The 1,153,433-nt window shown below is 47.6% G+C and overlaps 6 protein-coding genes and 1 long non-coding RNA gene across 11 annotated transcripts; 4 read left to right on the top strand and 3 right to left on the bottom strand.

Moving 5' to 3' along the window:
- Window positions 1-350,420: 350,420 nt before the first annotated feature.
- On the bottom strand, window positions 350,421-408,543 carry LOC144763108 (uncharacterized). Of its 4 annotated transcripts, XM_078648519.1 has the most exons (5): window positions 408,115-408,543; window positions 404,626-404,726; window positions 384,500-384,564; window positions 374,024-374,088; window positions 350,421-355,983 (listed from the first exon to the last, which is right to left on the bottom strand). In XM_078648519.1, exon 5 carries the CDS (start codon window positions 354,554-354,556, stop codon window positions 353,579-353,581), a length of 978 nt encoding a protein of 325 aa, XP_078504645.1. In that variant the 5' UTR covers window positions 354,557-355,983; window positions 374,024-374,088; window positions 384,500-384,564; window positions 404,626-404,726; window positions 408,115-408,543; the 3' UTR covers window positions 350,421-353,578. The 4 variants fall into 4 exon arrangements, with proteins under 4 accessions (XP_078504645.1, XP_078504573.1, XP_078504805.1 ...); XM_078648447.1 differs by lacking the exon at window positions 404,626-404,726; XM_078648679.1 differs by lacking the exons at window positions 384,500-384,564; window positions 404,626-404,726.
- LOC144759374 (uncharacterized) lies at window positions 404,051-406,188 on the bottom strand. The gene is made up of 2 exons (XM_078646482.1): window positions 405,436-406,188; window positions 404,051-404,395 (listed from the first exon to the last, which is right to left on the bottom strand). The coding sequence occupies exons 1-2, from the start codon at window positions 406,186-406,188 to the stop codon at window positions 404,051-404,053; spliced, it is 1,098 nt and encodes a 365-aa protein (XP_078502608.1).
- A 498-nt stretch (window positions 408,544-409,041) lies between the features above and the next one.
- On the top strand, window positions 409,042-1,008,604 carry LOC144762767 (uncharacterized). Its single transcript, XM_078648047.1, has 5 exons — window positions 409,042-409,384; window positions 441,653-441,744; window positions 975,407-975,541; window positions 980,524-980,591; window positions 1,004,781-1,008,604. The coding sequence occupies exon 5, from the start codon at window positions 1,005,334-1,005,336 to the stop codon at window positions 1,007,788-1,007,790; it is 2,457 nt and encodes an 818-aa protein (XP_078504173.1). The 5' UTR covers window positions 409,042-409,384; window positions 441,653-441,744; window positions 975,407-975,541; window positions 980,524-980,591; window positions 1,004,781-1,005,333; the 3' UTR covers window positions 1,007,791-1,008,604.
- On the top strand, window positions 668,278-828,072 carry LOC144762958 (uncharacterized). The gene is made up of 5 exons (XM_078648295.1): window positions 668,278-668,315; window positions 691,909-692,025; window positions 693,149-693,304; window positions 713,546-713,695; window positions 827,498-828,072. The coding sequence occupies exons 1-5, from the start codon at window positions 668,291-668,293 to the stop codon at window positions 827,521-827,523; spliced, it is 474 nt and encodes a 157-aa protein (XP_078504421.1). The 5' UTR covers window positions 668,278-668,290; the 3' UTR covers window positions 827,524-828,072.
- Window positions 911,559-939,864, bottom strand: LOC144763048 (uncharacterized). The gene is made up of 3 exons (XR_013596164.1): window positions 939,822-939,864; window positions 937,871-937,989; window positions 911,559-912,139 (listed from the first exon to the last, which is right to left on the bottom strand). It is a non-coding gene; the product is annotated as an uncharacterized LOC144763048 (long non-coding RNA).
- Window positions 1,008,605-1,008,734: 130 nt separating the features above from the next.
- On the top strand, window positions 1,008,735-1,010,405 carry LOC144762891 (uncharacterized). The gene has a single exon (XM_078648217.1). It carries the CDS (start codon window positions 1,008,856-1,008,858, stop codon window positions 1,009,432-1,009,434), a length of 579 nt encoding a protein of 192 aa, XP_078504343.1. The 5' UTR covers window positions 1,008,735-1,008,855; the 3' UTR covers window positions 1,009,435-1,010,405.
- An 18,860-nt stretch (window positions 1,010,406-1,029,265) lies between these two features.
- On the top strand, window positions 1,029,266-1,091,178 carry LOC144762817 (uncharacterized). 2 transcript variants are annotated; one of them, XM_078648122.1, is made up of 2 exons: window positions 1,029,266-1,029,463; window positions 1,088,314-1,091,178. In XM_078648122.1, exon 2 carries the CDS (start codon window positions 1,088,971-1,088,973, stop codon window positions 1,090,123-1,090,125), a length of 1,155 nt encoding a protein of 384 aa, XP_078504248.1. In that variant the 5' UTR covers window positions 1,029,266-1,029,463; window positions 1,088,314-1,088,970; the 3' UTR covers window positions 1,090,126-1,091,178. The 2 variants fall into 2 exon arrangements, 1 of the variants encoding a protein (XP_078504248.1); XR_013596157.1 differs by lacking the exon at window positions 1,088,314-1,091,178 and adding an exon at window positions 1,030,680-1,030,798 and having other exon boundaries at window positions 1,029,322-1,029,463.
- The last annotated feature ends 62,255 nt before the right edge of the window (window positions 1,091,179-1,153,433 follow it).

The following is a 1,153,433-nucleotide window of genomic DNA, read 5'->3' as shown; positions in this document are numbered from 1 at the left end:
TTCCTTTCATTCCTTCCTGGAGGTTGGCTCTGGCGGTGGCGGGGTCTTTGGTAAGGGACAGGGTCAGCTGGGTGTCGTCTGCGTAGGAGATGATGTTTAGGTTGTAATGGCGTGCGATGGCTGCGAGGGGGGTCATGTAGACGTTGAAGAGGGTAGGGCTGAGCGAGGATCCTTGCAGGATGCCGCTGCACATGTGTGAAGCTAAAGTGAAAAATAGTGAGAGGCAGGGCACGTAAGCTACTGTATGTTAGTGCTTAGGAAGTGTGTAAATACATTTCAGCATATGTGAAAGCGTTTTGGTGTCTTGTGTGTTTAACATACTGCTGAGACTGTGTCCTCACAAGCATGTAGCTGCCATTATGAACTCCAGGGCCCTCTGGATAAGCTCGGCGGGGACCCTGCCACCCTCCATGCCACCAGGGGCCGGCACCCTGGCGGTGCCCCCTCTGCTGGGACAGGCTCTGCCCAGGTGGTGCCCGTCACCGGCAGGGCCCAGGGCAGCCTCCTTCCTGTCCTACATGCTCCTCTGCCAGTCAGATGCCAAGGGAGGCGGCTGCGAAAGATCACATTTCAGCGTACTCGAGTGGCCACGGAGATGTGCTCTGTGAAATTTGGGGAAGGCAGAGGCGCATGCTGTAACTTTAGGAAAGCTGCATATTGAAAGATGCTGTTTGCGGCACTGTGTACCAGGTTTTTCCGGCTCCCAGTTCAAAGGGCATACTTTCAAACACAGCAAAAGGAAGAATTGGGGTGCCACTTACCAGCTGGAGAGGAAGACAAGCGTGCACCTGGCGCAGTGATGAAAACGGCGGGTCCGGGAGCCACGTCACGTGAGTGACCTTTTGAACGTCCTCGACGTAGGGACGCCGGCGTCGTAGCCTGATTGGACAATAATCTTGGCCTGCGGCCGGGTAAGGTTCGACCGTGACACCAAAATGCAAAATAATATTACTGTCTGTCAAACCTTACCCGGCCGCAGGCCAAGATTATTTTCGACATGGACCACGGTGTCACCCCATGTGATGGTGTCACCCGGTGCGGTCAGCACCCCCCGCACCCATCTAGTGACGCCACTGACCATAGTACCATAATTTTAGTACTCAATACTGTAGTCAACTCTCTAAGCACTAAGTTGATTTTTGTCACCGTCTTTTGTCCTACAGCAGCCTTCCTCATCTTTCAGTCCCACCTGCGCCCATTCAGTCAGCTCGCTCTGTGTGCCTGTCGTCTGTATGTCCCTTATAATCGCCCTAGCGTCAGTCCAGTGTTCTGCTTGTGTCCTGGTCACATACATGCGTGTCGTGGTTCTGTCTTGTGCTGTGATTCGGGCAGTAATGTCTGCTAGTGCATTTCCCTGCCCAATGAGATCGGTCACCTTCTTATGAGCCTGACACTTAATTACCGCTAGCTGCTTGGGGAGGAGGACTGCTTCTGTCAATGCGGAGACTAGGTCCCCGTGTAAGATGGGCGTGTCGTGTGACGTCAGGAACCCTCTTTCCCTCCAAAGGAGTCCGAAATGATGAACTACCACAAAGGCGTACTGGCTATCGGTGTATTTGTTGACTGTTGTGCCAGCCGCTAGAATGCATGCTCGTGTAAGGGCAATGAGCTCAGCTGCTTGGGCAGATCGTTGGGCAATGCGGCAGTTTCTAGGATAGTTTGAGCTGTGGTCATGGCATATGCTGCTGAGGTAGTGCCATCAGGGAGCTTGAGGCATGAGCCGTCTACCCATAGTTCCCCGTCTGGTTCTGGGAAGGCAGTGTCTCGGAGATCAACTCTACTTTTAGTCTGCTCATCAGTGAGGGTTACGCAGTCGTGTAGCAAAATTGTATTAGGGTCATTTTCTGGAAGAGGCTGCAATGTGGCTGGATTGAGGATGGAACATCGTTTCAGCGTAATGTGTGGTGCTAACAGAGTCAGTTCGTATCCAGTCAGTCGGGCACTCGTCAAATGTTGCGTCTTAGTCTGGTTTAGCAATGTGTCAACTGCATGTGGTACTAGCACTGTGATGGGGTTGGAGAGCACTATTCCCTCGCTCTATCGTATGGAGACTGCTGCAGCTGCTACAGCGCGCCAGCACGCGGGTAGCGCACTAGCTACTGGGTCGAGGGTGGCAGAAAAATACGCACAGGGGCGTGGCTTGTGGCCAATTGATTGTGTCAGGACAGATAATGCACATCCCTCCCTTTCGTGTGTGTAGAGGGAAAATGGTTTGGAGTAGTCTGGTGTCCCTAGAACAGGTGCTGAACAAAGGGCATCTCGTAATTCCTTGATTGCTGACTGGCTTTTGGGTGTCCAAGGGAGTGGAAAGGGTGTGTATTTGGCTAGGAGGGAGAGAAGGGGTTTGACAATGAGGCTGAAGTTTGCTAACCATTGTCGACAGAATGAAGTGAGGCCTATCAGTGAGTCAACTTGTTTCTGGTTTTTGGGGACAGGAGTGTCTAGAATGGTCTGGATCCTGATCCTGTCTGGTGTGAGCGTTCTCCCTTCCTTTGACAAAAGGTGTCCTAAATACGTCACTTGTGGTTGGCAGAATTGCAGTTTCTTGCGGGAGACCTTGTGACCATTTTCGGCAAGGAAATGTAGTAACTGAATGGTGGCAGCGACTGCTATTGGAGTGGTGTCTGCTGCTAGCAAAATGCCGTCTACGTATTGTATCAGTGCTACTCCATCTGGCAATTGTATGGCATCCAGCTGTCGTTTGAGTGCCTGATTATAGATGCTTGGACTTTCTGTGTACCCCTGAGGTGCTCTACAAAATCTAAATGAGCAGGATCTTAGTGTAAATCCAAAAAGATAGCGGCTGGGTGGTGGCGCTCTAGGGGTATTTTGCTGCTATCCTCCCTTGTCCTGTTCCCTTCCTAAATTTACACCCTGTAGCTGCGCTATCATGACTCTTTCTTTCAAATCTTTCTTTTTCTTTTCATTGGCTCATTCGTTTTCGTTTTTCTGGTGTTCATAGTATTGGGCCATCTGGAGGATGGCTGCTGGTTTAGAGGCCGCCCAACTGCTCTCACTGGTCTGTAGTTTCTGTGAGACTTCTGGCAACAGTCCCTTAACATAGTTCTGTACGAACAAGTGGTGTCCGGGCGCAGTGGACATGTCTTGTCCACTATAATCGGAGAACACTGTCTCAAACCGGGAGAAGAATTCCGAAACATCTTCTTGAGGTTTCTGGCGGCAAGCTGTTACGATAGACCAATCTATCTTTTTCTCGGGAATCAGGGTCTTTACCTTATGCACTATTTTGTCAGGGAGGTCTAGTATGGCTTTCAAGGGTTTCTGACCAGGGTTTCGCTGTTTATCCAGCCCATCGAGTTGTCCCCAGGTATGACCGAATAGGTCTGTGTGGTCTACTTTCCTGATCTGTTTCCACACATCGGCTGGCCGACATAGCCCAAAGAACAAATCGATGTCGGCTAGCGTCATAATTGTCGACCCTAGGGCTGTACCTAACTCCATGAAAAATGCGGTAGGATTCTTTCATAAGTCCGGCAGGGATTTTCAGAACGTCAGAATGTCCTGCCTATGCCAGGGCTGTTATAGATCACCCTTCCCTTAGCGTCTTTGTGATTTATGTCATCGTGAGTTCCTTGTCCTCTAGGGGGGACCCAATAGGGGGCAGCTTCCTTAATGGGCATCATGTTATCTATTCTCTCTATCGAGGGTTCCGTCATTGCAGATGTTGTATTTTTGTCTACCTGCCCTTGCTCCATGAGGTGGTGGAAGACTGCTAATGTATAGGAAAAAAGTTTCGCTACATCGGATTCACTCTCATCTCCTGTATCTACCTTTCTGTACAGAGTCACGAGTCGGTCGGGCCCTTTATTCCTATACTTTTCCTCATACGCTGTGAGTGTGTAATAACAAAAGCGCACGACAAAGTGTCGTTTGCGGTTGTCGGCGTAGGAGTTACATATATCTGTTATGTATTCCTCTGTTTCTTTCTTGTCTACTAGGGTTTTAACTATCCTATCGATGCCTGCTCGCTCATTTTTACTTAATCGTGGGATTCTCACCAGCCCTTTCACTTCGATTCTTTCTGATGTGTCCTCTGGCAAGGCATTAGGCGTGAGAGGCTTGGTTGGCGCAGAGGCCGTGGATACCGAGGCCCTGTCGCTACCTTCAGTTGTATTCTGAGAGCCTTGTTGTTGCACTAGAGGATGGGTAGGGGCATATGGAGGTGGCATGTAGATAATCGGTGGACCTAGGAGTAGATTGTTGTCTACCCTTTGTTTCGATGGGAGCTCAGGGTAAAGAGTTGAGGGAGCTCTAACCGGGTGTTGACCTGGGATCTCTGCCTCTCGCTCCTTCCTAGCTTTTTCTCAAATTCCTCTTCTAACTTTTTGCCAGCTAGGTGATCTGATTTTCGTAGTTCTTTTTCTATTCTCGCTTCATCTCTTTTCTTTCGCTGTGTTGTTTCTTTTCGCCATAAGCCGAAGCTGTCAAGCATAGTCGGCGTGGTTTTCTTTTCGCGTAAGGCTATTTCTAGCGTTTCTATTTTAGCAGGATCAAAAGATCCCGTCAGTGGCCACTGATTTTCTCGATCCTTCCTAGTGTGCTAGTGCCATAGTTTGCTATAAGCTACAGCGACTAATCCATACTTCAGATACATGTCCTTATTAGGGGTGCCCTCCGGTGGAGCCGGATGACTGACCTCTAATAAGCGGTCTGTGCTGAACCAATTACCAGTCAGTGGGGAGAAGATAGGCATGACGTATAATCGGACAAATAAAGATCTCAAACAATTGTGGTCAAAGGTCCGCACTACCTATCCTTCGCTGCCTGCAAAGAGAGAGACTATTCCTATTCTTCGTTGTTTGCAAACAGGGAATATCTCAAAAAGAGCCAACGTACCAAAATAGCTAACGCGCTAACAAACCAATAAAGTGCAATACTAGTATTGAATCCAAACAATTCCAATACAATCAATCATTCGACAGCAGTCGTTTTCACGACCTTACCCGGACCGCATGGACAGTTTTTTGTCTTCCACTTCCAGCGCCCGATCGTCCTCTTTTCTCCGTATTAGCCGCGTCACTCCTGTGGGATCCCAGTCAGGACCGTAGGTCACTCAAGAGAGGTCCGTTCGGAACCGGTGAAGTTCGGATAATTGGCTGCCAGACGAGGGTCTCTTTCAGGCAAGTGCACTTTCCCGATCATTGCAGTCGTTCACTCCGTCGTAAGGACCTCTCCACCGGACCCCGTGTTGCTGATGGGCTACGCGTTGGGATGCCAATTTGTGGAAAAAACAGCCAATCTCTTACGAATACCCAGGCTGCTTGGCGCAAGACACCTCTAATTCCCAATATCGATAGTTACCAACATAAAGAGGCAGGCGCTGGATATGGGAAGCATGAACAAGTTTATTGCTCTAGAGGAGAACACTTCAGGTCTGACACAAGGGATTTCTTCAGGAGGTGTTCTAACAACTTCTCTGCTGCTCTCCTTTTTATACAATTTACAGTAACATTATTGGTGGTCAAACATCCTAGGAATTCCCGCCTCCAGCAGGTTCTCACAGAGTCCCAACAATTTGTCGTCCCCCCACCTGGGTCCTAATTAGTGATTGATATCTCGCAGCTGGACATTCCGACAGGATCTGTAAATGTGTGTGATTAGTCACATCTAAGGATTATGTAAGTGATAAGATCAAGCATTTCTGTTCGTGCAGCAAGTCCTGCCTTGTGGGGGCAATAAACTACGTCCGCAGGGCTTGGTTTACAGCCTGGGACTGGATCGAGTGGCCAGGTGCAGTTGGGGGTTATCAGAAGGGCCTTCTCGAATGTGGAGGATGAAAAGACAAACGTGTTTAGGGCGGGAAGTGGCTCCAGGGTCTTGTCACGAGGACAAGGTTTTATGACCTTAGTGCATTTGGTCATGCTGAATCAGGGCACTGGGGATGGTTGCGAGGTCAGGGTGAATCGTGGGTGACTTACAAAGTGCGAGATGGCCGTGGCACCTAAAATGGATGCCGTTTACTTGCAGAAAATGGCTCTTGTTAGGCAAGATGGCGTCGGTGATGTTCATGTTTGTAAACTGCGATTTAACACAACCTTCCCCCTGGCTGGACCTTACACTCGAACACTACACTTCACGACCCCCCAAACACTACCCTGAACCCTAAAACACTACCCTACACTACACAAACACCACACCACTACTCTAAACCCTAAAACACTACCGCCCTGCACGACCCTCACCCTTCCCCCAGTTCACTCCCTACACTGCAGCACTACCCTGCACGACACCCCAACACTACCCTGAACCCTAAAACACTACCCTACACTACACACCACTACCCTAATCCCTAATATACTTCACGACCCTCACCCTTCCTAGACCTTACACTCGAACACTACACTTCACGAACCCCCACACCACTACCCTAAACCCTAAAACAATACTCCTTGCATGACCCTTACCTTTACCCCAGTCTGCTCCCTACACTACACTACCCTGTACGACACCCCAACACCACCCTAATCCCTAAAACACTACCCTACACAAACACCACATCACTATTCCCCAACACAACACTTCACGACCCCCGACAATACCCTAAACTCAAATACACTACTCTATACTACTCAAACACAACCCAATAACCTATAAAACCACCCCTGCATGACTCAAAAAAACTACACTTACCTCTCTCTCTCCTCCGTGGTTCCTCTCTTCTCCGGCTTCCAGCGACGTCAGATCTGCACTTCGTTGTTTGCAAACAGAAGCGCCTTCCAAACAACGATGTGGATAGCGCATACCATGACAACGCATGCATTGTAAAAACGCTTGCAATGTAACAACTTGCGTACTTATGGTACGTGTTGTAACATCACAAGTGTAGTAACGTTTGCGAAGTAATGATATGCGCACTAGGAGCTGGGTACAAAGGGCCAGATGTAGATAGGCAAATACCGGTCGGTAACGGCCGAAATTCGGTAATTTCGGCTGTTACCGACCGGTATTTGGAAAATGAGATGTAGGGCCACCTAAAATACAGATTCGGTAATTTTACAGATTCGGTAAAATTACCGATTCTGTAAAATTACCGAATCTGTATCATGAGATGTAGGTAGGCTTTAAGAATTCGTTATTTACCACGAACTAGAAGTTGGTGGTAAATAATGAAAAGCCTTGAAAAAGCATTTTTTTTGCTTTTCAAACGCTGCCATGTTGCAGACATACATGCCCTTAGGCATGTATGTCTGCAACATGTGCACCCATAAACGATTGAGGGGTGCAACAGGGTGTCAAAGTGACACCCTGCCACCCTTCAATGTTTCCCCCAATTACCGAATCGCTATTTACCGATTCGGTAATCGTCATTCATTCCTATGGGCCTCCAGGTCCATAGGAATGAAGGGCAATTACCGAATCGGTAAATACCGATTTGGTAATTACCGAATCTTACCGATTCGGTAATTTAAAAAGAGAAATTACCTACATCCCATTTACCTACTCTTAAATACCGAATCAGTATGATTCGGTATTTAAGAGTAGGTAAATCGAGATTACCTACATCTGGCCCTAAATGTTGTTTACCAGACAGAGCACTATATTTTATTTAATGGAGCGCTGAACATTCCAATGTTTAATCATAGCCTTATTGCTCTACTCCGCCCATTAAAGCCTACTCCAGTGTTAAAGGCCCAAGCCGAAGGTAAAGGCCTTTAAAAAGGGAGCAGGTCTTTAATGGCTGGTATAGCCCTGCTACAGCAGGTTGTAGGGCTATGTTGGACTTGGCCCTCTTGGCAGGGTCATCCCTGAACTTTTTGCCTTCTCCAATATTCTCTCTGACCTGTTTTTGTTGGTTTAGTGACTCTGGGCACTTTACCACTGCTGACCAGTGCTAAAGTGCATATGCTCTCCCTACTGTAAATTGCTACATGTGATTGGTTTCCATAATTGGCTAATTCGGTTAACTCTCAGTCCCCAGTAAAGTGCACCAGGAGTGCCAGGGCTTGTAAATACAAATGCTGCTGGTGGGCTTGCAGCACTGGTTGTGCCACCCACAGAAGCGGCCTAGTAAAATGTGCCTAAGGTCTGCCATTGCAAGACCTGCGTGCAGTCTGGTAATGTCATGCTAACTGCACAAGTACACCAACTTGCCAGTCCCTAAACCTTCCCTTAACTTCATATTAGTCACCCCTATGGTAGGCCCTAGGGCAGGGTGCATTGTAAGCATAAGGTAGGACATGCCCTGATGTGTGTGGCATGTCCTAATAGTGAATTAGAGCCAATTTTGTTTTTCACTATTGTAAGGCTACCTGTTCTCATACGCCAGAATGGGCTGATGGAATTATTACACTCTATAATCCCAGCAGGCTCAGGGGACATGGTAGAAGGTCAAGTTTAGAATGCCTGAACTCAGAATAATAAAATACTTACAGCCTGATTCATCATTCTCCCTTTTTGCGAGCCCCTAATAGCGATTCATAAGGAATCGCTATTAAGGACTTGCAAAACGGGATTCATGTAGGAATTGCAAAAAATATTGCGATTCCTACATGTTCCTTATTTGTGAGTAGCAAATTGCTAATCGCAAATAAGGAATCACTCCCCATGCATTCCTATGGGCCTACAGGCCTATGGGCCTACAGGAATTCCTATGGGCCTACAGGCCCATAGGAATGCATGGGGAGTGATTCCTTATTTGCGATTAGCAATTAGCTAATCGCAAATAAGGATGCGATTTCGAGGGTGCAGGGGTGTCCAAAGGACACCCTGTAGCACCCCTGAAATGTAATCTACATTGGTGTTGCGCACACACATGTCCCAAGGACATGTGTGTGTGTAACATGCAATTTAGAAAAATGCATTTAAATGCATTTTTCTAAGTTTTTGCTATTTACCGAGAGGTCTGACCTCTCGGTAAATAGCGGCCCAAAATTGCAATTTCGCAATTTTAAAATGCTTCATGAATTGCATTTAAGGAATCTCAAATAGAGATTCCTTAAATTCAATTCTTCGCAAATGTGAGAATTCTTAAATAGCGAATTTTGCATTTGGGATGATGAATCCCAAATGCAAAAATTGCACTCGCAAAAGGCAAGATTCTGAGAATCTTGCCCTTTGCGAGTGCAATTTAGCTTGATGAATCAGGCGGTTAGTTTAGTAAAGTTTATTTGCAAAAAGTTTGTTTGCAAATGCTACTTTTAGAAAGTTAGCATTTGCCTGCCTAACCATTTCAGCCCGCCTCTACTAAGATGTGTATCTGCTGTCTGGTTTCTGTGAGTGACCGGGCTAGGGATGACAGGTGGAGAATAGAGGGATTACACCAGGATGGGTGGGGGGAGTGCCCCTTGACTCTGAATAGGGCTGTGCTCTGCCACCACAATGCTGGCTCCGCCCCCTGGGGAGCGACTGATGACTCTGCCCTGCACCTGGCCCAGGAAGAGGGAAGACTGTCAACAGAGTGCTCCTGGCTGCACTTGTCATCACAATGCTGGCTCCACCTCCTGCGGAGCGGCTGATGTCCCTGCCCTGCTCACTGAAAGGAGAAACCAGAGCCTGCAAAACCAAGTGCTCAGAGACTGACTGGATTAGGCAATGGCCCCCTGACCTGCAAGAACAAAAGAAATGTCCTATAAAAGTAGGAGCCCTGCTCCTAAGAAATCAGATCCTGTTTGCGCTAAGAAGAAACTCTGCCCGAAGAGAAGGACCTGGGAAAGCTGCATGGAGGACTACTGTCTCTAATCCTGAGAGACTGGCCTGTGGTGGGTGCCTTGCTGCAAGAAGGAGAGGAGACAAAGACTGAGAAAGACTTTATTTTACTCAACTGGTGCATTCTTCTACAAAGATCTCCAAGGGCTTGCTTGTGAACTTGCCCCCTGAACTGCGCCCCAGGAACATTGGGCGCTACCCCCCTGAAGAAGGAACTGCTGTGTGTGCTGCTTGCCCCTGCAGCGCTGATCGAGGAGACTGAGAGCGTTGTGCACCCTCGCCGCGCTCTCCGTGATTCAGTGTACCCGTGTCCCCCGAGCACCGTGACTTTGGCCTGAACGTGCTGCAAAAACAAAGTAGAGACCAGCCCTCCGCTGGCCCGAGCACCGTGACTGCACCCGCACCGAGCCCTAGCTCACAAAGTGAAGGAGGACCCGTCCGGTCCAAGCATCGAGATTTACTGAGCCCCGCGCCGTAGATCACAAAGCAAAGACGGACCTCCGCCCTGCATCACCTCCCGCTGATCAACGTCCTGCCTGAAGCGTCTGCCGCTGTGAAGTGCACAGCTGCGACCTGCACTGCGGCTGGGTACGTCCCGCACTTGGGGACTGTACTGCTGCTTGTCCGGCACTCTGAGAGCCTGTGCCCCCACCTGGTCCAAGCAACTTGAACCCGTGGCCCCCGAGCTGCAGAAACACACAGTAAAGACTGGTGGCCCCCGGACTCGTCCTTCCAAGGAAGAGGCCCTGTTCACAGCGTATCGCCGCTCGGAGTATCTCCAGCCACTGCCCCCTCTTCAGGTCGCGGACTCTGCTTATGAGCCTGTGTCCCCCCGAGCACCGCCAACCAAAGGAAAAGTGATCCCTTGGCCCCCGCGCCGCAACATTCTTCTGGACGGCACCGCAACGTGGGACGTCAGCCTAGCATCGTCCGCATCGCACCCGCACATCAAGGAAAATGTATTGTGCGCTTTGTGTCCAAGATCGACTGTGCGCGGCGTACGGCTGCATTGCTAAGGCCTGTACGCCTCGCCTTTGGCATTGAGACTGTGCACCTCGCATTTGACACCAGCCCGATACGCAGCTCACCCTTGCTTTGAAGAGGGCCGTACCCGGAGTACAGTACGCTCGGTACCGCGAGATGCGTGAGCATCGGTAGGGCCTTTCAACTCGCATAGAACGAAGCGCACAGAAGCGCTAGTAAGCACCGTACCTTACAGGAACTTGCCTAAAAGAACTACATTTTGCCTATAAAGAACTGTGGCCTATTTTAAACGGTACTGAGACACATCCTAAAGCCTAATGACTGTATTTTTGAAGCCTGCTTTAAAGTTATATATAAAGGATATATATATTTTTACAAACCTACAGTCTTGTGTCCCTGTGTGATGGGTTGATGGTCATTGTGGGGGATGCCTCAAATGCTTAACCGTATGTACTCCAGAGATCAGCCTTGACTGCTTGCGCCACACTACCTAGAGGGTGAGCAGGGGTTATTTCCTGAGAGTAATCCTTTGCCCTGAGTTAGAGGAGAGGGTCCCTGCTTGTCGCAAGTGCATACCTGCGCCAACCAGAGACCCCCAATTCTAACAGGCTATTAGGAATCCCCTCGGGCTCCATGAGGCCTTGGTTCAGAGCTGTTGCTGTGAAAGACAAACCCTGTCACGTGGGAGCTCCGGGCTTCTAACAACCATTAGAAGCCCCAGCGCCTCTCATGGCCTTCAATGGAGGGCGCAACATTCCAATGTCTAATTAGCAATAAACAGCCCCCCCCTCCCCCCCCCCTTCCAGAGTTTGTTCTTGATTTCAGACAGGCGTGTCCTATCACTGATCTTTCTTCAGGGTTCGTAGAAACATTACAAACAGAAAAGCAGACCGTGAAATCTTAGGGCAGCAAACATGTACATACATGTGTGCAGGTGCGGTGCGTCCATAGGGGCGTGGGGGCGTAGCTCACCCGCCCGCATCCGCCCGTAGGAGACGCCGAGGGAGATCTGACAATGCATGCCAGTCAGCATGACGTCGGACCGCCCACCCCCTTCAGACACTTAAGGGGGTGGGTGGTCTGGCGTCATGTTGATTGACATGATTGTCACCGGACACCAGGGCAAAAGGGAGGCAGCAACACAAGTGCGCATGAGTGGGGACGGAGGGTGACTTTTTTACCCGTGCCCACGCATGCGCACTTGTGTTTCTGCTTTTTTGCGCATGCCCATTAGGAGCCCTTCGGTCTCCTAATGGGCGTGCTGCGGGCGCAGAGTAACCTGTGCCCCTGCAGTGCCAGGACTGGCTGCAAGGGGCTGCCAGTGGCATTCGAGGACCTGAAGGCGCCAAGGGGTTGAGGAGCAGAGGAGGTGCGGACCGGGACCGGCGGTGATGTAAGTTTTATTATATATTTAATCCCCCCCCCCCCCGCGCAACATCAACGCCCCCTCCCAGCGACTGATGTACAGGGCTTTTATACATCATGGGTTTTCAACTCCAAATGACTACCGCAAGCATGTTTGTTCACAGAGCGCCTCATGCTGCTATGTGTTGTTATGTGACCTTCAGCTAGGTATTTTTACATAAGGCCAGGTAACTGGTAATCATGTAAAGCGCTTCAATGCTTTCTTCGGGCCGAATTAGCGCTATATAAAACTGTAAAAAAAAAAAATAGCATGATTTCATTTAGTGTTACAAAATGTTTTTGATTTACTTCCACATTATTTTAATAAGCACCTATATGTCAATGCAGTGACTTCGAGTCTCTGAACAGTGTAATGGGAAAAACCTTTCTACGTGCTCGCCATAGGAACTCAAACTTTTACGCCCACCACTTTCAAATGTCACCAGCCGCCCCTGCATGTGTGCATGTGTCAGTCTGATTCCAGGTGCCACAATTGAACTCTGTATACTGACACTAAGTGAACACAAAGCCCTCAAAGCGCTGTAACCCTACAGTCTCTGCACGGACCGGCATGCACTGCTCGACTTCCAATCACGGCTCCCCCTTGAGCACCGTGTGATCCTCCGCACATCGCAGGCCTTCGTGCATCTTTTTCCTTAAACAAGCAGTTTGAGAGCGCCTCGAAGTCCTTGGGAACAACATGCTGGTGTATAAAATAACATGGTTTCACATTCCATCCTAATCTCGGCTCTTTAAAGGAGGAACATGAGGCTTCAGGTGCCTCGAGGCAGCGCCGCCAGGGATTGGTGGACGTTTTATGGTTTAACCTCTGACCTTCGAGAAATGTCGCTCCTTTCGGAGGTAGAATCGATCACTTCATTCAGACACTAACACGTGAAGGTGTTTATTTTTAAAGTCTTTGTTTTCCTGGCAGTTGTTGCCCGAGTTACATCTTCTGATCCCCCCCAGGGGAAGGGTTTATGACGTGCACTGCCCCCCCTGGGGCAGTGTCTATGACGTATGACGGGCAGTGTCTATGACGTGCACTGACCCGCGCAGGATCACACGCCGCGTCGGTGGCACCGGGCACAGCGCCCAGAGAGCCTGAGAGGAGCTCAGGGCGCAGCCGTGGACACGGAGGGCAGAAAGAACAGGCAGCGCCAGGGCGAGGACGGGCGGTGCCCTCTGTTCCTGGAAACAGCTCTCGGAGAAAGCAGAGAACCAGCTGTGCCACAGGGTACATGGGGAATGGGGACTTCCATCTCATGGCACAGCGCCCAGAGGCGAGGCCAGGAACAGGGGAGGAGGTACATCACACAGCGCCCAGAGGCGAGGCCTGGCACATGGGAGGAGGAGGGTACATCACACAGCGCCCAGAGGCGAGGCCTGGCACATGGGAGGAGGGTAAATCACACAGCGCCCAGAGGCGAGGCCTGGCACCTGGGAGGAGGAGGGTACATCACATAGCGCCCAGAGGCGAGGCCTGGCACAGAGGAGGAGGGGGGGTACATCACACAGCGCCCAGAGGCGAGGCCTGGCACAGGAGAGGAGGAGGGTACATCACACAGCGCCCAGAGGCAAGGCCTGGAACAGAGGAGGGGGTACATCACACAGCGCCTAGAGGCAAGGCCTGGCACAGGAGAGGAGGAGGGTACATCACACAGCGCTCAGAGGCGAGGCCTGGCACGTGGGAGGAGGAGGGTACATCACACAGCGCCCAGAGGCGAGGCCTGTCACAGCGCCCAGAGGCGAGGCCAGGAACAGGGGAGGGGGGTACATCACATAACACCCAGAGGCAAGGCCTGGCACAGGGGAGGGGGTACATCACACAGCGCCCAGAGGCGAGGCCTGGCACAGGAGAGGAGGAGGGTACATCACACAGCGCCCAGAGGCGAGGCCTGGCACAGAGGAGGGGGTACATCACACAGTGCCCAGAGGCGAGGCCTGGCACAGGGGAGGAGGGTACATCACCCAGCGCCAAGAGGCAGGGCCTGGCACAGGGGAGGAGGAGGGTACATCACACAGCGCCCAGAGGCGAGGCCTGGCACAGGGGAGGTAGGGTACATCACACAGCACCCAGAGGCGAGGCCTGGCACAGGAGAGGAGGAGGGTACATCACACAGCGCCCAGAGGCGAGGCCTGGCACAGAGGAGGGGGTACATCACACAGTGCCCAGAGGCGAGGCCTGGCACAGGGGAGGAGGGTACATCACCCAGCGCCAAGAGGCAGGGCCTGGCACAGGGGAGGAGGAGGGTACATCACACAGCGCCCAGAGGCGAGGCCTGGCACAGGGGAGGTAGGGTACATCACACAGCACCCAGAGGCGAAGTGAAGTAGTGTGGCTCACTGGTTAGAGGCGGCAGACCCGAGAGCAGAGGACGGCCCGGGACCAGGGTTCGATTCCCGGCGCGGCAGGTTTCTGGACCAGGGTCAGCGGACTCGATAATTCTCTCGCCTCGGTGCCCACTCTGATCAGCGTTCACACTCGGCAACTCTGGGCATTAGCTTGCCTCAACTTCACTAACGGCCCCACCAGACCGCCGGGGATGCCTGGTCTCACCCTGGAGATACCCATTAAGGGACCATCTCTCAGGGAAGCCAGGAAGGGTTTCGCAGCGGTCGAAGCGCCTTGGGACCCTACGGGTAAGTAGTGCGCTATATAAATGCCTATACATACAGAGGCGAGGCCTGGCACAGGGGAGGGGGTACATCACACAGCGCCTAGAGGCGGGGCATGGCACAGGGGAGGGGGTACATCACACAGCGCCCAGAGGCGAGGCCTGGCACATGGGAAGGGGGTACATCACACAGCGCCCAGAGGCGAGGCCTGGCATAGGGGAGGAGGCGGGTACATCACACAGCGCCCAGAGGCAAGGCCTGACACAGCGCCCAGAGGCAGGGCCTGGCACAGGCGAAGAGGGGGGTACATCACACAGCGCCCAGAGGCGAGGCCTGGCACAGCGCCCAGAGGCGAGGCCTGGCACAGGGGAGGGGGGTACATCACATAGCACCTAGAGGCGAGGCCTGGCACAGGGGGGAGGGGGGTACATCACACAGCACCCAGAGGCGAGGCCTGGCACAGGGGAGGGGGGTACATCTCACAGCGCCCAGAGCCGAGGCCTGGCACAGGAGAGGAGGAGGGTACATCACACAGCGCCCAGAGGCAGGGCCTGGAACAGGAGAGGAGGAGGGTACATCACGCAGCGCCCAGAGGCGAGTCCTGGCACACGAGAGGGGGGTATATCACACAGCGCACAGAGGCGAGGCCTGGCACAGAGGAGGGGGTACATCACACAGCGCCCAGAGGCGAGGCCTGGCACAGGGGAGGAGGGTACATCACACAGCGCCCAGAGGCGAGGCCTGGCACAGGGGAGGAGGGGGATCCATCACACAGTGCCCAGAGGCGAGGCCTGGCACAGGGGAGGGGGTACATCACACAGCGCCCAGAGGCGAGGCCTAGCACAGGGGCGGGGGTACATCACACAGCGCCCAGAGGCGAGGCCTGGCACAGGGGAGGGGGTACATCACACAGCGCCCAGAGGCGAGGCCTGGCATAGGAGAGGAGGGTACACCACACAAAGACCCAGAGGCGAGGCCTGGCATGAGGGGGAGGGGGGTACATCACACAGCGCCTAGAGGCGAGGCCTGGTATAGGGGAGGGGGGTGCATTGCACAGCGCCCAGAACCGAGGCCTGGCTCAGGGGAGGGGGGTGCATCACACAGCGCCCAGAGGCGAGGCCTGGCACAGGGGAGGAGGGGGGTACATCATACAGCACCCAGAGGCGAGGCCTGGCACAGGGGAGGAGGGTACATCACACAGTGCCCAGAGGCGAGGCCTGGCACAGTGGAGGAGGGTACATCACACAGCACCCAGAGGCTAGGCCTGGCACAGGGGAGGGGTTACATCACACAGCGCCCAGAGGCGAGGCCTGGCACAGGGGAGGAGGGTACATCACACAGCGCCCAGAGGCGAGGCCTGGCACAGGGGAGGGGGGTACATCACACAGCGCCCAGAGGCGAGGCTTGGCTCAGGGGAGGAGGAGGGTACATCACACAGCGCCCAGAGGCGAGGCCTCGCACGGGGGGGTACATCACACAGCGCACAGAGGCGAGGCCAGGCACAGGAGAGGGGGGGGCGGTATATCACACAGCGCCCAGAGGCGAGGCCTGGCACAGGGGAGGGGGGTACATCACATAGCGCCCAGAGGCGAGGCCTGGCACAGGGGGTACATCACACAGCGCCCAGAGGTGAGGCCTGGCACAGGGGAGGGGGTACATCACACAGCGCCCAGAGGCGAGGCCTGGCACAGGGGAGGAGGGTACACCACACAGCGCCCAGAGGCGAGGCCTGGCTCAGGGTAGGGTGGTACATCACACACCGCCCAGAGGCAAGGCCTGGCACAGGGGAGGAGGGTACATCACACAGCGCCAAGAGTCGAGGCCTGCCACAGGGGAGGAGGAGGGTACATCACACAGCACCCAGAGGCAAGGCCTGGCACAGGGGAGGAGGGTACATAACACAGCGCCCAGAGGGGAAGCCTGGCACAGGGGAGGGGGGTACATCATACAGCGCCCAGAGGCAAGGCCTGGCACAGGGGAGGAGGTACATCACACAGCGCCCAGAGGTGAGGCCTTGCACCGGGGAGGAGTAGGGTACATCACACAGCGCCCAGAGGTGAGGCCTGGCACAGGGGAGGGGGGTTCATCACACAGTGCCCAGAGGCGAGGCCTGGCACAGGGGAGGAGGAGGGTACATCACACAGCACCCAGAGGCAAGGCCTGGCACAGAAGAGGGGGGTACATCACACAGCGCCCAGAGGTGAGGCCGGGAACAGGGGAGGGGGTACATCTCACAGCGCCTAGAGGCGAGGCCTGGCACAGGGGAGGAGGTACATCACACAGCGCACAGAGGCGAGGCCGGGCACAGGGGAGGGGGTACATCACACAGCGCCCAGAGGCAAGGCCTGGCACAGGGGACAGCCCACGAACTGTAGAGTGGGGGACTCAAGACACAGCGCCTAGAGGCAAAGCCTGGCACGGGACACTGTCCGGGACTGTCAGGTGGGGGTATACATGACCGAGCCCTCAGACTTGCGTGTGTGGCAAGGGACACAGACATCGCTCAGACTGGAAAGAAGACCGAGCCCTCAGACTTGCGTGTGTGGCAAGGGTCACAGACAGCGCTCAGACTGGTTACATGAATGACCGAGCCCTCAGACTTGCGTGTGCGGCACGGGTCACAGACAGCGCTCAGACTGGTTACATGAATGACCGAGCCCTCAGACTTGCGTGTGCGGCAAGGGTCACAGCGTTCCGACTGGTAACATGACCGAGCCCTCAGACTTGCGTCAGCCCCAGAGACAGTGCAGCCAATGTGGGCACATGACTTTACTGAATCGTGTCTTCAGTGTTGGGTTTGAACTGCAGACATACAGAAACCAGCGCAGGTAGGGCCTTTTATTTCCCAAACAATACATTGCTTTTACTTTTGAATCGTGTGTGACACGTTTATTCTCCTTTTTTTCCATTCCTCTCCTTTGCCCCATCCTCCAAATACTCCCACCTTTATTCCCATTTCCGTTACTATTATGGGTCAGTCCGCTGCTCCATGTGTGCTGCAGCTGCCTGTTTCCCAATTGTTTCCGCCTTCCAGCTACGTAAATAAAATGAAAACCATAGAGCCTTTTTCTGTGAATGTGCTGTTACAATCAACTTTGCAAAGTTTTTCCGACTGACCTGCTGACTTCATATGCCAGTAGCCCTGCGCCACGGTTCTTTCAGAAGCAAAAACAGCAGATCAATGTCATACATTCACCCCAGTACAGAGATCTGGGCCTAAATCCATCCTTTTTTTGCCCTCCACACCACCCCAGTTCAGGCATGGCCATATGCAAATCAGCCTTGACACTGTGCCTCATGGGAACAGTCCAGCTCGAACTGCCAAGCCATGTCTTTCCTGGACCGGAATCAAGCATCCTAGGAAGGGTTTCTGGCTATCAGCCGTCATCAGCCAGGATAGCTTGACTCCAGTGGTGTGGAGAGCATGGGACTCACGTCTGAGCATACCCATCTGTGAGAAGTTGGCCTGGTATATGATGATCACTATTCTAGTGAACACCTTGCACCCGTCCAAACAACCCTTATGGTGATGGTTGTAAGTCAACCTTACAGACCAGCGATCCACGTGGTAGCGTAGACAGAACAGTCTTAGGCTAAAAGACTCTTGAGGGCGCGTAAAGCCAGCTGTTTTACCATATGTAACCCCTTGAATACCAAATGAAAGGACACCACACAGGATATATATAAAATATATATGTATTTATTCACTAACACACTCCTCTGAACTCTTTATGAGGTCAGAGGCAAAAGCACATAACAAGTTACTCTTAGAAATACTTTAAATAGCACAATTTACAGTTAGGCCCTAGGGGCGCATAAAACCATATACTAAGCAAGTGGTATAAGAACCATGACTTTGTGAAAGGAGAAGGCCTACGGCCTAGGGAATTGCTGGGGCTGCACTATTTGATATAGTATGAACAAAGGAGAGAGTGTAGGGATTTTATCCACCGTAGTGGACGGAGAGATACTCCTGGTCCCCTGGGTTAGGTATCTAAATTAACAAAAAGAAGGAGTACCACCTGAAAAAATGCTCAGCAGAGCGATTTCGGCGGGATGATTCGGTTTCAAAAAGAAGAAAGTCCTTCTTTGTTTTTTAGTAACCCCTCACTCACCGACCTGGTCGGTGACATGCTTCATCATCGGGGCCACCTAGATGGCCGAGTGCCATCAAGGTGTGCTACAACACCTGAAATACAGTGGAGCTGGTATGTGAGTGATGAATGTAGAGAAAAGAGTGGGTGTGTTAAAAATTGTCCTGGTATGACTTATTTTGGAAAAAACTTTATTCTTTAAGACTACTGGACAATATTAAAATCTATGTGTAGATACAGTAATAGGTTTAATTATGACCAAGTGTATCTGGATTATATGTGGTGGGTCTACATGTTTCAAACCGTAATGGGAGTTACCGGTTTTTCTTCAGGACCAAAGCAAAGAAATGGGTGGTCAGGGTACACTAACACCCTGCCGTGCCGTCATTCCTTTGTGCCTAGGTAACCAAATCGTGATACCAGGCAGAAAAAACAACAAAGGTATAACCCGGTGGTGGTTATCCTAACAATAAAAAGACCTGTGGAGAAAAGGGATATTGATCACAAGAAAACTCGTTACAAGCCTGCAACGTAGTGAAGTGAAGAAATCTCCTGTCTTTGTGCTTCATCATTCATCCCACACCGATTAAATGCGCACTATTGTTGTGCAGTAAATCTAGGGTGCATGGTGCAGCTCAAAATTATCGGAATCGATTATTGGCGCAGATGTTGTCGACTGGACTACCTGGCACACCTATCAATTGTAGAGTGCATGGTGAAAGATCTGCGATTAATTACTCATTCATACGCTTCCAAAATCTATAGGTGCGTGACTATGCTGCAATCACGTCATTCTAGGTGATAGGCATATCGTGGTGTGTCTAATGTCTCTTGATTCCATACAGGACAATACAAACAAACACAACATAAAACACATAGTAGAAGTGCTTACTCCTAGTGAAGAGTCATAGGGCAGCACGGGATTAGGAGCGAGGAGAGGCCTGTGGTTGAAAACATATTCTGTAATAAAAAACGAGTAAGGGTGGTGCTAAGTAGCTAACCGATAGGGTTAATCTACTCAGAGAAAGTAGAGCCGAAAATGCGTGGGACTTCGCGTTTTCGTGCGGTGCCGGGGGTCTCTACTTACAGTTCTCGCAGGTCTGGCATGGCATTATACCTATGGAGTCCCTCGTGTGCCCGTAATCTGGTCGGCCGTGTTGCCGGCATTAAGGCGGCCGCCATCGGTAATGAGGGGCGTGGCTGGCAAAGCGTCCTGACGTCACGCAACAGCCCTAGCTTTCGCTACGGAAGCCTCGGGTGTACACACAAAGTCAGTTACCATAGTAACCGCGTCGTCCTTAGGCAGTAAACACTGCGGGAATGGTTTGCATGTTCCGTATGTTAATCGGAACACCGAGGTCTCATCTTTCTCGATGACTGGGGAGAGTAGAGCCCCGTGTAATTAGTAAGGAAAGGAAAAGGGGGAGGGAATTTCTGCAGAGAGATACAAAAACTATAGTATGTCCTAAGGCTTACATGGACCTTCAGGAACAATGCGTTGGGATGTCTTTTAAGTTTGCATGAGCAATGCGTTCAGTATTAGTGTAGACTGTCATAATTAACAAGGATGGGTTGTTAAAAAACTACTAGAAGAGGGAATTAATACAACCCTAAGTATATAGGCACTATGTATACAGACGGATGGGGGAGGACATTTTATAGAACGTTCGCCCATTGAATGTTATCGTTGAGACCATTGATATGTGTGGACAGTCTATAAACCCATCTTTGTTCTTTTTCGTACAAACGTTTCTGTAGGTTTGGCCCGGCTGGTAGTTGCTCAATGATAGTCCATATCATATCGTTGGGTGTGTGGTTCTTCTCTAAAAAGTGGTCCGTCAGTTTGGTCGCACTTTTTCTGCAGCGGATAGTGCTGCGGTGTTCGCTGATTCGCTGCTTGATCTTACGGGTGGTCATCCCTATATACAGTTTTTTACAAATGCATTCAATCAAATAGACAACATTGTTGCTATTGCAGTTCGTATGTGCAATTTGTCTTCATACTTTTCCTTCTTCAAGATCCAGTGTCTTAGTGTTTCTTGTCAGATGGCAAACACAGCAGTTGCCACAGCGATAGTGTCCAGTCACATTAGGGAGCCCCCAGATTGCAGTGATGGATTGGTTAGTCGGAACAGCTTTTACTGTGGGCCTGGTTTTAACCAGGGTGTCCTTTAGACTATGCTGTTTTTTGAAGGAGAAAAGGGGTTTCTCCCAGTGTAGGTTTCCAGAATTTACAATCGCCCAGTGTTTATTTATGCTCCTCGTCACCTGATTAGATACTGCGTTGTATGTAGTTACGCAGGTTAGAGGTATGGAGTTGTTGGCATTCGTTCTTTTTTCAAGTAGTACTTCCCTCGGTTGATTTCTGGCCCTTTTCTGGCATTTATTTACAATCTTGTTTGGATAGCCACACATTTGCAACTTATTGGATAGATCGTTTGCTTGTTCCTTGTAGTCGGATAATTTACTGCAGTTCCTTCTAAGTCTGAGGAATTGTCCGTACGGTAAGTTTTCCCTGAGTGGGCGAGGGTGGAAACTCTCAAACCTGCACTATTTTACCCTTAGGGTAGGAGTAGGAGGCCCACAGGCGGCGCGTGCAGTGTCAGTACACTCACGCGAGAGTCAATAGAAAGTCAATATGAACTTAAAAGGTAAGTAAATGGAGTTTTAGGACACTTCCGGTCTAACTAGGAAGATACAACTAACAAAACCAGACACTAGGATAGTCAATCCCTACAGGAGCACTGAAGTACTCGCGTTACCTCACCCACGGGCTGCGGGTGCATAGGTGTCAAAGTGTGTCGGGTTTTTCTCGTTGATTCCTATGGAGCCTTGGAAGAAGATGCAGCAGGCAACCAGGAGGAAGATGTCCGGGTGGATCCAAGGGTGGATCGGAGTTGAAGAAGACCTGAAAGCAGAGGGGACAGAGTCTAGGTCACTACCCAGTGACCAGGTGGAACCAGGGAGGAACCAGATGACGTCGAGGAGCAATCAGGTGCTGTCGTGAAGCTTGTCTTTGCAGCCACGCGGACCAGGAGGCATAGAGGACGACCAGGTGCTGGAGAGGAGCTGTCCCACGAAGGTTCTCGCAGATGGAGGGGTCGACTTCAAGATCGGAGCCAACAAGCCTAAGCAAAGGCAGCCCACACAGGATAAACAAGGAGCTTCTGGTGCAGACCAGGAGGGTCCGAGGTACTTCACCTTTTCAGGGAAGTAAGCGCCAGTGTGGAGCAACCAGACCAGTGATGGATTTTCAAAAGGATGGTCCTCACAGGGCTACTAGCCAACTGGCCAGCAACCGGGACAACGCGTCGAGCAGAACACAAGCAGAAGGGCCCCACACAGATCTCGCGGAGCGTGGAGGGCTGGTCTTCGGTGCAGGTGGAGCTCGGTGTCAGGGTGTCTCAGTCCCCAGTGCACAGCTTCGAGGATGCCTCAGGAGCTGCGCTGTTAGCAAGTTGAAGACTTTTCAAGTTGCTTGGTTCCACGAATTACGAGGCCTTCCAAGGGGCTCAGCTGTGCAGGAGTCGTGCAGTGGGGTCAGAGAGGTCTGGGAGTCGAGGTCTTGTCAGGCTCTGTGCTCGGGTTCCGGCGGGAACGGGGACAAAGCAAGCCACCAAGTAGCTGGATGGTGCCTGGTTGCCCAGGGTGGCCACTCCTTGGCCACAAGGGAGATTCTTCAGTCTTCAGCTCAGGTGAATGTCAAAGGGTCCAGAGTTTCGTTTCAAGTCAATTCCAGGATTAATCTAAAGTCCTGGGGGTCAGCTCCTACCTTTATACAACTAAAGGGGGGTGGATTACTGACTAGGCCCCTCCTATGGGTGGACCTGGGAAGGGGGTGGTTACACCCCTTTTCCTTTGTCCAGTTTCGTGCCAGAGCTGGGGCTGGAGTGCCCCAGCACCGGTTTGAACTGGACTATGCATGGAGCACCTAGTGTGCCCCAGGCCGTGTCTCATTCTATTCAGCCCTCCCTGTCCCAGTACACAAAGTCTTGTCTGGGGTGGTGCTCGCACCTCTCCAGGCAGGAAACCTATTGTCCAAACCTCCGTGACTGGAAGGACTCCCAGCAGCAGGAGGTCAGACTTGTGTCTGTGGCAGCAGCGTCCATTTTGTGACGCTGGGGCTCTGGGTAACTTTAACCGGGATAGTCAGCACTAACATGCCTTTTCCCTCTAGAAGAGCGGAATGCTACCCCTGTTGCCAGAATTGGCGACGGGGTAGTATTCCAAAGCGTATGACACCTTACACAACATGTTTAGATAAAGCCAAACCAAAGTTAGCATTCAACCGCGAGGATTGTAATGCACTTAAGAGTATATTAGGACTTGGTTCCGCAAGCTGCAGACAGGCTCAGCTCATGCTAGAGCACCATCTCACACATAACCAAGCCATTCCATTCCAAAAATCTTTATTTCGATCACAGATCATAAAAGATACATAACATTTATACACAATTAAAAACGAATTAAACACAATGTGATCCAATATAAAACATTTTAAAACAAGGGGTGCTGCGAAAACAGTATGTAACTTTCAAGGAGTCTTTTTATACAAGTCTTTTGACCCATCGGCTTCGAGTGAACCACATGATGGTTAAAAATTTCGAGAGGGCAAAGACTACAGTGGGGGAGAGGTCTGTCTTTAAAACTCTGTAAGCAGGTTGAAAAGATCTAAAACCCAAGTTCCTAAGTAGTGGGACTAACCAGTATTTCCTACTCCTCTCATAGCCCTTGCAGAAGAAGACAACGTGAGCGTCATCCTCCTTCGGATGAGCACACACTGGGCATGTTTCGGTGGTGGAGCGGCATGACCAGGACGCTGTAAATGAAGCTAAAGGGAGGCTTCCGTATCTCCATTGTAAAAATAATTTCCTCGTTAATACAGGAGACATAGCGTCTAGAGTACTTTCGAGGCAGTAGGAGTCTTTCACTTTTAGGAACAAATGTGTCAGGGATCCCCCACGAGTGGCGTCGATAGCTTTTATGAGCATCAGTTCTTGGTATGCTCTCACAAGTGCCTTTTTTGGAGTCTTTAAACAGGTGTTTGAAGGATCCGTCCAAAGTTCCGGGTAGCCCATCTCCTCTAGCATTCTCTTGACATAAATCAACCACGGGATCCTCTTGGCATTCCGTAGCTCCAAAAATTCCTGCAGCTCCTCTCTATAGTTTATAAGATCTGGGCTACACCACAGACGCCTCCAAAATGTTAGGGGTTTAAGTCCTAGCTCCTCTGTTATTGGTCGAATTCCCAAGTCTAATCTAAGGGGAAGCAATGGAGTACTCTGAGGGAGGGCAACGACCTGTCGCAGAAATTTATTTTCAGTGGACTGTAGTTTAGGGAGTTGAGAGTGTCCCCACAGCTCACCCCCATATGTGACGCCTGCACGGGCTTGAGTTTTGTAAATATGAATGATTGGGGTTAGTGGGCGATAGGAGGATTTATTCGCCAGACGCATAGTGCCACCCGCCAACTGAGCCAGTTTGATGGTCACTTTAGTCTGGTGAGTCGTCCACGTTAGATGTTCATTTAAAGTAATCCCCAAGTATTCAATATTGTGCACACGTTCTAGTTGGACTGTGCCTAGCCTAGGGGGGGCTCGATTATGGGGGTTAGGATTCAAAATCATAAATTTAGTTTTCTGTGGGTTGATTTCCAATCCTCGTTCAGAGCAGAACTCTAAAAAACCGTCCAAGATGCGTTGGATCCCCATAGGGGATTTAGACAGCAGCAGGGTGTCATCTGCAAACATAATTGCTGGCACCCTGCTGCCTGTCAACTTTGGGGCATCAGTGTTGGCAATCCTGTTTAGGTGGACAACAACCCCGTTCACAAAGAGGCAAAACAGGGTCGGTGCGAGCACACAACCCTGTCTAACCCCTCTGCGAACGGGGAACCTTTCGGTTAACTTGCCACCTTTGCCACACCTTACGCGGGCGTAGTTGTTATAGTGTAGTCTCATCAGAATTGCCAGAATATCACCAGGGACGTTCAGCTCTTCCATGACTCTCCACAGTCTCGCTCTGGGTACCAAATCGAAGGCGGCACGTAAGTCTACAAAAATAGTATACAGAGTGCCGCCCTCGATTACCGCTGTTTTCCAATAAAGGAGATTCGCCTGAAAATTTGGTCTATAGTCGATACACCCTGCCTAAATCCTGCCTGATAGGGGGACAGGATGTCCATCTCTTCAATCCAGGCCTGGAGCCGATTCAGAATCAGTCTTCCGAAAAGTTTTTGGGATATGTCGATAAGACTGATGGGACGATAGTTGGCAGGAAGCAGAGGGGATCCCTTTTTGTAAATTGGGACCACCTCTGCTCCCAACCAAGTATCGGGTACCTCCATTCCCCCCAGAATGGCATTGAATATAAATGTAAAATAAGGTGCCCATATCCCTGGTTCTTGCTTGAACAAGTCCCCGGGGACCCCATCAAGTCCCGGGGCTTTTCCAGCAGCTAGGCCTTTAATGGCCTCCCTCACCTCTTTTTCAGTAAAAGGAACCCCTGTGGGGCTAGATGTCTTTGTGATACCAGCTCTATTTTGGCCCCCCCTCCCTCCGCATACAACGCCTCAAAGTGGCTTTGCCATACCGTAGGGGCTATGTTAGGCTCTATTGCGGAGGATAAGTCCTCCGTGCCATTAGCGACTACGCGCCAAAATTTGTGGGAATCTCTGTTTGTTAGTGCTCCAACTAGATTTTCCCAATAATCGTGGTCCCATTCCGCCCGCGCATTCTCCAGGAGGTTTTTATACAATCTTCTCCTGGCACGGATTTCTTCCTTGCTAAGGCGTCCCTTTATAGCAAGTAATAAATGGGCCTTGGCTTCCCTGCAAGCGGCGTTATACCAAGACGTCTTGGACGGGGGGCCTTTCCTTTTCCCTGAGGATGTGAACAGATCCTGCTCTAAAGTTTTGATGATGTCTGCGTGTATTTGTGCAAGCATTCCTCTGCTGGCATCATCTTGCACCTCATTTCCTAACTGAAAGGCGCTCTCCAGAAATGGGATGATCCTTTCATATAACTGCGGTATTCTATCTAGACTATTTGCCAGTTTCTCCCACTTGACTTTCCTCCGATTATTTTCAAGTAGGAGCCCCTCCTTGTCTTTGTCCGTTCCGTGAGATGTAACCTCACCCCCAGGCGGGAAATAAGTCAATTCTAAGGCATTATGGTCACTGTCCATTCTTTCAGTGACTTTGAAATCGACTAATGATGGCCACATGAACAGTTTAACCATAATGTAATCCAGTCTAGATTCACTACCTGTTTTGTTATAGGTATGGATACTGGGTATGTCTGAATTGCAACGGCCATTGCATGCCCTTAGACCTTGGTTGAGAGTGAGGGCAGTTATCTGCAAAGCCAAAGGAGTCCAGGCCCTTGGAGGTGGTGCCACCGTCTCAGGGACGAACCAACATGAATCTTCCTCATAGGAAGGGCTGTCGCGTAGTCCAGGCAGTGGTTCGTAATGAGAGTTAAAATCACCTCCCACCAGGCAGGCGAGTTCACATGGAATGCCATCCAAGAGCCGAGCTAATTCGTCTATGGTGCCAGATTCTTTGTGCATTGGTACCGGCCTTGAATAAATGTTAATTACTAACAACTTCATGGAGTCTGGCCACTCAAGTAGAACAGCCAATATGTCATCTGAGGCGGTCTCTATACAGGTAGCTTGACACCCTAGGTCCGTTGCTACCCAGGTCGTGAGTCCCCCTGACGGCCTACCCCTTCCCCCCCATTTTGCGGCTTTAGAAAAAGAGGCGAAGCCCGGAAATAATATTTCCTCGCGCGCCCAAGTCTCTTGAAAAAGGAGTATATTTTTGGAGCTGATGTAGGAACCCCACTCTATGCAGTCTATTTTATTGGCTAGGCCTGCCACATTCCAAGAGATCACTGTTATATGTGACCGTTGGGTAGTGGCTAGGCCTATAGAAACAGGGTTGTTGGGGATGAGCTCTATGGGCGCTGATTGGCTTGTGGGCGAGTAATTCATGTCCGAAGGCATATTAGTAGGGGATAAACTAGGGTCCGTCATACTTGGAACCTGACTAAGTTCAACAATATTGGATGGCTTAGTATATGTGTCCGGGGCTGGGAGTGTATTGATCTCGATCGTGGGAGATACATGTAGAACACTCCCCTCTTCAGCCGCCTGTCAGTCTACCATTTCTAAACTACTATATCTATTGTGGGTAGATAGATAGGCTGGGTAGTGTGTTCTGTGTGGCCCAGGAATTCCTCTCCTGTAACCAATCCCCCCCCCTCCTCCTTATAACTGTTTCCCAGCCAGCCTCATCCCCATACGAAGGGAACTGCTCTATTAGTCTTCCCCTGTGTTGTGGGTGGACATTATTCTCCCTAGGGCAATTTTCCCAGCCGTCCAGTAGCTCTTGGTGGTGCCCCCATCTGTGGTCCTCTAAGTTATAAAGGCTTGAGGGGTAAAAAAATGAAAGAGGAAGTGGTTGAATGTTACTACCAAAATCCTCATCAGTGGCCCAGGTGCAAATATATGCGGCTGTATTCGGGTCTCTAAAAGTGACCAGGATACAGTCTCCCTTAATGGATTTCCTAGTGTGACCCACCCACGTTGCCCTCCTAGCCATGGAGATATCACTGGTTGTTCCTCTCGGGAGTGGTCTATTTACAGAGAGCCAGTTAATGACTTTGTTCCTAAGTGAGGTAGTGGATTCAAATGTAGGAGATTTTAATTCCGGAACCCCCGCCAGAACTAAGGTGTAAGGTGCTGCTTCTGGGGGGAGGTTTATAGGCTTATGTCTGCGGTTAGTGTTTGGTTTCTCTCCAGTAAATGGTGGGTCACCCTTGGCATTAGTCGAGGGCAAAGCATTGTCTTTCGGTGGGGGGATTATTTTAGGAGTGGCAGTTACTATTTGTTGTGTTGGCATAGGGGCCTTGTTTGCATTTTGAATTACGAGGCCTTCCAAGGGGCTCAGCTGTGCAGGAGTCGTGCAGTGGGGTCAGAGAGGTCTGGGAGTCGAGGTCTTGTCAGGCTCTGTGCTCGGGTTCCGGCGGGAATGGGGACAAAGCAAGCCGCCAAGTAGCTGGATGGTGCCTGGTTGCCCAGGGTGGCCACTCCTTGGCCACAAGGGAGATTCTTCAGTCTTCAGCTCAGGTGAATGTCAAAGGGTCCAGAGTTTCGTTTCAAGTCAATTCCAGGATTAATCTAAAGTCCTGGGGGTCAGCTCCTACCTTTATACAACTAAAGGGGGGTGGATTACTGACTAGGTCCCTCCTATGGGTGGACCTGGGAAGGGGGTGGTTACACCCCTTTTCCTTTGTCCAGTTTCGTGCCAGAGCTGGGGCTGGAGTGCCCCAGCACCGGTTTGAACTGGACTATGCATGGAGCACCTAGTGTGCCCCAGGCAGTGTCTCATTCTATTCAGCCCTCCCTGTCCCAGTACACAAAGTCCTGTCTGGGGTGGTGCTCGCACCTCTCCAGGCAGGAAACCTATTGTCCAAACCTCCGTGACTGGAAGGACTCCCAGCAGCAGGAGGTCAGACTTGTGTCTGTGGCAGCAGCGTCCATTTTGTGACGCTGGGGCTCTGGGTAACTTTAACCGGGATAGTCAGCACTAACATGCCTTTTCCCTCTAGAAGAGCGGAATGCTACCCCTGTTGCCAGAATTGGCGACGGGGTAGTATTCCAAAGCGTATGACACCTTACACAACATGTTTAGATAAAGCCAAACCAAAGTTAGCATTCAACCGCGAGGATTGTAATGCACTTAAGAGTATATTAGGACTTGGTTCCGCAAGCTGCAGACAGGCTCAGCTCATGCTAGAGCACCATCTCACACATAACCAAGCACTCTGCCTCCAGGATTGTTAAGGCCTGCCATAGGAGTGACTTATAGGTTACTGTGTGTCTATATATAAGGGTAGATATAGGAATACTATACCTAAGCAAAGGGTGATTACACAACCTTGCCCGAGCTGAGTGATCAGCCAGTTGTGTCAGTTTGAGTGGCCAGCCAGGAGTGGCATAATATATGCTGCAGCCCCTGGTACGCCTTGGATGCAACTATGCCCTGGGAACCTATAGTACACTGTACAGGGGCTCATAAGGTGACCCATTTCTCAATTGGAGATGTACCTAAGGTACATGGAGTCCATTTTAGTATTAAATCTTTTTATTGCAGGAATAAAGGCTCTTACATTAAGCAGAAAAATATCACGGATGGAGTCCATTTTACAGAGAGAGCAGATAGCCTGGGGTCCTGATTAGCAGGATCCCAGGCCAACCAAGTCGAAAACCAGCTAAACCACAAGGCAAAAAATCTGGGGTAACCATAGTCAGGTATCCACCTTCCTACACCATCCCACTCGGGGTGACAAATGCAAAAACAACAGTTGATGGACAGAATGCAGAACAATGTCATACATTCACCCCAGTACAGAGATCTGGGCCTAAATCCATCGTTTTTTGTACACCACACCACCCCAGTTCAGACATGTCCATATGCAAATCAGCCTTGACCCTGTGCCTCATGGGAACAGTCCAGCCCGAACTGCCAAGCCATGTCTTTCCTGGACCGGAATCAAGCATCCTAGGACCGGTTTCTGGCTATCAGCCGTCTTCAGCCAGGATAGCTTGACTCCAGTGGAGTGGAGAGCATGGGACTCACGTCTGAGCATACCCGTCCCACTCGGGGTGACAAATGCAAAAACAACAGTTGGCTTGGTGAGCAAAATAACGATGGAATAAACCCAGATTTGTGACTGGGGGTGGATGGTTTGCCATTGTGCAACATTCCGTCCATCTTGCGTGTTTTACGGTTCTTTCAGAAGGCACAGGCCGGCTGACGAAGCTTGCAGTCAGTTTCAGCATGACTGCCTCCGTCACCCTGCTGAATTGAGTCTAACCTCCCATACACAGAAAAAGGCTCTATGGTTTCAATTTGAATTATGAGTTTTTTTTATGCGAACAAGCAGCACTGAAAGCTGCTGCTCGATGTTTGAAACAATTGGGAAACAGGCACCTGCAGAGATGGAGCAGTGGACTGAACCCATGTTAGTGACTCTGTACCTGCCACCATTGCAAGAGACACCTGCACAGTAAGTACAGGCAGCAAGACTCGAGCACAGGTGACAGCTGAGGTCAGTGTTTTTCATGTTAGGGCCTCACAGCCTTTGACTGGACTGAATGCTGGCGGCAAGCAGGATCCACGGGGCAGTGTGGGTGAAGCCTGGCTACCATTGCTCTAAATACATTACATGAAGGCTTCAATTGTTCTGAGCTGCGTATAGCTCTAAGAACTGTGCAGTCAAGCATTGAAATATGTAAAACGTGTGTGAGTACTCATGTAAACTATGCATTAATGTCTATCTACCTACTTGTCGGGCGCTGCCATGAGCGTCCATTTACAGATGTCACTTCATCCTCATTGAAAAGTTAGCACGCACATTTATAAACGTTCGATAATACCTGCTGTGAAAAAAAAACCACACACTTTGGAATGCGAATATGAAGACTTGCAGTCTGACTGCTCAGCTCAATTTTTAGCTGCCTGTCGTAGGCCCACTTTATTTCTGTGACATCTTAGCTTCTCTTTTTTTTGTAAAACAATTTTTATTGCAGAGTTATACACTTGACACATCAACATTTTGCACAGAGTATTTCCAATCTCGTTCCCCATCATAATTTGTACACAGCCATTTAGCCCTCAACCCGGAGGTCGGGCGGCGGTACTCGTAGTCCTGTCATACCCCTAGGTGTGCCGAATTGTGTAGGGGGAGCATGGTTCAACTGCCCTCTGCTTTATATCTTTTTATTCTCCTCTTCCCTCTCCACTCTTAGTATTGGTCGTTTAACTATGTCAGTACTCATACTGTTACTCTGCGCCCCCCCTGTGTGTCTACGCCTATGTCTGGTGCGAGTGCATGTAGTCATGGTATTGGTCGAAGGAGTTTTATGTGCTTCTCTGTGTGTGCGTGTCTGGTGCCTGTGCTGGGCGAACAGTGGGTGTCAATGGAGTTGACGGGCCCTCAGTCTCCTCCCCCTCCAGTTCCTCTAATGTGTTGTCTCTTAGAGTCTGGACTAACGCTTCCCACGCCCTCGCCGCATCCTGCGCTTTCTCGTCTGAGCTTCGGCGGGCTAGTTGGTATCTGATTGTGCTCTCGGCTGTTGCCCACTTCAAGAATTCGTTCAGCCATCTCTTGTGTGTTGGCCCTGACTTCGATTTCCACCCCTTGGTCAGTTCCCGTTTAGCTAGGAGCAGGCCCATGTCTATGAATTTGCTTGTAAGCTTGTTTTTGCGTGTGTGTGGGAACCAATGTAGAATTGTGACCTCATTGTCGTATTGCAGTTCCCTGTCTGTCACTGTGTTCAGTGTGTCTCCTATCTCACTCCAATACTCCTGTATGTGAGGGCAACCCCGGAGCATATGGAGTAGATCCGCCTCTATTAGGTTGCATCTGAGGCAAGCTGAGTCCGTCACTCCAAAATATGTTGCTATTTTGCTCGGGGTTAAGTTGAAGACTTTTCAAGTTGCTTGGTTCCACGAATTACGAGGCCTTCCAAGGGGCTCAGCTGTGCAGGAGTCGTGCAGTGGGGTCAGAGAGGTCTGGGAGTCGAGGTCTTGTCAGGCTCTGTGCTCGGGTTCCGGCGGGAACGGGGACAAAGCAAGCCACCAAGTAGCTGGATGGTGCCTGGTTGCCCAGGGTGGCCACTCCTTGGCCACAAGGGAGATTCTTCAGTCTTCAGCTCAGGTGAATGTCAAAGGGTCCAGAGTTTCGTTTCAAGTCAATTCCAGGATTAATCTAAAGTCCTGGGGGTCAGCTCCTACCTTTATACAACTAAAGGGGGGTGGATTACTGACTAGGTCCCTCCTATGGGTGGACCTGGGAAGGGGGTGGTTACACCCATTTTCCTTTGTCCAGTTTCGTGCCAGAGCTGGGGCTGGAGTGCCCCAGCACCGGTTTGAACTGGACTATGCATGGAGCACCTAGTGTGCCCCAGGCCGTGTCTCATTCTATTCAGCCCTCCCTGTCCCAGTACACAAAGTCCTGTCTGGGGTGGTGCTCGCACCTCTCCAGGCAGGAAACCTATTGTCCAAACCTCCGTGACTGGAAGGACTCCCAGCAGCAGGAGGTCAGACTTGTGTCTGTGGCAGCAGCGTCCATTTTGTGACGCTGGGGCTCTGGGTAACTTTAACCGGGATAGTCAGCACTAACATGCCTTTTCCCTCTAGAAGAGCGGAATGCTACCCCTGTTGCCAGAATTGGCGACGGGGTAGTATTCCAAAGCATATGACACCTTACACAACATGTTTAGATAAAGCCAATCCAAAGTTAGCATTCAACCGCGAGGATTGTAATGCACTTAAGAGTATATTAGGACTTGGTTCCGCAAGCTGCAGACAGGCTCAGCTCATGCTAGAGCACCATCTCACACATAACCAAGCCATTCCATTCCAAAAATCTTTATTTCGATCACAGATCATAAAAGATACATAACATTTATATACAATTAAAAACGAATTAAACACAATGTGATCCAATATAAAACATTTTAAAACAAGGGGTGCTGCGAAAACAGTATGTAACTTTCAAGGAGTCTTTTTATACAAGTCTTTTGACCCATCGGCTTCGAGTGAACCACATGAAGGTTAAAAATTTCGAGAGGGCAAAGACTACAGTGGGGGAGAGGTCTGTCTTTAAAACTCTGTAAGCAGGTTGAAAAGATCTAAAACCCAAGTTCCTAAGTAGTGGGACTAACCAGTATTTCCTACTCCTCTCATAGCCCTTGCAGAAGAAGACAACGTGAGCGTCATCCTCCTTCGGATGAGCACACACTGGGCATGTTTCTGTGGTGGAGCGGCATGACCAGGACGCTGTAAATAAAGCTAAAGGGAGGCTTCCGTATCTCCATTGTAAAAATAATTTCCTCGTTAATACAGGAGACATAGCGTCTAGAGTACTTTCGAGGCAGTAGGAGTCTTTCACTTTTAGGAACAAATGTGTCAGGGATCCCCCACGAGTGGCGTCGATAGCTTTTATGAGCATCAGTTCTTGGTATGCTCTCACAAGTGCCTTTTTTGGAGTCTTTAAACAGGTGTTTGAAGGATCCGTCCAAAGTTCCGGGTAGCCCATCTCCTCTAGCATTCTCTTGACATAAATCAACCACGGGATCCTCTTGGCATTCCGTAGCTCCAAAAATTCCTGCAGCTCCTCTCTATAGTTTATAAGATCTGGGCTACACCACAGACGCCTCCAAAATGTTAGGGGTTTAAGTCCTAGCTCCTCTGTTATTGGTCGAATTCCCAAGTCTAATCTAAGGGGAAGCAATGGAGTACTCTGAGGGAGGGCAACGACCTGTCGCAGAAATTTATTTTCAGTGGACTGTAGTTTAGGGAGTTGAGAGTGTCCCCACAGCTCACCCCCATATGTGACGCCTGCACGGGCTTGAGTTTTGTAAATATGAATGATTGGGGTTAGTGGGCGATAGGAGGATTTATTCGCCAGACGCATAGTGCCACCCGCCAACTGAGCCAGTTTGATGGTCACTTTAGTCTGGTGAGTCGTCCACGTTAGATGTTCATTTAAAGTAATCCCCAAGTATTCAATATTGTGCACACGTTCTAGTTGGACTGTGCCTAGCCTAGGGGGGGCTCGATTATGGGGGTTAGGATTCAAAATCATAAATTTAGTTTTCTGTGGGTTGATTTCCAATCCTCGTTCAGAGCAGAACTCTAAAAAACCGTCCAAGATGCGTTGGATCCCCATAGGGGATTTAGACAGCAGCAGGGTGTCATCTGCAAACATAATTGCTGGCACCCTGCTGCCTGTCAACTTTGGGGCATCAGTGTTGGCAATCCTGTTTAGGTGGACAACAACCCCGTTCACAAAGAGGCAAAACAGGGTCGGTGCGAGCACACAACCCTGTCTAACCCCTCTGCGAACGGGGAACCTTTCGGTTAACTTGCCACCTTTGCCACACCTTACGCGGGCGTAGTTGTTATAGTGTAGTCTCATCAGAATTGCCAGAATATCACCAGGGACGTTCAGCTCTTCCATGACTCTCCACAGTCTCGCTCTGGGTACCAAATCGAAGGCGGCACGTAAGTCTACAAAAATAGTATACAGAGTGCCGCCCTCGATTACCGCTGTTTTCCAATAAAGGAGATTCAGCCTGAAAATTTGGTCTATAGTCGATACACCCTGCCTAAATCCTGCCTGATAGAGGGACAGGATGTCCATCTCTTCAATCCAGGCCTGGAGCCGATTCAGAATCAGTCTTCCGAAAAGTTTTTGGGATATGTCGATAAGACTGATGGGACGATAGTTGGCAGGAAGCAGAGGGGATCCCTTTTTGTAAATTGGGACCACCTCTGCTCCCAACCAAGTATCGGGTACCTCCATTCCCCCCAGAATGGCATTGAATATCAATGTAAAATAAGGTGCCCATATCCCTGGTTCTTGCTTGAACAAGTCCCCGGGGACCCCATCAAGTCCCGGGGCTTTTCCAGCAGCTAGGCCTTTAATGGCCTCCCTCACCTCTTTTTCAGTAAAAGGAACCCCTGTGGGGCTAGATGTCTTTGTGATACCAGCTCTATTTTGGCCCCCCCCTCCCTCCGCATACAACGCCTCAAAGTGGCTTTGCCATACCGAAGGGGCTATGTTAGGCTCTATTGCGGAGGATAAGTCCTCCGTGCCATTAGCGACTACGCGCCAAAATTTGCGGGAATCTCTGTTTGTTAGTGCTCCAACTAGATTTTCCCAATAATCGTGGTCCCATTCCGCCCGCGCATTCTCCAGGAGGTTTTTATACAATCTTCTCCTGGCACGGATTTCTTCCTTGCTAAGGCGTCCCTTTATAGCAAGTAATAAATGGGCCTTGGCTTCCCTGCAAGCGGCGTTATACCAAGACGTCTTGGACGGGGGGCCTTTCCTTTTCCCTGAGGATGTGAACAGATCCTGCTCTAAAGTTTTGATGATGTCTGCGTGTATTTGTGCAAGCATTCCTCTGCTGGCATCATCTTGCACCTCATTTCCTAACTGAAAGGCGCTCTCCAGAAATGGGATGATCCTTTCATATAACTGCGGTATTCTATCTAGACTATTTGCCAGTTTCTCCCACTTGACTTTCCTCCGATTATTTTCAAGTAGGAGCCCCTCCTTGTCTTTGTCCGTTCCGTGAGATGTAACCTCACCCCCAGGCGGGAAATAAGTCAATTCTAAGGCATTATGGTCACTGTCCATTCTTTCAGTGACTTTGAAATCGACTAATGATGGCCACATGAACAGTTTAAGCATAATGTAATCCAGTCTAGATTCACTACCTGTTTTGTTATAGGTATGGATACTGGGTATGTCTGAATTGCAACGGCCATTGCATGCCCTTAGACCTTGGTTGAGAGTGAGGGCAGTTATCTGCAAAGCCAAAGGAGTCCAGGCCCTTGGAGGTGGTGCCACCGTCTCAGGGACGAACCAACATGAATCTTCCTCATAGGAAGGGCTGTCGCGTAGTCCAGGCAGTGGTTCGTAATGAGAGTTAAAATCACCTCCCACCAGGCAGGCGAGTTCACATGGAATGCCATCCAAGAGCCGAGCTAATTCGTCTATGGTGCCAGATTCTTTGTGCATTGGTACCGGCCTTGAATAAATGTTAATTACTAACAACTTCATGGAGTCTGGCCACTCAAGTAGAACAGCCAATATGTCATCTGAGGCGGTCTCTATACAGGTAGCTTGACACCCTAGGTCCGTTGCTACCCAGGTCGTGAGTCCCCCTGACGGCCTACCCCTTCCCCCCCATTTTGCGGCTTTAGAAAAAGAGGCGAAGCCCGGAAATAATATTTCCTCGCGCGCCCAAGTCTCTTGAAAAAGGAGTATATTTTTGGAGCTGATGTAGGAACCCCACTCTATGCAGTCTATTTTATTGGCTAGGCCTGCCACATTCCAAGAGATCACTGTTATATGTGACCGTTGGGTAGTGGCTAGGCCTATAGAAACAGGGTTGTTGGGGATGAGCTCTATGGGCGCTGATTGGCTTGTGGGCGAGTAATTCATGTCCGAAGGCATATTAGTAGGGGATAAACTAGGGTCCGTCATACTTGGAACCTGACTAAGTTCAACTATATTGGATGGCTTAGTATATGTGTCCGGGGCTGGGAGTGTATTGATCTCGATCGTGGGAGATACATGTAGAACACTCCCCTCTTCAGCCGCCTGTCAGTCTACCATTTCTAAACTACTATATCTATTGTGGGTAGATAGATAGGCTGGGTAGTGTGTTCTGTGTGGCCCAGGAATTCCTCTCCTGTAACCAATCCCCCCCCCCTCCTCCTTATAACTGTTTCCCAGCCAGCCTCATCCCCATACGAAGGGAACTGCTCTATTAGTCTTCCCCTGTGTTGTGGGTGGACATTATTCTCCCTAGGGCAATTTTCCCAGCCGTCCAGTAGCTCTTGGTGGTGCCCCCATCTGTGGTCCTCTAAGTTATAAAGGCTTGAGGGGTAAAAAAATGAAAGAGGAAGTGGTTGAATGTTACTACCAAAATCCTCATCAGTGGCCCAGGTGCAAATATATGCGGCTGTATTCGGGTCTCTAAAAGTGACCAGGATACAGTCTCCCTTAATGGATTTCCTAGTGTGACCCACCCACGTTGCCCTCCTAGCCATGGAGATATCACTGGTTGTTCCTCTCGGGAGTGGTCTATTTACAGAGAGCCAGTTAATGACTTTGTTCCTAAGTGAGGTAGTGGATTCAAATGTAGGAGATTTTAATTCCGGAACCCCCGCCAGAACTAAGGTGTAAGGTGCTGCTTCTGGGGGGAGGTTTATAGGCTTATGTCTGCGGTTAGTGTTTGGTTTCTCTCCAGTAAATGGTGGGTCACCCTTGGCATTAGTCGAGGGCAAAGCATTGTCTTTCGGTGGGGGGATTATTTTAGGAGTGGCAGTTACTATTTGTTGTGTTGGCATAGGGGCCTTGTTTGCTTTTTGAATTACGAGGCCTTCCAAGGGGCTCAGCTGTGCAGGAGTCGTGCAGTGGGGTCAGAGAGGTCTGGGAGTCGAGGTCTTGTCAGGCTCTGTGCTCGGGTTCCGGCGGGAATGGGGACAAAGCAAGCCGCCAAGTAGCTGGATGGTGCCTGGTTGCCCAGGGTGGCCACTCCTTGGCCACAAGGGAGATTCTTCAGTCTTCAGCTCAGGTGAATGTCAAAGGGGCCAGAGTTTCGTTTCAAGTCAATTCCAGGATTAATCTAAAGTCCTGGGGGTCAGCTCCTACCTTTATACAACTAAAGGGGGGTGGATTACTGACTAGGTCCCTCCTATGGGTGGACCTGGGAAGGGGGTGGTTACACCCCTTTTCCTTTGTCCAGTTTCGTGCCAGAGCTGGGGCTGGAGTGCCCCAGCACCGGTTTGAACTGGACTATGCATGGAGCACCTAGTGTGCCCCAGGCAGTGTCTCATTCTATTCAGCCCTCCCTGTCCCAGTACACAAAGTCCTGTCTGGGGTGGTGCTCGCACCTCTCCAGGCAGGAAACCTATTGTCCAAACCTCCGTGACTGGAAGGACTCCCAGCAGCAGGAGGTCAGACTTGTGTCTGTGGCAGCAGCGTCCATTTTGTGACGCTGGGGCTCTGGGTAACTTTAACCGGGATAGTCAGCACTAACATGCCTTTTCCCTCTAGAAGAGCGGAATGCTACCCCTGTTGCCAGAATTGGCGACGGGGTAGTATTCCAAAGCGTATGACACCTTACACAACATGTTTAGATAAAGCCAAACCAAAGTTAGCATTCAACCGCGAGGATTGTAATGCACTTAAGAGTATATTAGGACTTGGTTCCGCATGCTGCAGACAGGCTCAGCTCATGCTAGAGCACCATCTCACACATAACCAAGCACTCTGCCTCCAGGATTGTTAAGGCCTGCCATAGGAGTGACTTATAGGTTACTGTGTGTCTATATATAAGGGTAGATATAGGAATACTATACCTAAGCAAAGGGTGATTACACAACCTTGCCCGAGCTGAGTGATCAGCCAGTTGTGTCAGTTTGAGTGGCCAGCCAGGGGTGGCATAATATATGCTGCAGCCCCTGGTACGCCTTGGATGCAACTATGCCCTGGGAACCTATAGTACACTGTACAGGGGCTCATAAGGTGACCCATTTCTCAATTGGAGATGTACCTAAGGTACATGGAGTCCATTTTAGTATTAAATCTTTTTATTGCAGGAATAAAGGCTCTTACATTAAGCAGAAAAATATCACGGATGGAGTCCATTTTACAGAGAGAGCAGATAGCCTGGGGTCCTGATTAGCAGGATCCCAGGCCAACCAAGTCGAAAACCAGCTAAACCACAAGGCAAAAAATCTGGGGTAACCATAGTCAGGTATCCACCTTCCTACACCATCCCACTCGGGGTGACAAATGCAAAAACAACAGTTGATGGACAGAATGCAGAACAATGTCATACATTCACCCCAGTACAGAGATCTGGGCCTAAATCCATCGTTTTTTGTACACCACACCACCCCAGTTCAGACATGTCCATATGCAAATCAGCCTTGACCCTGTGCCTCATGGGAACAGTCCAGCCCGAACTGCCAAGCCATGTCTTTCCTGGACCGGAATCAAGCATCCTAGGACCGGTTTCTGGCTATCAGCCGTCTTCAGCCAGGATAGCTTGACTCCAGTGGAGTGGAGAGCATGGGACTCACGTCTGAGCATACCCGTCCCACTCGGGGTGACAAATGCAAAAACAACAGTTGGCTTGGTGAGCAAAATAACGATGGAATAAACCCAGATTTGTGACTGGGGGTGGATGGTTTGCCATTGTGCAACATTCCGTCCATCTTGCGTGTTTTACGGTTCTTTCAGAAGGCACAGGCCGGCTGACGAAGCTTGCAGTCAGTTTCAGCATGACTGCCTCCGTCACCCTGCTGAATTGAGTCTAACCTCCCATACACAGAAAAAGGCTCTATGGTTTCAATTTGAATTATGAGTTTTTTTTATGCGAACAAGCAGCACTGAAAGCTGCTGCTCGATGTTTGAAACAATTGGGAAACAGGCACCTGCAGAGATGGAGCAGTGGACTGAACCCATGTTAGTGACTCTGTACCTGCCACCATTGCAAGAGACGCCTGCACAGTAAGTACAGGCAGCAAGACTCGAGCACAGGTGACAGCTGAGGTCAGTGTTTTTCATGTTAGGGCCTCACAGCCTTTGACTGGACTGAATGCTGGCGGCAAGCAGGATCCACGGGGCAGTGTGGGTGAAGCCTGGCTACCATTGCTCTAAATACATTACATGAAGGCTTCAATTGTTCTGAGCTGCGTATAGCTCTAAGAACTGTGCAGTCAAGCATTGAAATATGTAAAACGTGTGTGAGTACTCATGTAAACTATGCATTAATGTCTATCTACCTACTTGTCGGGCGCTGCCATGAGCGTCCATTTACAGATGTCACTTCATCCTCATTGAAAAGTTAGCGCGCACATTTATAAACGTTCGATAATACCTGCTGTGAAAAAAAAACCACACACTTTGGAATGCGAATATGAAGACTTGCAGTCTGACTGCTCAGCTCAATTTTTAGCTGCCTGTCGTAGGCCCACTTTATTTCTGTGACATCTTAGCTTCTCTTTTTTTTGTAAAACAATTTTTATTGCAGAGTTATACACTTGACACATCAACATTTTGCACAGAGTATTTCCAATCTCGTTCCCCATCATAATTTGTACACAGCCATTTAGCCCTCAACCCGGAGGTCGGGCGGCGGTACTCGTGGTCCTGTCATACCCCTAGGTGTGCCGAATTGTGTAGGGGGAGCAGGGTTCAACTGCCCTCTGCTTTATATCTTTTTATTCTCCTCTTCCCTCTCCACTCTTAGTATTGGTCGTTTAACTATGTCAGTACTCATACTGTTACTCTGCGCCCCCCCTGTGTGTCTACGCCTATGTCTGGTGCGAGTGCATGTAGTCATGGTATTGGTCGAAGGAGTTTTATGTGCTTCTCTGTGTGTGCGTGTCTGGTGCCTGTGCTGGGCGAACAGTGGGTGTCAATGGAGTTGACGGGCCCTCAGTCTCCTCCCCCTCCAGTTCCTCTAATGTGTTGTCTCTTAGAGTCTGGACTAACGCTTCCCACGCCCTCGCTGCATCCTGCGTTCTCTCGTCTGAGCTTCGGCGGGCTAGTTGGTATCTGATTGTGCTCTCGGCTGTTGCCCACTTCAAGAATTCGTTCAGCCATCTCTTGTGTGTTGGCCCTGACTTCGATTTCCACCCCTTGGTCAGTTCCCGTTTAGCTAGGAGCAGGCCCATGTCTATGAATTTGCTTGTAAGCTTGTTTTTGCGTGTGTGTGGGAACCAATGTAGAATTGTGACCTCATTGTCGTATTGCAGTTCCCTGTCTGTCACTGTGTTCAGTGTGTCTCCTATCTCACTCCAATACTCCTGTATGTGAGGGCAACCCCGGAGCATATGGAGTAGATCCGCCTCTATTAGGTTGCATCTGGGGCAAGCTGCGTCCGTCACTCCAAAATATGTTGCTATTTTGCTCGGGGTTAAGTAGGCTCTGTGGAGGATGTACAGGTGGATGAGTTGGAAGCGCGCATTCCTGGTGCTCTTCCTAGCCCTTCGCACTAGTTGGGACCACGTTGCGTCAGGGATTTCTTTCTGTAGGTCTGCTTCCCACTTCGTTTTAAGTGGTGTGAGGGGTTGAATATTTTCGGATGACAGTCGGGAGTAGAGGCAGGTGACAGCTTTGAACGTCCCTGCCACCATCATCATGTATTGACACGTCAGGGTCGTCTTTGGCTCGATCAGCCCCTCTCCCCAGTGCGCTTGTATGGCTCTCACTACCGCCGCGTGTATTAAATAATCGCCCCTTGGAAGGTCGTAGCGCTCCTGAAGAGTCTGGTATGGTACTAGCGCTCCGTCGTCATAAAGGTCCCCTATCATTTGTAAGCCTGCTTCTTCCCAGTCCTGTAGTCCCGACCAGTCCCCCCCATGCGGCAGCGCCGTCACCATACCCAGTGGGATTTCGGGCACATACGGGTGCGCAGGCCCAGCCCGCTTTTGTGATCGGTTCCAGCACAAGCGGAGCGTCCGTTCTTCCAGAGATAGTCCTCTAAGTACTAATTTTTGTTGCAGAGTAATGTATGCCAGGACATGGCGAGGTATACCAATCTCCCTATCTTGTTCTGGACCTCGGTAGGCTCTCGCAACCTCCTGTGTAAAGTATTGTAGTTGGGCCGCCAGGTAGTATAATTCAAAGTCCGGGACCGCCAGGCCCCCCTCGTCTTTCGAGCGGGTTAGCGTCGCTAGTGCAATTCTACGCCTGCCCGTTCCCCACAAGAAGGATACTACTAATGACTTTAATCGTTTAAAGGTTGCTCCTGGTATCCATACCGGGAGGGTCCGGAAAAAATATAACAGCCTTGGTAGGGCTATCATCTTTAGTAGTGATACTCGGCCCGTCATGGACAGGGGCAGGGTTGCCCAAAAGGCCACACTGCTCTGCAGGGCTCGGATGCAGCGTCCGACGTTGCCATCTAGCAGGTCAGCGGGCTCATGGTATATGTGCACCCCTAGGTAAGTTAGGCAGTCGGGCTCCCATCTCAACACAGAGTGAGTTGGGGGACACGCCTCGCTTCTCCGCAGGGGGAAGAGGCAGGTTTTCGTCCAGTTCACCCGTAATCCAGAGATGTCGCCAAAGCGTGCTAGCAGTCTCTCGGCTCCTTCTACCGCCTCCTCGGCATCCTCTAAGAAGAGGAGCAGGTCGTCTGCGTACAAGGAGATAAAATGGCGGGTTCCCCCGGAGTCCAATCCGCTGTAGTGGTCGCCCCGTCTGGCAGTTGCCACCAGGGGTTCCACCGCAAGCGCAAATAGTAGGGGGAAAAGTGCACATCCCTGTCTGGTTCCCCGGCTCACATCGTATCTGTCTGATACCAAGGATCCGACCCTCACTCTGGCCGTCGCCGACGCGTACAGCACTTTCGTCCACTCGATGTATCCCTCCCCTAAGCCAAAGTCCCTCATTACTCTATAAAGATAATCCCACTCTAGGCTGTCGAATGCTTTCTCTATGTCGACCGCTAGCACCAGGGGGGTTCGTGCCTCGGGCGGAGGACTATCTATCAGTCTGAGTAGTCTGCGTATGTTGTGCGTCGTGTTTCTTGTGGGTATGAATCCTGACTGATCTTTATGGACCAATTCTTTCATATGGGTCAGCAATCTGGTGGCCAATATCGTACTCAGGATTTTATAATCCGTCGTCAACATAGACAGTGGCCGGTAGGACGCTGGGTCTGTGCTGTCTCTCCGTGGCTTTAAGAGGGGAATCATTATGGCTTCGCGCATTGAGCAAGGAAGTCTGCCCGTTTCTTTGGCCTCATTGTAAATTATACGAAGGCGTGGGGCCAGTTGATCAAGGTATTTGACATAGAATTCAATGGGCAGCCCGTCCAGTCCCGGCGTTTTGTTATGCGCCATATGTTTTATCGCTCCCTTTATTTCCGTCAGGTCTATCGGGCTGCCCAGGGATTCAGCGTCTTCTCGATCCAGTTGGGGCAAATGCAGGTCGGCCAGGAAGGCGTCCGTTGCTGCGCCCTGATCCACCAGCCTGCTCTGACATAGCCTTTCGTAATAGGAGCGGAAGCAGTCCAGTATTTCTGGCTGCGTTTGATGAGTGTCGCCCCCACTCCCCTTAAGGGACATAATGGGCTTAGTGTTACGGCTGGGGTTTGCTAGCCAGGCCAGGAGTGTGCCGGTCTTATCCCCCTCCGCGAGAGTTCTTGTCAGGTACGTTTTGTAGTCAAAGCAGCGGAGGCGCTCCACTTCTACCGCCACTGCCTCCCGCGCCTCACTGACTGTGCTCTGAAGTTCAGGGTGGTTGGGGCGCTCTCGCTCAGCGTGTCTCAGTTTCTGTTCAGCTTTATCCAAATCATCTATCAGCGTCCTGCGCGCCCCCGCAATTTTTCCTATACAGTGTCCCCTCACCACTATCTTAAACGCATCCCATTCAATGGCCCTAGATGAGGCTGTGTCTTCGTTCTCCACGAAGTACTGTGCAATCCTTTCTCCCAACGCCTCGCGAAATGGTGGGTCATCTAGCGTGTCCGGCCTTAGCCGCCACGTCGGGATACGTGTGGTTTCATTCATCCAGTCCAGCGCCAGGAGTAGGGGGTTGTGATCGGAGATCGTTCGCGCTAGATATTCTGTTCGGGCCACTGTCGGGAGCACTGTTGGCGAGCACAGGAAGGCGTCGAGGCGGACATGGAGGTCATGAATGCTGGAGTAAAAGGAGTAGTCTCGTTCCCCCGGGTGTTGTACCCGCCAGGCATCCGATAAATCCCATTTTCCCTGCCAGTCTGCTCTGTGCTTCGCTAGTCTATGCACTGGGGATGCCTGCAGTGGTGGGTGTGATCTGTCCAGAAGGGTGTCTACAATCGAGTTGAAATCCCCCCCTATCAGCAAGGGACTAGTGAGGTAGCTGGTCAGTGTTCTAGAGAGTTTTGTGAAGTACGTCGCCTGATCCACATTTGGAGCATATATACTAGCAAGTGCTATGTGTCGGCCTCTGAGCAGGCCCTCAACCGCTACATATCTCCCATCCGGGTCCACAGTGTGCCCAGTGACCTGGAAGGGGATTCCCGCTCTTATCCAGATCAGCACCCCTCTAGCGAAGGCAGAGTATGTAGTGTAATAAAGGTGGCCCCTCCATCTACGCTGCAGTGCCACTCCCTCCTTCCGCGTTAAGTGAGTTTCTTGTAGGAATGCTATGTGCACTCCCCTGCGGACTAAATAGGAGTGAATCTTGTGCCTCCTAGTCATCGTATTCAGCCCCCGCACATTCCAGGACACACATTTCAATGATCCCATATTAGCCATAGTCCCACTGCGTGCGATTCAGTTCAATTATCGTTGGCAACCAGACAGTAGGTTCGACATCACTTCCATCCCCCCCAACAATCCCCACATTCCCCCCCTTTGAACTGTGCCCCGAGTTCCCCCAACTACTCCAGGCTCCCTCCCTCCCCCAGAACAGGACCTAACTGCAACATAGTAGTTCCCATCCAAACAGGTGAGCAATCGTGCCCTGAACCTCTACGTATCCGTGATTAGTATCACGGAAGCCTTATGGGCTCTGGGGAGCGTGAGCTAGTTACTGGTAGGTTCAATGCCGTCTCCACAGTCCCCTCCCGCCATATACAGCGCAACTTACGATACTTCAGTCTAACAGCGTCCCGCTCAGGTGTTCTTAGAGGCCGTCCGGCAAGCCAACGCCAGAAGACAAGCAGTCATGTCCGAAAGGTTAGCTTCCAATTATCACTTCCGATGTCTGTGGCGTGATTCTCGGACCTCCAGTTTTCCCCATTTCCGATAATTCAGTGTCCGAGCCCGATCCCCGTTCCTCCGGGCCCGATTCTTTCTCCGATCGGAGCAGAGTTGATCCCGAAACTTCTTTCACTGCTTGGAGTGCTGCTTTTCGCTCGCCTTCCGTTTGAGATTGCGTTGGTTTCCTGGATCTCTGTCTCAGCCTCCGGAGTCTCCTCGATTTCCTCACTGGTTGATTTTGGCGCTCCTCCTCAGCTCTAAAACGTGCTCCATCTGTGCCAGCCTTGTAGGTGTCCCACCAGGCCCATGCCTCCTCCGCTGTTGTGAAGAACTGAGCTTTTCCATCCATCACTATTCGGAGCCTGGCTGGGAACAGCAGAGAGTATTGAATGCCTTCCGTGCGTAGTTCTTTTTTGATGGAGAGGAAGGAGGCGCGCATTTTTTGCGTTTCAAAGGTTTAATCCGGAAATAGGGTTACTTTGCTGTTGTCTACTTGGAAGGGTCCTGCTTCCCTGGCCCGTTGCAATAGCCAATCTCTGTCTTTGTAGTGCAACAGCCTGACGAGCACTGGGCGAGGAGGCAGCCCCGGTTTCGGGGGTCTGGATGGGACACGATGTGCTCTTTCCAGAGTGAAGAAGGGGGAGAGGCCCTCTGGGGCTACCACAGTTCTTAGCCAGTCATCTAGGTAGCCCACCATGTCCGTACCTTCTTTTTTCTCCGGAAGGCCCACTAGGCGCACGTTGTTTCTGCGGCTGCGGTTTTCAGCATCCTCTGCCCGCCTCTCTAGAGCCTGAATGCGGTCCAGTGCTTCAGTGAGTCGTCCCTCCATTGATTTGTGCGCCGGCGCCAATACTGTTATGGCGTCCTCCGTCTCCTTGACTCTGTCCGCTAGTTTTGCATGGTCTGCTCGGAGGAGTCCAAGACCCGTTGAGACTTGTGCAATATCGTGGTGAAGGGCAGCCTTCGTGGCTGCAATCGCCTGAAGAACCCTATCCTGCATTTGCTGCAGGTCTGTTGTTGGTGGGGGAGCATCTTCCGGAGTCTCCGTAGTGGGGCTGGTGTCTCCTCTAACTCCTTTTGTTTTCCCCATTGCGGTGTGACGATGGGAGACCAGGAGAGTGGCGAGTTAAAGGGGGGTCTGGCGGTCCTGGTGTGGTGGGTCAGTGGGGGTCCCCTGCGAGAGCTCTCAGAGGGTCGGGTCGTGTCTTCCGCCATCTCAGGGTCAGCCGGCTCGCAGGATTCATTGCAGGAGCCAGGCCTGCTCCGGTCTGCCCCACGGCTGTGCTGTTGTGCGCTGGGCAGGGCTACCCGCGGTTCTCTGCAGGGACTTCCCCCGCTTCGCTGTTGGGTGTCGGATGCCCGCGGAGGCCCCCGGTTCTATTCGGAGGTGTCTCCCATTTCGTTTGTGGCCACAGGGGTGTCGTAATCCTCAGCTCTGTTGGTGCATTTCAGGCCCGGTCTGGGGCCCTCCCGCTGGGTCCCACTAAGTTGGGGCTCGCATGGGCCGGCTGCCCCGTGGGTAGTACCCACTTCAGGAAGATCGAGGGTGCAGGGCCCTGCGCGGGCCTCCAGGTCCTCTGATGGTTATGCCACTCCGCTCCCCAGGGCATCTGATCTCCAGCCGTGGTTCTCACGCGTTCAGGGCGAGGGTCTGCTGGGTCGGTGCGTGCTCTCTCAAGGCCCGGGGGGCCGGTCGCGATGCAACCCTCAGTCGCTCCGTTTCTTCAGACCAGCGGAGGTGTTGTAGGCCTTCCTCACCGCCCGGGCCGCAGCTGGAGGCCGCAGCGGAGTCGGAGCTCGAATTTCTGTCCCCCGGTCAGCTCGGGGCCGCTTCTCAATGTCAGGGCTCGGCGCGCCTTTCCCGGCGGCGTCCCCACGGGTCACACCCGGATCGGGCGATCGCCTCCTGGGCACTCCCACTATCAAGCGCCCCCACTGCCTTCTTACGTAGGGCAGAACGCCTCAGGTCGGTCCCAGGGACGGAGGTAGAGCCGCTCTCGTTTCACGGGTAGCAAAGGTACCACCGGCTCGCCTCCCTTGTCGTTAGGGGTCTATCCCTCGGCTTCACCCCGCGGCCGTCGTCTGTGTGGTGCTGGGGGTCAAGGTTTGGGGTACTCACACTGTAGGCCGGGCTCTCCGGGGGTGCCAGGTGGGTCGGCGCAGTAGTCGTGGTCGTCTGGGCTCGAACGGGCGCTCCCGTCCACTCCGGGGGTAGTAGGCCCGTTGGCGCCGGGGCCTCGATTGTCGGCTCCCGGGCAGGGAGGAGTCGCACTGGGGTCGGCGGGGCGCTGGGCTCGGTCCTCCAACGGGTCCCCTCAACTGTCGCAGGATTCCGTCGACGGGCAGCCGCTCCTGAATGTACCCGGGCTGCACTCCGGGCGTCTCAGACGGGCTCCGGGGTTCGCGCTGTTGTCCCAGTGTCCCAGCAGTTATGGGGACGCCGCCATCTTGCGCCTCGGGTCTGTAGGGATGTTTTGGACCCGCACGCCTCTCTCGGTGCAGGAACCAGCACTCTCGTGGCACCGGAGCAGGTAGTGGTGTGTTGCTCAGGTTCACCCGGTTTTCACGGGGGGTTCCCGAGCCGTAGGAAGGATGTTTTGACGGATTACAGGCGGTGGGTTCGGGAGCCTCGTTAGGCTGCTACCATCTTCGTTGGCTGCTAGCCACGCCCCCTCTTGACATCTTAGCTTCTCAATGCTCAAATGGATGTACTTTTTGATATTTATATGTTTACTTTGGCTAAATGGCTTCATGTTCTGGTGTGAAAGAGTCACTCATAGCATTACATTCTCTTGTCTCCCAGCAGTGGTAGCAGGCCTTGTAAGCATGGCCCCAATGAAAATAGCATGAGCTGCTAAGTGCCAGAGTTGTATTGGAGTGTAATAAATTTGCAGCAGGGGTGGAGGTAGCAATGTGCTCATGGGGCATCACAAAATAGAGTAATCAGGTGTTGCAACATGAATGGAGCAGAGCACATCATACTTTCCTTACTTTGAATCATGCAGGCCGGTATTTAAAAAATATTTGTGATAAAATTCTAGCATCAACGTGTGCAGTGAATATATTATAAAATATGAAGGGATGAAGTAATAGCAGCGAAAAAGATGACGCGACGAATGCATGTGACACAAGTAATTTTTAATTTCACTAGAACGTGCTTTTGCAGTCTGACCTCTTCAAACTGAAGATATACTTGGCTATGATTTAATTTTAGTGGTTGTGCAATTATGTGAGTAAAGATCTCTCTCATGAAATGAAAATACAATGTGCTGCTTCCTCACGGGTATTTCCTATCAAGCAGCTTTGCAAACTAAAGGCTCTGGGTTGAAAGCTGTGGTTTCACACTTTTCCAAGTTGTGCCATGTATATGTTTTTACAACCTTCTACTGTATGCAACTTGAACACATGCGGAGGCAACTAGTTTAATTATTTTATGTAGGATGGATGGGAGGATGAATGCAGGTGTTTTCAATTCTGTGGCCATGTTTGTTGATAGGATTCAGACTACTTTTGTAGGAAAGGCCTGCACTTGTTTGGTAAATTCAGGTGGTATGTAAGGAGCAGACATGGTTTGGGTGAGGGAGGTGGGCTGAGTAATTACCAGGAGCAATGAAATATGCCCCAGACTGTCAGAGTCTTGTACCCAGTCATACCAGTTGAGGGACGAAAAAGGCACAGAATGCTCAGCCAGTTTTTGATATAGCACCTGATGTCACAAGCTGTTATCAATTAACAGCTCCAAGGAATCTGCTCGTACAAAACATAACCAGAGACCAGTGTGGCTACAGACACCTGGCTCCTATTACCTACTACCTATCAAATGAATATGGTCATAGGTGTGTGTGTGTTTTTTTCATGTGTTTGATGTTATGGTTTGATATCACAATCATACAACTTATTTTTTTGCTGACTAGACACCTAATGCATTCAAAGACACACTAGTATTTACAAACCAAGGCACAACTGCAGACCACGAAAGCAACCGGCCTCTGTTTACTCTTGAGAAGCTTGGTTTCCTACCCATCTTCAAAAATAGATACATGCAACATTTTAATGCACTTTGCTTAATCTATATTCCTGCTTCTTTTCTGTTTCCTGCACTCTCCTGTGCTCTGCTCGTCTTCTCTTTTTCACCTTTCTCCCACTCTCCTCCTTTCTTGCCCGTTTTCCCCACTTCTGCTACCCCCGCGATCCCTCCCCCCAGCACGACCAGCGCGACCAATCCCCTACTTTATGGCAGCCGCTGCGGGGACAGGCGAGCAAGATCACTGACTCTTGTCAAGGAAATTGCTCTCCCACCCTCGCAGCTCCACCATTGAGTGAGGCCTCCCCCAGCCCCTGCACTCTACAGTGTGAGTGTTCGAGGCCCTCCTCCACCTGCAGGTTCACCTGCGCTTCATCCCTGGTGGTCCAGTGGACCCCTGTCTCCCACTTTCCGCTCCGTTTTCCACTCGTTTTACTCGTTGGTCACTAGTTTTTCATTATCTTTGCCAAATCTATATTCCTGCTTCCTTTCTATATTCCTGCTTCCTTTCCTGTGCTTTGCCGGTCTTCTCTTTTTCACCTTTCTCCCTCTTTCCGCTCCATTTTTAGGTTTTGCCTGGCGAAAAGATGCGCTCTGCGCATCTTTTTCGCGCAGGCGAAAACCTGATGAGAACTGTAGTGGGGTTTGGGTCGGCCCTCGTCATTTATTGGCTGGCTCCATAAATGGAGCCTAGCCATTGGACGAGGGGCCTGTCCGTCAATGCCGGACCAGATTCGGGGGCGTTCCCGCGATTCTTTGGCTTTTGCCGACGTCACGCGACGTCAGCCGAAAGCCGGGAACGCCCCCGAATCTGGTCCGGCATTGAGCCGGCACCCGCCTGTCTGACCTTCTCAGTTTCTTCCCTCAGGCTCGGACGGGAATAATTATCCCTCCCCTCCACTCCTCTTCACACCCACTCACTCCCCTCCTCCGAATTCCCCTGCCGCCCCCTCCTCCACGCAGCCGATTCTACCCCTTACCGCCCCCTCCCGCCCCTGCCGATTCTACCCCTTCCCGCCCCGTGGGTGGCGCGGCTGGGGGTGGCTCTGTCGGGGGTGCCCGCCTTCCACTCCTCCTACGGCTCCTCCCCACTCCTTCCCCGCCCCCGGAGCCCGGACACAGACACAGCGCGGCGGCCGCACTCCACCCGGACCCGCCTCCGGCTCCGGCTCCTGGCCCCCTCACCCTACCGAAACGGCTCCAGCAGGTTTCCGGGGCCCAACACCCCCGTCCAGCAGGTAAGAACGGCACCCCGGGAGGGAGGCGGGGAAGCGGCAGAGTGGCCTACTCGAGGCCCCGGCTGCGGCCTGTTCCGGCCTTTGTGCCCCCCACCAGCACTATTCTTTTCAATGATTAGGAATGAGCGGGGGTCTTTGCACTGAGCCAGGAACAGGTCTCTCCGTTCATACAGAAGTGGGTTAATAACGTAATGAAGGAACTCGCCTGTACCTTAAACTATAACGTCATGCAACAATCAGCAAAGCGGGTCGTAAAATGTCTAGTTTACCTGACGCCATAGACTTCCTCGGCCTTGTAAGTTGCGTTTTGTTCAGAACGTCGCTTCCCGAAAATGCAGGCTGAAGTATTGAGGGGATGTTTTGGGTTTTGATTTAGTGTAGTGACGTATTCCAGATGGTCCACATTAAGTGCAAAGATCTTTTTGTTTTGTTCAGGCTACTTCAAACATTCCAGGAAAGATATTTGGAGAATTTCATTTTGTCCCGTGATCGTGCAGTTTTCGTACAATATGCTATGCCTATTTTTCTTTCAGCTGAGTTTGGGTGGCCTGGTGCTGCACTACTCGTACCCTGTGCTTACAGATGGGGCCCACCAGCACTATTCTTTTCAATGATTTTTGCAGAAAGCACGTCCCAGAGTTCAGCAATTTTAACAGAAAGAAATACCACCTAAATATTTTTTTTCTGATGTGATCCTAGTGAAACCCTGTAGTCTAGGGGGAGACCCCTACAGCTCTGCTGGGGCCTACCTGCTCTGCTGGCCGTGGGCTGCGTTGCTATCTTGCTCCTAGGCGGCCTTCTCAGACAAAGCGGGCACTGGCTATTTCCGACTGCCCTTCCTGGTGCCTGCTCTGCGCCTTGTTGCCTACCTACACAGTGGAGACTGTCCGGTCGCTGGATCCCTGGGAGCTGTGCTCAATGGCCCATGACCAGAAATGTACTGCCACTGGACTCTGGCCACGCTGAAAAGCCCCTCCCCACCATCCTTACTTGCCGCACCGCCTGGCCTTCTCCAGTCATTCCTGTGTGGGGGGGGGGCTCGCAGTGTGCGGGGGGGGGGCTCGCAGTGTGCGGGGGGGGGCTCGCAGTGTGCGGGGGGGGCTCGCAGTGTGCGGGGGGGGCTCGCAGTGTGTGGGGGGGGCTCGCAGTGTGTGGGGGGGGCTTGCAGTGTGTCTGGGGGGGCTCTGTGTGGCTGTGTGTGTGGGGGGCTCTGTGGGTGTGTGTGTGGAGGGCGCTGTGTGGGTGTTTGTGTGTGGCATTTGCGAGAGATTAAGCTATTGGCATTGTAAATGACAATGCCATTTATTTATGTTAAAAAAACATAAATAAAAATAATGTCAAGAGCAATGCCAATAGCTCTAACTTTAACAAAGGCAAAACCATTGCATTGTAAATGCTTGTTCCACTTGTTTTACTCTTTTTTTCACTTGCTGTTCACCATCTTTGCCTAATCTATATTCCTGCTTCGTTTCTGTTTTCTGCACTCTCCTGTGCTCTGCTTGTCTTCTCTTTTTCACCTTTCTCCCACTCTCCTCCTTTCTCGTCTGTTTTCCCCTGCTGCTGCTGCCACCGTGGACCCTCCCCCCAGCACGACCAGTGCGACCAATCCCCCTCCCCATTTCCATCTCCCAGCTGTCCAGCCCTCGCCGACCCCTACTTAATGGTGGCCGCTATGCGGCCGCGCCAAAGGCAAGCCCATCTGCACTCGTCCGCGACCCGACAGTGCCAGGGACCCTGGACCTCCGCCCGCCAATGATACGACCCAGCAGCACTCCACAAACTCAACCCATGCCGCAACAACAACTGCAAGCAAGCTTCACCATCAAACACCCATGGACCCTTCAGCTGTCACCTCTGCCGACAAACCTACAGCACCACCAGGAACGTGAACCCAACACAACCCGACCGTAAGAACACACCCAAACCGAAGACCATGCAATGCATCCTCCTCAATGTCCGATTCCTCCACAAACATGCCACTGAAATCTGGGACCTCCTCAACAGCACCACCCCGGACATAGCGTTCTTCACCGAAACCTGGACCAACACCACCTCGGAACTGGATATCAACATCGCCATTCCCCAAGGATACAAGATCTCCAGAAAGGACCGCCCCGCCCGCCCGGGAGGAGGAATCGTTATCATCCACAAATCCACCCTCTGCCTGAGCATACTCCCCGACGAGCCTACAGACTTGATGGAACATCTACAATTCAAAATACAGACCAGCCCTACCACCACCAACCAAGGAACCCTCATCTACTGACTTCCCGGACCCCATGGACCGTTCACCAACTCCATCACGGACATCATGTCATCGCATCCACCAACTACACCCTGCTGGGAGACCTCAACTTCCACAACGACAACCAACTGGAACCCAACACCACGTCCCTCCTGGACAACCTCCACAACATTGGACTCCGCCAAATCTTGACCACACCCATGCACTCAGCAGGACACACCATCGACCCCCTCTTCACAACAGAAAATTCCATCACCTTCAGCCACACCACCGAACTCACATGGGCTGACCACCTATGCGTCCACTTCACCTTCAGAACACCCACCATCCACAGACATCAGCACAGGCGACCAGCTCACCACCTCACTCAGCAACTCCACTTCAACCATCGCAGAAAACAACGACCCCAACACAGCAGCCCGAACCCTATACAGGTGGATCTCCTACAGCGCCAACACCGTAGCCCTCCTCAAGAAAAACAACAACACCCATGCCAAGAAAGCCAGATGGTTCACCACCGAACTTCGAGAGTCCAGGTGCACCTGCTGCCACCTCGAAAAGTCCTGGAGGAACACCAAATCCACAGATTCTCACAACAACTTCAGATCCACTAACAACGCCCACCACTAACTCATCAGAAAAACGAGGAAAAAGCGATTGAAGACAAAATCTCCACACACGCACACAACAACAAAGAACTCTTCAACATCATCAAGGAGTTCGCCTATCCTACCAGCAAGTCGACTGACATCCCTCCATCACAAGGCCTCTGCGACAAACTCAGCACCTTCTTTCACCACAAAGTCAAGAACATCTACAACAACGTCAACAAAGACAAACATCACACGCAACCCCCACCAACCACCCGACACCCTGAAGCCAACGATTGACAGCCCTCACCACTGAAGACACACTTAAGACGATGAACGCAATACACTCCGGGGCACCCACAGACTCCTGCCCTCACCACATCTTCAACAGAGTCGCTGACACCATCGCACCCATGCTCCGCCACACCATCAACTGCTCCCTGGTAACCGCCACGTTCCCCGACATCTGGAAACACGCTGAAGTAAACCCCCTCTTGAAGAAACCCTCGGCAGACATCACGACCTCTAAAACTACAGACCCATCTCCCTGCTCCCATTCCCTGTGAAAGTTATTGAGAAAGCCATCAACTGCCAACTCGCCACATTTATCGATGAGCACAACATCCTCAACTCCTCCAAATCTGGCTTCAGGAAAAACCACAGCACAGAAACTGCCATCCTTGCCACAACAGATTAAATCAGCATCCTACTGGACAAAGGATAAACAGTAGGCCTCATCTTCCTCAATCTCTCAGCGGCATTGGTCACAGTCTCCCACCGCACCCTAATACGCAGACTTCACGACGCAGGGATCCAAAACAAGGTCCTCAACTGGGTCAGCTCCTTCCTCTCCGATAGAACGCAGCAGGTCAGACTCCCCCCTTTCCTCTCGGACCCTACACCAACCACCTGCGGAGTCCCTCAGTAGTCCTCCCTCAGCCCTATACTCTTCAACGTCTACATGGCCCCGCCCGCCCCCATCGTCAGAACCTACGGACTCAACATAGTGTCATATGCAGATGATACCCAACTCATCCTCTCCCTATTCAACAAACCCAACACTGCCAGACGGATGTATGACGTTACAACGCAGGCTATTACAACGCCTGCCTTTACAACGTGGTTTTTACATCGCAGTCCATTACAACGCATAGCGCTTTGGGGTGCTGGATAGTGAATAGTTTAATTTACTATTCCAACTCCAGTCCCCGTGGACACTAGCGAAGGTTATTGGATAGTAAATTAACCTATTCCCTATCCTAGAGCGCCCCCCAGAGCAATGCGTTGTAATAGTTTGCATTGTAATGACCGCGTTGTAATGGTAGTGCATTGTAAAAGTTTCGTTGTAAAGGTTGTTCACCCTGCCAGACACCACTTTCGAGAAGGCATGGAAGCCGTCTCAAAATGGATGAAACACAGTTGCCTACAACTAAACACCGACAACACAGAAGTACTCTTCCTGGGCCCAAACCCCAAATGCTTGGAATGACACCTGGTTGCCCCCCACCCTCGGAAACCGGCCCACCCCCACGGACCACGCACGCAACCTGGGAATCATCCTGGATTCCGAGCTCAAAATGGACCGCCAGATCAACTCTGTCTCATCTTCCTGCTTCCATACCCTCCACCTCCTACATAAGACCTTCAAATGGATACCCTTCAAACACAGAAAGACCCTCACTCATGTCCTGATCACCTGCAGACTCGACTACGGCAACGCACTCAACGCTGGAACAAACAAAAACCTCACTCGCAAGTTACAGAACATCCAGAACGCAGACGCAGGCTGGTCCTCAACCTGCCAAGACACTGCCACATCGCCCGGCACCTGCGCACACTCCACTGTCTCCCCCATCGAGGCAAGAGTCACCTTCAAGATGCTCATGCACACAAGGCCGTCCATGACACTGGACCAGCATACCTAAACAGCCGACTCAAATTCCACGCACCCCAAAGGACCACAGATCAGCCCAGCTCTCCTACGCCGTGGTCCCACGCACCAGAAAAAACAGACCAGAAGGCAGCTCCCTCTCCTTCCGCGCGGCCAGAGCCTGGAACGCCCTTCCGCTCCACCTCAGACAGACAACATCACTCCCCATCTTCATAAGAAACCTCAAACTTGGCTCTTCGACGGTCCCCCTCCTTGTTGGCCTGGATCCTGCACCCTCCCACCCCCAGCACCTTGAGACCCTTGCGGGTGAGTAGTTGCGCTTTAACAAACCCCTGATTGATTGATTGATTGATTGAATTTATATTTAAAATTTGCATGAAGCAAATGGGCAGCCGGATTCTTGTGCTGCATATTTTCAAGGTACACTTTGCAGTATTATGTTTTTATTTAAGGAAAAATGTCAGACTGGAGCTGCACTTTCCCCAGGTTTCGAACATGTATTATTGTGGGAGTCCAGCCTTTTTTCAAAAATGAAACATGCTCACCGACTAAAAGTTGCAGACCTTGTTGGTTTGGAAGGAGCTATGTATTCACAAGGCTGTGTTGTGTGAGGAGAGTCTGGTGAAAAGGTAGGTGGTTTTATCACTCAGGTGAGTTTTTGTGATCTTGTGCCTCGCCCCATCAACCTCTTCCTACCCTTATGTTGAAGGTGATTTCCATTACAAATAGCACGGTATATAAATTGTGAGAGTATTTGAATATTCATAAGTGTTGCTTCATATGTACTGGTTTGTGACATGTTAGACTGGGTGTTGCTCTCTGTGGATATGCATGTGGACGTATATGATGTTGGTAATGTCTGAGATCTTGGTCTTTGTTCCCTTGGGTGTATACAGGTGTCTCTGGGTGTATCATAGTGTCTTCAGAGCCATTGGGGTGCTATTTAGCTGTTTAGGGTGTGCGGTGTAAATGTTTTTACCTAGCTGGTGGGGGTGATTGTAGGTGTTTGTGGGGATTTGTAATGGTATCTTGAATGTTGTGAGCTGGCGCAGATTGAATGTTTGGCAATGTTTTGTCGACGTTTGGTTGTGTTGGGTAAGTTTTCAGAGAGGTAAGCGCATTGACAAAGTGCAAGAAATGAAATCTACATAGTCTTTTTTTGGCATACCAGCCACAGACCATAACAAGGCCGTGGTTTTCTTTCAACATATGGTTTTCACTTGCCCTTGTATGACTGGATGCTAGTCCGCCCTGTTTTACGTCTGGAGGTCCTAGATTTTCTTTGGCGGGGAACTGCAATTGTAAAACGTTTTGTTTGAAGAGTTTGTTGGTCCTGTTTTCTTCTTGGGTATCGGACACTTTTCCTTTTCTTTTAATCACATTAGTGAGGTTCCAGAAAACAATTTGGAAACATATAAGAATGTTTCTGTGTTTGTGCTTTATTTTTTGAGTGATGCTTTGGAAGTAGTCTGATTTTTTGTGACTGTTCTGTTTGCAGTGTTTGTAGGCCTAAACATTGTGCATTAGTATTCAGCACTAAAACATTTTGCATTAATATTCGTCTGCTGGTTGGTTTTAAAATGTATACAAGAAAGTGTGACTGTGCACACCGGGTTAGTCCAATTCTGTTCCTCATGAAGTTTTATTCTTTCTTTAAACATTTAGCGTGCAGCCCGGCTCCGTGGTCCACCCAATTTCCACATGTATAGGAATGCAAAACGGGTTTGGAGCAAAGTGTCTCTCTCCAAAAGTCGAACGCACAGTTCAGTCCTTCAGAAATCAACCACAATTTATTCCATTTAAGCCAATTTTATTCCAACTTATTCCATATAATTTAAACAGTTCTTTTTCATCTTCTCACATGAGAGGCACTTCTGTACTTCAAAGTTTCTGATGCAGCAGATATGCCCATCCGGGCCTTTTTCTGTTGCATGAGACGTACATTCATAATCTTCAGTAATTAGTCTTTTACACCCAATGCATTTTGGGCTTTTATAAGCCCTTCGTCAGGGGTTTCACTACAAATTTAAAATCATCAATGTTAGACTTTATCTTCACACCTCCGTACATAGATACTATCAATTATTGCTTTAAACAGTGCGTGCGATATTCTTAAAAACACCTTTTAGTCAACGTTTTCTCTCTAAACTGCACTGATGTTTACATATGCATTTCAAAACAGTTGCCCGAATAAGCTTTCACTAAGTAGCACAACCCGCCCTCGTTCTGCCTCTTCACTTATTATTTAAAAAAGGCATGATGACTGTTACCCATCAGTTAATTCTCCACGCTGTTGACAGTTAATAGTAACCATTAAGCAGAACCCCATCGATTTATTCCATACCTTAATTATCCGATTGTGCAAGCACCTTCTTAACTTCGTCCCCCATTCCGCAAAGCAAAGCCTCACTTCTAACTGACTTCCCGCTTATCAGTTCGTGTGGCGTAGCCATGCCTCACCTGATGAATCAATTATGTGAACCTCCACTCCCTCGTTCCTACGAATTCCATAACACACCGCTTTTGCTGCCTCGGAAGCTCCGGTTGCATTTAGCGCCTATGTTTTACAATGACACTGACTTGCATGATATTACAAAAACCTATTCAAACAACTCATGTAAGTACCCCGCCCACCCGCAGATGTCTATGCACATTGATTAAGGAATATATCATTATATGGAATAAGGTGGAATAAAATTGGCTTAAATAGAATAAATTGTGGTTGATTTCTGAAGGACTGAGCTGTGCGTTCAACTTTTGGAGAGAGACACTTTGCTCCAAACCCGTTTTGGTTTTAAGATGTACCATCTTGTAACCCCTGGTTTGTTTCATGCCGGTTAATATTTTTGCTTTCAGAAAAATGATTAGTGAGTGGGTCAGATTTCAGCATAAATTCAATTTATTTATTTATGTGATTTGTTGAGCGCGAACAATTGCCCAAGGGCGTCTCGGCGCTGTGAATGAGGGCAGAATGAAAGGGAATATAAGTTACTGGTTAAAAAGCCATGTTTTTATTTTTTTCCTGAAAACAGTCAGAGTGGGAGCAGACCTAATGACTGGATCAAGGGAGTTCCAGAGTTTTGCTGTCGAAACGTAAAAGCTGCGATCACCCCAGGCCACTGTTCTGGTGCGGGGAACCGTCATGGTGAGATTTTTCATTGATCGGAGTGATCGATTAGGAGCATGGAATTTGAAATGGTCGATGAGAAAACGTGGGCCTAGTTTGTGAGTGTCTTTGTAGGCGATACAGAGCGCCTTAAACTTTATCCTATTTTTGACTGAGAGCCAATGGTATTTTTTTATGGTGTCAGCAATAGGTTTGAATTTAGGGGTGTTCGAAAGCAGTCTGGCCGCGGCGTTCTGTATATACTGCAGTTTTTTTATGACCTTTTCTTGGGCATTGACCAAGAGTCCGTTACAGTAGTCCACTGAGGACATGATGAATGAGGTGACCAGTGTTTTCTATGGATACTGTCCGTGCACTGCGTTGGTTTTTTGATGATTTTTAAGGCGTATACCGTGCTCATGAGGAATACTCCCCGCTAGGGAGTATATGACAATAACTCTAGACCGCACTGACACAAACTGTGTCAGTGTCTCCTATGGCACTGGTGGGTAATTGCTGGAAACACCAGCTGATTCTTGTAGAATAAAGTTTTCAAACAAAGGTTGTCAATACGCTTCTCGATTTTGCAAGTATTTTATTCATACTTAAGGCATCAGTTCAATGCAATTACTCAATTGTATTTTATAGTTATCCATCGAGTATCAAAACTATTCGACTGATTGAATTTTCATATATCCAACACAATTATGTCTTCCAATGCATTTCGGCCGACTGGCCTTCATCGGGGAAGTCTGTGAAACAAATGATGTAACCATCACTATTTTGTGCAACATTAAATGATTAACGTGTTACAATTGTCAACTCTATGCGGTATAACATCGGTGCGTTAAATGAACATCAACAAGTTAAATAAAAAAAAAGACAAAAGGACCAAGGGCAGCAGACCAGGTCAAGCACTACGGATCATTTAGTTCTTGAATCAGGGTGGTGCAATCTCTTTCAACATCCGCTGCCATGGGATGTAGAAATTATTGAAATACAAAAAACAGAATGGAAGGTGCACTCGAATGAAGTCAGTAGCAGTAGTTATTTTGAAATAAATTCTTCTTTATTCAGAAAAGTATTGGTGAAGCATAGGCACAGCCAACGCGTTTCGTTCCTCTTTTTGCCTCTTTTAGGAACTTCATCAGGGCTGTAAAGATTACAAACATATATATACATAAATATACATTCAACATAGCACATCAAGACATAGGTGTTAACAAAAAATAACTAGGAGTGAATAACCCAACAGACAACAACTAACACTAGACAAAATCTAAGATCAAACAGTAAAAGAGTGTAGTGACACATCCTGGAATACAACAATTACCGTACAGTACACTCAACAATTAAAAAGACTATCATGATACATACTGATATACATATTATTTACAAAAACGTTTGACCTAAGAGGACTAATCTCCATATTTACATATACCACATGAAGTATCATATGCAGCGAGAAGGAAGGGGTGACTGTAGGAGAGATTTTGTTACTCTAAGGAAGCCTTTAACAGATATTTTGCAATTCTCGAATGGGTTTCCCAAAGAAAAAGGGATATTTAGATAAATACTGCAATCCCAATGGGTACAGAATTTTTTACAAATATAAAAACCATGCACAAAAAGGAGTTAAAGAATAATTACAAAGAAAATTGGACAGAAAGAACAGTGAAACTGAATATGCTTACCGAGTACTTATAGCGTTAAGGAGCTGGACTCGATAATCAAATAAGATAACGTCCGGAGAGGTGGTCTGTTCAATAAATCAGAAGTAATATCCTGAGGTAAGACGAAAAAGTTATAAAAGTAAGGTGAGATGAAATAATGTGAAAAAAAAGGGGTGGGGGGGGAAAGAAACACACCGCACAATAGATCCAACATCAGGATCACAACCGATAAGGAAAAATTAAGTATGAAAAATTAATAATAGTGATCTAGAATAAAAGAAATACCCATCTATGGTGGGATTGTGGGAATTGGAATAAGGGAGTCAACATTGAGTAGTCCAAGGCAGATAATTGGGTTCGGGAATTGAAGTATTGTATTAACAGGAGACCGAAAGGGGGTTTGTTTAGTGGTTAGATCGGGTATTGTTGCAAAGAACGGGGAAAGAGAGAACTGCAACACCTATAGCATTCCACTGAGGTATAAATTGGATACCAATTATATAGATATACCTTAATATTAGGATGAAGTACGCCTTACTGGGCGTCGTCTCGAATAGTTCTTTGTTGGTGTAATACAATCCAAAACCAGAAGCTGTAATGGGATTAAGACCGAGTGGTCAGGGAGGAGAAAAATAGAAAAAAGTGGTCTGAAAAGAATTAATCATTGGCGCAGACACCGTCACTCCCGGATGGAATATGCATGGTGTGTGGTAACCCCTGGCACATTACACTACCAAGCAGCGATGTTAAAATACCACCTTATGTTATGTATCCATACAATAGAATTAATTTTAGTCCTCTTTAAATACACTTGAGCAATTGGATATAACTAATCCCCAATCAATGCATTGAGCAATGAGATTCAGCTCCATTACCATTAGTATTTTCCTACAATTAGTAAGGAATGATCTATGAGTCACATCCTTACCTAATAAAAGCCCCAGAGCCGGATTGACATTGAGTTTATCCTGGTCGTGTTAAGTTTATCCGGTTCAAAAAATCTTCAAAAACGGTTCTATAAAGTTAATTGAAATAGATTAAGGGCCAAGCCGAGGTCACAAGGAAAAGGCCACTTGAGACCTGAGCATAGATTTTTTAAAAGTTAAGTACAAAAAGAGCACAAATCACGTTCATGAAAAATTCACGAAAAACATATATCAAGGGTCATACGTATGATACAGATGCATATATGCGTATATGGAATATCTTAACTAACGGATTCTTTTTCAAAATAACATACGACAAAGAAATAGTTACATCATGAAATATTAAATCAATGGGTAATACCAAGCGTAGGTCCAGAGACACCTATATTGTTGCTCCCACATTCAGGACCTCAAAGGTAACGAAATCGGTAGTATCATCCGACCGCCACTGGTCCAGTAATAACCCGAGTTTAAAGCCACATACGCGGGAAACCGCACCTGAGGTGTAAAGAGAAACCTGATTCAAACTCCGGGATTTGCAAGCCGAAAGAAGGCCATTTACGTGCACATAGCCCCCCATCCCCATGTCCGCCAGTCATACCTGTGATAGGGTAGCGGATCCTGAAACCTCGGCATACGCGGTGTCTCGCAAACGAACCGCGGGCGCCATGCTGTTTTTATTCCAAAGTAAGAATTGTGTACACCTGTTAGCACCGAGTAAGCCCCACCCATTAGACACCCGTCATGTGATGAGTCCGAGCATGGCTTCGAACTCTAGTTGGGCGCCATCTTGTAGTGTGGTTTCAATGAAAAAGGCGAGATATTGCAAGCCGGATTCAAAAAGGTGTAAGGAGATTGAAAATAAAATCGAGATGGAGCATTGATAACCTACGATTACGTTCATAAGAAATATTACCCCGTCCGGCAGAAAATTATTATTAAATTTCGCCCCAAAACGAAAAACTGAGAAAAAGTAATTATGATCACATAAATCATAATAAACAAATGCTAGAACATGACAATAAAGTACCGTGCGTCATGAAGATATGTATAAAAAGCTTATTTCGATATAATTATTTATAAGGGAGATGGTAACCCTAGAATAACCAGTCACAGAGTCAAATAAGCACAATGCAAAACCCCTTCATATTTGATTGAATGATTGTACCATATCTGAATCCCACCTTAAACGAACTGACAAATTAGAATCACATGTATGAACAGGAGAAAACATTTTTGATACCACAAAAAGGGGAGTAAACATATATACACAAGTATTAAAAGCTAAGTGAAAATCAAATACATCTATCTTGGCCTACTGAAAAAACATCATTATAAAGGCATAGTTCAGGTATTGATTATCATAATAGGACCACATCCGGGCACATCTCAGGGATTAGTTGTTGGAAAGTCAAGTTGTCAGTTTAAGAAGTAATGAAGTTCCCTATCAGTGTTATGCCCCATTTGGGTGGCCTTCAAGCGGCAAATCCATTTTGCTTCCCTTTGTCGGAGTGCCAGTTCTCAGTCTCCCCCCCGACTATCCTGCGGAATATGATCAATTCCGTAGAACCAAAAGGTTAGCTCATTGGGATGATTGTCGTTGTAGTGTATACTAACTGGATACCGAATATCCTTGTTAATTATCGCCCTACGATGTTCTTTATTTCTGGACTTTAATGGGCGGACAGTGCTACCAACATATATGATATTGTAATTTCAGCCCAATATATATACCACATATGGCGAGTTGCAATTGATGAATTCATTGATCTTATATATTTTAGAGGAGTTATAAGCAAATTCATGAGTCTTGTTGCGACCAAAAGGGCATACATTGCATGTTCCACAATTGAAAAAACCACTAGGTTTTGGTGGGAACCATATCTTCCTAACATTAGTCACATAACTCTTACACAGAGTCTCTCGCAGCGATCTTCCTCTGCGGTAAGTTATTTGTGGTCGGTCAGTAGTTACATTTGATAATCCAGCAATACCTTTAAGAGTGGCCCAATTCTTTTTGAGGATGTTGTACACCTTATTACTGTTAGTATTGTACTGGGTTACAAATCTCACCCCGCAGTCATTTTTCCGAGATAATTTGGAATTTTTTTGTTTTGTACACAGGGTTTCATCCCTATTTAGTTTGGTCGCCCTTTCAACTGCTGTGTGTACAATATTCTTTTTGTATCCCCTCTTCAGAAATCCGTTATTTGCTTCATGGATGTTATTGGCAAAGGTATCCTCCTGGCTACAATTTCTCCGTATCATCTCCCCATAGGGGATATTATTGATCACAGACTGTGGATGAGCACTCTCGGCACGTAATACTGCATTGCAGGCTGTTTCCTTCCTAAAGAGTGTACTTTGGACAACATTGTCCTTGATGTAAAATTGGATGTCCAAAAAATCAATGCTCGCTCTTCCCTGTTTCATAGTCAATTTGACATTACAGTTGTTGTCATTGAGATAGGAATGGTAGGACTCTAATTGCTCCTTCGTTCCAGACCATAGGACTATGATGTCATCAATGTACCTCCCCAGAACACAATGTGTTCTGTCCAGGGGGAGGCACGATTGCACCATGCATGTTCCCGCTCGTACCAGCCCATGAAGAGGCAGGCATACGAAGGCGCAAATTTCGAACCCATGGCGGTCCCACAGATTTGATGGTACCAAGTGCCATCATGTAGGAAATAGTTGTTGTCAAGAATGATATTAATCATTTCCCAGAGCATTTCATTGAAATCATGCAATTCGGCTCTCTCTTTGTCTAGGAAGGATCGCACAGCAGTTATACCAAAATTACTCTGAATTCATGTATATAAACTCTCCACATCGAAAGTTACAAAGGAGAGTTCTTCAGACCATTGTAAACCATTGAATTTGAGTAGAATGTCTTTGCTGTCACGAATGTAAGACGGAAGGTTGGTAACATATTTCTGTAACTTAAGGTCAACAAATTCCGAAATTTTCTCCTTCATTGAACCAATTCCAGAAATTATGGGGCGTCCAGGTGGAAAGACGCCCCCCTTGTGAATTTTTGGTAGAGTGTATATACACGGGTATCTTGGTTTATCAACCCTCAAGTATCTGAATTCATCCTCACTTACGAGGCAGATCTCTCGCCACTCAGTGAGTTTTGCTGTTATCATACTGTTAATTTTGTTTACAGGGTTGGCAGGGATACATTGGTAGCAATTGATATTGTTCAGTTGTCTTTGAATTTCAGACATGTAGTCATGATGATTCATCACGACCACGTTTCCGCCCTTATCGGCTTCCTTGATGACAATGGTGTTATCTGTTCTCAAATTCTCCAGGGCAAGTCTCTCCCTAGCAGTGATATTATGTATAGTAGAGGTGTTGCGTCTCTCAAGTGTTTCTAATTTGTATAGGTCATTGGTTACTTGGTCATAGAAAGTATCAATACTGGGATGGTAGTTATAAGAGGGAATAAACTTAGATCTTGGTTACGGTTGCTATCAGTCCCAAGATCTTGTTGGATCCCCAATTCATCCAATATGGATGCCATATCGTATGTGTCTTCGTCATCGAGATTGAGTAGCAACTGTATATTTCTGACATCAGATACCGTATGTGACCCCACTACCTCTCCTTTGGTGATATCATTTGCCTTAGGTGTCTGGCGAGAGAAAAAATCCCTCAGTTTTAAATTTCTTATGAATTTGTACAGATCTACATGTACATCAACAAGGTCCCCACCCTGGGTGGGACAGAAATTTAAGCCTTTACTTAAAACAGAGATTTCATCATTGTTCAAGACTTTATTTGATAAGTTGATAATCTTCAGGTCAAAATTACAATCGGTATCGCAAGTGTTAATGTCAGAACAAATAACATTCATTGTTTCGGTCTTGTCCCAGTATTGGGTTTGCTTGTAGGGTTGTTCACCTGGTTCTTTCCTGTACCTGCCCTTAGCCCTCTTGCCACCCCTCCTTGTTTTGTTTGATCTCCCTGGGGGTGTGTTAGTTCCCTTTTTTGTTGTAGCCTGTTGCTGATACGTAACTTGGCCAACTCCTTTTGAAAAGGAGTGGCCCCTTCGGCTAAAGGGATCTCTCGTATTGTGTTAGAGGCTGTACTGCATGAGGATGCAGAAGTTATGCTACTCCCTGATCTCGCATCATCATTGTCATCCCTTTCTTCTCGTTGTCTCTTTTTATCCTCACTACCCCGGATGTTATCAAATTTCTTGGCGAATGTATATATTCGGCTATCCTGATAGTCTCTATCGTCCCTTCTTATTTTTCTCAGCTTCTTCTCCTTAAGATAGACCTGATGTTCATTGATTACCTTTTTGAGAATTTCAAAATTCTTATCAATTAGATCCTTCTGCTCCATCCCATTGATTTCCAATATGAGGGCCTCAATTTCCTCGCATAGCTTATCTCCTTTCTCTCGTGCGTGTTTAATCAATATTTGCATCATAATTTTAGATGCATGTTCAAGATTCCCCTCCCATTCAGTGAGCAGAGTATCACTTAGATCTTCGAATGTTGGAAAAATCAAGATTCTTAGTCCTCTCTGTACCTTCTTATTGTTTAGATACTGTTCTAGGGTGACCCCGTCCCACCATCGGGACAGCTCTAATTTCTTTAAACGTTCTAATTTCGAAAAAAGTGTTTTTAAGCTTGGTTTACTAGGATTCCCTTGCGGCGTTATGTCTTTGGTTTTGTTAGTGCCAAATAGGTTGAGGGCTAACTCCTCCCTCCCATCATCAAATCTAGCCATATTCCTGGTATAAGTTCAAGTAAAAGAAAGAACCGGTGCGAGACAGTCAAATTTGAACAAAAAGACAAAAGGACCAAGGGCAGCAGACCAGGTCAAGCACTACGGATCATTTAGTTCTTGAATTAGGGTGGTGCAATCTCTTCCAACATCCGCTGCCATGGGATGTAGAAATTATTGAAATACAAAAAACAGAATGGAAGGTGCACTCGAATGAAGTCAGTAGCAGTAGTTATTTTTAAATAAATTCTTCTTTATTCAGAAAAGTATTGGTGAAGCATAGGCACAGCCAACGCGTTTCGTTCCTCTTTTTGCCTCTTTTAGGAACTTCGTCTGGGCTGTACAGATTACAAACATATATATACATAAATATACATTCAACATAGCACATCAAGAAATAGGTGTTAACAAAAAAAACTAGGAGTGAATAACACAACAGACAACAACTAACACTAGACAAAATCTAAGATCAAACAGTAAAAGAGTGTAGTGACACATCCTGGAATATGCTCAATGCATTGATTGGGGATTAGTTATATCCAATTGCTCAAGTGTATTTAATGAGGACTAAAATTAATTCTATTGTATGGATACATAACATAAGGTGGTATTTTAACATCGCTGCTTGGTAGTGTAATGTGCCAGGGGTTACCACACACCATGCATATTCCATCCGGGAGTTACGGTGTCTGCGCCAATGATTAATTCTTTTCAGGCCACTTTTTTCTATTTTTCTCCTCACTGACCACTCGGTCTTAATGCCATTACAGCTTCTGGTTTTGGATTGTATTACACCAACAAAGAACTATTCGCCCAGTAAGGCGTACTTCATCCTAATATTAAGGTATATCTATATAATTGGTATCCAATTTATACCTCAGTGGAATGCTATAGGTGTTGCAGTTCTCTCTTTCCCCGTTCTTTGCAACAATACCCGATCTAACCACTAAACAAACCCCCTTTCGGTCTCCTGTTAATACAATACTTCAATTCCCGAACCCAATTATCTGCCTTGGACTACTCAATGTTGACTCCCTTATTCCAATTTCCACAATTCCAGCATAGATGGGTATTTCTTTTATTCTAGATCACTATTATTAATTTTTCATACTTAATTTTTCCTTATCGGTTGTGATCCTGATGTTGGATCTATTGTGCGGCGTGTTTCTTTCCCCCCCCCCCCGCTTTTTTCACTTTATTTCATCTCACCTTTTATTTATAACTTTTTTGTCTTACCTCAGGATATTACTTCTGATTTATTGAACAGACCACCTCTCCGGACGTTATCTTATTTGATTATCGAGTCCAGCTCCTTAATGCTATAAGTACTCGGTAAGCATATTCAGTTTCACTGTTCTTTCTGTCCAATTTTCTTTGTAATTATTCTTTAACTCCTTTTTGTGCATGGTTTTTATATTTGTAAAAAATTCTGTACCCATTGGGATTGCAGCATTTATCTAAATATCCCTTTTGCTTTGGGAAACCCATTCGAGAATTGCAAAATATCTGTTAAAGGCTTCCTTAGAGTAACAAAATCTCACCTACAGTCACCCCTTCCTTCTCGCTGCAGATCATACTTCATGTGGTATATGTAAATATGGAGATTAGTCCTCTTAGGTCAAAAGTTTTTGTAAATAATATGTATATCAGTATGTATCATGATAGTCTTTTTAATTGTTGAGTGTACTGTACGGTAATTGTTGTATTCCAGGATGTGTCACTACACTCTTTTACTGCTTGATCTTATATTTTGTCTAGTGTTAGTTGTTGTCTGTTGGGTTATTCACTTCGAGTTTTTTTTGTTAACACCTATGTCTTGATGTGCTATGTTGAATGTATATTTATGTATATATATGTTTGTAATCTTTACAGCCCTGACAAAGTTCCTAAAAGAGGCAAAAAGAGGAACGAAACGCGTTGGCTGTTCCTATGCTTCACCAATACTTTTCTGAATAAAGAAGAATTTATTTAAAAATAACTACTGCTACTGACTTCATTCGAGTGCACCTTCCATTCTGTTTTTTGTATTTCAAGTTAAATAAAAACAAGTTAAATAAAAAATCACTTGTGCAATCACCAACATTGTTTTTCCAACTCCTAATACTATCCTTCACTTTGTATGCCATAATGTGTCATATGTCCAACCTTATCTGGTATCTATAGCTATGGTATTAAAGATACAAGAATTATCTAAACCATACGAAAAGTTACGCGCTGGTTTCAAAAGGTTGCTGCGCTCCGCTTTGGCTGCTTACCGAATATTATTTTCGTAACGTCTTATGGCGCTGAGGTGTGTTTCTCCTTCGGTTCGAAAGAAGTTCGCGTCTGACGTATGGGGGGTGTGTTTTAAAACGTTAGCTACGCGCGTGATCTCTTAAAGGAGCCGGATGCTCAGAATGTGAATATTCACAATCGAGTTGTGAATAAAGCTTTATAAACATACGAGTGTGACCAACAATGAGTATACGGTGAATGATGGCAAGCAAAATACATGTCAATTGCAAAAACAACCGAATTAATAATGGATAAATCATAACTGAATACAGATACATTTAAAATGGTGCATATACAATGGTCTCACAGCACAATATCAGGTATTATATATGATGTAAAGTAGCATGTGGTCATACGTAGCAGCTGAATTCTGTCCGTTCATTAATCCCATTAGGACTTAATGTTTGTAAATAATATATCCAGTGGTTCTCACGTTTCAGGAGAGTTTTTTTATTGTCTTTCTTCACTTCTTTCCACAACTTCTAGGATGCATGCCTTGATTTGATTGATTTGATGATTTTGTTCAATAAAATGGGTTGCTACTGCTGATTTCAAAACTTTCATTCTAATGTTACTTTTATGCTCTGTGAGCCTTATCTTGAATTTCCATTCTGTCTGTCCGATGTATGCTTTCCCGCAAGGGCACTTCATCATATATATAATGTTTTTGGTGTCACAGGTTGCAGTAACGTGTAATTTGATTTTGTTTCCTCTCATCGGATGCGTTATGGTATTGCCTTCCATTATATTATGGCAGTTGCTGCAATTTTTACATGGAATAGTGCCTTTGTATTTGACATTCGGTTTGTACACTGTGGTATGTTTGATAATTTCTCCTAGATTTTTTGCTCTAGTGTATGCGAATAGTGGTTCATCAGCAAAAATGTTATTGAAGTCTGGTTCTGTCTGTAATATTCGCCAATGTTTTTTGATAGTTTTTTTTAATATTGGACTCGCTGTCGAGAATTTGCTGACACATGTTATTTTGGTTTCTTTTTTAGTTGTGGATGTTGAAAGTAAAGTCTCTCTGTCTTTCAGTTGAGCTCTCTCCAGGGCTGAGTTTAACACCGTATCTGGATATCCTCTTTTAAAAAAATGTTGTAGCATGATTTGTGATTGCGTCAATGCTTCCTCTGGGTCTGAGACGATTCGCTTTACACGCAAGAGTTGTGAGTATGGCAAGTGTTGTTTAAGTGGAGATGGATGGAAGCTCTGGTATGTTAACAAATTGTTCCGATCTGTTGATTTTGTATAGAGTGTAGTCTCTATTTTGTTACCTGTTCTTTTGATGACTGTTACATCCACATAGTTAATTCTGCTGTCATGAGTCTCATAGGTGAATTGTATTCGTTGGTCTACTTCATTTAGTTGTTGAATGTTGAAGATTAAGTTTTCCTTTGTACCGCCCCATAGTATAAAAATGTCGTCGATAAATCTCAGGTATAAGCATAGATTTTGTTTCCATTGGTCTTTCTGTAGAATGTGGGTGTTTTCATATTTATGCATGAAAATATTTGCATATGAAGGCGCTGCTGGATTCCCCATCGATGTACCTGATGTTTGGAGATACCATTGATTTTCCCATCTGAAATAACTGTGCATCAGTGTAAAGTTTAGTTGCTCCAATAAAAAGACTTTCATGGGTTCTTCATAGTCCATGTGAAGCAATGCTTCTTCTGTAGCTTCTATTCCCATGGTATGCGGTATTGAAGTATAGAGTGCTTGGACATCTATAGTGCACATGATAATTTCTTCATCTGTGTCAACGTTTGCTTTATTCAATTTAGTCAAGAAATCTGTGGTATCTTTAACAAAGGAATCCATTGTGACAACATAAGGTTGAAGATATTTATCGATGAGTTTTCCCACCGGTTCGTGAATACTCCCACAAGTGGAAACGCTCGGACGGCATGGAGGTTTGATTGGGTCTTTGTGAATTTTTGGGGTAAGGTAAAACACTGGTACCTTAGGATGGTCTGTTGTTAGATATTTCTTTATTTTGTCATCTATGCATCCTCTTGACATAGCATCTTGTATGATGGTTTGGAGTGTCATTTGAATTTCTTTAGTGGGATTAGAATTTAGTTCCATGTAGGTATTTTCATCCTCGAGGTGCAATAAGGCTTGTGAGTTGTAGTAATCTTTGTTCATAACAACAAGAGCTCCACCTTTATCAGCTTTTTGACAAATGATGCTTTGGTTATTAGCTATAGCTTGAAGAATGGCATATTCTTTTTGTGTGAGATTTTTGATTTTTGTTCTTCTCCGGTAGTTGATTTTGTTTAAATCCTGTTTTACCATTTGTTCGAATAGATCTAATGTTTTATGGCTGATGGGAGCAATGTATGTGCTAGTAGTAGTGAGACCTTTGAGAGAATCTTCTTTTCGATCTTGGTGTTCCGCTACAACATTAGTGAAAAAATGCGTAGTCTCAATTTCCTCATGAGTTTGAAAAGGCTAATGTTTAATTCCAAATTGTTAGTGTGTGCTGTGGGCACAAACGATGTCCCTTTTTGAAGGATTTTGGTTTGTAGTTTGGTGAGTTTGATGTTAGAGATATTGATGACCAAATTATCTAACGATTCTTCTTTCTGTCCTTCCTCGTGGCTGCATTCCGAGTTTGTGGGGGGTCCTTCTCCTTCTCTTGTGCATGGCTTCCTTCTTGACCTCCTGGGTCGTCCCCTGCATTTGGGCCTACCTCTAAAAAAGGTTGAGGTGCTTTATCTGAACTTGTGGACGGTTTTTGTGCCATAGGTGTCCTCCTAGATGTTTCTAATGTATCCGAGGATGATGTGTCCGTTTGTTGTGTGTATTGGCGATTTTGTTTTCTTCTCGCGTATACTTCTGCCCAATTATAAACTTCGCCAAGTTTATAATCGATGGTGTCTCGACGGTATTTGAGGACCAGTGTTTTACCAGAATTGGGAGGGAGGAAAGGAAGGATCTTTTTAATTGCTTTCAGTTTAAAAAATGATGAGGAAGCAATGGAATTAACGTGGGATGAAAAAGTGAGTTTGTTGTCTAAGAGAACTCCTAGATTTTTAACCTTGGTAGATGGGAGGGGGGGGGCCTAAGTTCGTGGGCCACCATGTATCAGACCAAGTGGGAGTGAGCTTGCCAAAGGTCATGACCTCAGTTTTATTGGAGTTTAATTTGAGGCAGTTTTCCAACATCCAATTACTGATGGCCATCATACCTTGCTGAAAGTTGGCCGCTATTTTCTCTCCGTTCTCCTTGATGGTAAGAACTAACTGGGTGTCATCAGCATAAGATGTTAGGGTCATCCCCCAATCTTTAATTACCCTTGCCAAATCAGTGACACAGATATTAAATAGGGTTGGACTGAGGGATGAGCCCTGAGGGACACCACAGGGTAGGGCCAGTTGTTCTGATAGGAAGTGTCTACCTGGACTGTCTGGACAATCAGATTTTGGTTCCCTTTGCCCTCTAGATTGTTATTGCCTCTTGTTTCCCAGTGCTTTGTTTTGTCATTTGACCATTTGGCATTTGTTCATTGGGACGGTGCTGTCCCCTGGTTTGTCTGTTAGCCATTTATAAACTGCAGGTATGATTTACAGTTTCATGGATAGGGTGCTCTGTCACAAACATGTATGTTCCTGCCCATCTCAGCCTTTTCAAACTGTTGGCAGCTTACATTCATAGGCAGCAGCACAGTGCCTGTGCACTGGTTGGGGATGGGGAAGTATAGGCTCTTTAGCTTTACACAGCCATTGGTTGCTGAAGTCCTCCTTACAGTGGTGTAAGCCCCAGAGACAGTGCTTCACGTGACCTCGGCAAATCATGGATTTTGCTCGGGTCACACGCACACCCTGCCTCCTGTACTACAAGGCAAATATTGTACTGTTCTTCCTTGCTACTTGGGTGAAAGTGTATAGCCTTTGCAGGCACCAACTAGTTACCGGTTCCATAGCATCAGACATTCAATGGAGGGCCGTTACGTCTGGCGCAGTGCCAGGCATCATTACCAAGGAACGCCCCACCCCACATCTTTTGATTCCTCCACACACTATCTTTTGATAGTGTCCCAAAGTAATGCACCATATGTCTTCTTTTATTTCAGTTAGTTCTTACAATCGAAGGTGCCTAATAAAGGTACAGCCCCACATACCTCAACAACCACATAAACTCCCACACACTTATCAGAAAGTTCCACCCAGCCACACTCCTACTCGCACACACACCTGCATATACATAAGCAGATCTGGCAGTCATGCCTTCTAACTCCCTTCTAAAGCGTGGAATGATCTGGCGCTGCACATCACAGCCACCTCTTCAGTTCTTGAATTCCATAAGAAACTGAAAACCTGACTCTTCACCGAGCCCCTACTCTGGCCAAAACATTTCCTGCTTCAGCACCGGGATACCTTCCGGAATAACATCACATAACATGGATTTCTGATATCCTGCATAGGCATCTGACTTTGTGCCTCTTGCTACATGACTTGTTTAGTGAACCTGACGCAAGCATTGGTCTCTTGGTATCTTGCTGTAAGGGAGATTGTCAGAGGGGTGTTTGTCCAGCAGGAAGGGTCCTGTTTTGTGACTATCTTTTGATCTCAGCTTGGATAAACAACGAGCTTAGCCTTGCATGACTTTGCGGACAGTGCAGAGTAAATGGAACTGCTCTACTCTGCTTAATAAATAGCAGTCTAACTTATCAGAAAAGGATACGGAGAAGCATACTGTGTTGACTGACAAGTGGGTGGATATTAACCAGTGGAAAGTCAGTCACGTTTGATGTGGGGGTGAGAGATGGTGACCAATGTCTTTTTGGAAGTGATTTTATTGCCCTTGGTTTAGCACTACATGGTTTCACTAACACCAACTGTGTTTTGCATGAGAGTTTCTGGAGGGATGCTCTGCCTCTGCAAATGCTACTTACAATCCAACTCTGCATAGTAAGGGGGCGAGTATCAAATAAATGGATGGGTGCGATTTGGGGATGTGTGACTAGTAGTATTTAATCATTAAAATATGTTTTTTGTACACAAGGTGTAAACCGTACTCATGAGAACACTTTTATGGTGTCTGTGATGAAGGTGAAAAAGATGAACAATCACGTCACGTTGGAAAGACTGTTGGCTGTTCCCTAAGAAACATCATGCAGGTAAGTCGGTGACTAGAAGGTATACCAAATCTGTGGACCTCCTGGGAAGCATCTTGGTATACGCTCTAGGAATCCGGATCTAGTTTTTACTCTTTCAACAAGAGGAGCATAGGGTCAGGTTATAGACATACTCTTTTTTCCCTCCAAGGTGGACCTGGAACTTCAACAATAGTCAACACTACACGTTTAGCTTAGGGACAGCTTGTAGGTTTATGGCAGCTTGCCTTGAGCTAATGCCCTAACTGAGGTGTTTTTGCTGACGACAGAGCCACAGCACCACTTTGTACAGTTGGTTCAAGGCAACCTGCCTCTCGTTTTGTATCTCCTTGCTCTGCTATGAATGTACAGTACAGGGACAGGTGGTAGGCACACTCTCTCTCTTTTTCCCCTTCTAGGTAGACCAGCACTTCGACAACAATCAACAACACATGTTTAGACTAGGGACAGCTTGTAGGTACATGCTTTGCAGCTTGCCTTGAGCTAATGCCCTCACTGAGGAGTTTTTGCTGCCGGCAGAGCCACCGCACCACTTTGTACAGTTGGTTCAAGGCAACCTGCCTCTCGTTTTGTGTGTCTCTTGGCTCTGCCAAGTATGTTTAGAACAGGGACAGGTTGCAGGCACACTCTCTTTTTCCCCTTCTAAGTGGACCAGTCACTTCTACACCCATCAACAACATATCATTAGACTAGGGAAAGTTTGTAGGTACATGCTTTGCAGCTTACCTTAAGCTAATGCCCTCACTGAGGTGGGTTTGCGGCCAGCAGAGCCACAGCACCACTTTGTACAGTTGGTTCAAGGTAACCTGCCTCTCGTTTTGTGTGTCTCTTGGCTCTGCCAAGTATGTTTAGAACAGGGACAGGTTGTAGGCACACTCTCTTTTTCCCCTTCTAGGTGGACCAGAATTTCAAATACTGTCAACTACACAGGTTATGCCTAGGGACAGCTTGTAGGTACATGCTTTGCAGCTTTCCTTGAGCTTATGCCCTCACAGAGGTGGGTTTGCAGCCAGCAGAGCCACAGCACCACTTTGTACAGTTGGTTCAAGGTAACCTCGCTCCTGGTTTGTGTCTCCTGGCTCTGTCATGAATGTTTAGAACAGGGACAGGTTGTAGGCACACTCTCTCTTTTTCCTCTTCTAGGTAGACCAGCACTTCTAATACTGTCAACTACACAGGTTTAGCCTAGGGACAGCTTGTAGGTACATACCTCGCAGCTTGCCTTGAGCTAATACCCTCACTGAGGTGCGTTTGCAGACAGCAGAGCCACAGAACCACGTTGTACAGTTGGTTCAAGGAAACCTCGCTATTGTCTTGTGTCTCCTGGCTCTGCCAAGAATTTTTTTTGTAACATTTATTTATTGCCATTTTACATAGGGTGCCATTTTAGATATGGTGTCTAAGGCAGCTGACAAATCGAGCAGGATTAGGATGGCGGACTTCCTGGCATCCAGAGAGAGCCTGATGTTGTCGGCAATCTCGCCTAGAGCCGTTTCCGAGCTGTGATGGGATCGGAAGCCTGACTGTGACGGGTCAAGGATTTTATTGTTTTCTAGATGATTTGATAATTGCTTATTGATCATTGACTCCATTACTTTCCAAAAAAGGGAGGGCAGTGAGATAGGCCTGTAGTTCGATAGTTGTTTGAGGTCGGCAGATGTTTTTTTCATGATTGGCCTCACCACGGCTTCCTTCAATTGAAAAGGAACTGTTGACTGTGCTAGTGATAAGTTGAGGATTTTGGTTAATTTGGGGATGAGAATTTGTTCAATTTTAGCTAACATTTGTTGGGATGCTGGATCCGCAGGCGAACCGGATTGCATCTTCCTAAGTGTTACAGCGGTGCTTTCCTCTGTTATTGCATTGAAATTTTTCAGGTAGTTGACAGGGCTGGGGAGGGTTACTGGGGATTTTTGCTGTGGTGGAGTATTGTTTGTTAGAGGGAATGCTTTTTGGATATAATTTATTTTGGTAATGAAAAAATCTGAGAGGGAGTCAACCCATTCCTGGGAGGCGGTCGGTTTGAGATAGTTGGCTGGAAGGCGGGGTTGGTGAATTCCTTCACAACCTTATATAGTTCCTTATGAGAGTTTGCAGCTTGGTTCATTCAATTGCCTAGATATGCTCTTTTGGTTATCGCAATGCTTTCCATGTAATGGTGGTGTAAAGTTTTATAGTGCTGCCTATCCATGATGTTTTTCGTATGTCTCCATTTTCATTCTGCCTTCCTTACGATAAGTTTTTCACTTTTTAGATCAGGGGGAACCATGGGGATAGTTTCTTCGGACATTTAGTTATTTTCTTGGGGGCAATAATGTCCAGTGATTGCTGAGTCAAAGCTTTTTGGAGCCTGGTTGACATTCGCTGTTTCGGAGAGAGCAGGCGGAATGTTATGTTATGTTATGTTATACTTTTATTTATATAGCGCACGGCTACTCTAAAAGAGTGTCCCGGCGCTTTATGTAGGCAGCTCAGCAATTAAAAAAACATAACAGCAATAAAACAGAGACAGGGGGAAAAAAAAGGAACACCCTAGAGGTTGAAGAGCCAGGTCTTAAGGCTCTTCCTAAACAGGAACAGACTGGGAATACTGCGTAGGGCGAGAGGCAAGGAGTTCCACAGCTGAGGGGCCCTGAGACTGAAGGAGCGACCCCCAGTGCGAGCCTTCCTCACTCGAGGGACCACGGCCATGAACAAAGATTCCGACCGAAGTGAGCGGGCCGGGCGATAAAAGGCAAGCCTACGCTGCAGATACCTTGCTCCCGAGCCAGAAAGTGCTTTATGCACCAGGGTCAAAGTTTTAAACATGATCCACTTTCGGATGGGCAGCCAGTAAAGCGACTGCACCAACCCGGATGTTATCGCTCGCCTATGAAGGCCAAAGATGACGCGAGCCGCGGAGTTCTGCACCACTTGCAGCTGCTGGACAAGATAGTCCGGGAGCCCTAAATATAGGGCATTGGCATAATCCAATCTAGAGCCTATTAAGGCTTGAACAGTGATCTTTCTATGCTCCTCTGCAAGTAGGAATGTGATTGGCAGCGAAGAAATCTAGGCTTATTTTATTCCAGGATCTGCTTAGTTTATATTCTTTCGTAGGATGAGGTTGTGTTAATAACCCATTCAAATGGAACTTTATTACATGGGGGTCGGACCATAGGATGGGGGTAGGTTGATCTATATTTACATTCAGGGAGTTGGTAAATAATAAGTCTAGGGTGTGGCCTGCGACATGTGTGGGGGCGGTCATCATCTGTTTTAGACCTAGGGTTTCAAGACTGTTGATAATGTCTTGGGTATGAGGGTCAGTATTAAGCTCAGCATGAAAACTGAAATCGCCTAGTAGCAGGAAGTTATCGGCAGCTAGAACATGTGGTGCTATCATCTCGGTAAGGTTACTGGGGAAATGGATTTTATTTTTAGGGTGACCTATAGAGAAGGGCACCTTTCCAGGTTCCACTTTTTGCATTCTCCATTGAGAAAATGCAGATTTCATCCCAAGTGGCCTGCACGGCCTCTACCATATGAATTTTGGTATTAGTTCTGAAGGCAATAGCTATGCCGCCACCTTTCTTGTTTTTTCTGTCCAGTCTAATTATTTGGTAGTCATGTGGGAGAGCCACTGAGAGGTCGGGTTGCGAGAGTTCATGGAGCCATGTCTCGGTAATAAAGAGGAGGTCAGGTTTTTCTGTGTCTAGAAGAGACCAGATCTCAAGTGCGTGTTTATCCAGAGAGCGTGCGTTACAGTATAGACCAATTAGTTATTTATGTTCTGGTTGTTCTGGACTGAGTAGCGGAGGTTTTGTTTTGTTTTTTATTTGTTTGGCTTGTCCTTTGGTAGGAGGATGTTTTTGAGTAGAGGGTGCCCTGGTGATATAAGAGGGAAAGGGACCCGCTACCAAAGGGTAGGCTTTGTTAAGTGAGAGAAGCTCCTTGCTGGTATATTGAATCTGAGTCATTGCTAATGGTACGTGGGGCTTAGGAGGGAGTTGTGGATGAAAAAGGGCAGGGTGTCTGGAGTTTGGCGTTGGTCTGGGGCGGACGGGTGCAGATGGGCTTGCCTTTGGCCCGCCGCTGGCGCGCTGCTGCGCGCTTCCGCTCGGCACACCTCCTTTCAGCTAGAGGAAGTGGGCGGGACTACACCAGCGCATGGATGGCTGACCTAGCTTCCGGGGAGGCAAGGGAGCAAAGAGGGTCATGTCGATCCCCTCCGCACAAATGGCACAAACCGCATCGGACCAGGGGAAGCATGTACAAGGCAGGTAAGCGGCGCAAGATACAATTTTTTAAAGTGAGGTTTAAAAGCGCTATTGCGTTGCAGACAATCCCTCTGTCTGACCTGGTGGATTTTTTGAAATGTTCAGCCGTGTGTCCCGTCGGCGCACCTCCTTTTAGCTAGAGGAAGTGGGCGGGACTACCCAGCAAAAAGCAAAAAAGCACACTAAGGGAGCTACTGCACAGTCTGATACTGAACCTGATGGCAAAACAGGGGCTCCTAATGGCATGGAGACACTGCTAAGCGCCATTCAACAGAGCTTGCAGGATATCAACGGAAAATTAGACACTATTACTCAAAGAGTCGACAACATGGTGGCGAAATTAGATAAGCATGGTGAAAGACTCGTTGAAGCAGAAACCCGGATATCTACGGTGGAAGAGGAGTCCCATACTACCACTAAGAGGTGCGCGGAAATGGAAAATCTCTTGGATGTGATTAAAAACAAAGCGGAGGATTTTGAGGCGAGGTCATGCCGGAATAACATCAGGATCGTGGGTGTTCCAGAATCAACAAACACGGGGAAGATGGAAACCTACGAGGAGGAACTAATCCGCAACACCTTTGGTACAGAGCATCTTTCCTCAGTGTTGCTGGTGGAGCGCGCCCACAAATCCCTGGCCCCGAGACCAAAACCAGGCGCACCTCCGCGACCGATCTTCGCCCGCCTTCTTAATTATAGAGACCGCGATGTGATCTTGAGGATGGCCCGCGAGAAGCAGCAAATAAGATTTCTGATAGATACATCTGCCGTGTGGATTCCTCACCTCGTGAATATCCCCTTGCGTCAGCAACATTCGGAAATTCTTTTTTCGTAGCTTCGCGCCAACGTGGACTCCTGACGTCATAGAGACACGACCTCGCTCGCGACTCCGCTGACGTCACCGACGCCTATAATAGGCCCACGCCGGCGTGATGACATCAGTTCCCTTTTTTCCGCGTCGTCGACGCTAACGGTTATCGGGAATCTCTGTAGCCAACGGATACTTTGTTGTCTATATTGTTGCCATTTTCTGCTTCTCTGTATCCTGTCTCTTCGACAATGTCTTCGAAAAAGACCGGCTTCAAGCCCTGCAGAGAATGCGGCAAAATGATGTCCATTACCGACCCACACAGCGACTGCATCTGGTGCTTGAGCTCGGACCATGATGTGGATGACTGTTCTTCGTGTAAGAAGATGAACCCGAAGGCCCTGAGGGAGAGAGAGGCGAAGCTCCTGGTGGCTAAGATGAAAGCTGGAAAGGAGAAATCGTCGAGGTCTCGTTCTCGAAGGGCGAGGTCGAGGTCAAGATCGAGGTCGAGGTCTGGATCTCGAGGGAGGTCATCCTCGAAGTCGGCTTCGGATCATGTTTCGAAGAAGAGGAAACATAAGAAGAGGAGACATGAGTCCCGACGTCGTACTGGTAAGGAGTCGGGATCGAGGTCGAGGTCACCGAAGAAGGTACGTTCGAAGGTGGTGACCCTTGATGTTTCGGATCCAGAACCTGAAGGTGAGGCCTCTCCATCTGAGTCGCGGGCGCCGTCTCCGGCTCCGACTCCGACTCCGGCTCCGAATCCGTCTCCGAATCCATCTCCGGCGCCGTCCCCGGCCCGAGATGAGGAAGAGCTTCGAGAGGATGGGGATTCCGCGCCTATAGATGAGCCGAATCCGAGCACTCCTCAAGACAGGCCTGAGGGTTTTCAACCGCCCTTTCCGGCCCCAGGCCAGGACCCATCTGCGTTTCTCAACGCAATGTATGGAGTCTTTTCAAGGGCGTGGTACCCCTCTGGTCTGGTCCCATGGGTCCTCTGGCTTTTAGTTTAGGAGTCCCTCACTCCTATCCTCCGGCTCCATTTATGCCTTACATGCCGGCTCTGACGCCGCCGTGGCATTTTCCACCTCCACCGAAGCCATCGACGCCGGTCCCGGCGTCGCCTGCTCCGAGTCGGCCTCGAGCACACCTCCGAGCCATCGAGTTCGATTCCGACGTCGATCCCGAATCCGTCGGAGCCGGTGGTGGATCCGGTGGCAAAGCGTGTCAAGGTGAGATCCAGAAGAGAGGCTCAACGCCTGTTGGAAGAAAGGAGGTACTTAGATTCACATTCTGACATTGAAGAAGGTGAATTGGATGAGGATTGTTTTGAGGAGTTGGCAGACGCAGGAAGCCTGGATTTCTCTCCAGAGTGGGAGTTGCCCTCAGGCTCTAGTACACCTTCTAAGGATGTTCAACCCTACCATTTGATTATGAGGAAGGCTGCTGATCTCCTTAAATTGACTTTGCCGACTGCAGAATTTAAATCTAATATTCTGACTGAAGTCTTGCATTCTCCAAGTTCAGTGGTGGAACCTCTTCTTCCTTTTAATGATGCTCTGACAGAGCCCATTTTAGAGGTATGGAAAAAACCTTTGTCGGCTCCTGCTGTTTCTAAAAGTGTAGCCAGGAGGTACAGGGTCGCCCCTGAGGACCCTGCCTTTTTAACCTCTCACCCTTCACCGGAGAGTTTAGTCATTCGGCTGCATGTTCCAAGAAGAACGTTAGTGCTTTTCCTCAGGTTCCTTGTGAAAAGGAGGCAAAGAAGCAGGATCAGGTGGCAAAGAAGACCTTCTCCTCTGCCAGTATGGCATTAAAGTCATCAAATGCCACTTGTTTGATGGGGAGGTATTTGCACGCACTTATGGACTCTTTGCGTGTTCTTGTTCCAAAAGTTCCTGATGACAGCAGGAAGGACTTTGAGGAAGTCATCTCTGACGCTCAGGCGGCGGCTCGCCAGGTCATTCAGAGTGGTCTGGATACTGTAGACTCTGTGGCGCGCATTATGGGCACTGCTGTCGCTACTAGGAGGTCCGCCCGGTTGAAATCCTCGGACTTTTCGGAGGATGTTCAGGCAACATTGTTAGATCTTCCTTTCGATGGTTCTGGCCTCTTTGGGAAGAAGGCTGATGCGGCCCTTGAGAGGTTTAAGGATAGTAGAGCGACTGCCAAGTCTTTAGGTCTTCAAATGAGAGGTTCTTCGACTGGCAGAAGATTCAGGGGTTTTGGTCGCTCTTCCTTTCGGAATTTCCGGCAAGGCCAGCAGCAGCAGCAACAACAACAGCAGCAGCAAAATTCCTTATATAGGACATATAGGGGAAAGCAGAGAGCACGTCCTCGTGGACGTCAGGCCTCTTCCTCCTCCACTTCCTCCAACCCCCCTGCCCCTGAGAAGCAGCCCTAGATCCGACATTCAGGATCATGTGGGTCTGGTTGGGGGCCGGCTTACCCATTTTCTACAGGATTGGGAATCGGTTACATCAGATATTTGGGTTCTCAATCTTGTAGAAAATGGGTATGCCCTTCCCTTTCGGGAATTCCCTCCCAATTTCCCTCCTTGCCAGGGGTATTGCTCCGAGGAACATCTGTCACTTCTGCAGGAGGAAGTGTTGACTCTGATAAGAAAAGGTGCGATAGAGGTGGTCCCAGAGCAGGAAAAGGGTCAGGGATGCTACTCCCGGTATTTCCTGATTCCGAAGAAGGATGGCAGACTTCGTCCAATCCTGGATCTCAGGATCTTGAATCTCTATCTGAGACAGGAGAAATTCAAGATGTTCACCCTTGCTCAGGTTCTTCAGGCGCTGCAAGAAGAAGACTGGATGGTGTCACTCGACTTGCAGGATGCTTACTTTCATATCCCAATCCTGAAGTCGCACAGGAGGTATCTCCGTTTTACGGTGGGATCGCAGCACTACCAGTTTGCGGTCCTTCCGTTTGGACTTACTACTGCGCCTCGAGTCTTCACCAAGGTGATGGCAGTGGTGGCGGCGCATCTCAGGAGATCAGGGATTCCAGTATTCCCTTATTTGGACGACTGGCTGATCAAGGCAGAGTCGTCAGAGAGAGTGCTCCATCATCTGCGAGAGACAACCCAGTTGTTGTACAGGTTGGGTTTTTCGATAAATGTGCCCAAGTCTCACCTGGTGCCCTCCCAGCGCAACCTGTTCATAGGTGCCGTACTGGACACAACTGTATGTCGTGCATTCCCTCCCCCTCAAAGGATTCGCGACATACGGGAAATGATTCCTTTATTTTACAATGGAGCGGTCGTTCCAGTCCTGAAGGTCCTTCGCCTGCTCGGTCTGTTGGCTTCATGCATTCTGTTGGTCAACCATGCAAGCTGGCACATGAGGGCGCTCCAGTGGTGCCTCCGCAGGCAGTGGTATCAGCACAACGGAGATCTCAGGGAGTCAGTGAGGATCTCCAGAGAAGCTGCGGCGGATCTGTCTTGGTGGGGCGTGGAATGCAACCTGTCTCAAGGAAAACCTTTTCAACTGCCTCCATCGGTGGCCACAGTGATAACGGATGCATCCACTCTCGGGTGGGGTGCTCATCTGGGGGATCTGGAGGTCAAAGGTCTTTGGTCTCCAGAGGAAAGGTTGCTTCATATCAACCTTCTAGAGTTACGGGCGATACGTTTGGCGCTCAAGGCCTTCCTCCCTTCCCTTCGCGGTCAGTCGGTTCAAGTCCTGACGGACAACACGACCGCGATGTGGTATATCAACAAGCAGGGAGGAGTCGGGTCACAGTGTCTCTGCAGAGAGGCTCTGCGTCTCTGGTCCTGGGTTCAGGACCATCAGATTTGTCTGATGGCAAATCATTTGGCCGGAGTGTTGAACGTTCGTGCAGACAGTCTCAGTCGACAGTTCTCTGCCGACCACGAGTGGAGGCTTCACCCGGAGGTGGTTCACGACATCTTTCAGATGTGGGGAACTCCTCGGGTGGACCTGTTCGCCACTTACGAGAATGCGCACTGCCTGTCATTCTGCAGTCTCCAGTATCCGATGCATGGAGCCTTGGGGGATGCGTTTCAGTTGAGTTGGGGAGGTCAACTCCTTTACGCGTTTCCTCCCATACCTTTGATTCCTCGGGTTCTGAGGAAGATTCGCCAAGACCGGGCCCAAGTCATATTGGTCGCCCCGGACTGGCCAAGAAGGGTGTGGTATACAGATCTTCTCCACCTCTCCTCTCACCCGCCGCTCCGTCTCCCTCTCAGGGCAGACCTCCTCTCTCAGATGGAGGGGCAGGTTCTACACCCCCACCTCCAGACATTACACTTTCATGCCTGGAGATTGAACGGGGCAACCTGAATTCCTTTTCCCTCCCGCCTGATGTTGTGGATGTCATCTTGTCAGCCAGGCGTGACTCCACTAAGTCCATCTATTCTTATAGATGGTCGAAATTTGTCACGTGGTGTGGGGAAAGGTCTGTTGATCCTTTGAAGGCCCATTTGTCTAATGTTCTCCAGTTTGCCCTTTCTCTGGCGCAGCAGGGGCTTGCGGTTGCCACGGTGAAGGGTTACCTTTTGGCGCTGTCGGCATTTCTCTGCTTGCCTGACCAGCCTTCTCTTTTTAAGTCTCCTGTGGTCTTAAGGTTTTTGAAGGGTCTTACTAATAAGTTCCCTCCTTCACCTTTTATTGTGCCTCAGTGGGATTTGAATCTTGTATTTTGATGGGTGCTCCCTTTGAGCCTCTCCATAAATGTCCCATGAGGCTTCTTACCCTTAAGACAGTCTTCCTGGTTGCAATAACCTCGGCAAGGAGGGTTAGTGAGCTTCAAGCTCTTAGTTCCAAGCCCCCATTCCTGACCATTCATGCTGATCGAATGGTTCTTAGGACCAGGGCTGCTTTCCTGCCTAAGGTGGTAACTCCCTTCCATCTAGGTCAGTCCATTACCCTTCCTACCTTCTATCCTCCCCCTCACCCTTCCAAGGAGGAAGAGAGACTGCACCGTCTGGACCCTAAGAGGGCGGTGTCCTTTTACTTGGACATATCCAAGGACTTTCGTTTGGAAGACCAGCTCTTCGTTGGATTTGCTGGCTGCAAGAAAGGAAGAGCGGTCCATAAGAGAACTTTATCGAGATGGATCGTCCTCTGCATAAAGATCTGCTACTCTTTGGCCGGAAAGGAACCACCAGAGGGTATAAGGGCTCATTCTACAAGAGCTAAGTCTTCATCCTCAGCATTGGCTAGAGGTGTACCTGTTGAGGATATTTGTAGGGCGGCAACTTGGTCTTCCCTCCACACTTTCGCGAAGCATTACTGCTTGGATTCCGAAGTGAGGAGGGACGGTCACTTTGCTCGCTCTGTCCTTCAGGATTTCCTGGTTTAGAAGAGTGGACACCCTCCTCCGGGAGTGGGGACTGCTGTGGGACTCTATTCACAAGGTGAGGAATCCACACGGCAGATGTATCTATCAGAAGAACAAGTTACTTACCTTCGGTAACGCTTTTTCTGGTAGATACAATATCTGCCTGTGGATTCCTCACTGACCCACCCGCCTCCCCGTTGTCCACTCTTCTATGCCAGAGTTACTGTAATGTAATGTATATATATTTTGTTGTCAAGGAAATGTTTCAATTGCTTTCCTGCTTTTGCTTAACACTGTGTGTTTTGCCTTGAGTATTGTGTACTATGTATACTTGTATATTTCTACTGTCATTGGTCCGTCCGTGTGCCTCGATGGCACGGAAAAAAGGGCGGAACTGATGTCATCACGCTGGCGTGGGCCTATTATAGTCGTCGGTGACGTCAGCGGAGTCGCGAGCGAGGTCGTGTCTCTATGACGTCAGGAGTCCACGTCGGCGCGAGGCTACGAAAAAGAATTTCCGAATGTTGCTGACGCAAGGAGATATTCACAAGGTGAGGAATCCACAGGCAGATATTGTATCTACCAGAAAAAGCGTTACCGAAGGTAAGTAACTTGTTCATCAGGGTAACGCACTGGAGTTTTACCCGGAACTTCACTATGTCAGTTCAACTAGCGTGTAAGGAGTTCAATCCGGCTTAAAGAAACTGCGAGAGCTGGGTGTGGAGTACGCTATGCTCTACCCAGCTCGGCTGAAGGTGACTCATGATGGCCACTCCACGATCCTTCTTACCCCGAAAGCCGCACAATACTTTCTAAAGAAATTGCATCAAGAGACCAGAAACGTGCTGAGCAGAACCAGGCTCGGACTGACAACTGCTCGTGAGGGTAAGACATTGTCTCCTTGTCGTCATGAACTGGTAAGCCACTAGGCACTTTTGGCATAGTGCTTCTAGAGGAAACATTACAGACATGATCTCCCCAACACCAATTAAACCAATGAAAACGCAAGTATTTATCAAGACAATGACAATAATGCTACTAGTAACAAATGATCCAAGGGACGTGCAATACACCCATGAGATACCTAAACAAGTATAATTAGAGGTCAAAGATCAAAAAGCATAACCTCTTCCAACACAGTAACTAAGGAGGATGTAGGTACTCATAATTACAATTACAATAATGCCTCACTTGTAACAAATGGTCTAACAGTAATGGATTAATGGGTTTACAACGTTTAGAACGCAACTTTTACAACGCACTACCATTACAACGAAACTTTTACAACGCAAATACCATTACAACGCATGTATTTACAACGCATGTTTTTTCAACGCAGGTACTTTTACAACGCATACCATTACAACGTAAGTATTGGTAAGTATATAATTATATTTAAAATGTTATAGGTTTGGGTTTTTGGGTAAAGGGGTATTTTTAGGGTTCAGGGTCAGTTTTGGGTTTTTGGGTAAAGGGGTATTTTTAGGGTTCAGGGTCAGTTTTGGATTTTTGGGTAAAAGGGTATTTTTAGGGTTCAGGGTCAGTTTTGGGTTTTTGGGTAAAGGGGTATTTTTAGGGTTCAGGGTCAGTTTTGGGTTTTTGGGTAAAGGGGTATTTTTAGGGTTCAGGGTCAGTTTTGGGTTTTTGGGTAAAAGGGTGTTTTTAGGGTTCAGGGTCAGTTTTGGGTTTTTTGGTAAAGGGGTATTTTTAGGGTTCAGGGTCAGTTTTGGGTTTTTGGGTAAAGGGGTATTTTTAGGGTTCAGGGTCAGTTTGGGGTTTTTGGGTAAAGGGGTATTTTTAGGGTTCAGGGTCAGTTTTGGGTTTTTGGGTAAAGGGGTATTTTTAGGGTTCAGGGTCAGTTTTGGTTTTTTGGGTAAAGGGGTATTTGTAGGGTTCAGGGTCAAGTTTGGGTTTTTGGGTAAAGGGGTATTTTTAGGGTTCAGGGTCAGTTTTGGGTTTTTGGGTAAAGGGGTATTTTTAGGGTTCAGGGTCAGTTTTGGGTTTTTGGGATACAGGGGTACAGGGTATAAATAAAGTAAAATTAATTTTAAATTAAATTAATTAAATTAATTAAATACAATTAAATTAATTTTAATTATAATAATTTCAATTAAATGACATTAAAAAAATTATTATATACTTACCAATACTTACGTTGTAATGGTATGCGTTGTAAAAGTACCTGCGTTGTAAAAACCTGCGTTGTAAATACATGCGTTGTAATGGTATTTGCGTTGTAAAAGTTTCGTTGTAAAGGTAGGCGTTGTAAAAGTATGCGTTGTAACGTCATACATCCGATTAATGACCATGAAACACTTAGATAAGTCTAAATAGAGGTCAAAGGTCAAACCACATGACCCCTCCCACCAATTTAATGAACAAAAATGTAAGTACAATTCAAACACTGCAACACTTGTAAACAATGGTCTCACTATAATGGAATAAACGCCTTATTTTTTTTTTATTTTTATTTAAACCTTTATTTGGTCAGCCATATCATATGCTTGTTACAAATACATAAGGGAAGGAAAAATTATACATAATACATGTTGTACAAGCAGAACCAGAAAATATGTACCCATTTTCGTTTTTTTTGTCCAACCCGACCTCCCCCCCCAACCCCCCTCCCTTTTCCCAGATCCATGGGAGGTTAAACTTGGAACATATTACAAAACAGAAAAGCACAGCAAAAAAAAGGCAAGCAGATATTTGCAGGGAAGACTGCCCTTCAACTGCAGCTACATTCCCAGATTAACACATCTAAGTCTTTTGTCAGACCACTAATTAATCTGTATCCCCCCCCGATTTCCGCCAGATCCGTATTGTTTCAGGCACATATGGTCATACTCTTTAATTGAGGTTTAAAATATAGGTTTGTTAATCCAAATACTGATTGGAGACCACATATCCCTCCCTCTTTTCCTTGCTCTCAAGCCTCTGCATTTTTATATCTCTTTCTCCCAACGATATGTAGCTAATAGTTTCTCCAGCCAACAGTGCACTGATGGAGGATCTTTGTCTAACCATCCATTTGCTATGGAAAGCCTAAATATAGCCATCATAATGAAGAGTAAAGTCTTCCTGGGCGCCGCCAGAGCCTGGTTACTCACCCCTAATAATATAACTTGTGGAGACAGCATTATATCATGGTCCAGAATTTGTTTGACGTAGAACGCCATTTTGCCAATCAGTTCAGTAAGACGAGGGCAAATGGCAAACAAGTGGACACTATCGGCAGCAAGCTCTCCGCATCGTGGGCAGTAAATACCTGTAGAGCCTCCCCACTTAAAAATCCGAGAGGGAGTAATATATAAGTTTAGCCATGTTTTGAAGCATTGAACTTGTATGTTGGCGGAAATGGCTGCTGTTGAACTTAGTAGCAGGGAGTCCTCACACACCCCTGTTTCCGCCTGAACTTTATCCTGCCATCGGTCCATATGTTTAGCGAGGTCATCCTCCATGGTATCACAGAGCAGTGTATAGCACTTAGAGATGGATATTCCTTGGGTTCCGAAAGCCGCCTCCATAAGGGGGGTGTTAAAGCCTTGAATCTTCTTTTTTTTTTTAAATCCCTAATTTGTAAAAATTTAAAGAAGTGATTGTTTCCCACTCCAAATTTCCCCTATATGACATCAAATGATAGAACTGTGTTATCCCGTATTAAGTCCCCAATATATCTAATTCCTTTCTCCCTCCCGAGTTCCATATAGCCATCGTTAAAAATTTCCAGTAAAAGTGGATTTTTGACAAGGGTGTATATCTATGAATCCTATTCAGCTTGAGTTTTTTCCTAATCGCGGTCCAGATTTTGAAAGCGCCCAGTAAGACCTTGAATTTTACTCTTTTAAAATAGGCACAAAAAAAAGAAATAAACACTTTAATACACCTACAATGAGGGCAAATAGAGGTCAAAGGTCAAATATTATGATCTCTACAATAATTTGAACAAGGAAAAAAATAGTACTTTGCATGTCGAGTCCAATAATGTCACACTTGTTGAAATTGATCCACGGGTAACAGAATAAACAGAAAAAAGGTTAAAAAAATTTGTATTTAGGGGTCAAAGGTTACATTTTTTTCACCTCTTATAAAATTTGACTAGTTGACCTGTGAGATCACATAATGACCTTTCCAAAGATACCTCACTTTGCAAAAACAATTTCAATGTTACAAAGACATATCCTTTGCACACTTAAAGGAGCTATCATTAATTAATTGTGGGTTTCTAGTTAATTGTGGGTTTCTAACGCGCTAGAATCGACTCCCAAAGGAGTATCTCTGCGCTATAGACCGCTGGGGAACCAGTGAGCCACACCACTCCATTTAGGGTCAAGGGTCAAGGACTGTGACCTTCAGGGTTTATACACATGAAATCATATGGCAACTATTAACAAAATATGCATCACTACTGTGCATAAAAGTCAGAAAATAAATTTTGAGGTGTTGAACATATGTAAATGTGGGATACTTGTAAAGTGCACTGTTACTCTACCCGAGTGTCCTGGCGCTGTAGACCGCTGGGGAACCCGTCCTGGTTTTCCCTATGAGATGGTCCCTTGCTGGGTATCTCCAGGGTGAAACCAGGCATCCCCGGCGTCTGTGGGGGTCCGTTGTAGAGATGAGGCAAGCTTAATGCCCAGAGTTACCGAGAGTGTTCCCTGGTTAGAGTAGGCGCTGAGGCGAGAATTATCGAGTCCGTTGAACCTGGTCCAAGACCCTGCCACGTCGGGAATTGAACCCTGGTCCGGGGCCATTCTCTGCTTACAGGTCTGCAGCCTCTAACCAGTGAGCCACACCCCTCCACTAATATGTCCAAAAATAAGACTGAGATCATTATATGACAAACATTAACAGCCGAAACAACATGTCGGCGATTTTATAGCATGTAAAGTGCTTTCAAAAGCAGGAATAATGTGTATTTTCATATATTTACTAACAGTAGTCTCTGAAACATCCATGAATGACCCAAAGGCGCAAATCATTTACCTGCTGCTGCACACGGCCGGGCTTGGCTCCGCTGAGCGTTGTCGGCCGGGCTTGGCTCCGCCATTCCTGTTCCCTTGCTGTGGGTGCTCCTGGCCGGGTTTGGCTCCGCCGGGAGACGCTTTGAACTTCAACCCCCAGCAGCCCCATCGCGGCAAGGACGCCGCCGCCCTCGCCACCCTCGCAACCAGGAAGCGCCGGAAGGCGCATAAAGGGAAACACGCCGCTGAGTCCTGCGGAGGGCGCAAATCATTTACCTGCTGCTGCACACGGCCGGGCTTGGGTCGGCTGAGCCTTGTCGGCCGGGCTTGGCTCCGCCATTCCTGTTCCCTTGCTGTGGGTGCTCCTGGCCGGGCTTGGCTCCGCCGGGAGACGCTTTGAACTTCAATCCCCAGCAGCCCCATCGCGGCAAGGACGCTGCCGCCCTCGCCGCCCTCGCAACCAGGAAGCGCCGGAAGGCGCATAAAGGGGAACATGCCGCTGAGTCCTGCGGGGGGCGCAAATCATTTACCTGCTGCTGCACACGGCCGGGCTTGGCTCCGCTGAGCGTTATCGGCCGGGCTTGGCTCCGCCATTCCTGTTCCCTTGCTGTGGGTGCTCCTGGCCGGGCTTGGCTCCGCCGGGAGATGCTTTGAACTTCAACCCCCAGCAGCCCCATCGCGGCAAGGACGCCGCCGCCCTCACCTCCCTCACAACCAGGAAGCGCCGGAAGGCGCATAAAGGGGAACACGCCGCTGAGTCCTGCGGGGGGCTCAAATCATTTACCTGCTGCTTCACACGGCCGGGCTTGGCTCCGCTGAGCGTTGTCGGCCGGGCTTGGCTCCGCCATTCCTGTTCCCTTGCTGTGGGTGCTCCTGGCCGGGCTTGGCTCCGCCGGGAGACGCTTTGAACTTCAACCCCCAGCAGCCCCATCGCGGCAAGGACGCCGCCGCCCTCGCCGCCCTCGCAACCAGGAAGCGCCGGAAGGCGCATAAAGGGAACACGCCGCTGAGTCCTGCGGGGGGCGCAAATCATTTACCTGCTGCTGCACACGTCCGGGCTTGGCTCCGCTGAGCGTTGTCGGCCGGGCTTGGCTCTGCCATTCCTGTTCCCTTGCTGTGGGTGCTCCTGGCCGGGCTTGGCTCCGCAGGGAGACGCTTTGAACTTCAACCCCCAGCAGCCCCATCGCGGCAAGGACGCCGCCGCCCTCGCCGCCCTCGCAACCAGGAAGCGCCGGAAGGCGCATAAAGGGGGACACGCCCCCTCGTCCCGCGGGATGCGCGCGGGCGCGCCCGGGAGAAGCCCGGGACAAGGGCGGGGCCGTCTGTGGCCGTCCGGGGACGACCAGGGACGGGACGGGCCATCCCCCTTGGCTGTAACTGTGAGTATCAGTTCATTCTTGTAGGGCTGATAAACTGTTCATCAAGCATCTGGCAAGTCTTGTGCGGGTCGTGCACTTTTGATCCCCTGAGTACTGTTTTGTAACTGCTTGCTGCTTTGACCCGTTAGCAACCATGTCAATCCAAACTACCCTAACGGACAACTATCTGCTGAAAGTTGTCAATAGAATTAACTGCGATAGAAGGAAATCGCTAGCGAAAGGCACCATTCCCGACCTTCCATCGGATCTACCAGGGGACTCTACTAATGAGGGCAGTAACAATACGATTTTGGTAGCTGAGACCGATAGCATCAGTACAAATGTTGATTCCATTTCTGTAGAGGCCCTAGATGATCTCACTGTAGCGGAAGACTTGTCTGAACAATCTGAGACTCTCAATGGCACCCCACAACAATCCACCAGGGCTACCCGTTTTATGAGAGCATGTAGGAAACCTTCTCTTAAACGGGGGAATTACTCGGTCAGGAAGAAAAAGGACACCGCCCCCAAGGAGATTGCTGGTGATCAAGGGACTTCTACTAATGACAATTGTGTTACCATTAATACTAACCAATTTGACTTGTTAGTGAGTTGTATTGATGACAAACTGAAGTTGGTTGTGGAGCCTTTATTAGTTAAAATCGATGCACTGTCGGCTGAAGTATCCAGACTAGGGGCTATGGTGGATCAACATGTAGCCAAATTGGATAATCCCATATTACCTACTAGAGTTGATGCATGTTCCCAACCTTCACCTAAACCAGATGAGGGAAGGCCTCACTATGTTAATACTGCCCCCTCTGGCCCAAATGCAGGAAGACCACTACCTCAGGCGAAACCTGTTTCAACTTGCCCGAAACCATTTCCAGCACACAATGCGGGTCGTTCTGTGCAGGCACCGGTGGTTATACCGGCGGCCTCAGGGCTTGCAGGTTTAAACTCCAGTGCACGTACATTACCAGCACCAAACAGAACCAGGCCCATGCAACCACCTGTTACACCAACTGCTGTAGCCAGGCCTGGAGGGGTGAATGTAGTTATGAATGGCCGCCCAGTAGATCTCCCACCAGAGTGTGTACCCTATGTTGTGGTTTTAACTAATGTTCCGCCTTTAATCCAGGCTTCGCATCTTCAGGAATCCGGGGATTCTTTAAAAAATAAAGCGGTCTCATGGTTAAACCGTCAATGTGGCTATCCAGTCAACTACTCTGACAATATTATATCTGTCAGAAGGGTTAACTGGATTGGTAATACTAGGAAGACCTGTGGGGGCGACTGTGTGATAATCAATTTTAAACACCCCCAACACGTTGCAACGGTCTTACTCAGAGCAGCTGCTTTAACACAGTCTGAGACTGATGTAGCCGCAAGACCTTTGGGCTACTTCTACAATCATCTTAACAGGTCGACTTTTGCTAATTGTAGAGACGGGGTTTCCAATTCTAACGTCATATCCAATGGCAATAGGCCTTTGATACCTACTTTCAACCCTGGTTTTCTTGATGGCAGCTCTGTCTTGCCCTCGCCCTTGCTGAATTCTGTCCCCAGTGGTAATAGATTTGTAACATATACTACCAATCATGCACTTAACTGTGATAATATTTTCTCGCCGGTTAATGGGATGGTTTATCAAGTCCCAGTCCTGAATAGGTACCAGTCCTTGAGTATTCTGGACCAAAATGATTGACATCAGATTGGGCCTGGGACTGGGAGGGACGTTACCCTGAGTACCAACATGAACAATGTAAGTGAGGCAAGAGAGGATCTATGTTCTGCCATTATGAGCAATCTTGAAAGTGGGACTGTAGTTCACTGTGCAAATGAGATTGTTGAGGATACAGTGATTGCTACAGGGACTGCTATAGGCAGTTGTACAGATGCACCGGGATCAGACCTAAGTAATAGAGGTATTTGTTTTAATAATACTGCCGATATCGCCAATGATCGTCATCCTGTGGGGGTTGCTATGGCAAGTTGGAACATTGCCGGGTGGGCATCTACGGCATCTAAAGTAGAATGGGAGGAAATTGTAAGATCTTACGATATTTTATGCCTGCAAGAGACGTGGTGTGCTAATAAACCCTGCCTTGAGGGGTATACATGCTACAGTTTGGATGCCTCTGAATCTAGTCATGGTAGGGCAAAGGGAGGCCTCCTTATTCTTATCTCAGTAGACGTTAAGCTGACTATCATTAAACAATTGCTAGTCGAACCACACTCACAAATCTTTTGGGTACGTCTACCGGATAGCACTAATGTGCTTTTAATTAATTTTTACAATAACATTTTTACTTATCGTCGGCACCAAGTGATAGATGAGCTGTCCTGTGCCCTAATGAAGCTGGTAAGCGAAGCAACATGCACTTTTACTTTTGTTTGGGTGGGGGATTTTAATTTACAAATGTGTAGTTTATCCTCCTCTAGGGTCTGCGGGATCCTAACTAATAGTGGGAAGAATATGGCCCACTTCCCACATAATGCCTATGGAGAAGCAATTAATAGCACTATGGTCTCGCATGATCTAGAGCTATTGAGTACTGTATAAGCATGGGCGGATTTTGCGGATCCACGATTCGCGGATTTAGCGGATCCACGGATCGTGGATCCGCAAAATCCGCGGATTTAGCGGATTTGCGGATTTGGGGGCGGGGCTTCATCGAGTGTGTGGGCGGGGCCAAACGGACGGGGCTTCCACGCGAGCGCACATGCCTCTTGTGTGTCTAAAAGGTCAGAGACCGATCAGAGCAGCATCACAGCGGATTTTCGATGATATATTTGGGAAGAAGGCACATCTGCCCAGCCTCCCAACGCTCACGATTTTTTTTGGGCTGATTAATGAGTCACTGCATTTGCGCTTCAACTAGTTCCAGCGACCAAGTGTGTGTTACTATGCAATCGCGCCGAAGTGCGCAGGGGTCCCTTGAGTGAAATGTCCATCATAGTGGGTAAATGGCGGGAAGACGGTGCACACCTCGAGTGTGTGGGCGGGGCCAAACGGACGGGGCGTCCATGCGAGCATGCCTCTTGTGTGTATAAAAGGGCAGAGACCGATCAGAGCAGCAGATTAATTTTTGGGCTGATGAATGAGTCACTGAATTTAAGCTTCAACTAGGGCACATGCTTTATTGATATCTGCAAGTGTTTCCTGTTGAGGTTTATTTTTTTGTGCCAGGACCGTCGTGCCCGAATGAACCCTGCCCTTCATATTTATTCAAGAAGACACCACCGTTGAAATAATTTACGATGGCGCCGGCAAGCTGCCAGCGCCATCCTGCAATGTTACTTAATTAGCTTCAATTTACAACAAGGGGTGGTGATGGACAGAGTCTCTGAATTAGGCAGAATACTCTCACCCAGTCAAGAGATCAGGGCTAGATCCAACACCGTTTTTTTTTTTTTTTTTTTTTTTTTTTTTTTTTTTTTTTTTTAGCTCATTGCACCATCCCAGTTTCAGAACCTGGCTGTATGCAAATTAGTCTGTCCCTGGCCCAGTGCATCATGGGAACAGGGCAGACCAGACTACAAAAGCCAATTCTTACACTGGGAAGGAAACAAGCTTCCGGGGACCGGTTTCTGGCATTTCAGCCGTCTTCGGCCCGGCTTGCTTGAATCCTGATGGTGCAATGAGCAAGGGACTCACATCTGAGTATACCCTTCCACGCTTAGGGTGGACAAAATAATTTACAACAAGGGGTGGTGATGGACAGAGTCTCTGAATTAGGCAGAATACTCTCACCCAGTCAAGAGATCAGGGCTAGATCCAACACCGTTTTTTTTTTTTTTTTTTTTTTTTTGTAAATATTTTTGTCCACCCTAAGCGTGGAAGGGCATACTCAGACATGAGTCCCTTGCTCATTGCACCATCAGGATTCAAGCAAGCCGGGCCGAAGACGGCTGTAATGCCAGAAACCGGTCCCCGGAAGCTTGTTTCCTTCCCAGTGTAGGAATTGGCTTTTGTAGTCTGGTCTGCCCTGTTCCCATGATGCACTGGGCCAGGGACAGACTAATTTGCATACAGCCAGGTTCTGAAACTGGGATGGTGCAATGAGCTAAAAAACGGTGTTGGATCTAGCCCTGATCTCTTGACTGGGTGAGAGTATTCTGCTTAATTCAGAGACTCTGTCCCTCACCACCCCTTGTTGTAAATATTTTTGTCCACCCTAAGCGTGGAAGGGCATACTCAGACATGAGTCCCTTGCTCATTGCACCATCAGGATTCAAGCAAGCCGGGCCGAAGACGGCTGTAATGCCAGAAACCGGTCCCCGGAAGCTTGTTTCCTTCCCAGTGTAGGAATTGGCTTTTGTAGTCTGGTCTGCCCTGTTCCCATGATGCACTGGGCCAGGGACAGACTAATTTGCATACAGCCAGGTTCTGAAACTGGGATGGTGCAATGAGCTAAAAAACGGTGTTGGATCTAGCCCTGATCTCTTGACTGGGTGAGAGTATTCTGCTTAATTCAGAGACTCTGTCCCTCACCACCCCTTGTTGTAAATATTTTTGTCCACCCTAAGCGTGGAAGGGCATACTCAGACATGAGTCCCTTGCTCATTGCACCATCAGGATTCAAGCAAGCCGGGCCGAAGACGGCTGTAATGCCAGAAACCGGTCCCCGGAAGCTTGTTTCCTTCCCAGTGTAGGAATTGGCTTTTGTAGTCTGGTCTGCCCTGTTCCCATGATGCACTGGGCCAGGGACAGACTAATTTGCATACAGCCAGGTTCTGAAACTGGGATGGTGCAATGAGCTAAAAAACGGTGTTGGATCTAGCCCTGATCTCTTGACTGGGTGAGAGTATTCTGCTTAATTCAGAGACTCTGTCCCTCACCACCCCTTGTTGTAAATATTTTTGTCCACCCTAAGCGTGGAAGGGCATACTCAGACATGAGTCCCTTGCTCATTGCACCATCAGGATTCAAGCAAGCCGGGCCGAAGACGGCTGTAATGCCAGAAACCGGTCCCCGGAAGCTTGTTTCCTTCCCAGTGTAGGAATTGGCTTTTGTAGTCTGGTCTGCCCTGTTCCCATGATGCACTGGGCCAGGGACAGACTAATTTGCATACAGCCAGGTTCTGAAACTGGGATGGTGCAATGAGCTAAAAAACGGTGTTGGATCTAGCCCTGATCTCTTGACTGGGTGAGAGTATTCTGCTTAATTCAGAGACTCTGTCCCTCACCACCCCTTGTTGTAAATACTTAATTAGCTTCAACAGGAAGCTCCAACTGTTAAAATAAAGCAGGCGCTCGAGCCCCTGCTGTATCTTATCTATTAGAGCTTCCTGTTGAAGCTAATTAAGTAACTATTGCAGGATGGCGCTGGCAGCTTGCCGGCGCCATCGTTAATTAGGCTCGCTTGAACTTTTGACCGCAAAATCCGCTCCGATCGCGGATTGCGGATTTTCGGTAAATCCGCGAGAGTTCGCGGATCGCGGATTCACCGAAAATCCGCAAAATCCGCGATCGGAGCGGATTTTGCGCTCATGCTTAGTACTGTACAGGAGGGAAGTGAGTGCTCAATCCCCACCTTTACTGGAAGGAACGTGAGCTCCATCATCGATCACATTATGGTCTCATCTAATTTGGTATCCCATTATATAATCAAAGTAAAGGATACATCCTCCCTGAGTGACCATAACTGTGTCAGCTTGCAAATAACTACATGGATGATTAGAAATGAACAATCAACTAGATTACTGGATAATATAGAGCCGCATAGACCCAATGGGGTTAGGCTGAGATGGAAAGGTGAAAATTCTGCTACAGTGGAACCTTTAATCATAAATAAATGCATGATGGACATTGACATTATCCTATCTTTAGGATGCCCGTCTGCTCAGGTTATGACTCGTTTTCTTAATATCAATATTGTCATTAATAACATCTTCACGGGGAAAAAAGTAGCCAGAGGAGGGAAAGGGATTGGATGGTTTGACCATGCCTGTACGTCCCTGCTCTCACAACTCAAACAAGCTTCGGCCAATACCCCAAGGGACAAGGATAGAGTCAAACTTTTAAGATTTGACTATAAACAGGCGCTATCCAGAAGAAAGAGGGAATTACAGCAGGAAGCCTGGGAGCATCTTACCCAGGCAGCAGAAACTGCCGATAGTCGCCTGTTTTGGTCCACTGTTAACTCCCCTTTCCTCCAAGATGACAAAATCCCGCATCTTTCATCTAATGTAGGCAGCGAGGACTGGGTTAACCATTTTTCCGCGATTTTTTAAGACAACACCACGACGCCCAACGAAAACATGACCTGGCCGGTAGTACCTTTAGATATTACGTTGGGAGAGGTGGAAAATGGCATTAAAAATAGCAAGGGGGGCAAGGCCCAGGGGCCAGATGGAGTCCCAATAGATGTCTACAGGTCTCAACTGCAGCTTTGGGGACCAATACTCACATTGGTACTGAACGCTGCAGTAACCACCATGATCCCACCAACATGGGGCGACTCCATTATAGTCCCAATTTATAAAAAGGGAGATAAAGCCCTGGCAAGTAATTACCGGCCCATCAGCCTGCTCGACTCGTCTGTAAAAATCATGAGCAGAGTTCTGCTTTTCAGACTAGAGGAATGGGCTGATGAGAATGGAATACTTGCAAATTCACAATATGGATTCAGGAAGGGAAGAGGGACCCTAGACCAGTGCCTGAATCTGGAGTTGCTGATAGGCAAGTATACCAGAGCTAAACCCGGCAATATCTATCTTTGCTTTGCTGACCTTAGCAGTGCTTTTGATTTAGTTAATCATTCACTCCTTTGGACAGTGTGAGAAGTTGGCCTGATGTGCAGTGTTCACTATTCTAGTGATCACTATATATCAGTCCAAACAACCCTTATTGATGATTGGTTGTAAGTCAACCTTATAGACCAGCTATCCTAGTAGCATGGATACGAGCAGTCTAAGGCTAAGACTCTAGAGGGCGTGTTAAGCCAGCTGTTTTACCATCACATTACCCCTTGAACACCCAGTGAAAGGACACCACACAAGTGTTATGAAAATAAACAATGTATTTATTAGAATCACAACAACCCTGTACTCTTTATGAGGACAGGGTGCTAGGCACACAACAAAACTCTTACGAAAATACTTAAGTTAGCACGGTATACACAAATGCCCGAGGGGCACGAAAAACCATATACTCTGAAAGTGGAATGCGAAATTACTAGCAGGTAAGTACAGTACTAATAGGCTTTGGAATCGCTAGGACTTGACTAGGGAATCGTTAGATTACTTCTAGGAGGCCTAGGGGACTCGGGTGCAGAGTGTGCACTCTCACGCGGGATGCGGGACAAAGTCTATGGTAGCTAGTAACGTTAAAGTTAGTGTTCACGGGCGAACCCGACCTGGTAGGGAGAAAACGACAGTGGATCCTGACCCTTGGATAGTGAGGCTATGCTGGGGCACCGAAATGCCGAAGTTACCTAGCCCAGGGGCTGCAGCTGCATATGTCTCAAAAGACGTCGGGAATCCTCGTTGCCGGACCAGGAGCCTGGAAGAAAGATGCTGGCAGGCGACCATTGAAGATAGTTCGAAGTGATCCAAGCCTGGATCTGGAAGATGGATGACACCTGAAAGCAGAGGGGACCAAGTTCGTGACTACTAGCCAGTAGTCAGTGGGCACCAGGAGGGCACCGGATGGTAGTCACCTCGACTAGGTGGGTGGGCAACGCTGTGCTCTGCAGATCTCACGGACCAGGAGGTGTTGTCGGCGACCAGGATGGAGAGGCGAGCTGTCCCACGATGGATGAAGCTGTCGGCGTCGAAGAACCCAGGATTGGGCAACAAAGCCTTGGCTAATTCAAGCCCACGCGGTGGACTCAAAATGGCGTCTTGAGTGGACCAGGAGGGTCCGGGGTGCTCCTCTTCTGGAAGGGAGCAAGAGCCAGTCTGGAGCAACCAGACCAGCAGCAGTGATGTCGTCGGGCGTCGTTCAGAAGGCCACAAGCCAGCGGGCTAGTAGCCAAACAACGCGGTGAGCAGCAAGAAGCAGAAGGGCCCCACGCCGATCGTGGAGATGCTGGGGGGCTGCTCTTCGGTGCTGGAGCTGCTCAGGGTCGGGGCTTCTCGGACCCCAAAGCGCTCGCCAGGAAATTACTCGGCGGGCTTGCTGTGCAGAAGTCGTGCAGTCTTGGCAATAGTCGGTCCCTTGAGGTCTCGTCGCACTCACGGTTCTCAGCTTGGCTGTAGAGGTGAGTAGAGGTCGGAGGTGCCAGGGTAGCCGTGTCTTGTCGAGCTGGGCAGTCGGATTCCGGAGGAAGGACTTACAGCAGACCGCAGTGTTCTTGCGATGGTGCCTGCGGATGCAGGGTGACTACTCCTTAGTCACAAGGGAGAATCTTGAAGAAGGAAATCTTGAAGTCCTTTCGCAGAAAGTCGTGTCTTGATTCCAAAGATGATCTAATTTGGAAGGGGGCCTGCTCCTACCTTTATCTGGGAAAAGGGGGCTGGCACGCAACTAGGTCCTGCCCTATGGGTGGGACCAGGAGGGGGGTGGTTACACCCACTTCCTTGGCGGGCTTTTCCCCAGCTCAGGGTCTGGAGTGTCCCTGGAACTGGTTCAAGCCGGCCTATGCATAGTGAGCACCGGGGTGCCACTTGCAGTCACCTTCCTCTGAAGCCCTGCCTACCTAGGATACACAAAATCCTGTCTGGGACGGTGCTGGTACCGCCCCTGGCAGGAAACCCTTTGTCCTTATCTCCTGCTCTGGGAGGACTCCCAGCAGCAGGAGGGCAGACTTGTGTCTCGGTGGCAGCATCCATTTTGTGGAGCTGAGGCTCTGTTGGACTTTAACCGGGGTTAGGGGTTACATACATGTCGTGTCCCTCTAGAAGGGTGGAATGCTAACCCCGTCGCCAGAATTGGCGAGGGGTTAGTATTCCAATTCGTATGACACCTTACTCGACATGTTTTGATAAAGCGATACCAGAGTTGGCATATAACCGCGAGGATTATAATGCACTTAAGAGTATATGGTATGCGATATCATGGAAACGGTTAAGGGATAGATCCCGAAAGCCGCAGACAGGCTCAGCTCATGCCAGAGCACCATCTCACACGATTCCAAGCACTCTGCCTTCAGGATTGTTAAGGCCTGCCATAGGAGTGACTGATAGGAGATCTGTGTGTCCATTTTAGTGTTAGATATAGGTATACTATATCTAAAGCAAAGGGTGAGTACACCACCTTGCCCCAGCTGTCGTGCAGCCAGTTGTGTCAGTTTAGTTAGTCAGTCCAGGGGTGGCACAATACATGCTTCAGCCCCTGGGAGACTTCTGGGTGCACCTCAGCCCTGGGTACAGGGACTTGGAGAGGGCCCAGTGCCAATTCAGTACCTGAGTACAATTTGGATAGAGAGAACAGCTAGGCTGTGGGTCTGATTAGCAGGCCCACAGCCAGGGAAAGTCGTAAACCAGTGCAGCAAAAAGCAAAAATCTGGGTGATCATAGGATTGCAGACCCTACTCTCCTACATGACCCCCCCCCAAACTTTGGGACAATAAACTAACCATGACCAGGTGAGTCTTCTTGCTCTAAGTGGAAATACCTGGAGAACCCATCAGCATTGCTGTGATCAGTACCAGGTCTATGCTCCACTGTAAAATCCATCCCCTGTAGGGAAATGGACCACCTAAGCAGTTTGGGGTTTTCACCCTTCATCTGATTTAGCCACAAGAGGGGCTTATGGTCGGTCTGAATGGTGAAGTGAGTGCCAAACAAGTAGGCCCTCAGCTTCTTCAGGGCCCAAACCACAGCAAAGGCCTCCCTCTCAATAGCTGACCAATTTTTCTCTCTGGGTGTCAACCTCCTACTAATGAAAGCAATAGGCTGATCATTACCATCAAAATTCAGTTGAGACAGAACAGCTCCCACACCCAACTCAGAAGCATCTGTTTGGACAATGAATGGCTTGGAGTAATCTGGACTCTTTAGGATAGGTGCTGTGCACATGGCCTGCTTTAGGTCATTGCATGCTTTCTGACAGCTTGCTGTCCACTGAACTTTCTTTGGCATCTTTTTGCTTGTCAGGTCATTAAGAGGGGTCACTATGGACCCATAATTTCTGACAAACTTCCTATAGTACCCAGGCAGGCCCAAGAAAGCTCGAACTTGAGTCTGGGTGATTGGAGGAGTCCAGTCCTTGATGGCCTGTATCTTACTCTCCAGTGGCTGAACCTGGCCTCCACCTACAAGGTGGCCCAGGTATACAACCTGTGTCTGCCCTATCTGGCACTTTGTGGCCTTGATAGTGAGGCCTGCCTTTTGCAGAGCCTCTAACACTTTCCTCCGGTGGACCAGGTGATCCTCCCAGGTGGAGCTAAAGACAGCAATATCGTCAAGATATGCTGCACAGAAGTCATCCAGCCCAGTGAGGACTTGATTCACCAACCTTTGGAAGGTGGCAGGTGCATTTTTCAAACCAAAGGGCATTACCACAAACTGATAATGCCCACCAGGGGTAGAAAATGCTGTCTTGGGTTTGGCCTCCTCAGCTAACCTGATTTGCCAATACCCAGCTGTCAAATCAAATGTACTTAAGAAGTTGGCAGAAGCCAATTTATCTATAAGTTCATCTGCTCTTGGTATTGGGTGGGCATCAGTCTTAGTGACTGCATTGAGGCCTCTGTTGTCTACGCAAAACCTCATCTCTTTCTTACCACCCTGGGTGTGAGGCTTTGGCACTAGAACTACTGGGCTAGCCCAAGGGCTATCTGAGGGCTCAATGACTCCCAGCTCCAACATTTTCTGCACTTCAGTTTTGATGCAGTTTCTAACATGATCAGGCTGTCTGTAGATTTTACTCTTGACAGGCAGACTGTCTCCAGTGTCAACATCATGGGTACACCAATCAGTTTGGCTGGGTGTCAGAGAGAACATATGTCTGAAGGATTGCAGAACTTGCCTGCAATCCTGTTGCTGATGTTCAGTGAGGCTGCCACAAAAGACAACACCATCAACTGATCCATCATCAGGATTCTGAGTGAGCAGGTCTGGGAGAGGGTCACTCTCTTCCTCCTGTCCCTCATCTGTGGCCATGAGCAAGCTCATGTCCTTCCTGTCAACATATGCCTTGAGCCTGTTAACATGGAGCACTCTGAGAGGGCTCCTGGGAGTTCCAAGGTCCACCAAGTAGGTAACCTCTCCCTTTTGCTCAATGATGGTGTGGGGCCCAGACCATTTGTCTTTCAGAGCTGCTGGGGCCACTGGCTCCAGCACCCACACCTTCTGTCCTGGCTGGTACACAGTCAGAACAGCCTTTTGGTCATGCCAAGCTTTTTGAAGTTCTTGGCTGGCCTCAAGGTTTTTAGATGCCTTTTCCATATACTCAGCCATCCTGGAGCGGAGACCAAGTACATAGTCCACTATGTTGGTTGCAGGCTTTTTGAGAGGTCTCTCCCATCCTTCCTTCACCAAACACAGGGGTCCTCTTACAGGATGCCCATACAGAAGCTCAAAAGGGCTGTAGCCAACCCCCTTCTGTGGGACCTCTCTGTAAGCAAACAAGAGGCAGGGGATCAGGACATCCCATCTTCTCCTAAGAGTTTCAGGTAGTCCATGAATCATCCCTTTCAGGGTCCTGTTGAATCTCTCAACAAGCCCATTGCATTGTGGATGATAGGGTGTGGTGAACTTGTAGTTCACACCACACTCCTTCCACATTGCAGTCAGATATCCTGACATGAAGTTTGTACCTCTGTCAGAAACGACCTCCTTAGGGAAACCCACTCTGGAGAACACTCCAACTAGGGCTCTTGCCACTACAGGTGCTGTAGTGGTCCTAAGTGGTATAGCTTCAGGATACCTGGTGGCATGATCCACCACCACCAGTATAAACTTGTGCCCTGATGCTGTCTGGGGTTCCATTGGACCAACAATGTCAATCCCCACTCTTTCAAAGGGAACCCCCACCACAGGTAGTGGTATGAGGGGGGCCTTTGTTGTGCCACCTGACTTACCACTGGCTTGGCAAGTGACACAGGAGCGACAAAACTCCTTGGTATTCTCATTCATGTGGGGCCAGTGAAAGTGTGAGACAAGCCTGTCCCAAGTCTTTGTCTGGCATAAGTGACCTGCAAGGGGAATCTCATGGGCCAAGGTGAGAAGGAAACCTCTCAGAGACAAGGGGATGACCAGCCTCCTGGTTGCACCAGGCTTGGGGTCTCTTGACTCAGAGTACAGGAGTCCATCTTCCCAGTATACCCTGTGGGCACCTGTGGCATTCCCTGCAGCCTCAGCAGCAGCCTGCTGTCTGAGGGGTTCAAGGGAAGGGCAGTCTAACTGTGCCTTCCCCAGGTCTGCTCTGGAGGGTCCCCCTGAGCCCAGAAACTCAACTTGATCAAGTTCAAGCTCTTTAGGCTCAGTTTCCCTCAGTTCTCTCAGATCAGCCTCCTCAGAGACCTGATCCTCAACCTGGGGCAAGGGGGAAGGCAAAGCCTTAACCCTACTGCTCTTCTTCTTGGAAGGTGTCTGGTCCATAATTTCAGGATCCAGCACCTGTTCAGTGGGGCATTTTCTGGCCTGTGACCTAGTCACAGCAAGCACATGTGCTGGCAAGCCTAACATTTCCATGTGAGTCCTCTGCTCCACTTCTGACCATTGTGATGACTCCAAATCATTGCCCAACAAACAATCAACTGGGAGGTCTGAACTTACTACAACTTTCTTTTGTCCCTTCACTCCACCCCAGGAGAAAGCCACAATCGCCAAACTATGACTAGTAGTGACATTACTGGCATTGGTCACCAGGAAATCTGTACCTGGCATGATCTGCCCAGGGTCCACAAAGTTAGGTGTCACCATGGTGACACTGGCACAAGTGTCCCTATAGGCCTGAGCCATTTTGCCATTAATCAAAGGTGTCTGCCTGTATTTGCCCAAAGTATTGGGACTTATCTCAGGGGACATATCTATATCCCCTGTACAGACAAGGACAGCCTGAGTGAGTGTGCCAACTAAGTTGTCAGACCCCTCAGTACCCAAGGTTAACCCAACTAATGCCTTGGGAGGTACACTACCACTACTGACTGTACTAGGGGGTGCAGTTGCCTTAGGGGCTGTAGTGGCAGGAGTTTGTCCTCCTCTTTTGGTGCACTCACTAAACCAGTGAGACTTACTTTTGCAGTACTGGCACCACCTTTTTAACTGGCCTTCTTGAGTCTTCTTCTTCTGGGAAGCCTGACCCCCACCCTCTTTGGTTTGTTGGGGACCTGGTGAAGACTTCTGGTCATTTTGTTCACTCTTTGCATTACCCTTCTGGTCTGCTTTCTTCTGACCACCCTGGTTCTGGTTCTGGGTCTGCTTGATCCTTGTCCTGACCCATTTGTCTGCCTTCTTTCCCAATTCTTGGGGAGAGGTCAGATCTGAATCAACAAGGTGCTGGTGCAACAACTGGTTCTGACAATTGTTTAAAATTTGTTCTCTCATCATAAGATTATACAATCCTGTGTAATCTGTAACCTTGCTACCCAGCAACCAGCCCTCCAAAGCCTTAGTGGCACAATCCACAAAGTCAGACCAGTCCTGAGACTGAGTTTTCTGGGTGTCTCTGAACAGCAACCTCTACTGCTCAGTGGTTAAACCAAACCCATCAACCAGTGCATTTTTCAGGACCTGGTAATCATTAGCATCCTCCACTTTTGTAGTGAGGAGCTTATCTCTACCTTTACCATCAAAGGAGAGCCACAGTATAGCTGCCCACTGACTTCGGGGAATGCACTGCACAGTGCAGGCCCTCTCCAAAGCAGCCAACCATTTCTGGATATCATCCCCTTGCTTAAAGGGGGGCACTATTTTAGTCAGGTGTTTAGTATCTAAACCCTTCTCTCTATCTCTTGGGAGATTGCTGCCACCAGTGGGAGCTAGCCCACTCATCTGCTGCTCTCTAGCAAAGGCAAGCTTTTCTTTGGCCAGGGCAAGTTCTTCCCTTTCAATCCTCAGAGCAGCCTGTCTCATTCTAGCTTCATGCTCTATTCTCTGAGGGGAAGTCACTCTCCTCTGTGGAGAGTTCCTCCTACTCTGGGAAGAGGCATTAGAGTGCAGAGATCTATTGGAGTCCCTAGAAAGAGATCTATCTCTCCTAACTCCAAGGTTAGGCCTTATTAGGGTCAGTACTGGGGGTCCCCCAGATCCTTCCCCAAGTAGGTCTAAGTTGGCCCTGGTTAGCCTTCTGACTACCTCAAGACCTTTGTCTACCTCATCCCCAGAGAGTTCCTCCTGATCCTCCTCCTCCTCAACTGCAGTAGCAGTGTTGGGGAGGTCTGGATCCCCAGAGGTTCCCTCTAAGGCTGGCATGTTCTCATGTAACTGAGAAATCTTTCTGGCATCATATGTCTCTAAGAGACCTATCAGAAAGGGAATGGTGGGGTTAGACCCCTGCTTCAGTTTCCTGGAGGTACAGGCTTGTCTCATCTCCTGGAAACTGAGAGCTGCATATCTGGAAGTGACCTGTGGAGGGTCAACACTTACCAGGGGAGTCTCAGTGGACTCTCCATGGTTAGACATGCTTTTCTAGTGAGGTGTAAGTGGTGCACTTACCTACACTATATGTTTGCCTACTGATCCCTTGCTAGAGTTGTAGTTTAGGGTGTGCTAGGCCCTAGGAGCTACAACAGCTGGTTCAGTAGAACTCAGAGTATTCTAAGCTAAGTTATATGTACCTTTAGTACTTATGTGATCTTTCACAAGATATTCTTAGGATATGTGTGGTAAAACAACAGCAAGCTCAAATCCCAACCGCTGCTCACCAATGTGAGAAGTTGGCCTGATGTGCAGTGTTCACTATTCTAGTGATCACTATATATCAGTCCAAACAACCCTTATTGATGATTGGTTGTAAGTCAACCTTATAGACCAGCTATCCTAGTAGCATGGATACGAGCAGTCTAAGGCTAAGACTCTAGAGGGCGTGTTAAGCCAAGCCAGCTGTTTTACCATCACATTACCCCTTGAACACCCAGTGAAAGGACACCACACAAGTGTTATGAAAATAAACAATGTATTTATTAGAATCACAACAACCCTGTACTCTTTATGAGGACAGGGTGCTAGGCACACAACAAAACTCTTACGAAAATACTTAAGTTAGCACGGTATACACAAATGCCCGAGGGGCACGAAAAACCATATACTCTGAAAGTGGAATGCGAAATTACTAGCAGGTAAGTACAGTACTAATAGGCTTTGGAATCGCTAGGACTTGACTAGGGAATCGTTAGATTACTTCTAGGAGGCCTAGGGGACTCGGGTGCAGAGTGTGCACTCTCACGCGGGATGCGGGACAAAGTCTATGGTAGCTAGTAACGTTAAAGTTAGTGTTCCCGGGCGAACCCGACCTGGTAGGGAGAAAACGACAGTGGATCCTGACCCTTGGATAGTGAGGCTATGCTGGGGCACCGAAATGCCGAAGTTACCTAGCCCAGGGGCTGCAGCTGCATATGTCTCAAAAGACGTCGGGAATCCTCGTTGCCGGACCAGGAGCCTGGAAGAAAGATGCTGGCAGGCGACCAGTGAAGATAGTTCGAAGTGATCCAAGCCTGGATCTGGAAGATGGATGACACCTGAAAGCAGAGGGGACCAAGTTCGTGACTACTAGCCAGTAGTCAGTGGGCACCAGGAGGGCACCGGATGGTAGTCACCTCGACTAGGTGGGTGGGCGACGCTGTGCTCTGCAGATCTCACGGACCAGGAGGCGTTGTCGGCGACCAGGATGGAGAGGCGAGCTGTCCCACGATGGATGAAGCTGTCGGCGTCGAAGAACCCAGGATTGGGCAACAAAGCCTTGGCTAATTCAAGCCCACGCGGTGGACTCAAAATGGCGTCTTGAGTGGACCAGGAGGGTCCGGGGTGCTCCTCTTCTGGAAGGGAGCAAGAGCCAGTCTGGAGCAACCAGACCAGCAGCAGTGATGTCGTCGGGCGTCGTTCAGAAGGCCACAAGCCAGCGGTCTAGTAGCCAAACAACGCGGTGAGCAGCAAGAAGCAGAAGGGCCCCACGCCGATCGTGGAGATGCTGGGGGGCTGCTCTTCGGTGCTGGAGCTGCTCAGGGTCGGGGCTTCTCGGACCCCAAAGCGCTCGCCAGGAAATTACTCGGCGGGCTTGCTGTGCAGAAGTCGTGCAGTCTTGGCAATAGTCGGTCCCTTGAGGTCTCGTCGCACTCACGGTTCTCAGCTTGGCTGTAGAGGTGAGTAGAGGTCGGAGGTGCCAGGGAAGCCGTGTCTTGTCGAGCTGGGCAGTCGGATTCCGGAGGAAGGACTTACAGCAGACCGCAGTGTTCTTGCGATGGTGCCTGCGGATGCAGGGTGACTACTCCTTAGTCACAAGGGAGAATCTTGAAGAAGGAAATCTTGAAGTCCTTTCGCAGAAAGTCGTGTCTTGATTCCAAAGATGATCTAATTTGGAAGGGGGCCTGCTCCTACCTTTATCTGGGAAAAGGGGGCTGGCACGCGACTAGGTCCTGCCCTATGGGTGGGACCAGGAGGGGGGTGGTTCCACCCACTTCCTTGGCGGGCTTTTCCCCAGCTCAGGGTCTGGAGTGTCCCTGGAACTGGTTCAAGCCGGCCTATGCATAGTGAGCATCGGGGTGCCACTTGCAGTCACCTTCCTCTGAAGCCCTGCCTACCTAGGATACACAAAATCCTGTCTGGGACGGTGCTGGCACCGCCCCTGGCAGGAAACCCTTTGTCCTTATCTCCTGCTCTGGGAGGACTCCCAGCAGCAGGAGGGCAGACTTGTGTCTCGGTGGCAGCATCCATTTTGTGGAGCTGAGGCTCTGTTGGACTTTAACCGGGGTTAGGGGTTACATACATGTCGTGTCCCTCTAGAAGGGTGGAATGCTAACCCCGTCGCCAGAATTGGCGAGGGGTTAGTATTCCAATTCGTATGACACCTTACTCGACATGTTTTGATAAAGCGATACCAGAGTTGGCATATAACCGCGAGGATTATAATGCACTTAAGAGTATATGGTATGCGATATCATGGAAACGGTTAAGGGATAGATCCCGAAAGCCGCAGACAGGCTCAGCTCATGCCAGAGCACCATCTCACACGATTCCAAGCACTCTGCCTTCAGGATTGTTAAGGCCTGCCATAGGAGTGACTGATAGGAGATCTGTGTGTCCATTTTAGGGTTAGATATAGGTATACTATATCTAAAGCAAAGGGTGAGTACACCACCTTGCCCCAGCTGTCGTGCAGCCAGTTGTGTCAGTTTAGTTAGTCAGTCCAGGGGTGGCACAATACATGCTTCAGCCCCTGGGAGACTTCTGGGTGCACCTCAGCCCTGGGTACAGGGACTTGGAGAGGGCCCAGTGCCAATTCAGTACCTGAGTACAATTTGGATAGAGAGAACAGCTAGGCTGTGGGTCTGATTAGCAGGCCCACAGCCAGGGAAAGTCGTAAACCAGTGCAGCAAAAAGCAAAAATCTGGGTGATCATAGGATTGCAGACCCTACTCTCCTACAGACAGTTTTGCTTGATATGGGTGCCCCGAAAGAAATTATCTTTTTTCTCGCCAGACTATACAGTAAGCTGAAAACATGCGTCCGGTATGGTGTCAGCGGGGAATGTACTAGTAATTTTAAAGTTCAACGGGGAATTAGGCAGGGTTGTGTCCTTGTGCCCCTTTTATTTACCCTCTTTGTTAATGGGGTTGAAGCCGCCTTGAAAACTATCAAGGCTGATGCGCCACAGGTTGCAGGGGATAGTGTCCCAGTTCTGCTATATGCAGACGATGCGGTGCTCTTATCCCGGACACCCCTTGGTCTGCAGCGCTTGATGGACAAGTTCACTGAATTTATTGGGAGCAGGAGACTGCTGATCAATAAGAACTCATACTATGATCTGTGGGACTAAAGTGGGCAGAAATTACCCCTTTTTTATAGAAGGGGTCAAAGTGCAGAATGTGAATAGTTTTTGCTACCTGGGGGTTACTTTTACCAGTGATGGTAGGTGGGGGCACGAAGTAACGAATGTTCGAACTAAAATGAGCAAAAGCTCTTATGGCATTTTTAAATTTGCGTCAAAACTGGGGGATAGGCGAATCAAGGATATGCTGGAAATCTACAAGGCACGCAGTGTATCCATTGCCCTTTACGGGGCGGGGCTTTGGGGCTACTGCAAAACTGATTGTCTACAGATAGAAGAAAACAACTTTCTCAAGAAATTACTGTGCCTCCTTAAATCTGCTCCAACAGAGTTGATTCATAGAGAGGCAGGGGTTTTTCACCTAACAGAGCTCGCCTCACTTAGGCCTTTATTGCTTTATCGAGCCATTTGGCTTAAGGAAAAGACCGAGTTCAATCAACTCATAATTAGGGATTGCCTTGGATTAGACAACTGTATGCAGATACCGTGGCTTAAATATGTTGTAGATTGTTATAAAAGCATCTTTGATATTAATTTGTTGTTAGAAAACTTTATGTCACATAAAGCTCTTAAACGTTCAGTAATAACTAATTCCCTCGCTACTGTTAAATCTTACAATAAATATATTGCTGTTGAGGGATTTCAACGTTATCTGAACGTAGTAACCTGGCCAATGCATAGGTTTGTATTGACCAGATTAAGGGTTGGCATTGCTCATGTACTAGTGGCTTTCCCACATCCTAAAAGGCCCCTAGTGGGTCCGTGTCCCTGTGACGGACATTCCAAGCAAAGCACAATGCACTTTATGCTCATTTCCCCCTATTTCAGAATGTAGGATCTCTTTTTTAAAACCATTATTTCTTAAGTATGGAGTCTTAAATGTGGAGGATGCTATGTGTTTGTTGTATAATTTGGACCACCCCGATATATGTTTTTATACTGCCAGTTTTATATGTAAATCTATGGCTTTTAGAAAAAGTATGAGTTTTTAATTATGTTTGTACTTTTAACTGTTGCCTGTTTGCATTGCTTTTAAGGTAATTTTTTGAACCGAATAAAGCTTCATGAACTGGACTGACCCAAGCCCTCAGACTTGCATGCGCGGCAAGGGTCACAGCGCCTCAGACTGGATAATACATGAATGACCCAAGCCCTCAGACTTGCGTGCACGGCAAGGGTCACAGCGCCTCAGACTGGATAATACATGAATGACCGAAGCCCTCAGACTTGCGTGTGCGGCAAGGGTCACAGCGCCTCAGACTGGATAATACATGAATGACCCAGCCCTCAGACTTGCGTGTGTGGCAAGGGTCACAGCGCCTCAGACTGGAGAATACATGAATGACCCAAGCCCTCAGACTTGCATGTGCGGCAAGGGTCCCAGCGCCTCAGACTGGAGAATACATGAATGACCCAGCCCTCAGACTTGCGTGTGCGGCAAGGGTCACAGTGCCTCAGACTTTAGAATACATGAATGACCCAAGCCCTCAGACTTGCGTGTGCGGCAAGGGTCACAGCGCCTCAGACTGGAGAATGCATGAATGACCCAGCCCTCAGGCTTGCGTGTGCGGCAAGGTTCACAGCGCCTCAGACGGGAGAATACATTAATGACCCAGCCCTCAGACTTGTGTGTGCGGCAAGGGTCACAGCGCCTCAGACGGGAGAATACATGAATGACCCAAGCCCTCAGACTTGCATGTGCGTCAAGGGTCACAGCACCTCAGACTGGAGAATACATGAATGACCCAAGCCCTGAGACTTGCATGTGTGGCAAAGGGTCACAGCGCCTCGGACTGGAGAATGCATGAATGACCCAAGCTCTCAGACTTGCATGTGTGGCAAGGGTCACAGCGCCTCGGACTGGAGAATACATGAATGACCCAAGCTCTCAGACCTGCGTGTGCAACAATGGTCACAGCGTCTCAGACTGGAGAATACATGAATGACCCAAGCCCTCAGACTTGCGTGAGCGGCAAGGGTCTCAGTGCCTCAGACTGGAGAACACATGAATGACCCAAGCCCTCAGACTTGCGTGTGCGGCAAGAGTCACAGCGCCTCAGACTGGAGAACACATGAATGACCCAAGCCCTCAGACTTGCGTGTGTGGCAAGGGCCCCAGCGCCTCTGACTGGAGAACCCTTGAATGACACAAGCACTCAGACTTGGGTGTGCGGCAAGGGCCCCAGCGCCTCAGACTGGAGAACACATGAATGACCCAGCCCTTAGACTTGCGTGTGCCGCAAGGGTCCCAGTGCCTCAGACTGGAGAATACATGAATGACCCAGCCCTCAGACTTGCGTGTGCGGCAAGGGTCCCAGCACCTCAGACTGGAGAATACATGAATGACCCAGCCCTCAGACTTGCGTGTGCGGCAAGGGTCCCAGCGCCTCAGACTGGAGAATACATGAATGACACAGCCCTCAGACTTGCGTGTGCGGCAAGGGTCCCAGCGCCTCAAACTGGAGAATACATGAATGACACAGCCATCAGACTTGCGTGTGCGGCAAGGGTCCCAGCGCCTCACACTGGAGAATACATGAATGACACAGCCCTCAGACTTGCGTGTGCGGCAAGGGTCACAGCGCCTCAGACTGGAGAATACATGAATGACCCAGCCCTCAGACTTGCGTGTGCGGCAAGGGTCACAGCGCCTCAGACGGGAGAATGCATGAGTGACCCAGCCCTCAGACTTGCGTGTGCGGCAAGGGTCACAGCGCCTCAGATGGGAGAATACATGAATGACCCAGCCCTCTGACTTGCGTGTGCGGCAAGGTTCACAACGCCTCAGACGAGAGAATACATGAATGACCCAGCCCTCAGACTTGTGTGTGTGTGGCAAGGGTCACAGCGCCTCAGACTGGAGAATACATGAGTGACCCAGCCCTCAGACTTGCGTGTGCGGCAAGGGTCACAGCGCCTCCGACTGGAAAATACATGAATGACCCAGCCCTCAGACTTGCGTGTGCGGCAAGGGTCACAGCGCCTCAGACTGGAGAATACATGAATGACCCAGCCCTCAGACTTGCGTGTGCGGCAATGGTCACAGCGCCTCAGACTGGAGAATACACTAATGACCCAAGCCCTCAGACTTGCGTGTGCGGCAAGGGTCACAGCGCCTCAGACTGGAGAACACATGAATGACCCAAGCCCTCAGATCTGCGTGTGTGGCAAGGGTCACAGCGCCTCAGACTGGAGAACACATGAATGACCTAAGCCCTCAGACTTGCGTGTGCGGCAAGGGCCCCAGCGCTTCAGACTGGAGAACAAATGAATGACCCAGCCCTCAGACTTGCGTGTGTGGCAAGGGTCCCAGCGCCTCAGACTGGAGAATCCATGAGTGACCCAGCCCTCAGACTTGCGTGTGCGGCAAGGGTCCCAGCGCCTCAGACTGGAGAATACATGAATGACCCAGCCCTCAGACTTGCGTGTGCGGCAAGGGTCCAAGCGCTTCAGACTGGAGAATACATGAATGACACAGCCCTCAGACTTGCGTGTGCGGCAAGGGTCCCAGCGCCTCAGACTGAAGAATACATTAATGACCCAGCCCTCAGACTTGTGTGTGCGGCAAGGGTCACAGCGCCTCAGACGGGAGAATACATGAATGACCCAAGCCCTCAGACTTGCATGTGCGTCAAGGGTCACAGCACCTCAGACTGGAGAATACATGAATGACCCAAGCCCTCAGACTTGCAAGTGTGGCAAGGGTCACAGCGCCTCGGACTGGAGAATGCATGAATGACCCAAGCTCTCAGACCTGCGTGTGCAACAATGGTCACAGCGTCTCAGACTGGAGAATACATGAATGACCGAAGCCCTCAGACTTGCGTGTGCGGCAAGGGTCACAGCGCCTCAGACTGGATAATACATGAATGACACAGCCCTCAGACTTGCGTGTGTGGCAAGGGTCACAGCGCCTCAGACTGGAGAATACATGAATGACCCAAGCCCTCAGACTTGCATGTGCGGCAAGGGTCCCAGCGCCTCAGACTGGAGAATACATGAATGACCCAAGCCCTCAGACTTGCATGTGCGGCAAGGGTCCCAGCGCCTCAGACTGGAGAATACATGAATGACCCAGCCCTCAGACTTGCATGTGCGGCAAGGGTCACAGTGCCTCAGACTTTAGAATACATGAATGACCCAAGCCCTCAGACTTGCGTGTGCGGCAAGGGTCACAGCGCCTCAGACTGGAGAATGCATGAATGACCCAGCCCTCAGGCTTGCATGTGCGGCAAGGTTCACAGCGCCTCAGACGGGAGAATACATTAATGACCCAGCCCTCAGACTTGTGTGTGCGGCAAGGGTCACAGCGCCTCAGACGGGAGAATACATGAATGACCCAAGCCCTCAGACTTGCATGTGAGTCAAGGGTCACAGCACCTCAGACTGGAGAATACATGAATGACCCAAGCCCTCACACTTGCATGTGTGGCAAGGGTCACAGCGCCTCGGACTGGAGAATGCATGAATGACCCAAGCCCTCAGACTTGCATGTGTGGCAAGGGTCACAGCGCCTCGGACTGGAGAATACATGAATGACCCAAGCTCTCAGACCTGCGTGTGCAACAATGGTCACAGCGTCTCAGACTTGAGAATACATGAATGACCCAAGCCCTCAGACTTGCGTGAGCGGCAAGGGTCTCAGTGCCTCAGACTGGAGAACACATGAATGACCCAAGCCCTCAGACCTGCGTGTGCGGCAAGGGCCCCAGCGCCTCAGACTGGAGAACACATGAATGACCCAGCCCTCAGACTTGCGTGTGCGACAAGGGTCCCAGTGCCTCAGACTGGAGAATACATGAATGACCCAGCCCTCAGACTTGCGTGTGCGGCAAGGGTCCCAGCGCCTCAGACTGGAGAATACATGAATGACCCAGCCCTCAGACTTGCGTGTGCGGCATGGGTCCCAGCGCCTCAGACTGGAGAATACATGAATGACACAGCCCTCAGACTTGCGTGTACGGCAAGGGTCCCAGCGCCTCAAACTGGAGAATACATGAATGACACAGCCCTCAGACTTGCGTGTGCGGCAAGGGTCCCAGCGCCTCAGACTGGAGAATACATGAATGACACAGCCCTCAGACTTGCGTGTGCGGCAAGGGTTACAGCGCCTCAGACTGGAGAATACATGAATGACCCAGCCCTCAGACTTGCGTGTGCGGCAAGGGTCACAGCGCCTCAGACGGGAGAATACATGAGTGACCCAGCCCTCAGACTTGCGTGTGCGGCAAGGGTCACAGCGCCTCAGACAGGAGAATACATGAATGACCCAGCCCTCGGACTTGCGTGTGCGGCAAGGTTCACAGCGCCTCAGACGAGAGAATACATGAATGACCCAGCCCTCAGACTTGTGTGTGTGGCAAGGGTCACAGCGCCTCAGACTGGAGAATACATGAGTGACCCAGCCCTCAGACTTGCGTGTGCGGCAAGGGTCACAGCGCCTCCGACTGGAGAATACATGAATGACCCAGCCCTCAGACTTGCGTGTGCGGCAAGGGTCACAGCGCCTCAGACTGGAGAATACATGAATGATCCAGCCCTCAGACTTGCGTGTGCGGCAATGGTCACAGCGCCTCAGACTGGAGAATACATGAATGACCCAAGCCCTCAGACTTGCGTGTGCGGCAAGGGTCACAGCGCCTCAGACTGGAGAACACATGAATGACCCAAGCCCTCAGATCTGCGTGTGTGGCAAGGGTCACAGCGCCTCAGACTGGAGAACACATGAATGACCTAAGCCCTCAGACTTGCGTGTGCGGCAAGGGCCCCAGCGCTTCAGACTGGAGAACACATGAATGACCCAGCCCTCAGACTTGCGTGTGTGGCAAGGGTCCCAGCGCCTCAGACTGGAGAATCCATGAGTGATCCAGCCCTCAGACTTGCGTGTGCGGCAAGGGTCCCAGCGCCTCAGACTGGAGAATACATGAATGACCCAGCCCTCAGACTTGCGTGTGCGGCAAGGGTCCAAGCGCCTCAGACTGGAGAATACATGAATGACACAGCCCTCAGACTTGCGTGTGCGGCAAGGGTCCCAGCGCCTCAAACTGGAGAATACATGAATGACACAGCCCTCAGACTTGCGTGTGCGGCAAGGGTCCCAGCGCCTCAGACTGAAGAATACATTAATGACCCAGCCCTCAGACTTGTGTGTGCGGCAAGGGTCACAGCGCCTCAGACGGGAGAATACATGAATGACCCAAGCCCTCAGACTTGCATGTGCGTCAAGGGTCACAGCACCTCAGACTGGAGAATACATGAATGACCCAAGCCCTCAGACTTGCATGTGTGGCAAGGGTCACAGCGCCTCGGACTGGAGAATGCATGAATGACCCAAGCCCTCAGACTTGCATGTGTGGCAAGGGTCACAGCGCCTCGGACTGGAGAATACATGAATGACCCAAGCTCTCAGACCTGCGTGTGCAACAATGGTCACAGCGTCTCAGACTGGAGAATACATGAATGACCCAAGCCCTCAGACTTGTGTGTGTGGCAAGGGTCACAGTGCCTCAGACTGGAGAACACATGAATGACCCAAGCCCTCAGACTTGCGTGTGCGGCAAGGGTCACAGCGCCTCCGACTGGAGAATACATGAATGACCCAGCCCTCAGACTTGCGTGTGCGGCAAGGGTCACAGCGCCTCAGACTGGAGAATACATGAATGACCCAGCCCTCAGACTTGCGTGTGCGGCAATGGTCACAGCGCCTCAGACTGGAGAATACATGAATGACCCAAGCCCTCAGACTTGCGTGTGCGGCAAGGGTCACAGCGCCTCAGACTGGAGAACACATGAATGACCCAAGCCCTCAGATCTGCGTGTGTGGCAAGGGTCACAGCGCCTCAGACTGGAGAACACATGAATGACCCAAGCCCTCAGACTTGCGTGTGCGGCAAGGGCCCCAGTGCTTCAGACTGGAGAACACATGAATGACCCAGCCCTCAGACTTGCGTGTGTGGCAAGGGTCCCAGCGCCTCAGACTGGAGAATCCATGAGTGACCCAGCCCTCTGACTTGCGTGTGCGGCAAGGGTCCCAGCGCCTCAGACTGGAGAATCCATGAGTGATCCAGCCCTCAGACTTGCGTGTGCGGCAAGGGTCCCAGCGCCTCAGACTGGAGAATACATGAATGACCCAGCCCTCAGACTTGCGTGTGCGGCAAGGGTCCAAGCGCCTCAGACTGGAGAATACATGAATGACACAGCCCTCAGACTTGCGTGTGCGGCAAGGGTCCCAGCGCCTCAAACTGGAGAATACATGAATGACACAGCCCTCAGACTTGCGTGTGCGGCAAGGGTCCCAGCGCCTCAGACTGAAGAATACATTAATGACCCAGCCCTCAGACTTGTGTGTGCGGCAAGGGTCACAGCGCCTCAGACGGGAGAATACATGAATGACCCAAGCCCTCAGACTTGCATGTGCGTCAAGGGTCACAGCACCTCAGACTGGAGAATACATGAATGACCCAGCCCTCAGACTTGCGTGTGTGGCAAGGGTCCCAGCGCCTCAGACTGGAGAATCCATGAGTGATCCAGCCCTCAGACTTGCGTGTGCGGCAAGGGTCCCAGCGCCTCAGACTGGAGAATACATGAATGACCCAGCCCTCAGACTTGCGTGTGCGGCAAGGGTCCAAGCGCCTCAGACTGGAGAATACATGAATGACACAGCCCTCAGACTTGCGTGTGCGGCAAGGGTCCCAGCGCCTCAAACTGGAGAATACATGAATGACACAGCCCTCAGACTTGCGTGTGCGGCAAGGGTCCCAGCGCCTCAGACTGAAGAATACATTAATGACCCAGCCCTCAGACTTGTGTGTGCGGCAAGGGTCACAGCGCCTCAGACGGGAGAATACATGAATGACCCAAGCCCTCAGACTTGCATGTGCGTCAAGGGTCACAGCACCTCAGACTGGAGAATACATGAATGACCCAAGCCCTCAGACTTGCATGTGTGGCAAGGGTCACAGCGCCTCGGACTGGAGAATGCATGAATGACCCAAGCCCTCCGACTTGCATGTGTGGCAAGGGTCACAGCGCCTCAGACTGGAGAACACATGAATGACCCAAGCTCTCAGACCTGCGTGTGCAACAATGGTCACAGCGTCTCAGACTGGAGAATACATGAATGACCCAAGCCCTCAGACTTGTGTGTGTGGCAAGGGTCACAGTGCCTCAGACTGGAGAACACATGAATGACCCAAGCCCTCAGACTTGCGTGTGCGGCAAGGGTCACAGCGCCTCCGACTGGAGAATACATGAATGACCCAGCCCTCAGACTTGCGTGTGCGGCAAGGGTCACAGCGCCTCAGACTGGAGAATACATGAATGACCCAGCCCTCAGACTTGCGTGTGCGGCAATGGTCACAGCGCCTCAGACTGGGGAATACATGAATGACCCAAGCCCTCAGACTTGCGTGTGCGGCAAGGGTCACAGCGCCTCAGACTGGAGAACACATGAATGACCCAAGCCCTCAGATCTGCGTGTGTGGCAAGGGTCACAGCGCCTCAGACTGGAGAACACATGAATGACCCAAGCCCTCAGACTTGCGTGTGCGGCAAGGGCCCCAGTGCTTCAGACTGGAGAACACATGAATGACCCAGCCCTCAGACTTGCGTGTGTGGCAAGGGTCCCAGCGCCTCAGACTGGAGAATCCATGAGTGACCCAGCCCTCAGACTTGCGTGTGCGGCAAGGGTCCCAGCGCCTCAGACTGGAGAATACATGAATGACCCAGCCCTCAGACTTGCGTGTGCGGCAAGGGTCCAAGCGCCTCAGACTGGAGAATACATGAATGACACAGCCCTCAGACTTGCGTGTGCGGCAAGGGTCCCAGCGCCTCAAACTGGAGAATACATGAATGACACAGCCCTCAGACTTGCGTGTGCGGCAAGGGTCCCAGCGCCTCAGACTGAAGAATACATGAATGACACAGCCCTCAGACTTTTTTTTTTTTTGAAAACCTTTATTGGTCATTAACACGTTGTACACTGCTCAATGCCTACAACCCACGTCTGTAGGCCGGCAGCTATAATACTCCTTACGAAGGTTTACACGTATTTCCGGTGGGGGTATATAGCTAACACAGCATGCCGCCTACAACCCAATCGGGCCGGCCGCGATGTATCTAGACGTGGGCCATAAAGGAGACTTTATAGTACCTACATGATCACAATGCAGTTCATGAGCAACAAAGCATTGAGGTTACTTTTAACATTTCAATCAACTTTACTACACATTATACACTCTTTCTTCCCCACTGTAAGCCATCTTGCTGAACAAGTGGCGTGATGGAGCTTGTAGTGTGGCGGGCATGTTTGGTGTCCTATACCAGTGTGTAGTGCCGGGCAGTTCCGGCAGTGCAGTCACCCAACCTTCAAACATAACTCAATTTCGGGGAAGGTATAACTTTTCGTGCCATGCGGAGGGGATGATGTTGTGCCATGCCATGGGTGTGTTGCAGTAAATGTTTCTCTTAGTAAGACAAGCCATACTGAAAGAAAACCTAAAGGGGGTGCTATCAGCCTCGCAGTTCGTTCCCTCCGTGCAGGTGGCGGACATACTTAGGGGTGTCCCGGTCGGTGTAATGTGTGTCCATTCTTGCAGGTCCTAGGGTATGCAGTTTCCAGAAGAGGGAGGATAGTTAGAGGGTGTGTGCGGGACTTATATCATTCCGTTGTGAAGTGGAGTGGGGCCCAGGTGTGGGGACGGTGGTGTGGTTACTGCCATTCATACCTCCGTTATCTTCCTCAGCGGATTCCTCATCAGTTTGTGACCGAAGCAGGTATGTGGTGAGGGGGCCCCATAGGTCCTTGGGGCGTGATTTAAGTGGTAAGAGGTCAGCATATTTGTGTAGGTGTTCCTGCCAAGTAGACATGTTACTAAGCCAGTCCTTGAATTTAGGCGCCCGCCCCCTGCCCCATCTGCACGCCACCAACCTTTTAGCCAACAGGAGGCTTAGTGCAAAAAATTTGCAGTGTGTCTTTATTGCCGGGTTAGTGAGTCCGAGTAAGGCTATTTTAGGACAAGGGTCCGTGGGCATACCGATCATTTCCGACACAGCCTCAAACACCTCTATCCAATACGAGGCAACTGCTCGGCATTTCCATGCCAGGTGTATGAAGTCTGCGCCCGAACTGCCACATCGGAGACATCGATCGTCGTTTCTGAGACCTAGACGGTGTAATTTAGCAGGTGTGAAGTAGAGCCGGTGCAGGAATTTATAGTGTATTAACCTAAGGTGAGCGTTGCCGGTTACGGCGTGTGTGTGAGAACAGCTCATCTCCCATTGCTCGTCCGTCATAGTATCATTTAGGTCAGTGTCCCAATCTTGCCTGGCTCTGAGGGGGGGTGGAGATGGAGCTATTTGAACATGTTTATACAACATGGAGACCACATGTCTCGGGGCGTCTGCTTGTAGCAGGGAATGAAGAGGTGCCATAAGTTCCGGCTCATCCGGGAAGTTGGGTGTGACGGATTTAATGCTTTGCCGAAGACGAACATAAAGGAAAGTATCCATCATCGTGGGGGAACTATCTCCAAAAAGTTGCGCTATCGTGCGGAAAGTACCCTGAAGGTAAAGATCTCCCCAGGTGTAAATAGCGAGTTTGGCAAGAAATTTACGTCCTATTTCTTCACGGGCGACGCTCACTCTGGGATCGTTTGCCAGCACCATCAGAGGTGAATAAAAAAAACGCACTTCCATATGCTCTGCAATACGTTTCCAGGCCCTGACAGTACAGTCTACTGTAGTCGGGTCCCTGTCCATCATATGGACTGGAGTGTAGAGATACCCCGAAGGTTTTTCTGGTCTCATGTATCCGTCTTCAACTGCCAGATGGGCCATGAATGGAGGGGGATGGAACCAGTACGAGGCGAAATGTCCTTGGGCACAATCATAGTATTTTCGGAAGTCTGGGACTTCAAACCCACCCTGGTGGTAAGGTAGCATTAGGGTCTTCAAACTGAGTCTGGCCTGTTTGCCTCCCCAGATAAGGCGCGACGTCTGAGAGTCGAGGGCGCGAAAGAAACATGAACCGGGGCTATAAGGTATATTAGTAAAAAGATATAACAGTTTGGGGAGGACCACCATTTTCACAAGAGAAATGCGGCCTGCCATAGACAATGGAAGGTGTATCCACCTGGTTACGTTGTCTGTCAATTTGTCTAGTGCCGTCCCATAGTTGGCTCTGATAAGGGCCTCCCGATTTCTGGTGATTATGATTCCTAAATATTTTAGTTCATCAGATACCCACTCTAGGGGGTAATCTAGAGGAAACTCCTTGGTCCTGTCAGTCAAGGGGAACATAGCCGATTTCGTCCAGTTTATCTGTATCCCCGCTATTGTCCCGAACTTGGTAATCTCGCGTAGCAAGGGATTTAGATTTTCTTGTGGTTTGTCCACGTAGAGGGTCATGTCATCTGCATATAATGCGATCAGTAGTTGCCGTTCTGGGTAAATGAGGGAGCGATGTTTGTGGTGTTGTCGGAGTTTGGCGGCTAGGGGTTCAATGGCGATCGCGAATAGTATCGGGGACAATGGGCAGCCCTGCCGGGTGCCCCTTTGAATCTCAAATGGAGCAGAGCGGGCACCGTTGAGCAGCACCGTGGCCTGGGGTTTGTAATATAATAACCGAATCCAGTCTAAAAAGTTAAAGGGGACTCCCATCCTTTCGAGCAGTGTAAGGAGGTAATCCCACTCCAGGGAGTCGAACGCCTTTGTGTCGTCCAGGAACACAGCAGCCGCGTCACAGTTGGGGTTAATATCTTGCAGCACGGCTTGTAAAGTACGCAAGTTGTGAGATGTGGCGCGGTTCGGGACGAACCCTGCCTGATCAGGAAGAACGAGCCGCTCCATAAGGAGGTTGAGACGCGTAGCGAGAACTTTGGCTAAGATCTTGCTGTCTGTATTTAACAAGGAGAGAGGCCGAAATGAGTCGCAATGTTCTGGTGGCTTACCCGGTTTCAGAAGTGATGTTATTAGTGCCTCTCGCATTGTGAGCGGGAGTGAGCCTTCCTCTAGCGCGGCGTAAAAGACCTGCTTCAGTATGGGTGCTAGCACATGTATAAAGGATTTATAAAAGTCGATCGGTAGGCCATCCGATCCCGGCGCATTTCCAGACTTCATGGACATGATTGCATCTTTGATCTCGTCAAGTTCGAGCTCATGGTGAAGGAATTTTTGCTGAGACGGTCCCAGCCAGGCAATAGCGGTGTCATCCAGGTATTCCTGCAAGTTAAGTGTGTCAGTTCTATGTGAGGTGTAAAGCGAGGTGTAGTGTTCAGTTAACACTTGGAGCTGTTTTGTGAGATCTCGTTGTGGTGTGCCGTGTCTGTCCAGTAAAGTAGGGACATAATTTTGGTATCTAGGGGCTCTGACTGCGGTGACAAGCGCTTTACCCAGTCTGTCTCCCTCCCCGTATATTCGAGCCGTGAAGGACTTACCCAGAAATTTGCATTCTTTATCCGCCAATTCAGAGTATTCGTTCAGTTTTTCCCTAATCTGAGCTTGAGCCGCGCGGTCCCTGCCTCCCCGAGCTATCTCTCGCTCTAGCTGGCGGAGCTCTAATTCTAGCTTGCGTATGTCTGCTCGCAATGCCTTGAAAACTCCCCCTCCCTTGGCTATACAACTTCCTCTCATCGTCACTTTGAAGGCCTCCCAAACCGTAGTGAGACTAGAAACTGAGTTAACATTCCTTTCAAAAAACTCTGTGATCTCTTGTTCTAGTTCAGCCGCAAAGGCAGTATCAGTAAGATGTGCGGGATTCAGGCGCCAGTTCAGGAAAGGGGCCATGTTAAGGGGAATCTGTAGGGAAAGGAGGACCGGTGAGTGATCAGAAAACGTCCGCGCCAGGTGACTTGCCTTGGATAACCATGGGGACAGTCCTGCTGACACAAATATATAGTCTAGGCGGGCTCAGGTTGAGTGAAATGCTGAGTGATGGGTGTCTTGCTTGGTAGTGGGGTGTAGGTGTCGCCACGTATCTACCAGGTGGTGTTCTTTCACTATTCCCAATAGTGCGCGTTGAGTATTCGTGTAGTGAGAAGCTTGCGGGCATGATCTGTCTTGCACTGGTATTAGAGCCGTGTTAAAGTCTCCCCCTAGTATCACGTGAGTTATTCCTAGGGCATGTATCTTTCCCCACATCGTGAGAAGGATATTCGGATCATCTGTGTTAGGGCCATAGTAACATGGAAACAGTATTGTGTGTGCGTGTAGCTTCCCCCAGAGCAAACAATAACGCCCCTCAGAATCTACTTCAGTTCCAGCCGGAGTGAAATGTGTCCCTCGTCTCACAAGACTTGCCACCCCTCTAGCGTAATTAGAGTAGGATGAGAACGCCTTGCACGTTGCCCATTTGGAAGCAAATGAGGGGGATCCACTTGGCATCAAATGTGTCTCCTGCAACATAGCAATGGATATCCTATGTCTGTCCAGATATCCCAAAATCTGTCTCTTCTTCCTAGGGTCATTTAACCCGCGTATATTCCAGGAGGCCACCTGGAACAGCGAGGCTGACTGCGGTTCATCTACGTCCCCCATATCTCTTTCAGAAAAACTGTGTAACAAAGGTTTGCAACATCCATGTGTCTATAGCTTTTGGCATCATATATGTAACGTGACCCCCATCTATCCTCTTGGCATGCCCAACATATGGAGTAAATGATAAACAGTTCTGTCATACAAGCATCAAGTTGTAACATTTCCCCTCCCACACCGGCTTCCTCAACTTGCCGGGCATTTGGAACCCACCCATTCCCAACTATTCCACCTCCTCCCCAACTTAAAAACAAAAGTAACGTCACAGATCCCTCCATTCTACGACAGAAGGGAGGCTATGGGGTTCGCCCATCGGGGGTCCGTTCTAGGGGCACCCAACCTGCCCTCCACCTCCCTATTTGCACCCACTTGGAGCCAGGCATGTACCTGGACACACTACGTGGGACGGAGGTGGGCGATCGAGCCTATCAAATATATATACCAGGTTAATCAACAGCGTTAAATTGTACCTCACCAGATTATTGGAGTCACGTTCGTCCCCACCCATCTTAAGTGTAGCAACCGTAGTGATTGCGTTCTATTCTTGCAGGTTCATAGGCGAAGGGGATCTGGAGCGACGGCTTTCAGCTTCTTCTCTGGCTTTGTCTTTTTTGTGTTGTTTGAGGAAGTCCTCCACCTGTTGAGGATTTTGAAAGAAGTGTTGCTTGCCTCTGTAGGAGACTTTCAATTTTGCCGGATACAGCATGGCGTACGTCATCTCTTGATCTTGAAGCTTCTTTTTCACTCCTGAGAATTTCCTCCTGGCTTCCTGTACCGCAGGGGTGAAGTCTGGGAAAAAGGAGAGTGTAGTATTGCAGTATCCCACGGTGCCAATCTCTCTTGCTCGACGCAGCACCGCGTCTCGATCTCTATAATTAAGGAACCTCGCAATGATGGGGCGAGGTTGGGCACCTGGCGGTGGGCGTGCGGCCAGGGATCTGTGGGCTCGTTCTACTATTAAGTGCGAGGAGAATGATTCTTTACCAAAGAGTTCGACGACCAAATTCTCGATAAACACCTCCATTTTCCCTGTGTTGGTGGACTCCGCCAGGCCCAGGACGCGAATGTTGTTGCGTCTGGACCTCGCTTCTAAATCCTCGTTTTTCTCCGCAATGATTTTTAGGAGCCTGTCCATTTGGGTCACCTGTCTGCTATTAGAAGTGGCGCCATCTTCCAATTCAGAAATCCTGTCCTCCGCGTCCTTAATTCTGGTGTCGTGTTGTTCCAGCTTAGTGACCACACTGTTCATGCGGGTGTTTATCGTGTCAATCTTGGAATCGATGTTTGTCAAGCTCTGTTGCATGCTTATCAGCAAGGCTTTCCAGTCTTCGTCAGGGGGTCCTCGGGCGGTAGGGCTACCTTCAGAATCCTGTACACCTCTGGGGTTTTTCTTAGCTTCAAACGGTATTTTAGTTTGTTTGTCGTCATTTCGGCCCATGTCGCGTCTTGGCGTACGCGAAGCTAATGTGACAGTAGCAGCCAGAGTGCGGTGAAGTGATGCCTTGTTCAGTCGTCCGGGAGAAGACGGGGCAAAGTGGGACTGCGGACAGCACACCTTCTGGAAGTGGCACTCAGGGCACAGTTCAGATCAGCAGCGTCTTCTGTGGCGTGAGTTATTCCGTTGACCCACGGTATATATATGAGCACAATGGGTCTGACTGTTTGTCCTCCCCAGCCTCAGGTTGAGCAGGAGATGATTGCGGGACAGATTACACCCTGTGGCTTCGCTGTTGACGAGGCGTTCCTGCTGAAGCCACCACAAGGCTCCCCCACACCCAGACAGCAACAGGTGAGTACCACAAGTGGATGGAGCCACCTCAACTGAGGGTGGTGTTATGCTGCAGGTTGCTGGAGCCGCCGGCAGCTGTCCGACCTGTAACTAGTATGTCCCTCGTGGTTCCAGGCGGCTCGAGTATGTAGTACTAGCAATTTCCGGGTGTCTCCCGGTATTTCGTGGTGATGCAGCAGCGTATTTATCTGATGAGGCACATCCCGCCAGGTAGTCCACCCCCTCAATGCAAATGGGTGAGTCTTTAGCCGTCCGTCTCGTCCCCCAGGCAGTGAGATCAGGCACAGGAGACAATATTAGGCCAGAGCCGTTCCGATCTACAGGCAGTCACCGGCAGGTAAGGGGCAGCGGGGAGGTCGCTGCAGGGTAGCGGGAGGTTCCTGCTATCTTATGTGGAAATGTTCTCCCGGCCTCACTAGCACCGCGTCCGGACCTCCAGGCCTCGGGGGCGGCAGACGGCAGCTTCCGGCAGTGTGCAGGCAGCGGGGAGGCCGCGGTTGATGAGCGGACATGTACAGCCGCTGTGCGCTGTTTTGCAAACTGACTCCCAGCGTCTGTCGAAAACTGTGCCCCGGGCTCCACACTCAACGACACAGCCGATAAATTAGTGTGTAGCGGAGTGACGGCCGTTATTCTATGCAGCTATCGGGCCAGTGAAGCTTGCCAGCAGTTCCTAACTTTCGCGCTCTTTTTTCCCCCGTATCGGTGTTCCTCATTTGTAATTAATTCCCGTCTCATTCAAGGAGGGCTCACCTGCAGTATAGGAAGTTTCTCCCTCAGCAAAACACTGGCGCAGGTTTATTGGTGGCTTCGATATTTTCCGTCAGTAGATGCTGCCACAGCTCCGGTGAGGCCGCGAAGCCCCGGTGTGTCCCAGCAGGCTGGCCCCGGATCGGCAGACCTCGGACCGACGCCTCAGTCCGCCTACCGGCAAATCGATGGTTAACTCCGCCCACTGCCGGACAATTTCGACGTTCTTGGCACCGCTGTGATCGGTGAAGCGTCGCAGAGACAATGGCGATGTGATCGGGTAGATTTTCCCGGTCAGGATGGACAAGAGGATGGTACAAAGGCTCGATCTGGCGAGAGCCTCACAACAGTGCGGCCATCTTGGTTTGGCGCCACCTAGCGCCCCCCCGACACAGCCCTCAGACTTGCGTGTGCGGCAAGGGTCACAGCGCCTCAGACTGGAGAATACATGAATGACGCAGCCCTCAGACTTGCGTGTGCGGCAAGGGTCCAGCGCCTCAGACTGGAGAATACATGAATGACCCAGCCCTCAGACTTGCGTGTGCAGCAAGGGTTCCAGCGCCTCAGACTGGAGAATACATGAATGACCCAGCCCTCAGACTGGTGTGTGCGGCAAGGGTCACAGCGCCTCAGACGGGAGAATACATGAATGACCCAGCCCTCAGACTTGCGTGTGCGGCAAGGGTCACAGTGCCTCAGACTGGAGAATACATGAATGACCCAGCCCTCAGACTTCGTGTGCGGCAAGGGTCACAGCGCCTCAGACTGGAGAATACGTGAATGACCCAAGCCCTCAGACTTGCGTGTGCGGCAAGGGTCTCAGCGCCTCAGACTGGAGATCACGTGAATGACCCAAGCCCTCAGACTTGCGTGTGTGGCAAGTGTCACAGCGCCTCAGACTGGAGAACACGTGAATGACCCAAGCCCTCAGACTTGCGTGTGCGGCAAGGGCCACAGCGCCTCAGACTGGAGAACACATGAATGACACAAGCCCTCAGACTTGCGTGTGCGGCAAGGGCCCCAGCGCCTCAGACTGGAGAACACATGAATGACCCAGCCCTAAGACTTGCGTGTGCGGCAAGGGCCCCAGCGCCTCAGACTGGAGAACAAATGAATGACCCAGCCCTCAGACTTGCGTGTGCGGCAAAGGTCCCAGCGCCTCAGACTGGAGAATACATGAATGACCCAGCCCTCAGACTTGCGTGTGTGGCAAGGGTCCCAGCGCCTCAGACTGGAGAATACATGAATGACCCAGCCCAAAGACTTGCGTGTGCGGCAAGGGTCCCAGCGCCTCAGACTGGAGAATACAAGAATGACCCAGCCCTCAGACTTGCATGTGCGGCAATGGTCCCAGCGCCTCAGACTGGAGAATACACGAATGACCCAGCCCTCAGACTTGCGTGTGCGGCAAGGGTCCCAGCACCTCAGACTGGAGAATACATGAATTACCCAGCCCAAAGACTTGCGTGTGCGGCAAGGGTCCCAGCGCCTCAGACTGGAGAATACAGGAATGACCCAGCCCTCAGACTTGCGTGTGCGGCAATGGTCCCAGCACCCCAGACTGGAGAATACACGAATGACCCAGCCCTCAGACTTGCGTGTGCGGCAAGGGTCCCAGCACCTCAGACTGGAGAATACATGAATGACCCAGCCCTCAGACTTGCGTGTGCGGCAAGAGTCCCAGTGCCTCGGACTGGAGAATACATTAATGACCCAGCCCTCAGACTTGCGTGTGCGGCAAGGTTTACAGTGCCTCAGACGGGAGAATACATGAATGACCCAGCCCTCGGACTTGCGGGTGCGGCAACGGTCCCAGCGCCTCAGACTGGAGAATACATGAATGACCCGAGCCCTCAGACCTGCGTGTGCGACAAGGGTCCCAGTGCCTCAGACTGGAGAATACATGAATGACCCAGCCCTCAGACTTGCGTGTGCGGCAAGGGTCCAGCGCCTCAGACTGGAGAATACATGAATGACCCAGCCCTCAGACTTGCGTGTGCGGCAAGGGTCCCAGCGCCTCAGACTGGAGAATACATGAATGACCCAGCCCTCAGACTTGCGTGTGCGGCAAGGGTCACAGCGCCTCAGACGGGAGAATACATGAATGACCCAGCCCTCAGACTTGCGTGTGCGGCAAGGGTCACAGCCCCTCAGACTGGAGAATACATGAATGACCCAAGCCCTCAGACTTGCGTGTGCGGCAAGGGTTACAGCGCCTCAGACTGGAGAATACATAAATGACCCAAGCCCTCTGACTTGCGTGTGCGGCAAGGGTCACAGCGCCTCAGACTGGATGAATACATGAATTACCCAAGCCCTCAGACTTGCGTGTGCGGCAAGGGTCACAGCGCCTCAGACTGGAGAACACATGAATGACCCAAGCCCTCAGATCTGCGTGTGCGGCAAGGGCCACAGCGCCTCAGACTGGAGAACACATGAATGACCCAAGCCCTCAGACTTGCGTGTGCGGCAAGGGCCCCAGCGCCTCAGACTGGAGAACACATGAATGACCCAGCCCTCAGACTTGCGTGTGCGGCAATGGCCCCAGCGCCTCAGACTGGAGAACACATGAATGACCCAAGCCCTCAGACTTGCGTGTGCGGCAAGGGTCCCAGCGCCTCAGACTGGAGAATACATGAATGACCCAGCCCTCAGACTTGCGTGTGTGGCAAGGGTCCCAGCGCCTCAGACTGGAGAATACATGAATGACCCAGCCCAAAGACTTGCGTGTGCGGCAAGGGTCCCAGCGCCTCAGACTGGAGAATGTAGGAATGACCCAGCCCTCAGACTTGCGGGTGCGGCAAGGGTCCCAGCGCCTCAGACTGGAGAATACATGAATGACCCGAGCCCTCAGACCTGCGTGTGCGGCAAGGGTCCCAGCGCCTCAGACTGGAGAATACATGAATGACCCAGCCCTCAGACTTGCGTGTGCGGCAAGGGTCCAGCGCCTCAGACTGGAGAATACATGAATGACCCAGCCCTCAGACTTGCGTGTGCGGCAAGGGTCCCAGCTCCTCAGACTGGAGAATACATGAATGACCCAGCCCTCAGACTTGCGTGTGCGGCAAGGGTCACAGCGCCTCAGACGGGAGAATACATGAATGACCCAGCCCTCAGACTTGCGTGTGCCGCAAGGGTCACAGCCCCTCAGACTGGAGAATACATGAATGACCCAAGCCCTCAGACTTGCGTGTGCGGCAAGGGTTACAGCGCCTCAGACTGGAGAATACATAAATGACCCAAGCCCTCTGACTTGCGTGTGCGGCAAGGGTCACAGCGCCTCAGACTGTAGAATACATGAATGACCCAAGCCCTCAGACTTGCGTGTGCGGCAATGGTCACAGCGCCTCAGACTGGAGAATACATAAATGACCCAAGCCCTCAGACTTGCGTGTGCGGCAAGGGTCACAGCGCCTCAGACTGGAGAACACATGAATGACCCAAGCCCTCAGACTTGCGTGTGCGGCAAGAGTCACAGCGGCTAAGACTGGAGAACACATGAATGACCCAGCCCTCAGACTTGCGTATGCGGAAATGGCCCCAGCGCCTCAGACTGGAGAATACATGAATGACCCAGCCCTCAGACTTGCGTGTGCGGCAAGGGTCCCAGCGCCTCAGACTGGAGAATACATGAATGACCCAGCCCTCAGACTTGCGTGTGCGGCAAGTGTCCCAGCGTCTCAGACTGGAGAATACATGAATGACCCAGCCCTCAGACTTGCGTTTGCGGCAAGGGTCCCAGTGCCTCAGACTGGAGAACACATGAATGATCCAGCCCTCAGACTTGCGTGTGCGGCAAGGGTCCCAGCACCTCAGACTGGAGAATACATGAATGACCCAGCCCTCAGACTTGCGTGTGCGGCAAGGGCCCCAGCGCCTCAGACTGGAGAATACATGAATGACCCAGCCCTCAGATTTGCCTGTGCGGCAAGGGTCCCAGCGCCTCAGACTGGAGAATACATGAACAACCCAGCCCTCAGACTTGCGTGTGCGGCAAGGGTCCCAGCGCCTCAGACTAGAGAATTCATGAATGACCAAGCCCTCAGACTTACATGTGCGGCAAGGGTCCCAGCGCCTCAGACTGGAGAATACATGCATGACCCAGCCCTCAGACTTGCGTGTGCCGCAATGGTCCCAGCGCCTCAGACTGGAGAATACATGAATGACACAGCCCTCAGACTTGCGTGTGCCGCAAGGGTCACAGCGCCTCAGACTGGAGAAGACATGAATGACCCAGCCCTCAGACTTGCGTGTGCGGCAAGGGTCCCAGCACCTCAGACTGGAGAATACATGAATGACCCAGCCCTCAGACTTGCGTGTGCGGCAAGAGTCCCAGTGCCTCGGACTGGAGAATACATTAATGACCCAGCCCTCAGACTTGCGTGTGCGGCAAGGTTTACAGTGCCTCAGACGGGAGAATACATGAATGACCCAGCCCTCGGACTTGCGGGTGCGGCAACGGTCCCAGCGCCTCAGACTGGAGAATACATGAATGACCCGAGCCCTCAGACCTGCGTGTGCGACAAGGGTCCCAGTGCCTCAGACTGGAGAATACATGAATGACCCAGCCCTCAGACTTGCGTGTGCGGCAAGGGTCCAGCGCCTCAGACTGGAGAATACATGAATGACCCAGCCCTCAGACTTGCGTGTGCGGCAAGGGTCCCAGCGCCTCAGACTGGAGAATACATGAATGACCCAGCCCTCAGACTTGCGTGTGCGGCAAGGGTCACAGCGCCTCAGACGGGAGAATACATGAATGACCCAGCCCTCAGACTTGCGTGTGCGGCAAGGGTCACAGCCCCTCAGACTGGAGAATACATGAATGACCCAAGCCCTCAGACTTGCGTGTGCGGCAAGGGTTACAGCGCCTCAGACTGGAGAATACATAAATGACCCAAGCCCTCTGACTTGCGTGTGCGGCAAGGGTCACAGCGCCTCAGACTGGATGAATACATGAATTACCCAAGCCCTCAGACTTGCGTGTGCGGCAAGGGTCACAGCGCCTCAGACTGGAGAACACATGAATGACCCAAGCCCTCAGATCTGCGTGTGCGGCAAGGGCCACAGCGCCTCAGACTGGAGAACACATGAATGACCCAAGCCCTCAGACTTGCGTGTGCGGCAAGGGCCCCAGCGCCTCAGACTGGAGAACACATGAATGACCCAGCCCTCAGACTTGCGTGTGCGGCAAGGGTCCCAGCGCCTCAGACTGGAGAATACATGAATGACCCGAGCCCTCAGACCTGCGTGTGCGGCAAGGGTCCCAGCGCCTCAGACTGGAGAATACATGAATGACCCGAGCCCTCAGACCTGCGTGTGCGGCAAGGGTCCCAGCGCCTCAGACTGGAGAATACATGAATGACCCAGCCCTCAGACTTGCGTGTGCGGCAAGGGTCCAGCGCCTCAGACTGGAGAATACATGAATGACCCAGCCCTCAGACTTGCGTGTGCGGCAAGGGTCCCAGCTCCTCAGACTGGAGAATACATGAATGACCCAGCCCTCAGACTTGCGTGTGCGGCAAGGGTCACAGCGCCTCAGACGGGAGAATACATGAATGACCCAGCCCTCAGACTTGCGTGTGCCGCAAGGGTCACAGCCCCTCAGACTGGAGAATACATGAATGACCCAAGCCCTCAGACTTGCGTGTGCGGCAAGGGTTACAGCGCCTCAGACTGGAGAATACATAAATGACCCAAGCCCTCTGACTTGCGTGTGCGGCAAGGGTCACAGCGCCTCAGACTGGAGAATACATGAATGACCCAAGCCCTCAGACTTGCGTGTGCGGCAATGGTCACAGCGCCTCAGACTGGAGAATACATAAATGACCCAAGCCCTCAGACTTGCGTGTGCGGCAAGGGTCACAGCGCCTCAGACTGGAGAACACATGAATGACCCAAGCCCTCAGACTTGCGTGTGCGGCAAGAGTCACAGCGGCTAAGACTGGAGAACACATGAATGACCCAGCCCTCAGACTTGCGTATGCGGAAATGGCCCCAGCGCCTCAGACTGGAGAATACATGAATGACCCAGCCCTCAGACTTGCGTGTGCGGCAAGGGTCCCAGCGCCTCAGACTGGAGAATACATGAATGACCCAGCCCTCAGACTTGCGTGTGCGGCAAGTGTCCCAGCGTCTCAGACTGGAGAATACATGAATGACCCAGCCCTCAGACTTGCGTTTGCGGCAAGGGTCCCAGTGCCTCAGACTGGAGAACACATGAATGATCCAGCCCTCAGACTTGCGTGTGCGGCAAGGGTCCCAGCACCTCAGACTGGAGAATACATGAATGACCCAGCCCTCAGACTTGCGTGTGCGGCAAGGGCCCCAGCGCCTCAGACTGGAGAATACATGAATGACCCAGCCCTCAGATTTGCCTGTGCGGCAAGGGTCCCAGCGCCTCAGACTGGAGAATACATGAACAACCCAGCCCTCAGACTTGCGTGTGCGGCAAGGGTCCCAGCGCCTCAGACTAGAGAATTCATGAATGACCAAGCCCTCAGACTTACATGTGCGGCAAGGGTCCCAGCGCCTCAGACTGGAGAATACATGAATGACACAGCCCTCAGACTTGCGTGTGCCGCAAGGGTCACAGCGCCTCAGACTGGAGAAGACATGAATGACCCAGCCCTCAGACTTGCATGTGCGGCAAGGGTCACAGTGCCTCAGACGGGAGAATACATGAATGACCCAGCCCTCAGACTTGCGTGTGCGGCAAGGGTCACAGCGCCTCTGAAGGGAGAATACATGAATGACCCAGCCCTCAGACTTGCGTGTGCGGCAAGGGTCACAGCGCCTCTGAAGGGAGAATACATGAATGACCCAGCCCTCAGACTTGCATGTGCGGCAAGGGTCACAGCGCCTCAGACGGGAGAATACATGAATGACCCAGCCCTCAGACTTGCATGTGCGGCAAGGGTCACAGCGCCTCAGACGGGAGAATACAGGAATGACCCATCCCTCAGACTTGCGTGTGCGGCAAGGGTCACAGCGCCTCAGACTGGAGAATACATGAATGACCCAGCCCTCAGACTTGCGTGTGCGGCAAGGGTCACAGCGCCTCAGACTGGAGAATACATGAATGACCCAAGCCCTCAGACTTGCGTGTGCAGCAAGGGCCCCAGCGCCTCAGACTGGAGAACGCATGAATGACCCAGCCCTCAGACTTGCGTGTGAGGCAAGGGTCCCAGCGCCTCAGACTGGAGAATACATGAATGTCCAAGACCTCAGACTTGCGTGTGCGGCAAGGGTCCCAGCGCCTCAGACTGGAGAATACATGAATGACCAAACCCTCAGACTTGCGTGTGCGGCAAGGGTCCCAGCGCCTCAGACTGGAGAATACATGAATGACCCAGCCCTCAGACTTGTGAGTGCGGCAAGGGTCCCGGGGCCATAGACTGGAGAATACATGAATGACCCAGCCCTCAGACTTGCGTGTGCGGCAAGGGTCCCAGCGCCTCAGACTGGAGAATACATGAATGACCCAGCCCTCAGACTTGAGTGTGCGGCAAGAGTCCCAGCGCCTCAGACTGGAGAATACATGAATGACCCAGCCCTCAGACTTGCGTGTGCGGCAAGGTTCACAGTGCCTCAGACGGGAGAATACATGAATGACCCAGCCCTCAGACTTGCGGGTGCGGCAAGGGTCCCAGCGCCTCAGACTGGAGAATACATGAATGACCTGAGCCCTCAGACCTGCGTGTGCGGCAAGGGTCCCAGCGCCTCAGACTGGAGAATACATGAATGACCCAGCCCTCAGACTTGCATGTGCGGCAAGGGTCCAGCGCCTCAGACTGGAGAATACATGAATGACCCAGCCCTCAGACTTGCGTGTGCGGCAAGGGTCCCAGCGCCTCAGACTGGAGAATACATGAATGACCCAGCCCTCAGACTTGCGTGTGCGGCAAGGGTCACAGCGCATCAGACGGGAGAATACATGAATGACCCAGCCCTCAGACTTGCGTGTGCGGCAAGGGTCACAGCCCCTCAGACTGGAGAATACATGAATGACCCAAGCCCTCAGACTTGCGTGTGCATCAAGGGTTACAGCGCCTCAGACTGGAGAATACATTAATTACCCAAGCCCTCTGACTTGCGTGTGCGGCAAGGGTCACAGCACCTCAGACTGGAGAATACATGAATGACCCAAGCGCTCAGACTTGCGTGTGCGGCAATGGTCACAGCGCCTCAGACTGGAGAATACATAAATGACCCAAGCCCTCAGACTTGCGTGTGCGGCAAGGGTCACAGCGCCTCAGACTGGAGAACACATGAATGACCCAAGCCCTCAGACTTGCGTGTGCGGCAAGAGTCACAGCGGCTCAGACTGGAGAACACATGAATGACCCAAGCCCTCAGACTTGCGTGTGCGGCAAGGGCCCCAGCGCCTCAGACTGGAGAACCCTTGAATGACACAAGCACTCAGAATTGGGTGTGCGGCAAGGGCCATAGCGCCTCAGCCTGGAGAACACATGAATGACCCAGCCCTCAGACTTGCGTATGCGGAAAGGGCCCCAGCGCCTCAGACTGGAGGATACATGAATGACCCAGCCCTCAGACTTGCGTGTGCGGCAAGGGTCCCAGCGCCTCAGACTGGAGAATACATGAATGACCCAGCCCTCAGACTTGCGTGTGCGGCAAGTGTCCCAGCGCCTCAGACTGGAGAATACATGAATGACCCAGCCCTCAGACTTGCGTTTGCGGCAAGGGTCCCAGCGCCTCAGACTGGAGAACACATGAATGACCCAGCCCTCAGACTTGCGTGTGCGGCAAGGGTCCCAGCACCTCAGACTGGAGAATACATGAATGACCCAGCCCTCAGACTTGCGTGTGCGGCAAGGGCCCCAGCGCCTCAGACTGGAGAATACATGAATGACCCAGCCCTCAGATTTGCCTGTGCGGCAAGGGTCCCAGCGCCTCAGACTGGAGAATACATGAACGACGCAGCCCTCAGACTTGCGTGTGCGGCAAGGGTCCCAGCGCCTCAGACTAGAGAATTCATGAATGACCCAGCCCTCAGACTTACATGTGCGGCAAGGGTCCCAGCGCCTCAGACTGGAGAATACATGAATGACCCAGCCCTCAGACTTGCGTGTGCGGCAAGGGTCCCAGCGCCTCAGACTGGAGAATACATGAATGACACAGCCCTCAGACTTGCATGTGCCGCAAGGGTCACAGCGCCTCAGACTGGAGAAGACATGAATGACCCAGCCCTCAGACTTGCATGTGCGGCAAGGGTCACAGTGCCTCAGATGGGAGAATACATGAATGACCCAGCCCTCATACTTGCGTGTGCGGCAAGGGTCACAGCGCCTCAGAAGGGAGAATACATGAATGACCCAGCCCTCAGACTTGCGTGTGCGGCAAGGTTCACAGCGCCTCAGACGGGAGAATACATGAATGACCCAGCCCTCAGACTTGCGTGTGCGGCAAGGGTCACAGCACCTCAGACAGGAGAATACATGAATGACCCATCCCTCAGACTTGCGTGTGCGGCAAGGGTCACAGCGCCTCAGACTGGAGAATACATGAATGACCCAGCCCTCAGACTTGCGTGTGCGGCAAGGGTCACAGCGCCTCAGACTGGAGAATACATGAATGACCCAAGCCCTCAGACTTGCGTGTGCAGCAAGGGCCCCAGCGCCTCAGACTGGAGAACACATGAATGACCCAGCCCTCAGACTTGCATGTGAGGCAAGGGTCCCAGCGCCTCAGACTGGAGAATACATGAATGACCAAGACCTCAGACTTGCGTGTGCGGCATGGGTCCCAGCGCCTCAGACTGGAGAATACATGAATGACCCAACCCCCAGACTTGCGTGTGCGGCAAGGGTCCCAGCGCCTCAGACTGGAGAATACATGAATGACCCAGCCCTCAGACTTGTGAGTGCGGCAAGGGTCCCGGCGCCATAGACTGGAGAATACATGAATGACCCAGCCCTCAGACTTGCGTGTGCGGCAAGGGTCCCAGCGCCTCAGACTGGAGAATACATGAATGACCCAGCCCTCAGACTTGCGTGTGCGGCAAGGGCCCCAGCGCCTCAGACTGGAGAATACATGAATGACACAGCCCTCAGACTTGTGAGTGCGGCAAGGGTCACAGAGCCTTAGACTAGAGAATACATTAATGACCCAGCCCTCAGACTTGCGTGTGCGGCAAGGGTCACAGCCCCTCAGACTCGAGAATACATGAATGACCCAAGCCCTCAGACTTGCGTGTGCGGCAAGGGACACAGCGCCTCAGACTGGAGAATACATGAATGACCTAAGCCCTCAGACTTGCGTGTGCGGCAAGGGTCACAGCGCCTCAGACTGGAGAATACATGAATGACCCAGCCCTCAGACTTGTGAGTGCGGCAAGGGTCCCGGCGCCATAGACTGGAGAATACATGAATGACCCAGCCCTCAGACTTGCGTGTGCGGCAAGGGTCCCAGCGCCTCAGACTGGAGAATACATGAATGACCTAGCCCTCAGACTTGCGTGTGCGGCAAGGGCCCCAGTGCCTCAGACTGGAGAATACATGAATGACACAGCCCTCAGACTTGTGAGTGCGGCAAGGGTCACAGAGCCTCAGACTGGAGAATACATTAATGACCCAGCCCTCAGACTCGTGTGTGCGGCAAGGGTCACAGCCCCTCAGACTCGAGAATACATGAATGACCCAAGCCCTCAGACTTGCGTGTGCGGCAAGGGACACAGCGCCTCAGACTGGAGAATACATGAATGACCTAAGCCCTCAGACTTGCGTGTGTGGCAAGGGTCACAGCGCCTCAGACTGGAGAACACATGAATGACCCAAGCCCTCAGACTTGCGTGTGCGGCAAGGGTCCCAAAGCCTCAGACTGGAGAATACATGAATGACCCAGCCCTCAAACTTGCGTGTGCGGCAAGGGTCACATCGCCTCAGACTGGAGAATACATGAATGACCCAGCCCTCAGACTTGCGTGTGCGGCAAGGGTCCCAGCGCCTCAGACTGGAGAATACATGAATGACCCAGCCCTCAGACTTGCGTGTGCGGCAAGGGTCACAGCGCCTCAGACTGGAGAACACATGAATGACCCAAGCCCTCAGACTTGCGTGTGCGGCAAGGGTCACATCGCCTCAGACTGGAGAATACATGAATGACCCAGCCCTCAGACTTGCGTGTGCGGCAAGGGTCCCAGCGCCTCAGACTGGAGAATACATGAATGACACAGCCCTCAGACTTGCGTGTGCGGCAAGGGTCACAGCGCCTCAGACTGGAGAATACATGAATGACCCAGCCCTCAGACTTGCGTGTGCGGCAAGGGGTCACAGCACCTCAGACGGGAGAATACATGACTGACCCAGCCCTCAGACTTGTGTGTGCGGCAAGCGTCACAGCGCCTCAGAAGGGAGAATACATAAATGACCCAAGCCCTCAGACTTGCGTGTGCGGCAAGGGTCACAGCGCCTCAGACTGGAGAATACATGAATGACCTAAGCCCTCAGACTTGCGTGTGCGGCAAGGGTCACAGCGCCTCAGACTGGAGAACACATGAATGACCCAAGCCCTCAGACTTGCGTGTGCGGCAAGGGTCACATCGCCTCAGACTGGAGAATACATGAATGACCCAGCCCTCAGACTTGCGTGTGCGGCAAGGGTCCCAGCGCCTCAGACTGGAGAATACATGAATGACACAGCCCTCAGACTTGCGTTGTAGTGTAGTTCCTATAGTCCCAATTGGCTCTGCGCATTGGAATAATATCTTCAGTAGTGTAGACGTAGGACTGAGGTTAACTAGGTCTCTACTGACTATATTAGACTTAAGTTTTTTGCCAGCTTGTTCACTAGAAACTTTCTCGAATAAGCGAGGAGGAGTTTAACCTCCCTGGATAAACAAGAAGGGATTTAGTTTCTGACAACCATAAAACATGACAACTTTGCTCTCCCTGAATAAGAGTGTATCTCTAGAGTCGTGTGAAAACAAAAGGCAGCTATTTCACTCAGTCAATAAGTGCGTACTTAGTTTCACCAGATTGCAGAGAAAAGAGAGACGGGCGTTTTCAATAAAAGGTGTTATTTATTGAGCAGTCTCCTTCCTCATACAAGAGAAATCAATTGCTACAATTGCAATACTTATAGTTAAGTAAAGTGCATATATTAAAAGCAGGATTACAAAATAATACGGTAAAAGCATTGATATGGTTTCTTAGCCATATGATACTTTAAAATGGATAAAAGATATACATACATATATACATTGACTAATCGTACTCATCTGGTGCTTCTAACTACGCCTACCCCCGTGTACCTGACCTAAGCCTAATACGTGGGAGGGAGTAAGTAAGTAGCAGTTTAAGTTAAGTTTGTTTTGCCAAGAATCTGACTCAAGAATTCTCTGTAAGGGTTTAGTCAGTTCAGTACCTGGGTATTAGAAGGCAGGAGGGCTGGTATCTCTCTCTAAGGACTCGGTATCCCAGTCCCCCGCAAGGGTGGGCTGGAAACGCCGGAGGCTGGATTTCTCGGCAGGAGAAAAGACAGAGTCTTTCTCAGCGCATCAAAAGGGAGGGGCAGCGACCGTGGGCTCTCGCATCAGCTGGGCTCTCGGCAAGTAGATAGCTGCTCCAGATTCACCACCACCGTGTCTTTGCTTAAGGCAACGTTGGTATATTTATACCTGAAAGGTGCCGGGTTTGACGTAAGGCTGGACATAAGACGTCAATAAAGATGTCACTAAGAACTGTTCGTTCTTACAGTGTTTTACATGAGTTCTTGGACAAAATCAAAACAAAGGCAGCGGGGATTTCCCAGGTTGCTGGAGGCTTGGATTTGTTTAAGAACTCGGTGTGCTTTCTAGGGAGCTGGAGGAATAGGCTTGCTTAATGTGACAGCATGCGCTATGACTGAATTATGAAAAGGGTTTCTATGCCGTTGTAGGGATATTATTGATTTATAACCGGACAAGGGCAAAGAATAGGAATATCGATTCAGGTACCTAGATAAACACACTACACCCACTCCACGAATTCATGTCCATAATTACTAAAACTAAGCAATAGTAAACATATCTAACGGTGCATGTGTATACCGATCCACCCCAAAATACATTTTTGCATTTGAAATGGCATATGCGAAATACACGAAAAATGAGTATAGGTACAGTATTTCAAGCAGAGTAATCATTCATTAAATAGGATGCGTATATCAGCGGAATGATTTTGCGAAATTACACATGAAATGGCTCTTAATACAGAAAAAAATGTGCGAGACCACTTCATCACATATAAATACAGTTATTTGTAAATATGCTAGAGGCTGAGGTAATATATAGTCTCTAGAGTTCCTAAAAATAGAAGCTCTGTTCTCTAAGAATAGTTCTACTTTAAGCAGAGGATGAGTGCCAAAAAAGTAAATATTTTGGAATCGGGGAAAAAAAGAATTTCGTTTTTCAGGGGAAGAAGAAAAAAAACAGTTCCAAATATTTCCAGTAGCTTTTGTTTTTCAAAGCTGAAGGCCAAATTCAGAGTTCAGGGAACGCTGTGTGCTCGTTTGCTTAAAAGTTATTCTTTTTGTTCGGGGGAGAACATCATTTCAGACAGACTTTCAAAAAAGCAGTTTACCGCTTCAGGTGAAAGTTCGACCAAGTTGGAAAATGTCGCTACCATGCAGTCGTGAGCATGATTGCTTTCAATGATGACAGGATCAGCACTGCTCACAGAAGGTCGTACCTGGTTGATGCTGCTCTCATCTCGTACTTCACTAGCCTTTAATCGCAGTGGTGTCGTTTCCACGAATGCCGTCATCAGGATAGGTAACCGCTGGGAACAACACGATGCATGAGCCTTCACGGGACTTAGCAAAGTATCTGTATCCAATGGTACTTCTGATTGTAGTGTGAGACAGATGTCCAGCACGCATTCTTCTCCGCACAGCATACATCTTAACACAGGTAAGATACAATTCTTCCAGATGGGTCTGAATGAAAGAAACCAGGTCATATTTAGATCTCTTAGCCAGGCTAATCCAAGGACTTTAGTTATGCGGTCCCGATAGCGTATAGCTAGGATCGTTTCTTCCATTGTTGCTGGAGTCTTGTCTGTGACATGGCTTGCCATAATGAAGCAGGAGTATCAAAAATAAAATGCCTGCTACGAGTCCCAACAGGAGTGGAAGGCCGCCAAAGATCGAATGGACAAAATTAGGAAAGATGCCCAGGACTGCTTTGAAGGGTGTCAACAGTCCCGAAAAAATCGTCTTAAATACATGTGGGATCCCATTCGTATCTGACATGTTAAAGATTTGGCTTAGCATTTCCGAGAAAATTAAAGGGCAATTTGTTGATAATAATGCATGTATCTCTGTCGTTGTCCTTGCAACTTGGAGATCATACGTTTCTTTCGATGACGTCAAGGGCACAGGCGTCTGTAGAAGAACAGACTTCATTCTGCTTAAAGTATCAATTTGAATAGAAGAGATTTTTAAACTGGGCCAAATTTTTCCCTCGCTGTCTGGAGTGTCGTTCGGATACAATACTTGCATACAACAAGTGACCATCTGCATATATAGAGGCTGCTTTGAAACGTTTTTGACGCTGTTTGCATGGTCCCATTATGAAATCACGCAAGTCAGCACCTTCTTTAAGTAAAGTCAAGTGTTGCTTAATTTCTGCCAGTGTGGATGTCTGTAGCCATTCGAGGCAGAGTTTTCCTATACTGTATGTTGTTACTATCCCTGGATGTTGTCTCTGGGAGTATCTAGGCTCTGGCCTGGTCAATTTGAACCCCTGTATTTTGTTCAGGAATCTATCTTGCCAGTTGTTTGTGTCTGTGGGCCAGATCAACCATTTTTTTCCAATCAGGATGTCTTCTGTTTTGGTTAAAAATATAGGATACGTCTATCTCGACATCTGTAGTGCTATTACTGTCAGGTATTGGCTTTGGAATAGACGGTTTGTTTAAGTCTTTGATTTTGGCTATGCCAAGACAGGTTGTCTGTTGAATTGTGTCATTCAAGAATATAATTTGTTCTGGGATCATGCAGGCTCTAAATAATGATTCTATACCTTGGACCTGCCAATCTCTTGTACCCCAGATGGTTTTCGTTTCAATATTATTTTTCCAAAAATCAAAACCAAATGTATTCATTTTTTCAAAAAATGTTTCTGAATAGATTAATTTTGTGTTTGTCAGCATGGTTTTCATTCCTGTCTTATTTAACAGTTTGAAATAAAACGTTTCTGCATCACTTGTGTTAAATCCTGAGAAGTATGGGAATTTATCATAGAATGTTTTTGAACTGCCTTTTGGTGGAGTTGCACAATGTTCCCATTGATTACAATTAAAAACATTTCTAGGTTGAGCAGATTTATGCAAATAATGGTTAGCATAGTGATTGTAGCAGTACATCTGTTCATAATTTGATGAACCTTGTAAATATTCATGTTCTGTAAATTTTGCTGACATAACTAAGTCTGACATCATATCATTAATACTTTCAAAGTCCCAACCATTAGAGAATGTGCTCAGTTTTACAAAGTCACTCAATAAAACCTTAAATTGATGTGGATACTTCAAGAGCTCGACCGGGCCATATATTTCATAATCAGTTTTGTCCCACCGGGTATCAGATTGGCTGTGAAATTTACTGAAGAAAGTTCTCTTTTCTCAATGTGTGAAGACTTGTGTGACTTTAGGACCAAGTTGATGTTCTGACTTGCTGTGTCCATTGTAATATATTTTCCCTCAATGAAGTGTCCCAAGCATAATACCATGATGAGCCAAAGCAGGAGGAAAAGTACACCTAGCACCATCCAAAATTCAATCCATGGAGAAATCAGATAGGTTTCTTGGAGTTGATAAAAGAGTTCTTTTGCTTTGTCTTTAAAAGTCTTTGTTGTTGTTGGATGTTCCTCAGGTTCGCTTGGATCCTCAGAAAAGTCATCGAAATTGATGAAGTAGCCTGATGCAGTTCTGTCAATTGTTGGAATCGCTTCCGGATTTTCATTTGCTTTTGGAATTTTCTTTGTTTCATTAGCATAGTCTTTGGCTACATCGTTGTAGACAGGTGTTTCTTGACGAATTGTTGCAATTTGGGTTTTAAGAGGCATAAGTTCCATGACTTTGTTGCATAGTCCTTGTTGATTCACTGTAGGTTTATCAAATGTGATTAGTCTCTCAGTTTGAACCTCTTGTATTGTAGTAAACTTTGGTGTTCTGCTATTTCTTGGGAGTCCACTTGGCCTACTACTTATTATTGGCCGCATGATTGTGGTTTAACCAGATCAATGGATACAACTCGGTTCTCCTTTTTACCAGCAAGGGGCGATAGTACAACTGATCTTGTTCCGTTGACAGCTAAGACAGGTACTGCTTTTCTGTAAGAAGGCCTAAATTCCTTCTTCACCGCGATTTTCTCTCTGACCAGATCCCCAATCTTTGGAATCCAGACAGGCCTTGCTGGGACAGGTGGTTTCTCTTCAGTGGCTGTTGGCTGTTGTTTCAACTTTATGTTGCTCAGGTCTTTTCTTGTTTCATTTAACCCCTTACATGCTCATGACGGAACGGTTCCGTCATCAGCGTCGGTGCTCCGGTGCTGATGACGGAACATTTCCGTCATGAGCCAATTGCGTTTTAAACTCTTCAGCACTGCAGCGAAATTTGCGCAGCACTGAAGAGGTTAAGTCCTGTAAAATAGCCAAACGATCTTTGATATCAAAGCATTTTCCTTCTACCACTGAAGTCTGACTATCGAGGTCCTGGATATGCATTCTAGTCCCGAACAATAGTTCATACGGACTGAAACCTTTAGAGAATTTCTTGGCAGATGGTTAAGACTACGTTGGACACTTATTAAATGTTTGACCCACCCAACACCCGAACCTTATACCTTTGCCGTTATAGATTGCTATATGTCTCGTTTTTTTCTTTCCACCATCCCGTTTCCCTCAGGAAGGAAGTGATAAGATTACCGCAATGCAATGCCCATGCTGGTCTTGGCCTCCTTATAAGCTCGAGAGCTAAAAGCAGGACCCTGGTCAGAATGTTGCGTCTATGCCGCTATAGACTCGCGAATCTTTAATAACAGTTCAGACGTCAGCCGAGATCTACATTTGAAGTGAAACTAGTCTCTATATGTTAATATGACGCATTATTCCTACTGGGTTTTTCGTATTGATATTCTTGTGATATCTAAAAGAAGGGCAATGGTAATACTCCGGGTAGTTCGCCACTGCGATCTCTGTTGCAGTTTTGACAGTAAAATGCAAATTTGTAGTTTTGCAGGCTCATTCCCGGCCACCAGTATATTGATTGTAATTCTTTCAGAGATTCCTTAATCTTAAGGTGTCTAAGACCCTCACCCATGTGTGCGTCTGCTATTAACAATACTCTCCTGTTCGTGTTTGGAATTACCTTATCCCCCACTCCAGGGATTTGAGCAAAAGGAACGGAGTTTGCATCGATTATGTATGTCTAATTGAGTGGATAGTTGACGGGTAGCGCTGCACAGTCGCCTTTTGATGACGTTTTTACCGCCAGCATGGTTTCCCCGTCTATGTATTTTCCTGACGCTTTTTCGTAGCTACGGAGGCCGGTTTAGTTGCTTCCGCTGTGGCTGTCTCAGCCAATGAATTCCCTGTAACGTGAACGCCATCACGTTCATGACTCAGTAAATGTATCACGTGAGTCTTTGGTAGTTCTTTCTGTAAAAGAACTACTTGTTCCCAAAGCGATTTTTGCTTGATTGTGGCACCTTTGTCATCTTTGTAACCATTTTGAACCCATTTCTGCAAGTCGTTATTGTATGATTTGACGCAGTAATGCGAATCGCACACTATTAGTGTCGGGAATTCATGATCGGCATTATCTAGTGCCATTTTCAAAGCTATTACTTCGGTTTGTTGATCTGAATTGTTTTCTACAGAGTGTGATATTGTTACCAGAGGTCTCAATTTACCTGCGCGCCACACGTTTTTAAAACAATCTCGCATGTGGCGTTATAGGCTTGTTTTCCCCAAACTGAGGGTTGTGCATAACCGTCTGTATATATTACACAGGCGTACTGTTGTATGGGCAGAATGTCGATTGGCAGAGGATATTCTCTTTCATATTCTAGATTTTTTAATCTTTTCATGTTCGGGCCAAAATAGTATTTCAATTTGTCTGTAGCAAGAGAATTTTCCCATTGTATCCATTTTGGATTTAATGCCACGGTAGTTAAATTACATGGGCTTGTTAATGCCTCAAAGGCTGATTCTGCTGTTATGACAGTAATCTGTCTGCCTTGGGCTTGGTCTCTTTCTTTTGCTACAGCTGTTTGAACCGCATGTACAATGTTTTCCTTAATACTGAATGTTTTTTCAGCTTCCGTGTACAAATGTGATTTGTATGCTATTGGTACCGTTTCTCCCTCATTAGAGGATAGGTATGTGAATCCGCATCTTCCTGGGATGACTCGAATCACAAGGTTGCGTGTGTTATCGCGTGTTTGCAATTTTGTTTTAGCTAACATGTCTGTTTGCAATGATCTCAAAATTTCTGTGTGTTTTTGAGTCCAATGATTGTTTTAAAATCTGGTTTTATTAGTTCATAGAGAGGTTTAACCCTCTCTGCATAATTTAGAATGTAAGTTCTTCCGAAATTAAGGAAACCTAGAATTGATTGTAAGTTTTTCAGCGTTCTTGGTGCTTGGATTACAGCACATTTCTCTAAGAAATTGTCTGCCAGGCTTTTGCCCTCACTTGATCATTCATATCCTAAAAACAGGACAGTTGGATGGGCAATTCGTGACTTTTTAAAGTTGAATTTGTAACCCTCTGCTGCGAACCCAAGTATTATGGTGTTCACTCTTTTCAAGTGAGTATCCAAGTCATCATCTGTTAGATAGATGTCATCGACATAAGATAATGCCTCATCATCATACATCTGTAGTAACTCTGTTACTCTTGCGGAGAATAATCCTGGGCTGTTCTTGAAACCCCTGTGGGAGTCGACAGAATTTTCCTGCGAGCCCATTATTGAGAAAGCGGTCAAATATCTGCTTTCAGGTGCTATGTTTTGACAAAAGAATCCATTAGAGATGTCTAATGTTGTTTTGTATTTTTTGCGCACAATGTTATTCATTAGTGCTGCACTGTGTGAGTTTTGTACTGCAAAAGTTTTGCAACATGAGTTTAGATGTCTGTAGTCCAAAACTAGACGATATGAATCGTCTGGCTTGGAGACAGGAAACAAAGGATTGTTCATTTGTGAGGTGCAAGTTTCAATCACCCCCTGGTATTCAAGTTGATCTAATATCACCCTGACCTGTTTTTTAGCTTCTTGCTTAGTTGGGTACTGCCTCTGTGCAGTTGGTTGACATTTTATCTGGATTTTGTGAGGAGGAGAGTCCTCATCCCATCCAACATGGTTTTTATATAATGCAGGAGCTTGGGCTACTGCCCACTTTCTTGCATATAAAGCTTTTTTATGAATTGAAATGTGATATGAGAAGGCAGGCATAATCATTTCTTCGCCATGAGGGCACTCCCTGACACACTCTGGTGGCCAGTATTTTTCAGCTAAAAGGATGTCATAGCCTTTGGAGAGGTTATCCCAAAATAGACCCTTTATTTTCCTAGTCTTATCTCCCTCTATACGTAATGTTATTTTGTATATTTTATGAGGTTTGCTAACTCTGGTATCTGCAGTTTCCACCTGAATGTATTCATTCGTGTCCACTGTCTCCAGATGATTCATCAGGATCTTGCGAGCTATGCTCACTTCTGCTGCGCTGTCTAGCATTGTCTGAGCCCACTCTCCATTTTTCAGCTGTGTCCTCAGGATCCTCGGCATGTTTGATTACTTTAATACTGGCTACCTTCTTTTTTTGAAATTGTAATTTTTTACTTTGATGAGCAGGTTCCTTGTCTTTGGACTTGACGTGCTCTTCCCTTTGTTCTGACCGTCCTCTTCTTTCCGATTTCTGCGAGGAAGTCTGAACAAATCGAGAGGGACGTGTATCAATATCTTGATATCTATCAGGTTTTTTCAAATTATCCCTATTTCTAAGGTTGTATCTTTTCTCAGAGGGCTCCCTCTGGGGAGACTTGTGTCCTTGGTCCGGAGATCTTTCTCTCCGCCGAGGAGACCTTCCTCTGGACTGGAATCTTTTTTCTTTGGGAGTGGATTGTTTATTTCCATCCCAGCTCTTTTTTGGAGTGTTTAGATTATTTGTAATACATATCTTTTCAGGATTTTCATTTAGTTGGGGTTTTACTGGTTTCCCACCCAAACTATCTCTTCCTAGTTCTTCATAGGATTTTTCTATGATTCTGGCAAGTTCAAATGGTTGTTCTGCTATATCTGTTTCTTTCAACTTCTGGCGGATCGCCACAGATGCTGCTTCTCCTTTTATGTTGGCTAATAATATAGCCGAGACCTGCTTGAAGTCTTTCAGTAATTTCATACCCAGAGTTAAAGCAGGTTCTGGACCGTATTCATTTTGAATCTGTTTTAGCACATCGGGTATTACCGCCATGGACGGAACACCATGTGTTTTTGTGTAAATAGAAGAAAAGACTGTGCCCCAAGTGTCACAGTCCTCCACATGTGGTGCGATCCCCATTGGAAGACAGATAGTCAGAATTCTGTGTTCCTCAGTAGGGGTAGTATCCGGAAATACTGCCTCTTTGAGTTATTTTTGTGCTAACCAGAATGGAATTTGTTCCCGTTTTATGGGTACTTTACCCAGACATGATTGTATGTTCTGTGGTGTAATTTTGTTTGTGTTCCCCTGATGAGGGGTCAGCAGTGGAATGTTAATAGCTGGTTGGACTGTTGAAGTCCGCATTACATATTGGACTAATTGTCTATGTATTTTAATTAGTACTTTTAGTTGGACTAGAAGTTCTGGTACCGAACTTTTTTCGATGTCTGGATGTGGTGTGTAGCTGGCTAGAACCGGCCATGTTGCTCCTGGTCTACCTAGTGGACCGAGCCTGGTGATGTGATTATTATGTTTTAGGGCGCCTTTAAACCAGAGCAGGTGCTCTTGGTAATTTAATGGGATTTCCACCTCCTCGAAAGGAGTGTACTCATCCGGAGGTTCCTCTATTTTGTAATAGTGGAACTCACGTGTGACAGCGTTTGCTGCTGGAAAGTTCATCCATGAATAGAATACCTCTGTCTGCCGATATTCATGTGCCTCAATTACGAATATGACTGTACAACCTCTCGATGTTAGTCCATTTTCTATAAGTTTAAGAGTTATAGTTTTTCTTATGTTGACCGGGATGAGTATTGCATCCGGGTCAGTCTGCAGGAGACTTGTGTCATCCGCTAGGAGTTGAGCTGCCATTCTAGCTGCCTCCCTTTCTTCTTCACTGTCTGACATTTTACTGACAGGAAGGTTTTTGTTGCAGATCAAGTTTCAAGTAAACAAAGATTAGGTGCACAATATTTTGGAACACTGTATCCTTCAACGTTGAATAAACCAAAAACTATACATAGGAATTTCTTCCTACTAAGTTCCGGCGGATTTTAACCTTTGACCCAATCCAGACATCTTTGGAGTATTTACGGGAGAAAGGATCTGTGCGAAAAAGCACGACTGAGTTACTCTAATGTCTTGCGTTAGATTTATCGCCTTACCAAACGTTTGGGCGCCATGTAGTGTAGTTCCTATAGTCCCAATAGGCTCTGCGCATTGGAATAATATCTTCAGTAGTGTAGACGTAGGACTGAGGTTCACTAGGTCTCTACTGACTATATTAGAGTTAAGTTTTTTGCCAGCTAGCTCAGAGTTCACTAGAAACTTTCTCGAATAAGCGAGGAGGAGTTTAACCTCCCTGGATAGACAAGAAGGGATTTAGTTTCTGGCAACCATAAAACATGACAACTTTGCTCTCCCTGAATAAGAGTGTATCTCTAGAGTCGTGTGAAAACAAAAGGCAGCTATTTCACTCAGTCAATAAGTCAATAAGTGCGTACTTAGTTTCACCAGATTGCAGAGAAAAGAGAGACGGGCGTTTTCAATAAAAGCTGTTATTTATTGAGCAGTCTCCTTCCTCATACAAGAGAAATGAATTGCTACAATTGCAATACTTATAGTTAAGTAAAGTGCATATAGTAAAAGCAGGATTATAAAATAATACTGTAAAAGCATTGATATGGTTTCTTAGTCATATGATACTTTAAAATGGATAAAAGATATGCATACATATATACATTGACTAATCATACTCAACTGGTGCTTCTAACTACGCCTACCCCGGTGTACCTGACCTAAGCCTAATACGTGGGAGGGAGAAAGTAAGTAGCAGTTTAAGTTAAGTTTGTTTTGCCAAGAATCTGACTCAAGAATTCTCTGTAAGGGTTTAGTCAGTTCAATACCTGGGTATTAGAAGGCAGGAGGGCTGGTATCTCTCTCTCAGGACTCGGTATCCCAGTCACCCGCAAGGGTGGGCTGGAAACGCTGGAGGCTGGATTTCTTGGCAGGAGAAAAGACAGCGTCTTTCTCAGCGCGTCAAAAGGGAGGGGCAGCGTCCGTGGGCTCTCGCATCAGCTGGGCTCTCGGCAAGTAGATAGCTGCTCCAGATTCACCACCACCGTGTCTTTGCTTAAGGCAACGTTGGTATATTTATACCTGAAAGGTGCCGAGTTTGACGTAAGGCTGGACATAGGACCTCAATAAAGATGTCACTAAGAACTGGTCGTTCTTACAGTGTTTTACATGAGTTCTTGGACGAAATCAAAACAAAGGCAGCGGGGATTTACCAGGCTGCTGGAGGCTTGGATTTGTTTAAGAACTCGGTGTGCTTTCTAGGGGGCTGGAGGAATAGGCTTGCTTAATGTGACAGCATGCGCTATGACTGAATTATGAAAAGGGTTTTTTATGCCGTTGTAGGGATATTATTGATTTATAACCGGACAAGGGCAAAGAATAGGAATATCGATTCAGGTACCTAGATAAAGACACAACAGCGTGTGCGGCAAGGGTCACAGCGCCTCAGACGGGAGAATACATGAATGACCCAGCCCTCAGACTTGCGTGTGCGGCAAGATTCACAGCGCCTCAGACGGGAGAATACATAAATGACCCAGCCCTCAGACTTGTGTGTGTGGCAAGGGTCACAGCGCATCAGACTGGAGAATACATGAATGACCCAGCACTCAGACTTGCGTGTGCAGCAAGGGTCACAGCGCCTCAGACTGTAGAATACATGAATGACCCAAGCCCTCAGACTTGCGTGTGCGGCAAGGGTCACAGCGCCTCAGACTGGAGAACACATGAATGACCCAGCCCTCAGACTTGTGTGTGCGTTAAGGGCCCCAGCGCCTCAGACTGGAGAACACATGAATGACCCAGCCCTCAGACTTGCGTGTGTGGCAAGGGTCCCAGCGCCTCAGACTGGAGAATACATGAATGACCCAGCCCTCAGACTTGCGTGTGCGGCAAGGGTCCCAGCGCCTCAGACTGGAGAATACATGAATGACCCAGCCCTCAGACTTGCGTGTGCGGCAAGGGTCACAGCGCCTCAGACTGGAGAATACATGAATGACCCGGCCCTCAGACTTGCATTTGCGGCAAGGGTCACAGCGCCTCAGATTGGAGAATACATGAATGACCCAGCCCTCAGACGTGCGTGTGCGGCAAGGGTCACAGCGCCTCAGACTGGAGAATACATGAATGACCCAGCCCTCAGGCTTGCGTGTGCGGCAAGGTTCACAGCGCCTCAGACGGGAGAATACATGAATGACCCAGCCCTCAGACTTGTGTGTGCGGCAAGGGTCTCAACGCCTCAGACGGGAGAATACATGAATGACCCAAGCCCTCAGACTTGCGTGTGCGGCAAGGGTCACAGCACCTCAGACTGGAGAATACATGAATGACCCAAGCCCTCAGACTTGCGTGTGTGGCAAAGGGTCACAGCGCCTCAGACTGGAGAATGCATGAATGACCCAAGCCCTCAGACTTGCGTGTGCGGCAAGGGTCACAGCGCCTCAGACTGGAGAATACATGAATGACCCAAGCCCTCAGACTTGCGTGTGCGGCAATGGTCACAGCGCCTCAGACTGGAGAATACATGAATGACCCAAGCCCTCAGACTTGTGTGAGCAGCAAGGGTCACAGCGCCTCAGACTGGAGAACACATGAATGACCCAAGCCCTCAGACTTGCGTGTGCGGCAAGAGTCACAGCGCCACAGACTGGAGAACACATGAATGACCCAAGCCCTCAGACTTGCGTGTGCGGCAAGATCCCCAGCGCCTCAGACTGGAGAACCCTTGAATGACACAAGCACTCAGACTTGGGTGTGCGGCAAGGGCCCCTGCGCCTCAGACTGGAGAACAAATGAATGACCCAGCCCTCAGACTTGCGTGTGCGGAAAGGGCCCCAGCGCCTCAGACAGGAGAATACATGAATGACCCAGCCCTCAGACTTGCGTGTGCGGCAAGGGTTCCAGCGCCTCAGACTGGAGAATACATGAATGACCCAGCCCTCAGACTTGCATGTGCGGCAAGGGTCCCAGCGCCTCAGACTGGAGAACACATGAATGACCCAGCCCTCAGACTTGTGTGTGCGGCAAGGGTCCCAGCGCCTCAGACTGGAGAATACATGAATGACCCAGCCCTCAGACTTGCGTGTGCGGCAAGATCCCCAGCACCTCAGACTGGAGAATACATGAATGACCCAGCCCTCAGTCTTGCGTGTGCGGCAAGGGTCCCAGCGCCTCAGACTGGAGAATACATGAATGACCCAGCCCTCAGACTTGCGTGTGCGTTAAGGGTCCCAGCGCCTCAGACTGGAGAATACATGAATGACACAGCCCTCAGACTTGCGTGTGCGGCAAGGGTCCCAGCGCCTCAGACTGGAGAATACATGAATGACACAGCCCTCAGACTTGCGTGTGCGGCAAGGGTCATAGCTCCTCTGAAATCGATCAGGTGATTTAATCATCGCGCGGTCGCGCAAATCATAAACTCTCTCTGTTGGCGCAGGAACTTGTGGCGCAGGATAAGAATCCGGAGTCTGCTGTTGTTGCTTTCCCTGTTTCTGTTTTTGAGGCCAATTTTGTTTTTTGGACTTGGGTTGTACATCTGCCGCAGCAGACTGCACTTGTGGTTGTTTTTTCTCCTTGACTGCAAAATATTTCAGACCCTTACTAGTGCGGCCAATCGTTTTATAAGCGGCCACCACTATTTTCGCTAACTGTCGGGGTTTATCGGCATCGGGCAGAGCAGCTAAAGCATTCAACACCTGAAAGTTCACAGCATCTCCTTTTATATTGGAGAGTATGAGATCGCTAACAATCTCAAAAGAACCACACAGGCGCATACCCAATTCAACCGCTGCTTCCGGTCCGTGATCATCCTGAACACGCTTAACGATTGTAGGCAGTACGGACATAGACGGGGTGCCCAAACACCTCGTATAAACGGCCGCAAAAGTCTTTCCCCAGCTTTCACAGTCAACAAGTTCAGGAGTTAAATCCTTAGGCAAAGTAATCGTCAACATTCTATGTTTATCAGCAGGAGTAGAATTCGGAAACACAGCTTCCAGTTGGTCAAATTTCTCGGCAAGCCAGAAAGGAAAATCATCTTTATCATCGGGGCGTTTACCAAAAACCGAATTGACCATAACCGGATTAAGCCTTAAACCGCCATGTTCCGTTTGAACAGCCGGACCCCCCGGGGGACCTCCCGGGAGTTGACGACCTATGTATTGCACTAATGCTCGAATCACAGCAATCGAGACAACGTGTAGTCTGCGAATATCCGCAAGGGGACAAGCGCCGTGATTCGGGTGCGGGGTGAATCCACCCAATGCAGGCCAATTTGTGCCTGGAATGGATAGAGGACCTAACCTCGCAGCGGACAAAGAGTGGGGTAGGGCGCCATCAAACTAAACGCGATGCTGCCAATGATCAATAGGTATTTCCAGTGCCCTGTATGGTGTATACTCAACCGGTACAGGAGAGGGTGTGTAGGTGTGGAACACACCAGAATTTGCGTCCACTTCCGGAAACGTTACCCACGAGTAAAACAGTTCGAAGGGGTACGCCGGATCTGCACACACCACCAAAATCACAGCCAAGCCTTCCAAAGGGACTTGGTAAGTCTGTAAATGGTTGCGCACCGCAATGCGACTATGCTGCGCAATGGCCACAGCCATGATATCCCCGGGAACTACTGAAAAACAAAGAAAACTTTGTAGCACAACTGGGTAGTAAGTCAAAGAAACCGTTTCAGATAGATTCAAGCTTGAAAAAGACCTATTTCAAAAAATAGGTAGGTTTCACCGACACCACCATTTTCCGGAAACGATAGTGAAGGGGTTAAGGTTTGAACGATATACTACTCGAGTGCCATGATATAAGACCACCAACGTATGGGCGCCATGTAGCAGGGTTTCTGTTCTCCCACAAAACTGTGCACAGAGGATTGGAACCTCGGCGAATTAGGGTGACCCAAAACTCACCTCAGTACCCAACAAACCCCTTACCGAGCTAGCTACAGTGTCTCATTGGTCATAACAAACACCCAATGTTTAGACAAACCAGAACATGAACTTACAGTACCTCAGGTTACGTGGAACACATGAGCACTCTTTCGTTATACAATCATTTCAAACCAGAACGTGGAGTAAACGAGGACACGTGCACATTTGAAATATTTATTTACTAATGCCGTTTTCTCAGTATCTTAGATAATACAAGGAAACATATTATCAGAAGCAAAGTTATCAGCATAGTCACTAGTCCATAGAAAGCAAATGGTGACAGCATGTTAACATGCTGTAAATGAATAAGGGTTAACAACCCTTATTTCTCACCCTCCCTAACTCACATATTTTATTAATAGCTAAGAAGGTCTCTTTGGGTTGAATTAGGGCGGGCCCATACCTCTGGATCCTAGAATAAAGAGATCACATCAGCATACACCAGCTCTCTCTACATGCGAACAGCATCAAGTATGTTTTTGTGCTCTGAACATTGCAATATAAAACCCGCCTACAGCCAGAATTTGGCAGGAGCTGCACTTATGTTATGTCTATGTAGGTGCGGAGATCAGTTCTCACAAAAATCTGTGTCTTGTTATCTTTGCAGCTTCAGCACTCACTGTACAGACATTATTTATTAAGCAACGTTGATTTGAAGGCAATAACATATTATTCTCAAGCAAACTACTAGGGTGAAAGCTAAATCAACAATTATGTAACGTGTGCAGAAGCAGCAAAAAGGAAAATGGCGTTTAAACATTAAATGAGCCTACGCTAACTTAACACAGTATTCAGAATATCAGTAGCAATATGACACCCTCAGACTTGCGTGTGCGGCAAGGGTCCCAGCGCCTCAGACTGGAGAACACATGAATGAACCAGCCCTCAGGCTTGCGTGTGCGGCAAGGGTCACAGCGCCTCAGACTGGAGAATACATGAATGACCCAGCCCTCAGACTTGCGTGTGCGGAAAGGGTCACAGCGCCTCAGACTGGAGAACACGTGAATGACCCAGCCCTCAGACATGCGTGTGCGGCAAGGGTCACAGCGCCTCAGACTGGAGAACACATGAATGACCCAGCCCTCAGACTTGCATGTGCGGCAAGGGTCACAGCGCCTCAGACTGGAGAACACATGAATGACCCAGCCCTCAGACTTGCGTGTGCGGCAAGGGTCACAGCGCCTCAGACTGGAGAACACATGAATGACCCAGCCCTCAGACTTGCGTGTGCGGCAAGGGTCACAGCGCCTCAGACTGGAGAATACATGAATGACCCAGCCCTCAGACTTGCGTGTTTGGCAAGGGTCACAGCGCCTCGGCCTGGAGAACACATGAATGACCCAGCCCTCAGACTTGCGTGTGCAGCAAGGGTCTCAGCGCCTCGGACTGGAGAACACATGAATGACCCAGCCCTCGGACTTGCGTGTGCGGCAAGGGTCTCAGCGCCTCGGACTGGAGAACACATGAATGACCCAGTCCTCAGACTTGCGTGTGCGGCAAGAGTCACATCGCATCGGACTGGAGAATACATGAATGACCCAAGCCCTCAGACTTGTGTGTGCGGCAAGGGTCACAGCGCCTCGGACTGGAGAATACATGAATGACCAAAGCACTCAGACTTGCGTGTGCGGCAAGGGTAACAGCACCTCGGACTGGAGAACACATGAATGACCCAGCCCTCAGACTTGCGTGTGCGGCAAGGGTCTCAGCGCCTCGGACTGGAGAACACATAAATGACCCAGCCCTCAGACTTGCGTGTGCGGCAAGGGTCACAGCGCCTCAGACTGGAGAACACATGAATGACCCAAGCCCTCAGACTTGCGTGTGTGGCAAGGGTCACAGCGCCTCGGACTGGAGAATACATGAATGACCCAAGCCCTCAGACTTGCGAGTGCGGCAAGGGTCAAAGCGCCTCAGACTGGAGAATATATGAATGACCCAGCCCTCAGACCTACGTGTGCGGCAAGGGTCACAGCGCCTCAGACTGGAGAATACATGAATGACCCAGCCCTCAGACTTGCCTGTGCGGCAAGGGTCACAGCACCTAGACAGGAGCATACGTGAATGACCCAGCCCTCAGACTTGCGTGTGCGGCAATGGTCACAGCGCCTCAGACGGGAGAATACATGAATGACCCAGCCCTCAGACTTGCGTGTGCGGCAAGGGTCACTGCGCCTCAGACTGGATAATACATGAATGACCTAGCCCTCAGACTTGCGTGTGCGGCAAGTGTCACAGCGCCTCAGACTGGAGAACACGTGAATGACCCAGCCCTCAGACTTGCGTATGCGGCAAGGGTCGCAGCGCCTCAGACTGGAGAACACATGAATGACCCAGCCCTCAGACTTGCGTGTGCGGAAAGGGTCACAGTGCCTCAGACTGGAGAATACATGAATTACCCAGCCCTCAGACTTGCGTGTGCGGCAAAGGTCAGAGCGCCTCAGACTGGAGAATACATGAATGACCCAGCCCTCAGATTTGCGTGTGCGGCAAGGGTCTCAGCGCCTCGGACTGGAGAACACATGAATGACCCAGCCCTCAGACTTGCATGTGCGGCAAGGGTCTCAGCGCCTCGGACTGGAGAATACATGAATGACCCAGCCCTCAGATTTGCGTGTGCGGCAAGGGTCACAGCAACTCAGACGGGAGAATACGCTAATGACCGAGCCCTCAGACTTGCTTGTGCGGCAAGGATCAAAGCGCCTCGGACTGGAGAACACATGAATGACCCAGCCCTCAGACTTGCATGTGCGGCAAGGGTCTCAGCGCCTCAGACTGGAGAATACATGAATGACCCAAGCCCTCAGACTTGCGAGTGCGGCAAGGGTCACAGCGCCTCAGACTGGAGAACACATGAATGACCCAGCCCTCAGACTTGCATGTGCGGCAAGGGTCTCAGCGCCTCGGACTGGAGAACACATGAATGACCCAGCCCTCAGACTTGCGTGTGCGGCAAGGGTCCCAGCGCCTCAGACTGGAGAATACATGAATGACCCAAGCCCTCAGACTTGCGAGTGCGGCAAGGGTCACAGCGCCTCAGACTGGAGAACACTTGAATGACCCAGCCCTCAGACTTGCGTGTGCGGCAAGGGTCACAGCGCCTCAGACTGGAGAATACATGAATGACCCAGCCCTCAGACTTGCGTGTGCGGCAAGGGTCCCAGCGCCTCAGACTGGAGAATACATGAATGACCCAGCCCTCAGACTTGCGTGTGCGGAAAGGGTCACAGCGCCTCAGACTGGAGAATACATGAATGACCCAGCCCTCAGACTTGCATGTGAGGCAAGGGTCACAGTGCCTCAGACTGGAGAATACATGAATGACCCAGCCCTCAGATTTGCGTGTGCGGCAAGGGTCACAGCACCTCAGACGGGAGAATACGCTAATGACCGAGCCCTCAGACTTGCGTGTGCGGCAAGGGTCACAGCGCCTCAGACTGGAGAACACATAAATGACCCAGCCCTCAGACTTCCATGTGTGGCAAGGGTCACAGCGCCTCAGACTGGAGAATACATGAATGACCCAGCCCTCAGACTTGCGTGTGCGGCAAGGGTCACAGCGCCTCAGACAGGAGAACACGTGAATGACCCAGCCCTCAGACTTGCGTGTGCGGAAAGGGTCACAGCGCCTCAGACTGGAGAACACGTGAATGACCCAGCCCTCAGACTTGCGTGTGCGGCAAGGGTCACAGCGCCTCAGACTGGAGAACACATGAATGACCCAGCCCTCAGACTTGCATGTGCGGCAAGGGTCACAGCGCCTCAGACTGGAGAACACATGAATGACCCAGCCCTCAGACTTGCGTGTGCGGCAAGGGTCACAGCGCCTCAGACTGGAGAACACATGAGTGACCCAGCCCTCAGACTTGCGTGTGCGGCAAGGGTCTCAGCGCCTCGGACTGGAGAACACATGAATGACCCAGCCCTCAGACTTGCGTGTGCGGCAAGAGTCACATCGCCTCGGACTGGAGAATACATGAATGACCCAAGCCCTCAGACTTGTGTGTGCGGCAAGGGTCACAGCGCCTCGGACTGGAGAATACATGAATGACCAAAGCACTCAGACTTGCGTGTGCGGCAAGGGTCACAGCGCCTCAGACGGGAGAATACATGAATGACCCAGCCCTCAGACTTGCGTGTGCGGCAAGGATCACAGCGCCTCGGACTGGAGAACACATGAATGACCCAGCCCTCAGACTTGCGTGTGCGGCAAGGGTCTCAGCGCCTCGGACTGGAGAAAACATGAATGACCAAGCCCTCAGACTTGCATGTGCGGCAAGGGTCTCAGCGCATGGACTGGAGAACACAGAAATGACCCATCCCTCAGACTTGCGTGTGCGGCAAGGGTCACAGCGCCTCAGACTGGAGAACACATGAATGACCCAAGCCCCCAGACTTGCGTGTGCGGCAAGAGTCACATCGCCTCGGACTGGAGAATACATGAATGACCCAAGCCCTCAGACTTGTGTGTGCGGCAAGGGTCACAGCGCCTCGGACTGGAGAATACATGAATGACCAAAGCACTCAGACTTGCGTGTGCGGCAAGGGTCACAGCGCCTCAGACGGGAGAATACATGAATGACCCAGCCCTCAGACTTGTGTGTGCGGCAAGGATCACAGCGCCTCGGACTGGAGAACACATGAATGACCCAGCCCTCAGACTTGCGTGTGCGGCAAGGGTCTCAGCGCCTCGGACTGGAGAAAACATGAATGACCAAGCCCTCAGACTTGCATGTGCGGCAAGGGTCTCAGCGCATGGACTGGAGAACACAGAAATGACCCATCCCTCAGACTTGCGTGTGCGGCAAGGGTCACAGCGCCTCAGACTGGAGAACACATGAATGACCCAAGCCCCCAGACTTGCGTGTGCGGCAAGGGTCACAGAGCCTTGGACTGGAGAATACATGAATGACCCAAGCCCTCAGACTTGCGTGTGTAGCAAGGGTCACAGCGCCTCGGACTGGAGAATACATGCATGACCCAAGCCCTCAGACTTGCGAGTGGGGCAAGGGTCACAGCGCCTCAGACTGGAGAATACATGAATGACCCAGCCCTCAGACTTGCGTGTGCGGCAAGGGTCACAGCGCCTCAGACTGGAGAATACATGAATGACCCAGCCCTCAGACTTGCCTGCGCGGCAAGGGTCACAGCGCCTAGACGGGAGAATACGTGAATGACCCAGCCCTCAGACTTGCGTGTGCGGCAATGGTCACAGCGCCTCAGACGGGAGAATACATGAATGACCCAGCCCTCAGACTTGCGTGTGCGGCAAGGGTCACTGCGCCTCAGACTGGAGAATACATGAATGACCCAGCCCTCAGACTTGCGTGTGCGGCAAGGGTCCCAGCGCCTCAGACTGGAGAACACGTGAATGACCGAGCCCTCAGACTTGCGTATGCGGCAAGGGTCACAGCGCCTCATACTGGAGAACACATGAATGACCCAGCCCTCAGACTTGCGGGTGCGGCAAGGGTCACAGCGCCTCAGACTGGAGAACACTTGAATGACCCAGCCCTCAGACTTGCGTGTGCGGCAAGGGTCACAGCGCCTCAGACTGGAGAATACATGAATGACCCAGCCCTCAGACTTGCGTGTGCGGCAAAGGTCAGAGCGCCACAGACTGGAGAATACATGAATGTGTCAGCCCTCAGACTTGCGTGTGCGGCAAGGGTCACAGCGCCTCAGACTGGAGAATACATGAATGACCCAGCCCTCAGACTTGCGTGTGCGGAAAGGGTCACAGCGCCTCAGACTGGAGAACACGTGAATGACCCAGCCTCAGACTTGCGTATGCGGCAAGGGTCACAGCGCCTCAGACTGGAGAACACATGAATGACCCAACCCTCAGACTTGCGTGTGCGGCAAGGGTCACATCGCCTCTGACTGGAGAATACATGAATGACCCAGCCCTCAGACTTGCATGTGTGGCAAGGATCACAGCGCCTCGGACTGGAGAACACATGAATGACCCAGCCCTCAGATTTGCGTGTGCGGCAAGGGTCTCAGCGCCTCGGACTGGAGGACACATGAATGACCCAGCCCTCAGACTTGCATGTGCGGCAAGGGTCTCAGCGCCTCGGACTGGAGAATACATGAATGACCCAAGCCCTCAGTCTTGCGTGTGCGCCAAGGGTCACAGTGCCTCGGACTGTAGAACACATGAATGACCCAGCCCTCAGACTTGCGTGTGCGGCAAGGGTCTCAGCGCCTCAGACTGGAGAATACATGAATGACCCAAGCCCTCAGACTTGCGAGTGCGGCAAGGGTCACAGCGCCTCAGACTGGAGAACACATGAATGACCCAGCCCTCAGACTTGCGTGTGCGGCAAGGGTCTCAGCGCCTCGGACTGGAGAACACATGAATGACCCAGCCCTCAGACTTGCGTGTGCGGCAAGGGTCCCAGCGCCTCAGACTGGAGAATACATGAATGACCCAAACCCTCAGACTTGCGAGTGCGGCAAGGGTCACAGCGCCTCAGACTGGAGAACACTTGAATGACCCAGCCCTCAGACTTGCGGGTGCGGCAAGGGTCACAGCGCCTCAGACTGGAGAACACTTGAATGACCCAGCCCTCAGACTTGCGTGTGCGGCAAGGGTCACAGCGCCTCAGACTGGAGAATACATGAATGACCCAGCCCTCAGACTTGCGTGTGCGGCAAAGGTCAGAGCGCCACAGACTGGAGAATACATGAATGTGTCAGCCCTCAGACTTGCGTGTGCGGCAAGGGTCACAGCGCCTCAGACTGGAGAATACATGAATGACCCAGCCCTCAGACTTGCGTGTGCGGCAAGGGTCACTGCGCCTCAGACTGGAGAATACATGAATGACCCAGCCCTCAGACTTGCGTGTGCGGCAAGGGTCCCAGCGCCTCAGACTGGAGAACACGTGAATGACCGAGCCCTCAGACTTGCGTATGCGGCAAGGGTCACAGCGCCTCATACTGGAGAACACATGAATGACCCAGCCCTCAGACTTGCGGGTGCGGCAAGGGTCACAGCGCCTCAGACTGGAGAACACTTGAATGACCCAGCCCTCAGACTTGCGTGTGCGGCAAGGGTCACAGCGCCTCAGACTGGAGAATACATGAATGACCCAGCCCTCAGACTTGCGTGTGCGGCAAAGGTCAGAGCGCCACAGACTGGAGAATACATGAATGTGTCAGCCCTCAGACTTGCGTGTGCGGCAAGGGTCACAGCGCCTCAGACTGGAGAATACATGAATGACCCAGCCCTCAGACTTGCGTGTGCGGAAAGGGTCACAGCGCCTCAGACTGGAGAACACGTGAATGACCCAGCCTCAGACTTGCGTATGCGGCAAGGGTCACAGCGCCTCAGACTGGAGAACACATGAATGACCCAACCCTCAGACTTGCGTGTGCGGCAAGGGTCACATCGCCTCTGACTGGAGAATACATGAATGACCCAGCCCTCAGACTTGCATGTGTGGCAAGGATCACAGCGCCTCGGACTGGAGAACACATGAATGACCCAGCCCTCAGATTTGCGTGTGCGGAAAGGGTCTCAGCGCCTCGGACTGGAGGACACATGAATGACCCAGCCCTCAGACTTGCATGTGCGGCAAGGGTCTCAGCGCCTCGGACTGGAGAATACATGAATGACCCAAGCCCTCAGTCTTGCGTGTGCGCCAAGGGTCACAGTGCCTCGGACTGTAGAACACATGAATGACCCAGCCCTCAGACTTGCGTGTGCGGCAAGGGTCTCAGCGCCTCAGACTGGAGAATACATGAATGACCCAAGCCCTCAGACTTGCGAGTGCGGCAAGGGTCACAGTGCCTCAGACTGGAGAACACATGAATGACCCAGCCCTCAGACTTGCGTGTGCGGCAAGGGTCTCAGCGCCTCGGACTGGAGAACACATGAATGACCCAGCCCTCAGACTTGCGTGTGCGGCAAGGGTCCCAGCGCCTCAGACTGGAGAATACATGAATGACCCAAACCCTCAGACTTGCGAGTGCGGCAAGGGTCACAGCGCCTCAGACTGGAGAACACTTGAATGACCCAGCCCTCAGACTTGCGTGTGGGGCAAGGGTCACAGCGCCTCAGACTGGAGAATACATGAATGACCCAGCCCTCAGACTTGCGTGTGCGGCAAGGGTCCCAGCGCCTCAGACTGGAGAATACATGAATGACCCAGCCCTCAGACTTGCGTGTGCGGAAAGGGTCACAGCGCCTCAGACTGGAGAATACATGAATGACCCAGCCCTCAGACTTGCATGTGAGGCAAGGGTCACAGTGCCTCAGACTGGAGAATACATGAATGACCCAGCCCTCAGATTTGCGTGTGCGGCAAGGGTCACAGCACCTCAGACGGGAGAATACGTTAATGACCGAGCCCTCAGACTTGCGTGTGCGGCAAGGGTCACATCGCCTCAGACTGGAGAACACATAAATGACCCAGCCCTCAGACTTCCATGTGCGGCAAGGGTCACAGCGCCTCAGACTGGAGAATACATGAATGACCCAGCCCTCAGACTTGCGTGTGCGGCAAGGGTCACAGCGCCTCAGACAGGAGAACACGTGAATGACCCAGCCCTCAGACTTGCGTGTGCGGAAAGGGTCACAGCGCCTCAGACTGGAGAACACGTGAATGACCCAGCCCTCAGACTTGCGTGTGCGGCAATGGTCACAGCGCCTCAGACTGGAGAACACATGAATGACCCAGCCCTCAGACTTGCGTGTGCGGCAAGGGTCACAGCGCCTCAGACTGGAGAACACATGAATGACCCAGCCCTCAGACTTGCGTGTGCGGCAAGGGTCACAGCGCCTCAGACTGGAGAACACATGAATGACCCAGACCTCAGACTTGCGTGTGCGGCAAGGGTCCCAGCGCCTCAGACTGGGAGAATACATGAATGACCCAAACCCTCAGACTTGCGAGTGCGGCAAGGGTCACAGCGCCTCAGACTGGAGAACACTTGAATGACCCAGCCCTCAGACTTGCGTGTGGGGCAAGGGTCACAGCGCCTCAGACTGGAGAATACATGAATGACCCAGCCCTCAGACTTGCGTGTGCGGCAAGGGTCCCAGCGCCTCAGACTGGAGAATACATGAATGACCCAGCCCTCAGACTTGCGTGTGCGGAAAGGGTCACAGCGCCTCAGACTGGAGAATACATGAATGACCCAGCCCTCAGACTTGCATGTGAGGCAAGGGTCACAGTGCCTCAGACTGGAGAATACATGAATGACCCAGCCCTCAGATTTGCGTGTGCGGCAAGGGTCACAGCACCTCAGACGGGAGAATACGTTAATGACCGAGCCCTCAGACTTGCGTGTGCGGCAAGGGTCACATCGCCTCAGACTGGAGAACACATAAATGACCCAGCCCTCAGACTTCCATGTGCGGCAAGGGTCACAGCGCCTCAGACTGGAGAATACATGAATGACCCAGCCCTCAGACTTGCGTGTGCGGCAAGGGTCACAGCGCCTCAGACAGGAGAACACGTGAATGACCCAGCCCTCAGACTTGCGTGTGCGGAAAGGGTCACAGCGCCTCAGACTGGAGAACACGTGAATGACCCAGCCCTCAGACTTGCGTGTGCGGCAATGGTCACAGCGCCTCAGACTGGAGAACACATGAATGACCCAGCCCTCAGACTTGCGTGTGCGGCAAGGGTCACAGCGCCTCAGACTGGAGAACACATGAATGACCCAGCCCTCAGACTTGCGTGTGCGGCAAGGGTCACAGCGCCTCAGACTGGAGAACACATGAATGACCCAGACCTCAGACTTGCGTGTGCGGCAAGGGTCACAGCGCCTCAGACTGGAGAATACATGAATGACCCAGCCCTCAGACTTGCGTGTGCGGCAAGGGTCACAGCGCCTCAGACTGGAGAACACATGAATGACCCAGACCTCAGACTTGCGTGTGCGGCAAGGGTCACAGCGCCTCAGACTGGAGAATACATGAATGACCCAGCCCTCAGACTTGCGTGTGCGGCAAGGGTCACAGCGCCTCGGACTGGAGAATACATGAATGATCCAGCCGTCAGACTTGCGTGTGCGGCAAGGATCACAGCGCCTCGGACTGGAGAACACATGAATGACCCAGCCCTCAGACTTGCGTGTGCGGCAAGGGTCTCAGCGCCTCGGACTGGAGAACACATGAATGACCCAGCCCTCAGACTTGCGTGTGCGGCAAGAGTCACATCGCCTCAGACTGGAGAATACATGAATGACCCAAGCCCTCAGACTTGTGTGTGCGGCAAGGGTCACAGCGCCTCGGACTGGAGAATACATGAATGACCAAAGCACTCAGACTTGCATGTGCGGCAAGGGTCACAGCGCCTCAGACGGGAGAATACATGAATGACCCAGCCCTCAGACTTGCGTGTGCGGCAAGGATCACAGCGCCTCGGACTGGAGAACACATGAATGACCCAGCCCTCAGACTTGCGTGTGCGGCAAGGGTCTCAGCGCCTCGGACTTGAGAACACATGAATGACCAAGCCCTCAGACTTGCGTGTGCGGCAAGGGTCTCAGCGCATGGACTGGGGAACACATAAATGACCCAGCCCTCAGACTTGCGTGTGCGGCAAGGGTCACAGCGCCTCAGACTGGAGAACACATGAATGACCCAAGGCCCCAGACTTGCGTGTGTGGCAAGGGTCACAGAGCCTTGGACTGGAGAATACATGAATGACCCAAGCTGTAGGAAGGTGGCTACCTGACTATGGTTACCCCAGATTTTTTGCCTGTGTTTAGCTGGTTTTTTTACTTAGTTGACCTGGTTCCCTGCTAATCAGGGCCCCAGGCCCTCTGCTCTCTCTGTAAAATGGATTCCATGTACCCTAGGTACATACCATAATTGGAAATGGACTCCTTGTCAGCCCCTGTATAAGGCACTATAGGTGCCCAGGGCATAGGGGCCACCAAGGCCTACCAGGGGCTGCCGCATATCTTTTGCCACCCCTGGCTGGTTCTTAAATTGATACAACTGGCTGATCACTCAGCTGGGGTAAGGTGGTGTAATCACCCCTTACTTAGATATAGTATACCTATATCTAAACCTATATCTGGACACATATTAACCTGTGAGCCACTCCTATGGAAGGCCTCATCAATCCTGGAGGCAGAGCGCGTGGTTTAATGTGAGATGGAGCTCTAGCATGAGCTGAGCCTGTCTGCAGCTGTCGAGAACAACTCCCTAAGCTGTTTCAGGATAATGCCATACCATATACTCTTAAGTGCCTTATAATCCTCGCGGTTATATAGCAACTCTGGTTTGGCTTTATCAAAACATGTCGTGTAAGGTGTCATACGATTTGGAATACTATCCCCTCGCCAGTTCTGGCGACGGGGATAGCATTCCACCCCTCTAGAGGGGTAAGACATGTTACTTTACTTAAATGCGGGTAATTTCTAAAAGGACCTTAGATCCACAAAATGGATGCCTCTGCCACAGACAAGAGTCTGGCCCCCTGCAGCTGACCGAAACTCAGCCAAATGGGGCCTGGACAAAGGGTTTCCTGTCGCAGGGGGGTGTTACCACCCTCCAGACAGGAGATAGTGGATTGTAGCAGGGAGGTTTGAAAGAAACCAGACACTGCTTGGGGCGCACAAGGCTGCCCCTTGCATAATCCGGCCAAACCGGTTCTGGGGCACTCCAGCCCTCGTGCCAGGGCGGCCTGGATCAAAGGAAGGGGGTGTATCCACCCACTTCCTGGGTCCCACCCATAGGAGGGGACCTAGCAGGAAATCCAGCCCCCAAAATTAGTATAAGACTGGGAGCAGTGCCAATGCACTTCAGATTTCCTGATGAAACATAAGAAACAAAACTCTGGACCCTTCGACATCCTACTCAACGTAGAAGACTGAAGAATCTCCCTCGTGGTCAAGGAGTGACCACCCTGTGCAAATAGGCACCATCCAGCCATCGACGTCTGCTTTGTCGCAGTTCCCGCCGGAACTCGAGCGACAGAGATCGACGAGATCAAACTTGCCTGCCTTCCAACAGCCCGATCCACAGTCCCTGCAGAGCTGAGACCTGTGGAGGCGACCGGAAGCGTGGGGCACGCCATATTGAATTGACCATGAGACACTGACCGTGCAGCCCACGAGTGACCCTCGAAGCTGTACACCGGGGTTTGAGAAGCCCCAACCCTGAGCCACTCTTGCACTGAAGTTCAGCCCTCCACACTCGACGAGTGCTGCGTGGGGCCCTTCTGCTCCATTTGGCTCAACGCGTTGGCCCGGTCACTTGCCAGCCGGCTAGTGGCCCCTGTGCCGACGAACTTTGAAATTCGACCTACAAATCTGGTTGCTCCAGATCTGCACCAGCTCCCCTGAAAAGGAGCCCCCACTCTGACCCTCCTGGTTCGAGTGAGAAGCAATCTCCCGGTTCCGCGTGGATTGCTCTTGCCAAGTGTTGTTTGCTCCAAACTTGAAGCCGACTGCACCGACGGTGAGAGCCCTCATGGGACAGATCGTGACCCGCTCCTGGACATCGCAGATGCCCCAGAGCCCACGTGACAGCGGAGAGAAGCTCCTCGACGACCACCTGATTGCGCCCAACATTGCCTGGTCCCGTCCTGGTTCCACCCTGGTTACTGCTGAGTGACCCAGACTCTGTCCCCTCTGCTTTCAGGTACTCTTCGACTTGAGTCCCCCCTTGGACTCCACCGGACACTTCTCTTTCACCCCGCCTGCAGCCCTTTCAGCTTCAAGCACCAAGAGCCTGCGTGACGAAACCCGACTCAACTTCGACCCTGTGCACCCGCTTCCTGTGGGTGAGGTAACTTTGCTCCGCCGGTGTTCCCACACTGGTACACATCTCTAGGGTCTGTGTCTTAAGTTTTGTTCCTCTAGGTTCAGCGGAAGTGTCCTTAAACTCTAACTTTACAACTTTTACGCACCATTGGTTAACATTGGTGCATGCGTGCGCTTTCCGCACTGCTCCCGAATCCCGTGGGCCTCTCCCGACTTCAGCATTGCTTGTCCCGACTGCTCCCAGCGATTCCCTAGGCCCTAGGCCTAACCACTGTTCGAGTGGCATCTCTTATACCACTTGTTTAGTATATGGTTTGAGTGGCCACCCGCCCTCATCCATAATTGTGCAACTTTGTATGTTTAAACTGTGCTTTTGATTTAACGCTTGTGCCCCTTTATTCATAAAGAATACTGGGGATTGTTTTTAGTAATAAACACATATATTTTTATAATATATACTTGTGTGGTGTCCTTTCATTTGATATTACAGGATTGTATGTGGTAAAACAGCTCGCTTAACACGACCTCTTAAGTTAAGCCTTTAGGCTGCTTAGTCCATGCTACCCCTAGGATAGCTTGTCTAATAAGGTTGACTTACAACCAGACACCATAAGGGATTGTTTGGTCTGATAACCGGTGGTTCCAGAATTGGAAACATCACCTATCAGGCCAACTTCTCACATTGGTGAGCAGCGGTGCGGATTTGAGCTTGCTGTTGTTTTACCATTGCAATCTTTTATCAAATTGAAAGATCACATCAAGTACCTCTAGGTACATATAAATCAAAAGCTTAGCATATTAAGTTCTACTGAACTTAGTAGTTGTAGATTAAAGGGATTAGCACACCCTGACTACAACTCACTAGCAAGGTACAGTAGGAAAACACTTAGTGTAGGTAAGTGCACCACTTACACCTCACTAGTAGTCATGTCTGACACAGGAAAAGCCTCAGGGTCTGCTCCTGTGACAGTTGACCTTACCAAGGCAACTTCCAGCTATGACAAGTTAACCCGAAAGGACTTAATTGCCTTGTGCATATCAAGAGGGTTAAAAAGGGGCAGAAGTCCCACCTGTCCTATCCTGATAGCCATTCTAGAACAGGATGACTTAGAGAAGGTGAATGAAGTTACCTTAGAGTCAGGAGATGGAGTAAACCCACCTGTAACTGATACCACTCCAGAGGAGGAAGAAGGAGAGGAGGGGGATGAGGACTCAGATGTTGAGGACCCAGAAGATCAGGATCAGAGGGGTAGCCAGGTCCTAGTTGCCAGGCTTAACCAGGCCAACTTAGACCTACTGGGGAATGGAGAGGGCCAGCACCTCCCCAGACCCTATAACATTCTCCCAGGCAACAGAAGAGTGAGATCTCCCTCAGGGGACTCTCATATTTCTAGTGCCTCAAGAGAATCTCAGAGAGGCATGACTGCTTCTCAAAAGCTAGAGCATAGGGCCAGAATGAGGGCTGTCAAACTCCAAATAGAGAGGGAGGAGGTAGCCTTGGCTCAAGCTAGACTTGCCTTGGCAAGAGAGCCGAAATTGAGTGGCTTAGATGCCACTGGTGGCAGCAATATTCCTAAAGAGAAACCCAGGTCCTATGATAGTAGAAACCTGACAAAGATTGTGCCCCCCTACAAGGAAGGGGATGACATCCACAAGTGGATAACTGCTCTTGAGAGAGCCTGCATGGTACAGCAGGTTCCTGAGGAACAGTGGGCAGCAATCTTATGGTACTCCTTTTCAGAGAAAGGGAGAGATAGGCTCCTCACTGTTAGACATGAGGATGTAAACAATTACAAAGTCCTGAAGAGTGTCCTAATAGATGGGTTTGGCTTAACCACTGAACAGTACAGGTTGAAGTTCAGAGACACCCAGAAGACACAGACTCAGGACTGGACTGATTTTGTTGATTGTGCAACTAAGGCTCTGGAGGGTTGGCTACATGGCAGCAAAGTACATGACTTTATAGGATTGTATAATTTGATTATGAGGGAGCAGATCCTAAGTAATTGTCAGAACCAGCTCTTACACCAGCACCTGGTGGACTCTGATCTGACCTCTCCCCAAGAATTGGGAAAGAAGGCAGACAAATGGGTCAGAACCAGGATTAGGCCTAAGAATCAGGACAGTAACCAGAAGAAGGAGTCTACCAAGCCTCAAGATAAGGGTGGGGATAAAAATAAAGAAAAGACTTCCCCAGGGCCCCAAAACTCCAAGAATGGGGGTGGGTCCCAAGACACTTCTTCAACAGAGAAAAAGCCTTATTGTTATGCCTGTAAACAGGTTGGGCATTACAAAACAGACAACTGTTGTCCCAAGAATAACAATAAAGAGAATATACCTCCAAAGCCAGCTCCAACACCTCCTGTTACTGTCAGCAGTAATCCCCCAGGAAGTCGGAGCACACCCAGGAATCTGGGTGGGTTTACTTTTGGAGCCCAGGAGAACCCTGGCCTATCCAGGTCCCCCTCCCCAAATAATCTTGTTTATGAGACTGGCATGGGGTTTGCCAACTTCTCTGATTGCCCAAATACTTTGAGCAAATATAGACAAGAACCCATCATCAATGGTTTGAAAGTTGAAGCTTTTAGAGACACAGGGGCTAGCATCACCATGGTGGCTGATGGCATAGTCCCCTCTAAGCAACTCTTACCTGGTGCCACATACCAGGTTACAAACATTGATGGAATCCAAACAAATCATCCCATGGCAGTAGTAAGTCTCAGCTGGGGAGGTGTCATTGGCCCAAAGAGAGTGGCAGTGTCATCAAACTTGCCTGTGGACTGTCTACTTGGTAATGATTTGGAAATCTCAGCCGCCTGGGCTGAGGTTGAACAGGAAACCCATTCTAGAATGGTAAATTCCAATGGAAAGGTTAGTGGGGCTGTAATGGCTACAGCTCCAATCCAAGATGTCCTTCCTGAAAAGGTTGGTAGGGCTGAGAAACTCTCTGCCCCATCTTTAGCAAAAGCTCTTCCTGAACAGAACAGCAAAGCTGTTATGATAACAGCAGAAACCCAAACTGAGTCTCCTCCTGAAAAGGTTGGTGGGGCTGTGATGGCCACAGCCCAAACTCAAACTGATATGTGTGTTGTGAAGCCTGAAATGATGGATAACTCCACACAAACTGAGAGCATGGAGGAGGAAGAGAAATCTCCCCCTCACCAAACTTTAGGACGGGATCAGCCTCCTCAGGGAACTGATCTTACCCCTAATGAAGGAACTGCCCCAGAGGTTGTTAGGCCTGGCCTGACAGAGCCTCTGATGGCGGTGGACCCTTCTCAGGTGGGACCCAGTCTGGAGCAGGTAACCTGCCCCTCTCTACCTTGCCTTAGCCAGCCCAGGGCTGCAGAGGACAAGAAGGACAGTGAGACCCAGAGGGCCCCCTGTTAAATAAAGCACCCCCATCAACAGATTAGGGGCACCAAAACTAGTAGCCCTAGTGAGGTGAAAACTTTAAAAACTCCAGAGGGAGCCCCCTTAAAAACAGTTAGGGACCTCCCACAGATGGATTCTGTTGGGCACAGCCAGACCTGGGACCCAAAGGGCCCAAACCTGAACTGTCCCTCCGGCAAGCCAAACAGAGGGACCCAGCCTCCAGCTTTAGGTAGCCAGAGGTTGACCCTGAGAGCACAGTGCAACTCAGTTAAAGAAAGAAAGGCACACATGGTGGAAGATAATTGGAGGAAGCTAAGCCCTAAATTAGTAGAGCCTCACTTCAATACTCCATATCCAAACCAGCCTTTAACTTTGCATAAACACACCCAAGGTAGTGATTCCCTATGGTGGAGACCCTCTAATACCCCAAGGGTGAGGGACTGCTTAGTGGACCATGAGACAGGGGGTACCCATGCTAGTGCAGGTACTTCCTTATATGGCCACTCAGGCAATATAGGCTTACCTGGCCAAGGATAGCCTTATCTCCTTTCGTTTGGGGGGGGGTTGTGTAGGAAGGTGGCTACCTGACTATGGTTACCCCAGATTTTTTGCCTGTGTTTAGCTGTTTTTTTGACTTAGTTGACCTGGTTCCCTGCTAATCAGGGCCCCAGGCCATCTGCTCTCTCTGTAAAATGGATTCCATGTACCCTAGGAACATACCATAATTGGAAATGGACTCCTTGTCAGCCCCTGTATAAGGCACTGTAGGTGCCCAGGGCATAGGGGCCACCATGGCCTACCAGGGGCTGCAGCATATCTTTTGCCACCCCTGGCTGGTTCTTAAATTGACACAACTGGCTGATCACTCAGCTGGGGTAAGGTGGTGTAATCACCCCTTACTTAGATATAGTATACCTATATCTAAACCTATATCTGGACACATATTAACCTGTGAGCCACTCCTATGGAAGGCCTCATCAATCCTGGAGGCAGAGTGCGTGGTTTAATGTGAGATGGAGCTCTAGCATGAGCTGAGCCTGTCTGCAGCTGTCGGGAACAACTCCCTAAGCTGTTTCAGGATAATGCCATACCATATACTCTTAAGTGCCTTATAATCCTCGCGGTTATATAGCAACTCTGGTTTGGCTTTATCAAAACATGTCGTGTAAGGTGTCATACGATTTGGAATACTATCCCCTCGCCAGTTTTGGCGACGGGGATAGCATTCCACCCCTCTAGAGGGGTAAGACATGTTACTTTACTTAAATGCGGTTAATTTCTAAAAGGACCTTAGATCCACAAAATGGATGCCTCTGCCACAGACAAGAGTCTGGCCCCCTGCAGCTGACCGAAACTCAGCCAAATGGGGCCTGGACAAAGGGTTTCCTGTCGCAGGGGGGTGTTACCACCCTCCAGACAGGAGATAGTGGATTGTAGCGGGGAGGTTTGAAAGAAACCAGACACTGCTTGGGGCGCACAAGGCTGCCCCTTGCATAATCCGGCCAAACCGGTTCTGGGGCACTCCAGCCCTCGTGCCAGGGCGGCCTGGATCAAAGGAAGGGGGTGTATCCACCCACTTCCTGGGTCCCACCCATAGGAGGGGACCTAGCAGGAAATCCAGCCGCCAAAATTAGTATAAGACTGGGAGCAGTGCCAATGCACTTCAGATTTCCTGATGAAACATAAGAAACGAAACTCTGGACCCTTCGACATCCTACTCAACGTAGAAGACTGAAGAATCTCCCTTGTGGTCAAGGAGTGACCACCCTGTACAAACAGGCACCATCCAGCCATCGACGTCTGCTTTGTCGCAGTTCCCGCCGGAACTCGAGCGACAGAGATCAAGCTTGCCTGCCTTCCAACAGCCCGATCCACAGTCCCTGCAGAGCTGAGACCCGAGGAGGCGACCGGAAGCGTGGGGCACGCCATCTTGAATTGACCACGAGACGCTGACCGTGCAGCCCACGAGTGACCCTCGAAGCTGTACACCGGGGTTTGAGAAGCCCCAACCCTGAGCCACTCTTGCACCGAAGTTCAGCCCTCCACACTCGACGAGTGCTGCGTGGGGCCCTTCTGCTCCATTTGGCTCAACGCGTTGGCCCGGTCACTTGCCAGCCGGCTAGTGGCCCCTGTGCCGACGAACTTTGAAATTCGACCTGCAAATCTGGTTGCTCCAGATCTGCACCAGCTCCCCTGAAAAGGAACCCCCACTCTGACCCTCCTGGTTTGAGTGAGAAGCAATCTCCCGGTTCCGCGTGGATTGCTCTTGCCAATTGTTGTTTGCTCCAAACTTGAAGCCGACTGCACCGACGGTGAGAGCCCTCGTGGGACAGATCGTGACCCGCTCCTGGACGTCGCATATGCCCCAGAGCCCACGTGACAGCGGAGAGAAGCTCCTCGACGACCACCTGATTGCGCCCGACATTGCCTGGTTCCGTCCTGGTTCCACCCTGGTTACTGCTGAGTGACCCAGACTCTGCCCCTCTGCTTTCAGGTACTCTTCGACTTGAGTCCCCCCTTGGACTCCACCGGACACTTCTCTTTCACCCCGCCTGCAGCCCTTTCAGCTTCAAGCACCAAGAGCCTGCGTGACGAAACCCGACTCAACTTCGACCCTGTGCACCCGCTTCCTGTGGGTGAGGTAACTTTGCTCCGCCGGTGTTCCCACACTGGTACACATCTCTAGGGTCTGTGTCTTGAGTTTTGTTCCTCTAGGTTCAGCGGAAGTGTCCTTAAACTCTAACTTTACAACTTTTACGCACCATTGGTTAACATTGGTGCATGCGTGCGCTTTCCGCACTGCTCCCGAATCCCGTGGGCCTCTCCCGACTTCAGCATTGCTTGTCCCGACTGCTCCCAGCGATTCCCTAGGCCCTAGGCCTAACCACTGTTCGAGTGGCATCTCTTATACCACTTGTTTAGTATATGGTTTGAGTGGCCACCCGCCCTCATCCATAATTGTGCAACTTTGTATGTTTAAACTGTGCTTTTGATTTAACGCTTGTGCCCCTTTATTCATAAAGAATACTGGGGATTGTTTTTAGTAATAAACACATATATTTTTATAATATATACTTGTGTGGTGTCCTTTCATTTGATATTACAGGATTGTATGTGGTAAAACAGCTTGCTTAACACGACCTCTTAAGTTAAGCCTTTAGGCTGCTTAGTCCATGCTACCCCTAGGATAGCTTGTCTAATAAGGTTGACTTACAACCAGACACCATAAGGGATTGTTTGGTCTGATAACCGGTGGTTCCAGAATTGGAAACATCACCTATCAGGCCAACTTCTCACACAAGCCCTCAGACTTGCGAGTGTAGCAAGGGTCACAGCGCCTCGGACTGGAGAATACATGAATGACCCAAGCCCTCAGACTTGCGAGTGGGGCAAGGGTCACAGCGTCTCAGACTGGAGAATACATGAATGACCCAGCCCTCAGACTTGCGTGTGCGGCAAGGGTCACAGCGCCTCAGACTGGAGAATACATGAATGACCCAGCCCTCAGACTTGCCTGCGCGGCAAGGGTCACAGCGCCTAGACGGGAGAATACGTGAATGACCCAGCCCTCAGACTTGCGTGTGCGGCAATGGTCACAGTGCCTCAGACGGGAGAATACATGAATGACCCAGCCCTCAGACTTGCGTGTGCGGCAAGGGTCACTGCGCCTCAGACTGGAGAATACATGAATGACCCAGCTCTCAGACTTGCGTGTGCGTCAAGGGTCACAGCGCCTCAGACTGGAGAACACGTGAATGACCGAGCCCTCAGACTTGCGTATGCGGCAAGGGTCACAGCGCCTCATACTGGAGAACACATGAATGACCCAGCCCTCAGACTTGCGTGTGCGGCAAGGGTCACAGCGCCTCAGACTGGAGAACACATGAATTACCCAGCCCTCAGACTTGCATGTGCGGCAAGGGTCAGAGCGCTACAGACTGGAGAATACATGAATGTGTCAGCCCTCAGACTTGCGTGTGTGGCAAGGGTCACAGTGCCTCAGACTGGAGAATACATGAATGACCCAGCCCTCAGACTTGCATGTGTGGCAAGGGTCACAGCGCCTCGGACTGGAGAATACATGAATGACCCAGCCCTCAGACTTGCGTGTGTGGCAAGGATCACAGCGCCTCGGACTGGAGAACACATGAATGACCCAGCCCTTAGACTTGCATGTGCGGCAAGGGTCTCAGTGCCTCGGACTGGAGAACAGATGAATGACCCAGCCCTCAGACGTGCGTGTGCAGCAAGAGTCATATCACCTCGGACTGGAGAATACATGAATGACCCAAACCCTCGGACTTGCATGTGCGGCAAGGGTCACAGCACCTCGGACTGGAGAACACATGAATGACCCAGCCCTCAGACTTGCGTGTGCGGCAAGGGTCACAGCGCCTCGGACTGGAGAATACATGAATGACCCAAGCCCTCAGACTTGCGTGTGCGGCAAGGGTCACAGCGCCTCGGACTGGAGAACACATGAATGACCCAGCCCTCAGACTTGCGTGTGCGGCAAGGGTCCCAGCGCCTCAGACTGGAGAATACATGAATGACCCAAGCCCTCAGACTTGCGAGTGTGGCAAGGGTCACAGCGCCTCAGACTGGAGAACACATGAATGACCCAGCCCTCAGACTTGCGTGTGCAGCAAGGGTCTCAGCGCCTCGGACTGGAGAATACATGAATGACCCAAGTCCTCAGACTTGCGTGTGTGGCAAGGGTCACAGCGCCTCGGACTGGAGAATACATGAATGACCCAAGCCCTCAGACTTGCGTGTGCGGCAAGGGTCCCAGCGCCTCAGACTGGAGAACACATGAATAAACCAGCCCTCAGACTTGCATGTGCGGCAAGGGTCCCAGCGCCTCAGACTGGAGAATACATGAATGACCCAAGCCCTCAGACTTGTGAGTGTGGCAAGGGTCACAGCGCCTCAGACTGCAGAACACATGAATGACCCAGCCCTCAGACTTGCGTGTGCGGCAAGGGTCCCGGCGCCTCGGACTGGAGAATACATGAATGACCCAAGTCGTCAGACTTGCGTGTGCGGCAAGGGTCCCAGCGCCTCAGACTGGAGAATACATGAATGACCGAGCCCTCAGACTTGCCTGTGCGGCAAGGGTCACGGCGCCTCAGACTGGAGAACACATGAATGACCCAGCCCTCAGACTTGCATGTGCGGCAAGGGTCACGGCGCCTCGGACTGGAGAACACATGAATGACCCAGCCCTCAGACTTGCGTGTGCGGCAAGGGTCTCAGCGCCTCGGACTATAGAACCCATGAACGACCCAGCCCTCAGACTTGCGTGTGCGGCAAGGGTCTCAGCACCTCGGACTGGAGAATACATGAATGACCCAAGCCCTCAGACTTGCGTGTGCGGCAAGGGTCACAGCACCTCGGACTGGAGAATACATTAATGACCCAAGCCCTCAGATATTTGGGGTTGAGGTTGGTAATAGTTCAATAGGCAGGAATCAGTTACATTAATCAGCCCTTATATTTATAGCTATGTCGCAGCTCCGCCTATGTATAACATCTCAGTGGCTTTCTTCAGAAGCTCCAACCTTCATGCAGTGGCGAGCAAGATTGTTAGCCTTTCATAGGCTTGAATTTTCTGCTTTCTCGTGTAAAGGGGAGAGAAGGCGACAACTGGCAACCAGGATTTGGGCGCCGGTGATTAAATGGGTCAGTTAATGGAATTCCAATATTTTTTCCGTACTACTGTCTTCTTTATCTCTTTTTGTTGTTTTGTTTATTTTCTTGTGTACCGCTTTCCTTAGTCTCAATTTCTAGGAATGCTTTGCTGTACCGAAGGCTTATATTCTAAAATAATGTTGTTCTTTAATCTGTATTAATAACCAACTCTGCTGTGTAAGAGTGAATCTGTAATGTCAAATGTTTTGTCTCAATAACATTTTTTTTTTTTTTAAAGAATGACTCAGCCCTCAGACTTGCGTGTGCAGCAAGGGTCAAAGCGCCTCGGACTGGAGAACACATGAATGGCCCAAGCCCTCAGACTTGCGTGTGCGGCAAGGGTCACAGCGCCTCGGACTGGAGAATACATGAATGACCCAAGCCCTCAGACTTGCGTGTGCGGCAAGGGTCACAGCGCCTCGGACTGGAGAATACATGAATGACCCAAGCCCTCAGACTTGCGCGTGGGGCAAGGTCACAGCACCTCGGACTGGAGAATACATGAATGACCCAAGCCCTCAGACTTGCGTGTGCAGCAAGGGTCACAGCGCCTCAGACTGGAGAATACATGAATGACCCAAGCCCTCAGACTTGCGTGTGCGGCAAGGGTCACAGCGCCTCAGACTGGAGAATACATGAATGACCCAAGCCCTCAGACTTGTGAGTGCGGCAAGAGTCACAGAGCCTCAGACTGGAGAATACTTTAATGATGCAAGCCCTCAGACTTGCGTGTGCGGCAAGGGTCACAGCGCCTCAGACTGGAGAATACATGAATGACCCATCCCTCAGACCTGCGTGTACGGCAAGGGTCCCAGCGCCTCAGACTGGAGAATACATGAATGACCCAGCCCTCAGACTTGCGTGTGCGGCAAGGGTCCCAGCGCCTCAGACTGGAGAATACATGAATGACCCAGCCCTCAGATTTGTGTGTGCGGCAAGGGTCTCAGCGCCTCAGACTGGAGAATACGTTAATGACCGAGCCCTCAGACTTGCGTGTGCGGAAAGGATCTCAGCGCCTCAGACTGGAGAACACATAAATGACCCAGCCCTCAGACTTGCGTGTGCGGCAAGGGTCACAGCGCGTCAGACTGGAGAATACAGGAATGACCCAGCCCTCAGACTTGCGTGTGCGGCAAGGGTCTCAGCACCTCGGACTGGAGAATACATGAATGACCCAAGCCCTCAGACTTGCGTGTGCGGCAAGGGTCACAGCACCTCGGACTGGAGAATACATTAATGACCCAAGCCCTCAGATATTTGGGGTTGAGGTTGGTAATAGTTCAATAGGCAGGAATCAGTTACATTAATCAGCCCTTATATTTATAGCTATGTCGCAGCTCCGCCTATGTATAACATCTCAGTGGCTTTCTTCAGAAGCTCCAACCTTCATGCAGTGGCGAGCAAGATTGTTAGCCTTTCATAGGCTTGAATTTTCTGCTTTCTCGTGTAAAGGGGAGAGAAGGCGACAACTGGCAACCAGGATTTGGGCGCCGGTGATTGAATGGGTCAGTTAATGGAATTCCAATATTTTTTCCGTACTACTGTCTTCTTTATCTCTTTTTGTTGTTTTGTTTATTTTCTTGTGTACCGCTTTCCTTAGTCTCAATTTCTAGGAATGCTTTGCTGTACCGAAGGCTTATATTCTAAAATAATGTTGTTCTTTAATCTGTATTAATAACCAACTCTGCTGTGTAAGAGTGAATCTGTAATGTCAAATGTTTTGTCTCAATAACATTTTTTTTTTTTTTAAAGAATGACTCAGCCCTCAGACTTGCGTGTGCAGCAAGGGTCAAAGCGCCTCGGACTGGAGAACACATGAATGGCCCAAGCCCTCAGACTTGCGTGTGCGGCAGGGGTCACAGCGCCTCGGACTGGAGAATACATGAATGACCCAAGCCCTCAGACTTGCGTGTGCGGCAAGGGTCACAGCGCCTCGGACTGGAGAATACATGAATGACCCAAGCCCTCAGACTTGCGCGTGGGGCAAGGTCACAGCACCTCGGACTGGAGAATACATGAATGACCCAAGCCCTCAGACTTGCGTGTGCAGCAAGGGTCACAGCGCCTCAGACTGGAGAATACATGAATGACCCAAGCCCTCAGACTTGCGTGTGCGGCAAGGGTCACAGCGCCTCATACTGGAGAATACATGAATGACCCAAGCCCTCAGACTTGTGAGTGCGGCAAGAGTCACAGAGCCTCAGACTGGAGAATACTTTAATGATGCAAGCCCTCAGACTTGCGTGTGCGGAAAGGGTCACAGCGCCTCAGACTGGAGAATACATGAATGACCCATCCCTCAGACCTGCGTGTACGGCAAGGGTCCCAGCGCCTCAGACTGGAGAATACATGAATGATCCAGCCCTCAGACTTGCGTGTGCGGCAAGGGTCCCAGCGCCTCAGACTGAAGAATACATGAATGACCCAGCCCTCAGATTTGTGTGTGCGGCAAGGGTCTCAGCGCTTCAGACTGGAGAATACGTTAATGACCGAGCCCTCAGACTTGCGTGTGCGGAAAGGGTCTCAGCGCCTCAGACTGGAGAACACATAAATGACCCAGCCCTCAGACTTGCGTGTGCGGAAAGGGTCACAGCGAGTCAGACTGGAGAATACATGAATGACCCAGCCCTCAGACTTGCGTGTGCGGCAAGGGTCATAGCGCCTCAGACGGGAGAACACATGAATGACCCAGCCCTCAAACTTGCGTGTGCGGAAAGGGTCACAGCGCCTCAGACTGGAGAACACGTGAATGACCCAGCCCTCAGACTTGCGTGTGCGGCAAGGGTCACAGCGCCTTAGACTGGAGAACACATGAATGACCCAGCCCTCAGACTTGCATGTGCGGCAAGGGTCACAGCGCCTCAGACTGGAGAACACATGAATGACCCAGCCCTCAGACTTGCCTGTGCAGCAAGGGTCACAGCGCCTCAGACTGGAGAACACATGAATGACCCAGCCCTCAGACTTGTGTGTGCGGCAAGGGTCACAGCGCCTCAGACTGGAGAATACATGAATGACCCAGCCCTAAGACTTGCGTGTTTGGCAAGGGTCACAGTGCCTCAGACTGGAGAATACATGAATGACCCAGCCCTCAGACTTGCGTGTGCGGCAAGGGTCTCAGCGCCTCGGACTGGAGAACGCATGAATGACCCAGCCCTCAGACTTGCGTGTGCGGCAAGAGTCACATCGCCTCGGACTGGAGAATACATGAATGACCCAAGCCCTCAGACTTGTGTATGCGGCAAGGGTCACAGCGCCTCGGACTGGAGAATACATGAATGACCAAAGCACTCAGACTTGCGTGTGCGGCAAGGGTCACAGCGCCTCAGACGGGAGAATACATGAATGACCCAGCCCTCAGACTTGCGTGTGCGGCAAGGATCACTGCGCCTCGGACTGGAGAACACATGAATGACCCAGCCCTCGGACTTGCGTGTGCGGCAAGGGTCTCAGCGCCTCGGACTGGAGAACACATAAATGACCCAGCCCTCAGACTTGCGTGTGCGGCAAGGGTCACAGCGCCTTAGACTGGAGAACACATGAATGACCCAAGCCCTCAGACTTGCGTGTGCGGCAAGGGTCACAGAGCCTTGGACTGGAGAATACATGAATGACCCAAGCCCTCAGACTTGCGTGTGTGGCAAGGGTCACAGCGCCTCGGACTGGAGAATACATGAATGACCCAAGCCCTCAGACTTGCGAGTGGGGCAAGGGTCACAGCGCCTCAGACTAGAGAATACATGAATGACCAAGCCCTCAGACTTGAGTGTGCGGCAAGGGTCACAGCGCCTCAGACTGGAGAATATATGAATGACCCAGCCCTCAGACTTGCCTGCGCGGCAAGGGTCACAGCGCCTAGACGGGAGAATACGTGAATGACCCAGCCATCAGACTTGTGTGTGCGGCAATGGTCACAGCGCCTCAGACGGGAGAATACATGAATGACCCAGCCCTCAGACTTGCGTGTGCGGCAAGGGTCACTGCGCCTCAGACTGGAGAATACATGAATGACCCAGCCCTCAGACTTGCGTGTGAGGCAAGGGTCACAGCGCCTCAGACTGGAGAAGACGTGAATGACCGAGCCCTCAGACTTGCGTATGCGGCAAGGGTCAAAGCGCCTCAGACTGGAGAACACATGAATGACCCAGCCCTCAGACTTGCGTGTGCGGCAAGGGTCACAGCGCCTCAGACTGGAGAACACATGAATTACCCAGCCCTCAGACTTGCGTGTGCGGCAAGGGTCAGAGCGCTACAGACTGGAGAATACATGAATGTGTCGGCCCTCAGACTTGCGTGTGCAGAAAGGGTCACAGCGCCTCGGACTGGAGAATACATGAATGACCCAGCCCTCAGACTTGCGTGTGTGGCAAGGATCACAGCGCCCCCGACTGGAGAACACATGAATGACCCAGCCCTCAGACTTGCATGTGCGGCAAGGGTCTCAGTGCCTTGGACTGGAGAACAGATGAATGACCCAGCCCTCAGACGTGCGTGTGCAGCAAGAGTCATATCGCCTCGGACTGGAGAATACATGAATGACCCAAACCCTCAGACTTGCGTGTGCGGCAAGGGTCACAGTGCCTCGGACTGGAGAACACATGAATGACCCAGCCCTCAGACTTGCGTGTGCGGCAATGGTCTTAGCGCCTCAGACTGGAGAATACATGAATTACCCAAGTCCTCAGACTTGCGTGTGCGGCAAGGGTCACAGCGCCTTGGACTGGAGAATACATGAATGACCCAAGCCCTCAGACTTGCGTGTGCGGCAAGGGTCACAGCGCCTCGGACTGGAGAACACATGATTGACCCAGCCCTCAGACTTGCGTGTGCGGCAAGGGTCCCAGCGCCTCAGACTGGAGTATACATGAATGACCCAAACCCTCAGACTTGCGAGTGTGGCAATGGTCACAGCGCCTCAGACTGGAGAACACATGAATGACCCAGCCCTTAGACTTGCGTGTGCGGCAAGGGTCTCAGCACCTCGGACTGGAGAATACATGAATGACCCAAGTCCTCAGACTTGCGTGTGCGGCAAGGGTCACAGCGCCTCGGACTGGAGAATACATGAATGACCCAAGCCCGCAGACTTGCGTGTGCGGCAAGGGTCCCAGCGCCTTAGACTGGAGAACACATGAATGACCCAGCCCTCAGACTTGCCTGTGCGGCAAGGGTCCCAGCGCCTCAGACTGGAGAATACATAAATGACCCAGCCCTCAGACTTGCGTGTGCGGCAAGGGTCACAGTGCCTCAGACTGGAGAATACATGAATGACCCAGCCCTCAGACTTGCATGTGCGGCAAGGGTCACAGCGCATCGGACTGGAGAATACATGAATGACCCAGCCCTCAGACTTGCGTGTGCGGCAAGGATCACAGCGCCTCGGACTGGAAAACACATGAATGACCCAGCCCACAGACTTGCGTGTGCGGCAAGGGTCTCAGCGCCTCGGACTATAGAACCCATGAATGACCCAGCCCTCAGACTTGCGTGTGCGGCAAGGGTCTCAGCGCCTCGGACTGGAGAATACATGAATGACCCAAGCCCTCAGACTTGCGTGTGCGGCAAGGGTCACAGCGCCTCAGACTGGAGAACACATGAATGACCCAAGCCCTCAGACTTGCGTGTGCGGCAAGGGTCACAGAGCCTTCGACTGGAGAATACATGAATGACCCAAGCCCTCAGACTTGCGTGTGTGGCAAGGGTCACAGCGCCTCGGACTGGAGAATACATGAATGACCCAAGCCCTCAGACTTGCGAGTGGGGCAAGGGTCACAGCGCCTCAGACTAGAGAATACATGAATGACCCAGCCCTCAGACTTGAGTGTGCGGCAAGGGTCCCAGCGCCTCAGACTGGAGAATACATGAATGACCAAACCCTCAGACTTGCGTGTGCGGCAAGGGTCCCAGCCCCTCAGACTGGAGAATACATGAATGACCCAGCCCTCAGACTTGTGAGTGCGGCAAGGGTCCCGGGGCCATAGACTGGAGAATACATGAATGACCCAGCCCTCAGACTTGCGTGTGCGGCAAGGGTCCCAGCGCCTCAGACTGGAGAATACATGAATGACCCAGCCCTCAGACTTGCGTGTGCGGCAAGAGTCCCAGCGCCTCAGACTGGAGAATACATGAATGACCCAGCCCTCAGACTTGCGTGTGCGGCAAGGGTCACAGCGCCTCAGACTGGAGAACACATGAATTACCCAGCCCTCAGACTTGCGTGTGCGGCAAGGGTCAGAGCGCTACAGACTGGAGAATACATGAATGTGTCGGCCCTCAGACTTGCGTGTGCAGAAAGGGTCACAGCGCCTCGGACTGTAGAATACATGAATGACCCAGCCCTCAGACTTGCGTGTGTGGCAAGGATCACAGCGCCCCGGACTGGAGAACACATGAATGACCCAGCCCTCAGACTTGCATGTGCGGCAAGGGTCTCAGTGCCTTGGACTGGAGAACAGATGAATGACCCAGCCCTCAGACGTGCGTGTGCAGCAAGAGTCATATCGCCTCGGACTGGAGAATACATGAATGACCCAAACCCTCAGACTTGCGTGTGCGGCAAGGGTCACAGCGCCTCGGACTGGAGAACACATGAATGACCCAGCCCTCAGACTTGCGTGTGCGGCAATGGTCTCAGCGCCTCGGACTGGAGAATACATGAATAACCCAAGTCCTCAGACTTGCGTGTGCGGCAAGGGTCACAGCGCCTTGGACTGGAGAATACATGAATGACCCAAGCCCTCAGACTTGCGTGTGCGGCAAGGGTCACAGCGCCTCGGACTGGAGAACACATGAATGACCCAGCCCTCAGACTTGCGTGTGCGGCAAGGGTCCCAGTGCCTCAGACTGGAGAATACATGAATGACCCAAGCCCTCAGACTTGCGAGTGTGGCAATGGTCACAGCGCCTCAGACTGGAGAACACATGAATGACCCAGCCCTCAGACTTGCGTGTGCGGCAAGGGTCTCAGCAACTCGGACTGGAGAATACATGAATGACCCAAGTCCTCAGACTTGTGTGTGCGGCAAGGGTCACAGCGCCTCGGACTGGAGAATACATGAATGACCCAAGCCCGCAGACTTGCGTGTGCGGCAAGGGTCCCAGCGCCTTAGACTGGAGAACACATGAATGACCCAGCCCTCAGACTTGCCTGTGCGGCAAGGGTCCCAGCGCCTCAGACTGGAGAATACATAAATGACCCAGCCCTCAGACTTGCGTGTGCGGCAAGGGTCACAGTGCCTCAGACTGGAGAATACATGAATGACCCAGCCCTCAGACTTGCATGTGCGGCAAGGGTCACAGCGCATCGGACTGGAGAATACATGAATGACCCAGCCCTCAGACTTGCGTGTGCGGCAAGGATCACAGCGCCTCGGACTGGAGAACACATGAATGACCCAGCCTGTGGTAAATAAATATTTAAATACCGGTACTATTTTTGAATACATTAACAATAACAGATAGCTCAATAAATAAGAGGCAGGATCCGAGGAATCTGAGTCGAACAGGCTTTATTCAGGCAAAGGGGAAGGGTCTGGAACGGGACAGCCTGAAATAAAATAGGATAGAAGGCAGCTGCAACGTTTCATCAACAGTACAAGGTATATATAGTAAAACATTAGAATTACATTGCATACAGTAGGCGTAACTAGTGACAAACGTAAGATAAGAACACATGGGCATGAAAAGAAGGCGTGCACAGGGCGTGCACGTAGACATGTGATGAAAACGTCACAGAAGTGTCATAAAGTGGGTGGATACATAGAGGGGGCCACCTGAGCAGCTGGAACCTTTAACCTAGTAGTGCGCGCAAACGGGCAATGACGTGTTACCGGGGAGAACTGGGGCTATGACTTCTGCACTAGAAGAGGAGACTAAAGTCTGCGGTGTCAGGACGACATGTACCTATAGCATATCTGGTATCTGGTGTTTGGAGTACATGTTGATAGAATCTAAAAGTTATCAGGGCAAAGGCTACTGGACACTAAGACTGGTGCATGCATATATTCTTCATGTATTGCGTGTACTATGAATCTTCTATGAATATTAATACAGTAATTCTCTTGCATGGAGACAGAAAAACTAGACTATAGCTAAAGCTGTTTATGCGGTTCGTTAGCTTAGGAATGTGAAGACGGAGAGCTGAACTGATAACTAGAGGCATAACATATTCTTGGCAGACAGGCAGGCAGAGCCAGGCCGGGCACCGCGCTGCGCGGCAGGAAGTAAGTGAAGGGTCAGGGATGCAGGTGGGGGCTGCATCGCTCCTCGGAGTGGGTTCAGGAGACTGGAGCTTGAATCTTGTGTCCGGGCCCTTTTGAGGCCTAGAAACGGGGACAATTCAATGCATTAACGTGCACACTGTAAAACGTGGGCAACATAGGCCTAATACTCGTTGCTTTCACGAGAGCTGGAGACTGGCATACTAACGTTGGACACAACTATAATTGCGTCTTTAATCGATCATAGGGGAACATATGCATATCGATCATGCACATATAACATAGGATGGGGAACACGTAGGCACATATGACAAGGCAAAATTCAATTTTCCTCATTCCCTCCTTGTGCCCTACGTTTCCATCAGGAAACATCAATATTCATGATACCATCTATCTGTTCATATAGCATCATTTGCTCGTCTCGAATTGTCTTGGAACGGGACTTAGGACTAGGAATACAAGAGGTAGCACACAAGCCGCAAATCGCAGGGCCACATTGTAAACAGAGGCAGCAACTGAATATGATCATTACTGCTATACCCAGGAATGACAATACTTTCCATCCCCAGGCAGATATTATACTCCAGAGCCAACCGGACCATGTCCAGGTGCCTGGATTCTGGTGTAACTGATGGGCAATTTTATGAAGTCTGGTTATAGCTGAATAAACAGACGGCGCGTTATTAGGAATGAAAATGCAGCAACTAGATCCGATGACTCTACAAGCTCCTCCCCTATCGGCCAGTATGACGTCAAGGACGAGACGATTTTGGAGCACGACAAATCTCATAGCAGATTGTTCTTCAGTTAAGTTACCTAGAGCGGAAGTAGTCTCATTCACTACTGCTTCAAGGGTTCTGGTTAGCCTACGTATTAATTTACTATTCTGGACAGGGCCTATGAAGAAAAAGAAACCTTTATTGAAGTCTTGATATGTTCTAAGGCAGTTTCAGTTTGATCGACAATTGGGGACTCGATCTCCCTTCTATGTCTAACGTGTACTAGATGTGTGTTTCTGTGATAATCGGATGGGGCTAGGAAAACTGGTGGCAGTAGGAAGTCAATATAACATGTTCCATCCCAATCTAGGGGCAGACGTACATATGCGGTCTGACCGCACACAAAATAAGAATGACGTGAGGCTTTGAAAATAGATTTCCCACTGTCACTATACTTGACCATAGTAGTACAATCACTATGTCCTACATGTGCAGAACCATTCTTTCTGACACATAATTCGCCTTTAACTGGTAGAACTGAAATAGCAGGCAAATCTGGAGTAGTTTCGGACTGAACATTCAGAACCATGAAATTCGAGGAATAATTACCTAAATCATATACTTCATTTTCTAGATCTAACCCTGTTCTATGGGAAAGACCTTGCTTGTCTGGGAAACATGTTCGATTCAGAAGGGACATATCATTTGAGGATGACGTTAACGTGGACCATGCTCCACATGATCCATTGTGTGAAAACGGATAGGGAAAGAGTGGCAGAACTCCCTTCGATGTCTGGAAAGGGGGGAGTCGACCACACACCCAACAATTAGTGGCATTGCTGGTCTGGTGTGAATAGTGCAGCATTCGGACAAAAGTATTATTACGCATAGCAAGACGATATGATAACTCGTGAGGAGGCAGGTCACTAAATGTGTGCTCTACTGTAACATTAGAAAACATATGTACATGTGAAATAGGAAAACATAAATGTACAGCATAACTTATGCAAGTAACCATAAGACTCAGAAATAATAGAAAAAACAGAGTAATGATACATCTCTTAGAGTTTTGACTAACTCTCTCACTGTGTGGGTCTATCTCATACATGTCAGGAACCTGTCTAACCGTTTCACCCGAGAGGGACTTAGACAATGAAACTGGCTGACTTACTAGACCTCAACTTTGTTTTATACTCCTGCTGCGGAGTTTTCTCTAACAAGGGAAGTTTAGATTCAGTGTCTGGGCAGTCCTTGAGAACGGGGCAGTCTTTGAGAAAAGTTTTTGTTTTAAGTCCATGGAATTTCTTGACGTGGCTCACGTGTAGCCACCCTTTTCTGTTTTTGACTTTCACTGCTGTCCGGGTGGTGAGAAGAACAAGGCGGGGCTCCTTCCAGCGGGGCTCCAGCGGACTTGAACGATCAAAATTTCTCACAAGGACGAAGTCACCTGGAACGACCTCGTGCGGTTTCACTTCGGTGTTGTCTGGAAAAGCAGCGGCAACCTGTGAACGACAAGATTGTAGTGCAGACATCAAGGCGGCCAAATAATCTGTCAGCATATTACTGTCAACATCGGTAATTGTACGTGGTCTAGGTGTACCCCACATATTTGGGGGACGACCAAACACTATCTCATATGGAGATAGACCTGAACGGGAATGAGCGACCATTCTCATATAAAAAAGGACGACTGGCAGGGCTACCATCCAATCTACGCCTTTTTCTGCGCATACTTTGGCGATGCGGATTTTCAGAGTCTGGTTATGTCTCTCTACGAGACCGGCTGCTTCAGGATGGCGTACACAATGGAACTTCCACTGGTACCCTAACAGAAGGGAAACTTGTTTCATGAGCTCGGATGAGAATGGCTGGCCGTTATCTGAATACACGACCCTAGGTAATCCATAGCGGGGGAAATACTCACGAACCAACTGCCTGGCAGTGGTCGCGGCTGTTTAATCTGGAACTGGATATGCTTCTGTCCACCTGGACAAAGCGCATACAACTACGAGAACATACTTGAAACCTCGACATCGCTCCATCTGAATATAATCCATCTGGAGGACTTCAAAAGGGTGGTCAGGAGGATGGAATCCACCTTGTTCCACCGGAATACCTTTACCTGGATTGAACTGACAACAGATCATGCAGGTACGCACTTTCTGTTTGGCTGCTGCTCGCAAATGCTTGTTGAACCAGAGGTTCTGAATACTGTCTAACATGGCTTTTTCTCCTAAATGTGCTGGACTATGTGCGGTGTTAATAATGACTTGAACCATAGAGTCGGGGAGAAACCATGTGGCTTTTCCCTTTGTCAACCATCCTTGATCTGTCTGGACCCCTCCTTGTTCAGACCATTTCTTGATTTCTTCTGGAGTGGCATGTAACTGTATATCTATTACGTCTTGTGTAGGGTCCTTAACGGTCATACAAGTAGTCTGATCTGGAATGTGTGTCGGTGTCGTGTTAACTGGAATGTCTGGAGTCTGGGCTGTGAGCTTGGCTGTTCGATCTGCCAGGTCGTTACCCTGGGAAATGATGTCAGTGACTTTCGTATGTGCCTTGCACTTCATGATAGCGATAGCTGTCGGTAAATGTATTGCATCTAACAGAGCTTGAATGAGGGGGCCATGCTGAATCTTGGTTCCATGAGAAGTCATAAAACCTCTTTCTTGCCAGAGTACTCCAAAGTCGTGTACGACTCCGAATGCATAACGTGAATCTGTGTATATGTTAACTTTCAGGTTCTTGGCTCGTATGCAGGCTTGGGTCAGAGCGACGAGCTCTGCTGCTTGAGCAGACAGGGTGTCTATACGATGTGTTTCTATAACTTCGGTTTCAGTAGTCACTGCATACGCGGCTACTAGTTCTCCTGTACTCGTTCTCATACATGAACCATCCACATAAAGTGTCAGGTCGGGTTCAGGTAATGCAATGTCTGTCAAGTCTTGTCTTGGCTTTGTCATGGTGTTAACAACTTCCACACAGTCATGTGTGGCAGAATTCGATGTACTCGAGGGTAACAGTGTAGCGGGATTTAAAATGTTGCAGCGTCTGATTTCTATGTGTGGCTGGAACAGCGTCAGTTCAAATCCTGTTAAACGTGCAATAGTCAAGTGCTGGGTCTGTGTTCGGTTTAAAAGAACTTCCACGGAGTGTGGAACTTGTACTGTCAGGGAGTGTCCTAACACTATGGAATCACTTTGTCTGATAGCTAGAGCTGTGGCTGCAACTGACTTGAGGCACGCAGGCAGAGCCTGGGCCACTGGATCTAATGTGCTAGAAAAATAAGCACAGGGCTTGTATTGTCCTGCTTGATCTTGTGTGAGAACAGATAATGCAGTACCATCACGTTCAGTGACAAAAAGTGTAAAAGGCTTACTGTAGTTTGGTGTTGCTAGAACAGGTGCATTACATAAAGCTTTCTTTAACTCATTGAAATCAAGTGTGTGTTCCAGGGTCCAAGGGAGGACAGTCGATACGGCTGCCTCCTGTGTCGTTAACTGTATCAGTGGTTTGGCTAGAAATGCATACTGAGGAATCCATTGTCTACAGTAAGAAGTGAGGCCGATAAAAGCTCGTACCTCCTTCTGTGTCTTGGGCTGTGGAAGACGTGCTATTAACTGGATACGGTCAGGTGTCAACTGCCTACCCCTCTTGGACAGTAAGTGTCCTAAGTAGACCACTTGCTGGACACAGAATTGCAATTTGGAAGGGGACACCTTGTGCCCCATCTCGGCCAGAAAATACAAGACCGTAAGTGACGCACGTTCGCAGTCACGTTCAGAACGGGCTGTGATCAATAGATCATCGACATACTGGAGAAGAGCAGTGTCAGTTGGCATGTGAATATTGTCTAGTTGTCTTTTAAGTGCTTGACTGTAAATACTAGGACTTTCTGTGAAACCTTGAGGAGCTCGTGTAAATTTATAGCTCCTTCCATTTAAACAGAATCCGAAAAGGAACTGACTGTCTGGATGAATGGGGACACTAAAGAATGCGTTCTTGAGATCAATAACGGTAAAGAATGTGGCTTCAGAATCAATGGCTGTCAATAGGGAAGAAATGTCTGGAACCACTGGGTACTGGGGTATGATACATTTATTAAGTTCTCGAAGGTCAATCACTAATCGATAAACTGGAGGTGCATTTGGATCAGTACGTTTCAGAATCGGAATGATAGGAGAATTACATACATTGGAGTCAGTTTCTACAACTACTCCTTGAGCAATAAGCTCGTCAATAATTTTGGATAAGGCTGCTACAGCCTCAGAGGGCAATTTGTACTGTCGGATTCGTGGTAATACATCACCTTTCTTCAGAGTAACACGATAGGGTGTGATATGCATACAACCTACATCAGTTGGACCTTGCGCCCATAAATGCTGAGGTACATTCAATAATCTTGGATCAAAATCACGTAATACATAATGACCTTTAAAATCTCGCAGAAACAGTCGCACCCCTTCTGGGGAGCAGCATATGACTGCTCCTAATTCTTTCAGAGTTCTAATGCCTAATACATTTTCTGGACATGATTTCGTGAGTAACAAGTCTGTAGTTCGGGACAATGGACCGACTTCTAGAGTAACTGGTTTCGATATTTCATTAACAATAGGCTTTCCTGAAAATCCAAGGGAAACATTTCTAGAGCCTGAGAGTGGAGCCCCTGGAACCTCGTCATGACTGATGGTAGTCCTACTTGCCCCTGTATCAATCAGAAACTTTCTGTCTTTCCCTAATACTTGACTATGTACATAGGGACCCTCTTGATCTACAGGAATCTCGATGAGAGGCAAGCCTACCTCCCTCTCTAGGCTGTTTCATAAATACGGCTGATAATCTGGATACTCTGACTGTGCATACTGGTACATCTGCTGTGTAACGTGCTGTGTGGCAGCTATAGGCTGCGGTACTGTAACTGTCTGTTGTGCATTCTGCGGTGGCTGGGAAGTCTGTGAAACTTGTTCTTGTCTATGCGGACGTGGTCTTTCTTTCGTCCTACCTGTAGCTATGTTGTGTTTCAGAACTGCACATTCGTTTATATAATGACCTGGCTGTTTACAGTAATTGCATGTCCCTTTAACGGGAGATGCAGGATGACTAGCTTGATTCGGACCCCTCTTCTGACTGTCTTGTGGAACAGATTGTGCAACTAATACTTTCATTTTCGTGTCTTTCATACGTCTCTTTTCGTGTTCCTGCTCTTCCCTGATTCTGTTCTGGTGGTACTGTAGCATCTGGAGCATTTGTGACGGAGTATTAGCTTGCCAGGTACTTTCGACTTTCAGTACTCGATTTTTAACTTGTGGACTTGAATTCTCGACTAGTTTGGTAACAAAAAGATGTGGATAAGATTCACTACTTGTTTTCAGACCACTATTAATAATGAAACATTTCTCAAATTTAGAATAAAAATCACTGGTGTCTTTGTCTTGTTTCTGTTTACAGGCTGAGATGGCATCCCAATCTTCCTTTTTCGTGGCTAGTAATCTTGGCAAGACTTGTATTAACAATTCGGGCAAAGCTTTAGCTTTATCCCCAAGACCGGTACCTGGAACTCGTGTGTTATCTTCAGTCTCTAATGCGGTCCAATCTATCTTTTTCTCTCCCACCTCCCATTCTTTTTCTTTAAGTTTTTCATATATGCCCGCAGGCAACAGGACCTTTAACATTTTAATGATATCAGGATACGTGTATTCTCCCATACGGAGCATGTCCTTTAATTCACGGTGAAACCCTGCTGGATCTTTATCGTGACAAGGTATTAACTTTTTCATTTCCAGAAGTTCTATTTTCGTGATAGGGGTGTAAACAAATACTCGTTCTAGACCACCCCCCTCTCCCTTAACTGGATGTACTTCTCGTAACGGATTCTGTCTGTCTATGTAGAATGATTTTCTTACTGGAGGTGGGACAGGAACAAAATGTGGATTCAAGAACGTTCTGTATTTGTGGCGCTGTTCTAGTATGACACTAATTAAATCGGTACCTAGACCTTTCCATCTGTTTAGGAGTAACTCGTTCAGTACATCATGTAAAGGACCTGGATCAGAATGCTGATCCTCATACAGTGTAATGAGGTGCTGGATCATATACGTACCCACCAGACGTTGCTCGGCTGGGGGCAGTTTCAGAAACATTTGGGCCACTATTTCATCTGGAAACGTGGTAGAATCACTAGTCCATCGGACTGCTGATCGGGCTAGTTCTTGTTCATGCATTGTACTAAGCTCACTATAACCTATTCGTGATTTCAGAATTTTATCGGTAGCCTGGAATACTTGTTCAAGAGAACACTGTTCTGGTACTGGAGGAGGAAAAACTTTCTTGTAATCTAGGCGTGAATGTCGGTCGGAAAGTCTAGTTCTACCTACATACGCTATTCTGGAGGGATTCTCGCTGTCTACCTCTTCACTGGAAGAGTCATTCTCTTTCTCGGTTGCTCGTTTTGCTTCCTCTTTCTGGTGTATACTTATAATTTCCTTACGAATTTTCTTGTACATACTTTCTACACTACCTTGTGTTCTGTGCTTTCCCTCGGCTATATTGTCACTCCACTTAGTCAGACCTTTCATCTCGTCTTTATCTTTATCAGGATAATCTTGCTCTCTTATTAAACAGTTAATCAAGAACTGTAAAATCATATGTTGAGTCTCGACTTTTCTGTGTGCCATAGCTTCGTGAATACTTCCTGGATTCTCTCCTGTACGGATAAAACGATATATTCTGTTTAGATGTTCCTTCATATCAGGCAGGGTGATCAAAAAGCTGGCCACCCGTCTTAAACGTACTGAATATAAGATCATGTGATCTTCGCCTGGAACTGGATCATATATACAGTCAGTAAGAAGTCGCTTGAGATCTGTGTATGTCGCCACTTTTGGCGTACGCTGTAACGCTACGTCATGCAGCGTCAGTCGTCTAACTTGAGGCAGGATGATAGGAGCACCTCCTTCAGCCCCTCCTGAGCTGGAATCGTCAGTTAATACTGTACGGGCTGGCAGAGTGACTGGTAAAACGGGTACATTTATATGTACACAATACTGTGGGCTGGTCCGGGGGTGCTGGCACATTAACTTGACCCCCGGGACCAGTGGCTGGAGGAACAGGAATTACATTATTTACAGGATGCGGAGGGTGAACAGGCGGAATACGATTTGCATATTCTGGGACTGTGTCGTCCAAATAGGACGAAAGAAAAATTTCAGCTGCGGTCGGTTTATGACGTAGCTTAATCGGGACCAAAGGTGGCGGTAAATTACAGGGTGCTTCTGGGGTTGCCTTCGGCAAGCCCTCGGCAAGAAGAGGATACATACCTTTAATAAGGGCATTCCTCTGTCTGTCTGACTGTTCTGCTCTAACTCGTTCACCTTCTCCAATTAATTCCCTTTCTTGGGCTTTTTCTGAGGATTCCCTACTTAATTCTGCTTTTCTGAATTCTTTTTCGGTTCTTTTATGAGATTCTTTGCGCCATAACTCGATGGCATCTTTCTGGGACTGTCTGGCTTTCTTTTTCCATAATGCTTCTTCTACTCGCATGATGCACTCGGCATCCCATGTACCTGATACAGGCCATCTATATTTCTCTTCAAGATCTTTCGTATAATCAACCCATAAGTCTAGATATAATATGGCATTTAAACCATGCTTGTGATACATAAAATGTCCAGGACTGTCCCTAGGAGGGACAGGAACTGATTCTTCGAGTAACCCCTTTCTGGTTCCGATCTGACGTAATTTCGAGAACAGAGGCATGGCTGAATTATACTTGCGAACACAATACACAATAATCACAGTAATGAAATGGCAAACAAATCACTCATACCACGACATAGAAATACATTAATAACAGTTCGAACAGAATTCTACCTGATACACTGAAAACATAATACTTGAATTTCTCGAGAACGGACTTACTAGAATTACTGGATGCACTGCTAAAACAGTACAGAACATACCGGTCTCATAAAGAGACACGTCATACCGTATCCACCTAGATGGACACGTCGGACTGGATCTGTGTACCCAAACCCATCTGACCAGGAACAAACTAATGAACCTGTCTAGATACTTCCCCCGCAACGGTACTCACCGGGAAGCAGAAACTGGAAGGCCTCGGACTGGACTGGACTGCTACGACGTCGGACTACGAACTTCGGATTTCGGACTTCAGAAACAGGTGGGCCTCCGGATACCTCGGACCTTGCTCTCTCGGCTTGGGCTCTGGTCGGGACGAACCGCATTCCACACCGCCTCGTCTGGATGCCGGACCGCAGTTTCCATCTCCTCCGTGGGCCTGAGGGAGACTTGAAGCAGAAATATCTGCACGTGCACGGTAGAGTTCCGTCACGGCTGTAGAAGGGTCAGGGGGCCTGCGTTACATCGCCGGCGCGTGGGGAAAGGGCACGTCCCTGTTCGGGCGCCATTATGTGGTAAATAAATATTAAATACCGGTACTATTTTTGAATACATTAACAATAACAGATAGCTCAATAAATAAGAGGCAGGATCCGAGGAATCTGAGTCGAACAGGCTTTATTCAGGCAAAGGGGAAGGGTCTGGAACGGGACAGCCTGAAATAAAATAGGATAGAAGGCAGCTGCAACGTTTCATCAACAGTACAAGGTATATATAGTAAAACATTAGAATTACATTGCATACAGTAGGCGTAACTAGTGACAAACGTAAGATAAGAACACATGGGCGTGAAAAGAAGGCGTGCACAGGGCGTGCACGTAGACATGTGATGAAAACGTCACAGAAGTGTCATAAAGTGGGTGGATACATAGAGGGGGCCACCTGAGCAGCTGGAACCTTTAACCTAGTAGTGCGCGCAAACAGGCAATGACGTGTTACCGGGGAGAACTGGGGCTATGACTTCTGCACTAGAAGAGGAGACTAAAGTCTGCGGTGTCAGGACGACATGTACCTATAGCATATCTGGTATCTGGTGTTTGGAGTACATGTTGATAGAATCTAAAAGTTATCAGGGCAAAGGCTACTGGACACTAAGACTGGTGCATGCATATATTCTTCATGTATTGCGTGTACTATGAATCTTCTATGAATATTAATACAGTAATTCTCTTGCATGGAGACAGAAAAACTAGACTATAGCTGAAGCTGTTTATGCGGTTCGTTAGCTTAGGAATGTGAAGACGGAGAGCTGAACTGATAACTAGAGGCATAACATATTCTTGGCAGACAGGCAGGCAGAGCCAGGCCGGGCACCGCGCTGCGCGGCAGGAAGTAAGTGAAGGGTCAGGGATGCAGGTGGGGGCTGCATCGCTCCTCGGAGTGGGTTCAGGAGACTGGAGCTTGAATCTTGTGCCGGGCCCTTTTGAGGCCTAGAAACGGGGACAATTCAATGCATTAACGTGCACACTGTAAAACGTGGGCAACATAGGCCTAATACTCGTTGCTTTCACAAGAGCTGGAGACTGGCATACTAACGTTGGACACAACTATAATTGCGTCTTTAATCGATCATAGGGGAACATATGCATATCGATCATGCACATATAACATAGGATGGGGAACACGTAGGCACATATGACAAGGCAAAATTCAATTTTCCTCAAGCCCTCAGACTTGCGTGTGCGGCAAGGGTCTCAGCGCCTCGGACTATAGAACCCATGAATGACCCAGCCCTCTGACTTGCGTGTGCGGCAAGGGTCTCAGCGCCTCGGACTGGAGAATACATGAATGACCCAAGCCCTCAGACTTGCGTGTGCGGCAAGGGTCACAGCACCTCGGACTGGAGAATACATGAATGACCCAAGCCCTCAGATATTTGGGGTTGGGGTTGGTAATAGTTCAATAGGCAGGAATCAGTTACATCAATCAGCCCATATATTTATAGCTATGTCGCAGCTCCGCCTATGTATAACATCTCAGTGGCTTTCTTCAGAAGCTCCAACCTTCATGCAGTGTCGAGCAAGATTGTTAGCCATTCATAGGCTTGAATTTTCTGCTTTCTCGTGTAAAGGGGGGAGAAGGCGACAACTGGCAACCAGGATTTGGGCGCCGGTGATTGAATGGGTCAGTTAATGGAATTCCAATATTTTTTCCGTACTACTGTCTTCTTTATCTCTTTTTGTTGTTTTGTTTATTTTCTTGTGTACCGCTTTCCTTAGTCTCAATTTCTAGGAATGCTTTGCTGTACCGAAGGCGTATATTCTAAAATATTGTTGTTCTTTAATCTGTATTAATAACCAACTCTGCTGTGTAAGAGTGAATCTGTAATGTCAAATGTTTTGTCTCAATAATTTTTTTTATTTTTTATTAAAAGAATGACTCAGCCCTCAGACTTGCGTGTGCGGCAAGGGTCACAGCGCCTCGGACTGGAGAACACATGAATGACCCAAGCCCTCAGACTTGCGTGTGCGGCAAGGGTCACAGCGCCTCGGACTGGAGAATACATGAATGACCCAAGCCCTCAGACTTGCGTGTGCGGCAAGGGTCACAGCGCCTCGGACTCGAGAATACATTAATGACCCAAGCCCTCAGACTTGCGTGTGGGGCAAGGGTCACAGCGCCTCGGACTGGAGAATACATGAATGACCCAAGCCCTCAGACTTGCGTGTGTGGCAAGGGTCACAGCGCCTCGGACTGGAGAATACATGAATGACCCAAGCCCTCAGACTTGCGTGTGCGGCAAGGGTCACAGCGCCTCAGACTGGAGAATACATGAATGACCCAAGCCCTCAGACTTGCGTGTGCAGCAAGGGTCACAGCGCCTCGGCCTGGAGAATACATGAATGACCCAAGCCCTCAGACCTGTGAGTGGGGCAAGAGTCACAGAGTCTCAGACTGGAGAATACATGAATGACGCAAGCTCTCAGACTTGCGTGTGCGGCAAGGGTCACAGCGCCTCAGACTGGAGAATACATGAATGACCCATCCCTCAGACTTGCGTGCACGGCAAGGGTCCCAGCGCCTCAGACTGGAGAACACATGAATGACCCAGCCCTCAGACTTGCGTGTGCGGCAAGGGTCCCAGCGCCTCAGACTGGAGAATACATGAATGACCAAGCCCTCAGACTTGCGTGTGCGGCAAGGGTCCCAGCGCCTCAGACTGGAGAATTCATGAATGACCCAGCCCTCAGACTTGCCTGTGTGGCAAGGGTCATAGCGCCTCAGACTGGAGAATACATGAAAGACCCAGCCCTCAGACTTGCCTGTGGGGCAAGGGTCACAGCGCCTCAGACTGGAGAATACATGAATGACCCAGCCCTCAGACTTGCATGTGCGGCAAGGGTCCCAGCGCCTCAGACGGGAGAATACATGAATGACCCAGCCCTCAGACTTGTGTGTGCGGCAAGGATCACAGCGCCTCAGACGGGAAAATACATGAATGACCCAGCCCTCAGACTTGCGTGTGCGGCAAGGGTCTCAGCGCCTCAGAAGGGAGAATACATGAATGACCCAGCCCTCAGAATTGTGTGTGCGGCAAGGGTCACAGCGCCTTAGACGGGAGAATGCATGAATGACCCAGCCCTCAGACTTGCGTGTGCGGCAAGGTTCACAGCGCCTCAGACGGGAGAATACATGAATTACCCAGCCCTCAGACTTGCGTGTGCGGCAAGGGTCACAGCACCTCAGACGGGAGAATACATGAATGAACCAGCCCTCAGACGTGCGTGTGCGGCAAGGGTCACAGCTCCTCAGACTGGAGAATACATCAATGACCCAGCCCTCAGACTTGCGTGTGCGGCAAGGTCACAGCGCCGCAGACTGGAGAATACATGAATGACCCAAGCCCTCAGACATGCGTGTGCGGCAAGGGTCACAGTGCCTCAGACAGGAGAACACATGAATGACCCAAGCCCTCAGACTTGCGTGTGCGGCAAGGGTCACAGCGCCTCAGACTGGAGAACACATGAATGACCCAAGCCCTCAGACTTGCGTGTGTGGCAAGGGTCACAGCGCCTCAGACTGGAGAACACATGAATGACCCAAGCCCTCAGACTTGCGTGTGCGGCAAGGGTCCCAGCGCCTCAGACTGGAGAATACATGAATGACGCAAGCCCTCAGACTTGCGTGTGCGGCAAGGGTCCCAGCGCCTCGGACTGGAGAATACATGAATGACCCAGCCCTCAGACTTGCGTGTGCGGCAAGGGTCACAGTGCCTCAGACAGGAGAACACATGAATGACGCAAGCCCTCAGACTTGCGTGTGCGGCAAGGGTCCCAGCGCCTCGGACTGGAGAATACATGAATGACCCAGCCCTCAGACTTGCGTGTGCGGCAAGGGTCCCAGCGCCTCAGACTAGAGAATACATGAATGACCAAGCCCTCAGACTTGCGTGTGCGGCAAGGGTCCCAGCGCCTCAGACTGGAGAATTCATGAATGACCCAGCCCTCAGACTTGCCTGTGTGGCAAGGGTCATAGCGCCTCAGACTGGAGAATACATGAAAGACCCAGCCCTCAGACTTGCCTGTGCGGCAAGGATCACAGCGCCTCAGACGGGAAAATACATGAATGACCCAGCCCTCAGACTTGCGTGTGCGGCAAGGGTCACAGCGCCTCAGAAGGGAGAATACATGAATGACCCAGCCCTCAGAATTGTGTGTGCGGCAAGGGTCACAGCGCCTCAGACGGGAGAATACATGAATGACCCAGCCCTCAGACTTGCGTGTACGGCAAGGTCACAGCGCCTCAGACAGGAAAATACATGAATGACCCAGCCCTCAGACTTGCGCGTGCGGCAAGGGTCACAGCGCCTCAGACGGGAGAATACATGAATGACCCAGCCCTAAGACTTGCGTGTGGGGCAAGGTTCACAGCGCGCCGACGGGAGAATACATGAATGACCCAGCCCTCAGACTTGCGTGTGGGGCAAGGTTCACAGCGCCTCAGACGGGAGAATACATGAATGACCCAGCCCTCAGACTTGCGTGTGCGGCAAGGGTCACAGCGCCTCCGACTGGAGAATACATGAATGACCCAGCCCTCAGACTTGCGTGTGCGGCAAGGGTCCCAGCGCCTCAGACTGGAGAATACATGAATGACCCAGCCCTCAGACTTGTGTGTGCGGCAAGGGTCCCAGCGCCTCAGACTGGAGAATTCATGAATGACCCAGCCCTCAGACTTGCCTGTGTGACAAGGGTCATAGCGCCTCAGACTGGAGAATACATGAAAGACCCAGCCCTCAGACTTGCCTGTGCGGCAAGTGTCACAGCGCCTCAGACTGGAGAATACATGAATGACCCAGCCCTCAGATTTGCATGTGCGGCAAGGGTCCCAGCGCCTCAGACGGGAGAAAACATGAATGACCCAGCCCTCAGACTTGCGTGTGCGGCAATGGTCACAGCGCCTCAGACGGGAGAATACATGAATGACCCAGCCCTCAGACTTGCGTGTGGGGCAAGGTTCACAGCGCCTCAGACGGGAGAATACATGAATGACCCAGCCCTCAGACTTGCGTGTGGGGCAAGGTTCACAGCGCCTCAGACGGGAGAATACATGAATGACCCAGCCCTCAGACTTGCGTGTGCGGCAAGGGTCACAGCACCTCAGACGGGAGAATACATGAATGACCCAAGCCCTCAGACTTGCGTGTGCGTCAAGGGTCACAGCGCCTCAGACTGGAGAATACATGAATAACGCAAGCCCTCAGACTTGCGTGTGCAGCAAGGGTCACAGCGCCTCAGACTGGAGAATACATGAATGATGCAAGCCCTCAGACTTGCGTGTGCGGCAAGGGTCCCAGCGCCTCAGACTGGAGAATTCATGAATGACCCAGCCCTCAGACTTCCCTGTGTGGCAATGGTCATAGCGACTCAGACTGGAAAATACATGAAAGACCCAGCCCTCAGACTTGCCTGTGCGGCAAGGGTCACAGCGCCTCAGACTGGAGAATACATGAATGACCCAGCCCTCAGACTTGCATGTGCGGCAAGGGTCCCAATGCCTCAGACGGGAGAATACATGAATGACACAGCACTCAGACTTGCGTGTGCGGCAAGGATCACAGCGCCTCAGACGGGAAAATACATGAATGACCCAGCCCTCAGACTTGCGTGTGCGGCAAGGGTCACAGCGCCTCAGAAGGGAGAATACATGAATGACCCAGCCCTCAGACTTGCGTGTGCGGCAAGGGTCACAGCGCCTCAGACTGGAGAACACATGAATGACCCAAGCCCTCACACTTGTGTGTGCGGCAAGGGTCACAGCGCCTCAGACTGGAGAATACATGAATTACCCAGCCCTCATACGTGCGTGTGCGGCAAGGGTCACAGCGCCTCAGACTGGAGAATACATGAATGACCCAGCCCTCAGACTTGCGTGTGCGGCAAGGTCACAGCGCCTCAGACTGGAGAATACATGAATGACCCAAGCCCTCAGACTTGCGTGTGCGGCAAGGGTCACAGCGCCTCGGACTGGAGAATACATGAATGACCCAAGCCCTCAGACTTGCGTGTGCGGCAAGGGTCACAGCGCCTCGGACTCGAGAATACATTAATGACCCAAGCCCTCAGACTTGCGTGTGGGGCAAGGGTCACAGCGCCTCGGACTGGAGAATACATGAATGACCCAAGCCCTCAGACTTGCGTGTGTGGCAAGGGTCACAGCGCCTCGGACTGGAGAATACATGAATGACCCAAGCCCTCAGACTTGCGTGTGCGGCAAGGGTCACAGCGCCTCAGACTGGAGAATACATGAATGACCCAAGCCCTCAGACTTGCGTGTGCAGCAAGGGTCACAGCGCCTCGGCCTGGAGAATACATGAATGACCCAAGCCCTCAGACCTGTGAGTGGGGCAAGAGTCACAGAGTCTCAGACTGGAGAATACATGAATGACGCAAGCTCTCAGACTTGCGTGTGCGGCAAGGGTCACAGCGCCTCAGACTGGAGAATACATGAATGACCCATCCCTCAGACTTGCGTGCACGGCAAGGGTCCCAGCGCCTCAGACTGGAGAACACATGAATGACCCAGCCCTCAGACTTGCGTGTGCGGCAAGGGTCCCAGCGCCTCAGACTGGAGAATACATGAATGACCAAGCCCTCAGACTTGCGTGTGCGGCAAGGGTCCCAGCGCCTCAGACTGGAGAATTCATGAATGACCCAGCCCTCAGACTTGCCTGTGTGGCAAGGGTCATAGCGCCTCAGACTGGAGAATACATGAAAGACCCAGCCCTCAGACTTGCCTGTGGGGCAAGGGTCACAGCGCCTCAGACTGGAGAATACATGAATGACCCAGCCCTCAGACTTGCATGTGCGGCAAGGGTCCCAGCGCCTCAGACGGGAGAATACATGAATGACCCAGCCCTCAGACTTGTGTGTGCGGCAAGGATCACAGCGCCTCAGACGGGAAAATACATGAATGACCCAGCCCTCAGACTTGCGTGTGCGGCAAGGGTCTCAGCGCCTCAGAAGGGAGAATACATGAATGACCCAGCCCTCAGAATTGTGTGTGCGGCAAGGGTCACAGCGCCTTAGACGGGAGAATGCATGAATGACCCAGCCCTCAGACTTGCGTGTGCGGCAAGGTTCACAGCGCCTCAGACGGGAGAATACATGAATTACCCAGCCCTCAGACTTGCGTGTGCGGCAAGGGTCACAGCACCTCAGACGGGAGAATACATGAATGAACCAGCCCTCAGACGTGCGTGTGCGGCAAGGGTCACAGCTCCTCAGACTGGAGAATACATCAATGACCCAGCCCTCAGACTTGCGTGTGCGGCAAGGTCACAGCGCCGCAGACTGGAGAATACATGAATGACCCAAGCCCTCAGACATGCGTGTGCGGCAAGGGTCACAGTGCCTCAGACAGGAGAACACATGAATGACCCAAGCCCTCAGACTTGCGTGTGCGGCAAGGGTCACAGCGCCTCAGACTGGAGAACACATGAATGACCCAAGCCCTCAGACTTGCGTGTGTGGCAAGGGTCACAGCGCCTCAGACTGGAGAACACATGAATGACCCAAGCCCTCAGACTTGCGTGTGCGGCAAGGGTCCCAGCGCCTCAGACTGGAGAATACATGAATGATGCAAGCCCTCAGACTTGCGTGTGCGGCAAGGGTCCCAGCGCCTCGGACTGGAGAATACATGAATGACCCAGCCCTCAGACTTGCGTGTGCGGCAAGGGTCACAGTGCCTCAGACAGGAGAACACATGAATGACGCAAGCCCTCAGACTTGCGTGTGCGGCAAGGGTCCCAGCGCCTCGGACTGGAGAATACATGAATGACCCAGCCCTCAGACTTGCGTGTGCGGCAAGGGTCCCAGCGCCTCAGACTAGAGAATACATGAATGACCAAGCCCTCAGACTTGCGTGTGCGGCAAGGGTCCCAGCGCCTCAGACTGGAGAATTCATGAATGACCCAGCCCTCAGACTTGCCTGTGTGGCAAGGGTCATAGCGCCTCAGACTGGAGAATACATGAAAGACCCAGCCCTCAGACTTGCCTGTGCGGCAAGGATCACAGCGCCTCAGACGGGAAAATACATGAATGACCCAGCCCTCAGACTTGCGTGTGCGGCAAGGGTCACAGCGCCTCAGAAGGGAGAATACATGAATGACCCAGCCCTCAGAATTGTGTGTGCGGCAAGGGTCACAGCGCCTCAGACGGGAGAATACATGAATGACCCAGCCCTCAGACTTGCGTGTACGGCAAGGTCACAGCGCCTCAGACAGGAAAATACATGAATGACCCAGCCCTCAGACTTGCGCGTGCGGCAAGGGTCACAGCGCCTCAGACGGGAGAATACATGAATGACCCAGCCCTAAGACTTGCGTGTGGGGCAAGGTTCACAGCGCGCCGACGGGAGAATACATGAATGACCCAGCCCTCAGACTTGCGTGTGGGGCAAGGTTCACAGCGCCTCAGACGGGAGAATACATGAATGACCCAGCCCTCAGACTTGCGTGTGCGGCAAGGGTCACAGCGCCTCCGACTGGAGAATACATGAATGACCCAGCCCTCAGACTTGCGTGTGCGGCAAGGGTCCCAGCGCCTCAGACTGGAGAATACATGAATGACCCAGCCCTCAGACTTGTGTGTGCGGCAAGGGTCCCAGCGCCTCAGACTGGAGAATTCATGAATGACCCAGCCCTCAGACTTGCCTGTGTGACAAGGGTCATAGCGCCTCAGACTGGAGAATACATGAAAGACCCAGCCCTCAGACTTGCCTGTGCGGCAAGTGTCACAGCGCCTCAGACTGGAGAATACATGAATGACCCAGCCCTCAGATTTGCATGTGCGGCAAGGGTCCCAGCGCCTCAGACGGGAGAAAACATGAATGACCCAGCCCTCAGACTTGCGTGTGCGGCAATGGTCACAGCGCCTCAGACGGGAGAATACATGAATGACCCAGCCCTCAGACTTGCGTGTGGGGCAAGGTTCACAGCGCCTCAGACGGGAGAATACATGAATGACCCAGCCCTCAGACTTGCGTGTGGGGCAAGGTTCACAGCGCCTCAGACGGGAGAATACATGAATGACCCAGCCCTCAGACTTGCGTGTGCGGCAAGGGTCACAGCACCTCAGACGGGAGAATACATGAATGACCCAAGCCCTCAGACTTGCGTGTGCGTCAAGGGTCACAGCGCCTCAGACTGGAGAATACATGAATAACGCAAGCCCTCAGACTTGCGTGTGCAGCAAGGGTCACAGCGCCTCAGACTGGAGAATACATGAATGATGCAAGCCCTCAGACTTGCGTGTGCGGCAAGGGTCCCAGCGCCTCAGACTGGAGAATTCATGAATGACCCAGCCCTCAGACTTCCCTGTGTGGCAATGGTCATAGCGACTCAGACTGGAAAATACATGAAAGACCCAGCCCTCAGACTTGCCTGTGCGGCAAGGGTCACAGCGCCTCAGACTGGAGAATACATGAATGACCCAGCCCTCAGACTTGCATGTGCGGCAAGGGTCCCAATGCCTCAGACGGGAGAATACATGAATGACACAGCACTCAGACTTGCGTGTGCGGCAAGGATCACAGCGCCTCAGACGGGAAAATACATGAATGACCCAGCCCTCAGACTTGCGTGTGCGGCAAGGGTCACAGCGCCTCAGAAGGGAGAATACATGAATGACCCAGCCCTCAGACTTGCGTGTGCGGCAAGGGTCACAGCGCCTCAGACTGGAGAACACATGAATGACCCAAGCCCTCACACTTGTGTGTGCGGCAAGGGTCACAGCGCCTCAGACTGGAGAATACATGAATTACCCAGCCCTCATACGTGCGTGTGCGGCAAGGGTCACAGCGCCTCAGACTGGAGAATACATGAATGACCCAGCCCTCAGACTTGCGTGTGCGGCAAGGTCACAGCGCCTCAGACTGGAGAATACATGAATGACCCAAGCCCTCAGACTTGCGTGTGCGGCAAGGGTCACAGCGCCTCAGACTGGAGAACACATGAATGACCCAAGCCCTCAGACTTGTGTGTGCGGCAAGGGTCACAGCGCCTCAGACTGGAGAACACATGCATGACCCAAGCCCTCAGACTTGCGGGTGTGGCAAGGGTCACAGCGCCTCAGACTGGAGAGCACATGAATAACCCAAGCCCTCAGACTTGCGTGTGCGGCAAAGGTCACAGCGCCTCAGACTGGAGAACACATGAATGACCCAAGCCCTCAGACTTGCGTGTGCGTCAAGGGTCACAGCGCCTCAGACTGGAGAACACATGAATGACCCAGGCCCTCAGACTTGCGTGTGCGTCAAGGGTCACAGCGCCTCAGACTGGAGAACACATGAATGACCCAAGCCCTCAGACTTGCATGTGCGGCAAGGGTCACAGCGCCTCAGACTGGAGAACACATGAATGACCCAAGCCCTCAGACTTGTGTGTGCGGCAAGGGTCACAGTGCCTCAGACTGGAGAACACATGAATGACCCAAGCCCTCAGACTTGCGTGTGCGGCAAGGGTCTCAGCGCCTCGGACTGGAGAATACATGAATGACACAAGTCCTCAGACTTGCGTGTGCGGCAAGGGTCACAGCGCCTCGGACTGGAGAATACATGAATGACCCAAGCCCTCAGACTTGCGTGTGCGGCAAGGGTCACAGCGCCTCGGACTGGAGAATACATGAATGACCCAAGCCCCCAGACTTATGAGTGCGGCAAGAGTCACAGAGCCTCAGACTGGAGAATACATGAATGACGCAAGCCCTCAGACTTGCGTGTGCGGCAAGGGTCACAGCGCCTCAGACTGGAGAATACATGAATGACCTATCCCTCAGACTTGGGTGTGCGGCAAGGGTCCCAGCGCCTCAGACTGGAGAATACATGAATGACCCAGCCCTCAGACTTGCGTGTGCGGCAAGGGTCGCAGCGCCTCAGACTGGAGAATACATGAATGACCAAGCCCTCAGACTTGCGTGTGCGGCAAGGGTCCCAGCGCCTCAGACTGGAGAATTCATGAATGACCCAGCCCTCAGACTTGCCTGTGTGGCAAGGGTCATAGCGCCTCAGACTGGAGAATACATGAAAGACCCATCCCTCAGACTTGCCTGTGCGGCAAGGGTCACAGCGCCTCAGACTGAAGAATACATGAATGACCCAGCCCTCAGACTTGCGTGTGCAGCAAGGATCACAGCGCCTCAGACCGGAGAATACATGAATGACCCAAGCCCTCAGACTTGCGTGTGCGGCAAGGGTCACAGCACCTCAGACTGGAGAACACATGAATGACCCAAGCCCTCAGACTTGCGTGTGCGGCAAGGGTCACAGCGCCTCAGACTGGAGAACACATGAATGACCCAAGCCCTCAGACTTGCGTGTGTGGCAAGGGTCACAGCACCTCAGACTGGAGAACACATGAATAACTCAAGCCCTCAGACTTGCGTGTGCGGCAAAGGTCACAGCGCCTCAGACTGGAGAACACATGAATGACCCAAGCCCTCAGACTTGCATGTGCGTCAAGGGTCACAGCGCCTCAGACTGGAGAATACATGAATGACACAATCCCTCAGACTTGCGTGTGCGGCAAGGGTCACAGCGCCTCAGACTGGAGAATACATGAATGACCAAGCCCTCAGACTTGCGTGTGCGGCAAGGGTCACCGCGCCTCGGACTGGAGAACACATGAATGACCCAAGCCCTCAGACTTGCGTGTGTGGCAAGGGTCACAGCGCCTCAGAATGGAGAGCACATGAATAACCCAAGCCCTCAGACGTGCGTGTGCGGCAAAGGTCACAGCGCCTCAGACTGGAGAACACATGAATGACCCAAGCCCTCAGACTTGCGTGTGCGTCAAGGGTCACAGCGCCTCAGACTGGAGAACACATGAATGACCCAGGCCCTCAGACTTGCGTGTGCGTCAAGGGTCACAGCGCCTCAGACGGGAGAACACATGAATGACCCAAGCCCTCAGAATTGCGTGTGAGGCAAGGGTCACAGCGCCTCAGACTGGAGAACACATGAATGACCCACGCCCTCAGACTTGCGTGTGCGGCAAGGGTCACAGCGCCTCAGACTGGAGAACACATGAATGACCCAAGCCCTCAGACTTGAGTGTGCGGCAAGGGTCACAGCGCCTCAGACTGGAGAACACATGAATGACCCAAGCCCTCAGACTTGCGTGTGCGGCAAGGGTCACAGCGCCTCAGACTGGAGAATACATGAATGACCCAAGCCCTCAGACTTGCGTGTGCGGCAAGGGTCACAGCGCCTCAGACTGGAGAATACATGAATGACCCAGCCCTCAGACTTGTGTGTGTGGCAAGGGTCACAGCGCCTCAGACTGGAGAACACATGAATGACCCAAGCCCTCAGACTTGCGTGTGCGGCAAGGGTCACAGCGCCTCAGACTGGAGAACACATGAATGACCCAAGCCCTCAGACTTGCATGTGCGGCAAGGGTCACAGCGCCTCAGACTGGAGAATACATGAATGACCCAAGCCCTCAGACTTTCGTGTGCGGCAAGAGTCACAGCGCCTCAGACTGGAGAATACATGAATGACCCAAGCCCTCAGACTTGCGTGTGCGGCAAGGGTCACAGCGCCTCCGACTGGAGAATACATGAATGACCCAAGCCCTCAGACTTGCGTGTGCGGCAAGGGTCACAGCGCCTCAGACTGGAGAATACATGTGTTAGAAATGGGATCCCTGGCTGGCCAGGGCTTGCGCCAAAGTCAGTCAGAGACCACCACTTCCACGCCAGGGCAAGGGATTTACATGCCAAGATAACCCCTGCTCACCCCCTTGGTAACGTAGCACGAGCAATAAGGCTAAACTCGGAGGCAATGTGAGTTAAGTGTTTGCGCACGCAACCCCAGCAACAACACCCAAGGCTCACCACAATGGAAACTCCACACAAGGTTATATATAAAAATAGCCTTTGTATTACACCAAAACACATTAGATGAAAACACACACTTTTCAATGTGCCAACAGGCACGGGCAGAATTTACAGGGGATATGTACAAGACAGGGCCACCTGGACCACTGTCAGGAATCAGCACTTTTAGAACTTAGCACTTAGAACATAGCATAGAAAATCACTGTACCACCTACGCAACCCTAAACACCTTAGGACAATGTCAAGCATGGAACTAGGACTTCACTAGCACCACCTGTACTAGCAAGAACAACCACCTAAGTATCACAATACCTGTAGGGGTATAAGCACATAACACATGATGCATAAACATACATTCAGCGGTGTAAGGAAGGAAAACACATGATGCCTAAAAACATTCAGAGGTGTAGGAAATAACAATTGCGCAGAAATCACCTTAGCAAGTAAATCACAAGTTGCGCCAAACTCACATTAGTCACCACCTGTGACTGTCCCTAGGCCAACTGGCCTCTCTAGGGCTAGGCCGCCCTGTGTCCCAAAGTCAGGGGCCTAAACGTAGCAGTTGCCCATAAAGTGCTGGGCAACTGGTGCAAACAATGGGGCCACTTGTTGGAGCCTCGTGGGCTCAAGAACCAAAAGAAATGCCCCCTAGAGCCTCTCTGGGCTCTACACACAAAGATGCAGCCTCACTGGGCGGTGGGGTCCCTCATGGGGGACCCGGGAACACTTGGGGCGCCTTGAGCCTCTCTGGGCTCTCACGACAGGTAGGCGCTTCTGAGCTTCTCGGGGCTCTTAAACAATTGGGGGCACTTTGGAGCCTCGGGCTCAACCAACAAAATATGCCCCCGGAGCCCTCTGTGGGCTCTACACAAATGCCGCCTGCGCTGGAGTCCCCCCTCTGGGGACTCAGAATGAACAAAGGCCCCCGGAGCCCTCTTAGGGCTTTAAACAATAAAGATGCCGCCTTGAGCCTCACGGGCTCACAACCACTCCGGCCCTCGCACTGGAGGGGAGGGGCGGGCACCAGCAATGTGCCCCGACTGCCCCCTCCCCTTTGCAGGCATTCACCGGGCTGGATGGCGGCTGGAGAAAGAGAGCTCCCGCTCCTCGGGACTCTCCTGAAGTCGCGGTCTCCTTGCTCTCCTATGCCGGTCACCACGGGGCTCTCCCTCACTCCTGGGAGCCCCGTGGCAGGCGCCGGCTGCAGACTTCTTCTTCTCTCTCTCCAGTCAGGTCCCGGGCCGGCAGCCAATCAGAGCGCGGCCCGGGGAATGATGTCGCGGGGTGTCCCGGCCTGCTTGACTTCCTGGTCGCGGCTGGGCGGCAACGGGGACAATTTCGAAGGGCAATGCTGGGTGGGCACCGGCGGTAAAGATAAATAAAGCGCTCCCAAAGCGCTAGTAAAAAAATAAAGCGCTCCCTGCGCTTTGAGGAACACCAAGCGCTTCCGGCGCTAGAGGGGCAATTACAGCGCTCCCAAGCACTATAAGCAATAAAGCGCTCTCAGCGCTAGAAATACCAATAGAGCGCCATCAAGCACGTAGGGGAGAAATAAAGCGCTTCCAGGCGCTTGGAGCAAAAGCAAAAGTCCAGGTCAAAGGTCAGCCCCAGGTCCTTCAGGAATGCAGTAAGGCAGGAGGGGGGGTCAAGGCTGGGTCAGGGGCCAGCTCACTGTGCCCTCCAGGCAGGAAGGCAGTCCCAAGTGGTGGTTCCTCCTGGCGCAAGCAGCAGCAGCCCCCCTCAGTAAGATCAGGAAAAGAACAAATTGTAAGGGGACACAGCCCCTTCTTATACTTGAAATCCCTTCGTCTGTAGGTGCAGGGTGGGGGGAACCAGTCGCAGCTGGTTTTGGAGCACCCTTGATGGCTCCACGACCCCTTTCATTCACTAGGGAGGCTAGGGTCGTTAGACGCACCACAGGGGGCGGAGCCAGCATTGTGTGGGGAAAGCCAAGCCCTATTCAGGACCCAGGTGCAGCCCCTCCCTCACATCAGCATGCTAATCCCCACACTCACCACCGGGGCAGACCCACACAGACATCCTGGAGCCAGGCTCCAGCCAATCACGTGTCAGCACACTCACTACACACGCACACCCATGTCTAGAAGTGGCACTTCCACACTAGACACATTCATGCTGCATACATCATTTCTCAGCATTCAATCACACAAGTCCGCACATACCAGACTCGAGCCTGTACAACGCATGCATCAGGAACTACCAGGGACACATACATTCTGTTGGACTGGGCGATCTCAGAGGGCCAGGTTATGCTCACCCGACCACCCCGGGACCCACCTCCCCCACAGATATTTCCGAGTCTTATCGTGAGGTCCCCACCGGGGGGGGGACTTCGAGTCTAGGATCGTACCCACTGAGCTCACACCACACTTACGAACGGACACCACACCGTTGGTTTTCAGTAATAAGTTCTTTATCAAACAGTAAGAAGAAATTAGCACTCTTATTTACAAGCGATCGAGGGATCGTAAAGTCTTTGGGGATTTGGGAAGAGGGAAGCGGGACAGTCTGTTTTTAGGCCAGCATGAAATGTACCCTGCGCACAGCTCTCAATCCTCGAGCCGGGGGGTACGGAAGATGATGGTCGCACTGGCTGCTTCACTCGCTTCGAGTCGACTCAGGTCGCCTTGGTAGCGTCGATGGTCCAGCCGGACCAGAGTACTCCTCGAGCCGCAACGAGGTCAGCAGGGCTCGATCCGGAGTTGTTCTTGAGGAGCCGCGACAGCGTCAGCAGGGCTCGATGGTCTTAGTTCGGTCCTTGCAAGGATGAGCCGCAACAGCGTCAGCAGGGCTCGGAGGTCTTAGTTCGGTCTTGGCAAGGGTGAGCTGCGACAGCGTCAGCAGGGCTCGGAGGTCTTAGTTAGATCTTTTCAAGGATGAGCCGCGCCAGCAGGGCTCCGATGTTCCCGTTCCGTGTTACGAGGAGGAGCCGCGACAGCGTCAGCAGGGCTCGAAGGGTTCAGAGGTTCAGTTCTCCCCAAGGGTCAGCCGCGATCAGATCAGCAGGGCTTTCTTGTCCAGGATACAACTGCCCGCTAGTTGTGGGGCGGGCCTTGATATAGTGCAGGGGCCCTTTGATGTCCGGACCCTCGCAGGCGGAGGTCTCAGGCCTTGGGGGCTGGTCGTTGGAGAGGTCCGGCGGTTGGCTCTTTGATCCTTTGATGATGCGTCCGGGAATTCCGAGACGCCCAGCAGGGTCTGGAGCCAGCACTCGGGAGGCCAGAAGGGCAATCGAAACTGGCCCACAGGGGAGGCCCAAAGGTGTGACAGAAACCAGTCTCTCAGGGGAGGCCGGAGGTGCCATCGAAACTCCCTCGCTTATCTCACTCGGGGAGCCCTTTACCCCCCACCCCCCAACCGGGACTGGCGCGCCTTGGAGCCTAAGTTTCGCTGGTGCCGGGGTCATGCTTGGCCCAGGGATTCAGGGGCCTCGGGAAAGGAAAATGGCTGCCGGGCTTTGTGGGGCATGCAGGTTCTGGGTGCTCGGAGCCGGGAGCGGGACAGGACATGCGGGGCTGGTCGTTGATTACGGGGTTTGGGCGTACAGGGAGCAGGGCGACCAGGGGACTCTGGGTGTAGGGCTACGCTAAGGGGATGCTGAGGAACGGGGGGACCACGCCACGAGGCCAGGTCCAACACGCGTCCCCCCAGCTGAAAGGCGGAGAGAACTACCCATCCTCTTGGGGGTTCTCTTCACTGAGGCGGAAGAATCGGGACAGGCCATCTGCGTTGGCTTGGTCAGCACCAGGCCGGTGCTCAACAGTGAAATCCATCCCCTGGAGGGAGATGGACCAGCACAACAGTTTGGGGTTCTCCCCTCTCATTTGCATTAGCCACCGGAGGGGTCGGTATTCGGTCTGGACCCGGAAGTGAGTACCGAACAGGTAGGGCCTCAGCTTCTTCAGGGCCCAAACCACCGCGAAGGCCTCACGCTCGATGGTGCTCCACCTTTGTTCTCGAGGGAGTAGCCTCTGGCTAATGAATGCCACTGGCTGGTCTAGGCCTTTGTCGTTCACCTGGGAAAGGACGGCTCCGATGCCATGTTCGGACGCGTCCGTTTGGACCACGAACTCTCGGGAGTAGTCGGGGGCCTGGAGTACTGGGGCAGTGCACATGGCTTCTTTCAATGTTTCGAACGCCTCTTGGCAGGCGGGGGTCCAGCTGACTTTCTTCGGCTGGTTTTTGGAGGTTAACTCCGTGAGGGGGACTGCGATGCTGCCGTACCCCTTTATGAACCTTCGGTAGTACCCCGTGAGCCCTAGGAATGCCCACACTTCCGTCTGGGTCGTGGGGGCCTCCCAGGCCACGATTGCATCAATCTTGGGCTGGAGGGGGGCTACGAGGCCGCTTCCGACCTGGTGCCCCAGGTAGACTACGGACCCTTGTCCGATCTGGCACTTGCTTGCCTTAATGGTGAGTCCGGCCCTCTGCAGGGCTGTCAGTACCTCCCAGAGGTGTTGGAGGTGCTCGGACCAGTGGGAGCTGAACACCGCGATATCGTCTAGATACGCGGCGCTGAATTCCTCTAACCCAGCCAGTACCTAATTAACCAGCCTCTGGAAGGTGGTGGGGGCGTTTTTCATCCCGAAGGGCATCACCCGGAATTGGTAGTGACCATCCGGGGTGGAGAAGGCATATCTCTCTCTGGCCCCTTCTGTGAGGGCGATCTGCCAGTATCCACTGGTCAGGTCGAACGTGCTGAGATAGCGAGCAGCCCCTAGGCGGTCAATAAGCTCGTCTGCTCGGGGAATGGGATGGGCGTCGGTTCTGGTTACTGCGTTGAGCCCGCGGTAGTCTTCGCAGAACCTCAGCTCGGGAACAGCACCGGGGGCGGCCGCCTTCGGAACCAGGACCACGGGGCTGGCCCATGGGCTGTCAGAGGCTTCGACCACTCCTAGAGCTAGCATCTTAGAGACTTCGTCCTTGATGCAGGCCCGGACTCTGTCAGGGACGCGGTAGGCTCTGTGCCGTACCGGAGGGCTGTCCCTGGTGTCCACGTCGTGGACGCACCAGCTGGTGACACCGGGGATGAGGGAGAAAAGGTCAGAGAACTGTCCCAGTAACTGGCGACAGCCCTCACGCTGCTCAGGGGTGAGGGAGGAGGAGAGACTCACTCCCTCTACGGAGCCATCTTTTTCCTGCGCACACAGGCGATCGGGGAGAGGCTCCGTTTCCTCTTCCTCTCCGTCATCAGTGGCGAGGAGAGAACTCAGCTCGGACCGCACAAAGTGGGGTTTGAGGCGGTTCACATGGAGGACCCTCAAGGGGTTCCTGGGGGACTGCACATCGATGAGATATGTCATCTGGCTCTTGCGTTCCACCACCTTGAAAGGCCCGGTCCATTTGTATTGTAGGGCACAGGGTTCCACTGGGGCCTTCACCCAGACCTGCTGCCCGGGTTGAAACTCGACCAGAGTGGCATTCTGGTCATACCAACGTTTCATCTCTTCCTGACTGGCCTCGAGGTTTGCCTCGGCCAGCTCTCGGAACTTCCGAGTCTGGTTTCGGAGGGTGTGAAAAGTTGGCCTGATATATGATGCTCACTAGTTCTAGTGATCACCTTGTATCAGTCCAAACAACCCTTATGGTGATTGGTTGTAAGTCAACCTTATAGACCAGCTATCCTAATGGTAGCATGGACAAAGCAGTCTTAGGCTAAACTCTTTTGGCATGTGAAGCCAGCTGTTTTACCACAATATAACCCCTCGAATACCAGATGAAAGGACACCACACAGGTTGTTATGAAAATAAACAGTATATTTATTAATAACACCACCTCTGAACTCTTTATGAGGTCAGAGGGCTAAGCACATGACAATCTCTTAAGAAAAATATGACAAGTTGCCCAAAATTACAATGGTGCCCTAGAGGCACGACAAACCATATACTAAGTAAGTGGAATGTGAAAGTTGATAGAAATAATGGAGCTGTCCAGAGGCTGTAGGATTGATGGGACCACAATACACTAACTCTAGGTAAGTAATAGGAGGCCCACGGAACGCGTGTGCAGAGAGTGAACTCACACGCGAGATGCGTAACAACGTCTATGGACAGTACAGTTCAAGTTAAAGGTGAGTACGGACAATCCTGACTAGGTAGGACTAAAACGACTGTGGAACTGAACACTAGGACAGTTAAACTACCCTTGAGCACCGAAATGCTCTCGTTACCTCACCCACGGACTGCGGGTGTATAGGTGCCAAAGTGTGTCGGGTTCTCGCGTTCAAGTCAATGGAGCCTGAAAGAAAAGATGCTGCAGGCGACCAGGAGGAAGATGTCCGGGGCGATCCAAGGGTGAATCGGTGAAGAAGAGGACCTGAAAGCAGAGGGGACAATGTTCACAGTCACTAGCCAGTGACTGGGGTGGAACCAGAAAGGAACCAGATGTCGTCGTCACGATCAGGTGAAGAGTGGACGCTTGACTCTGCAGCCACATGGACCAGGAGGTGTCTTCGATGACCAGGATGGAGGCACAAGCTGTCCCACACAGGCTCTCGCCTTTGGCGGTGTTGGATCCGGAATCGGCGTCAACAGGCCTTGGCAAATGCAACCCACGCGGTGAGTGGAGAAAGCGTCTGTTGCGGACTAGGAGAGTCCGGGGTGCCCCTCTTTTGGAAGGGAGCAAGGGCCAGTCTGGAGCAACCAGACCAGCAGCAAAGATTCAAAGGTTCGTCGTCTAGGAGGCCACTAGCCAGCCGGCAAGTGACCAGACAACGCGTCGAGCAGCAAACAAGCAGAAGGGCCCCACGCAGATCTCGTGGATGCTGGAGGGCTGATCTTTGGTGCAGGGGCTGCTCTGGGCTGGGGCTTCTCAGTCCCCAAAGCACTTGGTCGAGTTTACCTCGGGAGTTGTGCTGGAAGCGAAGTGCTGGTTCATTCCAGATGGCCGGTCCCACGTGTCTCGTCGCACCCACGGGTCTCAGCTGTGCTGCAGATGTAGGTAGAGGTCGGAGAGGTCTGGGAATCCGTGTCTCGTCGGGCTCTGAAGTCTAGATCCTCGAGGGAAGACGACAAAGTGAAGCCGCTGGACGCTTGATGGTGCCTGCAGTTGCAGGGTGGACACTCCTTGCCCACAAGGGAGATTTTCTTCAGTCTTCTGTGGAGCAGAACATCGAAGTCCAGAGTTTCTTCTTGTAGAGTAGTTCAGGATTAATCTAATTTGGAATGGGACCCGCTCCTACCTTTATCCTGCTAATGGGGGCTGCACTACTGACTAGGTCTCTCCCCTGGGTGGGACCAGGAAGGGGGGTGGCTACACCCCCTATCCTTTGTCCGGTTTCCCTCCAGGGCTGGGGCTGGAGTGCCCCAGCAACTGGTTTGAACCGGTGTATGCACAGGGCACCTTGTGTGCCCCAGGCATGTCTCATTCCTTTCAGGCCTCCCTACCTCAATACACAAAATCCTGTCTGGGGTGGTGCTAGCACCTCCCAAGGCAGGGAACCCTTTGTCCAAGCCGCCCTCGCTGGAAGGACTCCCAGCAGCAGGAGGTCAGACTTGTGTCTATGGTGGCAGCATCCATTTTGTGATGCCAAGGCTCGAGTTAACTTTAACCGGGGTTTACAGTTACATACATGTCGTGTCCCTCTAGAAGGGTGGAATGCTACCCCCGTCTCTAGAATTGGCGAGGGGGTAGTATTCCAATTCGTATGACACCTTACTCGACATGTTTTGATAATGTTATACCAGAGTTAGCATTTAACCGCGAGGTTGATAATGCACTTAAGAGTATATGGTATAGCGTTATCATGGAACAGCTATTAGGACTTGGTTCCGCAAGCTGCAGATGGGCTCAGCTCATGCCAGAGCACCATCTCACATAATTCCAAGCACTCTGCCTTCAGGATTGTTAAGGCCTGCCATAGGAGTGACTGATAGGAGAATATGTGTCCATTTTAGGGTTAGATATAGGTATACTATATCTACAGCAAAGGGTGATTACACCACCTTGCCCCAGCTGTCGTGCAGCCAGTTGTGTCAGTTTTAGATGGCCAGCCAGGGGTGGCATAATACATGCTTCAGCCCCTGGTAGGCCCTGGGTACACCTATGCCCTGGGTACATAAGGTATACTGTACAGGGACTGATAAGGTGGCCCAGTACCAATTGGTAAATGCACCTAAAGTACATGGTTGTCAATTTAGAGAGAGAACAGCTAGGCTGTGGGTCTGATTAGCAGGCCCACAGACAGGGAAAGTCGTAAACCAGTGAAGCAAAAAGCAAAAATCTGGGGTGACCATAGGATTGCAGACCCCACTCTCCTACATAACCCCACCCCAAACTTAGGGACATTAAACTAACCTTGACCAGGTGATTCTTCCTGTTCTAAGTGGAAATACCTGGAGAGACCATCTGCATTGCCATGGTCAGTCCCTGGTCTGTGCTCCACTGTAAAGTCCATCCCCTGTAGGGAAATGGACCACCTAAGAAGTTTGGGGTTTTCACTCTTCATCTGATTTAGCCATAAGAGGGGCTTATGGTCGGTCTGAATCTTGAAGTGAGTTCCAAACAAGTAGGGCCTCAACTTCTTCAGGGCCCAAACCACAGCAAAGGCCTCCCTCTCAATAGCTGACCAACGTTTCTCTCTAGGGGTCAGCCTCCTGCTTATAAAAGCAATGGGCTGGTCATGACCATAAATATTCAGTTGAGATAGAACAGCTCCCACACCCAACTCAGATGCATCTGTTTGGACAATGAAGGTTTTGGAGTAGTCAGGACTCTTGAGAATAGGTGCAGTACACATGGCCTGCTTTAGGTCATCAAATGCCTTCTGACAGCTAACTGTGCACTGAACTTTCTTTGGCATTTTCTTGCTTGTCAGGTCATTAAGTGGTGTCACAATGGATCCATAATTCTTGACAAACTTCCTATAGTAACCAGACAGGCCCAAGAAAGCTCTGACCTGTGTCTGGGTGGTTGGAGCAGCCCAGTCCTTTATGGCCTGTATCTTGCTCTCCAATGGTTGAACCTGGCCTCCACCCACAAGGTGGCCCAGGTACACAACCTGACTCTGCCCTATCTGGCACTTAGTAGCCTTGATAGTGAGGCCTGCCTTTTGCAGGGCCTCCAAAACTTTCCTCATGTGGGTCAGGTGATCCTCCCAGGTGGAGCTGAAGACAGCAATATTATCTAGATATGCTGCACAAATGTCATCCAACCCAGTGAGAACTTGGTTCACCAACCTTTTAAAAGTGGCAGGTGCATTTTTCAAACCAAAGGGCATCACCACAAATTGGTAATGACCTCCTGGGGTAGAAAATGCTGTTTTGGCCTTGGCATCCTCAGCTAACCTGATCTGCCAATAGCCAGCTGTTAGGTCAAATGTACTTAAGAAAGTTGCAGAAGCCAACTTGTCTATCAGTTCATGGTATACAACCTTTACCACGCAACTTTTACAACGACCTACCATTACCACGCATTTTTGACAACGCAGGATCCATTACAACGCATACCATTACCACGCATGTATTTACAACGCAGGTACCTTTACAACGCATACCATTACAACGTAAGTATTGGTAAGTATATCATTTTATTAAAAATATTATAAGTTTGCGTTTTTGGGTAAAGGGGTATTTTTAGGGTTCAGGGTCAGTTTTGGGTTTTTGGGTAAAGAGGTATTTTTAGGGTTCAGGGTCAGTTTTGGGTTTTTGGATAAAGGGGTATTTTTAGGGTTCAGGGTCAGTTTTGGGTTTTTGGGTAAAGGGGTATTTTTAGGGTTCAGGCTCAGTTTGGGGTTTTTGGGTAAAGGGGTATTTTTAGGGTTCAGGGTCAGTTTGGGGTTTTTGGGTAAAGGGGTATTTTTATGGTTAAGGGTCAGTTTTCAGTTTTTGGGTAAAGGGGTATTTTCAGGGTTCAGGGTCAGTTTTCAGTTTTTGGGTAAAGGGGTATTTTCAGGGTTTAGGGTCAGTTTTCAGTTTTTGGGTAAAGGGGTATTTTTAGGGTTCAGGGTCAGTTTTCAGTTTTTGGGTAAAGGGGTATTTTTAGGGTTCAGGGTCAGTTTTCAGTTTTTGGGTAAAGGGGTATTTTTAGGGTTCAGGGTCAGTTTTCAGTTTTTGGGTAAGGGGTATTTTTAGGGTTCAGTGTCAGTTTTCAATTTTTGGGTAAAGGGGTATTTTTAGGGTTCAGGGTCAGTTTTCAGTTTTTGGGTAAAGGGGTATTTTTAGGGTTCAGGGTCAGTTTTGGGTTTTTGGGTAAAGAGGTATTTTTAGGGTTCAGGGTCAATTTTGGGTTTTTGGGTAAAGGGGTATTTTTAGGGTTTAGGGTCAATTTTGAGTTTTTGGGTAAAGGGGTATTTTTAGGGTTCAGGGTCAGTTTTGGGTTTTTGGGTAAAGGGGTATTTTTAGGGTTCAGGGTCAGTTTTGGGTTTTTGGGTAAAAGGGTACAGGGTAAAAATTAAATATAATTAAATTTAAATTACATTAAATTAAATTGATTACATTAAATTAAATTAAATTAAATTAATTAAATTAAATTACATTATATTAATTTTAATTAAATTAAAATTTAAAAAATATTATAGACTTACCAATACTTACGTTGTAATTGTATGCGTTGTAAAGGTATATGCGTTGTAAATACATGCGTGGTAATGGTACTTCGTTGTAATGGATCCTGCGTTGTAAAAATTGCGTGGTAATGGTAGGCGTGGTAAAAGTATGCGTTGTAACGTCATACATCCTCAGTTCATCTGCCCTAGGTATTGGATGGGCATCTGTCTTAGTGACAGCATTGAGACCCCTGTAGTCTACACAAAACCTCATCTCTCTCTTACCATCCTGGGTGTGAGGCTTTGGTACTAGAGCTACAGGACTAGCCCAAGGGCTCTCTGAGGGTTCAATGACTCCCAATTCCAACATCTTTTGTACTTCTTGTTTTATGCAGTCCCTGACGTGGTCAGGTTGCCTGTAGATTTTACTCTTTATAGGCAGACTGTCACCAGTGTCCACCTCATGGGTGCACCAGTTTGTCTGACTGGGGGTCAGAGAAAACATTTGTCTGAAGGATTGAAGAACCTGTCTACAATCCCCTTGTTGATGCTCAGAGAGGCTGTCAGAAAAGACTACACCATCTACTGACCCATCATCAGGGTTCTGAGTGAGCAGGTCTGGGAGAGGGTCACTCTCTTCCTCCTGACCCTCACCTGTGGCCATAAGCAAGCTCATGTCCTCCCTGTCAACAAATGCTTTGAGCCTGTTCACATGAAGCACCCTGTGGGGGCTCCTGGGAGTTCCAAGGTCCACCAGGTAGGTGACTTCTCCCTTTTGCTCAATGATGGTATGGGGTCCAGCCCACTTGTCTTGGAGGGCTGCTGGGGCCACTGGCTCCAGCACCCACACCTTCTGTCCTGCATGGTAAACAGTTAGGACAGCCTTTTGGTCATGCCAAGCTTTTTGAAGTTCTTGGCTGGCCTCAAGGTTTTTGGATGCCTTCTCCATGTACTCTGCCATCCTGGAGCGGAGACCAAGTACATAGTCCACTATGTCAAGTTTAGGCTTTTTGAGAGGTAACTCCCATCCTTCCTTCACAAGACATAGGGGTCCTCTTACAGGATGCCCAAACAGAAGCTCAAAAGGGCTGTAACCAACCCCCTTCAGTGAGATCTCTCTGTAAGCAAACAGAAGGCAGGGTAAAAGGATGTCCCATCTTCGCCTAAGCTTGTCTGGTAACCCTTTTATCATCCCTTTGAGGGTCTTGTTGAATCTCGCCACAAGCCCATTGCACTGTGGGTGATAGGGTGTGGTAAACGTGTAGTTTACACCACATTCCTTCCACATTGCGGTCAAGTATCCTGACATGAAGTTTGTACCTCTGTCAGAGACAACCTCCTTAGGAAACCCAACTCTAGTAAAAACTGCAAGTAGGGCCCTGGCCACAACAGGAGCTGTAGTGGTCCTAAGGGGAATAGCTTCTGGGTACCTGGTGGCATGATCCACTATCACCAGTATAAATCTGTGCCCAGATGCTGTTGGGTGGTCCATTGGTCCAACAACCTCAATCCCCACTCTTTCAAAGGGAACCCCCACCACAGGTAGTGGTATAAGGGGGGCCTTTGTTGTGCCACCTGATTTGCCACTGGCTTGGCAGGTGACACATGAGCGACAATCATATGAGGCATATGAGGCCAGTGAAAGTGTGGGGCAAGCCTGTCCCAAGTCTTGTTCTGGCCTAAGTGACCTGCAAGGGGAATCTCATGGGCTAAGGTGAGAAGGAAACCTCTAAGAGACAAGGGGATGACCAGCCTCCTGGTAGTACCAGGCATGGGGTCTCTTGCCTCAGAGTATAGGAGTCCATCTTCCCAATATACCTTATGGGCACCTGTAGCATTCCCTGCAGCCTCAGCAGCAGCCTGCTGTCTGAGGGGTTCAAGAGAGGAACAGTCTAACTGTGCCTGCCTCAAGTCTGCCCTGGAAGGTCCCCCTGTTCCAAGAAACTCAACCTGTTCAGGCTCAAGCTCTTCTAGGACAGTTCCTTCTGGGGTCTTGGGGTCAGCCTCCTGAGAGGACTGATCCTCAACCTGAGGCAGGGGGGAAGGCTCAGCCTTACCCCTACTGCTCTTTCTCTTGGGTAGTGTCTGGTCCATTCTTCCAGGATCCAGCACTTGTTCAGCTGGGCATTTCTTGGCCTGTGACCTGGTCACAGCAAGGACATGTGAGGAGAGACCTAGCATTTCTACATGAGTCCTGTACTCCACATCTGACCACAGTGAGGATTCCAAATCATTGCCCAAAAGACAATCTACTGGGAGGTCTGAACTAACTACAACCCTTTTGAGGCCAGTTACCCCTCCCCAGGAGAAATTAACAACTGCCATACTGTGATTGGTAGTGACATTGCTAGCATTGGTCACTAGGTAGTCTGAACCTAGCATGATCTGGACAGGGTCCACAAATGTTGGTGTCACCATAGTGACACTGGCACATGTGTCCCTGTAGGCCTGAGCCATCTTTCCATTAATTAAAGGTGTTTGCCTGTATTTGCCCAGTGTACTAGGACTTATAGTAGGGGTCATATCCATGTCCCCAGTACAAACAAGAACTGCCTGAGTAGGAATTCTAACTAAGTCAGAACCCACCTCATTTCCCAGGGTTAACCCAACTATAGCCTTGGGAGGTACACTACCACTACTAACTGTACTAGGGGGTGCAGGTGTCTTAGGGACAGTAGTGGTAGGAGTTTGGCCTTTCTTGGTGCACTCACTAAACCAGTGAGTCTTACTTTTACAGTATTGGCACCATGGTTTCTTAGGACCATCATTCTTCTTCTTTTGGGAAGTTTGGGACCCACCCTATTATTATTATTATTATTATTTTGGAGTTTTCTATAGCGCTAGCCAGACCCGGAGGTATCGGAGCGCTTTACAACATTTATGTAAACAGATTCCATTGTTATAAACAGATTGTAACACCAGGAGTGCTCAGGTAAATAGTGAGTCCACGGTCTAAGGGATTCGGTAATCCGCTTTGATGTAGTTTCTAGTCTTTTGTTCTGTGGTCGGGAGTTAAAGAGGATCCGTTTTTACTTTGTGAGGGTTTGATTGAGGAAGAGCGTTTTGAGCTGGCTCTTGGAGGCTCTGTAGGAAGAGTTCGTCCTAATGTGTATGGGAATGGCACTCCAGATTTTGGGTGCATTTCCGGTGAAGGATCTAGATAGAGTCTTTTGTTTGCAGGTTTTCGGAGGGATGAGAAGCAGAGAGTTAGTGCTTCTGAGGTTTCTTGTCTGTCCCGCTTTCTTGAGTTTGGCAGCTAGATAGGTGGGTTTGCCAGTATGTAGAGCTTTGTGTGTGAGGCAGGCAGTTCTGAAATTAGCACGCATTTCTACTGGGAGCCACTTGAGTTCAGTTAGCGCGGGAGTGATGTGTTCATATTTCTTCACCCCGACACCATTCTGGCTGCTGCATTTAGTGTTGTTCTAAGTGGAGTCAGGTGTAGTTTAGCTGTGCCTGTGAGGGTGGCAATCCCGTAGTCTAATCAGGATAGGACAATGGACTGCGTGGCTTGTTTGAGGTCCGTTGATGGGATGAAGGATTTGATTTAACTTAGTAGCTTTAGGTTGAAGAAGGCACCTTTAGCGGTGCTCTTGATGTGTTTAATCATATCCAAGTTGGGGTCCAGAGTGATACCCAATGACTTCACTGAGGCTGCTGGGATGAGAGTGCAGTCTAGAGCATCAATAGCCTTTAACCATTCCGTGATCTGCGGGGTCTTTTCCTTGCTGGCTAGGAGAAGAATTTCCGTTTTGTTTTGATTTAGTTTCAGATGGTTGCGGGATAGCCACTCTTGTACTTCTCTTAGGGTGATGTTTAGTCTTTGCATGACTGCTAGGGAGGAGGTTTCTAGGTATATCTGGGTGTCGTCGGCATAGAGACGGAAGGGAATGTTGGCTTGTTTAAGGATGATGGTGAGTGGCTCCATGTAGATGTTGAATAGTGCGGGTGATAGCACCCTCCTTAGGTTGTTGGGGCCCTGTTGAAGACTTTTGGTCATTTTGCTTATTATCATTACCCTTTTGGTCTGCTTTCTTCTGGCCCCCACCCTGGTTCTGGTTCTGCTGCTTGACCCTTGTCCTGACCCATCTGTCTGCCTTCTTTCCCAATTCTTGGGGAGAGGTCAGATCTGAGTCAATCAAGTGCTGATGCAACAACTGGTTCTGACAATTATTTAAGATTTGCTCTCTCATAATTAGATTATACAATCCTGTGTAATCAGTAAGCATGGGCGGATTTTGCGGATCCACGATTCACGAATTTGCGGATTCACGGATCGTGGATCCGCAAAATCCGCGGATTTTGCGGATCGGCGGATTTGGGGGCGGGGCTACCTCGAGTGTGTGGGCGGGGCCAAACGGACGGGGCTTCCATGCGAGCGCACATGCCTCTTGTGTATACAAAAGGTCAGAGACCGATCAGAGCAGCAGATTAAGAGACAGAAGCCCCTGGTCACAGGAAAGGCACGGGGATTGCGCTCGTGAAAGTCAAAGATGCAAATGCCTCTGGCCAGCATCACGATTTTTTTGGGCCTGATGAATGAGTCACTGCATTTGCGCTTCAACTAGTTCCAGCGACCAAGTGTGTGTTGCTATGCAATCGCGCCGAAGTGCGCAGGGGTCCCTTGATTGAAATGTCCATCATAGTGGGTAAATGGCGGGAAGACGGTGCACACCTCGAGTGTGTGGGCGGGGCCAAACGGACGGGGCTTCCATGCGAGCGCACAAGGCACACCTGCCCAGCCTCCACAACGCTCACGATTATTTTTTGGCTGATGATTGAGTCACTGAATTTAAGCTGCAACTAGGGCACATGCGTCGTGCCAGAATGAACCCTGCCCTTCAGACACCATGTAAATAATTTACGATGGCGCCGGCAAGCTGACAGCGCCATCCTGCAAAAGTTACTTAATTAGCTTCAACAGGAAGCTCCAACTGATAAAATAAAGCAGGCGCTCGAGCCCCTGCTTTATCTTATCTGTTAGAGCTTCCTGTCGAAGCTAATTAAGTAACCATTTGAGGATGGCGCTGGCAGCTTGCCGGCGCCATCGTAAATTATGCAGGCTTGAACTTTTGACCGCAAAATCCGCTCTGATCGCGGATTGCGGATTCTCGGTAAATCCGCGAGAGTTCGCGGATCGCGGATTTACCGAAAATCCGCAAAATCCGCGATCGGAGCGGATTTTGCGCTCATGCTTAGTAATCAGTAACTTTACTTCCCAGTAAACAGCCTCCCAAAGCCTTAGTGGCACAATCAACAAAGTCAGTCCAATCTTGAGCCTGAGTTTTTTGGGTGTCTCTGAACATTAACCTGTACTGTTCAGTTGTTAACCCAAACCCATCAATCAGTGCATTTTTCAAGACTTGGTAATCATTAGCATCCTCATCTCTAACAGTGAGGAGCTTATCTCTTCCGTTACCTTCAAAGGAGAGCCACAATATAGCTGCCCACTGACTCTGGGGTACCTGCAGTACTTTGCAGGCTCTCTCCAAAGCAGTTATCCACTTGTGGATATCATCTCCTGTCTTATAGGAGGGCACTATTTTACTCAGGTTTCTAGTATCAAAACCCCTTTCTCTATCCCTAGGGATATTGCTGCCACCAGTGGGGACTACCCCACTCAACTGTTGCTCTCTAGCAAAGGCAAGCTTCTCCTTGGCAAGGGCAAGTTCTTCCCTTTGGATCCTCAGATTAGCCACCCTCATCTTTGCTTCATGCTCTCTCCTCTGAGGGGAAGTCATTCTCCTCTGAGCAGATGCATGAGAGTGTACAGATCTGTTGGAGTCCCTAGAATGAGATCTATCTGTTCTAACTCCAAAGTTAGGTCTGCTTAGGGTCAGCACTGGGGGTCCCCCAGTTCCTTCCCTATGCATGTCTAAGTTGGCCCTGGTTAGTCTGCTGACTACTACATGACCTTTGTCTGCCTCATCCCCAGAGGGTTCCTCATCCTCCTCCTCATCTACATTCTCTGTTTCAGGGAGGTCTGGATCACCATGAGTACCTTCTAAGGCTGGCATGCTCCTATCTGGATTAGAGGGTCTATATCAGCAGCCCTTCTGGCATCATATGTCTCTAAAAGACCTAACAGAAAAGGAGTGGTAGGGTTAGAACCCTGTTTCAATTTCCTGGAGGTACACAATTGTCTCATCTCCTGGAAACTGAGAGCTGCATATCTGGAATGGAAAGAACCGGTGGAGGGTCACTAACCACTAGGGGAGTCTCTGAAGTCTCTCAATGGGTAGACATGCTTTCTAGTGAGGTGTAAGTGATGCACCTACCTACACTATGGGTTTTCCTACTGATCCCTTGCTAACAGTTGTAGTCAGGGTGTGCTAGGCCCTTTCTACCACAACAGCTAGAACTCAGAGTATTTCTAAGCTTGTTATATGTACCTAGAGTACCTTATGTGATCTTTCAAATGATATTTCAAGATTATATGTGGTAAAAACAACAGCAAGCTCAAATCCCAACCGCTGCACACCAATGTGAGAAGTTGGCCTGATAAATGATGCTCACTAGTTCTAGTGATCACCTTGTATCAGTCCAAACAACCCTTATGGTGATTGGTTGTAAATCAACCTTATAGACCAGCTATCCTAATGGTAGCATGGACAAAGCAGTCTTAGGCTAAACTCTTTTGGCATGTGAAGCCAGTTGTTTTACCACAATATAACCCCTTGAATACCAGATGAAAGGACACCACACAGGTTGTTATGAAAATAAACAGTATATTTATTAATAACACCACCTCTGAACTCTTTATGAGGTCAGAGGGCTAAGCACATGACAATCTCTTAAGAAAAATACGACAAGTTGCACAAAATTACAATGGTGCCCTAGAGGCACGACAAACTATATACTAAGTAAGTGGAATGTGAAAGTCGATAGAAATAATGGAGCTGTCCAGAGGCTGTAGGATCGATGGGACCACGCTACACTAACTCTAGGTAAGTAATAGGAGGCCCACGGAACGCATGTGCAGAGTGTGAACTCACACGCGAGATGCATAACAACGTCTATGGACAGTACAGTTCAAGTTAAAGGTGAGTACGGACAATCCTGACTAGGTAGGACTAAAACGACTGTGGAACTGGACACTAGGACAGTTAAACTACCCTTGAGCACCGAAATGCTCTCGTTACCTCACCCACGAACTGCGGGTGCATAGGTGCCAAAGTGTGTCGGGTTCTCGCGTTGAAGTCAATGGAGCCTGAAAGAAAAGATGCTGCAGGCGACCAGGAGGAAGATGTCCGGGGCGATCAAAGGGTGAATCGGTGAAGAAGAGGACCTGAAAGCAGAGGAGACAATGTTCACAGTCACTAGCCAGTAACTGGAGTGGAACCAGGAAGGAACCAGATGTCGTCGTCGCGATCAGGTGAAGAGTGGACGCTTGACCCTGCAGCCACGTGGACCAGGAGGTGTCTTCGACGACCAGGATGGAGGCACGAGCTGTCCCACGCAGGCTCTCGCTGTCGGCGGTGTTGGATCCGGAATCGGCGTCAACAGGCCTTGGCAAATGCATCACGTGTTGAGTGGAGAAAGCGTCTGGTGCGGACTAGGAGAGTCCGGGGTGCCCCTCTTTTGGAAGGGAGCAAGGGCCAGTCTGGAGCAACCAGACCAGCAGCAAAGATTCAAAGGTTCGTCACCTAGGAGGCCACTAGCCAGCCGGCAAGGGACCAGACAACGCGTCGAGCAGCAAACAAGCAGAAGGGCCCCACGCAGATCTCGTGGATGCTGGAGGGCTGATCTTTGGTGCAGGGGCTGCTCGGGGCTGGGGCTTCTCAGTCCCTAAAGCACTTGGTCGAGTTTACCTCGGGAGTCGTGCTGGAAGCGAAGTGCAGGTTCGTTCAAGATGGCCGGTCCCACGTGTCTCGTCGCACCCACGGGTCTCAGCTGTGCTGCAGATGTAGGTAGAGGTCGGAGAGGTCTGGGAATCCGGGTCTCGTCGGGCTCTGAAGTCTGGATCCTCGAGGGAAGACGACAAAGTGAAGCCGCTGGACGCTTGATGGTGCCTGCAGTTGCAGGGTGGACACTCCTTGCCCACAAGGGAGATTTTCTTCAGTCTTCTGTGGAGCAGAACGTCGAAGTCCAGAGTTTCTTCTTGTAGAGTATGTAAGAAATGGGGTTACCCAAATCTCCAAGGGGGTAGCATGGAACCAAGCGGGCAGGCCAAACTTCGAAGGACATGTGAAGCACTCACACAGTACCCACAGTCAACACACCAGGCACACCACAAAAGAGGCAGGACACCAGTTTGAGTTGGAAAATTAAGAAGTTTAGTTTCTCCAACCTGTAAAGCAAAAATGCATAACAGTGGCAGCATCGTAACACGGCGCCAACTGGCACCAGAGCCAAGTGTATCAAGGGGGATTATTTACGGGCGTGTCGCGACCTCCTTCGCTCTCGGTAGGGGAATGCGCCAGGGCTGCCCTTTGTCCCCTCTCTTGTTTGCCCTTGCTTTGGAGCCGCTGGCGGCCTGGCTGAGATGGGAGCCATCTCTGAAGGGCATTAGATGGACTCCGGAGTTTGAAGATCGTATATCCCTATACGCAGACGATCTTGTACCTTACGTCGCCTCGGAAGTCCTTGATCGTCCTTTTCGACGTTTTGACTTCTTTCCGTAAAAACTCCGGTCTTGTCATCAACTGGTCGAAGTCTTGCGTCTATGTCTTCTCCGGCGAGGCTCCTCTCCTGCCTCGTGACTGTCCTATCTCGGTGGAGCTGGAGGGATTCAAGTACCTGGGAATCTTTATCACATTGGACCCTGTGCTTCGTTATGAACGCAATTTGCTGCCCCCGCTTCAGCGCCTCCGTGCTGATGTGACTGCGTGGGGTAGGCTCCCTCTCTCGCCTCTGGGAAGAGCGGCGCTAATTAAGATGATGTCGCTCCCACGGTTTCTTTATGCGCTTCAAAACACACTTGACATTGTACCAGCCATTGACATTGGATACTGGATGGGCACGTCCCTGATAGCACGATCTCGCTCATATATAAAAAGTTAATTAATACCAGACTTGACCTATTGGATAACCTTCGAGAGTTATGGACTAGTGATGGTCTGGAACTCGATGACAAAGACTGGCAGGCTGCGATCTCTTCCCCGAAGGAGGTGGCTATCCCGGCACGCCTCCGGTTTGTCCAGCTCAAAATTCTTCATAGGGTATACGTGACTGGTCCTCGTCTGGAACGCATGGGATTCTCAGCGGATGGATTGTGCAGGCGTGGCTGTGGTATGGTGGGCACGTTTCTCCATATTATTTGGGAATGTCCTGCTGTGCTACGCTATTGGACTCGCGTGCATGAAGTTATGAGTGAGGTCACGGGTGTGCAATCAATGCCTGAGGCGCGGAGGTGTCTGATGAATGTCTGGGAGCCGAATGATTATGACCAGGCGCAGCTTCGATGGGTGACATTGCCCAGTTATGGGGCGCCCAGAGGCCTCTGACAATTCTGGTGTGGCAACAAAACATGGACTGGTACATGTTTAGAGAAAAGACTGTTTATGTTTCCCGTGGCACGCCCCGCAAATGGGGGAAAACTTGGACTCAATGGAACACATATCGTGGTAATATATGTACTCCCCCCCTTCCGGACCTGAATACTGACCTGTCATCCTCCCAACCTGATGTTTCCTCGGCAGGTGTTTCGATATTTTGTTTGCTTCTGGTCTCCTCCCCTCCCCCAAATCTCATCGTATACTTCTGACATTTGATTTGTGTATGTACCCCCCCACCAGCAACGAAGTGACACATTTGTATTGTACTGCCTTGCTTTCGTTTTATTTCTATGTTTCTTGTTATTTGAATTCAATAAAAAGATTTTTTTTTTTTTAAAAGGGGGATTATTTACATGGGAAGTAGGGGCTGAGTCTGTAAGTCCATCTGAAATAAAGAAGAATCAATTAACATTGAACCTGGGGCCAATATGACGGGGCCAACTCAGGCTCTCATCCTTAGTGATAGACTGTAATGCAAAATACCATTAGTATGAGTACACATAACCTGCATTATCACTCCACCACGACCCCTGTAAGGGAAAGTTCAGGGCATCACAGTAAATCCCAACATACAGGAACACCTGCAATAAATCATCATGGGGATATCAAACATCAGGCGGGAAGCATTAATATGCATTGGCATCAGTAACCTCATATAACTGTAGGCCGTAAGTCAGCAGCTTCCTTTAGGCAGGCCTAAACACTTTAGTGAAAATCAGATAACCTCGTGCCATCCTAATTCTTTAGCATTCCTGTAACATCTCATCAGGAGAACAAACGCTGCATTAACATCAGGTAGGGGCCTGGTATTCAATCAAACCTTAGATATGCGCGCTAGGCATCAAAGGTAACCTGGGGAACATGACTCCTTAGCCCCCCAACCGGCAACACAAACATCAGGCAGTACATTGACATCAATACATATGCACCAGGCCTGTATCACATTTTCCATGAGCACCCCTGAATATCTCCTCGGGCGAGCAATACTTCCTTAGAGGGGGGCAGTCAGCCTCATCCGCATAGCGCCTGGGGATGCCCACCACTAACAGGGGCATTAACTTCCAGGCCTAAGAACCTCAACCTAGGGCAAACCCTCCTCGGGCATACACATATAACTGGGATGTCAGGCCTAAGTCCTTCCAGGAAAATCAGGCAGCAGGCAAAAATGTGCATGTCAATGAGCATCCCACTTGGCTATGCACATCAAACCGTTCCCCTGTGACTTCTAGGATGAGCAGGGGCTTCTGTAGGCAGTTCAGTAGGCCTTACTGGTATCCTGGTATTCTGAGGCAGCAGTCGCTAGCAGCTTTTACCCGGTTTCTGGGCACTTGGGCCCCACTCAGTCAACAGAGGGGGTGGGGCGGACACCGACCCTGTGTCCCGTGGCCCTCTCCACCCTCCACACCGTATAATGTCGCCCGCAATCACCGGGCTGTCCAGGGGCTCCTTGGCGGTAGGGGCAGGCACCAACAATGTGCCTCGAGGCCCCTTCTGCACCGCGCTTCACTCGCGCCCCTCCCAGCGGGTTCTTCCTGCTTCTCCCGGGCCCCTCTGCCTCACGGGGACCCGGGGCTTCAATGCGGTGGGGGGAGGCACCGGCAATGTGCCTCGAGGTCCCGCCCCGCCACGCAGCACTCTCCACACGGAGCTCTCCTCACAACCGAGGGCTCCCTCCAGATGGCCAGCCGCGCTTCTCTTGGGGCACAGACCGGCGGGGTCGGCTCCCACTCCGGTCGTTCTCTCGGCGGGGCTCCCCCTCGACCACGGGGGCCCCACACTGGTGCTTCACCCGGGTCCCCCCTTCCTCACGGGGACCCGGGGCTTAGGGTCAGCCTGTCCTTCGCTGGCTGCCCGGCCAGCAGCCAATCCCTGCGCTCCCTTTCCGGGGGCATGGCCGCGCGGGCCAATCAGTGCGCGGCGTTGGCGGGGGGGCGGGCCGATGACGCGGCCAGTCGCCCCCGTCACGTGACGCGGGCCCTGACGGCCTCAGGGCCTAGCGTGGCCCTCTCTTCACCTCGGTGGCCCCCTCCTGGCACCGGGGGCCGCCGCAACAAGGCTCACCACAGCGGGGGTCCTTCCCTTACAGCGCCGGTCCGCGGCGGTGATTTTCGGCGATATCCCACCGGCGCAAGGCAGCGTCAACACTCCTCGGGCTGCGGCGGTGAGGACGGCCACAATAAGGGGTAGGCTCCCTTTTATTAATTATTAATAATGCAGCAAGCGCGCCACAACGAGGGTAGGCTCCTCCAGCGCTCTTTCCCCTCACAGTTCCTTCAGGCCACCCAGCCCCAGCACTTAGTAGGCAGTCCAGGGGCAATTTTTCTGAGGCAGGTCAGCAAGACACAGTTCCTCGGGGGCACAATTCTCCCCGGGCAGCTCCTCCCAGTCCAGCGCTTCCACAGGGACCACAACTTACTAAGGGGGGTAGACAGTCCCACTCCTCACCTCCTGGGCGCTTCTTCCTCGCAGCGCTGGCGTAATTCCCGGTCCCCACAGTGTCAGGGACCTGGGTGGGCCCTCCTAATTCAGGGGCCCAAGGGACAGCATAGTAGGGGTGTTTTAGGGGTACAGGGCCCAGCTCACAGGCCCATGTGGCGGTAGCACCTTGCAGCAGGTCCCCTCTCTTTCTTGTCCCAGCTCTGACTGACTCTCTGGTGGCACATCCCCCTTACTTATACCCTCCTCCCAGACAGTGCCAGAACCTTCTAGAATGTTGGCAAAACTGGCCTAAACTGGCTCAAGGGGAGGGGGTGAGCACCCTGGGTGCCAGGCTTTCCCTCCAAAAGCTAGGGGTAGCTGGGTAATAATAACTAGACCGCTGACCTATGGCAGTACAGTGGCAAAACAACCCATGGCCATGGCATCCATCTTACATACAGTGCATTTAGTCAGGTGCATTTCTAAAATGGGGAAATTTACAAGTGCTCACACCATTACTTGACATTAAATTTTTAACAAGGGGACTCACACCACTCATGGCCTATACAGGTTTAATCCCATGGGGGAGACATTTCAAATTAGGGGGGGGAAAAGCGAAAAATTTTGGGGGAAAAGGCCAAGTCCAACACTTAGCTCTCTCAGTGGTTGCCCAGGGAGCATCCCCTGTCTGGATTTTAGAAATACGGGTCTTGGCTTGTTGATGGTATAGTTTGCGGGCTAGAAATGAGCAAACCTTGCTCTTCCCCTAATAATACTTCTGTTTTAAGGCCAGTGGAGAGCGTTCAGCCTTGTTGGTCCTATGCACTCTCAACTGTCCCCACAGGATTGCAAGTTGTCCTTTGATGTGTCTGGTGAGGGTGATTTGCTCAAGCATCTCAAGGGCCTTAACGTCTGCTGATATGTCCATTTCTACCAGTCCGGCCTCCCTCACTCTGGCTTTGGTAATAGAAGAAATAACCCTCCTAATGTGAGCCTTGTACGTGCTCCAAAGCATCTGATGCAGTGTGTCCAGGAGGGCATTGAGATCAAAAGACTTTATAATCCCTTTTTGGATCTTTTCTGTGTCTACCGGGTCAGTAAGTAGATGCGGGGGAAGCTCCATTATGACGGTCACCTATGGGAGCTCGAGCCACTAGTCCATACCAGCTCCACTTGACCATAATCTGAGATTTAGATGTATGAGATGGTTGGGGTATCGAGATCCCGGAGTAAGGAGTATGTATGAAAGACATAATCAATAGGGGAGTAGGGGGCATGTACATGAGAGTAAAATGAGTAATCTTGCAAGACAGGATATCTATAACGCCAAGCGTCTACTAACACCAGATCTGCTATGCCATGCTTCAGCTTAGCAGACTTTCTGGTGGTGCCATGATATGAAGCCATGCTACAGACAAAGCTACAGAGCAAGATAAGTCTCCATCCACTATACCATCACCCACCACATCTGCTTGTTGATCCCAAAGGATGCTCCAAATGTAAATGTCGAACATTTGATTGGGGGAGTAAATGTTAGGCAGGGTGAGAGGACGTGTGCCCCTTAAGATACTCAACTTTAAAAGGCGTCCTTCCTTATCCTTGACACCCTTGAAGGTTGTGGAGCTGGATCACCCCTTGCACAGTGTGTCCACTCACCACTCCCAGCGTTTCAGTAGGGGCATGTGCCCAGTAACAAAGGAGATATTTTGGGTGTGACATTTGGTGATTGCACTCCCTCAGGAGATGTGTCTCTTGGAGAAGGATGATGTCCAGATCATGTCTTAGGAGGTATCGCCAAACCTGCTTACATTTGTTAGGTGACTTTAAGGCGCAAATGTTTCGGGAGAGCAGTTTATTGTGTGGGACTGTCCCCATGGCAGGGGTTAGTGCCAACAGCCACTAGAACAGAAGGTGGGCCCCTGTTATGGCTTGGCAGGGGTAGGGCAAGGTGGCACAGGCAAGGGAATGCCATATCCCAGGGGTCAAATAACCAAGATGCTGCTGGTCTCGTGAGCATTGTGTCTGTGGGAGGAGGGAGCGGGAAAGGGAATCAAGGAGTGAATCAGGTGCCGAAGTGTGGTTGTGTATAATTCAGACCATTAGAGAACTGAACATAGCCTCAGCAGTGGTCACTTGACCAAAGAAAGCAGGAAACAAACACAGAAAACAAATAACAGAGGTCCAACAGGCCCCAACATCTCCAGCAAAGATCGGCGTGTAAGCGCACAGATCCCACTAGAGGTGTCAGGGATGTCTTATTATAAGGGCACACTCAGGTGATTTTCTACAACCTGCTCCTTCAAGGGTGTTTTCTGGCACTGAATTTGGCACCTCTGAGGCCAGGGGTCGCAAAGGCAGTGCCAGGGGTAGCAAAGGGCAAGCCATGGGTCGCAGCTTCGCCCCTTAAATGACGTCCATGATAATATACAGTTTAATGGTGCATTGTGGGTGATTTTGGTGTGAGGAACGTTCCCTCTTTTCTGGTACATTCAGTGACTGTTGCCCCTGGAGTGAAGGCCTGGAGGCCTGCAGGATACACGCGTCCTGCTGCTGGGGCATGTGTAGTGCCTGCTCCAGCTGTCAAGGTGCATTATTACGCTGGCAACACATTTCATGTGTCTCTGAGTTCAGGAAAAAAGAAAAAGAAAGTGGGCAAAAGTAGCTAGGAAATATCCTGTGCTCAAAAGGGGAGAAGCAGAAAGACACGGAAAGAAAGGTTCCGCTTTCATAAGATCAAAAAAAAATTAAAAGCCCCACACCTGTCCATAGATGTGGCAATCTCTGGGAGGAGCTTCTCGGCACTGCAAGTACCTTAAACGTAAAAAGAGGCCTGGGCAGTAAACCGTGGAGCTACACCCCCACCCACAACCCCAATTAAGGTCATAAATGGGAGAATAAATGTCCCTGGAACTATAGATATCCATTTGCAGTAAAGTGCCTGGTAATTTCGTGTCTACATCATCTTTCTCCATTCTGGAAACACAAGCTCATCATTGCATGCTGCAGGGGTGCCATAACCAGCTGGAATCAGTAATTTTACCAAGCAACTCGTACCCAGGCACATGGTCTATTGTGACGCTCATCTTGAGATCCATTAATGCCTATTCTAGCTTGGGGTCCATTAATGCCTGTTAGAGCTTGTGGACCTTTGATGCATAGTATAGAATGAAGGCAATTGTTACCTGTTACACCTTGAGACCCATTGATGCTGATTACAGCTGGAATCACATTAATGTCTGCTACTACTTGGGGCTGATTGATGCCCAGAGCTGCTTGAGGCCAATGAGGCCTTTGAGCGTGTCACGGGCTTGGGGCCTAATAACGGCAATTACAGCTTGGGACCTACTGTAACCTGTTACAGATCGCTGTCCATTTGATTCATATTAAAGCTTCGGACCCACGGAGGCCTGCCACAACTCACTGCCCATCGATAGATACATGTTACATCTTGGGACCCACTCAGGCCCGTTACAGATCGTGGCCCTCAGATACATATTAAATGTTGGGACCCACTTCGGCCTGCTACAGCTCGCTGCCCATTGATACATGTTACAGCGTGGGACCCCATGTGACCTGTTACAGCCTCCTTCTCATTGATTCATGTTACCAGAAAGCTGGGTCTGGTGGCTCAGTGGACTAATGCGTCCACTTCAGGGTCCTGTGTTCGACCTCATGATCACAGGTTCAAATCCTGGCGGGTCCACTCAGCCTTTCATCCATCTGAGGTCGATAAAATGAGTACCGTTGAGTTGGGTAACAATAAACATCTGTTATTCAGTGCCAAGATACCTCTGGGTGAACATGCGCTTTACAAATACTCATGTTATGTTATGTTACCTCTTGGAACCCACTGAGACCTGTTACAGCTCACTGCCCATTTATACATACTACAACTTGGGCCCACTGCAGCCTGTTACGCCACACTGCCCATTTACACATACTACAACTCTGGCCCACTGCAGCATGTTACAGCTCACTGCCCATTTATACATACAACAACTTGGGCCCACTGCAGCCTGTTACGACACGCTGCCCATTGATACATAATAAAGTTTGGGACACACTGAGAACAGTTACAGATCGCTGCCTATTGTGTTACAGCTTCGGACCCACAGTGAATCGCAGAAGCCAAAAGGTTAAGAACCACTGCTCTAAAATATCTGTTCAGAAATCTTGAATGTGTTCCTTCTACATATTAGAACAACTTAGAAGCTACATTTTCAATGAACTCAGTGTACTTTCTCCTACACCGTCCGTTCTTGATGGCTAATCCTCACTTCTTCTTTCCATTCATTTTCTTTTTTCAAATGTCGCATTTGGTCGTAAATCTCCACCTTGCCTATCTTTCAGGGGGGCTCATTACCCTTTTTCTACCCTAGTTTTCTTGTATTACTGTCAAATGTGTCCACAGTCATCCCCCTGAGCATATGGTCTCTCCTAATACCCTCCATACTCTTCTGCTGCATAAGTTCTCCTATATGATATAAATGAATATTATATTTCCTATGAGCCGCATTCATAGCCTCTTTGTAACAAAAGCGATTCATGAATTAAATTAAAATGTGATTATTATAATCAAGGGAACACATGTGTAATTAAATATGAATACACTGGTCTTTTCTCTGTATATACTTACATACTGGAGCTGAAAAGAGCTCATTAATATTAATGAGGTGGCTTTGTGTGTTCCATGTAGCGGTAACATACAGTCCCTATATCATTCCATCCCCCAGGCACCATCCAGTTCTCCCATCCCCTTCATGTGATCAGTTGAAGGGTCCGGACCTGTCCATCCTCTTCTTGGGTGGAGCAGTTGACTGGGAGAACCTTGTGAATGTGTGATGGTTCATTGACTGGCTAATGCTATAATGTGCATGGACAAGTGACAGCCGTGCTCTTGCACCTTGACGCTGATCCCATGATGATCTGTGCTGGCACCGCATCAGAAATTCCATAACTTCAATCAACGATACTGTAGGCTTTGAACATTCTATGATGCTGAATATTGCACTGCGAGGCATTTTTCTCTAAACACTGGCGAATTATAGCTGATGTCCACCTTTCTGCCCTGATTTTGTCAGGCTTTTCCCAAGTACAGAGCTGTTTTCCATGGACAAGTTCCACAAGGTTTTACCTGACCAAAGGTGTCCATGAGAAACCCAGTGAGTGAAGTACTGTTACTTTTTTTGCAACGTCCCTTAGATCAGAAACTCCAGTTCTTCTGCACAAAATCGAATGTACAAACTTGTAACAAAGGTGTTTGTAGTGTCACAATGAAGGCATGATGTAATTGTTGTAATCTCTCTCCTTTTTCCCCTGGCTCCTTCCTCGCTGTTGTTTCTTTCCTTCCTGCCCCTTTTGGTATCTTCCCCCTCTCCTCGCCTCCTCCTACTTTTTGGAACGTTCCCCTAGAGTTCTCTTTGGAATGTTGGACATGTGGTCAGTTACGGAGAGTGGATGACAGAATAAAGGTGCTTGAACTTACCTTGATTCAGTCTCATCTTTAATTTCAACACTGCCGACGAATTGGCGAACGGGGCCATTCCTGTCATCTCCCCTTTCTTTACTCTCTCCTTCCTGCTGGTTTAACTTGGTGATTCTTCAATGATTCTTCAGTTCTGATGTATTGCTTCCCGAGAAGCGTTCTCTAAAGCTATGAAGAATTTTCTCCCTTTCTGATGGAGCGGAGGTCTCACTGAAGGTATACCAGAGACTTGCTGATTCCTCAGTTCTATTTGCTTGAATTCAGAGAAGGTTCTCTCAAGCTGTGAAGAACTTCCTGTCGCGACACGCAGCGTAGCCTCATGGGGGGAGGGCTGCGTTGCATTGTGCGGAGTGTCTTTTACAACCAGTTAAACATTCTGAATTCTCATTCCATTATGTTTCCATTTAGTAATTTTAAATATCTTTACATCCAACAGAAAACAAGCCTTGAATGTGTGAAATGACCATCAATAATGAAGCAAAGGCTGTAACTCTGTATGTTCCTCACACAGCATGGTGGGCAGCGCCTAAACCCTGTCACCCCCAGTGGTATAGGTTCCTGACTAGGCCCTACCGCCTAAGTCTCCTGCATAGGGTCCCCCAGGTCAGTGATGCCCCAACTGACTGAAAACTTTCCCTCCTTTTCTTAAATATGCCCAAGTCAGGTGACTACTCTCTGAGGCGGCAAAAGCAGATCCCGCCCCTATTCTAGAAGGTTCCAGGAGCTTCCCTACTCTAACTATGGGCAGGCAAGGCAGGCTGGAATGGCAACAATGTTTGGGGCTTTCATCCAGCTCCTGGCAACTAGGGTGCTACACAAAAAGACCACGCTGCAGTATCAGGGGCCTATGGCAGCCATGTTTGAAGTAGAGAGCACCTGCACCTTAACATTGATTAGCAATGGGAAGTTGCGCGGAGACCTAAGGCCAACGAAAAAGAGGGTGAGAAAAATGAGGCAAGGGTGAAAAAAAATAGGGAAAGACCACCCTAGGGCTGACAGGTCCAACATGCGTCCCCCCCAGCCGAAAGTGGGGAGAGCTACCCAACCTCTAGGGAGTTCTCGTCACTAAGGTGGAAAAACCAGGAGAGAACGTCAGCATTGGCGTGTACAACTCCGGGCCGATGTTCCACCCGAAAGTCCATCCCCTGTAGGGAAATGGACCACCTTAGCAACTTGGGATTCTCGCCTCTCATCTGCATGAGCCAGCGAAGGGGTCGGTGGTCGGTTTGAATCAGGAAGTGAGAGCCAAAAAGGTATGGCCTCAACTTCTTCAAGGCCCAGACCACAGCAAAGGCTTCTCGCTCGATGGCACTCCATCGTTGTTCCCGAGGGAGGAGTCTTCTGGAGATAAAGGCCACTGGTTGGTCTTGGCCGTCATTGTTGAGTTGCGAGAGCACAGCGCCTACGCCGTGCTCAGAGGCGTCCGTCTGCACGATGACATTTTTCGTGAAGTCAGGTGTTGCAAGCATCGGAGCGGTGCACATCGCGTGCTTTAGTGTCTCGAACGCCTCTTGGCAAGCAGCCGTCCAGATCACTTTTCGTGGCTGCTTCTTGGACGTTAACTCCGTCAAGGGGGCTATGATGGTACCATACCGCTTGACAAACCGGCGGTAGTATCCAGTGAGGCCGAGGAAAGCTCGGACCTCAGTTTGGGTTTTGGGGGGCTCCAGGTTATGATGGTCGCAATTTTTCTCCTGGGGGGGTTGCACCTTACCCCACCCACCAGATGTCCCAGGTAGATGACAGATCCCTGTCCAATCTGGCACTTGCTAGCCTTGATGGTCAGTCCAGCACGTTGCAGAGCCTGCAGCACCTCCTGGAGATGCTGCAGGTGGTCCTCCCAGGTGCTACTGAAGACAGCTATGTCATCCAGGTACGCCGCTGAGAAGGACTCCAGGCCAGACAGCACCTGGTTCACCAACCGCTGGAAAGTGGCCGGAGCATTCTTGAGCCCGAAGGGCATCACCCTAAATTGAAAGTGGCCCTCGGGGGTGGAGAACGCTGTCTTCTCCTTCGCTCCATCGGCCATGGAAATCTGCCAGTACCCTGATGTTAAGTCGATGGTGCTGAGGTACCGGGCTGCTCCCAGCCGGTCGATCAGCTCATCTGCCCGTGGTATCAGGTGAGCATCTGTCTTGGTGACAGAGTTCAATCCCCGATAGTCCACCCAGAACCGAAGTTCTGGTGTGGTGCCCAGTGGGGCCGCTTTTGGCACCAACACGACCGGACTAGCCCAAGGGCTGCTGGAAGGTTTGATCACCCCCAGCTCCAGCATTTTGGCCACCTCACCCTGGATGCTGTTCTTAACTTTATCGGACAGCCGGTAAGACTTGGTTTTTACAGGCGGACTGTCCCCTGTGTCCTCATCATGGGTACACAAATGTGTAATTCCAGGCCTGAGGGAGAACAACGAGGCGTACTGCTCCAACACCTGGCGGCAGTCCCTCTGTTGCTCTGGGGTCAAGGATGAGGAGTGGACCACTCCCTCCACCGATCCATCCTTCTCCTGGGCCACCAGAAGGTCAGGAAGAGGCTCACTCTCCTCCTCCTCACTCCCATCCGTCACCATGAGGAGAGCAAGCTCAGATGGCTCATGGTGCGGCTTCAGGCGGTTGACGTGGAGCACCCGATGGGGTTGTCGGGGGGGTCTTCAAATCCACGACATAGGTGGTCTAGCCTCGACGCTCCACAATTTCGTACGGACCAGTCCACCAGTCCTGGAGGGCACTCAGCTCCCCAGGCTCCATGACCCACACCTTCTGTCCAGCGTCCAACTCCACTGTCTGAGCGTTGTGGTCATAACACTCCTTCATGACGGCTTGGCTAGCCTCCAGGTTGTCTGAGGCTTCCTTCCACAGCAGGGCCATCTGGCTGCGGAATGCCAACAGGTAGCTGACGACATCACGGGGAAGCTTCTTCGAAGTCTTCTCCCACCCCTCCTTGACAAGGCTGAGGGGCCCCCTAACGGGGTGGCCATAGAGCCAACTCAAAAGGGCTGAAACCGACTCCCTTCTGTGGTACCTCGCGGTATGAAAACAGCAGGCAAAGGAGGAGGACGTCCCACTTCCACCTCAAATCCTCTGGCAGGCTCCGGATCATCCCCTTCAGAGTCTTATTAAAGCGCTCTACGAGCCCGTTAGTCTGGGGGTGGTAAGGAGTGGAGAACCAGTAGGTCACCCGCACTCCTTCCACATGGCCTGCATGTAGGCCGACATGAAGCTGTGCCCATATCTGACACCACGATCTTGGGGAATCCCACTCGGGTAAAAATTCCCATCAGGGCCTGCGCCACCACAGGTGCAGTGATGGTCCTCAGAGGGATAGCCTCTGGGTACCGGGTGGCGTGGTCCACTAACACCAAAATGAACCGGTGTCCCGAAGAAGTCGGGTGGTCCAACGGCCCAACAATGTCAATTCCGACCCGCTCAAAAGGGGTCCCGACAACCGGGAGCAGTTCCAAAGGGACCTTCACCTTAGTCCCAGTCTAGCTACTCACCTGGCAAGTCTTGCAGGTCTTGCAATAGGTGTATGAGGCAACTCTCATCCTGGGCCAATAAAAATGCGGGACCAACCGCGCAAAGGTCTTGTCCTGGCCCACGTGTGCAGCTAAGGGTATTTCATGCGCCAATTCCAATAGGAAGGCCCGGTAGCATTGGGGGACCACTAAGGCCTTCGAGGACCCATGCACCGGAACCTTAGGCTCACTGTAGAGGAAGCCATCCTCCCAGCACACGAGATAACTGCCGGTCTCCTGGTTGGTCGCTTGGGCTTCGGCCTGCCGCCGCATACCGGGGGGCACTCTTTCTGCACCCGACAGAATTCCTCCCAGGTAGGCCCTCCTTCCACATGCCACTCGGCAAGGGTCGGCAAGTCCCCCACGGGAACAACATCCACCTCTGCGGACTCCGGGGTTACCTCCGCGGGCTCCCCATCCATCACACGGGGTGTGTCCTCCACAACTTTCTCTTCTTCACGACCAGCATTGGGTTGGGCCGTTGTCTCAGGCTCCAACCCGGGTTGAGTTCTTTGCCGGGCAGCCATGGACCTCGTGACCACGCAAGTCCATCCTGGTAACCCCAGCATCTCAGTGTGGGCCTTAAACTCCACTACCTTCCAGGCGGTATGTTCCAGGTCGTTTCCTAGCAGACAGTCCACAGGCAAGGCAGGGCTTATAGCAACTCTCAACGGGCCTTTAACTCCTCCCCACTCAATGGGAAACTGAGCCATGGGATAGTAACTCAGACTGCCGTCAGCCAACACGGCTGGATGGAATACGGCAGGGATCACTTGCTCAGGGGACACCAGCCACCTCACTACGGTGGTCATGCTGGCACCTGTGTCCCTCATAGCCTCCACCTCCTCCCCGTTAACCTTCACCCTCTACTGGTACTTAGCAGTGTTCGATGATAAGGGCGTCACTGGGACCATCTCTCTGTCCCCGAGTGAAACCAGGGTCAGGCCTGTCCACTCCCCTTCCCTATCTAGGGGCAGCTCCATCCCAAGCGCTACACTAGCCACCCAGGGACTCTTGCCTCCTGTGGGGACTGGGGGTCTCTTGTGACACTGGGGATCCCCCTTGTAGTGTCCAACCTCCACGCATTCGTAGCAACGGACAATTCTTGGCTGCTGACTCTTGTCAGGGTAAGTGGGTTTTGGGGAACTGGACTGAGGTGGGGTACCTACTCCTCTCCCAAACTGTCTGTTTTGTAGGCCTCGTGAGAACTCCTTCTTTTTATCTCCCTCCTCTTTTTCTGGGGAAAACCCTGTCCGCCTTTTGGGCCATCTCCCCCGGGGCCCTTGTGAGACATTCGGGTGCTAACCCAAGTATCCGCCTCCTCCGCAAGCTCACAGGGATCAGTCAGCTTGCGGTCCACCAGATGTTGGCGCAGCTCCAGAAAACATTTATCCAAACATTTATCCAAACATTTATCCAAGAGGTGCTCTCTCAGAAATAAGTTGTACAAGCCCTCATAATCATGCACCTCGCTGCCACGCACCCAACCATCCATAGCCTTACGGGCATAAAAAAGGTCTACCCAATTCTGTGTGGACAGCTTATGGCTGCCATGGAACTTCTGGCGTTACCTTTCGGGGTTGAGGCCAAACTTTTTAAGTAGCGCCTCCTTCATGGGGGGATACCTGAACTGGTCTGCCTTCTCTAGGTACAGGAGGGTGTCCCTGACATTGGGGGTATGTATCGGTACAGGCCACCTCCCCAGTAGCTCTCAGGCACCCCATGGGCTGTCAAGCCCACCTCATATGCCTCCAACCACTTGGCGATGTCATCCCCCTGAGTGTAACTCGCTATCACCTCTTTGGGTAACCAAAACTTAGGCTCGTGTTGAGCCCCTGGTATGCTGCCACCATTAGGACTTCCTGGCGCACTTAATTGCAAGGCTCGCAGCTCCAACTCCTTAAGCTGAAGCTCGTGCACCAGCTTCTTTGCTTCCATTGCGAACTTTTTATCTTCCCTTTCTCTCTCCCGCTCGTGTTCTAGCTTAGCAAGCTCCCATTTCAATTGCCTCTCCTCCCTCCTGTCCTCATATTCATGTGACGACGTACTCCTTCTAGACCCACTACTGCCTGCCCTGGAACGTCTTCCTGGCAACACATTTTCAGTAACATAAATATTGAGCAGGTCTAGTTCTCCTGGAGCACCCGCCTCCCCTTGTGTATCCTGCCCCTCCTGTACCCCATCCCCTCTCCCCTCTGGGTGGGCCCTTACCCATGCCCTCAAGGCTGTACGGAGCTCCTCCTTTGCGGCTCTCCGCCCAACAGGCACCCCCATCTCCAGACAAAATTCCCTTAGCTGGAATTACTCTTCCAGGTCAGCTAGCTGGAACTCCATTGTGACAGGTGGGGACCCAGATACTCAAAGGGAAAGACACTAGGACGTAGGTAACAGTATTGGGTCAAAACAGGACTGTACACACTCAGGTTAGACAGTGGGGGGTCAATTGATTAGGCTTGCTTACACAATCGGTGTCTTAGTCCAATTGCGGCGCACTCTGTCTCACTGGAGGGTGCTGTATAGCCACAGGTCCTGATCCCACCGCTCGCCACCAATGTAGGAACTGGGGTCACCAGTTCCCCGGGGGGTAGCTTGGCTCGAGCAGGTAGGCACCCGGAAGCTTAGGAGTAAAGTGACCATACAGCACACACATCCACTGAGGCTGGGAAACGCACACAATGACTGACGCCACACCAGTGAGTTTGAGTAAAAACCAAATAGCTTTTATCTAGAGCAGAGTCAGGGTAGTCAAAAATCACAGTGTCTCTATTTCATCAAAGCGTTTCCTCAAAGCATTTCATCAGAGCATTTCATCAAAGCATTTCATCAGAGATAAACATGTTATTAGGTCATTGGAGGCAATTAGTCAACATTTTCCTATGCAAGAATAACCAGCTCCTTCTGCAGGTCTAAACACTTAAGTGAAAAACAGGCAACATCTCATTATGCAAGTGACATTTCATTTAGAACTACTGAACCATGAGGCAAAGGGTCAGACTGATTTGCATATGGCCATGTCTGAACTGGGGTGGCAGAGTAGGCTAAAGAACGGTGATGGATTAAACCCAGATCTGTTGACTGGGTGTGAGTGTTTGATTGGTTCAGATGCTCTGTCCATCACCACCCCCTTTTGTACCGCTTTGTTCGCCATAAGTTGGCAGGGTATGCTCAGACGTTGAGTCCCTTGCTCAATTTGCAACTGGATTCAAGCAAGCCTGGATGAAGACGCTGGAATGCCAGAAACCGGTCCTAGGAATCTTGATTCCGGTCCAGGGAAGGCATGGTTTGGCAGTTCGGGCTGGACTGTTCCCATGAGGCACAGGGTCAGACTGATTTGCATATGGCCATGTCTGAACTGGGGTGGAAGAGTGGGCTAAAGAACGGTGATGGATTAAACACAGATCTGTTGACTGGGTGTGAGTGTTTGATTGGTTCAGATGCTCTGTCCATCCCCACCCCCTTTTGTACCGCTGAGGGGCACGGTAGGCAGTTCACGCAGTTTAAACAGGGCAGGCCACACGACAGTGGCAGAGCAGCAAAGAGGACCCAGGTGGAGTCAGGGGGCGCAGGGGATGACACAGCACCAATACCTGTTGATCCCCAGCAGTCCTGGGGGCAGTTAGAGGGTCCTCTTGGCGCTAGATGGTTCTTGCGCCCTTAGTAGGTAGTTGCTTGAAGAGGGGGGGTTGAGTTGAAGGCTGCTGACAGGATTCCTCAGCAGGTCACTGTAGGTGGTCCCTGGGTTCCCCTCCCGCCAGGCCAGATCAGGGGGCTAGTTCAGTGTTCCTCACACAGCTTGGTGGGCAGCGCCTAAACCCTGTCTCCCCCAGTGGCATAGGTTCCTGACTAGGCCCTACCGCCTAAGTCTCCTGCGTAGGGTCCCCCAGGTCAGTGATGCCCCAACTGACTAAAAACGTTCCCTCCTTTTCTTATATATGCCCAGGTCAGGTGACCACTCTCTAAGGCGGCAAAAGCAGACCCCGCCCCTATTCTAGAAGGTTCCAGGAGCTACCCTACTCTAACTATGGGCAGGCAAGGCAGGCTGGTATTGCAACAATGTTTTAGGGTTCTAGCCAGCTCCTGGCAACTAGGGTGCTACACAAAAAGACCACACTGCAGTAGCAGGGGCCTATGGCAGCCATGTTTGAAGTAGAGAGCACCTGCACCTTAGCATTGGTTAGCAATGGGAAGGTGCTCGGAGACCTAAGGCCAACAAAAAAGAAGGTGGGAAAAATGAGGCAAGGCCGAAAAAAATAGGCAAAGACCACCCTAGGGCTGACAGGTCTAACAGGACTTTACTCTAGACATTTCAGCTACCAACACTTCCAACTCATCTGTGAACTTTGGATTGTACAGCACCTACCACCCAGTGCACTATCCTCACACATGTTTGTAAATAAACTCACTATTACACTATACTTGCCTCTGTTGTGATTCCAACTTAGTGTGTGTCATAGAGATGATGAGCTGCTAAAGAACACAGTGCATGCTAACTACTACAGCAATGTGATCACTGTTATGTGAGTCATGGTGATGTGACACATAAGAGGGAGACACACCACTAGGGCCCCAAAACACATACTCACCATGGCCAAGTAACTCATCGCCTCCAATGATGTTGAAATACAGTAGAATGCACAGACACCACACCTATCCACAGTCAGTGGTAAGAAGCCCACAGGTGAGGTAAGCAAATGTCAGTCAGATGTGTAAAGACAGACAACGCACATAACAAAGTGAAGCACTGGTATATTACACATCAGCGACATGTTTATTCCACAACAGTTGCAAGGTAATTCCACGTGACAGTGGGCACACGTTCACCAAGTGTCGAAGAATTGAAGTCCAGGGGTGTGTGGTACATCACTTGATGGGAATCGACAACTTCCACCCTGGAAATGGATGCTGGGTGTTGGGGGTCAGAGTTGACCAAACAACAGGCATAGTACTCTGGGAAGGACAGACTTAAGACACAGTCAAAAGCACAGCAGACACACTCAAACAGCAACAGAGCAGCACCAATACATTTCAGGCTATCTCAATACATTGACATAACAACCCTATAAACTCACATTCAGGTGAAGAAGTTGTTGATGAGCTGTGTGCGGACGTCACCCTCATCATCCTCTTCACTGGCATCGTGGCCGAGGGCAGGATCCTGCACAGGTGGTGGATGTTGGTCAGCGTCATCCTGGAAGAGAGGCAATTCCTTCTGCACTGCCATGGTGTGTAGCAATAAGCATACAATGAAAACTTTGCACACCTGTGCAGGGTCATATGGGAGGACCCCTCTGGTCTTGTCCAGGCAGTGGAAGCTGCTTTTGAGGAGACCAAATATCTGCTTGCTCACACTCCTGGTCCGACCATGTGCCTCATTGTAGCGCATCTCAGCAGCTGTCACAGGGTTCCTGAGGGGTGTCAGCAACCACTACATGTTGGGGTATCCAGAGTCACCTACATACAAACAATTGCACATTAGGTGAATTTTGAAAGAGGGTGGAATAAAACGTTGCCAAACATACACAATGGTAAACAGTCAGTACACACCGACAAGCCAGGCACGCTGGTTTGGCATCTGTGACATAATCGTCGCACTACAACTACTCCTCATGATGTAGGCATTGTGCGCAGAACCGGGGAAATGTCCACACACAACTGTGATACACATGTCCGCTAGACATAACACTAGAGCATTGATGGAGTGGAAATATTTCCTGTTCCGTTACGTCTGCTGCTCATGTGCCCGTGGCGGTACCAGGGCCACATGTGTAATATCAATAGCTCCAATGACGTTTGGCATCCTCCCCAGTGTATAAAAAGGAGCCTTTATATCGGTGAGTTGACCTGGGCTAGGAAATGTGATGCACAGGTCAAGGAAATGCAACATTCCCTCCAAGACATTGCGAAGCACACTACTGAACATTGTTTGCAACATCCCTCCAGCAGGAGCCACAGTGTACAGGAAGGTACCAGTAGCAAAGAAGTACAGGGCTGCCATCACCTTCACCTTTGGGGTCAGTCCTGTAGGGTATGTCCGGCCAGGTAGCAGATGTGGCGCCAACTGCTCCACCAACTCCTTAATCAGTGGCCTGGCAATGCGGTACCGTCGGATGCAGTCGCGTTCCACCATGGGTTCAAGGTCTGGGAACGGTCTATGGACAGCTTGTGCCCTGCAGTACAGAGAGGGCAAAGGAGGTTTGTCAATTCAACCACCCATGTGGATACGACCAAGCAAAATATCACATGATACATCATGACAATACACAATGAACTGAGGTGTGTGCTGTTGGGTATGGCCACATATGTCACCTACATGCCCATCATCTCACGTCTCAACTCAACATGTGTACATAAGTTCCATGTAGTGCAATGGCAAATCATTAGGCTGTGTCACAGTACATATGTACTGCTGTCACGTTCTAAACACACACCTCAGTGACAAGTGAGGGCTGATATCTCACAGGCGTCACAGTTCTTTGACAGGCAGATACCCAGGGTCCCTGTATTGCCACATGGATACTGGCATGACATGGCGTATCATGTACACGCCACAAAACAACCATGAGTCCCACAGGTAGTGGCCCCTGTTGTCTTCGCAGGCCATACATGGACGTATCTGAGACACACATACAACATCAATGTTGATGCACAAACCACATGGATGTGGAAACTGTCTCCCATGGGGCACATGAAATCAGAGACATCTGAGACACAACATGCACACAGACTGTGGGTGTACATCAGAATTGTGGCTATGGGTCTCACTGTGACGTACATACCATCCCACCCAAGACTCAGGGTGTATGTGACATGTCATACACATATCCGACCTGCAACTGTGTCCATGACTCATAACTGAACAGTTGCACATCATAATGGTAATGTGCGCAACACACAAAGGATTCTGTCCCCATCAACCCGTGCACAGCCTGGGAAGGGCTGCACCAAAGTGCCACACAACAAACCAAATGCTGCCCCCTTACACACACAGGTAATGCAGCATTACATGCCTCGGGATACAATGAGGCAAAGGCTGTGGTGTTATAGGTGTGCACCGGAGTTCCCTGGCAAGTAATTGTGTGTGGAATCCATAAACAAGTTACAGCAATGTTAACCGACGCGGATGACTTCTACAGAGACACATCACACAGTTGTGGACCGAGCCGGGTGACTTTTATGCAGACGCATCGCACAGTTGTGGACCGAGTCGTGCACACGCTTTGGCCATTGACTGCAATGTTAACCAACACGGGTGACTTTTATGCAGACGCGTCGTACAGGCATGGACCGAGCCGTGCGCACACCTTGACCATTGACTGCAATGTTAGCCGACTCGGGTGACTTTTATGCAGAATCGTCGTGCAGGCATAGACCGAGCTGTGCGCACGCCTTAACCATTGACTGCAATGTTAAACGACGTGGGTGACTTTTATGCAGACGCGTCGTGCGGCATGGACCGAGCCGTGCGCACGCATAGCCCATTGAAACGTATGGAGATGGGTGCGTGTGGATTTTCAAACTACGCGTCGTACAGTTAGTTGACCGAGCCGTGCGCACTCCTTGGCTATGGACTGTCATGGAGATGGACGCAGATTCAAAACTTGTATGAGTTGTGCGCTGGAAATTCAGTTGGCTACCTACAACAATGTTTCAAATCCTAGGGTGTCATGAAGGTGAAATTTTGAACAATGCGGAAGACGTGTACGAGTCGTGCAATTCCATGGATTGGCCAGATTCATAGGATTCAACTGTGTTGGACCTATCACTTAGGACACATGGCACAGATTCTGCCTCTGCAGCACAGATATAAGGCTGGCTGACCCCAGAGAGCTCACTTGCCTGCACCACCTGCTACAGGACCACACCTCTGCTACCTCTGCTGCTGTCTCTGCATCCTCTGGCTACTGCAATGGCACGTACTCTGGAGAGAGCCCCAGCCTTTACAGAGGAGAACCAGGCCCTGCTGGATGGCCTCCTTCCACAGTACTGCAAGCTGTATGGGAAACCAGAGGAGCAGGTGATTGTGCAGTCCACTGCCTTCCTAATTGTGCATGTTGTCTGACTAGCAGTACTAGCAGTGAGTACACCAGCGGCAAGCATACTCACAGAGTAGTTTCAACCCCCGAAGTGTGTATGTACATGTGCTGAACAGGGTTTCTGCTGCAAAAGTGAATTTGTGCAAGCTTTTACTTCCCAGGCACTGTTACCATGTCAGACATGCAGGACAATTGTCCATTTACATGGGTGCACTACTTGTGTACCTCATTTACCTTTGTGATGACTACATGTATATCCAACTGTGTGCAGCACAAATATGTGGCATGTGTAGAAATTGCCTTTTCTCTTTGTCATCCTCAGAGGTTGATGCCCACCAGAAGCAGGAGATCTGGCTGACCATCGCCCGGGCAGTAAGATCAGTGGGGGTCTACAAGCGCCGGATCCGCAACTGCCAGAAGAGGTGTCAGGACCTTCAGGCCTGGACACGGAGGATCGCAAGTGTCCAGCTGAAGCTGTTGCCTCCTCACAGGAGGGGCGGACACCGGACCTTGACCCCCCCCATGCTCAGGATTCTGGCGGGGATCTTCCCGGACCTGGATGGGCAGCCGAAGGCCAGACAGCAGCAAGTTGGGGGTAAATCCATGACTAACCTGTGAACTATGTCTGAAATGCTATTTGCAGTCTTTTGGCCTGGTTACACTTCCACATTTCGTCTTGTAGTACAGGATTCATGTCCCTCAATTGTGTATTGCAACCTCCTTATCTGATCCACAGGTGTGGCCCTTACAGTCTGTGACTTGTCTCATTTGGGCACTGTGTCATTGCAGTCAGCTATCCTTAAGGTTCTGGACAGCATCTATTACCGGGACTCTGTTGTGTGCTTTTTGGGTGAGTCAATTGTTTACACAATGCCTGAAATCTGACATGTGATCTGTGTGCGCCTTTGATATGTGTTCCAATTGCTGATCTGACTCGCCACATGTGCCTGGGGTATTTAAAACACAGAAAAAGCAGCAGCAGGTGAGACCAATTTTGGGGCCTCAAGAGTATGTATATCAAGTGTGTCATACTTGCTTAGCCACCTGCCTACTGCCCAGGGCTATACACTGTTTCACGTTGACCTGGGCAGTCATGCCTACTCCAAGGCATTAAAACACTTTGTATTCCCACTCTAGTGTATAAACTTGCAGATTGTGCTTAGTGAAATGTGCGCTCCAGAGTCTGCCTCTGTGTCATTGTGGTGTGGCTTCCTTTTTAGGACAACTGGGGTGTTCATAAGATTGAGGGTCATCAGGCCATCTGAGATGTGACTATAGGAGACGAGACCTGTGTGACATATAGGTGTGTGATCACTTGACTGTGCACAATGGTGTATGCAACTGTGAAGTTCAGGCAGCTGTGTTTCATTCACAGCAGACTGGGAGGTGCTCATGTTCAGGGACTTGTGTTCGCAGTCACTCATATGTCTGATTTGTATGATGTGGGGTCATCAGAGTCCGGAATATGTTGTTTGCAGGGGATGGACATGTGCACTTGTCAGCTACAGAGTTTGTATTCCCCATGACCTATGATTGAGTGACAGTGCAGACTGCTGTTTTCTGGTTGCCCTACCCCTGTGACATGTGACAGTGAAGAATGACTTTCCAGGCATGCCTGTGCCATGGCATTGAACTTGCTAGGAGGGATCCTGCAGTGGAGTCAAATGTGCTCGATGCACCCCATTGTGGCACTGACTATCAGGACATGAGGACATCATGGTGTCTGGTGCTGGTATGCATCACAAGCATGTCAAATGAGACTCTGGCCATCCCTTCATCCTGACACCTGTAGTGAGTCAGTGGCAAGAGATGTGATGTGTGTATAGTAACAAACTTCTACATGTTCACTTGCATATCCGACAACTGTGTAGGTGGTGCATGTGTTCACATTGGGGTATTAGCATCCAACATGCAACAGACATATGGGTGCAAGGCCAGGAGGGGTATGAGTGCCCTGCCCCTGTGTCCCCTGCTGCCCTGAGTGTGGAGTCTGTGGACTTGCTTTGACAGATTTATATAGGGCAGACATCAATGCTAAGTGTCCTCCATGCACTCACCAGTTTGTTGACACTACTGGTGTTGTTCATGGAGGGCATGTCATCGGGCATGCCTGCCCTACTGAGGACCAATCAGTCCATGGCTTCCTCCCTGACGGCAGCAGTGTTCCTCCTCCCACAGTCCCTCACCCCTCCTACCTCTGCCCAATCCACAATTCCTAGCATCCTACCTGTCCCAAGCACACACACACACCAGCACAGTCACACAAACCCACAGACACGAGCAGCACACAAACACCCAAACCAATGTGCACGCAAGCAACCCCAGGGGACTGATACCACACTCACAGGGGATGATTTTCAAACACACACACAGGCATCCACAATCACTCCACAGTCCTCCGATCCTTCTCCCTCCAAGTGCTCTTCCCTTGCCTCACCTGCAACCCCATCGTCCAAGCAGCTCTTCCTCTGTGACCATGGCCTCTTCCCCACCGATCCAGCTGATCCAGCGTACAAGGATAAGAGGAAGTCCCCGCACACAGAAGGGAGTGCCCCTCACACCCGAATACCTTCCCCAGGCACAGGCAGACTGAGGCCCCAACCACAAGAGACCCAGAAGAGCAAGACCCCACCCCCGCCCCGCAGCTCCACAACACAGTCTTTGTCCTCCATCCCCCAGGCCACCACTCCTCAGGTTCCCCCGCCACACCCTGCCCCAGGTTCCCCCACCAACAGATACACCATCCCAAAAATGTTCAGGCCCCTACCACTTTCTCTTCCACCCCCGGTCAACCTGTTTGTGCCACTGGTGTAGGGACCGTGGCTCCCCCCTCTGTCCTGCCGACCTCACCTGAGCTCCCATGGTGTTAGGCACTGCGGTGGAGTCCACGACCACCCCTCTGACTTGGACACTGCAGTGGGGAACCAGTCCACTCTATCTGACCTGCCCACTGCAGTTGTGCCGGCACCCATCCCATCAGACTTGCGCCCCACAGTTGTGATGGCACCCACTATGTCAGACACCTCCACTGTAGTTGCCAGTGACTCTCCTGCACCCACCACCCCTTCACTGCCTCCGCCTGCTGAGCCCTGATCCTGTCCCTGCGGTGCCTGGCCTGCCCCCATGTATGCCCCTACGAGTGGATGTCCCCTGTCCTTAGCAGTGCAGGCAAGCAACCGGTGACAGTTGTCACTCACACCCTATTTGGACTATTGCTATGGACTGGCCATTGGCCTTTATTTTTTCTGGACTTTTTCCCATTTGCTGAATAAAGCATTTGTTGTTATCCTTGTGAATTTGATTTAGCTGTACATTATGTTGATGATGTTTACCATGACCTTACTGTTATAATGATGGATTTTGAATGTTGAAAACTGAGGTGTTGATGTGATGTACTCCATGTGGTCCATGAGATATGTATCCTATTCTGGTCGGTATCGTTGTCATCCTTAGCAGCAAACTGGGTGTGTCATGATTAACACATTTTGCACAGGGGTGTTAACATTTCATTTGCATGGTCACATCTGTGGCTTGCACCCATGCACATATGATGTGCTTCCCATTGTCCAATTCGTCTATTTCCCTGACTGTGGGCCCCGCTCCACTGGACATGCAGGTGTGGGCATCATTGGTGTAAGAGTCAACTGTGTCCTCTGTGCAACTTGCTAGACATATGTATTGAGTATGTGCAGATGACTTAAGGGACACTCCCGTACCAAGGCTGAAGTGACATTGCCTGGGCGCATGGTGTGTGTTGTGTGGGTATGTCTGTGTGTGTTCCCATCCCTTTTTCTACACAGACTGTGTCCCCTTAATATGTTTGTGTTGGTGATGCTTGCTGAGTTGTCCTGTGTTCACCCCACATCTTTGTCCTGGGCTTTCAGAAATGTGGGTGCATGACACACTACTGTTCTTTGGTGTGTCATCATTAGGATTTGTCAGTTCTGAGTGGTGATTATGTGATCAGACGCAGATGGGACACAGTCTGGGGTCCCCATGGCACTTGTTTGTTCCCAATATCATGTAGTTGTCCCTAGGTGGTACCTTTCAGTGCTTAAGACACGTGTATGTGTGTGTGACTGCTCCCACTCGTCAGGTTCAGAGGTGCAATGTTGGCAGGTGTCAGCATGTGTGCATTGTGGTTCTCCTTGGCTTCTGCATTGTCCTGGGACTGTGGCAGGTATCCCGAAGATTACGGGAGCTTTGACGTCATGGCCATGTACCGCATACTGTGCAGTATGTCTGTCATTCAGCGGGGTTGTAGACTGTCCTTGTGTGATGAGTCTGTGCACCTTAGATCCTCCCAACATCACTGTGTTTGTCATGGGTGCATGTGCGATGTCACCAGTCCATGTGGGCTTAACTGGTGCACATTGGTGCAGTTCAGGGTGTCTGGTTTTGAGGGTGGACAAATGTGAATGTTTGCATGGCTCGGCCCCTACCTCCCTTTTGTCCCTGGATGATGGGCCATGCTGAGTGATTTGTCTTTGTGGAGGTGTGATGTACGTTTGTGGCACATGACACATGTCTGAGTTTCACAGTTTGAACGACATATACCTTTGTCATCACAGTGGACGTATCATACAGGCTTGTGACACCCCAATCCATGGTCCCTGGGGGTAGTGATGTTGTGGGTCTGTCTCTTGCTGCTTTAGTTGCTGCTCATGTGTCTCTTGGGATCCCTCTCATCTTACAATGGCTGATTGCCCACCAAGGGGTGTCCTATTCAAGGGTTACTTTTGTATGGCACTGTGTCCACATCTGTGTCATTGTAGTTCATCCCCCCTCATGTGTTGTGTAGTTGCCTGGGGATACTGAGACACACACATACACATGTTGTATGAGATGTGCAGTATGAGGTTGCCTGTTTGAGTTTGTGCATCTGCACCGGTGCATTGGTATTGCTGTTGTGGGCCATTGGCTAGATGTTGTTTGTGTGTTTTTCCCTGCTTTCACTGTGAGTCATATCTCATCATTCTGCACATTCATGCTGGTTGTTATGTCCAATTGCTGCCATGGAATGGGGAGTTTGTGACCTGACACCTACAGTCTACACAGGATGTATAGATTTGTGTGTCTATATTTGAGATGTGTGTATGCATATGATGGTCACTTCTGCTTTTGTGTCATTGTACACTGAATGCAATGTCAGCCCCCATGGGTGGTGCTTGTCTGCACATGGCCGTGAGTATGTTTTATTTTCACTGCACTGTTAGCCTCACCACATCTCTGTGGGTATGTGACACAACCACTCCTTTGCCACTAAAGTGTTTCATGTGTTGGGACCAGGAATCACACATGCTGTTTGGCATTTGCAGCTTTTACCATGATGACACTTACCTTTTGGTCACTGTGATGATGGGGGTTTAGACCCCATTACCACGATGCTCAACATTTTCTGCAGTTTAGAACCCCACTTTTAACTTTTATCCCACACAGTGAAGGGGGGTAAGTGCAAATTTTCAGTGCTCATGTGATGCTTGACTTGGTAGTCTACACTCAGTGTTTGGTCACACCTGTGATGAGAGTTACATTGTATGTTCAAAGTCATATTCACTGTTGTGGGCATTTGTCACAGACTACACACTGTTGTCATGATGTTAGAGGGGATGTCTTTTGCTGACATACCTAACGTTGGTGTATGATGGATGTGTGGCGCATCACCCATCCTACGGGTGTGGGTGTTGATAGTGATAATCACACAGCACCCTATGAGTGTGGGTGGCAGTAGTGATAAGCAACAAGTCCCCTATGAGTGGGGGTGGCAGTAGTGATAGGCAACATACCCTCTATGTGTGGGGGTGGTAGTAGTGATAAGCAACAAGTCCCCTATGAGTGGGGGTGGCAGTAGTGATAGGCAACAAGTCCCCTGCGAGTGGGAGTGGTAGTAGTGATAAGCAACATACCCCCTATGAGTGGGGGTGGTAGTAGTGATAAGCAACAAGTCCCCTGAGAGTGGGGGTGGCAGTAGTGATAAGCAACAAGTCGCCCTATGAGTGGGGCTGGTAGTAGTGATGAGCAACAAGTCCCCTATGAGTGGGGTGGTAGTAGTGATAAGCAACATACCCCATATGAGTGGGGATGATAGTAGTGATAGGCAACAAACCCCCTATGAGTAGGGGTGGTAGTAGTGATAAGCAACAAGTCCCCTATGAGTGGGGGTGGCAGTAGTGATAGGCAACAAGTCCCCTGAGAGTGGGAGTGGTAGTAGTGATAAGCAACATACCCCCTATGAGTGGGGGTGGTAGTAGTGATAAGCAACAAGTCCCCTGAGAGTGGGAGTGGTAGTAGTGAAAAGCAACATACCCCCTATGAGTGGGGGTGGTAGTAGTTATAGGCAACAAGTCCCCTGAGAGTGGGAGTGGTAGTAGTGATAAGGAACATACCCCCTATGAGTGGGGGTGGCAGTAGTGATAAGCAACAAGTCCCCCTATGAGTGGGGTTGGTAGTAGTGATAAGCAACAAGTCTCCTATGAGTGGGGGTGGTAGTAGTGATAAGCAACATACCCCATATGAGTGGGGGTGATAGTTGTGATAGGCAACATACCCCCACGAGTGGGGGTGGTAGTAGTGATAAGCAACAAGTCCCCTATGAGTGGGGGTGGTAGTAGTGATAAGCAACATACCCCCTATGAGTGGGGGTGGTAGTAGTGATAAGCAACAAGTCCCCTGAGAGTGGGGGTGGCAGTAGTGATAAGCAACGGGGGTGGTAGTAGTGATAAGCAACATACCCTCTATGAGTGGGGGTGGTAGTAGTGATAAGCAATAAGTCCCCAGAGAGTGGGGGTGGCAGTAGTGATAAGCAACTAGTCCCCTATGAGTGGGGGTGGTAGTAGTGATAGGCAACAAACCCCATATGAGTGAAGGTGGTAGTAGTGCTAAGCAACAAGTCCCCTTTGAGTGGGGGTAGTAGTAGTGATGGGCAACAAGTCCCCTATGAGTGGGGGTGGTAGTAGTGATAGGTAACATACCCCCACGAGTGGGGGTGGTAGTAGTGATAAGCAACAAGTCCCCTATGAGTGGGGGTAGTAGTAGTGATGGGCAACAAGTCCCCTATGAGTGGGGGTGGCAGTAGGTATAGGCAACATACCCCCTATGAGTGGGGGTGGTAGTAGTGATAAGCAACAAGTCCCTTATGAGTGGGGGTGGTAGTCGTGATAAGCAACATACCCCCTATGAGTGGGGGTGGTAGTAGTGATAGGTAACATACCCCATGAGTGGATGTGGTAGTAGTGATAAGCAACAAGTCCCCTATAAGTGGGGGTAGTAGTAGTGATCGGCAACAAGTCCCTTATGAGTGGGGGTGGTAGTATTGATAGGCAACATACCCCATATGAGTGGGGTGGTAGTAGTGTTAAGCAACAAGTCCCCTATGAGTGGGGGTGGTAGTAGTGATGGGCAACAAGTCTCTTATGAGTGGGGGTGGTAGTAGTGATAAGCAACATACCCCATAGGAGTGGGGGTGATAGTAGTGATAAGAAACAAGTCCCCTATGAGTGGGGGTGGTAGTAGTGATAAGTAACATACCCCCTTTGAGTGGGGGTGGTAGTAGTGATAGGCAACATACCCCATATGAGTGGGGGTGGTAGAAGTTATAAGCAACAAGTCCCCTATGAGTGGGGGTATTGATGGTGATAGTCACACAGCACCCTATGAGTGGGGGTGGTAGTAGTGATAAGCAGCAAGTCCCCTATGAGTGGGGGTGGTAGTAGTGATAGACAACATACTCCATATGAATGGGGGTGGTGGTAGTGATAAGAAACAAGTCCCCTATGTATGGGTGTGGTCGTAGTGATAAGCAACATATCACCTATGAGTGGGGATGGCAGTAGTGATAGGCAACATACCCCATATGAGTGGGGGTGGTAGTAGTGATTAGCAACAAGTCCCCTGTCAGTGGGGCTGGTAGTAGTGATAGCCATGCAATTCCTACAGTGGCCTGTTGCTAGTGTACAGGATATGGACCCCCTGGATGTGTGTGACATTTGGCGGGTAAGTTTCGTTTGTTTGTGTGGTGGGTGTCTGACTTACCATCTGCGCCGTCCGCGTCTGTTCCTGATCCAGTCATAGATGTACAGTACTGGTATAACCTGCACAATGGGATTCATGATGTGTTTGTCTCGTACACGCTGCTTGTTGCTCCGTCTCGTACCCATTGCTAGCTGATCCGTCTCGTAGCTGTGGATTGTATTCTGGCGCAAATGGTACCTGATATGCAGCTTTCCCGGATGCTGACGTGCTGGACGTGGTGACCCGTTCGGCACGTAGGAAGTACGCATCGTACTTGTACGCACGGAAAATAGTGAAAATGGTTGCGTGCGACTTGATTGTTCGTTTATGGATCCGTCGTGTATGGAAATTGTAGATGGAGTCGGAGCGTACGCGTCAGTCGGGAATTTGCCACATTTCCGTATCGTACTTCTTCGCCCGAAGAGTCCGGCTCCTGGAACGATTCGGTCATAAGATAAGGCTACGGACAACTCTTGGTGAGCTTTCCGACCGAGATCGGAATCGACCCCTTAGTTGTAAATATTATGAAGTATATATATTATATTTTATATGTTTAATTTTTTTTACATTATATGTATTACTCATAATTGTAAACATATTTTTAACTATGTTTATTTTAAATATATCTATTATTTACTTATTTTACATTCTTTTTTAACTTTAAAAAAACCCAATATTTTTAACAACGATATTTTTTATAACAATATTTTAGGGGGGATATTTTTGTACTTACCATAATGTAGATAGGTCTTCGATATTCTTGACACCAATATTTCGGATCCGATATTTTTGACATTGATATTCTGTCAGTGATTCGAACTGAACACCATTGTCTGACAAGAGTGTTAACTGGAAACCCTCATGTTCAAATAACTCTTCTAGAAACTCAATCACTACACCAGACTCAAGGGAATCAACCACCTTGATATCAGGCCAACAGGAAAACATATCAATACACACAATCAAATAGTGATCCCGAGTCTTCAGCTTCACAGGTCCCAAAATATCTATAGAAATGTCCGTCCACGGACTAGTAGCCTGTTCCCTAATAACCATGGGTTGCATCCTGCACATCAATATCGTGTTACAACACGCACATTCAGCAAATTCACGCACTAACCTCTCTACATGTACATCTATGACAGGCCACCAAGATGCTTCCCTCATTATTTTCTTTGTCTTGACAATGCCCATGTACGAGGCGTGAGCACTCTTTACTAGCTTATCCCTTAGTGTAGTGGTTCCCAAACTTTTTTGACCCGTGGCTCCCTTGACCTAATTGGCAGTTGGCCGTGGCTCCCCACCATTTTTTAACCGGCGCACCGGGGTGCCGCGGTAAACACTTTGGGAACCACCTCAGTAGACCTTTGTACTCTCTACCATTCCTATGTGACTCTTAGAGCTTATCCATGTGTATCTCTTCCTTGAGTGACTTTACAACCTGTACATTTCTAATTTTTTATATTTGTCTCTTCCCTGTGTGACTTTACTACTTGTACATTTGCAATTTATTTCTGTTATATCTCTTCCCTGTGTGACTTTATAACTTGTACATTTGCCATTGTTTTCTGCTTGTATCTTTTACGTAACGCATGTAATCCTAAGTCCTTATGTATCGCAACTGGTTCTTATGTAAAGCGCTCTGACACCTTCCAGTAATGTTTGCGCTATATAAAATCGCATTAAATAAAAATAAAACCAAAGCATGTACGTTCTGATATGTATCTTAATGTAGTGATTTTTCTGCTTGGTTTTAATTGCAATTACGTTTCACTGTCTCATGAAGCACACTTAAACCCTAGGAACCATGTGATATATGCAAAGCGATACTCCTTTGCGTCTTGTCCCGTTTTGTAAAATTGCACACAAAAAAACACAATGGTCATGTCTTACGAATTCATGTAACTTTTCATTTCAGAGACAAACACGTGTTCCCAAGGAAAACCTATTTGTTCGCGCCGAGTCAGATGTGCAATCTTGGGAACGCACGCGTTCAATTAATCGTGCTTCTGAAGTCGAGGAGACAAAGTCTGCACATTTTATGGGATACAGCATTTTATCTATCTCTTCCTTTAGGCAGCTGCAGTTTTAGCCATTTCGACGCTGCTACAGTTTTTTTTATTTTATTTTATTTATTTGAAAAGTTATATATAGTGCTGGCTAGACCCGGAGGTATCAGAGCGCTTTACATGAGGACGAACATTGTTTCAGAGCATAGTTACAAGTTGCATGAGTTACTGGAGCTAAGTTACATGTGTTAAATGTTATTCCACCTCCAAATACCAACACGGGGCGACAGGGACAATGTCTGATGCTTTCTCACATGCATTGGTTTTTCAAGTTAAGATTAAAAATCGTTACTAGGCCAGAAATAAGAAAGATATTAAATGACTCCTAATTCCTGCAAAACTACGATATTAACGCACACAGAGAAGTGTAGTTTTGCTGCCTCAGTGATCCCAGGCAATGCAATATCCAAAACCATTTTATAGGTAACTGGCACACAAGAAGTCTCATACATAGGTGACACTGATTATTTTAAATGCGCATGCATGTTTAAGAGCATGAGCACAATGCGCCACAACTGTTATCAATACAAACTGCTTTTAGACTGCATTCTGTCAGATATTTTACAAAATGTAAGCAAAGTTACATTATCAAAACGCTAAATAAAGTTATTACGGAACTGTTAAAAAAAAGGATTACAACCACTTGCAACACGGGATAGATAAAGATTAACATTTATGCTCTCCTAACAAAAGAAATATACTCGGCAACGTGCACCCAATATCTAATTAAATTACTGTGTAAATGGAAAAGAGAGAGCTTTACCTGTCTCGCTTTGGCTTTCGTTTCTGTACGATCTTCCCTTTTGGCCCTCGCTCGCTTCCTGAGCAAGGCTTGCCACTGGGGCCCGTTACCCATATTTATTCAAGGCCTTTGGAAGATTTCTTGAAGGTAAATTCAACTGGTTCGCCTTCTTTTAGGCTTCTAAACCCTTCCATGTAAAGCTTGGTTTATTACTCGGGTGCACTGTCAAGATGTCCACAGCATTCTCCGTAACCTCACAGAGCTCTTAATTGAGCCATTTAAATGCAGAGGTCGAGGGCTGGGATCACGTTCAGCACAAAGGAGCCACATCATAGGCGGCGCCGCGGCGCCCCTGGCTTCTTATCACGCGCACCGGGGTGCTGCGGCGCACACTTTGGGAACCCCCGCCTTAGTGCAAGGGGTGCAACCAACTTACTACCACACATGAGGAGACCATCCTCCAGTGCCAGATCTTCCCTAACTTGCCAAAAGCCTTCGAGGACCTCTTCACAGTCCTTCTTCTCACACCAGTCACCTGTGACCATGGTGAGGAATTTCTGCAAGTCTAAATCGTTCATGTGAGGTTCCCTCCACTCACTCTCAGAAATCAACCCTTCACTAATCACACACACATTAATGCCTTCCTCCAGTTCTTCACCTCCAAACCACTCAACATCATCTGTCATTTCACACTCCTCACCCCCGAGCCTTGACAGACAGTCTGCCAGGATATTATTGGAACCAGGTAAGTATGAGATGTCAAAGTCAAATTCCTGTAGAGCCAAAACCATCTTCCGTATCCTACCGGAGACAAAGTCAATGCCTTTCTTGGGGAAGACCTCCCTAAGAGGTTTGTGGTCAGTAAGATTTCTGAACCTTTTCCCCCACAAAATCTTTCTCAGCTTGCGCTCCGCCCAGAAAACACCCAGAGCTTCTTTCTCCACAACAGAATAGTAGCATTCAACACCCTTCAAGGGCCTAGAGACTAAAAGAATGGCTTTATTCTCCCTATCAGCCTTCTGCAAAAGAACTGCTCCTAACCTCTATTCATGAGATAAGATACCTTTGTGGGGTCAAAAATTCCTAGACAAGGTGCTTCATTCAGATTCACTCAAACTCTTCCTTATAGCCCTTGTACCAAACAAATGTGCTTCCCTTCTGGAGGAGAGACCTCAAACAAGAGGTTTTCCTTGCAAAGTTCAGAATGAACTTGTGATAAAATTCAGCCAAGCCCAGAAACTTTACAAACTCATCTTTGTTCAAAGGGGTGCACAAATTACAAAGGGTGTTTACCAATGAGTGTTTAGGTTTGATGACTGCAGCGGACACAAAATGCCCTAGGTACTCTAATTCTTTGACATCAAATTTGCACTTGTCAGCAATAAGGGTGAGGTAAGCATCACGTAACTTCTTCAATACTGACCTCAGCCTCCCATTATGCTCCTTAAGATCCACACCAAAGATGAGCACATCATCTTGGTACACCTTGATACCCTGAAGGCTTCCAAGAATGCCCTCCATCGCCCTCCGTAAAACTGAGGCTGCAGAAATCAGTCCGAAAGGCATTCTTAGAAATCTAAAGGGTGTTACAAAGGAGGTAAGGTCCTGGGAAGAGGAGTGAATGTTCTGAAGAGGAGTGTAGCCTGGCCTGGTGATAGGCGGAGGTCCAGTCCAAGGATGAAAAATGCCTTGCCCCCTCAAGAGAACACAGCATTTTAGTTATGTTGTGTAAAGGGTAAGGATCAACAATAACTGCTTTGTTGAGCTCCCTCGAGCCGACACAAAGCCTGGCCTCCCCATTGGCTTTGCGGGCCATAAAAACAGGAGAGACCCACTCCATTGCTTCAACTTCTTGAATGATACACTTGGCTAAGAGATCGTCTAATTCAACTCTCATGCTCTCCCTTACTAACAGAGATGCATTCCTAACCTTAGCTGTCTTTGGAACAGCGCTAGATTTGGCCTTTATCCGATGTATATAGTTTTGAGACACACCCAGCTCACCAGCAAAGACCTCAGGGAATTCCTTGATCCAATCTCGATTAGCATTACTAACAACCCTAAATGGTGGTAAGTCCTTTACGCAGACAGAGGGATTCTCATTAGGATCAAGGCAGATATGTAGATCACATTGATGGGACCAACTTATGAGCGAGTCCCGCTTCATCAAGACATAGATTTTGATATGTAGATCACATTGATGGGACCAACTTATGAGCGAGTCCCGCTTCATCAAGACATAGATTTTACCAGGGATGACTCTCCCTTTGAAGTCAAGTGTGCCCCAGAAATAACCCAGCAAATCAATAGTCACTCCACCTTAACCTTTTGGTCTAATGTCTGGCTTCAACAGGGTGACTTTGCACAGCAGATAACGCTCATGAAATGTTTTGGGGACTAGAGGTATCTTAGCCCCAGAGTCGAAGAGCATGCTCACGGGAGTATCATTGATCAAAACTACCTCCTGAGGGCCCTGTGACTGGGAGAATATTGATTCCTTCCAATTCTTCTTCATAAACTTCAACTTCCCTGATTTTTTCATGCTTGTTGCCGGTTCTGCAGCTCTTTGAGACGTGACCTTTTCTCTCACAAGTTTTTCTCATGGCCTTCCAGCCTGGGCGGTCTTTAAAGTTGGCCATATGGCCAGGGTTTCCTCACCTGAAGCACTTCACCTGAACATTCTTTGTGTTAAAGGGCTTTGAAGTGGTGCTCGGTTTGGGTTTAATGAATCTATCCACCACCACCTTGACATCAATGTTCTCATTTTTATCACCTAAAGTGTCTTTGGGTATAATATCAACACACGCTTTTGAATGCTAGTGACTTTTGGCTATGGTCAGCACTTCTTGAAGCGATGGCTCTTGTTTTTGCCACAGGGAGTCTCTCGTTTTGTCGAGGGCGCATCCCAACATGAACTGATCTCTTAAGCGCTCCTCTAAAGCTGCACCAAAATTGCACGTGGAAGCCAATTTGCACAAGGTAGTTATGTACTGTTCGACCGACTCATCCTGCCTTTGCATCCTTCTCCCGAAGTGATATCATTCAAGGACAGTACTCACTTTGGGAAGGTGGTGCAAGTCCAACTTTTTGAAGCAGATCTCATATTCATTAAGAGTGGCAGAGTCACTATCAGAGAGTTCAGGAAGGTGTTTAAAGAATTCTTGTCCCTCAGAGCCCAAACAATGCATTAACAATGAGGCTTTCCTCTCTGCGCTTAAGGAAGTGCCACAGACACGAGCATAATGTGTGAAAACCTTCTTTCACTTCAGCCATGACGGAGGAGATTTCTGGAGATGTGAACAAGAAGGGAGGGTCATTGACATTTTGCGTTATGTACGTACTATGTTTTGACCTAGTTACAACTTGATTAGATTATAACTGATAACAATAACACCCACTCCAACAACATTTTCCTGGGCGACTTCAACTTGCACTGGGAAGACAAGAAAGATAAACAGATCATCGCGCTAAAAGACTTCCTGGATGAACTAAATCTTTCCCAAGTCTGCACACAGCCAACGCACGCGAAAGGAGCCACACTGGACTGGATATTATCTAGGAAAAAGAACATAAGTGTCCAATCAGTTACGCCATGCGATTGGTCGGATCACCATGCCATCATCTTCCTGATTCCAACACAGGAAAGGAAAAAGAAATCACAGCCCGTCAAACGCAAAAAGTGGACTCGGAACACGAAAGAACAGAACATGGAGCAGCTAGTAGAATATTGTGAGAAAGATTTGAAGCCACCAAACAACCTGAGGAATGTGAATGAACTAACGGAGGACTACACTACAACTGTAGCAAACATAGTTAACACCACCATGCCACTAAAACTGAAAAGAGTCTCGGAAAAAGACAAGAACCCATGGTTCAACGAATCACTGAACGATGATAGAAGGAAACTAAGAATGGCCGAAAGAAAATGGAGAGACCACCCATCAACGCATGAACTGAAATCACTCAGAAAAATCAGAAACGAATACAACAAAAAGATCCTTAGGTCCAAAAAAGAATATATTAGTTCGGAACTGGACAACGCCAAAAATAGACCAAGGAAACTATTTGAAATTCTTAGGCAGCAATCCAACAAATTAGCAAAATCGGCTCAAGAAACCACCATAACCCAGATAAGCTGTGAAGAATTCTCAAAGTTCTTCACAGAGAAGGCCACCAAGCTGGAAATAGAGCTCAAGGCGGCAGCAGACCAATTGCACAGACAACCACAAGATCTGACCATTGCCACAACCACACTCAAACACAATGAAGCGAAAAATAAAGCACATTGGGATACCTTCGAGACCTACGATCAGACCGTCATCGCCAAAACACTTGCGGATATCAAACCGAATAACCACTACAATGACCCTCTCCCCGCCAAATGTCTACAAAAAATAAACCACGTCATCATCCCAATTTGGACTAAAATAATAAACGCCTCCCTATCGCAAGGGATCCTTCCAGACTGCTTGAAAACGGGCCAAGTTGTCCCGATCATCAAGAAACCTACAATGGACCCAGCAGATCCTAACAACTTCCGCCCTGTTACCAATATTCCAATATTGGCCAAACTAATTGAGAAATGCGTACAGAACCAACTGAGCCAACACATCTCAAAGTTTAGGTTGCTGGACGACTGTCAATCAGGATTCAGAACAGGACACAGCACGGAAACAGTGATCCTGCACATTGTTGACGACGCAGTACAGGCCCTTGACTGCAATAAGACGTGTCTACTAGTCCTCCTTGACCTGTCAGCGGCTTTCGACACCGTAAATCATGAAAAACTGCTGGAAAGACTTCACAATAGGATGGGAATGACAGGAACGGTGTTGAAATGGTTTGAATCATTCCTGCATAACAGATCACAAAGATTCTGGGTCAACCAGATGCTATCCACATCATGCCCGAATTCAATCGGAGTCCCCCAAGGATCGACACTTTCTCCCTCACTTTTTAACTTGTACGTCGAACCCCTGACAGAAATCCTCCGAAACGCTAACATATCCTATCACATGTACGCGGACGACACACAAGTATACTTAAGGATAGAATCCCTGGAAGACATCAAGTTAATGAATGGAGCCTTGAAAATGACATTAAGCTGGCTGACAAGTAACCACCTGAAGCTCAATGCACAAAAAACGGAATTCCTTTTAATCGCATCCGCAAAGAAGTATCTAGAGACAAAAGAATGGACCAATCTGATCACAGCTCTAAACTGTACCCCTACGTTAGTGGATTCAGCGAAATCATTAGGAATCACATTAGACAAGAACCTAGACATGAAAGCTCACATCAACTCAATGGCAAAGAACGCTCGCTTTCACTTGAATTACCTAAGAAAAGTGAAACCATTCATCGCATCGGCAGACCTCAAACTAGCAATACAATCGTTAGTAATCTCAAGGATTGAATATGGCTGTACATCCTTAGCAGGCCTGCCAAAAATCTCCACAGCCCCGCTGAAAGCATGCCTCAATGTGGCAGCAAGACTCCTTACCGGATCGAGGAAATTTGACCACATCTCCCCGCATCTAAAAGCATTAAACTGGCTACCATACGAAGCCAGAATCCATTTCAAAATGGCATGTGTCACCCACAAAGCTCTTCACTACAAAACACCCAAATACCTGGCCCAGAAGATTGAGCTGTCTGGTGGAGACAGACCAGTAAGAAGCGCGAATCTGCTGATGCTGAAACCACCTATCTTCAGGAAAAAGAAAACTTATGACAGAGCGTTCACAGGGGCAGCCCCCAGATTATGGAACTCGCTTCCCCCAAGTATCAGAAAAATTACAGACACGACAAGGTTCACAAGGGAAACTAAGATCTTCCTAATGAGCAAGTTCCTGACATAAAAACAATGTGATCTAGTCGTCACCAAGAAACTGGAGGAGACTCAATCCTGGAGGAGACTCAGTCCCCTTAGCCGGGAAGAAGATCTCACTAATAAAGAGCGATGATGAGCACGTTGTACAGGAACACTGACTTTCCCATACAAATCCTTGGTCATATGCCAGGAGTTTCTATTGACTTATATCGATACTACCCCATCTCAACGAGAAATGTTTAATAGTTAGCTCGACACGTATTTACAGTATTTATATGGTAATCTCAGGTTATACGACACTTATATACCTCAATCAATATATTATTGAGAATGTTTATGTTATTCGAGTATAAGACACCCTAGACTTATCTACCTCACTCATTCTATTAGTTGTAATTGCTTTATGTGTGAAGTACAGCTCTACATAATGTATAACTTTATGTGAACCGCTCTGATACCCACGGGTCAAGTTCGTGCTATATAAAACTCTCTAAATAAAATAAATAACTTAAGGGTGAACTTCAGTGATCTGCTTACAATGCGCAATATTCACAAACCTTATAAGCTGTGCGCATCAGCGAAACTGTGTGAAACTTCAGCAATTAAAATTTAGGCCAATGAGCGCAATCCCAGAAACTGTATTTAATGTGAGCCTCAGCAGAACCATCAGCCCGATTACTGATGGCACATATTTATACAGGGAGGAGTCACTTTAGTCTGGTGCTCAATTACATGTGTAGATGTGAGTCTGGTGATGCCTGATAACTGAAAGGCACATATTTGTTTACATACAATTTCATATCTGTCTGATTCATTATTCCTATTACAGGGCCTTCTACCTTGAGAAGGCCCATCCTAGAAAAGTGTGCGGACACAACACATGCCAACAAATCAAGGACAAAGGGATTGGGACATGGTCTAGGAACACCTGCAACAAATCCTACATCAAACCTCACGTTTAACTGATGGAGCGCGAAGAGCGATCTACAACAATATACTGAGAAAAAGTAACCTGGAGAATTGCTGCAAATTAAAGTAAATTAAAAAAACTAATAAAGAACTACATAACAACAGCTGTGTGACTTAGAAGCTGATTATTTCTCAATGTAGCCCTTGTCTGTGATTACCTTACAGTGCTCACATTTATCATCCGCGTGAGAAGGGATGGTTGACTGGGGTTTCTGATTACAGAAGCTCATTTACATACAAAGGGGGGTGACAGCATGTTCAAAACGCACAGCACAACTTGTTTACGTAAAATGCTTCTACACAAACAGGGTAAAGTCTTGAGTGTCTTTTTTTTTCATTTTCTTTAATACATCCTGCACCTCGCTCTCTTCTTCTCTTCCTCTCATTTCAATTCATCGTAAAGTACTCAAATTCACTTTTGCTTTATCAGCACGGCACTTGTCGGGGGTTGACACAGTTTGATGGGCCCCCCCTATTATCTAGAAAAGGGACTCAGTTCCACCTAGCTCCTTAGCCTGCGACTGGGAAATGTTACTTTGCTTCTTGCATCTGCAAACACAGGCCTCAGAACAGGATTTGCATATTCTGGGACTGTGTCGTCCAAATAGGACGAGATAAAAATATCAGCTGCGGTCGGTTTGTGACGTAGCTTGGTCGGAACTAAGGGTGGCGGAAAATTACTGGATGCCTCCGGGGTAGCTTTTGGCAAGCCCTCGGCAAGAAGAGGATACATACCCTTAATGAGGGCGTTCCTCTGTCTGTCTGACTGTTCGGTTTTAACTCGTTCACCTATCTCGATTAATTCCCTTTCTTGGGCTCGTTCTAAGGATTCTCTACTTAGTTCTGACTTTCTGATTTCTTTTTCGGTTCTCTTATGAGATTCTTTGCGCCATAACTCGATGGCATCTTTCTGTGACTGTCTGGCTTTCTTTTTCCATAATGCCTCTTCTACTCTCATGATGCACTCGGCATCCCACGTACCTGATACGGGCCATCTATACTTTTCCTCTAACTCTTTGGTGTACTCTACCCATAAATCTAGATACAATATGGCGCTTATGCCATGCTTCTGATACATAAAATGACCTGGACTGTCCCTAGGCGGGACAGGAACTGCTGCTTCTAGCAGACCTTTTCTGGTTTTTAGCTGACGTAATTTAGAAAATAACGGCATGACTGAACTGTAACTTAGACACAATACGTAATTACAATACACAATGAACACGATAATTACTCCACATTCATACCACGACATTAAAATACATGAAGAACATTTAAAATAACAGTTCGAACAGAATACTACCTGGAATACTGAAAACAGAATACATGAATTTTCTCGAGAGCAGAACTGACTAGAACAGAAACTAGATGCACTGCTGGAACAGTACGAAACTCACCGGTCTCATCAAGAGACACGTCAGGACCCGCATCCACCGAAGTGGACACTTCGTTTCGGGATATGTGTACCACCAAACCCCACGGACCAGAGACAATTAGATTGTCCCTGTCTAGATACTACCCCAGCAACGGTACTCACCGGGCAGCAAGAACGGAAGGCCTCGGACTGGACTGGACTGCTTCGACGCCGGACAGACGAACTTCGGACTTCTGTTACGGGTGGGCCTCCGGATACCTCGGACCTTGGACTCTCGGCTTGGGCTCTGGTCGGGACTCGTCTGGATGCTGGACCGCCACCTCCGTCTCCTCCGTGGGCCTGAGGGATACTTGAAGCAGAAATATCTGCACGTGGCCGGTATGGTTCCGTCACGGCTGCAGAGGGTCAGGGGGCACGCGTGGCTTCACCGGCGCGTGGGGAAAGGGCAAGTCCCTGTTCGGGCGCCATTATGTGGTATATAAATAAATAATACCGGATCTAGGTTTTACTGGACATAGTAATAACAGATAGTTCAATAAATAAGAGTCAAGATTCGAGGTAGTAGGAGTTTGCAGGTTTAATACAGCATAAAGGACAGGAACAGGACAACCTGCACAGGAATAGGAGGACAGGGCCCGGCAGCTGCCGGGGCTGGATCTGGGATGAGCGCGCTGGCTTTTAATAACAATGTACAACATATATATACTAAAACAGTTGCATTACAGTGAATTACAGTAGGCGAAGCAGTGGGTGTGGTCAATAGCGGTCGCGATAGATAAGGGTGAAAGTAGGTGTAACAGGAGGCGTATACATAGACATGTGATGTAAACGTAACAGAATATGTCATAAATGGGGCGGAAACATGGAGGGGGCTACCTAAGGAGCCGGGACCTCTAACCTAATGGTGCGCGCAAACTGGCAGTGACGTGTTACTAGGAGAAGCTGGGGGCTATGAACTATGTGCTAGGAGCAGAGACTGAAGTCTGGAGAGTCAGGGCGACATGTACCTAAACAGTATCTAGTATCTGATGTTTAGAGAACATGCTGATAGAATCCAAAAGTTATCGGGGTAAAGGCTAACAGACTCTAAGACTGGAGCATGCATTATTCTACATGTAGTGCGTGATGAAGAATATTAAATGACCATTAAACACAGTATTTCTCTTGCATGGAGACGTAAAGGCTAGACAATGACGGAAACTATTGATGCGATTCAGTAGCTTAGGAATGCAGAGAAGGAGGACTGGACTGATAACTAGAATCATAACATACTCTTGGCAGACTCAGAGGCAGAGCCAGGCTGAACCGGGCACTGTGAGGCAGGAAGTAAGTGAAGGGTCAGGAATACAGGTGGGGGCTGTATCGCTCCTCAGCGAGGGCTCAGGAGACAGAAGCTGAATCTGGTGTCCAGGCCCTTTTGAGGCCTAGAAACGGGGACTTTACAATGAGATAACGTGCACACTGAGAAACGTGGCAACGTAGCTTTACATAGGCCTGATATTCGTAGTATTCACGAGGACTGGGAACTGGCATACTAGAGGTGGACACAACTATAATTGCGTCTTTAATCGGACATGGGGAATACATATGCATATTAAGCATGCACACATAACATAAGATGGAGGACACGTAGGGACACAGAACATGGCAAAATTTACTTTTCCACACGAGAGGAACAGAGAACTAGACAAAATTAGCCCTTCTATTGCTTAAAACACTGTAAATGTGAAACACTTTGGGGCTTAGGGGCTGGATAAAGAACGTCAGGAAACAAAAGCAAATTAAAGCACATTTTATTCATTTGCCGAACTGTTTAAAAATGTAATTCCCAAGTTCCACATATCTGTTTAAAAATATTTACACTTTCAGTCAATTCCGAGTTTAGTTACAAACCGATAGTGGGAAAAACACATGATGTATAAAAACTGAAACCAAAAACTTCTTTTTACATTATTTTATGTTTCTTGTTTTTTGTTTTTAAAACAGGCCGTCAACCTTTTCCGTGAAAATTATTATGAGGCCCGACATCACTTCTTGTGACATCACTACATGTGACGTCATTGCGATTTGCATATGATAATGGGTTCCATCACTATTTTCCTTACTTGTTCCCTGTTTATTTGCATGACATGGGTCTATAAGTATTAAAAATAAATATATAAATTCACAGGTATTCAGCTCGTTTCTCTGGTGATGTCACACATTGACATGTATTTGGCTGCTTCTTCTATTTTAAGGTGAATACAAATCACTTGCCATTCCCCCTCCTTCCATTTCTCTCTTTCTTTTTCTCCCCCTTTCTTTGTCTCTCTCGCTCTCTTTATATCTCCTCCTCTCCATCTCCCACAAACTCCTGTTAGCTTTAGCTTCATGAATGTCACTGCCACTTCTGGCATTCATACAACAAATCCTTCAGAACATTTGAGAACAAGGGACAATCAGTGTGGAAGACGAGTTGCTGTGAGTGCAACTGATTGTCCTGGCACATATATGCTTTTGATGTGGGTTTTCGCTATTTCAATCATCATTTCCAACGGCTGCGGGACGCCAACAGATATTTGAAACGTGGCTCCCGCAGGTTGATGTCACGGTCCGGTTTCTATCATAATCGTATCGAAGATACTCTTCCAGCGGCTGCGGGACGCCAACAGTCATCCTGAACGTGGCTCCCGTATGTTGATGCTATCGTTCATCCTTGATTTTAATTGTACTGGAGATACCTTTCCAACGGCTGCGGTACGCCAACAGTTATCCAGCCCGTGGCTCCCGTAGGCTGAGGTTAATGCCCGTCGCCTAGTATATTCGTACCGATTTTAGAGTTGATGAACGAGAGCAGATTTTCGGAGCGTGGCCCTCTCTTGTTTATGTTACCACTAACCATATTCGCCTGCCGTATTTCCAACCTTGAGTGCTGAAGAAATTGGTGTGGGACGCTAACAGATATCCTGAGTTCAGCTCCTCTCGGTTTATGCCACTGGTTAGCTTTAAGCATATTCGCACAGAAGACCGACAGTTGGCTTCTTCTTATACCTTGACGAAATTACTCGTCTTTTTAAAAAAAAACGAAATTATTGTGGCTCCTGAAGAAGGCGTTCCCGTGATAACACCGAAACGCGCGTCGATAACTAATATTGTTTGCCACTGTTTTAATATATGTTTTTGTGCAATTGTGTTATGAATACATTATTTGTATATGATTGATTGTTTAGATGAATTTCTGGTTTTTATGTTCTCGCATCAAATGTTTTTAATATGAATATGTACAACTAGCAATAAATGCAAGTTTGTTTTTTCCATTTGGGTTTGTGCTTCCTACATTGTTTCTCCCGTATGTATTATCAATTGTGTATATTTTTCTCACACGGTTTTCGCTATTTCACCACATTCTTCCGAGTATGCTGCTTACAGTGGTTCAATTCTGGTAAAAAGTAGAGTTTGGCAAGACACTGAATTAACAGAGAGAGCCAAGTCGGAGAGGAGCCACGGGTCACACTTAGCTATAAGGCCCAAGGCACAAGCTGATTCATCAACCGATATCAGTCTGTAAAAGATGCAGCAAACGTTACTTAAAAACAAGGTATATGCTCTTTTATATCTAAAAATAGGTTATTTCTTGAACACCGTTGCTTCGCTTTAGTTCATTACATGTACTGCAGTGGCATGTGTTAACAGTAATACATACATTTTTTCAATGAAGCTTCCCATCTCCAGAGCCCTGACAACATGTCCACTCTGGGTGTTTTGAGTTCATAGGTTTTATTACTAATCCGACAAGATAGCTGAAAATACCGTTGTTAGTCCTAGTATTGCTCAGTGTTGCTTTTACAGGTAGTGTGGTCAGGTGTGATTTAATGTTTTACTTTGTATCTCTTCTTCACCAAATAAAAATCAACAATGTTTCTTTTCTTTTGGTCCACATTGTGCTCAGCTTCCACTGTGTATCCTGGTGCATCATGTCGCTTTGCTATGTGTACAAAAGTGAACAATCACTGGAAACAAACACTTTTATAATTCTGCAAATACTGTTATCTGTTTTTCTTCTTTACTGCTAGTCGGGTCTTCTATCATCTGGTATTTCAATGTTCCACATAATTAGAATTTTATCTTTTTCTGTAATTCATTCCTCTCACAATAACTGCACTGTTCAGCTCTTGTCTATGTCCTCAGATGGGTCAATATTATTTTTGATGTTCTTAAGTTCTTTCCGGAATCTCTGCATCTCTAGCTTTATTTCCATGTGAGTTAAATTAAGGAGTGTATTCACTGAGGGCTGTGCGGGATCGAAAATTGACAAAAGCCCTTCTCACTTTCAGTGCCCTTATATGTTTTCCCCCTGTGTGTTTGCTGATGACTTTGTAGCTCTAATAGTAGACTAAAGCTCTTCCCACATTCATTGCACTTGAGTGGCTTTCCCCCTGTGTGTGTTTGTTGATGTTTTCGTAGGGTTGATAACCGACTAAAGCTCTTCAAACATTCACAGCAATCATATGGTTTTTCCCCTGTGTGTATTCGCTGATGTCTTTGTAGGTCTGATAATTGACTAAAGCTCTTCCCATATTCATTGCACTTGATTGGTTTTTCCCCTTTGTGTATTCGCTGATGTCTTTGTAGGTCTGATAATTGACTAAAGCTCTTCCCACATTCATTGCACTTGAATGGTTTTTCTCCTGTGTGAGTTTGCTGATGATACCTTAATGCTGAAGAGTAACTAAAACTACTCTCACATTCACTACAATGATAGGGTTTGTTACCCGTATGTGTTCGCTGATGACTTTTTAGCACTGATAATTGACTAAAGCGCTTCCCACATTCACTGCAGTTGAATGGCTTTTCCCCTGTGTGTGTTTGATTATGTCTCTGAAGGCTTGATAAGTGTCTAAAGTACATCGCACATTCACTGCACTTGAATGTTTTTTCCCCTGTGTGTATTCGCTGATGAATCCTTAATGGTGAAGAGTCAATAAATGCACTGTCACATTCACTGCAATGGTATGGCTTTTCCCCTGTATGTGTTCGCTGGTGTATTTGTAGTTCTGATAACTGACTAAAGCTCTTTACACATTCACTGCACTTGAAGGGTTTTTCTCCTGTGTGAGTTTGCTGATGTGTTTGGAGGTTTGATAATCGATTAAAGCACTTTGCACATTCACTGCACTTGAATGGTTTTTCCCCTGTGTGTATTCGCTGATGTGTTTGGAGGTTTGATAAGTGACTAAAGCTCTTTACACATTTATTGCACTTGAATGGTTTTTCTCCGGTGTGAGTTCCCTGATGATACCTTAATGCTGAAGAGCTGTGAAAACTACTGTCACATTCACTACAATGAAAGGGTTTTTCCCCCGTGTGTGTCCGCTGGTGACTTTTTAGGTCTGATAACTGACCACAGCTCTTCCCACATTCATTGCACTTGAATGGCTTTTCTCCTGTGTGAGTTCGCTGATGAGACCTTAATGCTGAAGAGTAACTAAAACTACTGTCACATTCACTACAATGATAGGGTTTTTCCCCCGTGTGTGTTCGCTGATGAATGTGTAGGCCTGATAATCGACTAAAGCTCTTCCCACATTCACTGCACTTGAATGGCTTTTCCCCTGTGTGCATTCGCTGATGTGTTTGGAGGGTTGATAAGTGTCTAAAGCACTTTGCACATTCACTGCACTTGAATGGCTTTTCCCCTGTATGTGTTCGCTGGTGTATTTGTAGTTCTGATAACGTACTAAAGCTCTTTACACATTCACTGCACTTGAATGGTTTTTGTCCTGTGTACGTCTGCTGATGAAGCTGGAGTTGTGATGACAAACTAAAGCTCTCGCTGCATGTGTATGATTCTTCTTTCTTGGTTACTGTCTGTGGGTCGGGTATATATTTGTCTACATCCCATGACTGCATTTCCTGATGGGCCAATATGGCTGATAAAGTACTTGTGTTTTTCTCACACACTTTAAATGTGTGCGGTATTTTGCACGTTTGATTTCTGTTTTAACAATAAAATGCAATAGCCACCAAATATTTGCCACACTCCTTATACGTAGAAGGTGTCTTTGTAGCCGATTGTGCCTTTAGATTGGATTATGGCTATGCACGCTTGCGGGTAAAGTTGTATCTTCCTTCCGGCCGGTGCAAATTGGAACAGCCTTTTGTTTTGTAGATATAAGAACTTATCTTTCCTTTACCCGTCAGCTGTCTGGCTTCACTCTGTTGTGCTTTTCTCCGGTTGCTGTGGTTTGGCCAGAAAGAGTTTACAATCCATCCAGAGCACTGAATTGTGGTTGTAATCACATCATACCGATACCATAATCAAAGTTGGTATTGGACATTTGTTTATACAGCAGGCGGTTTGTTATTGTTGTTGCCTTAATTTTCCTAAGGTTATTTGTTCGTCTTGTGTCATGGAGGTGCTCAGCTCAGTCTCTTACATCCACCGAACTGCCCTTCACTGCTTCATCCAGTTACTGTCAGTTTGTGTGCAGGTTTCTCTGTCGCCGACTGCGCTGATGTTTTCCTGAATACTGTAGCTCATTATTTCTGCTATTATTGAAGATTTACAGCATTAGCTTCTTCATACATTCAAGGCTTGCTTTCTGTTGGATGTAAAGATATTTAAAATTACTAAATTGAAACATAATGGAATGAGAATTCACAATGTTTAACTGGTTGTAAAAGACATTCTCCACGCAATGCAGCGCAACCCCCCCTCCCAACCCCCATGAGGCTGCGCTGCTTTGCACGACAGGGAGGGAGCAGGAAAGCACCATATTTTCAAAGATATGGCTCTCTCCTTCCTTTTCCCTTGCTCTGGCACCGATTACAGTGGCCCTGCGCCATGCACACACCTTAGCTCCAGAGCGCGATAGTGTGTGTGTGAGTCCAGCATAGGTTTTGTACAGGAAGGACAGCCTTCCTGTACAAAATACTATGCCAGACACGAGGAAAAGCTTTTCCCACTTTGTATGCGTGTTGAATAGTGCAGCACATATGCAAAGTCAGAAAAGGAAGGAGAAATGAAAGCATTTCTCCTTCCTTGCACCTAGTTTAAAAGTGTGCAGTTTACTCTCACTAAACCCTATCTACTGTATTTGGTAAATTGGGTTTAGCGTGAGATACCTTGGGTGGTTGCACGGGAACCCCCATGCACCCCCCTTGGCAGGCCCCCATGGCACAAAGTGTCACATTACTTTTACGTTATTTACAGCGCAAAACAAGTTTAGCGCTGGAAAGTAAACTAGGAAAAAAGATTTTGCGCCATTTTGTGCCACTTTTGTGACGCAAACACAGTGCAGAATTATTAGTAAATCTCCCCCCTCTTCTTTACCGCCTTTGAAACTTAGCAAGGAATATTTCTTCATATACAGATATTTAACTAAAAGATATGTTGATCAGGTGACATCTTATTAATGTCTGAAAAGGAGGGGATTTACCAGGGTTTACAGAGTAAGGGCGCTCCCGGGGCACCCAACTGCTAGAGGTATAGCTTAAGTTAGACGCATATGGTCAAGATTTTATTGAAACAACAATAGATTTTAGAAAAAGAGATGGATCAGGTTGGGCTGTAAAATTTCCAGTAACTCTTCACGAAGTATACAACAAAAGTAACTCCATTCATACACTTCTTCTCGTTCCTTTCCTATGCACTTAAGATCATCTCAAATGCCAACTCCTGTCTTTACCCGCTATTCATAAGCCACCTTTGACACTTTCAACAGCTCCCTTGGTACAAGCATTTCTAGTTTCTTCTAACCTGGAAGACTGGAACATTATTGTGAGTTGAGGGGGGTTTCCTATCGCCATAACATCTGTCTATCTCCCTGAAACTAGTGAAGCTTACAGCACCCAGCCGGTTCTGGCCCTGAAAGACAACTTTAAAAAGCAAGTCTTTAGTTCTTCCTAAAGTAGATAAAGTTCTGTAAGATACAGCTCCTTCCGGGGCTTTTGTGTCAAACAGAACGATGGGTCACTGTAAGGACTGTCCTATACATTATAAGCGCAGATAAGGCAAACAAACGTTGATTCATATAATTTAATATTCAACAATATTAGTCATTTAGTACTTATAGAGAATCCATCACAACCAATAATTTACCTGACATATCCCCGCATCAGCTGTGTGCATATTACTCTTTTCCCCCCTTTTCCACCAATACATGGCATCTGGCATGATCTTGTCCGTTTGGGGCCCAGGATGCCACTTTGTGACTGGATGGGCCTTTGGAAGATCGGAAGGAGTTGCCAGTTATCCACAGGTGATGCAGCATTTCTACCTTTCCATATTTGCCATGTTCTAGTTTATCTCATTTCCTGTCCTTCGGTCTCTCTACTGCCCTCTGGCTGCGCACTCACTCTGTGGGGTTCATCAGAAGTCTGATAATGGCCTGACAGTCACAAGGCCATGGATCTCACTTCTTCTACAACACTTATTGCAGACATAGGGCCTAGTTAGGAGTTTGTCCAACAGATTATTGCCTCAAAACTAGGGGTGGTGGAAGAATTCCGATCTGCCAGGGGAGCGTACGAAGTTTTGCCCACAGGTGCGGAGTTCCAAAAAACTCCACAAAGTGATGCAGAGTTTTTTTTCACAAGCGGTTCGCCAATGGTAAGGTGGCGAGCACTTGTGAGAATATATAATGCGCAAGACCTCCTCCTGGTGAGGTTTCTAATTTAGGGAGGTCGCGACCACTTGAGTGTAGAAATCTGCCGTTCTCGTTGATGAAGCTGCCACTCAATTAGAATGTCAATTCGAGCGGCAGAAAGCAGCAGCGCCCTCTGGCGTGACGCGTAGTGCCGCTCATGCTGATTTTACAATGCGGGACAAACTCCTGGCACTAAAGATCAGTGAGAGCAGCGCAATTTAACAAACTCTGCCACTTGCGGAATTCCTGTAGAGTGTGGAGTTTCGTGGAGTTCCGCAAGAGTAAAACTCTGCGAACTACACCAAGGCCGAATCAAAACGTGACAGATATCCTGTCTGCCTTATTTTAATTGCCACAGGATGTAATGCATTTTTAGTGGGGCGGGCAGGATACCCGTCACATTTGTGATGGAATAAACCATCCGCTAAAATCTAAATCAGGCCTTTGATGTACATTGTGTCCAGTGTGACTAGCTGGGCTTGAAGGGTCTTGTGGTTTGTGGATCTCTCACTACTTTGAGGTCACCACCAGGCAGACCTTCTCTCAGCTGTGCCCTGTGCAGATCTTCCTTCCAGGCAGGACTTCTGTCAGCTGCGCCTTGTGCAGATCTTCATTCCTGGCAGGACGTCAGTCAGCTGTGCCATGTGCAAATCTTTCTTCCAGACAGGGGCTTCTGTCAGCTGTGCGTTGTGCAGATCTTCCTTCCATGGTGGACTTCTGTCAGCTGTGCCTTGTGCAGATCTTCCTTCCAGGCAGGGCTTTGTTCCTCAATGATCAATTCAAAGGTCAGTAGAGGTAGAACTGGTTTGAGAAATTGTAAGTGTGGTCTCCACATAGAAATAATTCAGTTAGCCAGGATTAATATCCGTTTTTTCCAGCTCGTAGTATGGAGGACAGAGACATTTCTGTTTGCAGAAAAAGTTTCTTTATTTTGATTCACACAGCAAAGACAGCCGACACGTGTTTCGCCCCCTCTTGGCGATTTGCGCCGGGGCTTTCTCAAGGCTGTTGAAGAGGAATGAGAAAGAATGTTTTTAATATAATGTGGTTTAAGAGCAATTGACCCCAAAAAAGAACCTTAAGAACACCAGGTGTGCGGAAGTGCTTAGAAATGATTCTGTGATGCTTTATCACCTTAACAGTCTGGTATCCGTGCTTAGAGAAACTGATAGTGCCTAGTTAAAGTGCAGTGATTTGGGAGGAATCCAAAAAGCCACGAAAGATTAGGATTCAGAAAGAGCAGTGTAGATATATTGTAATCTAAAAGGAGTGCAGCAGGGTTAGGTAAGCGTAGGAGCAAATTGAGAGAAAAAAGAATGTCACCCTGTTAAGTTAAACAAAAGAAGGGGGAATCCCAGAGTATTGAAGAAATAAGGATGAGGAAATAGAGCAGGGAGTAGTCTAGTCAGTGAAATATAGTCATAATACCTCAATAGGATAAGTCTCATAAAAATTTCGATTCAAGGTAAGTACAGTGTCCGATATATAAAAATATAAATCTTCAGTAGTAAAATATTTCCTGTTAAGTAAAACAGAACAGTTCATAAATGCAATTGTACCGACATCCAAGCTTGTACACAGCATATTGAGTGAGGCATTATGTCAAACAGGCTTTCAATAAAGAAAGGACAATCTATTCAAAAAGGCAGGTTACCAACAAAAATGCCCGAATTCATGCTATCAATTCATGGTGTTATGCCCTCTATATTGCAAAAACTTTTTAACCTCATTTCATCAATATCTGCTTAGTTCTATTCAAAAAGGGACACAAGTCAGAGTTTGTATAGCTAGTCTATATAGGTCCATTTTGCATAATGTTGTCACACAGTTTTTGTTGTTGTTCATTTATGCCACATTATTTCATTGTAGTATCATAGTAAATAGCGGTGTATACTGATGGTGTGTGAGCAGCTAGCTTTATTGTGTATAGGAAATAACAAGTTGCAAACATTTCTATTCTGAAAAAAACGGGGATAGAAATCACCCGTGTTTGACAACAAGCTGCAAGGGCAGATAAGTATAATTTTAAAACAGAACCTGCTATTTAGGCTAGTGTCCTCGTTATTTGGCTTCAGTTGGATTTACGAGTGGGTAAAAATAGTAACTTGCGAGCATTTCTTTTTTATGCAAGCGGGGATGGAAGTTACCCTGTGTTGCAGGCGGATTTGCGCGTTGTTAGAGAAGAACAGCTTACGAGTGTGTCTTTTTTAATCAAGCGGGGATACGGCGTTTACCACTAGACCGCAGAGAGCAAATCAGCACAGTTTAAGGGACGAAACTTACTTTATGGGATGATGCCCTCGTTCCTATAGTCCTCCCGGCATGGTCGTTCCTAGGTCAATACCTCCCGTATCTAGCAGTCGCGGGAGCCGGTAGTTAAAGTGGATGACCCGGAAGTAGAGGTCTTCAAAAACGGGTCGGTCTTTTTGGTCGTTTTTAATTTTTAATTTTGAGTCTTTATTCATTTTTATTGTCATGATGAGGGTTCTCCGTATTTGTTTTAAGGACAGTGAAAACATATCGTCACAGCGGAAGTATTGTTTGACAGTGAAAACATATCGTCACAGCGGAAGTATTTTAAACTGAGGAAATCCTTTTTAAAGGTATCCTGATCAGTTTAGTGAGGCGGACGCCATTTGTAAGTGGTGCAAATACCCAGTAAGTCGTGTGGTTATACAGATTAGCCAGACTAAAATATTCACACGACTTATTTTGAACACAATTTATGTTATTTTTCATGATGAGAGTTCTCCGTGTTTATTTTAAGGACAGTTTGACAGTGAAAATATATCGTCACAGCGGAAGTATTTTAAACTGAGGAAATCCTTTTTAAAGGTATCCTGATCAGTTTAGTGGGGCGGACGCCATTTGTAAGTGGTGCGAATACCCAGTAAATCGTGTGGTTATACAGATTAGCCAGACTAAAATATTCACACGACTTATTTTGAACACAGTTTATGTTATTTTTCATGATGAGAGTTCTCCGTGTTTATTTTAAGGACAGTTTGACAGTGAGAAACATATCGTCACAGTGGAAGTATTTTAAACCGAGGAAATCCTATTTAAAAGTATCCTGATCGGTTTAGTTAGGCGGACGCCATTTATAAGTGGTGCAAGTACCCAGTAAATCGTGTGGTTATACAGATTAGCCAGAGTAGGATATTCACACGACTTATACACGTATACACTTATACACATACACGTAGATTATCTTCTGCCAAGAAAGATATGATCTATTTACATTTCTAGACCACCCTTGGCCATACGCGGAGATTATATTATGCCATTGTGTCTCCCCATTTTTCTAACGGGAATAGCAATAAAGAAAACGTAATCCAACATGGTGGCTTCTCTCTGGAAAGTCAACACAGGTCATGAACCCATATCTATTCAGGCATCTCATCTATTATGTGAGTGTGTTTGTCTGTCACACTAAACTGATCAGGATACCTTTAAAAAGGATTTCCTCAGTTTAAAATACTTCCGCTGTGACGATATATTTTCACTGTCAAACTGTCCTTAAAATAAACACGGAGAACTCTCATCATGAAAAATAACATAAATTGTGTTCAAATAAGTCGTGTGAATATTTTAGTCTGGCTAATCTGTATAACCACACGACTTACTGGGTATTTGCACCACTTACAAATGGCGTCCGCCTCACTAAACTGATCAGGATACCTTTAAAAAGGATTTCCTCAGTTTAAAATACTTCCGCTGTGACGATATGTTTTCACTGTCAAACAATACTTCCGCTGTGACGATATGTTTTCACTGTCCTTAAAACAAATACGGAGAACCCTCATCATGACAATAAAAATGAATAAAGACTCAAAATTAAAAATTAAAAACGACCAAAAAGACCGACCCGTTTTTGAAGACCTCTACTTCCGGGTCATCCACTTTAACTACCGGCTCCCGCGACTGCTAGATACGGGAGGTATTGACCTAGGAACGACCATGCCGGGAGGACTATAGGAACGAGGGCATCATCCCATAAAGTAAGTTTCGTCCCTTAAACTGTGCTGATTTGCTCTCTGCGGTCTAGTGGTAAACGCCGTATCCCCGCTTGATTAAAAAAGACACACTCGTAAGCTGTTCTTCTCTAACAACGCACAAATCCGCCTGCAACACAGGGTAACTTCCATCCCCGCTTGCATAAAAAAGAAATGCTCGCAAGTTACTATTTTTACCCACTCGTAAATCCAACTGAAGCCAAATAACGAGGACACTAGCCTAAATAGCAGGTTCTGTTTTAAAATTATACTTATCTGCCCTTGCAGCTTGTTGTCAAACACGGGTGATTTCTATCCCCGTTTTTTTCAGAATAGAAATGTTTGCAACTTGTTATTTCCTATACACAATAAAGCTAGCTGCTCACACACCATCAGTATACACCGCTATTTACTATGATACTACAATGAAATAATGTGGCATAAATGAACAACAACAAAAAAAAAACTGTGTGACAACATTATGCAAAATGGACCTATATAGACTAGCTATACAAACTCTGACTTGTGTCCCTTTTTGAATAGAACTAAGCAGATATTGATGAAATGAGGTTAAAAAGTTTTTGCAATATAGAGGGCATAACACCATGAATTGATAGCATGAATTCGGGCATTTTTGTTGGTAACCTGCCTTTTTGAATAGATTGTCCTTTCTTTATTGAAAGCCTGTTTGACATAATGCCTCACTCAATATGCTGTGTACAAGCTTGGATGTCGGTACAATTGCATTTATGAACTGTTCTGTTTTACTTAACAGGAAATATTTTACTACTGAAGATTTATATTTTTATATATCGGACACTGTACTTACCTTGAATCGAAATTTTTATGAGACTTATCCTATTGAGGTATTATGACTATATTTCACTGACTAGACTACTCCCTGCTCTATTTCCTCATCCTTATTTCTTCAATACTCTGGGATTCCCCCTTCTTTTGTTTAACTTAACAGGGTGACATTCTTTTTTCTCTCAATTTGCTCCTACGCTTACCTAACCCTGCTGCACTCCTTTTAGATTACAATATATCTACACTGCTCTTTCTGAATCCTAATCTTTCGTGGCTTTTTGGATTCCTCCCAAATCACTGCACTTTAACTAGGCACTATCAGTTTCTCTAAGCACGGATACCAGACTGTTAAGGTGATAAAGCATCACAGAATCATTTCTAAGCACTTCCGCACACCTGGTGTTCTTAAGGTTCTTTTTTGGGGTCAATTGCTCTTAAACCACATTATATTAAAAACATTCTTTCTCATTCCTCTTCAACAGCCTTGAGAAAGCCCCGGCGCAAATCGCCAAGAGGGGGCGAAACACGTGTCGGCTGTCTTTGCTGTGTGAATCAAAATAAAGAAACTTTTTCTGCAAACAGAAATGTCTCTGTCCTCCATACTACGAGCTGGAAAAAACGGATATTAATCCTGGCTAACTGAATTATTTCTATGTGGAGACCACACTTACAATTTCTCAAACCTGTCTTTCTAACTTGAAGCCCAAGAGGTCCAGAGCTTCGAGTGTGTCTCCATCCACCAACTAATCGTACTTATTTAAGTGTTGTCCAAAGCCTTGAAACCCTTGGACCTTCTGCTACCTTTCCACAGAGGTAGAACTGGTCCAGGTCATCTTCTTTATTGCAGTTCAACTGGTCAAGCCACAGACCTCGTGCTCTGAGAGGACAGAGAGTCTGGATTTTCTGAGCTCCGTAGAGCATTGAGACAGTTCTACCGCATCCAGCACACACTACAAGACTCCAAGAGTCAACGCTACAAGTGCTGCTCCAAGGTTTGATTCAACCACTGTATCTGAACATCCCCTGGCAAATTCCAACTAGAGAATAAACATCCTGCCTGCACCAGCAGAGTGCAGAAAGCTTTTCAAGCACCTAGAGGTAAATGGACTTTCTCTATCTGCCGTAACTGAAGATGTTAAACCTTGGTAACATCAATCCCCTTCGGACAAGGTCCTCCATTTTACTATCAGAATGTAACTCATCCTGCGCAGACACAAACCCTCTAGTCCGTATTGCATGAAGCTGGGTGGTTCTCACCCAAAAGAAGGCCCTCCACAAATTGCTGACATTTTCTTACACCCCCTGGACAGCCGTGGCAACACACAGACCAACTACACCCCCTCAGGGATCACCCGTCCATCTGCCAGGATCAAGACTCAGATCTTTCAATCTTCTCTGTTACCGTCTTTGGAACGGCCCGTCTCTGGGTTCGTGGAAGCTCCACACTCAGTGAGCTCAGAGTTGCCTGCCTTGTAAAACCATCTCATGAGAGTGGAAGAAAAGAACATTAAGTGACACGCACTGCATAGACGTGTAAATAAATCTACTATTAGCGTTCCATGTACCATTGTCCTACTGCTGATGTTTTGACAGGGATGTTTTGCCGTCTATCACAGCAGCTTCTTCCTTTAAAATCTTACTCATCAGTTTGTTTTGCATCATACCTATTTACCTATGCACTGTTTCTGACCCTACGACATCTCTGGCAGGCATGCTGTGCTGTCTGTTGCTTCATAAATGGGAAGTAAATTGCTACTGCTGTAGCGTAGTTCCTATATTCCCAATAGGCTCTACGCATTGGAATAATATATCCTATAGATTAGACGTAGGACTGAGGTCGACAAGGTCTCTATTGAATATACTAAACTTAATAGTGAGTGTCAGCTAGCTCAGTGGTCACTAGAAACTTTCTCGAATTCACAAGCAGGGATTAGTTTCTGACAACCGCATAAACATGAGAACTTTGTTTCCCAAGAATGAGAAACATATCTCTAGAGTGGAGGAAACAATAGATACGTATTTTACTCAGTCAATCGTGCATGCTTAGTTTCTACAGAGTTGCAGAGAAATAGTAATACAGGCATTTTCAATAAAAAGGTTTATTGAACAGTCTTCTTTCTCATACAAGAGAAGTGAACTGCTACAATCGTTAAGCAGACTGCAAAGTATAATGCGTACAGCGAGAATAGTATTATAAAATAATACTGTAAGAGCATTGTATAGGTTCTAGGCCATATAAAAATACATACATAAATACACAGGCTAAAATACTCAACTGGTGCTTCTAAAATACGCCTACCCCGATGTACCTAACCTAAATCTAGTTCAAGGGAAGAAGTAAGTATTGTGTAGAATAGGTTTAGATTTCTTTGCCAAGAATCTATCCAAGATTTCTCCAGGTTCTAATAAGCTCCATACCTTCGTTAGAAAGAAGGAGGTCTGGTATCTCTGTCTTGGGACTCGACTTCCCAACTCCCCGCAAGGGGAGCTTGGAAACACTGGAGCTGGATTCTCGGCAGGAGAAGAGACAGCTTCCTGATCAGTGCGTCAGCTGGAGGGTCGGCTTCCTTCAGCACTTGCTTTAGCGAGCTCCGTCGGGCAAGTGTATAGTCAAACTGCTCCGAACCACTGTGTCTTTCTAGAGCAAGTGGAGGTATATTTATACCTTGAAGGTGTCTAGGAATGCCACATTTTGACATAAAGTCGGGCATAATAACATCAGGAAAGAACCCCTTGGGAACAGTTGTTCTTTGCAAAGTACATGAGTTCTTGGACAAATCAATATTCGAGCAAGGGGAAGTTCCCTAACTGCTTAAGCTGATTTTCCAAGTAATCGTTATGACGTTTGGTACGGGTGGAAGTAGCCATGCCTATATTTGGTCTGCATGGGATATGTCTAAGTAAGGACTTGATTTCTATGCCTATATAAGGGCAATGTGAATCGTACCTATATAAGTACATGAATCGGGAAAATTCACTCGGAGCCTAAAATGCCACACAACACTGCAGGAAGAGGGCAGTGTCCTTGCAGTCAGATGCACTTGATTGGGATAAAAGGTACCATGTTTGTTAGAAAAGCTGCAACTATTAGAATAATACCATACCAAAAGCAGCACATATAATGCAATAACAGACCATGTACTAGAAAAACGTGACGCAAACAATGCAATAACACAGGCCAGGTGTTGTGACAACCTGACGCAAACAATGCAATAACACAGAGCAGGCACTAGAAGAATCTAATGAAAACAATGCAATAACACAGGCCGTGCACTAGATGCAAACAATGCAATAACACAGGCCGGGCACTAGATGCAAACAATGCAATAACACGGGCCAGGCAGTAGGATTGAAGCAAATAATGCAATAACACAGGCCAGGCACCAGAAGAATCTAATGTAAGCAATGCAATAACACGTGCCAGGCACGAGGAGAATCTGATGCAAACAATGCAATAACACGGGCCAGGCCCCAAGAGAATCTGATGCAAACAATGCAATAACACGGGCAAGGCACCAAGAGAATCTAATGCAAACATTACAATAACACGGGCCAGGCACTAGGGTTGAAGCAAATTATGCACTAACACGGGCCAAGCAGTAGAAGAATCTGACACAAACACTGCAATAACATGGGCCAGGCATGAGGAGAATCTGATGCAAACAATGCAATAACACAAGCCAGGCACGAGAAGAATCTGATGCAAACAATGCAATAACACAGGCCAGGCACGAGGAGAATCTGATGCAAACAATGCAATAACACAGGCCAGGCACTTGGAGAATCTGATGCAAACAATGCAATAACACGGGTCAGGCACTAGAAAAATCTGATGCAAACAATGCAATAACATAGGCCAAGCATCAGGAGAATCTGATGCAAACAATGCAATAACACGGGTCTGGCACTAGAAAAATCTGATGCAAACAATGCAATAACACAGGCCAGGCACGAGGAGAATCTGATGTCAACAATGCAATAACACAGACCAGGGGTTGGGAGAATCTGACGCAAACAATGCAATAACATGCGTCAGGCCCTAGAAAAATCTGATGCACACAATGCAATAACACAGGCCAGGCACGAGGAGAATCTGATATAAACAATGCAATAACACAGATCAGGTACTAGGGGAATCGGATGCAAACAATGCAATAACACGGACCAGGCTCTTGGATTGAAGCAAATAATGCAATAACATGGGCCAAGCAGTAGGAGAATCTGACACAAACAATGCAATAACACAGGCCAGGCACTTGGATTGAAGCAAATAATGCAATAACACGGGCCAGTCACTAGGATTGATGCAAATAATGCAATAACACGGGCCAAGCAGTAGGAGAATCTGACACAAACACTGCAATAACACTGACGAGGCACCAGAAGAATCTGATGCAAACAATGCTATAACACAGGCCAGGCAACAAGAGAATCTGATGCAAACAATGCAATAACACAGCCAGGCACTAGGAGAATCTAACGCAAACACTGCAATAACACAGGCCAGGCACTAGGAGAATCTGATGCAATAACACGGGCCAGACACTAGAAGAATCTGATGCAAACAATGCAATAACATGGGCCAAGCACTATGAGAATCTGATGCAAACAGTGCAATAACACAGATCAGGTACTAGGAAAATCTGATGCAAACAATGCTATCACACGGACTAGGCTCTTGGATTGAAGCAAATAATGCAATAACACTGGCCAAGCAGTAGGAGAATCTGACACAAACAATGCAATAACACAGGCCAGGCACTTGGATTGAAGCAAATAATGCAATAAAACGGGCCAGGCACTAGGATTGATGAAAATAATGCAATAACACGGGCCAAGCAGTAGAAGAATCGGATGCAAACAATGCAATAACACAGGTCAGGCACTAGTAATTAAAGCTCTTCTTTGTCTCGCAGTATCTGCCATTGAACCGGCATTGCAAAGATCACCCACTCGGAAAAGGTCGCGGGCGATTATAGTGCGGAACCGGGCATTCTCCCCTATACTACCAACAGGGAGGACCGCGGTGGAATTTGCTGGTCTAGTCCTGAGTTCCTGGACACGGGCGCGAGGTCTAGACCAGCTGTGAAGTGTGCCGGTTGATTTTAGAACCGAGGCACCAATGGATTTTCAGAGATTAGTTATGTTCTTTCTGTAGTCTAGTTAGATAGAAAGAGCACAATTTTGTGCCAGGCTTAGGCGCATGTTCGAGCGCTTCAGTGCGCCGGTTAGTTAGTTCGGTAATTTAGAACTGGAGAGAAATACCAATTTAAAGTGAATAGGAAAAAAGAAATATAAAGAGAAGAATTAACCCTTACCCATTGAATACTTCAGTTCCTGATTTCTTTGTTGCTTGGTTGATGACGGAGGCTCCAGAAGGTTTCTAAGGGAGAAGTAAGAAGAATTCAGAAGATAAGAAAGTAAGGCAGTGAGTGAATGAACGAATGAGTGAAAAAGAATAAATTAACTCACAGAGTCAAAGGGTGCGAAAATGTTGTTTATAATGCAGGTTACCAAAGAATAAAAGTTATATTGAAGAATAGATTAGGAGCAAAAGCCATGAGCTCTCTGGGTAAGGAAATATATATATATATATATATATATATATATATATATATATATATATATATATATATATATATATATATATATATATATATATTCAGGTCCACATCCTTCGCGGCGCCGGGACACCCAGACAGCGGTGCAGCTCAGGGGCAAAGGCAACCCTGTTACAAATATTCAGGTCCACAAGCGTAGCAGCGCTACGGTCCTGCACTCCCCTTGAGAAACTCCAAAAATGATTCAGTATCAAGTGCGCTCTTCTAAATTAATTTGTTTATTTCAAAGCAGCAACGTGATGAAACAATGAAAACAGCCCAACGCGTTTCGGCGAGACAACTCGCCTTGGTCACGGGTAGTTTCAAAACAGTGAACGAACATTAAATAAAGTTTCACGTGATTAAGTGTAATGAAAATCAAAAAGGGACTCAAAACATTGCAACACATAGCGTGGCCATCTTGGAACGGAGTGTGTTTCTCATAAATCAGATAGTCCACAGAAAAATAAATCTCTGCCTTATGCCTTCCAAATAATCATCTTAAAGCATCAGTTTGAAATTACTCAACTTAATGCAAGTAAGTGCGTTTCTAATACTCAATCATTTCATTGTTGCTAGAAACCAGTATTGTCAAATAATATAAACACAATATAGACATAATACCCCCAGTTATTCAACAAAGTCATTCTGACATTCGAAAGCAATTCATTACAAATTAAATCCAGGGTAAGTATTACATTTTAAACTTATACATTATTGAATTGTAAATTTTAAATTTTAAATTTTAAATTAAGCATTTCTAGGTTTTGCAATACAGCCCATGTGGGCTTATTTTACTTGCAAACATACTGGTCGCAGTTGTAAACAGTTGTCAATCGGAACAACTCATAGTAGTGATGATCATAATTCCACAAGCGAGTTTCACTTGCCCTCTCAAACCGCACTAGATAAATGTCTACATGATTTCAAAAAGTCTCAAGTGAGTGGTATATACAGTGCATAAACTCAGACCGCTCCAGGTATAAATATCTCAGTAGAATTTCTTCCTGTGCACCATTAACCTTTCAATACCTACAAGTGAGACATAAAAGACAGAAAAAGTGGACTAATCAAAATACTGATGAATTAAAGCATACCAAGCTGCCACCATCATTGTAATGAGTCACAAACTAAGTGAATTGAACAGTGAAACATACAATAAAAAATTATTGGTTAAAATCACAGACTGCGCTATGAAGACTAAGGGTCCTATTACATATCTCAGTGGGTAAGGCCACGATCAGCTACTGAGGAACTCAGCATATACAGGTTGCCTGTACCCTAATCCCCCAGGTGCCATTTCATCTCTTCTTCAGAGTTCAGGCCTCTGGGTATTAGGGTATCGAGCTCCAGAATGTACCTGTTCTCCATTTGTCTTAACTTGCGAATTTTATCGCCACCTCTTTTCATGTCAGGCAGTTTGTCGATTACAAAGAATTTCAACAGATTCCTGTTGCTTTTGTGAAATTCTTCGAAATGACGTGCAAGTAGAAACATTAATTGCCATGAGAGACTTAGAGTTTGGTACTCCAGATAACACTCCCAATGACGCAGCATCGCTGGGTTATAGAACGGATCTGAATTGTCCGAATCATTTCAAATCCAAATCTACATTCAATCCGACATTACCTGCTTGCAGCATTGATACCTTTGAGACATTGGTCATAAATGATTTTAAGGATCTTGCTAAAAGAAAGTGTTGGTCTAATGATAACTTAACTAAAGCAGAAAGATCAGCTATTAAGTCCCTGGAAAACGACCCCTCTATTGTTATTCGACAATCGGGCAAAGGGGGGAACGTGGTATTAATGGATGCTGGTAATTATATCAATGAGGGCATGAAGCAATTAAATGTAAAGGAATGTTATGAAGTTTCCTCCTTACAGGCGATTGAACAAAGTAATATTGCCTATTATGAAATGCTGAAAAATTGGCGTGAAAGTGGCATCATTGAATGGGATGAGTACTCCTTCTTACTAAATCGGAACCCAAGAGTAGCTGTCCTATACCTACTACCTAAGTTACACAAAGACCCAGTAACTCCTCCTGGGAGGCCAATAGTATCCTCGATTGGGTCTCTTTTGGAGAATACATCGAGATATATCGATTTCTTTTTGAGATCCTTTGTTGAGAATGTTCCCTCATATCTCAGGGACAGTAGAGACTTTATTAATAAAGTCTCCAATTTCGAGTGGAAGGAAGGTTACCTACTAATTACGTTAGACGTGTGCAGTCTGTACACGTCCATTAAGCATGAGGACGGCATAAAAGCTTGTCGGAAATTTTTGAGTTCCAGATCAATCTCTTATCTAAAGCATTCTGATATGATTGTTCAGATGATGAGATTTTGTTTGGAAAATAACTTCTTTGTCTTCGATGATGTTTATTACAAACAACGACAAGGGACGGCGATGGGAACTTGTTTTGCTCCCAGCTTTGCGAATTTGTTCATGGCAAGCTGGGAGCAGCAAGTGGAGAAGACTCACGAGATGTACCGTAGCCATGTGAAACTATGGCTACGATACATCGATGATCTGTTCATTATATGGGAGGGCACACAAAGCGAAGCAGAAAGTTTCGTTGTGGGCCTTAACAATAATGACCAGAACATCAAATTGGAAGGCCACATGGATACTCAGAGTATGGTGTTTTTGGATCTGCATGTGAAGGTGTCAGAAAAGAAGTTAGTCACCAGTCTATACCGCAAAGAAACTGCGGGGAACACCTTACTACACGCGGAAAGTGGACACCTGAGAGCCCTGATCAAAAGTATTCCCTTTGGTGAATTTCTCCGGGCTCGGAGAAATTGTAGCACTGAAGAGGACTTTGTGGTTGAGAGTGTATGCATGGGAAAACGCTTTATTGACAGAGGGTATCAACCTTCAATCATAGAAGCTGCACGGAAAAAGGCCAGTGAAATTAGTCACCAATCTCTGTTAGTTTCCAGTGAAGTCTTAAAACCTGGGAATACCAAAGAGGTAGTTAGATTCATCTCTACTTACCATTCCAAATCATGGCAAGTGTTAAACATTTTCAAATGTCATTGGAATGTGTTGAAAACTGAACCTACCTTGAATGAGGTGTTGCCTGAAAATCCTAAGGTAACTTACAGGAAAGCTCATTCTCTGAAGGACAGGCTAAGTAAGAATGAAGTAAGTCTGACTGTAACGAAAACGAGTGACATCAAAGGTTTTTACACCTGCATGAAATGCAAAGCCTGTAGGCATAGTCACAACATTAAGAGAGTCTTCTTCCCTGTCGAAGCAACTGAAAAGATCATTAATAAACATCTTACATGTCTTTCAGAGTACTGTGTGTACGTCTTGACGTGCCCATGTGCTAAAAAATATGTGGGGAGCACAATGTTCCCTGCAAAAAAACGTGTTTTAGAACACATGAGATCTGTTGAGAATAAAGACCAAACCTCACCAATTGCACGTCATTTCGAAGAATTTCACAAAAGCAACAGGAATCTGTTGAAATTCTTTGTAATCGACAAACTGCCTGACATGAAAAGAGGTGGCGATAAAATTCGCAAGTTAAGACAAATGGAGAACAGGTACATTCTGGAGCTCGATACCCTAATACCCAGAGGCCTGAACTCTGAAGAAGAGATGAAATGGCACCTGGGGGATTAGGGTACAGGCAACCTGTATATGCTGAGTTCCTCAGTAGCTGATCGTGGCCTTACCCACTGAGATATGTAATAGGACCCTTAGTCTTCATAGCGCAGTCTGTGATTTTAACCAATAATTTTTTATTGTATGTTTCACTGTTCAATTCACTTAGTTTGTGACTCATTACAATGATGGTGGCAGCTTGGTATGCTTTAATTCATCAGTATTTTGATTAGTCCACTTTTTCTGTCTTTTATGTCTCACTTGTAGGTATTGAAAGGTTAATGGTGCACAGGAAGAAATTCTACTGAGATATTTATACCTGGAGCGGTCTGAGTTTATGCACTGTATATACCACTCACTTGAGACTTTTTGAAATCATGTAGACATTTATCTAGTGCGGTTTGAGAGGGCAAGTGAAACTCGCTTGTGGAATTATGATCATCACTACTATGAGTTGTTCCGATTGACAACTGTTTACAACTGCGACCAGTATGTTTGCAAGTAAAATAAGCCCACATGGGCTGTATTGCAAAACCTAGAAATGCTTAATTTAAAATTTAAAATTAAAAATTTACAATTCAATGATGTATAAGTTTAAAATGTAATACTTACCCAGGATTTAATTTGTAATGAATTGCTTTCGAATGTCAGAATGACTTTGTTGAATAACTGGGGGTATTATGTCTATATTGTGTTTATATTATTTGACAATACTGGTTTCTAGCAACAATGAAATGATTGAGTATTAGAAACGCACTTACTTGCATTAAGTTGAGTAATTTCAAACTGATGCTTTCAGATGATTATTTGGAAGGCATAAGGCAGAGATTTATTTTTCTGTGGACTATCTGATTTATGAGAAACACACTCCGTTCCAAGATGGCCACGCTATGTGTTGCAATGTTTTGAGTCCCTTTTTGATTTTCATTACACTTAATCACGTGAAACTTTATTTAATGTTCGTTCACTGTTTTGAAACTACCCGTGACCAAGGCGAGTTGTCTCGCCGAAACGCGTTGGGCTGTTTTCATTGTTTCATCACGTTGCTGCTTTGAAATAAACAAATGAATTTGGAAGAGCGCACTTGATACTGAATCATTTTTGGAGTTTCTCAAGGGGAGTGCAGGACCGTAGCGCTGCTACGCTTGTGGACCTGAATTGATATATATATATATATATATTTGAACAAGATGCCTGTGGCATGAGAGGCACACTATTGAAGCATCATGCACCCAAGATTATCAACGTGTACTTTTCACCACGGACTACAAATCCCATAATTCCAACTACAAGGCTACATGGTTGCCTATGGATTTGCCTGATAGAAAATGTCCATAAATCACGTGAAGTACATTGAGATTTGACTGGAAGCAGCCCCTGATGACGGGGGTGGAGTCCCCCAGAAACGCGTCGGCACATTACTCTTTGCAACGTGCAGAAGCACGCTGAGACATTTCAACCCGGAGGGGAGAGCCCTGCAGTGTGCCTCTCATGCCACAGGCATCTTGTTCAAATATTTTCACGCGGCAGCCTGGCCGTGGAGAGGGCACCATCGCCTGCTGTTCTGAAAGGAGGAGCGGCGGGATGAAGCTTGAAGCATCCAAACTTCTTGGCTGTGAAGGAGCGCAGGACTCGTCATGCTAATAATCAGCGTGCTGAAACACAAAAAGCAAGCCTACTCAAGGTATCAAATTGAAGCATCATGCACCCAAGATTATCAACGTGTACTTTTCACCACGGACTACAAATCCCATAATTCCAACTACAAGGCTACATGGTTGCCTATGGATTTGCCTGATAGAAAATGTCCATAAATCACGTGAAGTACATTGAGATTTGACTGGAAGCAGCCCCTGATGACGGGGGTGGAGCCCCCCAGAAACGCGTCGGGCACATTACTCTTTGCAACGTGCAGAAGCACGCTGAGACATTTCAACCCGGAGGGGAGAGCCCTGCAGTGTGCCTCTCATGCCACAGGCATCTTGTTCAAATATTTTCACGCGGCAGCCTGGCCGTGGAGAGGGCACCATCGCCTGCTGTTCTGAAAGGAGGAGCGGCGGGATGAAGCTTGAAGCATCCAAACTTCTTGGCGGTGAAGGAGCGCAGGACTCGTCATGCTAATAATCAGCGTGCTGAAACACAAAAAGCAAGCCTACTCAAGGTATCAAATTGAAGCATCATGCACCCAAGATTATCAACGTGTACTTTTCACCACGGACTACAAATCCCATAATTCCAACTACAAGGCTACATGGTTGCCTATGGATTTGCCTGATAGAAAATGTCCATAAATCACGTGAAGTACATTGAGATTTGACTGGAAGCAGCCCCTGATGACCGGGGTGGAGTCCCCCAGAAACGCGTCGGGCACATTACTCTTTGCAACGTGCAGAAGCACGCTGAGACATTTCAACCCGGAGGGGAGAGCCCTGCAGTGTGCCTCTCATGCCACAGGCATCTTGTTCAAATATATATATATATATATATATATATATATATATATATATATATATATATATATATATATAGAGAGAGAGAGAGAGAGAGAGAGAGAGAGAGAGAGAGAGAGAGAGAGAGAGAAAGTGAGAGAGTAAGAAAGTGGAGGAGGAATTGAAGGAAATTAGTAATGGTGTGCTTTTCTGTTACATCGATTTCCACTCATGCTTGAAGAGAGAGAGGGAGTAAGAAAGGCAAAAAACGGAGTACGGCAGAAAGTAAGAAGTAGAGTGGAAGAGCCAGAAGGTCAGGCAGTCTCTTCTCTGTCCCATTCCCCTTTTTCCCGGCTGTGTTCACACGGCTACTAGTACACTCTTCAGTTGGTGGCTGTGGGAAAACCAGTGGTGGACTTTGGAAAATCTCATAGTTCTGCTCCGAATTTGGAAAATCTCATAGTTCTGCTCCTGGGAGTGTTGGCACTGTGAGTATCCACGACCCTTAACAGAGTGAAGTGCTCACGCCAATACTCACCTGAGCACAATGGCTAAAGGGTTCAATTAAAAAAAAATTGGAAATATTCTTAAGGAGATTCAACAAGAGTTGATAGGAGTCAGGGAGAAAAATATGGTAATCAAATTTTAAATGAAGGCCCACATTTCTTAACTCAGTGCTCATTGTACTTCATGTGTCGACCCACTGTCTTCCCAGATGCACAATCTTGTAGAGCTTCCATCTAGTCGTATCTCAATGGAGACGCAGCTTCATGGTCAATGCCCCTGGTCACCCAAGACTCCCCAATTTTATATAACTTCGAGGAATTCAAGAAAGTGTTTTTGTGAATTTTTGATAGTCGGATAATGAATTACTGGAGTAGAGGCAAGGGAATCGAGAGCGTGTCACTTACCTGGCCCAATTTAACCAACTTGTTGTAGAAACTGAATGGCCGGAGGCCAAAAGGGCAGCCTTGTTCTACTGGGGTATGAAAGATGACTTAAAGGATACGGTGTCACAGATCCCAAATCGCCCTACAGAAGTTTCAGCTTTGATTGATTTCATTTTTGAGATAGACTATCGACAAACGGAAAGAAGGGGTGAAAGACAATGCAAATTTCGGCCCAGTATACCACGCTTTGACCGGGTCAGCACAGAGGTTGTTAAATCTGGTGATAAAGAACATGCAGTCAAACCTATGCAAATTGGAACTATTAGAGGCCCCCTTTCCAAAGAAGAGAAAGCAAAGCGTTGACAGAATAATCTATGGCTTTATTGTGGTATCAGTGAACATTTTGTAAAGAAATGTCCCAAGAAGCCAAAAACCTTCAAGAGGGAAAACTCTTTGCACCACTAGTAGAAGGAGTTGGGCTGGAGGTTGCTAACAAGGATACAACTCCAATTTCTCATCAGGTGGCCAATATTCTACAATCTTCCGCTCCACACCTTATTCTGACGAGGACCCTAAGATTTCAAGACCGAGTTCTTTCAGGAGTGGCCGTGATGCTGGACTCCGGTGCTACGGGGAACTTTTGTGACCTCAAATATGCCTCGAAAATTGGTCTGAGGCATTACCTAAAGAGAGAAGTGAGGCAGTTAGGGCTGTTGAGGGTACAAATGTATCTTCCGGCCCAATAACCAGTCATTGGATTTTCTTATGGTTTCAATATGACTAAGTCATATGGCAAGGTCCTGACTTTGTCATATTGAAACCATAAGAAAATCCAATAATATTGTTATCATAGTGATTTATGTTTTCTAATGTGATTCTATGGTTTAATTGCATAAACTGTATATAAATTGTAAAAAATACAGCTTTTTGGTATTAGTGTGTTAGGAGGATGAATGTGTGTAGTATGTATGAAAAAGATCTTTAGGGATAGTGTCTATGAATGAGTCTGAAAGGGAGGAGCAATAATAATCAGTAAATGTTTGTGTTCTCGTTATGTTTTTTTAAATGCTTTGTTGAAATATTTAAATGTAAAAAACTAAATGAAAAATGAAGTTTTGAAATGAAAATGCTAATCTAAAAGATTTATTCTAAAGATCAAACACTTCTCACATAGTGTTCTATTCGTGTGTGAGTCAGACAAATAATCTACGAATTAGGATTAGCAGCGCTGGCAACATTTTTGTGATATATATAAGGCAGGGTTTGGCCTTGCTGCTTGGGATCCCATACCCTGTGGTGATTAGTAACAGTCAAGAGTGAAGCTGCAGGGGCACTAAGAGGTGAACAAAGCCTCATTAACAAACAAATGGTCGTTTAAAGACGTGTGAAGTACTGGCGTGCCCGGGAGGCTGTGTCAGCCAGGCTGACACACAGGGGAGAGGGGGTGGGAGGGGGGAGGACAGCAGGGCAGAGCAGAGAGTGAGAGCCCGGGTGAGGGAGGTGGAGGGCAGAGCAGGGAGTGAGAGTCCGGGTGAGGGAGGTGGAGGGCAGAGCAGGGAGTGAGAGCCCGGGTGAGGCAGGTGGAGGGCAGCAGGGAGTGAGAGCCCGGGTGAGGGAGGTGGAGGGCAGAACAGGGAGTGAGAGCCCTGTGAGGTGGGAGGACAGAGCAGGGAGTGAGAGCCCAGGTGAGGGAGGTGGAGGGCAGAGCAGGGAGTGAGAGTCCGGGTGAGGGAGGTGGAGGGCAGAGCAGGGAGTGAGAGCCCGGGTGAGGGAGGTGGAGGGCAGAGCAGGGAGTGAGAGACCGTGTGAGGGAGGTGGAGGGCAGCAGGGAGTGAGAGCCCAGGTGAGGGAGGTGGAGGGCAGAACAGGGAGTGAGAGCCCTGTGAGGTGGGAGGACAGAGCAGGGAGTGAGAGCCCGGGTGAGGGAGGTGGAGGGCAGAGCAGGGAGTGAGAGTCCGGGTGAGGGAGGTGGAGGGCAGAGCAGGGAGTGAGAGCCCGGGTGAGGGAGGTGGAGGGCAGAGCAGGGAGTGAGAGACCGGGTGAGGGAGGTGGAGGGCAGAGCAGGGAGTGAGAGCCGGGTGAGGTGGGAGGGCAGCAGGGAGTGAGAGCCGGGTGAGGTGAGACAGATAGAGATAGAGACAGATAAAGACATATAGAGACAGATAGAGGCAGAGACAGAGAGAGACTGGGACAGATAGAGACAGGGACAGACAGAGCTAGATAGGGTCAGATTCAGGGACAGACAGAGGCAGAGACAGATAGAGGTAGAGACAGACAGCGATTGAGACAGACAGCGATAGAGACAGAGAGAGAGACAGACAGAGAGAGACAGAGGGAGACAGAGAGACAGACAGAGGGAGACAGACACAGACAGATAGACAGATGGAGGGAGACAGACAGAGGGATGGAGACAGAAAGACAGAGTGAGACAGACAGAGGGAGGGAGAAAGAGAGAGGGATGGAGACAGACAGAGGGAGGGAGACAGAAAGACAGAGTGAGACAGACTGAGGGAGGGAGACAGAGAGAGGGATGGAGACAGACAGAGGGTAGACGGAGGGAGGGAGACAGAGGGAGATGGACAGTGGGACACAGATAGAGGGAGACAGATGAAGGGAGACGGAGAGAGGGAAGGAAACAGAGGGAGGCAGACAGAGAGAGAAAGAGAGGTAAGACAGAGAGAGAGGGAAGGAGGGAGCGAGAGATATAGAAAGAGGGAGACAGAGAGAGGGAGGGAGAGATAGGGAGAGAGAGAGAGAGAAAGAGAGCTGTGTGTGTATGCTGGTCTGTTGGCTCAGTGGATGAACGCGTCAGCTGCAGGGGCCTGTGTTCAACTTCATGGTCACAGTTCCACAGTTTTTTTCGTTCTAGCCCCTTCCCCCTCCCCCACTGACTCCGCCCCCACTGCTGCGGCCCTCGGCCACAAACCACAATGTAAATTTGGTCCCCGAGAGAAAGTTTGTGAGTACCCATGTTCTAGATCAACTAAAAGATGAAAAAATCTTCATGAAGTTAGATTTACATGGGGAGTGCCATTTAATTTGAGTGAGAAGTGGAGAGGAATGGAAAACAGCATTCAGAACAAAGTATGGATTATATGAGTACCAAGTGATGCCCTACAGTTTGAGCAACGCTCCTGCAGCCTTCCAGTACTTCATTAATGATGTCCTGAAGGAGTTCATTGATCAATGTACGATTGTTTACATCGACAACATTTTGATTTATTCCTCATCAGAGGAAGATCAGCAACAGGTCAAAAGAGTTTTGCATTGCCTGAAGGAAAGCAAGCTTTACATAAAACTTGAAAAATGCGCTTTTGGAGTGAAACCTGTGGATTTCTTGGGATTTGTAATTGCTCCAGAAGGTCTTACCATGGATGTTAAAAACATTGAGGCGGTCTTAAATTGGCCTTCTCCAACCTCTGTGAAAGAAATACAGAGCTTCATTGGGTTTGCAAATTTTGATCGCGGATTCATTCAAGAATTTTCCCTGAAGGTACCTCCAGTTACTAAATTGCTACGGAAAGGAGTACCTTTTTAATGGTCGGCCGAGGCAGAAGATGCTTTTCAGTTCCTGAAGAAGAGTTTTTCCACTGCGCCAATTCTGCTGCATGCGGATCCTACGCAACCGTTTTACCTGGAGACTGATGCTTCTGAACAGGTCGTCGGAGGGGTACTTTCACAGAGACACTAAGAGACCGAACAGTTGCATCCGGTGGCATATTACTCTAGAAAATTGCAACCAGTGGAAATAACTGATACTATTTTAGATAAAGAACTCCTTGCTTTCATAGATGCCTTCCAAGCATGGCGACATTACCTTCTCAGAGCAAAACATGTGGTGACGGTATTTACCGATCACCGGAATCTTCAGTTTCTGAAGTCTGCCACAACGCTCACACCATGCCAACTTAGGGGGTCCCTCCCTGTATGTCGCTAATTATGACTTTGTAATAATTATCGGCCGGGAAGAAATAATGGAAAGGTAGATGCCGTGTCTCGCATTGACACTGATGGAAGAAAGAGTTCCATTAGAGATTGTTGGACTTAGCCCTTTTTTCAGGGTCATTCCTGAACTTTTTGCCTTCCTTCTGTATTTTATCTGACCTCTTTTATTGGTTTAATGACTCTGGGCACTTTACCGCTGCTGATCAGTGCTAAAGTGCATATGCTCTCCCTATTATAAATTAATGTATTAATCAGTGGTTCCATGTTTGGCTATTTGGTGTACTTATCAGACCCTAGTCTAGTGTACTAAGTGTGCCCAGGGCGTGTAATTCCAAATGCTGCTGTTGGGCTTGAGGCACTGGTTGTGCTACTTACAGAAGCGGCCTTGAAGATGTGTCTAAGGTCTGCCATTGCAGAGCCTGTGTGCAGTCTGGTACTGTCATGCTGACTGGGCAAGTGCACCCACTTGCCAGACCCTAAACCTTCCCCTTTCTTCATATCAGACACCCCTATGGTAGGCAGGGTGCATTGTAAGTATAAGGTAGGACAAGCCCTGATGTGTGTGGCATGTCCTAATAGTGAATTACAGCCATTTTTGTTGTATCACTATTGCAAGGCTACCTGTTCTCCATAGGCCAGAATGGGCTATTAGAATTGTTACATTTTATAATCCTAACTGACTCAGAGAACATGGTAGAAATTCGAGTTTAGTATGCCTGACCTCAGAATAATAAAAATACAACTTTTAGTGAAGTTGGTTTTAATATTCTGTGTTTGCAAATACCACTTTTTAGAAAGTAGGTATTTGCTTGCCTAACCTTTCAAGCCTGTCTCTCCTAGGTTGTGTATTCCTTTGTCTAGTTTTGTGAGTGACAGGGCTGGGGGATTCCAAGAGACAGGATCAGTCACCGAGTGGTGAATAGAGAGATCTGCATTTAGATGGGAGGGAGGAACTGCACCTGAACTCTGAATAGGGCTGTGCCTGCCTTCCATAATGCTTGCTCCACCTCCTGGGGAGCGGCTGATGTCTCTGCCCTGCACTCTGAAAGAAGAGAAGGAGTCCTGTAAACAAAGTGCTCCAGGACTATACTTGCCTTCCACAATGTTGGCTTCCCTTCCTGTGGGGCGTCTGATGTGCATGCCCTGTACTGTGAAAGGAAAGGAGTTGTCTGGTAAACAGAGTGCCTCAGAACTGGTTTGGACTGGGCAGAGGCCCCTCTCCCCTCAGAGAACAAAGGATTTTGTGGTATAAATATTCGGACCCTGATCCCATGAAATTAGATCACTTTGGACTATAAGAAAAAACCTTTACTGAGGAGAGGAACCTGAAGACACTGAAGAGAAACTATTCCCAAGCTGAAGTGCTGCTTGGGGGATTGGTCTGCAGTGGTGGCCTTACTGCCAAAGAAAGGAGAAAGGAACTTTGTGTACCTTGCTTTCAACTTGTGAAGGATCTCCAAGGGCTTGAAAAAGAGCTAGCCTCCAGCTGAAGTCTCAGGGACAACAGACTTCACCCCAAGCTCCCCAGAGTTCTTGTGGACGTGCCTGCTGCTGTTTTGGGCCTTCTGAGGAACTGCATGTCGCAAGGAGCTGGAAGCGCGACTCAACAAGAAGAGGCTTGTCGCCGTCGCTTTGCCTGCCGTCGCAACTCCGAAGGAGGGTGTCGCCGCTGGAACTGTCGCACTGCACCGCATTGGAGAGAAGCATGTCGCAACAAAGAGGAAGCGTGTCGCCGTCGCTGCTGCTGCCGTCGCAACTCCGAAGGAGGGTGTCGCCGCTGTAGTTGTCGCTTTGCACCGCATCAGGAGAAGATTCTTGCAACAAGGTCGGAGCATGTCGCTGTCGCTGTGCCTGCCGTCGCAACTCCGAAGGAGGGTGTCGCCGCTGGAACTGTCGCATTGCACCGCAACGACCAAGAGCACCTCGCATCCCCCGAGAAGCGCGCCACGGTCGGAGCTGCTGCCTTCGCATCTTGGATGTTGCCGCTGCAGTTGTCGCATCGTGTGGAAGCTCCACGCATCGTGGGTGAAGAGCGTCACCGCTGGAGCAGCTGCCGTCGCTTCTTGGATGTTGCCGCTATAGTCCACGCATCGAACCGAGATCTTCTCGCATCCCCGAGAAGCATGCCACATCTGGAAGATCTTCACGTCTTTATTTGTTTGCAGCTGTACTTTGCCGCATTTCCCATTGCTGCGACATTGCTTGTCGTGGAAGCGCAACGCGACCTAAGGTACATTGACGCAGAGTATCGCATCTAAGAACTGCACTGAACTAAGCTAAAATCTACCATCTTAAAGTAATCATAGTGTGTATTTTTGTAGTTTATGGTCTACTTTTTTTATATAAACCCTGTGTGGTGTCCATTTGTAGTGTTGTCACTGGGTTACTGTATGTGGTCACAACTGCTTAACTTACAATGCCTCTGAAATAAGCCTTGACTGCTCATACCAAGCTACCTAGAGGATAAGCAGGGGTTATTTTAGGAGTGTAATCCCCTTGTCCTGACTAGAGGAGAGGGTCCCTGCTTGTCACAAGAACCTACCTGTGCCAACCAGAGACCCCCAGATCTAACGGAGATCAAAAGATAATTCCTGAAACTTAGATCGTTGGAGCCACTAGTGAGAAAACTCTTGTAGACAAGGTCAATGAAGCCTTAACTTCTGAAGAAATGCGGACCTGGGCAGAGAAGGAGTCAACTCAAGAAATTGTCAATGGATTACCGTTTCATTCCAAGGCCTTGTACTTACCAATCAAAGAACTTCAACAACAAGCGTTGATCGACTGTCATGACAGTCCATTGGCTGGTCACCCTTGAATCCATTGAACGGAGGAGTTGTTAAGGAGACAGTTTTGGTGGCCAGGGTTGTCCAAAGATGTTTGAGTTTATGTGGAAGGCTGTGAGATTTGTACAATGGGGAAGACAAATAAGCTGGCTCCTCTGGGTTTATTGAGACCTTTGCCTACCCCTCCATTTTCCTGGCACACTGTGACTATGGATTTGATTGTTAAATTGCCTTCTAGTCAGGGATTCAGTTCAGTATTACTCATGGAAGACTCCTTCTCAAAAATGGCGCATTTTGTTGCCCTGAAAGGGAAGTCATTTACAAAACATATTGCCACACAATTCAATTAACGTGTTGTAAGATACATGGTATTCCAAAGGTTTTGATCAAATCGAGGATCTCAATTTCTATCCCATTGTTGGAAGGTTGACACAAGGGGTTTGGGAATTGAGACACGTTACCCAACGAGTTTTCTTCCACAAACAGATGGTCAAACTGAAAGAGCCAATTAAGAGCTAGAAAAGTATCTCAGACTGTTTCTTTTGGATCAAGAGGGAGAGTGGCGTGATCTTCTTTGGACTGCAGAGTTTGAACATAATAATGCTAAGAATGCCTCTACTGGTTTTTCCCTTTTCTACTTGAATTATGCAAGACATCCAAATTCTGTGGATTCCTCTAAAGAAGTGTCGGTGCCTGCAGCACAAAACTTTGTACAGCATCTTAGCAAGGTACACAAGTCTGCCACCAAGAACTTAATGAAAGCTAAGGAATGCTACAAGCAAAGTGCTGATAAAAAAATAAGACCTGAACTAGATGTGAGTACAGCGGACAGGGTTTGGTTAAGCACAAGAAACCTAAAGCTTAAAGGAAATAGAAAATGTCAAACCCGATTTATAGGTCCATTTCTTGTGGAGCTAGTAGTGAATCCAATGACTTTCAACCTAAAACTACCACCACAGCTAAAAATACACCCAGTGTTTCATGTTTCTCATCTTAAAAAGGTTCCACCTCATCTGAAAGAATTGAGAAACTGAGAACCTATTTTAGTGGAAGGTTGAGAAGAATTTGAAGTTAAAACAATCCTAGTTTCAAAATCCATTCAAGGGAAAATCTTCTATCTTTGTAGACTCAAAGGGTTTTGGCCCAGAGGATAGGTCGTGGGTGGAACAATCAGATGTTCATGCTCCCCGATTAACTAAGATTTTTCACTCGTAAACTCCTCACAAACCTCAGCCTGGAGGCTTAACCATGCGAGGGGGTACAGTCAGGGTGCAGGAAAAAGGAATCAAAGCTCTTCTTTGTCCCGCAGTATCTGCCATTGAACCGGCATTGCAAAGATCACCCGCTGGCAAAAGGTCGCGGGTGATTATACTGCGGAACTGGGCATTCTCCCCAATACTACCAACAGGGAGGACCGCGGTGGAAGTTGCCGGTCTAGTCTTGCGCTCCTGGACACGGGTGTGAGGTCTAGACAAGCTGTGAAGTGCGCCGGTTGATTTTAGAACTAGTTAGATAGAAATAGTGCAGTTTTGTAGCTGTCTTAGGCGCAGGTTAGAGCGCTTCGGTGCGTCGGTTAGTTAGGTAATTTAGAACTAGAGAGAAATACCAATTTAAAGTAATTAGGAAAAAATATATATAAAGAGAAGAATTAATACTTACCCATTGAATACTTCAGTTCCTGATTTCTTTGTCGCTTGGTTGACTGCGGAAGCTCCAGAAGGTTTCTAAGGGAGAAGTAAGAAGAATTCAGAAGATAAGAAAGTAAGGCAGAGAGTGAATGAACGAAGGAGTGAAAAAGAATAAATGAACTCACAGAGTTAAAGGGTGCTAAAATGTTGTTTATAATGCAGGTTACCAAAGAATAAAATACTTATATTGTAGAATAGAAGAGGATCAAAAGCCATAGGCACTCTGGGTAGGGAAATAGAGAGAAAAAGAGTAAGAAAGTGGAGAAGGAATTAAGGAAATTAGTAATGGTGTTCTTTTCTTTTACAGCGATTTCCACTCATGCTTAAAGACAGAGAGGGAGTAAGAAAGGAATAAAACGGAGTAAGGCAGAAAGGAAGAAGTAGAGTGGAAGAGCCAGAAGGTCAGGCAGTCTCTTCTCTGTCCCATTACCCTTTCCCCCAGCTGGGTTCCCACGGCCACTAGTTAACTCTTCAATTGGTGGCTGTGGGAAAACCAGGGGTGGAATTTGAAAAATCTCATCGTTCTGCTCCTAGGAGTGTCTGCACTGTCAGTAAACACAACCCTTGACAACAGGCCTCACCTCCTCTGCACCCCCTGGACAGGCCTCACCTCCTCTGCAACCCCTGGACAGGCCTCACCTCCTCTGCACCCCTGGACAGCACTCACCGCCCATGCAGCCCTGGACAGGCCTCTCCTCCTCTGCACCCCTGGACAGGCCTCACCTCCTCTGCACCCCTTTGGACAGGGCTCATCTCCTCTGCACCCCCTTGGACCGGACTCACCTCCCCTGCAACACCTTGGACAGGCTCACCTCCTCTACACCCGTAGACAGGCCTCACCTGCTCTGCACCCCTGGACAAGCCTCTCCTGCTCTGCACCCCTGGAAAGGCCTCGCTTCCTCTGAACCCCTGGACAGGCCTCCCCTCCTCTAGCCCCTGGACAGGCCTCATCTCCTCTGCACCCCATGACAGGCCTCTCCTCCTCTGCACCCCTGGACAGGCCTTGCCTCCTCTGCCCCCTGGACAGGCCTCACCTCTTCTGCACCCCTGGACAGGCCTCACCTTCTCTGCACCCCTGGACAGGCCTCACCTCCACTGTACCCCTGGACAGGCCTCTCGGTGAAGGATTCTCAATAAGGACAGAGGAGCCCAGAGTTCATTCCACCCCATCCAGTGCCTCTGACTCCGCCCCGAGTACAGGCCTCGAAGAAAGACACTGCTCCCCTGGACAGGCCTCTCCTCCTCTGCACCCCTGGACAGGCCTCACCTCCTCTGCACCCCTGGACAGGCCTCACCTCCCATGCAGACCTGGACAGGCCTCTCCTCCTCAGCACGCCTGGACAGGCCTCAGCTCCTCTGGACAGGCCTCTCCTCATCTGACCACCCACTGGACAGGCCTCTCCTCCTCTGCACCCCTGGACATGCCTCTCCTCCTCTGAACCCCTGGACAGGCCTCTCATCCTCTGCGCCCTGGACAGGCCTCTCCTCCTCTGCACCCCTGGACAGGCCTCACCTCCTCTGCCCCCTGGACAGGCCTCACTTCCTCTGCACCCCTGGACAGGAATTCCTCCTCTGCCCCCTGGACAGGCCTCTCCTCCTCTGGACAGGCCTCTCATTCTCTGCACCCCTGGACAGGCCTCTCCTCCTCTGCACCCCTGGACAGGCCTCACCTCCTCTGCCCCCTGGACAGGCCTCTCCTCCTCTGCCCCCCTGGACAGGCCTCACCTCCTCTGACCCCTGGACAGGCCTCACCTCCTCTGTACACCTGGACAGGACTCACCTCCTCTGCACCCCTGGACAGGTCTCTCCTCCTCTACTCCCCTGGACAGGCCTCCTATCCTCTGCGCCCTGCACAGGCCTCTCCTCCTCTGCACCCCTGGACAGGCCTCACCTCCTCTGCACCCCTGGACAGGCCTAACCTCCCATGCAGACCTGGACAGGCCTCTCCTCCTCAGCACCCCTGGACAGGCCTCAGCTCCTCTGGACAGGCCTCTCCTCATCTGACCCACTGGACAGGACTCACTTCCTCTGCACCCCTGGACAGGTCTCTCCTCCTCTACTCCCCTGGACAGGCCTCCCATCCTCTGCGCCCTGGACAGGCCTCTCCTCCTCTGCACCCCTGGACAGGCCTCACCTCCTCTGCCCCCTGGACAGGCCTCACCTCCTCTGCACCCCTGGACAGGAATTCCTCCTCTGCCCCCTGGACAGGCCTCTCCTACTCTCCTTCTCTGGACAATCCTCTCCTCCTCTGCACCCCTGGACAGGCCTCTCCTCCTCTGCACCCCTGGACAGGCCTCACCTCCTCTGCCCCCTGGATAGGCCTCTCCTCCTCTGCCCCCCCTGGACAGGCCTCACCTCCTCTTATCCCTGGGCAGGTCTCTTCTCCTCTGCACCTCTGGACAGGCCTCACCTCCTCTGCACCCCTGGACAGGCCTCTCTTTCTCTCCCCCCTGGACAGGCCTCTCCTCCTATGCCCCCCTGGACAGACCTCTCCTCCTCTGCCCCCTGGACAGGCCTCTCCTCCTCTCCTCCTCTGGACAGGCCTCTCCTCCTCTGCACCCTGGACAGGCCTCACCTCCTGTGCACACGTGGATAGGCCTCCCTTCCTCTGCACCACTGAACAGGCCACACCTCCTCTGCACCCCTGGACAGGCCTCTCGGTGAAGGATTCGCATTCAGGACAGAGGAGCCCAGAGTTCATTCCACCCCATCAAGCACCTCTGACTCTGCCCTGGGCCTCCGGGCGCTATGCACCGGCCCCGAAGAGAGACACTGCTCCCCTGGACAGGCCTCTCTTCCCCTGAACCCCTGGACAGGCCTCGCCTCCTCGGCACTCCTGGACAGGCCTCTCCTCCTCTCCACCCCTGGACAGGCCTCTCCTCCTCTGCACCCCTGGACAGGCCTCACCTCCTCTGCACCCCTGGACAGGTCTCTCCTCCTCTACCCCTCCTCTGGACAGGCCTCTTTTCCTCTCCACCTCTGGACAGGCCTCTCCTCCTCTGCACCCCTCCTCTGGACAGGCCTCTCCTTCTCTGCCCCTCCTCTGGACAGGCCTCTTTTCCTCTCCACCTCTGGACAGGCCTCTCCTCCTCTGCACCCCTCCTCTGGACAGACCTCTCCTCCTCTGCCCCTCCTCTGGACAGGCCTCTTGTTGAAGGATTCTCATTAAGGACAGAGGAGCCCAGGCTTCATTCCACCCCATCCAGCGCCTCTGACTCCGCCCTGATCCTCAGGGTGCTATGCACAGGCCCCGAAGAGAGACACTGCTCCTCTGGGCAGGCCTCACCCCCTCTGCACCCCTAGACAGGCCTCTCCTCCTCTGTCCCTCCTCTGGACAGGCCTCTCCTCCTCTGACCCCTGGACAGGCCTCTCCTCCTCTGCCCCTCCTCTGGACTGCAAAACACACAAGATGATGGACGGAATGTTGCACAATGGCAAAACTTTCGCCCCCAGTCACAGATCTGGGTTTAATCCATCATTATTTTGCTCACCAAGACACACCTGTTCAGACATGGCCGTATGCAAATCAGTTTTGACCCTGTGCCTCATGGGAACAGTCCAGACCGAACTGCCAAGCCAGGTCCTCCCTGGACCGGAATTAGGTATCCTAGGACCGGTTTCTGGCTATCAGCCGTCTTCAGCCAGGATAGCTTGACTCCAGAGGCTTGGGGCCCGATTCACAGAATGAACTTAAGACTCAATCTTAAACTTACTACTATTTTGGTATTCACAGAATGCACTTACTACTTTTGGCATTCACAGAATTAATTTACTACTTTTGGTATTCACAGAAGTTAGGATTTTGTCTTAAGTTTGTCTTAAGACAAATTTAAGACAAAATCCTAACTTCTGTGAATACCAAAAGTAGTAAATGCATTCTGTGAATACCAAAATAGTAGTAAGTTTAGGATTGAGTCTTAAGTGAATTCTGTGAATCGGGCCCTTAGTGAGCAAGGGACCCTAGTCTTGGCATACCCTTCCCTCATAGGGTGAACAGCAAAACACACAAGATGATGGACGGAATGTTGCACAATGGCAAAACATTCACCCCCAGTCACAGATCTGGGTTTAATCCATCGTTATTTTGGTCACCAAGCCAACCCAGTTCAGACGTGGCCATATGCAAATCAGTCTTGACCCTGTGCCTCATGGGAACAGTCCAGCCCGAACTGCCAAGCCATGTCTTCCCTGGACCGGAATCAAGCATCCTAGGACTGGTTTCTGGCTATCAGCCGTCCTCAGCCAGGATAGCTTGACTCCAGTGGCCTCTCCTTCTCTGCCCCTCCTCTGGACAGGCCTCAGTTCCTCTGCTCCTTCTCTGGACAGGCCTCACCTCCTCTCCTCCTCTGGACAGGCCTCTCCTCCTCTGCCCCTCCTCTGGACAGGCCTCTTGGTGAAGGATTCTCATTAAGGACAGAGGAGCCCAGACTTCATTCCACACCATCCAGCGCCTCTGACTGCGCCCTGATCCTCAGGGCGCTATGCACAGGCCCCGAAGAGAGACACTGCTCCTCTGGACAGGCCTCACCCCCTCTGACCCCTGGACAGGCCTCTCCTCCTCTGCCCCTCCTCTGGACCGGTCTCTCCTCCTCTACCCCTCCTCTGTACTGGCCTCTCCTCCTCTGCCCCTCCTCTGGACCGGCCTCTCGGTGAAGGATTCTCATTAAGGACAGAGCCTCTGACTCCGCCCTGAGCCTCGGGGCGCTATGCACAGGCCCGGAAGAGGGACACTGCTCCCCTGGACCTGCCCAGAGGCGCCCCCCGGGGGCAGGACTGTGGCTTGGACCGAGGCGCTTTAATCCCACACCCCAGACTCGAGGCGCTACACACGATGCACGCTTTCATCCAACCTCAGAATGAGAGAAATTAGGGAAATGTCCTGATCCATTTTGCATCTTTCAGCCCCTTTAATGTATCGAATAGCGTCACTTGACAAGGTGAATCTATAATCATTTTGCATTTTTCACCCCACCCCTCCCCCACGCAGACAGGAGTAAGAGTTAATACATCACCTACTTCCCAAAGTTCTTTACATTATTTCATGTAAGGCAATAAACTGCTTCCATCTCAAATTTCGAATTACAATAGAATTTACTAAAAAAGACTAAAAAAATCCCGGAAAAGAAGATTTATCCTAATGTGATTTGTGCAGATTCAATAAAGTGCAAATTCTTACTCATCTTCAATCTCTACTTTGAGTTTGAATCCAGACACGGAGAGGGTCCCAGATTTTCATACCTTTATTACACGGATTCCTCCCTTTTCGCCTATATATGGCTGTTTCTAGACATTGCTAACTACTTACCAAGCCATTGTTGAAATGTCGGTGCATTAGCACACACCCAGGCAGTCGCGATACACATTCGTAAAACCGCCATAGAAATAAAAATCAGTTCATGCCCTGCCCTACGCCGATTAGTCTCAAAAGTCCTGAGCAGGATTACACACTCAGGGCCTGATTCTGATGCGGGTTGGAAATGCTTCCCGACCGAATCGGGTTGGAAATGGTTTCCGACCCACTCGTATCGGGAGAGTTCGACCGACCAAGTACGATGCATCCGGATGCTTCCAGATACGATTTGGTTGAGCACATGTTCCTAACCGCATCAGAATCAGGCCCTGGGTGGGAATGCTTTCCAACCCGCATCAGAATCAGGCCCTGGGTGGGAATGCTTTCCAACCCGCATCAGAATCAGGCCCTGGGTGGGAAAGCTTTCCTAACCGCATCAGAATCAGGCCCTGGGTGGGAATGCTTTCCAACCCGCATCAGAATCCGGCCCTGGGTGGGAATGCTTTCCAACCCGCATCAGAATCAGGCCCTGGGTGGGAAAGCTTTCCAACCCGCATCAGAATCAGGCCCTGGGTGGGAATGCTTTCCAAACCGCATCAGAATCAGGCCCTGGGTGGGAATGCTTTCCAACCCGCATCAGAATCAGGCCCGGGGTGGGAATGCTTTCCAACCCGCATCAGAATCAGCCCCTATGTGTTATTTCAGTTTTTAACACTTCTGATAAAAACGTTATGATATCTTTATTACATTTCTGCAAAACCTGACATGATGCAAAAATATGAACCCTCTCTGCATTACAGAGTGCACAGCGAGGACAACATGTTCCCTTCCCTTAACCCCTTTTCAAGATTTTGTCAGGTGTATAATACAAAAAGAAACACGTTTTATTAAACTGTGCCTGTGACCTAGCAGACATAAAAAATGTCTCGTCGGACAGCCCTACCTTCACCTTTCATTTTTTGGAGGTTTGTCCATAGCTGCTTACTCTACTTTGGGTTATCCTTTCAATAATTTAAACTTTCCCAAATTTAGCCTGTTCCCGTCCTTTCCGTTCAAGAAGATCTCTCATTTGAATTTTAAAAAATCCAGCAAATTCAAAGTAAAATCTTCTTTCAGTTCTTCGAAGGATCGAAGACCAGTGGGGGAAAAGAAACAGCCAATTCTAATTACACCCGCTCACTTGCATTTTCCCATACAAGTGTCTCTAAATACTTCTGGGAGTGTAAAATTAGTATTTACGGGTGTGTGGAATGATAATCTACCAATGCCACATGCTCTCAGCATGGCACTGCATTCTTTAAAAACACTCAAGATGGTCTTGAGCCGGACTTTCTTGCAGTAGCTGTCATGCAACTGATGCCACCGACAGCCACTGGTTTCTTTCCCTAATGTAAGTCCAAAGGGGGAGGGGATCTTATCCTTCTGCCCATTGTCCATCATCATTCTTTAGCTCACTCCGCCACCCCAGTGCAGACATGGCCATATGCAAATCAGTCTGACCCTGTGCCTCATGGGAACAGTCCAGCCCGAACTGCCAAGCCATGTCTTCCCTGGACTGGAAACAAGCATCCTGTGACCGGTTTCTGGCTAATCAGCCGTCATCAGCCAGGCTAGCTTGAATTCAGTGGCAAAGTGAGCACGGGAGCCACGTCTGGGCATACCATGCCAACTTACTGCCAAAAAAGCAATACCAAAAGGGATGATGGAAGGAGTGTTGAACATTGCAAGCACTCACCCCCAGTCAACTGATCTGGGTTTAATCCAACATCATTCTTTAGCTCACTCCGCCACCCCAGTTTAGACATGGCCATATGCCCTGAAGGCATGCCAAAGGCAAGCCAGTCTGCGCCCATCCATGCAAGGACGATGCCCAGTGACAGGAACCCTGGTCTTGTCCATTCCCACTACTACCTACTGCGACCCTCCGTGCCCTCAACCCCAGCCACCCTTCCACAAGCTGGTGCCTCACTGCCCCACACAACATCGAGGGAGCCTTATCTTGCGCTTCCTGCAAATTCTCATGCACCTACCCACACCCAACACTCACCGCATCCACACCAGCAGCACCCAAAACCCCACTCTCTCGTAAAGGCTGAGTCCGGCCTACACTTGGGAGAGAGTGAAACCCCTGGTAAGGGCTGAGTCCGGCCTCCACTTGGGTGATAGTGAAACCCCTGGTAAGGGCTGAGTCCGGCCCCCACTCGGGAGAGAGTGAAACCCTTGGTAAGGGCTGAGTCCGGCCTCCACTTGGGAGAGAGTGAAACCCCTGGTAAGGGCTGAGTCCGGCCTCCACTCGGGAGAGAGTGAAACCCCTGGTAAGGGCTGAGTCCGGCCTCCACTCGGGAGAGAGTGAAACCCCTGGTAAGGGCTGAGTCCGGCCTCCACTCGGGAGAGAGTAAAACCCCTGGTAAGGGCTGAGTTGGTTGAACTTTTTAGCGTTTCAAGTCTCATCATAATTTTGGTTCTAACTCGAAGGAATAGACTAAATGTAACCTGATTTCTTGCGCTACCAGTCAAGACAATTAGTAGTTGAAACAATTCCAGGGAAGGCAGCTCCACAGAGACAAACCCGTTTGGCTGAAGAATAAAGAACATGATTCATGAATATTATTGTTCAGTTCATATAACTTTCTATCACAGCCAGATGACTTAACCAGGGGTGTTGAACTATTGAAGGAGAGGGAGAGAAATGTTTAATGAAACTCTTTAGGGAATGTATCCTTGTAGCAGTGTCTAGGATAGCTCGCAGCCCGGTGGCAGAGGGCTCGCGCGCATCTGCTGGAGCGCTGATATTTTATTTTAAAACCCTGGTCTCTTAGGCTGAATACGAGCAATTTTACCCCTATTTCTTGCCTCATTCGTCCTGCTGACTACAAGCAGCGACAACGCTTTTAACCTTCCCTCAGTGGCCCTGCTGACGACTAGCCGCCACACTCACCTTCACAGTCCGCCTGAAGCCAGTAATCCGCCGTGGGCTGACCGCTTAACGGCGACCCCGGCGACTGCGGGCGCCATCTTGGGTTGGGTTGTCGGCCTGATCCATCCTAGCCACACCCCCCTAGTCACACTGCTACTTAGGACCCTCCTCCCCTCCTCACCAGCGATAGCTCGCAACCCGGTGGCAAAGGGCTCGCGCGCATCTGCTGGAGCGCTGATATTTTATTTTAAAACCCTGGTCTCTTAGGCTGAATACGAGCAATTTTACCCCTATTTCTTGCCTCATTCGTCCTGCTGACTACAAGCAGCGACAACGCTTTTAACCTTCCCTCAGTGGCCCTGCTGACGACTAGCCGCCACACTCACCTTCACAGTCCGCCTGAAGCCAGTAACCCGCCGTGGGCTGACCGCTTAACGGCGACCCCGGCGACTGCGGGCGCCATCTTGGGTTGGGTTGTCGGCCTGATCCATCCTAGCCACACCCCCCTAGTCACACTGCTACTTAGGACCCTCCTCCCCTCCTCACCAGCGATAGCTCGCAGCCCGGTGGCAGAGGGCTCGCGCGCATCTGCTGGAGCGCCGATATTTTATTTTAAAACCCTGGTCTCTTAGGCTGAATACGAGCAATTTTACCCCTATTTCTTGCCTCATTCGTCCTGCTGACTACAAGCAGCGACAACGCTTTTAACCTTCCCTCAGTGGCCCTGCTGACGACTAGCCGCCACACTCACCTTCACAGTTCGCCTGAAGCCAGTAACACGCCGTGGGCTGACCGCTTAACGGCGACCCCGGCGACTGCGGGCGCCATCTTGGGTTGGGTTGTCGGCCTGATCCATCCTAGCCACACCCCCCTAGTCACACTGCTACTTAGGACCCTCCTCCCCTCCTCACCAGCGATAGCTCGCAGCCCGGTGGCAGAGGGCTCGCGCGCATCTGCTGGAGCGCTGATATTTTATTTTAAAACCCTGGTCTCTTAGGCTGAATACGAGCAATTTTACCCCTATTTCTTGCCTCATTCGTCCTGCTGACTACAAGCAGCGACAACGCTTTTAACCTTCCCTCAGTGGCCCTGCTGACAACTAGCCGCCACACTCACCTTCAAAGTCCGCCTGAAGCCAGTAACCCGCCGTGGGCTGACCACTTAACGGCGACCCCGGCGACTGCGGGCGCCATCTTGGGTTGGGTTGTCGGCCTGATCCATCCTAGCCACACCCCCCTAGTCACACTGCTACTTAGGACCCTCCTCCCCTCCTCACCAGCGATAGCTCGCAGCCCGGTGGCAGAGGGCTCGCGCGCATCTGCTGGAGCGCTGATATTTTATTTTAAAACCCTGGTCTCTTAGGCTGAATACGAGCAAGTTTACCCCTATTTCTTGCCTCATTCGTCCTGCTGACTACAAGCAGCGACAACGCTTTTAACCTTCCCTCAGTGGCCCTGCTGACAACTAGCCGCCACACTCACCTTCACAGTCCGCCTGAAGCCAGTAACCCGCCGTGGGCTGACTGCTTAACGGCGACCCCGGCGACTGCGGGCGCCATCTTGGGTTGGGTTGTCGGCCTGATCCATCCTAGCCACACCCCCCTAGTCACACTGCTACTTAGGACCCTCCTCCCCTCCTCACCAGCGATAGCTCGCAGCCCGGTGGCAGAGGGCTCGCGCGCATCTGCTGGAGCGCTGATATTTTATTTTAAAACCCTGGTCTCTTAGGCTGAATACGAGCAATTTTACCCCTATTTCTTGCCTCATTCGTCCTGCTGACTACAAGCAGCGACAACGCTTTTAACCTTCCCTCAGTGGCCCTGCTGACAACTAGCCGCCACACTCACCTTCACAGTCCGCCTGAAGCCAGTAACCCGCCGTGGGCTGACCGCTTAACGGCGACCCCGGCGACTGCGGGCGCCATCTTGGGTTGGGTTGTCGGCCTGATCCATCCTAGCCACACCCCCCTAGTCACACTGCTACTTAGGACCCTCCTCCCCTCCTCACCAGCGATAGCTCGCAGCCCGGTGGCAGAGGGCTCGCGCGCATCTGCTGGAGCGCTGATATTTTATTTTAAAACCCTGGTCTCTTAGGCTGAATACGAGCAATTTTACCCCTATTTCTTGCCTCATTCGTCCTGCTGACTACAAGCAGCGACAACGCTTTTAACCTTCCCTCAGTGGCCCTGCTGACGACTAGCCGCCACACTCACCTTCACAGTCCGCCTGAAGCCAGTAACCCGCCGTGGGCTGACCGCTTAACGGCGACCCCGGCGACTGCGGGCGCCATCTTGGGTTGGGTTGTCGGCCTGATCCATCCTAGCCACACCCCCCTAGTCACACTGCTACTTAGGACCCTCCTCCCCTCCTCACCAGCGATAGCTCGCAGCCCGGTGGCAGAGGGTTCGCGCGCATCTGCTGGAGCGCTGATATTTTATTTTAAAACCCTGGTCTCTTAGGCTGAATACGAGCAAGTTTACCCCTATTTCTTGCCTCATTCGTCCTGCTGACTACAAGCAGCGACAACGCTTTTAACCTTCCCTCAGTGGCCCTGCTGACGACTAGCCGCCACACTCACCTTCACAGTCCGCCTGAAGCCAGTAACCCGCCGTGGGCTGACTGCTTAACGGCGACCCCGGCGACTGCGGGCGCCATCTTGGGTTGGGTTGTCGGCCTGATCCATCCTAGCCACACCCCCCTAGTCACACTGCTACTTAGGACCCTCCTCACCAGCGATAGCTCGCAGCCCGGTGGCAGAGGGCTCGCGCGCATCTGCTGGAGCGCTGATATTTTATTTTAAAACCCTGGTCTCTTAGGCTGAATACGAGCAATTTTACCCCTATTTCTTGCCTCATTCGTCCTGCTGACTACAAGCAGCGACAACGCTTTTAACCTTCCCTCAGTGGCCCTGCTGACAACTAGCCGCCACACTCACCTTCACAGTCCGCCTGAAGCCAGTAACCCGCCGTGGGCTGACCGCTTAACGGCGACCCCGGCGACTGCGGGCGCCATCTTGGGTTGGGTTGTCGGCCTGATCCATCCTAGCCACACCCCCCTAGTCACACTGCTACTTAAACGACCACTATGCGTCAGAGCAGCGGACGAGCGCAGCGGGCGCGTCGTAGGCGCGCCGGAGTCACGCCAGAGTTAAGCCCGTCTGCGCCCGTTTGCGGCTGGCCGGGGCCCGGGACCGGCCATTATGCCCATCCACCCATCATGTACTCTTCCACGACCATTCTCTCCCTCTGGCACCCACGCCCCCCCCCCTCTTACAGTGCGAGAGCGTATTGCCTCTCTTGACCTACGTAATTCCTCTGCCGTACTCTTACGGCCTAGCGAGCTATTGCAACAGCCGTCCGATGTTTCCTCATTCCCCACCCGTCTGCTACCTAAGCACGGTCCCGTGTCCCCTCGCACTCTGGGTACCCCCCTGCCTACCACCACAGCGATCCTCCTCAACACTAGGTCTGCCGCTGGGCACCATCTCGAGTTATTCCATCTGCTTGACTCCCGCCAGCCAGACCTACTATTCCTTACGGAAACATGGTTCAGGGACGACTCCCTTCCGAGCCTCTTGTCCATGCTGCCCTCCACTTACTCTGCCATCAGAATGGATCGCCCTGGGGGAAAAACTGGGGGAGGCGTTGCTCTGATCACCCGTACAGATTTCCACTTCCAGACACTACCTTCCCTTCCTATTCCCGCCGTGGACTGTCTAGTAGTCCGTTCCTCCTCTTTTGGGGTTCCTCTGACTTGTGTGCTCATCTACCGGCCGCCCCAACCCACCCCCGATTTTCTTTCCTCTATTGAGGACCTTTTGGCCACTCTAGTAGTGAACAACTCCGCAATTCTGGTGCTTGGGGACCTGAACTACTGGCCGAACGACCCAGCTGAAGATCTAAGATCCAAGGAGTTCACGGCCCTGCTCACCAGTCTCAACTTTCTTCCCCAACTCAGTATGCCTACCCATACCAAAGGCCATCAATTAGATCAAATCTGGACCCTTAATATCCCCATCAACTCCCCCACCATCTCGCCCTGTTCCTGGTCAGACCACTCTCTTATTTCTTTTGCAGTAGCCCTTGGACGGCCGCCTAAACCCCCCCCGCCTAGAAACATCTGGGCCAGAAAGTGGGATAAGGCTGACCTCCCCGCGATCTGCTCTTCCCTTGCAGCTTCCAGCCCCGAGCTCGGCGGCCTACCCCTCTCCACTCAGCTCACAGCCATTAACACCTGGCTGTCAAACGCGTGCAACACTACTCTCCCCCTTAAGAGAGTGGCCATCAAACGTGCCCATGCGGCCAACAGATGGTTTACCCCTTCCCTTAGAGCTAAAAAACTTGCGACACGCAGAGCCGAACGAGCGTGGCGGCGTTCCTACTGCCCCTCTCTTAAAATAAGCTACTGCTCGGTACTCAACGAATATAAAAGGGATATACTAAAAGCTAAAGCTGAGTACTTTTCCGGCAGAATCCTGGCAGCAGAAAACCAATCTAAAGAAATATTCGCCACAGTCCATGAGCTCGCTGCCCCTGACAGGGCGACTCCTAAAATTCCCCCATCCCAAACCCTCTGTAACTCCCTTAATTCCTTCTTTATTGAGAAGGTAGCCCTCATTAAGGCCAACATCCCTTCATCACTCCCGGTACCACTTGCTGCTCACTCCCCCTCCTCTGTCTTACCCCTTACCCAGTTCCCCCCTTTGACACGAGATACTCTCCTCCCCTTACTGGCCCAGGTAAAATCGGGCTCCCCCCAGGACATTGGTCCTGCTTTTGCCCTGAAAGAGTTTTTTTCCAACTGTTGCTCCCCTCCACTTACTTTAATTAATCACTCCCTTACAACTGGCACTGTCCCCCATGCTTACAAACCGGCAGTCATCATTCCGATCCTGAAAAAGGCAGGCACTGATCCCTCCCTGCCTGCTAACTACCGTCCCATCTCCCTCCTTCCCTATCTGGCCAAGGTCTCAGAGGCCCATGTCACCAGGACCCTGAGTTCCTTCGTGGAATCGACTGGCCGCCTCTCTCCCCGCCAGGCGGGCTTTCGCCCACTGCACTCTACCGAGAAGGTAGTTGTGTCGGTGATGGACAAACTGAGGGAAGGCATTGACACCGGCCGCCCCCAGGCCCTGGTCCTGTTAGATCTGTCCGCCGCATTCGACACGGTGGACCATGGCATTCTGTTGACCCGTGTCGAAGCGGCGGGCATCGAGGGCATGGCCCTGACCTGGCTCCGATCTTTTCTAACAGACAGAGAGCAGGCCGTCCATCTAGCCAACTTCGCTGCTCCACCCCGGAGAGTGACCTGTGGTGTTCCCCAGGGTTCCTCCTTGTCTCCTTTGTTGTTTAATTTATACATCTCACCCCTCATTTTTTCTTTACAGCAGATGGAGGTCTCGGTGTTCAACTACGCCGATGACCTCCAACTTATCTTTAACCTTTCCTGCTCCCCCACCTCTGCCCTGAACTTCCAAAGGGTCATGCTTTTCATTCAAGGATGGATGAACTGCAACCACCTTAAATTAAACCCCGACAAGACCGAATTGGTCTTGACGGGTGGTGGCTGCAGTCCCTGGTCCCCCGCTTTTTGGCCCCTTTCCCTTGGCCCCCCTCCCCTCCCAGTTCCCAAAGTTAAAACCCTGGGCATCTTCATCAATCCCCAGCTCACTCTTCACGCACAGATAAACTCAGTGGTGTCGGCTTGTTTTTTTTCCCTCCGCACCATCCGTAAGGTCGCCCGATTCTTTTCTGTCACCGCACTCAAGCTCATCCTCATGGCCATGGTGCAATCGCGCCTTGACTATGGGAATGTGATCTACAATGGCGCCCCGGCCTACCTGATCCGCCGGCTCCAATTGATACAAAATCAGGCGGCCCGCCTGATTTATGGTCTCTCTAAATCCAACCATGTGACCCCTCTGTTGCAGTCTTTGCATTGGCTACCGGTGAGGGAGAGGGCCCTATTTAAACTGGGCTGCATCACGTATCAGGCTAGGGCCGGGACCGCCCCCGCTTTCCTCTGTGAAGCCATCTTACCCTACCTCCCGACCAGAGAGCTCCGCTCCACTCACCACGCTCTCCTGTCAGTCCCCCGTTTTAGGAAGCAGAAGTCCGGAGGGGCCAGATTCGCGGTGCTGGCTCCATCGTTTTGGAACTCGCTTCCTCTTGCACTTAGGACCTCATCGTCCTATCTGGAATTCCGTAAACTACTCAAGACGTTTTTGTTTTCCAGATCTGTAGCACCTTAGTTCCTTGTCTTGCCTCCACCGATACACTGCTATCCAGCGCCATGAAACCGTCCCGGTAAAAGTGCGCTTAAGAAATATTTTAAAATTCAAATTCAAATTCAAATCAGGTGTAGCTAAGGTGTTAAAAGGTTAGCGTTGAACAAGTGGCTTCACCTGATCCCCTTTATCTTGCAGCCTAATTTTAAGAGAGCCAGTATAGAAACAGAAAACCTCAAAAAAGCAGAATAGAGAGAGAGTTCTAAGTTCACCAAACAGGGTAAAAATAACTAATCCTTCAAAAGCGGGGGAAGTTTTACGGGGAACTCAAAACTTAGGTTCCATCTGAATATTATGTATGCTTTCTTTTTGAAATCTCGCTCCTCGCAGTTCCTATCCCCTAAGCCCCTTTCCCTTGCCTGGCCACTCCAATACTCTGTGCTAATACAGCATTCAGAGTTGGTGGTGCCTGGGGGTGGATCTCTCAATCTTACTACAAACCCCGAGGAAGAACTGTTTGAGAGAAAGACACCACTGTCCTCCGACTGCTGAAGAAACCCCCTTAAACCCTTTAACGCTCGCCAAGCACAGGCCGATCTCCCTGCTACCATTCCCAGTTTACATCCTAGAGAAAATGGTCAACAGACACTTTGTTGAATACCTCAAGGACCAACAGCTCCTCAAAACTACTCAGTCTGGTTTGAGAACCAAACACAGCTTGGAAACTGTCCACATCCCCGCCATGGATGACATCCGCATGACTCTGGACAGAAGAGACATGGTGATCTCATTCTCCTGGTCCTCTCTGTAGAGTTTGAGACAGTCTCCCTCCCCATCCTTATCCAACGCCTCCAGGAGATCAGAATCCAACGAGACGCACTCCGATGGATCTGCTTCTTCCTGACTGGAAGAACCAAGTCAGTCAACCTGTCACCGTACACGTTGCATGCCGGTGACCTTGTCTGCTGAGTTCCACGCAGATCTTCCCAGAGCCCAACCCTCTTCAACGCATACATGATCCCTTTAGCTAGAATCCCCACTCTCATAACATCAACGTCCTCTCCTATACTGACACACAACTGTCTCTCATGGCCAAGACGCCCAGTACCCGGGTGAAGTTTCATTCCTGTTCGACTGGAATTGCCCACTGGATGAAGATCAACTGTCTAACGCACTTGTGGTTCTGAAAAATATGGATCCGTAACAGTACCGGACTCGAGAATAAAAACTTCGTCGAAATAGGACGAATTTGGTATCAAAAGACCGGAAATGACGAGTACATCAAGGACATGTATTTTCAGTATATTCGAGTGACAATTTCACCTCGAAATCGTCATTTACCTTCTGAACCCTTAGTTGCATGTTGCCCTTTTCATAGGCCTTAATCCAGTCGAATTTGATTCCACAAGGACACGTACTCCTTAATCGACTTCTTCCTGACCTCAGTACAAGTTAGAACCATTGCCCCAGGCCGAGCTCGTTAGGTCAGTTCCCTCCCAGTGGCCAAGCAAGATAGTATCTAGGCCCAAACGGCCATAAAGCCATTTCAGCACGCACACCTGCCATATCTCGCTCACATCTTTCTTCTTTCCTTTGCCTCACTTATTTTATGGTGGGGAGGTGACCATTTTTATTAGGGGTCCAGCGATATCTGATGAAATGTTGGGCCTTGCCGGATGATTTGTTATGGGCATCACAACGTGAAATATGTACATGTCATCATGACTCTGCTTTCTTTTTGTAATCAGTAACCATAAATGAAATACCGCGCACCCAAGGAATGTTTCGCCAAAGGGCAAATGTTATGTATAAGAAGAGAAGCCTAACTTTGTGAAAGGGTGCAGTCTCCTGAATATACTGGCATTGTACTTCTAGGACCCTGTCACCTTGGTTGCAGCCAATAAACTAATCTTTGACTTCACCTAGAAGACTCTGAAGTTTCTGTGGGTCTGACTCAGGAGAACCCGAGGTCTTTGGTGTGTTGATCCCCTGGCACCGCTGAGTTACCGGTTCGGTACCGGTCCCTAAAAACCCAGTACCTCATTTGGCGCCCAACGTGGGGCCATTCCAGTGGTACCAATCAGCCTGAAGATCGTGAGGAGCTTCGTGTGAAAATTCCGGAGGAGGGCCCACCACCTCATCGACCCCTGCATGTCGACGTGGTCCGAAGGTCTTTACTGCGAGGTTCCCCGCTTCCCGACGGCTACAAGGACTGCTGCCCTGGCTATCGCACTGATGTTGGACCCTTGACATTTTCGGTAGAGCGAAACGCTGAGACGAGTCTTCTGGTGAAGCCATCGATAATTTTCAGTTAAGTATAAGTGGAGCGTCTCCTAGTCCTTAGTTGGACTTACTTTGTATATCTTAGAGATACATAAAGGTTTTTTATTGGTTCTTGCAAGTACCATAACCGAAGGACTCGTGTTTTCACGAGCAATATCGTAATCGATAACTCCTTTGAAGTTTTGGAACTAGACTAGAGAGAAAGGATGCCTAGTCTTAGACTCGGGAATTTGTTTTGTCTTGGTAATAATAATAGGGACTCCCGATTGGAGGACTCATGTCCGGTTCCTCCAGTTGGAACTCCGACTTACGAGCTATACGCTAAACATGGGGTAGGCCCCATCGTTTACAACGAGGTATGGATTAAATACACTAGGAAAGATGGTGTTTTAAAATGGCCCCAATATGGTAGCTTTGATTCTGAAATCTTAGACAACCTTGAAGTTAAACTCTTCAAAAAGAAAGCCCGGCCGGCGATGTTTGACTCTTTCCGCATATGGCGCAAAGAAGCCAAACAAAAAGAGATTAAATTAGCTAAGAAAAATAAGAGAGAAGAGGGACTTTCAGTAATGCAAGCTGCCGTGCAGTTTAAAGATAATGAGGAAGAGCAGATAAATGAACAATTGCACAGGCAACGTAAAATGGCAATAGATAAGTGTTATCCAGTTTTGCCGTCTCTTCAGCAAGGGAAAGCAAAAGAGCGTGAAAAAGACCAATTAATGTCGCAATTGTTAACCTCGCCACCGCCCTATGCGCAGAATGCTACCGCACCCCCGCAACCTTTAGTTGCACAAGCTGCGCCTCTGGCTTTTCCACAGCACCCACCAGCTGTTCTTCAACTGGCTCCTACTTCTTCGGTGCAGCCTCCTCTAGGCCCACCGACCAATTCTGTTGCTCCTGTGTTTTCTACGATCTTGCCTACTGTACTTTCTACAAATGCCCCTTCTATGATTTTGCCTAGTACCACATCTATTATTCCTCATACCTCTTCTGTCATCTCTGCATCCGCTTTACCTCACCCCGTTCTTTCATCTGTTTGTTCTTCCGTTTCACCTTCCCTTCGGCAGAAAATGGCCAGTACTGTTACTAATCTTCTTTTACCACTTTTCGGGTCGCCTGCTACGACCCCTAACATAGGAAAAAGACAGTTGCGAAGTCAACTGCCCGATTATCAAGAGAGAGATTCCCTGAATAATTTAGCTCGGAAATGGGTCATGGACACTGCAAAATATGATTTACAGTCTGTCATGGAAGTTTTCCATCAATGGGAAACAGCGACACAGAGATATGTGTTCGAACAGATGTGTGTTTTTCTTTGCGAAGATTTAGAAGACAATGATCAGGATTGCCTCCCACAAGAGATGTGTCGTATAAGGTTTCATTTTAGTCTGGGTATGATTGTAGGTCCCGATGTGGAAGAAGCAGTTGAAATGCTATTATCACATCGAAGTAAGGGAAGTAGTTCTGGGTCACCATCAGAATCTAGTGCATCTAGTAGGAAAAAGGCACGACAATACCCTATGAGAGAAGTTCCCCCACAGTGGAGAGAGGGTGACGCGACAGCTGTCCCACCTGTCCTGCCCCACTTTCACCGAGTATGGGTACATGTTCCATGGAAGCGAGCTGAAGTTTTAGCACTCAAACAAACACTACCAGATCCGCGTAAAAATCCTGCAGGGTACTATAAAGAATTGTCGCAAACTGCTGGATCATGTATTATGAATTTAGCCGATATCGATATGTTATTCGGGAACGTCGTTCCACAGCCTTTATGGGGAAAAATTCGTCATGAAGATCATGACCAGGAATTAGGTGACACGTGGGCTAATATTACTGTTGCAGATGCACGACAAGTTGGTGGTGCAAAACCTGAGCCCCTGATAGCGGAACTACCTGGTAGGATAATAGATTACATGAAGACAATAATGCCTGCGATACGTGTAAATTGGGATAAGTTATCTGCATGCAAGCAAAAGAAAGAAGAAACTGTGTCAGATTTCTTCACCAGATTTGAAGAAACATTCATTGACCACAGCGGTCAAGATATGACCACAGAAGGTGGTCAGAGATTGTTCGTCGATAAATTTGTGCACAATCTGCTTCCAGACTTGTGTAGAAAATTGAAAGATTCAGAAAGCTCTTGGGCAGTCTCATCTTCAGCCCAGATATTAGCTACCGCACAATACTATGAGAATAGAGACAAGGATGAGAAAGATAAAGTAGAGAAGAAAACTAGAGAACTCAAAACGAAGGTTTTGCTACAGCAAGCATATCCTCCACGTGGTGGTGGTAACATAAATAATAATGGTCCGAATCACTACCGGAACACTTTTCAGCAACCGCAGAGAAACTTGCAGAGATTCGATTACAATCAAAACCGCGTAGGTCCCAATCAGTGTTTATACTGCAAACAAGAAGGTCATTACAAATATGACTGTCCTGCCCTGCCGCAACGTACGAACGAGTTTTCTGGTGTACGAGGCCGTGGTAGTCAGCAAGCGCCTAGAGGTAGAGGGCGTGGAAACACCCCTCAGGACGCACGTCCCCCTCCACCACAAAACTCTATGAACAGGTTTGACCAGCAAAATAACGTATCTGACAGGACAGCTCAATACTACGTCGATGAGTATTACACAGAAAATGAGCAGTGGGAGAATAACGATTGCTAGGACAGCCTTAGACGAAGAGAGGGAGTTGTTTCAGTTCCAGTAGATCAGAGTGGACCTTACGTTGAGGTGATTACATCGGGTGTGTCAGAACCTTTTCTGTTGGATACTGGTGCTACAAAGAGTTCTATTATGCACTCCAAACTCCCTGTCGCACCTTTGTCTGGCGAAATGAACGTTTCCGTAGGTTTTTCTGGCGCCCCGGTTAGAAATCCGATTTCTGACCCTTTATCTCTTTCTGTTGGTCCTTGTGAATTCGAAGCACCCCTTATTTTGACAACAGGTTGTGGTGAAAATTTGCTAGGATTAGATTTGCTAAAAAGATTGTATGCGACTTTGTACTGTTCTCCCTCAGGAGTACAACTGACTTTAGGTAAGAAAGTGGTCTCTCCCATGTATTTGTCGAGAAATACGCTTCCAACAGAATTGACACTTCTTCCGGATATTCTTTGGGCTACTGGTCCGAATGATGTAGGTCTTTTAGAAATTCCGCCATATGTTGTAACATTGAAGTCGAATGTCAAAATGCCACGAATTCCCCAATACCGAATATCGAATGAGGGCGAAAAAACTTTGCTAGCGATTGTTTACGAGTTGATTGAGAAAGACGTAATAGAGGAAACACGAGGAAATGTTTGCAATAGTCCTGTTCTGCCTGTTTTAAAACGAACTGACCCTTCTCAGCCACCTGTGTATAGATTTGTGATTGATCTTAGGGAAGTAAATAAGATAGTGGTGCCACAATTCCCAGTCGTCCCCGACATTACAACATTATTGACTATGATTCCAGCATCCGCATCATGGTTTTTGGTGATTGACCTGAAGAATGCTTTCTTCAGTATCCCGATCGCGGAGGAGAGCAGGGATATTTTTTCCTTTAGTTTAGGTGGTCGCAGTTTCCGCTTTAAACGCGCTCCTCAAGGCTACTGTGAGAGCCCCTCAATATACAGTCAAGCTCTGAAAAGTCAGCTTGACGCAATGGTTTTGCCCAAAGGTTCCACTCTCGTACAGTATGTGGACGATTTGCTCATAGCCGCGGATACTGAGAAAATATGTAAAATGGCCACATTGGCACTACTGCGTCATCTATGTGATCTACATCACAAGGTGTCACTTTCCAAGCTCCAATATTGCCGACAAGAAGTGACCTACTTAGGTCATCTCTTATCGAAGGAGGGAAGGAAACTGACCCCAGAAAGAATTCAGGCAATAGCTAAATTGAATGTGCCAAGAACACAGAGAGAAGTACGCGCTTTCTTGGGCATTACATCGTACTGTAGACAGTGGATTCCAAATTTTTCGTTATTAGCCAAACCCTTATTGGCACTAACATGTACAAATACACCCAATCCCATTCCTTGGTCTGATGAGTGTCAGAAAAGTTTTCTCGAATTACGCACAGCATTATGTTCGGCCCCTGTGTTAGGTAACCCCAACTACAGTAAGCCTTTCACATTATATGTCCACGAGAAAGAGGGCTGTGCATTGTCTGTGCTGACTCAGTTATACGGAGATAGACAACGGCCATGCGCCTATTTTTCGTCAACTTTGGATCCGGTAGCACGAGCATTGCCAAGTTGTCTAAGGGCCACAGCAGCAGCAGCTGTTTCTATTCGACAGTCTGCAGGTCTAGTAATGAATAATACACTAATCGTGATGGTCCCGCATGCAGTAGACACATTGTTAAATAGGACCAAGACACAGCACTTAACTAGTGCTCGACTGTCCAGTTACGAATTGACGCTACTAGCAAGCCATGTGCACATCAAAAGATGCAGCACCCTGAACATCGCCACATTGTTACCAATTGCTGAGGAATCGGATGCTTCAGAAAAGCACGATTGTTTCCTCAGGACGGAGGAGGAGACCAAAGGGAGAGTTGATCTATCCGATACTCCTCTCGCCGAATGTGATGGTACATTATGGGTGGATGGTTCATGCTTTAAACTCCCAAACGGTAACGTGACTACAGCGTATGCTGTCACAACTCTGCACACAATCGTTGAAACTGCGCGAATACCACATGGTTCGGCTCAAGCCGCCGAACTCGTGGCACTTACGAGAGCATGTGTGTTATCAAAAGGAATGAAAGTGACTGTCTATACCGACAGTCAGTATGCTTTTGGAGTGGCTCACAGTTTTGGACGATTGTGGAGAGAACGTGGGTTCCTGACTTCGCATGGAGCTAAGATTCAGCACGGTCAGTTGGTGAATGAGCTTCTTGAATCACTGACGTTGCCCCTGAAAGTAGCAGTTGTGAAATGTAGTGCACACAAGAAAGTGATCGATGATGTTGGTCGTGGAAATGCATTTGCTGATGAAACTGCTAAAGAAACGGCAAAGAATGTGATGAGCCGAATGTATGTTGCGAGCCCAGAAAGATGGACTGGTGATGTTGGAATATGTGAAGACACAATAGAGAGTGTGAAGTCCATCCAAGCTGAGGCCACGGAGAAAGAGTTAAGCATGTGGAAAGAAAGTACAGGGAGAATGGATGTAAATGGTTGTTGGATTGAATCGACAGAGCAACAAAGATGGTTGTTACCCGATGCGTATGTGCCTGCAGTGGTTACAATGGCTCATGGGATGGCCCATATCAGCGCGAAAGGGATTTGCGAGTTATTGGCCCCAGTGTGGAAGAATTCAGGGATTCCCAAGTGTGCAGAGAATGTTGTCAAGAATTGCATGGTATGTCTGAAACACAATCCTGGTAGGGGAACCCCAACTCCAGCTGGTCATTTCGCACCTCCTACGTATCCGTTCGAGGTTTTGCAGCTAGATTTCATACACATGGAGAGGTGCAACAACTTAAAATATGTGCTCGTGGTTGTTTGCGCCTTCTCAAGATGGGTAGAAGCCTATCCCCTAAGGGACAATACTGCCTTGTCCACAGCGAAAGCCCTTGTGAAAGAGTTCTTCCCCAGGTTCGGAATGCCTAGAATGGTCTGGTCGGACAACGGAAGTGAATTTGTGGGTTGTGTGATAAAACGAGTGTGTGAAGGGCTAGGCATTAGTCAGAAGTTCCACGCTGCAAATCACCCCCAATCAGCTGGATTAGTGGAATGTTACAATGGCACGCTTAAACTTAAATTGGCCAAAATCCAAGCGAGCACGGGTCTTAAATGGCCCGACGCTCTACCCTTAGCACTCCTATCCACCAGAATGACTGTGCATTCGCGAATGAAACTCAGCCCCTATGAAATAGTCTTTGGTCGGCCAGCCAACATATGGGGAGTGCCTAGGCCCACGAAGTTTAGCGAGCTGCAACACCCAATTTTGCTTGACTATTTGTATGAATTGACGGCTAAATTGCGTGTTTTATATCAACAGGTCCACAACACCTTGCCTCCGGTTTCCGAGACACCGGGTCACTCCATTGACCCTGGCACCTGGGTTCTGGTCAAGAATTTCCAGAGAACAAGAAACGACCAGCCCAGATGGACCGGACCTCACCTCGTCCTCCTGTCTACAAGGACAACTGTTAAGGTGGAGGGGAAGGCCAATTGGGTCCACGGGATCCATTGTAAGAAAATACCTTTCCCTCTGCCACATGACCAATGGGTCCGGACAGGAGGCACTGACTCAAAGCGCACAATTGATGAACGCGTAAAAGAAGACAGTAAGAACATTTTTCAAGAAACTACGCCGCCATCAGAACAATTGAACTCTGTGGAACCTGAGCTACTATTTCCGGACCAGACAGCACCCGGGAAAAGACGCTATAATTTCCGACCGAGAAAAACAGACTAAAGTAAAAGTGATTTATTTTTGATCCGAGAGAAAAACCCGTGGACTAATAAAATAACGAGTTTTTTCCTTCCAAAATGCTATTTTGAAAATGCAGATTCTCCCATCTAGGTAACTTGCTTATTTTTGTTTTTTTGAACCGCCATCCGGGTTCCGCTGCTAGGGTCGCGGTTGACTAAAGACTTTTGGGTGCAGCTGACAACAATAGGTTGCTGGTTCCAGTTGGTCGAAGGGAGCCACCCTAGACTGACGGAAGCATCCTTTAGCAGAAACAACCTACCGCCGCGGGCAGCACCTTAGAGAGGATGGAGTTTCCTGATGTGGAGAGAACTGCCAGACAAATGAGCTTTAAGCAGAGACTTTTGAAAACAATGAGAAAGAAAATTTTTATAATGATGTGTATTTTTATGATATTTAGCGTAATGGTGTTTTTGATAAGCTATGTTTTATTCTCTTCTCATATGACATTCACGCCTACTACATCACCCATACCTCCCCCTACTGTTTCCTCTCATTCTTTCCACTCTTTGCCTGACCACGAATCAAATAGGAGATTAGAGTTCATTAATAACTCCTTCGTTCAGCTATTACACCAACACCAACTTGTAATGAACACAACCAACTGTTGGGTGTGTGGTCTCATGCCCCACACCACGGATAGAGGTATCCCCTATTTGGTCCTGCCATTTAGTCACAATGGGTCAGTATGGGCATATAGGACAATGTTCATATATGCACGAGAAATCCAACCCCTACGTTCTGTAAAAGACAACCTCAAGACTAGCGCCCTAGTGAAGGGTATAGTTGACATGATCAAGGAAGTGACTTCTTACGAAGATACCCCAGACGATGAGATACTTGCATATGTAGGTTGGAATGTGACCGGATATGGCACTACACTAAGTGAGAAACAGCAAGCTAAGAGATCGTCCCCTATCTGGATCGTGCCCCATCAAGGTCACCTGTGTCTGCAAGGTATTGGTAGGAATTCCAGAGCTCAGCTAGGGAAGAGTGTCTGCACAGAAACGTATGTTTTTGGATCTCAGACTTAACCTGACTGCTGAGCTCCAGTCGGATCGACTGATGACCCTTCAGAACCGGGTCGCTTTGGATGTAATACTTGCGGACCGGGGTGGAGTATGCAAATTGATCCAGTCCAGTTGTTGCATTTTCATTCCAGATAATGCTCCAACAGTGTACGGGGCCATCTCCAAACTACATAAGATTTCCGAATCTATTCATGTGGATAAAGGAGATTGGTCATTAATGGGATGGTTCTGGGAACTGATATCTGCCTGGGGATGGAAAATTCTGATGGTCATTGGGATGGTCTTAGCCATTCTTTTCCTGTTCTGTCTATGCATACAGTGTGCTCCTGCAATATGTGGCCTCTGTGCTACATCATGTGTAAGGAAGCCTGTGTCAAGACACGAACTCAGCACTAGAATGATGTTGCAGCAACACCTCAATGACTTTAGGAATATAGATCTGGACTCAGATTAACATGAGGATAGATTAATTGCCTATGTAAGGGCAAAAGGAGGGTCTGTGGTTCTGAAAAATATGGATCCGTAACAGTACCGGACTCGAGAATAAAAACTTCGTCGAAATAGGACGAATTTGGTATCAAAAGACCGGAAATGACGAGTACATCAAGTACATGTATTTTCAGTATATTCGAGTGACAATTTCACCTCGAAATCGTCATTTACCTTCTGAACCCTTAGTTGCATGTTGCCCTTTTCATAGGCCTTAATCCAGTCGAATTTGATTCCACAAGGACACGTACTCCTTAATCGACTTCTTCCTGACCTCAGTACAAGTTAGAACCATTGCCCCAGGCCGAGCTCGTTAGGTCAGTTCCCTCCCAGTGGCCAAGCAAGATAGTATCTAGGCCCAAACGGCCATAAAGCCATTTCAGCACGCACACCTGCCATATCTCGCTCACATCTTTCTTCTTTCCTTTGCCTCACTTATTTTATGGTGGGGAGGTGACCATTTTTATTAGGGGTCCAGCGATATCTGATGAAATGTTGGGCCTTGCCGGATGATTTGTTATGGGCATCACAACGTGAAATATGTACATGTCATCATGACTCTGCTTTCTTTTTGTAATCAGTAACCATAAATGAAATACCGCGCACCCAAGGAATGTTTCGCCAAAGGGCAAATGTTATGTATAAGAAGAGAAGCCTAACTTTGTGAAAGGGTGCAGTCTCCTGAATATACTGGCATTGTACTTCTAGGACCCTGTCACCTTGGTTGCAGCCAATAAACTAATCTTTGACTTCACCTAGAAGACTCTGAAGTTTCTGTGGGTCTGACTCAGGAGAACCCGAGGTCTTTGGTGTGTTGATCCCCTGGCACCGCTGGGTTACCGGTTCGGTACCGGTCCCTAAAAACCCAGTACCTCACACTGACAGACTTAAACCGTGATCTTCGGGAAAAGAACGTCAGCGTGGGACTCTACCTGGTGGCTAATAAAGATAGGACGAACATCTACCCTCACCACCCATGCCAAGAATCTCAGGATCGTCATAGACAGCAAACCTTGACCCGCCCGGTCAACGCAATCGCCTCCAAATGCTTCAACTCCCTCCACATCCTCTGCAAGACCTTAAAGTGGATCCTCACAGAATGCAGAAAGACCGTCACCCATAACGAGCAGACTGGACTACGGAAACGCCCTCGATGCCGGAATCAACAAAACCCTGCTACACAAACTCCAGACCAACCAGAACACCACAGCCAGACTCGTCCTCTGAACCGTATTCTAGTGTGGGCACCGTCAAATTTAGAGATGTACAAATAACAGTTTTGTAAATTCGCCATTGTGACAGAAATGCACAGATGAAAACATTGTCACAAACGGCATTTTTGTCCTACTCATTTTCAATATTTCGTTATTTCAACAGTCAGCATATTTGGGGAAAATCTTGAGGGATGTACACATATGACCCCTTTCTGAATTCTGAGTTGTGTCTACTTTCATAAATCTGCAGCTTTCCTGGATCCCCCCGGGTTTCACAGTAGATTACACCAAAAACTGGAAGAAAGTTGAGAGCACAAAAAAAGGCAAAATTGGCTAAAACTGTTGTAAAAATAACTGTTTTTGTCCCTACAAGCTGGGAAGATGGTAACCTTAGCACAGGAAATGTACAACGATGTCATTTATAGGAAAAAAACAGTTTTCTCTGGAGCACTTTTTCCCTATTTTTTCAAAAAATGTAAACATTTTGCTATATTTTGCCTATTTTCTGGGTCCCCTCCAGGGGAATCCAAAAACCCTGGGTACCTTTACAATCCCCTGGATGTTAGACATAAGAGGGTGCCAAATTTGCCATGGGTTCCTTTTGTGAAAAAAAGTTATGTACCCTAAGCACAAACTACCCAAAATACGTTAAAAGAAAGTGCTCAGCACGTGGGGGAGGGGAGAGAGAAGGGTCAGCATTTAAGGGGTCAATGTGAGCAGTTAACAAACATTTCAGGTACATTTTTTTTCCAGAGCGAACAATTAGGGGAATTTTTCAGAAGAAAACTACTAATCCAAACAAATCTGTGGTATTTGCACATTGGATCTTTCGTTAGTTGAAAGGGTTCTTTAAACATGAAGCTCCTGGTTTGATCGGAGTCAATTACAGGGCAGAAGTTACACAACATTGTGGAAAACAGAGGCAACATTGAGCACAGGGGTGCAGTAACATTTGTTGTACATGCACATGCAGTGTATACCTTTGAAATGTTTTATTCATGGGTGAACTTTGGTCCTATAGATGCAGGTACTACGCTTTCCACTCCTACAAAGATGCAGCCGTTACGACTCAGCCCCAAGCATATCACGACTCGGTGGACCCTTTCACCCTTCCAGTTCATAAGATTGGTTTGTTGGTCACTTAGCCCCCACATACCTCAGAATGTCAGACAGGGTTCCCTATCACCTGATACCGTACTGGCTCGGTACACACCGTGTCCTATATAGGTGGCTCAGACAGTATGTATTGCAGAACAAAGCAGGCAGAGCGGGTCGAGTGGGACCTGTACCACAGACACAGGGTTCCATACAAGCAATCTGTCCACGGACTATAAGCGCCACTACGGGCAAAGTGCCCGTAAAAAGCAACAACACTGCCTTCTGGATCGCTTGCAACACCAACCAGAGGAGCAGCATTGTGGCGATGAGACGTCCCCTTGGAATGGAGCCACCTTCAGAGGCGTACAACACCTGGGAAAGTATCTACACTGCTACGCAAGGCACACCCTCATTGGTGTTACTACCTGATGTACTAAGGAAAGTACAAATGAGTACAAGGCTGCACCCTCCCTAGATCTAGGAATGAGATGAGGTATCAACCGTACTACCCATGGCACGCCGTCATTGGTGGTACACCCGATGTACTAAGGCAAGAACAAATGAGTACAAGGCTGCACCCTCCCTAGATCTAGGAATGAGATGAAGTATCAACCGTACTACCCATGGCACGCCGTCATGGGCGGTACTATCCGATGAACTAAGGAAAGTAAAAATGAGTACAAGGCTGCACCCTCCCTTGATCTAGAATGAGATGAAGTATCAACCGTAGTACCCATGGCAGGCCGTCATGAGCGGTACTACCTGATGTACTAAGGCAAGACCAAATGAGTACAAGGCTGCACCCTTCCTTGATCTAGATGAGATGAAGTATCAACCGTACTACCCATGGCACGCCGTCATTGGTGGTACACCCGATGTACTAAGGCAAGAACAAATGAGTACAAGGCTGCACCCTCCCTAGATCTAGGAATGAGATGAAGTATCAACCGTACTACCCATGGCATGCCGTCATGGGCGGTACTACCCGATGTACTGAGGCAAGAACAAATGAGTACAAGGCTGCACCAGCCCTAGATCTAGGAATGAGATGAAGTATCAACCGTACTACCCATGGCACGCCGTCATGGGCTGTACTATCCGATGAACTAAGGAAAGTAAAAATGAGTACAAGGCTGCACCCTCCCTTGATCTAGAATGAGATGAAGTATCAACCGTAGTACCCATGGCAGGCCGTCATGAGCGGTACTACCTGATGTACTAAGGCAAGACCAAATGAGTACAAGGCTGCACCCTTCCTTGATCTAGATGAGATGAAGTATCAACCGTACTACCCATGGCACGCCGTCATTGGTGGTACTACCTGATGTACTAAGGTAAGAACAAATGAGTACAAGGCTGCACCCTCCCTAGATCTAGGAATGAGATCAAGTATCAACCGTACTACCCATGGCACGCTGTCATGGGCGGTACTACCCGATGTACTAAGGCAAGAACAAATGAGTACAAGGCTGCACCCTCCCTAGATCTAGGAATGAGATCAAGTATCAACCGTACTACCCATGGCACGCTGTCATGGGCGGTACTACCTGATGTACTAAGGCAAGAACAAATGAGTAGAAGGCTGCACCCTCCCTAGATCTAGGAGTTAAATAAATGGGAAATCTTAAAACAGTTTTCCTCAATAATGCTGAGCCGAGAAGCAGCGGCTTTGGCTATGCGCCAGAGGCTGCACCAATCCCTGTTCAAGAGTGTGAACAGGAGCCAACTAAAATGATTTTGAAACATATACTTCTGTGAGCGTCACAGCTTGGGGTCACGAGCCATCAAACCGCAGCTCACAACATAAAATTGAACTGAGGGTTCTGGTGAGGAAAAAACTACACCAGAGATTAGAAAGGATATAAAAAGACTAAAAAGACAGTAACACAAAAAGAAAAGGACTGGATTTCCATCAACTCAGAAGTCCAGCCAAGGTGGATACAATTTGACGGACCGTACAAAAATATAACAGCCAGACTGGCATCTGTATTCTAATTGTTAGAAGGGGCGATCTCAGGGGGGACAGAGTACGCTCTCCTGACCACCCCGTGACCCACCTCTCCCAGGAATGCTGCCGAGCACTGGCGTGAGGCCCTCACAGGGGAGGGCTTGGTATTTAGGATCGTACACACTGAGCTTCCACCCCGCTTATAAACGGACTCCACACATCTGAGTTCAGAATACAAGGTTCTTTATCAAACAGTAGATATGAGGTCAACGAGTACGTATTTACAAGTCGATCTAGGGATCGTACAGTCTTGGTTGCGGGGAGCATGGAAGCGGGACAGTCACAGTACTGGGAACAGTACGAAGCGTACCCTGCGCACAGCTCTCAATCCTCGAGCCGGGGGTACGGTAGATGGGGGTCGTACTGGCTACTCCACTCACTTCCTCTCGAGCCAGGTCGTATGGGTAGCGTCGAAGGACCAGCTGGGCCAGAATACTCCTCGAGCCGCGGCTAGACCAACAGGGCTCGAGCCGGAGTGAACGGAGTGTCTGTACGTTCTTGGGGAGCCGCGACCATGTCAGCAGGGCTCAAGATGTTCCAAAAAATGTCCTTCTTTGCAAGGATGAGCCGCGACGAGGTCAGCAGGGCTCCGAGGTTCCAACGAATGTCCTTCTTTGCAAAGATGAGCCGCGACGAAGTCAGCAGGGCTCGCACAGGTTTCCAAGTTCAGATGGCGTTCTTCTCCTAAGATGGCTGAGCCGCGACCACGTCAGCAGGGCTCTCTTCTCCAGGATTCCACTGTCCGCTAGTTCTCGAGCGGGCCTTGTTATAGCCCAGTTTCCCTTTGAAGTCCGGGCCCTCGCAGGCGGCTATCTCGTGCCCGAGGGCTGATTGTCGGGGTTTCCTGCCATCCGGCTCTTTGATCCTTTGAAGATGAGGCCAGGTCCAACACTAATAGCATTACTTCTCATTCTTTTTGGGCCAAGAGGAGTTGACGGACCGAATCAGGACAAGACGCTGAGGTTAGTGTAAAGAAGGAAGAGAAAGGTTGAACTCTATTACTCACTTCAAAAAGAAAGAAAGGAACTTGATTAACTAAAGAAAATGCCCTGCAAACTACGGATACTTCTGCAGAACAGGACTTGGGTGATGGCGCTGGTGGACAGCCCAGCTGAAGTGAAAATAGTGCGCCAGATTCTTCGAGAACTTCTGTTGGTGAGTCAGACTGAAGAATACATACAGTCTGAAACTCTGATGGACATCTAAATCCTCCAGATAGTGTTCTGATTGTAAAAATACTAATTGAGAGATATACATACACAAATTTAAAGCTATATTCTGCCCACATGTATCAGCTGCCGACAACATCCTGCTTGCAGAGGGTCAAAGTCCCAAGCCTTCATAAGGGATGAGCCCTCAGGAGAGGAGGTAAAATTGTTAGCATTTTCCTCCTACAAACCCGGGGACCTGAGGGAAAAGAATGCGTGTGAGTAAGTTTAAAGTAGGCTCCAGCGCAGTATGGAATCCAAGAAGGGTGGGATAAAGAATCTATTCTACAGGTCATTGCTGAGCCCCAAACACAGGCTCAATATCCTCCGAAGCCAGAAGCAAACACAACATTAAAGCTATCCGCGGTCAGCTGAAGATCACAGCATTATAATGCCTTTCAGTTGTACATTGAATAATCCTCTTTTTCCACTTTTAAAACCTGATTGAACATACAGAATAGTTTTAGATTAAAGTCACACACACTCTCATAAGCTGTACAATGGACTTTTCAGACAAAATATAATGCCTGAGAGGGAGTGTCTAAGCTCTTTCTCAGTTCTGTTATATATGATTGCCAGTGGTTTTAAGAAAAGTCCTGGTTTATTTGCAGCATCAATTATGGAGCTCTTACAGAAAGATCCATAGGCGCCATCTTACATTGACAACATTTACAAAACAGATGATGACGCGGAACAACACCTTACCAGGGCGGAGTGTACAGTGACAATACTGGCAGCAACAGATGCTGACGCGGAACGACACCCGACCTGGGCGGAGTGTGTAGTAATAATGCTGGCAGCAACACATGATGACGCGGAACGACTCCCGACCAGGGCGGAGTGTACAGTGACAATACTGGCCACAACAGAGGATGGCGCAAAACAGCACCCGACCAGGGCGGAGTGTATAGTGACACTACTGGCAGCAACATATGATTACTCAGAACGACACCTGACTAGGTCGGAGTGTATAGTGACAATACTGGCCACAACAGATGACACAGAACAACACCCAACCAGGGCGGAGTGTATAGTGACAATACTGGCCACAACAGATGATGACGCAGAACATCACCCTACCAGGGAGGAGCAGACAGTGACAATACTGGCCATAACAGATGATGACGCCGAACACCACCTGACCAGGGCGGAGTGTATAGAGACAATACTGGCCACAACAGATGATGACGCGGAACGACACCTGACCAGGGCGGAGTGTATCGTGACAATACTGGCCACAACAGATGATGACGCGGAACGACACCTGACCAGGGGACAGTGTATAGTAATAATACTGGCAGCAACAGATGATGACGCAATGGCTTGCATCTTTAAGTGGAGTTGATGTAACATTTGAGTATGATCTGACTCTCAGCATTCAAGAATGTATGCACTATACACAAAATATACCACAAAGTCCTAATATCCTACCCACTGAGGACTAAGAGAGTCTTCTATACAGATGGCTCTGCACGTCCTGCGGTTGTTATTACACAGAAATACTCCGTGACATGTGCTACATGCAGGGAAATTGTGAAAACGCCAACGTACCACTATAGACTCACATTAAAATCTTTGGTGACCGTCCTGATCCCTTCAGAGGCGGTTGCTCCTCACGCTGCTCCCTGCTCTGCTTGGCGCTTGTGGTATCCTAGCGCTTTAATTCCAGATTACTCTCTGCTAGCTCGCATTGCTCCCACAATCATTAGTGCCTGATTGCTTATTATATTTGTATCGTAGCGCTATATTGCGAAAGTGCGCTTTCACGATCTTTCAATTGTGCTGTGCTGCCTTTGCCTTAATATTTCATTTGTGCCTGATTGAGCCGGTGCCACTGCCATTTCCATCACGTTAATTAAGAGTGTGCCCCAATCCTGTTTCGCTTTTGGCTTGCTGCCATTTTGTTGTTTGTTGTTGTGCCTCCCTGCCCGGCTCTCCACCCCGCTCCCGCCTCCCAGCTGCTCCCCCCTCACCCCTCCCCCCTCCACCATTCACATATGACAGATGCCTTTGCGTGCAGCGGTCGCGCCCAATGCGCGCCGAAAGTGCGCCAAAGGTAAGCCCGTCTACGCCCGTCCGCGCCTGGACTGCGCCCAGGGCCAGACCCCCTGGCCCCCGCAAAATCCACTCCGCCCGCTTAACGTACGACGCCGCTACCCTCTCAGCCCTTAACCCCGGCCGCACACCACAATGCTACCATTCCGCCCCAGGACACAGCCATGGACCCTTCACCTGCCACTCCTGCAAGTTCGACTGCATCAAGACCCACAGCAAACCCACATACTCCAAACAGGGCTCCGACACTAACCACCTAAAGTGCATCTTGCTCAACACCCACTCGGTCCACAGACACTCCATTGAACTCTGGAACCTACTCGACACTACATCGCCGGACGTCGCCTTCCTTACAGAAACCTGGATGAACGCCTCATCAGCGCCCGACATCGCCATAGCAATCCCGGACGCCTACAAGATCATCCGAAAGGATCGCACCAACCAAACAGGAGGAGGCATCGCCATCGTCCATAAGAACACCATCCGCATCACGACCAGTTCCGATGACAACCTCACAACGAACACCTTCACTTCCAGATCCACACCGACCCCAAGACCACACTCAGAGGCACCCTCATCTACAGGCCACCAGGACCCCGCACACATTTCTGCGAAGACATCACTGATTTCATCAGCCCACACGCCCTCCCCTCCGAGGACTACATTCTACTGGGGGATCTCAACTTCCACCTGGAAAAGGAAAACGACAACAACACCACCACTCTTCTGGACAACCTGGCCAATCTCGGACTCAAACAACTTGTTGACACCCCCACCCACTCTGCCGGGCACACGCTCGACCCAATCTTCACCTCCAGCAAGCACATCTCCTTCGATCACACCACAGCTCTCCATTGGACGGACCACAGCTGCGTTCACTTCAACTACAAAAAGACCACGACCCACAACCCCCCACAACCTATTCCCCGAAGAAATTGGAACAAAATTACCACCGACCAGCTCTTCACATCGCTTCACCAAAACCCTCCTGCCAAATCATCGGACCCAAACCTAGCAGCCACCAACCTCACACAATGGATCACCCACAGCGCCGACGAACTAGCACCCTTGAAAAACCATCAAATCAAGCAAGGTAGCACAAAAGCCTCCTGGTTCAACGATGACCTTAAGAAATCCAAGAAGTCCTGTCGTACCCTCGAGAAAGCCTGGAGAAAAAACCCAACCACTGACAACCTGGCCACCTTCAAGAACGCCACCCGCAAACACCGCCAACTGATCCAATCCACCAAGAAATCAGCATTCAAGGATCGACTAGACAACAACGCCCATAACAGCAAGGAACTATTCAACATTGTCAAAGAATTTACCAACCCCACCGCCGGCACCAACGACATCACTCCCTCCCAAGACCTCTGCGACTCTCTATCCTCTTTCTTCCACAACAAAATCGGCGACATACATAACAGCTTTGAAAACCAGTCCGAAGACCAGTCCACTCCACCCACCTCCGAACCAAAACCACACCCTAACAACCTTTGGGCGTGGAACCCAATCACTAATGAAGAAACCATCCGCCTGATGAACTCCATCCACTCAGGATCGCCAACCGACCCATGTCCCCACCACATTTTCAACAAAGCAGACTCCATCATCGCACCCCACCTCCGCGAGGTCATCAACTGCTCCTTCAACTCCGCCACCTTCCCGGAAAGCTGGAAACATGCCGAACTCAGCGCCCTTCTGAAGAAACCCACAGCAGACCCCACTGAACTACCGCCCCATCTCGCTCCTCCCATTCCCTGCCAAAGTCATTGAGAAAGCCGTCAATAGTCAGCTCGCCGCCTTCCTTGAATCCAACAAATCCCTCGACCCCTCACAGTCCGGCTTCTGAGCCAAACACAGCACCGAAACCGCCCTCATCACAGCAACAGACGACATTCGCACTCTACTGGACAATGGAGAAACAGCCGCCCTCATCCTACTTGACCTCTCCGCAGCCTTCGACACAGTTTGTCATAGCACCCTTGTACAACGTCTCAGCAACATCGGAATACAAGGAAAAGCATTGGACTGGATCATCTCGTTCCTCGCCGGAAGAACCCAAAGAGTCCGCCTCCCCCCTTTTAGATCAGAGGCCACCGAAGTCATCTGCGGCGTACCACAAGGATCATCACTCAGTCCCACCCTCTTCAACGTATACATGAGTCCCCTCGCATCCATCGCGCGCCAACACAATCTCAACATCATCTCCTCTTACACAGAACCACCTCTCCTTCAGAAAGCTACTAAAAACTTGGATATTCGATAAGTAAAGCACCCCCCCTCTCTCAAGCGCCTTGAGACCCTCTGGGTGAGTAGTGCGCTATACAAATCTTTGAACTTGAACTTGAACTTGAACTGGTGACCACACTGCACAGCTGGCAGATATTCACGCCTTGCTGCTCACATGACAGAAGGCTGATCCATCCATTCCCACACTGATAGTGTCAGATTCATCCTTCAGTGCAAGGATACAATGTTGTTGTAGCACAAAGGCATTTGAAAGGTACCAGAGGTTCAAAATGGAAACCCATTAAAAATAAGCAAGCGCTAGGTAAGTGGTTTTCTTTTTAATTTTAATTTTCCCTCATCGTCGGCTGTTGACTCCCTCCTCACCTCACCACCTTTACTTCACGGGCAGCTCCAGTGCATAGATTCCTCATAGTGAAGTTAGATGAGTTGCAGCGCACAGATCCCGAATAGGCCCCCGGATAGAAGAACCCAGCTTAGCCCCAGGGACCCCGGATAGAAGAGCCCAGCTCAGCCCCAGGGGCCCCCGGATAGAAGAACCCAGCTCAGCCCCAGGGCCCCCAGATAGAAGAACCCAGCTCAGCCCCCGGATAGAAGAGCCCAGCTCAGCCCCCCAGAGGCTCCTGGAAAGAAGAGTCCAGGTCAGGCGCAGGGGCCCCCGGATTGAAGAACTCAAATCAGCCCCAGCGGCCCCAGATAGAAGAGCCCAGCTCAGCCCGGGGGCCCCCAGATATAAGAGCCCAGCTCAGCCCCAGAGTCCCCCAGAAAGAAGAGTCCAGCTCAGGCCCAGGGGCCCCCAGGATAGAACTCAAATCAGCCCCAGTTGAAGAGCTCAGCTCAGCCCCAGGGGCCCCAGGATAGACGAGCCCAGCTCAGTCCCAGGGGCCCCCAGATAGAAGAGCCCAACTCAGTCCCCAGCCCCCCAGATAGAAGAGCCCAGATCAACTCCAGGGCCCCGGATAGAAGAGCCCAGCTCATCCCCAGGGGCCCCCGGATAGAAGAGCCCAGCGCAGCCCCAGAGGTCCCCAGATAGAAGAGCCCAGCTCAGCTCCAGGGGTCCCAGATAGAAGAGCCCAGCTCAGCCCCATGGGTCGCCTCCAGCAGGGAAACAAGCATTGGCGCCTGCAAAGACACAGACATGGGTGTTATGGGAAACAAGCATTGGCTTCTGCAAAGACCCAGACATGGGTGTTATGGGAAACAAGCATTGGCTCCTGCAAAGACCCAGACATGGGTCTTGTATGGGAAACAAGCATTGGCGCTTGCAAAGACACAGACATGGGTGTTATGGGAAACAAGCATTGGCTCCTGCAAAGACTCAGCCATGGGTGTTATGGGAAACAAGCATTGGCTCCTGTAAAGACACAGACATGGGTGTTATGGGAAACAAGCATTGCTTCCTGTAAAGACACAGACATGGGTGGTATGGTAAACAAGCATTGGCGCCTGTAAACACACAGACATGGGTGTTATGGGAAACAAGCATTGGCGCCTGCAAAGACCCAGACATGGATGTTTCTACACTCGCAGTCCATGACAGGGTCTCGTATGAGAAACAAGCATTGGCACCAGCAAAGACACAGACATGGGTGAAGACACTCACAGTCCAGGGCAGGCCTCACCCTTTCATAGTGTGCTCTTGAGGAGCCTCAGATTCAGCCCCTCATGCCAGCTCTGCTCCCTCCCTCAGTGAAATACCAGCAATTTGTTAATTTTTTAAACTTCTGCAAAGGAACAGACATGATATTCAGGAGTGAATTGAAATGAGGAATTGTATTTCATTCAATGTGTGCAATGTAGACACAGCTGCTGCAATGAGGCTGAGCAGCGTTTCGAATGTTCCTGTTCCTGGGGGTGATTCTGTATATTTGACAAGGCTGTGAATCCCCAAACCATAGCTGTCAATGTTTCAGATTGCATGTGTGACATTTTCATCATTTCAGTGAAAGTATGAGTGACATTCCAATGACTATGAGTGACACTGACTTGCGGCCGGCAAAATCAAGTAATGAAGATTAGGGAATCAGATAAATATCAGAAAATACCCTCATTTGAGAAACAAGAAACTCTAACAAGGTCTTAAAAGTGCAGCAAAGCAGCAGAAATGGAAAGAAGGGCACTAACCGGAGACAGCAGCATGACTGAAGCTCTCAGTGACAGAGACATTTTCCCCCTGAAATAAAACCAAACAGGTAAGTACATGGAAAAAGCTAAATAACAGAAATACGCCCTTTAAAACAGTAATAAGCTTTGGAAAGACGTTGAAGCTTCTACATAGCCCCTGAATTGCAAACTTACTAACCTGCAGCCCCTTTCTAAAATGAATGTTACAGGAAGGGGGCCTGCTAGCAAAAAGCATGTGTTTTAAAACTTCATTGGATATAAATTGCACACAGATGATCAATCAGGGTAATTAAGAAATCATTTTTAGAACCATTAAATGTGAACTGTAATTCGTACAAGCATGTATTTTTAAGGGACCATTTCTCCCTTTTCCGTCTTAATACTGCTTTTCACAAAAGGTTTTTGTTTTGGCATTTATAAAAACAGAAGAGTTCAGGTCTTACAAGCAATATTCTGCTTAGGCCGCATGTGGAGAGCAGGGCACTTGCACACTCCAGTACGGATGACAGCGCTAGGTCAGGTGTAACATGAAAAGGAAATACAGAACTCCCATGATTGCTTTTAGGTGACCTCGAGATGCCACAATGTACTAAAGAAACAGCCCATGGAAAAAAAAATGCAATCGTTTTGACAAAAATGCAGTCATGTAGCTAATAACCGGAGTATGTTCAAAACAAGAGAGGTTCGGTATTAAATACACTCGTATCACTGCTAAACAATTCCCAAGCAGGCCTCTGCAACAGGTTATGAAATAATTGCATAACATTATGATGTGAATGCAGAGCCCGCACACTGCCCAGATGAACAGAAGGGCACTGCACACATTTGTTTTCAGAAGTTGCTGTCATGGAGAGCTACAACATAGATACTGAGCACGTGAGCTGTGCTGAATTAAGTTTGCTAGAAGAAACCAAGAGAACCTGTTTACTAAATAGATGAATTCAGTCTAAAAACAACGCTACATTGGCACAACTTAGCTGAATAGCTTAGACAATTGTGACAAATGAGGCCTCTGTCTTTACAACAATGGAATAAGACACCTACAATGTATTCGCATGTCTTGTAAAAAAAAAAAGCTCTGCCACACACGCTAGTTACATGATGAAAGAGCGCGCACAACGGGAACGTCGTACCACACATAAATCAAGGACAATTTGCAATTAAAGACATTTTTACTTTTAAGGAACGCTACAAATTGAAGATATTTTCCATTCTTATTGAACGATGCCACTCCAGGAAGCAAAAACATAGCCGGGACTGCATAGAAGAGGGTTTCGCTGAGAATAAGCAGCACAACCTTTTACTATTTAGTACAAACAACTCAGGTCACAAACTGGCACTGAAAGTATTAGGAACGGCAGCACTGGCAGCACGCTAGCGCTATTAATAAAATGTAAAGTACACGGTGAAGAAAACCGATACCTCTCGAGGAGCAGCAATTGTACGGGCCGGTCCTCGCCGCAATGACTACCTCCGACAATCAACTCTCTCCCATTGCTTTGCACCACATCAGGGTTTGCATTTCTCTGCTGCTTTCTTGTTCACCTCCCCCTTCAGAGGCTCACTCATAAAACAAGGAAAGAAGCAGGTTGTAGTCACAATAAAGTCATGAGACAGAACCATCAGGTGTGACCCACACAGGGGGTCGCTCACTTAGTGGATGGGTCTGAGGACGGAGGGGGTATTTCACCCACACAGGGGTCCCTCACTCAGTGGATGGGGTCTGAGGATGGAGGGGGTATTTCACCCACACAGGGGTCTCTTACTCAGTGGATGGGGTCTGATGGAGGGGGTATTTCACCCACACGGGGGTCTCTCACTCAGTGGATGGGGTCTGATGGAGGGAGTATTTCACCCACACAGGGTCTCTCACTCAGTGGATGGGGTCTGATGGAGGGGGTATATCACCCCCACAGGGGTATCTGACTCAGTGGATGGGGTCTGAGGATAGAGGGGTATTTCACCCACACAGGGGCCTCTCACTCAGTGGATGGGGTCTGAGGACGGAGGGGGTATTTCACCCACACAGGGGTCTCTCCCTCAGTGAAGGGGGTCTGAGGATGGAGGGGTATTTCATCCACACAGGGATCTCTCACTCAGTGGAGGTGGTCTGATAAAGGGGTATTTCGCCCACACAGGGATCTCTCACTCAGTGGATGGGGTCTGAGGATGGAGGGGGTATTTCACCCACACAGGGGTCTCTCACTCAGTGGATGGGGTGTGAAGACGGAGGGGGTATTTCACCCACACAGGGACGGTGGCGAGGGCGAGGGCAAGGTCAGCGGAGCGAAGCTGGCGGTTCGGGGTGTAAAAGCTGAGTCGTCTGCAGAGGTACGCTGGTCCGGTGTTGTGGAGTGCCTTGTATGCGTGGGTGAGGAGCTTGAAGGTGATCCTCTTGTTAACGGGGAGCCAGTAAAGGTCTCTCAAGTGGGATGTGATGTGGCTGTGGCGGGGGATGTCGAGGCTGAGGCGTGCAGAGGCATTCTGTATGCGTTGTAGTTGTTTCTGGAGTTTGGCCGAGGTTCCTGCGTAGAGGGCGTTGGCGTAGTCCTGCCTGCTGGCGACGAGGGCCTGGGTGACTGTCCTTCTGGTTCCGGTGGGGATCCATCTGTAGATCTTGCGGAGCATGCGGAGGGTGTTGAAGCAGGAGGAGGATATGGCGTTGACTTGCTAGGTCATTGACAGCGATGAGTCCAGGATTGACCCCAGATTGCTCGCGTGGTCAATGGGAGTCGATGAAGCTCCAAGAGTGGCCGGCCATCAGGCGTCGTCCCGGGCGGACAGGGTGCAGTCGTCTTGTCCGAGTTCAGTTTCAGGCGGCTGTTCTTCATTCATTCGATGACGGCCTTCATTCCTTCGTGGAGGTTGGTTTGGGCGGTGGTGGGGGCCTTGGTGAGGGAGATGATCAGCTGGGTGTTGTCGGCATATGAGATGATGTTGAGGTCATGCGATCGGGCTATGTGGGTGAGAGGTGCCATGTAGATGTTGAAGAGTGTCGGGCTGAGGGATGATCCTTGGGGTACGCCGCAGATGATATTGGTGGCTTTAGATCGGAACGGAGGGAGGCGGACACTCTGGGTTCTGCCAGTGAGGGAGGGGATGGTCCAGTCCAGGGCTTTGTCGTAGATCCCTGCGTTGTGGAGGCGTGTGCGTAGGGTGTGGTGGCAGACGGTGTTGAAGTCGGCCAAAATGTCCAGGAGGATGAGGGCCGCGGTTTCTCCGTTGTCCAGCAGGTACCTGATGTCATCGGTGGCGGCGATGAAGGCAGTTTCGATGCTGTGGTTGCTGCAGAATGCGGATTGGGATGGGTCCAGGATGTTGTTCTCCTCGAGGAAGAGGGTCAGTTGCCTGTTGACAATCTTCACGATGACTTTCGCCGGGAATGGGAGTAGGGAGATGGGCCGGAAATATTTGAGGTCCTTAGGGTTCGCGTTGGATTTCTTGAGTAGGGCGTTGATCTCGGCCTGCTTCCAGCTCTCCGGGAAAGTGGCGGTCTCAAAGGAATTGTTTATGATCTTACGGAGATGGAGTGCGATGGTGGAGCTTGCTTTGTTGAAGATGTGGTGCAGGCAGGGGTCTGATGGTAAGCCGGAGCGGATGGTGTTCATGATTTTGATGGTGTTGTCGTCGTTGACATGGGTACAGGAGAGCAGTTGGTTGGTGTGGCTGGGGGGCGGGAGTCTGAGGTGTCGGTGGCTGTTGGGGGGCCTGGTTGATGAAGCTGTTGTGGATGTCTGCGATCTTACAGTGGAAGAAGGTGGCTAGGGAGTCGCATAGGTCTTGCGGGTTCAGGGTCAGTTTTGGGTTTTTGGGGTACAGGTGTATTTTTAGGGTTCAGGGACAGTTTTGGGTTTTTGGGGTACAGGGGTATTTTTAGGGTTCAGGGTCCTTTTTGGGGTTTTGGGGTACAGGGGTACAGGGTAAAAAAAAAAAAATTATCTGAACCCTAAAAAAAACCCTTTACCCAAAAACTGAAAACTGACCCTGAACCCTAAAAATACCCCTTTACCCAAAAACTGAAAACTGACCCTGAACCCTAAAACTACCCCTTTACCCAAAAACTGAAAACTGACCCTGAACCCTAAAACTACCCCTTTACCCAAAAACTGAAAACTGACCCTGAACCCTAAAAATACCCCTTTACCCAAAAACTGAAAACTGACCCTGTACCCTAAAAATACCCCTTTACCCAAAAACCCAAACATATAAAATTTTAAATATAATTATATACTTACCAATACTTACATTGTAATGGTATGCGTTGTAAAGGTACTTGCGTTGTAAAAACATGCGTTGTAATGGTATGCGTTGTAAAAGTTTTTGCGTTGTAAAAGTTTCGTTGTAATGGTAGTTCGTTGTAAAAGTTGCGTTGTAAAGGTTGTTTCCCGTCTTGGAGGCTGGTGAAGCTGCAGTTCAGGCGGGAGAAGGATCCTTGGGTGCGCTTTGGGGTGGCCAGGAAGGAGGTGTATAATCGGTCGGTGTTGAGTGCGTGGAGGGTGCTGGCGTTGTAGTGGCGCTCGGGGTGGCCAGGTGGTCTGGCGCTGGGTGTGGTCCAGGGGCGGACGAGCGCAGGCAGGTTTGCATTTGGCGTGCTTTCGGTACGGCCGCCATTAGAAGGGGAGGTGGGAGGGAGAAGCAGGGGACGCATCGGCGGGAAGGGGAGAGGAAGGCCGGAATGCTTGAGAGCTACAGAGCGAAAAACTGGGGCAGAAGCAAAGAATACAAAGAAAAGGAATACAACAGTGGACACAAAATAATACAGCAGCAGAATATAAAAAAGTAATACAACAGTGGGTAACAGATACCGCAAAAAGTAATACAACAGCAGACAAAAAACAGGCAAAAAGGAACAGAGTGAGCACACAGATACTTACGGCTCACCACTGGGCCACCAGGGATGAGGCGCAGGAGGGAGCCTGTGGGTGGAGGAGGACCTTGAACCTGCGGCAGCAGAGAGATCAGGGAGCAGGGACATGGGCACAGACAGGTAGAGCTGTGCGGCGTGGGGAGCGACCTGCCTGGATCAGGGTCAAGGTTCGCACTCTTTTCACAGCGCAGAGGCCGCCATAAGAAGGGGAGGTGGGAGGGAGGAGGAGCTGGGAGGAGAGAGCAGGAAGAATGGGCGAGCGGGGCCCCAAGGGACACAGTGGCAGGAATGGGAGAGGAAGGCTGGCGTGCTGGAGGGCTACAGAGAAGGAAAAACAGGCAGAAGCACAGAATACAAAGAAAAGGAATACAACAGTGGAAACAATATAATACAGCAGCAGAATACTAAAAAGTAATACTACAGTGAGTAACAGATACCGCAAAAAGTAATACAACAGCAGACAAATAACAGGCAAAAAGGAACAAAGCGAGCAGAGCACACAGATACTTACGGCTCACCACTGGGCTAACAGGGATGAGGCGCAGGAGGGAGCCTGCGGGTGGAGGAGGACCTTGAACTCGCGGAAGCAGCGAGATCAGGGAGCAGGGACATGGGCACAGACAGGTAGAGCTGGGCGGCGTAGGGAGCGACCTGCCTGGATCAGGGTCAAGGGTCGCTCCTTTATCTCACTCTTGATTCATGGCTATTTAATCCACCACCAGCCACTATCGGCTCCTTTATCTGACTCTTGATTCGACCGCGTGGCTCTTTAATCCACCCCAGACACTCTCGGCTCCTTTATCTCACTCTTGATTCCACCTCATGGATCTTTATTCCACCCCAGACACTCCCAGCTCCTTTATCTCATCTTGATTCCACCTCATGACTCTTTAATCCACCACCAGACTCTCTTTAATCCACCCCCAGACACTCTTGGCTCCTTTATCTGACTCTTGTTTCTACCTCATGGCTCTTTAATCCACCCCCAGACACTCTCGGCTCCTTTTTCTCACTTTTTTTTTTTAAATATGTTTATTGATTTTCAACAAGAGAGAACATCCATATGCATGTCTAATAGCACATTCTGATCCATACAAAGATACCCCCCCTCCCTGACCCAAGGCTGAGATTGACATAGTACCAACTTGGTCTAAACGTACATTTGGCTGAATACCATTGTATATGTAAAAAGAAAACTGATATCACGCAGGCCCTGACATAGACATGTCGCAAAATTGAAAATGAGCCATCATCATAAGCAGTATAACGTACAAATGTTCCCACCATGGAGCGTTTCTGAGGGCGATAAGTGAGCTCGAGCCGGAGGCCAGCCCAAGCATATACATATACTTTCACACTGAATCTGGACCGGTGAGCAAATATGACTCTCGGCTCTTTTATCTGTTACATGCTCAGTTGTGCGCAACACGTGGCCGACAGCACCCTCGTTCACGAAGAAATCGGCTTCTTCCCATTGCCTGAAACTACAATTCCCATGACTACTTGCACCAGTTTGGTGCGACGGCGTCCCATAAAGACGGACTCTCTACAGAAAACGCTGTCGTATTTTCCATCGCGTTCTGAGTGCTGGGATCTTCGTCCTGCTGGTGCTCGGGCGGCATTGTCGGCCGCCTCCTTGTTCTGCCCTCTGTTGGTGGGCTCCTGGCCAGGATCCTTGCAGAGGACGGCTTTGTGATTCTTCTGATCGGCATTTTCGGACGATTCTGAGTCCCACCCTTCTCCCTTTGGTGAGTCCTACTTGGTGCTCGTGCGGGAGAAGGAGTCTCCTTGTTATACTTTTCCGATCGGCATTGTCGGCCAAATCGGATTCTGCCCCCCCCGTTGGTGAGTGCTCAGTGTGTACTCGTGTGAGGGACGGTTCTTACTTTTCCAATTGGCATTGTCGGCCAATTTACTCTTTTGTATTTCACCCCGTTGGTGAGTGCCTGCATCGCGCTCGTGTGGGGGACGATTATTCTTGGGGCATTTAGCTCATAACGTGGAGGTGTCTTTGCCAGTTCTTCTTCCTGCTTTCCTTCAATGAAGGCTCTTATCTCAAACAGAAGGGAACTACGAGAACTAGCTCATGGTAACCCTGCTTATGATTTTACTTCACGAGTGTTATACATAGGTGACTTTTATTCCGGAGTACTCTTACCTTAATTCTGTACAAACTTACCTTTACTTAGTATTGATCACGGAGCAAAAACACCCATTATTTACTGCTGGGGCCATGGCGCTATGCCTACATAATAGTGTCCAATATGATTCAGCGAGTACAGACAAAGGGTATGTTAGGCGGGTTTCTTACATCTATGGGGGTATAGGAGTACCACCATATAGATATTGCTATACTTATGTATACCTGTGGTTGTGTTTATGTTTTCCCTCTACAGTCAGAGTTTACTTCGGATCATAGGATTGATTGCAACAGGGCTCAAGCACAGTTGTCTGCTTTTTGGTTTATTTACAGGTACTGCAATAGTATTTGATTTATTATTGTGGAAATAGTCTTGATAGAGTACTTGGTACTTATTAGTTGTTCTTTGTTGTTTCAGGTCTCCCTCCTTGCTGTCCCCTTCCCTTCCTTCCCTCACTTGATCCTGCCTCTGACATGTGCCATTACGACTAGTAGGCTTGGCTAGATCAAGAGGTGGACATTTCTGGCATCACACTGATCCTGAGGACTGACGACGTAACATTATCTCACTCTTGATTCCACCTCATGGCTCTTTAATCCACCCCAGACACTCTCGGCTCCTCTATCTCACTCTTGATTCCACCTCATGGCTCTTTAATCCACCCCCAGACACTCTTTAATCCACCCCTAGATAATCTTGGCTCCTTTATCTCACTCTTATCTCACTCTTGATTCCACCTCTTGGCTCTTTAGTCCACCCCAGACACTCTCTGCATCTTTATCTCACTCTTGATTCCACCTCGTGGCTCTTTAATCCACCGCAAGACACTCTCGGCTCCTTTATCTAACTCTTGATTCCACCTCATGGCTCTTTAATCCACCCCAGACACTCTTTAATCCACCCCCAGATAATCTTGGTTCCATTATCTCACTCTTGATTCCACCTCTTTGCTCTTTAGTCCACCCCAGACACTCTCTGCATCTTTATCTCACTCTTGATTCCACCTCGTGGCACTTTAATCCACCCTCCGACACTCTCGGCTCCTATATCTCACTCCTGGAGGTCCCTGCGTTCTCCCTTTGGCACTTTTTTTTATCTTTCTCTTCCTCTTTCTTCCCGCTCGTGTGTTTTTCACTCCCTCGTTATGGGTCAAAGTCGGATGAGGGAAAATAAGTGCCGGCCTCCTAAAACGAGAGTGCAGATGGGCCCCACCTGCAACCACCGGCTCAAATTAAGCTTTAATCAACATCTTACCCCTTGGTTGATAAATGAAAGAATTTAGGGCAATCGGGCGGGGTGAGGGGAAGAAGAAAAACAGGCAGAAAGGAGAAGAATGGAAGGAAAGAAAACACAAAAAAGAGAATGCTAGAGGAAGAGAATACGCACGAGTCACTCCATGACCGCATCTCCTCGACCCATCACTGTGGACTTCTGATACAGCGAATATCTGCGTCTTAGCTGTTGCTTCTTGCTCAAACGCTATGCTAGTCTCATGATCCTATGGTTAGGGGGGTAATCTGGCCTGGCTCATGGTGGTCTCATGATCCTACAGGTGGGGTAATCTGGTCTGGCTCATGGTGGCCTCATGATCCTACGGGAGGGGGTCATCTGGTCTGGCTCATTGTGGTCTCATGATCCTATGAGTGGGGGGTAATCTGGTCTGGCTCATGGTGGTCTCGGGATCCTATGGGTGGGGGGTAATCTGGTCTGGCTCAGGGTGGTCTCATGATCCTACGGGTGGGGGGTAATCTGGTCTGGCTCTTGGTGGTCTCATGATCCTATGGGTGGGGGGTAATCTGGTCTGCTCATGATCCTACGGGTGGGGGGGGGTAATCTGGTCTGGCTCTTGGTGGTCTCATGATCCTACGGGTGGGGAGGGTAATCTGGTCTGGCTCATGCTGGTCTCATGATCCTACGGGTGGGGTAATCTAGTCTGGCTCATGCTGGTCTCATGATCCTACGGGTGGGATAATCTGGCCTGGCTCATGGTGGCCTCATGATCCTATGGGGGTAGTCTGGTCTGGCTCATGGTGGTCTCATGATCCTACAGGTGGGGGGTAATCTGGTCTGGCTCATGGTGGTCTCATGATCCTACAGGTGGGGGGTAATCTGGTCTGGCTCATGGTGGTCTGATGATCCTACGGGTGGGGGTAATCTTGTCTGGCTCATGGTGGTCTGATGATCCTATGAGTGGGGGTAATCTGGTCTGGCTCATGGTGGTCTGATGATCCTATGGGTGGGGGTAATCTGGTCTGGCTCATGGTGGTCTGATGATCCTATGAGTGGGGGGTAATCTGGTCTGGTTTATGGTGGTCTGATGATCCTACGGGTGGGGTAATCTGGTCTGGCTCATGGTGGTCTCATGATCCTACGGTGGGGGTAATCTGGTCTGTCTCATGGTGGTCTCATGATCCTATGAGTGGGGGGTAATCTGGTCTGGCTCATGCTGGTCTCATGATCCTACGGGTGGGGGGGTAATCTGGTCTGGCTCACGGTGGTCTCATGATCCTATGGGTGGGGGGTAATCTGGTCTGGCTCATGGTGGTCTCATGATCCTATGAGTGGGGTAATCTGGTCTGGCTCACGGTGGTCTCATGATCCTATGGGAGGGGGGTAATCTGGTCTGGCTCATGGTGGTCTCATGATCCTACGGTAGGGGGTAATCTGGTCTGTCTCATGGTGGTGTCATGATCCTATGAGTGGGGGGTAATCTGGTCTGGCTCATGGTGGTCTCATGATCCTACGGGTGATCAGGCTCATGCTGGTCTCATGATCCTACGGGTGGGGGGGTAATCTGGTCTGGCTCATGCTGGTCTCATGATTCTACGGGTGGGGTAATTGCTCTGGCTCATGGTGGTCTCATGATCCTATGGGTGGGATAATCTGGTCTGGCTCATGGTGGTCTCATGATCCTACGATAGGGGGGTAATCTGGTCTGGCTCATGGTGGTCTCAGGATCCTATGGGTGGGGGGTAATCTGGTCTGGCTCAGGGTGGTCTCATGATCCTACGGGTGGGGGGGGTAATCTGGTCTGGCTCTTGGTGGTCTCATGATCCTATGGGTGGGGGGTAATCTGGTCTGCTCATGATCCTACGGGTGGGGGGGGTAATCTGGTCTGGCTCTTGGTGGTCTCATGATCCTACGGGTGGGGAGGGTAATCTGGTCTGGCTCATGGTGGTCTCATGATCCTACGGGTGATCAGGATCATGCTGGTCTCATGATCCTACGGGTGGGATAATCTGGTCTGGCTCATGGTGGTCTCATGATGCTACGATGGGGGGGTAGTCTGGTCTGGCTCATGGTGGTCTGATGATCCTACGGGTGGGGGTAATCTGGTCTGGCTCATGGTGGTCTGATGATCCTATGAGTGGGGGTAATCTGGTCTGGCTCATGGTGGTCTGATGATCCTATGGGTGGGGGTAATCTGGTCTGGCTCATGGTGGTCTCATGATCCTATGGGTGGGGGGTAATCTGGTCTGCTCATGATCCTACGGGTGGGGGGGTAATCTGGTCTGGCTCTTGGTGGTCTCATGATCCTACGGGTGGGGAGGGTAATCTGGTCTGGCTCATGGTGGTCTCATGATCCTACGAGTGATCAGGATCATGCTGGTCTCATGATCCTACGGGTGGGATCATCTGGTCTGGCTCATGGTGGTCTCATGATCCTACGATGGGGGGGTAATCTGGTCTGGCTCATGGTGGTCTGATGATCCTACGGGTGGGGGTAATCTGGTCTGGCTCATGGTGGTCTCATGATCCTACGGGTGGGGGGTAATCTGGTCTGGTTTATGGTGGTCTGATGATCCTACGGGTGGGGTAATCTTGTCTGGCTCATGGTGGTCTCATGATCCTACGGTGGGGGTAATCTGGTCAGGCTCATGGTGGTCTCATGATCCTACGGGTGATCAGGCTCATGCTGGTCTCATGATCCTACGGGTGGGGGGGGTAATCTGGTCTGGCTCACGGTGGTCTCATGATCCTATGGGTGGGGGGTAATCTGGTCTGGCACATGGCGGTCTGATGATGCTACGGGTGGGGTAATCTGGTATTGGCTCATGGTGGTCTCATGATCCTACAGGTGGGGGTAATCTGGTCTGGCTCATGGTGGTCTCATGATCCTACGGTGGAGGGTAATCTGGTCTGTCTCATGGTGGTCTCATGATCCTATGAGTGGGGGGTAATCTGGTCTGGCTCATGGTGGTCTCATGATCCTACGGGTGATCAGGCTCATGCTGGTCTCATGATCCTACGGGTGGTGGGTAATCTGGTCTGGCTCACGGTGGTCTCATGATCCTATGGGTGGAGGGTAATCTGGTCTGGCTCATGATCCTATGGGTGGCCTGGCTCATGCTGGTCTCATGATCCTACGGGTGGGGGGGTAATCTGGTCTGGCTCATGCTGGTCTCATGATTCTACGGGTGGGGTAATTGCTCTGGCTCATGGTGGTCTCATGATCCTATGGGTGGGATAATCTGGTCTGGCTCATGGTGGTCCCATGATCCTACGATAGGGGGGTAATCTGGTCTTACTCATGGTGGCCACTATGGGTGGTCTGGCTCATGGTTGTCTCATGATCCTACAGGTGGATTCTTCTGGTCTTGCTCATGGTGGTCTCATGATCCTACAGGTGGGGGGTAATCTGGTCTGGCTCATGGTGGTCTCATGATCCTACAGGTGGTGGTAATCTGGTCTGGCTCATGGTGGTCGGATGATCCTATGAGTGGGGGGTAATCTGGTCTGACTCTAGGTGGTCTCATGATCCTACGGTGGGGTGTAATCTGGTCTGTCTCATCGTGGTCTCATGGTCCTACGGTAGGGGGTTAATCTGGTCTGTCTCATGGTGGTCTCATGATCCTATGGGTGGGTGGGATAATCTGCTAAATTCTGTGAATAGATTGAATCAAGTGTGATTGTTCGATCTTTGCTTTTTAACTGTATTTTCCAAATTGTCGAAGTCGTGTCAGCAAATGTCAAAACTGTACATTTCTGGTTAATGAACCGTTCGTGGAGAGCGGTGGCATCCACACAGTCATCGAGTTGGTATTTTTCAGAAATCAGTCTACAGCGAAGCATTGTTACTGGTTACCTGCTGTTCCTCCAGGTTCCTGGTCTACTAATTTGGGCATAACTTTGTTCTCTTTATAGCATCACTTTGTTTACTGTGCGGTAACATGGGCTTCTCTCCTCCACACTTCCACTAAGCGTTATTGCATGGATTCAGAGGAAAGGAGGGATGGCCAGTTCAGACGTTCAGTGCTTCAGGGTCTTTAACAGCTTTATTTAGCACCGTAATGACTCTTGGTTTGGTTCCAGAATCATGCAAGTCTTCCATATCTATGGTGATTCACAAGAAAGGGGGGGCGAGATGACCCCTCCAACTATCAGCTAATTTCCTTCCTAGACAACATCAGGAAAACCTTTGGGAAACTCTTACAGTCACGACTCAAGACCTGGACAGAGGAGAACTATATTCTCTCTAACCTTCAGGCCGGATCCTGAAAAGGCCAAAGTAGAATTGCCCCGGCTCTGAGCTTGTACATGATCTGTATGAAGTACGTGTCCCTGGAAACTCCCCGCTCTTCGTGGTCTTTGGAGACCTAAAAATAGGATTCTATTCTGTTGCCGCTCCGTCCTTCGGAGTCTTCTGGAGGAAGGAAGTTCCCAAGCAACTATTTGAGTATCCGAAAGGATCTGCCCCGCGGCAATCATTCCAGAGTAAGATTCAGTGTAAAAGGAGAATGCACAGAGAAGTTTGAAATAAACATTGGCGTTGGGCAGGGTTGCGTACTTGCCCCAGCTTTATTCAACATTCACATCACTGGAACTGATTCTCTCAGGAATCTTGGTCTCCATGTTCCGATATTGGAGAAGGAGAATATTCCGATCCCGCTGGTTGCAGATGATACAGTAATATTAGCGCATACTGAAAAAATCAATGCATCAACTTTTGGAAGGCTTCGAGCTATTCTCTAAAGTACAGAAGTTAATAATCAATAAAGAGAAAAATATATGATCATTAATCCTAAATCAAAGTTATTGTTCACATTCAGGATTGATAGTAAACCAACTAAGCTAATTAAAACATGGCTACCTCGGCATACGAATGGATGACCATTTATATTGGAAAGCTCATCTGGCGAAGTCGGAAACAAACTTGTCACCACGATTCTACATTTTGCTAACTCAAGCAGCAAGAGACCAATAAAACTAGCACTGACACATTCAAGACAAATGCACGGGTGGCCTGCTCTTATGGTGCTAACTGTGGGATTTTACCAAGGTTCACGCTGTTCAAAAACTGGGAAAATGTTCTTGTAATGTGTACTGATCCTGGGTCCTGGCACCCAATGACAGTATTAAGAGCTGAGTATTGAAAACCCTGGATTTGTTATTTACGTTAGGACTAAGTGTCTTTTAGGTGAGGCCTTATGTTGTTTATAAAGTGCACCGACAGACCATTCTCTAAACCGTCCCTTTTCTACATGTTAGCCACCCATAAGGTAGGCCCTAGGGCAGGGTGCATTGTATGTGAAATGTAGGACATGCACTGAATGTGTGTAGCATGTCCTGGTAGTGAATTACAGCCAATTTTGTTTTTCACTACTGCAAGGCTACCTGTTCCCACAGGCCAGAATGACAGTTTGGTTATAACACCTTATAATCTTAATTATCCCAGGGAACATGGTAGAAACACGAATTTAATATGCCTGAACTCAGAATGATAAAATACATCTTTTAGTGAAGTTGGTTTTAAACATTCTGTGTTTGAAACTACCACTTTTAGAAATAGGTATTTTCTTGCCTAACCATCCAAGCCTGCTTCTGCAAGGCTGTGTATTCCATGTCTGGCTTGTGAGTGACAGGGGTTGAGGGGGCTCCAGGAGACAGGGTGAGTCAGCACTGGGCTGAATAAACCTATCTGCATGTGGTGGGGGGAGTAGCACCTGGGCCTGAATAGGGCTGTGTCTGCCTTCCACAATGCTGGCGCCACCTCCTGTGGTGTGTCTGTTGACCCTGGCCCACCCTGACAAAGGAAGAAGTTGTGCACTGGCAGGATGCACCCAGAACTGGTTTAGACTAGGTACAGACACTCTCTGCCTTCAGAGACAAAGGATTTGTGTGTATAAAAAGGGGGAACTAGACCCCAGAACTTTAGATCACTTCTGGGAATCAAGGAGAAGAACAAGAGAATCAGCAGGAGTTTTTGACTACCCCTATACGAGTGTGTTGTTTGCTGGGGATGGCCTGCAGTGGTTTCTTTATTGCCAAGGAAAGGAGAAAAGACTTTTATTGAAACTTTCATCATCTTACAGAAAATCTCCAAGGTCTAGAATTTGAGCTTGCCTCCTGTCTGAAGTCTCAGGGATACAAAGACTTCACCCCATCTGCTTGCCTGCATCTGGAACTTGCTTTTCTGGCTGCTACAGAAGGAAATTGCAAAACCGACGCCGGAGAGCAAAGCCATAATCTGCATCGAAGCCGTGAGCGCTGCTCTGACTTACAACGTAGACCCGACGCCGGCCGCCGTGCCATATCGACGCCAACAAGCGACATCGTAACCTGCCACAAGCCCTGAGCGCTGCACCGACTTTGTGACGTAGGCCCGATGCCAGCTGCTATGCTGCATCGTCTCCAAAGTCGACATCATTGTGGAGCCGATCCTCGACGTGGGTGGTCAAGAATCCATCGACATCGTGACATTGTATGGAACCGTGGTTTCGGCGCTATCGTAAGGAAACAACACCTCCCCTGCTTTGTGCAAGCATCGAGGACCTGACGCGTAGCCTCCCCTGAAGCAAGGAACCGACGCAGCACAGCGCCAACTACGCTGCGAGCTGTCTTTGTTTTCACTTTTCCAAGGTACTGTTCTTTGTGGGTCTGTTTTGACTACGCGCTCGAAGCCGCGCACCTCACGGTCGGCGCCATACTTTGGGATTTCTTTGACCTCGACGTCGTGATAAGTCCAGTTGGGGTTATCTGTTGTGAATAACCTATTTTGAGCTACTTCTACCATCTTATTTCTGCTTACAGTATTGTGGATTTTTGTCGTTTTGGTCTTGTGTTAAGTCTATATTAAGAATACTTATTTTTATAAAACCTGTGTGGTGTACATCTGTAGTGTATTCCCTGTATTACTCTAAGTGTTCACAAATGCTTCACACACTGCCTCTGAGATAAACCTTCCTGCTCGTGCCAAGCTACCACAGGGTTGAGCAGGGGTTATTTTAGGAGTGTCACCCCCTTACAGAGTCTCTTTAACAACCTTGACAAACCTTTCCACCACACCATTGCTTTGTGGATGGTACAGGGACGCCTTCTTATGCTTGATCCCCCTGGAACTCCGAAACTGTTCCATGACTAAGGTTGTGAACTGAACACCATTGTCTGACAAGAGTGTTAACTGGAAACCCTCACGTTCAAATAACCCTTCTAGAAACTCAATCACTTCACCAGACTCAACGGAATAAACCACCTTTGATATCAGGACAATGGGAAAACATATCAATACACACGATCAAATAGAGATCCTGAGTCTTCAACTTCACAGGTCCCAAAATATCTATAGAAGTGTACACCACGGACCAGTAGCCTGTTCCCTAATAACCATGGGTTGAGTCCTGCACTTCAATATCCTGTCATACACGCACATTCAGCACATTCACGCACCAACCTCTACATGTACATCCATGGCAGGCCGCCAATATTCTTACCTGATACTTTATTTTGTCTTGGCAATGCCTATGTGCGAGGTGTGAGCACTCTTTACTAGCTTATCCCTTAGTGCAAGGGGTGCAACCAATTTACTACCACACACGAGGAGACCATCCTCGCCCGCCAGATCTTCCCTAACTTGCCAAAAGCCTTCGAGGACCTCCTCACAGTCCTTCTTCTCACACTAACTACCTGTGACCATGGTGAGGACTTTCTGCAAGTCTAAATTGATCATGTGATGTTCCCTCCACTCTCTCTCTGAAATCAACCCTTCGCTAATCACACACAAATTAATTCCTTCTTCCAATTATTCACCTCCAAACCTCTCAACATCATCTGTCGTTTCGCACTCCATACCACGAGTCTTGACAGACAGTGTGCCAGAACTGTAGAGCCACAACCCACTTCCGTATCCTATGGGAGACAGAGTCAATGCCTTTCTTGGAGAATACCTCCCTAAGAGGTTTGTGGCCAGTACGAATTCTGAACCTTTTCCCCCACAAATCCTTTCTCAGCTTGCGCACTGCCCAGGAAAAACCCAGAGCTTCTTTCTCCACAACAGAACAGTTGCATTCAGCACCCCTCAAGGGCCAAGAGAGGAAAATAATTGTTTTAACCTCCACATCAACCTTTTGCAAAATAACTGCTCCTAACCCCTTTGAGCTGGCATCAGTGATGAGATAAGATACCTTTGTGGGGTCAAAACCTCCTAGACAAGGTGTTTCAATCAGATGTTTCTTAATGCACTCAAACTCTTCCTCACAGCCCTTGGACCAAACAAATGTGCCTCCCTTCTTGAGGAGAGACCTCAAACAAGAGGTTTTCCCTGCAAAGTTCGGAACAAACTTGTGATAAAATTCAGCCATGCTTAGAAACTTTACAAACTCTTCTTTGTTCAAAGGGTTGTGCAAATTACAAATGGTGATTACCAATGAGTGTTTAGGTTTGATGCCTGCAGCGGACACAAAATGCCCAAGGTACTCTAATCCTTTGACATCAAATTTGCACTGGTCAGCAAGAAGGGTGAGGTCAGCATCACATAACTTCTTCAATACTGACCTCAGCCTCCCATTATGTTCCTCAAGATCCACACCAAAGATGAGCACATCATCTTGGTACACCTTGACACCCTGAAGGTTTCCAAGAATGCCCTCCATCGCCCTCTGAAAAACTGAGGCCACAGAAATCAGTCGAAAGGCATTCTTAGAAACCTAAAGGTACCAAAGGGTGTTACCCAGGAGGTAAGGTCCTGGGAAGAGGAGTGAATGCTCTGAATGTTCTGAAGAGGAGTGAAGGCTGGCCTGGTGATAGGCGGAGGTCAAGTCCAAGGAAGAAAAATACCTTGCCCACTCAAGAGAACACAGCATTTTAGTTATGTGGGTGAAAGCATAATGATCAACAATAACTGCTTTGTTGAGCTCCCTCAAGCTGACACAGAGCCTAGCCTCCCCATTGGCTTTGCGGGCCATCACAACAGGAGAGACCCACTCCGTTGCTTCAACTTCTTGAATGATAAACTTGGCTAAGAGATTGCCTAATTCAACTTTCATGCTCTCCCTTACTTACAGAGGTGCATTTTTGACCTTAGCTGCTTTTGGAACAGAGTTAGATTTGACCTTTATCCAATGTACATAGTTTTTTAAACAAACACAGTCCACCAGCAAAGACCTCAAGGAATTCCTTGATCCAGTCTCCATTAGCATTACTAACAAACCTAACTGGTGGTAATTAGTTTAGGCAGACATATCTCATTGGGATAAAGGCAGATATGTAGATCACGTTGATGGAAGCAACTTATGAGCGAGTCCCGCTTCATCGACACATAGATTTTACCAGGGATAACTCTCCCTTTGAAGTCAATTGTGCCCCAAAAATAACCCAGCAACTCAATAGTCACCATACCTTAACCTTTTGGTCTAATGTCTGGCTTCAACAGGGTGGCTTTGCTCAGCAGATTACACTCATACAATGTTTTGGGGACTAGCGGTATCTTGGCCCCAAAGTCAAAGAGCATGCTCACTGGAGCATCAGTGATCAAAACTAGCTCCTGAGGGCCATCTCTAGCATTCCCTGTGACAGGAAGAACATTGATTCCTTCCAAATCTTCTTCATAAAGATCAACTTCCCTGACTTTTTTATGCCCGTGGCCCGTTCTGCAGCTCTTTGAGACGTGACCTTTTCTCTCACAAGTTTTGCACATGGCCTTCCAGCCAGGGCAGTCTTTAACCCGTTGACTGTGGGGCGAATTTCACCGCTGTGCGGGCATATTAATGAGTGGGTGCAGTTCGGACAGCCCCTAGTCGTCCTCCGCACATGCCCACTGTGACGTTAGGGGGCCGTCCGACGCACGCAACGGGTTAAAGTTGGCGATATGGCCAGAGTTGCTACACCTGAAGCACTTCCTCTGAAAATTCTTTGTGTTAAACGGCTTTGAAGTGGTGTTCAATTTGGGTTTAACAAATCTATCCACCACCACCTTGACATTAATGTTCTCCTTTTTATCACCTGTACTGTCTTTGCGTATAATATCAACACACAGTTTTGAATGCCCATGACTTTTGGCTATGGTCAGCACTTCTTGAAGCGATGGTGTGTCTTTTTGCCACAGGGCATGTCTCGTTTTGTCGAGGGCGCATCCTAACATGAACTAATCTCTTAAGCGATCCTCTAAAGCGGCGGCAAAATTGCACGTGGAAACCAATTTGCGCAAGGATGGTATGTACTGTTCGACCGACTCATCCTGCCTTTGCATCCTTCTCCCGAAGTGATATCGTTCAAGGACAGTACTCACTTTGGGGAGGTGGTGCAAGTCCAACTTTTTGAAGCAGATCTCGTATTCATTAAGAGTGTCAGAGTCACTATCAGAGAGTTCAGGAAGGTGTTCAAAGAATTCTTGTCCCTAAGAGCACAAACAATGCATTAACCATGAGGCTTTCCTCTGCACTTAAGGAAGTGCCACAGACACGAGCATAATGTGTGAAAACCTTCTTCCACTTCAGCCACGAGAGAGGAGGAACTCCTGGAGATGCCAACAAGAAGGGAGGGGCAGTGACATTATGTATGATGTACGTACTATGTTTTGACTTAGTTACTACTTAAGGGTGAACTTCAGTGATCTGCTTACAGTGAGCAATATCCACAAGCCTTATAAACTGTGCGCATCAGCGAAACTGCGTGCAACTTCAGCAATTAAAATTTAGGCCAATGAGCGCAATCCCAGAAACTTAATTTGCTGTACGCATCAGCGGAACAATCAGCCCGATTACTGATGGCACATATTTATATAGTGAGGAGTCACTTCAGTCTGGTGCTCAATTACATGTGTAGATGTGAGTCTGGTGATGCCTGATAACTGAAAGGCACATATTTGTTTACCTACAATTTCATATATGTCTGATTTATTATTCCTATTACAGTGCCTTCTACCTTGAGAAGGCCCGTCGTAGACCAGTGTGTGGACAAAACCCATGCAGACAAATCAAGGACAAAGGGATTGGGACATGGTCTAGGGACATTGACAACAAATCCTACATCAAACCTCACGTTTAACTGATGGAGCGCTATGAGCGACCTGAAGCTTAATACTGAGAAAAAGTAACCTGGAGAATTGCTGCAAGTTCAAGTAAATTAAAAAAAACTAATAAAGAACTACATAATCACAACTGTGTGACCCGGAAGGCGATTATTTCTCAACATAGCCCTTCTTTGCGATCACCTTACAGTGCTCAAATTATCATCCGCGCTAGAAGAAATGGGAGTCTGGGGTGTCTGGTCACAGAAGCTCATTTACATACAAAAGGGGGTGACAGCCTGTTCACAACGCACAGCACAACTTGTTTACGTAAAATGCTTGTACACAGAACAGGATAAAGTCTTGTGTTTTTTTCTCATTTTCTTTAATATATCCTGCACCTCGCTCTCTTCTTCTCTTTCTCTCATTTCATCATAAATTACCCAATTTCACTATTGCTTTATCAGCACGGCACAAGCCGGGGGATGGGGGGGGGGGTAGCCACAGTTTAAGGGGTTCCCCCACTATTATCTAGAAACGGGACTCAGTTCCACCTAGATCCTTAGTCTGCAACTGGTAATTGTTACTTTGTGCCCCAGCACTGGAGACACAGGCCTCTGAGTGTTTGTTTGTGCGAGTGGTGCAAGAGAGGAACAGAGAACTTGACAAAATTAGCCCTTCTATTGGTTAATACATTGTAAATGTGAAACAGTTTGGGGCTTAAGGGCTGGATAAAGAATAACGTCAGGAAACAAACGCAAATTAAAAGCACATTTTATTTATTCACTGAAAACGGTTTAAAAATGTAATTTCCAAGTTCCACATCTCCGTTTAAAAATATTTACACTTTCAGTCAATTCCGAGTTTAGTTACAAACTGATAGTGGGAAACACATATGATGTATAAAAACTATAACCGAAACATTATTTTTACATTATTTTATATTTCTTGTTTTGAAACTGAGTCTGCTGCGTACAGTGGCTCAATTCTGGTAAAAAGTTTGGTGAGTCACAAAATGAATAGGGAGAGCCAAGTCGGAGAGGAGCCAAGGGTCGCACTTAGTAATAAGGCCTGAGTCACGAGCTGATCCATCAACCGATAACAGTGTGTAAAAGATGCAGCAAACGTTACTTAAAACAAGGTATATGCTCTTTTATATCTGAAAATAGGTTATTTCTTGAACACCTGTGCTTCGCTTTAGTTCATTACAGATACTGCAGTGGCATTTGTTAATAGTAATACATACATTTTACCAATGAAGCTTCCATCTCCAGAGCTCTGACAACATGTCCACTCTGGGTGTGTTGGGTTTATACGTTTTATCACTAATCCGACAAGTTAGCTGAAAATACACCTGTTAGTCCCAGTATTGTTCTGTGTTGCTTTTACAGGTAGTGTGGTCAGGTGCGATTGAGTGTTTTTTTTTGTATCTCTTCTTCACCAAATAAAAATCTTTTAATCCACATTGTGCTGTCTCCCACTGTGTATCCTGGTACATCATGTCACTTTTCTATGTGTACGGAAGTGAACAATCACTGGAAACAAACACTTTTATAATTCTGCAAATACTGTTATCTGTTTTTCTTCTTTACTGCTAGACAGGTCTTCTATCATTGGTATTTTTAAGTCCCACATAATTTGAATTTTATATTTTTCCGTAATTCATTCCTCTCACAATAACTGCACTGTTCTGCTCTTGTCTATGTCCTCAGATGGGTCAATATTATTTTTGATGTTCTTAAATTCTTCCCGGAATCTCTGCATCTCTAGCATTATTTCCATGTGAGTTAAATGAAGGAGTGTATTCACTGAGGGCTGTGTGGGATCTAAAATTGACAAAAGCCCTTCTCACTTTCATTGCCCTTCTATGTTTTCCCCCTGTGTGTGTGTTCGCTGATGACTTTGAAGGTGTGATAACCGACTAAAGCAGTGTTTCCCAAACTGTGGTCCGCGGACCCCCAGGGGTCCGTGACACATTCCCAGGGGGTCCGTAGGCAAGAGTTTTAAAAGCAAAGACACTTTGTTGTATATTTAGCAGCCTTCCAGCAACAATAAAAGTGTCAAGAGAATGCCAGTGATTAATGTACCAGCTGGAGCTGAGGAGAGTTTTGTTCAGTGGTAACTTTGATTGAACTAATGTAGCACAGAGGGTTAATGTGCCTACTGCAAAGAACATGTATCATACATCTTAAAAAGCAGTATTTTTTGTGCATAGGTTCGTGGTTACTGCTTTTGTCACAGAAATTATTTTGTTACTGTGCACTTCATAAGTGACAATCATAATCTAGCATAGGGACCTATAAACTGTCATCAAAGAGCTGCTTTCCCAGTTATTCATTATCCTGATGCTGCTAAAAAGATTTATTTGGGTGGAAATGCATTTTTAATGTTAAAGTCAGTGCTAGCCACTCTGTTATGTTCTGAATCCTGAGTTTGTGCTTTTCCAGACTAAGCACTCTTTAAGCATTTTATATACACACTGATTTACATGTATGATTCAATGTCTCTATATGTGTGTGATGTAAAGTGCTCTGACATCCTACAATGGTATGAGAGATGCTATAAAACAAATGAAATACATGTGACAGAGGGGCTATTACTTCAATATAAAATACTGATGCCAGATGTACGATCTGTTTTTATATGCGTGAACGGGTTCGCGAACCCGTTTATGCATGCAAAAACCTATTGAGCCATGCACATAGGCTATTTCGCGAGTCGCAATTTGTTTGCTACTCGCTAAATAGGTTTTGCAACTTGCTGTTTGGAAGGGGTATTCCCAACCAAATAGGGAGTCTCAAAACCATGTACAAATGTTTTGCGGTCGCAAAACAGTCACAATTACCACCTACTTCAAGTAGATGGTAATGCATTCGCAAATGGGAATGGGTCCCTAGGGGACCCCTTCCCCTTTGCAAATGGATGCAAAATTATTTTTTAAGGGCAGGCAGTGGTCACAGGGACCTCTGCCTGCCCTTAGAAAATGAAACAAACACGTTTAATTTTCTTTTTTATTTTAAATGCATTGTAAACAGTCTGCATTTTTGTTTTAAAACTGCTTTATTTAAAAGCAGTCCGAGACATGGTGGCCTGCAGAGCCCAGCAGACTACCATCCCTGGGAGGGCTGGCATTCCCAATGGGCTCGCAAATTGCGAGAGGCTCATTAATATTAATGAACCTCACAATTTGCGACCCCATTGAGAATCCCAAACAGTGTTAAACACACTGTTGTACATTTCATTTAGCGACTCGCAATTTGCCACTCGCAATGTGTCGCCAATTGCGAGGCGCTAAATGAAATGGTCGTACATCTGGCCCCAAAATCCTTAGTACCTTGATTATTTGTTGTGTGTGCACACGTGTATTTTTTTCGAATTACTGTTTTCATTTTGAAATTTAACTCATACAAATTGCTTGGGGGTCCCCGGCTTCCAGTGGTGACTCAATGGGGGTCCTCAGGAGTCAAAAGTTTGGGAACCACTGGACTAAAGCACTTTGCTCATTCACTGCACTTGAATGGTTTTTCCCCTGTGTGTGTTCGCTGATGTCTTTGAAGGTGTGATAATTGACTAAAGCTCTTCACACATTCACTGCACTTGAATGGTTTTTCCCCTGTGTTTGTTCGATTATGACGTTGAAGGTGTGATAACAGACTAAAGCACTTTGCACATTCACTGCACTTGAATGGTTTTTCCCCTGTGTGTGTTCGCTGATGTATATGAAGGTGTGATAACCGACTAAAGCACTTTGCTCATTCACTGCACTTGAATGGTTTTTCCCCCGTGTGTATTCGCTGATGACTTTTTAGCTTTGATAATCGACTAAAGCTCTTCCCACATTCATTGCACTTGAATGGTTTTTCCCCTGTGTGTGTTCGCTGATGTCTTTGAAGGTGTGATAATTGACTAAAGCTCTTCACACATTCACTGCACTTGAATGGTTTTCCCCTGTGTGTGTTCGATTATGACGTTGAAGGTGTGATAACAGACTAAAGCACTTTGCACATTCACTGCACTTGAGTGGTTTTTCCCCTGTGTGTGTTCGCTGATGTATTTGAAGGTGTGATAACCGACTAAAGCACTTTGCACATTCACTGCACTTGAATGGTTTTTCTCCTGTGTGTATTCGCTGATGACTTTTTAGCTTTGATAATTGACTAAAGCTCTTCCCACATTCATTGCACTTGAATGGTGTTTCCCCTGTGTGTGTTCGCTGATGATGCCTTAATGCTGAAGAGCTGCAAAGACTACGGTCACATTCACTGCACTTGAATGGTTTTTCCCCCGTGTGTGTTCGATTATGACTTTTTAGGTCTGATAACTGGCTAAAGCACTTTGCACATTCACTGCACTTGAATGGTTTTTCCCCTGTGTGTGTTCGCTGATGTATTTGAAGGTGTGATAACCGACTAAAGCACTTTGCACATTCACTGCACTTGAATGGTTTTTCTCCTGTGTGTATTCGCTGATGACTTTTTAGCTTTGATAATTGACTAAAGCTCTTCCCACATTCATTGCACTTGAATGGTGTTTCCCCTGTGTGTGTTCGCTGATGATGCCTTAATGCTGAAGAGCTGCAAAGACTACGGTCACATTCACTGCACTTGAATGGTTTTTCCCCCGTGTGTGTTCGATTATGACTTTTTAGGTCTGATAACTGGCTAAAGCACTTTGCACATTCATTGCACTTGAATGGTTTTTCTCCTGTGTGAGTTCGCTGATGATCCCTTAATGCTGAAGAGTCGCAAAAACTACTGTCACATTCACTACAATGATACGGTTTTTCCCCCGTGTGTGTTCGCTGATGTGTTTGAAGGCTTGATAATTGACTAAAGATCTTCACACATTCACTGCACTTGAATGGCTTTTCTCCTGTGTGTGTTCGCTGATGCATTTGAAGGCTTGATAACTCACTAAAGCACTTTGTACATTCACTGCACTTGAATGGTTTTTCTCCCGTGTGTGTTCTCTGATGTCTTTGAAGGTGTGATACCCGACTAAAGCACTTTGTACATTCACAGCACTTGAATGGTTTTTCTCCTGTGTGAGTTCGCTGATGATACCTTAATGAAAACGAGACGCGAAAACTACTGTCACATTCATTACAATGATACGTTTTCCCCCGTGTGTGTTCGCTGATGTCTTTGAAGGTGTGATAACAGACTAAAGCTCTTCACACATTCACTGCATTTAAAAGGCTTTTCCCCTATGTGTGTTTGCTGATGACTTTGAAGGTATGATAACTGACTAAAGCACTTTTCGCGTTCATTGCACTTGAATGGCTTTTCTCCTGTGTGTGTTCGCTGATGTTTTCGAAGGCTTGCTAACTCACTAAAGCACTTTGCACATTCATTGCACTTGAATGGTTTTCCCCTGTGTGTATTCGCTGATGTCTTTGTAGCTCTGATAATCGACTAAAGCACTTTGCACATTCACTGCACTTGAATGGTTTTTGTCCTGTGTACGTGTGCTGATGAAGCTTGAGTAGTGATGACAAACTAAAGCTCGTGCTGCATGTGTATGATTCTTCTTTCTTGGTTAGTGTCTCTGGGTCGGGTATATATTTGTCTACATCCCATGACTGCATTTCCTGATGGGCGAACATGGCTGATAAAGCACTTGTGTTTTTCTCACACATTTAATATGTGTGCGGTATTTTACACGTTTGATTTCTGTTTTAACAATAAAATGCAATAGCCACCAAATATTTGCCACACTCCTAATACGTAAAATGTGTCTTTGTAGGCGATTGTGCCTTTAGATTGGATTATGGCTATGCACGCTTGTAGGTAAAGATGTATCTTCCTTCTGGACGGTGCAAATTGGGACAGTCTGTTGTATTATAGATAGACAAACTCCTCTTTCCTTTACCCGTCAATTGTCAGGCTCCACTCTGTTGTGCTCTTCTCTAGTTACTGTGGTTTAGCCAGAAAGAGTTTACAATTCTCCTAGAGCACGGAATGATGGCTTGTCATCAATTTAGAAAACAGAGCACTGTGGTAATCACATCATACCGATCCCATGATCAAAGCTGGTGTTAGGCACTTTTATAAAGGAGGCGGTTTGTTATTATTGTTGCCTTAATTTTCCTAAGGTCATTTCTTCGTCTTGTGGCGTGGAGGTGCACAGCTCAGACTCTTACAATCACTGAACTGCCCTTGATACTTCATCCAGGATCTGTCAGTTTGTGTGCAGGTTCCCCTGTCGCCGACTGCGCTGATGTTTTCCTGAATACTGTAGCTCATTATTTCTGCTATGATTGAAGATTTACAGCATTCGCTTCATTATTGATGGTCATTTCATACATTCAAGGCTTGTTTTCTGTTGGATGTAAAGATATTTCAAATTACTGAATTGAAATGGAATGAGATTTCACAATGTTTAACTAGTTGTAAGAGACATTTCGGGGGAGATTTACCAAATCTCCACACAATGCAGCGCAGCCCTCCCCCGCGAGGCTGCGCTGCGTGGCGCGACAGGAAGGGAACAGGAGAGCACCATATTTTCAAAGATATGGCTCTCTCCTTCCCTTTCCCTTGCGTCGGCACTGATTACAGCGGCCCTGCATCAAGCACACACCTTAGCACCAGAGCGCTAGGGTGTGTGTGTGTGAGTCCAGCATCGGTTTTGTACAGGAAGGACACCGTTCCTGTACAAAATACTATGTCAGACACGAGGGAAGGCTTTTCCCACTTTGTATGCATGTTGCGCAGTGCAGCACGCATGCAAAGTCAGAAAAGGAAACAGAAATTAATTCATTTCTCCTTCCTTGTGTCTTGTTTAAAAGGGTGCAGTTTTCTCACGCTAAACCCAATCTACTGAATTTGGTAAAATGGGTTTAGCATGAGAAATCTTGGGTGGTTGCACGGGAATGCCCATGCACCCCCCTTGGCAGGCCCCCATGGTGCAAAGTAACGTGAAGCAGTGCTATGCGCTGCTTCACATTACTTTTACATTATTTCCAGCGCTAAAAAAGTTTAGCGCTGGAAAGTAAATTAGGAAAAAAAGATTTTGCGCTTTTTTGTGCCACTTTTGTGATGCAAATACGGCGCAACATATTAGTATATCTCCCTCTTCTTCTTTACCGCCTTTAAAAATTAGCAAGAAATATTTCATCATACACAGATATTTAACTAAAGGTTCTGTTGATCAGGTGACATCTTATTAATGTCTGAAAAAGAGGTGATTTACCAGTGTTTACAGAGTAACTTAGCAAAGTAAAGGTGCTCACGGAGCACCCAAGTGCTTGAGGTTTTGCTTAAGATAGACGCATATGGTCAAGATTTCATTTAAACAACAATAGAGTTTAGAAAAAGAGCTGGATCAGGCTGGGCTGCAGAATTTCCAGTAACTCTTTACGAAGTATACATCAAAAGCAACTCCATTTACACACTTCTTCTCATTCTTTCCGATTCACTTAAGATCATCTCAAATGCCAACTCCTGTCTTTACTCGCTGTTCATAAGTCACCTTTGACACTTTCAACAGCTCCCTTGGTTCAAGCATTTCTGGTTCCTTCTAACCTGGAAGATTGGAACATTATTGTGGGTTGAGGGGGGTTGCCTATCGCCATAACATCTGTCCATCTCCCTGAAACTAGTGCCGCTTACAGAGCCTGGTTCTGGCCCTGGAAGACAACTTTAAAAAGCAAGTCTTTAGTTCTTCCTAAAGTAGATAAAGTTCTGTAAGATGCAGCTCCGTCCGGGGCTTTTGTGTAAAACAGAACGAGGGGTTCAATGTAAGGCCCATCCTTTACATTATAAGCGCAGATCAGGCAAACAAAAGTTGATTCATATCATTTAATATTCAATGAGATCAGTCATTTAGTACTTATAGAGAATCCATCACAACCAATAATTTACCTGACATATCCCCGCAGCAGATGTGCGCCTATTACTCGTTTTCCCCCCTTTTCCAACATTACATGGCATCTGGCATGACGTTGTCCTTTTGGGGCCCAGGATGCCATTTGTGACCGGATGGGCATTTGGAAGAGCAGGAGGAGGTGTCAGTTATCCACAGGTGATGCGGCATTTCTACCTTTCCAGATTTCTCATATTCAAGTTGACCTATCGAAGCAAAAGGAGGGGCAGAGCCCTATGATCCTCTAGAGCCTTGGCCGCTCACTAGAAAACGACGACAAAGGACAGGACTCTAACAGGCTAAACTGATTCAACACAAATATGAGGTCAATGTATTATTTATCGCCTTAATGGTCCAAAAGTCACTCTGGAATTAAATCAATACTATTCGAATAATCAATGTTCGATTCATAATAGAGGCATTGCTGTGCTGCAATAAAAGAAATCAGCGGCAACAATAGCTATTCTCACAACAAAGTGTACTTATTTCAAGTTTGGTTTGCATATTTTACAAGAAGGGGATAAAGCGACAACTGATAGACAACATTATAAAGCTTACCAACTTGCCTTATAAAGGTTACGGGTACTTTTAGAACAACACAAAGGTTAAGGAAAAGCCGAAGTATCAAGGTAGACAGTGTATCTGCAATGACGGACAATAACCCCTTATTAATAGTGACCACATACCAACCGTCTCCAGGTAGGAGCGCCTAATTACAAAAGACCTGCTAATACGGCGAACGACTACAGTGCATCAAACTGTGACTATGACATTGTTCTATCAAAACATTTGAATTCTGCGTTTGTTCTTCTCGTTAGGTCTTGATCCTGAAAGATATAGGCTGATGGGGTTCGGGCTTGTGCTTTTGAACGCTTCAGGACTTCGCGGAACGAATGTCACCCAAACATCGCACCATTTGAGGAGGCCATTGGGGTGAGAGTTGGTCGCGTAAAATGGAGAGCCACGATAAAAGAACTGTTCGAAGAAGCACTGGGTCACCAGCTTCTCAAAAGGGCATGATAGCTGTCCAGAGGGCCAGAGAGCTGGGTGGGGCCATCAATGTAAGCAATGGCCAGTAGCCGCCACGGCTAACTTGTAACTCCTGGGTCAGTTTGCCTGTGTGGTGGCAGCACAGTAAAAATATACAAGTCACTATTCATAGTGCACCAACCAGGATTCAAATTTGCGACCCTCCAGTTTGAGACAAAGACATCAGAAATTATAACACTAAGCCCAGTGCCCCAGGCGATCTGAACGGCATCGGAGTTGAGCCCATTTACGCACATGCAGGCCACAGGCTGTGTGTCCAGCAGCTTCATACGAGATCTCAAACTCCCTGACATACCAAGCCGCCTAAACGTTTCGATCATAAAAGGCTACTCCAGGGAGTCAAGTGCCTTATCGGCATCAGCCTACTTCATGTCCCGCCCTCCCGCAGTATTTAAATCGTGTCATTCCTAACAGCGCGCTGATTGCTACCGTGCTGTTTTTTCTCTCCCCTGAGGCGGAAGCCGGGGGTTCTCTCAGCTACCTTGCTACTTTTATTTTCCACATTACTGTCATCACGATATTTTAAATCGCCGCATGTTCTCAAGTAGAGTACTTACTTGTTAGAACTTTTAGATCACTTGTTAGCCAGAAAATCGCCTTTACCGATTCCTGCGCAGCCGAGTAGGAGCTGGCGCAGAGAGATAGAAATAGGGCTTACCGCCACTGAAAGCCGCCATATTGAGAGGGGTAAGGGATTTACACTCTAGCAGCAGGACGCCTCCCACCCTCCTAAACACCCTATAAATTCCCTATGTCATCTCGTCCACGCAGCGGGCGGGCGCAGCGGGCGCGCCGGCGGCACCCCAAAGGCAAGCCCGTCTGCGCCCGTCCGTGCCCGACCGGGACCAGAGGCCACCCCCCCTGGTTGCCCCCAACCACAAAGGCTAGCTTATAATAAGGACTTTCTACTTCGATCCTGTCCTCCCATTCCCGATGGCTGCCTTCATCACTTCCCCCCTCTAGAAACCCCCCATGTATGTCCTCACTGTAAACTTGAGCTAATTGACCACCTCACCCAATTGGATTTTAAGGACTACCAAATGTTTCTCCTTAACTGTCGATCTCTGGCCAAGCATAGTCTGGAGATGTCGCTGTTGTTAGAGGAACATATGCCGGATGTGGTATTTTTAACTGACACCTGGCTTACCCAATATTCCCAGCCTGATATAGTGCAAGCCCTCATTCCCGGCTATCAGATAGCCCGGTTAGATCGACCACAAGGCAAAGGTGGAGGGCTGGCTATCATTTATAAAGACATTTACACATGTCGCTGCCTAACGGAATCCATTGCGGACTGTGAAAGTTTCCCTTTTGTCATTGAATTTACACCTAACAATAGCTTCGCTGGCATTCTTATTTACCGTCCTCCTGGTCTCATAAAAACCAGGAGGTTTTGACTGAATTAGTCACCTCCCCTCTCTAATTTTACCTTACTGGGAGATTTTAACATTCATTTTGATAACTTGCTAGACACCACTGCCATGGGAGTCACAACCAGTTTAGCTGCTATGCAACTAGATCAATTGGTGCCAGGACCTACACACAACAAGGGTCATCTTTTAGACCCAGTATTTAGCAATAGCAAAACTCTAAAGGTTGGCAATATGAGCCATCTTCCTTGGACTGATCATTTTTTAATTTCCTTAACTTGGTCCATTCCCAAAATTTTACCTTCTATCCCCCCTTCTCGTACCACCCGAAATTGGTCAAAGATCAAAACAGACGAATGGATGAGCAATCTTACTGCCACTAATCCGTCACTCTCTCTTGATCCTTACGCTAACAATGAGCTGTTTAACAACTGGATAACAAGCTCCTTGGACTCTGTACTTCCCTATCGAACCTCCGGTGCTAGAAGGAAACAAAAAACCGCCCCTTGGTACTCAGAAGATCTAAGGGGAAAAAAACGCCTCTGTAAAAGACTAGAGAGGAAGTGGCGCCTATCCTATGAGCCTACGGATAAAGCGACCTACAGAGAAGCAATTAGGAACTACAAAAACAAAATCAGAGATAAACAATCCATACATTATACGGAAAAGATTAAACTGGCAAAATCTAAGCCTAAAGAAATTTATCAGATTGTGAAAACACTGACCAGGTTGCTATCACCGTTATCAGATGATGACAACTCATCCTCTCGATGCGAGGAACTGGCCAATGCCTTTTTTCTAAAAGTAAACACAATCTATCTCTCCTTCTCTGACCCAGAAACTGATTTGTCTTTGCAAAAACCTAATCCATCGATTACATCAGCGGTCTCCCTCCATAAATACTCTCTGGACCACTTCCCAATGCTGCACCTTGACACCCTTGAGACCTTGATTAACCAAATCAAATCAGGCTCACCTTGTGACCCTGCCCCCCCCTGAGATGTTGACCCAAGTTAACGAAGTCATTCTTCCCAATCTAATGGTGCTGTTGAGTTCTTCCATTACGAGTAGGATAGTTCCACAGTCCTGGAAACAAGCCATGGTCCGAGCATTGTTAAAAAAAAACACCCTTGACCCAACTAATTTTAATAACTATCGCCCGATATCATTGCTTCCTTGGGCTACCAAGATCTTAGAGAAACACATCAACATCAGTGTAACCCAGTTCTTCGAGCATAACCATCTGCTCGACACCTCCCAGATTGGCTTTCGCCCAAAACACGGCACGGAGACAGCCCTGTTGGCAGTGACAGAAGAGACTAGGCGGATACTCGATCAGGGAGGGTCAGTGGCAGTGATCCTCCTTGACCTGAGTGCCGCCTTCGATACGGTCAACCATAAAATACTTCTGGACCGCCTCCTCGATATGGGAATCTCGGGAGAAGCCCTGGAGTGGTTCAGGTCTTTTCCATCAGACCGAACCTTCCAGGTCTTTGAAGGCACATCGGTCTCCTCGAAGAAGCCTCTGGGATGTGGGGTTCCGCAGGGCTCTTCATTGAGCCCTACGCTCTTTAACGCCTATGTGAGACCGCTGGCTGGAATAGTACGTCCGCATGGTATTAACATCATCACCTATGCGGACGATACCCAGCTAGTGGTCTCTCTTGCACAAAGGAGTACCCCACTACCGCAGTCCAACCTAACAACCTGTCTCGAGCATGTCAAGAGCTGGATGACTAAATCATGTCTGAAGCTCAACGATGATAAAACTGAGCTGATGCTTCTAGGCCCTCCAACTCTTTCCACCTTGGAGATGTCATGGCCTCTGAGCATGGGCACAGCTCCCACCCCTAGAGACAACATCAAAAGCCTGGGGGTGTGGATAGACAAATCGTTGACCTTCAACATGCAGGCAACTAAAGTCTCTGTGACCTGTTTTGGCCTCCTAAGGATGGTAAAGAAAATCCTACCACTTCTCCCCTTTGAGGCAAGACAGATAGTCATTCAGGGCTTAATTCAATCCCGTCTAGACTTTAACAATGCTCTGTACCCTGGGGCGCCGGAATACACCCTACAAAAATTACAACGCACTCAGAATTGTGCTGCTCGCACCTTACTTGGCACCCCCCGGAGAACTTCAATAAAAACTGGTCTAAGATCATTACACTGGCTCCCCATCAGGGAGAGAGTCAAGTTTAAATCTCTGTGCATTGCACATCAGGCGTACTGGAAATCAGGTCCAGAGATCAATCACCCGCTGGTATTGCCATATGAACCCTCAAAGTTCTACGATCTTCACATGCTTTTCTAGCCCAAATCCCAAGAATTCATAGAGCGAGGGCCGGAGGTCGTTCCTTCGCATATAAAGCCCCAAAAATATGGAATACTCTACCACTTCATCTTAGAGCAGATTCTAACCTTCTGAGTTTCCGTAAGAAAGTTAAAACTCTTCTGTTCAATCAATAGTGTTGACTCACTCCTTTTTTTCTTGAGCACTGATGGTAATTTTTAGCGCCTGGACGCCTCATGGCAGCTGCTAGCGCTCTATAAATATGTTTTTCATTTCATTTCAGTTCATTTCACCTAATGCAGCACTGCGAATACCGTCTGTGTGAGAAAGTGGCTCTATATACGCTGGACCAAAGTAAGGTACAGGGTGGTGTATAGAATCCACAATCCCCAGAGGTATAACAGAGGTTAAAGTCAGGGCTGACCTTACTCTCTAAAGTGCTAGCTTGGTCAAGCAGTAAGGCAGTACCAGAGGACAGTGTAAAGCATATGTTGTACACACTCAGTCAGCAAAAGGTTTCACACACTCAAGGACTGATCTCCAGGCCAATTGTTTTGTATCAAAAGATATAGTTGTTTTATTTTTAGAACCAACAGGTGTCAAAATATACTTTTCTCAATATGAGTGATCTCAGGTAATTACTTTACAAAGAGGCAATAAACTTTGTAAACACAATAGGTACAGGGATTGCAGTAGGCAACACAATTCTAAACACAATTTAACATTGACCTCAATGTGTTCTTCTACATAAATGCAGCTGATTACTTTATTGATTACTTTTGTAACTTCAGGTCTGGATCCTAGATTCAGTCCTGAGGTCTAAGCTGAAAACAGTTTAGAAAAAACGTTTTAGTTATTGCAATGATTTTTAAAGAATATAACGGTATTTTAAAAGTTGACAGAAACTTTTCAGTGAAAAACTAGCAATGTTATCCAATGGAAGGAAATTCAAGTCACAGGTGAAGTAGGTTCTTGTTACTTTTGTAATCCAGGACTGTACTCCTAAGTTCAGTATTCGGGTCTCTACCTAAGACAGGTAAGTAATTACGTTTCAGTATTTGGTACGATTTTTAAGGAATATTTGTAATTTTCAAAAGTAGACAGAAGAAATTTCAGAGAAAAACAGTCAATGGTTTCCTATGGAAGAAAATTCAGGTTACTAGTAAACACGGTTAGGATTACTTTTGCGGTTCAGTACTGGGCTAAAAGGTACAGTACTGGCTTCTCTCCTGATCACAGGTGAGTACTTCAGAATTCGTTATTCGGCTGATTTTAGATGAATATTTTAAAGTTTCAAAACTTCACACTTAGAAAATCTTTCGAGTCAAACCAGTCAATGTTATCCAATAGAAGGAAAGTGAGTTATCGGTTTTCAGGTGAGTACTCGACTGGTGAAGTTAAGATTCTGGGCATAGACTCAGGGGTCCCCCAGGGTCAGGTAGGTACAGTTGGTACACCCTCAGCGGCACAGGGGCAGCCGGGTGCAGAGGTAGTTAGACTCAATCTTATCCCATGAGAGGCAGGGGGCCTTCGGTTGGTGGCTGCTGGCTAGCAGGCCACGCGGTTGTGGAAGCGAGCTCTGGGTTACTTGCTCAGGACAAATGGGGAAGTAGATAGGGACAAAGGTTGCACTGCCAGGGGCACTCAGGCGGCTGGTTGCAGGGTGCTTTTGGGCCGTCGGGCGCTCAATGTTATTCAATGGAGATCTTGAAAAGGGAGCAAAGGCTGCAGGCTCAGGGACAGAGGATCCCCTGGAGCGACCATCACTTGGAGGAGTAAGTTGGGATCTTGGAGGATAGGTAAGCACCCAGAAATTGGGCACAGGGGGCCGTGGGGCGCCGGGTGCAGGGGTGTCTTTTGAGGTCTGGGAATCTTACCACCTGCTGGTTTCGGTCGGCGGGGTCCTTTGTCCTGAGGCTGCAGGCGTCGTCTGGGTCGTCGAGGAGGGTCCTTGGGCACTGGATTCCAAGTCAGAATCGCCGGGGGGACGTCCTCGGGGTCTTAGTTCACTCCAGCACAGGCCAGGCTTGGCGGGTGCAGAGTATGCAGGGTTCGCGGTTCCGGATGCCAGGGCTTGTTACTTGCTTTGAGCAGTACCACGGCTCGTGGGAGACCCAGGTAGTCAGAGTCACAAGGCAGTCAGGTCCTCTGGGGTTTTTGAGGTTCCTGACCACTGGAGACGCCGAGGTTTAGCAGGAGCAGGTTCGAGGGTCGACAGGCCGGTAAGGCTGGGTCAAATCAGTTGGTGTCTTCCTCTTTTTAGCAGCTGCATGGCAGGTCTTCTTGTTTCTTGTTCTTCTTTCTTGTTTCATAATCTGGATCTGGGGAAGAAAGGCTCAGGGTGCCCCTAAATACTAAATTTAAGGGCATTACAGGTAGGGCAAGGGCAGGGACCAATGGGTCGCTGTCCTGGGGTGGGTACACCCCCTAGCCTGCTCCTCTCCTGTGGGAGGGGGGCAGGAGCCTAGCTGTGATTGGGCAGGTCTCCCCATCTTCAAGATGGCCGGAGCCCGGGGTCGTGCATCACCTCTCCTCTCCCACCTGAGGGGTGGAGTTGGCACAGGCTGGCACACCCCCGTTCCTGACGTAGGGTTTCCCACCAGTCTTCCCGCCAGAGTGTGGGTTAGAACTGGTGGGGGCCAGTTGCTCAGTACATCAAGTGGTCTGAAGAAGCACACAAAGGCGAAATGCCTTTGAAGCTTCCCCTGCCCATCCTGGGGGAGGAGGCTTGGTACCTCGTCCCAGGATGTGCACTGTTGCAGGCCCAGGAGAGCGGGGGCTCTCCACCCAGGGGTCCAGCAACATGTCTGCTGTGTGGCAGCCTAGGCAGCCTGTCAGACAAGACGTGGATTGTAGGTTAGGTTTCAGGCGGCATCTCTAAGATGCCCTCTGTAGTGCATTTTAGGTTTAAATTTCTTTTATTGGTCTCAGAGAAAAACAAATACAGTGCAATGCATTGTTGAGTCCATGTAAACATGCAAATGACAGACTGAAGTAACCACTGGGCATGAAGTTGCGCATACCCTGCAAGGGCTGTCAGGCCCCACAGATTTGACATTAAATCCCACACTGGCATCAGTTTTGGTTTAATGTGCTGAGAAGTTTGATATCAAACTTGTCAGTCCTCAGTGTAGCCATTATGGTGCTGTGGAGTTCGTAATGACAACCTCCCAGCACCATATACTCTTAATAGCATCACTACACTTACAGTGCCCAGGAATGGCTCTGGGTAATGTAGGGGCACAGGGCTCATGTACCTGTGCCCACACCATTCGCATAGGGCCCCCAGTAGAGGGGTGGCTGATGTATGCCAGGGCAGTGGGTGTGTGGGCATGGCACACAGGGATGTGTGCCATGTTGACTCTTTGTTTAGTTTTGCACCAGGACACTCAGCCTGCAAAGGCAGTGTGTGTGTGTGTGTGTGTGTGTGTGTGTGTCAGGGTACATGGCCCCTAAGGGTGGCACAATAAGTGCTGCAGCCCTTAGGGATCTTCTCTGGTCACAATGCCCTGGGTACCTAGGGCACCATTTACTAGGGGCTGACATGTGGCCAGAGATGCCAATTGGGTTTAGGCTTTAGTACAGTTTGTAGGGAAGGAACACAGGCCATGGGCACCTGATTGGCAGGGACCCAGAGCACACCAAGGAAAAGTGCATCAGGTATCAGGTAAAAAGTGTGTGTGGGGGGGGGGGGTACTGCAACAGAAACTCACTTTCTCACAGTCCGTAGATGAACCGCTGTGGATTTATGTGGGACAAATCCCGACTGTACAGTGGAGACTATTTTCTCTAGTGGGAGGGATAGCCGAGTCGCATCACCTCAGACAGGAATTTATTATCACTGTTACTCAGTGGCAGAGGGCGATAAGAGGTACACTTACAGGGTCTTTCCAGGCTTAGGGGGCACCGATATGATTGCATCACTTATAGACGCAAGCGACACACCGCCCTTCAATGCCTCAACATACACCTCCAGCAGGTATGCATCTGGTATTTGTTTGTAAAACTCAACACCAGACCTTCAGATCCCGGTGCCTTTCCTCCTCCTAGGGCGTCTATAGCGGCAACAATCTGTGGCCCAGAGAGCGATGGCTTATGACGGAATATGAGAGCCAATTTATATAGCGCTGCACAGCTAGTTCAGGAAAGAAGTGTCCTGGCGCTAATATGAGCACATAAGTATCAAAATCCCACAGCCCCTGAACACAAGCAGAAAGGTTTTGATGTATTTCCTGAAAGAACCTATGTTTTCTTGGGTGCACAGGGCAGGTGGGACGGCACTCCATTCCAGGTACCTGCAGTCACCACAGGCAGAGAGCAGCCATCTATTCTGATTTTCCTAAACTTAGAGACTTTACGCAGCAAAGCACGGTGGGATCTCACCCCTCAGGCAGCTGATACCAGGCAAAGAGCGAGGACATATATGAATGAACCCCCTGATTGTAGAGCGTTTATGACATAAAGTGCTTTAAATTGACATCTCTTCAGGACAGGAAGCCGGTGCAATTTGACCCGTTTGTTGGAGATCAACGTTGAATTTTTTATCCTCAGAACCAACCCAGCTGCTGTTTTTGTAGCAGCAGCAATCTACGAAGGCGATACGTATAAAGAGATGCAGAAATTCCTTCTCGATAGAATCAGAACCAGAACCAGGTCCTTCCTAGATGAAGCCGGGATGAACGGAAGTATTTTTCTGATAACTTTCAGCAGTCAGAAGCCTGTACAGCAGGTGATTGTAAAGTATCCTTTTAAGGACGGATGTGAATCCACCCTAACTCCCAGGTTAATGACCAGATGGAATGTGGTGGACAGAGATCCCAACGACACTGGCCCCACCCTTGTGCCGTGAGGCTCCGGACCCAAATATCACTATTTCCGTTTTTTTACTGTTCAGCGTCAGGGATTTGAGCTCATCCAATCATCAACTTCCTGGCGACAGCTTTTGAAATTACTGGGCATTTTATCTGTATTTAATTCTAATCTAATGCTTTGTGTATATTCGAGTAGAGGTGATATCGAATGACTCGTTCAGGCTGGCCAAGTTGGCCATGTAAAGACTGAAAAGACTGTGGCTCAAAACAAGTCCCAGGGGGGCTCCTGTGGTGATCGTCTGAGGGGCTGAAGTTAGCTGATGCCACCCCTTGGGTCAGATCTTTCAAAGAGGATAATAACCAAGCAGGCACTTTCCCCTAAGACCAACCATCCCAAATCTCTGTAGTAAAGTGGAGTGGGGGGTGGTGTCAAAGGCTGCAGCCAGATCTAATCAATCAGAACCCCCACCTCTCTACCCCTTTACATAATGCCTCTAATATCCCACGTGGCTTTAGCCAACACAGTCTCTGCAGAGAGCTCTGTTGGAGCCCTGGATGGACTTTGTGCAGAGTGGGTGGGACTCAATGTATTTGGTGAGCTGCTTGTTGACCCTGGCCTCAGTTACTTTGGTGAACATCAAGGAACAGAGAGACAGGCCAATCCTTAGAGTTAGAACTGCTGTGACTACTGAAGCAGACATCTGGAAGTAATGTTGGGTGAAACACTATGAATGGCTGCACGTTGAGGTGCGACGGACAGCAAGAACAAGAAGGTTGGGCAGGGATGTGTCCCAGCGTAGTTACGAGAGCCTGCGATGAACCCAAACATTCCATCCATCATTTATCTTATTCCTAAATACGACAGGTGTGCATAGATGCGGGTCCCTTGCTCGCTGCACCGCTGGAATCAAGCCACACCCAACAGTCAGGGCTCAGACGTGGTCCCGTGCTTGCTGCACCGCTGGAATCAAGCTGCAGCCTACAGACAGGGCCCAGATGTGGGTCCCGTGCTCGCTGCACCACTGGAATCAACCTGCACCCTACAGTCAGGGCCCAGATGTGGGTCCCGTGCTTGCTGCACCGCTGGAATCAAGCTGCACCCCACAGTCAGGGCCCAGATGTGGGTCCCGTGCTCGCTGCACCTCTGGAATAAAGTCGCACCCTACAGTGGAGGCCCAGATAGGCTGAAACCAGTCTTGGGTTGCTTCTGTTCCGGTTCAGAAAGGATCTGGACTGGCTCTTCAGCTGGAATGCTCCTATTGGAAGGAGTCTAAAGGTGGCATTGTGGCCAAAAAACAGTTGATCTCCCACTCTGACTTGGCCTGGTTGGGACCAGGAGGTGAGCCGGAGTCTAGTGAGCACTAGCATGTGGGCAGGGCTTGTTATAGACCAGGATGTGAGCCGGAGTCTAGTGAGGACAAGGACGTGAGCCAGGGCCTGGTGGACCAGGACGTGAGCCAGCGCCTTGTGAGGACCAGGCCATGAGCCAGGGACTTGTGAGGACCAGGATGTGAGCCGGCGCCTGGTGGACCAGGAGGTGACCCGGAGACTGGTGAGGACCAGGACATTAGCCTATCACATTAGTGTGGAATCGGGCATCCATCCGCCCACTACTTAAGAAACCATCGCTGGATGTCACCGACCCTAATAGTTATAGGCCAATTGCTAGATTGCCTCTGCCGGCAAAACTGATAAAAAAAATTATGAACTCCCAACACTGTTCCTTTCTGCGTAACTCGAAGGGTCTAGATCCGGCCCAACATGGGTTTAGGGAAGGTCACAGCACCGTGACCGCCCTGATTAAGTCCACAGAGGAGGTCCGGAAGGTGCTTGACGATGGGGGCCAAGCAGTGCTGATCCTACTGGATCTGTCAGCGGCCTTCGATACGGTTCACCATGCTATCCTCCCTTAGCCCCACTTTATTTAATATTTGTGTATATTGCCCCAGTGATTCGTTCCTTCAGGTTCGAGTTAACATCCTACGCAGATGATACCCAGATTGTGGTCTCGGTGCTTCCAGGGAAAGAATTGGGGGTGGCAGCTAGGTCTCAGGACTGCATGTCTGCAGTCAGTTCCTGGATGGCAAAAAGCTGCTTAAAATTAAATTCCTCCAAGACCGAGGTGCTCATTTTCGGGTCGAACACAAATCTTTGGAGCTCCAAATGGTGGCCTACAGATATGGGCCCTCCGCCACCTCCAGCTCAAAAGGTGAAGAATCTTGGAGTCATTAAAGACAACCAACTGACCTTCAAACCCCATGTCAAGGCGCTGACCACTTCCATACATTGGATTCTGAAAACCATCAGGAAGGTTCTTCCATTTCACAAACTTCAGGTCCTACAAAATGCATCTGCCCGCCTGATCGGGGGCCTGTCCAAGTTTTCATCAGTCACTAAGGAATTGGAGAGGTTGCATTGGCTCCCGATGCCGAAAAGGATTTTATTCAAAACCCTCTGCATTGTCTTCAAGGCACTGCATGGCTTGGGCCCGGTGTTTCTTCAGGATCATTTCCAGTGGTACAGACCTGGGAGACAACTGAGGTCTGCCACTATGGGACTGATTAAAACAACTCGGATCAAGAAGGCACGCTGGGGGGGCAGGAGCTTTGTGGGGGGAGCAGCAAAGGCATGGAACTCCCTCGTCTTGACCCTCAAACTAAATACAAACTTGTTAGCCTTCAGGAAAAACCTTAAAACATGGCTCTTTACCCTCTAGCCCGGGATTCTGAGCCTCAGGGAGTTACCACTTTCAGCGCCAGGACACCGATCGGTATTTGTGCGCTCTATAAGTGTTATAAATAAATAAATAAATAAATTAGCCGAAGTATGTTGAGGACCAGGATGCTGAGCCGGGGGTCTGGTGGACCAGGATACTGAGCCAGCTCTCGCTCCCTTTGTGAGGCCAGACTAAACACCCGGTTCGTCCTCTCTTGCAGGACCAGGCACGGGCCAGCACAGTGATCCAAGGACACCAGAGCCTGGGGCGCTGGACTTGCACCCCCAGTTTTTCATTGTATTTCTCCCTGAAACAGATAAAACTTTGTGTACTCTCCTCGAGAGAGATCCACGTTATCTCTGATCTCACTGGACTCACAATCTGCTGAAAGAGGTTGAGAATGAGAGTCCTTGCACATTAACTGTTCTACTCTTCTCTGCCACGTTGCCCAGCGAGGTACCAAATATTTCTGTAGAGTGATGCCCCAAATATTCATGCCTGTACTTTCATATAATTGTTTTTTATTTTATTTTTTTTTTTTTTAAAACAAGGGGGACCCAATTGGTAGCTGTGGACCATGGGTATTAGTTATTACAAAGAACAAAAGGTCCAAAGCTTAAAAAGAGAGCATAATTCTATTGTATAGACCACAATAGGCTACTATACGTTTTCCTTGCCCTGCCGGGCAGGGAGTTTTATTATAGGTTAATTCAAATCTTTTTGGTTTTTAAATACATTTTTACAACAAACAATTTTCGCTGTGAGGCATAGTCTTGCGCTATTCATAAAAGGTTGAAAATAGAAGGAAAGAAATAAAGGAAATAAGAGAGAAATACTTCAGGCAACAGAGAAGTGAGCGGTCTGGGCACTGTAAGGATCAAAAGATATAACAATGTTTCCCAGAGCAGAACATACATACAATAATACCAATGGTCAACAGTACGTCTGCTAAGAAAGGTCGACGTTTCGATCCCGCGCTCTAATTAAATGGGATCATCATCAGGACTTTAACAAAATAATTGCCTGGATAGAACACTAAATGCGCCTTGGTGAGGGCTGTGTAAGAACAACAGGAGTAAACCCATAGACCACGTCGGGATGGGTGTGAAGTATGAACAATAACAATTCCCAACAGGTTTCAATTTGAGACAGTTAAGTAATGTATGCAGTCTGCATTACATAAGCAAGAAACAAAACAAGGAGGCTCATATGGTTTGAAAGCTTGTTATTCACCATATTAAAGGAGGGTGTTACACATGGAAATACAGTTAAGCAGCACTGTACAGAGAGAATCATGTGACAACCCTAGGGCACTTGGTGAGTGAAGAATATATAATTAGTGAGAAGTGAAGACGCAAGTGCTAAAGGTGAACAGCGTGAACGGCGCAATGTGACAAGAAAGTAATACAATGATGGCTCCGCAGGGTTAAGTTAAATTCACTTAAATCGTTGAACAAACAGTTTTACAGGAGCACAAAACGTAAAGATGCGCTCTAAAATTGCGCTGTGATGTCGACGGCGTTTCGATCCCTGTGAGTCGGGATCATCATCAGGACAGGGTTGTCGATGTCAGGCAGTGTAGATCACGTCGTGTAGATCCCGTGAGTCACTGGACGCCCAGGCAGGGTCCGAAATTGCGGCGTCTGGATGCGAAGTGTGAAGTCGAGGGCTGGTCCGATTGGGCAGCGCCTGAATCAAGCAAGGCGGCCAAGGGCGTAGAGGGCTCTCGATATCTGGGCGGCTCGCGATTAGTGCTGTTGGTTCCTCGCCGATTAGGTCTCAGGCGCCCCAATCCTCGAGGAACCAACAGCCAGCTCAGCTTGCATCGGGACACTGTTCCCAAATTCGCGGAACGATTAATTGGTATCAACCGTCAACCCCTGACACCTAACTCCTGAGGGACCACGAGCACGACCATTGAGCAATCTGCAATTTGCGGATCGACTTCACCATATTGACCGCTATTTGATTGAAACCCCTTTTCCCGCTCACCAGAGAAACAGGAGATACGAGTGCCAGAACTACACGTACCGCACTCCGGTGCCCGTGGCAGCCCCCTATGCCCCAGTCGGGAGCCACACATATCGCTCGCAGAACACAACGTGTTCTTGACGACCAGCCCTCACCAAGGCGCATTTAGTGTTCTATCCAGGCAATTATTTTGTTAAAGTCCTGATGATGATCCCATTTCGCCGTATCGAAATGTCGACCTTTCTTAGCAGACGTACTGTTGACCATTGGTATTATTGTATGTATTTTCTGCTCTGGGAAACAGTGTTATATCTTTTGATCCTTACAACGCCCAGACAGCTCACTTCTCTGTTGTCTGAAGTATTTCTCTCTTATTTCCTTTATTTCTTTCCTTCTATTTTCAACCTTTTATGAATGGCGCAGGACTGTGCTTCACAGTGAAAATTGTTTGTTGTAAAAATGTATTTAAAAACCAAAAAGATTTGAATTAACCTATAATAAAACTCCCTGCCCGGCTGGGCAAGGAAAACGTATAGTAGCCTATTGTGGTCTATACAATAGAATTACGCTATCTTTTTAAGCAATGTACTTTCATATAATACATAAGTGCATTCTGGGGGTTGTAGTATCCATTACTTCACTAAAGACAGTGGTTTAAAAAAGAAACTCCATGCTTGGAGGAGATGTGTGCCTTTGTCATGAGCCATCTGGGGCTCAATAATAACTCCGGATACTTTTCAAAAACTCAGATTATGAGCGCTTAAAATAAAATTATATGTCTGAAAAGAGTATCTCTGGGCGGTGAGAGCAGCGGCTGAGGCATTCCACACTCCTCCTACCCAGAGGACAAGTCTCTCCTCCTACCCCAACATAGCAGGTTTCATAACAACACAGGACAGACCTCACCTCCTTTGCATCACCCCACTAGGACAAGACAGGCCTCTCCTCCTAGCCGCGTAGGACAGGCTTCACCTCCTCTGCATTCCCCTGGACAGGCCTCAGCTCCTCTGCACCCCTGGACAGGATTCGTCTCCTCTGCATCCCCTGGACAGGCCTCACCTCCTCTGCGCCCCCTTGGACAGGCCTCACCTCCACTGTAACCCCTGGACAGGCCTCGCCTCATTTGCAACCCTGGACAGGCTTCATCTCCTCTGCACCCCCTTGACAGGCATCATTTTCCCTGTACCCCCTGGACAGGCATCACTTCATCTTCACCCCCTGGACAAGCCTCACCTCCTCTGAACTCCCCTGGACAGGCCTCACCTGCTCTGCATCCCTTCGACAGGCCTCATCTCAACTGCGCCCCCTGTGCACACCTCACCTCCTCTGCACCCCCCTGGACAGGCCTCAACTCCTCTGCACACCCTGGACAGACATCGCCTCCTCTGCACCCCTTGGACAGGCCTCACCTCCTCTGCACCCCCTGCACACACCTCACCTCCTCTGCACCCCCATGGACAGGCCTCACTTCCTCTGCACACCCTGGACAGGCCTCAACTACTCTGCACACCCTGGACAGGCCTCGCCTCCTCTGCACCCGCTTGGACAGGCCTCACCTCCACTGCACCCCCAGCCCAGGACAGGCCTCAACTCCTTTGTACTCCCCTGGACAGGCCTCACCTCCTCTGCACCCCTTTGGACAGGATTCACCTCCTCTGCACCCCCTTGGGCAGGCCTCACCTCCTCTGCACCCCCTTGACAGGCCTCACCTCGTCTGCACCCCTCCTGGATAGGCTGCACCCCCAGCCCAGGACAGGCCTCAACTCCTCTGCACCCCCTGAACAGGTCTCACCCCTCTCAGCACAGTACAGGTCTCACCTCTTCTGTACCCCCTGGACAGGTGTCAGGGTGCAGGAAAAAGGAATCAAAGCTCTTCTTTGTTCCGCAGTATCTTCCATTGAACCAGCATTGCAAAGATTACCCGCTCGCAAACGGTCGCGGGTGATTATAGTGTGGAAACGGGCATTCTCCCCTGTACTACCAACAGGGAGGACCGTGGTGCAAGTTGCTGGTCTAGTCCTGAGCTCGTGTACACAGGCGCGAGGTCTAGACTAGCTGGGAAGTGCGCCGGTTGATTTTAGAACCGAGGCACTTCACCAACTGATTTTCAGAGATTAGTCATGTTCTTTCTGTAGTCTAGTTAGATAGAAATAGTGCAGTTTTGTGCCAGGCTTAGGCGCAGGTTAGAGCGCTTCAGTGCGTCGGTTAGTTAGTAATTTAGAACTAGAGAGAAATACAAATTTAAAATAAATAAGAAAAAAGAAATATAAAGAGAAGAATTAATACTTACCCATTGAATACTTCAGTTCCTGATTTCTTCGTTGCTTGATTGACGGCGGAGGCTCCAGAAGGTTCCTAAGTGAGAAGTAAGAAAAATTCAGAAGATAAGAAAGTAAGGCACAGAGTGAATGAACGAATGAGTGAAAAAGAATAAATTAACTCACAGAGTTAAAGAGTGCTAAAATGTTGTTTATAATGCAGGTTACCAAATAATAAAATACTTATATTAAAGAATAGAAGAGGAGCAAATGCCATAGGCACTCTGGGTGAGGAAATATATATATATATATTATAGAGAGACAGAGAGCAAGAAAGTGGAGAAGGAACTGAAGGAAATTAGCAATGGTGTGCTTTTCTGTTACAGCGATTTCCACTCATGCTTGAAGATAGAGAGGGAGTAAGAAAGGCATAAAATGGAGTACGGCAGAAAGGAAGAAGAAGAGTGGAAGAGCCAGAAGGTCAGGAAGTCTCTTCTCTGTCCCATTCCCCTTTCTCCCGGCTGGGTTCACACAGAAACTAGTTAACTCTTCAGTTGGTGGCTGTGGGAAAACTAGGGGTGGAATTTGGAAAATCTCATCGTTCTGCTCCTGGGAGTGTCGGCACTGTGAGTAACCACGACCCTTGACAGAGCGAAGTGCCCACGTCAATACTCGCCCGAGCAGAATGGCTGAAGAGTTTGATTTAAAACATTTAGGAAATATTCTTAAGGAGATTCAAGAAGAGTTAATAGCAGTCAGAGAGGAAAATAAGGTAATCAAATTTGAAATGAAGGCCCACATTTTCTTAACTCAGTGCTCGTTGTACTTCATGTGTCGGCCCACTGTCTTCCCAGTACACAATCTCGTATAGCATTCATCTTGTCGTATCTCAATGGGGACGCAGCCTGTGGTCAATGCCCCTGGTCACCCAAGACTCACCAATTTTATATTACTTTGAGGAGTTCAAGAAAGAGTTTTTGCGACTTTTTGATCGTCGGAAGGTGGCACAGGCTACGAATAATGAATTACTGGAGTTGAGGCAAGGGAATCGAGAGCTTGTCTTCACCTGGCCCAATTTAACAAACTTGTTGTAGAAACTGAATGGCCGGAGGCCAAAAGGGCAGCCTTGTTCTATCGGGGTTTGAAAGATGACTTAAAGGATGCTTTGTCACTGATCCCAAATCGCCCTACAGAAGTTTCAGCTTTGATTGATCTCATTTTAGAGATAGACTATCGACTAATGGAAAGAAGGGGTGAAAGATGACGTGAATTTCGGCCCAGTGTACCACGCTTTGACCGGGTCAGAGCAGAGGTTGTTAAATCTTGTGATAGAGAACATGGAGTCGAACCTATGCAAATTGGAACTATTAGAGGCCCCCTTTCCAAAGAAGAGAAAGAAAAGCGTCGACAGAATAATCTATGGCTTTATTGTGGTATTAGTGGACATTTTGTAAAGGAATGTCCCAAGAAGCCAAAAACATTCAAGAAGGAAAACTCTCTGCACCACCAGTAGAAGGAGTTGGGCTGGTGGTTGCTAACAAGGATATAATTCGAATTTCTCATCAAGTGGCCAATACTCTACAATCTTCCACTCCACACCTCATTCTGACGATGACCCTAAGGTTTCGAGACAGAGTTCTTTCAGGAGTGGCCATGATGCTGGACTCCGGTGCTACGGGGAACTTTTGTGACCTCAATATGCCTCGAAAATTGGTCTGACGGCATTACCTAAAAAGAGAAGTGAGGCAGTTAGGGCTGTTGGCGGTAAAAATTCATCTTCCAGCCCAATAACCAGTCACACGGAAGTTGTGGAACTTGTTTCTGTCGAAGTTCAAAAGGAGGAGATTCAATTTAACTTGATTGATGCTCCTCAGTTTGGAATCATCCTGGGTTTGTCTTGGTTAACTGAACACAACCCAACAATTAACTGGAGTGATCGAACCGTGAAGTTTAACTCAAGTTATTGTTTGGAAAAATGCTTCGGAGAAAAGCGGAAAGAGCAAGATGGAAATCCAGCAGCTTTATTAAGCAAGCAAAAGATGAGGGTGTGTGCGGTTCAAACTGTGAGTCTTACGGTAGAACATCAAGTGTTTGCTGAAGTTTTCAGTGAATCGGAATCAAAGAAGTTGCCCCCACATCGGTCGTATGACTGCAAAATCGATTTGGATCCTGGATCTAATCTTCCTTGTAGCCGAATGTATGCGCTTACTGAAGCTGAAAACCGTCATCTTAAATTTTACATTCAGAAATACAGAGAAAACAGGTTCATACGACCATCATAGTCCCCGGTTTCTTCACCATTATTTTTCTTTCCGAAACGTGACAGAGATCTGAGAATGTGTATAGATTATCGTACCTTGAACAAGATTACAATAAAGAATCGTTATCCTCTTCCCTTGATTTCAGTTCTTCTAGATCATGGGTACTCACAAACTTTCTCTCGGGGGGCAAATTTATAGTGTGGTTTGTGGCCAAGGGCCGCTCCTGAGGGGGCGGGGGCAGTGGGGGAGGGGGGCGTGTCTAAAGAAAAAAAAACTGAGACCATGAGGTTGAACACAGGTCCCGGCAGCGGACGCTTTCGTCCACTGAGTCACCAGACCCAGCACACACACACACGCACACCTCTCTCTCTCTCGCCCCCTTACTCTGACTGTCTATCTCCCTCTCTCTCTCCCTCCCTTTGTCCCCCTCTGTCTCCCTCCCTCTGTCTCTCTCTCTCTCTCTCCCTCTCTCTGCCTCCCTCCCTCCCTCTGTCTCCCTCCCTCTGTCTCCCTCCCTCTGTCTCTGTCTGTCTCCCTCCCTCCCTCTGTCTAACTCCCTCTCTCTGTCTCCCTCTGCCTGTCACCCTCTTTCAACCTCACTCTGTCTATCATCCTCTGTCTCCCTCCCTGTCCCCTTCTCTCAGTTTCCTTCCCTCTGTCTCCTTCCCTCTGTCTCACTCCCTCTGTCTCACTCCCTCTGTCTCCCTCTCCCTGTCTCCCTCTCCCTGTCTCCCTCTCCCTGTCTACCTCCTTCCTCTGTCTCCCTCCCTCTGTCTCCCTTCTCCCTCTGTCTTAAAGTCCTTGCACATTAACTGTTCTACTCTTCTCTGCCACGATGCCCCAGGAGGTACCAAATATTTCCGTAGAGTGATTCCCAGAATATTCATGCCTGTCCTTTCATATAATACATAAGTGCATTCTTGGGGTTGTAGTATCCGTTACATTACTAAAGACAGTGGTTTAAAAAATAAACTCCATACTTGATGGAGATGTGTGCTTTTGTCATGAGCCATCTGGGGCTCAATAATAACTCGGGGTACTTTTCAAAAACTCGGATTATGAGCTCTTAAAATCAAATTATACGTCTGGAAAGGAGTATCTCTGGGCGGTGAGAGCAGCGGCTGAGGCATTCCATACTCCTCCTACCCAGAGGACAAGCCAGGGCAGGCTTCTCCTCCTACCCCAACATGGCAGGTTTCATAACAGCACAGGACAGGCCTCACCTCCTTTGAATCACCCCACTAGGACAAGACAGGTCTCTCCTCCTACCCGCGCAGGACAGGCTTCACCTCCTCTGCATTCCCCTGGACAGACCTCAGCTCCTCTGCACCCCTGGACAGGATTCGCCTCCGCTGCACCCCCTGGACAGGCCTCATCTCCTCTTCACCCCCTTGGACAGGCCTCACCTCCACTGTAACCCCAGGACAGGCCTCACCTCATTTGCAACCTGTTGTAGTCTCTATGCTTCTCCTGCCTCTCACCATGGAATGTGGAATCTGGAATCATGCATTGCATGCAGTGGGTTCCAGATTCCCTTCATTCCGACCTGGCGGTTGCTGAGGCAGGAGGCTCAATACTTATCCCAAACTGAATAAACTCTACCTTTATTACTTACCTGTTTCCTGGAGTACTCTTCATCTACAATATTTTGGCGACGATCCTGCGAACCCTGTGAGCTGCCACCTCTGTCATCGCGTCTTCTCCACGGACGATGTTCTTGAAGCTGGCATTGCGACTTGGCACTCTCCCTTGAACCTGCCACCCATCTTCGAACTTCCTGATGATGACAATTGTACCGTGAGTTTTTTTTTGCTGTTTTTCCTGCTTGGAAGAACTAAATAGCGCTTTGCCCGTCAACGGTCACTCGCGGCCTGCCCGAGTTCTAGTTGCCAAGCGACATAAACATTGCACGCATTCTTGCTCGCGCTCGGACTTCTCTGTTGTGCACGCACGACATCATTCAGCGCGCATGACGTAATCACGCATCAATGAGCAATCAGCACGCACGGCGGCCATTTTAAAATTTTGCCAACCACGGAAGATTACAATTGCCAACCACGTCGCAAAGCCATAACTCAACTGCTACAATCTGAACCGGAAGCGGTACAAAATACGCCCTATACTCGAAAACGACAGAATTTTGATCAAATCTACGAAAACTGAGAATATGGTATACAATTAAGACGGTTATATATAAATAAAAAAAAATTTTTTTTTTTTTTTTTTTTTCATTGGTTCCACCAGTTCCCAAACTTACAATTTTTATATTGCACTCCTACAGGAACTGTTTCATCAGATTCAGCAGTCATATATTAAACTTACCTATCTGACTGAACATACACAAAATTTTTATCCTGCCTCAGCCTAATTCCGCATTACTCTATACTTCTTACTACAATGGCCACCACAGCGAATTCCACAATTGCACCTCCTCCATTTTTGGCCGAAGGAGATACACCGATCTTAGAATGGGAAGAATGGATTGGTGTCTTCGAGAATTATCTAGAGGCCATAGATGGCCTTAGATTCCCATTATCACGGAAAAAAGCAATATTATTAAATTCATTAGGCAAAAGTGGTCAACATGCATTTAAGTTTTTGCCTGAATTACGTGGTGCTGATGGTGAGCTAGTCGATAATCCATATATGGAAGCGAAAATGAGACTTGAGAAATACTTCGGAAAGAAAGTGAACATTGTTATGCAGAGACACAAGTTTTACACGATGCACCAAAAAGATAAAGAATCCGTTGATCAAATGGTTACACGACTTAGGGAACTATCTCTTAAATGTGATTTTGGACCCATGACTGATCAGATGATCAGAGACCAGTTAATCGTCCAATGCAAGAACAAAAGGATGCAGCAAAAACTTTGGGCTGCAAAGAATCCTAGTTTGACGGAAGCCATAGCCATTGCGAAAGTAGTGGAAGAAGCCGACAAATGCATGGATGAAATGCACAACTTAGATATGAACAAGGATGATTCCATATGTGTTGTGAACAGAATGGATAAGAATTTCACTTCCACGGATGTTAAGCCTAAGAACTTAGTTTCAACTGATGCTAAACCCAAATTCACTAATTTTAAACAGAGAAACAGAAATACTAGTTCAGTTGGAAGAAGCAAATTTATGGGTTGTTTTCGATGCGGCAGCATGACACATGCAGCCGATTTTGCAGGATGTTTTGCCAGAGACAAAACCTGCATGAAATGTGGAAGGAAAGGCCATATTAGCAAGGCCTGCAGGTCGCCTTCTGTGAACAAGGTTGCCTTTGTAGATGATGAATATGTTCCCAATGAAATGTCTTTATGCATTGAAGGTTGTGATGATATGGGAACGTGTTTATGTATTGGTCTCCAGAGACCTAAAGCCAATTTCATAGTAAATGGGGCTACCATAACGCTACTTGTGGACCCGGGATCTATGCATTCTATATTTCCCATGTCTTTATTCAAAAAACACTGGCCTGATATGACACTCCAAGTAAGTGACATAATTCCCAAAGGGTATAGTGGACAAATTATTAACATCAAGGGTGTTATGGATGCCTCATTCACATTTAAGGGCAGAAATTCTTATGGTAAAGTGTACATTTCGGATGACGGTCCAGCAATTTTAGGCTGGATACAACAGTACGATTTACACATTATTTTAGACCCGCGTTCTACTGAAAGTGTTTTAGTAATTGATGAATGTCATAGTATTGACTTTATTTTAGATAAATTTGCTGATGTCTTTCGCACAGATTTGGGCAAGTTGAGTGGTTACATGCATGTCATTAAACTAAAAAAAGATGCCTCTCCTGTTAGACACGCTCTCAGGAGAATACCCATTGCTATTCGCAAGGAAGTGAAAGACATGTTAGATGACATAAAAAAACAGGACATTATAGAACCTGTAGAAGTCTCAGAATGGCTTTCGCCTGTCGTCATTCCTTGTTTGGAAGCATGAAGCAAGTTCATTATTTTCAAGATGATGTTTTAGTGACAGGGATTAACGAATCTGAACACAACGATAACTTAACCAAGGTGTTGCATATCTTTTCTGATGCGGGTCTCACCCTTAGGAAAGATAAATGCCAGTTTATGTTAACGGAAATAGATTACCTAGGTTACACTATATCACATGCTGGTGTCAAACCCAAGGAAGATTTATTGAAAGCCATCAGATGTGCTCCCATTCCCTTGAACAAAGAACAGTTGAAATCATTTCTGGGGCTAGTGGAATATTATTCTAAGTTTGTCCACAATTTTTCTCACAAGACTGAAGCGTTGAGATTACTCCTCAAGAAAGGTGTTCAATTTGACTGGGGTCCTCTACAATCTGATTCCTTTGAAACGATCAAGTTGGAGATCGTCAATGCAGGTATTCTCTCCACATATGAACCAGGCAGAGATACGTTTGTAACCGTAGATGCAAGTGCTTATGGCATTGGTGCTGTACTTTCTCAAAAGAAGGGTGACACAGAGAAAACAGTAGCTTTCGCTTCACGCACCTTAACAATTTCAGAACGCAATTATGCGGTCATAGAACGTGAAGCGTTGGCTGCTGTTTGGGGTGTGTCGCACTTTCGTACTTATGTATGGGGCTCACACTTTTCACTGAGAACAGACCACAAGCCCCTTCTCAAAATACTTTCACCTGGGGGAGCGAGTAAAGGTTCTCCTCGGCTCATGAGGTTTGCTGCAAGGTTACAGGAGTATGATTTTTCTCTGCAGCACATCTCTGGTTGGAAGAACGTTCAAGCAGATTGCTTGTCCCGACTCCCTGTAGATTGTGGGGAATCATATGACTTTGATGATGAGACTGTGTGCTTGGTTGATGATTTCTGTGATGTTTGCTCAAATGGTTTTGATTCTATTTCTAGAGAAGAGTGGCATCATGCTGTTTTAGCTGATTCTGATTTTGCTGAATTGGTTAGTGCCATCCGGTTGGGGTGGAAACGTGAGGGTGACATTAAATCTTCTTTACGCAGTTTCATACAGGTACAGGAGGAACTTAGCGTAGGTAGCTCCGATGACTTTGTTTTACGAGGTGAAAGATTTGTACCTCCTACTCCACTAAAGAAGAGATTATTTACTTTGGCACATGAAGGTCACCTCGGTCAGAGTATGACTAGTAAACGTCTCAAGACCAACTTTTGGTGGCCAGGTCTAGATGATGATGTAAGGCGTTGGGTGGAGAACTGTATGATGTGTAAGGAGAGTGAAAAAAGATTAAAAGTACATTCACGTCCTTTAGGGTCTATCTCTAGCTGCGAAGATTTACCTTGGAGCAAAGTTTGTTTGGACTTTATCGGTCCTATGGACTACTTATCTGCTGAGTGTCGGTTTGCAACAGTCCTAGTGGATGCATGTTCTCGTTGGTTGAGTGTTGAGTTCATGAAGAATATAACCACGGAAAGTGTGATTGGGTATCTCAGGTCGGTTTTTATGAAAGAAAGTTTTCCGTGCGTATTGTTAACAGACAACGGTACACAATTGACGTCCTCTTCCATGCAAACTTTTCTTTCCAACCATGGTATTAGACACATGCATACGTCCTTATATAACCCACAGGGGAACGGCATTGTGGAGCGCATGAACAGACTTATTAAGGGCGTTATTCAACTGGCTTTGCAAGGTAAACGGAATGTTCGTACCGCTGTGGAGGAAGCTGTATGGTCCTACAATACCACAGTTCATAGTGTGACTAATAAAGTTCCCTTTGTGACCATGCGAGGTAGAATTCCCAAGACTAAGATGATTCCTCAGTGGTTGTTAGAACTTAAGTCTCAGGGGTTTGAGTGCCCCCCTAATGCTAATTCCATACAGGACAAATGTTCCTTCAAAGGGAAGTTTGGTAAAGTTGATGTTGGTGATTATGTTAAAATTAAGTTAGGCAGAAAGGAGTCTGGAGCAAACAAGTTTTCTGATCCATTCAAAGTCAGAGAGGTACACAAGTGGCATGTTGTACTTGAGAATGGCCAGAGTTGGAATTTTAGAAGGATTGCTCTGTTTGCGAAAGAGAGTGGTGGTGTTGCTAAGAATGACTCAGGTGATTCTGAGAATTCTTCCTGTTCAAATGGTCCTGGTGTCACGACTATTCCCAAATCCGTCCCTAGTGGATCAGGGCGAGTTAACGAGCAGGTCAGTCTGCCTGCACAAGCAGATCCTCGTTCCCTAAGACAACGTAATACTCCCAGGAAGTTTGATAACTTTGTGTTGTATTAATTCTTAAGCTATCTTTATTCCTTACTTCCATTTGCTCTTCTTGTTTGATTATTACATGATACACTGTAAAGTAGGATTGAGCAATGTATATTCATGTAGTACAAGTTTTATTCTTTTATGTATAATGATTTTGTTTCATTCTTTATTAATATTAATAATCCCATTACTTGGTTAATTTCATTGCTTAGTTGCGTGAATTTCACATGATCGTTTTATGTTTTTGATTTGTAATTATATGACTCATACTTTGTTCATTAAGAAGAGAAGATATGTTGTAGTCTCTATGCTTCTCCTGCCTCTCACCATGGAATGTGGAATCTGGAATCATGCATTGCATGCAGTGGGTTCCAGATTCCCTTCATTCCGACCTGGCGGTTGCTGAGGCAGGAGGCTCAATACTTATCCCAAACTGAATAAACTCTACCTTTATTACTTACCTGTTTCCTGGAGTACTCTTCATCTACAATACACCCCTGGACAGGCCTCACCTCCTCTGCACCCCTGGACAGGCCTCACCTCATCTACACCCCCTAGACAGGACTCACCTCCTCTGTACCCCCTGGACAGGCCTCACCTCCTCTGCACCCCTGGATAGGCCACACCTCCTCTGAATCCCTTGGACAGGACTCACCTCCACTGTATCCCCTGGACAGGCCTCACCTCCAATGTAACCCCTGGATAGGCCTCACCTCCTTTGCATCGCCCTCACCAGGACAAGACGGGCCTCGCCTCTTCTGCACCCCCCTGGACAGGCTTTACCTACTCTGTACCCCCTGGACATGCCTCACCTCCTCTGCACCCACTGGAAGGCCCCACTTCCACTGCACCTCTCAGGACAGGCATCACTTCCTCTGCACACCCTCTGGACAGGCTTCACCTCCTCTGCACCCCCTGGACAGGCATCACTTCATCTTCACCCCTGGACAGGCCTCACCTGCTCTGCACTCCCCTGGACAGGCCTCACCTGCTCTGCATCCCTTGGACAGGCCTCATCTCAACTGCGCCGCCTGTACACACCTCACCTCCTCTGCAGCCCCCTGGACAGGCCTCAACTCCTCTGCACACCCTGGACAGGCCTTACCTCATCTGCACCCCTTGGACAGGCCTCCCCTCCTCTGCGCCCCCTTCACACACCTCATCTCCTCTGCACCCCCATGGACAGGCCTCACTTCCTCTGCACCCCTTGGACAGGCCTCAACTCCTCTGCACACCCTGGACAGGCCTCACCTTCTCTGCACCCGCTTGGAGAGGCCTCACGCCTCCGCACCCCTGGAGAGGCCTCACCTCCACTGCACCCCCAGCCCAGGACAGGCCTCAACTCCTTTGTACTCGCCTGGACAGGCCTCACCTCCTCTGTACCCGCTTGGACAGGACTCACCTCCTCTGCACCCCCTTGGGCAGGCCTCACCTCCTCTGCACCCCCTTGACAGGCCTCACCTCGTCTGCACCCCTCCTGGATAGGCTGCACCACCACTGCACCCCCAGCCCAGGACAGGCCTCAACTCCTCTGCACCCCCTGAACAGGTCTCACCTCCTCAGCACAGTACAGGCCTCACCTCTTCTGCACCCCCTGGACAGGTGTCAGGGTGCAGGAAAAGGAATCAAAGCTCTTCTTCGTCTCGCGGTATCTGTCTTTGAACCGGCATTGCAAAAATCACCCGCTCGCAAAAGGTCGCGGGTGATTCTAGCACGGACCCGGGCATTCTCCCCTGTACTACCAACAGGGAAGACAGCGGTGCAAGTTGCCGGCCTAGTCATGCGCTCCTGGACACAGGTGCGAGGTCTAGACAAGCTGTGAAGTGCGCCGGTTGATTTTAGAACCAAGGCACTTCACCAACTGATTTTCAGAGATTAGTCACGTTCTTTCGGTAGTCTAGTTTGATAGAAATAGTGCAGTTTTGTGCCAGGCTTAGGCGCAGGTTAGAGTGCTTCGGTGCGTCGGTTAGTTAGTTTGGTAATTTAGAACTAGAGAGAAATACCAATTTAAAGTAAATAGGAAAAAAGAAATATAAAGAGAAGAATTAATACTTACCCATTGAATACTTCGGATCCTGATTTCTTCATTGCTCGGTTGACAGCGGAGGCTCCAGAAGGTTCCTAAGGGAGAAGTAAGAAGAATTCAGATAAGAAAGTAAGGCAGAGATTGAATGAACGAATGAATGAAAAAGAATAAATTAACTCACAGAGTTAAAGGGTGCTAAAATGTTGTTTATAATGAAGGTTACCAAAGAATAAAGTACTTATATTAAAGAATAGAAGAGGAGCAAATGCCACAGGCACTCTGGGTAAGGACACATATATATATATTTATTTATTTAATGCGATTTAAATAGCGCGAACATTACCTGAAGGTGTCAGAGCGCTTTACATAAGAACCAGTAGCGATACATAAGGACTTGGAATTACATGAGTTACATAAAAGATACACCCAGAAAAAAATTGCAAATGTACAAGATGTAGAGTCACACACGGAAGAGATAAACACAGAAAAAACTGCAAACGTAGAAGTTGCAAGTCACTCAAGGAAGAGATACAAATGGATATACTCTAAGAGTCACATAGGAATGGTAGAGACTACAAAGGTCTACTGCACATACTAGTGATTAGAGTTATCTCTATATACATAGGGAAGGGATACAAATGGATAAACTTTAAGAGTCACATAGGAATGGTAGAGAGTGCAAAGGTCTACTGCACATGCTAGTGATTAGAGTTATCTCTATATACATAGGGAAGGGATACGAATGGATATACTCTAAGAGTCACATAGGAATGGTAGAGAGTACAGGTCTACTACATATACTAGTGGTTAGAGTTATCTCTATATACATAAATATACAAATAGTAGATTTTCTCAGGTCAAGACCCAAAAAACCAGGAGAGCAGAGTTCCATTAAGGAGGGGGGACGTAGTCTCAGCACCAAGAGAGGGTGGGAGGGATGCAAGGGAATGGAGAAAAGGCAAATCATAGGATCGTCAAAGGGGAAACGAGGGACAAAGGGTTAAAGGACGAGGGAATGGACAAGATGGCGGGTCAGGGTCCAGAGAAAAGCGGCCGAGAACAGCAGCAAAATGGCGGGCAGGACAAGAGTAAAGAAGTCCATGAGAGTGACCCAGTTAGTATGAATCAAAGTGCCAGAAGAAGTCCAGGGGGGTACACAGTCCAAAAATCAAATTAGTAATGGTGTGTTTTTCTGTTACAGCGATTTCCATCAATCAATCAATCAATCAATCAATCATAGGCATTTATACCGCGCACTACTCACCCGGAGGGTCTCAAGGCGCTAGGGGGGGGGGGGGGTCCGCTACTGCTCGAACAGCCAGGTCTTGAAGATAGAGAGGGAGTAAGAACGGCATAAAATGGAGTACAGCAGAAAGGAAGAAGTAGAGTGGAAGAGCCAGAAGGTCAGGCAGTCTCTTCTCTGTCCCATGCCCCTTTCTCCCGGCTGGGTTCGCACGGCCACTAGTTAACTCTTCAGTTGGTGGCTGTGGGAAAACCAGTGGTGGAATTTGAAAAATCTCATGTTCTGCTCCTGGGAGTGTTGGCACTGTGAGTAAACACAACCCTTGACAACAGGCCTCCCCTGCATCCCCTGGACAGGCCTCACCTCATCTGCACCTCCTTGGACAGGATTCACCTCCTCTGCACCCCATTGGACAGGCTCACCTCCTCTTCTCCCCCTGGACATGCTCACCTCCTCTTCTCCCCAGGACAGGCTTCACCTCCTCTGCACCCCTGGACAGGCCTCAACAACTCTGGACCCCTTGGACAGGCCTAACCTCCTCTGCACCCCATGGATATGCCTTATGTTGGACCCGGCCCCACGGCGAGGTCCTAACCCTCCCGCATGGCGGGCCCAGGACGACAACGGCCCTTCATCAGACCCCGGGCGCCCATTGGCCCGACCTTACACGAACTACCAACAAGAGCAACCCCCCGGACACACCATCGCTCTCCTCCCCTGGAACATGGCGGACCCAGCATATCCCCAACCCTACCGGCCCGACTCCATCCTGGGCCCATCACGTTACGAGCACGAGGCCTCGTCCGACTCCATCTTGGACCACCACGTCCCGAGCACGTGGCCTCGGCCCCGGCCAAGGCCCCAGCGAAGCCCCGACATCGAGGCACCAAGATCCCCCCGGGTGGTAGAGTGGCCACTCAACAGATCCTAGAGGAGGGAAGTTTCGATGGCCCTCCAGTCGTCCCCGGACGCCTGGTATCAATCGCCCTCCGGCCTCCCTGGGCGCTGGCTCCACCCCCCTGCTGGGTGTCTGGACACCATCATCCCGGCCCCTCTGACCCCAGGCGAGAGGGTCCGGACATCAAAGGACTCCAGTCCTATATCTGGGCCAGCCCCGGAGTAGGACGGCAGTTGTATCCTGGAGTCGAGAGCCCTGCTGACGCTGTCGCGGCAGACCCCGAGACGAACTCCTTTTCCCCTGAAACCTGCAACCATCTTTGGAGCCTGCTGGCGCTACCGCGGTCCATCTTGAGCTGACCCATCTTTGGAGCCTGCTGGCGCTGCCGCGGCCCATCCTAACTGAACCATCCTTGGAGCCTGCTGGCGCTGCCGCGGTCCATCTTAGCTGAACCATCCTTGGAGCCTGATGGCGCTGCCGCGGTCCATCTAAGCTGAACCATCTTTGGACCCTGCTGGCGCTGCCGCGGCCCAGATTCGCTGAACCATCTTTAGGGCCTGCTGGCGCTGCCGCGGCCCATCCTCTTGGAACCCCCCGGCTCGAGGATTGAGAGCTGTGCGCAGGGTATACCTTCCGTCCTCAGGACCAAGACTATCCCGCTACCCTGTCCCCCATTTACGAGACTTTTCAGATCCCTCGATCTGCCTGTCCCTATCGCTGAAGACAAACAACCTTTTATTCTTGATAAAAGCCTAAATAACTTATCCTCCTGTGTGGTGTCCATTTGTAGTGGTGTGATTGCTCTGCTGTACGAACCTAGGAGAGGACCCTCACCCAGGAGGCCTCTCGCTAACGCTCGGCTACTTCTCGATGGAGGGGTGGACCTAGGGGTGGTCAGTCAGACATCTTCTGCCTCCCCCGGGGCCGCCTTTCTAACAGTGGTGTCAGGCGGTGCGATCCGAGCCAAAGCAATTCGTACAGAGAGTGAGTCAACCGCTACCGAGAAAAACACACCGCGAGCATGACTACTCAAGAAACCAGACCGACTGCAGAATTCCGGAAAGAGAAAATGGAAGAGTTCAGTCATAAGGAGTTGAAACAATTCTGCAAAGATCTGGGCATCGCTACCACTGGCCTAAGCACCAAGGAAGACTTTAAACTGGCCCTACAATCATGGGTGGAAGCCGGAGACTCGCCACCCCAGAATGAAGATAACCCGGGCCCGAACAGAAGTCCGGAGACCAACACATCCCCAGCGGGGGAAAGACCTGCAAACCTAGACACGGGCCTCTCCCACGAAGACGCCCGAGAACGAGAGAGGAACAGGCTGCACGAACTAGACCTAGCCCGACTCCGGCTAGACGGAGAACTACAGCTGGCCGAGAAAAAAATAGCCCTCGAGCAACTACGACTAGAAGGAGATCTGGAGGAGAAACGAAGACAAAGAGAACTCGAAGAAAAGAAACTCACGTACGAGCATGAGCGTGGCTTAAAGGAACTAGAGATCACGGCCAAGACAAATGAGGCCAACGCCTCCGGGGGCAAGACCTCGCTCCCTCCGGTGGACACGAAGGTGCACATACCCAAGGATGTCATCAAAGAATACTATAAGAACGACGACATCCAACAGTGGTTCAAAGCCTATGAGGTAGCCATGACCGCCCATCGAGTACCCCTCAAGGACTGGGGCGCCGGCTTGTGGGGGAAGTTCGTCAACGAAGGGAGGGACGCTCTGCTAGAGCTTCCCGATGCCGAGATGACCTCGTACGAACACATGAAAGCCGCCCTCCTCACTCGCTACGGACTCACCCCCGAAATGTACCGGCAGCGATTCCGAGACTGTAAAAAAATCCCCGGTACCACATGGGTGGAATACCTGAACTTTTTTAGCAGAGCCTTCGAGGGGTGGATCAAAGGCAGTCAGGTCACCACCTTCCAGCAGTTGGCCGACCTCATTATATGGGAACATCTTTCCAACAACTGCTTCATCGAACTCCACCAGCATCTCCTCGACAGCAAACTGACAGAGCCACGAAAACTCGCTGTCGAGGCTGATAGATGGGTGAGCACCCGAGTCCCCTGGAGTCCGATGTGGTAGACTACGGCCGGCGATCCCCGGGGAACCACCGACCACGAGGCGGCGGAGGAGGCCAGAGCAGGGGCCGAGACGCCCCCACGGGGTCCTCCCCTACCTCCACTTCGCCATCCCTGGGCCGAAGGGGGGCCCCTCCAGCACGACCGGGGCCCCGCCCAAACGTTACTTGCCACAGAGGCCAGCGGCTGGGTCGCTATGCTAATGACCCTCTCTGCCCGATGAACCAGCGACCCGGCACCACCGGTCCTCCAAACCGCCAGATCATGGCCGCCGCCCTGGGTGAAGACGGAGGCGAGGAAGAGGACGAAGTCCCCGAACAGACCGAGTGGGAGCCCGCAGCCATGTCCCTGGTGTGTCTGGGCGAAGGAGACATGATCCCCCGAGCCCCGATCCCAGGCAACACCCAGAAGTACCGCCAGTGGGTCACCATTAATGGACACAGGGCCCAAGCCCTCCGTGACACTGGAGCCAGCGTGACGGCGGTCCGCTGCCATTTGGTGACCCCTGAACAAATCCTGCCCAACATCCTGTGCCCGGTACGGTCGGCAGACAACTCCGAGAGCTTGTGCCAGATGGCACGCATTCCCTTCGAGTGGGGAGGGGTGTCGGGCATGCTGAAAGTGACTGTCCGGGACGATGCCCCCGTGGACTGCCTCCTCGGGAACGACCTGGAAAGTTCCCCCTGGGCCCACGTTGAGCGGAGAGAGCATCTGGGGATGCTCGGCCTGCCCGAGTGGGTCTGTGCGACCACTCAATCCATGGCCGCCCGGGCCTCCGCCCCGAACGAAGACACCCCGCCTGAAGAACCGGAGTGGCCGGCACCTCCGCCGCCCGCCGTCTCCGAGGACGCCAACACTGAAAACGGGCCCCAGGGATCCGACGCTAAAGATCTCACCGAGCTCGGCCACCTTCCAGAACTAGCTCAATGGCGCCAAGAAGGTGGCCCCACCCGCGAACAGTTCTGACAGGAACAGAAAACCTGTCCCTCCCTCGAGGGAATCCGTCAACAAGCCGCCACTCAAGCCGCCGGAGACCCCTCGGGGTCCCACTGGGTCTATTGGGACCACGAACTCCTCTATAGCGAACAGAAGATTGCCGAACTGGGAGCCAGCCGAGTGCTGGTCGTCCCCCTCCGATTCCAAGACTTTCTCCTGAACCTGGCACATGACGTGCCCCTCGCCGGGCACCTGGGGCAGGACAAGACCTACAGCCGCCTGGTGACCCATTTTTACTGGCCGAAAATGCGCAACGATGTGAATAACCACTGCCAAACATGTACGACCTGCCAAGCCAGCGGGAAGAGCGGGGGGAGAATCAAAGCCCCGCTCCAGCCTTTTCCCGTGGTCACCACCCCCTTCGAGCGAGTGGGGATCGACATCGTGGGGCCCCTGGACCCCCGCACCTCTCAGGGGCATCGCTTCATCCTCGTCCTGGTGGACCATGCCACCCGCTATCCGGAAGCCATCCCCCTCGGACCATCACGGCCCCCGTGGTGGGTCGAGCGCTAATGGGGATTTTCTCCCGAGTCGGCTTCCCCCGAGAGGTCGTGAGTGATCGGGGCACCAACTTTATATCTAAATATATGCAGTCCCTGTGGCAACAGTGTGGGGTCACATATAAGTTCACCACCCCGTATCACCCCCAAGGAATTGGACTTGTGGAACGGTTTAACCGAACCTTGAAAGGGATGATCAAGGGCCTAGAAGAGCCGCTGCGACGCAAATGGGATGTCCTATTGCCCTGCCTCCTGTTCGCCTATCGAGGTGCCCCAGAAGTCCCTGGGGTTCAGCCCTTTCAAACTGCTGTATGGGCATCCTGTCCGAGGCCCCCTCAGCTTGGTCAAAGAAGGCTGGGAGACGGCTGCCCAAGATGCACCCCCCGGACGTCTACCGGTACCTCCTGACCCTCCGCAACCAGACTCGGAAGTTCCAGGAACTTGCTGAGGCCAACCTTGAGTCCAGTCAGGAGGAAATGAAATGCTGGTATGACCAGAATGCCTCGTCCATCGAGTTCGAGCCGGGCCAGCAGGTCTGGGTCATGTCCCCGGTCGAACCTTGTGCCCTCCAGGACAAATGGACGGGGCCCTTCAAAGTGGTGGAGCGCAAGAGCCCCGTCACTTACTTGGTGGACATGGAGTCCCCCCGGAACCCTCTCCGGGTTCTGCACGCCAACAGGCTCAAGCCTCACTTTGCCCGCACCTCTCCTCTACCCTGACCCCAGAACAGCACCAGGACTGCCGGAAGCTGCTGGGACAATTTGCAGACCTCTTCTCCCTCACCCCCGGAGTCACCCGGTGGTGTGTACACGATGTAGAGACTGGGGACAGCCCGCCTGTACGACACCGGGCTTTCCGAGTTCCCGACCGAGTGCGGGCCTGCATTCAGTCTGAAGTAATGTAATGTAATGTATTTGAGCTTGTAAAGCGCACTGCTACCCGTCCATAGGTTTCCTGGTGCTGTATAACTCTGGGGAACCCGTCCTGGCTTTCCCTGTGGGATGGTCCCTGCTGGGAGTCCCCAAGGTGGAGCCACGCATCCCCGGAATTGATGGGGCCGTTGTGGAGATTAGGCAAGCTAATGCCCAGAGTTGCAGAGTGGAACCCCTGATTAGAGTAAGCACCGAAGCGAGAATTATCGAGTCCGCTGACCCAGGTCCACGACCCTGCCGCGTCGGGAATTGAACCCTGGTCCCGGGCCGACTTCTGCTCTCTGGTCTGCCGCCTCTAACCAGTGAGCCACACTACTCCAAGATGCTGGCTCTGAGGGTAGTCGAACCCTCCAAAAGTCCCTGGGCCAGTCCCGTGGTCCTGGTCCCTAAAGCCGCCGCCCCCGGCGCACCCCCGGAGCTCAGGTTCTGTGTCGACTACCGGGGGCTGATTGCCGTCACCAGGACCGACGCCCATTCCATCCCCCGGGCGGATGAGCTGATCGATCGCCTGGGGGCCGCCAGGTATCTCAGCACCTTCGACCTCACGGCCGGGTATTGGCAGATCGGCCTCACCCCTGGTGCCCAAGAGCGATCTGCTTTCTCGACCCCTGATGGCCACTACCATTTCACCGTGATGCCCTTTGGCATGAAAAATGCCCCGGCCACCTTCCAGAGACTCGTGAATAGAGTGCTGGCGGGGCTAGAAGAGTTCAGTGCCGCGTATCTGGACGATATTGCAGTATACAGCCTCGACTGGGGCGAACACCAGACACACCTCTGGGAGGTCCTGACGGCCCTCTGACGGGCCGGATTGACAATAAAAGCCAGCAAGTGCCAGATAGGCCAAGGGTCTGTGACCTATCTGGGGCACCAAGTAGGGAGCGGCCAGGTGGCTCCCCTCCAGCCGAAGATTGACGCCATCCGGGCCTGGGAGCCCCCGGTCACCCAGACCGCAGTCCGAGCCTTCCTGGGGCTCACAGGATATTATCGGCGTTTCATAAAAAACTATGGGAGCATTGTGGGGCCCCTCACAGCACTAACCTCCAAGAGACTATCCCACAAGGTACACTGGACCTCAGAGTGCCAAGCAGCCTTCGAAACACTAAAGACTGCCATGTGCACCGCCCCTGTGCTTCAGGCTCCTGACTACAGCCGAGAGTTTGTGGTCCAAACAGACGCCTCCAAGCACGGCATTGGGGCGGTCCTCTCACAAGTGAACCCTGACGGAATCGACCTTCCCGTGGCCTTCATCAGTCGGCGCCTGCTGGCTAGGGAACAACGATGGAGCACCATTGAGAGGGAAGCCTTCGCCGTCGTGTGGGCCTTAAAGAAGCTCCGGCCCTACCTCTTCGGCACCCACTTCCGGGTGCAGACCGACCACCGGCCTCTGCGGTGGCTGATGCAGATGCGGGGCGAGAACCCGAAGCTACTGCGATGGTCCATCTCCCTCCAAGGGATGGACTTCACTGTGGAGCATCGCCCTGGCAACGACCACGCCAATGCTGATGGCCTGTCCCGGTTTTTCCGCCTCGGCGAGGAGACCCCCCAAGAAGATGGGTGACTCTCCCCTGCCTTCAGCTGGGGGGGACGCGTGTTGGACCCGGCCCCACGGCGTGGTCCTAACCCTCCCCGCATGGCGGGCCCAGGACGACAACGGCCCTCCATCAGACCCCGGGCGCCCCTTGGCCCGACCTTACACGAACTACCAACAAGAGCAACCCCCCGGACACACCATCGCTCTCCTCCCCTGGAACATGGCGGACCCAGCATATCCCCAACCCTACCGGCCCGACTCCATCCTGGGCCCATCACGTTACGAGCACGAGCACGAGGCCTCGTCCGACTCCATCTTGGACCACCACGTCCCGAGCACGTGGCCTCGGCCCCGGCCCCAGCGAAGCCCCGACATCGAGGCACCAAGATCCCCCTGGGTGGTAGAGTGGCCACTCAACAGATCCTAGAGGAGGGAAGTTTCGATGGCCCTCCAGTCGTCCCCGGACGCCTGGTATTAATCGCCCTCCGGCCTCCCTGGGCGCTGGCTCCACCCACCTGCTGGGTGTCTGGACACCATCATCCCGCCCCCTCTGACCCCCAGGTGAGAGGGTCCGGACATCAAAGGACTTATTGTCCCTTGGACAACTAGATTTGCAAAATATTTCCACATCCCAGATAGGGTCACACTCTATCTACGTTGTGCATTATGGTTCTTTAATTTTCCAGGCCACATATTGATCTGCATACATTTTTGACATATTCTAGAACCAACTTTTCACGCAAAGCAATTGCAACACCCAACTGAACACATTGTAGGGAATGCAAGATTAAGTAAAGCATGTGTAATATAAACTGGAACAACATGGTTACCTCAATACGTTTACACTCACTATTTAGAAATCAAAGCGTGTTTTTTGCCTGAAAAGTAAACACATGGAAGGGACCCGTTTCAATGTCCACTGCTTATATGCTTACATCCTTACAAAACGTAAATAGTATGATTTAAAAAGACCACATCTCTGAACACAGAGCTGTGGTACACATTTTATAAACTAAACAGTCGTTAAGGATTGCATTAAACGTTTTCCACTCCACACACTAATAGAAAGACGAGAAAACGAAAGTACTGTTTCACTGGCAAACTCCGTGAAGTGGCGCTGTAAGTGTTTCTCTCCCTGGTGCTTAATTAACCCTTTCAAACAGTCATTGACAGTAGCAATATCAGCATTTTATTTCAGCGTTTAACAAGATAAATCTCCCCGCATGGCGGGCCCAGGACGACAACGGCCCTCCATCAGACCCCGGGCGCCCCTTGGCCCGACCTTACATGAACTACCAACAAGAGCAACCCCCCGGACACACCATCGCTCTCCTCTCCTGGAACATGGCGGACCCAGCATATCCCCAACCCTACCGGCCCGACTCCATCCTGGGCCCATCACGTTACGAGCACGAGGCCTCGTCCGACTCCATCTTGGACCACCACGTCCTGTCGCGGCTGGCCCCGAGACAAACTCCTTTTCCCCTGAAACCTGCAACCATCTTAGGAGCCTGCTGGCGCTACCGCGGTCCATCTTGAGCTGACCCATCTTTGGAGCCTGCTGGCGCTGCCGCGGCCCATTCTAACTGAACCATCCTTGGAGCCTGCTGGCGCTGCCGCGGTCCATCTTAGCTGAACCATCCTTGGAGCCTGCTGGTGCTGCCCCGGTCCATCTTAGCTGAACCATCTTTGGAGCCTGCTGGCGCTGCCGCGGCCCAGATTCGCTGAACCATCTTTAGGGCCTGCTGGCGCTGCCGCGGCCCATCCTCTCGGAACCCCCCGGCTCGAGGATTGAGAGCTGTGCGCAGGGTATACCTTCCGTCCTCAGGACCAAGACTATCCCGCTACCCTGTCCCCCATTTACGAGACTTTTCAGATCCCTCGATCTGCCTGTCCCTATCGCTGAAGACAAACAACCTTTTATTCTTGATAAAAGCCTAAATAACTTATCCTCCTGTGTGGTGTCCATTTGTAGTGGTGTGATTGCTCTGCTGTACGAACCTAGGAGAGGAACCTCACCCAGGAGGCCTCTCGCTAACGCTCGGCTACTTCTCGACGGAGGGGTGGACCTAGGGGTGGTCAGTCAGATATCTTCTGCCTCCCCCGGGGCCGCCTTTCTAACACCTTACCTCCTCTGCACCCCAGGACAGGCCTCACCTCCTCTGCTCCCGCTGGAGAGGCATCTCCTCTGCACCCCTCAGGACAGACCTCACATCCTCTGCACCCCTGGACAGGCCTCTCCTCCTCTGCACCCCAGGACAGGCCTCACCTCCTTTGCACCCCCTAGACAGGGTCACCTCCTCTGCCCTCAGGACAGGCCTCACCTCCTCTTCTACCCATGGACAGACCTCACCTCCTCTGCTCCCCCTGAACAGGCTTCACCTCCACTGCTTGCCCTGGACAGGCCTCTCCACCTCTGCACCCCAGGACAGGCCTCACCTCCTCTGCACCCCTGGACAGGCCTCACCTCCTCTGCACCCCTGGACAGGCCTCACCTCCTCTGCACCCCGGCACGGGCCTCACCTCCTCTGCACATCCTGGACAGGCCTCAGCTCCTCTGCACCCCTGGACAGGCCTCACCTCCTCTGCACACCTCTCCTTCTCTGCCCCTCCTCTGGACAGGCCTCACCTCCTCTGCCCCTCCTCTGGACAGTCCTCTCCTCCTCTGCACCCCTGGACAGGCCTCACCTCCTCTGCACCCCTGGACAGGCCTCTCCTCCTCTGCCCCTCCTCTGGACAGGCCTCTCCTCTTTGCCCCTCCTCTGGACAGGCCTCTCCTCCTCTGCACCCCTGGACAGGCCTCTTCTCCTCTGCACCATAAGTGAGCAGTAATTGGGCCAAACCATACTCTAAACCGTAATAGGTAAACATTTGATCATCTGATGGCGAGGAATCTTTGGTTTTGGTCTGACATGTATGGTTCAGGACACACTCTTACAAAGCAGACGGCCCTCACTGAAGTACGACTATTATGACAAATACTGGCCACTCAAGATGGAATCATTAGATGCATCAAAGGGTTTTGCCCATTCTGTGTCTATGGCAAAATGTGTTCGTCCATATGGCCCATTGTGGTAAAGCTGCTGCCGAAGTCTAATTCTATCACAGCTCTGTGGTAAGTATTAGCGGTGAAACCTCGCGGCTCCAAACACAGCCGTTTTGATGGCACTGCCTTCTTTTTTGATACCATGTTCATACTGATAACGCAGGATTCATCCAGCGGTGTATCATAAGCATAAAAACTAATTTCCATAGACAGAATTCCTTACAGTTAATTCCAAGGAACATCAAAAGCCTGCTTGGAACAGACAAGATTGATAAGAGTTTCCCTTCCTTAGCCCTGATACCGGCTAATCACGAGTTTAGCCATTTCATATTTGAGCATTGCTACACAACTTGTTCTCGTATCAGTTGTGCCTCGCTAGCACAGGCAATGGAAATGGCTCTGGGATTTAATCAAGCCCTTCAAGACTCTCACGTAGCACTCTCCTTTGGGAAGTTTTAATGCTCTTCTTGACCCACTGTAAAAAAATGAGGTCTTGTTCGTTGACGATCCTATAAACTCATCACCAAGTATCACTGTAAGTTCTGTTTGGGACCGTTGGTAAGACTGCGATACCTCAGTCATAAACCTGTCTAGCCCGCCGCTTGCCCCACAAGTGAGGTCAGGCTGGGGTACACCAATGAGTTTTCTATATGGCCATTATGTATTGCAATGTCACAGTCATTCAAATGAGAACCCTGAACACACTGTGAGATAATACTTTGCTGTAAGTTGAAATGAAATCTTCAGAACTGTCTCATAAGAAAGGATTCCTCACACCCCTGATGTATTAGAAAAGCTAACCTTCACATTGCCGGAGAAAACAGAGCTGTACTTGAGATACACTCAAACATGTATGTCCATTTCTGACTTACGGCTGGATCACAGATGTTTTGTAAATACCAGCTTGGGTCTGAAATGCTTGTTATTGTATTTTATTTTTTTGCAATACCTTATGCTAAATGTATACTATGTAAATATATGATATTGATTTTCCAGTACAGCGGACACTGAAATTTTATACAACTTTTTTTCCTCAAGCAAAAGCTTCACTGTGTAAAGTCAATATCGTCATAGTCCGCACTACACATAAGGGGTACATTTTTTTGGAAGCCCGTATAATTGATTTATGAAGTAGGCCAGGCATTTTGATTTATTTGCAGTGCTAGTAGATTTCTGTAGCTTATTGTCCCTTGGACAACTAGATTTGCAAAATATTTCCACATCCCAGATAGGGTCACACTCTATCTACGTTGTGCATTATGGTTCTTTAATTTTCCAGGCACCATATTGATCTGCATACATTTTGTATATATTCTAGAACCAACTTTTCACGCAAAGCAATTGCAACACCCAACTGAACACATTGTAGGGAATGCAAGATTAAGTAAAGCATGTGTAATATAAACTGGAACAACATGGTTACCTCAATACGTTTACACTCACTATTTAGAAATCAAAGCGTGTTTTTTGCCTGAAAAGTAAACACATGGAAGGGACCCGTTTCAATGTCCATTGCTTATATGCTTACATCCTTACAAAACGTAAATAGTATGATTTAAAAAGACCACATCTCTGAACACAGAGGAGCTGTGGTACACATTTTATAAACTAAACAGTCGTTAAGGATTGCATTAAACGTTTTCCACTCCACACACCAACAGAAAGACGAGAAAACGAAAGTACTGTTTCACTGGCAAACTCCGTGAAGTGGCGCTGTAAGCGTTTCTCTCCATGGTGCTTAATTAACCCTTTCAAACAGTCATTGACAGTAGCAATATCAGCTTTTTATTTCAGCGTTTAACAAGATAAATCTCTCATAGAAACTCAGTAGCAGTTCAACAAAACATATCGGGTATGGTCGCTGGAGTTCAGGGAAGCAGTTCTCGGATTCTCTTGTCTCGGGCTTACTCTTCCTTGCAAGTCACTCGTATCGACGTTCCCAAAAGGCAAACAGAAAGACACTACCGTCACGAACTGTATAGGTTCTTAAGGCTCTATGCATGCACCCGTCACCAAGATTCTGGGACACCGAGGTTAGGGACTTCCTAACTTGGATGAAAGGTCGGGGAACCAGGGCTACCGGGGAGTGAAGAAAAGAGTGTTCGCATGCAGCGTGCACAACTTTATTTATGCCACAAGCCCAACTGTCCTGTGCCCTCCAACCTCCTCCTCCACCTTTCTCCCCACGTCACTTGCCTGGGGCTACGGTCCCTGGTGACCGTAGCATTGGGTATCGCGGTGTTCTGTTGCTCGGTGGGACAGCCGTATACGAGCGCGGTGTGTGTTGGGGAAACCTCCCGTGGGACAGCTCCGCCGCTCCGTCGAGTCGTCGACTCCGTGCTTTCTCCGTCTCTGGTCTTTACTCCGATGTCACGAACTTCCTTGTCCGGTCTTTGGTCCTGCGTAGTTCCAGCCTCTCCTCTGCCGTCGTCCGTCGCAGCTGTGTCTCCTCCGGGTCTCCAATCACCAGACGGCCCCCACCTGAACCAACGGTTCCCTTTTAACTCCTGTTCGGGCTTCTTTTCCTCTTGTGCGCCGTAGGCTAGACCGCTGGATGTCTCTCGTTGAAGTGGGCCACTGGACACCATCTTGAAGTGTTCATTAACCTGGGTGATAGGGTACTCTCTATCACATTGCCTCTCTTCTGGAGATGGACGATCGGGCCATTCAGCTGTCGGAAATCTGGAGAGATAATCTACATTCCCTTGGAACTTCCCTGGCATGTGCAGAGTCTGAAATGAAAAAGGCTGTAAGGCTAAAAACCATCTTAACACTTTAGCATTAGTTTCCTTGTGGGTTGCTAACCAAGTTAGAGGAGCATGGTCGGTAACTAGAAAGAAAGTTCTGCCCAGCAAATAGTATTGCAAAGATTCCATTGCCCATTTGATGGCCAAGCATTCCTTCTCCATGGTGGCATAGCGTGTCTCCCTCGGGAATAGTTTGCGACTCAAAAACAGTACTGGCTTAAGCAACCCCTGATTATCGGGTTGAGATAATACAGCTCCCAGTCCTTTATCTGAGGCGTCTGTTTGCAGAACAAAGGTCTTTTTGTAATCAGGACAAGTCAAAAGCGGAGCTTGACACAATACCGCCTTTAGGGTTTCGAAACTCTTCTCTTGCGTTGGGCCCAACCCGATTTTTGCTCTTGAAGGTTTTCCTCTCAATAAGTCTGTGAGAGGGCTGGCCACGTCAGATAACTGGGGAATGAATCTTCGATAATATCCAACCAACCCTAAGAAAGCTCGTACTTCTTTTCTGGTGGTTGGTCGGGGAATGTTTTTGATAGCTTCCAATTTGTCTACTTGGGGTTTTAAGGTTCCCTCACTTATGGTGTAGCCTAAATAATTTATCTGATGAGTACCCAGAGTGGTTTTCTTTGGATTTATGGTCAATCCTGCCTGAGCCAGGGTTCCAAATACATTTTCCAAATGTTTGAGATGAGTTTTCCAATCGGGGCTATACACAACAATGTCATCCAGATATGCCACGGCATAATTGTGATGGGTTTTTAGTAATATGTCCATAAGTCTCTGAAAGGTAGCCGGGGCTCCATGTAGCCCAAATGGCATCACTTTGAATTGATATAACCCTGAGGGTGTGGAAAAAGCTGTCTTCTCTTGAGCTGTCTCTGTTAGGGGTATTTGCCATTATCCCTTGGTTAAATCAATGGTGGACATCACTCTAGCCTCCCCCAGTTTCTCAATTAGCTCGTCTACCCGAGGCATGGGATAATTGTCAAATTTCAAGTGAGCATTCACTTGGCGAAAGTCAATGCAAAAACGGATGCTGCCATCCGGTTTTGGTACCAAAACTATGGGGGATCGCCAATTGTTTTGTCCTGAAAGCCGGGACTTTTGCTCCAGATCATTTTTAAAAAAACTGTATTTTGTGTGTGAAACTTACCTGCTTTTAACTCTCACTCACTTTCACCTGCTCACTTTCACCTGGGCACTTTGAGCAGCGCTAGGCTCGGGCAGTAGCCCCCCGCGCGTCCACGCTGTCTCGACCCCCCTCTAAGCCCACAACAACCTCGGCACCGCGTCGACGGTCGCCACGCCCCCTTAGGCCACGCCCCCTTCGCGCCATATATAACGCTGATTACAAGCGTCAGGCGCCCAGAATTGTTTTGTCCTGAGGCGGAAAGCCGGGACTTTTGCTCCTGATCATTTTAAAAATCACCACGCCCCCTTAGGCCACGCCCCTTTAAAACATCACAATAAAATGTGCCTGGCCAGGAAGCGCAGCGGACGAGCGCAGCGGGAGCGCCTAAGGCAAGCCCGTCTGCGCCCGTCCGCGCACGAACGGGCACAGGGCCAGAATCTATGCCGGGGCCAGCTTCCAACAGGGTAAGCTATTCTCGCCGGGACCTTTTAAGCCTCAGATCCCTCAAGAATACTAAGTGCCACTATCTCCATGATTCAGACGGACCCTTTACCAGATGTGCACTCTGCCTTCCAGCCCAGCTACATCTTGCTGATCCCCCCCCTACACTTACCGGCATCAAACTAGCCGTACTGAATTGTAGATCGCTCCCCATGCACGCCCTGCTCATCAATCTCTTACTTGTTGACCACGACCTCGGCATACTATTCCTTACGGAAACGTGGCTCACTACTCATTCTGACTCGGATGTGGTCTTAGCCTTACCCCCAGGCTTCCTTATCCAGTCTCAACCACGTCCCTCCGGCAGAGGAGGTGGACTCGCTATTCTCCACCGGGATCACTTCTCCTGTAGAATTAATGAAGCCCACATCTCGGACTCTGAAAGCTGCCACTTCTCCATCCAAATGGCCCCGACAAGCTCACTGTCAGGCCTCCTAGTATATCGCCCCCCTGGTCACTCTGGCCCCTTTGCTAGTGCTCTCCTGGAATTAATATCCTCACTGGCCCATTCCACCTCCAACTTTACCATACTAGGAGACCTCAATATTCATTTCGACGACCCACTAGACACAGGGGCCGTCGATTTGATTCAAGACCTGGCAGCCTACGGTCTTCAACTGACCAATTCTGGAGCCACCTACATCAAGGGCCACCTCCTTGACCCAGTCTTCACCAACGTCCCCTCCCTCCAAACCAATGTGTCCCTTCCCCTCCCTTGGACGGACCATTTTCTGGTCCCGTTCTCTCTACCAGGAGTCTTCAGGAAACCCCACAAGCCCGCCACTTTCACCAGGGACAGGGCATGGTCCAGACTCTTCACGGAGGACTGGTCCAGAGTGCTGAACTCTGGGGCCCCCACTCCCGCAGAAGACCCTGTTAGTGCGGACAGAAACTTCAGGGACTGGATTACCACCTCCCTCGACTCCATCCTCCCCATAAAATCTCGTGAGGATAAAAACGGTAAGACAGGATCAGCCCCCTGGTTCAGCACGAAACTTAGAACTCTCCGCAAAGAGTGCAAAAAAGCGGAACGATTGTGGAGGAAAAACTGGCTCCACTCCAGTAAGGAGGCCTATCGAAGTTCGGTGAGAACCTATAAAGCCACCCTTAAAACTACTAAAGCATCACACTACGATGACAGAATAAAAAAGGCTACTAACTCGGCAAGAGAGTCTTACCTCATAGCCAAAGAGCTCCTGAAAATACCAGCCCCCCCTTCCTCCAATGAGATCTCTTCAGGCAGAAGCGAGGAACTGGCTACTTACTTCGACTCAAAAATCTCTGGCATCCTGGCCTCACTCCCCCCTCCCAACGAGTCAATCTACTGCAACATGGATGCTCCCGTGACCCACTCAGGAATTATCCCCCCTCCACAGCTGACGGCATTCACAGCCGTAACCATGGAGGAAGTAGGTAAGACTCTGGCCAGTATGAAAAGCGGTTCCCCCGGTGACCCCGCCCCCATGAGATTCTTGAAAACAGTGGCCCCCGCTATTTTGGCCCCCATCACAGAGCTGATCAACATCTCCCTGTCCAAAGGCTCTGTCCGCCCGAGCTGGAAGGGTGCAGTAGTCAAAGCACTTCTTAAAAAACCTCAACTGGACGCCTCCGACCTGGCAAACTACAGGCCAATCTCGCTCCTTCCGGGCATTAGCAAAATGGCCGAAAAACTGGTCAATGTCCAACTGTCCAAGTTTCTTGAATCTAATAAACTTCTGCGTAGCTCCCAGACTGGGTTCCGTCCTGGCCACGGAACGGACACCGCTTTCCTCGCAGTCATCGAGGAGGCAAGGTGCATTTTAGATTCAGGAGGATCAGTGGCAGTGATCCTCCTGGACCTCAGTGCAGCCTTTGATACGGTGAACCACCGTGTTTTGATCCACCGGTTGGCCAGGGCAGGACTCGGGGGCACCGCACTTGCCTGGTTAGAATCTTTTCTATCAGGCCGCTCGTTTCAGGTTTGGGACGGCAACTCCAGCTCAACCTCACTCCCTCTTTCTAGCGGAGTCCCCCAGGGGTCTTCGCTAAGTCCCACCCTGTTTAACGCCTACATGGCCCCGCTGGAAGATATAGTTGCCCCATTCGGAATCAAGATAGTGAGCTACGCGGACGACACGCAATTGGTCGTCTCACTCTCACATCTTGACCACCGCCCAGACAATCTGTTGAACTGTCTCCAGGAAATCCACCACTGGATGAGTGATTCGTCGCTCAAGCTCAACGGTTCCAAAACCGAAGTCATGCTCATGGGCAAAAAATGGTCGACTATTCCTCCCTCGGTCTGGCCTGATGTTTTTGGCGAGATCCCCACCCCGAAGAAGGAAATTAAGACTCTAGGAGTCTGGCTCGAACCCGAACTAACCATGAAGACCCAGGCAACCAAAACAGCAGGGATCTGCTTCGGTCTCATGCGCCCCATTAGGAAGATTCTTCCGCTACTCCCCCCCCATCAAGGAAGCTTCTGATACAAGGCTTGATCCTCTCGTGTCTGGACTACAGTAACGCTGTCTATCTAGGAGCCCCCGAATCTACCATGGCAAAACTCCAGCGCACTCAAAACGCTGCTGCCCGGCTACTAATGAACCTCCCCAATAGAACCTCTGCTAGACCAGCTCTCAAGGCTCTACACTGGCTTCCAATGCGACAGAGGATAGAATTTAAGGCCATGTGCATTGCCCACAAACTTCTCAATGGCCGAGGCCCCTCGATCCTGAGCGACATGGTTACTCCCTACAAAGCCCCTAGACTCCTGCGCTCAGACAATGAGCGTTTGGCCAACGTTCCTAAATTCAAGAAGGCCCGCACTGGCGGTCGACGCTTCACAGTGAAAGCCTCCTCAGGCTGGAACTCGCTCCCACGGAGCCTGCGGCTGGAACCCTGCCACCTTCTTTTCCGCAAAAAATTAAAAACCCTCCTGTTCCCCAATTAGACCCTCCTTCCCCCTCCTGGTCATTACAAGTCCTTACAGCGCGGGGATGCCTTCGGGTCACCAGGCGCTCTATAAATCACTAAAATAAAAATAAAAATAAATAAAATTACTTTGAGAAGGTTCAATGATACCTGCCTGTAGCATCTTTTCTATTTCTTGCTCTACTGCCTCTCTCCTAGCCTCAGGTATTCGGTAGGGTCTCACATTCACCAGTCTTCCTGGAGCGGTAACAATATCATGGGCTACTAGGGACGTCCTCCCCAGTTTTCCTGAAGTAAGTTCAGGATACTGGTCAAGTAACTGTTCTAACTGTCGTTTTTCGTTTGTAGTCAATTGGGGACCCATGGCTGGTCGTTCATCCTGTTCATCCCTCCCCATTTCCTGAGGTAACTCTAGGCGAGTGATGGTCACATGATTTATGGATTGGACTACTTCGGTCTCTGGAGATCCTGTACTTGGTTCCTCCCATTTCTTCAGTAGGTTAATGTGATAGGTCTGCCCCACCTTATTAGTGTGTGGTACTGCTACTCTGTAAGAAACAGGGGTAACTCTCTGGGTAACTGTATAATGGCCTTGCCAAGTAGCCAATAATTTCTTATCGGAAGAAGGGAGTAAAATCAGGACCTTGTCTCCTACCCTCAATTCCCTTGGCTGACTTGTTTTATCATACTGCTCTTTCTGTCTACTTTGTGCTTTGTCCATGTTTTGGTGCACAGTATCCCATAGGGTAGCTAAGGTTTCTTTGAGGGTCTGCATATATCCTAATAGTGGTTTCCCCTCATCCTCCTCCTCAGTCCACTGCTCAGCTGCCATGTCAAGTAAAGTACGGGGTTTTCTTCCAAATAACAGCTCGAATGGAGAGAATCCCGTGGATTTCTGTTCGTGTGTCCTAATGGCAAAGCGTACCAGAGGTAACTTTCTGTCCCAATCCTTCCCTGTCTCACTTATTAACTTCTTCAGGATGGTCTTAATCGTTCGGTTGTATCTTTCCACCAAACCGTCGGTTTGTGGGTGATAGACTGCGTCCTAATCTGTTGAACTCCCAAAAGGGAACATACTTCCTTCATGAGTTTTGCCATAAAAGGGGTTCCCTGATCGGTCAACAACTCCAAAGGAAATCCTACTCGGGAGAAGAACGATATCATAGCCTGAGCCACCGTCAGCGTAGTCATGCTTGTCAGAGGTATAGCCTCCGGATATCTTGTTGCATAGTCCACTAGCACTAAGATATATTGATGCCCTCTGGCGGAAGGAATTAACGGACCTACTAGGTCCATTCCCACACGCTGAAAGGGTACATCGATAATGGGTAGAGGACAAAGGGGTACTTTCTTGTCTCTGGAAGGATTTACCAACTGACATTTTGGACATGTAGCACAAAACCTAGCAGTTTCCCTATACACCCCGGGCCAGTAAAATCGATCCAGCAGATACTTCAAAGTTAACTCCTGTCCGTAGTGACCCCCACCCGTCTGGTTGTGGGCTAATTGCAAAGCTTGTTCCCGAAAGGCTACAGGTACCAATAACTGTTCTACTTTTCCAGTTGCTCCCTCACTCACTCGATACAGTAACCCTTGTTTTATACAAAAATAGGGTCCTACCTTCTCTGAGTCACTCTCTTGTACTTCATTCCAGGCATTCGTGAGGGTGCTGTCATCTTTCTGAGCTGTGCGGAAGCTTCGTGCAGGAGTGTCTCCATGCTCTGGGGAAGAAAGCAAACATGAAGCTAAGGACTGACAAGCACTGTTATATCTCTCTTTGTCTCTTCTCTTTTCATTTTTTGATTTCTGCTCTCGGTCTCTGGGTTGAACTAGGTTTTCATTAACAAACGGAGCCTCCTGTAGCCATTCCGCTCTGGCTTCCTGTTCTGAGGCTTCCATTAGATAGTCATGAAATTTGGGCAGGTCTGTTCCTAACAAAATAGTTTCCGGAAGTCGGGGAACCACTCTCACTCTCCAGACTTGTGGATAACCGTCTATTTCCAACAAGACCTCGGCTAAAGGATATTCTTTAACGTCTCCATGTACACAGGACACTAGAACAGTCTCTCCCTCACATAGAGAATTCAGGGGTATCAAATCTTGTACTACTACCATGTGGTGGCATCCGGTGTCTAACAGAGCCTCTAAAGGTTTCCCATTCAGTCTGATATTTTTCTTGTATGTTTTCCTACCTTGCCCTGTGACCAATACTCGCCCTCGGGACCAACCCACTTCCATTGGTTCGGATCCATCATTGTTTAAGGGACAGTTTCGGGATATATGTCCCCACTCGGCACATCTAAAGCATTGTGGCCCTACTTGAACAGGAGAGTTCGGTTTTGGGAAAGGCTTTGGCGGGGTTCTAATAGTAGGAAAGGAGCGTTTCTCTACACTGTCATTGGAAACTCATGGGACAGGTTTGGGAATTATAATGGGGGTTCTCCCAGTAGAAGCTTTGAAGTCTGGGGACCTGTGATATGCACACGCTAGTTCGATAGCAGATTGGGAAGTTAATCCAGGATGTTGCTTTAACCAGGCTCTAGTATTCACAGGTAACGCCTCTAGATATTGTTCTAGAAAAACTTGTTCTGTAACCTCTTCCATGGTGGCAGTACTAGGTTGTAGCCACCGGCTTCCCAAATCTCTGACTCTGTAAAATAATGCTCGGGGATTGTCACCTGTAACCCACTTCTCCTTACGAAAACGAGCTCTATAATATTCTTGTTCACACCCTAGTCTTTCGAGGATTGCTTTCTTTATCTCTGGGTAGGGAGTTACTCCAGCTGGATTAGCTGCTTGGTACGCAGCCTGTAGTTCCCCGGATAATAATGGGGCTATATATTGTCCCCACCTTTCTGCTGGCCACGTAGCGGTGGTAGCAACCCTTTCAAAATTGGTAAAGAAGAAGTCCGGATCTTCTCCTTCTTGGAACTTTTGTAACACACTACCGGGAATATTGGGGTGGACCCGGGCATTAGAAATTACATCTGTAAGACGGAGGATAGCCGTGTCTTGCACTTTCTGGTTACTGGTTAACAATGTTGCTTGTTCTTTCAAAGCCGTCTGAAAAGCCTCTCTTTCTTTTCGTGCATTCTCATTCTGTTGCTCAAACACTAATTGCAAATGTCTCTGACCTTCTGCCAGCTGCGTTATCATATCTTGCACAGTCACTGGTTGCGTCATTTTGTATCAAATGGCAGTATCCCACTTCTGACACCAATGTAAGCGTTTCTCTCCCTGGTGCTTAATTAACCCTTTCAAACAGTCATTGACAGTAGCAATATCAGCTTTTTATTTCAGCGTTTAACAAGATAAATCGCTCATAGAAACTCAGTAGCAGTTCAACAAAACATATCGGGTATGGTCGCTGGAGTTCAGGGAAGCAGTTCTCGGATTCTCTTATCTCGGGCTTACTCTTCCTTGCAAGTCACTCGTATCGACGTTCCCAAAAGGCAAACAGAAAGACACTACCGTCATGAACTGTATAGGTTCTTAAGGCTCTATGCATGCACCCGTCACCAAGATTCTGGGACACCGAGGTTAGGGACTTCCTAACTTGGATGAAAGGTCGGGGAACCAGGGCTACCGGGGAGTGAAGAAAAGAGTGTTTGCATGCAGCGTGCACAACTTTATTTATGCCACAAGCCCAACAGTCCTGTGCCCTCCAACCTCCTCCTCCACCTTTCTCCCCACGTCACTTGCCTGGGGCTACGGTCCCTGGTGACCGTAGCATTGGGTATCGCGGTGTCCTGTTGCTCGGTGGGACAGCCGTATACGAGCGCGGTGTGTGTTGGGGAAACCTCCTGTGAGACAGCTCCCCCGCTCCGTCGAGTCGTCGACTCCATGCTTTCTCCGTCTCTGGTCTTTACTCTGATGTCATGAACTTCCTTGTCCGGTCTTTGGTCCTGCGTAGTTCCAGCCTCTCCTCTGCCGTCGTCCGTCGCAGCTGTGTCTCCTCCGGGTCTCCAATCACCAGACGGCCCCCACCTGAACCAACGGTTCCCTTTTAACTCCTGTTCGGGCTTCTTTTCCTCTCGTGCGCCGTAGGCTAGACCGCTGGATGTCTCTCGTTGAAGTGGGCCACTGGACACCATCTTGAAGTGTTCATTAACCTGGGTGATAGGGTACTCTCTATCACAGGCGCTAATGTGTTTAGGTGTGAATAAAAGCAATCTGGCCACTTTGCGACACCTCTGTTTTGCTTTACTTTGTTATTTTTCTTATTTTGAACCTTTTTTTCTTTCCATCCCGAGGCTGCACTTTGGAATAGAAAAATTTGAGAACTAGACGACATTTCCAGCAAAAGTGTTTCTTTCTCTTTTGGATCCCTTTCACAGGGGAACAAATGAAGGAAAAGAGAGGAAAGAGAGGGTAAGCGTTGTTTCTTTAAGTCACGCTTTCATTCAGCAAGTGAGGAAGAGCGAGACAGAGACAGAAAGAGAGGGAAGAAGAGGAAGAAAGTAGGGGGCTGCTGACCGCGGCAGAGCAGGAGAAGTGGACACTCTCCTTGTCAGAGTACAAGGCGGAAGGGCCACTTTCTGGCCAGACACAGCCAGGCGCGGCCTGTACGTCGATGGGTGCGTGAGTCCAATCTCAGCAACAATGAGAATGTAAATTTCCCTCAAATGTGCAGGTCAAGAAGTGTGGTGGCAAAGATTCCTCACAGTGCAGTATAAAGCAGTGCAGCGATAAGCATCTCTCCTAGTGTAGTGAACATCAGTGCAGTGTACACATTTTCCTTGTGAATGCCCCCCTGTAGTGCAGTACAAAGCAGTCCATTGTGAACATAATCCTCATAGTGTAGTAAAAGTAGTAGTGTCCTAAGATTTCTCATAGTGTGGTAAAAAGCAGTACATTGCGCAAAGATTTCTCAGTGTGGTAAAAAGCAGTGCCCTGTGCACAGATTACCTCTTTAAGCTGTAAATATCCTTTACAGTGCCCTGAAAAGCAATGCAATGTGCACATATTTCTTATAGTTAAGTAATAAACACGTACAATGTGCACAGATTTCACATAGTATTGTAAAAAGCAGCACAGTTCATATTGATTTCTCATACAGTATTGAAAGTCATGCAGTGTGCACAAATGTAAAGATTACGCTGTAAATACCTCCGTGTGCAGTGAAATGCACAGTAACATGCAGGATTCCCCAGAGAGCAGTAAAAAGCAGCACAGGTTTGGAGTCTGAGGGGGTGGGGGCAGATCTGGGGGGGTCGGTGAGGGTCTAAAGCTGAAGCGAGACACTGGGGGGAGGGTCCTTCCGCTGAACACAGAAAGAAGCCGGAAGTTATGATGCTCGGGTTCAAGGAAGGGTTCGTTCGACCCAAAGTGGTTGAATTGGTTTCCAGTCCGAGCTGGCCGGACCCTGCGTCTGCTCGTGCCTGCTCACATACATTGGTGCTGTGGTGCCTCGCAGCCCCTGTGTATCAAAGCTCATTCGGTGACATTGTTTTCCTTGAGGGAAGTCAGGCGAGGGCATCTCTTTATCATGGCTCTCGAGCTCCTGACCTCCCCCGCCCCCAAACAACATAATGACCACGTCTCGTCTCTGCGCATGTGCGGAGTGAAAACACCACTTCCTATCGTTCTCGTGCTCCTGATCTCCCCTGCCCCCCAACAGCATAATGACGAGTCTCATAACTGCGCATGTGCGGAGTGAAGACACTCTTTTCTAACGCTCTCGTGCTCCTTATCCCCCCGCCCCCCAAACAACATCATGGCGGCGTCTCTGAGGCCCAAACCAGAGCCCTGCAGCAGCCCCGGCGGGGACATCTGCCATCCTGGGACCAGGAGCTTAAAAATGATCCTGTCCAGAGAGCAGCAGTGGGCATCTCTTTATCATGGCTCTCGCGCTCCTGATCTCCCCCGCCCCAAAACAACATCGCCCTCTCATGACTATGCATGCGCAGGACCGCGCGTCATCACTGCGCATGTGCGGAGCGAAGACACCATTTCATATCAATCTCGTGCTCCTGGTCTCCCGCCCCCCAAACAACATTTGACCACGTCTCATACCTGCGCATGCGCAGGACCGCGCGTCATCTCTGTGCATGTGCGGAGTGAAGACACTACTGCCTGTCGCTCTCGTGCTCCCGACCTCCCCACGTCCCCCAAACAACATCATGGCGGCGTCTCTGAGGCCAAGGAGCTGAGAGGCCCAAACAGAGCCCTGCAGCAGCCCCGGCGGGGACAGCTGCCATCCTGGGGCCAGGAGCTGAGAGGCCTCTGGAGCTGAGAGGCCCTCTGGAGCTGAGGGGCCTCTTCAGCTGAGAGGCCCAGACCAGACCCTGCTGCAGCCCCGGCGGGGACAGCTGCCATCCTGGGGCCAGGAGGTTAAAAATGATCCTGTCCAGAGAGCAGCCGTGTGCATCTGTTACAGGTATATTCTTCGTTCTTTGTCTAATGACATTATTACCAGAATTGAGTTATATTTTGACTTCATAAGTGGCCCTGCTTTAAAAGAGTAACTGCTGCTGCAGCCATCAAGAATGTGAACACATTTTGGGTCAGTATAGGAAATGAACATTGGTGAAAGCTTCTGTCAAAAGCGTCCTTACTTTGCACTGGAGGGCAATGGGTTCTGACCAGGGCGATTACAAGAAGAAGGTTATGAAAACGGAAAATGCAAGAAAAATACGACTGAGCTTTCTTTAATGATTTAGAACGTGTCAAACATAAACCACTGAAATTTTACTCATAAATACCCTGAAAGCCTATAAATGTCACACATGGGCCAACTGAAAACCTGTCCACTCTGCCCAAACCATCCAGAAACCAGAGCACCCACCCCTGACTTAAACAACTTACTGAAACTACAGGAAATGAGTTAATTGGCTGCTGAGATCCAGGTTCCCTGTGCAGGGAGAGACACACAGCAGATTAATCACAGGGCTCTCCCTCACGCACTTAAATCACATCCTGTTACTTGCTCAAGTGGCAACTGCTCCCACCAACTGCCATCACCTGTCAACCTGCTGTAGTCAAATCCAAAGTATCCACCAAGCACTCAAAGTATTAAATGAAGTCCACAATATTAAAGTCAGTTTCTTCCAAATTTTTCTTTTCTTTACATTATTCCATCATCCAACGTATTTCTCAAAACACAGCCAACACGTGTTTCGTCTTGTCAGTCTCTGACAAACAGACTTCTTCAGGGCTGTAAACAATACAATAACCATTGTTCAAATCACAATTCTATACTTAACAGTATTTACAATAAAATCAAGGTTCACCGAATATTGTGTCTAGAAAAGGTAAACAAGAAGATACCTGTCACCAAGAAAAAAGCCAGAAGCACCCAATTTGTAACGGAAAGATGCCAGGTAGGCAGTACCTAAGTTAGAATCCCATAAACACAAGAGAAGTCAGGTATAGCTGGAGTGCATACCCCTCAAACTTCAAATTCTTCTATGTAACCTCAGTAAGCTATTCTTAAGTTTTCCTAAAATAACAGAAAAACCCGGTCACAAACAATCCTTCAATATCGAAGTAAATATTAAAATCCAAACAGGATTTAAGTAACTCACCAACAAACAATAACATGAGTCTTGTAGCACGTATATACAAACTCCTTGTCTTTATTTCAACAAATCCTGAAACAAGTAACTATCTGCAAGTGATCATTCCACTCTGTAAATAAAAGTACATATTGTTTAAAGCCTGTAAGTAACCTCTACCTTTATAATACCACAAATTCTTTACATTATCCGTAAGGAACGCGATATTCCACAACAAACAATTCTCAGTCACCGTCTTACCTGTAAATGGCGAAAAGTACATTCATCCATGTACAAAAAATCAATCAGTCATCTTATCCGTATACTAGAAAAGAAAGCAATCACCGCTCAGTATTCGACCGTGTATTAGACATTAAAACGATACTCATTTACGAACTGCACTCCACACTACGGAGAAACTTACCGCATATCAGCTTGAACTAAGTCAGGAAAACTTCCCGTGCTACACGAGCGCCATCTTTCAGTAACTATCGTAAAAAACTAGGCGCGCCATCTTGGAGTGGCTAATGTATAACCTTCACTCTTTATAATATTAATGCTAATGCCACAGTTCAAAATAAGAAATGCGGTGTAAGTAGGTAATATCAAACTCTAAATTACAAAAGCTGAGTACGCTTTCGTAATGATACCGACACTTCGAGGATAACTACTAACAATTTCAGCGTACTCCAGTAACTATTGGTGGTACGAACTGTGCGCACCATCTTGGAAGGGCTAGTGTATAACCATCACTCGCTATAGCAATATAAATAGTACCATAGTTCAAAGATAAGAAATGCGGTGAGAGTAAAAAAAGTATCAACTCTCAATTATAATAGGTAAGTGGGCTAATGTATAACCAACAAACCTTGTAACGATAATAATAGTACCATGATAAAGAAATAGGAAATACGGGGAAAGTGAATATTATATCAACTATCAATTGTAAAAGATGAGTACACCCTCATAATAACGCCAACACTGCAGAGGTGAATGCTTATGAGCTTAACGTGCTACAATCTCTTAATAAGTGTACAAACTAAGCACGCCATCATGGAATGGCTAAAAAGTAACCACTCAACAACGGGTGAGTACACCCTCGTAATATCTCCAATATCTCCAACATTCTGAAGATATATGTTTGCATCGGGGTCAGAGTAATCATATAGTCAATACAAGCAGTATTGAACAATCAGACCAGCACAACCAGGAATGGGAAGGATAGGTAACAGGACAAAGGGAAAGGCACAGATCACAGTATAATACAAAGAGTAATATCCAACCTCACAGCTAAGTAATCTATAAAGACATTCAGTTTTTCGCAGATTACATCAGAGCAAATACTTAAACAATATTACACGTTTACAGTTTATTCATTCCCTAAGTAAAACTCAAATTTGTGGTCAATGTTTAAACCACGTTCAACTGCTTTGAGTTTCATCAACCACAACACTTCTCTGCGTCGCAGTTGTAACTGTCTGTTCCCACCGCTGGGATCGCGTTTAATGTGATCAATCCCATGATAACTGAACACATGTTTCTCTTTTTCATGATAGTTTCTAACAATGTGGGAAGCAATAGGATAACGGGTATCCCCTGTCTTTAAAGCTCTAAAGTGCTCCACCATTCTTTCTTTTAATTTCCTGATAGTGCTTCCAACATCGTTTACAAGAGCAAACTATAACATAAACCACAAAGGTAGTATCACAGTTAATAAACATATTTATAGAGTGGTCTCCAGTATCGTTATAGTTGAAAGTCTTTACTTTACTTTTCTGCAAGAACTACATTTGCCACATTTGTAAAAACCTATTGATCTTTCAGTGAGCCAATCAGGCTCTGTTTTCTTCACCGGGTAACTTGGACTGATAAAATTAGATAGGGTGCGACCCTTTCTAAAAGTCAGTCCTGGTCTGTTTCCAATATGAGACACTAGGTCCTTGTCCATACTCAATAGGTGCCAGTGTCTATTCAGTATACTGTACAATTTCGCACTATCAGTACTAAAATTAGTAATCAAACGTATCTTCATATCCCTGTTCTCACATAGTTTTTTGTCTAAAGTTTTAGACCTCTTAAGTTTCTTAGCCCTTACCACAGCATTATCAACCACTTTGCTCTGATAGCCACGCTTCAGAAACATATGTGATAGGTCTGTAAGGTTGAATTCAAAGTCTTTATCAGTTGAACAATTACGTCTTGCCCTCACCATCTCACCATAAGGGATCGCATTTATTTGACTCGCAGGGTGACAACTTCGGGCATGTAGAACAGCATTACAGCTGGTTGGTATATAGACGATTGCCTTTTAATTTGGATTGGTTCAGTGGATGAACTTAAAGGTTTTTTTGACTACTTGAACGATAATAGACTGAACCTTGAATTTACTACTCACTATGATACCAATAGGATCACTTTTTTAGATATTGAATTGTTTATTGAAGATGGCAAAATCTGCAGTCGTATGTATCGTAAACCAACCAGCTGTAATGCTGTTCTACATGCCCGAAGTTGTCACCCTGCGAGTCAAATAAATGCGATCCCTTATGGTGAGATGGTGAGGGCAAGACGTAATTGTGAGTGGGGCCTGTGAGTGGGAATGCGCCTCCTCTGCCGGGGTGGGGCCTGTGATTGTGGGGCAGGGTCTGTGGTGCGTGATCAGTGAATGTGGAGGCGGGGCCTGTGGGTGGGGCGGGGCCTGTGGTGTGAATGCTCCTCCTCTGCCGGGGGCGGGTCCGACGGTGGCATCGCAGCGGCATCGCAGCGGCATTCTTACCACCCACAACAGAACTTAGCTTGGGAACTGCAAAGGGGCGGAGCCTGTAGGTTTGGGGTCTGGGTTTGGGGGGGGGGGTCTGTTAATGAGAGGGCGGGGTCAAAACAATAAACCTGCCCAGACTAGAGGCCCTGTACGACCAGAATTTGGAACTCTGAAAGGACCTTAAAACTCTTCTCTTTCAAAGACACGGCTACCAATAACTCTGATTGTTTCGTGTTCCTCACTGGAGAACTAGTTTGTCCTTACGCTTACATTGTGGAATGTGTTTTTTTGGAACCATAATCGCGCCAACTTTAGTTTGCATTGTGTAATTTTTAGCGGATTTATACTCTGTAAATATGTTACCATAATATCTAATCTTATATACTTCGCTCTATTGTAAAGCGCTCTGACACCTCTGGGTAAAGCATGCGCTATCGAAAAATGCCTAAATAAATCCAATGCGCTGCGACCAGGCTGTTGGAGACTCGTCGTGGCCTTGGGGCTCCCAGTCACACGTCCTCAGGTCTGTAGAGTAAAGACTGTCTGCTGCTTGCAACTCAGAACTGTCGATTCCTCAGGCTCCAGCAGGCTGCTTTTGGAGGCTTAAAGCATGATTATGAATGCCGCCATAGTCGCCGAATCTCAATTTGCACATTCTTACCTTTCTCCTAGGCCACTGCAACCACGGACTTTACCCATTTACTGACCACATCTATAAATGATGTTTTTGACACAAAGGTGTCCACATGAGCATCTTTTAATTTGGCTGATCTGGGACTTGCCATGTAATAGCAATTCCCCTATATTATATCCCTAGGCACTTTTAACATATGCTTTTCACAATAAATACATCCGACCCTATGTTTTTGCATAGCAGATCAGGCATATTGCCTACAATAAAATTGATTTAAATTATTTTAGGAAGCTAGCAGCTAAGCTGAAGCCTTTTTAAAAAAATTACATCCTGTTTGCCTCAGCTTCTCACTCTCCTGCGGTTTGCTCAGTGCTGCGGCAGGCTGGGCAGCGCTCCAAGTTAGCAGACTGTAGTTACTTTAAGTAGTTATGATAATTTATTAACAGGCAGCTGAGATTATCCGTGTTGGGACCTCTCACATCCTGTTTGGTACAGTCGGGTCCAACACAGGCCTCGAAAAAATGTTAGAATACTTGCAGGACTAGTGACTCAAATAATCTACACAACCTAATTATAATGCTCTGACCCCTAAATTGATTTCAAAAGATGTGATCCTGGGCAAGTATTTTAATTTCCGCAGGATAAGACTTGAAACTTTTTTTCAAGAATAAACATTAGCTCATACTTTAGTCAAGGGTACACAGATTTGAAATTGGAATTATCTTTTAATTCCCAACCACGTTGTATCCCCCCTGAGGTTTTGACCTGAAGATGCTGAAGAGGGGCTCTTTGGCATAGATCTTTTGTTCCTTGCCGTTTGGTGCAGTGGAGGTAACGGACCTAAAAAGTGTAGATGTGGTGTAATGGAAAGTGATTAAAACAGGTTGGGTAGTCCAAAGAATTACTTGTATTCAGGTTGGCTCCACCCCTAGTAAAAAGGAAGAGTGGCGACTATCCGAAGTAATGGTTCAGGATAACTGCGCTCTACTCTTAAGGGGTCGACATGTTTGATGCCTCATAGTCTGGAGGATCAGTAGCAATTCATCAGGACCTAGTAAAAAAAACATCAGTTCGAATGTTACATGCATATTGTGCTGTGTGTTATGTACAGACCCCCCAGGATATAGCGGCATGGATTAGTAAATTTAGCGGCACAAATATGGAAATATGGAAATTTAGCGGCATAAATATGGCAATTTAGCGGCATTTTTGAGGCACTTTATTTTACACATAATCATTCATTTTCAGCCTTATATCAATAGAAACTGTTTTAGCAGAGTATTCCGCTTTGAAATAGGCAACCTGGGATATGGAACAGAGGAAGCAGCCCACAGGTGAAGGCTGTTTTTCCTTGGAAATGCAATCCTCCATTTGTTTTAGTATAGGTTCTGAGAAGCCCATCAAAGATGGCCTGGTAGCAGAGCATCCCATAGGGAATGGCATTCCAGAACCTACCTTAGTAAAATTAAATATTTGCCTAAAATCACACAATTTCAGCATGAAAGCCACGATTTTATCCACATTTTCTGGTTTCAGTCTGTACAAAATAGCAAGTAAGTAGGTATCAATTTGTCTTTCCTTATGTTAAGACGTTGTTTTTAGTTTTAACCTCCTTGTGCATTCTTCTGTAGTTTTTTAAATTATAGCTCCAACTTGACCCGAAGCTATTGAAGCTCTTCATATGTGCACCAGTCACACTACACAATTACAATACACATTGAGAACTCAATTAGCAAAAACCACCAAGTAATCACTCAAAAACAATCACTGAAGTTACATAAATAATTAAAGATTGTATGACTTTCGGTAATATGTGCTAAGTGACATCCTAAACCATGAAAGAACCATCAATTCATGATATCACAACAGATAAACGTATATTATAATTGAGTAGATAGGACAGTGATGTGCACCTGCGGGAGCTTCATTGGGAATCATACACGGCTGAGCTCGGTCAGTCGGGAAGCGCTGGAAGGGAGGCAGATGGTGTCTGCGCGCGTGCACGCTAGCGTGAATGCAAGTGCTAGGCCACCTAAAGCATGCTGTGGCAGTACTTTGAAAACCCTGATACTAAATGTCTCGGAGTAGCGCATGCGCTGGCTCAGCGAGACCTAAAAATGAGTATTGATGGATGACGCTTTTACATACAAACTCTCTGAAGCAGAAGTCACCATACAGTTATCTGATCTACCCCCTATAGAGAGCTGGCCTCGCGGAGCACAGGTGACACCAGTACAATAAGGGTTTAAAATTGGTTACATCAGCGATTGCCATAAGACCCAGATCTAATCGAAGCAAAATTTTTCGGGGTGCTCCGTGGGAGCTTTAACAGCTGTCTCAGGAAGTTTTTCTCTACCTGCGTTAAGTTCTCGGGTCTTGTATAGCCCCGGAGTTCTGCACCATATAACGCCCCTCCCCGGGCTTGGGCCTTATATATTTCTTGTTGTGGATTGAATGATAACCCCAGGTAATCGGCCCCTTTCTCCGTAGTGGAACACACGAGCCCTCGTTCTCCACTCCATACTAAATTCCTTATCCCTGTCTTAGACTAAGGAACACCGCTCCCTGGACGCCCTCCTAGTCCACGTGTCTTCTACCCTTAGACAATTGCCCCCAAGCCATCATTAGGTGAGAGCCCTTGAAATAGATCTACCAACTGCCTAGGCGCCTTCCCATGCCGCACTTCCTTACCCCTTACCTATCACCGCATTTCTTGCACTTTCTCCTTACTGTGGCAACATCCATAAGCATGTCACAGTTTCACCAAGTCTAACCATGTTTTTAGAATGCGTGACACCTGATACATCATTCACGCATGTATGGAAGGTTTCACAATAAGTATGGCATGGTCTATCAGTAATGCAACGCTACGCAGGCTACAGGGTAAACCATGTCCCCTTTTCCTTTACTTCCTTCTCAACAGGCTTGCACATTCAGGCAATTCATTGTTAGTCCTGATGATGATCCCTTATTTTATGTAGGATCGAAACGCCGTCGACAGTTAATGTAGTGACACAACAATTCCCATTTTGTTACCTTAATTGTGTATACTACATGAGGTCAGCTAGACAAACTTTAAACTGGTACTAGCGCCTCCCTTCCTTCCTAATTGCCTGCAAATTCCTACCCTTTGTTTTGTTGCTTATGTGTTATGTGTACTGGATACAGGACTGTATCTCACTGTATAATTGTTCACCTTATCTTATGTATGCTTCTACATTGATTAAATTAGTGTCCGGCTGGCCACATGCTTCCTTATAGTATAGATCGTTGTCTATAATTCAATTTTGGTTATAAGTATTGTAATGTATTAAGGACTGTTGTTGCTTGTTTAAATTATGTATTTCAATGGATGGACTCACTGGTTTCTGGCTAGACATACAGAAGACCTTCATAATGCCACCCGATGATTGTGATCATTTTAGTGACGATTTTTTAATTTGTGCCCCCAATCCATAGTTTCTGTGATTGTGATGCCAAGATAGTCAAACGAGGAAACTCTTTCGAGGCGTTTACCATTTAATGAGGAGTTTTCTTGTGCACTTTTGGGCTATTAAACACCATACATTCGGATTTCTGTAGATTAATTTCTAATCCTCTTTCACTACAGAATACTTCAAATTTATTGGGATCCCCATAGGTGATTTGGATTGCTGGGATTTTTCGGGAGGCTAACTTAGGTGCATCAAGGTCTTTCTCGACTAATAAATGATCTATCAAGTCATTGATGGAAAGACTGAAGAGAGTGGGGGCGGGCACACAGCCCTGAAGAACACCGCGTTTGATCGGGATGGGTGCAGTTAACTTTCCATTCTTGCCAAAACCTGATTTGGGCAAAGTTATCCTCGTGCAGCCACTTGATGAGATGGGTCAGATATGTTGGAATCCCCATCTCATGGAGGACTGTCCAAAGTTTTTCCCTTGGGACCAAATCAAAGGCTCACCTCTGGTCTACAAATACTAAATAGAGGTTGCCACCCTCTAGACACATGGTCTTCCAGTATAACAGTTGAAGCCTCAGTATTTGGCCCAAAGTGGACAGTTTTTCCCTAAACCCCGCCTGTAAAGGAGATACTATCTCCTGTTCCTCCATCCAAGTTTGTAACCTAAACAGCAATACACGTGCAAAGATTTTTTGCGTGATGTCTATCAGGCTAATTGGCCTATAGTTCATTGGTAGGAGCACGGGTTTTTTCCCCACTCCAGCCCAACTGTGGGGAATCGCCATGCCCTGAAGTATGGCATTAAATAGCACCCAAAGATATGGAGCCCAGACAGTTGGTTCACTGCGGAAAAGGTCCCCAGGGATTTTGTCTAGGCCGGGTGCTTTGACTGGGGCAATTTTTACTAAAGCGCACTTGATTTCATTTAGACTTATACTTATACTAAAGCTATCGTCATAGGGTTCTTTAGTTTCCCTCAATTTGGGGGGAATGGTCAAGCCCCATAGGGCATCCCTCAAATATCTCATTAGTCAATGTTTCTTCCTTGAAATAGAGAGATTCGAAATGTTCCCGCCAGACTTCTTCATCCAGATTTGGGTCTACCAGTGATTTAACACCAGAACTACCAGTGTTGACAACTTTCCAAAAGGTCCTCATGTCCCTGGCCCCCAAGGCGCTTCTCAAAGCATCCCACTTATCCTTTTCCCACCCTTTTTTTGGCTTCAAAGATGGCCGCTTTAAATACCGTCCTGGCAGATTTAATTTGCAGGCGATCATTAGCCTGGACGGACGATACCAACAATCTTTTGGCTTTGCGGCATTGATCGTTATACCAAGGGTGGGGGGGCATACTGCTTGGCTGGTTTGTTTTTTTGGGATAGAAGAAGTCCAATGTGACTTCTCCTAATCTAGCATGGTTTATTGTGGCCAACTCAGGATCTGTACCTGCTCCATTGTGAGTTGTTAAGTTGGATGCCGTCAGGAGCACTGGGACCAGGGCTTCATATAAAGTGCTCAATTTATCTTGCGATTGACTGAAATCGGTCCATCGCACTCGTCGCCTACAATTGGAAAGTGTCAATCTGACATCAATAGGGTTATCTGAATTAGGGACGCTACCAGGATTACACTCCTTTAGTTCAAGCAATAGCGCATGATGGTCACTATCTAGCCGTGGAACAACCCTAAAATCGATTAACCTATCCCAGGATTTGGAGTCAATTAGGATGTAGTCTAATAGAGAGCCACAGTTATTTCTATGGAAGGTATAACTACTTCATGTTTCAGACATAGTTCTACCATTGCAAGCTCTTAGGGAGTGATTCAAGACAAGGCAGTTCGTCTGAATCACCAGAGGGGACCATTTTTTAATTGGTAGACATCTAGTCTCCGGGATTGCCCAAAAATTATCCTCGTCATATAGGCTGTCCAGGAGCATTCCCTCTAGTGGCTCGAACTGGCAATTGAAATCCCCTCCTAAGATCACTATATGATTTTAAGCAATGGTACCTAAGAACATAGTTAGTTCTTCCAATGTAATTGACTCCTTTCCCAGAACCTTAGGTCTAGAATATACTTTTAAAAGAACAACAGAAATCTTTAAGGGAAACTGGAGTATAACACATAGTATATCATTCGATCCTGTGTCGATCTGCTTGGCCGCGCATCCTAGATGAACTCCCACCCATGTGCTAAGGACTCCTGATGGTCTCCCTTTACCCCGGATGTTGCGGGGATACTAAAGGTGGCAAAAACCAACTTGGGGACCTCTCCTCTAGCCCATGTTTCCTGAAACATGCACATCTCGAATTGACTAATAAAAGAGCCCCAGTTAGGATCATCTATCTTATTATTCAGACCCGCGATGTTCCATGATAGGACCCTTGTTTTTTAACAATTAGGGGCATTCGGTGTATCAGGCGCTACGGGGGGTGCTTGCCATACGGACTCTATCTTTCCACTTTCATCCTTGTAATTTGACCCCACAGGTACACAAAATGTAGGATTATCCCTCCGGACCGAGCCACCACCTTCGTGGGTGCAACCAGGGGAGCCACTCATGCTCCCAGAGGTTGGGCCCTCCCTGCGCGGGATACATGGTCCTATATCACTAACCTGGAGCTGGGTTTTTGTTTGGGGTGGATACATTTGTACCTTAATGATAGAGGGGTTTTCCTTTAGCCAGTCTACTCCATCCAAGCAGCTAAATCTATTTACAGTGGGAATATTAAAAATAGGTTGCTTTTGCCAGTGCTGATGAGTCAACTCACGGTTATTGGGGTCATTTCTCCAGCCCCGCTCTGAATGCCTGATGTCATTGTAGGGCCTGTTGGGGGGGTAGAGATAACCCAAAGGGAGTTCTTGAATACCACCCATTTTTCTCCCATCCTCTCTAGCTAAAATATTTTGGGTCATTAACGGATTTCTAAAATTAATTATTATGCAATCTCCATGGACATCCTTATATCGTCTGCCTTTCCATCCCACCCTGCGTGTGGTTAGGATCTCTTCCACATCCTCATAAATGAAATATCTGTGGTTTACAAGCCGTGAACAGATTTGTTCTTTGATTCTTGGTGAGATTCAGATTGAACCCTTCTAAGTTCAGGGATTCCTGCAAGAATGAGGACATGCGCAGTTGATGCGGGTGATGGATTTATAACTGGAGGGGATAAAAAGTGGTTGGTGGCTTCTATGTCTGTAGAGGCGCCTCCCCCAGCCTGCCTATTGTTTGATTGTTGTAGACCTGTGGATTTATACAGTGGAGGTGGGCAATTTGCTTGGTTAGAGGAACCGGTGTGGGCCTTGCAGGGCTATCTCTAATGGCCTCCGACGTGTGAATCTCCCCATTTGGTTTTAGAGGCAGCGCATGTTCCTTAGGTTTGAGGCTAGGATTAACCAACGCATTGCTTATAGTGGTCTGCACTCGTGACCCGCAATCAGGTCCAGCAATTCCATGGGCACCCCCCCTTGTACTTATGCAATCATTAAAAAGTACAGACAGCCCGTCAACCCTCTCTTGTAACGATCTAAGTTCATCCTTAACTATATCCCTCATTTGGATCTGCAGATCCACCACCAACTTTGTAACCCACACTGGCTGATTACTTATGGTTTCCATGCTCTCTTCTGGGTTCCCCATCCCAAGTTTCCCATTATCAGAAGTAACACCCTGGGGCTTCTTCCTTCTTGCAGGTGCTTTCGCCTTAGGTTTAGGTTTTCCTTTTCTATACGGTTGGTTTGGAGTAATAACTCTGGGTGGCTCGGGGATAACTACTTCTATTATTGGTGTTTGTTCACTGGAGTGGTCAGTTATAGAAGACCCTGAGATTTGTAAGATACTCGGGTCAGTCGGGACAATTTCTAGATTTGGGGTCAGGGACAGTCGTCTCTCGGTCCGCTCTGTTTCAGTTGCCATGGCTCCTAGAGCTTTTTCTAGCATCCTGTCAATAGAGGTAGGTTTACTATTTGGTTTGGACAAGACCGGGGCCTGTTTCTTCTCAGCACATGCTCTTCTCCCCATTCTGAATATTTTTAAGATTAGACTCTCGCGTTAGTAATTAGGTTTAAATTTTAGGTGGACGCAAGAGGTTCCTCTTGAAAGCACCACTACGGTGCTGTATACGCAACTACAGGAATACTTAGTAAGTGAACCAGTGCTAGAAAGTACTATCTAAGACCAGCAGGGTAAGCTGAGAAATTTACACATACAAAGTTGCTTCAGTGTTCCCAGTCCAGAGTCAATTTTGATACACACTGTGCCAACTGGGTGCCAATAAAAGAAAGGACAATTTCAAAGGTCTAGCAATCTGGAGGACATAGCCACAGTACCTTAAATACGGGTCCCAGGGATTAGGGGTTAGAGAGCAGGCCCAGCCCAGCCTCCTCTGGCCTTTGACGGCCTCGGATGGCCCCGCCCTTGGCCCAAGCTTCGCCAGGCGCATGCCCGCGTGCGTCCCGCAGTGCGAGAGTCCTACTCTGAATTCCAAGCACCTCCTGACGCTTGCTGATGGCGTCACAGACCGGTGCCACAGGGGGAATGCTGGTGCTAGTGGTCCCCCGAACTTCGCTGAGTGTTGGCGTGCAGCAGGAAAGACAGCCGGGGCAGGGGAACAAAGGTAAACATTGCGGTCTGCCTAGACGTTTAGTGGAAGTATTGCCGTGTCCTCGGAATAGCGTTGGCAGGGCCAATGCAGGGCTTTCAAGGCAGGGGAGATGTCGTTATTTGGTCTTGTGCTAAGCCTTATATAAAAATCCTTATTTTTATAATACTACTGTGTTGTGTCCATTTGTAGTGTATTCACTTTATTACTGTATGTGGTCATAAATGCTTAACGCACTGCCTCTGAGATAAGCCTGTCTGCTTTGCCAAGCTACCAAGGGGGTGAGCAGGGGTTATCTAAGTGTGTGATCCCCTTGCCCTGACTAGAAAAGGTGTGTCCCTATTTGTCAGAAGTGTATACCTCTGCCAACTAGAGACAGCCGCTTCTAACATTGGTGGGTCAGCGGTGAGGATTTGAACTTTGCATTTATGACCCATGTGCAGTGATTAGTGTGCGCTACATAGTGAAAGCAGACCATAGCGCATCCACAATCTACTTGGTTGGATATTCTATTTTTGTTCTCCAAATTTCCTCAAGCTTGATTTTTGAAACTGCCAGTTTTGACCATGAGTGATGCCGGAGTCACTACCCCTGTTGTTGTGGAGGAGTTTGATAGGAGTAAGATAAAGGATTACAAAGTACAGCAGCTGAAATCCTTTTGCAAGCAATTTAAAGTTCCTACAACAGGCCTCAAAGTTAAGGAAGATTTTCTTAAAGCATTGCAGGCCTGGTTAGAGGCCAGAGATTCCTCTGATCCGGTGGTGGTACCGACAGGGGAAGGGGAAGAGGAGGTGCCAGTGAATGGACCCCCCTCCCCTCCTGGCAGCAGTGTTTCCTCCAAAGGTCTTTCTCCTGAAGAAAGAGAAGAAAGGGCGAAGGAGCGAGCATACAACATGGAAATGGCAAAACTTAAGATAGATGGGCAGTTGGAGTTAGAGAATGCAAGAGGCAGGAGAGAAGCTGATCTGGAGATCAAAAGGTTAGAGTTTGAAAGAGAGAAGTTAGCTTTGGAGCGTGATACCAGGTTGAGGGAGTTGGAGCTCAAAGCTAAAGAGTTAGAATTGAATCCCTCTGGTGGCAGCATCCCATCTGTGCCTGCAGAAAGTAGGTTTTATTTTCTCAAAGATGTGATCAAAGATTTTCAGAAGAATGAGGATATTGGTCAATGGTTTAAAGCATATGAGTTAGCATTGTTGGCCCACCGGGTCCCTGAGAAGGATTGGGGAGCGGGGTTGTGGGGTCGCTTTGTGAATGAGGGAAGAGATACCCTGCTAGACATGCCTGTTGAGGATAGGATGTCTTATACTCATATGAAGAATGCTTTAATGTTAAGGTATGGCCTAACCCCAGAAAAGTACAGACAGGCCTTTAGAGAATGTAAGAAGTTGCCTGGTACTACGTGGGTGGAATATGTGTCATATTTTTGCAGAGCCATGGATGGTTGGGTAAAGGGCAGCAAAGTGGAAAGTTATGATGCTCTTTATGATTTGTTTGCTTGGGAGCACTTGTCTAATAACTGTTTTCCAGAGCTGCGCCAGCACCTTATTGATAGCAAGATATCTAACCCTAGAAAACTTGCTGAAGAGGCAGACTGCTGGGTCAGTACCAGGGTCCACAAGGGTCCAGTGGGAGACTCAGCCAAAGGTGGGCAGGGTCCCCAGCAGAAGAGTGGGGGGGACAAGGGTAAACAGAAGGAGTTCCAGAAAGGGCCCCAAAGTAATCCCCAAGGGAACCAAGGGAAGGGTTCCCAGCCTCCCCCAGAGAAGAAGTCAGAGGCCCCGACAGGTAAACCTGTTCGTAGGGGCCCAATGACCTGCTTCACTTGTAAGCAGGTGGGACACCGGTTTTATGATCCCCAGTGTCCCTTGAAGAACTCTACTGCACCACCACGTGCAGCTCCCTGTCAGTTGGCGAGTGTAGCCCTGGGAGGGGAGGAGATGGTTGCCCATGGTGGGGAGGGTCCCGCAGAGATGTCCCTGGTCTCTTTAGGAGACATGGAAATGGTCCCTCCACCCCCTCTGCCTAGTAACACTAAGAAATATAGGCAGTGGGTGACCATTAATGGCCATAGAGTGGAAGCTCTCAGAGACACCGGAACGAGTGTGACAGCTGTCAAGTGTCACTTGGTGTCCAGAGAGCAGGTGGTTCCCCACGCATTCTACCCTGTGATAGCTGCTGACAACTCCCAGAGAGCTTGTGAGGTAGCTCAGGTTCCCTTTGAATGGGGGGAGTTTCAGGTACTCTTCAGGTTGCTGTGAGGCCCGCCATGCCTGTTGATTGTCTCCTGGGCAACGATTTGGAAGACTCCCCTTGGGCTAAGGTGGAGAGGGAGACACATTTGAAAATGTTGGGTGTGCCAGAGTGGGTGTGTGCAACCACTCGATCAATGACAGCAAGTAACGGTGTTGATGGGGTTCTGGAGCCTGAAAGTATGGCCCAGGACCCAGCTGTGAAGAGAAGAGGCAGGGGGCGTGGGAAACCGTCCCCCATAGTTCCCGTGGTCCAGGAGGAGGCAGACCTTGAGGGGTATGCCCTGGAACCCACCCGTGAACAAGTTGCTGAACTGGGAGACCTGCCCGAGCTGACCCACTGGCAGCAGGATGGTGGTCCCTCCAGGGGGGAATTCTGTGCAGAACAGAAAGTGTGCCCTTCTCTTGTGGGTATGAGGCAGCAGGCCTCAGCCCAAACCTCAGGTGATCAGTCAGGGTCACATTTTGTTTACTGGGAGAACGATCTCCTGTATAGCGAGCCTAAGGCTGCTGAGCCTGGGTCAGCCCGTGTGCTGGTGGTACCCCAGCGCTTCAGAGCCTTCCTACTGGGTTTGGCTCATGACGTTCCTTTAGCTGGACATCTGGGGCAGGACAAGACCTATGACAGGCTTGTCACCCATTTTTATTGGCCTCAGATGCGAAGGGATACAGATGTCCATTGCAAGACCTGTCAAACTTGCCAGGCAAGTGGGAAAAGCGGGCGGAAGCAGAAGGCTCCCCTCCAACCTTTTCCCGTGGTCAGTACCCCCTTTGACCGGGTGGGGATTGACATTGTTGGGCCCCTGGACCCCAAGACAGCCCTGGACAACAGGTTCATCCTGGTCTTGGTGGACGATGCCACACGGTACCCGGAAGCCATCCCTCTCCGAACAGTGACGGCCCCCGTGGTGGGACGGGTACTGATGGGTGTTTTCTCCCGAATGGGGTTCCCCAGAGAGGTGGTGTCAGACCGGGGCACCAACTTCATTTCCAACTATATGAAGTCTCTGTGGAAGGAGTGTGGGGTAACCTACAAGTTCACCACTCCTTACCACCCTCAAGGTAATGGGTTGGTTGAGAGATTCAACCGTACCCTTAAAGGCATGATTATGGGTCTTGAAGAACCAATGAGGCGTAAATGGGACGTCCTCTTGCCATGCCTGCTGTTTGCTTACCGTGAGGTGCCACAGAAGTCTCTAGGGTTCAGCCCCTTTGAGCTTTTGTATGGACACCCGGTAAGAGGACCTTTGAGTCTGGTCAAAGAAGGCTGGGAGCAAGCTCCCAGGAAACCTCCCCAGGATGTATACAGTTACATGCTGGCCTTCAGGAACCAGACTAGGCGCTTCAGAGATCTTGCTCAGGCAAATCTGGAGGCCAGCCAGGAGGAGATGAAGCGGTGGTACGACCAGAAGGCCACTCTGGTAGAGCTTCAGCCTGGTCAGAAAGTTTGGGTCATGTCCCCTGTGGAACCTTGTGCGCTCAAGGACAGGTGGACTGGACCATTTAAGGTTGTGGAGAAAAAGAGCGATGTCACCTACATGGTGGACTTGGAGTCTCCCAGGAACCCCTTGCGGGTCCTGCATGTCAACCGTTTAAAGCCCCACTTAGAAAGGTCCGAAGTGGGCATGCTCCTAGCTACAGATGCTGGAATGGAGGAGGAGAGTGAGCCTCTTCCTGACCTCCTGTATGCCAAAGAGCAAGATGGGTGTCCTCTCTGACACACTGACCCCTGAACAGCAGCAGGATTGTCGCCAACTGTTGGGACAATTCCCTGATCTGTTTTCCTTGATTCCTGGTGTCACTCAGTGGTGTGTCCATGATTTGGACACCGGGGACAGCACTCCTGTCAAGCACAAGGCTTACAGAGTGACTGACAAGGTCAGAGCATACATCAAGGAGGAGGTCTCCAAAATGTTTGCCTTAGGGGTGGTTGAGTCCTCTAGCAGTCCTTGGGCCAGCCCAGTGGTCTTGGTCCCAAAGGCTGCAGCGCCTGGTGCTTCACCGGAACTTCGGTTCTGTGTGGATTACCGAGGACTCAATTCAGTCACCAAGACCGACGCGCACCCCATCCCCAGAGCTGATGAGCTCATAGATCGGTTGGGGGCTGCCCGGTACCTCAGTACGTTTAATCTAACGTCTGGGTATTGGCAGATCGCCTTGACTGATGGGGCAAAAGAGAGGTCAGCATTCTCAACACCAGATGGGCACTACCAGTTCCGGGTTATGCCCTTTGGGATGAAGAATGCCCCAGCCACCTTCCAGAGGTTGGTCAACCAGGTCTTGGCTGGGCTGGAGGATTTCAGTGCCGCCTACCTGGACGACATCGCAGTGTTCAGCGCCAGCTGGGAGGAACACTTGCGCCACCTCCAGGAAGTGTTGTTGGCCCTGCGCAGAGCAGGCCTCACAATCAAAGCCAGTAAGTGCCAGATTGGGCAGGGTTCAGTGGTGTACTTGGGGCACCAAGTGGGGAGCGGCAAGGTGGCCCCCCTGCAACCCAAGATTGATACCATCCTGGCATGGGCACCGCCCAAAACCCAGACTCAGGTGAGAGCCTTCTTGGGTCTCACGGGTTACTACAGGAGGTTCATCAAGGATTATGGTAACATTGTCCACCCCTTGACTTCGTTGACTTCCAGGAAGCAGCCACGACTTGTGATCTGGCCTGACGCCTGTCAGACGGCCTTTGACACCCTGAAAACTGCAATGTGCACAGCACCCATACTCCAGGCACCCGACTTTTCTAAAGAATTTGTTGTCCAGACGGACGCTTCAGAGCATGGCGTGGGGGCTGTTCTAGCCCAGGTGAATGAAGAAGGCCGAGACTTACCTGTAGCCTTCATCAGTAGGAGGTTACTTCCCAGGGAACAGAGGTGGAGTGCGATAGAGAGAGAAGCATTTGCTGTGGTCTGGGCGCTGAAGAAGCTAAGACCCTACCTGTTTGGGACTCACTTCCGGGTTCAGACAGACCACAGGCCCCTCAGATGGTTGATGCAGATGAGGGGTGAGAATCCAAAGCTGTTGAGGTGGTCCGTTTCCCTACAGGGGATGGACTTCACGGTGGAACACCGCCCTGGCACAGATCACGCCAATGCTGATGGTCTGTCCAGATTTTTCCGCCTTAGTGATGAGGACTCCCTAGGGTAAGGGTAGTTCTCCCCACATTTCAGCTGGAGGGGACACGTGTTAGACCTGGCATCATTGGCATGAGTCTCTCCTCCATTTTTTCTGTTTGCCTCCTCTGTTTACGATGTTTTGCTGGTATATTGCTTTGGGCACTGTGCCACTGCTGATCAGTGCCACAGTGCAAGTGCTCCCTATGTGAAATTGCTGTATTGATTGACGTCCATGTTTGGCTTATTTGGTTTACTATCAGTCCCTAGTAGCGTGCACCAAGAGTGCCAGGGCTTGTAAATACAAATGCTGCTCGTGGGCTTGCAGCACGTGTTGTGCCACCCACAAGAGCGGCCTCGTAAAAGTATGTCTGAAGGTCTACCATTGCTAGACCGCGTGCAGTCTGACTGTCACGAGGACTGCGCAAGTACACCTACTTGCCAGTCCCTAAACCTTCCCTTAACTTCATGTTAGTCACCCCTATGGTAGGCCCACGGGTAGGGTGCATTGTAAGCATAAGGTAGGACAAGCCTGACAAGGTTGGCATGTCCTAATAGTGAATTGCAGCCATATTCGTTTTTCACTATTGTAAGGTTACCTGCTCTCCATCAGTTAGAATGGGCTGCCAGGATTATTAATGCTATAATCCTAGCGGGCTCGGGGAGCATGGTGCAATGTCGAGTTTGGTATCCCTGAACTCAGGGTTTAATAACGCATCCGTTTGGGTGGATGGTTTTTGGACTCTGTGTTTGAAAATAGCACTTTTAGAAAGTAGCTATTTTCTTGTCTAACTATCTACCGGTCTCTGCTGGTTCTGGTGTGCGTGTGACAGGAGCTGGGTGGCTCCAGAGGTCTGAATGAGTCAGTGTGGGATGAGTGGGGCATTTGCATTGAGAGTAGGGGAAGAGTAGCTCCTGATAGCCTGCCCTGCCTGATACAATGCTGGCTCTGCTCCCCTGCCAGGCGGCTGATGACTCTGTGCCTGCCTGGGACTTTCCTGGCCCACCTCCTGCCGGGCAACTGATGGCCCTGCCCCTGCCAGTGACAATGCTGGCTCCGCTCCTGCTGGGCGGCTGAGGACTCTGCCCTGTCCAGTGAATAGGCCAGGTGCTTCGGCCTGGCAACACCCGCAACAAACCCAAGATGGGGGGAAATTCCCCTGCATGGACAAAGGGATCAAAGCCAAAAAGGGGTATAAGAGAAGGACCCCTGAACCAAGAATTTAGATCACTTCTGACAAGGAAACCTGAACCAAGGACAAGAAGCCTGCTGATCCAAGGACTGCCTACCCCTTCTGCCAGAGTGCTGTTTGTTGGGGGAATCCTGCAGTTGCTTCTTTTTTTTTGCCAAGGAACCAGGAGAGAGGAACTGAGTGTGTACTCTCAAACTTTGCTCAAGAAAATCTCCAAGGGCTGGAAGAAGTGCCAGTCTCCTGTTGAAGTCACAGGGTTAAAGGACTTCATTGATTTGCTGAAAGTGCTTGTTGCTGGAACCTGAAATCCAGCACCTCTGAAGAATCCAGCTATCTCGACGCCGACGGACGTCGCCGAATCCAGCTCGACATCGTGAGTAACGGCTCCAGTGTCCCGCACCTTCGACGCCGGTCGGCGGGCCCGATCGACGCCAGTAGCGACGCCAGTGAGTAGCGAGTTCGGCTCCAGCTCCAAGTGACCCTGTGTCGACGCCGCTGCTGATCGCATCAACATCGAGCCCTCTCGACGCCGTGAGCGCTGCTCACTCTTGCAACATCGACATCGACGACGCCGTATCCTGCTTCACCTCGTGAGCGCTGCTCCTGCCTGACTTCGGTCGACGCCGCTGCAGATCGCCCCGACTCCGAGGCCCGATCGACGCCGAAGACGCGACGCCGGACATCTCGACGCCGCTGATCATCGAGTGCTTCACTTTTCCAAGGTACTGTGTTGTTGGGGTCTGTGCGACTCCGGGCTCGACGTAGCGCTCCTCGCGGTCGACGCCGAACCTTTGGATTAACTTTGCCTCGACGTCGTGTGACTCCCGTGTGGGTTACATTGTTGCCAAGAACTGTGTTTTTAAAGAAGAAGAGTTGCTTTTGATACTAAAGACTTTGTGCTAAGAAGAAACCGTGCTTGAACTATTATTTTTCCTTCCAAGAGTATTTATTAAGACTGTGGTATATTTTTGTCGTTATTTGGTCTTGTGCTAAGCCTTATATAAAAATCCTTATTTTTATAATACTACTGTGTTGTGTCCATTTGTAGTGTATTCACTTTATTACTGTATGTGGTCATAAATGCTTAACGCACTGCCTCTGAGATAAGCCTGTCTGCTTTGCCAAGCTACCAAGGGGGTGAGCAGGGGTTATCTAAGTGTGTGATCCCCTTGCCCTGACTAGAAAAGGTGTGTCCCTATTTGTCAGAAGTGTATACCTCTGCCAACTAGAGACAGCCGCTTCTAACATTGGTGGGTCAGCGGTGAGGATTTGAACTTTGCATTTATGACCCATGTGCAGTGATTAGTGTGTGCTACATAGTGAAAGCAGACCATAGCGCATCCACAATCTACTTGGTTGGATATTCTATTTTTGTTCTCCAAATTTCCTGAAGCTTGATTTTTGAAACTGCCAGTTTTGACCATGAGTGATGCCGGAGTCACTACCCCTGTTGTTGTGGAGGAGTTTGATAGGAGTAAGATAAAGGATTACAAAGTACAGCAGCTGAAATCCTTTTGCAAGCAATTTAAAGTTCCTACAACAGGCCTCAAAGTTAAGGAAGATTTTCTTAAAGCATTGCAGGCCTGGTTAGAGGCCAGAGATTCCTCTGATCCGGTGGTGGTACCGACAGGGGAAGGGGAAGAGGAGGTGCCAGTGAATGGACCCCCCTCCCCTCCTGGCAGCAGTGTTTCCTCCAAAGGTCTTTCTCCTGAAGAAAGAGAAGAAAGGGCGAAGGAGCGAGCATACAACATGGAAATGGCAAAACTTAAGATAGATGGGCAGTTGGAGTTAGAGAATGCAAGAGGCAGGAGAGAAGCTGATCTGGAGATCAAAAGGTTAGAGTTTGAAAGAGAGAAGTTAGCTTTGGAGCGTGATACCAGGTTGAGGGAGTTGGAGCTCAAAGCTAAAGAGTTAGAATTGAATCCCTCTGGTGGCAGCATCCCATCTGTGCCTGCAGAAAGTAGGTTTTATTTTCTCAAAGATGTGATCAAAGATTTTCAGAAGAATGAGGATATTGGTCAATGGTTTAAAGCATATGAGTTAGCATTGTTGGCCCACCGGGTCCCTGCGAAGGATTGGGGAGCGGGGTTGTGGGGTCGCTTTGTGAATGAGGGAAGAGATACCCTGCTAGACATGCCTGTTGAGGATAGGATGTCTTATACTCATATGAAGAATGCTTTAATGTTAAGGTATGGCCTAACCCCAGAAAAGTACAGACAGGCCTTTAGAGAATGTAAGAAGTTGCCTGGTACTACGTGGGTGGAATATGTGTCATATTTTTGCAGAGCCATGGATGGTTGGGTAAAGGGCAGCAAAGTGGAAAGTTATGATGCTCTTTATGATTTGTTTGCTTGGGAGCACTTGTCTAATAACTGTTTTCCAGAGCTGCGCCAGCACCTTATTGATAGCAAGATATCTAACCCTAGAAAACTTGCTGAAGAGGCGGACTGCTGGGTCAGTACCAGGGTCCACAAGGGTCCAGTGGGAGACTCAGCCAAAGGTGGGCAGGGTCCCCAGCAGAAGAGTGGGGGGGACAAGGGTAAACAGAAGGAGTTCCAGAAAGGGCCCCAAAGTAATCCCCAAGGGAACCAAGGGAAGGGTTCCCAGCCTCCCCCAGAGAAGAAGTCAGAGGCCCCGACAGGTAAACCTGTTCGTAGGGGCCCAATGACCTGCTTCACTTGTAAGCAGGTGGGACACCGGTTTTATGATCCCCAGTGTCCCTTGAAGAACTCTACTGCACCACCACGTGCAGCTCCCTGTCAGTTGGCGAGTGTAGCCCTGGGAGGGGAGGAGATGGTTGCCCATGGTGGGGAGGGTCCCGCAGAGATGTCCCTGGTCTCTTTAGGAGACATGGAAATGGTCCCTCCACCCCCTCTGCCTAGTAACACTAAGAAATATAGGCAGTGGGTGACCATTAATGGCCATAGAGTGGAAGCTCTCAGAGACACCGGAACGAGTGTGACAGCTGTCAAGTGTCACTTGGTGTCCAGAGAGCAGGTGGTTCCCCACGCATTCTACCCTGTGATAGCTGCTGACAACTCCCAGAGAGCTTGTGAGGTAGCTCAGGTTCCCTTTGAATGGGGGGAGTTTCAGGTACTCTTCAGGTTGCTGTGAGGCCCGCCATGCCTGTTGATTGTCTCCTGGGCAACGATTTGGAAGACTCCCCTTGGGCTAAGGTGGAGAGGGAGACACATTTGAAAATGTTGGGTGTGCCAGAGTGGGTGTGTGCAACCACTCGATCAATGACAGCAAGTAACGGTGTTGATGGGGTTCTGGAGCCTGAAAGTATGGCCCAGGACCCAGCTGTGAAGAGAAGAGGCAGGGGGCGCGGGAAACCGTCCCCCATAGTTCCCGTGGTCCAGGAGGAGGCAGACCTTGAGGGGTATGCCCTGGAACCCACCCGTGAACAAGTTGCTGAACTGGGAGACCTGCCCGAGCTGACCCACTGGCAGCAGGATGGTGGTCCCTCCAGGGGGGAATTCTGTGCAGAACAGAAAGTGTGCCCTTCTCTTGTGGGTATGAGGCAGCAGGCCTCAGCCCAAACCTCAGGTGATCAGTCAGGGTCACATTTTGTTTACTGGGAGAACGATCTCCTGTATAGCGAGCCTAAGGCTGCTGAGCCTGGGTCAGCCCGTGTGCTGGTGGTACCCCAGCGCTTCAGAGCCTTCCTACTGGGTTTGGCTCATGACGTTCCTTTAGCTGGACATCTGGGGCAGGACAAGACCTATGACAGGCTTGTCACCCATTTTTATTGGCCTCAGATGCGAAGGGATACAGATGTCCATTGCAAGACCTGTCAAACTTGCCAGGCAAGTGGGAAAAGCGGGCGGAAGCAGAAGGCTCCCCTCCAACCTTTTCCCGTGGTCAGTACCCCCTTTGACCGGGTGGGGATTGACATTGTTGGGCCCCTGGACCCCAAGACAGCCCTGGACAACAGGTTCATCCTGGTCTTGGTGGACGATGCCACACGGTACCCGGAAGCCATCCCTCTCCGAACAGTGACGGCCCCCGTGGTGGGACGGGTACTGATGGGTGTTTTCTCCCGAATGGGGTTCCCCAGAGAGGTGGTGTCAGACCGGGGCACCAACTTCATTTCCAACTATATGAAGTCTCTGTGGAAGGAGTGTGGGGTAACCTACAAGTTCACCACTCCTTACCACCCTCAAGGTAATGGGTTGGTTGAGAGATTCAACCGTACCCTTAAAGGCATGATTATGGGTCTTGAAGAACCAATGAGGCGTAAATGGGACGTCCTCTTGCCATGCCTGCTGTTTGCTTACCGTGAGGTGCCACAGAAGTCTCTAGGGTTCAGCCCCTTTGAGCTTTTGTATGGACACCCGGTAAGAGGACCTTTGAGTCTGGTCAAAGAAGGCTGGGAGCAAGCTCCCAGGAAACCTCCCCAGGATGTATACAGTTACATGCTGGCCTTCAGGAACCAGACTAGGCGCTTCAGAGATCTTGCTCAGGCAAATCTGGAGGCCAGCCAGGAGGAGATGAAGCGGTGGTACGACCAGAAGGCCACTCTGGTAGAGCTTCAGCCTGGTCAGAAAGTTTGGGTCATGTCCCCTGTGGAACCTTGTGCGCTCAAGGACAGGTGGACTGGACCATTTAAGGTTGTGGAGAAAAAGAGCGATGTCACCTACATGGTGGACTTGGAGTCTCCCAGGAACCCCTTGCGGGTCCTGCATGTCAACCGTTTAAAGCCCCACTTAGAAAGGTCCGAAGTGGGCATGCTCCTAGCTACAGATGCTGGAATGGAGGAGGAGAGTGAGCCTCTTCCTGACCTCCTGTATGCCAAAGAGCAAGATGGGTCAGTGGATGGTGTTGTCCTCTCTGACACACTGACCCCTGAACAGCAGCAGGATTGTCGCCAACTGTTGGGACAATTCCCTGATCTGTTTTCCTTGATTCCTGGTGTCACTCAGTGGTGTGTCCATGATGTGGACACCGGGGACAGCACTCCTGTCAAGCGCAAGGCTTACAGAGTGACTGACAAGGTCAGAGCATACATCAAGGAGGAGGTCTCCAAAATGTTTGCCTTAGGGGTGGTTGAGTCCTCTAGCAGTCCTTGGGCCAGCCCAGTGGTCTTGGTCCCAAAGGCTGCAGCGCCTGGTGCTTCACCGGAACTTCGGTTCTGTGTGGATTACCGAGGACTCAATTCAGTCACCAAGACCGACGCGCACCCCATCCCCAGAGCTGATGAGCTCATAGATCGGTTGGGGGCTGCCCGGTACCTCAGTACGTTTAATCTAACGTCTGGGTATTGGCAGATCGCCTTGACTGATGGGGCAAAAGAGAGGTCAGCATTCTCAACACCAGATGGGCACTACCAGTTCCGGGTTATGCCCTTTGGGATGAAGAATGCCCCTGCCACCTTCCAGAGGTTGGTCAACCAGGTCTTGGCTGGGCTGGAGGATTTCAGTGCCGCCTACCTGGACGACATCGCAGTGTTCAGCGCCAGCTGGGAGGAACACTTGCGCCACCTCCAGGAAGTGTTGTTGGCCCTGCGCAGAGCAGGCCTCACAATCAAAGCCAGTAAGTGCCAGATTGGGCAGGGTTCAGTGGTGTACTTGGGGCACCAAGTGGGGAGAGGCAAGGTGGCCCCCCTGCAACCCAAGATTGATACCATCCTGGCATGGGCACCGCCCAAAACCCAGACTCAGGTGAGAGCCTTCTTGGGTCTCACGGGTTACTACAGGAGGTTCGTCAAAGATTATGGTAACATTGTCCACCCCTTGACTTCGTTGACTTCCAGGAAGCAGCCACGACTTGTGATCTGGACTGACGCCTGTCAGACGGCCTTTGACACCCTGAAAACTGCAATGTGCACAGCACCCATACTCCAGGCACCCGACTTTTCTAAAGAATTTGTTGTCCAGACGGACGCTTCAGAGCATGGCGTGGGGGCTGTTCTAGCCCAGGTGAATGAAGAAGGCCGAGACTTACCTGTAGCCTTCATCAGTAGGAGGTTACTTCCCAGGGAACAGAGGTGGAGTGCGATAGAGAGAGAAGCATTTGCTGTGGTCTGGGCGCTGAAGAAGCTAAGACCCTACCTGTTTGGGACTCACTTCCGGGTTCAGACAGACCACAGGCCCCTCAGATGGTTGATGCAGATGAGGGGTGAGAATCCAAAGCTGTTGAGGTGGTCCGTTTCCCTACAGGGGATGGACTTCACGGTGGAACACCGCCCTGGCACAGATCACGCCAATGCTGATGGTCTGTCCAGATTTTTCCGCCTTAGTGATGAGGACTCCCTAGGGTAAGGGTAGTTCTCCCCACATTTCAGCTGGAGGGGACACGTGTTAGACCTGGCATCATTGGCATGAGTCTCTCCTCCATTTTTTCTGTTTGCCTCCTCTGTTTACGATGTTTTGCTGGTATATTGCTTTGGGCACTGTGCCACTGCTGATCAGTGCCACAGTGCAAGTGCTCCCTATGTGAAATTGCTGTATTGATTGACGTCCATGTTTGGCTTATTTGGTTTACTATCAGTCCCTAGTAGCGTGCACCAAGAGTGCCAGGGCTTGTAAATACAAATGCTGCTCGTGGGCTTGCAGCACGTGTTGTGCCACCCACAAGAGCGGCCTCGTAAAAGTATGTCTGAAGGTCTACCATTGCTAGACCGCGTGCAGTCTGACTGTCACGAGGACTGCGCAAGTACACCTACTTGCCAGTCCCTAAACCTTCCCTTAACTTCATGTTAGTCACCCCTATGGTAGGCCCACGGGTAGGGTGCATTGTAAGCATAAGGTAGGACAAGCCTGACAAGGTTGGCATGTCCTAATAGTGAATTGCAGCCATATTCGTTTTTCACTATTGTAAGGTTACCTGCTCTCCATCAGTTAGAATGGGCTGCCAGGATTATTAATGCTATAATCCTAGCGGGCTCGGGGAGCATGGTGCAATGTCGAGTTTGGTATCCCTGAACTCAGGGTTTAATAACGCATCCGTTTGGGTGGATGGTTTTTGGACTCTGTGTTTGAAAATAGCACTTTTAGAAAGTAGCTATTTTCTTGTCTAACTATCTACCGGTCTCTGCTGGTTCTGGTGTGCGTGTGACAGGAGCTGGGTGGCTCCAGAGGTCTGAATGAGTCAGTGTGGGATGAGTGGGGCATTTGCATTGAGAGTAGGGGAAGAGTAGCTCCTGATAGCCTGCCCTGCCTGATACAATGCTGGCTCTGCTCCCCTGCCAGGCGGCTGATGACTCTGTGCCTGCCTGGGACTTTCCTGGCCCACCTCCTGCCGGGCAACTGATGGCCCTGCCCCTGCCAGTGACAATGCTGGCTCCGCTCCTGCTGGGCGGCTGAGGACTCTGCCCTGTCCAGTGAATAGGCCAGGTGCTTCGGCCTGGCAACACCCACAACAAACCCAAGATGGGGGAAATTCCCCTGCATGGACAAAGGGATCAAAGCCAAAAAGGGGTATAAGAGAAGGACCCCTGAACCAAGAATTTAGATCACTTCTGACAAGGAAACCTGAACCAAGGACAAGAAGCCTGCTGATCCAAGGACTGCCTACCCCTTCTGCCAGAGTGCTGTTTGTTGGGGGAATCCTGCAGTTGCTTCTTTATTTTTGCCAAGGAACCAGGAGAGAGGAACTGAGTGTGTACTCTCAAACTTTGCTCAAGAAAATCTCCAAGGGCTGGAAGAAGTGCCAGTCTCCTGTTGAAGTCACAGGGTTAAAGGACTTCATTGATTTGCTGAAAGTGCTTGTTGCTGGAACCTGAAATCCAGCACCTCTGAAGAATCCAGCTATCTCGACGCCGACGGACGTCGCCGAATCCAGCTCGACATCGTGAGTAACGGCTCCAGTGTCCCGCACCTTCGACGCCGGCCGCCGGGCCCGATCGACGCCAGTAGCGACGCCGGTGAGTAGCGAGTTCGGCTCCAGCTCCAAGTGACCCTGTGTCGACGCCGCTGCTGATCGCATCAACATCGAGCCCTCTCGACGCCGTGAGCGCTGCTCACTCTTGCAACATCGACATCGACGACGCCGTATCCTGCTTCACCTCGTGAGCGCTGCTCCTGCCTGACTTCGGTCGACGCCGCTGCAGATCGCCCCGACTCCGAGGCCCGATCGACGCCGAAGACGCGACGCCGGACATCTCGACGCCGCTGATCGAGTGCTTCACTTTTCCAAGGTACTGTGTTGTTGGGGTCTGTGCGACTCCGGGCTCGACGTAGCGCTCCTCGCGGTCGACGCCGAACCTTTGGATTAACTTTGCCTCGACGTCGTGTGACTCCCGTGTGGGTTACATTGTTGCCAAGAACTGTGTTTTAAAGAAGAAGAGTTGCTTTTGATACTAAAGACTTTGTGCTAAGAAGAAACCGTGCTTGAACTATTATTTTTCCTTCCAAGAGTATTTATTAAGACTGTGGTATATTTTTGTCGTTATTTGGTCTTGTGCTAAGCCTTATATAAAAATCCTTATTTTTATAATACTACTGTGTTGTGTCCATTTGTAGTGTATTCACTTTATTACTGTATGTGGTCATAAATGCTTAACGCACTGCCTCTGAGATAAGCCTGTCTGCTTTGCCAAGATACCAAGGGGGTGAGCAGGGGTTATCTAAGTGTGTGATCCCCTTGCCCTGACTAGAAAAGGTGTGTCCCTATTTGTCAGAAGTGTATACCTCTGCCAACTAGAGACAGCCGCTTCTAACACCCCTGTATTGGAGTTTCGAGGATAAAAGGTCTGCCTCTGCTGTAAAATCTGCCCGTTCTGTACAATTGTGGCGTATACGGAAGAATTGACCCACTGGCAAGTTGTCCCTAAGGGACTTAGGATGGAAACTGTCAAATGCCAAATAGTGCATTCTTGTCGGTGGGTTTGTGGAACACCTTGGTCTGTAGCGTCCCTCCTTTTGGTTCTATCAATAAATCCAAAAAGGGTAAGCTTGTTTTGGTGACAGTCGAGGTAAAGTGGCGGAGGGGATTTCTTAGATTGAGCCACTCCAAGAAGAGGGCAACAGATGACTCATCACCCTCCCACACCACCAAAACGTCATCAATATAACGACGCCACAACTTCAAGTTTGATCCCCAAGGGCAGGTGGTATCAAAAATCACTGTATGCTCAAAGGCCCCCACATACAACCCCGCCAAACTTGGCGCAAAGACACTACCCATCGATGTACCATGGGTTTGCAAGTACAGTTTTCCATCAAATTCAAAAAAGTTTTTAGTTATATTCCGCAGAGGGAAACTCTAAGGGTACTGGAAGATATCCTATATGCGGAAGAGTGGTCAGACGCCCAGATCCTTTGTTTAACATCTGGCGGAGATCGCCCTAACTAAAAACTTTTTGGGATTTGATGGAAAACTGTGCGCAACTAAGTCAGGCCACGCTGCTTGTAATAACCAAACTCAATTAGCCACTAGAGTTGAAAGCTCTAGTTAGTTGTTGCACCCCATTCAAGATTTTGGTTTCAAATAAGAAAATAACAGGTGTGCACCCCCATTTACAAAATGTATATAAAATTTCAACTGTAGTACGGCAGGTAGGGTGAGAAGTGGATCTAAAATTGTCACAGAGAAGTGCTGCGTATTATTGCAGCTGCAGATATCTTATATACTCTTTGGGGATAGTATTGAGATATTATATGAATGCCATGGCACAAGACATGGAAGCTTACTATTATTGGTCGTGCTTTATTGTAGAATTTTTTTTCCCTCGATGGTGGGACTCTCCTCCATACGTGTTTGATCGATTCCCGATCCAGCATATTCTTTCTACCAGCCGGACTTCGGCGAGGTGGACGCTAGGACTGGGATGGATAGACGTCCTGAAGAAGACCGGGGTGACCAGTGTATTTTTTGGCACAGTAAGTCCGTCGAAACATGTTGGCACAAGTAGTCTAGGGAGGGGTGTTTTGGGATCCTGAATTCTCTTTAAAACACTGCCCATCCTTCTATATTTTAATCCTGGTCGTGGAACCCATAAATAAAGTTTCATGAGGGTATCCATGAGCCAGTTTTAAGCAATTCCCATTCTGCACTTTGTTCTATCACGATACCCAGTCACAGGGTGACATTCACCGTGTTATAAGTTTTCTGGCACATTTGTGTTGTTTTGTATACGTTTCTGTTTATTTGTACTGTTTTTTTGTTTTCCCCTCCCTTATGCTCCGTCCTGAGCGTGGCTACGCCAAGGCGTATTGCAAGCAGACCCGACGATTAAGCATGTCACCCACATTTGTGTGTGAGTGAGGGCAGTTTTCTAAACAGATTTATTTTTGCCTTATTCGAGTCTGTTTTGTCTTGTTTGGTTCTCCCTATCCCTTTATGTGTGTACAGATTACTCTAGGGGGTTCAGGATAGTGGAGACTTATGTTTGACCCTCTCCCCTTACAAGTGAGTTAGGAATCATACCTCCCACACAGTAAACAGTGTGGGAGGTAGGATTCCAGGCAATGTAAAGGTCCTTCAGTAGGCTCTCAGTGCTCCTGGTACCTTCCGTCCAGAACCGTACAGCAAGCTTTGACTGCTGCTGCCCTGAGAAACGATTCTGACCTCCTACTGCTGAGCCAAGCTGGAGCACGGGAAGGCAGACAATAGGTATCCTGTCACAGGGTGGTGTGACCACCTCCCAGACAGGGTTTAGTGTATTGGGACAGGGTGGGGGTGCTTGCCAGCGACACTCCGACTGCTTGAAGGGCACATTTGGTGCCCTCCTTGTATACGCCAGCTCAAACCAGTTCAGGGAGCCATTGGGTCCCCTCTCTGGTGCAAATCTGGCCAAAGGACATGAGAGTAACCTCCCCACTGCCCAGCCCGTCCATTCGTCTGTTTCGCTAAACAAAGTGATAGATTTTCAATCGTACGAGTATTCTGTATTTCCAGTAGACATCGCTTACCTCTTCTCTATCACAGAATTTTACAGTCGCCGATAAAGTAGCACCACTTCCTCTACCTTACCCTTCACTCAAGCTCGGGTTAAGCTCTATTACTCTCCCAGCGCTAAATTTTAAACCAGGATACACATTAATCCCTATGCTTGAAAGCCAAGACTTCATAGACTGTCCTCGCTATGCATTTATCCTTTCACACGTAGAGTCCCTAAACAGTGATATACGACGATACCACCGCAGTATACGACAATACTACTTTTTTTTAAACAGACTCTGCGATGTGTGACTTCACTTGCCACACTTCCTCTGCCTGCAGACAGAGTGACCAGCTTCACGCAATCCTCTAAAGCCTTTTCAGGGCTACATATAACGTAATACGAATTCAACAGATGTTAGTCGTAATTCTATACATTAACTTCTGTATATTTCTTTCTGTACATTATCCTGGCTAATTCCATAGCAACCACTACTCTGCTACCAAGTTATGTAACTGATGCAGCGCTACTCCAAAAATAATTTCTAAAACCTCATCATCTTTCCCTGAAGTCACACATTACACATATATTCACCAGTGGGGCCCATAACACTGATTTCACTTACACACTTTCTCTCTCTTCATTGATTGATGAGATTCAAAGGAGAGCTACTGGATCATAGCGGAGTGCCTAAATCAATCCTATCTATTTACAATATGTACGTCTGCAGTTTAAATTCACTTACCATGGTATTCATTTTCTACGATAATTTTATTAGACACGCCACCATTTTATCTCATGCGATAGATCTACTAGTGGAAAATTAGACCAAGGATGAACAAGACCAGCTTAATTCTTCATTTAATCTAACTTTATTTCTAGGAGATTCTCTCGTCATGACTTTAAATTTTATTCACGTAGTCTAACTGATTAAGTTCAAAAAAGGTATTTCACACATTAAAAGATTAACATTTAAATCTCAGAATGGAGTTAAGAAAAATATGACATTTAATAAGATTCAAAGGACATAGGTATTAACAAAAGACATAATAGTTCCCCGGACTCTGTTCTACCTTCCTAACTACCTTCCTTGCCTAAAAGTGCCATTTCTACTCGCTCTAAGTCCCAATCCTAAAATATAACTGGCAGAGTTATTACGTGTCAGAGTCCGATCAGCAGTTTGACAGCATGTCAGGGTACAAAGATGAAATCAGAAAAGAGAGTTTTTTCTATCATCCAGATGCAGTCTTTTAGACCCTTTTTCACTAACTAAACTATCTACATTTTATATCATCTAGGGTCCAGCAAAGTTCTGATTGGCTCTCCCAAGGGGTGGAAAGCGAAATGTTCAATATGTCACCCCATGACTTCCTGTAGAGTCAGCAAAAACTGAATCGTCCATTGTTTTTAAAGTTTTCTTCGTCTATGTTCGTTAAGTCGATAGTTTCACAAAAACTCTCACGATCCCAACACGGACTTCCATTTTGTTGGCAGACATTCAGGGTTCCAGGGCTAATCGTCCTTGAACTACAGAGCGTAGGCACAGGCCATTCTTTTCCGACTGCAGCATCTTACAAACCCATCGCCTGCGCATTTTGCTTCAGTTACCAGGCCTCAAACTGCTGCCATTTTCAAGAAGGCCTCAGAGGCCCACTCGGGAACTATTATCAAAACAAACACAAATAACTATTAATTATTGAATTAAAACCCATTCTGTTAACCTCCTCTTTTACTGAAGTATCCCTGTTAGTTGTTACCTAGCAATAGAATGCACATTTATGCGTGATATACTCACTTATGTCCAGGTTTTGGCCACAAACAGACGTAAACAAAAGCACATTTATGCCGGATTCGATTAATTTAATAGCTGCTTATTAATTAGGAACATGACAATATCACAAAATTAGTTAATTACGATTGCAACATAGGCAAGATTAGTTTCCCACGTGTACATGTGTTGGTGCAACTTTAATCTAGATTGGTTAGTTTTGCAAACCACACGATTAGTTCATATTATTGTTATGAGAAAGTGACTTCACAAGGGGCATACAAAATTTTGTTTCTACCCTCGCTTCATCACATGTAGCAAGTCCTCTTCTCTGATAATGCACATTGAAAATAAGATGCATAGGCTTTTCTGTTTTCAGTTTCTATGGGTTCTAAATTATGTTTTTTTCCCAGTGTTTTGCAAACTTTTAAAACATTTTTTATTTTTTTGCTCTGTAAAAAATCACATGGCTAGTGAGTTTATTTCATTCTCTTGCTCGTCCCTATTGTCATTTCTAATATCCTTCTATCTTCTCCTTACTATTTTTTTAATTTGTTCTTTCAGGTAATGTTTCAGTGTTTTGCTCACCTCCAAACCATTCTCATTTCCCATCGATCTCTTTCCAGCAGTCTAGTCCCAGGATGTGCAGGATGGAGGTATGTTTGCATCTCACTATCTCATAAATATTTGATTGCATTTTATATTCTTGTATAACATCAACAAGTGGAAACTCTTTGAGTGATACAGGTTGCAGGGAACATCAATTACATAATATATATGGCATATGTAGAGCCCATTATGGATGGGAAGCATTGCCAGTTACATTATGTCAGAGCAAGATCTACTAACCCCTTCCATGCCTTGGACGTAACGGTTACGTCCAAGGTTGTTGCGCTCCGGTGCCAAGGAAGTAACTGTTACGTCCAAGGCCCACTATTTTGAAATCCCTCTGCTGCAAACAGCCTTGAGAGCTGGTGAAGAGCTTTCCCAGCTGCCGAAGGCACTTTTTTTCAGTGTACTGACAATCAGCACGCATGGCGTGCTGAAGTCACAACAGTGAAAGTGAAAATTGCTGATCGGCTCATTTCACTTTCACTGCCTACATGCTCCTGGAGCTATCTCACCCGGAGCACGTAGGCAGACAAGAGAGGTATTTTTTTTTTTTTTTGTTTTTTTTTGAGTAAGACATTTATTGCACATTGTCATAGGAATATTACAAACATATCGCCTACATCCTGTGAAGGCCGGCTGTACATGTTTCATACAAGTAAAGCAGAGGTTCATCCATACACAGCCCATCAGCCGACAACACTAGGTCCGGCGGCGCGTTATTAGTGTCAGTGTAGGCTTGGTGTTCGACAATGCATCAGCGCGGTGTTTATGCCTGATCAGTCTCACATTTTCAGTATTTCCAGCCACAACCCCTGTAACCTCAGGGGAGTGACCCAACAACAAAACAGTAACCCCCTTTAAAACTCTAAAGCACTGTGTCACAACATTCTCCCTCCCTCATTGCCACACCATGTATTGCACAGAGTAGCTAATGACCTGTAACAGTTAAGCGCTCAGCATGTTTCATCGTCAGCAGCCACCGACACTAGATATTGCCTGAGAGGTTCCCAAAAGTCTCTGGGGCGGGACCCCATAGGTAACTCCTCCTCGTATGTGACTAAAGTGTCTCTGCAATAGGTCAGATCCTCTAGCCAGTTTTTCACCTTTGGTTTCCGCGTACTGTTCCAATGTATGGATATTCTCCTCTTAGCCATTAGTAGTGCAATTACACATAGTTTACGCCGACTCGCTCTCAGTTGTGGTACCAACCCCAGGAGGCAGACTTTGGCAGTACAGGGCAGTGCGGCCCCCAAGATAGTGTTGAGTGTCTGCACCACCTGATCCCAATATTGCGCCACCGCCTCACAGTGCCATGCTAAGTGTATGAAATCTGCGTGTTCCTGTCCGCACCTAGTACAGTTGGAGTTGTCCCGCAGTCCGTATCTATGTAGTCTCTCAGGCGTGTGATACATGTGATGTAAATACTTATAATGAATCAGCCTAAGATTTCCGTTAGGTGTCAGCATCCCCGTTAGCATGCAGGAAGCCTCCCATTCCTCTTCCGTGAGGTCGTCGCCCAGTGCTGCGGTCCATTTCTCCCTGGCTTTTGTGGTGTTGCCCCCTTTGCTAGATTGCGCGCTGCGGTACAGTCGAGACACCAAGTGTGATGCTGTGGGGTGGTGAGCACTAGTGTCAGCGGTGCGAGAGCCTGTGGTTCTGCGGGGAATGTCGTATAGTGTTCTTTCACCGCCCTCTGTAATCTGTAGTAATTAAAACTAAACAACAGTGTTGGATTTTGTATGTATGTCAGTTGATCCAGCGTTACAAAGTGCCCGTCTCTATATAAATCACCTAGGGTGTCAATTCCAGCACGTCTTAGAAGGTCCATCCCCACCTGCTCCTGTGTGACAGACAGTGCTGGATGGTGAGCCAGAGGGAGTGTTGGTGCATAGAGTGGTGTGCATCGTGCCATCCTACTCAGTGTCGTCCATGCTTCCACCGTGGTGTTCACTGGGTTAATGTCGTGTCCGTGTAATCTGGGACGTTTGTGCGTTAATATACTCTTCAGTGGGATGGGATCAGCCTCTCCTTGTTCTACCGCAACGTGCGTCAGAAATGGGATCTCATGAAACCAATAATGCGCGAATTGCGCCTGCGCGCACTGATAGTATAAATAAATGTCCGGCACCTTGAAACCCCCTTTATCATATGGCAGCGTCATAGTCTGCAGGTCCAATCTAGCCTGTTTCCCCGCCCAGATTAAGGAGAGCATGAGAGATTTTATGTTGCGAAACACCTCCGCCGGAGGCTTGATAGGGATATTATTAAAAAGATATAAAAATTTAGGCAGGAGTACCATTTTTACTATGGCGAGTCGATCTGCAAGCGAGAGCGGTAGCCCAGTCCATCTCTTGACCTTATCTGTCAGCGTTGAGACGGTTCTCCCGTAGTTGGTGCGAATGACCAGTTCTGGGTCCCGATGGAACCAAATGCCTAGGTATTTTGTCGGTTCCTCTTGCCATTCCAGGGGGTAATCCAGTGCTATGGGCTGGGTACCGTCCGTCAGCGGGAGTATGAGGGATTTGCTCCAGTTGATGCGGAGACCCGAGTATTGGCCGAATTTAATGTATTCCCGCAGCAGCGGGTTCAGGTTCGTCTCCGGGTTTTTTACGTAGAGGACCATGTCATCTGCGTACAAGGCTATGTGTATGGGTCTTGTTGGCAACTGAATAGCTGAATAGTGGTGGTGCTGCCGTATTTTACACGCCAAGGGCTCCAGTATGAGAGCAAATAGCATTGGCGATAGAGGGCACCCCTGTCGAGTGCCTCTCCTGATGTCTATCGGGGTCGAGAGATGTTTGTTCACCCGTATGCGGGCTGATAAGCCCGAATACAGCATTGTGATCCAGCCGATGAACAATGGGGGGAACCCCATTCGGATTAGAACTGCGTGTAGGAAGGGCCAGTCAATCGTATCGAATGCCTTGGCCGCATCCAACAAGACAGCAACCGCTTTGGTAGTCGGGGCCAAGTAATGTGCCAGAGCAAAAAGTGTGCGAGTGTTGTGGGTGGTAGACCTATCCGGGATGAAACCTGCCTGGTCCGGTCTTATTAACATCGGCATGAGCGGCTTCAGTCGGTCCGCTAGTATGCTTGCCAGTATCTTAGTGTCAACGTTGATCAATGAGAGGGGGCGATAGGAATCGCAGTGCTCTACGTCTTTGCCCGGTTTCAAAAGAGCGATAATCAACGCCTCTCTCATGGATGGTGGAAGTGTTTGGGCTTCGTGCGCGGCTTCATACAGATGTACCAGGTGTGGCGCTAGCTTGTCCGCATATGCTTTATAAAATTCTATGACGAAACCATCCGGACCCGGTGCTTTGCCATTTGGGAGTCTTTTGATAGTATCTATGACTTCTTGTGTCGTGAGAGGCCTCGCTAAATATTCCCTGTGACTGTCTGCCAGCCAGGCGAGCTCTATGTCGGCCATGTATTCCAATATTTCCTCCCGTGGTATTTGAGCCCTAGCCTCGTACAGTGCCCCATATGTTTCTCTGAATTCACCCATAATTGTCGGTATGTCGTGTGCACGTGTGCCATGTTTAGTTTGTATAGTCGCTATATGTTGTGGCGCCCTACCAGAGCAAATCTTTTCCGCCAGAGCTCTGCCCGGCCTGCCCCCTTCCCCATATCTCCTAGCCGTTGTCCTCTTGAAGATGTACTTAAGCTCATCTTCAGCAAATGCGTTGTATTCCAACAGTAGTATCTGAATGTCACTCAGTAATGCCTTGTCCCCAGGTTTTGTGTATCGCTGTTCCAGTTCCCGAAGCATCTCCTCCCTCCTCTGAAGCTGGTGACGGATATCTTTTAATATACCTGCTGATGTGCAAATGCACACGCCCCGAATTGTTGCTTTAAAAGCTTCCCATAGAAGGCACGGGTCCTCCGTAGTGGGGGCATTCAGCTCAAAATAGTCAGTAATTGCTTTCAGGATTATATCAACGTATAGGGGATCTCGCAAAGCCTGCGCATTAAATCGCCAGGTGTAGGGCGGCGGGACATAGTGTGGGATTCGTAACCTTAGGAGGACCGGGCCGTGATCAGACAGTGTTCTCGGGAGATGTGTTATCTGCTCTACCCATGTATGGACGTCCTGTGTGGCTAGCCAGTAGTCCAGTCTGGACCAGCTCCTATTCGCCGCATTGATGTGTGTAGCCACCTGTTCGCCTGGGTGCAGTACCCGCCACACATCGCTTATGTGCAAATCAGATATGGCGTCCAGCAGCATTTCCCTTGCCTTGGTATGTTGCTCAAGTGCGTGCGGTGCCCTGTCAAGCCCTTCGCTAAGTGTGACGTTGAAGTCCCCCCCCCAGATTACATTGTCTGCTTGTATATCTGCTATTATGTGCCATAACCTTTCAAAAAAACCTGCATCATCCACATTCGGGCCATACACATTCACTAGTGCCATTTTTTGCTGTCTCACCTCGCCCACCACTATGACATAACGTCCCCCTGCGTCAGTGTACGTGTCTTTGATATTGAAGTGAGTCCCTTTCTTGATCAAAATGCTGACGCCCCGGGAGTATGTCGAGTAATATGAGCCAGTGGCGGATTACGCCCATTTGTTCCCCAGCCTGGATGTGGAAGTGGGTGCCATGTGTGTTTCTTGCAGAAATGCCACATCCACCTTAAGCCTGTCAAGGTATGCGAACATCTGCCTTTTCTTTCTTGGGTTCCCCAGCCCCCTGACATTCCATGTGAGGAAGTTGAGTGTGTCAACGCGTGCCATTAACATGTGAACAGGTTTATCCGTGTGCCGCGTGTGCTGTGTACCCACCTGAGGAAAAGCGCGCTTTTAACATTAATAGTACAGGCAACAAAAGAGGTCGCAATGCTTCTCAGACACAGTGCAAACATATGGAACATATTCAGCTTCCCTACCCCCCCACCACCCACTTCAGCGCCCAAACTTTGCCAAAGCCATTCCCCCCCGAACTTTAGAACTGGGAATAAACTTGTTGTGGGGTACACCCTCCTGGGGGTGTCGCCCGAAGCACACATCTCCATCCACAAAGTGGATGTGGACGGGCGCGATTTTGCATATTGTTATCATCAAAATGTTCCTCCTCTCCATCTCCCCTTCCCATCCCCCCGCATGTATTTATGACAGTCTTTTCCTCCCCCATCCCCCTTCGAGGCCGCAAAGGGAATACAGGCAGTGCCTTTCGCCCTCATAGTCAGTGTCTCGGGGCTGCACATAGACAGCGCATTTAGGACAGCCTGCCGGCCGCATGTTCTTAGTCAGGTGACACACCAAGCACGGGTGTGGGTATTACAACTACGCTCCCCAATTGTACTCACTGCGTAACTGCCATGCATGTCCCCCTTCCAATGTTCTCCAGCAGCAATGACCTCAGCCTCGTGAAGCGCAAAGTACAGTCTCGCTCCAAATTCAACGTCCGCCGCCTGGAGCCATCCTCGAAGAAGCAATCCAGCGTTACGCATAGGCCAGCCATCCCGTCGTTAGTCGTTGTCGCTCATTCTGGCCGCATTCTCCCGATCTTTCCGACGCTTGGTGAGGGTCTTGACGTACTCCTGCGCAGCTTGCACCGTCGTGAGAAACACCGGCTTGCCATCCGTCAGGATTTTAAGTTTTGCTGGGTATAGCATCGCATATCCAATTTCCATCTCGCGAAGCTTCTTTTTCACTGGAGCAAACTCCTTTCTTGCCTGCTGCACCGCCATGGTGTGGTCTGGATAAAACTCTAGTGAGTTGCCGTGATGAGTAATGGCGCCTTTTTCCCTCGCTAGTCTTAGTACAGTATCTCTGTCCCTATAGTTGAGCACTCGGGCAATGATTATTCGAGGCGCAGCCCCTGGTTTTGGGATGGGGGCCAGGGAACGATGTGCGCGTTCGACCAGGAAGACGTCGGAGAAACTTGCAGCTCCGAATATATCCTTCAGCATGTTTTCCACGTACGTCTCCATCCTGCCGGTGTTGGTGGATTCCGGCAGGCCCGAGATGCGTACGTTGTTGCGGCGGGACCTCGCTTCCTGGTCCTCCACCTTTGCCTTCAGGGTCTCCAGGGTCTTTTCGATGGCGCTGTGTGTTGTCGTGAGGTCTCTGGATTGGTCTTCCACCGAGGAGATCCGTTGTTCTGCCTCCACCAGTCTCTCTTCGTGATTTTCCAGCCTGGTGGACAGGGAGTCCACCCTTGCCACGACATTGTCCATTTTGTTATTCATATCCTGCAGACTCTGCTGGATAGCCCGTAGTACTTCCTCCATGCCGGCGCCGTCCCCCAGTATCTGGCCACTGTCCGCCTCTTGATTAGCTCCTGATTTTACCGTTTGTTTTCTTGCCTCGAAGGGCAGCTTCGACTGCTGCTTGTCTGGCTTGCCCATCTCACCCGGAGATGCAGATGGGCTAGCAACTTGCGAGCTTGTGGGAGTCACTGGCTTGGTCGTCGTCCGTGTGCGCCGTACCTGAGCACTAGCCGCCCCCTGCGCTGTAGATCTATACATCAGACGTTCCACTCAGTCATATACACGCATATTGTAGCTCCGCGCTCGATGCAGGTGTGCCCCGTGGCGTCGCATTAACTGTGGGATCTTGCCATCGCCTGGGTACTCCCCTGCCTGCCAGTTACGGACCCGTGGTGGACGGCGGTTCAGGTTCGCGCCTTTTTTTTTGTTTTTTTGTTTGTGGCAGTACGTAGCAGCGTTGTGAAGCCCCGCACCTCGCTACTTTCCCCAGTGCACCCCCAGCCGCCGCACTCTCTTTCCCGCCTTTGCTGTTATGTAGTGCGGCGCTTCCCCACCCGGTCTCACGCTGGGTTATTGCTGCGGGGGGCTGGCGGTGCCCGGAGCAGGGTCGCCGATCATGCGTTCCACCGCCGCCGCCATGTTGGTTTTCCTGGAACGCACAGTGTCCGCTGCAATAAGCCCTTGCAGCACAGGCATATCGTACCTGGTTTTCGCCTGCTCCTGAACCACGCTGCTAGCGCTGCGGGTTGGGGTCAGCCCTGTGAGTGTCTGTGGGCGACATCGCTCGTTTTCAGACGTGGTCGTCACGGTCGTGCGCCGCCATTTTGTCCAGTCTCGCAGTGTCGCTCGGTTATCTGCTGAGTACTCCGGCGCTCCGTTAATCTTCTGGCTGATATCTCCACATCTTGGAGCCGGGGCCGTCAGACTCACATTCAGCTAATTTGCGCAGGATTCGGGGATCGAGGGGATCAAGGGGACCAAGCAGACGCGCCCGTCCGGCGGAGCCGACTCAGCAGCCAGCCATTCCGCAGTGCGCCCTCTAGCGCCCCGCAGACAAGAGAGGTATCATTGAAAAGGGTAGAATCGAGTGGATCTCAGCTTGGGGATCGCCGCAAAAAAATTAAATTTTTCTCACAGTTCTGTGTGGGTACACCATGCTGGCACAATTTGCCTACCACCTGACGTTCCCCTCGGTCTCCTGAAAAAAAATGATGCCTCACTTGTTTGGGTAAAAACAACAAGTGATGGACTGAATGGTGATCAATGTCACACACTCCCCCAGTCAAAAGATCTGGGCCCAAATCCATCGTTTTTTTGCACTCCACACCACCCTGGGTTAGACAATGGCGATATGCAAATCAGCTCTGACCCTGTTGCCCCATGGGAACAGTCCAGTCCAAACTACAGAAGCCATGTCCTTCCCAGAACGGAATCAAGTATCCGAGGACCGGACCGGTTTCGAGGTAACACCTCTCTTCAGCCCGGCTAGCTTGACTCCAAGTGGTGTGGAGTGCCTGGGACCCACGTCTGGGCATCCCCAGCGCACTTAGGGCGGCAATTGCAAAAACAACAAGTGATGGACTGAATGTGGATCAATGTCACACACTCCCCCAGTCAAAAGATCTGGGCCCAAATCCATCGTTTTTTTGCACTCCACACCACCCTGGGTTAGACAATGGCGATATGCAAATCAGCTCTGACCCTGTTGCCCCATGGGAACAGTCCAGTCCGAACTACAAAAGCCATGTCCTTCCCAGAACGGAATCAAGCATCCGAGGACCGGACCGGTTTCGAGGTAACACCTCTCTTCAGCCCGGCTAGCTTGACTCCAAGTGGTGTGGAGTGCCTGGGACCCACGTCTGGGCATCCCCAGCGCACTTAGGGCGGCAATTGCAAAAACAACAAGTGATGGACTGAATGTGGATCAATGTCACACACTCCCCCAGTCAAAAGATCTGGGCCCAAATCCATCGTTTTTTGGACTCCACACCACCCTGGGTTAGACAATGGCGATATGCAAATCAGCTCTGACCCTGTTGCCCCATGGGAACAGTCCAGTCCGAACTACAAAAGCCATGTCCTTCCCAGAACGGAATCAAGCATCCGAGGACCGGACCGGTTTCGAGGTAACACCTCTCTTCAGCCCGGCTAGCTTGACTCCAAGTGGTGTGGAGTGCCTGGGACCCACGTCTGGGCATCCCCAGCGCACTTAGGGCGGCAATTGCAAAAACAACAAGTGATGGACTGAATGTGGATCAATGTCACACACTCCCCCAGTCAAAAGATCTGGGCCCAAATCCATCGTTTTTTTGCACTCCACACCACCCTGGGTTAGACAATGACGATATGCAAATCAGCTCTGACCCTGTTGCCCCATGGGAACAGTCCAGTCCGAACTACAAAAGCCATGTCCTTCCCAGAACGGAATCAAGCATCCGAGGACCGGACCGGTTTCGAGGTAACACCTCTCTTCAGCCCGGCTAGCTTGACTCCAAGTGGTGTGGAGTGCCTGGGACCCACGTCTGGGCATCCCCAGCGCACTTAGGGCGGCAATTGCAAAAACAACAAGTGATGGACTGAATGTGGATCAATGTCACACACTCCCCCAGTCAAAAGATCTGGGCCCAAATCCATCGTTTTTGTGCACTCCACACCACCCTGGGTTAGACAATGGCGATATGCAAATCAGCTCTGACCCTGTTGCCCCATGGGAACAGTCCAGTCCGAACTACAAAAGCCATGTCCTTCCCAGAACGGAATCAAGCATCCGAGGACCGGACCGGTTTCGAGGTAACACCTCTCTTCAGCCCGGCTAGCTTGACTCCAAGTGGTGTGGAGTGCCTGGGACCCACGTCTGGGCATCCCCAGCGCACTTAGGGCGGCAATTGCAAAAACAACAAGGGAAGGACATGGCTTTTGTAGTTCGGACTGGACTGTTCCCATGGGGCAACAGGGTCAGAGCTGATTTGCATATCGCCATTGTCTAACCCAGGGTGGTGTGGAGTGCAAAAAAACGATGGATTTGGGCCCAGATCTTTTGACTGGGGGAGTGTGTGACATTGATCCACATTCAGTCCATCACTTGTTGTTTTTTCACTTGTTTGGGTGGCCAAGGGTCTGCGAATGGGAAAGGCCAAAAACGTAGATATTGAGGAAATAGCACTGTGAGCTCTAAGTACCATATATATTTTAACATTTATTTAGGCGATTCTGCATTGGACACCCAAACAAGTGAGGTGTCATTTTTATTTTTTAAAGGGAATGCTGGGTGGTAGGAAATTTGTGCCGGCATGGTGCTCTCAAACGGAAATGTGAAGATAATATAATTTTATTAGCAAAATTTGAGATTTCTAGGGGATTCTTGGTGAGAAAACATTGGGAAATCCACTCAAGTCACCCCTCCCTGGACTCTCCCGGGTGTCTAGTTTTTAAGAAATGTCTGGGTTTGGTAGGTTTCCCTAGATGGCCGCCAAGCCCGTGATCAAAAGCGCAGGTGAGTCCCTCGCAAAACCTTGCCTTTTTGTGATCGATAATTTTGAAGTCTCCACAGTATGTTTTGGGCAATTTCCTGTTGCTATGTTTCCCTAAGTGCCGGGTCCAAAATGCACAGGTAGGCACATTGCGAAAAAAGGGGAGAGGAGTTGGCCTAACGGCTAGGGCTGTCGCCCTCCAACCTTGGGAACTGGGTTAGAGTCTCGGCAATGACAGCTGAACATCCTGTGATTCTGGGCAAATCACTTAATCTACCCGTGACTAACAAAACTGAATGTGTCCTCATGTAATGCAACTGTAGCGTTCTAAGGCGCTCTGATACCCAATTCGGGTCAAGTTTGCGATATATAAAACTCTGTAAAAAAAAAAAGTGTCAGTTTTCCTTTAAAAAAATATGTGACCACTTTGATTTTGTTTTTGGGCTGTTTCCTGTTGCGGGCACTAAACCTACCCACAGGTACCAATTTTATCGAGAGACTTGGCGGAATGCTGGGTGGTTGCAATTTTGTGGGTCCCCACAGATTCCAGAACTTTCCATCACAGAAATGTGAGGAAAATCTTTTCTGTTTTATAAAGTTTGAGGTTTGCAAGGGATTCTGGGTAACAGAACCTGGTGAGAGCCACACAAGTGCCCCCATCCTGGATTCCCCAGGGTGTCTAGTTTTCAAAAAATGCCCATGTTGCATTTTAACCCATTATCTGTCACCGGCACTAGGCCTACTCACACAAGTGAGGTGCCGTTTGTATTGGTAGACTTAGGGGAACCCAGAATAGTAGAACAAGTGTTATTTCCAGTTGTTTTTCTACACCTTTCTGCCTTCCAAATGTAACACAGTGTGTAAAAAAGAAGACATTTTGAAAAATGCCCCCTAATTCACATGCTGGCATTGCTACGCACAAATTCCGAGATGTGCAAATAACCGCTGCTTCTAAACTCCAAATCTTGTTCCCAATATGAGAAATACATAGGTTTCCTTGATACCTATTATTCACTCTTTATATTTTACCAAATGAATTGCTTTTTCCCCGGTACACAATGAATGACCATTGCAAGGTGCAGCTCAGTTATTGGCTCTGGGTATCTCGGGTTCCTCGTGGACCTACACGCCCGATATATCCCCACAACCAGAAGGATCCTGCGAATATAACGGTATACTGCTTTAAAAAATCTAGCATAGTTAGAAGAAGTTACAGGTGAAAATGTAGGCACAATTGGCTGTAGTTTTGAACTAATTTTCAAAATTTTGTTATTTCAACTGTTAATTTCTATAGGAAAACCTTGAAGGATCTACACAATTGACCCCTTGCTAAATTCAGAATTATGTCTTTTTAGGGCTCGGCCTACGCCCACGAAGTGGGTGGAACTTCGAGCTCCTAATGTTAAAGAGAAAAAAAAGTATCTCTAGGGCTTTGGCCAGACACATTCCTTAGTGTGTTATGTCATCTGGCCAGTGATTCGTCTTCGCTGTGGTGTCTTTTGAATAGCCTTGACGTGATAGGCTAAATGTAGTTTTCGTCCGCCATGTTTGGCATTTTTTGTGCGTGTGCGCGCACAGAAGTACATTAATTATAATTAGGAGCTGTCAGGGTGCCTCCGTAAGTGAATCCAGATGGCCGGGCGCGTTCACCATTCAGCAGCGCTCAGCGCGCAGCTGCTGCATGCCAGGCCGGGAAAGGGCTTCATTAGCCTCATTCATCCGGCGCTGAGACAGCAAGACACGGGGGCCCACGGCCCCCTCCCTCATCTGTATCGGCGAAGCTCGGAACGTCCTGCCCCGGCACTTGGTAGAATACACAGATTCCAGCACCAGTTGCACACAGACACAACCAATATAGAAACCATGGGCAGAAGTAGACACTGGCTGAAGAACCATTAACTCACTAATGTACTCGACCAGCGTTCAACCCTGTTGCCTCGTGAATATACAAAGATTGCAGCAACATTAACCAACTGAGCTATCTTACCCGGATACGAGGGTGTGATCTGCAAATTAAACACAGAGCTTAGAGAATGTACAGTCGCTCACCTAGGTTTGTCCGTTGGATTCTTCCCTGAGACCTGCAGGCTACACCCATACCTCAGCAGCAGGAGCATTAACCCTCAGGACTGTTTTACCAGCTAGTGCGCTTCCATTTGTTTTCGGGCTTCCATAGCCGCCTGCGTGTGATGGGACTACGGGCAGTGCAGAGTGCAGAATCAGAGTGCAGAATCAGAGTGCAGTTTGAGAGTGCAGTTTGAGAGTGCAGTTTGAGAGTGCAGTTTGAGAATGCAGTTTGAGAGTTCAGATGAGAGTGCAGTTTGAGAGTGCACTTTGAGAGTGCAGAGTGCAGTTTGAGAGTGCAGAATCAGAGTGCAGAATCAGAGTGCAGTTTGAGAGTGCAGAGTGCAGTTTGAGAGTTGAGACTGCAGTTTGAGAGTGCAGTTTGAGATTTGAGAGTGCAGTTTGAGAGTGCAGAGTGCAGTTTGAGAGTGCAGTTTGAGAGTGCAGTTTGAGAGTGCAGTTTGAGAGTGCAGTTTGAGAGTGCAGTTTGAGAGTGCAGTTTGAGAGTGCAGTTTAAGAGCAGTTTGAGAGTGCAGATTGAGTGCAGTTTGAGAGTGCAGAGTGCAGTTTGAGAGTGCAGTTTGAGAGTGCAGAGTGCAGTTTGAGAGTGCAGTTTGAGAGTGCAGATTGAGAGTGCAGAGTGCAGATTGAGAGTTGAGAGTGCACGTTGAGAGTGCACATTGAGAGTTGAGAGTGCAGTTTGAGAGTTGAGAGTGCAGTTTGAGAGTTGAGAGTGCAGTTTGAGAGTTGAGAGTGCAGTTTGAGAGTTGAGAGTGCAGTTTGAGAGTTGAGAGTGCAGTTTCAGAGTGCAGCATGAGAGTTGTGAGTGCAGTTTGAGAGTTGAGAGTGCAGTTTGAGAGTGCAGTTTGAGAGTGCAGTTTGAGAGTGCACTTTGAGAGTGCAGATTGAGAGTGCAGATTGAGAGTGCAGTTTGAGAGTGCAGAGTGCAGATTGAGAGTGCAGAGTGCAGTTTGAGAGTGCAGAGTGCAGAGTGCAGTTTGAGAGTTGAGAGTGCAGTTTGAGAGTTGAGAGTGCAGTTTGAGAGTTGAGAGTGCAGTTTGAGAGTGCAGATTGAGAGTGCAGATTGAGAGTGCAGTTTGAGAGTGCAGTTTGAGAGTGCAGTTTGAGAGTGCAGTTTGAGAGTGCTGTTATAGAGTGCAGTTTGAGAGTGCAGTTTGAGAGTTGAGAGTGCAGATTGAGAGTTGAGAGTGCAGTTTGAGAGTGCAGTTTGAGAGTGCAGTTTGAGAGTGCAGTTTGAGAGTGCAGTTTGGAGGTGCAGTTTGAGAGTGCAGTTTGAGAGTGCAGATTGACAGTGCATTTTGAGAGTGCAGTTTGAGAGTGCAGTTTGAGAGTGCAGTTTGAGAGTTGAGAGTGCAGATTGAGAGTGATGATTGAGAGTGCAGAATCAGAGTGCAGAGTGCAGATTGCAGTTTGAGAGTGCAGATTGAGAGTGCAGATTGAGAGTGGAGAGTGCAGATTGAGAGTGCAGATTGAGAGTGCAGATTGAGAGTGCAGATTGAGAGTGCAGATTGAGAGTGCAGTTTGAGAGTGCAGATTGAGAGTGCAGTTTGAGAGTGCAGAGTGGCAGTGAGTGCAGACTGAGTGCAGAGTGACAGTGAGTGCAGACTGAGTGCAGAGTGACAGTGAGTGCAGAGTGACAGTGAGTGCAGAGTGACAGTGAGTGCAGAGTGGCAGTGAGTGCAGAGTGACAGTGAGTGCAGAGTGACAGTGAGTGCAGAGTGAGTGCAGAGTGAGTGCAGAGTGACAGTGAGTGCAGAGTGACAGTGAGTGCAGAGTGAGTGCAGAGTGACAGTGAGTGCAGAGTGACAGTGAGTGCAGAGTGACAGTGAGTGCAGAGTGACAGTGAGTGCAGAGTGACAGTGAGTGCAGAGTGACAGTAGAGTGCAGAGTGACAGTAGAGTGCAGAGTGACAGTGAGTGCAGAGTGACAGTGAGTGCAGAGTGACAGTGAGTGCAGAGTGACAGTGAGTGCAGAGTGACAGTGAGTGCAGAGTGACAGTGAGTGCAGAGTGACTGTAGAGTGAGTGCAGAGTGACAGTGAGTGACAGTGAGTGCAGAGTGACAGTGAGTGCAGAGTGACAGTGAGTGCAGAGTGACAGTGAGTGCAGAGTGAGTGCAGAGTGAGTGCAGAGTGAGTGCAGAGTGACAGTGAGTGCAGAGTGACAGTGAGTGCAGAGTGACAGTGAGTGCAGAGTGACAGTGAGTGCAGAGTGACTGTAGAGTGAGTGCAGAGTGTGTGCAGAGTGACAGTGAGTGCAGAGTGAGTGTAGAGTGAGTGCAGAGTGAGTGTAGAGTGAGTGCAGAGTGACAGTGAGTGCAGAGTGCGTGCAGAGTGACAGTGAGTGCAGAGTGACAGTGAGTGCAGAGTGACAGCAGAGTGACAGTGAGTGCAGATCGACAGTGAGTGCAGAGTGACAGCAGAGTGACAGTGAGTGCAGATCGACAGTGAGTGCAGATCGACAGCAGAGTGACAGTGAGTGCAGAGTGACAGTGAGTGCAGAGTGACAGTGAGTGCAGAGTGACAGTGAGTGCAGAGTGACAGTGAGTGCAGAGTGACAGTGAGTGCAGAGTGACAGTGAGTGCAGAGTGACAGTGAGTGCAGAGTGACTGCAGAGACAGTGTGTCAGGGTGCACATTGTGTGAGTGTGCAGAATGAGTGTGTAGGGTAAACAGTGTGTGACTATGCAGGGTGACATTGGGAGTGTGCGGGTGAGCAGTATGTGAATGTGTAGGGGCAGTGTGTGAGTGTGCAGAAAACACCACACACACATACACCACACACACATAACGCACACACAAACCACACACCTCAGTCTCTCAACACCACACACTTGTCACCACTCAACACAACACACTCACCACCACACTCACTCCCCAGGCTCACCCCCACAGACTCACCACCACACACTCACCAGCACACAGAAAACAACACACACAACAACACACCCCCAGCCGTCAATGAATGCTTTCACCATGCACAAACACCAACAACCATCATCCATCTGTGCACGCTTTTACCAAGCACACACCCACCAGCCGTCAGTGCACCCTTCCACCAGGCACACACACCTCCAGCCGGCAGTGCACTTTTCCACCAAGCAATCGCAGTATGGTACACTTTACTTTTAAACATATTCATATAAAGCACAGCATGCCACCATTGGTAAAATTACAATTCAACCAACATACTTCCACTACACACCACATGCACACACTCCATAACACATGGCAAAAAGACATTGGCATTTACAATGCCATTAGCGCAAACTCAAATAAATCCGAGCCCGATTGCATTTCTAATGCTTGTTTCATAAATCTATTGCTTTCTGGGATCCATTATTGGTTTTACACCCATTTCTACCACTAACTTGAAGGAGGTTGAAAGCACAAAAAATAGGAAAATAGCTTATTTCCTAATAAAATGCCAAAACCTTGTAGAACATTTGGTTTTCTGACAAATATCTGCCTGTTCGTGAAATCTGGGAAGATGGTGATTTTAACCAAAAAAGGGAGTGGCACAGGGGGGAAAAAAACCTGGCAGCGAGGGGGCTAAGGTAAAGGGTGATCGCAGGGCATGGAGGATGGTGAGGACTATAAAACATGCCAATCCTAATGGCAGACAGCGCGTCAATAAAACAATACATTAGAAGGAAGTAGGATGTAAGGGGGAGGCTGCCGGGAACACTTAAGTGTAGATCAACATAATGTATAATCCAGGCAATCTGCCAGCACGGCTCCAAGCCCCACTGTCCACAGGGGAACAGAGATCACATGAACAGGAGGATAAACACCATACTTGGGTACAATTGTACATGCATCAACTCACACAGGCTGCAATGGCAGGCCTGTAGTCAGAGTTAGGAGGGACCCTTATGGGTGGCATAACACATGGTGCAGCCTATGGGGGTCCCCTGGAATACCTAGGCCCTAGGTACCTAGTACCATATACTAGGGACTTACAAGGGTACACTAGCAGCCAATTAGGAATGTACCAAGGTACTCACCATAGCCAATTTAGGAAGGAAGCACAGTGACTGGGGCCCTGATTAGCAGGATCTCAGTCAGACTCGTCAGAAAAACAGTATGACACCAGCACAAAGTGGGGGTAGCCATGAAAGCAGATCCTACTTTCCCAACCCATCTCCCCACTCCTCTAGAGAGTAGCATGTGTAGTGTATTGTCCTCTGCTCGTGCACAGTGCAGGGGAGTATGCAGCCACCTCTTAGTGTCCGGCACAGGCCGCTTTCCAAGACATTGCTATTTGTCACTTGAAAAGTACGTATGCAAGGTCTATGAACCCGTGTACGTGTTTGCCCCCTCTTTGCTTTAGGGTGAAGGCCTAGCAGGCAGGATTCAGGGGTAGTTGACAGTGTATGATCTGCAAGTTCTGCTATGGTGGCTGTAACCTTGAGCCATGACACCTGTAGTGGTGGGCACTCCCACACCATATGTTAGAAACCAGCATCAGCCAGTTTACAGCACGGACACTCTGGTGTCGAATCAGGAAACGCGCTCTTGATGCGGTGGGGGGAGAGTTAACTGTAATGTGTGTAGTTAAATTGAGTGAATTGGAATCGAGGGTTCCAGGACACTTGGCTAACATGTTGTAGCACCTGTATGCATGACTTGAGCGGTTGCGGGAGCACAGCGTTCATCTAGCCAATGCCGTCCCCTGTGTGCAGCTGGTGAAAGGTTGATTGTCGGCATTTAAAACACCTTCTCGTTGCTCTGTTCTCCAAACAATCGTTAAAGATTGGCTGAGGTGGAGTGCTCAGTGCTGTGTTATTGGAAGCCAACATCCTACTTTCCGCTTCTATATCTCAGAATATTACTGAGCTATAAATGTTTTATTTCTGAGAGATCTTGGCCTGCACACGCTCTACATGTCATAGAGGAAAAGCTTCTGAGGAATTATCACACACGCTGCTAGTTTCAGGCTCTTCGATCAAAATGCTGTAACAATCTACTATCTCGCCGCCTCACCTATCACTCGTTGACTCTGTCCCTGCCTTGGACCGGTAGGGAGCTCAGCTTCTTTTAGGTTAGGTTTGTGCTGTACAAATACCACATGCATAGCACCTTTTTCAAAGGAAGAACACTTTGGTGACAACAAACGTTGCTGCAGTAGAACGCAGTTGAGATAGTAAAGAACCTTGGTGGCATGCTGCACACGTTGGATCATTTGGCGGTGCATTTCACACTGTGCCTATGGCATTTTGTGTGTATTTGAAAAGCAGTGCTAAGCTTGTGGCCCTTTGTGAAAGCTGTGTAGGGACTGTGTCATTGTCAGGCATGTGTGAGAGTCGCAGAAGGCACTTTATCTTTATCTTATGTGCAGCATGCGCTGTTCTGGCGCATTCTCCATCTTGTGTAAACAATGAGCGCACCTCAGTATTGTTCCATTAAATGTGGCCACAGTGCTTTGTACAGGTGATATTGAATTGCATGAGTAGGAGGAGAGACCCATGAAAAGTCATGGGAATTACATGGTTAGAAAATGTTGTTTGCAGGTTTTGTGCTGGAAAAGGAATGTTGAAAGCAGGTCTATGCATGTGAGGTGCAGGTGAATACATTTGAGAACAGGCCCTTCCTTGTATGGAGGGCAGCAGAGATGTAGGAGATATGGACAGAGCAGTTTGACTTAAGAGATGTTTTTAAGATTATTTCGGGTGCTGAGCAAGATCCAGAGGTGAAAGGGTGCTAACAGGCTTTGGCTTTGGAGCTCCATCTGTGCTCTTGCTATGCTTATACACCACAGCTCTCAACTAGTGTGCCACCAGGCTGGTGTGCTATCTCAAGCTCTAAAGTTAGAGGTGGAACAACTAAACCACAGAGCAGCCCAGCTCAATCTCCTCGTCCAGCTGGGAATTCCCACCCCAGTGGATAATACTGACAAACTTAAAAATATTTGAGAGAAGTAAAACCACAAAGTAAGTTACAATCATTAAACTACTGCTCTGCTGCATATTGTGGGTGTAGTGGATGAAGCCAGGCATCTCTGCGAGCAGTAATATTTGATTTATGGCGCAACATCCTGATGTCCACCCTTCTGTCTCGAGTCTTCCTGATCCATCTCCCATCTCTTACTCAAAGAGCTGTTCTTGTTTTACAAAACCTTGACCATACGCATCTACCTAAAGCTGTAACTAGTGTATGAGTGCTATGTGAGCGCCCCTTTTTTTTACTTACTTACTCATGAACACCTTTGCTGAAATAAGTAAGATGTTACTTATTCAAAGCAACTTTTATGTAAATTCCTGTGTATGGTTAAATATGCCATCATAAGTTTCAGAAATGGTAATCAAGAGATATTTATACAATCAATTAAAAATTGTATATGCACATTCCGTTATGTTTCCCTTTAAGTAATTTTAAATCTTTTTACATCCGACAGAAAACAATCTTTGATCGTACGAAATGTTTCAAAATAATGAAGATAACACTGTAAATCTACAAAGACGAAGTCCGAAATATTGAGTTCCAGTATTCAGAAAAACATAAGTGCCGTCAGAGCCAGCCGGACCGAACATAAACTGAGACATCCTGAAAGAAGGGACAAGAGAAATTCAGTGATTCCACGAGTCTCAGCTGTGCACCTCCGTGCCTCAAAATGAAGAAATAACCTCTAGAAAATTAAGACAACACTGATAAACCTCCTCTTGTGTAAACATGTCCAATAACAGCTTTGATCATGAGGTCGGTATGAGGTGGTTACAGCAGAGCTGTGCTTCCTTAAATAATACCAGGAGAACATTAAGTGCTAGAGGTGTATTGCAAACTGTTTCAGACCAATCCACAGCAACCATTGAAAAGCGCAACGGAGTGGAGTCAGACAACTGAAGGTTAAAAGAAATAGGGGTTCTGCTGTCTAAAATACAGAGCACTGTCCCAGTGTGCACCGACCAGAAGGACGTTGGATCTTTACCCGCATGCGTGCCGAACCATTATTCAGTCTAAAGACACAATCGCCCACGAAGAAGCCTTACACACGTTTTGAGATTGGAAAGTAGTTGGTGACCATTGCACTTTATTCTTTAATTGGAAAACAAACGTGCAAAATACGACTCACACAGGGAATGCAAGAATAACACAAGTGCTTTATCAGTCATGTTGGCCCTTCAGGAAGTACAGTCAAGGGATGTAAACAATTATATACCAGACCCAGAGACACTAACCAAGAGAGAAGTCTCTGACACATGCAGTGAGGGCTTTAGTTTGTCATCAATATTGAAACCCCATCAGCAAACACACACAGGAAAAACACTATTCAAATGCACTGAATGTGTAAAGAGCTTTATTCAGTTATCACGCCTACAAAGACATCAACGAACACACACAGGGGAAAAACCATATAATTGCACTGAATGTGTGAAGAGGTTTAATCAATTATCACACCTAAAACAGCATCAGCGAATACACACAGGGGAAAAACCATTCCAGTGCAGTGAATGTGGAAGATGTTTTAGTGATTCATCAGCATTAAGGAAACATCTGCGAACACACACAGGGGAAAAACCATTCCAGTGCAGTGAATGTGGAAGACGTTTTAGTGATTCATCAGCATTAAGAAAACATCTGCGAACACACACAGGGGGAAAACCACTCCAGTGCAGTGAATGTGGAAGAAGTTTTAGTGATTCATCAGCATTAAGGAAACATCTGCGAAGACACACAGGCGGAAAACCATTCCAGTGCAGTGAATGTGAGAAGAGGTTTATTCAATTATCAGACCTAAAACAGCATCAGAGAACGCACACTGGGGAAAAACCATTCCAGTGCAGTGAGTGTGGAAGACGTTTTAGTAAATCTTCAACATTAAGGAATCATCAGCGAACACACACAGGGGAAAAACCATTCAAGTGCAGTGAATGTTTGAAGAGCTTTAGTCGATTATCAGACCTAAAATACCATCTGAGAACACACACAGGAGAAAAACCATATAATTGCACTGAATGTGTGAAGAGGTTTTATCAATTATCAAACCTAAAACAGCATCAGCGAACACACACTGGGGAAAAACCATTCCAGTGCAGTGAATGTGGAAGAAGTTTTAGTGCTTCATCAGCATTAAGGAAACATCTGCAAAGACACACAGGGGGAAAACCATTCCAGTGCAGTGAATGTGAGAAGAGGTTTATTCAATTATCAGACCTAAAACAGCATCAGAGAACACACACTGGGGAAAAACCATTCCAGTGCAGTGAGTGTGGAAGAAGTTTTACTAAATCTTCAACATTAAGGATTCATCAGCGAACACACACAGGGGAAAAACCATATAATTGCACTGAATGTGGGAAGACCTTTATACATTTATCAGGACTAAAACGGCATCAGAGAACACACACAGGGGGAAAACCATTCCAGTGCAGTGAATGTGAAAGTAGTTTTAGTGAATCTTCAACATTAAGGATTCATCAGCGAACACACACAGCGGAAAAATCATTCAAGTGCAGAGAATGTCTGAAGAGGTTTAGTCGTTTATCACAACTAAAACAGCATCAGAGAAAACACACTAGGGAAAAACCATATCATTGCCATGAATGTAGAAGTAGTTTTAGTGAATCATCAACATTAAGAAAATATCAGCGGGGCGTGGCTAGCAACCAGGTAATATGGCCGCAGAGTAACTGAGCTCTGTGATAGACGGGGCCTTCCCGCATCAATCCAACCATTTATCCTGAATGAAATTCAGTGCTGCAGCAAGATAATTGCATAAGGAACTTCTATCACCGACTGTACCGCTCCAGACCTCCGGAGCTCAAGGGACTGCGAAGATTTGCGGCAGAGGTGATCGCGGCCTCGGTCCACGTTGCAGCCGGGACCTCAATTAGGCACCCACCCCGGAAATGAGGTAGGCGACGCTGACGGGGGTGACATCGGGCGCGGAAGTTTTGGAGGCACGCAGCTCCTGCCGCGCAGTGCCGAAATACCTTTCAGCAATATACCCGCGGCTAGGAACACAAACAATGAAGGGCTAACCATGCGGGAAAGGTCCGGCAGTGCTCGCTGAGGGCCCTTGCGGCAGGACTTGCTGATACACCTAGAACGGCCCCAGCGCCAACGAACAGAACCGGGGGCAGCAGGGATTGTGGTGAATACGGCGCTGCACGGCCTGAACCCCCAGAGTTAAAGATTATCAAAGGGCACCGCCAAGGGGGCCGCGGCCTAGACCGCATTGAAGCTGGGGTCTTGAGTAAGGGCCGATCCCGAACTCGGCAGGACTAGTGCAGGACGGTGGAGGACGGCGCTTGCTGGGGCGTCGCTGAACATAGGACTTGTGAGGTGCAATCCCGCCACGCAACAACAGGACGTGGTCTGCCGCTGACCCCGCAGCCGGAGGAAGTAGACAACGTGGTGCACATCAGAAAGGGAAACAACAAGAGATTAACCGGACCCTGTGCAGCGGGGACTTATTCTACCAGTGGGACTAACCCGGCACCCATCCGGTAAGAAGAGCAAGACGCGGGGAAGACTGACAGTGCAGAAGAGGGAGCACAACTTTTAAAGCGCAGCAATAGGAGTACCGACATTGCTCAAGGGTTCTCAACTCCAGTCCGAAAGCAGGAGCCTGGGAAAACAGACAGTGGGGTCCACTGGGCCCACCATCACAGCACAGTGCCGGGGAAGGCGAGATAGCGCGTGACCGCAGACAGCAGACCCATAACCCTCGGCTGGAATATACCTAGAGGCACTGGGCGGTAGACCTACAAAAGACGCAAATTGGCTGCAAATATGAGTGGAAGAGGGCCGAAAGTACAGCAGACCCACTAGGCTAGATAAATACGCCTACACGAAGGACTCCTCCGGAACGCAGGCCAGTGCCTGACCTCCAGACACGCCAGAGGTCACAGAGGAGGTGACCCTCCAGGATGTGACGCGGCTCTACGAACAATGCAGTCCTCGATGGGCACGATCTCCACAGATGTTGCCCTAATACGGGCGGACTTTGCTAAAATGTCGGACAGACTGGTGGAGGTGGAGAAGACAACTGCGGGGCTCTCGACGGATACTGTAACACTGCAACAACAAGTGCAGAGACTAGAAGAGGACAACAAAATGATGAAAGCAAAACTGGATGACCAAGAAGGCCGCTCGCGGCAAAATAATGTGCGCCTTGTAGGCGTGCCGGAAACTGCAGGGGCGCCAGCCTTAGATCTTTTTGTAGAAGACCTGATTCAGAACCAACTACAGCCGCGGGGGCTCTCCAAATTCTTTTCAGTAGAAAGAGCGCACCGTGTACCAGGAGGTAAACCGCGTCCAGGAGCACCATCACGGCCGATATTGGCACGAATCTTCAACTTTAGAGATAGCGACGCAATCCTGCAGGCCGCACGCATCGCACCGGCGATAAATGTAGATAACTCGGAAGTCACCTTCTATCCTGACTATACAACGGCCGTCACACAACAAAGACGTAGTTACATGGAGGTTAAGAAAGAATTACGTGCCAGGGAACTAAAGTACTCTATGCTTTTCCCGGCGAAGCTCCGGGTTGAGTCTGAGGGAAAAACATTGTTCTTTGAAATGCCGGGAGAGGCACGAGACTGGCTAGAGGGATGGAGACCGGCCCATGAGACCAACACCAGGGAGAACGTGCACGCGGGCCGCTAAGAAACTTACAGAAAGACCCCAAAGAAGAGGTATACCACCGAGAGGTTGGGACCATGGAACCCTACAAGACGAACACGACGCAGACAGCACCAGCTAAAGCACTACGGTGGGACACCTATTTCTCGGAAGAGAACCCTTTGTTGAACACTGCTACACGAGATGAGACATCGCTAATGAATGAACTGGGGCATGGACATTCGATTCACGGACCCTGAACAAGGAGTAGGGCCCCACAGGTAGGATCTAACAGATGGGGGGCAACACTGAGTAGACAGTTCGTAAAGGGAGGACTTTGTTCTGAGCACCGAAGACTCACCCCCACGAATGTTGTGGTTTGTTTGGGACTCAAAGCGCTCTGCTCAGTTTGGGGGGCGGGCTGTTTTAGAACCGCCGGGCAGGGAGGCAGGGTGGGGGGTTCGGGTTAAGGGAGTTAGGGGACTTGATTGGGTCTGTTATGTTTTTCTGGTTAACAGAGCTCTCTGGAAGAAACTGTTGATAACTGTACGATGTGCTCACATACATGACATGCACCCTTGCTTTGACACTACTAAGAGAAACACTAGCTCTGTATCCCCATATCACACATACTATGCCACGGCGTGAAGATCTGGATGCTGGCTCACAGCCGCCACAATCACTAGGCCCTCCCCTGTCTGTTATATCGTGGAATGTGAATGGACTAGGGCACAAGATTAAAAGGGGGTTGGTTCTTCAATATCTAAAGCGGAAGTTCCCTACGGTAGCATTACTCAAAGAGACACATTTAGTGGGTACGGCCTGTAAAGCGGTCAACCGTTGGGGATTCAAAATGGTAGCCCATGCAGAGTTCACGTCTGGGTCCCGGGGAGTGGGTATCCTGGTACATAGGAGCTCGCCCTTAGTGGTAAAGAAGACCCGGACTGATGACCAGGGTCGATTCGCTGCATTGTCCTGTCAATGGGAAGGCCGCATGTACAAAATGGTGTCGGTATATGTCCCCCCGGCACTTCATCAGACAGCATTCCAGGATCTTGGAATGTTCCTACTGGACCTTCTTGAAGGGGAACTGATCATAGGCGGGGATTTTAATGCAGTAATAGACACCACTAAGGACAGAAGACCGCCCAGAGACACAAATAGTTCCAATCAGGCCCTGAGAGAATTTATAGATGCAATGGGGTTGACGGATATCTGGAGAATTAAACACCCTACAGAACACCAGTCCACGCCCCTGGGGTAGCCAATCAGAGCGGGTGAGGAGTGGAGCTGACATCCACACCGGATACTTATGCCGGCAAGATCGCGGGAGCGCAGCGGACACGCGCAGCGGGCGCATAGCAGGCACGCCGAAGGCGAGCCCGTCTGCACCCGTCAGCGCACGTAATGCGCACAGTGCCAGCAATGCTGCCCGTCCGACTAAGGTATTGTATTACTCCAGCCAGGCACTGCGGGCGCTAGGTGAGAATGGTGGTGCTGGGGTGGGCATGCCCCTTTTTGAGACCTCGGCCAGCCCGAAGTCCTATTTTATCAGGATGAAATCACTGGTCTGTGGCCTACTTAATGTAAGATCTCTCCCCAAACACGCGGTAGAGATCCAATTACATACTGAAGCACACCATCTTGACCTATTACTTATGACTGAGACCTGGTCCAGTACGAACTCCTCGTTCGAACCAGGACTGGCGTGCCCGTCAGGGTACAAAATCTTTCATAAGCCGAGAGCTACAGGTAGGGGCGGTGGAGTTAGTCTGATGTTTAAAGAAGGGTGGGACTTTGCCCCTTTTGAGATTGATGCAGTGGAGGGATTTGAGCTCATGGGCTTCTCTTTAAGAGGTACCAGGGGCCATTTATTGGACGGTATAGTGTGCTACAGACCCCCGGGTGCAATGAATTCATCCCAATTACAGGCGCTGGTAGATGTGTTCAACAATATGGCTGTTACTCATTCAAGAATGCTTATTTTAGGAGATTTTAACCTCTGGCAAAATGGGACCCTTGATACGGGTCAACATATGCTCCTCCAATCATGCGAAAATCTGGGCCTCTATCAGGGAGTGACCAGCTCTAAGCACATAGGGGGACACATGCTTGAACTAGTTTTTACTGAGGAAAGGATTATTGATCACATGCAGATTCTCCCTGTAGACTGGACTGATCATTATTTGGTCAAATTCCTAATTGCCATCCCTAACCGTGGTGCTTCTGCCTTGAGGGTGGTCGGGAACTTCCTCGGTAGGGATTGGAAGAGACTTCTGGAAAAAACGACACAGTCACTAATGATCCCCTCTGAAGAGGATTTTGGTGCACATAGCTCAGTGGAGGAGAACTATGTGCTCTTCTGTAATCATATAAGTGCTATTGTTAATCAAATTGCCCCCCAAAAAGTATGTAAAAACAAAGGTAGACCCTCCGCTAGGTGGTTCAACGAAAAACTTAAGGACCTTAAACTGAAATGCAAACAGGCAGAGAGAAAATGGAGAAAGCACTATGCAGACGAGGATAAACTAGCCTGGAAAGTGGATATCTCCCTTTATAAAAAAGAAATTGCTGCCGCCAAACAGGAGTACTTCGCTGGAGTTATTCTGAATTCGTCAAATAAGGCTAAATGCATTTTCAAACTAGTCGAGGATCTTGCTAATCCTCAATGTTTACACAATCAGATTCTGACCTCCCAAGATCTCTGTGATAATTTAGCATTTTTTTTCCAGGATAAAATCACCACCATTATCGCTGGGCTAATAGATGACATGTCTGGGAGGGGAGAAGGTACGACCCCTAAGGCAGCAATCCTAACGGCTAGCGTCGGTACAATGCCCCATGAAGACCTTTCGAGTGATGATGGGCCCGTTATAATGAGCCCTCTTGATCACTTTGAGCCCCTCTCGGAAGAGGAATTTGATAGGCTGGTCATGGGTGTGTCCTCAGGCTCCCCACTGGACCCCCTTCCACATAGAATTTGGAAGGAATTGGCATCAGAGCTTTTCCCTAGGCTCCGAAAGATTTGCAACCAATTACTTTCCAGTGGATTAGTACCATCTGGTTGGAAACGGGCGATAGTCACTCCACTCTTGAAAAAGGCCACTCTTGACCCCAACTGTCCGGGGAATTATAGGCCCATCTCGCTCCTCCCCTATCCAGTGAAGGTTCTGGAACGTGGGGTTAGCAAATCTTTGTCAGCTTTCTTAGAGCGCTCTGGTTGCCTGGCAGATGTACAGTTCGGATTCCGTCCAGAACATGGAACTGAATCAGCCTTGGTGACCGTGATGGACGATCCGCGTCAGATGGCAGACAGGGGACAATCAGCAATACTTGTATTGCTCGGCCTGTCTGCCGCGTTCGATACGGTCAGTCACAACATTCTGCTGGCGCGTCTAGAGGAAGTGGGAGTAGTGGGCACAGCCCTGGCCTGGTTTCAATCCTATTTATCTGACAGGTTTCAAGCAGTGGCCCTTCCCCCATTTCAGTCAGCCTTCACAAACATCTGTCACGGGGTTCCGCAAGGGTCGGCTATTAGCCCAATTCTATTCAACATTTATCTGAGCCCTCTGATTAATACCATCCGTTCCCATAATGTGAAGGTAGTAAACTATGCTGATGATACTCAGATCATCCTTTCTCTTGATGGAATCCATTCTAACATCCTAGAGGATTTTCATGCATGTATGCAGAACACTGCGCAGTGGTTACATGACAACTCCCCTACAATTCAATTCGGGCAAGACCAAAATGTTATACTGCGCAGTTGGGAAGATTGCCCGGCCTCTTCCTTGTAACTTCTGGCCTTTGGATACTTGCACCCCTCTGACGCCATCCACGGCGGTTCGTAACTTGGGTGTCATGTTTAACACCAACTTGTCACTGGAGACTCAAGTGAACAAGACAGTGGGGTGCTGTTTCGACCTCATGAGGGCCCTAAGGAAGATTCTTCCATTGCCCCCAGTGATGGCTAGTGCCTTGATTATTCAAGGCGTTATTTTGAGTAGACTTGACTACTGTAACGCCTTACTATTAGAATCTCCTAAATATTTAATCCAGAGACTGCAGCGTGTTCAGAACACAGCAGCGAAATTGGACTTGGACTTGTCCAGACCACTGGCTTCCGGTGCAGCAAAGAATACTCTTCAATTCACTGTGTATTGGATTCAGGGCACTGCATGGATTTGGCCCTAGGCCACTGCAGAAGAAAATGGTCCTGTACATACCCACCCGGAGTCTTCGCTCCTCTTCTGCCTACCTGGCAAGTGTCCCCAGGTTTCACAGGGCCAGACTGGGTGGGAGATCCTTCAGTTCAGTTTCGCTGCTGCGAAACTTTGGAATGAGCTTCCGCTGGAAATTCGACAATGCAGTACTCTGTCCCAGTTTAGGAAAAAGATTAAAACATGGCTGTTCCCTAGAAATGAATTCTGTTGGGCCGTAACAATGCTCATGTTGGCTGTATTCCTTCTTCAGCCATTTCTCTTGCTCCTGCTGGTCTGCATCTCACGTTTCCTCTAGCGCCAGGGTACCCGTAGGGTGTTTGTTGCGCTTTATAAATGCCATATACAATACAATACAATACCTTTCACTCCGGAGAACACAACAGTCTTTCCTGATTAGACTATATCCTGACCCTAGCAATAACCCTGGAGAGTGTGAGCGAAGTGGTACACTTACCAAGGGGCATTTCATATCACTCGCCTATACAATTCATATACACCGCACAGATTTCTGGACGGAAAATAATTTTTCCGCTCTACCGGGATACTTGAAGGATCCTAAAATGTCCAAAACCCTCGTGAAATCCACTGATCTGTACTTTACAGAGAACGCACGGACAGTGGAATCGCCGAGTATTTTATGGGAGGCGTACAAGTCAGTGATAAGGGGTCAAGCCATCTCGGTCATTGCCAGAAACAAACGAGACCACAGGCAGAACTTAGACACTCTAGAAGAGGCAGTGAAGAGGGTGGAGGAAGCTCATGCCACAAATCCCACTGACTCCACAGCGCAAACCCTGACATTAGCGACTCAAGAATTTAGGGCTTACACGTGGGAAACTGCGAAAGCCAGACACTCCGATACCCTACATAGGATATACGAACTAGGTGATAAGACTGGGAGAATGCTTGCATGGCTGGAAAGGAGGGAAAGGTGAATAGATGGATTGCCCAAGTGACGTTAGGTGACTGTAACACAACGTTAGATCCCCAACTCATAGTGGAGGTGCTGGCAACATACTATGAAAAGGTTTATACACCGCGTGCTGAAACCACAATGGAAGAAAACATACAGTTCCTCCGAGTTATAGAAATGCCTACATTGTCACTGGAGGCCATGCAGGAACTGGAAACAGACTTTACAGCAGAGGAATTAGGGGTGGCACTGACAGCGCTACAAAAAGGTGACAGGCAAGATCACGCCCCATCTACTCAAGATGTACAATAAATGCCTAGAACAGGGGATGTTACCCAGAGACCAAAGATTAGCCACGATGTGGCAATACACAAACCAGGTAAACCCGCAACATCAGCCTCTTCCTACCGCCCAATATCCCTAATAAACGCAGAAGCCAAGATACTGGCCAAAGCATTAGCAATCCTGCATCCTGGGACCGGTTTCGGATTCATAATCCTCATCAGCCAGGCTATCTTGAATCCAGTGGCCAAGTGAACAAGGGACTCACGTCTGAGCATACCCTGCCACACTTAGGGCGAACAAAGCGATACAAAAGGGGATGATGGACGGAGCGTTTGAACAAATCAAACACTCACCCCCAGTCAACTGATCTGGGTTTAATCCATCACCATTCTTTAGTTCACTCAGCCATCCCAGTTCAGACATGGCTATATGCAAATCAGTCTGACCCTGTGCCTCATGGGAACAGTGCAGCACGAACTGCCAAGCCATGTCTTCCCTGGACCGGAAACAAGCATCCTGGGACTGGTTTCGGATTCATAATCCTCATCAGCCAGGCTATCTTGAATCCTGTGGCCAAGTGAACAAGGGACTCACGTCTGAGCATACCCTGCCACACTTAGGGCGAACAAAGCGATACAAAAGGGGATGATGGATGGAGCGTTTGAACAAATCAAACACTCACCCCCAGTCAACTGATCTGGGTTTAATCCATCACCATTCTTTAGTTCACTCAGCCACACCAGTTCAGACATGGCTATATGCAAATCAGTCTGACCCTGTGCCTCATGGGAACAGTGCAGCCCGAACTGCCAAGCCATGTCTTCCCTGGACCGGAAACAAGCATCCTGGGACCTGTTTCGGATTCATAATCCTCATCAGCCAGGCTATCTTGAATCCAGTGGCCAAGTGAACAAGGGACTCACGTCTGAGCATACACTGCCACACTTAGGGCGAACAAAGCGATACAAAAGGGGATGATGGACGGAGCGTTTGAACAAATCAAACACTCACCCCCAGTCAACTGATCTGGGTTTAATCCATCACCATTCTTTAGTTTACTCAGCCACCCAAGTTCAGACATGGCTATATGCAAATCAGTCTGACCCTGTGCCTCATGGGAACAGTGCAGCCCGAACTGCCAAGCCATGTCTTCCCTGGACCGGAAACAAGCATCCTGGGACCGGTTTCGGATTCATAATCCTCATCAGCCAGGCTATCTTGAATCCAGTGGCCAAGTGAACAAGGGACTCACGTCTGAGCATACCCTGCCACACTTAGGGCGAACAAAGCGATACAAAAGGGGATGATGGACGAAGCGTTTGAACAAATCAAACACTCACCCCCAGTCAACTGATCTGGGTTTAATCCATCACCATTCTTTAGTTCACTCAGCCACCCCAGTTCAGACATGGCTATATGCAAATCAGTCTGACCCTGTGCCTCATGGGAACAGTGCAGCCCGAACTGCCAAGCCATGTCTTCCCTGGACCGGAAACAAGCATCCTGGGACCGGTTTCGGATTCATAATCCTCATCAGCCAGGCTATCTTGAATCCAGTGGCCAAGTGAACAAGGGACTCACGTCTGAGCATACCCTGCCACACTTAGGGCGAACAAAGCGATACAAAAGGGGATGATGGACGGAGCGTTTGAACAAATCAAACACTCACCCCCAGTCAACTGATCTGGGTTTAATCCATCACCATTCTTTAGTTCACTCAGCCACCCCAGTTCAGACATGGCTATATGCAAATCAGTCTGACCTTGTGCCTCATGGGAACAGTGCAGCCCGAACTGCCAAGCCATGTCTTCCCTGGACCAGAAACAAGCATCCTGGGACCGGTTTCGGATTCATAATACTCATCAGCCAGGCTATCTTGAATCCAGTGGCCAAGTGAACAAAGGACTCACGTCTGAGCATACCCTGCCACACTTAGGGCGAACAAAGCGATACAAAAGGGGATGATGGACGAATCGTTTGAACAAATCAAACACTCACCCCCAGTCAACTTATCTGGGTTTAATCCATCACCATTCTTTAGTTCACTCAGCCACCCCAGTTCAGACATGGCTATATGCAAATCAGTCTGACCCTGTGCCTCATGGGAACAGTGCAGCCCGAACTGCCAAGCCATGTCTTCCCTGGACCGGAAACAAGCATCCTGGGACCGGTTTCGGATTCATAATCCTCATCAGCCAGGCTATCTTGAATCCAGTGGCCAAGTGAACAAGGGACTCACGTCTGAGCATACCCTGCCACACTTAGGGCGAACAAAGCGATACAAAAGGGGATGATGGACGGAGCGTTTGAACAAATCAAACACTCACCCTCGGTCAACTGATCTGGGTTTAATCCATCACCATTCTTTAGTTTACTCAGCCACCCCAGTTCAGACATGGCTATATGCAAATCAGTCTGACCTTGTGCCTCATGGGAACAGTGCAGCCCGAACTGCCAAGCCATGTCTTCCCTGGATCGGAAACAAGCATCCTGGGACCGGTTTTGGATTCATAATCCTCATCAGCCAGGCTATCTTGAATCCAGTGGCCAAGTGAACAAGGGACTCACGTCTGAGCATACCCTGCCACACTTAGGGCGAACAAAGCGATACAAAAGGGGATGATGGACGGAGCGTTTGAACAAATCAAACACTCACCCCCAGTCAACTGATCTGGGTTTAATCCATCACCATTCTTTAGTTCACTCAGCCACCCAAGTTCAGACATGGCTATATGATGCATGGTCCTACTCCCACACTCCCTCGAGGCTGTGAGTTGCAAATTGTTACCAGAGGATTTAAATATTTAGGAATATATGTTACCATGCAGGAAACTATTTTTTTGGGAGGAAAACTTGCTGAAGCCACTGGCAAGACTCTGGGCGGACGTCAAACACTCGAGGTCCCTTCAACTGACATTACTGGGAAGGGCGGCTCTCTTCAAAATGCTGGCGTTGCCAAGGTTCCTCTACACCCTCCAGAATACCACATTCCCAGTCCCCCCTCTTATTTGAAAGCAATTGAAGCAGAAGTATCCGCACTGCTGTGGGACGGGAAACCGGCCCGCATAGCACAACACAAACTAGTACGTAGCTGGTACGATGGGTGAATCGCATTACCAAATGTTAAATTATACTATTGGGCCTCCCAAATAATGGTGATAAACCCATGGCTGCACGTCCCAAAGGATGAACCGGCGTTCCGAATAGATAGATTCCTACTACCCACAGAACGTCTGATGAAAGCCCCATACAACAATAGGCGAAACGCACTCACAGGACCGACAGCACACACGATTAGAATATGGCACACTGCACAAAGGGCGCTGGGTCGGGAAAGAGTGCTTAAACTCGCCTCTGGGTGACCAGGCGTTTGGGCACCTTAGCTAACACTAAGGGATTTCGGCAATGGGATCTTATCAGTATTACTAAAATCAGTGATCTCTGGGTGAAAGGCAAAATTATACCCTTCACCACACTGCGGGAAAAGTATTGGATGGCAGAGACAGAACTCTACCGATATATCCAAATTAGACATCGCTCCAGAGCGCTTTTCCCCCGGATACCCAACTAGCTGAATCATTGCCCCTAGAAGACAGAATTCTCACAGACTATATGGACAAAAAAGCCATCTCACAGACATATCGTAAGCTAGTTAATAACCAACCAGATCCCATGATGACTCTGAAGGACAGGTGGCAGGCAGACTTGGGAGACATGGAGGAGTCAGACTGGATGGACGCATTGGCATCGGCCCGGGAGGCAGCGATCCCCTCTAGGCTAAAACTCATACAACTCAAAGTGCTACACTGTGTTTATTATCCACGCACTACACTACATAAGTTTGGGCACACCCCTGACCCACTCTGCCTCAGAGGTTGTGGGCATACTGGAACATTTTACCATATAATATGGGACTGTCCGAATATACAATCCTACTGGGAACAGGTGATGACTGAGATCTCGGAGGTAGGGGGAGCAGAAGTCCAGCGTGATCCCAGATGCTGCCTCCTAAATGTTTGGCAACCTACTGATCTAAATTTGGCATTGCAGAATTGGGCCACGCTCGGAAAAACAATTGCAAAGCGGAATATAGCCAAGAATTGGGGCTCTGGACTGGTACCTACGCATCAACAGTGGGAAAGGGACATGGATGTCGCAATGGTGGCTGAAAGAGCGGTTTACACCCACAGGGGATGCCCCAAAAAATGGTCCAGAATATGGGGCAAATGGAACGAATTCCGGGGGAATATATGTGAGCCCCCACAGCCGGCCTCAACCCCTGAAGCTAGCCCGTGAATACAAGAGGGGCTGAATGGGCTGATCTATTGATATGACTGATTGATGTTGGGTGTGGGTGGGATGGGTTGAGAGTAGTGTCACCTGTTGCAATGTAAGTTAATACGATGTGAATTATTTGTCATGTACGCCATGGAATGTATGATGTACAGCTTAACTACAGATGGAGATGTTTACTGTTTTAATGATCATATAGATGTGTATGGAACAAAATAACAATAAAATGTTAAAAAATAAAAAATAAAAATAAAATATCAGCGAATACACACTGTAAAAACCATTCAAGTGCAAGGAATGTGACAATGGATATATATATTTATATATATATATCAGGTCTAAAACTGCATCAGAAAACACACACAGGAATCATTCAAGTGCAGCGAATATTGAAGTAGATTTAGTGAATTGATCAGGGAACACACACGGGAAAAGCCATGTCATTGCAGTAAATGTGTGAAGATCTTTCGTCAACTTTCAAAGCTACAAAGACGTCAGCCTCTCTTCAGAAGAGTGCAGGATAAATAATGAAGGTCACAGAGCTGCAGCTGTGTGATAGCCAGGCCGAGTACTTCACTTCAGAAGAGTGCAGGATCAATAATGAAGGTCACAGAGCTGCACCTGTGTGATACCCAGGCAGAGCACGCTTCAGAAGAGTGCAGGATCAATAATGAAGGTTGCAGAGCTGCAGCTGTGTGATTGCCAGGCCGAGCACACGTCAGAAGAGTGCAGGATCAATAATGAAGGTCACAGAGCTGCAGCTGTGTGATAGCCAGGCCAAGCACACTTCAGAAGAGTGCAGGATCAATAATGAAGGTCGCAGAGCTGCAGCTGTGTGATAGCCAGGCCGAGCACACTTCAGAAGAGTGCAGGATCAATAATCAAGGTCACAGAGCTGCAGCTGTGTGATAGCCAGGCAGAGCACACTTCAGAAGAGTGCAGGATCAATAATGAAGGTCACAGAGCTGCAGCCGTGTGTTGGACCCGGCCTCGTGGCGTGGTCCTACCCCTCCCGCATGGCGGGCCTCAAACGACATCGGCCCTCCATCCAGCCCGGGTCGGCCCTGGGCACCCCTCTGCACGACCTACAGCCCACCAGATCCGCTACCCAGCGGCCCCACAACCCCAGACACGGCACACTCGGGCCGCCCCAGCATTGCCGGTCCGGTGCCATCACGGACCCACATTCCAGGTCCGACGCCATCTTGGGCCCATCACGTCACAGACACGTGGTCCCGGCCCAGCCGCGGCCATGGCCCCCGCGAGGCCGCCATCGAGGCACCAAGAACCTCCGGGTGGTAGAGTGGCCACTCAACCAGAGACAAGGAGAGGGGAGTTTCGATGGCTCTCCAACCGTCCCCGGACGCCTGGTATCGATCGCCGTCCGGCCTCCCTGGGTGCTGGCTCCACCCCCCTGCTGGGTGTCTGGACACGATCATCCCGGCCCCTCTGACCCCCAGGCGAGAGGGTCCGGACATCAAAGGACTCCAGACCTATATCTGGGCCAGCCCCGGAGTAGGACTGCAGTTGTATCCCGGAGTCAAGAAGCCCTGCTGACGCTGACGGCTGACCCTGAGACGAACTCACCTTGCTGTTCTACCTGGAACCTGCTGGCGCTGCCCCGGTCCATCTTCGCTGTAACCACCTTGGAGCCTGCTGGCGCTGCCGCGGTCCATCTTCGCTGTAACCACCTTGGAGCCTGCTGGCGCTGCCGCGGTCCATCTTCGCTGTAAACCACCTTGGAGCCTGCTGGCGCTGCCGCGGTCCACACTCGCTGAACCACCTTGGAGCCTGCTGGCGCTGCCGCGGCCCATCTTCGCTGTAACCACCTTGGAGCCTGCTGGCGCTGCCGCGGTCCACACTCGCTGAACCATCTTGGAACCTGCTGGCGCTGCCGCGGCTCATCTTCGCTGTAACCACCTTGGAGCCTGCTGGCGCTGCCGCGGTCCACACTCGCTGAACCATCTTGGAACCTGCTGGCGCTGCCGCGGTCCACACTCACTGAACCATCTGAGAGCCTGCTGGCGCTGCCGCGGCCCCACCTTCCGGAACCCCCCAGCTCGAGGATTGAGAGCTGTGCGTAGGGTCCCCTTGCAAACGACCATCTATAAGACTGTCCCGCTACCTCACCCCTGGTCACGAGACTTTCCAGATCCCTGGATCTGCTGTATATATTGAACCGATACGTATTGCCAGATAAAGCTTGAAAACTCTACCTACGTGTGGTGTACTTTTGTAGTGGTGTGGTTACTCTGCTGTACGATTCTAGGAGAGGGCCCTCACGTCGGAGGCCCCTGGACATCGCTCGGTCTCTTCTCTGAAGGAAGGGTAGACCTAGGGGTGGTCAGTCAGACACCTTCTGCCGCCCCCGGGTTCGCCTTTCTAACATTGGTGGCAGCGATGGGATCCGAGCCCACGCAAAATCGTACAGAGAGGGATCTACCCGCTACAGCGAAAAAACACACGGAGACCATGACGACCCAAGGAACAAATCCACCTGCCGAATTCCAGAAAGAAAAGATGGAAGAATACAGCCACAAAGAACTAAAACAATTCTGTAAAGAGATGGGTATCGCTACCACTGGCCTGAACACAAAAGAGGACTTCAGATCGGCCCTACAAGCCTGGGTGGAAACTCGAGACGGGCCACCCCAAGAGGAGAATAGCCCGAATGGACAACCAGAAACCAGCGCACCCCCGACGGGGGAAAGAACCGCAACCCTAAACGCGACCTCATCTATGACGACGCTCGAGAGCGAGAGCGCAACCGGCTACACGAACTAGAGCTTGCACGACTCCGGTTAGACGGAGAACTCCAGCTAGCGGAGAAAAAGATAGCCCTCGAGCAACTACGGCTGGAGGGGGATCTAAAGGAAAAACGGAGACAACGTGACCTCGAAGAAAAACGACTAGCCTATGAACACGAACGAGGCCTGAAGGAACTCGAAATCAAAGCCAAGCTAAACGAAGAGAGCGCAGCCGGGGCCAAGACCTCGGCCCTCCCGTGGTCGCCAAGGTTCACCTACCGAAAGATGTAGTCAAGGAATACTACAAGAACGACGACATCCAGCAGTGGTTCAAAGCCTACGAGGTGGCCATGACCGCCCATCGGGTGCCCCTGAAGGACTGGGGCGCCGGCCTATGGGGAAAGTTCGTCAACGAAGGGAGGGACGCCCTGCTGGAACTCCCTGATACCGAAATGACTTCCTATAAACACATGAAAACGGCCCTACTCACACGCTACGGACTCACACCCGAAATGTACCGGCAGAGGTTCAGAGACTGCAAAAAAATCCCCGGTACAACTTGGGTGGAATATGTGAACTTTTTTAGCAGAGCCTTCGAGGGGTGGGTCAAAGGCAGTCAGGTCACTACCTACCAGCAGTTGGTCGACCTTATATTATGGGAGCACCTCTCCAACAACTGCTTCATTGAACTACGACAGCACCTCCTCTACAGCAAGTTGACCGAGCCGCGAAAACTAGCGGTCGAAGCAGATCGGTGGGCGAGCACCCGTGTCCACCGGAACCCCACAGGAGAATACAGACAAGGGTCCCCGGGGAACCACCGGCCGCGAGGCGGCGGGACTGGCATCAGCCGAGGCCGAGACCTTCCGTCGGGGTCTTCGCCCGCCTCCGCTACCCCAGCCTCCGGCCCGAGGGGGGCCCATCCAGCCCGACCGGGGCCACGCCCCAACGTTACGTGCCACAAATGCCAGCGGCTGGGTCACTATGCCAATGATCCTCTCTGCCCCATGAACCAACGGGCCGGCACCCCCGGTCGACAAATCACTGCAGCCGCTCTGAGCGAAGAAAGAGATGAAGAAGAAGAGGTCCCTATGGAACCAGAAGAATGGGAGTCCGCGGCCATGTGCCTCGCCTCCCTGTGCAACAAAGACATGATCCCCCGGGACCAGATTCCGATCAACACCCAGAAGTACCACCAGTGGGTCACCATCAACGGACGCCGGGCCGAGGCTCTCCGTGACACGGGGGCCAGCATAACCGCCGTCCGCTGCCATCTGGTGACCCCAGAACAAATCTTGCCACACGTTCTGTGCCCTGTCCGGTCAGCAGACAATTCCGAGAGCCTGTGCCAGATGGCCCGCATCCCCTTCGAGTGGGGAGGAGTGTCCGGCATGCTGAAAGTCACCGTCCGAGACGATGCCCCAGTAGACTGCCTCCTAGGGAACGACCTGGAAAGTTCCCCCTGGGCACAGATCGAACGAAGAGAGCATCTGGGGATGCTAGGCCTTCCTGAATGGGTTTGCGTAACGACCCGATCCATGTCCACCCGGGACGCCGTCCCCACCGAAGACAATCTGCCCGAAGAACCGGAATGGCCGGCACCTCCGCCACCCGCCACTGCCACAACCGAACCCGAACTGGGGCCGCGGGGCCCCAGCCAGGAAGAACTTTCCGAGCTCGGGCCCCTTCCCGAACTAGCCCAGTGGCGCCAAGAAGGGGGCCCCACCCGTGAGCAGCTCCGTCAGGAACAAAGGACCTGTCCTTCCCTTGAGGGACTCCGACAACAAGCCGCCACACAAGCCACAGGAGCCCCCTCGGGGTCCCACTGGATCTATTGGGACCAGGACCTCCTGTACAGCGAACAGAAAATCGCCGAGCTGGGGGCCGGCCGAGTGCTAGTCGTCCCCCTCCCCTTCAGGGACTTTCTCTTAAACCTGGCACATGATGTGCCCCTCGTTGGGCACCTGGGGCAGGACAAAATCTACAGCCGCCTCGTGACCCACTTTTATTGGCCGAAGCTGCGCAGCGATGTGTACAACCACTGCCGAACCTGTCCGACCTGCCAAGCCAGTGGAAAGAGTGTGGGGGAAAATCAAAGCCCCACTCCAACCGTTTCCCGCGGTGACCACTCCCTTCGAGCGAGTAGGGATCGACATCGTGGGGCCCCTGGATCCTCCAACCTCTCAGGGGCACCGCTTCATCCTCGTCCTGGTGGACCATGCCACCCGCTACCCCGAAGCTATCCCTCTCCGGACTATCACAGCCCCCGTAGTGGGGCGAGCGCTCATGGGGATCTTCTCTAGAGTCGGCTTCCCCCGAGAGGTCGTAAGTGATCGGGGCACAAACTTTATATCCAAATATATGCGGTCCCTATAGCAACAGTGCGGGGTCGCATATAAGTTCACCACCCCGTATCACCCTCAAGGGAATGGACTGGTGGAGCGGTTCAATAGGACCCTGAAAGGAATGATCAAAGGCCTGGAAGAACCCCTCCGGCGCAAATGGGACGTTCTGCTACCGTGCCTCCTGTTCGCCTACCGGGAGGTACCCCAGAAGTCCCTGGGGTTCAGCCCCTTTGAACTATTATATGGACACCCTGTGCGAGGCCCCCTCAGCCTGGTCAAAGAAGGCTGGGAGCTGGCCGCCTCCGATGCTCCGCCTGATGTTTTCCGATACCTCTTGACTCTCCGCAACCAGACTCGGAAGTTCCGGGAACTGGCCGAGACAAACCTAAAAGCCAGTCAAGAGGAGATGAAGCGCTGGTATGATGAAAACGCCTCGTCCATTGAATTCGAGCCGGGCCAGCAGGTCTGGGTCATGACCCCAGTCGACCCCGGCGCCCTCCAGGACAAACGGACAGGGCCCTTCCGTGTGGTGGAGCGCAAGAGCCCCGTCACCTACCTAGTGGACATGGAGTCCCCCCGGAACCCCCTCCGGGTCCTACACGCCAACCGGCTCAAGCCCCACTTTGTCCGCCCGAACTGAGCCTGTTGTTGGCTACTGATGACAGGGCAGAGGACGACTCCGAGCCGCTACCAGACCTCCGGAGCACCTCCGAGAAAGATGGTTCGGTCGAGGGGGTCTCCCTCTCTCCCACGCTGACCCCCAAACAGCGCCAGGACTGCCAGAAACTGCTGGGTCAATTTGCGAACTTATTTTCCCTCACCCCCGGGGTCACACAGTGGTGTGTTCACGACGTTGACACCGGGGACAGTCCGCCCGTGCGGCACCGAGCCTACCGAGTCCCCGACCGAGTCCGGGGATGCATCCAAGCCAAAGTTTCCAAAATGCTAGCCCTAGGGGTAGTCGAACCCTCAGACAGTCCATGGGCCAGTCCCGTCGTCCTGGTCCCTAAGGCCGCCGCCCCCGGGGTGCCCCCGGAGCTGCGGTTCTGTGTCGACTACCGGGGACTGAATGCCGTCACCAGGACCGACGCCCATCCCATTCCCCGAGCGGATGAACTGATCGATCGCCTGGGAGCCGCCAGGTACCTCAGCACCTTCGACCTCATGGCCGGGTACTGGCAAATCGGCCTCACGCCAGGAGCACAAGAACGGTCCGCTTTCTCGACCCCGGATGGCCACTACCAGTTCAAAGTGATGCCCTTCGGCATGAAAAACGCCCCGGCCACCTTCCAGAGACTTGTGAATAGGGTGCTGGCGGGGCTAGAAGAGTTCAGTGCCGCCTATCTGGACGACATTGCAGTATACAGCCTTCAGTGGGATGAGCACCTGTCCCACCTCTGGAAGGTCCTGACGGCCCTCCAACGGGCCGGACTAACAATAAAAGCCAGCAAGTGCCAGATCGGTCAAGGGTCCGTGACCTATCTGGGACACCAAGTGGGGAGCGGCCAAGTGGCTCCCCTTCAACCCAAGATCAACGCCATCCAGGCCTGGGAGCCCCCCGTCACCCAGACCGCCGTCCGAGCCTTCCTGGGGCTCACTGGATACTATCGGCGGTTCATAAAGGACTATGGGAGCATTGTGGGGCCCCTCACAGAACTAACCTCCAAGAGACTACCCCCGAAGGTGCACTGGACCCCCGAGTGCCAAATAGCCTTTGAGACACTAAAAACTGCCATGTGCACCGCCCCTGTGCTCCAGGCCACCGACTACAGCCGAGAGTTCATCGTCCAAACTGACGCCTCGGAACACGGCATTGGGGCCGTCCTCTCCCAAATGAACTCTGACGGAGTCGACCTTCCGGTGGCCTTCATCAGCCGGCGCCTGCTGGCCAGAGAACAACGATGGAGCACCATCGAGAGGGAAGCATTCGCCGTCGTATGGGCCCTAAAGAAGCTCCGGCCCTACCTCTTCGGCACCCACTTCCGAGTACAGACCGACCACCGGCCCCTGCGGTGGTTGATGCAGATGCGGGGCGAGAACCCCGAAGTTGCTACGTTGGTCCATCTCCCTACAAGGGATGAACTTCACCGTGGAGCATCGCCCTGGCAACGACCACGCCAACGCTGACGGCCTCTCCAGATTCTTCCGCCTTGGCGAGGAGAATCCCCAAGAAGATGGGTGACTCTCCCCTGCCTGCAGCTGGAGGGGACGTGTGTTGGACCCGGCCTCGTGGCGTGGTCCTACCCCTCCCGCATGGCGGGCCTCAAACGACATCGGCCCTCCATCCAGCCCGGGTCGGCCCTGGGCACCCCTCTGCACGACCTACAGCCCACCAGATCCGCCACCCGGCAGCCCCACAACCCCGACACGGCACACTCGGGCCGCCCCAGCATTGCTGGTCCGGTGCCATCACGGACCCACATTCCAGGCCCGACGCCATCTTGGGCCCATCACGTCACAGACACGTGGTCCCGGCCCAGCCGCGGCCTCGGCCCCCGTGAGCCCGCCATCGAGGCACCAAGAACCTCCGGGTGGTAGAGTGGCCACTCAACCAGAGACAAGGAGAGGGGAGTTTTGATGGCTCTCCAACCGTCCCCGGACGCCTGGTATCGATCGCCCTCCGGCCTCCCTGGGTGCTGGCTCCACCCCCCTGCTGGGTATCTGGACACGATCATCCCGGCCCCTCTGACCCCCAGGCGAGAGGGTCCTGACATCAAAGGACTCCAGACCTATATCTGGGCCAGCCCCGGAGTAGGACGGCAGTTGTATCCCGGAGTCAAGAAGCCCTGCTGACGCTGACGGCTGACCCTGAGACGAACTCACCTTGTTGTTCTACCTGGAACCTGCTGGCGCTGCCGCGGTCCATCTTCGCTGTAACCACCTTGGAGCCTGCTGGCGCTGCCGCGGTCCATCTTCGCTGCAACCACCTTGGAGCCTGCTGGCGCTGCCGCGGTCCATCTTCGCTGTAAACCACCTTGGAGCCTGCTGGCGCTGCCGCGGTCCACACTCGCTGAACCACCTTGGAGCCTGCTGGCGCTGCCGCGGCCCATCTTCGCTGTAACCACCTTGGAGCCTGCTGGCGCTGCCGCGGTCCACATTTGCTGAACCATCTTGGAACCTGCTGGCGCTGCCGCGGCCCATCTTCGCTGTAACCACCTTGGAGCCTGCTGGCGCTGCCGCGGTCCACACTCGCTGAACCATCTTGGAACCTGCTGGCGCTGCCGCGGTCCACACTCACTGAACCATCTGAGAGCCTGCTGGCGCTGCCGCGGCCCCACCTTCCGGAAACCCCCCAGCTCGAGGATTGAGAGCTGTGAGTAGGGTCCCCTTGCAAACGACCATCTATAAGACTGTCCCGCTACCTCACCCCTTGTCACGAGACTTTCCAGATCCCTGGATCTGCTGTATATATTGAACCGATACTTATTGCCAGATAAAGCTTGAAAACTCTATCTACGTGTGGTGTACTTTTGTAGTGGTGTGGTTACTCTGCTGTACGATTCTAGGAGAGGGCCCTCACGTCGGAGGCCCCTCGACATTGCTCGGTCTCTTCTCTGAAGGAAGGGTAGACCTAGGGGTGGTCAGTCAGACACCTTCTGCCGCCCCCGTGTTCGCCTTTCTAACACCGTGTGATAGCCAGGCCGAGCACGATGCTTCACTTCAGAAGAGTGCAGGTTCAATAATGAAGGTCACAGAGCTGCAGCCGTGTGATAGCCAGGCCGAGTACTTCACTTCAGAAGAGTGCAGGATCAATAATGAAGATCACAGAGCTGCAGCCGTGTGATAGCCAGGCCGAGCACACTTCAGAAGAGTGCAGGATCAATAATGAAGGTCACAGAGCTGCAGCTGTGTGATAGCCAGGCCGAGCACACTTCAGAAGAGTGCAGGATCAATAATGAAGGTCACAGAGCTGCAGCTGTGTGATAGCCAGGCCGAGCACGATGCTTCACTTCAGAAGAGTGCAGGATCAATAATGAAGGTCACAGAGCTGCAGCTTTGTGATAGCCAGGCCGAGCACACTTCAGAAGAGTGCAGGATCAATAATGAAGGTCACAGAGCTGCAGCTGTGTGATAGCCAGGCCTAGCACGATGCTTCACTTCAGAAGAGTGCAGGATCAATAATGAAGGTCGGGAGCTGCAGCTGCGTGACAGACAGGCCGAGTACTTCACTTCAGAAGAGTGCAGGATCAATAATGAAGGTCACAGAGCTGCAGCTGTGTGATAGCCCAGCCGAGCACACTTCAGAAGAGAGCAGGATCAATAATGAAGGTCACAGAGCTGCAGCTGTGTGATAGCCATGCCGAGCACACAGCTTCACTTCAGAAGAGTGCAGGATCAATAATGAAGGTCACGCAGCTGTGTGATAGCCAGGCCGAGCACACTTCAGAAGAGTGCAGGATCAATAATGAAGGTCACAGAGCTGCAGCTGTGTGATAGCCAGGCCAAGCACACTTCAGGAGAGTGCAGAATCAATAATAAAGGTAATAGAGCTGCAGCTGTGTGATAGCCAGGCCGAGCACACTTCAGAAGAGTGCAGGATCAATAATGAAGGCCCCCGAGCTGCAGCTGTGTGATAGCCAGGCCGAATACTTCACTTCAAAAGAGTGCAGGATCAATAATGAAGGTCACAGAGCTGCAGCTGTGTGATAGCCAGGCCAAGCACACTTCAGGAGAGTGCAGAATCAATAATAAAGGTAATAGAGCTGCAGCTGTGTGATAGCCAGGCCGAGCACACTTCAGAAGAGTGCAGGATCAATAATGAAGGACACAGAGCTGCAGCTGTGAGATAGCCGGGCTGAGCACACAGTGTCTGTTCACCAGATACGGATTATTAATGAAAGTCTCCAACATGCATGCGGTGTGATAGACAGGGTGAGCACGCGGCTTCTCTTCAGGAGAGTGAGGAATCATTTATAAAAGTCACTGAGCCGCATGTTGTGTGATAGACCAATCACTATTTTACATTCTCGGACGACGATTTTTTGATAGCTGATAGAGCCGAATTGTGACTTGATTGTTCCACAAAAGAAATGAAAAAAAGATTGATTGCACAAAAATAATATAAAGGTAGAACCAATCACGATGCTATAAAATGTACACAATAATGACTACGTTTTACATATTAAAAAGAAAGGCATGGTTGTAGATATGTAACAGAATAAAAAAATATTTGGATTTTGGCATTTGACTGCTGATTGTAAAGAATTGAGATTGTTCCCCTAAACTCAAGATAATTTGTGGTCAGCAGGGAGTCTAATAGAGGAGGCATTAGAAGGAGGTCCTGTCTCGACAGCGTGACTGCTGTCAGCAGGGAGTCTAGCAGATTTGGCATTAGAAGGGAGTCCTGTCTCGACAGTGTGACTGCTGTGAGCAGGTGTCTGGCAGAGGTGGCATTAGAAGGGGGTCCTGTCTCGACAGCGAGACTGCTGTGAGCAGGTGGTCTGGCAGAGGTGGCATTAGAAGGGGTCCTGTCTTGACAGTGTGACTGCTGTCAGCAGGGAGTCTGGCAGAGGTGGCATTAGAAGGGGGTCCTGTCTCGACAGTGTGACTGCTGTCAGCAGGGAGTCTGGCAGAGTTGGCATTAGAAGGGGGTCCTGTCTCGACAGTGAGACTGCTGTCAGCAGGTGTCTGGCACAGGTGGCATTAGAAGGAGGTCCTGTCTCAACAGTGTGACTGCTGTCAGCAGGTAGTCTGGCACAGGTGGCATTAGAAGGGGGTCCTGTCTCAACAGTGTGACTGCTGTCAGCAGGTAGTCTGGCAGAGGTGGCATTAGAAGGGGGTCCTGTCTCGACAGCGAGACTGCTGTGAGCAGGTGGTCTGGCAGAGGTGGCATTAGCAGGGGTCCTGTCTTGACAGTGTGACTGCTGTCAGCAGGGAGTCTGGCAGAGGTGGCATTAGAAGGGGGTCCTGCCTCGACAGTGTGACTGCTGTCAGCAGGTAGTCTGGCACAGGTGGCATTAGAAGGGGGTCCTGTCTCAACAGTGTGACTGCTGTCAGCAGGTAGTCTGGCAGAGGTGGCATTAGAAGGGGGTCCTGTCTCGACAGCGAGACTGCTGTGAGCAGGTGGTCTGGCAGAGGTGGCATTAGCAGGGGTCCTGTCTTGACAGTGTGACTGCTGTCAGCAGGGAGTCTGGCAGAGGTGGCATTAGAAGGGGGTCCTGCCTCGACAGTGTGACTGCTGTCAGCAGGTAGTCTGGCAGAGGTAGCATTAGAAGGGGGTCCTGTCTCAACAGCGTGACTGCTGTCAGCAGGGAGTCCGGCAGAGATGGCGTTAGAAGGGGGTCCTGCCTCGACAGTGTGACTGCCCTCAGCAGGGAGTCTGACACAGGTGGCATTAGAAGGGGGTCCTGTCGCAACAGTGTGACTGCTGTCAGCAGGGAGTCTGGCAGAGGTGACATTAGAAGGGGGTCCTGTCTCGACAGTGTGACTGCTGTCAGCAGGGAGTCTGGCATAGGTGGCATTAGAGGGGGGTCTTGTCTCGACAGTGTGACTGCTGTCAGTAGGTAGTCTGGTAGAGGTGGCATTAGAGGGGGTCCTGTCTCAACAGTGTGACTGCTCTCAGAATGGCTCTGCTTTCGGCGTTCACATGACTGACAAGGTTTCTTTGAGATGGGACTAGCTCTCTTGTGTTGATGGAAAGAGAAGTGCTACTTGTGATACAAAGATCTGGGCTTCACGTCTTTTAATTCAGTCATTTTTGTCCAACCAATGTATCATTTCTTAGGTAAGTTAAAAATATGTCTGTGGCTTGGCACTCCTCTTTTTAACAATTCATAAAAATGACATAAAATGTTCAGTACTTGTACGTATTCTGCTACAAGAGAGATGTAGACATAGATTTGTCATATTCCAAAGAGACTTTTTTTAAGGGTCTTATTTAGTGCAACTTTATATACTGGGTGTTAGATTGTGTTATATCTAGAACAACCGTGTCTGTGATGGACGTGGAATAAAGGAGTCGAGTACAAAGAGTTTCTCAGAAAGCTGTGAGCACCTCGAAAGAGTGAACAGTTATAAAGCTAAGGTTATTTAAGGGTTGGCTTTTTTGTCGACATTTTTATGCCATAATCATATCCAGAATGTCGGTCTTCCTGTATCCAGGTCTAACCAAGTGTTTTAAGCTTTTTCTTAGTATGGAAGGAAGGCTGTTCCTTAAAGCCCCTCAAAGAACATACAGTGCTAAAGTCTGAGCAAAAGCAATCTATGGAGCCCTCCGCTGGTGTTACTGAGCAGCACCTGCTTGAGCTGTTGTCGTATGTAACTTGTGAAAGAGAATTCTGTGGGTTCCTCTGGGGAATAATCATTCCATAGTCCTACAGAAGCTTAACTTTAAATGTATAATTGACTATAATGGAACTGAAAGCCCTCCTGGACTGAGCCTAGATAGGGATAAGTAAGTAGTCTGTACTGATGATTGTCTTTGTTACCTAACGAGCTCGAGTGTGGATGATTGGCACAAGGATCGCTGTCATCACACAGTTTATCCAGCTCAAATCTGTGTATGGAATTGTGTTAAAATGTCCTCATTTTGTGCACATATTCACTCCAGTACTTCTAAAGCCAGGGCACCATATCTAAATATTCATACAATTGAATATAAATACTAGTGAGGCTGAGTCATTTGGAAATTTTAGAGAACCATTTGACACAAAAAATAGTGATATGAAATTAATTGCATTTGGTTCTTTTGATTGCGTAAAACTTTTCTGCCCCTGGTTCTCTTTAAAACAGGTGCTAGCCGAAAAGCTAGTTTGAGATACAGCCTAGCACACTAGTTCTATGACCGTAAAATGCCAGAAAGAGCATAGCACATCTACAGCGCCAGAGTTCCATCCACCTTGGCACTTTTGGTATGGAAGTCTTTGTGAACCAATGATATTCAAGTAAAGAAAGATGGCTCCCTATCGACTTGGCTACCTGTCCTGTATGACATGGTGGGTGTTCACCGAGAAATGGTTTCTCAAGCTAGGTGGCGGGCACGCGGATGCTCAAACTAATTTAAAAGGTAGTTTGATTGATGAACAAGACAGCTGTCCCTAGCTTTCACTGCAGTGTACAGAATAAAAAGGTCAAACATTTCTGAAACACCTAGTTGCTGACTCCGGAGGGGAGGATCAAATGATAAGAAAGTGGCAATTTGCCAACAGTTATGTATTGAGATACATTTTCACTGTATTAAAGCCCTTAAATGGCTTGTAATTGCTGGTAAAAGTCCGGAGCTCCAACATTCCAATGTTTGTCTTCATGTTTTTCTCTTTTTAATTTAGAACATTCTACCCTTAGTGGGTGGAATCTTCTAATTGCCTTATAGCCCTTCTGCCTCTGGATATACGGTCGTTAAAGGTCCTGAATCCGCTACGGGCACGAGACGCAGACCCTCGTCAGTGCGCCATATTAAAGCCTGCCTGATCAGAATAGTGTGTTTGCCAATCATGTATTTGATTGCATTCTTAAAACAGTAATTAACTGCAATGTTTAAATGAATCTAGACATATTTAAACATTGTCAATTGAATAGAATAATTATGAAAAATTCTGAGGGTAGCCCGACGATGGCTGTGGGGTTGGGGGCATGGCATTAAAAGGTTTTAAGACCACTGGTCTAGGGTGTTCCTCATCGGAGAGGTGGGAGGGGCCTGATGTAACACTGTTGAGTAGTCAACTCTTAAAGGGAAGGGTTCAGAGACTCAAAGCCGATGGATTTCAATGTCAAACCTGTTTATCACCACCTAATCATCCTTACAATCGCAATAAGTGACAGGATGAGGCCCCCTCCTCCCATGTCCAGATGGGCTGCTGGCTGAGTATATCCAGCACAGGTTTGGAAATCAAGGTTTGAGATGTAAAACATGAAAGTAATAGAAACATGTACGCTTTACAAAGGAACGATGATTGTGATGCCAAGCCCTGTGTGGCACTGTTAGTACTGCTAGCAAGAGTGTGTACATTTATCTACTAACAGCGCCGCTCCATGGGAAAGGTCAGCCGTCCCTCATCATACCTGCAAACCCACCCTATTCTAGACCCTCTCCAGCAGCACCTGTAGGCGGCTTGCCAGTGACCAGTAAACTCTCTCTCATAAACCCACCCTATTCTAGACCCTCTCCAGCAGCACCTGTAGGCGGCTGGTGAGTGAACACTAAACTCTCTCGCATAAACCCACCCTATTCTAGACCCTCTCCAGCAGCACCTGTAGCAGACATGGGGTGAACAATTCAGGATAACGCAACAAAACTAGTGATGCTGATCGACCCTGATCACAGGCACAGAGCTGCTGGTCCTAGAGATCTACGAGGACTAGTTTGATCCCGTGTGGGGGCAGAAACTTCACTGGTTCCTGTCCAGAAATGCTGAGTGCTCACAAGGGACAGACAGACCTTCTTCTGGAAGATCATGGGCGTTGAATGCGTATGACCGATGGCCCTCTCAAAATAATTTACTGACAGTACATATGCCACTAGTACAGCGGCTGGTGTCAAATTCTTGAAGGGGGGAAGAGTCATTTTCCCTAAACCGCTGCAGTTTGAGCTGACCCTAGAAAACCACTCAAACTTCAAGCAACTTGGATTCCACTGGTACTTTTGGTCGGGCACCGCCAGAACCTCCTTTAGGCTTACTTCAGGAAGTAGTGGGTTTGAAACTCTGACTTGGATTACAGTCCCGCTTTGTGTAAGTATTTATTTATTTTGTTTTTATTTTGAAGGTGTTATATAGCACGAAGCAGACTTGCGAGTATCAGAGAGCTTTACAGGTCATCAATAGAAGGCAAGATATAGTATACAAAGACACAACCAATAAAAGATACAGTCATATATACAGGCAAAAATACAGTAAGTAGTCATAGAGTTCACATGAATTTAGCCATGAGGATAGCTTTCACTTCTCTTTTGAAGGAGGCAGTGGAAGGGTTCATTCTTGTTTCACTGGGTAAAGCGTTCCATATCCTCGGAGCCATACCAGAAAAGGACCTGTAATAAGTTTTTTTTCTGGGCAAATCGTTGAGGTTGTAGGAGAAGAGTATTGGCACTCCTGGAGGCTCTGCTGCCCGCAGAGACCACCAGTTTCTGAGCTAGGTATTGTGGGGCGTTGTGGCAGAGGGCCTTGTACGTCATGCAAGCGATTTTTAGATGAATTCTGGCTTCAAACGGTAGCCAGTTGAGGGCTCTCAGGTCTGGGGGGCTGGGGGTCAGCGGGGCTGTTGATGACCTTGGGAGGCCGCATAAGGTTACTGCTCCATATTCCACGCGGGGGATTACTAGGGCTTGAACTGCTTGTTTGAAGTTGTATGCGGGCAGAAAGGGTTTCAGTTTTTGAAGGGTCTTTAGATGGAAGTTGCCTTTTGTTGAGGCACTAATGTGTTTCTGCATCTTTAAGTTATTGTCCAGCGTTACCCCCTAGAAATTTCGCTGAGTCAACTATGAGCGGTTGTCCATTTAGAGCTGTTAGGTGCTTCATCCAATCCATGATAGTGTGAGTTTTGTTAGGGGGAGCGATTAAAATGAATTCCGTTTTGAGGTATTTAAGTTGCAGATAGTTTTCGGCCAGCCAAGTTTTAATTTTTTTTGTAGTGTGCGGTTTGATGTCCTCCAGTGAGTATATCTTGATGTATATTTGGGTATCGTCTGCATACATGTGGAAGTATATCTTGGTGAGGCTGAGAAGATCAGTAAGAGGTTCCATGAACAGGTTGAACAGGTTGGGAGAGAGGGAGGAGCCTTGTGGAACTCCCAGTGTGATGGGCATGGGGATGGACAGGGGTTGGTTGACCTTGAATCTTTGGGATCTATTTTGGAGGAAGGAGGCGAACCAGTTAAATACATTTCCAAACATTCCCATTCTGTGTTTCAGGAGATCAAGCAGGTTGTCGTATTTGACGGTGTCAAGAGCTGATGACAGGTTGAGTAGGATTAGTAGACAGTCTTCATTTTGGTCGAGGATTTTTAGAGCGTCGTCTAATATATGTGTCATGGCCGATTCCGTGCTGTGATCTGCTCTGAAGCCTGATTGAAATTGGTTCAACAAGTTGAATCGATCAATGTGCTCAGATGTATATTAATGCATTTTTCCAGGAGTTTGGCTTACATAGGGATATTAGAGATCAGACAATATTTATTAGGGTCCGAGGGGTCCGCTGTAGTTTTCTTAAGGATAGACGAGACCTGCCCAGTTTTCAGGATTTCTGGAATGGATCCTTGAAGAAGGGATGTGTTAATGATCTTGGCCCAGAGGGGTAGTAAGAGAGGAATTACGTTTTTTAGGTAGTTCGCAGGGAGCGGGTCAGTGAAGTGATTGGAGGGTTTCAGCGCGTTTAGTGTCTTTAATATGGTGTCTTCACAGTAAGTGTTGAAGTGGGACCAAGTTGCTTTGTTTTTTAGTTTAAATAATGGGAGGTTATTCGCAAGAGCATCAGCCAGGGGCAGTGATGGGCTCTTTTTCAAGTCTGAGATGGATATTAGGTCCTTGAGTAGATCTGATTTAATGGATTCCGTCTTAGAGGCGAAGAAGGAGGCAAATTCATCACAGTTGGGTAGAGAGAGTGGGCTGGCGTTGAGGACATTAGGTAGGCTCTTAGTTTGGGATTTGATAAGATCCAATAGCTTTTTGGGGTGGTTCTTGGCTGGGTCTAGTTGACATCTGAAGAAATCGGTTTTGGATTTTCTGATCTTTCTAAAATAAGCATTCCTGGAAGTTCTTAGAAGTGTGAGGAGGTCGGCTGAGGGTGTAGCTCTCCAGCGTCGTTCAATTACTCTAAGCGAGCATCTGTCAACGTTCAGTCTCCCATCATACCATGGTTTTGAGTCTTTTGCGGATGTTCTTTTCAGTTGCAAAGGGGCCATTTTGTCTAGCAGGTTGTTCATGGAGTGAATAGCCATAAAGTTGTAGGGTGCTTCATAGGGTTAGCATTAGAGTTGGAATAGGAATGTCCCTTGCATTTATTTCGGAGTTTCATGAAGCTCGCACTCGACCCAGAGGTATCGGGGATCAGAGTGCTTTATATGAGCACCAATTGCATTTCAGATCAACACATTCATTTTTGTTAGGCACGTGGATATTGAATGATTTTGCCCAGAATCACAGGATGTCTCATGTGATGGATCGGAGTACTGTGCCTGAATGTAGCTAAACCAGAAGCCTTAAATGTACGAGATCAGCTTTGCTCAGTTTGACTTCTAATTATTATAGCAGCGCTCCAGCATTTGACAGCTCAGAAAGCTATAAAAATGTGTGACTGCATTTCATTACAGTGATGCGGACCACCACATTGAAATGTGTTAGTCTAACCCCTGATGCGTGGTGCTTGTCAGGCCTGTTCCCCTCAACGCAGGAATCCTTGCACTATGGGACAAGGCTGCCTGCATTGACGCTACGCAGCTAAATGTAGCATCTATGATTTGGCTGCCTATAAGTGCCACTGAGAGGCATAACAGTGTTGGTTGACTGACCACCCGCTTCACCTGACTCAGACGTATAACGCATTGCTGACACCTGCTCTTCTTAAGGAGCTGCTTGGAACAAAGTATGATCTGAACTCTGATTACACAGTGGAAGACCAGAGGGATACGCTCTGTTGACAATATAGTAGGGGACGGTGAGTTGGCCCCCTTTGCTACTCTCATGCATGATTATGGGCTGCCACAATCGCATCACTGACAGTACCAACAGCTCCTGCATAGCCTGCGACACATGCTGGGTGCTCCCCCTTATGATCTTGAGACTACCCCAAAGTTGCATTATATCCTGATGTGGAAAGGATATAAGGACACCATGGTGGGATTGTATGTTACAGCTGTGGACAGCCTTTTTTCGAGCACCACCACCCACAATTGATGCTGTTTGTTGGAGCAGAGTCTGTGCCTCCTTCTGTCTGAGCAGGACTGGCACGACCTTTGGAAAGACCATGGCAGTTTCCTCGAGGAGGTCAGGTTGAAATTCAGTTATGTCAAGGTCCTACACCACTGGCACTGGACGCCGGAGTAGATCTATAAAGCACTTTTCCGACGATTCCAATCCTGGAGGTGCTGAAGGTGTGGTGCACGGCTAATGACAATTTGCATTTCCTCCGGACTGTACAGTACTTTGTGCTACTGGGGCACCATTTTGTATAGCTTAATCACCAACCTAGGGGTGGCACCGCAATTCATGGCCCGTCTGACCTTGCTTCACAAAATGTAAATATTCCAGTATTTAACCGACCATTGGAAGAGTTAGCTGTCTATGGCCTTCGTAGTGGGAGTTGTCTTTTTGGGGGGCGACCATGGGGCCCGGCACCCTGACATTTTATTTTCCTGTTCCCATGTGCATTCCCTTGTGTTCCCCCTCGTCCTCCTTCCCTGATCATCTGCGGGATTTTCTGAGCCACATCACCTCTATCTAGAGGGGTTATTTCATTTATTGTTTTTCCTGTTATCAATGTTGTATCACAAGTTCTAGTTTACACAGTATCTTGAACTCTGCTGAATCAATAAACTTTCATACCTGTTATATGCTCATTGTATATGAAAAATCAATAAAGAATTGAGGTATATAAAATATACACAGGGAGTGGTGTCACTTAACATTTGACTTTGACAATTCAAAAGGAAGAGACATTACTGAATTTATAGACATGATCAGAACACATGCAATGTGATAAGATTGACAACCAAGTCTCACTAAAATAGACATTCAATGTAACATTCAACGGAACTGTGTGCAGTACTTATGGTGAAATATGAGAAACGTTTTGCCAACAAAATGTGGGACAGAGGGTCTGCTCTGTGCTGCGTAGTTACGTGTGAAGTTCTAGTTAATCCCCATAGTTTTGAAGAATGGGCCAGGTTTGAGTGAGACTTAAGACCAACCTCCAAATGTGTTAATGTAACTCGTGATGTGTGATTCTTGAGGGCTCTGATGTATGCACCTCCGAACTAATGTCACTGTCGAGGCACTCAAGGCTGCTTGCATGACAATGCTACAAAGAGATGACAAATTCAATGTTCAAAGGTGAATTGATGGCAAGTGCTGTATGATATAGGAGCCTCTGTGAAGGAGTAGAATATTGTAGAGTATTGAAATGCCCCTCCCCTGTTCTTCATACCAGTAATACCCACTCATTTTTATGATACAATGCAAAGTGTGTGAGAAATTTGTGGTCTGGTTCATATTTGATATCTCTATCTTAGGAATTAATTCTTTCAAAGATAAATAGCTTTATTGTTTGTCAGTGAATCTTTGTTGAGAGAGGGAGGTGGTTACTGTAAACAAAATAACAAAGCCTGGAAGAGGCCGCTATCTTGATAATTTAGGAGACAGTTGTACTCTTAAATCAGAAACTCGAAACCTAATTAGTGCCTACATTTCAGTCTTGTGCGAGGATATAAAACCGTATCAAATTTAAGAAATAAGCCACATTCAGAGAAAATTAGAAATAAGCTGTTCCTTTCATTCCTGCCAAGTACCATGCATCAGGCGCTAGACTAACGCATTTCAGTGTGGTGGTCCGCATCACCGCACTGAAATGTGAAGTCACGCATAAAGCGCCTGTGCCAGTCAAGCGCCGTGGATTGAGTGGGGGCTGGTCTTAAAATAATACTAGTGTTAGTGGGCCAGGCAGGCAGCCCGCGCTATTCAGAAGACTGCTTGGGAGCTGGGCTCTGAGCTGCCTGCTTGCTACAATGTACAGACTGGTTCGAATCACTGCGCAGTAACGCGGCTTACTTTCACTTGTCATGGGCTGCCTCCCGTGACACGTGGTCTCTGCTGCTGGTGCGGTAATGAAACTCGGCGGCTCGCTGCATTGCGATTGACCAACTTTCAGCCGTCTCACCACATCCCCGGGCGGCGGCGGAGTCACTTAGAACATTCGGACTGACTGCAGTTGATGGAGTGGTTAGTTCGAGCTCCCAGATCACTGGGACCCATGACTGTGAAGTTGAGTCCACTACGCGAGAGAGGGAAGCCAGGCGGCAGGCATCAAGTGAAATGCAGCTGCTCTTGAGCTGGCCACCACTGAATTAATTTCAAGTAAGTGTTTGCTTAACCCTGCTAGGAGTCAGTGAGGGCCATAAAATAACAATTGTTGCAAGTAACCAATTTTCAAATCTGTGCTTGACTTGCCTTCTGACCTCCATGTGCCACACACACACAAGTCACACCCACACTTGCAGTCAAACACAAACTTGCACCTAGCGGCCAGTCAGTGACACACACACACAAAATGTACGGCACAACACCTTTCTCAGGCCGGCTGATTTAACATGATTTCTCTGGCCTGAACGCTCACTTGACACTGTTTACTAATGCCACTACACCTGATCTATCATCTTCCACATAATTGCCCAGTGGCTCCACGAGCCTGTGACTAAGGGGGTTATTAGGATGGCGTGCTGACCTGGGTCTGCCAGCCATCCCTGCGGTTTTGGGACCGGCAGCCAGACCTGCGGCGGTCCCGCACCGCAAATTAGTTTGCGACCGCCACCATGGCGGTTGCATTCCTCAATTTAACATTGCGGCGGGTGCTGCTTACAGCAGTACCAACCGCGATGTTAAAATCGCATTTCTAACATTTCCCTGCACCACATTGCAGGCACCACACGGTGCCTGGCACCAGGTGCAGCGAAATGTAGGGGGGTACTATAGATACCCCCAAGTGCACCCCACCTCCCCCAGATACACGGGGGGCCCTCAACGGGCCCCTAGACCCAATCCCTGATGCCGCCATGGGAAGGCCTTTAATTTCCCACATCCTAATATGGTGGACGGTGCCTGATAGGCACTGCCACCATATTAGTGCCCCTGCTCCGTCTGCCAGACAATTGTGATGACTGCTACCGGCAGAAATGCAGCGGACGGACTTTCCGTCCACTACGGTACCCACCGCCATCCTAATTTGGCGGTGGGTAAATCAACATTTGAAGGCGGAAGGATCGCCACCGCCGTCCCGGAGGTGGCGATCCTCCCGCCAGCATAATGAGCCTCTAAGTGTGTGCTTCAAAGAGCCTGAGGCTGCCTCGACCAAAATGCCTGGGGTGCATGCTACTGATCCAGTCTGCCCCCCCCCCCCTTAGTTTTCACTTGACTTTATCCTGGTGAGCCAACAGCAAAATTGTGCTTTACTTGGGTGAGGATAGGAAATTAAATTCAGCGCTCTCAAGAGGCTGGTAGGTGTCTCTCGAAGGTAGTGCCCATGTTTGTGAGGCAGCTCATACCCGGATGTATACGTGTGGTACATGAATGCTAGCTAAACTAAAGTGCAGCAAAAATACACCAATTATTGGAGCATGTGGATGGAAAATAGAACAGGTAGTTTATTTTGTATATTTACTAATTCGTGCTGAGCTGCCTCGAGTTGAACTAGCCATTCCTTGAAATACTTCGAAACAACTGTGTAATTGTTGAGGAAGACTCATTTATAAAATTATAAACACTACAGCGCACTAGCTGTTGGCTATGCCTGAGACTTCTCTGTGCCTCAGCCTGAGGCTTAATGCGTTTCAAGTGCTTTGCAGCAGTTTGAAAGATTTTTTTTTTGCTCAAATTTAATTTAATTAAATATGTTTCCCTCGTCTTCATTGCTTGATTTTTTCTCTCGAAAAAAGTGTCACTCATTTGTCATTGAAATGGACTCATAATCACACTGAAATTATGAAAATGTCACACATAGCAATATGAAACCTTGGCAGCTATGTTCTTTAATTGTCGCTTTGACACATGACCTATGCTGCATTGTCACTGATCTGGTGTTTAAAACTCCATGGTATTTTCCTCTGTTTACTTTCCTACGTATCACGCTGTGGATTTGAAAAAAACTGCAAATAAAGAAGTAAAAAAAATTAATACGCTGTCCAGTTTCATTACAAAACGAACCAAAATACTTATATATTCATTGAAATACTGATATATTCATTGAAGTTCAGATATATTCATTGAAATACGGACTGTCGCTTCCAGTTGTCACCTTTCTGTAAATATTCTTAAGTCCTTTACTTCAGTGTTTGGAAGATGCTCATCTGAAGTAAAGCTACAAATACTTTTTTACAGCAGCAACCAAGTGTGAGGTCCTGTACATCAACTGTCTGACCCTTAAAAACATTCACGTCTGTGACATCTGAAATCCCAGGTCTTTACAGGTATAAGTGCTTGTTTGTGTGAAATGTATGTTCGAGGCATGTGGGCTGCTGAATTCATATCTATAGCATAGATCGCCGCCTAGTGTTGGGTCCAGATGATTGCACATTGTTGTCCTTGAAGAGTCTTCGAAGTATCACGAGATAGGTGGCTCCTCCCCTGGACTACAGTGCGCATGGGCATCGACTCCATCCTCAGATTGTTTTTTTCCGCCATTGGGTTCGGATGTAATTTCGTCTCGGAATCGACACAAACTTTTTTAGAGGCCAAAAGGCCTTTTTCGAACCGTCGGTATTGTTTGCGTTCGGTCCCCGGTTCGCTTCCAACTTAGTTCGAGTCAGATATCCAGGGAGTCGTTTGACTCTTCGGTGATCGAGGCCCAGTCGACGCAGCAAGACTTTCGACGGCATGGAACGGAGTCCGTTCAAGAAATGTCCCGTGTGTGGATCGAAGTATCCACACATTGACGTCCATCCAGTGTGCAATAAGTGCCTGTCGCCGGACCACGACGAAGCCAGCTGTATGGCCTGTTCCAGGTTTCGTTCGAAAAAGACGATTCGGCGCGTGGTGCGCCTCGAGGCCCGGCGCTCGGCCCCAGCACCGGTGGACATCTTCGACGACGAAGAAGCAGATGGACAACAGGTTCAGATACAGATTTCGCCTCCAACGGTGGACATCGAATGCGACTACGAAGCGGATGTCGGAGGCCAAGACGTAGAAGTCGTCGACGAGGTAGGAGACGACGACGAGGCCTATGGGGCCATGGAAGATAGCTCAGAGGAAGAGCTATGCCCCGTTCGAACAATTACAAAGGCTCAGGTCGAGGGATCGCCACATGGCCTTACCCAAGACCCCATACCTGCCTCCACAGCCTCGCCTTCTGGCCCGGCTACGGACACTTCGGCGGAGCCGCCATTGTCGAAAACGAAACTGAAACTGAAACCATCGGTATCGACAAAAACAAAGATGGTCGAAGCGCCATCGAAACTGAAGACATCTGCTCCCACGTCGACGCCATCGTCTTCCGAGGTGCCGGGGCACTCGAAGTCGAAGACAGCCATCGACCCGGTCAAGGTGCCGAAGTTGGTCAAGGTCGTCGAGCCGAAAACGAAGAAGGCCGTAGACTCGGAGTCCAGCAAGGTCGTCGAGCCGAAAACTAAGAAGGCCGCCGACTCAGAGTCAAGCAAGGTCGTCGAGCCGAGGTCCAAAAAGGCCGTCGAGCCGAAGTCAGGCAAGGGCGTCGAGCCGAAGACTAGGACCCCGACGCCAGTGGTCAAGGCCGCCGATCTAAAACCGTCGGCGTCGACGTGTTCTGCCATGGACAGCGATCGTAGCGCCCCGAAGCAGGATGCTCCTACGCCTCGAGCTGAAAAGCCAAAGTCATCGACACTCGGGTCCTCCCCTGGGGGTGGACTGAGGTCAACTGCCGGGTCGACGAAACCATCCGCTTCCTTCACGAAGCAGGTCTCGGACTCCCTCAAGCGTCTTAGGGACAAGGCTTCAGCGTCGGAACCAAAGACACCTTCCACCCCGAAGCAAGCTGTCACAACGCCAAAGACTTCGGCGCCGCTACTCTTCACGTTGCCGCCAAAGGTGGCGCCGAAGGCCTTCGCACCACGGTCGGTGCCCAAGGACTCTGTGGTATCGAAGCCAACTCCCCCGGCTGGGGGTTTGAAGCATCGACCACCCTTACTGGAGGAGCAGTCGGAGCACTTCATCGATGCCGACACCGGGAAGCTTATGCTTTACAAGAGGAAAATCACGGCATCGCAGCCTTTGGAGTCATATACTATTCCTATGAAGCGCAAAAGGCCTGCTCCTTAATCCCAGGTCTTGGTCGAACCAATCCTTCCTCAGACCACAAGAATTGCAACACCCTCACCCACTTACTCTGATGGAGAGGATGCAGGGGAGCAGGATGAAGAATACAATTTTCCTGCCAACACGGAGCCTGATGAACAACAGGACTCGTGGGTGGAGGCAGGTGACCAAGGGGATCAGCACACCGTCCATGACCCTCAGGTGTACGCCTTCAAGACCTCTCCCACTGAGGATTCTGCGGCATTTAATGCCTTGATTGAGAGGGCAGCTAAAAACCACGACGTGGAAATGCATGCTGACCCTGTGGACGTTGAATTCCTCTTTAACACTTTCTCATCTGCTGAGAAGACTGTAAAGACTCTTCCAATGCTGAAGGGGGTCCTTAAGCATGCTGCGGACATTTTCAAGGAACCCACACGGTCAAGGGTAGTCAACCCTAGAATCGAGAAAAAATACAGACCGGCACCTGGCGATCCTACCTACATCAAGGGCCAGTTGCCATTGGACTCTTTGGTGGTTTCTAATGCACGCAAGAGGGCGAATTTGCAGACCACCGGTGAAGCTCCTCCCCCAGACAAAGAATCTAAAGTGCTGGAGGCATCAGGGAAAAGAGTAGCACCTCAGGCGGCCAATATCTGGCGTATCTCTAACACGAAGGCACTCTTGGCTAGATACGACAGGGCACACTACGACACACTAGAGACCCTGTTGCAGCATCTACCTGATCAATACAAGGAAGCAGGGGAGATGCTTATCCAGGAAGGGAAGCTCATCTCGAACGCTTCCATCAAATGTGCACTAGATGTTGCGGACACTGCTGCCATGGCAATTAACACCAGTGTGATGCTGATACGTCAAGCATGGCTTAGGATCTCCGGGTTTAAGCCGGAGATACAAACTACCATCCTTAACCAGCCGGTTAACCCTGACAGATTATTTGATCCTGAGGTGGATACCACCCTGGAAAAAATAAAAAAGGATACAGAGACTGCAAAGTCCATGGGGGCACTCCAGTCCCAGCAGTTTCGGAGAAGCACTTTTCGTCGCTCAGGCAATAGAGGTGTTACCAGAGGCCAGATGTCCCAGCAAACACAGTTCAATAAAGGTGGGGCGCAAACATCTTACACCAAGCAGAGTAGAGGAGGTTACCGGGGCAACAGCACCAAGGGCAGAGGCAGGGGCAACAACAACTCCCGTTCCTCCGCCTCCAACAAACAGTGACGCCCTGTCACTGCCCCCCGACCATTCCACACCTGTCGGGGGGAGACTCCAGCAGTTCCTGCCAGTCTGGAAATCCATCACCACAGACAGGTGGGTCAGGAAACCTATCCAGTTCGGCTATTGTTTGGAGCGAACATCCACTCCACCCAACATACCACCAAAACACTGTCCTATGTCAGCAGAGCATTTGCACTTATTGCAGCAGGAGGTTCTTGTCATGCTGCAAAAAGGCGCAATAGAGCTCGTGCCAGTGGAGGAAGAAGGCACAGGAGTGTATTCCCTGTACTTCTTAATCCCAAAGAAGGACGGGTCCCTCAGACCTATTCTGGACCTCAGGCCTCTGAACCAGTACATTCTCTCAGAACACTTCCACATGCTAACACTGCAGCAGGTTCTCCCATTGCTCAATCAGGGAGACTTCCTGCAACCTTGGATCTCAGGGATGCTTACTTTCACATCCCACTCCATCCATCCCACAGGAAATACCTCAGGTTCACCATTCAGAATCGGCATTACCAATTCAAGGTGCTTCCTTTCGGGGTGACCACAGCCCCCAGGGTGTTCACGAAATGTCTGGCGACAGTGGCGGCTCACCTCAGGAGACAAAACGTCCATGTTTATCCTTATCTGGACGACTGGCTGGTTCAGGCAAAGTCAGCCCAGCAGTGCGCCGCCGATATGTCCCACACCATTCACCTTCTTCACGGTCTGGGCTTCTCACTAAACTATCCGAAATCGCACCTTCAGCCAGCCTATGTGCGGCAGTATCTGGGCGCGACGATAGATACTTTGGCAGCCACGGCTCAGCCAAATTCAGCGACGATCGACAGCATCCAGTCGCTAATCCAAAAGTTCAGACCGCAACACTCTCTTCCAGCGAGAGTGTTCATGCAGTTGATAGGCATGATGGCCTCCTGCATCTTCATATTCCCGCACGCGAGGTTGCATATGCGTCCGCTCAAAGAATGCTTGGCACATCAGTGGACTCAGGCTCAAGGACAGTTGAACGACCTAGTGTTGGTGACCGGTCGGGCATACAACTCTCTGCATTGGTGGAATCCACACAACCTTTGCAAGGGCCGACCGTTCCAAGAGCCTGTGCCACAGATTATCCTGACGACGGACGCATCTTTCCAGGGATGGGGAGCTCATATGCTCCATTACACGGTGCAGGGACTATGGACGACGCAGCAAAAGAAGATGCACATCAACTACCTGGAACTGATGGCAATCTTCATGGCACTCAAGTCCTTCAAAGTACATCTGTGCAACAAAGTCGTGTTGATCCGGACGGACAACATGACAGCCTTGTACTACATTCAGAAGCAGGGAGGGACGCACTCTCCACAGTTGTCTCATCTGGCTCAGAGCATGTGGAAGTGGGCCATTCAGAGGAACATCTTCCTCATGGCGGAACACCTCCCGGGCAAGGACAATCAGATGGCGGATCTGCTCAGCAGGTACAGCCACCAAATGCACGAGTGGGAGTTACATCCATCAGTACTCCGCCCGTACTTCCAGCAGTGGGGTCATCCAGAGATAGACCTGTTTGCCACAAGGGAAAACGCAAAATGCCAAAGCTTTGCCGCCAGGTTCCCTCACCCACAGTCGCAGGGCAATGCGATACGGATGAACTGGTCAGGCAAATTTGCATACGCTTTTCCCCCAGCACCTCTCATTCCGCTGGTGGCAAGAAAGCTAAAGCAGCACTCGATGACACTCATCCTGGTTGCTCTAATGTGGGCACGCCAACCATGGTACACCACGTTTCTCGAACTCTCCGTGGTACCGCATCAAAGGCTGCACCTCGCACCTAGGCTCTTGACGCAGAACCATGGCGACATTCAGCATCCAGATCTGCAACAGCTCAATCTGGCGATCTGGCTCCTGAGGTCTTAGAATTTGGCTACCATGATTTGCCTCCTGAATGCATGGACATCATCCGGGAGGCAAGAAAGCCCACTACCAGAGCTTGCTATGCAGCGAAATGGAAGCGGTTTGTCATTTACTGTACAGAACACAACATCAACCCGCTACATGCATCCATTCCTAATATCATCTGCTATTTGTTACATCTTTACAAATGCAATCTAGCATATGCTTCCATTCGGATACACTTATCCGCCATAGCGGCTTATCTCCAAAACAGGCAGCATCTCTCTGTTTTCAGGGTGCCTGCCATTAAAGCCTTCCTAGAACGGCTGAAGCGGGTCATCCCTCCCAGGACCCCGCCAGCTCCTGTGTGGAACCTCAACGTGGTCCTCACAAGGTTGATGGGCCCACCTTTTGAGCCTCTACATTCCTGTGAGAATCAGTTCTTAACATGGAAAGTGGCCTTTCTCATTGCCATTACATCTCTACGGCGTGTTAGCGAGCTACAGGCACTCACTGTACAAGAGCCATTTATTCAAATTCATTCCAACAGGGTGGTGCTGCGCACTAACCCTAAATTCCTTCCTAAGGTGGTTTCGCAGTTTCATGTCAACCAAACCATCGAACTGCCCGCATTCTTTCAGAACCCTGAGACAGTAGCAGAAAGAATGCTCCACACTCTTGATGTCAAAAGAGCGTTGATGTACTAGATTGATAGAACCAAGGACTTTAGAAAGACACAACAGCTCTTTGTTGCCTTCTCAGCCCAGCACAAAGGCAACCCCTTTTCCAAAGCAGGTATAGCCAGGTGGTTCGTTAAGTGTATTCAGATTTGCTATCACAAGGCTAAGCGCACTTTAACGGTCCCCCCCAGAGCCCACTCCACCCGCAAGTTGGGGGCCTCCATGGCGTTCCTGGGTAATATTCCTTTGGAAGATATTTGTAGAGCAGCCACATGGTCTACACCACATACATTTACTAAACATTACTGTGTAGATGTGCACTCCAAACAGCAGGCAGCTGTAGGACAGGCTGTTCTTAAAACACTTTTTCAGACTTCTGCAGCTGGCACAGGCGGCCGCCGTTAATGGAGGGACTGCTATGTATTCTATGCTATAGATATGAATTCAGCAGCCTACATGCCTCGAACTGAATATGCTACTTACCAGTATGCATCTGTTCTTGGCATGTAGGGCTGCTGACATTCATATCACCCGCCCTCCTCCCCGGCGCCTGTAGCGGCTGCAGACTTTCTTGCATTTACTCTTAGGCATGGCCATTGTTTACACTATTACACTCCATCTTTGCCACAATGGCTAAAAACAATCTGAGGATGGAGTCGATGCCCATGCGCACTGTAGTCCAGGGGAGGAGCCACCTATCTCGTGATACTTCGAAGACTCTTCCAGGACAACAATGTGCAATCATCCGGACCCAACACTAGTCGGCGATCTATGCTATAGATATGAATGTCAGCAGCCCTACATGCCAAGAACAGATGCATACTGGTAAGTAGCATATTCATTACTGCTGGAGCTTGGAGGTAGCGGTTCCATCTGCGGCCACCAGAGGGCGCTCCTCGCCTGCTGATGAAACCACTGAGCACACATTGGATGAAAGGGAGAAGGGTTTCCTCTTCCAGGTCAGCGGCGGCAGAGACATCACCAGCAGCGGTGCTGACATCACTTCCTCCATGTGCTCTGTATCCAGCCTGCTGCAGAGGAGGAAGGAGCCCTGAATGTCTGGTCGGCAGTTACCTTCATCTTCAGACCCCCCCATCAGACCCCTGATCTGCCCCTGCCCCCCCTCAGACCCCCAAATCTGCACGTGCTCCCCCTCACCATCCCCCAGATCTGACCCCTCCTTCCCCCAGCCCCCAGCCCCAGGAGGAGGAGAGAGCCTGGACATGTCTACACAGGTCTCTGCTCAGGTAGGAGATTGTCAGCACCTTCTGCTGCGTTTGTAGAAATAGACTGAATAATCCTGGAGTGAATCTCTGCAGGAGCCGGGCTGAGCTGTGCTCTTCTATCCGGGGCCCCTGGGGCTGAGCTGGGCTTTTCTATCCGGGGGCCCCTGGGGCTGAGCTGGGCTCTTCTATCCGGGGGTCCTGGGGCTGAGCTGGGCTCTTCTATCCGAGGGCCCTGGGGCTGAGCTGGGCTCTTCTATCCGGGGGCCCTGGGGCTGAGCTGGGCTCTTCTATCCTGGGCCCCTGGGGCAGAGCTGGGCTCTTCTATCCTGGGCCCCTGGGGCTGAGCTGGGCTCTTCTATCGGGGCCCTGGGGCTGAGCTGGGCTCTTCTCTCCGGGGGCCCTGGGGCTGAGCTGGGCTCTTCTATCCTGGGGCCCCTGGAGCAGGGCTGGGCTCTTCTATCCGGGGGCCCCTGGGGCTTCAGCTGGGATCTTCTATCTGGGGCCCCTGGAGCTGAGCTGGGCTCTTCTATCCAGGGGCTGAGCTGGGCTCTTCTATCCAGGGACCCCTAGGGATGAGCTGGGCTCTTCTATCCGGCGGGCCCTGGGGCTGAGCTGGGCTCTTTTATCCGGGGGCCCCTGGGGCTGAGCTGGGCTCTTCTATCTGGAGGGCCCTGGGGCTGAGCTGGGCTCTTCTATCCGGGGGCCCCTGGGCGGCTGAGCTGGGCTCTTCTATCCGGGGGCCCCTGGGCGGCTGAGCTGGGCTCTTCTATCCGGGGGCCTCTGGGGCTGAGCTGGGCTCTTTTATCCGGGACCCTGAGGCTGAGCTGGGCTCTTCTATCCGGGGGCCCTGGGGCGGAGCTGGGCTCTTCTATCCGGGGGCCCCTGGGGCTGAGCTGGGCTAGTCAATCCAGGGGCGCTGGGGCTGAGCTGGGCTCTTCTATCCGGGGCCCCTGGTGCTGAGCTGGGCTCTTCTATCCGGGGCCCCTGGGCTGAGCTGGGCTCTTCTATCCGGGGCCCCAGTGGCTAAGCCGGACTCTTCTATCCGGGGGCCCCTGGGGCTGAGCTGGGCTCTTCTATCCAGGGGCACCTGGGGCTGAGCTGGGCTCTTCTATCCAGGGGCCAGTGGGGCTGAGCTGGGCTCTTCTATCCGGGCCCCTGGGGCTGAGTTGGGCTCTTCTATCCGAGGGACCTGGGGGCCTTCCTTCCGGCCCTGGGGGTGTTTGTGGGCATCATTTGTGTTAAAGAGGGGATCCTTGCACTGTTGCACTGCATCTTACTGCACTGTGAGGAAACTGTACACACTACTCTCCATTTTACTGCACTGTGAGGAAACTGTGCACACTACTCTCCATTTTACTGCACTGTGAGGAAACTGTGCACACTACTCTCCATCTTACTGCACTGTGAGGGATCCGAGCATGCTGCTCTACATACTACTGCACTGTGAGGAATCAGTGCCACTGCACTGATCTGTACTGCACTCTCCATGCATTCTACACCACATCCCACTGCACTGTGAGACACCTGTGCATGCTGCACTGCTTTTTACTGCATTGAGGAATCTGTGCACACTGCTTTTATTACACTTTAAGAAATATGTGCCTGCTGCACTGCATCTTACTAGATTTTAAGAAATATGTGCACGCTGCACTGCATCATACTGCAATGTGAGAGATCTGTGCACACTGTTCTGCATCTTACTGCACTATAAGAAATCTGTGCATGCTGCACTGCATCACACTGCAATGTGAGGAATCTGTGCATGCTGCACTGCATCTAACTGCACAATAAGAAATCTGAGCACGCTGCACTGCATCATACTACAATATGAGGCATCTGTGCACACTGTTCTGCGTCTTACTGCACTATAAGAAATCTGTGCACGCTGCACTGCATCATACTACAATATGAGGGATCTGTGCACACTGCACTGCATCTTACTGCACTATAAGAAATTGTGCATGCTGAACCGCATCATACTGCAATGTGAGGGATCTGTGCACACTGTTCTGCATCTTACTACTCTTTAAGAAATCTGTGCACGCTGCACTGCATCATACTACAATATGAGGGATCTGTGCACACTGTACTTCATTTACTACACTGAGTAATATGTTCACACCACACTGTTTTTTCTGTGTGATGGCTATATATGGACTGCACTGCTTTTTGTTGTACTGATGAATCTGTGCACACTGCACTGCTTTTTACTATGCTCTGTGTACACACTTCATTACTTGTAAGTGACTATGATAAAGCATTGCATGCTGCTATTTACTGCACTATGAGCAATATGTGCACACTGCGCTACTGTTTGCTACACCTTGAGAAATAATGGGACGCCGCACGGCTTTTTACTACTCAAGGAGAAATCTGTGTACACTTCAGTGATGTTTACTGTACTCGGGAATCTGTACACACAACGCTGCTGTATGAAAAATATGTGCACAATGGATTGTGCATTCTGAACTGCTGTTTAAAACACTTTGAAAAATCTTTTACCACTACTGTGCCCCTGAACTAAGTGCCAAGATTCTCACAAACATTTTTAATACTACAAGGGATCTCATCTTTCCTACTAGTTGGGCCAAGTGCACGATAGTACCGATCTTTAAAAAAGGACAGAGGACAGACCCGGCCTGTTATAGGCCAATCTCTCTCATTGATTCCAGTGTTAAAATCTTGGGAAGAGTCCTTTTAGGAAGACTGACTCAGCTTTTAGAAGGGAAGGGTGTCCTATCAAACGCACAATACGGTTTTAGAGCCAAAAGAGGAACCTTAGACCAGTGCCTAAACCTAGAATTGATCATAAATAAATACGCAATCGCCAAGGGGGGTTCTCTGTACATGGCCTTTATGGACCTCTCCTCAGCCTTTGACCTGGTCAACAGGGCTAAGCTGTGGAGGGTCCTTTTGACCATGGGCATTGACCCCCCTTTGGTTGGATACCTGGCTGAGTTACATAGGGACCTCATGACCTCGGTCAGAGTGACTGGGGAAGGGAGATGCACTTGCCACTTTAAGTCAGAGAGGGGGGTTAGGCAAGGGTGTATCCTTGCCCCCCTCCTCTTTTCTCTTTACATAAACGATCTCGAGGTAGTCTTGGCAGCATCCCACACCGATATCCCGCGTGCAGGTGAGACAAAGATACCTGTCCTCCTGTACGCGGACGACGCAGTCCTTTTGGCACGCTCCGGAGTGGCACTTAATAAACTCCTTTCATCTTTTGGGGACTTCATGTCCTTGTTGGACATGAAAACCAACACAGAGAAATCTCACGTAATGATTGCAGGAGCTGCAGGCAGGAAAAGAAAGTCGAAAACATTTTTTTGTGCTGGGAAAGAGGTCAGGAGAGTTCCATCTTTTCCATATTTAGGGGTGACCTTCAATGAAAAGGGCACTTGGGGCCCCCAGCATTCCGTCAAAAGCAACGCTGTTGCGAGAGCGGCAGCAGGGTTGCTTGGCTTTGCAAAAAAACTGGGAGCCCGCCCCATGGAAAGCATTATAAAGGTCTATAAAGCAAAATGTTTGTCTGTTGCCCAGTACGGTTCTGTTATTTGGGGGTACACTAATCATGACCAAATCCAGAAAGTAGAAAACAAATTTTTGAGAACCCTGCTTTCTGTCCCCCAATCGACTCCACCTATGCAATACATACAGAGCTAGGATTGGGCTATATAACTGACATTCTAAAACTAGCCCCAGTTATTGGATGGATGAAAACTTGGCTTAACCAGGAGCTTACATTAAATCACATCATCTTAAAAGATTGTTTAGCCCTGGACAGAGCCCAAAACATCCCGTGGGTAAAATATGTACAAACGCAGCTAATTTTAGCCGGCCGACCGGAGCTTTTCTCATCTCCAGATTTGATAAAGCAGGAAGATCTTAAAATTGTAAAAAATACCCTGTCAAATGTATATGTTATGGAGAGGGAAGCCATAGAGCTAAAAAAAAACATGGTTAGGAAACACTGTTTGTTGACATCTGTCCCAGGAATGGAACCATACCTTTCCCTGGTAACTAAACCATATCATCGCTTCCTTCTAACGAGATTCCGTTTTGATTTGATCCACTTCATTCTGGGCAATTTTAAAATATGGAATAGACCCGATAATGCTGAACCATGTGATTGTGATCACTTTTCCACCCAAGACGCGACTCACTTTACCATGTTCTGCGGCCATTATACTGAGATTAGAAAAAGATATTTGCTTCCAATTTTGCGCAATCTAGGTTTTACTCAGGTAAAACCAGCCTTGATGTTCCTGCAACTCCTTCCTAATGTAGGAGTAGCTTTTCATGTTGCTAGTTTTTTAGTTGCAGGAGCACGCATAAATAAGCACCGCACAAGAACTAGGCACCTTATTCCTGAATATTGATTTCCCTTTTTTATTTTCACTGATTTTAAATGCTTATATTCTTAACATTTTCGTATAACTCATTTTGTACATTGTGATTTTAGAGTCTCTAAATATTGATTGTCTGTTAAAATTATGTATTAATTCGTGTTCTGATGAAATGTTGCTATGTAATAATGCTCGTTCTTTTATGATTTTTAATAATCGAATAAAGATAATTGACTGACTGACTGACACTACTGAGATTTGTTCTGATCAATTAGTAATGTGTGCGTACCTCACTGCTTTTCTGCTACACTGTTGGAGCACTATTAGAACTATGAGAAATCTGTTATCCCCTTTGGTTTAAAAAATGCCCTTGTCACCTTCCAGACGTTGGAGAATCAAGTCCTGACTGGGTTGGAGTCCTTTAGTGCAGCTTATCTTGATGATATTGCTGTCTTTAGTTCCACCTGGCAGGATCACCTGATCCACCTTGGGAAGGTTTTAAAATCCCTGCAAACTGCAGGCCTAACCATCAAGGCATCCGAATGCCAGCTAGGGCAGGGCACTGTGGTGTAGTTGGGCCACCTTGTTGGTGGAGGCCAGCTACAACCCTTACAGCCCATGAGCAAGGTAATCCTGGACTGGGCATCTCCAACAACCCAGGCCCAAGTCAGGGCATTCCTTGGCTTGACTGGGTACTGCAGGAGGGTTGTGAAGGGATATGGGTCCGTTGTGACTCCCCTCATAGAACTCACCTCCAAGAAAATGCCCATAAAGGTAAACTGGACAGTTAGTTGCCAAAAGGCTTTTGGCACCCTGAAAGAAGCAATGTGCTCAGCACCAATTCTGAATGCTCCAGATTATGCCAAGCAGTTCATAGTGCAGACTGATGCCTCTGAGCCAGGGATAGGAGCGGTCCTATCCCAGACCAATAATGAAGGCCAAGACCAAACTGTTGCTTTTATAAGTAGAAGGCGTCTCCCCACGGATCAGCGTTGGAGTGCCTTTGAGAGGGAGGCCTTTGCTGTTGTTTGGTCCCTGAGACCATTCTTGTTTGGTACTCACTTCCTAGTTCAAACTCATCACAGACCTCTCAGATGGCTAATGCAAATAAAAGGAGAAAATCCTAAAATGTTGTGGTGGTCCATCTCCCTACAGGCAGTGAAAATTACTGAAAAAGCATATTCATTTCAATGTACTGTATTTGCTAACTGTTGCATCCTTCTGCATACCCTGTAAAATCAAACAAAGTACAATTTCTATTGCATTTTCAAACTGTTCTATATCCAGTAACTTATTACTGAAAAGTATTTAATGCATACCTGTGCCAGGTTTATTTGTCATTTGCTGACTGAGTGTGTACATCAAATGCTTAACACTGTCCTCTGATACTGCCTTACTGCTCGACCAAGCTACCACTTTAGAGAGTAAGGTTCTATCTAACTTTAACCTCTGCCTACCTCTGGGTTCACTTGGTCTCTATACACACTATACCTCATTTTTGTGTAGTATATATATAGCCAGTTTCCTACAATATGGCATTGAGTTTTTTTGCTACAAGTAATGGATGGGATGGAAGTCTCTGTAGGGTTTGCTTCCAGAAGCATGAAAGATTTGGAAACACAATATTCTGTAATAGAAAGTGATATGTTGTAATGCGTTTGGGATGTCGGCAAGTGTAAGCCATATCTCTTGAAAAGAAAATTTAGCTTGAGGACCGATCACAGACCACTCGTTGCTATTTTGTCTAGAATCCAAATTAAGATCCTCAGCCAGATTATCTATCAAATGATTGGAGTTTTAGTTTGATTAAAATTGCAGGATGAAAGAACATTAGAGTGGACTTTCTGTCTTGGTTACCATTAGATTTGTGTTCAGTAGATTTACAGGAAGAAATTGAGGCATGTATCATTGCATAAGTTGAAAATTTGGTAATTTGTTCCAATTTAATGGAATTGTGTGATCGGTTGAGGGAGGATACTGTATTGACCAAGGTCATGAATTTTGGGAAATTTGGGGGGCTGAGGGAAAAAACTTTGGAGAATTCTTTGCAATCTTATTGCAAGGTGGCGGATGAGTTATCTTCGAAAGGTGGATTGTTGGTAAGAGGTGATAAGTTAATTCCCCCAGGATGTTTCCACCAAAAGATTTTGGAGACAGCTCATGTAGGCCATCTGGGTATGAGCGCCACTAATCGCAGGATAAGAAATGATTTCTGGTGCCCTGGAGTGGATGTGGAGGTAGAAGGATTAGTGAGAAATTGTGCACCATGCTGTTTGAGTGATAAACATTTAGTGACCTCTGTGCCTACTGCTGTGCCTGTATCATGCCCTGGTAAGGTGTAGCAGAGAGTTGTGGTTGATTTTTTTTTTCCGACCCTTTTCATGTATTACCTTCCAATATGAGACACTTTATTGTCATGATGGATCATCTTTCCAGGCGGGTGGAAGTACGTGGTATAGCCGAACCCAACACAAACTCTGTGATTCCTTTTGGTTGTGAAGTGTTTGCTAAAGAACGGACTCTCGAGGAGCTGCTCACTGACAATGGAGTTCAATTTACTTCTTCCACCATGACAGAGATTTTAGGCAAATGTGGAGTGAAACATTTCCGCACGCCATTTTACCACCCTCAGGCCAAATAAAAGTGGAGAGATTCAAAAGGTTTCTAGTGGAGTGTATCCAGAGCATGGTGACATCCAGAGTTGACTGTGAAGTAACTACCAGATATTTAGTGTGGGTTTATAGATCTACACCTCATTCGATCTGTGGTAAAGCACCTTTTAAACTCATGACGGGGAGAAAAGAGGTGTCCTCGTTGTATCCCTTATTCGATCACTGGTAAAGCACAATTTAAACTCATGACAGGGAGAAAAGAGGTGTCCTCTTTGTGTCCCTCTTTCGATCTCTGGTAAAGCACCTTTTACACTCATGAGAGGTAGAAAAGTGGTGTCCTCGTTGTGTCCCTCATTCGATCACCGGTAAAGCACCTTTTAAACTCATGACGAGGAGAAAAGAGGTGTCCTCGTTGTGTCCCTCATTCGATCACTGGTAAAGCACCTTTTAAACTCATGAGAGGTAGAAAAGTGGTGTCCTCGTTGTGTCCCTCATTCGATCTCTGATAAAGCACCTTTTAAACTCATGAGAGGGAGAAAACAAATTAGAGAATTTGTTGGATAGTGACAGGGAAAAATTACTATCCCCACTCCAGTGAGTGCAACAGTAGGGAAAGCGTTGGATAGCGTAGGGGTAATAATTACTATTCCCACTCCAGTCAGTGCAACAGTAGGGAAAACATTGGATAGCGCAGGTGTAAACATTACTATTCCCACTCCAAAGAGTGCAACAGTAGGGAAAGCGTTGGATAGTGGGGGGGGGGGGATAGAAATTATTATTCCCACTCCAGTGAGTGCAACAGTAGGGAAAGCGTTGGATAGCGTAGGGGTAAAAATTACTATTCCCAGTCCAAAGAGTGCAACAGTAGGGAAAGCGTTGGATAGCGGGGGGTTACACATTACTATTCCCACTCCAGAGAGTGCAACAGTAGGGAAAGCATTGGATAGCGGAAGGGTAAAAATTACTATTCCCACTCCAGTGAGTGCAACAGTAGGGAAAGCATTTGATAGTGTAGGGGTAAAAATTACTATTCCCACTCCAGAGAGTGCAACAGTAGGAAAAGCGTTGGATAGCGTAGGGGTAAAAATTACTATTTCCAATCCAGAGAGTGCAACAGTAGGGAAAGCGTTGGATAGCGGGGGGTAAAAATTACTATTCCCATTCCAAAGAGTGCAACAGTAGGTAAAGCATTGGATAGCGGGGGGGGTACAAATTACTATTCCCACTCCAGAGAGTGCAACAGTAGGGAAAGCATTGGATAGCGGAAGGGTAAAAATTACTATTCCCACTCCAGTCAGTGCAACAGTAGGGAAAACATTGGATAGAGTAGGTGTAAAAATTACTATTCCCACTCCAAAGAGAATTTGTTGGATAGTGAGAGGGAAAAATTACTATCCCCACTCCAGTGAGTGCAACAATAGGGAAAGCGTTGGATAGCGTAGGGGTAAAAATTACTATTCCCCCTCCAGAGAGTGCAACAGTAGGGAAAGCGTTGGATAGCGTAGGGGTAAAAATTACTATTTCCACTCCAGAGAGTGCAACAGTAGGGAAAGCCTTGGATATTGGGGGGTAAAAATGACTATTCCCATTCCAAAGAGTGCAACAGTAGAGAAAGCGTTGGATAGCGGGGGGGGGGGGGGTACACATTACTATTCCCACTGCAGAGAGTGCAACAGTAGGGAAAGCATTGGATAGCGGAAGGGTAAAAATGACTATTCCCACTCCAGTGAGTGCAACAGTAGGGAAAGCGTTGAATAATGTAGGGGTATACATTACTGTTCCCACTCCAGAGAGTGCAACAGTAGGGAAAGCGTTGGATAGCGTAGGGGTAAAAATGACTATTTCCACTCCAGAGAGTGCAACAATAGGGAAAGCGTTGGATAGCGGGGGGTAAAAATTACTATTCCCACTCCAGAGAGTGCAACAGTAGGGAAAGCGTTGGATAGCGGGAGGGTAAAAATTATTATTCCCACTCTAGTGAGTGCAAAAGTAGGGAAAGTGTTGGATAGCGTAGGGGTTAAAATTACTATTCCCACTCCAGAGAGGGCAACAGTAGGGAAAGTAATGATTCCATATTAAAATGAAATTAAATTAATTATCAATACCAATAAAAAATGTATTAAAAATAATTACCAATTAATAATTAATTATCAATTAAGTATCAATACATATAAATACAAATAAATATTTACTTTATTACAATTAAATGGCTTCCCACCCTATTCCCCTATAAACCCACAACCCGCTCCCAAAAAAGAAAAAGAGGTGTGCTCGTTGTGTCCCTCATTCGATCTCTGATAAAGAACCTTTTAAACTCATGAGAGGGAGAAAACAAATTAGAGAATTTGTTGGATAGTGAGAGGGAAAAATTACTATTCCCACTCCGGTGAGTGCAACAGTAGGGAAAGCGTTGGATAGTGTAGGGGTAAAAATTACTATTTCCACTACAGAGAGCGCAACAGTAGGGAAAGCGTTTGATAGCGGGGGGTAAAAATTGCTATTCCCACTCCAAAGAGTGCAACAGTAGGGAAAGCGTTGGATAGCGGGGGGTACAAATAACTTTACCCACTCCAGAGAGTGCAACAGTAGGGAAAGCGTTGGATAGCGGAAGGATAAACGTTACTATTCCCACTCCAGCGAGTGCAACAGTAGGGAAAGCGTTGGATAGTGTAGGGGTAACAATTACTATTCCCACTCCAGAGAGTGCAACAGTAGGGAAAGTGTTGGATAGCAGGGGATAAACATTACTATTCCCACTCCAGAGAGTGCAAAAGTAGGGAAAGTAATGATTCCATATTAAAATAAATTCAAATTAATTATCAATACCAATAAAAAATGTATTAGAAATAATTACCGATTAATAAAAATGTATTACCAATTACAAACATTATTTACAAATTATTAAAAATTAATTACCAATTAATAATTAATTATCAATTAAGTATCAATACATATAAATACAAATAAATATTTGTTTTATTACAATTAAATGGCTTCCCACCCTATTCCCCTATAAACCCACAACCCGCTCCCAAAAAATTCTAAAATTATCATAATTATCAATTAATCAATTAATAAAAGATATTTACCAATAAATAAAAATGACTTACCAATTAAAAAAATATTATGAATTAATAAAAATTAATTACGAATTAAAAAAATAATTACCAATTCATAAAAAATCTTTACCAATTATTAATTAATTATCAATTAATTATGAATACATATAAATAAAAATTTATATTTCATTTACTACATTTACATCACTTCCCAACCTATTCCCCTATAAACCCACAACCCGCTACGGAATTAAATTAAGCAAAAATTAACTATAACAAAATTAAACATACATTACAAAATTAATACATAATTGTAATACATATACTACCATACATAACACTAAAAAAATTAGATATTATGGAAATCGATGTTTTAAATTCGATATTATGGAATTCGATATTTCATACCCCAAATTCGATATTCTGACTTACTATATTGTGGTAATTTGATATTCTAGGCAGTCTATATTTTTGATTCGATATTTTGGGCAGTCTATATTTTGGAATCTATATTTAGGATGTTCACCGTGCGTGTGTGTGTGTGTGGTGTTAAAAAAGGGAGAAGATGTGTAGCCGCTGCAGATAGGATGCCTTTACTGTTTATTGTTATTTGATGTAATATAGCAGTGTACAGACATTGGTCATGTTGTGTTCTGTTATGGAATTTCTTATGTGAGGGTTTGAATAGTGTTATAGATCCAAGGATCCGCTGGCCCTTCTACAGCTGTGTAACTGGCTCTTCAGGACCTTCTCAGAACTTTATCCCCCCCCACCTTGTGGATTGGCGATACTTCCACATGGTTTTTCCCCTCTTTTTCGGGGGTGCTTACCTGTCCTCCGCCATGCCCTCCACATGTTTGCTGCCACTGCCCCATACAGTAAATACTTGTGGGAGGGTAGAGTATATTTGTTTGCGAGTTCCACAAAGTTCCTTAGTTCTCCACCTGTTACTAGTTCCATAGCATTTTCCTACCCTTTCTCTCCAGCAACCCAGACCAATATCCCTCATGCGAGAGTTGTAGTAATGTCGACAGTGTGAGGTACTTTGCATACAGATCCCTCATTTGTGTTCGCTGCGAGACCCAGGCCCATTGAAATTGCAGGGTATTCAGCAAGAGACCAGAATATTTAACGCCTGTTTGAGCATTATGACTAATCAATCTGGCCTATAAAATGGTACTGGTGGAGAGAAAGTGTACGACAGTCACTATCACGCCCCCTCCTCCCCCATCAACAATGTCTTCAGTAAGCTGCCCACTTCAGGTGCACCGCCAGGCAATAAAGCTCCAAGTCAGACACCGCTAACCCACCTCCATCAGTGGAGAGACGGATTTTGGTTAATGCCAGTCTACGATGTCCTGTGTCTTATATGAGGTATATCAATAGGCTGTTAATCTCCCAAAAGATGGATTTTGTGAGCCAAATTGGGCGAGCTGCAAAGTAATGCGAGAGACTGGGAAGGAAAACCATCTTCGCAGTATCACCCTGTCTGCGACTGATAGAGGAAGTGGTAGCCAGAAATGTATGGATATCTGTAAAAATCAGTGCCAGTTGAAGATTGGCCAAGATCAGCCAAGTTGTAATAAATATGAATGCTCAGGAAGCATAATGTGACTGGTTCCGAGCAGAGATCCTGCCCCATTTCTGGCAGAATAGCGGCTGGTGCCAGAGCGTGTATCAGGAATGCATTTGACTTATCCCAATTCACCTGGACTCCAACATCTGGCTAAAATCATCCAAAGTGCTAAATGCGTGATCCACATTTGCGTGTTCCCCACGCTGGTACACTTATAGATCATCGCCAGTATAGGGAGATATAGATGGCGTGGTCGTCAATCACTATTCCTCAATAATGATGGATGGTGCAGAGTGTCAGGGCCAGAGGCTCAACAGCCAAGGCAAATGGCACTGGCGACAGCGGGCAACACTGTGTGGCATCAGCCTCTACGCTACAGGGTGCTTATATCACACCCCATTTCGGACCGGAGGCATCAGGGGCAAATATAGCAGACGTGTCCAGGTGAGGAAGCCATTCCCCAGTCCCATGCTGGCCAGAGTAGCATCAAGAAAGTCTCAGCGCCGATAGTCACATGCTGTCTCTGTGTCAGTGCCGATCACTAGTGCTCTAGGATAGTCCACTAATGGGGTATGGAGCATTAGGCGAATGTTAGGGATCAAACTGGGTTCAGGTATGAAACCCATTTGATCAGTGTGAATAAGATCACCTAGAGGGGGCCCAGGCACCAACATTTCACTAAGCAGTTTATAATCTACATTTAATATAGAGAGCAGTCTTTAGGATGTTACCTTGTCACTCTACCCTTTTTGTGGAGTGGAACAAACAGGAACTCGCCTATGGTTGGTGGGAGACCCCTGCTGCTCTTGCTGCATTATACAATGTAGTCAAGATTGGGGCAAGCGAGTCTGCACAAGATGCATAAAATTCCAGGGTCAAGCCATCTGAGCCTGGTACCTTGCCCAGGGCTTTACTCGCCCCCTCACCTTCTGGATTGTGATGTCACCTCCTAGGGATGCAAAAAACACAGTTGATGGACAGAATGTAGAACAATGTCATACATTCACCCCAGTACAATGATCTGGGCCTAAATCCATCGTTTTTTGCACTCCACACCACCCTGGGTTAGACACTGGCTATATGCAAATCAGCTCTGACCCTGTGCCTCATGGGAACAGTCCAGTCCGAACTACCAAGCCATGTCTTTCCCAGACCGGAATCAAGCATCCAAGGACCGGTTTCTGGCTATCAGCCTTCTTCAGCCTGGATAGCTTGACTCCAGTGGTGTGGAGAGCCTGGGACTCACGTCTGAGCATACCCAGCCCACTCGGGGTGAAAATTGCAAAAAACACAGTTGATGGACAGAATGTAGAACAATGTCATACATTCATCCCAGTACAATGATCTGGGCCTAAATCCATCGTTTTTTTGCACTCCACACCACCCTGGGTTAGACACTGGCTGTATGCAAATCAGCTCTGACCCTGTGCCTCATGGGAACAGTCCAGTCCGAACTACCAAGCCATGTCTTTCCCAGACCGGAATCAAGCATCCAAGGACCGGCTTCTGGCTATCGGCCATCTTCAGCCTGGATAGTTTGACTCCAGTGGTGTGGAGAGCCTGGGACTCACGTCTGAGCATACCCAGCCCACTCGGGGTGAAAATTGCAAAAAACACAGTTGATGGACAGAATGTAGAACAATGTCATACATTCACCCCAGTACAATGATCTGGGCCTAAATCCATCGTTTTTTTGCACTCCACACCACCCTGGGTTAGACACTGGCTATATGCAAATCAGCTCTTACCCTGTGCCTCATGGGAACAGTCCAGTCCGAACTACCAAGCCATGTCTTTCCCAGACCGGAATCAAGCATCCAAGGACCGGTTTCTGGCTATCAGCCTTCTTCAGCCTGGATAGCTTGACTCCAGTGGTGTGGAGAGCCGGGGACTCACGTCTGAGCATACCCAGCCCACTCGGGGTGAAAATTGCAAAAAACACAGTTGATGGACAGAATGTAGAACAATATCATACATTCACCCCAGTACAATGATCTGGGCCTAAATCCATCGTTTTTTTTGCACTCCACACCACCCTGGGTTAGACACTGGCTATATGCAAATCAGCTCTGACCCTGTGCCTCATGGGAACAGTCAAGTCCGAACTACCAAGCCATGTCTTTCCCAGACCGGAATCAAGCTTTCAAGGACCGGTTTCTGGCTATCAGCCTTCTTCAGCCTGGATAGCTTGACTCCAGTGGTGTGGAGAGCCTGGGACTCACGTCTGAGCATACCCAGCCCACTCGGGGTGAAAATTGCAAAAAACACAGTTGATGGACAGAATGTAGAACAATGTCATACATTCACCCCAGTACATTGATCTGGGCCTAAATCCATCGTTTTCTTGCACTCCACACCACCCTGGGTTAGACACTGGCTGTATGCAAATCAGCTCTGACCCTGTGCCTCATGGGAACAGTCCAGTCCGAACTACCAAGCCATGTCTTTCCCAGACCGGAATCAAGCATCCAAGGACCGGTTTCTGGCTATCAGCCTTCTTCAGCCTGGATAGCTTGACTCCAGTGGTGTGGAGAGCCTGGGACTCACGTCTGAGCATACCCAGCCCACTCGGGGTGAAAATTGCAAAAAACACAGTTGATGGACAGATTGTAGAACAATGTCATACATTCACCCCAGTACAATGATCTGGGCCTAAATCCATCGTTTTTTTGCACTCCACACCACCCTGGGTTAGACACTGGCTATATGCAAATCAGCTCTGACCCTGTGCCTCATGGGAACAGTCCAGTCCGAACTACCAAGCCATGTCTTTCCCAGACCGGAATCAAGCATCCAAGGACCGGTTTCTGGCTATCAGCCTTCTTCAGCCTGGATAGCTTGACTCCAGTGGTGTGGAGAGCCTGGGACTCACGTCTGAGCATACCCAGCCCACTGGGGGTGATAATTGCAAAAAACACAGTTGATGGACAGAATGTAGAACAATGTCATACATTCACCCCAGTACAATGATCTGGGCCTAAATCCATCGTTTTTTTGCACTCCACACCACCCTGGGTTAGACACTGGCTATATGCAAATCAGCTCTGACCCTGTGCCTCATGGGAACAGTCCAGTCCGAACTACCAAGCCATGTCTTTCCCAGACCGGAATCAAGCATCCAAGGACCGGTTTCTGGCTATCAGCCTTCTTCAGCCTGGATAGCTTGACTCCAGTGGTGTGGAGAGCCTGGGACTCACGTCTGAGCATACCCAGCCCACTCGGGGTGAAAATTGCAAAGAACACAGTTGATGGACAGAATGTAGAACAATGTCATACATTCACCCCAGTACAATGATCTGGGCCTAAATCCATCGTTTTTTTGCACTCCACACCACCATGGGTTAGACACTGGCTATTTGCAAATCAGCTCTGACCCTGTGCCTCATGGGAACAGTCCAGTCCGAACTACCAAGCCATGTCTTTCCCAGACCGGAATCAAGCATCCAAGGACCGGTTTCTGGCTATCAGCCTTCTTCAGCCTGGATAGCTTGACTCCAGTGGTGTGGAGAGCCTGGGACTCACGTCTGAGCATACCCAGCCCACTCGGGGTGAAAATTGCAAAAAACACAGTTGATGGACAGAATGTAGAACAATGTCATACATTCACCCCAGTACAATGATCTGGGCCTAAATCCATCGTTTTTTTGCACTCCACACCACCCTGGGTTAGACACTGGCTATATGCAAATCAGCTCTGACCCTGTGCCTCATGGGAACAGTCCAGTCCGAACTACCGAGCCATGTCTTTCCCAGACCGGAATCAAGCATCCAAGGACCGGTTTCTGGCTATCAGCCTTCTTCAGCCTGGATAGCTTGACTCCAGTGGTGTGGAGAGCCTGGGACTCACGTCTGAGCATACCCAGCCCACTCGGGGTGAAAATTGCAAAAAACACAGTTGATGGACAGAATGTAGAACAATGTCATACATTCACCCCAGTACAATGATCTGGGCCTAAATCCATCGTTTTTTTGCACTCCACACCACCCTGGGTTAGACACTGGCTATATGCCATTCTGTCCATCAACTGTGTTTTTTGTAATTTTCACCCCGAGTGGGCTGGGTATGCTCAGACGTGAGTCCCAGGCTCTCCACACCACTGGAGTCAAGCTATCCAGGCTGAATGAAGGCTGATAGCCAGAAACCGGTCCTTGGATGCTTGATTCCGTTCTGGGAAAGACATGGCTTGGTAGTTCGGACTGGACTTTTCCCATGAGGCAAAGGGTCAGAGCTGATTTGCATATAGCCAGTGTCTAACCCAGGGTGTTGTGGAGTGCAAAAAAATGATGGATTTAGGCCCAGATCCTTGTACTGGGGTGAATGTATGACATTGTTCTACATTCTGTCCATCAACTGTGTTTTTTGTAATTTTCACCCCGAGTGGGCTGGGTATGCTCAGACGTGAGTCCCAGGCTCTCCACACCACTGGAGTCAAGCTATCCAGGCTGAATGAAGGCTGATAGCCAGAAACCGGTCCTTGGATGCTTGATTCCGTTCTGGGAAAGACATGGCTTGGTAGTTCGGACTGGACTTTTCACATGAGGCAAAGGGTCAGAGCTGATTTGCATATAGCCAGTGTCTAACCCAGGGTGTTGTGGAGTGCAAAAAAACGATGGATTTAGGCCCAGATCCTTGTACTGGGGTGAATGTATGACATTGTTCTACATTCTGTCCATCAACTGTGTTTTTTGTAATTTTCACCCCGAGTGGGCTGGGTATGCTCAGACGTGAGTCCCAGGCTTTCCACACCACTGGAGTCAAGCTATCCAGGCTGAATGAAGGCTGATAGCCAGAAACCGGTCCTTGGATGCATGATTCCGTTCTGGGAAAGACATGGCTTGGTAGTTCGGACTGGACTTTTCCCATGAGGCAAAGGGTCAGAGCTGATTTGCACATAGCCAGTGTCTAACCCAGGGTGTTGTGGAGTGCAAAAAAACGATGGATTTAGGCCCAGATCCTTGTACTGGGGTGAATGTATGACATTGTTCTACATTCTGTCCATCAACTGTGTTTTTTTGTACTTTCACCCCGAGTGGGCTGGGTATGCTCAGACGTGGGTCCCAGGCTCTCCACACCACTGGAGTCAAGCTATCCAGGCTGAATGAAGGCTGATAGCCAGAAACCGGTCCTTGGATGCTTGATTCAGTTCTGGGAAAGACATGGCTTGGTAGTTCGGACTGGACTTTTCCCATGAGGCAAAGGGTCAGAGCTGATTTGCATATAGGCAGTGTCTAACCCAGGGTGTTGTGGAGTGCAAAAAAACGATGGATTTAGGCCCAGATCCTTGTACTGGGGTGAATGTATGACATTGTTCTACATTCTGTCCATCAACTGTGTTTTTTGTAATTTTCACCCCGAGTGGGCTGGGTATGCTCAGACGTGAGTCCCAGGCTCTCCACACCACTGGAGTCAAGCTATCCAGGCTGAATGAAGGCTGATAGCCAGAAACCGGTCCTTGGATGCTTGATTCCGTTCTGGGAAAGACATGGCTTGGTAGTTCGGACTGGACTTTTCCCATGAGGCAAAGGGTCAGAGCTGATTTGCATATAGCCAGTGTCTAACCCAGGGTGTTGTGGAGTGCAAAAAAATGATGGATTTAGGCCCAGATCCTTGTACTGGGGTGAATGTATGACATTGTTCTACATTCTGTCCATCAACTGTGTTTTTTGTAATTTTCACCCCGAGTGGGCTGGGTATGCTCAGACGTGAGTCCCAGGCTCTCCACACCACTGGAGTCAAGCTATCCAGGCTGAATGAAGGCTGATAGCCAGAAACCGGTCCTTGGATGCTTGATTCCGTTCTGGGAAAGACATGGCTTGGTAGTTCGGACTGGACTTTTCACATGAGGCAAAGGGTCAGAGCTGATTTGCATATAGCCAGTGTCTAACCCAGGGTGTTGTGGAGTGCAAAAAAACGATGGATTTAGGCCCAGATCCTTGTACTGGGGTGAATGTATGACATTGTTCTACATTCTGTCCATCAACTGTGTTTTTTGTAATTTTCACCCCGAGTGGGCTGGGTATGCTCAGACGTGAGTCCCAGGCTTTCCACACCACTGGAGTCAAGCTATCCAGGCTGAATGAAGGCTGATAGCCAGAAACCGGTCCTTGGATGCATGATTCCGTTCTGGGAAAGACATGGCTTGGTAGTTCGGACTGGACTTTTCCCATGAGGCAAAGGGTCAGAGCTGATTTGCACATAGCCAGTGTCTAACCCAGGGTGTTGTGGAGTGCAAAAAAACGATGGATTTAGGCCCAGATCCTTGTACTGGGGTGAATGTATGACATTGTTCTACATTCTGTCCATCAACTGTGTTTTTTTGTACTTTCACCCCGAGTGGGCTGGGTATGCTCAGACGTGGGTCCCAGGCTCTCCACACCACTGGAGTCAAGCTATCCAGGCTGAATGAAGGCTGATAGCCAGAAACCGGTCCTTGGATGCTTGATTCAGTTCTGGGAAAGACATGGCTTGGTAGTTCGGACTGGACTTTTCCCATGAGGCAAAGGGTCAGAGCTGATTTGCATATAGGCAGTGTCTAACCCAGGGTGTTGTGGAGTGCAAAAAAACGATGGATTTAGGCCCAGATCCTTGTACTGGGGTGAATGTATGACATTGTTCTACATTCTGTCCATCAACTGTGTTTTTTGTAATTTTCACCCCGAGTGGCCTGGGTATGCTCAGACGTGAGTCCCAGGCTCTCCACACCACTGGAGTCAAGCTATCCAGGCTGAATGAAGGCTGATAGCCAGAAACCTGTCCTTGGATGCTTGATTCCGTTCTGGGAAAGACATGGCTTGGTAGTTCGGACTGGACTTTTCCCATGAGGCAAAGGGTCAGAGCTGATTTTCATATAGCCAGTGTCTAACCCAGGGTGTTGTGGAGTGCAAAAAAACGATGGATTTAGGCCCAGATCCTTGTACTGGGGTGAATGTATGACATTGTTCTACATTCTGTCCATCAACTGTGTTTTTTGTAATTTTCACCCCGAGTGGGCTGGGTATGCTCAGACGTGAGTCCCAGGCTCTCCACACCACTGGAGTCAAGCTATCCAGGCTGAATGAAGGCTGATAGCCAGAAACCGGTCCTTGGATGCTTGATTCCGTTCTGGGAAAGACATGGCTTGGTAGTTCGGACTGGACTTTTCCCATGAGGCAAAGGGTCAGAGCTGATTTGCATATAGCCAGTGTCTAACCCAGGCTGTTGTGGAGTGCAAAAAAACGATGGATTTAGGCCCAGATCCTTGTACTGGGGTGAATGTATTTCATTGTTCTACATTCTGTCCATCAACTGTGTTTTTTGTAATTTTCACCCCGAGTGGGCTGGGTATGCTCAGACGTGAGTCCCAGGCTCTCCACACCACTGGAGTCAAGCTATCCAGGCTGAATGAAGGCTGATAGCCAGAAACCGGTCCTTGGATGCTTGATTCCGTTCTGGGAAAGACATGGCTTGGTAGTTCAGACTGGACTTTTCCCATGAGGCAAAGGGTCAGAGCTGATTTGCATATAGCCAGTGTCTAACCCAGGGTGTTGTGGAGTGCAAAAAAACGATGGATTTAGGCCCAGATCCTTGTACTGGGGTGAATGTATGACATTGTTCTACATTCTGTCCATCAACTGTGTTTTTTGTAATTTTCACCCCGAGTGGGCTGGGTATGCTCAGACGTGAGTCCCAGGCTCTCCACACCACTGGAGTCAAGCTATCCAGGCTGAATGAAGGCTGATAGCCAGAAACCGGTACTTGGATGCTTGATTCCGTTCTGGGAAAGACATGGCTTGGTAGTTCGGACTGGACTTTTCCCATGAGGCAAAGAGTCAGAGCTGATTTGCATATAGCCAGTGTCTAACCCAGGGTGTTGTGGAGTGCAAAAAAAACGATGGATTTAGGCCCAGATCCTTGTACTGGGGTGAATGTATGAAATTGTTCTACATTCTGTCCATCAACTGTGTTTTTTGTAATTTTCACCCCGAGTGGGCTGGGTATGCTCAGACGTGAGTCCCAGGCTCTCCACACCACTGGAGTCAAGCTATCCAGGCTGAAGAAGGCTGATAGCCAGAAACCGGTCCTTGGATGCTTGATTCCGTTCTGGGAAAGACATGGCTTGGTAGTTCGGACTGGACTTTTCCCATGAGGCAAAGGGTCAGAGCTGATTTGCATATAGCCAGTGTCTAACACAGGGTGTTGTGGAGTGCAAAAAAACGATGGATTTAGGCCCAGATCCTTGTACTGGGGTGAATGTATGACATTTTTCTACATTCTGTCCATCAACTGTGTTTTTTGTAATTTTCACCCCGAGTGGGCTGGGTATGCTCAGACGTGAGTCCCAGGCTCTCCACACCACTGGAGTCAAGCTATCCAGGCTGAATGAAGGCTGATAGCCAGAAACCGGTCCTTGGATGCTTGATTCCGTTCTGGGAAAGACATGGCTTGGTAGTTCGGACTGGACTTTTCCCATGAGGCAAAGGGTCAGAGCTGATTTGCATATAGCCAGTGTCTAACCCAGGGTGTTGTGGAGTGCAAAAAAACGATGGATTTAGGCCCAGATCCTTGTACTGGGGTGAATGTATGACATTGTTCTACATTCTGTCCATCAACTGTGTTTTTTGTAATTCTCACCCCGAGTGGGCTGGGTATGCTCAGACGTGAGTCCCAGGCTCTCCACACCACTGGAGTCAAGCTATCCAGGCTGAATGAAGGCTGATAGCCAGAAACCGGTCCTTGGATGCTTGATTCCGTTCTGGGAAAGACATGGCTTGGTAGTTCGGACTGGACTTTTCCCATGAGGCAAAGGGTCAGAGCTGATTTGCATATAGCCAGTGTCTAACCCAGGGTGTTGTGGAGTGCAAAAAAACGATGGATTTAGGCCCAGATCCTTGTACTGGGGTGAATGTATGACATTGTTCTACATTCTGTCCATCAACTGTGTTTTTTGTAATTTTCACCCCGAGTGGGCTGGGTATGCTCAGACGTGAGTCCCAGGCTCTCCACACCACTGGAGTCAAGCTATCCAGGCTGAATGAAGGCTGATAGCCAGAAACCGGTCCTTGGATGCTTGATTCCGTTCTGGGAAAGATATGGCTTGGTAGTTCGGACTGGACTTTTCCCATGAGGCAAAGGGTCAGAGCTGATTTGCATATATAAAATGGCGAACCCTATGCACACACTTGACAAGTAAAAAGCGGATACAATGTCCTCATGTAAGAAATTCAAACCGCAGAGAAACAACAGTAATATGCAACTTAATATGTAAAGAATTCGATGTCAATCCAAAATTCTTGGTCTCCTTGTTTATTCCAACACAGCATGTGAACAACCAGCCGACACGTGTTTCATCGCATCTTGCGAATCTTCAGGGCTGGAAATAATACAGAAAACAAGGAGCTATACTTGGGGATATATACATTTATATGTGTGATCCTGAATACCACTTCAGGTCAGCCCGTGAGACAAGCGTCATTTGAATTTTCTCATGCATAAGTTTATGCCCCTGAGATGGTTGTTGGAAAGCATCCATAAGTGCGCTTTTGTGCTCCTAATATGCTCATGCATACCGTGCAATTGGGGTAAAACATTGTGCTCTGCGGCACCTTGATCGATGGAGTGAATTCACACATATATATCATCTATTATGGTAACCAGAGTTGTGCATGGTGCCGTGCTTTACTACTGTCTGTATCGGGTGTAAGGGATCATGCGTGTATTATGTGCTCGGTGACATAAAAAAATAAAATTGCAACACATACCTCCATTGGTTGTGAATTAGACCAAAAGGTCTATCGTGATCGATAAATATGAGTGGATTTTAAGAAACAAGAGAGGGAAGACAATGGGAAAGAGGGGAATAGAAAGAAAGAGAGGTCGAAAAGTTAGATCTATGGAGATATCTATTATTAAAGACTACTCACTCAAATAAGCACTTATTGGGAATAATTCTAGTAGCCCACTTAGTCATTACGTTATGTCCGCGTTTATCCAATTTCAGGATGTGCATTTAGTAACGACAACATAAAATTTTTTTTTTATTAAACTAAGAAAACGGAAAGCTCACCGCTCTTCCGGTGATATTTCCGACCCGGAAGGGCCCAAGACCATCCAAACGCGGTTGCAGAATGTGGTATGGTTACTGCAATAAAGTTAGAGAATATGGGGTTAAATATGTCCTCTTATTTAGAGAGGGGAATTATAGGAGATGTGTATTATTCTCGTTACGCTTAGTGACTTATTGGTTACTATATTTGTCTGGCTGCCCTCTAAAAAGAGGAACTAAATCATACCAATATTATTTATGCTAAACAACATTGTGACTTCTCCTAACGTGTTAATATGTCAGTACCCTGATCATCGTAAGTTGATGCTGTTGGCAAACATAAAAACTTCTACTGTGGCTTCACGTAGTATATTTTAACCTGCTAAGGGTTCTGTGTCTGTCAACTCCTGCTAATATTCTGAAGACGATCAAATAACATACGGCATATTTAAATTACCTCATAAGCGAAGTGCGCTCGTTCTGGGTTGCCCGGGAAAAGATATGTTGACTCAATCGACTTGGGTCTGAAAAGTGATACGCATACAGGGTATTAAACTGACTTAAAGGTGATTCTGCACCAAGCCTGTTACTCGACCATCAATTCGAATTTAGATTCAGACGGCATACCTGAAAAGACGGGGTGTCTTGGTTATTGCTTTTAAAGCCTGTTCCGGACTTGGTGTCTGTAAGACAAACAATCCGGACAGGCAGGTTAGGAAACCTCCGAGTTATCATACTTGGCAAGATGTACTCGGTAAGGCATAACATCTCGCCGGCTAGAAGCCATAAAGTGGCATTACCTGTAAGCGTCTTGCCGCTTCTCTCTTCTCTCCCGGGTCTCCTTGTTCGAAGTGCGAACACGTGACCCGGAAGTGTACTCGGATTAAATACCGTCCCGCCCACTGATGGCGAAACGTCATCCGTGTTTGTTTCATTTAAAGTGATAGACGTCGCGAGAGGGAAACTGCTAAGAATTAGACTCTCGCATTCGCTGGGTAATTAAATAACATTTTCCATGTAGAGAAAAGAAAAAGAAAGAGAATTGGGTGTCAATCCGCAATTTGCCGTAGGTGATATTTATCCGATATACAGTGATGGTGAATTACATGCTCAGTGCACTACTCAATAGCGGTTGCTCCAAATTTTGTGAACACGCTTGTGAAGATGTTACAACTACATCGCATATACTCGCAGCGGTGGTAGAGAAACGTGTGGTGATCTCCTCCCAACCTCTCTTACAATCTACAAGTGTCACTAGTATTTATGATTGCAGGTGTTGTCTCATCCAAATGCATCTTATGAGATATACAGTAGTTATGCCTATTGTTTACATATTTGTATAATACATAGAAAACCCGCGTTGAACTAGAAACCTAGTAGATACTACTATGACAAACAGCAAATTATGTTGATACCGTAGAATAATCCATCTGTTATTGTCTGCAATATTACGCATTGATACGTGGTAAGCTCACTATGACAATTACACCTTCAGTATAAGTCCAATAACTTCATATGCTTAATTCATTCCGTCATAGTTATTGTATCACGTAAATCCACAATTCCTCTATTTTACCTTGTTTCACGTCAAGAATTCAATCCCCTAAGAAGAATTGAAGCTCTGAATCGTAGTTTAGGCCTAAGCCGACTGCGTACATTTTCACTCAGGCTGATCACAGAATTTAATTCTCTCCATCACACTTTGAGAAAAAGCATGACGAAACACTGGGGTATACTTAAGAATGAGAACTCCTTAATCCCATTTATCACAGATAGGCCCCAGATTTGCTACAGGAGAGGGAACACCCTCAGAAACAGATTGAGTCCCACTGTACCCCATGGTCTACAGGCAACAGATTGGCTCTCCTCCAAAAACAAGGGTTTCTACAAATGTGGATTCTGTGCCATGTGTAGGTGGGCTAAACATAAGACAACACAATTCTCTAATCCCAAAGGGGAATGTTTCTCCATAAACTCTAATATCAACTGTCTAACTAAATATGTGGTGTACATAATACAATGTAAATGTGGTAAACAGTACGTTGGAAGCACCATACGTGCCCTCAAAGACAGGATCTCGGAACATATGAGGGCCATAATGAAACAAGATCCCAGATACCCTGTAGCATTGCATGTGGCCAGTTGCCAGAACTCTGAGAATGAGAAGTGTGTGTCCTTCTTTGGTATTGATGTAGTAAACCAAGGGATCAGAGGAGGCAACAGGGAACTAAAACTACGACGTACAGAGGCCATGTGGATCATGAAAATGTACGCAGTCGGCTTAGGCCTAAACTACGATTCAGAGCTTCAATTCTTCTTAGGGGATTGAATTCTTGACGTGAAACAAGGTAAAATAGAGGAATTGTGGATTTACGTGATACAATAACTATGACGGAATGAATTAAGCATATGAAGTTATTGGACTTATACTGAAGGTGTAATTGTCATAGTGAGCTTACCACGTATCAATGCGTAATATTGCAGACAATAACAGATGGATTATTCTACGGTATCAACATAATTTGCTGTTTGTCATAGTAGTATCTACTAGGTTTCTAGTTCAACGCGGGTTTTCTATGTATTATACAAATATGTAAACAATAGGCATAACTACTGTATATCTCATAAGATGCATTTGGATGAGACAACACCTGCAATCATAAATACTAGTGACACTTGTAGATTGTAAGAGAGGTTGGGAGGAGATCACCACACGTTTCTCTACCACCGCTGCGAGTATATGCGATGTAGTTGTAACATCTTCACAAGCGTGTTCACAAAATTTGGAGCAACCGCTATTGAGTAGTGCACTGAGCATGTAATTCACCATCACTGTATATCGGATAAATATCACCTACGGCAAATTGCGGATTGACACCCAATTCTCTTTCTTTTTCTTTTCTCTACATGGAAAATGTTATTTAATCACCCAGCGAATGCGAGAGTCTAATTCTTAGCAGTTTCCCTCTCGCGACGTCTATCACTTTAAATGAAACAAACACGGATGACGTTTCGCCATCAGTGGGCGGGACGGTATTTAATCCGAGTACACTTCCGGGTCACGTGTTCGCACTTCGAACAAGGAGACCCGGGAGAGAAGAGAGAAGCGGCAAGACGCTTACAGGTAATGCCACTTTATGGCTTCTAGCCGGCGAGATGTTATGCCTTACCGAGTACATCTTGCCAAGTATGATAACTCGGAGGTTTCCTAACCTGCCTGTCCGGATTGTTTGTCTTACAGACACCAAGTCCGGAACAGGCTTTAAAAGCAATAACCAAGACACCCCGTCTTTTCAGGTATGCCGTCTGAATCTAAATTCGAATTGATGGTCGAGTAACAGGCTTGGTGCAGAATCACCTTTAAGTCAGTTTAATACCCTGTATGCGTATCACTTTTCAGACCCAAGTCGATTGAGTCAACATATCTTTTCCCGGGCAACCCAGAACGAGCGCACTTCGCTTATGAGGTAATTTAAATATGCCGTATGTTATTTGATCGTCTTCAGAATATTAGCAGGAGTTGACAGACACAGAACCCTTAGCAGGTTAAAATATACTACGTGAAGCCACAGTAGAAGTTTTTATGTTTGCCAACAGCATCAACTTACGATGATCAGGGTACTGACATATTAACACGTTAGGAGAAGTCACAATGTTGTTTAGCATAAATAATATTGGTATGATTTAGTTCCTCTTTTTAGAGGGCAGCCAGACAAATATAGTAACCAATAAGTCACTAAGCGTAACGAGAATAATACACATCTCCTATAATTCCCCTCTCTAAATAAGAGGACATATTTAACCCCATATTCTCTAACTTTATTGCAGTAACCATACCACATTCTGCAACCGCGTTTGGATGGTCTTGGGCCCTTCCGGGTCGGAAATATCACCGGAAGAGCGGTGAGCTTTCCGTTTTCTTAGTTTAATAAAAAAAAATTTTATGTTGTCGTTACTAAATGCACATCCTGAAATTGGATAAACGCGGACATAACGTAATGACTAAGTGGGCTACTAGAATTATTCCCAATAAGTGCTTATTTGAGTGAGTAGTCTTTAATAATAGATATCTCCATAGATCTAACTTTTCGACCTCTCTTTCTTTCTATTCCCCTCTTTCCCATTGTCTTCCCTCTCTTGTTTCTTAAAATCCACTCATATTTATCGATCACGATAGACCTTTTGGTCTAATTCTCAACCAATGGAGGTATGTGTTGCAATTTTATTTTTTTATGTCACCGAGCACATAATACACGCATGATCCCTTACACCCGATACAGACAGTAGTAAAGCACGGCACCATGCACAACTCTGGTTACCATAATAGATGATATATATGTGTGAATTCACTCCATCGATCAAGGTGCCGCAGAGCACAATGTTTTACCCCAATTGCACGGTATGCATGAGCATATTAGGAGCACAAAAGCGCACTTATGGATGCTTTCCAACAACCATCTCAGGGGCATAAACTTATGCATGAGAAAATTCAAATGACGCTTGTCTCACGGGCTGACCTGAAGTGGTATTCAGGATCACACATATAAATGTATATATCCCCAAGTATAGCTCCTTGTTTTCTGTATTATTTCCAGCCCTGAAGATTCGCAAGATGCGATGAAACACGTGTCGGCTGGTTGTTCACATGCTGTGTTGGAATAAACAAGGAGACCAAGAATTTTGGATTGACATCGAATTCTTTACATATTAAGTTGCATATTACTGTTGTTTCTCTGCGGTTTGAATTTCTTACATGAGGACATTGTATCCGCTTTTTACTTGTCAAGTGTGTGCATAGGGTTCGCCATTTTATGTTATTGTGGATTAGTGAGCTTGCTCGCTTCTCCTTGGGTGGTTATATGGTTATCCACTCACCCAGTTGCACCACACCACATTGATTCTATAGTGCCTTTACCCCGGCTGAGCGCCCACTCTCTGACAACCTAAAAACCATCCTTTCTTTAAAGTCATTAGTCAGTTTAGGGTTGCCGCCTAGCACTCTCAAACAACAATACCAGAGTTGTCTACCTGTAGTAGATCCACAATTGATTCAACTCACATGGATCGCAGCAAAGCTGCAGAGGAACTTTTCGATAATCTAGCCAAGGGCATGTCCACCACGACTGCCACCACCAGTACGAACCCTCCGCGGAAGGAAGGCCTTAGAGACAAGTTTATAAAACTTGAACGTCTTAAGAAGCAGGAGAATGCGAAGTGGTGGGACGGCACCACTCTCAAACAATACGTGAGATTATAAAGAATACCCAGGGGCCTCAGAGGTCAGATCTTTCCCACTTATGACAACTTAGATGCAGACCTGATGTCCAAGTGGGAAGATTCACTCACAGCAAACTCTATGACCCTTATAGATATCTTAATAGAGAGTTCGGACCGCAAGGTCACCAAGTTACAAGCAGATATTGCTGTGGTCGAACAAGAAATCAAAGACTTAAATATCCCTGAAGCAACAATAAAGAACTATGTTATCCTGGATGATATTCTTCTCAAACAGCAAAATGACATCAAAAATAGGAAAGCTAGACAGATTAAACGAGATGAGAATGACTACCAACAGGGCAGGGTATTCACCTACGCCAGTAAATATGATCCACTTATTCCCAATAATCAGACCAGAAATGTGAATATTCCATCCACAACTGGAGCCAGTTCAGTCTCATCCAGCAATGCTTCTATCAGCAGTGCGGGACTTAGCAGTGAGGAACCAGAAACCGCAGCCGCAGGCAATGTGGCGACTTTTTCCCAGGAGGTCCAGAGAATCAGGAGAGGCAACCGGTTCCCAGTCCAGAGAGATCCACCCGATCCAAAACCCGTAGGGGCAGGAGATCAAAGGACAGGGTACAGAGACAAGCTAAGATCAGGCACGAACAGGAACTAAACACAAATAGCCATACAGAAGTACAAGTAATCAACCTCTCCTCACTAGAACTGACACCAAACATGATATCACTGTTAAGCAAAGGTTTGAGTTTTAATCCTTTTGCTACTGGCGATCTTTGTAAACTTAAAATAGATTTATTTAAGTTTATCAGAAACCTTAAGTTAAAGAAACATTTTTCTGACAAAACCAATACTGACGTGGGTAAAAAGAATATTCCTGTCCTTGCCAACACAGAAGAATTCTTGTCAATAAAGGATGTACAAGCTACACACTTACTCTTGTCTATTACTGATATGGAGGATTCACCATACGACATGGATAGACTTTTAATGGAGCTCGACATAGACCCAGATTATAGTGTATCGAGTGGTTTGAAAAGCAAATCCAGATGGGTACCTACACTTTCAGGGGGCAATGTAATAGATCAGTTTCACAAAAGAGTACTAGAAGACATTGAACGAATCAACACCTGCAATGCAGTAAAATCATTCAAGTATTTAGACAACCTGACAATCGGAGAACGAGCCGCCTTAACTTCTCTTAGTAGCAATGCACATATTGTTATCAGAGAGGCCGATAAAGGCGGTAACGTTGTAATAATGGACAAAGCAGATTACGAGGGAGAAATTCATAGTCAATTAGCGGACGCTACTTGCTATGAATCTATATCATCTAATCCTATAGGTCCCTTGACAATCAAGATTAATGAGAAACTATTGCTATGGAAACAATCAGGTCTACTAAATGACCAGGAATACCTTTATCTCAAAATTTTCCGACCTACATACCCATGGCTTTACACACTCCCCAAGGTACATAAGAACCAGCCCTTCCCTCCGGGTAGACCAATAGTCTCGGGCATAGGGGGTCCTACCGAGAGGATGGCAGAATATATCGATCTCTTTCTAGGACCCCTAGTACACAATCTTCCTTCATATATACAAGATTCCAGACACATTCTGAGCATTCTATCAGATATCCAGTGGCAACCGGACACATTTCTTGTGACTATGGATGTTGTGTCCCTTTACACTAGCATTAATATTGATTTGGGGCTACTGGCTTTGAATAGATGTTTGGGGAACAGACCAGCTTCACTGTATCAACATACTGCGATGCTATCAGAAATGATGGAACTTGTGCTAAACAATAACTTTTTCATGTTTGATAAGAAATGGTATCGCCAAAAGAAGGGAGTAGCGATGGGATCGAAATTCTCCCCATCGTTTGCTAACCTTTTCATGGGCAACCTGGAATCGGATCTTATCTGGGGTGACAAGGGCTCCCAATACATTGACTTCATAATTTTCTGGGGAAGGTACATAGATGACTGCATTCTCCTATGGTCAGGCACAGAGGTACTACTTATGGAATTTTTCAATTACTTGAATAACAACACTTGGGAAATCAAATTCACCATGTCACATAGTCAAACTAGAATTGAATTTTTGGATATAGAACTATATGTGATAGACAACACCCTACACAGCAAGCTCTTTAGAAAATCCACCTCATGTAACTCTATATTACATGCTGACAGTTCTCACCCTCCGCACCAGGTAAAGTCTATACCGTATGGTGAATTCCTCAGAGCCAGAAGGCTCTGCAGTGAGGAATCCCAATTCAAAGACTGCGTAGACGACATGAAAAACAGGTTCTCCAAAAGAGGTTACACTAATAATGTGATCCGACAAGCAGAAAAGAGAATCAATAAAACCGTAAGAACAGACTTGCTACAACCTAGAACACAACCTCAGCTCACAAACAACTCACTCAGGCTGATCACAGAATTTAATTCTCTCCATCACACTTTGAGAAAAAGCATGACGAAACACTGGGGTATACTTAAGAATGAGAACTCCTTAATCCCATTTATCACAGATAGGCCCCAGATTTGCTACAGGAGAGGGAACACCCTCAGAAACAGATTGAGTCCCACTGTACCCCATGGTCTACAGGCAACAGATTGGCTCTCCTCCAAAAACAAGGGTTTCTACAAATGTGGATTCTGTGCCATGTGTAGGTGGGCTAAACATAAGACAACACAATTCTCTAATCCCAAAGGGGAATGTTTCTCCATAAACTCTAATATCAACTGTCTAACTAAATATGTGGTGTACATAATACAATGTAAATGTGGTAAACAGTACGTTGGAAGCACCATACGTGCCCTCAAAGACAGGATCTCGGAACATATGAGGGCCATAATGAAACAAGATCCCAGATACCCTGTAGCATTGCATGTGGCCAGTTGCCAGAACTCTGAGAATGAGAAGTGTGTGTCCTTCTTTGGTATTGATGTAGTAAACCAAGGGATCAGAGGAGGCAACAGGGAACTAAAACTACGACGTACAGAGGCCATGTGGATCATGAAAATGTACGCAGTCGGCTTAGGCCTAAACTACGATTCAGAGCTTCAATTCTTCTTAGGGGATTGAATTCTTGACGTGAAACAAGGTAAAATAGAGGAATTGTGGATTTACGTGATACAATAACTATGACGGAATGAATTAAGCATATGAAGTTATTGGACTTATACTGAAGGTGTAATTGTCATAGTGAGCTTACCACGTATCAATGCGTAATATTGCAGACAATAACAGATGGATTATTCTACGGTATCAACATAATTTGCTGTTTGTCATAGTAGTATCTACTAGGTTTCTAGTTCAACGCGGGTTTTCTATGTATTATACAAATATGTAAACAATAGGCATAACTACTGTATATCTCATAAGATGCATTTGGATGAGACAACACCTGCAATCATAAATACTAGTGACACTTGTAGATTGTAAGAGAGGTTGGGAGGAGATCACCACACGTTTCTCTACCACCGCTGCGAGTATATGCGATGTAGTTGTAACATCTTCACAAGCGTGTTCACAAAATTTGGAGCAACCGCTATTGAGTAGTGCACTGAGCATGTAATTCACCATCACTGTATATCGGATAAATATCACCTACGGCAAATTGCGGATTGACACCCAATTCTCTTTCTTTTTCTTTTCTCTACATGGAAAATGTTATTTAATTACCCAGCGAATGCGAGAGTCTAATTCTTAGCAGTTTCCCTCTCGCGACGTCTATCACTTTAAATGAAACAAACACGGATGACGTTTCGCCATCAGTGGGCGGGACGGTATTTAATCCGAGTACACTTCCGGGTCACGTGTTCGCACTTCGAACAAGGAGACCCGGGAGAGAAGAGAGAAGCGGCAAGACGCTTACAGGTAATGCCACTTTATGGCTTCTAGCCGGCGAGATGTTATGCCTTACCGAGTACATCTTGCCAAGTATGATAACTCGGAGGTTTCCTAACCTGCCTGTCCGGATTGTTTGTCTTACAGACACCAAGTCCGGAACAGGCTTTAAAAGCAATAACCAAGACACCCCGTCTTTTCAGGTATGCCGTCTGAATCTAAATTCGAATTGATGGTCGAGTAACAGGCTTGGTGCAGAATCACCTTTAAGTCAGTTTAATACCCTGTATGCGTATCACTTTTCAGACCCAAGTCGATTGAGTCAACATATCTTTTCCCGGGCAACCCAGAACGAGCGCACTTCGCTTATGAGGTAATTTAAATATGCCGTATGTTATTTGATCGTCTTCAGAATATTAGCAGGAGTTGACAGACACAGAACCCTTAGCAGGTTAAAATATACTACGTGAAGCCACAGTAGAAGTTTTTATGTTTGCCAACAGCATCAACTTACGATGATCAGGGTACTGACATATTAACACGTTAGGAGAAGTCACAATGTTGTTTAGCATAAATAATATTGGTATGATTTAGTTCCTCTTTTTAGAGGGCAGCCAGACAAATATAGTAACCAATAAGTCACTAAGCGTAACGAGAATAATACACATCTCCTATAATTCCCCTCTCTAAATAAGAGGACATATTTAACCCCATATTCTCTAACTTTATTGCAGTAACCATACCACATTCTGCAACCGCGTTTGGATGGTCTTGGGCCCTTCCGGGTCGGAAATATCACCGGAAGAGCGGTGAGCTTTCCGTTTTCTTAGTTTAATAAAAAAAAATTTTATGTTGTCGTTACTAAATGCACATCCTGAAATTGGATAAACGCGGACATAACGTAATGACTAAGTGGGCTACTAGAATTATTCCCAATAAGTGCTTATTTGAGTGAGTAGTCTTTAATAATAGATATCTCCATAGATCTAACTTTTCGACCTCTCTTTCTTTCTATTCCCCTCTTTCCCATTGTCTTCCCTCTCTTGTTTCTTAAAATCCACTCATATTTATCGATCACGATAGACCTTTTGGTCTAATTCACAACCAATGGAGGTATGTGTTGCAATTTTATTTTTTTATGTCACCGAGCACATAATACACGCATGATCCCTTACACCCGATACAGACAGTAGTAAAGCACGGCACCATGCACAACTCTGGTTACCATAATAGATGATATATATGTGTGAATTCACTCCATCGATCAAGGTGCCGCAGAGCACAATGTTTTACCCCAATTGCACGGTATGCATGAGCATATTAGGAGCACAAAAGCGCACTTATGGATGCTTTCCAACAACCATCTCAGGGGCATAAACTTATGCATGAGAAAATTCAAATGACGCTTGTCTCACGGGCTGACCTGAAGTGGTATTCAGGATCACACATATAAATGTATATATCCCCAAGTATAGCTCCTTGTTTTCTGTATTATTTCCAGCCCTGAAGATTCGCAAGATGCGATGAAACACGTGTCGGCTGGTTGTTCACATGCTGTGTTGGAATAAACAAGGAGACCAAGAATTTTGGATTGACATCGAATTCTTTACATATTAAGTTGCATATTACTGTTGTTTCTCTGCGGTTTGAATTTCTTACATGAGGACATTGTATCCGCTTTTTACTTGTCAAGTGTGTGCATAGGGTTCGCCATTTTATGTTATTGTGGATTAGTGAGCTTGCTCGCTTCTCCTTGGGTGGTTATATGGTTATCCACTCACCCAGTTGCACCACACCACATTGATTCTATAGTGCCTTTACCCCGGCTGAGCGCCCACTCTCTGACAACCTAAAAACCATCCTTTCTTTAAACTGATTTGCATATAGCCAGTGTCTAACCCAGGGTGTTGTGGAGTGCAAAAAAGCGATGGATTTAGGCCCAGATCCTTGTACTGGGGTGAATGTATGACATTGTTCTACATTCTGTCCATCAACTGTGTTTTTTGTAATTTTCACCCCGAGTGGGCTGGGTATGCTCAGACGTGAGTCCCAGTCTTTCCACACCACTGGAGTCAAGCTATCCAGGCTGAATGAAGGCTGATAGCCAGAAACCGGTCCTTGGATGCTTGATTCCGTTCTGGGAAAGACATGGCTTGGTAGTTCGGACTGGACTTTTGCCATGAGGCAAAGGGTCAGAGCTGATTTGCAAATAGCCAGTGTCTAACCCAGGGTGTTGTGGAGTGCAAAAAAACGATGGATTTAGGCCCAGATCCTTGTACTGGGGTGAATGTATGACATTGTTCTACATTCTGTCCATCAACTGTGTTTTTTTGTACTTTCACCCAGAGTGGGCTGGGTATGCTCAGACGTGGGTCCCAGGCTCTCCACACCACTGGAGTCACGCTATCCAGGCTGAATGAAGGCTGATAGCCAGAAACCGGTCCTTGGATGCTTGATTCCGTTCTGGGAAAGACATGGCTCGGTAGTTCGGACTGGACTTTTCCCATGAGGCAAAGGGTCAGAGCTGATTTGCATATAGCCAGTGTCTAACCCAGGGTGTTGTGGAGTGCAAAAAAACGATGGATTTAGGCCCAGATCCTTGTACTGGGGTGAATGTATGACATTGTTCTACATTCTGTCCATCAACTGTGTTTTTTGTAATTTTCACCCCGAGTGGGCTGGGTATGCTCAGACGTGAGTCCCAGGCTCTCCACACCACTGGAGTCAAGCTATCCAGGCTGAATTAAGGCTGATAGCCAGAAACCTGTCCTTGGATGCTTGATTCCGTTCTGGGAAAGGCATGGCTTGGTAGTTCGGACTGGACTTTTCCCATGAGGCAAAGGGTCAGAGCTGATTTGCATATAGCCAGTGTCTAACCCAGGGTGTTGTGGAGTGCAAAAAAACGATGGATTTAGGCCCAGATCCTTGTACTGGGGTGAATGTATGACATTGTTCTACATTCTGTCCATCAACTGTGTTTTTTGTAATTTTCACCCCGAGTGGGCTGGGTATGCTCAGACGTGAGTCCCAGGCTCTCCACACCACTGGAGTCAAGCTATCCAGGCTGAATGAAGGCTGATAGCCAGAAACCGGTCCTTGGATGCTTGATTCCGTTCTGGGAAAGACATGGCTTGGTAGTTCGGACTGGACTTTTCCCATGAGGCAAAGGGTCAGAGCTGATTTGCATATAGCCAGTGTCTAACCCAGGGTGTTGTGGAGTGCAAAAAAACGATGGATTTAGGCCCAGATCCTTGTACTGGGGTAAATGTATGACATTGTTCTACATTCTGTCCATCAACTGTGTTTTTTGTAATTTTCACCCCGAGTGGGCTGGGTATGCTCAGACGTGAGTCCCAGGCTCTCCACACCACTGGAGTCAAGCTATCCAGGCTGAATGAAGGCTGATAGCCAGAAACCGGTCCTTGGATGCTTGATTCCGTTCTGGGAAAGACATGGCTTGGTAGTTCGGACTGGACTTTTCCCATGAGGCAAAGGGTCAGAGCTGATTTGCATATAGCCAGTGTCTAACCCAGGCTGTTGTGGAGTGCAAAAAAACGATGGATTTAGGCCCAGATCCTTGTACTGGGGTGAATGTATTTCATTGTTCTACATTCTGTCCATCAACTGTGTTTTTTGTAATTTTCACCCCGAGTGGGCTGGGTATGCTCAGACGTGAGTCCCAGGCTCTCCACACCACTGGAGTCAAGCTATCCAGGCTGAATGAAGGCTGATAGCCAGAAACCGGTCCTTGGATGCTTGATTCCGTTCTGGGAAAGACATGGCTTGGTAGTTCGGACTGGACTTTTCCCATGAGGCAAAGGGTCAGAGCTGATTTGCATATAGCCAGTGTCTAACCCAGGGTGTTGTGGAGTGCAAAAAAACGATGGATTTAGGCCCAGATCCTTGTACTGGGGTGAATGTATGACATTGTTCTACATTCTGTCCATCAACTGTGTTTTTTGTAATTTTCACCCCGAGTGGGCTGGGTATGCTCAGACGTGAGTCCCAGGCTCTCCACACCACTGGAGTCAAGCTATGCAGGCTGAATGAAGGCTGATAGCCAGAAACCGGTACTTGGATGCTTGATTCCGTTCTGGGAAAGACATGGCTTGGTAGTTCGGACTGGACTTTTCCCATGAGGCAAAGGGTCAGAGCTGATTTGCATATAGCCAGTGTCTAACCCAGGGTGTTGTGGAGTGCAAAAAAAACAATGGATTTAGGCCCAGATCCTTGTACTGGGGTGAATGTATGAAATTGTTCTACATTCTGTCCATCAACTGTGTTTTTTGTAATTTTCACCCCGAGTGGGCTGGGTATGCTCAGACGTGAGTCCCAGGCTCTCCACACCACTGGAGTCAAGCTATCCAGGCTGAAGAAGGCTGATAGCCAGAAACCGGTCCTTGGATGCTTGATTCCGTTCTGGGAAAGACATGGCTTGGTAGTTCGGACTGGACTTTTCCCATGAGGCAAAGGGTCAGAGCTGATTTGCATATAGCCAGTGTCTAACCCAGGGTGTTGTGGAGTGCAAAAAAACGATGGATTTAGGCCCAGATCCTTGTACTGTGATGAATGTATGACATTTTTCTACATTCTGTCCATCAACTGTGTTTTTTGTAATTTTCACCCCGAGTGGGCTGGGTATGCTCAGACGTGAGTCCCAGGCTTCCCACACCACTGGAGTCAAGCTATCCAGGCTGAATGAAGGCTGATAGCCAGAAACCGGTCCTTGGATGCTTGATTCCGTTCTGGGAAAGACATGGCTTGGTAGTTCGGACTGGACTTTTCCCATGAGGCAAAGGGTCAGAGCTGATTTGCATATAGCCAGTATCTAACCCAGGGTGTTGTGGAGTGCAAAAAAACGATGGATTTAGGCCCAGATCCTTGTACTGGGGTGAATGTATGACATTGTTCTACATTCTGTCCATCAACTGTGTTTTTTGTAATTTTCACCCCGAGTGGGCTGGGTATGCTCAGACGTGAGTCCCAGGCTCTCCACACCACTGGAGTCAAGCTATCCAGGCTGAATGAAGGCTGATAGCCAGAAACCGGTCCTTGGATGCTTGATTCCGTTCTGGGAAAGACATGGCTTGGTAGTTCGGACTGGACTTTTCCCATGAGGCAAAGGGTCAGAGCTGATTTGCATATAGCCAGTGTCTAACCCAGGGTGTTGTGGAGTGCAAAAAAAACGATGGATTTAGGCCCAGATCCTTGTACTGGGGTGAATGTATGACATTGTTCTACATTCTGTCCATCAACTGTGTTTTTTGTAATTTTCACCCCGAGTGGGCTGGGTATGCTCAGACGTGAGTCCCAGGCTCTCCACACCACTGGAGTCAAGCTATCCAGGCTGAATGAAGGCTGATAACCAGAAACCGGTCCTTGGATGCTTGATTCCGTTCTGGGAAAGACATGGCTTGGTAGTTCGGACTGGACTTTTCCCATGAGGCAAAGGGTCAGAGCTGATTTGCATATAGCCAGTGTCTAACCCAGGGTGTTGTGGAGTGCAAAAAAACGATGGATTTAGGCCCAGATCCTTGTACTGGGGTGAATGTATGACATTGTTCTACATTCTGTCCATCAACTGTGTTTTTTGTAATTTTCACCCCGAGTGGGCTGGGTATGCTCAGACGTGAGTCCCAGGCTCTCCACACCACTGGAGTCAAGCTATCCAGGCTGAATGAAGGCTGATAGCCAGAAACCGGTCCTTGGATGCTTGATTCCGTTCTGGGAAAGACATGGCTTGGTAGTTCGGACTGGACTTTTCCCATGAGGCAAAGGGTCAGAGCTGATTTGCATATAGCCAGTGTCTAACCCAGGGTGTTGTGGAGTGCAAAAAAAACGATGGATTTAGGCCCAGATCCTTGTACTGGGGTGAATGTATGACATTGTTCTACATTCTGTCCATCAACTGTGTTTTTTGTAATTTTCACCCCGAGTGGGCTGGGTATGCTCAGACGTGAGTCCCAGGCTCTCCACACCACTGGAGTCAAGCTATCCAGGCTGAATGAAGGCTGATAGCCAGAAACCGGTCCTTGGATGCTTGATTCCGTTCTGGGAAAGACATGGCTTGGTAGTTCGGACTGGACTTTTCCCATGAGGCAAAGGGTCAGAGCTGATTTGCATATAGCCAGTGTCTAACCCAAGGTGTTGTGGAGTGCAAAAAAACGATGGATTTAGGCCCAGATCCTTGTACTGGGGTGAATGTATGACATTGTTCTACATTCTGTCCATCAACTGTGTTTTTTGTAATTTTCACCCCGAGTGGGCTGGGTATGCTCAGATGTGAGTCCCAGGCTCTCCACACCACTGGAGTCAAGCTATCCAGGCTGAATGAAGGCTGATAGCCAGAAACCGGTCCTTGGATGCTTGATTCCGTTCTGGGAAAGACATGGCTTGGTAGTTCGGACTGGACTTTTCCCATGAGGCAAAGGGTCAGAGCTGATTTGCATATAGCCAGTGTCTAACCCAAGGTGTTGTGGAGTGCAAAAAAACGATGGATTTAGGCCCAGATCCTTGTACTGGGGTGAATGTATGACATTGTTCTACATTCTGTCCATCAACTGTGTTTTTTGTAATTTTCACCCCGAGTGGGCTGGGTATGCTCAGACGTGAGTCCCAGGCTCTCCACACCACTGGAGTCAAGCTATCCAGGCTGAATTAAGGCTGATAGCCAGAAACCTGTCCTAGGATGCTTGATTCCGTTCTGGGAAAGACATGGCTTGGTAGTTCGGACTGGACTTTTCCCATGAGGCAAAGGGTCAGAGCTGATTTGCATATAGCCAGTGTCTAACCCAGGGTGTTGTGGAGTGCAAAAAAACGATGGATTTAGGCCCAGATCCTTGTACTGGGGTGAATGTATGACATTGTTCTACATTCTGTCCATCAACTGTGTTTTTTGTAATTTTCACCCCGAGTGGGCTGGGTATGCTCAGACGTGAGTCCCAGGCTCTCCACACCACTGGAGTCAAGCTATCCAGGCTGAATGAAGGCTGATAGCCAGAAACCGGTCCTTGGATGCTTGATTCCGTTCTGGGAAAGACATGGCTTGGTAGTTCGGACTGGACTTTTCCCATGAGGCAAAGGGTCAGAGCTGATTTGCATATAGCCAGTGTCTAACCCAGGCTGTTGTGGAGTGCAAAAAAACGATGGATTTAGGCCCAGATCCTTGTACTGGGGTGAATGTATTTCATTGTTCTACATTCTGTCCATCAACTGTGTTTTTTGTAATTTTCACCCCGAGTGGGCTGGGTATGCTCAGACGTGAGTCCCAGGCTCTCCACACCACTGGAGTCAAGCTATCCAAGCTGAATGAAGGCTGATAGCCAGAAACCGGTCCTTGGATGCTTGATTCCGTTCTGGGAAAGACATGGCTTGGTAGTTCGGACTGGACTTTTCCCATGAGGCAAAGGGTCAGAGCTGATTTGCATATAGCCAGTGTCTAACCCAGGGTGTTGTGGAGTGCAAAAAAACGATGGATTTAGGCCCAGATCCTTGTACTGGGGTGAATGTATGACATTGTTCTACATTCTGTCCATCAACTGTGTTTTTTGTAATTTTCACCCCGATTGGGCTGGGTATGCTCAGACGTGAGTCCCAGGCTCTCCACACCACTGGAGTCAAGCTATCCAGGCTGAATGAAGGCTGATAGCCAGAAACCGGTACTTGGATGCTTGATTCCGTTCTGGGAAAGACATGGCTTGGTAGTTCGGACTGGACTTTTCCCATGAGGCAAAGGGTCAGAGCTGATTTGCATATAGCCAGTATCTAACCCAGGGTGTTGTGGAGTGCAAAAAAACGATGGATTTAGGCCCAGATCCTTGTACTGGGGTGAATGTATGACATTGTTCTACATTCTGTCCATCAACTGTGTTTTTTGTAATTTTCACCCCGAGTGGGCTGGGTATGCTCAGACGTGAGTCCCAGGCTCTCCACACCACTGGAGTCAAGCTATCCAGGCTGAATGAAGGCTGATAGCCAGAAACCGGTCCTTGGATGCTTGATTCCGTTCTGGGAAAGACATGGCTTGGTAGTTCGGACTGGACTTTTCCCATGAGGCAAAGGGTCAGAGCTGATTTGCATATAGCCAGTGTCTAACCCAGGGTGTTGTGGAGTGCAAAAAAAACGATGGATTTAGGCCCAGATCCTTGTACTGGGGTGAATGTATGACATTGTTCTACATTCTGTCCATCAACTGTGTTTTTTGTAATTTTCACCCCGAGTGGGCTGGGTATGCTCAGACGTGAGTCCCAGGCTCTCCACACCACTGGAGTCAAGCTATCCAGGCTGAATGAAGGCTGATAACCAGAAACCGGTCCTTGGATGCTTGATTCCGTTCTGGGAAAGACATGGCTTGGTAGTTCGGACTGGACTTTTCCCATGAGGCAAAGGGTCAGAGCTGATTTGCATATAGCCAGTGTCTAACCCAGGGTGTTGTGGAGTGCAAAAAAACGATGGATTTAGGCCCAGATCCTTGTACTGGGGTGAATGTATGACATTGTTCTACATTCTGTCCATCAACTGTGTTTTTTGTAATTTTCACCCCGAGTGGGCTGGGTATGCTCAGACGTGAGTCCCAGGCTCTCCACACCACTGGAGTCAAGCTATCCAGGCTGAATGAAGGCTGATAGCCAGAAACCGGTCCTTGGATGCTTGATTCCGTTCTGGGAAAGACATGGCTTGGTAGTTCGGACTGGACTTTTCCCATGAGGCAAAGGGTCAGAGCTGATTTGCATATAGCCAGTGTCTAACCCAGGGTGTTGTGGAGTGCAAAAAAAACGATGGATTTAGGCCCAGATCCTTGTACTGGGGTGAATGTATGACATTGTTCTACATTCTGTCCATCAACTGTGTTTTTTGTAATTTTCACCCCGAGTGGGCTGGGTATGCTCAGACGTGAGTCCCAGGCTCTCCACACCACTGGAGTCAAGCTATCCAGGCTGAATGAAGGCTGATAGCCAGAAACCGGTCCTTGGATGCTTGATTCCGTTCTGGGAAAGACATGGCTTGGTAGTTCGGACTGGACTTTTCCCATGAGGCAAAGGGTCAGAGCTGATTTGCATATAGCCAGTGTCTAACCCAAGGTGTTGTGGAGTGCAAAAAAACGATGGATTTAGGCCCAGATCCTTGTACTGGGGTGAATGTATGACATTGTTCTACATTCTGTCCATCAACTGTGTTTTTTGTAATTTTCACCCCGAGTGGGCTGGGTATGCTCAGATGTGAGTCCCAGGCTCTCCACACCACTGGAGTCAAGCTATCCAGGCTGAATGAAGGCTGATAGCCAGAAACCGGTCCTTGGATGCTTGATTCCGTTCTGGGAAAGACATGGCTTGGTAGTTCGGACTGGACTTTTCCCATGAGGCAAAGGGTCAGAGCTGATTTGCATATAGCCAGTGTCTAACCCAAGGTGTTGTGGAGTGCAAAAAAACGATGGATTTAGGCCCAGATCCTTGTACTGGGGTGAATGTATGACATTGTTCTACATTCTGTCCATCAACTGTGTTTTTTGTAATTTTCACCCCGAGTGGGCTGGGTATGCTCAGACGTGAGTCCCAGGCTCTCCACACCACTGGAGTCAAGCTATCCAGGCTGAATTAAGGCTGATAGCCAGAAACCTGTCCTAGGATGCTTGATTCCGTTCTGGGAAAGACATGGCTTGGTAGTTCGGACTGGACATTTCCCATGAGGCAAAGGGTCAGAGCTGATTTGCATATAGCCAGTGTCTAACCCAGGGTGTTGTGGAGTGCAAAAAAACGATGGATTTAGGCCCAGATCCTTGTACTGGGGTGAATGTATGACATTGTTCTACATTCTGTCCATCAACTGTGTTTTTTGTAATTTTCACCCCGAGTGGGCTGGGTATGCTCAGACGTGAGTCCCAGGCTCTCCACACCACTGGAGTCAAGCTATCCAGGCTGAATGAAGGCTGATAGCCAGAAACCGGTCCTTGGATGCTTGATTCCGTTCTGGGAAAGACATGGCTTGGTAGTTCGGACTGGACTTTTCCCATGAGGCAAAGGGTCAGAGCTGATTTGCATATAGCCAGTGTCTAACCCAGGCTGTTGTGGAGTGCAAAAAAACGATGGATTTAGGCCCAGATCCTTGTACTGGGGTGAATGTATTTCATTGTTCTACATTCTGTCCATCAACTGTGTTTTTTGTAATTTTCACCCCGAGTGGGCTGGGTATGCTCAGACGTGAGTCCCAGGCTCTCCACACCACTGGAGTCAAGCTATCCAAGCTGAATGAAGGCTGATAGCCAGAAACCGGTCCTTGGATGCTTGATTCCGTTCTGGGAAAGACATGGCTTGGTAGTTCGGACTGGACTTTTCCCATGAGGCAAAGGGTCAGAGCTGATTTGCATATAGCCAGTGTCTAACCCAGGGTGTTGTGGAGTGCAAAAAAACGATGGATTTAGGCCCAGATCCTTGTACTGGGGTGAATGTATGACATTGTTCTACATTCTGTCCATAAACTGTGTTTTTTGTAATTTTCACCCCGATTGGGCTGGGTATGCTCAGACGTGAGTCCCAGGCTCTCCACACCACTGGAGTCAAGCTATCCAGGCTGAATGAAGGCTGATAGCCAGAAACCGGTACTTGGATGCTTGATTCCGTTCTGGGAAAGACATGGCTTGGTAGTTCGGACTGGACTTTTCCCATGAGGCAAAGGGTCAGAGCTGATTTGCATATAGCCAGTATCTAACCCAGGGTGTTGTGGAGTGCAAAAAAACGATGGATTTAGGCCCAGATCCTTGTACTGGGGTGAATGTATGACATTGTTCTACATTCTGTCCATCAACTGTGTTTTTTGTAATTTTCACCCCGAGTGGGCTGGGTATGCTCAGACGTGAGTCCCAGGCTCTCCACACCACTGGAGTCAAGCTATCCAGGCTGAATGAAGGCTGATAGCCAGAAACCGGTCCTTGGATGCTTGATTCCGTTCTGGGAAAGACATGGCTTGGTAGTTCGGACTGGACTTTTCCCATGAGGCAAAGGGTCAGAGCTGATTTGCATATAGCCAGTGTCTAACCCAGGGTGTTGTGGAGTGCAAAAAAAACGATGGATTTAGGCCCAGATCCTTGTACTGGGGTGAATGTATGACATTGTTCTACATTCTGTCCATCAACTGTGTTTTTTGTAATTTTCACCCCGAGTGGGCTGGGTATGCTCAGACGTGAGTCCCAGGCTCTCCACACCACTGGAGTCAAGCTATCCAGGCTGAATGAAGGCTGATAACCAGAAACCGGTCCTTGGATGCTTGATTCCGTTCTGGGAAAGACATGGCTTGGTAGTTCGGACTGGACTTTTCCCATGAGGCAAAGGGTCAGAGCTGATTTGCATATAGCCAGTGTCTAACCCAGGGTGTTGTGGAGTGCAAAAAAACGATGGATTTAGGCCCAGATCCTTGTACTGGGGTGAATGTATGACATTGTTCTACATTCTGTCCATCAACTGTGTTTTTTGTAATTTTCACCCCGAGTGGGCTGGGTATGCTCAGACGTGAGTCCCAGGCTCTCCACACCACTGGAGTCAAGCTATCCAGGCTGAATGAAGGCTGATAGCCAGAAACCGGTCCTTGGATGCTTGATTCCGTTCTGGGAAAGACATGGCTTGGTAGTTCGGACTGGACTTTTCCCATGAGGCAAAGGGTCAGAGCTGATTTGCATATAGCCAGTGTCTAACCCAGGGTGTTGTGGAGTGCAAAAAAAACGATGGATTTAGGCCCAGATCCTTGTACTGGGGTGAATGTATGACATTGTTCTACATTCTGTCCATCAACTGTGTTTTTTGTAATTTTCACCCCGAGTGGGCTGGGTATGCTCAGACGTGAGTCCCAGGCTCTCCACACCACTGGAGTCAAGCTATCCAGGCTGAATGAAGGCTGATAGCCAGAAACCGGTCCTTGGATGCTTGATTCCGTTCTGGGAAAGACATGGCTTGGTAGTTCGGACTGGACTTTTCCCATGAGGCAAAGGGTCAGAGCTGATTTGCATATAGCCAGTGTCTAACCCAAGGTGTTGTGGAGTGCAAAAAAACGATGGATTTAGGCCCAGATCCTTGTACTGGGGTGAATGTATGACATTGTTCTACATTCTGTCCAACTGTGTTTTTTGTAATTTTCACCCCGAGTGGGCTGGGTATGCTCAGATGTGAGTCCCAGGCTCTCCACACCACTGGAGTCAAGCTATCCAGGCTGAATGAAGGCTGATAGCCAGAAACCGGTCCTTGGATGCTTGATTCCGTTCTGGGAAAGACATGGCTTGGTAGTTCGGACTGGACTTTTCCCATGAGGCAAAGGGTCAGAGCTGATTTGCATATAGCCAGTGTCTAACCCAAGGTGTTGTGGAGTGCAAAAAAACGATGGATTTAGGCCCAGATCCTTGTACTGGGGTGAATGTATGACATTGTTCTACATTCTGTCCATCAACTGTGTTTTTTGTAATTTTCACCCCGAGTGGGCTGGGTATGCTCAGACGTGAGTCCCAGGCTCTCCACACCACTGGAGTCAAGCTATCCAGGCTGAATTAAGGCTGATAGCCAGAAACCTGTCCTAGGATGCTTGATTCCGTTCTGGGAAAGACATGGCTTGGTAGTTCGGACTGGACTTTTCCCATGAGGCAAAGGGTCAGAGCTGATTTGCATATAGCCAGTGTCTAACCCAGGGTGTTGTGGAGTGCAAAAAAACGATGGATTTAGGCCCAGATCCTTGTACTGGGGTGAATGTATGACATTGTTCTACATTCTGTCCATCAACTGTGTTTTTTGTAATTTTCACCCCGAGTGGGCTGGGTATGCTCAGACGTGAGTCCCAGGCTCTCCACACCACTGGAGTCAAGCTATCCAGGCTGAATGAAGGCTGATAGCCAGAAACCGGTCCTTGGATGCTTGATTCCGTTCTGGGAAAGACATGGCTTGGTAGTTCGGACTGGACTTTTCCCATGAGGCAAAGGGTCAGAGCTGATTTGCATATAGCCAGTGTCTAACCCAGGCTGTTGTGGAGTGCAAAAAAACGATGGATTTAGGCCCAGATCCTTGTACTGGGGTGAATGTATTTCATTGTTCTACATTCTGTCCATCAACTGTGTTTTTTGTAATTTTCACCCCGAGTGGGCTGGGTATGCTCAGACGTGAGTCCCAGGCTCTCCACACCACTGGAGTCAAGCTATCCAAGCTGAATGAAGGCTGATAGCCAGAAACCGGTCCTTGGATGCTTGATTCCGTTCTGGGAAAGACATGGCTTGGTAGTTCGGACTGGACTTTTCCCATGAGGCAAAGGGTCAGAGCTGATTTGCATATAGCCAGTGTCTAACCCAGGGTGTTGTGGAGTGCAAAAAAACGATGGATTTAGGCCCAGATCCTTGTACTGGGGTGAATGTATGACATTGTTCTACATTCTGTCCATCAACTGTGTTTTTTGTAATTTTCACCCCGATTGGGCTGGGTATGCTCAGACGTGAGTCCCAGGCTCTCCACACCACTGGAGTCAAGCTATCCAGGCTGAATGAAGGCTGATAGCCAGAAACCGGTACTTGGATGCTTGATTCCGTTCTGGGAAAGACATGGCTTGGTAGTTCGGACTGGACTTTTCCCATGAGGCAAAGGGTCAGAGCTGATTTGCATATAGCCAGTATCTAACCCAGGGTGTTGTGGAGTGCAAAAAAACGATGGATTTAGGCCCAGATCCTTGTACTGGGGTGAATGTATGACATTGTTCTACATTCTGTCCATCAACTGTGTTTTTTGTAATTTTCACCCCGAGTGGGCTGGGTATGCTCAGACGTGAGTCCCAGGCTCTCCACACCACTGGAGTCAAGCTATCCAGGCTGAATGAAGGCTGATAGCCAGAAACCGGTCCTTGGATGCTTGATTCCGTTCTGGGAAAGACATGGCTTGGTAGTTCGGACTGGACTTTTCCCATGAGGCAAAGGGTCAGAGCTGATTTGCATATAGCCAGTATCTAACCCAGGGTGTTGTGGAGTGCAAAAAAAACGATGGATTTAGGCCCAGATCCTTGTACTGGGGTGAATGTATGACATTGTTCTACATTCTGTCCAACAACTGTGTTTTTTGTAATTTTCACCCCGAGTGGGCTGGGTATGCTCAGACGTGAGTCCCAGGCTCTCCACACCACTGGAGTCAAGCTATCCAGGCTGAATGAAGGCTGATAGCCAGAAACCGGTCCTTGGATGCTTGATTCCGTTCTGGGAAAGACATGGCTTGGTAGTTCGGACTGGACTTTTCCCATGAGGCAAAGGGTCAGAGCTGATTTGCATATAGCCAGTGTCTAACCCAAGGTGTTGTGGAGTGCAAAAAAACGATGGATTTAGGCCCAGATCCTTGTACTGGGGTGAATGTATGACATTGTTCTACATTCTGTCCATCAACTGTGTTTTTTGTAATTTTCACCCCGAGTGGGCTGGGTATGCTCAGATGTGAGTCCCAGGCTCTCCACACCACTGGAGTCAAGCTATCCAGGCTGAATGAAGGCTGATAGCCAGAAACCGGTCCTTGGATGCTTGATTCCGTTCTGGGAAAGACATGGCTTGGTAGTTCGGACTGGACTTTTCCCATGAGGCAAAGGGTCAGAGCTGATTTGCATATAGCCAGTGTCTAACCCAAGGTGTTGTGGAGTGCAAAAAAACGATGGATTTAGGCCCAGATCCTTGTACTGGGGTGAATGTATGACATTGTTCTACATTCTGTCCATCAACTGTGTTTTTTGTAATTTTCACCCCGAGTGGGCTGGGTATGCTCAGACGTGAGTCCCAGGCTCTCCACACCACTGGAGTCAAGCTATCCAGGCTGAATTAAGGCTGATAGCCAGAAACCTGTCCTAGGATGCTTGATTCCGTTCTGGGAAAGACATGGCTTGGTAGTTCGGACTGGACTTTTCCCATGAGGCAAAGGGTCAGAGCTGATTTGCATATAGCCAGTGTCTAACCCAGGGTGTTGTGGAGTGCAAAAAAACGATGGATTTAGGCCCAGATCCTTGTACTGGGGTGAATGTATGACATTGTTCTACATTCTGTCCATCAACTGTGTTTTTTGTAATTTTCACCCCGAGTGGGCTGGGTATGCTCAGACGTGAGTCCCAGGCTCTCCACACCACTGGAGTCAAGCTATCCAGGCTGAATGAAGGCTGATAGCCAGAAACCGGTCCTTGGATGCTTGATTCCGTTCTGGGAAAGACATGGCTTGGTAGTTCGGACTGGACTTTTCCCATGAGGCAAAGGGTCAGAGCTGATTTGCATATAGCCAGTGTCTAACCCAGGCTGTTGTGGAGTGCAAAAAAACGATGGATTTAGGCCCAGATCCTTGTACTGGGGTGAATGTATTTCATTGTTCTACATTCTGTCCATCAACTGTGTTTTTTGTAATTTTCACCCCGAGTGGGCTGGGTATGCTCAGACGTGAGTCCCAGGCTCTCCACACCACTGGAGTCAAGCTATCCAAGCTGAATGAAGGCTGATAGCCAGAAACCGGTCCTTGGATGCTTGATTCCGTTCTGGGAAAGACATGGCTTGGTAGTTCGGACTGGACTTTTCCCATGAGGCAAAGGGTCAGAGCTGATTTGCATATAGCCAGTGTCTAACCCAGGGTGTTGTGGAGTGCAAAAAAACGATGGATTTAGGCCCAGATCCTTGTACTGGGGTGAATGTATGACATTGTTCTACATTCTGTCCATCAACTGTGTTTTTTGTAATTTTCACCCCGATTGGGCTGGGTATGCTCAGACGTGAGTCCCAGGCTCTCCACACCACTGGAGTCAAGCTATCCAGGCTGAATGAAGGCTGATAGCCAGAAACCGGTACTTGGATGCTTGATTCCGTTCTGGGAAAGACATGGCTTGGTAGTTCGGACTGGACTTTTCCCATGAGGCAAAGGGTCAGAGCTGATTTGCATATAGCCAGTATCTAACCCAGGGTGTTGTGGAGTGCAAAAAAACGATGGATTTAGGCCCAGATCCTTGTACTGGGGTGAATGTATGACATTGTTCTACATTCTGTCCATCAACTGTGTTTTTTGTAATTTTCACCCCGAGTGGGCTGGGTATGCTCAGACGTGAGTCCCAGGCTCTCCACACCACTGGAGTCAAGCTATCCAGGCTGAATGAAGGCTGATAACCAGAAACCGGTCCTTGGATGCTTGATTCCGTTCTGGGAAAGACATGGCTTGGTAGTTCGGACTGGACTTTTCCCATGAGGCAAAGGGTCAGAGCTGATTTGCATATAGCCAGTGTCTAACCCAGGGTGTTGTGGAGTGCAAAAAAACGATGGATTTAGGCCCAGATCCTTGTACTGGGGTGAATGTATGACATTGTTCTACATTCTGTCCATCAACTGTGTTTTTTGTAATTTTCACCCCGAGTGGGCTGGGTATGCTCAGACGTGAGTCCCAGGCTCTCCACACCACTGGAGTCAAGCTATCCAGGCTGAATGAAGGCTGATAGCCAGAAACCGGTCCTTGGATGCTTGATTCCGTTCTGGGAAAGACATGGCTTGGTAGTTCGGACTGGACTTTTCCCATGAGGCAAAGGGTCAGAGCTGATTTGCATATAGCCAGTGTCTAACCCAGGGTGTTGTGGAGTGCAAAAAAAACGATGGATTTAGGCCCAGATCCTTGTACTGGGGTGAATGTATGACATTGTTCTACATTCTGTCCATCAACTGTGTTTTTTGTAATTTTCACCCCGAGTGGGCTGGGTATGCTCAGACGTGAGTCCCAGGCTCTCCACACCACTGGAGTCAAGCTATCCAGGCTGAATGAAGGCTGATAGCCAGAAACCGGTCCTTGGATGCTTGATTCCGTTCTGGGAAAGACATGGCTTGGTAGTTCGGACTGGACTTTTCCCATGAGGCAAAGGGTCAGAGCTGATTTGCATATAGCCAGTGTCTAACCCAAGGTGTTGTGGAGTGCAAAAAAACGATGGATTTAGGCCCAGATCCTTGTACTGGGGTGAATGTATGACATTGTTCTACATTCTGTCCATCAACTGTGTTTTTTGTAATTTTCACCCCGAGTGGGCTGGGTATGCTCAGATGTGAGTCCCAGGCTCTCCACACCACTGGAGTCAAGCTATCCAGGCTGAATGAAGGCTGATAGCCAGAAACCGGTCCTTGGATGCTTGATTCCGTTCTGGGAAAGACATGGCTTGGTAGTTCGGACTGGACTTTTCCCATGAGGCAAAGGGTCAGAGCTGATTTGCATATAGCCAGTGTCTAACCCAAGGTGTTGTGGAGTGCAAAAAAACGATGGATTTAGGCCCAGATCCTTGTACTGGGGTGAATGTATGACATTGTTCTACATTCTGTCCATCAACTGTGTTTTTTGTAATTTTCACCCCGAGTGGGCTGGGTATGCTCAGACGTGAGTCCCAGGCTCTCCACACCACTGGAGTCAAGCTATCCAGGCTGAATTAAGGCTGATAGCCAGAAACCTGTCCTAGGATGCTTGATTCCGTTCTGGGAAAGACATGGCTTGGTAGTTCGGACTGGACTTTTCCCATGAGGCAAAGGGTCAGAGCTGATTTGCATATAGCCAGTGTCTAACCCAGGGTGTTGTGGAGTGCAAAAAAACGATGGATTTAGGCCCAGATCCTTGTACTGGGGTGAATGTATGACATTGTTCTACATTCTGTCCATCAACTGTGTTTTTTGTAATTTTCACCCCGAGTGGGCTGGGTATGCTCAGACGTGAGTCCCAGGCTCTCCACACCACTGGAGTCAAGCTATCCAGGCTGAATGAAGGCTGATAGCCAGAAACCGGTCCTTGGATGCTTGATTCCGTTCTGGGAAAGACATGGCTTGGTAGTTCGGACTGGACTTTTCCCATGAGGCAAAGGGTCAGAGCTGATTTGCATATAGCCAGTGTCTAACCCAGGCTGTTGTGGAGTGCAAAAAAACGATGGATTTAGGCCCAGATCCTTGTACTGGGGTGAATGTATTTCATTGTTCTACATTCTGTCCATCAACTGTGTTTTTTGTAATTTTCACCCCGAGTGGGCTGGGTATGCTCAGACGTGAGTCCCAGGCTCTCCACACCACTGGAGTCAAGCTATCCAAGCTGAATGAAGGCTGATAGCCAGAAACCGGTCCTTGGATGCTTGATTCCGTTCTGGGAAAGACATGGCTTGGTAGTTCGGACTGGACTTTTCCCATGAGGCAAAGGGTCAGAGCTGATTTGCATATAGCCAGTGTCTAACCCAGGGTGTTGTGGAGTGCAAAAAAACGATGGATTTAGGCCCAGATCCTTGTACTGGGGTGAATGTATGACATTGTTCTACATTCTGTCCATCAACTGTGTTTTTTGTAATTTTCACCCCGATTGGGCTGGGTATGCTCAGACGTGAGTCCCAGGCTCTCCACACCACTGGAGTCAAGCTATCCAGGCTGAATGAAGGCTGATAGCCAGAAACCGGTACTTGGATGCTTGATTCCGTTCTGGGAAAGACATGGCTTGGTAGTTCGGACTGGACTTTTCCCATGAGGCAAAGGGTCAGAGCTGATTTGCATATAGCCAGTGTCTAACCCAGGGTGTTGTGGAGTGCAAAAAAAACAATGGATTTAGGCCCAGATCCTTGTACTGGGGTGAATGTATGAAATTGTTCTACATTCTGTCCATCAACTGTGTTTTTTGTAATTTTCACCCCGAGTGGGCTGGGTATGCTCAGACGTGAGTCCCAGGCTCTCCACACCACTGGAGTCAAGCTATCCAGGCTGAAGAAGGCTGATAGCCAGAAACCGGTCCTTGGATGCTTGATTCCGTTCTGGGAAAGACATGGCTTGGTAGTTCGGACTGGACTTTTCCCATGAGGCAAAGGGTCAGAGCTGATTTGCATATAGCCAGTGTCTAACCCAGGGTGTTGTGGAGTGCAAAAAAACGATGGATTTAGGCCCAGATCCTTGTACTGTGGTGAATGTATGACATTTTTCTACATTCTGTCCATCAACTGTGTTTTTTGTAATTTTCACCCCGAGTGGGCTGGGTATGCTCAGACGTGAGTCCCAGGCTCTCCACACCACTGGAGTCAAGCTATCCAGGCTGAATGAAGGCTGATAGCCAGAAACCGGTCCTTGGATGCTTGATTCCGTTCTGGGAAAGACATGGCTTGGTAGTTCGGACTGGACTTTTCCCATGAGGCAAAGGGTCAGAGCTGATTTGCATATAGCCAGTGTCTAACCCAGGGTGTTGTGGAGTGCAAAAAAACGATGGATTTAGGCCCAGATCCTTGTACTGGGGTGAATGTATGACATTGTTCTACATTCTGTCCATCAACTGTGTTTTTTGTAATTTTCACCCCGAGTGGGCTGGGTATGCTCAGACGTGAGTCCCAGGCTCTCCACACCACTGGAGTCAAGCTATCCAGGCTGAATGAAGGCTGATAGCCAGAAACCGGTCCTTGGATGCTTGATTCCGTTCTGGGAAAGACATGGCTTGGTAGTTCGGACTGGACTTTTCCCATGAGGCAAAGGGTCAGAGCTGATTTGCATATAGCCAGTGTCTAACCCAGGGTGTTGTGGAGTGCAAAAAAAACGATGGATTTAGGCCCAGATCCTTGTACTGGGGTGAATGTATGACATTGTTCTACATTCTGTCCATCAACTGTGTTTTTTGTAATTTTCACCCCGAGTGGGCTGGGTATGCTCAGACGTGAGTCCCAGGCTCTCCACACCACTGGAGTCAAGCTATCCAGGCTGAATGAAGGCTGATAGCCAGAAACCGGTCCTTGGATGCTTGATTCCGTTCTGGGAAAGACATGGCTTGGTAGTTCGGACTGGACTTTTCCCATGAGGCAAAGGGTCAGAGCTGATTTGCATATAGCCAGTGTCTAACCCAGGGTGTTGTGGAGTGCAAAAAAACGATGGATTTAGGCCCAGCTCCTTGTACTGGGGTGAATGTATGACATTGTTCTACATTCTGTCCATCAACTGTGTTTTTTGTAATTTTCACCCCGAGTGGGCTGGGTATGCTCAGACGTGAGTCCCAGGCTCTCCACACCACTGGAGTCAAGCTATCCAGGCTGAATGAAGGCTGATAGCCAGAAACCGGTCCTTGGATGCTTGATTCCGTTCTGGGAAAGACATGGCTTGGTAGTTCGGACTGGACTTTTCCCATGAGGCAAAGGGTCAGAGCTGATTTGCATATAGCCAGTGTCTAACCCAGGGTGTTGTGGAGTGCAAAAAAACGATGGATTTAGGCCCAGATCCTTGTACTGGGGTGAATGTATGACATTGTTCTACATTCTGTCCATCAACTGTGTTTTTTGTAATTTTCACCCGAGTGGGCTGGGTATGCTCAGACGTGAGTCCCAGGCTCTCCACACCACTGGAGTCAAGCTATCCAGGCTGAATGAAGGCTGATAGCAAGAAACCGGTCCTTGGATGCTTGATTCCGTTCTGGGAAAGACATGGCTTGGTAGTTCGGACTGGACTTTTCCCATGAGGCAAAGGGTCAGAGCTGATTTGCATATAGCCAGTGTCTAACCCAGGGTGTTGTGGAGTGCAAAAAAACGATGGATTTAGGCCCAGATCCTTGTACTGGGTGAATGTATGACATTGTTCTACATTCTGTCCATCAACTGTGTTTTTTGTAATTTTCACCCCGAGTGGGCTGGGTATGCTCAGATGTGAGTCCCAGGCTCTCCACACCACTGGAGTCAAGCTATCCAGGCTGAATGAAGGCTGATAGCCAGAAACCGGTCCTTGGATGCTTGATTCCGTTCTGGGAAAGACATGGCTTGGTAGTTCGGACTGGACTTTTCCCATGAGGCAAAGGGTCAGAGCTGATTTGCATATAGCCAGTGTCTAACCCAAGGTGTTGTGGAGTGCAAAAAAACGATGGATTTAGGCCCAGATCCTTGTACTGGGGTGAATGTATGACATTGTTCTACATTCTGTCCATCAACTGTGTTTTTTGTAACCTCCTAGGGATGCAGCCACTACCTGTGTCATTTGCTTCGTACTTGCCGATGGAACATAATCCTGCATGGGCTGGGTGGGGCCACATCAGAGCACCCATAGATGTTAGAATAATAGACAGCAAAGACCGTATTAATCGCGGCTTACCTATAACGCTGGTCACCCTCCCCTTGTTTTGCATCTGCAATATTTGGGAACCCTGTCTATCAGGATTGGCCAACCACACTAGTAATCTGCCGGATTTATAACATTCTATGTGTGCCCTAGTTTTTTATATGCTCGATAATCGTATGCCGGGAGTCGCTCCACTAGTTTGAGGAGTTTTTCCTTTTCTGCTCTCAGTGTGTCATGCAGCTCATGTGCTCCCTCCGTCGGTAGATCCGGTTTTATTAAGAGGTGCTCCAAGTGATTGATCTCAGTATGAAGTTGGGACCGAGTCCCTACTACTGCTGAGATGCCTTGACCACGTACCACTGGTTTGAATGCCTCCCACTCCGCTAGTGGGGAGGCAGTCGTACTAGTATTTTCCATAAAGTAATTACTGAGCACGTTCCCTAGGGTAGGTCTGAAGACTGGGTCATCAGCTTTGCAGTATTGAGCTTCCATGTCGCAGTGCGGGGTCTGGACAGCGCCCAGGCCAGAATCTGTAATAACGGGTGGTTGTCGCAGTATTTTTCACCCGATATTCGACCCTTCTAGCTCCCGCATGTACGCTGGCCGAGCATAAGAAAGTATGTAGGTGCACCGATAGCTTGTGCGTACCCGAGTAATAAGAGTCTAAGCCGCCCTCCGGTGTTGAGGTTCTCCAGATATCAACAAATCCTCAATCGTTAATCCATCATCGAAATGCGTGGGCAGTTTTATGTAGTGGGGATGTGGGCAGTGGGGATGTAATCTATCTAAAGTGACATCAGACATGCAATTGCAATCTCCTCCGAGTAACATAGGGTAATGATGTATTCGGGTGACGAGAAAATTAGGGAGAATAGGATGATAGTTTGGCCCACCTTGGGGGCATGAGTGTTCACACAGGCTATATCTTTACCATCTAGTTTGCCTGTTAATATCACATTGCGACCTTCTGGGTCTATGATCTCGATCTGTGAGAGAAACAGGGAAGGAAGTATAGAAACTAGCACCCCTCACCAATGGCAGAGTAGATGGAGGTGAATATTTGCCCCTTCACCGCTTCTGCAGCTCGCGGCCCCCAAAGCAGTTCTATTTGAGGTATCTGTGAGGGATTATGCAGCTATATCACCTGCGGTCCCTGTGCCCACCCACAGTTGTTGTTTCAGGAGTACCCAATTGGTGCGTACCAGATACGTGGCAGAGTGATATGCTTCCTGTGAGAGCTGATGGGCCATATGGTATATTTCCATCTTTGGAAGTCTCAGTCCGCCTGTAGTAGCGGCTTGGAGTTTCAACATGGCCAGTCTGCGTGTCTCACTTTGCCACAAGTATGTTTTAATGACTGCGTCTATTAGGAATAGTTCTGATGCCAGGACCAATATAAGCATGGGCTGAAAATTCGTTCCGCTCGCGGAATATGCGGATTGCGAATCTCGCGAAATTGCGGTAAAATCCACAATTCAGCCGGGAGGAATTTTCAGCCAAGCACTTACAGGGTTACAGCAGCAGGTGGAAAAGTTTAATTTTTTGTAACCTTTTACAAAAGGGTTACAAAGAAATTAACTTCAACTTGGGCACCTGCTGCTGTAAGCCTGTAAGTGCTTCCTGGCGCCTCGTTGCCTACTTGCAACTATTCTCTGACCCTGCTCTGACCCTTGAAGCAGGGTCAGAGAATAGGTACAAGTAGGCAATGAGGCACCTGTCACGAAAATTAAACCTTAACAGGAAGCACTGACAGATATAAAAACAAGCATTTGCAATGCAATATGCCTCGCATTAGGAAAGTTTGAGCTATTGGTCTTGTAAATGACAATTTTATTTATTTATGTGTTGGTTTTGAAAATAGCTAAATTAATAGCTTTGTCATTTACAATGCCAATAGTTATAACTTTCGCAAATGTGAAACCTATAGCATTTGTAATGCAACATGTTTTGTATTTACGTGACTTAGATGTATTGATATTACAAATTACAATGGCTTTTAATTTTTTTAAAATAATTAATACTTAAATAAAAGTGATTTTAATTTATAATGGCAATAGCTTAAACTTTTGTAAATAACTTTTGTGAAGATTATGTTCAGTGTATTTTATTGTGACAAAAATCCAAAAACAGAAGTGAAATATTAACATCTTTTTCTGACATTTGTAATAAAGCTTGAAAATTTGAGAGAACATATTTGAACCAGTTGTTGTTGAATGGTTGCGCCGATTGATGCTGGAGTGGCGCTGAGTGGTGCAGTGGTGGTGCTGAGTGCTGCTGTGGTGATGCTGAGTGGTGGTGTGGTGATGCTGAGTGATACTGGGATGGTGCTGAGTGATGCTGGGGTGGTGCTGAGTGGTACTGTGGTGGTGCTGAGTGATGCTGTGGTGGTGATGAGTGATGCTGTGGTGGTGCTGAGTGGTGCTGTGGTGGTGCTGAGTGATGCTGTGGTGGTGCTGAGTGATGCAGTGGTGGTGCTGAGTGATGCTGTGGTGGCGCTGAGTGGTGCTGTGGTGGAGCTGATTGATGCTGTGGTAGTGCTGAGTGGTGCTGTGGTGGTGCTGAGTGATAATGTGGTGGCGCTGAGTGATGCTGTGGTGGCGCTGAGTGGTGCTGTGGTGGTGCTGAGTGGTGCTGTGGTGGTGCTGAGTGGTGCTGTGGTGGTGCTGAGTGATGCTGTGGTGGTGCTGAGTGGTGCTGTGGTGGTGCTGAGTGATAAGGTGGTGGTGCTGAGTGATAAGGTGGTGGTGCTGAGTGATGCTGGGGTAGCGCTGAGTGATGATGTGGTGATGCAGAGGGCAGAAAGGCACAAAAAGCAGTCTAACAAAGGGCAGAAGGGCAGAAAAACAAGGGAAAAACGAGTCTAACAGAGGTCAGAAGGGCACAAAAAAATAGTCTAACAGAGGACAGAAGGGCAGAAAAACAAGGGAAAAACGAGTCTAACAGAGGGCAGACGGGCACAAAAAACGAGTCTAACAGGGGGCAGAAAGACACAAAAACGAGTCTAACAGAGGGCAGAAGGGCACAAAAAACGAATCTAACCGAGGGCAGAAGGGCAGAAAAACAAGGGAAAAATGAGTCTAACAGAGGGCAGAAGGGCACAAAAAACGAGTCTAACAGGGGGCAGAAGGTCAGAAAAACAAGGGAAAAATGAGTCTAACAGAGGGCAGAAGGGTAGAAAAACAAGGGAAAAACTAGTCTAACAGAGGGCATAATCTACAGTGGTGAACCAGAGGGTGCTGTAATGAACCAGAGGGTGGCATTGCTGAACCAGAGGGTGACAGTGATGAACCAGAGGGTGGCAGTGGTGAACCAGAGGGTGCTGTGATGAACCAGAGGGTGGCAGTGCTGAACCAGAGGGTGGCAGTGATTAACCAGAGAGTGGCAGGGGTGAACCAGAGGGTGGCAGTGGTGAACCAGAGGGTGCTGTGATGAACCAGAGGGTGGCAGTGCTGAACCAGAGAGTGGCAGTGGTGAACCAGAGGGTGGCAGTGGTGAACCAGAGGGTGAGAGTGCTGAACCAGAGGGTGGCAGGGGTGAACCAGAGGGTGCTGTGATGAACCTGAGGGTGACCGTGATAAACCAGAGGGTGGCAGTGGTGAACCAGAGGGTGACAGTGATGAACCAGAGGGTGGCAGTGGTGAACCAGTGGGTGGCAGTGGTGAACCAGAGGGTGGCAGTGGTGAACCAGAGGGTGGCAGTGGTGAACCAGAGTGTGCTGTGATGAACCAGAGGGTGCTGTGATGAACCAGAGGGTGCTGTGATGAACCAGAGGGTGGCAGTGGTGAACCAGAGGGTGCTGTGACCAGAGGGTGTTGTGATGAACCAGAGGGTGGCAGTGGTGAAGCAGAGAGTGGCAGTGATAAACCAGAGGGTGGCAGTGGTAAACCAGAGGGTGACAGTGATGAACCAGAGGGTGACAGTGATGAACCAGAGGGTGGCAGTGGTGAACCAGAGGGTGACAGTGGTAAACCAGAGGGTGACAGTGATGAACCAGAGGGTGGCAGTGGTGAACCAGAGGGTGACAGTGGTGAACCAGAGGGTGCTGTGATGAACCAGAGGGTGGCAGTGGTGAACCAGAGGGTGCTGTGATGAACCAGAGGGTGGCAGTGGAGAACCAGAGAGTGGCAGTGATGAACCAGAGGGTGGCAGTGGTGAACCAGTGGGTGACAGTGATGAACCAGAGGGTGGCAGTGGTGAACCAGAGGGTGCTGTGATGAACCAGAGGGTCCTGTAATGAACCAGAGGGTGGCAGTGATGAACCAGGGGGTGGCAGTGATGAACCAGAGGGTGGCAGTGATGAACCAGAGGGTGACAGTGATGAACCAGAGGGTGGCAGTGGTGAACCAGAGGGTGACAGTGATGAACCAGAGGGTGGCAGTGGTGAACCAGAGGGTGACAGTGGTGAACCAGAGGGTGGCAGTGGTGAATCAGAGGGTGGTGGTGGTGAACCAGAGGGTCGCAGTGGTAAACCAAAGGGTGCTGTGATGAACCAGAGGGTGCTGTGATGAACCAGAGGGTGGCAGTGGTAAACCAGAGGGTGCTGTGACCAGAGGGTGCTGTGATGAACCAGAGGGTGGCAGTGGTGAACCAGAGAGTGGCAGTGATGAACCAGAGGGTGGCAGTGGTAAACCAGAGGGTGACAATGATGAACCAGAGTGTGACAGTGATGAACGAGAGGGTGGCAGTGGTGAACCAGAGGGTGCTGTGATTAACCAGAGGGTGCTGTGATTAACCAGAGTTGTGCTGTGATGAACCAGAGGGTGGCATAGATTAACCAGGGGGTGGCAGTGATGAACCAGAGGGTGGCAGTGGTGAACCAGAGGGTGGCAGTGGTGAACCAGAGGGTGGCAGTGGTGAAACACAGGGTGCTGTGATGAACCAGAGGGTGCTGTGATGAACCAGAGGGTGGCAGTGGTGAACCAGAGGGTGGCAGTGGTAAACCAGAGGGTGACAGTGATGAACCAGCGGGTGACAGTGATGAACCAGAGGGTGGCAGTGGTGAACCAGAAGGTGGCAGTGATGAACCAGAGGGTGACAGTGATGAACCAGAGGGTGCTGTGATGAACCAGAGGGTGGCAGTGGTGAACCAGAGTGTGGCAAAGGTGAACCAGAGGCTGGCAGTGGTGAACCAGAGGGTGACAGTGATGAACCAGAGGGTGGCAGTGATGAACCAGAGGGTGACAGTGATGAACCAGAGGGTGGCAGTGGTGAACCAGAGGGTGCTGTGATGAATCAGAGGGTGGCAGGGATGAACCAGAGGGTGACAGTGATGAACCAGAGAGTGACAGGGATGAACCAGAGGGTGCTGTGATGAACCAGAGGGTGGCAGTGGTGAACCAGAGCGTGGCAAAGGTGAACCAGAGGGTGGCAGTGGTGAAGCAGTGGTGAACCAGAGGGTGACAGTGATGAACCAGAGGGTGCTGTGATGAACCAGAGGGCGGCAGTGATGAACCATAGGGTGGCAGTGGTGAACCAGAGGGTGCTGTGATGAACCAGAGGGTGGCAGTGATGAACCAGAGGGTGACAGTGATGAACCAGAGGGTGGCAGTGGTGAACCAGAGGGTGCTGTGATGAATCAGAGGGTGGCAGGGATGAACCAGAGGGTGACAGTGATGAACCAGAGGGTGGCAGTGGTGAACCAGAGGGTGACAGTGGTGAACCAGAGGGTGGCAGTGGTGAACCAGAGGGTGGCAGTGGTGAAACACAGGGTGCTGTGATGAACCAGAGGGTGCTGTGATGAACCAGAGGGTGGCAGTGGTGAACCAGAGGGTGCTGTGATGAACCAGAGGGTGGCACAGATGAACCAGGGGGTGGCAGTGATGAACCAGAGGGTGGCAGTGGTGAACCAGAGGGTGGCAGTGGTGAACCAGAGGGTGGCAGTGGTGAAACACAGGGTGCTGTGATGAACCAGAGGGTGCTGTGATGAACCAGAGGGTGGCAGTGGTGAACCAGAGGGTGCTGTTATGAACCAGATGGGGCTGTGATGAACCAGAGGGTGGCAGTGGTGAACCAGAGAGTGGCAGTGATGAGCCAGAGGGTGGCTGTGGTGAACCAGAAGGTGACAGTGATGAACCAGAGGGTGACAGTGATGAACCAGAGTGTGGCAGTGGTGAACCAGAGGGTGGCAGTGGTGAACCAGAGAGTGGCAGTGATGAACCAGAGGGTGGCAGTGGTAAACCAGAGGGTGACAATGATGAACCAGAGGGTGCTGTGATTAACCAGAGGGTGGCAGTGGTGAACCAGAGGGTGCTGTGATGAACCAGAGGGTGCTGTGATTAACCAGAGGGTGCTGTGATTAACCAGAGGGTGCTGTGATGAACCAGAGGGTGGCAGAGATGAACCAGGGGGTGGCTGTGATGAACCAGAGGGTGGCAGTGGTCAACCAGAGGGTGGCAGTGGTGAACCAGCGGGTGGCAGTGGTGAAACAGAGGGTGCTGTGATGAACCAGAGGGTGCTGTGATGAACCAGAGGGTGGGAGTGGTGAACCAGAGGGTGCTGTGATGAACCAGAGGGTGCTGTGATGAACCAGAGGGTGGCAGTGGTGAAGCAGAGAGTGACAGTGATGAACCAGAGGGTGACAGTGATGAACCAGAGGGTGGCAGTGGTGAACCAGAGGGTGGCAGTGGTGAACCAGAGGGTGACAGTGCTGAACCAGAGGGTGGCAGGGGTGAACCAGGGGGTGGCAGTGATGAACCAGAGGGTGGCAGTGGTGAACCATAGGGTGACAGTGGTGAACCAGAGTGTGACAGTGATGAACCAGAGGGGGGCAGTGGTGAAGCAGAGGGTGGCAGTGGTGAAGCAGAGGGTGGCAGTGGTGAACCAGAGGGTGCTGTGATGAACCAGAGGGTGGCAGTGGTGAACCAGAGGGTGCTGTGATGAACCAGAGGGTGCTGTGATGAACCAGAGGGTGGCAGTGGTGAACCAGAGGGTGCTGTGATGAACCAGAGGGTGCTGTGATGAACCAGAGGGTGGCAGTGGTGAACCAGAGAGTGGCAGTGATGAACCAGAGGGTGCTGTGATGAACCAGAGGGTGGCAGTGCTGAACCAGAGGGTGGCAGTGGTGAAGCAGTGGTGAACCAGAGGATGGTGTGATGAACCAGAGGGTGACAGTGATGAACCAGAGGGTGAGAGTGATGAACCAGAGGGTGGCAGTGGTGAACCAGAAGGTGGCAGTGATGAACCAGAGGGTGACAGTGATGAACCAGAGGGTGCTGTGATGAACCAGAGGGTGGCAGTGGTGAACCAGAGTGTGGCAAAAGTGAACCAGAGGCTGGCAGTGGTGAACCAGAGGGTGACAGTGATGAACCAGAGGGTGGCAGTGATGAACCAGAGGGTGACAGTGATGAACCAGAGGGTGGCAGTGGTGAACCAGAGGGTGCTGTGATGAATCAGAGGGTGGCAGGGATAAACCAGAGGGTGACAGTGATGAACCAGAGGGTGACAGTGGTGAACCAGAGGGTGGCAGTGGTGAACCAGAGGGTGGCAGTGGTGAACCAGAGGGTGGCAGTGATGAACCAGAGGGTGGCAGTGGTGAACCATAGTCTGGCAGTGATGACCCAGAGGGTGGCAGTAATGAATCAGAGGGTGGCGCTGCTAAACTGCCCGGGAGCCCTGTGGGTGTGAGCCCCCGCGCTGCTGAGCTGCACAGGGGTTGTGAGCCCCCGCGCTACTGAACTGCCCCGGGCCCAGTGGGTGTGAGCCCCCGTGCTGCTGAACTGCCCCGGAGCCCTCTCAATGTGAAAATCATTTGTGCTCAATTACCTGGAAGCCTACTGGGTGGGAGCACACATTGTGCTAAGTGCCCCGCTGCCCCCAGTACATATATACCCGTACTGCACAGCACCATTATGCTCTTGCACCATGAAGTCTGGTGCCTGGATGCTCCTGATCCGTGTAGGTGGTACCACCGTCTGGTGCAGTCAAAATGTAAAGTCATAACTTGCTACACAGCACCAATAAACACGTGTCCCCCCTGGCACCGGTATGCGTATGTACCAGGCATGCAGCACCCGCATGCCACTGCACCCTACTGCCCAGCGCCAGCATATACCTGTACGGGGCAGTTTAGTATGAGATGGTACATTGTCCAGCAGCAGCAGGTCCATGCGCCTGAACCCATTGAGCAGGATCAGAATGACTTTGTACCAACACGCGCAGCAGAGCTATCTTGGACATCTGAAGGATTCTGGGGTCTTGTGCCAAACGTATTTTTGCATCCATGAGTTTCCCGAGTTATTAGGCTGACTCTGCTTTGGGCACCCACACAAGTGAGGTATAATTTTTATCAGGAGACTGAGGAGAATTCTGGGTGGTGGGAAATGTGTGCCGCACAGTGATCTCACAAACTTGGCACACAGAAATGTGAGGAAAACGTGACCTTTTTAGTTGAATTTGAGCTGTGCGGCGGATTCTGGATAAGAAAACTATGGGGGATCCTTGCAAGCCACACATCCCTGGATTCCTCCAGGTGTCTAGTTTTTAGAAATATCTATGTTTAGTAGGTTTCCATTGATGGCATGCAAGTCAGGGGCAAACAACTCAGGTTCTCCCAATCTATCACAAAACAACCTATTTGTGATAGATTTATAACCTATTTATAACCTTAATTGTAAGATCTCCAATTGTGGCCTTGACCTATTTAGAAATAAACTTAGGGAAGAATCTCTATAAATCCCCCAAGCTCAGTTCCCAATGAATGTTAAAAACCAACAAAAGAGGAAAAATAATTTTGGAAGGTCTTTCTAAGGTGGACTGTCTAATAATATTCCTGCAGCTTTTACGCATAAATCAAAAAATGGAGAGTCAATAATCGATTATGTAGTGTCAGACTGTTCCTTCTTTCCTTTTATGAAGGATGTCTTGGTCGTTGACTCTGATTTAATTTACCATAAGATATTGATTATTACAGCTGCTCTTAGGCCTCCTTTGGCTGACCCCTGGCACCTAGACTCTGATTCGGTGAATTTTAGCGCCAGTTCTGGGAGATGCTACTGGAACTCCTGGGCTTGTGATGGGTTGTTGAGTATCTTAACATCTACCAGTGAGAATCTGTCCCAATGGGAGGGGAGGGAGTTCCTAAGTTTTGTAGATTTTCTATATTTGGTAACCACAATAGCAAGGAAAATCCCTACCAGTAAAAAATCAAGAATATTTCCCAAATCTCTTCGGAAATTAAATACTGAAATAAATAAATTAATAAGGGGTCAATATTTATCCTTTAACCCCTTCCATGCTCATGACGGAACGGTTCCGTCATCAGCGTCGGTGCTCCGGTGCTGATGACGGAACATTTCCGTCATGAGTCAATGTGATTTATGACCCTTCAGCATTGCAGCGAAATTTGCGCAGCACTGAAGGGGTTAATCAGGAAAGGCATCATTTACTAACTTTGTTAAAAAGAAGGAGATCAAGGTTGAAGGCTAGATTGAAAAGAGACCAGGCGGACTCCTTATGGATTAAACTCCGGGAGTCATCGTTTAAGGGCCAAGCTAGATTATTCTGGTCCCTGATAGGCAAAGGTTGTGGCACTAGATCTTGTTCCAAGCCAATTGCTATTGACGAGCAGATCTGGGTCCACTATATTGAGCTTTTATACAGCAGTAATGACTTGCAACGGATTATTATCTCTTATTTTGCGTCCTCTATCCCATTTGACCCCCCGTCTGAAAAAGACATTGAATTAGCCATTAAGGGTATGCGCTCTTCTGGCGCGATGGGGCCGGATGAGGTTCCCATCTCTGTTTTAAAACAGCAGAGTAAATTATGGAGCAAAATTCTTTTTCCAGTGTTTCGGTCCTGCTTTTCTAGCAGTTCTGTCCCTTTATCTTGGAAAGGGAGCATTTTGATTCCGTTATTTAAAAAAGGGAACAGAGCTCTTCCTCAAAATTACTGACAAATCGCTTTACTAGATGCCATAGGCAAGGTCTTTTCAAAGTGTCTCCTTAAACTTATCAACTATTGGGTGGCAAGGGCTTCAATTTTGCCCTTTGAACAAACAGGCTTTAGACAAAAGCATGGTACCCTGGATAATTTGACTGCACTCCAGGTTATATCGGAGAAATATGTTAAAGTCCGTGGAGGTCGAGTTTATGGAGCATTTATCGACTTCTCCACGGCTTGTGACAAAGTAGACAGAACATTACTTTGGAGAAAGCTATTTGATTTAGGGATGCCTCCTTTTCTTATTAAATTAGTTCATGCCCTGCACTCTGATACTTGGTGCAGAGTGCTGATGGGTGGGGAAAGAGGACTATCCAGAATTATTCCCAAAGCGAACAGGTTAAAGCAGGGTTGCCTATTGGCTCCTCTGCTATTTTCCCTTTATATAGCGGACTTACCCAAGGCTCTCTCTGATAGTACAGGTATTGCCCCATCCCTGGGGGGCTCCCCAAATGTGTGTCTGATGTATGCCGACGACATTTTGGTACTTGACCTAACACCTAATGGGCTGAATAATCGTTTGCAAGCCTTATTTAAGTTTGCTGAAAAACACCATCTACTGATAAATATTGCTAAGAGTAAAGTGATGTGTATGTCTGGTAGGAAGAGACTTAAATTTGTGAATTTCTCATGGACAGTGGGGGGTCAAAAATTGGAAGTTGTGAAATCCTATACTTTCCTCGGTAAAATTGTCATGAGCAATTTAAGTGAAAAAGCCCATATAGCCAATAACATCCGGAAAGCTATTGTTCAGGGCAAGAGTTTGATATCCCTATATAAGGCCACAGGCAGAAGACATTTCTCGATATTGCTGGATGTATATCGAGCTAAAATCCCGGCCTCTTTACTCTATGGTATAGAGTTAACTGACAAAAAGTTGGAGTTTTTTAAACTCCACGGAAGGGAACATTTTACATAGCCTTTTATCTGTCAATACAGCTAGCTCTACAGCTGCTTTTAGACAGGAATTCGGCTTACACAGTAGCTGGGTTCAAGGTCTAGCGGGGATAGTGCGCTGGGTATTTAGCTTAGCAAAGAGTGAGCCAGGCACGATAAGACATTTAATAAAAAATGAGTTGCTGGGTCACCTCAATGACCATTCTTTAATTATAAAATTTTTTAGATATGCGGTGAGTCAATTACAATTGGATGAAGCTACTTTATTCTCTTTATCGCCATATCAGTTAAAAACCCTGTTGAAATATACTTCGTGGGAACTAGGGTTTAGACTGGATAGAGAGCTTCGAATTTTGAAAAAGGGCACTAATCCAGCCATTGACTCTTGTCTGGTGAGGAAAGCACAACCCTATGTTCACTGGAATATACCTCATGGTGTAAGGCGTCTTATATTTTTAGTAAGACAGGATTTACTACCTCTGAAATCGCTCCTATCCAGATGGCACGGCTCTTCTGCGGCTTGTGACTTATGTCACGTAAAAACTAAAGACTTAATGCATGTAGTATTTGTTTGCCCAGCCCTAATGTCATTTAGGCGTAAATGGCTAAGACCCATCTGCCTGCAATTGAATATCTTATCTGCCTCTGATTTTATTTTTGCCATGATTAATCCCCCTAACGAAGTGTTTTGTTTCAAATCATATAATTTTTTAAAATGTTTTTTGAATTTGTATTAAGGTGGTATCATTAGAGATTTCGTGTAATTTTGCTCATTTGATGTTTTCTATATCATATTTTGCATTTCTCCTATGTATTTTATTCAGGATTTGTTTGAATGTATGCCTTGTGTATCTTTTATGTGGACCTCGTAAGAGTTCCGTAATCATAAATAAATAAATGAAATGAACCTATTTTTGCGAAGGGAGTTTTTTACTAAGCCCTCGCACATTTCCTACCACCCAAAGTTCTCCCAGCTCTCCTGATGAAAATGCTGCCTCACGTATGTGGGCAGGCTAAGGGCCTGCGGCAGGGAGGGTCCCAAAACACATTGTGAAGACATCAAAATTATTTATCACAAAATTACCTTGTTTTGTAAAGTGGGTAAGTGCATTTTTGGTCCCTGGCTCGGTGGCCATCTAGGGAAACCTACCAAACTCAGACATTTCTAAAAACTAGACACCCGGGGAGTCCAAGGATGTGTGGTTTGCATGGGTTCCACAATGTTGTCTTACCCAGAATCCCCTGCAAATCTCAAATGTAGCTAAACAATTACATTTTTCTCACAGTTCTGTGTGGGTACACCATGCTGGCACAAATTTCCTACCACCCGGCATTCCTCTCGGTCTCCCAATAAAAATTATGCTTCACTTGTTTGGGTGGCCAAGGGTCTGCGACTGGGAAAGGCCAAAAACGTAGAGACTGAGGAAATAGCACAGCAAGCTCTAAGCACCCTATTTTTTTTACATTTTTTAAACATTTTTTTAGGCGATTCTGCATTGGGCACCCAAACAAGCGAGGTATCATTTTTATTTTTTAAGGGGCACTCTTGGTGGAGGAAATTTGTTCCGGCATGGTGATCTCGTAACAGAAATGTGAAGATAATATAATTTTGATTAGCAAAATTTGAGGTTTATAGGGTATTCTTGGTAAGAAAACATTGAGAAATCCACGCAAGCCACACCTCCCTGGACTCTCCCAGGTGTCAATTTTTTAGAAATGTCTGGGTTTGGTAGGTTTCCCTAGATGGCTGCCAAGCCTGTGACCAAAAGCACAGGTGACTCCCTCGCAAAACCATGTCTTTTTGTGATCAATAATTTTGAAGTCTCCACAGTACGTTTTGGGCAATTTCCTGTTGCTATGTTTCCCTACGTGCCGGCTGAACTAGGGTCTAAAATCCACAGGTAGGCACGTTGCGAAAAAAGGGTCAGTTTTCCTTGCAAAAAATTATGTGACCACATTTCTTTTATTTTGGACCGTTTCCTGTTGCGGGCTCTAAACCTACCCACATAAGTGGGGTAACAATTTTATCGAGACACTTGGTGGAATGCTGGGAGGTTGGAAGTTTGTGGCTCCCCACAGATTCCAGAACTTTCCATCACAGAAATGTGAGGGAAATGTTTTTTGTTTTACAAAGTTTGAGGTTTGCAAGGGATTCTGGGTAACAGAACCTGGTGATAGCCACACAAGTCACCCCATCCTGAATTTCCCTGGGTGTCTAGTTTTCAAAAAATATCCATGTTCGTTTTGACCCATTTCCTGTCACAGGCTTTAGGCCTACTCACACAAGTGAGGTACCATTTTTATCGGTAGACTTAGGGGAACCCAGAATAGTAGAGCAAGTGTTTTTAGCAGCTGTTTTTCTAGGCATTTCTGCCTTCGAAAAAATAACACAGTGGGTAAAAAAGACATTTTGAAAAATGCCCCCTAATTCACATGCTGGCATTGCTACCCACAAATTCAGAGATGTGCAAATAACCACTGCTTCAAAAATCCTTATCTTGTTCCCAATATGAGAAATACCTACGCTTCTTTGATACCTGTTTTTCTCTCTTTATATTTTACCAAATGATTTGCTGTATACCCGATACACAATGAATAACCATTGCAAGGTGCAGCTCAGTTATTGGTTCTTTGTATCTCGGGTTCTTGGTGGACCTACAATCCCGATATATCCCCGCAACCAGAAGGGTCCTGCAAACATAACGGTATATTGCTTTAAAAAATCTAAGATAGTTAGAAGAAGTTACAGGTGAAAATGTAGGCACAAATGACTGTTGTTTTGAACTCATTTTCAATATATTTTATTTTAACTGTTGCTTTCTATAGGAAAACCTTGAAGGATCTACACAATTGACCCCATGCTAAATTCAGAATTATGTATTTTTTCGTAAATCTATTGCTTTCCGGAATCCATTATTGGTTTTACACCCATTTCTACCACTGACTGGAAGGTGGTTGAAAGCACAAAAAATAGGAAAATAGCTTATTTCCTAGTAAAATGCCAAAACCTTGTAGAAAATGTTGGTTTTCTGACAAATGTCTGCCTGTTCGCGAAAGCTGGGAAGATCGTGATTTTAACCAAAAAAGGCAGTGGCACAGGGGGGACAAAAGGCCTGGCAGCGAGGGGGCTAAGGTAAAGGATGATCACAGGGCAAGGATGATGGTGAGGACTATAAAACAGGCCAATCCTAAATAGCAGACAGTGCGTCAATAAAACAATACATTATAAGGAGGTAGGATGTAAGGAGGAGGCTGCCGGGAACACTTAAGGGTAGATCAACATAATGTCTAATCCAGGAAATCTGCCAGCGTGGCTCCTGGCCCCACTGTCCACAGGGGAACAGAGATAGCATGAACAGGAGGATATACATCATACTTGGGTACAATTGTACATGCACCAACTCACACAGACTGCAGTGGCAGGCCTGTAGTCAGAGTTCGGAGGGACCTTTATTTGTGGCATAACACATGGTGCAGCCTATGGGGGTCCCCTGGAGTACCTAGGCCCTAGGTACCTAGTACCATATACTAGGGATGTACAAGGGTACCCCAGCAGCCAATTAGGAATGTACCAAGGTACTCACCATAGCCAATTTAGGAAGGAAGCACAGTGACTGGGGCCCTGATTAGCAGGATCTCAGTCAGACTCGTCAGAAAAACAGTATGACACCAGCAAAAAGTGGGGGTAACCATGAAAGCAGATCCTACTTTTACACCCCCCCACCCCTTCTCCCCACTCCTCCAGAGAGTAGCATGTGTAGTGTGTTGTCCTCTGCTCGTGCACAGTGCAGGGGAGTATGCAGCCACCTCTTAGTGTCCGGCACAGAGGCCGCTTTCCAAGACATTGCTATTTGTCACTTGAAAAGTATGTATGCAAGTTCTATGAACCTGTGTAAGTGTTTGCACCAGAAACAATGCACAATATTGTAATAAGCTGGACCCAGAAGACGTTTCCATAACAACCCAGTCACCTCTCTTGGTGCAGCCAAGACTGCAATAAGATTAAACAAATACACGCTGGCTGCACTCAAGCCTCAATAAAAGCAAAATGCCTCAAGAAAAACTAAAAAGGTGTGATAAATGTACTTTAGTGCAGGAATGTGGTGAGATGCACTACAATGTGTTACACTAAATACAAGGACACACAGTAAACTATAAGTCACTCCTATGGCAGGCCTTATCGATCCTGGAGGCAGAGTGCTTGGTTATGTGTGAGATGGTGCTCTAGCACGAGCTGAGCCTGTCTGCAGCTTTCGGAACCATGTCCTTTAGCTATTTCCTGATAGCGTCATACCATATACTCTTAAGTGCATTATGAACCTCGCGGTTAAATGCTAACTCTGGTTTGACATTATCAAAACATGTCGAGTAAGGTGTCATACGAATTGGAATACTACCCCGTCGCCAATTCTGGCAACGGGGTAGCATTCCACCCTTCTAGAGGGACACGACATGTACAGAACCTGAACCCCGGTTAAAGTTAAACGGAGCCTCAGCATCCCACAATGGATGCTGCCACCACAGACACAAGTCTGACCTCCTGCTGCTGGGAGTCCTTCCGTCGAGGGAAGCTTGGACAAAGGGTTTCCTGCCTTGGGAGGTGCTAGCACCACCCCAGACAGGATTTTGTGTATCTGGTTAGGTAGGGCTGAATAGAATCAGACATGCCCGGGGCACACAAGGTGTCCCCGTGCATAGGCCAGTTCAAACCGGTGCTGGGGCCCTTCAGCCCCAGCTCTGGCGCGAAACTGGACAAAGGAAAGGGGGTGTAACCACCCCCCTTCCTGGTCCCACCCATAGGAGGGACCTAGTAGGTAGTTCAGCCCTTAGAATTGGTTTAAAAGTAGGAGCTGAGTCCCAAGACTTTAGATTACCCTGAAATTCGACTACACAAGAAGAAACTCTGGACCTTCAACGTTCTGCTGCTCAGAAGACTGAAGAATCTCCTTTGTGGCCAAGGAGTGGCCACCCTGTGAACACAGGCACCATCCAGTGATCCACGACTGCTTTGCCGTCGCCTCCCGCCGGAGCCCGAGTCCAGAGCCTGACAAGAGCCAGACTCCCAGACATCTAACAACCCGATCCACAGTCCCTGCAAAGCTGAGACGAGTGGAGGTGACCTGAGACGTGGGACCGGACCTCTTGAAATGTCCACAAGAAGCTGACTGCGCAGCACCTGAGGCACCCTCACTGCTGCACTTGGGGTCTTGAGAAGCCCCACTACCGAGCTACATTTGAACCAAGGACCAGCCCTCCAGCTCTCACGAGATCTGCGTGGGGCCCTTTTGCTTTGTTCCACTTGACGCGCCTATCCGGTTACTAGTCTGTTTGCTCGTGGCCATCTTGGCGACCAAACGCCAACTTCACACCACTGGTCTGGTTGCTCCAGACTGGCCCTTGCTGCTCCCAAAAGAAGCAACCCCTCTGACCTTGCTGGTTAGAGTGACAAGCCTTCTTTGTTTCCTGCGTGGCTTGCATTAGCCAAGGCCTGTTTGCTCCGATCAAGAAGCCGACTCTGCCATCAACTAGAGCCTATGTGGGCCAGCTTGTGAGTGACTCCTGGTCATCGTCATCATCGCCTAGTCCACGCTGCTGAAGAGACAAGCTTCACGACTTCACCTGTTGGCACCCGACAACGCCTGGTTCCTTCCTGGTTCCACGCCGGTCACTGGCTAGTGCCTTTGAACATTGTCCCCTCTGCTTTCAGGTTTTCATCACTTCAGATACACCCTTGGATCCACCGGAACTCTTCACATCAGGTCGCCTGCAGCATCAACACTCCAAGGTTCTCCTGAAGGACCTTCACTGGCTCCCCGTCAACAAGAGAATAATGTTCCGTCTCCTCACCCACGCACGCAAAGCCCTATACGAACTTGGACCTGATTGCCTCAACACGCGCCTTTCCTTTTACACCCCCACCCGCCAGCTGCGTTCGTCCAACCAAGCCCTCGCCGCTGTTCCACGCATCCACAAAGCCACCATGGGGGGAAGATCCTTCTCCTACCTAGCGGCCAAAACCTGGAATTCCCTTCCCACCCACCTCCGACTTACTCAAAACCACCTAGCCTTCAGAAAACAGCTTAAAACCTGGATATTCGATAAGTAAACCTCCCCCCCCCCCTTCCTCAAGCGCCTTGAGACCCTCTGGGTATGTAGTGCGCTATATAAATTATGACTTGACTTGACTTGACTTGAAGGCTCCATCTGAACTCCTGCAGAATCCTGACATACTTTGGCACCACTGCACCCGCTTCCTGTGGGTGAGGTAACGCTGGCACTCCGGTGCCCCCGAGTAGTTTAACACTCCTAGTGTCCAGATTCCAAAGGGTTAAGTTCTAGACTGACCGGAAGACTTCCTACCTTTACCTTTTTAACTTTTACGCATCCATTGACTTCAATGTAAATTGCTTCTAACTTTGCGCACTGCAAACCAGATCCCGTGGGCCTCCTAGTTCCTAACTTGCGTTAGTACAGCATAGCCCCAGCGATTCCCAAGGCCCTAGGCCTTACTTCCTTTGGAATCGTGGTACTTATACTACTTCTTTAGTATATGGTTTAGGGGCCACCAAGGGCCTATCCATATTTGTGCAACTTTTGTATACTTATCAATTGAATTGTTTTAACGTGTTTGCTCTTGTGCTCATAAAGAGTTCAGGGGACTATTTGTAGTAATAAATACATATATATTTTGAATATATATCCTGTGTGGTGTCCTTTCACTTGGTGTTCAAGGGGTTACATATGGTAATACAGCCGGCTTCACATGCCAAAAGAGTTTAGCCCAAGACTGCTTTGTCCATGCTACCATTAGGATAGCTGGTCTATAAGGTTGACTTACAACCAATCACCATTAGGGTTGTTTTGGACTGATACAAGGTGGTCACTAGAACTAGTGAACATCATATATCAGGCCAACTTCTCACACTGAGTTGGGACAAAACATTTACAGATTAATATGATTAGCTCACGGCAGAGGTGTACGCTCTGCAGAGCTATGAAAGAGACCGTTTTACATCCTAACAGGATCATATTCTAATTGGCGCATTGTGAGATACTATTATTTCCTATATCCTTTGCTCGGATGCTCTAACAATGTTAAGTAATAGTAAATTGTTATATTGTGGGGTAAGTTTCTATTTAGGATGGAGTGAGAGGTTTTCCCTAATTTTGAATTCTAAACTAGTGCCCCATCTGTTGTGCACCTAGTGTGTGCCATTTGTTTACTGAATGGACAAAATAAGATATGACACCAGTAAATATAGTGTCATAATGCCTACTATGGAGATATAGTTTTTGTTTCCAATGTCCCCAATATTTGATGCAAAGTTGAATGACTTGCTTATAACTCCCTTTGCAGATCCTGAAATCTACCAACTCACAATTTCTCCCACTCAGACCTTTTGTAGCGGGAATTCCGTTCTCCTACAGAACTGTGCGTAGAGATTTGGAACCTCAGTGAATTAGGGTGGCTCAAAACTCACCTCAGTACCCAAAATCCCCTTACCAAGCTAGCTACAGTATCTCATTGGTCAGTATAACTTCCCAACATTTAGACAGACCAGAACATGTACTTAGAATACCTCAGGTATCGTGGTACACATGAACACTCTTTCGTTATGCAATCATTTCAAACCAGAACGTGGAGTAAAAGAGGACACGTGCACATTTGAAATATTTATTTAAAAATGCAGGGTTCCCAAACGCAGTATCTTAGACAATACAAGCAAACATATTATCAGAAGTAAAGTTATCAGCATAGTTAATAATCCATAGAAAGCGAATGGGGATAGCATACTAAAATGCTGAAATGAAAAGGAATCAACAACACCTATTTCTCACCCTCCCTAACTAGCATAGTATATTATATCTATGAAGGTATGTTTGGGTTTTAGCAGGGCGGGCCCATACCTCAAAATCTCAGTGGCAGAGGATCACATCATCTTCCAGCAGCTCTCTGCATGCGAAGCACCATCAAGTGTGTAACGTGTGCTCTAAGCAAAGCAATATAAAACGCGCGTAAAGCCAGATTTTGGCAGCAGCTGCATTTATGTTATGTCTAGGAAGGTGCGAAGATCAGACCTCACAACAACACTGTGTCGAGTTATTCTTGGAGGTTTCAGCACTCACTGTGGTGCAGACAGTTTACAAAGCAAAGCTGATATCAGAGCAATAAGATATTATTCTCATGTAAATCTCAACGCTCTTCTAGGTTGAAAGCTAAAACAACAATTATGTGTCGTGTGCAAAAAGCAGCAAAAGGAAAAATGGCGTTTAAACATTTAATAAGCTCATGCTAACTTAACACGGTATATAGGTAAGTAGTAACTATATGACACCCCCCCCCCCCCACCAATGATCCGAGCACGGACAAAATAAGGTAAGATAAGACCAGAATAGGGGCCTATCATGAAAGCAGATTTCAATATTAATGAGCTAAAATCTGGTGAAATGGCATTATAGAGGTCAATATAGAGGCCTCACTCTCACTCAAGTCAATAGGTCTGGGTTTGTAGAAAAAATTGTACGGAAAAGGTCCCAAAAATTCGTAATCAATAACTGGCTAGTAGCAAAAAGTCTCGAAGGCTTCTAGGACAGGACTGAATATGCAAAATATGCAGCAACAGCCTCCAGCATGAAATCACTGTCATCATCCGAAAACAGTTCAGCCATCCAATTCATTAGTGGGAAAGAACATACGTGCTCCTCCAGCACCGGAGCCTCTAGCATCATCAGAGGACAACTCGGCGGGTTCTCAATATAGCTCTGTGCCAAGAAATCTTGCGCTGCTGCGAGTATGTTCCAATGACCCATTAGTCCATGCATGGCTGCCAAGGCCATAATCCTTTCGCCAGAAGAAACCAACTCGTGAGTAACTACGGGACTCATCAGATGATTAAAATCGACGTCAGGAGACATCGTCTTGCAGAGACACAAATCAAGGGCACAGTCAAAATCGCAGCTCAGGCAATGAAACACAGGCTGGACACATGTGAAATAGGAAACTCGAAACGATAATCCATGTGCCGTGCTTAAAGTCGCAAGCGGCAGTGCGCCATAGTATTCAAGCATCCGGTTGCGAAACAGAGAAAGGGGGGGCTGTGCGGCTTCTAACACAGGACGGGAATCCATTTTTAATAAAACAAAATTTCCCCAGAACGGCTGCAGCCAGCGCCAGCAAAACCGGAAAGCCACCAAACAGGCTTGAAAATATAGAATGAAAGAAAGCAGGGATGACTCCAAATATTTTCTTTGAAGGAAGTCACGAGACCACCGCTAACTATTTTAAAAAAGTGTGCGAGGCCAGAAGTGGAGGAGGCATTAAAGATTTGATGAATCAGCTCGCTGAAAAGCAATGGCAAGTCAGTATTCAATAGCGCCTGCACCTCTGTGCGCGTGTTAGCTATGTGAAGGACTTATGTTTCACGAGCCAAACTCAGGGCCACTTCTTTTTGAGACAAAAGGGCTCTTATTCTACTCATACCATTGAACTCTGCCGGATTCGCGGCCAGATGGAAACATCTTAATTCCCATGTGTAGGAGGATACAGAACGTTTTTGCAACACACCACACGTTCTGATACTGTCACAACATAAGCGATACCTCTAATTAACCCACAACAGTCTTCGTTATTCAAAAGTAAATAACTGCCGTTTGCCAGTATTGTGAAAGTAGGAACGATTGCGGGAACTGGAGTACCTTTCAAAACACAGGCTAAATTTGGTCGGTCCTGGTTACAAGAACCGTGTAATTGGATGTGTCTGCATATTAATGAATGATCAGGGGTCTCTGTGCACTCCTCCCCTTTAAGATAAACTTCCTTCTCATCTTTCAGACATCGATAAGTGAATGGAAGCGACCATGCCTCATGGAGAAATGAACTACCTAGTGGTTCATATCTGCCTATTGCGATATATCGCATACAATTTGTAAATTTGTACAAAGCAAATGGTAATGTAATTAACCCGTGGATAAGCCACGTTGCAGCAGTGGCTTCTGCCTCAGAGAACGGTAAAGACTCTAACTTTTCAATGTGTAGCATGGAAAAAGAAGCATCCCGCATTGACAGCATGCGCTGCTTGTCAGTCAAATTAAATGGGGAAAAGAGGGAGGACACGTTCATGTAAGACCAAGGAACCTTACCAGACTTAAGCGTCTGTAGGGTCCACGCAAATTGCATAATGGAACGCAATTGATTTTGACCATGGTACAACACAGACACTTCATCATGTACAATATCAACAACAGAAGACACAATATTATTTAACGTGTAAATGCGTGAAGAAAGCATGTTAATACTGTTATCTACAACTGCAAGTACTTTTTCTAAATTAGCTTGATCAATAGCTCTAAGGCGTGTCGCAGCCTCAATTTGCGAAGTTTTCCAGATTTCATTGTAAATCGCATAAATCCATCTTTTAGATCTACCACTAGCCGGGCCTTTAATGAAATCATTCAAATCCACATCATCTGTCAGCTTGGATAGATGTAGTTTAACTGCAGCCCACGTAGAATGTTTTAGCCAATTCTGACATAATTTGCCTACTGAGTAAGTGGCGACAGAATGGTCAGTATCAAAACGGGGATCAGGCCTGATTTGTGTAAATCCATCAGCTAAAGCCAGAAAACGACGTTGGCACGAATCAGAGCTTCTGTGCCACATCAGCCAACCTTTTGGATCCAAACTGGATATATTAAAGGACGAATAGAGTTTGAAATTCCCTAATGGAAAACTGTGTAATATTACTCCACCCAGAATATTCCTCCAAATCAGGGACGGTAGGTGTATTTAATTTTTTAGAAGTAGCCAATCCAAAGCATGTAGTTTGTGAAATGCTAGAATTCAAAACCAACATATGATTTGGGATGAGACATGCACGGTGCAAAGCCTCAGTGCCTTGTACCTGCCAACTTTTTGAACCCCAAACCGATTTAAGGTCAATGGTTTCCTTCCATAGCTCGTAGCCTTCTACAGCCAATTTGTCTAGAAAGGACTTTGAATACAACAATTTGGTATCGGTAAGTCTAACCTTGGACATGGACTTCTGTGTCATTTTAAAATAAAAAGACTCGGGATTGGACTGATTAGAGTCAGTAAAATAAGTGTACTTTTTCAAAAAAGTACTCGAACTGCCTTGTAAAGGGGCTGGGCAATGTTCCCACTGTGTGTAATTTACAGCATCCCTTCTGGAACTCGTTTTATGCAGATAATGGTTGCCAAAATGTTGGAAGCAAAATAATTCACCATAATTAGCAGCATCTAAGTATAAGTCTTCAGCATCAAAGGCAGCATAATATTTTAAATCAGAAAACAATGCTTCTACGGCCTGAATATCCCAATCATCAGAACGTATGTTTTGTTTCACCACATCCCCCATGTTTACCCTGAGCACATTAGGGACATTAACAACCTCAGTAGGGCCATGGATTTTTAATTTAACCGCATCCCACACAATCCCATCAAGAACAGGCCAAGCAGTGATGTTAACAAAATTCAAGTCTCTCTTCAGTCTGTGTGCTCAATGTGACGAGGAAAGAGGGGCCAAAGTTCCATTAAGATGTCGAATGTATGTTCTCTCCTCGACATAGTGTCCATCGACAAGACGGAAAAAATAAAACACAAAACCAATGGACATAAAAAGGTAAATTGAAAAAAGCACCAGCCAAATATATGTCCAAGGGGGAATCAAAAAATGTTTTTTAAATAATGTGACATAAATAGCAAAACGTGCAGGTTTTTTCGAATTTTGTGAAACAGTGTCAAAAGAGAACCTGGATTCTGTGGCCAAACGTGTTTGCAAATCAGGCATAGATAAGTCAGTTCGGTAAGTGTAATCAAGTTCATCGACGTTATCAACAGGTAAAGTACTCAATAAAGGACTGGAAACTGCAGGCATCTCTAGGGCCACCTCAGGAATCGTATTAGAAGTAGTGGCCAATACAGAATTTCTCACAATCGAAGGACATGAGACTGCCGGAGTCATACTATGAAGAATCGACCACTCTGTGTATCTTGACATTGTCAATAGAGATAAACCTGTTATCCTTACGACCTGGAAGTGGTAGTAATATGATTGTTCTTGTGCCCTTCACTCCAAGCACAGGAACCGGAGCTCGATATGAAGGACCAAATTCTTTCTTGTTATCGATCTTCTCTCGAACCAGTTCTCCAACTTGGGGTAGCCAGCCAACTACCGGGATCTGCAACGCATCATCCGATGTGGAGGGCAAATGTTCCTTTGCAAGACTGTCTCTGGTCTTTTGTAGATCCGGTAAAACATAGAAATGTTCATCTACGTCAAAGGTTGTGGCGCGGGCCACGCCGTCTAGACCGTCAAGGTCCGGGACAAACATCTTGATACCAAAGAGCATTTCGTATGGGGTCCGCCCACCCAGAGACCTTCTAGGGAGATTATTAAGAGCACGCTGCACGCCATTGAGATGGGCCAGCCAGTTTCTGCCAGTGCCTATAACTCGTGCTTTCAAAGATTGCTTTAAGTCACGGTTCATTCGTTCCACTACACTGTTACCCTCAGGTCTGTAGGGAGACGAAAACTTGACTTGGACCCCCATCGAAATCATGGCATCCTTATACGCCTATAGAGGCGAAAGCCGACCCTGATCCGAATAGAAGGTGCCACAGGCAAAAATCCCTACAAAGACACGCAAATCTCTTATGACAGTCCGTGAATCAGCGCTGCGATGGGGCCATACCCACACAAAGCGTGTGCATGAATCAACTGCTACTAAGATGTACTTATACGCAGTATCAGAAGAAAAAGGACAGCAGTGATCTAAATAAATACAACCTAGCGGTTTATTAGATATGTACAACTGTGTCTGTGGCGGACGCGCAGCAATCGAGGGTTTAATCTGCTGGCAAATGTCACATTGAAGGACATAGTCGTGCGTCTGTTTGTACAGTCCCCGCCACCAGAAACGTAGTTGTAATTGAGCTACAGTGGCCGAGACGCCCGCATACGCAGACGCCACGCCTTCATGCGCCGCTGTAATCAAGCTAGCCCTGCGGTCCAAGTTGGGAATCATACGTTCTCCAACTTCAGGAATTTTCACAAAAGGAACCTTATCGGGACTTAAGTGGTATGTGTACTTCGAAGGGAACCCCGCAGGATGTTTACTTCCCTTCTCAGTGGCAGCTACTGCCGCCAAGATGTCATTATCAATCTTTCTTTTGGACCGTGTAACTGCTGGAACTAAATATATAGATACTGCTGATTTCGCTGCTTCATCAGCAAGCGAGTTACCTACAGCGTGAACTCCTACACGCTGATGGCCGAGAGTATGAATCACAAACACGAGTGGCAACTGCTCTTTGAGCTCAGCCACTCGAACCCAGATCATTTTATGTTTTATTGTGCTACCTTTGGAATCACGAAAGTCATTTTGAATACAAAAGAACAAGTTTTCATTGTTAGACTGGACACAGTAATAGGAATCACTCACAATAAGAGTCGTCACACTAGGATCTGCGTACTCCAACGCGAGTAAGAGAGCACGAAGCTCTGCCAATAGTGTGGTGCAGTCCCCTAGAGTCTGCGTGTGCACAACTCTGGACTTGAACTCATCGTTCACCATGGCACCGACCACAATGGCGCATGCGGAGACGTAGGCGTGTTTAGAGCCATGCGGAACCTGCGCCGAACCATCAGTGTAAATGATGCAATGGAAATCCTCCAAAGGTCGCATTGCTAAAGGAGCCGGATGAACGAATTCATACTGCAAATACTCCTGCGACCGTAACGTGGCGTAAAAAATAAACGTGACATTTTGCGATGACAAGGATGCAGCCCATTGAATCCACCAAGGGTGCAAAGCTTTAGAGTTTGGTACACTGGCTTTCGTAACTGCCTCCACTCCAAGGCAGGACACGGGGTAACAACCAACATGCGCTTTCCCTGTGACAGGGCACGTTCTTTAAGAATTGCCATCTGCACAGCCGTTAGAAATTTCTCCACAGTGGAAAATCGCATTTCAGCCGAAGTGTTCAAGTGTGACTTGTAAGCAATAGGTACTGTGTCTCCTTCATTAAAAGTAAGGTACGTGAAACCCACCGTCCCAGGGATGAGTCTTATCACCAGGTTGGTGTGGTTATCACGAGTCAGTAAGAATGTAGAAGCGAGCAGATTAGCCTGCAAGGATTGCAAAATGGCTGAGTGCTCAGGCAGCCAGCATGATTTGGAAAAAGTTAGTTGTATCAAAGCATACAAAGGCTTGATACGCTGGGCATATTCCGGAATATATGTCCTTCCGAAATTTAAGAAACCCAGCAAAGTCTGTAATTTTTTCAGCGTTGTCGGAGCGCGCAGTTGTGCGCATTTCTCCAGGAAGTGAGGAGCCAAACCTCTACCTTCATTGTTGAGCTCATAGCCCAAGAACAACACTGTGTACTCCGCAATGTGCAATTTTGCAAAGTTAAATTTGTAACCCATGTCTGCAAAGTTACAAATTATGCTGTCTACTCAACACAAATGCTCCCAAAGTTCATCGTCTGTGAGATATATGTCATCCACATACGAGCATGCATCTGGGTCGATTCTCTCCAAAAGAGAGACTATGCGGGCAGTAAAAATCCCAGGACTATTCTTTATAGCCCATTGGTAAACGCCGAAATTGTTTTTGAACACCACCGCAAGTAAAGGAGGTCCATTGGGAACTTAGACCATCCAATCGATGGGCATAAAAACCGTTGGAAATGTCAAGCGTGGTCTTAAAACGCTTACGCACAAGACTATTCACTAGAGCAGAGCCGTGAGTATTCTGTACTGCACAGTTACGGCAATGCGAGTTTAAATGCCGGTAATCCAACACCAAACGATACGATCCGTCAGGCTTGGTCACAGTAAAAAGAGGGTTATTCATTGGTGACACACATGTTTCAATTACACCCTGATATTCCAATTGTTCAAGGATTGCCATGACGGAAGCCTTCGCTTCACGCCGTATGGGATATTGAGGTTGAGGTTGTGGCTGAGACCGTAAAGGAATTTCGTGGTTTGGGGACAATTTATCCCAACCACATTTGTTGCGGTACAGAGCCTGCGCCAGAGTCTTAGCCCACTCTTCTGCAAAATGCAGCGCATGCTCTTTCGAGACTGTGTTTGCGAAACTGGGGAGGATTACCTCCTCCCCTCGCGGTGCTGCGAGAACAAAAGGTGGGCGACAGTCAGTCTCTGAAAGCAAAATGTCATACGTAGACGAACGATTTCCCCAAAATACCCCTTTTATGGTACGTTGTATGTCACCTTCGATTAACAGGACAATTTCATAAAGTCTATCAGGGGGAGCAACTCTTGTATCTGCTGTTTCTATCACAACATAAATATCAGTCGCTGTCACCTTCAGTAGTGGACGCAGGGCCTCTCTCACAATGGTAATCTCCGCCGCGCTGTCCAGCAAGGCCAGAGCCCATGTCAGATTCCGAAGCCGCGTTCTCACTATCTGTGGCATATCGATGCACTGTTAAAGCTGCGACTTTCTTCTTGGCAAACTGCGGTCTCTTCGGCGTTGAGCTGTCCTGCTTTCCTGCACCGTCTTTCGGACGGGGCTGGTCACGTCCTTGTTGACCACCCCAACCCCTTCCGCCTCCTCCACCACCGGTCGCCGAGGCCGATGATTCCTGAAAGGAACGAGGAGAATGTTGATCAGAACCCTGAAATCTATCAGGTGATTCAATCTTTACGCAAGTCATAAATACGTACTGTTTGCGCAGGTAACGGGGATGCAGGATGAGATTCCTGTGTCTGCTGTTGTTGCTGTTGCTTACCCTGTTTTTGTTTTTTAGGCCAATTTTGTTTCTTGGGCTTGGGCTGAACTTCTGTTTCCGAATTCTGCCCTTGGGGTTGCTTTTTCTCTTTGACAGTAAAAGGCTTTAGACCCTTGCAATTGCGACCCACGGTTTTATAAGCAGCCACAATAATCCTCGCCAACTGTTGGGGTTTCTCGGCATCGGGAATCGCCGCCAAAGCATTGGCTACCTGAAAGTTCACTGCATCTCCCTTGACATTAGCAAGAATGAGATCGCAAACTATATCAAAGGAGCCACATAGGCGCATTCCCAATTCAACCACAGCCTCGGGTCCGTGATCATCTTGAACACGTTTAATGATCGTAGGCAGGACAGCCATAGACGGAGTGCCATAACACCTCGCATAGACCGCCGCAAATGTTTTACCCCAGGTCTCACAGTCGCCGAGTTCAGGGGCCAAATCCTTTGGTAAACTAATTGTCAAAATCCTGTGTTTGTCACCAGGATTTGTATTAGGAAATACTGCTTCCAGCTGATCAAATTTCTCGGCAAACCAGAAAGGAAAATCATCCTGCTCCTGGGGACGCTTGCCCATAACAGCATTGACCATCACGGGACAGAGCTTCAATCCGCCCTGTCCGCTGGAAGTGCCACACCACCCGGGGGCCCACCTGGAAGATTACGGGCTATGTATTGTTCCAAAGATCGAATCACGGCAATCGAGACAACATGTAGTCTACGAACTTCCGCCAGGGTACAATTGCCGTGTTGAGGATGAGGAGTAAATCCAGCCAAAACAGGCCAATTTGCGCCTGGAATGGACAAAGGACCTAACCTCGGAGCGGTTAAAGAATGGGTTAGGGCGCCACCAAACCAAACACGATACTGCCAATTATCAATAGGAACTTCCTGTGCCCTGTACGGAGTATATTCATTCGGCACAGGTGAGGGACTGTAAGTATGGAACACACCAGAAGTAGCGTCCACAGCCAGAAACGTCACCCACGAATAAAACAGTTTGTATGGGTAAGCTGCATCCGCACTCACCACCAATATCAAAGCCAAGCCGTCCAAGGGCACTTGGTAAGCCTGCAAATGATTGCGCCCCGCAATGCGACTATGTTGCGGAATGTCCACAGCGATTGGCCATGACTGCACAGTAAGTTAGAGAAACAAAGTAAACTTTGTAGCACAACTGGGTAGTAATTCAAGGAAACCGTTTGCGACAGATTCAAGTTTGAAAAAACTTATTTCAAAAATAGGTAGTTTTTTTCCGACACTGCCGTTTTCCGGAAACGACAGTGAAGGGGTTAAGGAATGAATGATATACTACTCAAGTGTCATGATATAAGACCACCAACGTATGGGCGCTATGTAGCGGGAATTCCGTTCTCCTACAGAACTGTACATAGAGATTTGAAACCTCAGTGAATTAGGGTGGCCCAAAACTCAACTCAGTACCCAAAATCCCCTTACCGAGCTAGCTACAGTGTCTCATTAGTCAGTATAACTTCCCAACGTTTAGACAGACCAGAACATGAACTTAGAATACCTCAGGTATCGTGGAACACATGAACACTCTTTCGTTATGCAATCATTTCACACCAGAACGTGGAGTTAAAGAGGACACGTGCACATTTGAAATATTTATTTACTAATGCAGGGTTCTCAAACGCTGTATCTTAGACAATACAAGCAAACATATTATCAGAAGTAACGTTATCAGCATAGTTACTAATCCATAGAAAGCAAATGGTGATAGCATACTAAAATGCTGAAATGAATAGGAATCAACAACACCTATTTCTCACCCTCCCTAACTAGCATAGTATATTATATCTATGAAGGTCTGTTTGGGTTTTAGCAGGGCGGGCCCATACCTCAAAATCTCAGTGGCAGAGGATCACATCATCTTCCAGCAGCTCTCTGCATGCGAAGCACCATCAAGTGTGTAACGTGTGCTCTAAGCAAAGCAATATAAAACGCGCGTAAAGCCAGATTTTGGCAGCAGCTGCATTTATGTTATGTCTAGGAAGGTGCGAAGATCAGACCTCACAACAACACTGTGTCGAGTTATCCTTGGAGGCTTCAGCACTCACTGTGCAGACAGTTTACAAAGCAAAGCTGATATCAGAGCAATAACATATTATTCTCATATAAATCTCAACGCTCTTCTAGGTTGAAAGCTAAAACAAGTATGTGTTGTGTGCAAAAAGCAACAAAAGGAAAAATGGCGTTTAAACATTTAATAAGCTCATGCTAACTTACCACGGTATAAAGGTAAGCAGTAACTATATGACACTTTCACTTTCAGCATCATTGCTAAAAATCTGAAGGAAGCATGCACTGATTAACTGCAAATCCTACCCATACTAAGCATTTACAAATTCAACTTCATACTTACTCACAATCACTCAATAGGTCAGGATAGTTCCTTGCCCAATAGAGAAGTGACTTGGTCGTTTGTAATTCCTCTCAACTTATCTCCTTCCAGCCCGATCCCTCTTTTGACACCAGCCATGTATTCATGCTTTCCTTCCAAAGCAATACTATTTCTCAGGAACTTTAAGTCATACATCTGTCAAAAGGTGTGAGGTTATGAGAGTTATGCTAACAACATGCTGCTTCCAAATTGCACATTTTAGGATCTGATAAACAATTATCTCCTAAAATAGGTGCAATGCATGGAACTAAATGTTTAGCAGGCTCAACCCCATTCTTGTAGCAAGTTGTAGAATTTGCAACTACTACAAATGAGTACACGTAGCCCTTTATCTCCTGGCTACTGGCTCCTGATGAACTCAAGCTTTGTGTGGTTGATTGCCGCAGAGAGCATCAAACTAATAAATAACATGTATCCAGCCTTCATCATTGAGCATTTATCCCGGTCTTGATTATCTGGAGGATGCATTCTTAGAGATATTAGGAGATTTCAGTAGATGGGATTTTAGGCCACTTTCTAGAAAGGGAATACGTATACAAAACAGTGATGGATGGAATGCTTGAATAAATCTCGCCTACTGGTAATCACTCGGGCAGCATCCCAATCCATTGTTATTCTGTACACCATGCCACCTCAGTTTGGACCCAGTCATAAGCAAATCAGTCTTGACCCTCCTCCAATAGAAACAGTCCAGCCTGAATTGCCAAGTCAGGTCCTCCATGAACCGGAACACACCCAACCGAGTTCCGGTTTAACCCTAGTTATGGGCTTATAAGCTGGGTGCAGTTTGGTTCCAGTGACTCTAAGAGGCCCATTAGGATGGCGGGCGGATTGCCCCCGCAAGCTGGCGGTAGCCAACGCCGCCTGGCAGGGGCAATCCACCCACCATCCTAACCAGAATGACCCCCCACCATATTAGCATAGCTGGGGGGTCTGCGGTGGACGGAAAGACCATCCGCCGCTTTTCCACCCCGGTCGCCATGGTGGCGGTGTCTATCAGACACCGCCAGCCATATTACAATGGGAGTCTGTCAATGCCTTTCCAAAGGCAGGCAGTCTTCACTTCGGAGGCCCCCTGCGGGCCCCCGGAGTGAAGGCGACGTGGGGGGTGCACATGGGGGGTACCTGTGGTACCCCCAGCATTTGCATACACAAAGCGGCAGGCACCGCGTGGTGCCTGCCGCTTTGTGTATGCAAATGAATACATGCATTTTCAGCATTGTGGCGGGCCGTGCTGAGAGCACCGCCTGCCACAATGTAAAAAATGCAGGATGCCACTGTGGCAGGCGCATACTTATACCCCCCAAGGGACCACCGCCCTTATGGCAGGCGGTCCCAAGTACCATGAGGATGGCGGGCGGGCAAAGTCCGCCCGCCATCCTAATGGCCCCCTTAATTATTGATCAGGCAAGTAAAATACCAGTTTGATGTTATTCCTAACTGTCATTTTTGTCCCTAGTGGATAAAGCGTTCTTTACTGTTTAAATAAATATTTATAACATGCCTTTGGAGACAAAGTGGGCACTCAACTGTACCGAAGCAGTAAGTAACAAAAAAAGTTATGATTTTTTTAGAATGCTATGTAGTTCAAACATTTAGAAGAGTTAAGCCCTCTTTTTGACTGACAACAAGTTAACCATTTGTTTCTTTTTTTATGTGCATGGTCCTGCATTGCTGTGCAAATCTCGAGTAAAACAAGGCAGTACAAATCATTGCCTTGTGTTACTGTGCCATGGGAAGGCATTCCATAGATGGTGTAGAGTGGGGTTCCTGTGCAACCACCAATGGATTTCAACACATTCTCAGATTTACAAAGACTGGCATTTAATCAATTAATAAAATGTAATTACCAATTAAAAATTAATTAATTACCAATTCAAAATTAATTCAAAATGAATACCAATACATAAATTAACATATTTAATTAATTACAATTAAATTACTTCCCACCATATTCCCCTATAAACCCACAACCCGCTACGGTAAATAAATTAATAACATTTAAATAATTATCTATTAATCAATTAATAAAAATTAATTACCAATTAAAAATTTATTAATTACCAATTAAAAATTAATTAACAATGAAATCAAAAGGAATACCAATAAATAAATAAACATATTTAATTAATTACAAATAAATTACTTCCCACTCTATTCTCCTATAAACCCAAAACCCGCTACATAACTAAAATGCAAAATTAAATAAAAAATAATTAGTAATTTCTAAAAATTTATATTTAATTTAATATAATTAAATTACTTCCCACCCTATTCCGCTATAAACCCACAACCTAGTACCGAATTAAACTACGCACCAATTAAATAACATAAAATTCATCACTTAAAATAAATTACAAAAAACCATACACTTTTCACAAATATACTAACATACAAAACACTTAAAAAATATTGATATTATTAAAAATTCAATATATTTTAATACCTATATTATATACTTCGATATTTTGACTTTCTATATTTTAAAAAAATCGATATTATATTACTTACCTTCAATTCGATATTTTTCACCACTATATTCTGTTCATTCGATATTTTGTCCATTCTATATTTTGACTTCGATATATAATGGCTATTCTATATTTTGAATTCGATATTTTGTCTGTTTACCTTCCACTGTATGCTATTTTGTTGTATGTTAATCCACCGTACCACATTCCACTCTACTCCACTTCACTCCTCTTTAGGACACCATACTCTACAAGTGTACACAATATGACACTCCTCCCTGCTGTACAATACCACACTCCAATTAATAACACTCCACACTGTACGATTAGAAAATAGTAATATATTGAAAATTAAAACAAACTGTTGAATTTCAACAAAATAACTAAATGTAAACCTATGTTACAGTTAAAAAAAACTTTATTTATTCTTTCTATATAAACCATACTCCGAATACACACACATTAGAAATTATTCAGTTATAGTTATACCTTAAATGTACACTCTAATGGAGCCAAACCCCCCCATTTTGACTCTGACTGGGCTCAAAGCTGCCCAGGAAATGCTGCCAATGAGGTGGAGGTTCCCTGGGCTTTGTCCCTGATGCGCTGTGCCACTACACGTCAGTCATCTTATAACCTCACACTTGCCTCTTTCCCTTCCTTAAGGGATCAACACAACCAAAGCTATGAGCTGCACCTGAAGGGGCTATAGAGGCCTCGTAGAGTGAGTAACTGCCTATACGGCTGGTGTGCGGCTTCTGAGACCACCTTTAAATGTATATAACTTTATTTATTCTTTAGCTACAAATAAAAATTAAAGTTCAGAAAAAATGTTACGTTTCTAAACTTATACCTTTAAATTATAATTCAGGCAACACCTTTAATTTATTACAAAGTGTGCATCTCCATACACAGTATATTCACCACGGTAGCCATACTTCAGTAGCCATGAATTTGGCATTCTCATGCACTGCTTTCATGCTTTTATAACATTTAAATTATACCATCTAAAATATTATACAATAATAGGTATGATTTAACACATCATATCTTTTGTGAGAACACAGTGCATGGTACGGTGGCAATTTATAGTTAGTTTTTGTTTTTCTGGGAACTGAATGTCCCAATTATGTTTTCAAGCCATTGTAGCGTAAGGGGTTGGATGTCAAAGTGAACAATATAATGTTTATTCATAAAATGCAATTGGTATTTTTCCAAGTTAGCTTGGCCTTATGGCCTCAATACCGAGGAGAGACTACATAGCCACTCACGAGGTAACAAGTGATTCCAAAGGAAAATGTGTTGTTATTGAAAGAATATATGAGACAATAATAAGATAAAAAGACTGTGTGAATAGCCCAAGCATTCAAGTATGGTAACTAATTGAGATAAGTATAGATAATCAGCAAGCAATACAATATATCCCATAGATTATTAATTATGACACTTAGGGGGTCATTAGGATGACGGGCGGACTTAGTCCGCCCGCCATCCTATCGTTATTCGGGGACCGCCCGCCATAATGACGCAGGGGGCCCCCAGAGTGAAGACCCCATACCTTTCCGTGGCAGCATTGCTGCCACGGAAAGGCATGTCTGAAAGGCCATGCTAAGGTGGCTGGCGGTGTCTAATAGACAACGCCACCATATTGAACATTTTTCGCCATGGCCGCAAGGCGACCGGGGCGGAAAAGCAGAGGATAGTCTTTCCGTCCACCGCGGTCCCCCGCCCCCGCCATTCTAATATGGCGGGGGGAATTCTGGAGAGGATGTCGGGCGGATTGCCCCCACTAGGCCGACGGTGGCTACCGCCAGCCTGGCGGGGCAATCCGCCCGACATCATAATGGGCCCCTGAGTTGAAATAAAAAACTGCAATGGAATATAACTATGTTGCAATGAAACACATGAAGAGCACAAAGGGTTAAATAAACACAGAAGCTTTGAAATCTGGATTCATCATCAAACCACTCCAGAAAACCAAACAAATGAAAACACCACATTTAAAAAAAAAATAATACATACAGAACATAAAAGTAACTTGCTAATTTGAAAGTACCAATGGCATATGATTAAGAAACAGTAATGCGTTAACATTGACATTTAGCCACTTTGGACAATGTATATTTATGGCAAAACATGGTCTGATACAACCTGTATAAGTGGAAAAAACTGAAATCTTCCATTCACGGTGTGTATGTACGGTGGGTTGCCTCTAGTGCTAGAGGATGCAGCACTTTTCCATGAAAAGAGAGATTTCTATCAACCGGTGATTCAGAGTCATCAACATGATATATTTTATTCTTAGTCCATGCCACCTAGGGTATGAAGGTGATACAGGCCGAGAGCTCAGAGTACGATACTCTGAACACAAATCAGCCAGAAGAACCAGGAAGACAACATCACCTATGGTTCAACATTGCATAGAATCCAAACATAAAGAAAGTGATTTGACAAGGCTCATACTTGAGAAGGTCAGAGTGTACCCTGGACAAGATGCAATACATGGATGGAAACGTAGAGAAGCCTTTTGGATTTCTAAGCTTGATTCTGTCAAGGAAGGATTAAATGAGGAAATTGTATGGCAGGTCACATGATTTGTCAGTACCTATAACATACATAAAATAAATCTTACCATCGGGCCAACAATCTGAACCATCTAGCTCTTTTTTCTGTAATAAGTGAGAACATTGTTACATAACAATATGAGTTGAGATCAATAATAACCTATATGGAACTCCTCATCCTTCCTTCCCCCCTTGGACAGGCTTGGCATACCCCTACACAAATGTAGTGATCTGCTATCATCATTTATTAAAAGTATGGATCACCTTATTTGTATATAAATACAAACATCTATTTTTTCAAATATGGGATTGTTAGAAATGTAACTATATCCCCATTATTGGAGAGCATTTTTTTGAGAACATAAGAATGGGGACACCACTAAAATATATACAAATGGGATAACATCTAGTTTTTTTGGGTGAAATTTACAATGTAATCAGTTCAAGATGTGTGACATTGACGAGAATAGCATAGAAACTCAAACAAGCAGATCTCGCTTGAGCTGCGTCTTATTGCGATAATACGATAACTATCACGTAAGGATGTCCCGGGATCATGACGGCACTGCCCGCGTAAACTGATTATATTTAAGGGAAGGGAGGTTAAAGCAAAAAATACTGGGAGCCGCAGAGAACGCCATTCTGTATGAGCACAGTTCTAGGTAAGTGAACAGAGGGGACCACTGCACTAGAAGGAGGTACTCTTTCCGCAATAAGCATATAGGGCTGGGAGACTCCGGTATCTCATTTTTGCTATACGCGTTGTTTATGAGATAGCGACCTAGTACATTTGTTTACAAGCCAGAATGGTGGCATATGTTTAGGCACAGTAGGAAATCATATTGATTGAGTTTTCCTCGTAGTAAATAAAGATATCGGTTTGAATTACACCCCCAGATATGAAGCAGCCTCTTAGGCCCATATTTTCACCTTTCAGCGCATCTAATGAAGAGAACATACGCTGCAAGTGAGTCTTGGGGTTGAGAATACCCATCCAAATAATCGGCAAAGCCGCCTAATTAAAATAAAAAGTAGGTAAATATCACTACATAGAGTCCTTACCGAGATGACCTACACGGTGCTTATAGAGTAGAACATCTCTTTATAATCGTGCTTTCATTTTACTTTTCCAGAAAAAGGAAACTTGGGGGCATATCAGCAAAAAACGTTGATGAATAACACAAAGCGAGCTTAGCGCTTTGTTATTCATCGCCGTCTATCTCTGGAATTTATCGCCCTGGAAGCGCATTATCAACAACACGTTGCTCCAGGGCGATAAAAATTCCAGAGATAGTGGAGGAAATGGCAGTTTTGCAGGGAACATCAATGGTTTTCCAGTGATGTTCCCTGCAAAAGGGCGATAACCTTGCTGATACGACCCCGTGATCGAAGCAGTATAATCCACCCCTATGTTAGGGATGGTTAAGTCAGGATTTTAGCAGACGTTAGTTTTTGGAGAAAACATCAGATTTCTCCAAAAACTAACGTCTGCTAAAATGCTAGGGCAGCCTTGTAAATATTGCGATTTGCACATCAACGATATATGCAAGGCTGTGCTGCCCAGTGATGCCCACTTTGTATCTCATTACAGATGCAAAGGGAGGCGTTGGGAATAAGGGTGCTAACATGCGATTACACATGTTAGCACTCTCTTCTTAATAGGGCGATAGTTTTATCTCTGCTTCTTTGGCTTTTAAAGCCAAAAAAGCAGAGATAAAGCCCTTGTTAATATGCTCCATAATACATAGTGAACGGCACTAGCCCCTGTATTGGAATGATCAGAGTTGACCCCATGTGGTATTAATATCGGAGCTTCTCAAAATGGGAAATGAGAAGGATGCACTCAGAATTTTTAACTAGGTAAACTACATTACAGATAGGTCTTATTTATTGAGAGCGTATAGTAATTCAGATCAGTAATTACAGTTTTGTTCTTTCCCTCTGGTTTAACCATTGACAAAATTAGTTCTTGTTAGCAGACTCACCGAATGTCCTCTTAGGGCTCAGGGGTCACTTTCACTCTGGCTGGAGTGTATTGACGTTACAGCTAGAAGTATCAGGTAATTGCATGTACAGTATCATGGATGAAAAGGAAAAAGGCACTATTACTATTTTCTCTTCTTTTTTCCTTCTTTTGTGATTAGTGTTTGTTTTTAGATTGGGCACTATTGGTCTTTTTTCTTTCTTTTGGTAAGCAGTAGACAAAATGTGAATCTAATATCTCTATTTTATCCCACGTTTGTCTTTCAGAAAATATCACTGGTGAAGGTCTCTATGGTGCGAATGGGTGAGAAGTATTCTCATTTTTAACACAGGATATTATAAGGGGAAAAATAATGATGCTCCAAGGTTTAAACTCATGACACAATCTTTGTTTCTCCTGTTCAACATTGTGTTTTTAGATTTCCCATGGTTTACCTCTAAAAGAAAAAAAGCGATAACAAAAGAACTGGTAGGACCTGATGAAGATGAAGATAATGTTTTAAATCCATTGAAACTTACGTCGACCTGAGAGTATGATGTCCCACCTATCAGCAAAGCATTCAAGGGTTATTGGTTTTACCCCAAACACAAATGTTGTCCATCTGGGCTTGAGATGCTGTACTGGGTAGGATAAGTCTGTGTAGTATGAGTCAGTGACACAAGTGTGGATTATGTGAAGGAGGTGTAAATGTGGGGTTAGAATTTTTGGATACTCATTATTGATATTTATTTCTTGAGAGAAAAGATCTAAATAACTTGTCTATTAATCATGAGTGTTCTCTCTTTGCACAGATTGAGATCATAGTAATTATTTAAAAAATTTACTATTGAAATGTGTTGATACATGGCCAGGAAACAACATTGTTGAAAGAAAATATGACAATGCAAATTAAAATTGTTACCTAATTGTCTTTTTTTACAAGTGTATAATGAAATAAAAACCAAATCACAGTATTTTTATAAAAATTAGATTCATGTGTGGAGAAATCATGAGTTAATGACCCGCTTCTATGCTGTATATTAGCAAGCATCACAGCAATTTAGGTCACGTGGGAGGTAGTTTGTTAATTTTGATTTATTTCTCCCTTACTCCCAGACCGCATGAGTTTAGCTCTTTAGGGGAGATTTTCTCAAATAGAACACATTGCGTTTTGGTCTGTTTCGTGTCGTGGGCACTAGGCCTACCAATACAAGTGAGGTACCATTTTTCTCGTAAGACTTTTGAGAATGTGGGGTGGGTGGAATGTTGTGGATCCACGCAGATTCCAGAACTTTCCACCACTGAAATTTGAGGAAAAGTGTTTTTGTGACACATTTTGAGGTGTGCGAGGAATTCTGGGTATCAGAACCTAGTGAGAGCCAGACAAGTCACCCCAGCCAGGATTTTTCTGGGTGCCTAGTTTTCAGAAATGTATAGGTTTGCTAGGTTTCCCAAGGTGCCTGCAGAGCTGGGCTTCAAAATCTACAACTAGGCAAAACAAAGGGTAAGTTTTCGCTGTGAAAATATGGTGTCCTTGTTGTGTTTGGAGCAGTTTCCTGCCGCTGGCACTAGGTCTACCCACACAAGTGAGGTACCATTCTTATTGGGAGACTTTGGAGAATGCAGGGTGGGTGGAAGTTTGTGATCTCATGCAGATTCCAGAACTTTCCCTCACATAAATAAGAGAAAAATGTGCTTTTTCTTTTACAAAGCTTGAGGTTTGCAAGGGATTCTGGGTAACAAAATCTGGTGGGAATATATATGTTTTCTAGGTTTCCCAAGGTGCAGAGCCAGGGTTCAAAATCTACAGCTAGGCACTCTGCATATAAACGGTCCGTTTTCACTTGAAAGTGTGGTGTGTCCACATTGCGTTTTGGGCCGTTTCCTCTCGCGGGCACTAGGCCTACCCACACAAGTAAGGTACCATTTATCTAGGAAGACTTTGGGGAATGGCGGGTGGGTGGAAATTTGTGGATCCATGCAGATCCCACAACTTTCCATGAGCCTCTTGGCTCATTTCAGTTTCAGTTTCTACTGAAATTACGTCACCACGACATGCACGGTGATCGTCATTTCAGGGAAACCGTGCATGCAGCCTTGGGAGCTGGGGAAGCTCTTTCTAAGCTCCAGAGGCTGTTGTGGGGTTAAGGGAATCCCTCCGGTGCCCTAACCAGAGGGATTTTCTGTTCCATGTGTGAGGACAGCCGGGAGCTGTCCGACGCACATGAGCACTGGTGCGTCGGATGACCCCCGGCCGTCCAATGCACCGAAGGGGTTAAGATCTCCTATCCTCAGCCAATTATTTATAAATAGATGCTTTTAAAGTGCATACTCTTGATGCACCCCAACATAGTGCCCATTATTTAGCCTTTAACGAGACCTTGTTTGAGAGTTAGAGTAGAGAGTGTAGTTACAAAGACAGTCTGTGTAATCTGTGAATGAAAAACTCATGCTCTGATACTGCCTTGTGTACAATGTATCATGATCTATCAAACTGGCTGAGTAGGGTGCAAGGGAAGTCCACACTACATGCTGTTGGGACAGTAATGTGCTCTGTGCCCTACATACTAACAACGATCCTCTCGCTCTTGGATAAGAAACCCAAAACTAAACACAAAATCACCGCATACATGTAGGAAGTTGCTAACTGGATGAAAGCCAACTGTCTGTAGCTCAACATCGATAATACAGAAGTAGAAATTTCTGTTAAGAGCACCTCACTATAGAACTCATACTGGTAGCCATATAAGCTCGGTTACACACCCAGAACCCACTCCAGGAATCTCATTATAATTATCTGCACCAAATGGATATGACAGCAAATTTCAACACCCTCACAGTTTCCTGCTTTCACACCGTGAAAATGCTGAGGAAGATCTTCCTCACAAGGAATAGAAGAAAAATATGTCACTCATGCACTAGTAACCATCGGATTTTTCAATGGGAACACTGGCTCTGACAGGATTATCACCCAACTCACTAGAAGACTACAACCCATCCAGCACTCAGCAATCAGACTCATCTTTAATTTCCCACCCAGTGCTCACATCCCTCCACTCTTCAGGGTACTACACTGGCTTCCGATGCATAAACTCACTCATTTCCTCTCATTCACATTCAATGCACTTCACTCCTCAACTCAACTCAAGTCCCACATTGCTGAACATTCAGCGAGAAGCTGAGGACCCGGCTTTTCAATTGACCAACCAATGATAAGCTGGCATATGTACACACACCTACTCAGCACCAGGATAATATTGCAGGGTATAGTGCTTTTTACAGATTCACATAACATAAGATAGCAAAGCATCACAGTATGCAATAATATTCCAGCACTGTGGCTCCAGACACACATAGAATGCTGCTCTACCTTTCTTTTCATCATGTGCAAGGTGTGCTTGAGGAGATGAGAGTAACAGAGGTGTGGTGTCTGGAGGTGAGCATCTTACCATTGAACCTAAACTGAGTGTCAAGTGTTCCCATTCGGACTTGAGCTCGAGGCTAGCACAGTCAAGCAGTTCAAGGGTTATTTATGGAGGGTGTTTGGGTTAGAAACTCCGCAACAGCACAATAAAACTTAATAAATTAAAGCCCAGCCTGTGCAGTCACTTTTCAAAAGGAATTGTACTTTCATTTACACACAACTAAATTGTAAACACAAATTAAAAGGTTATGCTCTAAAAACTAGATTTCTCTAGTGCTTCCAAAACTAGAAATGTTTGTGAGAACGATGTAAAGCCCCTACCTTTTGTATTTGGCACCCTATGCAGAGTCTCTTCCTATCGTTTTGCCATACCGCCTAAAGATCATTTTTAACACTATCTCCATAAGTCATGACCAGAGTCTGACTTTCAAATAATTGAAAAGAAAATCAACAAAGGGGTGGAGCCAACACTCTTGCTGATATACTGCTTGTTTTGGTCTCAGCTACAGGGCACTCCACAGCCTTGGTATTGGTTACCTCAAAGGCACGTTCAGATGGGACCATCTGTAAAGGTCCCTCCTTTCTAGTTCCACTAAGGACTCTGCAATACCCACTCACAGATTGGCCACTTGGACTGGCTGGAGCATTGTCCTCTGTATGACTCAAAACTGGAATTGCATGCCCTGCAGTTAAAAACAGACACCAAGTTCAGGAAAGTGTTAAAAAACCAGTGCTAGTTATTGCTTCAATTTCTAGTTCTAGTTACTTGTCATGAGCAGCGTGAAGATGTCCCCTTGGTAAACATATGTGCTCTATAAATATTAAATCAAATCAATCACCGCCAGATATCTTTACGAGGTCAGTTGGAAAGGTGTAACCTGCATTTACAACGTGCTTCATTACCTGTGCTTCAGTAGGCGCGCAGCGCTTTTGACATTTTAATATTTACCGCTTTTTTCTATTTCTGTTTAAATTCATTTCTTAGCCCCTGTTTTTAACATTGTTACCGTGCCCACAGACTTGCACTTTAATTGTGCCCCCCACCGCTTGTAGAGCGGAGTTCTTCGTGTTGCTATTGCCTACTTGTGGCGCCTGGCCGCCATATTGGGGGTGCTGTTCTCTCAGTGCGCCACCTGACTCAGCGCTCTAGTGCTCCGTTTGGAGACCAGGTGAGGCTGTACTTAAGGCGAGCATTGTGAACAGCTCGACCTTTGGAAAGGTGTAACCTGCATTTACAACGCGCTTCATTACCTGTGCTTCAGTAGGCGCGCAGCGCTTTTGACATTTTAATATTTACCGCTTTTTTCTATTTCTGTTTAAATTCATTTCTTAGCCCCTGTTTTTAACATTGTTACCGCGCCCACAGACTTGCACTTTAATTGTGCCCCCCACCGCTTGTAGAGCGGAGTTCTTCGTGTTGCTATTGCCTACTTGTGGCGCCTGGCCGCCATATTGGGGGTGCTGTTCTCTCAGTGCGCCACCTGACTCAGCGCTCTAGTGCTCCGTTTGGAGACCAGGTGAGGCTGTACTTAAAGCTCACTCCACTCACGCAGCGGTGACGCGCCTGAGTCAAGCCAGAGTCTGCTCGTCTGCGCTCGTCCGCGCAAGGGAGACGCAGGACGCGGCAGGACACTATCGTGCCGCAAGTATGATCTATCAGTATTCCAGTCAGGCTCTTCATTCGATCAGACGATGTCTGCCCTTTTGTTCGCACTCGGCTCAGCATCCCCTGTGCGGCCCTCATACTTGCCCATGTGGATGGTGGGAACTATCGGCACCGACGATGGCCCCCAGCCAGTTACTGCCGCATTGTAAGAAGGAACTTTCACCCCCTAGTGCCGTTAAACTTTGGCACCACAATGTCAGATCCCTGTCGAAACATCATCGAGATATCTATGAACTTATCTCTTTAGAAGGCCCTGATGTCTTCTTCATGACGGAGACCTGGCAAGGTGATGAGGATACGGCCATTATTAATCTAGCCCTCCCTTCGGGCTACGCAATCCATACACTAAATCGCAAGGGGAGAGGCGGAGGCTTAGCCGTGGCTTTTAAAACTTGCTTAGCCGTGGCTTGTAAAACTTGCTTCACTTGCACCTGGAAGCCTATGGACTTGGCTGGCGCAGAGTGTGCCCATTTTTCCATCAGCATTGGTCAGCATCAAACATTGTCAGGTCTTTTGATCTACCGTCCTCCAGGGAGTGACAGTGCTTTCAGGAAAGCCCTTCCTGAGCTGGTAAGTTCTCTCTCTCTGTTCTCTTCCAACATTACCATCATCGGCGATCTTAATATACACTTTGATGCCATGGAGATACCAGGGGTTAGAGGTCTGCTGGACGACCTTGAAGCAGTACAGCTACTCCAACTGGTCCATCATCCGACCCATGAGGGAGGTCATATCCTCGATCCGGTCTTTACAAACCTTCAACTGGTCGAGGTCTCACCCCCTAGACCCATGGGATGGAGTGATCATTACCTCATTGAGCTTTCTGTCTCAATGGTGACACAATCTATTGGGAAGCCTGATAAAACATCTTTCAGGCGGCCCTGGAAAAAGCTCAAATTGGAGGATTTTCATTGTCTCCTGATCACTACACCTCTGGCTCACACGGATGACGTTGCAACCGGGTATACCATCTTTTGCGCTTGGATTGTTAAAGTCCTTGACGTATTAATCCCAGCCGGCTGGAGTAGGAATCGACATTCTCAGCCTAATCCCTTGTACACGGAGGCACTCAGGTGTATTAAAGCTACCTGCCGACAAGCCGAAAGAGCATGGAGAAAGAATTATGATAAAGACCTGAAAGTATGCTACCTGGCCAAGGTAAAGACATACCACAGAGCTGTCTGCCGGGCCCGAGCTGACTACTACGCACGGGAGTTCCAGGCGAGTTCTAACCCGTCCAAACTGGTTTTCAAAGTCTTGAAGGAGCTCACAGTGAACAGACTTCCTAGTATGGAGATCTGTTCCCTTGCCCACTGTGAGTCGTTAGCCAGCTTCTTTGTGGAAAAAGTAAATGCCATCTACTGCTCTTTTCCCAAAGCTGACCCTGACAGTACGACTTTGACATTGCGTACCTCTCAGTGCTTGGCCTCTCTCTCTATACCATCGGAGCAGGAGTTTAATCTCCTAGCGGCCAAGGTCAAGTCTGGCTCACCGGATGACCCTTTGAGACCTGCCCAGCTTATGGACTCGGCGTCCTTTTGCCTTCCTCCTATTCGCCATCTGGTGGAGCAATTCCTCACCATCGGTTCAGTTCCACCTAGTTGGAAGGCTGCCTGTGTCATGCCCATCATAAAGAAGACTGGATTGGATCCGTTGAAGCCGGAGAATTATCGACCCATCTCCCTCCTTCCCTGGGTTGCAAAGATTACAGAGGCCCATGTGAATAACATCCTAACAAACCACCTGGCATCTGCACATCTACTAGATCCTACACAGAATGGTTTTAGACATGGACATAGTACAGAGACAGCACTTTTATTCATGGTCGAACATCTCCGCTCTGTACTAGATGCAGGTCAAACGGCGCACTGGTCCTCTTGGACCTTAGTCCCGCCTTTGACACTGTATCTCACACCATTCTCATTCGAAGGCTTGGTGAGGCAGGTATTTCAGGCAGGGCGTTGGATTGGTTTCAATCGTTCCTTTCGGAACGATCCTTTCAGGTTGTAGTGCCACCGTTTAGATCTAAGCCCCATGCCATCACTCAAGGAGTCCCGCAGGGCTCGGCGTTGAGCCCCACTCTCTTCAACCTCTACGTTCAACCTTTGGCGGAGGTGGCGAAGAGTTGGGGTCTCACTATGGTATCATACGCCGATGACACCCAGTTGGCGGTGGCCCTTAACGGGGACTCTGAACAACTGGCATCGAACTTTGCGGATGGTTTGAGGGCCGTTGCTAGCTGGCTTACGGCCAACTGTTTACAACTCAACGCCCTCAAAACTGAGGTGATGGTGCTGGGGAAACATCCCGATCTGTGGGGTGCTAGATGGTGGCCTAAGGAGCTGGGACCTTCCCCAAAACCTGTCTCCGAACTCAAAAACCTTGGTGTCTGGTTGGATTCCAAACTAACCTTCTCGCTCCACACTAAGAAGGTGGCATCCATGTGCTTCGGCATTTTGCGTGGCTTGAGGCCTATCCTCAAATTTTTTGATGCCCCTACCCGCCAGATGGTGATCCAAGCTAGCGTACTATCGAGGCTCGATTACGCGAGCTCACTGTTCTTGGGCGCCAACCAGGCGGAAGTCCTGCGACTTCAACTGGTGCAGAATGCGGCAGCTAGGGCCCTGGTGGGCCTACCGCGCTTCTGCTCAGCCCGTAGCACAATCTTCAATCTGCACTGGCTGCCAGTAATTAGGGGCATAGAGTTCAAGGCCCTCTGCTATGCGTTCAAAATTCTTAAATCTGAGACCCCTATCATTCTTCAGCACCTTCTGCTTTCGTACATCCCCTCGCGCAGCCTTCGTTCTGCTGGCCAAAATTTGGCACTTGTCCCCCGATTTCAAAAATGTAGATTGGGGGGCCGATCGTTTTCGGTCTTGGCCTCTAAACTATGGAACGCACTTCCTGCCCACATTCGCTCTTTGGATGACCTTTTTGCTTTCAGGAAAGCTGTCAAAACTTATTTCTTTCCTTGTTCTTATTAATCACTTCTCACTTTTTCTGTGTTGTTAGTTATGTTACCTTTTCAGATATAGCGCCGGGACGCCCCTTAGCTGGGGCAGCTGTGCGCTTAAAAAATTCAAATAACATAACATAACATAACATAACAGTTGTTGAAGATAAACTGTGTAAAACAGCAATGCTTAGTGTTGGCTTTTGGTCAGTCCATTGCCTTTTGTTTATTTATTTTTATTAGCATTTTTACAACACCATCCAAAAAAAGAGTATAAAAAGATAGGGAAAGTGGAGGAGAAACACTGGGTTGAGTATGCCCAGTGAGTCATGTAATCACATGCTACTGCAGAAAGGATGAGCAAAGAGTCAAGTTAAAGGTGACAGTGTGCATCATAAGTAACATTTCCAATTTCAGATATTTGGCCAGGGCCCGTATAAGGTGTAAGATGGAGGGGAGGGCGGGTCTCAGCACTGAGCCCCAGCTCAGGTCTCCTCAATAAGGAGGTGGTGTCCAGGACTGTCATGTCCTGCTGGTCATTCAGAGCCCCACCTGCTCTTTGCTGTCCCATATGTAGGACCAAACACCCCGAGATATCCCTGGGCCTGGATTGCAACAGCATGATTTGCCAGTAGTGTGTAAGCTGTTCCTGACAGTACACAGTATATTGTAGCCAACCATAGATGTTTGCCATTTGTCGCCTACCCCAGTGGATGGCGACTCTCCTCTTGGCCAGCAGAAGGAGCATGGCAATGTGGTTCCAAAGTTTCCGAGGTCATCGCCTTTATATACCCCAGCAGGTTCACCAATGGTGTGCACTCCAGGAGATGACTAGTGATATGGGCCACCTCACTGAAGATGCCAGCCCAAAATCTTGCCACCTGAATGGCACAACACAGACAATGGGTATCTTCTCCAAGTCGCATTCTGTACAATTGAGCTGATGTGAGGTACAGTCTAATAGGAACTTAAAATGAATAAGTCTAAGTCAATAGTTTGGAGAGGGGGCGATAGATTGGGTGCAGCAGTATGTCTATTGCTCTTTGGAAATAGTGGGTGTTATGTCCATATACCCAGGAAGTTTGCATACCAGGGATGCACCTATATGCCTTTACCTGCCTCACATTAGGCAGGTGGGTTATAAGCCTCTGAGGAACGGAGGTTGTGAGTAAGTTTTAGGGTGTGAAGTGTGGGGGCACTGGGACTGTAGCATGCAGCATGCAGCAGGTCGCGTGGAGTTGGTGATACAGACTGGCATCAAGCTCAGTGGACAGGTGGCAACTCTCCACACCATGAGTCATAATGAAATGCTCATTGAGGTACAGATAACCGAACAAGAGAAGCCCCGTTTGCGTTCATGCTGACAGGACGCCCCTTCCTCCAACAGAAGAAGCTGATGGCTCTGAGTAAGTGGCATTGTGGTTGAATAGAGGCAGTGGAGCTGGGCTCATCTTCACAGGCTATCCCAGGCCCAGCGAAAACAAGTCACTGTGTCTATTACAGTGAGCAAGGGTTTATAGAGACTGAATAGCACAATGGCCAGGGGGCATGGAGCCATTGAACCAAGTCCCGCTGCTGTGTGCGGCTGGAAGAGAGTGTTGTAGACCAAGAAGTACACAAATTGAACCTGAGCACAGTAAGCATAGAGGCACATATTAAGGGTGCTGAGGCTGCCTTGCTGGAATAGCAAATGTATTGTTTCCCTTGGCACCCTCAGCTGCTGGCCTGCACAAACAAAGGACTCCAGCTTGGAGCGAAGGCACTTCAAGAAGTGTTCTGTAAGTGGGATTGGCATATTCATGAATACACCTAGAAACTTGGGGAGGATAATCATTTTGATTATGGCAGCTTGGATCAGATTGGTCAATGCTATTCTTGACTAGTCATGTCCCAATCACAATTAGCCTTCCAAAACTCATCAAACTCTCTGTGTTGAGCCATATTTCAAAAAATCTGCTTTGCTCTGTTGCCATTGTAGTGGGTGCTAAGATTCAATCAGTCTCATAACTGCAGTGAGAGGGAACAGCGTATACCTTGACCGGTTGATGAGTTTGCCGGAATTTCTACTGATGCGGCTCAAGTGTTGAATGATAGGGAATAGGTTTGTCTGGGGGTTATGGACATACAGTGTGACATCATTGGCATACATAGACACCAGTATCAGCAGAGCAGTGAAATTGAGGCCCCAGCTGGCATGGTATTGGTGCATCTGGGTGGCCAGAGTCTAAAGGATTTGGAGCTAGAGGGCAGCCACGTCAGGTGCACTTAGTTACAGGGAACCGGGCCAAGCTGGAGCCTCTTAGGAAGAGGCGAGCCATACGAGAGGCATACAGGCGGCTAATTAATCTTAGGACTCATGGGCTGATACCAAGACAAGGGAGGAGATGAAAAAGAAATGGCCATTCTAGAAAATCAAAGGCTTTTGTGGTGTGTAGTAGCAACGGTCTGCCTCCATTTGGGGCTCTATGGTGTACATGAGGGCGACCTGTGCGGAGATTATGGGCAGACAAGCACCCTGAAACAAAACCAGACTGGTCTGGTGGGAGAATATTCAGTAAGATGGGTAAAAGAGGGTTGGCTATGAGTTTGGCAAATATCTTGTTGTCAACATTTGTAAGTGACTGTGGTATGTAAGAGTCAAAGCTATTCGCAGGCATGTCAGTCTGCACTATGGTGACAATGACTGCTTCCCATTGGGAAGGTGGGCGGTGGCCCTGGGATAGTCAATCCTTATACATTGCCAGTAGATGAGGAGCGAGGCCTACTCCTTGTAAAAGGAAGTGGTGTGTGTATAAAGGTATTCCTTTTTGCATGGTTGTCCCTCACTTTTTGCCTTATGTTGGTTGATGAACTTTGGCTGAGTGTCCCCTGGGTTCCTGACAACCATGTACCCAGGGCCTTTGTTCTTTGGCTAAATTGTACTGTTGGAAAACCCAACTGGCAACTCTTTGGCCACATGTAAGTCCCTTATAAAAGGTATCATAGGTACCAAGGGCACCGTGACCTGAGAAGGTCTCTAAGGTCAGGAGCAGTCATTGTGCCTCCCTCAGAGGCCCTGTACCTTCACACATACACACTGCCATTGCAGGCTGCTGGTTTTGGTACAGAGGAAAGTGAAGAGTTGACATGGTCAGGGTAGATTACAAACGTAGAACGAGGAGATGTAGTGAAGACAGAGACATGCTTGCACACATATCTATGTTATCATAAGCTTATTAGAAGTTTAAACGCCATTTTGCCACTTTGCAGCTTTTGCACACAACACTTCATGTAACTGTTGTTGTAAGTTAAACTGCTTGAATTTCTTCACATGAGAACGGCATGTTTTTCACACCCCTAGACTTACATCGCGACCTTAGTCCATACACTGCGTGCAGAAGCCTTCAAGGTCACCATAACAAAGTATGCTATTATTCAGGTTGATCGGCCCCGCTCTATACACAACACGAACAAAGCGGCAACCAACTGAAATTCTAGTGCCTTTAATATTGCACTGCATGCATGATTCGGGCACTTGGAAGAAGACAGAGAGCTTTGCTAGATCCTGAGATGTGATTCACCTCTGCTGATCTTGGAGGTATGGGGTTCCCCAATTAATCTTAAGAGACCTTCTATTATTATAAAACCTAGTTCCTGGCAAGGGGAGAGTGGTTCACAAGGCGCTATGGGACCTGTTTCCACTATCATTGTAACATGACATCTCCCTTTGTGTTTTATGGAATTATAACAATGCTGATTGTTTTATTTCTAATAATATGCCTGCTTATGTTAGCCAAAATACTGCATCTTAGAGCACGTAGTTAAAATAAACATTTTACACGTTTCCGAGTCAGTGATTACTCACATTGTGGACTGGTATGAGAATAAAAATGAAAGAGTGTTCTTGATTCCCACCATTCCGGAGAGTGCCCTAAGTCGCATGTTCTGGGTTGTCTAATTATTGGTAGCTTCGCTCTAGGACGGAGAGCTAATGAGACACTGGTGCTAGTCGGATAGGGGTTCTGGGTTCTGAGGTGAGTTTTTTGGTACACCACAGTTCACTGCAGTCCTGTTTTTCTCTGCATAGTTCTGTGCATGAGCAGAATCCCTGCAACATGGCGCCCAATGTTTGGTCTTATATTCGTGACACTCGTGTAGTGCTTAAATTAGTACACAACACCCTCACTCCTATTTCCAGTTGACAGCAGTGACAGATGCACCTACCTATATGGATAGATTATAGATTCATTCAAGCTTGAGATTTAAAAAGGTTTGTACTTTTGAGTTACTACCCAGTTGTGCTACAACACACTTAGATAGTTTTTTCTGTACTGTGTCCTTATGGCTGCTCTTGATATTTCTCCCCATAGTCGTGTCCCAGTCCGGCATAATTTGATGACGTTTGGGGTACCCGCTGAAGGTATGGCAGTTCTTTTTGTGGTGAGTCCTGATGCCACATACCCATTTGAGCTTTTCTACTCTTGCGCTACTTTTCCAGCTGTGAATGCGGATGATGATTCATTCCATGCTCACACTCCCACTGCAATACCTTCGAATTATACTCCATATAGGACTCAGGCGATTCCAATTTCAGCTTGGCAACATCAAGTTTGGTTTAATGGCACCCTTCCCCACGCAGTGGGTGCGTTTCAGTTAGGTACCTTGGCCGGGTTCACGCCACATCCACGTTATATGACAGTCCCTATTGCTGAGTTGTGACCACTCTATACCTCCGTTGTTGGGATGCATGGGGCTTTAGTGCAATACATCTCCCGCAACATCCAGGTGGGTGCACCTTGTGCTGCGGCGCAACGTTGGACCAGCTCGGATTTAATTTAGTCCCATCATGATGAATTTGGTTATGGGTAAGCGCCCCCAATATAAGGACAAGATGCCTTTTTGTCTTGCTGAGAAATTTGACCAATAGGAAGCAGTATTTCCTAAAACGACTCCTGTTGAGAAACACAGGATTCTAACCATTAGTTTGCAGAAAGACTTGGTACCAGAGGTAACATATTGTGAGACCTCGGGTAAAGTATTAGCAGCAGTCTATGCAAAGTGCTTCGGCACACCATCTATGACTGTCCTGCCCTCCGTGATCAAACGTGTTCATGATCAACATGGTCTGGAGGCAGCAGTTGAGTTGGGAATGAGATTTGTCGGAGTAGTTGACGTAGTTTCCAATCTCATCCTTGCTATTGTGAAGGGAGATGCGGTAAACTTTCAAGTGTCCAATGCATTACGCAATGTCCCTGATGCTGATAATCCCCGGCAGTTGCTGAAGTTATTGAGGAGACTTATAAGACCATTGGCCCCAATAGATTGGGTGTTAAGCCTTTTGCTAGACCAGCAGCTCAACCGAAAACACAGACTGCGAAGTCTACTAAAGACGACCATCCAGTATTTCCTGAACTAAAATGGAAAAGTAAAAAACAGGGTAAAAAGCAACAAAAACAAGGGTTGCGTCCTGCGTCAACAATACCAGTGTCTATTGAGGGCACATATGATTGGTGCAACCGTGCAAGCATTAGGTCCCCTGCAAGATTTCAGGTTCCTGATCAACGTTCTCCTCATTCTTCATTGGAAACATTGGTCTTACGAGCCGGTGGAGGATAACACGGCAGAGAACAGGGTACCCCACAAGGACGTGAGCAGCCCCACCCGGCTGATGGTAAATGCAAGCTGGACGATTTTCAACATCAATGACCTCAGTTTCAGTAAAAGAAAGTAGCTGCTTTAACAGCGAGATATGCCACAGACAGTGGGAACACAGCTTGGGAACCAGACATGAGCACTAACCCTGCTAGACAGCACAGCTGAGGTTACAATAGTGCAGCAAGCACTGCGTCCGTATCTGCAGGCGACAGCAACTGACACGTTCATCACCGTAGAGACAGCTGACACTAAAGTTGCTCCCCCTGACAGACTATATGAATTAGTCCTTTTAATTGAGGGTGACATACAACTTAAATTAAAGGGATTATTTTGGAAAATCTGACTTCCACGTATGCCATTTTTTTAGCAGGGGCAGACTGGCCCCCACCTTTCGTTTTAGCCGCTCCAAGAGTGGAGGAGGTACTCCTTCCTAGTTTTGCACACACTGTGCCCAAGGAGCAGGAGCAGAACTTGGCAGAAGAGTGGGCTCTGGCGCTTGCACCGGCTTTGTACCGTACTCAAGTTGGGTGGTGTAGGAACTGGGGTCACCAGTTCCCCGGGGGTAGCCTGGCTAGAGCAGGTGGGCACCCGAAAGCTTATGTGTAAAGTGACTACACAGCACACGCATCCACTGAGACAATAAATGCACGAACAGACTGAGACCACACCAGTTTCATTGATTAGAATAAGCAAGTTTTATCTAAAATCAATATCAGGGCAATCCAAAAATCACTGTAGTAATAACTTATTATCGTCCTTTAAAAGCACAGGTGTTTCATCACTCGTCCATAAATACTTAAATTAATAAATATGAAATATTAAATAACCGTAGGCCTGGCAACAGCCTTGCCCCTAGTCAGCACCTACAAGGAATTTTTTATAAATACATTTAAATCACATTGCATTAAGCATCCATAACCATTTCCTTATGTAAGCAACCATTTCACTTAGTGACTAAAGGCATCCAGGAAACTTGGTGTTAGACAACAGTAAACCGACCATTAAGTAGGAGTAAAACATTTCATGAGGATTGTAAAGGGTCGTTCAGCAGAGGTAACCACTTCCTCTAGGTAGGGCAAACAGTTCATTAGGCCACATTAACCAAGGCGTTAGGCAAAGATACACATTTTGTATATACCGGCTACATTAGCCATTACCATACTCATAGCAGGGGTGTTCTCCTCTGGCTTAAAAGTTACTAGGGCCTCCGCAATGCTAGGGTAAGTTTAGGGGCCTGGCAATCCTGCAGTGACCCTTAACAACAATGGGGGGCTGACTGGGCCCAACACAGTCTCCTGTGGGGAGGGGCGATCTCGGGGCCTCCCTGGGGGGGTTTTACCTCTTTCCTTCAGCCCCCCTTGGGCCCTTTTGGAGGTTTGGTTGCTGGAGGGGGGGGCTCCTGCCCTCCTCGAAGCCCTCCGGAGTGTCTCGAAGCGCCCCCAATATAAGGACAAGATGCCTTTTTGTCTTGCTGAGAAATTTGACCAATAGGAAGCAGTATTTCCTAAAACGACTCCTGTTGAGAAACACAGGATTCTAACTATCCTGGGGGGCCAACTACGGGGCACCGCAGGACTGCACGGGGCCCCGCGCCGATGCTAGGGCCGGCCCCAAGGGTGTAGATGGGCGGAGCGGGCTCCTTTGCTCCTCGGAGCCCTCTGCAGGGTCGGGTCCTGTTCTCGGGCCCACGAGCACTTCAGAGGCCCGGGAACCAATTGCCTGAAGGCGCACTGGAGGCAGGGCCTGGGATCCAATGAGGGCGGAGGTTCTCCCGCAGCCGCCTATGGCAGCGCGGCCTGCGGGGACACAACGCTGGTGGCCAATCCAGGCGCGGCGGAGGCGGAGTCACTTCCAACGCCCCGTCACGCGAGGAGAGTTTCAGGCTTCGGGCCTAGCGAGGCCGACTGCGGCCTGTCAGGAATTCACAGCGGCCCTCTCCTCACTCCGGGGGCTGCCGAGGGGGGGTGAGAAAGGCGGTGCCAGCGTACCTGGGATCGCGTTGGGCTGCGACAACGAAGGCAAGGCTCACAGAGCTCCAGGACTGGGGTGGTGAGTTGTGCGGCTCCCTCAGTGATAACGCACGTCAGGGGCCCAGCAGGGAGGCACCTAGCAGTGGAGGCGCTTAGTCCTCGCAACACTTTGGGGACAATCACCACAGCGCCTTGGCCAGCAACAGGATGCAGGAATCTAGCGCTCCTCAGGGGCCCAGCGCTTGAGCAGGATAAGCAGTCCCAGTTCAGGCAGGTCAGCGTTCTAGCGCCAAAGGGGGGAAAAGAGCGCTTCACAGGTAGTCCATTTCACCTCAGGTTCAGGCTGGCTAACAGCTCAGGCATAGTAGGACAGCAGAAGGGATAAGGCAGGACAGCGCAGGGGGCCCAGGTTACGGCAAAAGGGCACAGAGGTGACACAGCCCAATACCTGGTTGATCCCCAGTAGTCCTGGATAGAGCAGGGGGCCTTCTTCCTGGCACTTGTTGGTTCTGGCACCCTTCTTTGGTATTAGAATCTTGGTTTCTTGAGGAGGGGGTGGGTGGTGAGTTGAATGCTTTCCTCAGCAGGTCACTTCAGATGGTTCCTGGGTTCCCCTCCCGCCGGGACAGATCAGTGGGCTAGTTCAGTGTTCCTCACACAGCTTAGTGGGCAGCGCCTAAACCCTGTCACCCCCAGTGGTATAGGTTCCAGACTAGGCCCTCTCGCCTAAGTCTCCTGTGTAGGGTCACCCAGGTAAGTGATGCCCCAACTGACTAGAAAGTTTCCCTCCCTTTTCTTTTATAGTGGCGGTTGGCAGTTGGCAGTGGGCAGTTGGTGGCCACTCCCCTATTCTGGAAGGTTCCAGGAGCTTCCTCACTCTAGCTATGGGCAGGCAGGCAAGCTGGTATTGCAACAATGTTTAAGGGTTCCAGCCAGCTCCTGGCTACTAGAGTGCGTCTAAACAGACCACGCTGCAGTAGCAGGGGTCTGTGGCAGCCATGTTGGGGGAAGAGAGCACCTGTACCTTAGCATTGATTAGCAATGGGAAGGTGCCTAGAGACCTACGGCCAACCAAAAAGAAGGTGGGAAAAATGAGACAAAAGCGAAAAAAAGGGGAAGACCACCCTAAGGCTGACAGGTCTAACAGGTGGGATAAACTTTCACTCTGACATGAGATTCCATTGCTGTGGATGCCACAGGCACAAACCCAATATCCCATGCAGCGGGAAGCAAAAGCTCTCATTGTGTGTCTCTGATGAATAATCCTGTTTTCACTGTGACCAAAACTGATGGGTCGTACCTCCGAGTTTTGGATTATCGATATTTGAACTTTCCTTGTTGGACGTGCGCATTACAGAATACCCACAGTTCTGACCTGGTCGATAGTCTTGTGAGAAAAAGGTTTAAAACCACTCTTGACATTTCCAATTGCTTTTTTAGCCATAACCTGTCCTCGATTAGTAGTCAATAGACAGCCTTTACCTCGGGCAGCAAACAGCCCAGGCGTCTTTGCCGCTCGAATGGTCTCTCTGTTAGAGACTCGACCCTGATGCGTACTTGTATGTTGATGATATTTATCTCACAGACGACTAATTATGGCCACACCTGTGTCTCGTTGACCGCTTCATAGTTATATGTGCAGACATGGGTTACAAATTTAACTTTGCAAAATCACACATTGCAGAGTACACTGTGTTGTTTTCGGACTATGAGCTCAACAATGAAGGTTGAGGTTTAGCTCCTCACTTTCTGGTGAAATGTGCATGTTTGCATGCTCCATCAACTCTGAAAAAGCTACAATTTGCTGGGTTTTCTGAATTTCAAGTGCACTTATATTCCGGATTATGCCCAGTGTAACAATCCCCTATATGCCTTGATACAACGTAATATTACCAAATCTTGCTGTCTACCTGAGCATTCAGCTATACTGCAATCGTTGCAGTACGATTTTCTTGAATTTAAATTCTTGCTGACGCGTGGCAACCACACAAACCTGGTGATAAGAATTGTACCAGGCGCAGTGGGTTTCATGTACTTGACGTTTAATGAAAGAGACACAGTCCTTATTGCTTACAAGTCACACTTGTACACTTTGGCTGAAATGTGATTTTCTGAGGTCGAGAAAGTTTTGACAGCAGTGCAGATGGCATTTCTAAAGGAACGAGCACTGTCACAGAGAAAACACATGTTGGTTGTGAAGAACATAAAAACCTTCTCAGGGGTCTCACTGATACTTGGTCTCTTTTCAAACCAACAAAGAAGAAATTGGCACAGAAGTTCAAATATAAAAAGAATGCATTTATTCTCCTCAGATGAGGGGGTCTACATCACACAGAAGCCTTAGCAACTGAATGAGGCGGTCTAAGGAGTACAGAAAACGGGCCTTATATATGCTTAGGGTTACATAGTCAGCATAAGACCAATGGGCAGTCCTGGTTCATGTAGGCATGCAAAATGACTAATATGGGCATACAAGATCTACTGCTCAACAAAGCGGGAGGAGCTAACAGTTGCTAATTCTGGTGAACAAATCCTGACATTTACAGACTAGGAACAGTTGCAAGGACAGCTGCAAGCTCAACTGAGCATGTGCGAAGGTGGAAGATGCGAAGTATAGTTTGTTTCTATGCAGATTACAAGAGCAGTCAACACTGAGGGAGGGCAGAGCACATGGCGAGCACGTGGCAGCCCATGGCAAACAAGATGGCTGCCAGAAATACAAAATGGCTTTCAGCTCATGCTAACAAATCCCTGCAATATTTAACAGATGGTCCTTTTAGCGTGAGCTAAAGACATTCCTATGATCCAGTAGGAACATAGAAAATATTTGCACATCAATTTTCATAATTTTATCAATATCCTAATTCATTGCTAGGTGGGCATTTTCCATTCTAAACATTTCATTAAGCGGGTATATATGAGGTATAAGCAGGAATACAAAGGGAACAAAGCATCGGGTCATAATTAACATTCAGATTGCAGGAGAGAGTAATGACCACTATTACAAACAGATTTATCATTTTTCTTGTCCTAAACAAAAGCAAATCATAGAATCATCTAGTAAACATTTTCAGTGCTCCTATGCATTTAAGTGACCATTCATTTAAGTTTCAGAATAGCTGAAAGCACATATCTAATAAAAACATTTTTAGTAAACTTTTATAGTATTCCCTTTATGACGGCTAGAACATCAATTATTTGGGACCAGGAGGACGACACAGGGCCATAGGAATTAGAACGAAGAGCTGCAAAGGGCTGCTCCTCCTAAAAAATGGGACGACTAAAGGGATACATTATTGAGAAAAAAAAAGAAGTCCTTGGAGAAATTGAAGCCGCTGTACAACCAAGCCAGAGGGGTGTCTTCTCCCAGTGTCCGTTTGAGCCTCACAGGCAGGCTCTTGTTGTTTCCCCGGTGGAGCTGCACAACTCGCAACTCAAGAATCACAGCCCTGTTTAAAGGAAAAAGTCTCTTCTTTCAGGATAGGGCAGTCACCCACCAGGGCAAATGCTCTTAGCGATCCTGTCCAGTGTCTCAGGCAGTGCACCAGTTTCCTTCACTTCAATCTAACAGGCACCAGAGACACAGCACCTGTACCCTAAACTCAAGTCCTTCCCTAACTCCTGTATTGCTCTGCTGGCGCACTGCTCATTCGTTGGGGCCACACATTGCATCCAGTGTGCTCAGGTATCTCTTGACCAAAAAAAAAAGAAAGATCAAACTTGCATTCACTTCGGGACCAGGATTCAGAGGCCTGATGCTAGGATCTCTGAAGCAACCCTTGTTTCAAAAGCAGTCACTTCAAGCAAAGCCTCCTCTCCATTCTGGTCAGTCTGTGAATCTCAGCTGGGCATCAAACTTGATTCACAATTTCTCCTTTCTGGTGTGTGAACCTGTCTTTCGCCCAAGACAGTGGCATGGGTACACAATTCATTCCAGGGCTTTCGCCTTCACTGAGGTCCTAGTTGCCAGCAATGCCTGTGCTGGTTACCTTCACTTTGGATTCAAGCTGGACTGGTGCTGACGCTGACTCCCCAGGGTGAATCTGATGTCCGGGCCCCTCTGGCAATGGTTGTAAGGCAGCAAATATCTATTGGTGGACAGAACAAAAGGTCTTTAGACAAGGCACAGAAACAGTCTATCAACAGAGAGGATAGTTAAAAAATACTTCCTAGTCTTGGGACGCCCCATATATTAGCAAGGCACCCAAGAACCACTTTCATCAATCTATGAGAGAGTAAAAAAAAACAACATCCTGTACCTATTGGCAAGTATAAAAGGAACTCTTTGGTGAACTGACAAGAGTAATACATCACCCAATCCCAAGCAGCCAAGGAAGTCTGTTCATTTACTAAATTGTGAGGAAAAGAGAAAAACAACACAGACATACCCTAAATCCTTACATTGGTGTATTCCTGTGTATTAATCTGAAAACCCTAAAGAAAAAAAGGAAATGTTCTACACTTTTGCTCATAAACTTTACATTACTTGTATAGGACTGCAGACACTTCTAAAATGATTTCTTCTTAATAAAAGCACCTACATTGTATGCTTAGGACCATGCTCTCATGTTATAGGAGCAGCAGGAAAATCTAAAACTGCGAATTTAACGGGGTTTCTTATCTATAAAACAACATTTCCTTCAAAACATTTTTTTGCTAAGGATCACATGGGCATCTTCCCTGCCTTCTACTTTTCATGATCCAAACTATGCATCATCAGCTCTAATAAGGACTGTCAGTTTATTTACACAGACTAGCTAATAAAAACAAGCAATACCCTTGCAAAACTATGTAGCATGAGAATAACATACAATAATGGTGTTATCACCTAAGACTTGTAGAACAAAAACTACCCACATCTAGTTCCACTTAAAGATCAAAATAAGGGAATAACAATCTAGACTACTGGTCCTGTCATAATTTCATCAAACAGGATGGGCAGTAACATAACATATATACTTATTCATTTTATTAATGCTAACAATGTTTAAAACAGTATTACTGAATAGCCAATTAAATGTCTCATTGCTATTTCACAGACAACTTATACAGGCTAAAAAGAATTGAGAAAAAGAGAGAGCAACATACATTTTACCTCCTGACAAGATCACTTCCATAGATAGCCACTTCTCTGATGAGGTCCACGTTGAAGCGCCATTTGAAGGACATAAAAACCTTCTCAGAGGTCTCACTGATACTTGGTCCTTTCAAACCAACAAAGAAGAAATTGTCACAGAAGCTGAAATATAAAAAGAATGCATTTATTCACCTCAGATGAGGGAGACTACGTCACACAGAAGTCTTAGCAACTGAATGAGGCAGTCTAAGGAGTACAGAAAACGGGGGCCTTATTTGTGCTTAGGGTTACATAGTCAGCATAAGACCAAGGGGCAGTCCTGGTTCATTTAAGCATGCAAATTGACTAATGTGGGCATGTAAGATCTGCTTGCTCAACAAAGTGGGAGGAGCTAACAGTTGCTAATTCTGGTGAACACATTGTGACATTTACAGACTAAGAACAGTTGCAAGGACAGCTGAAATCTCAACTGAGCATGTGCGAAGGTGGAAGATGCTAAATATAGTTTGTATCTAGGAAGATTACAAGAGCAGTCAACACTGAGGGAGGACAGAGCACATGGCGATCACGTAGCAGCACATGGCAAACAAGATGGCTACCAGAAATACAAAATAGCTTTCAGCTCATGCTAACAAACTGCAATATTTAACAGTTGTTACACCGTATTCTGCCCTTGAGGCAGTGATGAAAGCCAGTGTACCAAATTCAAAAGCTTTGCATCCGCATTGGATACAATGGGCCACTTCACTAACGTCTCCGAATGTTACTTTTATTTTTGATCTCTCATTGCGACACAGGAGTTCTTACAGTATGAATTTGTTCACCCTGCTCCTCTGTCCTTGTGCCTGCTTGAGGATTACCATTGTATCATTTATACCGACGGTTCGGCACAACCGGCAAAAGAATCTAAGCTTGCATATTCAGCAGCCTGCACAATAGTGGTTGGTACCGTAGTGAATGGAGAATTCAAGTCTGATGTCTTGCACACTAAGTCATTAGGGGACTGTACCGCCGGGTGGCAGAGTCTCGAGCTCTAGTGCTGGCTTGTGACTACTCTTATTGTAAGTAACTCTTACTACTGTGTTCAATCTTTAATGACAATTTATTCTTTTGGACTCAAAATGACTATCTTGGATTCCAAAGGTAGCACAATCAAACACAAAATGCGTTGGCTTAGAGTTGCAGAACTTAAAGAGCGTCTGCTTCTTGTAAATGTAATTCATACTCTTGGTCACCAGTACATAGGAATACACGCTGTTGGTAACAGTCTTGCTTGATGAAGCTGCAAAGACAGCGGTGGTGACATATTTAGTAGCAGCAGTTAAAAGATACAAAAGTAAGATTGATGATGACATCTTGGCAGCTATTGCTGCAACAGAGAAGGGAAGTGATTACCCTAGGGGATTCCCTTCTGTATACTCTTAACATTTAAGTCCTGATAAAGTTCCCAATGTGAGAATTAATGTCGTTGGTGACAGACTGATTCCCAACAGGGACCGCAGGCTTTCCTTGGTAACAGCCACTCACGAGGGCATGGTCTCGGCTCATGGCGGCGTTTCAGCGACTGTCTCTATCTTGCAGAAACGTTACTGGGGGCACGGATTGTATAAACAGACTGGAGATTATGTCCTCACTCTTGACATTTGCCAGCAGATTAAATGTTCGACTGCTGCGCGTCCACCTCAAACACAGTTGTATATATCTAATAAACCACTTGGGTGTGTTTATTTACATCACTGCGGTTCTTTCTCTTCTGATACTTCGTATAAGTTCATCTTAGTTGCAGTGGATTTGTGCATATGCTTTTTATGGGTCTGGCCACAACGCAGCGCTGATGCTCGAACTGTCATCAGAGATTTTCATGTATTTGTGGGACTTTTTGCATATGGCACCCTCCATTTAAACCAAGGACTGACGTTCGCCTCTAAGGCGTACAAAGAAGCCATGAGGTCTTTGAGGGTGCCGGTCAAATTTTCCTCTCCATGCCGACCTGAGGGCAATTCAGTTCTGGAGCGAATTAACCGTGACTTGAAGCAATCTTTGACAGCTAGGGTTGTAGGTACTGGCAGGAACTGGTTCACCCATTTGTATAGCATACAATGTGCACTTAATAATCTTCCTAGAATGTCTCTGGGTGGGCAGACCCCCATACGAAATTCTCTTTGGCATAAAGATGTTTGTCCTGGACCTTGAGGGTCTAGACATGGCGGCGCAGCTGCACCTTTTGACGTAGGTGATCATTGTGCTGTATTATAGAACCAACAACAGACTCAAGACAGTCTTGCAAAGAAACACTTGCCCGCCACAACTGATGCTACACTGCAGATTCTGGTAGTTGGCTGGCTACCTCGAGTCGGTGACCTGGTCCATGAAAAGGTGGAGAACAAGAAGGAGTTCGGCCCCTTTTTTTGTGCACCTGTTCCAGTGCTTGGTGTGCAGGGTACAAGAACAGTGATTTTACAGTCATTTTTCCTCCACTCCCGGGTCGCAAGGATAACAGGTACATCTCTATTGACAATGTCAAATTACAACGAGTGGCTGATTCTTCTTAGTATGACTCCAGCGGTCTCTTTTCACAGCAATGCTGAGAAATTCTGTTTTGACCTGGCTAGCTCCAACAGGCCTGACATTGCCATTGAGATATTATCAGTTACTAATCCATTATTGCATCCACAGGCTGGTGATCCCAATGAAGATACTGAATATACCTGTCCCACAGATGTGTCATTACCTGGTGTGCAGATAACTGCACTTGATCAGTCACGTTTTTCATTTGACTCAGACTCTACAACATCAAGAGCCCCATCAAAAATTTCTATTTTTTTCTGTTTGGTTTAAAAAACATTTTTTAATTGCCCCTTGGACTTACATTTGTCTAGTGCTTTTCTCAATTTTTGTATTCATGTTGATTGGATTTGTGGTTATATTTTTTTCGTCTTGTAAATGGACCTGACTTTTGTTAATATCATAGCCTCACCTCTATTAGATTGGACTGCTTGGGATGCTGTGAGATTTCAGATACATGGCCCAACAGAGGTGATAAATGTCCCCAATGTACTTCGTGATTCAATGGGGGAGGTAGTTAAACAAAATATACGCTCTGATGATTGGGATGTCCAGGCCGTTGAGGTCCTTTTTTATGATTTGAAATATTATGCTGCATTTGCTGCTGAAGACCTTTATTTAGATTCTGCTAATTATGCAGACCTATTCTTCTATCAGCACTATGGCAATAATTTCCTGCATCAAGGAAATACATTTAGAAATGTGGTTAAATTCACACAATGGGAATATTGTCCAGCGCCCATTGAAGGTAGTTCTAAAACTCTATTGAGCGAATTTACATATATTACTGATTTTAGTCAAACTGATCCTGAAGCATTTTATTTCAAAATGACTGCAAAGTCCTCTTCCAAGGTAGACACACCTACACTAAATTACTATATTCCAAGTCCTTTATTGATTAATTAGCTATAGGGGGCTATGAGCTGAGGAAAGATACTATTGATCTTAAATCTGTTTGGGGTGGCAACAGCTGGCATGTGCAAGGAACAGAAGTTTTGCATTGTGCATGTCTCATCCCTCACCACAAGTTGTTTTTGAACTTGACCATTTCTCAAATGACTTTCTTAGCATTGGCTACATCTAAAAAATGAATGTTCCTACCATTCCTAAGCTTGGTGCTTATCCCAGATGCCAAAATCACACAGATATGTCTATTGATGAATTGCAGTCCTTAATTACTAATGTCTCCTTCAATATTTCCAGCTTGAATCGCAAAGGTTGGTTATTCCTGCCAACATCGTTCTCTTGTTCTAGCTCCAGGCTACACGCAGGTTAGGGTGGACCCCGTTTTGAAAGCTCCCATTCTGTTACTACCTATTCTGTTGGTAAATTGTGTCAAAATTGGCTTACACATTCCACCTTAGCGTCAGTTAGACATAATTTATCACAATTGACTAACGATGTTGATTTTAATGACTTTGTTAAAGGCCCTGTAGGAGGCAGGTCCAAAAGATGGATATATGCTATTTACAACGAAGTTTGGACATTGTCTCAAGGTGAAGCCATTTCTAGACAGAGGGCTATAAATTAAGCTAATTTAGAAAAAGTTCTTGCTGTCATTGATAATAGCATTAATACTCTTTCTTCCCAAATTTCCACATTAGATAACATTGTGTCATCTGTTGTTGATATTGTACAGGATGAAGTTTCTGTTTTATACCATGGTCAAAATTGATTGAGTTCTGTAATACAGTTTGCGTGGACTTTACAAACTTTAAAATCTTGTAAAGTTCCTTGGGATTACATGAATACCTCTTCTCTATTTTTACAGTTTAATTTGACTGAAAAACAGCAGTTTATGTCCATGAAGGATGCAAGATATTGAAAAATTGGAACTTTTACCATTTTCTGTGGCTGAATCGAATTCTGCTGTTTGGCTCATCCATGGGTTGATAACACTACCGTTTCCCTTGTTTAAATTCAGTTATTGTATGAAACACTATGCATAGTTAGATATGAACCATTGGGTAGCGCATATCACCATGAAGTTTGGTCATTTGCATTCACATATAGGTACCTGAGAGAGGGTAAAGAGGTTTATTTAAATGGCAAAAGATGCACTTCTACACCTGATCACTCATTGCTTTGCAGGAACATACAGCTTGGTTCCAGTGACACTAAATGTTGGTCAGGCGAGTAAAATACCGGTTAGATCTTAATCCTAACTATGATGTTTGCACCTGGTGGACAAAGTGTTCTTTACTGTTTAAATAAATATTTATGACATGCCTTTGAGGACAAAGTGGGCATTCAACTGTACTGAAGCAGTAAGTTACCAAAAAAGTTATGATTTTTTTTAGAATGCTATGTAGTTCAAAAATTTTGAATGGTTAAGCACTCTTTTTGACTGACAACAAGTTAACCATTTGTTTTTTTATGTGCTGAGGGGTATGCCAAATTACAGTCACACTAATGGTGCCCAATGAACAAAGAATGGGTTTCTGAAAATTGGGGGCAGTTCTATCATTGGATTGTGTTGCCCTTGCATCATGCAGGTGTCACAAGGGTAACACAATCGTTGCGTCAGCATGACCAAGCAATGCAAGGCCACTTTGCATGCTCCTGCATTGCTGTGTAAATCTCGAGTAAAACAAGGCAGTACAAATCATTGCCTTGTGTTACTGTGCCACGGGAAGGCGTTCCATAGGTGGTGTAGAGTGGGGTTTCTGTGCACCCACCAATGGATTTCAACACATTCTCAGATTTCCAAAGACTGGTAATCCTGGAAATGCATCAAAATGCAACACCTTATTGATAGGGGCACAATAAGGAAAAATATATAAAGCAAACATAGAAGGAGGAATCACCTCTAAGGATTGTTTTTGAGAAGGAAGGTGTTCTTTCCTGCACAAAAACAATTCAGCCTGCAAATGAGGAACCCTGGCACCATGACACAAGGAAATCATCATGGGCTAAAGCCTGCCTTGAGTGTTCAAGTGCAAAAACAACAATTGATGGACGGAATGTTGCACGATGGCAAAACATTCACCCCCAGTCAATGATCTGGGTTTAATCCATAGTTATTTTGCTGAACACACCACCACAGTTTAGACATGGCCATATGCAAATCAGTCTTGACCCTGTGCCTCATGTGAACAGTCCAGCCGGAACTGCAAAGCCATGTCTTCCCTGGACCGGAATCGAACATCCTAGGACCGGTTATTGGCTATCAGCCGTCATCAGCCGGGATAGCTTGATTCCAGTGGCATGGATAGCATAGTACTCACGTCTGAGCATACCCGTCCCACTTGAGTTGACAAATCAAAAAACAACAATTGATGGACGGAATGTTGTACGATGGCAAAACATTCACCCCAAGTAACAGATCTGGGTTTAATCCATCGTTATTTTGCTCACCACACCATCCAGTTTAGACATGGCCATATGCAAATCAGTCTTGACCCTGTGCCTCATTGGAACAGTCCAGCCGGAACTGCCAAGCCATGTCTTCCCTGGACCGGAATCAAGCATCCTAGGACCGGTTACTGGCTATCAGCCGTCATCAGCCGGGATAGCTTGATTCCAGTGGCATGGATAGCATAGTACTCACGTCTGAGCATACCCGTCCCACTTGAGTTGACAAATCAAAAAAACAACAATTGATGGACGGAATGTCGCACAATGGCAAAACATTCACCCCCAGTAACAGATCTGGGTTTAATCCATCGTTATTTTGCTCACCACACCATCCCAGTTTAGACATGGCCATATGCAAATCAATCTTGACCCTGTGCCTCATTGGAACAGTCCAGCCTGAACTGCCAAGCCATGTCTTCCCTGGACCGGAATCAAGCAACCTAGGACCAGTTTTCTGGCTATCAGCCATCATCTGCCAGGATAGTTTGATTCCACTCGGGGTGACAAATGCAAAAACAACAATTGATGGACGGAATGTTGCTCAATGGCAAAACATTCACCCCCAGGCACAGATCTGGCAATAATCCATCGTTATTTTGTTCAAGGGCATGGAGAAAGCAGTAGTGCACCATATTTTGAGAGATATGGCACATTCCTGCCCTCTTTTTTTGACATAAAGCAACAAGTTGTTTTGCAGTGCACTGCATCCACATTTAATAAATCTGGGACCGGGTATATGCGAATGCAAGGCATATAGCTGCAAAGTGGGCTGAAAAGTTTGAAAGACTGGCATTGCCCACTGTACAGTTTTTCCCAGGGATCAAATAAAAAGGATCTAGGAATCCTGGGAACTTTCTCATGCTATAAACAGGCTGTTAGGTTTCCATCCATAAGGCCAGTTTGTTGTTAATAGCAATTCATGCTCAAATCCTTTTTATTTGGGAGATCTTGTATTACTTAGAGTACCTACTTGAAAGTTGACACCTGACGTGATGTGCGTCATAGACCAGTTATGGTTGGTAAAATGACCTGTACATGCTTGTGAGAAATTGGGTTGCTAGTTGATTGGTGTGTGAGCCCTGGTCAAGCAACAGCCACCATACCTAGCAAGGTGAACTTCAAAAAGGCATAAAATAAACCTGGGCTTAACCTTGGTAGCTTGGCACAAAAAAACTGTGACCTAAAAGAGCAAAGCACCATTCGCAGACAAGTAGTCACACAAAAAAAATATGGCAACTGTGATGGTTTGGATGCGTGGAGTGCACTGAGCCCAGTCAGAGCTTTTACCTTTTAACTTCTGATAATAAGTGTCTGAAAAGGTATAGTTCAGCAGGGAAAGGCACAATATTCCATTGCAAGTAGGGATGTGCACTGCTCTGCCGTCCTATCCTGCCAGTAGATGGCTCATTGAGGCTCATCTAATCCCTCTATTGTGTGACTGTCTGGGAAGAATCCACAAAGTCTACCAGTTACCTACAGCCAGCCATGTGACCCAGTACTAAAAGAATTTAGAGCAGGAAATGCCAACTGTAATCAAAAACCTAATGTTACCATTACATTGGATTTGTAATTACAATTACAGCCATACCAAATATATAATTAGCTATCTGCTTCTAAATAGAAATGACAGCATATTAAAAACAATAGGGAATCCCCATTGTCATCCAATGGGACTGGTAGGTCTCACAGCAGTGAAAAACATATTAAGAAGTTTGTCACTACCAGGGCATGTCAAAAATAAAACTACATGTTTAACCATTCAATTAAGGAAAACTAAAGGGTATGATGGACGGAGTGTTGAACTTTGCAAGCACTCACCCCCAGTCAACTGATCTGGGTTTAATCCATCATCAATGAGGACAACATTTAAAGAACGTCTAGACAACAACACCCACAACAGCAAGGAACTCTTCAGCATCGTTAAAGAGCTCTCCAACCCCAGCGCTTGCAACAACAACATCACACCCTCGCAAGACCTCTGCGACTCACTCACCTCGTTCTTTCACGGCAAGAACGCCGACATACACAACAGCTTCGGAGCACAGACCACGTACCCAACTACCGAACCAGCGCCCCCCACCACCACCCTCTGCAACTGGACCCCAGTCAGCACCGAAGACACCACCCGCACGATGAACACCATCCACTTCGGCCCCCCAACCGACCCCTGTTCACACCACATCTTCAACAAAGCCGACTCCATCATCGCACCCCAACTCCGCGACATCATTAACAGCTCCTTCACATCCACCACCTTCCCGGAGAGCTGGAAACATGCCGAGCTCAGCGCCCTCCTGAAGAAACCCACCGCGGACCCCACAGACCGTCAAAAAACAACTCTCCGCCTTCCTCGAGACAAACGGATCCCTTGACCCCTCGCAGTCCGGTTTCCGAGCAAACCACAGCACCGAGACCGCCCTCATCGCAGCTACTGACGACATCAAGTCCCTGCTCGACAATGGGGAAACAGCTCCTCCTGGACCTCTCAGCAGTCTTCGACACAGTATGCCACTGCAACCTGATACAGCACCTCAGCAACACCGGAATCCAAGGAACGGCCTTGGAGTGGACCATCTCGTTTCTTGCTGAAAGAACCCAGAGAGTCCGCCTCCCCCGTTCCGATCCGCGGCCACCGAAGTCATCTGCGGCGTTCCGCAAGGATCCTCGCTCACCCCCACCCTCTTCAATGTCTACATGAGCCCCCTTGCAGCCATCGCACGCCAACACAACCTAAACATCATCTCCTATGCCGACGACACCCAGCTGATCCTCTCTCTCTCCAACGACCCCGCCACCACCAGAGCCAGCCTCCAGGAATGAATGAAAGACGTCGCGGAATGGATGAAGCTCAGCCGTCTGAAACTGAACTCAGATATGACGGAAGTCCTCATCCTGGGACCATCCCCATCTGCCTGGGATGACTCCTGGTGGCCCCCTGCCCTGGGCACCACCCCCAAGCCAACGGATCATGCATGCAACCTGGGCTTCATCCTGGACTCCTCCCTCATGATGACGAAGCAAGTCAATGCCGTCTCGTCATCCTGTTTCAACACCCTGCGCATGCTCCAAAAGATCTTCCGGTGGATCCCCACCGAAACCAGGAAGACGGTCACTCAGGCCCTCGTCACCAGCCGACTGGACTACGGGAACACCCTCTATGCTGGAACCACAGCCAAACTCCAGAAAAGACTCCAGCGCATACAGAACGCTTCTGCACGACTCATCCTGGACATCCCCCTTCATGGCCATATCTCTGCCCATCTGAGAGACCTGCACTGGCTCCCCGTCAGCAAGAGGATCACGTTCAGACTCCACACCCATGCACACAAGGCTCTCCACGATATGGGCCCCAAATACCTCAACAGCCACCTCGCATTCTACACACCCACCCGCCAGCTCTGATCCGCCAGCCTCGCCCTCACCACCCTCCCACAAATTCGCAGAACCACCGCCGGAGGAAGATCCTTCTCCTACCTGGCAGCCAAGATATGGAACTCCCTCCCCACCCACCTACGGCTGACCCAGGACCATATCTCCTTCAGGAAACAACTCAAGACCTGGCTGTTTGAGCAGTAACGACCCCCCCCCCCAGATCCTTGAGACCGTAGCGCAGGGGTCTCCAAACCGGTCCTGGAGGGCCAGATCCATGCCAGATTTTGTGCATAGCCCCATTTAGATACATGTAGGTATTTTAAAAATCTGGCATGGATCCGGCCCTCCAGGACCAGTTTGGAGAACCCTGCCCTAGCGGGTGAGTAGCGCGCTATACAAATTTGCTGATTGAGATTGATTGATTGATTGAGGTGCGACAGTATTTAGGTAGGGTAAAGAGAGTGCGGGCATCTGCATCTTGAGCACTTTGAAGTCTTTTAATGTCTGTTTTATTGGTGCCAAGTAATAGTCCATTACAATAGTCCAGATGGGATAGGACCATGGATTGGATAATTACTTGGCGGGTAGGGGGCTCACAGAATCCCAGGATGGGTTTGAGGCTGCGCAGGCGGCCAAAACAGGTACCAGCAACCTTTTTTGCATGAAGCTCAAATGAGAGGGAGTTGTCAATTAAGACCCCCAAATTCTTAACTACCTCTTTAGGCATGAGGGGGGACCCATTGTCGGAGGCCACCACTGATAGTCCCACTTATACGAGTCACGGCCAATCAGGAGCACCTCCGTCTTGGAGGAGTTAAGTTGAAGATAATTCTCCGTCATCCAGTTCGAGATGGTCAGAACATCTTCCTGGAATTTTAACTGATCTGACACAGTGTTCTTAGAGAAGGTGAAAATCAACTGAGTGTCGTCCGCATATGAGATCATTTTGATCTTCTTCTCTTTGGCCAGGAGGGCAAGAGGGCGGACGTACACTTTAAACAGCGTAGGGCTGAAGGCGGAGCCCTGAGGGCCGCCGCATTTGAGGGGGAACCTGTCCAACAGATATGGTGGAGCATGAATCCGGAAGGAGCGGTCAGATAGAAAAGACGCGAACCAGACTAGGGCCCCACCGCTGACCCCGATCTCCCCAAGACAATGGAGCAGGATCTCGTGGGAGACCGTGTCACTGTACACTGTACAACACTCAACTCTAAGCAACTCTACACAACTCCACTGTAGGCTATTTTGTTGTATGGTAATCCACTGTACCACATTCCACTCTACTCCACTCCAGTCCTCTTTAGGACACCATACTCTACAAGAGTACACTCTTCCCTACTGTACAATACCACACTCCAATTAATAACACTCCACACTGTACGATTAGAAAATAGTAATATATTGAAAATTAAAACAAACTGTTGAATTTCAACAAAATAACTAAATGTAAACCTATGTTACAGTTAAAACAAAACGTTATTTATTCTTTCTATATAAACCATACTCTGAATACACACACATTAGAAATTATTCAGTTATATTTATACCTTAAATGTACTCTCTAATGGAGCCAAACCTCGCCATTGTTGCCTCTGACTGGGCTCTAAGCTGCTCAGAAAATGCTGCCAATGAGGTGGAGGTTCCCTGGGCTTTGTCCCTGATGCGCTGTGCCACTACACGTCAGTCATCTTATAACCTCACACTTGCCTCTTTCCCTTCCTTAAGGGATCAACACAACCAAAGCTATGAGCTGCACCTGAAGGGGCTATAGAGACCTCGTAGAGAGAGTAACTGCCTGTACGGCTGGTGTGCTGCTTCTGAGACCAGCTTTAAATGTATATAACTTTATTTATTCTTTAGCTACAAATAAAAATTAAAGTTCAGAAAAAAGGTTACGTTTCTAAACGTATACCTTCAAATTATAATTTAGTCAACATCTTTAACTTATTACAATGTGTGCATCTACATACACAGTATATTCACCACGGTAGCCATACTTCATTAGTCATGAATTTGGCATTCTCTTGCACTGCTTTCAGGCTTTTATAACATTTAAATTATACCATCTAAAATAATATACAATAATAGGTATGATTTAACACATCATATCTTTTGTGAGAACACAGTGCATGGTACGGTGGCAATTTATAGTTAGTTTTTATTTTTCTGGGAACTGAATGTCCCAATTATGTTTTCAAGCCTTTGTAGCGTAAGGGGTTGGATGTCAATGTGAACAATATAATGTTTCTTCATAAAATGCAATTTGTATTTTTCCAAGTTAGCTTGGCCTTATGGCCTCAATACCGAGGAGAGACTACATAGCCACTCACGAGGTAACAAGTGATTCCAAAGGAAAATGTGTTGTTATTGAAAGAATACATGAGACAATAATAAGATCAAAGACTGTGAATAGCCTAAACATTCAAGTATGGTAACTAATCGAGATAAGTATAGATAATCACAATCATCAAGCAATACATTATATCCCATAGATTATTTATTATGACACTAAGTTGAAATTGAAAACTTCAATGGAATATAACTATGTTGCGCTGACACACATGAAGAACACAAAGGGTTAAATAAACACAGAAGCTTCTAAATCTGGATTCATCATCAAACCACTCCAGAAAACCGAACAAATGAAAACACCACATTTAAAAAAAAAACAATACATACAGAACATAGCAGTAACTTGCACAGTGTGCCCACCTAAGGCATAATACAATTTGATAAGTATCAACTAATTTGAAAGTACCAATGGCATATGATTAAGAAACAGTAATGCATTAACATTGACATTTAGCCACTTTGGACAATGTATATTTATGGCAAAACATGGTCTGATACAACTTGTATAAGCGGAAAGAACTGAAATCTTCCATTCACGGTGTGTATGTACGGTAGGTTTCCTCTAGTGCTAGAGGATGCTGCACTTTTCCATGAAAAGAGAGATTTCTGTCGACCGGTGATTCAGAGTCATCAAGTTGAGAAGGTCAGAGGAATAGAGCGGTGAGCTGCAGGGTGTGAGAACTGGGTAAGGGCTGTGGCAACAAAGCAGGGACCATATATCCATCCAACAGCTATAAAGCAGCAAACATAACCAAAGGGGAGTTCCAGCAGCGGTCAGGTGTAAGGAGCTTAGCCCTCTTGAGCTTTAAGGGCAGCCAATACTAGTCATAGAGAATTCTGAAGTATAAAAAATTACATCTGTACATCCACAATCCTGTGTACCTTCTTCCAGGCTGACAGCATTGCCTCCAGGATGGGACTGAAGGACATTAATTCATCGGAAGAGGGTAGGTATGGAGGCAGAAAAGGGAGTGGGCCTCGGAGTAAATGGTGTTCCAGTCAGGCCCATAGTTGGACATCAGTCCAGAGAGCTGGCTGGAACACAAGTTAATAGACGTTCACATGGGATAATCACTGGCCTCCATGTATCATATCTGCCCACGGGTGAGCTCCCCTGACGTGGAGTATATTCCTGCCCCAGAACTAGGCTCAGACATCCACATCTTCACTCGCTAGAAGGGTATGCAGGACCCAACATGTAGATAAACTGGGGAGCCATTGTCATCTTAATGGTCTGGACTCATCACCATAATGAGAGGTTGCGGAAAGACTCTAGCAGAGGGAGAATGTTATCTTCTACCATGTTGATTTTGATGCCCAGGTAGCTGAGCCCCGACGAGACCCACCACATGAGGAAGTCTTGGATACACACTTTGTGGTGGAGCATGATATGGGGAGGGCTTTGCTCTGGGACAAATTAATGTTGTTGCCCGTGAGCCAAGAAAAGTCATCATTGAAGGACACAGCGGCCACTTTGAGTACGAGTACTTGTATGAGGAATGGTAATAAAGGAGCAGTGTGGTTCTCAAAAATCCGGTCCCTGTTGTTTTCCCGATATCGAGGTCCGATACCCGTGTCACAAAATCTCAACGTACCAAGACGATTTTGGTGTCTATGAACCGATAATGATTAGGACATCATTTCTGTGTATTTGCGTTACAATCGAGGGTTGCCAACACCCCTAAATCACAGTTTCCGTCCCATCCCTTAAACTCCATTTTGTGACCGGCATCCATCTTGCATCTTGCCCTCATGATAAGTCAATTAAAGGTCGAGCTTGATCCAAATAGACACGTCCACCTTTCGTGACTTTCCCCTGACCTGTCCCAACTGACTCCACTGTCTTCGGCCAAACTTGTTTAGGCAGCTCCTCGCCCAGTGGCCGAATACGATAGCATCAATACATAACATTCCACAAACCACTCACTACATACAGACCATGCTTTCTGCAAACATGCACCTGTCCACGTTCTTTGTTTATGGCCAGTTTTATGACTGGGTTGTACCTTTCTTTATTGAGTTTCATCGATATCTGATGGGAGTTCCAGGCCTAACTGGGTAATCTATCAACAAACTGGACATCTAAAGTATGGGCTTGCTTACATGACTTCGCTCTTTGTATTATTGTAGAAATATGTGTGTAGCCATATCATAAACTTAGGAATTCTTGCTTGCAGCTATATATTTTGTATATAAGGAGACGGCTGGTTCTGTAAAAACGAACAGTCTCCCTAGAACCTACTCTCCGTGTGGTGTACTTCTGGGACACGTGTTACTTGGTAGCTACCAATAAAACTTGATCTTTGACTGCGACTAGAAGACTCCGTGTTTCTGTGGTCCGGAACAAGGGAGAACTCAGAGGTCTTCGGGTGTTATCCCCTGACACCAGCGGGTTCCTAAAAACCCGTTACCTCAGTTGGCGCCCAACTCGGGGCGATATCAAGCAGTGACGGTCCAAGCCAGATGTTCGTGAGGAGCTTCGTGTGAAAATTCCGGAGGACGGCCAGCCACTTCAGCGACCCCTGTATGTCGACGTGGTTCCGAAGGTCTTTGCTGCGAGGTTCCCCGCGTCCCGACGGCTACGAAGGACTGCTGCCCTGACTATCACCTTGTTTTGGACCCAGTGATCCTTGGTAGAGCGAAACGATAGACGAGTCTTCTAGCGACGTCACAGATCTTCAAATACTTCAGTTAAGTATAAGTGGAGCGTCTCCAAGTCCTTAGTTTGTCCTTAGTTTTTGGTATCCTTGAGATACGACTTGATTTGGTACTTGCAAGCCCCAAAGCCGAAGGACTCGTGTATTCACGAGAAATATCGTAATAGATAATCCTTTGAAGTTTGAAGCTAGACTAGTGAGCGAAGATGCCTGGTTTTAGCAGACTTGGAAACTTGTTTTGTCTTGGTTGTAGTAAGGACTCCCGATTAGAGGATTCCTGTCCGGTTCCTCCAATTGGAACTCCAACGTATGAGCTCTATGTAAGGCACGGCGTAGGTCCTATAACATATAACGAAGTATGGATAAAATACACCCGCAAGGATGGTGTTTTAAAATGGCCCCAATATGGTAGTTTCGACTCAGAAGTTTTAGATAACCTAGAGGTCAAACTGTTCAAGAAGAAAGCCCGACCGGCGATGTTTGACTCTTTCCGCCCATGGCGCAAAGAAGCCAAACAGAAAGAAATAAAATTAGCAAAAAGAAATAAAAGAAGTATGTCGATGGTACAAGCTGCCGTTGCATACAGAGATAACGAGGAAGAGCAGGAAAGCGAAAAAAATGCTTAGGAGCAAGAAACTAGCAGTAGATAAATGTTACCCGATGTTACCAAATAAGGGACAGGGTCAAGAGAAAGGATCCGAGAAAGATCCATTAATGTCCCACTTATTAAATTCGCCACCACCCTATGCACAAAAGGCCACAGCACCTCCGCAACCTTTAGTTGCACCTCTGGTAGCTGTTATACAGGCTCCTTTACAGCACCCACCAGCTGTTCTTCAGCTGGCTCCTGTTTCTCTGGTACAGCCTCCTCAAGGCTCACCGATCACATCTATTTCTCCTACTGTTCCTTCTAAAATTTCGCCTAGCGCACCTTCTAGTCTCTCTGATACTCGTTCTACGAACATTTCTGTTTCTACTTTGCGTGACTCTGTTCTACCACCAGTTATTCCTCCACTTTCACCTTCCGTCTGGCATAAAATGGCCAGCATTGTTACTAACTTTCCTTCACCACTTTTTCGGTCGCCTAAAACGACCCCTAACACGGAACGAAGACAATTACGAAGCCAAATGCCCGATTATCAGGAAAGAGAATCATTGAATAAGCTAGCACGGAATTGGGCTATTGACACAGCAAGATATGATGTAGAGTCTGTCTTGAACGTTTTCCGTCAATGGGATGAACCAACGCAAAGATACGTCTTTGAGCAGATGTGTGTTTTTCTGTGTGAGGATTTGGAAGATAATGGTCAGAAGAGCAACCAGCAAGAGTTGTGTAGTGTGCGATTTAAATTTGGGGAGGGTATGATAGTTGGTCCCGACGTTGAAAAAGCAGTTGAGATATTATTATCACATCGAAGTACGGGTGGTAATTCTGGGTCATCCTCTGACAGTGGTACATCTAGCAGGAAAAGGGCGAGACAGTACCAGATGAGAGAGGTTCCTCCGGTCTGGAGGGAAGGTGACGCAACTGCAGTTCCACCGGTTCTGCCTCATTTCCAGCGTGTATGGGTACATGTCCCCTGGAAAAGATCCGAAGTTTTAGCACTCAAACAGACACTACCCGATCCCCGTAAAAACCCGACTGGGTATTATAAGGAGTTGTCCCAAACTGCAAGCTCATGTATAATGAATTTAGCGGATATAGACATGTTGTTTGGGAACGTTGTTCCACATCCTTTATGGAGTAAGATACGTCATACAGATCATGACCAAGAATTAGGTGACTCGTGGGCGAACATTGCGACTACAGATGCTAGACAAGTCGGTGGTTTCAAGCCTGAGCCGTTAATAGCTGAACTTCCTGGTAGAATTATTGCGTACATGAAGACCATTATGCCTGAAGTACGCGTGAACTGGGACAAGCTATCCGCGTGCAAGCAAAAGAAAGACGAGAATGTGTCTGACTTTTTCACAAGATTTGAGGAAACTTTCACTGACCATAGTGGTCAGGATATGGCTACCGAGGGTGGCCAAAGATTGTTTGTAGACAAATTTGTACATAATTTGCTTCCTGAACTGTGTGCTAAACTAAAAGATTCAGAGAGTGCTTGGGCTGTCTCTACATCAGCACAGATTTTAGCAACAGCTCAGTACTACGAAAACAGGCGCAAAGACGAGCTAGACAAAGCAGACAAAAAGACGAAAGATTTAAAAACTAAAGTTCTTCTCCAACAGGCCTATCCGCCCCGTATGGCTAACCAGCCCAATTATCAACAGAATAAGCAGTACTCTAGAGACGCGCAAGGGAACGAGTCTTCCCATCAGTGTGTTCCGTATGGCCCGAATCAATGTGCGTATTGCAAAGAAGAAGGTCATTTTAAGGGTAATTGTCCGGCTCTTGCGCGACGTTTAAACGGTGCTCAAGGTGTAAGGGGAAGAGGTGTTCAGCATGCCCCTAGAGGTAGAGGCCGTGGAAATTTCACTCAGAATATAACTTCTTTTCCGCCTCAGAATTCCATGAATAGCTTTGACCAACAGAATAACGCATCGTCTAGGTCAGCTCAGTACTATGCTGACGACTACTACACCGAACACAACAATGAGGGTAATGATTGCTAGGACAGCCATGGACAAAGAAAGGGAGTTGTTTCAGTTCCAGTAGATCAGGATGGACCTTATGTCGAGGTAATTACCTCAGGAGTGTCAGAGCCATTTCTGCTGGATACTGGTGCTACAAAAGGTTCTATTATGCACTCAAAACTTCCTGGCGCACCTTTGTCTGGCGAAATAAATGTTTCAGTAGGCTTCTCTGGCGCCCCTGTTAGAAACCCGATCTCTAGTCCTATGTCCCTTTCTGTTGGTCCCTGTGAATTAGAAGCACCCCTCATTCTTACAACAGGTTGCGGTGAAAATTTGTTAGGATTGGATTTGCTAAAGAGGTTGTATGCGACCTTGTACTGTTCTCCCTCGGGAGTACAACTTACCTTAGGGAAAGAAGTCATTTCTCCAATGTACTTGTCAAAAGAAGGTATTCCAACCGAATTGTCATCACTTCCCGATATACTGTGGGCTAATGGTTCCAATGACGTAGGTCGTTTGGAGATAGCACCGTATGTCATAACTTTGAAAGCCAACGTAGGATTGCCACGTATTCCCCAATACAAAATATCTAACGAATGCGAGAAGGCATTATTAACGATCATTTATGATTTGATCGATAAAGATGTTATCGAAGAAACGACAGGGAACGTTTGTAACAGTCCAGTTTTACCGGTCTTAAAACGTACTGATCCTTCACAGCCCCCTGTGTATAGGTTTGTTATTGACCTAGGAGAAGTAAATAAGGTAGTTATCCCGCAGTTTCCAGTGGTCCCCGACATTACCGCTTTATTGACAATGGTTCCAGCTTCAGCAGACTGGTTCTCGGTGATTGACCTGAAGAACGCTTTCTTCAGCATCCCGATCGCCGAAGAGAGTAGAGACCTTTTCGGCTTCAATTTAGGAGGACGAAGCTTCCGCTTCAAATGCGCTCCTCAAGGCTACTGCGAAAGCCCATCGATATTCAGTCAGGCTCTGAAAACACAACTAGACACAATTGTGCTGCCAGATGGGTCAACTTTAATCCAGTACGTAGACGATCTACTGATCACTGCAGATACTAAAGAGATTTGCAAGGAAGCTACGTTGTCGCTATTGCGTCACTTATGTGACATGAAGCACAAAGTCTCCCTTTCAAAACTGCAATTTTGTCGACAAGAAGTAACCTACCTAGGTCACATCTTATCGAAGGAGGGAAGGAGACTGACACCAGAAAGAATACAGGCAATAACAGAACTAAGTGCCCCAAGGACACAGAGAGAGATTCGAGCCTTCTTGGGCATTACATCGTACTGTAGACAATGGATACCGAATTTCTCACTACTAGCCAAGCCCTTGCTGGCCCTACTCCGCAAAGACACGCCTAATCCTATGCCTTGGTCTGAAGATTGTCAGACGAGTTTCCACGAGTTGCGTGATGCATTGTGTTCGGCTCCTGTGTTGGGAAACCCCAACTACAGTAAGCCTTTTACATTGTATGTCCACGAAAAAGAAGGTTGTGCATTATCAGTCTTAACGCAACTCTTTGGGGACAAACAGCGCCCATGCGCGTATTTTTCGGCAACTCTGGATCCTGTGGCTAAGGCACTGCCAAGTTGTCTGAGAGCAACCGCCGCAGCAGCTGTCTGCATTCGACAGTCTGCTGGATTAGTCATGAATAACACTCTGATCGTTATGGTTCCGCATGCAGTAGACATTTTGCTAAATAGGACAAAGACACAACATCTTACTAGCGCTCGACTATCCAGTTACGAACTTACCCTGTTAGCAAGTCACATCCACATAAAGAGGTGTGATACACTCAACCCTGCTACGTTATTACCCATCCCGACAGAGATAGACAAGATTGACAAACATGACTGCTGTTTCAGGACAGAAGAAGAGACAAAAGGGAGAGTAGACTTACAGGACACTCCCCTTCCCGAATGCAATGATACTTTATGGGTTGATGGTTCATGTTTCAAGTTGCCAAATGGTGATACGACTACAGCATATGCCGTAACGACATTACACACCATTGTAGAGACTGCACGCATTTCCCACAATTCTGCGCAAGCTGCAGAGTTGATTGCACTTACTAGAGCATGTGTGTTGGCGAAAGGAAAGCGAGTGAATGTGTACACTGACAGCCAATATGCCTTTGGTGTGGCTCACAGTTTTGGGAGATTGTGGCGTGAACGTGGGTTCCTTACGTCCCATGGTGCAAAGATACAACATGGCCAGCTAGTCAATGAGCTCCTTGAGTCACTCACCTTACCCCTACAAGTCGCCATTATAAAATGTAGTGCACACAAAAAGATTCAGGATGATGTTGGCCGTGGGAATGCATTTGCAGATGAGGTTGCGAAAGAAACTGCAAGGAACACAATGAGTCGGATGTATGTTATGGGTCCCGCCAGATGGATTGCTGATGTAGGAATGTGTGAGGACACCATTGAAAGCGTAAAATCGATACAAGCCGAGGCCACTGAGAATGAGATGAATGAATCGAGAGAAAGCACATGTAGATTGGATGCGAATGGTTGTTGGGCCGAACTATCGGAACACCAGCGATGGCTATTACCTAATGCATACGTACTTGCAGTAGTAACGATGGCTCACGGAATGGCACACATCAGTTCGAGAGGAATATGTAAACTATTGGCCCCAGTATGGCAGAATAGCAATATCCCAAAATGTGCAAAGAATGTGGTCGAAAAGTGTATGGTGTGCTTGAAGTACAATCCCGGTAGGGGAACCCCAACTCCAGCTGGTCATTTTGCGCCTCCAACGTATCCGTTCGAGGTTTTGCAGCTCGACTTCATCCACATGGAGAGGTGCAACAATCTAAAGTACGTGCTCGTTGTTGTTTGCGCCTTTTCAAGGTGGGTGGAAGCGTACCCCCTTAAGGACAATATTGCTTTATCAACTGCTAAAGCACTTGTGAAAGAGTTCTTCCCGAGGTTCGGTATGCCTAGAATTGTCTGGAGTGATAACGGAAGTGAATTTGTAGGATGCGTGATGAAGAGAGTGTGTGAGTGTTTAGGCATCCACCAGAAATTCCACGCTGCAAACCACCCCCAATCAGCTGGATTAGTAGAGTGCTACAATGGCACTCTAAAACTCAAACTAGCCAAGATCCAAGCCAGTACAGGTCTTAAATGGCCTGACGCTTTACCTCTAGCACTCTTGTCAACCAGGACGACTGTCCACTCCAGAATAGGACTTAGCCCCCATGAGATCGTGTTTGGCCGCCCAGCCAACGTCTGGGGCGTGCCAAGACCCAAGAAACTAAGCGATATAGAACACCCCGTACTGCTTGACTATTTGTGCGAATTGACAACTAAATTACGTGTTTTACACCAACAGGTTCACAGTACCTCTCCACCAGCCTCTGACGATCCAGGTCACCTCATCGAACCCGGCTCGTGGGTTTTGGTGCGGAATTTCCAGCGCACCAACAACGGACAGCCGAGGTGGACCGGACCGCACCTAGTGTTGCTTTCGACGAGATCTGCTGTTCGGGTGGAAGGCAAGAAGAACTGGGTACATGGGACCCACTGTAAACGGGTCCCTCTACCCCTTCCATACGACTGGTGGGTCAACAAAGGACTTGCCGACTCTGAGACAGAATCCGTACCTCGCTTCATCCCTTTCAGCGATGCCCGTTTGAAAGAAACTAGTACCGAAAAGGAGAGTGATCACATTTTGCAAGGACTTGTGTCACCGTCTATGCAATTGGACATTACTGAACCTGAGACGTTGTTTGAAGATCACACCGCACCTGGGAAACGACGATACAACCTACGGTCTAAAGAGAAAAAAGAGGACTAATAAAACCTTGATCTAATGTAATTTCCCTTTTTCCCCTAAGAACTATTTTTTGGATTTTCAGCTCTCTCGTCCCAAGGGAACTAGCTCATTTTTGATTTTTCGAACCGCCATCCGGTTCTGCTGCTAGGGTCGCGGTTGAAGTCTGGGGAGTGCAACTGGGAAGTTCTAGGTCCACGGTTCTGATTGGTCCACGGGAGTTACCCCGGACTGAGCAGAGCGCGCTCCCTGGGAGAATCAATCAACCACCGCGGGCAGCAACTAGAGGATGGAGTTTCCAAGGGTAGAGAGACCTATCAGACTTACGAACTTTGGAAAACAGTTATGCACGATACTGTCCAAAAGAAGGTTCCTGATACTATGTGTTTTGATGTTATGTAGCATACTTGTGTTTTTTACCGGTTATACTCTATTCGTATTTAAAGTTACCTTCTCGAATGACACCCAGACACCACCTCCTCCCACTATTTCTCCACACTACTTTCACCCTCTACCTGAACACGAGTCTGCCCGAAGACTCGAATTTGCAAACAACTCTTTCATTCAGCTTCTACACCAACACCAGTCCATAATGAACACGTCAAACTGTTGGATATGCGGACTTATGCCACACACAACCGATAAGGGGATCCCATACTTCATTTTGCCATTCAGTTACTATGGTTCTCTGTGGGCTTTCCAGACCATGTTCTTATTCGCCCTAGAACCATACCCGACCAGTTCCGCTGCGAGCGATTCCAGTAACAAGGCACTGATTGCAGGGATAAGAAATATGAGTAGGGATATCGACACATATCTGACAATCTCCAAAGATGAACTCAGTCCCTACACCCGTTGGAATGTGACTAAACATGGGGTTTACCTGATCAAGAGCCAGGCAGCAAAGAAATCTCGCCCAGTTTGGATAGTGCCCCACCGAGGTCACTTATGCTTACAGGGTATTGGTAGGAACCCCACAGCACTATTAGGAAAGAGCGTTTGCACGGAAACATATGTATTTGCTTCCCGAACTTCCCCTATACTCTTGGCCGCCAAAGGCACGTATTTCGTTTGCCACGACCAAGCCTACACGTGGTTACCCCCTGATTTCTCAGGTACATGTTTTATTTCATTGCTGCTGCCTCCCACCTATACGGCCTGAGCAGATTACCATCGGACAAGGACAGCTAGAGGTGTCGTGAGTAAAGACGACACCGCGGGTCAGGAATTCGCTGACTTCGCAAAGGGTTTTCTGCCATTTTGGGGGCCTATGGTGAACAGCAGGAATATTCGCCAGTTATCGAGGATAGTTGAATCCGCCGTGACTACGACGGCTGGAGCCCTTGGCAATTTGACAACAGAGCTTCAGTCGGATCGACTTATGACCCTTCAGAACCGAATTGCCTTAGACATCATACTCGCCGATCGTGGTGGTGTGTGTAGTCATCCAATCCAGTTGTTGCATTTTCATCCCTGATAACGCACCGACAGTATACCAGGCCATCTCCAAACTACACGAAATATCTGGTTCCCTTCACGTTGAGAAAGGGGATTGGTCCCTGCTGGGGTGGTTCTGGGAGCTGATCACTGCCTGGGGATGGAAAACCTTGATCTTCATTGGGATGATCTTGGCACTTCTGTTCATGTTTTGCTTGTGTATACAGTGTGCTCCTGCACTATGTGGCCTCTGTGCTACCTCGTGTGTACGGAAGCCTGTGTCCCAGTACGAGCTGAGTAACAGAATGATGCTACAGCAACATCTCCACGAATTTCTTCATACCGATTTGGACTCAGATTAGCATGAGTTATTGCCTTATATGAGGGCAAAAGGAGGGTCTGTGGTTCTCAAAAATCCGGACCCTGTTGTTTTCCCGATATCGAGGTCCGATACCCGTGTCACAAAATCTCAACGTACCAAGACGATTTTGGTGTCTATGAACCGATAATGATTAGGACATCATTTCTGTGTATTTGCGTTACAATCGAGGGTTGCCAACACCCCTAAATCACAGTTTCCGTCCCATCCCTTAAACTCCATTTTGTGAACGGCATCCATCTTGCATCTTGCCCTCATGATAAGTCAATTAAAGGTCGAGCTTGATCCAAATAGACACGTCCACCTTTCGTGACTTTCCCCTGACCTGTCCCAACTGACTCCACTGTCTTCGGCCAAACCTGTTTAGGCAGGTCCTCGCCCAGTGGCCGAATACGATAGCATCAATACATAACATTCCACAAACCACTCACTACATACAGACCATGCTTTCTGCAAACATGCACCTGTCCACGTTCTTTGTTTATGGCCAGTTTTATGACTGGGTTGTACCTTTCTTTATTGAGTTTCATCGATATCTGATGGGAGTTCCAGGCCTAACTGGGTAATCTATCAACAAACTGGACATCTAAAGTATGGGCTTGCTTATATGACTTCGCTCTTTGTATTATTGTAGAAATATGTGTATAGCCATATCATAAACTTAGGAATTCTTGCTTGCAGCTATATATTTTGTATATAAGGAGACGGCTGGTTCTGTAAAAACGAACAGTCTCCCTAGAACCTACTCTCCGTGTGGTGTACTTCTGGGACACGTGTTACTTGGTAGCTACCAATAAAACTTGATCTTTGACTGCGACTAGAAGACTCCGTGTTTCTGTGGTCCGGAACAAGGGAGAACTCAGAGGTCTTCGGGTGTTATCCCCTGGCACCAGCGGGTTCCTAAAAACCCGTTACCTCAGCAGGATGTCATCTGCATAGAGTAAGGCCTTAACCTTCACAAACACAGTTGTGATACTCTCTGGCTGTTGCCAGAGTGCTGAGGTGAAGTTCTCTGGGGTGAGGGGAAACTAAAGAAGGACAATAGGGCAAACCTGACTGATGCCCCTGTCAACTGAAAATGGGTCTGATAGAAACCAATTGCAGGAGACATCCACAATCAGAGATTTGAACTAAAGACTTAACATGCAAATACATTTGTCTCCCAAGCCCATGTGGGACATAAAGTGAAAACGGTAATACCAATCCACCCAATCAAATGCCTTCTCAGCATTTAGAGAAAGCAAGAGGAGTTTGAGCGGGAAGTTTTTCAACTGCTACTGTAGGTGCATCAACACCCAAAGAGGAAGTTGAAAGCTGTGGACCAAGACAAAACCTACTTGGAATTTCCAGATTAGAAACGGTATCACTTTACTTAGGTGCGGTACCATCACCTTTCCCATGATCCTAAATCCACATTAAGCAAGGATTTTGGACAGTAACTGCACACTCAAGAGAGTCTTGGCCCATTTTTGGAAGGAGAAAGAAAGTGGCCTTGTTAGAAATATCCCTCAGGGAGCCCGTCACTTCAAACTCCTGTAGTGCCCATGTCAGGTGGGAGACCAGGAGACTCCTGCGGGATTACATGTCAGGAGGGCTCCTCAGTAAACTCCCCGGCAATAGTGCCAGCCTCTGCTCTAACTTGACTGGTAAGTTCAAAGGGGCCAGGTACAAATTCAACAGTTTGGGTTTGACCCCCTGTTGTGCGGCATTGAGGGAGGCTTAGTAGGAGGGAAATCTTGAGCAGGACACCACGTCATCTTGTATTGCCAGTATGGCCAAATGGATTCCCTTTAGTTTAATTAGTCTGCTAGGATGTTTTCCAGCCTCTTTCTCATGATTGCATCATCATCATGATAGCTTGGCCAGATAAAGCAGGCCCAAAGGTGAATGCCCAGACTATCCCCTATCCTGGGCATGTTGGTGTAGGAACTTAAGTCCCTTGATCAACTCTGGCTGTAAGTTATCCAGGGGAGGGGCCTGAATGCACTGCCTCTCCAATATTTGGGGATAGGGATGTGTCAAACTACGGAGGACTGGCTGTGAGGGTCTGTGAGTGTGTGTGGGAGTGGTTGTGTGGATGTTTGTGAGTGGATGTGTGGGTGTTTGAGTGGTTTTAAAAGGGGGTGAGTGGGTGTGTGAGTGGCTGTATGGCTGTGTGAGTGGTTGTGTGGGTGCTTAAGAAGAAGACTGCAGATCCAGATGAAGACTTAGAGTAATGGAGAGTAAAGTAGGGAGAGATACAAAAGCAGCAAAATGCTGTACAATACAAAGAATACAAGTAGGCCTCTCCCCTTTGGTTGTGCTTTGTTTGCACTAAGTTGGCAGGGTATGTCCAGACGTGGGTCCCTTGCTCACTTTGCCACTGAATTCAAGCAAGCCTGGCTGAAGACGGCTGATTAGACAGAAACCGGTCCCAGGGTGCTTGTTTCTGGTCCAGGGAAGGCATGGCTTGGCAGTTTGGACTGCACTGTTCCCATGAGGCACAGGGTCTGACTGATTTGCATATGGCCATGTCTGAACTGAGGTGGTGGAGTGAGCTGAAGAATGATGATGTATTAAACCCAGATCAGTTGACTGTGGGTGAGTGTTTGATTTGCTCAGGCGGTCAGTCCATCATCCCCTTTAGTATCGCTTTGTTCACCCTAATTTGGCTTGGTATGCCCAGACGTGGGTCCCTTGCTCACTTTGCCACTGGATCCAAGCTAGCCAGGCTGATGACAGCTGATTAGCCAGAAACCGGTCCCACAATGCTTGTTTCCGGTCCAGGGAAGACATGGCTTGGCAGTTCAGGCTGGACTGCTCCCATGAGGCACAGGGTCAGACTGATTTGCATATGGCCGTGTCTGAATTGGGGTGGCGGAGTGCCCTAAAGAATGATGATGTATTAAACCTAGATCAGTTGACTTCTGATGAGTGTTTGATTTGCTCAGGCGCTCAGTCCATCATCCCCTTTAATATCGCTTTGTTCGCCATAATTTGGCTGGGTATGCCCAGACGAGGGTCCCTTGCGCACTTTGCCACTGGATCCAAGCTAGCCTGGCTGATGACGGCTGATTAGCAAGAGACAGGTCCCAGGGTGCTTGTTTCTGGTATACGGAAGACATGGCTTGGCAGTTCGGGCTGGACTGCTCCCATGAGGCACAGGGTCAGACTGATTTGCATATGGCCGTGTCTGAACTGAGGTGGCGGAGTGAGCTGAAGAATGATGATGGATTAAACCCAGATCAGTTGACTGTGGGTGAGTGTTTAATTTGCTCAGGCGCTCAGTCCATCATCCAGCTTTGTTCGCTTTAATTTGGCTGGGTATGCCCAGACGTGGGTCCCTTGCTCACTTTGCCTCTGGATCCAAGCTAGCCTGGCTGATTAGCCAGAGACAGTTCCCAGGGTGCTTGTTTCTGGTATAGGGAAGACATGGCTTGGCAGTTCGGGCTGGACTGCTCCCATGAAGCACAGGGTCAGACTGATTTGCATATGGCAATTTTCAATTTATTTTCTTCATTGAAAAGTTCATTTCTACTATTCCATAACGTTTTGACGCAGCCAACTTTAATGACTACTTGCACTATATCCAAATAGATGTTTACACTACTTTGGGTGTCTTGAGTGAGAATTTGGTTCGAGATTTTACTTTTGCTATGGACACTTTATGGCATGAGGGTGTATCATTTCAAGATTTATGATGAACCTGCGAGTATTAATGTAATTGGATGAATCTCCATATGTGGAGCTAATTTTGAATATGTATATCTTTTATCATTTGGGTTGCAGCCCTGAAGAAGTCAAAGGTCGACACAGACCAGATGAAACACGTGTTGGCTGCGTCAAAACGTTATGGAATAGTAGAAATGAACTTTTCAATGAAGAAAATAAATTGAAAATTTCGATAATTGGAAGACTGTTATTTATGGACATTGAGTGCTCGGAAGAAATTTGTATAGTTTAGAATCACTTCTGTGGTTTGTTTGTGTTGTCGTGGTAACCGACTTCTTTCAACCTGAGCACCTATCTTATATATTTTGAATATCTACAATTACCTTTACATGCAGTGCGCTCAGATATAACTGTTACCATTTCCTTCTGTGATTTGCATATGGCCGTGTCTGAATTGGGGTGGCGGAGTGCCCTAAAGAATGATGATGGATTAAACCCAGATCAGTTGACTGGGGGTGAGTGCTTGCAGTGTTCAACACACCGTCCATCATCCCCTTTGGTTTTGCTTTGTTCGCCCTAAGTTGGCAGGGTATGCCCAGATGTGTGTGCCTAGCTCACTTTGCCACTGTATTCAAGCTAGCCTGGCTGATGATGTCTGATTAGCCAGAGACCGGACCTCGGAAGATTGTTTCTGATCCAGGGAAGACATGGCTTGCCAGTTTGGGCTGGACTACTCCCATGAGGCACAGGGTCAGACTGATTTGCATATGGCCATGTCTGAACTGGGGTGGCAGAGTGGGCTAAAGAATGATGACTGAGAGTAATGGAAAGTAATAGAGGGAGGGATACCAAAGAAGCAAAAGCTGTGCAATTCAAGGAATACAAGTAGGTCTCTCCTCTGGCAGTGTCTGCCTCCTGTTTCAGTGGTGATTTTAATTTTTCCCCGTCTCTGTCTTTGCATCAGGATCTTGTTAAAGGAATGACTGGGTTGGTATCTAGGGGGGCCGTGAGCCTCCTAGCGAATGGGCACTGAAGTACTGTTTGCTGTTGTATCCATAGTAGTGTCTACAAAAATATCAAAACAGTTCAAGGTCCTTCACGTCTGTGAAGTCTCTTGTGGACTCATTGTGTGGGTTCCATGAGGCCATATTGAATGTCTTTGTGCTTCAGTGCCAAATGGAGGAGCAAGGGCAACTAGTCTTTTTCATTAGTAGCTGCAGAGTACTCAGCAGAGAAGGTAATGCGTTTACTGTCAGTGAATATGGGTTCAGTGAGGCATGTGGCAGCCAACGGGATGCCTAACTGTGCTCTGGCACAGGGTCAAACAGGTCTAATTGCTTCTGATCTGTTTATTCTTCATGAGGCAGCTGACACATGTTTCTTCCATGGGACTTTTTTAAGGCTAAAATAATGAAGTACGTTTGATGCCACACTAGAACAGCATCAAGGAACAGACATGACAGCCGAGAAGTCCTCATCAAAAAATTAGTACATAAGCCAGTTCTGGAGATATGACTATTAAGCTTGGGTGCCTCCAAATCCAATAAATAGAGTGCCCGGGCCCTTCCACACACGTCACTCAAGATTCAACAAAGTATCTGAAGATCTGTAATGGTCCCCAAGTATATATCTGTAATGGAACGTAAGTTCCAGTTCCAGTTATAACCAAATGCCTACTTGGCGTTTGGTTATTACCAGAACAGGACTTCTCAAGGTACACACAGACCTGTATCTCCAGCCAGGGATTTGTGTCTAACCCCACTACGCTGCCCAAACTGCTTTGTATCTTGGTGGGCAGCCCCTTTTTGAGGATTTTTATAAATAAATGCATCGTGCAAGCCTGTATCAGTCCATGGCTGCCCTATCTCTTGTCCCCATCATTCTATATAGACATTATCTCCCCAGCTTTCATAGTTTTTGCAATTAACCTTCCTACATCTGTGCAGTCAGGGACATTTCTCTCAGGACTGTCCATTATTTGGTGCCGGTATGAAGTGAATACAGTCCCCTCATGCTCGGTGTTTATTAGCGTGACTGCTGGGATGCGAGCTCGAGTGAACACCTTATAAGTCTCCTCTCCAAAGAGGATACCTAGCAGACTTTTGACATTGCCTAGTGCTAGATTGACTGCCATGCTGCTCTTCTCCAACATGAGAACCATTTCCCAATACTACCCAGCAAGGTTTGCAATTTGGTCCTTAGTCCTTCTTTTTCCGTCCGTGCCCATGGCATAGAGATGGTTCTGATGTGTTGCTCTGTATTAACAGGTACATTTTGGCTTGGGAATACTCCACTGAGCTCTCCCTGACAGCGTTCACATCGTCTTAGGCAATGCTTCATGTAGGGGAAGTTCCACTTGGGATCTCCTCCTCTGTGCCAGATGCAGTCTCCTACTACGGCCTAGACCTCTGATTCGAAGTATCCTTCCTCTTGCCGGGGTCTATTATTATGGTCCTTTTCCAGTGGGCTAGTAGATGGCAAAATGGCAGTGCAAAGATCTCATTTTCGTCTTGGGCCACTATCTCCCTGGGGGTCAGTTTGTCTGTCCAGAGCACTTGTGAGTAGCAGCAGACACCTTCAACACAACTCACCTTGTGTGCTCCCAAAGATGGCATCTTGCTTCTCCTGCATTTTAAGGGCAGATTTTTCCCATGGGATCCTGTGTTCATGTACAGAACACAGGCTCCAGTTGAAGTCATTGGGGGTGCTATTGAACGGTGTTAGGAAGCATCGTAATCAGTAGTTCGGATCAACTGATCCCGATTCGGTTGGAAAAGATTCCAAAACCGAGTCGTTTGAAAGAGTTTCTATCTGACATCGTAATTTGCCCCTTACTTGCGTTTGTACCAGGACACAGAGGTCTCCTGGTTTCTGGTCAATGTTGACAATTGTTGGCGGGGGAGGTGCTGACGCCTTGTTTGCTAAACATGGGTAAGGATTATTGGTCTGGGCCTCCTCAAAGAGAGTTCATAGTTCTAACAGTGCCTTTTCCCTGTCCTTCTTCTGTGTGATGTATTTGGTCTGTGTATGTGGCCTCATGTGTTCGATTATATTAATATCAAAGGTTCACTCCTTTGGCCAGGAAAACATGTGTGACTTGGTGTATGCACACCACTGGTTGCAAAAGTTGTTACGCTTTTAAAACAGTGTGGCCAACCTGGTTTGCATGTGTTTTAGTGGTGACTCCATGATAAGTTGTGCACCTTTTAAGGGACAGATTCTCCCTAGTTTTTTGTTGGGGGGGAGGATTCAGAGAATCCCAAGTCCTACTCTGGTCATGGGGAAATGCATACATGGATTACTTGTTGTAACAACTGATGGAGCGAGATAGAAAACAAAATTTTGTTTAAACTCGTGAAGTCACATTTCCATAACATGAATAATAATATTAATGATTTGTGATATGTCGTGCTAATACAACTTAGATTAAACTTTACACATGGGGGGACTAACATGTGTGCTCATAAACGTGCATAATTGTTGCATCTTTTTTTGTTCGTGCAAAATAATAAAATAATTTATTGTTTTCGTTTTTGTCATTACTAACTGCTGCAAACTTAAAAGAAGCATGTGCTTGTTTTGCTTTTCCTTGTCTGTGTGATGTCATTTCTACTATTCTAGGTGCATATAAGTCTCATGGAGTAACGGAGACTGGTAGATATAAACGCTGCTTTATTTGTTTGCAATGGCTAGGTAACATTTTGATTAATCGGGTGGGTTAATTAATTAGTAAATCTTGGGGTGAATACAGAATCTACATTATTTCTTACATTAATACTTTTCTTGTGTTTGTTTTATATTAGAAAACATAAGTTGTCTGGTTTTGGGCCTTGTCTGCCCGAGCTACAATATGATGAATTTTACTCCTGCAAAAGTGCTGAGACGCCCATTCTGAAATAAATTGTTCGTCAAAAGCTGCGTTCACAAAGCAAAAACTGACGTGCTATCATCGTTCTGTCGGACATGGCCAAGGTCGAAAAAGAACATTTTGTCAGTCCTTAACTTGGCATCCGCGGAAGTCAATTGGAAGTCAATGGACGCTGCGAGAATGACTTTATACAAATGTTGCAATCCTAGGAAGCTCCTGGTTACACTCGGAAGGGACAATAGTCTCTAAGAAAAGTGACTTAATGGAAGTTTTGAAAAGTGGGTGACATGTCACTTGTCACTCTCAACCAATGGGACGTCGAAGATTTCTGAAAACTTTCCTTTGCGTAGTTTAGTTAGCGTAGAAAGGTATAAAAAGTCATGCCCCTAGGGATGGGCTGGCTGCTGCTTTCTGACTTTCCGATGAGGGTGAAGTGCTGTCGGACTTTGCGTGGAGCACGTAAGAATCCTCAAAGAGCTTTACTTTAATTTCTATCTATTTAGCTCAGTTAGGGAATTAGGTTTTAGAAATGCTAAACTTTATATATTTACTTTAATTTTGATTCATTTGCTTAAATTGTATTTTACTCACGTTTCTTTACAATCATGCTTGCTTTATTACTAATAAAATTCATTTATAAAACTATCAACTTATATACTATAATTTAGAAAATAAAATCTTACTTTTGACAAACAAGCTGGTCTTGGTTATTCAGGAGTGTAGGTTACTATTAGCTAGATCACGTCGCCAATGGTGGTCGTTTAAATGATTAAGTTTTATTCTAATGACAATATTCTTTCCGCAGATGTATAAAATGTATATAGTTTGTAGATAATGTGTATATAGATTTAATCTGACCACCTGATTCAGTAGGCCCAAATTATGTCAGGTTTATAAATGGGTCCAAATTTTAGTATAGAATTTTGTTTATAGGTTATGGAATTGGGTAGCGTTGTTTATGATATATTTTCTATAGGCCGCTGGATCAATTCTCTGGTAGCAGAAATTGATGGTTGCTAAGAGTAACCAAGGTAATATAGTGGTTGCTAAGGGTTACTAAAGTATTATGGTATGGAAATAGGATCGATGTTTTGAGTTCGTTTTTCGTGCTATCTGTAAGCTATACCGGTATAGATTGTGTGGCGAGAAATTAGTCACGCAAGCCATCTGTTCTGTTTGTAGTGATATCGCCGAGTATCACAAGAGGTATCGCCGTGTACCATAGTGTTGTCGCCGAGCAGCACAGTTTTAGGGCTAGGTCTGAATCTTGTAAAGTGAGGATTTTCTAAGAAATTAAAGCAGCATGAGAATAGGGACAAAGCGCCTTCCATAAAACTCACTGTGATAATAGTATTAGTTATATCCGAGCTTGAGTGAAGGGTAAATTAGCGTCGGTACATGATTATCTATAAACAGGTTAGAGTCCTGTACGGGTACATGTTTCATATCTATAAACAGGTGAGAGCCCTGTATGGATAACGTCGTTATTTTGCTAACGGTGCATGATCTCTATAAACAGGTGAGAGTCCTGTACGGATTTCATGTGTGTTTGAAGTTAGGGAAATTTCAGTGTGAAAGTGCGAGTTTGAATTGTATTTTATGTTCAAGTGGAACTCTTAGAACTTTCACTTCGCGGTGGGTTCAGAGCAAAGCGAGTTCATAATTATACGTGTTAGAAGGGTGGGGTAAGGTTACTCTACTAACAATTGAATATTATCCTTAGTGTGAATAGCGCCGTCTATTCCGAAGTGTGGATACTTGAATGTATGTAAACTATCCTAAATAGTGAAACGAACAGATGTTGTCCTTATAGTCATTGTTAAGAATTAATTTACACTGAAAAGTGTCCTTAAAATGGCGCTGTGAAAAGATTTTGTGAAGGAGGGGTAAAAGCCAGTAGTGAGAAACGAGAAACCGCAGCTGCTGTGTACGTCACAGAGCCGCGCTGGGATTGGGTGACCTACGTCACAAGTTACATTCTGATTGGCTCTTGAGTCTCTGACGACCTGTGAGCTGATTGGTCCTTCAGAAAAACTCCAAATTTATTGGTTGAGCAGAAAAGTGACGTAGCTCAACTGTCATTGGCTTGTTGGTGTGTTTCGCGCACGGATTGGTTGTTTTACAGAACATCCCGGAAATATTTTACGAACGAATTTGTGAATTAGATTTAACTCTTAAAAATGAGTTATCATTTTAAACATGTTGAGAAAAAGCAAACATTATTCCAGAAGTTTAAGAATTTATTTTCACCTGATAAGAAAATCGAAACGCGAGGTGGTAAACTACTTCATAAGTATAAAACACCTGCAGCGTATATGGAAGGTGAATATGGATATCATACTGTCTTATGGTTCGATAGTTGGAAGCGCTATACTAAGAACGACGGTGTTTTAACTTGGCCTGATGATGGTTCATTTAATGTAAAAGTTTTAAGAAATTTACGAGAGAAAATGAATGCTCTTGTTCCGAAACCGAGACCAACTCAATTTGAAGCTTTAGTTGAGTGGGAAGATGAAATGTATCAGTTACAAAGAGAAGCTAGTGGAATTAAAAGACCTTCTAAAAATCCACCTTCTAAAAATCCACCTTGGAAAAGAGAAACTCATGAAGATAGATTGCGAATGTGGAGACAAGGAAACATGAGTGAAGGATTGTATTTAATTCATGAAATGGTAATGGGTACTCCTACAGGGAAATCTATGGAAAGTGAATCTGTGGATGCAGTTATGGAAGAGCTAGACAATTCCTTCTCCGATGTACTTTCGTTCTGACCCAATCGCCAGGTCTCAGATCATGTGTCAAAACCTTTTCATCTGATTGAGCTTCAGTTCCCACCTGATTAGACACAGAAGTTACCATATCAGATAACCTTTTACAGTAATCCAAAATAGCACTGTCATTTATGCTCAACAGTTTACCTACAGGTACAAAAGCTTGCCTCATAACTCTTCCCATTAAAATTTCATGAGGACTCAAACCTGTCTTTTTATCTGGTGTACTTCTTAATGACATCAAAACAAGTGGAAGAGCATCAGTCCACTTTACACCTGTTTCAAGACACATTTTTCCAATTCTGTTTTTAATTGTTCCATTTATTTGTTCAACCACTCCTGATGCCTCTGGTCTGTATGCACAGTGTATTTTCTGCTCAATGCTCAAAGCTTCGCAAATTAACTTCATCAGTTTGTTATCAAAATGGCTTCCTCCATCACTCTCAATAGTGACTGGAAAACCGCACCTTGGGATGATTTCTCTGAGCATTAGTTTTGCCACTGTAATTGAATCACAATGTCGTGTAGGGAAAGCCTCTACCCATCTTGAAAATAAGCACACAATTACAAGCACATATTTCAATTGGTTGAGCAGAAAAGTGACGTAGCTCAACTGTCATTGGCTTGTTGGTGTGTTTCGCGCACGGATTGGTTGTTTTACAGAACATCCCGGAAATATTTTACGAACGAATTTGTGAATTAGATTTAACTCTTAAAAATGAGTTATCATTTTAAACATGTTGAGAAAAAGCAAACATTATTCCAGAAGTTTAAGAATTTATTTTCACCTGATAAGAAAATCGAAACGCGAGGTGGTAAACTACTTCATAAGTATAAAACACCTGCAGCGTATATGGAAGGTGAATATGGATATCATACTGTCTTATGGTTCGATAGTTGGAAACGCTATACTAAGAACGACGGTGTTTTAACTTGGCCTGATGATGGTTCATTTAATGTAAAAGTTTTAAGAAATTTACGAGAGAAAATGAATGCTCTTGTTCCGAAACCGAGACCAACTCAATTTGAAGCTTTAGTTGAGTGGGAAGATGAAATGTATCAGTTACAAAGAGAAGCTAGTGGAATTAAAAGACCTTCTAAAAATCCACCTTGGAAAAGAGAAACTCATGAAGATAGATTGCGAATGTGGAGACAAGGAAACATGAGTGAAGGATTGTATTTAATTCATGAAATGGTAATGGGTACTCCTACAGGGAAATCTATGGAAAGTGAATCTGAGGATGCAGTTATGGAAGAAATATATACAACTGCTAGAAAGAATCAGCCTTTGAGACCTCCTAGATCATGGTCTACTCCGGTGGTTTCTACTGAAACTTCACCGAGTGCACCTCCAATTAATGAAGCTCCTAAACGTTATCCAAATAATTGTGAAATTATTGAAACTCCTAGAAGACCAGAATTCGAGAATGCTCGAAATGAAGGTAGACATTTTACAATGGCTCCAAGAGCAAGAGAAGCTCCAAAAGATTATACAAGAGAGACAAGAAATGTTGAAGATGTTGATTATAATGAATATTTAAGATCTAAAGAAGAATTAATAAAAAGAATGACAAAAGGCATGGAAGCTGTGACAGTTCCAGTAACAATTGGTCCTGTTCAGCCCGTATTTGACCAAAAAGAAACAAACAAAACTGGATTAACTATTCCTTTAAATACAGAAATTCAAAAGGCTGCTGAAAAATTTTATTCAGATTTATCTGAAATAAACTCTTCTAAATCGAGAATGCCTGATTTAACCTTTAATGAGGATTTATCTCCAAAAACACCAATGGGTGCTATATCAGATATAGGGAGTCCTGAAGTCAGGGTAACCACACCAAAACTTGATGTGGCCAAATTAAAAGCGAATATTGAAGAATTAATAATTGGAACAATTGGTCCAGATAGTTTAAATTACTATCGAGATGATGAACTACTGTTCATTTGCAAAAGCATACAATGGAAAACAAAAAATAAATATGATCAACTAGAGGATCTAGCAGCAGAACTTGAAATCGATGTGAGTAAACAAAAGAATTTTGCGAAACATTACAGATTAGACTTTTCAGAAAGTGACATTGAGAGTTTGAACTCAATGGGAAGAATAGTTCATATTAAAGATTTGATTGTCCATATCAAAAAGCTAGGAGAACTGAATAAATGGAGAGAAAAATGGACGAAAAAGAAGGAAGATGAAAGATTGGAAAAATTGTCAAAACAATTTCCAATGAGAGAAATTGCAGGTGGAGGATATGTTCATGTCCCTTGGTCGAGACAGGACATTCTGTTATTTACAAATGACTTTCCGAAATTGAGGGAGAAACCAGTTGAGTGGTACAGGCAAGTCGATAGATTTATCAAAGTGTCAAAAGTTCTGTGGATTGATTTAGATGGATTTTTTGATATTGTCGTTCCATCTGATCTTTGGACAGAATGTAAAATATCGATTAGTTGGCCAAAAACAGAACCTGAGCGAATTAAAGAAACAGGTGCTCCAAATCCACTTGTAATGGATTTTTATGAAAAAGTAATTGTTTGGATGAAAAACAAAATTCCTCCCAAAGAAGTCGATTGGGTTAAAATAGAAAGAACAGAACAGGAAACAAAAGAATCAGTTCATTCTTTTTATGAAAGACTACTGTTAATCTTTAAACAATACAGTGGTTATGAAAAATTAGATGAAAAAGACATGAGCCATTTTGTCTATAGATTTGTTTATGGACTAAAACCTGAAATTGGAGAAATGATCAGAAATAGTATTGTCGGATGGCAATCACTATCTGTAGATGATATTCTAAGAAAAGCTAAGTATTGCAGTGATGAAATAGAAGTAAAACAGAAGAAGCTTAAGGAGAAAGCCATGTGGGCTCAGGTAAAAGTAGCTGAGCAACAGATTGCCAGCATGGGTAATAAGAACACTAATTTTGTTCAAACTGGAAATACAAACCAGATACAAGGAAAGTTTAAAAATAATAATTTCCCAAAGAAATTTAGCCCAAAGATTGAGGAGTTGAAACAAAGATTACCTTGTTTTAATTGTGGCGAAATTGGACATTGGAGAGACGAGTGTCCTCATCCTCCTAAAAACTTAAAGAATCCCTTATTGAATCCACAGATGCAGAATGGTGTTGACCTGCAGCGACAGCTACAGATGCAACAGGGGTTAAACGAATTTAATATTCAGCGACAGTTACAGCAACAGCAACAACAACAGGTGAATAATCGTCAAGACCAATTACCACAACCACCTTTTCCGAATTGTGGGGGAGTTCAAAAATATAATCCAAACGTGGGATTTCAGGGAAGTGAACAGGTAATAAAACCACAAAAACAGCAAAAGCAGCAAAAAGTTCAAATGCAAAATGCTTCACAACAATTTTTATTAGCAGAAAGTCAAGACAGCGATTCTGATGATTATTGCTGACGGTGCCCGAGAGAGGAGGAAGAGTGTGTTGTTGGAGCCACTCTTGAGGTTGACCAGTCAGGTCCTTTTGTAAACGGGAAAGTTAATGATGTAGACATCACTTTTCTAGTGGACACTGGTGCTACCCGTTCTACTGTTAGATCAGTGGAAATTGAAAACCTACCTCTCTCTGGGGATACCATCCAAGTTGTCGGAGTAAGTAATCAACAAATTAAAACTGACTTAACTGATCCAGTACCAGTTGAAATTGGAAATTATAGAGACAAACACAGATTTGTGGTTTGTAATAGTAGTCCAGTGAATCTATTGGGCAGAGATATCCTATGTAAAATGAATTGTAGAATATATTGTTCTCCTGATGGAGTTGAGTTACAAACAATGGAGGAAGATGGTTTATACAGAATGACAATGATGATGATGGAAGCAGAAGAAACAAAATTGTTTCCTGCATTTGAAGAAAAAGATTTACCTGAAGAACTTAAAGAAACAGTGAAATCTGAAATATGGGATTTTACTGGAAATGAGATGGGTCTGATGAAAAACGTAGATCCAGAAAAAATTACATTGAAACAGGGAATAGAATTTCCAAACACTCCACAATATAAAATGAAAACAGAAACAATTGAAGGTATTACACCTATAATTGAAAAATTAATCAAGCAAGGTGTATTAAAAGAAATGGAGAGTAGTTCTTGTAATTCACCAATTATGGGAGTTAAAAAGTCTAACGGAACATTTAGAATCGTACAAGATTTGAGAAAGGTTAATCAAATTGTCGTTCCATGTTGTCCTGTGGTTCCAAATCCAGCAGTAATTCTATTCCAGATTCCACATGATGCTGAATGGTATACAGTCATTGACCTTTGCAATGCATTCTTTACTGTTCCCTTACATCCAGACAGTTATGAAATCTTTGCTTTCAGATTCCAAGGTAAGACCCTCGGATGGTCAAGAATCCCTCAGGGCTATACAGAAAGTCCTTCAATCTTTAACGAACTGTTGAAAAGATCATTAGAAGACCTAGACTTACCTGGTAGGTCTACGCTAGTGCAGTATATTGATGATTTATTAATAGCTGCAAAGACAAGAGAAAATTGTGTAACAGACACAATAATTCTGTTAAATCGCCTTGCAGAAGAAGGACATAAAGTGTCCCCAGCAAAACTACAGTTTTGCAAACAAGAAGTAAAATATCTTGGTCACAGAATTGCAAAGGGAAAAAGACAAGTAACAATAGAGAGAATAAAAATGATTCAAGCAATGTTACACCAAGAACACAAAGACAGGTCAGAATGTTCTTGGGAATGGTTGGTTACTGTCGACAATGGATAAGTGGATTTTCAGTAATTGCAAAACCACTACAAAGACTGACAAAGTCAGATGTAAAAGATCCAATTATTCTCAATGATGCTGAGATGGATTCTTTTGAGAACCTGAAAAAGAGCTTATGCCAAGCTCCTGCTTTAGGTATGCCAAATTATGAGAAAGATTTCGAACTATATTGCAGTGAGAGAGAAGGATGTGCATTGTCTGTGTTAATACAGAGACATGGAAATTTAAAGAAACCTATTGCATACTTCTCTGCAGTTCTTGATCCAATTGCAAAAGCATTACCAGGTTGTTTAAAAGCAGTTGCAGCTAGTATTAGCCTCGAACAAAGTGAGGGGATCATTATGGGATTTCCTGTGAAAGTTTTTGTGCCTCATTCAGTTGAAATATTACTGACAAGAGGTAAGACTCAACATTTAACAAGTAGCAGATTGACAAAGTATGAGAAAATCATACTAGGAGCAGATAATGTTTCGATTTCAAGATGTTTGAATCTGAATCCTTCTACATTACTGCCTGATTCTGAAATTGTTGATGACATTGAAACAGAACATGAATGTTTAGATGTCATGGAATTCTGCACAAAACCAAGAAAAGACATCAAAGACAGACCTTTGTCTGAATCGGATTTTGTCTACTTTGTAGATGGGTCATGCTTAAGATCCGAAGGAGGTGTCTTAAAAGCTTCATATTCAGTTTGTACAGTCGTAGATGTTGAAGAAGCATCATGTCTTGAAGGAGTTCGTTCAGCACAAGTGGCTGAATTAATTGCTTTAATTCGTGCATGTGAAATATCCAAAGATATAAGAGTTACCATCATTACGGATAGTCAGTATGGGTACGGAGTTGTGCATGATTATGGACAACTCTGGTCACAGAGAGGATACATGACATCAACAGGATCACCAATTAAAAATGCAGTTTTCATTAGGAGATTAATTGAAGCAATACAATTGCCAAAAGAAATCGCCATTGTTAAGTGTGCAGCGCACACTAGAGGAACTGATTATATTTCCAAGGGAAATGCCTTCGCAGATGAAACAGCTAAATACTGCGCAAGGAAAAATTATTCATACAATCGGGAGAGGAGTAAAGAAACTGATTCAAATTCATTAATGCTAACAACTGTTGTAGAAACATGGCATGAGATTAGAGATTTACAAAATGAAGCAGAAGATGAAGAAAAAGATTTGTGGTTAAGATCAGATTGTAGACCACGTGAAGAAGATGGAGTGTGGGTTTACAAAGATGGCAGAGTAGTCTTACCAAAATTGTTTGATTGCTGACATGGCCAGATTATATCATGGTCCAGCACATCTAGGAAGAGATTCTATGGTTAGACTTTTCAGAGAAACATGGTTCAATACCAAGTTTAGAACTATTGCAGAATCTTTTTGTCAAAGGTGTTTGTCATGCCAACAAATGAACCCAAACAGAAAATCAGTGGTGGGGACAGGAATAATTGGTCGAGAGGGTGGTCCCTTTACCAGGTTACAAATGGATTTCATTGAAATGCCCTTACACAATTGTTTGAAATATGTGCTTGTAATTGTGTGCTTATTTTCAAGATGGGTAGAGGCTTTCCCTACACGACATTGTGATTCAATTACAGTGGCAAAACTAATGCTCAGAGAAATCATCCCAAGGTACGGTTTTCCAGTCACTATTGAGAGTGATGGAGGAAGCCATTTTGATAACAAACTGATGAAGTTAATTTGCGAAGCTTTGAGCATTGAGCAGAAAATACACTGTGCATACAGACCAGAGGCATCAGGAGTGGTTGAACAAATAAATGGAACAATTAAAAACAGAATTGGAAAAATGTGTCTTGAAACAGGTGTAAAGTGGACTGATGCTCTTCCACTTGTTTTGATGTCATTAAGAAGTACACCAGATAAAAAGACAGGTTTGAGTCCTCATGAAATTTTAATGGGAAGAGTTATGAGGCAAGCTTTTGTACCTGTAGGTAAACTGTTGAGCATAAATGACAGTGCTATTTTGGATTACTGTAAAAGGTTATCTGATATGGTAACTTCTGTGTCTAATCAGGTGGGAACTGAAGCTCAATCAGATGAAAAGGTTTTGACACATGATCTGAGACCTGGCGATTGGGTCAGAACGAAAGTACATCGGAGAAGGAATTGTCTAGCTCCTAGATGGCAGAAACCTAGGCAGATAATTTTGATCACTACTAATGCTGTAAAGTGCAGAGGATTGAAACGTTGGATTCATCCTAGTCATACTATTCCAGTACCAACTCCTGAGAGTTCTGACGTTGAAAGTGATACCACAGATGATTCTGATTCTGAAGCAGAAGGCGAAACAGAAAGTGAAATAATTCCAGATTCTGAAGATCGACAAGAAAGTCGACATCTGGAAACTGTGCCAGTGAATGGAAATTTGACAAGAAAAGACTTGGAAATAATTGAAATAGATTCTGAAGGTGAAGAGAATCTGTTAAAAGGAAAGATAACTGAGGATTCGGTTGTCTCCATTGAAGACAAAGAAGCAGAACAAAAAGAAGTTTCAGACCAGGAGAGTATCGAAAGGCAGAGAACAAACTCTGAAGTAAGGAACAGAAATCCGAAATCTGGGAAATTGGGGGTAATTGAGGAAGAGGAGGAAAACGAATTACCGAGTACCAGTGACGGAAGACAAAGTGAAGTTCCTGAAGGAGTGAAATTGCTGAATAGAGAAGTTCCTGAGTCAATTGAAATTTCAGACTACGAAACTAAAGAAAGTGACGTGGAAGGTGAAAGTGAAAACAGAAAGAAAAGGACTTGGAAGTCAGAATCAAATAATTCTGAACCAAAGAAGAAGTACGTGAGAAAAGCAGACTACTGGCCAGGTGGAAGATTGAGAGTCAGATTGATCAAGAAGCCAAAAGAACAAGTTGAAGAAATCAGTAGTCAAAAGAGTCCTGGAAAAGAAGTTGGAGTTGGAAGAAAAATTGAAGTGATATCGAGAAAAGGGAAGAGAATAATAAGACCAAACCAAAAATACAAGTCTCCTGAGTGGACTTACTTAGTAATTCCACCTGTTATTGACATATATGATAGTAGTGAAGAAGAAAACGAAATCCAAGAAATTAGTGACAATGATTGAAGTATAGAAATATTAAATTGGCAAAAGGCTGAAGAAAATTTGTTAGTTGACACAAGGTCGAAGAAAAACTGTTTAGTTGAAGAAAACTTATGTATGACATAAGGTCGAAGAAATCTTGTCTAGGGTTTTAAAAAAAAAAAAAAAAAAAAAAAAATTTTAAAAGGGGGGTGTAAATATAAATTTAGAATTTTAAATTTTATTTTTATTTTTGAGGCTAAAATTAACCAAGAATGCCTTATGTTAAGGAGAGCACTTCAAAGTGTTCTGTTTTTAAAAGATGCTGTAAGATGACTCTGGTGTGTCTGCTCATTTTAATTCTGCTCTGGTTGGTTCTAGCTGTGATTATCCCTTTGGAGATGAATAGAGAATTACACAAAGTTAACATAACAAGCAAAGCTCTGGTTAGCCAAACTAAACATAGTGCGTCTGCAAAAGTTATTGATCATCAGCCTAACATTCATCAAGATAAATCAATTGGTGATTTCTCAAGTAATACATTCACAAAGCTATTGAGTGAATATGTTAAGGTAATGGATGCAAAAGACTGCTATGTCTGCGTTAAGTTACCTGCTTCTGTTTCTGAGGGAGTAACATATAATATGCTTCCTCTCACTTATGCTGTAACATGTAGTGTGTTAACTAGTTTATTTTATCAAACTGGACGTTTAGAATATTACTATTCAAATTATGATGAAATTTTTGCAAATATTAAGATTGATAATGCTTTAAATAAGCATAAGAAAGCAAAACAAATGAGAGAATTTTTCCTTGTTACTAACGAACTCACTTACGAGTATGCTTACAAGAATAATTTAACATGCAAATTAAGTGCTGAAGGAAAGAAATTTTTGAACATGGTTGAAGAGAGAAGAGCAATTTATAAGAGGAATGAATTAGTCAAGCAGACTAAGTCAAGTTTCTGGCAAAAAGAGGATGAGAAGTTAAATGGCAAAATGCTTGAAAATATTGCAATTCACATAGACAAACCAGTTAGTGGAAAACTTTGCATTAGAAGAGATAATACACTTTTTGATAATTATTTTATAGGTGCAAGTAACTGTGAAGATACTTATCAAATTTTGGGAGGTTGGGGATTTAAAGGTGGAAAAGATCCTATCTTTCCTGGGATTTATTTTGTTTGTGGTGACAAAGCCTACTACAACCTTCCAGACCACTGGTATGGAACTTGTTATGTGGGAATTGTTTTTCCTAAAGTGTTTCATGTTGACAGAGATTCAGAAGGATTGTTTAAAATTCATAATTATGTAAATAGAGTTAAAAGAGAAACTTTTACTGAAGTTCTGGGAGATATTTTTCAAGCTGTAATACCTTTTGTTGGTATAACCCTAAATGCAGGGAGAATCAGAAAATTGTCCACTATAGTTGATAGATTATCAACTGACACAGCTGATGGGTTTCAATTAGTGAATGTTGAAGTTATTGCAATTAGATCCATGGTAATTCAAGACCGTCTTGCTTTAGACATACTCCTAGCAAAAGAGGGAGGAGTCTGTGGCATTTTACATGTACAACATTGTTGTACATATATTCCTGATGAAAGTAAGAATATTGAAATGTATATTAAGAATATTACACAAATGCATTCAGAGATAATTCCTTTAGAAGATGATGATTTTACAGGGAAACTTTCAAAAAGGTTTCAAGCAATTAAAAACTGGTTTCATGATATTGGAAGTTCAATTCTTGGTAAGATTCTAGCACCTTTGATTATAATAGTATTCATTTTTATTTTGACCAAAATAGGTTGTTTGTTACATAAAAGAAAGAAACAGTTGAAAGAAAAGAAAAGAATCTATAAACTCAGAAAAGAAGAAGAAAGAGAGATCGAATTACAGGAGTTACATAGAGAGCGTTATGCTAATTCCAAAGATTATGCAGAAACAGATTTTTAGGTTTACTGATACAAATGAATTTGAATCGATTTCTTAAGAAATTTAAATTATCAAAATTTTGAGTGCTGGTGTGGTGATTTGTTAATCACCAGATGAGGGAGTTGATGGAGCGAGATAGAAAACAAAATTTTGTTTAAACTCGTGAAGTCACATTTCCATAACATGAATAATAATATTAATGATTTGTGATATGTCGTGCTAATACAACTTAGATTAAACTTTACACATGGGGGGACTAACATGTGTGCTCATAAACGTGCATAATTGTTGCATCTTTTTTTGTTCGTGCAAAATAATAAAATAATTTATTGTTTTCGTTTTTGTCATTACTAACTGCTGCAAACTTAAAAGAAGCATGTGCTTGTTTTGCTTTTCCTTGTCTGTGTGATGTCATTTCTACTATTCTAGGTGCATATAAGTCTCATGGAGTAACGGAGACTGGTAGATATAAACGCTGCTTTATTTGTTTGCAATGGCTAGGTAACATTTTGATTAATCGGGTGGGTTAATTAATTAGTAAATCTTGGGGTGAATACAGAATCTACATTATTTCTTACATTAATACTTTTCTTGTGTTTGTTTTATATTAGAAAACATAAGTTGTCTGGTTTTGGGCCTTGTCTGCCCGAGCTACAATATGATGAATTTTACTCCTGCAAAAGTGCTGAGACGCCCATTCTGAAATAAATTGTTCGTCAAAAGCTGCGTTCACAAAGCAAAAACTGACGTGCTATCATCGTTCTGTCGGACATGGCCAAGGTCGAAAAAGAACATTTTGTCAGTCCTTAACTTGGCATCCGCGGAAGTCAATTGGAAGTCAATGGACGCTGCGAGAATGACTTTATACAAATGTTGCAATCCTAGGAAGCTCCTGGTTACACTCGGAAGGGACAATAGTCTCTAAGAAAAGTGACTTAATGGAAGTTTTGAAAAGTGGGTGACATGTCACTTGTCACTCTCAACCAATGGGACGTCGAAGATTTCTGAAAACTTTCCTTTGCGTAGTTTAGTTAGCGTAGAAAGGTATAAAAAGTCATGCCCCTAGGGATGGGCTGGCTGCTGCTTTCTGACTTTCCGATGAGGGTGAAGTGCTGTCGGACTTTGCGTGGAGCACGTAAGAATCCTCAAAGAGCTTTACTTTAATTTCTATCTATTTAGCTCAGTTAGGGAATTAGGTTTTAGAAATGCTAAACTTTATATATTTACTTTAATTTTGATTCATTTGCTTAAATTGTATTTTACTCACGTTTCTTTACAATCATGCTTGCTTTATTACTAATAAAATTCATTTATAAAACTATCAACTTATATACTATAATTTAGAAAATAAAATCTTACTTTTGACAAACAAGCTGGTCTTGGTTATTCAGGAGTGTAGGTTACTATTAGCTAGATCACGTCGCCAATGGTGGTCGTTTAAATGATTAAGTTTTATTCTAATGACAATATTCTTTCCGCAGATGTATAAAATGTATATAGTTTGTAGATAATGTGTATATAGATTTAATCTGACCACCTGATTCAGTAGGCCCAAAATATGTCAGGTTTATAAATGGGTCCAAATTTTAGTATAGAATTTTGTTTATAGGTTATGGAATTGGGTAGCGTTGTTTATGATATATTTTCTATAGGCCGCTGGATCACAACTTATTATGAGTTCAAAGCTATTAACCGAGGTATCATCCTGAACATTTCACAGACACAAATGCCAATTTCAGCTTTGGGTGAAGAAAATGAATAACTCAAAAACCACAGGCCCCTCTTGACCAAACACAAGCTACAACTGATATCACAGATCCACTTCTTTTTTTCACTAAATTCCAAATTGCACCCTGTTTCACATCCAGCAGTGTTTAAGAACTTTAACGGATACCTGGTGTCCGAAATAAATCACTAGGTTGGGTATACTACTATGTGTCTAAGTGGTAAAATGATGCTATCTCTCCAATTAACTTTGGGACTGACATGTGTTCATTGCAAACATTACCCAACTTTAAAGAAAACAAGAGGTTCAACGGTATTGGTCCTTATATGGCAAAGTAAAAGAATGAGAAAGCAATTTAAAAATGGGAACACATAGAAAAACATCTCTTAAAACCAATTGCCCTAGGTGTAGCCTTGAGAAGTTGAGCACTTCTACAACATTCTAAACGACTCAATGGAATTCATCAGATTCCTTGACAGACTCAACCTCAGTTTCACTCCGGGGCAATTAAAAATTTTGCATAATTAAGTAAACAATTAATAACTAACTGAGAAAGTAATGATATCTAATTATCTTCCCACCCTTTATCCGACAAACGCAACAACCAACACCTAATATATCATTCACACATTATCTTATGTAATCATGTACGCTATTAAACAATTAATAGCAATGAATTAATAATATATGCATTATATTAAATTAACTTCCAACCCTTTACCCACACAAAGTCAACAACCCGCACCTGATATATAACTTACAAAGTTCCTAAATATACAGTGTACATATTTATTTATCAATTAAATCATTTTTAATAATTAACATTTATCATTATAATTAATTTCCTGCACACCATTTACCCCTACGAAAAACACATGAACCCACACCAAAAATATAAATAAAAACAACATACAATTAGACATTTACATAACCAATTATCAATTACTTTCCACCCTTTACCACTGTAAGCCCCACAACCTGCAACAAAAACTTCCCATAATTAAAAAAATATCAATACAAATAAAAATTAAATAAAAAAAAATAATTTACTTCCCACCCTGTGCTTCTGTAAACCCCACAAATCACGATGGCATTAAAAATAAGAATGAACTATTACTTTAAATTTAAAACAACTGCAAATTTACAAAGTATATAAAAAAACATTGACAATTATTATACCAACAATTTATAACATATACAATTAAAATATATACTAAAATATATAACACAATAAAAAACGATATCATGAAAGGTGATATTTTGGGAAATTATATTATCAACGTACATATTTTTTACATTGATATTAATAATATAGATATTTTTAACATCACTATTACTTACCTTAAAATCGATATTATTGTCAACAATAGTTTTTGCACCCAATATTTTTGCATTATAATATTTCCAACTCAATATCTTTGCCTCTCGATATTTGATTTTCAATATTTTGTCTGAATACCCTCTCATGGTCGATACATTTTATACATAGGCGGGAGATCCATTCCATTGACTGCTCAATGATAATGAGTAGTACAACTGAGCATCAATTTGCTCCTTCATTCTGTCCAGGATGAGTATGTTGAATTCTTCGCCTGGGGTCAATAGAAGAGTGAGCCCTTTGTTGTCTGCACAGTCAGGTCACTTAATGAGATATCCATTCTATCAACTCTGATGGCACCTTTTCCTCCACCCAGATCCTTCCAAACATGGAGTGAAGAATATCTGCTGATGTTTCAAAGTCTGCTTTCGGTGTCTCCACAGCAATGTTGTCAGGTCCTGCTGCCTTCCCATTTCTCAGATGCTTGATTCCTTAGTAAGTCTGCTGAATTGGATTGGCAGCTGGCTGGTTAAGGCTATGGCAAGAGCTGGTTCAGCAGTTATTCAAAATGCACCATCCATCTTCGTTGTCGGCCTCTGTTACCCATGATTGTCTTCTCAGGTTTGTCTTCAACAGGTCTTTCTGGAGAGTTTTCTCAGTATGTGGTACAGTTCTTTCATGTTTCTATTACTTGTTGCGCCCTGGACTTGAGTGATAAGACAATCAAATCTTTGCTTGTCTGCTCCTAAGGTTCTCTTAGCTACCTTGTTGGTTTTGGTGTATTTGCTCTGAGCTTTTGCTTTTTCTACTCTTGATTGGCTAGTGTTGATCGAAGCTTTCCTCTCCATTCTCACTTAGATTTTACAGAGAATCATTGAGTTCTGTTTCTTAGGACCCAGTATGTCCTGGCATGTTGATTTCACTTTTTCTTTTACCTTCTCACACTGACTTTCTACAGGCTCTCTGTTATTCTATATTTCGTGCAGGACCGGATTCACTCCATTTCTGTGTATTTTTGAGCAGGGAGGTGTTATATCGTGCTCATATGGTTATTTCCTTGCCCTGAGGGGAACGGCCACTGATACTCTCGCTCCGCACCACCCTGCGCCTTGAAATAGGAGACTTCATCACCCAGGGGCACCACAGCTGCTGCGCTGGCCGTGCCATCATCTCCCGCTCCTGGAGGTGCGATAAGAGCGCTGCTGCACTTTCACACTGCGGGACGCGTGCGGGAATGCGCTGGGCGAAGCCCGGGCCAAGGGCCGACCCGTCTGCGCCCATCAGTGGCAGGAGGAGGCAGGGCAGGGCCACCCCCACACCGCAGGGTAGAGCACGGCACTGGCGAAACAGTTGTGACCGATATCCTACACAGGTACTGTTGTAGCTAATCTCAATTCCACAAACATATCTGTAAAGAGTTGGAGTAACTTTTTCATGAAATGTCCCTGTTACAATGATGTCACAAGGAGTATACCCTTAGATAATAAGTGATACAATATAGCAAATTGAGAGTAGGCGATAAATATTATACCCGGTCTGATTGCCTAAGACATATTGTTAGTCAGTTATTACCACCAATGGGCAAAAGGAAGCTGTTGGGTGGAGGCGAGGATTGGGGAGAGGTTGGAGGCACTAATTCAAATCGCAGTAGAAGGGGAAAAGGGCAAGGAACCTCCAAACTCATGCAAGTAGTAATTGTGTCCTAGACCGGATTGATACCCTGATAGAAGAGTGTGAGGGTATCCTAGAGCTAGAGCCTAGGACGTAAGTAACTAGTGACCCACCTCCAAATAGGCCGGCCCATGAAGATAAAACCCATACTACTACCATCCCAGCAATGTTTCATAAAACAAGTGCAAGAAAAGCTGATAAAAGCTCTAAGGAGGGAGAAATATCCAAAGAAGGTGTAGCCAACATATATCATACTGTTACCATGGTGCAGTGCACAAATAGATTTCTCCTGTTATTTGATATTGTTAATAATGAAACAAGAGAGGAAGGTGGGGGACTAGCAACCCAGTTTTTCCCGGCCACTCTTGACCTGGGTAGGGACAGGGGTCCAAACTCATCTAAGGAACATCAAGGCTTATTTCAGCAAGTTATTTCGATGAGGCAAGAAATGGGCATAATGAGAGGCCAGATTGTGGATCTAATAGCGCTGGTAAAATCATCGACAGCTGACAGATGGCAGTCAAGGGCCACAAGGGAAGACAAAGATCTAGGACACTTATACACAGCATCTAGGGCCACACCACTGATCACCCCACATCCCAACCAAAAGAAGGCTCCTGGGGCTTCACTTAGTTCGGGTAGGCCCAGGGATGAGAGTAGAATGACACCTTTAATGAATTCACCTATCTTGAATCCTACTAAAACAAATGCAATCAATAGCCATAGAAAAAATCATTATCCAACAGATTATACAAGGGCACGGGTACATCAGAATGGTATCACCGTAGCACATCTTATCCAGCTAAGGGCATTGGAGCAAAATAGGCACTTGGCTTGTTGCTCTATGGAAATGTAAAGTACATTAAAAATTGTCATGGTGAATGTCCCAAAACTAGCTGCGAATAATAGACCAGAGGGTGAGGATTCCCTAATAAATAAATCAGTCCACCGGATACGGCACGTGAGAGGATGCCGGTTGGTGATTAGGGAAGGCATAGTTAGAGCCCGTAGAGTGGTAGCAACAATAAAGTCCTTGGACAGCATTGAGCTCACGATGGCTAGGGCACATACAGCGGAAAGTCTTTGTGCCCTAGAATTCCGTACAAGCGCACCAGGGCAATCAGCCATCCAGTTTAGACGCCCACCTAGGAGAGGCGATAATGTCCACCAACACGAGCATAATCTTTCCAGGCACTAGGGGGTATCCAGCTGGAAAACACTGATTGACATGAGAGAGATCTGGATAAGCGGCAGCAGGTCCAATCGTCATCAGAGGTGGTCCTCAGAGGTAGTCCTCTTGGGTATGATTGTCCACCATCAGAGCTAGAACGAGGTATAAGAGAGGACTCCTTGCTAAATAACCAAAAAGTAGGGATAGGACAAGAAAGCAACCAAAGGCCAAGCTTACCCGCAGTAAATATTCAATCGGCGGGCAATAGGGAATTAGCAATGAACACACTAGTGATATGGAACATTGCAGGATTAGGGTCCAAGCTGGGATCTCCAGAGTTGCATACTTTTATCAAGAGGTTTGAAGTTTGTCTGACCAAGAGACTTGGTCAGAGGCCTTCTTCTTTTGCGTTGGTTATTTAAAAAAAATGTATCCCAGCCTTTAAAGGACCAAGAGGGAGACCTTCAGGGAGACTGTCAATGTGGGTGAAGCAAGATATGGGGTTGACTATCCAAACTATCCCAACCCACAGTCAAGACATTCAGGCTGTTAGACTGTCCAGGTGCTCCTACAGGATCGCAGTAATATATAATATGCATGTGCGTGGCTAAAGAGGCAAAAAGTCGGGTGTATTAGCGACACTTGTCAATCTTCTCGAGAGTAACCAGTCATGCTTACCCTTGATCATCGCAAGGGATTTCAAAACGACGTTCGAGCCACTCTTGAACGAGAAGGGCAACTCATTTGATGAGGAAGATTTGAAGTGGGGTGTCCCAAAGCTGGAGTTAGAGCCAACAAAAAGATGGTCTGATGTGGAGATTCCTATTAATTCAATATGTATGGAAAATGGTCTACAGGCACTTAATGGCCATACAAAGTCTGACAAAATAGGGGCTGTCACATTCAATAATGGTCACAGTACCAGTAGGATAGATTATTTTCTGCTCAGCCTAGCACTCTGGCTTACAGTGAAGGATAGGAAAATCCAAGATAGACTTGAAAGTGATCATAATCCTCTATGCGGGACTTCGACCTTTTTTGTTCTTAGACCCGTAACAAAATATTAGCCAGCCATATTTCTAACAATGTAGTCCCGTCAAATGACCTAAGGTGATAAAAGTGGATCACACTAAAAGAACTACCGTTAGTACTCGCTAGTATTGAAAAGGAGCTGGACCGGGCCACCAGTGATCTAGAGGCTAGTGTAATTACTCTGCTCAATCTAAAAATACCAATTAGCATACATAATGAATTCTTTGGACAATTGCGTATGCACTTTTTAAAAAAGAGCAAACCTAAAAAGCTATCCATACCCAAAGCACAGGAATGGTATAGTATTGATTCCAAAAGGTCGCGTGTAGTATTAGGAGACTCTATAAAACAAGGGGATCCCATATTGGTATAATTAGCAAGGGCCACATATCGGGGGCAAAATTAAAGACGAAAAAGGAATGGGACAGTAAAAGGTGGGACGATCTGAAGAAGGCCTGTGTTAACAGGAACTCAAAACAATTTTGAAATGTCCATAGATGGAACAGAGGAGAGCAGGCTTCCCAGCCCCATAATCATGTCTCACAACTGGAGAGGGTAAACCAATTCAAACCTCAATATGCTGCAAGTGAGCATGAAAATGAAGACAGCATTGACAAACAGTTTTATAAGGAGGCAGCATTTAGAAAGGCAGATGTTGAGGTGGCCCTTAAATCCATTATGGCAGATAAAGGCCCAGGTTTAGATGGAATACCGGGGGATATATTCCTCGCCAACAAAGCAAGATGGAGCTCACATATCCTCTTATTATCAAATGCTATAGCCCAGGGTGCGCCGATTTCAGATTCTTGGAAAAGAGCAGAGATTATCCCTGTCTTTAAAACCAGAGACAAAGCGTGCCCAGGGAATGACAGGCCCGTTAGCCTTATTGACTCGCTTCAAAATATAATGGGTTGGATGATGCTTAGTAGAGTGCAAGATTGGATCGATGCATTCTGTATTTTATCGCCATTTCAAGCAGGATTTTGTGCTTTTACAAGCACAATAGATCAAGTATTCAGGTTTACCCTTTTACATAAAAAAATAGTAACCCTGGGTAAGGGCAGTTTATATGCCATTTTTGTTGTCCTTAGGTCAGCATTTGATCTTGTACCACGTGGAAAACTCTGTCAGACACTACAAGACATGGGGCTACCACTTGACCTTCTGACACCTATCATCCGAATGCACGAGAACAATAAGGCTAGGATTTGTTGGGGTAAACAGGGCGAAGTCACAGAATTTTTCCCATTGGAGAAAGGAGTATGTCAAGGATGTGTCCCGGCCCGACCCTATTTTCGCTGTATATTAAAGGGATAGTGAACTGTATGAGATTAACTAACACTAACGCACCGTCACTGGCAGGTGAAAAAGTCCCCATACTGAGGTTTGCGGACGACACATCGATTGTTTCTAAAACACCTATTGGGCTTCAGAAAGCCCTTTCAATCTTCGAAGAGATTTGTGCGCGACGGGGACTGGAGGTCAATGTGTCCAAAACTGATGGCCTTTAATCCATACATGGCTTTTAAGGGGGGTATTACGCTGAATAACATCATGCTCGACCAGTTAAGGAGTTCCCTTACCTGGGGGTTAACATTCAGGAGGGGCTAAAATGGTCACACCAAGTTGATCCAGCATCACTGAAACACCGACAATTGGCAGAGGTACTACAAAAAGAATACAATACTTCTTTTACTAAGATAATCAGCCCCACCATGGAGATATATAACATGAAGGTAATTTGCTCTGCCTTATATGGTGCAGAACTCTGGGGTGATGAGAACTTAGCCAAATTGACTATCTCGGAAAACAAGATTCTCAGAAATATCGATAGACTGCCCCAGAATACTCCGAAACGTCCACTACTGATCGACCTTGCGAGGAAGCCAATCGCAGAAACTGAAAAATTACCCCCCTTGTTGTACTGGCGAAGACTATGGTCGACCCCAGAGCTTGTAGGGTATGTGGCTGGCTACTTAGATGTAATAAGGGTGGACACATTACACAATATAAGATGGCTAAAGCAGCTTAGAGCCACCTTATTAAATATGGGTATGAGCTCGCTATGGGAGGATCCCAAAAATTCTATTTTTCCTTCAAAACAGATCCTGGAGGTTAAATATTGGGAAATGGCTCAAACGGACTTTAGTGAGGAATTGTGAGTCATCTTCCCTCACAGGGCATTTCCTGTGCTGTAAATCTACACCCAAGCTAGTACAATATTGGGACATTTTTACAAAGCCCTTTGAGCGGAAATTATATTTCCAGTTCAGGGTTGGCACTCTGCCTTTAAAAGCTTTTAGTAGCAAATGGTGCACATTCTGTGATGATTTGTGTTCGGTGTGCCAGAACGGTAACGAATCTTTGGCCCATGTACTGTTTGAATGAAATAGTTATAAAGCCCCTCGGAGCACCTGGCTGTCTCCAATATGCAACGTTTGGCAACAAGAAGAGCACAGGAGGCAGACAGAATTCTCAGAAGAGACACAATTGAATTGCTAGTTGTAGCCATTGCAAAATTCCTGGGGTGGGTGTGGGCAATCAGAGCAAAGTCCCTCAAAGAGATACAGACCACTAAACATATATGCTTTGCTGTAATGTATGTTTGTGTAATCAATTGCTTTATTGAAATAACATGATAGTGTGTACAAAAAGTAAATAAATGAATATTTTTAGTTAATTAACTATTGCTATATTTTTAAATTGTTTAAAGTGTTTTTAAGATATTTGCATACATCCATCCTAGAGCGTGTACATTGATTCTGCAAAGATTTTCCATGAATTACTTTTAGAAGTCGTGTGTATTTGTTTTGTATGTACGTTTTGTGCTTTTATGACCTAATAAGTCAAATAAAGCTTTTTGGATTGGATTGGATTGGATATCACTGGTGTTGGTTTGTCAAATCTATCCATGCTTTCTTCAACTTCAACTTTAGCTTCAGCCTCGCTATGAGAATGTGATGATCTGATATCACTCTCACATCCTGCGGGAACCTCTGGACTTCTTGGCAATGCAGTATGCTCGATCTGATTCTCTGTTGAATTTTCTGACAGCCAAGTTGTCTTGTGTATTCTTTTGCATGAGAATACACTGTCCCCTATCACTGGACTGTTCAGGGCATAGAGATCTCTTAACCTTTATCCATTCTCGCTCATGTCGCCAAGACCATGATTGTCCATAACTTCTTCATACCCAGAGTTGTTTCTTCCAATCTTGGCATTGAGGTCCCCCATAAGTATGATGATGTTTCACTCAAGGCATTTCTCCAGGTCTGGAGTCTGTTGTAAAACTGTTCTTTTTCTTCTTCTTTGCTGTCATTTGTATTTGGATAACATTCACGTTCATCCACATTCTTTGTCTGGAAAGTCGCTGTGGTGATTCTTGGACAGTGGGAATCACATTCAATCAGAGGTCTGTCTGTTGCTAGCATTAGCATCGCTGCTACTTACTTAGTGTGTGGGGCATTATCTTAATCATTTACAGAACACAGCAGTAATCCTCCTGATGATTGTGTTTTCCAACTGGACTGTGTCTACCTGGTCTCACTGAAGGAGATTTGTCTCTCTCCAAGACCAGGATGTTCTCTGCTCTTTTGTTTTCCGTATCTGTAGCAAGGAATGTTTTTTTTACAAGTTGGTGTAGCTATACCACACATAATATTAATTTAGCAGGAGGGCTTGGGACTGACCAGTGGTGGGGACCCATAAAGCAGGGGTTGGGGGATAAAGAGGGAGGAAGCCAGGAGCTGGGAAGGAACATGAGGGAGGTGTAAACAAGTGACAGTATTAGCAAAGGAGAATGCAGAGGACACAGGAAGGGTCCCTGGATGCAAAACAATTAAATGCCATAAAAAGAAGTTGAAGGACATGTTCTACATGATATCAGCATGGCAGATAAAGATTTAAATCTCTGCTTTTTTCTAAAATGATATATTTAATATATTACAGTAGTGAAAGCCGCACACAACACAAGCTCAAACATCCTATCCAGGCCTAGAGGCTGCAAATATTTGCATTGTGAAAAAAAGCATTGCATCATACAATATTAACATTACTAGGTCATTTGAGCAATAAAGATTTAAAAAAAAAAAAAAAAAAGGCCCAGTGTGTGCCAATTAATTGGACGTACAAATACAACTTTAGATGATAAAATCAGCATTCAGCTAATCACAGTTTTTTACCCCAAAGTCTATTGCATTGAGGGGACAGGAGTGGGGGTGAGTTGACAGACAACGATGATGGAAAATTAATTATTCATTTAATTTTCCCTTGTTGTCATCTTTCGAGTCACCCCCCACCCTGCCCCTCTACTCTTATCTGTATGAGCAGCTCATGTGCACTGAGTGCCTTGTAGATTTGCTTTTCATCATTGCAGGTGTTGGTTGTGTGTTTTAAAGCCAGGGCTGATTGAAGGTATAAAAATTACAACTCACAGAAAATTAGGTTAATTAGTTTTATTAATAATGTTAAGGCTAAGCTACCTGGGGTGGTTGTAGCAAATATTACTGTGCCTCATAAATATATGCCAAGGTAAACTAGCCAACATATTTCATCCACATGGAGATGGACTTCTTCAGGGCATAAAATATTTGAGAATATGTTTGTCATTCAAGGTAATGGTCTTAGGTTTATCCAATATTAGTTTGGCGTTAATATTAGAGCTCCCGAATCTGTCCATCCAATAAGAAGATCATGTAAAGAAAATACAGTTAAAGAATATCCAATCTGTTATCCATGTTACACGTCTTCAGAAGCTGGTCTTTGATTGAGGTAGTCAGAGATACACACGAGTGCCCCTCTGGGAAATCTTCAGACCTAATGGGATCCCAATAGATTGATGCTGACAATACGTAGACATGTTGGCTTCCATTGTGTCCTGAATCACATAGCAACTTCACCAGCCCAAATCTTGGTTGGAATCTATTATTGCACCAGTTTAAAAACAGGGGAAGGGATCTAAAAATGGCATGCACTGACATCCCTCATTGATTAAGGGGTGAGAGTGGTGGGAAATTCAGAGAAATTCCTGACTGGGGTCAAGGTTAATACTGGCTCTTATTATGATGCTGGTCCCAATCTGCCCGATTAGGATAGGACCACCATGCTTTTATCTACTGCAGCTTGTGCTTAGGCCCAGGATCAGGGCTGCAGCTCAATCCACAGTAGAAAAGGGCACATTGTGCATAGCCAAGTGATGCCTGGCACACGGAGCATGGGTGTGTGTGTGGGGGGGGGGCATATGGATCGTAACCACCTTCACTGAGTTTTAGTTTTTTCGTAACTGAGAATATACATGTAATTTCTATAAAATAATCATTCACAGTTCTGAAACACCCCAGGTCTGAATGCCAGAAAGAGGTAAAACATGTGTTAGCTGTGCACTCCCCAGTGTGTTTCTGAAGTTAATACAGTGAGCAAGAAGCCAGAAAATAAGGAAGAAGATGAAATATAAAAAAGATAAGCTCTACCATATAAATGTGATACAAGACTGTGTTTTGCATGTTATCTGCATCTTGATGTTAAATGATTTAGTGATCCTCAGGTTACAGTTTGTAGAATTCCAATTTGCACATTTACTCAAAACATATGAATTTATGAATGAGATAATAAACAAAAAGAGGAATCTGGAGCATATCTAGCAGAAAGCTCAACATATACTATAATGGAATGGGACGAGGTATTTACTGCACAAAAAAAGAACAGGACAAAGATAACCAGCGTACAGTACTTTCTGGGTGTGGTAAATACCTCTTTATCCTAGTTTTAGTCCTTGTAGTGTAGCCACACACGTAGATACAGTATTTATGAGCCCAAATTCTTCATGTTCGCTTGTTCTTGGGACTTTTTTTCTTGAAAATTTTACAGAGGTGCGATAATTACCGTTTACAACTATAACTACCACAGCCCTGATTGTAGCCAGACATCCGGGCCCTCCTGGACTGTGGTTAAATGGCAGCCTTCATCCTCCTGGACCTGTTAGCCACTTTTGACACCATCTCCCATCACATCCTGACCAACAAAATACACCACATTGGATCGCCTCATACCTCATCGGAACAACCCATATGATCCATCTTGCAGCGTTCACATGGGTGCCCAAGAAAGTCATCTGCAGAGTCCCCCAAGAATCATCTCTCACTCCGACCCTATTCAACAACTACATAACCCCCTGACCTACACCATCAGATTGCTCTGATTCAACATCATCTGCTACACTGACCACAACTAGCTCATCCTCTCCCTGTCCAAAGACCTGTTTACCACCAGAGCCAGCTTCCACAGATGCATGATGAACGGTGCTGACTAGAGGAAGGACGACTGTTTCAAACTCAACACAGACAAGACGGAAGTCCTCATTCCAAGAAACAACAACTCACCATGGAACAATGCATGGTGGCCCACGGATTTCGGTCCTCCTCTGCCCTGACAGACCATGCCAGCATTTCTCTGCATCATACTGGACAGAACGATATCTATCATGAAGCTGGTCTACGGAGTCTGATCCGCCTGCTTCCACACCCTTCTCATGCTCCGCAAGATCTGCATGTGGCTCCCATTCAACACCAGAAGGACATTCACGCAGGTCTTCATCACTAGCAACCTGGACTTTGAAAATACACTCTACGGAGGAATCACTGCACGTCTCCTAAAGATACTTCAGACAAAGCAAAACTCAGTGGCAAGAATCAGCCCCAGATGACCCACATCACACTCCACCTCAAGAATTTACACTGGCTCATGATCAAGAAGAGATACCAGTTCAAGATGCGGACCCAAGCATACAAAGCCCTGCACATCAAAGGACCAGCATACATTAAAAAAACGAATGACTGTCAACAAGCAACACAGATACCCTATATCTGCTTTCTTGTTCTTTGTAGACAGCCTCCAGTTCTGCCAAAGCAACAATGAATGATGCTCCTTATCACACTGGGTGGTAAAGGCATGGAACATCCTTCCCCTGCACCTGAGGACCACTCCGTCATTCTATTAACTCAAAAAAGATCACAAGACCTGGATGCTCCAATGAGCAACCACCAGGCAGCAGTCAATATCTCCAACACCTCAAGGCCCTTACAAGTTATTCGCTGTGCTTTATAAATGTCTGATTGATTGATTGATTGAGGCAGAAAATACTTCAGCCTGTGGTAAATACCCCTAAGTAGATCATTCATAATAATGACTCCTGCAAAAAATATATGTTTGTTTGAAATTGAGCTCAGCACTTATAATCATGGCCTCGGTACAGTTTGAAATTCACTCAATAAATCTGCAGTACATCATTTGATACAGTTTATTTCAATATATTTCTATGGGATGATGCCAGCAACCGGAGACGTGCTCCTAGTTACACACAAAGGGTTCAGTTACATCCTGTGATAATAACTCAGGTATCCTGTGCCCCACACCTTCTGTGAGAGTATAAAAGGCATGCTCTGAGCATGAGATGTGCAGAAGACCCAGGCAAGTGATCCAGGTCAGAGACTCCAACCCCTACTCCTTACTCTGCTGGCGCCATGAGGTCCATCCTTGCAGCTGTGGCCATGCTCCAGGCACTGATAACTGGAGGTAAGATGGTCATTCCCTTGTACAGTCATAATTGTTGTGAGTATACACAAAGGCGCAAATAGATATTAAGAGAGTAATGATCAGGACAGAGCTAAATTCACTTCAGAAATCTGCTGTAAGTTTAAATGTTCCTGGCTGTCTTTATCTACTATCATATCATTGCCATTTTTCCTTGTTTCTGTCTTTCCCTCTATTGTTCATTATTTATCTTATTTTTACACAACCTGTAAATGTCTGGGACCCCCTCCCTAACCATAAACTCTAGGAGGGGATAGAGGTAAACATTTTTGGAAATATTTGTATTTTTAGGGGAGATATTGAAATGTCCCTTAGGTTCTGCTTGCGGTTCGGCCAGGCTGGACCTTGCTAAGGTTTTGAGTTCTATTGTGTTTTGAATATTGATCGTACACAACTTAAAAGGTGAATTGGAACAATGATCATAATAATCTTCAAGGGAACCTGTTGTCATGGTGACCATTAAATGATCACCAACATATTTTTGCATGGAGGATGGCTGCAGTCAACAGAGAAATAACAGAACCAGCAATGTCACCATACTCTCTTACTACAGAGCTCTTTTTTGTCCTCAGTGTCTCAGAAGAAAATGCACAAACACGTATACTGCATTCTTGGCACCATGCTTCACCCTGCAGCTTCTCAGTAGTAGACAAATCTTCTGGAAGTGACTTATTGCACTTCTGCATTAGTGGGAGGGAGCGTAACTGATTAGCAAGTGGTCAGAACAAGAGAGATGATAACTTTCAAAACAACATTTTGGAATAGTCAGCGTTTTTTATTTATTTCTTGTTTCCATATTTACTTCATATCTTTCATTTCATTTTAAAACTGGGAGTCCTTAAAAACTAGAAATCCATTCCAGTATGTTTACTAGCTGCATAAAAGCAGATTTCAGAGTTTTAAGAATTGAAAAAATAAATCCAAGAATACTGCTTTAATCCTGTGAGGGTGATACAGTTCCAAGAAATCAGATTGTGAGCTGAGCTGATGTGAGTGAGTTGAGCTACACTCTCATCTATGTTCACGAGAAAACACATTTCATGTTTCATTTTTGTTTCTTTACATGAAGAGCACAACATAATGTTAAGATCCAACTTCTCTCAGTCTTCTCAAAAGCAGTAAATGCTACCTTTGTTCAATTGACATAGCAGAGAAGTTTCAAATTTATCAAACTGCTGTAAAATCCGGTTCCAATCTGGTAGCCACAACTTACAATCAATCAAGGACCTTTTATTATCTCCTTTCGAAATGTCTGGGGTGTCAGCAGGCTTCACCGGCTGGACCTGGACTTATGTATGTTTCAATGGTAGCAAGTGGCTAGTGTGAATAGCCATAGGATAGGCCACATGTCCAAAGTGTCAATAGACAGCTGGAAACAACTGCTTCCACAGTCATCTATCCCAGGTAGCTCTATGCTGGTAGTGGGTGTAACCTGACAGCCATTGCTGATAATCTTGAACGACGAAGAAATATACTGGTTTAGACATTAAACCAATGCTTACTGCATGTCCCTGTCACCATGTAGGTCGCCCCCCAGCTGCCACACGGCCCCCCTGTGCCGCTTTCCTGCTGTGATTGTTGCAGTCCTTCCTGTGCATCAGACTGGTTTTCCTGTTTTTCCTTTGTGCCATTATTATTTCTGACAAAACTACTACTATGTCAGTTGGTGCTACAGTCACCATATAATAACTACTAAAAGTCAAACAAAGGAGAACAGAGGATACATGTGTGGTAAATGGAAAAGGTAATCTCTAGAAAAAATCTCTAGAACAATGATAACAGACTGGTCAGCCAAATCCAGAACATAAACTTTGTGGATAACCATCAAACAAACCAAGTGATCCGTCCGATCATTTGGCCGTCCACACCGTGGCCTGGCAGGTCCCTAGATCATCTAGACCCCACGCCACACAGTAGATCGTGAATACTGGATACGGTCCACAGTGAAATGAACTTCCAATTGTTGGCCAGTTTATGATGGTTGGTGAAATGAACCAGTAGTAGGTCTTTAATCTTTTCCCTTTGACCCTCCCCTCCCTGTATGTTTTTGTAGCTTAGAGCAGCTGCCGCCTGCGGGTCATTCTCCTTTCAAGAGATTCATAATCTTCTGTTTTAGTTCTCATAGTTACGGCGTACCGAACTTGAGACGAAGATAGTTTCAGTGTTCTTAGAGTGGTGCCCCTCACTCTTGGTTGTACCCCTATATATTGCAAAGCGCATACTACTGCATCATTACATCATGGCAGAAATTAGTGGTTTAGCTTATGACGACTCAATTTACCACATCACTGAGCCAGAACCCACCAATCACCACCACTGACACCAACGACGCAGTCCGCAACCTCACACAGTGGATCATCAACTGCTCGACGCCCTTGCACCACTGAAGAACCCTCCAGGCAAGCCCAGCAACAGGAAAACAACATGGTTCACCGACCTCAAAGAATCAAAGAAATCCTGCCGAACCCTTGAGAAAACCTGGCGCCGCAAACAGACGACAGAAAACATGACAGCCCTCAAGAACGCCACACCACCAGCTGATCCGCACCACTAAAAAGACACCGTTCAAAGAACGGCTGGACAACAACACACACAACAGCAAGGAAATCTTCAGTATCGTAAAAGAACTCTCCAATCCCAACGCCAACAGCAACGACATCGCAAGACCTCTGCAACTCCCTCGCCACGTTCTTTCATCGCAAGATCGCCGATATCCACAACAGCTTTGGCGCCCAGACTCCACCCCCAGCCACCGAACCAACGCCCCATACAACCACCCTCAGCGCCTGGACTCCCATCAGCACCGAAGACACCGCCCACGCTATGAACACCATCCACTCCGGCTCTCCTTCTGACCTATGCCCTCACCTATGGAACGTCATAAACAACTCCCTTGCGTCCGCCACCTTCCCAGAGAGCTAGAAGCACGCAGAGATCAATGCCCTACTGAAGAAACCCACAGTGGACCCTAAAGACCTCAAGAACTTCCGCCCCATCTCTCTTCTTCCCTTCCAGGCAAAAGTGATCGAGAAAATCGTCAATAAACAGCTGACCGCATTCCTCGAGGCCAATGGTTCCCTCGACCCATCCCAGTCCAGATTTCGAGCCAACCACAGCACCGAGACCGACGACATCAAGACCCTACTTGACAACGGGGAAACTACTGACCTCATCCTCCTAGACTTCTCAGCTGCCTTTGATACAGTCTGCCACCGCACCCTAATAACCCGCCTCCACAACGCCGGGATCCAAGGTAAAGCCCTGGACTGGATCTCCTCGTTCCTCTCCGACAGAACCCAGAGAGTTCGCCTCCGTCCCTTCCGCTCCACGGCCACCGAGATCATCTGCGGCATCCCCCAAGGCACATCGCTCAGCCCAACCCTCTTCAACATCTACATGAGCCCCCTCACCACATTTACACGCAAACACAACCTCAGCAACATCTCATACGCCGACAACACTCAGCTGATACTCTCCCTCACCAAAGACCCAGCCACCGCCAAACTCAACCTCCAGGAAGGAGTGAAACACCACGTCGCTGAATGGATGAAACTCAGCCGTCTGAAACTGAACTCAGACAAAACGGAGGTCCTCATCCTCGGACCATCCCCATCCGCCTGGGACGACTCCTGGTGGGCCACAGAACTGGGCACCGCACCGACACCCACTAACCACACACGCAACCTGGGATTCATCTTGGACTCCTCTCTCATGATGACCAAGCAAGTCAACGCCATCTCATCTTCATGCTTCAACACCCTGCGCATGCTCCGTAAGAGCTTCCGGTGGATCCCTAACGGAACCAGAAAGACGGTCACCCAGGCCCTCATCACCAGCCGACTAGACTACGGGAACGCCCTATATGCAGGAACCACAGTCAAACTTCAGAAAAGACTCCAACGCATACAGAACGCATCCGCACGACTCATCATCGACATCCCATGCCACAGCCACATTTCAGCCCACCTGAGAGACCTGCACTGGCTCCCCGTCAACGAAAGGATCACGTTCAGGCTCCTCACCCATGCACACAAAGTGCTCCACGACATAGGTCCCGAATACCTCAACAACCGCCTCACGTTCTACACTCCAACACGCAAACTCGGCTCCGCCAGCCTCACCCTCGCCACCGCCCCATGGATCTGCAGAACCACCGCCGGAGGAAGATCATTCTCCTACCTGGCGGCCAAGACATGGAACTCGGATGTATGACGTTATAACGCATACTTTTACTCCGCAGACCATTACAACGCGACTTTTACTCCGCATACCGTTACAACGCATAGCGCCTTGGGGCGCTGGATAGTGGTAAGTATAATTTACTATTCTAACTCCAGTCCCCGTGGACCCTAGGGAAGGTGTTGGATAGTAAATTATACTTATTCCCTATCCTAGAGCGCCCCCCAGCACAATGCGTTGTAATGGTATGCGGAGTAATGGTCGCGTTGTAATGGGTCTGCGGAGTAAAAGATCCGTTGTAACGGGTGTATACCATGGAACTCCCTCCCCACCCACCTACGACTTACCCAGGATCACCTCACTTTGAGGAAACACCTCAAGACCTGGCTCTTCGAGCAGTAGCGGCACTCCCTCCCCCCCGCCCCAGCGCCTTGAGACCCTCACGGGTGAGTAGCGCGCTCTACAAATGTACTGATTTATTGATTGATGGCCAATACTGTGAGCTGACAAACAAATCACAAAAAGTACCTGATTATAATGTGTATGTTCCAGCGTGTTTGGAACTGAGTGCATGGCATATGAGAGCTATGCCTATATATTCCATCACAAACAGCCACCAAAAAACCCAAATGATGTCCCACTTATTTTATTCACTTCAGATAATCACACAGAGTGAGAGAGGAAATTGTACGTTACAAACCCTTATAGCAGTACTGAATGTGATAGCATGAATATGTTCACTAGTGATAGGGACATCTCAGTCCTGAAGAAAGCCATACTGTGGGCACTTTAGATGGCTGAAACTTGTAAACTGAGGATGTGGGATTTCATCACCATCTCATATCATACCCATCTATGGGGCATATTAGTAAGAACCTCATTAAAATTATCGCTGTTTTAGTGGCAGGAAACTGCCACTAAAACGGCGATAATGGGCTTGCTAATATGCATTATAGAATTCCAATAGCAGCCCAGGTTAGATGTCCTGCACATCTAACCTGGGCCTCTATTGGAAATCTATAACGCATATTAGCAAGCCCATTATCGCCTTTTTAGCTGCAGTTTCCTGCCGCTGAAACAGCGATAATTTTAATGAAGTTCTTGCTAATATGCCCCAATGTTTTTTATCTTACCCAAAGTTTCCATCAATACAATTGTCTTGAGTGGTGGGTAAACTTGAGGTCATTCTAATCCTCTGATCCCTCCAAACTCTGGAAAAAAACATTTGTGCTGAATTCAGGTTTCCACAACTATGACCTAGACCAAGTGGGCACCTATAAGGTAATTATTTCAATAGTGTATCTTACGTTGCAAAACCATTACAACTGACTCCCCTCTTTTAATTGATGGGGTAGGAGATACATCCACGTTGTGCCACATTTAAAAATTGTGCAATCCCTTTTGTAAAACAACCGTTGTTAGACAGATTACACACACCCATGTGTCAGACTCAGACAAAGAAAAAAGTGTGTGTGAGCGAGATGGCACCTCACGGGCGCACCACCAACGGGAACCTGGCAGGTACTCACCAGGATTGCCCTGATCTCATCTTTGGCACCATCAAGCTCAAAAGAAAAGATTTGTCCAAAAGCAAACAAACAATGTGTTTGTGAAAATATGCAGTGTAGAAGAACCACGAACAACACATATAGTGTCAAACTAAACATATAAACCACAAACAACACGGATCTTTAACTTTATTCTGTTTCTTTCGTGTTGGTTGTGGAGTCTTCACAACTATAAAAAACATATAAAAACACATAATTGTCAACCTGCCTTATAAAAACACCTGTTTAGGTGTAGGTAGACCAAAATGCACATAACTACACAATAGTTACCCTCAATCGGCCAACTTGACTCATACAGGCCGAGAGGACGGGACCCTTGTGGGTTTTTTTTGAGACTCCAGATGTAAGTCACTTCTCCTCCCCTTCGGTTATTTTCACTGCAAGGGATAGAGCATCACCAATTTACACACTTATTTTCTCTCTCTTCTATGATACATTCTAGGTTTTCACCTGCTTTTACTGCCGATTGTTAGATATACTCTATCTCTCCTTTCTTACTGCGACATTTGCATTTATATAAAGAAGGCCTTTCTCTATTTCGCTCATGGCCGGACCCACATATTCCACGAGTGTTCGTTAAGTGAAACAAAACCCCTCCATGTTGCGTAAGAGTTCCTATATGCCTGAAAGTTCTTCTTCCTATACCAAATCTTGGCCTCCATACTCCTTACCGATAGGTTGTCGGATATTCAGCGTTTCATCCGCCTGTATGCCTCCCCGGCCAAGACACCTTTCTTTATTTACACCCGACTTGGGTGCGTTCAAATGTCATGTAATTGACGTCTGACGTGCGTAATCACCTGGGGGCTGTGGACGTCATCGCCATCTTGGAACAGGAACAAACTCAGTCTATTCATTGGAAATACCGCTATCTTTGCAGTATCGCGAGATCTCGCGATCTCTTCAAGTTTTCCAATCAAAACTTTATTTATGTTTTACAGAGCGATCTTTCTCAATGGAAAACACGTTCAATCAATCAATCAATCATGGCATTTGTAGAGCGCGCTACTCACCCGGGAGGGTCTCAAGGCGCTGGGGGAGAGGGGTAAGTTACTGCTCGAACAGCCAGGTCTTGAGCTGCTTCCTGAAGGAGAGATGGTCTTGGGTTTGCCGTAGGTGGGTGGGGAGGGAGTTCCAAGTCTTGGCCGCCAGGTAGGAGAAGGATCTTCCTCCGGCGGTGGCTCTGCGGATGCGCGGTACGGTGGCGAGGGCGTGGCTGGTCGATCGCAGCTAACGGGTGGGCGTGTAGAAGGTCAAGCGGTCGTTGAGGTACTTGGGCCCCAGGTCGTGGAGAGCCTTGTGTGCGTGGGTGAGGAGTCTGAACTTGATTCTCTTGCTGACGGGGAGCCAGTGCAGGTCTCTCAGGTGTCCGGTGATGTGGCTGTGTCGAGGGATGTCCAGGATGAGTCGTGCGGAGGCGTTCTGGATGCGTTGGAGTCTTTTTTGAAGTTTGGCTGTGGTTCCGGCGTAGAGGGTGTTCCCGTAATCCAATCGGCTGGTGACGAGTGCCTGGGTGACGGTCTTCCTGGTTTCGGTGGGGATCCATCTGAAGATCTTGCGGAGCATGCGCAGGGTGTTGAAGCATGAAGATGAGACGGCGTTAACTTGTCTGGTCATCGACAGGGAGGAGTCCAGGATGAAGCCCAGGTTGCGTGCGTGGTCCGTTGGTTTGGGAGCGGTGCCCAGGGCCAGGGGCCACCAGGAGTCGTCCCAGGCGGAGGGTGATGATCCCAGGATGACTTCCGTCTTGTCTGAGTTCAGTTTAAGGCGGCTGTTTTTCATCCAGTCGGCGAGGTCTTTCATCCCTTCGTGTAGGTTGGCTCTGGCGGTGGTGGGGTCGTTGGTGAGGGAGAGGATCAGCTGGTTGTCGTCGGCGTAGGAGATGATGTTGAGGTTGTGTTGGCGTGCGATGGCTGCGAGGGGGCTCATGTAGATGTTGAAGAGGGTTGGACTGAGTGAAGATCCTTGTGTATGCCGCAGATGACTTTGGTGGCCTCAGATCTGAACGGAGGGAGGCGGACTCGCTGTGTTCTTCCGGCGAGGAACGAGATGATCCACTCCAGTGCTTTCTCTCTGATTCCGATGTTGCTGAGGCGTTGAACTAGGGTGCGGTGGCAGACAGTGTCGAACGCCGCAGAGAGGTCCAGGAGGATGAGGGCCGCTGTTTCCCCCGTTGTCGATCAGGGTTCTGATGTCGTCGGTGGCTGCGATTAGGGCGGTCTCGGTGCTGTGGTTGGCCCAGTACCCGGACTGCGAGGGGTCGAGGGATCCGTTCGTCTCGAGGAAGGCGGCAAGCTGTCTGTTGACGGTCTTCTCGATGACTTTGGCCGGAAAAGGAAGGAGCGAGATGGGACGATAGTTCTTGAGGTCGGTGGGGTCCGCTGTTGGTTTCTTCAGGAGGGCGGTCAGCTCTGCGTGCTTCCAGCTCTATCCGGGAAGGTGGCGGTGTGGAAGGAGGAGGTGATGATGTCTCGGAGATGGGGTGCGATGATGGCGTCGGCTTTGTTGAAGAGGTGGTGTGGGCATGGGTCGGTTGGTGATCCAGAGTGGATGGAGTTCATCGTGCGGGTGGTGTCTTCGGTGCTGATCGGGGTCCAGTTGCAGAGGGTGGTGGTGGTGGGCGTTGGTTCGGCGGTAGGGTGCGTGGTCTGTGCGTCGAAGCTGTTGTGTATGTCGACGATCTTGCGGTGGAAGAACGACGCGAGTGAGTTGCAGAGGTCTTGCGAGGGAGTGATGTAGTTGTTTCCGGCGCTGGGGTTGGAGAACTCTTTGACGATGCTGAAGAGTTCCTTGCTGTCGTGGGCGTTGTTGTCCAGTCGTTCTTTGAATGCCGTCTTCTTGGTTGTGCGGATCAGCTGGTGGTATTTGCGGGTGGCGTGCTTGAGGGCAGTCCTGTTGTCTGTGGTGTGGTCGAGCCGCCAGGCTTTCTCGAGGGTGCGGCAGTTCTTCTTGGAGTTCATTGGTGAACCAGGGGGTTTTCTTGCTGCCGGGTCTGCTGATAGGGTTCTTTAGTGGTGCGAGGTCATCGGCGCAGGCGGTCAGCCACTTGGTGAGGTTGCTGGCAGCTTCGTTGGGGTCCATTGTGCTGGTGGGGGTGTTCTGGTTGAGGGAGGCGGTGAGCTGTTCGGCGGTGATCTTGCTCCAGCTTCGGCGGGGAACCTGTTGCGGGTGGTGGTGGGCCGTAGTTCTTCTGAAGCTGAAGTGGACGCAGCTGTGGTCGGTCCAGTGGAGTCCGGTGGCATGGCTGACGGAGATGTGCTTGCTGGATGAGAAGACGGGGTCAAGCGTGTGGCCGGCGTAGTGGGTGGGGGTGTTCACCAGTTGCTTGAGTCCGAGGTTGGCGAGGTTGTCCAGCAGGGCGGTGGTGTTTCGGTCGTTGTTGTTCTCCAGGTGGAAGTTGAGGTCCCCTAGGAGGATGTAGTCGGCGGAGGGAAGGGCGTGCGGGCTGATGAAGTCTGCGATGTCTTCGCTGAATTGCGTGCGTGGTCCCGGTGGTCGGTAGATGAGGGTGCCTCGGAGGGTGGTCTTGGGGTCGGTGTGTATCTGGAAGTGCAGGTGTTCGGCGGCGGTGAAGGTTTCGTCGGAGTTAGTCGAGATGCGGATGGTGTTCTTGTGTACGATGGCGATGCCTCCTCCCGTCTGGTTGACGTGGTCCTCACGGGTGATCTTGTATCCGTCCGGGATGGCTATGGCGATGTCGGGCGCTGAGGAGGCGTTCATCCAGGTTTCGGTGAGGAAGGCGACGTCCGGTGCTGTCGCATCGAGCAGGTCCCAGAGTTCCACGGCGTGCCTGTGGACGGAGCGGGTGTTGAGCAGGATGCACTTCAGGTGGTTGCTGCTGGTGTTCGACTTGGCGGGGGTGGTGCAGGTCCTGTAGCAGGTGAAACGGCAGGCTTGGCAGGTGAAGGGTCCGTGGGTGCGTCTCGGGGTAGCTCGGTAGCAGGCAGGGTTCAGGCCGGTATTCAGTGCGTAGAGAGTGGCGGCGTCGTAGGTCTGTCAGGTATTCTTGCTTCGGCGGCTGGGGCCAGGGGTTATGGCGCTGGGTGCGGTCCAGGCGCGGACGGGCGCAGACGGGCTTGCCTTTGGCGCGCCTTCGGCGCACAATCGTCGCGCCCGCTGCCCGTGAACGCTGCGCGTGCGCGGGGGTGACATAAGAGGGCAGCCGGGAGGAGGGTCGGCGGCGGGTCGGCCAATGGGCTCTCGGGGGGGCGGGGCCGTAGGGAGGCAGCGGCGGGAAACTCTGGAGCTCTGGCGCGGGCGGGCGGCTCAGCGGCGGCTGGGTTGCCCGGGCGAAGGCAGGCAAGTGAAGGCAGCAGGAGGAGCGTGGGGGCGACCAGGCCACAGGAGTGGCACAGTGGACGCTCCCGAGGGGTGGACGCGGCTCCCTTAAGAGGGCAGCCGGGAGGAGGGTCGGCGGCGGGTCGGTCAATGGGCTGTCGGGGGCGGGGCAGGGCGGGGCGGGGCAAAGACAACTCCCTCAGGCTAGACAGATTGTATAGTTAAAATTTTTAAAATTTTGCCTAGTCACCGGTTCACAATGTCAATACAGGTTATATGCAGATTATAAATCTTATGATATATATTTTTGGAAGACTTGCAAAGACTGCACATAACCAAAGGCTATCTTTGTGAGTGGAACCGATCTTTATGAGTGGAACAAAACACTGCACCGCAAAGACAACTCACTCGGGCTAGACCGATTGCATAATTATAATTTAGGCCTAGCCACCGGCTCATATTGCCAACGCAAATAATTTCAAAAAATATGTTTTTTTAAAAGAATTTCAAAGATTGCACATAACCAAAGTCTCTCTTATTCAGTATTTTGTTACTTACTGGATAAAGATTATTAGGTATAGTAAGTGTCCACTCACATATAACCCCAATCCATATAGACCATATTTTTTGCATCCACCGCACACCTGTATTTTCTTCTTATTAGGTTCAATATCTATGCCTAATTTAAACAGGGCATCTGAGGGTTGTCTATTGCACAAAGTGTAGAGTGTATTATCTGGGAAACTTTTTCGCTTGAACATCTTCACTGATACACAGGAACTCCTAACCCTTTATCATGGTACACAATAGAGATTCCCTTAGTGTACTTTATTCCACTCCAGAAGTTCGTTAAGCCCCATTCTTTCACTTTTCTCCTGGAAAATCCATCTCAGCGTCCACGCGCAGCGGCCGCGCCGAAGGTGCGCCAAAGGTAAGCCCGTCTGCGCCCGTCCGCGCCTGGACCGTGCCCAGCGCCAGACCCCCTGACCCTCGCCGCTCCCAACCCTCTAGAGTCACATATGATGCGATACTCTCCTCGCCCTCAACCCCGGACGCACCCCACTATGCTGCGAAGCTACCCCAGGACGTACCCACGGCCCATTCGCCTGCCTCTCCTGCAAGTTCAACTGCTTCAGGACCCTCACCAAACCCACTTCCTCCACACACAGCTCCGAACCCAACCGCCTGAAATGCATCCTACTGAACACCCGCTCGGTCCACAGACATGCAACAGAACTCTGGGACCTAATCGACACTGCGTCACCTGACATCGCCTTCCTTACTGAAACATGGATGAACGCATCTTCTGCCCCCGACATCGCCATAGCCATACCGGACACTTACAAGATCATTCTAAAAGACCGCACCAATCAAACTGGAGGAGGCATCGCCATCGTCCATAGAAACACCATCAAAATCACAACAAGCTCTGACGACAATCTTGCAACCGCCGAACATCTCCACTTTCAGATCCACACCGACCCCAGGACCACCCTTAGAGGCACCCTCATTTACAGGCCTCCAGGCACACGATCTCAATTCAGCCCGCACGCCCTCGCCTCCGAGAACTACATTCTTCTAGGAGACCTCAACTACCACCTTGAAAACATACTCGACAACAACACCACCACCCTTCTGGACAACCTGTCCAATCTTGGACTCAAACAACTTGTTGACACCCCCACTCACACAGCCGGACACACGCTCGACCCTATCTTCACCTCCAGCAAGCACATCTCCTTCGATCGCACTACAGCTCTCCACTGGACGGATCACAGCTGTGTTCACTTCAGCTACAAAACCACCCTGTCCCACAACCATCCACAACCCATTCCCCGGAGAAAATGGAACAAAATCACCACCGACCAACTCCTCACATCACTCAACCAAAACCCTCCCACCCTAGCAATGGACCCAGACCAAGCGGCCACCAACCTCAGGCAATGGATTACCCACAGTGCGGACGAACTAGCACCCCTGAAAAAGCACCAGTTGAAATCATCCAGCAAAAAGGCTCCCTGGTTCAATGATGACCTTAAAAAATCCAAGAAGACATGCTGCACCCTGGAGAAGAATTGGAGATAAGACCCAACCTCAGACAACATGGCCTCCCTCAAGACAGCCACCCGCAAACACCACCAACTGATTCGATCCGCCAAGAAATCAGCATTCAAGGGCCGTCTCGACAACAATTCTCATAACAGCAAGGAACTCTTCAATATCGTCAAAGAATTCACCAACCCTACCGCAGCATCCAACGACATCCCTCGCTCCCAAGACCTCTGCGATGCGCTATCCTCCTTCTTCTACAACAAAATTGCCGACATCCACAACAGCCTCAAGAATACTCCCAGTGATCAACCCGCCCCACCCCCTTCAGATCCCACCCCTCCAACTAACAACCTCAGCGCCTGGAACCCAATCACCACTGAAGACACCATTCGCCTCATGAACTCAATCCACTCTGGCTCGCCTTCTGACCCCTGTCCCCACCACATCTTCAACAAAGCTGACTCCATCATCGCACCCCAACTCCGCGATGTCATCAACTGCTCTTTCAACTCTGCCACCTTTCCAGAAATCTGGAAACACGCCGAACTCAGCGCCCTTCTGAAAAAACCCACAGCAGACCCCTCAGAACTGAAAAACTACCGACCCATATCCCTCCTCCCTTTCCCGGCCAAAGTCATCGAGAAAGCCGTCAACAGCCAACTCGCCGCCTTCCTTGAATCCAAAAACTCCCTGGATCCCTCACAGAACGGCTTTCGAGCCAAACACAGCACCGAAACCGCCCTCATTGCGGCGACCGACGACATCCGAGCACTCCTGGACAACGGAGAAACAGTGGCCCTCATTCTACTCGACCTCTCCGCCGCCTTTGACACTGTCTGTCACAGCACCTTCATACAACGCCTCAACAACATCGGCATACAAGGAAAAGCCTTGGACTGGATCATCTTGTTCCTAGCTGGGAGAACCCAGAGAGTCCGACTCCCCCCATTCTACTCAGAGGCCACCGAAGTCATCTGCGGCGTACCTCAAGGTTCCTCACTCAGTCCCACCCTCTTCAACGTGTACATGAGTGCTCTCGCCTCCATCGCACGTCAACACAACCTCAACATCATCTCTTACGCCGACGACACCCAGCTAATCCTTTCCCTCACCAAAGACCCCAACACCGCCAAAACCAATCTTCACGAAGATATGAAAGAAGTAGCCGAATGGATGAAACAGACCGCCTAAAACTCAACTCAGACAAAACGGAGGTGCTCATCCTAGGATCCTCCCCCTCAGCTTGGGACGACTCTTGGTGGCCTTCCGCTTTGGGCTCAGCACCCACACCCACAGACCATGCACGTAACCTTGGCTTCATTCTAGACTCCTCTCTCTCAATGTCCAGACAAGTCAACGCCGTCTCGTCCTCCTGCTTCAACGTCCTTCGCATTCTCAAAAAGATCTTCCGCTGGATCCCCCTCGAGACAAGAAAGACTGTCACCCATGCACTGGTCACGAGTCGACTGGATTATGGCAACACACTTTACGCCGGAATTACAACAAGATTACAGAAAAAGCTCCAGCGCATCCAAAACGCGTCAGCGAGACTCATATTAGACATCCCGCGCCAAGAGCACATCACCGGACACCTAAAAAACCTCCACTGGCTTCCCATCAACAAAAGAATTACTTTCCGCCTTCTTACCCATGCACACAAGGCCCTTTATAATCTAGGACCCGAATGCCTCAACACCCGACTGTCCTTCTACAATCCCACCCGCCAACTAAGATCATCCAATCAAGCCCTCGCCGCAGTCCCGCGCATCCGAAAATCCACCATGGGTGGCAGATCCTTCTCCTTCCTGGCTGCCAAGACCTGGAACTCACTCCCCACCCACCTCCGCCTTACTCAGAACCACATCTCCTTCAGAAAAGAACTGAAAACCTGGCTATTCGACAAACAGTGAACCCCTCCCTCTAGCGCCTTGAGACCCTCTGGGTGAGTAGTGGGCTATATAAATGCCCGAACTTGAACTTGAACTTGGTGGTAAGCAGCCGTCCTACTGATCTGGAATCTCCTGTCACTTTTTCTAACACCAACCACTTGAATGTGTGTTTATTACTGTGACAATGTTGAACTAACTTTGTGGTCAATTTTCCTACCCGGATAGTGCTTACATGTTCCTGAATCCGCGTTTTTATTTTGCGTGTGGTTAGTCCAATGTATTGTAAACCACATTCGCAGTCTAGCCTATATACCACATTAGTGGTATTACAGTTACTAAACTGCCTCAAAAACCATTCATTGCCAGATTGTAGCTTTACACTTGTCACCTTAGATGTTAAAGGGCAAACGGAACATGTATCACAAGGGTAATGTCCAGGAAGGACCGTACTGTTGCTTGCTGCATTACAAAGTTGTGTACGTGTATGCACCAATTTGTCTTTAAGATTGCATGAACGCTTGAAAGAAAACCTGGGTGGCGGCATTTTAAAGTCTTTATTGGACAGCAGCGACCAGTGCTTCCGTATTGACTGCCTTATTTTTGTAGCTAATGGATCAAATGTCATTACTACTGGAAGACATTCCTCCTTTTCCTTGTGTTTAACTTCCAAAAGTACACTTCTGGGTGTATTTAGTGCTCTCTTCTTGGCTTGTTTTATGATTTTTGCAGGGTAATTTCTTTTCTCCAATTTATCACACAGAACCTGTGCTTGCTCATTATAAACCTCCGTTGTAGAGCAGTTTCTCAAATACCGAAGGAACTGCCCCACCGGCAAGTTGTCTCTAATTGCCCTCGGATGGTATGAATCATAGGACAGCAAAGAGTTCCTGTCGGTGGGTTTCTGATGGACACTCATCCTCAGGCCACCCTCAATGGCTTTAATATCTAGATCCAGATATACCGCTGAGTTGTGGCTATAGGACCAAGTGAAGCGAAGGCTATGATCTTGCACATTAAGCCAATTTAAGAATTCCAGTAATCTGGATTCCTCTCCAGTCCAAATACAGAGCACGTCGTCTATATATCTCCTCCAAAGACGCACATGGTCTTTGAAGGGATTGGTGGAAGGATGGACGACGTGCTCTTCAAATTGGCCCACATATATGCAGGCCAGACTGGGCGCCATTGTAGCCCCCATAGAGGTCCCTGTGGTCTGCAGGAACAACTTGTCCTTGTAACTGAAAAAATGTATTGTTAAGGCCAGTTGGATGCATTGCAATACAAACATTAACGGTGCATCATAATACCATTCCTGCATCCTCAAGACACGCGCTGCTGCCACCAGTGCTGCGTCCTGCGGGATGCAGGAATACAGCGACTCAATATCAATGGTCACCAAAATTTCTTCAGATGGATCAAATGTCATTTCTTCGATTATATTTAGGATGTCCATAGTGTCCTTCACATAGGATCTCTGAGTGACAACGGAGTCCCGCAGAAAGTGGTTCGAGAACCGATTGTATCCCAGACACAATCGGCCTGGGCAGTCTTATGTATTTTGGGCAAAATATAAAATGCAGGAGTCCTGGGGTTCGTATTCACCAGGAACTCCGCTTCCTTAGAAGAGATCCACTTCTTCTCCCTCGCCTCTCCTACCATCTCTTTTATGGTCTTTAATAATTCAGGGGTAGGATCTTTAATGAGTGGCTGGTAGTTTGCACGGACGTTGAGTAGGCGGTAGACTTCTGTCTCATAATCGCAGGTGTTAAGCACAACCACCGCTCCACCTTTATCGTCATTTTTTATCGTCAAGTCAGGATTATTCTGCAAACTTTTCACAGCTTCCCAGTCAAGTTTGGACATGTTTTTATAGTTTGTATTTCTCTCTTTTGTTTCTAGTAATTCTATGTCTTGCAGGACTTTAGCCTCGAACACTGCAATTTCAGGGCCCAGCGTCCCACTGGGTGGAATAAAGGTTGATGGTTTCCTTAAGTTGGTATTAAAACTACCCCGATCGTCCTGTTGTTGATTTGCAAAAAACGTTTTCAGTTTGATCTTTCGGTCCGTCTCAAAGAACTCCACTCTACACTTAAAAGAGCCATGGGTAGGTGTGGGGACAAACCCCAACCCTTTGTTTAATACTCGATCCTCACTTTCTGACAAGGTGTAATCTGACAGATTTACCACAATGTTATTCATAACTGTTGTCTGCCTCTGCTCCGTGTTTGTCGTGGGGAGTAGGTCTGCCATTGAGGTGGAGGACGATTGCCCTGTCCCCTCCTCTTCCTGCTTGCCCTGTCCCCCTGTTGGCCCATTGACCCTGTACTAAAAAAGAGCGCAGCAGTACTCCAAGATCAGCGTTGTTTTGTTCCTGTGGAGTAAACCTTACTCTGTTAGCTTGAGGCCTATCCTGCACGTCCTCGCTGGATGTGTTATCGAATGTCCAGTTTGCTGGGGTACGTTTCTGTTGCTGTCTACCACCCCAATTATGTGTTTTTATATGTTTTTTATAGTTGTGAAGACTACATTTGTCCAATGCAGTGGCTTAAATTGTGACGCCCTGAAGAAATTGCCTAAAACTTTGAGATGGCAATGAAACATGTCGGCTGCAAGTAGAGTATGGTTGGATAAGTAGGAGCCATACTTACTTTTTTAGGGTCCACAACCAACACGAAAGAAACAGAATGAAGTTAAAGATCCGTGTTGTTTGTGGTTTATATGTTTGTTTTGACACTATATGTGTTGTTTGTGGTTCTTCTACACTGCATATTTTCACAAACACATTGTTTGTTTGCTTTTGGACACATCTTTTCTTTTGAGCTTGATGGTGCCAAAGATGAGATCAGGGCAATCCTTGTGAGTACCTGCCAGGTTCCCGTTGGTGGTGCGCCCGTGAGGTGCCATCTCGCTCACACACACTTTTTTCTTTGTCTGAGTCTGACACATGGGTGTGTGTAATCTGTCTCACAACGATTGTTTTACAAAAGGGATTGGGCAATTTTTAAATGTGACACAACGTGGATGTATCTCCTGCCCCATCAATTAAAAGAGGGGAGTCAGTTGTAATGGTTTTGCAACGTAAGATACACTATTGAAATAATTACCTTATAGGTGCCCACTTGGTCTAGGTCATAGTTGTGGAAAGTATATGTTGAGTGGAGGGCGACCTATGACCTTATTTTCCCTCTAAGCTCCTTGTTGTTAGTTACTGAAATCAGGTTTCCCAGCACACCCAGGAATAGGAACTCTATGACAGAGCAGGCCTCTAACTTGAGTTAGTTGGTGAGGGTTCTTTTAAACACCTAAAGGCAGCCGCGGTCTGTGCAGGTAAGAGCGGTGGGGCAGTGAGTCCGGATAAAGGAGGATGCCAAGGGACAACATAGAGGGAAAATTAATTATGTATTAAAAGTCCCCTCTGCATTGGTCCTCAAAATCCCCCCTTACCCGGTCCCATTGCCCCACCACTGTTACCCTGAACAACCGCGGCTGCCTAAAGGGTTTCTCAACGCACTTGTGCGCAGGGCATCTCAGGATGTTTTGAACTTTGTTAGAGAGTTACTTTTCATTAGTTTGTTTTATTCAATTAGGGAAGAAAGGTGAGCCTTTACTCTTTGTCTCTTTTTTATTCTCTGCACTCTCAAAATAACCATGCTGGAGTTTAGATGGTGAATGAGCAATAAAGATGTCTTTAAATGTTGTTTTTATCTGGTAATAGTTGCTGGGCTTTCAAAGCCAGAGGTCCAATCTCAGGCAATACACTCTGAAGAATGATTGTTCATTCTTTTAACATGGAGATTGGTGTTTGCTATCTCTAACTGCAAAGCAAGATCATTTTGTAATATGGACAATGTCACAATCTTTCAGGGGTACAGTAGATGTCATATTTTCTTACTCATATATAACTAACTGTAAATTAACTGCACAAATGGTAAAGACTATGTGCGAGATGTAGGTGGCCCAATACCAGTCGGTAACGGCCGAAATTACCGAATTTCAGCCATTACCGACCGGTATTGGGCATTATGGATGTAGGGGGCCCTAAATTGCAAATTCGGTAATTTACCGATTACCGATTCCTTAAAATACTGAATCGGTAAATTACCGAAATTGCAATGTAGGGACCACTCAAATGAGTGCTTTCCCCTTTTTGGGATTCGTTATTTACCACCAACTAAAAGTTGGTGGTAAATACAAGAAAAAAAAAAACAAAAAGCAATTTCATGCAAATTGGTTCAGTGCCATGTATGTCTGCAACATGTGCACCCATACACAATTGAGGGGTGCAACAGGGTGTCAAAGTGACACCCTGCTACCCTTCAATGTATTCCCCCTTTTCGGTAATTTACATTCATTCCTATGGGCCTAATAACGATTCGTTAATTATTACCGAATTATTAGCTACATCCCATTTACCTATTCTTAAATACCGAATCGGTATGATTCGGTATTTAAGAATAGGTAAATTGAGATTACCTACATCTGGCCCTAAATCAGCAGTTTGTAAAGTGCAAAAGAAGCACATTATTTTGCACTTCTGAAGTGTGCTGGAAATAAGATGTTATTAGGATCATTTGTGTGGAAAATGGGCACCACCAGACACATACTACACCCTTATTTCTGTCCCGATTTGCTCTGGGTTTCGCTTGGAGTTTTCACGATCCCTATGTGTTATGTTATGTTATCAAACTTTTGTATAGCGCCTGACTCACCCAGGGGCATCTCAGCGCTACTAAGGCAAAGAGAACGAGGAAAGAGAGGAGTATCACCAGCCGAAAGGTTAGAATAGGAAGTCTTTAAGTTGTTTCCTGAAGATCAAATAGGAGGAACATTTATGTAGGGGCTCTGGTAATGAGTTCCATTATTTAGGAGCAACATAAGAGAAAGCTCTGCCCCACGATCGAATACGTCGAATACGAGGGATCTTTAACAAAGCCATAGCATTTGATCTCAGGTTGCGGCAGGAGGACTGCATAAAGAGTTTCTTTTGCCAATAGACAGGACCTGCACCATTAATGGATTTGAAGGTGAAACAGCAGATCTTAAAGAATGATCTCTTTTTCACTGAAAGCCAGTGAAGTTCTCTGAGCAGTGGGAGGGATGGGGATCCTGGAGGATGGTTTAAGACCATCTTAGCCGCAGTGTTTTGATTAACCTGAAGTTTTGCTCTCAGAGTGTCACCCACTTCTGCCAATAAGGCATTGCCGTAGTCCAAGTGACTCACCACAATCGCCTGGACCACTGCTCTACGGTGGTTCACCGGCAGATATGGGATAATTCTGCGAAGGAGACGAAGGCTGTAGTAGCAGGAAACAATTATGTTTTTAACATTATCCTTCATAGTTAGCTTGTCATCCACTTGTAGTCCCAAACTCCTCACTGAAAGTGAGGGTTTCGGGGCCTTCCTTTGCTGAGCAGGCCACCAATCGGCCATATTGAGATTATTAATTCTTCCCAGAATCATAAACTCAGTTTTTCCTGGGTTAAGCTGGAGAAAACTTTCTGTCATCCAGCTTGAGATAGCCATCATACCAGCCGAAAAATGTACTCTCTCCTCGTTCAAATTTGAACCCATGGGGAAGATCAGCTGGGTGTCGTCAGCATATGATATAATCTCAAACCCAAAAGGTTGAACAATTTTGGCCAAAGGCGTTGTATATACGTTAAAAAGGGTAGGGCTCAGACCTATGGCTTCAGTGATGTGACATTGGTGGCAGCAGCTCCACTCTGATAATTGTTATCGCACTACTGCATGCAGTGTCTCCGACCCATGTGCTTTACACACTCAAGGTCATGCAGCATGAGCTTGGAATACAGCCAGGTTTATCAACTTTAAAGTCAGACACACAGAGGAGGTGACAACCAGGAACTGACTTTTTTCTCTGCGTATTGTTCTAAGAGACAAATGCTCTCTCTGCTTTACTTATAAGCACTGAAAGAATATGCTTTTCTCATTACTGGGTCAGAGTCCAAATAAGTGACCATCCATAGAGTGGTAATACCTGCATCAGTACATATAGATTTTTTTTAATTCTAATATATAATATTTATATTAAAAGAAGATTTAGGGACAGATTTACTAAACTTTCATGCAACACAAGGCAGCAAGGAAAGCTGCACTGAGTGAGAGAGCAAAGAAGCTCCTTATCTACAAAATAATTGAACATTTCTGCTCCTTACTCTGGCATTGTGTGCCTCCTAGATCTATACAGGCTATGTAGGCACCATTTCACCATAATGAAAGGATGCCTATGCTACAGGCAGTATTGTGTTTGTGCAGGAAGGATCACATTCCTGCACAATAACAATCTTTAGGGGCGTTTTCCTCTTTCTGTGCGTGCTGCAGAATGAAACACATCTGAAAAGAGGAAATAACAAAGGGAAATAAAGATAGTTTTCCTCAATCCACCTTGCTTGGCAAGTCATAGCATCTCGGCACATTCCCTGGTCCACACTCTTTCAAAATCGTGGAATGCAGCAAAATCCATTGCAGAATGCATGAGAACGCCCATGATCCACTCATGTAATGATTCCCAAGTGGAAATGTAACATAATGCAGCACAAGCGGCTGCTTTGCTTTACATTTCTATACAAATCCATGCAAGGGCATGGAAATCAGGGTGTGGTCAGATTTGTAAATAATACTAAAACCTTTGCATTGTATTTGTCATCACTCTAAATATTTTCTTTTCTCCAAGCATTTCTTACTTTCCATGTGTGCTCTAATTAACAATATTTTTAAATTATGTGTAATCACAGAATTTTGTAGTGGAAGGGTACACTTCGAGTCCAAAACCCATGCGGTACATTACAGAGACGGCTTTGCACTATAGTGCGTAGCACAAGGCAGACAAAAGTTCTGCAGCTCAATGTTAGACCTGGCACCTTGGCGTGGGTCTCCCTTCCACTTTTTGATACTGTGCCTCATGTGTCTTGCTGGTGTTAGCTGCTCAGAGCACTGTGCACTGCCAATCAGTGCCACAGTGCAAGTGCTCTCTGTATAAAATGTATATGTTGATTGGATTCCATGATTGGCTTTTTTGTTTACTGTCAGACCCCAGTAAAGTGCACCAGGATTGCCCAGGGCTTGTAAATCCAAATGCTGCTAGTGGGCTTGCAGCACTGGCTGTGCCACCCACAGAAGCAGCCTTGAAAAATGTGTCTAAGGTCTGCCATTGCAGAGCCTGCATGTAGTCTGGTACTGTCATGCTGACTGGGCAAGTGCACACACTTGCCAGCCCCTAAACCTTCCCTTTACTTCATATGAGTCACCCCTATGGTAGGCCCATGGGCAGGGTGTATTGTAAGCATAAGGTAGGACAAGCCCTGATGTGTGTGGCATGTCCTAATAGTGAATTACAGCCATTTTCGTTTTTCACTATTGCAAGGCTACTTGTTCTCATAGGCCAGAATTGGCTGTGGAATTGTTACATCCTATGATCCTAAAGTTTATTTTAATGTTCTGTGTTTGCAAATACCACTTTTAGAAAGTTGGTGTTTGCTTGCCTAACCATTTCAGCCCGCCTCTGATATGATGTGTATCTGGTGTCTGGTTTCTGTGAGTGACAGGGCTGGGGAATTCCAGGAGACAGGCTGGACAGCCAGGTGGTGAATAGGAAGATTACATCAGGATGGGTGGGAGGAGTGCCCCCTGACTCTGAATAGGGCTGTGCTCTGACACCACAATGCTGGCTCCACCTCCTGTGGAGCATCTGATGTCTCTGCCCTGCACCCTGAAATGTCAACAAAATGCTCAAGAACTGGACTGAACTAGGCAAAGGCCCCCTGGCCTCAAAGAACAAAAGATTTGTGGTATAAATATGGGAGCCCTGGTCCTAAGAAATTAGATCCTGCTTGAACGAAGAAGAACCTCTGCCCGACATGAAGGAACTGGGAAAGCTGCAAGGAGGAGTACTGTCCCTGAACTGGGGGATTGGGCTGCAGTGGTTGCCTTGCTGCGAGAGGAGAGGAAAAGGCTAAAGAGACTTTATTCAACTTGTGCTTCTGAAGATCTCCAAGGGCGTGTGGGTAAGCTTGCCCCCTGAACGGAGTCCCAGGACTATTGGACTCCTCCTGCCTTCAAGAGCTGCTGAAAACTGCCCCCTCACTGTGCCACTTGAACCGCAAATTCAGTGCGCCTCGCAAAACCTCTAAACCCACTGTGAAGCCGTGACCCATGGCCACCCTGCACCGTGCGCCTCCGCTCTGTTTACGTGCCGTAGCTAGCACCGTCCGCAGAAGGGCCGCCCGCACACCGCTTCACCTCCCCCCCTGCGAACTGCATTTCTCGCCATACTGCTGCCGCTGGCAGTCGAGTGACCGAGCGCCCAGCAAGGGTGAGGACGATCCGTACGCTCGCCGCGTGCCGGTCGCCCTGCACTGCACGGCTCGAATTGACAGGCAGTCTAGCTCTTCAAGGTACGGCTCGAACGCCGCTGCGTCCAGTGAACTCCTCAACGCCGGGACCGTCCGCCTCGATCCCTATAGCCCCCGCTCAACGCCTGGCCTAGAACGCCTGCCCCGAGCCGGGCCCGCATCAAAGAGAGGCCGACCCCGCACCCGACTCACCTTCACCCCCGACAACACACCCTCCGAGCGGGACTCAATCGAAGGTACGAATCGCACTGTGACTGTGTGCGCACCGGACTAGAGAGTCGGTAGCATGTATTTTTAACTCTTTCCAAGTACGATCTTTCCTGAGAGAGCCGCACAGATGGCGCGAAGCGCACAGAACAAGAAACTACGCTTTTTAAACACGAACTGAATTGCTAATAGTATTGTGGTCCATTTCAAACGTTATTTGGTCTTGTGGTAAGCCTTACATAAAGTATAATTATTTTTGATAAACCTAGTATGGTATTCTTTTGTGGTGTGTCCCTGAGTACTGTATTTGATCACAAATGCTTAACAAGTAAACGCTTCTGAGATAAGCCTTGTCTGCTTGCGCCACACTACCTAGTGGGTGAGCAGGGGTTATTTTAGAGGGTGATCCCCTTAACCTGACTAGAGGAGAGGGTCTCTGCTTGTCACAAGTACTTACCTGTGCCAACCAGAGACCCCCAATTCTAACACTCAAACAGAGAGCAAAACAGAATATCTTCAAAATGGTGCTGTTCTGTTCTCTCTCTCTCTCTCTCCGATACAACACAGCTCATAAAATGTAGTTGTGTCAATTCTTTAGTTATCTCTAGGTCTTTCTATTTGTTCATATCCATTTCTCTTTGTCTCTGTCTGTCTCTATGTGCCTGGGTCTAGCTATTTTTATGTTTTTATTGGTCTCTTTCTGTCTCAGTCTGTTACACTCTTCATTGTGCCTCAGTTTTCTCTGGTCCATCCCTAAGTACCCTTTTGGGTTTACATTACTTAATTTTTGTACTCTCCAAACAACTGGAACTGTCTCTGATACATTACCTATTTTCTGTTATATTTGTACCACTGTATACCAGAACTTTCTTCTCTTCTCCTTAATCCTACAAAAATTCCATGTGAAGTGTGAATGTGCCCTGCTCTAAGGCTGAAGCATAATACTTATTTTTTACATTAATTTCTCTATGTTTAAATGAAAAGCACAATTTTGCTCAGATCTCTGAATTGCATTTCTTTTTCAAGCAGATTGCCTACTTTGTGAGCAGTGTTTTGCTGCTGGCACCACGCAATGCTCAGGTATCTTCAAGCAATGCTCTCCTGATGTCACTCACTGCATCAAAGGGCTGGAGAACAACACATTTGGTGAGTGTCACATGCCACATATCTGTAACATTACTCTATCCTCAACATTCTGGCCAGTGCTTAATTTGTCAAATAATTAGGCCTGGGTGGTGAACCCTGCTCCGTTTGCGGAGGTTGCGGAGTTTTATGCACTCCACGCTCTGTGGAGTTTGTGAGTGCAGAACACACCACTTTGCATAGTGCAGCAGAGTTGTTTTCCCAGTTGCTTTCGCAAATGGTAAGTTCGCAAGCGCGAGCTGCTGCTCGTGTAGAATTTGTGCACTCTGCAACTTGCAGAACTTCGCAGAGTTTTTGTCACTTCGCAGGGTTCTGCATAGAAAAACTCCACGAACTACGCCCAGGCCTTACAATAATAAGTACCAGGCCCCAAGATATTTCTTAGGAGGCCACTGCAGCTCGCACCACCTGTGGTCCTTGTCAGCCCTGCCAGATACCTGTACCAATGGCACACTTACATGAATGAATGAATGAATATATGAATGAATTAATGAATGCATGAATGACTGAATAGTGAGATTTCTTGAGCTCACGGCTACTCCGAGGAGTGTTCTGGCACTGACTGGAATGTAAGAGGTCAAAGTAAGAGGGGATTATAGAGTGAAGAGCCTACATACCATTACAGTCCTAAAAGTATGACAGTTGGGACTACACTAGGTGAACCAAAGCTGTAATTCACTAAAGAGGCCTAATAATGGTGTAATAGGATTGTGGTGCTTGTGTTCCCTTCTGGAGAGTGCCATACCTGGTAGCTTGAGATGGATTGTTCTCATGGTTAATAGCTCAGTACTGATTTGCACAAGACAGGTGTTTGTATGGAGTGGCACAGTGGGCATACAATGATGGGTTGGAAACCGACCTGAAGCTATTGAAAGTGGTTTAGAATTGTGGAAAAAGGTATGGGAGGTGCAAAGTGTGACACCACATTTAAAAACAATTCAGAATTCTACTTACAAATGGCATTTGGAGGATAAACACTAACATATATCTATTTTCACACATTACACACTTGTGTTTTCTTGGTTTGACTGTTTCATCCAGAATCCTTCAAGGTTCCCATGTCTGCTCAGGAACTAATACTGATATCTGTTTTATGTTTAATCAAAACATGCATTTGTGCCAACAGGAGGTAATGCAATTGTAACTGCGTTCAAGGACTGTCTGAATCCCTCCCATCAATTAGCCTGTGGAAGAGAGTTCTACTTACAAAACTCTGTGTTCTCTTTCCGGATCAGTAGAACATGCTGTGACTCTGAGTTCTGCAACAGAGAGGATGTGGAAGGTATGTATGAGAGTGTGCACAGACTTTAACATTTGTTACACAGGTAGGGTGCAGGGTAGATGAAGTCTCTGTGACTCTAACACCGGTAACAGAGAGTATGTGCATGGTATATGCAGGCTGTGACTTCCACATCTGTACCGAAGGGATTGTACAGGGTAGAGGCAAGACGGTGGCCACGCTGCCGGCCGTGTAAGCTGGCTTACTGACACTCCTCAGGTCAACCTCTCCCACCCCTACCTGGTCTTTATAAAACTGGACTTTTACTGGGCATGATTTGGCGGCTTTGGTTGTGGTGTTGTAATATGGGAACACCCTCAAGACTGTATCACGCCAGTCCCCTCTTCCTTTCGGAAGTAGACAGCTTCTGAAACATGCCTACTGCCTCCGAAGTCAACAACGAGAGGCGCAAAGAGCCACGGGCCACCCACAGCAGCGCATCCCGCAAAGTCCACAAATCCCGCAAAGGCAACCGGCGATGGTATTGGAAGCGGTACTGGAGTACGGAGTGTGGCTGGTGGTGTGCCCTAGACTCAGGCGAACAGACAAGAAGCAGAGGAGCCCCCACTCATGGTAGGCAAATGGTGCGCACGCTCTTCAAGGCACAGGCTGTGAGAACTAAACAGGCTACAGAGATTGTGGCCAATGGTGGTACTAGAATGATGGGGGACCCCTCGCAACCCCAGTAAGCACTCACCCAGGTTATCTTTTCTACTTCTCCCTGTAATGGTAATGAGGTGAGTGCTGGAAGCAGGGCTGCAGGGGATGAGTGTAGGGAGATCATAGAGACCACAGAGTCTTGGGAAAACTCGGACATCGTGGTGGGGCCACATGTTGGGGGTGCAACACCAGTAACTAACAAAATAAAAAAGACTCCTAAGGAGGTTAGAATCTTCCAAAATGCCCAGGTAGAAAAGGGGGCGATTGACAGAAACCATGGAGGAAGATCCAGGGGGAATGATGAAACAGGGAGCTTGAATCCCCGGTTGGGGGAGCAAGGAGAAGGCCGGTACAATTCTGGACCTAAAAAGGAGGGAGACTCTGGAGACAAGTTTTATTCAATGTCAGATCCCTCCAGCTCCCCTGGGGATGAGAGCATGGGAATTGGTTCAGAAGAAGAAGAATTAAGCCATGCCGATGAGAGTGACACAAGCAGCCTGCAATTGGAGGATGACACAGGTAGAAATTCTGCAGGTGGTCCATCTACGGTTCGTATACATAGAGAGTACGGGAAGATCTCTGCAAATAAATCTAAACACCCGGCTGGGTCATTAGTATGGGACTATTCTTTCTCCCCTAATTTAGACAGTAGTGAGGCGGCTGATGGAGGGGCGCCTCGGGGGCCGCGACATTGGAAAACCCAAAAGAAGTCTTGCTCTCCATTATTTATCATAGTATCATGGCCCACAGGGAGGAGACTCGGACAGAGAGCCTGAGGACCCATGGCGTATGACGTAAACTTCAAAACTCTATACGTAGTCCTGCTCAGAGTTTGCAGTAAGAATTGGAGAGGCAGAAGCCTGGATCTCAACACTGGAGGATGAGCTTGCTATACTGAGAACGCTCACTGATTCCCTAAATGCACAAAAGGAAGACACAACCTGGATATTAACTGACCTTGAAAATCATGCAGGAAGGAACAATTTGTGGGTTCTGGGTGTTCCAGATGGCATGGAGGGAACTGATATCCACAATTTCATGGCAGAACTTTGTACGGAGGCATTCCCTGAACTCACACAGTGGGACTGGAAAGTTGAGATGCAGAGGGCCCATCGACTTCCCTTCAATCAACATAAAAGAATGGGACAATCCAGAAACCCAGAGCTATTACGATCTGTTTGAGTAACTTTTTTGCCCGGGAAGCAGTATATGATTTGGCTAGATCAGACCGGAAAAGGGAAGGAAAGGGATGCACATTTTTTGTAAGGCCCGACTTCTGTCATGGGACAGTAGAGAAAAGATGACAGTTGCAGCAACTGATCGCATTGCTTCAGTCAAAGGGAGAGCAGGTTTTTTTGCTCACTCCAGCCAAACCAAAAGTTATTTGTAAGGGCCAAGCACAGTTTTCTACTTCCGAAGTACAAGCAAAAGAATTTTTGCAATTGATTAAGGGAGCTATGTAAATATTATCTTGTTTTCGCATATGATCTGATTAGCTGATGTTTATTTCGGAAGCTAAGCAGCTTTGGGGGAGAAGGGGTCCCAGAGGGCTGGGGGTTGCCAGCTTCTCATCATTGGGGACCCTTGGTCCTTATGCCTCAGCAAGTGGGAGGTAGGGGGTTTGGGGGCGGAAAGCGGGGTAGGGTAGCGGTGGTCGGGAGGGGTCTGGGAGGAAGGGGGCAAAAATCCGAAAAAAAGAAATATTGTGGAAGAAGGAGGAGCATCACATAATTAGAGTGTGCAGAGCGGGGAATTTTGAGGAAAGGGGCAGCATGGTGAAGGGAAATATATAGACGGAGAAGGGCCTGTGAGAACCTGGGGGGTGACCTGTGCTTTGGGAATGGGTAAGGTTAATATATGTACTATTAATGTAGGGGGTCTAAATGACAGGAGTAAATGAGCCTGGGTTGCTGCGGTTTTGAAAATGGAAGGGCTTGACATAATTAGTCAGCAAGAAATACATGTCCCATGAGGAAAACAGGAAATCCTGATGATTAGTGGCTACACTGGCTGCATGCTTTACCCAAACTTCTAATACAAGAGGGGTTGCTGTACATGTTAAAAATGGTGTGGGGCCTGTCATTTGGGTAAAGGAGGATAAATGGGGCAGATGGGCGATTGTGGTATTACCGATGGGCCTGACAATCTGTACTACCTAGGGGTCACACCAGGATGAACCGAACATTTTTAATGATCTGGACACTGAACTGGCAACCTGGCCAGAACCATTACTTATTTCTGGGTATCCGAACATTAATCTTGATGTGTGCTGGGATCCTAGATCAAAATATTAAGGTAGGAAGCCATTGGTATAAAGCTTTGGTGGAATTAAAGACGAACTTTGATTTAGTGGACGTATGGGGTGTAAATCACCCTTCAGATTCAGGCTACACATATTTTTCATATCCTCTCAGTAAATATGTTAGGCTAGATACTTTTTTTTATCGTCATTAAGCGGAAATGAGGGGGGGGGGGATCAAGAAATTACCTGAACTACTATCTGACCACAATCCATTAATTTTGGAATGTGTAACACAGCAGGCCGTACAAGCTGAGTCCAAGTGGACATTTGATAGAAAACTGCTCTGAACATGATTTGAGATAGTTTTAAGGCAGGTATGCAGCGGGAAGTCATCTGCTTTGTTGGGAAATACAGGCGACTGGAGAAAGCAGAAATAGAGGGTCTTATCGGTAAAGTAACGATTCTAGAAAAGGATCATTCTTTAGCGATTAGTCAAAAGCAACATGAGATTTTGACGTCACTACAGCAAGAAATTGCTATGACTAAAGGTGAAATTAGTAACTAGTATAATAAGAGATGTGCAGCAGCGTATGAGGCACATTAAGAAGATAGCTATGATTACGGAGAATATGTGAATAAACATCTGGTACTCCGAGCAAAGCAGAAGTCAACGAGCAATAACATCTTGGGAATTAAAGGGCAGGATGGGCAGTATAGCACGGGACTGAAAGATATTATTAAAGTATTTGAATGTTTCCATCAGGATTTATAACAGTAAGGGGATATATATCCCTCCTCCACCTAATCAGATAGAGAGTATGAGGAATCTCCTTAGGATTGATGATGAGAGGCGACAAGAGCTGGAGGCAGAGATTACACTGCAGGAGGTGATAAATGCCTTACAATCTATGGCCTCTGGAAAGGCGGTGGGTCTGGATCGTATACCCTTAGACGTTTATAAATTATTCCAGGTGGAACTGGCACCATTACTTTTCAATCTGTTTATTGGGGTACAATATAGTGGCACGCCACCGGCCTCATGGCAGGGGATGGTTATAGTTATCTTTTTAACCTCATGGCTGCTGGAGCGATTCCCCTGCAGTGCTGGGCCGTAATAAAAATGGGTGTGGTCATGACGAGCTCGGCTCGTCATGAGCACCTGAGAGGTATATGCCATGACGAGCTGAGCTCGTCATGAGCACCGAAGGGGTTAAAAAAAGATCAATGCAGATGGTAAGATTTACTCTAAAATGTACAGGTCACTGCTAAGAAGGATTGTAGCGCAGGTTGTCTCAACTTGGCAACACAGCTTTATTCCGGGGAGGGAAACTACTGACCATATTAGGCAAACCATTGCCTTATTCGATGCAACAAAAGTACTAAGGGAGTAGATGGCCTTGATTCTCCTAGATGCTGAAAAGGCCTTTGACTGTGTGGCCTGGCAGTATCTATGGGGTATATTGGAAAGGAAGGGGTTAGGTCTGGATCTCATTACAGCAATACGTGCAATTTAGTTTAGGCCCTATGCTAGGCTACAGATCATGTGCCAAGAGTCAGGTTGTATTGAGGTGGCCAGGGGAACAAGGCAGGGTTGTCTCTGCTCCCCAATTTTGTTCGCCTTACACATAGGTCCATTTATTCAGAAACTACTCCAAAACCGGTGTGAAAAGCCAGTATCCATCAATGGATTTGACACCAAAGTAATGGCATATGTGGATGATATCAATATTGCGACCTCAGATCCTGAGACGGCGGTGATAGAAATTGAGAATTGGATCCCCACCGAGACCAGGAAGACCGTCACCCAGGCCCTCGTCACCAGCCGTCTGGACTACGGCAACTCCCTCTACGCCGGAACCACCGCCAAACTCCAGAAGAGACTCCAGCGGATCCAGAACACCTCAGCACGACTCATCCTGGACATCCCCCGCCGCAGCCACATCTCCGGGCACCTGAGAGACCTGCACTGGCTCCCGGTCAACAAGAGAATCACCTTCCGGCTCCTCACCCACGCACACAAAGCCCTACACAACCAAGGCCCAGAATACCTCAACAGCCGCCTCAACTTCTACGTTCCCAAACGCCAGCTTCGATCGACCAACCACGCCCTCGCCGCCGTCCCCCGCATCCGAAGAGCCACCACAGGAGGAAGGTCCTTCTCCCACCTAGCCGCCAAGACGTGGAACTCCCTTCCGACCCACCTCTGCCTGACCCAGGACCACCTCGCCTTCAGGAAGCAGCTCAAGACCTGGCTGTTCGAGCAGTAGCAGACCCCCCCCCCCAGCGCCTTGAGACCCTCCGGGTGAGTAGTGCGCTATATAAATGCTGTGATTGATTGATTGATTGAGAAGCTGGCCGAGGAATAGGGTAAGACCTCTGGATATCTCTTAAACGCAGGAAAAACGCAGATTGTGTGCAATTCTAATACTCTGTGTATGGATAATCGTAGATTGGATGTAGCAGTGTATCTTGGGATAAGACTCTCCAGCAGGTTTAGTGAAGTGTGGTAAATAACATTAGGTCCAATGATTAATAGGATCAGTACAGACTTTAAACATCTGGATAGGCTTCATCTTTGGGAGAAGGACCGATGGCAACCTAGTAAGACAATTAAATCAGGATCCCTGATCAAGGGTCACTGTATCGATCCGAAATGCATTGGGTTGTAGACCATAACATGAATTAATGTTGATGGAACAGATATTGCTTCATTTCCCATGAACAAGGAAAGAAGAACAAGAGTAAAAATCCTTTAAGATCTTTGAATATTATTTATCACACAAGTGTCGATTATCTGTAGGAAAGCAATTGACTGTTGCTTTTTAGAGCGGTGCTCCCACCAGTCAGAAGGTGCTCCTCCCACAGTCTTGCATAAGGTTCTGGAAGCCCATGTGACCAGCTGCCTTTGCTCGTTTATCGAAAGCACTCACTATCTCAACCTTCACCAGGCTGGCTTCCAACCAGCTACCTCCATCCAGACCGTTAATCTCACAGTCGCGGACGAACTTAGGAGGTGTGCCAACATGAGCATTACCCAGGCCCTGGTTCTCCTTAATCTGTCGGCAGCTTTCAACATGGTCAACCATAATCTTCTGGCCGATCGTGTCAGCAATGCCGGGATCCGGGGCCTGGCTCTCGAGTGGCTCCAATCTTTTCTCAGTAGCCACACTCCGGCTGTCCGTCTCGCTCATATCTCCTCCCCAAAAGGAAACGGGCTTGAGAAGTGCCACAGGGCTCCTCTCTCTCGCCTCTTCTTTTTAATCTGTACCTACTGCCCCTGATCCACTCCCTCGGAGAAAAGAAGGTGGGCACCTTTAACTATGCCGACGACCTCCAATTGATATTTGAATTCAATCAATCAGCTTCTTCTGTTCTCAATTTCCAACTCACCATGAGATTTATAAGGGCGTCGATGGACAGTAACCATCTGAAGTTGAATCCCAATAAAACGGAGCTGATCCTTAGCAGTGGACCAGCCAACCCTTGGAATGCCAATATATGGTCACTTGAATTGAGAACCCCCCCCACTCCTAACATGCTCAGTTAAAAGTCTGGGTATCACCATCAGCAGTGATCTGTCGGTAAAGACCCAAGTTGTCCTGACCCTATTCATCTCCCGCATTGATTATGCCAATTCACTCTAGGTGGGCATGCTAGCATATCAGTTCATATGTCTGCAACTAGTACAAAACCAGGTGGCCAGATTGATTTACCATCAGCCCAAATGGCACCATGTTACTCCATTAATGGTTAGACTTCAATGGCTTCCAGTAGCCAAACATTGCACATTTAAGCTGGGGGGTTTCACCTTCAAGGGTCTTTATGGCAACAGCCTGGCATTTATATCCTCTGTGCTATGTCCCTCTTCGGGACCTTAGGTCTTCCCATCTGAATCTGCTGGCCATCCCGTCTTCTAAACTGAAGAAACACGGAGGACTAAGATTTGCGGTCTTGGACCCTCAATTCTGGAAACTCTCTCACTGGAGATTAGATCACTGATCTCCTACCCACAGATTAGGGAACAGTTGAAGACCTGGCTATTCCGAAAATGTTATGACTAAATTTCCCATGTGGCAGCTCCCTCTGGACACTAGCGCAATGAAACTGCTTGAGGTATGCACACTCTACAGGACTTTTTAATGTAACATAACATAAAATGTGACTTGCAAGAGGGGCAAGAAGGGTTATGCTACCATGTTTGTCAGCATCAACTTCTCTCCATACCCAGTCACAGCATGATCTACTGCTCTCAATGTCATACAGGGTTGGTTCTTGACAGAAGGCTACATCCAGACATAGTGAGCGGAGTTAGGTGTTACTTACTTTATCGTGAGATAACATGTATGTACATTTACATTCATTGAAACTATCGACAGACAGTTCAGCAGAGCCTCTCCTTCTTTGGAGGGCATGAGGGAGGAGAGACCCACTCACTCTAGGTAGCAAAGGATGGTGTGTGCATCTTTGTAGTAGTACCTTACATGTATAGCTGTGGTGGTTTAGGCGATATACTGTTGTCTAAACGTACTGGGTTTGCTGTTATGATAATGTTCTGAACTGAGGACTTGGTACCCACTGGATGTCAATGGGTAAATCCGAGGGAAGTGATCCTGTCCTCACTTGTTCTCACCCATAGGCAACTGTGACAAATGTACAACTGTAACTGAGCTGGGAACATGCAGCCCGGGGATCTAACTACTCTATTCAGCTGGCTTGAGATTTTATTGTGATCTAGATACCATTGCCATGATGCTATGGAGAACCCAATGATGACATAGGTAGGCAGACTGGACAGCCAGGAATAAAGAAAGTGGCCTAAACTATAAACCGCCTGTGTGGGTGGCCTGTCTTATGCATATATAACTGATGGTAAGAGTTGGTTAATAGTCAGTGAGTTGCACCCACACATTATCGACTCTGACAAATCCCTAGGTATTACTTTAGACAATGACCTCTCCATACTAAAAGACATCAGTGCCAACACTAGGGGAGCTAACCATCAGCTGCATATCCCTGGGAAATTTAAACCTTTCCTTTGCCAGACTGACTTCACAACTGTGACTCATGCATTTGTGCTTTCGAAACTAAACTATGATAGCACTACTCGAGTGGACCTCCTAAAAACCTCACTTGCTCCTTTTAAGGTGACACTTAATGTGGCAGCTCAGCTCTTCACAGGTTCTGAAGAGAATGATCACATCAACCCTGTCCTTTAAGCTCTAAATTGACTTCCTTTTGAGGCCAGGATGTATTTCAAAATTGCTTGCATGACTCATAAAGCGCCGCACCTCAACACCCCTTCCTACCTATCCAAAAAATTGACCCATTCGGCTAGAAACAGATCCTCCAGAAAAACGAGCACATTACTTTTCAAGCCACAAAACTTTAAGAAGAAGGAAACCTGCAACCAATTCTTTTGTTGAAATCCCCAAATATAAAAAAAACTCCCTCCCTACCGAGATCAGATGTGAACCATCCATATCCTTCTTCAGAGAAAAAGTAAACATTTGTCTCTCCAGCAAATTCCTCTCTCGCTGAGGTTTGAATCTGTGTTGGACTACACCCTCAAAGCTATGTCTCTCCAGCTCAGGAAAAACTCATACCATTGCAACAACCTTACACAACTTTCTCAGAACTGTTATATTCACTATCTTTTGAACTCTTCTTTGATTTATCACCGATGTGTATTTTTATATACACTTTTTGCTACCTGGGTTCTGGCTGCTATTTTGTTTTACAAATCCCTCCACATTTCTTTTACTCATGTTTACCCTTATTACATTTTTGTATTCACCTTCTATGTGCCCCTTGTTATTTCTGATTTGCTCTCTCTTTAAAGTTCTAAGTTGCCATGAACATTAGTACAATGTTGCCATTTTTGTTCGCTAGCTCGGGGACACTGTACATCTACTCTCTCCACTCAGGCAACTCTTCACCTTAAATGCCTCATAACCTTATGTCCACACCTCCTACTATCTATTAAATTCTTCTTTATATAATACTGCATTGCATTTTTATGTACAATTCATGTAACTTGTGCACTTGCTGTTATCTATTAGACTCTTCTTACATATAATGATAGTATGTATCTTTCTTTACACTTTATGTAACTCATCCACTTGCTCCTTTTTGCTTACATATCCCACTGTATACCATTTACTCTTTTTACGGTTGCCATATATTTTATGTATTCTCTATGTAACTCATGTTACTACTGTTGTGCTTACTCTGTAAAGTGCTCTAATACCACCGGGTCAAGTGTGCACTATAGAAAACTCATGAATAAATAAATGAATTCATAAATAAATCCTGACCAAGCAAGGTACTCAGGGTCAGTAGGGTGCAGATTCTTGCCAGTCCATATTGTGCCTTGTTAAATGAGCCAAGAGAACGATAGCAGTGTCTAAAGGAAAAGGACGAGAATAATAATAAGACGAGGAGCATATGGCGCTATAAGATGCAAAAATACAAAAACAACAAACAAAACACTTTGGGCCATATTTATGAAGCCTAGTTGTGCTCGCAAATGTGGGAATTCGCTAAATTTCAGCATTACAATCGCAATTAGGGCAGTGTGCTATATAGCACACAAACCCCCAAATGCAAAATAAGGAATCGCAAAATTTGTGATTCCTTATTTTACAATTGCATTTAAGGAATCGCAAATTGCGATTCCTTAAATGCAATGTAGGAAGCACCCAAGTTGTGCGAATTTTGGCTTAAGGAATCGCAAAATACCACCAACTTCAGGTTGGTGGTAATTTGCGATTTCTTTGAAAAATTCACTTTTTGGCAATTTTTTAAAGTGTCATTTGGGTCACATACATGCACTTAGGGCATGTATGTGGGCCACATGTGCACACATGTTAATTTCAGGGGTGTAAAAGGGTGTTCTATTGACACCCTTGCAACCCTGAAATTGCATTCTCAATTTGCGATTCTCTAATTGAGAATCGCAAATTGAGAATGTTATCCCATTCATTCCTATGGGCCTTCTAGCCCATAGGAATGAATGAGAAGGTATTCTTTATTTGCAAATCTCAATTTACGATTCGCAAATAAGGAATAAGTGGGATTCGCAAACATTTTTGCTAATTTTACCTACATTGCGTTTTGCGATTCTCCAATTGCAATTCCCTAGAAATCGCAATTTGAGAATCGCAAAACAGAATTTACCTACATATGGCCCTTTATCTGCTGGAGGTCCAATCTTTACGCCATCAGATGGGTTTCAGTGGTGATTCTGATTTGTCTATGGGAAGGTGCGACTTATGGGGTTGAGTTGATTTTGACCTCACAGCCCATTGCTTGGTCATGTCCTCCAATCTCTTTTCCTCCCAGTTATTTTTGTTTAACCAGCCCTTGAATTGACAAGAGTCTTCAAAGTCTGTTGTTTGGTCTTCGTTCATGATGAGCATGATAGCCGGATCCAATAAATGGTATCTAAATCCCACTTTTATGACCAATTGATCGCTCATGGAGTGGTTATAATGTATGTAGCATGTTGATGCCTAATAAAAGAGGCCATAATCTGTCAGGGGTTCTTCATATGTTGAGTGTTGCATGGGAATCCTCACTGAGCTGACCTGCAGTGAATGCCGCTTTGTTCGCCCTCTCACCTTCCTGCTTGCTGAGCCTACGCCTCGCGGCCCCCGCTTCGCGGGTGCCGCTCGCAGGCCAAGGGTTTTGCCAAAACTTCTGTTCCTGGACCCCCTGAGTGCATTGGAGCACCAACGCGACCTCGTGGAGCAAGCGACTGCATCTCAAGGCTGAGGCGGGACTGCGAGGACCAGCGTGCAGCGCGGCGCTGATCGGCCGCAGCTGGTCCTCTTCCCGCCCCTCCACCTGACCTTCCTATTTAATCTGTGGTAGCAACGCGCACGCGAGACGCGCACGGGGCAAAGGCCGGGGCGAAGACCGGGCAAAGAGCGGGCCGTTTAAGGCCGTTCAAGGACGACAGAGGACGGCCCTGGCCCTGAACCCCTGCCTTTTTGCCCTTATTCATCATCTAACGTCTAAGGTAGGCGGAACTGTGTTCTGTATTTTCGTATTACAACATCAGCGGCCGCTCTCCAGCCATTTTACCATTCTCTATTGACTCTGTGCTACAGATGTCGGCCATGCGTAATAGAACCAGAAGTTGTGCGAAAAAAGCTACGGTGGTAGCACAGGTGACTGGACCCATAGATCTTTTTATTTCACGTGTAAATGAGACTATTGATCAAAGCATTGTTTTACTGGAAAAAAGAGTCTCCATGGATCTTGCGAATGCTAAGCGCTCATCCTTGGGTTCTCTTGCTAATGCCAAATCACCCGTTTTGCAGTCTTCGAATAATTGTTCCCTACCCTTAACTATGCCTACTAATAGTGCTCTGTCTGTACCAAATGCCGTTGATTTATCGGTTGCCCCATCAGACTCAGACCCGTCTTTTGTTGATCTGGAGGTTACACCAGATCTAGAAGCCTGTCAGTCATTTGGTAAAGCGGCGCCGAGTCTGAGTGGGTTTAATGATGTGGAAACAGCCCCTGTACCTACAGTTTCTGGGGGAAGGGTTACCAATGTCCCAAAGGCTATATCAAAGAGTAAAAACAAAGTAAAAGTAACAGTTAGGAATCATAATCTGATTTCCCCTACTCCGCAAGTGACATCAGGTATTCCTTGCTGGGTGCAAAACATGGTAACAGATTTAAAAATGGACCTTGAAGCCTCAATAGCGGCACAAATTAAGCCTTTAATTTCCAAACTGGACAGGCTTACGTCTTTAATACATTCGAAATGGCTACACAAAACGAATGGGCAAGGGCCTGATCAGCCACAAGGGATTACAGAAGCAGCCCCTAAATGTCCATCCTGTATCCAACCTCCTAAAGATGTATTAAACAACGCTCAAGTAACCATAGCCCCCGGCAATCCAGTTATATCTCATCTGTCGCAAACAGGGAATAATTCTGTTCAATCCACTCCGATGGTGGTGGGTTCTATTTTGACTCACCAACACTCTGTTGTTGGTAATAACACCACCACTCCTCAAATAAAAGATGTTGTAGGGAATTCTAATACCCCTTTAGCACCTCTTCTTACAAACAAACCTGTAGGTCCTAAGCCAAAGCAGGCACGTTTTAGGTCAATTAATCTGCCACCAGAAGTCTCCCCTTTTGTGGTCGTGTTGACAGCAGTTCCCCCGCTGAAGGAGGGAGCAAAAGAAACTTTCGTTGAGCTAAGAAACAAATGTGCTCAATGGCTCCACTTACATAAACCTCTACCTAACAATATGAACGGTGAAATTCTTACTGTGCGTAGAGGGGATTGGGTGGGCAGAAGCAAGAAAACAATAGTAGGGGATGTAATTACAGTTAATTTTAGGGATATAGGGGCAGCCAGTTATATATGTAATGCACCCAACAGTGGTCCTGCGACTCAAATTAATCCACTCCCTTTGTCTTATTTTTTACCGATGCCTTCAAGACCAAATCCTCCTTGTTCCACTTTCCAAAGCAATAGAGGATCTGTGTATCCCCCGCAGCATGCTACTAAACCCTGGCAGCAACCACTATACCCTTCTTCCTTTTTTCCACATTATGATAATTTTCAGCAGCAGCCATTGCATGCTTTATCTTTTCCCCCACATCATGTTAATCCTCAATGGCAACATCCTCCCCATTTTCCACCACCCCTATTTCAACCTGCCCATCAATGGCAGCAACCCTTTCAGCCCCTACAACAAGTTAAATCCCAGTGGCAACAAACATGGCAGGACTTGCCCCCTCCCCAGGATTCCTTGTACTCACAACTTGCCCACCCTAACAGATATGCTGTGTTAGACGAGGTAGATTGACTCAGCCCTACTGAAGCTTTGGATTCAAACATCTTTACGTCCTATTTAGATATGGCGAGTGCTCCCCCAGTCACACCTTTAGCCGCACTTCCTGAACCGCCAATGGTGTCATCGCTAATACCCCTCCCGCGTATAGAAAATAGGGATAGCCTTGATGCATGTACACCTATTGTTATCCCTAGATTAAGCCCAGACATCATCCCTCGGGAAGATGGTCCTATCCTATTACGTGCAATTCAGCCAGAGTCGACTGTTGTTGACGATTCTGGCAAACCAGCAGGACTCTCTCTTGTTTCCTGGAACATTGCTGGCCTTGCCAGCAAATTGGGTACACCCTTCTGGACCAGCTTTATGGGGGAGGGATTGGACCTAATTTTGTTGCAGGAAACTTGGTGTCTGGACCCCATTTACATCGAAGGGTACGCATCCTACTGTCTTAGAGCCACTAAATCTAGCTCAGGCAGGGCTAAGGGGGGCCTTTTGTTGCTTTTATCCACCAAGCTGTGTGATTGTAAGGTCAAATATAGCACGACAGTTGGGACCCATAGTCAAGTTATAAGGGTGGAGTGCAGGAAGAGTATTGATTTAGTTGTAGTAAATTTCTACAACAATATCTTTGATGCCACCAGAGGGGATATTCTACCGCCTCTTGAAAGGGAAATTGCCAAGGCCCTTGGTATTTCGAAAAGAAAGGCCGAGGTTGTCTGGGCAGGGGATTTTAACCTGCAGCCCTGCCATTTGTCCAACGGGAACATCTGTGGCTTTGGTGCAGCAATGAGTAGTCATTGGGGGGGTTTGGGAGTGAGGGAGGATTCTCCTCACTTCCAACATTGCAGTTATGGTTCTACACTAAATAATATGCTAGTCACACTAGACATGACCCTGTTAAACTGTAACACAAACAACCAGGCAATAATATGCCCTACATTTACAGGCAGAGATGCAGGATCATTTATAGATCATATTCTTCTGTCTAGCAGCGGAGACTTCACTGATTTGTATGTAAATGAAGAAAGTCTCAGTGACCATAACAGCCTTCGTGTTACCCTCCTGGGGCATGGTACCTCGACAGTTTCAGGTGAAAAATGCTCAACTGACCTAGTTCCTATTAGACCGAAGGGTCTAAGGATTAAATGGACTGGTCTAAATTCTAAGGTTAAGCAGAAGGAGGTTCTTACTAGCTGTAAGAACCAAATTAGTTTCTGTTTAGATAATGACTGTGACTTAGGCTGCCTATTATCTCACTTTGTCTCCATGAACAGTACTATCGATGGTATTTTTACTAAGGCCCCGTTATCCAATAGTGGCCCGAAGCAGGGGTGGTTCGACAAGACTTGTATAGTCGCCCTCCGAGAACTAAAGAATGCTTTAGGCACCAAACCACGCGATAAGAAGGATATACAATATTTTAGGGCTAGATATAAAATAGCAATTAATACCAGGAAAAGGGTATTACAGATTGAGGCATGGGATAAGTTGAAGGAAGCAGCCGAGACCAAAAACTGCAAACTTTATTGGGAAACAATTAACAGCCCGTTCCTCAATAAAGAAGATGTTCCAGAACTAACATCTTATGTGGCATGCAGCGATTGGGTCAGTCACTTTTCCAAAATTTTCAATCCAGAAGGGTTATCCCCTGAGTCATTGTCACCTGAGTCTACCCCTTGGCTACCCCTCCCGTTGGGAATAACACTAGAAGAAAGCCATGAAGCAATTTCTTTTAGCAAGGGAGGTAAGGCCCCTGGCCCCGATGGGGTCCCGCTGGATTTATACAAAGATGAACCAGCTTTGTGGGCTCCCATCCTGGCGAGGATATTTAACTGCGCGGCAGAAATCAATTTCCCGTCTACTTGGGGTCAATCGGTCATTATTCCTCTACATAAGAAAGGCGACAAATCAGAGGCCTCTAACTACCGGCCAATTTCATTATTGGACGCCTCTGTAAAGGTGATGAGTAGGATTTTGCTCAAGAGGCTGGAAGATTGGGCAACTGATTTTAACATCTTAACTAGAGTCCAATACGGCTTTCGGAAAGGCCTGGGCACATTGGACCAATGTGTAAATTTGGACCTTTTAATTAACAAATATACTGTGGTTAAAATGGCAACCTCCTTTTATGTTTTGCTGATTTGAGCAGCGCTTTTGATTTGGTTGACCACACCATTCTTTGGGAGGTTTTGCTTGATGCAGGGGCTCCAAGGGAAATAGTTCATTTTTTAGCTAGACTTTACGAAAAACTCTCCTGTAAGGTCCGCTATGGCACCCTTGGCGAATGTACCCCGTTTTTCAAAGTGTCTCGGGGCATACGCCAGGGATGTGTCTTGGCCCCCCTTTTATTTTCCCTTTTTATCAATGACGTCGACCGTTCCCTGGTTGACATCCCAGCAGATGCCCCCCTGATTGGTGGTAAACCTGTCCCGCTGTTACTTTACGCGGATGACGCTGTTCTTTTATCCCGAACACAGATGGGCCTACAGCGCCTAATTGATAATTTCATGCAGTTTATTCAAGTTAGGCGGCTTCGTGTGAACAAAACCAAGACACATGTTATGTCATGCGGTCGGGCAGCTAAGCAGTCAAAGTATACGTTTTTCGTGGATAAGGAAAAGTTGACTCCGGTTAAGTCCTTTTGTTATCTAGGAATTACATATAACAATAGCGGGTCTTGGACCTCGGAATTTGATTCTATTAGACTAAAAATGCTGCGGTCTACTAGCAGTATTTTTCGGTTTGCCTCTAAACTTGGCTCACGAAGCATTTTAGACATGATGAACATATACAATGTTTGTTGTGTCTCCTCTGCACTGTATGGGGCAGGTGTATGGGGCCATAGTGAGGGTACATCCCTGCAGAAGGAGGAAAATAAGTTTCTAAGGAGGTTGTTATGTGTTCCCCCTTCTGCCTCCATTCAACTGATCCATGAAGAAGTTGGGATCGAGTTCATTTCTGACTTAGCAGCAGTCCGGCCACTCTTATTGTGGCGTTCTATTTGGGCTAAGCCAGAGACTCGATTTACTCAGGATATTATTCTTGATTGTATAGGCTTGGATCACTCTTCACGCATACAGTGGTTGAGATACATCCACCGTTGGTATCTCCTTCTTTTTAATATTGATGTGTTCCGTGAGCCTGAAGAGGTTGTTTCTATCTCAAAAAAAGAAATTAAGACAACGTTTCTAAACTTCCGAAAGGCAGAGCGAGATAAAATTTCTGGTAACCTCATTACCGTGAAATTTTATAAAGATTTAAATTTAACTTCGGGGTTCCAATCCTATCTTGTGTATGTGACCCATCCTTCTCATCAGTATGTTTTAACACGTGTCAGATTGGGCATTGTTCATCATCTGGTTGCATTTCCAAACACAAGAACCAGTTCAGATATACCCTGCCCGTGCGACAGTATTTCTCGGCAGAGTAGTTGCCACTTTTTACTTTTTTGTAAATTTTTTCATTTTCTTAGGTTAAAATACCTTAAACCAATTTTTATTAAGTATAATACTCGTACTACAGAAACTGCACTGATACTTTTATCCTCATTAGAGAATGAGGAGATCTGCTTTTTTCTGGCTACTTTTATTTTGAAGTGTACAGCTGCCAGGAAAAGTATTGTACTATAACATTTTTATACTTACCTGTCTGTACCTATGTTATACAGCTGCCAGGAATTGTATTATGCTGCTATCACTTTTTACATTCCTGTCTGTATATATATGCCTTCAAGTTTTATACCAATTTTTGTAATTAAGGTACTATTCATATTTGTTGATGTCCACAGTATATTATGATTATTTAAAATTGTTATGTACAGCCGCCAGGAAAGGTTTATCGCGTAATCCTTATTGATTTCCTGTCTGTTCAGTTATGAATGTCTTGCTTTTTTTTTACGTTGACTTAAAATGGCAAGATTACTTTTTAATTGTTGCACTCCAGCCTTTGCACATCTTTTTACCACCTTTCTTATAAGTGTTCATATGGTGATTCTAAACATTTTTATCATGTATTTTTGCTTGTATGATTTGTATGTACAAATCGAATAAAAGCTTTTTGAATTGAATTGAATTGAGTGTTGCATGATCTTAGTCTGTGTGCTCTTTGGATTTCCAATGGGAGGTAATCATCATGTTCAGAAGCTCCGGGAGACGTTTTGTCAGGAATGCGATCATGTAATCTCCCTCCATTTTGTCAGGTATGCCAACTAAACGATGACTATCTTGATGACTTCTGTCCTCCAGATCTGTGATCTTACTTTTTAGGAACCAGTGATCCTGTTCCCAGACTCCCAGTCTATACATGTATCAATGTTCTGTTCTGCTAAGGGTAATCTCTGTCCTGTATGTTGAGTGTATTTGAGCAGCTGCCAGTAGAGACGCTGAGGCCTTTAGCTGCAGTTTTAAAAGAGAGACAAGACAAGCAGAGGAAGTGGCAAACTGATGTGTCCCTTCTCCACACAGCATATAGATATTAAATAGAAGAGGGCTGAGAGAAGAGCCCTGTGGAATTGGCCTAGGGTCACTGTGTATCTACGGTTGGTAAGAACAGTTTTATCCAAGCCAAGGTGGTGGAGAAAATGCTTTGTTTTATTTAGGATAGAAGAATGTCATGCAAAATTATATCAAACGAAGAAGAGAAGTCCGATAGGATCAGTACAACATGTTTTCTTTGGCTAGAGTTATTTTCAGTGTATCTACTACTTCTAGTAGTGCAGACTCAGTGAGTGTTTAGGACAGAAGCCAGATTGGTTGGGGTTTAATATCCCGGCTTACTCAAGGAAGTCTGTGAACTGTCTGTTAAAAAGTTTTTCTGTGATTTTGCCAACAATGGGTAGTAGTGATATAGGACGAATATTGGCGTGTGTGATAGAGTATATGTTATATTTTTTTATTAAGAGGTTTCCATTCGGTAAGAATTACTGCTGTAGTTAGCGATTAAAATTATGTTGTTAATATCTGGTCACATGACATCTGTGATGGAGGAATGTTGTTAACTATTATTTGTGGGTTGATAAATGATTTTACCACTGTGAAAATCATTTTCTGATGAATTCGAGCATCTAATATTTTGTTTGAGAAATGCTCTTTTTAAGGTAGCTTAATTTGTAGATGATATTGTTCTGCTTCATCTGAAGAGGTTCAGTTCATCTACACTGCCTGCTCTTCTCCATCTCTGTTCCAGTTATTTGCACTGGAGGTGGAGTTCTGCTAGTATAGGCGTATACCACAGTGCTGACATTTTTGTTTTTTGTTTATTTGTAGCTTGCTCTATAGGGGTTAGTTCATCGCTAATCACTGTTACCCATGTGTCACAGCGTCGGGTGTCATCTAAGGTGTTACCCGATACAGTGGGTAGGGTAGCTCTTGCCAAATTTGGCAATGCTGGGTTAGCTAGCATCTTAACCATTTACAGCTTGCTATAGGAATGTTTTTTTATTAGAAGGGTAGTTTAAACGTGTATAGTTAATGTTGGATGGAATGAATCAGCATATAGTCCGACTAGACTTGTGTCACTGGGGTGATGACTGTTAGAGAAATGAAATGTAAACATACTTCATCGATGGTGTGCCCGGCCTGCTGTGTAGGGACTGAGACCGATGGGTGAAATCCAAGAGTTTCAAATGTTTCAATGAAGTTATTTATTTCAGAATTGTTGCAGCATTTAAATGAAGAGTGAAATGTATAACCGAAGCATAAGGTGGTCTTACGCATCACCTCAAATTTCCAGGAATTCAATACTGGGGCCAGATAGTCGGTGAATCAGGGCTCCAGTAAAAAAGAAGGATCCTTTCATTTTGAAACAAAAACACAGGCTTTCTGGTCCTTTCAGGGAGGAGAGGTGAAGGTTTATACATTACAAAGCCTCACAATGAATGATTGTCATCCCTCCTCCCCTTGTTTAGCTTCTGTCTCGTCTACAGATGGTATAATTTGGAGAAAGTACTAATGCAAAGTCAGGGTTACACCATTCCTTAAGCAATGTCTCAGTGATGAATTGAAAATCAAGTTGCAAGTCAGTGATCATCTCGTTGATGTTTTGAGCATGTTTACAAAGAGAGCGAGCATTAATGAGTCCGCCTTTTAACAGTGTATCAGCTAATATAATATTGGGTATTGAAGGGCATGTCTCAAAAAATCTTCAGTTCAGTTCTACCTTTAAGACTCATAAGTTGGCCTTTGATTTTATGGGGTATCACATCGCAATTACACATCCGCAGCGACAGGTCCATCAAATACTAGCACCTGCCAACCACTAGAGCCCTGCAACACTAAGATGGCCGCTCAGAGTGGGCCATAAACCTCCTGAAAGGGAGGAGAAAAAATGCAAAATGCGAGATGAATGAAGTAAAATGGATCATCTGCAACATGAGAACTCTGTGTGATGTTTGGGCAAAAACTAGCTCAGATTCAAATTGAAGGTAAGCAGCACATCTACATAGTCATTTCCCCCAAACAATGTTAAAATAGTAAAAGTATGTTTTAAAAGAAGTAAGTCAATGTTGAAAATAAAAAATCATGCAGTAGAGTTTAGACCCAGCATACACGCTGAGGCATGCATGCAGCCTACTCTTAGCTTCCGTTGCGAAGGGTACCATTAAACCCCATGCGTACATTGCACGCTGCTGCCCGGCTGATATGCAGGTGTATTGTTGCCCCAAGTCTCCCAGACAGGGAGAATACAGGACCTAATTTACAAAGAATTGGCATAGGACAGCGGCACAAGTCATTCTGATGCTCTGGCTTATGCCACTTTGAAAGGGAAGGAATCCACCGTACTTACACATTCTGGTGCATTCCTCTCCTTTCAGCTAGCGTCCGTGCACATTTAGCAATTGAGCGTCAACACAGGCACCCTTGCACCATGGTACAAGCGTGTCTGTGTTGTTGGCATGATTGTTTTCATGAAGGAAGAGGTACATTGCAGCCCAAAAACCATCATGAGAGGCCTTTTACTCATTCTATGTGTGCTGCAGAAGGCGAAATGTAAGCCTTTCTCCTCATTACACCTGCTCTGGGGAGACATTTTTGGTGCAGCCCCAGGTTTAAGTTATTTTGTAAATCTGGAGCAGCGTCAAATCCCATGGGTGCTTAGTGGGAACACCCCCAGCAACACCCATGGAACGGCTCATTGATGTAAAGTAAGGCAAAGCAGCGCTTTAAGCATGCAAAGCCAGGCCTCATAGATATGATTGAGAGCCCTCTGCCACCAGAGAGTCATGAAAAGATACGCTGCGACAGTGTTGCCTCTTGTAAATGAGGGACACAATGTACATGCCTAGTGAGTTACTCAAAACACACACTATTCTACAGCAGTCAATAGAAATTAATTTCTATTCTGGGCAAAAAAGAAGTCATAAAATTTGTGCCTCATGAGTTGAACATAATATTTATTTTATTTTTATACAAAGTGTGGTGTTTAATGCTACTGTTGTTGGGGTGGAAGACTTTAGCCATGACTTAGCACCCCATTTCTGATCACATTAGGCTTCTCAATTGCTGTTCTGTGTTATTTCAGTGCCTGCCTTGGATGAGACCCCGAATGGTTATAAATGTGACGAGTGTTTCACTGAGAAGTCCTCGGGCTCCTGCATACCGGCTGGAGAAGTTCAGTGCACCGGGAAGCAGAACACCTGCCACATGTTCTCTGGAAAAGTAGCCAGACCTGGTGAGATAAACTGATTTTCATGATTATGCGTTATATTTCCCACTGCACCAATCTTCTTGGTTTCTGGTCCTTTCTTTCAAACTAAATGCTGTTCACGATAATTAATTCTCATTTTTGTCATAGAAACCGCCTGAATGTCTTCAGTGAACTTATTTCCATAAATACGAAGTAGAAATCATGTCCCTTTCACCAAATATACCCTGCTAATGTATTTGTAGAACACAAACCTAGACAAGAAAGCAATGGAGTTCCAGAAGTTGAATACTACATTTAGTGGTTAACCTGTCTTTTTATAGCATTCAAAGACTATTTTATGCCTATTTTAGTATTCAATAGTGTTCTTTTGGAGAAGGCTAGTGCAAGAAGTCTACTGATATGTGAGTGATACTTCTTGAATACTAACAGAATACTAAGCACAAACTGCACATACTTATTTGTAATCGCCCAGTCTTCATTTACAATGCAGAACATTTAGTGAATACAAACAATTTGAATACTAATGGACTTTAAACAGATTACTATTAACAATCTATTCAAGCTGCATGCTGGATGGTAGATCGGAGCCTTATTTATTACACTATTTTCATGCCTTATTTATTATACTATTGTGGTGTTTGTGTAGTGTAGGGTAGTGTTTTAGGGTTTAGGGTAGTGCTAGGGGATCGTGCAGGGTATTTATTGAGTGTAGGGACTGGACTGGTGATTGGGAGAGGGTCGTGCTGGGGTAGTGTTTTAGGGTAGTGTTGTGGTGTTTAGGGTAGTATAAGGTAGTGTTTCAGGTTATAGTGCTCGGGGGTCATACAGGGTAATGTTGGAGTGTGGGGACCGGACTGGAGGTTTGGGGAGGGTCGTGCTGGTGGTAGTGTTTTAGGGCTTAGGGTAGTGTTGTGGTGTTTGTGTAGTGTAGGGTAGTGTTTTAGGGTAGTGCTGGGGGTCGTGCAGGGTAGTGTTTGAGTGTAGGGACCGGACTGGAGGTTGGGGGTTGTGCTGGGGGTAGTGTTTTAGGGTTTAGGGTAGTGTTGTGGTGCTAGTGTAGTGTAGGGTAGTGTTTTAGGGTTTCGGGTAGTGTCCGGGGTTGTGCAGGGTAGTGCTACAGTGTAGTGTCACCTCTCCTGCCCCGTCACCTCTCCTGCCCGTCACTTCTCCTGCCCTGTCACCTCTCCTGTCCCATCACCTCTCCTGCCCCTTCACCTCTCCTGCCCCGTCACCTCTCCATCCCTGTTGCCTCTCCTTCCCTGTCACTTTTACCTGCCCCTTCACTGCTCCTGCCCTGTCACTTCTCCTGCCCTGTCACTTCTCCTGCCCATTATTTCTCCTGCCCGGTCACCTCTCCCACCCCATCACCTCTCCTTTCCTGTCTCCTCTTCTGTCCCTTCATTGCTCCTGCCCAGTTCACTCTGTGTATAACATTGACAAATTTCACATGGTGGCAAGTTCCCCACAGTACTCTGTCTGGGGAAAGCTCCTCTGTAATCACTAACTCAGCATGATGTGCTAAAGGCAGAAGGCGGCGCATTGTCATTCGAAAGGGGATAATCAGCCTCAATCGGAATGACAATGGGCCTGCCCTCAGTCTATGAGAGCTCAGGGAGGGACTGCTGCAGGGCCTGCCCTCAGTGTGTGGAGCGCAGGGAGGGGCTGCTGCAGCCTTTGGAGTTCAACAGAGAACTGCGAGCCGCCCCTGGAAGCTGAAAGAAAAAGTTATAATTTTTAAGTGGGACTATTCTTGCCGTTCCGGGATGCTTTTTTGAAAGAAAGAAGTAGGGGAACGGAGTGAAATAATTTTTTTTAGTATAGGGGCACGCTGTGCCGTTCCGATCCCGCCCACTTCTACCACTGCAAACATCATCAATTTACAACCAATAATCCTTTATAGTGCACAACACAAAGTAATAACACATTTTCAAATTCAACAGTATCATTCAAAATTCAGCCCTAAGATTGTTTGGTCAACAGCACGCAAGGTTGACGCATTTCGAGCCCACTCCATAGGGCAGTGCTTCCCAAACTGTGCGCCGCGGCACCCCGGTGCGCCGTGATGAGAAGCCCGGGGCGCCACGCCGCACCGCCACGCACCATGTGGGAAATAGGTTGCAGCGGGCTATGAATCACTGAGGCACAGACCCGTAGGTTGTGACCTGCCCTCAGTACAGAAGTTGTAAAGAGGAAGCCGAGGGCCTTCGGAGAGTAGCTAGGAATGTGCAGGGCCGTCAAACATTCCTGTCTCGGAAGGAAAGCACAACAGATTTTTTAAGTAAATAATTCTCATTTCCTAACGGCGAAATTTTTTTTTGAGGGCAGGGGATTGGTTTGTACAAGTCTTCGTTCTGGGAACGCGCCATGTCCGTTAAACAAACAGCACTCGGGACATCAAGTTACTAAACTAAATATTTCTGTAATTCATACAAATTAGGAATGCGCCCAAAGGCTGCTGCAGGAGATGGTTACCAGTCGGACATAGGTGGGGGGGAGGGGGCGGCAGGGGCCAGGGACTTAATCTATAAACAGACACATTTTATTTAAGTGATTTGTGCTTTGAGAACAAATTGTTCTGCTGCAACATGCTACTGTGGAATCCTAGTACTGTAAGGTAAAATGGACCTGCTGTGTCATCCCATCCAAACCCCCGATGTGGAGCCATGCCCTGATGTTGGAAATCTGCTGAGTCATTGATACACCAATGCACTGGGGACATCTGGATCACCCTGCACAGCAACCGGATGTGCCACAGGCATCCTAAAAGTGCTAAAGCATTGGAACCTCCTTTATCTCTGATTTGGGGGGATGATTTCCAGTCTAATGCACTAGGACTGCCTGGGTCGTCGTTCATAAACTCACTTGGGCGTAAAGAAGTATTGCAAGTATGCAAGGGACACCGAGTTCATCTTGTTCAAGAACTTGCAATGGTTCAAGAATTGTCGCTGTACTAAAAAGCATAAGCCTCCTTTATCCCTGTGCTGTAGGGAAGTTGTGATTTCAAAAATAGTGCACTAGGACTGCCTAGAATAGATCACCGGGTCCAAAATCAGAGCCAGTGCTCTAACCATGTACTAGGAACACTAGATCTTTGAGCCTTAGGGCCTGATTAAGATCTTGGCGGGTGGGATACTCACGGCTGTCCCATCTGCCAAATTACAAGCTCCATAGTACATAATGGAATTGTAATTTGGCGGATGGGATACCCGTCACGTTTGTGATAGAGCAACCCTGTCCTTTTGGTCTATTTGCGAACCTCTTAAGACCCAAGGCATTAATTCACAGGCATGATACAGTGCCCCGGCCGCCCGCGGTATTGCTAATCCTCACTTTGGAACCTGTCAGGTGATTTCCCTAAACTTCAATGAGCTCTGCCGATGTGACGCCCTTCTTCAGTGCCGCTTTGGTGCGTGTCTCACAGCAGGTCTTTACTGGCTGGTGAAGCAGGGTTATAGAGCACCTGCTGGTGATTGGCCTGGTATGGATCAGAGTCTAGTCGGACTGATGCAGCCCTTCCTGGGATATAAGTGTAGAAGTCCCAGCCGGGATCCGGCCCAGGGAAGTTAAAGCTAGGTGTGCAGCAGGTTCTACTGTGCATGTTCCTAAAAATACAGCAACCAGTGCGTGCAGCATAAGCAAGTTTACCCACTTGGATTCCCTTATAAATTGAAAACACTACTACAGCGTTCAAAACTATCCCAATGTGCAAATCTAGGCCACTCTTAACTGTCTCATTTCCTAATGTGGGGCACTTTGACTTTTGTGCTCAAGCTTGTTTTCAATCCCAAACTATTCTGACTGCTCAAGCCTAGACTGTCAGCAGCTCTTTGCCTTACATTAATTAGCACTACCTTCTCCTGCAGCCTGGTGGCCCCTGCCTATTCCCAGCTGAAGAACTTGGAAAACGCTCAAGGCAAGTGCTCATCCTGGCAGACACATTTCCTTGGTACTTCTAGTGGCACAGTCTACTCAGGTGTGTCATGCACTCTCTCTGCAGTGACGTACACTCATCACTGCAGCATATACATTAACCTACTAGCCCACCCTTCAAGTTTTAGTTATATTGTTGTACTGACAACCGGAGGCATGTTTGTATTAATTTCATGATATTATTAGATACACTGGTCTCTAAAACGTGCTCAGTGCCTAATACATAGCATCGATCCACAATTGATGTCTTGTCAAGTTGAGCATATGGCTCCACAGGCCTCCCGCTAACTTCCTCAAGGTGTGATGGAAGATGGTGCTGCAATTGTTTTACAGAAAGGTCATCTTAGAAAAAGATTTTTGGTTAGTGATCTTCTTATTTGGAGATGTTTGTACACTGTGCTGGAAATGGAAATTCTTTTACTCTGGCCATCTGCAAATTCCAAGTGTGAGCTGGCAGCAGAAAGGGGCCAAAGTCACGAGGGTCGTTATCATGCAACATTATGAAGCTTTCTCACACCCATCTGCTTCCTACAAAACCCCTAAATCAGGGGCATGAATCTGTTGTGACGTCATTCCGCTCCACGCGCTGCCGTGGAATGTTGGTATGCCGAGGGTTCTATGCCGAGCGCCGGACGCCAGCTGTCAGTTGTCACCGGCTGACTGCAGGCGGCGGGCGCGCTGATGTCCTGCTGTTTACTCAAATAAAGCTTGCTGTTCAAACCTACACCCTGTCTCATGTTGTGGTCACAACATGTTCTTGGCGACGAGGTCAGCCTGTAATCAGCGAGCAGCAGGACATACAGCGAATATTGAGGCGTGAGAGGCAAGGCAACAAAACCTTCACTAGCGGATGGGAGTGTGCCTTCACGCAAAAGAGGGAAAGTCAAGCGCAACAGGAAAACAGTAAGAGATTGCGTCTGCGTTGGTAGTTGTGTAGAAGTACAAAGAGACCGTGTGAGATCACGTCTCTGACAATCGGAGTGACAGCTGATAAGCGGAGTGCTGTGGAGAAGTTTGCGCTTCGTCTCAAGCTGTGTGAAAGTGACTGCGAGCAGCTGAGCGCTTAGAAGCAAATGTAATCGTCTTCTCATCATCGTAACAAAGAACGCTACAGCTCCATAATTGATGTGATGAGCAGTATAAGGCTTAGCTTAATATGACGAAAATGAACAAGCCTGTGGAAGCGCTCATTTCTTTATGAGAAGGCATTGCTTCGCACTGGTGATTATTGAAAATAAACAGAGCAACCAAGCGTGAGTGAACTTGCCGCGCATTGAGTAAATTAATTACAAAGAGCTCGACTGGTAAGGCGAGCAGGAGGCTGTTGTGGATTGCCATGCTCAAAGCCTTTTGTCATCGCGCACATAAATAATTAAAAATAAACAGAAATAGCTTGTCCTGTGCAGTATAAAGGAGGCTTCTATCGCACACTTGGAATTAAATGTTTATTGAGCCTGTTCAGACACAGGAACGGCCTGAGCTGTTATGTGAGGAGAAATTCGTGATTTGTGTCAAGACAGCGCGAGGAAGCAATACGCTAGTCGAATATAAGTGGTATGAGGGAAAGCCACAAATTCTAAATATCGGACACAAAGAAGAGAGAAATTGTGAGGTGGAAAAGTCACGCTCTGTCTGGAATTTACATTCACGTGTGGTTGGCACACTTCAACAGAGTAGTACAGTATGTATTAGGAAATGGCGCCACCTCATGGTACATGGTGGTATATACTGGTCATACGATTTTGTGGATACACATCTACCTAAAGGAAGAACCTTGTATATCACAGTGCTTAGTATTAAGACAATTGAATTGGCTGGTAGTATACAAGGATATAAATGCCCTTGATGTGTCTGCTGCGTCTGCGCCTCCTCACTTTCTCAATCAGCCAGGGAATCCAAGCATAGAGTGGGATGAGTGGATTGAGGTGTTCGACAACTATTTGGAAGCCTTGGATGCACAGGACTACACTAGCAATAGGAAAAAGGCAATCCTGCTTACCAACTTAGGGAAAGAAGGACAACATATATTTAAATAGTTGCCTATTGCTAATAATGAACGTGGTCAACCCATTCAGGATGTCTTTGAGGAGGCACGGAAAAGATTAGAATTGAGATTTGCCAAGGAAACAAACGTAGCGCTAAGAAGGTACAAATTTTATACTCAGCCGCAGAGAGTTGGAGAGTCCATTGATGACTTTGTCACAAGACTTCACGAACTTTCTTTGAAGTGCAAATTCGGCCCTATGACTGAAGAAATGATCAGAGACCAACTTATCGTTCAGAGTAGAAGCAGGAATACTCAGGAACGCTTATGGGCCGCAAAGGACCCCTCGCTTAAGGATGCAATTGACATTGCAAAAATAATAGAGGAGTCAGACTCTTGCATGAAAGAAATGGATCGTAGGGACAACAAGGTTAACATGTCTTGTGAAGGTGAAACATCTGTTGTAGAGGGTTGTGAAGAGGAAGTAGCTGCCTCTACCAAGTTTAAAAGTGTGAAGAATGCTTACAGGGGTAGAGCATATCCATGTAGAGTCGGGAACAAGGTTTGTGGAAAGTGTGGCAGTGCTTATCACACATCCGACTCGAAGCAGTGTTAGGCCATTGGGAAAGAATGCAGAAGGTGTGGCCGCAGGGGTCACTTTGAAAGAATGTGCAGGGATACCAACAAGGGAAAGGTGGCAATGTTCACAGATGAGTCTTCTACATATAAATGCTCTTACAAGCCTGATAGGATTTTGTGTGTTGAACCTTCGTCATGCAGCGATGGGGAGGATGGAGAAGTTCTTCTCACTGAACCTCATAGCTTAGATGATAGGAGGAAAAACAGGCCTAAGGCAGGGTTTGTCATTGGTGATAAAAAAGTTGACTTGATGGTTGACTCGGGGTCACTATATACTATCATACCTAAAAGGATCTTCAAACAAGAGTGGCCTAATAAAAAGCTGATGCCCAAAGATATAAATCCTGGGGGGTATCAGGGTGAACAGATAGACATACTTGGTTACATGGCAACTGTGATTGTTTTTAAAGGAAGATCTGTGAGGGGTAAGGTATACGTAGCAGAATCAGGACCCAAAAATCTTAGGATGGTATCACCAGTTTGACCTCCATATCAAAATTGACCCACATGCTGTTGGACAGGTCATGGTGGTAGATGATCTCTCAGTGGCAGATATCCTGGAAGGAGGTAAGGGTGTTTTTAGAGATCAGCTGGGCAATCTGGAGGGATATGTACACAAGATAAAGATGAAAAATAATGCGATCCCAGTGCAACACAAACTAAGAAAGGTTCCCATCATGGTAAGGGGGGAGGTGAAGAAAATATTGAAAGAGATGCTAGCCAATGGGGTGATAGAACCTATTGACTGCTCATGATGGATTTCCCCGGTTGTTATTTCACAACGAGCTGATGGTAAATTACGTTTTTGTGTTGACCTCAGAAGTTTGAACCAGAATGTTATCCGTGACACCTTTCCCCTGCCCAACATAAATGAACTGATGGTGATGCTTAACGGGGCAAAATACTTTTCTAAACTTGACCTTCGTCATGCTTACCATCAGATACGCTTGCACGAGTCATCAAAACACCTCACAGCTTTCATCACCAATGAGGGGATATTTCAATTCACGAGGATGCCCTTTGGGTTACGTTCGGCTGCGAGCGTGTTCCAGAGAATGGTCACGGAGATTTTCAAAGGTGTAAAAAATTTAATTTACTTCTAGGATGACATTTTGGTATTTGGTGAGAGTGTGAGTGACCACAACTCTGCATTGAAAGATGCCCTTGCAAAAATCCTTGAATCTGGCCTGACACTGCGCAGGGAAAAATGTACATTTTTGGTAAACGAGGTGGAATATCTGGGCCATTCCATCTCGTCAGATGGCGTTAAACCAAAGAGAGACTTACTAGCATCCATAAAAATGGCTCCAGTCCCCACCAACAGAGACCAGCTACGCTCATTTATTGGGCTAATCGAGTACTATTCTAAGTTCTTGAAGAACTTTGCTAGTAAGACAGAACCCCTGAAAGTGCTCATGAGAAAAGGGATCAAGTTTTGTTGGGGGGATGACCAGGAGAAGTGCTTTGGTGATAGTAAGGAAGAAATATGCAACGCAGGCATTTTGGTTCCATTTGATATAGGTGGGAAAACTGTTATTACTGTGGATGCAAGCGATACCGGTGTTTGAGCTGTGTTGTCGCAGCATGATGGCACCAATGAGAAAACAGTGGCGTTTGCATCTCGCACTCTAACTACCACTGAGGGCTGTTACGTAGTGATAGAAAAGGAAACTCTAGCAGCCGCTTGGGGTGTGGAGTACTTCAGGATGTATGTGTGGGGCATAGATTCAAACTCCGCACTGACCATAAGCCATTGTTGAAGATACTTTCGCCAGGTGGGACTGGAAAGGGGTCTGCCAGACTAGCAAGATTGGCCTCTAGGCTACAGGAGTACAATTTTGATGTAGAGTTTATTTCGGGTTGGTGCAATGTACAGGCCGACTGCATGTCACGACTGTCCTTGAATTGGGAGGATGTAGACAGGACAGGTGTATCAAAGAAAGAAAGTGAAGGGGCCATCTCTAGTGTTGAGAATGTAATCCAGTGGAGTAGTGGCGCAGTCAGTGAAAAAGAGTGGGTGGAAGCTATGTCTAAGGACGAAATTCTTAAGAATGTTATGAATCTCGTGTCTAAGGGTCGACGTAGGGAAAGCACCTTGCCCATCAGCATTAGACCTTTTAATGCAGTAATTGACGAATTGTCTGTTGTTGCTGATCAGGTTATCATGCGTGGAGACAACATAATTCCCCCATTTGACATCCGCAAAAGACTTTTTGAGGGCATCTGGGGCAAACCATTACAAGGAAACAGTTGAGAAATGAATTTTGGTGGCCAGGTATAGATGGTGAGGTGGTCGATTGGGTGGAGAGGTGCAGTGAGTGCTGCGAAAGTGAGAAGCGACTCAAGGTGGGACCCCAATCCATCCCTAATTCCATCCATGACCCAGGTGTAGTGTGGCACAGCATAGACCTAGATTTTATCTGGCCAATGGCGGGTGTCCATCCCAGCAAAAGGTTTGGGTTAGTGGTAATGGATGTTCATACTCGGTGGCTCATTGTCTTCCTACTCCCTGAAATAACCACTCGAGCTACCATTAAGGTTTTGCGCATGCTTTTCAAAGAGGAGGGTCATCCCACTGTCCTTATTACGGACAACGGGACTCAGCTGACTTCTGGTGAGATGAGAGAATTTCTGAGTGAGTGTGGTATTAAACATACGTTCACAACTTTGTACAACACACAATCCAATGGGATTGTTGAGAGAGCCAATCGTATGATCAAGGGCGCGATAAGTTTGGCAATAACCAATAATCTTGACATTGAGGAGACTCTGAGCGAGTTGGTATGGGCCTATCGCACGACGGAAAATGCAACCACAGGAGTTATTCCCTTTGTCGCCATGCGAGGTAGGAAACCAGCTTCCAAACTGGTGCCTCCGTGGATCAGAGAATTGGTTGAAGGAAAAAAAGAGGATGGATGTGATGTGAGCATTCCTGAGCATGCTTCCTGTAGAGTGCACGACAAGGGGAAAATTGTGTCCAGCATAAATGCTGGTGACTGGGTCAAAGTCCGTTCCGGACGTTGGGTAAGAGGTTTATGCAAATTTCGAGGACCCTTCAGGTAAAGGAAGCACACCCATTCTATGTTGTGTTAAAAAATGGTGAATAGTGGAACCTACGTAGGGTGGCAAAGTACTGCTCACGAGACCACGTTCCTAAAACCCTGGTTAGTAAAGGGGTTACCAAGAATTCATGTTCTGGGTACATGTTGGCTCATGACCGCCAATTGCTCAATGGTGCTCGCACAAGTGTAGGAGTGAGGGGGCACCAGGCCCCGGTGGGGATAACCTGAGCAATGGTCAAAGGCCAATTTACACAAATGATGACTCACCCGATCTTCATAGAGCTCAACCCTATCAGAGACCCTTACGGGCTAGGAGACCCCCTCAGCATTAACAGGACTTCATTGTCGGATGATTTGTTGTTACGTTCTATGCTTCTGACATTTACATGCTTTCCCTTCCCATTGTTTTCATTTTTATTCCCTACCTGCGTTTAGAGGAAAGGGGGGTATGTTGTGACGTCATTCCGCTCCACGCGCTGCCGTGGAATGTTGGTATGCCGACGGTTCTATGCCGAGCGCCAGACGCCAGCTGTCAGTTGTCACCGGCTGACTGCAGGCGGCGGGCGTGCTGATGTCCTGCTGTTTACTCAAATAAAGCTTGCTGTTCAAACCTACACCCTGTCTCATGTTGTGGTCACAAGAGAATACAGCGACACAAACCCTTCAGGTGGTACCCCTTCATGTATGTAGCCTTCTCACTCTTCCCCCTACACTCAAAACCCCTAAACCTGGGGCCTAGCTGCAGCGATGCACAGCTTCCAAGCAGCACCACTATATAAGGACACTAGGTTAGTGGCCTGCCATTCCTGGTATTTTTGCAGCAGTTGTAAGACATTCTTAGAGTTTTTCGTTGCTCAAATGGGTGTAATTTCGGATATTTTTAAGTTTCTCTAGTCCTCATTGCTTGATTTTGTTCAAGAGAATAGTGTCACTCATAGTCCCTCAATGTCACTCATAATTACACTGAAATTATGAAAATGTCACACATAAGCAATCTGAAACCTTGGCAGCTAAGCGGGCCCCCGCGTAGTGATAGAAGCTCTAATGTATTGGCTTCAGACAAGAGAAAAAGTCCCTTTTTGAATAATCGGCAGTCACGTGATGGTGTCACGTGACTGCAACACTGTATCCTTGAATAGTCCTGGCGGTGTACTATCGATAGACCCACCCCATCTGTCTTTACACCCCCCGCTTTTCCACGCATGCGCATAATTATGCGCATGCGTGGAAACCCCATGTCTTGGCTGCATGTATTTTGAAGCACCCCACTCGACTGCCAGTGTACTGCGCATGCGTGTGATTACACGCATGCGCTTTCCAGATCCAGCGGCGAACACTCCTCCTGCTCGAGCAGCGTTAACCCCATAGCTGCCAGCCAAGGCTGCAACTGAGAACAGAGCAGAAGGGAGTCAGGCAGCGGCTGCACAGCTCTCAGACACAGTAAACTAAAGGCAGCTCAGAACGAATGAAGCATCAATTGTATTTATTAATGGCAGCCACAGCAGGTCAGCTGCACCTATACACCGGCGCCGCGGGCTCAGGGACTGCTGACTTTCAAAGGCTCTGCTCCATTAGGACCGGAGTATCACGGGTCAACTGGTGGCAATGTGATATTTATATAGCTTATATAGCTGCCACCCGAGCACTCAGCATGGTTTGCAGTGACTGCTAGGAGTCAGTGAGCTTACAGAGAGCCCCCTTTTCGGTCACAGGCTGCTCTGAAGACAGGCAGTATCACTAAAACACTCTACTGTGTGTGCTACTACACTGTCCGAACACCGTTATCTTACTGGGACATGAGGTATGGTAACAGTTATATATTACACTGGTGGCCCAAGGAGCTAATGTGTCTACTCCAAGGATCAGTGTTTGCTCTCCTATACTCACATGTTCACTTGTTTCATTCCACATGAGTTTACATAGCTTTTCATCCTTCTAGGGTCGATAAAATGAGTACCATTGAACAGAGGATCTTTGACCATTCAATAGTACAGCTAAACTCTGGGGGTTGTACTTGCAGTCTACTAAAATGCGTGCTATGTTTGTAGGTAATAGAAATGAAAACTCTCAGAAATGTCCATCTACAAACAGTGGTGCTGTGTTCTGCTAAACAGGCAGAGCACAGCAAAAGACAGGACCACAGGGACAGCACGGCTATACAAATATCCAATCCACCACTGGCCTGAAACTCCCATCGCATGGCCATGCAGTCCATAATAACTGCTGACTGGCACCACTGGCGGACTCAGCAGCTATCACCTGCCTGCTGGAAGCAGGCATGGCGACCAGCTGACAACCTGCACCCCTGCATTTAATTTGGCCTCATAAATGACACTGTGGAGTGGGTCAGGTATAAAAACAAATTGCATCCACTTAAAAGATCCCCTCTCCCAGAAACCTCTGAAGGCAACATTGGAGATGATAGATCATTGCAGGATTCCTGTATCCTGGCACCTTTGGAAAAGGCATGTAAAGTGGCAGGGCTGTACTTTTAGAAGACCAGGTGGTGGAGTACAGAATGAGATAGATAGAGTGAGGGCGATAGAGAGATAGATAGAGTGAGGGCGATAGAGTGAGGGCGATAGATAGATAGATAGATAGATAGATAGATAGATAGATAGATAGATAGATAGATAGATAGATAGATAGATAGATAGATAGATAGATAGATAGATAGATAGAGTGAGGGCGATAGATAAATAGATAGATAGATAGATAGATAGATAGATAGATAGAGTGGGGCGATAGATAGATAGAGTGAGGGCGATAGATAGATAGATAGAGTGAGGGCGATAGATAGATAAAGTTAGGGCGATAGCTAGATAGATAGATACATAGACAGATAGATAGAGTGAGGGCGATAGATAGATAGATAGAGTGAGGGCGATAGATAGATAGATAGAGTGAGGGCGATATGACCGATAGATAGAGTGAGGGCGATAGATAGATAGAATGAGGGTGATAGAGTGAGGGCGATAGATAGACAGATAGATAGATAGAGTGAGGCAGATAGATAGATAGATAGATAGATAGATATATAGATAGATAGATAGATAGATAGATAGATAGATAGATAGATAGATAGATAGATAGATAGATAGATAGATAGATAGATAGATAGATAGATAGATAGATAGATAGATAGATAGATAGATAGATAGATAGATAGATAGATAGATAGATAGATAGATAGATAGAATGAGGGCGATAGATAGATAGATAGAGTGAGGGCGATATGACCGATAGACAGAGTGAGGGCGATAGATAGATAGAATGAGGGTGATAGATAGAGTGAGGGCGATAGATAGACAGATAGATAGATAGAGTGAGGCAGATAGATAGATAGATAGAATGAGTGCGATAGATAGATAGATAGAATGAGGGCGATAGATAGATAGATAGAGTGAGGGCGATATGACCGATAGACAGAGTGAGGGCGATAGATAGATAGAATGAGGGTGATAGATAGAGTGAGGGCGATAGATAGACAGATAGATAGATAGAGTGAGGCAGATAGATAGATAGATAGAATGAGTGCGATAGATAGATAGATAGAGTGAGGGCGATAGATAGATAGAGTGAGGGCGATATGACCGATAGATAGAGTGAGGGCGATAGATAGATAGATAGAATGAGGGTGATAGATAGAGTGAGGGCGATAGATAGACAGATAGATGGATAGAGTGAGGCAGATAGATAGATTGATAGATAGAGAGTGAGGGCCATCGATAGATAGAGTGAGGGCGATAGATAGAGTGAGGGCGACAGATAGATAGAGTGAGGGCGATAGATAGATAGAGTGAGGGCGACAGATAGAGTGAGGGCGACAGACAGAGTGAGTGCGACAGATAGATAGAGTGAGGGTGACAGATAGAGTGAGGGCGACAGATAGATAGAGTTAGGGCGATAGATAGAGTGAGGGCGATATATAGATGTGTGTGGTTGTGTGTGTGTGTGTGGTTGTGCGTGTGGTTGAATGTGTGTGTAGTTGTATGTGTGTGTAGTTGTATGTGTGGTTGTGTGTGTCGTGTGTGGTTGTGTGTGGTTGTGTGTGCGATTGTGTGTGTGGTGTGGTTGTGTGTGTTCGTGCGGTTGTGTGTGTGTAGTTGTATGTATGTGCGCGCGCGTTGTTGTATGTGTGTGCGCGCGCGTGGTTGTATGTATGTGTGTGCGCGGTTAGAGAAGGATGCATGTGGAAGAGAGCAGCAGATCAGCACAGCAGAAGAGAACAGGTAGTTAAAGAAGGAGGTGGGGTGGAAGAGAGCAGCAGATCAGCACAGGAGAAGAGAACAGGGAGTTAGAGAAAGAGGTGGGTGAAAGAGAGCAGCAGATCAACACGGGAAAAGAAAACAGGGAGTTAGAGAAGGAGGCGGTGGAAAGGAACAGCAGATCAGCACGGGAGAAGAGACCAGGGAGGTGGAGAAGGAGGTGGGGTGGAAGAGAACAGCAGATCAGCAAGAGAGAAGAGAACAGGTAGATAAAGAAGGAGGTGGGTGGATGAGAGCAGCAGATCAGCACATGAGAAGAGAACAGGGAGTTGAAGAAGGAGGTGGGGTGGAAGAGAGCAGCAGATTAGCAAAGGAGAAGAGAACAGGGAGTTAAAGAAGGAGGTGGGGTGGAAGAAAGCAGCAGAATAGCATGGGAGAAGAGAACAGGGAGGTAGAGAAGGAGGCGGGTTGAAGAGAGCAGCAGATCAGCTCTGGAGAAGAGAAGTGAACAGGGAGTTAGAGAAGGAGGTGGGTGGAAGAGAGGAACAGATTAGCACAGCATAAGAGAACAGGGAGTTAAAGAAGGAGGTGGGGTGGAAAAGAGCACCAGATCAGCAGAAGGTAACAGGGAGTTAAAGAAGGAGGCGGGGTGGAAGAGAGCAACAAATCAGCACAGGAGAAGAGAAGAGAACAGGGAGTTAGAGAAGGAGGTGAGGTGGAAGAGAGCAGCAGATTAGCACAGCAGAAGAGAACAGGGAGTTAAAGAAGGAGGTGGGGTGGAAGAGAGCAGCAGAACAGCACGGGAGAAGAGAACAGGGAGGTAGAGATGGAGGTGGGGTGGAAGAGAACAGCAGATCAGCACGAGAGAAGAGAACAGGTAGTTAAAGAAGGAGGTGGGTGGATGAGAGCAGCAGAATAGCATGGGAGAAGAGAACAGGGATGTAGAGAAGGAGGCGGTTGAAGAGAGTAGCAGATCAGCTCTGGAGAAGAGAAGTGAACAGGGAGTTAGAGAAGGAGGTGGGTGGAAGAGAGGAACAGATCAGCACAGCATAAGAGAACAGGGAGTTAAAGAAGGAGGTGGGGTGGAAGAGAGCAGCAGATCAGCAGAAGTTAACAGGGAGTTAAAGAAGGAGGCGGGGTGGAAGAGAGCAACAGATCAGCACAGGAGAAGAGAAGAGAACAGGGAGTTAGAGCAGGAGGTGAGGTGGAAGAGAGCAGCAGAACAGGGAGTTAAAGAAGGAGGTGGGGTGGAAGAGAGCAGCAGATCAGCAGAAGTTAACAGGGAGTTAAAGAAGGAGGCGGGGTGGAAGAGAGCAACAGATCAGCACAGGAGAAGAGAAGAGAACAGGGAGTTAGAGAAGGAGGTGAGGTGGAAGAGAGCAGCAGATTAGCACAGCAGAAGAGAACAGGGAGTTAAAGAAGGAGGCAGGTTGAAGAGAGTAGCAGATCAGCTCTGGAGAAGAGAAGTGAACAGGGAGTTAGAGAAGGAGGCGGGTGGAAGAGAGGAACAGATCAGCACAGCATAAGAGAACAGGGAGTTAAAGAAGGAGGTGGGGTGGAAGAGAGCAGCAGATCAACAGAAGTTAACAGGGAGTTAAAGAAGGAGGCGGGGTGGAAGAGAGCAACAGATCAGCACAGGAGAAGAGAAGAGAACAGGGAGTTAAAGAAGGAGGTGGGGTGGAAGAGAGCAGCAGAACAGCACGGGAGAAGAGAACAGGGAGGTAGAGAAGGAGGTGGGGTGGAAGAGAACAGCAGATCAGCATGAAAGAAGAGAACAGGAAGTTAAAGAAGGAGGTGGGTGGATGAGAGCTGCAGATCAGCACATGAGAAGAGAACAGGGAGTTAAAGATATAGGCGGGTGGATGAGAACAGCAGATCGTCACAAGAGAAGAGAACCGGGAGTCACTTTTCATCTCTTATCTTTATCACCCCCCCTTCCCCATTTATACCCCCATGAAGCCTGATCCACAGATAGTCCACACTCACGTGCGTGCGTTTCCAGGAGCGCCCATAACCGGCGCATTTATCGGATATGATGTCGAAGTCCTTAATTTCTGTCTAACGGTAACCGGTCGCAGCGTCGCACGCCCCGCATAACAATGGCTTCTTGGGTGGTAGACGAGCGGCCGCGCTCCCCATGCTAAGATGGCGGCCGGGGAGGCAGGCGTCACACAAAAAGATGGCCGCTGAAAGGTTGGTCTTCTCACCGAAATAACAGGCCGCATCCCTCACAAAGATGGATGCCAAAGTAGTCTCTGCTCTTGCACAACGCGTAAGGGCTAGAGTATCGCGTCCTTCACAACAAGGCTAAAACGGTTATTGGGATCCACGTGACAGTAGCCACGCATACGTTTGTCTCACAAACGTGCCGGTTTCCCGTGGTTCCCTGCTCCCCGTCTGTATGCGCTCCCCCCTCGTGTGTGCGCATGGGCACTATCCTACGCAACTGCACAATGTACTTTTGGCTTCATACAGGTATTTTTAAGCTCCCCGGTGTTCTGCCGTTTTAGTGCGCATGTGTGTCCTTGCACGCATGTGCACTATATAATATGTTCTTTGATTTGAAACTCCCCACGGCAGCGGTTGAAGTCCCAGGAACAGCTGGGGGCCACCCCCTCCCCATCCACAGCCTGACCTCCCAAAACACAAGCCACGTGCACACGGCACGTGCTGGTCGTGCACTAAACACAACCACACGCTGTGCAACGCCCAAGTGCTTCAGCCCCTTCCCCCACGAGTAACTTCTACAACCAAATGTCTGACACTTGGAGCTTTTCTCTCGTTTAAGGACGCCTGGGAAGGGGATGTGATACCTGGGCAGGTGGGCGGGGAGCTGAATAGGTGGATGTATGTGATTCTATGCGTGGTGGATGGAAAGGTGGTTGTGTGGATGAAAGGATGAGTGAAATGGTGGTGGATGTCTATCTGGCTTGATAACTAGGAGGATCTGAATGGAGAGGCAGGCGGAGAAAGGGCGGGTTGCAGGGATCTGGCGTTCAGGGTTTTAAAATATCATTGACATCACTAATCTATAGCGTGAAATCACATCCGGTGGAGAAGAGGATAACTACACTTTCAGGGGAGAGACTGGCCCTCACCTGTGGGACTCCCACTCATACATCTCTATGGTGCCCAGGGAGGTGACCTTATATTCCTAAGTCACAGGGAAACGAGGATTTAATTTGTAAGCATTCACTTCAACAATAAATACATTCTGAGGCAAGAGTCTTGGTTTACTTCCAATAAACCGACTAAATGCCAAATACAGAAAAACAGCACCTTCAGTGGCAATGGGTCACCTTGTTGCAAATACACAGAGGCCACAAGCCAGCGTGAATGGCGAATACGCCGCACTTCAGGCCTTGGGGGCCGTTAGGCCTCTGGCCTCACAGTTTCTTCAGTTACCCATCCAGCGGTGCACAAACACGCCTCCCCACGAATTCATCCATCAATTTATGCTCCAAGCACCCACAGTCAACCATCCATCCATGCATTCATCCATCCACCCCTCGCACATCTATCCATCTCCAACCCAGCATCCATCCACCCACCAATCACACATCCATCCACCCCTCACACATCCATCCATCTCCAACCCTGCATCCATCCATCCATCCCCACCCCAGCATTCATCCATCCCCAACCCAGCATCCACCTCTCAAACATCCATCCACCCCACACCATTCATCTCCAACTCAGCATCCACCCAACTCCAAACCAGCATCCAACCAACTCCAACCCAGCATCCATCCATCTCCAACCCAGCATCTATCCATCACTAACCAAGCATCAATCCATGCCCAATCCATCATCCATCCATCCCTAACCCAGCATCCATCTATCCACCACCCAGCATCCATCCATCCACAACCCAGCATCCATCCAGGCCCAACCCAGCATCCATCCATGCCCAACCCAGCATCCATCCATCTCCAAACCAGCATCCATCCATCCCCAACCCAGCATCCATCCATCTCCAACCCAGCATCTATCCATCTCTAACCCTGCATCCATCCATCCCCAGCCCAGCATCCATCCATCCCCAACCCAGCATCCATCCATCCCCAACCCAGCATCCATCCATCCCCAACCCAGCATCCATCCATCCCCAACCCAGCATCCACCCATCTCCAACCCAGCATCCAATTAACTCCAACCCAGCACTCTGAAATAAAAAAGCGACAAAGACTCCCATCTATCCAGTGGCTATTGCAGCATGATAACAATCAGCGCAACTGCCTGCCTGTAGCGGTCAATACATAGCCCCTGCAGGGTGCACCAGTAGGAGACCTCTGATGTTGGTGGTTGGGGTCTCCCACGGATGCTGAGGGCCCCCCTGACATTGAGAGTGTGTGCCTCGGAATATACACTGACTCTGGGGTATTCAGCACGGGCCGACCTGAACCCAGCTGCCTGACCCTAAGATGGCGGCTATTGTGCCCAGGGTTCATTGCGCCCAGGTACCTGGGACTTGCCTGACTCTAAAATGGCGCCCAGACTTAAATTTATGACTATGAGACCCCATCTAAGCTTGGAGACCGTTTACTCTACCGTCTTGGGCCCCCACGAGGTTTTTTCACTCCCACTACTGATCTGCCAGATCTGACCCGCTTCCCAGCTCCCTGCCCCCCCCCCCCTCCTTCCCTCTTTCCTCTTTCCTCTCCTGGGGACTGGTTTCTTCTGTCTTGGACTTTTGCAACTCTAACTATTGTAACCATGTGCCCTTTACCAAAGCACTCCTTCTCCCCTTGTTGAGAAGGGATCTAGCATTTATACCCTGGAGTATGTAGGTAAAGACACTCGGGATCCAGACTCTTCTCCTGCTACACCTCGGCGACGGGAACTTATACTCGGCTGGGTTATTGTCTCATTTATTTTATTTTATTTATTTATTTATTCATATTCTTATAGCGCGCATGAATCAGCCCCGAAGGGGTATCTCCGCGCGTAGCTTCTGAGTGAGTCGAGAGAACTTATTGAGTGGATGGCAATAGGAAGCAGATACCTACGGGTGACTACGCGCTCTATAAAAAATTTTAATAATAATAATAATAAAATTAATCTTGGGTGAATAGGTGTGTTTTTAGTTTTTTCCTAAAAGAAAGAAGATTAGATACTTGTCTCAACTGTGGAGGGAGGGAGTTCCAAAGCAAAGGGCCTTTGAGAGAGGGTGCTCGGCCACCCTGTCTCGCTCTGGTGACTTTGGGTACATGCATCAGCATGGTGTTGCTGGAGCGCAAGGCACGTCCAGGAGAGTAGGGGACAAAAATGTCTTTTAAATATTTGGGACCGGACCCATAAATGCACTTATGCATTATGCAGCAAAGTTTAAAATTGACCCGTTGTGACACTGGGAGCCAGTGAAGGTGGGAAAGGAGAGGGCGTGACGGGGTACGGGGGGGGGCATTCAAGATGAGTCTTGCTGCGGTGTTCTGCACCACCTGCAGTCTGCGTAGTTGTTCATGATTGGCAGAAATGAGTAGACCATTGCAATAGTCTACCCGCCCGAGAACTAGTGCCTGTACCAGCGTTTTCCTGTGGATGTCTGGCAGGAAGGGAAAATGCGCCGTAGAAGACCAATTATTCGGAAGCACGTCCCCGTGACTTGACTGACATGATCTTTTAGAATCAGTGTTTGGTCCAGGCGTACTCCCAGGTTTTTGATGGTCTGTTTGGGCGCAGGAACAGGTCCTAGCTCAAGTGGCCACCAATCCGGAGACCAGAGCAGGGAGGCCCCTCCAAACAACATGACTTCGGTTTTGGTCACATTGCATTGGAGGAAGTTCTGGGCCATCCATCCTGCCACAGCTCTCATACCATTTTGGAAGGATTGCATGACTGCAGGTGTGATAGTTTGGAAGGGAAACAACAGCTGGGTGTCATCAGCGTAGGAGATTGGGGAGAACCCGTAAGATCTTATAATCTCCGCCAAGGGGGCCACATATACGTTGAATAACGTGGAGTTCAGGCATGAGCCCTGTGGTACACCCGTGGTGAGCTTCCTACAGATAGATTTATGGGAGCCTAGTTTGACACCTTGTTGTCTGTCTGCAAGAAAGCTTTCGAGCCACGCAAGGGCGGTCCCTTTTACTCCCACTCCCTTCAAGCGGTCGAGAAGGATTTTGTGCGACACCGTGTCGAAGGCAGCGGACAAATCCAATAGCACCAGAATCACTGAGCTCCCTATAGCTGGCACGGCAGGTTAGGGAGGTTTCCTATCTGGCGTGGTATGTATCTGACCACTCCCCACTTCTGGTGTGCCTGGCGAGGGGCCGCTGTGGAGATTATACAGGCAGTTTATTTGCTGGCGGTGTCCGTCATGGCAATGAAAGTGACCATGCCCCAGCATATTTTTAATAAAGCAATAAAAAGAATATATAATCACACTCTCATAATTTATTTTTCAAATGTTGTCAAAATAAATTTCACTGAAGTACAATATTGTGTTCTGGATATCAAAAAATAGAATTTAGAATAATCACCACAAACTCTGATATTACAGTAAACAAGTTGTAAAAATTGTTTGAATGTATCAAAAAATAATAAATGTGAGCACCACAAACACCGATATTACAGTAAAGAAGTCACCGAGAGACGTGGGACCGGACCTCTTGAAAGACCCCTGAGAAGCTGACTGCGCAGCACCCGAGGCACCCTTGATGCTGTGCTCTAGGGTTTGAGAAGCCCCAACCTCAAGCAGCCCTTGCACCGAAGATCAGCCCCCCAGCATCTCCACGATCTGCGTGGGGCCCTTTTGCACTGTGCCACTCGACGCGCCATCCCGGCCACTTGCCACGTGGCTAGCGGCCATCTTGGCAACAACAACGACGAACTACACTGCTGGTCTGGTTGCTCCAGACTGGCCCTTGCTCCCCTGAAAAGGAGCACCCGCTCTGACCTTGCTGGTCCAAGTGAGAAGCTTGAATCACTTCCTGCGTGGCTTGCTTTAGCCAAGGCCTGTTTGCTCCAATCAAGTTGCCGACACCGCCATCAGCGAGAGCCTACGTGGGACAGTTCGTGATCGACTCCTGGACGTCCTTGACCTCTTCGTGTCCACGTGGCTGCAGAGACAATCTTCACCTCATTGCCTGTTTGCACCCGACATCGCCTGGTTCCTTCCTGGTTCCACGGTAGTCACTGGCTAGTGACTTTGAACATTGTCCCCTCTGCTTTCAGGTCTTCACCTCTTCAGATCCACCCTTGGATCCACCGGAACTCTTCACATCGAGCCGCCTGCAGCATCTTCAGCTCCAAGCACCATCGACCTGCGTGACGAAACCCGACACTACTTCAAGCCTATGCACCCGCTTCCTGTAGGTGAGGTAACTCAGCAATGCCGGTGTTCCCACACTGGTACACACCTCTAGTGTCTGTGTCTAAAGTTGTATCCTCCTAGGTAACTCGGAAGGTTCCTTAACAACTAACTTTGTAACTTTTACGCACCATTGACATTGCATTGGTGCATGCGTGCACTTTCAGCACTGCACCCGAGTCCCGCGGGCCTTTCCCGACTTCATCACTGCTAGTCTCGAATAGCTCCAGCGATTCCCCAGGCCCTAGGCCTCTTCACTTTCCCCATAGTGGTTCTTATACCACTATTTTAGTATATGGTTTAGGTGGCCCCTAGGGCTCATCCATAATTGTGCAACTTTTGTATATTTAAACTGTGTTTTGTTTTAACGCATTTGCTTCTGTGCTCATAAAGAGTATAGGGTATATTTGTAGAAATAAATCTATATATATTTTCAATATATATCTGTGTGGTGTCCTTTCATTTGGTATTCAAGGGGATTGTGTACGGTAAAACAGCTTGCTTCACATGCCTTTACAGAGTTTAGCCTAAGACTGCTTAGTCCATGCTACCCCTAGGATAGCTTGTCTATAAGGTTGACTTTACAACCTCCACCATAAGGGTTGCTTGGCATGGTACAAGGTGATCACTAGAACTAGTGAGCATCATATACCAGGCCAACTTCTCAGATCAGTGACAAGGTCAAAACTAGAAAACGATGAGCCTGGCACTGCCTGTGATACTTACAAACTTGCGCCAGCCGCCCGGCCATCAAACCGGAACATTCCTTGTATGGACAGTTGATCCTCCGACCAGCTGGGATGCATGTCTGAACCTCCCTTTTCTCAACCGGCCGTAACACAAGCTACCATGATGCACACGCCGCAATGGAAAACAGGGATGTGAAACATCTCCATGTACTACATGACAGGCACCATGCTGTGACTGTCACTTGGTACAGGGATATGTTGGGGGGGCACCATAGGTGCCCAACCCAAGCAAAAGGGCCAGTGATGAAGGGGGCCCGCTAAGAGCCACTAATGTTCCTCCCTGCCACCCTTGTGGCAGGGAGTGGAGGGAACATGATAATCCACACAGACAACATTTTAGGATGGGGAGTCCCTACGCCGCACCAACATCGAAATGAGGCCCATAACATTGTATATAAATAAACCAAATCTACTATGCAATAGTTGTTAGCACCAAAGTTGTGATTTTTATGTATCAGCTACATGATTTACAATTCATATTGATCATTTCAAGCAAGTACCCAATTCGATTTAAAATGTCTATAATTAAATTGTAATAAAAAAAACAATAGTTGGAAAATTAGAGTACCATCAATGGTGAATTTTTTAGCCAGTCTACGTAATCCATTCTTCTTCATTTTACTAAAACCTTCAGGATACACATTACGGCTTACATAATCCAGAAGCTCTTGATACTTTGTGGCATCCATTTCTATTGAAAATAATGAAAAAGTGTGACAAAAGTCAATCGAACATCATAGATATAAGTTCCCAAGTTTCCGTACTCACATTGGTCGTAACTGGACATACCTTTCTTGATTTCAGTTCAAACCATGTGCTTTGCAACACTGCAAAAAGACTGGGAGGATATTTTCAAGTTTGGCGGCCGCTAAACGGATGCCATGCAACTGGCCCAGGACCACTAAGCTGCCATGTCACCCACCGGACAGATTATGAATAATTTTATGGCCTGGCGTGCAGCGTATCAGTGCTCCAGAGTGGCAGTGTAAAGGCTGAGGTGCTCGGAGTCGGATCCCTCGCCCGGCCGTGAACACTGCCTCGGTGAAAGACGTGAGATGAGACGGCGGAGTGGCCCCTGGTTCAGCACAGGGTCTGCAGCGTGGTGTGGAACTGCAGCTGGGCCGAGCAGTGGGTGGCGCTGAGCCCAGCATCGCCCTGAGGGGTGCCATACAAATTCCAGGACTGTGACCGGTTCCACTGGGTTGGCCCTGAAGGTGTCTGGGCAAGTGGAGGAACTCTGGTGAGGCCACTGACGAGCAGCGAGTCAGCAGGAGAGAGAGTGATGGCCACGAGGATTCGCTCCCACTCTCGACCTGCAGGTAGAACACCGGGAATGGATTGGACCCCTACACGACTGTAGGAGATTGCCATCTACTGCATAGTTGCCCCCAACTTTTTGCTGTGTATTCACTGTTTTCTGACTCTAGTCGAGCTGTAGCCCTGCTAATCAGGAGCCCAGCTCCTCTTCTTCCTCGCTAAATTGTTGTGAGTACCTTAGGTACAGATCTAATTGGATACTAAGGTCACCCTGTGAGTCCCTAGCATATGGTACCTTAGGGACCTAGGGCATGGGTACCCCAGAGGCCTACCAGGGGCTGAAGCACATATTGTGCTACCCCATGGGACAGCCACCTAAAAGACACAACCAGGCTGCTACTGCAGCCTGGGTAAGGTGGTGCTTGCAGCCCTTACAGGGATATAGGTTCACTATATCCTACCCTAATACAACACATATAGGGCAGGGTGCATGGTTATGTGTGAGGGGGACCCTCAGCATGAGCAGAGCCCCTCTGCAACTTCTGTTATATCGATTTCGACGTTGTTTATAGTGCAGCCATACTATATACTCTTAAGTGCATTATATAGCTCGCGGGCAAATGCTATCTTGAGAATGGCTGCACCAAACCATGTCGTGTTTGGTGTCAAACATCTTGGAATCATACCCCCCCTCCAGTACTGGAGGGGGGGTATGATTCCACCCTACTCAGGGGGTGACATGGCACAAGCTGCAACTGCCGGTAACCATTTTAAAAGGGCACACGCATCACAAAATGGAGTCCACTAGCCACAGACAAGAGTCTGGCCTTCTGGTGCTGGACGAAACTCCAGCCCAGGCAGCTGGACAATAGGTATCCTGTCACAGGGAGGTGTAACCTCCTGAGGCTCCTGGTCACTGGCTAGTAACCCAGACTCTGTCCCCTCTGCTTTCAGGTCCTCTTCTTCAAGATCTTCATCTTCAACCTGCACGACATCAACGACTCTCCTTTCCAGCAGCAGTTCTTCCTGTTTTCCCATTGAAAACGAGACTTCGACCCGACACCGAAAACGACCTATGCACCCGGCTACCCAGGGGCAGGTAACAGTAGTACCTGGGAACTATCGTGGGTGTGGGTCCACCTTGAGCTTAAATGTAAACGCCTGAACTCAAACTCTTGCTTGAACTGTCTAGATTCCTGCTATTTCCAACTGCGACATTCCCATAGGGTTTCACAGGGATACCTGTCCTAGTTTAAGTACTGCACACGTCCCCCGTGGGTCCCCTTCCTCACTACCTTGGGTGGTTTCGTAAGGGGCCAGCGATCCTAAGTGCTCTAGGCACTGTCTGTTGAACTGTCGTGGTACGTATACCACTTTTTAGGGCTCGGGTCTACGTCTCCACGAAGTGGGGCGGGGCTTCCGAGCTCTTATGTATTAGAAAAAAAAAAGAATTCTGAAAAGGGTCTGGGCTGCCACATTCCAGAAAGCGCACGGTTTTTGCGTGTGGTATTTTGCCATGTGCATGGTAATTGGTCCAGGCAAGGCTGTGTTTAAGTAAGGCAGCAAGCCATAGGGCTTAACAATTTGTCAATGTCCACTTCCTGCATAAAGTGTTCAGACACGCGCAGAAGAATACATAAATCCTCAATTACCAGCTGTCCGAGGTGCCGGTAATTGAAGGCAGATGGTGCTGGGAGCGTGTGCTCTGCTGTGTTTTTTTTCCCTTCAGCACACACACACACACACACACACACACACACCTTTGCACAATGGTGCCTGCTTGTGCATCATGGAGCAGTGCAGTGGGAGAATGCAGGAACAGGCCTTTTTTAGTAAATATAGCTCGCCAATATTTCTCTCTCAATTGAACCACGCACACAGAAATATTGATTGCTGGGATCAGTTGCGCTTACATTTAGTAAATTTGCCCTTTACTTTCCACTTTTTTTCAAGTTTCTTACCTAAAATATTCATCACCCCTGGTCCATTTTTTAGATCACCAGACCTCTCCATCTTTATCCTTTACCCCTTCTCCCCCACCCCCAGTGGTCATCCATATTGTTACTTCTTCTAAGCTTACTTAGTATGTAATAAGCAGTTTATAAGGAGACAATCACATCACATGGGGCTCTAAGGCTGGTACACTGACATAGAAGGGAGGCTCACACTAACATCAGAAAACTGATACAGGAGTAGAGTAGTGAGTAAAGTAGTGAGTGCAGAGTAGTGAGTAGAGTAGTGAGTAGAAAGTAGTGAGTAGAGTAGTGAGTAGAGGAGTGAGTAGAGGAGTGAGTGGAGAGTAGTGAGTAGAGTAGTGAGTAGTGAGCAGAGTAGTGAGTAGTGAGTGCAGAGTAGTGAGTAGTGAGTAGAGTAGTGAGTAGTGAGTAGAGTAGTGAGTAGTGAGTAGAGTAGTGAGTAGAGTAGTGAGTAGAGTAGTGAGTAGAAAGTAGTGAGTAGAGTAGTGAGTAGAGTAGTGAGTGGAGAGTAGTGAGTAGAGTAGTGAGTAGTGAGCAGAGTAGTGAGTAGTGAGTGCAGAGTAGTGAGTAGAGTAGTGAGTAGAGTAGTGAGTAGAGTAGTGAGTAGAGTAGTGAGTAGAGTAGTGAGTAGTGAGTAGAGTAGTGAGTAGAGTAGTGAGTAGAAAGTAGTGAGTAGAGTAGTGAGTAGAGTAGTGAGTGGAGAGTAGCGAGTAGAGTAGTGAGTAGTGAGCAGAGTAGTGAGTAGTGATTGCAGAGTAGTGAGTAGTGAGTAGAGTAGTGAGTAGTGAGTAGAGTAGTGAGTAGTGAGTAGAGTAGTGAGTAGTGAGTAGAGTAGTGAGTAGAGTAGTGAGTAGAGTAGTGAGTAGTGAGTAGAGTAGTGAGTAGAGTAGTGAGTAGAGTAGAGTAGTGAGTAGAGTAGTGAGTAGAGTAGTGAGTGCAGAGTAGTGAGTAGAGTAGAGTAGTGAGTAGTGAGTGCAGAGTAGTGAGTAGAGAAGTGAGTAGTGAGTAGTGAGTAGTGAGTAGACTAGTAGCTTCGAGGTCGACCGCCCTAGCCGTGTGGTCACATTCTCTCCTGGATAGTTATCCACTGCCTATTGCATCCATACATAAAGTGGCGGAGTCCAGGTGCAATTGGCAACGGCAATGGGGGTAGTGGACTCCTGGAGAACCCAACATCCTAGAGTAAAGGATTACTCCTTTTTCTCTGCATTGCATGACCTTCATGTATGACTAGATGCCATACTAAGTTCCCCTGAAGTGCACGAGGGGGTGCAAAGCAGTGAATATCTTACCAGAGTAATTTCCAGTACTGGTAAGGATGCAGGGGTCTCGTGCGAGGCCTAAAATACCCACCTGGCGTCTACGGCCTGACGCCCTAGATGACCAGGGTTTGCGTGAAATGGTAGGCACTGCAATTGACCAATTCCTCCAAGATAATTATTATTATTATTATTATTAGGTTTTGTAAAGCGCGTAGTCACCCGTAAGTATCCCAGCGCTAAGATCCGGACAAACCAGAGGGTAACAGGGGGAGAGAAGGAGGAAAACAGAAGATCAGGGGAACAGGTAAGTTTTCAGTCGCTTCCTGAATCGGAGGTAATCTGGTTCCGTCCTAAGATCCCGGGGGAGGGAATTCCAAAGGCGGGCAGCGTTGACAGAGAAGCGCCGTCCACCCGTGCGCACCTTCTTCACTCTGGGAACAGTGATGAGGTATTCATGGCCTTTGTAGGGCCTGATGAATTTTTTTAAGATGGGGGGCCTTTATCCTGTAGGAGCTTGTGTGACAGACAGAGAGCTTTAAACTTCACTCGCTCTCTCATTGGAAGCCAGTGGAGATGTTTCAGGGCTGGTTTGGCTGAAGATCTAGCCGGGGTGTTGGTTAGAATCCGGGCCGCGGCGTTCTGGATCCTTTGCAGTTTATTAAGGGTTGCCTCGGGAGCTCCCAAATAGATGGTGTTGCTGTAATCTAGCCTTGATAAAATGAGGCCTTGGATTAGCAGTTTCTGGGAGACAGGCGGGAGTAAGGGCAAAATCTTCCTGATAGATTTGAGGAGCCCAAAGCAAGTCCCAGCTATTTTTTTGGCTTGAGTCTTGAAAGACAGATCTTTTTCAAGCCAAATTCCCAGGCTCTTAATCTCAGACTTGGGAGCAGGGGGTTCACCCAGGCAGGGGGGCCAGATATTCTAGGTAAAAAAAGACCGCCAGTAGTGGCAAGCCCTGTCGCTCAACCCACTGAGCAGGGTGGCACTTTTTAAAATGATGATTCTTCCCCGATTCCTCTACATCATTCAAAACACCCCATTCCATACTCCCTGGACCTGGTTCCGGTGTTCATACAGCTTGACCGCGAGGTTCCTCTGGAATGGTTCGCGTCCACGCATGGTCCTCTCTCGCTTCCCAATTCCACCCATCGACGGAGGCATGGGTATGACAAACTTGTACCTATATTACCTAGCAACCCGCCTCCTAATATTGCTCAACTGGTTTAATGGTGGCTGGTCCGACCTTGCCTACAGGACCGAGTTGAAAGACCTGGGACTCTCTCTAATCCAGACTATGATGTACGGGGGACCCATTCCCAGGACCTCACCCACAGTATCCCGTGCAGGTTTGCTGGCCTCGCGTGACTCCCTATGCCATACCAGTTGGGGGAATAGGCTGACCCAGCAAACACCCCTCTGGCAAGGCACATGGCTTTTAGAAGTCTGGAACCCAGAGGGTTTCCGGGGATGGGATCTTATTGGTAATTCGCAACTCGGCGATGTTTTGGGTCAGTGACCATGTACGTTCCTTCTTGGACCTTCAAGTCAGATGCTCACTCCACCCATCACAGTTTTATAGGTACTTACAACTCCGCCACGCCCTCCGCGTGCACATAGTAACAGGCATGTTGCTTCCCGAACACAGTCCCTTAGAAGCACAAATCACAATAGGGGGCCTTAGGGAGGAGGGGTATCACGCATTTATCGTTCCTTAACTAACAACGGCCCCACCTCCCTCGACCCGCTGAGGACTAGTTAGGAGTCATGGCTAGGTGCGCTGGAGGATGACGACTGGAGAGACACTTTGATGGCTCCCAAATCCATCACTGTCTCAGCCAGGCTGCGCTTGGTCCAGCTATACAAACTTCATACCTCCTATCTTACCCCTGACCGCCTACATAGGGAGGCCTAACGCCATACCCATCCTGTACAGGCTGAGGGGCAGAACCCGCAGATTTTTTCCATATGGTATGGTCTTGCCCCCTCATAGCTTCCTATTGGAAGTCACTGGTAGCGGAACCTACGGAGGTGCTGGGATGGGAGGTCCCTCACAACCCCTTGAACATACTACTGGACAGCTCTAGAGCAGACAAATTAATCTTAGGTACCGCCCTTGTGATAACCAAACGGGCCATTGCTGTGTCATGGAAGAATCCCGTCCCGCTAAACATAGCCAAATGGCGCAAAGGAGTAGACTGGTGCACCACACAAGAACAACCGCAGTTAGTGGTCTGGGGATGCCCGGCTAAACATCGCAAAATTTGGGGCAAATGGTTGGGAACGGTTGGATAATCAGAGTCCCTGTCTCTTCTGGTTCTAACCTTATGTATCAGTCGGAGGGCGGAGATATGGCAATGTAAACCACCATATTATTGTTTTACTTGCCTTTTATCGTCTGTTATTATTCTGCTGAAGGTGCTATGCTGTTTATGTTTATTTTCTTTATTGTCTTTTCACAAAGTCAATAAAATTGATTATAAAAAAATATAAATTTTCTCTGTGTAGTTAAAAAGTCTCCATATTGCGCTGCAGCCAAATTGGGGTTAAATCAATTATAATCACATCCTCAGCGTACATTAAAAGGTGGATTTATTCTGATTCTAATTGAGGTGGAAATATATTTACCTCCTGCAAAATGTATTGAATAAGTCATAACTGCTGATAATATAGTCCAGTCTAGATAGCCCTGATGGACCCTTCCGCATATATGAACCTGGCACATCTCCTCTCGTTCTCCCGTTTAAATTTATCCCATTGATTTCATCCATTCGTTCCAATATGATTTTCCTTCTTTTATTAGTTTTGAAATGGTCTGGGAAAACTGCCGCTGGCATAGAGCAGGACGGAATTCCGAAATGCATGCAGTAAAGAATTAGAAATGTTTGCTTTAACGCTTTGCCTGCTTGTGGAAAAGTAAATTTTGCCATGTTCTGTGTCTCTACGTGTCATCCATCATATGTTATGTGTGCATGACCAATATGCATATGTTATTCCCCATGTCCGATTCAAGACGCAATTACAGTTGTGTCCTCCTCTAGTATGCCAGTTTCCAGTCCTCGTGAATACTACGAATATCAGGCCTATGTAAAGCTACGTTGCCACGTTTCTCAGTGTGCACGTTATTCTATTATAAAGTCCCCGTTTCCAGGCCTCAACAGGGCCCGGACATCAGATTCAGCTCCTGTCTCCTGAACCCTTGCTGAGGAGCGATCCAGCCCCCACCTGTATCCTCGACCTTTCACTTACTTCCTGCCTCGCAGTGCCCGGTGCAGCTTGGCTCTGCCTCTGAGTCTGCCAAGACTATGTTATGATACCAGCTATCAGTTTAGTCCTCCTTCTCTGCATTCCTAAGCTACTGAACTACATCAATAGTTTCCGTCATTGTCTAGCCTATGCGGCTCCATGTTAAGAGAAATACTGTATTTAATGGTCATTTAATATTCTTCATCACGCACTATATGTAGAATAAATGCATGCTCCAGTCTTAGAGTCAGTTAGCTTTTCCCCTCATGACTTCTAGTTTATATCAACATGTTCCCTAAACATCAGATACTAGATAGGGTTTAGGTACATGTCGCTCCGACCCTCCAGACTTTAGTCTCTGCTCCTGGCACAGAGTTCATAGCCCCCAGCTTCTCCTCGTAACACGTCATTGCCAGTTTGCGCGCACCACCAGGTTAGAGGTCCCGGCTCCTTAGGTAGCCCCCTCCTATGTTTCCGCCCATTCATGACATATTCTGTTACGTTTGCATCACATGTCTGAGTTACACCTTCTTTTTACTCTTATCTTTCGCGACTGCTACGCGTCACGCCTTCTGCTCCACCCACTGCTACGCCTACTGCAATGTAATGCTATGTGTTTGCGTTATGTATATATGCTCATGTATTGTTATTAAAAGTCAGCGCGCTCATCCCAGACCCAGCCCCAGCAGCTGCTGGGCCCTGTCATCCTATTCCTATGCAGGTTGTCCTGTTCCTGTCCTTTATGCTGTAATAAACCTGCAAAACTCCCTCTACCTCGAATCTTGACTCTTATTTATTGAGCTATCTGTTATGATATATGTCTAGTCAAAAATAGGGTATTATTTATTTATTTACCACATAATGGCGCCCGAACAGGGACTTGCCCTTTCCCCACGCGTCGGTGAAGCCACGCCGACCCCCTGACCCTCTGCAGTCGTGACGGAACTCTTCTGCGCAGTGGCAGATATTTCTGCTCAAGTATCCCTCAGGCCCACGGAGGAGACGGAGGAGGCGGTCCAGCATCCAGACGAGACGGTGGAGGAACGCGGCGAGTCCCGACCAGAGCCCAAGCCAAGAGTCCAAGGTCCGAGGTATCCGGAGGTCCACCCGTAACTGAAGCCCGAAGTCCGAAGTTCGTCGTCGTAGCAGTCCAGTCCAGTCCGAGGCCTTCCGTTCTTGCTGCCCGGTGAGTACCGTTACTGGGGTGGTATCTAGACAGGGTCAATTTAATTGACTCTGGTCTGTGGGTTGGTGGTACACAGTCCCACAAACGAAGTGTCCACTTCGGTGGATGCGGGTCCTGACGTGTCTCTTTAAGAGACCGGTAAGTTTCGTGCTGTTTCAGCAGTGCATCTAGTTTCTGTTCTAGTCAGTTCTGTTCTCGAGAAATTTCAAGTATTTCCAGGTAGTATTCTGTTCGAACTGTTGTTTTAAATGTTTTTTATGTATTCCAATGTCGTGGTATGAATGGGAAATAAGTATCGTGTTTATTGTGTATTGTATTGTGTCTAGATTACAGTTCAGTCATGCCCATATTTTCCAAGTTACGTCAGTTAAAAACTAGAAAGGGTCTGCTGGAAGCAGCAGTTCCCGTCCTGCCCAGGGACAGTCCAGGTCACTTTATGTATCAGAAGCATGGCATAAGCGCCATATTGTATCTAGATTTATGGGTAGAGTATACCAAACAGTTAGAAGAAAAGTATAGATGGCCCGTATCGGGTACATGGGATGCCGAATGCATCATGCGAGTAGAGGAAGCATTATGGAAAAAGAAAGCCAGACAATCACAGAAAGACGCCATCGAGTTATGGCGTAAAGAAGCTCATAAAAGAACCGAAAAAGAAATCAGAAAGACAGAACTAAGTAGAGAATCCCAAGAACGAGCCCAAGAAAGAGAATTAATCGAGATAGGTGAACGAGTCAGAACTGAGCAATCAGACAGACAGAGGAATGCCCTCATTAAGGGTATGTATCCTCTTCTTGCCGAAGGCTTGCCAAAAGCGACCCCAGAGGCATCCAGTAATTTCCCGCCACCATTAGTTCCGACCAAGCTACGTCACAAACCGACCGCAGCTGATATTTTTATTTCGTCCTATCTGGACGACACAGTCCCCGAATATGCAAATCCTGTTCGCGCTCCGCCAGTCCCTGTAAATCAGGTAATTCCTGCTCCTCCAGACACCGGGGTGCCCTTAGCAGCCCCCCCGGGTCAGCCCGCCATACAAGTCCAGCCCACGTTACAATTACCGACCCTGCCAGGACGGAAAGCATCAGTTGATGATTCTAGTTTAGGGGCCGCAGGAGGAGGTCTTCCTCAAACCCCGCCGCCATACAAGCGTTTATCAGCACTCGAATTACATGCTCAAGCATCACAGCGTACTCCTAAAAGTAATAAGTCTGTTGCAGAGATCAGGCAAACCCTTGGCGAATGTGTCTATGACCCAGTTCCAGGCGAGTTTAATATGGTTTTATATTCCGTACGCGTAAGGAGAGTGACCGAGTATCTAGTCACCCTGCCGAATATGAAAGAAGATCTAGACAGGATATATCGTTTCATCCGTACAGGGGATGACCCACAAAGTATTAGTGATGCCATGTCTCAAAGGAAAGCCGAGATTCAGCGCATGATATTAAAGTTCTTAATTAACTGTCTAATAAGAGAACAGGATTACCCGTCTAAAGACCCGGAAGAAATGAAAACTCTAACAAAATGGAGTGATAATATAGCCGAAGGAAAGCACAATACCATTGGTGCCATGGAAAGTATGTACAAGAAAATCCGTAGAGAGATAATAAAGATACACGAACAGCGTAAAGCCGCACAAGTAAGCGAGAAAGAAAGTACCTCTGATCCTGAAGAAGAAGACGATGAGAATACTGCCAGAATAGCGTATGTAGGAAAACCTAGATTTCCAGATCGCCATTTACGTCTAGAACCCAAGTCTACTTTCCATCATTCAGCACCAGAACAAGGTTCCCTAGAACAAGTATTTCAAGCTACCGATCACATTCTGAAATCACGAATCGGTTATAGTGAGTTAAGTACTATGCATGAACAGGAACTAGTCCGATCAGCAGTCAGATGGATTACTGATTCTACCACTTTTCCAGACGAAATAGTGGCACAAATGTTTCTGAAATTGCCCCCAGCCGAGCAACGACTGGTGGGTATGTATATGATCCAGCACCTCATTACTCTGTATGAGGGTCAACATTCTGATCCAGGCCCGTTACATGATATCCTGAACGAGTTACTCCAGTACAAATGGAGAGGTCTAGGTACCGATTTAATTAGTGTCATTCTAGAACAGCGCCACAAATATAGAACATTCTTGAACCCGCATTTTGTTCATGTCTCACCCCCAGAAAGTAAATCATTCTACATAGACAGACAGAATCCGTTACGAGAAGTCCACCCAGTCAGAGGAGCGGGTGGCGAAATGCAGCGAGTGTTTGTATACACTCCAATCACAAAGATGGAACTCCTCGAAATGAAGAAATTAATTCCCTGTCATGACAAAGATCCAGCAGGGTTCCATAGAGAATTAAAAGACATGCTCCGTATGGGAGAATACACTTACCCAGATATCATTAAAATGTTAAAGGTCCTGTTGCCCGCAGGGGTGTATGAAAAGCTAAAGGAAAAAGAATGGGAGGTGGGAGAGAAAAAGATAGATTGGACAGTCCTAGAAGCAGAAGATAAGATACGTGTACCAGGTACTGGTCTTGGAGAGAAATGTAAAGAATTACCAGAATTATTAATTCAAGTTTTACCCAGATTATTAACAACGAGAAAAGAAGACTGGGATGCAATCTCAGCCTGTAAACAGAAACAAGATGAAGATATTAGTGATTTTTATTCTAGGTTTGAAAAGTGCTTTAGTATCAACAGTGGCCTCAAGACAAGTAGTGAGTCATACCCTCATCTTTTTGTTACTAAATTAGTCGAGAATTCAAGTCCACCAGTTAAAAACCGAGTTCTGAAAGTCGAAAGTACCTGGCAAGCTAATACTCCGTCCCAGATGCTCCAGATGCTTCAGTATCACCAGAATAGAATCAGAGAAGAGCAAGAACACGAAAGAAAACGTATGAAAGACACGAAAATGAAAGTGCTAGTTGCACAATCTGTTCCCCAAGACAGTCAGAAGAGGGGTCCGAATCAAGTCAGTCATCCTGCAGCTCCCGTTAAAGGGAACTGCAATTATTGTAAACAGCCAGGTCATTTTATAAATGAGTGTGCAGTTCTGAAACATAACATAGCTACTGGTAAGACTAAAGAAAGACCACGTCCGCCTAGACAAGAGCAAGTTTCACAGACTCTTCAGCCACAGAATGCACCACAGACAGTTACAGCACCGCAGCCTATTGCTGCAACACAGCATGTTACATCGCAGATGTACCAGTATGCACAGTCTGAGTATCCAGAGTACCAGCCATATTCATGAAACAGCCTAGAGAGGGAGGTAGGCTTGCCTCTCATCGAGATACCTGTAGATCAAGAAGGTCCCTATGTTCACAGTCAAGTATTAGGGAAAGACAGAAAGTTTTTGATTGATACAGGGGCAAGTAGGACCACAATTAGTCATGCCGAAGTTCCAGGGGCTCCGCTTTCAGGCTCAAGAAATGTTTCCCTTGGATTTTCAGGAAAGCCTATCGTTAATGAGATTTCAAAGCCAGTCACTCTAGAAGTAGGTCCATTGTCCCGCACTACTGATCTGTTACTTACTAAGTCATGTCCAGAAAATCTATTAGGCATTAAAACACTGAAAGAGTTAGGTGCAGTTATATGTTGTTCCCCAGAGGGAATACGATTGTTCCTACGTGACTTTAAGGGTCACTATGTATTACGAGATTTTGATTCCAGACTGTCTAAAGTTCCGCAGCATTTATGGGCGCAAGGTCCAACTGATGTAGGTTACATGCAAATCACACCCCATCGTGTGACTCTCAAACCAGGTGTAGTGTTACCACGAATCAGGCAGTATAGATTGCCACCTGAGGCTGTAGCAGCCTTATCCAAAATTATAGACGAGCTCATGGCTCAAGGAGTAGTTGTAGAAACTGACTCCAATGTATGTAACTCTCCGATCATTCCAGTCATGAAACGTACTGATCCAAATGCACCCCCAGTATATCGATTAGTGATTGATTTACGGGAACTTAATAAATGTATTATTCCGCAGTACCCAGTTGTCCCAGATATCTCTTCCCTGTTAACTGCTATTGATTCCGAAGCCACGTTCTTCACTGTCATAGACCTCAAGAACGCATTTTTTAGTGTTCCCATCCATCCAGACAGCCAGTTTCTTTTCGGATTTTGTTTAAATGGAAGGAGCTATATGTTTACACGAGCTCCTCAAGGTTTCACAGAAAGCCCTAGTATTTATAGTCAAGCACTTAAGAGACAACTAGATAATATTCACATGCCAACTGACACTGCCCTGCTCCAGTATGTCGATGATCTACTGATCACAGCCCGTTCTGAACGTGCTTGCGAGCGAGCATCCCTGACGGTTCTGTATTTTCTAGCCGAGATGGGGCACAAGGTGTCCCCTTCGAAGCTTCAATTCTGTGTCCAGCAAGTGGTCTACTTAGGACACTTACTGTCCAAGAGGGGTAGGCAGTTGACACCAGACCGTATCCAGTTAATAGTGAGTCTTCCTCAGCCCAGGACCCAGAAGGAGGTACGTGCCTTTATCAGCCTTACTTCTTATTGCAGACAATGGATTCCTCAGTATGCATTTCTAGCCAAGCCACTGATACAGTTAACGACACAGGAGGCAGCCGTATCGACTGTTCTCCCTTGGACATCCCTTGGACATCTGAACTCCGACTTTGGAGTGCTCTGGCAGGAGAGAGGTTTCATGACTTCTCATGGAACCAAAATTCAGCATGGTTTCCTTATCCAAGCTCTGTTAGATGCAATACATTTACCGACATCTATCGCTATCATGAAATGCAAAGCACATACGAAAGTCACTGATATTATTTCCCAAGGTAATGATCTAGCAGATCGCACAGCCAAGCTTACAGCACAGACTCTAGACAGTCCAGTTAACATGACACACACTCCAGATCTGACTACATGTATGACAGTTAAGGACCCTACTCAAGATGTCATAGATATCCAGTTACATGCTACTCCCGATGAAACCAAGAAGTGGTCTGAACAAGGAGGGGTCCAGACAGATCAAGGATGGGTGACGAAGGGTAGGACCGCATGGTTTCTCCCCGACTCTATGGTTCAAGTCATCATTAATACCGCACATAGTCCAGCACATTTAGGAGAAAAAGCAATGTTAGACAGTATCCAGAACATTTGGTTCAACAAGCATTTACGAGCTGCAGCCAAGCAGAAAGTCCGTACCTGTATGATATGTTGTCAGTTTAATCCAGGTAAAAGTGTCCCGGTGGAACAAGGTGGTTTCCAGCCTCCTGACCACCCTTTTGAGGTCCTCCAGATGGATTATATTCAGATGGAGCGATGTCGAGGTTTCAAGTATGTTCTTGTAGTTGTATGCGCTTTGTCCAGATGGACAGAAGCATATCCAGTCCCAGATTACACAGCCGCGACCACTGCCAAGCAGTTGGTTCGTGAGTTTTTCCCTCGATATGGACTCCCTAGAGTCGTATATTCTGATAACGGTCAGCCATTCTCATCTGAGTTGATGAAGCACGTTTCCTTGTTGTTAGGGTACCAGTGGAAGTTTCATTGTGTACGCCATCCTGAAGCAGCCGGTCTAGTCGAGAGACATAATCAGACTCTGAAAATTCGAATTGCCAAAATATGTAAAGATAAGGGTGTGGACTGGCTAGTAGCTCTGCCAGTCGCTTTGTTTTATATGCGCATGGTCGCACATTCCAGATCAGGTCTGTCCCCGTATGAGGTCGTATTCGGCCGCCCCCCTAACATGTGGGGTACTCCTAGACCCCGAAGTATTACTGATGTTTCATGTAATATGCTGACAGATTACCTAGCTTCCTTGATGTCTGCCCTCAACTCATGTCGTTCACAGGTTGCCGCCACATTTCCAGACAATACCGAGGTGGCACCGCATGAAATCGTTCCAGGTTCGATGGTGCTCGTACGTAACTTCGACAGATCAAGTCCGCTGGAGCCACGTTGGAAGGAGCCCCGTCAGGTCCTCCTCACCACCCGTACAGCTGTGAAATTGGAAGGACGCCGCGGCTGGGTGTACCTTTCGCACGTCAAGAAATTCTACGGATTAAAGCCGGTCTCTAAGAACATTTCCCAGGATATCAAGACTTGTCAAAACATTGTTCCTAAGGACTGTCCCGCAAATGACATTGACACAACCCCTCCCCTGTTAGAGAAAACTCCGCAACAGGAGTATAAACAGAAATTAAGGTCTAGTAAAATAAGTCAGCCAGTTTGATTGTCTAAGTCCTCCCCTAGGTGAAACGGTTAGACTGTTTCTGACATGTATAAAATAGACCCCCATAGTGAGAGAGTCAGTCAAAACTCAATCCGATGTATCGTTTTTTTAAGTTTCATATTATTTCTCAGCCTTTTGATTTCCTGCACTAGTTACGCATTTTTCCTGTGTTTTCCAGTTCCTCATGTAAATAAGCCTTCTAATGTTACAGTAGAGCACACGTTTAGTGATCTGCCTCCTCACGAATATTCATACCGCCTCGCTATGCATAACAATACATTTATCCGCATGTTGCATTATTCACATCAAACCAGCAATGCCACTAATTGTTGGGTGTGTGGTCGACTCCCCCCTTTCCAGACGTCAAAGGGAGTTCTGCCACTTTTTCCTTATCCTTTTTCACATAATGGTTCGTGTGGAGCATGGTCCACGTTAACGTCCTCCTTAACAGATATGTCTTTTCTTAACAGCACATGTTTCCCAGACAAGCAAGGTTTCCCCCACAGAACAGGTTTAGATCCAGAAAATGAAGTGTACAATTTAGGTAATTATTCGTCGAATTTTATGGTCCTGAATGTTCAGTCTGATACTACTCCAGACTCACCTGCTATTTCAGTATTACCAGTCAAAGGTGAATTATGTGTCCGTAATTATGGTTCTGTACACGTAGGACATAGTGATTGTACTACTATTATCCAGTATAGTGACAGTGGGAAATCTATTTTTAAAGCTTCACGTCATTCTTATTTTGTTTGTGGTCAAACCGCATATGTTCGTCTGCCCCTCGATTGGGAGGGAACCTGTTACATTGCCTTCCTACTGCCACCTGTTTTCCTAGCCCCACCTGACTACCATAGGAATTCCTTCCTAGTACATACTAGACACAAGAGAAACCTCCCGATTGTCGATTATACTGAAACTGCTGCAGAGCAATTCATTGATATTGATAAAGGTGTGTTCCCTTATTTAGGTACAGTTGTAAACAGTAAGCTAATCCGTAGGTTAACAAGAACCCTTGAAGCTGTAGTAGATGAGACTGCCTCCGCTCTAGGTAACTTAACCGAAGAGCAATCCTTTATGAGAATTGTTGTGCTCCAGAATCGTCTCGTCCTTGACGTCATACTGGCCGATAGGGGCGGGGCCTGTAGAGTCATCGGATCCAGTTGTTGCATTTTCATTCCAAATAACGCGCCGTCTGTTTATTCAGCTATAACCAGACTTCATAAAATTGCCCATCTATTACACCAAGATCCAGGCACCTGGACATGGTCCGGTTGGTTCTGGAATATAATTTCCGCCTGGGGATGGAAAGTCCTGTCCTTTCTAGGTATCACAGTAGCGATCATATTCAGCTGCTGCCTCTGTATACAATGTGGCCCTGCGATTTGCGGCATGTGTGCTACCTCTTGTATTCCTAGTCCCAAGCCCCGTTCTAAATCCCGTTCCAAGACAATTCGAGATGAACAAATGGTACTGTATGAAATGATAGATGGTATCATGAATATTGATGTTTCCTGATGGAAACGTAGTGACAAGGAGGGAATGTGGAAAAGTAAATTTTGCCATGTTCTGTGTCTCTACGTGTCATCCATCATATGTTATGTGTGCATGACCAATATGCATATGTTATTCCCCATGTCCGATTCAAGACGCAATTACAGTTGTGTCCTCCTCTAGTATGCCAGTTTCCAGTCCTCGTGAATACTACGAATATCAGGCCTATGTAAAGCTACGTTGCCACGTTTCTCAGTGTGCACGTTATTCTATTATAAAGTCCCCGTTTCCAGGCCTCAACAGGGCCCGGACATCAGATTCAGCTCCTGTCTCCTGAACCCTTGCTGAGGAGCGATCCAGCCCCCACCTGTATCCTCGACCTTTCACTTACTTCCTGCCTCGCAGTGCCCGGTGCAGCTTGGCTCTGCCTCTGAGTCTGCCAAGACTATGTTATGATACCAGCTATCAGTTTAGTCCTCCTTCTCTGCATTCCTAAGCTACTGAACTACATCAATAGTTTCCGTCATTGTCTAGCCTATGCGGCTCCATGTTAAGAGAAATACTGTATTTAATGGTCATTTAATATTCTTCATCACGCACTATATGTAGAATAAATGCATGCTCCAGTCTTAGAGTCAGTTAGCTTTTCCCCTCATGACTTCTAGTTTATATCAACATGTTCCCTAAACATCAGATACTAGATAGGGTTTAGGTACATGTCGCTCCGACCCTCCAGACTTTAGTCTCTGCTCCTGGCACAGAGTTCATAGCCCCCAGCTTCTCCTCGTAACACGTCATTGCCAGTTTGCGCGCACCACCAGGTTAGAGGTCCCGGCTCCTTAGGTAGCCCCCTCCTATGTTTCCGCCCATTCATGACATATTCTGTTACGTTTGCATCACATGTCTGAGTTACACCTTCTTTTTACTCTTATCTTTCGCGACTGCTACGCGTCACGCCTTCTGCTCCACCCACTGCTACGCCTACTGCAATGTAATGCTATGTGTTTGCGTTATGTATATATGCTCATGTATTGTTATTAAAAGTCAGCGCGCTCATCCCAGACCCAGCCCCAGCAGCTGCTGGGCCCTGTCATCCTATTCCTATGCAGGTTGTCCTGTTCCTGTCCTTTATGCTGTAATAAACCTGCAAAACTCCCACTACCTCGAATCTTGACTCTTATTTATTGAGCTATCTGTTATGATATATGTCTAGTCAAAAATAGGGTATTATTTATTTATTTACCACGCCGTCATGAGCTATGGGCGGCTTGTGTTCATGACGGCGTGGTTCAGTCATGCGGCTGCCGCTCCGCCCACGCGGCATTAATTCCCCGTGACGGAACCACACCGTCCTGAGCACACGCCGCCCATGACTCATGACTGTGTGGTTCGTTCATGAGCGCCGAAGCGCCGCGCCCGCCCCCTAGCCCCCCCAGCGCCGCGGCATAATTCGCATCGTGACCAAGGTGTTAAAATCACCCATTAGGAGTATCTCATTAGTACCTAGGGTGATATTTATTTGGTCGAATGTGTTTGAGTATTGTATCTTGTTCAAACCCAGGAGGAACAAAAATGTTAAACAGAAATATTGACTTAGCATGAGCATTTTTATCTAAGTGCTTTAGGTTAAGCCATTGCACATTAGTGCTATTTAGGTGAATTATTTCAAGGTCCCAGCTTAATTCTTCTTGTAACAGGATAGCCAGGCCTCCCTTTGCATGTCCTTGTCTGGTCCTTGTGGTTGGAGTTTTGAAGATGAAGTAGTTTATTTGGTCAAAATGATCGACTAACCAAGTTTCCTGTAGGCACACTATTGAACGTTGGATTCCTAGCAGCCAAGATATTTTATGAAGTTTTAAACCCGCTATGTTCCAGGAGATGATAGTGGAGCTGTTGCTGAAAAGAACGCTTGGCAGTCTTTTCATGTTTGTTTTCATTAAGTTGTTTGGTAACCACGACCATACATTCATTACTGTGTAACCTTTGTAACGATGTAACCTGTAACTATGCTCTGATGCTCATGTAAAGCGCTCTGATACCTCCGGGTCTAGCCAGCGCTATATAAAACCTTTTTAAATAAGTTCTCATTTTACCTGTTACTTATGTGGTTTTCATTATCTTGGTTCCATATCCGTCTATCTCAACTCTTTTTATTAGTTTATCCGGCAGTCCCAGTTTACACTGAACAGCATATGTATTCCTAAAACCACCGCTTCCATTTCATACAGCCAAGAAACAAAATATTGGCGCATTGTGGACTGCCTGCATTGAAACGTTTGATGATTTAATTGATGCACTGGAAGAAGGAGATAACAAAAAGATAATCAAATATCTCAAGAACTTTGCAGGTGAAGGACTGAAGCAACTGATAAAGAAAATATACAAGCTAAAGAGACTTCTTACCATCAAAGCAAAGAGGTGCTTAATATAAAATTCAATCCAGTGCTACATTTTTATTATGAGCAATATACTTTCAGGCAAGAAAAACAGAACTTTATTGAAACGATCGGCGAATTTGTAGAAAAACTTGACATTCAATTGAAATACTCTATTGCGGTCATTAGACCATAAAAATGCAAGTACACAAAAATGATTATACAAGCATCCACCACGGCTTAACTCAAGGCCCCAGGGTCCTATATTACTATTGCAAGTTATTATCCCGCACCCAAATAAATAAGCAAGGTACATAACAACACATACATAGTGCAGTATTAATAAAATATACAGTTAATACACAGGAATAGATCTGATACATCTAAGAATAATAAAACATTAAAAATCACTCTTTAAAATCGCATATAAAAATTAAGAAAGATAGAGGGAGCCCGATTACAAATAGAAAAAGAGAGTCTTTTCAGCTTAATCCTGTGCATTACTTTTCAGAAGCGACTTGCGCATACACCACATAGAGAGTAGGAAGCGTGACACCGCACATACAATTGGGGATAGAGTGTTGTATTTCATCAATCTAAAAGCCTCTTCACAGTGCTTGGTCCCGAGGTTTCTACATATTTGGATCAGCCAACGGCTTCTAGATTTTCTTTAACCTTGGCAGAAAAAGAATACATGTAGCTCTGACTCCACTGCATTGTTACAGGCGGGACAACCTGGAGAGAGTGTACATGCCCATTTGTAGAGAATGCGCTCAGCGGGAGAATCTATTGTCTAAACTGAATATACAGTTTTCTCGCTAGCGCAGGTTGTATCTCATCCAGGACAGACTCCAAGATGTACTGGTCTTTTATTCTCAGAAACGCAACTGTTAGTGAACCTGTTGCTGCGCACACCTGTAAACGGGCAAGATTGCCCTCCCTGTAGCGCCAAACCAGTTCCTTTCTAGCGATTGTAGTACAAGCTTCCTCAGAGTTATGCCATAAACCCGCTTTGCCCAGCTCCGAAAATGAGTTCCTGACATACTATAGCCACTGTATTTTCCCTGCGCCCTGCAGGCCAGGATCTCCTTTAACTCGTCCCTATACATAGCCAGTTCCGGGGTTACCTATATGCAACGCCAATAAATCAGGGGTCTAAGGGCAATTTCGTATGCAATTGGCTTAACCCCCAAGTCCAAACGAAGCGGTGTAAAGGGAGAGCTGAGGGGTGGACCAAATAAGTGCCTGATAAAAGTGTTCTCAGACTTGGTGATATTTCTGAGAGAACTATATCCCCAGAGTTCAGCCCGTACATTGCAGCGCCTCATGTTTTCAATTTATAGATTTCCAAAAGTGGTCCTATAGGTTTATGGAAGGAGTTCCTGAATATCTACAACAACCCTCCTGTGTTCTGCGCTAGCTTCAGACTTCTTTTATAGATTATGGTCCCCTAGTCCATTTTTTCCGTTAAAGTAACCCCAAGGTACTCAAATACAGAGACCCTATCGAGTGGGACATCGTGCATGCTGGGATTAGGGCAAATATGAGCTGGTTGGATCAAAGACCATGGGGCTTATTTACAAGCCCCTTGAGCTACTTTTGCGTCATTCTCCCCATGTTAAAAATGACGCAAAAGTGGCGCATGGGGCTTGTAAATCTGCCCCCATATATTTGGTCTTTTGGCAGTTAATCACAAGACCTCTACTGTCACAGAAAGCCTTGAAGTTGTCGAGGAATCTGTATACCCCTCGGTGACTTTGAGAGCAGGATAGTGGGATCGGCAAACATCATGGAAGGTACTTTGTAGTTCGCTATCTTGGATGCATCATTATCCTCCCCAGCATTCAATAGGTCTACAAGTGCATTTATAAATAGACAAAAAGGGTGGGCGCTAGCACACATCTCTGTCTTACCCATCCATCTATAGCTATGGGAGTGGTAAGTTTACCATGTTTGTTGAACTTGATTTGGGCATAATTGCCTTTGTTCAAACACCTAAGCATATAGCAAAGATAGGACAGCACTTCCAGATCACTTAAGACAGCCCACAGTTTATCTCGTGGTACCAGATTGAACGTAGATTTTAGGGCCACAAAGATCAGATAAAGGCCTCTATGGACACCGCTTTCCAGGACAAGAGTTAGAGCCTGAATATTTGGTCTATATTGGACGTGTTTTTCCAAAAGCCAGCTTAGAATGGGCTCAATATTTTAAATTCGTCCATCCAGGTCTGGAGATGATCCAACAGTACCCGAGAAAAGATTTTCTGGCTGACGTTAATTAAACTTATGGGTCTGTAGTTGCAGGGGAAAAGTGGTGAGCCCTTCTTGTGAACCGGCAAACTTTCCACACCCGTTCATGTTGCTGGACTTGACATTCCCTGCAGTACAGCGTTAAACAAGGTCCACAAATAGGAGCCCCAGATAGTCGGCTCTATGCAAAAAAGTTCTCCTGGGATCTTGTCAAGATCTGGAGCTTTGCTTATGGCATTGATTACTTCGGTAAGCGTTATCGAAGGGGCCTTGGAGCAGATGTCCTGTGGTGGAGAAAAATCTTTAACTTTACTAGTGCCCTCATCCTCCAACCTAAGATACAGGGCCTCAAAATGTTGCTTCCAGACATCGGCTGCAATGTTTGGTTCGATGGCCTGCTTCCCTTTACCTGCTACCAGTATAAACTATACACCTGAAAGTCTTCATGTCATGGGTGGATAGGGCCTGTTTCAAAGTATCCCACTTGTCCAGCTCCCACAGTTTTTCTGCTTTGGTGATGCTAGCTCTATACAGCGCCCTCTTTTCTCTGATTAGGGATCTATCTCTTGCTTTGATTGCCTCTATCAATGCTCACTTGGCCATCTGACAACTGCCCTTAAACAAGGGGTGTTTGGTCTTTTTACATGCACTTGGGTATGGTGGGGGAAAAGAAATATCAGCCAGAGTGGAAATCAACACCTCATGGGTCTCTGTAACTCGAATGAAGGAGATGAATGTACCATCACTGGAAATGGACTGTTCCGCGGCCACTAGGTACAGAATCACTAAGTCCTATAGGGAAGCCATCCTATCATGGGATTGCTGTATGGTTGACCACCGGACTCTTCTTCTATTGTTGGTCTAGGTTAATCTGTCATCTTTCAGTATGTTTAGATCAGAGACTTCCTCATTAAATGGCAGCTCCAACTCTAAGATTAGAGGATTATGGTCACTGTCGTGTCGGGTCAGAACCTCAATGTCCACCACCCGGCACCAAATGCTGATAGATATCAGGATGTAGTCTATGATAGAAGAGTGTCCTGGTCAATTAAAAGTGTGCTTCCCTGGTGTGTCTGATTAGTTTGACCCTTACAAACCTTTAGGGAGTGGTTTAGGGTGGGGGATTTAATCTAGAGCACCAGCGGTGTCTAGGCCCTGGTTGGCAAAAGGTTATCCTTGGGAATTGACCAATGTAGGTCTTCTTCACAGTCTTCAAATTGGAGGTTTGTACAATGATTAAGGCATGCAGGGGGTACTGAAACACCACAATGGATACAGGTAATGCGCTGGTGATCAGGGCTTTTGGTTGCTATACAAATTACTGTGTGCGCGAGAGACAATGCCCATATATTGTAGTAAGCTAGGTCCAGTAGACGTTTCCATGACAACCCAGTCCCTTCTCTTGGCCCAGCAAAGACTGCAATAAGATTAAACAAATACACACTGGCTGCACACAAGCCTTAATGAAAGCATGGCGCCATGAGAAATACTAAAAAGGTGTGACAAATGTACTTTAGTGCAGGAATGTGGTGAGATGTACTATAATGTGTTACACTAACCCCTGATGCGTGGCACTTTGCACGGCCGATACTTGAAAATGCCTCCTCCATGGTGGAACATCATGAAAACTCTTGCACCTAAATTCAAAACGAAAGTGAAAAACAGAATCAATAAAGAATATCTTTCACCCAGTCTAAATACAGAAAGGCAGACTCTCTGATCCCTAGAAGATAAGTGGAAGAAGCCATCAGCACCCACTCCCTATAACGTACAACAGCCTAGGAAAAAAAGACTCCAGTAACATTAAATACAGAAGCTGTTTCCCTCAAAATTAAATAAAAGCACCTAAAAGTGATTGAATTCATCAAACTCCTCCTTTACTCAAGCATGTCCCTAAATTGCAGATTTGTAAATGTGCAGGAACTTTCACAGATAAGACACAAGTGCCACCCAGCCCAGGCCAAGGGTGCCTTGCCTTTTGCGCGTCTATTAATCGTTCCACTGGCGATCAGGGCTGTTTTCCATACTTTAGACTCCCCCACGTAATTTTAATGTCTTCCCTGCAGTCAGTGGTCCCGTCCATATTAGAAGGGACATCTGGGAAAAGGGGTGGATTAACCGCATGCGTGCGGCGCGAATTCCCCGCCCATGCTGACTCCGCCTTGCGCGGGCGGAGTCATGACGGAACGGTTCCGTCATGAGCACAGCTCAACCGACGCTCATGACGGAACCGTTCCGTCATGAGCATGGAAGGGGTTAAAGCGAAACTCTCTATTGTCCTAAAAACATTATTAATAGCTGCCAAGTGCCCCCACGTGACATGTGACACGTTCCACTACTTCTGTTGTAAACGTCCTTATTATCCCTCTCGTGAAGTTAATGGAGCTTTCAGTGCATTAGTACGAAGGAAGTTACAACATGCTGATTAGAAGTAAAGACGTGCCTGGCATTACAATAAAAACCACGGTGGAACAGAAAAGTACCTTGCCACTCTAGGTTGAGGCTCTCTCATATGCTAGTATTCCAACAATACCTATGAGAATCTGAATAGAAAATCTGAAATAAATATCATAGATGTAACAATCTGGATAGAACTAAGTGATGGATAAGACTAAACCTGCTGAACAAGACTCGGCCCATCTGCCGTGTTTACAAAGAGCTTCTTTTCGATGGCAGACTTTGACACCTGGCAGTTTGACACTTGCACTAATAAGTCTGTGCGAGCTGGTTCAAACCTATGATAAAACGGATGGAAAAGTCCTCAAATCTCCCTTTCTGATGCTAGATATGCTACCGGCTTCTGAGATACTTGAATCCTTAATAATGAGAACGCCCCCCTCCCACCCCCCCAATCCCCCCCCCCCGCCGCCGCCGCCGCAGGAGCATGTGACGTCAAATGAACTGAACAAATAAAAAGGACTTAAGCGTTCATAAAGAACCCAGTGTGGCTGCCATGTTCAAGTATTAATGTCACTCGTTCCTGCTCCCCCTCGCGTGTGCGCATGCGTGAGTGACTAGCGTAGGGCGTGCACAGCCAGACAGGGGAGCGCCAATACACAGGCAGAACCTGCATAAATCGGCACCCCTCTGACGTAGAGGGTGTACAAAACTACGGGGGTGGAAATTTAGTTAGAACAGCGGCAGTTATGCTGAGTTTCGTTTCGCACAGGTGCCCACCGTTCCTCGTACTGTTGCAGCCTGTGGCTTTCATCATGCTGCAAATGCAGATTTTCCACAGTTTTAATGTAAAGAAAATCATGATTTTATTAAAAAAGGCACGGAGGCTAATATTATGCATATATCCCTTTTATTACTGCCCAAACACAGCAGCAACAGCACCTAGAACTTAGAATACTATCAAACATTCCAGAACTTTGAACATGAATAAGTCCCCTTGAGCAGCAGCCATCTTCCTCTTTTGTGACTGCGAAAAAAACAATAAGTAACAAACTCCAAATTTCCTCTGACTCCAAACTTCTCCAGACTCCATCTCCAAACTTTCTTCTTCAACCCGAACACCTTCTTCATTTTCATCTTCATCCTTAAAACAAAACAAAACAAATTAATTACAGGGCGGGCACAGAGGAGGGATAATATTAGCCTCCGTGCCTTTTTTAATAAAATCATGATTTTCTTTACATTAAAACTGTGGAAAATCTGCATTTTATGTCAAAGGCCCGGAGGCCAACATTATGCATGTTCAAAGTTCTTCCAAAACCTTCCCTAAAACATTTTCCACAGGCTTAAAGTAAAACTTTCTAAAAGTCGAATCATTTGACCAATCCGCAGCCTTTAAAATATCACTCAGACTGAACCGAAATTAACCGAATTATAAGCCAATCCGCTACAGAAGAGACTTGACAAATAATTAGCCACCTCTACCACAGGTGCCGAAATGGGATCCAAATCCCTCTCAACACACCAACCATTCCACTTTCTCCAAGCTGATCCATACACCCTAGATGTTCCCTTAGACCACGACTTTGACACAAGCTCTTCAGCCTCCTTTGATAAACCCTGCATTTGCCAAACTCTCCTGAAATCAACCATGCCATCAACTTCAACTGACCTGAGATCACAAGATCGTGAAAATTTCCTTGAACATCCATCAAAATCTCCCTTCAATCTGGCAGGACTATCGGATCTTCCATCAACAAATTCATCACATCCGGGAACCATACTTGTGCTCTCCAAAAAGGAGTTATCAAAACCAACTCTATTTCCTCCCTCCTGACCTTGTTCAGGACCCTCTGAATCATAGAAAACGGGGGAAATGCATAACACCTTCCCCCTTTCCAGCTCTGCAGAAAAGCATCCACTCCCTTCGCTTCCGGGTCCGGTCTCCAACTGTAAAATTCCTTCAGCTGAGCATTCAACCTGTCTGCAAACAGATCCACATACAAAGGCCCCCACATGTCCTCCAGACTCAAAAACACCTCTCTCTTCAACTTCCAACTGCTCGCATCCCTCAGGTATCTTGAATACCAATCCGCTTCTACGTTGCTCAACCCTGGTATGTATTGAGCTTGCACAACAATTTCCCTTTCCAGACAGAACTTCCAGAATTCCTTCGCTATTTCCGCTAAACCTCTTGAACGAGGACCACCCATCTTGTTTAAATATTGAACCGCAGACAAATTGTCCATCTTTAGAAGAACACAACATTTCATCCTGTCCCTCACAAAGCTCTTTATCGCAAACGACCCTGCCAACAGCTCCAAACAATTTATGTGCATATGACCTTCCACCTCCGACCATTGTCCTCCTGTCGAAACCTCTCCACATCGAGCTCCCCAACCGTGCAAACTTGCATCCGATTCTATCTCTACCTCCGGCATCATTCCAAAAATCGCTCGACCGTTCCAAGCTTCCAGACTCGTTAACCACCACTTCAACTCCTCCTGAGAATCCTGATTCATCATGATCCTCTGAGAATACCTCACATCCTTCCTTAAATAATGTGCCTTCAGTCTCTGCAAAGCACGATAATGTAGAGGAGCTGGGAATATTGCCTGAATCGAAGAAGACAGAAGACCCAACAGACGTGCCAACTGTCTCAACGTAATCCACTCTGCAGACTTCACTCTCCTTACCTCCTTCCTGATCTTCTTCACCTTCTCCATAGGCAACTTCAACATACAATCCAACGTCTGTATCTTGAAACCTAAAAACGTCATCTCCTGATTCGGAACCATACAAGACTTCTCCCTGTTCACAACAAATCCCAAATCCTCTATTACTCTCACCGCAAACTCTGTTTGTTCCTTCGCTAAAACTCTCTCCTCTGCCATAATCAGAATATCGTCCAGATAAACAATCAAACGAATTCCCCTTGACCTCAACCAAGCCGCAATTGGCCTCATCACCTTGGTGAAACACCAAGGAGCTGACGTCAATCCGAAAGGGAGACTTTTGAACCTCCAGCGCCTTCCCAACCACCTGAACTGAAGGTAATCTCTCTGGTCTTGACACATCGGGATCGTTAAATATGCATCCTTTAAGTCCAGCCTCGTTAACCAATCCCCTTTCCTCAACAAATCTCTTAACATATGTATCCCTTCCATCTTGAAATGGTTGTAAACAACCCAATCGTTCAACTCCTTCAAGTTGATTACCGGTCTCATTTTCTTGTCTTTCTTCTCCACAAGAAACAAATTGCTTATGAAGCAACCATGCACCTCCTCTGCGAACTCTATCGCTCCTTTCTTCTCCAATTCTAACACTTCTTTTGTTACTAATTTTTCCATCTCTCCTGAAAATCTTAACACCTTTGGAACCCTTTCCTGTATTGGCACACTGATATAATCTATCCTGTATCCAACCACAGTTTCCAAAACCCACGGATCCTGAGTTATCTCTTGCCATCTGGAAACAAACTGGGCTAGTCTGCCGCCCAATTTTACTTCCATAAATAAAGGGTCTCGTGAGCAACTTACCTGAGAAACCTCTCGATCTCCTATCTGATCTTCCTCCTCTTCCTCTTCCCCTCTGTCTTTGTGGGAAGAAACTTCCTTGATTGGTTCTCTGATAACCATATCCTCCAGAATAACCATATCCGAATCCATTTCCATAACTTGCTCCATAGGGTCTGTTACCTCTTCCATAAAAACCTCTGGTAACACCATTTCCTCGGCCGGGGAACCGACCCCTTGTTCTCCCGGCCCAACCAAAAACACGCCTAATATCCTTCTGAGCTTTTTGTAAAGAATTGAAAGTACCCACGTACTTAGACATATCCTTCACGAAATCATCTCCGAACAGCAGCCCATTGCTCTGCTCACCCAATTCTTTGTCCGCCAAATCTGCAAGTTTTGGATCTATTTTAAACAAAATACTCTTTCTCCTCTCCAAACAGAGTGCTGCGTTAGCATTTCCCAGCAAACATATAGCACGTTGAACCCATTGACGCATTTCTGTCACGTCAACACCAGTGTTATTTGAATGTGCCTCCTCGCACAGATCAAAGATCTTAGTTAAGGGACCCAGAATATCAAGCATTCTATCCTGACATCCCTTCAATCCCTTGTCTAGACCCCTTCTCGGGTCTCTTCCCCCTTTGTTATTCAAAAAGGTTAACATTTTTTGGTCTAACTCTGGCGTGAAGGCCACTTTGCTATTTAGTGTTGGTCTCGGGCACTCCGACCTCAGTCGAGTTCCTATTTCTTTTGGCATCTCCCTCCTGATCCAATATCTTATATACTTGGCAACGTGTTCCATTGGGGACAATTGAGGAGATAGTGGATGTTGAATCAACAATGGATCAAACATCTGTTCCCCTTGAGGATCCACAAAATCCTCAAACTTCAATTTAATCTCCTCATCCAACTTCCTTCTCTTAACCTTAACTTCCTCCACATCCGAATCATCCATACTGGAGCTGCATGTGAGCTCTACATCCCCACTGGTTGAACTACCATCACATGCCACAGTACTATGTCCTTTTCTTGGTGCCTTTATAGCACTCTCTCTGGACTTTATAGCCTTCTCCTTTTTTCCTTTATTCTCCATATCTTTTGTTATCTTCTTCTTAATCACATTCTTCTTCTTTTTCTTCCTTTTAACTCCTCCAGAAGAAGTACCTGCCTCTAACTCAACTTCCTCTGTGGTGTAAAAACCATCCTCCTCACCAGTTCCCTGTCTGTTTTCACCTTCCTTTGCTTTTTTTGAAATTGTGCTCTCAAATTTCTTTTCCATATTAGCACAAAATTCTCCAAATTTCTTTTCCATAAACTCCTTCATCCTATCCTCCATACTCGAATCCTCTTTCTCCATCTTTTCCTTCCTTCCTTTCAAATTATTATTAAATAAACTATTCTTCCCTTTCTTCATCCTTCCTAAAAGTATTCTCCTCTAAATAAAGTCTAAATCTAATTCACCGATCTCAAACACCTAAACGACACACCTCCCGACCTTCCGAACTCCGTCTGACTGAAACTGACACTCGTTCAGTCAGACTACAAGAAAAAAACTCTCCCAAAATATGGCCGACCACGTCACCCAACCAAACACTACCTGTTTTCCCAATCTTCCAAAATGGCCGCCGCACGCAACGAACGTACGGCGGCCCCCAATGCCCAGAAAGCTAAGCTTTCCGTTCCTCTCGCGGCGTGCGCTTCTCTCCCTTCGTGCCTGCAGCCGTTCTTCCTCGCGCGACCTTAACCGACAACACGCTGCACGCGCACAGAGAGCGCTCGAGACACAAGGCAGCAAGCGCTCGAGACACTCCACACCAACGGACAATTTACCCTAATAAAGGTAATAAACCTAACCTCTTACTTCCAAACCCAAATAACCTTCTATTGTACCCTTCATTCCTGATCAATACAAGAAAAAACCTCAGTTACAGTTTCATACGATCGTTTCCTAAAAATATACGCTATCTTTCTCCTCCAATATCTTTCATCTGACATACATACTCCGTTTAGCATTCCAAACAAATTTACTTTAAATCAGCAAATCAATCATTATTTTTTAACCAAATCCAAACAGAGAATAAAAATTATGGTACTCATCTTATGTTTGAGCAGCAACAAAAGAGGAAGATGGCTGCTGCTCAAGGGGACTTATTCATGTTCTAAGTTCTGGAATGTTTGATAGTATTCTAAGTTCTAGGTGCTGTTGCTGCTGTGTTTGGGCAGTAATAAAAGGGATATATGCATAATGTTGGCCTCCGGGCCTTTGACATAAAATTCACCCTGCGACCGGATGGCTGCTGGAGACTCGTCTTTGTTGTACAACAGTCTTCTCTATGCTCTCCTCACTGATACTCAGGTCAGACTAAAATATCGGACTTTAAAAAGATTTAATTTTAGAGCGTCACTGAGCAGTCCTCCGCTCAGCTGACGCATCACTATAAGACGGTAAACTTCACGTGGCTGGTGGTGAATGTCGACCACACGGAGCAGGCTGAGAGTATCATTTTCCTCTTAATTGTTTGATCTCATTAAGGGCACAGTGGCATTGCAGGCTTCAAATATCAGCGGCGGGAGGGGCACTGGGGTCGAGGGTATTTCTCAAAAGTGCGAGACAGGGGACTGCAATCAGTTGCTTGCCACGTTGTATCCTGCAAGAAGCTAGCGGTTTTGGGAAATTGCGCTGCAGTTTAGGTACACTGAAAGGACAAGCACGTAATAAAAGTGCAGCAGAAGCAACTTAAACTAGCATCATGATTATTCACTTCTTTTTTTTAAGTTTAGAAAAATGTTATTGAAAGAATATGATCAAAGTTTACAAAATAAGACAAAGGCAATAACAGGCAAAAGTATATATCAAGATAAGTAATGGCAGTGATATAAGCTATAAAAAGAAACAATATAAATTGAGAGTAATTATAAGGAAAAAAAACTGTCAACTGGTATGGTGCAAGGCAACGAAGGAGATACTAAATATACACTGTAGTTATAAGAAAAGTTAAAATAGGAGTGCTACGTTTAACAAAGTATAGGAAGTCATGGAGGTTTAGGAACTTCTTGTTGTAACGGGGATAAAAACAGAGAACTAATGATTATTCACTTCTGTACAGTCAGTCCTCAGCTGACAGTAGGACGGGCTGCTGGGGACACGTCTCGGCCGAGTCACATATTTACTTAGTGCTTCTTAATATATTTCATTTAAAGCTGAGCGTGTGTCAGCATGAGCCTCTGTAGCTCACTGCTTGTGTCCTAGGCCACGCTGCCACTGCAGGCTTGGCATCGAGGTCAGCTACAATGCCTCTAGATAACTGATTTGTATTATAGCAGCTGAGATCTTTAACTGCGTAATACAAATACTTTTGGGAACACAACTATAGTACTACTTAGGATAACTGCTAAAATAGGTTACCACCCTTCCATTTTTGCTGCTTTACAACACTTTATTGAGCTTCTTAAAGTTTCCTGTTGCTAAAATGGGTCTAATTAATGATATTTATATATTTCCCTTGTCTTCATTGCTTGATTTTGCACACGAAAATGTGTCACCCCTATTTGTTGAAATGTCACTTATAATTACACTGGAATTATGAAAATGTCTCACTTAGCAATCTGAAACCTTGGCAGCTATGTAGATGATATTTGTATTTTAATTGCATCTGAATGATCAAATTGAAGCACTTTTCATAGAAATAATTATTTCTATCATGTAGGATTTCCTAGTTAAGTCTTCATTAATGCCTGCATATTTGTTTATTCTGGAATAAGTAATCTGTGCTAATGACTTAATTAAATATGCAAAAATACACTTGGAAAAAACACTACACGTCGACACGAAAGTGTGCGCACACTCTCAAATCCAAATTACATTTTTCAGTTCCCACATTGTCCCCGGGGTGTGCGTGGACTACACGCATGAACTGCCACACTTCACGGGCTCTTGGTCTCTGTTGAGCCCCACGAGCACCCGGGGTAATCCCCACCCAATCTTCTCTAATCAAAAATTTGACCTGAGCATTTTGGACTTCTGAAATGAAATTAGAGGCTTCCAGAATAGAGATTAAAATTGAATTTTATCTGAACGTGAGCTGCACCACCGGTGGAATCCCTCCCTCAGAAGAATTAGACAGAGAATAATCTGCAAAGCATGTATTTATTGTCTGAGCTGGCGTTCTTGAAAATACAGAGCCCTGAACTAACTATCCTGACCGGGAAAGCGCTCAGCACTGCTTGGTCTTCTCGTCGCTGTAACGCCTGTGACTGGCCGCATCTCTCAGAAGAATCTTTCCCTCATGGGGAAACAACTGACAGGTGAGGTGCACAAGAATGTAGTCTGCATGGGGTCTTAAATGCTTTCAAGTTACTTTTCACAGTGATTCAAATGTCATTATTAGTTTTGGCCTCTATCGATGCTTTTGAGGACAGGTTGGATGAGTTTTTCCAGAGGTTTGGCGCAGTGAGTAAGAGTGATTCAAAACGTATTCATAGTAAGAGCTGAAAAAGAGCCAGACGCTAGTGTACATATAGTTCATGCATCTATCAATCATGAACATTTGTAGAGCACGCTACTCACCCGCTAGGGTCTCAAGGCGCTGGGGGGGGGCTGCTACTGCTCGAACAGCCAGGTCTTGAGTTGCTTCCTGAAGGAAAGGTGGTCTTTGGTGAGGCGTAGGTGGGTGGGGAGGGTGTTCCAGGTCTTGGCGGCCAAGTAGGTGAAGGATCTTCCTCCGGTAGTGGTTCTGCGGATCGGTGGGACGGTGGCGAGGGCGAGGCTGGCGGAGCGGAGCTAGCGGGTTGGCGTGTAGAACGTGAGGCGGTTGTTGAGGTATTCGGGCCCAAGTCGTGGAGAGCCTTGTGTGCGTGGGTGAGGAGTCTGAACGTGATCCTCTTGCTGACTGGGAGCCAGTGCAGGTCCCTCAGGTGGGTGGAGATGTGGCTGTATCGGGGGATGTCCAGAACGAGTCGTGCTGAGGCGTTCTGGATGCGCTGGAGTCTTTTCTGTAGTTTGGCTGTGGTCCCAGCGTAGAGGGCGTTCCCGTAGTCCAGGCGGCTGGTGACGAGGGCCTGGGTGACCGTTTTCCTAGTATCCGTCGGGATCCAGCGGAAGATCTTATGGAGCATGCGGAGTGTGTTGAAACAGAAGGAAGTAACGGCGTAAACTTGCCTTGCCATTGTGAGGGAGGAGTCGAGGATGAAGCCCAGGTTGCGTGCGTGGTCCATGGGCTTGGGTGGGGGGCCCAGAGCAGGGGGCCACCAGGAGCCCGCCATGCGGAGATGGATGGGCCGAGGATGAGGACTTCCGTCTTGTCTGAGTTCAGTTTCAGGCGGCTGAGCTTCATCCAGTCTGCGATGTCTTTCATTCCGTCCTGGAAGCTGGCTCTGGCGGAGGTGGGGTCGTTGGTGAGGGAGAGGATCAGTTGGGTATCATCGGCGTAGGAGATGATGTTGAGATTGTGCTTGCGTGCGATGGCTGCGAGGGGGCTCATGACATTGAAGAGGGTGGGGCTGAGCGAGGAGCCTTGGGGTACGCCGCAGATGATCTTGGTGGCTTCTGCGAGGAAGGGGGGAGACGGACTCTTTGGGTTCTGTCGGAGAGGAAGGAGGTGATCCATTCCAGGGCCTTTCCTTGGATCCCGGCGTGGTGGGGGTGGGTTGTCAGGGTGCGGTGGCAGACCGTGTCGAATGCGGCCGAGAGGTCGAGCAGGATGAGGGCGGCGTTTTCTCCGTTGTCAAGCAGGGTCCGGATGTCGTCGGTGGCTGCGATGGAGGCGGTCTTGGTGCTGTGGTTCGCTCGGAATCCGGACTGCGATGGGTCGAGGGAGCCGTTTGTCTCGAGGAAGGCTGTCAGCTGTTTGTGGACGGTTTTCTCGATGACTTTTGCGGGGAAGGGGAGGAGCGAGATGGGGCGGAAGTTCTTGAGGTCTGAGGGGTCTGCGGTGGGTTTCTTCAGGAGGGCGCTGATCTCTGCGTGCTTCCAACTCTCCGGGAAGGTGGCGGATGCGAAGGAGTTGTTGATGATGTCCCGAAGTTTGGGTGCGAAGATGGAGTCGGCTTTGTTGAAGATGTGGTGTGGGCAGGGATCGGTTGGGGAGCCCGAGTGGATGGTGCTCATCGTGTGGGTGGTGTCTTCTGTGCTGACCGGGGTCCAGGCGCACAAGGGTGGTGGTGGGGGGCGATGGTTCGGTGGCAGGGTCCGAGTTCTGAGCGCCAAAGATGATGTTGGAGAGTTCCTTGCTGTTATGGGTGTTGTTGTCCAGTCGTTCTCTGAAGGATGACCTGTCAGCTGTTACCGTAACTGAACTGCTCTTGTGTCTGGACTGTCTGCAGCCTGGAGTACAGCACGGGACAGGCAGGCCACAGCCGGGAGAGACGCAGCCAGCACCGACACGTCAGACACAGGTGAGTAGGGGTGCCGGCCACCGTGCCAACCCCCCCTGCCCCAACCCCCCCTGCGCCAAACCCCCGGCGCACCCCTGCGCTACCCCCCCAGCGCACCCCTGAGCTACCCCCCCGGCGCACCACTGCGCTACCACCCCTGGCGCACCCCTGCACGACCCCCCCAGTGCACCCCTGCATAACCCCTCAGCACACCCCTGCGCGACCCCCCTGGCGCAGCCCTGCCACGACCCCCCTCCGTCAAAAGGCTATGGATTTCCTTTGGAGGTACAATAAGAAATAATATCTTTATTTTCCCTCATTATTTCATTTTTCCACACGTGCTGCATTTTGTAGCACACTTACAAAGAGGACAACACCTCCAAAGGTGTCCCCTCAGTCACACATAAAATACTGCCTCCCATGCAGGCACACTTGGATCATGAAGCAAGGGTAACTACTCTGGTGCTAGACTGCACTGAGAGGGAGCAGGTATGTGCCATGTCTTTTTAAGTTGTCTCTCTGAGTTGTGCTGCATCAAAGGTTGATAAATCTGACCCTTTGAATGTGAGTATCTCAGTATCCACATAGCTGCTGTTGCACTGTACTACAACCAGGTAGTCAGGCTCATTTTCAGCCTGGTAAAGAGGATGCACTCATCTGCCAAAGCATTTAACAAATATGGCTACCCCTTCCTTACACACACAACCAACAGCAGTCAGCTTTGCTCCTCATATGTGTGTGTTCGCAAGACCTCAAGTTAAGTAAGTCACTTTCTGTATGGTGAATATTCATTTCCTACTGCCAGAAAGCCACTAATTGTTACAAGCTTATTGACTAAAATCCTTTCCCAATATGATATGGGATTGTGGAGTTCAGGTGAGGAGGGCCAACATGTCACTTTTAGGAGCGTAGAAGGAGCCCACGCTGAACAGCATAGTGCCAATCCAGAGCTTGGCAAACACATATTGTACCTCATCGTCTGACCAGTTGTCTAGAACATTACATGAAAGGGATTTGCAAATGAGAATGGTCAACCCACATATTTTAGTGCTAGGCGGTATGGGCACAACTTGTTGATGAATATAATAGCGTCACTCCAGTCGGGAATGACGGCCTCAAATGCACACACAACGTGGAAAAATTTCCTTTAAGCTTTGTACTTTCAAAAATAAAGTTTTATTGAAACGTTCAATTTCATTGGTTTGTACTCATTAGTATTTCACAATGTTCAAGATTCAAAATTATACTTGGCCCAATGCATTTCGGGCATTTTGCCCTTCCTCAGGGGCATTGATGTTCTCTTAGGAAAATAAACACAACTGTCATATATTCGTAAACATATATAGATAAATGTCATATGTTCATAACTCTATTTACACAATCATATCTGTGCATTATTTAGTTCAGAAATCTTATGCAAAGATATAAAGGGCACTTCATGGCATGTACTATCTTGTACCTGAGAGTGAATGCATGAAATTAATAAAATTCAACCACCTTTATGCATTTTTCATGTGAATATAGTTTGGCGTATACTCGTTTGAAAACACACTACTTCAGCAGTAAGTACAACAAAAATAATTCGAAATGAACAAAAATCGTACCTTCTAACAACTGTCAGAAGTTTAGAAATTCATTTAATTACGAACTATTCGGCACACGTGGACCCACGAAATTTAACCTGAAACAAATAGAAAATCGTCATACCCTTAATTTAATAGATCTTAACATCATACTGTAATGGTGGTTTCCTAATCATAAGGCCTCAATCGTACCTGAATTTTTAAAGTCTGCCTGAATCAGGTTGAAAAGGTTTACGTGGTCATCAAGAGTTGATGGACCGAGTTCTGAAAAACAGAGACCGGTCGTCATTCAACACCCGTACCGAGTCGTGTAAACTCAAAATAATCGTGACGGCATTGTCGACGGGTAATGTCGAAAAACTGATAAGTGCACTCACCAAATTCGAAAAATGTCATTAGACGGCTTAGTGGAGTCACCGTACCGCCCGTTCCAAAAAGTGATACGCAGTGTTTTCGCCGGTGTCGGATGTTATCACATCCGCCCCGGAAGTGGTACACATGGTTCGCAAGTACTAAAAATAAAAGATGGAATGCCGTGTAGTTTCTACGCATAGGAACAAAAAAGTGCAATCTGCCGAGTTTTCAATCAGGGAGTCAAAGACGGACTCAAAGAGGTGAGAGGTGCTCAAAAGGCGATGGAATAAATAAACATGTCTTCATGTTTGGGTATTAAGTAAGATGCCAAAAGACTGTGTTTGCTGCGTACCTAGTCTTTATATGTCAAATACTCATAATCAATTCGAGGATGGTTCATGATGCACGATACATGTAGTTAAAACTAAATGAATAAAATTCAAATATTCATAGTTAGTTCGTAAACAGTTCAGTTAAATCACAAATACTAAAATAAACATAACATGTTACTGTGCTCACGATTGTCCGTGTTATCAATAGTAATTTAATTTTACAAGAAACAGTTCATATCAATACGATCATTAAGACCCTTCGGCTGTGCTGTATCCAGATAAGTAATCCAAAAAACTTCTCTGCGTAAGAGATATTGGGTATTGTCTCTTCCTGGTAACACAGGTATAGTTTCCAAAATAAGAAATCGCACTTGACTCGGAGAATGATTGTGATGGTTGAAATGAGATGCCAATGGAGATTTTGCATTCTTGGTTCGAATGTTACTTTTGTGTTCGATAATGCGTGTCTTTATTTTGCGTTCCGTTTTCCCAACGTAAGCTAGGCCGCATGGGCATTTGATTAGATGAATTGGGCCAAGTATAATTTTGAATCTTGAACATTGTGAAATACTAATGAATACAAACCAATGAAATTGAACGTTTCAATAAAACTTTATTTTTGAAAGTACAAAGCATAAAGGAAATTTTTCTACGTTGTGTGTGCATTTGAGGCCGTCATTCCCGACTGGAGTGACGCTATTATATTCATTACTTTAGCCTTCAGGACTCAGAAGGAGGTACTCATCTAGCACCTACCCACCTTTAGTACCGTCTTACAATCACCAATAACCACGAGTGCGACGGTTCACTCTCCACATTCTTGTTGATCTTGTTTTTTCTGAGTCAAGTGAACCAGGCACCAGCCGTTAATCAAAATGCAATTTGAGGATATAATCAAGATAACCGATGAAAGAGCTCATACTCTCAGATTCACGGAAGATGATACACAACAAATATATTCGTTAATAGAGGAAAGTGAAACTTTATTACCCAGCACAGGATCCAAACAAAGCAACATCAAACAACTTCTTTATATGTGTGCATTTGAGGCCGTCATTCCCGACTGCAGTGACGCTATTATATTCATTACTTTAGCCTCCAGGACTCAGAAGGAGGTACTCATCTAGCACCTACCCACCTTTAGTACCGTCTTACAATCACCAATAACCACGAGTGCGACGGTTCACTCTCCACATTCTTGTACAACTTGTTGATGTCCAGCAGCTGTAGAGGACTCGTCCCGCCTAGTAAAATAAGTTTCTTTGCCTCCCTTGCTGAAAGGTGTGACTCTTGGAAAAGGGCTAATGTCAGTGCTTAGATCTTTTCCTCTTTAATATGAGTTCAGCACAGTAACTTTGAGCCTGATGAAAGTAAGAGGGTTTTGAGCTATGGTAGTGGCCATTAACAAGTGAAGCTGTTGAAGTATACGGCAGGAAGGTGGAAGACAAGTGTATTTTGGTGGTGGACTGCTGTGGTGGTGTCACAGTGCCAATGAGTAGGATGTGGGGAAGGGAGTGTGCAGGGTCAAGGACATGGGGTGAAGGGAGGGAGAGCACAGTATTTGTGGGTGCTGTGGGTGCATAGGAAAGGCGCAGGTGAAGGGGAGCCTGAACCCCAACATTATCTAAGAGAATGAGCGGGTGATTGGCAGATGAGGGGGATTTGGCACAGAAAGGTTAAGCCAATAAGGATGTAGGACGGACATAGTACAAAAGGGTGGTGAGGGTGTGAGTAGTAAATGTATGTTCAGGTGGTGTAAAGTATATATATCTTGTGTGTTGATGCCCCTCTGGGAGCCATAGGATGGCATGGGGTATTCATGATGGTCATACGCTTAATATGGTCAGTGTGCCATGACTGGGGGAGAGAGGAGAGAAAATGATACAGTGGGTGCCAAAGGGGCCTTGGCAAGTTAGTTTATCTGCAACTGTAGATCTACCATGGGGTGTGTCTCCAGGCCAACTAGACAGATGGCAAATAAGAAAATGTTGAATAGCGACCCTTGGTAAAGATGGGGAAGAGAAGAGGGCATACAATCCGAGGTAGGTGAATACGTGTAATAACAGAGACTTGAGCAAGTATAGCAACATTACCAGAACCATGGCCATAAATACTATCACAAACAGGAGCATTAACATCAGCATCAACATTAACATCAACATGTAGGTATGAACTTCACCAACCAAAGCCCCAGGTGCAGGCATATGAAACACCTTCCTTTTAGTGCTGGTCTCTGATAAAAACTCTACTGCGATGTGCATCCTGTATAAAAAGAAGCGTTTGGGCATGACGTAGAAAACAGGTTATCAGCAGAGAAAGTCTGTTGGAGCACACAGTAGAAGAGTAAGTAGTATAAGCCCAAATGCTATGTGCTCTCTGAATTTCCAGTTGTGGGCTAAAGGACACACTAGTGATGCATTGCATAAGATCCAAGAGAAACGTGTTGGTGTTATTGCGTTCTAGACATTCTGGTATTTCATAATTGCAGATGTTACAGGTGGGGCGACTGTTAGAAGGGGCGATCCCAGGGGAGGCCAGAATATGTACCTGACCACCCTGTGACCCACCTCTCCTAGGAACACTGCCGAGCACTGGCGGGAGACCCCTCAAGGGGAGTATCTCGAATCTAGGATCGCACGCGCTGAGCTAGCACCACTCGACAAAGGGACACCACAACGTAGGATTTAAGAGAACGTATTCTTTATCTCTCAAGCAAATGGATCTTTATGATCCGCAGATTCTTATGTACAAGCAGAGCAAGGGCTCAAAGAGTCTCGGTAGGGGTTAGGGTAGCGGGACAGTCTTAAGGTTCAAAGTCAATGCAGGTGCGTATCCGGCGCACAGCTCTCAATCCTCGAGCTGGGGGATACGTGTATATCTTGGGTCCAGCCGGACCAGAATAGTCTCTGAGCTGCGATCGAATCAGCAGGGCTCGAGCAAGGATGAGACAGTTCTTACGGTCTGTAGGGAGCCGCGATCGAAGCAGCAGTGCTCAGGAGTTCTCAAGGTTGCAAGGGAGCCGCGACAATGTCAGCAGGGCTCAGATGGATTCAGGCAGAAGTCCTTCTCTGCCGGGTAGGAGCCGCAACGAGGTCAGCAGGGCTCAGATGGATTCGGGCAGAAGTCCTTCTCTGCCGGGTAGGAGCCGCGACTAGGTCAGCAGGGCTCAGATGGTTTCGTGCAGAAGTCCTTCTCTGCTAGGTAGGAGCCGCGACAACGTCAGCAGGGCTCTCGTATTTCCAGGATACAACTGACTTGATTGTCCCAGAGCAACCCTTGATATAGGACTGCTCCCCTTTGATGTCCGGAGTCCTCGCAGGCAGAGGTCTTAGCACCTGGGGGCCGGTTGTTGTGGGTTCCGCCTAGGCAGCTCCTTTCATCCTTTCAAGTTGGATCTGGAGGGATCCCAGACACGCAGCAGGCCTGGAGCCAGCCCTCAGGGAGGCCGGAGGGGCGATCGAAACTCATCTCTCGAGGGGAGGTGGGAGGTGTGATCGAACTAGTCCTCCCTCTCTCGCTCACGGGGAGAGCTCTACCCCCCAGCCGGGTATGGCACGCCTAGGGCCGGGGTCGGGCTGGGGCCGGGGCGGCCATCTTAGGTGCAGGGACGTGGGCATCGGCCTCGGATACCAGGAAGATGGAGGGCGAGGACTGGGAAGCCCAGTGTCGGGGATGTGGGTCATGGAGGGAATGGTCGAGGGATCCGGGCCATGGGGAGTTGCACGGGTCAGGAGGGATCACTACGGGTCAGGGAGGACCATGCCACGAGGCCGGGTCCAAAACTTATACACTCACTTGGTGCACTCAGGTATGATCGTGAGTTCTCCACTGCCCACTGCTGAAGACCAACACTGGTCAGTTCCTGGGATACACCCGTAGGACTCTGGCGAGGAGTCACTAGTAGCTGGGGCTCCCTGATCGCGAGAGCGGAGTTCAGCCAGAATCGTTAGTTAGTCCACCCCCTCGACCAGAGTACCCCTTCAAATGTCCTTATTTCACCCCGTATTACAGGAGGACGACCCTAAATGTGGAGTCCGGGCGGAGTCGCCAACTGTTGTACTACAAATTCATTAATCTAATGAGCCATACTTACCAATGGCCCGCAATAGATATCTTACCAAATAATCAGTCAGTTGGCAGTAAAGAAAAGGCAATTGTTTATTATTCAAAATACTCTATAGAGGAGCCTCTCCATCCACACCCAGCAGGTGTGCCGAGAAGACTGCCTCATCACACTTAATACACATCATATATACCTTCGTTACAGTACATGAGGTCACAGTACAAGGAAAACTACCAGTTGGCACAGTAATTCGAGCAAGGACCATATATGGCACACAAAGCTTGTTCAGAAGTCTGCTTTTGCTATTACTGGGGAAGGTCAGGAGTGGTGACTCCCTTTTGTCCCGGTACATGGGAGTATCGTCCCGGCGCCTCCGAGAATGTGTTCATCTCCTTGAAGGCCAGATACGGCCTTGGGCCTCAGAGCGAGGAGAGAACATCATGAATTCAGCTGTCTTTTTTAACTCAACTAATTGGAGCCTGCTCGGCTACGGCTACTTGACAAACAACACGTGACCACTGCCCGGGCCTAGTTCATGTAAAATGCAAGATAGCGTTGGTGCAGTTCTCAATGTGTAACGAAGGATACCATATAACACGAGTAGGGGCTAGTCCAACTACTAACGTACTATAAGACATGATATACGGGAATCTATACTATCTATACTAATATAATAAAGAGAGAGCTCAAACCTTTGAGGCGGGTAATCTCAGGAACCACAGCACCAATCACAACACTCAATACAGCGTTGGAAAGGACAGTTGCAGCAGATGGACATAGGCTATAAAGCTGGCCACCATATACATTTTTTTCTTTTTTTAAACCGCATGGTTACGCCATCTCGGCGTGTCCCCGCGCTAAGTGAGAGGGGGGTGGCATTTACCGCAACAGTGGGCCAAAGAAAGAATGTTAGGGGAAAAGTAGTCCATTGTGGGCGTGGGCGTTCTGATGGAAAGCCATGGGGGTGTGCATGGGCATGTGCATAGAGCGATGGGCGCGGCATGCTGGGATTGCCGTCCCGAAACGAAGGGGAGTTGCATTTACCATTTGGGCGTGTGCATGTGCATGGGCATGTGCATAGAGCAATGGGCGCGGCCTGCTGGGACTACGAGGGGGCGTTGCATTTACCATTGTTGTAGGAGTTGGCTGTTGACACGATGTGGGGCGTGTAATTTCCGTCGGATGGAGCTGTGCCGTCCCAATACAAGTGGGCGTTGCATTTACCATTGTTGTGGGCGTTGCATGTTGACACAACATTGTGCTAACAACGAAAACATATGGAGATTACACACAAATCGATTTTTATCCCTCAAGGCTTCACCTCCTCTGTAGCCCCCACCCCCCCACTTGACAGGCCTCACCGCCTCTGCTCCTACTGGACAGGCCTCACCTTCTTTGTGCCTCCCCCTGGACAAGCTTCACCTCCTCTAACCTCTTTCCCCCAACAGGACAGGACTCACCTCCTCTGCAAGGGGCAGGTCTTACCTCCTCTGCCTCTCCCCCCTCTCCACAGGTCTCACCTTCTCTGTACCACCCACACAGGTCTCTCCTCGGCTGCACCCCATGGACAAAACAGGCCTTACCTCCTCCTCAGCACCACTGGACAGGCCTCACCTCATCTGCAGCCCCTGGACAGGTCTTACCTTCTCTACACCCCCTGGACAGGTTCTGCCTCTCCTGCATCCCCTAAACAGGCCTCACCTCCTCTGCAGCCCCCTGGAGAGGCCTCGCCTCCTATGCAGCCCCCTGTACAGGCCTCACCTCCTCTGCATTCCCTGGACAGGCCTCACCTCCTCTGCAGCCCCCTGGAGAGGCCTCTCCTCCTCTGCACCCCTGGACAGGCCTCTCCTCCTCTGCATTCCCTGGACAGGCCTCACCTCCTCTGCAGCCCCCTGGAGAGGCCTCACCTCCTCTGCACCCCTGGACAGGCCTCACCTCCTCTGCATTCCCTGGACAGGCCTCACCTCCTCTGCAGCCCCCTGGAGAGGCCTTGCCTCCTCTGCAGCCCCCTGGACATGCCTCACCTCCTCTGCACCCATGGACAGGCCTCACCTCCTCTGCATTCCCTTGACAGGTCTCACCTCCTCTGCAACCCCCGGAGAAGCCTCTCCTCTGCACCAACTGGACAGGCCTCATCTCCTCTTCCCTCTGGACATGCCTTCTCTGCACCCCCTGGACAGGTTCTGCATCTCCTGCACCCCCGTGGACATGCCTCAACTGCTTTGCATTCCCTGGTAAGGCCCCCTATCCTCTGCACCCCCAGGACAGGTTCTACATCCTCTGCACCCTGTGCACAGGACAAGCCTCTAATTCCCAGCCCCCAGCAGAACAGGATACACCCAGTGGACAGGCCTCACCTATCTGCACCCCCATGGAGAGGCCTCCACTCCTCTACACCTCCCTTGGCAGGTCTCACCATCTTTGCACCCCCTGGACAGGCCTTTGCACCTCTGCAACACCCTGGACAGCCGTCACATCTGCTGCACCTCCTAACCCCTTGCCGGACATGCCATATCTCCTCTGCCCCACCCCCTCTGGAAACGGCATCCTCGCCTCTGCACCCGCTCTGAACAGGCCCCATATAAAGTGCACCACACAGTAAAGGACAAGCCCCACCTCCTCTGCCCCCCTGGACAGGCCTCTCCTCCTCAGCAGCCCTGGACAGGCCTCACCTATTCTGCACCCCTGGACAGGCCTCACCTCCTCTACGCCCCTGGAGAGGCCTCACCTCCACTGCACCCCCCTGGACAGGCCTCACCTCCACTGCACCCCCCCTGGACAGGCCTTACCTCCTTTGCCCCCCTGGACAGGCCTCAACTATTCTGCACCCCTGGACAGGCCTCGACTCTTCTGCACCCCTGGACAGGTCTCTCCTCCTCTGCATCCCTGGACAGGCCTCACCTCCTCTGAACCCCTGGACAGGCCTCTCCTCCTCTGCATCCCTGGACAGGCCTCTCCTCCTCTACATCCCTGGACAGGCCTCAGCTTCTCTGCAACCCAGGACAGGCCTCACCTCCTCTGCACACCTGGACAGGCCTGTCCTTGCCTCACCTCCTCTGCACCCCTGGACAGGCCTCACCTTCTCTGCACCCCTGAACAGGGCCCACCTCCACTGCACCCCAGGACAGGCCTCACCTCCTTTGCACCCTTGGACAGGCCTCACCTCCTCTGCACCCCTCGACAGGCCTCACCTCCTCCGCACCCCAGGACAGGCCTCACCTCCTCTGCACCCCTGGTCAGCCCTCTACTCCTCTGACCCCAGGACAGGCCTCTCCTGCTCTGCCCCCCCTGGACAGGCCTCACCTCTTCTGCACCCCGGGACAGGCCTCTCCTCCTCTACACCCCTGGACAGGCCTCACCTCCTCTGCAGCCCTGGATAGGCCTCACCTCCTCTGTACCCCTGGACAGGCCTCACCTCCTCTGCAGCCCTGGATAGGCCTCACCTCCTCTGCACCGCCGGACATCCCTTGCCTCCTCTGACCCCTGGACAGGCCTCCCCTCCTCTGCACCCCTGGACAGGCCTCACTTCCTCTGCATCCCTGGACAGGCCTCACCTCCTCTGCACCCCTGGACAGGCCTCACCTCCTCTGCACCCCTGGACAGACCTCACCTCCTCTACAACCCTGGACATGCTTCTCCTCCTCTGCACCCCTGGACAGGCCTCACCTCCTCTCCAACCCTGGACATGCCTCTCCTCCTATGCACCCCTGGACAGGCCTCTCCTCCTCTGCCCCCCTGGACAGGCCTGACCTCCTCTGACCCCTGGACAGGCCTCTCCTCCTCTGCGCCCCTGGACAGGCCTCGCCTCCTCTGAATCCCCCTGGACAGGCCTCACCTCCTCTGCACCCCAGGACAGGCTTCCCTTCTTCTGCACCACTGGACATGCCTCTACTCCTCTGCACCCCTGGAAAGTCCTCACCTCCTCTGCACCCCTGGACAAGCCTCTCTTCCTATTCACCCCTGGACAGCCCTCTCCTCCTCTGCACCCCTGGACAGGCCTCTCCTCCTCTGACCCCGGGACATGCCTCACTTCCTCTGCACCCCTGGACAGGCCTCTCCTCCTCTGACCCTGGACAGGCCTCTCTTCCTCTGCACCCCTGAACAGGCCTCACCACCTCTGCACCCCTGGACAAGCCTCTCCTCCTCTGCACCCCTGGGCAGGCCTCTCCTCCTCTGACCCTGGACTTGCCTCTCCTCCTCTGCACCCCTGGACAAGCCTCACCTCCTCTGCACCCCTGAACATGCCTCTCCTCATCTGCACCGCTGGACAGGCCTCTCCTCCTCTGCCCCCCTGGACAGGTCTGACCTCCTCTGACCCCTGGACAGGCCTCTCTTCCTATTCACCCCTGGACAGGCCTCTCCTCCTCTGGACCCCTGGACAGACCTCACCTCCTCTGCACCCCTGGACAGGCCTCACCTCATCTGCACCCCTGGACAGGCCTCTCCTCTTCTGCACCCCTGGACAGGCCTCTCCACCTCTGGACCCCAAGACAGGCCTCTCCTCCTCTGACCCTGGACTGGCCTCTTCTCCTCTGCACCCCTGGACAAGCCTCATCTCCTCTGCACCCCTGGATAGGCCTCTCCTCCTCTGCGCCCCTGAACATGCCTCCCCTCCTGTGCACCCCTGGACAGGCCTCTCCTCATCTGCACCCCTGAACAGGCCTCTCCTCCTCTGGACAGGCCTCACCTCCCATGCCACTCCCCTGGACAGGCCTCTCCTCCTCTGGACAGGCCTCTGCTCCCTTGGACAGGCCTCACCTCCTCTGCACCCCTGGACAGTCCACTCCTCCTCTGCACCCCTGAACATGCCTCACCTCCTCAGCACCTTGGGACAGGTCTCTCCTCCTCTGGACAGGCCTCACCTCCTCTGTCCCTCCCCTGGACAGGCCTCACCTCTTTTGGACAGGCCTCACCTCCTATGCACCTCTGGACAGGCTTCTCCTCCTCTGGACAGGCCTCTCCTCCTCTGGACAGGCCTCACCTCCTCAGTCCCTCCCCTGGACAGGCCTCACCTCCTCTGGACAGGCCTCACCTCCTATGCACCTCTGGACAGGCTTCTCCTCCTCTGGACAGGCCTCTCCTCCTCTGCATCTCTGGACAGGCCACTCCTCCTCTGCGCCCCTGGACAGGCCGCTCCTCCTCTGCACCTCTTTGATAGGCCTCTAATCCTCTGCTCCCCTGGACAGGCCTCACCTCCTCTGCACCCCTGGACTGGCCTCTCCTCCTCTGTCCCCTGGACAGGCCTCTCCTCCTCTGCACCCCTGGACAGGCCTCTCCTCCTCTGCCCCTCCTCTGGACAGGCCTCTCCTCCTCTGCCCCTCCTCTGGACAGGCCTCTCCTGCTCTGGACAGGCCTCTCCTCCTCTGGACAAGCCTCTCCTCCTCTGCACTTCTGGACAGGTCTCGCCTCCTCTGCGCTCCTGGACAGACCTCTCATCCTCTGCTCCCCTGGACATGCCTCACCTCCTCTGCACCCATGGACAGGCCTCTCCTCCTCTGCACCCCTGGACAGGCCTCTCCTCCTTTGCTCCTCCTCTGGACATGCCTCTCCTCCTCTGCACCCCTGGACAGGCCTCTCCTCCTCTGCCCCATGGACAGGCCTCACCTCCTCTGCCCCATGGACAGGCCTCACCTCCTCTGCACCCCTGGACAGGCCTCTCCTCCTCTGCACCCCTGGACAGGCCTCTCCTCCTCTGCCTCTCCTCTGGACAGGCCTCTCCTGCTCTGCACAGGCCTCTCCTCCTCTGGACAAGCCTCTCCTCCTCTGCACTTCTGGACAGGTCTCGCCTCCTCTGCGCTCCTGGACAGGCCTCTCATCCTCTGCTCCCCTGGACATGCCTCACCTCCTCTGCACCCATGGACAGGCCTCTCCTCCTCTGCACCCCTGGACAGGCCTCTCCTCCTTTGCTCCTCCTCTGGACAGGCCTCTCCTCCTCTGCACCCCTGGACAGGCCTCTCCTCCTCTGCCCCATAGACAGGCCTCACCTCCTCTGCCCCATGGACAGGCCTCACCTCCTCTGCACCCCTGGACAGGCCTCTCCTCCTCTGCACCCCTGGACAGGCCTCTCCTCCTCTGCCTCTCCTCTGGACAGGCCTCTCCTCCTCTGCACCCGTGGACAGGTCTCACCTCCTCTGTACCCCGAGGACCGGCCTCACCTCCTCTGTACCCCTGGACAGGCCTCACCTCCTCTGCACCCCTGGACAGGCCTCTCCTCCTCTGCACCCCTGGACAGGCCCTCCTCCTCTGCCCCTCCTCTGGACAGGCCTCTCCTCCTCTGCACCCCTGGACAGGCCTCTCCTCCTCAGCCCCATGGACAGGCCTCACCTCCTCTGCCCCATGGACAGGCCTCACCTCCTCTGCACCCCTGAACAGGCCTCTCCTCCTCTGCCCCCTGGACAGGCCTCTCCTCCTCTGCACCCCTGGACAGGCCTCACCTCCTCTGCACCCCTGGACAGGCCTCTCCTCCTCCGCACCCCTGGACAGGCCTCTCCTCCTCTGCCCCTCCTCTGGACAGGCCTCTCCTCCTCTGCCCCTCCTCTGGACAGGCCTCTCCTCCTCTGCCCCTCCCCTGGACAGGCCTCTCCTCCTCTGGACAGGCCTCTCCTCCTCTGCCCCTCCCCTGGACAGGCCTCTCCTCCTCTGGACAGGCCTCAGCTTCTCTCCCCCTCTGGACAGATCTCTTGGTGCTTCTCACAGGACCCCTCCACTCTTTTGTCCCCGCCGCTTCTCGTGGCCTGCTACCACTGTACTTCACTTCCTCAGGAGGTGACGAGGCACATCCCATCCCGGGGCCCCCAACGGTGCCACAGTTGCCAGCAGCACCCATGGATGAGACCCCGCCCCCTGAGAGTGAGAGTCACTGGGGCGATGCCGCGGGCAGGAAATGAAGCGTAACCTTGCAGCAGCCTGACTCCAGAGCTGAGCAGACTCTTTTAAGATCCTGAACTAGTGCTGAGAGCCCAAGGGCATTTGTTTGGACTTTATAAATGTCAAAAATAAATAAATAAATAAACTATTACCTCACTGAGCCACCTATCAAGGGACTATCTGTATCCCTTCATTGTTGGAACTAGAAATTAGGCCAAATAGAAATTTAGCAACAGATAATGTGTAAAAGTGATTTTCTTCCCCATGCTAATGTACTGCTGTGTCAAGTGCTCGCTGAAATACTGATTACAAATGTATGCATAACTGCGATTGAAACTAATAAAAAAGAATTAAAAAAAAAAAGTAGATGATACTAAAGTTCGGTTTGTGGTAGTGTGGCCGAGCAGTTAGGCTTATCAGAGGGTAGTGCGATAAGCATTTTGTTGTAAATGAGACACGCACTCAAGAATAAATCCGAGACCAATTTACAAAAATAACATCAATTTTTTTACTTTTTTAAGACCAAGAACTTTGTTCAAGATATGAATTTTCGAAGTTGGCAAAATGAATTACTTTTGTGCGCAATTACGCACTATTGAAGTCAATCTGAAGAAATAAGAAAATGCATATAAAATGATTCAGTTGGATGTCAAGGTTCATCGTTGGGAGTTAGTTAAGTAGCAAGGCCAGGTCCCGTGTTCCACCAGTGAATTCTCAGGAGCATCCCGTGTTTAGCCACTTGAAAACACACTGCACAAAGGGACTTAAAGGTAAGCCTCAGGGGTCCCACCCGAGGGAGCTGGTTGCAAGGGCCTCAGAACCCTGGAAACACAGCTGGATCGTTGTTACCAAGGCCGGGTGCAGAGCAGATAGGTCAGCCGGCGGCGTGCGTCAAGATTTCCTCACGGTCCGTAGCAGACAAGTTGTAGAGGCGATTCTGGGACAGTTGGGCCACTCACAAAGTGGGTCTCCGGGGTCTCGCAGTCCCTCAATGGGTGGTTGCTTCCACAACAGTTGGAGTCCGGACTGTACTCTTCGTCTCGGTGTATGCTGCAGAGGATCCGGTACCCTGGGTATTGGTGCGGCACGTCTCCGGTAGATCCTGGTGTCTTCTCATTTGGTGGGTAGAAAGATTTGATCATCCAGAGCTGGTGTGCACCTTTTGGTTTGGGTACTGCATCAGAGTCGCCAAGGAGCATAAAGTCAAGAAACCGGATTCTACGGGTTCACTGCCTGCAGGGGAGTAGTCCCTCTACTCCAAGGGAGTTCTTTGGTGATTTGTAGACGAATAGATGGGCTCTGGGGTCTTGGAGTCTTCACAGTTGCAGGACGAGACAGCACACCATGATTGTCACGTCCTTCAGGCAGCAGGCACGGTTCGGCCACAGTATTCTGCAGCAGGGTTTCAGTTCTCAGGTCAGCAGCTCTTCTGTGTCCGGGTCGTCTTTGTGTCCAACGCATCTAAGGTTCAGGGTCTAGGAATGCCCCCTAAATACTAATGTTAGGTGCATTAAAGGCAGTGACGGGTAGCAGCCAATGGGCTACTTACCTTCAGGGTGTCTATATCCTCTAGGTGACCACTTCCTGTGGAAAGAGCACTTCCCTACCCTGATAGGCTAATGTCCTACCATGCCAAGATGGAGAAATTGGAAAAGTTTTGTCCACATCTTCTGCCGCACCTTAGTGGTGGTGCTGCCTGAATGTGGACACACGTCCTGGTTTAACTAACTTTCCCAACTTTTCTCCTGCCAAATGTGAAGCAGAAACGGGGGTTGGCATCCTCCACTATCTAGAGATGCCTGGGTCACATTTGAAAGGCGATATTGCCTTTGAAGCTTCCCACTCTGGCAAGCCATTCCGGCCTGGAGGAGGTGTGAACCACCTCTGCCCAGAGCAGGCTTTTTTCCTGGCCTCGGGGAGCGCTGGCACTCACCCCATGAGGTCATAAACATGTCTGGTGGTGGCAGGCTGGCTAGGCCTAGTCAGAGGTCACACGAGTTCTTGGTAGCTTTTCAGGGGACCCTCTAAAGTATATCCTGTGTGTATTTAATAATAGATACAACACTGGCAATAATGAGGATTTATTAAGAACAGATGTTTGGTACCAAACATCTTAAGGTACAGTGAAGCCATCATGGAGCTAGGAATCTTGTAATGACAAGTGCCCAGCCAGGGACTCTCTACGGCTTCCCTGGTCAGTTACAATATCCAAGAATGGCTCACGTATTGCAAGGTCACATCTGCTCATGCAGATATGTCCACACATGGGATATAGTGCTCTCTGCCTTAGGGCTATAAGGCCTGCAGTAGGGGTGACTTACTTAGGGGGGGGCTCCTCTGAGCAGGCACTGCAAGGGGGGGGGGGTCCTCTGAGCAGGCACTGCAAGGGGGGCTCCTCTGAGAAGGTACAGCCGGGGGGCTCCACTGAGCAGGCACAGCCGGGGGGGCCTCCTCTGAGCAGGCACAGCCAGGGGGGGGCTCCTCTGAGCAGGCATTGCATGGGGGTGCTCCTCTGAGGAGGCACTACAGGCTCCTCTGAGCAGGCACAGCAAGGGGGGGGCTCTGCTGAGCAGGCACTGCAAGGGGGGTTCCTCTGAGCAGGCACAGCAAGGGGGGCTCCTCTGAGCAGGCACTGCAAGGGGGGGCTCCTCTGAGCAGGCACCGCAAGGGGGGCTCCTCTGAGCAGGCACAGCAAGGGGGGGCTCCTCTGAGCAGGCACAGCCAGGGGGGGCTACTCTGAGCAGGCACAGCCATGGGGGGGCTCCTCTGAGCAGGCACTGCCAGGGGGGGCTCCTCTGAGCAGGAACAGCAAGGGGGCTCCTCTGAGCAGACACTGCAAGGGGGGGCTCCTCTGAGCAGGCACTGCAAGGGAGGGCTCCTCTGAGCAGGCACTGCAAGGGGGGCTCCTCTGAGCAGGCACAGACAGGGGGGGCTCCTCTGAGCAGGCACTGCAAGGGGGGGCTCCTCTGAGCAGGCACTGCAATGGGGGGCTCCTCTGAGCAGGCACTGCAAGGGGGGCTCCTCTGAGCAGGCACAGACAGGGGGGCTCCTCTGAGCAGGCACTGCAAGGGGGGGCTCCTCTGAGCAGGCACTGTAAGGGGGGGCTCCTCTAAGCAGGCACTGCAAGGGGGGCTTCTCTGAGCAGGCACAGCCAGGGGGGGCTCCTCTGAGCAGGCACAGCCAGGGGGGGCTCCTCTGAGCAGGCACAGCCAGGGGGGCTCCTCTAAGCAGGCACTGCCAGGGGGGGCTCCTCTGAGCAGACACTGAAAGGGGGGGCTCCTCTGAGCAGGCACTGCAAGGGGGGTTCCTCTGAGCAGGCACAGCAAGGGGGGCTCCTCTGAGCAGGCACTGCAAGGGGGGCTCCTCTGAGCAGGCACTGCAAGGGGGGTTCTGAGCCGATTATTTCTCAATATAGCCCTTGTTTGTGATTACCTTACAGTGCTCACATTATCATCCACGCTAGAATAGATGGGAGCCTGGGGTGTCTGGTCACAGAAGCTCATTTACATACAAAGGGGGTGACAGCCTGTTCACAATGCACAACACAACTTGTTTATGTAAAATGCTTGTACACAGAACAGGGTAAAGTCTTGTGTCTTTTTTCATTTTCTTCAATATATCCTGCACCTCGCTCTCTTCTTCTCTTTCTCTCATTTCAATTCATCGTAAATTACTCAAATTGACTATTGCTTTTTCAGCACGTCACAAGTTGGGGGTAGCCACAGTTTGAATGGGTCCCCCCACTATTATCTAGAAAAGAGACACAGTTCCACCTAGCTCTTTAGCCTGCGACTGGGAATTGTTACTTTGCTTCTTGCATCTGCAGACACAGGCCTCAGAGTGTTTGTAACTGTTTTGTCCCACTAGCAGCGTCCCCTTTATTTATTTGTGTGAGTGGCGCAAGAGAGGAACAGAGAACTTGACAAAATCAGCCCCTCTATTGCTTGATACACTGTAAATGTGAAACACTTTGGGGTTTAGGGGCTGGATACATAACAACGTCAGGAAACAAACACAAATTAAAAGCACTTTTGATTTATTTGCTGAAAACTGTTTAAAAATGTAATTTCCAAGATCCACATACATGGTAAAAATGTTTACACTTTCAGTCTTTCCGAGTTTAGTTACAAACTGATAGTGGGAAAAACACATGATGTATAAAAACTGATACCAAAACTTATTTTTTTCAATATTTTATGTTTCTTGTTTTTTGTTTTTAAAACAGGCCGTTGATCTTTCATGTGAAAATTATTATAAGGGCCTGACATCACTTCTTGTGACATCACTACATGTGACGTCGTTGTGATTTGCATATGATAATGGGCTCCTTTACTATTTTCCTTACTTGTGCCCTATTTATTGGCATTATTTACAACAAGGGGTGGTGATGGACAGAGTCTCTGAATTAAGCAGCCCCCCTTGTTGTAAATATTTTTGTCCACCCTAAGCGTGGAAGGGTATACTCAGACATGAGTCCCTTGCTCATTGCACCATCAGGATTCAAGCAAGCCGGGCCGAAGACGGCTGTAATGCCAGAAACCGGTCCCTGGAAGCTTGTTTCCTTCCCAGTGTAAGAATTGGCTTTTGTAGTCTGGTCTGCCCTGTTCCCATGATGCACTGGGCCAGGGACAGACTAATTTGCATACAGCAGGTTCTGAAACTGGGATGGTGCAATGAGCTATAAAACGGTGTTGGATCTAGCCCTGATCTCTTGACTGGGTGAGAGTATTCTGCTTAATTCAGAGACTCTGTCCCTCACCACCCCTTGTTGTAAATATTTTTGTCCACCCTAAGCGTGGAAGGGTATACTCAGACATGAGTCCCTTGCTCATTGCACCATCAGGATTCAAGCAAGCCGGGCCGAAGACGGCTGTAATGCCAGAAACCGGTCCCCGGAAGCTTGTTTCCTTCCCAGTGTAAGAATTGGCTTTTGTAGTCTGGTCTGACCTGTTCCCATGATGCACTGGGCCAGGAAAAGACTAATTTGCATACAGCCAGGTTCTGAAACTGGGATGGTGCAATGAGCTAAAACACGGTGTTGGATCTAGCCCTGATCTCTTGACTGGGTGAGAGTATTCTGCTTAATTCAGAGACTCTGTCCCTCACCACCCCTTGTTGTAAATATTTTTGTCCACCCTAAGCGTGGAAGGGTATACTCAGACATGAGTCCCTTGCTCATTGCACCATCAGGATTCAAGCAAGCCGGGCCGAAGACGGCTGTAATGCCAGAAACCGGTCCCCGGAAGCTTGTTTCCTTCCCAGTGTAAGAATTGGCTTTTGTAGTCTGGTCTGCCCTGTTCCCATGATGCACTGGGCCAGGGACAGACTAATTTGCATACAGCCAGGTTCTGAAACTGGGATGGTGCAATGAGCTAAAAAACGGTGTTGGATCTAGCCCTGATCTCTTGACTGGGTGAGAGTATTCTGCTTAATTCAGAGACTCTGTCCCTCACCACCCCTTGTTGTAAATATTTTTGTCCACCCTAAGCGTGGAAGGGTATACTCAGACATGAGTCCCTTGCTCATTGCACCATCAGGATTCAAGCAAGCCGGGCCGAAGACGGCTGTAATGCCAGAAACCGGTCCCTGGAAGCTTGTTTCCTTCCCAGTGTAAGAATTGGCTTTTGTAGTCTGGTCTGACCTGTTCCCATGATGCACTGGGCCAGGAAAAGACTAATTTGCATACAGCCAGGTTCTGAAACTGGGATGGTGCAATGAGCTAAAACACGGTGTTGGATCTAGCCCTGATCTCTTGACTGGGTGAGAGTATTCTGCTTAATTCAGAGACTCTGTCCCTCACCACCCCTTGTTGTAAATATTTTTGTCCACCCTAATCGTGGAAGGGTATACTCAGACATGAGTCCCTTGCTCATTGCACCATCAGGATTCAAGCAAGCCGGGCCGAAGACGGCTGTAATGCCAGAAACCGGTCCCCGGAAGCTTGTTTCCTTCCCAGTGTAAGAATTGGCTTTTGTAGTCTGGTCTGCCCTGTTCCCATGATGCACTGGGCCAGGGACAGACTAATTTGCATACAGCCAGGTTCTGAAACTGGGATGGTGCAATGAGCTAAAAAAACGGTGTTGGATCTAGCCCTGATCTCTTGACTGGGTGAGAGTATTCTGCTTAATTCAGAGACTCTGTCCCTCACCACCCCTTGTTGTAAATATTTTTGTCCACCCTAAGCGTGGAAGGGTATACTCAGACATGAGTCCCTTGCTCATTGCACCATCAGGATTCAAGCAAGCCGGGCCGAAGACGGCTGTAATGCCAGAAACCGGTCCCCGGAAGCTTGTTTCCTTCCCAGTGTAAGAATTGGCTTTTGTAGTCTGGTCTGCCCTGTTCCCATGATGCACTGGGCCAGGGACAGACTAATTTGCATACAGCCAGGTTCTGAAACTGGGATGGTGCAATGAGCTAAAAAACGGTGTTTGATCTAGCCCTGATCTCTTGACTGGGTGAGAGTATTCTGCTTAATTCAGAGACTCTGTCCCTCACCACCCCTTGTTGTAAATATTTTTGTCCACCCTAAGCGTGGAAGGGTATACTCAGACATGAGTCCCTTGCTCATTGCACCATCAGGATTCAAGCAAGCCGGGCCGAAGACGTCTGTAATGCCAGAAACCGGTCCCCGGAAGCTTGTTTCCTTCCCAGTGTAAGAATTGGCTTTTGTAGTCTGGTCTGCCCTGTTCCCATGATGCACTGGGCCAGGGACAGACTAATTTGCATACAGCTAGGTTCTGAAACTGGGATGGTGCAATGAGCTAAAAAACGGTGTTTGATCTAGCCCTGATCTCTTGACTGGGTGAGAGTATTCTGCTTAATTCAGAGACTCTGTCCCTCACCACCCCTTGTTGTAAATATTTTTGTCCACCCTAAGCGTGGAAGGGTATACTCAGACATGAGTCCCTTGCTCATTGCACCATCAGGATTCAAGCAAGCCGGGCCGAAGACGGCTGTAATGCCAGAAACCGGTCCCCGGAAGCTTGTTTCCTTCCCAGTGTAAGAATTGGCTTTTGTAGTCTGGTCTGCCCTGTTCCCATGATGCACTGGGCCAGGGACAGACTAATTTGCATACAGCCAGGTTCTGAAACTGGGATGGTGCAATGAGCTAAAAAACGGTGTTGGATCTAGCCCTGATCTCTTGACTGGGTGAGAGTATTCTGCTTAATTCAGAGACTCTGTCCCTCACCACCCCTTGTTGTAAATATTTTTGTCCACCCTAAGCGTGGAAGGGTATACTCAGACATGAGTCCCTTGCTCATTGCACCATCAGGATTCAAGCAAGCCGGGCCGAAGACGGCTGTAATGCCAGAAACCGGTCCCCGGAAGCTTGTTTCCTTCCCAGTGTAAGAATTGGCTTTTGTAGTCTGGTCTGCCCTGTTCCCATGATGCACTGGGCCAGGGACAGACTAATTTGCATACAGCCAGGTTCTGAAACTGGGATGGTGCAATGAGCTAAAAAACGGTGTTTGATCTAGCCCTGATCTCTTGACTGGGTGAGAGTATTCTGCTTAATTCAGAGACTCTGTCCCTCACCACCCCTTGTTGTAAATATTTTTGTCCACCCTAAGCGTGGAAGGGTATACTCAGACATGAGTCCCTTGCTCATTGCACCATCAGGATTCAAGCAAGCCGGGCCGAAGACGGCTGTAATGCCAGAAACCGGTCCCCGGAAGCTTGTTTCCTTCCCAGTGTAAGAATTGGCTTTTGTAGTCTGGTCTGCCCTGTTCCCATGATGCACTGGGCCAGGGACAGACTAATTTGCATACAGCCAGGTTCTGAAACTGGGATGGTGCAATGAGCTAAAAAACGGTGTTGGATCTAGCCCTGATCTCTTGACTGGGTGAGAGTATTCTGCTTAATTCAGAGACTCTGTCCCTCACCACCCCTTGTTGTAAATATTTTTGTCCACCCTAAGCGTGGAAGGGTATACTCAGACATGAGTCCCTTGCTCATTGCACCATCAGGATTCAAGCAAGCCGGGCCGAAGACGGCTGTAATGCCAGAAACCGGTCCCCGGAAGCTTGTTTCCTTCCCAGTGTAAGAATTGGCTTTTGTAGTCTGGTCTGCCCTGTTCCCATGATGCACTGGGCCAGGGACAGACTAATTTGCATACAGCCAGGTTCTGAAACTGGGATGGTGCAATGAGCTAAAAAACGGTGTTGGATCTAGCCCTGATCTCTTGACTGGGTGAGAGTATTCTGCTTAATTCAGAGACTCTGTCCCTCACCACCCCTTGTTGTAAATATTTTTGTCCACCCTAAGCGTGGAAGGGTATACTCAGACATGAGTCCCTTGCTCATTGCACCATCAGGATTCAAGCAAGCCGGGCCGAAGACGGCTGTAATGCCAGAAACCGGTCCCCAGAACCTTGTTTCCTTCCCAGTGTAAGAATTGGCTTTTGTAGTCTGGTCTGCCCTGTTCCCATGATGCACTGGGCCAGGGACAGACTAATTTGCATACAGCCAGGTTCTGAAACTGGTATGGTGCAATGAGCTAAAAAACGGTGTTGGATCTAGCCCTGATCTCTTGAATGGGTGAGAGTATTCTGCTTAATTCAGAGACTCTGTCCCTCACCACCCCTTGTTGTAAATATTTTTGTCCACCCTAAGCGTGGAAGGGTATACTCAGACATGAGTCCCTTGCTCATTGCACCATCAGGATTCAAGCAAGCCGGGCCGAAGACGGCTGTAATGCCAGAAACCGGTCCCTGGAAGCTTGTTTCCTTCCCAGTGTAAGAATTGGCTTTTGTAGTCTGGTCTGCCCTGTTCCCATGATGCACTGGGCCAGGGACAGACTAATTTGCATACAGCCAGGTTCTGAAACTGGGATGGTGCAATGAGCTATAAAACGGTGTTGGATCTAGCCCTGATCTCTTGACTGGGTGAGAGTATTCTGCTTAATTCAGAGACTCTGTCCCTCACCACCCCTTGTTGTAAATATTTTTGTCCACCCTAAGCGTGGAAGGGTATACTCAGACATGAGTCCCTTGCTCATTGCACCATCAGGATTCAAGCAAGCCGGGCCGAAGACGGCTGTAATGCCAGAAACCGGTCCCCGGAAGCTTGTTTCCTTCCCAGTGTAAGAATTGGCTTTTGTAGTCTGGTCTGCCCTGTTCCCATGATGCACTGGGCCAGGGACAGACTAATTTGCATACAGCCAGGTTCTGAAACTGGGATGGTGCAATGAGCTAAAAACGGTGTTGGATCTAGCCCTGATCTCTTGACTGGGTGAGAGTATTCTGCTTAATTCAGAGACTCTGTCCCTCACCACCCCTTGTTGTAAATATTTTTGTCCACCCTAAGCGTGGAAGGGTATACTCAGACATGAGTCCCTTGCTCATTGCACCATCAGGATTCAAGCAAGCCGGGCCGAAGACGGCTGTAATGCCAGAAACCGGTCCCTGGAAGCTTGTTTCCTTCCCAGTGTAAGAATTGGCTTTTGTAGTCTGGTCTGACCTGTTCCCATGATGCACTGGGCCAGGAAAAGACTAATTTGCATACAGCCAGGTTCTGAAACTGGGATGGTGCAATGAGCTAAAACACGGTGTTGGATCTAGCCCTGATCTCTTGACTGGGTGAGAGTATTCTGCTTAATTCAGAGACTCTGTCCCTCACCACCCCTTGTTGTAAATATTTTTGTCCACCCTAATCGTGGAAGGGTATACTCAGACATGAGTCCCTTGCTCATTGCACCATCAGGATTCAAGCAAGCCGGGCCGAAGACGGCTGTAATGCCAGAAACCGGTCCCCGGAAGCTTGTTTCCTTCCCAGTGTAAGAATTGGCTTTTGTAGTCTGGTCTGCCCTGTTCCCATGATGCACTGGGCCAGGGACAGACTAATTTGCATACAACCAGGTTCTGAAACTGGGATGGTGCAATGAGCTAAAAAAACGGTGTTGGATCTAGCCCTGATCTCTTGACTGGGTGAGAGTATTCTGCTTAATTCAGAGACTCTGTCCCTCACCACCCCTTGTTGTAAATATTTTTGTCCACCCTAAGCGTGGAAGGGTATACTCAGACATGAGTCCCTTGCTCATTGCACCATCAGGATTCAAGCAAGCCGGGCCGAAGACGGCTGTAATGCCAGAAACCGGTCCCCGGAAGCTTGTTTCCTTCCCAGTGTAAGAATTGGCTTTTGTAGTCTGGTCTGCCCTGTTCCCATGATGCACTGGGCCAGGGACAGACTAATTTGCATACAGCCAGGTTCTGAAACTGGGATGGTGCAATGAGCTAAAAAACGGTGTTTGATCTAGCCCTGATCTCTTGACTGGGTGAGAGTATTCTGCCTAATTCAGAGACTCTGTCCCTCACCACCCCTTGTTGTAAATATTTTTGTCCACCCTAAGCGTGGAAGGGTATACTCAGACATGAGTCCCTTGCTCATTGCACCATCAGGATTCAAGCAAGCCGGGCCGAAGACGGCTGTAATGCCAGAAACCGGTCCCCGGAAGCTTGTTTCCTTCCCAGTGTAAGAATTGGCTTATGTAGTCTGGTCTGCCCTGTTCCCATGATGCACTGGGCCAGGGACAGACTAATTTGCATACAGCCAGGTTCTGAAACTGGGATGGTGCAATGAGCTAAAAACGGTGTTGGATCTAGCCCTGATCTCTTGACTGGGTGAGAGTATTCTGCTTAATTCAGAGACTCTGTCCCTCACCACCCCTTGTTGTAAATATTTTTGTCCACCCTAAGCGTGGAAGGGTATACTCAGACATGAGTCCCTTGCTCATTGCACCATCAGGATTCAAGCAAGCCGGGCCGAAGACGGCTGTAATGCCAGAAACCGGTCCCCGGAAGCTTGTTTCCTTCCCAGTGTAAGAATTGGCTTTTGTAGTCTGGTCTGCCCTGTTCCCATGATGCACTGGGCCAGGGACAGACTAATTTGCATACAGCCAGGTTCTGAAACTGGGATGGTGCAATGAGCTAAAAAACGGTGTTGGATCTAGCCCTGATCTCTTGACTGGGTGAGAGTATTCTGCTTAATTCAGAGACTCTGTCCCTCACCACCCCTTGTTGTAAATATTTTTGTCCACCCTAAGCGTGGAAGGGTATACTCAGACATGAGTCCCTTGCTCATTGCACCATCAGGATTCAAGCAAGCCGGGCCGAAGTCGGCTGTAATGCCAGAAACCGGTCCCCGGAAGCTTGTTTCCTTCCCAGTGTAAGAATTGGCTTTTGTAGTCTGGTCTGCCCTGTTCCCATGATGCACTGGGCCAGGGACAGACTAATTTGCATACAGCCAGGTTCTGAAACTGGGATGGTGCAATGAGCTAAAAAACGGTGTTGGATCTAGCCCTGATCTCTTGACTGGGTGAGAGTATTCTGCTTAATTCAGAGACTCTGTCCCTCACCACCCCTTGTTGTAACTATTTATTGGCATGACATGGGTCTATAGGCATTAAAAATAATTATATAAATTCACAGGTATTCAGCCCGTTTCTCTGGTGATGTCAAACATTGACAAATTTCGACTGCTTCTTCTATTTTTAGATGAATACAAATCACCTGCCATTCCCCCTCCTTCCATTTCTTTTTCTTTTTCTTCCCCTTTCTTTGTCTCTCTCGCTCTCTTTATCTCTCCCCCTCTCTAACTCCCACAAACTCCTGTTAGCTTTAGCTTCATGAATCTCACTGCCACTTCTGCCATTCATACGACAATTCCTTCAGAACATTTGAGACCAAGGGACGTGTGGAAGACGTGTTGCTCGGAGTGCAATGGATTGTCCTGGCACATATATGCTTTTGATGTGGAATTTCGCTATTTCACCACATTCTTCAAACTGAGTCTGCTGCTAACAGTGGCTCAGTTCAGGTAAAAAGTAGAGTTTGGCACAGCAGAAAATGAATAGGGAGAGGCAAGTCTGAGAGGAGCCACGGGTCACACTTAGTTATAAGGCCCGAGGCACGAGCTGATCCAACAACCGATAACAGTGTGTCAAAGATGCAGCAAACCTTACTCAAAAACAAGGTATGTGCTCTTTTATATCTAAAAATAGGTTATTTCTTGAACACCTGTGCTTCGCTTTAGTTCATTACATATACTGCAGTGGCATTTGTTAATAGTAATACATACATTTCACCAATGAAGCCTCCATCTCCAGAGCCCTGACAACATGCCTACTTTGGGTGTGTTGGGTTTATAGGTTTTTTCACTAATCCTACCAGTTAGCTGAAAATACCGTTTAGTCCCAGTATTTGTTCAGTGTTGCTTTTACAGGAAGTGTGATCAGGTGTGATTGAATTTTTTTCTTTGTATCTCTTCTTCATCAAATAAAAATCAAGAATGTTTCTTTTCTTTTAATCCAAATTGTGCTTGCCTCCCACTGTGTATCCTGCTGCATCATGTTGCTTTGCTTTGTGTACGGAAGTGAACAATCTCTGGAAACAAACACTTTTATAACTCTGCAAATACTGTTATCTGTTTTTCTTCTTTACTGCTAGTCAGGTCTTCTATCAAAAGCTCTTCACACTTTCAGCGCCCTTCTATGTTTTCTCCCTGTGTGTTCGCTGATGACTTTGTAGGTCTGATAATCGACTAAAGCTCTTCCCACATTCATTGCACTGGAATGGTTTTTCTCCTGTGTGAGTTAGCTTATGAGATCTTAATGCTGAAGAGAAGCGAAAACAACTGTCACTTTCACTACAATGATAGGATTTTCCCCCCGTGTGTGTTTGCTGATGACTCCGAAGTTGTGATAACCGACTAAAGCACTTTGCACATTCACTGCACTTGAATGGCTTTTCTCCTGTGTTTGTTCGCTGAAGATTTTGTAGGAGTGATGACGTTCTGAAGCCCTTTGCACATTCACTGCACTTGAATTGCTTTTTTTCCCCGTGTGTGTTCGCTGATGACTTTTTAGGTCCGATAACTGACTAAAGCACCTTGCACAATCACTGCACTTGAATGGCTTTTCCCCTGTGTGTCTTTGCTGGTGTCTTTGACAGCTTTATAATTGACTAAAGCTCTTCACACATTCATTGCAATGGTATGGCTTTTCCCGTGTGTGTTCGCTGATGTCTTTGTAGGTCTGATAATCGATTAAAAATGCTCTTCCCACATTCACACCACTTGAATGGTTTTTCTCCTGTGTGAGTCTGCTGATGATTCCGTAATGCTGAAGAGTCACAAAACCTCCTATCACATTCACTACAATGATAGGGATTTTTACCCCGTGTGTGTTCGCTGATGACTTTGTAGGTCTGATAATCGACTATAGCTCGTCACACATTCACTGCATTTAAATTGTTTTTCCCTCGTGTGTGTTTGCTGATGAAATTGAAGGTGTGATGACTGACTAAAGCATTTTGCACATTCACTGCACTTGAATGGTTTTTCTCCTGTGTGTGTTCGCTGATGTCTTCGAAGGCTTGATAACTGACTAAAGCTCTTCAAACATTCACTGCACTTGAATGGCTTTTCCCCTGTGTGTGTTCGCTGATGACTTTGTAGGTCTGATAAGTAACTAAAGCTCTTTACACATTCACTGCACTTGAATCGCTTTTCTCCTGTGTGAGTTTGCTGATGACTTTGAAGGCTTGATGAGTGCCTAAAGCACTTTGCACATTCAGTGCACTTGAATGGTTTTTCCCCTGTGTGTGTTCGCTGATGTCTTCGAAGACTTGATAACTTACTAAAGTACTTTGCACATTCAGTGCACTTGAATGGTTTTTCCCCTGTGTGGGTTCGCTGATGAATTTGGAGGTTTGATAAGTGACTAAAGCTCTTTACACATTCACTGCACTTGAATCGCTTTTCTCCTGTGTGAGTTTGCTGATGATTTTGAAGGCTTGATGAGTGCCTAAAGCACTTTGCACATTCAGTGCACTTGAATGGTTTTTCCCCTGTGTGTGTTCGCTGATGAATTTGGAGATTTGATAAGCGACTAAAGCTCTTTACACATTCACTGCACTTGAATCGCTTTTCTCCTGTGTGAGTTTGCTGATGACTTTGAAGGCTTGATGAGTGCCTAAAGCACTTTGCACATTCAGTGCACTTGAATGGTTTTTCCCCTGTGTGTGTTCGCTGATGTCTTCGAAGAGTTGATAACTCACTAAAGTACTTTGCACATTCATTGCACTTGAATGGTTTTTCCCCTGTGTGTGTTCGCTGATGATTTTGGAGGTTTGATAAGTGACTAAAGCTCTTTACGCATTCACTGCACTTGAATGGTTTTTCCCCTGTGTGTGTTCGCTGATGATTTTGGAGGTTTGATAACTGACTAAAGCTCTTTACACATTCATTGCACTTGAATGGTTTTTCCCCTGTGTGTGTTCGCTGATGAATTTGGAGGTTTGATAAGTGACTAAAGCTCTTGACACATTCACTGCACTTGAATGGCTTTTCCCCTGTGTGTGTTCGCTGGTGTCTTTGTAGTTCTGATAACCTACTAAAGCTCTTGACACTTTCACTGCACTTGAATGGTTTTTCTCCTGTGTACGTGTGCTGATGAAGCTTGAGTAGTGATGACAAACTAAAGCTCTTGCTGCATGTGTATGATTCTTCTTTCTTGGTTAGTGTCTTTGGGTCGGGTATATATTTGTCTATATTACATGACTGTATTTCCTGATGGGCTAACATGGCTGATAAAGCACTTGGGTTTTTATCACACACTTTAAATGTGTGTGGTATTTTACACGTTTGATTTCTGTTTTATTAATAAAATGCAATAGCCACCAAATATTTGCCACACTCCTAATATGTAGAAGGTGTGTTTGTATGTGATTGTGCCTTTAGATTGGTTTATGGCTATGCACGCTTGCGGGTAAAGATGTATCTTCCTTCTGGCCGGTGCAAATTGGGACAGTCTGTTGTATTGCAGATAGAACTCCTCTTTCCTTTACCCGTCAGTTGTCCGGCTCTGATCTGTTGTGCTCTTCTCTGGTTACTGCTGTTTGTCCAGAAAGAGTTTACAATTCTCCTAGAGCACGGAATGATGGCTCGTCTTCATTTTACAAAACAGAGCACTGCAGTAATCACATCATACCGATCCCATGATCAAAGTTGGTATTGGACACTTGTTTATACAGGAGGTGGTTTGTTATTGTTGTTGCCTTAATTTTCCTAAGGTCATTTCTTTATCTTGTGGCGTGGAGGTGCACAGTTCGGCCTCTTATAATCCCTGAACTGCCCTTGATGCTTCATCCAGGATATGTCAGTTTGTGTGCAGGTTCCTATGTCGCCGACTGTGCTGAATACTGTAGCTCATTATTTCTGCTATTATTGAAGATTTACAGCATTCGCTTCATTATTGATGGTCATTTCATACAGTCGAAGCTTGTTTTCTGCTGGATGTAAAGATATTTAACATTACTAAATTGAAACATAATGGAATGAGAATTCACAATATTTAACTGGTTGTAAAAGACATTTCGGGGGAGATTTACCAAATCTCCACGCAATGCAGCGCAGCCCTCCCCCTGCGAGGCTGCGCTGCGTGACATGGCGGGAGCAGGAGAGCACCATATTTTCAAAGATATGGCTCTCACCTTCCCTTTCCCTTGCGCTGGCCCTGATTACAGCGGCCCTGCGCCATGCATACACCTTAGCACCAGAACGCTAGGGTGTGTGTGTGTGAGTCTAGCATAGGTTTTGTACAGGAAGGACACCCTTCCTGTACAAAATACTATGCCTAGACATGAGGGAAACCTTTTCCCACTTTGTATGCATGTTGCACAGTGCAGCACGCATGCAAAGTCAGAAAAGGAAGGAGAAATTAAAGCATTTCTCCTTCCTTGCGCCTAGTTTAAAAGGGTGCAGTTTTCTCACGCTAAACCCAGTCTACTGATTTTGGTAAATTGGGTTTAGCGTGAGAAACCATGGGTGGTTGCATGGGAATGCCCATGCCCCACCATTGGCAGGCCCCATGGTGCAAAGTAACGCGAAGCAGTGCAATGCGATGCTTCACATTACTTTAACGTTATTTGCTGGAAAGAAAATTAGGAAAAAAAGATTTTGCACTGTTTTGTGCCACTTTTGTGACGCGAACACGACGCAAAATCTTAGTAAATCGCCCCCTTCTTCTTTACTGCCTTTGAAACTTAGTAGGGAATATTTCATCATACACAAATATTTAACTAAAAGTTCTGGTGATCAGGTGACATCTTATTAATGTCTGAAAATGAGGTGATTTAATAGTGTTCACAGAGTAACTTAGCAAAGTAAGGGTGCTCGAAGGTCCCAAGTGCTTAAGGTTTTGCTTAAGATAGACGCATTTGGTCAAGATTTCATTTATACAACAATAGAGTTTAGAAAAAGAGATGGATCAGGTGGGGCTGCAAAATTTCCAGTAACTCTTTACGAAGTATACAACGAAAGTAACTCCATTCACACACTTCTCATTTCTTTCCTATTCACTTAAGATCATCTCAAATACCAACTCCTGTCTTTACCTTGCTGTTCATAGGTCACCTTTGACACTATCCTTGGTTTAAGCATTTTTGGTTCCGTCTAACCTGGAAGAGTGGAACATTATTGTGGTTTGTCGGGGTTTCCTATTGCCATAACATCTGTCCATCTCCTGAAACTAGTGCAGCTTACAGCACCCGGTTCTGGCCCTGAAAGACAACTTTAAAAAGCTAGTCATTAGTTTTTTCTAAAGTTCTGTAAGTTGCAGCTCCTTCGGGGGGTTTTGTGTAAGGCCCATACTTTACATTGTAAGCGCAGATAAGGCAAACAAACATTGATTCATATAATTTAATATTCAACGTTATCAGTCATTTAGTACTTATAGAGAATCCATCACAACCACTAATTTACCTGACATATCCCCGCTGCAGATGTGTGCATATTACTCTTTTTTCCCCCTTTTCCACCATTACATGGCATCTAGCATGATATTGTCCGTTTGGGGTTCAGGATGCCACTTTGTGACTGGATCGGCATTTGGCAGAGCGGGAGGAGTTGTCAGTTATCCACAGGTGATTCGATATTTCTACCTTTCCATATTTCTCATATTCAAGTTTACTAATTTCTTGTCCTGCGACCCCCCTACTTCCCTCTGACTGCGCACTCACTCTGTGGGGCTCATAACCCACCGAGACCAGGAAGACCGTCACCCAGGCACTCGTCACCAGCCGACTGGACTACGGGAACACCCTCAACACCGGAATCACAGCCAAACTGCGGAAAAGACTCCAACGCATCCAGAACGCCTCCGCATGACTCGTCCTGAACATCCCTCGACACAGCCACATCTCCGGCCACCTGAGAGACCTGCACTGGCTCCCCATCAGCAAGAGGATCACGTTCAGGCTCGTCACCCACGCACACAAGGCTCTCCACGACCTGGGCCCCACGTACCTCAATGACCGCCTGACCTTCTACACGCCCACCCGCCAGCTACGATCGACCAGCCTCGCCCTCGCCGCCGTACCACGCATCCACAGAGCCACCGCCGGAGGAAGATCCTTCTCCTACCTGGCAGCCAAGACTTGGAACTCCCTCCCCATCCACCTTCGGCTGACCCAGGACCATCTTTCCTTCAGGAAGCAACTCAAGACCTGGCTGTTCGTGCAGTAAAGTACCCTCCCCCAGCACCCTGAGACCCTTCCGGGTGAGTAGCGCGCTATACAAATGTCATGATTGGTTGATTGATTGATAAGAAGTCAGATAACGGCCTGATAGTCACAAGGCCATGGATCTCACTTCTTCTACAACACTTATTGCCGACTTAGGGCCTAGTTTAGAGTTTTTCCAACAGATTATTGCCTCAAAACTAGGAGTTGGTGAAGAATTCCACTCTGCCGGCGTAGCTCGTGATGCAGAACAGAGTTTTTTTCTCAGAACGCAAACAATGCAATATCACAGGCCAGGCATTAGGAGAATCCGACGCAAACAATGTAATAACAGCGGCCAGGCAGTAGGTGAATCTGATGCAAACAATACAATAACACAGGCCAGGCACTAGGGGAGCAAGCTATCTTATCACCAGCAAGGGACACCACAAGCTCTGTGCAACACCCTGGTGGCCAACGGTAAGGTGGCGAGCGCTTGTGAGAAAATATAACGTGCTAGACCTCCTGCTGGTAATAGTTCTCAATGCGGGAGGTCACGGCAGGTCGCGACCACTCGAGGGTAGAACTCGGTCATTCTCGTTGATGATTTTAACCACAAAAAGGGACACTGTGCCTAACGCAGGGTGCAAAAAGTCACCCATGCTCTAAGGTGCAAATAGTCACCCATGTATTTAATAAGAAAAAGGAATATAAATAAAGGGAAGAAAACCTTAGGTAAAGAAAGCCCACAAAAGGTGAAAAGACAATCTTTGTCCTATAATGCCCTCACACACCCCAAGGAGTGTCATGCTTCATCATTGGGCAGTTGCTCCTCGTAGGGCCGGCGCTGCAATTCCCTATGGGGCCCCCGAAGGGGTCACTTTATCGGAGATCTTTTAAAGGACTGCCGGATAGTGTATGTGGGTGTGCGGGGTAGTGGGTACAATGAGGGTAAAAAAGAAGAAAGTGTTCGTGCAAATTAAGTGTGTTAAAAAAGAAAGGGGTCAACATGCAGCAACAATGTAAATGTTGTACCCTTCGCAGTTTAAGAAAACTGCTGTATAAAACATTGCCCCGAAAGCACCTTATGCCTGGGTGTCAAAGGTCATAGGTCGACATGTTTCGCGCTTATCTCGCCCCAAAAGGGGTCAGTCGCGCTTCTTCAGGACCAAAAATAGTTAGAACAAGTGAGGTGCACGTGGTATGGTGTCTAATATTTTGTTAAAAACTAAGATACCCTCTATCTCAGTCAGGGCGGAGCAGCTGAATATATACCCTCTATGTGGCAACAGCTGTGAGTTGGAAGCCGCTCCTGATTGATACCTAAGAGAAAGAAATAAAATATAGAAAATAGATCGCAGGTGTAGACGTCAGTACAACTTGATGCCTCATAGTGTGCCATAGTCATGTGCACATCACTGCTAACAAAATAAATATAGAATTCCCAAGCACACGAGACACACTCATCACAGAAATTAGATAAAATAGCACCCGCAACAGTGTAACCAAGACACATGTTGCCTAGTTAAAAGCAGCGCTTGGATGTCGGGAGTGGTGACATATGGGGGCGATCAAGCCAATCTCAGTGCTTACCTAATCCTGTTCTCGTTGATGAAGCTGCCACTCGATTAGAATGTCAATTAGAGCGGCAGAAAGCAGCAGCGCCCTCTGGAACGAAGGGAAATGCTGTTCGTGCTGATTTTACAGTGCGGGACAAACTCCTGGCACTAAAACTCAGTGAGAGCAGCGCAACTTAACAAACTCTGCCACTAGCGGAAGTCAGCGGAGTACGGCAGAGTTTTCCTGGCGCTTCGTGAAGTTCCGTGGAGTAAAACTCTGCGAACTACACAAAGGCCTAATCAAAACGTGACACATATCCTGTCTGCCTTATTATTATTGCCACAGGATGTAATGCATTTTTAATGGGGTGGGCAGGATACCTGTCACATTTGTGATGGAATAAACCATCCGCTGAAATCTAAATCAGGCCTTTGGTGTACATTGTGTCCAGTGTGCCTAGCTGGGCTTGAAGGGTCTTGTGGTTTGTGGGTCTCTCACTGCTTTGAGATCACCACCAGGCAGAACTTCTGTCAGCTGAGCCTCGTGCAGATCTTCCTTTCTATGCAGGACTTCTGTCAGCTGCGCCTTGTGCAGATCTTTCTCCCAGGCGGGGCTTCTGTCAGCTGCGCCTTGTGCAGATCTTCCTTCCAGGCAGGATGTCTCAGCTTTGCCTTGTGCGGATCTTCCTTCCAGGCGGGGCTTCTGTCAGCTGTGCCTTGTGTGGATCTTCCTTCCAGGCAGGACCTTCTGTCAGCTGCACCTTGTGCAGATCTTCCTTCCAGGCGGGGCTTCTGTCAGTTGCGCCTTGTGCAGCTCTTCCTTCCAGGCGGGGCTTCTGTCAGCTGCGCCTTGTGCAGATCTTTCTTTCAGGCAGGGCTTCTGTCAGCTGCGCCTTGTGCAGATCTTCCTTCCAGGAAGGACTTCTGTCAGCTGTGCCTTGTGCAGATCTTCCTTCCAGGCAGGGCTTCTGTCAGCTGTGCCTTGTGCAGATCTTACTCCCAGGCTGTACTTCTTTCAGCTGCATCTTGTGCAGATCTTCATTCCAGGCAGGAATTCTGAATTCTGTCAGTCGTGCCTCGTGCAGATATTCCTTCCGGGGGGAGGGGGGCTTATTTCAGTTGTGCCTTGTGCAGATCTTCCTTCCAGGCAGGACTTTTCTCAGCTTTGCCTTGTGCAGATCTTCCTTCCAGGCAGGACTTCCGTCAGCTGTGCGTTGTGTAGATCTTCCTTCCAGGCAGGACTTCCGTCAGCTGCGCGTTGTGTGGATCTTCCTTCCAGGCAGGGACTTCTGTCAGTGGTGCCCTGTGCAGCTCTTCCTTTGATGCAGGGGCTTCTGTCAGTGGTGCCTTGTGCAGATCTTCATTCCAGGCCTATGTTTCTGTCATCTGTGCCTCGTGCAGATCTTCCTTCCAGGCAGGGTCTTCTGTCAGCTGCGCCTTGTACAGATCTTCATTCCAGGCAGGGTCTTCTGTCAGCTGCGCCTTGGACAGATCTTCCTTCCAGGCTGGGGCTTCTGTCAGCTGTGCCTTGTACAGATCTTCCTTCCAGGCAGGACTTCTGTCAGCAGCACCTTGTGCAATTTTTTGATTTCCCTGTATTACACAAGCATGTAGTTTTGGGATGTATCTGGCTCCCCAGCCGCCACACGGAAATGGTGGATTGTTATGACTTTTGTTTTATGTGTTGTTAGCGTTTGACACCATTTCTTTTCTTTGTCTCTGTTACTAGTAGCTGATACTTCACCAGGGAGCGTGTGAAGGTCGCATGGGTTGCTGGACCCTAATTAGGTTTATATTTTGCCTTTACATTATCTTTTAAATTTGCTAATATTGTGCTGAGTAGTACTTTAGTTTCGTACATGCGTCTCCAGCACCCCCCAGAGGTTGTGCTACAAAGACAGATCTAGGGTGCACCGAAGCTGTGCCTAAGGCAAGCTTCTGTTGGTTTCACCCCCCATCCGGCTGTTCATATCCGCTACTCATGGGATGAGCTGCTCACTTTTAAACCTTTAGGTAAGACTTGTTTAGACCCTACTTTGATTCCGTCTAATACTATCAGCAAGAATAGTTGCCTAGATTGTAAGCTCACTCTGAGAACCTACAGAATTGTCAAACTTAGCTCTCCCACACCGCATGTCTTTAGGTTGCCCACTCCTCAGAGAGAAATCAGAGGCATGTTTATTAATGCATGGTCTCTAACAGAGAGTGCATCCTATTTTGCGGACTTTCTAGAATCTTGTGCACTGGATTTTGCTTTCATCACTGAGACCTGGGCAGATGCTTCATCCGACCCAGATCTAATTGTTGCAACACCCACGGTTTTTCCAATTTCAGGCTTGATCATTTGGGGAAAGGGGCGGTGGGTTAACAATCATTTACAGGGACAACCTCAATGCCTCCTTTGAGACATTACCGGCCGCCTCTGATTATGAAGCACGTGCATATAAAATTCCTCTTTCTAATCGTTACTCCTTAAATGGTGTACTTATTTACTGTCCCCCAAAAGCTAGGACAGCCTTCTTAAATAGTAACAATCAGCTCTAGGACATTAAATCAAATTCCCTCGATTTCACTCTACTCGGTGACTTCAATTTCCATCTTGAAAATTCTGCGGATAAAGATAGGATCGATCTCTCAGACCCTGGGGCAAGTCTCGGTCTCACCCGTTAGTGACAGCTCCGACACACTCAGCCGGCCTCTCATTAGATGGTATTTTCTCAGACATTCCCTTTTCAAGTCACTACTGCACGTCCACTTCTCTGGTCAGACCATCGTGCAGTTATGCTTCAACTGAATTTGTAAGCGGAAGTTGTCACTGTTCATCCTCAGCCGCTGGGGTCCTTATGCCGCTCCCTGAACTATTGATGGATGTTAGAAATGGGGATTTCTGGTTGGCTAAGGCTTGCGCCAAAGCCAGGCAGAAACCACCACTCTAGTCAGGGCAAGGAAGTCACCCGCCAAGATAACCCCTGCTCACCTCCTTGGTAGCTTGGCACGAGCAGTTAGGCTTATCCCAGAGGCAAGGTGTAAAGCGTTTGCGCGCGCACCCAGCAACAACACCCAAGGCCCACCACAAAGGAAACTCCACACAAGGTTATATATAAAAATAGCCTTTGTATTATACCAAACACATTAGATAATAACCACACAATTTACACTGTGCCACTGGCACAGGCGGAATTTACAGGGGATTATATACACAGGACAGGGCCACATGGACCACTGTCAGGAATAAGCACTTTTAGAATTAGTACTTTGTAGGAATAACACTTAGAACATAGAATAATTGTAGCACAAAATAGCAACTGTAGCACACAACCAGTAACCACTGGTAAAAGGTAAGTACACCCTACGCAATCCTAACCACCTTAGGCATATATCACGCAGGGAACTATAAACTCACTAGCATAACTATACTAGGTAAAACAACCTCCTAGGCATAAACCAAATCTAGAGGCATCAAGACAGGGTGCGCAAAACATACTACACACAGTACATTTCCTAACACCCAAAAGTATCAGCACATAAATCAGCATAGCACATAAATCACATTAGGGTCCAGGTTGCGCCACTGTGCCAAAACCTAAACGTAGCAGCTGCCCACTACTTGCTGGACAGCTGAGGACAAGAACAGGGCCTAAATGCTGCAGCTGGCACTAAGTGCTGCGCAGCTGTGGACGGCCAAAGTAGGGGCGAAGGAGTGCGATTCACTCCTGAGTCCAAAGACATGTCCCTAGAAAGGAAACCTAAACGTAGCAGCTGCCCACTACTTGCTGGGCAGCTGGAAATGACAAACTGCGGCATGGGCCCTCACTGGCCCTTAGGAGCAAAACTGTGATACCTGCTGGAGCCCTCTGTCTTTAGAAATACATATTGCGCCCATTTGGGAGCCCTCTAGGCTCTAGTCACCAATGGGCATCTTGGGGAGCCCTTCTAGGTTCTGGCATACCGGGGCCCCTGGAAACCATCTGGCTCTCAAAACATTGGTGCCCCAAAAGATAGGAGCCAAGGGCCTCAGCACAGGCACCTCTGGGGCCTTTCAAATAAATATGCCCCCCCCCAAGCCCCTCACAGGGACTTTTAAACAAGTATGGGCCATCGTTGGAGCCTTCGCGGCTCTAAGACAAATAATGAGCAAAACGGTGGAGCGGCCCGCTGTCAAACGGGCATCTCGAATACTGCCTTCCCCCTCGCATTAACCAGGCGACTCTAAAGAGAAGCCGCCGTCGGGGCGGCCCGCCACTGCGGGCCCTTGTACTCGTATGGCCTTCCCCCCGCCCCAGCCATCTTAACTTACCGGCTTTCTCTTCCTTGGGCGGCGGTAGCGCTCGGCGGGGCTCTCTCTCCTCATGGGAGCCCCGCCTTCACCATGAGCCCGCTTTGCCCGCTCTTCACCTGGTCCCCCATCTTGGGACTAGGACTTGATGTGGAGCCTTCGTGGCTCCGGGGCAGCAGTCCCCTCTTCCAGCCGGGCGCTGGCCAATCACAGCGCGGCGGCGGGCGGGATTACCTTCGAAAACCAGAAGTCCCGCCCATCGTCAGGCACCGTAACTTCCTGTTTGCGGCGCGAGGGCCGCGGTGGTTACTTCTCGGGGCACAGAGAGGGGTAGGCACCCTCGAGGTATAAAACAAAAGTAGAAATGGGGTGGGCATCCGTTAAGGACACTAATAGGCGGGGTGGGTACCCCCAGTGTGCACACAGGGACAGGAGCGCTTCCCTGTGGGAAAACACCAGCGCTCTGCCCAGAAATACAAATAAAGCGCTCACAAAGCGCTGGGGGCACAGAAACCCTAGCCCAACAAAGCAACTGGGGCAAAAGGGCTCCAAGATGTCCTGGGCATCAGGGAGGGCAACGCAGGGCCCAGGGGCCAGCACACAGGGCACTCCAGCAAGGAGACAGCCCCCATGGCGGTCCCTCCTGGGCCCCACTAGCAGCAGCCCCCTCCTATTAGGACCCAAGCAGGAACTCCAGGTATCCAGGCATCCAGGGGCTGGGCAGGGCCCAGGGAGGCAAGCCTTCCCCTGGGTCCCAGCAGCAGCACACCCCTGGTAGATTCAAGTCAGGAAACAAGAACATTTAACATGAGGTCACAGCCTCTTTTTATACACCAAATCCCTTTGTCTCTAGGGTGCAGGGTGGGGGAAAACCAGACACAGCTGGTTCTGGAGCACTTTGTTTTGCTCAGCCCCTCTCCCTATTCACAGGACAGGCTAGGGTCATCAGTCGCACCAAAGGGGGCAGAGCCAGCATTGGGGGAAAACCCAGCCCTATTCAGGTCCCAGGTGCACTTTTCTCACCCATCTGGCTGTCAATCTCTCTATTCACCACCGGGGCATACCATCCTGACTCCTGGAGCCAGGCACACCAGCCAGCTCCAGCCAATCACAAGCCAGACAGTCATTTCACTTTTATTGCACAGGGAGGCCAACTTCTAGAAGTGGCACTTCCACACTAGACACATCAACGCTGCACGCATCATCGCACAGCATTTACTCTCGCGAGTTCGCACATACCAAACTCAACCTTGCACTCCCCACGCATCAGGAATTACCATGGACACACACATTCCCCATGCATTCCTATGGGAGGGCAGGCCAATCTCACACACGCACTAAGAGAGCGCACACACTTTATACTGCACCACAGTGCTAAAGTGCACAAAGACCAGAAATCACTATAATGATGTAACATTAAAAGGCAACAAGTTCAGGGGTGAATCTGCCAGAAGGGCCAAGTCCAACAATGGATCATCTCACTCAATCTATGTCTGAGATTTCTGCAGATTTAGATGCAGCCGCGGATGTATATCGTCAGTGGATTGACTCCAGTCTCCATTAGCTTGCTCCATTTAAAAATCAGAAAAATAAAAGATTTTTTCCCTCCAAACCTTGGTTTGACGAGAACCTTAGAGCTCACAAACAAGCCTGCAGAAGGATAGAAAGGAAACGGCACATCCACTATGATCACTGTGATAAAATCCCATACAAGCACGCCATTCCGGCCTACCATGATATAATTTTTAAAGCAAAATCCAGTTATTGTGTTGTCAAAGTTAAATCTTCTTTAAACATCCCCAAAGAACTCTTTGCGACAGTGGTAAAACCGAGCAAGCTTCCTGAACCTAAAAACATTACTGCCGACGAATCCTTCTGCAATTTGTTAGCAACTTTTTTTAAAAATAAGGTCAAAGCTACCTATAATACGTGTTCACACAAGCATCCTCCCTGTGGTGTAACCAATAAGAAGGACACAGGCATTGAACTGGTAATGATGGCTACCACCCCTTCAGACCTCATCAGAACAACAGGAAACAGGCCAGCAAAGGAGTTGGGGTCAGGTAGTGTCGGGTACTGGCAGATACCACCTCCCGACTCGATGAGTACAACAGAAAATACGGCTGTCCCCCACTCTATGACATGGGGAGCCCGTCCCTCAGCCGGAGATACATTTCTGCTATCTTTTAATCTTCTATCGGAAGATCAAGTTCAATCATTATTTAGGCAAATTAAATGTAGCTCTCCCTTGGATCCCGGCCCTCCCAGAATTCTTCACTTGCCACCTGATGCCATCTCCAGGCACCTAGGGGACATCCTCAACAGGATGCTCACGTCTATTTATTTTCCTGAGAAATAGAGGACGGCCTCCATTCTGCCTCTCCTATAAAAGCCCAACGTAGTCAGTAGCGATAGAAATAATTACAGGCCTAACTTGCGTCTTCCCTTCCCTGCAAAGGTTGTGGAGAAGGCTGCGAACTCTGAGCTTTCACATTTTATTAATTATAATTCACTTCTGGATGCCACCCAATTTGACTTTAGAAGCCAACAGATGGGCTCTGAATACTGCCTCAGAAAAGATACGGCAAACCCTTGACACAGGTGGAAATGCTGCCCTGACCCTGTGGAACTCTCTGCAGCTTTCAACAGTTAACCAAAGCCTTCTTATTGACTGTCTCTTGTGGTACTGAAAATTCTGGACCCGTGTTATAAACATTGTCGTATCATGACGATTTTGGTATCAGCAGACCGAGAATGATTAGAATACTATGCACAAGCATTTTAGCCATATTCGAGTAACGAAAACACTCTGGAATCAGAGTTTCCGTCCTGAACCCTCGGGTTCCATTTTGTGAACGGCAGCCATTTTGTGATGGCCCTCACATAGGCCGATGACTAAGGCCAAAAACGAGTCTGAAGGACACGTACACCTTTGCTGACTCCTATGTGACCTGGGCAAGCTGACTCCACTGCCTGAAGCTAAACCTGTCCGGCCAGTTCCTTTCCCAGTGGCCGATCGAGATTAGCACCAGGGCATAGCATACCATAAACCTTTCATCGCATACAAGCCCTGCCTAATCTTACACACACCTGTCTCTGTTTCTTACTTTATGACTTACTTTACGAGGAGGAGGTGCCCGTTTTTATTAGGGGTCCGCCGATATCTGATGGAAAATGTTGGGCCTTGCCAGATAATTATTGTGGGCTGACAAAATGAAAATAAGCTTGTCATCATGATTCTGCTTTTTCTTTGTAGTGAAAATATGTGAATGGTCAACTGTAAAATAAGGAATGTTTGCCTAAAGCAGAATATTTCGTATAAAAACGGAAGGCTGCCTTTGTAAGATTCAGCAGTCTCCTGAGAATATACACTGTGTTGTACTTCTAGGATACCTGTTACTGGCTGCAGCCAATAAATTCGATCTTTGACTTCACCTATAAGACTCTGCGTTTCTGTAGTCTAAAACAGGAAGGACTCGAGGTCATAGGGTGTGTCCCTGGCACCGCTGGGTTCTGAAAAACCCAGTACTTCAGTTGGCGCCCAACTGGGGCGATTTCAGCGGTACCGGTCCAAGCCAGCGGTTCGTGAGGAGCTTTGTGTGAAAATTCTGGAGGAAGGCCCCCCCCTTCATCGACCCCTGTATGTCGACGTGGTCCGAAAGTCTTTGCTGCGAGGTTCCCCGCTTCCCGACAGCTACGAAGGACTGCTGCCCTGACTATCGCCTTGTTTTGGACCCTTGATGATTGGTAGAGCGAAACGATAGACGAGTCTTCTGGTGACGTCATCGATACCTCAGTTAAGTATAAGTGGAGCGTCTCCCAGTCCTTAGTTTGGTTCTTAGTTTGGGTATCCCCTTGGGATCTTTGATTTGGAACTTGCAAGTACCAAAGCCGAGGGACTCATGTATTCACAAGACTATCATATTCGATAATCCTTTGAAGTTTGAAGCTAGACTAGAGAGCGAAGATGCCTGGTCTTAGCAGACTTGGAAATTTGTTTTGTCTTGGTTGTAATAGGGATTCCCGATTGGAGGACTCGTGTCCGGTTCCTCCGATTTGAACTCCTATGAACTGTATGTGAAACATGGCGTAGGCCCCATCACATATAATGAAGTATGGATCCGATACACCAGAAAGGATGGTGTTTTAAAATGTCCCCAATATGGTAGTTTTGACACGGAAATCTTAGATAATCTAGAGGTTAAACTCTTTGAGAAGAAAGCCCGGCCGGCGATGTTTGACTCTTTCCGCCTATGGCGTAAGGAATCCAAACAGAAGGAAATTAAATTAGCAAAGAAAAATAAGAGAGAAAGGGGTATCTCGATAATGCAAGCTGCTACGCAGTTTAAAGATAACGAAGAAGAACAGGCAAGTGAGCAGTTGCACAGGCAACGTAAAATGGCGATTGATAAATGCTATCCAGTTTTGCCGCCTCTTCAGCAAGATGCAGTAAAAGAACTTGAAAAAGATCCTTTAATGTCACACTTATTGAGTTCGCCACCCCCTTAGGCGCAGAGTGCTACGGCACCTCCGCAACCTTTAGTTGCGCAGCCTCCGGTTGTGTTGCCTCCTGCTCCTCCACATCCGCCAGCTCCTTTTCAGTTGGCTCCCATTCCTTTGGCGCAGCCCCCTCAAGGGCCGCCGACTTTGCTACCTGCTCTACCTACACTTCCTACGACTTTGCCTACTACATCGACTGCCTCTTCTGGTATTCCTCCTGATACTGCCTCTGCGTCTGCATCTGCATCTGCCTTGCCTCCCTCTGTTTTTCCTTCTGTTCTTTCGTCGACTTCTCCTTCTGTTCGACAGAGAATGACTGATACCGTTGTTAACCTTCTATCTCCTTTCTTTGGGGCAGCAAGTATGACCCCTGTTTCAACACGTAGTCAATTGCCTGATTCTAGAGAGCGGGAGATATTGGGTCATTTGGCACATAAATAGGTTACAGACCCAACAAGATATGAGCTAGAGTCTGTTATGGATGTCTTCCATCAATGGGAAGCATCGAAGCAAAGATACGTTTTTGAGAAAATGTGTGTTTTTCTTTGTGAGGAATTGGAAGACAATGATTTGGAATCGAATCCGCCTGAGTTGTGCCGTGTACGGTTCGAGTTTGCAAAAGGCACAATTGTGGGTTCCGATGTTGAGAAAGCAGTTGCGACATTATTATCGTTTAGGAGTGAGGAAGGTATTTCTCGGTCATTATTTGAGCCTGATTCCTCTGATAAGAAGAGGGTGAGACAATATCCCATGAGAGAAGTTCCCCCAGTTTGGAGAGAAGGGGACCCAAATGCTAATCCAGGCATTCCGCCACACTTTCAGCATGTTTGGGTGCATGTTCCATGGAAGCGCGCTGAAGTATTAGCTCTTAAGCAGACATTACCTGACCCCCGTAAAAACCCTGCAGGGTATTATAAAGAATTATCACAGACTGCAGGCTCATGCATTATGAATCTATCTGATATAGACATGTTGTTTGGAAATGTTGTTCCACAGCCTTTATGGGGAAAGATTCGCCACGCGGATCATGATCGGGAGTTAGGTGATACATGGGTTAATATTGCTGCTGCTGATGGCAGACAAGTTGGTGGTGCTAAACCCGAGCCCTTGGTAGAAGAACTCCCTGGTAGGATCATTACTTACATGAAGACTTTAATGCCTGCGATGCGTGTGAATTGGGACAAATTGTCTGCATGTAAGCAGAAGAAAGATGAAACTGTGTCTGATTTCTTCACTAGGTTCGAAGAGACGTTTATCGACCACAGTGGTCAAGACATGAGTACAGAAGGTGGTCAACGGTTGTTCGTTGACAAATTTGTGCACAATTTGCTTCCCGAGTTGTGTAAGAAACTGAAAGATTCAGAGAGTTCTTGGGCCGTTTCCTCTTCAGCACAGATATTTGCTACTGCACAGTACTACGAAAATAGGGATAAAGATGAGAAAGATAGAGCAGACAAGAAAACTAAAGAATTAAAGACGAAGGTTCTTTTACAACAAGCGTATCCACCACGAGGTGGTCAGAGTAACTATCAGCAACCTCAACAGTTTCAGAGAAACTCGCAAAGGGTCGAGTTTTCTCAATCACGTGTTCCTGTAGGCCCCAGTCAGTGTTCATATTGTAAGGAAGAGGGTCATTTCAAATATAGTTGCCCTATTTTATTACAACATATGAATGGTGCTTCTGGTGAAAGAGGTCGAGGTGTTCAACAAGCTCCTAGAGGTAGAGGGCGTGGAAATTTCCCCCAGAACGCGCGTTCCCTTTCGCCTCAAAATTCAATGAATAGTTTTGACCAGCAGAATAACGCGTCTGGTAGGACAGCTCAGTACTATGCTGATGACTACTATGCAGAAGATGAGAATATGGAAGGTAATGATTGCTAGGACAGCCATAGACAAAGAGAGGGAGTTGTTTCAGTTTCAGTAGATCAGAGTGGACCTTATGTTGAGGTGATTACATCAGGTGTGTCAGAGCCTTTTCTGTTGGATACTGGTGCTACAAAGAGTTCTATAATGCACTCTAAACTCCCTGGCGCACCTTTGTCTGGCGAAATGAGTGTTTCAGTAGGTTTTTCTGGCGCCCCGGTTAGGAACCCGATTTCTAGTCCTATGTCCCTTTCTGTTGGACCTTGTGAATTGGAAGCACCCCTTATTTTGACAACAGGTTGTGATGAGAACTTGTTGGGATTGGATCTGTTGAAAAGATTGTATGCAACATTGTATTGTTCTCCTTCGGGAGTACAACTTACACTGGGTAAGAAAGTGGTCTCTCCGATGTATTTGTCAAAGGATAAACTTCCCACCGAATTGTCGTTTCTTCCCGAAATTCTTTGGGCTACTGGTCCTAATGATGTGGGTCTTTTGGAATACCGCCATATGTTGTGACATTGAAAGCCAATGTTAGAATGCCGCGCATTCCCCAATACAAGATCTCTAGCGAAGGTGAAACGGCGTTGTTAGCGATCATTTATGATCTGATTGAAAAAGATGTAATTGAAGAGACAAGAGGCAACGTTTGTAATAGTCCTGTTTTGCCTGTTCTGAAGCGTACTGACCCTTCCCAGCCACCTGTGTACAGATTTGTGATTGATCTTAGAGAGGTCAATAAAATAGTTGTGCCACAGTTTCCAGTTGTTCCTGATATTACTGCCCTATTGACTATGATTCCAGCTTCAGCCACTTGGTTTTCGGTGATTGACTTGAAGAATGCTTTCGTCAGCATCCCGATTGGCGAGGAGAGCAGGGATATTTTTGGCTTCAGTTTAGGAGGCCGAAGCTTCCGCTTCAAACGCGCTCCTCAAGGCTACTGTGAAAATCCATCGATATATAGTCAGGCTTTAAAAACACAGCTTGATACGATTGTTTTACCTGATGGCGCTACCCTTATTCAGTACGTCGATGATTTGCTAGTTGCTGCAGATACGGAGGAGATTTTTAAGGAAGCCACCTTGTCGTTGTTGCGTCATTTGTCTGATTTACATCACAAAGTGTCTCTTTCAAAACTGCAATATTGTCGACAAGAAGTGACCTACTTAGGTCATCTTTTATCGAAGGAGGGAAGGAAACTGACCCCAGAAAGAATTCAGGCAAATGCAAAATTGAGTGTGCCAAGGACACAGAGAGAAGTATGTGCTTTCTTGGGCATTACATCATATTGCAGACAATGGATACCGAATTTTTCTTTGTTGGCCAAACCTTTGGTGGCATTAACTTGTAAAGATACACCGAATCCCATTCCGTGGTCTGAAGAGTGTCAGAAAAGTTTTTCCGAATTGCGTGATGCATTGTGTTCGGCTCCTGTGTTGGGTACCCCTGACTACAGTTAGCCCTTTACACTATATGTCCATGAGAAAGAAGGATGTGCATTATCAGTGCTGACACAGTCTTTCGGAGACAAGCAGCGTCCATGCGCGTATTTTTCGTCGACTTTGGACCCGGTAGCTAAAGCGTTGCCGAGTTGTTTGAGTGCCACGGCACCAGCAGCTGTTTCTATTCGACAGTCTGCTGGTTTAGTGATGAATAATATGTTGATTGTGATGGTTCCACATGCAGTGGACAGTTTGTTAAACAGGACCAAGACACAGCACTTAACTAGTGCTCGATTGTCAGGTTACGAATTGACACTGTTAGCGAGTCATGTGCACATAAAGAGGTGCAATACGTTGAATGCAGCCACGTTATTGCCGATTTCAGTAGAGACAGATGATGTTGAACAGCATGATTGTTTTCTCAGGACAGAAGAAGAAACGGAAGGGAGAATAGACCTAAAAGACACTCCTCTTGTGAAGTGTGATGGTACCTTATGGGTGGATGGTTCATGCTTCAAGCTTCCGAATGGCGATACGACTGCGGCATATGCTGTCACGACTTTGCATACGATTGTTGAAACTGCACGTATTCCACATAATTCAGCTCAAGCAGCGGAGTTGATTGCACTTACGAGAGCATGTGTGTTGTCAAAAGGAATGAAAGTGACCATATACACTGACAGCCAGTATGCATTTGGTGTGGCTCATAGTTTTGGACGATTGTGGAAAGAGCGTGGGTTTCTGACATCGCATGGAGCTAAGATACAGCATGGTCAGTTGGTGAATGAGCTTCTTGAGTCGCTGACTTTGCCATTACAAGTTGCGATTGTGAAATGCAGTGCACACAAGAAGGTTACTGATGATGCTGGTCGTGGAAATGCATTTGCTGACGAAGTCGCAAAAGAAACAGCAAAAGATGTGATGAATCGAATGTATGTTGCAGGCCCTGCAAGATGGATTGGTGACGTTGGAATGTGTGAAGATACGATTGAGAGTGTGAAGTCTATTCAAGCTGAAACTACAGAGAAAGAGTTGAGCGTGTGGAGAGAGAGTACGGGTAAATTGGATGCAAATGGTTGTTGGGTTGAATTGTCAGAGCATCAGCGATGGTTGTTACCCGATGCGTATGTGCTTGCAGTGGTTACAATGGCCCATGGAATGGCTCATATCAGTGTGAAAGGGATTTGTAAGTTGTTAGCTCCAGTATGGCAAAATGCTGGAATTCCTAACTGTGCAGAGAATGTTGTCAAGAATAATAATAATAATAATAATAATCCACATTTGTAAAGCGCACAATCACCCGTAAGGGTCTCTAGGCACTGGGGGCCGTCGGGAAGATTAAGCAAGCTATTGCCCAGAGTCACATGGTGCTGGGCTAACCTGCCGCCGGAGCCGGGGATCGAACCGTGATCCCCAGATTCCAGCGCCAGTCGCCCTGGCCGCGGCACCACACCTCTCCCTCATTGCATGGTGTGTCTGAAATACAATCCTGGTAGGGGAACCCCAACTCCAGCTGGTCATTTTGCGACTCCAACGTATCCGTTCGAGGTTTTGCAGCTAGATTTCATCCACATGGAAAGGTGCAACAATTTGAAATACGTACTCGTTGTTGTTTGTGCCTTTTCAAGATGGGTAGAAGCATATCCCCTGAAAGACAACACTGCCTTATCCACAGCTAAAGCCCTTGTTAAAGAATTTTTCCCTAGGTTTGGAATGCCGAGAATGGTCTGGAGTGATAATGGGAGTGAATTTGTGGGTCGAGTGATGAAGAAAGTATGTGAAGGGCTAGGTATCCAACAAAAATTCCACGCTGCAAATCACCCCCAATCAGCTGGACTAGTAGAGTGCTATAATGGCACGCTAAAACTTAAATTGGCCAAGATTCAAGCGAGCTCTGGTCTTAAATGGCCTGACGCTCTGCCTTTAGCACTGCTATCAACAAGAATGACTGTGCATTCGCGAGTGGGACTTAGTCCCTATGAAATTGTGTTCGGCCGCCCGGCCAACATATGGGGAGTGCCAAGGCCGACAAAATTCAGTGAAATTGAACACCCTGTACTGCTTGATTATTTGTATGAATTGACGGCTAAATTGCGTGTTTTACACCAACACGTTCACGATACCCTGCCTCAGGTCTCTGAAGCTCCAGGACATCCTATCGATGCTGGATCATGGGTGCTGGTCAAGAATTTCCAGCGAACAAAGAATGACCAGCCCCGTTGGACCGGCCCCCACCTCGTCCTTCTCTCAACAAGATCAGCCGTTTGAGTGAAAGGAAAGAAGCACTGGATCCACGGTGTACATTGCAAGAGGGTCCCTTTGCCTCTGCCGTACGACCGGTGGGTCCAGGAGGGTATCGCCGACTCCGAGACTGAGACTGTGCCTCGTTTTCTGCCTTTTAGCGATGCACGTGTAAAAGGAACAATTTCTGAACGGGAAAGTGACAATCTTTTGCAAGAAGCTGTGCCACCGTCAATTCGATTGGACACTACAGAGCCTGAACTCTTGTTCCAGAACCAGACAATACCTGAAAAATGCCGTTATAATTTGAGGCTGAGAACTATGGACAAATAAAGAGAATTCTTTTTCTTTGCTATTTTTGAAAGTGCAGTTCTCTCATCTGAGAAACTTTCTTATTTTTGTTTTTCGAACCGCCATCCGGGTTCAGCTGTAGGGTCGTGGTTGCCCAAGTCTTTGGAGTACAGCTGAAGACGTTAGGTCGACAGTTCTGGTTGGTCTAAGGGAGTTGCCCTGGACTGACAGAAGCATTCCCTAGCATAGAACACCCTACCACCGCGAGCAGCAATTAGAGAGGATGGAGTTTTTTGAGATGGAGAGACCTGCCAAACAGATGAATTTTAAAGCCAAAATGTGTATAATGATGACAAAGAAACGTTTTTTGATATTATGTATTTTCATGTTGCTTAGTGTAATGATGTTTTTAATAGGATATGTTTTATTCTCTTTTCAAGTGACATTTGCACCCACTACACAGCCCATACCTCCTTCTACTGTTTCCTCGCATTCTTTTCACCCTCTGCCTGAACACGAGTCCGCTAGAAGATTAGAATCTGTCAATAAATTATTCGTTCACATTCTGCACCAACATCAATTAGTAGTGAACACAACTAACTGTTGGGTGTGTGGTCTTATGCCTCATACTACTGATAAAGGTATCCATTATCTGGTCCTGCCTTTCAGTCATAATGGTTCTGTATGGGCATACAGAACGATGTTCATCTACGCACATGAAGTCAACCCCCTACGTTCTGTGAAAGATAATCCTAAGAATAGTGCTCTAGTTAAGGGTATAGTAGATATGATTAGGGAAGCTATTTCCTATGAAACTATCCCGAGAGATGAGACACTAGCATATATTGGATGGAACGTGACCGGATATGGAGTTACTCTGAGTGAGAAACAGCGAGCAAAGAGATCCTCCCCGATTCGGATTGTACCCCATCAGGGTCACCTATGTCTGCAAGGTAATGGCAAGAATCCCAGAGCTCAGTTAGGGAAAAGTATCTGCACTGAAACATATGTTTTTACGTCTCAGACTTCCCCTTCGTTCCTAGCAGCTAAGGGCACCTATTTCATCTGCCATGATAGAGCCTATACATGGTTGCCCCCTGACTTCTTGGGCACATGTTTTGCTTCGTTCCTGTTGCCTCCCACCTACACGGCCACGGCAGATTACCATAAAACAAGGATAGTTAGAGGTGTCATCAGTAAAGAAGACACTGCAGGACAAGAATTTTGAGATTTCGTGAAGGGGTTTCTGCCGTTTTGGGGACCTATGGTTAACAGCAGGAACATAAGGCAATTGACAAGGGTGGTTGAATTTACTTTAGTTGAAACCGCCGGTGCCCTTAGTAATTTGACTGCTGAGCTCCAGTCGGATCGCCTTATGACTATTCAGAACAGGGTCGCATTAGACGTCATACTTGCAGACCGAGGTGGGGTATGTAAAGTGATCCAATCAAGTTGCTGTGTTTTCATTCCAGATAACGCTCCGACAGTGTACCAGGCCATTTCCAAACTGTATAAGATCTCTGAATCTATTCACGTGGATAAAGGAGATTGGTCATTGATGGGGTGGTTCTGGGAACTGATATCCGCCTGGGGATGGAAGATTCTGATAGTCATTGGGATGATCTTAGCCATTCTTTTCCTGTTCTGTCTGTGCGTACAGTGTGCTCCTGCAATATATGGCCTCTGTGCTACATCGTGTGTAAGGAAACCTGTATCAAGGGACGAGCTAAGTAATAGGATGATGCTACAGCAACATCTCAATGACTTTATGAATATAGACCTGGACTCAGATTAGCGTGAGTATAGGTTATTGCCTATGTAAGGGCAAAAGGAGGGTCTGTGGTACTGAAAATTCTGGACCCGTGTTATAAACATCGCCGTATCATGACGATTTTGGTATCAGCAGACCGAGAATGATTAGAATACTATGCACAAGCATTTTAGTCATATTCGAGTGACGAAAACACGCTGGAATCAGAGTTTCCGTCCTGAACCCTCGGTTTCCATTTTGTGAACGGCAGCCATTTTGTGATTGCCCTCACATAGGCCGATGACTAAGGCCAAAAACGAGTCTGAAGGACACGTACACCTTTGCTGACTCCTCTGTGACCTGGGCAAGCTGACTCCACTGCCTGAAGCCAAACCTGTCCGGCCAGTTCCTTTCCCAGTGGCCGATCGAGATTAGCATCAGGGCACAGCATGCCATAAACCTTTCATTGCACACAAGCCCTGCCTAATATTACACATACCTGTCTCTGTTTCTTACTTTATGACTTACTTTACGAGGAGGAGGTGCCCGTTTTTATTAGGGGTCCGCCGATATCTGATGGAAAATGTTGGGCCTTGCCGGATAATTTATTGTGGGCTGACAAAATGAAAATAAGCTTGTCATCATGATTCTGCTTTTTCTTTGTAGTGAAAATATGTGAATGGTCAACTGTAAAATAAGGAATGTTTGCCTAAAGCATAATATTTTGTATACAAAGGGAAGGCTGGCTTTGTAAGATTGAGCAGTCTCCTGAGAATATACACCGTGTTGTACTTCTAGGATACCTGTTACTGGCTGCAGCCAATAAATTCGATCTTTGACTTCACCTAGAAGACTCTGTGTTTCTGTAGTCTAAAACAGGAAGGACTCGAGGTCATAGGGTGTGTCCCTGGCACCGCTGGGTTCTGAAAAACCCAGTACTTCAGTCTTCACTTTAGGGATCAGGGGCAAGGCCCTTAAGCTCGTTAAATATTTCCTTTCAGATAGAGAGCAATTTGTTGAGCTCAATGGCTTCAAGTCGCCCTCTTTCTGTCGACCGTGTGCAGTTCCACAGGGCTCTGCCCTTAGTCCGACCCTTTTTACCTTAAACATAACCTCTTTGGCTAACCTTATAAAATCATTTGGCTTTGCAATGGTATCCTCTGCTGATGACACCCACATTGTGGGGTTTGTGGCCAGCAACCCTGTAGACACTGCAGCTCGCTTCCATGAGTGTATGCTACAAGTCGGTAGTTGGATGTCAAAAAACTGTCTAAAACTCAGCTCGGGTAAAATCAAGGTTCTGCTTTTTAGGCAGGAACACATTGTTCTGGTCCCCCACCTGTGGCCACAGGAGTTGGGGTGCTCCCTACCCCGATTACCAGAGTCAAAAATCTTGGTGTATACTTTGACAACAAACTCTTTTGAAGGACACGTACATTTTGTCACTTCCTCCCGTTTTTTCATACTCCAAATCCTCAGTAAAATCTTTACCTTTATCCCTTCTGACTTACGGAAATCTTGGATCTCTGCACTTATTCTTGCTAAAATAGATTATTATAGCAGATTTATTCACCAACATTCAGAAAAAAATCTAAAATAAAGTTCAGGTTGTCCAAAATGCAGCCACTCTGCTGCTTATGGCAATACCCAAAGGCCAATCAGTTTCTCATGTTCTTCCTTTAGTTCATTGGCTTCCTATAAACAAGCATTTACAATGCAATAGGTTTCGCAGCATTAAAGTTTGAGTTATTGGCATTGTGTTTGACAATGCGGTGCATAACATTTTTAGCAAACTTTGAATTGGTGAGCAGTGAGAGTGTGTGCAACAGTATGATGTTTTTGAAAGCAGTGTGGTAGAGAGTGCAGGAATTTGGATGACCTGAGCAATGTGGATGATGCACCTCATGCACGGGGCTGCCGCAGTTATTATTCACACAGCTCTGATGATGCACCTTAGGCACGGGCTCACAGTTGTTATTCACACAGCTCTGATGATGCACCTCACGCACGGGGCTGATGCAGTTATTTATTACATAGCTTTGATGATGCACCTCAGGCACGGGCTCACAGCGGTTATTATTCACACAGCTCTGATGATGCACCTTAGGCACGTGCTCACAGCTGTTATTATTCACACAGCTCTGATGATGCACCTCACGCACGGGGCTGACGCAGTTATCACACAGTTCTGATGCAGCTTAGGCACGGGCTCACAGCTGTTATTATTCACACAACTCTGATGATGCACCTTTGGCACGGGCTCACAGCTATTATTCACACATCTCTGATGATGCACCTCACGCACGGAGCTGACGCAGTTATTATTCACACAGCTATGATGATGCACCTTAGGCACGGGCTCACAGCTTTTATTATTCACACAGCTCTGATGATGCACCTCACGCACGAGGCTGACTCACTTATTATTTACACAGCTATGATGCACCTTAGGCACGGGCTCACAGCTGTTATTATTCACACAGCTCTGATGATGCACCTCACGGTCGGGGCTGACGCAGTTATTATTTACACAGCTCTGATGCACCTTAGGCACAGGCTCACAGCTGTTATTATTCACACAGCTCTGATGATGCACCTTAGGCACGGGCTCACAGCTGTTACGGGGCTTCCTTCTTTTTACTGGGGGCAACCTGGCTGGATAAATGCAGTGAAGTTTCTCAATGTAAAGACTTTGCTGCCTCAGCTGCATGTTTAAGTCTAAGCTCAGGACTAAGCTCGGGAGAGGATCCATGCAGTACAGGCCGGACCACGCTTCACTCTGACGGGCTCTCTTCCACCTGTTGCCCCGCAGCAGGAGCCCTCGGGAAGCATCACACGGGTCGTGAGGAGAGTTCAGCCCACAACGTACAAAGTGTTCAGCAGTCGGAAAAAGATGTCCACCTATCAGGCTGTTCTGGGGCCAAACCAGTAATAACGAGCAGCACCTTCGGGTAAAGTTCGCGCTATACAAATTCGCATTACATAAATAACAATAACAAAAAAACTATCGCTATTGTAAAAAAAAGGTAAAACCCATACCAGATATGCGACCCCAGGGCGAGAGAGCGGAATGAGCGGAAGCAGGAATAGACGTGCGCGTGCACTGTCGAAACCTGCCGTGGGGCGGGACTTCCGTTTGTGCTGGAAGCCCGCGCCCACAGAGTGCCCAGCCAGAGGAGCAGTGGTGACGCGGGGCTCCCATGCCAAAGGGAGAGCCCCGCGGTGGCGGCTGAAGTCCGGAGTGAGGTGAGTGGGGCTTAGTTGAAGTGGGGGGTGGCGGCGGGGGAGGGGGGTGTCTCTGTGCGCTGGTGTGTGTGTGTGCGGTCGTGTGTGTGTGTGCGCGCGCTCTTGTGTGTGTGCGGCGGGGGTGTGTGTGTCTCTGTGCGCTCGTGTGTATATGTGCGTGTATGTGCGCTAGTGTGTGTGCGTATGTGTATGTCTCTGCGTGTGTGCAAAGAAAATGAAAGCTGGCAACACTGTCGCTCGAACTGCACACTCCCAGAGCCATCTGGACAGCAGTAAAAACGAAACTTAAACAAAGTGAAAGCACTGTCTCTCTAAGCACGCATAGGAAGGGAACCATAAGCTGCTCAATGGAACGCGCGTTCGCGTGCGCGTGGCCTGCTCAATTCCGACTCTTTCACATGCGCGTGGCCAGAGGTGTCCCCTGGAAAGCATAGTCGCTAACAAAAGGTCTCTGGCGAGACCGCGCTTCGCGTGGTTAACAACGCCACGAGTCCTAAAAACCGCTCTCTGATATCTCCACAAAATTATAAATGCAATCCATAAGTGTCTTCTGAAAAGAGTTGAAAATAAATGTAGTCCTTAAAAATATGCTACTATTTACATGCACCGAAAACCAACAGAGGCGAGGTGGTGCCACTGACAAAGATACATCCCCAGTGTGTTTGCATAAAGGGGACCAATAGAGGCATGTTTTAACAAATACATATGGCAACTCTGTTCTGTTTTCTTTGACTAACTGCAGGTGGGATTCCTGAGTTGAACACTGCCCACTACATTCTCATCCACTGCTTACCTCAACCTTTTCTTTGCTTGTGGGGGGGGGGTGAGGTGCAGGTGGGTGGATGTTCTGTCCACACCTGACACACTTCTGAGGTGTGAAGAAGGCCTCCTGGACAATTTCCACTTAGTTGCCTTGTTTGTATGGTACGGTCAAGCCCAGAAAATATGACATTTTGCCTGCTACATGTTCATATCAATGCAACCAGAATAAGAATTTCAACATGCACAACACGTAATCAATTTAAATATTTCAGACTCTGTTAGTTTATCAAGTTGCACCAGCTTTGTAGAGAAATTAAAACACTAACTCCAGTTTGCCCTCAAAATTGAATGATGAACGTGCAATAAACGCTTCCTTCTTTTTTAAATACCAAATTGTATTAAATAATTTCATAAAAGGGTCATTAGAAATTATTTTCACAAATTATTACGAGTGTACCATACAAAAAGAAACAACAAAAACATCCACATGAGACAACAAAAATTAAATCTGATCCCTAGAATGTTATTTAAAAAAAGTATGCTCTATAAAGAAAAGAGGGAACATTGCGTTTGGTAGTTCAGTCGTCCAAATGTTCCCTCATCCCAAACAGCAACCAATGCCAGGACCTTACAGCCATATATCCGGACCCAATACACCCCACACTTACTGTAATTTACAGTCCCACCTTAAAAATATTCAGCAAAAGCATAAAACTCCACAACACAAACAATCTCGAACTGCACCTCAATTCGAGCACCTGCCCACAAGTATTCTAAGGCTGAAATTTGAATAGTAAATGTACCTTGGCCCTAAGATCTGCGATGAATGAATTTGACTGGATTTAACAAATACAGGTATTCAATTTTGTTGGGTGGTATGTGTAGCATCCTGCTACAATAAACACAGACACATGTAATTATCTAAACTGGAGCTTTATTCTGTACATCTTGTTCATCCCCTGTCCCTACTCTAACTGTCCTTGGTTCCTGTTCTCCGGCTCCTCCTGTTCCTGCTCCTCCCTCTGACTCCACCCCCCAACCACTAGACTGCATCCCACAATACTACATCTCCCCCTTTCTTAACAAACTGAGCTTAATGTCCTCAGTGTTCGTAGTTCTTCAATCCACCACACAGGTCGGCGGACAGCCTGTTCTTCAAGCCTCAGTAGTGTTGAATCCGCGGTGGGCTTGACTTTGGTCGATCTTCCTGTTGTCTTAGTCGGGGCATTCTTGATCACGTTGCGTGTGAACTGTCTGCTCTCACCTTCCGCAGTCAGCATGTCTCCTTCCAGTGGTGTAGCTACTGTTAGTTCAGATGCTCGATCTCTTTCATGAGTGAATAATGTTCTGGTCCTCTTCCGAGTACCCGCATCTGCTTTTACTTCCGTTTGTCTTGTCCGGTTGAGGGCAACACTGTCCTCCAATTCAGGGTCATGTATATCAGACAGTGTGGTGCTATCTGAGGAGACTGTCTTGGCTTGATTCGATGACTCATTCACAGCCTCGGGTTGTCTGGCCGACTCGTGAGCCGTCTGTGCATAGGCATGTTTCTCTCTCTTCTGATGGTCACTCTTTACTGACGCGTCCGGTTTTCCTTGCGGAGTGACTGGCTGGTCCCTTCCCGTCCGTTGACCAGGGTCCACTGTCTCTGTTTTCCCTCTGTAAGTCCTTTGAGTCAGCCTCGCGGACCCCTTCAGGGGTGACGGTGTCTGATCTGTGTCCAGATATACTTGTGACTGACCTGGCAGGTTGTCTTGTGGCATGACTGAGTGTTCAGAGTCCTTTGGTTCCATGGTGCGTTTGGGTGGTTGACGCCATGACTGTTGTCGGGACCATGACTCGGTCAACTCACGGGACTGAACAGACGAGCCCTCTGGGTCAGAGAAGTCTCTTGTCGACTTCCAGGATCGGACAGACGTGCTCTCTGAATCAGAGAAGTTTCTAGCTATAAACGTGCCTTCTAGGTCAGAGAAGTCTTTTGTCGACTTCCAGGATCGAACGGACGCGCTCTCTGAATCAGAGGAGTTTCTGGCCATACTCCTTTTGAAGCGTTCCTTTGAGGGTGTATCGGGTACTGGATGTCTGAAATAAGTGGGCCGTGACACATTGTTCGTTGACTCAGGGTTGTCTTTAAAACGATTCTCCGGGCGCCTTCGTCGACTTGTCTTTGGCATTGTTTCATCTGAGAAGTTGCTCAACAACCACGTGCTTGTTCTTTGTGTTTGCTCTTGAGATTTTCCATCTTGGCCTTTCTCACATGTCAACGACGTCTTCTCGGTTTCTTCTTTGTCCCCGGTGTCATTGATGCATTGGTCTCTTCCTGTTCGTTGTTGGGGAGGGTCAGTTCATCTTATGTGACTTATTTCTTCTTCCCACTTGTTTGGTGCTCGGATACCCATGATGTGGGTGTGATGTGTTCTTCTGCTGGATGATGTTCCTTCAGACTCATCTTCACAACTTGACGAAGAGTGTTCCTGCGCCGACTTCCAGTTTTGACCATTTTGAGCTCTCCTTCTATAGTTTGTCTTCCTTACTCTCTTGTTGTGTAAGTTGCCATCTTGTCCAGGGGTGCGACCTGTCCCACTTGACGCTCCCTCCTCGTCAGACTTTGAATGACATCTTGAGGGTGACGAACTCCTTGAGGTTGTCCTTTGACTGGTTGACTCGGAGTATTCCTTGTCACTGTGTCTCTCCCGTTGGTCAGACTTTGAATGACATCTTGAAGGTGAAGAACTCCTTGAGATTGTCCTTTGACTAATTGACTCAGAGTACTCCTTGTCACTGTGTCTCTCCCGTTGTCTTTTCATTGGTCTGCCTTCCCTCTCTCCTTTTTTTGTTTTGTCTGTTTTTCGAGTTTCGTATGTCCAGGCATCTTGATAATTTGCCCTCCGATTCGGGTCCTTTGCTCTGTCTCTTGCCTTGACGTGCATTCCAATTTCAGCCTTCCTGATGATTTCTTCTAGCGACCACTTTCCTCGCAAGATCTTGAGCCTTGTGTCGGGGTTTGCGCAGCCTTCAATTATCCGGAGTCGAACTGCGTCCTCGTTCGTAAAGGTGTTGAAGTGGCAGCCTTGTACCAGGTTTCGCAACCGAGTGATGAAGGTTGGCAATGGTTCACCTGGTTCCTGCCGAGCTGTGTTGAAAGTGATGCGCTCTTGATCCACTTCCGCTTGTGCGGAGAGACGGGCACATAGCTTTTCTTGGAGTCTTTTATAGATTTCCGTGTCTTCTTTGGAAAATGTTTCGATTGGGCATCGGCCCTCGGGACCCACCAAATGGAGGAGCAGCATTAGACATTTCCTTTCTCTTTGTTCACCATTGGCGTCTAGGAAGTCACCCAATGTCGCCAGCCATTTGTTCTGTTCAAGACACAGGCTCCAGGTATCATACTGCATTCCCGGGGGTGGTGCTCTGAAACAAGGGTTGCGTCGTTGTGCTACTTCTTCCTTCGCCATGAGAAGAGTATTCTGATTGATTGTATTCGGGCGGGTTGTTCACTCGGCTTCTCGTAGTTTTTAGTTAATCCTCTTTGGTCGAGGCCTTGGGTCTGGTCATCTGCTGGGGCGTTACTAATCCTTGCAACCACCACCGTATGCGCCAGTGACTAGAACTTGGATTTCCTGCGTTCCGAGATGTCCACTATCCAGCCGCACTGTGCCAGTCACAGGGCTCCTTCTCTTTTCGAATCGCGTGCTAGAGGCAGGTGGTTATTGACTCTTCCGCAGTGAGGCTAGTGCAAGTCCTTTAGTCACCTCCGTGTATGTTGTGCTTGTTTCTGGGACCGTCCTTCGCAGTCTCGCCTTCATCCGAACCTCGTGCGGTTCTGTCCAGCAGCTCCTCCCCTTTACGCTCTGCGGTGTGCGTTCACCATCACCTTTGTAGGTGCTCGTGCTGGTTCGCTGATTCTTGCCAATGTTTGTTTATTTGCTTTTTCAGTGCTTGTTGGTTTCTATTCGCCACTGCTTGTTTGTTGGTTCTTGACAGTGTTTGTTTCCTTCTATTGGCCAATGCTTGTTTATATGTTCTTATCAAGGCTTGGTTGTTCTTCGCCAACGCTTGTTTGGTCTTCCGGTGTCAATGCTTGTTTGCTCGCCAGTGCTTGTTTTATTTCTATCGCCAATGCTTGTTTGTTGCCAATGCTTGTTTCCTTCTGCTGCACTTCTATCGCCAATGCTTGTTTTATTTCTATCGCCAATGCTTGTTTTATTTCTATCGCCAATGCTTGTTTGTTACCAATGCTTGTTCACTTTGCTTAATGCCTGACTTCAAAATGGCCGCCTATTGACCACACAGGGTATGTCCTTAAAGCCTGCCTGACTCAAAGATGGCCGCCGTAGCTGTCTGCAGGCACTACTTTCTTTCACTGCATTCAGCCCTTTTTCTTCACCCAGGACTCACCGGCAGTCGTCTTCAGGAGTAGCACCCTCCAGATCTAGCTCCCTCTGGTCACCACTGCAGTCAGGTGAGGTTGGGGTGGGCTCCCGCCTCACTTTGCAGGGTCCTTCGGCGGCGGCGTGCCAAAACCCACGCATTCGGAGTGAGGTTTTTCCGACGCCGGGCTCCAGATTTACCGCGCTCAGCAGCGCTTGACAGTGGACCTTCGCAGGGGCAGTCCACACCAGGAGGCACTCTCTTTCGGCCACAGCAGTCCTCAGGTGAGCTTGGGGTGGGCTCCCAGCTCACTGTTACAGTTCCCGCTCTCACTTACGCCGACAGCATGCCAAACCTCACGCATCGGGCGTGAGGTTTTCCGATGTCGGGATTCTTCGAGCTCCGTTCTGAGCTCAGCTTACGTTGCGTTCGTTGGCGCCTGCCAGCGGATCCTCCAAGGGCACTTCCTTGTACCTTGGGTACCTCTTCTTCGCTGTGGGGTGCAGAGCAGAGTCGGGGTGGGCTCCCGACCTCTGTTTCACTTGGGACACGCCAAATTACACGCATCAAGCGCGGGTCCCGTTTTTGGCGCGATGAAGCGTTTCTTTCCTGCCGACGCTCTGGCGCTCGTTTTTCAGTCCCTTCAGACCTCTGGCAATCCCCTGGCTCTGGGGAGAGGGTCACTCACTGCCGGCCTTTCTTCTTTAGACGGCAGCACGGCTCCACACAGCAGCGTTCTTCCTCCTTAGACACTGCACAGGACAGGGTGCTCTTGATAGGGTTCTGGGGCACTGGACATGCCTATCCCACCCTCGTCGCCAGTTGTAGCATCCTGCTACAATAAACACAGACACATGTAATTATCTAAACTGGAGCTTAATTCTGTACATCTTGTTCATCCCCTGTCCCTACTCTAACTGTCCTTGGTTCCTGTTCTCCGGCTCCTCCTGTTCCTGCTCCTCCCTCTGACTCCACCCCCCAACCACTAGACTGCATCCCACAATACTACAGTATGTATGTAAGCCTGAGATTTTGACAGTCCATTTTGTTGAGTGTATGCTTTTGCAAAATATGTTTTTATAGTATATGCTTTCATTGGCATGCCTACAGGCCCAACGTTTCCACCCTTCCCAAAATAAAGTCCTCGTCTTTCGGGTGATTCAATGACATGTGCTTTTCTGATCTAATACACATCTGGCTGCATTGTCTGTTCAGATATATGGCTGCACTATTTTACCAATTGTCTTAACCTAAGAATGTATTTCCCTCTTAAAGGCCTTCTGTAACGCGAAGGGGCATATTTCACTCCAACGATGGGTCACCAAAATACAGTCATTGTAGTACATGAAAAAGGGAGGGTTACATTCAGCAAGGAGTTGAAATATGTTTATTTTTTATTTTGCAGTTTTGTTTCGCACGAACTCGACCTGAGGGTATTGGAGCGCTTTTACAGGAGCACCTGTTACTTTACACAAGGTCACATGCCATGTTTTGGAGGAATGATTGCATTAAGTATCTAAAGTCACAGGATGCTGCGCCAATGCGAGGCTGGAACCTGCCTCTTGAGTGCCTATGCCTGGTGCCTGCTCACTCAGCCACCCCTGGTTGCCCTGGTCGTTTGGCATCATTGATTGCCTAAATGGAGCTGTATCCATTCCAGGCCGAGGCGTCCTAGAGTGGGTATTGGGAAGGATATAGAGACAGCCTCCTAAGTCCTGCAGAGACTCACTTTTTAAAGCAATGAGTTTAAGCATAAGTTGGTGTGGGAAAGTATGGGGGTGGCCTTTATTCCTTTTCTGAAACAATACCAAATCCACAGCAAGGCTATGTAAGAAAGGCTCCATGAAGTTTGGCCCCAAATGTAAAGCATGACATTTCAAAATAATTCTTTTCTTGAATTACAGTACAGGTGATCCCAGGCAGTGTACCAAATTTCGCACATATCTTGCACTTTATCTTGCTTTTTATGTAATAAACAAAATGCACAACCAGCACTGATGAAGTTTGTCATTCATTATCAAAGCATTACTCGTAGGCATAATCTTTATTTCGGTTGTAAAACCATAGAAGATGCACACATATTCTTCCTTCCATTACTCTAAAGGCAGACTTTCTGCCATTGTTCTAGCCTCTCTTTCAGAGGTATGGGTGCTTCTTTTTTTTTTTTTGATTTCAAAAGCTTTTATTGGCATCAGCAAGAATAAAGAACCATACACAAATATATATATAGGTGGAGTATACAATGGTTGTTTTTTCTATCTACAGTCCATTTGTGGATGCGCGCTCTTTTCGTTCGTTTTCCCCCAGTTAAGAGGAGGGAGAAAAAGGAGAAAGAGGGAGAGAGAGAGGGAGGGGGGGGGGTCGTTGTCCTTTACTGGGTTTTCCTCAGGTGCTCGTCGAGTGGGCCCCACATGTGTACTTTGGCGTTGTGTTCTTTCGAGAAATTGCCTGTGATGTTGTCTGCCCCTCTCAGGAAGGTGACCCAATTAATCCATGTTTTAAAGTTTGCTTTGGCTGTGTTCTTCCAGTTAGTCAGGATTATTTTAAGGGCTGCTGTGAGGAGTAAGTCTAGTAGTTCTCTCTCTTCTCTACTTTTTAGGTTCGCGGTCAGGTGTTCTGTCGCCAGGCTTACGAAGCTGATTGTTAGGTCAGTTTTGAGCATGTCGTTTATGAAGGCTTTGATCTGTGTCCAGAACCTCTTGACTTTCGCACAGTTGAAGATGAGGTGTTCGAGGGTGCCTTCTTCTTTCTGGCAGTTCCAGCATTTGCCCGACTCTGCGATGCCGACCTTGTGGAGCTTGGACGGTGTCCAGTAGGCCTTGTGGAGGAGCCAAAACTTAGTTTGCGCTAGTTGTGGGGTGACTTTGTTTGTTGTCGCTGAGCTCCACATTTTTGCCTGTTCTTTTTCATTTAGTTGCCTGCCCAGGAGCGTTTCCCATGTGTTGGTTATTTTCTTGTTCTGCGCCAGTGTGGAGGGGCTCAGGAGCTTGTAGATCTTTGCAGTTTGGTGGCCTGCTGAGTTGAGGATTTGCATGTATTTGATGATGCTTGGTTCCTCTTTATGTAAGTTCGCTTTCGTTATGGCGGTCTTGATCTTGAGGAAGTTGTAGAGCTCTTGGTTCGGGAGGTCGTGTAGCTGCTGTAAGTTTTGGAACGTCAGCGGTCCTCGCTTGGTTTCCATCTGTTTGGGGAGGCTAATTCCTTTCTCGATCCATATGTCGCTGTGCATTGTCGCGCCCGATAGGTTACTTTAGTATTGAATCCGATATAGATTCCCATGCTGTACCTTTCAACCTCTGCGTCATGCGTCTGTCTATTTTCATCAGCGCTTCCCTCGTGTGTTTCAGTATAGGGTTGGTCCTTTGGGGGTGTCTGTTTGCTGTTAGAAGGGCTACTGGCTTGAGCCCTCCCAGGATGTCTTTCTCTACCTCTAGCCAGACTGGTTTGTATGTTTGTGTATCGTCTATCCAGGCAATACCCTGTCTCGCCAGGCAGGCCGTTTGGTATGTTTTGAAGTTCGCCAGATTGAGGCCTCCAAGGTCCTTTGTCAGTCTTAGTTTATGTAGGCTTATCCTAGGTTTTTTGTTTTTCCATAGGAAGACGTTGATGAGTTGGTCTAGTTTCTTGTGGAAAGCTTCTGTCATTGGGAGTGGTAGCATTGTTAGCGTGTAGTTTATCGCTGGCGTTATCATAATTTTGATGGTTTCTATTCTTCCCCACCAGCTTATGTATTTTGGCGACCATAGTTCTAGCCTTTCTTTTATTTTTTTCAGTGTGAGGTCCTCGTTGTGCGTGAGCGTTGATGTGAGGTCCCTTCCAAAGTGCAGTCCTAAGTATTTTAGTGGTTTCGTCTGCCATGCCAGTCCGGAATCTCCTAGGACCTCTCTTGTGGTGTGGACATTCATTGGCTTGCACTCCGATTTATCTTTGTTGAGTTTGTAGCCTGAGGCTCCCGCGTACTCTCCTATTGTGACCATGAGCGCTTTTATTGACGGGGTGGGGTTTGCTGTTGTGATTAGGATGTCATCTCCATACGCCGCTAGTTTGACTGTCTTCTCTTTGATCTTGACGCCTGTTATACCTGTGTTGTCTCTTATTCTGGCTAGAAGGGGTTCTAGAGCCAGCAGGAAGAGGCCGGGGGGGGAGGGGGCATCCTTGTCTGGTGCCTCTTCCCAGCGTGAGCGTTTCGGATGCACTTCCGTTCACCACTATTTTTGCTTTTGGTTTGTTGTAGAAGGCCATAACCATTGCTATGTATTTTTCCCCCAGTCCGAATCTCCCCATGCAGTTCCTTAGGAAGGGCCACGAGACTCTGTCAAAGGCTTTTTCCGCGTCCAGCGCTATCATGACTGCTTGTTCATTGCTCCGTGTTGTGTGATTGATCAGATGGCACAGTAGCCTTGTGTTGTCCTGCGATAGCCTGTTTTTGATGTATCCCACTTGTGAGGTATGGGTGATGTCTGGGAGAACTCTGTTTAGTCTGTTGGCCAGGATCCTTGCGTAGACTTTGCAGTCAACATTTATTAGCGAGATTGGTCTGTAGTTTTGGGGATATTGTGGGTCTTTCCCCTCCTTGGGGATTATGGTGATGTTGGCCTCGCTCATGGACTCCGTCATCCTACCGTTCTGGATGCATGTCGAGTACGTTTGTGCCAGTAGCGTTTTTATGTGTTGGCCGAAAGTTTTGTAGAACGTTGTGGAGTATCCATCTGGTCCTGGCGCTTTGTTCTGTTTTAGCTGGCTTATTGCTGTTTCAATCTCTTTTTCTGTTATATCGGCTTCGAGCGGCTCCCTCTCCTCCTCTTTGAGTTCTGGCAGATTGGTGTCATTGAGCAGAGTTAGTCCTGCGTCTTTGCTCAGGTTGTTATCCTCGGCGTATAGTTCTTGGTAGAATTGTCTGAAGACTTCTAGTATTCCTTTGTTCGTTGTTTGGGACTTGTTCGTTCGGTCTGTTATCGCTGCGATCGTGTGCTGCCTTTGTTTTGCCTTTAGGTAGGATGCCAGCTGTTTCCCTGCTTTGTTTGCTGCGCACAGGTTGACTGATTTGAATTTTGTTAACCAGGACCCTGCTCTCTCGCTTAAAATCTTGTTCAGTTCGTATTTCTTTTTCGTGAGCAGGGTGAGTGTGTTCTTGTCTGTTATGTTTGCGCAGTGACCTCTCTCCAGTGCTATTATCTCCTCCTCTATTTCGGAGATTTTCTTGTTTCTGCCTCTGTTCATCCTGGATTTGATGTTGATTAGTTTCCCCCTTAGTGTTGCTTTGAGGGCGTCCCATATGATGTCCTTCCCTACTTCGCCATTGTCATTGTGCTTAAGGTAATCTTTAATTGCGTCTTCAATTTCTTTCACGTTTTCTCTGTTCTGGAGGATATCGTCGTTCAGTCTCCATCTTCTCATTGGGCTTTCGTTGTGTTTGCCGCTTAGAGTGAGTGTTATGTGAGCGTGGTCCGAGATAGTTATTGGAGCTATCTCCGTTTCTTCTATAAGGTGCGTGTGGGTGTTGGACAGCAGTATGTAGTCAATCCTGCTGTAGGAGTTGTGTGGGTGTGAGTAGAACGTGTACTCCCGCGCCATTGGGTGCTGTAGCCTCCATGGGTCAGCTAGATGCTGTTTGATGCATAGGTCTTTCAGGGTGCTGTTGTTGTTGTTGGAGTTATGGCTTGGTCTGTTTGGGTGCCTGTCTGTTGCCTGGTCCATTGTCTTGTTCATGTCCCCTGCTATGACAAGGAGGTCTTCTTGGGGTAAGCCGGATAGTTTCCTGTCCACTTCCTGCCAGAATTGTTTATTTTCAGAGTTTGGGCCGTATATGTTGACCACATGTATTCTATCGCTCCCTCTCTGGACGCTTGTTATTAGCATGCGGCCATCCTCGTCTACGTCCGTTTTTTGTGTTATTAGGTTGGCCCTCTTGCTCAGGATCGTTATTACTCCTCTTTTCTTCCCTTTTGCCGGTGAGCAGAGTACTTCCCCTATCCATCTAGCCTTGAGTTGCTTTGCTTCTTCCTCTGAGAGTTTGGTCTCTTGCAGCGTGTATACGTCTCCCTTTAGTTTGGCCAGGTGCTCTAATATTTTTCTTCGTTTGACCGGGTGGTTCAGTCCTTTAACGTTCATGGATACCACCTTCAGGTCAGTAGACAGGCCAGCTTTTGTTGGGTCTGTCACGGTGGGCCGGTGTTGTCGCTGATGCTTGTTCTTTCCGTACGTTCTGGCGCTGGCCTAGATGTCCGTTCTCCATGGTGCATCTTGTGGCCCCCCCCAGGGGTTTGGATGGGAATAGAGAGAGGGAAGAAGTAAAGGATGTAAACAGAAAAAAGAAAAAGTAAAGGGATTTTTTTTGTTACACAAATGATGGCTGTGTCATCTACTGTCTTGTCCACCTGCCCCGCTTCACCCCCCTGTCCGCCCCCCCTCCCCCCTTCCCCCCCTCCACCCGTCAGTAGTAACTCGGGTGTGCGACAGCAACGGTCCTCACACTCCCCCCCCCAAGTCCTTGCATAGTCTCTATTGTTGAGTTGGGCCCTGGCCACAAGGGTCCCTTCGTAGAGATGGGAGAGGCCAGGTAATAAGACGTTAAATAAAAGGATATGGCTGTTGTTGTTCTCCCCCTTCTTCCCGTAGTTGTGGTGGCACTGCTGAGGTAGCTGCGGTTGCTTTTGTGTGTGATTGTCTGAGGTAGATTAGTTCGTTTAAGTTCGAGTTGCACGTGTAGTTTAACAACGATTCCCCTTCCTACTCCTCCCCTTCATTCGTTTCATCCGAGGATGCTCTTCGCTTTGCCCCGGGGCTTGGTAGTTCCATTTCTTCTGGTTCCGGGCCTTGAAGGTATCTGTGTAGGTCGTTGGGGTCATCGAAGATTCTGCTTCCGTGCCTGTCTGTTACTCTCATTTTGGACGGACCCGCAAAAGTGAAGGCGATGTTCTTTTTGCGCAGGTGTTCCCTCTGGGCTAGGAAGCCTTTCCTCACTTCGACTGTTAGCCTGGAGAAGTCTTGGGTGATTGTTACCTTGCTTCCGTTTATCAGCATCGGGCGGCCCTTCCTGGCTACGGAGAAGATCGCGTCGGTGTGATTGTCTCTTAACGGTTTACATATTATAGGCCTGGGGGCGTTACTATTCGCTTGCCTTCTGGCCGGTATGCGATACGCTTTGGTGATTTCGAGCGGTCTGTCGAAGCTGAGTCCGGTGAGCTTGGGTATTAGAGTTTCCAGCATTAGGGCGCATGCCCCCGGTGTGTCTTCCTCCTCCTCGGGCACTCCCAAGAGTCTTATGTTGCCTTTGCGGCTTCTGTCCTCCTGCTCCGCCATGGCTTTTTGTAGTGCTGTGGTTCTCTTTATCACCAACCCCAGATCTTTGTGTGTTATGTTGGCATTGTCCTCCAGCTGGCCTATCCTTTTCTCTGCATCGTCTATTCTGCCATTGGCTTTGCTTTGCTCCGCTCTAATCGCTATTAGTTCCATCTGGATGCTGTCCACTGTTTTTTTCGTGGCTTTTGCCAGCTCGTTTCCTTCCGTTATTTTCTTCAGGAGAGTGTCAAGTGTGACAGTCCCGTCGCCCTGGCCGCAGCGCTCTTTGCTCGGTGAGGCGGGGGTCTCATTCTTGCTCTTTTTCAGGTCGTTTGTGCCTTGTTTGCGGTCCCTCCCTGACATGGCGTCGGTGCCTCCTCTGGCCTGGTGCGTCTTGGGTTTACCTTTTATTAGCTGTTGTTTCGTGACGGCCTTGTTTTGCCCCTTTTCTTCCTTGTTTCTCAGGGTGCTTATTGCCGTTAGGGGGTTGTCCCTGAACCTGGGTGGCCACTTGACCACTCTAGTTTTTGTCCTGTACTCCGCCAGCCTCTTGCGGTGTCCCCCCTTGTCTTGCCTTTTTTTCACTCTTTCAGGCTCTGTCACTCGTCACTCTGCTCCCTCTGCTGCTTCTGCTGTGGGGTCGACTGGTTGGCTGGGGGTGTGGGCCTTGGTATGGCTTGGTGTTTCCACAACTTGTGGCAGTTCTGGCTCCCTAAGACCCCTGAGTGCTTCCCACCCTGCCCGGGGTTGGCCTGCCGCCCTTTGCGCTTCCGGCGTGTGGGTTATTTCAGTACACGTCTCCTTAGGCTCCCCCCTTTCGCACCTTGTTTCCGTGCGTGCTTGCTGCCTTGCGACTGCCGCCTGCACACTGCCACTCCCACTGCCTCTGCCGTTTGGGGTTGATCACTCTCTGGGTGGTTCTGCGCTGGGTTGGTGCCCCCACGCTGCTGCTTCCCCCGGGTGCGTGTGTGGTGCTGCTGGGTGTGCACGCTGCCTCTGCTCGTTTTTTTTTTTAACTCTCCGCTTTGCCTTCTCCAAAATGGCCGCTCGCTCGCTTCAGCACCTTACCTAAGATGGCCGCCCCCTTCTGTGCCTCTCCCTCGTACTTCGAGTGAGCGTTTTTTTTCCCGTTTTCCCTTTCCTTCAAACTATTTGTTTATTTTCCCCTCTGCTGTGCGTCGGCACTTGCCTTTCACTGGCGAGTTTCACTTCAGCCCAGAGCGCTCTCACTTGCAGGCGACTTGGTGGTGAGCTCTGCACCCCCCGGCTGCCGCTTCTCCTCGGACCTCTTGCGCCCCCCTTCCTTGTTTGTACTCGTCTCCGCCGATCGCGCTCTCGCCTTGCGGTCCCTCCTTGCGCCCTGGAGTGCCCCGCTCGGGTGTACGAGCCCCCCTCGTGGTTTGGCCGCCCCTCACTTCTTTCCTCACCCAAGATGGCTGCCTTGTTTGCCTCGTCAGCGGGCTGGGGGGGAGGGGGGGTGGGGTTCTGCTCGCCGCTTCACATACGGTGTCGGTAGCGGGATGCTTCTCCTTCCTTCTATGGGCCTCTGGGGGGGTCTGCGCCTAGGATCGGGTGCTCTTACTTGGTGGCTCGGTGGTCGCGTTTCCGTTTATTCCCTCTCTGGTACGTCCGCCATCTTGCGCCTCCTCTTTCTCCTCCCGGCTGGCTTCTTTCCGCTTTTTTTTCCAGCTTCTTGGTGGACGCAACTCGACTTGGCTCAGCTCTGGTGATGCCCCTTATGTTCATGCACCTTCTCTTTCAACTGCTGTCGCGTTTCTCCGCGTTTCGCCTCTCTTGCTCGCCGTTCTTTGACTTGGGGGTCGGGAGCTCCGGACTTAGGTCTGCTTCCTCCTTGCCATCCAAGCCACGCCCCCGAGGTATGGGTGCTTCTAATCTTATTTCAGCTCGTGTTGAGGAGGCCAGTTTTGCATATGTGCCCTCGTTCATTGGCTCGCAGGAGCATGCTCTTGAGATGCTCGTCTGCCTTTAGGAGCTTTCAGGAGCTTTGGAGCGTGACACTCTATTCACAATGTTGGCCTCATTTGACCTAGCAGGATTAGGTCAATAAAGATTGTGTAGTTTCTGCTCAGATTGCCTACTTTTATTGTTCTTTCACTTCTCTCCTCTCCCACGGAGTATTAACTGCACAGCAATGGGCATTATTCAACATGCACAAAATAGTAAGCCCAACATGAATTAAATCTTGGTACAAAATGTATATTTTCACAGAAATATAAGCTAATGTGTGCGACCACTGTTACGTTTGTAGCATTTTTTTTATCTTCAGCAAGATGTAATCTAATTACATTGGTTACATGAAAACTGACCCAAAATCAGACATTTTGGCAAGTGGTAGCCAATCAGAGAGGCTTTAGGAGGCCTTAAATTTAGTCACACTTTAAAAAAACAGGTTTTTATCCACTACACTCTTTGTACAGAAGTTGGCAGTTGCTCAGTGCTGTGAATAATAAGCAGAGAAGAAATACTCTAGAGATGCATTTTGCAGTAATAGATTTTTTATACATATATATATAAAGATGAAATGTTGAAAAAGGAGTGAAGCTACGTGTTTTTACTGTGGGTAAAATAATTTTATTTTTCCTGAAAATGAAGACGATATAGACATTAAAATACATGAATAGATGCTAGCCAAGGAAAAAAATGTGGGATGTAGTGAAGTTTTTCATAGTACTAGTCGTTTATCTGATTTCCAACTTCTTCCCCAGCAGCTAGTTTAGAAAGACTAGAAGAGCCTTTGTACCTGGACATGGGTAAGTTTATAGGTCATTCACAAATGTACAGCCATGAGACCCACATCAAGACTCCTTGTGTTACAGTGGAGAAGTGTGGCTCAATGGTTAGAGCAGCAGACCCTGATGCAGAGGTCTAGCCCAGGACCAGAGTTCAATTCCCTGCCTCGGCGGGTCTTGAGCTAAAAAATTCCACGGACCTGATAATTCTCGCCTCGGTGCCTATTCCAATCATGGAGTCCCACTCTGCAACTCTGGGCAATAGCTTGCTTAATCTCCACAACGGCCCCCACAACGCTAAGGATGCCTGGCCTCCACCTTGGGAGTGCCCAGGAGTGGACACCTCACAGGGAAAGCCAGGATGGGTTCCACAGCGGTATTCGTACAAGCGCCTTGAGACCCTTGCGGGTGAGTAGTGCGCTATACAAGTATCCATTTACATCCCTCTTGTCTGAGAAAGCTTCCCACCTTACCTGTGACCATGCATTTCTGAGAAGGCTTATACAATTGTTTCTAAAGGTTTAGTTACTTCCCGGAAATGCCGGACACTTACGTCTGAGTGACAGGGAACTGCTTGAACTCAAGGAAACAGCTCAATTTTGTGAAACCTCAACACAATTGCATTCGGGTGACTGTTCATTTACGTAAAACCTTGCAGAATTTCTTCTAGGTAAACACTTATCATTTTTGCTAAAAGTTGAATTTTCACAAAATGTGCCTATTGATTAGAGTTTCGTGTGAGGCATTCTTGATTGTGACCGTTCCTATATCCGATCCGCGCCTGGATAGTCTGGAGCATTCATAACCAAAAGAAAAGGATAGTAGAACTACTCAAACAACCGGATTCCTTCCCAGAGCAGGGATTTTCCTATATTACGGTAATACGGCTGAAACTTGAAGAAAAACACAATTTGTTCGTGGAGAGTTAAGAATCATATGTTCTTAAAATGGTAAAGCACGTGCATATTAAAGCAGAAGAGCACGTGCTCTCCAATGGAGTTAGCCCAGCACAAAAGATGTTTCCTTAGTACTGTTCCTTTAAGCTCGAGCACCAATCTGTTCCCCTCCCCCCGCGCCTATTCAGCTGAACTCGTTTGCTCCAGTCATCGCTCCTGTCATTTTCCGTGTATATGTCATACCTGGGGCCTCATTTATGAGAAATGACGCATCGCTGCGCGAAAGCAGCGATATGTCACTTCTCAGTGCGCACTCCTTGCGACATTCCTGATGCGTCTTATTTAATGTATGACGCATCATGTCGCAAGGATTTACAGATACGTCAGTATTTCTGACGTATCTGTAAGCGCAAAAGTGACGCATTGTTGGAGTGTATCACAAAAGTGACGCAGTGTGGCAGTCCCAGTACGTGTTGTAAGCCCCATTCTGCCTCTCTCTTTCTCCTTGATCGTCCATGAACGGCTGTATGTAACACGGAGCCCCCTCCCTGCCACACCCAGCCTAAGATGGCAGGAGGTTCCCAGGTAGCATAGGCCAACACAGCAGAAAAAAGAGCTTTGTTAAACGCCCACTCTTTCAGAGACATATCTGTAAATTAAACGCATATGCAAAAAATGATACAAAACGACATATCTCGTGTATGGCCGGGAAATTTCGTTTCACAAATATTAGCATAAGCTTGCGTTTGTTTGTAAATGCGTGCCCCATGCTTTCAGCTATCAGTGCTCACTGGGTTAAACCACAGCCTCGCGGGAAGCGAGGGCGCCTGCCATGTAACCCCGATCCGGGCGCCTCCTATCGTCACAGGGGTTTCCATGCCAGCATCCGGGAACACCCAAGTGGGAAGAATGCGCGAGAACTGCTTTCACTATATACCTGCGCTCTAGTAGTGGTGGGGTTTCTTTTGGGAGGAAGAAAGGAACAAAAAAAAAGTAATAATAAATAGTTTACAAGATACCAGATGCTTCACCCCGACGCAACGCAATGGTGCCCAAATGTATTTAACCCCTTCAGTGCTAATGACAAGGGTAACTCGTCATGGAGTTTCCATTGATTTCAATGGAAAGTGCATGCGGAGCCATAAAACACCTTAGCATCCAAGTGGTTAAATGAATAATGGATCCGACCGTTCTAGTGGCCAAAAAACATCAACCATTTCGGATTTCCCGACAATGAATTGAGTGAATTTGGGAAGGCTATGTTGCAGGTCAAGGCCTCGGAGTGCAACAATTACTCTGAACAGGAAACAAAAGAGAGCCAGGAGCTTCCCTGGGATGGAGTGGATGTGCACAATGGCACCCCTGCTGTACGATTGCTGGTACGGTGAGCACACCCCGCCACCAAAGTGGCTGCTGCTGCTGCTGTGCCTTTCAACTCGCCTATTCGACAACAAAGACGCTGGGCAGGCTATGTTATCTCGACTCCCAGAAACACCCGCCTGTCGGTGCACTGTGACTGTCCCATTCCAGGGGCGCCTGCCTGTATGACCATCACATATTGCAATAACTGATTGGGAAGCTTCATTGCATCAACTATTTGCCCATGCTGAAAAATGATAACGCCCTCCTTGTAGTTTGGACTTATTTATTTATTTACACAGGGCATATCTTTGTTTTCTCCTCCTCCATTACTTACTGGAAATGGGAGCTGCAGCTGTGCGTCCCCCTGCTTGTTCGTGGCCGTCTGCCTTCCTTCCGCACTTTTCCCACTCCTGATGTTGCAGAAATAGCCACGGAGCACTTGTTTCACGTACCCACAGGGGCGGCTGGTGTCGCTATGTGTCAGAGCAGATCCCCGCAAGTTTCAATTTCTTCTCCTGCTGCCCACGTCCTCTTTCCACTCTGGAGTTCAGAAACAATGCAGACATCTGGCAGCCCTCCCCCAGCTGCACGTCCCCTCATCTGGCAGCCCTCCCCCAGCTGCACGTCCCCTCATCTGGTAGCCCTCCCCCAGCTGCACGTCCCCTCATCTGGCACACGCGCGTGGCTGCGTGTGCTTGTTTTAGATCCAGGGTGCTCTGAAAGTCTAGCACTGTACACAACCGGAGGAGCGAAGAACCAGCGAGTGGGGGAGGCTTGCTGTTGCAATCTGGGGACGGTATGCTCTTCCACAGTCCGACAGTATGCCTGGAACAGTATGACGCTGCGCGCACCCATAGACTTTGTGCCGCCGCCGTGACTCTCCGTTTAAAACCTTTGCTAGCCGCGGGAAGACAGGATGCTTTATTACTACGGGAGGGCTTCATTTCTAGCGCCATGGAACTGCTTTAGGGAAGGATTTCACTCTAAGCATGTCAGCCACTTCAGTCTGAAAACCCCAAAGGGGAACTCTGTCCGTTTCTGGTGGATATCCCATGAGGTACCCTCTCAGCTCCTAAGATATTGTCCGGTGTCCGATTCCAAAGATAATTTCACAGGCCGGGTACTTTGTACTTCTCTGCAATGTGTAATGCCTTAAATGACCAGGTCACTCACTGGTCTTCATTACTCCCGGCGAGGTCTTCCTCCCCACAGTGCTCAAAGTATGAACTTCACTTCCATGCACACCAGACATTTCGCTGCCTAAGTAAAACAAGAGGTGCAAAAGGGGGTGGTAATGGACGGAGCATCTGAACCAATCAAACACTCACACCCAGTCAAAAGATCTGGGTTTAATCCATCACCGTTCTTTAGCCCACTCTGCCACCCCAGTTCAGACATGGCTATATGCAAATCAGTCTGACCCTGTGCCTCATGGGAACAGTCCAGCCCGAACTGCCAAGCCATGCCTTCCCTGGACCGGAAACAAGCTTCCGAGGACCGGTTTCTGGCATTACAGCCGTCTTCAGCCCGGCTTGCTTGATTCCAGTGGCAACGTGAGCAAGGGACTCACATCTGAGCATACCCTGCCACACTTATGGTGGCCAAAAGCGGTACAAAAGGGGGTGGTGATGGACGGAGCATCTGAATCAGTCAAACACTCACACCCAATCAAAAGATCTGGGTTTAATCCATCACCGTTCTTTAGCCAACTCTGACACCCCAGTTCAGACATGGCTATATGCAAATCAGTCTAACCCTGTGCCTCATGGGAACAGTCCAGCCCGAACTGCCAAGCCATGCCTTCCCTGGACCGGAAACAAGCTTCCGAGGACCGGTTTCTGGCATTCCAGCCGTCTTCAGCCCGGCTTGCTTGAATCCAGTGGCAAAGTGAGCAAGGGACTCACGTCTGAGCATACCCTGCCACACTTATGGGGGCCAAAAGCTAGTTTCCGGTCCAGGGAAGGCATGGCTTGGTAGTCCGGCCTGGACTGTTCCCATGAGGCACAGGGTCAGACTGATTTGCATATAGCCATGTCTGAACTTGGGTGGCAGAGTGTGCTAAAGAACGGTGATAGATTAAACCCAGATCTTTTGACTGGGTATGAGTGTTTGATTGATTCAGATGCTCTGTCCATCACCACCCCCTTTTGTACCGCAGGCAGCTAAATTCAGCACCAGCACAGGGAGAAATGCAAGGCTGCACCGTATTCTTGTAAATACGGTGTAGTTCTGCATTTCAGAAGTGGAGAGCGTGGCGTTAAGCCAAGGTGGCCAACGCCGTGCTCCACCACTTCCTTGTAAATATGCCCCTTAATGACAACACCCTGACCAATTTTATCAAGAGGCAGAAAATCCTCTCATTTCAGAAGATGCACCGCCTTGATGAAGCATTGCTCCAGGACACACACCTGTCACCTAGTGAACATGATACATTCAGAAGGGATTGGATGAGTAGGTACTACATGCCAGCAGGATCCTGACTACCCTTACACACCCACCTACTCCTTTGGAACATAGGGAGAGTGGGTTGGACATCTGTTTTCACAAATCCCTGGGAGTTTGCACACTGCAGACACGCTGGGACCACTCCTGGGCAGATATATTTTTGCCAAGGTTCAGATTCTCAATGCGTCTTTGTGTGTGGGCCTTATCTATGCTCCGGCGGCAGACCAAACTCCTGCTCTCCTTTCGACAGCCAGGGTATTCATGAGTGGGGTGCTGGAATATAGCACCTTGACAAGTCCAGAAACCATACGACCAGGCAGCCCCGAGACGGGTTCATCTTCTCTTACATTATTGATGACCGTGCCTGGATGGATCCATGGTGATTGACGCACCTAAGGGACGCGGACTATACTTTCACCTCCTGCGTCCATTGTAAACGTTTACGCCTTGATCCTCCCAAACAGTACCTCTGATCATGATCAACTGCTACTCGACCATAAACCTTGATTGTTGAAAACCCCTCAGGCCAGTTGGTGTATGTATAGAGCATGGTATAAAATCCCTGAAAACAAGCACAGAGGATTCAAATATCTGAGCCAGTAATTGGAGGAGAACGCTGGGTCCATCTCCTCTGCACAGGTGCTATGAGAGGGCAGGAAGGCCGATGAACGATTTGGCTGCCTATAAGTGCCACTGGGAGGCATAACAGTGTTGGTTGACTGACCTTGAGTTTCTCCTGACTCAGACGTATAACGCATTGCTGACCCCTGCTCTTCTCAAGGAGCTGCTTGGGGCCAAGTATGATCTGAACTCCCATTACACAGTGGAGGGCCAAAGGGATACGCTCTGTTGACGATATAGTAGGGGACGTGGAGGTGGCCCCCTTTGCTACTCTCATGCGTGATTATGGGCTGCCATAATCGGATCACTGACAGTATCGACAGCCTATGCATAGCCTGCGACACATGCTGGGTGCTCCCCCTTATGATCTTAAGACTGTCCCAATGTTGAGTTATACTCTGAAGTGGAAAGGATTCAAGGACACTATGGGCCCGATTCTGATGCGGTGTGGAAAGCTTCCCGACCAAATGGGTTTGGGAATGGTTTCCAACCAAATCGGATCGGGAGAGTCCAACCAACCGAGTATGATGCGTCGGGATGCTTCCAGATATGATTTGGTTGGACTCCTATTGACGTCAATGAGAGCCTTTGTTCCTAACCTCATCTTAATCGGGCCCGAGGTGGGAATGCTTTACTAATCGCATCTTAATAAGGCCCTCAATTGGTAAGACATGTTCCCGATCCGATTTGGACATAGCAAATGCCATTAGGAGGCCTTCCTAACCACATCAGAATCAGGCCCTAAGGTGGGATTGTATGTTACAGCTGTGGACAGCCTTTTTTAAAGCACTGCTGCCTACAATCTATGCTGTTTGCTGGAGCAGAGGTTGGGCCTCTCACTCTCTGAATAGGACTCCCATGACCTTTGGAAAGATCATGGCAGTATACCTCAGGAGGTCAGGTTGAAATCAGTTATTTCAAGTTCCTACACCACTGGCACTGGACGCCGGAGTGGATCTATAAAGCACAAATGGCAGTCGATTCCAAGTGCTGGAGGTGCTGATGGTGTAGCGCACTCGCCTGTGACATTTTTCATTTCCTGTGGACTGTACAGTACTTTGTGCTACTGGGCTCCGTATGGGATAACTTGATGACCAACCTAGGGGTGGCACCGCAATTCATGGCCCTCTGACCTTGCTTCACTAAATGTCAATATTCCAGGATTTAGCTCCCCATGGTAAGAGTAAGCTGGCTATGGCCTTCGTAGTGGGAGTTGGTTATTTGGGGGGCGACCATGGGGCCTGGCTCCCTGACTTTTCTCTCCTGTTTCCATGTCCCTTCCCCTCCTGTTCTCCCTCGTCCTCCTTCCCTGATCTTCTGCGGGATCTTCTAGGACACATCACCTCTATCTGGAGATGTTATTTTATTTATCGTTTTTCCTGTTATCAATGTCGTCTTACCAGTTCTAGTTTACACAGTATCTTGGACTCTGCTGAATTGATAAACTTCAATCCCTGTTATATGCTCATTGTGTATGAAAAGTCAATAAAAAAAATAGATATTTAAAAAAGACACATGAAGTGGTGTCACTTAACATTTGACAAGAGAATTCCAAAGGAAGAGACATTACTGAATTTATAGACCTGATCACAACAAATGTAAAGTAATAAAATTAACATCCAAGTCTCACTAAAATTGACATTCAATTTAACATTCCACTAAACTGTTATATGTGGGGGGGGGGGGCTTCTTAGCTATAAAATGGGTCGGGGTCCATATAGGATGAGCTGGAAGGGCCATGGCTTGAGTAGTGGTCTTCCTGCCCCCTTTGTGTGAATGGTTGCTGCGGGTCTTTATCGGAATTTCTAGTTCCCGTCTTGTGATTTAATCCCCTCCCAAGACCTTGGGTAGCTTTAGGGGGGTCATGTACCTGGGCGATCGTGTGTTGAATATTACTGACACAATTGTTATTGGTCGCTATATTATCAATGGCCACACTTGTGGGTTGATTAGAACCTGAAAGGGGCTTCTTACTGGTCTGGTCCATTATCTTTCCTTGTTTAGTCAATTCGTTGGCTATTTTATCCACCCTACTTACAATTGGTTTCAGCTGTGTGATAATAAAAGTTTCCAAGTGTTTTTTGAGTTCTCCTATGACCTCCTCAATCCACCCGGGTGGAATTAAGTTAGTGTGCACTCTATTGACTTCAGGGGTAGCCTCTTGTCTGTTTTTAGATCGACAGGCTCCTATGAGTGAATTATTTTTCCTGTGTAGTCCCTTGCTAGTCCCCCGGTGTTTGGGTTTACTACGGGCGGCATGATTGCTGTGCCCTGCATTTTCTGCCCCAGAAAGTAGTGCATGTTGGGCACAGGAGATGTCCTCTATTGAGTTACTTGCTGACACTATATTTTCAATCATGTTTGGGCTTTCAGCTGGTGTTTGTTCACTCAATTGCGTTGGGGTAGCTAATATAGGACTAGGTGAGGTGGATAAACTCCTTTCCATTCGTTCTATCTCCCCAGATACCTTCCTCAGCAGCAGATCTATTGCAGTAGGTTTTTTTTACCTTATTGGGAGGTGCGATATTTATTTCAGCCATGGATTGTTTAGGGGTTTCAGCTAGCTGTGCTCTGTTCGTGGCCGAGCGTGTTTTGGGGGGATTGGACATAGTGCAATCTTTAAACAGTTAAGATAAATATGTGGTAAATAAATAAATAATACCCTATTTTTGACTAGACATATATCATAACAGATAGCTCAATAAATAAGAGTCAAGATTCGAGGTAGTAGGAGTTTTGCAGGTTTAATACAGCATAAGGACAGGAACAGGACAACCTGCAAAGGAATAGGATGACAGGGTGACAGGGCCCAGCAGCTGCTGGGGCTGGATCTGGGATGAGCGCGCTGACTTTTTAATAACAATACATGAGCATATATACATAACGCAAACACATAGCATTACATTGCAGTAGGCGTAGCAGTGGGTGGAGCAGAAGGTGTGACGCGTAGCAGTCGCGAAAGATAAGGGCGAAAGTAGGTGTAACGGGGCGTATACATAGACATGTGATGCAAACGTAACAGAATATGTCATGAATGGGCGGAAACATTGGAGGGGGCTACCTAAGGAGCCGGAACCTCTAACCTGGTGGTGCGCGCAAACTGGCAATGACGTATTACTAGGAGAAGCTGGGGGCTATGAACTCTGTGCTAGGAGCAGAGACTAAAGTCTGGAGGGTCGGAGCGACATGTACCTAAACCCTATCTAGTATCTGATGTTTAGGGAACATGTTGATATGAACTAGAAGTCAAGAGAGGAAAGGCTAACAGGCTCTAAGACTGGAGCATGCATTATTCTACATGTAGTGCGTGTTGAAGAATATTAAATGACCATTAAATGCAGTATTTCTCTAACGTGGAGACGTGAAGGCTAGACAATGACGGAAACTATTGATGCAGTTCAGTAGCTTTAGGAATGCAGAGAAGGAGGGCTGAACTGATAACTGGACTCATAACATATTCTTGGCAGACTCAGAGACTGAGCCATGCTGGGCCGGGCACTGCGAGGCAGGAAGTAAGTGAAGGGTCGAGGATACAGGTGGGGGCTGTATCGCTCCTCAGCGAGGCTTCAGGAGACAGGAGCTGAATCTGGTGTCCAGGCCCTTTTGAGGCCTATAAACGGGGACTATATAATGGAATAACGTGCACACTGAGAAACGTGGCAACGTAGCTTTACATAGGCCTGATATCCGTAGTATTCACGGGAACTGGAAACTGGCATATTTGGCATATTAGAGGTGGACACAACTGTACTTGCGTCATTAATCGAACATGGGGAATAACATATGCATATTTAATCATGCACACATAACATATGATGGATGACACGTAGGGACACAGAACATGACAAAATTTACTTTTCCACATTCCCTCCTTGTCACTACGTTCCCATCAGGAAACATCAATTTTCATGATACCATCTATCATTTCATACAGTATCATTTGCTCATCTCGAATTATCCTGGAACGGGATTTAGAACGGGGCTTGGGACTAGGAATACAAGAGGTAGCACAAATGCCGCAAATCGCAGGGCCACATTGTATACAGAGGCAGCAGCTGAATATGATCGCTACTGCAATACCTAGAAAGGACAATATTTTCCATCCCCATGCGGAAATTATATTCCAGAACCAACCGGACCATGTCCAGGTGCCTGGATCTTGGTGTATCAGATGGGCAATTTTATGGAGTCTGGTTATAGCTGAATAAACAGACGGTGCGTTATTTGGAATGAAAATGCAGCAACTAGATCCGATGACTCTACAGGCCCCGCCCCTATCGGCCAGTATGACGTCAAGGACGAGACGATTCTGTAAAACGACAAATCTCATAGCAGATTGCTCTTCAGTTAAGTTACCTAGAGCAGAGGCAGTCTCATTTACTACAGCTTCAAGGGTTCTGGTTAACCTACGGATTAACTTACTATTCTGGACAGGTCCTATAAAGAAGAAGAAACCTTTATTGAAATCTGTATATTGTTCTAGAGTAGTTTCAGTATAATCGACAATTGGGGACTCCCTTCTATGTCTAATGTGTACTAGATGTGTATTTCTGTGATAATCAGGTGGGGCTAGGAAAACTGGTGGCAGTAGGAAGGCAATGTAACAGGTTCCCTCCCAATCGAGGGGCAGACGAACATATGCGGTCTGACCACAAATAAAATAAGAATGACGTGAAGCTTTGAAAATAGATTTCCCACTGTCACTATACTTGACAATAGTAGTACAATCACTATGTCCTACATGTACGGAACCATTATTTCGGACACATAATTCGCCTTTGACTGGTAGTACTGAAATAGCAGGTAAGTCTGGAGTAGTATCAGACTGAACATTCAAGACCATAAAATTCGACGAATAATTACCTAAATTATACACTTCATTTTCTAGATCTAAACCTGTTCTGTGGGGGAGACCTTGCTTGTCTGGGAAACATGTACTGTTAAGAAAAAACATATCTGTTGAGGATGACGTTAACGTGGACCATGCTCCACACGAACCATTATGTGAAAAAGGATAAGGAAAAAGTGGCAGAACTCCCTTCGGTGTCTGGAAAGGGGGGAGTCGACCACATACCCAACAATTAGTGGTATTGCTGGTCTGGTGTGAGTAATGTAACATGCGGATAAAAGTATTGTTTCGCATAGCGAGGCGGTAAGAAAATTCATGAGGGGGCAGATCACTAAACGTGTGCTCTACTGTAACATTAGAAGACTTATTTACATGTGAAACTGAGAAACACAGATAAAATGCATAACTAGTGCTGGAAATCATAATGCTGAGAAATACTATGAAACATAGAAAAACGATACATCGGATTGAGTTTTGACTAACTCTCTCACTATGGGGGTCTATTTTATACATGTCAGAAACAGTCTAACCGTTTCACCTAGGGGAGGACTTAGACAATCAAACTGGCTGACTTATTTTACTAGACCGTAGTTTCTGTTTATACTCCTGCTGCGGAGTTTTCTCTAACAGGGGGGGTTTTGAATCAATGTCATTTGCGGGACAGTCCTTGAGAACAATATTCTGGCAATCCTTTGAATCCTGGGAAATGTTCTTTAAGGCGGGTTTCAGTCCATTAAAAAGTTTAACATGAGAAAGGTGTACCCAGCCTTTGCGTCCTTCCAACTTCACGGCTGTACGGGTAGTGAGGAGGACCTGTCGGGGCTCTTTCCATCGAGGCTCCAGCGGACTTGATCTGTCAAAGTTGCGGACCATCACCATGGATCCTGGAACGATTTCATGCGGTGCCACCTCGGTATTGTCTGGAAATGCGGCGGCAACCTGTGAACGACATGAGTTGAGGGCAGACATCAAGGAAGCTAGGTAATCTGTCAGCATATTACTTGAAACATCGGTAATACTTCGGGGTCTAGGAGTACCCCACATGTTAGGGGGCGGCCGAATACGACCTCATACGGGGACAGACCTGATCTGGAATGTGCGACCATGCGCATATAAAATAAAGCGACTGGTAGGGCTACTAGCCAGTCCACACCTTTTTCTTTGCATACTTTGGCAATTCGGATTTTCAGGGTCTGGTTATGTCTCTCAACGAGACCAGCTGCTTCAGGATGGCGTACACAATGGAACTTCCACTGGTACCCTAACAAAAGGAAAATGTGCTTCATTAACTCTGAGGAGAATGGCTGGCCGTTATCAGAATATACGATTCTAGGGAGTCCATAACGAGGGAAGAATTCACGAACCAACTGCTTGGCAGTGGTCGCGGCTGTGTAATCTGGGACTGGATATGCTTCTGTCCACCTGGACAAAGCGCATACAACTACAAGGACATACTTGAAACCTCGACATCGCTCCATCTGAATATAATCCATCTGGAGGACTTCAAAAGGGTGGTCAGGGGGCTGGAAACCACCTTGTTCCACCGGGACACTTTTACCTGGATTAAACTGACAACATATCATACAGGTACGGACTTTCTGCTTGGCTGCAGCTCGTAAATGCTTGTTGAACCAAATGTTCTGGATACTGTCTAACATAGCTTTTTCCCCTAAATGTGCTGGACTATGTGCGGTATTAATAATGACTTGAACCATAGAGTCGGGGAGAAACCATGTGGCTCTACCCTTCGTTAACCATCCTTGATCTGTCTGGACCCCTCCTTGTTCGGACCATTTCTTGATTTCATCGGGAGTAGCATGTAACTGGATATCTATGACATCTTGAGTAGGGTCCTTAACTGTCATGCATGTAGTCGGATCTGGAGTGTGTGTCTGTGTCGGATTAACTTGAATGTCTGGAGTCTGTGCTGTAAGCTTGGCTGTGCGATCTGCTAGATCATTACCTTGGGAAATAATGTCAGTAACTTTCGTATGTGCTTTGCACTTCATAATAGCGATAGATGTCGGTAAGTGTATGGCATCTAACAGAGCTTGAATAAGGAGACCATGCTGAATCTTGGTTCCATGAGAAGTCATGAAACCTCTCTCCTGCCAGAGCACTCCGAAGTCGTGTACAACTCCAAATGCGTAGCGTGAATCTGTGTAAACATTAACTTTCAAGTTCTTGGCGTGTATGCAGGCTTGTGTCAGAGCAACTAGCTCTGCTGCTTGAGCGGACAGAGTATCAATACGGTGTGTCTCAATAACTTTAGTGTCAGTAGTCACTGCATACGCGGCTACTAGTTCTCCTGTACTAGTTCTCATACATGAACCATCCACATAAAGTGTCAGGTCGGGGTCTGGTAACGGAGTATCTGTCAGATCTTGTCTTGGCTTTGTCGTAATGTTAACTACTTCCACACAGTCATGTGGGTCAGGATTCGAAGTAACTGATGGTAACAGTGTAGCAGGATTTAAAATGTTGCAGCGTCTGATTTCTATGTGTGGCTGGAACAGTGTCAATTCATAACCTGTTAAACGTGCAATTGTCAAGTGCTGAGTTTGTGTTCGGTTTAAAAGAACTTCCACAGAATGTGGAACTTGTACTGTCAGGGAGTGTCCTAACACTATGGAATCACTTTGTCTGATAGCTAGTGCTGTGGCTGCAACTGACTTGAGGCACGCAGGCAGAGCCTGGGCTACAGGATCTAATGTGCTAGAAAAATAAGCACAGGGCTTGTATTGTCCTGCTTGATCTTGTGTGAGAACAGATAATGCTGTACCTTCACGTTCTGTGACGAAAAGTGTAAAAGGCTTACTGTAGTTCGGTGTCGCTAGAACTGGAGCTTGGCATAAAGCTTTCTTTAACTCGTTGAAACTAAGTGTATGTTCAGATGTCCAAGGGAGGACAGTCGATACGGCTGCCTCCTGTGTCGTTAACTGTATCAGTGGCTTGGCTAGAAATGCATACTGAGGAATCCATTGTCTACAGTAAGAAGTAAGGCCGATAAAAGCACGTACCTCCTTCTGGGTCTTGGGCTGAGGAAGACTCGCTATTAACTGGATACGGTCTGGTGTCAACTGCCTACCCCTCTTGGACAGTAAGTGTCCTAAGTAGACCACTTGCTGGACACAGAATTGAAGCTTAGAAGGGGACACCTTGTGCCCCATCTCGGCTAGGAAATACAAGACTGTAAGGGATGCTTGCTCGCAAGCACGTTCAGAACGGGCTGTGATCAGTAGATCATCGACATACTGGAGCAGGGCAGTGTCAGTTGGCATGTGAATGTTGTCAAGTTGTCTCTTAAGTGCTTGACTGTAAATACTAGGACTTTCTGTGAAACCTTGAGGAGCTCGTGTAAACATATAGCTCCTTCCATTTAAACAAAATCCGAAAAGAAACTGGCTGTCTGGATGAATTGGAACACTAAAAAATGCGTTCTTGAGGTCTATGACAGTGAAGAACGTGGCTTCGGAATCAATGGCTGTCAATAGGGAAGAGATGTCTGGGACAACTGGGTACTGCGGAATAATACATTTATTAAGTTCTCGTAGGTCGATCACTAATCGATATACTGGGGGTGCATTTGGATCAGTACGTTTCATGACTGGAATGATCGGAGAATTGCATACGTTGGAGTCAGTTTCTACAACCACTCCTTGAGCGATGAGCTCATCAATAATTTTGGATAAGGCTGCTACAGCCTCGGGTGGCAATCTGTACTGTCTGATTCGTGGTAACACTACACCTGGCTTGAGAGTCACACGATAGGGTGTGATTTGCATATAACCTACATCAGTTGGACCTTGCGCCCATAAATGCTGCGGAACATTAGACAGTCTTGAATCAAAATCTCGTAATACATAGTGACCCTTAAAGTCACGCAGGAACAGACGTATTCCCTCTGGGGAACAGCATATAACTGCACCTAACTCTTTCAGTGTCTTAATGCCTAATAGATTTTCTGGACATGACTTAGTAAGTAACAGATCAGTAGTGCGGGACAATGGACCTACTTCTAGAGTAACTGGCTTTGAAATCTCATTTACGATAGGTTTTCCTGAAAATCCAAGGGAAACATTTCTTGAGCCTGAGAGCGGAGCCCCTGGAACTTCGGCGTGACTAATTGTGGTCCTACTTGCCCCCGTATCAATCAAAAACTTTCTGTCTTTCCCTAATACTTGACTGTGAACATAGGGACCTTCTTGATCTACAGGTATCTCGATGAGAGGCAAGCCTACCTCCCTCTCCAGGCTGTTTCATGAATACTGCTGGTACTCTGGATACTCAGACTGTGCATACTGGTACATCTGCGATGTAACATGCTGTGTTGCAGCAATAGGCTGCGGTGCTATAACTGTCTGTTGTGCATTCTGTGGCTGAGGAGTCTGTGAAACTTGTTCTTGTCTAGGCGGACGTGGTCTTTCTTTAGTCTTACCAGTAGCTATGTTGTGTTTCAGAACTGCACACTCGTTTATAAAATTACCTGGCTGTTTACAATAATTGCAGTTCCCTTTAACGGGAGCTGCAGGATGACTGGCTTGATTCGGACCCCTCTTCTGACTGTCTTGAGGAACAGATTGTGCAACTAGTACTTTCATTTTCGTGTCTTTCATACGTTTTCTCTCGTGTTCTTGCTCTTCTCTGATTCTATTCTGGTGATACTGGAGCATCTGGAGCATCTGGGACGGGGTATTAGCTTGCCAGGTACTTTCGACTTTCAAAACTCGATTCTTAATTTGTGGGTTTGAATTCTCGACTAATTTAGTAACAAAAAGGTGAGGGTATGACTCACTACTTGTCTTGAGGCCACTGTTGATGCTAAAACATTTTTCAAACCTAGAATAGAAATCACTAATATCTTCCTCTTGCTTCTGTTTACAGGCTGAGATTGCATCCCAGTCTTCTTTTCTAGTTGTCAATTATCTGGGTAAAACTTGAATCAATAATTCTGGTAATTCTTTACATTTCTCTCCTAGACCGGTACCTGGTACTCGTGCCTTGTCTTCAGCTTCTAGAACTGCCCAATCGATCTTTTTCTCTCCCACCTCCCATTCTTTTTCCTTTAGCTTTTCATACACCCCTGCGGGCAACAGGACCTTTAACATTTTAATGATATCTGGGTAAGTGTATTCTCCCATACGGAGCATGTCTTTTAGTTCTCTATGGAACCCTGCTGGATCTTTGTCATGACAGGGAATTAATTTCTTCATTTCGAGGAGTTCCATCTTTGTAATCGGGGTGTAAACAAACACTCGTTGCATTTCACCGTCCTCTGTCTTAACTGGATGCACTTCTCGTAACGGGTTCTGTCTTTCCATGTAAAATGGTTTACTTTCTGGGGGTGAGACATGAACAAAATGCGGGTTCAGAAACGTTCTATATTTGTGGCGCTGCTCTAGAATGACACTAATTAAATCGGTACCTAAACCTTTCCATCTATACTGGAGTAACTCGTTCAGGACATCGTGTAACGGACCTGGATCAGAGTGCTGACCCTCATACAGAGTAATGAGGTGCTGGATCATATACATACCCACCAGTCGCTGCTCGGCTGGAGGCATTTTCAGAAACATTTGTGCCACTATTTCGTCTGGAAAAGTGGTAGAATCAGTAATCCATCGGACTGCTGATCGGGCTAGTTCCTGTTCATGCATGGTACTTAACTCACTGTAACCGATTCGTGATTTCAGAATGTGATCGGTAGCTTGGAACACTTGTTCTAGGGAACCTTGTTCTGGTGCTGAATGATGGAAAATTGACTTGTGTTCTAGGCGTAAATGGCGATCTGGAAATCTAGATTTTCCTACATACGCTATTCTGGCGGTATTCTCGTCGTCTTCCTCTTCAGGATCAGAGTTACTTTCTTTCTCGCTTACTTGTGCTGCTTTACGTTGTTCGTGTATCTTTATTATTTCTCTACGGATTTTCTTGTACATACTCTCCATGGCACTAATGGTATTGTGCTTACCCTCGGCTATATTATCACTCCACTTTGTCAGGGTTTTCATTTCGGCCTGATCTTTAGACGGGTAATCTTGTTCTCTTATTAGACAGTTAATTAAAAACTTTAATATCATACGCTGGATCTCAGCTTTCCTTTGAGACATGGCATCACTAATACTTTCTGGATCATCCCCTGTACGGATGAAACGATATATTCTGTCTAGATCTTCTTTCATGTTTGGTAGGGTGACTAGATACTCGGTCACCCTCCTTACGCGTACCGAATATAAAACCATATTATTCTCGCCTGGGACTGGGTCATAGGCACATTCGCCAAGGGCTTGCCTGATTTCTGCAACAGACTTATTACTTTTGGGAGTACGCTGTGATGCTTGAGCATGTAATTCGAGTGCTGATAAACGCTTGCGTGGCGGCGGGGTTTGAGGAGGACCTCCTCCTGCGGCCCCTAGACTAGAATCGTCGACTGATATTCTTCGTGGCGGAGCGGGAAATTGAAATGCTGGCTGGACCGGGGGTACCGTAGCAGGTACTGCATGGGGTGCCCCGGTGTCTGGAGGAGCAGGATGTGCCTGATTGACAGGGACTGGCGGAGCGCGAACAGGATTTGCATATTCAGGGACTGTGTCGTCCAGATAGGATGGAATAAAAATATCAGCTGCGGTCGGTTTGTGACGTAGCTTGGTCGGAACTAATGGTGGCGGGAAATTACTGGATGCCTCCGGGGTCGTTTTTGGCAAGCCCTCGGCAAGAAGAGGATACATACCCTTAATAAGGGCATTCCTCTGTCTGTCTCTCTGTTCAGTTTTGACTTGTTCACCTATCTCGATTAGTTCTTTTTCTTGTGCTCGCTCTAAGGATTCTCTACTTAATTCTGACTTTCTGATTTCTTTTTCAGTTCTTTTATGAGCTTCTTTGCGCCATAACTCAATGGCATCTTTCTGTGACTGTCTGGCTTTCTTTTTCCATAATGCTTCTTCTACTCGCATGATGCATTCGGCATCCCATGTACCCGATACGGGCCATCTATACTTTTCTTCTAACTGTTTGGTATACTCTACCCATAAATCTAGATACAATATGGCACTTATGCCATGTTTCTGATACATAAAGTGACCTGGACTGTCCCTGGGCGGGACGGGAACTGCTGCTTCCAGCAGACCCTTTCTAGTTTTTAACTGACGTAATTTGGAAAATATGGGCATGACTGAACTGTAATCTAGACACAATACAATACACAATGAACACGATACTTATTCCCCATTCATACCACGACATTGAAATACATGAAAAACATTTAAAATAATCAGTTCGAACAGAATACTACCTGGAAATACTGAGAACAGAACACATAAATTTTCTCGAGAACAGAAACTGACTAGAACAGAAACTAGATGCACTGCTGAAACAGTACGAAACTTACCGGTCTCATAAAGAGACACGTCAGGACCCGTATCCACCGAAGTGGACACTTCGTTTGTGGGACTGTGTACCACCAACCCACAGACCAGAGTCATTGAAATTGACCCTGTCTAGATACCACCCCAGTAACGGTACTCACCGGGCAGCAAGAACGGAAAGCCTCGGACTGGACTGGACTGCTACGACGACGGACGACGAACTTCGGACTTCGGACTTCAGTTACGGGTGGACCTCCGGATACCTCGGACCTTGGACTCTTGGCTTGGGCTCTGGTCGGGACTCGCCGCGTTCCTCCACCGTCTCGTCTGGATGCTGGACCGCCTCCTCCGTCTCCTCCGTGGGCCTGAGGGATACTTGAGCAGAAATATCTGCCACTGCGCAGAAGAGTTCCGTCACGACTGCAGAGGGTCAGGGGGTCGGCGTGGCTTCACCGACGCGTGGGGAAAGGTCAAGTCCCTATTCGGGCGCCATTATGTGGTAAATAAATAAATAATACCCTATTTTTGACTAGACATATATCATAACAGATAGCTCAATAAATAAGAGTCAAGATTCGAGGTAGTAGGAGTTTTGCAGGTTTAATACAGCATAAGGACAGGAACAGGACAACCTGCAAAGGAATAGGATGACAGGGTGACAGGGCCCAGCAGCTGCTGGGGCTGGATCTGGGATGAGCGCGCTGACTTTTTAATAACAATACATGAGCATATATACATAACGCAAACACATAGCATTACATTGCAGTAGGCGTAGCAGTGGGTGGAGCAGAAGGTGTGACGCGTAGCAGTCGCGAAAGATAAGGGCGAAAGTAGGTGTAACGGGGCGTATACATAGACATGTGATGCAAACGTAACAGAATATGTCATGAATGGGCGGAAACATTGGAGGGGGCTACCTAAGGAGCCGGAACCTCTAACCTGGTGGTGCGCGCAAACTGGCAATGACGTATTACTAGGAGAAGCTGGGGGCTATGAACTCTGTGCTAGGAGCAGAGACTAAAGTCTGGAGGGTCGGAGCGACATGTACCTAAACCCTATCTAGTATCTGATGTTTAGGGAACATGTTGATATGAACTAGAAGTCAAGAGAGGAAAGGCTAACAGGCTCTAAGACTGGAGCATGCATTATTCTACATGTAGTGCGTGTTGAAGAATATTAAATGACCATTAAATGCAGTATTTCTCTAACGTGGAGACGTGAAGGCTAGACAATGACGGAAACTATTGATGCAGTTCAGTAGCTTTAGGAATGCAGAGAAGGAGGGCTGAACTGATAACTGGACTCATAACATATTCTTGGCAGACTCAGAGACTGAGCCATGCTGGGCCGGGCACTGCGAGGCAGGAAGTAAGTGAAGGGTCGAGGATACAGGTGGGGGCTGTATCGCTCCTCAGCGAGGCTTCAGGAGACAGGAGCTGAATCTGGTGTCCAGGCCCTTTTGAGGCCTATAAACGGGGACTATATAATGGAATAACGTGCACACTGAGAAACGTGGCAACGTAGCTTTACATAGGCCTGATATCCGTAGTATTCACGGGAACTGGAAACTGGCATATTTGGCATATTAGAGGTGGACACAACTGTACTTGCGTCATTAATCGAACATGGGGAATAACATATGCATATTTAATCATGCACACATAACATATGATGGATGACACGTAGGGACACAGAACATGACAAAATTTACTTTTCCACAATCTGTATATTAAATGGGCCCGTCCAGCACAAACGGCAGGTCCGAGTTGACAGTACCTGTACAATTCAACAAAGTCAAGGGGGGTGGCACGTCCCATCCCTGATCGTCCACGGACGGCCACAGACGGCCCGCCCTCTGCCCAGGCTCAGCCCGGCGCCACCCGCGCACCACCCGCGACGCGTGAGGAGCAGCTCCACCTTATGTGCCACCTGGCGCGGGAAACTGACGCTGCAGGCGGCGTCCCCGAGACCACACTGGGGACGCTGGGAGATGTTGGCAATCGTTTGTAGGTCGGCGCTCCCCCCTCTCAGCGGCCGCGTTGTGAAGTGCGGCGGCGGGGGAGAGCGATACTGAAGAGCGAGATGTCCGGTGCTCTAAGCATTTGAGTGCAGGTCCGATAGTGCCCCCAGCTATTCAGCCAACTCGCAGCCCCGCTCCCCGGCAGGAGCAGCTCCACCTTATGCGCCTCCTGGCGCTGGAAACTGACGCTGCAGGCGGCGTCCCCGAGACCACACTGGGGACGCTGGGAGATGTAGGCAATCGTTTGTAGGTCGGCGCTCCCCCCTCTCAGCGGCCGCGTTGTGAAGTGCGGCGGCAGGGGAGAGCGATACTGAAGAGCGAGATGTCCGGTGCTCTAAGCATTTGAGTGCAGGTCCGATAGTGCCCCCAGCTATTCAGCCAACTCGCAGCCCCGCTCCCCGGCAGGAGCAGCTCCACCTTATGCTCCTCCTGGCGCTGGAAACTGACGCTGCAGGCGGCGTCCCCGAGACCACACTGGGGACGCTGGGAGATGTAGGCAATCGTTTGTAGGTCGGCGCTCCCCCCTCTCAGCGGCCGCGTTGTGAAGTGCGGCGGCAGGGAAAGCGATACTGAAGAGCGAGATGTCCGGTGCTCTAAGCATTTGAGTGCAGGTCCGATAGTGCCCCCAGCTATTCAGCCAACTTGCAGCCCCGCTCCCCGGCAGGAGCAGCTCCACCTTATGCGCCTCCTGGCGCGGGAAACTGACGCTGCAGGCGGCGTCCCCGAGACCACACTGGGGACGCTGGGAGATGTAGGCAATCGTTTGTAGGTCGGCGCTCCCCCCTCTCAGCGGCCGCGTTGTGAAGTGCGGCGGCGGGGGAGAGCGATACTGAAGAGCGAGATGTCCGGTGCTCTAAGCATTTGAGTGCAGGTCCGATAGTGCCCCCAGCTATTCAGCCAACTCGCAGCCCCCGCCGAAATACTCATATATTCATTAAAATACAGATATATTCATTGAAATACAGATATATTCATTTAAATACAGATATATTCATTGAAATGCAGATATAGTCATTGAAATTCAGATATACTCATTTAAATACAGATATATTCATTGAAATACAGACTGTCATTTCCAGTTGTCACCTTTCTGTAAATACTCTTTAGTCCTTTACATCAGTGTTTGGAAGATGCTCATCTGAAGTGAAGCTATAAATACTTTTTTACAGCAGCAATCAAGTGAGGCCCTGTACTTGAACTGTCTGACCCTTAAACACATTCACGTCTGTGACATCGGAAATCCCAGGTCTTTACAGGTATAAATGCTTGTTTGTGTGAAATGTATTCCCTGCTGGAGCCTGGAGGCGGTGGTTCCGTCAGCGGCCACCAGAGGGCGATCCTCGCCTGCTGATGAAACCCGCTGAGCACACATTGGATGAAAGGGAGAAGGGTTTCCTCTTCCGGGTCAGCAGCGGCAGAGACAGCACAGCAACAATGGTGACATCACTTCCTGTCTGTGTGTCCAGCCTGCTGCAGAGGAGGAAGGAGCCCTGTCTGGTGGTTCATCTTTAGACCCTCAGACCCCAGATCTGCCCCCCAGGAGGAGGAGAGAACCCGGACAGGTTTCTGCTCAGGTAGGAGCACTTGGCTGCAATTTATTAATCCATGGATCAAATTTCCACCCCGCGCATTCATGGTGACATCAGGAGAGCTCAGCTGTTCCTGCTCTAGGGGTGCATAGGAGGAGAGGCCTGTCCAGGGGTGCAGAGGAGGAGAGGCCTGTCCAGGGTTAGAGGAGGTGAGGCCTGTCCAGGGGAAGCAGAGGAGGAGAAACCTATCCAGGGGCGCAGAGGAGGTGAGGCCTGTCCAGGGGGGCAGAGGAGGAGAGGCCTGTCCAGGGGTGCAGAGGAGGTAAAGCCTGTCCAGGGGTGCAGAGGAGGAGAGGCCTGTCCAGGTGTGCAGAAGAGGTGAGGCCTGTCCATGGGTGCAGTGGAGGAGAGGCCTGTCCAGGGGTGCAGAGGAGGTGAGCCTGTCCAGGGGGGCAGAGTAGGTGAGGCCTCTCCAGGGGCGCAGAGGAGGTGAGGCCTGTCCAGGGGGGCAGAGGAGGAGAGGCCTGTCCAGGGCCTGTCACTAGCCATCTGGCAGAATTTCGACCCCATCTCTGAAGATGTCCTCCTCAAGTGCATCCTCGAAACAAAGCCCTCCAACCACTCGCTCGACCCCATCCCCAGTGCCATTGCCATTGACTTCTATACCCTTTCTCTTCCCTATTGGACCACTCTGGTCAACCTCTCCCTCTGTCAAGGTTCCCTCCCTGTTCCCTTCAAATCTGGGCAGGTCACCCCTCTGCTTAAAAAACCCACTGCGGATGCGAATGACCTCAACAACTTCCGCCCCATCACTAACCTACCCTTTCTTGCGAAGATCACAGAAAGATGTGTTGCGAAACAACTCTCACGTCATATCAAGGAAAATGATCTTCTTGACAATTTTCAGTCCGGCTTCATCCAAAACTGCAGCACTGAAACTGCCCTGCTGCAAGTGATCGATGAAGCGCTGAGAATACTAGACTCGGGGGGGGGGGGGGTCTTGTCTTCTAATTCTCCTTGACCTTTCGGCAGCCTTTGACACTGTCAACCACAACACCCTCCTCAACACCCTTCAACAGAGAATGGGCATGGAAGGCACCGTGCTTAAATGGTTTGCTTCTTTCCTTTCTGATAGATCCCAAATGATCAAAATAGAGGACAGTCTCTCACCTCCTTTGGCGGTGGGTCAAGGTGTTCCCCAAGGCTCTATTCTTGCTCCCACATTGTTCAATCTCTATTTGGAACCTCTGGGAAATCTCCTAAGTAAATCTGGGGTCAAATATCACCTCTACGCTGACCACACTCAAATCTACCTCAAGGTTGCCTCCACGCACGATCTCTCTGTCCTAAGCTCTACCCTCGACTCCATTCATAACTGGATGTCAGCACATCAACTGATCCTGAACCCCTCCAAAACTGAGTTCCTCCTCCTCTCCTCCTCACTTTCTCCTCCCCCGGTGCAATCATGGATGGACCAGATGAATCTGCTGAACACTAATCCCATCATTGTCGACAGCGCAAAATCCCTTGGTGTCATACTCGACACAAAACTCAATCTACTTTCCCACATTAATTCAATTGCAAAGTCTGCCAGATACCAACTGCGCCTTCTTTGGGGGATTCGTCGGTTCTTCCCGGTGCATGACCTCAAAACCCTGGTCCAATCGCTGGTCCTCTCCAGACTGGACTACTACAATTCTCTTCTGACTGGCCTCCCCAAATCCCACCTATCCCCCCTTAAGTCTGTTCTACATTCAGCAGCTCGTTTCATTTATGGGGCCAAAAGAAGCGACCACATCACTCCCATGTTATCCTCCCTCCGCTGGCTCCCCATCGAGGCTAGAGCTATCTACAAGACTGCCTGCATCACCCATAAAGCCTTGCAATCCTCCTCTCCGCGCTACCTGGCGAATAAACTGAAACTCTCTGGAGGCTCTAGACCATCACGAAATGCGGAAAATCTACTGCTTGAACCTCCCACTTTCTAGAAGGAGAGATCGATGGCCCAATCCTTTTCAGGCAGCGCAGTGAGAATCTGGAACTCACTTCCGCCTCAGCTCCGGACCACCTCCTCCTCCCAAGCCTTCAAATCTGACCTCAAAGTTCTCCTTCTTCAAAGACATTTCCAAATGTAATTCATGCCCTCTCTGCTATCTGAAGGAAGCCCTTCAACTACTGAAAAACCTACTTTATTTGATTATGGAAGTGTCTTCCAAGTGTGTTCTTGTGGTTTGATAGTCTGCCTCTTATTGCAGTATTGTCCTTCCTCCTGTGTCTGGGACTCGTGAGTGACTTGCACCCGTCACTCTCTCCGGTAACACACTGTTTTCTACGTCCTACATTTGTTTGTTTTGACACCTGCACAAGTGCCACCAGTGCCTACGTAACGTTTGTTCTTGTGCTGAAGTGTCCTCCATATATTGCAGTATTATACCTTTATATTTATTCTGTACGCTTTTTGTAACCTGCACACATCACTTTTTCCTCCTGCAATGCACCGTTTGCTACCTCTTGTATTTTATTGGCTAACGATTGTCACTTTTGTAATGCACCGTTTACTACCTCTTATACTTTGTTGGTGCACAATTGTAATTTTGCTTCATTTAATGTAACGTTTGCCTTTGTATTTTGCTCACTTGTAATGTTCTCATGTATCAGTTCTGTTCCTATTGTGAAGCGCTCTGACACCTTCGGGTAAAGTCCGCGCTATATAAAAATGCATAAATAAAAAAAAAAAATAAGGGGGGCAGAGGAGGTCAGCCCTGGCCAGGGGCCAGAGGAGGCGAGGCCTGTCCAGGGGTGCAGAGGATGTGAGGCCTGTCCAGAGGAGGCGAGGCCTGTCCAGGGGGGCAGAGGAGGAGAGGCCTGTCCAGGGATGCAGAGGAGGTGAGCCTGTCTAGGGGTACAGAGGAGGAGAGGCCTGTCCAGGGTCAGAGGAGGAGAGGCCTGTCCAGGGTCAGAGGAGGCGAGGCCTGTCCAGGGGTGCAGAGGAGGAGAGGCCTGTCCAGGGGTGCAGAGGAGGTGAGGCCTGTCAAGGGGTACAGAGGAGGTGAGGCCTGTCCAGGGGTACAGAGGAGGTGAGGCCTGTCCAGGGGGGCAGAGGAGGTGAGGCCTGTCCAGGGGGGCAGAGGAAGAGAGGCCTGTCCAGGGGTGCATAGGAGGAGAGGCCTGTCCAGGGGTGCAGAGGAGGAGAGGCCTGTTCAGGGTGCAGAGGAGGTGAGGCCGGTCCAGGTGGGTGCATAGGAGGAGAGGCCTGTCCAGGGGTGCAGAGGAGGAGAGGCCTGTCCAGGGGTGCAGAGGAGGTGAGGCCTGTCCAGGGGTGCAGAGGAGGAGAGGCCTGTCCAGGGGTGCAGAGGAGGAGAGGCCTGTCCAGAGGAGGGGCGGAGGAGGTGAGGCCTGTGAAGAGGAGATGAGGCCTGTCCAGGGGTGCAAAGGAGGTGAGGCCTGTCCAGGGGTGTAGAGGAGGTGAGGCCTGTCCAGGGGAGCAGAGGAGGTGAGGCCTGTCCAGGGGTGCAGTGGAGGTGAGGCCTGTCCAGGGGAGCAGAGGAGGTGAGGCCTGTCCAGGGGTGCATAGGAGGAGAGGCCTTTCCAGGGGTGCATAGGAGGAGAGGTCTGTCCAGGTGGGTGCAGAGGAGAGGCCTGTCCAGGGGTGCAGAGGAGGAGAGGCCTGTCCAGGGGTGCAGAGGAGGAGAGGCCTGTCCAGAGGAGGGGCAGAGGAGGTGAGGACTGGCCAGGGGTCAGAGGAGGTGAGGCCTGTCCAGGGGTGCAGAGGAGATGAGGCTTGTCCAGGGGTGCAGAGGTGAGCCCTGTCCAGGGGTCAGAGGAGGAGAGGCCTGTCCAGGGTCAGAGGAGGCGAGGCCTGTCCAGGGGTGCATAGGAGGAGAGGCCTGTCCAGGGTTGCAGAGGAGGAGAGGCCTGTCCAGGGGTGCAGAGGAGGTGAGGCCTGTCCAGGTGGGTGCAGAGGAGGAGAGGCCTGTCCAGGGGTGCAGAGGAGGAGAGGCCTGTCCAGAGGGAGCAGAGGGGGTGAGGCCTGTCCAGGGGAGCAGAGGAGGTGAGGCCTGTCCAGGTGGGTGCAGAGGAGGAGAGGTCTGTCCAGGGGTGCAGAGGAGGAGAGGCCTGTCCAGGGGGGCATAGGAGGAGAGGCCTGTCCAGGAGGGTGCAGAGGAGGAGAGGCTTGTCCAGGGGTACAGAGGAGGATAGGCCTGTCCAGAGGAGGGGCAGAGGAGGTGAGCCCTGGCCAGGGGTTAGAGGAGGTGAGGCCTGTCCAGGGGTGCAGAGGAGGTGAGGCCTGAGCAGGGGTGCAGAGGAGGTGAGGCCTGTCCAGGGGAGCAGAGGAGGTGAGGCCTGTCCAGGGGTGCAGAGGAGGAGAGGCCTGTCCATGGGATGCATAGGAGGAGAGGCCTGTCCAGGTGGGTGCAGAGGTGAGCCCTGGCCAGGGGTCAGAGGAGGAGAGGCCTGTCCAGGGGTGCAGAGGAGGAGAGGCCTGTCCAGGGGAGCGGCTGAGGAGGTGATCTCTGGCCAGGGGGCAGAGGAGAAGAGGCTTGTCCAGAGGGAGCAGAGGGGTGAGGCCTGTCCAGGGGTACAGAGGTGGTGAGGCCTGTCCAGGGGGGCAGAGGAGGAGAGGCCTGTCCAGGGGTGCAGAGGAGGTGAGGTCTGTCCAGGGGGGCAGAGGAGGAGAGGCCTGTCCAGGGTCAGAGGAGGCGAGGCCTGTCCAGGGGTGCATAGGAGGAGAGGACTGTCCAGGGGTGCAGAGGAGGAGAGGCCTGTCCAGGGGTGCAGAGGAGGTGAGGCCTGTCCAGGTGGGTGCAGAGGAGGAGAGGCCTGTCCAGGGGTGCAGAGGAGGAGAGGCCTGTCCATGGGATGCATAGGAGGAGAGGCCTGTCCAGGTGGGTGCAGAGGTGAGCCCTGGCCAGGGGTCAGAGGAGGAGAGGCCTGTCCAGGGGTGCAGAGGAGGAGAGGCCTGTCCAGGGGAGCGGCTGAGGAGGTGATCTCTGGCCAGGGGGCAGAGGAGAAGAGGCTTGTCCAGAGGGAGCAGAGGGGTGAGGCCTGTCCAGGGGTACAGAGGTGGTGAGGCCTGTCCAGGGGGGCAGAGGAGGAGAGGCCTGTCCAGGGGTGCAGAGGAGGTGAGGTCTGTCCAGGGGGGCAGAGGAGGAGAGGCCTGTCCAGGGTCAGAGGAGGCGAGGCCTGTCCAGGGGTGCATAGGAGGAGAGGACTGTCCAGGGGTGCAGAGGAGGAGAGGCCTGTCCAGGGGTGCAGAGGAGGTGAGGCCTGTCCAGGTGGGTGCAGAGGAGGAGAGGCCTGTCCAGGGGTGCAGAGGAGGAGAGGCCTGTCCAGAAGAGGGGCAGAGGAGGTGAGGCCTGGCCAGGGGGCAGAGGAGGAGAGGCCTGTCCAGAGGGAGCAGAGGAGGTGAGGCCTGTCCAGGGGTGCAGAGGAGGTGAGGCCGGTCCAGGTGGGTGCATAGGAGGAGAGGCCTGTCCAGGGGTGCAGAGGAGGAGAGGCCTGTCCAGAGGAGGGGCAGAGGAGGTGAGCCCTGGCCAGGGGGCAGAGGAGGAGAGGCCTGTCCAGGGGTGCAGAGGAGGTGAGGCCTGTCCAGGGGTGCAGAGGAGGCGAGGCCTGTCCAGGTGGGTGCAGAGGAGGAGAGGCCTGTCCAGGGGTGCAGAGGAGGAGAGGCCTGTCCAGAAGAGGGGCAGAGGAGGTGAGGCCTGGCCAGGGGGCAGAGGAGGAGAGGCCTGTCCAGAGGGTGCAGAGGAGGAGAGGCCTGTCCAGGGGTGCAGAGGAGGAGAGGCCTGTCCAGAGGAGGGGCAGAGGAGGTGAGCCCTGGCCAGGGGGCAGAGGAGGAGAGGCCTGTCCAGGGGTGCAGAGGAGGTGAGGCCTGTCCAGGGGTGCAGAGGAGGTGAGGCCTGTCCAGGTGGGTGCAGAGGAGGAGAGGCCTGTCCAGGGGTGCAGAGGAGGAGAGGCCTGTCCAGAAGAGGGGCAGAGGAGGTGAGGCCTGGCCAGGGGGCAGAGGAGGAGAGGCCTGTCCAGAGGGTGCAGAGGAGGAGAGGCCTGTCCAGGGTGCAGAGGAGGTGAGGCCGGTCCAGGTGGGTGCATAGGAGGAGAGGCCTGTCCAGGGGTGCAGAGGAGGAGAGGCCTGTCCAGAGGAGGGGCAGAGGAGGTGAGCCCTGGCCAGGGGGCAGAGGAGGAGAGGCCTGTCCAGGGGTGCAGAGGAGGTGAGGCCTGTCCAGGGGTGCAGAGGAGGAGAGGCCTGTCCAGGGGTGCAGAGGAGGAGAGGCCTGTCCAGAGGAGGGGCGGAGGAGGTGAGGCCTGTGCAGAGGAGATGAGGCCTGTCCAGGGGTGCAAAGGAGGTGAGGCCTGTCCAGGGGTGTAGAGGAGGTGAGGCCTGTCCAGGGGAGCAGAGGAGGTGAGGCCTGTCCAGGGGTGCAGTGGAGGTGAGGCCTGTCCAGGGGAGCAGAGGAGGTGAGGCCTGTCCAGGGGTGCATAGGAGGAGAGGCCTTTCCAGGGGTGCATAGGAGGAGAGGTCTGTCCAGGTGGGTGCAGAGGAGAGGCCTGTCCAGGGGTGCAGAGGAGGAGAGGCCTGTCCAGGGGTGCAGAGGAGGAGAGGCCTGTCCAGGGGTGCAGAGGAGGTGAGGTCTGTCCAGGGGGGCAGAGGAGGAGAGGCCTGTCTAGGATCAGAGGAGGCGAGGCCTGTCCAGGGGTGCATAGGAGGAGAGGACTGTCCAGGGGTGCAGAGGAGGAGAGGCCTGTCCAGGGGTGCAGAGGAGGTGAGGCCTGTCCAGGTGGGTGCAGAGGAGGAGAGGCCTGTCCAGGGGTGCAGAGGAGGAGAGGAGGAGAGGCCTGTCCAGAAGAGGGGCAGAGGAGGTGAGGCCTGGCCAGGGGGCAGAGGAGGAGAGGCCTGTCCAGAGGGAGCAGAGGAGGTGAGGCCTGTCCAGGGGTGCAGAGGAGGTGAGGCCTGTCCAGGGGAGCAGAGGAGGTGAGGCCTGTCCGGGGGTGCAGAGGAGGTGAGGCCTGTCCAGGGGTGCAGAGGAGGAGAGGCCTGTCCATGGGGTGCAGAGGAGGTGAGGCCTGTCCAGGGGGGTAGAGGAGGTGAGGCCTGTCCAGGGGGGCAGAGGAGGAGAGGCCTGTCCAGGGGTGCATAGGAGGAGAGGCCTGTCCAGGGGTGCAGAGGAGGAGAGGCCTGTCCAGGTGGGTGCAGAGGAGGAGAGGCCTGTCCAGGGGTGCAGAGGAGGAGAGGCCTGTCCAGAGGAGGGGCAGAGGAGGTGAGCCCTGGCCAGGGGGCAGAGGAGGAGAGGCCTGTCCAGAGGGAGCAGAGGGGGTGAGGCCTGTCCAGGGGTACAAAGGAGGCGAGGCCTGTCCAGGGGGGCAGAGGAGGAGAGGCCTGTCCAGGGTCAGAGGAGGCGATGCCTGTCCAGGGGTGCAGAGGAGGAGAGGCCTGTCCAGGGGTGCAGAGGAGGTGAGGCCTGTCCAGGGGTGCAGAGGAGGTGAGGCCTGTCCAGGGGGGTAGAGGAGGTGAGGCCTGTCCAAGGGGGCAGAGGAGGAGAGGCCTGTCCAGGGGTGCATAGGAGGAGAGGCCTGTCCAGGGGTACAGAGGAGGAGAGGCCTGTCCAGGGGTGCAGAGGAGGTGAGGCCTGTCCAGGTGGGTGCAGAGGAGGAGAGGCCTGTCCAGGGGAGCAGAGGAGGAGAGGCCTGTCCAGAGGAGGGGCAGAGGAGGTGAGCCCTGGCCAGGGGGCAGAGGAGGAGATGCCTGTCCAGAGGGAGGAGAGGAGGTGAGGCCTGTCCAGGGGTGCAGAAGAGGTGAGGCCTGTCCAGGGGAGCAGAGGAGGTGAGGCCTGTCCAGGGGTGCAGAGGAGGAGAGGCCTGTCCATGGGGTGCATAGGAGGAGAGGCCTGTCCAGGTGGGTGCAGAGGAGGAGAGGCCTGTCCAGGGGTGCAGACGAGGAGAGGCCTGTCCAGTGGAGGGGCTGGAGAGGTGAGCCCTGGCCAGGGGGCAGAGGAGGAGAGGCCTGTCCAGAGGGAGCAGAGGAGGTGAGGCCTGTCTAGGGGTGCAGAGGAGGTGAGGCCTGTTCAGGGGTGTAGAGGAGGTGAGGCCTGTCCAGGGGAGCAGAGGAGGTGAGGCCTGTCCAGGGGTGCATAGGAGGAGAGGTCTGTCCAGGTGGGTGCAGAGGAGGAGAGGCCTGTCCAGGGGTACATAGGAGGAGAGGCCTGTCCAGGTGGGTGCAGAAGAGGAGAGGCCTGTCCAGGGGTGCAGAGAAGGGAGGCCTGTCCAGAGGAGGGGCAGAGGAGGTGAGCCCTGGCCAGGGGTCAGAGGAGGTGAGGCCTGACCTGGGGTGCAGAGGAGGTGAGGCCTGTCCAGGGGTGCAGAAGTGAGCCCTGGCCAGGGGTGCAGAGGAGGGGAGGCCTGTCCAGAAGAGGGGCTGAGGAGGTGAGCCCTGGCCAGGGGGCAGAGGAGGAGAGGCCTGTCCAGAGGGAGCAGAGGAGGTGAGGCCTGTCCAGGGGTGCAGAGGAGGTGAGGCCTGTCCAAGGGTGCAGAGGAGGTGAGGCCTGACCAGGGGTACAGAGGAGGTGAGTCCTGTCCAGAGTATGCAGAGGAGGAGACGCCTGTCCAGGGGTGCAGAGGAGGTGAGGCCTGTCCAGGGGTGTAGAGGAGGTGAGGCCTGTCCAGGGGAGCAGAGGAGGTGAGGCCTGTCCCGGGGTGCAGAGGAGGTGAGGCCTGTCCAGGGGTACAGAGGAGGTGAGGCCTTTCCAGGGGTGCAGTGGAGGAAAGGCCTTTCCAGGGGTGCAGAGGAGGAGAGGCCTGTCTAGCGGTCAGAGGAGGAGAGGCCTGTCCAGGGGGCAGAAGAGGAGAGGCCTGTCCAGGGGTGCAGAGGAGGTGAGGCCTGTCCAGGGGTGCAGAGGAGGTGAGGCCTGTCCAGGGGTGCAGTTAAGGCGAGGCCAGACCAGGGGTGTAGAGGAGGTGAGTCCTGTCCAGAGGATGCAGAGGAGGAGAGGCCTGTCCAGGGGTGCAGAGGAGGAGAGGCCTGTCCAGGGGTGCAAAGGAGGAGAGGTGTGCAGAGGAGGCGAGACCTGTCCAGGGGTGCAGAGGAAGTCAGGCCTGTCCGTGGTGCAGAGGAGTAGAGGCCTGTCCAGGGGTGCAGAGGAGGAGAGGCCTGTTCAGGGGTGCAGAGGAGGAGAGGCCTGTTCAGGGGTGCAGAGGAGGAGAGGCCTGTCCAGGGGTGCAGAGGAGGAGAGGCCTGTCCAGGGGTGCAGAGGAGGTGAGGCCTGTCCAGGGGTGCAGAGGAGCTGAGGCCTGTCCAGGGGTGCAGAGGAGGAGAGGCCTGTCCAGGGGTAAGAGGAGGTGAGGCCTGTCCAGGGGTATGAGGAGGTGAGGCCTGTCCAGGGGTGCAGAGGAGCTGAGGCCTGTCCAGGGGTGCAGAGGAGGAGAGGCCTGTCCAGGGGTAAGAGGAGGTGAGGCCTGTCCAGGGGTATGAGGAGGTGAGGCCTGTCCAGGGGTATGAGGAGGTACAGAACAGTTCATGTGCAAGGACGTTCATTCTCAGCCTCTCTCTGCAGATTGTGAGTCCAGTGAGATCTGGGATAATATGACTCTCTCTCAAGGAGATTTCACACAGTTTTATCTGTTTCAGGGAGAAATACAATGAAAAACAGGGGGTGCAAGTCCAGCGCCCCAGTCTCTAGTGTCCTTGGATCTCTGGACTGACTCTTCCCTGGTCCTGCAAGAGAGGACAAGCCAGGTGTTTAGTCTGGCCTCTCAAAAGGAGCGAGAGCTGGCTCGGTATCCTGGTCCACCAGGTCCCGTCTCCCATCCTGGTCCTCACAAGGCCCTGGCTCGCGTCCTGATCCTCACAAGGCCACGGCTCACGTCCCGGTCCTCACATGGCCCCAACTCACGTCGTGGTCCTCACAAGGCCCATGCTTACGTCCTGGTCCTCACAAAGCCCGGCCCATGTCCTGGTCCACACAAGGCCCTAGGTCATGACCTGGTCCTCACAAGGCCCCGTCTCACGTCCTGGTCCACACAAGGCCCCGGCTCACAGCCTGGTCCTCACAAGGCCCCGGATCACGTCCTGGTCCTCACAAGGCTCCAGCTCACTTCCTGGTCTTCACAAGGCCCCAGCTCACGTCCTGGTCCTCACAAGGCCCCAGCTCACTTCCTGGTCCTCACAAGGCCCTGTCTCATGTCCTGGTCCACACAAGGCCCCGGCTCACGTCCTGGTCCTCACAAGACCCTGGCTCAAGTCTGGGTCCACCAAGCCCTGGCACACATCCTCATCCTCACTAGACTCTGGCTCACATCCAGGTCCTCACCAGACTCCAGCTCACATCTTTGTACTCACTAGACTCCGGCTCACGTCCTGGTCTTCACAAGGCCCCGGCTCACATCCTGGCCCTCACAAGGCCCTGATCACATCCTCTTCCTCACTAGACTCCGGCTCACGTCCAGGTCCTCACCAGGCCACGCCTGAGAGGGAGATCAATTGGTTGTTGGCCCACAATGCCACCTCCAACAGGAAGCAGACATATGCAAATCAGCTTTAGACTTCTTCCAATAGGAGCAGTCCAGCCTGAAGAGCCAATCCAGATCCTTTCTGAACCGGAACAGAAGCAACCCAAGACTGGTTTCAACCTATCTGGGCCTTGACTGTAGGGTGCCGCTTCATTCCAGTGGTGCAGCGAGCACGGGACCCACATCTGGGCTTTGACTGTAGGGTGCGACTTGATTCCAGCGGTGCAGCGAGCACGGGACCCACACATGGGCACACCTGGCGTATTTATGAATAAGACAAATGATGGGTGGGATGTTTGAGTTCATCCCAGGGTCTGGTAATTACTCTGGGACACATCCAAGCACAACCTTCTTGTTCTTGCCCTCCGTTGCACCCCAGCCTGCAGCCAATCAGAGTGTTTTACACAACATTACTTCCAGATGTCTGCTCCAGTAGTCACCGCAGTTCTAACTCTAAGGATTGGCCTGTCTCTCTGTTCCTGATGTTCATCAAACTAACTGAGGCCACGGTGAACAAGCAGCTCACCAAATACCTTGAGTCCCACCAACTTCTGCACAAAGTCCATCCAGTGCTCCAACAGAGCTAAAGCCACGTGGGATACTAGAGACATTATGTATGGGGTGGGGAGGTGGGGCTCTGACTCCACCTTACTATAGAGATTGGAGATGGTGGGTCTTAGGGGAAAGTGCCTGCTTGGTTCTTATCCTTTTTCAAAGATCCGACCCAAGCGGTGGCCTCAGCTAACTTCAGATCAACCCCTAAGACAATTCCCCCTCCCCCGGCTGGTTTTGAGCCCCAATCTTTTCAATCTTTACATGGCCCACTTGGCCAGCCTGATCGCGTCATTCGATATCACCTCTACTCGATGATACACAGATCATTAGGTAGAAGAAAATACACCTGATCGAGTCATTCGATAATCGATATCACATGTACTCGTGGATACACAAATCATTAGATTAGAAGAAAATACACCTGATGGAGCCATTCAATATCACCTCTACTCGAATGTACACAAATCATTGGTTTAGAATTAAATACAGATAAAATGCTAACTAATTTCAGGAGCTGCCGCCAGGAAGTTGCTGATTGGATGAGCTCAATCTCCCTGGCGCTAAACAGTGGAAAAATGGAAATAGTGGTATTTGGGACCGGAGCCTCATGGCACAAGGGTGGCGGCCGGAGTCTTTGGGAGCTCTGCCCACTCCATTCCATCAGGTCAGCAAACTGGGAGTTTGGGTGGACTTGCATCTGTTCCTAAAAGGATACATTAAAATTACCTGCTCCACAGACTTCTGACTGCTGAAAGTTATCAGAAAAATACTTCCATTAATCCCTGCTTTATCTAGGAGGGACCTGGTACTGGTTCTGATTCTATTGAGAATGGACTCCTGCATCACCTTATACGTAGGCATATCTGAATATCGCCTACATAGATTGTTGCTGCTACAAAGACAGCAGCTGGGCTGGTTCTGAGGTTAATAAAATCAAGGTCGATCTCCAACAAACTGGTCAAATTGCAACCGCTTCCTGTCCTAAAAAGATGTCAATATAAAGCACTTTATGTCATAAACGCTCTACAATCAGGGGATTCATTCTTATATGTCCTCGCCTTTTGCCTGGTATCAGCTGGCCAAGTGGTGAGAGCCCATCATGCTTTGCTGCGTAAAGTCTCTAAGTTTATAAAAATCAGAATAGATGGCTGCTCTCCGCCTGTGTTGACTGCAGGTACCTGGAATGGAATGCCGCCCCACCTGCCCTGTGTGCTCACGAAAACATGAGTTCTTTCAGGAAATAACTCAAAACCTTTCTGTTCATGTTCAGGGGCTGTGGGATTTTGATACTTATGTGCTTATACTAGCGCCAGGACACTTCTTTCCCGAACTAGTTTTTCAGTGCTATATTAATTTGCTCTCAAATCCAGTCATAAGCCATCGATCTCTGGGCAACAGATCATTGGCTCCGGGATCTGAAGGTCAGGTGTAGAGTTTTACAAAGCTTATAAATAAATTCCTGCCTGAGGTGATGCGACTCGGCTATCCCTCCTACGAGAGAGAATTGTCTCCCCGTTACAGTTGGGATTTGCCCCACATAAACCCACAGTGGTTCATCTACGGACGGTATTCGCAGTACTGCATTTGGAAAACACACACATGAAGGCTGATGATGCCGATAAGGCATTTGACTCCCTGGAACAGTCTTTTATGATCGAGGCGTGTAGGCGCCTTGGTATGTCAGGGAGTTTGATATCACGTAGGAAGCTGCTGGACACACAGCCTATGGCCTGAGTTTACGTAAATGGGTTTAACTCAGACGCCATTCAGATCACCTGGGGCACTGGGCGGGGACGTCCTCTGTCATCCGTTCTATATACCAGGGACGAACCCTTAGGCCTGTGAACTCCAAGAGAGGTATACTATAACCATACTTGGCTGAAATCTTTTAGACACTGAAACCAAGAAGAAAACACATCTTTATAAATCGACAGGTTTATAGTCACGGTGGCCAGGCCTGGAGGTGGGTTGAGAGTTGAGAAGGTCAGACTACGGGACTTCAGAGTTCAATCGTTTGAAATCCTTGAAGTTAGAGGTTTTCTGGACAGGTCCGCTGTCCTCTGGAGATCTGGTCTTTATTGAAGAGTAGAAAATAAAATATCCTCTTGGAATCAAAACTATCACCAAATAGGTAAAGCCACAATTCAATCCACTCTACTCAATCACATCTACAAAGATTTTTTAATTATACATATATACCACCAAGAAAGAAATTCCACATAACAGCTTTAATATAAAAAAATACAACTCATGTTATTTCCTTTGTACGTAAAAAGGAGCGGGCTATACCGGCTATTAAAGGCCCGCTGAATCGTTAAAGGCCCGAGCCGAAGGCGAGGGACTTTAACGAAACAGCGGGACTTTAATAGCCGTATAGCCCTGCTACGAAGAGCTATAAGGCTATTAGAACATTCTGCCACTAGAGGGCAGAATGTTCTAACAAATTAAACAAAGGGTTCTCGAAGCTCGAGGGGATGGAAATCCCCTCGAACTTCAAGAAGCCTTTGTAGAACATTGGAATGTTGCTCTGCGGGCCTTTACCGGCCCGTAGAAGCAGGGAGCACTCCATTGTCTGCAATGGAGCTCCCAACATTCCAATGTTCTAATAAGCAGTGATTTCATCACGTTGTAGATGCACGGGAGACATTAACTTTAGTGAACGGGTTCCGCATGTATTACATCGCGTTGTCCATCACTCCAAGCCTGCAGTTTCAGTATGGCGTGGCGTGGCGTGGCGTGGCGTGGCGTGGCGCGTCGTTCCTGCCAATACTTTAAAGAAAGAATTAAACAACATATAAAATACGCTTTACACATTATAGGATGGGCTGTAGAGAGTATAAGATCAGTTGAGCATATTTTGCAAAAAGAGAGAATGTGTAAATGCTTCCTGTGCTATCAGATGTAACATTTTTATTAACGGCAATCATACTGTAGCTAGTGTTTACCTTTTTTTTTTAGGTTTCCAAGAAAATACTGCATTCCAGAAGTACAGGTAACAACCTCACCGTAATCTTAAAAATAATTACTCTTTGTCACCAGGAACATCCAGGTTTGTCGGACCCTCGGGTGGGCTGCTCCATTGCCCGCACATATCTAGTGCAGCTCAGTGATGCCAGCACAACTTGAACAGCCTGGAGATCACACAGAGCTCAGCTATAAAAGTCCTGCTTGTTTGGTGTTGGGTGGCAGGAGCTGCCGGGCAGCAAGGATCCCGAAGTGAGTGTCCACATGCCCGTTTGTGGATCGTGTTCGCAACCCAACCCAACCATATCAGTATACTACAATTCTTTGCCGCCTTCACACAATCAAACTGACTCAGGAGTTACAAATTAGCCATGGCGGCTACGGGCCATTGCTTACATTGATGGCCCCACTCAGGTCTCTGGCCCTCTGGACAGCTATCTAAACAGAGGACATGCCCTTTTGAGAAGCTGGTAACTCCAGTGCTTCTTCGAACATTTCTTTTATGGTGGCGCTCCATTTTACGCGACCAACTCTCACGCCAGTCACCTCCTCAACATGGTGCAATGTTTGGGTGACATTCATTACGCGAAGTCCTGAAGCGTGCATAAAGCACAAGCCCGAAACCCATCGACCTATATCTTTCAGGATCAAGACCTAACAAGAAGAACAAACACAGAACTCAAATGTTTTGATAGACCAATGTCATAGTCACAGTTTGATGCGATGTAGTCGTTCACCATAATTGCAGGTCTTTTGTAATTAGGCGCTCCTACCTGGAGACGGTTGTTATGTGGTCACTATTAATAAGGGTTTATTGTCCGCCATTGCGGATACACTGTCTACCTTGATACTTCTTCTTTTCCTTAACCTTTGCGTTGTTATAAAAGTACCAGTGACCTTTATAAGACAAATTGGTAAGCTTTATAATGTTGTCTATCCGTTGTCGCTTTATCTCCTTCTTGTAAAATATGCAAACCAAACTTGAAATAAGTACATTTTGTTGGGAGAATAGCTATTGTTGCCGGTGATTTCTTTCATTGCAGCACAGCAATGTCTCTATTCTTAATTGAACATTGATTATGCGAATAGTATTGATTTAATTCCAGAGTGACTTTTGCACCATTAAGGCGATGAATAATACGTTGACCTCATATTTGAGATGGATCGGTTTATCCTATTAGAGTCCTGTCCTTCGTCGTTGTTTTCTAGTGAGCGGCCTAGGCTGTACAGGATCATACGGGCTTTCTCCCTAGCTTTGCTTCAAAAGTGTTTGCCTTTAGAGATGCTGATATGGAGTGCGGAGGCCAGCAGTTAAGCAGCTCTGAACGAGTGAATGAAATCCATGCTGGTGGTTTGTGCTGGGAACGTGCCTTTTATGTTTATTTCTTCCATCCAGGCTCCTTCAAGGTGAATACATTGTCAGATCAGTGGACAGAGGCACAGAAAGAGTAGGATTTGCCTACTTCTAAACAGTTTAAGTCTGATGAACGCAGAACTACTTTTTCCAAAAGGTTATTACTTGGCCACGTTACATTCTGGTGAATAGTCCATGAGAGTAGGTGCTGTGTACCCCCCAGAGGCAATGTCTATGTGGTAATCAAACTCTTGTGTCATCGGTAGGCTAAGTGTAAGATTTATTCACCACTCACCCAACTGCACCAGGAACGTAACTGCCGGGAACACTCCTGGCAACTCATCAACAACAACATTCCAGGATCCGCTGGAAGGAATCTTTAGTTAAAGACGCATCACCACAATCTAGGCCCATTTTTAAAAGCACAGTTTTACTTACAACTTTAGGATGGTTGTAAATACCTCCAATCTTGGACATAAATGGGGGAGAGGCATAAATGTACTTAGTGATTCCTGAAGCTCACTATTTCACAAATTGTAGGTCAGGGTTAAATACAGAGTCTCCTGGTTGCACTGTTTCCAAGTGCATTAAACCACACATGGGATGGTGGAGATTGTGATGGAGAGGCCGAGGGAATACAACCCCTGGATAATGACCTGTATAGTGGCCCTGTCAAGAAGTAACATTTGGGGGGTCATTAGGATGGCGGGCGGATTGCCCCTGCCAGGCTGGCGGTAGCCACCGCCGGCCTGGCGGGGGCAATCTGCCCACCATCCACACCTAAATGACCCCCGCCATATTAGGATGGCGGGGGGACCGCGGCAGACGGAAAGACCGCCCGCCGCTTTTCCACCCTGGTCGCCTTGTGACCGGGGCAGAAAAGGTCCAATACGGTGGCGGTGTCTAATAGACACCGCCAGCCATATTAACATGGTCTGTTTCAGAAGCCTTTCCGTGGCTGCGATGCCGCCACGGTAAGGCATGCGGTCTTCACTTTGGGGGCCCCCTGTGGGCCCCCAGAGTGAAGGAGAGCTGGGGGGTGCACACGAGGGGAACCTGTTGTACCCCCCCTGCATTTGCATAAACAACGCAGCAGGTACCGCACGATGCCTGCCACTTTTTTTATGCAAATGCATATGTGCATTTTTAGCATTGTGGCGGGCGTGCTGAGAGCACCGCCCACTACAATGCTAAAAATGCAGGATGCGCCCGTCACAGTGGCGGGCGCATCCTAATACCCCTCATGGGAGCCCCGCCTTATGGCGGGCGGCCCCAATCACCGATAGGATGGCGGGCAGACTAAGTTCGCCCGCCATCCTAATGACCCACTTGGTCTGCCTGTGAATTGACCAACTCTTTAAGGGTTGTGTCAAGGGTTATTTTTACATCATTTGCTAGATGTATTGAGCATATTTATAAGTGCCTTCTGACCAATATTTTCATTTAATGCAAAAAGTCAGAAGAAGGTTGACACCTTTTCTTTTAGCCGTGGAGTAAAAGCTGCTTGTTGTAGGGCACTACTGTCCCCACAACCAGTCCATGACACTACTAACTAGAGTAGTTAGTTTCCAGTAACGTGTCCCTGAACACCTACTAGCTCTTCCTTCTATGTTTGTGTTCCTTCGGAGCCCCTCCTTCTCCCCTCGGACCCTCCTAGGATGTTTGGTCTGTGTGTGAAGGCGCTTTCGTGTACTGCATTCATGTGAGGTGCAGAACCCATTTCAGGTGTCTCCCCTGTATCTACATAGCCTCTAAAGTTGTGTGCTGTTCTATAACGTTAGTGACGATCTGCATTCTCTCCTCTCACTATATGCCCCGCCGCTGCTTTTTAGAGTCTCTCCTCATATTGAAATTTTTTGTAAAGCAGATGACCATTGCAGGGAAGATTATAATCTCTCTGATACCACTTGGTACGTAATATCCCACACCTGCCCCAAGAAAAAGCGTTGCACAGTCAATATATCGACGTACCTTAATATCGAGTTTTTTGTATCGTAGGTACAGAATATCGAAAGCAAGAATATGGGTGACCAGAATATCGACCTTAAGGTAAGGAATATTGTTTTATTTAATATCGATGTAAGTAATAATGTTAGCAAAAATATAGTTGTAAATAATATCGAGATTTATATTAGTGTTATGTATTTAAGTATGTATTTTAAATGTATGCGTTTAATATTTTTTGTATGTATGAAATGTTTAGAAAATCTTAAAATATTTTTAGGTAGATTTTGCGTTTTAGTATTAGAGCGGGTTGTGGGTTTAAAGGGGAATAGGGTGGAAAGCAATTTAATTATATTAAATTAAATAATTATTTTTGTTAAATATAAATTAATTTTAATAAAATTTTGCATTGTAGTATTAGAGCAGGCTGTGGGTTTATAGGGGAAGAGAGTGGGAAGTAATTTAATTATATTAAATAATAATTGTTAGTAAATATAAATTAAGTTTAATACAAATTTGCATTTTAGTATTAGAGCGGGTTGTGGGTTTATAGGGGAATAAGGTAGGAAGTAATTCAATTAAATTAAATATTATTTTTCATTAAATATAAATTAATTTTAATAAAATATTGTGTTTTAGTTCTGTTGCGGTTTGTGGGTTTATAGGGTAATAGGGTGGGAAGTAAATTAATTATAATTATTTAATTAATGTTTTTATTTAATTGTATTTATTATTACTGTATTGTTAATTAATAATTGCCAATTATTTTTTTATGGCTTTATTAATTAATAAGTATATTAATGATACATAATTAGTTAATAATTGTATTTATGGTTATTGACAATTACATTATTGTTTATTAATTAAGAATTGGTCATTCATTTTTATTAATTGATTAATCTTTAATTATATTAATTTTTTTAAGAAAAATATGTGTAGCGTGGTGTGTGTTTATAGGGGAATAGGGTGGGAACTCATTTATTATAATTAAGTAATTATTAATTTAAATTAATTATTATTTAATAATTACTTATTGTTAAATAATTATTAATTGGTAATAATTTGTAGTGTATTTATAGAGGAATAGGGTGAGATGTAATTTAATGTTAATTACATAAACATTTCGTTAATTGTATTGATATTTATTCATAATTATTTTTAATGAAGTTTTTCAAATGTTATTTTTATTAAAATATTAAAATAATAATTGTTTAAAATGTACGCCATCCAACATTTTCCCTACTGTTGCACTCTCTGGAGTGGGAATAGTAATTTTAACCCCAACGCTATCCAACACTTTCCCTACTTTTGCACTCACTGGAGTGGGAATAGTCATTTCAACCCCTACGCTATCCAACACTTTCTCTACGGTTGCACTCTCGGGAGTGGGAATAGTAATTTTAACCCCTATGCTATCCAACACTTTCCCTACTGTTGCACTTGCTGGAGTGGGAATAGTAATTTTTACAGTTACGCTATCCAATACTTTCCCTACTGTTGCAGTTGCTGGAGTGGGAATAGTCATTTTTACAGTTACCCTATCCAACACTTTCCCTACTGTTTCACTCAGTGGAGTGGGAATAGTAATTTTATCCCCTACGCTATCCAACACTTTCCCTACGGTTGCACTTGCAGGAGTGGGAATTGTAATTTTAATCCCTACACTATCCAACGCTTTCCCTACTGTTGCACTCACTGGAGTGGAAATAGTAATTTTAACCCCTACGCTATCCAACGCTTTCCCTACGGTTGCACTTGCTGGAGTGTGAATAGTAATTTTTACAGTTACGCTATCCAATACTTTCCCTACTGTTGCACTTGCTGGAGTGGGAATAGTAATTTTAACCCCAACGCTATCCAACACTTTCCCTACTTTTGCACTCACTGGAGTGGGAATAGTCATTTCAACCCCTACGCTATCCAACACTTTCTCTACGGTTGCACTCTCGGGAGTGGGAATAGTAATTTTAACCCCTATGCTATCCAACACTTTCCCTACTGTTGCACTTGCTGGAGTGGGAATAGTAATTTTTACAGTTACGCTATCCAATACTTTTCCTACTGTTGCAGTTGCTGGAGTGGGAATAGTCATTTTTACAGTTACCCTATCCAACACTTTCCCTACTGTTTCACTCACTGGAGTGGGAATAGTAATGTTAACCCCTACGCTATCCAACACTTTCCCTACGGTTGCACTTGCTGGAGTGGGAATTGTAATTTTAATCCCTACACTATCCAACACTTTCCCTACTGTTGCACTCACTGGAGTGGAAATAGTAATTTTAACCCCTACGCTATCCAACGCTTTCCCTACGGTTGCACTTGCTGGAGTGTGAATAGTCATTTTTACAGTTACGCTATCCAATACTTTCCCTACTGTTGCACTTGCTGGAGTGGGAATAGTCTGATCCAGTAGAGAGCCGCTGTCGGGTGACGGAGACATACTGATGCAAGGAGGAAGGGCCGCGGGAGCCGCGAACTGTAGGTGACGCGGAAAGTGTGTATCGGCCGAAAACGGCCTAAAACGACCCAAAAATCGGCCGTAAACCGAGCCGCGGAAGCCCTTGGCCCCGGGATCAGCCCTGGAACCAACCGCGACTGTGCTGAGGGCGACTTTTTGCTGACTGCCGCAAAAAGCCTGATACAGCAGAATGCTGACTGTTTGTCAGGAGTGAGTCCTCCAGGGTGCGGAAACAGTGGAGAAACGTTGAGCTTCTACACAGAAGCATCTTTGGAACATTGCCAAGGCAGAGCTAAAGCAAATCGAAGGAGGAGGAGTCACACGCCATCACTGTTGCAGCCCACGCCCGCCTTTGCCGGTCAGTTTGTTTGCGGCTTGCACCGCCCCCGCCTGCCGCTACTCACTGCCGCTACTCACTGCTTCCCACTGTGTGCAGCCCGCAACCTGCCTGGCACCCCTTCCCTGCCGTTACACGTCCACTGCCTTCTGGATTGGACCGGACTGGATAGTACGTGTTGCAGTGCAGGTCGCCAGCAGTGCCAGCGGTGGAGGCTAACTCCGGAGCTTCAGAGGTGAGGTGAGGTGAGAGCTGCGAGGGGGGCTTGTGAACTGCGGCACGGGTGCGCACTTAGCGTGCTTTGTCAATTTCCAAGGAGCTGGGGCCAGGACTTGTGGAGTGCCAGGAGCGCCAGAAGTTTATATAAGTGGGAGAGTGCAGGAAAATGAGCGTGCTCTCCCTACTGGAGGACACAAAGTCCCGTGTAGTGCCCGGAAGCACCCGCGTAGTTGCCCCAACTAGGTTGGGTTCAGCCTGTGGAGCCCCAGTGTGCCCTGCTCCTGTTCTGTTTCTGCCGCCACTTTTTTTTTCTTTTGCATTTTGCGCCTGCGCTCTTGGACTCATTCTGCCCATGCCCACTGCAATATACCGTCACATACTGTCATATACTGCCGAGGATTGATGTCCACATTACCGTGCCTTAGACGCTTATAATTACTTGCCACCCACTTACCACCTAGAGGAGGAGGAATCAGGGAAAGGGTGGCGGCGAAGGCAGTATTAAAAATAAATTAAATAAACTAGAAAATAAAACCACTGGCTCTCTCGCGGTCAGACTCGTAAATTAAAAACAGTCCCCAGTATTGGCAAACCAACCGGTGCAGGAAATGGTACAGGCTCTAGACCAAAGCCATCAACAAAGGGGCGAGCGCGGTTGGAATCTACCGCCACAGTGCAATCATCAACTTCAAACCCACATTTAACAAATAAGTCAATCTGCAAATTCTTTATGCCATCAACGCCAATGCTAACGCCAACAACGCCAACGCTAGCGCCATCAATGCCTGCCCAAAATCAACTAGAAAAAGTTTGTTATACAGCAGGGCATTAGTACACTCAACACCACAAACTGCTAATGGCCCGGATTGCAGAACAGGGAGTCCAGACAGTGAGACACCGCTACCCTATGGGATTAGCATTGGAATGGAGAAAGACGGGTTAGAGCTGGGAGACTCTGAAGTCTTTAAAGCAGTCACACAGCCAGAGTGTTCGGGCACGCAGGAGAAAAGGCTTGAAGCCTTAGTCTTAGACCTTCCTTTGCTTGGGGAGAAAGAGCAAGATATAATGGGGCAAGTACATTAAGAAATATTGGAAATCTCATCGGTTTTAGAGCACATGGAAGTGCCGAGAGGGCCACGAGAGGAAACAAGTCAGGGAAAATTGTAAGTTTTGGAAATATCGCCAACATTGGAGCAAACAAATAGACTCAGCCAACAAATGCGTGCAGAAGGTAAAACAAATGTACAGGCTGGGGCAAGGACAACCAGTATAATTTGTCTCAGTCCCCAGCCCTGATACGAAGTTCATCAATAACTCAAAGCTTTGTTCTGGATCAAAATTCACTCTTGCTGCAGGAGAAACAGAAAGAGAATAGTCTTTCAGGAAATCAGAATTTGCCACCGAAACAAAATGCACACCCCACAATGGATGTTTTAACCAAAATTCTCTGCTATCCTCAATAAATTCTACATTAGCAACAACCACACGGCAAACGCAAAAATTGAAAACTCAAATGGAAACTATACAGGCTCTTGCAATAGCCATGATTAACATCGAAACTAAAATCAACCTCTTAGACGAAAAAATGGAGTCGTTGAGGCTGCAACCAACTGCCAGGTGCTCATACCTTCCAATTGTAGAGAAACTTTGCCCTCTGCATGAAGTGCTAACATCCATCATTATAGAACTAAAGCATAGACAAGAGGGAACTATGATTCAGAGCCTACAAAGAATATACGAAGGGTCTGCAAAACATGGCACACAAAATAGTACGAATAGTCCGGTAGGCGTAACAAACCCCCCATATCAATCAATCAATCAATCATGCCATTTGTATAGCGCACTACTCACCCGGGAGGGTCTCAAGGCGCTTGGGGGGAGGGGTATGCTACTGCTCGAGCAGCCAGGTCTTGAGTTGTTTCCTGAAGGCGAGATGGTCCTGGGTCAGCCGAAGGTGGATGGGGAGGGAGTTCCAAGTCTTGGCAGCCAGGTAAGAGAAGGATCTTCCTCCGGCGGTGGCTCTTCGGATGCGTGGTACGGCTGCGAGGGCGAGGCTGGTGGACCGTAGCTGGCGGGTGGGCGTGTAGAAGGTCAGGCGGTCGTTGAGGTACTTGGGGCCCAGGTCGTGGAGAGACTTGTGTGCGGGGGTGAGGAGCCGGAACGTGTTGATCCTCTTGTCGACGGGGAGCCAGTGCAGGTTCCTCAGGTGGCTGGAGATGTGGCTGCGTCGGGGGACATCCAGGATGAGTCGGGCGGAGGCGTTCTGGATGCGCTGGAGTCCACTCTGCAACACTGTGATCTTTCACTACACACTATGACACTGTACTCCACCAAATCCTCCCTACGGCACTCTACTCACCCACTCCACTCTACAACACTGTGATCCTTCACTCCAGTCTACGAAACTGTACTCCAACAATTCCTCTCAACGGCACTCTACTCCCCCACTCCACGACACTGTTTTCCTTCACTCCACTCTACAACACTGTACTCCAACAAATCTGGAGTCTTTTCTGTAGCTTGGCTGTGGTTCCGGCGTAGAGGGCGTTTCCGTAGTCCAGTCGGCTGGTGACGAGTGCCTGGGTGACAGTCTTCCTGGTCTCGGTCGGGATCCAGCGGAAGATCTTGCGAAGCATACGCAGGGTGTTGAAGCACGATGAGGAGACGGCGTTGACTTGTCTGGTCATCGAGAGGGAGGGGTCCAGGATGAAGCCCAGGTTGCGTGTGTGGTCGGTTGGCTTGGGTGCGGTGCCCAGGGCTGGGGGCCACCAGGAGTCGTCCCAGGCGGAGGGCAAAGAACCCAGGATGAGGACTTCCGTCTTGTCCGAGTTCAGTTTCAGGCGGCTGTCCTTCATCCACTCGGCGACGTCTTTCATCCCTTCGTGTAGGCAGGTTCTGGCGGTGTCGGGGTCTCTGGTGAGGGAGAGGATCAGCTGGGTGTCGTCGGCGTAAGAGATGATGTTGAGGTTTTGCTGGCGTGCGATGGCTGCGAGAGGTTTCATGTAGATGTTGAAGAGGGTGGGGCTGAGTGAAGATCCTTGCGGGACGCCGCAGATGACTTCGGTGGCCTCGGAGCGAAACTGGGGGTGGCGGACTCTTTGTGTTCTTCCGGCGAGGAACGAGATGATCCACTCCAGTGCCTTCTCTTGGATACCGATGTTGCTGAGGCGCTGGACTAGGGTGCGGTGGCAGACCGTATCGAACGCAGCGGAGAGGTCCAGGAGGATGAGGGCCACTGTTTCCCCCTTGTCGAGCAGGGTCCGGATGTCGTCGGTGGCTGCGATGAGGGCGGTCTCGGTGCTGTGGTTGGCTCTGAAGCCGGACTGCGAGGGGTCGAGGGATCCGTTCGTCTCGAGGAAGGCGGTCAGCTGTCTGTTGACGATCTTCTCGATGACTTTAGCAGGAAAACGGAGGAGCGCGATGGGGCGGAGGTTTTTGAGATCGGTGGGGTCTGCTGTAGGTTTCTTCAGGAGGGCGCTGATCTCGGCGTGCTTCCAGCTCTCCGGGAAGGTGGCGGTGTTGAAGGAGGCATTGATGATGTTCCGGAGTTGGGGTGCGATGGTGGAGTCGGCCTTGTTTAAGACGTGGTGTGGGCAGGGGTCGGTCGGTGATCCGGACTGGATGGTGTTCATCGTGCGGGCTGTGTCTTCGGTGGTCACCGTGGTCCAGGTGCGAAGGGTGGCGTTGGGGGGTGTTGGTTCGAAGGTTGGGTGCGTGGGTGGGGCGGCGAAGCTGTTGTGGATGTCGGCGATCTTGCGGTGGAAGAACGTTGCGAGGGAGTCGCAGAGGTCTTGTGACGCAGTGATGTCGTTGGTGCCGGTGCTGGGGTTGGAGAACTCCTTGACGATAGTGAAGAGCTCTTTGCTGTCGTGGGCGTTGTTGTCCAGTCGTTCCTTGAGGGATTTCTTCTTGGTGGTGCGGATGAGCTGGTGGTGCTTGCGGGTAGCGTGTTTGAGGGCGGTCATGTTGTCGGTGGTCCGGTCGAGGAGCCAGGCTTTCTCGAGGGTGCGGCAGGTCTTCTTGGAGTCCTTGAGGTCGTCGGTGAACCAGGATGCCTTCTTGCTTCTGGGTCTGCTGGGAGGGTTCTTTAGTGGCGCGAGGTCGTCGGCGCAGGCGGTCAGCCACTGTGTGAAGTTGCGGGCTGCTTCGTTGGGGTCCGTTGTGTTGGCGGGTGGGCTCTGGCTGAGGGAGGTGGTGAGCTGGTCTGCGGTGATCTTGCTCCAATTCCTGTGAGGTACCTGTTGCGGGTGGTGGTGGGTCGTGGATCTTTTGAAGCTGAAGTGGACGCACCAGTGGAGTCCGGTGGCGTGGCTGAAGGTGATGTACTTGCTGGAAGAGAAGACGGGATCAAGCGTGTGGCCGGCGTAGTGGGTGGGGGTGTTGACCAGTTGCTTGAGTCCGAGGTTGGCGAGGTTTTCCAGCAGGGCGATGGTGTTGCCGTCCTTGTTGTTCTCCAGGTGGAAGTTGAGGTCCCCGAGGAGGATGTAGTCAGTGGAGGGGAGGGCGTGCGGGCTGATGAAGTCTGTGATGTCTTCGCTGAATTGTGTGCGTGGTCCCGGGGGTCTGTAGACGAGGGTGCCTATGAGGGTCGTCTTAGGGTCGGTGTGAATCTGGAAGTGGAGATGTTCGGCTGCGGCGAAGGAGTCGTTGGCGTCGGTCGTGATGCAGATGGTGTTCCTGTGGACGATGGCGATGCCACCTTCGGTCTGGTTGATGCGGTCCCTCCTGATGATCTTGTACCCGTCCGAGATGGCGATGGCGATGTCGGGTGCAGAGGAGGCGTTCATCCAGGTTTCCGTGAGGAAGGCGACGTCCGGTGATGTAGCGTCGAGGAGGTTCCAGAGTTCCACGGCGTGTCTGTGTACAGAGCGGGTGTTGATCAGGATGCACTTGAGGTGGTTGCTGCTGGTGTTTGTCTTGGCGGGTGCGGGGCAGGTTTGGAGGCAGGTGAACTTGCAGGTGCAGCAGGTGAAGGGTCCGTGGGTGCGTCTCGGGGTGGCTCGGCAGCATGCGTGGGTCCGGCCGGCATTGAGTGCGTTGAGAGTGGCGGCGTCGTAGGTCAGTCGGGTCGTCTTGCCTTGGCAGGGAGGGCCAGGGGTCCTGGTGCTGGGCGCGGGCCAGGCGCGGACGGGCGCAGACGGGCTTACCTTTGGCGCACCTTCGGCGCTCAATCGGCGCTCCCGCTGCGCCCGTCCGCTGCGCGCGTCCGCTGCATGGTCGCTCTAGGGGCGTCATAAGTAAGGAGCCGGGAGGGAGGAGCAGCTGGGTGGCGGGAGCGGGGCGGCGAATGGAATTACAGGGGGGCGGGGCCGCAGGGAGGCAGCGGCGGGAAATTCCAAGAAGCAGCGGGCAATTCCCAGGAGCAGCGGGAAATTCCCAGGAGCAGCGGGAAATTCCCAGGAGCAGTGGGCAGCGAGCGAAGGAATCTGCAGGCAGGAGGCGGCAAAGGCAGGCAGGAGCGGCAGCAGTGAGTGGGGCGACCAAGCCCTGTGAACTGAAATTGGAGTGAGTACTGTAAACAATCCAGAGGGAAAAACCGGCTTAGCAGAAATTATTTCGACATTAATGAACATACAAGTCAGTAAACCAATTTTGTGCTCACTAGCTTTGCTGTCACCATCAGTTTCCCGACATAGCACAACATCTTTTGAGGAATCTATAATTAATGAGAACATACATGGCAATAACAGTGGGACAACAAAATTAGTGCATACCACAGAACCAAGTAAAAACCTTTCGAGAAGTGCGAAGAAACGTCTGAAAAAACAGGCAAAAAACTTAAAACAAGAAAGAAAGCACAACGGTCTTACAACTGGGCGCCAGAGAATCCATTGGTGCTCGACCCAAAAAAACACCTGCAATACAAGTGCCCACACAAAAGAACCTGGAACCACAGAAACTTTTCCCAGATTTTCAAAGGGGAAGCCTGGTGAAACATCAAATAATACCAAATAATCCTATACCCCAACCAATTGTGAACGGACCGGCCAACAACAAGGAAGAGCAGCCACAACACAAATTAGAAGTGAGTCCGCCATTGGTCTGTACAGGCAGTCTGAGTATGGTACAGCATGAAGAAAGCTATAGGAACATTCAGCAGACAGCACTAGACAGAGAAATGATATTACCCATATCAGTGAATAACAGGGAGTTTCAGGGGTCCCAAGAAACTAATAACGACCACGAAGTATCTCCAACAAAAAAGTGACTATTTGCCGCATATTCACTCGCGGCCAGCCAACCAGCACAAGGGTTTAAAGAGGAGAAGAATAATATAATCATTTTTACACCTGAATACACATCACGGGGAAGTCTGGACGCATTAAACAGGTCCAAGATTCTGCAAATTTTTCATCATATCCCAGAGCTCTCTACCATCTCCAGTGAAGACCTTACCGAAGTTCAATTTATAATCTTGGACAACAATACAACCAGAGAGTCAACGATAATAATATGGACTGACGGCTCGTTTGTACAAAAAATTATGAAAGAAAAAGAAAGGTTCGCAAACTGGGGGATTAATGTCCACACTGCAGAAGAAGAGAAATATCCATTTATGCTAAAAAGAGGAAATCCAACACTGCGCCCAAGAAAGTCCATTCTAAAACGGACAAATTATGTTCCTCGCACAACAGCATACCCCAACATAAAAATTCAGGGGCATATTACCAAGCAATAGCGATAATTATCGCTATTGCTTGGTTAGAGAGAAAATTTTACCGCTAAGCTGCAGCGATTTTTGCTGCAGATAAACCTTGGTATTACTAAGGTTTATCGCAAATGCGATAAAAAACGGCCGCAATGCATGAATATCGCTGAAAAGTCAGCGATATTCATGCATTATCGAGCTAATGCTCTTAGCCATGTTATCCACCTCCCATTGGATAACATGGCTAAGAACTGCTCAGGGGCAGGTGTTAGCTTTTGTAGATATTCGCGCTTTGCGTGAATATCTTCAAAAGTTGGTAATAGGAGATAGCGATGTTAGCAACTGTTTCCAGTCGCTAACATCTTGGCAAGCCCACTTTGCATGTCATTAGTGATAAATATCACTGACATGCAAAGTGGTGCCCAAGATGGTCGCTATCTCCTACTAGCTGTCGCTAACTGGTGTTAGCGACAGCTAGGTAATAGGGAGATAATTTTATCTCCGCTTTCTTGGCTTTTAAAGCCAAGAAAGCGGAGATAAACCCCCTTGACAATATACCCCAATTCAGTTTTTGCCTGAGTCCGCTCAAACAAAGCGCACGTGCTCCTAGCACACAAGGAAATGGTTGCCTGAGCAATAAACCAGGCAACTTGCTCAAAGTAATCTCCTGGAATGTCTACGGGCTAAAAGCCTCACTACATAATAAGGAAGCATTTGAATTCATGCAGTCAGGGGACTTGTTATGTCTGCAAGAAACTTGGTCGCTCACCCCAATGGCTATACCAGGCTTCATGGAATTTCAACAGCCGGCAAAAAAGCGTAACATATTTGGAAGACCCTAAAAATTATCTTTATGAAAGCAAATAATTCATGGAGCAACGGCCTGAAAACTGCCTGCACTGCATTACAGCTTGACATGACCAAACTGAATAACAGGGAGTTTCAGGGGTCCCAAGAAACTAATAACGAAACATGCATTGATGGACTGGACAAAGGCCCCTCTGCCCTCAGAGAACAAAGGATTTTGGGGTATAAATATTGGGACCCTGATCCCATGAAATTAGATCACTTTGGACTACAAGAAGAAACCTTTACTGAGGAGAGGAACCTGAAGAAACTGAGGAGAGACTATTCCCAAGCTGAAGTGCTGCTTGGGGAATTGGCCTGCAGTGGTTGCCTTACTGCCAAAGGAAGGAGAAAGGTACTTTGTGTACTTTGCTTTCAACTTGTGAAGGATCTCCAAGGGCTTGGAAAAGAGCTTGCCTCCTGCTGAAGTATCAGGGACAACAGACTTCACCCCCCCAGCTCCCCAGAGTTCTTGTGGAAGTGCCTGCTGCTGTTTTGGGCCTTCTGAGGAACTGTGTGAGGCAAGGAGCTGGAAGCACGTCTCAACGAGAAGAAGCGTGTCACTGTCGCTGTGCCTGCGGTCGCAACTCTGAAGGAGGGTGTCGCCGCTGGAACTGTCACACTGCACCGCATCGGAGAGAAGCGTGCCGCAACGAAGAGGAAGCGTGTCGCCGTTGCTGCCGTCGCACCTCCGAAGGAGGGTGTCGCTGCTGTAGTTGTCGCACTGCACCGCATCAGGAGAAGAATCTCTCAACGAGGTCGGAGCGTGTCGCCGTCGCTACGCCTGCCGTCACAACTCCGAAGGAGGGTGTCGCTGCTGGAACTGTCGCATTGCACCGCATCGATCAAGAGCACCTCGCATCCCGGCGAAGCGCGCCGCCATCGGAGCTGCTGCCGTCGCATCTTGGATGTCGCCGCTGTGGTTGTCGCATCGAGCGAAAGCTTCACGCTTCGTGGGAGAAGAGCATCGCCTCTGGAACTGCTGCCGTCGCATCTTGGATGTCGCCGCTGTAGCCCATCAAACTGAGAACTTCTCGCATCCCTGAGAAGCGTGCCGCATCTGGAAGATCTTCACGTCTTTATTTCTTTGTATCTAAACTTTGCCACATTCCCATCGCCGCGACACTGCTTGTCGTGGAAGCGCAACGCAACTTAAGGTACATTGACGCAGAGTGTCGCATCTAAAAACTGAACTGAGCTAAGCTTAAATCTACCATCTTAAAGTAATCATAGTGTGTATTTCTGTCGTTTATGGTATTGTGGTAACTCTATATAAAACTTACTTATTTTTTATATAAAACCTGTGTGGTGTCCATTTGTAGTGTTGTCACTGAGTTACTGTATGTGGTCACAACTGCTTAACTTACAACGCCTCTGAAATAAGCCTCGACTGCTGGTGCCAAGCTGCCAAGGGGGTGAGCAGGGGTTATTTTAGAAGTGTAATCCCCCTTATCCTGACTACAGGAGAGGGTCCCTACTTATCACAAGTACCTACCTTTGCCAACTACAGATCCCCAAATCTAACAACTTCGATTTCTATTACTAAGAGAATGAGGGATCTGTAGGACAATTTGGGAGGCCTAAAAGGCGGTAATTCAGGGGGAGGCCCTGGCTCAAATGACGGGATCATGAAAGGAGAAGGTGGATAGGTGAGATATTGCAGTTAGAGGGGAAACTTTGGGTGCAAAAGTCAGAAGAGGTACAACAGGCTTTGCGCCTTAAAATCAAGGAATATACCGACTTATCCACTGACGCAGCCTGGACTCAACATAGAGCCACACTTAGCAGCATTTACGACGTAGGAGACAAGGCTGGAAAACTCCTAGCCTTCAATTCAACCCAGATCTTTTGACTGGGTGTGAGTGTTTGATTGATTCAGATGCCCCGTCCATCACCACCCCCTTTTGTACCGCTTTTGGCCACCATAAGTGTGGCAGTGTATGCTCAGACGTGAGTCCCTTGCTCACTTTGCCACTGGATTCAAGCAAGCCGGGCTGAAGACGGCTGGAATGCCAGAAACCGGTCCTCGGAAGCTTGTTTCCGGTCCAGGGAAGACATGGCTTGGCAGTTCGGGCTGGACTGTTCCCATGAGGCACAGGGTCAGACTGATTTGCATATAGCCATGTCTGAACTGGGGTGGCAGAGTGGGCTAAAGAACGGAGATGGATTCAACCCAGATCTTCTGACTGGGTGTGAGTGTTTGATTGATTCAGATGCTCCGTCCATCACCACCCCCTTTTGTACCGCAAGTCTATTCCTGGGCACTGTAAGTGCAGTGCTGCCATTAAGATTATATAGCGCTGTGAGTTTGTCATTACGAACTCCACAGCACCATAATGGCTACACACTGATGCCAGTGTGGGATTTAATGTAAAATGCACAACAGAGGGCATCTTAGAGCTGCCCCCAGGAACTCGACCAACTCCTAGTGACTTGACTGAGTGGCTGCTTAGGCTGCCACCACCAGACATGTTTCTCGATCCCTGGGTCGAGAGCTTGCTGCTCTCGGAGGCCTGAAACAATGCACATCCTGGGAAGAGGTGCCAAGCTTCCTCCCCCAGGATGGGCAACTCCACCCCTAAGTTGGGGGAGGCGAGGAGAAGCACAACTTTGAGTCCCTGCCATCTTGAGGATCGGGGGACCCAGCCAACCAGGGACAGGCTTCAGCCCCACTCCTACTGGAGAGTGGCAGAATAGGGGGTGTACCCACCCCAGGGAAGGGACCCATTGATCTTTGCCCTTTACCTACCTGTAACACCACTAAATTTAGTATTCAGGGGCAGACTGAACCTTCCTTCCTCAGATCCAGCAACAACAAAAAAGAAGAGAAGAAGGACGAGAAGCCACGCAGAACTAACAAGAGGATGACACCCACTGACTTGGCCCCAGCCCTACAGGCCTGTCTCCCCTCTAACCCGCTCCTGAGAAACCCTGGCGAGTCCAGCAGCCAGCAACCTCAGAAACCCCGAAGGACCTGCCTGCCTTCACTTTCAATACTATTTCTCCTGTGAACACCAAACGTGTTTAAACTGCAGCTTCTGGTGCCAGCCAGAATCCGAGATACCAGCCCACTCCGCACCCACCAAACACGGCCCGAGCTCGAGTGGAAAAACACCACAAGGTGGTCCCCCCGGCGATCCTGATCCGAGATCCGGCGACCCCTGACCTGCCTCAAGCCTCCAGATGACTCATGCAGCATCAATCCAGAGGACCCCCCCTACCCCGACCAAAGCAGGTAAGAAAATCCGACGTCCAAAGGCACCCCTACACCCGACACCCCATGGCCTTATGTGCCTAACCCAATGGTTCCTAACCCACCCTCAACATCCCAACTTACCCCTCGAAGTGGTGGTCGCTCCTGGAAGATCCTCGTCCATGAGCCTGCAGTTTTTCTTTGTCCCGGAGAATCTCCATTGAAATCAACAGGGCACCCGACCTTAAAACAGCCCCCTGCGCCCGGCCACCCTAGTACCGCTGAGGGTGCACCTTTGGTCCCCAACTTGCCCTGAGCGAAACCATAGGAGCTTTTCTCCCACAATCCCGTGGCCTGCTTGCCAGCCGCCACCAAACGGAGTCCCCCCTATCCTCCATAGGATAACATTGGGCCTCAACACTCTGCACCCAGCCATCTAGTGACGCTGAGGGTGAAACAACAGTGCATCACTGACCCTGGGAGACCCCCTGAGTCTAACCCCAGAACCTTAACTCCCACAATTGATTACTTACCTGAGCAACGTTAACCTGTTTTCCCTCCATACCATGGACACCTTTTCCCCAAAATGTTTCTAAGTGTGGAGTTTTGAAACCTAAAAATATTTGTTTAAATCGCACAAATAGCCAAAACGTGTTTACTTACCTGTTACGAGGAAATGTCCCAGTGCTGAATCTAGGTATCCAGCACGGAGTTAGAAAAGTAACGTGAAAAGTAACTTACCAGCAATTTATTGTAGAAGCCCATTCATTTCAATGTACTGCTCCAAAAAGTTTCCAAGTGTGGAGTTTTGAAAACTGAAAATATTCTTTAGAAATCATGCGAATAACCAAAACTTAATTACTTACCTGTTTCTAGGAAATGTACCAGTGCTGAATCTAGGTATCCAGCACTGAGTTAGAAAAGTAACGTAAAAAGTAACGTATCTGCAATTTACTGAAAAAGCCTATTCATTTCAATGTACTGTATTTGCTAAGTGTTGCATACTACTGCTCCCCTGTAAATCAAACAAAGTACAATTTCTACTGCCCACTTGAACTGTGTTCATACAAGTAAATTATTACTGCAAAGTATTTTTTATGCTTACCTGTGCCAGGCTTGCTTAGTTCTAACAATACAACAACAGTATATTTTTTATACAAAAACAATTGGCCTAGAATTCAGTTCTTGAGTGAGTGAGACCATTTGCTGACTGAGTGTGTACATCAAATGCTTAACACTGTCCTCTGATACTGCCTTACTGCTCGACCAAGCTACCACTTTAGAGAGTAAGGTTCTATCTAACTTTAACCTCTGCCTACCTCTAGAGACCCTTGGACTCATTTCTATCTGGAAATAATGCTAATTTACTGGATGTCCATATCACAGAGGACGATTGGGTACATCATTTCGAGGGTATCTTCCAGTCGGATTCCCCGCCAACTGAGGGGCAGGAAAGGGTGGAAGGCAAGTCAGAACTTATTTTCACCACACAAGGTCTGTCTAAAAACAAGGCCCCGCGCCAGATGGGATCCCGCCAGATCTCTACATCGCCCATGTAGAAACCTGGGTGCCTGTGCTCACAACTGTTAGCAATGCTGCAGTCCAAGTTGTCCGCTCGGATTCTTGGGCTTTATCGATTATAGTCCCGGTATTTAAAAAGGGAGATCGGTACAGCACCTATTGTTATAGGCTCATTTCTCTTCTGGACTCTGTGGTGAAGGTGGTGGGCCACATGGTACTTGACACACTTGTATCTTGGGTTGATGAAAACAACTTCTTATCCGATATCCAATAAGGATTTCGCTCAGGTCGTTCCATAGTGGAACAGTGTTTAAACCTGTACATGGTTCTGAACAAATACACTGTGGCTCGTTAAAGCCCCATATACCTAGCCTTCATGGACCAGTCCTCAGCATTCCACTGTGTTAATAGGTCCAAGCTGTAGCAGTTGATGTCCTCTATTTGCATTGACAGTAACATCATTTTATTTCTGAGGGATCTTCACCGTGATTCAACTGCGGTTGTCCGCTATTCAAAGGTTCTGAAAGTGTCCAGTCAGCTTGACTTCAAGGGAGTGGTGTGTCAGGGGTGCATTTTAGCACCCTTTCTTTTTAACCTATATATTAATTCCTTAGAAAAGGCCCTTTCGGCCACAAATGCTGATTGTCCCCAGGCAGGCAAGCGTAGCCTGCCACTCCTATAGGAGGGCAGCAAGGGGCCTAAAACTTCTTCTGAATTCTTTTGTCCTTTTTATGGAGGACTTGGACCTTTCATTTAATCATGCCAAGTTGTTCATTATGCAGGTAGGACATCGTAAAGCTAAGCATTTCACTTTTAAACTCGGACTTTCGTCAATGCCGAAGACCAATGTTTTCTCCTATTTGGGAGTTGTGTTTGACGATTCCCTCAGTTGGTGCCCTTTGCTTACTTGGAAGAAAGGGGAGCTAGGGAAAGCTTTAGCAGCTGTTTTTAACTTTGCCAACAGAGTCGGAGGGAAGCCAATAGAGGCTCTATTGAAGATATACGAAGCAAAAAATATATCAAAGGTTAGTTATAGGCGTGAGATATTGGGCCACATTGGGGTAGGGGCAGTGCAAAGTGCTGAAAACTCTTTCCTGCGACGGCCCTTTCTGTCCCACAAAGCACTCTGTTTTATGTCGTGCACGAAGAATTGGGGATGCCTTTCCTCTCAGATTTACTGACTTTCCGTCCCCTGGATTTGTGGCCTAATATTTGGGCTAAGAAAATACACTCAGCAAAGACGTCCTATGGGAATGCCTTTCACTTGACCATGTCTCAAGCATCCGATGCCTCCAGTGTGTAAGAGTTGGCCTCTCTAGGGTAGGTAAGAACTATTCGTGAACCCTAAGCGCATATGTAAGAGGGACCTTTCTCTGGTCAAAGAGTGTTTTTTAAGAATGAGCCGCTAAGATAGATTGTGTTAAAAACTGTACCAACCACCGAATCTTATCTTCTAGGGCTTAAAAGCATCCATGATCGTTTTCTATTGACCCGGTTTCGGCTCAGCCTCTTCCATTACCTCATGGCACACCCTCGCGGCTTCCACAGAGGCCAGTGCCTCATGCCCTGTGGCTGTAACAGTGAGTCTCCTCAGGACATGATGCACTTTATAATGTTTTGTAGTGTTTATGCTGTCCCTAGAAAGTTATTTATTATTTCCATTCACAAAAAAGTGGGTTTTAGGCGGGTAAGACCAGCTCTTATCTTTTTACAGTTCCTCTCTAATGACACAGTTTTGCATACGCTTAACTTTTTACGGTTCGCTGTTAGACTCAGGTCAAACTGCTATTAACTTCTGATTAAATTCATGAATTTTTTTCTTGTGTTTTGATTAACTTGGACATATTATATTTGTCAATCTGTAACTTGGAAGATGTTTTATCATTTTATGTATGACTTTTATGGTTTTCTTTTATAAAACCGAATAAAGTTTGTTGATAATAATCACTAGGGGATTCATTTACAGGGTAGCATGGTATCCCTCACAATAACTCCAGGATTCACAGTCCACACAATGTACATGCGTTGTTCCCCCTACTTCCAACCTTACATGTATCCCCAATCACCTGCCCAAACCTCTCCCTGCTGATACCAATGTGGTGCTCTGTCAACCCGCAGACCATATTTTTGGCCCCTTTGAAAGCACCCATACAATAAAAATGCTGCAGTTGTAAATAAATATCAACTATCATTTGTTGTGTTTGAAACATTTTATTGAATAATAAGACCTAATAAACATAAGCTGATTATTAAAGCAAATTAAAACATCAGTTGCTATACACATAAGAGACAAAAGTTGTACATAAAAATCAACATACTGTAACACAGCAAAGTTATGTTGAGCACAATTCTTAATTTCAGGCAATCTTTAAAGTTCAACAATAGAAACGTTCATAAAGAACAGGAAATGAAAGAAAGAAGGTGGGATACAGTGGTTTCATTAATGTAATGCTTCCTACATATAGAAAAACAAATACTATTATTTTCCTTAAGCAATAAAGTCCTCAAATTAAATGTAAATGTAAATTGATACTTGTATAGCGCACTACTCACCCGCAAGGGTCTCAAGGCGCTTGTACGAATACCGCTGTGGAACCCATCCTGGCTTTCCCTGTGAGGTGTCCACTCCTGGGCACCCCCAAGGTGGAGGCCAGGCATCCTTAGCGTTGTGGGGGCCGTTGTGGAGATTAAGCAAGCTATTGCCCAGAGTTGCAGAGTGGGACTCCATGATTGGAATAGGCACCGAGGTGAGAATTATCAGGTCCATGGAATTTTTTAGCCCAAGACCCGCCGAGGCGGGGAATTGAACCCTGGTCCCGGGCTAAACCTCTGCATCAGGGTCTGCCGCTCTAACCATTGAGCCACACTTCTCCACTATTAAAATACTAAAATACTAAGAGAAAAATATTGAACAATAAACATTTCATGTGTAATTTGAATTCATTTTGAATATTTTAACCTCCTCAGCATTATTTGACTCATGATTACAACCTGAATGCTTTCTGGAAAGGAACCGCCTCATGGGAGTTCAAAATCACTTCTTTTCCAACAATAGGATCCAAATGATAAACTTAAATTTCAATTCAATTTATTGATTGAGGCCATTTTGGAGATCAACAATTTTAAATATATACAAAATCCACACACTTTTGAAAAATTGTCACCTAAACTTTAATTCAATCCACTTTCTGATTAAACACTGCCCATTCCAGCGAGCATCACAGGACCACTTGTTGTTATCTTCCTAATTAGTGATAATGTTTCGGGTGATTTTGAGGGAGGAGATTATCCCGGTCTGGCTAAAACTGTTTAATGGGATCTTAGAAGGTAAATCTTGCCTGCCTGACTCTTGGAGTGATGCTGTTATTGCACTGATTTTAAAGCCAGGGAAGAACCCAATCAATGTCAGTCATACCGCCCAATTTCTTTGCTAAATGTTGACTATAAAGTCTTTGCTGGAATTCTGAATGCCCGACTTAGCACAGTTGTTGGGCCAATAATTCACACGGATCAAAAGGGTTTCTTGCCAGGCCGGCAGATGTCTGATTTAATACATACCTTAATTGGGTCGATTGACTTGGCTTTGTCGCAGGGTCTCCCTCTATCAATCATTACTGTTTAAGCAGCCAAGGCCTTTGACCGGGTGAACGGGCACCTTCTGGATAGGGTTCTTAAGGTCTTTGGTTTTGCTGATAGTTTTAGGAAAGTGTTGAAAGAAATATATAAATCCCCTCGGGCCCAGATTCTGGTTAATGGCAATCTCTCCCCGGTAGTTAAGATAGGGCGTGGAACTAGGCAGGGCTGCCCGCTTTCCCCCATCCTATTTGATTTATATATAGAGCCGCTAGCTCAGAGCATAAGGTTGAATCAGAAGATTGTCCATTTTTAAATAAACGGGTTTATACAAAAGTTAGCACTGTATGCTGACGACCTGATCCTTCTATCATCCAATGTCAGCACTACACTTTCAGAGCTTGAAGCTGAAACCCAAACTTTTGGAAGCCTGTCAGGTTATGAGATAAACAATGAGAAAACCGAGGTTGTGGCCTTGAACATAACCGATCAGGAGGGGAATTTTGCTAAAGAACTTAGATACTTAGGAGTTATAATATCTCAGGTCCCCGCCCTAATTCCCAAGATTAATCTAGATAGAGTTTCAAAAGAGGTCAATGTCCTACTAAAAAGATGGAAGAGTATCCCACTATCATTGTATAGGTGAGTTAATCTCATCAAGATGTGTGTTCTCCCAAAATACGCTTACCTTTTTAACAACATTCCTTCAGAATTTGGAAAATCTGATATTCTCAAAATCCAGGGCAAGATATCTTCCTTTATCTGCGCAAGTAAAGCGATCTGGTTATCCTGGAAGAAATTAAGGCGCAAACTCCAGCGATGGGGGTGGCCCTACCAGACTTCCAGCTGTACTGTTGGGCTTATCAACTAAAGAACTGTAAATGCTATTGCTCTCTCCGGACAGTTCGCTGATAGGCTGCATGTTTAAAGCCATGTTAGTAGGAGAAGAGGAGCTAGGTTTCATGTACAAGTTCGACTCTCCTAAATTCTTTAAAAATATTTGTTTAACGACTCTGCGTTCGGCGGCTAGGTTGTGGTTGGACTGCTGAAATTGTTTAGAACTATCCTATTATAGTAATTGGGCGTCCGTTTGGGATTCACCCGGTACACCGTAGTGTCTTTTGGACTCTCTTGCTTACCCACTAAAAGAGGCAGGAGTTGTATATTGGAGAGACATTGTACTTGGTGACAAATGCCATTCCTGGGAATACTGCACCCATATTACCAACTGTACTTTGTCCAGGTTCAAGTTTTATCAGCTCTTTTCCTGCTGTAAGAAGCAAAGCTGGCCACTTCAGTTCAGTTCAGTATACTTTATTTCGTTGGTTAAAAACCATCATAAAAATACATAATACAATTCAACAGTGACAATTTACATAAAATCTCTGAACTTTGACCATGTTAACATTTTAAAATTCATGTTAATAATGGTTTAAAAAAAAAGAAATGCATTTAATTCAATTCATCCTACATCAACCCCTAGTATTTCGTAATTTGACCACAATTTAAAAAAAACTCACAATGGCACACAGAGTACGCATGTCAGACGCCCTTTGCAAAAATAATAATGCAGTTTTAGCATGATAAATTTTTTACTCCTTTAAAATGTCCACAAGATATCTTTGGCGTGGAATTCTATAAAAAGAACATAATAATACAAAATGAAGGGTGTCCTGCGGAGACCTATTGTCGCAGCCGCAGGCACCCTTCTGCTCAATTGTTAAGGTAAAACCAGACGGGTATGCTAAAATATTAGATAACAGATTGAGCCTAAAACGGCACATTAAAAACCTCTCTTGTTGGCTATGCATTAGGAATAGATAAGATTCCATCCCCATTTCGTTGTTCACAAGAGCGTGCACTACTACAGATGTTTTAGTAGAGTCAATTTGTTTCCTGCTAGAGTCATATTTTTCGATTAACTGCATATGGATGCGATGTTTACAGGAAGTGTCGATCAGTGTTGGGTCGGTAAATAGACTTTGATGACCTATACCCTCTAGGGTTTCTTTAATGTATTTAAGTCATGGAATTTGTAAGCACGTTTCTCTCAGGAGGCAGTCTGTAATTATTTGTCTACTGAGTTCGGCATTTGGATTTAACCAAATTCGAAGCCAGGTCAGGATCGGTCTCACTTTTATCAGATCAGAAATGTACGGGGTACCCAGTTCCTTGTGTATAATCGTTGCCGGAATGCTTTGTGGTAATTTCTGCAATTTCCTTAGGAATTTATCTTCCTCTACTTGTATCTGGTGTGCAACCCTAAAGCCCCAGACCTCTGCCCCATAGATAGCTTTGGTGGTACTCACTGCTCTGTAAAGTGTCATTATTAGTTCTGGGGACCAGCGGCCCAACCTGCGTGCAAAGTTTAAGATGGCACCATTTGCTGATACAAGTTTCCTACACCTTTCCTCCAATAATGGGGCAAACCTAATATTTTCGTCGAACAAGAGACCCAGGTATGGAAATGTATTTACAGTGTTCATGGTATGCGCTCCTATTTTGAACAAAAATTTCTTAGACGGTTTCTTCCCTGCGACCATGACAAATGACTTAGTCAGGTTTACCGAGAGGTCTAGGTTCTCCATGAACCTAACAAAGCCACTGATTAGCTGCTGCAAGCTCACTGCTGTTCGTGCGAGCAGGACTGCGTCATCTGCGTATAAAAGTACCGGTATGTGACGCGATCCTACTCTTGGGCAATCAGTCCCCAATATCGTCAGAGAGCTCTCCAGGTCATTTATGTAGAGGGAAAATAGGAACGGAGCCAGGATACACCCCTGCCTCACCCCACCAGTGCACGGGAAGGGATCGGTGCTCACCCCTCCCGCGCTATAGCGGACATTGGCAGAGGTGTTCCAGTGAAGTTCCTTTAGGATGTTTAGAAGATCTGGATCAATTCCAAATTTAAACATAAGTGGCCAGAGTTTAGTTCTATTTACATTGTCGAATGCAGCTGCCAGGTCCATGAACCCCATGTACATTGTTCTCAGATATAGTGTATTTGGCGACTAGTAGATATAAGTTCAGGCATTGGTCACTAGTTGACTTGCCTGCTCTGAACCCATACTGGGTGTCCACTAGGGTATGGTGTGCTTCTGTCCACTCAGCAAGACGGTTTAAAATTGCTCTACCTAATAGTTTTGCTGAGACATCAATTAGCGAGATTGGTCTGTAGCATTGTGGGTTATCCCTACATCCTTTCTTGTATATAGGGATAATCAGTGCAGTTGACCAAGAACGCGGGAGTCCTGTTTTAATTGCGGCATTTAGTACTCTAGTCATTATCGGTGCCCACAAATCAATATTACTTAAAAAAAGATCTGGGGGGGGTGCCGTCCGGGCCTGGTGCTTTATTGCGCGTCAGGCCCTGGATTGCCTTAGAGATTTCTAATAAAGAGAATTCTAAATCAGTTGCTCTGGGGCCCTCCCACACTCCTTCCCTAACTGCTTCATCCTGTTGGTTATAAAGACTTTTGAAATGGTTAATCCATTGTTCGGGAAGTATGTTGGTGCTAATTACTGGGGAACTGGAGTCATGATAACAGGGTCTATTTATAATTCTCCAGAATTGGGTATAATCTCTGTTTTCACCTGCTTCTCTTAAATCTGCCCAAACTTCCTTTTGGAGTGTAGTCTTTCTTTGCTTAAGCTGCGTTTTATAGTTACGTCTGCAGAGGGCGATTTCATTCTTTTCTCTCGGAGACTTCTTGAGGCTCTGTTTTAGTTCTCTCAGTGCCCGCGAGCAATTAGAGTCAAACCATCTTGGGGTTGTCGGTTCCTTTATCGGCCGCTTAGTTTTTAATAATCCCTCAACTACCCTAGTTAAAGACTCAAATGCCAGCACCACTTCTCTCCCCTCTCTTGCAAGATCGAGGCAAATCTTTATGTGATCTTTCCCTCTTTCCACTAGCGTGCTATAGAATTCTTGAGGGTTGATCTTTGCCCATCTTATACGCCTCCCCTGGTCAGATGGACAAATTACAATATCTTCCCTGCGGTTTTCTACAGGTAGATCGTTCCATGCTATATTGAGAGTTGAGGGGTTGTGATCGCTAAAGGGGTTCCACTCCGTTCTAACCTCTTTAATCTGCTCTTTGGCAAAGGCAGATATTACTATAAAATCAATAATAGAAGAGCAGCCTCTTCCTTTAAATGTTGGTACAAGAGTGTCCCCTTTTTTCAATGGCAACAAGTCCATTGTGTGGGTGAGGGCGAAGCTACCCAATAAGTTCATAAGCAGTGTACCTTCTCTGTTGTGTTCAAAGTGTGGGCCACTTTCTTCAGGACAGGATGACCAATCAGGTGTCATAGGAAATAATTTAGGGCACAAGTGACAATTAAAGTCACCCATCAACAGTACGATTGGTTCGGTGCCCCCCTGCCTTTGGTCTATTTCGTCATTTAATCTACATTCTAACTCTTGTAGTATGGGGAAATTTCCCTCAACTTGGCCTGAGTTATAAAAGTTTAGAATTAGAAATGTCTGTCCTTGTCCCTGGAATGTCACTGCTTGTGTGGTATCTGATGCCCATATGGGTTGTGACCAAATGCCTTTTAAGTCTAAGACCACGTATATAACTAGCCCTCCCTTTGCCCTCCCCGATCTTGCTTCCTGGGCTGGCCTAAAGAAACATTTATAGCCCTCCAGTTGGCATGAGTCGGCATCTCGTGCCCATGTCTCCTGTAAGGCTATAATGTGGAAACCACTTATATAGTCCCTCCACTCCTTGTTTTCAAGTTTGCCCCCCAGGCCTGCTATATTCCAAGACACAAGTGCTAGCCCTGCCCTATTTGCTTTCCTATCCTCTGCGCTGTAGTCATTTAATCTACATTCGCCTTTTTTGTGTGTTTTTAGTGCACTGTCAGTCTCCTCCCTCTGATTTAGGGGGTCCTCTATCCTCATTGCTGCCCCTTTCGTGGTATGAGTCATTCCTTCCTCTCTTACAGGACTTACTTGCTCCCCTATTACACTACTTATTTGCTCATTAGATGTAGGGAGTAGTCAATCGTTTTCATCGAGCGACTGGCGGGGGGCAAATCTGTTTCTCCACTGGGGATATTCCCGGGGAGGCAAGAGCTGTTCCGGGTGGTTCCTGGCTCTTTCATTTTGGGTGTATTGTGGCCTTCCAGAGTTCCACATTGGGTAATTAAGATTGTTGCTGCTCCTTCTCCTGGGGTAAAAATACCCCAGGGGGAGCGCATAGATTGTGCTGGTGTGGTTTCTGTTAGGACTTCTCAATATATATTCCACCAGTCTAACATCTCTGAAATTTGCCACTATACAGTCCCCTCTTATGTCTTTTTTCTTCCCTCCTAGCCAGTTGACTCTTCTTACGTGCAGTATCTCCCCCCTTTCCCCGTTATTCAGTGGCCGGTGAATATCCAGCCACTTTGCAATTTTTGAATGGAGCTGAGAGTGCGATTCTTTATCTGATACCCTACGTTCTGGTACTCCTGCGAATACTATTACAAAGAGGCTGGCCTCTGGTGGTAGGTTTATATGTGGGAGGGGGCTTTCTGGGCTATGGAATGGGTCACAGTCCTTGTGGAATGTGCTTGAAGGGTCATTACTAGGTGGTGGTATTCCTGGACCCTTTGTATAAATGTTTGCTGGGGGCCATTTACTATATTTTTAGTGCCCGTCTTTTGGTTTAATCCCCTTCCCACGTCCTGAGGAAGTTCTGGGGTGTTATGTACCTCGGCAATCGTGTGTTGGATGTTATTAACACAACTATTAATACTTGCTATTTTATCAGTAGCCACACTCTTGGGTTGATTAGGTTGATTAGGACATGGAGGATAATTCTTACATATCAGATCTATTGTCTTGCCTTGTTTGTTTAAGTCATTGGCTATTTTATCCACCCTGCTTACAATTGGTTTCAACTGGGCGATAATGAATTTTCCATGTGTTTCTTGAATTCTCCTAGAACCTCCTCAATCCAGCCTGACGGATTTTCGCTTGTGTGCACTCTATTGTCTATCATGGTAGCCTCTTGTCTCTTTTCAGGACGACCAACTCCTCTCAGTGATTTATTTTTCCTGTGGTGTCCCTTACTCTTCCTCTGTTGTTTGGGTTGACTTTGGGTGATAGGGTCACTGTGCTCTAAATTTTCTACCCCAGCTAGTGGTATGTGTTGGGCGCAGGGAACACACTCTAGTGGGTTACTAGTCGAGAGTATATTTCCCGACATATTGGGACTATCAGCTAGTATTTGGTCCCTAAGTTGTGGTGGCTGCTATAAGAATGGGTGAGGCGGATAGACTCCTTTCCATTCGATTTATCTCCCCCGATACCTTCCTTAACATCAAATCAATTGCGGTAGGTTTTTTTATTTTAATAGTGGGTGCAGTATTTGTTTCCGCCATGGTTTGTGTTGGGTTTTGGGCTAGATGTGCTCTGCTCGTAGCCGAGCGTGTTTTAGGGGGATTTGACATAGTGAGTCTATTATTGGCTAGCTCTTTTCCCTCCCCTGAGTGCAGTCCTAAGTTCCTTCTTGTAAGTGACTACACAAACCTATAAGGGCTATACTTGCCCCTCGCCCAGTTCGTCGTCTTGGGAAAATAAATGTCAATGTGTTCTGTAGCCCTGGCGAGCAGATAACCAGTCCAGTTTAACAGTACCTGTCACGATAGCAATATCAGGGGGGGTGGCCCGTCCCGTCCCTGGTCGTCCACAGACGGCCCGTCCTCTGCCCGTGCTCCACCCGGCGTCGCCCGCGTGCATCCCGCGACGCGGTAGGAGCGTTGCTTCTTTATGCGCCTCCGGGCGCGGTTCCGTGGCGCTGCAGGCGGCGTCCCCGAGTCCCAGCAGAGGACCCTGGGAGATGTAGGCAGGCAGGCTGGTTTGCACTGAATGCTCCCTCCACTCGGCGGCCGCGATGGCAAAGGCGGCGGCAGGGGAGAGCAAAGCAAAAAGCGAAGGTACGTGGAGTCCAGGCGGCCTTTGAGGTGAGTCTGGAAATGCCCCCAATCGTTTGTTAGGCCCCGCTCCCCAGCAGGAGAGTTGCTTCTTTATGCGCCTCCGGGCGCGGTTCCGTGACGCTGCAGGCGGCGTCCCCGAGTCCCAGCAGAGGACCCTGGGAGATGTAGGCAGGCAGGCTGGTTTGCACTGAATGTTCCCCCCACTCGGCGGCCATGATGGCAAAAGCGGCGGCGGGGGAGAGCAAAGCAAAAGGCGAAGGTACGTGGAGTCCAGGCGGCCTTTGAAGGGAGTCTGGAAATGCCCCCAATCGTTTGTTAGGCCACTTACAGAGGATAGCAGTATGGAAAGCGAACTACAGGATCTAGCTCCCAGGAAAAAAGAAGTGGCGCATTGGTATAACCATCTTTTGGCAGCTACAGAGAGAAAGATGGATCAACCATACAGAATCTGTGAGAACTACTTGCCGAGTGAGGAGTTGGAAACTGTATGGCATGTATCTTTAAATACTCTTTACCCCTGATTAAATCTGCTGCACTGAGAAAAAAACACTTTTTTAGACTCCATAGAATCTATTGGTCTCCCCTTAAGCTATCCAAGATAAAGGGAGGTGAAGAAGCCAGCTGTATGAGATGCGGCCTTCAGAATGCAGATGATGTCCATGTATCCGCATCCGGTTTCACGATACAAGAATGTTGGACATATGTGGGTAAGATTATCTCTAGAGCCCTGGGTCGCATCGTGGAGGTAAGCCCAACTCTTATAATATTTGGTTTTACTCCTGCACTGGGGGGAGCTTCAGACCCGATAGGGCCCCAACAAAAACTGGTGTTTTACTTAATTTTGCTGGCTAGTAGGGAGATTTGTAAAGCTTGGCGCCAGACAACATCTCCTACTTGGAATGCTTGGTGGAGTTCTGTTAGAACCAATAGGATCAAGGCTGCATTAATCTCCTCTATCCACAATGGATCTGATCTCTTCAGTTACTGCCGATGAGGTTGACTCTGTACAGTAGTAGAGTCTAAACCCATGTTGAGCAGGATCCAGACAGTCCGTATTTTCAAAGAAGGAAGTGACCTCATGATTCATGGCCTTTTCTAAAATGTTAGTAGGAAGAGGAAGAACCAATCTGGGTCTGTAGTTCTTTATATCTGAGGGATCGAGGGAAGGAGTCTTTAGAAGTGGCAAAGTAGATGCCTTTTTCCAAGCAACTGGGAAAAAAAGGACTTCAGCACCATTGTAATAACTAAGTGAGATGAGCAGAAATGGTAGATGAAACCGGATGGAGGGCAAGAATCTGCAGGGCTCCACATTTCATAGTGTTGATAAGATTAGAGACTTTCTCTTCAGAAAGTGGGGTGAATGTACTCATTACCAGGAAATGGTAAATTAGTTTATTCACCATACGTTCCTCCACTGTATCTGTCCCTAAAGATTATCTGGTGTTATTGTAAAATCTAGGAATATTTTATTAACTTTGGAAAAAAGAATTCGGCTACTTCATCACAACTTTTTGGCTGGGAGTTACTAAATTTTTATAACCAAAGGATGAAAGTGATTTAACTGTGTTGAACAATAGGCTGTTACTCTTCCTCCAAAATTGTCATTGGTGCCTACATTTTCTTTTTACATTTCTCAAGATCATAGGAGTACCATGGTGTGGAAGACGCAGACATATGGTTAATCTTCAATCTAAAAGGCCCTACTTGACAAACTGTCTGGTAACAATGTGCGAGATGATTAGCCTTAAGTAGCTCAAGACTTTCACTGATCAGAAGTGCCACTCCCTTCAGAAAAGGTTGAAGACCCCTGTTGTAAACACTTAATATCCCCAAAATCAAATAATTTGAAAAATGCAAAAAAAAACAGAACTGTGCTACAAAACAAAGAGTTTCCATTGGGCTAATCCTGTGAAAGGGGGCTTGTTTTTATACTTGCAACAATTGTCTAGGAAAGATAGGATAGGCATGATGCAAATTGTGAAAGAGAGAGGGCACATGTTACTTCCACCCTTTTCAAGTGGGAGTTCAAAAATATGGATCCAGCCCACAAGGTTCTGAGTTTCCCAGAAGTGTACTGAACCCCAGACTGACCGGAGTCTTGAAGCAACATGAGTATATTGTAGTTACAGCCCAAGAGCTCTAGAACCAGCAGAATCTAGCATCCAAGACTCTACACAAGAACAAATAGGAGTTAGAATAGCCTTGCCTTTTCCATGTCACCCTACCCCGCAGCACTGCCCCCAACCCCACCACACTAACCTTGAAAACCATAGCCCCTTGCCCCAAAACACCACCATCATCTGTTCCCACAAAACACTGGCCCTTTCTGCTCGCCTTAAAACTAATCACCCACACTGCAACCTATCCTCAAAACACTATATGGCTACACTGTCTGCTTCTGCCATAACGCTGCCCTCTAACCTGCCATCCCCACCCAAACTGACCCCTGCCCTACCATTGTCCCTATTGCCACACTGTTGGACTTGGCCCTTTAAGCAGGTTCACCCCTGAACTTTTTGCCTTGAACTCTGACCTGATGTTAGTTGATTTGCGGCCTCTGCGCACTTTAGCACTGTGGCCCAGTGTAAAGTGTGTGCGCTCTCTGAGTGCATGTGGTGAGAATTGCATGCCCTCCCATAGGAATGCATGGGGGATATGAATGTCCATGATAATTTCTGATGTGAGAGGAGTGTAGGGGCAAGTTATGGTATGTGCAGACTCTAGAGATTAAATGCTACACAATGGTGTGCGCTGATTTAATGTGACTAGTGGAGAAGTGCCACTTTTAGAAGTTGGCATTTCTGTGTGCAGTGAATGTGAATTGACTGTCTGGCTTGTGATTGACAGGAGCTGGCTGGTGTGCTTGGCTCCAGGAGCCAGGATGGGTCTGCCCGGTGGTGAATAGGGAGATCTGCATGTAGATGGGAGGGAGGAGTTGCATCTGGGACCTAAATAGGGCTGGGCCTTCCCTCCACAATGCTGGCTCCACCTCCTGTGGTGCGTCTGATGTCCCTGGTTTCGAAAGGAAGTCCCGCGCTCGCCGCCGCCCGAAGGACAATGCTGGCGCCTGCCTGTGCAGGGCTCCCATTGCTGAGGGAGAGCCCCCCGTGCAGCAGGACTGCTTTAAAGTTCATGGATTCATCCTGGCATGTGGGAAATACTCACAAGGTGAGGAATCTGCAGGTAAAGGAGTATCCACCAGAAAGAGCGTTACCGAAGGTAAGTAACTGGTATGTTAGGTTTCCTGCTTTTGTATACGGTGAACTCCGCTGGCAGAGTTATCCGTAATCAGCGGAGCTTGCGGAGTTCCTAAAAACTCTTCGCTGTGGAGCGTACGAGGTTTTTTTCCAAAAACAACTTCCTGGCGAGATTCGTCATCGGATTTCTCAATGCGAGTAGTCGCGGCAGGATACAACCACTCGCGTTGAGAAACCTTCCTTCGCATTAACAAAGCTGCCGCTCGAGTAGAAGCAGCTACACCCTCTTGCGCTGCACATGGTGCCATTCACGATTAATTTTACAGGGTGGGACTAACAATCGGAGATCAAAATCCCCACGAACTGCATGACCTTAACACACTCCGCTGCTCGCAGAACTCCGCGTGGAGCGGTTGAGTTTTTTTGACACTTTGCGGAGTTCTTCATTGAGGAACAACGCCTAGGCCTAATCTTATCATGAAAATCTAGATTTCAGTCATATGTTAAGAAACAAGGGTGAGTAGAAACCTTGTGGGCGGAGAAAATTTAAGACATTAATATTGTGAATTTTGTAGTAATTAGTTGATTTTTGCAAGTACTAACACTTCTCTTTGTCAAGTAAAGACCTTGAGAGTTTTGTAACTTTCAGATAGTCAAATTGTGGATTTTGATGCAATTAAAACATTTTCAAGGCCTGAAATTTCTTTGAAGGTTGCATGCGGGCAGCCTAAGTTATCCTGCAAGAAATTCTTGATTAATCCTATTGCAACTACAATATGTGCTCTCTCATGTGAAGTCGGGTTGTTAGAAGCTTTTCTGCAACACAAGATATGCCTTACTTTTCACCTTGTGTGGGTGCATTTCTCATGTTTAGTGAGATCTCCTTTCTGGGTATAACGTTTCTGGCTTTCCCCTCCTGTATAAGGCTTTAGTCCAGTGTGAATTCTCTCATGTGAAGTGACATTGTATTTGCGATTAAACCTTATCTGACATTCAGAACACACATAAGGCTTTTTTCCCCCCGTGTGAGTTCACTCATGACAAGTGAGAAGTCATTTGTGACCACAACTTTGCTTGCATTTCGAGCACTCATAAGGTTTTTCCCCAGAGTGTGATCTCTCGTGAAGCATAACTCTGTCTTTCAGATTCAAGCTTTTATGGCAAAAGGATTTTCTCCAGTGTGGAGTTTCTCATGGTGAGATAGCATTTTTCTCTGCAGCTTTTCTGGCATTCAGAGCACTCATAAGGTTTTCAATAGTATGGAGTCGCTTATGGTTAGTGAAATGAATGAAATGAAAAGAATCTTGTATCGCGCAACTAAGCCCGAAGGCATCAAGGCGCCTAACAGCAAAACCATAAGAACAAAAGGAGAACAGTAACTACGGGTACGCACTTGCAAACAACCATGTTTTCCATGCTTTCCGAAAAAGCAAAACGGAAGACTGAGATTTAATTTCACAAGGAAGGGTATTCCATAACTTCGGGGCAATTGAAGAGAAAGCCCTACTGCCCCATTTATTCCTACGGAAGCGGGGTACAACCAGCAGGTTCTTTGAAGAGGAGCGTAAGTCTCTGCCCGATATATAGGGTAGCAGTAGTTTCTTAACACACCCTGCCCCCTTACCAGAGAGTGCACTATAGGTCAGGCAGAGCGTTTTAAAGATGATCCTCGATTCAATAGGAAGCCAGTGTAGGGCCTTCCTAGCTGCTGTTGCTGACGCTAATCTGGGGGAACCCAGAACAAATTTCGCTGCCGCATTTTGGGCTGTCTGAAGACGCTGTATCAGGCTCTTATTCATGCCGGTATATAAGGCGTTACAGTAATCAAGTCGCGAAGTGACAAGTGCTACCACCACTTGCTTCCGCGCCTGAAGAGACAGGTAATGTTTTATTTTTCGGAGTATTTTAATAATACCCCAGCAGGCAGCAACAGTTCTGTTGACCTGCAGGGTCATGGAGAGGGCGGGATCAATCAATACTCCCAGGTTCCGTGCCGACTCTGTAGGAGTAGGACAGGTCCCCAAGGAAGGCGGCCACCATTCAGGTGACCAGATGTTGTTGTTTGGGCCGAACACCAAGATCTCAGTCTTCTCACCGTTCAACTTTAGTGAATTGTAAATCATCCACTGGGACACTGCTTCCATGCAGTTCCTAAAGTTGAACGGTGAGTAGTTATTCAGGTGGGAGAGGGACACCAAGATCTGTGTGTCATCAGCATACGAAACTACCTCCATCCCAAAAGATCTAACCAACCTGGCAAGCGGGGTCATGTAGATGTTAAACAGGGTCGGACTTAACGCCGACCCCTGTGGGACCCCACATTGCACAGGTAGGGATGGAGATAGAAACTCTCCCACCTTAACCCTCTGTTCCCTCTGGTCCAAGAAGGAGGCCAGCAGACTCAGAGCCGCCCCTTCCACCCCTATCTCCCTCAGGCGAGATGTTAAAACCGAAGGGGATAGGGTGTCAAAGGCGGCTGTCAGGTCCAAAAGGACCAAGGCGGTGGTATGACCCTGGTCTACCTCCGTAAGGATGTTATTCAGAATGACCGTGAGGGCTGACTCAGTGCTATGATGCCTCCTGAAGCCATGTTGAGATTGATCCAGGAGACCCGAGGAGTCAAGAAAAGCCGACAGATGTTGATTTAGATAAGTCTCCATCATCTTTGCGGGAGCTGGAAGCAAAGAGATGGGGCAATAGTTCTTGAGCACCTCAGGATCTAGTGTAGGCTTCTTTAGGAGGGGCTTAACCACCGCACTCTTCCATTGAGATGGAAAAGTGCCCTCTCTTATAGCCCTATTCATGATTTCCAGCAGGAAGGGCAGTAAGGAATCTCTGCACTCCTTCAGGACTTTAAAGGGGCATGGGTCCAATGGGGACCCACACCTTATCTTATTTAAGAGCAGGTCAAGCTCCTGATAAGATAAAGGCGGAAACTCGGACAAAGTCATGGAGGTGGTAGATAGAGCCTCCTTCAAGAGCAGAGAGGAGGGGACCTCTGTAGTTCAAGATTCGAATAGATGTCTGCGATCTTCGAGTGGAAGAATCCTGCGATTTTATCACAGAATTCCTGGGTGCTTACGACAGGGTCCGGCAACTGTAACGTACAAAGCGAGCCCACTATTTTAAAAAGATCCCTGGGAGAGGAAAGAGCCATTGTCAGGTTAGCAAAGTACTCTTGCTTCACTCTGATGATCTCCATCTTGTACTTCCTGAGTAGTTTCTTGTGTTTATCCCTCTTCTTCATATTCCAGCTTGTCCGCCAAACCCTTTCTTGCTTCCTGCACCCCTGTCTCATGAGCCTAAGCGGCTCCGAAAACCAGAGTGCCGAGGGTTTCTTTCTCGCAGAGTAGCAAGAAGAAATAGGAGCTAGCACGTCAACTGCTGAACTAATGGCTTTAGACAATTCCGAAGCAGCTATACTGACATCCTCAAAAAGATCAGCATTGTAATTTTGCATCAGTGGTGCCAGCATGGCGCTCGTGATTTTCCTGAGATTCCTCCTAGATATAGTTTGACTGGGGACACTAGTCTTTGCAGGCATCAAGGCGACCAGAAGCTCCAAAGGGATGGCAAAATGATCGGACCAGGCTAATGGGATGGGATCGCCTATTTTGAGCCTATCATCATTAGAAAAAACCGCGTCCAATATATGGCCCGCCTGATGAGTAGGCTGTTTGACCAGTTGCACGAGATCACATGCAGATAGTGAGTCCAAAAGGGCCAAGCAATCTTTAGAATCAGGGTTATCTAAGTGATAGTTTAAATCACCCAAAACGGTCAGATTGGCAGGTCCGAAATAGGGCTCTAGGATGTTAAGAAGAGACTGACTAAAATCTGTCCTGGGCCCAGGAGGTCTGTACACCAGGATGCCCACAAAAGGAGCAGCATCAAGAGATTTTATAAGAAAATGGAGGGCTTGAAAAAGGTCGGTGGGCCTGGAGAGTTGAGTGGTGTGACAAGTATGGGAGGTCTTGTAAAGGATTCCAAGGCCGCCTCCTCTACGCCCCACTCTATCCAATCTGGATAGAGAATATCCTTCCGGCACAGCCTCTACCAAGTCAGGACCAGAGGACTCAGTGGCCCAGGTTTCGGTAAGGAACACCCATATGGGCTTTCTTGCTGTGACAAAATCACGAAAAGCGATGTTATTTTTCATTAGAGATCTAGTGTTAATCAGAAAGCCCGAATTTTTCAGGGGAGGCAACGTAGAAGAAGTGGCAAGGACAGGGGGAGTAGAGCAAACTGTCGAGAGCTTACCACAGATGTTCGAACAGTTGCAGTAGAAAGCGTCTCGAAGAGACTCCGGAGAGCAAGAAAAATGGCATGGTAGTCGTGCAGGTCTCAGACGGGTGAGATCCTGGTAAGAATACAAAGGACCTGCCAGAGACATATCGGATACAGCCAAGGACCGGAGTCTCCCGCCCTATTAGCCCGTCCTTAGCGCGGACGGGCTGGACTCTGGCGTGACTCCGGCGTTACTACGGCGCAAATGCTGCGCGCAAGCGCTGCGAGTAATAGGGGCAGCTTTATATGCAGGTCAGGGTGTCCTTGTGACAGCTGGTCTGCTAACCCAAATGGCGCCACCAGGTGTCCAAGTCTACCCCCAAGATGGCCGCCAAAAGTGTGAGGTGACTCGAGGGACCCGCCAAAGCGCGGTGCTAGTTACAATTATAGTGCAGGTGGAGGGACTGCTCGGCGCGAGTAAAAACAGGGTAAGAACAAATTAAATTAAACAAAATAGAAAAACGGGAATTTTAAAACACAATCGCCTTGGCAGCTAGTTTGCCCTGCAGCGCGCTATCTGCTGTTTTGTCCTGGCGTACGGGGAGATACTAACAAAAGAGCCCGCCTAACATGCCCACCTTATATGCAGGTCAGCGTGTCCTTGTGACAGCTGGTCTGCTAACCCAAATGGCGCCGCCAGGCGTCCAAGTCTACCCCCAAGATGGCCGCCAAAAGCGTGAGGTGACTCGAGGGACCGGCCAAAGCGCGGTGCTAGTTACAGTTATAGTGCAGGTGGAGGGACTGCTCGGCGCGAGTAAAAACAGGGTAAGAACAAATTAAATTAAACAAAATAGAAAAACGGGAATTTTAAAACACAATTGCTTTGGCAGCTAGTTCGCCCTGCAGCGCGCTATCTGCTGTTCTGTCCAGGCGTACGTGGAGATACTAACCTAGTGAGGCTGTACCTATCAAATAGGAATTTCTGGCATTCACAGCATAGGTAATGTTTTTCCCTGTGTGTGTCTGCTCATGTAGAGTGAGATTGAGTTTAAATTTGATGCTTTTCTGGCACTTGGAGTCCTGAAGTATTTTTGATGGTGTGTTTTCTTATGTTGCATGTAACCATCTCTACCTCTGATTCTTTTCTGACATTTAGAGCACTGATAATGTTTTGACCCCAGTGTGGATTCTCACATGTGCAGTGAGATTAGATTTACGGCTGAAATATTTTTGGCATTCGGAGCACTGATAAGGTTTTTCCCCAGTGTGGGTTCTTATATGGTGAGTGAGCTTGGTTTTTTCACTGAAACATTTGTGGCATTCAATGCACTGATAAGGTTTTTCCCCAGTGTGGGTTCTTGTATGCCGAGTGAGTATTCTTTTTTCACTGAAACATTTCTGGCATTCAGAGCACTGATAAGGTGTTTCCCCAGTGTGGAATCTCACATGTGCAGTTAGAAGTGATTTAAGTTTGAAATCTTTTGGGCATTCAGAGCACTGATAAGGTTTTTCCCCGGTGTGGAATCTCACATGTTCAGTTAGAAGTGATTTAAGTTTGAAACCTTTTGGGCATTCAGAGCACTGATAAGGTTTTTCCCCAGTGTGGGTTCGTATATGCAGAGTGAGACGGAGTTTGTTTTTGAAACATTTCTGACATTCAGAGCATGGATAAGGATTTTCCCCAGTGTGGGTTCTTATATGGTGAGTGAGCTTGACTTTTTCACTGAAACATTTGTGGCATTCAATGCACTGATAAGGTTTTTCCCCAGTGTGGGTTCTTGTATGTCGAGAAAGACTTCCTTTGTCACTGAAACATTTCGAGCATTCTGAGCACTGATAAGGTTTTTCCCCAGTGTGGACTCTCACATGTGCAGTTAGAAGTGATTTACGTTTGAAATCTTTTGGGCATTCAGAGCACTGATAAGGTTTTTCCACAGTGTGGATTCTCATGTGCCGTGTGAGATTACTTTTTATACTGAAACATTCCTGGCATTCAGAGCACTGATAAGGTTTTTCCCCAGTGTGCTTTTTTATATGCAGAATGAGATAGCGTTTTTCAATGAAACATTTCTGGCATTCAGAGCACTGATAAGGTTGTTCCACAGAATGGGTTATTGCATGTTGAGAAAGACTTTGCTTTTTACAAAAACTTTTCTGGCATTCAGAGCACTGATAAGGTTTTACCCCAGTGTGGATTCTTGTATGTTCAGTGAGTCTGAATTTTACACTGAAACATTTCTGGCATTCAGAGCACTGAAAAGGTTTCTCCCCAGTGTGGGTTCTTATATGATGAGTGAGAGTGTTTTTGTCAATGAAACATTTCTGGCATTCCGAGCACTGATAAGGTTTCTCTCCAGTGTGAGTTATTCTATGCCGAGTGAGACAGGTTTTGGTTCTGAAACATTTCTGGCAATCCGTGCACTGATAAGGTTTTTCCCCAGTGTGGGTTAATACATGTTTTGAAAGATTTTTTTTTGTCCAAAACCTTTTCTGGCATTCAGAGCACTGATAAGGTTTTTCCCCAGTGTGGGTTAATACATGTTGAGAAAGACTTTGTTTTTTACAAAACCTTTTCTGGCATTCAGAGCACTGATAAGGTTTTTCCCCAGTGTGAGTCCTTGTATGTACAGTAAGGTCTCTTTTTTCACTGAAATATTTCTGGCATTCAGAGCACTGGTAAGGTTTTTCCACAGAGTGGGTTAATACATGTCGATATAGACTCGCTTTTAAACTAAACCTTTTCTGGCATTCAGGGCACTGATAAGGTTTTTCCCCTGTGTGGATTCTCATATGCTCAGTGAGATAAGATTTATCTCTGAAACTTTGTTGGCATTCAGAGCACTGAGAGAGGTTTTTCCCAGTGTGCATTCTCTCAAATTCAGTGAGATGTGATTTATGGCTGAATCTCACATGTCGATACAGACTCGCTTTTAAGCTAAACCTTTTCTGGCATTCACAGCACTGATAAGGCTTTTCCCCAGTGTGGATTCTCATATGCTCAGTGAGATAATATTTATCTCTGAAACTTTTTTGGCATTCAGAGCACTGAGAGAGGTTTTTCCCAGTGTGCATTCTCTCAAATTCAGTGAGATGAGATTTATGGCTGAATCTTTTTTGGCACAGGTAACTTTTTTCCCCAACTTGGGTTATTTTGCTTTGATTGAGGCGGGTTTTAACACTGAATTTGTTCTCACAGCCCGTGTATTTATAAGGTGTAGTCCTAGAGTTAATATCTCTACATTTAGTTTTCTCTTGCTTATATGCCACGGTAAGAGTGAACCCGATTTTAGAATCGGGCTTGTTTAGATAATGTTCAGCATTTATCTCTAAAAGAAATTGTGTGTAATCTTCTTAACACTTGAATTGAGCAAAATATGTCTGAATGCAGCCCTTTAAAACCTGTCGAAATGTTATAGCAGATAACAGTCTTTTGGTTATAGCCTCTCCGGCAACAACTTATTTTGTGACTGAAGTTTTTCTCAAATCTATTTGTATAGGTTCTTAGCAATGCAGTGATAAGGTGTTAGTCTGATATTTAATGATTAAACTGAGAAGTACCTTTTTGCACTGGCGTAATGGCAGTAACTGAGAACATTAGAACATGCACAGTAATATTGTGGCTCACCAGTCGCAGAACATCAGTTCCTTTTACCCTTTCTATGTTTGGTGTAAGGTTAAGGATTGTAGTTCTGAAGACGAGGATTTATTTACATTAGCTATAGAGCAACGGTGCGCTCTTAATCCATTTTTATATTTAACAGTTTTATATATCACTCCTGCACAACAGATAATGTTGAGGCGATTTACATACAATTACAGAACAGTACACAATAAAAAGGAAACAATCTGAGATGGTCATGAGCACAATAAAGTGGTGAATTTTTAAGTTTTTCGCCAGAGTGAGCAGAGTGGGTCGAGGTGTTATATCCCGAGGCAGATAGTCTCAAACTTGCGTAACTGGTTAAAAACGGTTGTTAAACAAAGGTGATTTTCCAATCTTTTGGTTGTTAGCGTGTCAGCTTCGGAGTCTTCTTTCAGTGTCTTTTCTTTGATGGTTTGTAGAAGAAACCTTTTGTTATATCGTTCTTTTATGCAGTGTGTGCTGCCACTCTGGAATTACATGATGCTTTAGGTCATGCGTGCTTTAGATGAACGTTATTCTGTCATGCTGAGGCAATTTGTCTTTCTGATAATATTTCAGATGAAGATGTGGTGATTGGTTTTTCTGGCATTATTTCTGATGCTGTGTGGACATATATGACTTTGCTCTGGGTTAATGAAATGCAGAATTAGAGACTTACAGGCATAGAACTTTCCTCAGCTCTTACTTCCTCTCCACACCTAGATTTTGGAAATTGTTTAAACTTAGAATGCTGGATGTTTTTCAAAATAATCCTCCTTATGGCACTAACATTCAGTTGGCTGGTGCTAAATCTTGCTTTTCCGTCCGTAATTTCAATCACCTATAGTATTAAAATTAAATAGTTAATACATGTAAATTTCCCCAAAAATTATTTGCAAGCCATATCAATGCAGAATTGCAGAATTTTGAAAAAGTTGTGCTATTCTTCAGACAGAGAAGAGTGTAGAATGGTAGCCTGAGAGTACTTGGATGTAAGAGTGAGGATTTGTAGAATTTCCAACATTTTATTAAGCTCACAAAGGATACATTTACCCTATGGACTTGTAACATAGAATCCCAAAAGCAGAAATTAAAGTCACATGGACTGGCACCAAACAGATATTTAAAATAGAATACTATTAATGAATTTTTAATGTAGATTTCTAGGATGGGAATTTCCCCTCTACGGACAACAGGCGTTTCCCCCTGCCCTGAGTTACCACCTACTTGTATCTGGTATCCTGACTTTTGAGCTCTGGCCTCTGCCGCACGCACATCTATTGTGTATTGTGAGGACTATGCCTAGACCTATCCCTCAACTATGGTCCAGAGTATGAATCAAGGGCAATGAAATTAAGGAGTACTTTCATGTGTTCATTTTATTCCACCTGATTATCAGTTGTTAGGCCAACAGGACAACATTTTTTTCCAGACAGTAAAATTAGACAGAAAAGACCCACAAGGCTCTGGGTGCAGCAGAAGCAGCCAAGACGTATGCTGTTTTTTACTAACTGGGGGAGCTTCTGTTTCTAATCTCTTTGGGGCAAACACTCGATCACTGGCGACCTCCTACCTGCATTGACGCGCCACCAACACTGTGGGCCATCGGCTGCTGGTCTCCCCCGCCGCCGCTGCCAGAAACACCACGCGGCCGCTGAGAGGGGAGACTACAGCCCCCAGAACTCTCTCTGCTGCATCACCACGCCCACCTCCGCCCACTTCCGCGTTTTGAGGCGCTCAAAGGAGCGGCGCTCCCTCGAGGGAGCGGGAGCTTCTGTTTCTAATCTCTTTGGGGCAAACACTCGATCACTGGCGACCTCCTACCTGCATTGACGCGCCGCCAACACTGTAGGCCATCGGCTGCTGGTCTCCCCCGCCGCCGCTGCCAGAAACACCACGCAGCCACAGAGGGAGGAGACTACAGCCCCCAGAACTCTCTCTGCTGCATCACCCCGCCCACCTCCACCCACTTCCGCTCCCGGAGGCGCTCAAAGGAGCGGAGCTCCCTCCGCGTCGCGGGACGCGCGCGGGAGGCACGGGCTAAGCCCGGGCAAAGGGCCGGCCATCTGTAGCCATTCGGGGCCATAGGAGGCTGGGCCGGGCCAGCCCCTTAAGACTCTCCATGGGATCTGCCTATTGTTGTCAAACGTTCCAGGAGGGACAGACATCTAGCAGCCTCCGGAAGTGCAACTGATTGACAGCTCATTTGTCCGTGGAGAGATTACTAAAGATACTGCTTCTTGTCATTGGAGTAAAGCTAGGATTCTTTCTAGACCCGAGTATGGCGAACTGTAAACCCACACAGACTAGGGTGGGGGGAGGAGTGAAGGGGACCCTGGACGCTTTTATATTGAGAGCAGAGTCCCTTCTCACACATGAAATACAGTTGACTGAAAAGCGATTGTCCTTGGACACCTTGATTGCACGGATACTATCCTCTTTGGGCAAATTAGCGGCTTGCCCCTCCCCCAGAGTTGACACCCCCTCAGATCAAGCAAACACTGTGCACACTACATCTACTCAATGCACTAAGGCACAAGTTCACACCAACTCGCTAGAACAAGGGGTTGGCGAGTTAGCCAAATCAAATGAGCAGACGGGAAGCGATTCAAACCTAGTACAAACACCTATGGGCGAAAGAAATGGGCATGCGGCCATCCCCTCAGGGTCACTGGAGATGAGTGGATTGGGGGAAGGGATAGCCCTAGTAACATTGGATGTGGGTGAATCAGATTCCTCACAAGGGTCAGTTAGGGAAGTGGTGACACGCTCCAAAAAGTTCCTACTCACTACAAACTCCGCCCCTATAGTTGCCCCCCCAGTTGTCTTCAGGGCTACTGGTAACTCAGCTAAGGGAGGGTCAAACACAACAAGACCCAAAATTACAACCAAACGGAAAGGGGGGACAAGACTAACAAAGATGGGGGGGGACCGCGAGCACAGCATGTCAAAGTTGCCCAAATTGTGGAGGAGTGGATTGGTCCCAGGGAATTGTTACGGCTCTAGAGTTAAAGCTGGAATCACTTTTAGTCGCACAACTAGGGCCAGTGCTCGAAGAAATAAATAGATTAGAGGGGAAAATATGCAGGATACTAGATCAAGAAAGGGGACAACCCACCGTGACTAGTGTAAGGGCGGCGGATGAGAGGACAGGGTCCTTGCCTTGCCTGGAGCCAGTTAACAGCAATGAGGGAATAGGGAAGGGGAACTCTAACGTTGGCAAGCGTATAGGTGGGAACGAGGTAGCCAAGGAGGGACAAAGGGAAAAGACTAGGAACCAATTAAGCTCAGGGCCAAGTAATACTTCCAATCCCTGTACAGCTACCACACATAAAGGGGAGAGAAAGACTGTCACTATTCCAATCCCAATCTCATCTGACCATGCACGTAGTACCCAGGGTCTACAGACCTTGGATCTACCGCCGGCATCCTGTCCCTACACTATAGTACTGACAGGGGTTCCAACATGTAGCCAGGATAGAGAAGAAACAACAAGAACCCTGATTAACAAGGCAGCACACTGGATGGTCAAAAACATGAACGTAAGTACATTCCGTCATAGGCACATTCTCATGGCACGGAGGGTGGCTTGGATAGGAGCTAGTAAGAAGAAGTTCGCGGGAGATTGTGTAATTGTAAATTTTAGATACCCAGAGCTAGTTCGGGAGTTGCGCTCCTCAAGGCAGTGGAGCCCCAATGAGGTAGAAGGTGGCTCCTGCATCAAAATGCTGCCCCTGAGTTTTTTTTACAGGGACACAGCCAGAGAAGTAGGTAATGCATTCTATAGGCGGCGAATGAACACTCCGGAATGAGAAGACTGGTCCAAACCAGTAACCAAGAGATATGTGCCACTTGCTAATGCATTTACAATGGACGAATTAGATTGACAGGGGGAAGGGGAGGGACCTGAAGAAGCGATAATTCAGGAGAGCCCGCTCAGGACTGAAGCAAAGGGAATGGTATATACAACAGAGGCAAGTAACCCAACCTCTCTGGAAGGGTGTGGGGAAGCGTGGAGGGAGGGAAATGAACTGTTGGCAAGGCGGCCGGAGACACTTTTAACATTAGGGAAGGGCACCAAGGGGAATAGCATGGATAACCTTACAACCAGCGAGATTAGAGCGGTCTCTTGGAACATTGCAGGATTATCGGCTAAAATACAAAATAAAGAATGGCTAGATTTTATCAGGAAATTTCATATCATCTGCCTTCAGGAAACCTGGGAAATCAACATCACTGCCCCTCACTTAGAAGGATATAAAATGTTTTTTGTCCCGGCACGCAAAACCACCATGGAAAGCGCTAAGGGCGGCCTAATTATTTATGTGGAGTATGCAAGGGACTTGGGAACACTTGGGCTGGAACTCGGAATCCATGCAGGGAATTAGGTACTGCAAAAAGGGACTAAAATTAATTTTTATTAACTTCTACAATGCAATGGTGGTGGGAAAAACCACGTTAACACTGGGGGAGCTACATAACAGGCTGGCTGGTATACAGGAGGCAGGGGACGCATCCTCCCAGCTGATCTTGGTGGGCGATTTCAACTGCCAACCATGCCCATTCCTGAAATGGGACAGGGGAGAATGGGATTCATGCCCAACTAATAAGGGTTGGCATTTAGAACACACAAAAGAGGGCAGGGAATTAAGCAAGATCCTGGGTTCACACGCCCTCATACCCACGATGGATCTTGTCAAAATGGGGGAAAATAACACAGTCATCCCAACCTTTAAAGGTAGGGGAAGGGATACTATAATTGACTATATATTTGAAACTAACACACTTAAACGAAGGGTTACGAATGTCAGCATAGAGGTCAGCGTTTTCAGTGACCATAACCCACTGGCATTATCCATCAGGGATACTAACCCAATGACTGAGCCCGTTCAAGGGAAATCTAGTGGCTTAGTTCAAGCCACTGATCACGGCTGGAGATTGAGATGGAAGAACATAGATGGGGAAGCGTTTTACAGAACGCTATTCACCAAGTCGGAAAGCCAGATTTGGAAATGCTTAGACCCAGCAGTGGAGGGGATTGATCTGATCAGCGCATTTGAGAGCACAGCGCAGCATACCGACGGGTTACTGAGGGGCAAAAAGATAAAACCTGACCCACTGCTCCCTAGATGGTTTGACCATGAATGCACCCTGGCTCAGAGAGAACTGAAGCTAGCACTTAAAACCATCCCCAAAAAAAGTGGTAGAGTGCAGGGCACATTATAAAAGGGCCATAAACAGCGTAAGACCAGGCTTCAGAATCAGGCATGGGAGACACTAAAAGATGCTGCAGAGCGCAGGGATACAAATGAATTCTGGAGAGTAATTAACGATCCTTGCTTCCAGGAATCAAATAAACCAAAAGTGGTCTGTCATATTCTCCCAGAATTGTGGGAGGAGCATTTTAAAGGCCTTTACAATTATGCTGGCTCGGAAGACTCAATGAGCCCAGATGTAGAAAACGCAATCAGCATGCAGATCATCTTTTCCCTGGTAGAGATCAAAGCAGGAATAGACGGGCTGACCTGTAACAAGGCCCCAGGCCCCGATGGGATCCCACCAGATGTCTTTAAGAGCCAGGCATACCTCGGGCCCCTATAATCACAAGAATTCTTAGTACAGCCGTGGAAGCAGGGATGCCCAGGTCATGGTCCTTGGCCACTATAGTCCCGATTTTTAAAAAGGGGAAAAGGAGCGACCCACAATGTTACCGTCCGATCTCGTTAATAGACTTGACTGTGAAAGTCCTGGGAAGGGTTATCCTTAACCGGCTGACAGATTGGGCGGATGAACATGACATCTTTTCGGACACTCAGTATGGGTTTAGAAATGGCCGATCCACAACGGACCAATGCCTTAATCTATACCACCTGGTGGCCAAGTACACCGTGGCAAGTAAGGGGACGGTGTACTTGGACCTGACAGCAGACTTTGACCGGGTTAATCAGAGGAAACTATGGGAATGTTTGGGGCAGCTCGGTGTTGACCCATGCGTGATAAATATCTTGAGAGTGCTCCACCAGAACACCGCTGCACAGGTCAGATTTAATGAAGAGGGGAACACAACTAATCACTTCCCTTGTTCAAGAGGTGTGAGGCAGGGATGTATCCTGGCGCCTTTTCTATTCACACGTTTGTTTTTAGACTGTTGGGGGCATTTGGACACTGACCTTGCTGCCTGCCCTTGCCACTGGCCGTCTCCCTCTTGCCGCCGCAGCCTCCATTCTTTCGCGGCTGCAGTGCGGAGGGGGACCACAACCCCCAGGCTCCTTCATGGCGGAAGCCGCCATCACCATTCCCGCGCCTGGAGGCGTTTAAAATCGAGCACAGCCCCGGTGGAGCGGGTGTTTGTTTTTAGACTGTTGGGGGCATTTGGACACTGACCTTGCTGCTGGGCCTTGCCGCTGGCCATCACCCTCCCGCCGCCCCATCCTCCATTCTTTCCCGGCCGCAGTGCGGAGGGGGACCACAACCCCCAGGCTCCTTCGCGGCAAAAGCCGCCATCGCCATTCCCGCGCCTGGAGGCGTTTAAAATCGAGCACAGCCCCGGTGGAGCGGGCGTTTGTTTTTAGACTGTTGGGGGCATTTGGACACTGACCTTGCTGCCTGCCATTTGCCGCTGGCCGTCTCCCTCCGGCCGCCGCAGCCTCCATTCTTTCGCGGCCGCAGTGAGGAGGGGGACCACAACCCCCAAGCTCCTTCGCGACGGAAGCCGCCATCGCCATTCCCGCACCTGGAGGCGTTTAAAATCGAGCACAGCCCCGGTGGAGCGGGCGTTTGTTTTTAGACTGTTGGGGGCATTTAGACACTGACCTTGCTGCCTGCCCTTGCCGCTGGCCGTCTCCCTCCTGCCGCCGCAGCCTCCATTCTTTCGCGGCCGCAGTGCGGAGGGGGACCACAACCCCCAGGCTCCTTCGCGACGGAAGCCGCCATCGCCATTCCCACGCCTAGAGGCGTTTAAAATCGAGCACAGCCCCGGTGGAGCGGGTGTTTGTTTTTAGACTGTTGGGGGCATTTGGACACTGACCTTGCTGCCTGCCCTTGCCGCTGGCCATCTCCCTCCCGCCGCCGCAGCCTCCATTCTTTCGCAGCCGCAGTGCGGAGGGGGACCACAACCCGCAGGCTCCTTTGCTGCGGAAGCCGCCATCGCCATTCCCACGCCTGGAGGCGTTTAAAATCGAGCACAGCCCCGCGTCACGGGACCACGCGCGTGCCGCGCCGGGCTAAGCCTGGGCCAAGTTCGGGCCCATCTGTGCCCGTCAGTGGCCGACCGGGGCTGGGCTGGGCCATTCCCCTTGGCTAATACTTATTTCCTGTACCTTACCCCAATTGTAATTTGTGACGGTAGGACCATACCTAGAGAGCATAGGGATGGCAAAAAAGGAAGCATGTCAGCCCCAATGCTAAGGACGGGAGGAGGGCCGTTGCGGATACACAAAAAACACTGCCAAGCTACCTAACGGGAGCAATGGCCGCCCTAGAAAATCAGATTAGTACAGCTGAGGAACAGATAAATGCAAATTCTTTGGAACTTAATCCATCGGCCTAGTCATCGAACCAAAGACAGATAGTACCAACAAAACCCTTTGTAAATGGTTGTGTCCAGCAAAACGATGATAGAATCACTTTAGGCGATTCAGATTCTATCGAACAACCCCCACAAAAAAAACAGAAACATCCGGGTCATCAGGCCAATACGCTCCATGCGAACCCCCTAAGCATCACAAGCACACATCCCCCTCCTCCAGACAGCGATATAGAAGCAGTAAACCCTAGAAAGAAACACACCAAGCAAGGAAAGCAGAAAGGAGGGATATCTAAAACATCGACACAAACTCAGGGTGCACACAACAAGGGCTGTGCTGGTGTAAATAACGATATTAAGTCCCTTACTATAGTACTAGAAAGGCTGGTTATGTATCTTAGGTTAAGGCTGGGCCAAATGGAAAACAGACTGAGTCAAATTGAGCATACGCTATCCTCTTACTCAGGGCTGCTTAATAAAAATATTTACTCCCCACAAAGTAATCAAACTATAAGCCAAGAAGGAAATGAGAACATACGTCAAACCAAACAAGTTCTAGTTTAAGACCAAAGACTCAGTCATCTAAACCTTCCCAAATTAAAGCTTGTGGAAAGGTCAATAATTCTGCTGAGGCAACCACAGATACTATTCTATCAGGTACCCCCGCGCTTCCCCCTCGCTTACAACAGATTCTCTCATCAACGCCCGATAATCAGATTACGAACAAACTAAGGCCAGATGAAATTTTGAATCTTCCACCGGCAGCAACACCTTTTGTTGTGGTGCTGACAAACGTCCCACGTAAATCTACCTCAGATGAAGAGGGATGGGAATCGCTTAGAAATAAAGCCCTACATTGGATAGGTTCAAAAATAGGTCTAGATGAGGCACTATTCAGAGATTTTAAAATGGCAAGAAGGGTGCAGTGGGTGGGTTCTGGCCCAAGATCATGTCCTGGCGATTGTATTGTGCTTAACTTTGGATCACCTAGGGTAGTAAACTGAATTCATTATGAGCTGTCAAGAAGTTACTTTGTCAGAGGTGAAATTAACATACTTCCCCTGGGCTTTTTTTCTATCCCCCTTTAACCTGTATGCCATTTTCCCATTCACTTGAGAATTGTAAGAGACATGATCTCTAACAGATGTTTCCCACAGTAAATCGATTTACCCCACTATCGGGATTGGAAGAACAAAACTGACTCCCTATTAGAGACCCAAAAGATATAACATTATCAGGAGGACCAATTTCATGAAAGCATGGTGGAACCTAAACTCAGACAGGATCCTGTAGGTAGTTCCACTGTGACCCCAGAAGGGCCCTCTAAAACTGAACACATTGATAGGGCCGAGCTACGGTTGCTTTTTTGGAATATCGCAGGCTTGAAATCCAAAGCAAATAATGAATTTTGGATACATTTTATTAGCAAATTTAACATCATATGTCTTCAGGAGACATGGCTAACTACCCAGATCCATATTGAGGGCTATAAAAGTTTTTACTCTATGGCTTTGCCTTCGATTTCTGGAAGAGCAAAGGGCGGACTGGTCATTTTCGTCTCCAATACTATAAGGTCATTGAAAATCGATGTATCTAAGGTAGCATCTAACTATCAAATTATAACCTTAAACATAAATAAAACTACCCCCATAGCCCTTGTTAATTTCTACAATAACCTCGCTGCAGATGAGGTCATAAATGTACTAACCGAGATCTATACCAGTCTGGTAGAACTAAAAAGAAAAGTAAGGAAGGACCTAGATATAATAGGGGGTGGGGATTTTAATCAATATATCTGTGGATATAGTGCTGACGGATTGTGTGGCATTGAGGACGAAAACGATAATCCACTTACCCACTTCAATCATACCCTGATGGGAAATTTCCTGAATGAAAAAATCTTCGATCTTGAAATGGGCTTAGCAAATGAACTTGTGCAGCCTCCAATTTCCCTAACAAACACCTATAATGGGAGAGGATCCTCTAGCACTATAGACTACATATAGGTCACTACATCTTCGTCCCCCAGGCTATTAAAATTTCTAACACACGATATCGCACTAAGCGACCATTATCCAAACAGCATAACTCTATCTTTGCCACCATCTGTAGATAGAGGGAATTTATTGGAGTTTTTGGTGCAGACAAATCTGTCGATAAACCGACTAAATGGCTATACCCTTAAATGGGGAAAAATAGGCCCACTACAAATTACAACTAATATAGTGACCAACTCCCTTGGAGCCATTAAAAAAAGTCTAGATGACACAAGTAACCACCAGCTGGTTCTGGATGATTTTCAGTTAATCAACCAAGCAGCTAAAGAAGCCCTGACGGCCAATGTAAGATCAAAGACTGTAAAATCAAACGGGTGGTTTAACACATGGTGCACCAAAGCCCATTCCAAACTGAAACGGGCTCTTCAACGACCGGTAAGGGATAAAAATGAAATCTCACACCTCAGAAAGGAATATAACTGTGTATTAAAACTAAGGAAAAAGGAATTAAAAGACGAGCTGTGGGAAGAACTCCATAAAAGCTGTGCCATAAATGACAATACCACCTTTTGGGCCATAGTCAAGTCACCTTTTCTAGCGGACACTCATTCCAATCCAGCAGTGGATGTAGCAATTGATGAACAAACCTGAGTTAACCATATTGCCCCGATCTTTGATTTACCCGAAAATGAAAAGCTTCTCCAAAAAACTGCGATGGGGGATAGCAATAATAAGATCAATCCCACTCCCTTCCCAATACATCTTGACATTACCTTAAAGGAAGTGGAGTCTGCATTAGCAGCAAGTAGGACCAGTAAAGCACCAGACCCGGAAGGAGTCCCTGTAGACCTATTTAAATTGAATATGGAACTCCGGGCCCCCATTTTAGTTTGGGTACTGGAAGCATCTTGTATGGTCGGTTTGCTTACCACATGATCCGCTAGTATACTAGTACCAATTTTTAAAGAGCGTGACAGGCAATCCCCTTTATGTTACCGACCAATATCATTGTTGGACTCTCTGGGGAAGGTGGCGGGCCGCATCATCCTAGAGAGACTCCAACTTTCGGCAGAAGAAAATTCGGTACTATCAGACCTCCAATTTGGCTTTCGTGAGGGCTTAGGTACCACTGAACAGGTCCTGAATCTAACACTATTAGCGGGGAAGTATGCGTCTGCGAAGGGCGGGTGTCTCAACCTAGTATACGTTGATTTATCAGCAGCGTTCGACTGCGTTAGCCACAACAAGCTATGGTCAGTCATGCAGGACATGGGGGTAGAACCTGTCATACTGGATTTCATACGTGTACTTTACTCAGGAGCCAATTCCACGAGTTAGGTACGGTGTGTGTGGACAGTTGACCGCGTCGTTCGAAGTACGGCGGGTAGTAAGGCGGGGATGTGTCCTGGCACCCTTCTTTTTTACTCTCTACACCAATGCCCTTGAGCGAGCCATGGTGAAAGGGTGCCAGGACTTACCACAAATGCGGTCATTCTAGCCCGTACTTCCCGGGAACTCCAAAATGCCCTTGACAGGTATCAAATATTTATGGCCGCTCTGGACCTAAAAATGAATATAAAAAAAACATTTGTAATGACCTTAGGAAACACTCAACAACGGTCCAAAGCAATTTTCCTAGACAGTATTAAGCTGGAATCAGCGATTACGTATCCATATTTGGGTATTGCTATAGATAATAAACAGACATGGAAACAGGCCATTGACGCAAGGAAGTTGTCATATACAAGAGCAACTGCGGTCTTAATTAGTTTTTCACGCAGACTGGGTAAGCGGCCTCCAACTGAGTTACTAAACATCTACAAGGTAAAATGCATATCCACCGTAATCTATGGGGCTACGTGAAGGTGGAACCAATACAAAGAGTGGAAAACACCTTTTTGAGATATCTCCTTGCGCTGCCTCAGGGCTCTTCAACTTACTCTTGCCACATGGAGTTAGGACTCCCATTTCTGACAGATTTGATAGCAATCCAGCCCCTCATGTTGTGGCATCGCATATGAACATCCACAGAAACATATTTTTCACAAAATCTCATCTTGGATTGTCTTTCACTTGAAAAAGTGCACAGGATAGGTTGGATTGCTTATGTCAGAAATTTCTTGATGATCTAGGAATGGTGGACTATTTTAATAACCCCACACAGATCGCAGGATTGTCAAGGAAATCATTTAAGCTAACCTGTCTGACCCACCTAGAACAGCTGTGCCTCAGCAGTGGGGTCAGAAAAAAGAGTGTACAGCACTCTATAATGGTTCAAACGTCCTTGCTTATCCAGCCGTATCTAACTAGCTCCAGCGCATTCAAAACGCATCAGCGAGACTCATATTAGACATCCCTCGCCAAGAACACATCACCGGTCACTTAAAAAACCTCCACTGGCTTCCCGTCAACAAAAGAATCACTTTCCGCCTTCTTACCCACGCACACAAGGCCCTTTATAATCTAGGACCCGAATGCCTCAACACCCGACTGTCCTTCTACTATCCCACCCGCCAACTAAGATCATTCAATCAAGCCCTCGCCGCAGTCCTGCGCATCCGAAAAACCACCATGGGTGGCAGATCCTTCTCCTTCTTGGCTGCCAAGACCTGGAACTCACTCCCCACCCACCTCCGCCTTACTCAGAATCACATCTCCTTCAGAAAAGAACTGAAAACTTGGCTATTCGATAAACAGTGATCCCCTCCCCCTAGCGCCTTGAGACCCTCTGGGTGAGTAGTGCGCTTTATAAATGCCTGAACTTGAACTTGAACTTGAACTTTCAATTTAACATCCTATGAAAGGCTATTATTAACTAGGTTCCGGTTTAATATTTTCCATCATTTTGTCACCTATCCTAGAACAAATGATTGGTCAAGAAGATTACTCTTATGCCCATGTGATGAAACATCAACTCAAACAACCATCCATGTTGTCCTATTTTGTAAATTTTATTCGGCCCAAAGAAAACGATGGTTAATTCCGATACTAAAATTAATTAATTTACGCAGATGTCGCCCAGCTTTCCTCCGATTGCAATATTTGGAGGATGAGGTCACATCAAACCAGCTAGCTAGATTTTTGAAATCTGTATTAAGATCTAGGACTAGCGCAGAGAGTAATATGTCTCTACTATGAACTGGAAATTGTTACAGTTGACTTTATGTGTAATTTCTTAAATGCAATAATTAACTTTTTAATGATTTAGACATCAAACCGCATGTACTGTATTTTATATGTATATTGATACTGTTCTTCTTTTAAAAAAATTGTTTTTATTGTACAATCAACTGTTTTTTTTTTATGTACTTTTATGGTTATTCTAAATTACGAAAACCGAATAAAGTATTTTTGATTCTATTCACATTATACATAAATGGATTGGACAAGGCGCTAGGAGACTTAGGGGTGGACTGTCCAAGTATAAGTAGGAGAGGCATACCGGTCCTACTATACGCGAATGATGCGGTACTCCTGGCCCGCACAGCTCAGAGACTACAGTCCCTTGTTGACGGCTTTGTCAGCTTCATGGAGGATATAGACCTAACACCCAATCTTACTAAAACTTATATTATGGAAACAGGGAAAAGACCGTCTAAGAATGTTATCTTTACAATCGGGTCTCACAAATTAGAAAAAGTGCAGGCATTTAATTACCTAGGGATTTTATTTGACTATCACCTTAGATTCAAAACACTGATTAATGACAAATGTAGATCCCAAATTAGCTCGGTGGGCTCAATCATGAATTTTGCAAAAAGATTAGGCCGCTGGTCACCAAAGGAAATCATGCACTTGTACACCTCAGTATGCTGTGCTAGGACCTTGTATGGGAGCGAGGTATGGGGTTTTAGAGACATCTCGTTGCTCCAAAACGAGGAAAACAAATTCCTGAGAAGGGTTGTGCAGGTACCACAAATCACGCCTTCCCATACTGTTCACGAGGAGTTAGGCCGCTCTAATATTAGCGACAGGTTAAGACTCAAACTCATAACCTGTTGGATTAAAATATGGACGAACCCAGAGGCCACACTAAGCAGGTAAATACTAACGGACTGCATTGCCCTGGATAGGGGACTAAAGATACCTTGGCTTAAATATGTAAGGGATACCCTGAAAGGGCTGGGCTATGCTAAGTATTTTGATGAACCTGCTGAACTCAGACCTAAAGACAAGGGTATCATAAAGATAGAATTCATAAGGCAAACAGCTTTGGAAAGGGAGGACAGAGAACTGATGAAATCCTCGGTAAGAGCCCACTTGCTAACCAAATCAACCCCAAGAATGGAATTTTACCTGTCCAACACGTAGAATAAACACAACAGATTCTTAATGACCATATTCAGGTTGAATCTCCTGCACCATATTTTATCAGTTCCAGTAGGGTACACACCAGATATCGACATAAAGGGCCGTGCGGCTGCGACCAGTGGTCTCCGCAGGACACTCTTCATTTTGTTTTAATATGCCCCTTTTATGCGTACCCCAGGACATTGTTTTTAAAACCGCTTTTAAGGCAAGCCAGATTCAACCAGGTAAAGGTGGCACTACTGTTTTTGAAACTGTCAGTAGATCCTCTAACATTGTTTAGTATGGTAAACTTCTTGAGATCGGCTGTGAGACTAAGGAATACTAGAGGTGACGAATAACTGTCCTTGATCATCTCTTGTGATAGAAGGGTTGGCTGCACTAAATGGCCCAGGATTCTGTTTTTATTGTACAAATCGTTCTTAACCGGACATTTAAGGCATGAAAAAACTTTATTGAGATTGTTTACATATACCCCCATTTTATCATTTAACTTTTACCAGTTGTAATGCCTTTCTTTTTTATAATAATGCACTTTGTATGGTATTGTTTTTATACCGGATAAAGTATTCTTGAAATTGAAACTGAAATACTAACTGGGGAAAACACACAATTCTTCCCTCTGTTAGAATATGCTTTCCTCTTCCCTCCCCTGCTTCACCCGTCCCCCCCCAACCAACCACCTGCATATATCTACCACCTGCTTAAAACAAGTGGTAAATAAAAGCAGAAAAACGCTATGAAATAGTGAATGGCATGTGGTTTGACAGGCAGAAGAATCTGTTCCTCGTGGCAACACCCCAGTCCATGGCGTCAAACTTGTAACTGCACGTTACTGGGATAAATCTACCACAAAACAATTACATGAGATTTTTCTGCCACCCCAGTACTGTGCAACTTCTAACAAGGGACTATGAGATCTTGGACCGACCCTGTGACCTGAAGGGTCACACCAAGTGTGCCCTCATTTAAGGCAGAGGACTGTCATGGGTTTAACAGCTAGAGCGGTGATGGCAATGCAACCTGTTGTAAGGATCAATAGCCTGATGAGATCTTTGCATCGTGGTCAGTGGAGTGGCATCCTACTGACACACCCATGTAATGCTCCATTTCAATACCTGTGCCCAGACTTTGCGCTAACATCAAGTGCGTGTTTAGGGTTTGGTGTGCGTAGCATAAATGCAATGTGAGAGTGCAACAGAGTAAACTGCATCTCCTGCCTGCCAGTTGTGTATACAAGTGGGACCATCTATCCCTCTTGTATACCCCAGTTGTTGTATACCCCAGTTCAAAGTCCTCTGTTACCAACGAATAAAGTGCTCTACAAAGTACTCAGGTGCCTGCTGTGCCATCAGGGATGGTGTCAGCCTGACAGTCTATCTAAGTTGAAGGGACATCACCTGCAGGCTGAATTACTTAATGGAGAAGCTGTGTACCTGTCCTGAAGAGCCTAGAAGTCTGCCTAGAAGCCTGCCTGTCTGGTAAGAAAGGGAAGGGAGTTTGACTATCAGGCAGGAGGACAAGGCGGTCCTGGAAGAAGCAAGGTCTGACTCATCCCAGTTATATGTAGGGCGGGTCGGAAAGCCATTCAGCAGGACCAGCTAGTCTGAGGGACCCCGCACCCCCACAACTGACTCTCCCAACAGTTTAAGGGTGAAAATAAAACTCTATGATAACATGATTGTTGAGGCCCAGTAGGAGAGTGTGTGCTGCCAACTGTCCCGTTCAAGGTTGCATTTGCCAAATTCCTAACACATCAGGGTCTGAATCTACTGACTTCCTGGAGAGCCTGTGTTGGGCTTTTAGCTGCTGAATTTCTGACTACTCTGTGTTAGAGGCCCATGAGGGACTACAACTACTCCAGTGTCGAACACCCTGTCTGAGCTTACGCCTGTGGTCCAGCCAGCCACAATGTGGGCTCAATTGCTGATGGTCGGCCCTCCAGAGGGGGCTGCACTTACAGACAGGCTAGGTGTGACTGCTACCTTGGGACTGCTGATCTTCAGGCAACTGCAAAGAAAAGAGTGGGTGCCCTACTGAATGCAGTACTATATTCATGACAAAAGCGCTCCACAAAAGCCTGCTGGTGGGTCACTGCTCTCTCGAGTGTTCAGGCGTGCCATTCAAGTGCCGGGAAACAGGAAAGAGACCCAGACAAGACTGACTAATCCTGTGAAAGGGTAAGACACTTACGATAGAGTATACAAGAGTATACACGCATTGGGGTGACTGAAGTGACAGAACTGACCCTATACTATATTCATGATACTCCTAAATGCCCCTAGAGGGGAAGAGGGTATAAGAACCGGACGCACCTGTCTGTAGCACATGGTAGTCTGACATGCCTGCACTATCTTTTCACCCAGACTGTCCATAAAGATGATTTTAGAGCTGCTACGCACATAGCAGGGGGAACCTCAGACCATTCGCTGGTGGGGGTGCAACTCGACGGTCTGGTTGTTGACTTCATGCTACCCCCAAGGGTTGATCTGTGATATTTAAAAGACAAGACGTTCAAAGCTCATATGAGAGATGGAGCAGACTTCTATTTTAAGGAGAACGGGCTGCCTGTTGAATCAACTTGCGAGCTATGGGATGAATTCAAGGCAGTGATTCAAGACCAGACACAAGCCTTGATTGAGAGAATGTTGAAGCAACGTAAATTGAAGTGCGAGGCTCAGGAAAGGGAATGTGCTTTCCTGGAGGCTCGCTTGGCATGTGGGGAAACAGTTTCTCTCCCATTACACTATCAACTGAAGCAGCACACATTAAGAGCACTAATGGAAAATAGCATGCACTCATGCGCTGGCTACCCAGCATGGTCTCTATGATGTCGTTGATAAAGCCAATAAGTTGCTTACATGGCTAAAAAGACGAGACAAAGGACGGAACTGGATCCTTGAGGTTATTGACAACAAGGGGACGGAAATACTGGGAGAGACTTCCTGTAAGACCTGACCCTGCCAATGCTAACAAATGAGGAACGAGACGCACTAGAGCAAGACCTGACAGTAGACTAAATAAATAAGACAATAAGAACCTTGCAAACAGGGCAAGCAACAGGGCCTAATGAGCTCCCCTTAGAATTATATAAAAGCATGATGGATAAAATCAGGAAGTGCCTCCAGAGGAGGTTTCAGACTGCCTGAAAATAAGGGTGTCTCCCAGAGGACCAAAGAACGTCTGAGGTGGTGGTCATCCCAAAAAATGACAAACCAGCAACTGAGTGTGGGTCTTATAGACCTACCTCCCTGCTTAATTTTGAGACTAAGGTCCTTGAGTAGGCCTTGGCGATCTGCCTGCGGACAGTAATTGTAACAGTGGATCATCCTGATCAATCGGGCGTTATGCCACACCAGGGAACGCGCTTAAATCTCCGACACCTTAATGGCGTACCACATGCGACAGGGGATTCCTTTGCTGAACCAGTGGCGTTGCTGTCAAGCTCTTGTATGTGGACCCTCTAGCGTGCATGTGCGTCAATAATACAGTCTCCCGAGTCTTTGCCGTCCAACAGGGATGTTCCTTGTCTCCTATGCTCTTCTCACGTGAGTGGGTTCGCAAGGACCTCTCATATGGGGTATTCCAGTTGATCAGGAGTGGGATGAGAGAATCTCCCCCTACGCTGACGTTTTGCTGTAGGACACGTAATCAGCCTTCTTGAGTGAACGAATCCTACACATTTTTCACATATTTAGAGATTATTCAGGATATAAGATCAACTGGAAGAAGTCCTTAATATTCCTGCTGGTGGCAGGGACCCTGCGGCTGCACAGTTCGGGTGGCACTACATGGCATTAAATATTTGGGCGTGTTTATTACAAGAGGGCCACAGTCAGGAACATACTCCCGAAATTAGATCGTCTTCGCAGGGATGCCCCACACTAGTGGGCACTCCTTACTGGGCCGGGTCGCCCTATTTTAAGTGATCACCCTCCAGGGCCTCTAGTACATCGTGCAAAAAAAGTCCTTTAAGATCCCACTAGAGATTTTCTTTCAAAAGGTAGTCTGAGAACTTTGGCTGCTGTTGTGGGATGGTGGCACTTCATGCTGAGTAAGCTGCAGAGGGGAGTTCATTAACGTGGACTGGCGGTCCGGAGCATTCAGAAGTATTACTGGGTCACGCAGCTGGTGGCAGTCAACAACTGGGTTTTTGCGGACCGTAAGGATCCTGCTTACCAGGTAGATAGATTGGCCATGGGCAAGAGAGGTTACCCTTTTATCGAAGAAAGCTTGAGAGCACCCTACCTACTCGTAGCCAAACAGTGGTAAGTGTGTGGAGAGAGGCTACCAAGTGTTTAGGCTGAGAAGGTAAATGGACTGAAATGACTCCACTGTATGATAGTGATCTCTTAAGTGCAGTGGGAGGATTGCAGGGCTTCACAAAATGGGGATTGATTAGCTTAGAACGCCGGGCGATGTGTGGAGGGGACAGGTGCGTGTGTCCTTCACGATCCTACAACAAAAGTATAAATTAGGTGACTAAAAACGGTTCTGACATTTGCAGGTGGGTCACGCTCTGCAAAGTCACATCCGGGAAGGGGGCAGTTGCCTGATGCATCCCCACTGGAGGACCAGCTACTAACTAATCCCCTGACTGAAAAAGCCCATCTATAGGAAGTTGATCTACAGTTCTCCGAATCCCTTGGGGACGCGGAGAGCTGTGTGGCAGAGGGATCTAGGCACACTTGGCGATGGCGATTGGGTTGAGGCCATTCAGGGTGCCAGGGAGGTGGCAATTAGAACTCGTTTTGGTCTAATTTAACTACAGATCTACATAGGACCTACTACTCCAGAGCTTTGTGCACCGAATAGGGTGGGCGACAACCTTTCTGAGTAAGGGAATGTGAGGGGGGGCTTTTTTTAATGTGGTGTGGAGTTGTCCGGTAATTCAATGAATATCACGAGTGAGGTGACATGGCAAAGTTTTAGCAGAATATGACTGGCCCTGGCTTCGGCGGTTGGCAAGCGTAATATTGCAGCGGTTGGGGAGCCAGCCAGCCCGCCCCCCACCCCCAGGGTGGAGGATTGGGAAGCAGATCTTGATTGGTGTCAACAGGTGGACACAGGTTGTATCTCAGCAGGGGCTGCCCTTGTAAATGGTAAAAGATATGGGAGGGATGGTAGAGCTACCGGGCCATGTGACGCGCCATGAAGTAGTGAAAGTTAAATATGTACCATCTTTGCGATCTAGTTTTATGTAGTGGGATTTGGCCAGGGAGTTTCAGGACAAGCCAAGCTATGTTACTCACTCCATTTTTTCAGACTTTGCCTTTTTGGTCTAATTACTCTCGCTAATGTGCACCGTACTTTCGTTGTCAACACCATCGATTCAGCACAAGTTCAATAAAAAGAGCTTTTAAAAGTACCTGTGTCTTGGCAAGATAAGCAGCGTGCTGGTCATTTATTAAATCGAGTCTGTTGATCTATTGTTGAGCTCGGAGTTCAAGCTGGTCGACATTACACAGCTGAGAATATTGTGACTGCGCGCCCTCGCTAACTTGAGAGTCAAGTACAAAAAAGGGTTTACTTGGTCAGTTTGCGCAGCATTACTAGGATAGGTCACATGACATCAAAGGAAAGTGATCTCAACCCAGTAGCCGCTACCTATCCCGTTGCCCCGGAACTAGACTGAACAGAGAGGCGGCACTGAAACTCCCTTGCTTTGTCAAGCTGAAGCGTTTGGTCCTTGTATGTTTTCTAGACAGCAATCCAGTATGACATAATTTAACATAACCAGTAACTTGTTCAGCTGAACTTGCAGAGATAAACCAATGCGACATATATAGCAGGTTTTTAAAAAAAGGCTGCGTTAAGGTAAGGAACACAGCAGCGTCTTGTCATTTACTTATTCACATACAAGAAATCACATATCGGCAGCATTCTAATTAACTCTCTCTTTTCTTCACTCTTCTATTTGTCAATCATCAAGTCTATGGGTTTGATTTAAAGTCCAAAGGGTCACCTGACTTGTTAGAGATCTCTGCTGGCCCTGTGGCGCTCTCTGTCCCTTCAGAGGAGCAGCAGCCATGGTGGCTCCTCTGAAGGCACTGCAGGGGTGGTGAGCGGCTGCCATGTTTCAGGCGGCCATTCACCAACTTGTGTGTTTTTCTAAAACAAGCTTCGAAAGCCGTAGTTTGTTTTTAAAAAACAATAACTAATCACCCTCGCACCTTAGGAACTTTCTCCCTGATTATTTTTCTCCCAGGAAGTGGGGTTCATTTAAAAAAAAGATTCTCATCACGACTGCCAGGTATTCCCTGGTGGTGCTGAATAAGAGAAAAATACATCAGACTGCTTGATCTAAAAAGGAATGGCCGTCCGATGTATTTACACCGACGGCACCCAAGAAAGGCTGGACATATGACAATCCACCTGACTTGCACTAGGTCAGGCAGACCATCTGTTTGTTGGACAGGGTACTCCCAACACGCTTGTGAAGGAGTACCCTGCTCACCAAACTCTAAATCAAGACCTCTATATTTTCTGTGTTATGCATATATCTCTAGGTCCGCTTCAATATGTCCATCAGTCTTTCTATGATGTACCTGTTGTACGAGTTACTTACCTTCGGTAACGATGTATCTGGCAGAGACGATTCTAGCCGCAGACTCCTTAACGTAGAATTATCCTCAGGCGTGAAACTGGATCTGGAAAACTTTTTGCCACAGCATCCCTGTGCGCCGGGGGTACAGCATCACGCGACTCCGACCAGGCGTCGTCCGCGTACGTGATGTCAGCGAGGTCAGATAAGTCCCACCCCGGCGCGCCTACGTCAGTTTTGTTCGGAGAACTTTTCCGCACCACAACGTGGAGCCAGCAGAGAAACTGTGGGAGCATGGGACCAGTGTGTGAAACAGCAGAAAAATGGAAAAGAAGGAATGGTGATGAAGAACACCATAAGGATCAGTGCCAACACTGCAGTACCCAAAAGCAGGGAAAGAAGAAAGAACAGAGCACAGCCCTGAGCAGCCACCCTGCTAGTATGAAAACAGTACCACCTTAAGACATGGAAAATATGCAAAATGTCATGACAACATGCAGCAGGACTTCAACCCCGACCAAGACCCATGAATGGGAGCAAGTTCCAAGAAAAAAAGGGAACGACAGACGTCCAAGGCAACCCCAGCACAGAGTGCGACAACCCCCCCCCAAAGGAGGCAGGGCACGGCCAAATTACCCAAACCCAGAGGGTAGCAGAGGGGCCAGGACTCTCAGGAACAAGAGGGACAAAAGAACGCCAGCCTCAATCCTGGAGCAACCAGAGCAGAGGGGCAAAGGAGTACCTATAGACCCAGTCTCTACATTGCCAAGGAAGAGGAAGGAACAAAGCAAGACAATGTCTTGGCGAGAGAGCGAAATAATGCACTCACTCATCATAGCCATCCACCGGGAGGCGAGTGCAGAAGGGCAAGCCAAAGGGTCCTCGAATCTGGGGCTAGAATCGTCTCTACCAGATACATCGTTACCAAAGGAAAGTAACTCGTACATCTGATAGAGACGACTAGCCACAGATTCCTTAACGTAGAATAGATACCCTAGCCATACCCAAGGGAAAGGAGAGTCTGCGGAAGGACCCCACCAGCCTGGACAAGACAGAGGGTCCCACAGGGGACTAATCCAATGGACAGGGCGAAGAGCCCCGTCTTCCTAGCCCCCCACAAGCAGAACACCACAGAACCCAAGAGTGGTGTGGGAAGAAGAAAAAAGAAGAAGAAACACAGAACCAACCCAGCCTCCAGGACAGGAGCATGAAGGCAAGGAAATGCCCGGACACACTACTACGAGGGGTCCACGCACACGACCTAAAGAAGCATCAGCAACATACAGAAACGCCATGGAGAGCAGAGGCCCGAAGGCGACCATAACTCCCTAGTAGAGCGCAAGCTATATAACAGCTACTACTACTCCACATAGGGTACGTTAAGTCCCAAGACATGGGATCCCTCTTTGGAAGAAACTTCCGCAGCAGAGGAAAAAACGAGGGGAAAAGAAAAACCCGCAGAAGGCTTGTCAAGCAGCCCAAGAGAGAAACAGAAGGCCTAATCTCAGGGCCAATTCTGTGCAGATAACTCAAGCAAAAACACACACAATCAACACAGGGCAGTCCAGCAGCCAACAAAGCCACAGTCTCAGCAAGGAGGACTCGAGTGGCCATAAAACCCACCTCACAGCCAGGGCAACCTGCCCAAAAGTAAGTCCAAGAACCAGATCAACTCAGCAGTCACTGAGGGGGAGAAGGAGAAGGAGGAGGAGAAGGAGGAGGAGGAGGATGGAGCCCTGCCAAGAACCTCTGGATGGCGTAGTCTGCCGGGGCATGGAATAACAGAGTGCCATCGAATGGAAGATCAACCAGCCGCTCCCGAACATTTTCAGGGAACACACTGTCCCGAAGCCAAGCATGCCAACGGAGGGTGACCGAGGTAGCCATGGCATGGCCCAGCACTTCCGAGATGTCCAGAGCGGAGCGGAGAATAAACGCTGCTAGCTCCCGGCCATCAAACGCATGATGCCGTAAGTCGACCTAAACAGTCTCCTGTGACGCGGCGAATCCCATGGACTCAGCCGAGTCCCAAAAAGAAGAGGTGGCCCTAGCCAACACGCATAAGGTGTTAAGGGCCCGCAAAGCATCGCTGGTCGAGACGAACATGTTGTGTCCCCAAGAGTCCAGCCAGCGGGCCTCCCGCGATGGCGGAGACAACAGTGGCGGCAAGGAGGGAAAAGAAGTCCGCAAAAGTGGACTGGAAGCAGAGGGTTGGAGGGAAAGACATGCTAGGGTCACGTGGCGCTGGAAGGTGCCGGTGCAGGAGGTGTTGGAGCACCGGATCGCCTGTGGCGGGACGCCCCCAGGTCTCCATCAGGGAAGAAACGAGCGAACCCTCAAAGGGTAGAAATAGCTCCCTCCCACCAGAGCCCTGGTGGAGAACCTCCAAAAGATGGTCTGCCGGGAAATGAGCAACCGGGTCCCCATGCGCAGAAAACCCACAGCCGTGGACACTGCGTGAGCGAAGGCCGCACCCGCCTCCGTAGGGCCCCACAGTGGAGAAAACAGGTCCTCTGTGGGCGACGGCTGTAAACTAAGGCGGCCGTCACCGAAGCCAAGCGGGGCGGGCAAAGGCCAGACCTGGAAGTTAGAAGCAGGAACCGAAGAGTGGGGGACCTGTTGCACCTCCGGCAAACACCACTGCCTCAGGAATGGTGGGGAGCCAAAGAGGTTTGACCTAAACTTCTCAAGGGACCAACCCACAGCAAAGGCGTCCATCTAAATGGCACTTCAACGCTGTTACCTGGGGATTAGCCTTCTACTGATGAAAGCCAGTGGCTGATCTTGACCGTGGTCATGTTTTTGGGATAGCACTGCTCCTATACCATGTTCAGAGGCATCGGTCTGCACAATGAATTGCTTGACATAATCCAGGGAAGCCAAGGAAGGCCCTCACTTGAGTCTGGGTAGTTGGAGCCATCCAGGCCAGAATGGTCTAGATCTTGGGTTGCCAAGGTTGAACCTGGCCTCCACTAACAAAGTGACCCAAGTATGCAACCTTTCCCTGCCTTATCTGGCACTTGAATGCCTTGATAACGAGGCCTGCACTTCTCAGAGCCCCCGGTGCTTTCCTAAGGTGAATCAGGTGATCCTGTCAGGTGGAGCTAAAGACAGCAATATTGTGCAGATATGCTGCACTCAAGGATTCCAAGCCAGCAAGGGCTTAGTTCACCAACCTTTGAAAAGTGGCAGATGCATTTTTCAAACCAAAGGGCATTACAGTCAACTGATAATACCAATCTGTGGTTGGAAATGCAGATATTTATTTTGCTCCTGGAGTCGTCAGACCTATCAGCCAGTACTCTGATGTGTGATCAAACTAGCTGTGGAAGAAATAGTGCATGCCACACAACTAAGTATTGAGCTGACACCCAAATGCTTTTTATTAGACCTGTTTAGATGTCAGAAGGGCGCAAGATAACCTATACATTTGGTCAGTCGCCTATGGTAATGGTATGACGTAGAATTGCAATCACATGGCTGCCCCAGCGATTGCGCTCTAGCATAGAGATGGGCCTCTTCTTCTACGGCGGATGCTTCTATCTCGTCTTGGTCAGATTCTTCCCCGAAGATATCCAGAGTGTGTTGAATGCTTTGACGCTGTCTCTCTCATCATCGAGCCTGATAATCGTGTAGAGTCCTCTTGGACCGAAACGACTTACAAGCGTCGCAGTCTTCCTTCTTGTGCCCCGGAGAGATGCACAAGTTACAAACTTGATCTACACAGCAAGGCCCGACGGTTGCCCACAAAATGGAGAGTTTGCCAATTGATTTGAAATGCGGAGAACAGGGAAACGTGTACTGAAACAATACAGTTGTGGGTAGCGTGGACTGCGCACTGAGGGGAACCTGAAGAGCGGTTTCGGAGTGCAGTAATACACATCCAAACCCGTTTGGGGTAAAAAACAATCTAACAATGCAGTCGATGCCCATGCGCACTATCACCGAAAGGTGGAGTCACCTTACCTCGTGACTGGAAAGACTTCTTCAAAGGAAAATAACTTGCAAACATCCGCACCCAACACAAGATGGCAGGAGTATGTAAAGCATGTGCATCTACAGCACACAAGCCTCGAAAAGAGGATTAATGGCCCCAAATCCCAGCCGTGGTATCTTGTCATGTTGTGGCTGAGTGTGCCATGTGATGTGGCAGGCTATAGTGCTTGGTGTGATTTGGTCATTTTTGACATGGTGGAGTGCTGAACAATTAGGCAAATTGTGATTTTCTTTGTTTTTGGGATCGTGTGAAAAAGTGCGGTACCTACCGTATGATGTAAGTAAATAAATTACATTGCTATTATACGGTAAGGATGTGGGGGTGAGTGTTATTAGGGCCAAAGCCTTGCTGATTATATGCAGAATAACAGGTCTGGGAGGACACTACTGACTAGGGCAGGTTAGCAGCTGCACAGGCCTTGGGCATTGATCCTATTGAGGATAATATGTGACGGGCCACTGGTGACTGGAGCTGGCTAGCAACAACGCTGGCCTCTGGAATTCATTACAGGCAGGGTAACAATATATGTCAATATTGACCGGAACTGGTTGGCAGTAGAGTTGACCTCTGGTTTTGAATATTTGCAGGATTTAAGGTACAGGGGTCACTACTGACTGGAGTTACTTAGCAGGATAATAGGTCTCAGGTAGCCAATACTGACTGAAGCTGGTTAGTATGATCACTAGTCCCAAGGTGCTACTAATGGCTCAAGTCGGATAGAATGATAACCTGCAAAGTTACATGATTCTATTAGGGCCCAGAACCCTTTTATTTAGTGATGTCCATCTGCACACTTTCCTGCATCTTGTAATGAATTGAATATTGACAAACAGAAGTGTTATTTCCAGAAACAGTGAATTCTGCAGCTTGTCTGTGTATCTTTTATCTGCAACTCACAGACTCCTCACATTCCTCTCGAGAGAAGATCCTGCCTCCTACTCATTAGTGTCGTTTCAGTAACTGTTTCTATCATGTGTTCAGGTTTCATTGACTTGTATTAGGAGAAAAGTGTATAAAAAATACATTGTGTAGCATTAGCATTATATACTCCAACTTGCTTTAGGGTGGATGCTCTCGTCCATTGCAAAGACAATTGTGACTTGTTAGTTTGCTTGGCCTTTTGCTATGTTTGCATTAAATTCATAATAGATTTGTTGGCCTCCAGGTGTGTTGTGTTTTATTTTACATATCACAAGAGATGACGAGGAAAATGACAGTCCAATATACACATTCTTCATATAATTCAACTCACAGTATACTGTTCTGGAGGTTCAGTCCCATAGACATTATCTCTAACTGAACACAGGCACCCTAGGAAGCATGTGCTTTTCAAACCAGTTGCCCTCTGATGCGGCGTCCTTGCTATTGGATAAGTCAATATGCCCTGAATTTTAGGAGGGTTACAGTATCTAGTGCACCCTGTTAGACAGCGCTCACCTGTGGTAGTACGATGGTAATAGGCACCTTATCACCTATGCATGGTGCAGGGCTTTGAGTTACAGAGCTCCTCTCGCTGTGGAGAAGATTAGGTCACATTTACCCATTTTCCAATATTTGGTCCTGATGAAATGTCAACAGATTGCTCCATGACTACACAAGGCATGTAAAACGTTGACCTAAAGTATAGACCCCAGCTTACCAGCAGGTCCATAGGTGATCGACACTTTCACACAGTGATAGGGGCCATTAGTTCCTCAATTTCTCTGCCACTGTTTTTAATCTCAACATAGACCAGGAAGATCACATTAACTATATTGCGGCAACTGGTCAATAGTTGATCTTTTATTCAGACTTCACCAATCTCACATCTTATGACACAACACCCTCTGTCCAACTATACTCATCCGGCGTACTTATTAAAAGATCTGCGACAAAGTGCCTTCTGGTGGTGCCCACCAGGCATTGTAGCGAGGGCCTGGTGAAGAGTAGAGCCCAATGATGAAGCATGTCACCTTCAGGTGAGTGAACGCAACTTGTCTTAAAAGCACCTGCTTCCTAGGGTGTCTGCGTTCAGTTACAGATAATGTCTCTGGGACGAACCTCCGGAACAATATACTGTGATTTGACTGTTTTATTTTAACAAATGTACATAGCAGATATTCGCGCTTACTTGTTTCACAAAAATGATCGGACACCTGCCTCCGAGTGCACTTCTTACAGACGAGTATGGGGTTATCACGTTACTGCTACAAGCTCCTTACCTGTGCGAGTTATCGGGAACGATGCAGGGGCAGACCCAAACCAGTCACATATGGAGATCAATGACAAATACTGAAGAATTACCAGAGCTTCCAAGCTGGTGACCATTACTTAATTGACCCTGAAAATAAAAGACAGGTTTTTTGTATTCTGGTGACTCATGACCATAAAAAACAAAGGTTATAAATTCAATATTGTCTCAAATACTTAAAAAATGGAACTGGAAGTGCTGAATCGGATGTTGTCCCAGGTCATGCATGACAACTTCCACCACTATTGCTTATGGGACTTGTAGTTTTGTTTTTCTCATTAAAAGGATGGTCTCTAAAGTCTCAGTGTTCTAAGCGATGTTGGTCAAAATCAGAGGCCTGACGGAGGATGAAGCATGACACTGCTCTGCTTAGCAGTGGGATGAATGACAGTTCCCCAGCCCTTCCATTCTTTGACCCACAGAGGCTCGTCGGCCATTCATATTTTTTTGCAATGACAAAGAAACTTTTATTGCAGCTTGTGCCAACTGAAGAGATAAAACACCTGGGCGTGTTTAATTAACTACTGACAAACATGAACAATCAAGAACATGAGAAAACTGGAAAACTATCAAGCACGCAATCAGAATCAGCCGCCCTTCACACCCAGGAATTCTTGAGGCTTTGGAGAGGATGAATTGCACGTGGTATAAGAGAAACACTACATCGACTCAAAGCTCACTTCTCAGGGATGTACTGAAATGCCAGCCTCATGGCACACTTAGCCAGCTCTTCACCTCCTCCTCCTCAAACTGTTAACCAGCTATCAGGCCAATTGAGCCTGCAGCAAAGCATCGCTGGCTTGGTTCCACACCGGACCAGGCAAGGTGGTCAACTCCATACTCTTCCAAGACAGCAAGCACTCTGGTCGAGCCAGTCCTAACCCCACACAAATGTTCCCCATCACAACTATTTTAATGGTCCTAAGTTATGTTTCTGCCAAATGACTGAGTCAAAATGTGAAAGGCTTTACATGAAGTGCTGAAAGAAAATCATTACGTTTTTCAATATTTCTGAGTCTGCCACAGTACACAGGAGCATTATTTCTCTACAGCAGCAAATCATGTGTGTGGCCTTTAGAAAGCACGTTTGAATGAAACATGGAATGCATTGCAGCCAACATACTATGCAACATCATAGCAGAGTGCAAGATAACTTGTGTTATTATTCCAGCAGAACGAAATGCCATTCCTAATGTGTACGTCATTTTAAAGACAAACCCAGAAAAATGTACGGTCAGTGTTGGTCTTCTGCCTGTTAAAAAACAATCTCCATTAATGTGTCAGGAAATAAAATACTATGAGAAACCCTACTCTGTGGCAGGGTGCTGCCTGCCACTATATTGCAGGTTACTTCCAACATAATCTGATTTATACATACATACTCCAGGGTGCTACCAGATATCGGGTCTGCACACAGCAGTCTTGAGCCACTCAGGAAGGAGGTAAGCTCTACATTTCATCTTAAGCCCTTAGGTTACATTCACAGCCTGATGGGTCCGGAGAACTATATCCACGCTCTAACTGCACCGAGCAGATAGACGTAGCCCATCATAGGCTGTGGTGTGTGCTGGGTGATGCCTGGCATCTTATTATCGTTGGCGGGAGGATGGAGCTCTGATAAGAGCTATTACAAGAAGAGCAGAGAAACAGGATCACAGATCCCCACAGAGCAACAACTGCCCAGAAGCTGAAGAAAGAACTCTGAAACAGCAAACCTCCTGCACCCCGGAGATTCTCCAGGGTAAGCAAATGATGGTAATGAAATGCAAACTGCAACATTAAGGTCACACACTACAACACCATTCCCTTTAAACCGAATATAACAGCCTACAATAAAAACTACAAAACTAGAAAATGCATTTCCAAATGCTTCAAAAGAGAAACAGTTAATACAAATGAACAATATTAAACTATGTTGGTACCTTAGTAATGTGCTTACTTCTGGGCTTCACTCCATCTCCAGCAATAACGCTCTGAAAGGAGAAATTACTGCTGTGAGTCTCAGAGTCTTCAGTATTACTGGTCTCAGTGACGAAGACTGTGGTGTCGGAAGATAACTTTCTCTTATTTGGCTTCATAGATCCACCAGTCACGCCATCGCTATTAGCAGACAGGCCACTGTCAGCAGCATCATAACTTCAGGCAGATCAGCAAAGCGGATATCACCACTCACATTGGGTGAACTGACTCGCCTCTGCTACATACATCCACTCTGTTCTCAAATTTGCTTGGGGCTGCCAAAATGCAAAGAGCTGCAATATATACGCCAATCTTTCCTGACTACCTTGTTTTAAAAAGTTGTGATATTCAAGCGTGATTCTTGGTTCATATCCAAGCTGAATTTTTTTAGAGGTTCTATTGCCACACAATACTATTCCCATATTCCAGTTTGTCCACAGGGTGCTTCAAGCCTGGTAGGTTATCAACTGCCTGTTTTGCAGATAATTTCACATAGTTTCTGTAAGAAACTGAATTATTATTTACGGTAGATGAGGAACAATCACAACCGTTGTCAGAGTGAACTTTCAAAGCCATTCAATTAACCTAGGATCAACCCCCTGGTACCTAAGCACGGAACAGGCAGGCTTACCTTAAGGTAATATGTAAAATATGTATGTAGAAACCAAAAAAGTAAAAGTCAAAATGAAAAACAATAAAAAAAAATAAAAAAAAATAGAAAAAAAAAGTAAAATGTATTGAACAAAATGACACTAAAATGACAAAATCCAATAAGGGGAATGAGATATGAACTGTAACGCTGTAAGAATCACAAGGTGGCAATGGATGAGGGGCCCGGGCATGGATTAGTCTCTCTGGAGCTGACTGCCAAGTCTGAGTGAACTTGTTCTCCCTGTTCAGCAGGAAGTCACTATACCGGAGAAAGGGCTTTAAGTGAAATGAAAAACCTTGTGATGGCTCCCAGAGGGACGTGGTCGATGTAATGAAGGGCGTGGCTTAAAAACCCAAACTGAAAATACATGCTCGGCATAGTGTGTCGCCCCACTGGTATTTTGCTGCTTCGGCATTCCATCCATATATAACAAGTAACATTACATCTACTACAAGCCAGGACTATTGGCTTTGTCAATGGTTGTTAGTTGCATAAGATAAATATGCAACAGCGATGGCTTCAAAGCTTGAGGGGGGCTGCTAAGAGTGAGAGGGGGCTGCGAGAGGTGAGAGAACTGTAGCTGGTGTGAGAGCGGTGCTGCAAGGGTGTAATGGGTGCTGCGAGGGTGTGATGGGCGCTGCGAGGGTGTGATGGGTGCTGCGAGGATGTGAGAGGCACTGTGGGGTGGTGAGAGGACGCTGTGAAGGGTGCTGCTGGGGATGAGAGTGGCACTACTAAGGGTGAGAGGGGTTCTGCTAGAGGTGAGAAAGAACTCCAGGTGGTGTGAAAGCTGCACTGCTTGAGCCTGGTGGGGGTAACAGATGTGCTGAAGAGGGAGCTAAAGGGCACTGTAGTAGACAAGCAGTAATTCGGGGGTTAAAATGGTAACACAGGGTTCGGGGACGGGGGCTGCAGAGGGCAAGGGATGCCCTGCAAGGAGGGAGAGGGGACATTGCTGGTGGGAGAAGGACACTGACGTGTACCTGGGAGCTGTGCACGAGAGGGGATCGCTGCAGACTTCATCGAGGGCATTGAAGAGCGGAGGCTGGGGGCACTACCACAGTGAGGAGTGCCATGGCAGTGGCTAACAACAACAAAAGGATGGAGCAGATAGTGTGATAAGTGTGTAAACGTGCTCTGTTATGTATTATTATATGTGTGGTATACGAGGCTCCTTATCCACCACCACCACCACGTCCACCACCACCACATCCATCACCACTAAATCCACCACCACAATGTCCACCACATCCACCAATACCACCATGTCCACCACCACCATGTCCATCATCACCACCACGAGGCCACCACCACGTCTACCACCACCACCACATCTACGTCCACCACCACGTCCACCCCCACATCCACCACCGCATCCACCACCACCGCGTTCAACACCACCGCGTTCAACACCACTGCGTTCAACACCACTGCGTCCATCACCACCACGTCCACCACCACCACATCCACCACCACCTCATCCACCATCACCAACTCCACCACAACCACCACCATGTCCATCACCACCACATCCATCACCACCACGTCCACATCGTCCACCCCCACCACGTCCACCACCACCATCTCCACCACCACGTCCACCACCATGTCCACCACCACCATGTCCACCACCATCACCACCACCACCATCACCACATCCACCACCACCATGTCCACCACATCCACCACCACCATGTCCACCACCATCACCACGTACACCACCACCACGTCCACCACCATCACCACGTCCACCACCATGTCCACCACCACCACATCCACCACCACATCCACCACCACCATTTCCACCACCACCTCGTGCACCACCACCACATCCACCACGTTCACCACCACCATGTCCACCACCACCACCACCATGACACCCACCTCCACCACCACGTCAACCAGCACCACACCCACCACGTCCACCACCACTACCACCACATCCACCACCACCACGTCCTTCATCACGTCCACTACCACCACATCCACTACCACCACCACGTCCACCACCACATCCACCACCACCACGTTCACTACTACCACGTCCACCACCACCATGTCCACCACCATCACGTACACCACCACGTCCACCACTACCACGTCCACCACCACCTCCATCACCACTACGTCCACCACCACTACGTCCACCACCACCGCATCCACCACCACTGCGTCCACCACCTCCACCACCACCACGTCCACCACCACCATGTCCACCACCACGTCCACTAACAACACCATGTCCACCACGTCCACCACTACATCCACCACCATCACGTCCACCACCATAACATCCACCACCACCATGTCCACAACAACCACATCCACCACCACCACCACATCCACAACCACCACCACCACCACCATCACATTCACCACGAGGCCACCACCACGTCTACCACCACCACGTCCATCACCACCACATCCACCATGTCCACCACCACGTCCACCCCCACATCCACCACCACCACGCCACCACCGCGTCCACCACCACTGTGTCCAACACCACCGCGTCCATCACCACCTCGTCAATCACCACCACGTCCACCACCACCATGTCCACCACAATGTCCACCACCACGCCCACCACCAGCATATCCACCACCACCAAGTCTACCACCACCACTATGTCCACCACCACATCCACCACCACCACCATGTCCACCACCACCGCATCCACCACCACCATGTCCACCACCTTAATTTCCTATGCAATGAATAACATTAACAGATTTTTCAGTGGCGCATCTGCAGAAAAGTCCTCTTCCTGTTTGAAATTTAGAGAAACTTAACCCCTCACCCAAACAATACATTTACGAAAAAAATGGACTGAATGAGAGCCGTGGCCTGCGGCCTTGGTGCTACAGTAATATTACACCTGGATGCCAAGAAACCAAGCGCGTAGAATCCCTGAGAGCACGGCCGCCGCGCCGCAGATGCACGCACCGCGGCGGCCATCTGTGGGTTCTGCCCCGGTAGCTCGCGTGGTTTAATTTAACAGGCCATTGGCTTTCAATAGATCCCACGGGCTTCCCAGGGGCGGGATACACTTACAGGGGCAGATTTAATCTTCCATGAAAAATCAGTGGGATGCCAGTGGAGCATGGGACAAAGAGGCGCGAGTGGTTTATAGCCGCTGCCAAAAGGACCACTGGACATAACTTCTTCAAACAGTATATGTCCATCTTCACCTTTGACCCAGTAATGCACACCAGAACCGGAGTCCTCAAGGACAACTGTGGCAATCAAACCACACACACAGGTATCTAGGTAATCCATAGGATTGGTTCTGTTGTGGGGTGGGAAGGGGGAATTCCATAAATCTAATGCCATTTGAATATAATTAAATTGGGGACTTTACTATAAGGACAATAGTACTTCAAAGAAGTAAGCGGCCACTGAGGCATTTATGCCACACACATGTTTATTTGTTGACAGGAAAATACACTATGCAAAATGTTTCAGTAACTGACAGCTTTTGGTTAAACCTGGGCAGAATCATTCAAATTCAAACTTTGTTGACAACGAATTAGAAATGTATGGTTGTGTGTACAGCGCCCTAGGCCATAAGAGCCCACACAAAAGCTTCAAATTTAAGTTTTCTAATGTTACTAAAAAGACCATGGGACTGAAGATAGCAAGCATTTGCAATGCAACAGGTTGCGCATTTACACGAGTTTAAGCTATTGGGATTGTAAATGACAAAGCATTTTATTTATGTTTTGAAACCCAAAACATAAATAAAAGGCATTGTCATTTACAATGCCAATAGCCCAAACTTACGTAAATGTGAGACCAAATGCATTGCAAATGCTTGTTCCAGTTTGTTGTGGGTCCAAACACCCATTTGGTAGCAAGTAGCAGGTTTACCCCAACTGCCTGGTATTTAGTAAACATCAAATGAATCGCTAGTGGGCTGCCAACTACCAGAGTCGCACTGAGATAGAGAATATTTACGGGCAACAAAATAAAAATGCTCACCATTAGTGAATAGCTGAAGAAGTGGCATCTATAAGCTAACTGTAATAAACGCTATCATGCAAAAGGAAAATAATAATAGACTACTGCATAGAATATCTGTGCAATGCAGTAAAAAAAGTACACAGATATGCAAGTCAGATTCAGAGAGCACTATATTCATTCTATATCATGCATTACAATATTTTAGCTTTCTCCCACTGGAAACTTGCTCTGCCCAAGAAAAGTCAATGTTAACATGTTCCCCCACGTTTCATTAAAACTCTCCCACATTGTTGTACCAAAATACATTTAAGCCTTCTTTATTTATGTACATGAGGGTATACACTGCTCAAGTGCGTGCTTATAATACGTGAATCACGGTTCATTACCATTAAAGAGAGGCATATTAGACTTGCAATGTCCCTCTCTGTGACATTACTGCACACTGCCTATGCTAATTTGCAAACCCTGCCCCTCTGTAACCTATTTTTTGTTTTGTTTACAGCTCGTGCCCCCTGTACTTTCCATTTTTGTACTTGCGGTTTGCTGTTTTCAGTATCTGTATGGACTTAAATATACAAAAGTGATGTTATTACAATCCTTAAAATAGCAAATGTGTCACAAATTGTAACTTACGTGAGGACGGAGAGACAGGAGACTGATTAGTTAAGTGGTGAATAAATACACCAGCCTCATCACACTCACACTTCCTTGTAGACTTGACGAGCCTGTCTGCTCAACTGCAACCCCTTTTCGAAGAACATGGAAATACACATGTAGCTGGGGCGGTCGCCGGGAGGATCTAGATCAGTGATACTCAAAGTACGGCCCGGGGGGCGCTTAAAGCCCTTCAGGTCTTTACTTGCGGACCCCTGGGCAGCAGCAGCACTGGGCTGCTGTTTACTCGACTCAGAACTAACATGAAAAAGAAACGTACATATACAGCAAACACTTAATTAAAGGTTAATTGCAGTTAGGAAAATGAAGTAACTAGGCCTTTAACTTTAGGAACACCTTCCTTCTTAAAGGCAGTCACTAGATATACATGCTTTGTTTCCCCATCCCAGACTTTACACCCCGCTGGCATCAATGCGGGCCTCGGTCACACCATAGACCAAACTTTGCGGCCCCGAGAAAATGTTTATGAGTACCCATGACCTAGATCAACAAAATGCGGGAGTAGTTAGACTCGATGACGAAACAGAAGCTTGCATCTCTAAAAGGCACAAACAGGAACCAATAAAAACAAGCATTGGCATAGCTAATAGGTAGCGCCTTTGGGACCTTATACATGTTTCGCCATGCAGCAGTTGATGTTGTTGCACCAAGGATATTGTGCTGGATAACTAAACACTTATAAGGTCCCAAAGGCGAGATCTACTGGCGATGCCAATGCTTGTTTACCTGATGGGCATTGGCTGACCGCTGCCTGGTTACTGAGGCCCTAGTGAGGTTGAGACATATTTGGAGAGAGTTTTAGCCTCATCAGATGATGCTGTGCAGGCCCAGGACAGGTGCAATGAGGCGCAGTCGGTGCTGACTGGGAGTGTGTTCTTTCACTTTCGATTGGCGGGGCTGCCCCCCTTTACTCTGGGGAAAGACAAAAACGGAATTCAAGTCGATCTTCTCATCACACAGACAAAATATCACCGTTTGCTGAGGCCTTGAAAAGAGCGACCCAACTCCAGCAGAGAGGGCCAATGAGCATTGTTGAAACAAAATAATCATCCATCGATGCAACAACAACAACAAATGAACCCCGGAGAGCAGGCTCGAGACCCTCCGGCAGCAGACAATCTTTCCACCTCATGACCTCACCTGGTCGGGCTTCACCTGGGGTTTCATGTGGGTGTTGTGCTCTCTGCTGAGCCCGAGTGCAGGACTGAACCATGAGCGCGGGGTAAAGTGGCCTTGGATTAACTGCGCATGCGCGGAGGACAGACACCTCTCCCACCAAGGACCACCAGGCGCCTCGCGACACAGCAAACGCTCAGATTTCAGTGCAAAGCGTCTCGGGTTGGCTCCTCTATATTGGGGAAAGTGTCTCTCCTCTGCGCAGGCGCAGTGAGACTGCGTGTCTCTCCTTTGCGCAGGCGCAGTGAGTGTCTTCTGTCCAGGGCAGTTCACAGGCTGCAATCCGTGCAAAGTCCTAACTCGGCGATAGAAAGTAAAGTCTTCGCTCCGCACATGCGCAGCAGTGACGAGCGGTCCTGCGCGTGCGCAGCCGTGAGACGCCATGTTTTGTACGCGCTTGTGGCTCGGCGTGAGCGTGCGCGTCACTCTGGGGGCAATAACACACCGGGACAAACTCCTCACAGGCAGCCGGGTCCCCAGCGTGCCCCACCTCTCCCCCAGGCCCTGCAGCCTCCACTGAGCGGTGCAAAAGTAGAGGTGAGGCACTCTAATCCCAGTTTCCAATCTCCATTGGGACTGTACTCTTTGTGCATGCTGGAGACAGTGTCTGTTTTCCGCGCATGCGCAGTTGCACGGCGCGTGAGACTCACTATTTTAAGCCTGGCTGCAGCAATCCACGTTTCTAAGGTGCGTTGGTCGCTTTGTATCTGGGACATTTAAACAGCCACTGGGGCTGGGAGGAGTTTGGAGCTGCCAGCGCTCCCAGTGTGGTCATGGGACGGGCGGGGGAAGCATTGAAGTGTTGAAGAAGCTGAGTTAGTCATCGGTCACTACTTGTACACACCCTCGAGGGATCAGAAGAGGGTCAGTAATTTGATGGTTTTGCAGATTATCTTTTCTGAGAAAACCAAAGCCCCCTGCAAGATGCCGCATTTGTCATACACCAGCACAGCTGCCAGGGTTTCAGATGTGTGACATTTTCTTAATTTCAGTGTAATTGTGAGTGACATTTAAACCACTATGAGTGACACTTTCTCACAAGCAAAACCAAGCAATGAAGAAGAGGGAAACATACAATTATAAGAAATGACACCCATTTGAGCAACGAGAAACTCCTAAAAAGATCTTAAAATATATCTGCAAAGCACCAGAAATTGAAGGGCACAGCCTAGTGCCCTTGTAACCTGTTCGGTCAGCGGTCAAAGACTCTCCGCATCAGGCAAGCCTCAGGAGAGTGAGACTGAGGCGCACATAAGTTACAGTCAGCCAGGCTCATTGCTGCTCTCAAGCCTGTTAATACTGGACGAACGCTTAGTCAAGAGTGGAGTCACTAAGATAGGTGGTAATTCAATTCAGTTGTATGACTTTGGCCATTGCAGAAGAGCACTCGCCTTGTTGTCAGCTGTACGTATATTATTATATCCAGGGCCGGCTTGTTTGTTTGCTGGACCCCCAATGACCACCTTTGCTGCGGATTCCCTTACTACCACCCCTTTAACAGTCCCCTCAATTCTCCATAACCACTGTAGCTCGGATGCATTTAACTGGGTTTATAGCGCCACTCATACCAGTGTAGGCTGTTAGAGCACTTTACATCACACACATACACTCATTCAAAATGTGTAAATCAGTGTATAGAAATGTTACTTAAGACAGAGAACTACAAGCATCCATACTGATAGACAGTATAGTTTAGGAGGACTTGGTCTGGAGAAGCAACAAACTCATAATTCAACATCTTACTCTGTGGTTGGGGGTTCTCTTTAATAATAACTGTTTATTTTTTTTATCGAAATGACCCCTTTCTGCAACATTATAATAATGAAAGACTGAGGGGGGATCATAGTGCCCTAATCTGTACCTTCCAGTTTATTTCCAGCTCTTTTATGACAGTTATTAGTTCCCTGTTCTAAACTGGGATTTTAACTTTTACACTTCAAGTAAAAAATGACCTTTCTAACTAAAGCACTGACCTATTTTCCATATATGCACTCCCTGATACGCATGGATCGCGTATTTTGCAGTAGGTATACTAATCTGCTGTGCTACTTTGTAATCAGTCAAAACTTCCACTGGAGAAAATGATCGTACTCCAAGAAGAACATTAATCAGAGTTATCGTGCCATTTTTATTGTTGTATGAACATTTCAGGAGGAAATGAAAGCGACAGCAGGTGCTTCTTAAACTTAAATACTTACAAACATGGTGAACACTACTTGTAGTTATCAGTAAGATATTTGCTCAGAATAGACTGTAATCGTGCTCCATTGACCAAGTGCTTCATCCACAGTTGCCATCTTAGAGCTCGAGCCTTGTAAACACTAGAGTAAAAGTCTCATACATTAATGGATATTTAGATATGGCTCTGAAGGCGCCTCGAGGGTATCTTCCAGAGGCCAAGAGACCAGAAAAGAGGAACAGAGTGCCCTGAGGAAAAAGCAGAGACTAGACAATTCAAAGCTTTATCGGACACACGAGCTGTTCGCTTGAAGCTGGTACTGTCAGATATGTGCGTTTCTAAACAAAAGTGTTCGCTCCGATGATACCAGGCATGTTTAGTAAAGTAGCAATGATTACCCCAACACTATCCAGGTCATTTGGTAAACAATTCTTATCACTGAATAAGACACTGCTGGCAGGCAGAGGCTCTAAATTATGGGAGCCACAACATTTGTAACTTTCAATGAACATTCTTCAATGAATTTATGTTATGCGTCCAGGAATTGCCTTCCGCATATACTTACTTAATTATGCAGTGATGGCCGAGAGAGTACAGCTGCATTTTCCATGTCGGCCTCGCTTGTGTGATGCCTGACTGCCCGAGCTCGCTTGGGCCGGCTCAGTGCCAGCTGAGAGCTACAGACAGGGGTGCCAGTCCGGTTTGCTCGGGCGGCATCAAGATCACGGTGCCCCCCGTGGTGTCGTCCATGGGGGTCGGACTCATGCTTAATTGCAGAACCACAGCAGTCCTCATTTCACAGCGAGCGGGCTCAGTGGAGAATTAACTGCTGCCCGCCCAGTGTCTACCAATGATTGGCGGAAGTAGCTGTGACATCAGGAAAGTGCGGAATGCGCGCTGCTGCACGGTGATTATTTCAACAATCGAATGCATGATGTGGGCTTACCCAGGCCACCCTCTAAGTAGTGGAGCTGCACGTGCTGCGCGGCCGGCTGCTATACCTTATTAGTAATTAAACAGGCCAGGGCTCGACCGCAGCGCTTGACAGCTGAGGACCACAAGCCCTAATATGCGTAACCTCGTATTTCAGTGCGGTGATGCGGATCACCACACTGAAATGCGTTAGAATCACGCCTGATGCGTGATACTTGGCAGAATTGCGCCAGATACTCCTGCAGTGCAAATAGGATGATGATACTAAGATATGGGCTGGATCTGTGCCTATACCTGCGTAAAATTAGTGTCATTTAAGCAATACATATTCGGAGGGCACGAATGTGTGTTTGTCAACATGGCCGAACATACTATTAAGTCATGGGCGTAGGAGAGACTACATTTCTGGGGGGACAGGGACAACCGTGTGGACTTTCCAGTGACCCTATACAAATCGCCCATTGTGTGAGACCGTACGCGCGTTAAATGTATACAATCGCAAAGTTATGAAGAGAAATATTAAGAAAGGCAGGCAAGTAGTGGACTTGGAAGGTGTACTGGCTACTCAAATGCGGTACTAAGATGATCCTGTTCAGTTGTTAAATGGTGACAAGTACAAAGAAATGAAACTGAGGGACTTGAGACAAAATCTTCACTAGCAGTATCCTGAGCCCAGATACCATCAGGTGTAAAACTCCACATAGTTTTAAGAGCAATAGAGAATTGTGAAACACAGAACTAGGAGAGAGTGTGTGTGAGATGCACGAAGGCTCAACCATGGTGCAGGTAACCTCTAGCCTATAGTTCACCGGTACTCTGCCATAGCCTGCCCTTGCACCCAAAATATGTAAGGGAGTGAGTACCAAATTGCCAATTCCCAGACTTAAAAATCAAATAAAAAATAGTGCAAATACTATGTTCATTGTTTGTATGATAGGTGTGAACCCTGTAATTGGAAATTTTACACATTTAAGAAACACCGCTTTAAAGAATACTACTTCACAAAGCATTAATAGCCAAGAAACCAGCTAACTCTAACACCACTGGTTGACTTTCAGCTGCACCATGTAAGGCTAGGTTTCAAAGTCCATGCCTATAGTAGAAAACATAAAACTACAAGTACCAGAATGCAAAGGGCTGCTGGCTAAAGAGCCACAAGTGGCTGATGACCTCATCTATAATTCTTGTCCACTTGGAGCTTTAAAATTTAAAGACACTCAGCTGAAAATCTAATTTGTACAGTCTTTAAAAGCATAATTGTTCCTGAAATCCCACTTGAGTGCCCCTAATTCAAGATGACCCACAGCTGTCACAAACAAACACAAACAGAAAGCTTGGAGGGCATGTGGCATTTGGCACATGTTTTATCAAGAAGATGCCCTAGCAGGCCTGACACTTCTAAATGTGGACAGGCGCCGACTGGTGCAGTAAGGTCATATGGGCTACTCACATTTCAAATGCTGGTTCAAGACTGTGAGTAAATCTCTTGCACTTTTTGTGAATCACAAACACAAGTACAAGTGGGAAAATCAATTTTTAATTTGGGAACACTGTCAGGCCATTAATGGTAAAAGACTTGATAATGGGGCAACTCAGTTTACACTTGCCACGCCTGCAAAAAGGGCCCTCATATTTCTCTCCGGGTTCAGAGTGGTTCTGCCTGAATAAATGTAGCTTACCATTAATGTTATCAGCGTACTCTATAATATCATTAGATACACAGTGGTCAAGTCATGGCTCTTCCCTTTTCCTGAAATTGCTCTCAGGTGTATTAGTCCACTTGGTTAAGCTGATGTAATGCAAGACTACGCATCCCAAGATGCATTAGTGTGGTTAAGGAAAGTCAGGGACTACAAAATAGCGTTTTTCCTGATAGTGTCATCTGGTACCTTTATTGGGCTTCATTAGTAAAATGGCAAGGCACAGGGAAAGTGCCCGTGCCCCTATGCAGCCCGTGATTCCTAATTTCAAACACCAGTTCCCACCTGAGCTAACTGTGATCTGCGACTGTCGCGCTTAACCCTTACTCTGATAATACTCCAGTTTCTGGGGGTTCGACATTGAAAACATAATAAGCTGAAAGCAGTGGTCAGAGTGGGGGAACAAAGTAGGAGAACTGTGGGCTGAGAATCAGAGGCCCAGAATAACCTGAGGATTAGATTTATGGGTGGAGTCAGAGGTGTGGCCGAAAGAGCAAATCTTCCCTGTATTTAGTATTTATTTAGCATTTCACTGACCAGTTACAAACTACTACGCTATCTAATTTAACCAATAGCCGAATATGCTTATTTAAAGTTTAATATGAGTTATTGACATTAAAATACATTCACAAAGTGGGATATGTTTCCAATCACAGAATGTCCCAAATACGCTTAAAAGTGGAATCACAGGCCATTTGTCTCTGAGCCAAGCAGGTTCTGTCATCAGTACTTTTCTCTTTTCCACAGTTCAAATATGAATAGCAAAATATCCTAGTTTGCAAATGTTTTGATCATAATTATAGTTGTACCATATTTGCCACATAATTCATCATCTGCTGAATAATCTGACAATTTTAACTAAAAAGGGGTTTGTAGCTCACAGGGATCAAAAATTACTGATTAAATGTGACTTATGTTGCTGCAAAGTAGAGGGCCCTTTGCAAAGGTTGACTGGTCACCTTTCTCATTGCTGCATTTGTATGTTACACTGGTGCTAACGAGGCAAAATCTTTGCAGAGACTGTAGGTATGTGTAAAAATGTCAAAATTCACTTGAAGTAACTTATTCCTTAAATTAATAATTGTTCCCCTAAATTAAGAATTTTAACCAAAACTAAAGTCATGTGTTTTTCACATGTATTGTAAAAAAACTTGTAATGTGTGGCACAGAACATATCCAATCACAACAGCATCTTGGTTTTCTGGATCATTCTATTTTTTCATGTCAGCTGATTTTATTGCTGTTTCACTAGTAGTAATTCATCCCCCCCTTCCCGGACGATTTCACTGTCATGTCATACATGTGAACTAAGTCCCATTAAGTGCGGAATGGCTAGTTTCACTGTTGTCTAAGCTGCATGCCAATGCATTTAGTTTTCGGCAGCACCAACCCACATGGCTGGGCTTCACCTTTACCCATAGCTTAATGAACCAGGGCTCTCTTCGTGGAAAGTAAACAACACTTTAACATGCTGGGTGGAATCAGGGCCCTTTGTTAGCTACACCTAGGGGCAGATTCAAGGACATATTACTCCCACTATTAGATTGTGCTCAGCAAAGGAGAACGCTCCCACCGAAAGCTCACCTCTTGAAGCAGTGGCTCACTAGGGTTGGTGTCACCCAGTGCGAGTAACTCATGGTTTCACCCCCTCATGACTTACCCCCATGGACCTCGTCTGTGACAGAGCCAGAGCCAAAGCCACCTTGTCCGGCACGCCTTCCTGGTGGTCATCCTGCTACCGCGTCCACGTTTGTGTTGTCCTCCTCTGCTCTCACCTCCTTGCATCCGAGTTCCCCTCCACAGTTTATTTCCAGCTCTTTTATGACAGTTATTAGTTCCCTGTTCTAAACTGGGATTTTAACTTTTACACTTCAAGTAAAAAATTACCTTTCTAACTAAAGCACTGACCTATTTTCCATATATGCACTCCCTGATACGCATGGATCGCGTATTTTGCAGTAGGTATACTAATCTGCTGTGCTACTTTGTAATCAGTCAAAACTTCCACTGGAGAAAATGATCGTACTCCAAGAAGAACATTAATCAGAGTTATCGTGCCATTTTTATTGTTGTATGAACATTTCAGGAGGAAATGAAAGCGACAGCAGGTGCTTCTTAAACTTAAATACTTACAAACATGGTGAACACTACTTGTAGTTATCATTAAGATATTTGCTCAGAATAGACTGTAATCGTGCTCCATTGACCAAGTGCTTCATCCACAGTTACCATCTTAGAGCTCGAGCCTTGTAAACACTAGAGTAAAAGTCTCATACATTAATGGATATTTAGATATGGCTCTGAAGGCGCCTCGAGGGTATCTTCCAGAGGCCAAGAGACCAGAAAAGAGGAACAGAGTGCCCTGAGGAAAAAGCAGAGACTAGACAATTCAAAGCTTTATCGGACACACGAGCTGTTCGCTTGAAGCTGGTACTGTCAGATATGTGCGTTTCTAAACAAAAGTGTTCGCTCCGATGATACCAGGCATGTTTAGTAAAGTAGCAATGATTACCCCAACACTATCCAGGTCATTTGGTAAACAATTCTTATCACTGAATAAGACACTGCTGGCAGGCAGAGGCTCTAAATTATGGGAGCCACAACATTTGTAACTTTCAATGAACATTCTTCAATGAATTTATGTTATGCGTCCAGGAATTGCCTTCCGCATATACTTACTTAATTATGCAGTGATGGCCGAGAGAGTACAGATGCATTTTCCATGTCGGCCTCGCTTGTGTGATGCCTGACTGCCCGAGCTCGCTTGGGCCGGCTCAGTGCCAGCTGAGAGCTACAGACAGGGGTGCCAGTCCGGTTTGCTCGGGGGGCATCAAGATCACGGTTCCCCCCGTGGTGTCGTCCATGGGGGTCGGACTCATGCTTAATTGCAGAACCACAGCAGTCCTCATTTCACAGCGAGCGGGCTCAGTGGAGAATTAACTGCTGCCCGCCCAGTGTCTACCAATGATTGGCGGAAGTAGCTGTGACATCAGGAAAGTGCGGAATGCGCGCTGCTGCACGGTGATTATTTCAACAATCGAATGCATGATGTGGGCTTACCCAGGCCACCCTCTAAGTAGTGGAGCTGCACGTGCTGCGCGGCCGGCTGCTATACCTTATTAGTAATTAAACAGGCCAGGGCTCGACCGCAGCGCTTGACAGCTGAGGACCACAAGCCCTAATATGAGTAACCTCGTATTTCAGTGCGGTGATGCGGATCACCACACTGAAATGCGTTAGAATCACGCCTGATGCGTGATACTTGGCAGAACTGCGCCAGATACTCCTGCAGTGCAAATAGGATGATGATACTAAGATATGGGCTGGATCTGTGCCTATACCTGCGTAAAATTAGTGTCATTTAAGCAATACATATTCGGAGGGCACGAATGTGTGTTTGTCGACATGGCCGAACATACTATTAAGTCATGGGCGTAGGAGAGACTACATTTCTGGGGGGGACAGGGACAACCGTGTGGACTTTCCAGTGACCCTATACAAATCGCCCATTGTGTGAGACCGTACGCGCGTTAAATGCATACAATCGCAAAGTTATGAAGAGAAATATTAAGAAAGGCAGGCAAGTAGTGGACTTGGAAGGTGTACTGGCTACTCAAATGCGGTACTAAGATGATCCTGTTCAGTTGTTAAATGGTGACAAGTACAAAGAAATGAAACTGAGGGACTTGAGACAAAATCTTCACTAGCAGTATCCTGAGCCCAGATACCATCAGGTGTAAAACTCCACATAGTTTTAAGAGCAATAGAGAATTGTGAAACACAGAACTAGGAGAGAGTGTGTGTGAGATGCACGAAGGCTCAACCATGGTGCAGGTAACCTCTAGCCTATAGTTCACCGGTACTCTGCCATAGCCTGCCCTTGCACCCAAAATATGTAAGGGAGTGAGTACCAAATTGCCAATTCCCAGACTTAAAAATCAAATAAAAAATAGTGCAAATACTATGTTCATTGTTTGTATGATAGGTGTGACCCCTGTAGTTGGAAATTTTACACATTTAAGAAACACCGCTTTAAAGAATACTACTTCACAAAGCATTAATAGCCAAGAAACCAGCTAACTCTAACACCACTGGTTGACTTTCAGCTGCACCATGTAAGGCTAGGTTTCAAAGTCCATGCCTATAGTAGAAAACATACAACTACAAGTACCAGAATGCAAAGGGCTGCTGGCTAAAGAGCCACAAGTGGCTGATGACCTCATCTATAATTCTTGTCCACTTGGAGCTTTAAAATTTAAAGACACTCAGCTGAAAATCTAATTTGTACAGTCTTTAAAAGCATAATTGTTCCTGAAATCCCACTTGAGTGCCCCTAATTCAAGATGACCCACAGCTGTCACAAACAAACACAAACAGAAAGCTTGGAGGGCATGTGGCACTTGGCACATGTTTTATCAAGAAGATGCCCTAGCAGGCCTGACACTTCTAAATGTGGACAGGCGCCGACTGGTGCAGTAAGGTCATATGGGCTACTCACATTTCAAATGCTGGTTCAAGACTGTGAGTAAATCTCTTGCACTTTTTGTGAATCACAAACACAAGTACAAGTGGGAAAATCAATTTTTAATTTGGGAACACTGTCAGGCCATTAATGGTAAAAGACTTGATAATGGGGCAACTCAGTTTACACTTGCCACGCCTGCAAAAAGGGCCCTCATATTTCTCTCCGGGTTCAGAGTGGTTCTGCCTGAATAAATGTAGCATACCATTAATGTTATCAGCGTACTCTATAATATCATTAGATACACAGTGGTCAAGCCATGGCTCTTCCCTTTTCCTGAAATTGCTCTCAGGTGTATTAGTCCACTTGGTTAAGCTGATGTAATGCAAGACTACGCATCCCAAGATGCATTAGTGTGGTTAAGGAAAGTCAGGGACTACAAAATAGCGTTTTTCCTGATAGTGTCATCTGGTACCTTTATTGGGCTTCATTAGTAAAATGGCAAGGCACAGGGAAAGTGCCCGTGCCCCTATGCAGCCCGTGATTCCTAATTTCAAACACCAGTTCCCACCTGAGCTAACTGTGATCTGCGACTGTCGCGCTTAACCCTTACTCGGATAATACTCCAGTTTCTGGGGGTTCGACATTGAAAACATAATAAGCTGAAAGCAGTGGTCAGAGTGGGGGAACAAAGTAGGAGAACTGTGGGCAGAGAATCAGAGGCCCAGAATAACCTGAGGATTAGATTTATGGGTGGAGTCAGAGGTGTGGCCGAAAGAGCAAATCTTCCCTGTATTTAGTATTTATTTAGCATTTCACTGACCAGTTACAAACTACTACGCTATCTAATTCAACCAATAGCCGAATATGCTTATTTAAGGTTTAATATGAGTTATTGACATTAAAATACATTCACAAAGTGGGATATGTTTCCAATCACAGAATGTCCCAAATACGCTTAAAAGTGGAATCACAGGCCATTTGTCTCTGAGCCAAGCAGGTTCTGTCATCAGCACTTTTCTCTTTTCCACAGTTCAAATATGAATAGCAAAATATCCTAGTTTGCAAATGTTTTGATCATAATTATAGTTGTACCATATTTGCCACATAATTCATCATCTGCTGAATAATCTGACAATTTTAACTAAAAAGGGGTTTGTAGCTCACAGGGATCAAAAATTACTGATTAAATGTGACTTATGTTGCTGCAAAGTAGAGGGCTCTTCGCAAAGGTTGACTGGTCACCTTTCTCATTGCTGCATTTGTATGTTACACTGGTGCTAACGAGGCAAAATCTTTGCAGAGACTGTAGGTATGTGTAAAAATGTCAAAATTCACTTGAAGTAACTTATTCCTTAAATTAATAATTGTTCCCCTAAATTAAGAATTTTAACCAAAACTAAAGTCATGTGTTTTTCACATGTATTGTAAAAAAACTTGTAATGTGTGGCACAGAACATATCCAATCACAACAGCATCTTGGTTTTCTGTATCATTCTATTTTTTCATGTCAGCTGATTTTATTGCTGTTTCACTAGTAGTAATTCATCCCCCCCTTCCCGGACGATTTCACTGTCATGTCATACATGTGAACTAAGTCCCATTAAGTGCGGAATGGCTAGTTTCACTGTTGTCTAAGCTGCATGCCAATGCATTTAGTTTTCGGCAGCACCAACCCACATGGCTGGGCTTCACCTTTACCCATAGCTTAATGAACCAGGGCTCTCTTCGTGGAAAGTAAACAACACTTTAACATGCTGGGTGGAATCAGGGCCCTTTGTTAGCTACACCTAGGGGCAGATTCAAGGACATATTACTCCCACTATTAGATTGTGCTCAGCAAAGGAGAACGCTCCCACCGAAAGCTCACCTCTTGAAGCAGTGGCTCACTAGGGTTGGTGTTACCCAGTGACTTACCCCCATGGACCTCATCTGTGACAGAGCCAGAGCCAAAGCCACCTTGTCCGGCACGCCTTCCTGGTGGTCATCCTGCTACCGCGTCCACGTTTGTGTTGTCCTCCTCTGCTCTCACCTCCTTGCATCCGAGTTCCCCTCCACAGTCCCGGGCCATTGGTATATACAGTCCCTCCTCGCCCTTACACCAACAACAGAGGAAGAGACCAGGAAGAAGGACTCTTTGGTGCCCCCGGGGCTCCCGCACAAGCCCCCAAGGCCTTTTCCTTACAGTACTCCCCTGCCAGGCTAGGCCGATCTGGCAGTACTGCAAGCGCACAAGGTGGGGAAAACAAAATTTTGCAGTGGAAAGAATTCCATGGAAACAGAGAGTACCTTCCTCAGCAGTGTTCGGCTAAAGCACACCATGACAGGCCCGCCCGTGAAGGCAATTTGCTGTCCATTTTTGATTTTTTAACATTAAATAATATGTGTCCGTATTGTCACTACGTCCGGGTCGACAGAGAGCCAGTTATATGCCTAAACATATTCTAGGAGTGGGTGAGACTCGTAATGTGAAAAGTGATCTAGGATTGAATTATCCTTTCACTTCAGCCAACCTACACTCGTTGTACCGCATACCGAAGTGCAGATTGTCTGCAGAGTCCACTCTTAACAGTGATTCTGGGGAGGGGAGGGGGTAGAAGGGTTGTTAAACTGCGGGGCGCGTTTCACTACTTGAGTTTAGCGTGTCTCTCCAGTCCGTGGTGGTTTACTGATGCCTCGTTGAGTCTTTCACGCAGTTCTGTCACAGCTGAGCAAAGGCGTGTTGCTTTATGTTTTTTTATTTGAACAGAACACGCTTTTTCAGCTCCATGCATGGCCAAGGTTTTAAATTGCTTATGTGTGACGTGTTCATAATTTCAGTGTAATTGAGTGACATTTCAACGACTATGAGTGACACTATCGCTACTCTGTCACCACTGACTAGAGTGCAACTTCAACTATGCAGCTTGGTGCAGGGCTCCTGAAAAGTACTGTGTACAGCGCAAAGCTGTGTGTGAACGTCAGGGCACTGGTAGGCAGCATTTATTTTATTTTAAAAGTTTTATATAGCGCCAGCTTGATCCGTAGGTATCAGAGCGCTTTACATACATACAGTAAAAAACAGACATTACATTACATAGTAGGTCGGCAGTAAGGAAGCAAACAACAGAGAAAAAATACAGCATGGGAAATACATATGCAGTGTAGCGGAGGGGGAGAGAACAATAAAAAGAGAAAGCTTCTCTTGGAAAACTGAGTTTACTTTTCTCTCTCTTATTACAGTGAGGAGGTTTTTGTCAAGTGATCTGACAATCATTGGGAAACAAATGGCTGTAAGATCTGTTAGAAAAATACTGACATTTAAACAGCTTGCAAATAGCATATATATTTCAAAATATATCAATAGTGTTGTGTACAGCTGACAAGCTGAATTCCCGCATTTGAAAGTGCTCTCATTCGTGATAAAGAAGAAAATAGCGGCTCAGCGAAATTAAAATATTTGCCCTGAATTGCATAAATGTAAGCCAATTAATGGGTCAATAGCATTATAATCGGGCGGAGTAGATCATTTGAGTCACTACACCTGCAGGTCTAGTAACTTATTTTTCAAGGCCCAAGATCCTGGATTTGAGTTACACACAAGCAGCCAATACCCAGTCACTTACATCATCTTTGAATCTGCAGGAAAATACTGCAGTTAGAAATCTGAGATACTGCTTGCTCCAAAATACTACAGAAGTCTAATAGACCTTTAGACTGAAGTAAACAGCACGTCACGGTTGCCTTTCGACACGGTAAAAGACAAATCCAGAATTGAGCAAAAATACACAAAAATGTCATTTAGTGCTATGCGTTAGTGAGAAATGCATCCTCGTATACATTTTTGATCCAAGCGCATTTTTCTCTTAAATAAAAAATAGGGCGAAAAAACACAGTGATACAGACAACAACCAGTCGTGTTCTGGTCATTAGCAGTCTCCCCCTCCTCCGGTGCCAAAAGATTGCCAGAAAAGCAACACAGGATTAGACCTGGTTAACAAGACGCTTCTTTTAAAGTGAATGTTTTGGCCAAGAACGGGCTGGGCTCAACGTTTTACATCCAGTTAGCCTTTTCGATTCCATTTGAAAGCACACACGCAATGAAACAGCAAAGTATATGTGTATATGTCTTCAAGCCGGCAACAGACACGGGGGAGAGGAGTCCGAGGTCAGCAAATCAATCAGTGCACTGGCTAAAGGCAGCTGAGGTGATAAATAAATAATTCCAGAGCCTCAGGGTGCTGCGCCACACAAAGAGTTGAAAAGGGCAGAGGCAGGGGGGCGAGTGGCCTCTGACGTCACCTTATTCTGTGACTATCGGATCATTGGCGGCTCACAGACAGGTAACTGGAGAGGCGCCAGGTCAAGTGCAGGGCCATTAGGTCAGGCAGCTCCCCTCCCAATTTTTTTTCACGCGCTAAAGGCCTGCTAATCTCCCTCTCAGGAGGGAGAAGGGAAATGTGTTTGTCCCCTGGTCCCCCTCACCCTTGTCCCCTGCGTCCCCCCCACTCCAAAATCTGGGGGGGATATGTCCCCCGCGTCCCCCACAGTTCCTACGCCCATGTATTAAGTGAACTAATAATTACTGTATTGAGTTACTCTTTCTCTTAACTATAATACACTTGCACCGATTATATGGGGCCTCGGACTGAAAGATGGGTATTTCCGGTTATCATACCAGATTTGGGCACACATACTCATCCAATATGGCTGAGTTTACTAAACTGTCGAATCGGGCGAAACGGTCTAGCTATTGCACGGTTGGCACTCTTTTACAGTGCTTCTGGCATCCGGCTCTGAACTCTCGACCATACTGAGTTGCCGGGAGACGAGTGAGGATCACGGAGGATGCCGAATACAGGTTAGAAGTGACGCCGGTTAGAGTTAACTCGCACCACGCACCCTTTTTCTTCATAGATATGGATGTTTGTTCGGATACTAATGGTAGTCCCCGTTTCTCCTTTGTATTTGCCTTGTAGCATCCAAGCACGGACTATAATACAGTTCGCAACGCAGCACGCATACCAATCCGTGCTTTTTGAAAATAGAAGGATCTTTACAGCGTGCACACATATCGTGCGCTGATTTTGGGGTAAGCCTCATTTCTGCTTCTAATCAATACACACGGTATAAATAGGGAAGGTGAAACCCTCTGTAGACTAATGATTGCCGAGCACGTAATTAAAGCCACAAACCCCAACACTAGAAGTTGATGTATGTCACCGGATATGAGCACTTACCATATACTCACATAATAGATGCTATATAAGTATGATGCAAGGGCTAAATTTACACTTGTATGATAATGATAGTATTATCTAATCATAAGAGGGAGGTAGAAAGACTGATCGATTCAGTTTCCTGGATATGTGTAAATACTAATCAAGTGGGGAAGGATCACTTGTCCTGCACAACCTTTGGTATGCAGGAAAAACGTGGGGTGTCCCAAATAAAAGACCCTCATGCACGTGATGGGTATGGTGGTAAATTTAGCGGTATATCTTGATTTTCCGCTTTTTTCACGTGTGTGCATAATCATCAGGTCAGTGTGGTTATGCAGCCTCCACCAGGAGGTTCTTACCCAAGGTTGGTACAGTAGTGAGCCAGTGATAAGGGAGTGGAGAGTGATTAGAATTATAAAAATCCCAAAAATCAGATGGTAATTTTATTCGTTCTGTATTTGGGACTGGTAAACTCTGTAGTAGTGCATAATATGGCACCGATTATGAGTGACAGATGCACTCAGAGTATTAAAATCATGAACGGTAGTGGGTTAAAAGACGGTCGACATGTTTCTGCCTCAACAGCCTTAAACTAGGACTTACGGACATTCATCAGGACCTCGGGGTGAGTAAAGTGAGGAAAATATATGAAATAGTGCTCTTTCAAATGGTGATAGAAAATAAGGATATATTAAACCTGTTTTTCTGTTATGGAGGTCACAGTGTACCTGTAAAATTAAGAAAAACAAATGGCGTAACAACAAACAAAGGGCAGGGTACAGTGGGACACATATAAAGCAGAAATCTGCTTCACCAGTCTATTCATTGATAGACACATTCACAACTAAAAAATGGCAATACTTCATAGGCCCGCTAGTGTATGGCAATGTCAACTCATTCATTACCTTTCCAAACTCATGCGTGGGACTGTAACATACTCAAGGTTGAACAATGCATGCATAGATCAGCCAGTGTTTCACCAATATTGCAGGCGTGCTTCACCGTTGCAAATAATGGTGATCATGCGGTATGCCCACAGCTTATATTTTAAAGTGAACATTTCAAGGTGGTATTATTTAATTATTATCGTATGTGTATTTGTGACTATTCTATAATCACGGGGAACACAGTTACCTCACGCGCTTAACTAACGCGTTCCAATCGGGTAGTAGAGCTTCAGACAGACTAAGAGGAAGAGATAGTGAGTTAGCGGTTCGTTTCTTCCAATTATACTTGCGGTTTGTTGATATCGTGCTCAGTGTGACTAGCACCTATTGCGTCTTCTGCTGGCGGCTTGTTGGCGCGCTCTGCTCTCTCTGACCCGAAAACAGTGAGTCAGAGTTTCCGGGTCGAGATAGAGGACGGGGCTCTGACGTAAACGGAGCTGATTGGCCACTCCCAAGGTTACTATGGTAACCATGGCGTCAAGAGTCAGTCTCTTTTATTCGATGTTTTACTCGAAATCACTACGTGGATATACAAAAACATATGCTTAAATTCGATGTTTGTTTGTGCAGAGGCTATATGGTGCCTGGTAGATCATTGTGATGATTAGATCTTGATTGCTATGGGTTGAAAAACTGATAGGTGCATACAAGATCGGAATAGGGGCACGTCAATGTGCATATATTATTGGGATTGTCGAGGTGTGTTTTTCTATTGTACCCGATCAGTTTCTGGTGAGACTGAGCCATGAAATGTTATCATTCAATCCTTTGTTGTGGGTGTGGAGTCTATGCACCCACCTCTGTTCTTTTTCATAGAGGATTTTTTCAGCATTTCTGTCTTTTGTAATCAAAGTTTCAAGAATGACCCACTTTAGGTCTTCAGTCGTGTGGCCCATCTCAAGGTAGTGGTTTGCCATTTTCGTTGTGCTCTTTTTGCACTTTACATTGCTTCGGTGCTCACATATTCTCTGTTTTATTTTTCTACAGGTCATTCCGATGTATCTGAGGTGGCAAGGACATGTGATCATATAGACCACGTGGCTGGTATTACAATTTGTGTGGCTCCTCAAGTCCCATTTAAAATCGGGTCGTAATTGTAACTCTTTTGTGGCTTTTGTTAGACTGCACACTGAGCATGACCCGCATGGGTAATGTCCCGTCACCTGTGGATTCCCCCATAAGTTTGTCATGTCTCTGGTTTTTTTTGGGGCAGGTCTCGTGTGGACCAGGATGTCTTTTAGGTTGCGGCTCCTTTTGTTGGCGAACCTGGGTTTCGGCCAAGACAAATCGCCCGATGTCAGAATTCTCCAATTTTTGTTTATCATTTTTTTGATGTCATTTGTCATTGGGCTGCATGTTGTCACACAGGTCAGTATTCCCTCAGCTGGTTCTTTTGGGGTAGTTTCAAGGAGTGATTCTCTATTCTGATTTCTCGCCCGTTTTTTGCATCTGTTTATCGTTCTTTTTGGGTAATCCCGGGCTTCCAGTTTCTTGCAGAGATCACTAGCTTGTGATTTATACTCATCAGTGTCGCTGCAATTCCGTCGTAGCCTGAGGAACTGACTGTATGGTAGGTTTTCTCTCAGGGTGCGAGGATGAAAGCTATTGTATGAGAGTAGGCTATTTTTAGCCGTCGGTTTGAAGAAAGTTCGAGTTTGAAGTGTGCCCGCCTCAGCATAGATGGTCACATCTAAAAAGTCAATGCTTTTGTCATCCGCAGAGTAAGTAAACCGGAGGCATTCATCTCTCTCATTCATCCATGTGTGGAATTGTGATAAGTCGTTCTGGTTTCCTTGCCATATTACAAATACATCATCGATATATCATTTCCAGAACAATATATGATGATAAAATGGATTGACCCCTTCATTAAGAATGTATTGGTCCTCATATGTGCTGACATATAGTCCCGCCACACTCGGGGCGAACGTACTGCCCATCGAGGTCCCATGGCATTGTAGGTATAGGGTGTCTCTGTATTGGAAGAAGTTTTCCGTTAGGGCCATCCGACAACACTCTAGAACGAAATGCCTAGGGGTTTTGTAAGTCCATACAATGTTGAAAAGGATGCTCTCAAGGGTGTCCATCGTTTTACCTTGTGGAAGGCTGGTGTATAAACTTTCCACATCGAATCCAACTAAAAGCATTGTAGTTGGTGAATAATCAATGTCCTTTAGTTGATTTAGAAGGTCTCTCGTGTCTTTTAGATACGTTGGAGTTCTCTGGACCAACGGTCTGAGATACTGGTCTGCGAACTCAGAAAAGGGTCCAGAATAGAGCCACTTCCTGAAACGATTGGTCGTCCAGGTGGAGGTGTCCGACCCGTGTGTGTCTTCGGTAACGAGTAGAAATAGGGGGTCCTAGGTGTGGGGGTTCTTAGGAATGCTCCTTCCTTTTTTGATATCCAGTTGTTAGTTTCCCCTTCTTCGATCATCATCGCCACAGTTCTTTGTAATCTTAGGGTTGGATCTGTGTTCAGAACCTTGTAGAATTTGCCATCCGATAAGAGATTCAAACACTGTTGGTGATACCCTTCTGCTGTTAAGAGGACCACCCCTCCGCCTTTGTCGGCGGGTTTGATAACTATGTTACGATCTTCTTTCAGGGTCTTCAAGGCTTGTTCTTCCAGTCTGGTCATGTTGTGGAAAGGTTTGCGAGGATTTTTCGCTAACTCATCAACTCCTTTGAAAAGGGCTTGCTCAAAAGTCTGAATTTCAATGGGGACTTGAGAGTTCAGTGGGCAGAAGGTTGATTTATTTTTCAAAGTCGTATCTCCTTCTCTGGTGGGCGGTTGGTCTGTTCCGAAGAACGCTTTCAATTTCAATGTCCGGCAAAATTCTGCCAGTTCACACTTGATTTTGAAAGGATCAGGTTTTGGGATGGGAACATAGCCCAAACCTTTGTTAAGTACATCCTCTTCTTCTTTTGTTAAGATCTTATCTGTGAGATTCACGATGAGGGATTCACGTTTGTTCCTGTGTTTGCTTTTGTTATGCTCCTGGTCTGCACTTGTCTGGTTTGGTCGGACCAGGTTACTCCTCTCCTCCGTGTTCTCTGTGATGTCTGGCCATTCCCTAAAAAAGGAACGCCTTGTTGGAAATTGGAGCCTGACTTTTGTTGTATTTGATGGTTCATGATCGGTGGTCCTTGGAAGTAAGGGTTCATCCATCCTTGAAAATGAGGGTTAAAGGGTTGGAAAGGCATTCCTTGATTTCCCGTCTGGAAAAATGGAGGTCTCCATGAGTTGCGGCCTCGTCGGTTGCCTCTTCTGTTGTAATTTTGCATCCTGTTTTGATTACGTGAGTTGTCTCCTCCTTGGTCTGAACCATCACTGGAAGCGGCACTGTTTGACTGGAATATTAGCTGGAGGAAACTGTGGGTACATTGTCCATTTCCCGCTCTGTCCGTCGGTACCTCAGGCCAGCGTCCCTCTCGGACGCTGGCCTGAGGTACCGACGGACAGAGCGGGGCCTCATTTTCCCGAGCGGGTGCCGGGTGAGGTGAGGTTACTTCCCACATAATGCTGGGAAATGGACAATGTACCCACAGTTTCCTCCAGCTAATATTTGGGGCTCCAAGTTTCTGGTAGGAGTACTGTTTATCATTTGAATTGCTATCTTATAATTTTGCAGTTGCCTCTCCTTTGACATCACGGTCCTGACGAAAGCTGGGTAATATCCTTAGACAGCTGAAACATGTTGACCACACTGCACTGCGCCATATTATAGTTATATTTTCAAACTGCATAGCGCTTATTTTAATCATGACACTAAGAACAGTGCCCAATAAACATATTTTCTGTTCTGGTAGTTATTCTTAAAATCTATTCTGCACTTATTTTTTCACTGAGCACTGCACATTCATCAGCACCACGTTTGAAATACACTGTGGCTAGAAGGCTATCGTGACTTTCCTGTCTCTACACCATCAATAGATGTGTTGGGTGAGATTTGGAATAGATCATTCGTATCCCACATGACGATTTCTCCGCCATAATGGTGGGCTGATGGGAATTTTTTCAGCCTAGTGTAATTTCACTGTCACAGTACTTCATGACAGCTCACACACTCTTTGACTATGTGCCTCTCTTTCTATTTACTGATATGTCTAGGGTTGTGAGGTACCATGGTCAATAAACTAACCCATATAGACCCCCCTACAATTTTGTATTTTGGGTCGGAACTATAACCAGCCAGAAGGTATGTTTCTTACCTCCTGGTACTAAATAAATTCACAATCTTGGGATAATGAGCAGTTTAAATATGGTCACATCTGGCTACCCTCTTTGGGCATACAAAGAGAAGTTGTACTTTACAAGGTAGGCCTGAGCTTTTCTGCTCAGTGTGTGTTTGGGAGAGGACACAGATGAGTGTATTCTCACTGACGTATATTATTAAGTATAGTAATGCGCTTGACCCTTCCTACACTTTCCACCACGAGCACCATGGTTTTTCATTGTGATGTTCTTGATCTGTTGCTTATACTTCAACCTTTAACCCTTTAACCCAGGATATTGGGGGCTTTTGTCTCTTCCTGTCCCTCACCCTTTTTTCCCCATCTACTACTTCCAAGTGCTGGTGGGATTTGTGATGTTGTATCACAACTTTGGAAATGTCATAGCATGGATTCTGCTAAAGTGATTTTAATGTAACAATGCCCGAGGAATTGCGGGATTACATGATGTTTTCTGTTTTTCTTTCCCAGCCCTGAGGAAGTCGTGGGCCCTAGCCCATACGACAAAACACCTGTTGGCTGGATTCTGAGCAAGATACTACCATTAAAAGCATCTTGTCTAACTATTGTGCTCATTCTGTAACTTGAAAGTAATTTAACTTGAAAAAAATCTGTACTTTGGTGTGATAGGGCTTTACATGTAATTTTGAGATCTGCGGATCTATTTTAGGGGATTTTGGATGATTGCCCCTCCCTAAGCACCCAATAAAACAAATAATCTCCAGTAACCCAATATTGCCGAAAGATCTGAGAGTGCCATAATCCATCCAGGATAAAATCATCCCAGCTTTTCTCATAGAAAGTAGTAGTCTACTTTTGTGTGTGGAAGTGGTAGGTCATTCACCAAAGATTAAAGCCACAGGTTTGGATTCGGGCAGCGCTCTTTCAATGACGAGGCTTCAAATTTGTTACTGTGTCAAATCCATTGGGTCTGGGAACGAAACTAGAATATCTGCAAGAAATGTGAAATACATTGATTGCAACTGCTGTATGTATTCAGGAATTGCTGCTGCCCATCGGAATTGAGACACACATGTACATCAAATAATGCGGCTGGTGATACTAATGTTTCTGCGGAGAGATTGGACGTTTGTTGTCTATTGGCAGTTTTAACTGACCAACATGGCTAGTAGCTCTGATGGTTAATTATCCTGCTTCAAAGAATGCGTACCAGGCTTTTATCACAGAGATGACTATTTTATGAGGATTATAGCAATTAGTTACTGGTTTTGTCCTAGAGATCCTTTTGCTAATCGTGCAATGTCTGATGCACTACAGCACCTAGCACTGACCTGGGGGAGTGGAGGGTCAGGTGCTGTATATTCAGAAATAACATGGGTTTAAAAAACCTGCTGACGAATTCCTTGTGTGTCCAAGAGTTCTCAGGCAACAAAAAAAATGTAAAGATGAGGGGCGTGGCTAGCAGCCGGACATGGCGGCAGCATAGAAGGCGAGCTCCGTGGTTGAAGCGGCCTCCTTGCAGATCCGACGAATAATCCGGTGATATTTATTGACCTGCGGCAAGGTACCGAAACCCGGGACCGGGCGGCTCAGGCGGTGGCGAGCAAAACCTAAATCCGACGGAGGGAAGAGCAGATTGAAGTGCAGTCCGTCCGGGCCGCTGCAGAGGATTGGAGCCAGGGAGCTGCCGGGCGCAGAGAGCCGACAGGAAGTGTGCCGGGCAGGGCGAGGAGACACCGGAAGCGCCCGCTCGCGATTGCCCTCGGAGTGACGAAGGGGACCACAGAACAGCATCGACACTGGACTTAAGGTGGCCCTGGCTGAGGGGTCAAGCACCGCTGTATACAGCCCGGCGAGCAATAGAAACGCCCCTGGCCGGCAGACGGAGGTGGTCGGTCCTGCCGACCCTGGGACCGGAGCCGCCATCTTGGACTCCGAGCACTGCAGTGCCTGGGACTCGGGACTGGGATAGAACCGCTCCAGTCTGCATGAGACCCGGCTGGACCTGAGAGGGTCAGTGGGTGACAACAACCGGACTGAGAACTACCCGGTGGGGAGCACTGCGGACCCCTGGGGCACCCGTTGGGCGGCGACACTACAGCAGACAGGGAAACGCCAGCACGCGACTCCGCTAGAGTCGCCTCTACACGAACACTATCTTCAGGCCACGGACCCGGTGTATCAGGGCCCTACGCCCCATCGTTTGTAGCGGAGCCTCGGACATCCGTGCCGGGACATGCGTGCTCTCAGCTCAGCTCTCCTGCCCTACTAAGTGAAGGTGTACATCGTGGACGGCAGTGCCCCCCAGCCACAGCGGTTGGGCAGCGCCGCGGGCACATCCACGGCAGCGGACACACGGGCACTTCCTGGCTGCGGCCGAAGTGGTAGCGGCCTGAGCACGTGGACCACCGTGGACGGAGCCTGCTATCTATTGCCTGAAGGGAACGCGGTGAAGACGGCGTCCGGGGGGCCGCATCGCCCCTGCCGCGGTTGCAGCGGACAACTAGCGCGGTGAATAGGGTTGGTCACATTCACCAGCTGCCGGGTGGAAAGACGGGGGGGCTCTGTCGCCTGGTGCCCATCGTCACTGCACGGCCATATAACTCCGAAAGGACCGCGGCGAACCCCCCGCCAGGGATACTTTCTGACGGACTTGGCTCCATCAAGGACGCTACTCACGGCGGACACCCTGCTGCAGGACCCTACTGCAGTGACCATCAAAATGGTTGGTAAGGGGCTGAAGGGAGGGGCTACACAGTCACATCTTGAGAGATACGCATATGATAAAACGACTTCCCCCCCTACAGACGCTAAAACGCAGGCGAGCAAAGCCGTTGACACGGTGGGAGGTAAAAAAGAGACTCTAGAGGATGTGATGCGGGCCCTGACGCAGGTGCAGGTGACGGTGGGTTCGATCTCAACAGAAATAACACTGATAAGAGCAGACTTCCACAAAATGTAGGAAAAGGTGAACACAATGGAAATAGTGACCAAATCTTTAGTGGAGTACGTCTCAGAACTGCAAATAAATATGGAACGGATCTCGAAGGAAAACAAGGACCTGCCTGCTAAGCTGGATGATCAGGAAGGGCGCTCAAGGCGGAACAACATCCGCATAATAGGGGTTCCAGAATCAGAGGATACGGGAGCGATGGACCTTTACGTCGAAGACCTGATCAAGCAAACACTTAAGCCTAAGGGTCTTTCTGCCTTTTTCTCAGTGGAAAGGGCGCACCGAGTCCCGGGGGGCCGACCGAAAACGGGTGCCTCCCCAAGGCCGATTATTGCTCGGCTCTTTAATTTCAGAGACAGGGATGCGATACTGCAAACAGCACGGAACTCGCCCCCCATTAAAATCCAAAACTCTACGTTGGCGTTCTTTCCAGATTATACGGCGGAGGTTGCACGCAGGAGGAGGACATTCTTCGAAGTAAAGAAAGAACTTAGGGCACGAGAGATTCCTTACTCAATGCTCTTCCCAGCCAAGCTACGGATCGTGGCAGACAACAAAACGTGGTTTTTCGACACACCGGAGGTTGCACAAGACTGGCTGGAAGGCTGGAGACCAACGGGACAGCCTCGCCGTTCCAACAGGACAAACAAGCACCGCACTAATGGATTTCGTCCGGGCTCCCAGGCATCCGGGGGAGAAACAGCACCGCACTCACCTCTGAGCGCGACACCGGAGATTGAAGATACCGAAGAACAATGACTTCCCGAGGTCACCTTTCTAAGCCAAATGCAACGCTGACCGGACGAGCCGCCAAGGACACTGGGCGGAGGTACTCCGTGGACAAGAAGGGGGGGCGCTGACCCCGGAGAGTCCTTCACCCCAGCGTGCAAGTACTGTGTTTTGGGTTTGGGTCAGGCACTCTGCTGGGTTGGGGGGGCGGGCAGTTTTGAGTCCGTTTAGCAGGGGGGCAGGGAGGGGGGGAGTTGGGGGTTGGGAAGTTTTGCAAATTCTAGAATACTTCAATGGTCGAGATTGGAAATATAAGGCACATCCACGCAGGGTAGCGAGAACCCGGCACTTACATCGAACTCAGTTGGCATGGCAAGCATGTACTTTCAACCACAGAACCCATGGCACACACTACACGAGCTGACACGGGGGGGGGGAATCTAACACGGGGCCAGTGATGCCGTTGCAACTCATGTCTTGGAATGTGAGGGGACTGGGAGACAAGGTCAAACGAGGCTTAGTACTGCAAAGTATAAGAAGATCAAATCCGGCCCTGGTCCTATTACAGGAAACACACTTGACGGGCACAGCAACACATGCACTAGACAGAAGAGGTTACCATATGATTGTTCACTCCGAATTCACTAGAGGGTCCCGCGGTACGGGGATCCTAATGGACCGATCTTCTAGATACATAGTCCAGTCCACGAAGGTAGACACACAGGGGCGCTTTGCGGCGACACACGGACAGTGGGAAGGGAGGCCGCTGAATGTGGTCTCGGTGTACATTCCGCCGGCACTGCACGCAGTCGCTCTCCCGGAACTGGGGAAATTCCTGCTGGAACTCCCAGAGGGAGATCTCATCTTAGGAGGGGACTTTAATGCGGTGGTACACAACACACAAGACAGATTTCCGGCACGAGCGCAGACTTCCGGGCCTTCCTGGCTGAATGGCTTTCTAGAAGCACAGGGTTTGGTGGACATCTGGAGGCGGTTACACCCGGACGACCAACAATACACGTACCACTCGGCGGTCCATGACAGTCTGTCACGGATTGACTACTTCCTAACACTGGGAGATGGACTCCTCACTATCGATGACGTACAAATTAAGCCAAGGAGTATCTCGGATCATTCCCCGTTGACACTGGTTCTCTTCAACCCGGAGCGGACCCGAAAGCGCATCTACCCGATATACCCGGGGTACCTTAAAGTGCCACTAGTGGCTAAAACTCTGAAAAAAGCGACGAGGTGCTACCTCGCAGAGAACGTCGGCTCAGTTTCATCCCCCTCTGTCTTGTGGGAAGCCTACAAGACGGTACTTCGAGGGCAAGCTATATCCACCATCACAAGGCACAAACACACCCAGAAGCAGGAACTAATAGATTTAGAGGACAAACTCGCCAGGGCTAACGAAGACAATATGGCCGATCCGTCGAGGGACACGCTGCACACGCTCCGGCTGTGTCAGCAGCGTCATACCGATCTTATACGCCGTAAAGTAGTAGAGAATATAGCGGCCACAGCGCACAGGATATACGATGTCGGGGATAAAGCTAGTAAGCTCCTAGCCTGGCTAGAAAAAAAACAGGGAGGACAGAGAAATATACTACAGTTGAGGGACCCTGCGGGTATACTACAGACCCGTCCATCACTGATAGTAGGACTATTGGCAGACCATTTCCAAAGGGTGTATTCCCCTGAATTGGACGTTACACGGGAGATGGCAGAGACGGCTCTCGTGGGGTTACCCACCCGCACCCTGTCACAAGACAAAGTGGAAGAGCTGGAAACTGACCTAACCGCTGAGGAGTTACGGACGGCTATCGCAGCACTACACTCAGGGAAAGCTCTGGGCCCCAACAGGATACCGATTGAGTGGTACAAAACCATGTCAGAGACGCTTAGTACACCCCTACTCAATATGTTTACTGAAAGTCTGGAACAAGGACAATTGCCGCCTGACCAATGTGTGGCTACCATAGTGGCGATCCCGAAACCCGGCAAACCGCCGGAGGACTGCGGCTCGTACCGTCCAATTTCCCTCCTTAACGCTGAAAGCAAAATCTTTGCGAAACTACTGGCCAACAGATTGCTGCCTCATCTAGCACACCTAATACATCCAGATCAGTCGGGGTTTATGCCGCACAGGAGTACGGCGATGAATCTCAGACGGTTGCATGGTGTGATGGCGCGAGCTCCGTTATTGACAGAGCCGGCAGCAATCCTCTCGCTTGACACCAAAATGGCGTTTGATTTGGTAGAATGGCGCTACCTCTTCGCGGTCCTAGATCATATGGGTTTTGGCCCAAAATTCATAGCGTGGATTAAATTATTGTATAGTAACCCAGTGGCGCGAGTGACAGCGAACGGCCACATCTCAAGAGAAATACCGCTAGCAAGGGGTACGAGACAAGGCTGCCTGCTCTCGCCGCTACTGTTCGCCTTGGTACTGGAGCCGTTAGCCACTATCATTAGGTCCACCCGGCTACTGCGGGGCATAGACTGGGGAGACGATTGGGAGGACAGAGTGTCGCTATATGCCAACGATATGTTAATATACCTAACGGACCTGGCAGTGGGAATTCCAGTGTTACTGGTGCTGTGTGAGAGACACGGAGTAGCCTCAGGTTATAAAATTAACTGGTCGAAATCGGTGCTTTACATGCTGCATGGAATGCCACCTAACCTGGGAGAGGGCTGCCCACTAATATTGGAGACAGCATCCTTCCGGTACTTGGGGATCCGGATCACGCAAAACCACGCGACATTTCAGGACCTGGATCTCGGGCCACTGCTCGACAGATTGAAAACAGATGTAAAACACTGGAAGACCCTCCCATTAACGTTATTGGGCAGAGCGGCGCTATTCAAGATGCTGGCGCTGCCCCGTTTCCTGTATGTCTTGGAGAACACGCCGGCGATGGTCCCATCGTCGTTCTTCAGACAGGTGTCAGGTCAACTGTCGGGCCTACTATGGGGGAACTGACCAGCTAGGGTCGCACAGGTGAAACTGGTCAGGGACTGGTACAGTGGGGGATAGCACTCCCCAACTTGGAATTATACTACTGGGCGGCTCACCTCAAGGTGATCAACCAATGGATGCATGCACCACAGGATGACCCGGCGTTTTTAGCAGACAGGAGGCAGCTGTGTACTAACACCCTTCTGGCCCCGCTCTACAACAAGGGACTGACGGCAACACTGATTGGCCCGACTAGACACACAGCGTCGCTATGGCATAAAGCGCAGGTACGACTGAAGTGGGAGGGTGTGATTACACAGCTTACACCCTTGTGGGACTCCAAGGCCCTGGGTAACCTAAGACATAGTAAAGGGTTTACCCAATGGCATAATATCGGGATATCCACTGTAGGTGATATGTGGACGAAGGATGGGGTGATTCCATTTGAGACCCTGAGGGAGCAGTATGATCTGGGCATTAATGAAACATACCGTTACATACAGATTAGGCATGCATTAATGAATGCAATTGCACCGGGCACTAGGGTCCCGGAATCTGCTCCGCTAGAGGACCGCCTACTCACAGACTATATGGAAGCCAGCGCCACTTCCCTCACCTACCGCAAACTGATAAACAATCTACCCGACCCGTTGCAGAAACTGAAAGAGAAATGGGAGGATGAGTTGGGGGAGATGGATGAGACAAACTGGAATGCAGCAATGGCGTCACCTAGAGAAGCTGGTATCTCAGCGAGATTTCGGCTAGTGCAATTTAAAATATTACACCGAGTATACTACACCCGCACCACCCTACATAAAATACAGAGGGCAGATCACCCTTATTGCTTGAGGAACTGCGGAGAAGAAGGCACACTGTTTCATACCCTGTGGTCCTGTCCCAGCATGGTGGACTACTGGCGGCGTGTAACACGCACGGTTGCCCAGACTCTACGAATCTCCATCACACCTGACCCTAGAGTATGTTTATTGAATGTATGGGGCCCGACCAACCTGACGTCGCATGGACGGCAATGGGTGGTTATTGGAATGATGTTGGCAAAGCCAGATATAGAGCAAAAATGGGGGGCATCGGAAACACCAACCTTAGCGCAGTGGTGCAGAAACATGGATTTGCTCATGATGGCAGAGAGGGCGGTGTATCAGCAGAGAGCTAACCCACGTAAATGGAATAAAATATGGTCACCTTGGAACACATATAGAGGGGATCTGTGCGAGCCACTGCCCGAAGAAGAGGATTTATACAGTTCGGGGGAGGAAGAGGACATAGATGAGGGGTGTTAGAGGAGACAGGGTGGGGCAATGACAGGGGAGGCTCCAGAATTCCCGTACTCTCCCGGCATGAACAATTGCTATGCGAACTGTGGCATATAGGGCTTTAATCGCTATACTACTATGATTGAACATAACAATGTGTATATTGCATAATGCTGAAATTCCAATCTATGACCCTAAAAGTTGAAAGTTGCATATAAATTTGAAACTGTTGCACTAGCGGTTGGATGTGGCTGAATGTTGACACTACACTGACGAATGATTGATCATGCTAATATGTCTGTCTTGCTGCAACAATAAAAACAATAAAAAAAAAAAATGTATAGATGCCTCCTGTGAATAATGTTCCTGCTGGAGAGAGAGAGGCATTTTGTCTAGTGCCTGTTTTTCCTCATCATGAAGTAGCGGAAAGGGTTAATGTGACTACGGCAAAGAACGTGTACTATGCAGACCACTTAACGGCATTTTATGTGGCTAGCTCAATGAGTTACAGCTTGTCACAGAGGTCCTTTTGTTACTTGCATTTCATTAGTTACAATCCTAAAATGGCACAGTTAGGTATGAACTGTCTTCAAGAACCTGCATTCAAACTATGTGTATAGGTTAGAACATTATTTTCTCCCCCAGTCTTTTATTATCCTAATGTTGCTAAAAAGGGTTAGTTTGCGTAGATGAGCATTCTTTTTACTTATGCCAATTACTGTGGTATGTTTTAAATCCTGAGTTTATGCTTCTCCAGACCATACACTCTTAAAATATACTGCATACTAGTATCTATGACGTGATTCGTACAACTTGCAATCCTCAACGTCATATGTAACATTTCCTATAGACTACATTTACACAGATATGATTCATTGTCTGTATAATGTGTGTGTGATGTATCGATCTCTGACACTCTACATTGTTATGAGCAGCTCTATAAAACAAATAAAACGTATATGAGAAGGTAAGTACCCTTCCATTTTCATAACTTGATTTTGATAGAAAGTGTCACTCTAAGTGCCACACATTTGGTCGTTGGAAGTCATTCATAAGTACACTGAAACTATGAAAATGTCACACATAAGCAATCTGAAACCTTGGCAGCTATGGAGATTTAGTGTGCCTCACTCACATATATGCACTTTTTGCATCAGAGAGTGATTGATACTGCCAGGATTCTGTTCCAGTGTTAGCCAGCCAGGTGTTTGCTTGGGAACATTTAAGGGATGCTACTACTATTATGATAGTAGTATACCAGAGGGGTTAGCTTCTTCCTTGTGGCTTTATGTAGCTCATACAGTCTCAATCTCCCTGATGTACGTACTGTACTATGCAAAGGGAGACCAACTTGGCCCATCAAAAGAGGTTGGAGAAGCAAAGATCATTCATGGAAATGAATTAATAGTTCAAAATGTCATTTTAGATTAGGAATCTAGGAATAAGTTATCTGATTTAAAATAATCAATACTGTGTCTGTCAAACTGTTTTTTGTAAAGAGAGTACCACCAATCATTGTTCTTTTTATCTTTATTCCTTTCATAGCACCCAAGGGCAAGAGGGCACCCTCATAAGCAGCTGCCACCACCACCAGCGCCGCGGAACGTTTGAAGACAACCACAACCAGGTCGACTCCCACCACCAGCTCTGCAGCCTTGGCAGATGGTTCTGGCGACCCCAGTAAATCATGTTTATTATTATTTCTAACTTGTAACTATTCCCACTAGTAAAAGTATGGCCTTGTACATTTATACTATTTACTTTTCTTCAACTTTACTATCAAAGGTTTTTTATCCCTTCATTTTCCAGTGTTTTTCTATCTTGTGCGGCTGACTTTCTCCTGTCTGTAAATTTTTTTCATGGACATCGATTCACCAAAATGCCAGGGGTATCAGAAGTGACATCACACAGCTTGACCTTAATGAATCATAGCATTTGTAAAGCGCACTACTTACTCTGGTTTATAGACGAGGGTTCCTCTGAGAGTGGTGTTGGGGTCGGTGTGGATCTGGAAGTGGAGGTGTTCGGTGGTGCTGAGGGCTTCGTCGGTGTTGGGCGATTCCTCCTCCTACTCCGTTGGTGCGGTCCCTGCTGGTGATCTTGTAGCCTTCCGGGATGGCGATGGCGATGTCGGGTGCCGAGGAGGGGTTCCGCTAGGTCTCCGTCAGGAAGGTGACGTCTGGGGTGGTTGAGTCGAGTAGGTCTCAGAGTTCATCCGCGTGTTTGCGGGCAGAGCGGGTGTTGAGAATCAGAGGAAGTTATATCATATGACCTTTAATCCTGAGTCTTTCCAGGAGGTGAAGTCATATAACCTTAATCATTAGGACATCACAAGAATTGACATCACTAGCATTCGATAATAACTGCATCATTATTATGAAAATACAAGTTAAACAAATGTCTGTTTTAATTTCCACCTGTATTATGGTGCTGATATGATCTTCGAAAGTGGTGGGAAATAATACTAGCTCTGAATTGTAGAAAGTGAAGCAAATGAGCCAAACCTCCTCTATGGAGTGTGCAGAGAGGTTCAGAAACTGAGGAAATGTTTTTAAGTATTGGGTCAAATAGTGCATTGTAAAGCACATTTTTCAAATAGATTAGCTAAAAAGGGCTCTCATTAAATATTCATGTATTTTCCTATTATGCCAAGCCAATCGACCCCATTGTTTCAAAATGTGATCTAGGGCCCCTATATGTTAAAAAATATCTCTAGCATGTCAGGACCAGCATTTGATCATGGCTGCCCCGCTCCCATATCCCACTGTTGTGCTCCCATATGCAAAGACTTACCTCCAATGTGCAGTAATCATATCTACAAAAACATCAGCGAACACATACAGAGGAAAAACCCTTTAAGTGCAGCTAGTCAATCATCAGTCTTAAAAAGGCATCAGCAAACACACACGGGGGGAAAACCGTACCATTGTAATGAATGTGGAAGTAGTTTTCATGACTCTTCTGCATTAAGGATTCATCAGCAAAATCACACAGGGGAAAAGCCTTTCCAGTGCAGTGAATGTGTGAAAAGCTTTAGTCAGCTATCAATCCTGCAGAGTCATCAGAGAACACACACGGGCAAAACCATTCCATTGCAGTGAATGCGGAAGTAGTTTTAGTAACTGCTAAAACCTAAGGATGCATCAGAGGACACACACGGGGGCAAGCCATACAAGTGCACTGAATGCAGGAAAGGCTTTAGTCGCTCATCAGTTCTACATCACCATAAGCAAAAACACACCTTCATTGAACACACATGGGAATAATCCAAGAGATGCAGAGAATCTGGCAAGACCCTAAACACATCAACAATAATACTGACCCATTTGTGGACACACACAGGAACATAAAAGTGCAGTTAGTGTGATAGAAGTCTTGACTAGAAGGAAAGAAATAAAACGGAGATATTTGTGGTATTATGAAAGTGTCTATTCTCAGTAAATGTTCATTTCTCTACATGGAGGAAAAACCAAGAAGTACCAGGAAGCTTATTGGGAGACTAGCATAATGTGGAATAAAAGAAAAGAAACATATCTTTTCGAGTGAAACAGACAGAAAGAAAAGCATCCAAGCACAACTGATCACGCTACTAGTTAAAGCAACACTGTGAACAATACTTGGACTCATGGGTATTTTCAGCGAAATTTAGGGATCACTGATAAAACCCGATAAGTCATGAACCCAAAACAAATGTACTCCCATGGAATGCTCATCCAAAAGTCAAAGGTAGTTCCTAATAGTGAACAGTGTAGTATACACGTCATCCAATCAGCAGGATGGTAAAGAGGCTTTACTCCAGGGGAGTGACAAGCACAAGAAGAGCCAACACAGGCTGACGCACAACATGCAAAATAGGCAAGCTACTGACAACATTTATCAAACAATATCCTAGGATAAAAGCTAGATATGAGCATAGTTTTTGTTCTCTACACTAAATAATACAATCAACCACTCACTCACTCGTGTCTCTCTTTAATGAAGAGTGCTGTTACCATCAAATTTCCTGATACTCGTTGTACGAAACATAGATGGAAGAAAGGCTGAGTCAGTCATACCGAGCTGACTGCAGTTCTGCCAGTTTATATTTCTATACACCCTACCATGGGAAGGCAAGAATAACACTATTACGCTATAAACTCTAAAGTAGAAAATCACTTGCTCCAGCTCCAGCTAGTCAGCCCTGTCCTATCGGCGGGGTGTCTGGAGCTGCACTGGGGTCTGGCCCTGACAAAGCGGGGAAATCAGATAAGATCGCCCCTAAAACTGGGCGCACTGATGTCTCACAGCCCAAAAAACAGACCGGGACGGTCCTCCACTTGCCCCCTGAAGCCTGCCCTTATGTTTTAGTCTTAGCAGGAGTTCCTCCCCTGCAAGAGGATCAAAGGGAGTCTTGGGCCCAGCTGAAAAATAAGTCTATTGACTGGTTGTCCAGGCATAAAAGCGTAGGGCCGCAAATCTCCAATGAAATCATGACAGTAAGACGGGTAGATTGGGTGGGTCCCTTGCCAAAGAATATCACTGGCGACTGTATTGTCCTGAATTTTAGACATCCAGCTACAGTTAACCATCTGTTAAATAGCAATAACATCCACTTCAGCCCATCCACTGCTGTGACCCCTCTACCCTTGAGACACTTTTATAGACCCCCATTAAGACCACCTACACCAATCTTTCCCTTATCCAATAGATTCAGTGCTTTATCGAATCTGCAGTACCAGGGTTGACATTTAACAGATGACCCACCTGCTACTGGAAGTCCTACGGCCCTAGTTAGTGTTCCCCAGCCCATTAAGAATGCTAGTACCATATCCATCACACCGAAGCTTCACATGGAGGTTACACCACCTGGGAGTCTAAATACAGATGAACCTATTCCCTCTCCCGTCATTCTAGACGCTGGTTTCACTGTATTAAGTTGGAATTTCAGGGCCGGACTGGGAACCCAAACCAGGCCTGACAAATTTGACAGCCCAGCCCCTGCCTCTTTTGTTGCTTGGGGTGATATAGCAGCACCAAAGCAAAACCAGCCCCAGTAACAAATACGTTTCCCAGCAATGAAGAATCAGCCCCCACTCTTCCAGCCTCCCGGGGAAACACCCGAAGCTCGTTACAGCCAGTCCGGCCCTGCTCAGGGTGTAGGTTTTACTGACAGTGGCAATTTAAATACCTCAAACACCAATAGTGTGCAGAATAAGACACTCTCCTTGCGATGTTTGCAGGAACCTGGGAAACTGGAACATGAATCAGATGGCACTGAATGGGATGTCGCAGTCAATGGTCTCAGCCCAACTGGCCTCTGTGCCGAGCATGCAGAATCAAAGGCAGATATATTGGAACATGCCTTCAGTCCAGATAGTCCCACAGCCCAATGCAGAATAGAACGCCACATTCTCAATAAATTCAGGATTTCAACAAATTCCTTCAGTGATTAATAAGAATTTTCCACAACTTCCACCTACACTAGCAGTTTCTACTGGAGTGAATCAGACTCACGGTGCCTTAGACGGCAGAAGGGGTGCATGCTTGGTGCAATCCTAGAGGTCACCCAGAGTGGCCCTTTTATAGAAGAAGTAAATGGGAATCCAGCATCTCTTTTAATCAATAAATGTGCCTCCGTTCCACAGTCAGACTGACGGGAGCGCCCACCCCACCCCTCTTGGGAAAGGAGTCCAAGTTGTAGGCATTTCTAATAAACAACTAATAAGCTGTCAGCAAATGTTCCCGTACAAATTGGGTCAATGATGAATGGCCACAAACTTAAACTGTGATTAAGATCCAGTTATTATGTTAGGGAATAACCTTGTAAAATGACTTGTGAATTTTTGGGGAAGAGTCACAATTCATTATTCATGTTGTAGGTGTGGTTTATTAAATTACATTTTGTTGTGCCATGCTTTCATGAACATTCATTGATTGCTGTCATTTTTACCTCATCGTGAACCATGTCAATAATGTGTTCTCTCTGTCTAAAAACTTAAGAACTTTTCCTTGATTTCTAACTAAGCAGGTTCTATGTCAGTTTGCTATTTTATATTATATAAAAAAAATCTTATATCTTAGCACACATTTGTTGTGTGTGGTCTGTCTATTGACTTTACAGCTAGAGTTATTTCTGATTCTGGCTTTTGATATACTTTAGAGGTTCCCTTTATGTGATTCTCTTGCAAATATTATGATAATTATTTCTCTGACTGAGTAACCATGTTTATGCCTTCAGTAATTATTTGAAACCTTTAATATAGCTTTGAATCTTGTTGTAGCTCCAAAGGCAAGGGCCTTTACCAAGGGAGCGGTCCTTTAAAGGGCAGTATTGCCTGCTATTGCTGACTATAAGGTCATTACACTGTTTGCCCCATGAGGGCAGAATGTGTTAATCAATAAAACAACGGTGTCCCAGAGACCGAGGGGGTTGAAACACCTCCGGTACTCCGGAACCTTTGTTTCAAAGCTGTTGCTGTAAAACTTGAACAGTTAACAGCCGCATGTGAGACCACGGTGGTTAATTGTGGAACATTCACAGCAATAGCTGTTAAAGGAGGCTGAAGTCAGCCCCTGGTTCTCCCTGGGCTCGGTTGTTTTGTAAATCCAGGACGGTTATTTGTAAAATGTGATGAGGTGGGATTGTCGTCTGATGCAAAATTATTTCTTTACTTACTTTCAAGGTATTCTGGGATGACAGGCAGTGCAGCGTGGCTGCCACCCTTGGGGGAACAAAAAACATAATTGTCAGGTAAGGATTCCTATAACTCTATGTTTCCTTTTCCCATGTTTCTTCTTTCTCTCTTCTCTTTCTTGATCTCTGTTTTTTTTTTGTCTCTTTACTTCAACTTTTGACTCTCTCTGTGCACTATTCTTGTTGTTATCAAACTTCTGATAATAATATGATGGAGCCACATTCCACTCTTGGAAGATGTTGGGGGCTGCACTGCAGGCCCAGTTCCTTTTTAGGTCAGTTTTGCGCAGCAGTTCCTTAACTATTATCACATTTGTCTCCTCTACACCACGTGATGGTGGTTCACCCAGATTAGAGGTGCCACGCTGTTGCGCTGCTACTGGGTTTAGAAAGTGACTGTAATTTAAAAATTTTATTGATTCATTGTGTGCGTTCTAATTGGGGGAATGTTTTAAAAACTATTATAATTGCTTACTTGTGTGGGGTTACTGCATTCTTTCCAGGCACTCTTCTGCTTTTTTCTTCATCTCGGGGGGGGGGGGGGGTGGGGGGGGGGGCTTGTGGGGGTCTTTTTTTCCTTCCCCGGTACACCACGGCTCGCCAATTGTATGGAGGGAAGTGAGTTTTTCACTCTTGCTGCTCTATTCCACTTCCTGTCCCAGATCGATGGGCAGCGCTCTAGTTGTTCCTGACTGGCCCAGCTATTTAATGTGAATGTCGGGCCTGACGCGCAGTGAACACACGCAGCAGGCACGCCTGTCTTTGTCAAGTTTATGCCTTGTGCCAGGGACGCTGTCCTTTTTGTTGTAGACCATGGTACGCCCCTTGTTTACCCGAGAGGATAGCTCTTGGAGCTTCAAGGAGAGAAGGATAGAAGGATGTGCACTGCAGGTCAATGAACTGTGAGCATTGGGCTATATGAGTGTGTTAACTGTAAGACAGTCATTCCATAGGGGGTAGCTAAAAAAAACAAGGGGAAACGTGTCAGCCCTACCCTTACCCATGAAACAGTCCTTTTCGGGGCATTTCCTGAATGCCAGATCTCTGATTAAACATAGAGCAGAATTTAATGATTTTGTCTCCTCCCGTAGGCCAGATTGGGTATTTATTACTGAAACCTGGGCTAGAGATTGCCCAGGGCCTGGCCTGGTGGAGGCCATCCCCTCAGGGTATGCTCTGTCCAGACTTGATAGGGGGGGTTTGGGAGTCCTTTATAAAGACACCTTCTCGTGCTTCACTGAGGCCCTCACCACTCCCTCAGATCCCTATCAGGACCTATATTTCTCCTTGAAGAGGATAGTTTTGTGGGAGTTGTCAGCTACCGGCCTCCCGGACCCAGTGGAATGTATAATCAGGATTGAGCCTTATTTGGCTAGATCCAATGTCACTCTTTTGGGTGATTTTAACTTCCATTTGGAGAAAACTCTGTGCTCTGAAACGCAGGTTTTCCTGGAAACTATGGACTCCTGTGGCCTTCCTCAGCTGGTGAGAACCCCCTCTCATACGGCGGGACACATTCTGGACGGGATCTTCTCTAACGATCCGAGGATGGAGGTGAAAGATCCCATCCCACTCTCTTGGACTGATCAAACGCCATTCCATTTTTATGCGAATTGCAGAATCCCACCCAGATCCCAATTTTAAGAACAGGGTGGAGATGAAGAGAAACCATAGCCGCATAAATAAGGAGGGTCTTCTAATTATTGCTGTCTCCCCCAACTGGCTCTTGGCAGCTCTAGACTCTCTTGCCCCTCTTAAGGAGCATTATGTGGCTAGAAAACGCCCTTCGGCGCCCTGATTAACTGAAAGGTTGAGAAACCTTAGGCAGGTATGGCGGCAGCAGGAAAGAATATGGCGCTGTGAGCTTATCCCAGCCGAAAGGGACATGCATAAACTCAAATTGAAGGAATACGGGCTAGCTATTAATGAGGAAAAGGTCACCTACTATCCCAAGATGACGGAATCCATCAAATCCCAGAGGGAACTCTTCACTGTGATTAATTCCCTCCTAGCCCCCTCGGCCTCTGCCAAAACCGAGGTCTCCCAGGAACTATGTGATAAAAGGGCATGCTTTTATACTGACAAAATCAAGGACGTATATTCCTCCCTGGAGATATCCAATGTCGGAGGGTCAAAGGCCGATCGTCCTTCGGATTCTCTGGTAGCTCCTGCAAAGGATTGCCGCTTGAGCGCCTTTCCCCCTATACTTCAAGAAGACATGGAGCGGATGGTAAGGGGAATTATATCTGGCTCCCCTATGGAGCCCTGTCCCCTGAAGATCCTGAAACTAGGAATGGAGGCTATTGTTCCTACTTTGACCGTAGTTCTTAATGCCATTATTACTTCTGGCCAGTATCCCACTGCCTGGAAAACGGCTGTGGTTAAACCTCTCTTAAAGAAGCCCTCTCTGGATCCGAGGGAACTAAAGAACTACAGTTCAATTTCCTGTTGCCCGTCCCAGCTAAAATCTTGGAGAAACACCTGAACCTCCATCTTAGCACCTATCTGGAGGACCATCAATTGCTCGATGGCTCGCAACATGGGCTCAGAAGTGAGCACAGTACCGAGACGGCGTTAACCGTTGTTTTTAACAACATTCGACAACAGGTCGACGAAGGTTACACCACCTTACTGACCCTTCTGGACCTAACGGCAGCCTTCGATACCATCTCGCCCCTTAGATTGGCTGGGAGGCTCCGGGAAATAGGGATTGGGTGCTCCGCCCTTAATTTGCTTACATCTTTCTTTTTGGAACAGGCTCAAAGAGTTAAGATGGGCCAATTCCTTTCTGCTTCTAAACGGCTGTTCTGCGGAGTTCCCCAGGGATCCTCATTGAGCACCACCCTTTTAACCTTTATGTAGCCCCGCTTGCCTGGGTTGTAAGATATTTTGGCCTAGAAGTGTTATCCTATGCTGATGACACTCAAATCATGATTACCATCACTGAGAGTGTTGAAGCTTCAGCAGCAAATTTTTAAAGCTGAATGCAGGCCCTAGCAGCATGGATGGCAGAGAACTATCTAAGACTCAATGGGGATAAAACTGAGATTTAAATTTTCGGAGACAATCAGGAGATTTGGTCCAGGGCCTGGTGGCCAGATACGCTTGGATCTTGCCCTCGCCCTGGCCTCAGTCCCAAAAATCTAGGCATCATGGTTAATACCTCCCTCTCCTTGGGAACCCAAATAAATAGAAGTCTCCACCTGCCTCGGAATGATAAGAACTCTCAGAAAGATATGTCAATTTCTCTCCCCCTCCACGCGGAAACAGGCAGTGGTGGCCCTTGTGCTGTCCAGATTGGATTCCTGCAATGCCCTTTATGTAGGGATCAATAAGGGTCTCCTACACTGACTCCAACTTGTGCAGAATGCTGCTGCCAGGCTGGTGATGGACCTTCCTAAATTCCACTCTGTTGCGGCTACCATCAAGAGCCTTTCTTGGCTTCCTTTGGGTCGGAGAATTGAGTTTAAAGCCCTGTGTTTGGTGCACAAGACCTTTTATAATATGGGGTCAGAAAGCATTAAAAACTGTTTCGGAGATATATCCCTCGTAAGCAGTTAAGATCTTCCAGCAAGAATTCGGTGACTTTGCCTAGATTCAGAAAATCTAGATGGGGGGGTCCTTTTTTCTGGCTGGCTGGGAGAACGTAGTTGGCGGGGGGGGGTGTAGAAGGACAGTCGAGAGTTGAGGCACTCTGGTCCGATGTCGTAGAGTGATTTGTGTGCGTGGGTAAGCAGTCAGAAGGTGATCCTCTTATTGACGGGTAGCCAGTGGAGGTCTTTAAGGTGACCAGAGATGTGTTCGTTGCGTGGGATGTCTAGTATGATCCTGGCTGAGGCGTTCTGGATTCGTTGGAGTTTCTTCTGGAGTTTGGCGGTGGTACCTGCGTAGAGGGTGTTTCCGTAGTCCAGTCGGCTCGTGACCAGAGCGTGGGTGACTGTTTTCCTTGTTTCGGAGGGGATCCAGCGAAATGTTTTTCTGAGCATGCGGAGAATGTTGAAGCAGGAAGAGGAAACGGCGTTGACTTGTCTGTTCATTGAGAGTGAAGAATCCAGGATAACGCCTAGGTTCCGTGCGTGGTCTGTCGGGATGGGTGCTTTTCCGAGGGCTTCCGGCCACCAGGAGTCGTCCCAAGCAGAGGGGGATGTACCTAAGATGAGGACTTCTGTTTTGTCTGAGTTCAGTTTCAGACGGCTTTGTTTCATCCATTCGGCAACTTCTTTCATTCCTTCGTGTAGGTTAGTTTTGGCGGTGTTGGGGTCTTTGGTGAGTGACAGGATCAGTTGGGTGTCATCAGCGTAGGAGATGATGTTGAGGTTGTGTTGGCGTGCGATGGCCGCGAGGGGGCTCATGTATACGTTGAAGAGGGTGGGACTGAGTGAGGATCCCTGTGGTACGCCACAGATGACTTCAGTGGCCTCGGACTTGAATGGTGGGAGGCGGACTCTTTGTGTTCTTCCGGAGAGGAAGGAGGTGATCCAATCAAGTGCTTTTCCTTGTATTCCGATGTTTCTGAGGCGCTGAAGAAGGGTGCTGTGGCAGACTGTATCGAATGCAGCAGATAGGTCGAGGAGGATGAGGGCGACTGTGTCTCCATTGTCCAGTAGAGTTCGAATGTCGTCAGTTGCTGCGATGAGGGCGGTCTCAGTGCTGTGTTTTGCTCTGAATCCCGATTGTGAGGGGTCGAGGGATTTGTTGGCTTCGAGGAAAGCGGCGAGCTGGTTGTTGACGGCTTTCTCGATGACTTTGGCCGGGAATGGAAGAAGCGAGATGGGGCGGTAATTTTTGAGTTCGGTGGGGTCCGCTGTTGGTTTTTTCAGAAGGGCGGTGAGTTCAGCGTGTTTCCAGATTTCTGGGAAGGTAGCGGAGTTGAAGGAGCAGTTGATGACGTCTCGGAGGTGCGGTGCTATGACGGAGTCTGCTTTGTTGAAGATGTGGTGAGGGCATGGGTCTGTGGGGGATCCTGAGTGGATGGAGTTCATCAGGCGGATGGTGTCCTCAGTGGAAATTGGATTCCAGGCGTGAAGGGTGTTCACGGGGGGAAGATGGTCAGCAGATGGTAGGGTGGGTTGGTTTCCGGGAAGGTTGTCAAAGCTGTTGTGGATGTCTGCAATCTTGTTGTGGAAAAAAGAGGCTAGGGAGTCACAGAGGGTTTGGGAGGGGGTGATGTCGTTGGAGTTGGCCGAGGGATTGGAGAATTCCTTGACGATGTTGAAAAGTTCCTTGCTGTTGTGGGCGTTATTGTCAAGTCGATCCTTGAATGCTGTTTTCTTGGCTTTTCGGATCAGTTGGTGATGAGTGCGGGTGGCGCTTTTGAAGGCGTCCTTGGTGCTGGCGGTTGGGTCTTTTTTCCAGGCCTTTTCTAGGGAGCGGCAGAGTTTCTTGGACTTCTTGAGATCATCGTTGAACCATGAGGCTTTCTTGCTGCCAGGTTTTCTTTGACGTTTTTTCAGTGGTGCTAAGGTGTCGGCGGTGTTGGATAACCATAGGGTGAGGTTGGTGGCGGCTTCGTTGGCGTTAGAAGAGAGGGCTGGGGAGTTTCGATGGAGTGATGCGGAGATTTGGTCCGTGGTGATTTTGTTCCAGTTTCTTTGCAGGGTAGGTTGGGGGTGGTTGATGGGTTTCGGCTTGTTGTAGGTGAAGTGAACGCAGCTGTGGTCAGTCCAGAGGAGGTCCGTGGTGTGGCTGAAGGAGACATGGTTGCTAGATGTGAAGATGGGGTCGAGTGTGTGACCTGCGATGTGGGTGGGGGAAGTGACTAGTTGTTTAAGTCCGAGGTTGGCGAGGTTGTCCACGAGGGTGGCGGTGTTGTGGTCGTTGATCTTTTCGAGGTGAAAGTTGAGGTCTCCCAGAAGGATGTAGTCTTTGGAGGGGAGCGCATGAGGAGTGATGAAGTCCGTGATGTCTTCACTGAATTTTGCGCGGGGTCCTGGTGGTCTGTAGAGGAGGGTGCCTCTGAGTGTGGTCTTGGGGTCGATGTGGATCTGGAAGTGAAGGTGTTCGGAGTTGGCGAGGTTGGCGTCAGAGCTGGTAGAGATTCGGATGGAGTTCTTATGGACGATAGCGATTCCTCCTCCTGTGTGGCCGGTACGGTCCTTGCGAGTGATCTTATAGTCTTCCGGGATGGCAATGGTGATGTCTGGGGCGGAGGAAGTGTTCATCCATGTTTCTGTTAGGAAGGCGACGTCTGGAGAGATGGTGTCTAGTAGATTCCATAGGTCAATGGCGTGCCTGTGGACTGATCGGGTGTTGAGAAGGATGCATTGTAGGTGGTTGGGGTCAGGAATCTGTGGTGTGATCGTGGCGGAGATGTTGTCGGTACCGATGAATTTGCAGGAGTAGCAGGAGAAAGGTCCATGGGTTTGGCCAGGGGTGGCTCGGACGCAGTTGGGAGCGCGACCGGGGTTAAGGGCTAGGAGGGTGGCGGCATCGTAGGTAATGCGGGGGGGCTGGGAGGGACGGGGGACAGGGGGTCTGGCGCTTACCTTTGGCGCACCTTCGGCGCGACTGGGGCGCGAACGCTGCGCGTAAACGCTGCGCGCGGGAACTATTGTCATATATGGATGGGGGAGGGGGAGGGGCGAGGGCGTCTCAGCTGGGAGGCGGGGCGGGCACACGAGGACGACGACCACAACAAATAAACAAAATGGAGGCGGAGGGGGGGAACAGAGCGGAGCACAACGCGCAAACCACGATAAAACAGCAGAAACTATCACAACACAGCGCCAATGAGTCCAATAGCAACTGGGCACAAGCAGGCAAGACAAAAAGCAACTTTGCAGGCAATGAGCGGAGCGCTGAAGGCTGATGCGCAGATCACGTAAAACACAGCACAGTTAAATAAAATACAGCGACAAAGATATTTAGCGCTAGCTAGGCACAGGCAGACAGGTGAAAAGCAGCTTGTGAGGCAATGCAGCGCTACGATACCAGGTCTCAGCAGAGGCACTGGGAGCGACCACTCGGCTCGTCAGAGAGGAGCGAGTCACGGTGAGCGAAGGGTGAGGAGCGCTACTTCTGGTCAGTGGGAGGGCGTCTCAGCTGGGAGGCGGGGCGGGCACACGAGGACGACGACCACAACAAATAAACAAAATGGAGGCGGAGGGGGGGAACAGAGCGGAGCACAACGCGCAAACCACGATAAAACAGCAGAAACTATCACAACACAGCGCCAATGAGTCCAATAGCAACTGGGCACAAGCAGGCAAGACAAAAAGCAACTTTGCAGGCAATGAGCGGAGCGCTGAAGGCTGATGCGCAGATCACGTAAAATACAGCACAGTTAAATAAAATACAGCGACAAAGATATTTAGCGCTAGCTAGGCACAGGCAGACAGGTGAAAAGCAGCTTGTGAGGCAATGCAGCGCTACGATACCAGGTCTCAGCAGAGGCACTGGGAGCGACCACTCGGCTCGTCAGAGAGGTGGGTGGGGGCTGACGTGTGAAGGCGTCGGGAGGAGATCCAATGAAGTCTTTAAGTCACTTTCAAATTATTTTGTCTTTCCCAGGAAGAAGGCGGCAAGTTCTTCGCAGTTAGGCTGCAGATTAAACCCAGAAAGCAGGTTGGGGCTGCCTGTTAGATTGCAATTTAACGAGTTCAAACAGTTTTTTAGGTCTATTCCTGGCATTGTTTAGCTATTTCCTAAAGATGTTTGCTTTTGATCTATGTATGTGTTTGTTGTAGATGATTCTTAGAGATCTCACTTGCTGGAGGTGTTCAAGCGAGGAGTAGAATCTTAGATTGCATCTTTCAGTGTTTAGACTACCATTGTACCAAGGCTCGGAGTCTTTGGTGGACACTCTTTTTAGTTGGAGGGGTGCCATAGAGTCTAGAATGTTTGTCATTGAATTAGTGTAATGATCAGTAAGGTCCTAGGCATTTGACATGTCTTCGGGAGGGGGAAGGATATAATTGCTAATAGGTATTAGTTCATTCAGGTTTATGTTTCGAGAATTCCTTTTCCAGTGTTTTTGTTTTATGTGAACCTTTTTTGAGGACAGTGATTCAGTGATGAGCAAAGTGATGCAGTGGTGGTCTGTCCAATCACATAGAATGATAGATTCAAGTTCAATGGAATTAGCTTTAGAGATAATTAGATCCAATGTCGCTTCCAGGTTCTGGGTAGGACTTTCGCATATTTGGATCAAGTTTAGGTCAGCTAGGAAGGTTTTTAGGCTAATCACTGATTGGTCATCAGGTCATTCCAGTAGAGGTTGAAGTCACCAAGGAAGATTTGGGCGCAGTATACACTGGAGTTGGTTGTGATGATTTCCTAATTTGTTCAATGGATGGGAGGTTATCTCCTGGAGGGTGGGAAAACGCATGCAGTTTGTATCAAGGCCAATCTTTACTCAGGATATCGATGCCTAGATATTCACACGAGATGAGAGTAATGTTTTGTGCTTGCTTCAGAGAGATTATTGCCGTTAGTACAGGGGTTACCTCCACCAGGTCTGTTTGGTTGATCTATACTGAAGATGTCGTAGCTGGGCGGTACTAGAATGTCGAGCGTTGGTATGAAGGAGTAATTTAGCCAAGTTTCAGTCAGGACTATATGGTCAAGATCATAAGTAAGGATAAGGTCAGCAATATCCACTGCGTGTTTAGATGCCGATCTGCAATTGAGTAGCGTACATTTCAGGTGGCGACAGCGGAGGCATTTCACATGGCGACAGCGGAGGCAGCCTGAGTGATGGGAATTTGGTTGAAGTTGGAATTGTTACCTGCTCTGAGATTGAGCCTAGCATCTCTATGTGGATTTGACTGAAGGAGGAGGGAGTAAATATTGTTGTCCGATTGAGTATCTTTCAACCTGATGTGTCGAGTGGAGGCATGGGGTTAGGGAATTGTTTTCCAGGTCAAATGAGGAGACGTTGTGATTGCTGAGATCCCATTGGATGTGGGGGGTGACATCCGTCTAACGTGATTGTTATTGGATCCCCTCTGTGGTGGGATTACAAACATATTTAACTCTGGTAAGAAACACTTTGCATAGATTCTACTTAACAAGGCTAAGATTTGGCACACTACATTATATAACAGCATTGTCAAGTAAGGAAAAATGGTCCTAAATATCACCAAACTTCCCGTGTGATGGAAAGACCCCCCAGTCCACTATGCACTTCTTACTGTTTTGTACCTTTTATAAAGATATCCTGAGAATTGTTATAAAACCACTTTTTTAACCAATAGGCTTTTCCATTATAAACACGCTTTTAACTTTTTATGTACTATGGATAATATAAAAACTGTTTAATCTGTTATTAATTTTATACAAAGGGCGATTAGGAAAAGAAAGGATTTGTCACATCTGGATGCATTAATATCTGAAAAACCTGATGACTGCCTTTAGTTGTGTCATTATTCCGTAATGTTGATATAATCTATCATCTTAATCTCAAATATGTTTATGAATCATTTTTTTTCTTCCCCTTTTGTTATATGTTAGGATTTTGCACCAAAACTCTCCTTTTGTACATATGCGATTTTTGCACTGATAATTATCAGAGTACTATCTATTGACTAAAGATGTAATGCCTGTTATGATATACCATTTTTTTAAAGATGTAAATATTTGAAAACTGTTTTTATTTATGTGTATATAGTACCTTCTGTATAGTATGCTGTATGGTTGTATATTTTACACCGAATAAAGCTGGTTTGACTTGACTTGACTATTGGATTGCTAAAGGGAGTGCCTATTCTTACCCATTGGTTTGGTGGGACACCAACAATTAGCGAGCTCTGAGGTGAAGGATATTAGGCTTCGAACCTCAGCCTTAAGTTGAGGCTCCTGAGCGATCTCAGTGAGTTTGGCGTCATTAGTAATGTGGGAACAGGAGGTCGTGATGTGGGCCAGGTGGCCAGGTGAGACTGCTCCGGTTTATGGTGTTTGGGAGAAGCTGAGTTGGGAGAACCAGGGGAGGGGGAATAGAGATGGAGTCATGATTGAGGAGTGGGGGTGTTGGACTCATAAACTGATCGATGAGTCGATAGGCGCCATGTTATTGGTCATGCTAGGGGGTTCCGAGATAGCAAGTGTCAGGCTTTGCCAGAAAGGGTGTCACAGATTCATCAGTGCTGACAGCGGGGGCTCAGCACTATCACCTATTCTTTTTAATCTACTCATGGAGCCCCTGGCAAACGCATTGAACTCAGTGAACATTCTATATCCCCTGTGTGTGGATGACACCAAACTGTATATGAAAATCTCCTCACCAGAAGACTTCATCTCCCTCAACGCTATTCCACAGAATACTCAAAGTTGGCTCACTGGCAACCGCCTCATGCTTAACACCAAAAAAAAACTGAATTCCTCCTCATCGCCCCACCCAATCACACACCCAAAATAGACTTATGGTTGAAACATCTAACTTCCTTTGACTGTGCTCCGCACATCATTGACTCCGCGAAGGCCCTGGGAGTCACCATAGACCAGGGGTCTTCAAAGTGTGGGGCGCGACCCCCAGGGGGGCCGTGGAGTGATGCAAAGGGGGTCGCGCAATCCTGGTCACACTTCTGCCCAGGCTAAGGGATTCAGCCCCCCTCCTCCCCCGTAGTGTGTCTCAACTGGAGCTGCTGTGGGCTCTGCTGGGCTGTGTCTGCAGTCTTATCTCCAGCACAGCCCGGCACCCCTGAGTTTTTCACAGGTCGTTAAAGCACATTTGCATGTTTACATTCCTTTTGTAAACTGGTTACTGAGGCTTAGTTTTCCCCGCAAGGGAAACAGGCTCAGGCCCCCTCCTCCCTCCCCCCTCCCCCTGCTGCCTTCTCCTCTCCTCATAATTTTTTCCCCCACGTTTTGTTTAAGGATCAATTTAAGCTACATCTATTTCCCCCATCCTGTAAAGGAAGGCACACCCTCAGTTCAGCAGCAGGGATGTTAAATTCTTCTGGCTTGAGAGGAAACTCGGGAAGGCAACCCACACAAGATGCCAGCCACATTCACGCAGACACACCTATGCATAACGAGAGGGCCATGAGCACGTCAGGAGGCCCAAGTGCTGAAAGCCAGGGAAGTCACTCTGCTTTCCAGACTGGGGGATGGGCGCTGCTTTTAAGAACAGGAAGAAGGACCCTCTGATGCCATAGATCTGAACCCGGAGGGCAGCAAGGGTGGGCTCAGACATCTCATCTTAGACTTGGAGCTACTTGAACAATAATAGTTGTAATTTTAACGTGCATCGTACATTTAAATGCACCAATGTTTCCTTTTGCCTGTTGCAATTCGCGGATATTTCCTTCTGTCCACGATAATTCCTGCTTTACACTAGTTTGTACTCAGGGAAAGTGAAAAATATCTCAATCTCTTCACAAGCTGGAGGTTTAAAACTTTTTTGGGGCTTTTTCTAAACATCCTCACCTTGAAGGTAAGGGAGAGCTCTGAGGAAGGACAGAATGGAAATGCTCAGGTGGAAATGGGTGGACGGATGAAGGATGGATGGATGGAAGGATAAAGGGTGGATGGATGAAGGATGGGCGTATGGATGGATAAAAGGTTGCATGGATGAATGATGCATGGATGGATGTGTGAAAAGGTGGGGGGTGAATGATGGGTGGATGGATGGATCAAAGGGTGGGTGGATGAAGGACTGATTTATGGATGAAAGGGTGGATGGATGAAGGATGGATGTATGGGTGGAAGGATGAAAGGTTGGATGGATGAAGTATGGATGGATAAAAGGTTGCATGGATGAATGATGGATGGATGTGTGAAAAGGTGGGTGTATGAATGATGGGTGGATGTGTGAAAAGGTGGATGGATAGATGGAAGGGTGGATGGTTAAAGGATGGATGTATGGATGGAAGGATGAAAGGGTGGATGGATGAAGGATGGATGTATGGATGGAAGGATGAAAGGGTGGATGGATGAAGGATGGATGGTTGGATAGATGTGTGAAAGTGTGGGTGGATGAATGATGGATGGATGGATGTGATGAGGTCTAACAGGCGCATTTATGGTTATCGATAGTTGTTGATGATGAGGAGTACCGGTTTCTAGAAACTTTTGTTGGAAGGGGGGGTCCCCACGCCTAAAAAGGTTTTACAAGGGGGGCTCGGCATCAAAAAGTTTGAAGACCTCTGCCATAGACAAACACCTGAACATGCAGGCGCAAATCACTAATGCCACCAAGGAAGCTAATCACCAGATGAGTATACTAAGGAAACTTAAACCCTTCCTCCCACAGAACGACTTAAAAATGGCACCAAGATTAGACTATGGAAGCACCCCTCTATGCGGTCTCCCCAAATACTGGCTGGCCCCGCTGAGGGCATCGCTTAACGCTGCGGCCAAACTGGTATCAGGAACTAAAAGAAATAACTACATCTCTCCGACCTTGAAAGTTCTGAACTGTCTGCCCTATGAGGCAAGAATACACCTAAAGATAGCTTGCATGACCCATAAAGCCCTGCATAGCAATACCCCCAGTTACTTAGCTCTAAAACTAGAGCGATCGGGATGATGCAGACAACTGCGAAGTGCGAGTTCACTACTACTGAAACCACAATCCTACCATAAAAAGAGAACGGGCTGCAGAGCATTCTCAGGGATTGCACCAAAGATTTGGAACACCCTACCTCCAGTGGTACATGGGATCTCTTCCTTGACCTCCTTCAAACAAGCATTGGCATAGCCAATAGGTCTCACCTTTGGGAACTTATTAGTGTTTAGCCATACAACAGTTGATGTTGTTGCACCAAGGATATTGTGCTGGATAAGCAAACACTTATAAGATCCCAAAGGCGAGACCGATTGGCTATGTCAATGCTTGTTCTTACTTTGCCCGGCTTATCAGAGTTATTGCCAGAATTGGCGTCTTCCCATCTTTAGGATTGGGAAAACAGGAATAGTAGATTTTAGAAGATCTCTGAAATATCAGAAATCTGCTCCTTTTTCTGCTTGTTTTATATGTGTAGGAAGGTGGAATCTGACTATATGGTTGCCCCCACTTTTTTCCTGGTGTTTTGCTGGTTTTTCGACTTAGTTGGGCTGGGACCCTGCTAATCAGGGCCCAGCCTATCTGCTTTCTCTTTAAAATGGACTCCATGTACTTTAGGTACATACCAGATTGAGTATTGTGTCCTCTCTGTGAGTCCCTGTATAGTGACCATAGGTACCCAGGGCATAGGTGCATCCAAGGCCTACCAGGGGCTGCAGAATGTATTATGCCACCCCTGGCTGGCCCTCCAAACTGACATCACAGGTCTGTTCACACAGCCTGGGTAAGGTGGTGTAATCACCCCTTACTTAGATATAGTATCCGTATATTTACCTATATATATAGACACATAGTCACCTATAAGCCACTCCTATGGTAGGCCTCGACAATCCTGGAGGCAGAGTGCTTTGTCCTATGTGAGAGGGTGCCCTAGCATGAGCTAAGCCCCTCTCCAGCTTTTGGAACCATCTCCTTATAGCTGTTCCATGATATAGCCATACCATATACTCTTAAGTGCATTATAATCCTCATGGTTAATGCTAACTTTGGTTTGGCTTTATCAAAACATGTCATGTAAGGTCTCAAACACTTTGGAATACTACCCCACCCCCCCACAGTTCTGGCGGCGGGGGTAGGATTCCACCCTTCTAGAGGGAGAAGACATGATACTACTGTTAAACCCCGTAAAAGTTAAACAGAGCCCCAGCATCACAAAATGGATGCTGCTGCCACAGACACGAGTCTGACCTCCTGCTGCTGGATGAAACTCCAGCAGGGGAGGCCTGGACAATAGGTTTCCTGCCTTGGGTGGTGCTAGCACCTCCCCAGACAGGCATTTAGTGTATTGGGCAGGGAGGGCTGCAGTTCTAGACACTGCCTGGGCACACAAGGTGCTACATGCATAGCCCGGTTCAAACCAGTTGGTGGGGCACTCCAGCCCCGCTCTGGCACAAAACTGGACAAAAGGAAAGGGGTGTAACCACCCCTTTCCCAGGTCAACCCATAGGAAGGATCTAGGAAGGTAGTCCAGCCCCTAGGATCAGTATAAGTATAGGAGCTGTGTCCCTAGGACTTTAGATTATCCTGGACAAATCTTTGCAAGACATATCCTGGACCTTTGACGTTCCATTCTGACTGGAAGATGGAAGACATCTCCCTTGTGGTCAAGGAGTGACCACACTGTTCAAACAGGCACCGTCAGTAACTTTGCCGGTCTGCAGTTTCAATGCTCCTGTCGGATCCCGAAGACTCTGCGACTCAAGAACTGGACTTCCAGACCTCTCTGACCCGACCCAGATCCATAGCAAAGCTGAGACAAGTGGTGGTCACGAGAGACGTGGGACCGAAAATCTAGGACATCCTGCGATTTGCTACCTGCTCAACTCCTGAGGCATCCTCGCAGTTGTGCATTGGGGTAAGAGAAGCCCCAGCCCTGAGCACCCTTTGCACTGAATCTCAGGCCCCTCCACTCCACGAGTGTCCCGTGGGCCCCGCCTTTGCATTTGTGCTTGATGCGTTTTCCTGGCTCCTTGCCCGTTGGCTAGTGAGTCCCCCAAAGACTTTCTTACAACTTTAACTTGCTGGCCTGGTTGCTCCAGGCTTGCTCCAGCTTCCCTGAAAAGGAGAAGCGCCACAGACCTTGCTGGTCTGCAACAGAGTGAATCTCGATATCCTGCGTGGGTTGCGGTTGCCCAGGTTTGTTGAGTCCAATCTGGATACTGACACTGCCATCAGCTAGATCTGTCATGGGACAGCCCGAATCCTGCACCTGGTCATTGTCGATGTCTCCTGGACCTCGTGGCTGAAGAGACAAACTCACCTTCTTCACCTGCAAGCAACCAACATCGCCTGGTTCCTTCCTGGTACCTTGCTGGTCACTAGCTAGTGACTCAGACTCTGTCCCCTCTGCTTTCAGGTTCTTAACATCCTCGATCCACCTTTGGATCCACCCGGACACTTTTCTTCTGGACGTCTGCAGCACTTCTTTGCCGCTCTCCATAGAAAACGACGACGAAACCCGACATCAAAAGGCACCTATGCACCCGGCTTCCCTGGGTGAGGTAACATGGGTACTCCGGTGCTCCCGTGGGTCTTGACTCTCAAAGTGACCTAGTCTAAAGGGGTTTTGTTGTAGTCCATCCGGAAGTGACCTTTAACAGTAACTTTGTGACTTCTTCGTTCTCCATTAGAAGTCAATGGTAACCCGTGTCTGTGTTTAGACACTGCACTCGTCTCCCGTGGGCCTCCTACTTCCTAACCCTTGGTTGTTTAGTGTAGCCCCAGCGATTCCACAGGCCCTAGGCCTACTTTCCATTTCAGTCGTGGTTCTCATACCACTATTTTACTATATGGTTCGTGAGGCCCCCCTTTACAATGTAGAAACTTTGGGGCAGATTTACAAGCCCCCTGCGCTGCTTTTACGCCGCCGTTGCGTCACTTTTGTGACGCAGCGGCGGCACAAAAGATGCACCATGGTGCAGGGTATTTACTACGTAACGCATCTCCCAGATGCGTCACGTTGCAAAGCCTTGTGCCAGAAGAGGCGTACCATTGCAGGTCAGTTTGTGTCTTGCAATATCCTTAGACCTTGGTGCCACTGTACCTGCTGCACTAATGATGGCTATACCTATCGCCCTTTTTATTAGTAAGCACGTTAAATAGTACAGTGTATTTTGAACACGACCTGATATCCCACCAGATGCCCATTCGACAGACCTAAATACTAGAGAAAGAGCAGTCAAAACCGCCAAGTGGTCACTTGTTAAACAGTAGCGAACTGCATGTTGGTACTTGAAGTTTCGTTGCAAAATGTCAGCCTGCAAATCGTCTCCGATTTAAAAGCGGGGACTGGTTGAAGTTGACACCCATGACATGGGGCCACTTGACGCCCGTGTTAAATTTCTCGCCTCTAGGATTTTTCCCATGGCTCACTCCCAGGGGGAAATGGTCTGCAATAGGTGAGCTCAATCCTCTGACTTCATCCCTTGTCCAGCGCGCCTCTGCATATACCCCGTCCCGTGTGCGCCTCAGCTCTCTCGGCTGAGTGGTTCTGTCTGTTTATCTTGAGGGACAGACATCTCTGCACGGCGCTCCGTCTCCAAGCCAGCGAATAGGGTGACCAACTGGCATTGGTGCAAATTCAGGACGGTGAGTGTAAAAATTCAGGACAAAGGGTCAAAATTCAGGACACAAATTCAGGACAGGAGCTCAAAATTCAGGACAAAACTTCAGGACAATAGGTACGTTTTACAGACACATCAGAGGTCGCGCAATAGTATATAAGTAAGCCCAGCCATTTCCAAACATATTCAACCGTTTGCAAACCTATCCATCATGTATCCTTCCATCTATCATTTCACTCATCCATCCCTTCATCCATCCCCTCATCCATCCTTTCACTCATCTCCATTATCCATCCACCCTTTCACCCTATCCATCTGTACACTTATCCATCCACTCTTCATCCCATCCATCCATTCACTCATCCATTCAGCCATTTACCCTTTCACCAATCCAGCCATCCTTTCACTTACTAATCCTTCCACCCATCCACTATTTTAGTCATCCATCCATCCTCCCTTTCTCTCTCCATCGACCCTTTCACTTAGCCATCCTTCCTTCCATCCATCCTTTCACCCACCCATCATCCATCCATCCATCCATCCATCTGTCCTTCCCCTCACCATCATCCTTCTTTCCCCTCATCACCCATCCATCCTTTTCCCTTATCATCCATCCATCCTTTTCCCTCATCATCCATCCATCCATCTACCCACCCACTCTTCATCCATCCATCCTTCCCCTCATCATGCATCCATCCTTCCCCTCATCATCCATCCATCCTTTCACCCACCCCCTCATCATCCATCCATTCCCTCATCATCCATCCATTCCCTCATCATCCATCCATCCACCCTTCCCCTCATCATCCATCCTTTCACCCACCCCCTCATCAACCATCCATCCATCCCCTCATCATCCATCCATCCATCCTTCCCCTCATCATCCATCCTTCCCCTCATCATCCATCCATCCATCCTTTCACCCACCCATCCATCCATCCTTCCCCTCTATCCATCCCCTCATCCATCCTTCCTCTCATCCATCCTTCCTCTCATCCATCCTTCCCCTCATCCATCCATCCTTCCCCTCATCCATCCTTCCTTTCATCCATCATCCATCCTTCCCCTCTATCCATCCCCTCATCCATCCATCCTTCCTCTCATCCATCCTTCCCCTCATCCATCCATCCTTCCCCTCATCCATCCTTCCTTTCATCCATCATCCATCCTTCCCCTCACCCATCCATCCATCCTTCTCCTCATCCATCCATCTTTCCCCTCCATCCATCCATCCATCCATCCTTCCCCTCATCCATCCTTCCCATCCTTCTCCTCATCCATCCTTCTCCTCATCCATCCTTCCTTTCATCCATCATCCATCCTTCCCCTCACCCATCCATCCATCCATCCTTCTCCTCATCCATCCATCTTTCCCCTCCATCCATCCATCCATCTTCCCCTCATCCATCATCCAGCTACCTTTCCACCCATACATCCAGCTATTTACATTTTCTCTCCATCTTCCCCTCTCATCAATCCATCCATCCTCTCTCATTATCCATTTATTCAATCTTTCATTCATCCATTCACCCTTTCACTAATTCATCCAGCCATTCACCCATCCCTTCACTTACTTACTCGCCGACCTTTCCATATTAATTTTGAGCTGAGCCCTTTTGAGAAGAGGCCCATCAAGAACTTCACCCTCGCTGCAGGGGCCGTTCTAGGACTGGGACAGAAGCCACCCAGGGCGGAGACAGGATCCACCACAGGGGGGGACAAGAGCCATCACAGGTGTAGGTGGACTGGAGCCACAACATGGGGGGACAGGAGCCATCACAGGCGGGGGGTGGACTGGAGCCACCACATGGGGGGACAGGAGCCATCACTGAGGGGAGGGCAGGAGCCATCACAGGAGAGGGAACAGGATCCACCAGGGTAGGCACAGGGGTGGGCATGCAGTATTCTAGTATCATCTTGGGCTCCTCGCCCCCTCCTGCACAAGACAACGAGAAGACAGGCTATCTGTCCAAAATGCCATCCCCCACTGTGATGTACAGTACTTACAGGAGATACTCTAAGAGAACTGATTGAACTGATTGTCCTCCATACTTTGTTAATCAGTGTGGGTGCGATTGTGCCATTTCTTTATTTTCTTAAATTATAGACTGCATGTTTGAAGAACCGAGGTTTGCTTACAATTTAGTGACAGTAATTACGCTCTGTGAAGAGAACTACGTGCTGCCTCGGTGTAATCAGGGGTGTAATATGGCCGAGTCTCGGATGTTTGGGGCCCTGGGTAGAAATGGAATGTGTGAGCCCCCCTCTAAATAGCAGAGACATGACACATTGCCTCGTACAGGAATTCACAGACGCAGGACGCGTGCCGCCCCAGAGCTCGAGAGACAACCCTCCAACCTCACCTCTCTCCAGCCCCTCTTCCACCTGCTGGCGCATGCTGCCCTCCTGGGACCCTGTGTCCTCTGCGGCTGGCCCCTCTCGGGCTCTCCGTGGCTGGATAGCTGAACCTGTCTGCTCCTTAACAAGCACGTGCGAGCTGGGATCAATGGGGCGCAGGCTAGCCACTGAAAGGTGCTTTTATCTGATAATTAGCATCAACTTGGAGACAAATTGATTGTTGGCTCGGGGTAACAAGAGGGAAATGGCAGTCGCGGATTCCACCATCAGGCAGGGTTGTTTGCATGTAAATAGATGTCACTGCTCCTGAACCTGCAGCCCCTCCCTCTCAGTCACCTTCGAAGCACCTCTTAACAGGTCATCAAGGGCTGCAGGTGTGAGGGTTGCCATCCCGCTGTGCCTCTCCAATGCTGCTGATAAAGCAGACCCCCCAGGATATAGCGAAAAATGCCGCAATTTCTACAAAAATGCCGATTTCGCAGGCATTTTTGTAAAAATCGCGGCATTTTTTAAAAAGTGCCGATTTCGCGGCAAATCGCGAAATCGCGATATCCTGGAGGGTCTGTTTAGATTAAACACATATATATTTGATATATACCTATTGTGGTGTCCTTTCATTTGGTATTCAAGGCATTATAATTGGTAAAACAGCTTGCTTCACATGCTCTCTGAAGTCTTAGCCTGTTGACTGCTGGTCCATGCTACCACTAGGATAACTTTCTATAAGGTTGACTTTACATCCACCATCAATATGGGTTGATTAGACTGGTGCAAGGTGCCCACTAGAACTAGTGGACATCATATGCCAGGCTAACTTCTCACAATATGTAGTTTGCACATATGTGAACCCTGTCTGGAGAAGGTGCACTACATTGATAGCATGTCTCTTGGTGGTAAAGCAGCGGGCTGGCTTATTAGGCCCAGGACACCAATTGCATTTATTGAATTGCAGAAAATATTACTAGCGTAAGACGGTGGTCTTATATTTCTCCTTTCCTGGCTCTTGTTTCAACGATGTACATGCTGTTTATGATATCTCCAAGTAAATCTGTGTTATTGTGATAACTCTCGACAAACCCAGTGAGTGCGTTAAGATAATTCAATCAACTATTAGATTTAGTGCATTGGAACACTGCATGCTAATTGGTGGTGCCTCCACTCTGCGTCTTCGTGTACATTGGTCTTTTGTGTGAAGGCCACTGACGTAAGTTTGATGTTATTGGCTAAGATTACAGTTCGTATAATTGAGCACTGCTCATTGATTGGTGTATGATTTGCATGTTCATGTACTTTAGTCTTCAGCGTTAAGGTCTCTGGATTAAGTGTTGCCTCATTGGCTAAGATCAGCGTTAGCGTCATTTTGATTGGTGTAAGCCCTGCATGTTTGTAAACACTGGTCTTCAGTGTGAAGGTCCTGTTGAGTGTTACATCATTGGCTAAGATTCGAGTTAGCGTCATTTTGATTGGCGTAAGCCCTGCATGTGTATACACTGGTCTTCAGTTTGAAGGTCCATGTTAAGTGTTACATCATTAGTTAAGATAAGATTTGATTAACAGGCCAGGGTTACCCAGGCAGGGGGTGAGGCGCACAGCCATGGCATTCAAGGGTCCCAGCTAACACGGAGGCGAGGGCTATGACCTATGGATCCCTCATGGTGGAGAGAAGGGAACAGCCATGAATCCAGGAACAATGAACTCAATCTCTTTCAAAGCTGGGGTCAGAGAGTTGTCAAGCACCATTGTACTGAGCAGGGTCTCTATCGGGCTCTGTTTTGTGCCCTGGCACAGATGGTCCGTTTTTTCCCAGACCGAAGTGACAACAGGCACATCGATGTGCGCTACTCACACTGCTCACTTCTCACTAGTGTGCGCTGCTCACACTGCTCACTTCTCAGTAGTGAAGAAGTTACAGCATGACGTCATGTCAGGGGAGCGGTGTAGGAGAAGGGACATCAATTAAAGAGAGTCATTTTCTCTCTGGATTTCCCTTCTTTTTTTGAATCTCAGGAGCAGCAACGCTGTCCTGCTGTCACCAGGGCTTTAAGTGGAAGTGTTTTCAATAATATATACAAGCTGTAGTTGCTGCTTATGTATCTTATGCAACTAGCAACCATTTACAAAAGCCAATAGGCCTGACTTGTAGGTATGATGTGACTTGTTGTATCATATATCTGGAGGCAATGACAGGAACAGCAAAATACAAGCCGGGCAGCACACTGTGCTAAACACAGATTTTTAGCTTATGTGTTTTAAAGCCACACCCTAAATTACATTGACCATGTTCCTTTCAGAGACCCCCCAGTTTTTTCATCCCACTTAAAGCCCTGGGTATGATGTTACTTGTTGTATCATATCTTGATGCAACACAGAAAACGCAAAATACAAGTCAGGTGGCACACTATGCTAAGCAGAGATGCTAAGCACAGATTCTTAGCTTACGTGTTTTAGCCACGTCCTTAATTACATTGGCCACGCCCCTTTGAGAGACCCCCAGTTTTTTCACCCTACTTAAAGCCCTGACTACATCACATTACTCTGCCTTTATCACATTGTGTTTGAGATGCTGTTTGGATATTTTCTTTAAAGCGCTTTCAATTGAATCTTGGCCCTATGTCTTGGTGACCTTCCGCTCCCTCACCGGCCGGGCATTACTGAACCCAGGTCCGCAGACTGACCCTAATCACTGAACCCTGTTTCACAGACTGATCCTACTAACAGTTCCAGGGATGTCTTCCTAGAGAGCCCACTCTCCTCCGGGCCACACCCGGACAGCCCCATCCTCCGCTGCAGTGACGGATGGGCGCCCACAAGTGCCGGCTGCCTCTCGTCGCCACACTCTATGTCCTGCTCCATTAGTCTTCGAGGCGTCTCCGCAGCCCCGGCTCACCGTGCAGGATGGCTTCCCGGGAGCAGCGGGTCTTGACGGCAGCCGAGGCGGGCGACGCGGCGCGGAGCTCCAGGGGAGAAGATCTGATGGCGGCGCTTAGCATTTAATTAAAACCGCTGGGACCGAGGCCCTCCCGGGCGCTCATGAGGAGGACAACGGGGAGGGAGCGAGGAGAGGCGAGCGGAGGGAAAGGGCTTCAGGGAGAGGGGCGTAGGAGGAGAGGGGAAGGAAAGAGATGCTGAAAGGAGGACGAGAAAGAGTGAGGTATAGGGTGTCAGAGAAATAAACTAAAGGAGGAGAGGGGAAAATAAAGGGGGAAACGGTGGGGTGAAAAAGTGCCACGAGATTTCAGAGAGAACAAGAAAAAAAGCACTTGCGTTGCAGCAGCGGGGAAGGATTCACTCGCGGGAGCGTTAATTGCAACCAGATGGGCCGCGCGCTCCCGCGAGTGAATGTCCTGACGTGCACGCGTTGCCATTGAGGGCAATGGAACGCGTGCACGTGCTTGGCTGAAAAGCCTAAGCATTCAAAAAGGTCGTTTTCCTTTGCAGCGCATGCGCGCTGCGAAGGCTCGACCTAAAAAGAAGTAAAAATGCTTCTAAAGAATAAATTCACATCCTAAGACTTTAATTCTATTGTGACCTCTAGTCACCTGTGCGATCCATATGTTATTGCCTACATCTTTTGTATTGAAGGCGAATACCGAATGTATGTTTACTACTTCAACCACCTAATGTTTTATAACTGTGTATTGTGAAGCGTTCTGATTCCCTTGTGGTTCATTCTTTGTTGACTACTAGTCACCTATGCTATCCATATACTACTATCTACCTCTTTTGTACTGAATGGCGAATACCAAATGTATGTTTGCTATCTCAACCATCTAATGTTTAATAACTCTATATTGTAAAGCGCTCTGATACCCTCGTGGGTCATGTTTGTGCTATATAAAACTTTATAAAAAAAAAAATGTTCAGAGGTAAGGGCCAGAGATGAGGTGAAGGTGTTAGTATCGAGTCAGGTTATTTCAGTGGTCGCTGCTCTAGGGGTGTGATGAGGGCTCAGGCTATTATGACAAAAAATGTTGGTTGAAACAAGCTGCAAGGGTAATGGTAAATGAATGCTGCTGGGTACTCTGATGAAGGTGGATAGGGAGGAGGGGAAAGGGATGGAGAAATACAAGCAATGGGGAGAGGGGACGATACAGAAAGAGGTACCCGTGGGATGACTAAAGGGCTAGGATGAGTTTGGGTCAGGGAGGAAACTTATTCATCACAGAGAGTTTGATGAGAGGAAAATGTCATCAACTAATTCTAGGCTGCATTCAGATGCTTGGATGAGGATAATCCCATTATTATAAAGGGAGATGGTAGCCTCTGCTCCGCCAACAATAGAGGGAGTTATCAAGAGTCTGAGACCGTGGGGGGCTTTAGTGGATGCAGTGATCCGAAGCAGAGAGCAAAGGGCTTTCCCTCATTGTGCTGGTCTTTTCATGCAAAAAATAGGGTCACTTATGGTAGCGCCTTTATTCGTGAAGACCTAGGGGGAAGAAATAAGGGTTTCTGGGAGAAATTTGAGAAGTCTGTGTTAGAAGTTCTTGAACACGCTTTTAGATAGTTTATGGGGTATATGATAGTTAGGAATTTCAGGTGTCTGAAACTAGTTTGGAGTCTAGTGATCTTCGAGAAAGGGAATCCATGGCTAAGGGCACCAAATTTCCAGAGTGGATTGAGGGGAGGGACCGGAGTACTACATGCTCACGTGGGGGGAAGTTGAGGAGAAGGGGGTATGGTCAGATGAAGGAAGGAAGGAAGGAAGGGATGGAGCAAATCATGGGGTGACTGGAGGAAAGTTCCATGACTCCGTGCTACAAAAGCAGCCCATTAAACAGCAGAATCATGACCGAAGATGTACGGAGAGAAGAAGGTACTCTTTCTGTTTTGGGCTTCCCAGCATTATATGCATCCAATTACTAGGTGGAAATCAGCAAATCCTGAAGAAAGGGCCCAACTGTGAATATAAGAAAGGGAAGTTGGAATACATTAGGGCAAACTAGATTATGCAATTAGGAAGATAGAATCCGGATTAGAGGGATAGAGGGATGAGGTGAACAGTGGCCTAGGATGAGCGGCTGAGAGGTGAGTAGAGATGCACTTGGAAATTCGATAGACTGAGCCAGTCTGGGAAGCCAAACAGAATTAGTAAACAGCCTCTTTCTAAGATGGCTGCCACCCTGGTAACACTTAGAAGCTATAGAACATGATAGTCTTTTTTTCATGTCCTTATGAAGGACATGATGAGTCCTATGTTGATATCTAGATTCAGAGAGTCTTAGAGGCGCCACCATTTTAGATTGGACAGGCACCTTATACAGGGGGGGGCTCAATACATGATGCAGGGCCTACAAGGCCCACATAGAGCCCCTTAATGCTACAATGCCCCCAAACACAATCAGCACACAAAAGGCCCTTATTATCATGCCTTGAGACAACAGCAAGGGGAATCCTCCTGAAAAAAGAGTTAGTAGTGAATGAAGCCAGGCACCTCCGTGAACAATAATATTTGATGTATGGCACAACATCCTGATGTCTACCATGCTGTCTTGAGTCTTCCTGAACCATCTCTTACTCCAAGAGCTGTTCTTGTTTTAACAAAACCTTGACCATATGCATCTACCTAAAGCTGTAACTAGTATATGAGTGCTGTGTGAGTGCCCTTTTTTTTGCAAAGTTACTCTATGAACACCTTTGCTGAAATAAATAAGATTGTGGCATGTTCTAAAGAACTTGTATGTAAATATCTGTGTATGGTAAAATATGCCTTCATAATTTTCAACAATAGTAATAAACTAGATGGTTTTTCAATCAATTAAAAATTGTGTATGCACATTCCTGTATTTTTCATTTAAGTAATTTAAATCTCTTTACATCCAACAGAAAAAAATCCTTGATTGTACAAAATGTTTAAGAATAATGAAGATAATACTGTAAATCTGCAAAAGCAAAGTCTGAAATATTGAGTTCCAGTATTAGGGAAAACATAAGTGCTGACAGAGAGAGCGTTACCTGAACATAAACTGACAGATCTTGGAAGTACCGTGAAGGGAAATTCGGTGGTTCTACAAGTATCAGCTGTGCACCTCTGTGCCTCAGGATGAAGAAATGACCTCTAGAAAATTAAGGAAACACTGATCAAACACTTCTTGTGTAAACATGTCCAATACCGGCTCTGATCATGAGGTGGTTTCAGCAGTACTCTGCTTCCTAAAGTGATATCAGACTACCATTCAGGGCTAGAGGTGTGTATTGTAAACTCCCTCAGGCCATTCCACAGCAACCAGCAAAAAGCACAGTTAACTGAAAGTTAAAGGAAATGGGGGTTCTGCTATATACTACACAGAGTATATTTACCAAGCCTAAAACTGCATCAGATAACACACACAGGGAAAAAGGCATACAAATGCAATGAATGTCAGAAGAGCTTTAGTCAATGATCATGCCTAAAAAACAGCAGCGAACACACACAGGGGAAAAACCATATCATTGCAGTGAATGTGGAAGTAGTTTTACGGAATCATCTAAACTCATGAGTCATCAGCGAACACACACTGGAGTAAAACCATTCAAGTGCAATGAATGTGGGAAGAGCTTTATATATTTATCCCACCTAAAACGGCATCAGAGAACACACACTGGAGAAAAACCATATCCTTGCAGTGAATGTCTGAAGAGCTTTAGTCGATTATCACACCAAAAACGGCATCAGAGAACACACACTGGAGAAAAACCATATCATTGCAGTGAATGTCTGAAGAACTTTAGTCGATTATCTGTCCTAAAACAGCATCAGAGAACACACACTGGAGAAAAACCATATAATTGCAGTGAATGTGGAAGTAGTTTCAGTTCCTCTTCAGGATTTAGGTTTCATCAGCAAACACACACAGGGGAAAAACCATATAATTGCAGTGAATGTGTGAAGAGCTTTCCTAAATTATGGTACCTAACACAGCATCAGAAAACACACACTGGGGAAAAACCATTCCAGTGCAATGAATGTGGGAAGAGATTTTTTCGCTTATCAGTCCTACATATACATCAGCGAACACACACTGGGGAAAAACCATACCATTGTAGTGAATGTGGGAAGCACTTTAGTCAATTATCATACCTAAAACTCCATCAGAGAACACACACAGGGGAAAAACCATACCACTGCAGTGAATGTGGAAGTAGTTTTAGATCTTCTTCAGGATTAAAGTATCATCAACAAACACACACAGGGGAAAAACCATATAATTGCAGTGAATGTCTGAAGAGTTTTTATGAATTGTCGCACCTAAAGCGGCATCAGAAAACACACACTGGGGAAAAACCATTCAAGTGCAATGAATGTGGGAAGAGATTTTGTCGCTTATCAGTCCTACATATACATCAGCGAACACACACTAGGGAAAAACCATATCATTGCAGTGAATGTGGAAGTAGTTTTAGTTACTCTTCAACGTTAATTATTCATCAACGAACACACACTGGAGAAAAACCATACCATTGCAGTGAATGTGGAAGTAGTTTTAGTGAATCTTCAAAATTAAGGAGTCATCAGCGAACACACACTGGAGAAAAACCATACCATTGCAGTGAATGTGGGAAGAGATTTTTTCGCTTATCAGTCCTACATATACATCAGCGAGCACACACTGGTGAAAAACCATACCATTGCAGTGAATGTGGGAAGCACTTTACTCAATTATCATACCTAAAACTCCATCAGAGAACACACACAGGGGAAAAACCATACCACTGCAGTGAATGTGGAAGTAGTTTTAGATCTTCAGGATTAAAGTATCATCAACAAACACACACAGGGGGAAAACCATATCATTGCAGTGAATGTCTGAAGAGTTTTTATGAATTGTCGCACCTAAAGCGGCATCAGAAAACACACACTGGGGAAAAACCATTCAAGTGCAATGAATGTGGGAAGAGATTTTGTCGCTTATCAGTCCTACATATACATCAGCGAACACACACTAGGGAAAAACCATATCATTGCAGTGAATGTGGAAGTAGTTTTAGTTACTCTTCAACGTTAATTATTCATCAACGAACACACACTGGAGAAAAACCATACCATTGCAGTGAATGTGGAAGTAGTTTTAGTGAATCTTCAAAATTAAGGAGTCATCAGCGAACACACACTGGAGAAAAACCATACCATTGCAGTGAATGTGGGAAGAGATTTTTTCGCTTATCAGTCCTACATATACATCAGCGAGCACACACTGGTGAAAAACCATACCATTGCAGTGAATGTGGGAAGCACTTTACTCAATTATCATACCTAAACCTCCATCAGAGAACACACACAGGGGAAAAACCATACCACTGCAGTGAATGTGGAAGTAGTTTTAGATCTTCCTCAGGATTAAAGTATCATCAACAAACACACACAGGGGAAAAACCATATCATTGCAGTGAATGTCTGAAGAGTTTTTATGAATTGTCGCACCTAAAGCGGCATCAGAAAACACACACTGGGGAAAAACCATTCAAGTGCAATGAATGTGGGAAGAGATTTTGTCGCTTATCAGTCCTACATATACATCAGCGAACACACACTGGGGAAAAACCATATCATTGCAGTGAATGTGGAAGTAGTTTTAGTTACTCTTCAACATTAATTATTCATCAACGAACACACACTGGAGAAAAACCATACCATTGCAGTGAATGTGGAAGTAGTTTTAGTGAATCTTCAAAATTAAGGAGTCATCAGCGAACACACACTGGAGAAAAACCATACCATTGCAGTGAATGTGGGAAGAGATTTTTTCGCTTATCAGTCCTACATATACATCAGCGAGCACACACTGGGGAAAAACCATACCATTGCAGTGAATGTGGGAAGCACTTTAGTCAATTATCATACCTAAAACTCCATTAGAGAACACACACAGGGGAAAAACCATACCACTGCAGTGAATGTGGGAAGAGATTTTGTCACTTATCAAACCTAAAACAGCATCAGAAAACGCACACTGGGGAAAAACCATTCCAGTGCAATGAATGTGGGAAGAGATTTTGTGATTTATCAAACCTAAAACGGCATCAGCGAGCACACACTGGGGAAAAACTTTAGTATGGCCCCTACGGCCACGCTATTCTTTGCTAAAGTTAGCCTCAGTTAGCAACTATTTTAACTGCGTGTCTTTTTATTTTTGCACACAACACTCTGTATCTTCTTGTGCAAGACGCTTTTCTGCCCACATGAGCTCATATTGTTATAGTTTGCTCTCAGCATACAAGGTCGAAAATCAAGCCACTGTGCTTTCCATTTCTGGTCAGTCCGTACTACCTAGACATAATATTAGGCACTTCTTGGATTGAGAAATGCTTGCATTATACTAACACGCAGCAGCTTCCTCAAGACAGACAGAAGATTTCCTTCTACGAACTAGAGCCTTGCTGAGCCTATGATGTAACCTTACTCCTACATTCTGTGGTGAGGGTTTCCCCAGAATTGGCCCAGAGATCTTCTTTTATATAATATACATATTCCTACCCGGGGAGGGTGGTCTAGGCGCTATAGCCGTAATATCCACTGGTCAATCAGAATGATTTCCCCCTTCTTATTTTATGGTATTGTAACTTTGATCATTGTTTTTATCTTATGTATTATTCTGCTGGTGATAGCTCATTTACTGCATTATTGAACAACGCACAGTTTGTTAGTTGAACAATAAACATTTTTAACTTTACATAGACTCTGCATTATTTGGTGTGGACAAGCAGGGGTGAGTGAGCAAAAGGGTGTGCAATACATTGCTACCGCGACTGAGAGGTCGGGAGGTCCGTGTTCTGGCTTTGTCTAAGCATTAGGTATCTTCGGAAGGTCTGCTGAGCTAATGAGACACTATAGCTAGTCGGTCTAGGGATTGTGGGTTCTTAGGTGTAAGTGCGGTACAACCAATCTTGCACTAAAGGCCTATTTTCTTGTGCATAGTTCTGTATGTGCAGGGTCTCCACAACAAAACCATTCAAGTGCAGTGACTGTGGAAGTAGTTTTAGTTCCTCTTTAGGATTAATGTATCATCAACAAACACACACAGGGGAAAAACCATTCCAGTGCAATGAATGTGGAAGTAGTTTTAGTGACTCATCAACATTAAAGGTTCATCAACGAAAACACACTGGAGAAAAACCATATCATTGCAGTGAATGTGGAAGTAGTTTTATGGAATCATCTAAACTCATGAGTCATCAGCGAAGGCACACTAGAGTAAAACCATACCATTGCAGGGAATGTGGAAGTTGTTTTAGTTCCTCTTCAGGATTAATGTATCATCAACAAACAGACACAGGGGCAAAACCATTCCAGTGCAATGAATGTGGGAAGAGATTTTGCCGCTTATCAGTCCTACATGGACATCAGCGAACACACACTGGAGAAAACCATTTCAGTGCAATGAATGTGGGAAGAGATTTTGCCGCTTATCAGTCCTACATGGACATCAGCAAACACACACTGGAGAAAAACCATACCATTGCAGGGAATGTGGAAGTAGCTTACGTGATTCTTCAATATTAATGATTCATCAGCGAAGACATACAGGAGAAAATACATATTGGCAGTGAACGTGCAAAAAGCTTTTGTCGATCTTCAAACCTAAAAATAAATCAGCGAGCACTCCACCATCACCATCAATGAAAGTGTCTATTCTCTGCTATTGTTTATTTCCGTACAGCTAGGAAAAACCTGAAATATCAGGAAACCCATTGGGAGACTAGCACAATGTGAACTAAAAGTAAAGAAACATTGTTGGTTTTTATTCTGTGAGAGTTTTAACTAAAGAAATCCGAGCACACCTGACCATGCTACCTGTAAAATCAACACCATGAACAATGCTTGGACTAACAAGGGTATTTTCAGCTAATTTTATAGATTAGTACTAAAACATATAAACCCAACACACTCAAAACTATTTAACAAGCACAAACTGAAGATTCTTCAGAGCTGACTGTGGTTTTGGTCATTTTATGCATCATTATTGGTTCTGTGACAGCGGCCAGAGCACTGTTTAGAAAAGAAGATGTGAAAGCAGGAGAATGTGAGCTGCAGCTCTCTGGGTTAACCCTTGTAGTGCTGACATTTACCTCTGAAGCAGGAGAATGTGAGCTGCAGCTCTCTGGGTTAACCCTTGCAGTGCATGACGTTTCCCTCAGAAGCTCTGATGTAGAACAAATGAGGACACGAAATTCTTCAGCCATGAAAATTATGATTACGTTTTAACTGTGAAACTATGTGACAACAATTGAATTGATGTTACTCTTTTGGTCTGTCCTTATGATGTAGCAACTGTTATACAATTATGTTAAAAATTAGACAGTGCATCTATATAGAAATAGGCACTGGATGAATGTGGAAGTATGCCTGTATATCTTCAGTAGGGACCATGTACCAACTATGTGCTGAATATTGATCATCTCCTTCGCAATTGCATTGCAAATGCTTTTTTGATAAACGGTTGGTGCAAATAAACATATATTTTTGATAACTCATTATACTTGGTTGTTCACAATTTGTCTTTTCCTAATTCAAAGGTCCACTTTGTTATTAAATTTCCTAAATGTTTTTTTCACACCTTAAGAACAAATGATGATCATAGTCCGAATTTCCGTCTACGAGCCGTACTCGTCAGCACATAACACAACCTCGCATTTCATTAGCGACAAAAAAGTTAAAATCTCAAAGAAACCTGGTCCTACGCTTGACTACGAAAAACCCAGGCAACAACTCGTCTCTGGACAGGTCGGGTAGGATCTCCTTTTATGCCGATGATATTCTCCTGTACTTGGCCAACCCTCGATCCTCAATTCACAGGTTATTGCATAATCTTGCCCTCTTTCGTCAGTACTCGGGTTATATAATTAACTGGGACAAGTCATTGATTTATGTCCTCAGTGGAGAGCCCCCAAGTCTTCGCCCGGGCAGCAGCACCGATATAATCATGGGCGGTTTCCGCTATCTGGTCATTTATGTCAAGAGGAACGAAGACGTTTTCTATCAGAAGAATCTCCTGCCTCCCCTGCATCGCCTCCAGGCTGACGTGCAGCACTGGAAGACACTGTCCCTTACTCTATTGGATAGAGCTGCCCTTTTTAAAATGAAAGCACTCCCCTGTTTCCTTAATGCCCTGCAGAACACGCCATAACCCGTCCCTGCCCACTACTTCCAGACGGTTGATTCTGAGGTCCACTCGCTACTATGGAATGGCAGCACGCCCGAAGTGCCCTGACCAAACTTACACAAAGTTGGTATGATGGGGTATTGCTCTCCCGGCGATTAAATCATATTACTGGGCCTCACAATTAATGGTCCTCAATCACTGGGCCCACCGTCCTCTTATGGATCCAGCATACAGGATGGACAGGCTTAATATATCTGCGGGCAAATTCCCTACGAGCATTGAATGGAGGGCTCGGACATCTACCCAACATATACTCCGACCTCTACCACAGTTTCGACCTGGCATGCGGCAACCGCCACGCTGGGTTGGAAGGGGAAAATTACGCAGGTTACTTAATTGCTGGAATCGTGCCAATTGGGTATGCTCTCGGGTTATCCAGGGTTTGAAAAGTGGGATTTGACTGGTCTCTCCACGGTTGGGTACCTGTGAGCAAAAGGTGCGGTGGTTCCACTCGGCGAGCTACAATTAAAATACCAACTGCTTGAGAGGGAAACGTTTTGTTATCATCAGGCATGTAGTGCATTGTGTAAGGCAATTCCCAAGGGCTCCGATCTACCCGTCTCCTCGCCTCTGGAAGATAGGCTTCTAGACGATTATCTCCCGGATAAGGCCATCGCCCTGACCTACCGTAAAATACTTAATAATTCACCAGAGACTCTCAACAAACTACGCACAAAATGGTGCGATGAAGTGGGAGACTTATGTGACGAAGATTGGAGGGAGGCCCTGGCTTCTCCCCGGGAGGTGGCTGTCTGTTCCCGCTTCAAGCTCATACAGCTTAAAATACTTCACAGGGCCTATTACTGCGCGGTATTTGTTAAAATGGGTCTCTCTGATTCCCAACTCTGTCCCCGAGGCTGCGGTTCCACGGGCACCTTCTAACACCAGTGGTGGGACTGGCCTGTTCTTCAACAGTACTGGAGTGCGATTTTGTTCACCATGTCCCAAATATGACATAAACCTATAGAAACCTCTCTTTGACTTTGTCTCCTAAACATTTGGGACGCCACTGACCTCTCTCGAACGGAACAAAAATGGGTTTTGCTGGGCTCTATAATAGCAAAACTCAACATAGCCAGAACCATTCCTCCAATGGTGCCCCAAAACAGGGACTGGGCAGCCGACATTGACTGGTGCATGCAGGCTGAAAGAGTGGTATAAGAGAGCAGGGGATGCCCAGGTAAATGGACAAAAATATGGGGCCCCGGGAACGAAAGCAGGTCTTCTGCGCACTCCCTTTGGTGATGGTTCCCCATTTAATATTGATAACAAGACACTTTAAGGTTTAATACTAGTATGTGACCGAAATATTATCAGTGACGCTTTTTTCTATTATTGATTATAGGTACCTTGTGTTTATTTAATGTGATTCGACTATCTTGACAACTGCTCTCTTTTTATGTTTTTGTATTCTTTTCATATTGTTTTTCGTTGTTTCTCTCAATAAAAAAGATTTATCAAAAACATAATGATGAAGGTCGTAGAGGTGCAGCCCTGTGCACGCAGCTTTATTTCAGAAGAGTGCAGGATCAATAAGGAAGCAGCAGCTGTGTGATAGCCAGGCCGAGCACACTTCAGGAGAGTGCAGGATCAGTAATGAAGGTCGCAGAACTGCTGCTGTGTGATAGCCAAGCCGAGCACATTTCAGAAGAGTGCAGGATCAATAATGAAGGTCACAGAGCTGCAGCTTTGAGATAGCCAGGCCGAGCACACTTCAGAAGAGAGCAGGATCAATAATGAAGGTCACAGTGCTGCAGCTGTGTGACAGACATACCGAGTACTTCACCCCCGAAGAGTGCAGGATCAATAATAAAGGTACAGAGCTGCAGCTGTGTGATAGCCAGGCCCAGCACAAGGCTTCACTTCAGAAGAGTGCAGGATCAATAATGAAGGTCACAGAGCTGCAGCTGTGTGATAGCCAGACCGAGTACTTCACTACAGAAGAGTGTAGGACTAGTGATGAAGGTCTCAGAGCTGCAGCTGTGTGATAGCCAGGCCGAGCACACTTCAGAAGAGTGCAGGATCAATAATGAAGGTCACAGAGCTGCAGCTGTGTGATAGCCAGGCCAAGCACACTTCAGAAGAGTGCAGGATCAATAATGATGGTCACAGAGCTGCAGCTGTGTGATAGCCAGGCCAAGCACACTTCAGAAGAGTGCAGGATCAATAATGAAGGTCACAGAGCTGCAGCTGTGTGATAGCCAGACGAGTACTTCACTACAGAAGAGTGCAGGATCACTGATGAAGGTCTCAGAGCTGCAGCTGTGTGATAGCCAGGCCGAGCACAAGGCTCCACTTCAGAAGAGAGCAGGATCAATAATGAAGGTCACAGAGCTGCTGCAGCTGTGTGATAGCCAGGCAGACTTCTGTTCACCATAGATGAATTATTAACGAAGTCTTCGACCCACATGCTGTGTGATTGCCGGGCTGAGCACAGGGCTTCTCTGCAGAAGAGTGACGGATCATTAACAAGTCACAGAGCCTCCCAATGTCTGATAGCAAGGCCGAGCACAAAGTGAACAAAATCACCATTGTACATTCGTGGGAGACAGTTGTAGATGGCAGATGGCTGATGGAGCTGCATTTTTAAATGATTGTTCTAAAAGGAAATTAAAAGAAGCATTGGCATAGCCAATAGATCTCGCCCTTGGGACCTTATAAGTGTTTAGCCATACAACAGTTGATGTTGTTGCACCAAGGATATTGTGCTGCATAACTAAATACTTATAAGGTCTCAAAGGTGAGACCTATTGGCTATGCGATTGGATGCAATTAATTGATTACTGAAACCCACGGATTAATAAGTATTATAAACATCCATTTTACATAAATGCACATCCTGGATAAACAGAAATACGGCAGCGAACATGATATGTCAGTGCTATGCTTGCCAGAGGCTGGAGTTTGGGTGTGCTGGGGTCCATGCACAGCTTCGTGGTATGGACACATTGCATCTGACATTATCTGTTTACTTGCGTTTACAATAGTTGTTCTTCAGAGAGCCAGCTGCCTTCAGGCTTCTGTCATGCCTACATAGTCAAATTTTTCATTCAAGGCCAAACTCCCCTCATAAAGCACAGCACACTTCAACAAGTACGTTTTTAGAAGAGGAAATCACAAAATCCCACGTGTGTAATGAGTTCTGGAAATCTAAAATGTTGCTAGCAATTGTTCCCCCTTGACAAAAAATAAAGAAAAAGAATGCTAAAATCCATCACCCACATTAAAGATAATCGCAAGGCTGCGTTGCTGGTAGTGATATTTTAAAGACACTATGGCCAACCAGCGTCTTTCCGGTTCCTACTTATAGAAAGTCGATTTATTTCAAGAAACACTTCCAAGCTGTGTTTCTCGGAAGCATTGCTAAGTGGTGCTATTCGTTTAGAGTATTTTCAAGCTGTGAACAGGCCCCAGACATGAAGGGAGAGGGAGCAAGTGTGAACTGGAGGAGGCACAAGAAAGGGGGGTGGAGAGAGAGGGAAGGGATTGCAATAGAGGAGAAGGGAAGTGGAAGACAGGATGAGAGGGAGAGTGTGGATGAGTGACATCTGGGCACACACCTAGCGCCTCGAAGCCAGCAGCAGCGCAGTGCTTAGTGATGGCTGCACTCCCACGAGTGCTCAGCTGATACAGTGTGATGTACGTGTGCTGCCTCTAGGCACTATATCTAGTGAGTGTTGCAGCTTCCATTGCACACCGTGGTACTGAGGCTTTGTGCAGTGCCGAGAGAGCAGCTGTTATTACTGCAAGGCGATGTCCAAACCTCAGTGGGGTCTGTGAGAGGGTGCCACAAAGACTGCCTTCCATGCACTGTACAACTGTAACCAATGCCAGCATAGTGCGCTCTGCTGCAGCCTTTGTGCACGTGAACACGCATGACCTCCACTGACCCTCTTCACAGGTCGCCCGCTGTTCTTTAACTCCAAAGACAGCGTAGATACATGCTCACACACAGCAAGAGTTAGAAAGAGCGCACCGACTCGGCCCTCGCAGCGCTACAGGCTGGCAGCCTGATTCCGAGTTTGCTGGAGGCGGGTAATGCGCCAAGCAGCAGTGACTGGGCCTCTGGGCGCTATACATAGAGCAGACAGGACGTCCGCTGCCGTTTGGCAGACGCCCAGGTCCCTACTTTCTGCAGTCTCCGCCTAGAAGACAGACCGGCGATTTCTAAAGTTTATACCAGAGAGGAAAGGGGAACAGCCTGACGCTCAGTGTTCTGCTGAATCCAGAGAGACATGAAAAAACGGAGAAGAGAACATTGAAGTGGCAGGGAGAGATTTACACAAGGAGTACTAGGAAGAGGAAGAATAAATGGTAGATGGAACAAGCAATAGCCGTGTGGCCGTGAAAGTGACACGGCCGTGCGGCGTGAAAGGGAAATGAAGAGCTGACCAGGAGGGAGAGAGAGGGGGTAGGCAGCAGCGCGGCGCAAAAGTGAAAGGGAAATGAACAGCTGACAAAGAGGGAGTGGGATGGGGAGGGGTTAGGAGGCCGCACGAAAGTGAAAGGGAAATGAAGAGCTGACGAGGAGGGAGGGAATCACGCACGCACTGTAAGGCTTAATAAGCCATTACAGAAAGCCACATGGCAGCTGTGCACGTCGCACACGCTTGTGCGTGTGACAGCAAGCTGGTGGCTGGCAAAAGTAGCACTTTTAAAAGCCAGCTTCTAAATGTCTCGCTGACAGCGCATGTGCGCTGGATCAGCGAGACCTAAAAAGAGATTGATTGCACCATACTATTATATAGTTGGAATTAATCATGACACTATAGAATGTACATAATAATTACTAGATTTTAAATGGTAACAAAATTGTATGTTTTTGGATATGTAATAAAACAAAAACTAATTTGGATTTATAGTATTTGACTGCTGTAAAGAATGAGATTGCTCCCCTACACTATCAAGATACTTTGTGTTGTCTGCAGGGAGTCTACAGAAGACACTCAAATGATGGAGGGAATGCAGAACAAATCAAACATTCATCCACAGTCAGGAGATCTGATTCAAATTTATTTATTTTATTTATTTATTTATTTGAACTTATAATGTGCAACAGCTACCCGCAATGGGTTTCCCGGCGCCAGGGATAGACAAAAGTAGAAAGAGAAGACACAACAACAGTACAATGAACCAGCTAGAGCGACAGGACAGATCTATTGGAAGAGCAAATCCATTGTTCCTTTGCTCATCATGCCATCCCAGTTTAGATCCAGCCATATGCAAATCTGTCTTGACCCTGCTCCTCATTGGGAACTGTCCAGCCCGAACTGCCTAACCAGGTCCTCCCTGGACCAGAAACGAGCAACCTGAGAACGGTTTCAGCGTATCCCCACTCATCAGCCAGGTCAGGTTCAATTTGGTGGCACAGTGAGCCCGGGACTCATGTCTGACCAAACCACTTAGGCAAGAATGCTAAAGACACACAAATGATGGACGGAATGAGGAACAAATCAAACATTCACCCCCCTGTCAAGAGATCTGGGTTCAATCCATCCTTCTTTAGCTCACCATGCTATCCAAGATTAGACCCAGCCATATGCATAGTAGACTTGACCCTGCTCCTCATGGGAACAGTCCATCTCGAACTGCCAAGCAAGGTCGGTCCTCCCTAGACTAGAAATAAACATTCTAGGACCAGTTTTGGGGTATCACCCCCCATCAGCGAGGCTAGGTTGAAACAGTGGCACAGTGAGCCCGGGAGCCAAATCTGGGCATACCCGGCGCACCTAGAGCGAGAAAGCAAAAGACACACAAATGCTGGATGGAATGAGGAACAAATCAAACATTGACCCCAGTCAAGAGATATGGCTTTAATCCATTGTTCTTTTGCTCACTATGCCACCCCAATTTAGAGCCAGCCATATGCAAATCAGTCTTGACCCTGCTCCTCATTGGAAGCAATCCAGCCCTAGCTGCCAAGGCAAGTCCTCCCTGGACTAGAAACAAGCATCCTAAGATCAGTTTTGAGGTATCACTCCTCATCAGCCAGGCTAGCTTGAATACTGTGGCACAGTGAGCCTAAGACCAATATCTGTGCATAGCCGGCAGAATTACGGCGAGTCTGGCACACATGGTAGTTGAAGAAGGGGGTTCAACTTGACAGTGTGTCCCTGGACAGACAAGGTTTCTTTATTAGAGATGGTACTAGCTCTCCTGTGTTGCTGGAAAGAGAAGTGATACTGGTAATTCAGAGATCTGTACTACACTACATTTAATTCAGTCATTGTTACCCAACCAATGCATTATTTTTTAGGAACGCTAAAAATATGCCTTTCGGCTGGCACTCCCTTTGTTAATAATCCATATAAATACTACAAATAGTTCAGTACTTGAATGTATTTTGCTACAAGAGGGATGTAAACATACATTTGTCATATTCAAAAAATAACTTTGTTTAAAGGTTCTTATTTAGTGCAGCTTTATATACTGGGTGTTCGATCGTGATACAGCTATACCAACAGTATCTGTGATGGATGTGGAATGAAGGAGCCGAGTACAATGAGTTTCTCTGAAAGCTATGAGCACCTTGAAAGGGAGAACAGTTATAAAGCTATGGTTATTTAAGGATTGGGTTTCATATCTACAATGTTGGTCTACCCATGTCCCAGACTAACCGGGCATTTTAAACTTTTTTCATAGTAGGTAAGGCTGTTTTTGTAAGCCCTTGTGAGAGCATACAGTGCTATAAGTCTAGCAAAAGCAATCTATGGCACCCTCCACTGGTGTTTCTGAGTCGGACCTGCTTGAGCTTCTGTTGTATAGAAAGTTCTGTGGGTTGCTCTAGGGGATAATAATTCCATAGTAGTATGGGAGCTTAACTTTAAATGTTTATTGACTAGAAAGGAACTGAAAGCCCTCCTGCACTGGGCCAAGATATGGGTATGTAAGTAGTCCATACTGAAGTATGTTTTTGTTATTGACGAGATCTGCTGAAATTTTAAGGAGAAAGTTCACGGAATCATTTTGATGATCTTGTTGTCACTGAGTGTAGATGATTAGAACATGGATCACTGACATCTCACTGTTTATTCGGCTCAAATATGTGTATGGAATTGTGTTAAAACCTCCTCATTTCGTGTGCATTTTCACACCAATACTTCTGTAGTCACGGGACCATATCAATAAATGAATACAGTTGAATATGATTACTAGAGTGAGGCTGAGTCATTTGGTAATTTTAGAGAGCCAAAACATTTGCCATGAAGAATTGGGAAATTAAAATGATTATTTTTGTTTTTTGAATGGGTAAACCATTTCTCTTCAAAACAGATCCTAGCCGATATGCCTATAAAGCTGTTTTGATATACAGCCGAGCACACAAGGTCAATGTCTGGAAGCCTAGGACGAGGTCACTTTCAGAACTTGGAAATGAAACATTTAGTTGGTGTTAAATGCTAGAAAGAGCATTGCCCATCCATGGAGCCAGAGGTATTTCCACCATGGCACTTTTGATATGGAAGGCTTTGTGAACCAATGACATTCAAGTAAAGAAATACGACTTCCTGTCAACTTGGCTGCCTGTCCTGTATGACATGGTGGGTGTTCATAGAGAACTGGCTTCTCAAGCTAGGCGGAGGGCACTGGGGATGTTACAACTAATTTAAGAGATATTTTGGTTGATAAACAAGACATCTGTCCCTAGCTTTCATTGCAGTGTACAGAATAAGGAGGTCGCCAATTCCTGAAACACCTAGTAGCTGACATCGAGGCGACAGATACAATTATAACAGAGCAGCAAATATACAGAGCAGCAGATATGGCTTTTTGATACATATGGCCCTTAGTCTCTTGCCCGGAGAGCTAAATATGCTTCCAAATATAAGGGAGTTTCTTTTAGAAAAGTTGCCCCTTCCACCAATATTTAGGTGGAACCCTTCAGATCTCCAGGCCGTGGCGTGTTCACCGTGCAAATCAGCAGTCTGAACACGTGTTCACTAAGGAGGATCACAGATCTTGAATTAAAGACATTTGAAAATATAAAGTCAAGCATCCTCATTGTGATATTTAATGTAACTTTATGGATTTACTTTTGAACGTGTGCAGAGGATTTGTATATATAGCAAGCAGCAGTGATGGTTCATCTCCCACACAGGACACATAAGCATTTGGCTCTCAGTGTGCTGGGAAGAATTCAACCTTTTTCCAAAACAACCAAAATTGGAATTTTAAGCAAAATCTTTTTTTTCTTTCCTTCGATACTATTACTGAGCACCATGGCTTTTAGACGCACTCAATTGTTCAAGCTTTATATGTGAACATATTTTAAAGGACTTATAAAGATGTTGAAAGGACTTATAGAGCTTTTTACACATTTTTCTTTTTATAAACTTTAGAAATGTTTAATCTGAACCTTTTAGAAATGTTTTTATGATTGATTAGAAGGACATTCCCTAGTTTTTAGTATATCGTCATGTCAGATGAGGAGTCTGTGTTATGATTTGTAATGTACCCCAATATAGGCCTGGGCAGTCACCTGACCTTTCACCTACATTTTCCCTGCCATTGTACTACAAAACGGGTTTTGGTATTGAACGTTTACCTAGTTAGGTGCTGCATAAATGTCGTGTTGTTTTCCTTGAAATCTAGCCTCATTTATTATGCATGATGATTCTCAGATTCACATCAGGATTACCATCTTTTGCATAATAACTATGTATAAGGGTCATCCCTTTCGTCATCCTTGGCCGACATGACACAGCAAGATAGAACCCCTGAGGGCATCTTTTGGGTATATGAACACCATATCTTTTCTGGAGCGGGCAGAGGAGAAAGACTTCCATGCTGATACCCTGACGCGAGACACTGAGGTACCTGCACGCAGACACTCCAGCACGCAGTGGTCTGACATCCCTCGCGCGGTGTCCATCTCGGGACCAAGACGGGATCCTTCATTCTCTCACACCAGGCAATAGGGTTGGTTTTATCTTAGGGGGGTTCTTGGCTGTACACATACATACATGCTTGGTTAATTTAGGTACATCTAGTTAGCCTCTGCATCGTAGGAGTACGCATTATTATTGTTATGTATTTATGAGCTTGCATATTGTAGGAGAGTAGGGTCTGCTTCCTATGGTCACCCTACTTTTTGCTGTGATTTTCTGGTTTTTCGACTTTAATGTGGCTGTGGGCCCACTAATCAGACCCACAGTCCAGCTGGTCTCTCTCTAAATTGATACCATGCACTTTAGGTGCATACCAGATAGGTTACTGGGTAACCCGTGTGAGCTCCTGTATAGTGTACCATAGGTACCCAGGGCATAGGTGCACCCTAGGCCTACCAGGGGCTGCAGCATGTATTGTGCAACCCCTGGTTTGCCTTCCAAACTGACACCACAGGTCTGTTCACACTGCCTGGTTAAGGTGGTGTAATCACCCCTTACTTAGATATAGTATACCTATATCTACCTTTACATATAGACACATATACACCTATAAGCCACTCCTATGGTAGGCCTCGACAATCTTGGAGGCAGAGTGCTTGGTTTTATGTGAGAGGGTGCTCTGGCATGAGCTGAGCCCCTCTGCAGCTTTCAGAACCATCTCCTTATAGCTGTTCTAAGATATAGCCATACCATATACTCTTAAGTGCAATATAATCCTCGCGGTTAATTATAACTTTGGTTTGGTTTTATCAAAACATGTTGTGTAAGGTGTCAAACACTTTGGAATACTACCTTCCCCCCCGCCAATTCTGGCGGCGGGGGTAGCATTCCACCCTTCTAGAGGGAAAAGACATGTAGTTACTGGTTTACCCGGTTAAAGTTAAACTGAGCCCTGTCATCACAAAATGGATGCTGCTGCCACAGACACGAGTCTGACCTCCTGTTGCTGGATGAAACCCCGGCAGGGGAGGCCTGGACAATAGGTTTCCTGTACAGGGAGGTGCTGGCACCTCCCCAGACAGGGGTTTTGTGTATTGGGGCAGGGAGGGCTGCATTCAGTGAATACATCTAGACACTGCCTGGGGCACACAAGGTGCTCCATGCATAGCCCGGTTCAAACCAGTTGCTGGGGCACTCCAGCCCCAGCTCTGGCGTGAAACTGGACAAAGGGAAAGGGGTGTAACCACCCCCTTCTCAGGTCCACCCATAGGAGGGACCTAGTCAGGTAATCCAACCCCCTTTCTTAGTATAAGTATAGGAGCTGTGTCCCCAGGACTTTAGATTATCCTGGACGAATCTTTGAAAGACATATCTTGGACCTTCGACATTTCATTCTGACTGGAAGATGGAAGACATCTCTCATGTGGTCAAGGAGTGACCACCCTGTGCAAACAGACACCAACAGCAACTTCGCCGGTCTGCAGTATCAAGGCTCCCATTGGAACCCGAACTCTGCTGACTTATCTGACCCCGACCCACATCCACAGCAAAGCTGAGACATGTGGCGGACACGAGAGACGTGGGACCAGACATCTTGGACATCCTGCATTTTGCTACCTGCGCTCCTCTCCTGAAGCCTCAGTAAGTTGTGCATTGGGGTACGAGAAGCCCCAGCCCCAAGCACCATTTGCACCGAAGCCCAGGCCCTCACACTCCGTGAGTGTCCCGTGGGCCCCGCTCTTGCATTTGAGCTTGACGTGTCTTCCCGGTTCCTTGCCCGTTGGCTTGTGAGCCCCCTGAAGACCTCCCTTTGAATTTTACTTGCTTTCCTGGTTGCTCCAGGCTTGCTTCAGCTTCCCTGAAAAGGAGAAGCGCCACAGACCTTGCAGGTCTGCAACAGAGCAAATCTCATCATCCTGCATGGGTTGTGGCTGCCAAGGCTTGTTGGGTCCAGTCCGGATACCGACACCGCAGTCATCTAGATCCATTGTGGGCCAGCTCTAATCCAGCTCCTGTCATCGTTGATGCCTCCTGGACCTCGTGGCTGAAAAGACAAACTCACCTTCTTCACCTTAAAGCACCCGACATCGCCTGGTTCCTTCCTGGTTCCTTCCTGGTCACTGGCTAGTGACCCAGACTCTGTCCCCTCTGCTTTCAGGTTCTTCACATCTCTGATCCACCCTTGGATCCACCCAGACACTTTTCCTCTGGTCGCCTGCAGCACTTCCTTGCAGCTCTCCATAGAAAACGACGACGAAACCCGACACGAAAAGACACCTATGCACCCGGCTTCCCTGGGTTAGGTAACACGAGTACTCTGGTGCTCCTGTGGGTCTTGACTCTCGAAGTGTCCTAGTTTAAAAGGGTTCTATCTGGAAGTGTCCTTAAATTGTAACTTTGTAACTTTTGCAATCTCCATAGAAAGTCAATGGGAACCCGCATCTGTGTTTAGACACTGCACGCGTCTCCCGTGGGCTTTCTACTTCCTAACCTTTGGTTGTTTAGTGTAGCCCCAATTATTCCACAGGCCCTAGGTCTGCTTTCTAATCCTCTCATGGTACTTATACCACTTTCTTAGTATATGGTTTGTGAGGTCCCTAGGGCATAACGTATACTGTGCAACTTATCGTATATTAACTGTGTGACTTGTATTGTATTTTTACCTCTGACCTCATAAAGAGTGCAGAAGGATTGTGTTTAGATTAAATACATATATATTTGATATCTACCTTGTGTGGTGTCCTTTCATTTGGTATTCAAGGATTTATATATGGTAAAATAACTTGCTTAACTCGCCTACTGAAGTCTTAGCCTGAACACTGCTGGTCCATGCTACCACTAGGATAGCTTTCTATAAGGTTGACTTTACAACCACCATCAATAAGGGTCGATTAGACTAGTGCCAGGTGCCCACTAGAACTAGTGGACATCAAATGCCAGGCTAACTTCTCACAATATATTCATTGTTTTAGCACTATGGTAGAAATCTACCATCCATTTACTCTCTTGGTGCTTATAATCGTTAAAATCCATTTCTGTCTTATGGTTGTTTCAGCACACATGCTTGTTCAATAAATGCTTATTGAAATGTCCCCACTGTTTATTCTGTGTATCTCTCTGAGACAAAGTGAGCACGAGTGACTGAGCGAAAAGTACTGTATTGTTTTCATGATACCTGATGGGACAGAGTTGTCATGTTCGATAGTTGCCAGAAACTATTCCGTCCTTCGTAAGAGGAGTTCCTAGTGGCACTGTGAGCTAGCTGGTATACAGGTGAACATACCCGGTGGGGGTGTCTGGATTCAGTCTGGACACCAATCCCACAGTCTATGTTGTCTAAACGTGCAGATCCTCTATAGATTTAAAGGAACTACACAACAGCGTAGGTGAGTCAGAGATATCAACCTGGACCAAGGTGGGCTGCAGACAAAACATGGGGACTGTATCAACCAAGAAAAACAATTATATCAGTAATGACGTCCAGTACCAGCTCTTTGATGCAGTCATCTTTAGTAACAAATCTGTAGTGAATAAAAAAAATATGCGGTCCTGACCGTGCATGGGGCCTGGTGGAGGAGCCCTTCTCAGTTGTTATTTCTCTCGCCGTTGATGCGTTTTTCATGAAGAGACTATACTCCTTTCTGTTTCAGGTGCTTTAGATTGTGCTGAAAAACTGAACCTGCAGACCATTTATAGATAATAATATTAATAATAGTGTTACTTCTGTAGTGCACACAGCTCCCTCGAACAGAGGCGTCCCGGCGCTGAGCAGCAGTCAGGTGAACAGGTAAGAGCTGGCCTAGCCGAAGAGCCACGTCTTCAGGTGCCTGCGAGAGTTGGATTCAGACGCGAGTATGCGAAGATGTAGAGGAAGTGCATTCCATAGCAAAGCTGTCCTGACTGAGAAGACCGAATGCAAAGATGTAAAGGAAGTGCATTCCAAGCATAGCTGTCCTGACTGAGACGGCCCTTCCTCCCTTTCTGGCCTTGGAAAACCGGGGATGCACAGGAGGTGCTTGGAGTTAGACCTAAGTGTGTGTGCCGATTGATACGGGAGGAGTTTCTTTCGGAGGTATCTAGGTCCTATATGATGTATTACCCTAAAAGCAAGGGTCAAGGCCTTGAATCTGGGAGCCAAGGAAGGAGCTTGATGAGAGGGGAAATGCGGTGACAGAAAGGCACTCTATGAATAAGTCTTGCTGCCGCGAACTGAATCATCTGAAGTCTCTGGATTAAATATCTGGGTAATCCCAGGTACGGACTGTTGGCATAATCCAGATGAGATTTCACCGTCGCATGGACTACTGTCATCCTACTGTCCTCTGGCAAGAGGTGCAGGAATCTTTTTTTAAGTTTTCAGTTTGCCAAAGCAGACAGACGAGAAATGGTGGATGTGGGTTTCAAAAGATAGATCTGAGTCCCACTTGGGACGCCCAGATTTCTCTTGTCACATGTATTTGTTTGCCTTGAAGCACTGGACTTTGGGAAGACTGTATCTGCAGCAGGAGCAATTGCTATTCCCATTGAGGTCATCTGATGTGCTTGAATCTGGTTTGCTTCGGGGACGCTGATGGGCGCAGACAGGTGCAGCTGGGCATGCCTTGTTATGTTATGTTAAATATACTTCTATAGCGCTCGACTCACCCGGGGGCATCTCAGCGCTTGACTAGAAATATTCCTGAGACTGAAAGGAGGACAAGAGAAATTAGAAGAGGAAAGCTTGTAGCTGTTTTCTAAATGTGCAATAATGAGCAATTTTGTGAAGGGGATCTGGTAGCTCTTTCTAGTATCTTGGGGTTAAATACGAGAATGCTTTTCCTCTAGAGCGACACAGCCTTATACGCGGTAATTGTAGGAGACCCCGCGTCCCGGACCTATGGTTTCTGTTAGGTACGTGTTTAGTAAGTCTCTTTTGAAGGTATTCAGGACCTCTTCCATTGAGTGCTGTGTAAGTGAGATAACAGATCTTGAAGAATGATTTCTTTCTCACCGATAGTCAGTGGAGTTCTCGCAATAAGGGCTGCAGTGTTTTGAATCACCTGCAGTTTGTTCAGCAGGGTCTCTCCTACCCCTGCCAACAGAGCGTTGCCATAGTCCAGGCGACTGATAACCATAGCCTGGACCAAGGTTTTGCGATGGGAAGTAGGCATAAAGGGGAGGATTTTATGCAGCAGACATAGGCTATAGTAGCAGGAGTTGCCTTAGGCACGCCTTCGGTACACCAGTGGCACATCTGCGCTTTGAACAACTTAAGAAGCGTTAGAAGAGAAAAGACTAAGTTGCCCTGCCCACTGCCAAACACTGGAGCGAGGAAGTGAAGGGTTCGCAGTGGAGTTACAGCACCGGCATTTGAGTTCAAGGAAAAGTGATTCAAGCAAATTCAAATTCAAACAAATCCAAATATTCATATTCAAGCAAATTCGACTTGTATACCCCCCAGTAAAATTAAAAACAGAAAGCCACATCAAACAATGTGTTTACATTGAAGATGTATGTTAAGTTCTCAAACTGATAATGCCTGGCTGTATGTCATGTCGGAAAATTACCAGTAGTAAAGTTAGCCTATTTTCTCACTTTAACATAAGTTTGCACTCAGTTAGACTTAAGACCAAAACTTAAGTTGAACTGAGACAAAAGTCTGTCTTTACTACTCATAAATGCCTTTTGTGAATACCGAAAGTGGCAAAGTTAGACCTTTGTCTCAGTTTACCTTTGTGAATCGGGCCCTAAGTGCCGGACTCCCCCAGGCGGCCAGTTCACAATTGCCTGGGGGAGTGTGTCTGCCCATCGGAGCGCTTCACTGGTGACGTGGCAGTGGTGCTTGTCCTGAGGCCCCAGCTGAGGGCTGCTGTAAGTCCACCCGTATGAGAGTCTGCTGGCTCCAGACATGAAGTCGTCCGAGTTGTCACTCTCATATCTGGTGCTAGGATGCAGCAGACCAACTGCTCTCTCAACCTGAAATATGGCACCTTGACAAGTCCAGAAACCATACGACCAGGCAGCCCCGAGACGGGTTCATCCTCTCTGACATTATTGATGTTCATGCCTTGATGGATCCATGGTGGTTGGCGTACCTGAGGAACGCGGACTATACTTTCACCTCCTGCGTCCATTGTAAACGTTTACTCCTTGATCCTCCCTAACAGTACCTCTGATCATGATCTTCTGCTACTCGACCATAATCTTCGACTGTTGCAAACCCCTCACGCCCATTGGCGTATGTATACAGCACGGTATAAAGCCCCTGAAGACAAGCACAGACGGTGCCAATATCTGAGCCAGTACTTGGACAAGAATGCTGGGTCCATCTCCTCTGCACAGGTGCTGTGAGAGGGCAGGAAGGGCGATGAACGATTTGGCTGCCTATAAGTGCCACTGTGAGGCATAACAGCGTTGGTTGACTGACCTCATGCTTCACCTGGCTCAGACGTATAATGCATTGCTGATACCTGCTCTTCTCAAGAGCGGCTTGGGGCCAAGTATGATCTGAACTCCGATTACATAGTGAAGGACCAGAGGGATACGCTCTGTGGACGATATAGTAGGGGACGGTGAGTTGGCCCCCTTTGCTACTCTCATGCGTGATTATGGGCTGCCACAATCGCATCACTGACAGTATCAACAGCCTATGCATAGCCTGCGACACATGCTGGGTGCTCCCCCTTATGATCTTAAGACTGCCCCAATATTGCGTTATACTCTGATGTGGAAAGGATTCAAGGACACTATGGGCCTGATTCTGATGCGGTGTGGAAAGCTTCCCGACCAAATTTGTTTGGGAATGGTTTCCAACCAAATCGGATCGGTAGAGTCCAACCAACCGAGTATGATGACCCGGGATGCTTCCAGATATGATTTGGTTGGACTCCCATTGACGTCAATGGGAGCCTATGTTCCTAACTGCATCGAAATCGGGCCCTAGGTGGAAAGACACATTCCCAATCTGATCTGGACGTAGCAAATGCCGTTAGGAGGCCTTCCTAACCACATCAGAATCAGGCCCTAAGGTAGAATTGTATGTTACAGCTGCGGACAGCCTTTTTTCGAGCACCACTGCCCACAATCTATGCTGTTTGCTGGAGCAGAGGCTGGGCCTCTAACTTTCTGAGCAGGACTGGCACGACCTTTGGCAAGACCATGGCAGTTTCCCCCAGGAGGTCAGGTTGAATTTCAGTTATTTCAAGTTCCTACACCACTGGCACTGGACGCCGGAGTGGATTTATAAAGCACATATGGCAGACGATTCCAAGTGCTGGAGGTGTTGACGGTGTGGCGCACTCGCCTGTGACATTTTGCATGTCCTGTGGACTGCACATTATTTTATGCTACTGGGGCTCCGTTTGGGATACCTTGATGACCAACCTTGGAGTGGCACCGCAATTCATGGCCCGTCTGATCCTGATTCACAAAATGTAAATATTCCAGGATTTAACACCCCATGGTAAGAATTATCTGGCTGCGGCCTTTGTAGCGGGAGTTGGCTTTTTGAGGGGCAACCATGGGGCCTCGCAACCTGACTTTTCTCTCCTGTTCCCATGTCCCTTCCCGCATGTCTCTTCCCCTCATGTTCACCCTCGTCCTCTTTCCTTGATCATCTGCAGGATCTCCTGGGATACATCACCTCTGTCTGGAGGGGTGATTTTATTTATAGTTTTTCTTGTTATCAATGTCTTCTAACAAGTTCTAGTTTACACAGTATCTTGTACTCTGCTGATCGATAAACTTTCATACCTGTTTTATGTTCATTGTATATGAAAAATCAATAGAGAAATGAGGTATTAAAAAAAGACACAGGGAGTGGTGTCACTTAACATTCAACTTTGACAATACCAAAGGAAGAGACATTACTGAATTTATACATATGATCAGAACAAATGTAAAGTGATAAAAGTAACATCCAAGTCTCACTAAAATAGACATTCAATGTAACATTCTACTGAACTGTGTGCAGTACTCATGGTGAAATATGAGAAACGTTTGCCACCAAAATGTGGGACAGAGGGTCTGCTCTGTGCCAAATGTGTTCTAGTTCTAGTTAATCCCCTTATTTTAGAAGAATGGGCCAGGTTTGAGTGAAACCTCACCACAACCTACAAATGTGTGAGTGTCACTCGTGATGAGTGACACATGAGGACTCTGATGTATGCATGTCTGAAATAATGTCACTGTTGAGGCACTCAAGGCTGCTTGCATGACAATGCTACAAAGAGTTGACACACTCACTAATCAAAGGTGTTCTGATAACGAGCGTACTATGATATAGGGGCCTATGTGAAGGAGTAGAATATTTTTGAGTAGTGAAATGCCCCTCCCCTGTTCTTCAGAACAGTAATACCCACTCATTTTTATGATACAATGCACACTGTATAAGAAATATCTGGTTCATACTTGATATCTCTATCTTAGGAATTACTGGTTTCAAAGATAAATTGCTTTATTTTATTTTTTGTCAGTGAATCTTTGTTGAGAGAGGGAGGTGGTTACTGTAAACAAAACAACAAAGCCTGGAAGAGGCCACTATACGGATAATTTAGGAGACAGTAGTGCTCTTAAATCAGAAACTCAAAACCTAATTAGGGCCTACATTTCAGGCTCGTTCGTGGATATAAAACTGTATCAAATATAAGGAATAAGCCACAGACACAGGAAAATTATAAATAAGCTGTTGCTTTAATTGTTGCTTTGACTCATGACCTATGCCTCATTGTCACTGATCTGGTGTTTAAAACTCCATGGTATTTTCCTCCGTTTACTTTCCTATGTACCACGCTGTGGATTTGAAAAACTGCAAATACATTATTTAAAAAAAAATAAGCTGCACAGTTTAAATGCAAAACTGACAGGATATGCTCATATATTCATTGAAATACAGATATATTCATTGAAATACAGATATATTTATTGGAATACAGATATATTCATTGAAATACAGATATATTCATTGAAATACAGATATATTTATTGAAATACAGACTGTCTCTTCCAGTTGTCACCTTTCTGTAAATACTATTTAGTCCTTTACGTCAGTGTTTGGAAAATGCTCATCTGAAGTGAAGCTATAAATGCTTTTTTTCAGCAGCAACCAAGTGTGAGGCCCTGTACATGAACAGTCTGACCCTTAAAAACATTCACGTCTGTGACATCTGAAATCCAAGGTATTTACAGGTATAAATGCTTGTTTGTGTGAAATGTATTCACTGCTGGAACCTGGAGGCGGCGGTTCCGTGAGCAGCCACCAGAGGGCCCTCCTCGCCTGCTGATGAAACCCACTGAGCTGCACCTTGGATGATAGGGAGAAGGGTTTCCTCTTCCGGGTTCGGAGGCGGCAGAGACAGCACCAGCAGCAGTGGTGACATCACTTCCGGCCTCTCCTGGTGTGTTCAGCCTGCTGCAGAGGAGGAAGGAGCCCTGTCTGGTGGTTCATCTTCGGATCCCTCCTCAGACCCCAGATCTGCCCCAGCCCCCCCAGACCCAAGACCTGCCCCGCTCCCCCACCCCAGGGGGAGGAGAGAGCCTGGACATGTCTGCACAGATCTCTGCTCAGGTAGGAGATTGTCAGCACCTTCTGTTGTGTTTGTAGAAATAGACTGACTAATCCTGGAGGGAATCTCTGCAGGAGCCGGGCTGAGCTGGGCTCTTCTATCCGGGGACCCTGGGGCTGAGCTTGGCCCTTCTATCCGGGGGCCCCTGGGGCTGAGCTGGGCTCTTCAATCCGGGGGCCCCTGGGGCTGAGCTGGGTTCTTCTATCTGGGGGACCCTGGAGGGCTTTCCTTCTGGGCCTTGGGGTGTATGTAATCATCATTTGTGATAAAGAGTGGATCTGTGCACTGCACTGCATCTTACTGCACCATGATAAATCTGTGCACACTGCATCAAATTTTACTGCACTGTGAGGAATCTGTCACTACACTGCATCTTACTGTATACTATGTGGAATCTTTGTACACTGCAGTGCTTCTTACAACAGTGTGAGGAGTATGTGCACGCTGCACTGTATCTAACTGCACTGTGAGAAATCTGTGCACTGCATCATACTGCACTGAGGAATTTATACACACTGCAATGCATTTTACTGCACTAGGAGAAATCTGTGAGCACTGCATCTTACTGCACTTTGAGGAAACTGTACACTGCACTGCATCTTACTGCACTGAGGAGTCTGTGCGCATTGCCCTGCATCTTACTGCACTTTGAACTATATGTGCATTATGCACTGCATCTTACTGCACTGTGAGGAATCTGTGGCACTGCATTGTAGTGGATTGTACTGCACAATGAGAAATCCGTACACTACACAGCATCTTATTGCACTGTAAAGTATCTGTGCACACTGTGCTGCATCTTAGTGCACTGTGAGAAATGTGTGCACACCCTTTATTCGTCTCTCCCTGTTAGTTTGTTTACTTGCCCACCTCTACCCCTATGTTGGAAGCATGTCCCTAGGCAGTTGAACGTCAAGGCTACCCTGCTGCCCTGCGCCCCTTTACCCATCTTTCCCTTGTTTCCATCTCTCAGAGTAGGCAGGATCTTCAGTCATTGCAATGGTTTCTTGTGGCATAGGCTGGCTTGTAGCATTGTCTGACCTGGAGTCTGCCAGGTAGGAGGCCTGTCAAGCAGAGAAACTTAGCTGTGTGCGTGTTTTTAATTTACCTCTGCAGGAGGATGTCTGTCTGCAGGGTCGGTGTGTGCTTGTGAAGAGAATAGGGATGTCTTTGCGTGTGTCTATGAGACGTGTCTGTAGCATGTCCATCTCTTTGCAGGGTGTCTCTCGTCGCAGATGTTGATGGCGCTGTCAGTCACTCTTCCTGGCCTCTGCTCTCTGTTTGAGTGAGACTTCAGCCCGACCTCCAAATGTGTGAGTTCACTCAAGTACCCAGCGGTACGTGTATAACAATGTTACATAGGGTCTGCATGGTATATTGAAAGTGTATGTACAGCATATATGAGGTCCAAATGCATTTCTACAAATCACCTTATTGTAGTGCACCATTCAATACTTCTTCAGTGGGTCATTGGTCATGCTTGCTCGCTCTTTCCTTCACATGAAAACTTTTATCTGTGAAAAGGCCCTCTTAACATTGGCCCTTGAGACGGGCAACGCCGAAACAGCCTGTACACTGTTTGCTAAATATGGCCACTGACATAGCTTTCCATGCCAAGACTGGTGCACCAGAAGATTGCTATTCTCTGGGACAGGTTCTGCAACATGCGCATTAAACTAGGCGCATATGCCCTCAGAGTTATTGAAGCGGTCAAAAATGAAGCAGTACTGTTCAGAGTCCTGAGAAATTTCCCTTGACGGAAGAGATCTAGAACTTGTGCAGCGAGAGTACCACAGTGAGGCTTCATGGACTTCAAAGGCCATGGTTGGTGAAGTGACATTCCTATGCATCATTGCAGCCATTTCTTAGCATTGTAAAATAACACTTCCTGAATTGCTCCTCAACATTTCTTTGCTTGTCAAGTGGCAAGAAATCTAACATGGAACCCACATGGTGTCATTCTTTGAGACTGTCCTTGCATACTAACTCTAACTTGATTTAGAGTTTTCCTTGAAGTGCATTTTTATGCGAAGTGTTAGGATAGTAGCTCATAGGCGTCAGTCTTGGGGTGGTTAGCTAAACTTATTTCGGGACCTGGTAATGCTGATACTCGCTGTGGTAATTTGATTTTGCCAATGCTTTATTACAATAATTATTGTTTGACTGTAATGCTAAATACTCGGCTATTATAACACATTTTGGAATAATCATGAATGCTCTTTAGTGTTGGACCTTGTATTATAGTGGGTTATAACGGGAGTGATGTGTATTTCTGTAACCGTGGTAGGCATTTTACATTTAGAAATGTGTCACCACCTAGTGATGGCATTTACCGTTTACACTCCAAAACATACAACTGCACTCTGTGGGTTAATGTTGGGAAGGGGATGGTTGTGGGAACTGGAAAACACCAATTCAATGCCTCATCAGGGGTCATAGGTGCTTTATAAATACCATTTCCATATATAGATATAATTACAATTTGGCAAAAAAGTAGGTCTTGGTCTAGAATGCATGCTTTTTTTTTAAATGGTGTAAATCCGTTCAGTAGTTGCTGAGAAATTAAAAAAATATATACATCGATAACTGAGCACCGAGGAGGATTCGCGAACCCTCCCGGGCACGAGTTTCACTCTGATTGGCTATCAACACTCCAAACCAAGAAGTGTTGGGAGCCATCTTGTGACTTGGTAACCGAGTCACAAGCAAAAGGGGAAAAAAAGATGAAAAACAAGAAAAGGGAGCAGGGTAGAAACACCCTGACCCCCTAGGCCTGCTCAGGGGGTCGCAAAAAAGCATTTTTTTTAAGCATCAGAATTTGTGCTGGGTGCACGAATCCTGCTGAAAAAATAAAAAATAATAAAAGCGCGGACTCCGATTTTGGGTTGCATTTGAAGTCTGTCCCCCTCATTTAGAGTGTGTGTGGTGGCCGGCCGACTGTCAAAGGAGCGAAGGTGATAACCGTCCACCACATTTAGACATCTCCATAACCTAGCAATATCTAAGCCTTCAGATAAGCCACAGCTGCTCCTCTGGAAGTACTGAAAATGTGCTCAGTGGCCTCCATGTTTCACACAGAACTCATCAAATTGTTTGAAAAACTAAATATCTGCCCATTTCATTTAATAATACTGCTCCGCTTTGCCTGGTATCGCCGCTTTTGCCAGATTGTGCCCCCCCGACCCCGTCCTGCATGTTATCGTGCCATTTGTTGTGCCTCTCCTGCTCCCCCACGGCCCCTCCCCCGCAGCCCTCCGGCATCCCCAGACCTCGCAACCCCGCCTCCCAGCTGCTCCTCCCTCGCTCCGCCCCCTCCACGATCCATTTATGACAGATGCCTTTACGCGCAGCGTTCATCGCAGCGGGCGCGCAATATGCGCGCCGAAGGTGCGCCAAAGGTAAGCCCGTCTACGCCAGTCCGCGCCTGGACCGCGCCCAGCGCCATACCCCCTGGCCCCCGCCAAATGAACTCCACCCGCTTAACTTACCACGCCGCAACCCTCTATGCACTCAACACCGACCGACTCCCCAACTGTCACCAAGCCGCCCCAGGACGCACCCATGGACCCTTCACCTGTCAATCCTGCAAGTTTTGCTGCATCAAGACCTACACTACGCCCACTAACGCCAAACGGAGCCCTGACAATAACCACCTGAAATGCATCCTGCTCAACACCCGCTCGGTCCACAGACACGGCATTGAACTATGGAACCTACTGGACACCACAACGCCGGACGTCGCCTTTCTCACAGAAACCTGGATGAACACCGCATCAGCGCCCGACATCGCCATAGCCATCCCGGACGGCTACAAGATCATCGGAAAGGACCGCATCAACCAAACAGGAGGAGGCATCGCCATTGTCCACAAGAACACCATCTGTATCACAACCAGCTCCGATGACACCTTCACCGCCGCCGAACACCTCCACTTCCAGATACACACCGACCCCAAGACCACACTAAGAGGCACCCTCATCAACAGACCACCAGGACCCCGCACACAATTCATCGAAGTGATCACTGACTTTATCAGCCCCCACGCCCTCCCCTCCGAGGACTACATTCTCCTAGGGGACCTCAACTTCCATCTGGAAAAGAATAACGACAGCAACACCACCACCCTGCTGGACAACCTCTCCAATCTGGGACTCAAACAACTGGTAAACACCCCCACCCACCACGCCGGACACACGCTTGACCCAATCTTCTCCTCCAGCAAGCACATCTCCTTCATTCACGCCACAGGACTCCACTGGACGGACCACAGCTGCATCCAATTCAACTTCAGAAAGACCACAACCCACCACCACCCACAACAAGTCCCACGCAGAAACTGGAACAAAATTACCACCGACCAGCTCATCACATCGCTACACCAAAACCCTCCCGCCAGACCATCGGACCCAAACCAAGCAGCCATCAATCTTGCACAATGGATCACCCACTGCGCCGACGAATTAGCATCCCTGAAAAACCATCACAACAAACCAGGTAGCAAAAAGGCCTCCTGGTTCAATGACGACCTCAAGAACTCCAAAAAGAACTGCCGCACCCTCGAAAAAGCCTGGCGAAAAAACCCAACCACAGACAACATGACCGCCCTCAAGAACGCCACACGTAAACACAACCAGCTGATCCGATCCACCAAGAAATTAGCATTCAAGGATCGACTCGACAACAACGCCCACAACAGCAAGGAACTCTTCAGCATCGTCAAAGAGCTAACCAATCCCAGCGCCGGCTCTAACGACATCACTCCCTCTCAAGACCTCTGCAACTCTCTAGCCTCATTCTTCCACAGTAAAATCGCTGACATACATAACAGCTTTGGCGACCAGTCCACCGCCCTCACCACCACCGAACTGAAGCCCCCCACCACCACCCTTGACGCCTGGGACCCAATCAGCACCGAAGACACCATCCGCTTGATGAACTCCATTCACTCCGGATCACCAACCGACCCATGCCCCCACCACATCTTCAACAAGGCCGATTCCATCATCGCACCCCATCTCCGGGATATCATCAACTGCTTCCTCAACACCGCTATCTTCCCAGAAAGCTGGAAACATACCGAACTCAGTGCTCTACTGAAGAAACCCACAGCAGACCCGACTGAACTTAAAAACTACCGCCCCTTCTCGCTCCTCCCTTTCCCTGCCAAGGTCATAGAGAAGACCGTCAACAATCAGCTTGCAGCCTTCCTCGATTCTAACGGCTCCCTCGACCCCTCACAGTCCGGCTTACGAGCCAAACACAGCACCGAGACCGCCCTCATCGCAGCCACAGACGATATCCGAACACTTCTCGACAACGGGGAAACAGCGGCCCTCATCCTCCTGGACCTCTCCGCAGCGGTTGACACGGTCTGTCATAGCACCCTTGTACAACGCCTCAAAAACGTCGGGATACAAGGAAAAGCACTGGACTGGATCATCTCGTTTCTCGCCGGAAGAACCCAGAGAGTACGCCTCCCCCTTTCAGGTCAGAGGCCACCGAAGTTATCTGCGGCGTACCACAAGGATCATCGCTCAGTCCCACCCTCTTCAACGTCTACATGAGCCCCCTCGCATCCATCGCACGCCAACACAACCTCAACATCATAACCTACGCTGACGACACCCAGCTGATCCTCTCCCTCACCAAAGATCCAAACACCGCTAAAACTAACCTACACGAAGGGATGAAAGACGTTGCCGAGTGGATGAAGAACAGCCGCTTAAAACTGAATTCCGATAAGACGGAAATCCTCATCCTAGGATCATCACCCTCCGCATGGGACGACTCATGGTGGTCACCGGCCCTGGGCAGTGCACCCAAACCAACAGACCATGCTCGCAACCTGCGATTCATTCTAGACTCCTCCCTCTCGATGACCAGACAAGTCAATGCCGTCTCATCATCATGCTTTAACATCTTACGTATGCTCAGAAAGATCTTCCGCTGGATCCCCACCGAAACAAGAAAGACGGTCACCCAAGCACTTGTCACAAGCCGACTGGACTACGGAAACACCCTCTACGCCGAAACAATAGCCCAATTACAGAATAAACTCCAACGCATTCAGAACGCCTCCGCCCAACTTATCCTAGACATACCCCGTCACAACCACATATCCGGTCACCTAAGAGACCTTCACTGGCTCCCAGTCAACAAGAAAATAACGTTCCGTCTCCTCACCCACGCACACAAAGCCCTATACGACCTGGGACCCAAATACCTCAACACGCGCCTGACCTTCTACATCCCCACCCGCCAACTTCGATCGTCCAATCAAGCCCTCACCGCGATGCCACGCATCCGAAGAGCCACCATGGGAGGAAGATCCTTCTCCTACTTAGCGGCCAAAACCTGGAACTCTCTCCCCACCCACCTCCGCCTTACACAGAACCACCTCTCTTTCAGAAAACAACTCAAAACTTGGCTATTTGATAAGTAACGAACACCCCCACCCCCCTCCCTCAAGCGCCTTGAGACCCTCTGGGTGAGTAGTGCGCTATACAATTTTTTTTTACTTGACTTGACTAAATAACTAGTGACTTTCACAGCCTGGGAGTTTTTTTACGAGGGAGCGGTGTTGACTTTTTGTTTATTTAGGGCTGGCGTTAGCCAAGACATTTTTGTTTTACAAAGTGATATGCATAATACACTTACTTAATGGGGCTTTCCGCCAGCTCTATTCATCCATTGGTCTACTGTTGTGTCAGTAACATTTTGCTTCCTCCCTTTACAGCATACAGCATGGGGCAGTGGGGCAGCCTACTTCAGCCACTGGTTAATGATGCTTTGAGTGACTGCATTTAGTCCTTTCACAAGGAGCACATCTGCACACAAGGAAGTTTCCTACAGTCCCAGTGTTTATGTTTTTACGTTAGCATTAGGTCTCAGCCTTACGTGAGCAGCGCATGAGCTGCTCTTGTCCTACGAGGGTTTGTTGCACTTGAAACGATTCCAGAAGTCATCTTGCGGCTCTGCCTCCAATTTTCCTTGGTGCATGTCGTTTTGCGTCACGGCTGGTGCAAAACACAGTGTAATGATTGCACCGGAGGCAATCATTACACTGAGGGTTACCACCATGTCCCCTTTTGGCCCCGCCCACCGGGATCCGATCGTTTACTTGCGGAGGGACACGGCCTCATTCAATTACTCTATAAGCACTATTTACATGTAAGCATGTCGAGAAAAACACAAGCGAGTCAAACACTTCTTTCCGTGTCATCTTTTGGCTCGTGGAAAAGCGAGCGCGCCTAGCTCCGAAGTGCCTATGTGTCAACTTCTCTGCTGTGGATATGGAAAAATTGCCTTGGGTTCATTAATTCGGGGAAGAGGTTTGACCAGCGAAGTAACACTGAGCAGAAAATGAGCTTGCGAAAGTGAATTGGCTTGCCCGTCTGGTGGTGGGCCCTTTACTGGCAGACAGGGGACATCCCAGGGGAGGCTGAGCTACCGCCACGGCGACTTGACGAAAGAGGTAAGTGATTGAGGAGGGCTCTACGAGGTTTGCGTGGAGAGACCCCACACCTTAGAAGCTGTCTGCAAACAGTAAGGGCAGATCTGAGCTGTTCGGAGGATGGATAGCAGTACGGAAAGAGATACGATTCTGGCTGGTCCTCTGGGGTGCCCGCTGACGTCACGGCAGGGCAGCTGTGGGAACCAGCCACAGGTGCTGTCTACTTTGGCCGGCGCGAGGAGGGCATTTGCAAGGAGTGATGTGACCAGTTGCGGTCGGTGGTGGGAGTAGCTGCCGGGCGGTGAGGTGGAGAGCGGGAGGGGCAGGGTGGGGGGTAGTAAACTATGGATTACGGAGGATTACAGGTAAGTAAGCATATAAATAAATTAAATGAATTTCGTTGCGTGCTCTGCATCCCCAAATGTCGGGCGCCCCCGTACCGTATTTTATATCACTGGGAGAAAAAAGGGCTGGAGTGCATCTTATTGTTTGTTTTTCTCCCCTTTCTTCGCACATCTTGGGTCTGATTTGAAAAGAAAGGGTGGGAGCAGCAAGGGTGTGGCTATTGAACAGAAAACCTATTTTGTCCCAAGAATCATGAAACACAGTAGACACCCCCGTCGAGCAGTGTGTTGTTTCTGGAAGGGGATTTCCAGTTATAGTCCAGCCCTCTTTTATAAGAGCCAACCCCCTCGAGAGCAGGTCATCAAACTCTAGTTTGAGATGAAAACCACTGGACTCGAAGCACTCACCTCGATTCCTATCAAATATATTATCCTTTTGTACGGTGCAATTCGTGTTTCACTGATGTGCATTTTTGTTTACATTTCCCTTTTTGCTCGGCTGCAGCGCAGACTTCTCAGTTGTAGGGGTTTGCTAAAGCAGCCATGACCGCGGGTTCCTTGCAGGGGCCCTAGTGCAGGGAACGGAGTTGCCCCCTACTGCTATTTGAACTATAAAATACATCAATCATCAGGGTGGAGAAGCCGCTCTGCACCCCGGTGCCACTGCACCTGCTGCACCAGTGGACGTTACGTTGCTGAGCCTAACATGGCCTGACATGTCCTGCTGCGACTGGAGGAGGCTGGCAGCACCCTGGCTTCACCCTGGACTGGCTGAGAGCCAAGGCGACTGCAGCTCCCTGAGCCGCCCTCTCTCACACCGTTGCTAGAATCCAGCCCTACGGGTTAAAACTTTTCCATACCCAGGCCTGCAAGAGAGACAGGAAAATATTTTCGTTCAATGCAAATTAACAACGCTTCCGAAAAGGTATGTGGATATTCAATATTTTTCCTCTGACCTATGGAAAATACCGGCCGGAAAGAAAGCAGGCGATAGGAGTGTTGGTGAAGGGGCATTCCTACCTAATACGCTGTCTATTCTGTATATGTTTTATAGTTTTTCAAGGTCATCTGGTCAATTATTAAAAAAACAGTGGGGCATATTATCAAGCACAGCGTTATAATTATCGCCGCTTTAGTGGCAGAAAACTGCCGCCGCTAAAGTGGCGATAATGGGCTTGATAATATGCCCTTGTTAATTACCATAGAAGCCCAGGTTCACACCAGAACCTGGGCTTCTATGGGAATTCTCAAGGACATATTATCAAGCCCCTTATCGCCGCTTTAGCGGCAGTTTCCTGCCGATAAAAGCGGCGATAATGTATCACCCTTTCTTGATATTATGGCCCCGGATTTTTAAAATCTACCCCTATAGTCTAGTTTTAAATCTGGTCACTTGTTTGAGATGAGAGCTGTGCGCTGGGTGCAGTTGAACCACCCTCTCTGCTGCACTCACTGATGACATGAAACCTGGCCACAAATGTAAAGAGAGGCACACTCTGCATATTGCATCAAGGTAGTCTGAATGAGGCGCATTCTTTGCACAACTTGCAAGGGGCCTCCTGTCCTAAGTGTCACCATGACTACACTAACACTAAATTGCCCCAAGTGAGGTTTTGTCAACAAAGCACTTGCCTGAAGTTATGATTGGCAATAAAACCCACTCTGACTCATTGTATCGTTATGAGCGGGGGGGCATTAACATATTGACTCTGGCCGGGGTAGGGCAATGGAGAGAGGATCTGTTTGGTCGGGACTACATGCCTTTTATTGGGCTTATGGCACATGTGTTTGATGAATAAAACCCAGACTTGCCTCAGCCCTTCTTGAACAATAACCAGCGCAACCACTACAATTATTACACCCCTTGCCAATCGGGCAAACAAAAGCAAAATAAACATTTCCACAGTGTCCCTGAGAGGCATCTTTGTGCCCGGGGTCTCAGCCCAGTCTGCGCGGGGCAGTAAAGGGGGGTGGTTAGTGGTATTAGGACTCCTTTCCAGATTGCCTTGGCTCAGTTCCAGCTGTTCCACTGGTCAGGGACTGACCTCCACATCTGGAGCTGTCTCCGCCTCTTCTTTGACTCTCATGCTCTCATGCTCACACTTTGATCATTCACATTGGTAACAAACACCTCTGGAGTGGACTGGAAGCGAGTTTGCCTTTGACTCGAAATGCCTGATGACTGGCACATAACAGTTAAGGCTGATGAATGACGTCAATTCCTGTGACAGCTGCCAGTGCCTGTTTGCAGTCATCATAGCCACCGACTGAGGGTCAAAAGCTATTCTAAACTTCCTGCTTGACTGACTTTGACCAACACTGAGCCCTTCTCTATAAGGCTCATAGTCTTGACACCCTTTGATGTTATGTTATGTTATGTTATATTTAATTTGTGGAGTGCACAGCTACTTGGGAGTGTCCCGGCGCTAACGTCCAGAAAAAGGGAAAATGCCCGCACCACTGATTTAAAAGAGCAGAGTTTTAAGTTTCTTCCTAAACAGCAGTGGGTCTTGGATGCTCCTCATGGCAAAAGGCAACAAATTCCAAGCCAGACCCGCCCTGCGCACAAAGGAATTGCCTCCCAGACGCTGGTGTTTAAACTTCGGGGTCTGCATCAACAGAAGAGCAGAGGACCGAAGCAGTCTCCCTGGTACGTAGAAGGAAAATCTATTCTGCAGGTAGAATGGTCCGGTGCCATATAGGGCCGGTGCGCTATAGTAAGCATTTTAAATTTCAAGCGTGCTTCCACTAGAAGCCAGTGCAGGGCACGCAAATGTGGCCCAACGCTGTCCCTGGGAGACAGGCCCGCGATAAGTCTAACAGCAGAGTTTTGGACCACTTGTAATTTTTTTACCAGGGAGCCTGGGCCACCGACCAAAAGAGCATTGGCGTAGTCCAGACGGGATAGAATTAACCCCTCAAACAATTAGTGCCTCGCCCATGTAGACATCCTTATTACTAGCAAGCAAAGCACCACCACTCACCTTATTTGTTTATGGTGTGGTTTGTTGGGGTTTTCGTGACGTGTATGTGGACACTCTTCTTTGTTGAATCACTATTTGTGTCTGTTTGTTATATTTTCTCACTATTCTCAAGTCTGCACTATCTTTCTGTCAAGTGCACGTTTGTTTTTTCACAAATAGAGAGAGGCGCCGATGATGAGAAGTGGGTAAACCGGGAATTATTGACCGGGAACCCCCTCGGGTTGTTCTACCGTGAGGTACTCTCTCTATTCTTCACTACTTTTCTGTTGGTGAATGATTTGGTCCTGTGTGATGCATTGTTTTTAAGTGAAAAAAGTACATCCAGACCTTACTTTATATGTTATTGGACATATTCAAGGTAGGAGTGAGAATTTATATCCCTACCCGGTCTACGTTAAATAAGGATGTCTACATGGGCGAGGCACTAATTGTTTGAGGACTTTCTGAGTGGGGGGCTGCCTCGCACATCCCCATCCCCCTAAACCCCTCTTATTTATGCGGGATAGAATTAACGCATGGACCACAGTTGCTCTGGAGGTACTAGGCAGGAAAGGGAGGAGCTTCCTCAGACTCTTAAGCAAGCCAAAGCAGGTTTCAGAGAGTTTCTTCACTGGTTCACTGTGGAGTACTTCTCTGTCTCCTCTGTTGTTTAATTTGTATATTTCCCCCCTTATTTTTGCCCTTCAGCAGATGGACGTCACCATCTACAATTATGCTGACGATCTCCAATTGGTTTTTAATTTATCTTCTGCCCCAGAGTCCATTCACAACTTTCACTCTATTATGTTGTTCATCAGGGACTGGATGAGCTTTAACCATCTGAAGCTTAACCCCGACAAAACCGAGCTGGTCTTGACGGGAGGCTCCTCCAGTCCCTGGTCCCCTCTTTTTTGGCCCTCTTCCCTGGGTCCCCCCCCTATTCCTTCTTTTTCGGTTAAAACCTTAGGGTTTACACTCAACGCGCACCTTACATTGCACTCCCAGATTAGTTCTGTTGTTTCCTCCTGTTTTCTCACTCTTCGCACTATCCGTAAGGTGTCCCGTTTCTTTTCTTTTTGTGCCCTCAAACTCATTCTGTCTGCGATGGTGATCTCCCGCTTGGACTATGGCAACGCCTTGTATAATGGTCTCCCTGCTTACCATCTTCGGAGACTTCAACTGGTGCAGAATCAGGCAGCTCGACTTGTTTACAATCTGTCCAAGTCCCATCATGTTACTCCACTGCTTAAAGCTCTGCACTGGTTGCCTATCCGGGAGCGTGCCTTGTTTAAGATGGGTTGCATCACCTTCCAGGCTAGGGCAGGGACAGCCCCCCACTTCATTTCCTCTGAGATCAAGGCATATTGTCCTAGCAGAGAGCTGCGTTCCTCTTCACAATCTTTTTTGGTTGTCCCCTGTTTTAAGAAGAAGAGGTCAGGTGGCGCAAAATTTTCCACGCTTGCGCCTACCTTCTGGAATGCCCTTCCTCCTTCCCTCAGATTCTCTACCCACTATTCAGAATTTCGCAAATCCTTAAAAACATTTCTGTTTACACAAGCTTTCTCACGCTAGCCGCCTGGTTCTTCACTTCCCCTTGGTCTGATGTCCTAGCGCCAAGAAACCGCGTGGTGTATGTGCGCTTTATAAGTATTTTAATTTCAATTTCAATTTCTTCACATGCGTTAAAAAGTTCAAATTTTCGTCAAACCAGACGCCAAGATTTTTTACGGCTCCAGTGCTTTCAGAGGGACATGGGAAGCCTGGCAGCCAGAACCTTTCTCTAAAATCCAGGGGAAAGGAGCTGAACAGTAGAACCTCGGACTTACCCTCATTGCATTTCAGCTGGGCCGAGGCCAACCAGTGAAAAACTGAAGAAAGACAGTGTTGGGCCGTCTCCACGGCGATCTCCCCCTTGGGCCAAGTAAACAGCAACTGTGTGTTGTTAGAAACGGGACCCCCGGCCGGCCAAGGCTCACGCCAAAGTCAGTCAGGGATCACCATTTCTAAAGTCAGGGCAAGGGAGTTACACACCAAGATAACCCCTGCTCACCCTCTAGGTATCGTGACGCGAGCAGCAAGGCTAATCTCGGAGGCGATGTGTAAAGCGTTTGCGCGCGCACCCAGCAACAACACCCAAGGCCCACCACAAGGGAAACTCCACACAAGGTTATATAAAAATAGCCTTTGTATTATAATAAAAACACATTAGATAAAACACACACTTTACAATGTGCCAACAGGCACGGGCAGAATTTACAAGGGATAATATACAGGACAGGGCCACCTGAAACAACGTCAGGGGTATGCACTTTTAGAATTAGCACTTATAGGTATAACACTTAGCACATAAACATGTAATGACTGTAGCACCAAAATAGTAAATGTAGCACACAACCAGTAACTACTGGTAAAGGGTAAATACCTCCTACGCAACACTAACCACTGTAGAAAAATCACGCAGGGAACTAGGACCTTATGATCAGGACCTATAGGAACATAAACAATCACCTAAGCAAGTCACATTTAGCAAAGGTAATAAAACATAAACAATCCTCTAAGCAGGTCACTTTTAGCAAAGGGGAAGAAACATAAAACAATCACCTAAGCAAGTCACATTTAGCAAAGGTAATAAAAAATAAAAAAAAATACCTCTAAGCAGGTCACTTTTAGCAAAGGGGAAGAAACATAAAACAATCACCTAAGCAAGTCACATTTAGCAAAGGTAATAAAACATAAACAATCCTCTAAGCAGGTCACTTTTAGCAAAGGTGAAGAAACATAAAACACCTTGCACATGAGGCATTAAAAGCATATTCAGAGGTGCAGGTAGAACATTTGTGCAGGAATCACATAAGCAAGTAAACCATAAATGCGCAGGGTGCACGTAGCACAACACTAGAACTGTCCCCCAGGTCAACTGGCCTCGCAAGGGCTGAAATGCCCTTAGTCCAAAATGTCAGGGCAGGCTGCGCAGGCAGCAAAGAACACAGACCTAAACGTGGCAACTGTCCACTAAGTGCTGGACAGTTGTAAAGCAATGATGGGCCAACGTTGGAGCCTCGTGGGCTCAAGAACAATGGTGGGGCGAAATACAGCGTGGGAGCCACGGGGCTCTAACCAACTGACGGTGTCCCCCCAAGAGCCTCTCAGGGCTCGCAAAACAAATACACTGGCACTTAAGAGCCTCTCTGGGCTCTCGAACAATGAATTGGCCCTCGAGCCTCTCTGGGCTCGTGAAGCAAAATGGTATCCTGAGCCTCTCGCAGGCTCTAGCACAAATAATGTGGGCTGTGAGCCTCTCTGGGCTCGTAGCAAAGAACTGGCACTTGAGCCTCTCTGGGCTCGTAAAGCAAAATGGCACCCGGAGCCTCTCGGGGCTCTAAATAAAGAAAATGCCCCCCTCGAGCCTCCATGGCTCTGACCAACAATGTGGGCAAGGTGGGAGCGGTGGGGTCCCTCACGGGGGACCCGTGGACACTGGGGGCGCCTTGAGCCTCTCTGGGCTCTCAGTGAATCAGAAAATGCCCCCTAGAACCTTGCTAGGCCATCAGCAAGAATGCGCCGGTGGTGGAGCCATGCAGGGCTCACAACAAACGATGCCCCTGAGCCTCTCCCTTCGCCCGGTTACACCCACCGGCCTCTGACGTCGCGCTGGGTCCCTGCGGCGTCTCTCTCTCTCAGGCAGCGCGGGGCTCCTCTTCACCACCGGGGCCCCGCCTGCACTCCCAGCCGCTTTCCTTCCGCGTCGGGGCTCTCCAGGGATCCGACGCGGCCGTACCCTTCTCGCTCCACGGCTATGGGGCGGGACTTCCGGTTTGGGCAACAATACTTCCGGGTCGTCGCAGGCAGCGCGGCGGCCCGGCGAGGGGGAAACAGCACGTCACGGCGGGCACCAGGTGCAGTATAATAAACCGGGGTGGGGACCCGGCAGAGCTGAAGATAAATAGAGGGCGAATATGCGGCGTGGGCAGCCGCGCCGAAAATTGGCAATTGAACACTCGGGTCAAACACCGGGTGGGCACCGGCCAAAGCAACCACAAGCAGGGTGGGCACCTGCACAGCAAGCAAAGCGCTCCCAGCGCTAGCAGAGAAAGTAAAGCGCTCCCCGCGCTAAAGAGAGCACAAAGTCCAGCAAAATTCTTTAAAGCAGGCAGGGGGGCAAGGCTGGGCCCAGAGCCAGCTCACTGGGTCTCCAGACAGGGAGACAATCCAAGTGGCGGTCCTCCTGGCCCCAGCAACAGCAGCAGCCCCCTCTGGCAGGATCCTGGAACAGAACAGAACCAATTGTAAGGGGACACAGCCCCTTCTCATACTCTAAAATCCTTTGTTTGTGGGTGCAGGGTGGGGGAGAAACCAGTCGCAGCTGGTTTTGGAGCACCCTTGATGGCTCAACCACCCCTTTCATTCACTAGAAAGGCTAGTGTCGTTAGACGCACCACAGGGGGCGGAGCCAGCATTGTGTAGGGAAAGCCCAGCCCCATTGAGGAACCAGGTGCAGCCCTCCCTCACATCACTAAGGCTGATCTCTCCACTCACTCCTGGGCAGACCCATCCAGACTTCCTGGAGCCAGGCTTGCCAGCCAGCACCAGCCAATCACGCTCCAGCACCCTCACTGCACACACACATCAATGTCTAGAAGTGGCACTTCCCCACTAGACACCTACACGCCGCACATACCATTGCGCAGCGTTCATTCTCACGAGTTCGCACATACCAAACTCGAACCAGGAACTAACATGGTCACACACATTCCCCATGCATTCCTATGGGAGGGCAGGCCAGCCTCACTACACGCACGCACTTTACTCTGGGACACAGGGAAAAAGTGCGCAGAGACCCAAAAATCACTACCACAGATCACATACTAAAAGCAAAAAAGATTAGGGGTGAACCTGCCAGAAGGGCCAAGTCCAACACAACCCCCTTCCAGCCAAAATGCAGGGCAGACCAATCACCATCGTGATGTACTTCCCTGCTTGGGGCGATAAAACACGGACGCGGGCCCGCAACTGCAGGGACACCCTCCTGTTTTACGCCACGGTGAACCCCTGGGGTTCCTTCTAAAACTACTGTAGGGACTAACTGGGCTACCCCACTGGTACTCTCCAGCTGTCCTCGGCCAGGACCAGGCCCTAGGCCACCCAGGTGCCACTGGTTCCTGCCTACTCACAGAGTGGGGGGTAGTAACCCCTAGCACATAGTAGCCATTCTCCACTCTTCCTGTCTGCAATACAAGGCCAGACTGCCACTGGTTCTCCAGCCTAGGGTTCAAGTTCAAGTTCAGAAATTTGTATAGCGCACTACTCACCCATAGGGTCTCAAGGCGCTTGTGGGAGGGGGTGCATTATATATCGAATAGCCATGTTTTAAGTTCCTTTCTGAAGGAAATGTGGTTCTGTGTGAGGCGGAGGTGAGAGGGGAGAGAGTTCCAGGTCTTGGCCGCCAGGTAGGAGAAGGATCTTCCTCCCATGGTGGATCTGTGGATGCGCGGAACTGCGGCAAGTGCTTGGTTGGAGGATCTTAGTTGGCGGGTTGGTGTGTAGAAGGACAGTCGTGTGTTGAGGCATTCGGGTCCTAGTTTGTAGAGGGCCTTGTGAGCGTGGGTGAGGAGACGGAATGTTATTCTCTTGTTGACGGGAAGCCAGTGGAGGTCTTTCAGGTGCCCGCTAATGTGAGCTTGGCGAGGGATGTCCAATATGAGTCTGGCCGATGCATTTTGGATGCGTTGGAGTTTTTTCTGTAATTTGGCTGTTGTTCCGGCGTAGAGGGTATTTCCATAGTCCAGTCGGCTAGTGACCAGTGCGTGGGTGACCGTCTTTCTTGTTTCGGTGGGGATCCAGCGGAAGATTTTTTTGAGCATACGGAGTACGTTGAAGCAAGAGGATGAAACTGCGTTAACTTGTCTGGTCATCGAGAGGGAGGAGTCTAGGATGAAGCCCAGGTTGCGTGCGTGGTCTGTGGGTATGGGTGCTGTGCCCAGGGCCGATGGCCACCAAGAGTCGTCCCAGGCAGAGGGTGCAGATCCTAGGATGAGAACTTCCGTTTTGTCTGAGTTCAGTTGTAGGCGGCTGTTTTTCATCCATTCGGCTACTTCTTTCATGCCTTCATGAAGATTGGTTTTGGCAGTGTTAGGGTCTTTGGTGAGGGAAAGGATCAGCTGAGTGTCGTCAGCGTAGGAGATGATGTTAAGGTTGTGTTGTCGCGCGATGGATGCGAGGGGACTCATGTAAACGTTGAAGAGGGTGGGGCTGAGTGATGATCCTTGTGGGACTCCGCAGATGACTTCAGTGGCCTCTGATTTGAATGGGGGGAGTCGGACTCTCTGGGTTCTCTCGGCGAGGAACGAGATGATCCAGTCCAAGGCTTTTCCTTGTACTCCGACGTTGTTGAGGCATTGTATGAGGGTGCTATGACAGACTGTGTCGAAGGCGGCGGAGAGGTCGAGTAGGATGAGGGCAGCTGTTTCTCCATTGTCCAGTAGCGTTCGGATGTCATCAGTCGCTGCAATGAGGGCGGTTTCGGTGCTGTGTTTGGCTCGAAAGCCGGACTGTGAGGGGTCGAGGGAGTTGATGGATTCAAGGAAGGCGGCGAGCTGGCTATTGACGGCTTTCTCAATGACTTTATTTACAACAAGGGGTGGTGATGGACAGTCTCTGAATTAAGCAGAGTACTCTCACCCAGTCAAGAGATCAGGGCTAGATCCAACACCGTTTTTTAGCTCATTGCACCATCCCAGTTTCAGAACCTGGCTGTATGCAAATTAGTCTGTCCCTGGCCCAGTGCATCATGGGAACAGGGCAGACCAGACTACAAAAGCCAATTCTTACACTGGGAAGGAAACAAGCTTCCGGGGACCGGTTTCTGGCATTACAGCTGTCTTCGGCCCGGCTTGCTTGAATCCTGATGGTGCAATGAGCAAGGGACTCACATCTGAGTATACCCTTCCACGCTTAGGGTGGACAAAATTATTTACAACAAGGGGTGGTGATGGACAGAGTCTCTGAATTAAGCAGAGTACTCTCACCCAGTCAAGAGATCAGGGCTAGATCCAACACCGTTTTTTAGCTCATTGCACCATCCCAGTTTCAGAACCTGGCTGTATGCAAATTAGTCTGTCCCTGGCCCAGTGCATCATGGGAACAGGGCAGACCAGACTACAAAAGCCAATTCTTACACTGGGAAGGAAACAAGCTTCCGGGGACCGGTTTCTGGCATTACAGCCGTCTTCGGCCCGGCTTGCTTGAATCCTGATGGTGCAATGAGCAAGGGACTCACATCTGAGTATACCCTTCCACGCTTAGGGTGGACAAAATTATTTACAACAAGGGGTGGTGATGGACAGAGTCTCTGAATTAAGCAGAGTACTCTCACCCAGTCAAGAGATCAGGACTAGATCCAACACCGTTTTTTAGCTCATTGCACCATCCCAGTTTCAGAACCTGGCTGTATGCAAATTAGTCTGTCCCTGGCCCAGTGCATCATGGGAACAGGGCAGACCAGACTACAAAAGCCAATTCTTACACTGGGAAGGAAACAAGCTTCCGGGGACCGGTTTCTGGCATTACAGCCGTCTTCAGCCCGGCTTGCTTGAATCCTGATGGTGCAATGAGCAAGGGACTCACATCTGAGTATACCCTTCCACGCTTAGGGTGGACAAAATTATTTATAACAAGGGGTGGTGATGGACAGAGTCTCTGAATTAAGCAGAGTACTCTCACCCAGTCAAGAGATCAGGGCTAGATCCAACACCGTTTTTAGCTCATTGCACCATCCCAGTTTCAGAACCTGGCTGTATGCAAATTAGTCTGTCCCTGGCCCAGTGCATCATGGGAACAGGGCAGACCAGACTACAAAAGCCAATTCTTACACTGGGAAGGAAACAAGCTTCCGGGGACCGGTTTCTGGCATTACAGCCGTCTACGGCCCGGCTTGCTTGTATTCCTGATGGTGCAATGAGCAAGGGACTCACATCTGAGTATACCCTTCCACGCTTAGGGTGGACAAAATTATTTACAACAAGGGGTGGTGATGGACAGAGTCTCTGAATTAAGCAGAGTACTCTCACCCAGTCAAGAGATCAGGGCTAGATCCAACACCGTTTTTTAGCTCATTGCACCATCCCAGTTTCAGAACCTGGCTGTTTGCTAATTAGTCTGTCCCTGGCCCAGTGCATCATGGGAACAGGGCAGACCAGACTACAAAAGCCAATTCTTACACTGGGAAGGAAACAAGCTTCCGGGGACCGGTTTCTGGCATTACAGCCGTCTTCGGCCCGGCTTGCTTGAATCCTGATGGTGCAATGAGCAAGGGACTCACATCTGAGTATACCCTTCCACGCTTAGGGTGGACAAAATTATTTACAACAAGGGGTGGTGATGGACAGAGTCTCTGAATTAAGCAGAGTACTCTCACCCAGTCAAGAGATCAGGGCTAGATCCAACACCGTTTTTTAGCTCATTGCACCATCCCAGTTTCAGAACCTGGCTGTATGCAAATTAGTCTGTCCCTGGTCCAGTGCATCATGGGAACAGGGCAGACCAGACTCCAAAAGCCAATTCTTACACTGGGAAGGAAACAAGCTTCCGGGGACCGGTTTCTGGCATTACAGCCGTCTTCGGCCCGGCTTGCTTGAATCCTGATGGTGCAATGAGCAAGGGACTCACATCTGAGTATACCCTTCCACGCTTAGGGTGGACAAAATTATTTACAACAAGGGGTGGTGATGGACAGAGTCTCTGAATTAAGAAGAGTACTCTCACCCAGTCAAGAGATCAGGGCTAGATCCAACACCGTTTTTTAGCTCATTGCACCATCCCAGTTTCAGAACCTGGCTGTATGCAAATTAGTCTGTCCCTGGCCCAGTGCATCATGGGAACAGGGCAGACCAGACTACAAAAGCCAATTCTTACACTGGGAAGGAAACAAGCTTCCGGGGACCGGTTTCTGGCATTACAGCCGTCTTCGGCCCGGCTTGCTTGAATCCTGATGGTGCAATGAGCAAGGGACTCACATCTGAGTATACCCTTCCACGCTTAGGGTGGACAAAATTATTTACAACAAGGGGTGGTGATGGACAGAGTCTCTGAATTAAGCAGAGTACTCTCACCCAGTCAAGAGATCAGGGCTAGATCCAACACCGTTTTTTAGCTCATTGCACCATCCCAGTTTCAGAACCTGGCTGTATGCAAATTAGTCTGTCCCTGGCCCAGTGCATCATGGGAACAGGGCAGACCAGACTACAAAAGCCAATTCTTACACTGGGAAGGAAACAAGCTTCCGGGGACCGGTTTCTGGCATTACAGCCGTCTTCGGCCCGGCTTGCTTGAATTCCTGATGGTGCAATGAGCAAGGGACTCACATCTGAGTATACCCTTCCACGCTTGGGGTGGACAAAATTATTTACAACAAGGGGTGGTGATGGACAGAGTCTCTGAATTAAGCAGAGTACTCTCACCCAGTCAAGAGATCAGGGCTAGATCCAACACCGTTTTTTAGCTCATTGCACCATCCCAGTTTCAGAACCTGGCTGTATGCTAATTAGTCTGTCCCTGGCCCAGTGCATCATGGGAACAGGGCAGACCAGACTACAAAAGCCAATTCTTACACTGGGAAGGAAACAAGCTTCCGGGGACCGGTTTCTGGCATTACAGCCGTCTTCGGCCCGGCTTGCTTGAATCCTGATGGTGCAATGAGCAAGGGACTCACATCTGAGTATACCCTTCCACGCTTAGGGTGGACAAAATTATTTACAACAAGGGGTGGTGATGGACAGAGTCTCTGAATTAAGCAGAGTACTCTCACCCAGTCAAGAGATCAGGACTAGATCCAACACCGTTTTTTAGCTCATTGCACCATCCCAGTTTCAGAACCTGGCTGTATGCAAATTAGTCTGTCCCTGGTCCAGTGCATCATGGGAACAGGGCAGACCAGACTACAAAAGGCAATTCTTACACTGGGAAGGAAACAAGCTTCCGGGGACCGGTTTCTGGCATTACAGCCGTCTTCGGCCCGGCTTGCTTGAATCCTGATGGTGCAATGAGCAAGGGACTCACATCTGAGTATACCCTTACACGCTTAGGGTGGACAAAATTATTTACAACAAGGGGTGGTGATGGACAGAGTCTCTGAATTAAGCAGAGTACTCTCACCCAGTCAAGAGATCAGGGCTAGATCCAACACCGTTTTTTAGCTCATTGCACCATCCCAGTTTCAGAACCTGGCTGTATGCAAATTAGTCTGTCCCTGGTCCAGTGCATCATGGGAACAGGGCAGACCAGACTACAAAAGGCAATTCTTACACTGGGAAGGAAACAAGCTTCCGGGGACCGGTTTCTGGCATTACAGCCGTCTTCGGCCCGGCTTGCTTGAATCCTGATGGTGCAATGAGCAAGGGACTCACATCTGAGTATACCCGTCCACGCTTAGGGTGGACAAAATTATTTACAACAAGGGGTGGTGATGGACAGAGTCTCTGAATTAAGCAGAGTACTCTCACCCAGTCAAGAGATCAGGGCTAGATCCAACACCGTTTTTTAGCTCATTGCACCATCCCAGTTTCAGAACCTGGCTGTATGCAAATTAGTCTGTCCCTGGCCCAGTGCATCATGGGAACAGGGCAGACCAGACTCCAAAAGCCAATTCTTACACTGGGAAGGAAACAAGCTTCCGGGGACCGGTTTCTGGCATTACAGCCGTCTTCGGCCCGGCTTGCTTGAATCCTGATGGTGCAATGAGCAAGGGACTCACATCTGAGTATACCCTTCCACGCTTAGGGTGGACAAAATTATTTACAACAAGGGGTGGTGATGGACAGAGTCTCTGAATTAAGCAGAGTACTCTCACCCAGTCAAGAGATCAGGGCTAGATCCAACACCGTTTTTTAGCTCATTGCACCATCCCAGTTTCAGAACCTGGCTGTATGCAAATTAGTCTGTCCCTGGCCCAGTGCATCATGGGAACAGGGCAGACCAGAATACAAAAGCCAATTCTTACACTGGGAAGGAAACAAGCTTCCGGGGACCGGTTTCTGGCATTACAGCCGTCTTCAGCCCGGGTTGCTTGAATCCTGATGGTGCAATGAGCAAGGGACTCACATCTGAGTATACCCTTCCACGCTTAGGGTGGACAAAATTATTTACAACAAGGGGTGGTGATGGACAGAGTCTCTGAATTAAGCAGAGTACTCTCACCCAGTCAAGAGATCAGGGCTAGATCCAACACCGTTTTTTAGCTCATTGCACCATCCCAGTTTCAGAACCTGGCTGTATGCAAATTAGTCTGTCCCTGGCCCAGTGCATCATGGGAACAGGGCAGACCAGACTACAAAAGCCAATTCTTACACTGGGAAGGAAACAAGCTTCCGGGGACCGGTTTCTGGCATTACAGCCGTCTTCGGCCCGGCTTGCTTGAATTCCTGATGGTGCAATGAGCAAGGGACTCACATCTGAGTATACCCTTCCACGCTTAGGGTGGACAAAATTATTTACAACAAGGGGTGGTGATGGACAGAGTCTCTGAATTAAGCAGAGTACTCTCACCCAGTCAAGAGATCAGGGCTAGATCCAACACCGTTTTTTAGCTCATTGCACCATCCCAGTTTCAGAACCTGGCTGTATGCTAATTAGTCTGTCCCTGGCCCAGTGCATCATGGGAACAGGGCAGACCAGACTACAAAAGCCAATTCTTACACTGGGAAGGAAACAAGCTTCCGGGGACCGGTTTCTGGCATTACAGCCGTCTTCGGCCCGGCTTGCTTGAATCCTGATGGTGCAATGAGCAAGGGACTCACATCTGAGTATACCCTTCCACGCTTAGGGTGGACAAAATTATTTACAACAAGGGGTGGTGATGGACAGAGTCTCTGAATTAAGCAGAGTACTCTCACCCAGTCAAGAGATCAGGGCTAGATCCAACACCGTTTTTTAGCTCATTGCACCATCCCAGTTTCAGAACCTGGCTGTATGCAAATTAGTCTGTCCCTGGTCCAGTGCATCATGGGAACAGGGCAGACCAGACTACAAAAGGCAATTCTTACACTGGGAAGGAAACAAGCTTCCGGGGACCGGTTTCTGGCATTACAGCCGTCTTCGGCCCGGCTTGCTTGAATCCTGATGGTGCAATGAGCAAGGGACTCACATCTGAGTATACCCTTCCACGCTTAGGGTGGACAAAATTATTTACAACAAGGGGTGGTGATGGACAGAGTCTCTGAATTAAGCAGAGTACTCTCACCCAGTCAAGAGATCAGGGCTAGATCCAACACCGTTTTTTAGCTCATTGCACCATCACAGTTTCAGAACCTGGCTGTATGCAAATTAGTCTGTCCCTGGCCCAGTGCATCATGGGAACAGGGCAGACCAGACTACAAAAGCCAATTCTTACACTGGGAAGGAAACAAGCTTCCGGGGACCGGTTTCTGGCATTACAGCCGTCTTCGGCCCGGCTTGCTTGAATCCTGATGGTGCAATGAGCAAGGGACTCACGTCTGAGTATACCCTTCCACGCTTAGGGTGGACAAAATTATTTACAACAAGGGGTGGTGATGGACAGAGTCTCTGAATTAAGCAGAATACTCTCACCCAGTCAAGAGATCAGGGCTAGATCCAACACCGTTTTTTAGCTCATTGCACCATCCCAGTTTCAGAACCTGGCTGTATGCAAATTAGTCTGTCCCTGGCCCAGTGCATCATGGGAACAGGGCAGACCAGACTACAAAAGCCAATTCTTACACTGGGAAGGAAACAAGCTTCCGGGGACCGGTTTCTGGCATTACAGCCGTCTTCGGCCCGGCTTGCTTGAATCCTGATGGTGCAATGAGCAAGGGACTCACATCTGAGTATACCCTTCCACGCTTAGGGTGGACAAAATTATTTACAACAAGGGGTGGTGATGGACAGAGTCTCTGAATTAAGCAGAGTACTCTCACCCAGTCAAGAGATCAGGGCTAGATCCAACACCGTTTTTTAGCTCATTGCACCATCCCAGTTTCAGAACCTGGCTGTATGCAAATTAGTCTGTTCCTGTCCCAGTGCATGTTTGGAACAGGGCAAACCAAACTACAAAAGCCAATTCTTACACTGGGAAGGAAACAAGCTTCCGGGGACCGGTTTCTGGCATTACAGCCGTCTTCGGCCCGGCTTGCTTGAATCCTGATGGTGCAATGAGCAAGGGACTCATGTCTGAGTATACCCTTCCACGCTTAGGGTGGACAAATTTATTTACAACAAGGGGTGGTGAGGGACAGAGGTTTTGGTTGAGCGATGTGAGGAGTTGGTCGGTGGTGATTTTGTTCCAGTTTCTTCGATTAATAGCTTGTGGGGGGTTGTGAGTCTTGGTAGTTTTGTAGCTGAAGTGAACACAGCTGTGGTCCGTCCAATGGAGAGCTGTGGTATGATTGAAGGAGATATGTTTGCTGGAGGTGAAGATAGGGTCGAGCGTGTGTCCGGCTAAGTGGGTGGGGGTGTCAACAAGTTGTTTGAGTCCGAGATTGGCCAGGTTGTCCAGAAGGGTGGTGGTGTTGCTGTTGTTTTTCTTTTCTAGGTGGAAATTGAAGTCCCCCAGTAGAATGTAGTTTTCGGAGGGGAGGGCTTGTGGGCTGATTAAGTCAGTGATGTCTTCGCTGAATTGTTTACGGGTTCCTGGTGGTCCTAAGTGTGGTCCTGGGGTCGGTGTAGATCTGGAAGTGGAGGTGTTCGGCGGTTGCGAGGTAGTCGTCGCAGCTGGTCGTGATTCTGATGGTGTTCTTATGGACGATGGCGATGCCTCCTGTTTGGTCGGCACGGTCTTTTCGGATGATCTTGTACGCGTCCGGAATGGCGATGGCGACATCGGGTGCTGATGATGCGTTCATCCAGGTTTCGGTAAGGAAGGCGATGTCCGGTGACGCAGTGTCGAGTAGGTCCCAGAGTTCTGTGGCGTGTTTGTGGATCGAGCGGGTGTTTAGCAGGATGCATTTCAGGTGGTTAGAGTCGGAGCTGTTTTTCGAGGTCGTGGATTTGGTGTGGGTTTTGATGCGGACGAACTTGCAGGAGTGGCAGGCGAATGGACCGTGGGTGCGTCCTGGGGCAGCCTCGTAGCATTGTGGTGTGCGTCCGGGGTTAAGGGCTAGGAGGGTGGTAGCGTCATAAGTAATGCGGGAGGAGTGCTGTTTACGGGGGCCAGGGGGTCTGGCGCTGGGCGCGGTCCAGGCGCGGATGGGCGCAGACGGGCTTACCTTTGGCGCACCTTCGGCGCGATCGCTGCGCGTGAACGCTGCGCGCGACGGCATCTGTCATAAGTGGGTGGGGAGGGGGGAGGGGCGAGGGAGGATTAGATGGGAGGCGGGTGCGTGGTGGAGGGGGCGGGCTCAGGGCAAAACAACAACACAGCAAATGGCGGCAATAACGCGAGTGCAGACCGGGTTGGAGGAAAGTGCAGAGGTTTTTACCAAAAAGATTAAAACAGTGAACAAATGCAGGTTTTAAGCAAAAAGATTACAAAACATTCAAGTAATGCAGGCACAGTCGAGCGCACAAGCAGGCAGGCACGTTCAAGCGCTTAATGAGGGCAGCAGCGCTATGCAGGCAAAAGTGAAAGTACAGTGCAGCAAGCCACTTAAAGCGTCAGGAAAGCTCAGCAGCGCAATGCACACGATACCAGGCAGCTCTGGGCAGGAGTCAGCGAGGGCAGGAGGGAGCGACCGTTCTCAACATCACGTGTACCTTCACCTAATTCCCACACCCCGGTCCACCCCGAGCCTAGCTCGTTGTTGTGGAGGGAGTTTCTTGCTTTCTCTTGACTCACTTCCCGCGGAAGGGGGGAGCGGTCTAGTTTCCTACCGCCGCCTTCCCTCTTAAACTCAGGAAGATGACCGGAGGCAGACCTACTGATTGAGGGTACGAGTGCTGCTGCGCTGCTACCTGCTACCGCTCACTTAGCGCTTTATTTTAATTGCAGGAGGCACGAGTTTGGTACTCGTACTGCATTGTCTGTTTTAACTTTTAGCTGCCATCGCAGGGGGCACGATTGAGGTGCTCCCACTGCGGGTTTATTTTAATTTGGTTTTCCTAGCGTATTACTATCCCTGGCACTGGCGCTGCTGCTGTGAGAGAGCAGGGGGGCACGATCTCAGGTGCTGGGCTGTATAAGTTTTAAACATCACGTGTACCTTCACCTAATTCCCACTCCCCGGTCCACCCCGAGCCTAGCTTGTTGTTGTGGAGGGAGTTTCTTGGTTTCTCTTGACTCACTTCCGGCGGAAGGGGGGAGCGGTCTAGTTTCCTACCGCCGCCTCCCCTCTTAAACTCAGGAAGATGACCGGAGGCAGACCTACTGATTGAGGGTACGAGTGCTGCTGCGCTGCTACCTGCTACCGCTCACTTAGCGCTTTATTTTAATTGCAGGGGTCACGAGTTTGGTGCTCGCACTGCATTGTCTGTTTTAACTTTTAGCTGCCATCGCAGGGGGCACGATTGAGGTGCTTGCACTGCGGGTTTATTTTAATTTGGTTTTCCTAGCGCACTACTGTCCCTGGCACTGGCGCTGCTGCTGTGAGAGAGCAGGGGGGAACGAGATCAGGCGCTGCGCTGTATACATTTTAAACATCACGTGTACCTTCACCTAATTCCCACTCCCCGGTCCACCCCGAGCCCAGCTCGTTGTTGTGGAGGGAGTTTCTTGCTTTCTCTTGACTCACTTCCGGCGGAAGAGGGGAGCGGTCTAGTTTCCTACTGCCGCCTCCCCTCTTAAACTCAGGAAGATGACCGGAGGCAGACCTACTGATTGAGGGTACGAGTGCTGCTGCGCTGCTACCTGCTACCGCTCACTTAGCGCTTTATTTTAATTGCAGGGGGCACGAGTTTGGTGCTCGCACTGCATTGTCTGTTTTAACTTTTATCTGCCATCGCAGGGGGCACGATTGAGGTGCTCGCACTGCGGGTTTATTTTAATTTGGTTTTCCTAGCGCACTACAATCCCTGGCACTGGCGCTGCTGCTGTGAGAGAGCAGGGGGGCACGATCTAAGGCGCTGCGCTGTATACGTTTTAAACATCACATGTACCTTCACCTAATTCCCACTCTCCGGTCCACCCTGAGCCTAGCTTGTTGTTGTGGAGGGAGTTTCTTGCTTTCTCTTGACTCACTTCCGGCGGAAGGGGGGAGCGGTCTAGTTTCCTACCGCCTTCTCCCCTCTTAAACTCAGGAAGATGACCGGAGGCAGACCTACTGATTGAGGGTACGAGTGCTGCTGCGCTGCTACCTTCTACCGCTCACTTAGCACTTTATTTTAATTGCAGGGGGCACGAGTTTGGTGCTCGCACTGCATTGTCTGTTTTAACTTTTAGCTGCCATCACAGGGGGCACGATTGAGGTGCTCGCACTGTGGGTTTATTTTAATTTGGTTTTCCTAGCGCACTACTGTCCCTGGCTCTGGCGCTGCTGCTGTGAGAGAGCAGGGGGGCACGATCTCAGGCGCTGCGCTGTATACGTTTTAAACATCACGTGTACCTTCACCTAATTCCCACTCCCCGGTCCACCCCGAGCCTAGCTCGTTGTTGTGGAGGGAGTTTCTTGCTTTCTCTTGACTCACTTCCGGCGGAAGGGGGGAGCGGTCTAGTTTCCTACCGCCGCCTCCCCTCTTATACCGATGTGCTGGCCGACGCGCAGTGGACGCGCGCAGCGGGCGCGACGATGGCGCGCCGAAGTCGTGCCAAAGTCCAGCCCGTCTGCGCCCGTCCGCGACGGGCCGGGACCAGGGACCATGCCCCTTGTTATTACATTCCCAGTTCCATCTCTCATTTACTCTAGAGAGGTCCTCCTTAGCCTCAGATCATCGTATTGCACTTACAGCACACCCCTGAACTGTCATCTGGCCCCCATTACCTGTCCCAACTGTAACCTTTCCCTCTCTTCCCTTCCCTCTCTAACAAATACAGCTACTAGCAACTTCCCGTCATTTCAATCGTGGCCTAAATACATAGACTCCCCCCAAGTGTGCACGTTCATTGGCCTAAACTGCAGGTCATTAGTCAAACACAAGAGAGATATCTTCGATCTTCTCACTTCTTCGCAACCAACGGCCCTATTTCTCACAGAGACCTGGCTTAAAGATTATTCTGGTCTGGACATTGCATCCGCCCTCCCTGATAACTATACGTACACAGGGAAAAACAGAGAGGGGAAAGAGGGGGGAGGCATAGCTATAATCTTTAACAGACTATACTCCTGTAAATGGGAGGACCTGGACATACCAAACTGCGAAGCGGGTTATTTTAAACTTTTGTTATCTCCCAACTTCACCCTTTCTGGGATACTTATCTACCGTTCTCCTGGCCCAGCCAGCTCCTGGGCCACGGTCTTTCCTGAGTACATAGCCCCATTACTTCAGAACTCCACCAACTTCTCGATCATTGTTGACCTGAACATACATTTTAATGATCCATCTTGCCCTATTAGTACCAATCTTCTTCAGGACCTTTCAGCTCTCAACATCACTTTACACAACTCTGGCCCCACTCATAAGGCAGGGAATCTCCTCGATCCCATCTTTTCTAACTTAGAAACCATTACGTGCAAACCGTCCCTACCCATTTTATGGTCAGACCATTATATGGTATCCTTCTCTGTTACTATCGGTTGTTCGTCCAACATCCCCTCTACCTCTATCGAAGTGAGGCCAACCAGAAACTGGAAAAATCTGGACCCCATGAAACTCAATTCCTGTCTTGAGAATACCAGGCCCCTCACCGAAGTCACCAGCATTAAAGCGGAGGCTGCTATTCATAGTTGGCTCACTCAAGCTGCCAATGTATGTTTATCCCAGCTAAAGCAAAAGCACAATCTACACCATCCTCCTGCGCCCTGGTTCACAGACGCACTGAAAATAGAAAAAACTATATGTAAAAACCTTGAGCACAAGTGGCGCATACATTATGATTTAGGCTCCAAGTAAACTTATAAGACCGCTTTAACCAACTATCACCTTCTTTGCAAAACTGCCAAAAGGGAATATGTCAATATAACCATACTTGAGGCCCAAAACCGCCCAAAAGCTCTCTTTAAGGTTGTACAAGAACTTTCGGGCGCGTCTTGTCAGCCCAAAGCGCCCTGTTTAGATGCCTCACAATGTAACTCCTTAGTAGAATTTTTTATCTCTAAAATCGACGCCATCTATATTGACTTTGACAAATCTATCCCCCCTCTCCCCCCCAAAATCACTCGATCTTGCTACTCTCTGTGATCCCGAGGCTATAGTGGATATACACCTCATACCCTCACAACAGAATAGCCTCCCTAAAGCACCTGCTCCGGTGATTTCCCTCGAATCTGAAGTCTCAGAGGAGACCTACTTTTCACCCGCACAGCAGATCTGTACTTGGGATCTCCTTAACGACCCCACACTTCTTGAGATCATCAGCAATATCAAATCTGGTTCCCCACTGGATCCACTTCCCCCTCAAATTCTAAAAACTCTGGACACCCCCTCCCTTAAACTTATCTTGGATTTACTTAACTCCTCCCTCAGAGAAGCCAAGGTACCCTCTACATGGAAACATGCAATGATTGTGCACTTACTAAAAAAGGCCAATGCTGACCCCAATAACCCATCCAATTTCCGCCCCATCTCTCTCCTCCCTGTGTTCTCAAAAATATTAGAAAAACATATTAATACACAACTCTCCCCATATGTTGAATCAAGAAATATTCTTCATCCATCTCAATCAGGCTTCAGGTCTGGCTTCTCGAAAGAATCTACTCTGCTGGGGGTCTCAGAAACCATTCGATGCCGAGTGGATAGGGGGAACTGTGGCACTCATTTTGCTCGACTTGAGTGCTGCATTTGACACGGTTTCCCACCCTATCCTTATTAATGCCCTCAAATCTTCTGCCATCACCGGCTCAGCCCTCAACTGGCTTGTCAGTTTTCTTTTAGACCGTACTTTCCAAGTATTCTCCCCTTCCTCAGCCTCTCAAACCTATAAATCGGCGTATGGTGACCCCCAGGGCTCCATTTTGAGCCCCTTTCTATTTAACTTGTATGTCAGATCCTTGGCTACGATTTCAGAACAGGATGGGCTAACCATATACTCATATGCCGATGATACACAGATTTTCTACTCCCTCTCAATGGGATCTCACTCCACCCCCTCTTCCCTCCGCGTAGGGCTTAGCAACATCGCCACGTGGATGCACGAAAACAAACTAAAGTTGAACGGGGGGAAAACAGAGCTCCTTCTGTTCAGCCAGAACACTACTCTGTGGGGGCCCCAACATTGGCCCACGCAAATGGGCACCCCCCCTGTTCCCTCCAAAACAGCACGTAATCTTGGCATCATTTTTGATGACCAACTTTCCATGAAGCACCACGTAGTAAAAACCTCCTCTACTTGCATCACCATCATCAAGTGGCTCAGAAAGATCATTTGGATGTTGCCTCAGGAGACACAGAAAACCGTAGTCTAGGCCTTAATCACCTCTAGACTGGACTACGGAAAGATTCTTCTCCTGGGGGCTTGCAAAGAGGTGACCCGTAAACTACAGACAGTCCAGAACATGGCGGCTCGGCTGCTCTGTAAACTCCCCAATAAATCCTCCACTTCTAATGCCCTACGTGACTTGCACTGGCTTCGCATCGAAAGCCGCACAAAATTCAAGGCTCTCTGCTTTATGCATAGAATCAATGCAGATCGGGCCCCACCCTATCTTAGTACTTTGGTTCATCAGTACTGCCCAGTCCGTACTCTTCGCTCATCCAATCAGCATACGTTTCAGGTTCCCAGAGTTAAAAGAGCCAGAATGGGTGGTCGATCCTTCTCCTGTCTTGCTCCCGTCCTCTGGAACTCCCTTCCCCTATCTCTGCGTACTGAATCTTGCTACCTCAAGTTCCGCAGAGAGGTTAAAACTTGGTTATTCAATCAATAACCCACCTCCTTATCTTTCAGTTGCCACCCCCCCTTAATCTGGTCCTTAGTGCCGGGAAACCTCCGGGTAGCTGCGTGCTCTATAAATAAAAATTTGTAAAAAGGCTCTCCTCCCCCTACCTCTTCTTCTAGGGTTCCTCCTCCTCCTGCGAGGGGTACCCTCAGAACACCATTCTCCCAACCTAGGGTTTAATCCCTCAGGTTGCACCGGGGTCAGTGGTGGTCTGTCCCACCCTCTGCACCCCCTTCCAGAGTCCTGCTCCCTCCCAACCGGGGCGGTACCTCTGGAAGAAGAACTGGTCAGGACACTGATTACAGTAGTCCCACCCTTCAGGTCAGGCTGTACCTGAACCTGGCCTCCCAACCTCTGGTCTAAAACCTTTGGTGGAAACACTGCCTGGCACTCCAGGACTTCTGGGGACTCACATACTATTCCCCAATCACTCCTTTCGCTGGACTCCTGTACTCTCCCTACTGGAGTGGTACTGCCAGACTCTAGAACCATAGGAGCTCCGCTTACAGATGCTCCAGGTCCTCTACACACTAGGAGATCTCCCTCAAGTGGACTAACAGGCAAGCTTAGGTTCCCATCCTGGTGTTCCCTAAAGAAACCATCCAGGCTCTGAGGCAGGGCTTCGGGCGTCTGGGGACTCTCGGTCTCACATTCACTCCCGCTCCACTGAGACAGGCAGTAAGCCCCTACACCCTCTTCACTATACTGGGAACTAGCTGGGCTACTCTCGCCCTCCTCCACCACGCTGGGCTGGAGGACACCTGACCCACTATTGTTGGAATCACTCACTAATGACTCCAGAGAACCTCTTGCACTGTCCCAGAGATCTGCTTCCTTTGCAAGATCCTCTGAACAAGGAGACCCATATTCCAACAGGTTTTGGCGCAACTCTGGACAACAACCACTGAGGAACTGTTCTTTGAGAATCATTCCGTGCAATATGTCAGACTCGCCTTTCGTGTGAGCCTCTTCCCAATCAAACAGTGCTCCACAACATTCATCCCAAAGTCTTCCTAAGACTGGTGAGACAGTTTCCTAAGTCTCCTGAACTTCAACCTGAACTCCTCTTCTGGGGAAACAGGTACCAGACTCGGGGACTGGGAGTGGGACTTTCTACACTGAAATTTAAATAGCTGTCACCACTGGACTCAACCCTCCCTGGGGAATCCAGAAAATTAAAACTGTGCACAGGGGATAGTCTATCCTCCAGGGCTGCTCTCTCACGGATGATGGCCCTTCTCTCCTCTCCTGCGCTAAGACCCTCTCGATCTCTAGCTGTTGCTTCTTAACACCCAGCTGCGCCATAGCCTGGGCATGCTCTAACCTGAGCTGTTACATTGCTAGCTGATACTCCCTTTCTTTCTCCCTATCTTCCCACTCCTCTGGGGACAGGACAAGGGATGGGGCGCTGGTACTGACACTGGACTCAGCAAGGGACTCCCTACCTATGGGGTCCTCACTATCTGCTGGTGCCCATTCACTGTCATCCTCATCATCAGAATCTTCAGGGCTCCCCACAGACCCACCACCCTCGTGGCGTGAGGCCCGGGCCCTTTCCTCACTGTGCTCAAGATCCCATTGATCCTTTTGCCATAGGATCAGACTGCTCCTAAGTTCGGACTGAGTATCTGACTCATCCACCCCTATGTCTCTCTCTTCACAGAATCTGACCAACTCCAACATACTGTATCTAAACAGATCACAGAAATCAAAAGTAGGCTCCATTTTGGCAGACGCTCTCAAGAAGAGTTTGACACAGGGAACCTCGGGGTCTGAGCTTAACAGGAGTATACAATTAGAACAATTCAGCAAGCTCCCTATCTCAGAGAACTTGCACTCCTCTGTCCAGTGTAACACACCACTCATTCACCCCCCCCCCCCGGTAAGGCAGTTTCTACCACCCCTGATTTCTCAACCTGACCATAAACGACACATGTACCAATCTGGGAGCAGGGCGGGGAACAAATGTACTGGACAGAATTACAAAATGACACCTTTCAGGAGAAGAAATACTTGAACTTCACCTAAAAACAATAATCCCCAAAATATGGTTATCTAAAAATGCAGAGTTTTGTAGTGCGGCCTGTCGCCACTGTGGTACAGCGCAAACGCAAGTCCAATCTGCACTGCTTGCCACCAATGTTAGAAACGGGATCCCCGGCCGGCCAAGGCTCACGCCAAAGTCAGTCAGGGATCACCATTTTGAAAGTCAGGGCAAGGGAGTTACACACCAAGATAACCCCTGCTCACCCTCTAGGTAACGTGACGCGAGCAGCAAGGCTAATCTAGGAGGCGATGTGTAAAGCGTTTGCGCGCGCACCCAGCAACAACACCCAAGGCCCACCACAAAGGAAACTTCACACAAGGTTATATAAAAATAGCCTTTGTATTATAATAAAAACACATTAGATAAAGCACACACTTTACAATGTGCCAACAGGCACGGGCAGAATTTACAAGGGATTATGTACAGGACAGGCCCACCTGGACCACTGTCAGGGGTATGCACTTTTAGAATTAGCACTTGTATGTATAACACTTAGCACATAAACTCCTCCTACGCGATCCTCCCTTAGACTCCCAGCATTACTATCGCTCTCCGAGTGCGGGGCCGTCCGTGCGAGCGGACCCGCCATCTCTGGAGGTAGCGGTCTAGTCCTCCAACTTGGTGGGGCATAAAGAAGGGATGACGGCGCGAACGCGCTCTATTAGGCGAAGCGTGTGAGTACGGGCTAATTGACAAGAAAGCTAGAGGCTAACACGGCCGGCTCATTGCATTTTTTAAGTATTTGGGTGATTTTACTGAAGTGTTTGCACTAGATATTTTTTATAATTCTTTCATTTCGGCACCTGGGTAGACGCGGGCGGGGCATCCTACTCCTCCTACGCGATCCTCCCGTAGACTCCCAGCATTACTATCGCTCTCCGACTGCGGGGCCGTCCGTGCGAGCGGACCCGCCATCTATGGAGGTAGCGGTCTAGTCCTCCAACTTGGTGGGGCATAAAGAAGGGATGACGGCGCGAACGCGCTCTATTAGGCGAAGCGTGTGAGTACGGGCTAATTGACAAGAAAGCTAGAGGCTAACACGGCCGGCTCATTGCATTTTTTAAGTATTTGGATGATTTTACTGAAGTGTTTGCACTAGATATTTTTTATAATTCTTTCATTTCGGCACCTGGGTAGATGCGGGCGGGGCATCCTACTCCTCCTACGCGATCCTCCCTTAGACTCCCAGCATTACTATCGCTCTCCGAGTGCGGGGCCGTCCGTGCGAGCGGACCCGCCATCTCTGGAGGTAGCGGTCTAGTCCTCCAACTTGGTGGGGCATAAAGAAGGGATGACGGCGCGAACGCGCAGCGGACGTGCGCAGCGGGCGCAACAAAGGCAAGCCCATCTGCGCCCGTCCGCGCTAAGGACGCGCTCAGCGCCACACATGCTGCCGCATCTCGGGGAACTTTGGAAGATAACGGGGGTCCGCCCATCACAAGGTACACTACGGCCGAGTTATGTGATATAGGGGTGCTGGGTAGAGGTAGGGGGTCTATTAGACTTGAGGCAACAGCGTCTCCGACCTCAGACTTCATTAGCAGCGATTTGTTATCTTGCGGGCTTTTGAATGTAAGATCCCTGCCTAAACATGGGGTGGAAACCCAACTGCTGCTGGAGCACCATGGGTTGGAAATCCTGTTCTTTAACTGAAACTTGGACTCGTCCGGAATGTGATGTTGATCCGGGGATGGCCTGTCCACCCGGGTTTAAATTCTGTCACAAGCCTAGACTTAATGGGAGAGGGGGGGGTATTGGCGTAATTTACAAGGATACCTGGGATCTGGTTAATATTGATATTGGTAATATTGACAATGGTGAGGCTGAAGGTTTAGAGCTGCTAGGGTTTGCCATTAAAAATGTCCATGCCTATGTGTTGACAGGGATTATATGCTACAGGCCCCCGGGGGTTTTCACGTGTCCCCAACAGCAGCTATTATTGGAGACTATAACGAATCTGGTTTCCGGACATCAGAGAATCGTGATACTAGGGGATTTTAACCTTTGGATGAATGGGCCCCTTAATTCAGGGTATCTGAATGTTTTGCAGTCATGTGAGGGCCTGGGTCTTGTTCAGCAGGTATCTGGAGCAACCCATAAGGGAGGCCATACACTTGACCTGATCTTTGCTGAAGAGAATCTTCTTACTATTAGTGAGAATTTACCTTTGGTCTGGTCAGACCATTTTTTAATTAAATTTGCAGTGAATATGGTCAAAAAGAACCGTTTGAAAGGGGCTACAAAGACTTATGTGGGCCGTGACTGGAAGGGTATTTTACGCAAGCAAAGCTCTGTCTCGCTGTTTGCAGTAGATAGCTGTTTCTCAGCCTCTAAGTCTGTAGATGAGAACTACTCTGCTCTTTGTGCAAAGATTACGGCAGACTTGGATGTTGTGGCTCCGATGAAAAAACATAGAACTAGAGGTAGGCCTTCGGAACCTTGGTTCAATGACAGTTTAAAAACTATGAAAGGGGACTGCAAACAGGCAGAGAAAAAGGGGAGAAGGGATTATGCTGTGTTGGATAAATTAGTCTGGAAAACCAAAATTGCGGTTTATAAAAAGGAGATAATTAGAGTCAAGGCAGAACACTTTGCGAGTTTGATTCTGAATGCCCCTAATGCTGCTAAAAGTATTTTTACTATTCTAAAAAATCTTACTAACCCGGAATGTACAATAAAACAGCCACCCCCTTCTCAGGATTTGTGTAATAATCTGTCCAATTTTTTCCATTTAAAGATTAAAGCTATTATCGACGAGTTAGGGGAAGAACGATCTATGATGCCGGGCACCTCTGACTCGGTGGGTGGAAGCTATGTGGGAAATGAGTCAGAGAATATTGTGGCTGACCATCTGGACAGTAATAGCGAAAATGAACTAACCGGGTTCGTACCACTGTCTATGGAGGAATTTTGTAAATTAGCTAAAGGCATTTCGTCCGGTTCTCCTCTTGACCCCGTCCCTCTTAAAATTTGGAAGACCTTTGAGACAGAGCTGTTTCCCACGCTTAGGCGTATCTGTAACCAGTCCCTTAATAGCGGGATAGTTCCGTCGCAGTGGAAACAAGCTCTGGTAACTCCCCTGCTGAAAAAGGCCACCCTGGACCCAGAATGCCCTAAGAACTACAGGCCGATTTCTCTCCTACCCTTTGTGGTTCTGAAAAATCTGGATTCATATTATAGTACTGGACTCGAGAATAAAAAATTCCGTCGAAATAGGACGAATTTGGTATCAAAAGACCGAGAATGACGAGTACATCAAGTACATGTATTTTCGGCATATTCGAGTGACGATTTCACCTCGAAATCGTCATTTTCCTTCTGAACCCTTAGCTGCATGTTGCCCTCTACATAGGCCTTAATCCAGTCGAATTTGATTCCACAAGGACACATACTCCTTAATCGACTTCTCCCTGACCCCAGTACAAGTTAGAACCATTGCCCCAGGCCGAACTCGTTAGGTCAGTTCCCTCCCAGTGGCCGAGCAAGATAGCATCTAGGCCCAACCAGCCATAAAACCATTTCAGCGCGCACGCCTGCCATATCTCGCTCACATCTTTCTTTTCTCCTTCTCCTCACTTGCTTTATGATGGGGAGGTGACCATTTTTATTAGGGGTCCATCGATATCTGATGAAATGTTGGGCCTTGCCGGATGATTTGTTATGGGCAGCACGACGTGAAATATGTACATGTCATCATGACTCTGCTTTTCTTTTGTAATCAGTAACCATAAATGAAATACCGCGAATCCAAGGAATGTTTTGCCCAAGGGTGAATATTTTGTATAAGAAGAGAAGCCTAACTTCATGAAAGTGTGCAGTCTCCTGAATATACTTGTATCGTACTTCTAGGACCCTGTCACCTTGGTTGCAGCCAATAAACTAATCTTTGACTTCACCTGGAAGACTCTGAAGTTTCTGTAGGTTTGACTCAGGAGAACCCGAGGTCTCTGGTGTGTTGATCCCCTGGCACCGCTGGGTTACCGGTTCTGTGCCGGTTCTTAAAAACCCAGTACCTCATTTGGCGCCCAGCGTTTGGGGCGATTCCAGTGGTACCAATCAGCCTGAAGATCGTGAGGTGCTTCATGTGAAAATTCCGGAGGAGGGCCCACCACCTCATCGACCCCTGCATGTCGACGTGGTCCGAAGGTCTTTACTACGAGGTTCCCCGCTTCCCGACGGCTACAAGGACTGCTGCCCTGGCTATCGCCCTGATGTTGGACCCTTGAAATTTTCGGTAGAGCGAAACGCTGAGACGAGTCTTCTGGTGAAGCCATCGATATTTTTCAGTTAAGTATAAGTGGAGCGTCTCCTAGTACTTAGTTGGACTTACTTTGTGGTATCTTGGAGATACATAAAGGTTTTATTGGTACTTGCAAGCACCATAACCGAAGGACTCGTGTATTCACGAGAAATATCGTAATCGATAAATCCTTTGAAGTTTTGGAACTAGACTAGAGAGCGAGGATGCCTAGTCTTAGACTCGGGAATTGGTTTTGTCTTGGTAGTAATAACAGGGACTCCCGATTGGAGGACTTATGTTCGGTTCCTCCAGTTGGAACTCCGACTTACGAGCTATACGTTAAACATGGGGTAGGCCCCATCGTTTACAACGAGGTATGGATTAAATACACTAGGAAAGATGGTGTTTTAAAATGGCCCCAATATGGTAGCTTTGATTGTGAAACCTTAGACAACCTTGAAGTTAAACTCTTCAAAAAGAAAGCCCGCCCGGCGATGTTTGACTCTTTCCGCTTATGGCGCAAAGAAGCCAAACAAAAAGAAATTAAATTAGCTAAGAAAAATAAGAGAGAAGGGGGACTTTCAGTAATGCAAGCTGCCGTGCAGTTCAAAGATAATGAGGAAGAGCAGATAAATGAGCAGTTGCACAGGCAACGTAAAATGGCAATAGATAAGTGTTATCCAGTTTTGCCGTCTCTTCAGCAAGAGGCAGCAAAAGTGCGTGAAAAAGACCAATTAATGTCGCAATTATTAACTTCACCACCCCCCTATGCGCAGAATGCTACAGCACCCCCGCAACCTTTAGTTGCACAAGCTGCGCCTCTGGCTCTTCCACAGCACCCACCAGCTGTTCTTCAGCTGGCTCCTACTTCTTCGGTGCAGCCTCCTCCAGGCCCACCGACCACTTCTGTTTCACCTGTGTTTTCTACGATTTTGCCTACTGTATTTTCTACATCTCCTAATGCCCCCTCTATGATTTTGCCTAGTACCACATCTATTATTCCTCCTACCTCTTCAGCCATCTCTACCACAGCCTTATCTCACCCCGTTTTTTCATCTGTTTTTCCTTCAGTTTCACCTTCCCTTCGGCAGAAAATGGCCAGCACTGTTACTAATCTTCTTCTACCCCTTTTTGGGTCGCCTGCTACGACCCCTAACATAGGACGAAGACAGTTGCGAAGTCAACTGCCTGATTATCAAGAGAGAGATTCCCTGAATGGTTTAGCTCGGAAATGGGTCATGGACACTGCAAAATATGATTTACAGTCTGTCATGGAAGTTTTCCATCAATGGGAAACAGCGACACAGAGATATGTGTTCGAACAAATGTGTGTCTTTCTTGGCGAGGATTTAAAAGACAATGATCAAGAATGCATCCCGTTAGAAATGTGTCGTGTACGATTTAAGTTTGGAGAGGGTATGATTGTAGGTTCCGATGTGGAAAAAGCAGTTGAAATGCTATTATCATATCGAAGTAAGGGAAGTAGTTCTGGGTCACCATCGGAATATAGTGCATCTAGTAGGAAAAAGGCACGACAATACCCTATGAGAGAAGTTCCCCCACAATGGAGAGAGGGTGACGCGACAGCTGTCCCACCTGTCCTGCCCCACTTTCACCGCGTATGGGTACATGTTCCATGGAAGCGAGCTGAAGTTTTAGCACTCAAACAAACACTACCAGATCCGCGTAAAAATCCTGCAGGGTACTATAAAGAATTGTCGCAAACTGCTGGGTCATGTATAATGAATTTGGCCGATATCGATATGTTATTCGGGAACGTTGTTCCACAGCCTTTATGGGGAAAAATTCGTCATGTAGATCATGACCAGGAATTAGGTGACACGTGGGCTAATATTACTGCTGCAGATGCACGACAAGTTGGTGGTGCCAAGCCTGAGCCTCTGATAGCGGAACTACCTGGTAGGATAGTAGATTACATGAAAACAATAATGCCTGCAATACGCGTAAATTGGGATAAGTTATCTGCATGCAAGCAAAAGAAAGAAGAAACTGTTTCAGATTTCTTCACCAGATTTGAAGAAACATTCATTGACCACAGCGGTCAAGATATGACCACAGAAGGTGGTCAGAGATTGTTTGTCAATAAATTTGTGCACAATCTACTTCCAGACTTGTGTAGGAAATTAAAAGATTCAGAAAGTTCTTGGGCAGTCTCATCTTCAGCCCAGATATTAGCTACCGCACAGTACTACGAGAATAGAGATAAGGATGAGAAAGATAAAGTAGAGAAGAAAGCTAGAGAACTCAAAACGAAGGTTTTGCTACAGCAAGCCTATCCGCCACGTGGTGGTGGTAACAGAAATAATAATGGTCCGAATCAGAACCAGAATACTTTTCAGCAGCCTCAGAGAAACTTGCAGAGATTCGATTACAATGAAAACCGCGTAGGTCCCAACCAGTGTTTATACTGCAAACAAGAGGGTCATTACAAATATGACTGTCCTGCCCTGCCACAACGGGCAAATGGATTTTCTGGCGTAAGAGGTCGTGGTAGTCAGCAAGCGCCTAGAGGTAGAGGGCGTGGAAACGCCCCTCAGGACGCACGTCCCCTTCCACCACAAAACTCTATGAACAGGTTTGATCAGCAAAATAACGTATCTGACAGGACAGCTCAATACTACGTTGATGAGTATTACACAGAAAATGAGCAGTGGGAGAGTAATGATTGCTAGGACAGCCTTAGACAAGGAGAGGGAGTTGTTTCAGTTCCAGTAGATCAGAGTGGACCTTACGTTGAGGTGATTACATCGGGTGTGTCAGAACCTTTTCTGTTGGATACTGGTGCTACAAAGAGTTCTATTATGCACTCCAAACTCCCTGGCGCACCTTTGTCTGGCGAAATGAACGTTTCCGTAGGTTTTTCTGGCGCCCCGGTTAGAAATCCGATTTCTGACCCTTTATCTCTTTCTGTTGGTCCTTGTGAATTCGAAGCACCCCTTATTTTGACAACAGGTTGTGGTGAAAATTTGCTAGGATTAGATTTGCTAAAAAGATTGTATGCGACTCTGTACTGTTCTCCCTCAGGAGTACAACTTACTTTAGGTAAGAAAGTGGTTTCTCCCATGTATTTGTCGAGAAACGCACTTCCAGCAGAATTGGCACTTCTTCCAGATATTCTTTGGGCTACTGGTCCGAATGATGTAGGTCTTTTAGAAATTCCACCGTATATTGTAACATTGAAACCGAATGTCAAAATGCCACGAATTCCCCAATACCGAATATCCAATGAAGGCGAAAAAGCTTTGCTAGCGATTGTTTACGAGTTAATCGAGAAAGACGTGATTGAAGAAACATGAGGCAATGTTTGCAATAGTCCTGTTCTGCCTGTTTTAAAACGAACTTACCCTTCTCAGCCACCTGTGTATAGATTTGTGATCGATCTAGGGAAGTAAATAAGATAGTGGTACCACAATTCCCAGTTGTCCCCGACATTACAACATTATTGACGATGATTCCAGCATCCGCATCCTGGTTTTCGGTGATTGACCTGAAGAATGCTTTCTTCAGTATCCCGATTGCTGGGGAAAGCAGGGATATTTTTTCCTTTAGTTTCGGTGGTCGCAGTTTCCGCTTAAAACGCGCTCCTCAAGGCTACTGTGAAAGCCCCTCAATATACAGTCAAGCTCTGAAAAGTCAGCTTGACACAATGGTTTTGCCCAAAGGTTCCACTCTCGTACAGTACGTGGACGATTTGCTCATAGCTGCAGATACTGAGAAAATATGTAAAATGGCCACGTTGGAATTACTGCGCCATCTATGTGATCTACATCACAAGGTGTCACTTTCCAAGCTTCAATATTGCCGACAAGAAGTGACCTACTTAGGTCATCTCTTATCGAAGGAGGGGAGGAAACTGACCCCAGAAAGAATTCAGGCAATAGCTAAATTGAATGTGCCAAGAACGCAGAGAGAAGTACGCGCTTTCTTGGGCATTACATCGTACTGTAGACAGTGGATTCCAAATTTTTCGTTATTAGCCAAACCCTTATTGGCACTAACGTGTACAAATACACCCAATCCCATTCCTTGGTCCGATGAGTGTCAGAAAAGTTTTCTCGAATTACGCACAGCATTATGTTCCGCCCCTGTGTTAGGTAACCCCAACTACAGTAAGCCTTTCACATTATATGTCCACGAGAAGGAGGGCTGTGCATTGTCCGTGCTGACTCAGTTATACGGAGATAGACAGCGGCCATGCGCCTATTTTTCGTCAACTTTGGATCCGGTAGCACGAGCATTGCCAAGTTGTTTAAGGGCCACAGCAGCAGCAGCTGTTTCTATTCGACAGTCTGCAGGTCTAGTAATGAATAATACACTAATCGTGATGGTCCCACATGCAGTAGACACATTGTTAAATAGGACCAAGACACAGCACTTAACTAGTGCTCGACTGTCCAGTTATGAATTGACGCTACTAGCGAGCCATGTGCACATCCAAAGATGCAGTACCTTGAACATAGCCACATTGTTACCAATTACTGAGGAATCGGATGCTTCGGAACAGCACGATTGTTTCCTCAGAACAGAGGAAGAGACAAAAGGGAGAGTTGATTTATTCGACACTCCTCTTGCTGAGTGTGATGGTACATTATGGGTGGATGGTTCCTGCTTTAAACTCCCAAATGGTAACGTGACTACAGCGTATGCTGTCACAACTTTGCACACAATCGTTGAAACTGCGCGAATACCACATGGTTCAGCTCAAGCCGCTGAACTCGTGGCACTAACGAGAGCATGTGTGTTATCCAAAGGAATGAAAGTGACTGTCTATACCGACAGCCAGTATGCCTTTGGAGTGGCTCACAGTTTTGGACGATTGTGGAGAGAACGTGGGTTCCTGACTTCGCATGGAGCTAAGATTCAGCATGGTCAGTTGGTGAATGAGCTTCTTGAATCACTGACGTTGCCCCTGAAAGTAGCGATCATGAAGTGTAGTGCACACAAGAAAGTGATTGATGATGTTGGTCGTGGAAATGCATTTGCTGATGGAACTGCTAAGGAAACGGCAAAGAATATGATGAGCCGAATGTATGTCGCGAGCCCAGAAAGATGGACTGGTGATGTTGGAATATGTGAAGACACGATAGAAAGTGTGAAGTCCATCCAAGCTGAGGCCACGGAGTAAGAGTTAAGCATGTGGAGAGAAAGTACAGGGAGGATGGATGCAAATGGTTGTTGGATTGAATCGACAGAGCAACAGAGATGGTTGTTACCCGATGCATATGTGCCTGCAGTGGTTACAATGGCTCATGGGATGGCCCATATCAGCGCGAAAGGGATTTGCGAGTCGTTGGCCCCAGTGTGGAAGAATTCAGGGATTCCCAAGTGTGCAGAGAATGTTGTCAAGAATTGCATGGTATGTCTGAAGCACAATCCTGGTAGGGGAACCCCAACTCCAGCTGGTCATTTTGCACCTCCTACGTATCCGTTCGAGGTTTTGCAGCTAGATTTCATACACATGGAGAGGTGCAACAACTTAAAATATGTGCTCGTGGTTGTTTGTGCCTTCTCAAGATGGGTAGAAGCCTATCCCCCAAGGGACAATACTGCCTTGTCCACAGCGAAAGCCCTTGTGAAAGAGTTCTTCCCCAGGTTCGGAATGCCTAGAATGGTCTGGTCGGACAACGGAAGTGAATTTGTGGGTTGTGTGATGAAAAGAGTGTGTGAAGGGCTAGGCATTAGGCAGAAGTTCCACGCTGCAAATCACCCCCAATCAGCTGGATTAGTGGAATGTTACAATGGCACGCTTAAACTTAAATTGGCCAAAATCCAAGCGAGCACGGGTCTTAAATGGCCCGACGCTCTACCCTTAGCACTCCTATCCACCAGAATGACTGTGCATTCGCGAATGAAACTCAGCCCCTATGAAATAATCTTTGGTCGGCCAGCCAACATATGGGGAGTGCCTAGGCCCACGAAGTTTAGTGAATGAATGAATGAATGAAATGTCATTTGTCATGCGCAACTATGCCCAATGGGCGTCAAGGCGCCTAAACCAAATAAAAGCTGTTAGCAGACAGAAACAAAGCCTACTGGTATGCCTTAATGAAGAGCCAAGTTTTCAGTGACTTCCTGAAGAGGTCGAGGGAAGGAAGTAGTTTAATTTCAAGGGGAAGGGAATTCCACATCAGAGGTGCCAGTATGGTTTTGCAGCTAGATTTCATACACATGGAGAGGTGCAACAACTTAAAATATGTGCTCGTGGTTGTTTGTGCCTTCTCAAGATGGGTAGAAGCCTATCCCCCAAGGGACAATACTGCCTTGTCCACAGCGAAAGCCCTTGTGAAAGAGTTCTTCCCCAGGTTCGGAATGCCTAGAATGGTCTGGTCGGACAACGGAAGTGAATTTGTGGGTTGTGTGATGAAAAGAGTGTGTGAAGGGCTAGGCATTAGGCAGAAGTTCCACGCTGCAAATCACCCCCAATCAGCTGGATTAGTGGAATGTTACAATGGCACGCTTAAACTTAAATTGGCCAAAATCCAAGCGAGCACGGGTCTTAAATGGCCCGACGCTCTACCCTTAGCACTCCTATCCACCAGAATGACTGTGCATTCGCGAATGAAACTCAGCCCCTATGAAATAATCTTTGGTCGGCCAGCCAACATATGGGGAGTGCCTAGGCCCACGAAGTTTAGTGAATGAATGAATGAATGAAATGTCATTTGTCATGCGCAACTATGCCCAATGGGCGTCAAGGCGCCTAAACCAAATAAAAGCTGTTAGCAGACAGAAACAAAGCCTACTGGTATGCCTTAATGAAGAGCCAAGTTTTCAGTGACTTCCTGAAGAGGTCGAGGGAAGGAAGTAGTTTAATTTCAAGGGGAAGGGAATTCCACATCAGAGGTGCCAGTATGGAAAAAGCTTTACTCCCCCATCTAGCCTTCTTGGCTCTGGGAATCACCAGTTGATTAAGATCGCTGGATCGTAAACATCTTCTCGGAACATATCTGGTGAGTAGTGAACCGAGGGCATCAGCCGAGCCTGCAATTAGAGCCTTATAAGTAAGGCAAAGAAGTTTAAAGGTGATCCTGGAGGGGATGGGGAGCCAGTGGAGGCTCTTCCTCGCAAGGGTCATAGATGCCAACCAAGGCAAAGCGAGAGCAAACCTCGCTGCGGCGTTCTGTATGACCTGCAAACGCTGAAGCAAGCCCTTGTTGGCCCCGGCATATACTGAATTACAGTAGTCAAGCCTTGAGCCGACAAGGGCAATCACCACCTGTTTCCGTGCCTGTGGGGACAAATAGTGCACGATCTTTTTCAGGGTCTTAATGACACCCCAACAGGTGGCCACCGTTCTATTAACCTGCAACTCCATGGAGAGCTGGGTGTCAAAGATGAGCTCTCCATCTGCTCTCTCATCTCCATAGTGAGCTGCAACACCCCATTTTGCTTGACTATTTGTATGAATTGACGGCTAAATTGCGTGTTTTATATCAACAGGTCCACAACACCTTGCCTCCGGTCTCTGAGACACCAGGTCACTCCATTGACCCCGGTTCCTGGGTGTTGGTCCGCAATTTCCAGAGGACAAGAAACGACCAGCCCAGATGGACCGGGCCTCACCTCGTCCTCCTGTCCACAAGGTCGACTGTTAAAGTGGAGGGGAAGGCCAATTGGGTCCACGGGATCCATTGTAAGAAGATACCCTTCCCTCTGCCACATGACCAAGGGGTCCGAAAAGGAGGCACTGACTCAGAGCGCACAACTGATGAACGTGTAAAAGAAGCTAAACGTGATTGTAAGAGTGGGAACATTTTTCAAGAAACTACGCCGCCATCAGAACAATTGAACTCTGTGGAACCTGAGCTACTATTTCTGGACCAGACAGCACCCGGGAAAAGACGCTACAATTTGCGACCAAGAAAAACAGACTAAAAGTAAAAGTGATTTATTTTATGATCCGAGAGAAAAACCTGTGGACTAATAAAATACGTTTTTTTCCCCAAATCCTATTTTTGAAAGTGCAGATTCTCCCATCTAGGTAACTTGCTTATTTTTTGTTTTTCTTGAACCGCCATCTGGGTTCCGCTGCTAGGGTCGCGGTTGATTAAAGACTTTTGGGTGCAGCTGACGACAATAGGTCGCTGGTTCCAGTTGGTCCAAGGGAGTAACCCTAGACTGACGGAAGCATCCTTTAGCAGAAACAACCTACCGCCGCGGGCAGCACCTTAGAGAGGATGGAGTTTCCTGATGTGGAGAGAACTGCCAAACCAATGAACTTTAAGCGGAGACTTTTGAAAACAATGAGAAAGAAATTTTTTATAATAATGTGTATTTTTATGCTATTTAGCGTAATGGTCTTTTTGATAAGCTATGTTTTATTCTCTTTTCATGTGACATTTGCTCCCACTACATCGCCCATACCTCCTCCTACTGTTTCCTCTCATTCTTTTCCTCCCTTTGCCTGACCACGAATCAAATAGGAGATTAGAGTTCATTAAACCCAGTACCTCACCTTCCCGGCTAAGATCACGGAGAAAGTGGTTAGTGTAACCCTCTATAGCTACCTGGAGCAGCACAAATTGCTGGATGATGTGCAATTCGGCTTTCGTCCTGCCCATGGCACAGAGTCGGCCCTGGTGGCCGTGTTGGACGAACTTCGGTCGCGTGCAGACAGGAATCAGGCAGCGGTTCTTATCCTGCTTGACCTGTCTGCCGCATTCGACACGGTCAACCATGGAACTCTGATGAGCAGGCTGGAGGAGGTGGGAGTGAAGGGCTGCGCCCTGCAATGGGTGAATTCCTTTCTCTCGGGTCGAACTCAGGCGGTGTCCCCTCCTCCATATCGGTCCGAACAGATTACCATCTCTCATGGTGTACCTCAGGGCTCGGCTATCAGCCCAATACTCTTCAATATTTATATGAAACCCTTGATCGCGGTTGTCAAAGAGCATGGTATTAACATCACTAACTATGCCGACGTCACGCAGCTCATTTTTTCTCTGGAGGGTGAACATTCTGTATCTATTGAGGAGTTTCATTGCTGCCTGCGTGACACGGCTCAATGGTTGAAAGATAATTCACTACAATTTAATGCCGGTAAGACGGCGGTCCTCTTCTGTCCTGTGGACAGGATTCCTTCAGCGCTGCCGAGCAATTTCTGGCCTAGTGATATGTCAACTGTAGTGAGACCAGTGGAGAAGGTTCGTAACTTAGGCATTATGTTTAATAATAAACTGACTATGGAGGCCCAAGTAACCAAAACGGTGGGAAGTTGCGTGGCGATCATTAGGTCTCTACGCAAAATTCTCCCCTTACTACCTCCTCAAGCACGGGCACTAGTGGTACAGAGTTCAGTCTTGAGTAGACTGGACTACTGTAATGCCCTTCTGCTTGAATCCCCCAAGGTCCTGATGGACAGACTTTTGAGAGTTCAGTCTGTCGCAGCTAAGCTTGCTCTGGGCTGGCCGAAGCGTTCCTCATCCTCTAGAGCCCTTGCAGAGCTTCACTGGCTGCCGGTAGGACAGAGAGTAAAGTTCAAGTCCCTTTGTCTCGTGTTTAAAGCTCTGCATGGGATGGGCCCGGTTGTGTTTCAGAGGAAATTTATGTGGTACGTCCCAGCTAGAGACCTCCGTTCTGCTTCAGCCAGATTGGTTAAGGTGGCCAGCTTTAGGAAAGTCAGAACTGGTGGCAGAACTTTTACGGTTGCTGCGGCCAGACTTTGGAACGGTCTTCCCCTGGAACTAAGACAGATCAGCCAACTCTTACCATTTAGAAGGAGGTTAAAAACCTGGCTCTTTCCCAGAGTGTAACTGCTGCCGTTTGTACCAACTGCCCGTGCCTTCCTGTCTTTTTTTTTCCCTTGTTACATACCTCCGAGCTTCTCAGCGCCAGGATGCCATCAGGTGATAGAGCGCTTAATAAATGAAATAAATAAATAAATAAAACATGTAATGACTGTAGCACCAAAATAGTAAATGTAGCACACAACCAGTAACTACTGGTAAAGGGTAAATACCTCCTACGCAACCCTAACCACTGTAGGAAAATCACGCAGGGAACTAGGACCTTATGATCAGGACCTATAGGAACATAAACAATCACCTAAGCAAGTCACATTTAGCAAAGGTAATAAAACATAAACAATCCTCTAAGAAGGTCACTTTTAGCAAAGGGGAAGAAACATAGAACAATCACCTAAGCAAGTCACATTTAGCAAAGGTAATAAAATATAAACAATCCTCTAAGCAGGTCACTTTTCGCAAAGGGGAAGAAACATAAAATAATCACCTAAGCAAGTCACATTTAGCAAAGGTAATAAAACATAAACAATCCTCTAAGAAGGTCACTTTTAGCAAAGGGGAAGAAACATAAAATAATCACCTAAGCAAGTCACATTTAGCAAAGGTAATAAAACATAAACAATCCTCTAAGCAGGTCACTTTTCGCAAAGGGGAAGAAACATAAAATAATCACCTAAGCAAGTCACATTTAGCAAAGGTAATAAAACATAAACAATCCTCTAAGCAGGTCACTTTTAGCAAAGGGGAAGAAACATAAAACACCTTGCACATGAGGCATTAAAAGCATATTCAGAGGTGCAGGTAGAACATTTGCGCAGGAATCACATAAGCAAGTAAACCATAAATGCGCAGGGTGCACATAGCACAACACTAGAACTGTCCCCCAGGCCAACTGGCCTCGCAAGGGCTGAAATGCCCTTAGTCCAAATTGTCAGGGCGGCTGCGCAGGCAGCAAAGAACACAGACCTAAACGTGGCAACTGTCCACTAAGTGCTGGACAGTTGTAAAGCAATGATGGGCCAACGTTGGAGCCTCGTGGGCTCAAGAACAATGGTGGGGCGAAATACAGCGTGGGAGCCACGGGGCTCTAACCAACTGATGGTGTCCCCTCAAGAGCCTCTCAGGGCTCACAAAACAAATAGACTGGCACTTAAGAGCCTCTCTGGTCTCTCGAACAATGAATTGGCCCTCGAGCCTCTCTGGGCTCGTGAAGCAAAATGGTATCCTGAGCCTCTCGCAGGGCTCTAGCACAAATAATGTGGGCTGTGAGCCTCTCTGGGCTCGTAGCAAAGAACTGGCACTCGAGCCTCTCTGGGCTCGTAAAGCAAAATGGCACCCGGAGCCTCCGTGGCTCTGACCAACAATGTGGGCAAGGTGGGAGCGGTGGGGTCCCTCACAGGGGACCCGTGGACACTGGGGGCGCCTTGAGCCTCTCTGGGCTCTCAGTGAATCAGAAAATGCCTCCTAGAACCTTGCTAGGCCCTCGGCAAGAATGCGGCCGGTGGTGGAGCCTTGCAGGGCTCACAACAAACGATGCCCCTGAGCCTCTCCCTTTGCCCGGTTACACTCACCGGCCTCTGACGTCGCGCTGGGTCCCTGCGGCGTCTCTCTCTCTCAGTCAGCGCGGGGCTCCTCTTCACCACCGGAGCCCCGTCTGCACTCCCAGCCGCTTTCCTTCCGCGTCGGGGCTCTCCAGGGATCCGACGCGGCCGGACCCTTCTAGCTCTACGGCTACGGGGCGGGACTTCCGGTTTGGGCAACAATACTTCCGGGTCGTCGCAGGCAGCGCGGCGGCCCGGAGAGGGGGAAACAGCACGTCACGGCGGGCACCAGGTGCGGGATAATAAACCGGGGTGGGGACCCGGCAGAGCTGCAGATAAATAGAGGGTGAATATGCGGCGTGGGCAGCCGCGCCGAAATCGGCAATTGAACACTCGGGTCAAACGCTGGGTGGGCACCGGCAAAAGCAACCACAAGCAGGGTGGGCACCTGCACAGCAAGCAAAGCGCTCCCAGCGCTAGCAGAGAAAGTAAAGCGCTCCCCGCGCTAAAGAGAGCACAAAGTCCAGCAAAGTTCTTTAAAGCAGGCAGGGGGGCAAGGCTGGGCCCAGAGCCAGCTCACTGGGTCTCCAGGCAAGGAGACAATCCACGTGGCGGTCCTCCTGGCCCCAGGTACAGCAGCAGCACCCTCTGGCAGGATCCTGGAACAGAACCAATTGTAAGGGGACACAGCCCCTTCTTATACTCTAAAATCCTTTGTTTGTAGGTGCAGGGTGGGGGAGAAACCAGTCGCAGCTGGTTTTGGAGCACCCATGATGGCTCAACCACCCCTTTCATTCACTAGGAAGGCTAGGGTCGTTAGACGTACCACAGGGGGCGGAGCCAGCATTGTGTGGGGAAAGCCCAGCCCCATTGAGGAACCAGGTGCACCCCTCCCTCACATCACTCAGGCTGATCTCTCCACTCACTCCTGGGCAGACCCATCCAGACTTCCTGGAGCCAGGCTTGCCAGCCAGCTCCAGCACCCTCACTGCACACACACATCAATGTCTAGAAGTGGCACTTCCCCACTAGACACATACACGCCGCACATACCATTGCGCAGCGTTCATTCTCACGAATTCGCACATACCAAACTCGAGCCTGCACTCCCCACACATCAGGAACTAACATGGTCACACACATTCCCAATGCAATCCTATGGGAGGGCAGGCCAGCCTCACTACACGCACGCACTTTACTCTGGGACACAGGGAAAAAGTGCGCAGAGACCCAAAATCACTACCACAGATCACATACTAAAAGCAAAAAAGATTAGGGGTGAACTTGCCAGAAGGGCCAAGTCCAACATGTGTCATCAGCGTAAGCCCTTAGCCCCCAGTGACTCCGCCAGAACCACCAGCGGAGTCACATAGATGTTAAACAAAAGGGGGCTAAGTGATGACCCTTGCGGCACGCCAGTAGTCACAGGCAAGACCCCAGAGGCACACGGTGGGAGCCAGACTTGCTGCTGTGGGCCCTCCAAAAAGGAACTGATCTATAGTAAGGCACTGCCAGAGATGCCAATGGCGGAAAGCCGATTGAGAAGCAGGGCATGCGGGACAGTATCGAATGCCGCCGAGAGATCAAGCATAACCAATGCTGCTCTCCCGCCGGCATCCAAACATGCCCTAATAGCCTCAGTGACCTCCAGCAGCACTGATTCAGTGCTATGGGCAGCACGGAAACCCGACTGAGGCGGATGCAGCCTATTTTCGTCCTCCACAAAGTTGGTAAGTTGGAAAGTAACAGCCTTTTCGCAGACTTTCGCTAGACTAGGAAGCAACGAGATGGGAGGGTAATTTGCTGGTAGTGAGGGGTCCAGAGAAGGTTTCTTTATTAAGGGGAGAATCAAGGCATATTTCCATGCCATCGGTACACAAGCCGTGCAAAGTGATTTATTGATCATAAAGTTCACTTCAATGTTAAGGGTATCAGCCAGTTCCGATAAGTGCCTAGCAGCACAAGGATCCTTCGGAGAGCCTGACTTGAAGGCCTTCACTAACTTATGTGAGCTGGCCAGATCAATCGGCCTGAATTCCAAGAAGGTAGAGAGTGGCTCGGCCATCCTCACCGGTGAAGAGAGCACCACATCGGGATTCCCCGGAAAGGCGGAAAGTGAATCTTGGATACTGGTTATTTTGTCTTAAAAAACAGACGCTAAGGAGTTACACGACGTATCAGAAACCGGGGAAGTAGCCGCCTGTGCGCTAGGTGCCAAAAATCTTTGAACAATAGAGAAAATCTCTTTTGAATTATTCTTGGCTCGATCAATACGCCTAGCGAAGTACTGGCCTTTGGCCTCCCCAATGGCAGTATAGTACAGTCTTTGTTTAGCTCTGAGATGATTTCTATCGACTAGGCAATCGCCCCCAGCCCACCAAGCTCTCTCAGCTATCTTGCAATCGTGTTTCAGAGTAGCCAGTTTGGGGGAAAACCAAGGCTTAGAGGGGGACTCTCTACTAAATTTAGACTTACAGGGGCCAGACGAAGACAACAGTGCGCAGGTAATCCAATTGTCAAACTGGACTATGTTATTTTCCAGGTCACCTGTGAGGGTGGGGCGGGAGGCTGCCAACGAGGCACCCAACGCCGTTGAGTCCAATCTCCCAAAGGCAGGGGGGCGATGGCAGTGAGCCAGAGGAAAAAGATTAGTTATGGCCCAAGAAAAGAAGATAGGAAAATGGTCGGACCATGCAACCGGCCTCGGTCTCTTCACCGATAGAGGGAAGTTAGCCCTAATGATGTCAAGGGTGTGACCTCCAAGATGAGTGGGAAACAGGACTCTTTGGGAGAGATTGGCCAAATGGAAAGCATCCAAAAGGATTGAGGAGTCAGGTGCCTCAGGGTGATCGAGGTGGATATTCACATCACCAAGAAACACATATTTGGAGAAGCGCAGAGCACGCTCAGCCAGAGCGTCCCCACAGGACTTGAGAAAGTCCTTAGCTGGTCCAGGTGGTCGATAGACCAGGGAACCCCCAAGTGTAAAATGGGCGGAGAATTGTATACTAAATATGATGCCCGTTGCTGACGTCATTCTTCCCATTGCCTTCTGTCTGCATGACTTCGGCCTGTCTGGATTTGGTGCCCACCAGGACAGCCTGGTTGCAGTCAGCAGGGATGGTGCCAGTCTCATGATCTATCTTAATGACTGCCGCAGAGATACCGTAAGTCGATTGTTGAAGAGCGGATCAGTACTCTTTCATGACGTGGAAAGCATGTGCCTTGGAGGTGCACCTCTTGTTTGTTTGCAGAAACCACTGCCTTCTTTACTGTACTCATGAACCTCGTGAATTTGCTGCTGACTTGGTATGTAAGTTGATAAGGCAATGTTAAAGGACAAAGGATGCAAGGTTTAGCTTTAGTGTCTGTGATTAATATGGGAGAACCTGTGCCTGTTTTTTTTTGCTTTTTTGTTTACTCTGTTGGTCGCCAAAATCAACAATATTATATTACCGATACTTCAGGTATGTTAACCAGCAGTTCGGCGTCCGGGACACAGGCATGTTTATCTGGGGTGATAAGGGCTTGGCACCCATTAAAGTGCTGCAATTGTCGAAACGCAGCTTTTTTCAGGAGCCACATTCAGATGTTGGGTGGTGTGAGGTTAGCTTCTCTGCTCGTCTTGATATTGGACACATGAGGCATGACACTGCCTCACTTGAGAGACTTTGCAAGTACACACACTTGGCGAACTGCATTTACCAGGATGCCTAGGGGCAAACCTGCTGGGTGGTGAAGCAGAGTGATCCCACATTTGTTTACTGCCTCCGTCCCACCTGTTATTAGATATCAGTATCACTGTCCCCTGATGGTGACAACTCGATAACCTAGGGTAAAATGGTGTCTTAACAGAGCAATCCCTCCTCTGAAACAGACAACTGCATGCATGGCCATGTTTATCTTCATTTTAAAGCCAGTAGGCTTACTTTATTGATTCTAATCAGACACCGTCACTCATTTATTCTGCCTCTAATAAGACATCTTCATATGCAATCAGACACAGTCAAATCAAAATCAAACTTTATTTCACCTTAAAAATACATAAAAGTGCATACCATTTAATTTCTTCAGTCTTTAAAATAGTTGAGTAGCCACGCAATTTCTAAAACAATAAAAAATATATATAAACCCAAATTTATTAACAATTAATTCTGATTCAAATATACAAAGGTTCTATAAAACCTTCTTAAAAATCCTTTACAGTATGACGCACCCATATATCATTGACATTTGAAATAAATTCCGATATACACCCTTTTACATAAAAGGAGAGTGTGCTATATTGATGGGTTAGCTGGTGAGCCAAAGACAGCCATAAAAAGTAATCTGTACATTTATCCATGGGCTACAACTTAACTGGGTCTCACTAACCTACCATTGTAGTGGCAGCCCTACTAGTCTTTACAGCAGCCTGTAACAAGCATTACAAATGCAATAGGTCTCGCCTTTTATTAAGTTAAAGCCATTTGCTTAGCTATACAATACCATTAGCAAAGCAAATGGCTTTAACTTAATCAAAGGCAAGTCCTATTGCATTTTCAATGCTTGTTACTTTAGTGTGTCCTTTGTGTTTAGACCTGATGTGATCGCAGGATGCCCTCTACCCGCTCCTCATGTTTTCCTCCTGTGCCACTCCAAGATCCTACACTGCTCATGCTTGCTTTCTCCATACCCTGCTCTCCTCATCCCCTTCCCTGCTTCACTTTGCTCCTCTCCTCTGCACAAGCTGTTAGCGGCTTGTGTGTGTTTTTGGTTAGTTGCTCAGAGGCAGCTGCCTAAGTTATGGTTCTTGCAAGTGCAGAGTATATTGCGCTGTCTGTGACTTTCTTCTTGAAAGTGCAGTGAGTGTAATGGAAAGAAATTAATTGCAATAATTCTGAGTGCTTGTTTCGGTTTCCCTTTAGTAGCACATGTATGGATGTTTTTCCTTTGGTAAAGTTGTTGGCATTTTTAAACACCTCTGTATCCTTAACAGAGCAAACTCAAGGAGATGATGGACGGAGCGCTGAAACTTTTCAGACACTCACCCACAGTCACAGATCTGGGCTGAATCCATCATTGTTCTTTAGCCTACTCTGCCACCCCAGTTCAGACCCAGCCATATGCAAATCAGTCTTGACCCTGTGCCTCATGGGAACAGCCCAGACCGAACTGCCAAGCCAGGTCCACCCTGGACCGGAAACAAGCTTCCGAGGACAGGTTTTGGGCTAACAGCCCTCCTTTGCCAGGCTATCTTGAATCCAGTGGCAAAGTGAGCAAGGGACCCACGTCTAGGCATACCCTGCCAACTGATGGATTCAACCCAGATCTGTGACTGGGGGTGAGTGTCTGAAGAGTCCATCATCTCTTTGGTATCGCTTTGTTCGCCCTAAGTTGGCAGGGTATGCCCAGACGTAGGTCCCTTACTCACTTTGCCACTGGATTCAAGCTAGCCTGGCTGATGGAAGGCATTTGCTCTTTTTAGGGTTAGCTGCGAGGTTCTTACGGGTCTGATTAGGCATCATTTTCCTTGGAGCTCTGAAAGGAAATTCCTCTACTATCTAATAGTCATTCTCCAAGTGTGCCTTTATTTCTAAACATGAGGTCCTCAAAGCAAGCAGTGTTAGGCAGTTTGATAATAAAACTGGACCTTGAACACAACAGCCCAAAATCCTTTCTGTTGAGGATAAAAAGCCTCCAGAATTGAAAGCTACAGGTACGGGTAGATATATTATGAATTTTATCAGAGCTTTGCTTTTCACTATCCATGGATGCATATTTGTAATTTTAGTGAAATTATTCAGTACATGAACAGTACAGTAGATGTAAAGTTGTGCATCTGCAGCCATCTGTTGCTAACGAAGTGACTTTCAGGGTCCAAGGAAAATATTGATTTGTATCATTAGTTCTGAGCTTGTCTTTAATGATACATGTTTTATAGGGTGGCCAGGGTTAGCTAGAGGCAAATGTTCTCTTTTTAATTTTTATTTTGTTGCCACATGATTGAAATAATAACAACATTCTAACCATCACACCAGCCTGCCAAGGACAGACATATTATCTTTGCTTGTTTTGCTTTTGTGTCTTGGGACCAGCAGGCTTTCCTCGTAGTTCTAAATAAAGGGTGGAATACATGTATAATCAGTGGTCTGACAAATTGCTTAGTTTTTCCAAAGTTGACTTTCCTAAATAGAAATGAGCATTACTTGGAGCTTCGATAATGTTGTAAGTGAGTCACAATGTAACAAAGTACTCCATAATGGACAGAGCAGAACATAAATAGCCACAAAGTGTTTCTTTTAAGGGATTGATTAGCACCTTCCTCGTTGTCTTTACTTCAAGGACTGGCTTAGATGGCCTATAGGATAGTCCAAATGTCTCTTTGTTTGGAACCCATTCTTGCTCTAGGTTTACCACTTTTCAGAGTTACCGGTCAGCAGCTTTGTTTTTATATTTGATATTTTTGATGTTGGTAAGCTTGTGTTTAATTTCTTACATTTGTTGGAGTGATTGCAATCTCTTCAAAATGTTAATGTTGTCTACCAAATCAGATTTAAACTCACCTTGTTTTCTAGGGAGAGCGAGGTCATGAACAAACATAGATAAGTCAAACAAAACTTTACAGGCCTTTTACTCTAGGCAAATTATTTAGTTCTCACTTAACCTGGTAAAGTCTATGAAACCACAACAATCATGAATACAGGGCGCTAGCTATCGAGTCTTGCTACAATTGGCTCACTTTACCACAATCCAGATAGAAATTACCCCCAAAGCAGATATAGCATACGTACATTCCTTATTGGAGAAAGCAAGGCCATCATCTGAATGAAAGGTATGAACTGCTTTCATTTCCACAAGGCACTGCAAGTATTTTATGACTGCTCCAACAAGGGCAGTCTTGTGCTGCCACACCCATAGAAATCAAGAGCAAGAATCAAGCCCAATATATAGTTATTCTACTTGAATGCTGGTAGTGGGCCAAAATGGATTAGGATATGACACACAAGGCATATTTATTTATTTATAAAGCACAGACTAATACCTAAAAGCGTCTAGATGCTGGAAATTTGATATTGTGATGGGAGTAGGTGCTGGACTTACTACAGGAGAGTAATTTTTGGGCATTCGTAACTAGTCATGGCCACCACTATCATTGCTGTGGCACTGTAGTACTGATAATAGAATGTGCAGAAGCTACACCTTCGTAAGCTGCTCTGAATTTATCGAAGCTATCTTTTATTATTAGGTGTGTGCTTACTAACACTCCTGGTATGGTTTACATGGGCACTGTATCTTTGATAAACGTATATGTATACCTGGAAAGGAAACAATCAGGGGGCTTTCGCCTTTTAATGTTGCCTCTGTTACCATTAATGTGTTTTGCGATCCAGTTACATTAGCAAGTGTGCAGGTTTGATACATTCTTTGCACTAAAGTGAGCTGCATTATTCCATTTAGCACGGATTCTGCCACTTTTGTGACATTTGGCCTCTAAGGAGAGAACACCCAGTTTCGTAGTCCACTCATTAAAATATGGTTTAGTGAGAAAGTTATGAATCTTGAAACAACACTTTTCTCTGCTTAGTTGCCAGCATGTGATAGAGGTGGGCTTGGATCCTCAGGCGAAAACAAACTGAGCCTTTTGTCCGTCACCCACACCTAAACATTAGCCCCAAGTACTAAAGACATAGCACTAACCTGTGATGTAAAATGAGAGAGCTAAAGACATAGCCACCTACTTGCTAATTTGTTAGTCTGAAATTAGAAAACATGGGATCAATCTTGGCTTCCCCGCTTGACCAAATTGTATTACCCTAGGCAAGTTTAATTTCACTTTCACTCCTTTTACTTCATTATCACATATATGAGAGCAACTTGAAATTCATGAGTTCAGGATGAACACCGTACAAAACATCTTTGTTTGATTTAAGAAGTGATATTTTTTTCCATGTATAATAATAACCCAGGTCACATAGATGGTGCACAAGACAACTGTCTATACTCTTAATTTGCTAATGGTATTGTTGTCAGGGTGGCGAAGGCATGAAGTTTGTTCTAAGATCATATTTGAGAACTATCACTTTTAATAAATGCAGTGATACGATCTGATGCATTTAAGTGAAGGCCCGGGCTATCGAGCAAGAACAGAACTCAAGGAAGTCAGTCCTTATGTCAAGTTGCCTCATTTGACAGACATCTATGGACAATAGACCCTCGTCTGGCAATGCAATGAATATTTGGTACCCGCTACCAGTTCATATCGGACCCGCTCCCTCCCTGAAAGTGATGAAATTAGAGTTCAAGAGGGGCTCTAAACGAAGTTCTTCATTTCATTTTTTTCTAAGGCTGACCCCTTGCTTTTAATAATTAGGCATTTGTCAAGCGCCTAACTACCCTCAGGCATCCCAGCGCTAGGCTGGGCTATTTTCATCTTTTCCTCCCTTCTGCATTTTCTCACTCCTTTCTTTTCTGCCCTCTGATTATGTTCTCACCCCAATATACACTTTGCAAGAGGTATGTTGTAAGCATGCTCCGAGTTTAGAGTTTCCAAAGTGCAGTGTCAGAAAGTGACCACTTTATTAAATGCAGAGAGCAGCACATTATGCATTACTTTCCTTGCCTTATTCTTACGCCAGCCGAATTAAATGCAGTCACAAAAAGACTGCGTTTCCCAGAACCGGTTGGAACGCTTGATTACAGAAGGCTAAATCGGGTGCCTTATCATGTCTCTCTGGATCTCATTTAAGCCTCCCATGCTTGCAGCCAGCCCTACTCGCTGATGGTGCCCATTGGAAACAACATTTAAAAAAATCAATCGAGTAAAGAGCTTCAGTCACTGGAAACATCAGAGTTGAATCAGTAGCAAAATCGACTCTTAACATTTCATGAGCATCGGTGACAGGAGCTAAGCAAAGAAGCAAAAAAAATGCAACAGTTGTGGCATTATAACTCCAACTCACAGTTGCACTGAGATGTTAAAATGCAGACTTTCTGACACTAAAAAGACATCGGACACACAGTCCACCAAGGGCCTGACGGAGGTACCTGCCCGAGAGGCAGGTGTATAACCAGAGGAGTTGAAAAGGGAGTCAGAACTTGATATTGTGGACTGATTGCAAAATATCCCTTAGATCTCTGGTGGGAACGCCTTGAGAACGGGAGTGATTTTAGGATGCTTTTGTCTCGAAGCTCATTTTGTCAGACACCTGGGCCCTCACCTGGTTCACCCCCTTGAGGCAGGCAGTCTCCAGATGTTGATTTTTATGAGGCTTTGCTGCTCTCAGGTGAATGGTCAAGTGGTAACACTCACTCAGCAAGCGACCATGTGAGGCCGCAGGAAGAGGATTCTTTGAAAAACTTTATTCCACCTAGTGCAGAGAGAAGCAGACCCAGAAAGAAACATGCACCTGCCTGTGCACCTCTTCTGTGTGTCCTTCATAAGCACCTACCTGTGCACCTCATCTGCTTTTACCTCATAAGCACCTGCCTGTGCACCTCTTCTGTTTGTACTTCATAAGCACCTGCCTGTGCACCTCATCTGTTTGTACCTCATAAGCACCTGCCTGTGCACCTCTTCTGTACCTCACAAGAACCTACCTGTGCATCTCATCTGTTTGTACCTCATACGCACCTACCTGTGCTTTGCCTCTGTACTTCACAGGAACCTACCTGTGCTCCTCCGCTCTTTATACATCATAAGCATCTACCTGTGCACCGCCTCAGCTTTTTACCTCAGGTGCACCTCCTAGGTTTTACCTCATAAGCACCTACCTGTGCACCTCCTCTGTTTGTACCTCATACGTATCTACCTGTGCACCTCCTCTCTTTATACCTCATAAGCATCTACCTGTGCACCTCCTCTATTTGTACCTCAAAAGCATCTACCTGTGCACCTTCACTGTACCTCACAAGAACCTGCCTGTGCACCTCCTGTATTTGTACCTCTTAAACACTTGACCCTGCTCTTCTTCTGTTTGTACCTCATAAGCACCCCCTGTGTACACCTCCTCTGCTTGTACCTCTCAGGTACCTATGCACCTAGTTTGTCATCCCTGCACTGCTAACCACGGGCACTTGACTTTCAGGCCATTACCTGTCTTCTGCTATTTGCATGCAGAACGACGCTCCACTGCTTTGGAAAAAAATGTACAATGAGTTACCTTTGTTTTGTACTTCCGGAAGATTTAGTTTTGTTATATACTTGTTATGTACTTCCTGAAGAGTTACCATTGTTATACACTTCCTGAAACTGAAGAAACAGCAGCACATCCTGATCCATCTTCTTCCACAATCTGTTCTTGTTTAAATAAAATCTTGATCATGTGCCTCTACCTAAACTTGGGCCTGTAGCAAGTGGGTGCTCCTTGAGTGCATTTTCTTCACTGAGTTACTTTGTGAACACTGACAAATCACCTCCCTTTTCTGAAGTCAATAAGATGTGTCGTGCTAAACAGAACTTCTAGTTAAATATCTGTGTATGGGGGAATATCCCTTACTAAGTTTCAAAGATGGTAAATACAAAATGTCTTTTACTACCATTTAAACATTGTATATTCACATTCCAATACATTTGCATGTAGTAATTATACATCTCTTTACACCCAACAGAAAACAAGCCTTGAATACTTGAAATGAATATGGATAAGGAAGACAATACTGTAAATCTGCAAGAACAATGAAAAACTGGGCTCCAGTATTCAGAAAAACATCAGCACAGTCATAGATAGACGAACCTTAACCTTAACTGGCAGATCTTTGAAGAAGCAGTTAAGGGCTATTCAGTGATTGAATGTGCAAGTCTGAGCTGTGTGCCTCCACGTCACAAGACCAAGAAAAGAACTCTAGAAGATTTAGGAAACACCACTGATAAACTCCGATTGTATAAAAAAGTATCCAGTACAAGCTTTGATCATGGGATTGGTATGATGTGCTTACAGTAGTGCTTTGCTTCGTAAAATGACTACTACTATTCAGTCTTTTATGTATATTGTAAACCATTTCTGGCAAAACCACAGGAAGCAGAAAAAAGAACAACGGAGCGGAGCCGGACAACTGAAGTTTAAATGGAAGTCTAGTTCTGCTAAATAAAATGAAAACTTCTGTCCCAATTTGCACAAACCAGAAGGAAGATTAATCTTTACCCCTAGCTGTACAAAACCAATAGCCATTCTAAAGGCACTATCACCCACAAAGAAGTATTACACACAATATGAGTGTGAGAGGTATTTGTTGCCCTTTGCACTATATTGTTAAATCGGAAACCAAATGTTCAAAATAGCACACACATTTAGGGAGTGTGAGAATAACACAATTGCTTTAACAGACATGTTGACCCTTCAGGGAACACAGTTATGTGATGTAGAAAAATATATACCCAATCCAGAGACACTAACCAAGAATAAAGAATCAGACACATGCATCGAGAGCTTTAGTTTGCCATCAATAGTAAAGCGCCCTCAGCAAACGTACACAGGAGAAAAACAATTCAATTGCACTGAATGTATGAAGAGCTGTAGTCAGTTATCTGACCTCGAAAGACATCAACGGACACACACAGGGGAAAAACCATACCATTGCAATGAATGTATGAAGAGCTTTAGTCAGTTAGCAAACTTCTTAGTACATCAACGAACCTACACAGGGGAAAAACCCTACCATTGCAATGAGTGTGCAAAGAGCTTTAGTCACTTATCAAACCTCCAAAGACATCAACAAACACACACAGGGGAAAAACCATACCATTGTAATGAATGCATGAAGAGCTTTAGTCAGTTATCACACCTCCAAGGGCATCAGCGAGCACACACAGGTGAAAAGCCATACCACTGCAATGAATGTATGAAGAGCTTCAGTCAGTCATCACATCTCCAAAGACATCTTCGAACACACACTGGCGAAACACCATACCACTGCAATAAATGTGGGTGTGGTTTTAGACATTCCTTAACATTAAGGACTCGTCAGCAAACACACACAGGGGAAAAGCCTTCTGGGTGCAGTGAGTGTGTTAAGAGCATCAGTCGGTTATCATGTTTTCAAACAGATCAGCGACACACAGGGGTAAAACCATTCAAGTGCAGTGAATGTGGGAAGAGCTTTTGTCAATCGTCAGTCCTACTCAGACATCAGCGAACACACACAGGGGAAAAACCATACTACTGCAGTGAATGCGGGAAGAGCTTTTGTCAATCGTCAGTCCTACTCAGACATCTGAGAACACACACAGGGGAAAAACCATACCTTTGTAATGAGTGTGGGAAGAGCTTTAGTCAATTATCAGACCTACAGTGCCATCAGTTAACACACACGGGGGAAAAACCATACCATTGCATTGAATGTGGGAAGAGCTTCAGTCAGTCATCAGTCCTACACAGACATCAGCGAACTCACACAGGGGAAAAATCCATTCAAGTGCAATGAATGTGTGAAGAGCTTTAGTCAATTATCAATTATGTAAAGTCATCAGCGAACACACACGGAAAAAACCTTACTATTGTATTGAGTGTAGAAGTACTTTCAGTGAATCCTCAAACCTAAGGAAGCATCAGAGAACTCCCACGGTAAAAGCCATACAAGTGTACTGAATGTATGAAAGTCTTTAGTCAATTATCAGTTCTGCACAGCCATAAGCAAAAACACACCTTCATTGAACAATTGAAATAATCCTAGAGATGGTGAAAATTTGGCAAGAATGTAAGGGCCATTATAGTGACCCAACTGTGGATACACACAGGAACAAACAAGTGCAGTTATTGAGAGAGGAACGCATTTCAGAAAATTGTAACATTACAATTAAGTGGGACATTCCATTACCAGATAATAAAAAGTAGATGATCGAAGACCCGACTTGCAGGAAAGAAGAAACACATATATATTTTTAGAATTATGAAAGTGTCTATTCTTCTCTTCATGTAGGGAAAACCATGAAATACTAGGAAACATAGTGGAAGACTAGCAGAAGGTGGACTAAAAAATAAAATATAGTTGCTTTTCAGTGAGTGAAACAGTGCTCTCAACAAGGGCATGAAAAAACATGCAAGCATATCTGATCATACTTCTGGTAAAAGCAACACTATGAACAATGCTTGGACTAACAAGGATCTTTTCAGCTAGATTTCGGGATTAGTGATAAAACCTGTAAATTCATAAACCCAAAACACATGCACTCCCATGGAACGCTTAACCAAAAAGACACACGTAGTTCCTCATAGCGAGCAGTGAAAGTATCCAAGTCATCCAATCAGACGGATGGTAAAGAGGATCTATTCCAGGGGAGTGACAAGAACAAGACGAGCCAACACAAGCTGACACACAACATGCAAATTAGGCATGCTACTAACAACATCTGTCAAAAATATCCTAGGATAAAATCTAAATATGAACATAGTTGTTGATCTCTACAATAAATAATACAAACAACCACTTATTGAATGCCATTCACTCATTTGTCTCTTTATTAAAAAGTGTTGTTACTACCAAATGTAATGTTACTTATTTTACCAAACATAGCTCAGTATGTCTGACACAGCGTTTCTGCCATCTATTGCTGGTTTTATGTCAGCTTGTATTTCTCTAAAACTTACCTCGGAGAAGCAGAAGGTGGGAATAATACTATTATTCTCTAAATTCTAAAATAAGAAATCACTTTTGGGGGTAAGCAGCCACTTCAGCGACTTTCACATAATACATAAAGCACTCATGTTATCTATTAAAATGTATGATCACTATAAAAGATATGTGAAAACATTAATTCCCTGTAGACTGTGTGCTGTTTTATAATGTCATCACTGGCAGACGTTCATAGACATGTGACATTTTTAAGAAAGAGTTTTGTTGCAATAGTAGAGGTAGAAGGTGCTAGACAGATGCTGATAACATCACATGTAACAAATCCAAATTGAATAGGATGTAGGTGTCACTAGTATACGAATTACACAACCTGATCAAGAGGGAAAATGTCTGCAATTAGCCATTCAGGAAGCAGAGGCAGGAGCAATCAAGAGCAAACCCAATAATGCCTGCTTAGACAAGGCATATATTCGAAACAGCATGTTCGATAGTTTATACCGTACTGGAGAGCATACTGTGCAGATGTATTTTAACATCACTTTTTATTTTATTTTTAATTACATTTCACACATTTATATTAGGCATATTCACAGTTTGCTTATAATTATTTGATGCAGTTAATATCAAGGCTTTAGTTCTTGATTAGATATTAGTTTTTTTGCATAACATCAATAACAATATCCTAGTGTGTTTTTCTTACCGTATTCTCGTATAAGGTGGTTGCCTTCACATAGAACCAAAAGCAAAATCAAGGTTTATTTGGATCTCACGCAGGTAGAACAATACGCCCTTAAAGTCATGAAGCTGCACACTGTAAGGTGGTCAGGCCGAGCACAGGGCATCTCTTCAGAAGAGTGAGGGCTCATTAAGGAAAGTCACAGAGCTGCAGCTGTGTGTTAGTCAGGCCGAGCACAGGGCAACTCTTCAGAAGAGTGAGGGCTCATTAAGGAAAGTCACAGAGCTGCAGCTGTGTGTTAGTCAGGCCGAGCACAGGGCATCTCTTCAGAAGAGTGAGGGCTCATTAAGGAAAGTCACAGAGCTGCAGCTGTGTGTTAGTCAGGCCGAGCACAGGGCATCTCTTCAGAAGAGTGAGGGCTCATTAAGGAAAGTCACAGAGCTGCAGCTGTGTGTTAGTCAGGCCGAGCACAAAGCAAACAAAAGCATTTACCGCTTTTGCAGAGTTGTGTAGAGGGCAGATGGATAATGCACTCCAATCTTAAAATGATTGTTTAGCATAGGAAATGAAAAACAATACTTTGTTCCCATTAAAATATGATACAAATAGAATCAATTCTGATGCTATAAAATGTACAGAGCAATTATGGATTTTACTTGCTAATAAGAAATGTATGTTTTTTGTTCACCAGCTCTTGTCAAGGAAGGGAACCCTGTCTAAAAATGAACATGATCGAATAGCATTAGTAGAGTAAGACTGTGTCATTTGATAATGTATTGAAGAAAACAAATTGGCCCCACGAATAGGGATCGGAAAATGAATCGATTTGCTTTTTTGAATGGGTAAACCAAAAAACCCTTTTTATTTTTGTGCCCCGGTTATCTTGAAAATAGCTGCTAGCTGATCTGTTTATAAAGCTGGTGTGATATGCAGATACAGAATTACTATGCTAGATTTATGTGCGGTAGCCTGGAACAAGGTGACTTTTAGAACTTGCAAATTAAACTGTTACATGCTGTTGAACACGGGGATGAGCACAGCACATGTATGGAGCCTGACGTCTGTCCATCTTGGCATGTTTGGTGTTGAAGTGTTTGTGAAACAATTACAGTCAAGAGTGTCAGCATGTGACTAAAGAAAGACATCTTCCTGGTCACATGGCTACCTTTCCTGGATAACACAGCTGGGGTTCACTGAGAATTGCCTTGTTCCCTCCTGGCTGAGTGCACTAGTTATGTTCAACTAATTTAAATGATTGATTGAGAAGACATCTGTCCCTAGTGTTCAGTGCTGATGTACAGAATAAAGAGGTGCACACAGTCACAGTCACTGTGGTGCCAAGTTGTTGCGGTGCAGAGGAAACATAACAGGGGGAAACATCATTTACCCTGCAGTCTTTACAGCAACCAGCCATTACAGCGAGGTTGATACTCCTCATGCGATGTTACCATGCGTTACTTTAGCACGCAAGTCATTACAGCGACTTGCCGTAGGGGATGCATTGTTGAACTGGTGTTGGGTTTTTAAGTCCAACACCTTCCCTACTGTTGCGTAGACTGGAGTTGGAATAGTAATTTATACTATTCAAAAGTCCAGCCCCGCCTATTGCAAGTCACTGTAACGACTTGTGTGATAAAGTAACGCATGGTAGTGCTGGTAATGTCGCACACGGGGGTACTGACTGCGTGGTAAAGACATGCGGGGTAAATGCATGCTGGATTCCATCATACAACCATAACAGGAAAAAAAGAGTAGCAATTTGTAAGCAGTTGTGGACTGACCTACATTTGTCAATGTATTTGTACCCTTAAAATAAAAATGACATTTATTTTACAAAGCTTGTGTGAGAGCCTACAAATATGTAATAATGTTACTCTTAACATCAGATGAGCCAGACGTTCTGTAGTATTTGGCCGAAAGTATGAACAGACTGAAACTAGAGAGGAATAGTCTAAGTTTGAGAGTTTTAGGCCAAAAAGTGACTTTGTTAGCTTACTAATTTCCGTCACCCATAGTTTGGAAAATGCTGCTGGTACATAGTTCTGCAGGTTTCAGTTAACTAGGGGTGTGAAAAACGATGGAATTATTTTAGTCAGTCTGTGTATCTTTGAATGTTTAATCAAATATGTAATGATTTTTAGATTTGGGATTACATTACACTGTTGATGCAGCAGTTCCTTGGTTCCTACCAGTATTAATGAGTTGATTGATTGATGTTAAAATGCATATTTATTAATGATGTATTCTTCTGTATTATTGATGTATCGATTTCATGGGATATACTTTAATTCCAAATGTTGAGTGATTCATTCACTCACATTCTGTAAGCTCAGTGTGATTTGTTATTTATGAAGAGAGAATGCGTGAAATGTATGTCCAGGGTCTTCCTCATGGAGGAGGTGTGAGTGGCCTGAAGTAATACTATTGGTCACTCAAAACTTCAATTGGAAGCTGCAGACACAGCCAGAGTATTTCAACCTGCTGATCGCCACTTACTCGTCCTCTCTGAGAGAAATAAAGGTACTGGTCCTGGTTCCCTTTCTCCCAATTCCAGATGGATCGCTAGCTGAGCGAGTTCAGCACACATTTGAAAATCAAGATTTCATGGTGTAAAGAATAAAGGCAAGATAATCATATAGGCATTTAAAATGAGAGCGGGGAGGGTTATGCCAAGTTCTGGTGGCACCTCCAATAAAGTACCTCAAACGGGAGTGCAAACATGAATACACTAATAGCCGCTCCTTTGTGAAAGAGGCCAGCAACTCCTTGACTCTCTCTCTGTCAAATCCACCCTATTCTAAACGCTCCGCAGCAGCACCTGCAGAAGACTGATAGGGGAACGAACAGCAGACACTATCACAGGAACCAAACCTATTTGACACGCTCTCCAGCAGCACCTGCACAAGGTTGGTGTGTGAACAGCAGACACTATCACAAACCCACCCTATTCTACACACTCTCCAGCAGCACCTTTAGAATACTGCTGGGTGAACAGTAGACAATATGACAAACCCAGGTTTATTCTACATCCTCCCCCAGCAGCAACTGTAGAAGTCTGATGGGTGCGTATAAGGCACTAATAAACCTACCTCTTTCACACACTCACTACCAGCACCTGTAGATGGCTGATGGGTGAACACCAAACACTCTCTCACAAACCCAACCTATTCTACACCCCCTCTAGCATCACCTGTAGAAGAGTAGTAGGCAGCAAATACGACAGAACTAGGACTGCTGATAGAGCCCAATCCCGTGCCACCAGTGGCTTTTTCTATAGATCCACCAGGGCTAGTTTGGTCCCATGCGTGAGCAGAAACTTTACCAGTTCCTGTCCTGAAGTGCAGGCGACGGACAACCCTTGTTCTTGAAGGACAGGACCACTGAGGGCTTATAACTAGAGGTGACTAGACCCCCACAAAGTAATTTATTGATAGTCTACATTTCACTAGTACATGTCTTCAAGGTGGAACAGCAACCTTCCCTAGATTGATACAGCTATAACTGACTCGAAGAAACCATCCAAACATCACACAACCTGGTTCCCTCTGGTTCTTCCTATAGGTCATTACCTGGTTGTCCTTTAGAGGGATCAGCAATCATGTTTCCAATATGGTAGATCTTCCAGCAGAAATATTTGTGACGTTTATCTGAACAGTCTAAGCTTACTTCAAGTGATAGGCTTGGACGAGGTATGACTAGGAAGACCAGATGAGTCCCTATCCCTGGGAGAGACCTTTTCTAGTTCTGGGTCTTTATTTAACATATTAGTGTATAATGGGAGCCAATTGGACCAACACACCAGATAATGATATATAAAAGCAAAGTGCACGAATGGAAAAGAGATGTCTCAGTGACATGGAACCATGAGGGCTCCCTACATATGACAGTAATTTTACACAACAAAAAAGAGTTATTATGTTCATACAGAATTAATATTTGCATATAAGTAGAACAGGTTGAATCAGGAATATCACAAAATAAACTCCTGGCAAGTTGTGCCAAGATTTGACTGAATAAGAATCTATAGCTCTTACTAAGCAAAAGTGTACAACCTAACAGTCTGCTTGCATGGCTTTCATTGTTTGTGTTTAATGTATTGTCAAAAAACGAACCCAAGTGTTGTCAGGGTAGGAGATGACAGGAAAGAAAAATTGACTGGGAAGATATGACTGAGAGGAGTCCAGAGAGAAAAAGTAGCATCTATGTGGCAGCATGGTATGGAAGTACCAGGACGTGATGCACAGAGCCCTGAAAGATGAACGCGTGAGAGAAAGAAACCCTCCGATCAAGCTACCCAACTTCTTCACCTCCAAGGTCATAGACTGAAGGTTTGGCAAAAGCAAAGGAACCTTTGGGGGTAAATGTCTGACACTTTCCATTTCCCCTTCCATGCGATCAGTTAGATGAAATATTAACTGGAGGGAACCCCAGCCCTATTTGCTGTTTCCTTCCCTGCCTATGTGAGTTGTGGGCATAAGACCTGCAGACCCTTTTTCTTCTACCCTCATATGAAAGCACCATATGGAATCGCAATGGGTGTTGATAGTCTACATGTAGCGAGCCCTCACCGAAATAGACCCCTGGCCATACTATATACCAATGAATTGGTAAACCCATATGCCAATACTTAGAGGAGGGGTTGGGACTCTAATGAGGACAGAAAGAAGTCCTTTACGAAGCATGGTACCTTTGTTATCAATCTACAGAAGCAACTGTAGGACCCAAGAATAACATATATGCTACTCTTCATCTATGGCATGACAAGGAGCATAATCACATAAACAAATGTCCAGAGTATGAAAAATACTGAGGACCAGTTGGAATATCAAATAAGCCACGTTAGAGACAGGGTTAGAACACGCACTCCAGCTGTTCTGCCTCCCTTCTATCTATTCCCGCAGATCACTGAACCTCAAGAGAGGAAAGAGAGCGAGGATACGAGGGAAGAACATTTGTTGGACATATCCCCCATGCTGGCTGATGGGAATGGGGCACAACTGGAGTTGCTTCTCAAAGTGGACAGCACCTGCGGATCCGCCAACAGCTGGTGGACAAAGAGATAACGTGCAAGCGAGCAATGTGCTTGGCTGACACTACAATGGCCAGTCTGGAAGTTGATTCTACTACTGAGGATGGGTATCGAGGTGTAGGAACCAGAAAGAGTGAAGTCCGATGATCACTCTTAAAAACGTAAGATAAACCTAAGGGTGACTGTCTAGAGGGCTTCACTCTACTCAAGTAATGCTGATGACATGGGTCTGTCCCCTTCAGCTTTGTACCCTGTAATGAACTGCCCAGCATCCAGGAAAATAGGCTCCCCTCAGCATCAGTACTTTTTGGTTTCAGTGGATTATAGCACCAGGTATCAAGAGGCGGAGCCTAACTGCAGAGGTGAGAGTTAGAACTTTCGTTCAATAGACTGTAATTTCTGACCAGGGAACCAATTTCACACGGTCTCATATGACAGATGTGATAGCAAGCTGGTGTGACATATAATTTATTTAATGCATAGCATCCACAATCTAAGGGGTTAGTGGAGTGGTTTAACAGGACCCTTAAAAGCATAAGGTGAGCTTTTTCAGAGAACTTCAGGGGCAAGTGGGATCTTCTAGCCATGTCTCTTATTCGATAACTAGCAGAATCCAGATAAAGGCTTGGATTTCAATCACTTTGGACTTCTGTGTGGACAATGATTGCGTGGACCATTCAGCTTGATCTGTGAAGGGTGGAAGGAACTATCAATTCCTCTACAAAATTAATGTGGTTAAGCTTTTTTTGTGGCTGGTACTGATACCAACTTTGCCCCCAAGAAGCACAATGTTCTTATAGGTTGGTACCATTGCAGCAGCTGCTTAAGATATTCTGGGCCAGTGTCCTTCAGAGCCTTGTACACTGTGCACAGGGCCTTAAAACGCACCCTTTTCCTCACAGGCAGACAGTGGAGTTTTTTTTATTTCATTAGACACTGGCATACATTTGGGAGTATTAGTAAGCAATCTAGCGGCAGCATTTTGCACCAGTTGCAGCCTATGCATGGAACGTTTTTGCAAGTTTAAGTAGAGCTCATTACAGTAATCTAACCTAGACATGATAAGTGCCGTGACAACTGTCCACCTACTGTCTGCCAGCAGGAAGTATAGAATTTTCTTAATCATTCTCAGAGTGTAAAAAGTGATTGAGGCCACAGCATTTATATGATCACTAAAATTCAGCTTATCATCAATAATTACTCCCAGATTCTTTACCTTCCTAGTAGGTGTGGGGAGGGTGCCCAAAGTGTCTGGCCACCAACTTGGGGCCCAGAAAATAGGGTAATTTCCAAATACAATGACCTCTTTCTTACTTGAGTTAAGTTTTAAACAGTTTTGCGCCATCCACCTCCCTACTGCCTCCATACAGTTGTGAAACCGACTGTCTATGCTTGCTCTCTGACCAGGATGCAGGGCAACCACTATTTGTGTATCGTCTGCGTAGGAGGTAAGGTTAAAACGTAGGAACCAATTAGAGATGCCAAAGAGGAGACATAATCATTAAAAAGTGTTGGGCTGAGGGAGGACCCTTGTGGCACTCCGTAGGGCAAGGAAAAGGGTCTGGAACAAAATTCATCCAGTGCCACAATTTAAGACCTATCCGTTAGGAAGGATTTTATCAACTTCCAGGCCATACCTTGGACTCCGCATGTTGACAACCGGTCCATCAGTAAATCATGATGGACCGTGTCAAAGGCCGCTGACATATCTAACATAATTAAAGCGGCCTTACCTCCCCTATCCAAAACTTCTCCAATCTCTTCGGTGGATTTAATAAGAGTGGACTCTGTACTGTGGCCCTCTCTAAATCCATATTGAGTTGGATCTAAGCCCTTTGTCTTGCCTAAAAAAGACGTGAGTTGTCCATTCATAGCTTTTTCGATCAATTTAGCTGGTAACAGAAGGCGAGATATTGGGCGGAAATTATTAGGATCTTTAGGATCCAGGTTGGATTTTTTCAGTAGGGGGAGAATTGAGGCGATCTTCCACCGTTTAGAAAAATCCCCCACCGCAAACATTGAGCAGAATAAGGAGCTAAGTGAGCAGGCAACTGGTCCCGAAGCCCGTTTGATTACAGCTACTGGGCAGGGATCATAGGGGGAGCCTGACCTAGCTGTCACCAAGAGCTTCTCTGTTTCAGCAGTAGAAAGTGGCTCAAATGTATCAAAAACGAGTGGGGTAGCAGTGTTGGTACTTTCTTCCAAATGTGCTCCATCCCCATCACACTTGGGTGTTGAAAGGCCGAAAAAATAACATCAACCTTTTTTAAAAAAACAAGGCAATCTCCTCACATAATTCCTGTGTTGATTCAACTTTTTTCGGACGAGGGGAAGCCAAGTCAGACACTGTATTAAAAATGTCCTTGGCCGAATTCACTGCAAGACTGATGCGGTTTGAGAAGAAATCCTTTTTTGCATTATAAAACATTTGTTTATAAATTGCAAGACTTTATAACTTTTTTTAGCAGCTTCCTCATAATCTCTTCTCCACTTCTGTTCGTGGGATTTGCAAATGAGTTTCAGTTCCCTTAGATCCTCCGTATAACAGGGGGCTGTAGGTTGGGATCTTCTGGGGACCCTAATTTTTGCCGTGGTGGACTATGTGATAGGCTTGAGAAGTATAAGAGCATAATACATGAGAAGGCAAAGAAAAAACCTTCAGGCTAACCAGGAGCTAATAAAGCAGTTATATTACAAGAAAGCAATGCTGATTGGTTATTCCGATTTCTGGCAAAGCTTTGGAGAATGAGTGATGTGGGACATTGATGGTAAAGGAGAAAGTGTCTGATCTGAACTATTTTGTGGACACAGGTGACACACTGGAACCAAGAAGGGTGTTTCATGTAAAGCAGGGCTCGAAAAATCCACTCGCCCGCTTTCATTTGCGCGCAAGATTTAATTAGGACGAGCTATTTTTAGGAGCTACTCGCCCTTTCTGTCGAGTAGGAAGACAAACTGAGTTTTGACCTCTGTCTCTGAAAGCAGAGGAAATGGGATAAGATCGCAAGATTTAAAGGCATCGTTATTGCCCACAAAGTAAATGAGCAATAAAAATGCCTTCACATATCTTGTTAACTTGTCATATTTGCTCCGCTTTCAGAGACAGAGGTCAAGTGCATTTCTGTTAGGTTGAGTACATTTTGTCTTAGGTTACTAGCCCTACAGGTCTAGTAAAAATTATTAAATGATTTTTGGAGCCCTGTGTAAAGTGGCTGAAGCCTGTCCTCCGGAGAAATAGCGCAGTGAACATTAGCTTGTGGAAGAGGAATAAGAAGAAGACTACAAGCATGGTGGCAACAAACTAGGCTGCACAGGAAAACCCTGAGTCACAGATAATGGATTCACTCGGGGACTACACAGTAAGCTTCCTCTATCGGGGGATGAGTGATACCTCTATCCAAAAGAGTTGTAACCCTCCAGTGACGATGAAGGAAAGAGTAAATTAGGCAATGATAAACCAAAAGAGAAAGTATGTAAGGGCTAAAAGTGTCTAGATAAGGCACCCTAACCAAAGAACAAAGAAAAAACATCCTCTCCAACACATGATTGGGTAATTGCACAAACTAGTGACAAGATCAAGATCAATCTTCTCTAGGGATCATATTCCAGGAGATTAGAAAAGTAAAAGAGGAAGTGGTGGGTTTACAGAAACAAGTGACTGACCAGAAGGCCCATTTGGCAAACCAGAATAGCGAGAATTGAGGCAGGGCTTCATAAAGTTAAGGCAGGTCTGGAGCAGATGGTAGGATATGCCGTGGGCCAGGGTGTTTTATGTAATTTGGCCCTTTTTTACCTCTTGACACCAAAAGAACAATTATTGAAACAATAAGAAGTTGCGATACAAATGAATGAGGAGGAGCAACAAATGGATATCTTGTTATGTTGTGGTAAGAGCATTTGTAAAGCACTACATCGCTCTTGAGGGAATCCTAGTGCTGATGCAGCAGCATACTGAGTCTAGCCTAGAACTAGTGTCGTTGAAAAGCCACATCTTCAGCGACCTGCAGAGTAAAAAAAATGGAAGAGGATGCCTTGGTGTGCAGGGCAGGTCATTCCAAGCTTTAGGAGTGATGTAGAAGAAGGTCCAACCACTGTATTTGGTTGTGCATATGTGTGGGGTGTGTGCTATAGAAGTCCGGCTGAGGGGAGGTGTCTGGTAGATTTGTGGAATCTGATGCGGGCGTTGAGGTAAGCTGGGGCCATGTTGTGTTGATCTTTGAAGGTGTGTGTGATGTGTTTGAACAGAGCTTGTTTGTGGACTGGAAATCCAGTGGAGCTTCCCGGGTTGCAGGTGATGTGCATGCAGCGCCGTAGGCTGAGCGTAATCGTCCTTGCTGAGTTCTCTATGGTTTGGAGTCACCTAGTCAGTTGTGTATTGAATCTGGCATACAGGATGTTCCATAGTCCAATTTGCTCTGATAAGGGTTTGGATGACGGTTCTGTTTTTGCTGCTGGGAACCTATTTGAAGATCTTCTACAGCATCTTCAGAGTGCGGAAGCAGGAGTCGGTCATGGTGAGTTGATTGCCGATAACTATACCAACGTTGTGGGCCTGGGTGTGGTGGGTGGGTCCATGTCTTGCTGGCCACCAGGCAAAATGCCATGGTGAGGAATGTCTGCTGAAGATCACAACTTCTGTCTTGACAGTGTTGAGTTTGACCCAGATGTTTTTCATCCAATCGGTTATGCAATCAGGGAATTTTGTCCGAGTGTTCGGCATTTTGAGTGAGAGTATCGTCTGTGTTTCATCAGCGTAAGATAAGACGTTACTTTCACATGCACAGATAATAGTGATGTAGGTGTTGAAAAGAGTCGGACTCAGTGATGAACCTCCACAGATGAAGATGCAGCTGATGGAGCAGTAGGGGGCCAGCTTCACTGGCTGGGTTAGGCCAGTCAGGAAGGAGCATATCCAATTGAGTGTTGATTTGTTCCCCTTCGGCTAAGGGCACTGGAGATTAGTCTCATATTAATAGTCCAATATCAATTCCAGTCCACACAAATCACGATCTTCCACAAAGTTTTTTTTACTCCAAAATCAGTTCTCCAAACAATGTTGTCTAACATGCCAAAGGCAAACACGTGTTTCGTCCACCTGGACTTTTTCAAGGCTATAGGTATCGTAATATATCCAAAATATATCTGAGGTCTCTGATAAAATATACTGTTTGCAAAACGTGAAACAAAGGTTCCATCTGTCTGGGACCTCACACATTCGTAGGGACCATTGCTGGGCTGGCAGAGAAATAGTCTGCAGAGACATATTGTGTCTGCTTCCATAGGAATAAAATATATCGAGGGAAGGCACCGCTCTGATAAACATGCCGGTCAGTAGTTTTCACTGTCCGTGTACCATCGAATTGATATTGGACTACTAAGATGAGACTTATCTAACGTTTGGAATAGTATGTGCTGGAGTGCAATTTGTGTTTTTGAGATTGGGCACATACTTGTTTCTCACAGTGTGGCCAAAATTGCACCAAAGGTGGCTTGGTACATAGCACGATAGCCCCACAAAGTACACAAACAGTGCAACTATATGTTTTGACTATTGCTAATGACTATAGATAGATGTACAGACATTGGGCCTTGCCACCACATGATTATTTCTGAGGGCATTGGAGATGTTTGACTAATTGAAATTGCTGGTTGATTCAGAAGACATCTGTCCTTAGCTATCACAATAGATGTACACCTTCTCCGACATGAGCGCAGATGTTCATTGCTGGCCACCCTGCCGCCTTTTGATGATGTTAACCTCACCATCATCGTTGTAAAATTAATATTTCTGAATGCTAACAACGCTTCATGTTTTTACAAATTCTCTTATTACTGGATTTCCTGGATATAATACATTGTTGTTATTTAAAGCCCTGAAGAAGTCTCTGAGGAGACGAAACACGTTGGCTTTTGGCACAATGGATTTTGTGAATATGGGATTTTAATGATTGCACCCACTTTTCAATAAAGAGAACAATTTTGATCGCAAAGAACAATTTGGGTGGGTCATCTTTCGCCAGTCGTCATGGACAATTTTATTGTACTTGAACGAAGATACATACTTTAATTTGATATGTGCTGATACCATTTTTTCTATTTGTTTTGGGGATTTTTCCCAATAGGAAGTGTAAAGGGGTGCACTTTCTGGTTTTCAAGCACCATCACCAAACTAGCCAGCTATTTGTAGTGATAGGTGCGGGCCTTCTGCCTCAACCCTCTTTTGTGCGGGTTAGATGTACAGAATAAAGAGGTTCACAGTTGTGACAGATAACAGGAAAAAAGAATAGTAATTTGTAAGCAGCCATACAGTCAGCTACATTTGTCAATATATTAGTGCCCTTAAAATAAAAAATGACATTTATTTTAAAAAGCTAGTCTGAGAAGCTATTACTATGTATTAACTTTTCTTTTAACATCAGGTGTTTTATACTAATTGGCTAAAAGTCTGAAACAACTGAAACTGGAGAGGGATAGTCTAAGTTTGTGAGTTTTAGTCAAAAAGTGACTTCATTAGCTTAATAAATCCTGTCACCCATAATGTGGAAGATGCTACTGGTATATATACTTTCAGGTTTTCTATTAACTATTGGTTTGAAAAACGATGGAATATTTTAGTTAGTCTGTGTATCTTTTAATGTTTAATCAAATATATGTATTTTTAGACGTGGGATTACATTATGCTTTAAATGCAGCAGCTCCTCGCTTCCCTGCCAGTGTTTATGAATTGATTAGTTAATGTTAAAATGCATATTTCCCATTTATGGATTGTTCTGTACTATTGATGTATCGATTTCACAGAATATACATTCAATCCAAATAAATCTTCAGTGATTCATTCACTCACATTGTATAAGCTCTTTGTGATTGTTTATTTATAAACAGAGAGAGCTTGAAATGTTTGTCTAGGGTCTACCTCATCAGGGATGTGTGAGGGGCACGACGTAACTGTTGGCAGTCAAAACTTAAAGTGGAGGCCACAGACACAGCTCAAGGAGTTCAGCCTGTTGATCGCCACTTACTCATCCTCACTGATCAAAATAAGTTTACTGGCCCATTTTCCTTCTTCCCATATCCAGATGGACCGCTAGCTGGCTGAGTTCAGCACACATTTGAAAAAATGAAGATTTCACGGTGTAAAGAATAACGGTAAGACAATCATTTACGCATTAAAAATGGGAAAAGGGTAAATGCCAAGTCCTGTGTGACCGCACCAATTATGTACTGCAAACAGAAGTACAAACAGTTTTACACTAACAGCGCCCCTTTGTGAAAAAGGCGAGCTACTCCTTCACTCTCTCTCAGTCAAACCCACCCTATTCTACACGCTGCAGTCTAGCAGCTACTGCAGATGGCTGGTGTGTGAGCAGCAGACACTCGCTTACAAATCCACCCTATTCTACACCCTCTCTTGCGGCACTTACACACAGCTGGTGTATTAACTGCAAACACTATCACACGCCCAAGCTATTCTACAGCCTCTCTAGCAGCACCTGCAGACGGCTGATGTGTAAACCGCAGACACTCGCTTTCAAATCCACCCTATTCTACACCCTCTCTTGCGGCACTTACACACAGCTGGTGTGTGAACTGCAGAAACTATCGCAAACCCAACCTATTCTACAGCCTCTCTAGGAGCACCTGCAGACGGCTGGTGTGTAAACACCAGACACTCGCTTACAAATCCTCACTATTCTACACCCTCTGTAGCAGCACCTGCAGATGACTTTGGCTGGGAAGGGGAGTAGAGAGATGGGTCTGTAGTTCTTGAGGTCCGTTAGGTCGACAGATGGTTTCTTCAGCAGGGGGTTGATCTCTGCATGCTTCCAGTCTTTCAGGGCAGGTGGCAGACTCGATGGAGCAGTTGATGATGCAGCAGAGTTTGGGTTCGATGAAGGTGCAGGCTCTGTTGAAGATGTGGTGGGGGTAGGAATCCGAGGGGGCTCAGAAGTGGATGCTCTTCATTATCTTGATGGTGGCATCAGGGGTGAGAGTGGTCCAGTTGGGCAAGGTCTGCTGGGTCGAGCCATTGGGTGTAGTGGTTGCAGGTGGGGTGGTTGGGTCTGGAGTTGTGAAGCTGCCTTAGATCTTGATTTTGCTGTGGAAGAAGGTGGTGAGGTTATTGCAGAGCTCTTGAGAGGGGGGAATGTCTGCTGTCTCTGTGCTGGGTTTGGTGAATTCTTTGACCATGACGGAGAGTTCTTTACTGTTGAGTGCTTTTGGTGTTGATGAGTTCATGGGTGGCTGCTTTTTTTGTTGTTCTGATGATGTGGTGGTGTGTGGTAACGGCGGTATTGAAGGCTGCATAGTCTGCTATGATCTTGCTGCTCCTCCATCTTTTCTCGAGCCACGTGTAGGTGTGCCTGAACTGGAGGGTGAGGGAGAACCATCTGGCTTTATTGAAGGGCTGTTTGCCTGAGGGTTTCCTGAGGGTAGCCAGTGTGTTGGCGCAGTCGGAGATCCAGCGGTGGCAGTTGCGTACTGAGGTGTTAGCGTCTGTGGATGTTGGTGGGGTTTTGCTGAGTGAGGTGGTGAGCTGGTCTTTGGTGCCCTCTTCTGCGAGGATCAAGGTGGCATTATGTCATACAGTGGGTTTGGTGAAGGAGGAGTGGATGCAGTGGTGGTGAGTCCAGTGTGGCTCAGAGGTGTGGTTGCTTGCGGAGAAGATGGGGTTGAGCGTGTGTCCTGCTGAGTGAGTTGGCATTGTGACCAGTTGTTTGAGTCCGATGGTGGCGAGGTTCTCCAGAAGGGATGAGGATGTAGTCAATTGAAGTGAGAGCGTGGTTGGCGATGAAGTCGGCTTTGGCTTCTCCGAAGGAGAATGTGCTGCGGATTGTAGCTTTCGGGTTGGTCTGGATCTGGAAGTGGAGATACTCCATGTCGGGTGAGTGGATGTTGGAGTTGGTTATGGAGCTGAGGGTGTTTTTGTGTACGATGGAAATGCCTCCTCCTGGTCTGTTAATGCGGTCCTTCTGGATGATTTTGAAGCTGTCTGGGATGGCGGTTGTGAGTTCTGGAGCTGAAGTGTAGTTCATCCAGGCTTCTGTGAAGAAGGCGACATCAGGGGGCATAAGAGTAAAGCAGGTCCCAGACCTCCCTGGTGTGTCTTTTGAGAGAGCGGGTGTTGAGTAGGATTCATCTGAGGTGGCAGGTCCGGTTCTTGAGGGTCGTGTGGTTGGTGGGTCTGGTGTGCGGAGCCCGGCAAAGGTGCAGCTGCAGTTGCAGCAAATGAATGGGGGCCTTGGGCATTCTTAGGCAAAGCAAGGTGGGAGCTGGTGAAACATCCGGTGTTGAGGGCGTAAAGGGTGCTGGAGTCGTGGTTGATGGTTCAAGGACCATAGGGGCAGGGTATGTGGCGCTGGGCGCGGTCTAGGCGCAGATGAGTGCTAATAGGCTTGTCTTTGAGAGGCCAACTGTAAGAACTGGGACCACCAGTTCTCCGGGGGATAGCTTGGCTCGAGCAGGAAGGCAGCCAGGGGCTTACGTGTAAAGCAGCTACTTAACACACTCATCCACTGAGACAAGAAGTGGATCCATTAATGGAGACCACACCAGTATCTGTGTTTAAAAATCAAGATCTTTTATATAGGCTTTAAATCAAGGCAATTCAAGCGTTAGCATTTCATTAGCATCTCATTAAAGTACTTCAGTAAAGCATTTCATTAAGTATTTCCAGTAAAGTAGAAAACATCAAATAACACAGCCTGTCGCAGTATACTCTTCCACAGGCTAAGAGGGTACTTCCATAACTCATGGAATAGCATTCAAGAAGCAGATATAAATATTTCCTCTTGTAAATATCAACAGTTCAGTAACCAAAGTCAGATCATCAAAATAGTACTGTAATAAATCACTAGGGATCAGAATTTAACTCCATCAGGAACTGTAGAAGCCTGCCCCTGCAAGAAATTCAGTACAGGGAAAAAGATCACCATTTCATCAGCAGGCTTGAAAACATTTAAGCAGGCATGAGTAGTACGGGTACCATAAGACGGCCACCCCGCACCAACAATCAATGAAGTGACTTATCTTGTTACCAAGTGGGCCAGAAACAGTTAATTCAGTATGGCCTGCTCTCCAGGCATGCACAGTTATTTGGCCCCCAGCACTCCTGATGCTTAAATCAGGCCTCACGAATACTTGAGGCTCAATGGGGCCAACAGGGCCCAGTCACAGTGTTCCCCGGGGGAGGGGCGAACTCGGGGCCAAATACCGGCCTTCCGCCCTCCTCCCCTGGGGGTTACCTTTGGTTTTCGGCCCTCCGGGGCCCTTGCGATGGTACGCTGCGGGATGGGGAGGGCTTCGGCCCTCTGGCAGGCCTAGCAGGCGAAGGGGGCCGGCGGAGTAGCTCCGGTCCCTCTGAAGACTCTCGCAGCCCGGGGCGGAGCAGGTAGCCAGTGCGGGGCACCAGCGCCGGGAGCGAGGGACTTCTCTTGTGGGGTAAATCGGAGGGGGCTCTCCTGCTTCACGGCCCCCTCAGCGACGAGTCCGGGCTCTCCCCAGGTCTCCTCACACAGCTACGGCACGGGGACCAATCAGGGCAGGGGCCAGGGCTGTCACCACCAATCAGGACGCCCGCCTCGAGGGCGCGCTAGCCAGGACCAATGGCTGCGTGGCGCTTGTAGGGGCGGGGCGGAGGAGCTCCCCTGTCACGTGGGACGGGAGCTGGCTTCAGGCCTACCGCGGACTGACTGGATTCTGCGCTGACAGGATTCGGCTAGGCCCGGGGACAAGGGCCTCCAGTCATGACCCAGCCGGGTCGATGTTCACGGCGGCGGCCTCCACAGAGCTCCGGAGGCCGGCGCAAGGAGGGCAGAGTCTGGGGTTGGGCGCGGCCCACGCGCACACAGCGGCGGCCCTCTCCTGACACCGAGGGCCGCCTGAGGGCAATTTCGGCGCTTCACTAGGCGCTACAGGTAAGCGCTTGAAGGGGGCACTACGGCGCTCCTCGGGGGGACCCAGCGCTGAGGGGATTTCACAGCGCTACGGGGAAGGGTCAGTCAAAGCTCCCCGGGGGCAATCCAGCGCTCTTTGCAGTCAGGGCAAAGAAGGCACCCTCAACAGGACAGGCAGTCTCAGATACAGTGCTGGACAGGGGGAGCAGGATATAGTGCTTTTCACACAGTTCAGCAGGGACTGCAGGCAGAATGAACAGCAGAGCAGCTCAGTCAGGGGGGGAGACGGTGGGGCAAGGTGGGCCCAATGCAGGCAGGGGGGTGCGCAGGGCAGCACAGTCCAGTACCTGGTTGATCCCCCAGCAGTCTCTGGGTAAAGCAAGTAGTCTTCTTGCCGCTTGGATGGTTCTGTGCCCTTAGGTGATGGTTTCTTGAAGAGGGGGGGGGGGTTGAGTTGGAGGCTGGATGAGTTTTCCTCAGTCACTGCAGATGGACCCTGGGGTTCCCTACCGCTGGGCCAGATCAGGGGGCTAGTCTAGGACACCTCACTCAGCATAAGAGGCAGCACCTAAATCCTGTCACTCCCAGTGGCATAAGTTCCTAACTAGACCATCCCGCCTAAAACTCCTGAGTGGTTTCCCCAGGTCAGTGATGCCCCAACTGACTAGAAAAAGTTCCCTCCCTTGCTTAAGTATGCCCAGGTCAGGTGACCACTCTCTAAGGCGGCAAAAATCAACTCCGCCCTTCTTCTGGAAGGTTCCAGGAGCTTCCCCACTCTACCTATGGACAGGGGATGGGAGGCTGGCATTGCAACATTGTATGGGGATCCAGCCAGCTCCTGGCAGCTAGGGTGCTACACTAAAAGACCACGCTGCAGTAGCAGGAGCCAGTGGCAGCCATGTTTGGAGTAGAGAGCACCTGCACCCTAACATAGATTAGCCATGAAAAGGTACCCGAAGACCTAAGGGCCAACAAAAAGAAGGTGGGAAAAATGAGGTAAGGGTGAAAAAACACAGGGAAAGACCACCCTAGGGCTGACAGGTCTAACACCCCTGCATGCATCTACTGCGTGGCCATGCAGCCCCCACTATTAAGTAGTGTTGAGGAGGTCTGGTCAGTACGAATCAGGAAAACGGCACTGGAGGGGGGCAGGGCCGCAGAGGACAAGTAGCAAGAAGGGCATGGAAATAGAACAAAGGTGCAAAAAAAGAGGAGAAATAAGAGAAAGTGAAAAGGAAGGAGAAAAGAGCAGAGGGGCAAAAGGAAGAACACAGAAACACAGAGGCAGAGAGCAGCAGCAGAGCAGAGGTTCTCCCCAATGGACCACTAGGGATCAGGGCCTTGAACACAGGACCTGGAAAGGTCAGGGGTCCTCGGCTACCAGGCGGAGCTTGAGAAGGCTCTTCGTGAGCGGGAGCAGAATGGTGGTAAAAAGAATACAGAAGCTTGGGGAGAAGCACCATTTTTATAAGGCTTATCCTCTCCTCCAGGGATATGGGAAATTATATCCAGCTGGTTATTTGGTTCATCATTTTACATATTTTTTGGCCATAGAACTCCCTTATTACCACGTCCATATCCCTGTTTACCCAAATCTCCAGATACTTAATGGAATCTTCCCACCAGTTCAGCGGGAAGTCAGGGATGAAACAGCATGCACCCCGCATCAGGGGAAAGATCTGGGACTTACTCCAGTTGATGGTAACCCAAGAGAGCGACCTGTAGCACAAATACTCATGAAGTATCTCATTAGGACTTTATCATAAAGCGCGATGAGAATGTGTTGTGAAATATAATGAATGGCATATTGCGCATGGTGATGGTGTAGTTTTGCTGCAAGGGTTTCAAGAGTTAGTACAAATAGAGTCCAGGAGAGAAGGCATACCTGCTTAGCCCCCTGGATACTGAAAGGGGGCAAATAAATTGTTAATTAAGCATATTTATTGATTGGTGCTGCATGTAATAACTTTATCTATCCAAGGAAGTTCTCATTCTGGCCAGAATGGTGAAAAAATACTCCCATTTTAGCGAATCAAATGCCTTGAAGCTTGTAGGAATGCCGCTACGGCATCTAGGTCCGGGCTCAGTTCTTGCAAAAGCATAAATAGGGTCTGTAGATTATGTGCAGTGGATCATCCCGGTACAAATTCAGTTTGGTCTGGCCGCACTCGAGCCAGGAGTAGGAGATTTCTATGGTTTGTTAATAATTTGGCAAAACTGTTGTCTTTATTTAACAGTCATAAAGGGCGGTAATGATCACAGTATTGAGATGGTTTTAGCAAGGTAACTAGGATGGCCTCACAGAGGTTTGGGGAGAACATGTTTTGCTCGTGATTCTTCTTACAGTGCCAACAGATTTGGGGCTTTATGTGTCAGCTGGCCACAGATCACCTCCTGGAGTTCGTCCAATGTGATAAGCTGTGACAGGAACTGATGCTGCGCTGATGTAAGCCAGCCCAGCGTGACATTGTCTAAATATTCGCTCACAGATTGGTACTGGAGGTTCCTCAGATGGTATAGAGGTTGTGCAGGATCTGTGGAGTCTCATAACGTGGGCCACCCTGATAGACTATAGAATGATACCCAGGGGTGTTTAATTTGTTACGCCAATGATCTACCTTGTCATTCTCCAGGCATTTAGGTGCCAACCACACCCTCTCCAGGACAACGCTTCATGCAGCACAACCAGGGAATGCTCAGACTATGTATGAGCGAGGTATTGCACACATGTGATCCACAGGTACACGTCCAGAGAAGCAAGCCAAAACCAATTCTGGACCACACATCATGAACAGCCGAGTAGAAGGTGACCTCCCGCTCATCAGGATTTCGCTGGAAACAACTGTTGCAACGCATGCATTACAATGCATGCCATTACCCCATATGTCATTGCAATGCAAAAGGCTTGTTGCAGGGGGTAGAAGGTGTTGGATTTAACTCCAACACCTTCCCTACTGATGCACACACTGGAGTTGGAATAAGAAATTATACTATTCCAACTTCCAGCGCGCGCCGACAGCAAGTAGGGGTAAAGATTTGGGTTGCAACGGCATGTGGGGTAATAGCATGCATTATAACGTCATACAACCCGATTTCGCTGCCACCCAATCTCAACCAGCATATGATCTTCAACTATATCTCTTAGGCACCTGGTCGTCAGAACTCTTTCATGAGTGAGATGCCAGGATCAGTCCTGGGTGTCGTGCAGGGGCAGTTAAAGTCTCCTGCCCAAAGTAGTGAGGTGGGGGAGGAGGACGCTATGATCCCCATACAGCATTGAAGAAGTGAGGGTCGTCATTGTTGGGACCATAACAGTTCACAGTCACGAGAGGCTGCGTCCCGCATCTACCTTGCACCATCACATATCAACCCTAGTGGTCAGAGTGTGACTCCTCCACCCTTAAGGGAGTTTTCTTCTTAATAAGTATGGCTAGACCTCTCACATATGAGGAGTAGGAGGATAGTTATATGTGCGACGCCCACTTCCTGACAAAGGCAGGGCCGGCCTTCGGGTCGAAATGAGTTTCTTGCTGTAGGCCTATAGATAGCTTATGTCTATATAAGAAGGCGCTTTTAACGTGGACCCCCCAACCATCGCACATTCCATGTGATGCACACCATCTCAGGAATGTGAGTGTGCCCTGTGTCAGTCATGAAGGGAGCATTTATAGTCGAGTGCGCTCCTGTGTGAGCCATAGCTTGAGTAAACAACATATTGCCCATAGGTAAAATGCTGTGTATGCCGCAAATGCCTAAAACAGAACCCTTGCCCACCCTAACTCACCCACACCGATGGCCCAATCTCATCAGGACAAACTCCCATCCCTGCCCAACATAACAAAACAATAGCATGCTTGGCTGTGAGAATCTGTCAAAGGGAAGAAATATGATATAGGAAAACGGGAAACAAGAGCATCTCTTACTTGGTAAGGAAATTCTCTTGATGGTCTCCGAAGCGGTCCACAGGGACCCTCCATGTATGGCACCATAGGTGCCAAGGGGATCATTGCTGCATATGCTGTTGTACAATGCATACCAGGTATCAAGGAAGGAGGCATTCAGATTCTCCCAGTCAGAAACATGTAGGCAGTGAGTGAGGACAACAAGAGGAAAACGTCTCAGGAGAGGCCGAACAGTGGTACCCAGGCTCCAGAGAAAACGATGAGTATACCAGTTGGCAGGGCCATATCAGTCAGAATCATCGGGATGTGGGGGCTAATTTATGCCTGGCCTCCTGGACTGCCAGTGTAAAGTCTGGGTAAATGGAGATGTTGTTTCCATCGAAGTTTTTTTCCCCTTTTCTCTGGTGCGGCTTAGTGCTGTATCTCAATGGCAAAGGTTTAGCAGTCGCGCTGTTATTGGCCGTGCAGGGTCTCCTGGTGGGGGCCTGGTAACAAGGGCACTGTGTGTCCTCTCCACCACCAGTAGTCGAGAGAAGGCCTCACCACCAAATACACCTAGGAGCAGACTATTGACGCAGTCCTCGACCAGGTCAGTATTCACTGATTTGTGAACACCTAGCATGTGAATATAATTGCAGCACAACCTGGCCTCAAAATCTTCATTTTTTTTACAGCATTGACTCCATATTTGATGCATTTTTCCTTTCGACGCGAGCATGTCCACAGTTGTGGAAATGCGGTGTTCAGCTTCCGCCAAGCGGTCCTCATACTTTTCCAACTTGCTGGTTATGGAATTCATGCAATATGTCATGGCGTCCATCTTGGTGTCCATGAAAAAGAGCCTGTTCTGCATCACCTTGAGCAGCACGTTCATGTTCTCCCCAGCCGGGTCTGAAAAGGATGGGTGTCGATCTCTTCCGGAGGCGGCTGTCCCTGAGAGGTCAACTTGGATCCACACCATGTTTCAAAGCGCAGTTTCATTTGCCTGTTATTCGCTTTGCCCATTTCCAGGTGGCCCGGAGTTGATGTTGTTGTGTCTTGGTGTTAGCACCTTACGCAGAGTGTCTCACACTCACCTGGTTCCAACCATGGAGATGCTTGAGCTGATGCTAGACATCCTATCCCTCGCAGGGCAAGACCTAAGCAAGGCAGGGCCACTGGTTGGAAGGGAGGTTGTAACAAAAAAAGAAAACTGCGACTTGCGGTGCTACGTCCGGTCAGCAAGCGTGCAACACAGCAAAAACTAGTGAGCCTCTGGGACTGCAAAGGTAGATGCACACGGACATGGACATCTGGCTTGCGAAGATGCAATGCACTGAAAAAAACAAGAAGACACAATTACTATCATACACCAACAGGCCTTGTCATGCATGTGCATTGCATAAACTTACATGACATTCACTTACTACACCACACTTCTTCTACATATGGCATGCAAGGTGAATGATAAAGTGTCACTCTTCAAACAAGAGTTGGAGAGCATTCTTGAAACACGAGGGTGAGTTTCTGGAACTCCCAAGGTATACTAGGAACACAGGTTGGAGTTTACGTACTCCCAAGGTATACTAGGAACACAGTCTGGAGTTTACACGCTCCCAAGGTATACTAGGAACATAGGCTGGAGTTTACACTCTCCCAAGATATACTAGGAACACAGGCTGGAGTTTACATACTCCCAAGGTATACTAGGCACACAGGTTGGAGTTTACATGCTCCCAAGGTATACTAGGAACACAGGTTGGAGTTTACGTACTTCCAAGGTATACTAGGAACACAGGCTGGAGTTTACACGCTCCCAAGGTATACTAGGAACATAGGCTGGAGTTTACACTCTCCCAAGATATACTAGGAACACAGGCTGGAGTTTACATACTCCCAAGGTATACTAGGCACACAGGTTGGAGTTTACATGCTCCCAAGGTATACTAGGAACACAGGTTGGAGTTTACACACTCCTAAGGTATACTAGGAACACAGGTTGGAGTTTACACGCTCCCAAGGTATACTAGGAACACAGGTTGGAGTTTACACACTCCTAAGGTATACTAGGTGCAAGTAGAAGGTTGGCGAGTTAGTTCCCCCAAGCGATGGGCCGCAGCCTCCTTAGATGTCTTTGTGCCCTCTAGGTTGCCGGAAAGTGTCCATTTACCTATAGTGTAGCCAATGTATCCCCTGGAAAGCTCTTGTAGGGCTGAAGGCGCTGAGTATACTGCTTTATCAGGGGGTTCAGTTCCTGTTTACTCTAATTATTGAGTTGGGCTCTGCCAAGACAGGAAGGTTGGTAGCTGGTCGGTCAGCACATACCTGTTGGTGCTCTCTGTAGCACGCTTGTTGTTCTAGGCACGTTTCACTAGTGCCTGATTGTGATTGCACAGTACACAGAAGCGAAATTAGCATTAACACGGCAGGCGTGTTTTTTTTTTTGTTTAAACTCTCCCGTAAGCGCCAGAAAGGGAACCCCCATGTTGTGCCGCCTGCCTTGTCTCCAGGTGGGAACAGGGGCACTCCAGGCCCCAGAAAGCAGAGGAGCCCGGGATCCCTAGTGTAACTGGAGAGGGTGAGTTACAAGGCAGCTAGTTGGGGAGAAGCACCTGCCAGTTGTTATGAAGAGCACTCAGTGGTGTAACCTGTACCGACATTACCTCTCATATGTCAGTACCTGGGCAGTCATTAATCCACAGTGGGTGCATAGAGAATGCCTCCAGGCCATCAGTGCAGTATCGATGGAGTTTAGCACCCCCTCAGCCAAGCACTACATGGCGCGCCCGCCATTTTGAAAACAGACAGCAGGGCCTTCCCTGGAACTACAAGGCCTCCGTGAGATGTGACACAGCACCCCCAGGGGATTGTATGTCAATACAATGCATTGTTTTACCCCGCATGCCATTGCAACGCAGGGATTACAACGCAAGTCGTTACAACGACTTGCGTTGGGGGGCGCTGGATAGTGGAATAGTTTCATTTTCTATTCCAACTCCAACCCACGTTGACAGTAGGGAAAGTGTTGGATAGAAAATTAAACTATTCCCTATCCAACAGCGCCCTCGAGCGAAAGTCGTTGTAACGACTTTCGTTGTAATCCCACGTTGTAATGCTAGTGCGGGGTAATAGTTGCGTTGAAAAGGATGTCCCCCCCCTCCCCAGGGGCTCCACAGCAGAAGGTGCGCCAAAGGCAAGCCTGTCTGCGCCCTTTTCGGTCCAAGGGCCACGAACCCTGGTCAAATATTTGATTATTCTGACACCTCAATACATTACTGATGAAATACCGTCCAAATAATGATCCTGACTGCAATGTTTGTCTGCCATTAGAAAATGCGTCTTCCTGCCCTTGTTGTAATTTTATGTTTTGCATAACATCCTTAAAAGCCAATACAAGTAAGATTTCAAATAACTCACCTCTTGTAAAAACCAACCTACCATTGGGCAATAACCCTATTAATAAAGCTTTTACTTTTGGAATATTAATTGCCGTTCCCTTCCTAAACATAGGATGGACACATTTGACTTCCTGAATAGTGAACATCCTGACGCCATCTTTTTGACTGAAATGTGGCTTCACGATAGCTCCGGCCCTGATGTGGCCTCAGACTTACCATCTAACTATGCTATAGTTAGAAATGATAGAGTTGACGGGAAAGGCGGAGGAGTTGCTAAAATCTACTATAAATCCTATCAATGTAAACTGTAAGATTTATCTTTTCTGAGCTGTGAAGCAGCTCTATTTAAAATTACGATGACCCCGCAAATGACCTTTTCTGGTATTCTTATCTATAGGCCTCCCGGACCATCAAGCTCCTGGGTTTCTTCACTTCCAGACTTGGTCACCCCCCATCTTCTTAAAGCGGCAAATTTCACTATTATGGGTGATTTTAATTTACATCTCGATAAACCAGACTGCACATTCAGCAATACATTGATCGCTGACCTTGTTGCATTAAATCTCATACGTTGTAATACTGGTCCCACACATATTGCTGGCCACCTGCTAGATCCCATTTTTTCAAACGTATCTGATCTGCAGTGTGACCCTGCTCTTCCTATATGCTGGTCAGACCATTTTGCAGTTAAATTTTATTGTATTTTTTTCGGTGACTCCAAATGTTGATAATACTAGTATTCCACAGAAATCCCGGAATTGGAGTAAGCTGGACATGGAAGCTTTTAACAAACACCTTGCTAATAGTACACCTTCTATGGATCATATGTCAACCACTTCATTGAGTTCAATACACGATTGGATCTTGAATGCAGTTGATTACTGTCTTCCTTTGTCTTTAAAAAAAATCTATAATCATCGTCTTCCAGCTCCTTGGTTCACGGAGCAATTGAAAATTGAAAAAAACCTAATGTAAAGCTCTGGAAAGAAGTTGGAGAAGAAATTACGCACAGGCCGCCAAATTAAAATATAAGCAAGCTTTAAAGTACTATCAAGCACTTTGTAAATCAGCTTGGAAGGACTATTTCTAAAGCCCAGAACTGTTCGCATACTCTGTTTTCTATGGTGAAAAAACTCATTGGTTATGATACACAGTCTTTCCCTCCGGCTTTAACTGAACAACAATGTGATAGCCTCGCTAAATACTTCATGGACAAAGTGGAGCAAATACATTGCTCATTGAAAAATACTCAGTCAGCGACATCTGCTATGCCACTTTTTACATCTGAGTCCGCCCATACGGCGGAGGAATCCACCAGCTTAGATACTTGGGCACTCTTTGACATTGATTCTTTTAAGAAGACTTTGAACAGTGTCAAGTCTGGCTCTCCTTGTGATCTTATCCCTGTATCTGTTTTGCAGCAGATGGAATTACCTTTTCCTTTGGTAATTATGCAGCTACTCAATGCTTCTATTCTAGAAGCCACTGTCCCGTCGGAACGGAAACATGCCATGGTTCACCCCCTTTTAAAGAAAGCCAATGCTGACCTAACTCAGCCATCTAGCTTTAGGCCGATTTCTTTGCTTCTAACCTACTCTAAAATTTTAGAAAAGCATGTTAACTTACAATTAACCCAATTTGTCGAATCTGCTGACTTTCTGCGCTCCTCTCAATCCGCCTTTAGGGCCGGCTATTCGACTGAAACTACTCTTCTTGGAGTAACAGAAATGCTAAGACAGCGACAGTGTGTTAATTAAGTCCTTGCAATCTCTTGGCATCACCAGTTCAGCGCTCGACTGGCTTTCATCTTTTTTAACGACACTGACATTCCAGCTCTAAAATACACACCTCTTCTTATGGGGTACGCCAAGGTTCAATCCTTAGTCCTCTCCTGTTCAACTTGTATGTTGTATTGCAGAAGAGGCGGGGTTGAGCCTTTTTTCCTATGCAGATGATACTCAAATCAGCTTTTCCCTATCTACGGATAGGATACCTGGACCTTCAGTTCTTCAGGTTGGCCTGAAAAACATTGTATCTTGGATGCAACTAAATCTACTCAAGCTTAACAGCAAGAAAACAGAGGTCCTAATTTTCGGAAAAAATAAAAATCTTGGGTGCCCCCAGCACTGGCCTAGTGAAATGGGTGCTCTACATCAGCCCACTGATCATGTCCATAACTTGGGAGTCATCATTGATGACAAATTATCTATGAAGCAGCAGGTAGTAAAAGTGGTAGCTACTTGTTTCACCATTTTAAAATGGTTGAGAAAAATCATCTGGATGCTCCCGGTCTCCACTCAAAAAAAACGTAGTCCAGGCACCTGTGACATCTAGAATGGACGTCATGCGGAGGCTGCAGGTACTACAGAACTCCGCTGCCAGGCTGCTCTGTCAGCTTTCTAAAACATCTTCCACCTCCAGTGTTTTGCGTAACCTTCATTGGCTCAGGATTGAAAACCGTGTTAAGTTTAAGGGCCTGAGCTACATGTATAAAATCAAGGCTGGCTCTGCTCCTAAATACTTGCAAAGCTTAGTTCAACTTTATCAACCGTCCCGTCTATTACGATCGACCACTCAGGGAAAATTCCTGGTGCCGAGGATTAAACTTTACAGAATGGGAGGTCGCTCATTTGCTTGCCTTGGCCCATCCAATGGGGCACTCTCTTCCTATCGCACTTCGTAATGAAACTTCTTACATGAATTTACGGAAACATTTAAAAACGTGGTTATTTAACCAATAGTTTGCTTACATCTGCAGTCTTGTTTTCTTTTGCTCTCTGTCAGGTTTAGCGCTGGGAAACCCTTTTTGGGTAGCTGTGCGCCATACAAAATTAATTTAACATAACATAACATAACAGCCCTCAGCTTGCGGGGTTAGAGCTGGTGAAGTCGTGCAATCCCCTGAAGCCCCTGGAAGGGATGCATCAATCAATCAAGAGTATTTGTAAAGCACGCTACTCACCCGCTATGGTCTTAAGGCACTGGGGAGGAGGGGGCTGCTACTGCTCGAAAAGCCAGGTCTTGAGTTGCTTCCTGAAGGAGAGATGGTCCTGGGTGAGTCGTAGGTGGGTGGGGAGGGTGTTCCAGGTCTTGGCCGCCAGGTAGATGAAGGATCTTCCTCCGGTGGTGGTTCTGCGGATCCGTGGGACGGTGGCGAGGGCGTGGCTGGCGGAGCGGAGCTGGCGGGTTGGCGTGTAGAACGTGAGGCGGTTGTTGAGGTATTCGGGGCGCAAGTCGCGGAGAGCCTGGTGTGCGTGGGTGAAGAGTCTGAACGTGATCCTCTTGCTGACAGGGAGCCAGTACAGATCCCTCAGGTGGGCGGAGATGTGGCTGTGTCGGGGGATGTCCAAGACGAGTCGTGCTGAGGTGTTTTGGATGTGCTGGAGTCTTTTCTGTAGTTTGGCGGTAGTCCCAGCGTAAAGGGCGTTCCCGTAGTCCAGACGGCTGGTCACGCGGGCCTGGGTGACCGTTTTCCTTGTTCCAGTGGGGATCCAGCGGAAGATCTTACGGAGCATGCGGGGTGTGTTGAAGCAGGAGGAGGTAACGGCGTTAACTTGCCTGGCCATCGTGAGGGAGGAGTCAAGGATGAAGCCCAGGTTGGGTGCGTGGTCCGTGGGCTTGGGTGGGGGGCCCAGAGCAGGGGCCACCAGGAGTCATCCCAGGCAGAGATGGATGGGCCGAGGATGAGGACTCCCGTCTTGTCTGAGTTCAGTTTCAGGCGGCTGAGCTTCATCCGGTCTGCGATGTCTTTCATTCCGTCCTGGAAGCTGGCTCTGGCTGAGGTAGGGTCGTTGGTGAGGGAGAGGATCAGTTGGGTATCGTCGGCGTAGGAGATGATGTTGAGGTTGTGCTTGCGTGCGATGGCTGCGAGGGGGCTCATGTAGACGTTGAAGAGGGTGGGGCTGAGCAAGGAGCCTTGAGGTATGCCGCAGATGATCTTGGTGGCTTCTGCGAGGAAGGGCGGGAGACGGACTCTTTGGTGCGGAGGCAGACCGTGTCGAAGGATGAGGGCGGCGGTTTCTCCGTTGTCCAGCAGGGTCCGGATGTCGTCTGTGGCCGCGATGAGGGCGGTCTCGGTGCTGTGGTTCGTTCGGAATCCGGACTGCGATGGGTCGAGGGAGCCGTTCGTCTCCAGGAAGGCTGTCAGCTGTTTGTTGACGGTTTTCTCGATGACATTTGCAGGGAAGGGGAGGAGCGAGATGGGGCGGAAGTTCTTGAGGTCTGAGGGGTCTGCGGTGGGTTTCTTCAGGAGGGCGCTGATCTCTGCGTGCTTCCAGCTCTCCGGGAAGGTGGCGGATATGAAGGAGTTGTTCATGATGTCCCGAAGTTTGGTGCGATGATGGAGTCAGCTTTGTTGAAGATGTGGTGTGGGCAGTGGGGAGCCCGAGCGGATGGTGTTCATCGTGTGGGTGGTATCTTCCGGCTTGACCTGAGTCCAGGCGCACAGGGTGGTGGTGTGTGGTGTGTTCGGTGGTGGGGTATGAGTTCTGAGCGCCGAAGCTGTCGTGTATGTCGACGATCTTACGGTGAAAAAAGGTGGCCAGAGAGTTGCAGAGGTCTTGAGAAGGCGTGATGTCGTTCTTGCTGGCGTTGGGGTTGGAGAGCTCTTTCATGACGTTGAAGAGTTCCTTGCTGTTGTGGGTGTTGTTGTCCAGTCGTTCTCTGAAGGATGACCTTTTGGTGGTGCGGATCAGCTAGTGGTGTTTGCGGGTGGCGTTCTTGAGGGCTGTCATGTTATCCGTTGACTGGTTGTGGAGCCAGGCTTTCTCGAGGTCACGGCAGGATTTCTTGGAGTCTTTGAGATCGTTGGTGAACCACGCGGCTTTCTTGCTGTTGAGGTTGCTGGGATGGTTTTTCAGTGGAGCACGGGTGTCGGCGCAGTCGGTGATCCACTGTGTGAGGTTGCGGGCTCCTTCGTTGGGGTCCGTGGTGTTGGTGGGAGGGTTTAGGCTCAAGGAGGTGGTGAGTCGGTCGGTGGTGATCTTGCTCCAGCATCTTCGGGCGGTTTGTTGAGGGCGGTGGCGGGTCGTTGTTTTCCTGAAGTTGAAGTGTACGCAGCTGTGGTCGGTCCAGTGGAGCTCGGTGGTGTGGCTGAAGGAGATGTGGTTGCTGGAGGAGAAGACAGGGTCGAGCATGTGGGCGGTGTAATGGGTGGGGGTGTTGACCAGTTGCTTGAATCCGAGGTTGGCGAGGTTGTCTAGTAGAGCTGTGGTGTTGTTGTCCTGGTTGTTCTCCAGGTGGAAGTTGAGGTCTCCTAGGAGGATGTAGTCGGGGGAGGCGAGGGCGAGCAGGCTGATGAAGTCTGCGATGGCCTCGCTGAAGTGTGAGTGTGGTCCCGGGGGTCTGTAGATGAGGGTTCCTCTGAGGGTGGTCTTGGGGTCGGTGTGAATCTGGAAGTGCAGGTGCTCTGCGGTGGCGAGGGTGTCGTCGGTGTTGGTCGTGATGAGGATAGTGTTTCTGTGGGCGATGGCGATGCCTCCTCCAGTCTGGTTGACGCAGTCCCTCCGGATGATCTTGTAGCAGTCCGGCATGGCAATGGCGATGTCGGGGGCTGAGGAGGCGTTCATCCAGGTTTCTGTGAAGAAGGCGACGTCTGGTGCCGTTCTGTCCAGGAGGTCCCATAGTTCGACGGCGTGCCTGTGGATGGAGCGGGTGTTGAGAAGGATGCACTTGAGGTGGTTGTTGTTGGCGGCTGTTTTGGCTGGCGCGGTGCAGGACCGAGTGCATGTGAAGTAGCAGGCGTGGCAGGTGAAGGCTCCGTGGGTGCGTTTCCGGGTGGCTTGGTAGCAGGTTGGATGTCGGCCGGTGTTGAGTGCGTGGAGGGTGGTGGCGTCGTAGCTCAGTCGGGTTGGCTGGCTCTGGCGGGGTCCAGGGGTTCTGGCGCTGGGCGCAGTCCAGGCGTGGACGGGCGTAGACAGGCTTGCCTTTGGCGCGCAATCGGCGAGCCCGCTGCGCCTACGCGCGGTCCCCGCCATTACTGCGAAGTGGGAGGGAGGAGCAGCTGGGAGGCGGGAGTGGGGCGGCGAATGGGGAGCGGGAGACAGGAGAAGGGGCGGGGCCGCAGGAGAGCAGCGGCGGGGTTGGAAAGAGCCGGAAAGCGGAGCGGGGGAGAGCGAGGGCAAGCCTGGAGAGCGAGGGCATGCCTGGAGAGCAGGGGCCCTAAGGAGAGGTGGCAGCAAGAGGGCCAAGCAGGAAGCGGCAGCAGAATCCGGGTACACGGGGGCCATGCGGTAGTGGAGTGACCTGGTCAAGGGTAGATCTTTGCATGCCACAGTCTCTCGACTCAGCGGCGCTGTGCTGATTTAAAGCTGGGGGGTCCAGTAGGGGTGTGGTGTTTACTGCAAAGCTCCCTGACTCCGCCCCCACTTCCAGCACCTTGAGCTGAGTAGTATCTGATCTGGTTAGTACCCTCAGTAGATGGGTGCGTCCCCGCCTGGGCCCTGTGGCAATCAGCAGTCTCGATGTAGATGGTGCCCACTGCGTCCCACCGTCTGCGCCTCAAGGGATTAATCTGCAGCCCCCTCAGTATCTCCTATTCCCGGGTTCCTCCACTTCAGGATAGGACTTCGAAAGGTGCTCTCTACACATTGATTTTCCGAGCTAATGCAGTGGAGCTCGTACGGAACACATCCGTGAGGCTATGGTGGTTGGCCGACATCAACAACTTTCATTTACATTTCCTCTGCTCCCCTGGACAGGCCTCTCTTCCTCTGCACCCCTGGACAGGCTCCTCCTCCTCTGCACCCCAGGACAGGCCTCACCACCTCCTCTGCAACCGTGGACAGGACTCACCTCCTCTGCACCCCTGGACAGGTCTCTCCTCCTCTGCACCCCTGGACAGGCCTCACCTTACAGCACCCCATGGACAGGCCTCACCTCCTTCTCTGCACCCCTGGACAGGCCTCTCCTCCTCTGCACCCCTGGACAGGCCTCACCACCTCTGCACATGGATAGGCCTCACCTCCTCTGCACCCCTGGACAGGCCTCACTTCGAATGCAACCCCGGACAGGCCTCTCGATGCTTCTCACAGGCCTCTCAGTGAAGGATTCTCATTAAGGGCAGAAGAACCCAGAGTTCATTCTACCGCATACAGCGCCTCAAACTCCGCCCTAAGCCTCGGGCCACTATGCACAGGCCCCGAAGAGAGACACTGCTCCCCTGGATAGGCCTCTCCTCCTCTGCACCCCATAACAGGCCTCACCTCCTCTGCACCCCCTGGACAGGTCTCACCTCCTCTGCACCCCTGAACAGCCCTCACCTCCTCTGCACCCCTGGACAGGCCTCTCCCCCTCTGCATCCCTGGAGAGGCCTCACCTCCTCTGACACCTGGAAAGAACCACACACCAGACAGGGAGGACTACACACCAGACAGGGAGAACCACACACCAGACAGGGACAACCACATACCAGACAGGGACAATCACACACCAGACAGGGACCAGACAGAGACCACCACACACCCGAAAGGGGCAACCACACACCCATTAGAGAGAACTACATACCAGACAGGGACAACCACACACCAGACAGGGACAATCACACACCAGACAGACACAGACACAAACCATACAGAGAAGACTAACCATCAGACAGGGAGAACCACACACCAGACAGAGACCACCACACACCAGAAAGGGGCCCCCACACACCCAACTGAGAGAACCACACACCAGACAGTGAGAACTACCCACCAGACAGGGACAGCCACACACCAGACAGGGACAACCACATACCAGACAGGGACAATCACACACCAGACAGGGATCAGACAGAGACCACCACACACCCAACAGAGAGAACCACACACCAGACAGGGAGAACTACACACCAGACAGGGACAGCCACACACCAGACAGGGACAACCACATACCAGACAGGGACAACCACACACCAGACAGGGACAGCCACAAACCATACAGAGAAGACTAACCATCAGACAGGGAGAACCACATACCAGACAGAGGCAACCACACACCAGACAGAGGCAACCACACACCAGACAGGGAGAACCACATACCAGACAGAGACCACCACACACCAGAAAGGGGCAACCACACACCCAACAGAGAGAACCACACGCCAGACAGGGAGAACCACCCACCAGACAGGGAGAACCACACACCGGACAGGGACAACCACACACCGGACAGGGACAACCACATACCAGACAGGGACAATCACACACCAGACAGGGACCAGACAGGGACAATCACACACCAGACAGGGACCAGACAGAGACCACCACACACCCGAAAGGTGCAATCACACACCCAACAGAGAGAACCACACACCAGACAGGGAGAACTACACACCAGACAGGGAGAACTACACACCAGACAGGGACAGCCACACACCAGACAGGGACAAAGGGACAACCACATATCAGGCAGGAACAACCAGACAGGGACAACCAGACAAGGACAAGCACACACCAGACATGGGCAACCATACACCAGACAGGGACAACCACACACCAGATAGGGACAAGCACACACCAGACAGGGAGAACAACACTCCAGACAGGGTCAACCCCAGCCCAGACAGGGACAGCCACATACCAGACAGAGAGAGCATACCAGACAGAGACAATTACCCATTAGACAGGGATGACCAGACACCAAACAGGAACAACCACACACCAGACAGGGACAGCCACTTTCCAGACAGGGACAGCACACCAGACAGGAACAACTACACACCAGACAGGGACATCCACCTACCAGACAGGGATAACCACACATAAGACAGGGACAACAACATACCAGACAGGGACAACCACACACCAGACAGGGGCAATCACACACCTGACATTGACAACCACACACCAGACAGGGACAACCACACCCCAGACAGGGACAACCACATACCAGACAGGGACAACCACACACCAGACAGGGACAACCACACTCCAGACAGGGACAACCACACTCCAGATAGGGACAACCACACTCCAGACAGGGACAACCACACTCCAGACAGGGACAACCACACTCCAGACAGGGACAACCACACTCCAGACAGGGACAACCACACACCAGACAGGGCCACCTATATAGCAGGGCATAGCAGACAAATGCGCATTCAGTAGCACACGTGATGGTTTGTGTCCAGTCCACACCACCTCAGAACATCTTTAACATACAGGAGCCAGAGTTTGAGTTAATTCTCATGCAGCTTGCAAATGCCACTGTTTATTTGTTTCCAGGGACACACAGACACACACAGGTACAAAACCCACAGGCACTCAAAGGCACATACATGCACACATGCGCACACAGAGGCACACACAGGCACTCATAGGCACACAGAGACACACACAGACTCGCACATGCATGCACAGGCACACACAGGTATACACAGCCACACAGAGGCACTCATAGCCACACAGGCACGCCAGCCCCACAGAGGCACACCAAGTCACTCTTAGGCTCACCCAGGCTTACAAAGGCACACACAGGCACTAATAGGCACACACAGGGGTACACAGATACATAGAGGCACACAGAGGCACACATAGGCACACACAGGCACACACAGCCACACAGAGGCACTCATAGCCACATAGGCACGCCAGCCACACAGAGGCACACCAAATTACTCATAGGTTCACCCAGGAATACAAAGGCACACACAGGCATTAATAGGCACACACAGGGGTACACAGATACACAGAGGTACACATAGGCACACACAGACACTCATAGGCACATACAGGCATAAAGGGACTCAGGCACATGCAGACACACAGAGTCCGATCAGATCAGAATACGCTTTATTCGATTTAAAAATTGTTAAAACATAAAAGCACAAAACATAATAAACAATAAAAACATACATTTCATGTATACATACAAAATACAAATTTAAGCGATGCTTTAAGAAGAAATAGGACCATCCACTGACAGCCATTGTCTGACCACCCGTTTCAAATATTTAGCAATGTGATCAGTCACAGATCTGTCATTCAGATATTGCAGCTTTAGAAAGGCGGGCGACATTGTCTCAAGCCATAACTCATTAAAATTGGTAATATCCATTTTTTCCTGGGCATAGAATAAAACTTGCAAAAAACATAACATGGATTGTCGACTGAACAGAGATATTGTCACACGGGCATAAACATAAGGTGCAGGACCAGTCGTTGATTTTTGGGAAGGTAACCCTAGTGTGAAAAATGCCAAGGCGTAGGCGCGTCAATAACAATCTATCATAGGCTCCTGCAGTGTTCAGTAAATATGATTGTATCACTGGTTGAGTCAAGAGTAGTTGGTGTGTACTCACTGATGGGTTTACAATGTTACTGGATAGATTAATGGAATCCAAATAGTCCAAACATAATGATTTATAATATTTCTAGTAATATTGTTCAAACTGTCAGGATTAGAGAAATATTCCGGATGTCCTAAACTCTCTAAAAAATGTTTAACATAAGTCAACCAGGAGATACGATCAACCCCATCAAGGAAAAAACAATCTTTAATCAGGTACCTGTTGAAAGCAGTGGAGATACGAGTCCAAACGTTATGTCACAGCAAAATGGGCTGCAATTTAATCAAGATTAAAAGATAAGGCAACCCCAACTCAGCGTGGAATACGAATACGGCTGTGCTACTGGGTGCAGCTACAAGATATCTCAGGAACCTGTTTTCAACTATTTGCAGGCACTCGGCATTGGCATAATCCCAGATGTCCGCTCCACAAATAGCAACAGGAATGCATTTCGCTTTATAGATTGTTATTAAGTCTGCAACAGGGCGCCTCCCCAATTTCCTTGCAAAGTTGATTATAGCACCAGTGGCTTTACAAAATAATAATTTCCTAGATTCAAAAGCTTTAGCCCGTAGACCCCTTTTTTCAAAAACAATGCGCAGGTAAGAAAAATGAGCCGTGTGTTCAAGTTTCCTGTTTTCGATGACGAATTCTCGGCACTTGATACTGGGCTTACAACATTTCATTGTAAAATGTTTTGGTTATATTAACGCAAAGATCAAGTTCTAACATATAGGCATTAAAGCTGTTAATTACATTTTTTAGGCCAATGGGGGTACGAGCCAATAAGACGGCATCGTCAGCATATAATAAAGCTCCTGTTGGCCGTCCATTTATGCATGGCAAATCGTGACAGTCATTGCCTAATTTTGCTCCCAGGCTATTAACCCCTTCCACGCTGATGACGAGCTGGGCTCGTCATGAGGTAGCCTCCTGCTACGCTGATGACGAGCCCAGCTCGTGACGTAATATGCGGTTTCGCAAAACTCCGCGTACAAGCGGAATTCCGCCCGCACGCATGCGGTTAATATAAAGAGTGAACAAGATGGGTGCCAACATGCACCCCTGCCTCACCTCCTTCTTTACCGGTAGGGTCTTATTGAGTTCACCGCCCCTTCCATAGAGCACCCAGGCCCTAGCATCTAAATAAGACTGTTTTAAAAAAGAAGAATGGGTGGATCAACCTGTATGATATCTAAAATGCTCCATAGCTTCTGATGGTTAACACAGTCAAAGACTGATCTCAAATCAACAAAACGTAAAAATAAATTCCCCTTTTTAGACTTTAAATTCTTTCCTACCAGTAAGTTCAGATTCAGACATTGTTCAATGGTTCCCACACCTTGGCGGAAGCCGTACTGTAATTCAGAAATTATACAGTTTTCGTCTGCCCATAACTGGAGGCGGTTTAAAACGACACGCCCAGCCACCTTTGCAAAAGAGTCTAGTAATGATATTGGTCTGTAGCAGGACAGACCGTCCCGATTACCCTTCTTGTAAATAGGGACAAGTATTGATTCCGTCCACGTGGCTGTGAATCCCAGGGAGAAACAAGCTTTTAAAACCAGGGCTAGCAGGGGTCCCCATAGCAATGGATCGGATTTAAATAAGTCCACTGGTATACTGTCGGGCCCGGGGCTTTACCCCCCCTTACTTTCATTAATGGCCAAGATAACATCCTGGGCGTCAAAGTCAATTTCAATAGGAAGATGGTTTGGAGGATTTAAACATATGGCCACCTCATTTTGGGGGTCCACCTGATTACTATACAGGCCGAAATAGTGGGACACCCATTTATCCTCCCTATTGCTATTTCGATACTAGGCAGGTTACCTGGGGCAAGGAAAGGGGCATTCACTGCCTTCCAGAAACCTTTTGTATCTTTCAAGGCTGATGCTCGTTTTAGATCTTGCAATAGTTCCGACTTTATGATCGCCTTGCGTTCCTTAAGAGACGTCTTATAGGCTAGTCTTGCCCTTTTTATATCTGCTCGATCTTTTATGGGCTTGTGTAAGGTGGTTATCAAGGCTGTATGGGTTTGAGAACATTTGGAATCAAACCAACCACTTCTCTTATCAGCCCCTTTCTTACTTTTTGCCCATAGTCTGTTTTGTATAGTTGGAGTTATTTTCCCAAGAGAACTAAGAATATCTGTTTTATTTGCATTTTCATCGAGGCAGTCTATAAAATCATCTTTGCAGACGGTCAGAAGATGCGTACAAAGTTCAAGTTGATTTACACCCGCCCATTTAACTGCGTAACCATTTTGTCTATCGATAGCAATATCTCCTACCAAGTGCGTTACCTTTTAATACTTTGGCAGGGAGTTTTAAAAGGACACTGATCGGATAATGATCGCTAAAAGCAACAGGATGTACATTAAAATTGTGTATTCTGTCCGCATATCTGTTTGATACCAATATATGGTCTATGGCTGAAAACAAGCCACGTCCATTAAAGGTACTATTAAAAGGGGTTGGGGGTAAACGGACACTGTTTGCAAATCCCAAGTCCATAGAATATTTTAACAAATGTAATAAATCTCCAGGAGCGGTATGCAGAAAATGGGACAAATCATTTGCATCATCTGGATCTACACCACAAACATCTCCCACGACATATGGGCAGGGTCCACAATTAAAATCCCTGCCCCAGATTATACAGTAGTCTTTACCAGAACTTCTTTGGGTCTTGTCCAAATCTCCCTGCAAATGCATCAAGATTTGTCTGGTGTCCGCAATTGATATATTATTATAAAAATTTGACAAGACTAAATAATACTTATTATTTAAGTTGATTTTTAACACCTGTTAATAGGTTTTAGACTTAATGAGATCTATATTGTGAGCATTTAACCTATAGGACACATAAATGAAAAGACCGCCCTCATTCCTTACCTTACTTAATGGCACTGCTGGACTGGAAAATGTCTTAAAACCATTAATATGTAAGATGTTATCAGACCAAGTTTCTTAAATACATATAATGTCAAAATTATAGATGAACTCCAGCCAGGCAGGGTTAGACAGTTTACCTTTGAGGCTTGCCACATTCCAGAACAAGATTTCTATTTTTTTCAGTCTAGGGCCAGACTGTGATGTGCAGTCAAAGGGGACAGAAACTACATTGGGGCACCAGAGCTATTTAGTGTTTCACTATAAGAAATGCTGACCTTCGATTGGGTTATTTTACTCTGGGTTTTACAATTAGCGGCATTTCTTTCCCTAATGTCAGATTGTTCAGTATTTACAAATAAAGCTGTGTGTTGCGAGGATGTTCCTTTTGATTGGCATTGTACTTTATTGCTAATACTGTTACTGAGGCCACAGGCAAGGTAAGATACGGGCTGGAAGGACAACTTACGGATAGCTTCCCAATACAGAAGGGGGTCAGGCAGGGGTGTGTATTGGCCCCCTTCCTATTCACGCTGTACACTAATGGACTAGAGGCAGCAATGCTACAGGGAACAAAAGACTTTCCAACAGCAGGTCGGCGACCAATTCCAGCATTGTTATACGCCGACGATGCGGTGATTCTCGCTCGAACTCCGATTCAGTTACAAAGAGCCTTAAACAACTACTGCACTTGCATGACTAATCTTAACCTGAAAGTTAACATAAAGAAAACCTTTGTGATGCATGCCGGCAGTAAGGGGAAAAGGGTGAAAACAATCTTTGTGGACAACTTACCGCTTGAAACAACAAAAACGTATCCATATCTTGGTATCACCATCGATGAGGAGTTCAAATGGAAAGATGCAATCAATTCCCGCAAGCTATCGCTCATCGAACAGTGGGCGCTCTAAAAGCCTTCTCCCTTCGCCTAGGGAAAAAACCCCTGGTAGAGATGTTAAAGATCTATAATGCGAAATGCATTAGTACGGCCATTTTTGGAGCTGGAGTTTGGGGAATTGCAAATGTTGAACAAATTCAAAAAATTGAAAACACCTTCCTCAAATTTTTATTAGCAGTCCCTAAGAGCACGACCACCTTCGGATGCCACCTAGAACTTGGAGTGGAACATATCTCAGACCTTATCAAGATCCAACCCATAATGCTATGGCGTAGAATATGGGCTACGGATGAATGCACACTCACTAGAGTAATTATTGAGGACTGCATGAACCTAGAGCACATGGAAAAGATAAAGTGGCTACACTATGTAAAAACCTTCCTTGCAGATATTGGCCTCCTGAGGTTCTTCAATGACCCACAGTCAGTAACAGACATAGCAAAAAAAGAGCTAAAAAAGATATGTCTGTCTCACTTAACCCAACTAAGGCTGATGACAGAAATAGGCAAACCATCAGTACAACACTGCCTCATGATACAAACCGTTCCATCTATACAACCATATCTGCAGCAAGACCTGACTCAATTTGAAAAGTTACTGCTCACCCGTTTCAGGTTCAATCTTTTCCATATCATGGTTTCATTCCCCATCCAGAACAACTGGACACATAATACAACAGCGTGCCCTTGCGACTTCAACTCTCCTCAGTCCACAATCCACGTTCTATTCTTTTGTACTTTTTATTCACCATTCCGTAAGAGATGGATTTTACCAATTTTAAAAGTAATGAAGGTCAGAAGATGTCGTCCAGCATTCCTGGCACTGCAGTTCTTGGAGAATCCCCTAGTGTTAAAATCTGTGGCACACTATCTTAGAATGTGCCTCAAACACCGTATGAACCTATGAGTAATCTGAGAAATTGTCTTAACACAGATTCTAGTAAATGTACTGTACAGTATAAGAGACCTTAATTTTAAACATATTATGAACTTTTAACATTCTCTTTTATTTTTAATGGTGTTTTACTGTGTAAATTTGTACTTTTGTGGCTTTCATACTGAAAACCGAATAAAGATATTTTGAATTTGAATTTGAGTCAATCGTTGTCTTCCAAAGGAGAAAGGGCATCAAATCTCTTGGTCAAGGGTAAACTGAATTGGGTATGATGCGTGTTGTTCATGAAGTGGGCTGGGGGCTGAATCTCCAGTCCTGCACATCGGAGATAGTTAGTAGGGGGATAAAAGTAACCCAATGGAAGTACATTTATACCATAATCGGTCACATGGAGGGAGCCCTGTCGGCGCAAAATTTCTTGTGTTAAACTAGGTGATCTAAAGGTGAGAACTATACAGTCACCCGGGAGCCTCTTATCACGGTTCCCCACCCATCCCACTCTCCTTGCCATTTTAAATTCCCTAAATAGGGCATCCGTTAGACCAATGTTAGACCCAAGCCAACCAAGAGACTTATTGCGTAAAGTCTCCTAGGATTCAATTAAATTGGACGTGGATTGTGGTACATTTGCCAGTATTATTGTATATGGTGTAGCTTCTGGAGGTAAATTCAAGATCAGGCCTTCTTCACTTACCCTATCCCTTTCCCTATATGTGATCTCTGGGTTGGGCAATCTTTGATTACTAACGGGTGCTATATCAGATGTCACTTTGTTATGATATAAACTAAGATGGTTCATATGCCCAACACCCCTCCCAGATTGTACGGCTGGTTGTGAGCTATCTGCCATATGTGGGTTGGCTATATTTCCACCGTTTGATGCACTCGCTAAGCACCCTAGATGACTGGTTGGTATGTTGTTTGTGCCTACACTCTGTATTTTACTCAACAGATCCTTGATCGCCAGAGTCGTTGCCAACAATTTCTCTAATGTGGCCGAGACCACTGATGGAGGTTGATGGCGTAGGGCATTGCCAGAGTTCTGCCCCTCACTGGGCACTGAAGAGTTCACAGTAGTAATACGCGACTCCGTGCGCCCAAACAAATCACTCAATGCATCTTCCAGAAGCTTTAAACGGCAGTCCAATGAGGCTAAATTTTGGTCTATGGATTCCCTGATCCGACCAAGGGCAGTGTCCAGTACAGTCATATCGGTGGCATTAATTTCTGTGCCATCCTCCTTGGGACAAGATTGTATAGACAATGAAATATCCATGGTCTGAGTACCTACTGAGCAACTCTTTAGCTCCGTATTAGTCTGCGAGTGGCACTGGGACTCTTTTTGGAGTTTTTGTTTTGACAGACCCATACCCTTCTTACGGTTCACGGTTGCCTTTGCCTTCGGCTTAGCCTTTATGCCCCCACTACAAAAATTGCAAGACCGAGTTCTAGAGGCTATGCTTGGTCCGTTAGAGGTATCCATTTGTAGTTCTAGAGGCTTGTCGTGTACAAGGGCCAACAATTCCAAAGCCACCGGTGCTGTCCCCAAGTTATAAGGTGATGAGCAGGATTGAATTGAATTTTGGGAGATACCTGCCGGAATATGTCATCCTAATGAGGTTCGCCTTGGGTGCGATGAAGGGTCTAGAGACAACCGCCTCTCTGTTAGTTCTATCTCGTCGCATAGTAAGGATTCTGCCCTCGTTATAAATGCATCCAAAGTCCCCTTGGCCCCATTTCTACTTTTCATTGCAGAATTACTCATTTTTGTGCATCAAAAAGTCACTCCCCCACGACGTTGAGTATCAATCTCGCTTCACACAGATCAATAACCCAAGAAGGTATAATTAAAATCTGTACCTGGGAGTTGTTATAAAGTTCTTATAAAGATGGTATGATGTAGGACCACTTGTTAGAGGGGGGCCCAGCCCAAGCCACCTCCGGGCTCCGGCTTGACTTCACCCGCTCGGTGCTCAGCGCCGCTTAAGTACGCCTTCCCTTCCTCGTAGCGCTTCCGGGAGCTTGGCCTTCTGGGGAATGTAGCCCTCCCCCCGAGGCACAAGTGCGGCAAATCTGTCTGGAACGGCACCCGCGCTGTGCAAAGCGGAGAAACTGCCCCAGAGGCAAAGTGGTGAGGAAGGATCAGCAGCGTTCAGAATAGAGCATCAAAGTCAAAAGCTCGGTCCCTGCATCAATGCGCTTAAGCGCGCTTTCACGCAAGCTGCACAGCACCCCGGTAATCAGCAGACAGGCAGGTAGGTAAAGACTCTGAGAGACCGCCGAGAGGCGAGGCCGCGCTATAAGCGCGATGGCCACGCCTCTCCCTCACTCGCGGTAGCTGTGATATGGAATGGTGCACTCTGGGGGTTGCAGTCCTCCCCAGAGAGAAGATGGAGGTGCGGGCAGGGCAAACAATGCAGACAGAGCAGCATATCCCCTGGGACCCTCGTCCCACAAGAGGAGATTCCAAAGGCAATAGTTGGCGTTTCCTAGCCAGTAATCAGCAGACAGACAGGCAGGTAAAGACTCCAAGAGACCGCTGTAACCCGGTCTCAGCAGCAGCGCCCGGCCGCACTTGGATGCACTTGGCTCCGCTTCTCACCAGCTCCGCTTCCCACCACCGGCTGCCCGGGAAAACCAGCGTTTGCGGCCCTATCAAGTTTAGCCAAGAACAAAATGCTGCGTTTTCTTCGGCGTTTCACTCGGCACTAACCTCGGTGCACCATCAGCGCAGGTGCGTTTACAAACATCCGCAGCCGAATTTTACTATTAATCGTGCAGTGGGGAGTTAATTGCAAAGAAAACGAGGTAAGACAGGAGCAGTGTTTACACCATTACTGCTTTCGTGACCGGAGCTGCGGCGTTGGCTTACTTGAGGCCCCCTACGGCAGAGCTGCCCCGGGATTGGAGGAGGCTGGAGAAGGAGCAGCCCGGCAGCACTCCACACGCTGAACGTGAGGCTTGCCTTCTCAGTTAGACACATTCAACTACCTGGTATTATCAGATCATAACATCAGACAGGAGACAACAAGTCACAGTTGGGCAGATTTAGAACAGCATCCAAGAAACTGTTTGCATCAGCTCTTGTTTTATCATTTTATGTATGACTTTTATGGTTTTCTTTTATAAAACCGTATAAAGTTTGTTGATAATAATAACTAGGGGTTTCATTTACAGGGTTGCATAGTATCCCTCACAATAACTCCAGGAGTCACAGTCGACACAATGTACATGCGTTGTTCCCCCTACTTCCAACCTTACATATACCCCCAATCACCTACCCAAACCTCTCCCTGCTGATGCCAATGCGGTCCTCCGTCATCCCGCAGACCATATTTTTGGCCCCTTTGAAAGTGCCCATACAATAAAAATGCTGCAGTTGTAAATACATATCAACTTCCATTTGTTGTGTTTGAAACATTTTATTGAATAATAAAACCTAATAAACATAAGCTGATTATTAAAGCAAAACAAAATATCAGTTGCTATACACATAAGAGACAAAAGTTGTACATGAAAATCAACATACTGTAACACAGCAAAGTTCTGTAGAGCACAATTCTTAATTTTGGGCAATCTTTAAAGTTCTACAATAGAAACGTTCATAAAGAACAGGAAAGGAAAGAAGTTGGGATACAGTGATGTCATTAATGTAATGCTTCCTACATATAGAAAAACAAATACTAATTATTTTCCTTAAGCAATAAAGTCCGCACATTAAAATACTAAGAAATATATTGAACAATGAACATTTCATGGGTAATGAGAATTCAATTTGAATATTTTAACCTCCTCCGCATTATTTGACTCATGATTACAACCTGAATGCTTTCTGGAAAGGGACCGCCTCATGGGGTTCAAAATCACATCTTTTCCAACAATAGGATTCAAATGATAAACTTGAATTTCAATTCAATTTATTGATGTAGGCCTTTTTGGAGATCCGTAATTTTTAATATATACAACACCCATACACTTTTGTAAAATTGTCACCTAAATTTTAATTCAATCCACCTTCTAATTAAACACTACCCATTCCAGCAAGCATCACAGGACCACTTGTTGTTATCTTCCCAATTAGTGATAATTTTTCGGATGGCAACAACAATAATTATGTTTTGAATTGTACCTCCGAAAGCAAAAACATGCCATTTCTGAATCATGGTGCACAATAAAATATAAGAACAGAAGGGCATCTTTAGGTATAGCATTCATTAAGGTTTGACCAGGCTTGAAACCAGAATTCCTGAACTTTTGGACATTTAAATGTCATATTTTAAAAGTTTAAACAGACCCTGCACGAGCGCTGCAAAAAATAGAAGATGACTGAATTGTACTTAGAGAAAATGGGCTGATAAGTAATCTATTGATGTAAAATACAGTGGTCAGGCAATGCCTGTGGATCTAATCTATTCAGATTTTAACTCCAGAGTTTGTTCAATACATTGACTGAGCATAATACTTGAAGGTCCATCTCTCAGATCAGTTCTATTACAGTTTTAGTTGCGATAACACTAAAAGAGATCAATGATAAATAGATTTTAAAAGTCATGGCTGGAATTGATCCTTGGTCTAAATCTAGATTATTGTCTACAATAGAAACCAGTACAAACAGATCAAATCTAAAAGCATTGAATATGTTTATTATAGTGGTTTAGAGTAAACCCAGAAGACACACATTGTTCCTGAAACTCAGAAAATGTATCTAAAGAGCCTTTATGTTGTGTGCCTGGCATAGAAAAACACAGCATACAATATCTATCGAAGAGTCTATTGGCTCAGTCAAGGCTTCTATTTTTAATACAATTCATCTTCGCAAGCACAAGGATAGGAAAAAAGCTTTCTAAATATACAAAAGAAAATTGGATGATTTTGAAAAACGCTCCGGGCCACACCCATCTCCCATGTAGCTGGAAGGATACACAATGAATGCAATATCCTCTGTGGAAATGTGCGCTTCTACAGGAGTTACATTTGAATTATCAAAAACATACCTCCTCCCAAAAAGAAAATGTTACTGGGCCAACTGGAAAGTAAATGTAAAGGAATAAATAGGCACTATATCAATACTGGAGGCATTTTGGACAAACCAGGGTTAAATGTTGTTTCAGAAGGCAACAATTCGGTGAACCAGGCTACCAAAGCACAGAAATGCAGCTGGAGCCTCCAGCTCTGGGTCGGATTCCTGGAATGATGCACGCACTTCAGGGAACAGATGCAAGGGGCACGCAGCTTTCTCGCAAACTACCTTGACTTATATCGTTCAAAAATCTAGGCGCTTTCATTATTTGGTATTAAAAAACGCATAGATATATAAGACAGACCCAATGCTCCGGACCAAAAAAAAATGGATTCTTAGGCATTCTGAAATGTTTTGTGTAAGGAAGGATTTAAAATGAACTATGTCGCCTGCAAAAGGTCAGAGGGCACGGCGTGCATGATTTGGTTCCCATAACTCCTTGCAAGAAGGAGCTTGTGAACTTGAGTCTCCACAAAGCTGCCATGGGATCTCTTACGGGTCAGTTCATCTCCCCAAGCTAGCAAGCAATACATTTCTCCTTGGTTAATGCTCAGAAACCAGCAGACGAGGTCCATTTTTCATGGGTTTGTCGTACTCCTATCTGCCATAGCTTCCAGGCACAGGGTGATAAAAAAAAACGCCTTATTAAAAGAACAAAGATCGGTCAGCAGGTTTTACAGCTCTTTGTTAAACATTGAAAAGGTCCCAAAGCAAGCGACGGAAAGGCAGAAAAGGGGAAGGTGAAAAAGAGAGACAGCCAGGATAAACAAGCACACGCACAAGCGTGTGTTCAGAGTTTAAAGCACTTACTAAAAGCCTTGCAGGGCAACGCATGCGCGCTGCCTCAGGCGAGACCTAAACATGGTGTACGAACCAATATAAGTATAAAGAAGGGTTTTAATATACAAAACCATCCAGTAATCATATTAATCTTCATAGAGTGGTGAATTCACTAGTGGTACCTAAAAGAATACATACATAGGAAATATAAGAATGGTTTGAAAAAATCTAGGTCAGACATTTGAACAACTGTGCTAGCATTACATTTCAATTTACAAAAAGGGGGTAGTATCTGAGTTAATCAGAACACTCCTACCCAGTCAAGAGATCAGGGCCTGATCCATCACCGTTTTTTAGCTCACTGCACCATCCCAGTTCAGAACCTGGCTATATGCAAATTAGTCTGTCCCTGGCCCAGTGCATCATGGGAACAGGGCAGACCAAACTACCAAGCCAATTCTTCACTGGAAAGGAAACAAGCTTCCGGGGACCGGTTTCTGGCATTACAGCCGTCTTCGGCCCGGCTTGCTTGAATCCTGATGGTGCAATGAGCAAGGGACTCATGTCTGAGCATACCCTTCCACACTCATGGTGGCCAAAATAATTTACAAAAAGGGGGTGGTGCTTAATTCAGATACTCTGTCCATCACCACCCCCTCTATGAATCGTTTTGGCCAGGGTCAGACTAATTTGCATGTGGCCAGGTTCTGAGCTGGGATGGTGCAGTGAGCTAAAAAACGGTGATGGATCAAGCCCTGATCTTTTGACTGGGTAGGAGTGTTCTGCTTAATTCAGATACTCTGTCCATCACCACCCCCTTTATGAATCGTTTTGGCCACCACAAGTGTGGAAGGGTATGCTCAGATGTGAGTCCCTTGCTCACTGCACCATCAGGATTCAAGCAAGCCGGGCCGAAGACGGCTGTAATGCCAGAAACCGGTCCCCGGAAGCTTGTTTCCTTTCCAGTAAAGAATTGGCTTGGTAGTTTGGTCTGCCCTGTTCCCATGATGCACTGGGCCAGGGTCAGACTAATTTGCATGTAGCCAGGTTCTGAGCTGGGATGGTGCAGTGAGCTAAAAACGGTGATGGATCAAGCCCTGATCTTTTGACTGGGTAGGAGTGTTCTGCTTAATTCAGATACTCTGTCCATCACCACCCCCTTTATGAATCGTTTTGGCCACCACAAGTGTCGAAGGGTATGCTCAGATGTGAGTCCCTTGCTCACTGCACCATAAGGATTCAAGCAAGCCGGGCCGAAGACGGCTGTAATGCCAGAAACCGGTCCCTGGAAGCTTGTTTCCTTTCCAGTAAAGAATTGGCTTGGTAGTTTGGTCTGCCCTGTTCCCATGATGCACTGGGCCAGGGTCAGACTAATTTGCATGTAGCCAGGTTCTGAGCTGGGATGGTGCAGTGAGCTAAAAAACGGTGATGGATCAAGCCCTGATCTTTTGACTGGGTAGGAGTGTTCTGCTTAATTCAGATACTCTGTCCATCACCACCCCCTTTATGAATCGTTTTGGCCACCACAAGTGTGGAAGGGTATGCTCAGATGTGAGTCCCTTGCTCACTGCACCATCAGGATTCAAGCAAGCCGGGCCGAAGACGGCTGTAATGCCAGAAACCGGTCCCCGGAAGCTTGTTTCCTTTCCAGTAAAGAATTGGCTTGGTAGTTTGGTCTGCCCTGTTCCCATGATGCACTGGGCCAGGGTCAGACTAATTTGCATGTAGCCAGGTTCTGAGCTGGGATGGTGCAGTGAGCTAAAAAACGGTGATGGATCAAGCCCTGATCTTTTGACTGGGTAGGAGTGTTCTGCTTAATTCAGATACTCTGTCCATCACCACCCCCTTTATGAATCGTTTTGGCCACCACAAGTGTGGAAGGGTATGCTCAGATGTGAGTCCCTTGCTCACTGCACCATCAGGATTCAAGCAAGCCGGGCCGAAGACGGCTGTAATGCCAGAAACCGGTCCCCGGAAGCTTGTTTCCTTTCCAGTAAAGAATTGGCTTGGTAGTTTGGTCTGCCCTGTTCCCATGATGCATTGGGCCAGGGTCAGACTAATTTGCATGTAGCCAGGTTCTGAGCTGGGATGGTGCAGTGAGCTAAAAAACGGTGATGGATCAAGCACTGATCTTTTGACTGGGTAGGAGTGTTCTGCTTAATTCAGATACTCTGTCCATCACCACCCCCTTTATGAAAAGCATTACATTTCAAAGCTATTCAGTCCAGGACATACAAATCCGTCCAAACGGGACACAAACATATACTGTATAGTCAATGTCTGTTTATCTTAGGATAGGTGAAAAATAAAATATTTTTTAGACAACAAGATTCACTACTATAACAATATACTGTAGAAAGGTTCGTCCGCTGATGTCGGGAAATATGCCTCAACTCACCGTGGCTTGCGGTTCATGGTGATTCTCCGCCCAATAAAAGAGTTATAGGAAGTAGAGCATGGTAAGAAAATAAGTCTTCTGGAAGGCTGTAACAGTTCTAGGCATTTCAGAAAAAGTTTAAAGATAAAGTGTGCCCATGTAGATTAAAAACCGTCCAAATACTCAGAGGCGGTGTCTGTAATAGTGACAGAGGTATTTTCGTATGGCTGTGAAGTACCTAATCGGTTCCCCAAGCATGTATTCAGATGTCACTAAGGTTAATCGAAATAAGCGGGCAGCGTAATGGTGTTAAATACTAGGGGGAGACACGCCAAGACCATGGAGGCAGTCGTGTGTCTGCCTTGAAGTTTATGTATCAATGCTTTTGTAGGCTTGTGCCTCATAACAGGCTTGTGTTGCGGCAGCACAGGGTGAACAAAGGCAGAACCTAGTGCAGTAACTTCCATAACAAACATCAAACATGTGGTGTTATACACTATGGACCAAGTAGGTCACTGTGTCTCACGCGTTTCCTTTTTGAAGAGTTGTCAGTGACTAGTATGAAATCCGATCCACATATTTTTCCTCTTTGACTAAGAGGTGCTGTGGTAGGAAAGAAGGAGATCCAGATGATGACACTGGCCACGAAGGGCAGTTGATGGAAATCCAACTCTTTTCATAGCAGTCACTTTCCTATATATTAGACTGACCATATGAATGAATGGTTGATTGGTGTCATACACAGGTTGTGGGCTATTAAATCAGTGACTGTACCTGTGCTTGTAGCTTAGACCACCAGATTGTGTTGTTTATGTATTCAAATGTATTTGGGGATTAAATCTGTTGTTGGTCGGTAAACAGTCCCTTGGACCCTTGTTCCTGAGTGGAATTGTGTGTAGTGCATCCCTCGTGCTACCAGAAGTCGAAGACTCAAAAAAAGAGGTCCTGCACAGAATATATGTAACAGGGCCACGACTGGTCCAGATGGGAAAGACAGAGTGCAGAGTGTAAAAGAGGGTGTGGAGAACCAGGGACGTTCCTCCACATACAGTGGGACTGTCAATATATACAATCATACTGGAGACACATACATGACACCTTGCGGGAGGTATTTGGGGTAAACTTGCAGCCAGAGGCGCGAAGGTGTATCCTCAACGTCTGGGAACCCACAGATTTAAATACCAACACGACGCAACGGGTAACCCTGGCATACATGATCGGGAAATAAATATTGCACAGCAGTGGGGGGCACTCCAGCCGCCCCAATTAAGGAAATGGAAGGAAGTTCTAGACTGGAGTATGTATAGGGAAAAGTCGGTCAATGTGGCCAGAGGATGCCCTGGCAAATGGAGTAGGGTGTGGGGAGCGTGGAATCACTACAGAGGCGACATTTGCACCCCACCAAATCGACAGGTAGTTAGGGACACTCCAGAATCCCCTTGATTTATTCAGCTCATATATCCTGATTTTTGTTGCAATATCAATGTCAACAATGTAAAATGATGATGTTGCTGGCCTGACTGTAATTGCTGTGATGTATGTCGAAATTGTTTAATTAAAAGAAATATGTAAAAAAAAAAAAAAAGAAGAGGTCGACAAAAGTCTAAAAAGGGTTTAGTCAAAAACTGACTAAGAGGCACGCTCTCTCCGGATCTGGGCTGGCTGGCGTGGAAAAAGAAAGAACGGACGTCAGCGCGCAAGTGCGGCGTCTAAGTAGACACCACGACGTCATCTCGGTGACTACGAAGCCGGACACATAGTCGACCGACCCCACCTACTGTAGCGCAAGGGTACTGCTAAGAAAAAAATTCTCTGGATCCAGTCAGAAGCCTGGGGGTAATTCTAAGGTAACAAATCTATAACTAATAGTCTCTTTCAGATACAAGCATCCTGGGACCGGTTTCGGGGTAAGGGCCCTCATCGGCCAGGCTATTTTGAATCCAGTGGCAAAGTAAGCAAGGGACCCATGTCTGGGCGTACCCTGCCAACTTAGGGTAAAGAAAGCAAACACAAGGAGATGATGGACGGACGGCTGAAACGTTTCAGACACTCACTGCCAGTCACAGATCTGGGTTGAATCCATCATCATTCTTAAGCTCACTTCTCCACCCCAGTTAAGGCCCAGCCATATAAAAATCAGTCTTGACCCTATGCCTCATGGGAACAGTCCTGACCGAACTGCCAAGTCAGGTCTCAATTGGACCGGAAACAAGCATCCTGGAATTCAAGCTAGCCTGGCTGATAACGGGTATTAATCCGAAACAGGTGCCAGGATGCTGGTTTCCGATCCTTGGAAGACCTGGCTTGGCAGAACGGTCTGGACTGTTCCCATGAGGCACAAGGTCAAGACTGATTTGCATATGGACTGGTCTGAACAGGGGGTGGCGAAGTGAGCTAAAGAACGATGATGGACTCAACTCAGATCTGTGACTGGGGATGAGTGTCTGAAAAGTTTCAGCGCTCCGTCTATCATCTCCTTGTGTTTGGTGGTAAAACGTATTTCAAAAAGCAACCAAGTCTGCTCTAAGGTACGTGCAAAAAAAAAAAAAAGCAACAGAAATGAAATCACAATGTAAAACTTTACACAGAGAAATGAAAAAAGGGCAAGATCAACCACCTGCAAAGAAAGGAAATCCAAAAATGTTTGAAGCAAATTTGTACAAACCAAGTTTAAATATAGCTGCATAGAAGTCCATTGCAGTCAGGAAAAAAAAACAGAATAAGATCAGGTGACAAGGGGAAGATGAATTTCAAATACAATGTCTGCCTTATGTTAACCCAATGTGATTAGGAAAAAGTCAGAGTAAAAGTGCGTAAGGAAAGTCCGAATTCATACCAAAATCACCCGCAGCAAAAAAGGGAAATAAATACTGAAACCTATGCACTATGCAACACTGGTAGTGCCAAAGAATGGAAAAAATTGAACAGTTTGCAAAAAATACACAAAGGAGGGCGAAAACATATCAACTGAGAGAAAAAAAAATGAAACCTTGCCAATTCACGTTCTTAGAAAAGGTTTTTAAAAACATCAAAAAAACGAATACAGTGTAAACAGGAATACAGTGGTCACATAAGAACTCAAAATGTGAAACGCATTGACATAGCCAATAGGTCTCGCTTTTGGGACCTTACAAGTGGTTAGCCATGCAACAGTTGTTGTTGTTGCACCAAGGATATTGTGCTGCATAACTAAATACTTATAAGGTCCCAAAAGCGAGACCTATTGGCTATGCCAATGCTTGTTATTATAGTAATTTGGCAATTCAACTGGCCTCAATTAAACAAGCATTAGAATATCTCCAAAAATCCACTGCAAGCGAAATGTAACTTTCATATAAATGCAACTGTAAATTCCTTACTAACGATGTAATACAATGCGATGTTTATTTATTTTTTCAAAGGCTGATTAAGAGATTTGTTTTAAAAATGAAACACTATGTTCTGGTATTAAAGAATTGTGAGATTAAATAATCAGGTTATGGATTAAAAAAGGCAACTCCACAATATTTAATAAAGTTTGATAGCCCACTGCCTAAGACTATACTGTTTGTTAAAGGTCCTGAACCAAGGGGGTGCACTAGAGAGCGCACAAGCAGCATGGCCACACTCCTGTGAGGCTCCTGCTTCCTGGGAATATTATCCAACATTTATTCTGTGCAAATTAAACTTAAAACACGCTGCAACCTCTGAAATAGTTAGGTGATAAGTCCCTGACTTTCCGGTAAGAAAGCAGGAGTGATCTGGAGCCTGCCGAAAGAGAATCGTGCATCGACAGCTGCGACCGTGCTGGGCTCGAGAGCGGAAGTGAGCTGCAGGCTGGCTGCCGAGGTCAGGAAACACCGAGGCCCCCTGCGCGACCACCAGGCTGCACGTCTTGAGCATAATGCCGAAGGCGGGGCTTTGCTGCCGGAAAGCAGGGCCCGCATGAGACGTTGCAAGTAGGCGGTGGAGGACTGGTGCAGTCAAGGAAGATACTTCGGGGGAGCTGAAGGCAGCGGTATACCGGTGAGGGGGACAGGGGCCGGGAATCGGACACAGTGGTTGCTCTGAGGAGCCGCTCTTGAAATAAGCGTGAGTCGAACAGTATTGTCGTCGGGAGAACTTGGAACTACGGCCTGTGGGCAGAAGGCTCCGGGGATTAATTGCAGTGTGCCGAGTGACTTGTATTCGGTGGAGTTACAGGTACGTGGATTAGCACGCGCGGGGTGGTTCAGCAGGAGTAACCCCCCCTCGGCATTCAAGTGGCATCACGTGGGGACCAGGATGTGCGACTTGGGTGGCGGAACACCCAGAGAGCCACACATGTTGAGGGACTATTGCAGTTGTCTCGAGGGAATTGGTTCAGGATTCTAGTGCTGTGCTTGGGAGTGCGACGCAGCGAACACTCCACCCCTGCATCTACTGGAGGCATTTGCCTGTGGTGGTGGACCTGAAGGACCTGAGGCCTGCTGATGTGCGTGGGGGCTCCCTTCCTCTCCCGCTAATGCGAGTGATGAGCGTCTACTCTTGAGTGCAGCACGATGCTGCGGTAGTACCCACAGAGGGTCGGTAACCAAAGAGTGTGCCTGCCACGTAGGAGCTTGCTAAAGGAAGTGTGCTGCTTCACCGCTGAGGGACCCCTGAGTACACGCAAGGAAGGTAGTGCAATATCGCAGAAGCGAGTCGGGGTACGGCGGCCCCTCTGCTTCGTGCTCAGCAAGTGACCGCGGTGCGCATCGGTGGAGGGACGGTGCACGGCTCGAGCCAGTGTCGCCAAGCGGAAGGGGACAGGGAGAGCCAACTTTGAGACACTTGCGGTGCCCGTCCCTGGGCCCACACGTTTATTGCATAATGGGCAGAACTGACGCCAAACAGCCAAAATTAACCTTTGATGCGGCGAAGAGAGGTACAAAACCGGCGCAGGAAGATCAGGACCAGGAGACTGTGGCTCATACCAGTGGTACCACTCCCCCGCAGACATCAGGCATAAACAATATCCTGCAAGAGATTCAGCAGGGCTTTGCAACGGTGGTGGACAAGGTGGACAGAATGTCATCCAGGATGGATGCAATAGCGCACAAATTAGATGGACATGAAGATCGCATCAAGGAGACGGAACGTCGCATATCTGAGACCGAGGACGTTGCTGCTCAGCACACTACACAGCTCGCAAGGATGGATGCGTTGCTACGTACAATAGCAGCCAAGAATGAGGATTTGGAAGCGCGCTGTGGACGCAATAACATCCGCGTCATAGGAATTCCAGAGCCGACTAATACTGGACGTATGGAGGATTATATGAGAAGCTTTTATTGGCGGCAATTGGACAGGAGGCCTTCTCTTCGCAGTTCATCATAGAAAGAGCGCACAGATCACTGGGGCCGAGACCAGCGCCTGGTAGCCCACCACGTCCCATAATCGCAAGATTACTAAATTATCAGGATAGGGATGTAGCCCTCAGAGCAGCACAGAACAAGCAGACACTGACCTACGATGGGAACACCTTCTCCATATACCCAGACTTTACGCCCGCTGTACAGGAGGAGAGGCGCAAATTTATGGACGAGAAAAGGAAATTGGGAAATGCACAAATAGACTATGCACTCCTGTATCCTGCGAAACTTAGGGTGACACATCAAGGGAAACAGAGCTTCTTCACAAAGCCGCAGCAAGTGGAGGAGTTCCTGCGATCGGTGAAGCAGGCGAACAGGGTAGGAAATGGCCAGGAGGCACCGCAACAACGGGATCGTGATAAAGAAGATGAACATGTGGAATAGCTGCTCTGCTGGGATGAGTTCTAAAGGACTTAAATTGGACTAATGAGGGCTGATGCCCCACATGGACTACACTATCTACCGGGAGATGAGATCTTTCCAATTGACTTATTTGCATGTCTGTTATCTGTTCCCAGGCTTCGCTCCCCCCATGGCGGGGCCTGTCGCACCATCAAGTTGGGGCTGGAGGGACTGCGTAGCTGTCTAGTTGCGCACCCCACACCCCAACGAGGGTATACCCCCATTGAAGACTATGCTGCATTGGGTGCTATTGTTGTTGTTGGGTGGCGGGGTGGTAGGGTGGGATCAGGATTCTGGCAAGATTGGGTTGCTTCAGTGGGTGGGGGTGGGAGGGCTCTGAGTTTCATTGGTTTGGTACACATTACGGAGTGGGTGGACGGGAGTGAGTGGAAGGTACACATGATCGTCATACTGTCTAACTGTTTATGCCTCACAGGTAGTTATAAATTTGCTATGTGGTGGAGAGATAAATGGGGGGAGGTGGAAGGTGGGGGGTATGCGGGGAAGTTCGGTTGTTGGGAATGTTTGAGATACAATTGGACAATTTCAGATACCAAAGATTAATATTGCTGTGTTGCATGCGGTGTGGAGCAATGGGGAAAGGTAATGCAGATGGGGAGATAGTGCGTGTGTGGGCTCAGTGTTGGATGCGTCCTGTTCAGAGGCAGACTTGTGTATATGATGTAGAAGGGTGGTATGGCGGGACAGGTCAAGGACTCTGATTTGAATATCCTATCTTGGAATGTGAGGGGGCTCAATGACGCACGCAAATGCAGACAGGTACTGGCGTACTTAAATAGACAACAGATTCAGATAGCGTTGTTGCAGGAGACGCACATTCACCCCCAGTCACAGAGTACCTTTGCTGATAGGTGGGCATCGATTTGTGTATTCTCCTCTTATTCCTCCTATGCCAGAGGGGCTGCTATTTTGATAAAACAGGGCGTTCCATTTGCACTGGTAGGATCGCTATCTGATCTACAGGGACGGTACGTCATTGTCTGGGGGAGGTTGGGTAGAGACACGATTATGATTGCCAATTGCTATGCTCCTAATGTAGACACTCCAGACTTTTTTGCCCTGGTATGGGGGAAAATAGTCAACATAGGGTCTCAGCACATAATATGGGGGGGTGATTTTAATGTCAGCTTGGTCCCTGCAGTGGACAGGATGGAGGGTACTGCGCATTATCATAATAGATCCCGGGAGGTGCTGGTCGATTTAATTGCAGACGGTGACTTGGTGGATGGCTGGAGACGACTGCACTCACATGATAGAGAAGGAACATACTTTACATCATATACCGGGTCATGGGCATGGCTAGACTATTGTTTGCTGTCTAGGGGGTTGGTGGAGGGGTTGCTGCAGGTCGTACACCTTCCCCGCACATATTCCAACCACTGTCCAGTGAAATTCACACTCAAGTTACCTGGACTCGATAGACCAAGGCCTGCATGGAGGTTACAACCGAGGGCATTAATGGATTTAGTGTTTCGCACAGAATTAGAGGAGGAGATTAAGGATTTTTTCATGAAGAATAAGGGATCTGTGGATAGCATCGAAATTATTTGGGAGTCTTTCAAAGTCACCATTCGCGGCTACTGCATCTCTAAGAGTTTTGGGGTTCTGCGGGATATCCGACGTAAATTAAATGATCTGGAACGCGATTTGAAGAAGCTTGAGGATCGTATGGTGGGAAGAGAAGGGAGGACACTGTGGAGCAAATTCAGAGGCAGGTTGTCTGCATATGAGGAGGAGGCCACCAGGGAAGCTAAGTTTAGAGGGCAACATTGGGTGGCACGCCGGTATGCAGAAGGGGAACGCCCGGGGAGGGCTCTAGCAGAGATTACTAGATACCCCAGATTCAAAAACACTATCCTGGAGATAGAAACGCAAGAGGGCAGGTTGAGACACGATACGGAAGGGATATTAGCTGTTTTTAAGGCGCATTACGACGCTCTTTACACTACACAAGGGTCAGGAGAGGCACTCTGTTGGTTAAGTGATGTTCATAGGCAGTTCGCTCCATTAGAGACTGACGAGATCCGGGAAGCTATATTGTCCTTGCAAAATGGGAAAGCGCCTGGATTGGATGGCATACCAGCCGAATTTTATAAATGCTCGTTGGACATCATGGCGCCAGTGCTGCGTGAGCTATTTGAGGAATCTATGGAGGCAGGGATCTTGCCCTCCTCGATCAGAGAAGTGGTCATTACATCACTGTGGAAACTTGGGAAACCCCCCCAGAAGCCTGACTCTTATTGGCCTCTATCGCTCATTAATTGCGACACCAAAAATCTCGCTAAAGTTTTGGCTACCCGGTTAACATTATTGATGGATAAGATAGTCCTCCCTGATCAATCGGGATTTGTCCCAGGGCGCGCCTCGACTCATAATTTATGCACTCTATTTTCCCTGATACAGACGGTTGCGCCTGACTTACCGGTTGCGGAAGTTTTCTTGGATGCCACAAACGTATTCGACTCTGTGGGATGGAGCTATTTATTTAAAGTGCTGCAGAGGATGGGATTCCCGCCCATGTTTGTGACATGGCTCAAATTGTTGTATTATAAACCGTCAGATAAAATAGTGATCAATGGGCATATGTCTTCGGCTATGGAACTCACCAGGGGCACACGCCAAGGATGCCCGCTCTCACCGTTGCTTTTTGCAATAGCGATCGAGCCACTAGCGGCCAGACTGCGCCAGCTTCATAATGACAAAGCATTCGGTGTTATCAGCGACAACTGCTGATATCGCTTTATGCGGATGACATTACGCTGTATGTGAGGGACCCAGAGCAAAATCTAAACCCTCTACTTAGAGAGTTCTTGGTGTTCGGACAACTCTCGGGGGTTAACATTAACTGGGGAAAATCACAATTCTTCCCCCTTACGAATGCAGTTAGTAAATTTCCCTTAGACTTTCACTTAGAATGGTGTGAAGGTGACCAGAGGTATTTGGGAATACAGGTATCCAGAGATCGAGAGGAGACGCTGCGATTGAATTATAGCAATCACTAAATTGGAGGCTAGAGTCACCCGGTGGATATCACTACCAATATCGCTGGCAGGTAGAGCGTCTCTTGTGAAGATGGTGGTACTACCCCAATTTTTATATTTATTCCTCAATATCCCTTATTACCCTGGTGCCTTCTTCTCTAAGTCTTTAAGACACTACGGACTGCGCTGCTCCGGCTGGTGCGGGGTGGTAGACAGCCTCACCTCCGGTGGGCAATTATCACACAACCATAAAAGGCGGATTCGATATTCCTGACTTTGAGATTTATTACTTGAGTGCACAAGCTCACTACGTATATCATTGGATGACGCCTACGCCGTTCATGCCCAAGCTAGCGGTCGAAGATTGTGTGGCCCATCCGTCCCCCCTTAGCGGAGTGGTTCATGGCCCACTGGGTGCCGTAGAGACTCCCTTCACAACGATTAACTGTACAGTAGATGCTTGGAGGCGTATAGCACGCATCCTGGGAGTACAACTATTGTACTCGCCGCGCCTGCCCCTCACATATCAGCTGAGCATGGTCATACTGCAGGAGGCGGGATTTCGGGCCATGTGTAAATGGCTACGGATTACTACATGGGGCAACCTGTTTTCTGACAGTCAGTTCCGGACGCCGGAGCATTTATTTCATGATATTCACCCCAAGCACTTGGAGATATTCTTATATGTCCGTCTCCGACAGGGAATGCGGATGTTACTTCCGGAGTTTCCTTCGGAACCGGAGACCTTTGCACCATTGCACCGTCTCCTAAGCTCCCCTGACGGGAAACACCTAGTGTCGAAATTGTACAAAACAATAAAGGAGGGCAGGACAGGCATTGTTAGCTCCGCTCGTACCCAGTAGTCGGCAGACTTGGGGCAGGAGATATCAGATGAGCAATGGAGATATTGCTGCAGCATCACGGAAAATATATCAGCTAGATGTAGATTCAAAGTCATACACTATAAATTCCTGCAATGTATAGATTATACTCCCGCCAAGAAATACCGCTTTCACTTATCAGACACTGACAGGTGTGCAAGGTGCCAGAGGCCTGGGGCGGGATTCTTACATCTGGCGTGGGAATGTTCAGCTATAAACGAGTATTGGTCACAGGTTCATAAGGCACTCGAGCGCATGGTGGGAACTACTCTTGAAATGGAATCCTTAATGATGCTGCTGGGATACACTATGAATATTCTTAAACAGGCGACATTTTTTTTTTATATTGCGCTTCTGTTGGCAAAACGTAGAATTGCTTGTAGGTGGGGGAGAGGGAGAGCTCCGAAGTTCAAGAAATGGCTGCATGATCTTGTATATTGTCAGGAGCAGTCTTCTGTATATGCGGAACTGTTACCAATGTCCTCTAGGCCGAGGGATGTATGGGGCCCTTTACAGACATATTTGATGAGCAACGAGGAGAGAGCGGATGCGGAGGTCACGGAGCCTGGTGCTCCGGGGCCGGATGACCTTCCCATGTAAAGCTCTTTTTGGAATAGGGAGCGTGACTACTCAGATATTGACGCTATAGAAGAATTATGCAAATGTGAAAATGGTGCTTACCCTGCTATATTGCTGACTAGTTATATACTGCTGTAGAGAACGCTAGTATTGCAAATTAATGTCCTGATGTACTGTTCTGATAGACGATGATCATTTGATGTCACTAACGCCAGAAAATTGTGACCCCCCCCTTACATGATGGACTGCTTTTCTACAAAAACTGCTAATTGGATAGACTTATTTTCGTTCCATTGCCCTATTATTGCATGCACTATGCCTTGTTGTATGGTATTCAATAATTATGTACACGACGCACTGAGTCGGATGAATCTGGTATGCTGATGCTGTATGTCCAACAGCATAACATTTCAAAAATAAAGTAAAAAAAAAAAAAAGGTCCTGAACCAGAGTGATAGGGGGTTGGTAGCTAGAGGGTCTTTAACAACTGCTATAGCCCGAGGCTGAAGGTCTAGTCCATCCACTGAAGGGAAAATGTTATATATTAAAAAGGGAGAAAAAGAAAGCCAAACCTTGGAATGTCTGAACAGAAGGTCTATACCAGTCACTATTGGCCCCGAGCAACTCCACTGTCTTCAGCTCTTAGCATTCCAATATTCTGATGTTTATTTTCTAACATATCACCATCTATCAGAACATGAGCACCGCTGGCATCGCCTGCTGTCAAAGACCCCCTCGCTCTGTCATAATCCTTTAAAAAAAATCTTGCTATCGAAGTGTTCTCAGTAAACAATATAAATTAGCAGGATGAAAGAGAAAAAATATCAAAGCACTATTTACATGTAGAAATTGAAAAATCGGACATAAGACGCCTAGTTCTTGAGTAAAACTGTGTTAATGCAATAGTTTTATATAATGGACTAGAAGCATTCAAAGCCCTCAACCTGTTTGTCTCAGGTAATACCAGAAAGGACCCAGGAGAGTGTACTGTGGCTGACCTGGGAAGCGAGACCTGTCATCCTTTACCACAGTAAAATAGTCAGTACACTGCTAGAGTTGTGGATTGTGATCATCCTTAGGAGATCTCGGAAGGGGTTTCCATGACCCCCTCACACCTCTGGACTTTAATCTGTAATTTAATCCAGTGAACACTAGCTTCTGCCTCAAACGCAGGATGGATTTACATTGCAGGCTTCCTGAGGACATGTTTCTAAAGATACCCGAGCATCGTTAATGGACAAGCTATTCGATGGCTCTCACCTTTTAAGCAAGAAAGTGGACCAGGCCTCAGACAGATTCCTTGGGTCTGTCTGCCTCCGCCACGCAATTTTATCACAAATCTCGTCCCCTTTTGGCTACAGTAGGGTTTTTCAACACTGCCAGCGCCAGACCCTGCTGCAAACGCAGCAGGTCTCCCAGTTCTTTCATGGCCATGGCACACAAAAGTAACGTCCAGGGCAGTGTGGCTCACTGGTTAGAGGCGGCAGGCGGCAGGCCCGAGAGCAGAAGTCGGCCCGGGACCAGGGTTCAATTCCCGACGCGGCAGGGTCGTGGACCTTGGTCAGCGGACTCGATAATTCTCGCTTCGGTGCTTACTCTAATCAGGGGTTCCACTCGGCAACTCTAAATTGATACTTGTATAGCGCACTACTCACCCGCACGGGTCTCAAGGCGCTTGTATGAATACCGCTGTGGAACCCATCCTGGCTTTCCCTGTGAGGTGTCCACTCCTGGGCACCCCCAAGGTGGAGGCCAGGCATCCTTAGCGTTGTGGGGGCCGTTGTGGAGATTAAGCAAGCTATTGCCCAGAGTGGCAGAGTGGGACTCCATGATTGGAATAGGCACCGAGGCGAGAATTATCAGGTCCGTGGAATTTTTGAGCCCAAGACCCACCGAGGCAGGGAATTGAACCCTGGTCCCGGGCTAGACCTCTGCATCAGGGTCTGCCGCTCTAACCATTGAGCCACACTTCTCCACTCTGGGCATTAGCTTGCCTAATCTCCACAACGGCCCCACCAATTCCGGGGATGCCTGGCTCCACCTTGGGGACTCCCAGCAAGGGACCATCCCACAGGGAAAGCCAGGACGGGTTCCCCAGAGTTATACAGCGCCAGGAGACCTATGGACGGGTAGCAGCGCGCTTTACAAGCTCAAAAACATTTACACAACACATTATGCCACTGAGTGACCTGCTGCTACAGCTGGCACAGCCGCAAAACCTCTTTGTGTCCTTCCAGACACTGTCTCACCCTATTGTAGGCAGTATCCAACATTTTCTCCGGTGAATTAGATTGTGCCAGTGGCAGACCCCTCTCCCTATTGCACCCAGACTTAACAGTGGCGATGGATGTATCACTTCTGGGATGGGAAGGCCATATGGGAGACATAGATTAGGGAACCCTTGTCACCGGTAGAGACCCAACTCCACATCAAGCTGTTGGAGTTGTGAGCATTTCACTTGGCGATGAAGGTCTTCCGGCCCACGATCACAGGAGGGCTGGTGCAGCTTCTCCCAGACAAGACAGTCAATGACGGTGGTCTCATCAGGAAGTGTCACACAAACGTGTTTGACAGCGAGCCGAGGATTCACTGGCTGCAGTTGTTTGGTCCAACGAACGGGCGCTGGAACTGCTTAGTTGAACGTGAGTTCCTCCCAGGTACGCTGCCCCGAGATACAGAAGAATCCTTACTGGGTTGTATTGAATATAGTGTGAGAAGCATATTGGAGAGGCGGCGATCTACCGTCCTGATGAGACCACGGTAATTAACTGGAACGGTCAAAACATTGACTATACAGGGGCTATTTCATATAAATTGTATCTTCTAAGAAAAGCCTTTGCTTAACTTGTATTGTACAAAAGTATTTAAAGCCCTGATTTTGTGTACAAAATGTGGATCGGACGGTTTTATCATCATATCACTTTCATCTGAGCCCTGCGCAGTCATCACTCAACGATTTATATATACACTTGCTGCTGACAATACAATTACATTTTTTGGAAATGAAAAGGCCTCATCTGAATTCTAATCATGATAAAAACGGTGAATTAATATCTGCCTAGGGCCTGCATATGTGATACAGACCTGTGAGAGAATGAATTCATAGACCTCTGTAGTTGTTCACAGTGCACATGGGAAGTGCTTCCATGCGTCTACGCTTGTCACTTCTGGAGCAGGATGATGTCAACACTGAGATGCATGATGTCTCCTACTGCATGCAGCAGGACTGCTTTAAAGTTTGAGGATCCAGTCTGGTGTGTGGGGAATATTCACAAGGTAAGGAAACTGCAGGTAAAGGAGTATCCACCAGAAAGACCTGTATAGAAGGCAAGTAACTGGTTTATTATGTTTTCCTGCTGTTGTATATTATCTCATTCTGGGCGGTGAACTTTTTTTTTTCAAAACCGTATTTATTAAGAGTTCATGCATAAATCGATACAGCCCTCCACAGTCAGGAGGAGACTGTCAACGACAGACATTGAAAAAGGCATAGCAGTGAACCCAGAGTTATAAAAAACATACCCCAATCCCCTCCCAGACCACCCAAACCCAACCGCCCTACCACACCCCCCCCTACTACCCACCCCTTAACCCTCCCGAACCCAGTGCACGTGTTCACAGCGTAGCAACATAAGATGCAAAACAAAGGTGGAGTCAGCCAACAGTCTAAGGTACGGGGTCCACATTCAGAGCCAACACATCATCATGATCAGCGGGGGGGTCGAGGTGCAGACCCCTGTAGTCCGCCCATCTTTTCCAAATTTTGTAGTGCTTCCGGGGACACCCTCTGGCCTCAAAAACAGGTAATTCCAGGCCCATAAGGAAGTCCAGTCCCGCTTTCCATGCACCCAGCGGGGGGGCACGAACGCTTTTCCAGGCCTGGGCCAGATCTCGCTTGGCCACCACTAGTCCCAAAAGCAGCAGGTGACGTTTGTAAGCATTGCCCCCAACATTTTCCAGGATATGAAGGAGACCCAGCCTAGGGGTACGGGGCAGGTCCCACCCCAGCACCTCTGAAAGACAGTCCCAAACTCCCTCCCAGAATCTGATCAGCCTCCCGCAGGACCACACAGTATGGAGAAGCGTCCCTCTCTCAGCACCACACCTCAGACACTCCGGGGCGGCTATAAGGCCCGCCCGCCACAGCCGTTCTCTAGTATAGTAGGCCCTGTGAAGGTACTTAAACTGAATAAGTCTGAGACGGACAGCTATAGCAGCTCCCCGGGGGGATTCAAGCGCCTCGCGCCAGTCATCATCATCCAAGGGGCCAATATCAATCTCCCAGGAGGCCTTCAACGACGAGAGGGAAGGGGAACAGTGTGTAACCAAGGAGCGATATATCTGAGAAACCTTTTTGTCGCCTAGGTCACCCATAAATAGTTTAGCCTCGATGGGACTGAAATCAGGGAGTTGCTCCAAGCCCACCAGACTCGGGCCAAGGGCATGACGGAACTGGAGGTACCGGAAGAATTGGGACTTAGGCATATTGAATTCAGAGCTAAGGTCCTGAAAGGACTTAAGCGTAGCACCGGAGAGAACGTGACCAAGGGACGAAATCCCGATCGCGTCCCAGCCGCCAAACCCGGAAAGGGAAGCCAGCGCCGGGAGCAGGCCATTATGCCACAACGGCGTCTCGGCCGTCAGTTTGCCCCACCACCCCATACGATGCAAAGCTTGCCGCCAGACCGCAAAGACCACCTGAGTGACCCTCGGCAATATCCTCCTCCGCCTGGCCGAGTACAGCAATGTGTGGAGCGTGGCACCGCCCATCAACGAGTGCTCTAGAGCATAAGCCGGATCACTACGGTCCCCATACCACCACTCATTGAGCACGAGGAGGTGGGAGGCTTGGTAATAAGACAGGAGGTCCGTGGACGCCAAGCCGCCACTGTATGTAGAGAGAAAGCAGGTACG

This window comes from Lissotriton helveticus, chromosome 1_1, assembly GCF_964261635.1.
Source record: "Lissotriton helveticus chromosome 1_1, aLisHel1.1, whole genome shotgun sequence".
NCBI classification, from domain to species: domain Eukaryota; kingdom Metazoa; phylum Chordata; class Amphibia; order Caudata; family Salamandridae; genus Lissotriton; species Lissotriton helveticus.
The sequence above is the reverse complement of the archived record's forward strand: the minus strand, read 5'-3'. Positions and strand labels throughout refer to the sequence as shown.

Coding starts and splice junctions, on each gene's coding strand:
- LOC144759374 (XM_078646482.1), bottom strand. CDS start 406,188: ATGACGCAACCAGTGACTGTGCAAGATATGATAACGCAGCTGGCAGAA. Junction 404,396..405,435: donor CTACTGGGAGAACCCCCATT/ATAATTCCCAAA, acceptor GTTTTGTGCTAC/ATGTCCAAAATGTCAGTTGG.
- LOC144762817 (XM_078648122.1), top strand. CDS start 1,088,971: ATGTTCAAAATAGCACACACATTTAGGGAGTGTGAGAATAACACAATT.
- LOC144762958 (XM_078648295.1), top strand. CDS start 668,291: ATGCTCCAGGCACTGATAACTGGAG. Junction 668,316..691,908: donor CCAGGCACTGATAACTGGAG/GTAAGATGGTCA, acceptor TTTTTCAAGCAG/ATTGCCTACTTTGTGAGCAG. Junction 713,696..827,497: donor TGGAAAAGTAGCCAGACCTG/GTGAGATAAACT, acceptor TTTATTTTGCAG/TTTTGTTTCGCACGAACTCG.
- LOC144762891 (XM_078648217.1), top strand. CDS start 1,008,856: ATGTGCAGGGTCTCCACAACAAAACCATTCAAGTGCAGTGACTGTGGA.
- LOC144762767 (XM_078648047.1), top strand. CDS start 1,005,334: ATGATCATGCCTAAAAAACAGCAGCGAACACACACAGGGGAAAAACCA.
- LOC144763108 (XM_078648519.1), bottom strand. CDS start 354,556: ATGCATCAGCGAACACACACAGGAGAAAAGCCATTCAAGTGCAGTGAA.